General features: G+C 43.7%; 24 protein-coding genes, 4 long non-coding RNA genes and 8 other non-coding genes across 100 annotated transcripts; 23 read left to right on the forward strand and 13 right to left on the reverse strand.

Annotated features, from left to right (window-relative positions):
• The first annotated feature begins 4,488 nt into the window (after positions 1–4,488).
• Positions 4,489–134,186, forward strand: COP1 (COP1 E3 ubiquitin ligase). Of its 2 annotated transcripts, none has more exons than XM_074877021.1 (20): positions 4,489–4,992; positions 11,504–11,563; positions 13,068–13,165; positions 14,495–14,571; positions 16,955–17,074; positions 19,103–19,171; positions 29,593–29,652; positions 31,560–31,636; positions 36,648–36,705; positions 40,321–40,435; positions 43,966–44,101; positions 59,587–59,730; positions 68,050–68,158; positions 69,917–69,998; positions 76,766–76,882; positions 96,148–96,265; positions 100,149–100,273; positions 101,397–101,557; positions 131,045–131,089; positions 133,048–134,186. In XM_074877021.1, exons 1-20 carry the CDS (start codon positions 4,637–4,639, stop codon positions 133,063–133,065), a joined length of 2,145 nt encoding a protein of 714 aa, XP_074733122.1. In that variant the 5' UTR covers positions 4,489–4,636; the 3' UTR covers positions 133,066–134,186. The 2 variants fall into 2 exon arrangements, with proteins under 2 accessions (XP_074733122.1, XP_074733124.1); XM_074877023.1 differs by having other exon boundaries at positions 4,863–4,992; positions 14,495–14,559.
• On the forward strand, positions 115,200–115,334 carry LOC141946901 (small Cajal body-specific RNA 3). Its single transcript, XR_012629972.1, has one exon.
• Positions 134,187–146,724: 12,538 nt separating the features above from the next.
• TNR (tenascin R) lies at positions 146,725–228,282 on the forward strand. The gene is made up of 22 exons (XM_074877024.1): positions 146,725–147,016; positions 194,464–195,019; positions 197,831–198,307; positions 198,762–199,025; positions 199,836–199,951; positions 202,488–202,638; positions 205,272–205,541; positions 207,292–207,477; positions 210,288–210,377; positions 210,490–210,753; positions 211,404–211,670; positions 211,782–211,901; positions 212,447–212,590; positions 213,244–213,363; positions 213,895–214,038; positions 214,650–214,780; positions 215,782–215,914; positions 218,908–219,059; positions 220,025–220,121; positions 220,913–221,074; positions 222,671–222,834; positions 223,288–228,282. The coding sequence occupies exons 2-22, from the start codon at positions 194,524–194,526 to the stop codon at positions 223,405–223,407; spliced, it is 4,068 nt and encodes a 1,355-aa protein (XP_074733125.1). The 5' UTR covers positions 146,725–147,016; positions 194,464–194,523; the 3' UTR covers positions 223,408–228,282.
• A 9,639-nt stretch (positions 228,283–237,921) lies between these two features.
• On the forward strand, positions 237,922–247,778 carry KIAA0040 (KIAA0040 ortholog). Of its 3 annotated transcripts, none has more exons than XM_074877025.1 (2): positions 237,922–237,992; positions 244,219–247,778. In XM_074877025.1, exon 2 carries the CDS (start codon positions 244,326–244,328, stop codon positions 244,656–244,658), a length of 333 nt encoding a protein of 110 aa, XP_074733126.1. In that variant the 5' UTR covers positions 237,922–237,992; positions 244,219–244,325; the 3' UTR covers positions 244,659–247,778. The 3 variants fall into 3 exon arrangements, with proteins under 3 accessions (XP_074733126.1, XP_074733127.1, XP_074733128.1); XM_074877026.1 differs by lacking the exon at positions 237,922–237,992 and adding an exon at positions 238,277–238,430; XM_074877027.1 differs by lacking the exon at positions 237,922–237,992 and adding an exon at positions 239,415–239,433.
• A 3,371-nt stretch (positions 247,779–251,149) lies between these two features.
• Positions 251,150–281,041, reverse strand: TNN (tenascin N). The gene is made up of 17 exons (XM_074877273.1): positions 280,942–281,041; positions 274,463–274,918; positions 273,102–273,479; positions 269,462–269,725; positions 268,391–268,576; positions 267,785–267,874; positions 265,572–265,835; positions 262,419–262,682; positions 261,170–261,433; positions 259,946–260,209; positions 257,238–257,368; positions 256,589–256,721; positions 255,585–255,736; positions 254,385–254,481; positions 253,547–253,714; positions 252,695–252,858; positions 251,150–251,688 (listed from the first exon to the last, which is right to left on the reverse strand). Exons 2-17 carry the CDS (start codon positions 274,872–274,874, stop codon positions 251,542–251,544), a joined length of 3,378 nt encoding a protein of 1,125 aa, XP_074733374.1. The 5' UTR covers positions 274,875–274,918; positions 280,942–281,041; the 3' UTR covers positions 251,150–251,541.
• A 2,670-nt stretch (positions 281,042–283,711) lies between these two features.
• On the forward strand, positions 283,712–286,968 carry MRPS14 (mitochondrial ribosomal protein S14). 2 transcript variants are annotated; one of them, XM_074877075.1, is made up of 4 exons: positions 283,712–283,848; positions 284,286–284,444; positions 286,472–286,536; positions 286,744–286,968. In XM_074877075.1, exons 1-4 carry the CDS (start codon positions 283,804–283,806, stop codon positions 286,766–286,768), a joined length of 294 nt encoding a protein of 97 aa, XP_074733176.1. In that variant the 5' UTR covers positions 283,712–283,803; the 3' UTR covers positions 286,769–286,968. The 2 variants fall into 2 exon arrangements, with proteins under 2 accessions (XP_074733176.1, XP_074733175.1); XM_074877074.1 differs by having other exon boundaries at positions 283,713–283,848; positions 286,472–286,968.
• Positions 286,969–287,947: 979 nt separating this feature from the next.
• On the reverse strand, positions 287,948–293,732 carry CACYBP (calcyclin binding protein). The gene is made up of 6 exons (XM_074877073.1): positions 293,622–293,732; positions 292,945–293,137; positions 292,153–292,249; positions 291,454–291,553; positions 290,113–290,207; positions 287,948–288,267 (listed from the first exon to the last, which is right to left on the reverse strand). The coding sequence occupies exons 1-6, from the start codon at positions 293,640–293,642 to the stop codon at positions 288,108–288,110; spliced, it is 666 nt and encodes a 221-aa protein (XP_074733174.1). The 5' UTR covers positions 293,643–293,732; the 3' UTR covers positions 287,948–288,107.
• A 2,469-nt stretch (positions 293,733–296,201) lies between these two features.
• RABGAP1L (RAB GTPase activating protein 1 like) lies at positions 296,202–560,050 on the reverse strand. 15 transcript variants are annotated; one of them, XM_074877049.1, is made up of 28 exons: positions 559,915–560,031; positions 559,102–559,184; positions 557,951–558,080; positions 537,043–537,210; positions 535,602–535,794; positions 533,584–533,794; positions 531,543–531,717; positions 530,583–530,743; positions 529,658–529,768; positions 525,026–525,092; positions 522,844–522,946; positions 521,058–521,224; positions 516,353–516,497; positions 501,563–501,656; positions 496,651–496,801; positions 419,803–419,916; positions 409,995–410,069; positions 406,381–406,506; positions 404,887–405,030; positions 391,430–391,471; positions 364,773–364,901; positions 315,831–315,923; positions 308,465–308,575; positions 305,917–306,021; positions 304,599–304,682; positions 304,038–304,109; positions 302,476–302,673; positions 300,509–302,126 (listed from the first exon to the last, which is right to left on the reverse strand). In XM_074877049.1, the coding sequence occupies exons 4-28, from the start codon at positions 537,175–537,177 to the stop codon at positions 301,971–301,973; spliced, it is 3,162 nt and encodes a 1,053-aa protein (XP_074733150.1). In that variant the 5' UTR covers positions 537,178–537,210; positions 557,951–558,080; positions 559,102–559,184; positions 559,915–560,031; the 3' UTR covers positions 300,509–301,970. The 15 variants fall into 15 exon arrangements, with proteins under 15 accessions (XP_074733160.1, XP_074733162.1, XP_074733163.1 ...); XM_074877048.1 differs by lacking the exon at positions 557,951–558,080; XM_074877050.1 differs by lacking the exons at positions 557,951–558,080; positions 559,915–560,031 and adding an exon at positions 559,629–559,854.
• On the forward strand, positions 299,350–309,254 carry LOC141946747 (uncharacterized). 3 transcript variants are annotated; one of them, XR_012629919.1, is made up of 7 exons: positions 299,350–299,435; positions 301,817–301,930; positions 302,328–302,370; positions 304,225–304,831; positions 306,414–307,091; positions 307,208–307,396; positions 309,173–309,254. It is a non-coding gene; the product is annotated as an uncharacterized LOC141946747 (long non-coding RNA). The 3 variants fall into 3 exon arrangements; XR_012629920.1 differs by lacking the exon at positions 309,173–309,254 and adding an exon at positions 299,928–300,046 and having other exon boundaries at positions 299,367–299,435; positions 307,208–308,448; XR_012629918.1 differs by lacking the exon at positions 309,173–309,254 and having other exon boundaries at positions 307,208–308,448.
• Positions 439,302–444,951, forward strand: LOC141946876 (uncharacterized). 3 transcript variants are annotated; one of them, XR_012629951.1, is made up of 4 exons: positions 439,316–439,414; positions 440,845–441,074; positions 442,190–442,250; positions 442,553–444,951. It is a non-coding gene; the product is annotated as an uncharacterized LOC141946876 (long non-coding RNA). The 3 variants fall into 3 exon arrangements; XR_012629952.1 differs by lacking the exon at positions 439,316–439,414 and adding an exon at positions 440,285–440,380; XR_012629953.1 differs by lacking the exon at positions 440,845–441,074 and having other exon boundaries at positions 439,302–439,414.
• GPR52 (G protein-coupled receptor 52) lies at positions 469,006–473,365 on the reverse strand. Its single transcript, XM_074877068.1, has 2 exons — positions 472,843–473,365; positions 469,006–471,956 (listed from the first exon to the last, which is right to left on the reverse strand). Exon 2 carries the CDS (start codon positions 471,762–471,764, stop codon positions 470,679–470,681), a length of 1,086 nt encoding a protein of 361 aa, XP_074733169.1. The 5' UTR covers positions 471,765–471,956; positions 472,843–473,365; the 3' UTR covers positions 469,006–470,678.
• Positions 560,051–560,483: 433 nt separating the features above from the next.
• LOC141946744 (uncharacterized) lies at positions 560,484–579,882 on the reverse strand. Of its 6 annotated transcripts, XM_074877069.1 has the most exons (8): positions 579,324–579,882; positions 577,944–578,037; positions 573,816–573,873; positions 572,294–572,622; positions 571,193–571,391; positions 568,614–569,259; positions 562,802–562,861; positions 560,484–561,255 (listed from the first exon to the last, which is right to left on the reverse strand). In XM_074877069.1, exons 6-8 carry the CDS (start codon positions 568,873–568,875, stop codon positions 560,822–560,824), a joined length of 756 nt encoding a protein of 251 aa, XP_074733170.1. In that variant the 5' UTR covers positions 568,876–569,259; positions 571,193–571,391; positions 572,294–572,622; positions 573,816–573,873; positions 577,944–578,037; positions 579,324–579,882; the 3' UTR covers positions 560,484–560,821. The 6 variants fall into 6 exon arrangements, 3 of the variants coding, with proteins under 3 accessions (XP_074733170.1, XP_074733172.1, XP_074733171.1); XR_012629917.1 differs by lacking the exon at positions 562,802–562,861 and having other exon boundaries at positions 568,614–571,391; XR_012629915.1 differs by having other exon boundaries at positions 560,484–562,614; positions 562,802–571,391.
• Positions 579,883–579,990: 108 nt separating this feature from the next.
• On the forward strand, positions 579,991–647,964 carry RC3H1 (ring finger and CCCH-type domains 1). 17 transcript variants are annotated; one of them, XM_074877029.1, is made up of 21 exons: positions 579,991–580,164; positions 593,258–593,396; positions 603,408–603,771; positions 611,098–611,221; positions 612,535–612,774; positions 613,901–614,076; positions 614,897–615,097; positions 616,264–616,396; positions 618,539–618,657; positions 620,637–620,749; positions 624,176–624,457; positions 624,782–624,999; positions 628,050–628,426; positions 629,537–629,668; positions 630,248–630,418; positions 633,628–633,838; positions 634,898–634,988; positions 635,086–635,221; positions 637,162–637,332; positions 637,930–638,045; positions 639,263–647,964. In XM_074877029.1, exons 3-21 carry the CDS (start codon positions 603,541–603,543, stop codon positions 639,414–639,416), a joined length of 3,396 nt encoding a protein of 1,131 aa, XP_074733130.1. In that variant the 5' UTR covers positions 579,991–580,164; positions 593,258–593,396; positions 603,408–603,540; the 3' UTR covers positions 639,417–647,964. The 17 variants fall into 17 exon arrangements, with proteins under 17 accessions (XP_074733130.1, XP_074733141.1, XP_074733129.1 ...); XM_074877040.1 differs by lacking the exon at positions 593,258–593,396 and adding an exon at positions 638,388–638,471 and having other exon boundaries at positions 639,263–639,340; XM_074877028.1 differs by lacking the exon at positions 593,258–593,396.
• A 3,156-nt stretch (positions 647,965–651,120) lies between these two features.
• On the forward strand, positions 651,121–659,642 carry SERPINC1 (serpin family C member 1). The gene is made up of 7 exons (XM_074877047.1): positions 651,121–651,303; positions 654,691–655,069; positions 657,284–657,499; positions 657,836–657,973; positions 658,058–658,451; positions 658,800–658,864; positions 659,097–659,642. Exons 2-7 carry the CDS (start codon positions 654,695–654,697, stop codon positions 659,268–659,270), a joined length of 1,362 nt encoding a protein of 453 aa, XP_074733148.1. The 5' UTR covers positions 651,121–651,303; positions 654,691–654,694; the 3' UTR covers positions 659,271–659,642.
• Positions 659,643–661,749: 2,107 nt separating this feature from the next.
• Positions 661,750–685,823, reverse strand: ZBTB37 (zinc finger and BTB domain containing 37). Of its 3 annotated transcripts, XM_074877066.1 has the most exons (6): positions 685,702–685,823; positions 683,510–683,620; positions 682,144–682,278; positions 681,072–682,024; positions 679,608–679,707; positions 661,750–677,407 (listed from the first exon to the last, which is right to left on the reverse strand). In XM_074877066.1, exons 4-6 carry the CDS (start codon positions 681,992–681,994, stop codon positions 676,919–676,921), a joined length of 1,512 nt encoding a protein of 503 aa, XP_074733167.1. In that variant the 5' UTR covers positions 681,995–682,024; positions 682,144–682,278; positions 683,510–683,620; positions 685,702–685,823; the 3' UTR covers positions 661,750–676,918. The 3 variants fall into 3 exon arrangements, with proteins under 3 accessions (XP_074733167.1, XP_074733166.1, XP_074733168.1); XM_074877065.1 differs by lacking the exon at positions 682,144–682,278; XM_074877067.1 differs by lacking the exons at positions 683,510–683,620; positions 685,702–685,823 and adding an exon at positions 683,214–683,279 and having other exon boundaries at positions 682,144–682,270.
• Positions 685,824–685,924: 101 nt separating this feature from the next.
• On the forward strand, positions 685,925–692,927 carry LOC141946750 (uncharacterized). Its single transcript, XR_012629921.1, has 12 exons — positions 685,925–686,013; positions 687,246–687,292; positions 687,816–687,855; positions 688,113–688,158; positions 688,562–688,593; positions 689,014–689,108; positions 690,231–690,256; positions 690,745–690,793; positions 691,381–691,432; positions 692,366–692,396; positions 692,589–692,631; positions 692,804–692,927. It is a non-coding gene; the product is annotated as an uncharacterized LOC141946750 (long non-coding RNA).
• Positions 686,822–686,899, forward strand: LOC141946897 (small nucleolar RNA SNORD74). Its single transcript, XR_012629969.1, has one exon. It is a non-coding gene; the product is annotated as a small nucleolar RNA SNORD74 (small nucleolar RNA).
• On the forward strand, positions 687,674–687,739 carry LOC141946903 (small nucleolar RNA SNORD75). Its single transcript, XR_012629974.1, has one exon. It is a non-coding gene; the product is annotated as a small nucleolar RNA SNORD75 (small nucleolar RNA).
• Positions 687,962–688,043, forward strand: LOC141946887 (small nucleolar RNA SNORD24). Its single transcript, XR_012629959.1, has one exon. It is a non-coding gene; the product is annotated as a small nucleolar RNA SNORD24 (small nucleolar RNA).
• Positions 688,394–688,474, forward strand: LOC141946899 (small nucleolar RNA snR60/Z15/Z230/Z193/J17). The gene has a single exon (XR_012629970.1). It is a non-coding gene; the product is annotated as a small nucleolar RNA snR60/Z15/Z230/Z193/J17 (small nucleolar RNA).
• On the forward strand, positions 688,651–688,736 carry LOC141946900 (small nucleolar RNA snR60/Z15/Z230/Z193/J17). Its single transcript, XR_012629971.1, has one exon. It is a non-coding gene; the product is annotated as a small nucleolar RNA snR60/Z15/Z230/Z193/J17 (small nucleolar RNA).
• On the forward strand, positions 691,235–691,313 carry LOC141946888 (small nucleolar RNA SNORD79). Its single transcript, XR_012629960.1, has one exon. It is a non-coding gene; the product is annotated as a small nucleolar RNA SNORD79 (small nucleolar RNA).
• LOC141946895 (small nucleolar RNA SNORD47) lies at positions 692,447–692,521 on the forward strand. Its single transcript, XR_012629967.1, has one exon. It is a non-coding gene; the product is annotated as a small nucleolar RNA SNORD47 (small nucleolar RNA).
• A 581-nt stretch (positions 692,928–693,508) lies between the features above and the next one.
• On the reverse strand, positions 693,509–699,764 carry HEBP2 (heme binding protein 2). Of its 2 annotated transcripts, none has more exons than XM_074877083.1 (5): positions 699,506–699,764; positions 697,169–697,253; positions 696,665–696,800; positions 696,257–696,422; positions 693,509–695,043 (listed from the first exon to the last, which is right to left on the reverse strand). In XM_074877083.1, the coding sequence occupies exons 2-5, from the start codon at positions 697,241–697,243 to the stop codon at positions 694,869–694,871; spliced, it is 552 nt and encodes a 183-aa protein (XP_074733184.1). In that variant the 5' UTR covers positions 697,244–697,253; positions 699,506–699,764; the 3' UTR covers positions 693,509–694,868. The 2 variants fall into 2 exon arrangements, with proteins under 2 accessions (XP_074733184.1, XP_074733183.1); XM_074877082.1 differs by having other exon boundaries at positions 699,510–699,756.
• NPL (N-acetylneuraminate pyruvate lyase) lies at positions 698,187–726,700 on the forward strand. Of its 5 annotated transcripts, XM_074877076.1 has the most exons (13): positions 698,187–698,303; positions 704,754–704,978; positions 715,881–715,949; positions 717,620–717,693; positions 718,830–718,917; positions 720,019–720,076; positions 720,167–720,242; positions 721,512–721,604; positions 722,447–722,595; positions 722,780–722,826; positions 723,629–723,713; positions 724,568–724,607; positions 726,012–726,700. In XM_074877076.1, exons 2-13 carry the CDS (start codon positions 704,941–704,943, stop codon positions 726,161–726,163), a joined length of 969 nt encoding a protein of 322 aa, XP_074733177.1. In that variant the 5' UTR covers positions 698,187–698,303; positions 704,754–704,940; the 3' UTR covers positions 726,164–726,700. The 5 variants fall into 5 exon arrangements, with proteins under 5 accessions (XP_074733177.1, XP_074733182.1, XP_074733179.1 ...); XM_074877081.1 differs by lacking the exons at positions 698,187–698,303; positions 704,754–704,978 and adding an exon at positions 700,667–700,760; XM_074877078.1 differs by lacking the exons at positions 698,187–698,303; positions 704,754–704,978 and adding an exon at positions 715,280–715,349.
• Positions 726,701–728,235: 1,535 nt separating this feature from the next.
• Positions 728,236–756,675, forward strand: DHX9 (DExH-box helicase 9). 3 transcript variants are annotated; one of them, XM_074877084.1, is made up of 27 exons: positions 728,236–728,418; positions 730,170–730,310; positions 731,568–731,679; positions 731,943–732,043; positions 732,423–732,568; positions 735,708–735,754; positions 736,425–736,555; positions 737,193–737,282; positions 737,401–737,562; positions 738,881–738,958; positions 739,272–739,463; positions 739,972–740,113; positions 740,607–740,689; positions 741,859–742,015; positions 742,669–742,769; positions 743,590–743,803; positions 744,004–744,098; positions 744,255–744,328; positions 744,955–745,107; positions 746,743–746,903; positions 748,849–748,960; positions 749,622–749,783; positions 749,948–750,075; positions 751,188–751,417; positions 753,765–753,880; positions 754,770–754,970; positions 756,233–756,675. In XM_074877084.1, the coding sequence occupies exons 1-27, from the start codon at positions 728,308–728,310 to the stop codon at positions 756,486–756,488; spliced, it is 3,696 nt and encodes a 1,231-aa protein (XP_074733185.1). In that variant the 5' UTR covers positions 728,236–728,307; the 3' UTR covers positions 756,489–756,675. The 3 variants fall into 3 exon arrangements, with proteins under 3 accessions (XP_074733185.1, XP_074733186.1, XP_074733187.1); XM_074877085.1 differs by lacking the exon at positions 728,236–728,418 and adding an exon at positions 729,615–729,713; XM_074877086.1 differs by lacking the exons at positions 728,236–728,418; positions 730,170–730,310; positions 731,568–731,679; positions 731,943–732,043; positions 732,423–732,568 and adding an exon at positions 734,557–734,683.
• Positions 756,676–762,388: 5,713 nt separating this feature from the next.
• SHCBP1L (SHC binding and spindle associated 1 like) lies at positions 762,389–768,483 on the reverse strand. The gene is given in 7 exon segments (XM_074877249.1): positions 762,389–762,724; positions 763,651–763,840; positions 765,095–765,246; positions 765,521–765,556; positions 766,730–766,938; positions 768,188–768,337; positions 768,457–768,483. Coding segments are annotated over 7 exon segments (1,020 nt in total). The 3' UTR covers positions 762,389–762,468.
• A 12,164-nt stretch (positions 768,484–780,647) lies between these two features.
• On the forward strand, positions 780,648–850,038 carry LAMC1 (laminin subunit gamma 1). Its single transcript, XM_074877087.1, has 28 exons — positions 780,648–781,158; positions 824,308–824,612; positions 826,562–826,692; positions 828,110–828,276; positions 829,379–829,567; positions 831,622–831,739; positions 831,840–831,938; positions 832,043–832,179; positions 833,047–833,169; positions 833,257–833,446; positions 833,718–833,830; positions 835,163–835,384; positions 835,480–835,668; positions 837,011–837,256; positions 837,570–837,723; positions 838,148–838,290; positions 839,013–839,191; positions 839,345–839,501; positions 841,803–842,008; positions 842,451–842,530; positions 842,944–843,081; positions 843,269–843,413; positions 843,972–844,121; positions 844,521–844,635; positions 845,002–845,201; positions 845,828–845,986; positions 846,525–846,624; positions 846,993–850,038. Exons 1-28 carry the CDS (start codon positions 780,765–780,767, stop codon positions 847,247–847,249), a joined length of 4,806 nt encoding a protein of 1,601 aa, XP_074733188.1. The 5' UTR covers positions 780,648–780,764; the 3' UTR covers positions 847,250–850,038.
• Positions 850,039–855,615: 5,577 nt separating this feature from the next.
• On the forward strand, positions 855,616–873,784 carry LAMC2 (laminin subunit gamma 2). Its single transcript, XM_074877088.1, has 23 exons — positions 855,616–855,697; positions 860,036–860,224; positions 862,631–862,760; positions 863,692–863,790; positions 863,993–864,129; positions 864,505–864,627; positions 864,760–864,949; positions 865,294–865,406; positions 865,697–865,915; positions 866,880–867,059; positions 867,569–867,802; positions 868,043–868,179; positions 868,487–868,640; positions 868,764–868,969; positions 869,246–869,325; positions 869,804–869,941; positions 870,708–870,852; positions 871,120–871,269; positions 871,797–871,911; positions 871,999–872,198; positions 872,760–872,918; positions 873,007–873,106; positions 873,302–873,784. The coding sequence occupies exons 1-23, from the start codon at positions 855,616–855,618 to the stop codon at positions 873,550–873,552; spliced, it is 3,531 nt and encodes a 1,176-aa protein (XP_074733189.1). The 3' UTR covers positions 873,553–873,784.
• Positions 873,785–875,521: 1,737 nt separating this feature from the next.
• NMNAT2 (nicotinamide nucleotide adenylyltransferase 2) lies at positions 875,522–904,918 on the reverse strand. Its single transcript, XM_074877089.1, has 11 exons — positions 904,743–904,918; positions 886,021–886,109; positions 885,232–885,299; positions 884,426–884,504; positions 883,121–883,250; positions 882,413–882,493; positions 882,253–882,297; positions 880,890–880,966; positions 879,211–879,312; positions 878,898–878,965; positions 875,522–878,768 (listed from the first exon to the last, which is right to left on the reverse strand). The coding sequence occupies exons 1-11, from the start codon at positions 904,825–904,827 to the stop codon at positions 878,666–878,668; spliced, it is 927 nt and encodes a 308-aa protein (XP_074733190.1). The 5' UTR covers positions 904,828–904,918; the 3' UTR covers positions 875,522–878,665.
• Positions 904,919–916,542: 11,624 nt separating this feature from the next.
• Positions 916,543–972,217, forward strand: SMG7 (SMG7 nonsense mediated mRNA decay factor). 10 transcript variants are annotated; one of them, XM_074877092.1, is made up of 25 exons: positions 916,543–916,911; positions 922,925–923,018; positions 924,770–924,921; positions 939,009–939,040; positions 940,310–940,427; positions 941,415–941,547; positions 944,833–945,004; positions 945,860–945,931; positions 946,912–947,062; positions 947,412–947,547; positions 949,651–949,813; positions 950,885–951,041; positions 953,942–954,012; positions 954,347–954,407; positions 955,063–955,182; positions 956,217–956,649; positions 960,344–960,488; positions 961,719–962,107; positions 962,847–963,212; positions 964,761–964,910; positions 967,034–967,114; positions 967,716–967,875; positions 969,141–969,311; positions 969,412–969,563; positions 970,072–972,217. In XM_074877092.1, exons 3-25 carry the CDS (start codon positions 924,893–924,895, stop codon positions 970,183–970,185), a joined length of 3,576 nt encoding a protein of 1,191 aa, XP_074733193.1. In that variant the 5' UTR covers positions 916,543–916,911; positions 922,925–923,018; positions 924,770–924,892; the 3' UTR covers positions 970,186–972,217. The 10 variants fall into 10 exon arrangements, with proteins under 10 accessions (XP_074733193.1, XP_074733194.1, XP_074733201.1 ...); XM_074877093.1 differs by having other exon boundaries at positions 924,773–924,921; XM_074877100.1 differs by lacking the exon at positions 922,925–923,018 and having other exon boundaries at positions 961,719–961,859; positions 961,977–962,107.
• Positions 972,218–973,459: 1,242 nt separating this feature from the next.
• Positions 973,460–984,456, reverse strand: NCF2 (neutrophil cytosolic factor 2). Of its 3 annotated transcripts, none has more exons than XM_074877275.1 (15): positions 984,165–984,456; positions 983,587–983,669; positions 983,164–983,272; positions 982,816–982,950; positions 982,359–982,466; positions 981,327–981,386; positions 980,151–980,194; positions 979,806–979,947; positions 979,430–979,492; positions 978,974–979,052; positions 977,285–977,328; positions 976,389–976,540; positions 976,196–976,307; positions 975,813–975,978; positions 973,460–973,755 (listed from the first exon to the last, which is right to left on the reverse strand). In XM_074877275.1, the coding sequence occupies exons 1-15, from the start codon at positions 984,336–984,338 to the stop codon at positions 973,658–973,660; spliced, it is 1,569 nt and encodes a 522-aa protein (XP_074733376.1). In that variant the 5' UTR covers positions 984,339–984,456; the 3' UTR covers positions 973,460–973,657. The 3 variants fall into 3 exon arrangements, with proteins under 3 accessions (XP_074733376.1, XP_074733375.1, XP_074733377.1); XM_074877274.1 differs by having other exon boundaries at positions 982,816–982,953; XM_074877276.1 differs by lacking the exon at positions 983,587–983,669 and having other exon boundaries at positions 982,816–982,953; positions 984,165–984,455.
• A 3,911-nt stretch (positions 984,457–988,367) lies between these two features.
• Positions 988,368–993,052, reverse strand: ARPC5 (actin related protein 2/3 complex subunit 5). Its single transcript, XM_074877102.1, has 4 exons — positions 992,875–993,052; positions 992,076–992,147; positions 990,151–990,327; positions 988,368–989,631 (listed from the first exon to the last, which is right to left on the reverse strand). Exons 1-4 carry the CDS (start codon positions 993,016–993,018, stop codon positions 989,569–989,571), a joined length of 456 nt encoding a protein of 151 aa, XP_074733203.1. The 5' UTR covers positions 993,019–993,052; the 3' UTR covers positions 988,368–989,568.
• A 1,303-nt stretch (positions 993,053–994,355) lies between these two features.
• APOBEC4 (apolipoprotein B mRNA editing enzyme catalytic polypeptide like 4) lies at positions 994,356–995,791 on the reverse strand. The gene has a single exon (XM_074877277.1). The coding sequence runs from the start codon at positions 995,789–995,791 to the stop codon at positions 994,820–994,822; it is 972 nt and encodes a 323-aa protein (XP_074733378.1). The 3' UTR covers positions 994,356–994,819.
• Positions 995,792–1,027,449: 31,658 nt separating this feature from the next.
• LOC141946880 (uncharacterized) lies at positions 1,027,450–1,030,529 on the reverse strand. Its single transcript, XR_012629954.1, has 2 exons — positions 1,030,427–1,030,529; positions 1,027,450–1,028,679 (listed from the first exon to the last, which is right to left on the reverse strand). It is a non-coding gene; the product is annotated as an uncharacterized LOC141946880 (long non-coding RNA).
• Positions 1,030,530–1,033,130: 2,601 nt separating this feature from the next.
• Positions 1,033,131–1,110,206, forward strand: RGL1 (ral guanine nucleotide dissociation stimulator like 1). 2 transcript variants are annotated; one of them, XM_074877103.1, is made up of 18 exons: positions 1,033,131–1,033,269; positions 1,034,255–1,034,365; positions 1,060,606–1,060,811; positions 1,071,815–1,071,892; positions 1,084,223–1,084,407; positions 1,087,693–1,087,817; positions 1,088,535–1,088,750; positions 1,092,616–1,092,719; positions 1,093,881–1,093,965; positions 1,096,367–1,096,456; positions 1,098,296–1,098,382; positions 1,099,529–1,099,561; positions 1,101,054–1,101,175; positions 1,102,065–1,102,154; positions 1,104,214–1,104,400; positions 1,106,232–1,106,474; positions 1,107,795–1,107,909; positions 1,108,173–1,110,206. In XM_074877103.1, exons 1-18 carry the CDS (start codon positions 1,033,243–1,033,245, stop codon positions 1,108,358–1,108,360), a joined length of 2,292 nt encoding a protein of 763 aa, XP_074733204.1. In that variant the 5' UTR covers positions 1,033,131–1,033,242; the 3' UTR covers positions 1,108,361–1,110,206. The 2 variants fall into 2 exon arrangements, with proteins under 2 accessions (XP_074733204.1, XP_074733205.1); XM_074877104.1 differs by having other exon boundaries at positions 1,106,271–1,106,474.
• Positions 1,110,207–1,113,622: the final 3,416 nt, after the last annotated feature.

Raw genomic sequence — 1,113,622 nt, forward strand, 5'->3', positions numbered from 1 at the left:
CTTCTCCCAGATACTCTTTTTTTTTTTTGCTTTAAAGGGTCGGAGCTTTTTAAACACAGCAGTAAATGTTAATATTTTATTTTGCTGATTCTTCATTTCTGAAAAAGCTTAAACCATTTTTGCTCAAAATCTCTACACCAACTTGGAGCTACCCTGAGGCTGATGCATAAAATTTCCTGTGAGTGGCAAAGATGTTGTTATAAAGCAATGAAAAAATTCTTTTTTTAAATAACTCTGTATAATGTTAACTATAATAGATGTCACTAAGCATCCTCCCTCCTAGCACTACTTGCTTCTGCACTATTGAACTAGAAAAGAAATTAAAAAAACAACGAACCAACCCAGTCTCCCACAGTTCCTGCTGTACTTATATCCCAAGCAGCCTGAGTTAACTTAAATTATATATTTTAATAACCAAATATTCTTTCACAGTCAGGTTTCAGGTGATGGCTAGACATGTACCTGCGTTGCCATAAGAACAGTTAGTTCCTACCCCTCTGCCAAAACATGGTCACTAAGTGCATCATGGCCATTCCCTGTGCAGGCACCAAGCGGATACAGCTGCTCTGCAGAGATGTCTGCTGTGGGCAGGGAGCACTGGGCTCTCTTCCCCCATCTGACCATGCCCTCCAGACCCCCCCGTTTCTGTGTCCGACTGTGGGAGTTGAAATTCAGAGAGATGTGTCCGGGTTTCTCCCAGTAAACAGAGGAGGGAGTGTACCTGATGGCTAGGGACTGGGTCTCCTGGAGAGCTTTACTGTGGGTTAGCTTTAGGAGAAGTTGCTGACAGCCTAATTTTCAGATTTATGGAGCATTAACAGTTCCCATTGACTCTGTAACCAGGTGATGAATCTGTCTACGCTTCATTTTTCTCAGCTGTAAAATGGGAGAAATGGCATTTCTGTCACTGGGTAGCAGGGAGGTTAATGCAATGATTATTAATAAAGCTCTCTAATGACCTCTGGAGCAGCAATTCCCAAGCCAGGGTGGCAGTTCCTAGCAGGGGTTGCTGTGCTGCTGAACGGACTAACAGACCCAGTGGAAATCAGGCGGCAGCAACAGGCCCAGAAACGGAAGCAGAAATAATTTTCCCGATGACTCACCAGCAGCCAGGAGCAGAGCCCGGGAGGTGACTGTCACTTCCCCCAAACATCTGTCCCACGCATTGTTTTGTGTGGAAGAAGTCTCAGTCTCCCTTCATGGTGATCCATGCAGAGCGTCCTTAATGATTTCTGCAGCTCTGCTACCACCGGCCATCACAGCCGCAACTGCCTGTTGCACAGGTAAATGGACCTGTAATCATAAAAGTCACAAGCTTGGGACTTATTATAAGTAGGATTTATGTACCCAAAAGAGCAGAACCTATATTGCTATTAAGGTTCATTCATCTATTGACAGTACTTCTCTGCTCCTTCCTCTAATGTCAGGGTTAGTGTGTCATCTCTCCTTGCACAGGATCAGAACTGGTACTTTGCTGTTTGGGACACGATGAGTGAGTGGCTCCAGAGGCTGGAAAATACAGAACAGTAAGAGTATATTCCTAGAGCCAGTCTTCCAAAATGTACGGCTGTCAGAAATACCGGTTTCATTGTATAAAGTATTCTCTAAGGGCTACAGCTGGAGACAGTGTACCCCAGAGTAACTGATTTGTTTTCAGCCGAAGTTTCAGGCCAGCCAGGAACGGGTTGTGTGTTCTGGATGGGTAGGAGGTGTTTGCCTTGCTGTGCTCCACATGCCTTTGAAGGCAGACAGACATAATATCTCCTTTAAGAGGAGATACAAAGGTAATACCCAGATTAAGGAAACACAAGCAATCCTTCGGGGGCAGATTTGAACCTGAACAGGACCCTAGGAAGAGCGTGCTACACGAGGGTGCAGGTGTCCCCACACCAGGACTCTCCCCTCTGTCCCAAATTCATCACGAGTTGTGCTTCAGTGCAGGATCCCAGCCCCGAGGCAGTGCAAGCATCTGGCACACTGCTGGCTGGAGGAGACAGAGAAAAACCTCTTACAGCTGATTTATCGTGTTTCACTCTTGTACCCCTGCCACTGAGTCTAAGAACAGCATTGTCAATACTCAGACTGTAGCAAATTAATTCTTAGCGCTCATTTCATGCTAACAGGGACTGTAAGATAACTGATGCACCACTGTTCCAGCTGTGGTGAACTTTTAAAACCAGGAGACTTTAACCATGTCCTTTATCCTGCTACAATGCACAGGTATCTCTGGGAAGCAGCACCTTATCTTCCCTTAGGCTGCATACAGTGATCTTGGAACTGCTAATGCAAGGTAACCCCAGGAAACAAATGTCTCCAGAAGCCAGAGGCTGTTCAGTATTCATCAGGGCACTGAAGAGAAGGTCCTCATTTCAAGGGCCTCCAAGAGCCTGTAATGATATCCTAAAGCCAGGTATTAGGGAGTCAGTCCTTTGGTGCTGGGTGCCACACTCACTGACAGGCCTGTGGGTGGAGGTGTTCTTGTGAAGGCCAGTTACATACAGGCATAAGTGGGCATATATTTGATCTTTAACAGCTTTTACCTGTGTCATTTTTCCTCCCTGGAGCCCAGTCAGTAATGGCATTAAAGGATAGCAAGACTTTTGAAGGACCAGCCAGTATTTCAGTACGCATAAAGCATGTAGACGTGCTATTGCCAATAACACTGCTTACTACTACTTTGTTCTTCCCTTGGAAACCCAAAAGTCCATGCAGACACTCATCCATAAAGCTTTGGGTCTCTCTGGAAGACAAGGAAATTAGGTTTTCCTTTCTCTTAGCAAGAGGAAATATGATGTACAAGGACACCAATGGTCAGGCTCTAAGAAAGGTATTTAGGCTCTTCTCTTTTGCTCCCACTGAAAACAGGGGGATTTGATGTGTTCCAATGTCTTTATGGGGTTAGTTCTGAGACTTGCCACTCAGAGGCTATTTACAGAAAGCAGGAGAACACAAGGACTAAAAAAAAACCCCAACAAAACAAAACACCAAAAAGCACCCCAAAAACTATAAGAAACAACAACAAAGAGTTGTATCATGGGAGTGACTATAATGGCAGATGTCAGCTTGTAAAGGTGAGACTATGATCTGGATCTCAAAGAGATGCTTTTGAATTTCCTGGCTTGCACCCATCCACATTTCCACACTAACATCCCTCAGAGAGTTTGGGTTTTGTTGACGGTCTTGTTTTTGGGGTTTTTTTCAACATTAGGGTTAAATGCACAAAGGCAAATACCCGATGGTGTTCAGGCGCAGTTGAGAGGGGAGATGAGGAGGAGCACTCCACAGCTCTCCTCCTGCAGCAGCACCTCCAGAGTAAAGCCAGAGGTGTATTTTGCTACACTCCCTTTGGGACACTTGTGATCCGGTGTCCCTGGCACCCTGCTGCATGCCAGAGAGGTCTCCTGACCAACACTGCCTACCTGAAGCCACCTTTTTTTCTCTCAGACCAGTTTTACCAGCTCATACTGGTTTTACAGCCCACTGAAGGCTTACTCTGCTGTCTGTACTGGGAGGAGTGCTGCAGAGCTGATCGCTTTTTGGGTGTTTTCCCATACCTGGGTTTAGGATTACCATCCCCAGGGAATGCCCTAGTGTTTCACCAGCTGCCTCTTTAACCCTAGACAGGTAAAGCTGACTGCAGACATACAGTTACTCAGCAGAAAGCAAGCAATACATTTCTATATGTTGTTGGAAGAGAAATGAAAGGGAACAACAGGTATCTCTCTGCAGTACTTCTGGCCAAGCTGAGAAGTTGGCAAGTGCTGTGTTTCATGAACCCTTCAGTTTGGCTTGCAAAAGTCTGGGTCTGGTGGCAACATTTCCCTTAACACCCAAAACATCTTTCGGGCATCATTTATTAACACTTTATCCATTAACTTATGCAGAAAGCGGTCTGCCCTTGCTTCTGTAAAACCATGGGCTACTGTAGGGAAACAGAAACACCCTCGTGAGCCCCCTTAGTGGGATTCCCACCTGCCCAGGCAGTGAAAACAGCCGGCTCGAGCGCGGCAAAAGCTGCCAACTCAGTACCGGACGCCTTTCTGTGGGGCTGGGCAAGGTTCGGTACTCAGGGAAAAGCTCAGCAGGCGCAGAGCTGCTCTCCGGGGTGCACATCCCGGGTGGTAACTGCAGGCGAGAGCACCCTGTGAGGCCCAGAGCAGCCCTGCCCCTTCCCGGGACCACTCTGTGGCGCGGAGGGGTCGGGGCGGCCAGCGGCGGTCTCTGACCCCCCTCCCCAGCGTTGCCGCCCTCGGACGGAGATGTGGTGGGAGGCGGGACGCCTCCTGTCTCGCAGCAACAGCTAGGGATGCCCCGTGTGGCCTTTCCCGGGGCGCGCAGGGGAGCGCCCGGGGGCAGCGGAGGCCGGGCCGGGCCCCCCGCCCCGCCCCGCCGGGAGCCCGGCCCCGCCCCGGGCCGCGCATGCGCGGCGGGCTGTCCGCCTGTCAATAAAGCTTGAACAAGCGCCGGGCCGGGGACGCGCGGGCGGGCGTGTTTTGGTTTTCTTTTTTTTTTTTTTCATTTTTTTTTTTTTTTTCTTTGAACGAACTTTATTGTTCCCGCGGCGCTGTGCGCGCGGGGATGCGCTGAGGCCGCTCCGCTGTCGGCCCCGCTCCGCCCGCCCCGGCCCGGCCTCGGCATGTCGGGCAGCCGCCCGCCGCCGCACCCCGCCGCGCCGCCCGCCGCCACCCCGGCCTCCTCCTCTTCCTCCTCCTCCTCCTCCTCCTCCTCCTCTTCGGCGGCCATGGCGCCGGGCTCGTCCTCCTCGGGCGGCGCGGCGGCGCGGCCTGTGCTGGTGGCGGCCGCCGTGTCGGGCTCGGGCGCGGGGCTGGCCCGGCTGGCGGCGGCGGCGCGGCCCGGCGGCGGCGGCGGCTCCTCGGCGGGAGGCGGCGGTAGCGGCGCGGGCGGCGGCGGCAGCAGGAAGAGGCCGCTGCTCACCCCGCTCTGCAACGGGCTCATCAACTCCTACGAGGACAAGAGCAACGATTTTGTCTGGTGAGCGCGATATATCGCGATAGCGGCACCCGCTGCTCCTCTGAGGGAAGCCGGGGCGCCGCCATGCCGGCGGGAAGCCCGGGGGGTGTGAAATACCGGCGGGAGGACGGAGCAGCCGGCAGCGGCCCCTCCGGGGCTCTCTGAGGGGAAGAGGCGTTGGTGCAGCTAATTGCCCTCGAGGGGTTAGGCTTTGGGCCCCCCCCCCCCCCCCCCCCCCGCGTTGTGGCTATCTGTTTGCTTTTTGGTCCTGCGTAGCAGCGTTGCTTTCACCTTCTGTGTTCTTAAGCAAAATGAGGTTATTCCCAGCAAGTTCCTCCTTGGGTACGCTCCGGAGCAGCCCAACTTATCGGAAAGGACCTGCAACCCGAGGTGTTTCCTCATAATGTGTTGACATCGCAAGCGAATGTCCTGCTTTCCTGGGCAGTGTAGCCTCAGCAGGGGCCGGAGGGGCTCTGGCCTTCCGAGGGTGAGGCGACTCCTCTGGAGCCCTCGCGATGTCCTGCTCTGACCTCGGGAAGAGGAGCTAGCGGAGGAGTTTGTGCTCCTGCCGATGGAGATCCAAGGAGTCTCATGGTGGTTGACAGATCCAAGAAAGCTGGCATGGGCTTTCATCCCTCGCTGGGAAAGGTTGGCTAGTTTGAAACAGCGATAAGGTTGGTGTCAGTCTGGCACCTAAAACCAGATGAGTGGGAAACTTCAGCGATGATGGGATAAAGATTTTTCCTGAAGCCATTCAGATGCTGTCCTTCTAATGTTTGGCCAAAGCTGCAGCTCATATCTCAGCAGAAGTGGTAGATGAAGGCCCTCTGCAATGTGTGGTTTGGGAACTGTTGGTAATTTGCAGTTTTAAAGAGAGCCCATTGCTAATGGGTTTCAAACCTCCTGACATAAGGAGTAGGTTTGATTTTTATAGCTGGTTGGCTGTACTAAAATGTGAGAACAGAAAGTAAGTGGTAAGTGTTTGCATCTGAGAGAGTCAAACAAGTGAAGAGATACTGGAAAGAAGCTTGAGTTGTAGGAAAGTCATGTATCTGAAAGAAGAAAAAAAAAGAGGAAGAGAAATGGGCCACAGCTTCCAAGATGACTTTGTCTGACAGCTCTGACTTACAGGTGACAGTTGGCTGTTTGGCATCTCCACAGGACAGCCATTGTCTCAAAAACCTGTAGACTTGATTTTACAGCTTTGTAAACTGCCTAACAGAGTAGATAGGAAATATCCTTCCTGCTGAAGTGAGAATCTGAAGCTGCTAAGAAGTCAGGGGCAGAAAAAAAAGTACTTCTTACTAATAATAAGTAATAATCAAAAATTACTGCTTATCACTGTAAGTAGTGGTTTGGTCAGTACCAGAATTGGGATGAGAGGGCATCTGTAGTCAGCTGAAGTCCTGCTCTGGCTGAAAGCTCTAGGCCGTGTTAGGTGGTTTTAAGGGCACTTGGTGTGGGAAATGGCTGTGCTGCTGTTGCTCATGGGTTTTCTGGTCGTGGGGGATAATGTGATTGCAGAGGCCCATGCCCCTCTGTTCCCTCTACAGTTATGCTCTAGCAGTAGTGGTCTGCAACCATCATTCCCCATCCCTTTCTAGTCAGCTGTCATTGCCCATTTTGTTGTCTGTTGTAGAAACGAGGGTATTTGAAGGGAAATTACACCCATAACAAGTTTGTAGGCCAGTTAAAGTATTTTTAAGACGGTTCAAAAATGTGAGTTTCTTGTTTTATGTTTCTTGTTTTTTCTTGTTTGTTTGTTTTTTGGTTTGTTTTGTTTTGTTTTTGTTTTTTTTCCTGCAGGTAAGTACTGTGTATTCTTCAAGGAGAACGTGTAATTAGCTGCTTTCTCCTCATTGAGGAGTGCTGCTGGCTAAACAAGTGAGAGGGGAAGATCAACTGAGTAGTAATCAGGTCAAAATATCTTTTCTTGTCCCTCTCCTCTTGGTATTTACAAGAGCCACATTGGGGATATGGAAGCACAGGTCAGAAGCTTTAAGAGGAGACAATGATTACAGTTAACTTACCTGGGTTCTTCACTGCTGTATATTTCTGTGGGCTGTAAGACTTGTTCTTACTTATTAACGCTAGCTTCAAATTATAGTATTCCTCTCTTTTGAGTTAGCAATACAGTTATGCAGTACAGAAATAAACTTAACTGGGCAACTCTGGGATTCTGAGCAATATCCAAGAAGACAGGGGGGTGTGTGTGTGTAGGTTTAAATAATTGATTTAAAGAAGTTTTGGACATCTCAGTGTGAGAAGCAGAGGTTTTCCATATACCATTTTTTTTCGTAAGGATGCTTTCAAGATGCTGCTAGCTGTAGGGAACAGTTGGTAATTTTTCTGAACATGGGCTGTGAATAGCTGTTAGTTACAGCTGTGAATTCAGGGGTGGATTCTGCCTGTACCAGACTGAAGGTGAGAGAATAAAGAAGTTTGGGTGAGTTTTGAACATCAAGGTGCAAGTGGAAGTTCTGTAAATAGTGTTAATGTGTGCAGCCTCCCTGCCTGTCTTCTGAAAGTGCTGCCTCAGCAATGTGAGGCCTAGCTTTTAACATAAATGTTGGCTTACGTTGCTAGTTTAGGTTGTGAAATGTTTACCAAGTGTATTCTCAGGAGGTTGCAAGTGTGTATCGTTTGTGGTATGTATCAGCTTCTGCCTGGAAATGTGTAACTCTAGTCAGGAAAGCAAATAGTTCTGACTTACTGAACAACTTTTATTATAAAAGGGGAAACTTTGTTTCTCTTAGTGCAGGATGTAGAATTTCAAGATAGTTTGTGCTGTTCCTGCAGCCGGGCATCTTTCCACTTGCCTGGAGAGCATCTCAAAGGCAATCCTCTAATAGGTAGATTTTCTCCTGTCCAGCAATGTAATTGCTTACAGTTTTCCCAGGCCTTACATTAGCCCTCCCAATCAGTGGTTGACTAAACCTTTTTAAAACGAGTTACTATTTGCTTTCGTCCCTGGGTGGAGGGGATCTCACTGTAGACTGTCTCTTCAGTGGCTGCTTCACACAGTACTTGTTTCTGAGCTCTCCCATAAATATACATATGGAAGAGGCGATGTTGCATACTGACCTGGAGAGGTACACCCAGCAAACTCGGGTGTGGGAAGGGTTGTGTGCCACGTTTAAAGGTGCACTTGCAGGTTCATGGATTTTTAAAAGCAGTTCTTTCCTCGGGTGGTTATCTGTTAATGCCAGGCCCGGGCTGAGTGTAGTTGTTCACTTGTTTGTGATCTGGCAAACCCCTTTAGTAAGGAAAACTGCAAATTGACCCTGGAGGTCACAAACTAAAAAACACAGTGAGCTGTTTACGTACCGTGCACAATGATGGTTTTATAATCTATTGTTATATTGGAGCTTCATATTGGGTAAAGAGTAATGGTGGTGATCTTTAACCTGGACACCTTCCACGTGAAGGACAGAGCCAGCAGCAAGTCCTACTCTCTGCTTAGACCAAAGAGGAGCAGAATAGGAGGGAGAAACTGTAATGGGTCTTGTTTGCTGCAGAGCAGCAGAAAATTTGAAATGTGTTTAAATTTTATAGTGACTACTTCAGCCAGGTGTTTGTGTAGCAGCAGGGTGGCAGTAGCACTCTTGAGAGGTGCCTTGAAAACAGCTGGCAAAACTTACAGGCATGAACTTGGTTAAAAAGATTTTAAAGAATGTTTGAGGTCTACCCCATAGCGAAAGAATGGTAAGCCTTTGCAGTGCTGGATAAAAAACTGCTTAGTAAATAAAGCATCAGAATCTGGTAAAGATCAGTGACATTTTTGGCTTGCTGAAGTAATCTGCATCCTTTTTACCTGGCTCTGCTACTTAAGACAAATAGAGAATAAGAGCTATCTCATGCAGAAAGCCTTGATTTCACCATACCTGTGCTGCTCAGTTTCGGTGTACGCTACAAGCTGTAGTGTGTCTCAAGCCCCCACCACTCCACTACTTTCTTAACCTTCCCTCTGTGTTAGATTAACTTAAAACAACTGGTGCATAGCAACTTTCATGTGTTACAGCCAGCTTGGCTTCAGTAAGCATTAAAAGACATCAATCTTGCTTCCACTTGTAAATCAGTGAGCATTTCAGGGGAAACAGTTCTTAATGGAAACTTCAGGCTCTGTTAACGATGACCCTGGCACTGAATGGCTATGTTTGCTGGTTCTGATTGCTTTTTCTCAACTATTTTGGCTCTGTCAGTTCTCCAATCAAACTGGTAGTATGAAGAATATGTTTGGGAACAGTGGTCTTGGGTAACTGTCATGTTAGGAGGTAATCTTCCTATTTTAGCTCTAATTTGTGATGGCCTGTTGCAGATGGAGGAGCATTACAGCCTTGTTGATTGCTGCATTTCTTGGAGGCAGGGCATTAGGAGCAGGCTGGAAGGAACACATTTGGTCCTGTGGGAAATAGCAGTTTTTAGCGAGAGTGGGTCTGTGTTATGCAGCATGGCTAGGAGAAGGCAAAGAACTTAAGCTGTTCATCACCAGTGGGGAGAAAACAGCCCCAGACACTCATATAAGTCTTTGACTTTCTGTTTTAAAGGCCAGCTAATAGAATACAAAGATGCTTAATTCTCCTCTTATTAATCCACCCTTGTAGGCTAAGTTTGGTCATAATTTATTCTGACTAAACAGTGCCTTGAAACTAAATAGTTTCTAACTCGGAAACAGTGACTTGCACTCCAGAAGTTGGTGCTACTCAACACAGATGATGTACAGAAAAGGGTCTGTCAGGGTGGAAGAGGCAGGTGAGTGTTATTTTTGAGGCTTCTTTTGAGGTGTCTCAGAGTAGCATTATGGTTTGATTCGTTTGCCTTGACATTGTGTTTATACAGACAATTTGGTGGAATATTTAAGACAACCTGGTTTGTATGTGAGGTTGGACAAACCTTTCAAGGCATCCATGTTTTCCAGTTTGGTGATTCAGAGGGGGATTGCACTGGCAGAGGCTGCAATTTCCCTTCTATGGGCTTAAAAAAAGTATTTAAGAGGTGTTCCCTCCTTCCTATTTTTAAATGCCTAATGGGGTAACAAATGTTAGTATCCTCTAAAATGGATGACAGAAGGGGGGAAGGACTTCTGTGCAGTGCTAACAAGGGGAGAAATTGAGGTGCTGCCTTCCCCTACTTGGCCAAGCATTTCTTATTTCAGTCTGATCTGGGTTTTTGATCTTTAATTCAAAAAGATTGGTACTTTTCAAAAGTTGTTAGCAGTTTATTAACAGCTCGTTCTGTGGGAACTGCCTTGTTGTCAGGAGGTGGGAGGAGGCTGTCTCTGAAGAAAACAAATGCTGGTGAAAACCTCTCTGAACTGAGATTGGTGTGGATTTGTGGGAGTGAGCAGAGAGCATTTGGATCTCTTAAGGCCTTGAAAGCAAGGTGAAGCTAGTGACACAGCTGATATGTGTTATGTGCAGAACTGTGACACTGTTGTCCACAGCATCTCCCTGGTTAGCTGTCTGAGACCTGAAGATGAGTGTGTATGTGACAGCATATCTTACCAGCTATCAGGGATAGCAGCCGTAGGAGTCACTGGAAGTAAGATGCAGCTCTCCTCTGCTTTCACTTGTGTTTCATTTTCCTTTCAAACATGTCACAGCCACTTGATGATGAGACAGATTTCTTCCACTACCCATCTCACTGAATTCCTGCCTCTCTTGTCTTGCTCAGGTTCCCGTGGAGCACTGCTTGCTTGCACATCCTTCTCTTCAGCTCCCTGCTTGGTTCTTGGTGATCCCTCCCGGAGAGATGGATGCGCTTTGGTCACTAACTAGTCTTGGGGAAAAAAACCCAACGCCTTTGTTTCCGTTTGCATTCCTATGTCTTCCTTATGAATAGTCTCATATTCTCCCTTTCCTGTCTTCTCGTTTGACTTTGTAATGCCGTGCTTGACTGCTGGTTCCCTCATTTGGGTGCGCTGTACCTTCATTGTGCTCTTCAGCAGCCTCAGCCCTGCTGCTGCCCCGCAGTGCTCTGCAGGCACACCCCCTCGTTGGCACCTTCTCCCCCTGCTTATTAGTTCTTGTGATATCATTACTATTTCTGTTCTCCTCTGCCTCTTTGTGTATTTTTTTTAAATTAGAGATAGTTGTTGGCTGAAGAAAGGAAGGATAAACTAATTTTGGTGTCATTTATAAATACCTTATGCCTGTTCATGTAAAAAAATACTTTTTACATTTCGTTTGAGACTTAGTACAGATAGTTAGGACGTTCTTCTGTAACCTTGCTTGTTGAAGATACTCTGGCTTTGGGTGGTTTCCATCTGTTGAAAGCTTAAAGAGTGAACACTTACCTAGTTTCTAATTGTAGCAAACTGCAATATCATTCTGAGCTCGAAGACCTGTTGATTGCCCTTTTGATCTTTATACTGCCTGGTTGCTGTTGCACTTGTGTGTCCTCTTTCATTTTACAAATAGAAAAATACTACCTCAGCGTGGTTAGGTGGCTGCTCTGAATTAATAATACTTTCCTTCCTTTTTTAACATAAAAAGGCATATTTGTGATTTGTTTGTATTTGTTTTGTTTTCAGCCCCATCTGTTTTGATATGATTGAAGAAGCCTACATGACAAAATGTGGACACAGCTTCTGGTAAGGTGGTTTTTTTGTATTGCACAATATCTGTCTCTTACAGCGTGTGTGGACTGTTGCTGTGAATCCCTCTTCTCCCAAGTTTTTCTTACTTTTCTGTCTTCTGTCTCTGAACTGAAGAAAGGTTGAAATAAAATTTTAAGAGGAGTACCAGTTAGATTAAAAAAATTGTCTTAGTGTTGTGCCACCATATTTCCTCTGTAAAGAAGTACAGTGGTCATAAACTGCTGGTAGCATCCAGTACCCAGTCAGAACAGTTTGTCAATTTATCTTCCTTGGTCCTGCATCTGTAGAGGTCAATGGGAGTGATTGTTGGTGTTAGGAGGTGCTCCTTGCCTTTGTGCAAGACTGTGTACAGTTTGAAGTGGCTTGCACGTTGTCTATCGCAATTCTCTTAAACTTTTTAACAGAGGATATGCTCAGGCTTGTTTCTGTTGTATTGAATTGGCCCAAGGTCCACTTATTTTTCAGTGTGTTATCCCTGGCTGTCATGAGGAGCAAGTGTTTCATGGAGACATACAAGAGCCCTCCAGGGGCAGGTGTGGAACTATCTGCCGCTCCTGATCTCAGCTAGGGATTGGAATAAATGTTGAACCATTACGTTTTAATGCTCTGTGTACATTATACTCTTACGGTGTCTTTTAACTAGAAATAAGTCGCCTACCTTCTACAAGAAGTAATACTTTAGTAGCATAAAGCACTTTCTCAAGCAACAGATTCAGTTAACTTTCAGAAATATTTTGACCTGCAACAGGTAAGATAACAGCTGGTTTGCACCCTCTATGGTAACACTTTATCCCTGTGATCTGTAACTTTATTTAAGAGTCCAAGATGAGAAGCATTCAGATATATTTAGAAAGAACAGAGCAGTGTTGTCACATGATGTCTCTACCAGCAGTTGACATCAAGCTGTGGGTTCTTAGCGAGATGCTTAAACCTGATGCTGAAGTGCATCTGGTAGTTTACTCTGTCCCTCAAATAGCTAACAGTTCAACAGAGCACACCTCCAGTCACTTCTGATGAGAACAGCCAGGGGTGGGGGAAATGTGAGGAGTTGGTGAAGGTGTTTGCTCTGTGCTCAATTACTCAGAATGCGTAATAGCTTTTACTGTCACCTGCTAAATATTTGGTTAATCTAGAAGAGTTGCTTCTGAATATTGCAGTCTGGTTTTTTAGCTCTACCTGTGGAAGGGGAGTGCATGAATTTGAGATGGAAGCATGGCTGAAGTATCCACGTTGCCACAATCCTCAGGGAAATAAGAGTGAAGCACTTAAATACCTTTTGTAATCCTTGCCAAGAAACTTTGCTGTTTTTCTGCTGTAGCATGCTCTGTGTTAATACTGGAACATCTTGACTCCACTGTAGGATCTTGGCAACGCAGCTGTTAGCTGGCAACACAGAGTACACATTATCTAAGGCTGATATTATTTACCTTGTGCTTATGTTTTGTTCCTTCATGTTTGCTCACTTGTTTTGTTTCTTTTTTTTAATGTTTTTAAACAGCTATAAATGTATTCACCAGAGCTTGGAGGACAATAACAGATGTCCCAAATGCAACTATGTTGTGGACAACATAGATCATCTTTATCCTAACTTCTTAGGTGAGCTCTAGGCTTGCTTGCACGAGAAACATCTTAGTTGTTAAGGAAGTCAGGCACTTGTAAATTTGTCCTAGGAATAACCAGCTTCTGGATATTGAAAATAAAATCCAAATATCAGCCCTTTGGTCAACTGTGGTTTTTATTAAAAAAAAAAGTGGTTAGTAGTATAAATCGTTAATACTCCACTGCCTCCAGCAGTTCTGTATGCTGAGTTATACTAGTGAGACTGACTTGCTGCTGTTTGCATACTAAGAAAAGCAAAATGAAGATGTTTTTCTGATGGCTAGATTTGAATCTTTTTTATTTACTTTTGTTTTCTTGTGCTGTTGTCTGTCTAATAATCAAGAACATGCCCTGTTTACAAAGCACAGACACTGAAGGGAGGGAGGCTGAATTACACATTGTGCTAGTTTGGCTACTGCAGTGACATCCTTGTGATGTATGTATGTGTGTAAATCATATACAGAAAAAACTAATACACGTACGTACGTATGTGCAATCCTAATTGATAGCTGCTTAAACAGGAGAGGAATGTTCTTAACTGGAAATAGAGTTTAAAAATTTGTTATGGGGAGAAAAGATCAAAGGAAACACACTGCAATGTAAAATATCAAAATTAAATCAAATTGTGTTTTCATGTGCTTGGGATACCCATTTAATAGTAAGTAAATTAAAAGCCACAGTCACCAAGGAATACTTCAGAAATGGGCATCCTGCTTTAGACCCAAGCACGTTGTGCCAAAGGTGGTGCTGAGGCAGGCTTTGGAGTATGTTAGGCCACAGAGCACTGCTTCTGTGTACCTGCATTCAGGGGTTTGAGGTCTGTGTTGGACAGGGAAGAACTTGTACATGTGTCTGCGAAGGGTTGAGGTTATCTTTCTCCCTTTGCACTGTTCACTAAATCGGTGCGAAATAAAACTGCAGCAAAAATATATCTTTAAAAGTGCACATAGTGATCAAAGGAAAAAGTTGTTCTCTTCAACTGTGCTTGTTTTTGGCCTGTAGTAAATCCATTAATGTTTTATCTTCTGTGATGTACTGCCTTGGAGTTGAAAAACTTGATCAAAGAATCGTGGGTGCTTAGAAAAAGGAATTGAAGCAGCTTGGGGAATGTATAGGCATTGTATTTGTTGATGAACTTTATTAAAAATCTTTATATACTTTACAAAAACAATCAAGGAGTAAATTGGTGAGGAAAAAAGTGGAGATGTCTACTGATAAACTTACTGTGGAACTAATAATTAAAGTAAAAATATTAAGGTAGAATCTTTCATACTTGTTTTGTGAACTTTAAATCCATCTCTTCTCTGACATCTTTATGTTTTTTAGTCAATGAACTTATTCTTAAACAGAAGCAAAGATCTGAGGAGAAAAGACTCAAACTGGACCATTCAGTGAGTAGCACCGTATGTTCCAACTTTCTTACTTTATATTTATTTAATGGTTCTGTACAGCAATTGTATCATTATGTGGCTTAATTTAGAAGAAATTATACTTTTGAGCGGGTGCTTTAACTAGGTTTATGAGGGGAATAATACCGATATCGGTGGCACTAGATCCCTTTGACCTTGTTAACTCTCGTTCTTCCTGCCAGCGTTATATGTGTAGAGGCAAGCTGTGTTAGCATAGCTGAGTGCAATATGATGCATTGAGTATAACCTGGGAAACTACCCATGGAAGCACACTTGTTTAAAGCTAATAATTTTCATTCAGCGTTGGAAATTACAGCTACAATGAGCGTAATGGATGATTAGAAGTGCCACGGGCTTGTCTGATCATGTGCAAGAAGCTGTATTCTGCAGGGAAGTTGGTAGAAGGCTAATAGCAGCCACAAGAGGGAGAAGGATGTGTTCAGAGTACTGGTGTTCTGGCTCTGATCCCAGATAAAACTGCCTGGATATCTTCTAGACTTGCTTTGTGTCCCAAAATCAGAGCATGATCTCCGTTCACAGTTCATGAAAACAGTGCATCAGTGGGTGCTCTTGTACATTAAGATAAAAAAGAATATGACATTAACCAGGAAACTTGCATATTTGTCTTGCTATGTCTAGCTTGCTTCCTTCCTTGGCTTCTATAATTCATGAATAAGGTTGCAAAGTAAGGTTAGAAATCGTGGAGCCCCTGGTTTTGTCAGTTAAAAAAACCCCCACTTTATTAAGTGTTATTAGTTTAGGGACTGTGTTGCAGCAACCAATGGTTTCAGCAGTTGTATGCTTTAGAAAAGAGCATGCTATAAGGATTCATTGGTTCACTCACAGTAAGTTTTTTATATTCAATATAAAATGTGCATATACCATATTAAGTATAAAATACGGATGAACCATATCTGGGTTAAAATGCACAGGAGTGACATGAAGGCGTGTATGGTAACCTCTTGGAAATTGATTCTATTCTTTCTCATAACACACCTTTAGAAACTATGCCCATAGATGCATCTATGTGAGATGTCTATTAGTAAGTGAAAATCTACCATGATTTCATGCCCAAAAGTGTTGTGTCTATCTTTTGGCAGCAAATAAAAAATACCAACATCTCTAAAAAGAGAAACCTTGTAGTTGTACCAGCTCCTTAATGTCCCTGTTATCCTCTTGTATTACTCTTGCTCATTTACAAGTTGCAGCAAATGCACCATTTCTTGGTCATGGATTTGTTAAGGCATCTTTGAAGCTTTCCGAGTAGTTTAGCAGTAGTACATTCAACTAGTACATTAGTATGTTGAAGTTTGTCTCAAATCTTGTTGACTTGCAGTCAACAACTTTTTTTCCAGTTGTTCCAGATAGAAATGGAGTTTTTGCCTGTGTGGTTTCCACAGGTTCTGTTGAGAGTTCTGTAAAACGTTGTGTATTCTATATGGATGTTACATATTTTTTATTAATCTAGTCAATACAAATAAGCAACAACTTCTGAGAAAATGTCTGGTTTAGACTGGATGGCATTTCTAGTTCATGCAAATTTAAATATCTTGATCTAGTGTTATAGCTTTTATAAGGCAGGATTTTTTTAATCCAGCTTTGTTTCTTACAAAGTCTAAAGACCTGTCAGCTGCTCCTATTGGTTCCTGAGGCTTTTTGATGTAAGGCTATATTAACATTAACCTATTATTCAGGTTTTCCTGTGCTAAAAGATACCTTTTTTTTCACTTTTTATTGACAAGGAGAAAAGCAAACAGCCTGTAGGGAAGAATGGGCTACATGGTAGTGTGCTGGCTCTCTGAGGAGCCCTTCTCAGCTCTAATGGGTAGAATGAGATGATCACCCTGATGAGCTCTGTCCCCTTCTCTCACATTTCCCATGAAAATATTCTTAAGAGGAGTAGTGTGGGAGGTGAGGATAGGAAAAATAACCTTCCATTTGAATTTAGCATGAGGGCTTTACCTATTACTTGCTTTAAAAAATTAAAAGGTATTGCCACTTAACAAGTATTTCAGATAGATGTAATCCAACTAAGCTTGGATAAACACGTTTTTTTCTTTCTCCCCATAGAAACATGTTCTCAGAACTAGGGCACAAATCAGATAAAATTGTGGCTGTGAAATAATCTCTTCCTAGCAGCAACAGCTATGCTCTCATAAAGCACTAATAGTTTCCAAATAAGATAAGCAGCTACACAGTAGGATAGAAGAGCTATATCCTGTACGTGTGGGAGAACTGGGAGTTCTGATTCCTGAAAATTGTTTTGTAACTTTTACAAAGGGAAATACTGCAGTGTTGCTCTTAATATCTGTTGTTGGATAGAGCCCTGGACGGCTTGTACTTGCTGTCTCTCCAACATTTCTTGTTCTCTTTCTAGAATGGCCATAGGTGGCAGATAATTCAAGATTTGTTGGGGACTGATCAAGACAATCTTGACTTGGCCAATGTCAACCTGATGCTGGAGCTGCTGGTGCAAAAGAAGAAGCAGTTGGAAGCAGTAAGAAGTTTCTCTTGTCTTATTTAAATGAACACTGTCTAGTTAGCAGTTTTTTCTTTTCACGCTTTTATCTTCTTGAAGTAAGATTCTATTGATGAATTAATTGCTCAGAATTTTCCCTTGCATTTTGGTGTTGAAAAGTTGGCCATCTCACTGACCTTTGTTGTAGCAAACTGACATTTCAACTGTGGTGCTATTAACATGCTTCCAGTGTTGCTGCTGGCACGCTTGTATAAACAAGCAGGGAAAATGGAAAAGAATAAGAGAAGGTGGCTAGCAGAACAGACATGCACATGAAGATGTTTGTTAAATGACTCTTGCACAAGTAAATATCAGATCTTTCTTGGTAATAAGCATGAAGAAGTCCAAAATAGAGGTTAAGGAATAAACTCAATGAGCGTGTGGAAAAAAAAATGACACCTTTTAGTTTCTGCTGGAACTGAAAGAATCTGAATGACTGCCACCCCTGAAGATCTTTTTTTAACATTTAATGCTTGAAAGAAAAGTTCAGATGTCTTGTTTATGAGGTTTGTTTGAAGATTTATACAGTATGAAGCAAGCTGTTCCTATGATTGACTGAAATGTAGTTGATTTGGGATAGTTCTTATGTATTTGGCCATTCCATGCTGTTGGTCTCAAGTGACCATTTTCCAGTTATGAGAGCCAGACCTTCTAAATTAAACTGGATTACAACATTTGGCCTAGTGAACTTTGGGTAGAAGGCTGAATTTCTGTGGTGCTTTGAAACAGGTGAGGAAAAGCTGTATTGGGAATGGCTTATCTTATTCGCTCTTGCAGAATCAATATTTACACAACTTGTGGTTCTGATGGAAGGAAAGTAACCCAAAAATACATTTACTGACTACTAGCAAAACTGTTATGTTACCTTGCATGGGGATTTGTACATAACGTTTTTATTGTTTCAGTGAAGGTATGGTGGGAGTACAGTTTCTAACTTCAGAGTAAAACCCCTTTTTTTTTTCTCAAGCCTTTTTGTGTTTGTGACAAATCTGAAACAAAGAAGGCACAGAACTGAGTGTATGGGTGCTTGTGAGCAGGAATATCTTTTAAGGATACTAAGCCTTAAAAAACAAAACCAAAACCACACCTGACGCTTAATGATTAAAAACACTTTTCCTTTCTAGCTTTACTTGCTTCACTTTCATTATCATTACAGTGGTGGGGGGCAGGAAGAAAATATTCGTAGAAAAGTCTTGCATCTTAATCTCTTTACTTTTCCTGTCCCATCTGCCTTTAATGCTGCTTGCTTCTATGTCTTGATCCTTTTTGAGTGTATGTTCACAGTCCTTTAATAATAAATATTTTAGTAAGTTAAGAAAGTAATGCTGGGATAGGATTAGGGTTCTATTAATGCTGGAATACAGGTTTTATTTTTCTTTCCTCTTGTGCTTCTCTTATCTTGCCCTGTCAAGATTTTGGCCAATTCGGGTGAAAATATTAAGCTTATGGCTGATGTAAATGACCTGTTATGGAAAGATTGGAAAGGGATGTTTCAGTTACATCAGTGATTTTATTGTTGTTTTCCACTGTGGAGAAATCTCCAGCAGTAATCTCTTTACATAAACACAACTGTTAATTTTGTGGGGAGATGTTTTTTGTATAAATACTTCATGCTTTAGTATGTTAATCACAAAGTGGATGCTAATGATCTTCCAGGGTAGAAGATGAGTCTGTGAGGAACCTGTATTCTAAAACCAATTTCAGATGCAGTAGCCAAAAAAATGAAAAGCATTTTACCTTATCAGTAAGTCTTCAGTAATACACAAACAAGAGCTGTTACAATGATTTCTGCCTTCATGTAAAGGCTTGTTGTGAGCCAAACAAAACCTTAAAATGTGAGGCAAAGTAAAACAACCATTCTTAAAACTGCCGTAATAAGCTACTTTCTCTTCCTCATCTCTAAATGAAAGCTGTTTGTGCTAAGTGTGGATTTCTGTGTATAAAATGAATGCTTGTTTCTCTTAATGTATATGGAAGAGTCACACTTGGTTATTTACTGTGTTACAGGAGTCCCATGCTGCCCAATTGCAGATCCTTATGGAATTTCTCAAAGTTGCCAGGAGAAACAAACGAGAGGTAACTTGCTTTGTGTTTCAGTGGGTGAGGTGTTGCCTGCTGCTTTCTACCAGTTCACTTCTATTTAAGTGATGTGTTAGCCTGGCATTATCTCTGCAAAGAAGGTGGCAAGGTGTGTTTGGGGAAATCCTAGGCAGAGGACGTGGGTCTTAAGAAAAATTAATCTCTTTATATGTAGCAGCTTCAATTTTTAATCACTTGCCTTTTTGTTTCACACTGGTGAAGGATGTGGGAAGATAGAGCTTCCTAGCTGTAAATGTACATCAAATTCTTGAAACAAGAGGTTTTTTTGTGATGGGAAAACTGAAAGGTGGGGAAGGAGTGAAATTGTTGTCACTCTCAAATTTTTTTATTTTAGTGTATCAAATGCCATGGTTAATGCTGTGTCATAAAAGAATGAATATTCTGTGCACTTTCCTTGTTTGTCTCCAAAATGAGTGTCTCAAGGAATGTGAGAGGATTCCATAATCACATACATGGTTTTTCATGGTTTGGGACTTTGCATTGCATGACATTATAAATGCTTAAACCCTAACACCAGAAATATCCCAGAAACCTAAAAAAATGGTCATGAAAGCAGCAGAAGGACAAGCTTTCTTGGAGGTCATGGCTTCTGATAAAAGATGTGAACACAAGACCCAACAGTGTGATTGTAAGGTCAGACTTGAACCATGTAAAGGCAATGGGTGTAAGAAGCCTTGTCCAGAATGCATTGAGGGACTGCTTATGGAGTCATCCCAAAGCAAGTTCTTTAGAGTCTGTCCACCAACAGATATCCATGGCCTTCTGACCAGAACCAACGAGGTTAATGGAGAAGAACTAACTAAAGGGGAAAACTGAGTCCAAGATCAAGTTGCATTTGTAGAGTATAAGACCTTCTAGTCTAGGCATAGTAAGTGATGAGAATACTGATTATTAGGATACCTGAATATCAAAGGAAAATGTGAGAGCCAAGATCTTCTCTAATGTACTAGACGTATTAATGAAGACAAAATGGCATGCTTCCACTTCTGATTCTGTTCAATATCAAGCATACTATTTGTCTGAATTTTCAGGGTTGGAAAAACTAGAGAAATACATATTACTGTATTTTTTGCTTAAACACTAAAGACACAAGCATTGCCAAAAACCATTGAGGCATCTTTTGACTTTCACTTTTTGAATGCCGGTAGAAGTTATTTTGTGGTGTCTTAGTCTACAAAAGCCTCTCAAATCTTCAGAATATCTACTTTAATTTTCTTGTATTCATAATATTTAGCATTATGCAGAGAATTTCAGAAGCTTGACCCATCTTCACTGCACAACTAAGGCAGGCTCTGGCCATTGTCCGTCGGCACTCGTTAAACACCTTCCATCAGGATTTGGTGCAGCTTGAGGGACCATTAAGATATGGGGGAAGTTTCCTGGTAATGCTGCCTTTGTCTAGGAGGTGAGTTGAGAAGTAGGTGCTTCAGGAGGTTCATGTGCAGCTTAGCTAGGGTGCTCTTCCTCAAGTAATCCTGTGGTGATTCAAGTGCAAGGGTGTTTGGGGCAGTACCCTAAAGTCAGTGATAACTTGGTTTCAACCGAGGGAGGAACAACTCTCACAGAAGGAGGGGCTGTCGATACCTACTTTAGTTTGCATGTGCCAAGTGAGAAGGATAAAGGGAATGGAAATTGCATAGCTTCTGCTTTTTAACATCCCGTAGCACAGTGTTCCACCACTGACTGTTATCAGCACCTGGGAAACCTTTCCCAACTCATCTGCATCTGCCATTGGCTTCAGTGATAACGTACAAGGATAGCATCTCTTCTAAGGCTAAAGAAACTTAATTTTGTCTGCAGGTCTTCTGAATACAGCTTTGGGAACATCCTGAAGCCACTTGGGACACACAGCTTATTTCAGATCCTCTCTGTCCCTGCTTATGTGTTCCCTGTGTTGCCAAGACTTCCTCTGATGTTACTTCTTACCACCCTCTATATTCCAATGTGAGATGCAGACTGTCGCATCTCAAAAGACTTTGATGCAGGCCTGTCGGTTCTGTCCTTGCCATAGTAGTTAATGTCTGGCCTTGCCATTTATTTTGAGGGAAATGACTTGTCAGACTTGCTGCTAGCAGTCTTTCTTTTCACTTGATAAGTGTAAGAAAGATGAGAACCAGTGGGTAGAAGCATGGAAAATACAGACCAATCAGTAGGATAATTTTAGAAAGATATCAAAATCTGTCTTCAGCAATCAAGCTGTACCCATGGAGTAAATTAAGCCAGTTAATGTTTCCTTTCTAGTAAGTCTCAAGGTCCTCCCTGCAGCTGGTGGAGTTTAAGTACTCCTTTCTGGAGGGAGTTTTCTGTGTGGATAATAGAGGAGCTACTACTTGGGAAAGGGCATGGATTATGCTGGTGGTGAAAATGTATCCAAACTGCAGAAAGCCTGAGATGCTAGTTTGGAAGCTGAGAAGCGGGGGTTGAAGTGGCCTTATTAATAATGCAGTAAAACAGAGGAAGGTATCAGAGCTTCAAAGTTTACTGTTTCTTTTGATGCTGTAATAGGTGACTGTTTAAGAAATAAGGATGGGACACAAGGAACATGCATGGACCCTGGAACACTTCTGCGACGTATTATGTATGGCTATGAGTCATATAACCAGGCTTTATTATGGGGAAGAACAGCACCTTTTTTCCTTTCCTAATTCAGACCTAGTAAATTCATCTAGTAAAGATGACTGCAGAGTAATTGCAATGTCACTCAGTTAAGCCATAGCTGTAACATGTTCTTAATAAAGTTTCTTTTGTGTATGACTGAGTGCTTGTCTCAAATTTTTGACTTAAATGTTTAAAGGAATGTAATATTGCCTGGTAACTTTGTTTGCTAATATGACTCTTTGAATATTATTTATTGCATGATTTTATTAACATGTTTTATTTATTACATACTGCAAGTTCTTACATAGAGACTAGGTACTTAGTTAACACAGATATTGCCTTAGAGTTAGTGTACCTGTATAATATTTCATAACGTGTTCAGAGCATAGTGGGTACATGTAACCCTCCTTGCTTACTTCACTCAAGTTTTGTGGGTTTTTTCTCTTGCCTTCATGAAATGGCGACTTCTGAGCTTATTGGAGGGGGTTCATAACTAGAAGAAAACTATAGACTTCAGAATTCAGAATATTGCTGTAGTCAAGTATTTTGACAAATGCCTCTTTCTTGCACTTTCATAATTTCTCTAGAAGATAAATGTGAGGTTCAGCACCTGCAGAAGCTTCTATTAGAAATTCTGTTTTGATGTGTTCATAACTTTTCAAAACATTGATCTTTCAAGCTGAAATTTACTGCATGTTTTTTGCACAAAGGTATTAGCAAGTCCTTTTTCTTCTAAGTTATATATTTTGTTTTCTTTTTGACCTATGGCAATATGTCAAAAGCAAATCCTTAGCAATAGTACAAGAAAAAAAAAACTTTGAAAAAATTGAAAACAAATGTCTAAAGCTTGAAAATACTTTTTCAACAAAGTAACAGATAGTTCTGGAGGGGAGCAATGTACCATAATACCCACAATAGTTGGTTGTCTCTAAGGCAAACTTAAGGAAAGGCACACAGCTGTGCTCTGTGTACACAGTTAATTAAATGCATGCTCTCCAATATTTTTTTTTGATCCAGCAGTCTCTTCCATTAAAATCAAGGATCCAAGGAGTCTGGAAGGTCAAGTTTAATGATTAAAAACTTTTCTTTATTCCTATTTTCAAGGGGAACAAAATGCAACAACCTGTAACTTAAAAGGCATCTTTTCATGCCAGAGTTTTAATGCCGTTAGCTGTGTTGCTGAAGTGCTAAGGCTTGGACAACAGACCCAAGCCAGGGTTGACCTATAGATGAATCCTGTATATTTTATAAATGATAACCATTGAGCTAGTAGGTATTGTACTAAGTTATAACAACCACTTATGCTGATGTAAAAAGCGCTAAAGTATTAAAGTATTGAAGCCTGAACAACAGGCCCCAAGCCAAAGCTGCTAACTTAGTGTGTGAGCTCACTAGTGAAAGATGCAGCTTAGACAGAATATAATCAGTAGTGAGGATGAAATGCTGAGAGAATGTATCCAACTTTCCTTTCTCAGCCTTGTTCAAGGATGGGGCGCAAGGATGTTGTTCAAGGCTGAGAACCCAAGTGTTCGGCCTTGTTAGAAACTCCCTTGGTCTCCCCGCCTCGAGCCCTGGCCAAGCTTTGGGTGGAATCCAACAGGAGAATGAAACCAGAAATTTTCTGCTCAAAACAAAGGTGCCAGCTATTCTGGCTTGCTGATCTCTAGTATATAAGGCTGGACCCGCTCACAGCGACTTTGGAAGCCTCACCTACGGGTGGAGGCACCGCGTAGCACTTCCCACTTGCCGGGACAGGCTCTCCAAATCCTCGCTGCAACCGGGGCTGCCCAGCGTCTGCGGGTCTGGATGTTGGTAACATATGCAAGTGGTGATGGATCTTTCTTAATCACTGTTCTCCCTCTCATGTAGTAATGGTTTGATGCATTACCCTGTATTTTCCTATTTGTTGCTTTAGGTACATTATTCTGCCTTTTCTTACTGCATGGTTTTTTTTTATTACTCTGTTACATTATTTGGTTATCCCCAGTAAAATACACCTACTCTTTTCACTCTGGTGTCTGAGTTTAATTGGTATCCTTAATCAGCAAACAGTTGCATAAATACCTTCAAGTTTAACTTTGTTTACCTTTAAATGATCACATGTTCTTTCCTCTTGAACACTTTGTGAGAGTTGATCATATCAGTTAATACAAAAAATTCTTCCCATTTTTATATTCATCACTTCAAAAAGAGGCCTTACTAATTGTCTTGTCAGGATTTGAATGTCACCAAATAAAGTTATATAATTTGTCCTAAAACATCGTTGGCTTAGCTACCTGATGGACAGTGTTTGCTATTTCTGTGAAGTAGCACCATTGCTTACTGAAGGACAGTACTGAGCTTGAAGATCAGTATCAGAAATCAAGTTCAACATATAGGTGATATTTCCTAGATGCATTCATGTTTCTCTTGGCAGCTGTCACTTCATTTTTATGTTTTGTGGGCTTTCTCTTTCTAATAATGTCACATTAAATCTCTTCTGTCTAACAAATAAGACCTCTTTCATGTCTGCTAATGCATGGGGGCTCTTTTTAGCGAGTAAACATCCTGGGACAGGGAAGTAATCCTGAAATGCCTCAGGTTTGTGGCACTGAGTGCCTGCTCAGCATTTCAGAATCATCATCATTCTTTTCAGCCTCAAATGCATGTATCTATCCAGCTGTCTTCACTTACTCCATATTGTGAGCATGTTAAAGACTAAAAATAAGAGGAGTTAGTAGTTATTGTGGGATAATTGCAGGGAATTATAAGCATGAATTCTCCAGGGGTGTCATTACCTTGTGTTAATCACTTCATCTGTCAAGTCTTATTGTTCTGCACATACACACATGGATGAACTAATGAGTAAGCAAGAGGAGGTGACAGAACTAGAAATCAGTCATGCTCTTATGTTGTCATATAGTCTTGATTACATTCCAGGACTCCTGAGGTGAATTTATAGCTATAGTAATCTCTTTCCTATCCACTGCACTTAAATAACTGGTATTTTAAATCTATTTGCATTTCTAAGCTACTCAATGAGAGACGTGAGCTCTGACTGCAGTGATAATAAGCCAAGGATACAGCTAGTGTATGAGCAGCAAGCTAGAGATTATCGTATAAACATCAGTGTATAATAGCTGACTCTGCTTACTGACTGGAGAGGTCTTTCCAAAGAAAAAGGGGCAGGCTAGTACTAGGAGCTAAGTAGCATGTACAGTGATTTATTAAACTCTAAGACAATTAATCTAAATGTTTAGACAGCTTTGTTCCCTGCCCCAGATATCTTTCCCTTGTGACACTTTTCTATCAGACCCTATCATAAGCCTTTGAAGCATTACTCCTGCAACCCAAACTGGATGATTTAAATGAGGGAGAAGAAAATTCAAGATATGAAACACATTTTTGATCAGCCAGGCATCTCCTTCCTCCTACCTTTAGGGAATTCTGTGTGTTAACCAGGATGTTGTTCTCAAACCTTTCTGTTAGCTCTTCCCCAGTTAAGAGGAAACACTTACCAGTTGGAGGGAGGTATTGATCATCAAAAATAAATATTCCCTGCAGGTAAATGTGTTATAGATGGATTGCCCCTGTGTCTGAAAGGCTTGGATGCCACGTTTCACCAATGAAAGTAACTTGCAGAGGCTCAGGTGTTCTTGTCTTCATACAGAAATAAACCTTGCACCTTTTTCCACTTGTGCAAAGATGTAACGCTGAAGTGTTATGTCAAAATAAGTGAGATTTGCAATTAATTTAAAAGTTTAAAATCTCTCTAAACTCCAGAGATTACTTCCTTGCCATAGTTTCCCTGTATGTTATAATAGGCTCTGTATCTGAAGCAAAAATGGGAGGAAAACCTAGAGACAGACAAGACTTCCAACTGGTTTCCAGAGAGAGAAATTGATCTTACTTGCTGTAGAGTTGTTGCTGAGGTATTATGTTCTACGGGAAGAAATTCATTTCACTGGTTACCTTTAGGAGAGGTTCAGCTGTGATACTTAAGTTTACACTGTTAGAGCAGTAGTTGATGGAAGAACAAGAAGTAGAAAGAGATCATGTTGGATGGATGAAGTTGTGGGGTAGAATGAAGGGATTATCTACAAAGGCTACCTGATTTATCCTCCTCAGCTGGACAGATGATACTTTTTATCCTGTCCTCGTTGGTGCAATGGCAACGTGTGTCTGGGAAAACAGATGCTCCCTCTGCTAATAGTCTCATCTGTTTTGTCTTGATCCACAGTGTATATTGTGATGAATGCATGAGAGGTTTGGATCGGAGCCTTAAAGGTGTGTGATTGAACATAATGTGACTTGTGAGTTTTCAGAAGTGTGAATCTAGATGCTCTGTTTAAGCCACTCGGTGGAATAGTGTTGGTAATTTTGCAGTATTTCTGTAGGAAATAACTTCTGTTCTTTTTATGTGCTTTTTCTAAACTGGAGAGACAGTTGGTCAAGGGTGTATGACTCCTTCCCTCATGTGTTTTTCTAGACAGTTTTTAGGCAGTTTCTGCGGCACTGGAAGGCTCTGCTGAGCTTTTAGGTTTTTGCAAACATTTAGAACTGGCACCAGGAGACCCAGTCAGGACTGCTTGTTGCCTGTGCTGTACAAACACAAAAGATGAAGTCACCGCCTCCTGAGGGGCCCTCGGTCCAGGAAAAACAGGAAGCCCAAGAATGAAACCTCAGCACTGTGCCCAGCTACACTTGATAGTAGATAGCCAACTGAGATCAAACTGACCATGACCTGGTGTTTAGCATTGTGTAAATTCAAATTAATATTTCCACCCAAGAGTCTTATGTGGAAATTCAGTAGTATGGCGGGGTGTCTCTGAGGAACTCTAACCAGGGGATTTCTCTTCATCCACATAGTCCAGGGCTGAGAGTTGTCTTTGAAGAACTCTTTATATGTGTGTCTTAAGTCTCAGACATAAACTGGAGGGTTTTGTGGGGGACTGCCTTGTGGGTGTGAACGGGGTTTGGATCTGAAAGGTTGCCTAAAAACAATATGAGAGCCTGCATTTCCTGCTGTGGTAGCTTCTTGACTTGAATGTCTGAAATGCCTTTTCCAGAGATTATAAGAAACATAGGCTATTTTGAGGTTGTCATTTTTATTTTGTATGTATGCATTTGTGTAACGTGGGACCAGAATGTTATGCACCTACTTATTGTAGTTCATTCAGTGGAGTTGAAATGATAAGGTTTAACTGTTGAATTGAAGTTTTCTCCTTGTCTACATCGGCCTTTTCAGTTCTGGGAAAGCATCTGTGTCTGAGAAGAGAGTTTATAGTATATGCTTCTATTTTAGCATGCATTTCAGTGTTCGTTCTATGTGTTTTTGCTGACTTAAACTGAAGCTTGACAGGCGTGATTCTGCCCATCACTGGGACAGGACTTGGCTTGCTTTCTGTGAAACATAGTGAAAATCAAATTAAGGGCCCATAAATCTGGATATACTGCAAGGACTATAATTCATTTAGCTTTTCTTAAATGTCCCTCAATGACTGGCAATTATAAATCAGTAGTCTTATTTTTCAAAGTTTAATTGGAATGAATGTGGACTGATTTAAGGTCTCTGATAGATTAAAGCTAAACCATGAAACACTTGAGCCAACCTACTAAAAAAAAAGTCTCAATGTGGACATTAGTAACTCATTTGATGCTGATGGTATGAGAATACTTTTCCTAAAATAAGCATGAAACACACTTGCCTAGGTTTTAGACTTGCTGCTATTGGGTAAGTTTATGGTAGGTTCAAATTGTTTGCCGTAATGTAATTAAAAGGAAGAATTAGTAAATGAAGTCCCAGATTGTGTACTTCTGGCTCTGTGCAATAGTTAATAAAAGCTGGCCAATAAAAGGTCTCTGCTCTTGTTCCTATAAAAAGGTATTCTGTTTGTGATGGCAACAACTGTCAATTATTTTTCAGTTGTCCAGTTGGCTGTGAGCCAGTACACTGTAGAATAGCTGATTTCCTTGCTGTAGTTCTGGAACTTCTAAGTGTTTTTGTAACTTCTTTTTAAATGGGACTTAAAGTGGGGGGACTAATGGTATTTGCCAGCTAGAGCTGAGTACAGGCAGGACCCGTGCTGTGCATGTGTCACTTAACTTCACCACTAATCTTGGAGCTATAGCACCACCTGCTATTCTTGCTGTAGGTTTTGCAAGTGAAAATGGAATTATCTGTTGTGGTGTAGTGGTTTGCAAATTATCTGTGGCAGTCTAGTTTTAAACCATTAAACTTGTGCTGTCTGTGACTCAAATGAAATATAAACTGAAACCTTCCGAGTGGAGAGATTAGGATATAAATACAACGTCATCTCATTCCAAGGAAGAAGAAGCCGTGTTAGAAATAGGTATGGACCCAGCAGTCATTTCTTCTCCTGTCTTCAGGGACAGAAACTTTTTTTTAATTTACCTTTTCAACATTAAAATAGTAGATTATTTAATGCAGAGCACACAGATACTTGGAATGGTGATCGATAGTGGGGATTTAAGTGGTGAGTGTGTTTTTGTTTAAGCAAAACTTTCTTCCACTTACAGGATCAAGGTTAAGAACTCAAGTGAATAAGTCTTTGGGAGTAGCTTGCCAAACATTCTTGGGAATATGACATACAAAGTAATACGTCTTGCAATGCTAGTAACTTTGGATTTGGGCAATTTGATATCACCTTGTAAATTCAAAATGACAAAAATTTAGCTTTTAGAGAATGTGTTGTTCTTAGTAAGCTTTCAGTGGACTTGCCAACTTGATAACAGCTTCTGATGACAGGTCACAGTGCTAGTTGTCTGTAGATTTTCACTGTGAGTTGAGGAGTCAGGTGGGCTTCTAGTTCTCAATGTATTCATTAGGCTTGTGTGTCTTAGTGACTTGCATTGGAGCTGAGTTTTTGTCTGTTTAGGTGCAAGCTCCAAGTCTGGACCTAGAGAAGTGCATGTGTTTGTCCTGCAAGGCTGGGCATAGGCTCTGGTGGGTGTTTGGATGGGACATGTCTGCTGAATGAGGGTGGGAGTTAGAGCTGGTAAGTAGATGATGCTCCTGCTTAGTGGTAAACAATTGTCAAGTTTTTGGCTTCCACTTGCTAGTGATGAATGAAGCCAGGTTGCAGGCTGACTGAAAAGTAATTGAAAAACCTGAAAAATATGAAGTGTGACACAAAGAAGGGAAAGGGGATGTTGGCTGGTGAGAGGGGAAGTCACCTTCTGACCCTTTCAGGAGTAGCCCTCAAATTGACTGGAGTTTATGGTGCAATCCAAGGTAAGTATCACACCTTTGAAAGAAGAGCCATGTGGCGCTTGCTTGGTGCCAGGAGCAAATCTCTCCGTGGTCATAATAGGTGGGGTTTTTGCCAATCCAAGAATTTTATCAGTAAGCTTAAATTGTCACGTGGCAGGTTAACTGCTAGCAAGAGAAATACTCTTAATAACTTATAGCAAAACATTTTGTCTTTTGTTAAAGGGTGAAATGATCACTGTCTTTCATGGGGTTTTTGCTAATTATGTTCAGTGTTTGTAAACCAGTTATAAATACCTTGCATGAAAGATATTGGAGGAGCATAATAGTTATGTGGGGGTGTCTGTGATTGATATCAGAGTACCTCACTCTCTTATTTTGCACTGTTTCACAATAACAACTTTGTCTGGAATGTGGTTTGTGTGCACGCTTATGTTAATCTATGCATATGGACTTCCTGCCTAGTGACTTTCGAATCGTGTAGCATGCCAGTTAAGATAGTGCAGGTTCCTTTCTAAAAAGATTGTAATTTATCTTGTTGGTGTGCAGTGCAAATTGATTTAGACTTCTCCCATTCTCTTATCCACAGCAATTGGAGCAGATCCAGAAGGAGCTAAGTGTTCTGGAAGAAGATATTAAACGAGTAGAGGTGAGGTGCCCAGACATTGTTCTGACTCTAGCAATTTTTCATTTTCATCAAGCTGTCTGCCTTGCTGTGGGACTGCTGTGTTAAATTTATGGCATTTGAGTCAGTAATGGGAAAATGAACAGATGATGCTCTTTCTTTAATTTGTTCATTTAGTTGATGTGTGCAAGTTGCAGGTTGGTAAGAGGGGACTTCATTGAAACCTAGCTGTTATATAGTTGTATCTTGCAATTTCTTTGTGTTGGTAGTAAGTTATTTTAAAATAATTGCTAGAAATCAACAGGCAGTATATTGATCATAACTTATGATTTTTGTATGTTGCACTGTTCTGGCTATTTGCACAGGCTGTTTAAATCTTAGCAGCATGTCACTCTTAAAATGCAGAGGCATTGGGGGGGGTGCATAAGAGCTGTAATGCAGAGACTGGGTTGGAACAGAACCAGCTCCTGCTGCATGTCAAAAGAGAAGCAATCTGCTGCCTTCTGATACAATTCTCTTAATTCCTTAATGATGGAAATCTCTTGATATTTTTGCTAGGAATTATTTTCCAAGTATTTGTAAACCCATCAGCTCAAATCCATCTGTCCTTACTTAGTCCTTAAGTTCCTCCTTGATCCTTTTCTCTAATTCTAGCGTTTGGATCTTGGAGTAGGAAACTGATGTTTCAGGAATGCATCAGACTGCCACCTCTTAAAATAGCATTCCCTTAAAGCTTCTTGGGAATCAGTTTGCAGGTCTGCTTTTCTCTGCTAAGCTCGAGCAGTCAGCACAGGCTCCCAAACACTGCCCAAAAGCCTTTTAGATTTCTTCACTTCCAATTTATATGCCTGCTGATGAATTATCAAAATATAAATAGAACTGACAACTGCAGGAACTTCAGCTGATAGCTACGCAAATTGTAACTTGGTAGATAACAGCATTTTTCAGACCCATTTCCCTAAATGTTTCTCAGCTCTTGGGAAATAAATATACCTTAGCATGTTTCCTCGAGACTGGTAAAATAGGTCTTCAGATCTAGGAGAAGCTATTCCCAAAGCTGCGGGATCCCTCGAAGAATATCTAGCTACCTGCTTTTCTGCTCTTTAATCAGTCACTTCAGTGGACTGCAGCTGGGGTATGTAACTGGTGTGTGATAGTGACCTTGGTTCTGACCTCTAAAGCCTGGGATCTCTCTTGTCACAGATATCTTACTTGCTACCTAACAACTAATGGGCACCTAGTGGGAATTTGAAAAGCACCAGTAATGTCCTGGAATGCTTTACCCCCCTAACTAATGAGCTGCAGCATCCTGCATAGCTTCCATTTCTCAAACAGATGAAAAGTACAGTCTCATACTGGGTACACAGCAGCAGTTTATTCTGGCAGTGACAAAGCCAAGTTCATGTGCAAGGTTTCTCTTGTGCACTTGCCCCACGGAAGACTGATAGATCCTCTTTTAAGTCTGGGGCATGATACCACCTTTGCCCTGTGGTCCTGTGGCTGTTCTTGTCATGACCCATATCCAGCGTTACTTCCCAGCTGCAAAGGCTATTAGATAAGTTTGCATGTATCTCAAATGCAGTTACAGTTTGCTTGTTCTGCCATGTTTAAGGGAAGTGCTGGTTTAGAGACAACTGGATGGTAACAAAATCCATTGTTTTTTGAGTATAAACTCCAGAACTTCCTCTTTTGGGGCAAAAAGCACTGCAGTTGTTGGATTTCTGAAACTCAGTTGGAATGATAAGTGAAAAAACTAAAATCAGTGTTTCTTCAGGTATAGTAAAGACTTCTGGATGAGAGATGAATAAATGTAGATACAGTTGGTTATCTGCTTGGAAAAACAAAAAATTAACTGTGTGAACATCATATGTTAGATGGTGCCTACTATTCATGTTTGTCAGCTTTGCTGTAACATTGGCTTTCTGTTTCAGGAGATGAGTGGCTTGTACTCCCCAGTCAGTGAGGACAGTACGGTGCCACAGTTTGAGGCTCCCTCACCTTCACACAGGTATGGAGCTTGCAACTCAGGACTTGGATTTCAGGCTGTACATATTGCACTGGACTTGCTGGTCCTCTCTGTGCCATGCCCAAAATGCAAGCAAAACTAGTTTTTGCATGCCATACAACATTTCCCTGTTCCGTTTTTGATTGATACAAACTTTATGTGAACAAAGCAGTGAAGAAAGCCATCTGAGTCTGCAGCTGGATGAAAAGTCTGCTCTAAACCAGGTGCTGTAGAAAGCTGATGGTTTTAAATGTAGTGTGGATTAGTTAACTTGAGTCATAAGCCTTTGTTATAGTATGAAATATTACTGTTAAATACATGCTACCTCTTCTGAACGTTAAGCAGTTCTGCTTGGCATGTGAAAGGTCTTAAATTTGTATGATATTGGTGTCCTCTGGCTTCCCTACTCAGCATGAATGGCTAAAGCTATGGGCTCATAGGATCCAAATTTAAAATATACAGCCTATTGATTCTGTTTATCTGCTGTCTGTTCTGATTTAATGAAATGCCTTTCGAATAACATATTTTCCATGTGGATTTTTGTCTGGAATATTGCATAGTCTGGTTTCTTGATGATAAAATTGCAGATGCTTCTTGTGTCCAAGTTGCATTGCCAGGGTTTGAAGTGCTCTCCTTCTTTATAGCTGTGTTTTTCGGTTGTAAGAAAGCTCTGATTTTACCGGGTCAAGTTATGTTACTAAATGGTCATCTCTCCTACCTCTTAATCATAGAGTTCTCTAAACTGTTGACTTCTGTTTTAAAACTGTACTGGTACCTTTTCTGTAATTAGCAGCTCTAAACCTAATAGTCTGGAAGTAAGAAAAAACTATCAGATTTCCTCCCCTACAGAGATTTACATACAGTGCTCTGGTAAGGAGCCTAGCGATATTGGCTGGGATTTCTTACCAAGATGCTATTTCTGGACACTGAGACCAGAATCTCTCATATTTCTATGAAGCTCTAGCTGGCCCTGAGGGAAAGGACAGGAATATGGCCAAGATGGATGGGAACAGTGGTTGTTATTTCACTCTTCACTGCTTGTTTAATTTTTTGGGTGCAGGTGCATTTTTTGAAGTGGGTTATTGCTGTTTTGCCAAGAAGCAGTTTTGTGAAGCTGATTAGATTCTTGTCAGGTTCTACTAGTTTTCTGGTTATTGGCTATTAAATAGATTGCTTGTTGTTTGCTTTGTGATACTGCTGCTTGGGGAAAACTTGAGCTCTGGTTGGCCTGCATTTGTTACATGTTGAACACCTTCAGGCCTAGAAACCTTTTTTTTTTTTTTTTTTTTTGCAGAAGATTGTACTTACAAGTAGAAATGAATCTCTATTACTCGAGCCAAGCTAATAAACAAGCTCCCGAAGAACACTTATCTGTTGAAAGCTGGACTAACATTTTAAGACCAAGAGTTTTGGTGAAAGAGTTGGGGGAGGGAATCTGCCCCAAGAACTATGTTGGTTTCAGTCTACGGAAAATTTCTTATTCCTTTATGCCTATTTATTGCACATCCTATGGTCAGTCATTCTTAGTTCTTGCTTTTGAACATATAAGGTAGTGTCCAAAATATTTTTGTGACTTTGGATTGACATGCTTCACCTGAGGTCTGCTGGGAGATGGTGGTGGGTTAGACCATGGTGGGTGCAGAGACCGTGGGCTCTTTTTCTTGCCCAATCTTCTTATGGTTCCATCTTGGCTGTGTCTTGAGATTTTGTTTTTCCTCTGCTACAATATGACAGGTGTAATACAATAGTATATTTAGCAGTTTCCTAGGGTATGTGGGGTTGCCTTTTTCTCTCATCTTGAGAAGACTCCTCTTCTGTTTCTCAGCGACATTCCTGCATTAAGAGGTAGTCTTGAGTGGCCAAAGAGAAAGCAGTACATGAAGGAAGTGTCTGAACAGGCATTGGTTCCTGCTGGACTCTGTAACTTCTGTCCCCGCCCTATCCTGACAGTTCTGTGTAATTCAAGTGTTTGAATCACCAGAACTCAGATTCCAGAAAGGTCTCCTGCTTGAAATTAATTTTCTTTTCAACATTAAATGTAAGGTTTGGTCAGTATCTCAAAAACTGTAACTTTGATTCCTCCTTGGAAAGAATGCTGCAGAACAGCTGATAGGAGCTTTAAAATATGCTGGTTTTTTTTCCAGCTCTGTTAACTGAAATGTTTAATGTCTAAAGTGCATTTTAGAGATGCTGTGAACCACTAAGAATGAAATACAAATATAGTTTGAGATGGTTTCACTTCCATGTTAAAATGTTATTAAACTTGCAGAGACTTTTTAACTTATCAGTGAATTAAAATGGTGTATTTAAATTGGAATATAACTTGTTAACATGCTTAACACCCTGCTAATGAAGTATAATTGTATAAAATTTTACTAATGTGTCTTATAGTACAAGGTTATCATAGACCCATGCTGAGATGAAGAAAATCTCTTTAGCCTTTGAATTTAAAGTTGAAGAAAATAGAGTTCTTTGGAATTTGGTTTTATCTGGTCTCTAGTGACTTGCCCTTATTCATCTACTTCCTCTAAATCACAGGCTTGCTTCATTAATTCTGTTTCTTTTCATTGTTTGTAGCTTCTCCCCCCCTTAACATCTTCAAAATGTGAAATTACTATGCCTCCCCCCCTTCCTTCATAAGTTCTTTAGCAAAAAACGAAGTATGGCTATCGTGTTCGATGCATTCTCAGCTTCAAGAAACACATGTTTTCTCTTATGCTTGTACAGGGTATGATGAAATATTAAATTGGGTAATAGCACAGCACTTGTTTACAGCGCTGCAGATTGCTGGGCTTGTATACTAATAGAGAACAAGAGGGGAAGAATAAGGGAAAAGAACAAATAGTTCTGTGTAGCGTTTTTCTGAACAGGCGCGTATGCTATTTTTGCTACCAGTAAATGGTGCAAACAGGAGGTACAAATAAGCAACTTATCTGTGACTGCATATTCAGGAGTAATAGCAATAACAAACTATCACTCTAATAGGAGTTTCTGGGGAAGGATTCTGATCTAAAAATTAGTTGCCTGGTAACTCTGATTCAGTTATTGAAAGCCTGATCTCCTTCCCCTCCATTTGTTCTAATTACCCCCTCCCACCCCCGTAAGGATATAACAAATGGGATTTATAATCTGCAGGTTGCTGCGTTTTGGTTGTTGTTCCAGACTTTTAAATATGTTGTGTTAGTGTAGTTGAATTTCCTAATTGAACCTAATGCTACAGCTTTTTAAAAAGAATTCAGAGGGACTTTTGTAATTTTCTGATTATTTGCATCCTGTTTTTAAAAGGGAAAACATTCAAACATATGACAGTTAACTCAGCTACAGGCACTGCACAGAAATGACTTTGAATTTGTATTCTGGTTAGGGAGATGACGTCTGCACTCTTGAAGGCTTTACATCACCAGACAACCTGCAGCAAAACGAGACCAGACGCTCTAAGTCTGTGTGTTTTGCTGTTAATTGCCACTGTACCTGTCTCAGAGTACTTTCTCATCATTTTCCAGCCGAGCGTCTTGTTCATGCTGTTCCTGGCAGAATCTGCTGTACGTGTTTCATTATTTCGTGTGGCCACATTCTAATTTAAAGTTCATTGTCCCTGACCATGCCTGAAACAGCTTTGCTGTTTTCTCCCTTGCAATAGCCCGCAGCAAATAATGATTTTTATCCCTCAGATTTTCTTGGTTTGCAGCTTTTGTCTTGCCTGTTAACAGAAGCCAAATCAATCTCATCTTACAAGTTAACCACTAATGAGACTTTAAAATCATCTCTCATCTTCTGTTTCTACTTCTTTCCACCTCCAGGGGAGCTTTAAAACATTCAGAGAAATATTTAAGCACTAGTACCACTATTTCATCCTTCTAGACTTACAGGTGCCCTGACTGGCATTTTGGCCAAACCACTTGCTTTATGACCAAGAATGTCAAGTCTGTGCATCAGTTCTGGCAACTGCTACATAAACATCAATAGGTACAATCATCTTTTACAAAGCCAGGACCTATAGCAGTGTTCTGGCAGCTTTTTAAAGAAATCTTTAGCTTTCCCAAGCAATGCTTAAATCTAAGATTACCTCGTAAGTAAGACTGAGAATAACGAACCCAGATAGTTTCTCTTCTGTCCAAGCCAAATGACATAGCAGAAGCAAGTAAGTTATAAAGATTCTTAGAAACAAATCACGGTGATGTCTGTAACGTGTTCTTCATTTTTAATAAAATGGTATTCTTGTGTACTAATCTTTATTTGTCCTAAAAGTATTTTAAATTTGAGTGTTAAGGGTGCTTAAATCTGGCTCTGGTGTCTTATTGTGAGAGCTAAATATTTTGCCCATATGTGCAAGAATGCCGAACCACCTGTTTTCTGCTTATATCAGTAGATCCTTTTGCAGTTTTGAAAGTTTAAATTTCTTGAGTTTGCATATATATGCTATGTTTTGAAAACAGCGATTTAAGGTATGTTGTGTCATTGTAGATACTATATAGCTATATTTGGTGTAGCATTTTCTAATAATAGTAATCCTGGCTGTCAGTATCTTTTTAGTTTATCGCTGTATTTCGTTACTTGTGTCTGTTTTGTGTGTCCAGAAATGTCTGGAATACTAGCGTGTCTGTCTTAAGCCGATTTCTCTAGCTTTTCTCTTCACAGTGCTGTTTCAAATGCCATGGCATTAAACTTTTTTTTTAAAAAAAAACCAATGGTAGCATGTTATTTTCAAAATGTCTTATCCTGCATATTTCATACAGAAGATATGCTTTTGCATTCTAATAAGAAATTATTAGATTGCTCTACACATAATTGTGTGTGACAGCATTCTGCTCTAGGAGATCCCTGTATTTAAAAAAAAAAAAATAAATCCTTCCCAAACCCCCAAACAAAAAATAACCTTGTGTTTGCTGTCAATAAAATGAATTTCAAAGGCAAGTGTGCTGCAGGATGCGAAGGGGGGAATAGCAAACAGATTAAAAATGATAAAGGATGGTTGCACAGTGATTTAAGCAGACTGTTTCTTTTGGTTTTGCAGTAGTATTATTGACTCCACGGAGTATAGCCAGCCGCCAGGCTTCAGTGGCAGTTCTCAGGTAAGGTAATACATGTGTTGGTGTACAGGGGGGATGGGAGAGTGAATGTGGAGGTTGGGCAGAGATTAGGCACAACTCTGTTCATCTCCAGGGTGCTGGTCAACTCAAGTTTTGCAAATGCTTTTAATGGGTTATATGGGCAAACTGGAGCCAAGACTACAGCTTTAGTAACGATTGTGCGTGATTGTCAGTGTCCATGCTGATGCCATCAAAGAAATCTGGTGTAATATATTTAGACATCTGACTTTATTCCCAAAGCTGACTCTTCCAGGGAAGAGGGGATATTTTTTGCTCTTCATCTCTTCTTCTAAGTAGGCAGCATTTGGGAAGCAAGGTAAATCCCTGACCCTTTGCATTGACTTAAATAACTTTGGATCAAGGTTGACTTCAAAACAAGAAACATTGATTCTCCAAACATACAGCCGTTGTAGTTTGTCCTTGTTTAGCTCCTTACAAACTGTATTATAAGTTCACATAGAGGGTAGAAAGTAAGATATACAGTGAAGCGTTTGGCAGGCAGCCTCCAAACTGTGTGATCCTCAGGGTCTCCTGACTGCCGAACAGCACTGCCATAGTCTTGCGGTTCAGAGTGATTCAGCTGGGCTGGGAAGATGACACTGGTATCTAGCTCACAGTCTCAAAAAGGTTAAACAGTTTTGATTTAGACAGATGGACTGTTGGTTACATGCCAGCTCGTGCCTTTGGTGCTCTCTGGTGGTGGTGGACTATCTGTGGCACACAGCAGTATCAAATTGGTAAATTAATAGGTAGATGTGCTGTTGGATCGGTCTTGATTGTATAGCTGATGTAAAGAAAAAACGTGTGACTTTTGGGCTGATGCACATATATGTGTGCGTGCAGGTTTTTTGGTTTGCAGCTGTATAACTAACTGGCAATTAGAAAATTCCATCTATTAGTCTGGGAAAATCCTTGTTGCTCCTGATACTGTGGTCTTGGGAGTTTTTTGCTTGAACAAAGAACTGTAGCTCTACCTCACTTCAGAGGGCAGGTGAAATATGGGTGGAGATCTTAGGTTCAAGACTCTGATACAGTACAGTGTGTTTGTTCTCCACTCGTATTGCTTGTCTCAGTACTTTTCTTTCTATCTAGACAAAATTAATAGCAATACTGCCAGTAAGCATACAAAACAAACAACCTAGACTTTCTAGTCATTCTGTATGACAGCCTACTTGTGTGAGAATAATCTTTTTTGTCCTCAAATGCAATTTTTTTATCAAGAGTGCATGATCTGTACTCTCTAGTACAAATTTTTTAATTAAACTTTAATATATGCTTGGATGGGAAGTTGAAAGAGAACTCTGGAAGTTAAACACTTCATTCAAATGTAGTCTAATTTCAGCAAGACTTTGCCATAAAAATAGTGTTAAGAATATAAATTCAGTTTTATGCTTTTTTTTTTCTAATTGTCATTCATGGTAAAAATCATAGATTGGGCACTGCTGGTGGTAAGAAGCAATGTTAGGGTGGACATCACAGCCTGCTTTTACAATATAATTACTTTGTGCATTGCTCACAAACATGTTATTAGGGAAGAATTTATATACCACAAAGCTACAGGACAGTTTTCTTCCAGAAGATGAACTTGACAATTAAATAGTGGACAAGTCACATAGGCCCTGGGGAATTCTGCAGGTAGTGTTTAGTGTCAGTACCTTTCTTTTTTGCTAGAAAAAAGGAGCTTGTGTGTAGCTATGAACCTTTTCCACAGTTGTTAGCAGACTCTTTAGGGCACCTGATGGAGCTCAGACAGTAAAATCACTATTGATAACGGAACAATCCGAACTAATGTCCTCAACTAGGACAACCATAGTAGTTTTAGCAGTTGAATAAAAATTGCTTGAGTATGTTTGCTTTCTCTCTTTTCCCTTATTTTTTCTTCCTCCTGTTTCCCAGCACTGCTTAACAAGTAGCCAGGGAGCACACTTCATAGCAACTGAGTAAATGTCTTGGTAAAACATGAGGAGTTTAAAATGCTTAGCTGGGGACGGTGTGATGAAGACAGGTTAATGCAGATGGAATCCCAGCACAGCTGGGTTGCCATGTGCCAGCCTGAGACCTGCTCTGGGGGATCTTCCTCTGGAGCCCCAGATGGTAATCGCACAGCAGGCAAATACCATGGCTGTGATTCCATCTCGGTGTGGACTGGGCTCATCTGGCAGATCAGACTTGGGTGTGGGCTCATGTCACAGGCAGCTCATTGTTACTTGAGACTGAAGTGATTGCTCTTTGATGCTTGAAGTTGTCTTGAGCTCTAATCACTCCTGATGTGCTGAGAGAGGCTGGAGCCCTTGCAGGCTGGTGCACAACATTAACAGGAAGATGCTATAAAGGTGTTCTGTTAAGCATTTCTTAAAGCTGTGAAATTTTAGAAAACTGTAGTTAAAAGATGTTGATATAGGAGTACTTTCCAGTGTTCTAGTTGTGTGTTGAGACTGGAGTTGCTTTCAAGATGAAACAAGCTGCGTAGGTGTTGCCAATGTACAAGTGTGAGTCATGATGTCAATGTATAGCCAGGGCCCTTGTGCGGGAAGCGGCGTCTGGAGGTTTCATTGCTTGGGGTTTGCTTTTTTTGGTTCATACAGGTATAAGCAGAATTTGATTGGGCTCTAAACTTAGTTTGGTGTTGTTGGCTTGCATGATGGCTGTAACGAGGGCAGCCTGTTCTCTTGCGTGGATTGCGGGGGAGTTGTACACAGAGTGGGTTTTGTTAGTGCCATTGAGTGGCGTTATGGGCCTTGTATGTGGTCAGAGACATTGTTTGTTAGGAGCTTGGTGGTTCTCAAATCTTTTAAAATTTCCCCATTAGCTTTCAGTATGCGATAAGTGAGACTTCTTAAATATACACTAAAGCAAGGTGCCCTTCATGCTTCTTGTGTAGTAGAGGAATTTGTTCCTTTTCCTTACAAGTGATTAAAACAAGAAGTACTATATTTTCTGTTTTGCTTCATGCGGACAGTTTACTTCTGCAGTTTCAATCCTTTGTTTCTACCTCTCACTATTACTGCTTGGGTAGGTTGGGAAAAGCTTTAATGTGAGTTTCATGGACTTCGTTTCAATTAACCTTTGAACTTCATGGTGTCTTCTGCTTCTATCCTTATTTGGTTAGCTTTATGGAGAGTTACTGAGTTGCTTCAAAAGAAATAATTCAGTAACTAACTCTTTAAAATAAACACCTCCTTCTGTTTTTAACAAGCTGTCTGCCAGGGATCGAGGAAGTATTTGTTGTACTGTTTGATTTGTGAAGATGGAAGCCTGGTATCTTTGGCCTCTGCTGTCTATGTGTATAAATGCAAGACGTGACTCCCCAAGGGTTGCTGCTGTCTGTCCTGCGTGTGAGGCCAGAATCGATACATTTGCAAAGGTTCAGGAAACAAGAACTGTCTAAAAGCAGCTGTACTTGTTTGTCAAGTTAAAGGGTGCAGCATAGAACCCTAAGCATAACTGTTGACAGTGGCAAGATCTTCACTTATTGTCATTTTACGCTTCTAACCCTTCACATATAATGTATAAATTGTTTATAATTTGGTAAAATTTGTTGGAGTGAAACCCGGGCCTGGCTTTACCTTTCTGAAATACTCTCTTTTCTCCATTCAGACCAAAAAGCAGCCATGGTATAACAGCACACTAGCCTCACGACGCAAGCGCCTCACAGCTCACTTTGAGGACCTAGAGCAGTGCTATTTTTCCACCAGGATGACACGTGTCTCAGGTGAGTTCCACTTGTGTGGTGTTCAGCTTCTGACATAAGTTACCTCTTACAGTGCCTAGTCCTCAGAAAAGACTTGCTCTTGAGCTTTCACTTCTTCCTTGCATGGGAATGTTGCTATACATATTTATGTGTTATTCAAACCATCCTGTTTTGATTTTTCTTGACCAATCTTCCAAGTTGCTAAATTTGGAAAATTTAATCCTGTCACTTTGGAAGGGCACATGTATTACTTTGTAATCCCGTACTGTGAAGGGTATAACCCACAATAAACAATTTCACTGATGCTCATTCTGAAGATGTAAATGTCTGAAAGCAGTGGTTGTGTTGTCTTTCCACTAGATGTGGTATGAACACGGTAGTTAAAAACATTGCTGTTGAAATACTACAGAGGTATAAACATAAATTGATAAATTCTCCTGTATTTAGCATACAATAGGACACTTGGAGGTTTTCCTTTATGTTGTGTAGATTGAGTCTTGGTCCTCAAATGGTTTGGAGCATAGAGAAGCTGTGTGCAGCAGTGTTGTTGTCCCATGGGGCACACCTTAGATTTAAGGATTGTTTTGTAGCATTAGAAGCTGTTTTCACAATTGCCTAGATTGCCTCATTCATAATTGAGTAACAGCTTGACAGCAGCTAGAGTAATTGTTACCTAGTGGATGGATGGTTCTTAATTACGTGACAAGGTTCTCTTAAGAAACAAATGGGTCAAATGAATGTGTTTTGAGGGCGAGGAGGGTTGCTCTGCAGCCCCTTCTGGGGAGGAAACCACCTTTGGGGAAAAAAGTTTCAGGCAATGGGCCGTGGCAGGCAAGAATTTTGCAGCACCGAGCTGCAGCTCATAGGAAGAGTGAGAGACTGCAGCGAGCGGGGAGCAGCCAGCCCCCAGGGGATGGGAGAAACCTTCTAGGGACAAGAGGGAACTAGGTGGAGGTTGCTGCAGCAGAATATCTTCACTTGTAGTCTTAGGAGGCAAAGACCAACCTCCCAGGACAGAGATCAGCAAGAGAGGAAGGGTAGAAACCCCGTGGCTTTTTTTTCTCCATGTAGTTTAGTTTAAGTTTTATTCACTTTTGAAATAAATAAAAATGAAGCTTGATTATTCTTTTTTTAATTTAAAAAAAAATTGCTTTAAGTTTAAAGGCTGCAACATGTTTTAGGGGAGCTCACTCTTGAATATGTCTACATCTTCTGCCTACTTTAGAGCAGTGACTGACTCAGTTCTCATCATGCACAGCAAAACAATTTTAACAAGGAGTGCAGCACGTTGAGAGGGTGCTTCAGTTGCTGGAAGATGGGAGAAACGGGTTGTATGGGACCAGCTTCCTGTGAAGTACTAGCAAGTGCTTCGCAAAATACAGTACTTCAGATCACACCGAGATGTTTTCATGCTGTGCTATCTTAGTGATGCATAACTGTGTTTATGTTAAAATAATACTTATTAACCAAGGATAACAAATAGGGCTCTTCCCAGCATTCCTTTGTAGAAGACATTTTTCTTCATAATTGGAACTATAAATATGAATGTGGTGAAACTGTTTTTGTATTCATATGTCAGCTGCACCAAGAGCAGAGGATTTGCAAGTGCAGGTTTTTCTCTAAATAAAGGATAACCTGTGATACTTGATTAAGTTTTCTTCTCTTAAGTCAGTCTTGCTTTTTGACACATTTTAGATAGGATTTAATGTGGATTTAAAGCTTTTTGCAAGAAGTGTCTATGACTGTTCTAGTAGGGAGTGGAGACATAATATAACTGTAATTATGAAATGGCCTTGCACTTTGACAGAGAAAATGTCTTGAGAAATAACATTCGGTTTTCCAGACACAGATGCAGAATAAATTAAAGGAGGACTGTGTACTTGATCTCTAAATGAGGGAAATGGAAGAGTAGCAGCTATTTGTTCCTATCATGGTGTCAAAGGAGGAAACAGTCTTTGAAAAACACTGACTGATGTTTACGTGCTGCTTCTTGAGCTGTTTCCTGTAGTGGTCAGGCGCTGACTATTTTAATTTGGAGCAGCGCTTTGTTCATCTTCCCCTTTTTGATTCATCTGACACGGGTAATGTATATGCTAGTACCCTTAAACATGCTAATTACTAGCCCTCACTGTTCGTTTATATGATCAAACATTAAATAGCATAAGGGACACTTCAGAATGCCTTACAAGTGTAGAGCAAGATAATAATTTTTGATGGCAAGGAATTACCAGGGTGAAGAAAGTAATTATTCTCTCTGTTTTCCCACAAGAAATCACAGCTGTATTTTGCTTTCATAGATCAATCTGTTCCTTTTTTTCATCCCAGTATTTCCAAAGCTTTCTAATAAGTGGAGCTTTGTCATTTCCTTATGCTGCTGATAAAAAAAAAACCCAGATAAGGATAACTTAACTAGTGGGTGGAAATTGATCTTGGCCATATGAGCAAGTCATATGAATGATTTCTGTGCTGCTGCAGTGGATGCTGTGGTTTAACAGGAGATAAGGTGTGCAGTGCCTGTAAACTGAGGTGCTGTGTGTTAGTGCTGTGAGAGCAGCGATAGCTGTAGTTCCCTTACATTGTATTGGTGCAAAAAGACAAAGCGAAGGTGGGAGCACTAGAGGAGGGAAGGGAGAACTTCTGCAAATTCTGGGGGTTATTACAAAGCCTGAAGGCTCTACCTAATGTTTGATTGCAGATATGTCATTGTACTGGCAACCCTGACTTGCCCGTGTGGCATCGCTGTAAGTTAGGAATTTTTCCTTATTTAAGAAATACTAAATTTTAAAATGGTTGAAATAAAACACTGTTCATACTAAGAAAAGTTGGGACTACTGAGGAATTGGGGAATGACTTTCAACTATCTACGCTGCAGTTTAGTTTTAACTTTCGTAGTAAACTGTTCCATTTCCCACAGAATATTTATCATCATTATTCAAGCTGGCTCAGTTTCACCTTGTCTGCTGAAGGTCATAATTTTCACAAAACAGGGAGTCTTCTGGTTTCATGCTTGTCTTGCTTCTCCAGCCCTGAAACAACTCTCCCTTAGCTCTGTTGCTTTTGGAGTAACAAGACAAATATTTTTGACTAAAAGTATTTTGAATGTAATTGACACCAAATGTAGGCATATTATAACAGAAGTATAGAGAAAGGAATATATTTTCACCTCCTTAGAAAACTAGATGTGTTCGTCACAGTGCATTTTGATATGCTTAAGGGTTTTCTGTTAATAATCTATATGACCCATGGGCTCTGAGTTTGAATAAAATGAGTTTACCAGGCAAGCTGTAGTTGTGATCTCTAGGCAGATTCTCAGCACATTAGCTTCACCCAGCGTTGCAGTGGAAGGACTTAATTTGTGCTCTGAAGAAATCATACTGCCTTCAGGGAATGCTAGAGGTGAGAGAAAACCTGGTTTTGACCAAGTATCCTCCCCAGATTACATGAGTCACGTGAAGACATACATCTTGATTTTTTTTTTTTTTTGTTTGCTGTTGAGTTTGTTTATCATCTTACTCTGTTTCTGACTTCTCAATGCTGCTGCCTCTCCCTAGATGACAGCAGAACCACAAGCCAGCTGGATGAGTTTCAGGAGTGTCTATCCAAGTTCACGCGCTACAATTCTGTCCGACCCCTGGCAACGCTGTCATATGCTAGTGACCTCTACAATGGCTCCAGCATAGTATCCAGGTAAGACATACTGCGGCTCTGACGGTGTATCTCATGCTGATACAGGCTGCTGAGGCTGAGTTAATAACTCATATTAAACAGGTTGTGTACATGTATAACACTTTGCAGTCGCTTCCCCAAAATAGTTTTGCAGCTGTGTGATTATCATTGATCTGCGAAGGCACTCAGGTTCCATGGTAGTACCTTTTATTTCCCCTTGGTGTTGGTCAAGACTGAATGCAGAACCTTTGAGGTGCCAGTGAGTGTCTGCAGCTGTTTTGATAAAGCACAAAGCCTGTTGTAGGCTCAGTCCTTTTCATGTTAGTATATTTGTGTTGTCAGTGATGCAGTTCTAGCATTTTAAGAAACATCCATCTTGCTTGGTGTTTATAGTTTTAAGAATCTGCGGTGGTTTTAAATATTGTTGATGGATCCAGTTGTTACGGCAAATATTAAAAAGCTGAGTTGTTTTTAACTGTGACTGCTTGAATTCTTGAGTGTTGGAAACTCTGTTTACAATGCTAGACACTAGTGAGGGGGTGGTTGTGGTAAAGCCAAGTCGACAGCTCTGTTCTTGCCAACAACAACTCTGTATCCCCTGTTGTGCGGGATGGTCATGTCCTGTGCACTGCTGCTGAAGCTCATCTGAGCCTCCTGTGGACCAGTTTGGACACTTAACTGGTGAAATGCTATTGACTATTTTTCAACAGAATTAGTTTCTTGTAGTTTAGCTTTATGAACCATCTCCCTTAAGGATCAGGCTTTAAGAGCACATGGGATAGGAAGAGGCTGGGACCACCCGATAGCCCTAACCTTAAACTGGTTTCAGCAGCTGTGGAAGTATACCCTGGGGGATTTAATTAGTCTGTGGTAGCTTGTTTGGAGCTGGTTGTAGTGGAAAAAATGATGCAACATGCTAACTGGGAAATCTGTTCTGCATGGCATATATGCAAGACCCATTAGCTTCTTATGGACACATTTCACAAATTTAAGTGTGTTGGTTCACAGCAACCTTTTGAGGGAGAGAAGTAGTATTATCACTTCATATATAGGGAGCAGGAGATCCAAAGTGACCATACTTGAGGTCTTGAAAGAAACATTACAATGACATGTTGAATTGAACTTGGGTTTTCTGAGTCTTGATCTAATGCCTTATGAAGGGGCCATTCAGACAGTGACAGAACAGCTTGAATGTTTGTTGAAAGAGCCCAAGAAGTTTGCACTATGAAGAAATGGAGGCATGCGTAGCGTAGAATACATATTTTTTTTAAAGTAGCATTGATTCCTTAACTACTGCAATATGTAGCAGGAATGTATAATGTCCGACTTAGCCACAGAGGTCAGAACACAATAATCACTGATCTGACGTATATTTAACCTGCACTGATTGGGTTCACACTAACTGCAATGAAATGCAGATGGGAATCTCACTGCAACGTAGACAGACTTCCTCAGCTACCAACTTCAGCACGGATTGGATTTTGCTCCTTTGCCCTTTCTTTTCCTTGACATTCTGCAAGAGCAGCATTTTTGTGGTATTTGGTTAGAAAATGCTGGAAGGGCAGTAAATCTTGCTCCCGTTTTGAAGGCATTATAATTCTTGGGTGAAATATATGTTTGAAAAGTATGTGTGTTACTGTTTCTAAAATGAAGGTACTGCGGGGCCTCTCTCCAAGACGGTGCTAGAATCTGTAGTTAAATGCATTTCACTGAAAAATAACTTGGCTTCCAACTCAATGTTCTTCCCTGCTGATGCTTTTTATTTATCAAAGCATTTTAAGAAATTTTAGGGGTTTTAGTATGTGGGTTGAGTAAGACTGTTCACATCTGAGCGTGTCCTTAACTGCTTTGGTAAAGCAGGGCTGCTGAATGTGCTGCTGCTGTAACTCTTGTTAGCTTCTGGCTATCCAAACAGTTCCTTTAAAGTTTGAATTTGTTAATCAAGAATTTACATGTTGTGTGTGTTGGCCAACACACTTCTGTTCACCATTGTTCTTCATCCAAATTAATAGACTGAAGTTCAGGGAGAGTCTGTGAAGCTAAATGAGGCATGTGTCCCAGTGATGGCAATTTAACATAACGAGAGCAGCTTTTAGGTACCCATGGAGGGACCAAATTAATTATTGGGACACTTTGAAAGCTTATAATCTTCATTTTTTAAAAATACTGTGAAAAGTTTGCTTATTTGGTCCACTGCACTGACTTCTAAAGGTGTTCCTGGGCATGCACTAGGAAACACTGATGAAACAACAAAAAGTAAGTCTGGCTGCTTAGGTGTTGCGACACATGCATTTAAATACAAAGCAAAGATAAGGTTAATAAGTAAGGAATCCTCACAATTTTTTTCAAAAGTATTTTAAAGGGATATTTTAAGAATACTTAAGAATAAAAGTAGAATTGACCAGAAGTTAAACTTGTACTTAATTTAGTTTGTGTTTTAAAAAAAGCTGCTGTTGTAAATGGACAGAATACAAGCGTTTGGTTTCCATTGCTTTAACCCTACAATGAAGTCCACACACTGGACTCGTGAAGATCTGACTGTCTTAAATAAAGATGTTTTTAAGATGCATTAGCTTTATCTTTGTGAAGGAAGAAGATGGAAATATGTTCTTTATCTGCAAAACCTTGATGTCTACTTAGAAGGGGGTTGATGGTAACAGGATGAAAAGTGTAATTAAAGACTATATCTAAAGAGCAGCAACAGCACTCTCCTGAATGCCTTGCCACAAGCATATTCATGAATGTCTGGACTTCTAGAGGACTAATAAAAGCCTATAAACAATACTACGTATGTTGTGTTACTATAAAAGTTCTGATGAAATATTTAGGAAAGCTACAGCTGCCTTTCGGGATGAAGGGACAAGCCAAGGCTCTGCTCTCCAGTTCCCGGTTTCCCCAGCCCAGCAGTGAGGTTGCCCGAGGGACCTGTGCTGAGCCTTGCCTGGCCAGCGGCCCTGCGGTGGCCGGGCAGCATCCGCACGGTGGCAGCCGTCGGTTGCGGTGCCGGCAGGGCTCAGGGGACTGATGCAGGGCTGGTACCTAAGCTGCACATCTTCCATCACAGGCTTACGGTCTTATTTAGAAAGGTGCACGCAGGGTGATGATAATCCCTGTGAGGGAGAGCTTCCTTACCTTGCTTAGAAACATGCTCACAAGCAAAATTTACAACCTTCAGTCCTCTTTTTCCCTTATTTCCTTCCAGAAAAACTGATTAACAGAGAAGAATGTTCAAGGGAAAACACATTCAAGGCTTTGCAATTGCCAGTCACTGAGTTTTGCTTTAACATTTTGGGGGGCTTTCAGCATGCTTGCAGTGTGAATGTGCATGTACCTCAACATGTTAAATGTTTTTTCATATACTCAGTTCTCTTAAGTACAAAGTATCTATAGGATTTTCACAAGTATATTAAGTTTTGTTAGAATTGGGCCAAGGAATAAATTTTTCATTTATTATGCCCCCAGACAGAGCAGTCGTCAGAGCTTAACTTAACTTTTCTTCTCTCTGCTTGCTGTGACAGTAAATAGTAAAGGCTTTCTTTTAAAGATGAGTCTGTAAACTGCAGCGTTAGCATTACAATGATTTATGTAGAAAATTGCTTTAGCACTGTCAGAGGCCTTCAGAGAGTAATGTGGCAGTCTTTTTCATATTGTAAAAAAAGACCAGAAAAATCCAAGAAACAGACTACAGCAAGATGTCTGTCTGAAAGTCAGTTATTTGAAAGCTGGTTCTCCCTGCCGGGTGGTTCCCAGGTCTACTGGAAACATGTCTCTCCAAGAAGCCCTGAAGATTAGGGGCAAATGTTGTGGGTTTTTGTCATCTGCTCAGACTTCAAATTCTTCTGGGTTAGCTTACCATTTCTCTGAAAGGTCTTAAAATTACATGCGAAGGGTTTTAGATGGCCCAGACTAACAATATTTATCTCAAGGTGTAGTGATTTACAAAGAGGGAAAGAAACAACTTGCTTTTTGGCTGCTGAAACCTTACTCAACTCCTCTGTTGAATCTTGAGCCAGTGTCCAAAAACTGGATCTTACCTTTGGGGTCCATTATTCTTTTTTGTATAATTGCTTGCTTATTATTCCGTTGCCTCTAAGTAATGAACAAGATATGAAGAGGTTTCTCTTAACATTCAAACAGCACAATTAAGTCAGTTTCAAGATTGTATTTTTGTTTGTGCTGGCCCTTTCAGTAACGTGACCTGACATCCTTTCTTCAAAGGTGAGCTTAAAAGAAAAAACATCCATTAGGAATATGTTTTCTGTGTCTTCATTGAAACTTGCTATTTTTTTGTTCCCCTTTGGAATACATGTCCATACAAATTCTCAGATCTGGACTTCAACAAGGTACCTTTTAGTTCTGTATCTATCCTAACAAGTCCCTTTTTTTTTCTCCCTTTTTTTCCCTTTTTTTAATGCCCTGGGCTGGCTAGGATTAGATGAGCCATTTTATTAAGTTGGTGACCAGCAGTGCTTCTATCTTGGTGGTAAAGATAAATGAAAGAAATGTAAGTGCGTTTATCCTTCACAGGATTATGTTTCAGAGTACAGTAGATGCTGCTCCTTGAGAAGATGAGAAATGAGGAGGGCTGAATTTTTCTTATAGTCTGTTAAATCAATCATTTTTTAAATGGATTCTTATTTACAAGTGGCAGCGCAAAATTGTGGATGGATCTGTCTTACTTGGACTTTCCCACAGCTGGAAGGAAGAAAGAAATGCTTGGATAAAGAGACTTAGACTACAGACTGGCCAAGGAAACTTGGAGTATAATACCCTGAACCTACTTGAAGTTTGTGCTTCTCCTGTGGTTCTCTTACCTTGCTTTATCTGAGGTTTTGGCCCATAGACCAGAGGTTGTCTGGGGCTGAAATGGGGTTTTGTTTAATTAAATCTGAGTAAAGTACAGAACCTTTCCGTTACTTTCTCTTCTTTTTCTCTGGACTACAGAATTGATACATTCCTAGTACATAATTGTGGTTTGGATCCCTTGAGCAGGAAGCTAAATGTGACTCGTACCCAGCAGAAGGGTTATAGAGATGTCAGTTCAGAGCTCTGAATTCAGAGTTCAGAGGCACTCTCATCTCTGTAACATAGCCCTCCCAAGTCCCCAGGATGGGCTGCTAATACTAACCAGGGACTCTGAAACCAGAAAAGAGCAGGTCTGCTCATATTTCCAGTCTCAACCTGAACAGTAAACTTTCTGGTGACATTGCAGAGAAATCTGTTTTTCCAACAACATAAGCTTTCAGGGGTAAAAGTTAAATAACTTGATATCGGGAAGTTAATGAATGGAAGTTGCATGACCGCCAGTGGGACCTCATTTTTTTCCCTAGTAATTTCAGACTATTTGGTAGCAGGAAGATTTTTTTCCCATTAAGCTCTCTTAATACTTCAAACCTGTCTCCATCTGCAGATAATTAGATGAGTTTTTTAGTTTGATTTAAACTTTGTGAATTTTTATAAATGGTCTGTTAAAAGTATTGAACAGTCTCTTGATGAATTTGGGAATCAGCTTTTAAACCAGATGTATTAAATAATGATTTGCTCTTTGTGGGGTTTTTTTATACCTTGAAGAAACTTTATGCAGTTTATGTAAGGAATTGCCATTTCTTCACAAATGTTGTGGAGGGGTCACTAGCTGCAGTGTGGGGCAGTCTGGCATTGGAGCAGGCTTCCCAAAGAGGTTGTGCAAGCTCCATCCTCAGAGGTGTTCAAGAACTGGCTGGAGAAAGCCCTGAGCAACGTGGTTTAACTAAAGAGCTGCCCCTGCTCTGAGCAGGATTATTGGATCAGAGACCTCCAAGTCTTGGGGACGGTACTCTTGTGATAAAGGTAAATGATCAGCTCACTAGAAATTTGAGGTTCTGTCCCTGACTTTCTGCTGAGAGTCTTCCCCTGGCCTTAGGTTTTAAGGAGAATCAATGTCCTTACGTGGCTTTGCCATGTATAGTGCAAAGTGAAATTCACTTCCTATGAACTTTGGGATCCCCTGCTTAAAAATGGGAGTTAATTTAAACAGGATTGTATTTATTAGAATAAGACTGGGCTTTCTTGAAGAGAAGGTTTATAAAAGTGCAGGAACTTAAAATGGATTCTTTAGGGTCAGGAATGTCCTCTGAGAGATTAATATTTAAGGTAGGAGGATGGTACCATGTAGAAGTTGTGTTGCGTCATTGCATCCACCCCTTGACTGATCAGGACAAAAATCTTTTCTGTGAGGCTGCAGGTAGCTGCCCTTCTGTTCCTCCTGATGTTCAGGTAATAATTGCTATCGTAAAGCAGTGGTGCTGTGTCTTGGCAAACCATGAAAACTGTGGTTTCACAGCATCTTATATACAGAACTTCCATACCAACAGTGTTGGTAAAAAAACAAAGACAGATTTCCCTTAATTCCCCCCCCAATTTTATGGCTTTCTTTCAATGTTGAATGTTGATACAGTGAATTTTTGTGTCTGCTTGAAGAAAGAAGCCTGTTATTAATAGAACATGAATTTCTGTAGCTTATTACAGTGTTCTTTTAATTCTCTAGCCATGTTTGTTGGAAATGCCTGAATTTGCTAGGAGGTAGTTATCTGAAAAGCATTAGCATGCCTTTGGATTTTTTTGTGTGTCCCTTCCTTGGTAACTAGAGGAGTTAGTCTGTTAAATGGTAGGTATTTGAAAAAAAAAAAAAAAAATATTGAGGTGGTGTGCTAAGGCATGCAAAGGTGTGTGGTGTGGGCTTAAACAGTTCTGAGAAAAAAAACCTTACAAGCAGCTCAGCCTGGAGAAGAGCCTGGACATAATGATTATTGTCTGTATTAATAAATACAGACTCCAAGACAGAGATGCTTGAGATTTATATGCTTCATAGATGTTTTGTAAAATAAGTTATGAAGTTACACTTATGTTCTTACAGGATTATATACAAGTGCATGTATACATTTGTGCAAATGAAGGTGGAAGTCAGATCAAGTTTCTCTATATGAGACTGTGTGAAATTAGGGGTATTCATAGTGCCTTTATTTTTCCTAAAGAATAGTTTAAGAATAACATACAAAATACTGACCAGAAATGCCATCAAAATAATCTCCTGAAACTAGTTTAGCAGTGGGACAAAAAATGCTTCAAATGGCATTTTAACCTTGTTTCACCATCACGAGGCAGCAGGACCATCGGAGTTAATTGCCCCAGCCTATTCTTTGGCTCCTCGAGACAGCTCATCTGCGCGTATGGACTGGATATTTATGAAGGCTGGCGCCCTGACTTGTGGTGCCTGTTGGATTGTGCCGAGGTGTCTAAAGAGGTTACTGTCTCCAGCTGTCCCTCCTGATGCTCTGCTGCAGTGTGTCTGGCAGAGGAGCTGATGGTGGTGCTGGGTGAATTCGGAGTCTTGGGTTAATAATATGGCAGGCTGTGTACTGGGGCGCTGGGTGGGGCGGGGTTTTTTTCTCAGAAATGGTATGTCTGGCAATGTGGTCAGCTGGAGTCAGAAATGTCTTCAGCTGCTGCAGCTAAATCGTGGAGGAATCATGAACTGGAGCCTGTGGATGGACTGTGTTTACAGTCCCCGTATTGATGGAGGTTTCCTGTGCAGAGCTTCTCCTGATGCATTTCTTCCCCTGCCTCTTTGGCTCTGTCAGCAGCTGCTGTGCTCAATTTTGAAGAAACAAAGTCCTTGTTGGTGTAGTAATAAATGTGATGACTTCAAAACAAGCTTGAAAGCATTAGAATGGCCTTATGTAGAAGGTACTTCAATGTCTATCACAACTGATTGAGTTCCTTCCTACTTAATGGCATAATCTTGATAAGATGGTATTGCTGTGCCGATAACCTTGTTGTGGAGCAGGGTTTCCTACCTCAAACCTGCTCCTTATACAGCTTGGGCTGAGGCTGCTACCCTCTTTCTTGGAAGTGTTTTCCAAGCTTGAATGTGGGAAGAAGGCAGCTGAGTATGTTTGGAGACTTAAAACCTCTTCCACCTTACTATTCTGTAACATTGAAGCTGTGCTCCTGTTACTGTCAGAGCTGTTTGTAACCTACTGTGTATCAGCCCAGCTGGGAGAAATGGCAGAACCTGGTTTTCAAATATAGATAGGTTACCCGAAATACTACAGCAGGCAGACTGATAACTTGGCTTGAATTTTAAATAGTGTCGTAAGAAACATTCTGCATTTAACTGTTGGCATTTTTAGTTAACATTTCCCTACTCTAGCTTATTTAAAATGGTGTTTGTGGAAAAACTGAATCTAATCCTCATTAACTTGCATGGTAGTTGTTTGCAACGGCTTTGGCTCATTGTACTTTTGTGTATTTGGCATATAAACCCTGGGATTGTCGTCATCTTCTCTTCAGCATGCAGAAGAGCATCGCCTAGCAGTAAAGTGGCTTTTCATCAATAGACTTTATGTTTGGTTGCTTGCAAAATTCAGTAGTTCCCTATAGGTTTTCTCATCATTAGTGCTAATTAAGCCAGGTTCTCCTGAATACGTGTATGAAAAAAAAAAAAAAACCAACTTATGCAGTAGAACAGGATGTCTTTAGCTATAGAAAGTCTGCTATGTCTTCCTGGGAAATTTTGGGTTGTCTTTAGGGATTAGGTTCAGGGTCACTTTCCCTTGCTTTCCCCCCCAAAAGTAGGGGGGATCCTGGTTCTGAAAGTTGAGCTATTGCAGGAAGTATAATTAATCTCTCTAGCATAGTATGTTCTCTCATTGGGTTTTAAAAAAGAATGATTCTGTTTTATCTAGCGATGACAAAGCATGAAAGTAGCTCTGGTTTTGACTTCAGAGCTGTGAGATGGAACTAAGCCCACCAAACCTCCTCGATTCAGTTTTAATTTTCTCCTTTAAACAAGCTCTTTATGGAATGAGAATATTTCGAAGTGGTCTCTGTTAGAACTGATGGCATTTCATTACACTTAAAAGGATTTTTCTAAGCATGAAGTGGGCCTGGAACTAGGTCCACGGATATTACTTTGTCAATGTGGTACCTTTTTAAGCCTTTCTTCAAACGGAGCAAAATAAAACTCCAGGCTACTGTGGCTGCAAGAAAGAAGCTGAAAGTGTGACTGCAGCATGACTGGTGCAGTAATGTCTTCCCAGGGGAGCCCGGAGCTGAGGACCGTCCTTCTGTGCAGTGCAGGCTTCTATGAACTGTTATAACACCCTTCCCTGACTGTTTTCCAGCTGTTGGATGGGGAAAAAAAGATAATCAACACACAGAGCTGACTTTCTAGTGTCTCCTTTTTATGCTTTAAATAGAGGTTTGCTTAGGGGAAGTGTATTCCCGTCAGATGTTTGAAGCCTGGAGGAGGTGTGATGTCAGGAGAGGGTACCCAAGGTACATTCAACAGTAACTAGTGCTGCTGAACCTGGAGCTGGAACATCACAAACAACAAGGAATGAGATCAGACTGAAATAGCTTGGGGTCTTCTGTCCCATGGTTTTTGTTAGACTTCCATTAGACTTGAATCTGATCCACTGAGAGGCTGTAATTATAGCAGCCAAGACAACTTTACCTTGATTAGAAGACAAATCTGGCAATTTTCTTGTTATCTGGGGGTCACATCTAACCCAAGTTAATATGTTGCTTACAGATGAAGGTGTTTACTCTGACAGGATGCATTTTAAGTGAAGTCTTGTTCATACGATTAACTTACCCATATAACAGTGTAGAGAATCAAAGGGGTTTTTCTTTAAGCGGTAGTAGAGAGTAGAGATTGCAATAACCTGTCTGGGATTGCGGTGTGCTAGCTCAGTTTATATTGGAAAACATTTAGCAGCACAGGGCTTTGAATCAGGGAATACATTCAGCCAGCTGTGGTTTATCCTTGTCCCTACGGTGCAGGTGAAGGACTTTAAATAAGGTCACTGCTGCTATTCTAGGTGGTGCCTTGGAGTGAGGAGTAACTAATGCAACTGTTGCTTTATTAAAAACAACAAAAAACCCCCGTAACATTTTTAATTTCAGCCACTCACAGCTTTAGCAAAACAGTCTTTTGAGACTGAAACTTCATATGCTTTATCTCAGTGGCCTTTGTTTTTATATGTGACAAAATATAGACTTCGAGCTGGAGTACAAAGCCCAAGTGCTGTAATAGCAGCTTCCTATGCCTCAATATAGCTTTGTGTTTAAAAACTACAAATTAGTATGCTAGTGCATGCTTAGTGACACTAATTACTTTGCCTTAAAATATCAGTCTGCTGTAAGAACAGTCTCTCAGGTATGTGATATTAATACCAATTTCTGTATTGGTCCCCGGTGCTGAGCAGTCTTTGGTGGTCATGGTGTTGGGTTGTAACCTAAATTTCTATCTTTGACTTCAATACCTCAAAATGGGCATTGGAAATAGGCAACCAGGCTATAAGATGGTGGGACTTGGGATTGGCAGAAGTGACAGGATATCTCTCAGAGGCCAGGGAGTGGAAGCACAAAGTGAGAAAGACTTTAAGGAAATGTAAGTGAAGAGTAAAAGCTGCCGTTTTCTTCTCCCTCCCACCAATTAAGTCTCCCCAAAACTGAAAACAGTATATCCATGTTGCAATTGAATATGGAGTCTTGGCAAGATAGAACTTGGGGTTAGAGATATGGAAACAGAAACAGCACCATAATAGGTAGAAGTAGAATTGAAAGGCTTTGGTATATTCAGGGAGGAATATATAAATATATATAGAGAGAGTCCCATGAGAGGGACTGAGTCATCTACTTTGTGGAAATGGCAACTCCTACGGTCACATATCTCATTACCAAGTCACAGCAGAGGCATTTATGATTATAGTAGCAATTGTAGAGTGTGTGTGTATGGAAACGGGAGAGGAGCAATTGGCTGCAGACCTTTTAGCTGTAACTAGTGATGCAGTTAAATGCAACCTCCCCCCTTCTCGTGATTTGAAGCAGTAGATACAGCACGTACCCGTTTCTCAGAGAAACTTGCTGGCTAGGTGCCCCTCCAGTCTGATCCCTGGGGTGTTTCAAACTGCAATTTCAAGTACAGTGTAAGCTGCCCCTGGGGTCAGTTTGGAGGGCACCTAGCCCCACGGTGGCCCTGCAGAAGACCACAGAGCATTCCAACCTGTAGAGTTGTTGTCTTGTGGCCTCCCAGCACCCACAATCATTACATCAGGGATACTAAAGGGTGTATCTATATTTGTTTCTGTTAATATCTGGTGTGGACCAGTTCTTCATGGATTACATGTTGTAACCAGTTGTTCGTGTTGTCATATTCACTCTGCTACCATCATGTCTTGCAGGAGTAAGTACCTGGAATGTATGTGTGTCTGGTTTTTAAAGTGTGACTGGGAGGGGGGGAACCTTCATCTGTCCCAAATCAATCTTCTGGTGAGTGCCTCCTAGTTCTAGTGTGCAGTGACTTGTTGAGCACCCGTCTTGCTGTTGCCTTATGGTAACCCTTATGGTAAGGCAGCTGCTCCATTCCTTGAATCAATTTAGTTGCCCATCTGTATGCATTCTCTCACTCCAGTGTGTCCTCCTGGAGTGCGGAGAACTGCACACACCATCAGGATGCAAATGTAGCAAGTCTTATACAATGGCAGAACTAGTAAATGCTCATGCTTTACTCCTTCCCTACTGGTCTACACTCAACACCATGCCAAGCTTCCAGACATGTTTCAGAAGCAATTTATTTTGTAATTCCATTTGTTAGCTATGAGTGCTCTCCAAGGTTGTAGGTTTTAGCATTAAATAAAGCAATTGATTTATAATCTCACAGATTAAGAATAAAGATAAGCAGCAGGGCAACCTGAACCCTTGAGAATGTGTTTACTTTCTAGCAGCTCTTAGTGGTATTTCCATAGGACGCTGGTCAATAACTACTTAGGAAAAAGAAAGTGGTGACTTGGGAACTGGAGATGTCTCTCTTCTATTTTCCCTAGAACAAAACAATCAGTTCCTTACAATTTGATTTTTATGAGTAAATTCTATTACACGTTTATACATATTTTTCAAATATCCAGGAGCTTTTGTGACCCCAAAAGATTCCCTATAAAAATTCAGCTAGTCTTTGTTGGTCAGAAATGTGGAGTTTAAAAGGAGGTTAAAAAAACCCAAAAGGAGCAATTGCTAATTGTTTCTAACATGCACGTCTTTGAGGAGCAAGGATCACTGCTAGTCCAAGAGGGAACTTAACTGGATGTTGAAATGATCTAAAACATGGTTTATCTCCAGTGGTTCCTTAAAAAAATGAATGTCTGAACTGGTCTCCCATCTCTAAAGGAGGTGGCTTCATGCTAGTACTGAGGTAGGTTTGTAGCACACAGAGACAGTTGGTGCTCCATCTGCCCTCTGAGATGGTGAAAACGTTCATTGTCAGTCCCATGTTAAGTCTAACTAAAACAGTGCTACCAAAACACATTGCTCTTATTTTAGCAGGATGTTAATAGCCATTGCATGCGTGTTTTATGCGTTGCTTTGGCTCACTGATAGCTCTGCCTCTCACCACATGTGAAGTGGATGCTGTTGTCCAGCTGGTTTGTCTCTTGATTCAATGGCCGTTTTCACAAAAAAGGATAAAGTATTTCCTACTACTCTATTGCATGTTATCATTGTGTTAATGACTAATTCACTTTGTAGAAATGCATCACCTGCCAACCAGAATGTTGTTCTTCAGAGCTGCCCCTGCTGTATCTTTTGACAAAATAAAACTAAGTTCCCTTGCAAATTTTCATGCAGATAAACTTGTGTGTAAGCAAGCACTTACATTGACACAAAGACTTCAAGCGGTAAGTGACAGGAATACCATCGAGCTAGTTAAATGCAAATAAGCCCTACTTAACGCTAAAGGTATTTAGAAGACTTATAGGAAAAAGCATGAAAATAACTGTTGCTATGCAAGTGGGCTGTTTGTCCTAATCCTGATTAGTGCAGGAGGAAGCAAGAGCTTTGCAAATATTAGGAATAGTTTTATATGGTAAATAATGCACTTGATTAGCCACTAGATTGTTCGGGGGGTGGGTGTGTGGGGGGGTGTTTGATGTAAATCGGTTACAAAAAGTGGACTGGCAGAAAGCGAGAACAGCTGTTGGACCAGGACTGTGCATAGGAGAGGGAGGCCAAGGTGCAACTATGTGTTAAGCTTGCGGTGTTGGGTTTGCCTGCCTCTCTCACAGCCAGCAAACATCTGTACAGGTCGTGGTTTAGTTCTGCATCTGTTTTCTCCCTGCAGTGTCTTTGATGCTGTTTGAAGGTCACAGGTCTGACAATCAATTTCATTGGTTGATGCCGTTTATTAATTTTTTTAATGATGTGTTAACTTTTATAGACATATTGAAATACTCATTTGTTATGTCTACAGCATGTCTCTATTTAAAAAAAAAAAAATTGAATTAATGCTAGAGAAGCAAACCCACCCCAGGTGAGAGAGGTTCTATTCTGTTCTAATAACTTGGCTTTTTACCAGACATTGTAATATATTATTTTTTTTTTCTTCAGCAGAAGGCTAAGGGTATAAATTGAATCAAGTAGATGAATCGCTGCCATCAGTTTAGTTGTGCTTTACCTGAATCCACAGGGCAGTGAGCAGGAGCTGAGACAGCGGTTTAATTAAGATTGTGGCACAGGTAAATCCATTGTATTGTTATAGAGGCTTTTGATTATAAAAGTCTTCCATAGAATAGGGTGAGCTGACAAGGCAGGTCTGAATGGTGCTTTCGGCCTGTTTGTATAAAAAGTGATTAGACTAGGGTAGATCTGGGGCGGGGGAGAGCAGTCTGGCAGCTTATACGGCTTCTTTCCCTTTCCTGTTTTATTTAAATAGATGCATCCTTGCTTGATTGATTCCCCAGGCTTAAGCATGTTCCATTTCTTTGCCTTTTGGAGGCTCGTGACTTTGCAGGCTGGACCCAACTAGTTCTTTTCTCCTCTAGCAAGGAAGCAACAGCGAGTGGGACTGTCTCCTGCCACTGCTTTGGAGAAGTTTATGCCTGAATTAAAAGGCCAAGTTGCAAGCTGTTTCACTGAATTATTTTATACAGTCAGACTGCATATCAACAATCCGTTCTCTCCACAGTTTAAAAATAACTTGATGATATCTCCTTTACAAGAACTTGAAAACTCTGTTGGCATTTAAATTTATTTTCCCTTGAAAGCATTGCAGTGCCTTTGACTTCTCAGCTATGTCGAGGGGTAGAAAATTCTACCTGTTATAGCTATAGGGGAAGCCTGAAGAACCCTCTCTGTTCTTGTAATTGGTTTAATGCTTTCTAATTGTAGAAAGGTACCTTAAATACCCCTGCTCTCAGGATTTTTCAGGCTATATGAATGTGAAATCAGTGTAAACTCAGTTTTCTCTGCTGCCATTCAGAACTTGCTGCCTGGTTCACAAATGCTCTGGCTTCTTGGAAAAAAGATGATAGGGACAGCAGAGATTGAAATTAGTTACTGAGTGAAAGAACCCCAAAAGAGACTTCTCAAAGCAGTAGATTGATTGCTTAGTCAAGAGACTTGAGGAGAGCTGGTTACTGATCATAGAAACCTGGAGACTGAGAGCAAATGCCATCTCCCAAATCCTTTCTGGGAGGAGTAGCAAACTGGTGTCTCTCTGAGGCTGATGCTTCTGAAAGCAGAGGTAAGTGTGTGTGCACATCCACCCTGCCCTGCCTGCAGTGACATGGGCTGCAGGCAGGCAGGAGCTCCTAGGAAGCAGGTTTACTTCCCTGACTACTAGGTATCTAATAGTTTTCTCTCAAGCTCTTCTAAGCTGTGGAGGTAGCAATGACATTAGCTGTTTATAACCTGCTGCCTGCCTTTCTCTCAGATGTATTTCATGTACAACCTCAGGCTTTTCTCATTTGCAGTTTAACTTTGTTATAAGGTGACTGCTTTTACTTCCAACTTCATTGATATCTATTACAAACTTACCCTGCAGTTCAAGAAAGAAGGTGCCTTGGTTTCCACAAGCAACCCTAAGTGGAAGTCAGAGCATGCATGGTTTTTACAGTACTGAAGCTATATGTTCTGACCCTCTTGTTACTCAGGGAATTTAGAAGGTTTTTTCACAAATACTGGTTTGCTCTGCATTAACACTTGAGTTCACCATGCTGCTGTATATAGGAGCTAAGGGATGCAGCAGTGCAGCCAAAAGGAATCAATGGGCAGTCATCCTGCAGCACGATCACAGAGCGTGCAGCTCGTGCAGCTGAATGTTAAGCCCATTTCCAGGGTGAGCTGTCAGCTTTGACATTTGGGTACTGCGTAATGTAGATGGTGTAGTTGAACTGGAAGACTTCTGGAGCATCTGAACAACGATCTTGGCTGGGGGGGGGCAGAGATTGGGCTACCACAGAAAGTCCATTTCAGTAATTGGAGATGTGGGTGTGTTTGGAGGGGGTTAGAAAATGGTGCCCAAGAGCCAGAACTCCATGCTGTTGGCATGTGTGCTCTGAATGGGGTATTTGCTAACTGCAAACTGTGATTCTCAGCTCTGCCGTACCGCCATTTAGGTGGTAAAATGCTCTGCTGCTGAATACGTGTGTTGTGTTACACAGTTCTCAACGTGTGCTTTTGTTCCTCAGTATCGAGTTCGACCGAGACTGTGACTACTTTGCCATCGCTGGGGTGACAAAGAAGATTAAAGTCTATGAGTATGGTACAGTCATTCAGGACGCAGTGGATATTCACTACCCTGAGAATGAAATGACCTGTAATTCCAAAATCAGGTAGGCGTTGACTTTGCATTTGAACTCAAAGGGCCTTTTCAATTTGCTTGTTTGTGTGCAGTAACTGTTTCGCTTTCCTTATCCATTGTGGGAATGGGAGGGGAAAGGAAAGCAGGAGCCATTGGAGACCTTGCTTTGAACTCTAGGTGGGATTGGGTGGCACAAGCACTTTTACTTGCGTATGCTGGGCTCACCCAAGGTAAGAGCAGGCCCACATATCTGGAGGAGGAAGGGACATAGGGTAGCGAACTGCTTTTGTGTTCCTTGCAAGTGTTTCTGGATGCCTACTCAGTTAAAAGAGAGTAAAAGCAGAGTAGTGGATATGCTCCAGGTAAAGTCTTAGCTTGTCTCAAGGTAACTTCTGTGCCCACTTTATAATAATCACGAATTCCTTCATGTTCTCTTCATCTGCTAGTCCTCAGGAAATGTGCCCCATTTGCACCTTCTGCCTATGAATTTGTCTGCATAAAGTACTGTTCTGCTGGGCCTCGTAATATCAAGCTCTTGGGAAAAGACCTTGCTTGATTTTTGCTTCTGTGCTGCTATCATTACTGTCATCTTTTTAGATTACTTAAACCAAAGAAATATAGATCACCATGTCAGAACTTCAATTGAAAGAATCCAGCTAACTTAACTTACAAATCCTAATTCAAAAATTCTGTTAAAGCTCAAAAGTAAATAATACAGGCAATCAAACCAATTCAGAATTATAATACAAGTCACCAGCATCTCTGAACTCATTTGTTTTTATTTGGTACTCTACATTTTAAAAACAGTAAAGCACCCACAAATGTGTAAGTAATAAACTTATATAACAGTCTAGTTTTCACAAAAACAAAATGTTGTGCAACAAGATTAATAATGTTTGCAAACCTACTTTATAGCGTAAACCTCACATTTAGTTTTGTAGTTGACATGTTTCTTAAGATAGATCAGTCACTCCTGGATCACTTATGCTGATTATTCTCAGGAATTGTGTGACACTGTTTTATGAAGGAAAAGATGTGTCAATGCAACTGACACAGGGACTGACTTTCAAGATGAGTAAAAACAGTTTAAGAGGGATTTGTATTGATAAGCCATACTGATTATGGAGCTTGCGTTTTGGTGGACTTGTGAAATGTTCCGTATTTTTGCCTGAGTCATAGCAGAATTCACACCATTCAGCTTCATTATTCTGGAGGCAAGAGCAGAACAATAGGAGAACCATCTAGCAGTCGATTAATACCTTTTGCCTTAATTAAAAGGGGAAAAGCAATGTGTGTTTAGTATTTCTTGGTCTGTCTGAGACAACTTCCAGACTTGCTACTTCAAATTTGACAGGGATCTACCAGGACCATCCTGCCAGGCATTAGGAAGTTGTTTGTTCTTCCTTCTCTGGCAGCTGCCGGTGAGAAAAGCCCCATTAGTGCCTTCAGTGATGTTACTCTTGTCAGCTTTGTGCTCCAGACAAGATACCTCTTGCAATCAAGATTTCTTCTCTTTCTCAAATTTCATGCATATATACATTATAGATATATATGATGATGCTAAATGCATTGTCCTCTGACACTCTGTGCCTCAGTGAAGGCAGACAGGGTCCTTTTCTTTCATTTTCCTTGCCCTAGTTTCTCTCATTCCTCCAAAGAAAAGCTGCTTTTTTTTTTCCCGTTGGCACCTCCATGTTATATCAACCTTCCTTCGGAATGTGGGTGCTTTTGGTTTTGACAAATAAAGTTAGGCTGTCAGTCGAATGCATCCTTGCTATATCCATTAGCTGTGCTGCCAGTCACTGGTGCTGGGGCTCACTGGCGCAGTGTTGAGCAGCATAATAACTTGCTATTCTGAAGTGGCGTAGCTTGAGGGAGAAGTTATATATGAAGGCTGTAATTTCATTACAGAATATTGCAGTATGCTGGAAATGTGCCTGTATTATAATAAAATCTAAACAAGTGGAGCCTTCTTTTTGTAAAAAGCCTCGGCTTAAAGCTGTTGATCTTAATGTGGGTGGAGGTGCAGCTTCTTCCAGAGGCTTACTCTACCTGCTAGTTGCCCTTTCTGATCTCGAAGACAGACATATTTCTGCTGTAGCACACAGGTGGTACCTCTCCTCCCAGCGTGGATGAGGGGGTCTGTGTGCAGATGGGATTTGATGATGTGTTTCTTCTGCTGAAGCTGGCGTGTGACACTGGCATGGCTTGTAACGTCCCTTCCGTCCTCACGCGGCACCAGAGCTGTCTGTCTGCAGGCGCTTTGGCTTTCCGAAGACACGTCATGGGAAGCTCACCCCAAATTGATCCTGGTTAACCTTGTTCAGAGTGGTGATGCTGGAACATAAAAATGATGCCGGAGCATAAATCGTTAGCGGTTACATTGGTGCCTCAGCTTTCGGAGGAGCGGCAGCTCTGACGGGCTTTTATAAAAGCAGACAGGTGACAGCATTTGCGAGGACTCGTGTCTGGCCAAGAGCAAGTCTGCTGGCCTGGAGCAGCTGCGGGAAGGGAAGCCCTTGCCTGGGACGGGGCTGGCACCAGCCCAGCCCTGCTCTGCCTTGTGCCAGCTGGGCGCCTGCTGAAAGGTTGAGCTTCATGCCAGCAGTAATTGATTGTAGGCTTTTCTGGAGCAGAGCCCTGGTACCAGCTGTATCTGAGTCTTTCTTCCTCTTTTCCAACCCCCTTTTTTTACACCCACCTGCTTCTTAAATACATTCTTTTTTCATCATCTGCTGAGCTTTCTCATCCCTATTTTTAAGAACAGGGAGGAAGTCGGTGTGTTGGGTTTCTGGTAAATGTGCATCGCGTCCCCCGGGAACAACAGTGGCATAAGCTTCCAGGAAAAACACAAGATGACACATAAATCCTCATAAAAATCCCATTTACAGATTCATAGCTTCAGTACAAGAAACAAATCCTGGCATTGTGTAGTAGCTATAAACAGCACCCTGTGAGCTAATTATGACTTGCTGTGTCCCTAGCTATGGCAGAGAATAATCTGCGGCTCCCCCCTGCACAGGAAGAGATGGGAAAGGACAAGAAGAGGATGAACGGCTAGCAGCGAGCCACAGCTCTTCTCTGATGTATTCAAGAGGCAGATTTGTTGTTTTGCCATAGGTTGCAGGGTGAGAAAAATAAGGAGATCTAGTGTTCAGGTAAAAGAAATTGGCTTTAGGCCTCGTTAATCTACAATAGGTGATGTGCAAGTGTGGTTAGGTAAACACGCTTTTGAAATCCATGTTTAGTATTCTGCATGCTCACCACGGTGTGTTTGCAGCATCTGTACTTCAGTGATAGATGTTACCACAAACCTCCAAAAATCAGCTGCATCTGTTTAGTCAACTGCAGTAAAAGCAAAGCATCAGTAGGCTTTTTTTTTTTAGGGGGCTGATGGTATTTTATTGTTTTCATTTTTTGGTGTCAATAAATCAAATGCATGATTGCTCTATCTTAATAGTAGTTCATGGGCATATTGCTGTCAATTTTTGAAATGGCAGCCAGTTCTCACTATTAAGATTAAATTAAGCAAAAACTTGCCGTATGGTGTTTTTCATTGTAAAGTCTTTGCTATTTGGAGAGGTATGAGCTCTCTTTATGCTGAAAAACCTCAGAAGCGGTTCTGTTGGATGCCTCTATTTCCAGTGCAGAAAACATTTGACATCAAACAGGTTATAAGGAAATACACCTTCAACTGTCATTAATTCCAGTTTTCAGAGTAACTACTTCATGATGAAGTTTTTCTTTGAAAGTGTTTGTCTCTTAACCCTGCCAGAGGTTTTCTTTGGATTGATTAGAAAAAAGCTTTTTTTAAAACATTCACAATGGTAATAATTCTGTATGTCTCTGAAGTATTTGGTTAGCTTTGTTATTCCCGTGAATGTTCCTTGCAGTAAAAGATCACTCCCTTTAAAAACATTTCAGTCCTAAAACTACTGGGCATGGGTTGACTCATGGTAATAGACTGGATCTGAAGCATTTGGCACTCGGAAGCAGGTCAGACCACAGCAGTTTGTGCCTTATTAAAGGCTTTAACTCCATTTAACTCACTGCCAGAGGGGCGGTTGACACCGGGTAACTTGATCCTGGATTTGAGACATTTCAGCCATAAAAATACTGGCTCATGAAAGAAACATCAGCGTGACTGACAGCGCTAACTGAGCTGGCCCACTTGTGTCTCTGGATAAAATGAAGGATGCGCAGAAATTTTCACGAGGGGGGGTGTGTGTGTCAGGATTTCTGTGTGTCCAGATCGGATGCTGAGGTTAAGGAGAGCATCTCAGAGGTCAGTGATTAGCTTTCAACTAGAGTTTCTCCAGGCTAATCTCCTAGGAAAGAAAACTATCACAACTTATGGCAAGATAAACCTCTGGGGCGTTAACTATCACCTTGTTTCTGGATTAAAGAACAAAGTAAAACCTGAAAAAATACAGCTACTAGTATTTAAAATAAAAGTTGGCCTCACACAATTCCTTTTAATTCAGCGCTGAATTAGACATTATCTCAGCTTTAGGTAGCTATTTTTTTGTATCATATCTCAAAGCTTCCACTGCTCAATTTCTCCCTGGATGTGGCTGCAGGCCATCTAAAGGTTGTCTACAAAAGGTTGTTTTTATGAACTTCTGGGGGCTCAATGCTTAACCTGTTTGAGGACTGTGTAAGCTCCATTTTTGGTCTGTCTCAACTTTGCCCTTTCCTTTCCCCTTCCCCAGCTTGCTCCCCCATGCGTTTTTGAGTCTGTAATTCAATTTGTTTACCCGTGATAACATCTCAAGGGAACCCAAAAAAGTAGATGTCTTTGAAGTTTCAACAAAATTGCCTGTGTTGGGCATGGAAGACAGATCAGTGCTTCCCTTGAGAGGAGCATGGCAGTAACTTCTCAGCCCTTTGTAAGTCCCAGGAAAGCCACATGGAAGAGAAATACTGTAGTGTCCCAGTTCCAGGACAGCCTTCTTTCAGCCCTATATCACAGAATCACCTATATCATCATAGATGCCAGAGAATATACAATCAAAGGACAGTCAGCCCTTGCTAAAAAGCATCCTTTACCTGGAGAGGGAGCTCCCCTCCACCTGATGCAACCCTGAATTGTGCTCTACAAAGGTTACTTTTGAGAATTTAAGTTATAAAGAAGCTCAGGTATTGCAGCATCAAGGAGAGAGCTCTGGTTTCAGACTTTGTAAAGAGAGCTGGGTGGTGATAAGGGGAGAATTAAGGCAGAGAGCTGGAACAGGGTTGGTTTTGTATTATTATGATCCTTTAATCATTTTCCTTAAAAATGAAAGATTTATGGTGTGTTCGACTTAAAAGGTGTTAATTGAACCACTTAGTGGCTGCAAATCCCTAAACATTTTTCACCTGTCAGTTCCTGTTTTCCCCTCTCAGTCTATCTACAAATGCTTTCCCAGTGTTAACCCCTTGTTAACACCATCAGACTTCAGTGGGACTTCAGAATGCTTAGCTTGATCTTTGCTGTGCCAGACCTAATGCACGTGCTTCCAGGCACAGAAACCCTTCATTTTTCTCCATCTATATTGATTGATCCGATAAAATATTACTTCTCCCTACAAATCTGACACTTATATCCTTAGATCTATCACATCTCAAACAGAACTGTTAAACTCTGTCCTTTATATTTTTCTACCTACTCAGTAATTCCTAATTTTCTTTGTTATGGGTGATTTCTTTTTTTACAAGATACAGTTACATGATTATCCTCTATATAGTTCAGCTTGCAATACCTAGTGCTCTTCTGCTGGTCAGATGTGGATCTCATGCTCCCCTAGCATAAAGCATCCATCTTCTAACTAGGTGGCACCAGCATGTCTGCCTTTCTGTAGGACCCTCCACCTGCTGATGCTGCCTGACATACTGTCAAAGCTGTCCAGATCAAAGACTGCCTTCTCCAAGATTTGGCCCTGGGCTGTGTTCTTTCTGCTTTTGTGTGATGGCTAAATTTATAGATTTTTTTTTTTTTTTTCTTCCTTAAGCTCCTTGAACCCCTGACTTGAGAGGAGATAAGATGGCAGAGGGAACAGGTCTGAACCAATAAATGTCTAGTGCAGTGTCTGTCCCCCTGCCATTAGTTGGAGACTGCTCCCAGCCCAGAGCCTCAGTGTTGTAGCTCTAGGGCTCTGTACTGCTTTTGTTTCCATCAGTGACTGCTCTGCCTGGAAACAAGACTCCAGATGTCAGACATGGTTATCTCTGGGCTGCTGCAACCTTCACCTCACAGTCGTGGTGGGCAGTGCCTGCCAGCTTCATTTGGTCCTCAGGGAGCCACTTAAGCCTCTCTGAATGAGGCTTCTAGTAAATCATAGACTGTCAAGACCTGCTTTTCTATGTGGGTGCCTAATGGTAGCAGAGCCAGTGTAATGATAGCTCCTTGATGATACATTTGTGGACAGTCCTTGTACCTACAGGGGCTGAGGACACTTAACACTTTTTAATTAATGACATATCGTGGAAGGGGTGAAACCAAGGAAAGCATTGCCTGAGCTGTATCACCTCAAGCATCCTCCTAGCAGCTGGTGGTTAAAGATGATGACTTATATAGGGTAAATAAAACTCTTTTAAGTTTCTGAATGCAAAGTTTCAAAACCAAGGGATGCTGTTATAAGAAGGAAATGTGCAAGTGTGTGAACAGACTATAGGTAGAGGTGCTCACAGGGAGAAGTTTGACATGTTAAAAGCAGTATCATCAAATTTCCCTCTGTACTGACCATTCTAAAGAAAGCTCCCAGTGATGCGCTGGGGAAGGTGTGTCCTGAAAGTTTTCTCCAAGCATCATGCAGTGGTGCAAGAGCCTTGCAGAAAGCTGCTGCTGTTGGATGACTGTCTTGTTTCTGTAAATTAGATTACCTTGTACAAACAGAAGTCAGAGCTGGAAGTCTTAGATCACTCAGTGAAGTTTCCTGCTGATGCAAGTACTAACAGCGTGTTATTCTTTCTTGTATTTCTTCAAATTTGTCTTAAACAGTTGAGTTTCTTGCCTCTGCTCCAGAACCTCAGATAAGCTTGTTGATTCCATGCAGCTAAATAGTGGTGAGCTATGATTAGTGGTTGGTATGCATAGTCCCTCTGTAGTTATAAACCTCACGCCCCAGTAAGTTACGTTTGACCATAGTCAAGAGTTGCTGTTATTTAACTGAAAAATAAGTGTTTATATTTAACTACCTTAAAAAAGGAAAAGTATTTTTCCCTTCTGTGTGTAAATTCCTAAGGAAAACAGGATATATAGTGGAACCAAGAATTTGCCAAGGTATAATACTTGTAAGTCAGTATTCATGTACCTACATCATATTTCAATGTGTAGCTGCACTGATCAAAGCAGTACTAAAAAGTTACAGAATCATGGACTTCTAGTTTATATTGTTGGTTAAAACTTGGCCCCAAGGCAACCGTAATCTAGTTACTGTGTCAGAGCTGTTTGACCTGCACGAATTGGATCTGTCAGTTTAGCTTCTGCTACATGCATCATAGCTGATACCAACTGGCATGCTTTTCTGCCAGATGGTTCAAAAATTGGTGAACAAGTATTACAGATTTTCTTACCTCTGTCACGTTTTTCGGGAGTCAGAGTGCCAGAACGCTTCGGGAGTCATAGAGCCAGAATGTTACGGATCTGACTTGGCAGTGTCGCTGCTTTTGTTTTGTCTGCTGATGGTTGGAGTTAGTCAGTGGAATTGTCATTTAGTTTTGCATGGCCACTTAAATCAGTGTAAAATATAAACCTGTGCAATATATTTTGCATTTTTGGATCAGAAACGTCTCTTAAACTGCTCATAGCAAACAAAGTGCTGTTTCATTCTAGATAGGAAGGGGGGGTCTTTCTGAATTTACAGAAAGCTGGAAGTAGTTTCTCAGAAGTCAAACTCTCATTTGCATGAAGGTACTTGTATAGAACATTACATATGTGCTGGAGGAGGGCTTGACTTACCATCTATATAGCTATATGTTTTACATATATAGCTTCTGTTAGGTAAGTAGTTATCTTTATGGTAATAATAGTAGTAGTAGCTATTGGCAAGAGGCTAAGAATTCAAACCCTGAGCTCTCTGTGAGAATTTGTGTGGAATTCAGATAGCAAAACAATCACAGTGTTAGAGAGGAATACATTTAAAAAAAAAAAAATAATCCCAAACCTTAACACTTCATATTGAGGGGGGCAATGTCACTTAAGCCAATAAAGCTTTTGGTTTGTGGAGGAAGGCTTGTTATATTTCTGATGGGTCTTGGTTTTGTCCTTTCCTGAGAAAGACACTAATTCCCTGACATACTGCAAGAGTGATTTTTGTGTTGTAAGGTATGATTTAATGTAAGACTGACCATGGCTCTTTTTCTTTTTAAGCTGTATCAGCTGGAGTAGTTACCACAAGAACCTGCTAGCCAGCAGTGATTATGAAGGCACCGTCATCCTTTGGGATGGATTCACAGGACAAAGATCCAAGGTCTACCAGGTAACATATGATGAGTGAGCAACACCTTCCCACACCATGGACCATGTCAGGGGAGCAGTATTCAGTCTGAGGTTCTGCTTCTAGTCCAGCAATAGGCTTTTCCATTCCACAGGGTGAAATGGATGCTCCTCCTGTTTGGTAAATGTGTCTCATGCGCACAGCTTTATTGAGCTGCAGTCCTCTGAGGGAAGTAGCTATATCTTCTTGTCACAGTCATGAGGCAGTTCATGTTTTCTTGCTGCTGCTTTCAGGCAGGGAATCTGCACAGGGAGAAACGAGTTTCTGGAAGTTGTTTGTCTCGCCTTCAGAAACCTCTGTCTCTCCATACCTCTTCCACTTCAGTCTTTGTCAAAAGCCTTTTGTAAAATCCTGCAGTGACTGCTGCTGTAGGTGCTCGTAAAGAAGAAGAGCAAATTGCAGACTGAAGTGGTGAGGCTGAGAGCGGTAGGCAGAACCCTTCCTGATGCAGTCCTGTGCTCAGCAGAGCAGCATACACATGCTCAACAGCAAGGCCTGTTTCAGAAGTTTCTGGCATTTTGTCTTTTCATGCAATTTGAACACTGTGTTTCTATATAACGGATTCTGAGGGGATTGTGATCAGAGCAAGGAGGTTAGAATAGCGGTGATTCTGTTTGGGGAGAGGCTGGAAGTGCTGCAGGCTGTTGTGTAGGTGGCATAGTGCACTGAAACTGGTCAGTGATAATGAGCTGCAGACTGGCCTTCAGTTCCCTCTTCTTGACAGTTCAACATAAGTTTTAATTCCTATTTAAACCTTTGTTTACTTTTTCATCATGGTTTGTCTGTTTTATAACGCTTGTTTTCACTAATGCTTTGCATATCTCAATTAAAAAGAAATTATACTGGACAAAATAAATCTTGTCTGTTTTCCTCTCAAATATATTTTGCATTTCTTTGAGGCTGAATAATGAACCTAGAGAGGACCAGCTGTGGCTTATGTTAAAACAAACTCATTTTGCTTCCTATCAGATTACCTGAATTTTTTATTTGGATTTGCATAGAGGCATGCATACTGACATCTGCTCTGCATGTATTAGAAATCCTTTAGTGACTTTGTCCTGGCGAGCTTTTCATGTCATCGTCTTGCAAGCCCGTGTGAAGGCTTTAAACTTCAGGGCTTGACTGAATTTCAAGTTTCATTCAATGCAGTGTTTTGCTTCCATGTGGCATGTGCCAGCATAGCAAATACAGCTCTTCTGTGTTTTGGGGAAGAGTGTGCAGTTTTGTAAGAATATTTGTTTGAGTGGTAAAACATAGGATTAGACACCAGAAGTTTTGTTAAATAACTCAACAGGAAGGTGAGGATTTCCTGGACTTTGAGAGGAGGTGTTTGAAATGTCTTTGAATGGGCATCTTGTAGGTATTGGGAGGTACAACTGTGATCTACTAGAATAAAAAGCAGTAGAACCACAGCCAGTCAAACTGTGCTGCAAAAACAGGCTTTAATGTATATTTCTTGAAATCATTATTTTTTTTCCTTCAAGTAAAAAAAAAAAAAATCAGTTTTCGTTTTTAAAATTGCCATTGTATTGTTTTCTGCTTTCATGGCACATCTAGCATTCTACAAACATTGGTCTGATTGGCAGAAAAGATGTTTTTTGAGAAGCTGTTAAACGCAGTAAGCTTCTCTGTCCAGGACTCTGCTGACAATTTATAACACATAGCATGTTTTTTTTCTTTTACTATTTTATCAGATTACAGCTCATTACCTCACATTGTTTTTCTTGTTTCTCTAAACAGGAGCATGAGAAAAGGTGCTGGAGTGTTGACTTTAACTTGATGGACCCAAAGCTATTGGCTTCAGGCTCTGATGATGCCAAAGGTATTACTCTTTCTCAGTCTCTCTGCAGAAGGTTTATACTTTGTGTATTCCCTTTGAGGGACCAAAATATTATATTTCAAGTAGCTGATTCCTCAGCTACCTTCAATATTGTAGTTGACGTGATAATGTGTAAAGATATTACTGAACTGTTCAGATCTTAGAAAAGGAGAAGCTTTGTCTGGATTAAGATTTCTTGGTGTGATGTTCACATTTTTCAGGTAATATGCTCTCTAGCTGGTGTTTTCCAGGACACTAAACAAAGCAAAATGTGTTTCAACATTAGTTAAGCTTGTTGAGTTAAAGCCTTGGGGCCTTTCAAAAGAACAGCATGTATTTATATTTAAAAAATAAGGTTGTTGGGGAAAAAAGCAGAAGTTAAAAATGCCTGCTGCAGTTTTACCTGTAGCTCTGAATGTTAAAGACTCTGTACACTGAGAAGCTTCCCACTTTCACGATGTGCAGCGCGTTCCTCTGAGCTTAACAGAGTCAGATGGTGGACTGAATGGGAGCGTTGGGAGCAGCTCTCAGCTTTCCACACTCTGGGGTCCATTCGACAAAGGGCTTCTGGAGAACCTTTTCCCAACATACTGATAGAAGATTGCTTCTAAGAAGAAATAGGAAACTTCTAAAGAAAAGGATAGCACTGAGCATTATGTAGTATTCTTCATCTTTAATGAACAAGATTTTTATCTGTAATATATTTACAATACCAAATTAGAGTTATTAATCAGCAAGAGTTATAGAGTTGCTTTCATAGTCAGTGGGGATCAACTCTCCCAGATGGACTGATACAGCTCTGGACAGAGCTCTCTGTGATTTGCTTTGAAAAGATAAATTAATATTTCATAAACATTAAACCTTGCAAACTCTAAAATGCCTTTAAATTCTGTTTCAAAAGAAAGCTGTATTAGTGTTCATCTATTGTATTTGGCAGTCTTAATGTGGCTGGTAATTCCATGTACAAAATGCAGCTTTAATTATTATTTTATGTTTAAGGTGGGTTTTCAATGTTTTTCATATGTTCCCACCCCCCCTTTTGGAGGAAGTCAAGAGTGGTTTTTGTGTGCTTAAATGCAGCAGGAGTGAACATTCACCTTGTAAATTATGAATCTCTTCATCACGTTGCTCCCCACTCATGCCATGCATTTGAAAAAGCTTATCTGCCAGATAGACATGCATTTATTAGCATGTTAACAAGTTGTCCAGTTTTGCAAAGCCAGCTGCAAGCAGAGCTCCTTTCTCTAGTTTAACAGTTCACTTGTTCAGTAACAGTCTCTAAAAGTGTAGTGTTTACTTACAAATTATTGTAATAAAGTCTGCAGATTTACATAACTTGCATTTCAATTCACAAAGGTCATTTGAAGGTGTATTGGGGTTTAGGTGAATAAAACTGGGCTGGACATTTTATCCTTTACTTCTACCACGATTTGCCTGTGATATGCATGTGTAACAAGCCCATTAGAGCCAAATGGAGTCCTGTGTGGAAGTGTTTGAAATAAGCACAGATTTTATAAGTCTTTAAGGTACAGAGCAATAGTAGCAAACGTCCGACATTATAGGGTCCACCTTCCATTTCAGTGATCACATTGAAAGGGTTAAAAGTGAGGAAAAAGTAACACCTATGACAAGTGTCTCAACTCAAACCTGCCTAACTTACATTGTTGTCCTTCTGCTTATGTTCATGAGCGTTTGGCTGAGTTCTGGCCAGCTTTGGGTACGTAGTAATACATGTTTGACCAGGTACAACATCTGGTGGGAAAGCTGAGACCTACGTACCCTTCCTGTCCTCTTTTACTTCTCTACTTGTGTGAGGCCACACTGGGCTTTCTAACAAGAAATCTCCATGCTGATAGATATTGGTGTGACCAGAGCAATTGGAGTTAATCTCGCTGCGCTTCCCCGGAAAGCACGAGTACAACATTTTCCTCTCAAGTCAACAGGACAAGCCAGCAAAAAAGTGACAGCTTTACCAGTTCTTCCCGCTTGCCTGCGTACCTGCCTGTCTCACCTCAGTCTTTTCAAGCTGGAAGCTAATTTTTAAAGCACTTGGTATGCTTTGTAGACATGTACTGGGGAAGGAGCTTTTAGATGAAAAATCCTGTCATCAGTGCTTCACAGCTGTCTCTGGCAGGGCTCAGGCACAGCAAAGGGGGTGCTAACGAATGGAGTGCTATTAGGGATAAAATGATTCTGATACAATTAGAAACAGCATCTTTGGGCCTCAGGTCCTGTGTTGTCCTTGTCGTTAGATGAGGGTAATCCAGGATGCTTATTTGTGGAAGATCTTCCTACTTTAATAGGAGATGATGAGAGCATAACAGCATTATTGTATTTGAAGTAACTACTGTGTGTATGAAAACCTCACTTTTATCTACAGTTGCCATGCCCTTCCCTTTTAAAGGGGCAAAGGTAGTTGGGAGTGTCTATAGGGACCCAAAGATGTATTCCTAGCTAGACAGCAGTGAGCAAAATTAGTGTTTACTTGTGCTACAAGCAGCTTGGGGAAACGACACAGTCTTAATTTCAGTTCTTTTATGCACATAACAATGGCAGGAGCTATGATTCTCATGTAAATAAGAAAGGATGAATTTCTGCTATCTGAGCAGAAAAGATTATTTAATTTTTGTGAAGGCAGAATGATGCTATTAAAGTGCCAGGATAGGACTGGAGCTACTGCACTTTGCTAATGATGTACAGCTGCTTCTCAACCCAACATCCCTGTCTGTTCTGGATTGGGAGTGTAGTTTAATGGCTGTGGTAAAGTTGGCAGATGAGATAAAGCAAAATATTTTGTGATGCCATGTGGGTAGAATTTAAGTCTCCACTGTGGCAGAGACCTGTTCTGGAGTGATGAAGCATTTGTTCTCTGCTCTGGGATTGTTTTTGGAGCTCAAAGTGATACAAGCAGTACTGACAAATTCAACTGAAGAAAGAGTCCTGTTTTTTCTGTAAGCTGTAGTGCCTTCACTATTTCCTGGCTCAAAATGGAGAGGTGTAGTAGAACAGGAGCACCTGAGGGCTCTGAGCCTTAGTGAGAAGTTACTTTTCATTGTCTCATGGCAAGGAGGAATGCAAGCATCTGTTTCATTACATATAAGGAAAGTAATTTCCGTGCTACCTTGGTAAGTTGGACCATGAGTGCTAATCCTACAGCCATTTTTTGTAGTATCCCTGATTTCAGTGGAGTAAAGCAGATTTGTAGGGTTGTCTTCATAAAAAAGAAGCGTGGCCTTTTAGAGGGGAAACTAACCTGAGAACTGCAGATCAGAGTTTGCTTCCTGGCTTTGTTGAGGACTTCCAGAGGATTGTTTGGGGTTTTATTTTCAGTGATACTTAGCTCCTTTGGCTTCTGCTGACTTTAAGTGGAGGTATAGGTGTTTATTGCTCTTAAAATATCAGGTTGAACTTTCAGTTTACTCCTTTTCATGGCTAAAAGAAGTTCAATAATTTCCTGGAGATTTGTGGGGTTGTTGGATTCAGTTGGGAATACCTTGAAAGGTCAAGAAGACGTTGGTAGTTAAAATACCAACCAAAATATCTGTCTGGCTGTGTTTTATGCAAGGAGGAATACCCTGTGGTTATGCCTGCTAGGTCAACATCATCCTCCTGACCAAGGCAAGGCAGTGGAACAAAAATCTTGGCTAGCGGGACAACTCAACAGCTTCCTTCTTTCCTAGGGGTTCCTCAAATCTGTGCAAACAAGTTTTCTGGTACCAGTATCCTGTTCCTGGTTTACAGCTTTTTTGGAGTATCAGCAGCCTCTCCATCACACGACTAGATAAGAGTTTCAAGAATGGCAGGCTGGATGAAATATCCTTACTATCAGTGTACCAGCTGTGTACATTGAACCTTCAGCTACTGCAGTAGAGGCTTCTGCCTATTTTAATCAGTGTTTAGACACAGAACTGATGTATAGAAAATTAATTTATAAATTTACATATTTGGTGTAAAGTTCCAATCAAACAAAAAGTATCTTGAAAAGACCTAAACGTTTTAAACCAAAAAAGCTGTTCTGGAGATATCTTCTTAGTTGTTTGGTGAGGGGTAGACACTTGGCCACATAGAGGTATCTGTCTCAGCAGCTGCAAAATTAGGAAACATATGCTTTGAGAACATATGTTTTAGAAATAGTCAATCTCAGATGTTGCTTGTCTCATCAACACAATTCTAGGTGTTATCAAGACATCCGTACATCATATAATTACTGCCTCGACCTCAGAAAAATTGCTGAAAGCTACAGCAAATAAACTCTACCCTCATGAATTATGCTTTATTAACCTGTCAGTTCTTTTTAAAAAAAATAATGGGCAGTTCCAGGTAAAACTTGACATGTTTCATTACATGTAGTTATATGTCACATATATCCTTTTTTTTATGGCACTGACTAAGATATAATTGGAGCCCAGCGTATCCCACAGCAGTTAGATCACAGAAACTGCAGACTCTAATCTGTCTGTCAGTTGTAACGAATATTATGATGGCTTTCAACACACAGGTTGACTCATCACCAGATTAAATGGCTCATTTTATGACCTGAAAACTTGAATGAAAAAAGGAGCCAAGTTGAAACTGAGCCCCCAATTAGCTTTTGCTACAAAACTGAGACCAGATGGCCATTTGTTTATTAGAGGTGGTGTCAAGGAGAGACTTGGCTGCTTTGGATGCAACTTTAAATTGATACCTGATTGGAAGGCTTCAAGACAAGCCTGTGTGGTTTTAGTAGTAGATTTGGGCAGAACACTGCTCTGAACTGTGAGATCATGTAACCTCCCCGCATGCCTCAAGTTGAAGCAGTGTTGTCTGCCAACAGTGTCCTCTTGTAATCATGGTATCTGCTTCCTATACCATCTCATCCATAAACCTGATGTCCTCTACTGCCACTGCAACTTAGACTATACATCTCCTGGTGTCTGTTCATTAAAGCAAAATGCTAATGTTTTATTATTTTGCAAAATTGTCTTTCCTGGCTCTGTTTCCCTCCCTGTCCTCAAGTGCAGAACACGATGGAGGGCGTATATCATCCCGTCTCGCCTGGGAGAAGAGAGCATCTTAAGCCATGTTTGCAAAGCTGTTGGTTTCATTTAGAAATGTAGCTAGATATTTAGGATTGATATTATAGCTCTGGTAAATGAGAATGGATTTATTTCTGAAAACCAACAGGGTGGGTGCTGTTTTCATTGAATTTTACGTAATGCTTATATGCAAATACAGTACGCATCAGTGTTTGTATTTCTGGTGTAGTGTGTGCTGCTTTATAATGGTTCCAGGCAGCTGTCAGATACCCACAGAGTGCTGCATCTAAAACAATTCCTTGGTGTGCTCTGAGCAGTCATGTATTTCCTTCATCTCTGAAGCAGTTCTCCTAGGTATGGTCAGAAATAGCACAATCTTGTTGCTTTTCATTGCTTGCCATACTATTAAAAAGTAGGTGCACTAGAATGAACCTGCCAGTGTTCCTCCTTTTCCTTGACCATCTAAAACATCCTTGGGTAATCCATGTGGAAACCTTGTTTCTCCTTCAAAGCTCCTGGGAAAGAGTGACCCAGAGATGATACAGAGGACCCCTCAGAGGGTTCAGGGACACACCATAAGACAGCTTACCTCATGTATTGACCACAGTGGGTAACAAGATTCCTATTCTTTTGCCATTTTTGCTCACTTCACTTCCAAAGTGAGATTTCTCTAAAAAGACAGCAGAGGACCTGTTGGCCATGGATCTGAAGAAGCCCAAGCAGCTCGTGGGAGCTGTTTAGGGGATTAAGCCTTCATGTAGCTCCTGCGTGCTCAAACATTGGCTTCAGCTTGCCCTGCTTCCTGCCTCAGCATGCTTATCGTGATGCTAAAGTACAGCTCAACCCACTCTTCAAGAAAATGGGGAAGGGAGAACATCTAAGTCTTATTTTCTGCCTTGTAGGCATCAGTGGGTGTTGATGCCAATGTGCTGCCCCTTCACCTGGACTGAGAGTAAAGTGCTTCATCTCTAGCTTTTAATAGTAAGGTTGGCTATGTGGGAGTGCCTGGCACTCCTCATCTTTAAGGTTAAATGGTACTTGAAGTGTTTTTGGAGGGTGGGGAAGGCTTTATTTTGAAAAGCTGCTGGTGTTTTCTGTTGGTCATCCTGTGAAGCACTGAAGTGAGTACCTGGGGGAAGAGCTTGTTTCTCTACTACAAAGTTTAATCAATGTTCATACAGTAGTCTTGTAGAACAGTAGAGTTCCTTGTACCAGGGGAATATATCATCATAGGAAGCCAGCACACTGATTTCTTTGCTGTCCGTGCCAGTTTCTCAAGAATAAAACAAGTTGTTCTTGCTCACTGTGCTGAAGCATACAATTAAGTATATTTATTCTGTGTAAAGCAACTCTGCTGTGGAGCATGGAGTTCTTGCATCCCAGCTAAGGGGCAAGGAACAAAAAGGACACAAGACTTCCTGCTCTTGGTTATATGAATCTGCACTCCAGTAACCCTAAACGCTGAGATTCTAACATGCGGTTAGTCACCTGCTCTCATCTTCTCAGCCATGCGGGATGTGGACTTTCAGCATCTCCTGTGTGTATGGAGGTTGGCAGAACATTTACAGTGTGCACTTGAGAATGTTCTTCAAGCTTACCAGCCATCAGCATCAACTGACCCTTTATAATCACTAACATCTTGGTGTGAGGTTTTTCAGAATCTTATTTGCGAAGTAACTAGATTTTATGCCTTTCAGATGAGGTTGATTTTTTGTTTGTTTTTGTTTACTCATTTCTTTCTTTCTGTTTCTCTAGTGAAGCTGTGGTCTACCAACTTGGACAACTCAGTAGCAAGCATCGAGGCCAAGGCTAATGTGTGTTGTGTCAAATTCAGCCCCTCTTCTAGGTATCACCTAGCTTTTGGCTGTGCAGGTAGGTAAAAGGGGTTTTGGGCGAAGAGATGCTGTTTCTTCCTTCTTTGGCTTCTTATTCCCCCCAAAGATGTGAGTTTGGCTGCTGTGCCCAGGACTGAAGTGTCTTTGCAGTTAAAATGCCTCTGACTAAGACTTTTCAAGTGTGCAGTCACCCAGAAGACATCACGCTACCCAAGTGTCAACTTCATCCTGCAGCCTGACTTTTTAATTTGGGTGCCCCTATCAGAGATAAAAGCTCAGGAAAGCAAGTTGCCTAGTGTGTTTATTGAGATCACTAAGGCAACCAGGCAAAGCTCAGCTTTGAGAGTCTCATAGCAAAGTTAATGTGTTAACGTGGTGATAGTTGTTCTTTCTGATTTACAGCGTTGCTCTATAAATACTACAAAGCCATACTGGGAATTTTAACTGGTTTTACCTGAGGTGTGCTGTAAAACAGTGACTGTGCTTGTTTCCCATAGCTGCAACTTCAATCCCTGTGGCTGGGCTCGTGTTTTCCTAGGTTGAGCAAAGATCACTGTTAATATTTTTTTTGAAGTAGTCAGTGGGGAAGGCACAACGAGCCTTTTATTCACTTAGATTAAACGGTTCTTGGTGATAATACAAAGAGTTGAGAGCAGAGCAGGTATCGCTTTGGGAGACAACTGTACCGTGCTATGCATGCAGCAACTGAAACTTGGAGGTACCTATAAATGTTTAACCAACTCTGCATTTTCTTTCTCCTCGGGGAGTTTTAATGCACTTGTAACTAGATGTTCTGACGACACTTGCTATCTCTGGACTTCAGGAGATATGTTGATCATTCTTGCAACCACTGGTTTGCCATTTCATTTAGGTGTTCCCATTTCCAGGCTGGTTCTACTTTGATTGTGACTCTTAGGAGGGAAAAATAAATTTGCATTTTGATATACTGCAAAAAATGGATTCAAGTTGGAGAGTAAAATATTGACTCGGTTGACAAGCATCTCACTGAAGTTTAGTGAATTACATGCAAGGATAGAATTGAATTACAATACCTGCTAGCAGCATTTGAATGAAAGGGGCTATCTGCGAAAGGCTCTAGGGAAGGATGAGAGCACCAGCTCCAAATGGATCAGCCACTGATTAAAATACATATGTAAAAGCACCACGAAACAGAATTCTTCCTGATAAATCAGTAACTGGGATTCCTTTCCACCTGAAAGGCAGAGTGGGGATAAGGCACAGATAAATTTATGAAGGCTTTCAGAGCTGTAGGGCATGTGGGATGGAAGTGGATAGGAGTGTCTATCCCCACACTCATGTCTAACAAACCACAATGGGCTTGTCTTCAACAAGTGTGTTTGGGAAAGAAGCATTAGCAAGCACTAAGAGTAATAGGGAGGTTTTAAATGACTACATGTGCATTTTTATGATTTAGAGAATGCTGGGGGGGTAAAATAGTATTTGTACTGGGGAAGAAGGCGTAGGAGGGAGAGAAGATAAAATTTTAAATGTGTTTACATCTGCTTGATGCTTGGTAATTGAGTCTCTAAATAAAAATTAAAATGTATGTTTAACTATGATTACTGAAACAATTACATGGAGTAATTGAACTGATGGGAATGACTTCCCACAAAGGAATTCTAATTGATATTTCAGCCATAAATACATGTGAAAAAATGGCATAAGAAATACTGGAGTCTTGAAATATGTTATTTCTGAACTACTAAAAAGGAAATCTGAGCAAAGAAATGAGTTAATGTCTACTTTCATAGTCCATATAGTAAAGCAGTCCTGTTTAATGTGTTATGATGGAAACTAAGGTATTTCTCTTCCATCAGTTTCAGCTAGTCTTGTTCAATAATTTCATTTAGTCTATGAAAAAAGCAGTATAACTTTTGAATAGTGTAATTTGTCACATAGGCTGTACAATTAATAAAGGAAGAGTCAAAGCTGGTTTCCTTGAGCAGCATTTATTTAAAAAAAAAAAAAAAAAGGTGGATTGAGCACACTGATTTGGCCATTCCTGTTTGCCCCCAGTAGGAATAAAGATGAGCAATGCAAAACGCTAATTCAGTGACCAGTGTAGTGGGCAATTTTAGAAAGCTGGCCTGGCTCTGCCTTGGCTCATTCACATGCTAAGAGGATTTTCAGTTTTGAAAATTATTTCAGTTACTTATTCGATGATTTAGTCAATGGTGAAAGAGCCAAGACTTCCTACCATTGCATGCCCACAGAGTTTTGTACAGTATTTAGGCAGAAGTGCTGCTCCTGTTTATATTCTCTTGTTTTATTGATTTGGTGGAACAGTGCTATATATGTGGCTATGTTTATGTGTGTATATATATTTATAGTGTAAGACTTGATGAGATAAACAATTGATGAAATGGTTGGGAGAAAGTATTTGTACTTAATATTTAAGATATAAAAGGAGGAAGTAAATTGATTTAATATACCATTATTAAATCACTAAACATACATGTTTCAGCTCCCTCTCCGCTGTATGCAGAATAGCTTGCAAGCTAGCATGACTTGCTTTAGCAATGCGACTCTGACTGCAAGTCTAAATTTTTTCGGTGTTAATATTTTGAAATTTTTTTTCAGTTTTAATTTTCTGGTTTTATTTTCTCTTGAGGGTTTGTCTTAACCATCCATACAGCTGAAACACCTTTTCATAAGGTCTTGTTCTTTCCCACCTTTTCCTTTGCTCTTGACAAATGCATCTTGCCCATTTGTATCCATCTATTCAGAATGCCTCTTTGAAGTGGGTTTTCCCAATCAGATGCTTTAACTAGATCAGCATCTCTGTGAATCTCTGTGCTGGTTCCCCCTTTGCATTCTCTACAGAAACAGGATGGCTATCTTAAGGTCCTTTCTACCCTGTCTCCAGTTTCCATATCCCTTCTCATTTGTTAGGAATATCTCGACTGTTGGCTCACTTCTGCCCATGATGCTATATCATGCACAGATGAAATATTCAGAGAGGTGCCTTTGTGCTTCCTCTCATTTTTTCCTATTTTAGAAGAACTCCCTTTTACAGACAAATAGGAAGGAAGAGACTTAAAAGTGCCATAGAGGTCTACCAACATGTGGCATGAATTATGTGAGCTGATGCAGCAGCCTATTGAAACGGTCTCATTACCGTTTTGTTCCCTGTGTGGCTCTGTCTGCCGAGGACCTCCAGTCCTCAAACCCAGAGGCTTTTTGGGGTGCGGGGGTCACTTCTGTGTGTCCAGTGCTGAGTGCGATGGCAGCCTGGCCCTTGTCTGGGTCCCTCAACCATACTGCAGTGTAGGTAGTCACAGTCAGGTATCCACAGCTTCAGGGCTCTGCAGGGAATTCTCAACTGGGGATCTTGGTTTTAAAAAAGCATTTCCACCTGCTCCCAGTTTACATGCTATATTGCCAAATAAAGGAGTGAGCTGAAGGACTGTGGTGATGGCTTTTGAAGCAAGGTCAGGCTGCGAACCCTGTGGCACAGTGAGCAAAACAGGGGTTATTGCTGCAGCAGCTTTGGCTGAGTTTTTCTCCCTGATGAGACTAGATTGACTCTACTAGACTGCTTGTTGCTGTTCATATCATGCTGCTCCTCCTTTGTGGAGAACATACTTTTCTCCCTTGTGCCAAGTTCCTCTGCAGGTCCCTGCCCATCATTGGCAACAGAAGAACATCATCAAGCAACTGCCTTGACTGATGCCTCCTGAAAAGGACATGATGTGGGTTGGAACTGGGATTTGTGTGGATTTCTTGATCAAAACCTCTGTGCTTCAGGATACCCACTGGTCAACACAAGTAGTAATAATGGAAGGAGTTGCTGTGGTGCCTTGATTTAAATGTAGCCATAGTCAAAAGTGCTGTTAGACTGTGTATCTCCATATGGAGGACTCTCCTTTAGTAGAGTGTGCTGAGTTGACTTCAGATGTCATAGAAAACCATGCTTTAGTTGCCACTATAGAAGCAAATCCCAGTATTACTATCTAATATGGATGATATATGTTTCTTTTCTGGGCTTTTCACTCTGAAAGCTTTTAGATGACCAAAAGATCATTTTGGTAGCTTAAAACAGAACAAATGAGCAATAAACTGGAAATAGAGCCTATACACGAGAGGAATGAGTATTTGGTTTGGGAAATAATTCTCTTAAAATCAGACAGGCGCTTCAGGTGAGAGGGAAACTAGTGAGTCTGGCTGCAGCCTGATAAAATCTGTTGCAGTGGAGAGGCACATAAAGAAGAAAAGATCCCTTTTGTCTGTTACTTTAATAAAATATTCTATTTGCATGCTTACTCAGTTGAAACATTGGGCAGTATAAACTGTAATCACTGCCGAATACAAAATCAGGTATTTTTGTAGTCTTTTCCTCTTTTTAAAAATAGATAGGGTTTTATCCTGAAATTAGTTATATAAATCATGACTGAAGTTATTATTGTTCTGCCTCAGCAATAGCACTGATGCCCTCAACCCATATATTTCCTAGCAGTACCGTTTGCCTGCTTGGAAAAAAAAAAAAAATAAGGCTGAAAATGCATGCAGTTTGCAGCTTGAATGTCCAAGTTGTGCAGTCTGGGTGAGATCAGACTGTCTGCTAACTCTAGTGAGCTAAGCGCAGCTATTGACAGTAGCAATGCTTTATTCCCAGCGTGCTGTAATACTGTCAGCAGCTACCACTGACCTTTCATTTCCCATATATTATGCAGAGATCATGTCATCAAAACTTCAGATTCCTGAGTTCTTACATTAGATGCACCATCTTCTCACATACGATATTTTTTTCCCTGTAGGGCCCACAAATCTAGCAGGTTGGACTGGGGAATGAGAGGGTTCCTCAGAGATGCAGGACAGAAACTACCTGCTCTCCAGAAGCTTCACATAAGTGGAAGCAGCGAACAAATACAGATGGACAGAGGAGGGCAAAAGAACAGCTGCAACATGGTCAGAGCTTAAGGTGTTGCTGGGTTAATTTTAACCTCGATCAGGTCTCTAAACTGCTTCACTGCATTGTCACACACTCTTGACAGTGTGGGTTCAGAGGAAGTAACCAGGGCAAGGAAAACACAGGTCAGTGCTGATGTATGTTGGTTTTACTAGCCTCAGAGTTTGAGACTACCTGTACTGGGGATACTGTATTCCCTTCTGAATATTCCCAATTTTGCTTTTCCATCTCTTCCTTCATACTGGCAATTGCGTGGCCAAAACAGAATTGCCTTTTTTTTCTGGATCAGCTCATGTCCTGATCATAGAGCACCAGTACCAGCCCCAGATGGGCTTTTGGCAGCCTGAGTTGAGATCAGTAGTAGCTAACAAGCGGCAAATCTTCAGTGAACGTGAGGTCTCCTCCTAGTGCTGAGGTTTCTCCCCTTACTTGCTCTCTCTCCTCCTTGTTTCCTTCCCCACTTGTACAGTGACACTGAGCAAGAACACGTCCTAAGAAAGTGCTTTTCCTTTGAAGATGGTTTTGCCCTTCCCCAGCAGACTTTGCATGCTATTCAAAGATCTTTCCTGTGCACCATCTTCAGCATTACAGTTCTGGCTCTGAATGTTGCCGCCTTTCTTTTATTGTTGAACAACCACAAAACCAATACCGATCCCCAGCATCCAGCATGTTGAAGGACTCCTGTTGCTACATCAACAGCTTTGTTTTCATTTGCAACTATTCACTCACCCCTAAGGTCTCTGCATTGCCCTGATGCACTTACAGTTCAAGGTCACATGTGGCTTCTTTATCGCATTCGTTCAGTTTTGCTAATATACCTGGTGTCCAAGCGGGACCACTTTGGAGACCATCCTTGTCCAGTAAAATATTGATTTTTCTGCTGCAGTAACTGGAGCAGTGATTTCTCTTTTCCAAACATCTCTCTGTAGAGCTAGCCTTTCATGCTGCCTCGGATCTGGGTGACTTTCCTGACTTGTCACTCAGCTCAGAAGAATGATGTGATATTAATGGCCAAGAAGGCAGTGTGCCTTTTTGGAAGAGAATTAATGTTTTCCAGCTGAAAGCAAGGTCTTACCTTAATAGATTCTCATGGGTAAGTACTCTGCTCTATTGAAAGCCTGCAGTGACTCAGAAAGAATCTATTTGTGTGAATATGACATGTTTAGGGTGGAGTTAGGCAGCTTCTTTGGGCTTAAGCTACAAGATTACCTTTAGCGTGTGAATTGAGCATAGTGTTCAAAGGCACAAAGGTTAGGCATTTCTTTCAAGCCTGTAGAAAAACTTCACAGCAGTGCTCAGATTTCAGCCTTTATGAAACTGGTATGGCACGCAGCAGTCCAGGACTTGCCTGTTACTTGTATTGGACTTTACCTGCAGGGTGTCTTTTCTTTTTGTGGGTATTCAATTATCTTCCTCTAGTCCATGATCCCTGAGGCTATTGGCAGGGGAAGTAGGGAACAAAGTTCATGTTTTGGAAGTGCACGCTTGTCACCTTATATTTTAACCTCATTCCAGAATTCATTGCAAAGGTTTCATTTGTTGTAACTTTTGAAAGCATCTACAGCACTTCAGTCAGTTGAGGGTTGTTTGGAGGAATCTGTATTTTTGGCCAGTGTGGTGGTGATCATATTTCTGTCCCAACAGTACTTAGTGTGGGGGAAGCACTGAGCTTAGTGGGATTGTTTAGGTTAGAACACCATCTTGAAGGCCTGACTTAAATGTTATTCCTCTTCATGGATTCTGGGATGTAAATGAAAACGAAATACCGAACCATACCATCTGCTGTCCTGGTGAAGACAATCTGTCTGGCACTGGTAGGTAGATCACGCTCTGCTTCCGCTCAGGACTGACAATCAGAAGAATGGCAGCTATGCCGTGTTATTTAAACCTACGATTTCTGCAGTTAAGCTGACTTGCCTATATCTGCACATCAGAGGTGCTACCAGATCAGCCAGGCACTTCCTACCTTGCTGCAGCTACTTCCTAGGAAATCATGGAGGGTTGTGAAACCACTCATAGGTGTGCAGAAGATGTTGCATGTACAAATTTCACATAAGCTTCAGAGTTTAGAAGCTTATGTAACTTTTTTACTTACACAGAAAAAGTAGTATCTGACTTGTGTTGGATAAAGCATTTGCAATGAACAGTGAGTAACAATATAGAGACCTTTTGGGAGTTTCCTAGCTTTATTCCAGAGGTCGTCACACTTCAGTAACAAGTGAACGAATAAAATGAACTTGAAAAGCTCCATTTGATTCTCTGGAGAAAAGAATAAATCTGTCATTAGCAGAAATGAGAGTGATAATTGTTTGCTTAAATATTCTTTTCCCGAACATTTTGTCTTTCTACTGGTGTAGAAGTCATTTAGTCAATGTTACAAAATTCAAATTAAAATTGAAATGAGCCTTGAAATTCAGGAACAGATCGGCAACTGCAAGATTCATCTTTTCTTCAGAATGCCAAATTGCTCTTGCTGCTTGCTGTTGCTGTATCCCTTAGTTTAATCCTTTCCAACTTCGGCAGTTTCCAAAGCTGCAGTTTTTCTGGTGGCTCATTTAAAGGAATTGCTCATTGGAATGACATCCTCTGTAATGGCTTCCTGTGTTATCTCCTGCTCAGACTGCTGCATAGATTAACTGTTCTAGCCTTTTATTTGGGTACTGTGCACATTTAGGCTTTTATAACATACACTACTCTTTCCATACAAGCTGGTGAAGGTTGTCACATTGCATAGGAAAATCTGTAACCTGCGAATGCAGCGTGAGCTCTCATCTCAAAGGCATCGTTTCATAGTATCTAAGCATTGCATGAGTTTGTAAGAGAAGAGGTTTTGAATGTTTGGCCTAGGTTCCTCTAAAGAGTCCCTGTTAGCCATTTGAATCTCAAGAGGATGACAAAAAGACTGAAGATGTGTGTACAAATCTAGTCACTCTTCACATGACTTACTGCATTGCCTAGCCAGAGCGTACATTGCTTCTTTTCCACATTTCATACCTGTGTATCATCATGTGTTTTTTTGTGTTTATTTCCTTGTCTGCATAATCCACCATACCTTTGGGGTTTTGGTTTAAGTATTCTTATCTGAAGCTTGAATATTAACAATTGTGACACTATATTTAATATCCATCGTCTCTTCCAGTGGAATTTGCTTTGGAGGGCAGTTTAGGTAATGAATCAAATCACCATCTCCAGAACCTAGTACAAGAAGGCTTATATCTCCTCAGGCTAGTGAAGTAAAATGTAGTTGTGGACTAAAATCGGGTTTGACTGTAATTTGGCAAACTCAGGTCCTCAGCTGCATATTGTAATGCATATGGCAGCAGCCAGCACTTTCCCTGGACCCAGATAGACTGCTCTGAAGCCTGTTTGGTTCTTTTTGTATGATGTTTGCTGATACGACAAAAACCTTAAAGCTGTTGATTCCTAAATGCACTCCTAAAATCTTAGGGAGGATGTTCCTTTTCATATCTATCTTTCTTAATGTCTCCAGCCCTTATCTACATGATCTTGACCTCTTGAAGTGTGTGGTCCCTGGGAGTCTGACTGTGCTGCCCTTTCCCTCCATCACAGCTCCATGACACACACAACTTTGAGTCATTCAAGAACCAGAGCTGACATAGGTTTGCAGTAAGAACAATTACTGTGTGCAATAAGTGTCTTGAATTGGGAGAGATCTGTTCAGCAAATGAGGTACTACTTCAGGCTTTGATAGAGGTATCCAGCACTCATTGTACAAAAAAACTTCTCACATAAGCACCAGGAGCTTCAGATCTTCCAAGATGTAGTCCGTTTTAGCATGGGTTGAAGCACCTTTTACTACAAAATGACTGTTCTTCACATGTTCTAGGTGTCATAAAACTTTGGGCCATCAGCCTACATACACTAGCGCATGTAGTCCTACATGTTACATAGTCAATGAGAAGAGTTGGATTAAGAATCTGAACAGTACATCATTCTTTTTTCTTTCAGACATAAAGAACGAATTCTACCAAAAGCTGCGCGTTGTTACTGCTGTTGTCTTCATTGGTTCTGTAACATTAGTAAATCATCCTTATGTGTATTGAATATTTTGTTTCTCCAACAGTCTGATAGAAGGCAATCTTTGAATTGCACAAAAACCATCTAGCCCTTATTCCTGTGAGAAATCTCTGTAGCTCTTTAAAACCATAAAGGTCAAAGTTTCAAAGGAGTTCTAGAGAAATCTGTTTTGCTTCCCCCTCCCATCAGAGCCCTTTTCTCAACTGATTAAGATCTCTAATGTTTTATGTCTCCTCCTTCTCTCCTTAATATGAGACAAGTTATTTAGGGTAGAGGTTTTATGGGCTGCTGTGTCAAAAGCTTTAGACAAGTCAGTAAAAAAATGTCCCCAGTGTGTAAAGACCATTATCCATAACCCAGCAAATGTCATCTGTAACTTCAAGCCATAGGGAATCTGTTGAATACAAAGGTTAAAAACCCAGTTGGCAGTTCCCATCAAGGCTGCTGTTCCCTTCATCTGTTCAGCAGAGGGAGATATAGATCTTTAGTGAAATGCTAGTGTTGATATACATTTTTTAAAAAAATGGTACATTTGGTGTTAGTAAGAGATGAAAATCAGGGTATAGTCTTCCCTGCAGAGCTCTGTCAAAATATTTCAAGTGCTAACCTGAAACTCTCTGCTCTCACATCGCTGAGCCTTTCCTTGGAAGAAGGAAAGGTAGAAGGTTCTTATTGTGCTGTTGGTTTTGCCAGAGATTAAATTGAGGCCATCAGACGTGTTTAATCTAAGCTCAGCTCTCTTTAATTCAGTTTTCATGGAGTGGACCTTTGTCATCCAGTCTGCTAAGCAGAACACTATTAGGCATTTTCCATCTTCTCAAAGCTGTGCTTGGCTTTCATTTAAATGAAAACCTGGGCTGAATTTGTGTTGGATTCCCTAAATATGATTTTTTTTGGAGGCTGGTTTTGTATTGGGTTCCCTAAATATGATTTTTGGAGACTGTTGCCCATCATCTGTATTGCAGTATAGGAAAATGAGGTTGAGTTGTCATCCCCAAATACCAATGTGCCTTCCTCTGCTTTAGAAACTTCCTTTCATCTCCTCGCTAACATCACAGGCTCCGTGGCTTTCTCACTTAAAAGGTATTTTTTTTTTTTCAAGATTTTGCCACCAGCAGAATAAATCATACAGACCTTGCTTAATCTTGTATAGTCTTCAGAGCATGCTGTAAGGGAGGAGCATATGGTGGAGGCTTTGACCTGCAGGGAAAATATCTATTGAATGCTTTTCCAAAGTTCAGTCCCTTTTTGGGTGGCCATTGAACGTTTGACACCTGTGAAGACAGGGTGTGAGGGAGCTCCCTGGGAGTCTGGTACAACGGTGTGAGACCACTTGTCTAGACAGAGCTCCAATAGCATGAATGAATGAAGTACTGCATCCCAAATCATCTCGGGCACACATGTGAAATACAAAATAAGGGCATTGTTCCAGTTCGCTGCTGTGGACCAGTGTGTTGCTTTTAGAAAAGATTGCTGAGACTCCCCCAGGGCAACAGAAAATGGTTATTCACAGAAAAACTGTTCCTTTACTGCAAAGGGAACTCCAGGTAAAAAGAGGAGAAAAAAGCAAATGCATCAAATGGATAATTTTGTCTTCGTTATAGAAACAAAGTACTTGCAATTTCTCCTGGAACAGAAAATTATGAATACAAAGCCATATCTAGCAAACATTTTAATGAGCCTGTAACAATGGCTGTTGGGATAAAATTTTCTTGTTTTATTGGTTTGGGTTTTTTTTTTGAAGAGAAGGAACAGACAGAAAAAAATAAGAAATACCAGTTAGCTTTACCTGTGCTGCAGTGTTCTACAGGGAGATGCTGGGGTGAAATGGATTTATTTCTGCTCTTTCCTCCTCATGTGATTTGTCATGCTGCAAGTGGAAAACAGCACACTGCATTCTTCAGCAGAATGCTCCAGATAGTTTCGTCTGTCAAAGGTTCTTTGCTTCAGGCTGTATCAAAACCATTTTTAATCTCCTTTGTTGCAGTAAGGGAAATGGTTTGTAAAGAGGGCACTGATGTCAACTCACTGTTGTTGATATTATCTAATTTCTTCTTAAGAAAATTCTTGTGTTAATTTTTGGTGCAGGGCTTTGTTCGTTGAATTCAAGTCCACAACACATTGTCGTCTTTTCTCTTTTCCCAGAGCATCTATTTCCTTTATGTAGTGGAAACTGTCATACTGTCTCCTCTCCCTGAAATGGCTTCTGATAGGCCAAAGCCTGCACTGATCATATCCCATCCTGGTATTACTCTGTCAAGTGAAATAAATCTCTTTATAGTGTTTCATTGGCTGGAAGGCTTCCCACCGTTCTTTGTCGATTGTCCAAATACCACCCTGCATTTCTATTGCTATAATAAAGACCCTTTTTCTCCTTCATACACTCTCTCCTGCTCTGGAAGAGACCCAGGATTAAAAATGGTCTTTTTTGGGGTCCTTGCATGAAGATTCACCTGTCTTGTTGAGTTGAATTATTCCCAAAGTTGGAGTGTTCAACTGTCCTGTGTCCCCAGTCTTCTCTCCAGAGCAAGACCCTCATATGGATGTTTGAACTCCAGCCTGCCTCTGCCATGGGGAGATTAAATCTCCACCCTAAACTTTTTGAACAAAGCCACCTCAGTCACATGAAGATCTCTAAGTGCTGTTGTAGTGTTATATTACAAGTGTTGTATTACAGGCTTGGCAACAGTTAATGTTCAGCAGTTCTCCTTTTTTTTTTTTTTTCCACTAGTAAGAAACAAAATGAATTAAAGGAGAACTAAGGTTGTATGGCAGTGTTTCATGCCACCCCCATCATGTGGGAGTAGGTAGACAAAACCTGAAAGACCCAAGAAGCCAGAAACTTGTGCAGTAAAACACAGCCTAAACGGTAATGCTGTAATGCTGAGAGATGGGCTAACGTCTTTCCTTTCTTATGTCAATAGCAAATAGCTTAAGCAAATTTGGATTAAAAAAAAAATTTCTCCCTACTGCTTTGACATAAGAGCACTTTTCCAGGCAGTTGAGGGAAGAGTTTGCAGAATCTCTGTCTTTGGAAATGCTCAGAGCTTGACTGAGCAGGACCCTTGAACACAATTATTTAACTTGGAAATTGAATCTGACTTTGCAGTGGTCCCTTCCTTGAGTGGGAAGTCGGACTGGCTGGATTCCAGAGGTGCCTTCCCACCTATGTTACTTTACAACTTGCAGGGCCCTTGAGCAAAAATGAGTTTCAAACAAACTGCGCTGCGTAAGATTAAGTTTCAGTTTGGGTTTCCTCATAATTAAATCTTGAGTTGTCTTGTGACCAGCCCTTGATATCACTGCCTTTGTGGGGAGGCTGTGTTTCCTGGTGTGGAAGTACGTAGAAGATCCACTGGAGAGGTTCCACTTCCTTATTAATAGCTTTTTAGTTAGTCTCTAAGTAAATGTGCAGCTTGTTAGATGGCTTTGAGGTCAAGAGAGTGCTGAGGCTTTTGTAGGTCTCCTCTCAAATTGAAGGGAATCTATTTTAAAGCATTTCATCTTCAAGGTTTGCATTCTGATAGCAACTGTCTGTCTTAGGTTTTTGAGAAAGAGCAGCACTTGTTTACCTGGCCCTTGTTTAGGTTTCTGTAAGGACCAAGGCATCTAATGTGCCAAGTCATCTTCAGTGTACTGCAATACAGTGTACTACTGTTGATTTGAGTTTATTTTTAAATCAGGATGTTGTTCCTGTTTATCTCCTTCCTCTTTCTCCTCACTAACAGAGGAAGAAACATTTTTAACAGTGAAAACTGAGGTTGCATGTGAGCCTCCCGATTCTGTTTCCATTTTTAGTTTAGTCAAAGGTTTTACCTCTGAGGATGCAAGCTTCCTTTTTATAGCAAGAAATCACACTGAGCCCAGCTGAAAAAGAGACTTTTGGTTAACCCATCTTGATGTTAAAGTTCTGTTTTTCTACTGCTTGTTTATCTATGTTCAACAAAAATTCATTAAGAAGACTTGCCCCCTTCTTCATGGTGTACCACTTAGGAGAATGACAGCATGTGCTCTTTCCTTTCACCAAGAAGCACTTGAAACACAAGCTTTTGTCTGAACCACTGGGCTCTGGACACTTGAAGGCATAAGGATATGATTCTATTTTCCTGCTAAACAAGTTGCCTAGGTAGCTCTGCAGGCTTTGTTCTGTCCACTCTGTGCACTGAGCAATCTTGCTTACATTTGGTATACAGAAGAGAAGCAAGTGAAAGGAAAAATCAGTTTCTATAGATAGATGTTTAAATATAAGTAACTGGATTTCAGCTAACCCCTTCAATATGATTTGAGCAATAGAGGCTTCCTTCAGGATCGCTGAAATTATTTTTTTTTAACCAATGAAAGTAAAAATGGAATCAAATACCACAAAATCATGCCTCTCACCTTTCATTCTGATGCAAGATGTTTTATGGGCTTTTTCTGTGCCCTTTTATTGCTCTTTTGGTTTCTTCGGGATAATGTAATTGGAGGTGAACAGAGGTATCTTGGACCAAATTTGCTCTGACTCAGTTTAAATCTTGTTGAACGAGTCATTTAAATACAGCCTTCAGACTATAAATGTCTCTTATTCTTACTACTGATGTATGGAGTTTCACTGGTGAAAACAGGCAGCCTTGTTTCAAGCTTGAAGTTCATACGGAGCAAAACAAATAGATAAAGCTGAGGAAATCATCAGCTGAGGACATGAGTTACTAGATGCAACAAATCTGATCGTCATGGTCAAAGAAGCACAAGAGAAGCACTTTAAAGGGTACACTGTAGCCTGGGCTTCTGTTTCAGTAAAACATCTGTAACGTGAGGCATGCAGGACTGCAGGCTGTAGCCGGAGCATTAATACATGAAATTAATTTGACCCCTAAGTTTGGTATTGAAGAGATCTCATATTTAAAAAGTCCAAACTGTGCTTTGATAACAGAAGACTTCTGACAGACCGCTTGATTAACATCTGGCTCCCTACCCTACAACTTTGGTTTTGAATATGGGCATCTTCTTGGCCGTAACATTCGTCTGACGTGTAGCAGCATCACTTACATTCTCAAGTGTATAAGCACTGAAAAATCCGAGTAATGTAAATTACTTAGTTTTTGAAAGGATCAATAATCTAAATATTGAACAGTTGAGAAATATGCATTTCTAAATGATTGAAATAAGAAAAATGGTCATTGATTCTCTGGCAATTCAGTTTTCCAGAGGAGAGCCACAGAACCTTTGTATGCAGCTCTTGGGGCTTTCTGGTTGTTACATCCATTGAATATAAAACTGTTGCACTGCAGGTAAATTCTTGTTTTGCTGTCCTTGGCTTGATATCCCTTTGAGTAAGTAGTTCTTGGTCGAAAAAAGCCTGGGGGGGGGTTTGCGAGTTAGCTCATGCTGGTTAATGTTCGTGGTGAAGGTGGGTGAAGCACATGACCTGGAAGATGAATGTTATTTGGAATGGCCGGGTACCTGGAGAGCGGTATTGCTCTGCTCTTTGGTTTCTGTGTGTCGCTACGCTGCAGGTACCAGTGCTCAGTGGAAGGTAAACTGCTGCTGTGTGATGCTCTGTCCTAACCCTTGCCTACTTTTTCTGGAGCTGCTGCTTGTCAGTACACATTGAGCTTTGCAATAGGTGATGTGAACCTAAAGTCTGATAGTAACAGCTGTTTTGTGATTTTTTTTTATTAACAAGTCTAAGTGTAAGGAAAATAATTTTTGGCAAAAACAGACTTTGCCCCCCCCCCCCCTTTTTTTTTTTTTCTTAACAAAAAATCCAAGAGTAATTCTATCTTTCTGAACAACTCTGAAATTACCTAAGTTGCTGCTGGCTCCATTAACAATTCCCAGCTCTCCTTTTTTAGAATTTTTTTAACCTGATTTCCTAAGATCATGTAACCACATCACTGGTTTGTTTGCTGCATCCCCACCCCTGCAACCAAGCAGAGTCTGAGGACTGAGATTGAGAAGGTACCGATCAGTTCACCTTGTATATCATAAAAACATCCTTCCCTATTCACCCTGTTCCTGCTGGCTGGAGTCTTGTGAATTTATGAGCTGCCAGGCAACGAGGGATGCCATCCTTTGACGCATGTTATATTTACGGAAGAGGTGGTGAGATCTTTCGGAAGTTTGGAAAAGTCTGAATTCTTGATTAGATGTCACTAGACAGCTCAAAGGTGAAAGTGGCAGCATCTTAGGGAAAATAAGCAGTTCTTGAGTGTTCTGGAAAAGCACTATTTAAAAACTCAGGCTGGTGGTCAGAGACCTCTCGGCAGCAGTGGCAGAGCTTAGCTGCCCTTTTTGCCTTCAGAGATCACTTAAAAAAAATATGTATATGTGTGTGTATGTATGTGTGTATATATATGTGTGTGTGTGTGTGTAAAATAAAATACAGCCTGGCAGCAAACATTTGAATTCAGAAGGCGCAGCAGCAGAATTCTGTCATGCTCAGCTTCTGCGGTGACATTGAACTAGATGAGAATTGCTTCAGAGTGTTTAATTTGTTATGGTATATATACATGTTCTTTCCCATTATCTCATATATATTTCAATTAAGCCTGAATGTAGAAGAAAAAGTAAAGCAGTGAGCTGTTGCTGCCCCAGGGTTAGGTGTGAGGCTTTTAATGGTGGAAATGTCATTTCCAAATTGAAATTGTTCTAAGTGAGTTTTCTGGTCGGAGTGGAAACTGTAGAGCTGCAAAAAAAATTACAAACGACTATTTTAATGTTTGAGGAGCAAAACAAAAATAAATACCCCTGTGCGTCACTGGTTAGAGGTGGAGTACGGTCCGTGGTCTTCTGGGGATGCCAAGGGCAGGAGCCAGCAGTGGGATGCTGGATGAGTTTGCGGGCTCTTGCACAGTTCAGGAAGTGTTTGATTCACCTCACTGCTCCCGCTGTTTTCCTTACTTTCAGCTGCCTCGCAAATTAATTTTGTGAGCTTTCCAGAGCACCCTGCTACCTTGCCTCGGACCTGCTGGCGTGCCCAGGTTGCTGCCCATTGCAGGTGATTTCAGCTCATCAAACTCCACCAGGCGAGGCTGCTGCCGGGGTACCTGGGAGTTGTATTTTTCTCATTTAGCTTCATTTTTGGGCTCTCTGCTTCCTCAGCAGATGGCATTTTTATCATGTTTTCGGAAAGTCCATATGGCCTACAAGAGAGAGTATCTCTTTAATTGTAAAACATGACCACCTGTTCTGATTTTAATGAATGCAGGGAGCATTTGTCTTCATATATCTACTTAAAAATAGCTGCTTCAATTGAATTAAAAAAAAACTCAATTGGGCACCAACACTTCGGCTGCTGAAATAATCAATTAATAATTAAGTAGCTAATTTTAGAACCCACTGGCCTTGCCCATTCCCTCAGACTCATTGTGATCAGAGCAGACAGTGATTGATTGCCCTGCCGATGCCTAGAGGCACATGCAGTGCTGGGGCCAGATGCTGGCAGGCTTCGAGGTGTTTATTGCGATATTTAGAAGGTGAACGCAACTTCATGTCTCTGCTCTGCAAATGGACTTGTCTCTCCTGCTATGGCTCTTTCCTCTTCGCATTGCTCCAGCTGCTCACACGCGGCCATCCGCAGGTACCCCTTTCCCTGCCACCCTCTGAAGGATAAAATCTGGTGCCCAAAAGGTATCCTACTGATGGGCCAGCTGGAGAGGAGGTTGAAACTGTAAGCAAAAATAGACTTGAAAGGCTTATCCACTAACTGGCTCCTAATAGAAAGCCCTGCTAGAATCACTCTGCTCATTAAAATAACAATTGCCAGTTAACTGTTTCGTAGCTCCTGCAGCAGGTCTGCTGGCCAGATGAGAAAATATGGAGTTTTTTGGCTGAAGCCAGGATGCCCAAATCGTGTTAAAGGAGTGTTAATGCTTAATTAAAAGTCCCTTTGAAAATTAACCCCTTTATTGAATAAGCCTGTTGCAGCATTGTGTTGTTCTAAAGCTCATTAAAATACCCAAATGGTAGGAACACGCTGGGATTTTGATTGGTAAGTGGTGGCTGTTCGGAGGGTTAATATTTCAGAGGTGGAAGAAACAGGAGCATTAGAAAGAGTGCACTGCTCAGGGTTTCAGTGTTAGCAGTAATGGGTAGAGTAGCTGCGGGGTTTCAACACAAGGGGGTAATTCGATGGTTTGGTGTAAGTGGTGGAGAAAACTTGGTGTGGCTGCTTGGAGTATCTGCTTTTACACAGTGAGGAGGGGGAGAGCTAGGAACCTCTTACCAGAGAAGTCTCTGAACCCATCATATTATGCAGAGAGCAGGATGCTGGAAGCAGTTGGACGGGAATACAACTTGCCTGCTTGCCTCGTTTTACTGAAGGTGTTTCTGACGCAGCCCCCCCATCCCGCCACGGCCACCAATTAGCCCATTATACAGGGGAGAAGCTACCCTTGCCTGTCTGATAGCAGTTGCTGTAGCCTGATCGATGTAAATCCAGTTATCTTTCAAACCACATGGGATTTTGAGACAGCTGGGTGTTGTTTGTATGGCTGAGAGCCCTGCTTTGAAATGCTGCGCAAATACAAAAATAACCATAGCTATTGGCATTTAAATTCATGTCTATGTAATCTTTGTGATAAACTTCCATTGGTTGGGTGTTATTTCAGTGGGAGGAGGGTCAGAGCAGTTTTCAGCTGAAGTCTGGGTATCACAAGTTGCTTGGTGAGAAAAGCGTCCGGCTCGGTTTCCTTACGTGTGTGTGGCCTTCCCTCCCTGTGCTTCCAGAATAGCAGGGGATAATTAAATGAAGTTCAACATTAAAAGCTGAAAGTCAGGAAGGGAGAAACTTATTAACCTTCTTGAGCTGGAAAGAGCACTGGGGGTGTTTGGGGCTTGGGTCTCGTGAGGTTTTCTATTCTTATTTTTCTGTTTTTTTGGGAATTGACATTTAGTTGTGCAGAAAATAAAATGTTTCGCTGATTCTGTTGTGATCTCTTTTATGTGGTTGTGGCACATCTGTGAATTAAATCTTAAGAAGAACTGGAATTTATTCTGTTCTCTCATTAGCAGAAATGCTAATTCTGTCTCGATTGGTAACAAATTCAAAAGAGAGAAGCAAAAAACAAAAGTATGGGGGTTACCCATTTAGAGTAAGCATGAGAAATTTAATCCCTGTTTTCCATGATCCAATTTAAGTAGCAGACTGAGTGTTTAGCCTTGAGTTCTTGAACAGTTTTCCAAGAAGGGACAACTTGAGGAAGGAGAAGGGGATGCAGGGGATTAGAAATGGCAATTGGAGTGGCTGGGCAGGGAGCCAAGAAGGCAGGCAGGAGAGGCAGAGTCCTTTTAGCTGCTGGCTTGCACATGGGCCAAATGGGATTTGCAGGAGGACACGTGTATGTGCACACAAGCATGGGTGCACCTTTTTCCCTCGCTGGCTCTTTTTCTGCACTTCAGCCACAACAACCCCCAGCAGGGCTACAGGCTTGGGGAGGAGTGGCTGGAGAGTTGCCAGTCAGAGAGGGACCTGGGGGTGTTGATTGACAGCTGGCTGAACAGGAGCCAGCAGTGTGCCCAGGTGGCCAAGAAGGCCAATGGCATCCTGGCTTGTGTCAGCAATAGCGTGGCCAGCAGGGACAGGGAAGGGATCTTACCCCTGTATTCGGCATTGGTGAGGCCGCACCTCGATTACTGTGTTCAGTTTTGGGCCCCTCACTCCAAAAAGGACATTGAATGACTCGAGCGTGTCCAGAGAAGGGCAACGGAGCTGGTGAAGGGTCTGGAGCACAGGTCTGATGGGGAGCGGCTGAGGGAACTGGCGGGGTTTAGTCTGGAGAAGAGGAGGCTGAGGGGAGACCTCATTGCCCTCTACAGCTACCTGACAGGAGGGTGCAGAGAGGTGGGGATGAGTCTCTTGACCCAAGGAACAAGCGCCAGGACAAGAGGGAATGGCCTCAAGCTGTGCCAGGGCAGGGTCAGACTGGCTCTTAGGAAGTATTTCTTTGCAGAAGGGGTTGTTGGGCGTTGGAATGGGCTGCCCAGGGCAGGGGGGGAGTCCCCATCCCTGGAGGGGTTGAAGAGTCGGGTTGACCCAGAGCTGAGGGATCTGGTGGAGTTGGGAACGGTCAGTGTGAGGTTCATGGTTGGACTGGATGATCTTCAAGGTCTTTTCCAACCTAGATGATTCTGTGATTCTGTGAAAGGCTGCTTGGACTCTTCTGGACTGAATTTGGGGGCCATTTTAAGAAGCCTGCTTAAACACTCCTTTGGTATAGCGCAAACTGTTTATCCTAAATGAGGCTTTAAGTGAGATGTGAAAGCTGCAGGCAGGATTTCTATTGTGAGCTGACTATTAGAGGTCCCATTCACCCTTCCCAATTGATTAAATTCTGCCCCTTTCTTCTCTCCAGATCACTGTGTTCACTACTACGATCTTCGCAACACTAAGCAGCCAATCATGGTGTTCAAAGGGCATCGCAAGGCAGTCTCCTACGCAAAATTTGTGAGCGGGGAAGAAATCGTCTCTGCGTAAGTATCGCCTTTTACGTAGGCTAAAAACTTTGTAGCCCTTGCTTTCCGGCACTCTTCAGGGCCGTCGTGCAAGTTCACCTACGTGGGTGGGTGCGCTTGCTAGCTGCTGTGCTTTTGGGAAGCAGATTGTTGCTTTTTTCTGAGACAAAAATAGAAATTCATTCCACCCATTGGGTCTGCTCTATCTTGTGGAGCTAAAATGCTTAAGAGGAATATGAAGACAACTAGATGCAGCTCCTGACCACAAGCCCCAACTCTGGGAAGCTGCAGGTAGACTCTCATTTTACAAAGTGCTGTGTGTGCTGAGGATGGTCTTGACCAGAGCTCTGCTGTAGAGAAGGCTGCTGGTATAGCCCCGAGGATAGTAATCTGCAGTAAAATACAGCTGATGAGTGACAGAAGTGATCAAATGCTGCTGCTAAGTCTGAAGAGGAGGTTTAGCCACAGCCTGAAAGCAACTTGAGTAGGACTGACTGATCTGTTCTCTGGTAATTTATTAATCTGCTCTGTGAAGGCCCTTTTTAGCATTATGCTTGGGTTAGAAAGTAGACACAGCATAGTTGTGTTTTGTGGTCCTAATGGTGTGCAGAAGCCAGGGTAGGCCATAAGGCCTGCTATGGAGACCCTGAGGAATAATATTCTACTGCTTGTGTTGTCATGTGGCCAGATATATCTGTCCTAAAGCTGGATGTGGCTGCCTCTGTTCTAGATAGTTTTTCAATCGTGTGGGAATGAGTGTGTCTATCAGATCACACAGTGAAAGCTTTGAATGACTGGGCTACAAGCCTCAGTAAACGAGAGGTGAGCCCCTCTTGCAAGCAAGAAAATGCAAGCAGCCTTGCGGGGGGCTACAGGGGGATCTTTGATCTCAACATGCTCAGGTATAACACCTGAGGGCGGCAGGGATGGATCACAGGGGTAGATCTAGTCCCAGGAAGTATGCCTGCTGCCTTGCACCGAGCTGATGATTATCCAGTTTGGCTCTATCCTGTGTTTTCACACAGTTTGCTCTAGAAGTCTGGAGCCAAAGCAGAGCATTTTAAGGTGGATTCAGGCTGCTAGTGAGTTTCTCTGAGCTGAGCTGTGTGATGGAGGATTCCCTGGTGGCTTCTGGTACTGCTTATGTTTAATCAGCTCCTCTCTTCTTATTTCCATTAACATTATAACTCTATAAGGGTGCAAATTCATACCTAGAACACAGAGAAAATTAAATTTAATGGTTTGAACCAAATCTGGATAAGAAGAAAGTGTTTAACAGAAGCAGGAGGAGGCTGGGAATGTTTTACAGCCATGCTCAAGTGGAGTCTCATCTATGGGATATTTCAGGACAGAATGGCTCTGTCCTGCTTGAGCCAACCATCTGGGAAAGCTTATCCCACAGTCCTGGGAGGAATATTGATAGAGCTGTCGGACAGGCAACAACAGGGTGAGGGGACTAACTGGAGGGCTCACCTATCTTTTTCTGTGTGAACAGAAAGAAATGTCAGAGAGATGATTATTTTTCACGTCTGTCTTTTGTAAATTGGGGAGAGGAGACAGCAGTAGTGATTCCTAAAAATCAAGCGCTGATTTCTTTTAAGAAAAAATTATATGTGTATTCAGATTCTCTAGATTTCTAGCTAAAGCTGTTTTATAGATTGCATTGATTTACTTTGCCTTGTAGAGTTAGGTTTTGACCTCAAGGGTGTTCAGAACTGCCTGGTATTTAGCACAACACATTGATTGCAGTGCTGATTTACAGGGAGACAGATTTAAAAGCAGTGCATCCATGATATTTTTTTGGAGAGGGAATGAAACCAGAAGAGCAGTGTAACACCAGCAGTATCAATGGCCTTTTCCTTTCCTTCTGGTCCAGTGGTGGATAACTTCTTTATGGCATGCTTATCCTAAGCAATGCGAACGTGGCTAGAGCTTGATGGGAACTTATTAACAGTAAAAGCATTCCATTAGTAATAGACTTTAAGTGGTTTTATTTTAATGAAGAGATCTAGACTGTATGCTACTAAAATATAGAGGTTAACTGCGTGTATATATATGAGGTCTTCTTGATGGGTTAGCTAATAGCAGAAGCTGTTACAGGAATCTGGCAGTTTGCAGACCAGGAATTAGTCTTTTGCTGTTTTAACCTGCCTTCAGAAAAGTTTTGTTTTCTGAAGCTTTTAAAAGCAGCATTTTAAAAATACAGCTGCCCTAGTAGCACAGAAGGCACTTCCCTGTATTTGTGGGCCAAAAAAGCAGTGGTGTATAAATTTTTGCCCTTTCTATGAGCTATGCTGCTACTACGATGGTAAAGACAGGAAAAGGGAAGGGAGAGTGAGCAGCAGTGTAGGGCAGGGATGGACGTGGAACAAGTATCAGGCAGAGAAGCTGAATACTCTGTTTTAGGGCCCCCCGGTCAAGACGTGGGATGAGGAATGCACTCCTGCTTAAGTCACACTATTACAGATAAAGTTCATAACTTCGTTCTGATCTGACCTCATACTATTATTACAAATGACTAACAAATCTTGCTGTAGCTCCCTTATCACTCCTTTGTCATTCCAGCTGTCATTGAGGACTGAGATAAGGTTTTTACAGTATAGCATGAGGTGCATCTCTCCTCTCTTGTGCTATATTTTTAGGTAAATGTGACATTGGTGCGGGACTGATGTCTTATGTCATAGGTAATATTTGATGGATATTGGGTGGGTTTTTTTTTCCTTTCAACTGTAAATATTCAGAAAGCACCAAGGTTGGGTGACACAACCTGCATGAGGGGAACGTTGCCGGCCTCCCCTTCCTCCCACCCAGGAGGCTGGCAGGTCCTGCTCCCAAACTCTTTCAAATTGAAGATGGGAACAGCACTATGCCTTTCCTTGTGGCTTCACAGGACTCCAGTCCCACCACATCACCATTTGTTCCCCTGCTGTGGAGCATACCTCCATAAGGTGGAGGAATATCAGAGGAATATCAGAGCCTGGTGATTGCTAGAGAGTAACACCTGTGAAGTAAGAGAGGCTCATCTCCCCCCAGGTTTGGGGGAAGAAATTAATCCTATATCTCCTGGAAATGTGGGATCTTCCTATTTCTGTTGAGCTCTGTCAGGCAGAGGAGACTACCTCTACCTCCTTTCTTTTGCCGAAGGGAAAATGTTTGCATACAGTAAATAGAAAAACATTGTGAAGGCAGGTATGTTTGCATGTGGGGGAACAATGGAAAACGTCAGGTTTAATCCCAACAGAGTTTGTATATTTTTAATAGTAATATTCAGCTTCGCTGCCAAGGTGAAAAAAGGAGAAGTTTGAGATCTGTATCAATACAGTCTCAATTACACGTGAGAAAAACACATCAATTTAATGCTAATAGCAACTCTCAGCCCCCATAGGGGGCTTGGTATTGGGCAGGAGGAGGAGAATATGCCTCTGGGCAACTGCAGAGGGAGGAGATTGGTTCCTACCTGAGCCCTGTAAAAGCATGAATGAGAGTTGCAGCTGGCATGGAGAAGAGAACAGATTTTGTCCATGCTGTAGAGGTTTAAAAAAAAATAAAAAAAAATTAAACAATTCAGTGTGTCCTGGAGGTGTGAGAATCTGGAAGAGGCAGTGATGGCCCAAAGGTTGTACAGTTCAGTGGAGGACTCTGCAATTGGTAGGAGAAAGGAAGAGTAATACTTCAGGGAAGCTTTTTATTCAAACATGTAATGTGTTTTTACAGGCTTCTAAAATAACATGCTACCTTTCCAGGCTCAAGCTGAGTTGCATACAATTGAAAGTGGGATAAATCTCCTGGAGTGCACTAAGACCTCCTATGTTTACATTGCAAGTAGGGTGTTAAGGAGCAGGGTTGAAAGTGAGGAACTCCTGCCGTATGGCAGCAGGGTAACTTTAGGTATCGTTCTCAGGTCAACAGACAGTCAGCTGAAGCTGTGGAACGTAGGGAAGCCTCACTGCTTACGCTCCTTCAAGGGTCACATCAACGAGAAGAATTTTGTCGGGCTTGCGTCCAACGGAGACTACATCGCCTGCGGTGAGTAGAGCAGCCATCCTGACAAATGCTAATGGGACTCCTCGGAGCTGATGCCTCTCCAGTTGCAAAGCAACCGGCAGTTGTGCTGCGTAGCTGCGTGGGTTTTTAATAGAGGATTATTCTGAGCTTCCACCGTCTTTCCCTTCCCAGGGAATGGCATAAGGAGCCCTGACCTAAGGGGGTTTGTAGCTGATTTCCTCCCGTTTCACGTACATTCTTTGTATATGATGATTCAGACTTGCTGTCACCAAAAATCAGCTAATAATGTAGTTGCTGTTGGTATGACTTATGTCTTTCAAGTTTATCAACAGACACATCCTCACGCATCTTTCTAAGGGCGGGCAGAAGCCTGAACCACGTGAGGGTCCTGTACTGGACACTTAGAACAGCATTCTGCATGGCGAAGCAATAACGTCCTCATTGTGAACAGCTCCCTAGAAGACTGAGTCATCTGGAAGCAGTTACCCCTTTAGCTTTTTTTGTCCTTTCACCGCTTAAGTTGGACTGTTGAACCTCTGTAAATCTACAGGTCTTGGTGGGAAAGCAGTGACAGGCTGATAGCTGTGGGATGAGCAGCGCAGCTGTGCCAGCACTGAAGGGAGGACCTTAGCTTGTGTATTCTCTGATCTCTGTACAGCTTGCAAGGCAGAAATCGGGATGGATTTCTAAATAAAGCCTGCACACTGTCTAGTCTCTCTTACTTAAACCTCCACAGACCAAACTGTCATCCCTGATTACGGCAAGCAAAACTGTGACAGTGCTACCTGCCTTAGAGCTGTAACGCCGAGCAGGCTGGGTCTAGCAGTGTTTCATGTGGTAGCATAGATGCTCTGCTCTGCTCAAAATGCTCTGCCCTAAGGAAGTTATGGGGGATGGCTGGGATCCTGTATGTTTTGCGAGTGCGCTGCATGCTGCAGTTGTCTTGTAATAAAACCTGGTCCTGTTATTAAGCACCGTGAAAGTTTGCTGTGGAGTACTCCCAGTTGCCAGGGCACCATGAGCGTGATGATAACTACAAGGAGGAAATGTCTGGTCTTGTCTTAAACAATGAAAGAGCTAAGAAGCCTTTTTTCTATTCCTGCTACCAGAACCTAATCTTGTATATTTATTTTTTTATTTCTAGGAAGTGAAAATAATTCCCTTTACCTATACTATAAGGGCCTCTCAAAGACACTGCTGACATTCAAGTTTGATACAGTCAAAAGTGTCCTGGACAAGGACCGGAAAGAAGATGACACAAACGAGTTTGTGAGTGCTGTATGCTGGAGGGCACTACCAGATGGGGTAAGCTTTCTGCTGAGGCACCCAGCCGGGTGTGAAAGGAATGCCTCCTGCTTTCTCACGAAATAGCATTGCTGAGGGTTTGACTGCACTTGGTATTTTCCCGTTTATGGGTATTGCAGATCGGCGTGAGAACGTGAAGATCTGCAGGGTAACTGAAATGCTGGGGGAGAAGGGACTGCTGTGCTCTTAACTCTTCCACTTGGGTGTTTGAATTTCTCTACTTGGCATCTGAAATCCCAAAAGCAGCATTGTATTTCTGGCACTTAATGTTTTTTTTTGTGGATGCATTAGCGGGTTTTTTGTTGCTTTAATGAAGCCACCTGCAGATACTCTCTGTGGAGTCTTATCGCAATGTTACTGTGTCTATATGGGCTTGCTCATTGAAATACAGCCCCCCTGTTTAGATGAGTAGATATGTAAAGGAGGCGAGCCCAGGCTGCAGTCACCTCAATGACTGTTCCAGTGACACTTAATTCATATACATAGCGTGTGTACTAATGCTGCAGGCAGACCTGACTGCAGCTTTTGTGAGAGTGGCCTTTCGGCATGGAGCTGCTCTGGAGAACAAAATGCTGCTTTTAAATTCAGAGTGCTCTTGAAAACCTTGCATAAAAAAAACTCGAGCAAGTAACTCTCTTGTATGTACAAGGGTTTGCAGATCAGATACTTAATGGGCTTGTTGGGAGGGGGAGGAAAGGAGCTCATCCTAAATACAGTCTTCCAAGTAGCTAAAGTGGAACACTGCCTAATTGATGTCCTGAGACGTTGCATTCACAAAGATAGCGTTTTGGAAGGGTAATGTCTACCAATCTGTTTCAGTATGAAGAAACTGCCCCCACAACTGTGATTCAGTTGTCACTGGCATAAACTCACTTCAGATAGACGCTTCTGAATCAAAACAAAAATAAACCCAAGTGTCTGAAACTGCACTTTGGATTTAAAAGTAAAAAGTGGGCTGTTGTGGATTTGACTGGTGAGCATGAGACTCGGTGATGTAGGGTGCCCAACTTCTTTCTGGCTGGAGATTTAGGAGGGTTTGGTATACCAGGTGTCACGTCCCAGATGAAGAGTTGGAAGTTGTGTAATTCGTCTTTCTGCTGGATAAAAAAGTGCTGTGGGAACCTGTGTGTCCAGAAATGCCTTTCCCTGAACTGTCTTCACTGCAATGTTTCTGGTGTTGGGATGTCCTACCCACTGACCTCCCGCGCGGCTTTTCTACAGGCAACAGACTAACAGTGGCGTCTCACCCCGGTGTTATTTCTGTTGCCGTCCGCTCCTTATCAGTCTATTTTCTGATTAATGTGCTTTGCTCTGATAGACCTTCTGCTTAAGTGACTGAGAAACTTTTGAGCAGTCACCAAGGGCTGTCAAGCACTTCTTTGTAACCGGTATGAAAAATATTGTACGAAAATGTAGTAGTTAAATCAGGCCCATCAAGATTGCACCAAATAACATTCAGGCATCACTCCATTAAGCAGCACTCAGAATCCGTCACTATTCTGATCTTTTTTTTTTTTTCCATTATTCCTCTGCTTTTCCCTGGGCTTCTTCTAAATTAGCCTGTTTCTTCTATGGCAGCCACAGTACCTGGCTCTTGTTTGTAAAGAAAGCAGCAAAAAACTGCCAGTGATCTGAGAGCCACTGACTATTTTGCTTCTGTGTTTTAGCTCTGCCTGTGGTGCATGCCATCCTGCTTTACATACTGAGCAAGCAGCCTCGCTCGCTTTTGCCAAGAGGCCTTAATGCTTCCTTGCACCACATCTCCAGTCCCCCTGAGACAAGAAGTACTCTTCACCAGTGCAGCCGCACATTTCTCTTCCCTCTTGTACCAGCGCAGCGGTCCTCTCCAACCTAATTGAAACTTTGCTCATGTTCTTAGGAAATTAAATTACTGCACAGCCAAAGGTCACTTATATCCACAAAGTCTTGCTCAAACGATGAAACTCTTCTATTCTCCATTTTGATAATGTTTCTTAAATTTGGCATAAGATTTTTTTCAAAGGAGGTTCATATATACAGGCTTCTCTAAAAGCTGGCGTGTGTTTTAATGATGCTCAGATGAGCTAGAGAAGGCCTTTGCCTCACAGTGCTGAGGGAGTCGGGGAACCCACAGCCTATTTCTGGCTTAATTGCAGACTTTGATCCTGGATGAGTCACTCTGCCTTAGTTTCCTAATTATAAGAGTTACTTACCTACCTTTCACCACTGGCGGTGATCATACCTGCTCTGCTGAAGGGTCTGTGCATCGAAGCAGCTCCAGCCTAGCAGCCGCGCAGAGCCCAGCACAGGCTGGGAAACCTGCCCCAGAGCTGCAGGGAGCACGGTGAGTAAGCTTTGTGCTGCTGTGGGTGTGCTGTTCCCCGTGCCTTGCTGGGCTGGTTCAAAGCCGTCTCGCTTATCTCCATGCCATGGTCACGGGGCAGTAGCTTCAGTTTGCTACCTGGAGTGTTTCTGTGGGGGGAGATGTAGGCACTGTGTGCCAGCCTTTCCCCAGGGCTCCTCAGTGGAGCAGAATCCCTCTGTTTCCCTATGGTGTTGCTCTCAAGGATTGTTCTTTAATTAACCTTTTGAGATGAGTAAGTTTCAGATCTGTCAGTTATCTTGGGAAGCATGAGTACATGTACTCCTTCACTTCATGCACTTAAGTGCAAAATCTCAGATCCTAATTAAAACTTAACTAAAACTTTCAGATGAAATGTCGTTGATTCTTTCTTAAATCTATTTTTATGTAATTCAAGATTTTACTTCCTCCTGAGCCAAAGTCAAGCTGTGCCAGCAGCCCTTGCCAGAACCTATCTTTTTTTTTTTTTCCCTCTGCATTGGTTTTCCTTCGCCCACGAAGATGCAGGGACCTTTTTGCTAGAGCTGTCACCTTTCCAACTGCAGAGTCCAGCCAGCGCCTGCCTTCCACCTGTGTCAAAGCCATAACAAGGGAGAGAAATTGTTCTCCATAAGTGCTTATTAGCATTTTGCAGCAGGCTTACTCACTTTTCAACTCTTAAGTAATGTTTAGAAATAAGCACTAGTTTGTAGGCTAATAGTTGTGTTAGACTCTTTGGGAAAAAAAAAAAGAAAAACAGGCAAACAAAAAACCTCTCAGCAGGTACATCAGGAAACAAACCTTTGCTCTGCTTCTTTCAGTGCTGTGTTTTGGACAAAGATAAATAGGCTGTTTAATATTTTTTAAATAGCCCTTGTAGTTTGTGGGGAAAACTGTTTCTCGCTTCTCATTTTAATCTAAAAATTGATCAATATTTAAATGTAGAGAAAGCTTCAGGACACTGTCAGCCTAAATGACCTGATAAACATGAGTCAGACACAGAGGTGCTTTTCAGAACCTTCCCTGAACAGAATCCTTGTATTTCCCAAGTCAAAGATTTTATAATATACCTGTACCATCCTTTGTTTCTGGCACCTTGGCAAGATCTAACCAGCTTGATTTGAAATGTGAATCTGGTCTTGAGATCGGAAAATACATTCTTCTATTTCATTAGCGTGTAAGCAGGCGATGCTCTTGCACATAGGGATGTTTTTGCATGGGGAAAGGAAATTATAGTAGTGGTAGTAGCTCACTGCAGCTAGGTGGGTAGAGCAGTTTTGGGTGGGTCACTCCAGTTATGTCTAGGTATGTGGATAGTAGCTGGGGATTGGTTTGTACATCCTTATGTGTCCTACATGACGTTTTCCCCATCCCTAAAGGGGACACCTTTTGTTTGGATGTGCTTTGCCATATTGCAGATTTTGAGATGTGCCTCATACAGCTGTGTTAAGTAATTGCATCTCAAGTAGCCACTTTCCCAGTCATGGTTAGTGTTTCTCAGAAAGAAGCTGTCAAAAGAGAAACCAAGGCTGAACCTGCTCCCAGGACAGCAAAAAGGTATTACTGCTGAACACAGAAGCAATTTGATTATGTAGATTAAGCATGGCTCAATCTATCATAATCACTGTAAAGAAGCCATTTAATTTTGTACCTGTTTGCATGAGTATTCATTACTGCCGATAAGCAGGTTAGCTGGGGAAAGATTTCTCAAGCAGAAATGTCAGGGCTTTGATACCGGTAAGGAGATACAGATAAGAGCAGGAGAATGCCATGCAAATTAGCTTAGGTAAAACTTTATTTGTTTTTTCCTTTTAGAGTGGTAAGGAAGGGAAACCCAGTGAGAGCAGCACTGCAGGCTTTAACCAACTCATCTTGCTGCAGTGAGGGGGTGGGTGGTGGTACGTGCCGGCTGGATGCAGAGGTCTCCTGGTGCTCAGGAGGAAGGCTCTCGGAGCGGCGGCGCTGTGAAAGCATCCCCTCTGCCTGATGGGGAGAGCAGAAACCCATGTATGTTTCTCCCCTCATCGCTCTTCAAAACTCATTTTAATTTAGGGGAGTCTCAAAACAATCATCTAGCCACAAATGAGAGAAGCAGGCTCTGGGACTCCAGGCTCAGGTTGCCTCTAGGCACTGTCAGATGATGGAAGTATCTTCATAATTAGTCTTGCATCTCTGAACTTCTCTTTGTTAATCTAAGAGGATGGAAATATTCCCTTCAAATAGGTTTTTGGTGCATCTCTTCAGAAAGCGAGCTTTTCTTCTGTTTATTTTTCCTTTCCTCTGAACATTCAGTTTTGTTTCTTAATGATGTCTGGTTTGAATTCTTTAAATAGAAACTATAATTGTATCACAATAAGCTGGTCACTTAATAGGGCTGTAATCTTGTTCACTGATGAAAAGTAGCCATCCTTTGTTTCCCAGTAGCCTAATAAATGGTACACAGTGTACACAGGAGCTAGTCAGGGACTCTGATAATTTACAGTCAGCAAATTGGCTCCCTTCACTGGAATTAATTTAGCCAATACAAATTATTTTGGGAAGTGATTCATTGCCATTTTAAAGCGCTAATTAATTTGGATGACTTATGAACATTAAAAATGAAATCTCCTTTGTCATTCCCAAATAACCAAATGCTTATTCAGTGTCATTCTTAAGTAACTTGTGTCAACTCTAACTCCATCTCTTGTAAATTGAAATATAAATTCCAATGGGATCTGGCAGGGGGGAAACAAGTGTAAGACTTGGTATTTTTTGTTCTGTTTTGCTGCTGAAATTTTAAAGTCTCAAAATTGCTGAGAATTTTGACTTCCAGCTTCAACTCAGTGTTGTTGAGCCTGCTGCAAAAATAAAACTAGTTGTTCAGATGTCAGTTAAGATATACCTAGGTGGTAATCTAAAGCTTACAAGATAAATGCCTGCCTGGAGTGATCAGACCCAAGCTGCCCCTTGCCTGCCTCTGATACCAGCTGTGGCACAGGTAGCAGCGTGAGTATCTCCAACAGCAGTATTTTCAGGGAGGGCACCTGCTGTTTTCTGACTTATCCTTTCTTTCCTAGAGCGGAGCTGGCCCATAGCATTCCTGTGCAGCATCTCCCAAACTGGTATTCCTGCAGGTTATTCTCCCATGCGGTGCCATGCTACTGCTTCATCCTGGAAACAGGGTGGTCGTCATCTTCTCTCTCGTGATTGAAATGCACAGCAGTTTATGGAAGGCTGAGAATGATCAGCTTTTAAAAAAGCAAGATGTGACTTTGATCGGGTTTATTCTAGTGGTTTTTCTCCCCCTCCTGAAACTCTTCAAAGATTTTCCTCCCTCCTGTGGAAGCTGTCTAAGCCCTGTAGCATGCGTGCTGTGAAGCTTGCAGCTGGCTGTGTGATGGCTTCCCACTCCTCTTGACATGCCCTCTGCTCTCTAGCCATTGGCAATGCTTTAAACAAGAAGTTTTCTTTGACTTTTTTTACTTTGCTGCTTCGCAGTTTCCTTGGGTAGTAAATGGATTTTATTTCTCTTCCATCCTTTTTCATGTCTATTGCTCCCTTACTCATTTGAAAGTCTCAAATCTTTGTTAAAAACAAGTGGAACCTAGAATATCAAAAGATACATCATGCATGCTTGATTTTTTTTTTTCCCCAAAATTTTAGCATATTACTTATGTATACCAGCACACTCTGTACATATTGTTTTATTTACTGCTTGAAAACTATTTTCATATGCAGAATAATTTCTACCTTGCTGATAAAAGATGTCACAAGTTCAGTATGTATGCTCCTTCGTGCTTATATACTTTCATATCCATATCTCTTCAAATGCTTGTTTTGGTCTTTATTTTTAATGTGGCTGAGGAGAATTAATTAAAAAGTACTGGTGACTAACAATATTTTACTACCCATTACAGCCCTTGGCATCCAACTGCGGAGAACTTTATGGGGAAAAAAAAAATCATACTCTATTATTACCAGTTCATGCCTTATATCGAAATCTCATTGTGTTGACACTTCGGTCCATGTAAAAGACCATCTTGATAATGTGATTATGCAAACGACAGGCTTTAGGAGAAAGTGTTTAATTTTGAGTCTTTTGTAGAAGAAGGAAAATATTGGTAAATGTTCTTTCTTTACTGCCTTCTCGCCGGTTGCAGGTCACCCTCTGAGCTTCCTCCCGGTGAGGGCGGTCACTTGCTGGACCGCACTGCTGCCGCAGTCGAGCGTGGGCAGGGGTGAAGGGAGCCAGGTGATTCCCTGATAACCCTGACCTCTGTCTGCTGTGCTCCTCCTGTCTAGCGTGTTTGGGGGGAAAAAAGTGTATTGCACCATTAATTTTGCAGTTTCAGGTCTCAAGGTGGCATGCCGGCGGGTAGCTGGTACATCAGTGCCTATGTTAACTCTTCCTTTTCTAGAGACAGAGCAGCTGGCCGTGCCGCCGCTACGAGCAGAGGGGATGAGTCTGTCGCTTTTGCTCGGCTCTGGAAGTTCAGCTCCCCTGTGGTACTGCAGCACTCTGATATCATTCTAGCTTCTATTTTAAGAATAGCTTCTCCAAGAAATGTAGGTGGCTCGGGTTTTTTCTTCTTTGTTGGTGTTACGTTTACATTTGCAAACTCAATTTCTTTCTCCTTCTGCAAGGTGAGGCACTTTTTTTTCCCCTGCCTAATTGCAGAAAATTGCCAAGGGTTTGATGTTTTTTTTGAAGTGAAGGCAGATCAAAGTCGCCCATGTTTCTTGAATGAAGGCAGCATTTACTCTTTCAGACTTTTACAGCTGATATTTGCTTACCAATGCATCTCTCCTAATGCCAAGAGAAGTAGACAGCGTGCTGTAGATAGAACTGAAGTCCTCCTTATTAGAGTCATCTCTTTCCTAGAGCAAGTGAATGACATAGTGGTCGACATAACTCTGAGTGCTGTTGACATTACAGTTCCAGTAGCTGATCCCAATGGTGCAGCTGTAGAGATAATGGATTGCAGTTCATTGCCAGTGCGAGCAGAGGTCCGAGCAGGCTCTTGTTGTTTCCTAGGCTTTAAAAACTAAGGGCATCCCAAAGCAATCACAAATTGTATTGCTATGATACACACTGTGAACTGGGGATGCAAAGAAGTTTCTCTGCAGCTGTCATTAAACTTGTAAGTGGATGTTTCTCTCCTGTTGGGACTCTGCTGCTTTAGTAACCATCAATTCTTTATTCAAGTATGAATTTTATAACAGATGAACCCAAGGAATTCACCTGGAACCTTGACTTCATTCCTGACTCCATCCCCGACTCCCTCCTGAACCATAATGTTACAAGGTACACGCTGAAGTGCAGCAGTATGAATTGTGTGGCCCTTAGTATAAGCTATGTCCCAAACAGTACGACTTAATAGAAAATTACTTGTATTAGGGTGATAATCAGGGTCACCCTTATTATATATTGGGGTGGAGAGAGAGAAAAAGCAGATTGGTATTCAGAGAGCATTTGCTTTTAGAATTAAATAACTGGACAACTGTTTTCCCTTCCCACCCAACCTCTGCAGTGCTGCTGTTGGGCCCCTTGGTCTGAATTCTGATGCATATACTGCTGGGTTCTAGAGACGCTGATTAAATAATTGATTAGGTTGTTGTAAGGTTTGGGGTTTGGTTTTTTTTCAGATGATGTCTGGAAACCTACTTACCATGAGTTGTAAGTTTCTCTCTTCCCATGCTTGTTCCTAGTGTTACGCTTTTGTCTTGTGGGCGTTTCACCCTCTATTGCCCAGGGGATCAGCTGTGGCAGGCATGCTCTCTCTCCTCCTCCACAGCTCTTAGCCTTTGGGCAGGAAGGCTCATCCCTAGTATTTTCTGGGGGGGTTATGATGTATATTATGTATAGTGTCCTGGAGCAGAGCCCCCTGAAAGTAGTAAGTCATTGTAGGATCTGGCAAGTTTTACAGGTACTGAGCCAACATCTGTTGCCTGATCTCAAGCTCCAACTGAAGCTGGTCTCCTCTGAGTCACAGCATCTCCTACGTGAGCAGCCTCTGCTATCTCTTTCACGGCTAGGATCATGCTGGCTTTTTTTTTTTTTTTTTTCCTTGAAGTGCCATCTATCTGCTGAAGTCTGGTTGGCACCAAGTGCCAATGAGATGAGGTCTGAATGCTCGAAGCTAATCTCAGTAAATCGGGCAGTATTCAGTGTTCTGTGAAGCAGATGAAGGGGGTCATTTAAGATAGGAGCTGCAGGGGTAAAGCTGCATTTCTCAATACTTAGTGAGTGCTGAAGGAAGACTCTGGTTTCAGACCAGCAAGAGCAAAGTGAGAGAGAGTGAAGTAGGTTTTGAAAAGCCATTGGCACTGGGCTAACCACTGCCTTTGAAGTCTGCTTCAATACAGCAGCAGAATTCCCATACCGAGGGCGTTTGAAACCCTCGCTGCTGGTGGTCTGCTGTTGCTGCTGTTTGAAGGTGGGTTTATAACCTCATTCCCTCTAACAAGTGACACTGCTTCAATTACAGTCAAAGCAACCTCACAATATTGTCTTTTTTTTTTTTTTCCTTCCCATTCTTCAGTGCATCTACCAATAGCAAGTTTTGCCAGGCCACCACCATTCAGTAGTCAAAGCTCATGAGCTGCATCAACCTTTCACTCTAGCGCTCCTAATTAAGCAGTTTTAATGGCAGGATCTAATGTTTTACAGAGTCTAAATGAAGTGGAAAAAATATGAACTGATTTTTTTTCTTTCCAGCACAAGATTTTGATCAGATAATTTAACCTCTGGGTGAAATGGAAGTAGAAGCATTTATGCACAGGTGGTTTTCTCTGCAAAAGCTTTACTTCATGTAGATCTGTGCATTAATATAGTTACTGCTTGGCTCTGGGCAACTGTTCTGAAGATTTTCCTGTGCTTTCTGCCCTTCTGTTATCAGTAACAAAACCCCAAAGCGTTTTGAAACCCAGTAACTTGTAACTAGCTTAATGCTAATTACATTGCATGTTAGTAAAGCAAGAATTAAGGCTTTTATGACACTTCCTTTAAAAACAACTGTTCATATTGGTTTTCCAACAGCAACGCGGATTGGTATCCTTTTAACCTATTTAAATAAGACTTAGTTTCCTTTTGGTGGTGTTCTGATCTAATTCTAGCTAATGCTAGATGAGCTAGGTATGTGCACAGAGTGAAAACTGTCGCTCCTTTGAAAGCAATCGCATGTCTGAATTGAAACTACCTGGATATGTAATTAGGATATGTAATTATTTTATATAGGATACACACAGAATTATAATAATCAGTCCTTGCTAAGGAAGAGAAAGCCAGTATGGCAGGAAAGTTATGTTTAGTAATTTAATGAGTACCTTTTAGATGGCAATTATACTGTTAAATTTGGGGTTGTGCAGCTGAATGAGTTGCATTCACCCTTGCACAAGGTGTTCTGAATTCTGCAAGGGAAGCGCTGCTTCCAACAATTACGTCTCTTATATGTTATTGCACATCATAGTCACTTCCAAAACTTATCTGGTTGCTAAAGCTGGAGAGAAGTGAGCTGTTTGGTGCAGTACTGGATTTTCTAGTTTAACTTTAGTGTCTCTGAAGTGAATATTAAGTTAAGCAGAGAGGTATATCTGGGGCAGCCTGGGGACCTGGCAGATGAGACAGTGCATTGTTTCCCATTTACTTATAATAATGAGAGATACTGGAGTGAAGATAAGCAATATTACATATACTGGAAACAAAGATTGGTTCAGATCCATTAAATAAATAAAAAAAAAGTTCCTTTTACCTGTAATCTGTAGATAGCACATAAATTAACTGCAGCAGGAGGAGGAGAAGCTGCATCCCTCCTCACTACCTGTGCTGGCAGAGGCTCAGCATCACTAGCCAAGTCTCCCAGTGTAAATCAGACACGTGATTTTTTTTTTCTTCCTAGTTTCTAGGTTGATCAGTTGAGACCTCATTGCCTTTTTCTTCTAAGAAAGACCTTTCACAAAGCAGCTTGCTCTCACCAAGCTTCTTCTGACCACCAAATAATGGCAAGCCAGTCTAGTCTGGAGAGTATGTGCTTGGGGGAAGACTCTACTCGTTTAGAATGAAATACCCTTGATTAAAATAGGAGGTTAATAGTGCTTCTGTGTGTGCCTTGCTTCACAACTTGCACGTTAGCTCCAGCATTTGAAAAGATAAATTTGGGCCAGCAGGAGTGGAAAAAAATAAAGCAGAGAAAATGAGCTGGAAGTGAAATACAAATGTCCTTTTTTAGTACAAAAGGATTAATCTCACTGTTGGCTTTCTGGTTTTGTTAGGTTCACGCTTGGCTTGACAATGCAAAAAAAGAAATTTAAGTAGTTAGGAAACGCATGAAAATCTGAAGTAAAACAGGAGTTAGCAGCTTGTGAAACTTTTCTTCTAGTGTTATAGCAGGCAGCAGCCTGCACTGGGAGCTTGGGAGTTTTCTTTGTTTCAGAACTTAAGAATATATATATTTACCTTGCCAAAAGTAAGCAAAGATCCACACTGAAAAATCACTCTGCTGATGCTCAGATGTTTGTATAAGAAAAACGCTGCTTTAGAGATTTCTTTTGGATAAATGTTTGGCTAGATGTATCGTTACAGGATGAAAGGATGCAATTTGGCCCCTGCTTTTCCAGTGTTTCCTTGAATGCAAACTCAGACCCTCTCCACATCTCTTGGCCACCCTCTGCAGCCATCCTTACTCTTCCTTGTAAGGTTCCTTGTTTTTCCTCCGAGAGCAGAGCTGTCTACGCATGGAAGTGGAGGCAAGGACAGTCTCCTTCTTGTAAGCTCACCACAATCACTAAGTCTTTGGCTTTTGCTATTCGTTGTGAACCTGGGAATTACCCATTCTGGAGTGTGGGGAGAGAAGCTGTGAAAACTCATTTTTGTACAGATTTTTGAAGTTGCTGTTGTTTTCCTTTGTGAGCAGGTTTGAGGTGGGTTTATGATGCAGATGAGTGTATTCTCGGCTGGGGATTCTGTATTATTTTTGGATAACACATGAATGTGGAATTTGGGCCCAGCTCACTACAAAACAGTTAATGAAGTAATGAATGTGATGCATGCCAAGCCTCATCATCGCTGTCTCTCCTTATCCAGACAAACGCATACTGTGTATGTGCTGCGTGTGTGTGGCTTTTTTTAGAGGCCATTTCTTTATACTGTCATTTATTTCTTCCTTGGAAGCTATAGCTAGGGCAGTAGATGATCATGAACTCTTCACCGGAGCTTTTCTGCTGATGATTGTAACAGTACACATGAGTTTGCTGTGACAAGAAATAAGTCATGTGTAGTCCTGCCAGAGGACAGTTATTTTTATTTTCTTATATCCACTGTATTTTGCCCTGTATTTCTCACCATCTCTACTCTGAAACATTTGAGACATTGTCAGGCCAACGGAAAAGCAGCAGGTAAATGCTGCACGCCCTGGCTTCAGCTCTGTGGTGTCTGTTGAGGAGTGAGTCAATAGCAGCATCTCTTCAGAAAGCATATCTAAAATCAAGGGAGGATGAAACAGATTAGCTGAAAAAATCAAATGCCAGAAGTGTTTGTTTGTTTTCCCTCACCCTTTGTCAGCAGAGCTTGGGTTTGTATTCTAATATTTATGTAGCTGAAGGATATTACAAAATCAGAGGTACTGTGTCACAACACAAGGGGTTGTTCACTCCTATAATCCCAACAGGAAAATGACATGATTTTTTTTTCTATATATACTTGAGTCTTTTTAAACTTCCTTTTTTTGCTATTAGTGTCATTGGTAGCTTAATGGATTTCTTGATTGTTGAGCTTCTCTTTTTGATACAGTATTGTTAGTCTTTGCATGCATTCAAAATGACAGGGAGCGTTAAAAACAGTCATTTCAATTTGAGATATCGAGAGATATAATTTTTTTTGTACCCACTGTGTGAAAATAACTTGAACAGTGGCAGAATTATCCATTGTAAGGGAGATGATTTTACTTGTGAATTGAGTTTAAAGATAAAATCTGCCTACTTCCCAAGTCATGGATTTCCTATTCATTGCTCTGTTAAGATTAATCGGAAGCAAGACTTAATCCAGAACAAAGATGATTGAATTGTCCTTAAACAGTGATGTAGAACATTACCCAGTCTCACTCAGCACTGTGAGACCAAAAAAGGCTCTGAGAAATCGCAAGCATTAGAGAGCTGCTGTGACTACATCATGTGAAGGAGGATGCTTTTTCCTCGTCTGTTGGCTCATTAGAAAGTAAAATGCTTTCTGGTTTTTTGGAATAAAGTTGTTAGGAGGTGTGGTATGGAATGGGTTAAATCTGTGTAGTTTGTTAGCTAGAAGTTATTTTGGCGTGCAGTAAGGAAAAGGGCTCACTCCACCTGCAAAAGCCTCTGATGACTTAAAGGTCTGCCATTAACTGAGCCACTGCTGGGTTTGTGGAGTTGCCAGGATGGAAAATTAAGTTCCTTAATGCAGCTTTGTCTCCTGTTTGGGAACCCAGAGAAGGACAAGTTCATGAGCCTGTTGGGCAGCATCGGCAGAGCTGCAGCACGTTCCACCGTTCCTCTTTGCTGCCGCCAGCCCCGAGTGCTCACTGCTGAAGCAGTGATGCTAACAACAAAATCGTGCTTTTTAGAATTCATGTCATATTTTAATCTTCTGTTTTCCAGCGGGAAGTGTGTAGAGCCATCAGGTTGTCCTAAATCTCCGCTTACAGCCTAGAACAGAGTAAGGATGTCATCTGGTTCTCGCCCTTTCAGAGGGCCAAGTGTGGGGGGAAGCATCTAATTCAAGGATTTCCAGGCTGTGATGTGTGATCTTGACAGCCCCTCAATTCATTTCAGGACTCTTACCTGACAGTGAGCTGTGATCAGTAATGTTTGGGAGCTGGCAATACTTATTTCAGATGCATGTACCACATCCACAATTTAAAAAAAAAAAAAAAAAAAGGGCAGCTTGCTGTTTAATGGCCTTGCTGTAGGGACGCTGGCAGGCAGCACACCGTTCGCAAGCTGTTCCCTGGAGTTTAGGAGCATATTCAAGGCCAGGAGATTTAGGGACTTATTAACGGCACTGCAGCTTCAGACCCTGCTGTTAGCTGGCAATCACCAAGCAAGTAAGAAAGGTCGGTGCCGCATTTAAGGCCGTTGGGTGTGTGTGTGTGCCCTGTGCAGCATCTCTTTCTTCTGGCTGCAATGATTTTGACCTTCTGAGTTAAACTTTCCCACTTAATTATATTTTCCTATTATTTGAATCCTCTTTTCTTCAGCTTATTTGCATGCGTTACATCATGTTTCATTTAGGATTTGATACGGTCAGAAGCCCGGGATAAAAGACAGTGTAATAAAAGGCTGTTTTAATCATGAAATTTTGTAGGACTGGAAGCTGCTGGGACCAGTTGGGACCAGTCATGGGCAAAAGAAATATGTTTTGTCCACCACTGCAGTCTTCCTAGAGTAAAGTGGAGGTCTCTGTCTGCTTTAGGAGAGCCAACTAAACCAGATCGTTCCCCTCCATACATGTGTATTATCCTGTAACGTGCCGAGACAGCTCCTGCAGTGTCCTCGGCAGCGACTGCTGCCCAACCACGATGTCCCACCACGTGGGGACAGCCCTTGGGCAGGGTTTTGTCTGCAGCATCCAGAGCGAAGTATAATTGCCAAGAGTTAATCCAGCTCTGTAGTTTAAGACTGTAATTATAGTTATTGGGTTTTGTATTAAAATGCCCTTTTTTTTATAAGTCCTCTTTAAGTTTAGCAAACTGGCTATAGAGGGGATTACATTCTGGTTGGAGAGATGTGCATGGGTGGAGCAGGTCCTGAGATTTCCCCTTCCCTTCCGATTCTTCTTGCTGCTTCAAGAAACAGTCATTTACTGTAAAGCCAGGTTTGCAGCTTTGATTGAAAATGACTCTGCAAAACCCCATCAAAGCTGTGCGTGCCCCGGAGTCATTTTAAATAAATAAATAAATAAATAAATCTAAAGGGCAGCTTGGAGTGTGTGAGCTCCCTGGGATGCCAGGGGCCATCACCTGTGGCTTGCTGGTGTCCCCAGGTAGGACCTACTAAATCTTTGTCTGCCCAAAGAGCCCAGAAAAAAAAGGAGAAAGGATGAAACTGCTGTCTCTGAGGTTTGGGATGATTATTAAGTGCTGGCCCGCTGCCTGATGCCTGTCACTAGTTTGCAGAAGTGAGACAGATCTGGGAGAGGTGGCTGCAGCTGTATAGTTGGGAAGTTGTGCTTTTAATTGCTAACTGAAGTTACCATTTGCATTTGGGGTTTTCCTTTTTAAAGAATGACATCATATTACACAAGAAACTGCTAGCATTGTTTATTTATAGCACGACCAAACTGGCACCTTGCTCTTGCTGCTTTGCTGGTACATCTGTATTTCACGTATTGCCTACTTTTGCTTTCCCATCTGGTTTTTTTTTTATGACTTATGTCCTGACAGCCCTTGTTCTTCTAGCCCTTGACTCCCCTCCTATGCAGACATATGATCCCCTAACGTTTTCCTTTTTGTCTTTATAAACAATAGGCAGGCAGTCTAATAATGTAAGCCCAAAGTCAAGGGAGCTTTGCAGATTCAGCTTGACAACTCCTCTCTCTGAATTATTTAAAGCCCATAAACAAAAGAAAGCGCATCTAGAGCTTCAGGTGACTTCTCATCTAGTGTTGTGGAGAATGCCTGATAGGCAAGTCCCACTAATTTTGTGTGTTTAAATCTATGGGATTTAGTAGAATAGCAATTAGGATTCAGGGTCTACCTCCTGGTGTTCCTTAGGGGAGGGTAAATTGCAGGGAGGTGAATGAGCAAGTCGAAGAGGGAAAGTGGAAGGTGAATGAAAGAATAGGGTATTTCTCCATAGTAAGAATTATGTGTCAAGTTTGGATTACTTTTTTTTTTTTTCCCCTCTCACAATCAGTGAACTTGTCTAAAGACATCCTACATTTTTCGTCTGACTTTAATCTCAGTCCTTGGGGTTTTTTGAGGCTTTTTTTACATCCTTTGTTTTTAAATCTAAAATGCTTTTCAACAGCTGAATGACCCAGTGATTTCTGATTTCTCAGGTGCATTTTTGTTGCTGGTTTCACTCGTTCTTCTGGATTCGGGAGTGTTTTAGATAGATGGGATTAGGGAATCAGGCAGCAGAACACAATTGAGTCCTCTAGATGATGCAAAGTTCATTATTATCTTTTGAATAGTTCATTCTGCAGAACAAAGTAGGGAAGATGTCATGCTTTGCATTTATTTTACTAAAGCTATAAAGCTATACTCTCATGATTCTTAATACCTAAGGCATAGTTCTCTTCCCACTCCCTTCTCCCCCCAGATAAATACAATGGAGAAAGCATCTGTAGTAGGATATTAGAGAAGCAACCTCATATGTATCATCTGTACTCTGTATGGTTTTGTTTAATGAAGTTGTTCACATTTTATGTACAGTCATACCTTATTAAAATTCAATTTACTGTACTGTCTTTTCACTACCAGCCATACGATTTGGTAATCAAAGCTGATATTTTGCAGTGTGGCCTTACTTTGAAAACTGACTTACAAAAATGACCTGTGGGCTCCAACACATCTTCTTTCAGAGGTTCCAGCATCTTTCAGTTTACAAACAAAAGATCTCTCTCTTTCAAACAGCCTTGCAGATGTGACCCAGCTCAAAGTCCAGTTCAGCTGCCATTTGCATAAGTTCATAATAGATTTAGGGGTACCACACTGCCCGTAAGCCAGGCCAGCTCTAAACTACTTCTTGGCTGTAGGTGAAGAGGAGATGGTTCTGCTGGCTGGAGGAAGATGCTCAGCTCTGCTGCCCCATCCTTACCTGAGCTTACCCTGTATCACAGGAACAGAAGACAGTAAACTTTTTTTTAATACAACCCTATGACTGTGTGCAGGGAGAAGATTTAATTATAACTGGAATTTTACCTAGTTACCACTCAAGAGTAAACTAGCTTGTGACATTAAATGCAGTTTTGGATATCATCAGAACCTGCTGCCTGCAGCTGTAGGCTCTAGCCATTTTTCATCACTGATCACAAGTTTATCAACACCTCTTTTCCTTCATCATTTTCCTCTATGCCCTGGCTACTGAAAATATTTGCCCACTGCACTTGGGGCATTTTTGAAACAGTATTTTGAGGAGAGAAAGCTTCCTATTTCTCAAGACTAGAGAAGGCCATCTGCTTTGTTACAGCTTGCCCAGCCTTGTTTGCATTGCAGGAGGTTTCAGGTACATAGTGCTGTGCTTGATCCTGTTATAACATTAACTGAATTGGATGTTGAAGGAGAGCAGCAGGTTGTGAATTCTTTCAAGATTAATGGAAACTTTTGTTTTATTTTAATTAAACATCCATTCCTTAAATCAAAGTCCTCTTTCCCAAATAGGTGTATGTTATAAATAGCATTAGTATAGGTATAATTTCATGAAGCTTACACACATGCTAATGTTAATGTTTGTGCCTTGATTTTTCTCTGCAAGGAACAATTTGTCCCTTCTTTTATCTCACCAGGTCCTGGTGATTTCAGTTCTGTGGCACACGTGTGTATGTGTCACATAGAAAATGTAAGCAATACATGCTTTCTTTTATATATACATATATATATATATTTCCTGTAGTGGCTTATGCAGCTACAGTCTGGGCCACCTTGCAGGTAAGTTCCCTTCTCTCTTCTGTTCTTACCACTAAGCAACTTGTGGCTGTTTGGGTGGAAATAGTCTCTGGGGATGAGATGTTTGTGCTCTCCCACTGTGCCTCACTTCCCCTCCCCATGCTGTAGCTCTGCCCGCCACACACAGATGTGTAATTCCCCACCCTCCCTGACTGCAGCCTCGGCTGGAGGTACAGCATTTCATGTATACTGTCCTTTCCCCTCCACAGACAGCATCCTCAGTGCTGACACTTAGACCCATGACTCTGTTCTTGTTGCTATTAAATGTACTATTCCTGGCTTAAAGAGAAATTAAGGCTTTGATTTCCATGGCTGCCAGACTTCTGGCCCATCCAATAACACAATTAGAAGGCTTGCAGTTGCAGTGAAACCATCATGCTTCTTTTCTAGCTGGCATAAGCAAAACGTTCAGAATAGTTAATGTGTTTCACAGATACTCATCACTTGAGTCGCCCTGCAATGTTATTTGAAGACCTGTTAACAAAACAGTCAGGATTTTAACATATGTCCAGAATTTTCAAAGTTGGTTGCTTTGGGATACTGTAGTATCAGGGTTTGGGTTTGGTTTGGTGGTGGGATCCCACTTACAAATGGATGGGTATGTTCAAGGGGTGTTATTACTGTTAAAACATACAAATTAAATGTCAGAATTCAGATTGCTTTAACGTGACCCTTTTTTGCATCTCTGTGTCAGGCCAGTCTTAGAAGTGGAGGTGATTTTCATTAGGACGGTGCAAACAAGCTACAATCAGCAGGAGATCCAATTTACTAGGTGTTGTCCAAACAGACAGCGAGTGACAGCTTCCTGCCCCAAAGAGTTGACAGCCAAACTGTATAAAATGAACAGTAGCAGAGTATGAATCTGTTATCAGTTTTAAATAAATAGGTTTTCTCAGTCCGTCAGCCATTTCATGAGTTCCTGCCAAAGTGTTTCCTTCTTGCTGACCCAACCAGTCCAACTCAGCTTGGCTCCCTTCGTCATTTGTGACATCTCCTATGATTAACCCATTCTCCTGTATTGATTGCCATCATCTGTGGTTGTAATGCATTAATTGTTCTTCCACTTTTGCTCCGAGGGAATGGTGTCACGTGAGGCGTTTAATAAGGTTTTTCTTTCCAGCCTGTCCACTAGCACTGGCCAGCACATGTTCCCACCAGTTACCAGCTGCAAAACCTCTTTCTCCAGGCTTTATCCACCCTGTCTTAAGCCTATGGTAGCTTTAATACCTTAATATTAGTCAAGTCTTTCTCTTTTTTGCTTTAATTAGGTGAATTCTGTGTTACTTAATCTTTTGCACACACTGTCTCAGACTGAGAGCCGTGCAGGAAATGGTGACTTGTTGCTTACGTGAGAGTAATCACAACTTTGTACGTAATTCTGCTTGGAGGAGGAAGGCTCTGCATCCTACCATCGTGAGGCAGACTTCATATTGATACTCAAGTCCCTTAATCATAGAGAGCCAGTTGCCAAAGATGTTGAGGAGATGAGGTCCTCTTTGTTTCAGCGAGAACTTCTGAAAATCCACCCAGCTTTGCTGAGAGGCACACACTTGGGTTAAAGGAACTGACAATAGGCATCATCTGGGTGTGAAATGTTTCATCACATGATAATTGGGAAACCTAAAGCAGTTCCACAGCATGTAATTTGCATACAGAGCAGAATTCATGGTTTTTGGAAAAAAATAAGTCTGGACTTGCCCCAGTATGGGCTGTGGAACTGAATTCTAGATGGCTGCCAGGCACTATCAAAAAAACCATCCTTGATACTTTGTGAAAATCAGTTTGGCGGTCTACTATAGCCTCAGTCCCAGGAACCGGTGTTTTTCTGTACCAAATGGGGGAAGCAAACAAAACTGCTGGATCTAGAACTGTAGGTTGAGGGCACAAAGGAGCATGTCCTCTAACAGAGCTGCCACAGTTTTGTGGGTGTCACCATTGTCTGGGACCACTGTGAGGGTCGTCATCTGGGTGTGGGAAGGGAGGAAGAGATGGCAGGACACGCTCTGTGTGGCCTGAAAGATTGGTTAAACTATGGGTTTGTAGAAGAGTGAAGATATTGGGACACCTGATAATTTTCCAAGATCCATAACTGTTCAACGTGTTGTGAGCAGAGTCAGTGTCATTCAGGAATTTATTGCTCTTCTCTTGTGCTCCTGGCCTGGAAGCCTGGTGTGAAACTCCCCAAGGGTTGGATGAGTTCTTGGAGCACTTGGGAGATACCAGACACTGATACAGGTCTAGGACCCATAACTGCTTAGGTAAGTGTCCTGCCCGTGAGCTTGGATGTGTGCATAGGTGTGAACTGTGGGGTGGGAAGGGTCATGAAGTGTTCTTCAAAACCCTTGGCTGGGTACCATGTTGGACCCAGTGCATTCAGCCTCACCTGGCAGGCTGTTGCGGTTTAGGGTTGATTTTTAGCATGCTTGATAACAGTGGTTTGTGCCCCTAGTCTGTTTGGGAGGGGATTGCAGTTGGAGCGGGATTTCTCATCAGCAAATAAGTAAACACTGCAGTTCAAAAAAGGAATGCTTATTAGGAGAGTTAAATCTCAGTGGTATTTCTCCCTGCTTTTTCTCTTCAGTGCCTCGTTGTGAACATCTGGATTAACCTTGGGCAAATCCACTGAGTACGTTGCCTCGGTTTCCCCACATGTCAAAGTAGGATAATACTTAGCTACCTCACCAGGGCATTTGTTACACTTAATTAACGTTGTAATGTGTCTTTGGTTCCTCTGATAAAATGTGCTGTGCGAATGCTAAGTTGTTTTTACAGATTGGATTGTTAATTAAATGTGCACATATAAATGATTTATTGGCATTAGAGAACTAAGACTTAATAATTCAAAATATTAACGTCAAGGTGGTTGAGTCAATTTTAAGCCTGTATCATTCAGCTATTTAGAGACTGAAACTAATGGCACTGCGAGAGGAAGGGAAGCAGAAGCTGGACCAGCTAACGGCTTATTTCGTGGTATTTCTATATGGGGACTGATTTAACAGGATCCAAATGCTGGTGCCTGGTCCAGGGAAGCCACTGGCAGCATCAACAGTGTGCTGAGCTTCATAGAGCACAGGAGATGTGATCTAGCAGTGATCCCCCTTGGCCCAACTTAGAAACCATTTGTCAGCCTTCGGAGGAGTGTGCTCCAGTTCAGCACAGCAGCTGATGTGCAGTATTAGCTCTTGTGTATCAGGAAAAAGCATGAAAGGAAGGATATCTGGGGTATGTGTGTGTCTGCAAGGTGGCTGATGTGGATCACCTTCTCCTGTTGAAAGCTCCTGGCCCAGCAGCGATTTGTTCCCACAAAGCAACACAGTGTTTCAGTCTCTAAACTTCTGCCTCCTTATATTTTTCTATCCTCTGGTTTTTATCTAGGCAGATGTTTCTGAGATGGATGCGGGAATGAGCTGTAGTTGGCAGCCCAGGCAGGGACCAGAAGAACACATATGTCATCTTAGTGTAGTAATGAGTTCAGGGACCTAGAAGTAGAGACCTAAAGAAGAGAAGGTGACCTCTGGGAGCAGATACAGTTGGTTGAGTGAATACTGGCACCAGAGGGGAAGGTTAACCATCATCTATTCCCTTTCTGAACCCAAGAAAGATGTGCACATTGGTGTTGGTGCTAGTATGTTGGAGGCAAAGGAGTTGGAAAGTAAAGGAAACTGTTCTGTAAGCAGGATTTTCAAAGGTGGATTCACAAGGGGAGGGAGGAGATGGAAAGATGTACGCAGTGCTATAGAAGAGGCAGTTGAAACTCAAGAATTGGAGTGCTCAAAGTAGGGTTTTGATGCAATGCCACACAAGGGACGGTGATCTCACAAATACAAAAGCCCTGAAGGATATGGGACAGATGGACTGGGAAAGATGAAAGCATCCTTGAACAAACTAGGGAATTGCTGATTCAAGTGTGAAGAGGAATATTTGAAAGAGGGAACTGAGCAACTGAGGAGTGTTGAATACAGTTGAGCTGGAAGAGAAAGCACTGACTTGGCAAAAAGGAGAAGGAAGACGAATAGGGAAGGTAAGAGGGATGGGAGAAACACATCATGAGTGTGAAAGAAAGAGGCATAAGAGAACCAGCTAAACATGAAGCAGGGCTTAAACAAATTGGAGTTTGCCCTTCACAGTAGGGCAAGGAGTGTGTTGTAAATTAAAAAGGACTGACGAGCAGGGAGGCGTGGGAAAGGATGTCTTTTAGCATCTCTCAGGAGTTTTCCACCAGCATCCATTCCTTCCCAGTGCAGCAGCTGGAAGTGTTGGTCCTCACTGTGCTTCAGGACTGGGCTGTGTAGCACTCATGGTAGTCTGTTATCGTAGAGCGGACTGCTTGTCTGTCTGATTTGGGGTAACTTGGACTGAAAAGGTTTTTCACGTTCTACTGATTTCTGTTTACAGCTCTGGTCCCTGATGGTTTGCCATTGGTCTGCACAAAATCAAAAACTACCAGATTTAGGTCACATTTTTGAATGCTCTCATGCAGATTGGTGGCCATTTCTTCAGATCACACATTTTGTTTCTGATGAGGGTTTGGAAGGGAGGCATAAGCAATAGCGATAGTAATGACAGCACCCCAGGGCTTGGTTTTGCTACATACAGCACCGATGGGCAGGGCAGCGTGACCTTGGCTAGGGAGAGATTAAATTCATCACCTCCAGCATGATGTAATGACCGAGGGCAACAACGGTAGAAGAGAAAGGAGGAAAATGTATCGGCGGTAGGAATGCAGGTCTTGGACTGTGCAGTTGTCAAGCGACGTATGGCATCGCGTTATGTAGAATTGCCAAACAAATATTTGGGAGGTTTAAGTATTAAGAGAATAGATGCTAAAAGCTGTTTTCACTAAACTAATGCCTAGCCATTTCCTGTGGTTTCGCAATATTGATGCTAATGTGTTGCATGTTTATGTATATGGTTTTTGTAGGCTTATTGCAAGCTATATTTATATACTGCTGCTGCTTTGTTGAAGGCCTTGAGCATATTGTTTATGGGGAGCATCTGAAATCCCAGGATATATGACCACAGGAACAAGTAGCTGTAGAGCCCTTGTCACAGATAGATGGGCAGTGGAGCTCAATATTCCCATATTTAGAGGAGGAGATGACTTGCCCTTTGGGAGAGGGGGGGTTAATGCCAACATAATTTGGTTTTAACATATGTCTCCCTACCTTGCCTGATGGGGAGTGTGCAACAGCTGTTAGAGCTTTGCAGTAGATGCAGAATAGTAAGTGTCTGGCGAGTTATTCTCATCTTGATTTCTAAATAAATTAGGCGCTCATCAAAACCAGTTTTGTTCCAGAACAACTAAATTACAGAGGCGGTTGCCTGCAATGTATCAACAATTCCTCGGGTGGGCTTTGCTGGCTGGCTCTCCTGCCTTTGCAGAGCTTTCTTTGCCCTCTTCCCATCAGTCTCATTGGCCTCCATTTCCATCTTGAATTCAGAAGTGTAGAAATGAGCAAATTGGTGCCTGTGTGCAGCACCGTACATGTATGTATTTCTATTTTCTTCTAGCCTGGTCTTCAATTGCCTTGTTGATCTTGTTTTCTTGAGAGCTACATGCTGAAAAGAAAGGTCATGCTAAGAAAAAGTGATTTCTCACTTGGCTGAGAGATAGCTTACTACTTATTTGAGTGTGTCATTGGAGCAAGCCTTGGACTGCGTTCCTCTAGGCACCCATGTGCTGTGAATACAGAGACCTGGGTATATGTGATAGCAAATAAGCTTCCAGTTATACATCATCTTCTTGTGCTGAGTTTGGCCTGAATAGGGGTAGAAAAATGCATTAAGTGTAAAATCCAAAAATGAGAAGACTGCTTCTTCAGGGAGCAGAGAAGAGGGATGTATTCATGTTTTGAGAGTCGCAGTTAGAAAATACCAGATGTGGAAGTGTCAGAAAACTTGATAAAAGCATCCCTGGTACAGAGGTTAAAGTCTGGAATCGCAGAAAAACAAGGGGAGGGATTCAAGGAGATGTTGAATTTCTACCTGCACACGTTCCCTAGCGAGACACGCTTCATCTTGTGCAGAAGCTGCAAACTCTGTGTGATGTAGGAGGATGAAAACACTAATTTGTTTGAAAGCTTTTCTCCCCTTTATAGTGTGTCCATGAATTCCTGTGTGAGAAGAAACTATATGCGTGTGCATATGATTGTAGGCAAGTTTTTCTACAGAAAGTGAGCCAAAGGAGTGCCATCATGTGTAAATCTGTGGGCTAATGTGTTAAGAAAATACCTTTATTATGCTGTGCGAGTGTAATTGTGTAGCATCTATAAACTTAAAAACTAAAAAGATTGTGTATTTGCAGCTGGATCTAGAAGGAAGCACAGATGAGACTTTTTTCAGATATATTGAGTTGTTGCTTTTGAGGGGGGGAAGGCAGATAAGCCTAAGGAGGCTTTATCTCTGTGTGTACAAAGGAATTACCTTCAGAATGAGATAAAAGTAGAGTTTCTAAGGATTAAAAGACACGGTTTAGGCATACATGTTCTGTTCCAGGTTTAAAACCTAAAGAGGTGTGTCTTGCTGCTCCTGAAACGTTTTGGTACGACATCTTTTGTGTGTAAGACCTTGTTCTTTAAAGAAGTGCTAGGTTTAAAGAAGTAATTAATTTCTGCTTGGGCCTGATGTTCACAGTATCAATAATAAATATTCCCTTAAAATTGTTCAAAAGGGATTAATGTTAGGTGAGTGTGATGGCATATAAAGTAAACTCTGGCACAGAGGGAGATAGAGGGTTGTGTACCACTTTAACCATCCCACCATGCACTGTGATAACGATTGTATCACAACAATGGAAAAAAGAAAATAAAAGTCAGTGTGCAGCACATTGTCCTGCTGGGAAGAGATCTAATCTGGTAGTTTAGCTTTTAAAAACCTCTTGATTTTTGTACACTGGAGGTTCATTGTGTTTTCTAGGTTAGAATTTTCTTTCAAAAACAAAAGCTGACTTGAGTCATACAACAAGAAAATAACCAAGTCTCGGGGGAATTGGAGTGAAAAGCCATTAGAATCTGCTAATTACAAGATGAAGAGCAGTCAAGCAGTGGTGGTCTGTTGGGGAACCACTTTCACGTATTTTGATGTATGAAAAGACTTTGCGTGTGATGTTGAAGGGAAAAGTTTTGGTGAAATACATCTTGCAGATGGTTTGCAGCTCAGTCTTAAAAAACAGCACCTGGGTAATAGTTGCCATCTTCAGTAAGGACTGAGTAGTTTTCTGTACAAACAGCACTAGATTTAGTTCAACTATATACTTTTATTCTGCCTATAAATAACATAAGACAATAGCCACTTGGGTGCAAGCTTTCTCACCCAGTATATTTTCCTATTGTATCAACAACTTTGCTTAATTAGGCTCTAGTTCCTTTGAGTAAGTGTGCAGGGTTTGCTGGCAGTGAGTCCGTCTGCTTGAAAGAGAATTGCTGACGAACCAGCCATTTGTTAGCAAAAATGTCTGCTGGGGTGGGAAGGTGAGAAGTTGTTAATTTAAAATAAGATCTGTAAGAATCCTAACTGTGAATCCATAGAACAAACCTAGCTGAAAATCAGAAAATTCGTGCTTACCTCAGTGATGACTGCACTGGAAGTTTGAGGCGAATATGCTTTATTTGTGCAGAAAAGGGGGGATACCAAAGAGGCACAAACTTCATGGCCTGTAGTTATTTATAATATTGTGAAAGTCCCAAATAAGATTTCCAGTCCGTTGCGTGAACATGTGCACGTATAACTTGGAGATACATCTTGCTTCAACATTGGCATCTTTATAATCCTAAGGAACAATTTCTTCAGCTTGTTGCATTATTGCTGGTATCTGTAGAAGGTAGGGGAGAGTGGAAAAGTAGGAAGTAAGTCCATGTTGTATCATTTCTCCTGTAGCCAAACTTTCGTCCTTCCTCAGCATGAGTCTTGTGGGAAACACAGTTGGATAAGTTTGTTTAAAAGTTAGTTTTGTTGGGCTAATGACACAGAGGAGTGCTGCTGCATCTTTTACGTGTTGGCTTATGTGGTCAAAGTCGTGGTTGTTAGCTACCCACTGCAATTCCCAACTTTCAAGTGTTCTGACTGTTCCTGGCAAGACTAGCTTTCACAAAACTACTGCGTTTACAAACTTAAAAGTGTACATTATGTTCACATATAAATGTTCTGATTCACAGTTTCACGCCCAGTGGGGACACCTGAGATGTTTCACAGTCAGCATCCAGGCTCCTCTTGTGTAGACTATGCTCCAGCCTTTCCTTTAGTGTGAGCTTCTGAATTTCACTTCAAGGATTGATGTATGTGGGATAGCAGACGAGGAATGGTCTCATAAAGGACTGTATTAAAGGAAAAAAAAAAAAGATGATGTGAATGATTTGTGCTCCTCTTGCCTATTTTGAGCCCTTTGGGACAGGCTCTCTATTTTGTGTCAGGAAGGGAAGGCGATAAAATACCGAGCTGTAATTTTGCACAAGCCCACTGACAAGGGGGGTGCTTAACTCCTGGAGCACTGTGGCTGAAGGCGGGTGCCACAGTGTCTCTTTATTAGTGAAGAGGCGTGGCTAGACGTGAGCCTTGCAGTTCCTGGGAAGATGGCTTTACAGCTTAGCTAGAGGGTCTGTCTGGAGCTTTCCCTTCCTCCGAGGAGCTGAGTCTGCTCGGATATCAGTGTGTGTCCCTTCAAGGTGATGTGTGTGTGGTTTTAACAGCTGTCTATCTGGGGTGATGTTCATTTAGTTCCACCCTCCTGCAATGTTTTCTTGCACAAAGATGTAAAGAAAGAGTGGAAGAGCTACAACCTCAGCTGTCTTTTACTCCCTATCGCACTGAAGCAGCTCCGACAACTTTTCAGTTGCTCAGCTGAGTTTCCTCAAGCTTGGTCAAACAGCCGGAGCGTTTCCGATTATCTTAATGCTGACTGCTCTTGCATGAATACCAGCAGTCAGCCAGACTTTCCTTGTCCTCCCTTCCTTCCCTGTATAAATTGCTTCCCCAGGGCCATCCAAATACAGGGCTCATCTAGGAGGGAGGGAAATCAGTGTGCTTCAAAACGCAGCTGTCACTGGGTGAATAATTCCTTCGAATGATGAATGTAGCAGGTATCTCATCTATTCAGGAAGGTCCTAAATTTGATTTTGTTTTTCCTTGCCATCAAGAATGTGCTGCAGAAATTTCTTCTTTTGGTGCAATCAATGAAAGTCCCTTCAAATCCCAAGGGCAAATGCTCCTAAATTCCTGTGGGTCGACCAGTTGTGTTCTTCCAGTGCCACACCCAGGACATGGGGATGTGTCAGCTTCAGGACAGAGGTGCTTATCTCCGGTCTGTCTTTGCTCTCAGGACTGATTTACAGCTTCATTTCTGCATAATGCCTACCTCCATGTGGATATGTGTCCAGTCTGTAGGCAATAACAAAGATTTGTGGTAGAGTCAAGTCCTTCCCAATGTCAAGGAACTGTCCTTCAGACTTCCCATAATACTGTCCCTGCAGTCGAGGAAAAAGTTGGCATGTGTGGAACGTTGTTGATAAGTCTTAGCACAGGACTTCAGCCCTGGAGCATCTTAGAGCAGTTCTGGACCTGCACCCTGTATTAATCTTAACATGAGTCCTGAAATGCCCCTGCATTTGTCAATTAATCTTTCTATATTCATATGCAATGCCAAGAGACAAGAAGATGCATACTTTTGACATCCCCAGAGCCTTGCTCTTTTCTGTTGACTTAACAGGACCAAAACTCTTAAGCTATCTCTCATCAATTTTATGGCTGTCCTGGGCTTGTTGAGATGGCACGTTATCTCATTGCAGGGGATGCGAGTGCACCGCACCACGTCTCCACCGATCGCTCCTTATCTGTCTTGATGTGCAGAGGAGAGGTTGCCACATTTCATCAGGTTACGCAGTCGGTGGCTTTCCACTGGGGTGCAGTAATACTTGAGATAAGCAGCTGCATGGAACAGAATGCTGTTGCTTGCCAGGCAGTAAAGCCTCATGATTTTTGTTGTGTTTGTTCTTTTTTTTTTTCCTTCAATCTTGTTTTAGCAAAGGCAGCTGGCACCTTCTGCCTCTCCTGTTAAGAAGGGCTGAAGCTGCTAACCACCCGTAGGAGGAGGTGCATGCGTAGAAGAGTCGTTTTAATAACTGATTTCTTCAGAGCAGGACTAGTCAGTCGGTGTGGATCTCCGGCATACTCCCTGCCTCTGCTTTGGCAGTTTCTGGCTCCTGCAGACAATAAATTTGGGAGGGATGAGGAAAGCCAGCCTTTCAACCTTCTTGCCCTGTGTAGAAACACCAAGTGATTATGGTAAAGTAGAACATGCAGCCACGATGGATGGTGATACTCTGTTTTGCATGCCTGAGATATATAGATGCTTGTAGTGGTGCAGTAGGGGAAATAGGTATTTGGCCAGCTAAGTGGTCGTGGTGGTTATCTTTTGAGGATGCAGTGACTCCATTCAGACATGTCCTGCCAAAAGGATTGGTTCAACATGCACACGGCTGTTGAGAGTTACAAACCTACAGACCTAAGCAACTTCACAACTTAGGTGTTTAGCGTGTTGAATGTATTGGTTGTTTTACAGGCAACATGAAAGGAAGAGAATTGTTTCTTTAGAGGATTCAAAACAAGTTACTTAACTGTGTTCTTAGGGAAGCAGAGCTAGAGTGCCTTAACAAGCAAGTCACTGTTTGTTCGATGACAGATTTGGTGCTAATTTTGCTGCTGTCTGCTCCCGTTTGCGTCTCACAGTTGTGGATGAAAGCAGCAGAGTGGTGATTAGCTCAGACCCTGCTGAAAAAAAAACCCAATGGCTTCTGAAGAACAAGGAAGTGAGAGTATATTACCCTCTGGCATTTTTATTTTATTTAGCAGGTAAAACTGTTCATTGAACCAGAGTTCATTTACAGTGGTACCCCAGCAGACTGCAGCAGCAGGATGAATTACCAATCACTCACAGCGCAAACAGGAATCATTCAAACCCTGGATCATGTGTACTCAGGAGTTCAAGTCCCTCGCACTACACACTAGATAGCTGCTGGTTCTCTCTCTTGCCTCCAAAATCCTATCGGGCATCTCTGTCCCTGTTTTGGTCCCCAAATCACATTTATATCTGCATTCCCCCTGTTGGGTTTTCATTTCAATGCTGTTAACCAGAAGCTGAGCGGTTCACAGGATTAGTCTCTTAGCCACCAAATTAATGGAAATTGGAGTACATGCTCCCTTTGAGGATATACTTCTTTTTCAGGAGCTTTGACTTGAAGGATCATTGGTGAGATAATATCAGGAGTCTTAACTAATCCCCTAATGATTGTACCAGGGGTGAACAAATCTATCTATAACAATTAGCCCAGTGGTCCACCACAAGGCTACTCTTACCTGATAAGTGGGTTTTTGTGTTGAAAAGGACTTTTCTCCCTTTGCTTTGAAGCTGGTGGCTGTGGAAAGTCCTGAACCTCATGGTGCGACATCACACAACTCTGTTGGGGCTGGGTCGAGCTGCCTTTCTGCTCCCTTTGGAGCAGGGCGTATTCTAGTCACTGAGTTTATTAAAAATGCATGTGTTAAGTGATGGGATAATTACAGCAAGTTTGTCTGGGGATGGATAGCAGCAGTGAGAGAAATTGAAAAATGTGTCTGAGAAAAGATATCAGCTGGTTTTAGAGGAAAACAGTTCACGGTGGGCGGTTTGGCAGCATACGCTACAACTGCTGGTGCAAGGACGGATGCGGGACACCAGTCTGGGTGGTTCAACCTCAGCATCTCCAGAGCTGTTGCCAGTACCTCAGCGCTTACACGCTTTAGGTTTATTGGCACCATACCATTCCTTTGGATTTCCCCCTGTCTGCACAATTTTGGTTTGGGAGGGCGCGTCTGCACTTGCTGGTCGCCTCAGGAATGCGGTCTGAAGAGCAGGGGCTGTCTCCCCCAGTTTTTGCCTGGGGGTTGCCTGACTGATGCAGCAGCCCATTAATTTTCAGGCAACCAGGATATCTCTAAAGGCAACTCCATCAATTGGCAGGAGGTAAATAGATGCTGCCTTTCTGCATAAAGCAGGGTTGGAGCCCTCTCTGTTTATCTTCCCTTCCAAACTGGGTGTATCTGCTATTGTTCTCTAATCTCTTTTCTCTTTGTTTTACTCCTCTGAAACCTCTTGGCTGTGAGAGAGCTTGCGTGGCCTCAGAGTCAAAGAGGTTTTGTCATGGTGATTAGTCGGTTTAGTTAGGGCGCTGGAGACCTTTGTCCATATGCTGCCAAAAGATGAAAATGATTATTATTATTTGCCCACTTCACAGGGAGACTGTGAGGATTAATTCATGTTTGTAAATTGCTTTGGAGATTTAAAGCTCTGTACAAGCACTAAGGATTATTGCTTTCTAATTCTTCAAGGTAGTATAACTTTTATAAAGACTTTCAGCCTCGAAAGCATCTTGGAAATAAGAAGAGTTAAGTCTCTTTGAAATTAGATATACTTTTAACGCTAAGATGAAAACAACTGCTGCTTCTCTGCTCCTTTTTCCAAAAAAAGAGGCGGGGGGGGAAAAGCAATGGTAGATTGTGATAGTGCCTCTTCTTTTTTTCCAGGAGTCCAATGTGCTGATTGCTGCTAACAGTCAGGGTACAATTAAGGTAAGTTATTTCATACATCTCCTCTTTAAACACTTGAATCTGTTGTTAGTAAAGAGCAAGGTCAGAGAAACCATACAGCCAGGAGAAACCATTAGAGGAGGTCATCCCAGCTGTAAGAGTTTGTAATTTAAATGATGTATTTGCCTCTGGCACATGGTGGAGCAAGCAGACAGTGCACCAGCAACGAAACCTAGTTAAAGCAAGGTGTAGAAAAGCTGCCAGCAGCCATCCAGCACCCAACGTGTCTCTGCTGCTCCTTGGGGTCTTGGTATCACGGAGTGTCTGGCACAAGCATCTCCCCAGGCTCATGGTTCTTGAGGCAGCAGAGACCATGCGTTAACTCGCCGGCGTTAACCGGAGCCCGTCCTCTGGCTGCTGCCGCCAACACGGGGTGCAGCAGAGCTGAAAGCTGAGCTCCTGATGTGCAGCCGGCTGGAGCAATGTTTGAAATGAGCAGGGACGTTCCCTCACTTTGCTTATTCCTGGTGCCCAGACTGGCTGTAACAGACAGCAGCTGCCAGCACAGGGTTTTGTGAAAGCAACAGCCTTCCCCGTGCACCGAGACGCCAGCATTTTGCCAGGTTTTCAACACTTGAATTAGAAGTCTTCCAGAGCGTCTGTTCAATGTATTTCTATCCATAAAATGTCAAGTAATATGGAAAAGACTTTGTCCTTCTTTACGTGTCTATCAGACAGCCAAGCAAAACCAGCACCCACACCCAGGCTGGCGCTGATCCTTCAGAGGACCCCGCGTCTGATGCCATCCCAAATCATACACAGCAGCACTGATCTCCAACCATGCTTTGGAGGCTTGGTGGTTAATGCCATCAGCTTGTAGCCCAGAGCCCTGGCAGCTTTCTATAGCTGCTGATAAAAGGGTTTACTTGCTGTTTGCAAAGTTACACGCTGGATTGATACTCTCATGAAGCCAAGGTCCTTATCCTGATTTCTCCTCGCATCCCTGTGACAATAGCAGCTCTCTGGAGCCAGACCAGAGTTGCTGGTCTGAACAGTCCTGGAAAAATCACAAAAATGATTTGTGAAAGGAATGGGGAGAGACCCAAGTGGTCTGTGTTTGACTGCATGTCAAGATTTACTTTTTTCCTCTTTTTTAGACCATGAGTGACCTGGTTACTCCTGCAGTTGCAGCATGTGATGCTGTAGCCTCTCATTCATAGGCAATTTATTTAGCAGGCTTTGGAATTGGTTGCTTGTTACTTTGGTCACTTCCTTCTTAGTAAAATGGACAAAATGCACAGATGCTTTTGATATCTTGAAGTGAATCCAGCAGCAACAGGAGACTGATTAGAGAGGAGAGGTTTTGCTCATGCACTTTGCTTGTTAATGAGAGAAGGTAGACAGAGAAATGTGCAAACAGCCAGGGCTGTCAGAACGCTGGTATTTCCATTTGCCTTTGGCAGCAGGCAGTGGGAAGGTGGGATGGTCTGGGAAAGAACTGGGTTTGCACAAACCCACTCCAATCTGGGGGCAAATGCAAAGCTCCAGAACTTTCCGCAGTTAAACCAAACCAGGTTAGTAAAGGCTGTGACAGCCCTCACAGCCACTTTTCTTCTGCAATCACTAGACCATGCCTTCAGGGGCTGCTGCACCATCTTAGCATGGACAAGGGAAATGTGAGCACAGAGGGCTGAGAGGACAAAATCTCTCCTCTCCATTGTAAGATTTCCAAGAGCTGGTTGATTGGGATGAGTGGAAATGATGCAACTGTGGATGGTTTTACTTTGTGCTGTAATTTATCCTAGCGCGAGCAGACATCAAAATCAGGATCCTTGCCAAGCGCTTATTCCATTTGCGTGATACTATTGCATGCTGGTGAATAAAGGGTAAGGGGTGGAGACGGAAGGGTCAGTCCCGTCCTAGTAATCTATATGCTGATGTAGGAGATAATGAATGTCATAAATTCCTATTCTAAATGTCTCATCTTCCCTACTAATCAGGTACTGGAGCTGGTATGAAGGGTTTTCTCTCGAGGCATGAGGTACTTGGTCCTGCTGATATGCTACGGTATTCATCTGGGATCCTCAGCAGGACAAGAAACCGAAACCACCTTGATGTTCCTCCCCAAAACCATCATGTTTGGGTTTTTTTTCATTTATGGACTTTCTAGGACATTCTGAGACACTGGAAACACCAGTGAACTGTCTGCCATCAACATTAACTCCACAGACTTTGCTGCTGCTGGTGGTGGTGGTATGGTTGTCTAATTTTTATGATAGGAAAACAAATTCTTTTAAATAAAAACAAAAAGGAATAATAAAATTTATTGAGCCACAAGCTGAAGCTGGAAGATTCTCTCTTGTTGCATATGGGAACAGATTTACTTGGGAAGGGAGATTACAGGACCACACAGGGCTGTCCTCAGTTGCACATCTCCAGTTACTTTCATCTGGACTGTTCTTCATCCCCGTTGGAAAAAGAAAGTCTCTAAGCCTTACCTGGACATGCAAGCAGTTCACTTGCAATCCCATAATGATATGGTTTGGTTGTTCCTTTGATTTATTCATATTTTTTTTTAGATGCATTAAATGTTGAGAAATGTCACCCAGGTTGACACCTCTGGAGACTGAAGTCCTCTGGTCATCAAGAAGAGAAGGGCAGCTTCACCCTCCTCCTCTCCTTACGCCCCTGCCTCGACCCGACGAGCCAGCTCCAAAGGAGAGGATTAAGTTGTCCTCCCGTCTGTGTGAGCCTGGGCGTCTCTGCCGCTTGCCACCAGCAACGTGCTGAGATGAGGTGACCTGCAGTTGCCTGGGACCTGGACTGACCTCACCAAGACATCGTGGGATAATGATCTCCCTCCCACTGACCTGTCTGAGTTTGACTATCTCAGCTAGAGGAGGAAGCTTCTAGATCCACTTACCAAAGCCCTGCACCACTTAATTGCCTGTGTGGTCTGGTTGCGTTGCCCCTCTCTGCGCACCATGGAAAGTCAAGCATTTTGAATGTTGGAATAAGAGAGGGGATGGGGTTGGTTTGTAATGTGTTTCAGAGCCATGATATAAGTAGCCTTATTTTTAATGGTCATGCATACACTTAATTGTACATATGGAGGGGGGAATAAACCATGATGCTAAGAGTCGTTGTTGTTTTGTTGGCAGGATAGCGGGGGGAGTAAGAAGGTGCAGACGGTCTTCACGAGTAGCAGTCACACTGAGCTGTCAGGATTGCTGCCAGAACTCTTTAAGCTTGAAAGTGGAATTGGTGGGCGTAGCATCTTTTCCTAGCTGTGGGTGGCAAAGGTGCAATGTATACAGTGATACCTGTGGGAAGCATTTCAGTTTGCAAACAGAATCTCTCTGAGTTCGTTGGAGTACATGTCTCCCTCGCGCCTCTGAGGCTGGGATTGCCACAGGGGCTTCACTCTCTGTGTCAGCAAAGCAAGGCCCTGCCACAGTCTTGGGCCACCCATCAAGAACCCATAGCTAATGGCATGTGAAAAGTGTCTTCTGTCCTCCATGTGTTAAAAGCCTGATTCTGATCTTCCCAGGAGGACTGTGTGATCTCCTCGCATCCTTTGGTCACAGAACAGAAAAGAAAAGCAAGGATGTTCTTGGGGATGTGAACAAAGAAACAGGGATGAAGCCTTAGAGCAGAATTTGGGGTAGACCTTGTCCTGATTTAGCGTTGATGCCTGTTTCTAGTGGGGCTCTAGGGGACATATATGCTCCTTCAAAGCTAGAAGGATGTAGGACACCAAAATTGCTGTTTGGCTTCTGGAAAGTCTTGTCCAGGGGGAAGAAACTTGATGCTCAGCTCCAAGAGAGGTGTGGATGGCCCTCAGGTACTGTGTGCTGGTGTTCTTCCATGGCTTCTGGCATGCCAGTGGGGCTGAGAGGAGAGAAGGAGCGGGGAGAGAAGAGCGCGTGCTAGCTTGTGTCCTGCTCTGAGGTGCTACCTACCTGCAGGTCTCCATCCTATGTACCACCTGAGTCACTGTGGCAGAAGGAAATAAAATTTGTTCCGTCTGCCTGATGGCAGCTGTTTGACCTGTCCTACGGAGCACTAGCTAGACTTGCATTTTGCTGCATTTTAAGAGAATTTGGTGCTGGGTGCCTGGGCTGTGCTGTGTGAAGCATCCTTTCCAGTGAGCCACCTCCGAAGGCAGGGCCGGCAACGAGGAGCAATGGCAGTTGCTCTTGTTGCTTCCCCTGGTTTCAGGTGTGGGTTTCCCTCAGTCTCTGGCTTGTTTATCGATGCCTACTAATTTATTTTGCAAGCTGCCATGGCTGCTGTTGTACCCAGCTCCATGCCACGCAGCAGCTGCTTGACAGGTGACCTCATTCCTTCTCTCCCCCCACTTGAAGATCCTGTGTTTTAAATTGAAATCACTCTGACAAAGCTGAGATATTAAAAACAGAAGAAAAAAAACAGCTAGTTTGAATGCTGTAAGGTTACTCCTTGAATTAAACAGGCAAAACAGTTTAACATCGGCCACCTTTATTTTTTCAGTTTTCATTGTTTCAATCAAGATAAAATGCAAATTTGGTGTCTGGCCCTAATTAGAAACACAGCAGCTCATAAACACAAGTTAATGGCATTTTTTGTCTTTGTCTCTTTGTCACAAGTGGTATGCTCCTTATTTTAATCCCCTTAATTTTCTTTCCTTCAGGTAACTCTTTGCAATTGACATATGAAGTCATGTATAATTACTTACTATAATTTTTTTTTTTTTTTTTTTAAACAGCATTTGGTCAGTATTTTAGTTGCCTCCTCAACAAATGGTCTCTATTGGTTTTTCAGCCTTTTTAGAGTCAGGGAGTGATTGAGTTTGGGAAGGACCTGTGGAGGTCACCGATCCCACCCCCTGCCCAGAGCAAGGCTTGCCTCAAAGTCAGATGAGGTTGCTCCAGGGCTTGGAGATGTTCACAACTCAACTGAGGAAGGATCGGAGATTCCTGAGTCCCTCTGGGAAACCTGTTCCAGTGCTTAACCACTCTCCTTGCAAAAATTAATTGCATATGGTGGGCACTTAGAGTCTTTATTCTCATTTTCTTCTCTTGAAAGAGCAGGGTTACAAAGCCCTTGGCTTCTGCTCCCAGAATGGTTTTGCCTCCAGCACTCGTGTCCCTGCGAGAGGTGTTGGGTGAGTCAGTTTTTTCTTTGAGAAAGGGAATTTAAAACCCTGCCTGGCCAGCCAGCCTCTTTAATTAATTTTAAAGCATTTAATAGAAGAGTAGGAGGAACATGCTTTAGTGCTAAGAAGAAGTTCAGTGCTGGAGGGAATCGAAAATGATGGTCAAGGGGAAATTTAAATTAATATCAATATGTCAGGGCTCTTCACAGTGAGTGCAGATGGCTGCTAATGCCAGCGTTCAACCCGAGCACTGGAGCCTTGTTTGTTTAGGGTAATTTTGTTTAACTATGGAAGGTCATAACGACAGCAGTGGATAATTGGAAAGGCAAATCTAACTCCTTCCTTGCTCTAAAGTCCTCTTTCCTTTCTCACTGCTTTTTGGAAGTCAGAAATACCCAGCAAGAACCTGCAGCAGTCCAGGGGTGAAGTAGAGCATTCAGTGCAGTGTTTGCCTTGAAGAAATCATCTTGTGTGTTGGCAGTGTCCACGCGTGCAGGCAGCGGCGTTAACCCCGGCGTCCTGGCCGGTATCCAGCTGAGGTAATTGCATCTTACCTCCTGCCAGTCCCTGCCGCTGCCTGCAAAGACTCTTTTTCTTGAAGCCAACCTTGCAAGATCTTCCTTGCTTGCTCTCCAGGAGGGGTTTCCCTTTCTCTCAGCAGTGCAGAGCCTGTGTGCTGCACTTGGTCATGGGTGTCGAGGAGCCGAGGGGTTTGGCTAGTGGGGAGGTGTGCTTGAGACGGGGGGAAGCCATGGATTATAGCAGCATCTGTGGCATAAGGACCAGAGCCCACATCTATCTTCTGGAGGGGCACCTGTAGCCCTAGTCCCCACAGGCTTTTGGTAATCATCACCACGTAATTTGCTTTAGTTTTGCTTTCAGTGAGCTGCAAAAGGATCCTTGAAGTGAGGGTCTTCTCATCCTTGTCTCTGTTCAACTACAAGACAGTATTTGGGTATTCTAAGTTTTTTATGTCTTCATAAATGAATTTAAATGGTTGGTTGGGTTAAAGCAAGACTTCTTCCTCTGCTCCACATGCTAACCAGCCATTTGAGTTGAGTAGCTCTTGCCAAAAAACTGTTTTAAATCTTTCCAGCTTAACTTTCACACGTTAAACCTGGCTCTGACTGATGGTTGGACATCATTACTCAGCAGAGGCAGGACAAGAATTTGTCCTCTAACATCAAGCAGCAGGAAGAATTCTTGGGAGGGGAAAAAGTGAGCTTTTTGACATCTTTTAGAAATAAATGATGAGAAAGAAAACTAAATATGGACCTTCTTTGGCCAGTCTGCAGTGCATGGGGAAAAGGTGGCTCCAGCTCTTCCAGGAACATCTTGCAGGGCTCCCTTTCAGGTGAAGGAGGGCTCTGTGCACCCATCACAGCCTCTTTTAATCTGCCTGGAGTAGCAAGTGTGTGCAACATGCCTGCTATGGGCCATGGTGGAAAATAGCCCATGGAGGAGCAGGGAGGAAGAACAGTCTTACCTGTGGTACTGCTTGCCCAGAGCCTCTGATCCAGGCAGTGGCGAAGGGAGAGAGGCAGGTTAATTTTTTCCTCTCCCAATTTCACCTTCTCCTAAAGGTGTTGCTGTTTCCCGTTCTGTTGAGGGAGATGAGATAAACCCCGATGCTCTTGTTTGACTCCCAAAATGTGGTGGTGGGGAGCAATGGGACTGGCTTTCACCTGGAGACTTGCACAAGTAGCAGAAGGGTGTGAGCTCCATGAGCATCTTGAACCCCATCATCCTCCCCAAAATCCCTCTGCCCCTCTGAGGGCTGGGGAGCACGCTGTCACTTCATCTCTTAAAATCCTTTCAGGCAGCCAAGGAAAATAATTTGCAGACTTTCAGAAAAAAGAAAAAAGACCATCCTTAGGAGGCGTGAGTAATAGCATGTGACAGCTGAAACCAAGCCAGCAGCACGAGCTCAATGCGAATCCCAGACCAGTGAGCACCGATGTGCCCTTCCAGCCCTGCCTGCCTCCCCATCGCCCCTCTCTCTGCCAGAAGCCTTGCTGGGAAGGAGAGCAGCCCTAGGGGCTCTTCATTCAGAAATCACATGTGTTCGTTTAAAGGTTACCTCGTCGTAACCCCCTCGGCATCATAAGCCTCCCTCCCAGAGGGGGCTGGCCAATGCCGTGGTGCTGCAGGGTGTTGGGCTCCGTGGACCAAGCCATGAAGGTGCTGGACCATCCCACATGTCCCCTTCTCTGGACCCTGCGGTGAGGATGGTGACTGCTGGAGGATGAGCAACTCGTGCTGCAGGTGTGACCCCATCCCCTGCCTGTTCTTCCACCCGTGAGATGTGTGGGATTGGGTAGGGAAAATGCTCAGCAGCTCTGATTTGTCCTCAGGGGCCTTATTTAAACAAGTTTGTCTTGATTACAGTGCTTAATCTGACTTGTCAAAATCCACATAAAACTGTTTAGGTGTTTAAGAGGGAAAACACACTCTGCTCATCCTCCTAGACCTGAGCAGGAGCTGGTCTGAGGCCACCAGCCCAGGCCTGCTGCTCCTGTCCCATCACCGGTGTCCCAGGACAGAGGCACGTGCTGGGGGTGCTGCCTCCAGGGACAAGCCCTCACCCCCCAGCCCAATGCCAGGGCTCAGCTACTCATAAAATTAGAGTTATTTTATATAGAGTTATTTACATATTTTATATAGAGGTGTTGGGTTGTTTTTAAATTGTTATTAAAGCAATCATTAAGAGCCGGCAGCTCTTCCCGTGTCGTGTGGCAACCAAAAAACATCCTGAAGCTGGCATTGATCTGCGGAGTGCAGAGCGACCCGTGACTTAATGGGGTGAGGGGGGGGTTGAGGGGAAGTGAAGTGAGGCTGACCCCTCAAAGTCATCAGAGCATCACGCTCGAGCTGGCGCCAGCCGGGCGCCCAAACCAGGGCAAAGTGGGCCAAAGCCCAGCAGACCGCGACGGCGCTGCCCCCGGCGAGGGCAAGTGGCAGGCTGGGGGCTGCGAGTCCCGCGGAGACACAGGGCAGCCCTGCCCAGGGCTGGGGGGAAGGTATGGCTGCATCCTAACCCCTGCCCTGCTCCCCAGCTCTGCACAGAGGAGGAGGAGGAGGGGAGCTAATCGCCAAGCTCTTTTGATGCAATATGGTGGGTTTACGTTGCTGGTGAAGGGTGGTGGGGAAGGGCTGGGAGCGCCGCATCTCTTTTGTGAGATGTTAAGGAGCAGCTCGTGTCTGGATGTTAGTGGAGAAAACATCCCTGTGTGTCCCAGCTCACCCAAAACAAGAAGGAGGAGCAGAGGGCAGCATTAATTACAACCTGTGTCCCCCCTCTTTTCTCCTGTTCAGTTTTTTCCCATAGGAGATTAATGGGAACTCTTTGTCTTCTAACATGACTGTACTTTATGAATTCTCTGTCTCACCCTCATCCTTTAAATTATCCACATAATAAAATATGTATTCAGTGATTTCAGGTCATAATTTGATCTGCTTAGGGAAGAAAAGGAATGATGGAGGAGGGTTGCCGGCATGCTCTGCTCTCCTCCATTTATCTTTATTTATCATCTTTTTTTCACTAACAACCTGTGCGCAGTCAAGTGATGGAATGCTGGTACCTGTGTGCTGATTCCTTGCAGAACAATTTCCCCTCCCGGCACCCCCAGCTTGGCAGGACCAGGTGAGCTGCCCTGGCTCGTCCCAACCCCAGTCTGTTGGCAAATATTTGGGGCCATCTTCGTAATTCCTGCCTTGCCCTTGCTACCTCTGGGCTTGGTTTCACCCAGCTGTAAAACGGGCATGAATTTGCTCCCATACAAACCCCAAGTATGTGGTAGTTACTGCAGGTAAGTGGCTCTGCACGGGCAAGCTGGGGGGGCATGGGAAGCACCTGGGATGTGCCCGACCTGCTGGCAAAGGCGGGATGGCATGGCCTTATCCAAGGCAGAGACGTGGGGTTAAAGATCCTTCCTTCCACTCATCTGTGGGGAAGCCGTGGGGCTGCTGTACAGCACTGCAGCTGCCAGAGTTTCCTTTTAATGCCCGATTTTAAGTCTAAATGTGATTTTTAATTACTTTAATACACTCTTGTGACATCTAAAAGCCTTGTGCATGGCAATAGCAGTGCTAAAGGGCATTTTGCATTTTTGAAAACGCCAGGAACCTGTAAGGCCCAATGTGGCTGGGGGGTGCTGCACTTCCCACCAGAGCCTTGAACCTGCCTCTGCCCCATGGGCCCGGGAGGTGGAGGAGAAGGGAGAGGGACCTCAGCACCATGCAGCCAGCAAGGGGACGTCCCCAGCACCGTGTGACCCAGGCACGGGGCACCCCAGGGGTGCCATCCTCCCAGAGGAGTAAGGAGACAATTTGGAGGGGAGGGTTGGGCCTCTTCTGCATGGGGGGAAGGAGACCCTCCCTGCTTAGCTGCACCACAGGAGCAATCGCGCCAAGAGCACGTTATACTTGTTTGCCATAAAAATCAAAGTTTAAACTCCCTGTGTTTAGCGCGGTCCTTGGACCAATGTCCTCTGGGTGCCTGTTTTCCCCATGGCTGTTTTACGCAGCTATTTTTCTGTCTGCGAGCCTGCAAAGCCTCTCGTTTTGGTCATGCAGAGCCATCGGTTTCAGCAATGCTGTCTGGTGGGTCAGTGCTGCTGCCTGGGGAGGCAGAAGATTTGGGGGAAGGCTTCTAGAAAGGAGGTTTTAGGGGGCTTTGCTGCCACACAGATGCTGCGAGCCCCAGGAGGCTGTTTGCCTCTTGCCTCCGCTTTTAAGGACTATTTATTCCAGCGATGGAGATGCTCTCTGCGTGGCTGGTGCCGCTGACAGATGAGAAAGCAAAGGCTCGTTGCAGCGACAATGTTTTAATGATGATGAAGTGTTACCATCGGCATCACTTACCCCAGACGGGTGGAGAGAGGGAGAAAAACCAAATGAGTGCCACCCGCCTGGGGAGGGGACCTGGCTGCCCCAGGCATTTCTGAGCAGCTAAAGGGGGGCCTGGCTGCTGCACATTCTGCTGCAAGCAGGGGCACGGAAGAGGAGAAAGAGAGCAAAGGCAGTGCCCCAGAGCCCCCAGTGTGATTTGCAAAGCTGGGAACCATTGTGCTTTGCCAAGATGAGAGTGGCTGGGCTTAAATAAACCCTCTTTTTGGCACCCCTGTGTTGGCCCCGGGAACAGGAGGAGATTTCCAACTTGCTCTGCAGGGGAGAACCTTGGCACACAGAAGAGGCTGGGTTGGGTTTTGCCAGCAGAGGAGATGCTCAACCCAGTGCCAACTCTCGGTCCCTGCCTGTTCATCACACCCTGCCTGCCCATCACAGCTGGCCTGCCCCAGTCCCTTGTCTGCCCCAATCCCCTGCCCACTGGCCAGGCTGGTGTCCCCAGCCCGAGGACCATGGGTGCTGTCCAAGTTTGCAGCGTGTTTTGAGGCTGTAGGGTGACAGCACCATGGCAAAGCCCCAGCCCTTGGACCACTGTACTGCCCCATAGTGCTGCCCCATAGTGCTGCCAACCCGGCTTGGGTGGAAAACCTCCCACTGGGGTCTGAGCTCCAAGAGGGACCCTTTGAGGAGCCCTTGCGGGGTGACACCTCTCTCTCCACCCTCCCTATGGCCCGTGGGCCTTGGCACCGGCCATCTCAAATGGGATGGAGAAGTATTTGGGCATGGGTCTGAGCACAGGTCAGCAGCAAAGCAGATCATCTACCTGTAGATCAGGGTGAAATTAAGAGCGTGGCTTCTTCCATAGCAGCAACACCTCCATCTGAGGTGCTTTACTGTTTTTAGGGGCTCCTGAATGCACTGAGACTGCTGAATGCACTGAGACACAGCTGATGCTGGGGAGGAGCAGGGAAATCACAGGGAAACCCAAGGATGGGGCACAGCTTTGCAGCTGCTGCCCCCCGGCAGCGGCAACCAACCTTGGCGCTGCCCTGTGGGCGACTGTCTTCTCCTGGGGCTCTCCCAAGGATACTCAAGGAGGGGTGGGCGATGGAGAGGATGGACATGACCAATGCTTAGAGCCAGGAGGTGCCCCATCCTCAGCACCTCTCACAACGAGCGACATGTCTCCATGCTCTCAGCAGCAAAGCTGTGTCCTTCCTTAAAACGTGAAAAAACATCCATTTGATTTCTCGTGTGCTCCTGGTGATCCCTAAGCACGGGTTTATTGGATGTTTTCCAAAAGGTCTCCTGTCCTAATGAGCACTGTATATACAGCCATGTCGGCTCGACCCGCCTGCTGCAGTAGTTGGACTTCACAGCGATGTTGTGCCATATTAATATTTATTATTTGTGTATGAAACGTTAGACAAACTGTTTTGTCATTAAAAAAACAAACTTCCCCCAGCTTCACAGTGAGGCTGTTCGCTTCTCGCCAGCAAGGTCAAAGATGGAGACACCCTCAGGGGCAGCACAGGTTGTAGCTGACAGCACGTCTCCCACCCAGGCTTGCCTGCGTTTCCCACCTCTGGAGCATCTCAAAGCAGTTCTCCTCTCCCTTGGAAACACAAACCCTGCACTAAGGGAGCTCTTTACAGCAAGCTGGGGACAGGCTTTCCCTGCCCATCACCAGGAGGATTGAAGTCTTGATGCTACGGGCCGATAGAGCATCAGGGCTGCCTTGTCATAAAGCTTGTGACTCTTTTGCAGGGCTGTTTTCTGGCTCCACCACCATTCTCCACGCCCCCACCAACACTCACCTTCATTCAGCCATTGCATGATAGCAGATAATTTGGGGGCTTTGCTTGTAGGGTAATAGATGGATTTAAAGATTTGGGTTTATTGCTTTTGCGACTACAGTCAAACCTTTCTAATATCACTCCTGGTTTATGGTGTGCTCCTTCTTATTATCCATGGACACGCAGCTCTGGGTGTGTTGCATGTTCCTGGGGAAGCAGCTTGGGGTGCTGTCAGCCCCCCATGGCCCCGAGCATCCCCACCATGGGGCTTACTGGGGCTGCAGTGCCCAGCCTGCCCCCTGCCCAGGAAAAGCCCTGCAGCCTGGCGACCTCTCCAGGGTTGTTCAGCCTTGCCGGGGTCTCTGCGCGGGGAAGGCAGTGCCTGCCCTGGGCTGTAATTGAAATAGATGGAATCAGAACGGATCAACGTCTAATTCCTCGCCTGGGTGAATGGAGACATATGTTTAATTTTCTGGTAATTCAGGCTAGGAGCCCTGGCTTGTTCCTCTGCGTGCACGTAAGGATCGCTGCTGCCAAGAGGTTGTTTCACTTTGTACGCGTAGGTCCGCATAAAAGTTTCTCCCAGGGTTGCCATTCCCACCATCAGTGGTGGGAGAAGAAATAAAAGCCATTTCTCAAACACCTTCCACAAAGGCAGAGTTTCCATCGCTCTGCACATACAGTGGAAATAGCAGGGATGCTCAAAGCGCAGGGATGCGGGTGGGCAACAGAGGTTTGAGGGCTGTGCTGGGAGAGGAGCGGCAGGAGGGGAAGGATGGAAACAGTGGTAGCTCGCTGCTGGGCATCTCCTCAGATTTGACCACACAGGGAAGGGATCCTGGGGTTTTCAGGCCAGTCCAGAAGGTCTCGTTCACTGTAGGGTGATTTTTCCTAACACACTGTGTTATTGCAGGGATGAACACCCCTGGGGTGTCCAGCTGAAGCTCAATTCCTGCTGGCATCAGCAAGGCAGGCTCAGGAAGTGTGAGGGTACCCGGGCTACATGGGTGGTTATGGCCCAGAGCCCCAAAGATCTGGAAGCAGCACGAGCAAAACAGAGGGAGAAAAGGGATTTGAAATGATCTCCCCAAAGACTTCCTCTAAAATGAAGGTCTCTGGTTTTCCACAGAGTGGTCCCCCAGGACCACTTCAGACCATCCATGCTCTCCCCTCCAGGGGTGTCCGTTGGAAAACCTCTTGTGTTGGCTACAAAACAAGTGAGTTTCTCATTTTGGGGGTATATTTTGCTCTGAAGTATGTTTAAGAGTAAGGATTTTGTGTGTTGCTCCTCAGCTTCACCATGGGTTTCACTAAGGCTCCTCTTAGGCAGGTGGTGGGTGACACCTTTGGGCACAGCTTGGCCCTGCTTTTTCCTTGCACCTTCACTACCACGGGAATTAAAGCGCATGGGTTTTACATCCAGCCACCCTGCCCCGAGGGACTTGGATGAGAAACCTCTCTTTCATCTGTGTTCATGGTCAAAATGCTGTGACTTTCAGGGATGTTGCCCTTGACTTTGGCTTGCAAGCTTGCCATCATGGCAGGAAGGCAGAGGAGAGCAATGACCTCCTCTTCTCCTGCTGCCGTGATTTCAGCATTCGAGGCAGGACCCAGCCAGGTCCTTTTGCTCACCACAACAAGGAGCCTCGGTGGAGAAAGCCAGGATGGACACATCAGCTACTTCAATCTATTGTTTGCATATGGCTTCTTGGGGTTTTCCCATTGGCACAGTCTAAGAACATAGTTGTTGTCTTACTGGTACATCTGTAAAACCAAAGAGGAAGTTTTCTTGCTGCTGAAATACCTCATTTCCAACTCAGGCTTTTGCATTATAGTCAGGAAAGTTGCCTGCCACCTCACTGGTGGCACCCGTTGGATGTAGGTCAACCAGGTTTAGTTAGTTCTGGTGTCTGAGGCCACCAAAAATTGCTGTCTGCTCCCTTGGAGCTGTGGGTTTCACTCCATGTAGGATGTCTGTGCACGTAGGCGCAGGTATATGACTCTCTGTACATCTAAGTGGGCACTTACCTACAGAGCTGAAGCATCTCGTCGTTACTAGTGGGCTTTACATCTCCCAGTGAGCTTCCATTTTATGGAGGTAGGAGGTAGATTAGGCAATTTACCCAAAGCGATGTGGGGAAATTGGGAAATAAAACCATACCTCTGGTGTCACGGGTACTTTTAGGACCACCTTGTTACCGTGACTAAGGAAGGTCTGATTTAACTTGCCAGGACGGGAGACTCTCAGCTCATGGAGCAGTTGGCCAGGAAAATGTTTGAGCCACCTGTGGAAAGCGTGTCTAAAGTTGTATCCAGAAGTAGATTGAAGTGCTCTTTTCAAATTTGGTTCACCAGCTCAGCTGGAAAAAAAAAACCCTTCTACCATCAACAGCGTTACCATTGAGCAAAAAGCTTTTGGGGGCTTATTATTTTGAATATTTAGGTAGGTTCTGATGTTAAAAGGAATTAGAGCTCTCCAAATATGTTAAAATATAACATTACAGCCTCTTTGGCATCTTTCCCGCATTATTTTGGCTGAGTGATGGTAATTGGGTGAATTTGTCAGGAATTCACAAATGGCTTCACTGGCTCTCAACTTACAAGAAGAGAATTCAATAGAAAATTTCTCCTGGCTGTATTTGAGGCAGCGACCACTGGGGATGGAGACGTGTTTCTCCTGTTCTTGGTGAGGCCAGTCTCTGGCTGTACAGGAGCAGTGAGGAGTGCTGAACTCAGGTCTTTTTAACCAAGTTAAGGAAGGATGGGTGTAAAAATACCTACTGCCAGCTTGACCGTTTATCCTCCCACTTCCCCACAGTCTGACGGCTGGTTGGAGGCAATGTGTAATGCAATGTGGCTCTCTTTCTCCATCCTGCTTGGGAAGGGAGCTGGGTGTAACCCTCAAAGAGGGACCAGAGTGAGGAGGGTCCTCAGCACCCCTCCATCCAGACAGTGATGTACAAATTGATACCCCAACCTCCCAGCAGGGTAGGAAACACCCCCCAGCCCAGTGACTGTTAATGAAGCTGGAGCGGGGACGGGGCGGGGGGAAGACCCAAACTGTGTTGTCTGGAGTTATATAATCACAGAATGGTTTGGGTCAGAAGGGACCTTAAAGTTCATCTCGTTCTAACCCCCTGCCACGGGCAGGGACACCTTCCACTAGCCCAGGTTGCCCAAAGCCCCTTCCAACCTGGCCTTGAACCCTTCCAGGGAGGGGCCATCTACCACCTTTCTGGGCAACCTGTGCCAGTGTCTCACCACCCTCATCCTAAAACATTTCTTGCTTATATCTAATCTAAATCTACCCTCTCTCAGTTTAAAGCCATTACCCCTTGTCCTATCCCTACACCCCTGATCAAGAGTCCCTCCCCCCTTTCTTGTACCTCCGGGGGGGTACTGGGAGGCTGCTCTAAGGTCTCCCTGGAGCCTTCTCTTCTCTAGGCTGAACACCCCCAACTCTCTCAACCTGACCTCGAGCTGCTCCAGCCCCCTGACCACTTTTGTGGCCACACTGGTTTGCATTCAGAGCCCAGTAAGGCTGAAGCCAAACTCAGTTGTCTCTCAGGTTTTTTTTTTTGCATCCCATTTTGTTGCGTGGCCCCTTCCCCCCCTACCCCCCCTCCATCTTTTTCAGTCTCTTGGCCCCTTCGGGGCCCGACGCCCGGCGGCGGGCGGTGCGTGGCCGTGGCCGTGGCCGTGGCCGTGGTGGGGCGCGGGGGGGCCCCGCGGGCAGCCCGTGGGCGGCGGGGCGGGCCGGGGGGGCGGTGGGAGGCGATGCGGCGGTGCCGCGTGGGTTTGCGGGTGGGATTTTCCTCCCGCCTCTGCCCACTAGGTGGCTGCGTGCGGGGAGAGCCCGGAGCGGGGAGCGGCGGGCGGAGAGGGGAGAGCGAGGGGAAAAAAATAAAAAAGCAAGGGGAGAGGAAAAAAGAAAAAAAAAAAAAAAAAAAAACCGAAACCCACCGAGCTGCTGAAATTTAAGCCGGGGAGGGAGCGGCAGCGAGGCAGTCCCGGGGCCGCTCCTCGCCGCCGCAGCAGCCAGCGGGGCTGCCGGCGCCAGGCAGGGCGCCAGGCCGAGCCCGGGGACCCCGCCGGAGCGGGGCCGCCCCCCTTCCTGCCCCTTCCCCCCTTCCCTCCCTCCCGGCGGCGGCGGCGGCAGGAGGCGCCGGCCCGGCCCGGCCCGGCCCGGTGAGTGTCCTCAGCACCGCGGACAGCTCCGGCTCCGCGCCCCGCGCTCCGGCTCCGCGTTCCGCGCTCCGCGTTCCGCGCTCCGAGCTCCGCGCTCCGGGGCTCCGCGCTCCGCGCTCCGCGTTCCGCGCTCCGGGGCTCCGCGCTCCGGGGCTCCGCGTTCCGCGCTCCGCGTTCCGAGCTCCGCGCTCCGCGCTTCGGCTCCGCGCCCCGCGCTCCGCTTCTCCGCCCCTCCGGGCTCCGCTGCTCCGCGGGTGGCCGCGCTCCGCTTCCCCGCGCATCCCCGCGCCGCGGGCGGCCGCGCCCCGGCCCCCGGCCGTCTGCCCTCTGTGTGGTTGTGCGTGTGTGTCCCCCCCCGCCACCGGGCAGCGAGGCGCGGAGTTGGGCGCGGAGGGAAGCGGCGGAGGGAAGGGACCCGCGGTTCCGCCGCCGCGGTGCGGCGTCTCCCCGGTCCGGCCGCGGGGGGCTGTGCAGGGGAAGCGGGGGTGGGTTGTTGGGTGGTTTTTTTGGGGGGGGGGGGTTGGGGAAGAAAAGGCTGCCCGCACTTTCTGCAAGTTGCTTTTGTTGCTGGAATGAGGTTAAAGAAATTTGGCTCTTGGCACCTGCGTCATACGGCGAGAGGAGACAGTTCGGGGCGGGGAGGCGGTTTCTTGCTGCATACTGGCAGGCAGTGCTGGGGGGGCCTCATTCGCACCCTCTCCCCATCTCGCCTTCTCACCCCGTCCCCTCCCTCCTGCTGCCCACGGGTCCCCTCAGCCAAGGGCTGGGCACAGCCCCGCTCCCCGCAGCAGCATCCATCCTACCCCCAGCCGGGGTGGAAACCACCCTGCGCAGCCTTCTGCCTCCCGCACCCGCGGATGCTGCTGGCGGACACCAAGACCACCCGGGCTCCCTCCTGAGCCTTAACCCCAGCTTTCTGCTTCACCAAAGTTTGAATGTGAAGGTTGCCTCCTCTCCTGCCTGCTCGGGAATACCTGAGCGACGGTGCCTTGCTCTAGGCGAGCTGACCCCTGGAAGGGGCCGGCTGAGAGCTTTGGGCTGAAAGATGCTCCCTGAGCCTGCGCTGAGCTGCGACTTGCAAAGCCAGGGAGCGGAGCGCTCGTCTGGCCAGGGCACGGCGGAGCGGAGGGTTGGCCGAGCAGCTGGAGGAAGGGGCGGCGAGGGTGCTTCCGAGGCACACGTTAATTAGGCATGCTTCGTTAGCAGTTACCTGTTACGGCTTCTGGCAGGATCCATCTGTCCGGAGAGGAGGAGGAGGCTGCGCCCGGTGTGGGGATGCTTCCTGGAGAGGCGAGGGGTTCACCAGGGCGCTGCGGAGCCTGGGGGAAAGAAGCATCCCAGTATCCTGCCCTCCTGGCTGGAAATGGGGATCGCCTCGCTGCTGTAAGCTCTCCTCTCCCTGTGTCGGCTGAGACATCCTCTCTTGCGGTGGCGTTGGGGTCTCAAGGAAGGGCCAGATTTGGGGGTCGCTTTCTGCCAGCCACATGACTGCCCCCCCGCATTGCACCCCTGTGGTCAGGGAAACTGCGGTGTGGGGAATGGGCAGGAGGAGGAGGCCGGGCAGGCAGGCAGAGGGGTCACAGGAGGGTTTTCCTGACCCTTTTATGAGCTTGGCTGTTTATGTGACTGTCAGGTCCATGCTCACAGCAATGGGGTGCGAACCCCCAGGATGGGGTGCCGGACAGGCAGGCTCTGTGGGGGAGAGGGGCCGCAGAGCATCGCCGGCCCCACCAGCCTGCCAGAGGGAGCAGGTGCCCCCCAGGGTACTTGTGCAGCAAGAGGTGGTGACTCCTCCGGGGCTGCGGCTTTTACTGGGGCCACAGGGCAGAGCTGGACCCGGGGTGGTATGGATCCATATGTAGATCCATACTGCCAGGACTGGAAGGTACAGTGCTGGTTGCCAGAGCTCATCATGCTGGTGCTGGGGGCCGGGGCGGGGTGGGGGGGGGGATTTGGCTGTAACTCCTGGCACAACAAGGCTGAGGAGAAGGTCTGTTCTGAGTTGAGGTTGGGGTTTCCTCTGGGCTCAGCTCCTGGCGAGCAGAGGTGGCTCTGCGGGCAGGACCAGGCTGGGCTCCCCCTGTCTGCGGGGCTGCCTGTGGGGTACAGAGGGGCTCAAAACAGCCCCCTGGAGATCACCCCACCCTGCTCTGCACCCCAAACCTGCTCAGAGAGACTCAGCAAGTGGCTTTGAGCATCAGTAAGGTGAGGACAGAAGGCTGCGGGGATGGTTTGTCACCGCATGGTAGCAGCCATGGGGAATACACACGGATCTCTTGCTGCTCCCCTGATGCTGATGCTCCAGACTCCCCAGTCCCCCCTAGAGTAGCTCAGGGACTGTGTCAGGAGGCAGAAATAATTCCTAGGGGATCCCTTCCTGGACACAGCCACAGTTTTGGCAGCCAACAACTTCATCTGGAGCTCTGGGTGGGGGGGACAGGCACCCAAACCTGCTGGGCTGGGGTAGGGTGGGGGCTGCGTCTCCTGCCCCAGGTGTAGGGTGTCTATGGGGCTTCCAGCTCTCTCCCTGCTCCCATTCATCTTGCCAGAGTGCATAGCAAATGCAATAAACACTGAGAAAAATGCTAATTAGTGAGTACAAGTGTGCAGGGTGTAAAGTAGATGTTTAACCATATTATATAAACAAACATAAAGGAGTCATAAATTAGGCAGGGGAAGAAGTCGATCCATTGATGGAACTGCCCAAGCAGAAGAGATAAAGGCAGTGCGAAGCGGCTGAGGGACGGGGACACGACGCAGCCGTTGCCTGTAATCCTCTCTCCTTTTAATTGTGCCTGTAATGAGAAACGAAATGTCAATGTTGTTAGATGTTGCTTCTCCCCGTAGGATGGTCCCAGACAGGGGAGCAGCATCCTATGGCCAGGCCAGGGTGAAAATCCCAGTGAGGGCAAAGCCTGGGACCTCTTGAATCCTCCCAGCTCTCCAGAACTGGTCTCTAACCATGCCCAGTTTGCTGGCTGGAGTTACTGGGAGGTGGCTGCTAAATTTGATGGCATTAAGTGCTTGAAGCTCCAAGTCTCTATGGGACCTGCTCCATGGTTAGTTCCCAGTCTCCCCTAACCCACATCACTGCTCTCAGCCTGGTGTCACCCTCCCCGTGCAAGAAATAAAATAAGGAAATAAGAAGGGATAAGGACAGGGAACTAAAAATAAAATAGAAAATATGGGGCAGGTTTGGTCCGTCCCTTGGTCTGGAAAGGATTTTTCCCCCCTAGCGCTCTCTCACATGTCTCACAAGGCAGGTTGAGCCTTCCCTACTGATGCGCCTGAAACAAATCCCGGGGTGCCCAGCACCATTTCAGCTGACCTTTAGTTAAAGATTGTCCCCATCGGCTGCCTCCACTCCCACAGCCCTTGAGGGGAGCTGCTTCAACTAGGTTTCACGGGGATTGAAAGAGCCTCTCCCCTCCATCCCTCCCCACTATTTCCTGGCTGAAGGAGGGGGTCGGAGCATGGGTGAGCGAGCCCCTTCCCACTGGGGCAGCAGCATCCCTGCACTAATTAATTGATGATGGTATTCCCTGAAATAGCCCCGAAGTTTGGAGTAGTTGGACAGATCCAGCCCAGGGACAGGCAGCTGGAGCTGGCAGCTGGCTCGGTGCTGCCTGTTGAGACATCCCGTCCCCACCCACCTCTTGGCCTCCAGACCTGCTCGGGGAGTTTTCCGACTGAATTAATACTCAAAGGAACATCCTTCCTCGCCAAAATCTCAGCACCAAACCTCCCACCCACGGGCTGCCATGGAGTGCTGGGAGCCCCTCTCCTCCTGTGCCTTCCAGTCTCCCCAGCTTGTCATCCTCATCTCGGAGCTTGAATTTATTTTCCCTTTATAATTACCTATCACAATCTCTCCCAGCAGCTCCTTGATGAGCTCCAGGTAATTGTTTGGTTCTTTTTTTCCCCTTCTGTTTTCCTTGATGCTTTGCAATGTCAGAGCCTTGTATTTCCATAAGCTGGCACGTTTCTTCCCGGTAAAGCATCCGCAGGGCAGCAGCACTGACAAGGTACAGGCAGCAAAGCCAGCAGCTGCCTTGCTTATGTCTCCCGGCTTCAACCAGCTGCCTTCAGTAAAACACAACTCTTTTAATAAGCCAGCACGTAAGCATTCAAGTTGGCAGAGGTTGAGAAAACACGGGGCGGGTGGAAGTGTCATGGCTGCGGGATGTCACACGTCCCCTCCCCTCCTCCCCATAATGGGGACCCTCATGGGTGTGGTTTTGATAACCCATGGCGGGTTGCTGCCAGATTTGCTGGTGGGGTGGAAATCCCAGGGACGCTAAAGCCTCCCTCCATGCTCCCTGGGGTGTCTGGGGGTAGGAAGGGGTCTGGGTCTCCCCAAAACCCCCAACAAAAAGGACAGCAGAGGCGGTATGGGCTCGCTGAGGTCCTGGTCTCTGGAGATCTGGTGAGCACAGATCTTCATCTGAACATTTTTCACCTAAAAGCTCTTGGGTTTTGGGGGCAGCATGTCCCAGGACAAGCTAGGACCCAACCCAGCTACCACCTACTGCCTTCTCCCTGCCCCTCTCTCAGCTTTTTTCCTAAATAAGGGCTTTTTAGCAGGCATTCTGCTCCCCATCTCTTTTCCCAGAGCAGGCAGATCCCTAGTGCTTGTCTTCGACAGCCAGCCACCACGGGAGGACGAGATTGGAAGCCTCCTTCTAGTCATGTGGGTCATTGTTAGAGGAATTATTCAGGGGTATTTAACTGGTATCTGGTGGGTGTGGGATGTTGCCAACCCACTTCACTTCCCTTGGCCCAGCCAGAGCTCCTTCTCCTTTTGGAGGAGATCTCAAAATCACCCACATTTTGGGGAAATGAAGTGCATGTAGCTACTACAAGTGTAGAAAAGTCTTTAGGTAATGACTGTCCTCCAGGAGAGGGGTCTGGCAGAGGTGAAGGGTTGTCTCTCTCCTTCCCCTCTGCTCATGAGAGACATCATGGGAGGGAGAAATTATTTCAGCTTTCTGTCCTTCATTCCCAGGGCAGCTCCCTCCTCTTCCTCTCACTCTTTTGGGGAGAAGATCCTGCTTGGGGTCATGCAGGGCTGGGGGCTGTGGATGCAGCTGGAGAGGTGCCTGGGGAGCGGAGAAGCTCCAGCGGGTGCTGGGTCTCCCATCCCAAGTGCAAATATCCACCCTGGAAGAAGGAAAACAGCCTTAACTCTGCCCACCTGGCACTGCTTTCTGTTTCAGAGCCCTCCATCAAGGGATGCGAGGCAATGTCCCAGGCAAAAGCTGCTCCATTTGCATTAGCTGGAGCACATGGCTGGCTGGAGTAATTACTCTTCCTTGGCCTGGCTGCCTGGGATTTGAAAATTGATTGCCGAGTCGATACTGATGCGTTTGGATCATGCTGGGCTGCCCGTGGGCACAGGCAGGCGCTCAGGGACGGCTGCCCCCACCAACAGGCGACATGGGGAAAGGCTGGGCTTTGGCTTTCCAAGCTCATCGCTAGCAGGGGAGGTGACCCCTGAGCCCTGCCTGCGCCGAGCCCTGCCTGCGCCGAGCCCTGCCTATACTGTGCTGGAGCGGGGCGGTGGGGGTAGGACGGGCGAGCAAACAGCAGGAGCAGAGCATGCCCTGGGTCACGCAGCCCCTTGTGGTCCCCACCCTTGGGGCTCAAATCCCACCACTGCAGTCCTAGAACATCATCTCCAACAGGGAAATGTTTCCTGGAGAAGCTCTCGAGCCGTTTCCTCACTGGCTTCCTTCGTTTCAGCTGGAATCGTGTTAGTCAGCAGAAATCGCTGAAAACGTGGATTCCTAAAGTGCGTTTTTTATTTTCCTTATTTTTCTGGTGGATGAGTCCTCTACTCCCTGCAGGCTTCTGCAGCCTCTCCTTGCCAAGCACTGTGGCCAGGAATAGGTCCTGTCGATGGAGCACACCCTAAATAACATGGGGGACAAGCAGGGAGCTCCACCGGGGGCGATTTCAGCTGCGGGCGGCCAAGCTCACGCTGCAGACAGCTCAGCATCCCTGGGGTGAGAGCACGGCCGGTAATTAAAACACAGATTGATTTGGTTCGATCTGGTTGTTGTCCCTTGGGGGGGAAAGGGGGCTCCCCAAGGGGACACACTGGCACTAATGGGACCCGACGTTTCTCGGGGAGGGTCGGAGCCCTGCCTGGCTCTGCCTGGCCCTGCCTGTCTCTGCCCGCGGCCACAGTGCAGGGTTCGACCCCTCCTCGCGCCACACTCACGTGCGTGTGTTTTTATGTTTTTAGAAGTGATGCTTATACTTGCATGGAGACTTAAAAGAAAATCCCTCTGCAAAGCATCAGCATTAAACTTATCTTTAATTACACAGTTAATTTATTATGTAGCACTAGTAACAAAGTAAACTGGGCAAACAGCTCTGAGATAGCACGCTGAGAATTGCCTCATTTAGTAAATAATTTTAACTTAAGTAATTATTTCCTGCAAGGGGGATGATGCAGGAGCACCCTGGGGGACTCTTCACTCCGGGCTGCAGGAGGGATGAACCCTCCATGTAATTCCTCACGAATTACTCGATGCTGTCGTCGCCTCCTCCCCACCTCTGGCTGATGTGCACCCATCGTCCCGTGCACCCCAGGACGACCGACAGGGTCCCAGTGGGTGCTTTCAGTGGTGCCCGTGGGTGCCGCCCGCCCCAGGCTGGCAGCATCCCTGGGCAGAGGGTGGTTGGTTTTCCTTTGGGTTGAGTTGGTTGCTTTTCCTCCTGAATTTTAACTCATCCACTTGTCGTTTTGCTAAAGCATCATCTCCTTTCACTAGCCTTGCATAACGAAGACTAATTGCAGTGGGACACTGATTAACGTGCAGGGAACTTCCCCACTGGGCAGGAGGGAGTGGGCTATGGCCGAGCTGGAGGCAGACGATGTTACCAACATCACTGGTAGCCAGCACTCGTGGCTCTGCTGCCTGCATCCCGAGGTCCTCCAGCTGCCCTGTTTTCAGAAGGAAACATGGTTTATACGGAGCTGCTTCATTTCTGTTTTCTCCCCTCGTCATCCTCTCCAGCTCATCCTGCTTCCCCCTCCTCCCCTGGCTCTGTCCCTGTCCCCCCCATCCCTCTTCAGCTTCGCCCACACGCTCTTCCCCACTCCGGCCTTTTGTTTCCCCCTGGGGCTTCATTTAAAAGCGCTATTGATGCCGTTGGGCGCTAATATGAAGAGAGTCTCTCTCCGGCTGCCCGCCGCAGATGGGGACCTCAGCTCAATCCACGTCCTGTTCTCCACTGGGGAATAACAATGAACTCCAGCGCCGCGGAGAGACGGAGAAAGAGCAGCTCTGTGCTCTGGGAGACAGCCCTGTCCCCGGGGCCAAAATAACTCCACTTGTTTTATTTATCAACTCCGGGGGGACGGGGAGTGAGTGGCATACAGATGTTGCCACAGCTGGCTCTGCCGGCCCGACGTGCCTGGGACCAAGCCCTGCAGCGGGGTCCTCTGTGGAGGGGGGATGCTCTGGGGTGTCTGGGTCTCAACATCCCATCCAGAGCTGGAAAACCAGCTGGGGGGTGTTTTAAAACAAAAAGCAATATTTGGGCTATGGAGATTTCTACGGCCGAGCCCCAGGCAGCCTTCAGCTGGCAGCATCTGACCTGACATGAATTTCCACCCTGCCCCAGGCTGGGACCCCAGTGATGCTCGTACAGAGTCTGAGACAGCTCAGCATTTACCCAGCGGCTCCGGCGCTTACAAAACAGAGGAGGAAAGTCCTTCTTCATCATTTATGCACACACACAAAATGAAATGAAGGGTGATAGCAACTGAGCTGATTTTCCCCATCCCCTGCTCCCTCCCTGCCGTTGCCCCCCCGCATGCAGGCTTCCTCCCTCCCGCTCCTCTCTTCCTGCGCTCCCACGAGTGAATTGGATTAGTCACCTTCTTAATTAACTGTGCCGGTGTGAGCTCTATTAGGTATTAAATGTTTGTCACAATCCAATTAAAAAAAATCCATCCCAGCAGGGCAGGGTTTCGGAGGCGCCAGGGGTTTGCAGCCCTCACACCGGGGGCTCGGAGGCATGAAGCTGCGTGGGACTGGGGGGGGCTGGTGGGGTGTAAACCCCCCTCAGTTCCTGGATACCCCAGTGGCTTGTTTTGCCTTTGAGAAAGGTCATCCTCACCCTCTCAGCAAGGGGTGGACCCAGGGCTGGTGCCCCAAGGACAAGCAGGGATGTCCCTCCCAGCACCTCCCTGAGCCAACATGGGTTGAAAATTGGAATGGAATTGGGTGAAAATCCCCAGTGGAGCTGTGGTACACGAGCTCTGACCAACAGCAGGGTGCCGAGCCAGGGTAAGCCCAGCCTTTTGCGGGGGTTGAGGGCTGTGTTGTTAATGTGCAGGCTGGATGCTGTCGGGAGGGAGATGGCATCAGCATCTTCAGCATCGAAGGCAGCTTTTGTTTTGAATGAACGCCCACACCGGGGATGAATGAGGTGTCGCTTCTGCTTTAAAATCAACCCAGCTCCTAAGGACAGGCAGGGTGCATCCTCCTGCAGCCCCTCACAGGGTCCAGCCCCCTCTCTGGGGCACGTGCCCCACAGAAGTCCCAGGCTCTCCACCCCATCAGGTGCCTTCATCACTGCTCAGCTTTTTTATCTTTTTCTCAGTTGTCTAGACCATTTCTGATCCATAACAAACTTTCACCTCTCATCTTAGTTCCCTTAATAGCCTCTGCAGAAGGACTTTATTAAAGCCGTGTGGAAACTCTGAATTCATTACAGCTCCTTATGCTCCGCCACACAGCGCTTTGCTGGCTCCCTCAGGTCAGGGCTCCTGTAGTTTACAGGGGCCGTACAAAGCACTTGGGCTGTTTTCTTCCTAGCCCAAATTATTATTTATCATTTTTATGCATTTATTAATTATTTATTATTTAGTATTACAATTTATTATTTATTATGTCTTTATTATTATAATTTAATTTGCTTTCTCCCCACACCAAATGGCAAGGCTCACAGCATCATTCTGTGTATGTTTTGCTGTAGAGGAGGTGAACCACTCACCGGACAGGTGGGTGAAGCATCGTTTTGCATAGTAGGTTACATGTCAGTTGGTATTTTCAGTCTTCAAAAAAACTCTCGAGTGAACCCTGCAGGTACGCAGGGAGTCTCGGTGGGTACCCACAACCACACATCGCGCCCTTGAGGTCCCACAGCAGCTGATGCAGTCCAGGAGGTGATGCCCCAATGGGGAGCATCTCGTTGGCAGCAGAGGCAGAAAGCTTAATCTCTTTAAATTTCTCTTTATCGATTGTGGCTTTACAGCTAAATCACTCGCTGTAGCGATGCATGAGCCTCCCCATTGCAAGTGCATTAGTGGCCTGTGGGACTCCAGCCACTGCATGGTGCTGCCCCATGGTGCCTCGCCTGCCATCCCATCCACGGGGCTCGGCAGAGGAGCTCTGGCAGCACACGAGCATCCCTGATTTCAACATTAAATGGGAATGTTTGGGCAAGCCCAGGGAAGAGGAGTGGGATGTGATGGTGTGCAGGTGCCGATGCACTGGGGCGCTTGCCTGGGGAAGCAGCTGGAGGCAGTTTGTCACCCATGGGTGCAACACCAAAGGGGTCAGTCCTGCAGGCCCTCTCAGTCTCCCAGGTGGATTTATAGGTGCATTATGTCATGTATCTGCTTCAGGTGTCATATCTTACATCCCGTAACTGCAGGAGGGGGTCCCTCCTGCCTCCACTCTAAGTGGGTCCCCAAAACACATTCTCCTCACCAGAATGGAGGGCTGGGTGCAGGATAAGAGGGATCTTGAGGTGTTATCGATCCCTAGAGCAAAGAATCTGCTGTTCTGGAGGATTTTTCTTTCTAGCAATCAATGGAAATGTGTTTATCAGGAAACCGTGTTTGACCTGGACAAGTGTTTTACTGATGTAAACAAAGCTGGCGAGAGGGACAGAGGGAGGAGAGATAAGGAAGGTTGGGAGAGGAGAGGCAGCCACGGAAAGGACCAGGAGGGAGGAGAGGAGATGAAAGGGGCAGAAATAAGGAGGGAATCCAGCCCTTCCCTGCCCAAGCTACCAGAGAGCAGAAATAGGGGCACGGACCCACCCCAAGCTTTGCACAGACCCCCATTAGTGGTGGGCCGGGGATGCCAGGCACTGCAGACAGGGGGTCATCGCTGCCTGCCCTGGTGGGATGTCTCCAGCTGGTCCAGGCAACTCCTCGGGGAGCAGAAAGCAACTGGTTTCCTTAAATTAGCAGGTGTGCAGGCAGGGGAAGGAGCAAGGAGGGCAGGTTTCCATGGAAATGAGAGCTGGCAGGAGAGGTGGCGAAGGCAGAACAGGCAGCAGTGAGCCCTGGCAGGGGTGATGCTCTGCCCGCCTGCCCTTTGCTGCCCAAGGGAGGGCTTCTCTCTGTAGTTTTACGGTATTAATTGGAGCAAAAATTAATCTCTTTGTGATGGAGATGTGCTTATGCCTGATGCTTTAGTAACGGTCTTTTCTTCTTCCTCCGTAACATCATCTATGCTATAAGATCCTCAGGAAAGACAAGAAGCAAATGCCCAGCCATGAAATGTTGGCTTGGGGAGTGAGAGTAGGCAGCGGGTTTAGAAAAAAGAGCAGTTTCAAATGTCAGGGGAATTTGTGTGATGAGGATGCGGTTAGCGGAGGGCGGCCGGGCCAGTGGGTTAATGTGCCTAGCCTTTGCAAAATGAACCGGGGGACATTTAATGACTGTAAATAGTGAGGGCTTAGGTTTTACATCTGGTCTTTAAAATACCTGTTAAATCCCAGGTGAACTCTCACTCAGCCTCTGTCCATATTTTGGCTCCTGGGTAGGAGTAGTGCTTTTGGTCCTGCCCTTGCACATCCCCTTTGAGTCCCAGCGTAACCAGAGGAGAAATCTGCATACAGGATCCTGTGAAGCTGGTGGCAGAACTTGATCCAGGCAGGAAAAATTGATTTTGTAACATCACTGGGGCATTGCGCACATGAGTCCTGTGCAAGCAGCAGGATGAGCATCCCGATGAACATCACTTGGGACCTGGGGAAGGCATGTGTCTCCCTTTAGCTGGGAGCAAACTTCTCCTCTGCCCCAGGCCAGATAAAGCAGAGCAGAGATGGAGCTGGTAGTGCTGTAGAGAAGAATAAGGCATTATCTTCATTTTAGAATCAGCTGGAGGAGGGGATGTGTGCGCCATCTCTGCATCCTGCACATATGCATGCTGCTGGCAGGCTCACTCGTACCCTGGTCCTGTGCACCCTGGCTGGGTGCAGGGGGAATTGAGGAGCCCATTCAGCAGTCCATGCGTGACAATCCTTCCATGTGCAAGCCCTGGCCCAGCACCAGTGAAATGCACTTCTCCCAGATTCAGCGGGATTTGAGGCAGGGTGGGGATGCCACCACCACATGCAGTCAGGGCCCATGCTGCAGAGCTGTGGAGGACCTGCCCTCCTCTCCCAGAGCTGGTCCTCATCCCCCAGCGCTGATTTGAAGACATCCAGCCCCATGTGGACCCCCAAATTCCACCATCCCAGAGAAGGGGCCAACCACACCACCAGTGGGACAGGCAGAAGGACCCCCCAAACCATGCCCAGATGGTGTCGGCACAGATATTTCTCCTCTGCTCTGGCATACGGCCTGCAGCAGCCTGACTGCTGACAGCTTTTTAATAAGCTGCTGCCTGATATGAGGCCACTGAGCACAGCAGGTTGCCACTGGTGGCTTTTATTTCCACCCCCAGAACGAATTTGGGTTCCACCACACCTGGTGCTGTCTGCACCTCTCATCGCATTGGGGAGCATGGTCCGCCCCACCCACACGGTGGGACAGTCCTCCATTGGATGGGACAAGGCAGGAGGGACCCCAAATTGGGTCCCAGAGGCAGAGGGAGCTGGGGTGGGTGGCACACCCCTCTGTCCGTATCTGGGCTGCCTGCTCCTGCTGCCTGCTCCTGCTGGGAGGATGTGTGTGGGGGACCTACAGAGGCTGCTGAGATCCAGTCCAGCCTGGGCTCCCTTCCTCCTAAAATAAGTGTATTTGGGGAATACCCCACTGCAGAAACCAGTGGGATTCATCATTTACCCAGTCAGTGCCAATGCTTGGGGTTGTATTAAACAGGACACCAAGGGAATTAGAATGGATCTAATTCTTAGGGGTATAAATTGAACCATTAACCGATGTCAAGCTGGGGATGCTTTCTTCAAACTTATTTTCACTTACAAGTACTTTTTGCACATGAACCTCCACACCTCTCTACCTAAACTGGGGAAAAGCTCACCTTTGCTTCTAGGGAACAGTTCTGGCTGCTGGCTGCAGCCACACCAATTTGCCAGTGTGCCTGGCCCCAGCGTGGCAGCCTCCCGCCCATGGCCATAAATCACCCTCCTGGAGGGAAACTGACCCCCGGCAATTAGTATTTGCCTCACGCCCTGATGCACCAGGGGCTTTATCCCCTCTAAGCTTTTATCTTCTCTTGTTATCCCCTTTGGTGTCTAATCCTCCCTCAAATCCCACTAAGCCGCTGACGTGGCTGTGCCCAGACCCTGACAGCCATCCAGGGATAATTCCTCCATCCGAGGGTGGGATGCTTTGGGATGCTCCAGACCAAAACCAGAGCAGACTCAGGAGGGAGCACCAGCCATCCTCAACAAGCTAAATATTTAATTGGAGTGAAAAATCAGCTTTTTTTTTTTTGGGGGGGGGGGGGGGGGGCGGGGGTGTCCTCCCAAATCCTCCATACAGCTAGAGAATTGTATTCCCTGCTGCTTGACCTTGGTAAAAGCACTCTCTCCAAATGAGATCAGAGGCGCAAATGCGGTTAATTGCTGGCACGGGCTCCACTCCCAAGTTGCAGGGATCCCTAGGGCTCGGTGGGTGATGGCACATAGGACACCCCAATTACGAGGCCAGTGCTGGGTTGTCCCTAGCAAGGGAGCTTCTTGCCTTGCTCCAGGGCTTTGCAGAAGGCAAAGCTCTCAGCTCTTTGCTCTCCCCCAGAGCTGCAGCTGCCCCAGCCCAGGGCTCAGACTGACAGAGGTGTTATAAATTCATAACACCTGTGGGTGCCACCAGCTTCCCTGACTGTCATCACCATGGCTGTCTATTCCTTCTCCTCACTTCCTTTTTTCCTTGTGGTCACTTGGAAACAAATGTTTTAGTGCAAAGAAGGAGGGGAGGAACCTTTCTGTTTATGCCCTGGTGTATTTGGTATGAAGAATGGCACCTGGGACAAGTCCAGAGCCAGCTCTCCAGAGGGAGCTGGTCCCAGTAAACACCTCCTGCTCACATCAGGAAAAGCTTTAACTTCTTGTTTTCCAGGGTGGAGGCAGCCTAGCAGCAGCCCACATCCCTGCCATGATCATTCCCCAGGCTGGCTGTGCTGGTGCCCCACGCTGTTCCAAGCCCATGGCTGCAAGTGCCACTCTGCCACATCACAGGCCAGCAGCATTAATTGTCTCTCATTACTTTGTAATTATCCAGTAATTACTACATTCTCATTCCCCTGCCTGCCTCTCTGCACCCTGCAGCCTCGTCCCTGTTAGGTGCACCTCTTGATTATCCCTAATGATGGTGATGCAGCTGAATGCCAAAATCCCCATTTCCCTGTAATTTGCACCGTGGCAGAGCAGCCGGAGCTAAAGCCACCCTGACTTTGTGGCTGTTGGGCTCATTACTCGCTAATTATCTTCTGGGCTCACCAGGATGGTGGGGGGAAAGGGGAGATGTCCCCTGGGATGGCCACAGGTACCGCAGGGGACACCGCGCTGTGCTAGCCCCAGGCAGCTCAGTGGGGTTTTCCCATCCTGGACTGAGCGTGTGGGCAGGGGACAGGCAGCCTTTGCTGGCAGGAGAGCAGTGGGGAAGCACACCTGGGTGGCTGAGACCTTCCAAACTCATTCCACCCCATGAGGGCTTCCTGCAGGTGTGCACAAGGCACGTTCGAGCCCCCTCAGGCAGGAGGGGGTTTATCCAGGGCAGCTGTGCAGGTTTCTCCGGTTGTTGTAGCAAATGGGAAGGCAAAGTCTCAAAATGAAGAATTTAATTTTTTAGTCTATTTGGGGAATTCCTTACTCTGCTTATTCCTCATCCTGCTTAGGGAAACTGAGGCATGACACCAAGCCAGGGACTTTGGCTGCAGGAATGTGCCACCATCCCAGGGCAAGGCAGGGATGGGCCACATCCTGCTCTCCCTGCCCAGGAGTGGGAGTCTGCCCACAGGCTGCTCCCTCGGCCCCATCCTGCAGGGAATCAGGTCCCCATCAGTCATTCCTCCACCATACGGGATTTGGAGAGACATTCCTTGGATTCCTGCAGGGACCAAGCTGAGTGGGCAGTGGCCCTCCTGACCCGATCTCAAGGGTCGGTGCATCCCTTTGCCGAGCAGAAATTGTTTGGAATTGCTTGGATTGCTTGGAATTGCTTTCTGGGCAGTGAGGTCTTGCATGGTCCCACTATACCTTGGTGGTGGGAGGCAGGATTACTGCTAGCCAAGGGGGGTTGGCAGGGATACTGAAATTAATGGGGTTTGGGAAGGAGGTAGCTTGGGTGGGATGCTTCTTGAGCCTTTTTAATAGGAAAAAAAAAAAAAGACAGCCTCCCAGGTTAGAAAATAAATGGCAAAGCCTGTTTTGAAAGTGCCTGTCATGGCACAAGATGCTCCATTTGGCTGAGCATCCTTGGGTCACTGCTGGTCTGGCTGGGCAAGAGGTCCCTCCACAGGGGATGGATCCATCCGGGGCACGGGGTGGAATGAAATGGGAGGAAACAGAGGGGAGGGGGAAATCCCAGAGATGACTATCACAAGGAGGAATTAGCAGAGGCAAACACCCAATCCAGCTGTTGAATCCCCAAAAAAGCATCTGCAGGGAGATCTGGGTGCTCTCTCTCCCCAAAACCCTTCCACTGCAAATTGCTCCATCCCACCAGGGATGCAAGTGATGCCCATAGGGCCATGACCAACCCCTCAATCTTTTTATTGACACCTGAATGGTTTGGAGGGAAGAGCCAGGGGATTTTTATACTAAAAAAGGTTTTTTTTGAAGTTTAAGGTGTGCTGTTCCCAACATGGGGACTTGGTTGAGAGCACAGGGTTGGGGATAGGGCAGCAGGGAGAAAATGAACCCTTGACATTTCCCTTATTTGACCCCAACAGTGGGAGAGGTTTGGGTTTGCTCAGCACAGGTGCAGGTTTTTGGCTGAGTCAGCAGCACGTGGCTGGCAGAGGGCCAGTCCCCAAAGCAGCAGCTTGGGGTTTTAACCTTTCCCTGGGGTGAGCATAGCCAGCATCAGCGTTAAAAAAAAAAATGACGCAATGGAGGTGTGAATCAGCAAGAGGAAAATTCCCACCGTCCAGGGAGGGAGAGGAGGCAGAAAAATTACAGGCAGAGCCGTGCTGGACTCTCCGAGGCAATTTTATGGGATGCAGTGATGGAGTGGGAATAGGGAGGTTAAGGAAAGGCACAGAGCCGTGGTGCCAGAGCAGCCAGCGTGGTGTAACAATGGGGCGATGTATTGAGGATGTTCGTCTGATGATATTCTGGGCTTGAATTTCGGCTGCCGGGAAGCTTGGGAAAGCTGCCCCAGGTACCAATCTCACAACATCCCTGAAATGTGACCTTTCTCCCCAAAACTGCTGTCCTCTGCAGGGTGGCCAGGTCCTGAGCATCCCAGGATGAAGGGATGCAGGAGGTTGGGTATCCCTGCACCTGTTTGCCAGCCACAGGTTTCTTGATGCCCATGTACAGGGTGGGGCAAAAAGTGTGCTGGGGAGCGGAAGCATCCCTGGGGTGGGATGCTGAGCTTCTGCGTCTCATGCTCCTGCGCCAAAGGGTCTTCTTTCATCACTCTTTGCTGTGTGGGGGAGCTAGAGCTGAGGATGGCTTAGGAGAGAAGGCACAGAGATGGGGCCGTGTTAGCTCACCAGTAATGCACTTGAGATGAGCAGTGCGATGGAGGTCATAAACAAGACTGATGTGTGGATTAAAAAGACAGAGGAAAGAGAGGCAAAGGTTAAGAATATAAATAGGTGAAGCTCTAACCAGGAGAACAAGGTAGAGGCTGGGAAGAAGACAGTGGATAAAGCAGGGACTGAGTTGCTGGAAGGTTAGATAAACATGCAAGGGATGGGGGAATTGAGAGAAAAGCAAGGTGGATAAATAAGCAACGAGATGAGATCAGTACCAGGGAGCTGGGGGTCAGGGAGAGCTGGGAGGTGTGGGTCAGAGGGATGAGGATGTGGTACCCACCGTGCCAGGGCACTTGACATCTCCAGAGGAGAAAGAAATGCAATTGAAATCCAGCATCTCCCAAATGTGGCTCATCTCAATTCCCCTGCCAAGTGCCGAGTTACTTTATACAGCTTCCTATTTTCCCAGCTATTTGCTCAGACATTAATTTTACGGCCCGAGTCGAAAGAGCTATTCGAAACAAAGCAAGTGGCACCTCAGTCCTAACTCCCAGCAGCAGCCAGGCACTGTAAACTAGCACCACGCTGCCTCCCTGCGACCCTTAATGAGCCCTCGACAGGGCTGCACTATTAATTGCATTGCCTTACACCCCAAAAAGATGGTCCAAAATCTATATGCGTATATGCATAGTATGTACGCTGCTCCTATTAACACCCATAATGGGGTTTTCTGTTGGTTTTAGGGTGCTAGCACTGCAGGGAAGATGCAGGGATGTCCTGGTGTTGGAAAGCTGGAGAGGGGCAGAGCAAAAAGCAGAAAATCTTGCCCATACATGTAGACATTTCTGACAGTTATAAGTCTCATGAAGGAACAAGCCTCCCCTTAAAAGGATTAAATGCTTTTTTTATGGAATGGCTCTAAAAATGAGCTGGAGTGGAGAAAAAACCCACCCTGGTGCTGCTTCACTCCTCCCCACAGCCACCGGGTCCCCGTGCATCTGACAGGGTCGGATGCTGATGGGTATGGAGGACAGTCATCTTTTCTTGGGGACAGGACCTGGCAGGGATATTTGCACCCCAGGGCACCCCACAGCAGTCATGCTCTCCTCATTGTTGGAGACAAGTTTTTACAACTGCTCGGACAGAGAGTAGTTTTTAACAACAGTTTTTACAACTTCTAGAACTGCTGAGTTGCAGTTCTGGTGTCTCAAAATAGGCTGTCGTTAAAGTGTCAGGATGGTGGGTCCCTTTGGTTCTCAATTATTCTTTATTATATCAAAGACACTCAGCAAAGGCGAAAAAATAAAATAATCTTGGTGATTTACTCCTCTTTGTAATTAGAGTTAGTAATTAGACTCTCCTTCGTTACATGGTGGGTTTGTGTCCAAGAAGCATTGGCAATGTGGATTTTGCCAGCAGCCCTACCCCAAGACCTGAAACTCTCTGGCCGGCTCATGTGTGGGACCATGGGGACATTGCAGCAGTGTCACCAGCACAGCTTCGGAGGAGAATGCACCCCCCACCCCAAAAATTTTGGGACCTTTCTCCTTCATTGTTCCAGCTTAGGATGCTTTTTGTTCAACCCCAAGATGGGGAGGACCTTGGAGCACCTTGGCTGGTGGGTCCTGATGGGACCCAACAATTGCTACGCAGTTATTGAGAAAATAGTTGAGAAAATGGAAACAACTAAAAAATAAGTAGAAGGAGAGGAATATTTGAGGCCTTTCCATTACTCAGAGGCTTTCCCCAGGAGCTTGCTCCAATGGGGAAGGAGGGTGCCTGTGCAGGGTACCAAACGCAGGGTTTGTCCACTGTTTCCCTCTACTGATGCTACTGGGGATGTTTTCTCTGGAAAAATGCTGGGATGGGAGCATCTCCCATTGGCTTTCAGTGCTGAAGCGCGCTCCTGTTGGGATGGATTTATGCAGCCAACACTTGAAATTTGTGACTTTGCACTTTCCTTTGTATATATTGACCACAAGGGTCTGCCGGGCTTCTTAAAAATAAAACAAAAGTAAGAGAAAGATGTTTAAAAGTCACTTTAGCTGACTCCAGGCTTTCAAAAAGGGGGTCTGTTCAAGAGGCAAAGAACTGGGTAGCTCATTTGGGTTATTTTAATTAATCAATATCAGCATCCCCTTTATCCCTTATGACCCTTACAACTCGTCCTGCCACCTTTCTGTGGGATGACTGTGGCCAAGCCCCGCCATCCTATCCCATCCCATCCCATCCCATCCCAGGTCCCCATCACCTGCTTCATCCTCAGGCTCTGGTGACTTAGCGCTGCATTTGCTCTTCGGTGTTAAAGGGTTTATTTTTATTATTATTTTGGCCCTGAATTGGAAAGGAGAGAGGATGTTTTGGGAATTGTTTGCTGTTTGGTTTAATTCATTTTTAATCAGCTGACGATAATGGTTTGATACAGACAATCTTCCCCAACTGAGGTTAATCAGGACAGAGCAAGCCTTTCACTTGGTGTTATTTAGAGAGACATTTTATAGAAATACTGTTAGAGAGGTTATTTAACCATATATTTGTTTTCATTGTGTACCCAGCTTTTTCATGGTCTTCCCGGCATTTAATGCTGAGAGATTTTATTTATTTTTGTCGTTTGGAGGGAATTCAGGCCTGCCAAAGTGCCTGGGATGGATAGCCCCAGAGGCTGCAGTAATCTGTTCAGACCATCTGGGCTCCAGCTTCCACAGCAGCCCCAGGGGGGGTGGAAAGCTTTAACAGGCCCCAGCCCCATCAGCCTGGAAAGCTGGGATTTTTTTGGAGATATGGTGATGAAGAGATACCCTCATGGGGATGTACTGGCTCCCGTCGGTCCCTGCAATGCAACACTGCTCCCAGTGCAGCAATTCCCCGGGGTGAGCAAGGTTTAGTCCCTGGGGGGGCTGAGTTTTGCTCTGGTGGGTGGGGGGCAAAATTAGACCAGAAGATGGTGCCAGCCCCACAAAGCTTGAAATTTAAACCATGAAAGAGCTGAACAGTCCAGCAGCCAAGCCCTTTCCAGTCATCAGGGAGCAGTAAGCATCTATGCCACCTTGAAAAACACCCTCCCTGGGGCAGCAGGGAGCAAACCCAACCCCTAGATAGCAGCTGAGCAAATATTAATTTACTTCTACAGGTAGGGCCATACATGAATATTCCTAGGCCAGGCACACATAGAAACCTGCTTGCCAGCAAAGCCCCCAGGGCTGATGCTTTGCAAGGAAACACCAGCGCTATCAGCAGCAGTTCTTGACCTGTTGGAGATGCTCGGGGACCAGAGAGTCCCCCAGCACGGGCAGCGCCTGCATGGGACTGTGCTTGCTTTTGTTTTTTTCTTGTTGCAAGGAGTAAAGTATGTCTGGAGACGGTCTATTATCCCCTCGGCTGGTGTATAGCTAATGTAATTAAGCTGCATGTAAAGACTCCCCAAGGTGCTCCCTTCTCAGCCCGGCGGTTTGCAGCGTGCTTGCTCCTAACCACAGCCCAGCACATCCCAGCGCATCCCTCTTGGGGGACCAGCATCCTGGCTGCTGTTTGAAACTGGTTTGCAATGGGGGGGGGGGCAGTGATAGAAGCTCTTCTGCTTGGTCCAGGTCCCAGCCAGGAGGTTATGGATTATCTGCAGTCTGCAGTCATCCATGCGTAGTGGAAATCACCCGCAGTTAGGGGATGTGGGCTGCCAAGCAGCAGGACCAGACTCTCACAAGTGGCTCTGTGGAAAACGAGGCCACCCTGGTTCAACCCCGGAATTATTTACTGACCTTGCCAAAAATTTCCAGTGCCTCAAAGCTCATAAAAACCTCTGTGCTCTACTGCCTATCGTAATTCTGCAATTTACAGCAAGGAAACCTGTGTTTCCTTTTAGATTATAAAAACTCCCAGATGTTCTGGCTCCAGATGTGCAGTGAGCAGCCTCAGCAGCACAAAACCACTAGCAAGGGCTAACTGGGGGTGTTATTTTAATCCTGAAGATGTTTGCCACCATGCTGTCCACTTTCTGCCAGTTCCTTGCTTTTATTTAGTAAAAAACCCACGGTGTAGGTTCAAGCTGGCAGCAGGTCACAGCAGCAAGGCAGCTCTCTGGCTGCTCGCTTGGGCAATCTCAGTTTATTCTTTTTAAGAGGCAACCTGTGGTTATGGATTAAAACCAAAAGCCAGGAGAACCGGTCTCTGTCCTGGTGCTGCTTTAAATACACCTGTCTGTACCTTCCCAATTCTTCAGTCAGATCCTTCCCCCTGACCCCAAAAAAGCTTAAATTTCCTGCTGCCCTGTGTTATATTCAGCCTTCTCCACATGATCGCTGCGGTGTGGACAGGGCATCGCTGGGTGCTTAAGTGCTTTCCCAAAATCCCCACAGGAATGACATGGCCAAGAAAGAGTGCCAGCTGTCCCCGTGTCCCTTGGGGAGGGCACTGCCCTGTGGTCTGCAGCAAGCTCAACTCCGTCGGGTGCCTTTACAAGCAGCGAAGCAAAGAAATAATAGCAGAGAGATGCTAACTGCTTCATCTCCCTTTCTTTGGTCTCCTTTAACCAAGCCACAATTAGGAAAAACTCCCCCAAAGGGTCATAGCGTGGTGCTGGGAGCTGTTATCTGTCCACGGCGTGGCTGCATGGCAGCTCGCTCCCCCTTCATCAGCTTCTTCATTAGCTTTTAATCAGCTTTCCCCTCCCAGTGCTCCCCAGCAGCATCCTGGGGGGGCTTGCAGCAGCACCACGCCACCCATCCTGAGCTCCTCCCAGGGCCACCCCCTCACCCCCTTACTCGTTTGTATCTTTTATTTTTCCCTCTGAGCCGTATTCCCTCTTAGCGTTGCTAAACCAAACAGAGCACAAAATCTGATAAGCGCAAGGTAGCATTTTTTTTTCCCCCTGCGGGATACATTATTTACAAAGCTTATCGATTGTGGGAAATAACCCAGGGGCGTTCGAACATGAGCTACATCCCCTCTTACACCAGAGATGTTAATTACCTGCAAGCTGTTACTGGCTTCTCTGCCGCCAAGCATCATCTGCAGACTGATAAGGTTTAGGGACAGGAGGAAATATCGCTCACAAGCTGTTGGATCCCACCCTTTCCAGCAGCCTCCTGGAGCTGCTGGGAACAGGCATCTCTTTCACTTTAAACCCCACGTGCTGCATCAGTCATCCAAATTTGCCTGCCTTAGCTCCCAGCCATCACTCCCGCTCTGCCTTTCCCCACCGCCGTAAAGAGCTCTTTAGTACCTTCTTTAGTATATCCCTGCCTTGACAGTTCTTATAGGAAGTCATGAAGTCACCTCTCAATCTTCGTGATAAACTAAGCAGGCCGAGATCTCTAAAGCTGGCAGTTTCCCCACCCTTGGGGAGTTTCGCGACTCTATCTGTAACCACTCCAATCTCTCAACGTCCTCTCGAGGAGAGTGGGCATCAGAGTCACTGGCAGAGCGCTTGTCTTCGGCTGCATCAGTGCTGTATAGGGGATAAAATGGTACCCCACTCCTCCGTGGCACCCAAAATGATGCAACCCACCCTCTGCTGGCCAAGAAGCTTTTTCCATCCTCTCAGTGCTGATGAAAGAGCTGCCAAACGCTGCTCCTGAGTCACCAGGGTGGTTTCTGGAAGATGAAGGTGGTGTGGGGGAAGTGCCGGCAGGTCTGGCAGTGCCTGGGGTGGGCATGCAGCTGAAACTGTGGGGAGAGAAACACCAATGGGATGCGGAGCTCAGGGCTGTACCATGAGAATTTATGAAAGTTGGTACCTTTGCAACAAAAACACTTCTTCTACTAATATCACACAGATATCCTTTTCATTTCAAAGAATAAATGGTCCCTAGAGCCATGTCCAGCTTTAGGTACGGAAAATCAGAGAGGGTGAGGGATGCTTCTCCACTCAGGCAGGAAAAGAAGGGGCACAATGGGCTGGAGGATGTGGTCGTGCCCATCAGGGAAGCTGCAACTGAGACAAGCTGAAGGGTAACAGATAGGTATATAGATAAAGATAATGTCAGTAATTAGGGCTGCAACAGAGATTAAATGCTGGAATTATAATGGAGGACAGTGATGGGGTGTATGTACCTGCTCAGGGCTGGTGCAAATCAATATCATATCACTGACCTGAGTCTCAGCTCACACCCCGGTACCCATCCCAACTATGACACTCCAGGGAGAGCAGAATGGCTGATAAAGGAACCATTAACAGCAGAAGACTATAAAACCATAATGAAAAATAATTAAGATACAACCATTGGTATGGGAATAATTAGAAATGCAGGGAAGGTGGCAGTAACTGTGCTCGGCGATGTAGGTGATGAGGAGCGCTGAGCAAGAAAGATGTGCTGCTGGTGATGGGGCTGATGGAGACACCGACTTGTCTGGTTGGAGACGCAAATCTCAAAATTGTAATGGGAATAATTATGACTGTAATGGGGTGGTAATAAAGATAATGGAATCGTAATTGAGGAGGGGATGGCTGTAAAGGAGGAGGTGCAGATAACAGCCTTGTAAAGGAAATGATAAGAAAGATAATGGATGGTAATGGAGTTGTTGTTAAAGGTAATGGAGTTATAATGAGGTGACGACTACGGCAGGTAGAAGGGATGGTTGGTTTAACGAGGACTGTGGTGCAGAGACGACTCTATTTCTAATTCATCGTGACAGGCAGTGCTGGAGGTGACCATGAGGCTAATAATAACTGAAGGGGTCAATCGTTAAGACAAATGCAGCCATGCAATGAGCACGGCAGGACCGCAGTCCCTGGAGATGCAAGGTGGAGGTGCAGATCTTGGGGAGGGGGAATGCTGTGCTGCAGCATGAGGTACAAGGCAGAGGAGACAATAAAAAGCACCATGACAAACAACCTGGGCAAGTCCTGCAAGGTTTGCTTTAGGGCAGGGCTGCCTTTCAGAGTCTTGAACCTAGGAGACACGGATGGGTCGGGGTAAAGCAGCTAGTGGTGGCCACATGTCCCCAGTGAGGGCAGCCCACAGCAAGGATGAGGAGTCACTGCAACAGAGATGATGGTGATAGAGACCAGCTGATGACCATGGGGGGAATTAGCAAGGGCAGGGCTGGTCCTTGCAGCATCGGGACAGACACATGTGCAAGCACATCGAGTTGCAGCTACATAGGCACTACCATAGGGGAACAATTCAGAATGCAGTTGATGGCATCATGCACTGAGGTTTTTGTTTTAAATCCTGTGCAATGCATCTGCTCTTCAGCTCCCCCTGAGCTCAGCCCAAGGTCCTCAACCCTTCCTGCAGTGCAGGTCACCCTCCCACAGCTGCTTGCCACACACCACCAGCCCTAGCCTGTCTGCCACTGCTCCCCTATCCATGAGCCCAGTTTTCCTGTCAGAGGAAAAAATTAGATTGGTTTCACTTGACTTGTTCTTGACAAACCCATGTCAGTTGTTTCCTTCTAACCTCATTATCCTCCAGGTTCTTACAAATTGATTGCTTAATAACTTCTTGCATTTTTCCCTGTGTTGAAGCTTCTAGCTGCTGGGATTGCCCTGCTGCAGCTCTCAGCCTGCCCGGGACTCCTGCAGTGTTGGAGTAACCCTGAAGACTTCCAAGGTTAGGTTAGGTTAGGTTAGCTCTGGAAGTACGCCCCGGGGGGATTTCAGCAGGCCCTGCCAACACAAGCACACCTGACTGATCTAAATACCCTGGAAGGTCTTCTCCTCCCTGAGTTGGGCTCCTGCCCAGTATAATCACCTTGTCTTAATTAGCTGGGTGAAAGGAAAGGCTGAATCCCTTAGCTGTCCTCCTCCTCCATTTAAGCAACACGCTTGGGCTCTCCTCAGCTCTCCTTCCTGTGCATTTACAAAAGGTTTCTGCCCAGCCTTAAAATGGACAGCCCACCAGAGCTTGTTCTGCACCGCTGCTCCATCTTCCCCATCGCCAGGTCTCTGGCCTCAGTTTCCCTTTTCTGCAACTCTTCTTTGGGTCTGAGGTCCATCAGGTCTCTGCACCACCTTCTTCCTGTTCCTCTGCATCGGGATGGGTTGTTGTGGTGCCCCTAACACAGTCGCTTTAGGTAATTGCCAGCTTCCCTGAGCTCTTTAGCCCTTGTATCTTCCCTACAGATGCTACCTACTGGTTCCCTGAGATTTTTGCAGCCCATTATCCTTACTCTGCTGTTCTCATATTGTGGGCTCCACTATTTTGCAACTTATTTCCTGAAATTACCTTCCAATTTTTTCAACCAGTTCTGCTCTATTAGCCCAAATGAAGCCGAAAATAGCAGCTTTTACAGTAGCTTTTGCCATCATTGGAAATGAGATGTTGCTCTAACACACCCAGGGAACTGAATGGCTCTGTCCTGCTGTATTGCTCACCCAGGAGATGTTGGTGGAGTTTAAAATGCCATTACCACCAGACTTTACTGTGTGGAGGTACCCTGGGTTTGAAGAGTCCTTCACATTCACCCACCTCCTTCTTCTAACTTGGATGAGGTCTGTCCCACCAGTTTCACCTCTTTTAAGTTACCCACATTGAAGTAGCCTGTTCCCATTCCCTTGCTAACCTTCAGAACAAGCGTGGCCATTATTGGCGCACTCCTTTCCTTCATTCCTCACTTGCTTTTCCCCAGCAAGTCATGCTGGGTCCTATTTATCCCAACAAGTCCCTGTAACGCTATTTAAGCCCTAGTCTGAGCAAGGTACTAAGATGTCTACATCAGCCTTTTTATTTGGCATGCTCAGCCACATGTGTACAGATACATTCGGCCTGTTATTTGGTTTTTCAGCCCTTTTCTGATCTCACTGCCTATTCCCTGACATTTGTTGGCATTTCTCCTGTTCACCTGTGGATATGTGGCACCTCTGCACTTTGATGGCAAGCTGGCAGGTGCCCTTCCTTCTTAAGGACATCCCAACCTTCCCCCACAGAGGACCCCCCAGTGCCTCTGGTTCCGCCAATCCCCAACTCAAAGGCAGATGAGAGCATTTCTCCACTCCTCACCCATAAACCAACAAGACGGTGAGCCTGTCTCCACCAGCCACCTCACAGCTCATTTCACCCATTGCTCCCCAAAACCTTTGCAATTCTGCTCCTGCTTCCAGGAGACGCGGTTTAATGGGTTTAAAGTACCATCTGCACATGTCCAAGAAGGGGAGAAGAAGCACCTATGAAATAAATAGAAGACGTAACAAAAAAAGATATTAAGGGTGAAAAAAACTGGAAAAAGAATGCAGGAGATTGCACCAGCCTCAGAGATAACCTAGGGACATTTTTTATCACCAAAAGTCCATTTTCAGTCACAGATGGGACTTTTTCTTCTTAATCGCTTTCCCATCAGAAAACCATGAAGTCAAAATAACCTAACCCACCGAAGGACAAAGCAATTGCAAGTCCTTTCTCTCCTGGCCAGTTGCCAAATCAAACTCTGCTAGATACAGGGGAGGGGGGGAGAATACACTACAACAGGTCTCCCAAAGGGAAAACAGGGAATGAGGGTGAAGGATAGGAGGGGAAATTGGAAGAGAAACTCTGCCTGACTTCAGGATGAACTTGTGCGCAGAGCCCTTAATGACTAACCAGCTGTGGCTGCCCAGGGAAGTTGGTAGAAAAACCTCCTATATTTGTCATCACCAGAGGCTCCAGCCATGATAAATAACAAGTTGGAAAATTCGTAAACACTGTCACATAATAAAAATTAAGGAAAGCAACGAAGCCTTGAAGAGAAACTGTAATAGTCGGCTTTTACATGCTTTGCTTGGGAGGTTTGCACTGGGAAGATGTCCCTCATCTCCAGTATAGGGCTGGCCAGGAAGCTTGGGAGGAGTGTGCACGAGGATTTCATGGGATCAGGATATTTGCTGGTCATTTTGAAACAGAGCTGCTTACAGCTGCCTGATGTAGGAGGAAAACCTGAACAAATCCAGAGCAGAGGAAAAAAAATGCAAAACCCATGGTAGTGCATGGGAAGGCACCAGCGTCACGGAGCTGGAAAGGATCAATGGCTTGTCCACCAGCCTTAATATAAAGCATTTAAGCTGTTTGGAGCCTGCTTTCCTGCAGACCTCTCCGCTCGGCTGGTTTTTAAGTGCTGCAGCAATATTATCCACACTGAGAAATACCCAGGGTTGAGGTCTCCCCCCCGCATTTGCAGATGAGTGGCTGTGATTTCCCTTTGGGGATGGCAAGATAGAGACAAAGAACAAAAGTAAAAGCTGGGGATAAAAAAAATGAGACTGACCTGATGCTGACTGGCAGAGGGAGACTCGGAGCAGGAATTCCCCTCCTAGTTAAGGGAAACCTCATGCAGTAAGGGCTGAACTCTCCTTTTGCTCTCTGCCACGTGCTTTTCATTAAGTTCCCTGTCTGGTGTCTTCAGAGCTTCTGGGCAGCAGCCAAAGCCCCTCCGGGCTCCATGGTAACCCAGATGACTTTGGCCAGAGGGACAAATTTGAGTGCTGGGATGAACGTTGCAGCAAGGCTTGGTGCTATGGGGTAAGGTGCTATGCTGGGACCCAGAGGCACTGGGGTTTCTGCAGCTCTGGGACCAGCTCCTGTTGCTAATGGCATCATCTGCATCCTCACACCACATCACAGGGACACATCCTGCCACCATCGAGGGATTAGTCAGCCTTGAAGTGTGACAGGAGGGTAGAGAATCAGTAATAAGCATATGGTGATCCCCCAAGGGGCTGGCTCCAGCCACAGCTGGCTGTCCCAAGCTTCCACAGATCATGTTAGCATGGAAAGGCACAGCAAAAATATTAAAAACTAATTTAAAAAAATCAACATTTTCAGGCATTGTACACTTGTTTTGATCATGCCCTGTGCTCAGCAGCCTTACCCCACATAAGCCCAGCCACCCAGGCGAGCGGCCCCGCTGCTGAAGGGGAAAGCCCACACATACGCCACACGCCCTGTTGCATCTCTCTGATGTTTTCCCTCTGCCCAAGCTTGTGAAGGTATTGGCATCTGGGCATAACCTCAGGATGCTTCTGAAATAGCTGGAGAAAGAAGAAAATAAAAAGGGAGATAAAAATCCCCATTACACAAGAGAAGAAACGGTGTTATTTTGGCTTTTGTAGATGCCCAAGTGTTGGTGTGTGTGGTTCAAGCTCCCTGAGAAACCATACCCTGTGGGGAAATCCTACAGGATGCGATAGCAATGCAGCTAATAGAGTTACCCTGAAACCTGAAGGATTTAATAGTTCAAAATGCTCTTTCTAATAGTGGCTTTAACCATCCAATGCATTTTTTATGGCAGGGAGAATTATTCTTGCCCTTTCACAGAGCATGATCCACAAAAACCTGTAAGAAAACCATTTTCTATTAAGCTCTGTATTGCTTTCAAGAGGGTAAAAAAAGAAAAAAAAACAAAAAAAACCCAAAAAAACCCAAAAAAACCTCAAAGTTATAATTTCTTCTTAATTCTTATTTTAAGTCTTGCAAGGATTTGAGAGTTAGACTCTCTACTCTTGGCATCTGTGGTTGTTTAGTTTGGAATAAAATTCAGGTATGACACAGCCAAGGAGCAAGAGCTCATGGGTCTCGCTGGGACCCAGCTTTGGGCTGAACCCAAATGTACAGGTTTCACTCCCGGGTTTGCCAGACAAACTAACGGAGGAGGTTCTCATGGCCATTTCTGTGGTGTCTAAGTAGTGAGAGATCCTGATGTGGTGTTTTATAAAACAAGTCATAAGCAGTGATGAAAAAAAAAAAAAAATAAAGAAAAAAATCTATCAACATCCATGTAAAAATTCTGAGTCAAACCAGCTCCTATGGGAGTAGGAGTGCTGCATGCCCTGGTGCTCCTTTCCACTCATCTTAGGGGATGACTCTGGTTTGTTGCTGAAATGTTGTAGAAATTAAAGACTTGCTCTTCTCAACCCACAGGAGGTATATTCAACCACTGTAGAGTTTCCATGATAGGCATTGTTCAGTCTGTGTCTGCATGAATGCATGTGCATTCACTTCTCCCCCAGGACGTAGGTTTTCACTTCATCTACATGTCCAGAATGTTGACGTTTGATTTCTTGTGAACTCTTGGGCTGTTCAGAGATATGGGATCTGCCTGAGAGAGCTGGGGTGAAGTGCTTGGAGGAAGAGGAGGAGAAAAGGGATCCTCTGATGCAAAGGAGGAGTCCTGCAGAGATGGGGCTGCCTTGTCCAGGTCCGACAGCATCACAGGTTCCCTCATGGGGGGCAGTGTGGTGGCACATATGGTGGGGGACATGGGGCTATTGGGTTTGACATCTCTCACTTGGAGCTACTCAGTGTGATTAAAGCTGAGCAGTCACCCCAGTCACTCACACACACACCCCCTCCAAAGGATGGCTCCTTTGCAGCCTCCTCACTTAGGAACAAAAAATAGATGTTTCAGCAAGATCCTGGGGACCTGACAGCCTCCCACCAGCCTGCAGCACCAAGCAGTGCTGCCAGGGGTGCAGGTTGCTATGCCAGCACCCTGCCCACAGCCAGTGTGAGCAGGGTGGAGACACCACAGAAGCTGGTTTTGGTGCAGTCGAGGTGTCCTTGCTGCCTTGGCTATCCCTGCCTTCAGGGAACATGATTTTCCCCATCTGAATGGTGCAAAGCACCAGCGAGACACAGGAGCTGCAGAGTGCCTATCACTGCCAGAATGTACCCTATGCACAGCTGGGGGAAGAGATTATCCTCCCCAAACTCTGCTGATGAGCCCAGGACCATGACATCATCTTCCATAGCAAACAAACACCAGGGTTGGATTCATGAGCTGTTTCACCTGGGCATCAGCCCAGTCTGAGTCAATCTTCAGGCAAGCAGCAGCAGCTCTGACATTGCACCATCAGGGATGGGTCTAAAAATAAAATTAGAAAGTTAAAGAAAATTATTCTTAGCCCCAACCCTGTTCCAGAGCTCCCCAGGGCACACTGGGATTGAGGGTAGAGGAGGTGGCAAAGTCCAGGAGGTTAGAAGCATGGCTCTGGATTGAACATGCTGGGTGTGCAGCAACATCAGCTGCCTCCCACAGCAGGCAGGGAGCTTCCCGTGATGCCATCTCCCTCCCTCCTTTTTAGGGAGGAAAGAAAAATTAAGCAAAGGAAGCATCCAGGTAGCCAGTGCATAAGGCTGTGACCACCACACCACCCTACATCCTCACCTGCATCCCTTGGCTTTTGTGTTGTTGCTGCCTCCCTTGCAGGCTCGGTCGCACTCTCTGGAGCAGTATATTTGGATAATTCATCCTCCCCTGGCAAGCTCAGCTCATGGGCAGCATCTGGCGCTCTTCAAAGGTTGCTCTGCTTTCTTAGCATCAGCCCTCCAGCCAGGTTTGGCAACAGGATGCCAAGACCCACCAAAAACCTGGCTTTGCAGTAGTTTCTCCTCCCTCCCCTTAGTGCAAGGTTACTTGGAAAACAAATTATCCTGAAACATGGCTTGAAAGATTTCCTTTAAAATAAATATTCAGGCTTCGGGGCCATTTTCCAACTAAAACCATACAAAGTTTAACTTCATACAGGTCTGTGAGCTGCTTTGATATGCCTCAATTTGCCTTTGCCAACCAACGCATTACTCCAGCACCCAGACCTGGACCAAAGCCAGGAGCTGGAGCAGCACCCACAGGATGCTCCTTTGCCCTCAACAGCACTTGGCAGGGCTCACAGACCTGCTGCTCATGAGCAGATTTGCTCCCTCATTGTCTTACCTTGTCCCAAGTCCCATTTTTCTGTGCATTTTGTAACATAAATGGTCCCTTCCAGCAGCCACAGTACTGCCTCCCAGCCCTGGGAAGCAGGCACTTCCACAACCAATACACTCTTATGGCTATTTAAGATTTGATTTAAGCTCCTGCTGTCACAGCAAATAGAAAAAACATTTTTTAATATGCCAAGGAAGGCTGACATGAAATGTAGGTGAGTTTCTATCACCTATCCTAAAAAAACTGGGACTAGGTATAAGGAAGAATTTTTTTTTTTTACAGTGAGGGTGTTGAAACATTGGAACAGGTTGCCCAGAGAGGGGGTAGATGCCTCATCCCTGGAAACATTCAAGGTCAGGTTGGAGAGGGCTTTGAGCAACCTCATCTGGTGGAATATGTCCCTGCTCATTGACGGGGGGTTGGACTGGATGACCTTTAAAGGTCCCTTCCAACCCAAACCGTTCTATGATTCTCTGAAAACCTCATGCTAACAAGAACATAACTACAGACCTGGAGCAGACAGCCAGAGCTGTGTGAGCACAGTAGAGCCACCAGATAAGTGTCATGAATGAATCCCACCAGCACTTTTTACTTAGGTATTTTGAGCTCCCCAAACTAGGAAAAATCCTTCTTTTTAAACTTGGCTCAACATGAACTTGCATTTTCTTGTGGTGGAAAGTGCCTGGTGAGACCATGAGTGGGTCTGCTGCAGGATGGAGTACATGGGTACTCCTGTGGCCATGGTCCAATGCAGAAGCGTTTCCAGAGCCAGGTAACAAGTCATCATCTATCCCTTGTCTCCAAAGCCTGCACACATCTCGCACAGCCATAAATCAATTTCCAGGCTTTTTCAGAATTGGATTCATAACACTGAAGCCTCAGGTCGCACGTACTCGAGTGCTCCATGGGAATTCAAAGGTTGCTGGAGTGCTTTTTGAAAAATATTACTTAAGCTCTTCAGAAAGGCAGGTACTTCAGTGGGGGCTCTATCATGTTTATAATCACGTACAGAAGCATTATCCCATGGTTTAAGTGTAGCAAAACCGCAAAACATTATATCCAGCAAGGAAACACAGAGTTTGAGTTGCTGATGGGGTTTTAAGTGAGTTCAGGGGAAGTAATTCCCTGTCTGAGTGTCCAGCAGCTTCTCCCCACCCAGATGCACTACATCCAGATGGAACAAGACCCCTTTTCCAGCTTTAACAGCCACACTCATCATTTCCCAGGGCAATTATCCAGGCAAAGCAACCAGAAGAAGCCCTAGGGCAGGTGGATTTTGTTTCGTTAATTTACTCCGGGCAGAGGTTTCCAGAGCACCAACTGTCTCCCCACTGCCTGTAGGACACCTGTTGTCACCATTTCCATGGTTGCACTGCATCCCGAGATGCTTTTCAGGAGTACTCCCACCTTCACTGTCTGGTCAGCTCTTATGAGAGGAGTCTTCACCAAATCTAGAAAATACATAACAGAGCAGCTTTGTCTAAAAATAAATATATTTTAAAAACCCTCCGAAGGCCATTAGAAAAACCCTACACCTGCTGGATAACCCTGGATGCAGTTGTGCCACCTCAAGACTCTGCACTCTAGTGACTTTGGAAATCACTGATTTACCTGAAAATTCTCAAAACCAGAACAAATATTTGATTTTTCTTAAAAAAAAAAAAAAAAAAAAAAAAAAAGCTGTGCCTTTTGGCTTTAGCAAACAAAGAGTATCTTACTACACTCAACTTTTCCTCTAAGTTTTGTTTAGATCATGTCAAAGTCTGTATGCTTCAAAGCACCCATGTTTAGGGGGACGGGAAGACTCTCAGGTCACCCAGGAGGGGCAGAAAAACCTGCAATAGGCACTGGCATGCTCAGAGCTGCGGGAGCAGCACAAGAGGAGATAAAAAAGCAGCTCTGAGAGACAAAGCATCATCTGGGCACACAATGAAGTCCTGGCATGAACCAAACTGCCCTCAAAACCACTGATGGGAAGACAGGTGAAGTGATGTGACCTTCCCACCCTGTCTTCTCCCATCCTGTGCTTGACAGCCAGCTCTGATGAGTTTAAGATTAGATGTCTCTTTTTAAATGTCATTCTCAGGGTGTGAGGATTTAAAGACAATACTTAAATCCCCTCCAAACACATGTCTTTCCTTACAATTAACTGCTATGCCCTTTTAGCATCCCGAATTTGTATAGAACAGGGGTCTACCACACATTCAAAAAATGGAGCAAATGTATATATGTTTATATCTATATATAAATATATATAAATGTGAGATATAGAAGGCACAGCAGAAAATCAACGCAAGTACACCTGAGCTCCAGGGCACAGGACCCAGGTCACAGAAGATTGATGTATTTCCTCCTCCCAGACTCCCAGCAAGGCAATGCTCACATTTCTCAGAGGCCATCAGGTGGCAGACCAGCAGCACACTAATGTCTATACTAGAACAAGACAGAGGTAGCACCCCAGGGTCCTCTAGCATTTCTTCTGCCCCATATCAAAAGGCAACACAGCCATGGGCACCCCACCAAACTTGGAATATTCTTCTTAGAAGCACAGTCCTTACAAAAAAATGTCAGCTCCCTTTCTTCTCACTCTTACCCATATCTCCTATCTGTCTAGAGAATCACCAACCAGACACTCATTGTCCTCCAAGCACCACAACCCCACCCCTGCCTCTACCATAGATGCCTAACTTCTGATCTGATCTCAGCTGACATAAATGAGCACAGAAATCAGTAGCGCTACATGGACTTAAAGGAGTTGATCAGCCAGCCTAATTACTTATGGCTGATACCACCCCCTGTAATTAGTCATCTCACTTGTGAGAGCTGTAGGAGCTTTAGAAATGAGAAGCACAGGGTGAAGAAGATAGAATTTCAAAATTACTATTAACAACACTTGGCATTTCTTTGGTTTCTCCAGACCAGCTAAGGCAGGCATGTCTATCTAGCAGACTAGATCCCTGCCAGGAAACGTAATTATATATGAGAATGATTATAATGACTTGCAATCAGAAAACCTTCCATCAGAGCACCTTGTGGCACTGTACAAGCAGGAATGTGTGAAAGACCCTCTGCAAAGCCAGGACACCATAGGCTAAACACCAACCACACTCTGGCTTTAGGGTGTCTGTCTATTTGGGCAGGAGAAGGTCTGAGATGAGTTAGGGCAGTCCTGGCTTGCTGCCTGCCCCTGGCCACATGGTTTTGGCCTTGATGGCTCAGGCCGAGGAGACTATTCGTGATAAAAGCCCAGCACCTGGCAGCAGAGCTCGTCACGTCCGTGTACTGCATGAAAAGCAACGTTATTTTTTTCCCAAAGCCCTACAAAATGAAATATTACACAAAAATACATGTGAAGCTGCTATTGATCTTTGAGCCAAGCTTTGCGTTAAAAGAACATTCTTTTCAGCTTACTTCACTTATAAAAGAAAACGAGGTATCGGAGACGTCACAGCTCAGTTTTATCTCCTGGAGGCCAGGCAAACACCATGTTAGAGGTGGGCAAGGCCAGCCGAGATAGGAAGAGAACTCACCCAAATTTCAGACCAGATTGTAAAATTAATCTTTTTTCATAGTTTTGGCAGAGGAGTCATCCCTGTCACTTGCCCAACTAAGCATGTGTCTGAGGGGTCTATTACAAGGCTTTCTGTTTTCCTTTCTCACATGCATTTTAGTAGAGTATTTTGGACTTTGTGGAAGAAAATTGCTCCATAGATAATCCCAACGGAGTAAGAGGACTTTAGGTTATTAAATATCTATCTAGAGTGGAAAATTAGATTGGCACCTCTGCGCAGAAGTGAATTTCCACCAGCTTGTGGTACTATTAATTAGGCTGTCATCGTAGCATTTCATAGGGAGCTAGCTCTATATTATCTCCAATTTTTCAAATGGGATAAGCAGCAGTGGCAGCAGCGAGAGGTACTGATGGTGAAACAGCACGGTCAGGGTCAGGGTCGGGGCTAAATGCTTGACTGCTGCTGCCCACTCTGCCCACTCAGCCACACCAAATATCCCAAAAGGTAAAACAATCACCCCAAAATGGAAATAGCTAGACTAAAACATAAGCCTGCTTGAAAGCCTCATGGTGACCTCCTCCAGAAGCATCCCCTAACTCACTGCAAAACCCAACTGGAGACATCATACTCACATGCAAGTGTTGGGATGTTACCTTGTCATTGTTTCCCTCTCAAGGAAGACCACTCTGAAATGTCAGTGGATCTGTCCCTGCAGCAAGAAATCACCCAAGGCTGTTCCCAGGTGGGATCCTGCCTTGCCAGTTAAGGTGAACAGAGTTTCTTCTGCTGTTTCCCACTCTTTTTCCCATGCAGAGCTTCTTACACAAATCTCCTGGAGGCTTGAACCCCAGAGTCTTTCTCCTGCTGCAACACTTTGAACTTCAGCAGAACCACAGAGGTCCAACCAGTCCTACCATAATGCATCTCAAGCCTTCCCAGCTGGTGGCCTCACCAGTTTTCTAGGGATGCCCAGCTTCCAGTCCCAGCAAAAAATCCCCATCCTCTGCAGTACCATCCTCCCTGCCCTGCTCAGCAGTCATAGCTCAGCATTACAGGTAGCAGAGGCACTGCAATGCCTAGTGCTTCTGATTTTGAAGGGAAAATTGCAGTTGTATAGCCTTCACTGCATGGTCCGTTACAGGCTGGTAGTGGGTGGGAGAAGCCAGGGAGTGACCAGGTGCAGCCATATACCAAGACATCTCCTTGAACACTGTCCTATTTGTCTCTTTAAGGTGTGTGAGAAGCAGACTGTGTCCACCTCAATTAGCGGGTTGAGTTTGCCCAATTTGACAGGGCTGTCCTGCTTCCAGCAGGCATCAAGGGACATTTGTTCCTCACTTTCTGCAAGAATAAGATGCAGCCAATAGTTCCTTGCTTTCAAATTGCTGCAGTCCAACTGCAAATATTTTTGGCTGTTTCTCATCTTCCCACAGTGCTGCAGTTGCTGCCCAAGTGATCTCGTTTCTCAGTTCAGCAAGCCCTACTCAGATGGCTGCAGCGTGTTATTTATCATTATTTATCTATCTGTTTGATCAGAAGCGAAGGAAGGCAGCAAAAGCAGGCAAGAATGTGTGTTTCAACTCACTGTGGTTAATGTTGGTCTCAGAAATACAGGGTGTTGATCCAGCCTTCTGGGACACTGGGGACCACAGGAGTCAACCCAAGAACGAATTTGGACCCATTCATGAAAAGAGTTATATCACATCACTGTTGGAGGACTGAAGGGGTCTCCTTCATCCTGAGTCTTACATCTCCATGCAGTTCTTCAGCATAAAAGCAGCCTTAAAATTGATTTTAGTGCTCGCTTCTGAACTGTCTAACCCCAACACTTATAATACTAGTGGGAGAACTAAAGTGAGCAAAACCAAGCTCTAGCTTAAAAAACAAATCAGTGGGCTTGCTTCCAAGCTTCTGCACCCTGCACTGACTCCAGGCTCAATGAAATTATTTTATGCATTTATATCCACTCCTTAATGAGGTACTTACCTATTATAGAGCAATAAAACCCCAACGTGACTCAGATCTTCAGCTGGTGCAAGCCCATGTTGACTACAGCTATTTTCCCTTCCGAAGGATTTTGTTTTTCCCTGCAATAAAAGCACCGAGGCTATTTCCAGTTCTTCCACAGGGATGTAGAACAGGGAGAGATATGGATTTTCCCACTCACCTTCATTAATATGGTAGTCCAGGTCTTCCGCCAAAGTCCAACAGAAGCAAATCTATTTTTAACCAAATTGCTCCAGTAGAAACCTTCAAAGCCTGCTATAAAAATGACTAAAGAGTATTATCTCTGGCGTGCCTTGATTAAAGCCATTTTATATACCTCCAGTGGCACTGGGGGGTCTGTGCAGGCGCCCAGCCAGCTCCTCAGTCTGTGTCAGCTGTCCTAGCTATCAGGAAGGTATAACCTAAGGAAATCTGGGATTTTGACTGCACACCACAGCATAACTTATTGTAGAGGACCCCCATCCTGAAAACCCAGACCAGTTCTGTCCTATGTCTGTGAGCCCCTCTCACTACCTGGGGCTGGACAGGCTCTATCACCCCCTGCCCTTCATCAGGAGCCCAAAAATGAGTCCCTGAAACATTAAGGGATCTGGAGTCTCAACTTGTTCCTTGGGAAGATGTACATTTTTTCTTATTTGTTGTGAAAGCAGTTTTTAAGAGAATCAGGGCAGAGAGTCAGGGGGGAAATTCTCCCCTTTTTTTTTGCTTCCTAAAGAGACCCACTTGCAGCCCCCATTTTCCCACCTCTACATCTTGAGATGTCAGAAGAGGGAGGACAATGGCCAAACCTGCCAGCTGGGTTGTCCCACTGCTATGGCTGTTAGAGTCGAAGGGATAGCAAATTGGGGAGGGGAGGTGATGTGACCACCTCGCTTCACACTGTTGTGACAGCAGCATGGGTTCGTAAAGGGAAGTTCTTGCTCCCAGTGCTGTGCAGGGATAAGCAGGGGTGATTTAACTGGTCATCTTCAAGGTCCCATCTTTCCTCGGGAGCCCACCCATGGGTGATGCCATGTACTCTTTGGGAAGCATGCTTGAAGCCAAAACAAAGATTTCAGAGGAGGACCACCCCTTACAAGGGGATAGACAAGGGACATGGTCCTGGGATAGAGAAACCACATCTTCAGCATCAGGCTGGACCGGGGCTGGCAGGCAGGTCAGGGTGCAGCATCCTGGTGTTAGGGCAGCTGGTACTGGCATGAAGACCCAGGGCTATACGTCTCCTCTTGGCCATATGTCCTTGCCACACGTTAACCTGGGGAGCTTTCCTAAGCCCTGTTGCCCCCAGTGCAGCTCTTTCCTCCTCCAGTGCCTGGAAACACCACCTCCTCTCCGTACACACACACGTGGCTCGTCAGAAGTGAAAAAAGCCCCAGATTAACCTATCTGACACAACAGAGCCTGTCACTCCCTGTCCTGCCTTCCCCACCATGGGAGCGAGCACCCGTCATCCCATTCACTGCCTGGAAGGAGGAATACATCCAAGATGTGTCAAACCCAACCCAGCTGCCTGGGTCGGAAAAAAGCAGTTATTACTGCAAACTCTATATACATTATTTATCAAATGAAGTCTCTGCAGCAGGACTACAATTCATTTCTCTGCTCCGACTTGCTTGTGCTCTCTTCGGCTGTCTATTTGATGGGAAATGATAGAAAACATTTGCATGCTCCTTGTGGTCACTGCCACAAGGCTGTTCCCCTGCTGAGGACACCCTGCAGGTCCCCAAAAGGGATCTGGGACAAGCTTTGCCCAAGAAAAACCACCCTCTAGCAACAGCCAGCTTCACCGTGGCAGCTTTGTTCCATCCCCAAATCTATTGCAAAAGTATCTGCTGTTGTGCTGAATATTCAGGGGGAAATTACAATGTGAAGGCAAGTAGAAAATATCAATTATTGGAGGGTTCAAGCAACACGATCCCTACTGCTACCAGCCAGGTTGCATATGTGCGTAAATCAGCCTTAAGGCAAGGTTTAGTTTGAGCAATGTATTAAAAAGGAAGGAAAATCTGTTTTTTTTTCCAGTATGGGGAATTATAAAGCAGGTAGAAGAAAGCCACAGCATGCATGACCCTGGTCACATCAGCTCCGCTTCATCTCCACTGTGTAAAAATACATGTGCATGGGGGAAAATTAATGCAAAAACACACCAGATGAGCGTTTCTTTTCCATTGCCCCGACTTCAGGTCAGGGTATAAATGACTAGGCAAACCGAAAAGCAAGTTAAAAAAAATGCTCATTTGACTTCAGCAAGTGCTTCTGCTTTTTCTGAAAGCAATCTGAGTTCCTGGGTGCTCCTGCTTAGGGTTCCCAGGGGAAAATGCCATAATCCCCTCATTATGGTTAAAAAAACAGCTGTGATAATAGCAGGGATTTTCCTCTCCTGGTTGACAGCGTCATTATCCATTTAAACATGGTTGTGCGGGCAGCACGTGGTGATTATACGGGGTGATGGAGGTCATGGCACATCTGATTTCTTGAACGGGACTTTGCACTTCGTCACACACTCCTTCATCTTCATGAAGCCGTACACTTGATCTGTGCTGGGGGTAATGGGTAGCGGCATTTTGGCGACAGAGTATCCCAAGCTGGGTCGTTTGCATTCATTTTGGCTAAGTCCCAAGGAGGTCCGGGTTGACTCGTAGACTCTAATGCAACATGACAGCCAAGCATCAGCTACATGAGCATGAGGATTTCTGCTGGTACCCAAGCTGAGTGCTGGGAGCAAATGGGAAAAAAAACCCTTGTGCCCATGGCTGGGAGGGATCCGAATCCCACCAGCTGGTTACGGACTGTGGGTTCACAGCATAATTGAGATGGGATGAATTAACCATGGAGGCTCTCATGCTTGGTTTTCTCCATGCTGGAGGATGAGCAGGTACCCCACTGCCCAGTCCTGCCTTACCCTGATGTCTGCAAGTCTCTGCCTAAGCATGGGCAGAGAGAAAGAGGGATGTCGCTGTGGGGGGAATGGGAAAGGGTGGCAAAGATGTGACTGTTGGAGAGGGAGAAGAAGGGAAATTTGCCCAGGAGGCAGAAGCACCTCTGCAGTACTGTGCATGCAGGGTCTACACCATGCCCGCATTCAGCTGGGTCCTACATTACCCTCCAAAATTAATTACAGGTGCCCCTGCTGAAGATAAAACTGAAATCATATTTATTTTTGCGCTTACATTCCAGTTGCCATGTAATTAAGTGGTACCGTGTAATTAAAGAGGATTTAGAGGGTGTTTACGTCCTGCGATGTTCCATAATTACGGTTAATTCCTCCTTTACGGCTTCCGAGCATCTCCGGCGGAGCTCCGGGAGCCACTGAGGCAGGCAGAGCAGTTATCGCCAGGCTCAGAAATGCAGTGCACAGCTTTACCACTGAAGAGTAGCATCTTGGAAAGGCCTGGCCCAAGTCCCAAAATCTTTCTTTAGAAATTTAATGTCTTCCCGGGCATGGGGCAGGAACGATGACCCCAGGAGCAGCTTTGTGGGCAAATGGTGATGCTGGGTGAGCAGCAGGACCCATGCCAGTCTCTGCTCCCAGACTCACCTTGGTGAAACTGCTTTAACTGCCAGAGATATGGCATAAGGATAAAATTAACCCTTCTGCAACATACAGGCTCACTGAGGAGGGGGTTACTTCATAACTGAGGGTGAAAAAATATATGGTGTGACATGCAGGACGTGATGAGTTTTCATAGGCAGGGAGTCCCGAGGGACAGCGCTGTCCCAGCAGCGAGGCAGCCAAGGCCATCTCCAACAGACATCAAATCTTAGCACTCGAAGGGCCAGTCTACCAAATACTCACCCACCACAACTCAGATCACATGTCCAGCCTCATAAGGTGTTATGGAAGAGTTCAGTTTTGGCACTCAGCGACTCCCATTAGGAGCTGGGAGTTCAGGCACTGCCAGAGCAGGGTGTCACATATGGACCCAGAAGGGAGTGGGTCACCCTCCTGAAGGATACTGGACACCATGGGTCTTGTTTTTGGTGTCAGAGGACGGAGAAAAGCATCTAACCATGAGCCACAATGTGCTGCACCATGGGCTTGCAACCTGCATCTCAGCATCACTCACAGAGACCAGGGTTGATTGCAACAAAGAGGTACAGGTAGCGGCCAGGCCACTGCCCAAGCCCACTGCTAACAGCTTTCATTATGAACTTAGGTGTCCACCTTGGCTTTCATTGCAAAATTAGGTGTCCACCTTTTTAAGCTGGTCACGCAAGTGAATTTTGCACTGAGCAAGCGTTTTTCATGGTGCGTGGTTGAGCGCAGTCGCTTTGAAGGGGGAGCTGATAACGTACCTGCTACTGCCTGTAAATATATGTAAATGAAGCATCACAATTTCATAGAATCATTGAATGGTTTGGGTTGGAAGGGACCTTAAACATCATCGAGTTCCAAACCCTCTGCCATGGGGGGCCCGTCCCTGCCAGGGACACCTTCCACTAGCCCAGGTTGCTCAAAGCCCCATCCAACCTGGCCTTGAACCCTTCCAGGGAGGGGGCAGCCACAGCTTCTCTGGGCAACCTGTGCCAGTGTCTCACCACCCTCACAGTAAAGAATTTCTTCCTTATAGTAGTGTAAATCTACCCTCTTTCAGTTTAAAACTGTTACCCTTCATACTATCCCTACACTCCCTGATCAAGAGTCCCTCCCCACCTTTCCTGTAGCCCCCTTTAGGTACTGGAAGGCTGCTATAAGGTCTCCCTGGAGCCTTCTCTTCTCCAGGTTGAACAACCCCAACTCTCTCAGCCTGTCCTCACAGGGGAGCTGCTCCAGCCCTCCCGATCATCTTCATGGCCTCTTCTGTACCTGCTCAAACAGGTCAATGCCCCTAATGCCCATATGTTGGTGGACCCAGAGCTGAATGTATTAGTCCAGGTGGGGTTTCACAAGAGGGGAAGAATCCCCTTCCTCGACCTGCTGGCCACACTTCTCTGGATGCAGCCCAGGATATGGTTGTCTTTCTGGGCTGTGAGCGCACATTGCTGGCTCATAGGCAGTTTTTCAACCATCAGTACCCTCAAGTCCTTCTCTGCAGGGCTGCTCTCAATCCACTCATTGCCCAGCCTGTACTTTGCTTGGTAAAATGTTGGAATGGGCTCAGATTAGAGCCAACACTCTTGCAAAAATGAAACTTACCCTGAAGACTCCCTGGGCTTCACAGGGGAGCAGGCGGGAGGCAGTAGTTGAATGAGACAACACTGGATCCAGGCTTTACCTGTTAATGGGAAAATGAAAGGAGATTCCCCCTGAAATCTTTGCGCTAAGCCACTGCCTGCTTTCCTGTGGGAGCTTATAGAGGCTGTTGATATATGCCATGGCAATTCAATAAAAGAATATGTAATGAAAGCAAGATATAACGTAGGCTGCAATCACAGAGGCGTGCGTGAATTATTAAGCTGGCAGCATTTGTAGTCAGTTGGGGGAACCATAGATTTCTTCCTTCACATATAGTTAGGGAACACCGCTAAAAGCATCAAAGTATTTCATCCTTAAATATGTAATTAGTCAGCAGGGCAAAAATCATTCCCTCTCTGAGGGCTGCTTGGTGGCAGCATGAAATGACTCGATTGGGTTTTTCCGGTGTGGTGCAGGTATCAGTGTTGGTCCTCAGCTCCGGCCCCATGAGTCCACAGGGTCTGGCCTTCAACTAACCAGCGTTATTGAGGAACTTGATGTTTCGATCCTCTAAGCTTTCCATCTCTTTTAATTCCCCAAAAAGCCTGAAACAGGTTTGTTTAGAGGGGAGACAAGGATTGCAATTAGGCAGAGGGTGCAGAAGGAGTTGATCAGGAAGAGGACTCCATTTGCTTGCACGTAGCAAGGACCTTCACTCTGCCATGAAGCCCAGGGAACCAATGCAATGAAGACCTTTTAAAACAGATCAGTAGGTTAGTAATAACTGGGAGCCAGTGCTCTTCCCCCTCAGACAGCTGCAGGAAGGAATCAGGTCTGCAGGACATGCTGAATCTCTACATCTGCTCAGGAGGGTCCTACTGGTGCAAATCAACTTCGCAACATGAAATTTGTAGCAATTTCAAGCTGTCGAGGAGCTGACCCAATTAATTCCACTATTTCTTGGTTAGTGGCTGATGCAATGCAAGTTCTTTCCAGTGAGATGGGCAAATCACAAGAGCTTCTCACCAGATCACAAAGCAAAGGAACAGCAAGGTGTGAGCCTTCCCGTGCACACATCCTCACCTGCCATGGCTGGAGGACTGTGGCACCCAAGAGAGATTTCAGTGTAGAACCAATAATGATACTGATGCACGGGAGCAATGAGTTGCTCTAAACCAGCGAGTACTGCAGCCTCTTTTGGGAGGTCAAACAAAAACCAGAGCTGGGCTTCAGAGCTTTCAATCCACCTCGGTTTCCCAGCTGTGTGGTCACCTTGGAACAGAAAGTGTATGGCTGGGAGCAGAACAGGGACACCACGGAACTGAATTGCCTTTCCAATGAGCCCGGCAAGTGGGAGGAAAGCTGCACGGGCTGCATCTTGCCGTAACATTCAGCAGGCACCATCTGCACTGAGCACTTGGGTATCTCCAGGGCGGTTTTGGAAGCCTTGAAAACCATCCAGCAGGGTTTTTTTTGGTTTATGGGAAACCTCCAACACACTTTTCAACATAAAAGCCCAAATAATACACTTGGAGGCTTCCTGCCTGCTTCACACATCACCATGCCCTGGGCTTGCTCCCACCATTAGCAGCAGCCAGGAGCAAATCCACCGTGGCGGTCTGGCTCCTGCCAGCTTAGCTCCGTCAGTGAACACATCACAGCTCCAATCAGCCAGCCCCAACACAGCTCAGAGACTGCTGGCTGTTAGTTAATATCTGCCTGCTCCTGCCATGCCGAGGAAGCAGGCAGCAAACTCCGTTTCTTGATGGTTTGTTGGTCGGCATTAAGGATGAGTGCTGGTCTGAACTCCAAATAGATCTGATTTTCCAGTTTGCCATCTGCACCAAAAAGCAGAGCTTGTGGTTTATCCAGTGTTCAGGAAAAGATAATGCAATAAATGCATATAAATACGTATATATACACATATATCTCTAAGGGCTCTGGGTAGATTAAATTGTTTCTCACCCAAACCAAAACATTCACTTCATTTTCACATCTTTAGTAACTTCAGAAGCAATTTAATACACAATATCTGGCTGGAGAAACAAATGTTTTAATTTTTCAAGCATCTTTCCAGGCATCATTGGGGTTTTTTTTTAACCAAAGCAATTCACCAAAACTGGCATGAAAATCGAAATATTGTTGGACCATCCAAATATTAAATTATCTCCAGCAGTTTGCTGGAGATAAAACTGCTGGCATCATCCCTGCTGTGCAGATCTGATGTCCCTGTGCTTGTCCCGCAGCAGCCCCTCGGGCACAGTTTGCCTTTGCTACGTTCATATTGCTAAGCAATAAAAAAGGGGCTACACATGCTGCTGGGGGACACAGCACTGCATTTCTGGGTGATGCTGATCCCCTCCCCCAAAAAACGCTGTCACACCATTAATGACTTTCTTGGCACAGCTGCTTTGAGCATCACCGCACGCGGGTTCCCTTTTGAATTCCCAGCACCAAGCTGCTCACACAGATACAGCCCATCAGCAAAATGTAAAAATAGCTGAAAATATATAATTAGGGTGGATGTGCTGTGGATTTAATAGAGTTTTTCTATTTCTTCCTTCACTGCCCATAAGACACAAATCCTGGATGGAGAGAGGTCATTCAGGAGGGAAAGAGAACACTTTGCTGTGGTGTATGTTTGGCAAAAGGCCTCAAATATTTTTCTCAGTTTTCTATTGTGTGCATTTTTTTATTAAGCACCACACAGAAATTGCAGCAGATTGATTCTTTCACAGCTCCCCAAAGTTGAAATGCTTTGGAACTGAGAGCTCAGTGCCTGCCAAACTTCACAATTAATTTTAATAAATCTTTAATTTGAACTTTAATTCAGACACCCATGTTTCTGAGGGACTGGGTCAGGTGGGGCAGGGAAAGCAAAGCAAAGCAATGGAAATCAGCTCTGGTAAAATAAAGCAGTAGCCTCAACCTTATGCTGTGCTAGAGACAACTGGAGATCAACTGTCCTGTCCTGGGTGCAAGCAGATGGAGAGGCATTGCCCCAGCCCAGTGGAAAGCAAAGGAGAAGACGTCGCCATGGGATGCCAGGAAAGAGCTGGGCTCAAAGCTGCCTTCTGTGCCCTGACCATAAGATTTTCCTCCAGACCGAAGCCACCAGGAATGCCACCAACTTGGAGTTTTATTGGAACTTGCTGACAATGAAGGTGAAATTAAAAAAAAAAAAAAAAGACTAAAAAGCACCCCTGAAAACTGCCCTGATGCAATTATTTTTACACATGAAATGACCACAGAAATTTGCTTCTTTTTCCTCATACAGGGAGAAAGATAAAAATGTATAGTCCTGGATCCATTCACTCAGTCAATGGTTTTGAATAGTTCTGTTATGGGCATGGCAGCATTAGCTGGGGTGGAAAGCACTGGGAGGACAGGAGGATGAGAAACCTGAAGCAGGAATGTTAATGCAACTTCTCTCCCCCAGTAGACAAGCCTCGAGCTGTCAGACCGTGCATGCAGCCCCGGAGCTCTGCCAGCCAAATCTCTGCACTAACCCACCCCAGCTGAGTTCACAGTGATGGGGTCCTTTAGGGAAAAGAAAATCATTGACAGGAGGAACAGGAGACAAAGCAGAACCAGATAGGGATGGAGATGACAGACCTTGGGAATGCATCCACAGATCTGACAGGGCTTCAGAGCTGTCAACGCAAGCCTCCAGGAAGAAGTTCAGGATAAATAGGGATGTATGGCTCAAATGGTCTGCTGTGGGTTGGAGGACCCCAAGGAGCATCCTCCTGTCCTGCAGAACCCCATGGATTCAGCCTGGTTTGAGCCAGGGACAGCCCAAATGGGGGTGACTTTTCACCATTTCACAGCGAAGAGCCCAGCTAGTGGCATTAAGCTTGACCCAGCACCTAATGAATGCAGAATTACTTTTTCTTTTTTTTTTCATTCAATCATCTTGTTTCTAATAATAATAAGAAAGATAAAGCTCCCTTAGCATCGTGCCACAGGGATGCCACCACCCCTATAGCATCACCCCCTGCCCAAGGCCACTGCGTTGGGCAGGGCTGGATGGGGATGCTGTGACTTGCCACTCGGAAACGAGAGCTGGGCAGCATCCCGCTGGTGTCTGCTGGGATTAATATGCCGATAAAGAGATTCAGATCAATAAGCCTGGCAGTTTCTACCAGCAAATGAATGGCTTTCAGTCTGTGGGTTAGAGAGTCGTTAACTACCCAACCTGCTCGCTGTCATTAGCAAGAAATCTCCACCGTGTATCTGCTCACCCCACTTTATCCACCAACCCATCTCCCACTCTTTCATTTCCACATCCACCTGGAGCCCTTCTCCCACCATCCCTCGGCTCCAGTTGTGCTCACAAACAGGCTCTGGCGTCTCTATTGAGCCAGGCTGGATCTGACAGGTGGGGAGGGGTAGGATATCATTTCCCCATGTCTAAGCTGCTCCTGTAATCCTGCAAGAAGGCTTGCTTTGAAGCTCTGGCCCGGCTCTGCGCAGCTGGCTCATAGCCACAATTACTTCCACTCTGAGCACACACAAAAAAGCTGAGCAAGAGGCCAAGGAGTGGGTAGTTAGCCTCAAATGCCAACAAGTCAGTCAAAGGCAACTGGCACTAATTTGTCCCTGTGCTTTCTCCTGTCACGGCTGCCCCATTACATAGGGACAAGAAGTGTCTCCATGGGTCAGTCAGGGCCACCCAGGAGCTGCTGGAGAGCTCAGAAGGCAGAGGATTTGGCAGGGGTCAGGATCTGAGAGCGCAGCCCCAAATCATCACTTATGGAACATCAATCCCACCCCTCTCACTCCCTCCCGTTGTCATCTCTGTGCCCTCCTTCTTTCTGTCTTCTGCAAGCATGGCCAGAACCACCATGGGAGTCAAGGGGAAGGAGGACACCACCCCACCATGGAGTTATTTCCATTTTTCTTGCTTTTCCTAAAACCAGGAAAAAAGAAGAGAGCTTACCAAAGGAGTCCCAAGTACCTGCTCATGAGAAGCAGGCATTAAGCAGGGCGCTGAGAAGAAAAGTGCAGCAGAAACATTGCAGTAATATGGGATAATTCTGCGAATGCTGTGAGGTGGCTGAATAGTAATATTTTCTGGAGTAGCGGCATATTGTAGGAGAGAAGCCAGTAAACAAATATTTTCATTCAGCAGCAGGGGAAGCAGGGAAGCATGGCCATTCCCCAGGGAGCTGAAGAGGTGCTCCAGAGCAGGAGAGTCATTAGAAGTAAGGGAGAGCAATTGCTCAAGATTATGGCACTGACAGATACCGGCAAAGTCAGATGCAGCAAACAGCCCCAAGCGAGGCTCAGCTGTGATCCACAGCTGAGTATAGTGCCACCAGCCTCTCCCACCCCCCCCAAAAAAAAACCCAAAATTAATCCACTGGAGTATTGCACCCTGCTGCCATGGCTTGGAGAAAACCCCACATAAGTTGGAAGCATCCACCAAAAGCCATCAGGGTATCATCCCCACTGCCCTGCATCTCATGCTCACCGTGGCCAGCATCCCCTAGGGCGGACAAGTTGTGAAACCCCAAGTCCTAACCTATGGAATCTGCACTAAACGCAGCTTGGGAGATTTGGCTTTAAGTGGCTTGTTGAAAGGCTCAAGCTGCCACTCCTTTGCATCTCCATTTCCCAGTTACAGGAACTGGTATGAGAGCTACTGCAACAGGCAGCTGAATCAGACCAGGTTGACATCTTATCTCCTTTTGCCACCAAATGTCCCAGAAGAGGATCATGTTGTATCTGGCAGATGTGGCAATTTGCACCTCTCCACATAGTGGCCCTTCAAGGCAGGTCCCATCCAAATGGTTTACACCAGTGTTTGGTGGTTTTTAAGTTCTTATTAACCCGTGTAGTCCCATGTGCTTATTCATAGTCTTCAAACCTTTATGAATGGCTAAGCCCTCTTAGAGTCTAAATACAGAGTTATTAATGTTACTAAATACTGAGTTATTAAAGTTAGTTATGAATTAAAGCTGGACAATTCAAGAGCCATGAATAATACCTTTGAATACCTAAACCCCACAATTTCTTGGGGCTTGGTGATGCAGCGAGGAGGTTCTCAGCTCTTTGCATCTTTTTACCAGCAGTGTAAAGAGCCTGCTGACCAGATTTAATGTACTTGCTGCATCTTTTGCACTGCTGGTACAGAAAGAACCACAGAGCACATCTCCAACGTTCATCAGTTCAGGTCCTACAAACTCAACATAGGTAGGGAGCCACAAACACGGCAATTTACATTCCCTCTTAAAATACTGCAAGAAATCCAATCGAGCATTGGCAGCTATTAGCTGGAAATCTCTAATTAGCTGTCCTGACACTGAAGCAGTGCTAGGGCTCCACTGAGAGCCTCTAACCGCAGCACAATGTGCCCTCTGAGCAGCCACACTCTAGCAATCCCATTCTGCCTGCATGTAAACTACCTTCTGCAAAGAAAACACAAGGCATACAGTATCTTTGGGTGCAATGACATTGCAGACACAGCCTCGCCTGCCCGTTAGTGCTAGCCTCTGATGGACCTCGCAGCAATTCCTCATGGCAAACCAGTTGGAGTTAAGTATTGGTCAGCAGACAAGAGTTCTAACAAGAGTAATGGGGCTGAATCCATCCTGAGCACAACTGGGCTGGCACTGGTGATTTTAGACTGGAGATAAATGTGGTCCTTGGAGGCTGGATTACCACCCATGGGCTCACGATCGATACTGGAACGAGAAGTTATGTTGTTCCAAATCAAGGCAAGGTTAACCCATAATCCAGAGCACAGGCAGGGGGTGAAGCCACTTTAACGGGAGAGATTTGTCTGCTCAGACCATCAACCTGAACAAGCTGAAGCCTGTGTGGTGTAATTTAACGGTGTTTAACATCAAGGCTACCGTTCCTATAGCTACTGGAGGAAGCTTAGCAACCCGGGCGCAGCTCCTGGGGCATGGGAGACAACCAAAGGAGAGCGCAGGGATGCGTCACCATCACCCATGTGTTAACCATTTGAACCCTATATGCCGTTCTGATGTGGCACTGAAAGTAGATCCCATACAGGGTGTTTCTGGTGAAAACATCGGTATTCAATGCTTTGTTAGTACCAGATTAACTGTTTCCTTAAAAAAAGTAAATAATAGCATCAAGAATATGCCTCTGTCACTGTTCAAGGGCTATGGCAATGTCTCCCCACCAGCCACAGGCTCCACTCAAGGTTGATTAAGGCTCCACCAAAGCCAGCAGGACTGTGTGCGGGTTGAGTTGGCCCCACATCTTCTGGATGATTTTGCCCAGAAGGGCTTGACTCTCAGCACTGAGCACAGTTTCAGGGATAACAACCATTATGCTCTTTTTCTTCTATGTCCCCAGGTCCTCCCCGCACTTGGCTGACCAAGGCTGGCTTAGAAGGTTCTTTCTTCTCCCAAGAAAATGGGGACTGACAGTGAAAACCCAGTCCTGAGGAACGTGCTCATCAGCTTCAACTTGCTTCTGCTGGGCACTGTCCTCAAGCCTTTTGAGTGTCGTCTAGAAGTGACAACAGAGCCAGCTGAGAGGCCGGTAGTGGATGAGGAGGGTGGCCTTGCCAACTGCAGCCCACCTATCAAAGAGCAGCCCATGGTCTTCCACCACATCTACAACATCAACATCCCCCTGGACAGCTGCTGCTCATCCATGTTCAAGTCTTCAGCCGAGGAGGTGAGTTCAGAAGACGACCGGCTGGCAGAGTACGCAGAGCAGACCTCCGACAGCGAGAACCAGGTCACCTTCACCCACAGGATAAACTTGCCCAAGCAGGCCTGCAAGTGCTCCACCTCCCTCCCGTCCCTGCAGGAGCTGCTGAGCAGGATTGAGATGCTGGAGAGGGAGGTCTCCATGCTCCGGGACCAATGCAACTCCAATTGCTGCCAAGAAAATGCAGCCACAGGTAGTAATGCCATCCTGTTAGCTCTTGCTGGGGACTGAGGGCTCGAGCAAAAGGCAGGAGAAATAAATGCAAAACCAGTGATGCCACTCAGAGTGGTGACAGAAGAAAACCTATGTTCACCCATGATGTGGCTGTGGCTTTAGGGGAAAAGCGTGGCTTAGGTCTTCCAAGGCAGGAAAACCCCCAGGAGGGATTTGGTCACTTGAGTCCCCACACCCCACTCGCTGCAGAAACCCTGTAACAGCTAGAGCTGAAGCCCCATTACAGATAAAATTACTGCTGGTGAGGGGTGAGCAGGGTGATCTCCCAACCCTGCAGTCCTTGCAATGCTGTTAGATATCTGCCACGGCTCATGGGACAGGGAGGAGACATGTAGCTGCTGATCTCCTAAGCTGTCCCTGAGCTGAAGACAGGACTGCGGGAGCTGGCAATAAACCCCTTTATCTTCTCTGTGGGAGGATTGAATGCATATGAAAAGCTGAGTTTAAAAAAAAAAAAAAAGAAAAGAATAAAAAATACAGGGAATAACTTCTGTTACCATGAAGGATGCAAACAAAACATATAACAAAGGCACAAACCCATCAACAGGATACTTCAGCTGAATAGAAATAGTTGTGGTTGGTGAAGTCCTCCAAGAGACCCCATTAGGGTTACCCCATCAAAGACAGCCCCTCGTGTCACTGCAGCCATTCCTCAGAGCTAGGGAAGCAGCATGCAGTTGAAATGAGATGGGTTAGGAAAGGTTTGGGCTAGAGGCTGCATTTCAAAAGCGCAGGAGCCAGCATACTGATGATTTTCCTTATGCCTCAGGGAAGTCAGTAAGGGGGGATGTCCATCCCTTGCACTGCCCAGCCATGCTTGGGGCTCCGATGCACCAGGGCTCCCTGCAGGAAAAAGCCACCAAGCAAGGAGACCCACGCAAGACATCTTTCCAGCAGAAAACTGCTTTTCAGGCCAAGAACAACCACAGGGAGGAATTAAAACTAAAAGCAACCCGTTTTCCCCCAATGGCCCCTGCCTTTTTTTAAGTTTTGCAGCTATTAGTGTGATTTTCTCAGTGGTACCCCAACTCCTCTATGTGTAGGACACATTAAAATGAAATGGCTGCGACGCACACTCAGCTCAACAGAGTTGGACTAAGGGTGTGTGGGTCGGGGAGGGAGAAACCGGGACGGCACACGCAGCAGGGTGGCTCAGGCTGACATCTCCCATGCAGCCGGTGGAAGTCAGTGCATTTCCAGCTGCGGGCTCAGCCCACATCCCCCCGCAATGAAACAGTCATCAGCTACGTTAATAATTAAGACAAAACGGAAAACACACATACATGCCACTGGTGTACACAAAGCAAGGGTTAAAATCACGTAGGGCATGCAATGGGAAAAACATGTTTTAAAGGAATTAATTTGAAACTCTGATGGGCCTATTTGGGTTACTTGCAACATACACAGACAGTCCCATTAAACATTTATCGCTTCATGGAGTCTCCACTCTGATTGCAGATGCACTGAGCTAAAACTGGAGTAATTTCATTTATTTTTACCAGAGTTCCTTTCAATTCACTGCACAGCAAAGGAGATCAGGATGTCTACCCCACTGCCCGAGGCATTTCCCCAAGGAAAGCCATTCTCTTCCAGCACACTTACAAGCATCCTCTCTCCTCTTTTGATAACTTAACTAGAGACTGAGATCTGAAGCGATCCTGATTGTCATTCCCAGTATTCACAGTTCAGATGGGAAGCATCCTGCAAAGTAACCCAAACTGGTCTGTCTGTCTCAGCTTGTAACTGAACCCCTTTTACATGAGGGTCTGCCACAACCCCCATAGGAAGAGCTGATCAAATAGCTCAGCTAGGATGGAAAACTTAGTTGGGAGACAAAAAGTCCTGCAGCTTAGGATCGTTGTGGTGCAGAGGTTTCTGAAGGGTCAGAGGAAGCACGGAGGGGTTTCTGTTCTTCCTCAGTTCACACGAGGAAGAAAAGCAGTAAAATTTAGCAAGGAAAGATTAGTCTGGCTGGGTTAAACCCCAAGCTGGAGCAACAGGTCCATGTTACGGGGCAAAACAGGGGAGTGTTGGCAATGTCAGAGTGACCGGTGCCTTCATCCCCATGCATCCCTCCTTGCCCCAGAGTCCTGTGCAAGGCTGCCAGGTAAAGAGTGGACATGAGAGGTGGTGGCCGCTGCAGCCATGTGCTTTCCCCACTTCCCACAACCCCATCACACCCAAACCCCCGATACTTTGTGCAAAGCCAACGGTTCCATCTTAATTTGGCTCACCATGATAGAGATGAAGATGGTGGTTTTGGGTACATATCTGCTTCTTGTAGGAAAGAGGGTGAGCACGCCAGGATCTCTTACCTGTAAAATGGAACAGCAGGTGGAGAGGAGACAACAGGAGTCATGGCTGGTGCTGAAGGCTTGGCCAGGGAAGCCTTTTCCCAGTAAGATTTCTAGGGAGGTTCCCATTGACTGAGTGCTGAACTGAAGAGAAACCAAAGGGAGCACTTGCACCCCAACAAGGCTGATGGCACCCATAGCTATGGAGGCCAGTACTCCCAAGGGGACAGACAAACTCCTGGAGACCCATCCAAACCTCTCCATAAGTCCACATCACCAATTCTGCCCCTGCCAGCCCTAAAGGCACCGGCTCCTCAGAGCTGGACATGCTCAACCAGAGGGAGGACCATCCCCTGCTTGCCCCACATCTTGCTCCCCTTTCCCATAGCCCATCAACAGGCCGACCTGGGACCAATGCTGACCTTTTCCCACCTCCCACTTGGTGGACTCTGACCCTTGGTCCTGCGTCTTTGCAGGGCAGCTGGATTACACCCCGCAGTGCAGCGGTCACGGGAACTTCAGCCTGGAGTCCTGCAGCTGCGTGTGCATGGAGGGCTGGGCGGGCAGCAACTGCTCTGAGCCCCGATGCCCCCGGGGCTGCTCCAGCCGCGGCATCTGTCTGGAGGGCCAGTGCATCTGCGACAACGACTACGGGGGAGAGGACTGCTCGCAGCTCCGCTGCCCTGCCGGCTGCGGCTCCCGTGGGCTCTGCGTGGACGGCGAGTGCATCTGTGAGGAGGGTTTCACTGGGGAGGATTGCTCCCAGCTGCGGTGCCCCCACGACTGCTCGGGGAAGGGCCACTGTGTCAACGGCACATGTGTCTGCCAGGAGGGCTACGCTGGGGAGGACTGCGGGTGGCTGCACTGCCCCAACGCCTGCAGTGGCCGCGGGGTCTGCCGGGATGGTCTCTGCATCTGCGAGGAAGGCTACGAAGGGCAGGACTGCTCATCAGGTAGTGGGGGCATGTGTGGGGACAGCCAGACCCTAATGTATGAGCAAGGGCCTCAGGGTACCCAGAGACCCATAAGAGCACCATAAAGCCTAGGAGAAACCCATAGCTGACAGAGCATGTCACCTAGGTTCTGCTCAGGCCTTGTAGTTTGTCTGCCTCCCTCTTGCCCCTGTCCCCAAAGATGCCACAGGCAAAAGTTTGGGACGCGAGAAAAAGCCAGTGAGATTCACCCCAATATCGGTGGTGAACCCTTGCTGCACCTGCAGCTGCAGTCAGTTCTCCTCAGCCTTTGACTTACTGTAGCAGTTAATACAGCCACAGACAGCACATAACCCCCAGCCCAAACCCCATGCCCATGTCCCACCAGCAGAACCACGCACCCTTCCCCACAGCCGGGTGGGAGGATAAGCCACGCACACCCTGATGCTCTCCTTACTTCTGCCCTTCCTATCAGTGGCTCCTCCTGAAAACCTGAGAGTGACAGGGATCAGCGACAGCTCCATCGAGCTGACGTGGGACAGCCCCGGGGCAGCCACCGAGTACGTTGTCTCATACCAGCCGGCAGGGCTGGCGGGCACCCAGCTCCAGCAGCGGGTGCCTGGGGACTGGAGCAGCATCACCATCACGGAGCTGGAGCCAGGTGTTGCCTACAATGTTAGCATCTACGCGGTCATCAGCGATGTCTTGAGCATCCCTGTTACCTCCAAGGTGATGACCAGTAAGTATCCTACTGCACTTGTCGCTTGGTACCCAGATAACCAGAGGTGATGTTCAAGCTGGCTCATATTTTCCATAAAAAATCTTCCAGTAGAAGAAACTTGAGCCTTCAAAAAAAATAATATTGGGAATATTTTTATCCCCATTTATGGGGATACAGGAAAGTGGGAAATGTGTCCACTCTCTGCAGAAAGACTCAGTCTGGATGAAAACGCAAATGACTAAAAATCAAAGAAACTTTCAGTGTTTGATTAAAGCCCCCAGAATATGGCCCAAAATATTATACTTTTTTCCTCACAGAAAATATTGTCATATATCACAGAAGTCACAGGTTCTCCTCCCACTCCTGGATGGGTTCCCCATGATGAATCCCCATGACATGGGTAATAGAGCAGCAAGAGGGGATGCTGCTGTGCATCAGGAGATATGTAGTCCTGACCAGGACTGTGATGCACAGAGGAAAATGGGGGTATCGGGCTGTAATGGCAACCTCCAGAAAGGATCCTCAGAAACTAAAGATATAGAGGGCAGGGGGGAAACATAAACTATCCAGACACCCCTTTTGCAACCCCATCACTCACTCTGTTCACACAATAACGCAATGGGAACCTTCAGTGTTCAGCAGCCCAGGCATTTCCCTCTTCTCCCTCCAACCCTCCTGAAGTGGGGACAATGAATCTCTGCTAACAGCTACCAAAAGGTTCCCCATTTTCATTGCCCAGATAACAAAATAGCCACAGGGAGCAGGGTGGGGACTGGCAGAACACACACACCCATCCCGCTCTGCTCACAACCCCCTGCTCCCTTCCAGACCTCGCCACACCGCAGGGGCTGAAGTTCAAGACCATCACAGAAACGACAGTGGAGGTGCAGTGGGAGCCCTTCTCCTTTCCCTTCGACGGCTGGGAGATCAGCTTCATCCCCAAGGTACCGCCACCACACACATGGCATCACGAGGTACACCCGGTCACCCTAAAAGCATCGAGAAAGAGAATCCTAAATCAGTTTCCAATTACCCCACCTCCAAAAAAATGAGCCTCTGTTTGCAAGTTGTGTGCTTCACATCAGACAACCCCAAACACCTCAACCTTCAGGTGTCAGCTTGCATCTCCCCAGTCGTTTTTGGTGTCAAGACATAGATGTCCTCGAAGAAATTCCCCAATAAAATCAAGAGACAAGCATATAAATAAATAACCCTTCCAGACTCACTGCCTCTTGCTGTCATCCCCTCATTTCCCTTCCATCTCCTTTGCCATGACCCTACCCCCTCCTCCTCTTCCTCATCCCTGCTCTCTGCACACTAAGCTACCCAAAGCAGCCTGGATCAAACCGAGCAGCCACCGTCTCTCAGACATCAACCTTCAGCATCCTCGAGTCCCAGGCACAGCTAATTCCTGCCACGGAATTTTAATCACAGTGATGAACAGGTAGAAATCGTGCCAGAAAAGATGAAAGGATGAAAATGTTGCCCTAAATATCTCATATTTTCTATGCATGGCAACAAAAATTGTACATCAAGTATTTCATCTATATTCATAATTTCTACACCATTTAGCCATAAGTATAGCTTCAATTGTATATGGAGCCTCTTTACAAGAGCATTCAAGCCCCAGCAGTAAAAGAAATGCTGATTAAGGGCTCAATTATGATGTTTTCACTTGTACAAAACCCTTGCTGGTGTCAAAGGCAGCTCTGGGCAGTGGAAAACTGCAGAATTTGGCCCCAAAGTTTTAACTGCTATGTAAAGTATCATTATACAGCACGAAGCAAGGGCCTGATTGCTTTAAATAGCTCATTCCCTCATTTCCAAAAAGGCTAGAAAGGATCTGGGTGCAATTTTGGGTACATCTACATGCAAATTGTGTCAGAAGTCGAAGTTCAGGTACTGCAGATGTAAACCCTGGAATAATTTTCATTCACTGTCAGAATAAAAGCCAAAACAATAAGGCAGCATCAGGGAAGAGCTTTTGGAAGCAAAAAATAGCTATCTTTCAAACGTTTCACTGATACTTGGGAATTAAGCTCAACAGCATCCCCCTGAAGCAGATAAATGGGGATATATCCATTTTAGGGTGAGGAATCGCTGGGATAGAAGCAAACTTCTCCCCACAGGGTCATCAATTCAATGATGAGTTTTTCCCAAGACAGCCCCAAAATACAAACCGTCAGTCCTCCTTTCCATTTTTAAGCTTCAAACTTAAAACCAAATGGAAACAGTTCAGGATTTAAAGGAAGAGATAAGGTGCAAAAGGACGGCTGTTCTTCAATGCAGATTTTTGGGGTGAGGAAGGGATGTAGCTCACTGGGCTTTGAAGTTCTTGGATCCATCGGTCAAGCTGTAAAGGCACAGTTGTGCTCCTGCTCGTTGGCTGTTGAAATTGGACTCTCTCATCTCCATCATCAGCTTTTCTCCTAAAATAAGGCAGAGGGTGCTGTCTCCTTCACTGCCTGGAATCAACGCTTGCTTGGGCAAACACTAAACCATTGCCACACCCTAAATAAAACCAAAACCTGGTCCCAGAGGCTAAAAACAACAGAGTTATAACTGCAGCATCACAAATAACTTCTACGAGCAAAATCAAGCTCTCTCTGTCCTCATGAAAACTGGGTGAGAGGATGCTGATTTGGTCCTCAGCATCCCCATAAAGATGCTTGCACCCTCCCGCAGAGCAATCCTCCTTCCATGGTCCCCACGATGCTCTCACCCCCCCAAAGCCAGGTCAGGCAGGGATCGCCCATCTGCTGTGTGCACTGGAGATGGGGAGGGGGGAAAGATGAAGCGAATACAGATTTAGAAAAGAAAATTAGGAAAGGTAAGATGGCAATTTATGGCTAAAATGGAAGATTTCCTGTTTAATGAGAAAAGAGATGAATATGAATTGAGAGCTATGTGCAAAGATTTGTTTAGCGTGTTATTAGTGAAGACAGCAGCAAGAAAAGATCCTTTGTCCAAACACTGGCAGGAAAGGTGACATTTGCAGTTGCTTAAAGCCTTACAGTTTTTCAGAGCAAAACTGCAATGTATAATGAGTTTAATAAAGATACTTAAAAAGCAGGGGATGGCAAAATAAAGATCTTACAGTTTCATACCTATATATGAACAACAGAAGGCTCCTGGCACCTGAATAGCAGGGAAAAGGAGTCCATCCCAGGCTTTGGTTTGATTCTCTTTTCTCTTCTGGAGAACAGCAGACACACAGATGGCAAAATACAGAAGTCGGGGGAGGGGGGAGGGAGGGGATGAGAAGTGATGGGGGAGGATTTCTCAGCCTAACAACATGGGTGCTCCACGCTCGGTGGGTGACTTCACCCTGGGTTTCTGCATCTCCATGGTGGGATGTGCCAGGGCAAGGATGAGATTTGGGGATGCAGGGCTGGGCATGGAAGGATGCAACATGGGGGGACACCTTTCAAAACACCTGTTTGTTGGGTTTTTTTAACGCTTATTTCTGCTCCCTGGCAGAATAATGAGGGCGGTGTGATCGCCCAGCTCCCCAGCACCGTCACCACCTTCAACCAGACTGGGCTGAAGCCTGGGGAAGAGTACACTGTCACCGTGGTGGCCCTGAAGGAACAAGCCAGGAGCCCTCCCACCTCCGACAGCGTCTCAACCCGTGAGTGAGCCCAACCCCGGGCAGCACGACAGTGCCCAGGATTTGGTCGCCACAATAAGGTCCCATCAGCGAGAGCAGCCTGGCACTGCATGGGCAGGAATAAAACTAGCACCAGCTAAGTGCCCAAGCTACAAGTGCATTGCAGCAACAGCTTCTTCATTCTCCCTTCAGAATTTCTGCAAGCACAGAAACTGTGGCAAGGTTAATGGAGTTGGGAGCAAAGGCTCAGGTCCATTTTTATTATATAGCTGGATAAATTCCTCCCCTTCACTAATCTCGCATTTTGGAGGCTGGACGCCCCCAAGAAACATCTCTATAAATGTATTGCCTACTCATATATAACAGATTCAAACTCCCACCTGCTTTTGTGCCACTAAATGCCCTCTACTCCCACCACTTCAGGCAAATCAGGCAGCAGGGCAGGGAGCCAGGAGCAACAGCACGTCCCTTCCTAACCAATTTATTCGGCTGGTCACTGGTCCCTCCCATAGGCTAGAGGAAATTCAAATGGGTCTTCTCCTTGCCTAAGGAGATGTGGCGATGGGCAGAGCTTACTGGGGAGAAGAGGCTCTCCACATCAGATCTGCTGCAGTCTGCCTTGGCAGTCAGGCAGACATCTACCTCCGTCCAAGCTGTTGCAAACGGAAACAGCATTTAAATAGCTGCCGGAGGGTTATAATGAGGTGATGCTCTCTCCAGGCTGCTAATTTGAGGCAACAATGAGAGCGAAGGGAGGGTCCCTCCACCAACAGCAGCTTGCTGCAGGTCTGAGCTTCTTCGGCACAGTCCTGTCCTCTCGCCTTGCCTCCATGCTCGAAGTGGCTTAACAGAGACATCTCCTGGTCAAGCCCAAATCTTCCTTTCCCTTGGAAGTCAGCAAAAAATAGAGACTGGTACTTCAAACCCAGCGGCTGACCTTTGCAGGGGAACACAGATGGGGTGGTGAGCTCCCAGCTCTGCTCTGTGAAGATGACCTCATGCTGGTGTGTCTGACTTCCTCTGCAGCACCCCCATAGGTTTGCCCCCATCATCCTTGTTCTGCCTCAACATCTTGTGCCGGGATCGAGCAGCAAAAGTGTGATTTCATGTTGCACAGCTAAGTAGAACTTGATGCTTCCCAGCATTCCCTGAATGACTGGACAACATAAGGTAGTTGGAGATTCGGGGTTTGGATAAGCATGACCTGGTCCTGGCCAAGCTGAACACCCAGCTCCTACCTGCACACCATGCTTCCCAGCTGTCCTCCCTTCTCCTCACCCCACTGCTCCCAATTCCCCCACATGCCTTTTTCTAACTCTCCCTGGTCCCTGCCCACAATGTGTCCTACAGAACTTCCTACCCTGGGGTGCAGCATTCAGCACATCCTTATTATTCAGTGTCATTTTCTAATACATACAGTATATTACATGTACTTGCGTGCAGTATAGGCTGAATTACAGAACCAGCGTGGGTTTTTTCACCCACCTTGTGATCATGTGGGTGATAAAACGGGCTGCCCAGCAGGCTCCATGCATCAATGCTGCCATGGCACAGGACTGATGGCCAGGCTTGGCCCGTCCATCCATCCATGCACTGGTTAGGTCCTGCTGAACTCAAAGCATCTATCACCCAGGCTTGAGCCCATGATTTCCAGAGGTCAGGTGTTGGGAGATGTGGAGGAGGGAAGGGTCCAATTCTCTGCAAAATAAAGCAGAAATGTCCCAAATGGTCTCCCAGTAGAACTCTGGTATGAATTTAGCTAAGACGCCTTTATCTGAGAGGGTTTGGTGGACACCCACTGTAGTCCCACACCCAGCTAGTTATGAAGACTCGCCAGAGGAGTTGCATTTTCTCCTCTCTCCCCGCTGATAAGACATCAACAGCTTTACGAGCTGATCCCGCAGCTTAACAACAAACGAGGAGCTGGCACCAAAGCAGGAACATTTCTAGAGACGTTCCTCAGTTCTCAATGCTTGGATCAGTCCTTGGCCCCACGTTATTTAACACATTGTCAACGCCTTTCAAATGACATAATATCATTGCTGATAAATTTTGCCAGTGATGGAAAGGCCTGGAAAAGAGTAAATTGAATGGAAGGAGATCATCGATAAAAGCAGATTGAATGGCTCAAAGAGCTGGTCACAAAGGAAAACTATATGTTTTTCAAAGCATCGTGAAGTACGAGTAGTTATCTAGGAGCAAAGAAAGTGGACCACATTTAGACACAGGAGGTTTTATCCTGGGAGATGCCACCTGAAAAAGCCAGGGAGGAATTGTTGCCCATAACCAGCTTGAGAAAAGGGCATGAGTTGTATTATAGCTGTAATGGGCATCGATGGGAGAGCTACTGGGTCCCACTCTGGTGTCCACAGCTTGGGATAGACATTGGTGAAGGGGAGAGGGTTCAGGAAAGAGTCAGGAGATTGGGACAAGGGACTGGGAACCCACCAGGACCAAACACTCTGAGTACCTTGGGGCAGGGGGGTCATGTCTTTTGTCTATGCCACCTCTCTGCCGTGTCCTCAACTGCTAATTCAGGCCACTCTGGAGGTGGTGTTGAAGCATCCCTGAAGTTTGGTGTCCCCAAAGCTGCCACCTTTCCCCATTTAACTCTCCCAAAATAACAGGTGCCTGTTTCCCCCCCTCCTCCACAGTCATCGATGGCCCGACGCAGATCCTGGTGCGGGATGTCTCCGACACAGTGGCCTTCGTGGAGTGGACGCCGCCACGCGCCAAAGTGGATGCCATCCTGCTGAAGTACGGGCTGGCGGATGGGGAGGGCGGGAGGACCACCTTCCGCCTGCAGCCCCCCCTCAGCCAGTACTCCCTGCAGGCCCTGCGCCCCGGCGCCTGCTACCACCTCTCCGTCAGTGCCCTCCGGGGTGCCAACGAGAGCCGGCCAGCCCTCGCCCAGTTCACCACAGGTAGCTAGATGGCTTTGCTGGGAGAACCGGCATGAATTTTTAAGCCTCCAGCAAGTATGGGCAGATGGCTTGCTGCAATCTGCAGATGGGCTCTCCTGCAACGAGCATGGGGTTTTGCAAATCTGGAGCCACATCAAGGGGTTTTTGTATCTGAGATTTAGTGGTACCTGGTTTTCCCCTGGCATGAGTGAGCTGGGGTTTAATCTGGTGTACTGGGAGGAATCAGCACAATGAAAACATGATGGTTAAGATGCAGGTCTGAATGGAGATGCCTGAATGCAGGTGCCCCACATCCCATCACAATCCTGATGCAGAGCAAGGCAGAGCAAATGATTCAGGTCACCCTAAAACACACACCCTAAAACCACCCTCTGAACGTCTCCACTAGTGCCTACATTTCTCTTTAGTCCCCAAACCTCCAGTGCAAGAGGTCTTCTTCATGCCCTGTGCCCCACAGGGATGCTCACATGGTCCCCAGGGCAGCCCAGGTGATCCCAGATGCCAGTGACCAGGCAGGTGACTCAAAAACCTGCATTTAGATGACAACCCCTGAGCAAACCCCACCTTGGCCACGTCCCGCTGCAGCATCAAGGTTGAATCTGCTGCTGCCTGGGACACATGCCCCCACCAGCAGCGGTGCCCATTCAGACACAGCTAAAACTTTAAAACCCAGCAGTTTATGCCCTTAATAGCACCCGTAGATCAACATGCAATTCTCAAAAGCACAAAAACAGCAAGCACAGGTCTGAATTCAAGGCGATGCTTGCTCCCATTCAGCGTCAGGATGCCTTGCCTGAGGAATCAGCAGTCAAAGTGGTTGAAAGCAGTCCAGTCAGAAACATGGTTATCTTATTTTATATCTTCTCTGAAAACCCTAACTGGTCAGTAAAACTTTAATTAATGTTAAGCCTGCATATAGCTAACAGGTTTAATTTACCGTGCCATAAAGGAGGAGGTAGAGCACGTATTTCAGTGCTGGTTTATGGTATATAAATTACTTGTCATGTACGTTACTGGCGGATACTAGGCTCCTGCTATAATAACTGCGGTGTGTGAATTGTGTGTGTATATATCTCTATAGATAAATATTTCGGATGAGATGTTCACCCTGACTGATTTGCTGCGTTAGCCTTCCTTGCTTTATTTCTAAAAGGCAACATAAAAAATCCCCACCTAAACGCAGATCCATCAAGGAGCAGTAATTACCCCACGTCTGCTGGCGCCCACTCCCTGCCCAGCACCAACCCGTCGCTCACTGGAGAGGTTTATTGTGCAAACCAGAGCAGATTTGGTGCACAGCCTCAGCAGCACTAATAAACAAACCCTTTGGGCAATGTCTGAGCATGAATGAGCCTGTAAAGATGCTCAGGGTTCTTCTAAGAGCAGTTCAGGCTAATGCGTGACTGCTACAGAGCCCTTTTTCTCTTAGGCACGCCAGCTCAGTTTCCCTTACTCTAATATAGGGGGGAAATGCTTTTCTTTTTCAAATAACATGCAATTAGCTCCCAAAGTGACTGAGGGATGCTGTGAATGCCCCAGCACTTGCGTCAGTCTCATGGGTGGCATCTACCAGTCTCTGCTGAGCAGGAGGTAAGAGCAGATGCCCCAGCCCTTTCTGGAGGGACATGCCCCAGCAAGGAGGGACATCACACCCGGTACCCCTCAGCTGCTGTTTAGCTGTGCCAAGGCTACAGGGTGTGTTCCCGGTGCCCGACAGTGAGACTGTGCCTCTCTCCCTTGTGTTGCGCAGAGATCGATGCCCCCAAGAACCTGCGGGTGGGCTCACGGACACCCGCCAGCCTCGAGCTCGCCTGGGACAACAGCGAGGCTGAGGCGCACAGCTACAGGGTGGTCTACAGCACCCTGGCTGGGGAGCACTACCACGAAGTCCTGGTGCCGCGCGACACTGGTCCCACCACCCGGGCCACCCTCGCAGGTATGTGTGCACCCACACACCCTTCTTCCCCCTCCTCCTCCTCTCAAGCAGGTAGGGCAATGGACAGTCCAAATTGGCACAAATTATCTGTTACCCCTTATGCTGGCACATATTTGAGGCTGTTTTGGAGTTTACTAGTTACCAAAGAGAAGATTTTCCTCGGGATGAAGCTCATTTTCCCCTCTGTGGGTCTGGGTTTGGGTGCTGCTTATCCATGAGTTGAGCAACGCACCTCCAAGTGATGCACCTCTCAGTGATGCACCTCCAGCAAGGGTCTGTCCAGCTGCCAAATAGAGCTGGCAAGGAGCAAAGTGAGAAATGGGGAGAGGAAGACTTTTTAGGCTGATCTAGATGAAAATATTATTTCACCCTTCCTTTTTTTCCTTCCTGGGAAAGCGCTACAGGTGCTGATACCCCGTGGGCAGTGATGGGGAGCCAGGCTGCCCGAGTTCATTGCTTTTTTAACAAACTGGGCACAACACAGACTCAAATCCAGGGATGTTAATTTTGAGCGTGTCCTCCAAGCAGTACATTATTTAGGTCAGCACAGGGGTGCCACCAGGCACTGCAAACACCACCCACTTCCCGCTGCCAGGGAAGTCCCAAACACCTTTTGCAGCAACACGGTGAAACACCGTGTGAGATCTGGTTTCCTTTTTTTCAACAACAACTGCTTGCCTGCCAGATTTGCAGCTCCAGTGGCATTTTTGTTTGAGCAAAGAAAAGACTTACACACATACAGAAAAGATCACTCATTGAGCTTGAAGCTCTTCAGTATGGCAGGACACCAGGTTCTTCCACATTGACTCTCTTTGCCCTCCTGGGACCTCCGCAGCCCAAAGAGGGCTCAGGGATCTCTGCCATATGGAACTGTAGGAGTGAGTTCAGTGAGAAAGTGGAATGTGAAGTTACAGGCACAGCGGCACCAAGTCACGAGAAAGGCTGGAGGGCAGGAAAGCAATTAGAGCAGTTAGCTTGAAAAATGTGGTATGCAGAATAAAGAAAAATGTTAGGGATATTTTCTGCTGCATTCATGATGAGGACGTGCATGGAGAAGTGGGATGAGATCGGAGACTAAGTGCTGGTCACCTGCTAGCTTTCCTCTAGGACATTTACTAGGTGAGAAAGAGCACTGAAAACGGGCCAAATCCCCCTCCCTGGAACAGAGGTGCAATACTACCCCAGTGATCCAAACTGCAATAACACCCATGGCAGAGCCTGAGCTTGCCTCAGAGGACATGGCAGCCTGAAGGCTCTTGTTTTTCTCAATAAAAATAAAAAAAGCTGCCAAGTCTCTGTCAGACTCAGGCAGGGATACAAGAAACACCCCCCAGAGCAAGTTCCAGAGATGCAGAGGTTTAAGTCGATAGTGGTAAGCAATTTTTATATAGTGCCTCCATCATCACCCAAGTGCGTTGCTTCTAGTTCCCAGGGTACTATGCAATAAACAAACAATTTTTTAAAAAAAATCTAATCATAGCAGAAAATAACCTAAAAACCATTCTGCTGGCAAAAAAAAATCCAGGATAGCTATAGTGTAGATGGCACATGAGCCTCTCCCACAGCTCCGTTACGCATGTGGTAGTCCTGTCCTCCAAAGTCCTGTTGCATGTGGTGCAAAGCCCATTGGGGTGGGTTTCCAGCCACCCAGGACCTGGTGGGATCCATAGCATGAAAGCAACCAGCAATTCCTTCGGCTGCCTTCATCTGCCTGCAGGAAAAGCAGTGAATAATGGCACTGAGCAGAGTTTATCAAAGATTTAAGCTTAAAAATACAGCAAGCCTTGCCCTGTCCCATATGTCTCTCTCCAAAATCAGGATTTGCACAGAAATATCCATAATTTTGCTCTACCCAAAAGAGCTGGGAGAGAAAAGGCATAATTTTAAATGTTCCTACTCATTTCTTCCTTTTCCTTCCCCTTTCTCCCAGGCTCTTCTCCTCCTTTCCAGGATACTTCTGACACTTACTGGGCAGGGGCAAAGAGGGCCCCTCCCCACCCTGGCACCAAGACTGGAGAGGAGCAGGGGATGGGGGTTTCCCTCCTTCCTGGCCTCTCAGGGAAGGTTTTGGTGGCTTCAGGGGATGCTGCCCCTGGACAAGGGAGGGTGAGGCTGGGCTAGAGGGTTTATGGCTTTCTCGAGCCCCATGGGAAAGATTATGAAGTGCAGGGAGGAGGGGAATAAAGCCACCAGCATCCAAGCAGAAGTGACAGGCAGAGGCAGGGGATGTCCCACGGAGATAAAACATCAATCAGCAAGAGGTGCACAGGAAAGGAGCTGGATGAACTCGATACCCATGTCCCTTGAGAGAGGCATACGTCCACACCAAGGAGCAGCGCTTGATTCGGCTCCCAGAAAGACTGTGCCTTTCCTAATTAATGTGCATTTAATTTACTCTGCATAATTTATTTCTCTTTGAGACAACCCTCTGACAATATTTGATGTCGAATCACTTTGGAAACAAATATAGCTACTTTATCGTTCCCATCTCAGCTCACACACACACACAATTCCTGTCTTGATGCCAGCAATTACAGCAGACCTCAGCAACGACTTTTAAAAATTACTTATTTCTGAGCTAGAATAATCCAAATTCCCTGTCCAAAGGCATCCATGGGGCTTTTTAAAAAGGCTCAGCTCTTCTGCAACACACAGAGGAACTGCTGACCTGTGGGAGGGCCGCTCATGCCAGGGATGCTCAGAAGGGTCCCACCCTGTCGTCAGCCATGGGAGGTGGGGGTTTGCATCCTGTGGCCACTCACCCAGGTGTTGCCCTCATGCCTGATCGTGTTCTTTGCACCCCCTGGCAGATCTGGTGCCGGGGACAGAGTACGGCATTGGGATTTCAGCCGTGATGGACAGCCAGCAGAGTGTGCCGGCGACCATGAATGCCAGAACCGGTGAGTTTGGCCCCTCTGAGTGCTCCAAGCACAGCTGGTTCCTGTGGCTCAGATGTCGCCATGGGACAGTTCGTGCCTGGGGACAAAGGTCTGCACCAACCCTCTCCCACAGAGCTTGACAGCCCACGGGACCTCCTGGTGACAGCCTCCACAGAGACGTCCATCTCACTGGCCTGGACCAAAGCCACGGGTCCCATCGACCACTACCGTGTCACCTTCACCCCCGCCTCAGGGATGGCCTCTGAAGTGACGGTGCCCCGGGACAAGTCGCAGCTCACCCTTTCGGAGCTGGAGCCTGGGACAGAGTACACCATCTCCATCATTGCCGAGAGGGGACGCCAGCAGAGTCTGGAGGCCACTGTGGATGCCTTCACAGGTAGAGAAAGACAAGTTGGGATGGGGCCAAGGGCACAGACCACCACCCCACCTTGGCACGACCGCCAGCCACCACTTCCTCAGTGCCGAAACTCTTCAGGTGGTGATGGGGATGACAGCTGGAGGCAATGCATCCATGTAGGAGCAGGTCCGTTGACCTCAGAAGGAGGATTGCCCTATCAGTGTGGGGTCACTGTCCCCTTCGCCAGCAGCACTGAGCACACTTGCTTGGCTGGAGGCTCTCATAAGAACAAGGCATGTTTGGGGGAATGGACAGCCCATTCTGTCCTCTGTGGACAGGGTGGCCTGTATGTCCATAAAGAAGGAGAAACAAAGCCTTGAGGGACCTCACAAGCACCTCTGGTTGAAAAGCCTGCAGTCAAGAAGCCCAGAGCACACATACTATCTGTAGTGGTACAGCCCCATCACCCACCATATGGGTCTGGGATGGAGGGTGTTTGCAGGCAGAGCAAACACCATTTTTACCCCTCCTGGTTCTGCCTCAATCCCAGCAAAGTTTCAGATCAATGGAGGGCCCAGAGCTCCAACTTTGCCACCTCTCTTGGCTATTTCCTGTACAAGTGCTGGGAACAATGTGGAGGCCGGGATCTGCAGACCCTTGGGGTTGCATTTCTCCTCTCCATTTCACAGGGGTTCGGCCCATTACACAGCTCCACTTCTCCCAACTGACGTCCTCCAGTGTGAATGTCACGTGGAGTGACCCATCCCCACCAGCAGACCGCCTCATCCTCACCTACAGCCCCCAGGATGAGGAGAAGGCACAACAGGTCACACTTGATGGCACCCGCAGGCATGCCAGCCTGACGGGCTTGCAGCCATCCACCGAGTACCTGGTGTCACTGGTGGCCATGCATGGTGCCATCAGCTCCGAGCCTGTCGTGGGCTCCATCACAACAGGTACCACAGGACCCCACCCCAGCTGGGCATGGGACCCCACCAGGAGCGTGGGCAGGAGGATGGGGAGAGGACCTGCCTCCCACAGTTTTGCTTTCTGTTCCATCTCACCAGGGATTGATGCACCAAAGGACCTCAGGGTGGGCAACGTCACCCAGGAGTCCATGATAGTCTACTGGAGCCCTCCCATTGCTGCCTTCGACCACTATAGAATATCCTACCGTGCCGCTGAAGGTAACGGGTCAGACCACTCTTGCTCATGCCCTGAGCTTGCAGCTGCCAACCCTCCATCCACCCACTGGCACAAGCAAGACCCAGGCCATCCTCACCCCAGGCAGCAGCCCATTGTCCTGGGAAAAGCCACCAATAGCTGGGATGGACCAAGAGACTGTGGGGATGGAGGACAGGGTCTGGGATGAGGATGGGAAGGGACCACTGCAGCCAAGGGCCAGCTTGGCACAGAGGGGGGCACAGGGAGTGACCCCTGTAGTGTGCCCTCCCCAGGGATGGTTAATTCAGGGCCTGATCCTGAAATCCCACCTCCTTCATCTACTTCCCCTGGCTCATCTGACTTGGCCCTAGTTTTGCCTATGATGCCGAAAAGGTTGAGCCAGCAGAGTGATGGGTATGCAGGTGCGCACTTGCAGGCACTAGACCCAGTTACCTCCAGTATCAGCCCTGAAGAGGGCTTGTGGCATTGCCCTCCCCTCCCAAGTACCTCCTGTACTCCAGGGACAGGGGCAGACGTGATGCCAAAGCTCTTGGCTCCGTCCCTGCAGGGAGGACAGACAGCACCGCCATCGCCAGTGATGTCACTGAGTACGCCCTCCACCACCTGCAGCCTGCCACCAAGTACGAGATCGGGGTGAAGAGCATGCGGGGCCGGGAGGAGAGTGAGGTGGCCTCCATCATCGTGCACACAGGTGGGAATGGGCTTCTGGTGGTCAGGTAGCAATCAAACAGTGCCAGATCCAGCCCCAGGCAGGGCTGGAAGCCCCTGTTCACAATAGCAATCAGACAGCTGAGAGCAAGCTGGACCTCATGCCAGCCTGATGCAAGCTCGAGATAATAATTGAGGCTCACAAGGGCCCAATGTGGACTTTTGAAGTATGCCTAGGGAAAGCTTTTCCAGAATATGTATGGGTAGTCATGGGGGGGGGAGTGATAAATCTGTGTAGCGGGCATGGGGAAGCCAGAGATATGATGTTGGGCAACCATGACAACCTTTCCTAAAGGGAGTACAGACTTCCAGAAATAATCCCTGGGGAAGCCCTGACACAAACAGCATCTGCTGCAAGAATAAAATCCTCTTCTATCTCCAGATTCTTCAAAACCTAAAAAAAACCCCTAACATCCCAGGCTGTGCATCAGGAAAACCATGGAGGAGCAGTCCCAGTAACAGAGTAGCACAACTTATGACATCTCTGCTCTCCCGCTAGGGCAGCAATAACTTCTCTGCAGGCACATATGCCTGGGCAGCAAGGCAGAACCATGAGCAATGGGCCACAAAAAGCCCTCCCAGTTCATAGCCCAGTCTCTTAATGCCTCTGACTTTCTGAATCTGTCCCCCATGCAGCCATGGATGCCCCCTTGGGGGTCACGGCCACCAACATCACCCCCACCGAGGCGCTGCTGCAGTGGAACCCGCCACTGTCGGAGGTGGAGAGCTACGTCCTCATCCTCACCCGCCGCGCAGGTACGCTGGGATTTTGTTTGCCTCTCCCCCATCCCAAAGCCCAGGGCTCGGTGGGTGCCCTCCACAGAGGGAGTAGAGAAGGAGCCCTTGATTCGGGAGGGCAGGGCTGTACCCTGTCCCCAGATGTCAGCTCCTCCAGTGCAGGTCCAATGGCACGTGCTTTCCACTGGCCCCCACCAAGCCTTGAAGTATGGCAGTCCACACAGGAAGGGACTGGGATCCTCCCACTTTGCTAACTGGCCCACCAGCAGCAGCCTAGGGGAAAGCAAGTACCCATCCACAGAAACTTGGTGTGTGGCAAACACAATGAAACCCACTACTGAAGGGAAAGAAAGTATCAGGCAAATATAAGGACTGTGGGAAAAATAAGACCATCCTTCTGACAAAACACCATCACTGCAACTCAGCTGCTGCACAGCAGCTCATGGTGTTTCAGCAGTATAAGTGCTTTTGTTCATGAGGTCATACCCATAGACACATTTGGAGAACCACCTTGAACATCTACCCTAACTCAGCTCTTTTTTCTTATAGTTGCAGGAGAAACAATTCTCGTGGATGGAGTCAATCAGGAGTACCAGCTGACCAACCTCCTGCCCAGTACCACCTACACAGTCTCTATGTACGCCACCAATGGGCCTCTCACCAGCCAGACCATCAGCACCAACTTCACAACTCGTACGTACAATCACCTACCCCACTGCCTGTTATGCACCCTTAGCCATACATCCACCCCAGGAAAAGCAGACAGCAAGGCTCAGTCAAAGCTCCTGTCACATACACATGGGGATAGAAGTAACCTTGTGCCAAAAGAACACCCAAATACCACTGTTGGACACAACACAAGAAGAGAATTTTAATCACAACAAGCACTAACCATCATTTTCACCCTTTCAACATCCATCCACCCCTTTCTTTGATTTCCCCTGGATGTGGTTTCCCGAGAAGACCCTTGACCAGGTTGTTTTCTTGCCCAAGGCCATAGTCCAGAAGAGCACTACAATCCATTTTGCTTACAAGAAGCTTGGCAGGCCCCATAGCACCTGAATTTCAGAGCTGTTACCCTTCAGAGAGCATCCAGGTAGAGGGTGACTTTTAGAGGGTTTGCAGAGCACTGTTCAAGGCTGGGAATGGGAGATGAGGTCTGGAAACAGAGGGTGAGGATGGACTTTGGGCTGTAGCTCAGGGTTGCAAGGCTGAACCCCAGTGAACTGAGTTGGGAAGCAGGGCTGGTGTGGTTGTGTGTGAGAACTTGCACTTCCCTGGGTCCCTGTCCCTATCCCTTGCAGTTTTGGATCCTCCAACAAATCTGACCGCCAGTGAAGTCACTCGACGGAGCGCCCTGCTCTCCTGGGTGCCTCCCGTGGGAGAGATTGAGAACTACGTCATGACCTACAGATCCACCGACGGCAGCCGGAAGGTGAGTGAGTCCTCACAAAGAAAGAGGGTCATTAAATCACAGAATAATGTGACCGTGGAGAAAGGAGCAGGAGAAACCCAACAAAGCAAAAGAACAATGCTTACTAGGTCAGGGAAAGACCAGAAGGGCAGATGCTGCTTTCTGCATAAGTGATACTTCAGATAAACAATTGGAAAAAGCAGGAAAAGATTGCCTAGGGCAAAACCTTTATGCACACCTGCAGGTCTGGGCAAAGAGGGCATACCTGGAAAGTTTGGAGGAACAGGGGAAATTCACAATTTGTGAAACACAAGCAAGCTGAGGCAGGAGAAAATTATCCTATGAACAGAGATGCTAAAAATGCCATTTGCCCTTCTTGCAAAAAGGAAGATAGGTACAGACAGCTAATTAATCCTGCAATACAATATATTTGATTATTTAATGAGTGTGTCCATATCTGCCTGTCTGGAAGAGCTGCTACAAACACTATCAGAAACACGTCACCGCAAATAGTCTCATTTCCTTTGCCAGTGCGACTGGCTCACAGCAGCCAGAGGATAATAGCTTTGCAGAAGGGGTTCGATGTAATGCTACATGGCATTGGCTGACAACCAGAAAAATTAACGTGCCAGGAATTGACGGAGTCAAAACTGACTGATAACGAAGTTTGGTCAGCTCTACTTCTTACGATGCTTGGGCAATCAGTCATGCCCCGTACCGAGGGCATGCAGATCCCAACAGAGTCAGTAAACAGACCACACAGACTGCAAACATTTAAATCTCCTGTGTCCAAACCAGCTAGCCTTCTCCCACCCAAACCATCCCAAAAGGTTGAATATATTCACTGACCTCACACTGACTTAGTCCAGGGGTGTAAGCAGCCATGCAACACTTCTCAGTCAGGTACCAAGGGCTGTGGTAGTTCGTGGCTTCCCTTCCCTCCTCGATTGCTCTTTAGGCTCCCCATCACTTTTTTCATCTGTTGCTCTTGGTGTCTACCTCCTTCTGGGATGCATGTACAGGAGCTGATTGTGGATGCTGAGGACACATGGATCCGCCTGGAGGGGCTTTCTGAGACCACAGAGTACACAGTGCGCCTGCAAGCTGCCCAGAACGCCATGCGGAGCGGCTTCATCTCCACCACCTTCACCACAGGTGAGGACTTGCACCACATCTGCTCGGCCAGGTGAGGCTTAGCCCACATATCATGCTGGTAGACGTGGACTGCTTTTATGGGCTTTCCCTCCTCATGCAGCATTTCACCACGATCCACAGAGAGGTACATTCATTGCCATGACCCACAGTGCTGTTTTGCTACAAAAGGTTAGTGGCTGAAGAATCTACACAAGACCCAGCCCAGAGCAAGGGGATTTGAGCTTCAGACCAGGAACCATCTACCATGCACTTTGCCTTGCCCTTTCCCCTCCTCAAGTGCATAAATAGAGGAAAAAAACCCACAGAAGTCAACAACACGTATCAACAGGTATGCTCTTGGAGTGAGGGGGGTGAGACCCAGCTGGTGTCTCCACACTGTATACATGGTCTGCTCTCTCACAAATACCAATCATAGAAAAGTTTGGGTTGGAAAGAACCTTTAAAGATCACCTAGTCCAATCCCCCTGCAATGAGCAGGGACATCTTCAACTAGATTAGGTTGCTCAGAGCCCCATCCAACCTGGCCTTGAATGTTTCCAGCAATGGGGACTCCCTGGAAATATCAAGGAGGTGTATCTCTCCACCACCACCAGTGGAGTCATAGGCAGCAGAACCAGCATGCCTGCAGGACTGTGGTCCCACTGATTTTGTCTAATTGCATTATTCCTCCCCACTCTAATTCTAGAGAAACCATTATCCACTGAGGCAACAGGAATGGTTTCCTTTCCAAATCAAAGGGTGGGCATCCACAGCCACCGTAACTCTCACAGAGTGCTTACACTTGCAAGAATGAAAATGCTTGTGTGAAAATGTCACTGTTGCCCCCACCCTTTGCAACCATTCACGTTAGAAACTGTGCAAAGCATATCATCCCTCACCCTCTTTGAAAAGCCTTACTAGGCCAGGGCACTTAACAGAGTGCATTTTGTTCAGGGCTGAATCCAATTACATTTCTCCTGGGCTTCAAAATCACTAAGAAGCCTGAAGATGATGTCCACCAAAATTCCTCCCATCTGCGTTGCCGGTTCAATTAGGAGAGTTTTCTTTGATTCTGCTGTGGATACACTTCCCCATCCCAGTTACATGCAAAGTTGCCTTCACCTGCTTTTAAGAGATAATAGAAACTATTTACGTCAACCAAAAAAAGAAAAGACTCTTCTCTAATGCATCTACAGATCAGGCTTTCCTGTTATTCTCGCTTCTTACGCAGACACATAAAGCCAGCGCAATTCAGGCAGGTGATGGAAAAATGTGTGTAATCTTTGAGGCTGTTCAGGAGTCGGGGATGAAACTGCACAGGGTTGGCTTCTCAGCTGGGATAAAGCAGCAGAAACCCACTCACATCAGGCAAGGACAGCACCATTTCCATTAAATACAAATGTCAGACCTCAGCAGCGCTAGAGACACCATTGCTAGCTGACGCAGCATCCGAACACAGGTTTAATTTGCTTTTAAGAAGAAGGTAGGCATCAGCAAGACACCAGTTTCTCCCCACTTACCCCATATATCGGTGAGACAAAAGAACCCAGGAACGACCGCCAAGACAATGCAATCCATGGGCAGCATCCCTCAGCAAAGAATGGGGGTCTGGGTGGGATTCAATTTACGCTGGTAGTGTACCAGTGCACTTTGCAGAGAACAAGGACTTGTCTTTAAGGAGACAAAAAAAGAAAAGAAAAAAAAAAAAAACAGGCTTAATTTAAATTGTTTTGCTTCCTTTTGCTCACAGTACACATCCTGGGGTTCTTCTATTCCCTCTGACATATTAATAGCTCAGCCTCTTTGTTTCATGTTTGCATAAGGTTCTTGGGGAATTGTATACAGATGGGACAAAAGGAAGAAACAGATACAGTATTTATAATTTATAGTGGTTTGAAATGTCTTTCAAGGTCTCCTTGGCTCTTAAAGATATGAATATAAATTAAGAAACAAGTAATCTCCACAGAGCTCAGGGGAGTCTGAAGTGGTTGTCTTTGAAGCAGTTTTCATTGTTGGATACTATAAAATGCAAACACTGTCTCACCAGACCTTGCACTACAGACCATAGAGACAGGAAAAATTAGGGGATCTTCAACATTTGGACAAAGCAACAACCTCTGAGTCTTCAGGTTGCAAGGGTGGGGGGAATACACCCAAGTGGGAAATAACAGACAAGGGTCTGTACCCTGGTCCTACAGGGTACCACGCAGTTGTGACAGATGCACACAGCATGTCCTTCACACCTTCTCAATGCGTAATGGAGACATCCTTGAAAGCCACATCCACATTGCCAGCTTTGCACTCATTTACTCCATCATCTGTACACACTAACAGCAAAGAAAAATATGTATTTCCCCCTTTTGCGTTGAATGAGAAAAAATTGAACCCAGAGTATTCATGCCAGTACTGCTGGGGTCTCATAGTTAAGACTCTGACCCCCAAATGAGATGTTTCTTCATTAGAGGACACCTGGAGCACAGCCACACAGCCCATGCTGCCCATCTCTAGCATCTCACATGGCCCAATTCCTACTCAGTTTGCAAGTGACAATCAGCCTGGTGTAAGTCCACCACCATTTCCAAGGGCATGGATCAGGAGAATCCCGCTGGAATCAGTAAAGTCATAAGACTTGTTTGGAGCTGGCAATTCTGAGAGGAGAACAGGTTTTGGTATTTTCACAGCTGTCTAAATATGCTGGTGACAGCTTAAACCCCAGGGTTTCAGACGCAGTGCAGAAAGATGGGCCAAGAAGTGACATCCTTCATCATTCATAGTGATGTTACCATGCAGCTTTCCAATATAGGATGTATGGGAGATTAATTAAAATATGCACACAATTTTTTCCATTAAATTCCCTGATGTTGTTGACAGGTGTAATGTCCCAGTGCCTTGCAGAATAACTTGAGATGCAGAAGCCAAGTTAGACCTTCCCTGGATAGTAACCAGTGGTGCCCAAGGCATGTGGAAAGGGTGCTGCTCTGCTTACATTTTGCTTTTTTTAAAAAATTTCGCAGGTGGCCGTGTCTTTGCTAACCCTCAGGACTGCGCCCAGCACCTGATGAACGGAGACACTCTGAGTGGCATCTACACCATCTCCATCAACGGGGACCTCAGCCAGCGGGTGCAGGTCTACTGCGACATGACCACCGACGGAGGCGGCTGGATTGTGAGTAGCTGTGCGGTTGTCCTACATGTTGTCCCTATCGCAAAGTAACTGAGCCTCATCCTACCACCAAAGCCAAGCACCACGCTGCGCGGGAACGACAGCAGGCTTAATATCACACGCTTCATTTCCCACGCCATAGGGAATGGCCCACGCTCTAGTAATAACAGTTACACTTGGAGGAATGCCCTTTGATTTATTTGATGTGTTTGCAGTGCTTCTGGAGAGCAAAATCTGAGAGTGAAGCTGATTTATTGTTCTAGAAATGAAATTAATAGCCGATAGCTTTCATGGGGAATGATTCACACTGCCTGCAGTAGGAGGGTGTCAGGCATCACCCCGATTGAGTCCACACAGGAGCATTTTAGAGGAAAATGCCTGTTTGGCTTTTGAATTGCACAAACACTGCTTGTCTTGACATAGATGGACTGACAGCTTAAGTAAATAATGCTCTGGTGCTTTGATTTTATTCGTGTCAAATGCTTGCTTACACACATTACACAAAACTCCACTAGATGTGTAGTTGAAACAAAAAAAAAAATGAGCTTTCTCAAATGCTGATTTCTAGCATGGATGTTATTTTAGCCAGGAAATTTCCCTCCATCTCACTCTGCCTCAGAGCATCCCCTTGGATATCACAGAAAAAGCCAACCGAAAGCAGAATCACATGCTAGAAAATCAGAGGCACCACACATCGGGTAGAGAAAAAAGCTTGAAAGCTGATTCCTTCCTATTATAACATTGACTTGCCTTGGACATCATCTAACATCTCTTCAGTTTCTCCATCTGCACAGGCATTAATTGCATGGCTGCAATTTACATTAACTGGATGGGCATTGCAATTTTCTACCCTGACAGGCACGACGGAAAGATGAAGTATTGTCTTTATTTTATGTGCCCCAAAGCTCGACAAGGCTAACCCTCTTCTCCTTCGCACTGAACTTCCCCCTGGTCTTCCCCCACCACAGGTCTTCCAGAGGCGGCAGAATGGGCTGACTGATTTCTTCCGGAAATGGGCAGATTACCGGGTTGGCTTTGGAAACTTGGAAGATGAGTTTTGGCTTGGTAAGACCTTATCTGGTTGTCTTTCATTGACGTGACAAACCCAGGCTCCCCGTACACTGTGCTGCTCACTCGTGTCTGCTGTTGGCTCCTCGCCTTTCAACCCACTCCACTACGCTCTCCCTTGGACAGTTTTCTTTCTGTTGTTTGTTCTCTGCCCTACACGTTAGAAAGTCACTCATGGGCACGCCACATAAAAGCACATTGTGAAGGCCAGCAGCTCCCCAGTTTGCTCCTCCTAGGAGAGAAGGGGGTACACTGGGGGTCTTCATGGACCAAAACCTACCATCCTCCTTTGGATGACTACAGGTTGCCTTGGAGGCATCTACAGCTCAGCAAGCCAATTGCCCAAAAAAAGTAGGAAAGGGATAAGTGGGGGACCCAGCATGACTCTGAAACAGTGTGCTCCCACAAAACCTGAACATCAGCCAAGGCCAGCCCTGCAGCATAAACACACTCTGACTTGTATGGGAGCTTAACAGAAACATCAGAAGCAACAGGGCTCCACAGCTGAACGCCCCCAGCTTCAGTAGCATGGAGAAAGCTGAACCTGCGCCTTGAACTCCCCTCTCATAGCATAGCCATGGGGAGGAAAAGTTTGAGTGGGGACAGAGAGTTCAGACCCCACCAGTGCCAGGAGAGGCAAAGACTTAACCAGAAGTGCTGTTGCTTTTTGGTTCCTCTTCTCCCTCTCATTTCCCACAGCCGTTTTATTTGCCTAGAGCTTTTTGTTTGCTCACGGAGCAGATCCAGGCACCGGGTCTCACCAGGTGTCTCGCTGTTTGTCTCACCAGGCTTGGACAACATCCACAAGATCACGTCCCAAGGGCGCTATGAGTTGCGAATAGACATGAGGGACGGCCAGGAAGCGGCGTACGCCTACTACGACAAGTTCTCCGTTGGTGACTCCCGGAGCCTGTACAAGCTGCGAATAGGGGACTACAACGGCACTTCGGGTACAACCTCATTGCTAGCAAGTAGTAGGGAAATCCTGGGACTTGTGGGTCTGAAACTGTAAAGGAAATCCCAATATCTAAGCTTACTTGTCTGAGCAGCAAGACAAACCCATAGCCCTTTCTGCCTTCCTTCAGTCCCTCATGTAAACCATGCTGATAAATCCCACTAAGGACCCAGGGAATTTTCCATTGGGATTAGATATTAAATATCAGAGGCATTGCTGTTCAAAAAAACCAGGTCAGTCGTCAGAGGTGTCATCTCACTTGGCAATCACTGCAGCTCGCTATTGATGCCATGCTGCAGGCTGTTTTTATCACCCTCCCACAGCAATGGAAAAATCTGAAATCTTCTTCATTGTTTCCTCATGTAGAGGCCAAACGCAGTCCACTTTTGCAAAGATGCTGTCACACCTGCTTGCTCAGCTGATGCAGTAGTGCTAGGCTTTGCCCACCAGAAAATGGTGGGTGATGGAGGGAGGGGGTCTCTTCCCCAAGAAGTAGTAGAGGGGTCCAGCTGCAGACCCTCTAGCTGGGATAGACATGCCCAGTGACTGCAAGCCTCCATGATCCATACAAAGCTTCACCACCATATACTTAGTGAGGAACCACACACTGTATCTAAAACACAGGAATTTTCTTATACAATGTCCTGGAAGAGAAGACAGGGATCTTGGTTGTGTGCGACACAGCACTTGATCTGACCTTAAGTCCCAGGGCACAAGGCACCCAACCTATTGCCAAAAATGGCAGTAACAGTGCTGCAGAAACAACTCCTTTCCTTTCCTCAAGCAAGCTCTTCTTCTAGTTGCCCAACCAAGAAGCTTCTGCTCCACCTTGAGCAAAGAGAGCCAAGACGCATCAAACGGTTTATTGCCAAGAGGTTTTCTAGCATGCCTCTCAGTGGTTGGACTACACACAGCTAGCATGGGTCCACTTCGTATTTTCTTAGGGACCACCAAGGAGCATATTAAGAATGTCTCCTGTAAGTACATCACTCAGTTGTAATAACGACCATGTTTCACTTTGGCTCTTCTTTCACCCAAAAGCAGCTCACTTGTTCCTTAATAAGGAGGGAAGATGAGGTTGGTGGCTTTGGTGTAGTAAGACATTACGTGCCTTCCAAAAGGTTCTTCCCGTTATCCAAAGGGAGAAAAGAAGGCCAAGCATTTTGGTTCAAGAGGTGAATGGTAGGCCTTCTCTGCGAGAAAAAGTTCCCTGTGGCTAACAGGAGGGAAGGAGGCTGAAAGCATCCTGAAGTTATGTAGCAGAGCCAGGCTTCAGGAAACCAGGGATGCCTAAATCTAGGATTTAATTAATTTCTGAAACACTGAAATTCAGATCCAAAACCATACAGCATTCTATCTGCCAAACCCAAGCAGCCTCTAAGGTTTTCTATGGTCTGTACTGATCCTAAACCAACAGCAGAGGACCTCAGATGAACCAATTGTGAGCAATTCCAGTTAACATTATTCCCAGGCCTTCAGCTGCTTGAGCTGTTGATCCACAGGCTACACATATACCAGAATATCCTAATTTTCTTCTGAAAAGACCAGATGACTCAGGCTCCCTCACCCCTAACGGCACCTCTTTCCACAGGGGACTCCCTCAGCTATCACCAGGGCCGCCCCTTCTCCACCAAGGACAGGGACAACGATGTCGCTGTGACCAACTGTGCCATGTCCTACAAAGGGGCCTGGTGGTATAAGAACTGCCACCGCACCAACCTCAACGGCAAGTACGGAGAGTCCCGGCACAGTCAGGTAAGGGCAGAGCTGGGCTGAAAACCTTCAGCATTTCTTCTATCAGTGCAACCAAGCACGACAGCAAGCCCAAGCTAGGGCTGGGGCTGCATGGTTGGTGCACCAGGGTCAGGAGCACCGCTGGTATGACCCAACACAAGCTGGAGCAAATGGAACCACCTTCAAACACTTGGGCTGGTGCTTTGTGCCTCACACTGGCTGTCATGGTCATTTACTATGGAACCTTGTTAAATTCATTTTAAAAAAATACATACATACATAAAATTTGATCAGGAGCCTTTGAACTGTGGGAAAAAACATCAAGCCAGAGCAGCAGAAGAGCTTCTTGCTCCTGCTGTAGCAAGTTCTTCCTTCTGGCTTCTCTACAGCAGTCAACCTCATTTCCTTCCTCTCCCACTCTAGTTTCGTGTTAGGGTCTTTCTTTACCCTGTGCCTTTCTCTCCCTTCTGCCAGGGGATTAACTGGTACCATTGGAAAGGCCATGAGTTCTCCATCCCCTTCGTGGAAATGAAGATGAGACCTTATAACCACCGTAACATCTCTGGGAGGAAGAGACGGTCCCTACAGCTCTGAGCCAGCTGAACCCCCTCCCACCTCCCACCACCTGACCTTTTCTGTCATTTGTTTGTATTTTATAATATGAAAAGGGAAAAAAAAAATTACTACTCGTCTGAGATAGCAACCTGCCCCTCACGAGTGCTGGAGGGAACTATGGCACAAGCAAAGGTCATGGGAAAGGAAAGACCTCATTGCTTTGCATCTGTCCCAGAGAAATACCAAATTTCCAGTCTCCCTACCCCAATACTCTGGCCCTTAACACGAGAAGAAAGAGAGAAAGAGACAGACAGATTTTTGATATTTTTTTAAAAGACTTAGAAGTCCCCAGCATACCATGTTAGAAACGTTTGTCATGGGGCTCATGGCAAAAACCTTCCCCACAGGGACCTTGGTGCATCCATTTCCACTCCAGTCATGGCCAGGGACACTCGCCCTCTCCCTGACTCCCTTTCCCCTCTTGGCAGGGAGGTCCCAAGTTTCATGCCATCCTGCAGACACCAACTCTTCCAGCAGGCAGAGGCCTGTCTCTCCTTCTGGCTAAGGGCAATAGCCTGGTCATCCCTCCCCTGCGTGCGGGCACTTTACACATAGAGACAACGCAAGGATGAGCAAACACAAGGCTTATCCCATCCCCAGTTTTCACAGATCACACCAGGAGGGCTTGGTGAATATCTGCATGTGTGGGCAAACTCTAGAGAACCCACAGCTCACGTGTTGACCCCACCACAGCCAAAGTCATCCTCATGTACATGGGGGTGCAGTGGAACAAGAGCTGCTCCACCAGCCTCAACCTACATCATCTTCTCCTCTGAGCTGAACTCATCCCACTTCAGGTGCATGACATCTGCCTGCGTTATGCTGAGCTTGATGGAGAAGAAAGGATTCAAATTAGAGGACTTGGGAGAAAAATCACTACTTGTGGTCTTGAAGTCTAGGGCCCATTTCCTCTGCTATTTCCAAATTCCACAATTCTGTCTCACAGAGGTCATTGGTCGCAAACCAAAGAATCTCAGAGAAGGACCAGCAACAGAAAGAGCTATCACACAACTGCAGCCCAGACAGCAGCTGGCACAGCCCAGGTGCTCTTGTTCAGGGACCTCCAAGTACACGGGGAAGGATAAGGATGCAGCCAAGGGAAGACAAGTGCAAGCTGAGAAACTCCCATTCCCTTCCTTGTCCTACACCATCTCTCTTCACCACCATCACAAGAGGGACTCAAATCTCAGTGCCTTGGTATCACCATCTCTCTAACAGGAAATCAACTGTTTTCCCTCTTGGAAGGAAGGCTTAGTCCATTCAGATTTTGGAGCAGTTCAAGACTCCTGGAAGAATAGATGAGTTCACTCTTCCCATCTTTAACTTCTATCTTAAGGATGATGGACCCTTCCAATAGCTCTGGCTGCTTTCTGTAGTCATTGACACCACCTCCACGTAGCCCAAATGACCACCATGCTGGAGTCACTCCTCTGCCAAGGGCTCTGATCAATGCTGGGCATTGTCACTGGCTTGGTCTCGGAGAAGGGACTTGTCCCCACATCCAAGGACAATGCAGCTCATCGCTGGGTTCACAGCCAAGGGAGCATTACAAATGCTAAACACTGCTTTTTGATTTTATCACACTGAAGCTGCTTTGTCTCAAGAAACATCTTCCAGATGGCAACATAAAGGCATCTTTGCAGTAGCTTATAATTCAGGCCAGTGTCTCTTTCACGGTCATGCTCCTGCATTTTCTGACATTACTCACCATGGTTGCAGAGATGAAGAAGGGCATTAAGCGGGAAATGTAGCCTCCTTGTCCATGCCACGTACTGGCACACAAAATCATAGCTAACCCCAAGGACAGGATTAGATACACGGTCCAGCCCTTCAAGTGGTCAGCTTACAAGCTGCAGTCCAACCTGGAGGAAGGATGCTGTAGTTCAGCAACATCTCACAGGTAAATGAGGCACCTCTTCTTACTTACCATCAGGATTAAATCAGGCAACAAGTCAACCAGTTGAGGAACAGGTCAGTCAGGCTACAGATGATGGGATCTCTTGTAGGACATGGCCATTGTCACAGATGGCAGCATGTCACACCTCCCAAGAAACCTGCCCTGTTTTAGGTCCCAAAAGCCAACAAGAAGCAGCAGATAGAACTCATTAAAACCTAAGAAGCCTCCTAGTAGACCAGCAGAGTAATATGTTTTCCCAATATCACCAAGAGTTTATAGACAACAAGTGTCCTAACAAAAGCACTATAGTGCAGGGGTTATAACTAGGAGCAGATTGGCGGTGGATGGCATTCATCACCTGTCTCGGATGGTGCTGTTTATCTACCCAGGTGAAAGGAAGAGGTATTAGTGGAAACATGGGAGCTCATCATCCACAATCAAGTGGAAGGCAAGAAGCTTCTCTTTTCAAAGGTAAAGTCAAACAGAAAATCAACACATGCCAAGCTTTTCCAGGAGATTCAGAAGAAAATCATCAAAAAGGCTGATTATTCTCTAAATAGATTTTCTAATGTATGCCTCTCCCTCCCTGCTTATGTCTGTCATCCCTTTTATAAATCCTGTAATCAAGATGAAAGGGCCCCATTGACTCAACTCCATCATCGAGTCTGAAGGACGACCCTGGAGATAATATCTGACCTTCCAGTGCCGCTATATACCAATGCTGGTCCTTGATCTCAAACACAGTGCCAGGGTGTTGCCTTTCCCTTACCTTGGTGAAATGCAGTTGCTAAAATCTTTTAAAGGAAAGACATCTACATGTGGTGGTTTTTCTCTCCTGGTGATAACCTAACCCAAGCCTCAGCAAAAAATCAGCAGCAACGACCTGGTCATTTGGGCCATTGTCCCTTGTTCACATTGTCCATCTACAAGATACAATTTTCCAGAAATTTATTTTTCATTGTTGCCTGATTAATTTTTCTGGGCAAAGCTCCTGCCAGTGGTTTTAAGCAAATTTTTGCTTGATGTTGATGCTACAGAACAGCCAGGTGATTAAGTACAGTCTCTCTTTACCCTCCATCACTGGTTGGGTAAGACCTTTTTCTGAATTCATTGTCCAACCAGAAGTTCGGCCCTGTCCCCCATCAGCGTAGCGTCGAGATTGAATGAAGTCTTGGGAACAGGCCTGAAATTCCCAGAAACCCAGCCTGGATCCTGCACAGTGTTCATCTCAAGAGACCTTGGCTCCAGCACATGAATCATCACTGGGCTTTGGTGGCTCTTCTGCCACCCAGCTCATATGGCCCAGGCTTGCTACAGCCCCTAAAACAAACTTGAAGCTGTTACTCAAATCACACTATCCACTGTGAGATGACAACTCCTCTAACATCAAACAAGGAGAAGCATGTCAGATCCTTCACCCAGCAGATCACCATGACTGCCCAGGACCCCCACAGCCTTTCAAAGCTGCCTCTTCTTTCTAACCCCCAAATCCTGGAAGGAAACACCAAGGGACTTTTTCATCGCTCACATAGTTTTGATTTCCCTCTGTTCACATTCCTGCCAGTCCTCCAAGCCCACCTTTCCACAACGCACTGCACTAAAATGTAACCAAAGAAAAAAAAAAAAAAGGCCTGAAAAGAAAAGCTGCTTTTAGTAAAGTGATCCTTAAGACAGCATTTATAAATGACTAATATGGGGAAAGAAAGAGGTCAGGCCTTCCCCAAAGGGTTTTGTCAGAAGGATGTTGGAAGAGTGTCAGAGCCACACAAAGGTTGGGAAGAAGCCTTTGCTTCTACTCCTTATCTTTGTATTACTTTACCATGGAGATCTCAAAGCATAGCACCAGACTAAACGCCCTCTTGCCCCAAGCTCCTACCTCCTTCCCAAAGTGATGCTTACCCCAGATGAAGTGTCAGGGCCACCTTTGTCCCCAGTGGTGCAGCAGGTGAGGGCTCAAGTAGTGGTGTCCCCACACTGGGGTGGCCCTGTGCCCACAACAGACTTAGAGTGACCTGCCCAAATACAGCAGGAGTCAGAATACCCGCCCAGTGCATCACCTCCGTGCCAGCACATGCCCTTTATCCAGACCCAGAGCCACCCTCCTGGTGTGTCCCCACCATCACACCCTGGGATGACCACACACCCCCTGCCCTGTGCCTCCCAGCAACACCCACAAGCTTTGACCTTACCAGACACTGCCAGCAAAGAGGTCTCACCCCCAAAAAAACTTTAATTCATGCTTACACCCACTAACAAAGGTCTCTGTCCCAGGGCCAAGCAAGAAGCCTATCCCTGTTTCTGTCAACCAAGCACCCCAGGATGGTCATCAAACCCAACCAAGACCCTTGGGGACCACCAGGGTACCCTCCAGGGCCACTCTCCCCCTTCCTTAAACCTGATGGTGCCCAGAGGGTGGTGGCAACTCATTGCCCCTCCCAGGGGGGAGGTTTGCAGTAAGGGGGAGGGAAAGGCTCTTTCCTGGGGAGATGCTGACGCCCAGAGCTGCCTCGGTACCCAGCCTACAGCTCTCCAGGTGTCAGTGGTTTCTCAGAAGGATGGTGACGCAAAGATCTAACAAACAAACAAGCAGCCCCCTGTGTACAGGTGTTACCCTGGAACTGTGTTTATTACTTTAAAAAATTTAAAAACCTTAAATAAGAAGAAAGAACAGAGGCAACGAAATCCCTTGGACAGGTTCTGATGAACTCAAACACAAACCAACACAACCAAATGAGGGGGAAGATAAAAGCAAATAAATGCATAAATAAAATAAATAATATAAATAAATAATATATTAAACAACCCTCCCCACCCTGTAATGAAAACGTAGCTCGAAGAATGGGATCGACGCTTGTTAACCATTGTTAACTAGTATTTTTAGTCCTGACCGCTCTTAGGCTATGTATAGTTCCTTTTTTTAATGCATTTTCTATACATTAATAAAAGATACCGAAGGAGCGAGCTGTGTGCCTGTCCGGGAGTGGGGTGGGAGCGGGGTCCTGGTGTATCCAAGCCCGGCAGCATCACAGCCCTAACCTCAGTGCATCTCCTGTCCCTAATCCTTGTTTACCCCATGGGAGAAGGGGCACGGGGCGGGGGGGGTTTATTAGCAGGAATTCGCATGCTCTCACCCTCCGGCAAGGTCATGCCCTGCCCCAGTGGAGATACATACTTCTGCATCCGAAGCAGCTGGCCACGGAGGCTTGGTTTTTCGCTCTGCGGTTTGCAGCTGAGCTGCAAGGTGTTGCCCAGCCGAGACAGCCGCCCCAGCGAGCCCAGCAGCAGCTGGAAGAAACCACGCTCCTCATTCGCAAAGCACGCCAAGAAACACAAACTGAGAGGAAGAGAGCAGCTGAGGCAAAGCACATGCAATGGGATAAAAAAAAAAAACATACAGGGAGGAAATTTTGGGGACAGCCCAGCGTTGGCTGGTGGTACCATCTCCATCCTTGGGGGTGCTCAAGACCAGGCTGGAGAAAGCCCTGAGCAACTTCATCTGACCCCAGGGCTGTCTTGGGCAGCAGGTCAGACCAGAGGCTCCCCAAGGTCCCCCCTGCTTGAGTTATCTTGTTAAAGTAAATAACAATAAAGTGACCACAAAGTCAGACCACGCTGCTGGTCCTTCAACCCCGGTAAGGCAGGGAGCTGCACTTTGGCCTCAGCCCAGTGCAGGATGCTTCGTTAATAAATTTAGCTGCTCTCACAAGCTAGAGAGGCCCTCAGCTCTGCAATTTGCAGCCAGAGAAAGCAAAGCTGCAGTGTAAATGCTTGGGAGCAGAGCAAAACAACCCCAAAGTCTTCAGTTAGAGCTGTTCTCCCAATTTAGACAGCAATCTGTTCTCAGCACGATGGAAATCCCACCGAAACCAAATTGCAAGGCTATTTCCAGCATAACATGCTCCCAGCGGAAAACAAAAAAAAGCCACCCCAAAAACAACAACCAACATTGATTTAGCAAAAATCTCTGGGACAAGTATGAATTTCAGAGGATTTTGAAAGTTTCCTCTCATTTCACATGCAGACTTTATTTAGACCTCCTCGTCTTAAGTTTTCATGTTTGACACGTAGCCAGGCAGGATGAGAAAGCCTGAAAGAAGCTCTTCTGCCAGACCACTTCAGTATTTTCTAAATTTAATTTCAGAGAGACAAAACAGGGGCATTTGTTTTGCAGCAGCTTCTTAACTTCTCTTTCTTGCTCCGATTCAAGAGAAAGAAAAAAGGAAGTCATAAGCACGGGGAGCCCCCACCTTGGCCATGGCCACCAACACAGCAAAAAGCCAAGCCTGAAGCCCGACAGACTCAACTGTCTGGATTAACTGTCATGTCCCTTCATGTCTGAATGGAGTCAGTGCCATGGAAGACCCTTCAGGCAAGCCCAGGGGCTCTCCTCTGCACATGGAGGAGCCAAGGGATGGAGATAGGTTTGGGATGGAGGGGAAGGCTTGCCTGTGCTTGTCATCCCAGTCTCACCCTCCTTGAATAAGAGTTGGCCCAATGCAGTGCATGTCATTTGTGGTCCCTTGGAGAAGGGCAGTGCCCTCTACTGTACCCTCCATTCAGCACGTCTGGGGCCAAGTGGGACCAACAGGACCCTCAATCCCTGCAGAGCGCCCTTAGAACAGCTCACCTGAAGGAAACACAGACTCCCATTGCAATAACAAGATGCATGAGGTGAGCACACACCACTTGGAGGTTGGTACCCAGAGAAGGCAGGTGTATGTGGAGCCGCAGCATCCCCCTGGCCCATAACCCACCTCCCAAAGTGAGAGCCATGGCCCAGCTCCATGCTTCAGATGGGATAAGAAGGGGGTTAGGGCTGGCACAAGCCCCTTCCTAAACATTCCAAGTTTTGAATTGGAACCAGGGATGGATTGCACCAGGAAAGGTTTAGACAAGCTCTTAGGAAGTATTTCTTTGCAGAAGGGGTTGTTGGGTGTTGGAATGGGCTGCCCAGGGCAGGGGGGGAGTCCCCATCCCTGGAGGGGTTGAAGAGTTGGGTTGACCCAGCGCTGAGGGATCTGGTGGAGTTGGGAACGGTCAGTGTGAGGTTCATGGTTGGACCGGATGATCTTCAAGGTCTTTTCCAACCGAGATGATTCTGTGATTCTGTGACTTAAGCCAGGGAGGTGTTTGGCCCCACCACATCCACCCCTGGGGAACTCCTGCCCCACCACCCATCACAGGTGCCCACCAGCCTCATCGCTCTGGGCCCCTCTGCCTTTGCACAGCTCAAAGCCATCTGTACACTCTAGACACAGTCCTGCAGTATCACACGTGGTGGGATCTCACATTTTCAGACTCTCCAGGAAATGCTCCTCCTTGGGCAGTCCAGGCTCTGCGCAGGCAGCACCATCAGACAGCACAGCCATGCTGCAGGCAGCCATGCTCCTCTTTGGACACTTCCAGCCTCTGCAGAGCATCGCACTGCCAGTCCCCCCCGCCCCCATCTGCACTTTGTACGGAGATATTTCATCACAGCCCTCTTACCAAAGTCCCCTTCTTGCATGAGCGATGCTTGGGAACTTTGTTCTACCAACAAACATCAGGAGGGTGTACAAAGGTCCTCAGCAAGGGCGTTGGGCATCCATCCCAAACCAGGAGCTCGAGCAATGCATTCCCAGCAACACACCCTGTAACCTCAGCCCAAAAAACCACAAGGGAAATGCTTGCCTAGGAGCAAGCAGCACTGTGGGAGGAGGTGCAATGCCTGCAGGAGCAAGGCTGGAGCAGGTCGATGAAGGGGCATCCTCATCCCATGAATTCACAGCTGTTTTATGCCTTGTGGGATGTGATTTTTATAGCACCATCTTTAACATTCTGGGGTTTTAATTCTCCCTCATAAGCCTGGATGTGCTCATCATCCCTTTAAAACCTTCATTCCCATTTTTATATTTTCAACTCCTGTGCCTACAAGCTCTAAAGCTTAATTATGTAGAGCATAGAAAAAAAAATAAATTATCTCTTTTAATCAAATCTAAATGCAGGGCTTTTAAATTTCATTGATTTGTCCCCTCTCCATGGGATGAGGCACGCTGTGAATAGCAACCCACAGGCTTATTCCCCCTTCCCTGTGCTACAGCCAAGGCATCAACATGCAGCGATTTTTCTGCTTCCAACCTGTTTCAACAATCTTCCCCACCAAAAAAATAATCCATATTATATACACTATGTTTGAGGCAAGAACCTAGCTGTGATTAGGGACCTCTTATAGTGGCACTTCTCTCCCTCCCAGTATTTAGGATTGCTTTCTGCTGTTGTTAGGGATGTTGGAGGTGTGAGCCCCCCTCTAGCATGCACCATGCAATGTATAAGCAGGCTCATTCCCAGCAGCAGGGTTAATCCTCTTGCTCCCACCCAGGTTATCTCCCTGGTGCTACCCCTCCGTAGGCACCGGGGCCTGGCATGGCTGCCTGTCAGCGGAGCGGAGCGCACCGGGATGCTGGTGGGAACACAAGCTGCCTCTGTTCGCCACAACAGCCCCTTGTCCCCACGCTGTCTCCTGCGTTTGGTGACATTGCAACAAAAGAGGGATCTGAAGGAAGCAACTCTGCAAATGTTTCTGAGAAAAATCCTCCCCATAAGTGAGAGAAGGGGGGGATGAAGTGGGAAACCCTTCCTCTAAGAATGTCAGGAGAAGGCGTTGGAAACAGCGGCCGGGAGAGGAGCGGCAGAGGGGACAGGGCTGGAGGAGCATCACTGGCAGCCAGCGTCCCCCTGCTCCTGAGGACAGGCTCTGGCCCTCCTCCTGCTCCCACGTCCCCTGCTGCTCTAAGTCATGCCGAAAGCAGCTGGCATCTGCCTGCTCACTGTCTTGTATCGGTTCCTCACCCACGACCCAAGGCCACCTCTCCCCCCAGCTCAAGGGACACTTTGCCCCTCCAAATAAAGGAACCTGCTCTCCCTCTTGAGGAGCAGAAAGAGGCAAAACACCCCCAGGAGAAAGGCCTTGGGTGTGTTTTTTCTCTTTCACTCGCCACGATTTGCATTTCACTCTCAGTTCCCTCCCCGGGGCGTGGGTAAGCCTCCACCGAGCTGCCCTGCCCAAGCCCCAGCACCCAGCTGCATATCCTTCCTGCCAACCCCCCGGGTAGCAAACGAGATGAGGAGGAAGAAGACTTTGAACTGTGAAGAGCAAGGGTCAAATAGTCCCCATCCCCAGGCAGGAGCTAAGCCCCAAGGGCAGCACAAAATGTCCCAGCACAAGGTCACAACCTTGGCCAACCACTCCAGTGCCACCAGCCAAAATCCTCATGTGGTCCCAAGCCGAGGAGATCTCCAGGAACAGCTTCCCCTGTGGAAATGGCTTACAGAGGGGAAGGGATAATACAACATTAATAATAATAATAATTTGGCAGCTGCTTATTATTAAAGAAACGGGATGGGATCTCCCTGCCCGCCTCGGCTGGGCTCCGGGGGAAGCTGGCAAGGAGGGACAGCTGCTGATTGCTTCTTGGTTATCATGGGGCTGAGCCAAAGGAAGGACTGCACCAGAGGGGACAGCCGGTACAACAGGTTTTTCACCTAAAAATCAACATTGGCAGATCAGATGCACCACCCACCTGGCACAGGAAACCCTTGGGAGCGGCCCCTCCAGGAGGAGGCACAAGCCACCACTTCCCACTACTGGGGGCACATGATGGTCCTTGGGGACACCGAGGCTGTGCCCAAGCATCACACACTCCTCGGCCTTCGGTTCACACCTCCCACAAATCCAGCCCTTGGGAGGTGACAGGAAGACGCTGCCGGTGACCCCCAGAGACCCCCATTCACCGACGATGTTTTTGTCCCCTGGCCTTCATGTAACTGATCCTTAAGCCATTCCTAAATGGGAAGGCACCACATCACGCTGCCAGGACCCACCCGGTCCCAGCACTCTCCCCACCTCCCAGCACGTCTCCTCTCCCCCTTGCCTGCCGCCAGCACTGCCCGTAGGATTTCCTCAGGAAGGAGTTCCTGAAGGCTCATACACACAAAACAATCATCAGCTCTAAAATAACAAAGAGCTCTACCTATGAGGTTTGCTTTCCTTCCAAACCCCATGGCACATACTGAAACACACCCCAAGCAGAGACACGTGCTCTCCCTCCTCTCCAAACACACTTGGGTCCCCGTACCCCATCTTTACTCAATGCAAGCACCAAGCAGGACCTGAGGATGCACCCAGAGACCCCACCTTGCTCCCCATTCCAGCCCTTTCTTTCCCCTAAACACCAGGGAGGATGCTCCAGCAGACCCAGACACCCCTCAGGAAGCCCCCCTGCATCCAAAGCCTCCCAGGTGATGTGTGGAGAAGAGGCAGCCCCAAAAAACTCACCAGTTTGGTGAGTCTTGCTCCTCGAAGAGCAGCCTTTCTCCCATCACTGCCCATGTGGGACTGAGCCCCAGGCACTTAAGGGCAGCCCTGAAACAGCACATTAGCACCAAGGTGGGACGACACCTGAGACCAATCCTTCCCCAGGGCTCCCCCCTCCCAAGCAGACAGAACCCAGCAGGCACCAACTGAGGGAGAGGAGAGGGTGAAGCAGCTGCCATGGAGCTTGCCAGCCCCAAAAACACCAGCTCAGTGTTTGTTCTCCACCCCGTCAAGGGTCACCATCCCATCCCTTCCCATCCCGCTCCTGCCTCCCCATTCTCCTCCAAAGCCGGAAAACCCATTGCTGCTTGTAAAGTAAATACCAAGGGCTGCTATTTTTATCCAGCCCACGACCAGGCATGCTTTATTTTTGGTGTTTAAACTGCAGGCGTTTTTTTGTGGGAGGGGGAGAGGGAGGGGAAAGGCAGAAGCATGGGGGAAAAATGAGAGGAATGTTTCTCCGGGAGCAGAGTTTTCCATTGCTTACTTTAAGTTAGGCTAACATCTGCAAACAGCAATCGCCACTGGAGAGCAGAGCAAGCAGCTGGGAGGAAAGGTGTGATTGTGTCTGCAGTCACTTCACATCTCCTCTCATCCCACCATGCCGAGAAAAACCCAAATACACCGGCCTCAGGTGCTAGCTGGGTGTTACCAAGGCAGAAGTGAAGCTCCCAGCTGTGTACTGGGGCAAACTGCTGAATAAACCATCTGAATCCAATGGAACAAGGGGGAAACAAGAGAGTGTTTCTATTTGCAGTGTAAAATTAGTAGTGTTTTCCAAATAAAATGAGGGGTTGAGCAGACCTTGGAGGAAATGAAAGTTATCAGGGGGGCTTTTTGGCATGGGAAAAACTTTGATCTCACACGGAAGTAAGGAGTTTGGGAAGGACCACAACAACCCCCAGCAGGGCTACAGGCTTGGGGAGGAGTGGCTGGAGAGCTGCCAGTCAGAGAGGGACCTGGGGGTGTTGTTTGACAGCCGGCTGAACAGGAGCCAGCAGTGTGCCCAGGTGGCCAAGAAGGCCAATGGCATCCTGGCTTGTGTCAGCAATAGTGTGGCCAGCAGGGACAGGGAAGTGATCCTGCTCCTGTACTCAGCACTGGTGAGGCCGCGTCTCGATTACTGTGTTCAGTTTTGGGCCCCTCACTACAAAAAGGACATTGAATTACTCGAGCGTGTCCAGAGAAGGGCAACGGAGCTGGTGCAGGGTCTGGAGCACAGGTCTGATGGGGAGCGGCTGAGGGAACTGGGGGGGTTTAGTCTGGAGAAGAGGAGGCTGAGGGGAGACCTCATCGCCCTCTACAGCTACCTGAAAGGAGGGTGCAGAGAGCTGGGGATGAGTCTCTTTAACAAAGGAACAAGTGACAGGACAAGAGGTAATGGCCTCAAGTTGCACCAGGGAAGGTTTAGACTGGATATTAGGAAGCATTTCTTTACAGAATGGGTTGTTAGGCGTTGGAATGGGCTGCCCAGGGAGGTGGTGGAGTCCCCATCCCTGGAGGTGTTTAAGAGTAAAGTTGACTTAGCACTTAGGGATATGCTGTAGTTGGGATCTGTCAGTGTTAGGTCAATGGTTGGACTGGATGATCTTCAAGGTCTTTTCCAACCTAACCAATTCTGTGATTCTGTGATTCTGTGATTCTGTGATGGGTGGAAAATGGGCTGGAGGTGGGATTTCATTTCCAGCTGATCCCAGGCCTGGACTCGAACTACATCCCATGATGTGACAGGGGCTTGTCTGGTATGGACTTACTGGTTCCTGCGCTTGAGGGGCACCAGCAAGCAGGGAGAGGCGTCATCTGGAGCTGCAATGATTCACCAGCGGCTGAGTCACAGCTTCCTCTCACCCATTCAAGTTTCTGAAAAACAAAACACTATCCCTTGGAGTCCAGATACGCTGGGTACCAAACAAAACTAAGAGGTGGCAGGTTCAGCCCACACACCCCCAAAATGTACTTTTTTTCCATCACGTGTGAAGGAGCCATGGAACTCCTCGCTGCAGGAGACACCCACAGGGTCAAGCATCTTTCAAAGCATCTCCTACAGACCACTGTACACAGAAATGTGGTCTGACTGATTATATTTGTGTATTCTTGCATTAATTCTAAGTTTCTTTAAGTCTATCCGATGCTTCCCAACTTGGTTTAATGGTATCACTATACTCATCAAGACTCTCCTTTACAAGTAGCAGTATCATGAGAGGTTTAAGAGCTGAGGTCAGTGTTATCGGTGTCCACCATTGCTGCCACTTTGTCACAATATTCCTGCTTGAAGCCAAGTGTGTGCCAAAGCACCGTGCTTGGAGGGGGCCCCAAAAAGCTGGGGAAGGTGCCCAGACCGGCAGCTCCTCCCTCAGTGACGCCTCTGCCAAATTAAATTAGCGACAAGAAAGCTCCAAGCCCCAGCGGGACTGTTTGCCCAGGGAACAAAGCAAATCTCCCAGCTGCTGCGGCAGCAGCGCTGCCAGGGACAGGCAGGGCTTTCATCTCCCTCGACCCCGGGGACAGGCACTCTCGAGCCCAATGCCTCGGGTCATGCTCGCCCTTAGGGACCTCTAATAATAAATATTTCCAGGGAATCCTATTAGGGTGGTTTCAAAGGTGACAATACACTATCTGGCGCTGTAGGGTGGCTGCGTGTCCCTCAGGTGACTGCCAGCACTCAGGTGGTTTCTTCTGCATGTTTTCATAGGGGGATTTGGTGCCTGCAAACGAGGGAACTGCTGCAGCTCAGTGCGAGGGGAGAACCAGGATTGGGTGAGCTGGGATCGGGTGACCTGGGATCAGGTGAGCCGGGATGCAGTGAGCCATGAACACAGTGCAAAGTCCTGGGATCTCCATCCTGCAGCATAAAACCAAGGAAAAATTTCCTGGCGTTAACAAGCAGCAAATTTTTAGGTAAAAAAGGTTTGGTACTTCCCGCAGCCCAAAGGCTACTGGGAGGCACTTAGCACAAGCTGTAGCCTGCAACATACGATTCTTGGGGTCTGTCACCCCTCCAGCCTCAGTGCTAGGATGAAGGCAGCGGGAGGGAGGGCAGCGGAGGCCGTCAGGGCTGGCAGGCAGCTTGCCTCCATCCCTCCACCCCTCCTCTCTGCCCCTCTTTCCTCGTATTCCCAGCGCAGGTTTGCTCCTGGCGCTGCCCGGCCACGGCACCGGGAGCACAGGGCTGTTTTCCAGCAGCCTCGAAGGGTCGGGCAGCCCCGGCTACCCCAGCCCAATGAGTTAGCACCGAGGCCAAAGCAAAAAAGCCAAGCTTCTGGCTCCGGAGTATGAAGGAGGGTGAGGAGGGCAAGTGTGAGGGTTTTGCAAGCTGAAAGGATTCAAGTCGGCCAGAAAAATTCCAGCAAAACATTTTTCTAGTCACAGCTTGCCCAGCTGTTAACATCACAACTCTGTGTGGAGCCTGCTCAGCTCCGGAATGCAAAGCAATCGGGATCCGGTGATTCCTGGATATCCCTCACATGGAGAATAAAAAAAAAAATAAGATGGAGAGAAAGCAGCAAGTGGAAATTGGGGGGGGCGAGGGGGAATCCAAATTGAACTGAAATCAAATTTCGAAAATCTCAAAACCCTGCACGACCTGGGAGGCCTTTCTCGGGTCAAAACATCATTTCTTACCTCCGTGGGTGCCCAGCACCCTTAATGCTGCCGCGAGGAGCAGCCCCCTGGGCGTCTCCCTCCCGTGGGGCTGATCGGTGCCCCCCCCCCCCCCCGCTCGGCTGCAGCGTCCCCTTTCCAGGGACAGAGCGTGGCCATCGGGGCGTTGCGGTGGTGTCGGGGTGCAGGGTGCCAGTCCTGGCCCTGCTTTTCGGGAGATGGAGGTCTGCCCTGTCCCAACAACAGGAGCGGCGTCACCGCCCCTGCAAACCCCCACCGCTGCCCCCCAAAAAAGCTTCTGGGGAAACCTCTGCCGCACCAAAGCGCAGGCCTCCTTCCCGGCGAGGAGAACACTTTGTTCTTTCCCTCTTTCCAGCAACTTTTGGCATACTTTAGGGCCGGTTTTGTCCCTCCCCCCGCCCTCCCCCCCACCCCCGTGCCTCTTTCCTAGACTAAACAGCCCCAACTCTGCCAGCCCTTCCCCAGCGCCCGCGGCCAGCGAAACACCGGCGTCCCCCCCTTCCCCCCCCCCCGCGCAGTTTTGGGGTTGTGCTGGGGGGTGGGTGTCACCCCGGGGAGCCCCAGGTGGGGCCGGGCGGGCGGCGGGGCCGGGCCGGGGGCGGAGGCAGCCGGGCCGGGGCGTCCCATTTCCTCCGGCCGCCGGGAGCCTCCGCCGGGGCGGGCGGGAGGACGAGCGGGGCCGCGGGTGCGGAGGTAGGTTGGCCGGCGGGGATGGGGATGGGGATGGGGATGGGGATGGGGATGGGGGGGTCCCCGGGAGCGGGGTGCCGGGGGGAGCCGCTCCCCGCAGCCGCCAGGCATCGCCCAGCCGGGCTGGGCTTCATCCTTGGCTTGGAGTTAACCAAACTCAGGGCTTTTCTCTGTGTTTTGGGGTTTTTTTTATTATTATTTTAAAGCCACATCAAGTGCTGCCCGTAGCCCCGCGGGCGGGCAGCAGTGCAGGCAGCTGCCTGCCGCGGCGGGGTCAGCTTTGGGGCTGGGGTTTGGGCAGGGACGCTGGGACCGTGGCACAGGCGGGTGGGGACAGTGGCACTCGGAGGAACGGCGACGAAGAGCAACCAGCTCTCAGGGGCCGTCGGCCACCAGAAGGGCCTGCCCAGCACCGGGGGTTTCGGGTGGCCAAAGCTAGAGGTAAGGCTGCGCCAACAAATTTTGGTGTTACTACCCTCGAGAGCCACAGGGCTGGCCCAGGTGGATCTGCAGCCCCCTGAAACCAAAAATGCCTGTGAGCCACCCCAGGGAGAGCCCTGGGTGGGCTGGGGGGGGCCCGCCTGCCAGCCCTGGGGGGGCAGCGCTGCCTCTGCCATCATTTAGAGGAGACCAGGATGGCTCAGGGGAGCTCCCGGCGCTGGCAGGGGTGACAGCGGTGTTTTTCTAAAAGCAAAACTGGTCTTTTGGCCAGCAGTTGCCCTGATCCCGGGGCTGATGGCAGCCGTGCGTGTGCAGATGGCCATGGCGGAGCGGGCTCCAGGCAGCAGCTTGCAAAATAGTTTCACTTTAACCCTGTTATCCAACATTCATATCAGTAGTTTTCCAAATCACTCCCTTTAGGGGATGAAAGCATCTACGTGCCGCTTCTGGCTGGAAGGTTTGATGGCAGTGGGAATAAGATGAAGCTTTAGTTGGTTTTGTTTGCTGGGTGGTCGCTTTTGGTGTTTGTTTTTTAACGTCTGAGGAAGGTCTCTGGAGCCTGCTACGAGTTCCGGGAGACCGGCGGCAAAACTTATTATTCACCATTTCCAAAACAGTAACGTGCAATCCCAGCTAAGGAAACTGCTCACCCTCAGTGTCAGGTTTCATCCAGTTTTCCTTTAAGTCTGCAGGTGCAAACAGGAAAATAGATGTCACTCGTGTGTGCGCGCGTAGCTGCGTCTCTGCTGGTTGTATTGGAGAGCTCGCAGGCTGAGAGAGAAGTTACCCTCTCTTAGCCTCACCCATCGCTGTCACTGCCGGTGGATAGTGGGTGTAAAGCTGATACAAACCAATGACTGAAGGAAATGGTTGAGTTTAATGTGATTCCTGCTTTGCATCACTTAGCATCAGTTGCATAAAGTGAGGTCTCACCAGAAGCGAGGTCTCACCCACATTAAGGAAATGGGGGTGGCTGCAGGTCAGACACCTCCCTGTCATCTCGGTAAGTCCCAAGTTGCAGCTGGACATCGAGCGCAGGCGAGTTCACATAACCTAGAAGTACTGTGGGGCCAAACCCCCCCAGGTCTTGGGCTGCAGGTTGGTCATCTTCTGGAGTGGCTCCTGCTCTCAATGGATGCAGGGAGAAGCACCTGAGAGTGGCCCCACTCCCACCCAAGCCTGTGTGTCAGCCGAGAGGAGCAGGTTGAGCTTTGTTAGGCTGGAGGGAACTTCACAAAGATGTAACAGCCTGTTGAGGGTTGAGCCTAAAGGACTTAACTTGCAAAATCGGGCCCTAAAATATCTCCAGCGGTCTCCCCTCTGCCACAAATGACCCTGCGTAGCAGTTTCGAGCCCTTTGCCCCCTATTTCCAGTGAACTGCAACTCTTCTGCGAACTCTACCTCCATCCCCAGCCGCTATGGTTGCTCTGCAGCGCACAGGATGTGGGCAAGCCAGCATTGCCAAGGCAACCCCTCTGTTTTGATTTCCCCATGCTCAGGCTGGCAGCCTTTACCCCTCCAGCTCAGCCAGGCAAGCCATGCACGCCAATGGCTTGTGGTGCCATCCCAGGCCAGCCCTCAAAAGGAGCTTGTTTTCCACCCACAGCCGCCCATAACTCCGGAGGAGTGGCAGATGTTCCCCACCCTTGCAAAAACCGGCTCCTTTGGAGCCAGCGTGGATTAAAGAACCTCATGTTGGACGCCCAACTTCGATTAAAACTTACACAAGCCACGCAAACCCCAGCCGTGTAGAGCTGCCATCCACCCCTGGCCGCAGGACCTCCCGAGTGAGTTACCATGTCAGCTCTTCCCTGACTCTCTGCCAGCACCGGCTACCCAAAAACAAAGAGCTTATTTAACAGGGCGTTGAGCAGCCCTCCCCAAGACGCTGCCCTGTTGCCCAGTGCCTCCCTGGCCCCATTTTTTGGTCCCATACCTGAACCCAAAAAACCAGCTGGCCTCCCAGCTGCAGCTCCACGGGCATGAGGCATTCGGTTCAGACCCAAGGTGGACCTCGGCTCAGCTCGCCCTGTTCATCCTCTCTCGAAGGGGAGATGCTGCTGTTGCACCAAATTGAGCAGCAGCGCGGATTTTTCCTAAACGCAGCTCCTTGCTGCGCACGCAGACTTTCAGCTGGTGAGGGGTGGCCTTGGGTAACCCCTCTGCCCTTAGAGTTGCCGGCTTAAAAGGCACCAGTTTTTCTACTTTTCCCTCCCCCTTTTTTTTTTTTCTAATGTTAAACTGAAGAACCCCTTTATTTAGCGCACAGACATCCCTTCATCTCCGAAACAAAAGGCGATGCACGCACGAAAAGAAAAGGCATTTGAAAACCAGCTGCATAGCCATGCTGAAAGGTGGCCGTGGGATTTCGGCGCTGCCTGCTTGGGGTGGTGGCAGGTACCTCTGCCTTCCCCTGGCAAGGGATGCTCAGCCCCATCCCTGCTGCTCTGGGCTGGCCCAGGGCGGCCGCACGTCCCAGCTGGGCACTTCCCAGGAACAAGCAGTGAGGGCCTCAGCAACGCGTTCAGCTCCGGTTTAAAGTGGAAACATTTCAAAGGGCTCTGCTTTTTTTTTTTTTTTTTTGCTTGCTTGCTTTTTTTTTTCTCTGCAAGCAATTAATTACAAGTTTAAAAGGAAGTTCCAGCCCTCCTTGCCTCTCCAGAAGTTTAGAGGCAATCATTTAAAGCAGCTCAGCGCAGGAATAAAATTGTACATCCTGTTTTGTCTGAAATTAAGGCGGTTGTTGTTTTGGGATTGGTTTTTTTTACTTCTTTTTTGGAGTGAAGTGTATCATAGGCGTCCAGTATTCCTGCCTGGATAATGAGCTGTCAGGATATTTATGGATAAATGGCAAACCTGCATCACACAGATGATTCAGGCCAAGGAAAAACTGCTCTGTTTATTTGTGTTGCAGTTTAACCTTTATTACAGCTGTCCCAGAAAAAGGCCTCGGCGAGGATGAAGGTTGGGACAGGGAGCAGTTTTAAGAAGTGGCTCTCACCACTTCCCCCCTTGCCCTTTGTAATGCCTATGGGCAGCAGATAGCAGCAACCAGCACCCAGAGAGCTCTTGCTTCTCTCCCCAGTGAGCAAAAGCAGATCTGTAAATGCTCACCGCCGGCTCCAGGAAGGGGTTAGGAAGAGGATGGGTGGGATTTCAGTCTCCGAGCCCTCAGTGGTAGCCCATGATTTCTCAGATGGGGACAGTGGTGTTATCACTAAGGGAATGAAGCAATGCAGGGAGCAGCCGCTTTCCCCGACAGCAGAGGTGGGGTGGAAAAGGCTCTTCTGTGTCTCACAGCACTGTCCCTCCCTCCTGGGTGCATGCCTGTCACCCCCACCATCCTGCTTGTCTACCTCCAAAAAAATTACCCACCATATATGTATTTTTTTTTTAATTCCCCTTGTAGCAAGCAGAAACTGGAAGATGCAGCAGACTGGACAAAAATCCAGCAATAAAACTTCAGCTACAAACATCTTTGTTTAGCCAAAGCCCAAACCACCTCTCACCTTTCACTTGATAAATCTCAAATGAGAGTTTTTTGGAAAGGCACCCACAGAAATTCATGCGCTCATTTTCATCACATTTCCCACGTCTATGTTCAAAAGAGAAACCACCAGCTAATTGGGGCCGGCTCAGCTACACTCTCATGCAGATCGAAACAATAAATTCGCAGCGGTCAGTCTGTTTCTGTGAGGGGCAGGGAGGATAAACCCCTTCTTTGTAATAGGATCTGAGCACTCAGAACTCCCAAATTGAGAGTTCAGCATCTACGCTGAAGGATTCAGCTCTTGGGGTCCTGGCAATCAGGTCTGAAAGCCAGCGGCTGTGGGCGGCTGGTGAAACAAGACCCCGTACAGCTTTATAAGTCGCAGGATGGTGTTTCCGAAGGCAGGTTTTCCTTTGGGAGCTGCCTTTTCAGGGGCTGCCCACCAGCCCCCGCCTCGGCAGCAGCACGAGGGCTATGGTTACGGTTGAGTGGGACTCGTGGTTTCTTTTTCAGGCGAGGCTGGTAGCTTTGCTGTTCGTTAGGAGGTAGGGTGGAATTGCAAAGTGAGGCGGGAGGATGCGCAGTGGCGGCGGCTGGGTGCACAGGAGCATCCCTTAGCAGGTGCCACAACAGCAATAAACGCGATTCAAAGCAAGGAAGGGCAGCGCCATAGGCAAGGAGGCTTTAGCCGAAACCAGCCTGGGTTCCCTTCTCGTTCCTCCCTAGAGGCACCTGGGCTCTAGGCTCTCTTCTCCTCCAAAACAGGAAGAAACACATAATACTATAAAAAATTAGGATTTGCCACACCTAATCCTAGAGAGAAACATGCCGGAATAGCTCTGATCTGTGTCCCAAGAGCTGCCAGAGGGAAAGTCAAAGAGTCGCTGGTCACAGGGGACAAGTGGAGCAGCCCCTCTGGGACACCTCTGGAGTTCAGGCTGTACCTCGTTAGTTTTTGTTATGTGGAAGTGTTGGCTTTCCTTTTACTATGCCTCAGTTTCCCCTCCTGTGCACATGTGGATTTTGACATTCCCTCAAGAGACTGTGGGGCCTGAATCGCAAAGGCTGGCAAAGACACCGACGGAAAAGGCCGAGCAAGGGTGAAACATGGCATTACAGCCTGATGTTGCTCCTGCCAGCTCTTTATCTGTACAACCTGTAATTTAGTGACCCCGCCGTTGAACCAGAACTCCAAAGTCATGGCACAAAGTGCCCTGCCCTACTCAAAACCCCTGGGGAGCTTTGCCTGGCCCCAGGAGAGGAGGAAAGCTGTGAGCAAAGGCAGCAGCTCCCTGCCCCTGCAGGAGGGCTTCCCCAGGAGCCCTGCCACTCAGCAGCACCTCTCCCTCCCAGAGGGAGAGGAAAACCTTACGTCAGGCCGCAGAAATGCTCCTCGGCCCTACCCAAACCCTTGGAGCAATTCCCAGGTGAGGCATGGCGGCGGCGGCTCTGCCATCCCCAGCCAACCCTTGTCCTCCCCCACCACTGCCTTTGTGGCCAGCCCCGGATGCATAGAGGCAGCCGTTGGTGCCTGACCACCACCTACGAGTCCCACTGACCACAGCCCTCATCGAAAATCCAGGTGGTTTAACTGCAGCCCCCACCCCAAACCTGCCAGCAGTGCCCTGGGTGCCAGAGCAGGAGGACCAGACCCCAGCGTGGTGCCTGAGACAGTCCCACCGTGCCTCTGCGTGGCCTGGACACAGGGCAGTGCCCTGCCCACAGTGGCTCAGCTGCCTGTCCCAGACCGCAGACCATGAGAAGCGGTTTGTCCAAACCAGACACCCCGTCCCAGGGTGGATGGGGGTTAAGGAGAGACCTGTGACATGTTGAGTCCCGGCTCCAATGGCAGCAGTACTGCTCTCTGCAGAAAGCCCTTGCCTGGACCAGGCAAGTCCCTTCCTAGACAGGAAAGCTCCTCCTGCAGACAGTATTTCCTCTGCTAAGAAATAAGCCCAACAGAGGGCTAGTGAGAGCTCTGTGCTGTGGCTGCCAAGCGAGGGTTGAGATGTACATTCAGGGGGGCAGGATTTGTGCTCAAGTAGGGATGCCCAAAGCCCTCTTCGGCCATGCCCATCTCACCGAGAATGAACCCCAGGAGAGGTTAGCAGGCTGTGTTCCTCAGATGGGGACACCCAAAGGGACGTGGCTGGCAGCACAGCCCAGCCCCCGTGACAACCAGACCCTTCCGAGGCAGCAAACCTCACCCTGCTGAGGCTTTGGCTGTGCTGGCAGCTCCATGGAGAAAATTGCTGAAGGAGCAGGCACCTGATCCGTGTGGTTTCCTGTCTCTGCAGGCACCATCCAAGGACGCTTGTGGAGCCCACTAACTGCTTACAGGAGCTGAACGTATCCCGAGGGCCCTTCAAGCGGAGTGGCACAGGCAGCCTGCCCATGAGCTGACATGGAGCAGAAGATCAGCTCTTTCTTTAATTCCATCTTGGAGCTCATCCGCACCAAGCATGAGGAAGGTGTCTTCAACACTGTCTGCCTGGCCGTGCTGTTGGGTCTGCCCTTCGTCGTCCTCATTGCGTTCATCTTCATCTGCTGCCATTGCTGCTTCTGCAGCCGGAGAAGAGAAAGCAGGAAGAAAGGTGGCCCCAGCAGCAACGGGCAGCTGCACGCCGAGAGGAACAAGAAGAAAAAGAAGAAGAAGAAGAAGGATGAAGAGGACCTGTGGATCTCAGCTCAGCCCAAGCTGCTCTTGCTGGACAAGAGACCCTCCTTGCCCATCTAGTGGACAGGAAGGCGTTCAGGCCCTCCCCTCCGAGATGCCACCAGTCCTTAGCTGCGCAGTACGAGGGGCGAGGAGATGCCAAAGCTGCTGCCACTTTATGGTGACTTTCAAAAGAGGCTGAGCCCAGCGGCTAGCCAGCGCGTTGAAGGGCTGGCAGAGAGCAAGGCAGTTGGGCACAGGTTTACGCAAGCCCCTTCTCCCCGCCCGTGACAGCGCGCCCAAGGGCAGAGACCCCTGCAAAGGGCAGGCGTGCAGGTGGGCGCGCGCCCTGCTGAGCACACGAGGGTGACCCGCCACCGGGCCGTACGTACCTCCCGCCACGAGCACGACGCACGCGCACTGGGCTGGCACGAAGCGAACTGGGTGCAAGGCTCTCCCGCTGTGCTCGCGTGCGAGCGCACGCACCGTGGCACAGGCGAGGGTGCGCAGGACTGCGGGCAGGCAAAGGCTGAGCCGCCTGCACGCTCCCCCTGCGCAAACGCGGCCGGCTGCTTGCGAAGCGAGCGCAGGCGTGCCTTGCTTGCTTGCCTTGCCACGGAGATGGCACAACTTGACTGTCTAGGCTCCGTCCGAACCCAGCTCATGTTGGAGAGGCAAAGCAAGCTGAGTGCAGAGTTACCCCCGCAGCTCAAAGATGTGCCATCTCCCTGGCCACCAAACCAAAGGCAACTGAGAGCATCTGAAGCCAGATACCCTCAGCCCAACCTTAGAGACCTCAAGACACCATCTTAAGGCAGCAAAGCAGAAGGACGAGTTGCCACCCAGGCTAGAGGCAGGGAGGAGAGAGGAGGCTGCAAGACCAGCCCTTTTGCACCAGCACCAGCACTTAAAAACAAAAAATCTTCCTTGAAAGACTGTTTTATACAGACTTGCCTTGCCACCACGCTACTGCAAGAGCGGAACGCAAGCTGAGGCTGTGTAAAGGCTTAGCTATGGGCATTAGAGTTATTTATTGAATGACTACTAAGGAAGAGCAGGACCAAAGGCCCCTCTGTTGGGGGGCTAGGCACACTGAAGCGGTATTGAAGCAGCAGACATGTTTTCCCAGCACACTCGGCCATCCCCTCTCCCTGCACCCCTTTTGTCACGCACTGGAGTCACAGACCCATGAGCACACGCTGCCGCCAGCTGATACCACACGGGCAGCACTGGGTGCCACATAGAGGGCTCCTGCACGGCTGTCAAGCCGGCTGGCTCTGGGATTTGGTATGTGCTGTAGGAGTAGAAGGGAGTAAAGTTCATGCCCGCAGTCATCCCTTACCCTGTGATGCACTATACAACTGGACCCTGCATCCTTCTCCATCCTCATCTCCCTCGGACGTGTGACAGCTCAGCCGGGCACAGCAGCTAACAAGACCACACACAGCTCTCACCCCTGCTGTGGTTTTGACTCTGCTCCCCCTAGGCCTGTGTGCCCAGCCTACTTCCCAAGGAGCTGGGGGTCTCCTCTGCCCCCCACTCTCCACCCTGCCAGGCTCTGTCTCCCCCAGCTTGTTTTGCCAGCGAGAGATGCATGTGCGTGAAGAGAAGCCCCATCACATCTGGTCTTTGCCCTGTGTCTGTACACTGGATGTTTTCCTCCCATTTTCTTCCAGTTCTTACGCTGCTGGAGCAGACCAGAGCTGCCAGCCAGAGCTGGACATCTCGGGGATGAGCAGCCAAACCCACGTGGGCAGGCCTGGACGGAGCTGCCGGACACGACCGCTTCCAGCCCGGGCAAGGGCGATGCTGCCTTCCCCCTGGCTCCTGGGGCACACATCGGCAGGGGGCAAAGCCACCGGTTAGAAGCGGCCGCTTGTGCCACCCAGTCCCAGCGCAGCCTGTTTTGTCCCACGCAGACAGGGCGGTGATGTTAACATCACGTCACGGGGTTTGGCTGCATGCGGCTGTGCTGGTAACAGCTGGGAAGGCCAGGCTTCTTCTCACACAGCCCTTTAAATTGACCCCATATGTGCCTTCTTTTCCGACTTGCTTTGTTAGCACTGAAATGTGACTCCCTTCTCCTCCAAAACAGGAAGCAACACATAATGCTATAAAAAATTAGGATTTGCCACACCTAATCCTAGAGAGAAACATGCAGGAATAGCTCTGGTCTGTGTCCCAAACCCTCAGTCCCTCCAGGACCCTGGAGAACCAGCACTGCACTTGTATTATTCCTTCTTCCTTCCCTCTTTTCCCCCACCCAGGTACTTTCCCCAGCCCTCCTGCCTCAGTGCTCACCAGGTGGGCAAAGCAGCCTCCTCCGGCAGGCAGGAAAACTGCCCACGCAGGTGCTCCTGCTGCAATCCACAGGCACCAGCAGCCCGGAGGAAGGGCGGTGCTGCCTGGGGGAATCAAAAAAAAAAAAAAAAAAAAAAAAAAAAATCAGAGTGAAGGGAAACACGATGGGAGGCCAGAGGCTTACTTGAGCAAGCAGGGGCGTGGAGGCAGCCGGCTCTGGCAGAGTACAGGAGTACAGCCTACCTGGTGTGGAGCTTCTGGGCTTTGCACGGCTCCCTGCAAGAATGTTCTTCTCCAGAAGGGTTAGCGAGTAACATTTCAAGCAAGGGCAACCAATTTCTACAAGAACCAGAGACCTGTTTAGAAAATGTCTGTTGTGTGTCACATGTAACATCTCCAGTCCAGGCTTTGGGAAGTTCGGAGCCAGATCTGAATTTCAAGAATCCACTAAAATCATCATTTGAATTCACCCCTGGGCTGGGAACGGAGGCACCAGGATACAACCCTGCCCTGATCCATCCAGACAGTCTGCACCCCACAAAGCAGCAGGGCCGGCTTGCTCGAGGGCTGCTCTTTTAGCCAAACCATGCACTGAATCAGCTGCTTCTTGAGACAAAAGCAAAAGAGCAGTGACAGCCTGAGTGCCCCGGGAGCTGTCACCCATCAGCTGGGCAGCGGTGACCCTGCAGCACCCACACAAACAAGAAGGCAGAAGAATGGTACAGAAACCCCACTGCATGGGTCCCCACTCTCCAGACACCGCCACACTGCCTCCCCACCACTGCATTTCAGTGTCAACCTTTTACTTCCTTAAACAGTCTGTGCAACAGGGGAAAACACCCAAATTCTTTGCAATTTATTTTAAGAACAAAAATAAATGACTCTCAAACTGCAAACAAATGCTGTGTCTCTAGCTCTCAGTCATGTGTTTATTTTCCTGGGGAAATCTTTCTTGTATCTGCGTCCTGGCCCTAGATAAGACACAGGGAGAGCTCAGCGGGCAGAGGCTGTGCAGGCGCTGCCTGCAGCCAGCTGTGCAGCTCGGAGATGTTTTCTTAAAGAAACAGCTTAGCTTAATCAAATTTAATGGCCTTGCCTTGTTAATGAACACAAGCCAAGCTCCTCTCCCCAAGGGCAAGAAGTAGCAGGAAGGAGAAAAGCAGTGTTTGTGCACTGCGGGAGGTGGGCTGCAAGAGGGTTTTTTTCCCTTGCAGAGGGTCAGCAGCGCAGACTAGTTAACCCCAGTTGGTTTTGATCAGACAAGGATTTCACGGTGTCTGCAGCTTCTCGCAGCTGTCTGTGTTAGGCAAGTCATAGGACCAGGCCTGCACCTCTGCTGGGCAGAGCCTTTCCAAATCGTGCACCACGGAGCTCTCCCTCTACAACGGCAAAAAAATAAATCTGCCTCTCACCTGGACGCTGCATCAAGCTGCACCTTGCCCACAGAGCTGAGGCTCTGGAAGAGCCTGGGGGGAAGAGGCGAGCAGGACCGCAGCAACGAGCAGCTAGAAATGGCAGACACATGCTTTTTGGCAGAAGGAATGAGCAACACACACTTTGCTTCTCTCCAGACGGCAGCCCTGCACACCCTATTCAGGGCCAGGTGCCCTTGGGTAGCGTGGGCTGCAGAGGGAGGGGAGGTTCCTGCGTCCCAGGTTAGAAACAGGCAGGGGTTGAGGTCAAGTAGAGCATCCTGGAGTAGTCCAGGGATTGAAGGGATGCAAAAATTGCCTCTGCAGACCCCTGAAACCCCACTCAAGGGGAGAATGGGATCTTCACTGACTGTTCCTCTATTTATACAGCCAACAAAGCCTAGAGCAGTGACCAGAAGTAACACTGGTGCTTTCCAAGCAAGCACTTAGTGCAATAAGACACTTCTGTCTTCTCTCTGAATTACACCATTCGGAGTGCAGTATCTTTGGGAAGAAGCATGCCTTCTCCCTCCTCCTCCTGGGGAGGTGCTGGGGAGGTGGGTGAAGAATCCACCACCTCTTCCCCCGCAGCAGCATTTCGCTGGGGTCCCCCTCCAGCAGCACTGGCCACGCTGCACCCCAGAAAGATCACAACAGATAGGTCCTGGCTCCTGGTGCCCAGCAGCAGGACGGTCCCCATCGACACAGTAATGCCAAGGCAGAGAGGAGCCTTCTGGGATTCAAATTCTGCCCCCGGGCATGTTGCAAACCGGTAGATAAAAACTAAGTGATCCCAGGGCATGGCAGGGGTTTCAAAAATCTGTTTTGGCCCTGTTAGAGGGCTGGGTATTGCAGCAAAACAAGGGCAGTAAGAGGAGGTGAAATTTCCATGGGACTACCCCAACCAGCCTGAGCCTTGAAACCAGAAGAGCCAGTTCCTCAAGGCAAACACACTGCATTATCTGAGCAGTCCCGGCTTCGGTTAACCCCAAAACCCCCAAAAAGATCTTTCCACTGAGGCCAGCTCGATACAGGGACGTTTCTCCTGCACTAGCATGAAGAGATGATGCCATCCTGTGGCTGTTCGGAAATACTGACTTCCCGCAGTGGTTTTCCAGCAGCCGCCACTTGGACGGCTCTTCCTGGTGAAAGGGGGGCTCGTAATTAGGAGGGACAAGTAAACCCACCTCAGAAACTGCAAATAAGGTGTCTCGTTTGCCTTCATCTCTGAAATACAAAGCTCACGCCGCTGAAAAGAATATTCCCTGCTCTCAGGTAAGATTCAGATTTAGAAGGGGATCATCTTTTGCCTCTGCACAGGAAAGAGCTGCTGGCAACAATCACGCCTGCTGCTTTTTAGAATATACACTTACTTTTAGAGTGGCTGTGCGTGAGGCTAGTCCTCCAGTTCCCTTTGGTCACCTTCCTCAGGTCTACCCTGTGCCCTTTAACTGAACAACACCGTGAAACCTGTCCTTGCCTACAGACAAGCAGGCAATGGGGAGAAATCACTTCATCACAGTAAAGAAACCTCATTGTTTTCCTGTGTCCTCCTCTCCCGCTCTTAGGACAGAGCCTGCAAAATACTTCAAGTGCAATTTTCCTCTCCTCCCTCCATTAGTCTCCTCCTTCCCCCAAACTGGGGCTTGGGTATCCTAACACAGCTCAGCTGAGTCCTTGCCTGCCCACCCAGACAAGAGGCACAGCCCTGAAAGTACTGCGAAGAATTAAGTACTCACCTTTGAGAGACGGCTCTCTAGCTGGCTCTCTTCAGCCAGGTCCTAGCAGTCACAGTTAATTGCTTTGCAGTATGAAGTCACAAAGAGATCGCATAGTCCCCATCCCTGTTTTGGAGCAGACTCTAAAGACCTAATGTTCACAGCCCAAGTCTGGGCCTGGGTGTTCCTCCATCTCCGTAAAGAAGGCTTAACTTAAATGGAAGGAAAAATAATTCTGCCACCCAAAGCAAAGAAGACAGAAATATTTTAAGAGCTCCTTTATTTGCAGTTTTATTACTTCCCCCAAAGTCCGGGAAGGACTCTTTAAAATGTATTACTCTGCTTAGCACTGGGATAGGAAAGGCCGTTAAGACATAGGACAGTCATGTTCCAATCTGCTCAGACAAGGAAGCCTTTGAGCAAGCATCATTTGGTGAGCTCATACTTCTTCCCTGGCTGCAGCTGGTGGCCCAGAATTTTAATATCTGCTCAGGGAAAGAAAATAAAACTCACCTTTGTGGCTGTGAGGTAAAAAAAGCAGCCAAATGTGAAACTGTGCACTGCGGCCTGAGAGAAAGCGTGCAGGACCGGTTTAACTCCGAGATGCTCACTTTAGAGGTGGATGACAAGCGTTACCATTTCAGGATCACTAGCTACTGCACTGCTAATGAAAAAGCAGGAGGAGGCAGATGGGACAGTCGCATACAGAATGTTCATGGTCTGTAAGTGGCCTCCCTGGCAAGCAGGTTTGGGATGGCGAGCAGAGCTTGGAGTCCTTACACCCAGTCTGTTCTGGGGCTCACACAGGAGTCTGGACATTAATTTATTGTTGGTCTCCTCAGGCTTTTCTTTAGGCTGGGAGACAAGAAAAGACAAGCAAAATAGAGAGCACGATTTCAACCTGGAGAGATGCGATTCTGGAGGTTGAGGAACCCAAACTACAGACCTCACCTGGGTCAACGAGCCTTGCCAGTAGCCTGACAACATTTCCCAAACCCAGCTCTTTGCAGGAAGAGTAGGCAATGTGCCCCAGATGACAAGGGGAAGGAAAAGAGCACCACGGACCAAGGCAGGGAGAGGGGATAGTCTCAGGAAAGTGCTCTCTGATGTAAATTAGGGGTCATATTACTTTTTAGCGGGTTCAAGTTTAATTTTTTGAAGTCTGAAGTGGATAGCACCAGAGGAGGACAGAATTAAGAGGAGTCAGCACCCTGGGTTTTCAGAAAGAACATCTGTTAGAGCTTGTTTTATGTAAAGTTCATAAAAGTTGCATATATTGGATCAAGCAGGTCCCTGTCATGTTTAGCCAACCAGGGGAGCTACAAGTTGTGCTCCCCACAAGGCCCCCTCCCCAGCCTCTGGCAGATCACCCGTCAGAGCTCCTGGAAACAGGCTGGGCTGCAGATCCAGAGGTCGCTGGGTGCACTTTGGTCAGTGATCGTCTCCAACGTATTGGAGAAAGCTGTCTGAATCTAACTTTGTTAAGAAATTGCGAATCGTTATCTTTGGTTACTGTCCTGCACAGAGTTTGATTTAAGCCCTGATCTTCTTCCTCTTCCCCAGTAGAGACCTCTTCTTCCTCCCCAGGATTGGCTCATTACTGGAAGACTGAGGACGGATCTTCATCTCAGTAAAAGGGATGGAGAATTCATGGCCTTTCCATGGCTCCCAGTTCACACCCTGGGAAGAGACCATGGAATTTCTTTTACTAAAGCACCCAGACCAGGTGTTAGGAGTCTACCACTGCCCCCCTCTAATTCCATTTAACCCTTCAATAAACAGAGATGTGCTATTGAGACGAGCACATGTCTTACGAGGAGTGGCTGAGGGAACTGGGGGGGTTTGGTTTGGAGAAGAGGAGGCTGAGGGGAGACCTCATCATTCTCTACAACTACTTGAACAGAGGATGCAGAGACGGGGGGATGAGTCTCTTTAACCAAGTAACAAGTACCAGGACAAGACGGAATGGCCTCAGGCTGTGCCAGGGCAGGGCCAGACTGGCTCTTAGGAAGTATTTCTTTGCAGAAGGGGTTGTTGGGCGTTGGAATGGGCTGCCCAGGGCAGGGGGGGAGTCCCCATCCCTGGAGGGGTTGAAGAGTCGGGTTGACCCAGCGCTGAGGGATCTGGTGGAGTTGAGAACAGTCAGTGTGAGGTTAATGGTTGGACCAGATGATCTTGAAGGTCTTTTCCAACCTAGATGATTCTGTGATTCTATTGTTCACCAGCTTTTGACCGTAATTATCATCAGTCTTCTAGACACTCCTCAGATAAATCAAATCTCTGTCCAGTTTGGAACACAACAGGAGTGAGCCATCTTCAAGCCCAACATAAGCCTGTACAATGAGATGCACAGCAAGGCATGCACTGAAAGCCAAGCTGTAGGCTACATGAGACAGTGAGCCAGCATCCCAGTGTGGCTCCTAGTGAGTGTTTCTTATGTGTTTCCCTCAGAAATCAAGACAGCTCCATCTCAAGTATCTCTGCCCACTGGAATCAGGGGGCCATGAGCTCAAGTCCTCTGGATCCAGGAAGGACAGAGTAAGAGCTATAGGTTTCCTTATGGATCATTTTCTTTTCAAATGATAGCCTGGGCAACCTCTCCTGCTCCAAGGAGAGACATCCCCTCCTTGTGTTTTCTCCAGGCGAGGGAGAAGAGCTTACCACCACACAGAGCTCTGCAACTCACCTCGCTGTGCTTGCTCTCCCCGTATTTCCCATTGAGGTTGGCCAAGTGGCAGTTCTTATACCACCACGCCCCATGGTGTGTCAGAGCACAGTTGCTGAGAGCCACATCATTGTCCCTGTCCCACGTTGTGAACTTCCAGCCATTGTGGTAGGTCATCGCATCCCCTAAAGGAAGGGATGAAAGACATGAGTAGGAGTAAGATACTACAGTTGCTCAGCCTGAGGGCTTTTACACCCTTCAGGCAGAACACAGCAGGCCTGTCAGGGGAAGAGCAACAGCACAGGATAGGGCTGGACAATAATTTCTAAAGGGCTGCTATTAGAGAGCACGTCCAAGGGCTGGATCCTCCCAGCTGAAGATCTAAACCTTAGGGCAAGAGGATATTAAAGGATAAGTGGGAGACTATGGACATTATGGCAATGGTAAGGATTTACCAGTGATAGAAGCCAGCACCAGGACAGCTGCTGCTGTTGAGCAAACTCCCATCCAGAACAAAAGCCACTTTCTTTGGACTTCTCAGTTGGGGGGCCCCAGAAGTTGCTCCCCCATCAGCACAGGTTACCTCATGGAAATGCTTCCCAGTCTGCCTTTTCAGCTGGTGTTTCACTAGATAACAGAGCCCTCTCTTCCCCACAGAAAAGCAATTCTCTCCTGTCTTCAGCAGGAGACAGGCCCGTGGGCAGACTCTCCTCAGCCTTCTTCGGAAGTACAGACTTCTCTCCTCAGAAAGAACTGCATCTGATCTAACCCGACCTAACGAGCTCCCACGCTACTGGCAAAACAAATACACGGGTCCCAGCATTTGCTTCCCTGTGCTAAGCAGAGACAGCACAAGTGGAAGGCACTCCTCACCAGCATTGCCTCTGTAATTCCCCACCGACAGCTTGTATCTGTCCCTGCTCGAGGCAACCTGGAAGAAGTCATAGACAGCATAGACAGATTCGCTGGCTGTCCGCAAATCCACCCGGAGCTCATAACGGATGGGGCTGCTGCTTGTGAGATTGTGCAGCTTGTCAAGACCTAGAAGAAAAAAAGAATTACTCTTAAAAGGGAAAAGCCTGTTCACCTTTGCAGTCCTGGACTCTCACCCTATGGCCATTTTGGTTAAATCAGCTATTTCCTGCCTCCCTCCTTTCCTGCTTGATGCTGTTGTGACATTTTGCCAAGTTTATGCTGTCTTATCTCATTTTCTGGCAAGAGACAGCAGTATCAGAAAAAACAAACAGCCTAAACCAGCACAAGACTGGCTGTAGTACAACATTATTTTTCCCAGAACATTTAAAGACTCTTGCTCCAAAGACCCTGGCCTATTTAGTGCTGGATTCTCTGATCCACACGGAGTTCACTAACAGAACATGACAGACAAAAAATGACCGAGTACACCAAGTTTTGTGTCATATCCTAGTCTGGATTTTCACCAACACAATTTCTTTATTTCTCCTCTCACAGCAAGACACATGCCTGAAATAAACCCTTCCAGAGTTTGGCCTGCTCTGGGACTGCTCCAAAGCCCAAAGATGTCAGTAGAAATATTTAGTGGGCCTTCAGAGATCCCTCAATGACATTTCTAGGGAAGACACAAAAGCTAACACTTAGAGACTGCAGGCTCAGGGGGCTGGATATTTCAGCATTGAGATGCTTCTACAGAACTAATCTTCAGCTCTTCACTGGTAACACCCATGTACTGTACCAAGCCAAAATTCTCCAGTGGGATCTCCAAAGCCCTCCACATAATTTTTCCAGCGTTTGTAGAAATCCACCTCGCCAGTGCTCCGCCTCTGGAACACCTGCAAAGCAAGGATTGCTAAGTGAGAGTTTATGACAGGCTGAGGAGAGACAAGGAGGATGGGGATGAGAAAGCTCATCCTGATTCAAACACAGACAAAAAGGTAAAGCATTCAGGAACAGAAAACTCTAGCTGATGGTACACAGCACCTGAGCAGAGTACACACAGGAATCCACTTCCATTTTCTGACTGCACATAAGCACCGGGGTGAATACTTAGTTGTGCAAATTTTACAGTTTACTTTCCACAAATGCCCATGGACAGCACAAATCTGAGTGTGATCTAAACACTCAGACGAAGCAGGCTTAGAGACAAGATCCACAAGGCATTTTGGTTTCTAAACTTCACCAAAATCAGAGACTTGGGCAATAACACACAACAAATTATTTCAGTGGAGAAAATCCCTTATCACTGAATAGGAACAATGAAAAAGAGAATAAAGATATTTTCATTTGGTTGTTTAGGAAGACAGCTATCAGAGACCCTCAGATTCACTCCTTCAATGTTCATACACATTCCCCACTTCAAAGCATCTGTCCTTCTGCCTTTGAGCCACTTGACAACTACTGTGCAGTCAGAATCCTGGTGCATGCTCACAGCAGTAGCATTTAAAATACTAACAGACATCAGCTGAACTGTGTTAACTGTCCATACACATAACCTTATACTGTAGTCGAGATGAGATAATATAGTTTAGTTAACCCATTATGTAAGGCAGTTAAGCTGAGCTGTACTGCCTCATCTTTACAACAGGTCTGAATCCCCCTCATAGACAACTCCCATGACCCAACTGGCAAGAGGTAACACATTAACTTGTCATAACTCAGTCACTGCCCTCCATCGGCAATAACATAAGCCTGTGTGGCATTCATGACCAAACAGTGAAAAAGCCTTTGAGCCATTCAGCCTCCCACAGAAGCCTTATTGACAGTCTGAGGGGGTACATCAGCATCCACCACCCTTCCTAAAACACGCCACTCCATCAAGCCAGAAGCTGAAACACCATAGTGCAGTAGAGCAAAAGGAGCCTCAGCTAACACCAGTACCAGGTCCACTTGATTATATTTATAAAAAAAAGCCGAAGTGGAGGAGAGAATCACTCACTGTCCACCCGCCTCCATCAGTGGTCATGTCACAGTACACCTGCATCGGCCTGCTGCCCTCCCCGTTGAGGTAAATGGTGTAAACGCCGCTGGAGACATTTCCATTCTGCTGTGCCTGGCTGCAGTCCGCGGGGTATGGGTAGAGGAAGCCAACTGTGAGAACAGAGGGGGCAAAACTTCACATCAGCAAAGCAGGCCATAGAGCTGGGAGAGGCATTTCACACCCTTAGGAATCTCCTAAGGACAACGGTACTGGAAGAGAAGTAGAGCAAGCAGCAGCACTCACACAGTGCCCAGTGGCATCAGCAGGTTGCTGCTGGCAGCCTTCGCCACTGCCTGGGTGCTGGCACATGGATGGGGTCCCCAGAGGCTGCAAGAGTCACACTCTTGGGTTGCAGTGAGAGCAGGAAGAGGAGCCCTTGATTGTGAAGGTGGGAGTGCCAGTAAACAGGGATTATAATTCCTCTGCATTTCACAATTTGTCCACAGTTGGCAACGCCTGTGGGCACTGGCACAGTACGAGAGGCTCCCACAGCAAGCTGGTGTGAGATTTTCTTTAATTCACTGCCATTCTGGTGCATATTTCCTGACCTCTGAAAACACGGGCAGCTACCCAATGCCATGAGAGTACTTAAACAGCTGTGCCCTGCCATTACTTAGGATGGTGCAGAAAGATCTCTAGCGTATCATCACCTCTCCTGCCCACTGGCAGCTCACCAGCAGGCTTTGTCCTGCGCTTGGCTAGCAAGGTTTGCCAGCAGTGCTGACCAGCGTGGGCAATCTCCCCTCACACTATCCTGTTGTGTTTCCAAGCTTCCAGATGGTGTGGCTTACAATGGACACCCAGCCAGGACACGCATCAGCGATTTGCTAGATGGTTTGCTTAAGATCACATAGTTTCCCAATGCATCTGTAGAACACAAACTCCATCTCTGACCTCCACCATAAAGCACGACAGCTGCAGAGCACAGGAAAAAAAATGCAACACCTAAGGCCAATTCCTACCTGTTGAGAAGGCAGCATCTGTCTTTCTGCTCTGGCGATCTCCCTTATAGGCCATCACAAAGATGGTATACCTCACTCCTTGTTCCAGTCCTTCCAGCACAAACCGTTGTTCGCTAGCACCCAGCTGTACTTCCTGCCAAATAAAACAGATCAAAGGTCAACCCAACTCTGAGAAGCATTTAGCTTTTCTGGACCACAGGGCCTTATACTCCATATGCATTTACGGGCTTTTCTTGTAGAGTTCAGACAGGCACATTCGCTGTATATCCTTGAAACATGGAGTCCATCTCCTCAGAAGGAGGATTTGAGGCAGGGTCTCAGGAAACACTGTCAGGACACTGAGGACACTCTATCCCTGGTGAGTTCTGCCCTTAGTTAGAAAAGTGAAGTGAAGAAGCAAACAAGCTCTCTGCACCTGGAGATCTATTGGGAAGAGGCATTCCACTGTCACAGAGTCCCTCCACAGCTTCTACTCATGACAGTAGCACATCTCCTTCCTTAAACTTTCCCTCCCTGGGCCATGGATAGCATAGATTCCCCCTCAAAGTTGTTTTTCTGTTGTTCATATACCCACAAGACCCAACTGGCAGAACCCATAATCATAGGGGTGATCTCGGTGGGGTCTGCAGGACTGAGGAATTCACTGTACCTTGCTTGTGCCATCTTGACCCTGGTAGGTCAGAGTGTAGCCATCGATCTGTGCTGCAGGAGGAGTCCAGGTAACCATGCCAGTAGAATGAGTCACATCTGATACACGGAGGTTCTTGGGAGGATCAATCTCTATTGAAAAAGAAAATTCAAGTCCCGTTGCATAAATTAAAGACAGCAACTGCAGGGCTTGGGCTGAGCTTTCAATGCCTAATGCTGTTAACTGGGAAGGACAGAAGTCACCCAGTGTCCTTCATAGCTAGTAAGCAGCACAAGCCCAGACCAAACATGTTGAGGTCTGCTACAGATGTGGTTTGGAATGTTCTGCAAGCCCTGCAACTGGTTCAACTGTACAGGACCCAGGAGCTCCTGACACGTCTGCCTGAGAGTCTTCATCAGGCTCATCTCTGAGGAGAATTCACAGATAGGTCAGGTTTGGGCTCCATGCCCCAATCCTGAAGCATGGCCCTAGTGTGGACTGCTGAGAGTCCCTACCCCCTGTTTCCCTACTGCAGATGAAGAGTGACTTCACACGCTTTATTGTTGTCATGCTTCAGCCTTCTTTAGTAAACACAGAAATACAAAGAAAGCCACAGCTTTACAGTTTAGTCTGTGCTGTATATGGCACACCAGCTCCTTCACCAACATGAAAGACTTAGCCAGACTTTTCCTGTGCAGTCAGACTGCCCAAGTTCAGCATGAGGAGAAGAACAGAATTATTTTTAAGCAATGCCAGTTCACAGCAGTTGTCAAAAAGTATCTTATGAGATACTCACAACAGGGCTGCAGTGCTTCCCTCAGGATAAAAGGAATTTCTAAAGCTCAGTTGGAAGTAACAACAATGGAAGCAGCCTCTCCCTAATTTTCATCCTGTGCTTGATATATTCTATAAATTTTGGGAACATCTTTAGGAAAACAATTTAAGGAATAAGGTTTGTCTGGCTTTCCAAGTTTTAGAGAAAAGGTTCTTGGTGGGCAGTGATGGCCTTCAGGGAAGAGTGCTCCAACCCTGAAGCACACCTGAGTTTATAGCAAACTATAACTGAATAATTCATCTCAATTCCCTGCTCTTCCACAAACCTCCCTGGGGCACTACGGACATGTCATTGTCAATTCAGTTCTTCTCCATATAAACCAGGCAACAATGCTTCCCAGACCTTGAAGAGTGCTATGAGGATAAGCATAACAACAATTATAATACATCAGTGAAATATTACAGTTGCAAAAAGGCCATGGAGAAAGACAAGGCCAAGCTATGTCTGTCTTAGATAAAGCAGGAGTGTGGCACAGTGTGGCTTCTCCCAGGAAATGCTGCTCTCCTCGTGCATTAGGTTACCACTTAAAACACGCACAAAGGCAGAGAAGAAATCAAAACACCACATATATAAGGAGAACAACAGGGACAGTAACAACAAAGTACACACAGCATGTTGTTTAAAACATTGGCTGATGATTATAACTGACAACAACGTTTCACCAGGCTCATGAGTTAAGCATTAGTTCGTTATCTAATGAACTCACGCTTCATTTGGGAGACTGCTAAAGAATTGCTTTAAGTAAAATGACCCAGAAACCTTCTCAGACTAGCTCACTACATGTATACCTCCCTCTGGACAGTAGAGGGAGCTAAAAGGTACCAATTCATGACGAGAAGCAAGGACGGAAAAGCAGCCTTAGAGGCTACAGTTTCACAGCACTGCTTTTAAAGGGCTGTCAGCAGTTTCCACGGGTGAAGGAGACCACCGCAGAAGAGCTCCCTGCCACAGCCGCTTTTAATACTACAGAATAATCAGCCATCACCTTGAGCAAGACAATCTTTTTTTTTTTTCCTCAGAAGTTGTATTATTTTAGCAGAGGTGTCATTTCTTTTGGAAATATAACACACACACCCCCCCAAAAAAAAAAAGAGTACATGGGGTTTTTGTGCAGGTATTTCAAAAATATCCCTACTAATGCTAAATACATTTCCTCTCCCAGCAGTTTCAGTTCATGTGAAATTTCCAGGTGTCTCCATTTCCATTCTGGTTCAAAAAACCATTTCAATTTGCTGAAACTCTCCTTGCATTTCTAGATCCAGATCGGTCCAGTCTTTTGGCCTCAAGAGATCTCCATTTGTCCCCATCAGCTGCCCTTGACCTCTGTAAGCACTGGGGAACTGTTTGGCATCTTGCCCTAAATCCAAGCTTCAGCTGTTCTGTCTCACACCAGCTTGATTCATCATCTAAGAAAAAGTACATTAGCAAGGCCAATAGATATGGTGTGACCCTGAAATGTTCCCAGTACACCATAATCCTTACGGCTGACTGAACAGGACAGATTTAAGCCTGCTTGGCAGTCTCCTAGGACCAGTCTAAGGTCACGAGTCAAAGGGCAGGCCATTATTTTTAACTGCCCCCGATTCTAAAAAGGTTTAACTTTGGTTGTTAAACCTCTGTTATTGTTAGGCTCGATAGCAGCACATGAAGCACTGCATGCTTTTGATTAAGGACTAGTGAAATAAGCTGGGTACCATCAGCTGTCATTATGACATCTGCCTCTTCTATAATCATCTACAGCAGCAGTCTCCATTACAGTAGTCTATACTCACACACTTACCTCCAGAATGGGTTTAACACTATGTATCTTCATTACCCAGGAGAGATCATGAAACATAAAACAAGTGAGTAGGGTTCTTCTACTCCCTGTCCTTTCCCTTCTGCCCACAGTTACCTGTCAGCATGTCAGTGCTTGCCCTCTTGCTCTGCTTACTTCCCAACTCTGCCCAGAGATGGATGGTGAACTTCATGCCTGGTTTCAGTCCTGTCAGGATGGTAATGTTCCTGTCCTTCCCCACTTCTATGTCCTTGGTGTCCCCATCAGCAGAAGCATAGCTCACCATATACCTGTCTATGGGAGCTTGGACACTATCCCAAGAGATGGTGGCCGAGTCCTCTGTCACTCGGTCAGTGACCAGATTCTTTGGGCTGTCCACCTCTAAGAAATAAAGCGCAGAGTAGGAAGTGTGGTTAACTAAAAGACACACGTTTCCCTTAAAACTTTTGCTTTCTAAAGCCCCATGATCCTACCCTAAGGAGGTGAAGGACAACAAGGACTAACTCATCTGTAGCTTTACTGGGTCTCAGTGGCTGATCCCACGCTTGCTAACGACAATGCAAAACTGGAGTAAGGCAAGGTAAGGCACTGAGACACGGCCATCTTCAGACAGAGGCCTCGGGAGTGCAGATGATGATGCACACCACATCTGGCTTCAAACTAATCAAGATAGCAAGACCTGTGTCCTGCCCCATCTCTCCCTCATTCCCAGGAAATGCTAGCAGTGTCCTCTGCCAATCAGTCAGCCTTCAGCCTAGCCAAGCAGCCAACTTCTGTACGCAAAAGCCTTCATTATACAAAGGGAATTACTGATCGTTAAGATCCAGGCTCAAGCCATTTGCTACCCTGTCATGTTTTGGGAGAAGACGATTAAAATAGGGGTGCCTCCTTCCAAGTCTTGGTTATAAGTACTATTCTTATCAATGACACTAGTTGAACCATCCTAAGTTTAGGCAAGATTCTACAGCAGTAGTGCATACTGTGGGGCAGAGCTCAAGCCATACCTGCAAAGCTTAGCATACCTAAAGACTAAAAAGAGCAGTCAAAGCTGATACGTGAGAACCACAGTGCTTTAGCAAAGTGCTGTGAAGCTCCCACTAGGCTGATATTTCCTGAACTAACAGAGCAGTCATCAGTTCCTCAAAGTTCTCTAGACTTGGCACCATGTCTATCTGAAGCTCGAAGGTGCCTGTAGCACAGATGCCCCCACATCATAAGTGACCACAAGACAACCTGGTGTCTAGTATATGCTCTGCAACAGGCCAGAAGAAAACAGGATAGAAACTGAGATCACCTCCATGACATAGTGTCATGTAGAAGCACAAATACTCTCTGGAATACCTGTCACTGCCTCAGTGCTGATCTTCTTGCTCTGCTGGTTTCCTTTCTCTGCCCAGAGGAAGATGGCATATTCAATGCCAGGCTTCAGTCCTGTCAGAGTCATGGTAGTCTTGTTCTTTTCCACTTCCATCTCCTCTGTGTCACCATCAACAGAGGTGTAGTTCACCATGTACCTATCTATGAGAGCCTGGACCCTGTCCCAGGAGATGGTGGCTGCGTTCTCTGTCACTTGGTCAGTCACCAGGTGAGCCGGGCTGTCAATTTCTGCAGACAGTTAGAAATGAAGAACACAGGTTGTCATAGGCTGGACTGTGACACTCCTTCACCTCAAGGGCTTTGCCCATTTCTTTCTTTTTCAAGTCCTATTTCTGATCACACATTGATTGGACCCACAAAGCTGGGAGGTGTCAAGGTCTGAGATGGTTTGACTGGGGTCTGTCTTTAATCCTTATAGAAGCTTTCCTACAGAACAGCACAGCCAGTCCTGGCCTGGACAGAAAAGAGCCCTTGCAAAGCAAAGCAAGATACTGTTACTTTCTTGTTTTCTTATGGTCACAAGCCACTGAAGCTCACATACGTGTCATCTGTCCAGAAAGTGAGAAAACAACCAAAGCTCTTTTGTTAAGAGACCAGGATGACCCAGGTATGCATTTATTCATCTTCCTTCAGCGAGTGCCTGACCTAGAGCATAGCTCTTGTAAACACCTGCAACCACTTGCAATCAATTCAGACATTCATCTTTACAATGTTGTTATAAACCAGTAACCCTCACACTGGGCAGATCACTGCACCTTCTGAACCTGGCTGCACAGGGGAAAAAGTCCTGGTAAGAACAATTGAGGAACAAGGATTAATCATCCTATTGCAAGAAAAGGGATCCTGCATGCTATTAATCTCTCTACACTTCAGTTTCTTCATCAGCAAAAAGGAACTGAGCATTTCCCTATTCCATGATGAAGGATAAACAAATTAACCAATTAAAATAAACATGACTATACAAACACATAAGAGACACTGCTGCAAAGGCTTCATTTTCCCTAATTCCCATTGGTAATCACAACACAGCCCATTTGTAGTACACACAGGTAATTAGAATCTCTCTGTGATGATGCTGAATAGGTTTCACAGCAAGATGCTTGGCCTGTTAAGCCTGAATCTCCCTCTGCTGTGAAACTGTCTCAGAAAGGCAGTGTTAAGGCAAAGCTGGGCTGTTAACTCATACTCTTAACAAAACCTACTGCCCACTTACCTGTCACAGCCTCAGTGCTGGCCCTCTTGCTCTTTTGTTCTCCCTTTTCTGCGCAGATATAAATGACATACTCTGTGCCTGGCTTCAGTCCTGCCAAGGTAGTGACATTCTTGTCTTTCTCTACCTCTCTCTCCTCTGTGTCCCCATTAGCTGAGGTGTAGCTCACTCTGTATCTGTCTATTGAAGCCTGGACTTTCTTCCAGGAAACAGTAATTGCATCCTCTGTCACTTGGTCAGTCAACAGCTCAGTTGGGCTGTCAATTTCTGTAAGTAAAAGTCATAATTATTAGAAGTTTTAGAATAGTGCTGTGGTAATCACAGTGGTCTAAAGACACAGAGAACACAAGTTTTATAGGCAGAGGTAGTATGTTTTATTAGACTATCAAATATATTTGGAAAAACAGATAAGCTTTGAGAAATGATTCTATGACCAAAAAGGGCTCATGTGTCCAAAAGCTTGCTTGTTTTTTTCTCCAGCTCAAACTGGTAAATCTAATACAAGTTTTATCTTTAGCTATAAATTGTGTTTTGATCATGCAGTGTAAAAACTGACACTTAAGCGAGTCCCACTAGATATCCCCATTTGTGGAGCCAAATCATTTTGTACTGTTGAGTACAGTGTGAGGTAGGCTAAACAAGGGTGCTAACTGCTTGGAAGTCCTGCCATTCTTGACACACTGGTACACACACTCGCACATCAGTGCCAGTGTGGCCGAGCCCTGGCAGGGCCAGTCAGCCCTCTGCTGCTGCACTGGGTGAGCCGAACTGCTGATTTCTGCAGGACCAGTTAGGAGTGAAGAACACAGGTTGTCCCAACAAGGCTACGCTTACTCCTTCCCCTCAAGGGCCCTGCCAATTTCTTCCACTTCTCATCCTTTATTTCTTAATCAAGGATGGGCCTGAACTACAAAGCTGGGAGGTGGCTGGTTCTGCTGGGGTCTAGGTCTCCTCCTCACAGCTGCAACAGCAGGGCTCTTCGTTGGGGAGCGACAAAAGCATGGCCAACCCTGCACAGGCAGAGAGGAAAACCCGTGCAGATTACGGTATTATTGTCTTTTGCTTTCTGAAGATCACTACCTCTTGCCTGGGTTGCTCTGGAAATTAACTCAAAAACCAAATCACCTGCTTAGAATCTCTGTCTGAAACGCTGCTCTCCTGGAACAAGACTATTTCATACTAAAGAAAACTTCCTGTCACAGCTCTGATGTCTGCTGGACTCCCCTCTCTGCCCAGAGACTGGTGGCACACTTTTGTGCTCGGCTTCAGTCCTGTCAAGCAGTGACGCTCTTGTCCTTTCCTGCCTCCATGTCCTCTGTGACCCCATCAGTTGTGTTGTATCTCACCAAATACCCGTGTCTCAGAGGAGACTGTGACTGTGTCTTCTGTCAGCCACCTGGCCACTACATGGACACTAGACTGGCAATTGTTTTAAGTTTGAAGGTGAAGAAGCAGGCAATGGCACATAGTGAGGACTATGTTCACATTCTCCACTAGAAAAAAGCCACTTTCAATCTCCTCCCATTATTACAGTCGTTCCCCTCCCCTTTTAACAGATGGAAAGTCAATGCTAGATTTCAGAAGCCTTAAGTCACTATCACAAGACAGCCTATGGGAACATGGCCCTTCAAGGACAGCCCAACAGCCCACGACCTTTACACAGAACATGGTTTTTTGTTGTTTGCCTTTTTATTTTTTTTCTTCACTGAACTAACAGCCTGAGCAATGAAGGACTTGCAGATGCCTCCCAAATTATTGGAACAGTATTTCCTACTCTGGCTTATTCTGCTGCAGGCTCTAAACCCCAGGGCCCAAATGCACAGTGATCTGACAGCCACACTATAACTTACAACACACCAGCTTAGCTGCACTATGATTTACCACACATGGTAAAAGTTGTGATTTTCCACCTGTGTGTACTAATCTCACCTCTTTTGTGAGATGAAAATACATTACTTCTCATTTTAATGAAAGATGCTGAGGCTCGTTTGTGTCACCCTAGAGCAGTGTGCACTGGGAGCCTGTATTTGAATAATCACAGCTCAGCTAGTTAGTCTTATAAGATGTGCCAAGAAAAATCAAGTGAATGATTTTCTTGTGTAATAGGAAAATCAAGTGATATGAAAATCAAGTTTGTTCTCTAGTTATAATTGCACTGCAGCTGGGTATGGGCTGTGCATTTAACTTTCTAACTCCCTGGGTGGTCCAGGAGCTTCCCAGCCAGTCACCTGTATCAGTGAGAACATGGGCTGGCTGGAGACAATGGGCCAACCTCAAAGTAGGTGATTGACTAAGCTTCATAATTAAGCATTTGACTGATCCTTACTGATCCCCTCTGGGTGGGAACTTCAGACAGCCCTACAAATTCCCTGAGGCAGCTCCTGTTATGTCTAGTCCGATTTATATGCTTAAATGTGTTGGTTAACATCCCAAGGGGAGCATCCCAAACACTCCCCGAAGTAATTTTTGCTGTAGAAGTGGAGATGGCACATAGACAAGACATTTGTAAATAGTCAGTAGAAACTGCTCATGTACACCCAGCCACATTGGACCATGGCTGGCTGGATTATAAAAACTGAGCACAACAGCAATTCAAGGAGTTTCCTAATCCAGCTGCAGATGCTGCTGCAAGCACCCATCCAATGGTGACTCCCTGTCACCAAGGGACAATGACCAAATGTCCTCTTGGGGAGATTTGATTCCCCACGTGATTCTTAATTTATGCCACGATCCAAATAAATTTGTTTTCCCTTTTTAACAAACACTCTGTTATGACTATCTATGCAAAATGTGTATGAGCCCTCCCTCCTGTTGGGATAAGCCACAACAGTCACCCAAAGAAAAGCTCGGAGGTGGTTTACGGCATTTAAAAGGCAAGACATGAATTACACATTCCAGTTACAAGGCTTTAGTTCTGGCTGTGTTTCACTGTTCTCTATACTGACAGTAACTGGTGCCTTGCCATAGGGCCTGTCCACAACAGGACTCAAAACAAAGTGTGGTCAAGCTGTTCAGTCACACTAGTAAGAATAACATTAATTTTTTGCCTCACTAAAACCCGTGCAAAGCAAGAGAAGCTTTACTAAAACAAGTAAAATTGATGAAGGAGTTTGAAATTCAAACTCAGCTCCCTCCACTGCTGCTGTGAAAACTCACCTGTCACAGCTCTGGTGCTTGCCTTCTTGCTCCTCTGGGGCCCCTTCTCTGCCCAGATGTGGATGACATATTCCATGCCTGGCTTCAGATCCAGTAAGGTGATGACATAATTTTCACTCCCCACCTCTATTTCCTTGGTGTCCCCATCAGCTGAGGCGTATGTCACCATGTACCTGTCTATGGGAGCCTCAACTTTATTCCATGAGACAGTGGCTGTATCTTCTGTCACTCGGTCAGTTGCCACATTGGTTGGACTATCAATTCCTGAGAGAACATTTCAAATGGCAGGATTAGGAAACTCCAGCTGAATTAAACCACTACAATACCTGTCACAACATGTGCATATTTCCTTCATCTTTGCCTTGCTGCTTTGGCCAGCTAAAACACAGAGCCACCTAGGTTCCCCCCTACAGCCCCTCGAGAAAGGCAGGCAGCCATGAGAAACCAGCATGGTCAGAGTGAGGAAAAAGCAGGACTGTTCTACCATTCTTCCTGCAGGAAGAGCTTGCAGGCTACCTGCCTCACCTTCCACAGGTACCAACTTGAGCATTACCTTCTCACTTGCCTTCCTCACAGCACCAAGTACAGGCCCCATCCCTCCTCTGCTTCCGGTGTCAGCCTGCCCACCCTGCAGACCTGTCTCTCAGACTCCCCCAAGGCTTCTGCTATTTTAGGTGATGAATCAGTTTAGTGGTAGCTCTTGCAATAGCTGGTATTTGTCTTAGTCACAGCTCCTAAATTCCAGGGGTTACATAAGAATATGAACAGGATTACTCATTGTGGATTTTTTTTTTTCTTTTTAAGAAGTTTTGCAGCCCCCATGTCTGTGAAGAACAGCTTGAAAACACAAGCCAAGGATGTTCCAAATAATCAGAATCTACACAGGGAAGAGCAGCCTTACAATGGCAGTATGGAGCTTGTAGGTTTTGTTGTTTTAAAATCAATATTCTTTTAATGGAATAACTTACAAGACAACCTCAGGAATGTCAGGCCTGATTTGGGATTTTTCAGTCTTTGCATGCAGCACACCTACCCTTTTGTAAGAGAGCTGAATTTCAGAGTTTCCAGAATCTTACAGGTAGAATGAGAGTTTGAAATTTTGCAAGATCTCTCTTGCAATATAATACCTCAAAAATATCCTGCCATTTTTTTGACGCATCAGTGAACCAACAGGATTTCCAGATCTGCTTTAACATTCAGGTCTGGAATGGCTAGGCTGCTGGTTACAGGAAAAATAACAGGTGACAGTAGAACCTACCAGGCCTTCTGAGCTGTACTGAGCACATGGTTGGGGCAAAAGTCAGCTTAAAGATGTTTCTGTGATCTCCAGCGTGGGGAGAGAACTATGTCTGACCTGGGGTCTGTCACAAGATGAAACAGTCCAAAGCTTTGAGCTCTAAGGGCCAGCAAGTAGCTGAAGCCTCTTCAGTCATTTCACATGTAAGAAGCGAAGACTCAAGCTACCCCAGCAATGCAAGGGCTGTGCCACTGTGCAGCCTGCTGGGCAAGCATGACTTCACCTCCACGGGGGAGGTGGATCAGACCACACAGCGGGCTGGGACTACAGTCCCCAGGGGAAATGCAGGCCTGGCGATGGTGCACTGATCTGCTCCTCAGTTCAGCTGTTCTGTTCAGTCTGGTGAACAGAAAAATAATTCTGGAGCCAGGCAATACAGAAAGGAGGAAGAACTTCTCCTCCTCCTTATTGCTCCTGGGGTCAGAGACCAGACAAATGAGCAGCAGCTAATAGCTGCAGGGCAGTCAGCAGCAGCTGCCCAGAGGATCCACAATGAAGGGCCATACCCAGACCACAAACTGTGTGTGCTAGGCTTAAGCAAACTCATCCTGTCAATATTCTAGTTAGAGAAGTCATGAACCAGCAAACTTTGAGTCACTGCTGGACCTAGCTCTGAGCACGTTTGAGGGTTGTTATTACGTACCAAGGCCAGTTTACTCTGTTTATCCTGTGTCTGGCTGGAGCTGTCGGTCAAGTTAAGGGTGAAGTTACTGTAGTTGTAAAACCAAGGCAAAAGACTGAGCTAGGGTTAGATTTAGTGTTTAATATACAGAGCAGACAAGCTTAAACAGGATATAGCAGACCTGGCTGCAGGTCATGCATGAAGAAGCAGCCAACCCTTTGTACGGCAATCTTGACAGATCTGTCCCCAAACCCTGTGGTAACATCACTATCATAAAAGAAACTTCCCACGTACCAGTCCTACCACTCACTGAGGATGGTTCCCCCTCTGTATCATCTTTCACAGGTATGACAGTGACCTCGTACTCTGTGCCAGGTTTCAGGCCTACAAATAGCAAAAGGGAGTATTACCAACAGTTAGGGAAGACAGTAATTTTTCTTAAAAAAGCTATTTTGTTTAATCTATCTGTTCTAGGTTTGTAGCAGAGAGGAACTTAAAGTTTAGACTTCTACCTAACTTCCTTTTGTCTTGAGAATGCCTTGATAGCACTTTTGGTCCAGGCTTGCCCTTAGGATGTACATTGACTATAGCAAGCGGGGATTTCCATAACATCAGTGTTACCAGCTCTGAAACAGAAGAATATTATTCCTAACAAGGACAGAATTAAAGCTGAATTTATATGCCTTGAAACTTGCTGTCCACAGGACATGGAAGCTTCCCCCCTGTGGAGACACCTATCATTATGGAATAGGGAAACTCCAATACAGCAGGCACGAGGTGAAGGAAAACTGGCCATCCGCACACGAGAGAAGAATTGCCTCAGGACAATGGCCTGACCATCAATCACTCCTGCCACTTCTCCCTGCCCCTGCCTGGTTTGGAATACCCACGAGTACTCACCAGTCATGATGTGTCTGCTCTTAGGGTCATTGCTTTTGGGCACCATGACCTGCTTCTCATCCACCTCCATCAGGGATCTGAACTTCAGCTTGTAATAATCCACATCTGTTGGTGGGTTCTCCCACTCCACTTCCAGGGAGTGCTCCATCTCCTCCGTCACCCAGATGGCATTGAGTGCAGACAGGACTGGGGAGGACATCAGAGGGCCGTGAGGAACCAGCATCAGCACAAAAAGGTGAATATAAGATAGGAAGTTACTAAACAGTCCTTCTCCCTGCCCAGGCACCTGCTCTGAGACCCAAGACATTTTCCTCAGCCAAACTGAAGACTTAAGCAAGTACAGCACAATCATTATTTCAACAGGCTTAGTTTTATCCATGGTAACACTCCAACTCAAGAGTTTTCTGGTTTTCAGCTCCCACCTGTTATGCTAGAAGCAAGAAAAATGTCAAAATAACCAAACTTTTCACTGTTTTTGCCAAGTGCAGGCAGACAGCATAATATCAGCTGCTAAAAAAACAGCATTTCAGTTCTCGAGAAACTGCTTCAACTATGCAGTCCTTCCACACTCAACCTCCTAACCTCAGTAGCATCAGGCTCATTTAGTCCTGGGAAGAGACTAGGAGGAAACCTCGCTGTTGCAGACACACTTGGCAAATTAGTACCTAGGAATAACATCCTGCCTACTTTAAAGTCCCTTCTGCATCCAGTCAAACAGTGCATTGTTCTTAATAATGTGCTGACTTTATCTTGCATGCTTCCATTCCTGCTTCTTGCAGCAGGCAACCTTACGGATTCCCTGGAATTCAGGGGTGTCAACACAAGTAGGATTTGGACAAGATAAAGGGAAGGAGAGGAAATGTGCAATACATTCAGCCCTAATGATACATATCTGGTAACAGATACTCCAGAAAAGAACAGTGACAGAAAACTGCAATGGAGGCTGGGAAGAGAAAGTGCTCTCCAGCACACAGACAGGATGTTACAAACCTGCAAAGCCAAAGGATTTGCTTCATTCTAACTTTAAAGATCGACAACTTCTGACTGAAGAAAAATACCGTCTGCTCCTACCTGTACTTGCTTCTAGGTACTTGGGCTCACTGGCAATCCCCTCCATCACATAACGAAGCGTGACATTGTATGTGGTGCCAGGGTGGAGACCCACAATCTCATAGCCGAGCTGCTCTTTGGGCACATGGACTTCTTTTGCCAACATCTGATACCCTACTGGATAATAGTTAATGAGGTAATTATCCACATCAATCGCTGGATCCCAGCTGACAGCCAGAGAGTTCTCTGTGGAGTTCAGCAGCTCCAGGTTCTGAGGTGCAAGCACTAGAAGAGAAACAAATTACAAAATTGCAATGAGGATGATGTCTTGTCACACGGCCAAGCAAGAAGTTTTTTCAAACCTATTTTGAATGCAGAGAGAATGCAGAACTGGGACTCCCAGTCTGTAGTCATCTTGGATTTGTTCAATTCTTTCTGCTCAACAGCATATCATTAAATACAAATGAATACTGCAGTCAGTAACAAATACACTAATTTCCTGGATGACTCTTTCCAGCTTCTAACCCACACTGGCATGAGAAAAACTCTCTCATAAAGCTGTCCCTTCCAGTGCCTCTAGGAAGAAAAAGACGAGCCAAAACCTTCTTTTCATATGACTGTCAGAGTTATTTCAAAACGTTGACTGGTCTCCAAAACTGGGAACACAGCTTCTCCATGGCAAAGGTAGAAAGCTGAGCTTTTATACTGATGGAAACTTACACTTGGTAGCTGGAAGAGACCTGCTGCAAATAATAAATTTCGGGACACCAACAGTGCTTTAATCATTTTACCACAAGACAGACAGCTCAGCAGCGTCTTGAAGCAGCCCTTGAAAGCAAGTCAACGTAGAACATCTGTCAGAAAGTTTACCCGATTTTAATTGCAAGTAAGCACATCACAAACTGATCAGACCATCTACCAGCTGTATTTCATGAGCAAGGCACTAACCAATAGGAAAAAATAGATAGCAAGTATCTGTAAAAAGGCATGTGTCAGCAACATTAGGTCAGAAAACATCATGAGATTGTTCTCACTTGAAAGGCAGCATTCATTCCCTTGTGTAATTCACAGCTCTCACCAAATTCCACCCTCAGTATGTACATGCCATTGCTTTTGATGAAAACTTTGAACAGAAGATGAGAACATTCATCCTGCCTCTCCTTGTAATATAGAAGCTGGATTTCAATAATCCAGCTTTGCAGTAAAATAATAAAGTACCTAAATACATATGGTGTGGTTTATCCCTTGTCTAAGCATAGTTTGGAAGAGGATTGCATCTGCCTCTCTGAAGAGGAGAGTTGTGGCATAAGAAACCAGTATCATCTCTTTAAAACAAAGCCTAGGACAGTTTGTGTTTCCGAGCAGGGCGTTTTGATGAGGGCTTCTTGCAAAGGCAGTGACTGTCTAGCCCAGGAGAATCTATTTTTGCAAAGTGTTTTTTTGCTCTGCCCTGAGATGCACCAGAGCCATCTTCTCCAGCCAACGTTACAAACCCAGGCACTTCAGGACTTGACAAGGACACACCTGGTCAGGGCCGGGGGTGAAGGGGAAGGAGGCACTGCCTGGACTTGGTAACCCTTGAAAACCTCCTGCCCTTGCTCTCCGACAGCAGAGAGCCTCCTAGCCTGAAGCGAAAGGGTTCCTCACAGGCACAGCACTAATTGCTGAGGTGAATTAGGAGGACGGGTGGTCGTGGGCTGTGCAGAGTCCATCTTGCGTTCTGCTCACTCTCATCAATCTCTCTCCATCAGGCAGCTTCTCCTGCGGAAGCCGGCTGAGGCCCTAATGGCTGAAGCGAGCAGGAAAGGAGCAGCTCATTTACAGACCCAGCGCTGGGCTGAGAGCACACACCAGGCTTGTTGGGAACCCTCCTCCCCGGGGAACAGCAGAGAGTCCCTCTGTTTTCTTTTCCAATTTCCTGATGACAGCATCAACACAAAGACTTCCTGGTTAAATTAATATTGTGCTGAGGTACCAAAAAACTGTTTCTGTGGTTACCCTTGTTTTAAACCACTGGTTTATTCATCTTCAGATACCCCACAGTGCTATTTTGGAGTACCAGTAAACAAAGTCCAGAGAGAGCACAAACCAATACCTGCACTTCAATGTGTCCCTGTCCTCTATTTCTCCTTCAGAAGGAATTGCAAAACACTAATTATACTGTTGCATGCTTGGTAGTAACTTCTAAATGTTCAGACATTCTAGTTACCGTGGCAATATACAACAAAATATGTCATTTCATGATCTGAGACACATGAAAAGAGAAGATAATAATAATATTGATAAATAAATAAAAACAGTGCTCAATGTAAATCCCACAGGATGCAGAAATCTAACCCAAATTAGAACAGAAAAGGCAATTTGACATCTACAGGAGACAAGAGCTTGGCTACAGATGCTGACACGGGAACCATTTGCCTTTGGACTTTAAAAAGTTTTTAAGTGTAGTGCTAGAAACAGTAGCAAAATGGATTGTGCTACACGCATTAACTCTGTAGTGCTTGCTCACTTGGAGAACAGAGGCCGCTTTCACAGCCTGTAAAACAGCTGCTGATGTTGTGTAAGGAAGCGGATCCAAGGCTGGGCCCAGCCAGGCCTTTGGGAGAGGCTGGCTGGACAGCAATTCTCTGGGAAAGTTGCTTCTGCTCTGGGAGAAACTCTTCTGCTTGACACCACTGTAAAGGTGCTGCCTCCTGAGCAGCAAATCCCAGTCTATTGACAGGAGAGAAGAGTGCTGGAGCCACAGAGAAACATCTCTGCATAGTGTGGAAGGGGTAGGAGTGAAGTTTTGATGCACAGTTCTTTAGATGAAGAATTTGAGCTAATAATCTTTAAAATAAAAGGTGAGTCTCTAAGCAGATAGATAAAGCCTGAAAGGTGAGGGATGATCCAGAGCAGAAAAAACCTGAGTAAGGTCACTGTGAACCCTTAATGAGCAATACCTGGTGTGTGGTTGTTACCTACTTCTCCTTCATGAGGAGCTGTGAGAAACTAGACCAAGCAGTGATGCGCTGAGAAGGAAAGGCAGCTTCCAGGGTAAAAGGCCGAGTGCTGAAGCCTGGAGTATCAATCTGTGGTTATAGGGAGATTATAGATTTTTCAGAATTAAGGAGAAACTGCAGGACACACATGTCAAGGTCAGCTCAGTCAGGTCTTCTCAGGCAAATCCTACTGCCTTGTAACAAAGCAGGATAAGGGCGAGTTTCCCAAAGATCTCACTTCAAAGGGAGGCTATTTAAAGGATTTATGTACCCTTTGTCTCACTCAGATCAACTACCTTGTCAGCAAGCAGTGCATACTGCAGCGAACATGATTTTACCTTCTATTGTCTCATTTGTATGTCAAGAAACAGACTGTGGCTCCCTCTAATTGCAGGCTCCATACCCAGTTTTGCTCTCTCCTTCAGCTGCTACACACAGGCTTGTGCTAGCACTACCTTTAACTGCATTTCCACCTTTCCCAATTCAGAACAGTTTTCCAGGCAATTCCTGAAGATAAGGTCCAGTCAGCAACCCCTAGCCCGGGGGGAACAATAAGAGGAACATGGTGACCCCAGGCTTGGCTTACCTACAGGATTAACCAAATGTTTATGGGAGGTAGAGAGGGAAACGCTGATTGAAAGAAAGAAAGAAGGGAGAAATAACTCACAGGTATGTCTTACCCTGGGAGCAGTCAAGGCCAAAGAAGCCATCATGGCAGTAGCACTCTCCTGTGTCACAGAAGCCATTGCCACTGCAGTCCCCAGGACATCGTTTCTCGCTGCAGTCCTCTCCGATGAACTCCTCGTGGCACTGGCAGACCCCTTTGGCTGTGTCACAGATCCCGTTGCCGCTGCAGTTCTCAGGACAGAGCTGCTGGCTGCAGTCCTCCCCGAAGTGATGCTCATCACAGATACACTTCCCACCATCGCAGCGCCCGTGGCCGCTGCAGTGGCTGGGACAGGTGGGGCGGGAGCAGTCACTGCCCTCCCAGCCTTCAGCACACTTACAGCTGCAAGTCTCATCGAGGAAAGTCCCATGGCCGCTGCAATGTGAGACACCTGGCCAGAGCAGCACCATGATGCACAACAGCAAGTGTGACACACAGATGAGAGGAAATTGAAAAAAAAAAAAAAAATTAGGAACATAGCAATGGACAATAGTGCAAAGGTGTGTTCAAGGTCATTAAAGGGAAAGCATAAATATCACTGGAAAATATGGGCTGAAAAAGACCTGAAGACATCACCTTGTCCATCTGCGCCAGGTCCAGCTCCACTCTGCCTTTCCCAAAGCATTTGTCCGTATTCAGCCAGAATGCAGATTCCACAACCACCCCAGAGAGTCAATCAGAAAGCTTTTCACAGTCTCTGACCTGAATCTTTCTGGCTTTAACTTAAGTTCACCATTTCCCACCACAGTTATTATAAAGATGGAGAGCACGTTATTCTCATCTGTATTTTCCACATAAGCAAAGACTTAGCACTTCTCCCTCTCTCCATTCCCCAAACAATATCAGTTTGTTAAATGTTTTCTTAGAGGCCCAACGCTATAAAACTCTGATCACAAGCCAAGCCAGTGGCCACCACAAAACATCATCATCAATTCCACTCTTCATTTATTCAGTTATAAAGGAGAAAATAAAAAGGCAAATTCTCAATAACTGCAAAATTCTGGAGGCAAAAATGAGAAAGGAAGGACAGCAACAAGAAGTGCCTCCCTCTTCCACCCTCCTGTCCTCCAGAAATTCCTCCATTGAATACTCCCACCTATGGGAAACTCAGGAACTTGTTCCCTTCCACTTCTGGGAGATGCCTGGGGAGATTTCTTCTGTGCCGGTTCCAGAAGCAGTATGTACTATCACATTTTGGACCTTCAGATTTCCTTTCACATCACAGAAACCAGAGCACCAACCCATCTGTAGGACTCAAGCATTTCGCGCATGAAGAACCCTCAGTAACCTGACAAATGGATTCCAGCCCCCAAATCTCTGCAGTAAATAGGCTAGATCTAGAATGTAAGAACAGATACTGTAATTGTTACTTACCTTGGCTTCCCCCACAGCACTTCTGAGGGCTGCAAACTTGTCTCAGCTCCGCCACTTCTTTTTCAAGCTTCTCCATCCTTTCAAACAGACCCTTAATGTGGGGCGAAGTTTCACAGCCCTCTTTGAGTGCATGCACATGAATGTTGTGCCTAAAGATTATATTCTGCTCCTCGTTTTCCTCGGCCTCCCCAGGATCTAGCTGCACCTCACTGTTGTCTTCATGTTGTAATGGATCTGCTTCCACCTTAAGCTGGGAGGACGCAGGCAGGTCAATCTTGTAGGAGTGGCTGAAGGATATTCTTTGACCACTGCTGGTGCAGTTGTGAGATGCAGGATGTTGAGCAGCAGATGTCTGAAGAGCATAACACAGCAATACTGCCATTGGGAAGGCAAGACAGCTCTGGAAATCCATCTGGCAGGTTTTCAGAGGAAGCACTGACCCCTCAAACAGCACAGCTGCTTTCAAGAAGAAAACAAAAAGTAAGAAGGGTGATCATAAAGCTGGTTTTCATCATTTTCTAAAGGACAAATTATTTGTTTTGCCCTGATTCAGTACTAGGTTGGTAAGTACCTGAAAAGGAGCCACTGGATGAGTTAGATACAAAAGACCCTCTAGATCCACCCCAACTAGGACCTTTAAGTTTGCAACCTTCAAATAAGACATAGTATCATGATTCACCACAATTATCAATTATGCCATAGCAATTCTTATTCCCCTGCAGTTACGATAGACATTGTATCAGTCTCCCAGCTGCAATCTGGACTACTGATCGTCTTTTTTGGCCGTGGCAGTCTCCAGCAGCTTGGATGGTTTTCAGCTAGAAGCGTGATAACTGCGTTGCTGCTGCATGCATGAAAAATTTGGAGAGCTGACATTGATCTTTCAGTACAAGAAGTCTGGGAGGATGCTTTGCTCAGTTTACAAGCATCACCCTATGAGATATCTTTCCCAGGACAGCTGCATTTCAGGCATGGGTGGAAGTGTTTTCACATTGCGAAGGTGTTGAAGGGGATGCCAAGGGCCAGTTTCTACAGGGACTGTAAGTGTAGAGCGCTTTCTCACGGAGGGAGATCAGCTAAGAGAAGTGCACCACAGAAGAGGTCTCACTGGGATAGACTAGACACGTCTGCATGTAGCTGGGAAACAACTCACAGCCTTCTGCAGCACACTGTTAAACAGCCCTTTCCTTCTCCCATCACTCACAGCCTGTGGTTCTGTAAGTGCCCCTCATGCGCTGACCTGACCAAGTGTCAGCCCCAGTCTTGGAGTCCTCATCGCTGCCTCTGCCTGCTGGAAATAGAGGAGGAGGGAAGCTGAGTTTCTGTGGAGCTGAGGACATCTGCTCTGTAGAGGCAGGACTGACATCCTCACCTGGCTTCACATGTGTTGTTGATTACATCTCACAAAACCCTCGCTTTGGGTACGACTGTCCTGACAGAGCTGAACCTGCTGTCTTCAGCTTCAAGGTCTCATGTTGATGATTTTTGATTTAGTCCACCACTTTAAAAAGGCCCTTTAGATTTAAATTACCAGGTCTTCACCACTGGACTCAAATGATACATAAAATCAAAACCATCCTCTTCTTTTAGTATAGAGCATTGTTAACCGGATTGGGGAGAATTTAAAAATTTCCTCCATTTAAAACCAATGCATTGGCATTTTGTGTCCCTGAACACTGGATTCACTTGAGGGATTTCAAGCTTATTTTGCTTTGACTCAGTTTTCTGATTTGTTATCTCAGCATTGGCAAGGTTCATTTAGAAGCTACTAGAGCAAATCTGTTAACACATGGAGAGAGAGGATGTGCTGTAAACCCATTTGCTTTCCTGTAGTTTTATTTCAAAAGGCTTCCTTCTTTCCTACACTGCATAAATAGGTAAAGCTTGTTTTCAGGCTGATTAAGTCTCAAAATTAAGACTTAAAAATAAATAAATATTCCTGTTTAACTGCATTGACATTTAGAGGTCAAAACCAAACATTTGAAGTATTCAGGTAAAGTCTTCAACAGAAACAAGACTGTTTGCTGTAAAAGTTTTGTGCTGTAAACCAAGCAAGAATTTTGGACTTAAGAAATGAACACCTCATAGACAAGAATAACAGGAAGGAAGAAACTGAGCAAACATGGGCGGAAGGATAAAATGTAAAGTTAGCAACCTAAATTTATCAGTTGGCTTATTCAACGTTACAAACTAAATTTTGGCATTAATGGTAGATGTCAATCTGTACAGGAGGTGATACATACTTGGTTAAATCCTTAGAATTTCATATCACAGGATGCAAATACAAAATGCCACCATATGTGACTTACTAAGCAGTCATGTTATTCATTGCACAAGTAGAAGAGAAAAACATTATTTAAGCGCTAAATTAGGTAGTGCGATAACTAGAAAGCATTTGGCCAACATGTATCCATAGTAACAGCACATCTGAACCCAGATAATAGTGCTGCCCCAGATAATACTCTCGGAAGTAACTGAGGACTCCACTCCTAAAGAATCATACTAAGTTTTCAGCTCCTCTGCTATTTCCATTATAATGACATTTCTGAAAGTCATAGAATCCTGAGCTATGATGAAAATCAACTGTTTCTGTGAAACATCCTTGTACCTCCTAAATGTCTGCCAAAACTTTGGAAATATCCCTACTATTAGACTCCTGCCCTACCATTGGCAGCACAGCTACAGGAAGGTGTCCTTCATGCTCAGAAACATGAGGCTTTGGTTGCTAAAAAACAGACAAAAAAGCACCACCATTGGAAATACATATTATACCTACCTATATTGCAGGCCACTTTAGTGCATCTCTCCAAGCAAAATCATCACTGACATCAACCCAAATAGGGTGTGGAATTCAAGATTCAGTCTACAATTCTTTATCTTATATGAATAATATAAAATAAGGGAATTATCTCTGCTTGTCTGCTGCTTATTCCCAAGTACCAATTTGTTTGGCTGGGTTTTTTCCCCCTCCACTCAGCACTTCTCTTACAGTAAGAAGGGGGGGGTGGGGGGGAAGAATGTTGCTCTGCAAAGGCAAGGCTTCTTCCCTATCTCCATCTCCTGAGGTTTTGCAGGTACCTCCCAAAGATGCACTTTTCCCACCCTGACCCAGCTGCTATTCTGCTTCCCAAGACTCCTCTCCCTGAAAGGGCCACAGAGACTAACTATACTTTTCTTTTTCTGCTGTGCAGACTTCTGAAATAAATCAAGTCATAAGAGATTGCTTCAAAGCTCTGAACAAATGTAAGGTCTAAATTCTACAGATTCTCACCATAGACCATTGCAGGGAACCCCAAAAGCTTTGTTTTATGGGGTTGATTTCCAAACCCCTGGAGATGAGTTCCCCAAACCACCCCACCAGCCCAGAGACACACATGCACAAAATCCCTTTGCTCAGCAGCAAGTGCTGAATAGCATTCTGGGTTGTAACATGATGTCATTACTAATTAGGGCTTCATGGGAACCACAAATTGATTTCAGATTTTCCTGGGCTTAGAGATCATTTTGGAGGAAAAAGCCTGAACATAAGCATTTCTGTCAAGCATAATGAAAGAGGACAACTTTTTTGGCTTCCTCATCATGTAATAAAGAGATTTTCCCCTGCTGTTAAAAAGTGGGTTTAACTGACTCTTCGTGGAGAATATCATGTCATACATATAACTGGCAATAATAGCAGATTAGGGAAAGGACTAATCTAGGAAAGAATGCCTAACAGATCTACTAGGCACGAAGATTCTCCTAAGGAGATGAGTGGAAGAAGCCCTGCTCACATCTTTCCAACCTTTGCAGAGGAAAGCATGGGATGATCAAACCTGGAGAGAACCTACAGTATTAATGTGAAAGACTCCAATAATCTAACTCTGTAAGTCTTTTTTTCCATCCTACAGGACAGTGCTTGAAGATTCAGGGTACAGGCCTTTGCAGTATTGTCTTCTGCTAGCACCCAGACAGCCACAGGAGATGCGTGTCTGGAAGCTGCTTCAGTCAAGGCAAGAGCTGATAAAGACATGGATGTAGATGCTTAGCAGGGTGCCACTCAGGGGATGTGGAGATGGGATTGAGGATGGGAAGGGGGACTTGCAGTCACAGGAAGAAGGAAATGCAGATCTAGGACACTCCCAAGGCTGCAGAAAAGGAAGAGAGAGAGAATTATAAGATCAAAGACTGAGAAAATGGGGCAGCACCACCTATGTATGTATCCAAGCAGCAAGAGTTATACAACACAACACCAGAAGCAATATACATTTAAGTTGAAGAAAAGTAGCCAGAAAAAAAGGAGATGCCGTGAAAGGAGCCATGGGCTGAGACTTGAGCTTTCTAAGTACCAAAGGAAAAGTACATTGTGCAATTTTTCAAGCCCAGCATTTTACACACTAGGGCTAGAACAGAAGCTGCCAAGTTGTACTGCAGTACTAGAGACATGAGAGTTGACAGTTTCCTAACTGCCAAGTTGGAAAATTGGCATGTTTAACCATCCTAAAGCTAGGGGAGGTTTCTTGAGGAACACAAGAAGAATAACAAATATTAGAAGACATGTCAGAAAATCCTTAGCAAGTTCACAGAAGTGTTGCTGATATCTAAACCACCATCAGTTACTTGAATAACTCTTAAGAAGAGCAGCAACAGACCTCTCTGACCAACACTAGGAAGGCTCAGGAGACACAAGCATTACCAGTGATGGATATTTACCACGTGCTGTGCCCTCAAATGGATGTTGACTGTAGAATGCTGTACAGCTTAAAGCACGGAGAGGACAGTGCGGGAGCAGGGGAGTGCGTGGCAGCAGCCTGTGGAGAGAAGCAAATGCACCTGCAGAGGCCCATGGCAAAGCTATGTTCTTAGATAGAGAAGCAGATGTAGCAGCACAGAAGTTGATAAACCAGCTCATCTCTGAGTAAGTGGGAATACAGTTGTGCTGCTTACATCTTGCAACGCTTTTAGCAATAAAGAATGACACGTCAGTAACACCAAAGAGCAGAGCTCAGTCATAGGGGCTACTATTTTTTGTTTTGGCAGTCTGACAAAAATGAAGGGAGGGTCAAAATATGCACAAAATGGCGATACTAAGTTGCTAAAAAGCCTAGACCATTTTCATTCTGCTTTACATATTTTTCTTGGTGAAGCATTCGGCTGAGACAAGCCACTAATTTTACAGACTTTCCATAAGTGTAATTTAGCTTAACCAATGGGATTGTCTTTATTTTCCATAGTGAAACTGTTTTGCTGTTCCAAACCTCATCTGCTTTAGAAAGCTCTGCATCAGATTTTTTCTCTGGCATTGGTGGCATATAAAATACATCTGGGGGCTTCCAAAGGAATCATTAAATGCAACTGCTGTAATAAGCTAGCCAGCCTTCTGTTTTCAATATTATGCAATCACGAACCATTAATTTAGCAAGATTGTTTCTTCTGCTAGTATCTACCTTTTTTACTTCCAGACTGAATGAACCTTACCTATCATACAGAGGTTTGGGATGATTTGAAATAATGAATAGAAAAACAGAATTCTAATCATCCAGTTAGATAATGTGCTTCTAGATTTACCCTTATATTTACCTTTTATTTTATGGTAATTCTTCTGCAAAGTCCGATAAGCAAGGTGTACTGTTTATACGTGAATAAGAGATTGCTTCTGAAATCCTACATACTCATTAGAAAGTGCAGAGAGCCTTAAGAGTATTTGCACATTTGCTAGTTAGCATAAATATGCATTTTGTAACAAATGACCTAGCTCCTTTCTGTTAAATCGTTTCCAGTTTAAGTCAGTCAGTGTTTCCTGAAGCAAATCTTGGTTCTGTTTTCTGTATAGCTCATTTTGTAACTCCTTGTTATTTGATCAATTTCATTTATCCATTGAATGCTATTTTTATTATAACTAGCATAACCAATAAGGTAGTTTTATTGTGGAACTAGTGATACATTTTATGTGGTAAAAAACTTCTACTGGCTTCCACCACCGAGTCTGTGAAAAGGTGCACTAGAACGCATAGGAAAGGACTTTGGATAAGAAAATACTGAACGATTACTGAGAGTTTGTTGCAATTATGTGTGATCAAATTCCAGCATGATCTCACGACAAAAGAAAGGGCTTTTAAAACAACTATTGTCACACAGAAATCAGAGCCTAAAATGGAAATTACTAGGAACAAGTATTCCAAAACAATTACCTTCTGGGTTAAACCCTAGCTCCATTAAAGCCAAAGGCAAAATTCCCATTTACTTTAGCAGATACGTGGTTTCATATGGTTACAGGAGACAACCTGCGAAAGCTTAAGCCATTCAAAATAGAGAGACATTAAATACTACTATACATTTTGCAATAATAATTCATGCCCATAATACAGGATTATTTATGCTTGTGTAAGGTTTCAAAGCCTTGGAGAGCATCTGCTACAGGAAGTCAGAGAAAAATTGGCTGGGTTTTTCATTCAGAACAAACAACAAGAATCTCAGAAGGAATAAAAATACTTTTCTCTTACCTTTCAAGTACTTTCAGTTCTCTTGTTCAGAACCCTTCCAACGCAGCCACCACTTGCAAAGGTAATTTGAGCAAGCTGAAAGGTCACCAAATCCTGTCTCCTTCCCCCTCCAGCTGCAAACCAGCAGCAGTCCCTGCGATGAATTTAAGTCTCATAGACCAGATGAAAGGAACCAATAAAGGCCTCGGGGTGTTGCCCTCCCACAAACCACCTAAGGCGCGTGCTAGTCTGGGGAGCGATTCCCCTACTCAGTATCAGTCTTGCACACCAGCAGAAAGAACCATTCCCTATTCATTTTATGTCTAGTCAAAAGCCAGAAAGCCTTTCCAACCCTGTAAATCGCAGCAAACATCCCAGAATTATCAACCAAGACCCATGTATTGATGAGCACATTTGCAGTATTAATGATGTGAAATTCAGGTGGAGTAATACAGAAAGCAAAAATAAAACACCTTTTAAAACCAGCAGTAGTTAAACACAACACTGCACTTATCTAGCACAATACTTTAAAAAAAAACAAAACAAAACAACTTCAAGAACTTAAAGGAAAGCAAATTATGCACTGTAGGCATTGTTAAGGTATCCACATGATTCTTTTAACCATGTGCATTATTGATCCCAGTTTTTAGCTAACAAACTGCCTCAGATTCTAACTAGTTGCTTTGCTTTATTGCAGCCAGAAGCTGTGTGGAGGGAGCTTAAAGATAGCAGCAGCCTAAGGGCTACCAACATAACACCATTAGCCCTTGCCAATCTCAGTCACCACAACAGTGGGGTGAAATCAAATACAGCATGCTTACTGCACTCAACTCTGCAAACACCACTCACTCACACTGGAGCTCCATAATTTATCACTTAGTTTGTATTTTTTAAAGCTGTAAGCACCAAACACAGTCCTGGACAACCCTGTTACAGAAAGGGAAAGATAGTGCTGCAAGGCAACATGGATGGTCCCACCTCCACAGCTGATTACACAGGTGATGCTACTGAGCAAGGGAGGGATTCAGACCTGACTGAAAAAAATAGTTCTCCTTCCCACACTCACTAGTTCCTCATTCAGCTGGACCATCCAACAAACACAGAGAGACCAAGTTCCCTAGAATAAAATATTGTAGAAACAAATGCATGCTCTAACATCCAAATCCCCTTTGGATCACATCAGCTGCTTCCTTTATTTGCTCTGCTGATATTCTACAGATTGCTTTTATCAGCTGGAAAGCTGAAAAAACAGCAAGTTATACACAATAGCATCAGGGAACAAAGCTTGAACTTCTCTCTCAGCAAACACCAGATACCTACTTCCAAGCCAGTCGTGCACTAACACACCACATCACCAGGAAGCACAGTCACAAACAGCCTGAGTTTCAAACTGGATGCTCACAGAAAGGTTGCAGCCCACAGGCTGTGCAGGCTGAGCTTTGCTGCTGCTGCAGTTTCCCTCTGCAGACAGACCCTCACACAAGTTTAAAAGCAGCCTTTCGGCTTCTCAGAGTATGAAGGGAGCACAGAGAGATGGGAAATGAGGCCAGTGACAAGCATCTCACCTCTCCATGGCTAATGAGACCCATCTAAAGCAAGAAGTGAAAATAGCTACCCCTCCGTGCCACTTTAATGCTCTAACAGGTATTACAGTGGCTTCAGCTTGGCACATCCACAGGACAAAAACTTTCAGGGTAGGTAACACCTGGGTTGGCAAGGCAGCCAGAAACTGAATAGACTGTGGAGAATTAACCACTTCATCAGCACCAAAAATGACCTCTTTCCACTGATCACCATCAGCCTAGGTGGGTAACTTACTGTGGAAGCTGATGCTGCTGACTGCAGCATGGATAATAAAATCTGACTGCAGTAGACTGCCAGTCTGACCACTTCCTACAGATCACACCTACATACTTCAGGACCGGTATAATATAGCAGGCACCTAAGTAAAACACCTGGCACACAGACAAGTAGCGTGACAGACTGAGAGAGTCCATCTTCTCGCATGACTTTTTGCATGTAGCTAACAAGCTGATATGAACAGAAAATTTAATCAAAATTATTAATTCAACATCAAAAATGTAATGGATGTTTTCCCTGAAATCAGGACATAGACTTATTTTAAACACTGCCTAAGTGAAGTCCCAGGCGGTAGGACAGTTTCTCTCACCAACGGGGCAGCTAAGAACAACAGAAGCAGAATTTCCCATATATTTTTCATTCTTCAGGATTATTATTATTCAATTTTGTCTGTAAAATACTGTAACTTACCCAGAATTCATGAGTTAAAAAAATGCAAAACACTGATAGAGATTTTGGAATAGTCCTAGGCAATAAGCAAGCGAAGAAACTCTTAAGAAACAAAACTAAAAGTGCACTTAGGAAAGCAGCTGGCAGATAACCTAATAAATACACAGCGATGACCAGCGTACAGGACAAATGTGCTTTTCTGGCCAGAGACCCCACAACGCACTGTGATGTCTCTGCATCACATTTTCCTGGTGGGACTCTTTTCCCTGTCATTTTTACACACTTTCCTCTTCAACCTCGGATGCTTTTGGTCCGCCCAAAGTCGGATCCTGAGGTTTCTGTGGGAGGTACCAGCCCCCTCTAATGACGGCCGGTGCCAGCGAGGCTCGACATCAGCACCGCGATATACAGCACGACGCTCTAAAGCGGTTTGGGTTCTTCTTTTTTTTTTTTTTTTTTCTTCCTCCCCCCGCAAAGGCACTGGAAATACAGTTTCACTGCAGAAGGACGCACGGGAGAGCGAAGGCCCGACGGCGGGGCAGGCGCTGTCAGCCCCACACCCCACAGCGGCGGCAGCCCCCTTCCCGCCCGGCCTAAGGCGCATGCGCGGCGCCGCCGCTGCGCACCGACAAGATGGCGGCCTCCATGTTAGGCTGGGCGCTGCGGGCCGCTCGGCAGGTCAGCCCGGCTGGTCAGCTCTGTTCCCTCCCTCTCCTTCCCCTGCGGGCCCTGTCCCGCCCGGCTGAAGCGCCGGGCAGCGGGCAGGGCCCGGCGAGGGTGCTGGGGGGCTGTCAGAGCGCTGGGGGCGGCTGGCTCGGCCCCGGCCCCGCGTCGGTCCCAGCCTGGGTTAGGCCGCGGGGTTCGGCGGCGGCGGCGGGAGCAGCGCGGGTGCGGGCGTAACTTCGGGTTGTTGGCGTCGCCGGTATCGTAAATTCTTTGCGGATTTCCGTGAACTAAACTGGATTGCATGCCATCATTCTGTGGCAGGAGCTGCACTGCAAGGAAGTAACTTGAAAAAGTCTGACAAAGAGACGTTTATGGGAACAATTCATACTTAAATTGAGCAAACTGTATGTGCAGCAGGTGGCTATTATAAACTTTATTTTTTTAACTAGGTTCTCCCCTCACCCTGCACAAGGCAAGTGCGGAGCTACTACGTGGACTGGAGGATGCTGCGGGATGTCAAGAGAAGGAAACTGGCGTACGAGTACGCGGACGAGAGGCTGCGGATCAACGCCATCCGGAAGAACACCATCCTTCCCAAGGAGCTGCAGGTACCGGGCCGCCGCCCCGTAGCTGTGCCCCGGCCACGGGCCCTCTCCTGGCTCCCGCTGACGTGACCCACAGCAGCCGCTTCGCAGGCCTGAGCGGCTGTGCTGGGTCACCATCGCTTGCGTTTCCCTAACCCACGAGCCCAGAATCACACCGTATTGCGTAGTTGCTGCTGGTGCCCACGCGTCTTCAGAGCCTCTGCCTTTCGGGGGTGTATTCATCAGACTAGAGGTTGTGTGTGGTTGGGTTTTGGTTATTTTTAAAACCAGTGCTTCTCATGTAAGCAGTATATATAACACCACATACACCGAAGTCTGATTTTTTTTTTTTTCCCCCCTCACATCTGTCACTAACATTCAAAAAGCTATTTTCCTTATTTTTGATGATATAGGATATTATATGGTTACTTATAGTTTCCTAAATAAACTTTAGATTTTTTTGCTTATTTAAAAATCTGGAAGCTGGATCCAGCCAAAACCACCAATTTGTTCAATTAGAAATACTTAATTTTATTCCTGGCCTGAGCTACAAGCATGTAAAAGCTACATCAGATCTGGGCGTTAGATCTGCTCTTAAAAATGCACATATTCAGTACCCTGCTCTCAGCCTTCCTTCCTAAGCATTAAAAACATTTGCAAGTATCAGAAATATTCCTGTATGTATTTGATCTGGCCATGCCTAGTTGTGGTGAGATCCTTTCACACTTAAACATCCTGGCAGAGAAGTCTGCTTTTATATGTTGACTTTACCATTCTCTTGGCAAGTCTAGTCCATGTTGGATGTCTTTACAGAACAAACAAACAAACCAAAACAGAGACGGCAGCTGGCTTTGCTTTTGGTATTCCTCAGCTGCTTTTGTCACCTTCTGAAGTCACTAAATCATAGCAGCAGTTAGAATGAAGAAGACGACATTGAGAAAGTAACTTTTTCCTCCCATACAAAATGCTGTTTGGGCTCCAAATTTAGTTTTAAAAAGTTACGAGTTTTCTCTGAAAGCATAGGCTACTTTCTGAATAAAATCTTAGAAATTAAATAGGTCAAAAAAGTAGTGCAAGTGTTTGGCTGTACTAGGTGAAGTGTATAGCTATATACACAGGTAAGATGCACAACTGGACAAAACCAGTAACTGAAATATGTTCTGAAGACAAGAAGTCCCACTGACCTTGGTGTTACTGAAGTTGAAAGTCACATTGCTGTCTTGATACCACCTTCCTTCGAAGGCCAACATCCGTTTAGAAGATAGCCTTACACTACTGCTTTTCAGCACTCCTGCAACATAATGGGAGTTTTTGTAGCCCAGCTTCAGACCTTCCTTTTACCTCCCAACTGTGATTTCTTACCATGACTGAACACAGGATTCTTCGGGCCCTTCTGTCCTTCAGAAAATAGCATATTAAGAATGCTGCAATCAGGGACACTTACTTAGCCTCAAGCGACTTCCTTTAGGCTGCATCTCCTTGCTGAGCTCACTTGTCCTTCTGATGTTTCAATTGCTGCTATGTGGTGCTTCTGAAAACTGTTGAGCTCTTACTGTACATAGGAAGACCTTCTCATTAGAACAGAGACACTTTGACTTGTCTTCCTCTGCCTGTATCTCCTTCCAAAGTATACTATGAGATTCCTTTTACTGACATCAAACTGTATTACCTGGCAAGGCAGTTAATAAGGAACATAATATTTAACTTCAGCTTATTTTAAAGGAGTAGCCCACTGTGCAACATGGACAACACCAAGCAGATTTTTGACTAATGAGAATTACTGGCATGAGGTTGTTCAGTCTGTATAGTAAGGTTAACTTTGGGGTCTCCATGTGGATCATTTTACATTTGCTGTTGGGATACCCAGAAAGAAAGGCCCAAGTGAGGAAGACGGGCGTGAGTTCCTTATCAAATAGCAAAGCATCCTCATGAGGCGGTAGAGGAGATTGTGGTGGTACCTGCTCTACAGCTAGATTTTGAGGTCTGGCAATAAGCCCCCTCAAAATCCTGGGGAACACAGGTAAACTCTAGGCTGTGATCTTCTGTTTTAGGAAGTGGCTGATAAAGAGATTGCTGACTTGCCCCGGGACAGCTGCCCTGTGAGGATCCGAAATAGGTGTGTCCTGACATCCCGCCCTCGGGGGGTGAAGCGGCGTTGGAGGCTCAGCAGAATTGTTTTCCGCCATTTTGCTGACCATGCTCAGATGTCTGGGGTACAGAGGGCTATGTGGTAGATCACCACATGGATATACATTCAGGCAGAAAACGGGAAGCAGGCTCCACTTGTGTGTTTGAGTAATTAAAGCATGACTGTCCTGTTCAGGAGTCCAGCATTAATATCAAACTAATGAGGAAAGGATGAGAAGCCATGCCGATTCATTAAACTCACTGGATTGCAGTTGGTATCAGGTGACAAGAAGCAGCATATCTGCACTGAACTGGTCTGTATGAGAGGCGGTTTTATTCTGAGGAAAAAAAGTTGACTGTTGCAGAACTAAGCTGAGATTTGTGATACGGGCAACATTAGAAATAAAGACATACAGCACAAGGCTTGTTTAAGCAGTTTTTTTTGCCACCGTACGGTACGTTCACCATGGTAATTCGGGTAAAAGCATAAATGAAATTGCACAACGGGGCAGAGTGCTATTCTGCCATGAACAAGGGTGAGCATGAACTGAAAATAAAAATGGCCTCAAGTTAAGTTACTCTTGCTATGCAAACTTTATATTAACAAGCAAACAAAGTGGATAAAGGACCTGTTAGAAACAACACCGTGCTAGTATTTATCTCCTGCTTGTAGTGCAGCACTTGGTCCAATGCTTTAAGAACAAGGTAGGAAGTCCTAGTCCAGACCATAATAAGGTTAATGGCTTCCTTAATTCATAAGGTAACATCAAACAAATCTGTCCTTGGGAGACACACAAGAAGGAAGCAGGAAGGAAACAACAAGCCTGCTGCTAAGCTCATGTTTGCCCTGTACCCTTCTTCAAAGCAGGGCAATAAAGGGGAAATGGCTGCCCTGTCCCCCCCACTAGCCGTGGGGCTGAGGGGCTGCAAGAAACAGGCCCAGTAAAACAGTTCTACCATGGAATGGAAGGCACACAGGCAGCAAACAGACAGCAGCCCCTCACCCCCAGTTGAGTCAAATTTTGGAGTATAAGCTATCTCAATCTACTTCATACTCTGTTAATACCACAGGATTAACACCATGTTTCTGCTCAGCTATCAGGTGCTTCAGATAGTGGTTCTACTTTCTTCAGCATTTCTCCCTTTGTGACAAGCTTTACAGTTCAACATCTAATCAAAAAACCACTCCCCATGTAGGGAACATGACATGAGCCCCAGCAACCAGGTGGTTACAGCTGTCACTTGCAACAGAAAGGCCTTGACCCATCCTGGTTTAGAATTCCTTTTCTTTTACATTCTGTTCTCCATTTCACAACACTCCACTCATCTGAGATGCTTTTTCAAGGAAGGGTAAGGATATACCTATGCTCCACTCTTCAGGAAATGGTGAACCACTTGACTGAAGGAAATGCTTTATAAGCTCTTTTATTTAAATATTTTCTCCAACCCAAAATGGAAAATGACTGTCTTTGCTTGGAAGAAGGTTGTGTAAACAATGATCTTTGCAGCACAGCGTGTCTCACATGGAAGATCAGTGTTAAGGCGGCCCTTAGAGTACTTTCAAATATCCATTGGTATGTCCCCTTTGGATTGCTTTTCTCTGCTTTCAACCCAGGCTTTGTTGATGGTGCGCTTCATTTCATCATCCCCTTCTGCGTACATCTTTTTTAAAAGGTTCATAAGCCCTTCACTAGGATCTGAGGTGTCGTAGGCAGCCTTCCTGCAAGATGGATACATATGAGAAGATCAGGTATAGCCAACAATCCCAGGCAAAAAAATTAAATGCTAATATTTGTTTGAAACATCCTGGTAACATGATTTTGCTTTGGTGAAGTCTTTAGACCCTGGCAGTCTTCAGTCACACCTCAGGCAGCTTCCAAGTAGGGGCAATCCTAAAGAGTACCCTTAAACTAAGTGCAAGTTGAGTTGTATACCTAGAGCTGTCCCACTAAGGATGGCGGGAAGCATTCTGAAGGAAACATGACCCTGGAAGCATACCCAAAATTAATTTTAGGAAGCAGGAGTGGAACGTAACAGACACAAAGCGCCAACATCTGTCTGTGCTGTCATGTGACAAGTGAATAAAAATAGAAAAACCACCACATTGAGCTCTGTGAACACATTCACAACCCAAAAGACATTTTCTGCTTCTCATTTTTCAGATTATCTCCAGAGGTTGACTGATTTTTTTAACACCTTGCATTTCAAAGCAATTTTCTCAATTTAAGCAGCCAGCTGACCAACAGTGCCACCCACATGGTAAGCACCTGGGTATGACACACCCCACAATACCAGATGATACATAATGCCTTCTCTGGCAAAACTGCCTCCCTCTAGCCTGTTTTCTAAAATCCTCTAGGTAGTTTCTAGAGCAGCTGCAGGCTATCTGAAAAACATGCAGATCAAAAGAGATCAGCAGAGGGAGCAAGTTCCCCAAGCACAGAGCTAACAGCCAGTCTTGCAGACCGAGCTGTGATTCTGGAAAGGCTCATTCGGCCACACTGTAAACCCTCAGCACTTTGAGTAAGGCGGCAATACTGGCCGTGGCAGGCTGGGCAGCACGCAGGACTTCACAAGATACAGGTTTAGCAAAACGACCCTGTCCCTCCTGCAACCTGCATTAGTGGTCAAATCACCTTCTCTTCATCTCCAGTGATGTCATTTGAGAGGGGAAGGTAGTTTTGCTCTAAGGTCAGGTACGGTTAGTTAGGACTAATCAGTTTTAGCAAATCATCCTATAAATATACACAAAATGAGTAGTTGGCAGGCATAACTTTTGAGAAAGTGAGCGCTTCCATGCTTCAAGGTGGGTATACACATTCTCTTCTCGATAAGAACATGTGTGTGTATTGTAAAATAATAAAAAATTATTGTATGATATACTCCATTTTATATATATATATATATATATGTCTCTTTTCCGCAGCTCTTTCCTGCTGTAGTTTACCACCTTTATATATCCAGTGCCTAAGCTGCTTGTAGGATGGCTCCCAAGCTCCTGAAGTCATACAAATTAGCTTGAGACTTCATGTAATGACCTAGGTAAGCAAAGACCTGTTTTGCCAAAAGGATGTTGGGATTTTTGTGCAGGCACCTCACACACAGGTGACAAAATAATAATTACTTCAACCAGCAGAGCTGCAGAGATTATCTATGTATTTCTATATAATATACACAATCTAAAAAAAAAGTCATTGTCACTAGAGCAGTTTTTGCAACCAATGTAGCCATCAAAATATAAGTGAATCTTTAATTGGCTGATTACCTTTAGCACTCTCCCTGCAGGTCTTATCCATCATACTTCCTATGATGCAGCCTTCAGCAGCAGCAATAAAACAGTATAAGAGTGGCAAACAGCTACTCAAAGCGTATCTCCTCCACTGCCAGCCCTACTAGTACCAAAAAAAACCCCCAACCTAATGATTCTCTCAGGGGCTTGTCCCTCAGAGCAGCGACTCTGACAGTCTGGCTGCACAGGCAGCACAGATCTGCTCTCCTGGCAGTCCTAAGGTAGTGTGGAGAACAAGAAATGGGGAACAAGATGGAGCATTGAAGAGACACTTACTCTTTCTCTTTGCTTTCTTTTTCCACTTGAGTGAGACATTCCCATTTCTCCTCCCTCTTCTTCCTACACATCACAAGGACCGTGTCTGTCTTTATCTGCATGGAGAACAGCAAGGCATGAATTTAGAATGCTTCATAAAGAGTCACTAGTCACAACCACAACAAGCAAGGTTAGCTTATAACAAACCTCTTTCTATACTCGCACATTTATAGCGGGTAGAAATTAGAGTATGTACTCAGCTTCGGGTACAAAGTATTAACCTCCTTGTAGACATTTAAATGGTATGATTAATATAATACTAGCAGAGAATTACAGTACTGATACAGAAAAACCACGCAGCGATTCTCAGGATGCTGAAGTACCCAGGACTGTCTGGTAAAGGATGCCTGTATTTACCAGACTTCTCCACAAATACCAAGTTCAGGTAGAGGCTCTCCCAATTTATTTCTCCAGGGATAAGAAACTAGTTTTAGGGCATTGCTTAATCTTGCAATACGTTTGCAAGTTACCAAGCAAGGCCTGTTTCGTTGCAACCCTGACCTAAATTTCGCAAAGAACTCCTGCGTGCCACAGCAGACAAGAGTCTGCTGGAGCTTTAGCTTATCAAGTACATGATCACTGCTTCCTTTTACACAGTGCTAGAAATCACCAGAGCACCACCCTCATTTATTTCAGTTGTTTTAATTTTACACTGTCCTAGTTTTAGGGCAATTTCAAATTGAACAATCATTTCTTCAGAGCTGATGTCACTAAGCACAGCCCACAACTGCACAGAACACACACAAGGTATCTGACCCATCCCTAAGCCCAGAAAGGTGCTACAAATAGCGGAGTATGGACACTATTGCCAGTTGCAGTCAGTCATCAGCAGCAAAGTGTCACTAGTGTTCAATTCTGGAGCAACACACCCTCACGAAGGCAGAGCAGATTCCAGACTTTGGGTATTAAGCCTATTTAAGCTTCTCAAGATTTTGGTCTGCTGACAAGTCTCTCGGACTTGAAAATTGCAAAGAATTTCTCAGAGGTATTTAAAAGCACAAGGATGCAAATGGATGCTTAGTAGAATTCTCTGCTTAATTATTTCTGAAATCCTGTCAGAGCTATTAAAAAAAAGCATACAATATCCAGACATGATCTTTTGAAATAGAAGCCCATAGATTCCAGAGAATAATTTCACAGTTACAACAATTACAGATTACTAAGGATCATGTTGACAGTGACAAGGCTTTACAGACAGAAGGGACTGAAGGTTAGCACCGAGCCTCTTGAACTAGAGTCCGGCAACGAACATGGTACCTTGTGAGGGACCTAAATATCTCTTAACAGCCGAGGTGCACTGACCTTTCTAGAGCTGCCTTCCACAGAGATGGGTTTCAGCAGGTTGTTGAAGGTCATGGTGTAGTTCTTCCCGTTCAGATTCTTCACTAGCAGATCGAATGACCTGGAACCAGAAAGCAGGGGAAGAAGAGCACAAATAATTCCAATCATTGTAAGACTGTTGTGCCTTGCCACCAAAAACAATGTCTGAAACCCCTTTGGCAGGTGTATTGCTTTGGAAAGCACATCAGCTGGCTTGAATTACTTTCTCCCCAGGGCTTTCAAATCCTCAGTTCAATTTAATACTGAGGACTTAAAAGGACCTGTCCAGACTTCACAACAGATCAAGATCTTCAGGGTTCATTCTACCTCACTGGTCTCCTACAACCTTGGAAAGGCAGATTTGCTTAATGTACGCTTCAGTTCTGTCACCATCAAAAACCAGGGCTAACACTACATATCCTGTCAAATGGGATCAGGTGCAATAAGCATTTGTAAAATGAAAATCCCCTGATACCCTCTAATGAGAGCTATACTTAAGGCTATGTGGCAAGTCCTTCTAAAGGCTAGTATCACTCAAATTTAAAGGAAAAAAAAAAAGAGGGACTGTGGGGGGGTAAGGGCTGATCCAGAACAGAACTCAACACAACACATTCCTGAATTTCAAATAGTGTTCTTCATCCATGCTGTTCCCTGTGGCGTGGTGCAACAAAATGAACTCACCTCTCTGTGAAATTCACCTGCACATTCTCAGCTGGAAGCTTCTGGACTCCATTTAAAGAGATGTAAATCTTAATAAACTTATCTGACTGATCCCAACCTGCAAGTGAAAAAAAAGATTAAGTTCTAGCTTTCCTCCATAAACTTCCTGAATTCCATTCCAACTCCCCCCCACAAAGTCCCCCAGCAATGACCAGGATCTCTGCCTTATTGAAACAATCTTCAGAGGGGTAAGGGGAAGACATGAATTATTCAGGAACAATTTGAGAGCAAAAGGAGGTTTTTTTTCACATGTTGCCCTGTTCCCTAATTCCTGCAGATTCTGAGAAAAACCCCCATATCAACTCAGGTGAAAGGGCAGCAACTCTGTGCAGGGGGAGCCAGAAGTAGCTGTCTGCTTTTGCTGCAGTTTCCTTGACCCACTTTTCCCCCTGCTCTCCGCATGGCAAGTATCTTGAGCAATTCCCTCTCCTTTCACCTACATGGTGAGCAGAGAAGCCACAGCTCACTCCTCCATTGCTGCTAAGCGCTAGGCAATGGAAAAATACTAGCTGGTACAGGAGGGATCATTAATGCATCCCACCAGTACTATCGCACAGAACTAATACACACTGTGGTTGGGATGGCTCAGTAAGCACATAGCAGCTTTTAAAGTGGGGTCTCCAGTATGAAATAAACACTTAATAAGGCTTCTCTATAATGCTAAGTGGCAACTGCAACTCATATTAATGCTGCCCTGCCTTCTCCTCAGAGAGACGCTGGGCCTCTAGGAAGCGTTCAGAAAAGTAATCCTACCATAATTGTTTATTTTCACTGTGTATCCTCCCAGCAACGACTTGTCTTCCTCTGCCACATCTTTTGGCTTTGGTGGAGGCTGATTCTTGATTTCTAGCTCTAGCTTGTGTTTCTCAGTCATGAGGACATCACGAAGTCGCTTCCTCGTGGCTTTTGTAAGCAATTCTTTAACCTCTTCCAGATCTTTTTGTAACTGGTTCGAAAATAAGTCACACGTACATATTAGATACAGTTCTTTTTACTCAAGGTTCACACCTGAGCGCTTTCAGTCGTGACACTTTCAAATTTCCCAGCTGTAGCAGTGTCAGGTTTATCGGGTCAGTGGTTTCCTGTCCCTCTACGCCCCGTTAAACACGAAGCCATCCGCTCCTCACTCCCCAGCCGCCCGCGTTTTCACTTCTCGACCAGCGCATATTCCAAGGTTTCACCTTTCAATCAATTAAAAAAAACAACAGAGGGACAGAAGCGGGAGGCTTGCCCTCAGCAGGGCCTGGATGCCGCCGGAAGCGCACAACACCGCCTCAGGCGCAGACCCCCGCACCGCCCAGCGGCCGCCCAAGCCGCTGCCCGGCCCCGCGTCCCCCAGCACGGCCACGCCCCGGCCCCGAGCCCCGCTCCGCCCCGAGCCCCCGGTTCCAGCCAGGACCCGCGGCGGGGGGGCGGCGGGCCCGGCTCACCTCCTCGCGCGCTGCGGCCATGTCGCGTGCGGCGCCCCCCCGGCGGCGACGGCGGCAGCAACAGCTCCCGCGGCCCCTCTGGAACCTTCCGGCCTCCCGCCCCGCCCACGCAGCGCGCGAGCGGAAGTGACGCGCCGCCGCCGCCAGCCCGCCACGCCCATTCCGCTGGGCGAGCGGAACCGCGGGGCAGTGGCCGAGGGGCGGGGCCACGGGTCTTCCCGCCTCCGCGAGGCGCTCAGGGGCGGCGCGCGGCCCGGCGGCCCATAGCGGGCGGTTCCCGCCGACCTGAGGGAGCGGCGGGCGGGCCCGGCCGGGCCTCCTGCGCCACCGCAATCGCTGCTCTTGTAGAGGAGACTTGGAATGACTTTGCCGAGTACTGCGACCTCGGTTGTAGTTGTCCAACAAAAAGAAGTATAGCGCGGTGTTTCTCGCCAGCGTTAGTAAATCAGCGAACTGAACAACAGCAAAGAGCTTCTGTATCCCCAGGTCACGGTCGGGCACTAAAATTTCCCAGAGGGGAAAGAAAAAAAAAAAGGCAATGGAAGAGTCAGGGTTTGCCTCTAGATGTCTTTTATAAACAACGGAACCCCAGGCAGGATACAGCCCTTCAGCATTTAAAAAATAGGTTTCTCTCAAAGAGGGTGCCAGTGAAAACACCTATTTTAACAAATTGAGGCATGCCAGCTCATTTGCTGATTTACGGGCTTGGGTTTTTTTTTCTCTTTGAAAGTGAACATCCAGGAATTAATCTGTAAAGAAGGGTTTGTTTTGTACCAGGTATGGAGGGAAGATAAGATCGGATGAAGTTAAATTCATAGAAAACCTGAAGCCAAGGATTTATGTTCAAATCTGCATCCCACACAGCAGTTTTAACAGATGTTGTACTGAGGTGTTTATTACAACCTTCTAGTCCAGTGCTTCCAAGATGTGCAGCTGAGAAAGGGTTGGGAAAAATCTGCATAACTAACTCTGGTTATGTTTAATTTTCACAGGACTGGCCCTCAGCCTGTCCATCTCCAGGAATAGCATTTTAAGCTGGGCTAGCTGATTTTTATCCAGAAAATACAATATGGTCAACTGGAATTTTCTTTTGTGGCATGGTTATTTAATTGGTTAAGGGCAGTTGCTTATTCAGGAATTGTTTCCTTATGATCTTTCTCTTGAGCAGCCACTGAGACAAGAAAATTTCTGTTTTTTTCCTTAGCTACTAATCTTTGAGTTTCTCCACTCTCAGTTGTGGTCTTATATTAGGAAGTACTCAATGTTTTAGAATTTAAATTGGTATTGCTTTATAATTTAATGTCTGCCTAAAGGAGAAAATGCTTTCATCAAACATAAATGCATTTGTAAGTGAGCCTGTAATTTGCTTTTTTTCTTGAGATATTTTTAAAGCCAGTGTTTGTTTCCTTAAATCAGGAACGTTTTGGTGCCCGTGGCACTTCCACTTGAGTGGCAGCTTTCACGTGGAAGAGCTGTCACTCTTGTAATGTAAAAACAAGTTCCACGCAGCTCTCCTCTGCATAAAGCTGCAGTAGCACCTGGATGCTGCCTCCTCCCCTGGCTGGAAACAGAAGAGAGCCTGGCAAAGCCAGGTTTTCTTCTCCTGCGCATCCTTACAAGGAGCCAAGTGGCAGGCCTTCTCCCGGGGGAGAAGAATCAGAAGAGTTCCTGCAGCAGGAGGGGGAAAAGGAGCTATATTAGCGTTAGGAGGAGTACTGAAACTTGGCTGAAGGACCCTGGTCTAGTCAGTCCGGCAGACAAAATACAGCGCAGAGAGCTCTTCAGTGCTCATCAGCTCTAGAGACGGAGAGGAAAGCATCTGAGAGGGTTCTGAAAGGGTGCGGCCTCTATCTAGCACACAGCTGCCACTCCTCCTGCTTCTGTCTGCAGGCATTGATAGCAACTGATGACAAACTGTGTTTGGATAGTCATGTGGAGGTAAATCAATACAAAATGTTATGTCTGGTAAATTTAATCCTCAGCTTTTCTACCTCATTGCCTTTATATCTTCTCCTGAAGTGCTGTGTGCTTTCCCAGTTATCTGGGAGCAATGGCTGTTCATCTCAACTAATAAAAAAGAAATCCTAGAGCAATTGCTTACATGGAAAAGTGGTTTTATAAAGCATTTGAATCCTTTTGACTGCTCTATCCTGTTCTTGCTGAGCCATGCTTCTCTGTTACGAGTCAGTTTTCAGTTTCTTGCCGTTTCCTTCTGCTCCCTACATCTCTCTTCCTTCAGGCATGCTGCCTCACGGCTCACTTGCATATTTCTCTTGTGTACTGCAGGGAAGCATGAAGTCCTTAACAACAATTCCTGTTCCTATTCTTATACATCAACAACCTTTAAGAAAAACATATTTACCAGCACGTTCTCTGTGCTGGAAACCTCAGGCTAGCATTTGGAGCAGAGGACCAGGGTGACCCGTTGGCTCTCCAGCACCACACCTGTCTGTCAGACCTGTGCAGAACAGGTTACCCCTTGAGAACGAGGACATTGTCCTAGCAAACAGGTTGGAATTAGCTATGTAGCATGTGCATTTCTTAACTAAACGGCTTATGAAATTAAGCACCTTATTCCCATTTTGTTTGCATTTCCATTTATTTTACAAGGCATCGTTCACACAATGATAACAAGGTACTGATCCAAACAATTCTGTAACAATTAAAAAAGTAAACATTTGTTGTGACCATGTACATTGAATTGCACTTTTAATAACAAGCATTACACTTATATTTCCATATTATACTTTATATAATACGTGGATTTGTTACACAAGTACTGGCAGTACTGAATTGTTCTCAGTTAAAAGTCTGATACCGCTACGACACTCTTTTTTTTTTCCTAACTCTCTAGGATTTGTCAACTTGAGACACCCCCACATAACAACTGCAACTCCAAACCCGGAAAACTGCATTGCAACGGAGCCAGAGCTTTGAAGCTGCTCTTTGTTCAGTGTGCTGGAGTGAATCCACCTTGAATGGCAGGCACCGAGGGATCTGGATCATGCTCGGTTAGACCCTTTTCTGTAGTCATGTGCCATCTTTTCCCAGTTCAGGGAAGCCAGAGAATCTTCTTTCATGGGAAAGCAACAGTTCCCAAAGCTCGGGAGAGCTCCTGGCACAGCTTTTGAAGGTGGTGTCAGCAGCAGTGCAAACCCAGGGATTACTGGAGGGAGGGAATTGGGATCTGGAGAAAAATCTGAGAACATCTGCTCTTGCTTGCATTGGTAGTACCATCCATGTATTATATAAAATACAAAAATAAGAGAAACTGAAAGGAAATTAGTACAGCCCAGGATTCTGGTGGTATCAAATCACAAATGAAATTTATGACACCAAATCCTTTTGATGTATTTATCCCCTTGTGATTCAGTTTCCTATATATTATTCTATATATAAGATATAGTTTTCCAAAGATACATATATATTCCTTTACAGGTTAAATAAAAGCAAGTCCCACTGAATAAGAAAATAAGAGGAAGTAATGTCCTAATTCTCTACCCATATCTTTTTTTCTTTTTCAGGTAAAAATAGCATGAAATACATTCAGTAGCAAAGCAGTTGGAATCCAGGAGAAATGGAGAGCCCTGTACTCCTGGAGGATTAACCTGTACGTATTAAGTCACAATCCTGAAATAAATTATGTAGGCTTCTGACTTGGGAAAGATAGGGTCTTGATCAATGCTGAGTATTATTTATCCAGTTGCAAATTCTTTGAATTTCCCCAAACCCACCTGTGGATTAGCTCACTTTTAAAGGCTGCTGTGATGTATACCTAGCCTAACCAGAAAGGTCCAAACTCGAGTGCTTCACTGTGTCTCCCCTTAGTAGTATTACTTGGAAGGAGGTAATGGGACAGCTCCCAGTAGGATATTAGCATAAGAGACGGGAAAAATAACTGAGATCAAGCCTTTGCGTCTGCACGAACAACGTGATGCCTGGCACTGGGCGTTCTCGCCGCCCTGGGTGTGCTCAGCATTACAGGCCCAGTGCAGCCAGCGGTCTGCAGGGCGTCAGCCACGACAGTCCCTCGGTCTTGAGAGGAAAATCTCTGCCCTGATCTTCACATTCCCACAATAACACGTACTAAGGTTTTCTCTCGAGCAGTTGGAAGAAAACCAGCGTTGTAAGATAAGAGTGTTTCTGTTTTCAATGCCAAAGGTATTTAGGCTTATTGGATTATGCAGAAGTATGCCAAATATCCCTGAGTCTAACAGTAAATCAAAATAAGAGGTATAGTTCTCCCACACATGCAAGTAGTTTCATGGATTTCACTGCAACTACTTAATAGAAGGAAGGGAACAGCCCTACCTTTATCCTGTGGAGAAAGCATGACTTATGTAGCTTCCAAGTTTTGATACTTCAGTGCCAGTAAATTCAGATTTTTACTTACTCCCAAATCGCCACATTCAGTCAGTGAGTGACATCGTGACTCTGAAGTCAACAGAATACTTCATGCTTTGTCACGGGGCTGAATTCTTGCTGTTCTTGACCATCTCCCTCTCCCCATGTAAATGGCTGGGTTTGAGTTGTTTTTAACACAATGGCACCGTTGAAAGCGTCTATCTTAAAAGAAATTTCAAGGGCCAGCCGAGAGAAGTCCTTTAAAATGTCTAACAAGGAAAAAAAAATTGCTTACCTACCTAAGCAATGCAACTTAGCTGTAGCAAATGCTGTAGTAATTAACAGGCAGGACAAGGATGTGTTTGTCAGCCAGCAGTACTGATTACATGGCTGACTACCTTTCCTGAGACTGGTTTTACTAAACATTAATGCACATGGACCTCAGGAATTTTTCAGTTTCTTGGATTAACACCACACATTATATTTTCTGTTTTATTATTTTTAATGCTCTCTGGGTACATTTAGAATTTGTTAAACTAAGTGAAGTCCTATTACTTTAGAATATTAAGTTTGATTCACAAAGATAATACGAGACTAGTTCACAGATGTACCATGTAACTAAATCAGCCTTGCTTCATTTATCCTGTAAAGTGTTACAGCCAAAGTAAAAACAACTTCTTTTTAAAGTGAAAGAAAGTACTTTTTATTTTTTTCCCCATAGTGGGCATCTCAGGAACAGATTAGCATCCAACAAGATAAAACACGTGTACTAAAAATATTCTTTGGAGACTTGTCCCCAATCAAAGTAAAGGCTTTATTTCAGAATTGTGCATTCTCAATAAAATTAAAAAATAAGATTTAGTTCCACATATAGATTTATAAAATTCAAATTACTTTTAATAAGTTTGATGTGGATGTATAGTTTAATACTGACTCAGGAAAAAAATATTAATCACTCCAGACTTAGAAGCTACGTTAACTGTTCCAGTGCCACATGAAAATAACAGTTTCAGTGAGACTTTGATGCTGTTTCCTGCTGAAAAGCTAAATGACAAGCCAGCTATCCCTCAGAGATCAGTTGGGCTGGGATACGTGTGCACTTGGCTCTGTCACCCACTCCTAAAAGGGCTAATTAAAACCCAGATTGGTTTTCTCACAGGAAGCTGTTTCCCAATAGCATGTGTAGTCAGCAGGTAGAATTTTAGCTTGCCTGGTTTAATCCTGCGGTCTTGCTCTTTCACTTGTTTCTGAATATAACTATGCTTGTCAAGACAGTGCCATAGAGCTATTTTCTTACTCTTTCAGTAGTCTTGAGAAGACACAGTTTCCACGTAAATACTATCTTCCAAATGCCACTGCTACAAAGGCTACCTTGGACCTACAGATGGAGGGTGAAAGTTGTTCACTGCCTTTCTGTCATTGCCAAGAGTGATAATGCAGCCACTGCCTTCTGAAACTTTCCTTGCTGATGTAAGCCAGCTTCCATCCTACAAAGTTTTGAAATCGTCATGGCTACCAGGTAGCAAACATGTTTTTGTCACAGAAACTCAACTTCTAAAGTCAGAGAGCTGCTACACTGAGAAAGGTGATGTTGTGTCAAAGCTAGTTCCATGAAACGTGGTGAGCCTATTTAACAGTTCTTTTTTGATGAACTGGGGAAGTCCCGCTCCCACGATCTGCTTGCACTCATTGGACCCTCTGAGATGATTTAAACTCATTAACTTGAAAAAAGACTAACTGGGGGGGGGGGGGGGGGGGGGAAATCCACCCACGTCTTTTTTGTTGTTTTTAATCATCTCCAGTAAGTGCCAAAACAAGGACAAAGGACATGGCTGTACAACGGGGAGTTGGAGTGGTGAGATCTTTGAGCAGCAGTGAGCTGTTATGTTAACTCAGCTGCTCAGGGAATCACAGTCTTAACCTTTTTCTTTTTTTAATTATTACTGCATTTTTCCAGTCAAGGTTTTAAATCCACTTCCAAGTATGGTTTAAGATGAATGAGAAATTTGGACACTTGTCAAACCATCAGCATCACTCATCGGCACAGTAGTCTCAAATGTAACAATCAGATGTTTTACCAGGTATTTTTAAATGTCACTTCAAATTTACCGAGTGGAAATATAAATTTACTGTGAAGCGGAACTGGTAAGTGAATGACTAATGCTAGGTTTAGATAGTCAAGAGAATGGAAACTTTTATGCAAATATTATTAGCAAGAAAGTGACCAGGGAAAAAGATCTTTGTTAATATTTGCAAAAGAAATTCCTTCTGCTTTTTCCCCCATTTTTTCTCACTGTACTAATATTTCCAGATAATCACTGCTCTTGCAGGTACATTTTAAAATATGAAAATTTTTTAACCCCTTACTCTTAGAAGAGAGAATTTCATTGCAGGATAGTTGTGTCAGGACAGTGATTATATTTTGATCTCTACTTCAAAGAGCTGACTGCCTTTCAGAATCATTCCTTTGGCACAGGTAACATTAAATCTGTACTACCCTGTTTAAAATAATTCACAATTATGCTTGACAACAGAGCAGAAGATGGGTATCATTAAATTTTATTGTACAAAACTGACAAGATATGGCATTCCTTAGAATTAAAAAAAAAAAATCAAAACAGAACTAATGTCCCTGGAACAATTTTGTAAATGGAACAATTAATACACAACCTTTAGTCCAATGATATTTACCTGCAAGACCATCTTTAGACATGACAGATAGAATTAAAAAAATATTCCATCAGTTCAAGCAATAGTTTAATTTTCCATGAAATAAGTATTTCTATAAACACTTTATGTTCAGTCAAAACAAATTCTTTTGAATTTTCTTACCTTAAGAGATATAAAACAACCAGACAGGTTTGGGAATCATCAGAGAAGTCTACCCCACGGGAAAGTCTTGGGTTTGTATGCCACTTGAAAATGTTTGTTTTTATAAAAATAAGTAATACCAACGTAGCATTTCCTAACCAAATACTTCTAGCAAACGGATCTTGCTTCTGTGATGTTTTATTCATCAGTGCAGCACAAGCCTTTTGCGTTTTTTATTTTTTCATTTCTGTGTCAAATTCTGAATTGGAACATAGACCCAGGGAAAGGTTTTAATTCCTTTTATTCATAAAACCTGCCCTTTATTGCACAGGATTTACAAAAGGTCAAAACTATGCAAGGTCTTCACTCTGCTTCTCAGCAAAAACATCAAATAAATGGTGAACAGTTCTCCCTTTATCCCAGTGGAAGGAATTATTTCTTGGAATTCTTAGTATAAACATGAAATAAAAAAGGGAACTAGATAACTTTATGTTAAATTCCAGTTCAGCTGTAAAGAGCCTTTAAACAACAGTGCTATAAAGAACTGCACTACTTGCATTTCTGAATTAAAAACAATCAAAACTAAGAAATTATCAGGGAAGCTCATAAACGATTGTGCCAAGAGAGCACATGACTATCTCTGCTATGGCCTAAGCTTTACAAAAAGTGCTTCTCTGCAGGACGCAGTCACTGCGATAAACTTCTGAGATGGTCCCAGGGCGTAAGTTATCCTAGACACCCGCACACACACTAGTACTTACTACACTGTGCTTTCTACGAAGAGATTATGCTTCAGTACTTTACATTTTCCATTCTCTCTCTTCCTCCAGAAGAAGAAAAAACCTTCTATGCAAGATAAAAATAACTTTGAGTAATTAGTCATGTATTAAAGACCTAGTTTTGAAGTATTTATTTAACATCTAGTCATATAAAATAAAGTGTAAAAGTATGAAGGTATCAGAACGTGGCTTTCAGCAAGGCAGTTTGGGAAGTAAGAATTCAACATAAAACAGGAATTATTTTTTTTCCCCTTTGGAAAGGGTCACATCAGAATGAATGAAAAACACCGAAGAATTTCACTTCAAGCCTGCACTCCTGCCTTTTGTCCTTTCCCCAAGAGGAGAGAGCCCTGGAAGGATCCTCCAGGGTTTCAGGTGTGTTGTTCTTTGTGCTCTTGTGCGGGGCTGGCTGGAACTATGTACTGCCCTCTCTGGGTGGCAGGGGCGGCTGAGGCTGCTGCGCCGGCTGCGTGCCTGCGGCCGTTTTGATAGAGTTCAGGGTTTTGCTAAACCAAGAGTTTTTGGCAGCTTGGATTTCGTTCATAAGGGCTCCTCTCTGGTGCTCCAGCTCCTACGAAAGCAGAATAGTCAGAATTGATGAAAAACCCGTTAATTAACCAAAAAGCATCCTCAAACTCAGTTCCTGCAATCCAGCACTTTCCTTGCAACCTCCCAGGCACTGGGGAGAGAAGACACACTGACACTGCAGAAACAGCATAAGATATTTAGATGTACAAACAAAAACCTCTCTTCTTTTCTTTTTTTTTTAAAGACAGAAAATCGTTCTGGAGGTTCCCAGATATACAGCAGTACAGGCATATGCTCTCTTTTGGAACAATTTTTTGCACGATTCAGAATTATTTTGGACTGAGCACAGCGAGGTTACAGAGACTGCCCTGCTGCACTTGGCTTCCACATACCTGAATTTTGCACTTGGCTTCCACAAGCTGCAGTTTGGTCTGTGCAAGTTCCAGCTCCATCTCTCTCAGCTGCTTCTTCAGTGCATCCTTCTCATCATCTGTTTCTATGCCTTTATTCTCCGTGCTTACAGCAGGCAGCTTCAGTGCCCCCTCCTTACTGAAAATCTCACTGCAGTGTTTGCAGGCCATCACTTTACCCTGAAATACCCAGAAAGCTCATTCTTAATCCATGTTACAGGAGTTGCTGTGCTTCCTGAAGAGCCATTTTTATGTTAAACTGCCTCTTGGTCAGTAATCTCCAACTATCTAGTACCGCAGTTTTCATATCTGACATGAAAAGAATTTGAAAGGTTCATGAACAATTTCCAGGGGACATTAACCAGTATAAAAATTCCTAACATCTACTTAGCATGCTCTAAGCACAGAGACTCAAGCCGTCTTGCTAACAAAGCTCTGTAATATTTCGCAGTCTTCATGCCAGCACAATTCAGAAGAGTAAATTACACTCTAGGGACTTTTTGTCTTCCATAAAAGCACTCGATTGAATTAATACAGATTGTGATATTTTAAAGAATGCCAGGTAGCTCTTCCCTATTTCCAGCAGCAAGCGAGCAGCCTGTGCTCACTGCAGGGGCCAATGCTGTCCTGTTGGTGCCTGTTTAGCGTCACAGGGGTTGGCCCTTTTTGCCAGCGACGCCTGACACACAGCTGTAAGGTTCTTGTGCTACCTGGAGGGGTGAACTCACTGCTGAAGCTGTAGCACAGCTGGCCTGGCTCGCACTAACTAGAATGGGATATTGAGCTATTTCAGCAGATTATATGAACATCAATCCTAGAATTATATGTTTTATCAATACCATAAAAAAGTCACTAAGAAGCAACAAATCGGGTTCAGCTTGAGCACTACAAGCTTCTAGTGGCGGAAACAACTAGAACCTATAGCAGAAGGAAAACAATTCTGCCTACACAGTAGTGACAAAGCAGAGGGATGGAATTATTACCTCATCAGGAAACGTTTACCCCTAGTGCAGAGGTTCCTGGTAAGGGGGGTTAGAGAAGGGAGAGGAACAGCTAGGGTAATTCTGGGGATGGCCAAGCTGTGCCAAGTACTTAAACTCCTTAAATTACGGAAACCCAAATACAGACACTGTGCAATTCAGCCAGTTCCGACCCCTCCACTGTGCACACTGGAGAAGCAACACATTTTCTCTTCTAGAGACACCTTTTTTTTTTTCCCCATTTAATTAAAACATCGAACTAAATACCCATGTCTCTACATTTTTTGCCAAAAGGAGACATTTCGATGGGAAAAAGAAAAGCCAAGTACTGTATGCACTTCAGTTTGAGAGTTCCACTCTGTCCGATATAAGATAAAGGACCACAAAAGGAAATAAACCCTTTCCTTGTTTACATCTGATGAAAAATGCACGTGGGGCTGTCAGTGCAGCTGGGTGGGCACGGCTGTTCTTTCATTAAACTTCCATTCACATTTTGTGCTGTATCCCTGGCATTTGGCAATACTTGTGTTAGAAACATCCTGTATGCTGAAGCGTCATTCTCACCTTCACAACTTCCAGCTCATCTTTACTGGCCGCTTGTTGTTTTTCCAGCCTGGTGCTCAGCTGGGAGCAAATCTGGAGCAGAAAAAGCAGTCTCTTTAGCTAAATTTTACTATACTAAAATATAACCTGTGCTTTTTAACAATGATTTTTGTGAAAGCCAAATTTTCTTACATTCTGCTTCACTCAGGTATATGCATTCCCCCTGAACAAATCCACTGCTGCTGATAATGAGACTGAAAAAAATGGCAGGATTCAATACTGAACATGGAGCCCGGAACATTTTATGGATTAATTGGTTCATAATGTTTATACTGCATTATGTCGCAGAGTAAAGCAGCCTAAGGTACTAAAATTAGCTGAAAGACAAGTTATTCCTGATTCCCTAAATTAGGAGACTGTTAGGAAAACCACAGAAAGATTTATGACAAATTACGATGCTCGCTCTCTGAAAGCCTAAAATGTAGTGTATCTTATTTAAAGGATGAGATCTGCAACTCTGAATATTCAGCTCTCAGAACAGGTTGAAAGAAGAAATATGAGAAAGCGTCTCTAGAGCAGTACCTGTTTATACTCTGCAATAATGGCTGTGGTTTTCTTGATCTCAGATTCTGCCTTCTCTAGCTGCTTCCTGAAGACTTCCTTCAGCTAGGAATTGAAGGAGAGAAGTTACACAGCACGCTGAAAGAAGTTCTCAGAACGCGTCATCATATTGTTCTCTCAAAGTCTCACTGTGTTTACCACAGTTGTACAGCTTCTTCTTACCAATTCCAGTTCTTCAGACAAGTGTCTGATTAGTGAGTGTACAAATACTTATTATATTCAGTTATAACCAAAAAGTCTATGCTGTGATACAGCATATCCCTGCTTAGAGAATTCTCCTGCAGGGTAATTCTTGTTCTCTGCATTAAATGGTGGTACAGCATGGTTCACAGAACACAAAACAAGAGCATTACTATTCAGTGGGTTTTACTGATTTCAGTTTGTTTTTTCTGCACACTGCCACAGCAGGTTTGGGCAGACGGACGATTTGTTTGTTTGGGGATGAACAGGAAGAAGAATCTCTTGGCATTATCACTCTGATCTCCCTAACAGGAGAAAAAAAACCTGGTTTGGTCTGTGGCACTGCGTTAAAATACAGCTAACTCATTCTTCCACCATGCAGAACCACTAAATTTTGAGAGCGCTTGCAGTAGGAAAAAGGCCTCCACTGCCTTATTTACAGCAAACAGAGAACTCGGCAACCTCCATTTTAGAGTAACACAAAGAATTACCATTTGATTGTTGTAGTCACTGTTGTCAAATAGCAAATATAAAAACCAGGGTATCATTTCTGAAACGTACTTGCGTGTGTGTCAGTTTTCAGCACATTAGATACCTAGGATTAAAAAACTAAGACTGCACGTTTTGAAAACAGGTATGAGGCCAGGTCTAGTCACCTAAAATTTTCCCAACCCTCAACTCTGTTCTGCTGTCAGTTGTAGCTTTGGAGAGGAACGTTCTCAGCTTTATTTGTGAACCAGCAGCTGAATCCAGGATGGCCTCTTAAAAGGCAACAACTCCTCCAGCTCCTTGTTTAGATAATGAAAAGGTCTGATCATGTCTCCTTAGTTGCAATTGCTCACCACCAGTGAAAATGATTATTACAATACTGGGAAGAGGATAAGGTATGGAAAACTGAACACTCAGAGCTCAAGTACAGGAAAACACTAAAAAACCATACTTTAAAAAAAAAAACATTTACCCCGGCAGTGTAAATTTTCAATCGGGACTGCATTTTAAAGACAAAATCCTTTCCACAACTGCAACACATTCATGCTTTTCTGCATATTGTTTTGCTTGCATTTCCTTGCTAAATGGGAAAAGCTGGAGAATGCCTTACCTGAGCAGTTTCCTCTTCCTGCTTCCGTTTCTCTTCCTCAGTCTCCACTAGCTTCTGTTTGGTCAGGAGAAGTTCCTTGTTCAAAACATCCGCTTTGTCTTCAGCCTAGAATTAGAAATGCTGGTGTAAACCAGATGTTATCTGTGACAGTACAAATGTATTGGTATATACATCTCAGAAATACTGCAGATTCAGGTTCTAGCATTGCCTTTTCCTGCCCTCTGATGGCTCACCTAACCTATTTTCTATAGGAAATTCCCTTTTCAAGTAGCTCTTTTCTAAGTTATTTCATTGTGTTTCAACAACTGTGCAAAAGGACCCTTTTGCCAAATGTCCACCTATGCCCACATGGCAAGTAAGCATAGATACTATGTCCTAATACAAACAATGATGTACAGAATATTTTGTTGGGAACAACATTAATCTAAGCGAGGGCAGCATGATTTAGCTCCTGTGTAACTTCAGATAACTTATTCCATTTTTATATCTGTAAGCAGGGGAACCAGGTATTGTAGAAAATGTGAGGCTCCTGCACTGTACCTTACAAAGTGTCCAGGCAAAGAGAAGTATAAAAGAGCAAACAAGACCACCAGATAAAATGGTTTGTTTATCAGTGCAAGTGAGTATTACCTGGAGAAACCTGACACTGTATGTGTACTGGAGAATCTGAATGTTCTCCCTTCTTTGAAGGGCTGAGCTTATGGTGAAATATCCTGGGAATGCTTTGTTTTTGGGAGCACTGTGCTCACCGATCACCAGGAGAGAAATGTGTTTCTCCCCATGTGGCTGTATCCTGTTGACCTCCCCAGCTGGGAGATACACACTGCATCCCACCACTCCTGTTCCATAACTAGGTGCTAGAACTGGCAAGGGTTGTGGTCAAATAATACTTAGTTTGCTGAAAATACAAAAATGGCATTGTAAACAGCAATGTAAACAAGTACAGAACTTGTCTCTGAGTTGCAGTTTGGTTTTCTACCACTGCTAGTGGTATCAGTTTATCTATCTGCCACAGTGATAATTATTAATGAGGGTGATTAGTGGTGATTGTGGGCAGCAGAAGCAGCTCCACCAGGGCCAAGACTGAAGAGATGGACTGAGGATTCCTGCACTGCTTAGTGTGTATATGGCTGTATGGGAGAAAGGAAAACAAGCTGTGAAAGAATGGAAAGTTGGTAAGATTGACACCTTAGAACAAAAGAACTCGGGGATTACAACGCTATTTTTGACCTGTTTAAGATATGCTTTGAAGGAACTACAAATCTTTCCTCCTTTCACATGTTTGTTCCAGGTTCTCCAAGCACCTGCAGTGGTGTACGGTACCAGCCCTCCTCGCAGACAAGGAGTGCAGTAGCACAAAGCTTTTCTTTCCGTGCCAGTGAACTGAGGCGGGGTGTGGGAAAACTTCATGGAGCCACTCTTGTCTACAGAAAGACTGCTAAAATAAAATGCAGGAGAGCAAGGAGCGGCACTGGCAAAGGTATGTGCCTGGCAGCCCTGTCAGGACACTTGAGACAAAACAAGCATGGGCAGCAGCAGACATAACGCTGCTTTCTGTACAGCTATTCCCGGGGAAGACAGAGCATACTGCTTTTGGCCTTCCCATGAGATTGCCCACTCCACCACACAAAGCACATCTCCGCCGGCGTCTGCTCACCAAGGTGGCTCAGATCTTTAGAATCACATGGATCCAAATCAGCAGAGCCTAACTGTCAAGGATCTGCCTAGACAGAAATACGAATTGCACAACTGTGGTCAATGATGTTTACAGTTCTGAGGTTAGCTAAAGAAAGACAAATAGCTATGGGAAGTCAAACTGAGAGGCTCTTGCAGGAGAAGATTTTGCATTATAAAAGGCACTACAGCCCTCACCGAGAAAGGGACTGATCACGAGGTGCGGTGGAGTATGGCCCTCCTGGGTTTAGTACCTTCATAAAAGCTGTTACGGCCTTTATCAATACTACATAAAACACTCCAGAAAGAGGAGGGTTGAATGTGTAGTCCTCTGACAGTCGTCTCAGAGATAAAAGGGCTCTGAATGCTGCTGCCCTCCACATTCCAGTCTTCACAGGAAACAAATGCAGTTATCAAAGGACACCCAGGAGCCCTTCTAATTTTTGGTGCCATGCCACTTCATTATCTCTGAATTTTGTTGGCCGTACTAAAACCGCTGTGAAAAACAGATCCACGTAAGGTGGCAGACATTCTGCAAGGCAACTTCCCTTGAAATTAGTCTTTCGAGGTGTAGGTGATTCCTTTTTCAGGTAAATGCTCATTCTGTGTATCTGCCTAAAGGTTATGGCTTACATTTTCTAAACCAATCCACAACAGAGAAGGTGCAGTTGGCAAGACACCACTGTGAACGTCTGCAGTTGCACACATGTGGCAATCCAGCTGTCTGACTGCAACTAGGAGCGAGGTTGTCAGGAAAATAAAGGCACAAATAATTATACTTTTAATGTTGTGTTCATGCTTCTTGAGCGCAAAGCAGGGCTCCTGACACTGGTGTTGCCAAGCCCGAGCTGGGACCCATCTCTGTTAGCATTACCTGGTCCAGGTCATTCCGTAAGGCAATTTTGCTCGTTACAAGCTCGTGGGCGAGGTCATCGTTCTCCTGCTCCAGCCGCATGCTTGCTTCTTGGAGCCTGCGGTTCTCCCTCTGCAGAAAGAAAGGAACAACGAGAAAAGGAAGTTAATCCTTATCAATATTAAAGAGCAATAAGCGAGTATATTGTGTGTGTAAAACACCGAGAAGGCAAGAGTGCACATTAAGACAGGACTGCTGCTCTGGGAAACAACAGTGAATTAAGCCAGCAGTGCAAATGCAGCGATTCCACTGACATCCCAATGGTAATGTTTGTGTCGCGCAAGTGACACACTGATTGTAGGGTTTCTCTGTCAAAAGTAAACACAGTTCTCTCCACAAAAGCACTTGGCTTCTGCTTGCTCATCATCAAAAGAAATTAGGCAGATAAAATCCCACCCAGCGGCAGTGAACAGGGACCAATTAAGAGATACTCCTAATAATGCTTCCAGTCGAAAGTAGAAAGCTGTCCTGCTACATTTTACGAAATTTTGTCTGCAGGAATCCATAAAAACAGTCCATTTTGTAGATGATGCAGTGTCAACTTCCCACCTTCTGCAGGACCAGTAAAGAGCATTTAGCAGGGAACTCCCTACAGCTCGTATAATCTGCGTCTCCATTTGTGCACTTTCTCCGTAACTCGCAACAGTGACAGCCGTGCACGTTTTACAGGATACCTGCCGAGGAAAAGTGCCAGATGGAGAGGGGCCCTCACTCCCTGAGCACTGGCCCGGAACTGCTCAGCGGGCAGGGCATGGCCACGCAGAACTTGGGGACTGCAGGCCCTGGTCCTCACTGCACTGCGCTCCCTACCCGCTCCACACAGGCAGAAACGACTACGCAGAGACTAACTAGAGAAGGTAAGGACACAGGAGAGGGATGAGCAGTAATAATTAATGTTTTTTAAAAAACAGTCTCAGTGACTTTCTTCTAGGGCTGAGAAACAGAATCATATTCAAAAGATGTTTGTGGGTCAGTGAACTTCCAGGGGTCCACATCAAATACACATCTTCACCTTCGGAAGAACACAGCCAGGTGGGACAGGTAGAGGTGCCCTCCTCAAACGGATCTTAAGACAGCAAAAAACGTGCTGGCCTTCAGTCACAGAATGACCGCGTATCTTTCGTACCAAAAGAGACTGCAAAGGGAATCTGTGCGCAGTGGAAACTCAAGGAAAAATACCAAGTTCGTATGGAAACTCATAGGTGGAGGAACAATAACCTACGTGCTGAGATTTCGGAAATGACCTGTGCTCACTTGAAAGGTAGGTTATGTTCTCCAAGAAAAAACAGTAAAAGTGAATATATATCTCAGCACTTAAGACAGCAAAACATTTCCGAGAGTTGTTCGGTGAACGCCTTCCTACAAAATGTCATTTCTTTGCACATTATTCACCTGTCTTCACTTCCTCCTGCTCACCAGCTATGCTCAGATATTTTTTCATTTCCAAACTTATCACCATGAAACTGCAATTTTTTTTTTTTCTGTTGCAAGATTTTGCATGCTTGTCTTAAACAAAAAAGGACAACTACAGCTCTAAGAGGATGCTAAAAAAGGTCTCTTCTGTGTGGGAGCTTCCTCTGTGGCAGGAAGCAGAACCTCTGCAGATACTCTCTCCTTAATGTGACCCTATTGTGCAATTACACTATGCACTGCCCTGTACAGGAAAGTAAGTTTGTTTCCTTTCCAAAAGATCGTACTTTAAATAACTTGTTTTGTTACAGAAACTGTAAGTAAAATACTTTTGTTTTAACACAGTTAAAATAATCACTGCTAAAAGATGCATAACTTTGGGGATCTTTTTTACTTTAATTTCACTGTATTCTTTTGAGACTAGGAATTTTTAAAAGTAAAATTATTCTGTAAGGATAATATATACTTTCAAGTGTAAAACCAAATTGCAGTCTTTAGTAATAATACCAATAAAGGCTCCAATGTGTCTTTATATTTTATTCAGACCATCTTAGAAATGGTGATGTTTATAGACACAGCCCAGCAAGCAGTTGTCAGAAAGTGACTTGAGTTCATCTAAAACTGGGACCAGATCAGGATGGCATTGCTGCCAGGTGCTGCAGCACCGATACCTTCTCATAGGGATGTTGCTTAGAGGGAGAATCAGCAAATTGTTAAGACTTCCACAAAATAACCCAGAAAGAAGTTTGCTTTAACATTTTTGCTATGCTTTTGCCAAAAGCTTCAGTGTCCGCAAAGCAAGCCGCACAATGTGAAGTTCAAAGTTCCTGCTTTGCATTCACAGACAAGTGGGTAAGCAAGCTACGTGGTTGGAAATGCGCTATCCTCCTCTTAAACTAGAATTTACGTGGCACGTCGTTAGTAAGTTAAAGATCTCTTACCTTGGGCATCCAGTCAATAGCTAAGAGATGTTTTTATCTCATTCACCATACTTTTAATTTCCAGCTGAAAGTTTCTTACAGGGCCACCTTTCCTCTTCCTCCACCCAGGGCAGTATGCGTGATTAGATGGTTTGTCTTTTCCAGCTCCTCCCCCCAGATCTAGCAGTGAAAAACTGCCTCCTTCCTCAGGGGGAAACTCTTAATCTGCTTAAGTCTAAATAAAACCTAACGTTACACAGTAAAGACAAAAATAGCAAATAGCGCTTTTCATACGTAACAAACTATTTTCAGTGGCTCTGAAATATTTACGAGGTTTTAAAAAGTACCATTCGCGATGGCATGAAGTTCAACAGATGGAGCTGGTTCGTTACAGCAGGACTCGCATCACAGACAGCATTTTGTAACCTGGCATAAGCCAACTCGTCAGACCTGCTGGTTGTCCTTGGTGTAAACAGACAGCTTCCTGCCTTTCCTCTACACACCACTAACAATTTACCGACTATGACAACGATTTCCTTCTCTTCGGCATCGCTCAGTTTCTACACTCAGTAAAACAAGAGTCCTCCTTCCCAAATTCCTCCTTCCGGTTACAAAAGGCAGCTGGTGCACTCTGGCTAGCTTTTAAAAGGAGGATACTGCATTTCCAAAAGGGACAAACACCGCTGATACATACAAACACAAATAAACTTACCTCCTGTAAAGTCACAGACCAAATACTGCTTTCAACCATTGGTGTAAAGACAGTGAAAACAGGATATAAAATAATTTTTAATACCAACAAAGACAGCCAAAAAAAAAAAAAATGTTGCTGATTCTTCAGTGGGTTTTTGGTTCTGGGTTTTAAAGAGGATATACTGCAGCTTCCATCACACACTGGACGGAAAGAAGGAGGCAAATTTGAAGGCGGCAGGCACGCCTCAGCTCAGGAAGACTGAAAGGCTGAACTCCGCCCTCTGCTCCCTTCCAGCAGCACCAAGGAGCAATTCCTGACAAGATTAGTGGTGATGATGCATCCTCGCTGTGCTGCTGCTCAAGGGGGGGTGTAACGAGTCACAGACCTTGTTAAGCAATTCAGTGTCACATTTTCTGATGAGCAAACACCCAAACCCCAGATCTTTGGGCATGAACAGATCCTCAATGGTGGAATGGAAACACATGTTAAAATTCACTTTTCTGGACGTGGGCAAACTGAAGTCTTCATAAGCCCCCTGGAAAGGGCTCTTGATTGTGGAGGAGCTCTGAAGGAAAACCCTGTGAACCTCCATCTAGAAACCCAAAAGGCTTTTACAGCAAACTAATCAGGAAACCCTCTCCTGGGAAGCAACACAGAGGCTCCAGGAGGTGGTTTGTGTTTTCTGTTTGTTGACTCTGAAGCAGCATTAACAAAAGTGCCCCAGCACACTTTTTTTAAAAACCACAAATAGACAATGATCCACATCAAGAGTTATCTTATGTTTTTCTTCATGATGGTTACCATTCAGTTACCATGACTCTGAATAAAAATGACCAGTTTCACTTCCACTTCAAACACGCAAAAGGCTATTATGTCCAAATTACATTTATTTAGACGGACAACTTCTCCATTGCACAACAAGGTCCACAGAGGAAAAGGCGTTCCTACCCTCAGAACAGAGCTGTGTGCACAAGCAGGGGCTGCTTGCAAAACTCCAGCCCTTCTTTGTATGGTTTCATCCTCTTTATTTTAAATCAAGAAGTCCCAAGCTCAACTCCAGTAATTTCTCATCAAGTCAACCAAAACCCTCTTACATGAGGCATTCTCAAACATCTGGACATGCAACTCAACTTTTCTTCCTGGCTTCTATAGGCAATTTCTAATTTATTTTAACCAAAAGTCATGAAATTTGGTGACAAACAGCAATTTAGAACATACTTACTTTTGCAGCTTTTAAAAATCTATCTGACAAAAATGTGAGTGATAATTTGTTATAAGCAATGGAAAATAAAGTGAAAAAGTGTCTATAAAAAAATACACTTACCCTAAATAATACTTGTAAATACAGAAAGAAACAAACAGCAAAACCAATGGCACTCTTTAATACTGTTCTTTTGGTAAGTCAAATGACAATCAACATATAAAATACGAGCTGTGCAGGAGCTCCTGTGGCCTGTAACAGCTCGTTGTAGCACACAAATTTCACCTGTCAAGAAAAGGCGGCTGGTTAACGGCAGGCCTGACATGGCAAAGCCAGCCCTTTTGTGGAGCCTGTGGGGAGTTTGGGGTCAGTGGGATGGGAGGAGCACCCTGCCCGGCCATCCCCGGCAGGACGCATCACCGGGGGCTGCCCAGCCCCACTGTCGCCGAGCTCGGGAACACCTCTAGGGCCCGAGCGCTGTGGAGAGGACGAAGGGTGCGGGCCTGGTCTCCCCTGGTCTCCCCACGGACGCCGGGGCGAGAGTCAGACCCGCTCGCGGCACAGCGGGGACGGAGCCGGGGGAGCCGGCGGTGCAGCTGCGGCCCCGCTGCCATCGCAGCGGCTGCTCCCGCCCCAGCGCCGCGCACGGCCCATCTCCTTTCTGCTCTCCCAACAGTCCATCCAGCCGTTCCCACCGCAGGCCAGGCCACAGGCAGGTGTCTTACTCAAGACATCCTTCGTCACTGCAACTCTGGAGCGCCAGTGTCTCTGTGGGCCTGACAAACCTCTGTTGGCAATAAAAACTGTAACACGCTGCAAACAACAAAAACTCTAACAACTATAACTAAAAACTATCAACAGCCAGTTTCCTTCTTGACCTGTAAGAGGAATACTCTGCAGGGATCTCCGCTCCAGTGATCCCATCCAAGAAACATCCGGTCCCTGGGAGTAAACCAAAACCTCATTTTGTTCTGGGAAGAGAAACTAAAAATGACAACGATGTAGGCCTTGAGGGCACGGCCCGCGCAGGAGGCCAGCAGGAGCTAACAGCAGCGCCGTGCTCAGAGGCAATACTGGCTTTTCAGCAGCGTAGTCTCAGTCCTTTCCCAAACCAAGCCTGGCTGGGCAATGTCTAGCACTGATGCTGCCAAAACGAAATGCATTTCTAAACACGCGAGCTGCAGAGCGATTGTTTAAGGGACAAGCAAAGTTAGCTCTCCGCTTTCTGCCTGCGAGGACCCACACAGCTTGTGTTTCTTGCTGCCCTTTGGAAAAACTCTTGAAATGTCGATTCCTATCAACCTCAGCTCGACACGTTAATAAAATCAAACAAGAAAGACAGGGAACAGAGAGCATTTACAAGCATTTCTCCATGACACCCCTCAGCCGAAGAATGTGTCCGAACTTTGAACTTAATGTGCAACCAACCAGTTACGGGGACTCTCTCTAATCACAGCATTGCTAAGAGGATCAGACCCAATCTGGCTTAATAAAGAAATCACACCGTGAGTTTCAAAAGTGCAAGCCAAAACCCCGGGCTGTGATTTTGACTGTGACAGTAACTGCCAAAGAGTCACTTCCTATATCCTCATTTGCAGCTTGGAGATAATGTTCTTCACCATCCATCGCCCAAGATTAACTAGTTAATATGCTTCCACAGAGCTTTAAAGAAGCCTTTTTTGTTTTCTAAGTATTAATTTAATTCCACAGTACTATAAGTGAACCACTGGAAAAATACTTAGTCAGAAGTTAATCAGCAGCAAGTTGTGTTTTTTTTTTTTTTAAATAGGTCATACTCACTATTGGCTCTCGGCTGCTACAGCAGTCCCAGTTCTCACAAACAGCAAAATCTACACCTTTGACATCAAAAGAACACTACATGCAAAATATAATTTTTCACAAGTAAAGACTTTTTTTAAAAAAAAAGTCAGTTCTACTTTCTCTGTACCTGTAGCTCTATCTTGTCACATTTTGGAATTACGGCATAGACTTTCACCCCAGTTTCATGCCGTGGTTTTCTGAACACAGTGCACTTTCCCTACGTTCACAGACCACGTAAACCTGTGGCACCCTGTATGATGATTTACTGCTCCACGTCCCTGGTAGACTCCGTATCAACTGCAATGTCACTTAACATATTAAGGCACAATGAAGAACAGCAGGGAAACAGTACAGGTATGTGCAAGCAATGTTGCTTCCCAGCTAACCTGGGCAATGGGCAGTAAAGTGCTTCATCTCTGGCAGCTTCACCTAAAGAAAACTGAATTTTTCAAAACACATTAAGCAATAAATGGATCCTGAACACTAAATGAAGTATATGCCTAGAGGCAGAGCCTCCACCACACAAAAATCTATGGCAACAGAATGTAGCAGTGACAATAAAAGCAAATACATTGGAAAGATAAGCAATGCTGATCCAAAATTAAAGAACTATTCTTTTTTGGTGAACTATCAAGCTATCATATTAATAACTGAACCTTTATTTCTCTGCTGCTTTAAAGCAGAATATTTATTACTATTAATTCTATGGCAGTAGTACCTTGGGACCCCAGGGGAGCTCCGGGTCCCACCATACTAGGCATTATATTAACAAAAAATTACTAACGCTTGGTATAAACAGAGGTGAATAACAAGGATCATATCAGTCAAGGAAGAGCTCATCTTCCAAAGTCTCTGTGGATGCCACTGCACACAGCTTGTGCTAGAACAATGTGTGTTTTCTCCTTTTTGTGTCTGTAGCTGAGAATCACCCTTTGTTTCTGCGTCTCATGAAGATCTCCCGTAAAAGTGCAACAGCAGGAGAGTTACCTACAAACATATAAACTGAAAGAAGAAAAATATTATATGTGGCTACTTGCAGATGTCTTGAGAGTTACAAATTGTGATTGAAATATTCCTGGAAAAAACACTAAGTCCAAGTGTTCAAAGTGCTTGTTCAAGAAAGGGCATGAGTTTCACCTGCCACTTAACTTCCCTACGGTGTGCACGGGCACAGCCCAGAGAGGTGAGCGCGGCACACGCACCCCTGCCTAACCGCTGGAACGGGCTCGCTCCCCGCGGCGCTCAGCAATGACACGGGTTCCCACATAGCACCTCCCGTACCTTGTATCTGTCCATAGGATCTTCCTGCTGCAGCTGACTCTCTCGCATTGTTTGGTACTCTCTCTCATATTTCTTCAGCTTTTTTGTTGGCACCTGTGGAACAGAATTGGAAAACATGCGTTTAAAGATTAGAGGAACACCGGAAAGGCTGCCTGAGAGCAAACAGGAAGCCAAGGAAGTGCTGGAAAGCCGCTGCTGAATAAAGTTGCTCCCCGTTGCTGCCCTCCCCTAACTCAGCAGGCCGTGTCAAACACTTACCAATACGACAGAAATCTTTCTGTGCCTGCTGCTGTTAATTATTCAAATATTTAAAGGAAAACAAGAGTGAAGTAGAGACATTTTAGTAAGAGTAACAAGAAGAAAAAAAGCATGAACAGGAGTGAGAGAACAGGGAAGAGGAAAATATCTTTTGATATGTATGATTCACCAGAACAATGCCTTAGCAAGAAAACTGTTAAAAGTGAGATTAGAAGAAAGAAGTGTTTGTACAAAAGGACTCAACAATTCCCTGGGGGGGATCTGAGTAATGGTTTTTATTGCTAAAGGAGTCTTAATGTCTAAAGCATAGCTTGTGACCAATGCCTTCATAGAAGTCTGGCATCAGACTCCTCCTAGGCGAAGGTGGAGACGCTGCAGTGCTCGCTTCCAGCCGCAGCAGGGACACAGTGAGGCGACCGCACAGAAATCACAAACAAATTCAGTAAACAACCGTGCAGAAAGGTCAAGTCCAAACAGCCTGATTCTGGGAAAACACAGCTTCAACTTCAAACAAGGTACGCAAACAACACCTGTGTTCTTTTAAACGAAGCACGGAGATCCTCTGCTTTACTTTCACCTTTTAATTGGGTACACAGTGCTGTAGGAGCGATCCCATCTCTCTCTGGCGACCTTTGATAGCATTACTCTGTCCCACTGTACAACAAGAAGCCGGCCCTGCTAAGTGTCGGGTCATCAGCTGGCAGCCAGAGAGATCCCTGACGCCACGTACGACCATGACTTGTAAACATACACTTTGCCTGGATCTGTTATGTATAGATCCGTCCCTCCTGCCTGTATCGATCGTGTCTAGCTGCCTCCTGGTGTGAGGACGTGCCACTGTCACCTTGCCTTAGGGCAAAAAATTACTGCCAATGAGCAGAGATACGTGTTTACATGTATTTTTGGTGTTGTTTTCCCTTTATTGGTTTTCAGCCCAATAGCTCCTTCCTCTGCAGTGCAGGAAGGGACCAAGCAAGGGCTCAGTGTCGCTGCAGAGCCCTCTGGGAGGTACAGGTAGAAGACCTGAAACCCATGATCTGCAAAGCACAGTGCACAGGGAGCACCAATAAAGCAGCACTAATGCCCACAATTACTGATGAAATCTTAAACCAATCGCCCTAAAGAAAGCACAGAGAAAAGAGTAAACATAAAAATATGAAGCACAAACATAGAAGGGAATATCACTCTGATGACACTCAATAGTGCAAAACACAATGAAATGAAAATGACTAAATCAGAGGTGCTTTTTTACATTTCAACTGCACAACATTCAAGATGCAAACGCAGCAAACCCTTTGTCTTAGCTGCAACTTCAAACTGTTGAGGCTGCTTAATATTCAAGAACAAGAAATCATTTCAACGTAGTGTTCTAAATGAAGCGATCCAATCACACATCCAAAGCCTGATCTATTCCTTCCTTCCACGATGTGTACTGGGATCTTTTTCAGAGAACCAGATCACGGCTCCCAGGCCGGGGCAGTACGAGGACACCCTCCAAACTCAGTTCTCCTGTGCCTTTCTGAGTTTTGTACTCCAATATGCAACAGCAGAAAATGAAGAGAAATATGAGGGAGACATTGTGGAGCAGTATGGCAGAAAGGTGCAATACAGGTGTAACTTAGAAGGTGATTTGTTCAGCCAGAGATCGTCCTGATTCTTGATGCTTTTTACTAAAGCCTTTCAAGGGTACATAAGTAGTAAGTCTTACTACACTGAGAGAGACAAGCCTCCCATCCATGCAGCTGCATGAATACTCCAGGAGGACTCCGGCCGTCTGAAGGAACAGGAGATATAAGATAAGAATTCTTTTGTGTGAATCGGGAGAAAAGAGTGGAAAGCGAAGGTGAAAATTGCAGTGTCACAATCCCTTTCCTCCCAGCAGTTCCCCCACGTGGAGGGGAGCCCCCCATGTTTACGCAAGTGGTGCTGGGGCCTGTCTCCACTGACCACTGCACCGACCCACCAACAGCTTCACCTTTACAGCTGCCTGGAGCAGCATCCCCCCTTTCCCTTTAATCACGAGATTTGCTTAAATTACTCATGAATCATAGTTCTCTCTATAATCCAGGAGACACACGCAAAATACAGCATAAAGGTAATGATCTGAGTAAGTAACTCTTACCGAGAGAGCAAATGGGATATAAAGCACCGCTGTGACCCAGATGCCTACGCTGAGCACTGTGCCACAGCTGTCCCTCACCGGGCTGAGCCTGTGCCTGAGGAGATGGCTGCTGCTTCTTGGTAACACAACTTCACACGCAGCAGCCAGCGGCTGCAGCTCCCCTTGCTCGTTTTTCAAATGTTAATTTTTCAAGCTGCCTGAGAGCAGCCTTATTTCTCTGGTTGCACGTTGTATTCTGTATTGAGAGGAGGCAGAATTTAACTTGCACAGAGTCTGTCTGGCACTTCATCATCTGCCTCAACACCACCAGAAACTAATCTGAACAGGTCACATCGAAAACCGTATGATGAGCAGGGGAGAACGGGTCACCTGCTTCATTTAACTCTGCTCTCCACTCTCTTCACCGTCCCTGTTTCCACACACTGACAATTCACAACCATTTCTTAACGCCTGGTAACCCTTCCCACCAACCGTTCTCACCTATATGTTCTCCTTTACTTTCTTAAATTTTAATTCACAGCTGCGAGTAGGACCATGCGTAGGTCCCCTGTGGACCTACAGGAGAAAGGTCCCTCTTCCACCACTACTGGAGCTATCCATGGCCGCAGCGGCCGTGGCCGGAGATAAGGGCACGCTTGGTACGTGCTCCAGCAAGCCAACAGCGTGGCAACACTTTCTGACCAATGTTAACAGTAATTAATACCTGAAACAGGGATCAAATCACCAAAGGTGTAAGCATCAGGGTGTAAGGGAGTATGTTGTGACACAGAGAACGGCTTCTGTACTCGCTGAAAGCGTATCATGCCTTATGCATGTTAGTATCTACTTATGCTACAACCTTGTCTTAATTGGAAAGTAGTTCTTACATACAGGGAAAGTCTGTCTTAAGGGTTTGGAGGGGGAGAAAATTCCTATTAGAAAACCCGTCCATACTAATCCACTTATCCCATAAAATATAAACTTGGGCAGGTATGCTTAATAACTTTGGCAGGGACTATGCATCACTGTTATTGTCTCTTCAGCCACATTACTCAAAGGAGTTTGCTAATTTATTACAGCACTTTCTTCTGGGTATACACTGATAAATGAAAAAAAAAAAAAATTTTAAAAGCCCATTTCCATATTCCCCAATTTAATTCCCTGAAACAGTTTGTGAATTCAACAAGGGACCTCTCTGCAAGCCCTTTCATAAATAAGTGCATAGTGCTAGCTATGCTTCAACATTCATGGATTGCTCCTGAAGAAAGTATGCTCATAAATTTTCTGTAAAAGCTTCTGCAATACTGATTTCTTCTTTCTTTAGCACCATGGGGTATATTGGCTAGAACTGATGGTTATCAAATTTAGGAGACTCTCATGGTTTATAAACGTTGCTTATCTCAGTATCTTATCACCTTGACTCGTTTTATTTTATTGTGTTCAAGCATAAAATCATGTCACAACTAGTTGTACATAAAGAAAAAGCCATGCAGAGCATCTTAGTAAAACACACAGAAGAACTGAACAAGCAAAACCTCTTTCTGAAAAAACCCAGCAGACTACTGCACTGAATGCCCAAAGGACTCACTGCAGCGAGCTGATACGTGGCAGGTGAAAAACAAAAATACTTTGTTTTCCGCTGCCCCTCTGTTCAGACAGGGCTGGAAAGATCTGCTTCACCTTCTCCGGCAATCCTGCATGCTGGCAGCGTGCCGAGCGTCGGCATCCACTCAGCTCCAGGAGAGCTTTCCCTCATTCTGCAATTTCTTTAGCTGTTTACAGACAGTTCAGTCTGACCTTGCTGGATTAATAAATCACACATCTATGACTCCTTCCTCCAAAATGTTTTATTGCTCTAATGAAGCATGAGCACTCAGAGGAGGTAGTTATCATTATGTTCATTTGACAGCCAAGGAAATGGAAGCAGAAATGTAAAGTGATTTCCTGAACATATTGAAGACAGCCAGAGGCTGATCCAGACAAAAAATCCTATTACCTGATTTCTAATTTCCAGCACTGCCACGATGCCAGACTGAGCAGACTATCTCTTTCCCAAATTCCCACTTCTTTATCTAGCACTGCATAAACACTCCAAAAATATTGTCCCATCACCCTAATAATGTAGGCAGTATTCGGTCATCTTTGCACTCTTAATATTTTTTCTTCTCTAGTTCTCACCTCACTGCGGACGGGGAAAAAAAAAAAAAAAAAAGTCAATTAACAAAATGTGCAATGCTTTCCTTGCCCATTCCTTGAAGCAGATGACTTAACGACCTGCATCCCTCCGAAGGCAGGGTTATACTGTGTGCTGATGACTGATGTGGGAGACCACAAGCTCGCTCTGGGCGAGCACTGATCACAACCACAGGCCCTGGCTGCAGCCCAGCCTCCCTTTTCCCTGTCCATCACACACATCCCAGTCTGTGATCCCCATGATAAGCCCAGACTCTTCCCACTGCTGCAAAGCAGGACCATTTCCAAGCACACGTGATGCCTGGGAGCCCGGCTCAGAGGTGTTGGGACCAGCCTAAGCTCAGCCTGAGCTCACTCAGACTTGGCTCAGCCCTTGCACACAGCCAGGAGTAGCAGCTGCAGGAGGCTCTCACAAACCACTGCCACATGTGCCCCTCTTGAGGACATCTGAGTTATGCTTGTGCGTACTTAATTTTCTTCAGATAATGATTTGAAACAATATTAAAAGCAAGTTAATTTCAAAATGACGCTTGGTTCTGTGTCATATGAAGACTCTAAGCTTTGAATAGAATCTCAGACAGCAGAGTAGCGACAATTTTCAGATCACACGCGTTGTCTTAGTTCACACTCAAAGCTGTTGTATTGATTTGTTCTAGTTAGTACTTCATGTTTAAAAGACAACTAAATCAGGTTCAAGGAAGGATAATATAGCTCTATTTAAAGACTTTATTAGGCCAAAGTAAGGCTTTAATGTAACAAAAGCATATGAAGAAGCTAACTCAGTGCTCCACTGGTCTGTGCAGTCACTGCTATGCATAACTCTATCATTCTTTTCTTAAAATGCAGTTGCCAAAAGGCACGAAGTATCTTGCAATGTCTGTCACTGGGAATAAGATTCAGAAGTAGACAAGCAATTCATTTTTCTTTTGGGAGGATGCAGTGATGGAAGAGAAAGAACAAAACCCCCAGTATCATGTTGACACAACAGACTTGTCTCTTGGATTTGGGGGGTGAGTGGGATGCCATATTTAGATATTATGCAATACAATCTGAACAACTGTATCTCCAATGAGATATTAGCCACAATCTGAGACAAAAAAGAACTGATCATAATCTCTCACAAAACTATTTGAGCTGGGTAGTCTGCAGAGAAGAATATCTGCAGCACTCACTTGCAGAAAAAACGTAGGGATTAAAATCAGCTGCTACCTGAAGAAAATTCACAAACTGGAACACAGCTGGAAGAATTCCCATTTCTCCTTCTGTCACTGTGTGGTGAAGGGCTTGCTGATAACAAGCTGTTTCCCCACAGGTTTGAAATCAAGTGCAACAGCCCTCAGTGTTACAGCATCGTATTCAGGTCCCAGACATCCCTCACTCTAAAACACATCACAAATCTCATTAAAAACCTCATCTAACCCCTGGTTTTGGAGCAACATGATCAAAAAGTTTTTGTGAAGCAGCCTCTCAGACTGATTCTAGCATTATCCTCATCGCAGCCTGGCTTTGGGCAGGCTTGCAGCACAAAACCTGCCGTGCTTGGGCTGATTAGCCACCTCTCATCACAGTGGATAAAGGTGGGTCCAAGGTGCTGTTACTCCACTCGAGCTCGCGTACTGCACACCGCGCAATAAAAGCCCCGAACGTCAGATGCTATTTTATCATCTCTGCTGGCAGGAAGGAGACGTTCCCTCAAATTCCTTGGAAATGTACAGTTTGTTGGAGAGATCGTCTGCTCGGTGCGTGCCTGTCTGAGTGCCTGCTGCAGAACAGCATCTCTCTCCACCTCGCGTCTGGAAAAAAAGAACTGACAAAAATGCTCTTTTTGTATCAGCAAAGCAGCTTCCTCCACACCAGCACACCTAAGTATCCTTTCCTTGCAGGGGGGACAGTTTTCTTCCTTCTGCAAGTCACCTGGTTGCCAGCTCTGTAGGTGTAAGACCTCCTGAAGAGAGTCTTCAGGATAACATAAATCCAATTTGAAAGCTGGCTGGAGGCAAAGGAAACCAGCTTTGCTGTGAATTTTAATTTTTATTTAATTCTTCCACATCAGTCCATTATCAAAATATCTCAGTAACAACTGAGACACCCACAGGAATTTATAAAAAGAAGGGAAAGGCAGGTTGCAAATTTTACAGAGTACCTGCACAATTTACTGTGATTCAAAATGGCAGCAGCCCCAGTCAGTGATGCTGGATGATTTCCAGCACCAGATCCTTTTGTCAGATTTTAATCTCTACAATGTATTTCCATTCATCTAAACCTGCTGAACCTGGCATAACGCATTATTTTTCCGCAGCCCTGCTGTTTAAAGATCTGCTTAGTTAGGCTCAGTTAGCAATACAGCTAAGTTAAAAGAGTAAGCTGAGCCCGATGCAATAAGCCTCTCGTACAGCAATCCAGCGACAACACAGGAAAAGAGAACAAAATTCAGATTCCTGAACTGTAGCTCTGAACACTGGCATGTACTTTTACACTCGCCACAGTGCTTGTGTTTCAGAGGCAAATATATTGACTGCAGGGCAATCTGCGTTAAAAAAAAAAAAAAAAAGAAAAAAAGAAAAAAAAAGCATGTTCTGCCTTGTGGCAGAGATTTGTCAAAACGCTCCTCTTCAGATCCCCAAATTGGTTTTCAGCATTCAAAAATTCATTTTCACTTTGAGATATGGAGGGCTTATTATCCTCTTCAACTCTATTTGTTTTAGCAAAAAAGAGACACTCTGAGTGGCTTAAAAGCAGTGCTTGGAAATGGCTGATTATTTTATATACTTGCAGCTGATGTCTAGCAGCTCACCCAGACAAAAAGTGCCTCCTCTCGAGTACAGATAAGGGCTTTAGCATTGAGATGCACACGGTGAAAGGAAACAGCTATATCCACTTTGTCAGCAAGCACCCATTTTGCATTTAAATTGGCTCTGGTCAACAGGAATACTGTTGTTAAGGATACCAATATTTGAAACATTCTAGACGGAAAATAACTGTGTACAGGTCATTTTTTTTTTCCGACATAACTTAAAGAATACCTGAAAAAAGAATCTCTGCTACAAAAGACTGTATAGGCTAAATGAAACTACCTATATATCCCAAGGCCACAGAATAGGATCAGATAACTGGGGGGACTGGCACTCTGACCAGCCATCCCGGACAAGGCCCTGCTCTGTAAAACACAGTTATTATGAACAGCAGCAGTTCTTCCATGGCAGAATTTATTCTTCGGTTTGTACTTCATCACATAACGTAACAGTTCCAAGTGATTTTGTGTGTCTTGCATACATACACACCTTTTGGTATGCAGCATTTGGTGCTAAAGGTTTTACATGTCTCCTCAGTGACTACGCAAAATCCAACGCCCATTTCACGTACACTATCCACTTTGATGTAGATCCAACCCATGCCCACAGCAATTTTAGAGCTCTGGCTGTATCTCCTGGCACAGAGAATATTTCTTCTATTTCTTCACAGCAATAGAAGGGTGGGCAGGAAGACAAGTGCAGTCTTCACCACCCTCCCTGTGACAACAGAATCAGAAATTCAGGAAAAAGTCCCCAGTGATTTTCTTGCATCACTTAGCAAAGAAACCAGCTGTCCCAGCTACACTGTGTTAGGGCTCACTTTCCAACCTTGTTTATCCTGAAACCAACACAGACCTATCTCACATCACACTTACAGAACATTGCCGACACAAGGCTAACAACTGATCAGTAACCAGGTTCAAAATACTGATATTATCAAGGCTGTAAAAACTGTCATGTTGAACATATTTAGTTCACAGAGTCCACAGCTTTCAGCTAATAAACCCCTGTATGAATAAGACTTCTGAAACCCGCCACGGGACTGGTGAAACCCTCTGTCTGTCAGACTAGATTCTGACTCTGCTGAGTTATCAAGCCACGTCTTGTCTCCTGTCATGCTCCAGACTCAGCACAAGATGAAAAAAAAAATCTGCTTCCTGAGATATAGGATGGGTGCAAGATCACAGCCCTGAACCATCTGCCCAGGTAAGCCATAGTCATCAGTAAAGAACCTCACAGTATTCTCTGAACACATGTTCTATGTGTTAATATTATTTTAGATCAGTTCTGTGTCACAGTATCAAGAAAACTGTAATGCTGTCACGCTTTAAATTTGCATCTTCAAAATCACCGTCAGGCTTCTCTGATGTGTGGGGAGGACCTTGATGCTGTAACACCTTCCATTACTTTTATGAATATTTCAAACCCTCAAGTTACTAAGAGCAATTACTTTTTAGTGCATTACTGCACTAACAGAAAATACATACCTCTTCTGTATTAAAGCTGAACCATTATATAATTACATTCAGGGCCCCACAATCCCTTCTGTTATATCAAATATTTTTATCTATATTTCAGCAACTAACACAACTTTTACCACATCTTCTCAATAGCCTTGCCTTTTTTCTGCTTGCCCAACTCCATAAATCCAACTGGTAAAACCCTAAAATAAAAAATTCTTTAAAACTCCACATTAAATGATCAGCATTTTAAAAATACAAGTGGGACAGTGTCCAACTTCTGAGGTATCAGAAATGCTCTCTGAAGCACCGTACAGCATTTTAGTGCAGCAACTAATCCTTGCCCTGCTCTGTTGTCCCTCTAATCCTTCACCCGCCGAGGTTTCCTCCCTGCCTGCAAGGAGCCCTCAGGTTTTGCTGTATTTGCCCCTTTCAGCCTCTGTGGTACCCGCAGAACACCTTGGCATGGAGCTGGCAGGTAACGGGAGGAAGGCAGGCAGGAGAGTTTAAAAGCCCTAGTCAGCCATTATCGTAGTGTAAGCAGCTGCTGGAGAGCATCCCTGGGGAGGGAACGCCCAGCAGCCCCCACGTCAGCCCCAAGGGATACAAAGCAGGTGTACGGATTCGCAAAGCCTATACACGAGGCTGCTTTTTGGGTTTTTTAAACCTTCTGCTGTTTTCACTGCCCCAGCTACGGTTCCACCACCACCCCCAGGCACTACCGGCTGAGTTTGCCACTTCACCTGTGCGGAGACTTGCGCTCATCCTTTATGTCTAGCTGAGACCCTGCCGGGCTAATCAATTACCAATGAACTTGAGACCTTCTACTTTATCATCTAGCAGGGAAAATCCCAAGAGCATCTTAAGCACTGACAAAAGCAAGAAGTTTGCATCAGGCAGGAGGGGCTGAAGGCGGAAGATGAGATGTGGTTGTGCTGCCAACTTCAGCTGGAAGCCAAGCTGCTGCTGCCACTGCAGAGAGCTCCACAGGAGACGGAGCTCCCACGGAGGGAGAGCAGCCACTTCTTGTGGAAAAGGAAGCCAGTTAATATTAGCAGCAACATCTGGCTCCCACCATTTTCACCCTCCAGTACCAGCAGCAGCAGAGAAGCAGCAAGCCCTATTTTTTTTTTTTCCTGAGCAACCTGTCCCAGGTCTGTCTACCCCATTTCCCGTTCCTCTGGCCATGGAAAGAACGAGACCCTCAGTTTTGGGATAACTGAATTCCTGTTACCCTGTTCCAGTGCTGCCTGAGCTGCTCAGGAAGTTCAACCTGACTGTGGACAATCTCTGTGTGCTTGTTCTTGCCTACGCACTTAGCTTCTTTGATCTCCGAGGTGAAGAACAAACAAATAGGGTATCTTACTTACACCATGATAACGTAACTTGGGATTATTTCGGTGACTCTACCTTGTACCAAAAGTACAACGCTTTGTATACACGCCAAGGTTTGCCTTGGCGTGGCTAACATGCTGCTCTGAAATCAATCCATCTGGATTTTTCTTAGCACAAAAGACAAGCCCACAGCTTTAAAACATCATCAACCAGCGTAACCAGCACTCCCATCAACGTAGGTGGCTTTTTTTTTGTCAGTTCATGTTGACACAGCTAGAAGGAAGCAATAAAGAAAAAATGTGCATATTGAATGGTGCATGAAAGCACAAACTGAACAAGATAAAAAACACTGAAATACATTTTCCAACCTCGGCACAGTCTTTATGCCAAATTCTCCTGAGAATTGGGTTCAAACAGAATGAAAATAGTTGTAGACAATGAAGACAGAATATTTTTAACACGTTCACCTACACAAACTTTCTAACCCATCTTCCAGTAATTAAGAAATTAGGCTTCTATAAAGAGATTAACTGCCTTTTCATCTAGTTTTAGCGCTCCTTTCAAAGTCGATGAACATAGTGATCACGGAGACACTGACAGAACACCGATAAACACCTGTACTTTGCATTTGCTGTGTTTACACACAAAGCTTTCGGGTTTGTTTATAGCTTTACTAAGGTGCAATGTATTACATTAATGGCAATCTGCGAGTAAAGACAAGTGAGGTAAGAGAGCTGAGGGCTTACAATTCAGGAGCTTCAGATCTTTCTTTCACTCCTCATCTTAATATGATGACAACTGTATCTAACAAATCTGAAGTGGCTGTCTCAATCTCACCTGACCTACCTCACCTGTGGGGAGACAAATAAGTTAAATGCTGCTTTATTCTATTTTAACCATTTCTACATTTAAATGTTGAAATATGGCCTTACAAAGTAACTCATCACCTGCTCTTGTTTAATTGCAAATGTTCATGCTGATACCCAACATGTTCAAGGTCATTAAAACTAAAGACCTAATGAACCAATAATGTCTAGAAAGTTATTTCAAATTTCTTCTCCCAAATAGGCTTGTAATGATGACAGAAACAGAAGCAGAGCTTCTTGAGTGCCCAGAAAAACTGGTATCAATTTTCCTGGAATTCTTTTTAAGGAGAAAATGAGGAAGCTCCAAAATACTGAAATGCCCCACTTGTGAATGTTTAATCACAAAGATTCTGTTCGTATTTATAAAATGTCTATTTAAGATATTGTTTAAATAATTATTCTTGATCCAATGACAATAAGAGGGCAGCAAGAAGAAATGCTTTCAAACATGAAAAAAAGATAAAACAGAAAATAATATAGGTTATTAACTAGGAACAAATAAAACAATAACTAAAACTAAATGCAGAAGAAAAAAAGTTTAAATTCTTTCTTGAGTTTTGATAGGCTGGACTTGGTTCTAGACCCTATTTGAAAACATGAGGATTCCTAAGCACTGTTCACATGCATTAATAATTAGAGCTTGAAAATAATTATGATTCAGATGGGTCATAACTATCCAGAAAATAGCTCAGCTCTGCTGGAAACCAGGCCACAGGTTTTTACACAGAGAAGTACTGACAGAACTAGCAGATGAGACCTCTGGTCCACTGATGCTCATGTTTAGTAAATCCTTAAAACATCAGAGTTTCACTTAGACCAGAAGAAAATCCTGTATTACCAATATTTAAGAGCCACAAACCAAACCATGTGGATGACTTTGGTTGGTTAGCTGAAACCCAGAAACCCACACACACACGCTCTGCAGAGCTGATAAGGATCCAGCTGATAACTGGTGTAACTGATTCTACACCAATGTGATTTTATAAACTGTAGGTCCCATTTTATTCTTTATCTGCAGGTCTGTGATAAAAGTAACCTCACAATCTTCTCTAGCACCCGATTCACTACCACATGATAGATTTATTTTTTAAAAAAACCCCAAACCCCCAGAAGAGTATCCGATAGCCATAAAGCATGAATTAAAAAGCTTAGGAAACGGGTCAAAAAGCCACTGTCAAAGGGAACCGTTATTCAATGACATTTTTTATTTTTGGTTAATGACATTCTAAAGGGTGTCTTCTGAGACGCATAAAAGCTCCAGCACTATCAAACATTACATCAGTGGCCTAGAATTGAAAAATACAGTGCTGCTAATAAAATTTACAGATGACACGTGGATAGAAAGAGCAGTAAAGAACAAGAAGGAGGACCAGAAAATTGCACACATATATTTGAATTCCTGGAAATGGCTTACTCAAATGAAACACACCACTGTGCCGACTCCAGACCAAATGTACACAGGGCTTAACTACGGCGTGAAGAAGTAGATCTCCAGCTGGGGTTGAATCCCATGAAGAGATGGGATCAGTCCCAAGAAAGCACCACTTGGAAGTTTGGAAACTTTTCTGCTTTCTGGGAAGAACGGGGGACGGGGGACTGGGAGGCAGATGCTGTGAAAGCAGCCTGCCATCGGCTGGGCGAGACCTAGCTCTTCCTCCACAGCCCTCACCCTCTCGCCTCACTGCTTGATGGCAAGCTGACCAAAATAATCCTTCAAAAATATGCTAATTTATTTTTTTTAAAATTTTTAAATTGTATCAGTACCATTCATAACACAGCCCCACAAGTAGCTGCATCAGCAGCGCTCAGGAGGCCGTGCAGTGCGGTTTGGGACTGGGAACAAACACCGGCAGAGGGAGAAGGGCAGGGAATAACAGACCACCTTTGTGGTGAGAAAAACATACCTCTGCCATCAGCCAGGCTGCGACAGAACGGCTAATGGGAGTCCCAGGATGTACAAGGAGAGGAAGAAGCAAGATGACAAGGGAAGTTTTAACCCTTGATCGTCACTGAGACCAATACTGGAATACTGCATCGAGTCCTGGGAGATGCAGTTGGGATAAAAAATAAAAATTAAGAGGATGCGGAGCAGAGCCACTGAACTGTTTTGTGCAGGGTGTAAATGCCTTGCAGCAGGAGGTTTAAGAGCTGAAGCTCCTCAGTTTGTACAAGAGAGCACAGACAGCTGAGTTGGTCACAGCATGTAAGTACCTTCATAGGGATAAAATAAGTAATAGTACAGAATGCTGTACTCTGGCACAAAAACACATGCCAGATCCAAGATGGGAAGCTGAAACCAGAATGAATGTAAATGAGAAGTTAGAAACGTATTTTGAACAGTGAGTGATTAACAGATTACCATGAAAAATGATACCTTTCCCACCTCCTGTTACACTCAAACGAGAGCTGGATGCTTTTCCAGAAGAGCATTTAACAGAGATTTTAATTTTCAAAAAATGCTCCTGGAATGAAGTTGGATGAAAGAGATGATGCTTAAATAATTGAAAGATGAAGATCTGCCTAGCCTTAACCTCTGTGAATCAGTGGGCAGGATGAACCACTCTCGTTTCCATGCAGTTGAACCCCGATGCCAAACATGGGCTACAGTACCACTGTCAGACACAGGTTGCACCGCAGAGCGTTTAGCAGAAAAAGGAAAACCACTGGACCAATGTGCGCTGGTACAACACCAAAGACCAAGGCTGGGTGCAAGGTGGCAGCAGCTGACGGCTTCTCACGCAGCGGGGAGTTCACTCCCGTGCCCTCCTGCATGCCAAATGCCGTGACTGCCTCCTGCCCCGGTACCCAAGGCTACGGCTTCACCTTTGACAGTTTCTATTCCACATTAATAACATACAGCAGCAAAAATGTGCTGCACACTGGAGGTTTAGGACAGCAGAAAACAAATGGGATGCAATATAAAAATAAATAGCCCAAGGCATTTTAGTACCAATTATTAATTTTCATGTTTAATAACAAATAAGTGATGAAGGTCAAATAAGCATGAACAAGAATAAAATTATATGCCAGCTACACGTTACCACAATATAAATTATAACGCTTCTTCACCATTTATGAGTTCCACATTTTGGGCCAGATTTGTGTACATTAAACAAGCACTCTGAGAGTTTTATCAGACACGTGTCTGCTCCGTGATCAAGTCTGGTTTTAGTAGCAGGAGGGACCAGGACCTTACCCACTGCAGAGAGGTTTCCTCCTCTCTGGCCTGCAAAGATTTGTGTATGACAGCGGACATATGGGGGTTTCACACTGTCACTGCAGAAGTTGCACCAGTTTTCCTAAATATGCTGGAACTCCCAAGACTTTAAAACATGGGAGATCCAAGGAAGGAAGAGATTTCATTTTGATGTGTTTAGGTTTAACATCCAAAGGTGTCAACCAAGTCTTACTGAGAAAAAGTTGCAGCCAAACTAATATTCATATACATCAGTTACACTCTCAAATCTAAAATAAGTTAGTAAGCAAACTACAGTCTGATATGATGATCCATTTATTTAGCTTCATATAAGCAGTTTCCTTCACCAACTTCAAATCTTGATGAGTTTCAGGGGAAGAAGATAGCATTGTGGAGCTGATTTCTTAAAGCAGAATAAAAATGTAGAATTTCTATAAACAAAAAAATCAGGTGATATTTCATGTTATTTTTACTATTCCATATAAACATGGCTCATTTGATTTTTTTTTAAGATTTGTACTGGTAAAAGAAATTGCAGAAAAGCTAGTGAAACCAGAAGGGTGACAGGAGGCGTGAGCGGAATACACAAAACTGTTAATGATCCAAACGGAGTGGCTGGGTCCTGAAATCACAAGACAAGGGACTTGAGCAATCAAGGGAAGGGAAAGACAAGAACTATTGGAGCTTTTGTTTTTCTGGATCATCTGTTTAACAAATAAAATTCATTATTTTATTTGTTATACACACATACAAGAAAATTTTTGCTGCTCCAAAGACAAGGTGAGAGGATCAGGGGAGAATCTGTCTGCTCCTGCCCCACACAAGGAGGAAGGGGTGGAGGTGAGGCAGCTCCTAGAGACATCCTGAGAGCAGGATCCCTCCTCTTGGGAAGGGAAGGATGCAGATGAGGATTATATCTGCTGGGAAGAGCCGGTTCTTGTAACAGCGACCACCCAAACTGCCTTATTCCTCCTTTGGCAGTACCAACAGCAGCAGCATGCCAGCGGTAATGCCACCCAGGGAAAGATGGTCTTCAAAAGCTCAAATGCTGCCAGCTCCTCCTCACTGCAAGACCCCACACGAGGCAGACTTAGGGACTCATAGAAAAAAAACAGATTGGAAGGACTCTTCAGGAAGCATATAGACCAACCTCCTGCTCAGGTCGGGAAAGTCAGAGCATGCCGCTCATGAAAGTCTCCAAGGACAGAGAGGCCCGGGCCTCTCTGGGCAGAACTGCTTTCTTTCCCTTATGCTAAGCCAGAATTTGCTTTGTTACAAAGCATGACCATTTCTTCTTGTCTTGTCCCTGTGTGCCTCCCAGAAGATATTGGCCCCATCCTTTCTAGGACCTTCTTTTAGGTGGCAGGAGGCTGCAACCCTGAGCTTTCTCCTTTTCAGGCTAAGCCACCCCAACCCTCTCGTCCCTCCCTCGTGCAGTCAGCCCCTGCCTTCCCGGTGTCCCTCTGCTGGAGTCGCTCTAGGTTGTGAATATCCCTTTTCAAAACTGGGTTCAGAGATGCAGCCTCACAACTGCTGGGTGGAAGGGAATAACCATGTCACCCGACATGCTGGCCGTGCCCTTGGTAAGGCCGCCCCGTGCACAGCTAGCTTTCGTCACCACTCGGGCACGCTCCTCACTCCTGTTGTCATGCACCACAGTTCCCAACACCCTTTTTGCACTGATGCTGTCCAGACGCTTGGTCCCCAGCCTGCACAGACAATGGAGTTATTCCTACCCAGGGAGGAACCCAGGGGTTTGTATTTGCCTTTGCTGAACCTCAGCAGGTTCTTCTCAGCCCAGCCCTGCCGAGGTTCCTCTGATCAGTATGTGTCCACCACTCTCCAGTTTTTGCTACCTGAAAACCAGGCTTTTGCCATGTGGAAAACAAGGTACGTCCTCTTCTGGTGTCTAGGTCTGAAGATGTTAAACAGTATTAGCCCCACTATCAACCCCAAAAACCAACGTTCAGCCAGCTGCCGTTAGACTTCCACCCGCTGACTGCTACGCCCTGTGCTCCTGCCAGGCCACGCAGTTTTTCACCCATCTGCTTTGAACCTCTTCAGTTTGGTTTCAATGGGAAATTGAGAGCCTAGAAATCGTTATGGCAGAGTCTGTAACCATGAATGATCTCTATGAAATGGCTGATAATTCCTCTGAGCAGAGAGCTAAACACAACAAGGCAGGCAGGCGAATGAAAATACAATGAAGCTTTCCAGAAGAATGTCCTTCAACTCTGGATTAAGAGGATTATACCACTTAGTATACCATTTTTATAAACCCTTGGATCCACATTTTCTGCAGATAAGTTGAGAATTGAAATTCCCTAGAGTAAAGCTACTCAATTCTTGCACAAACTACAGAGCAGTCCACTTTTATATGCTGCTTTGCATGTCTTTGTGAAGTAGCTTCAGAATAACTTGAAAGCAAGACCACACAGCAAAACAACCATGTGTCATGGTCACACTGCAATATGACTAATTTCAGTAAAATATATGTTGGAGGATTGCTATCATACAGCATTGCTTTGGAGCATATTTAACAAAACCTTATCTCAGATCATCTGAGATTTAATTGTCTAGTATTTATGTGCATCAAAGCAGTGCTACAAAATCACTGCTACACCTTCTGCTGAAAAATCTGCATTTTCCATTGAAAAATACGACTAGAATTGATGTGACCTGGACAACAGCAGATAATTCTGATTTTCCTCACAAAGTTCATTACCTGTGTGGCAACGGACACGTCAGAAGGTTACGCAGAGCTGGCCTTAAGCATCAGCAACCCACAGCAGCTATCATCTGGGCCTGGTTTGGTTTCGGTATTAACCCTTTGCCACTTCATCTCCTAACATGTGGTTCTCTCCGCTGTGCAAGAGCAGAGCACTCCTGTGCGCCCTGACCTATTGCACAATCCAAATGAACTATAATGAGATACTAGCTGCAAGATTTCTGGAACTACAACAAAGCCATTCTGGCATTCAAACTGCAGAACAGGATGAAAGCCTTGAAACAACATTTTTTTTAAACTTTTCTCTGCAACCAGAGCAGCATACTAGAAACTCCTTTAAAAATAAATGAAACTTGGATTTTGCAAACAAATAGATGAATGCCAGATTGCAAAAATATCTGTGCTACTAACAAGAACTCTCAGAATAAACAAAAACTCTGCAAATTCTTTCTGCAGGATGTTACTTTATGTACAGTATGTACATTTGTGCAGTCTGGTAAAATGACCAGGACAGAGTCAATAGGATTTGCCCCAACTTATCCCAATTGGCAGCTTGTCCCAAGATTAAACATAGCAGCAGAGAACTGAAAGAAACTTTCTGAGTCATCAGGTCCTGTCCCTTAGTAGTGCAGGCTCCCACGCACTGTCTAATCTTATCATAATCCCGTCGAGCTTCATCTTAAACCTCCTCAGGTTGTTTGCAGCATTTTTTGCTTAGTTAATATACTTCAAAACCATTTACAAAAGTAGTTAAGGATTTCCTATGTAAACCCTAGAAATGATATTTCTTAACCAATTTACTAGTACACAATGCACTGAAACATGTTAATACTCTTTGATGCAGGAAAAAAAAAAGTTGATAAGAACACATACTTACACTAAAGTCAATCATGCAGACCTAATAAATAATGGTAATAATGATGCTTTTCCTCCCAAGGTTCTTCCATGTAAGTATCTCTGTAGTTACTTTATAGAGAAGCATTTTTTTTAAAAAAAAGGTTATTTCACCTTATTTTCAGAGTGGCAAAAATCAGCTGGAGCTGTAATGTGACACCAGTTCCTCTCTCCTCCAGTCACTCTGGAGGAATCTAGAGATACATAACACAATGTCTGTTACTTTTGCTCTGAAGCTATACAAAACTTAAGAGGCCGTCACCGAGTCCGTTTAAGCAGCACTTTTGAAAGATTTAAATTACAGGGTAAGCCATCCATGAAATGTTTTCTTACCACAAGGATTTTAATTTAAACAACTGCAGTACTGGCTCTAGAACACACAAGCGGTTCAGGACAGGAGGCATCCAGGAAACCCCACTGTCATCATGTGCTCCGCAGAAGGGCCTCTCCCAGAGCCCCCCGGCAGGGACCTTCTCCGCGGGCACCTGGCTCCTGCCAGCCCTACTGCAACGCCAGTACCTGTCTGAAGGGAAGATAATAAATGCTGCAATAGCAATCAGCTAAGGCAGAAAAGGAGGAAAGGTTGTGGCTGGACAATGAATTAATGTATCCCACATATTTAAAAATATCCAGCATGGAAAAGTACCATAATATGATGGTTAAGTTAAAACCTACTTGGAGCCCAATCTCCAACCAAGGTCATATTAAAATACAGAGTTTTGTCTACACTGGATTTCCATATTTACGATCTAACTATTCTAATGGACCTTGTAAATTCTAGGCTAGAGGAGGCCAGAGACAGAGAAAGGCACCATAATGACAGCGATTGGGTAGAACTCCGGTTTAGATCCAGAGGTCTGTGGGAGATACAGGTTCATGCACCCGAGATTTCCTGAGCATGGACAGGCAGAAAAACCCAAGCAGGAAATAAGTGTAGAGAGGTTTTACACAAGAAAAGCACGTTCTTCCTCTTCTGAGAGCACCTCCCTTTATCACAGCTTAGTGAACTACCTAGATACAAACACATATACAGACCAAAACCCGCAAACACAAATGCTTAATTGGGTTGCTAAATAACTAGCCTGATTTGTATTCAGACTGAAATTTTAACTATATCTGCTTTCAAGTTAAGCTCAACAGCTATACATTTTTATTTTCAAACTGACTGCTTCTAGGCAGACTGGCTCACACATGGGCTCAGCTGTAGAATTTGAGACCAAAGATGAACTTTGGTACTTTGGCACCAAACTTCAGAGTCTAAACTACTGATTTGAATGAAGCTCCCTGCGAGTGCTGGGATCTCCATGAGGGACGAGGATGACCACACTTACACATGTCATTTACATAAAGATACACACTACTCATGAAAAAAGGAAAAGGTCATTTAACTAAAAAGTTTTTACAGATATTTATGCTGATTTCAGAAGAACATGTAAAAGTGTAACATCACCATTCCCATGCAAGGGACAGGTTCTCTTAGCGATGACGATGACCTAAACCCCAGATCCTTGGCATACACTGAGCATCTGGCCTGAACTTTTAACTGATGTGCTACGACACGAAAGTGTTTACATCATTTAGTGCTGATTCCATGGTTAGATAAGTTCAGTCATTTGCCAGTTTAATTATTATTTCAATATTATTTAAAAAATATTATTTTAACTATTATCCTACTGAGCAGATCACCTTCTAAACTTAGTAGCTCAGAAAGATATTATTTGAATAATCTTATCTCTTCTGAAATAAATTACTTTAATTTTGTTGATGCATGATGGCAAATTTTTGAAAAAGTAATAAAAAGAGAAACTAAAGAATAAATAGCTTTCAGCAGAAGGACTTAACTACTGGACAGAGCACACCCTTAAGCATTATTGGCAAAGGAGCAAGAGCAACACCTACCACAGATTTGGGTTTGCTGACTGCCACCAGATTGGCCAGAAAGTCTTCATCGTACAGCTGGCTAAAAACATGGGCATCATAAGCCACCGTTATGGAGATTTCTTCCATCATTTTGCCGGCAAGCTGCCGTTAGTGGCCAGAGCAGGTTGACAATCCAAGGCTGAACCTTGGCTTAGTTCCGTGTCAGTTGTTCACACCCACCTGAAGAAGCTAATGAGGAAGGAGTGTCACAAGAGAAAATATGACCCAGCAGATTAGCTCCTGTGTGGGTTTTCCTCTCAAGGGTGCCTTTTATTATCATGGGAAGCACATATGAAACACCTGCTCACACTCCCAACACCCAGCTCACAAAAGGCATTTGCTGAAGTTTGGTGAAAGCCAGGGAACCTGTTTTAATTCCAGTATTAGGCTGAAGATGAAAAAGCAGTAGCCAAACCAGATTAGTATTAAGCAAGAAAAGATCCCTCAGTGCTTGACAGCAGGACTGGAATCACTTCTGCTCTTCTCGAACTTTGTAACAATTGTTTATTCTTTATATCCAGTTTTCTCCCACGAAAGCTGATATTCTTGTTAGCAGAGTCTCACTTTCCAATGAATTGCTTCTTCTGGCTTATTTGTAAATTCACAGAGACCAGTGTAATGATGATTTCTTTCAGACGTTCCTTGGAATTTTCCACAAGTTTCTAAATCTTGTCTTTAAAATCTTTAAAAACACTCACGTTTGCTTTTAGACAGATCTGAACTGCATTTTGTGCCATGTGGATACTTTGATTTTAGCAGCAAGATGATGGCATTAAGTCACAACCCTCCAAAAAAAGTCCTTCAGCTTCTGTTTGTAATACAGGGTAAAACAGCCATGCAAAATGCAATAAAGGCTGCAAGCTCTTCCTTGAATAAACTCCCACCTCCACAAGTGAAATAAAACCAACTTATGCAATGGAAACTTTCCACAGTAGAAGGTTTTTAACCTGAATCTGGGACCTGTTTGCTTTTAATCAAGAAGTGATACGGTATCTCTTGTCTGAGTCCTAAACAGCGTAGCTGCCTTCCAAATCGCTCATGAATTTCCAATTCATTTATCATAACACCTGAGACAGAGAAAAAACCAGAGCAAGGAAAAAATTCAGAAAAATCACTAAAAATCAATATTCTCAAAACTAAAAATGAAAATCTAGAAAATAATAAGTGATTTGAAGAAACAAACAAAATATCCCCAAATGAAACTCCTTTCAGGAAACTCAGGGAAGGTAAAACTCCTAACCAAATCAGCACTTCTGCTTAGACTCATCCACGACATTTTTATCTTCTCTGGAAGCCTTTTGTTCTTCCTGGTGAAACATCATACCTGCTCAAGAAACATAAATCTTTTCAGCCGTGCATTTGTCTCCAAAAAGAATACGTGCTGGATGCTGCAAATCTGGTAGAAATTTCCAGTTCAGGTTGTCAGTAGCGTATGGTTACGCTCTCGCTTTCCTGAATAAACAGGGTCAGACCCACCTTGCTTTTCTCTTTTTCCTGTGCTCCTGGAGTATCTTTATCAAAGATTACACGGGTATCTAAATAGCACCAGGTGCTATTTGCATCTGAATAGGAAACTTGAGCAACAGCTGTAGCATACAGGATTAAAAACCCAACATCTCTTTCACTTAAATAGGGGGGGAAAAATTACATGTTATTGCTAGGAAACAGAGAGCGTTCTAATAGGCTTATGGCAAACAAAAAATGCAGCACTTGAGGTTAAATCCTTGAGACTAAAGCAGATTCTGATCTTGCTTAACCCTTGCAGGAGGAAGAAAGGTATTTTTTCGTTGAAATGCGCCTATAGTGCATTTTTAAAAAAATTTTCTTCAAAGGCTTGCAAATTCTTTTCCAGTTAATTCCCACTGTCGAAATACTTTAGATTCCGATCCTGAAGCGATATCCAGCTCACGAGACTGCTCTCTGTGTCACCTGTACAAAAATCATACCTGCTATGCTAAATCCTGCTCAGGTTTTCCAAAGCGCTTTAAATGACCGCTTCCTCTTTGCATTCATTGCCTGGTGGGGTGGGTTTATTTTTTCTTGTAGCAAAAGTTCAAAGCTACGAGTGGCTCCTCCTTGGCTGCCTCCGAGGTGTGCTGACAAAGGCACCTGTTGTAAGAGGTAAAGAAAGTCCCTTCCCACAGCCCCTCCCGCCTCGCTGCACCCGCTCCGGAGGCTCCCCACAGGGACTGACATTACGCTGGAATAGTCATGTAGGCGCAGGGGAGAGAGCAGGCGGTGTAACAACAAACATTCCCATGTTAATGAGAGACCAATTTAATTCTGCAATAAGGGCAGGAGGTGGAGAATGCAAATTATCAGACGTATTCTGCAGCTGCAGCTACTTGAAACCCTCCCCCGATTTAGCCAACAGACATTTCTATTTATAAGGAATTACGGACCAGAACCTATATTCCTTTTTTTTTTTTCATCTTAAATAGAAAGGTTACAATGACTTAACAGCGCTAAATCTACATGTTACTATTCTATTATTGGCCGAATAATTATTCTCATATCTATTCTTAACAGAGGACTTGTAATTTTGGCATGTTCTAACTAGCAATCGCAAGAATTAACTGATTTCTGATGTTGGCTAATGCATATCTTTACTTTTAAAAGGATGTTTTTCAGCTGTTGTTTCAAGCAAATGGAGCTGAGCTGCCCACAAATCCCTCCGAACCTGCATTTTACATCTGTGTTTACAGTCTGTGCTGTACTCTGAATCAGTGCACAAAATCGTAAGTACCAAGCTAGTTAAACTAAACCTTTTAAATTAAACTGACTGAAGCAAATATGTCCACCCAGATACAGTGGTACCATGCTCACACTGAGGAACTGGAAAGGAAAAGGCAGAGAGATGCCCTTGACCACCTCCTCAGGCCGCACTACACACTCCTCCCAGCATTTCAATAGAGAGCCTTCCCCTCAGCCAGGGTTTCTCAGTGCTGAAGTGATGAATAATCTACCAAAAGACAATAAAAACCACGTAGTACAGCTTCATATTTCTTTAAAGCAAACAGCACTTCTCTGTATGACACCACGTCTACCTTGCAGCTGCCTTCCTCAAGGAACAGGAACACAGTCCCCTCCACGACATAGTTTTGAAAGCGTACCTCCAAAGCAGGAATTTTTGGAGAAGCAGTTCAACCAAGCAGTCAGGATGACAGAGCAGAGCCAGCAGAAGGACAGGTGAGCTGCAGAAAACTGTTAACTAATTAAGGTAAGTAGCCCTAATTACAGTTGTTGGGATTTATATGCTGGTGGATAATAGAGGTGAATGGAAAATTCCTGAATTGAGCAAACCAGCTAGCTTAGCAAAGCAAGATCCTGCTCACTCCCAAGATAAATTCACTCTCACTCCACCCCCAGGAATGTCTTGCTGCTATCTGACGGGGATAGGATCTTCTGATAGACGGGAAAGCGTTACGTATGTGAGGTATGTGCAGCTTCTTGCTAAGCGCTCCTTTCCTGACACCACATTACTGAAACACAAAGGCGTTTTCTGCGATTTGCTTTTCATGTATTAACGAATCTGGGAGGATCACAGCAGTCTTCAGATAAGGCAACATAAAACTCCTTTCAGAGCACTTGGAATGGCAATTGGCAGCCTTCAAGATAAGTTTACGGGTTTTTTTTTCCCCAAATAGGAATGAATAATGGTGGTATCATGGTCTTTTCACAATTCCCTATCTATTAATGACCTGTAAGAACTGTTTCGAACACAACCAGCAAGTGAAAAACACCTGGTTACAAGTCAAATGCTGTGAATCCCGAAGCATGTTCTCTCCTCACGCACCAAGGGCTGGCCGACCATCAGAGAACAGCAGATAGCCCAGATCTTCCCGTCCACACACTCAGTCCCCTGCGGTGCCACCGACAGCCCCCGCAGACATCGCTGCTGCCCCGAGGAAGCTGCCCGGCTGTGCCACACCAAATGCCCATGCTGGAGAGAAAGGCAGGGAGCAGCTGCCCAGGTGGTTATCCCAGTGAAACAAGGAGCAAAGCATTTACTGCTGTGCTGGTGCAGTCTTCGAGAAGGCTGCGATTTTATTCCTAACTTTGTTCCAGTTTTAGACATCAGAAGGTAAATGCCTTCAGATGTGTTTTTGGATTCAAAGTGAGAAGTGAACGCTAAACCACTGCTCGCAGGAATGCCCTGTATCATTTGAGAGAAGGAGTTGCCAGGCTCAGGCTGATCTATAGTTCAGCAATTGCTTCTCCAAGTTTTATTTTTATTATTTAAAATGTCAAACAACATGGCCTATTTTTTTTTCCCCAAAGAAGTGGGTGTATGCACCTGTGTTTCTCCTAAAATAATCCTCCAAATGTGTGGAAAAATCTGGGCTTGATGTGCTTTAGCATATGTACTTACACGGGTGAATCCTCCCAATTTGCAGCTACGCCACATTCTCCTGATCTGAAAGCAGGCAAGGCTGTAAACTCATTTTCACAGATTAAAGCCAGCAAAGCCATCCTGCCGGAGAGAGCGAATGTTTCTCTCCCGGCAGTGGCAGAGGTCAGTCAGTGTGGCTGGAATTGCTGAGGCAGAAGCATTCCTGACAAACCGGTGTCGCTGGCGTGCGCTCCTCCGCAGTGTAAATGTGTAGCCCACCGTAGGGAAAAGCAGAGGACTTCTGAGTCTTCATTTGATGGTGCCAGCTCTGCCTCTTGAATTATTTCCTGTAAGCACAAATACTAGAGGAAGGCAGTACTATTGCCCTGGTCTCCTTCAGTCTTACAGGGAAAGCACTAACAGCAAAGTCATTGCAAAAGCAGGAGGAACCTTTACAAATGTATTCACTGCTTCATTACGGATTAAAACTAACACAGCAGAAAAGCAGAAAATACCCAAATCCCCTGCGCTCCCAGCCTCCCCAAATCAGCTGTGCGCCACACAAAAAGCTAGTTCTGCTCCCGTGCAACAACTGCTGTGTAAGGATTTTCTTCCACAAAATTCCTAGATCATCTTTAAGGCTCATGAAAAGAAGTAAAATTACTTATTAGCCTCACCTCTAAAACTACAAAGGCTGGAAAAGCAGGCCAGCTGACAGCCCGCCAACCTGTTGAAGGTCACTCCCTGTATTTTTAAAAGCATATTCTCGATTAATTCTGTTCTGTGTATTCTGTTTCTCAAAGAGATGGTTATTAATGCCTGCAGTTTTAAAGGGTTTGGGTCAAGTTTGCATTTCATTTCAGGTTTTACATTAACTTGAAACTACAGCTAAACAAGGGCACGAAGCTGTCTGCAGCAAAACTGCCCATTTTGATTTCTAAAAACCATACAAACCTGAAAAAGATTAAACAGCAACATAGCTGGGATGCCAGCCTACAGGTACGTACTCATTATTATTCAGCTCAGTCCATTCCAGATTATTTTGCAGACTTTTAAACTAACTCATGACTCTCTTGTGATTTTTAATTAATTAAATTCACACTTCTACTTTATGTTTTCATATTTCTTTTCCATACTGCCACTATCATTTTCTAAGGGCCCTAAAAGTTATTTCCTCTCTTCAGCTACTTTTCCTTCAGATGTCAACTGTCTGGCAGAAATTTCTCGCTTCATGAACTTCCTTCTTGTCTGCCAAGAATCTGTGTTAGAGTTGGGACGACATTGTGCTTGGTCGTGTTTTTCCAGAGGCGAAGGCAGCACAGGGCTGATCACTCCAAACTACCGGTGCAGTTTATTGCATGGCCCCACAAAGAGCTGCGGTGTGACGGGTCATGGAAGTGGTGGTGCGGGGGAACAGGGAAAGAGCCAGACATCCCTGAGCCAGTGTTGCTACCAAGTAAAAGGAATACTGAATCTTACTGTGAGGTTTTGGAAATCCTAGCCTTTGGCTGTTGAAAAAACATATTTTACAGGGTATCCAGGGCATACATTGTATGTAGAACACAATATAACTGACTGAGGTTTAAAACAGAGCTGAGCATATTTCCTCCTTCTCCATCCTTCTACTTTAGCAAAATAAGTGATTTTTTTTTTTCCTGTTTTCAAAGGCAAGGGGTGGTACTGGTGAGCTCCACAATATGCAAACAGCTACTCCAGCCTAATGCGCTCTGAGCGGGGCCACACCAGTTTGCACTGCAGACATCCCTACGGAAACCATTCAGAAGGAAAAGGCAGAAATTCCTGAACTGACTTAGAGCATAATTTCCTGAAAAGCGCCAGACTTCTGCCACCTGTTTCACGTTTCACCCTTTCTCTTTGGGGACCCATTTTTTACCTCCTGCCAGTTCAGTGAGGGCAGGCACCCACTAACAACTCAACACCCCAACTGAGGGAGGCGGCAGCAGCTCAGGAGCAGGGCAGGGTACCAGGGCCCTTCCTACCCCAGGGCCACGGCCAGGGGCTCCTGAACCTATGCCCTCTGAGTCAAATCAGCGCAAACAGGTCCCTCCGGCTCCTGAAGGGACAAACATTAACAATCTGTTTGCCATTCTAAACGTCTCAGATATATATTCCCTGGGGCAATTAATCCAACAGTCGAATAACGTTTGTATGGCATTTAGACCGTGCAAATGCCATTGAGAGCTAAATTCCATAATAAACTGATCCTAACCCAACACTACCTGTGAAATGTATTTTAAACTTGTTGCATTTATCACTTCAACAGGTATTGAAAAGAAAAAAATGGGGTCAAGCATATTTTTCAAGAATATGAGCACAGCAGTTGTAAAGGAATGCTTTGCACTTACAATTATTTGTATGGATTTCTGGGCTGGTTTCAGTGTAGCTTGATCCAGGGATTTCACCCAAATAGCCCGCAAGCTAATGCAAGCAGAGCCAAATCTGATCAAGCAAAAGCTTCACTGGAGTAACAGAGCTAGTTCAGGCTTCATGCAAACAATAATCATACAGCAAGTATATATCTGTATCGCTACCTTCACCCATGGCCTACTGTCTTTTCATTTACAGCGTATGATCAGCAAAGAAAAGATGCTAATTAACATCAAGTAGCACGTTAAAGAGTGACATCCATCACACAGAGACTCACACTGGAGCTCAGGACTGGGGCTTCTCATTCTGAACCCACATCTAACTTTCTTTCTCAAGGTAGATACATCTTTCCATACTTTTCTTTCCCTCCCCAGAGAGGGGTCAACACTCCTTATCTACCTCCCAGAGTAAGATTAATAAAGGGAAAATGAATAAAAAATGCAAAACTGTAAGTGGTATTATTGTTGTTGTTGTTATTATCATGTTGTATGTCAAGCTTTCTCCAGACTGCTGTTAAATGTCTTATGAACCAGCCATGCGGCACATGGAGATCGCAATAACATCTTTACCTGGATGACCTGTCTGAAGCTCCCTATATCACATCAGATTTTAGTATCTTTACTGACTGACACTTTGCACCTGACCTTTAGCCTGGGACAAGAAAAAAAGGAGAAAGAATGACGGGCTGAAGAGCCAGGCACTGTGAGAAATTCTTGTAGTTAAATAAAAGAAAAAAAAAGGCAGGACCACAGCACATCCTCTGTCCATCAAAACTGCTGGAGCTCGCCCGGCACAAACCCACTATAATATACTCTGCTGTGCAATGATTAGGCAGGGGCTGCTGTGCTGGTACCCCTGGAGCACCATGGCAAAGCTCCAGAAAGGTCTGTGGCCACGTCTTCCACGTGGACCCCCTGACAGAAGCCTCATGGAAAAGGTGAGACATCTCTATGTGTAAATAGGACACTAGTAATGGCATATTCTCAAAACAAAAAATAAATCTGCAGTATGATTGCTTGGAAGATGAGGTAAAGAGTAATTAAGACTGAAATGATGTGGGTGAGCAGGAAATGGCACATGGTGTCAGCAAACTGGACTAAACCAGACAGACTAGTCCAAGTATCTCAGTGGTTGAGGTATAGAAGTCAGACAGTTTGATTGTGAGATGCAGTCTAGACTGAGGCATGCTTGAAGACTCTGAAATGAGATTATTTCATGCATTATACATTAAAAGTACAAACTACCAATACTTTCCAGGAGAGCAGCACATCCCACAATGCTGGAGTTAAAAACGAAAGCATTAATTTGGAGGTCAAACGACTGAATGCAGCCAAAGAAGTCCAGAAAACAGCACTTGCTAGTATATATTTATACCAAAGATGATTAACAGCTATCTGATACAGAAAGCATTTGACACAAGATCCATTTGCTGGGAAAGATGGAAGGCAACTAAGTCTCAGTACTCCCCTGGACAAATTCCCCTGGAATTTGTACAGGTCAGCTGCAGAGGAGGAAAGAAGCTCAGGACCGTGCAAGCTGATCAGCTGTATAAGACTACCAGCAGCATCCACTAATCTAAGCTTCGCATAATCCTTTGCCACTAAAGCCCTATTCATCATCATGTAGCACAGTGAAAGGGAAATTCTGTTCCCAGAAGATGATTTGGGAGACAAACTATTTCAGTGCTTAACTGTGCTGATCTAGTCTCCTACTGTGAAAATCTGCATCTACGTTTAATGCTTTAATATACCACAATGAGAAAAGCTTCTGTATTTACATATGATTTAAAGATTAACCTGTCTTGATTTGACTACTAATAAGCTTATTTTAAGAGCTCAAATGGTATGTATGAAGGGGGAGAGAAGCCAGGTTTTTCCACAAGTTATCAAAGAGCTCTCTATGTGATAATGAGGGATTTTTCTTCAGAAGCCAGAGACCAGACATATTTCCATATAGTCTTCTACCCTCTCCATTTGTCTTATTCCAAGTTGTCTTTCATTTAAAGTCTGGACTATAGGTCTTGTATCACTACTACTATTACATCTATGCAACTAAAAGAAATGAGACACTCCCTAAAAAAGAAAAAAATAAAGTCAAATCAGGAATTGGTCCAGCTTAGCACAGATGTCCGCAGGGCAAGAGAACATTTTCTCCTCATATATCCACGTGCTCAGGCTGGGCACAATGTACTGCTCAAGCTGAGGTCAGTATTTCTGCCATGCATGCATGGGCTGTGCTTCCTTGGAAGCTCACTCACTCCCAGTGCTCCTCTTGACTCCCCTCAACATCCAAATAAAGGTCTATATTTAGAGAGAAAATTGAGCCATGACTTCTAATCTGTTCTTGATTTTCTAACATGCCTTTTATACAGGGGAAGTGCTTATGCACAATTCTTTCTGCAAGGAATGCAAGGGAAGTGCCTGGAATGAATAAGAGCTAATTTTTGTTTGATTTGAAGGAAAAAAAAACAAAAAGAACACAACAGCAAAGAAGACCAGAGGATGCAATAAAATTTAGGATAATTTGCTAAAAGAAGTTTTAAAAAAGAGATTTCTACTATAAAATTCTATAAAGTTTCCAAATCATACTTTTTATATGACGAACATCATTATTTTCACTGTTTGGAAAGTCAATCCCCTAAGCAAAACAGGAAAAGCATGCTAAAAAAATGGGAAAGTTGGGTTTATAACCATAAAAAAGTAAGAGATACCATTCTTTTGCTTCTCTCAGTTTTGATGTTGGTTATGAATGAGAAGGCAGCAGTTTCAGCCGACCATCCATCGGTATTCAGAAAGGATACCATCTATAAAATTTCAACTCTGTGTTTCCAGTTCAAATTAACAGGGGGGAAATCAGTGTCTGCATTTGTTCACTCATTTTGAAACTGCAAGAATAAGCCCCAAGGGTTTGTTCTTTTGCCTACAACAATAGTGAACTGCACCCTTTAATCTAATGGTGTAAACAAGATGTTGATCTGAAAATGAAGGAAAATAAACCAATTCATAATAAACTAATAATTAACATGAAAAAGAAAAGCTATATTGCTGTCTCCATATGAATATTATATATAATGTAAATCCAGGTGACATATGTAATAGTTTGAAAGGTTATAGATGTCCTTGTCTGCTGCATTTGTGGGAGAATAACTCAGTTTCTAATTACTCTTTAAAAAGTGGTGAAGGATTTGATCACCTTTCTCAGCCATATGATGGTTGTTTCTTGGAATGCCACACAGTATTTTTCTTCTCTAGACAAGTCTCACTGCAGAACTTTGCAATAACCTGGAAAACTAAACACAGACTTAGCAACACTCCCGGGACTGGAAGAGTTGCCTGGGGACTGGCAGTTCATTTAGCAGTACGTTAGCTGGGCTCCCCCCAGTTTTAAGGAGGGTGAAATGAATGAGGCACACTGGTGATCCTTGTGATACAGCGTATCCCTGACGTTGCACAGTATCGACATGGCTGAGAGGGACCATATCTCTATTGAACCGTCTTGGGGAAAAAAGAGAAACAAAAGAATAGGTTCCTTAATACTACTTAGGACTACGAAATTGAGAAAGACCAGAAACATGAGTCAGATTTTTCTTATCTCTCATAATGAAGTGTGACAGAAGCAAGAGAAAACGCTCATTCTGAGCTAAAGATGGAGCACCCTTACTTGGTGTCTCAGTGCTTCTGTCCATCTGTTATCAGCAGTGCACTGCAAAACATTCAGGGTATTTTGTTGGGCAGTATTACATTTTTATTCTCACTTATTTTTATAATTTTTCTATTAGGAATGCACGACCTGTGCTCCCTTTATCAGTATTGTTTGCATTCTTGTGCTCTTCTTGGATCTTCCTGAGATAAAGGATTCGAAGATACAGACAGCTGGCTGGGTGCAACCCAGCTGAAGATACAGTAAGAGGCAGCAGCACAAACCAGCAAGCAGAGGTAGCCGCAGGGCAGCTGTGTCTCCTGTAACACCTTTATCAGCTCAGGTATACTTTATTCTTTCTCAGCATTGCAGACCACCCTACACCTTGCCAGAGCTCTGAAAGGTCGAGTGAAAGCTGAGTACATCAGGTGGGAAGAGCCACAAGAAACCCAGAGATTCCCACCCACATGAGCCACTCGCCTGCTTCTGGGTGTAATTCAAGGTGTTAATCATCATCATCATCATCATCCTCTTCTCCCTGAATACCTCACATCTTTGCATGTGAAAGATCTCATTCTTCCTATCTTCAATTAACGCAATTAAGATCTGTTGACTCCATCTTGTTAGAAGTACTCAACTTCTCAGGGCAGTAAAAGTTATTCCTGGGAATTTGAGCTGGTTCTAAGCCTCCTGTGTTTTGTTCACAACTCAGTTTAGAGAATACCTGAGATAACTTAAATTCTTGCCCAAGCACCTAGCACATTTCTGAGGTCTATGTGAAGAACAGCACCAAAACATACATGCTAACACAAACAGCACAGCTTGGCTTGTGAAATCTCAACCATATTAAAAAAGTACATGCAGCTGCAGGTCAGCAAAGGTTTTACAATCAGCACTCCTCTGGATGTACATAAAAAGTGGACATCGCAGTGACAGATGTGTAATAAATGGCAAAACCACCAAGAGTTCATTTTGAAAAAAACAGAATACAGAATGAGCATGACGAACTACTCTCAGAAATATTTTAAGTTTTCCAAAAGGATAATTGAATGCTTAAAGCAAATAAGGGGAAAATTGAATTTGGACTTAAAACATCACCTTCCTCATCTCACTTTGATGGAAAAAAAATTACATTTGGCCTCGTGCACAACCCCTGTTCTGCAGGACTGCTTGTACAAAACCAAGCATTCACGTGCTTCTCTGTTCTTCTCCAGAGAGGGTCAGATAATGGATGGATCATCAAAGCAGAAAAATTATTTTTCTACCGAAAAGAAGTCTATAATGAAAACTACAGCAGGCAGACAAAGAAGTTGTCAGTCAGTAGTTGCCAAAGACAGTAAGGAGAGGACCAAAAGGCAACAGTTGTGGAAGAAGTATATCCAGAGACTCAGCTCATGAATATTGCCTCTGCTGAAACTGAAAGGAAAAAAATATAAAAGGAAGAAGGGGAAACAGGCAGTTTGGTACCTGTTTCTTACAAATAAGCCTCTACAGGACTCATTCTCCTCTTTCTCAAGCTACAGTATTGTGCTGGAGAAAAGGTACAAAATAGCAGAACTTGTGAGAGCATCTGAATGGTTTCTGAAGTCTTTACTGAAGAGCGTGGCAGCTCTTCATCAGTTATCATCGCAGTCTAACACCGATGCTGACGTGACCAATGCTGCCACAACAAACACAGCCAGGCTCTGTTGCAGTCTAATTAGTGCCTTCCTGGTTGTGAAAAGTGATTCACATCAGAGTTTTTGCTTGGCAAGGAGATTCTCTGGGTGACACATGACGTAGCGGTGCACACAAACCACTTCCACCTTCCCCCATTTTGGGAGCACATCTAGAACAAATGGCAGGGTAACAGCTTCATTACTTGTCTGCTATCCTCCTCTATCCACGTGCAGCCACTACAAATGCTCTGCTAGTTCATCTCTACACCAAATACTCCATCAGCAACCTGCTCCTCTAGTTGACACAATTTAAGGCAAATATGTGCTGTGGCTGGGATCCCAACCCCACCCCACAAAAATGCAGTTGTTCCTGTAGAACTGCCTCCACAGGCAAGGCTTTTCCCAGCACTGCGGGGCAGGTGAAGGATGACCATCTTTTCACTCTTTGCAGATCAAGTTAGGCTACAAGAAGCCTGGAACGTGGACACAGCTGACATTAAAGCAGCCAGAAGTAAAGTAAGCAGAAAAGCAGCTTAAAGACATCTTTGTTCTGACCCCTCTTCTCTCCCACCAAGGACTGTCAGGACCAAACAGATTCCCCGCTGCTTTCTCACACTGGGTACAGCAGTCCGTGCCCAGCCACGCCTTTAAAATATACTGCCAGTACACTCCTGGATGCCACTCCAGCTCGACAAATATCATGAGGAGTTTGCTCAGCTGATGAACAGGAACACCAGTAAAAATAGGGTAGAGGATGGTGCTGGAGGGAAGACAAACAGCTATGCAAGTGAAGGCACCCTGCTGCAACTCAGAGGCTTATGGCTCTGCTTCTACATTATGGAAGAAGTCTGTTTAGCTCTATAAATAAATAAGATGTATAAGCAAATAAATAAGATGTACAAGTAAATAAATAAGACTAAGGGTGGGCTGCAGAAAAGCAGCTAGACCGTGGCCCCTTCAGTATTTTGGACGTTGCTTAGCAACAGGCTGGCTGCTGCAGGACTAAAGGAGCATGAAATTAGCAGCTTTTCAGCAAAAGACAAATTGAATGTAAAACTGGGGAGGTGGTCTTTGAGTGGCAACAAGGAGAAAAGCATTCACTGGTGAATCTGATATGGTGGGCATCTTTTAGGAGCATTTCCTGAGTGCGGGGGATCTTTAATTTATGTGGCCAAGGGGCTTTGTCCTGCCTGGGTACTGATAAATTCCAAAGCACGCCTAGCAAGTTAATAATTCAATCTTGATTAAAATTACGTCCCTTACAGTCACTTCATGGGTTAATTACTTATTAATGATCTTAAATAGCTCAAACCCAATCCTATCAGACTACTCTTGCTATATTAGTGCCAGCTGACTATATACCACATCTTCAGATGCAGAATCACCTAATATATTTCCCCATCGTTTCAGGTTTAGGTTATCTGGATGCCATCTCTGCACTCACTTAAGGAATTTGGTCCCTGTGAATCCTTTGAGTAACTGAATATCAACAGCATAGATCCACTTGTTCTGGCCAAATAATTCCTCTAAATCATATTGCTTCTCTAGCCTTCTGGAACAACCCCGTGTGGACACGGAGAATCATTATACAGACAGCGGCTATTAGAGAGAACTGAGTAATGAGAACATCAAGAACAACATGTGTACACATTTCATGGAAGACTTAAACGGGAGTTTTGAATGAAAGATTTTTCTGGGTCACTTAATCTGGGGCCAGATTGTACCAGTTAATTGTTTCCAACTGCTAAATGTGTGTGAAGCTGGTCCCCGGCAGCAAGACAACCAGGGACCTGTGTGGCACATCATCCGTCGGAAGGTGGGACAGGACGGTGGTCAAGTTAGGAGAGATGCTATGTGGCTTGTACAGGCATTAAACTGGAGGAGAAAAGGGAAAACACAGCGGCCGTTTCCCCTGTTTTTTACATACACACAGAGCAGCGATAACTTATTTTACTTCTTATCTACAGAGTAGCTTATATTTGTGTGGCACTTCAGAAACAGAGTAAAACCTATCTGGGGGCCTACATGTGAACCACATTTGCCTGGAGCAGGGAAACTTCTCACCTGCATGTCATCCTCCTCAGTGCCCCAACACAGCACTGAATTGTTTCTGTGACTGGGGTGGAGTGTATACAAGCCATCACCAGTTCCATAGGCAGTAAATTACATATTGTAGAGCAGGTTTGCTGTTTTCAATCCTTATAATTCTCAGAATGATTTCTGGGTCCTTGGGGGCTACGCACAGAGATGCCTTTGGCCATGTTTTGTTTTCCTATTTGTCTGGGGTTGAAAAGAAGGCAACTGAGGCTCACTGATGTGGCAAACACTTAGGCGAGATGCCCTCCATTTCCTTAATGAGCCTATTAAGGGAATCTATCAAACAAGTCTCAGAGGAAGGAAACACAGAGAGATAACTGACTGTCCTGAGATACTCCTAGTACACATACACAAGAAAACAACCTAGAGGCTACAATACTTAACTGGGAACAATGTGATCCTGCTGCTAGAGAAGTACATCAACCTAAAATACCTTGATACTTTTCATTTTTGCATGGCCAGAGTTAGCTGTGCCTGAGCATACAGCTTCACTGTCCACTTCAGCTTCTTCTCCTCCGAGCTGGAGACGATAAAATCCTGCTCCATGGAGCTGCTGTGATACATTAATCTCTGGGGGATTTGGAGAGTCAAGTGTCTGGTGAAACTGTTAGTGCTCCCTGAACTTGAGCAAAATGAGTGACTGAAGTGAGAAAGTCTTGTTTTAGGTCACAAGAACCAAACACTGTATCAAAACTCAAAAGGAATTTTATTCTGCACTTTCCTAAGTGAGTCCTTGCAGATGTGCATCCCAGGATTTAATCTCCCCAAGGAGATTAAAAAAAATACTGCTATATTAATACAAATATACTGGTTACCGGGCATACAGCAACTGGGTTACATCACTCTCCACCACACAGGATTTTATTTAAAAGGTTAACTATGACCCAAATACTGCCCATTTTCCAGTGCTCAGCTCCAGTCTATGGGGAAGTGCTACTGCTTACATGGCCAGTACCTGTGCGCATTGCCCACTGAAGCGGGCTCACTAGTATATGCCAGGCTAAAGGCTCAGTGTAACACAGACAGGCTGCGGGCTCCCTCACCCTCATACCCTCAGTGCCAGCAGCACGGGTCAGAAAGGCAAGTTACAGAGGGGCACAGAAGCACTTCCTTCCCTTCCCAGGATGGACAGATGGGGCAGCTGCTCAGCCGTGACACAAACCGAGCACAGAAGTAGAGCCGGGGAGATCGTAAGTACTGGACATTACCAGGGAGAAGAGATTTAATTAGCAAAGGTGCAGACAAGCCTGAATCTTGCATTCTGATCATGTATTAAGAGTGACAAAAGGGGAGTGGAAGAACAAATGGCATCAGCAGTGCTTAGGAGTCCGAAAGAGAAGATGTACTAAACCACAAGCTTATTTCTCTTAAAATGTCACTCTGTCAACTGCCATGGTCTCCAGACTTTCAAAATTGAATTATATTGTAATTACTTCCTATTTGGACAAGGTCATAAAAATAAAAACTCAATACTTTCCTACATTACAGTCTGCTGTACGGTCTTTACACTCCTCTAGCAGTGAAGTCTCCTTTTTCTGATGTCAACAAATTTGCCTTCAGAATAAAATGCTGTCTTAGGTCCATTAGAGTAGTGTAAGGCACATTAAAAAGTTAAGAGCCATCATTACTGATCTTTCCGAGAAGCTTCCCAGAGTACAGACGTCTTTATCCTCTTACTAATCCCTACAATTCACTTCATGTCATAAAAGCAACAAAAAGGAAACAAGTATGAACCCATGTAATCTTATGACAGGTGCTTGTTCTGCACGTGCCCTCATCATTGAGTAAGGATGTGTGAAATCCCTTACATCAAGGACTCAAAAACATTTCTCAGTTTTTTCCACCTCTCCCCCCGCCCCCAAATTCCTGCAACAGGATATAATCTTGTATAACATTCCTGTATCATGGATCACGGTTGAAAATCTGCAAGACATATAGGTAAATAGTTCTTTTGTTTAAACAGGCAGCCTATAAACACTGCTTGTGACAAAGTCCTTCTACAAGACATTCTTGTTACTGACATTTTGTGGATGTTACAATACAGATGGAAGGAAAATAAAGAGGGACTCTCTGCTGTTCCCCGGGGAGGAGGGTTCCCAACAAGCCCGGTGTGTGCTCTCAGCCCAGCGCTGGGTCTGTAAATGAGCTGCTCCTTTCCTGCTCGCTTCAGCCATTAGGGCCTCAGCCGGCTTCCGCAGGAGAAGCTGCCTGATGGAGAGAGATTGATGAGAGTGAGCAGAACGCAAGATGGACTCTGCACAGCCCACGACCACCCGTCCTCCTAATTCACCTCAGCAATTAGTGCTGTGCCTGTGAGGAACCCTTTCGCTTCAGGCTAGGAGGCTCTCTGCTGTCGGAGAGCAAGGGCAGGAGGTTTTCAAGGGTTACCAAGTCCAGGCAGTGCCTCCTTCCCCTTCACCCCCGGCCCTGACCAGGTGTGTCCTTGTCAAGTCCTGAAGTGCCTGGGTTTGTAACGTTGGCTGGAGAAGATGGCTCTGGTGCATCTCAGGGCAGAGCAAAAAAACACTTTGCAAAAACAGATTCTCCTGGGCTAGACAGTCACTGCCTTTGCAAGAAGCCCTCATCAAAACGCCCTGCTCGGAAACACAAACTGTCCCAAGCAAGATGCTGCTTTCTTACTGCATGTCCTTCCTCCTCAGAAAGGAACACACCCTGATTCCCAAATTAAGTACTCTTGTAGGAAGTTCCTTACAACACAAACCTAAATTTCACTCTGCGTTACAAGAGAAACGAGGGCCAAATTTGATCTTCCTGTTGCTATTAGAAGTAATGGGATTTGTGTTTATACAGGCCTATGTGAGTATGATGGTCTGACCAAACTGCTGTCATGAAGAAGACCGTGTGCTGGCATCTGCATTCTGCAGGCACCAAACTGCAGCTCCTTTCAGCTCAACAGCCCCCTTTCATTTCTACCTCATGAAGAAAAAACTCGCACTTACTGTTTTCAGGACTATTTAAAATTTGAAAGTAATGCAGCAATGACAAGGTGATGAAATGGTTTTTTCTCATTTCTGACAGGGCAGGTAGATTGTAAAGTCATCAAATCTAACAGCCTGACAATAAATTTTTCATGTGTCATTGACGGTGGGAAAAGAAAAGACCCCAAAGTGGGGAAAATAGTTTATCAGAAGGCACAGGAGTTATTAAAGGCAGCAGCTTGCAACAGGCTACCTTTGGGAGAGCAGGAGTGCACGAGCAAGCAGAACAAAGCATTCTCGTTAGGCAGTTAGGAATCAAAGCCCCGATCCATTTCCAGTTTCTTCCACTGCTCTTCACTAGCTGAAGTATAATCAATATTCCCCACTGTGTAAAGACGGAGCATCCCAGGTGGCACAATCAGGTGGCTTACTCAGACTGCCATGAAATTGTTCCTCATGAGGATGTACGATAAGGTCATTGATCTTGTTCTCTAAGCTATGGGTTAGCAAACGGATTTCTGAGATTAAAAAAGAGCTGTTCAGACAATCACTTGACTCCGCTAAGAACTTTAGCTATAGTTTAATATTTTTTTTCCAGAGGTCAAGGCCTTAACCTCTAAGCATCTCCAAGCTATGTCTGCCACAGCACATTTATATTAGTGAAAGTACACCTGTATTTCTCGTTTGGAAAGGAGTGATGAGGACCCCCTCCAGGTTGGTGCAATGTGCAGATGCAGCTGGGCTGGAGGTCCGCTGAAACCGGTGATTTTGCAGCTCTGTTGTCACAGTAACTGGGTGACTCAACCTGACACGCCGTCTCTGGGCCTCAGCCATGCATGCACACTGGATTTGTGCCTATCCTTCCAGATTTAAGGGATTATTTATTATGCTGATTAATTACCCAGAGATGAGTTTTTCTGTTTTTTCATGGCTTTTGGCTAACTTCACTTGCAGAATCAAATTTTGGTTAAGAATTATTGTCAAGGAAATTGCATTAATTAAGCAAAGGAAGTTGAAAGAATAAACAGATATCATAACATAATGAGGACTTCATCTTCATCTGCTGCTTGAACAACTGAATAGAAAACTGAGATACATGGTCAAGGCTTCCCAGCAAACAGACCCATGATAATGCTTCTTAACTTTTTCCCATCCTTTAAATTTCTGTTGCAGAGATAAGGAATGTGGGAAAGTGAGAGTAAAGAGGAGAAGGAACCTGTCACCCCCCGCTCCTGCCAGCTTCCACAACTAAGTAGTACACCTGTAAGGCTGCAGGTGCACATCTGAAACAGCAACGAGTGTAAGAGCAATGAACTTCTGCAGACAGAGGCTGGCTGATGTGGCAACAGGCTGACACCTCTCTGCCCGGGTGTTCGCAGTATTGCGTGAAAAATCTTCATTTACAGAGGAATTATTTCAGATGTAAGCAATATGAAACAGCCGAACACCACAATGCTATTTAAAAATTTGTGATAGAATAAACGATCACATCATCATTCTTAAATAAAATGAAACACCTCTACAAATGGAGACAAATATACTAGGATGTTTCCATACAGCACTTTAAGTGGATTCTCCAAAGCCTCTGGCATACAGCTCTTCACCTCCATTTACCAGCCTGATGTAATTTATCTATGCCCAAACACAAACAACTTAAACAACATAAACAATTTAACCCCATGTTTACAACACTACTTACTCTCCACAAGAAAAACAAGGCTATGATATGGTAAAAATAAAAGCAATGAATTACAGGAAACCAGAGAATCCTGAAGCAAAGAGAGAGGAGATCCTAAAAATGCAAATATTACCCTTATGAAGCACCCCCAGCTAAACTTCTACTCCAGTAGCTACACATTGCTTAGATAATAGTCAAGTAACCACTCACTGAATTTAATTTTGAACAGTATCAACAATGGCAAAAATAATGGCTGGGGTTTGTAATGGAAAGTTATTAATAGGGACTTCAGTTCTAAAAGCTACTGTCACTGCAGAGCTCTGCATTTATAAAATGCACACGGCCATCTTTCTATACTTAGCTTTGTTTGTTCCTTTATTTTCAAAGCAGAGAAGTTCAACTGCAGGTGCCTGAGAAACCAAACACCAGCAAAAATGCATAAAGACACTGTCCCCAATGGCTTTTGTTTATTTGCAAAAGTGGGGGGGAGGGAATATTGTTAGCCTTTGCCCTCCCCCCCCCCCATTACTTTTAGAAGTTTAGCTTTAGGTCTCAGTATAGCATGGTGCTTCTGAATTTGTCACCTCATTTCATCTGTCAAAAAACAAATGAAATGAAACAAATGTCTGGTCCCAACTGTTCTCTGCGCTACAGTGAGAATGAATCACTGTTTCTTCCCCCAAGTCACTGCATGCAGTAGCCATTGGCTCTGGATTACCTGAGCTTTCTGTAACATAGCCAAGACTTGTTTCCAATAACTTAAGCTTTAAATTCTGTAACATCTGTAGAAATAAAATAACGACAGCATTTCTGAGAAAGACACATATTAGAAAGGCTGATCAAATACAACACAAGGTAGCTCGAAATTATTTGCCCAAATGCCATGTCTTCCAAATGCATGTATTCTAAGATTTCTAGGCGTAGAAATAAAGGATGATTCTCTTTGTGGGCACTGAACTCCCAGTAGACAACAGAGCTTCTTCCCCCATAGTACAGATGGGAGAATACAGAGCTTCTTTAGTCACAGGAATTGACTTCTAAAAAAAAAAAAAAGAATATTCTACAGGGACATGCAGTTTAAAAAAAGAGTTCTCACAGACAACACAAAGACTTAGGCTAGCAAGGGTTGCAGAATCTTGGCCCCATGCTCTTTTATATGTCAAGAAATAGATTTACTGTGAATTACCAGTATGTTACTTACTGCTGAGATGATACCTGTTTCCTCAGACCTGACTGCTTGAAAGAGGTCCAAGAGAAGCATAGATGAATTTTCACCTCCAGGGAGATTTCTCCTTCTTAAGCCTGAACAGTTTTGTTGATGGTGAAGACAGTATCAAAGAACACTTCTTGCCCAACATAAATATGGGGCACAGAGCTGTTTCTAGGCATTTCCACATCTATACTTTTACCTACATGCCCTTCTCCAGAAAATGTGAAAGCCTATGGCTTTGTTCCTTTTAATTATGGTTGTAAGTGCTGATCCTGGGGTACATTTATTCTTCCTCTACGGCCTCTGTTGCATCACAAAAGTGTCTTCAAAAAGGTTATCATCTTACTGTGAGAACAAGAGGCACTGCAAACCTGCCAGGCACCATCATCACAGTCTTTCTCCATATCCAAACTCAAGGCATCCGTCAGAAAAATCAGTTACAAGCGACTGGGTTGGCTTCCTTCAAAGGAAGAGAGAGTTTAGATTTTCTCTTCTAAAGAACAACTAAGATGACTACTATGATGACAATAGTAACTCTAGACACGCTGCTACCGCTTGACATACAGACCAGTGCAGGTAGAAAATATTTTATAGAACAGTTTAACGTGTCACCTTATAGGAAGTTAGTCAATCCTCCAGCCAACCTGCATCCAGGATTTAAAAGTGTCTGGTTCAGCTTGGGAAAAGTTTTCACTTCCTCTTACTCATAGAGCTGAGTTATTTTAGACAATTGTGGCAAAGATGGCAGAAGACAGAACCGTCAGTGCAAGTCCCTGCCACCTTCATCTGTTGCTCTTTATACTATTTTCAGAATCAAGGGTGGAAAGGAGCTGTTATTCATCCAGGAGGAAAGAGCCAGATTCAAGAAGCTTAAGCCAAAAGACCTTCTGAGTATGCTTTCCTTCTTCCGTTCTGAATGGGAAAACATCTGTCATCCTGGACAGCCACGGCTCCTGATGGCACGAAGGTGAACAAAACAAATTTAGGTGGCCTGCCGGATCATGGAACAGTTTCCAGATGACTCCCTCACCTTACTGAATTAAACTGCTAAGACTTTGGGCCAATCTCTTCATGATATATGCTGTGATGCAATTGCTGGGGATACAGACAATGAATATTTCTATTCACTTTTCCACCTCAAACTTTTATAGTTTTTTAAAGATCCTTACCTTCAACACTATTCTTGTTGATGCCATTACTCACAGAAGCACAAGTACGTATGCCAACAAATGACTACTACAAGGACACCAAAATATTTGTACTCAGTCAGGTTGCAAAGCTACTTTAGATGGTTAAATGTGATTATACTTAACCATTAATAGTAAAATCCTATTCCTTTCTTCTTGATAAAAATTAACAACATAGTGACTTCATTTACAATGCCAACTCAGCGCAAATGAAAGAATAAACCAAAAAAACCCACTCCAAAACAACTGAACAGTTTTACTAATGCTTAAACACCATAAAAATATAACCTCACTCCTGGGCAATACGTCTGCTCACTGGAAAGCCAGATATGCAGAGTTCAAATAAATAAGTATTTCACAGTCAAAACCATTTTTTTAAATGCATGACACTTTCTACATTGTTAACACCTATTACCATGATTACAATAATATTGAACATCCAATTCCACTTTAATCTGATTTTCAGGCGTCAGTTCATTGCGCTGCAGTGTACCACAAAGCCACACAGAAAGAAGGAAGCTGAAAACATTAAAAAACATGACCCTCCTTAGGATGACAACTGGATCCTGTACTTCAGAGATAACAGCACAGACATAGTAAGTGGAATTGATCATTGGCTTTTAATAAGAAACTGCACACAGGCATGGCAGGGTTTTCTGTAGATCTAAACACAATTCTTTTCAATTTGGTTTGGCCTTTTCTTGAGAAGTTGATAAATGAACAATTTTTTTTCCTGTCCTTTATATTGGAAGATTAATTAGATACATCACTGGTAGAACCAAAGGAATAAAAGGCTTGTGCAGTTTCAGGGCCTTTCTGCAGTTATCTCCTTTGGTTTTCTCTTGCATTTGTGCTGTCTTACACCATCTCTTACAACAGCAAAACCCCCCAGGTATCGAGATAAATACACATATATACATATCAACACAAAGAGAGAGAATGCACTAGAGAGAAGAGAAAGAGCAAGAGAGCTATTTTTACTCCTTTCCATTGAAACTCACATAAAGCAATATATAATTCCCTGTTAAACCAAGCCTGCAAAAAATTACTTCCAGATAAAACAGCAACAGAGGTATGAATAGAGTAATTCACCCCCATCAGTAAGGTGCGAGCTTCAAAACACTGGTTTGGATTCAAAACATTTAAATAGCAACATTATTAAAGTAAATCTGTTTTAAAACTACACAAAGAACAACTCTGAAATGAGAAAAAGCTTAGCACAGCTCCTGCTACCTTAGCCTATTCTTTGACTCCACTAGTAGAGCTATTCTCCACGAGCCATACAAGGGTCCCGGTGCAAGCCACAACTGTGAGCACACCCAGGTGGGATCAGCAACCTTGTCAGTACAGTGACAGGTGACAAAAATGTGTGTGTTTGCTTTGCATTGAAAAAGGCACAATTTTTTTTCAAGGCCATTTGCTCCTCTCACCTAAGGTGCTGAGAGCAGCAACCCTGGGTCTGCTGGGGAGCCTGAGTTCCTCCAAGGAGGGGGGAGATTTACATGGTTAGGAAGAAGCTTCTCTTTAAGAGGCTTCAATATACCAAGTCTTTCTTGCCACTGATGACAATGAAAGATGAGACAAGGAGTCACTGTAATCCCTGAGCCATGTAAAAGAAGGTATCATTACAGAACCTGCCCCATAAACAGAAAAATCTTCCCTGCAGGTATCCTTTGCTCAGTTCCTATATAGCTCATTCCATGTGTTCCCCTCACCTTCACTGGGCATGAGGGGTGAAAACCCACACACACTCAACTTCCCAGCACCTCTCCACCTACCTGTCTGCTACACTCAACGTCATGGCATTGCCAGATCTTCAGTGTAACTCATTTTGAATGTCAGCTCTGCTCCATTTCCAAATACCACAGGACAGTCACGGAGAAACAGGCACAACTCCCTGAGTTCACTTGAAAACTGTCAAACCAGGAAATTTTCACGTGGAAAAATATCTCTAAATGAAGCTTGTTTTCTCCCATTCTACAGCTCAACTGAGTGAAGTCGGGTGTAAGAACAGAGGTGATAGACTTCCTACACTAAAATCAAAGGGCAGTACAATTTCTTTAGGACATACACAGATCTCTATGAGAGAAACTGCATTACAAGATACAAAAGGCAACTGAGGCAGATTTAGCGAGTGTGCAGAATGTATTAGTTGTTTTAATAAAATAGCACCATTAAGCTTAACCTTCATTAATCTAGAATAGGCTCTTTCTTCATTCGTTTATAAAACTGGACATAGAAAAGCCTCTAAAATCCCTTATAAAGAGAGAAAAATTAGAAAAAAAAAAAAAAAAAGCACTACTGCCACAAAAGCATGAGTACAAAAAGCACTGGTAATCATTCTATGAAGTAGGAAATTAGGGTAATTCCTTATTCTAGAGACATAATATGCAGTTTGCTCTGGTCAGGTAGAAAATTATCATCCCCAAACCCATTTTTACAACCATAATTGTTACTGACTACTCTAGGAGAAAGACGGCCCTCCCTCTGTAAAGGCCATCACAAAATGAAAGGTGTGGTCACTATAGATTAGAAAACTAACAGGAAACAAAGGAGGACAATCCCCCATTCATGATCTCTAAATTTTCATCTTTTATTAAATTTCATTAACCCTTAAATTAGCATCTGACACCCTACCTGGAGAATTTGTGTTTCTTCTCCATTTGACTGTTCCTGAGCTGAGAAATGTGTGCGATATTGGGCTCTATCTGCCCTAAGAGTCTCAGCAGATACCTTCATAGATTCAGTCTCTTCCACCTGAATATATCTTGAACTCTGCAAATGTTGGCTATAATCCATCCGTCAAGTATTAACGGGCCCCTAATTTAGCATATATGCATATAATATGCATATGCCAAACCAAAGAGAAATTTCTTAGCCCATATTATTTCATAGTATAAACTAGTTCAGCACATTCATAAACTATGGGATCCAACCCAACAATTAACTGCTGGAAAATACTACTATTATTTCTAATTCCACTGACCTTGTGCACAGTGATTTCCTCACTGGTGAAAGATCAAAACTCAGACCTGATGAGTAATCACCATGGATAGTCCTCAATTGAATGAGACATTCTCTACCACATTTTACATACAATTTTCAATTACTAGCAGTTTTTTATTTTGTATTTGCAGAACTGTTCTCAAGGGAGAGACTGATGCTAATTCTTTTTGGTGCTAATTCTTTTTGGTTTTAAAATAGGATAATAAAACTACTGCTACAAAATCCAAGGGTTAGGTTCAGAAATCATGAGTTAAACTCAGAAGTTGTGAAATTAAGGAGAAAAAACACCAAGTATTTTTTCATTTGCCTTCTCTAGAACCATGCCAGCTAGAGGTCAAGAAAAGAAAAGCAGCAAGTAGAGGTGGATCATTCCATGTTAAAACTCCTGTTTTGTTTTGCAGTAATGCGGAGAAAAAAAAAAACAACATTGGAAAATATATAGCAGGAGTATGAAACCTGGCCACACCATGATTCTGATTTCACATTTTTATGCCCCAGTAATTAGCTTAGAAATGTACAAAAAATACTTCCTGGCACTTACTGGTGATACTTACTCTAAAAACATCTGGTGTTTAGTCTACAAATACTAATACAAAAGTGAGAAGCAGCTGAAAGACCCACAGTGCCTCATTCATACAGCAGATAAAACATGTTTAAGGGTCTGTTTGGGTTGGGGTTTTTTTGAACGGAACAAGTTTTGCTGCATTCAACAAGACAGACAACTACTCTTCATATAACCTCTGTGTTCCCTGGGACCTCTTTGAGTGATTATTATCAGGACTATAATTTCCTATTTGAGCATTTCCTGCAATTATTAGCTCCTGTTTGTAAATAAATACCATGATTAGAATATCTAATTATAGAATCACAGAATAATTGAGGTTGGAAGGGACCTCTGGTGAACATCTTGTCTAAACCACCCACCCCTACAGCAGGTTGCTCAGGACCAGTTGCGTTTTGAGTATCTCCACAGAGGGAGGTTCCACAAGCTCCTTGAGCAACCTGTTCCTGTGTCTAATCACCCCTGAAGTTAATAAATAAATAAATAGTTTTAAATATAAATTCTTGTATTTCATTTTGTGCTCACTGCTTCTTTTCTGTCCACTGCACACCACTGAGAAAAGCCTGGCTCCCTATTCTTTAGTCCCTCCCACCGGGTGTTTATCTACATTGGTAACATCCCCCTGAGCCTTCTCTGCTCCAGACTGAGCAGCCCCAGCTCTCTCAGCCTTTCCTCAGAGGAGAGATGCTCCAGTCCCTTCATCATCTTCACGGCCCTTCACTGGACTCTCACCATTGTAGCTGTGTCTCTCGTCTCCTGGGGACACCAGGCCTGGATGCAGTACTCCAGATGTGTCTCACCGGTGCTGAGTAGAGGAGAAGGATGACTTCCTTGACCTGCTGGCAGCACTCCTCCCAGTGCAGCCCAGGATACCACTGGCCTCCTTTGCAGCAAGGGCACGTTGCGGACTCAAGTTGAACCTGGTGTCCACCAGGACCCCCAGTTCACAGAACCACAGAATCATCTAGGTTGGAAAAGACCTTGAAGATCATCTAGTCCAGCCATTAAAGGTCCTTTTCTGCCAAGCTACTTTACAGCCAGCTGGCCCCAGCAGGTACTGGTGTATGTGGCTGCTCCTCCCAGGTGCAGGACCTTGCACTTCCCTTTGTTGAACATCATGAGATTCCTGCTGACCCGTTCCTCCAGCCTATCAAGGTCCCTCTGGATGGCAGCACACCCATCCAGTCCCTCAGCTGCTCCTCCCAGCTTTGTGTCATCTGCAAGCTTGCTGAAGGTGCTCTCTGCTCTGCCATTCGGGTCATTAAGGAAGAGGCTAAGCAGTATTGGTCATCACCTTCTGAGGTACATCACTAATGACTGGCCTCCAGCTGGACATCCTGCTGCTGACCACAACCATTTGAACCAAGCAATTCAGACAGATTTCAATCCACCTCACTGTCCACTTACCTAGTCCATATTCATCAGTTTGGCTATAATGATGTTATGGGAGACAGTGTCTGTACTTGAGATAAACAATATTCTCAGCTCTCCCCTTATCCGCCAAGACAGTCATCTCATCACAGAGGTTATTAGGTTGGTTATGCATGATTTACCCTTCATAAAGCCATGTTTATGACTCCTGATCACCTTCTTCATTATGAGGTGATTTTCTCTTCTGCCTATCAAACATTTAATGTGACACCTCCAGTCAGAGGTTACATTTCTGTGATACAGATTTGGCTCTCTAAGGACATTCTAGTTGGCAAAAGTGAGAAAAGTTGATCCAAATAAATAAAAACTGTGAAAGCGAAGTCAGTTCAACCCCTGTGTGTTTTAATTTAATGTGGGACATCGAGTTAACAGAGTCAAGGCATCACATAATCACTCAGTAGGGATGAGTAACACAAATACTAAGATGAGTCTGAAAGAAGGATGAATGGAAGTATCTGCCTGCAAAAGCACCACAAGAAACGATACAGAGAATGGGTTATGAGAACAGCGTGTAATGGTAAGCAAGGAGACAAGTGACAGCAGTCAAATGGGCAAATGATGAGAAATGTCTCGCTACATCTAGACCAGAAGGCTGGCACACTGGTGAGGCCATACTAGAGATGACCAGCCAGTCGGAGACCTGCAGCAGAGCTATGGTACGTCACGTCTGCCAACAGGAAAACAGGCTGGAAGCCACAAACCCACCCGCAATCAGGAAACAGAGACACAGGACAGCGGTGACAGGCTGAAGCCAGCAAGCTTCTGAGGGAAAAGACCTGTTTGACTCCTAAAGAGTACAAAAAATTTGTCTAAAAGCCAGTTTATTGTCATCAATTAAGAGGAAACTCAAGAGACGTAGTAAGGACTTTATAGCCACTGTCCCTCATCCTCATCACACACAAGTGATCCTGGGCAGACAGGAGCCTTGGTGTTGGGGAGCACATGGCTATCAGTATGAGTGGCACCAATGACAGAAGGAGTGCAAGTGAGTGAAAACAGATTCATTTAAAGTAAATATCACTCTCCCCTCCAATAAGGTCTTGCACTGAGTTCCTGAAGTCTTTCACATTTTCACTTTTAAATACATCACGTACGATTAGAGTCTTCCCTATTTAGAGTAACTTTCCTGACTATGCCATTAATCCTGACAATAACCTTAACTAAAAGGCTTTGAGTTTCAGAACACTCCTCTCCATGAGCTCAGCTGTTCCTAGCTTAACTACCAAAAGACTGTTCAGGACACAGTTTAGATCCCCTCCTATGTCTTATATCTGAATGAGGAATGAGTCGCATGCCCAGTGAGTTAGCAGAACTCAACTCCCAACTATACTCCTTACAAGGGTGGGCTGTTACTAACAGCAGAAGGCAACTTGAATCTTCTGCTTTTCCCCATCCCTGATAACCCCAGGTCCCGGCCCTGAATACTCCTTCCATTCCAATAATTCCTACCAGTCCTCATGTACTTCTGTAAGATGCGGGGGAGCGCCTTGACTCCACGTCTACTGTACTCATCTGTACTTTTCTCTTATGAACTGGAATCCAGAATGTGCGAAATCTTGCATATGCAGTGAATTCACTGTCAGGTCCTTCAGCTGCCTTCCCATTCATGTCGATGAACGGTTCAGAATTTTATTCTCTGCTTTTAAAGGCCCCATGTGCTGAACCCATACAAGGCCCTATGCACTGAATATCTGCCTCAAACACGTTCCAAAATACTTTGCTAAACAAATCACATCATATACATATATACCCAATACGAATTGAAAAATTAATGAAAAATAACGTCATGTGGCACACAATATATTGCACAAGAAAATAAGAAAGGTACGCCCAAGAAACCTGAGAAATATCTCTTCCAAAAGGTACCACGAAAACTTCTGTACTAACATTTCATCAGAAAAAGACACATCGAGTAAACAAGATAAATTTAATGCACTTGTTAAGTCCTTAAATTACTAATTTTCAAGAACTAAGCAAAGGACTAAACACTAAACTTCCAACTGTATCCTTTTAGTCCCACATACTCTCTTTCAGCAGCAGAGTTCAAATCTCAAGCACAATTTTAATAAAGTCTTTGCACACATCTTTTTTTCTAGCTGGAATAAACATTAGTACAGCAAGCCCCACACTTTCACAAGATTAGAATTTTAACCAGTTTGAAAAAAGCCCTTGCTTAATAAACTATGAAATTAAACAGCACAAAAGTAGATTAATAAATATATTGACAGAGATATAAAAAAAGTGGAGTGTTAAAGGAGCATTCTTTCTGATGGGATGTTCTCAGCCCATTATCGGGCCACTCCAAACACACGTTTTCCATCAGTGCTCCCATTCCAAGAAATAACAAAAGCACTGTTTTCCAAGATCAAATGTTAAGTCCATCCATAGCTATACATATGCCAACAAAAAATCCCAGAAAAAATAGCAGACCTTTCAAATGACAGCTTTATGAACCTCTGTGGCCATTTTTAACAGATTTCTATCCTCAAAAACTTACAGTCAGACTCGTCTAATTTGTCATCATTCATTACAAGCCCAATACTTGTGCTCCAGACGTTCAAAGAAGCCTGCCTTTCGACAGCACAGTCTTGGATAGGGTAGAATAGAAAAAGATATTCTGTCTTGCTAAGCTTGACACACAAATAAACTAAGTTTCTACTCCAATACAATTGTATTATACAGCAGTGCCCAACAAATAAGTATCTTCTGGTCAAGACAAATAATATCTGACCTTTGGTTGCATGATTATCATACATCCAATTAATTGGTTTAGTGTAATAAATCAATTAATGAATTAGCAAGTTCTGATAATTCAGTTTGTTTGATCATGCATCAGTTTTCTATTTTAATTATTAGCTTGTACCAAAGCTGACAAAGAAGGAAAAGCAAAGTGATTTACTTTCTTTGATATAAAAACATGTCTGTGTATAAATATACAACCATATACAAAAAGTAATAAACTAATGATTTCATTACTTTACTTTCCACATGCTACTGGCATTCTTAACGTTGTAAGTTACTTTTCCTGTAAAAACCCTGGGTGAATGAGAGGAAATGAAGACTGTCCTTACCTTAATGTTGCAAGCTTGTTCCATCAGTCTTCTGGCGTTCTCTTCAGCTCTGTACCTCTTGGGCAACTGAACCCTGAAGAATTTTAAAGCTCCTTCAAAATCAGCTTGTAGAAGGTCCTCCTTTGAGGTCTGCAATTAAACACAGGGAACTACAGTAAACACTGAGAACATGCAGTCATGCTCTTTTACTGAATTTGTAATTTACTGAATGTATTCCAAACCACCAATATTCACATTAGCTCAGAAACACCCTCCTTGAAATCAGGTCTCTAACCCATATCTCATAAAACAAAACAGAGGCTACAGCATATCCAAGGAATCCCAGGCAGAGCAGCACGATCAGAGGACTATAACACATTAATGTATTTTATCCTGCTATACCTGCAGGGTAAGAAAGGGATTCTGGCTCAGCCTGTCAAGATGTCACTCAGTGAGAAGAACAAAACCCAAGCAAACAACAAAAACCTAGGCGAATGTATAGTATTTTCTAGAGAGCTTGTGCATTAGACCGTTGCCGATTCTCATAATGCTGCCCTAAAAAGACAATGTATATATAGATATATATGGCTGCAGACATGAACAGCAGAAGCAGAAATGCGTATGACTCATAAGAGGCACCGGCAAGTCAATGTGCAGAAGTCTGTGACACAATTTCTCAAAGAACACTGTGCCAGAAAATCTTTTACATGCTTATTTCTACATCTCTCATAATACTGTACCTCTCAGTGTGGTACCAAGCCCAACAGGTCACAAAATGTTAAACATTCACCATTAATCCAGTTCTGCTACTGATGGTGTAGCATGATTCACGGGGACAAATGTATTCATCTTCAGATTTACCAAGAACTACACCAAGAGATTTAGCAGATGTGAAATATCAAGCCTTGGGATAGTTCCTTTAAAAGGTTCACAGAAACTGTGTGTCCAGATAAGACATTTAGGACATCACCTCAAAAAAAGCGAATTTCAAGATCTTTAACCCAGAAGAGTGAATAAAAATGTGTCAACGCACAGACCAGTATCATGGAGACCGGTGCCGATTATCACAGTATTACTACAGACACCTCAGGAGCAGCACAAGTACCTTTGGTTAAGGTTAATTGCTGAATTAATTGCTCAAGTACCACCGCCAACATTTCCATGGATGCATCCTCTGCTTTCTCATTTTTTGCCTTGTTGTACGCAGTAGATATATTACATACACATAGTTTTAGCGTTTGGTTCTTAAACTACATTCTCATTCACTCAAAATCCTTTGCTGTCTCCAATTTCAGACATCTTTCCAGAAAACACACTTCAGCCAAGCACAAGAGATTTGTCTCTACGCAGGAAGAACTGGGAGAAACTGTGCAGTCTTTGATATGGAAGAGGTGAGGCTCAGTGATACCATTACTGGGTGTTAAAGTTGTTTTAAATAAAAATAAATGTAATTACCACTACAATGCAGAGAAAATTTTCCCTATGCACCCTACAAACTAGCACCACTAGTTCATTCACATGAAAATAATTATGTCTACTATGTAAAAGCCCTTCTTAAAAGTGCAAATACATTGTTTCCCAAAGCAAACAACTTCAGCCTGGTGCTGTAGATATGTAACAGTAACACTCAAAACCTAACTTGACATATTCCACATTTCTTACTGCATCCTACAGAGGGTCTATCAAAACCAGCAATTTACCCAAACTTCAGGCCGAGGAGGGGGGAAGGAAGAGGGGGTTTTGAAGGGATTTTAAATTATGTACCAAACTGGGAACAGCACCAGAGGTTTAGGGGGTATTTTCATGGTTATCCAGTATCTCTGATAGTGGAAAGCGTGAGCTGACATCAGAGGTGTGCCACTCCAGCACTGATAATCACCACTGCTCTGTTTGGGAACGGGCAGAGCAATATCTCCTTTGGTGTCCTCAAGCAAGAGTCTATAAGGACAAAATCTACGTTGTGCATGGCTACCTATCAACCTCCGGATTTCTGGAGATTATTATACTGTGTATCCTAATGGGCACTGTTGCAGTAGGTTTTCCTACATTAATCACAAGGAAAGCGTGAGAAAACTCCAAATACAACTCAAGTAGCTTCAGCGTATCCATTTCCCCAGGACTACAGCATTTTTAAGGCAGACAACTTTCTGACATCAAAATCCTCAGAGGCCTCCCAAGATCTATTTGATCCTCCCTTCATTCACAGCCAAGGAAGCTGCTGGGTCATCACTGCAGGGACACAAGAAAAGCTGCCTTCAGGATGCTGATGAGAAATGTTCAGCTTTACAAACTATCACATCTGATTCTGTCCACAAAAATTTGGCAGGAGGACTGTTTGGCTGAGACTCAATCAGACAAGACCGATGTAGTGTTGACAGAAAGCTGGTGCAGTTGAGTATCTAATGAATCAGACCCGCTCATGAACGCAGCTATGGCCAACGCATCCATTTCCTCTCCCTAACGTCGCATTTCTCCTGGACGAGTTTTACTGAGGTTAGATACGCTTTCGCCACACTGGAGACTAGATCACCATTTGATATCCACGATGGGCTATATTTAACATTATCTGCAAGTTGTAGAGCGTGGTGGGAGCAGCCTGTCACACAGGCAGCACACAGCATCACTGCCAAAACCCGCGCTGGCAACCAAGCCGCTTCTGGGCAAAGTTCAGCTGGGTAATGTTGATCAAAAAGCAGTAAATGGTTTGATAACCAGCTTACTTGAAAGTGATTTCTCTCCTCTCCCCTCAGTGGTGTGGACAGCTGTGGTCACTATACAATTCAAAAGGTTTTCCCTATTACATTGCAAATTTGCCTTCTCAGGAGACCAATGCTCCTGCATTTCCAGTCCCCTCCTCTTCCTCACGCTATGGCAGCCTCTCCCATCCTCCTCTGAAACCTGGCCCCAAACACAACTCTGACCCCAGGTGTAAAGGGACACCAGCCAATCAGTAAAACCCACTTTGCTGCTGTTGGTGGTTTTAGGCAGAAGGTTCTCAGACACTGCAATGCTCAAAGAGGGGTAATCTCCAAGACAGGCTGGTATGTGCTTCCAACAGAGTGGGAGGGTGTTTGCAATTAAGACTTCTGGACAGTTGCTCCCAGCACAAAACAAACACCAAACACACTTTTTGCCAAAGTTTTAGCATTTTATTAGGAGCTGAGCTATCCTAATTTGAAGCAAGTATTCTTGGAGGTCCTGACTAGACATTTTTATTTAAATTTTGTATTTATTTTTCTTAAATTAACATAATGCACTGAAAGTTTTGAATTTCATTTTTTTTTATAAATCAGGAGGATAAAACCTAAGAAAAGTTAATAATCAACAATTAAATTACCCTGCCAAACTGTAGAAAAGCACATGCATCTACCCTTTACATCCACAGCACTTCATTTAAAAATAAATACCAAAAAAGACAGAGGCAAATATGTCAGAAATACAGCAATTACATGTAAAACATTCCGAGTCAGATTTAATTCTCCTAGGCTTCTGTTTGAATCACTGTTATAATAATATTTTAACTATTGAGAATTTTGTGGTCTCAACCCTGAAAAATCTTTAGTCAATGAAAAATCTTGAGTCAATGAAAGCTCAAAGAATAATGGTGTATCATGGAAATAAGAACTTCTGTGACGGAGTTTGCTGAACTAAGATTATAGTTATGAAAAATTATAAACTATCAAATTGCATAGTTTGATAAAATGGGTGGCAGAGCCTATACTGTTCAGCTTTTTCTATTTTGCTGAATATTTTAATTTCATTAAAGCAATCTGTTGATCAAAAATTTAGTTTCACTATTAAAATCACAAGAAATCAAAGTAACATTTTGAAAGCAGTGTTAACTAGGTGGCATACTTTGAAAATTTTCTGCAAACTAACTTCTTCAGTTACTGATTAAAAATAGGAAGCAACACAAACCCAGTGTATGTGTGTATATATGTATGCAGTATAAGAAATTATATAGCATTGTCGCTATCCTAAGATTAACATTTCTTGACATGTTGTGATTTTAATCAATAAATCATAAAGACATTTCAGGAACCTTTTGGCAGCTCTTTGACAGGCAGAGATTTGTAAATTTGTTGGTTCGCGTCACTCAAATTGTGGAACTCATCCACAACTTATTTCATGAAACCATGTGTAAGTTTAATGAATCAACAGTTAAAGTTTGGCAGGTGCATTTGGGGACTTCAGGGAATTTTTTATTATTCTAGATGTAATTTTCAAATAATCGTATTTTGGTTAAAATCTATTTTTAAAACCAGGCAAAAGAGGAAACTCACTGTGAACTATGACCAAAAGTCTCAGCTTGCCTTTTAGGCTTTGACTAAATATGCCCTCGAATGTCTTTCCCACGTTGCTTAAGTATTTCAACATATTAATAAAATTATCTTATACAGATTCGTTGAAACTAAGGGAAAGCCCTTTCCCAGAACTACTAGGGAAGCTTTGAAATCTGAAGGTAAAGTTCTGGAAAACTGCAAATGTTCAAAAAACAGGAACAGAATTTAAATTATATTAATTTTGATTATTTTTTTAAAAGTAAATAATATTACTACTACTTCCCTCAAAATATTTTGGAAAATGTGATTAAAACAAAGGACAAAGCCTTGGCTTTTTTCTTTAATTTAATTTCTCTGTCTTCAATTATTAATTCTGCAGTCTCATTTATTACTGGCTGTAACAACTACAACTCCTAATCCCACCTGGGAACTAATACAGCAGAAGAAATTTCAGATCAGCCACACTACAGTTCCTTAATTTAATTCTTCCTTTTCATATAAACAGATAAAAATGACAAATTTCTATAGAATTCTATGTACACCGTATATGTATTCAGAATTTCTGTAGCATGCCAGTGAGCATAAACTGCCTTTTTTACACTTTAATGAACATGTGTCAGGAACAAGACCAAGTTAATGGCTGAAAAGAATCCGGCCATACTCTACTCCGCTATTTAATTTGCTGCTGGTAAATTCAGAATGTTTACATGTATCCCTACACTAATTTTTCAGAACATAATATTTAATCTGTAACACCCACAGATGGGGTTTTAAGTTCTCTTAAGATACGCAATGCAAAATCAAGGTATGTGAACTAATTTTTCTAACCTGGTAGTCGTTTTTCCACTGGTAGCAACAAGACTGCAATGCTGCATGTTGCACAACTGTGCACTGTGCTGCCCTTAAACACAAGCCACGGACCTGACATCAGTTCAGTGACTCCCAGAGGATGAACTTGGCCTGTTGTGCTGCCAAGGAGCGTGAGGGTGGATAAACTTGTGATCCAGGCCTGGGAAAGTTTGATGGGTAAAGCTACGCTGCTACAGTGACACTGGCACGCACTTGTAGCCCAATACATCAAAAGACTCCTTTTACTGGCCATCGCTTACATCTGTTTCTTTACTGTGAAAGCTATACTGTCAAAATCATTTTTTCCTAAATAAAATCTGTGCTCTAAAACACTGGTACAAAAGCATAATGGAAAAAAAATAGCTTTGGTTTTGTGCACAATGAGTTGGCATCCATAAATATGGCAATGATCTAGTGCACACCCAGTAGTATCCTTCTGTTCAAAATTTCATCACCGTGTTTATTTGTAGCTCCAGACCTATAAAGGCAATGTTCATTCTGCCACATAAAATACTGATGAATGTGGATAAGCACAAACTCAAAATCTACTGGCTTCATCCACCCATAGTCATCCCAAAGCGGATAAACCCACACAGAATTAGTGCTGTTTCACTTGCCCATCATTGCAGTTAGCTGATGCAGTGAGTAGGTGATCTGAATTTTTCTAAGGCTGGCATAAAGGTTATAGATTATATTTCTCACATAACACTACAACGGCATATATTCTGCCCGTCCTAGGCATTTATTCCCAAAACCACTGCAGAGGGAGAAACCTATGCCCCTAAAAAAGAATCTAGTTCTTAATTCTATGAAACACCAAGGTTTTAAAGTATCTTCAGTTCTGATTAAAGTACAAATTCTTGGTCCTCAGAGACTTCTCATTTTTAAAAAATCATCAGAAACATAGTGTCTCCTCCTCTATGGAAGGGGTACATGTCAAAATGGATAGATGTCAGAAGAGGGACATTTAGCTAACAAAACCTGACAGGAAATCACATTGACTCCACAAGTCAAGCCTCTGTAATAACACAAGTATTACTTGTATTGGTTTGCCTTCCCTCCCCCCCCCCCTTTTTTTTTTTCTTTTTTAATAAACATTATAATGCCATTCAGCAAAGCTAAGCTGCCTGGGTGATGAAGTATGCTAAATTTCCTGGTATTCTCCATCTGGAGGGCCAGATACAAAGCCTGATTAAGTCAAGTGAAAAAGAGCTTCATGGTTTTGCCTCTGCTTTCCTTAGAGCTCATGACAAAACAGTTCAGAATGATTTGGCAGTCCTTGCCCAAGAGATCATCAGCACTAAAGCAGCAGGATGGGATGGAAGAGCGTTTAGGTACACTTGGAGGTAAACTGGAATAATGCTTACACATACAACAGATTCGAGCATGTGTTATTAGCCACTATACTCAATTCTACAAGTGACTGTAGATCTCCAAATTCATCTGCGCTTTACTAGCAGCTAGAGAGTTTGTGATTTTTTTTATTTTTATCTAACTACTCACAGTGCAGGGACACACTGTTTCAACCACCCACCTTTTTTTTTTTTTTTTTTTTTTTTTACACTGAACATCTTATAATACGCAGAGCACATTCATTTATGTGAGTGTACTGCAGAACACAGAGGTAGGTTTTGGCAACACAGCGAAAATGCTAGACAAGTCACAGGATATAACTACAATACAGGACTGCACAGGGTATGGAAATAAAGGAAAGGCACCATCCCACTAGAAAATGGGATGGGATCAGTAATGAACTGCCTTCACATGCATCACATAAAAATGACATTCTGGTGTACAGGGCCATCACAAAGTGTACCTCTGAGCTGCAGCCAGGTTTAGTTACAATACCCCAGAGCAGACTCAGCTAGGACTAGGTACTGACCTCTGGATTCACCACTATTTTGTGTTTCAGAGTCTGCTTTGTACAGCACTAGAGATGATGAAAGCGTACTTCTCTGTACTGTTAACATGCCACACCAATTTCAGGCCATTTCACATACAGACATCATTTGCTATGATGTATAAAAACGTCTTTAACAATTTATTTCTCAGATAATTCTACAAATGCATTTTCAACTTTTTTTACATACTGTCAACTGCCTTTTCAAAATCAAACACAGAAACAGCAGAAAATCAAAATACATCAAATTGGCTTGATTTTTCAAAAACTAACCTTTGATGTCACAAGTATAAAATTTTAAATACTGAGCATTAATGCACTTTCCATCAGTATCTAGAAGTAGACCAGGCATGCTGCTTAACTGGAATCATTACAGGACTGAGAACAAAAGCATTCATGGCTTTAGGAAAGATGATTTTTATAACGCAGCCCTGGTTGTGAACCCTTCAAGCTAGTTAAGGAGTGGCACCGATCCCCATCAGCAGGACTAGTGTCCAGCCCTCCCAGGCTAACAGGAAAAATAAAGACTCAGTGCTTTGGAGATGGATTACGAGAAGCTGAGAGCAAAAAAATAAGAGACACCTCATGCTTCCATTCAGTGTCAAGAATCCTGGGGGAGGAAGCAGGTTTGGGAGGGAAGATGGCAAATTCGCAATGAATTAATTTCAAGAAAATGTGAGCTCACCGCAAGCAGCCGAGGCACAAATAGGCGATGCCCCATTCCCAGAAGTTCCAGCACCCGACATGCATACTCATTCACCAGCTTGCTTCTCTCGTCATGCATGTCCTGGGACTTTTTGACAGGTGGTGTGAGCTTGGCAGCTGGGGTTTTGCAAGGTACCCCTTCTTCCATGAGCAGTAAGTAGTAAGTATCCAGAGTGAGAAGAACAGGCTTTGAACAGTAATTTCAAAAAGTGCAAGATTAGGAGAGCCAGCCTCAGATCTTTGAAATGGGCTCGGATGGCCGCCTACAGCAACGCCCGTCGGTCTCTCAGAAAGAGAAAAGCATCTTTGCTAAGAATCAAGGAAAAATATGATCCACCGTGCTGGCTCAGCCAGAGTCCAAAGTAGGTTTGAAAAACAAACCAGAGAAAACATGGATCTAAAAATGTACCTAAAAAGCAGGAAGATGGCAGCAAACAAGTGCAGGAAAGCTCAGACAGGAGAAAAGCAATGGAGAGATTTCAGGACTCACTGTCTGGGGATGTGTGTGTGAGCAGACAGCAGCAGCAATAAGAGCAATAAAGCCAGGGCAGTTCTGAAGCTGCAAAGAGAAAAGGATGAGCTCATTGCAATCTCTGATTCGTGACAAGCGTGGCGGCTGCCGCTGCTGCCTCTCGCTGTGAATCAGTAATGAAGGGGTAGGCAAGGAGGGGGCTGGGAGGAGGGGGGGTGAATGAGCATGCAGAGAGCCTCTCGGGGGAGAATGCCGTAATGAGAAGCCAATAGTGAGCGGCTGGACAGCTGAGCTCCCCTCCCTTCACCTTAAATCAATTCAGCTGTGAGGGGTTTTGCTGTTGAATCCCAGGCTTACGGTGTATGAACTGCAGCCTCTAACATTTGATGGTTCGGAAGAAACTGGCCTGCCAGCTGATATAATGACTTGTATTTGATCTGCTTCTGAATATTGCAAATACAGACTCTGTGCACCCCGGAGACGGGCAGGTAGGGCAGGAGACCCTCATCCCTCCCGGGTGATGAGTGGGAGAGGGGCAAGGACATCGTGATGGACTGCTGGGGAGGAGAGCAGCAGGCAGCTGCTGAGAAGCTGAGAAGCCATAGCCCATCTTTGCACAGCTTGTGCGGGACTGAATCAAATAATTTAAATAATGATAATTTCCAGCGCTGGGTTCTCAGGAGGCATTTCTAAATCTGGAGACGATGGGCAGGGAGGGAATGATGTCAGCACATGCATTTGAACTGATTCTAGAAATTCACTGCACATTTGTAAGGAAAATGCTATGATGTCACACCTTAAATTGCCTCGCATCACTCCCATGCAGGGAACAGGCCAGGTGCCTCTGCCATCTGGGTAAAGACAGCCTAGCAGGTATTACTTCATTTCATTGGTCTGGATTTTAGAAAGCATGTTTTTATGCTGCTTCATTTTTGAATTGCCTAATTATAAAATGGGCTATGTAACAGAACAATACACATTTCTAATCGGAGCAGACAGTAATATTCCATACATATCTAACGTACAGAAAGGTGGTAATTTAAAATATTGTGAGGAGCTCTATGGATCTAAAACACGTTAACTGCAAACACTTCTGCAAATGTATATTTAAGCTCTAAAAATAATTTTGTCTAACATGTCAAGAAAAAACATATTTAGTTAAAATACTAATGCCGAGTAAAAATCCGTAGCACGGGGTCGTTGAATTGAAATAATAAACACATTCATGAGTAGTTAAAATGTGAAAATAATTTTAAGTTACTGTGAACAAGCCTAGGTAAGTACTGCAAAAAGCACAGACAATTAGAAAAATAAATTAATTGGATTCAGTGTGATACACCACCCACAGTGGACTCCTTTCAAATACAGGTAAATTTTCCTGGATGAGAATTTTTTTTTTTTAAAAAAAGGACATTATTACCAAAAGTAGCCCCATCCAAACAGGTCACCTTGGCTCATAGTGACACACGAAGCAGAGGGGAAAATGGTTAAAGCAGAACCAGCAGAAGGCATAGGTCAAAAATGACAGATGACAATGAGGCCTCAACTATTTATCCTCTGGTGATACGGGATTTAAGTCAACTAAAGCACCTGCAAATTCTGTGCAGTATTGCATAAGCTATTTAATACAGGCAGTCTTCTGAAAGCTGATTTAAGTATCTCAGGTTGTGAAACACTATTTTGCAGATGAAAACCTTCCGTATGGGCTAGTCCAGGGAGCTGGGTTCTGAAGAGGTGGAGGCCCCAGCATTTCTGCCGAGGCTGAGATTAAGGGTCTTTACTTTCAAGAGAAGCCAAGAGTCTCTTAGGAAAAAAGAAACCACAACCAACACGCGTTTCATTCCAGTTTAAGGTTATAGTGAAGACTGTGATGGGAACTCTCAATACTTTCCCAAGTCCCTCCACATGCAGTTCCAGAGATTCTGGTTTATTACCTAGTTTGTTATTATGTATATAGGTAAACACCACAATGTTGATCAGTTATCCACCAAAGGTTAAATTATCAGCTTACCAGACTGTATCTTTGTAGGGTGAAAGTATTTAAAGAAAAGGAAGTAGCTTTTCATATTTTTTTCTGAATTTTTGAAGTGTTTTCATCTAATTTAAATACACACTGGTAAAAGTGATATTCTAGAAACATCAGGTTCTATCTTCCTCATGTGAATGAAAACATTACTCAAAACATTAAAAAGGAAGAAATTAGAGCATTATACTGCATGTACTGGTGTACTGGGTCTGGCTGAGCCAGAATTGGTTTTCCCCTGTAGCAGCCCTCATGGTGCTGTGTTTTATGTTGGGAGCTGGCAGGGTGTTGATAGCACACTGGTGTTGTGGCTACTGCTGAGTGGTGCTTACACAGCACCAAGGCTCTTTCTGACATTTCCACCCCCCCAGTGGGACAGGGTGGGCAAGATCTTGGGAGGGGACACAACCAGGACAGCTGACCCCAACTGACCAAAGGGATATTCCAGACCATACAATGTCTGCTCAAGTATAAAGCTGGGAGAAAGGAGGAAGGGGGTGGGGTCACCCTTGGTCCTCCGAGGCAACCACTACGCGTATTGGAGCTCTGCTTCCTGAGAAGGCCCAACATCGCCTGTTCATGGGAAGTAGAGAATAAATCTGTTTTCTTTTTCTTGCTTCCTCACGCGGACCTTTGCTCTGCTTTGCCTATATTAAAACTGCTTTTGTTTTACCCACAAGGGTTGGGGTTTTTTTCCTATCTTATTTTCTTCCCCCTCTTTGCCCTGTTGAGAAAAAAGGGGAAAGGGGGGGGAAGTGATAGAGCGACTTGGCATTTAGCCAAGGTCAAACCACCACAGTCTTTTCTGGCGCCCAACGTGGGGCAAGACAACGGCAGTTTTATATTAATTGTGCTATAGCTATAGCAGATATTAAGTGACAAGCTCTTGTGCTGGTCACGGGTTTGTTGATTGTGCTGCTTATCTTTATTTTGCTAAGCTCGGGAATATGCTGGAAGAAATTGGGAACATCATGAGTGGTTTTATTCTGCAGGCTCCCAAGGTACTTATTCATCCTTATGTTAGCTCTTTGATACTGTTCATTAATGCTGTTCGCCTGTTGTGGGCTGTGTGGAGCTCGGTATGTTTTGGTGTAAGAGAAGGCAAATTTTGGTTAAGTCAATACCAAAATGTGCCCTGAGGTGGCCTGTCCCTGGGTGGCAGGGGGAGTGGAAGGATTTGGGCAGATTCCTAGGATGGTTATCACCTCCTGTAGCCTGGGATCTTACCCCTGAACAGGCAAGCAACCCCGCAAAATTGACACAACACCTGATAGAAGGGTGCCTTGTCTATTCCAATGAAAATCAGCAACTCCCAGCGCTGTACTGGGGCCTGGCCTGTGCTTATCGAGCTGCAGTTCAGTGCTCTCAAAGGACTGTGGTGGAGACGGGAACTCAAACAACAACAACAACAGCAGAGATTGCCCCAGTAGTAAAAAAGAAACAGTGGACAAGGAGAACAACGGGCCCATACCCTCGATTAATAAGGGAGGAGAAAGAAGAGGAAGAAGCAGGTCCTTCAGCAAAGGGGTCAGAAGAGGGAATAACAGAACTCAAACAGGAGGCAGAAACTACCCGGTCCCTGACGTCATCAGAACTGCGAGATCTGCGGAAAGACTATAGCCGCCAGCCCGGTGAGCCGATTGCTGCCTGGCTGCTTCGATGCTGGGATAATGGGGCTGATGCTCAACAGCTGGAAGGTAAGGAAGCCCAACAGCTGGGTTCCCTTGCTAGAGATCGAGGAATTGAAAGGGGAATTGGAAAAGAGATAGCAATTTGCAGTCTGTGGAGACGGCTCCTTTCAAGTGTTAGAGCAAGATATCCTTTCAAGGAAGATCTTATGGACAACTCCCCAGGGAAGTGGACTACTGCGGATGAAGGTGTCCAGTACCTGAGAGAACTAGCAGTGCTGGAAGTCATCTATGGTGATCCAGATAATGATGAAGCCCCTAAAAATCCTGTGCACATGGGCCATGTGGAGGAAGGTGATTAAAGGTGCACCATCCTCGTATTCTGCCAGCTTGGCTGCGATGTACTATCCAGAAATGGATGTGGGAGAAGGACTAAGATGTACACCAACTGTGGAGGCAGTCTCTTCCTGGCTTCAGAACTTTGAAGAGAGTCTTGGTACCTCCTCATCTCTATGGGCGAGCGCCCTGGATGTCAGGAGCACCCCAAGAAATCGGTTCTCTTCCGCCCCAGTCAGAGGGAAAGGAAAACCCAGGCACGTGACACGTGGCGAACTTTGGTTCTTCCTGCGTGACCAGGGGGAGGACATGAGGAAGTGGGATGGTCAACCCACCTTCAAGTTGGAAGCTCGTGTACATGAATTGCGAGGAAAGACCCCTGCCAAGAAGAAGACATCCAAGAAGGTTGTTAATGTAACTGGTGTGAAACCACAAGAAAGTAATCAGTGATCTCCCAGATACAGGAAGACTGAGATCAACTCCCTTGACCCTGATGAAGGAATCTCCGGCCTGGCACAGCAAGGGTCAGACAGTGAATACTCTGACCAAGAACGGGAATAGAGGGCCCCTGCCTCCAGCCAGGAGGAGGAAAGGGATGATCAGGTGTATTGGACAGTGTGGATTCAATGGTCTGGCACATCAAATCCACAGAAGTACCAGGCTTTAATTGACACCGGGGTACAGTGTACATTAATGCCATCAAGTTATAGAGGGGCAGAACCTATCTGGATCTCAGGAGTGACAGGGGGATGTCAAGAACTGTCAGTACTGGAGGCTGAGGTTAGCTTGACCAGGGACAAATGGGAAAAACATCCCACTGTAACTGGCCCAGAAGCCCCTTGTATCTTGGGCACTGACTACCTCAAGAGGGGGTACTTCAAAGACCCAAAAGGATACCGATGGGCTTTTGGTGTGGCCAGTGTGAATTCAGAGAAGGTCAAACAGTTGTCTAATCTGCCTGGCCTCTCAGAAGATCCTTTTGTTGTAGGACTGTTGCGAGTTGAAGAACAGGTGCCAATTGCTATGAGGACCGTGCACTGATGGCAGTATCGCACGAACCGAGACTCTCTGGCTCCCATCCAAGAACTGATCCGTCAACTGGAGACCCAAGGTGTCATCAGTAAGACACATTCGCCTTTTAATAGCCCAATATGGCCAGTGCGAAAGTCTGACGGAGGGTGGAGGTTGACAGTAGACTATCGTGGCCTGAACGAAGTGACACCACCACTGAGTGCTGCTGTACCAGATATGTTAGAGCTCCAGTATGAACTAGAGTCAAAGGCAGCCAAGTGGTACGCCACAATCGACATCGCCAATGCATTCTTTTCAATTCCTTTGGCAGAAGAGTGCAGGCCACAGTTTGCTTTCACGTGGAGGGGTGTCCAATATACCTGGAATCGACTACCCCAGGGGTGGAAGCACAGCCCCACTATTTGTCATGGATTAATTCAAACTGCACTGGAAAAGGGTGATGCCCCTGAACATCTACAGTACATCGATGACATCATTGTGTGGGGCAATGAGGCAGAAGAAGTGTTCAAGAAAGGACAAAGAGTAATTGAGATTCTTCTGAGAGCTGGGTTTGCCATAAAGAAAAGCAAGGTCAAGGGACCAGCACAGGAGATTCAGTTCTTGGGAATAAAATGGCAAGATGGACGCCATCATGTGCCTATGGATGTTGTCAACAAGATAGCAACTATGTCTCCACCAACCAACAAGAAGGAAACACAAGCTTTCTTAGGACTTGTGGGATTTTGTCGAATGCATATTCCAGGTTACAGTCAGCTGGTGAGCCCTCTCTATCAAGTAACCCGGAAGAAGAACCATTTTGAGTGGGGTCTTGAGCAACAACAAGCCTTTGAGCACATCAAACAGGAGATAGCTCGGGTGGTAGCTCTTGGGCCTGTTCGGACAGGACCAGCTGTGCAAAATGTACTTTACACATCAACTGGGGAGCATGGCCTCACATGGAGCCTCTGGCAGAAGATACCAGGTGAAACTCAGGGTTGACCATTAGGATTTTGGAGCCAGGGATATCGAGGATCAGAAGCCCACTACACTCTGACTGAAAAGGAGATACTAGCAGCATATGAGGGGATTTGAGCCGCTTCAGAAGTTGTTGGTACAGAAGCACAGCTCCTCTTGGCACCGCAACTGCCTGTATTACATTGGATCTTCAAAGGAAACATCCCTTCTACACACCATGCAACCAGTGCTACCTGGAGTAAATGGGTAGCATTAATCACGCAATGAGCTCAACTGGGAAAACCCAACCGTCCAGGGATCCTGGAAGAGATCATGGACTGGCCAGAAGGTAGAGATTTTGGAGCACTGCCTGAGGAGGTGGCTCATGCCCAAGAGGCACCGCCATATAACGAGTTACCAGATGAAAGGTGTTATGCTCTGTTTACTGATGGATCCTGTCGTGTGGTAGGAAACCATCGGAAGTGGAAAGCTGCTGTGTGGAGTCCCACAAGACAAGTCATTGAGGCCACTGAAGGAGAGGGTGAGTCAAGTCAGTTTGCAGAAGTAAAAGCAATCCAACTAGCCCTAAAGATTGCTGAACGAGAAAAGTGGCCAGTACTGTATCTCTACACTGACTCCTGGATGGTGGCTAACGCCCTGTGGGGGTGGCTACAGGGGTGGAAGACGACCAATTGGCAGCGCAGAGGTAAACCCATCTGGGCTGCTGCATTGTGGCAGGACATCGCTGCCCGAGTGGAAAACGTGGCTCTAAAGGTACGTCATGTAGATGCTCATGTGCCCAAAAGCCGTGCCACCGAAGAACATCAAAACAATGAGCAAGTAGACAAGGCTGCCAACACTGAAGTAGCTCAGCTGGACCTGGACTGGGAGTGCAAGGGTGAGCTATTTGTAGCTCGATGGGCCCATGAAACATCTGGGCATCTCGGGAGAGATGCAACGTACAGATGGGCTCGTGATTGAGGGGTGGACCTGACCATGGAGGCCATCTCACAGGTCACTCATGAATGTGAAACATGTGCTGCAACCAAGCGAGCCACACGAGTAAAGTCTCCCTGGAACAGAGGGCGATGGCTGAGTTTTCGATATGGCGAGGCCTGGCAAATTGACTATATCGGACCATTGCCACGAACACGCCAAGGCAAGCGCTACATACTCACCATGGTGGAAGCAACTACTGGTTGGCTCGAAACGTACACTGTAAATCATGCCACTGCCCGAAATACCATCTTAGGTCTTGAAAGGCAAATTTTATGGCGACATGGTACTCCTGAAAGAATTGAATCAGACAATGGGACCCATTTTCGAAATATTCTTATAAACTCCTGGGCAAAGAAACACGGCATTGAGTGGGTGTATCACATCCCTTATTACCCACAAGCATCTGGAAAGATTGAAAGATACAACGGACTGTTGAAGACTATGTTGAGAGCCTTGGACAATGGGGGATGGAAGCACTGGGATATAAATTTAGCAGAAGCCACTTGGCTAATTAACACCAGAGGATCTGTTAACCGTCCTGGTCCTGCCCAAACAAAACCCCTTCATGCTGTGGGAGGAGATAAGGTCCCTGTAGTACACACAGGGAAATGGCTGGGGAAGGCAGTGTGGGTTGCTCCTCCCTTGGGAAAAGGCAAGCCCACTCGTGGGATTGTTTTTGCTCAGGGACCTGGATGTACTTGGCGGGTAATGCGGGAGAATGGGGCTACTCAGTGTGTGCCTCAAGGAGATTTAACCTTGGGGGGAAAATAATCTGTGGGCTGAGTTGTATGTTGCAGGAAGTGATGGAGGAACTAGGAACGATGAAGAGTGAACCAGATACATGCAATGATGACCCAAACCTAGCCGGTGCTGGAGCCCAACAGTCAAACATACTGCTCCTGTCCTGAACACAGATGGGAGCCAAGTCACTGAGCATCTGGAGGAGTGAAGAAAGATTATGAAATGGATAAATGAGTGTTATGTGGGACCTGGGCATGACATAAATGGTATGGAATAAGGGGTGGAGACTGTACTGGGTCTGGCTGAGCCGGAATTGGTTTTCCCCTGTAGCAGCCCTCATGGTGCTGTGTTTTATGTTGGGAGCTGGCAGGGTGTTGATAGCACACTGGTGGTGTGGCTACTGCTGAGTGGTGCTTACACAGCACCAAGGCTCTTTCCGACATTTCCCCCCACACACAGTGGGACGGGGTGGACAAGATCTTGGGAGGGGACACAACCAGGACAGCTGACCCCAACTGACCAAAGGGATATTCCAGACCATATGACGTCTGCTCAGTATAAAGCTGGGAGAAAGGAGGAAGGGGGTGGGGTCACCCTTGGTCCTCCAAGGCAACCACTATGTGTATTGGAGCCCTGCTTCCTGAGAAGGTCCGACATCGCCTGTTAATGGGAAGTAGAGAATAAATCTGTTTTCTTTTTCTTGCTTCCACGCAGGGACTTTTGCTCCGCTTTGCTTATATTAAAACTGCTTTTGTTTTACCCATAAGGGTTGGGTTTTTTTTCCTATCTTATCTTCTTCCCCCTCTTTGCCCTGTTGAGAAAAAAGGGGAAAGGGGGGGGAAGTGATAGAGCGACTTGGTGGGTACCTGGCATTTAGCCAAGGTCAAACCACCACAACTGGGAAGCAAGTTACAGAACTGACTAGAAGCACAGAGGTGAATGGGCAGAGTCACTGGTGACTTGTGGGCAAAACAGGCAAAAGGACTGATAATTCAGAGCACTGTCCATGTAAAAAGCCTTAAATTCTTCCTTGCGTAAATCAGACTTTAATAAGTTAATAGCTAACTCTCATCCTTATGGAAATTCAGGTTTGGTTCATTTTGGGTAAGGTCTGGGCTTATGAAAAATGGAGTGAAATGGTTATTAAATAAAGTCTTTAAATCTAGAAACTTGTAATAGGATCTGATAGTTAGAGGCTAACACCAGATGAATTCAGGTTATATATAAGGTGCAAATTTTTAGAGATGTGGAACATTAACTACAGAATTAGCTTCCCAAGAGATGTGGTCTACTACTGTCATTGTGATTTTTACATCAGGCCTGGATTTCTTGTTTAAAAAGAGGTCTTTAAAATCCAAAAAATTCCAAGGCTTGGAAGAAAACCCCTAACTATCAGCTGAACTCCAATGCTCCGTGTTTTCAGGAACTTCCTTCACACAGCGTAACAGTGAACCATCATTCAGATTTGCAATTTGCTGCCCCTTACACTTCCTACCATTCTTAAATACTTTGACATCCTCACTGAACACTACTTCTTATTTTTATCCATGTCTGACCAGGAACTGTGATTTTTCCTTCATGTAAACTTCACTACCCTTATCTATGCCATTAGATTACTGTCCTGCATTCTTCAGAAGGGCCTGACTGAAGTGAGCTTAAAAACTAAAAATGGCCCAAAAGGCAGTAACTTGCAAACTAAGCAGAATGTCTTATGATAAACACGTATTACTCACGCTTTGATTTCCATGTCGTAGACTATCTGGTCTGTAAGTACAGTTAAATTCTGTTTCTGGCCTTCCTATCCATGACATGTCTGTTTACTCACATGGTACTGATGCAGTTCAGATCTGCTCAGATGTACACAGCTGAGGTCCACTGAACTCAAGAAGTGGCTAATGGCAAAATATTCTCTAAGCAAGTAAAATTTTACAGAATATGATTTGAAATTATCTGTATTTTCTGAATTCTGTAGCAAGATACCAACCATCTTGATGGGGAGTGCTTTATAAATCTCTGTACTTCAAAATAGACCAAATTAGAACAACATATGGGACATTATGGAACATAAATATATATATGTATATATATACACACATATGTACATAAACACTGACATAATATTTGGGAAAGGCTCATGGGATTCCAAGAAAAATGATGGGTTTCTATCTATCATTTTATGACAGTCAAAGAGGAGCTTTGTGCTTCTTGTACTATTTTCTATGGAGAAAAAAGTATGTGCCATCATGACTACTGCAGCTTCTATCTTTAATAAAGCCTGAACATAAATATGTTCACTTTAGGTGTTCATACTGGTTTAGTTCCCAGGTAACACTGTTCTCACTTGCATGTTTAACAAGGCATGACAACTTGCTGTAAAAACTGGCAACCTGCCCACCTTGCATAATTTTAAAATGATGACCCTACATGAGCACTGTAGATTTCTTTCTCCCTCTCTGCATCCTCTGTCTGCCCACATTCTCCCTGTGCAAGCAGCTCAGTCTTCTGTGTCCTCCTTCTGCCCCAATCCTGCCTGCAAAACCACCACTAGTCTTGCCTCCTATCCTGCACTTTGTGTTGACAAGAATATCAAATTTTTATGAGAATGTACTGAAAGGCCAGTAAAGAGATAAACTAAACATTTTCATAATTGCTATATCAATTGCTAATTGATCAATGCCTATTTAATATGATTAGCATCTCCCTTCTATGTCAGCTGTTAAAGAAAAAAAAAGGAATTGGATTGCTTTTAACATTTCAGTGGCAAAAATTACTGACTTTGAAAAGCAAAATAGACTCTAAAACTGGAAGACCAAAGAAGAAAGTTCTCTTTCAAGTTTATTCCTACAAAAGAATAAGACACATTCTGCACCAGAACAGCTCTGAAAATCCATATGAATTACATCATGCCCACAGCAGGAACTTCACCTCTTACCTTATCAGAAATTTCTTTGTCCCTTCTGTTCTTCAGGTCTAATTCTAACTGTGTAATCTGGGTTTAGTGAAGTTTACATCTTTATCACTAATATTAGAGACAACACGATAAAACAATTCATTTCCAGAGTAGATTTGATCAGCGATCTGTGCTGGGGTCTGTGCTGGTCGGCCTATTCTTAAACAGCTTTGAAAAAAGGGTGAATCGTGAGGGGACAATGTTTGCAAATGCTACTAAATTATTCAGGGTTTTAAAGGCAGGGGCTTACAGTAAAGAATTGCAGAAGGACTGTAAGAGACTGAATGACTGGGCAATAGTACGGTAAATGGAAGTCAATGTAGATAAATGTAAATTGATGCGTATGGGGAACAGTATCAATTTTACATATAAATGATAGACTCTGAGCTGAGAATTGCTACTCAGGAATGAATCTTGGAGTCACTGTGGACAGTTCTATGAAAATATGAACTCAGTGCAGAGCGGAGGTCAACAAAATAAATCAAATGGTAGGAATTAACAGGAAAGGAATACAGATCTAAACAGAGAATGCCATTATTCTACAGTGTAACTCCATGATGTGTTTTCTTCTTTGATAGTACACATTACTCTGGTCCTCCCATCTCAAAAAGGAGATAATAGAGACAGAAAAGTATTTATAGAGGAAATAAGGCTCATCAGAGACTTCCAAATGAGGAGGCAAAAAATAGACTTAAGATTATTAAGCCTGGAAAATAGAGAGTTGATAAGAGATATGTAGACTTATAAAATCATGAGTGGTGTGGAGGAACTGAACTGTCCAAAATGCCTCCAACATAGGAACCACGAACCTCACATGAAACTCAGGTGACAGGTTCAAAGCGAACAAAATGATAATTAAGCTGAGAAAATCTCCGTGGCTAATAGTTTACATGTGTTCCAAAAGTCACCAGACGAACCCATGGAATAACAATCCATACAGAGTTATTAGACATGAGACACCACTTCTTTCTCAGAGAGTCTCCAAGACACAAGTTGCCAGATGAAAAAAAAAAAAAAAAGAGTATTATTGCCCCGTTCTTCCCGTTCTTGCAGTCTTTCCCATGTATCCACTGTTGGCAACAAGATACTGGGGTAGATAAGTCTACAAGTCTGATCTGGAATGACTAATTTTGTAATTTTATTTACTTCAATTACATACTTAAGAAAATTTTTTTCCCACAGAATCACAAGATTTGCTAGATACATGAGTCATATACAGGATATTGAAAAGTTTCCAGTATCTAGAAATTATGAAAAGACAGTATAATGGGGAAATGCCATTAACACATACATCAGGGTTCAGTGCTGCTAAACAAATGCAGTCTAATAAATTCCATGCTTTCTCTGCTTTCAGTCTTCTGTTCCTTTAAAAAGAGAACACCTCTTCTCCCTCAAAATTAAAAATTTATGGTGAACATTCAGCTAATAGAAATTGAACTGATTTTAGGTGTGAGGAGGAGATCAAATGGGCTAAGTAACTAGCCAGGACAGGATGGATTTTTAGCATGCAAATAAAGGTGGACAGTTAAAAATAGAAAACTGGTTCTGTTAGGGCTAGAAGATCAATAGCCTGCAAGTTGATTGATTCTGGACATTTTCAGGTACAGATTTCTCTTTCTAAAGATATCATCTCCAAACAGTCACCAAGTACTGGTTTTTTATGGCAGGAGGAGTGGGTTGGGGGGCCAACTTCTTCAGCCTAGCAAAACCTACAGTTTAAGGATCCCCTCGATTTAGGAACTAGAAAAATAAAAGCAGTGATCTGAGAGCCTTTTTAAAAGTGAACTCCTTGTCCTCTGCCTAATGGAGAAGACCTTGAAAAGAGAACAGTCAGTTCTGGTCTCTAGCACTGAAGAGTTAAGACCCACTTCTGTATCAGAAGCTTCAGCACTGACCCTGGGATTAGCTACTTAAAGAAGCTATAAAAAATTGGTGTAAAGGGCAACATCTGTTTTGTTTTAGATTCTAATGTGGACACTTCTTTTTTATCTTCAAAAGAACCGTTTGAGGATTTTAACGCACTTATAGAGTGGACTAAACCAGATCACCTAAAGTCAAACCAGGTTTAACTTGGAAAGGAACCCTGTATGTCACTTCATCCAAACTCCACCTTAAAGCGGTGCTGATTTAAACATCAGTTCAGGCTCCTCACATCACTGCAAATGCAAAGTAAGAGCTGAGAGAGAACAAAATAGCTGTTTTATCTCTTGGAGACATGGCCTAAGTTCCGTTGCCTACACACTCAGTGCACTTTTCATGTGATACCTCTCAAAAAGTTACAATAATTGCCACAATTTCATCCCCAGCTGAAAGACAATTCACATTTTTTAATTATCTCCATTTACAATATGCAAGTTTTACCTAAAATAAGCACCTGTCCAGTCTTCATTGAGATCCTCAGATGTTAATCTAGTGAGATTATACAAAACATCAGTATCTTATTTCAGCAAGACATGGAAGAATTTGGTTGTTCTGCTTAACTATTCCTCTTATACTACTCGTTTTCATCTGACTGATGAAAGTTATTTCATTACTTGCTGTTATGAATTGAACCCTTTGGCTTTTTTCTTGTTTGTTTTCTTAAAAGACTACACTACTATTTAAACACTAATGCTCCAGGCTAGATAGTGGCAAGTGAAAATTTCAGAGCAGGTGATAAAGGGAGGCGTAATCTCAAGGGAATGTCACAGTGGCTACTTCGCTTTACAATGCAAGCCACACATCTGCCTGAAAAAATAGGTAGAACCTACCCTTGAACAGCAGGTTCTAAGGTGCACAAAAATGGATGACTGCTCTGGCTATCTCTGGGTATGTCCACTTCTCATGAGCATAAATGTTTGAGCTACGCCTTTAACACAGAACAAAATTTCAGATCTAATTTTAAAGTTCTGGGTTGGTGCAAGTGGTAATTCAGGAGATAAATGATGGACAAAATCCAAGACAGATTAGGTCAGATGTCTATCCAAAGAAGGTAATGTCTTGAAAGTGAAAAAAGAAAACCTCTAATACGCTATATGTTCATTAAGAAGTGAAATGTAAATACACACAGAAGTACAGAATAATTTTATTCCAAATTTGTGCTCTTACACAAATCCACATCTAAGGTGGTGAAAAAGTATTCGTGAAACCCTCTGGTTAGTCACAAATACTATTTCATACAAACATAAAAGAACAATACAATCCTCATAGTTATCAGATAAAGTAGTTTTTTTAGAAATAAGGAAATACAACATTAATAAAGAAAACATAGTGTGACCTCTCTTAAAGATCCTGTCATTCACCTCTAAAAAGAGTAATACAGAATTGAGGAGATGCAGAAGAGAAGTACTAAGATGCTCTAGAGTTCAAGAACACTAATATTGGTTTATTTAGTAAACAATATGGATGGTATCTATAAATACTTCAAGGTGATAAACACTGAGTGAGTGTCACTGGAAGGGGACTATTTAAGATAAAGAACAATGCTGATGTAAAAGTAGATGAGGGTAAAATGATCAGCCATAAATTTAAACCGGAATAAGGGAAATGGCCTTCCACCAGCAATATTGCTGCTGTTACTAGTTTATGAAATGGATGCCACGTCACATAATGGCATAATTTAGCAGGGAAGCATTTCTTTGGCCCAGGAGGTCCTTTTCAATCCAGATACAGAATGATGTAAAGGTAACAAATAATATCCAAAGTAATTTTGACTTTTTTTTTTTTTTTAATCTAGGGAGCCTCTGTATCAATTACCTGAATTAATAGCATCATCTTGCTGTCCCTGTCACTGTAACTAGTATGCTTCTCCCTAATCAGTTGGGCACAGACTGACAGAAACAGCATTGAGACTGAAAGGTGGCAACAGAAATATCCAAGAAATACAACTGCCTTGTTTGTGTAATATACAGTTATCAGTTGATAACATGCAGTGAGAAGGAATGTAAGAATTCATAAGCACTGTTAGAAATGCTGCTCACATTTGCCTGAGTTCAAGGAACGATATATAAAAGTACTGGTTTTAAGATAATATATGTGCTGAAGTGAATCTCTGTAAGATAATAATGCACTGGCTGGGAAACACAAGCAGTAACCAACACATTATTGCTTCTCACTATTTTCTACTCATTTCAATTTGAAAATGATACACCTTCCTAATCAAAACTATGGCTTTCCTCTGGCATTAAACAACATGTTTTTAACAGTCACCCAGCTGAAAGCTCAACAACCTAAGCTGACCTTAAGTGTTGTTACCAATCACACTCCATGAGTAGAAGAACGCTCAAAAAGAAAGTCTGGACATGGACCTATTTTAAAACCCTGTGGTTCATTCTTGCATTTTCAGTTAAAGTGTTTTCTTCTCTGCCTTTTCAGTAGTTAGCAACTACAACAGTAGTTAATCTAGAGCCTGACTTCTCCACAATCATGTATTTTGATACTTGCCTCAGTTTGCAAATTACAAAATAAAACATGCATTTAGCTGTTTTTGCTAAGGTAGCAAGATCAGCAACAAAAGATTAAGGAAATAACTACTGAAATATTAAAATATGAAAGAAAGCTTATTATTGCCATTGCTGTGAAAATTTTATGTTTACGTTGTCATTTCCAACAAACTAGTTGATGAAAAAAGGGATTGGAAAGTATGCTGGCACTGGAATGGTACATTTTGCTCTGTCATTCTCAATTAATAGTCTTAATTGGGATTTTAAAAATTAAAGTATCAATGTTGTTTGTTGAGTTGTCCTAAAGCACAGTTTTCTACGCTGCCTGTTTCAACACTGGTGTTCTTCTCACATCCCAGTGGTTCATTATATTTTCTGCTGCTCAGAAAATGAAAGGTGAGGGGCTTGATTTTCTGACAGCTCAGCTTACTGAATGTTAATTCAGGTGCAGTCTCCACATGACGTAACTGAATGATTAATGTCAAACTGTAAAATACTGCCACCAGCTGGAGAGGTGACAGATGAGCATGCTGTGAAGTACACGAAAAGCAGTGACATGGATTAGAAAGCATAACATTTGGATGTTACAGAAAAAAAAGACTGTGCCTTTCCTTTGATAAGAAATCAGATTAATGCCCTATTACAAATTATGGCCTCCATAGTTAAAGAGCTTTAAGTCTCTAGCTGTTCACTGCTACAGTCAGAATGTGGGAGAAGGAAAGGGAAAGGATTCCCCTCGTGTCTTAAATACATGCTTATTTTCCAAAGATTACTGCATCAAGATGTCTCGGGTAATTGGTCACAGAAGTAGTACTGTCATTTCAAAACTAACAAGCATTCATTTTGAATACCAGCAGCTGGTTGTAACAGTGAGAAACTGCATTGAGTAAATGGGAGTTCAAGATAAAAGCTTCTATTCTGTTGGTATTTAACAAGGGACTGTGAAGCACACGCTTCGCAAGGAAGTGAGGAAAAGGGCATTTGTACAGTAAAGACTGATATTCCACAGATGAAGGATTCTCTAGTCCAAATTAAAAATAATCCAAACGAATAATCACTCTGTTTTAACAAAGAACAAATCCTTAGGAGTTGTTTTCATTCGTTTCAGAATCAAGAGAGAAACAAAACCTTAGAAACACACAGGTTTTAAAGTGGTTGCTCTGCAGCATGCACATTCAGTTTCTGTAACTTAAAAAGACCAGTATGCTAAACCACTTTGTTTCTAATGATTAGGAGAGATTATGAACACATTTGAATAGGAAAAAAATTACTTCAGGTCTCAGACTACAAAATTATTTTCTTCCCTAACAGAACAGCAATTCCTGCTGAAAGCAAATCATATGTTAATTCAATTGTATATAATCACCAGCTCCATCTTGGTACCACTACGGAACTGTGCTCTTATTTGAGGGTTTCTGACTTAGGATCTTGTCTTACTCACCTGTATTTTCTTTGTATTTGTTTTTGGCTGCAATATGGAAATACTTCCTTAGGACAACACCTCCCTTATTTAGAGCCTATTACTGCCAGAGCAGCAGACCCAGCATACTGCATATATATATAAGAAGAACTGCTATTAGCAGAATTAAAACCAACTCTTAAAACTCTTAAACTTAGAAAACAGTTTTAATAAGACTCACAAAATACTTTATTGAATTTTCCTCTTTTGGAACAGCCAAAGAGAAATGTTCAACTAGGTAAGCAGCATGTTGTGGAATATATATAAAATGAAAAGACTGATCACTTTCTCTGTTAAAAGAATTCAGCTAATCATTCAACACAAAAAAATTCCTTTGCAGTGTGACATCCATGAGTTAAGGATTTTAGTCCTTTCCAACATTATCAGATTTTCTAAACAGTTGTTCTGCTGCTAACCTCAGTTCAACCATTCCCACTAGCAGCAGCAGGAAACATAAGGAAAACAGACCTGTGGGTGTGGTCTCAAAGCCATCCTTCATAACCAAATTGAACAAAGTTCTCCTTCCCTCAACACCTTGCCAGCCATTTTCAGCTCAGTGCAAGTAGTCCTCCTTTTCTTTCCTCTTCTTCAGTTTTAAGATTCATAAGCTGGTATATATCTACCCCTTTCCAGAACCTGTTCTTACTACTATGGCAGCATACCTGTTCGGTGCTTGCTGTCACTTCTTTACTATCCATCATGCCATAGCCTACTAGATTTTCCTTTATTTAAAAAAAAAAAAAAATTAACAAGCCCCCATAGTTGCAAATAAAACATGAAACAGGAAGAAAAGAGCACACACTTCCCTCCCCCATTTTTTACAAATTTAGATTTGTGTAGGAGCACTTCCCTGGAAACGTACGTTAAAGAAATTTCCTGTTTATAGGCGACTTCATTTAATACATATACTTCTGTAGAAAGTCACAACACCATTTGACACATTAACTGTGTGAGTGTAAAACACAAGTTATTTTGGACATTTCCTTACCATAATGCTACGTACCATCTCATAGCTACACTGTAGCACTTCACCCAAGCTACCCTACCTCAAGTACATGTGTTTTGAAATTTCCAGTTGCTCTGTTCACAGCAGCAGCATATATATGTACCTGGTGTGGAGCACTTTTGCTGCAGGACTTTGTGCTGCAGAAGTTGAATCTCCGAGATTTACTCTTCACTGAATAACTCACCTAGTAGCTGTTTGCTCTTTCTAGGTAAATGCTATGGAAAACACACTGGAGGACTAGCAACAGCCAAATGATATTAGCCTGTGTCCATGTTAAGGGGTTGTTAGAAGTGACAGGCTGTTCTGCCCTGAGCTTTAGCCTAAATTATTCGATGGGAATATAATTTGATTTCAAAGGTGTCATTTCAAATTCCACACCACGTGCCTGGGTTTGAACTAGTGCCAACTTGTGAAAGTCGGTGTAAGTTAAGTTTGAGCAATCCCACTGGCATCAAAAGGGCCAGTGCTTTACCTACAGGTTTATTTGTTTGTTTGTTTAGGTAAATTCTGTGTCCAAGGCAAAGACAGACATTCCCCATAAAAAGACTTCCACTCCTCTCTTGACATTACAAATACATTTGATACCAAATAATATTCAATCACATTTCTTAAATATTTATATGAAAGAACCCAGCCACAAAATAAATACACTGAGAAATGAATCAGAATTGTTTTCTTAATAGTAATTACACAAGACATTTAAATCCTTAGACTGCACTCCTTGTTCCAGGAACGTTATGACAATTACGTTTAATAAAAACAGATCTACCATAAGTACAATTCTGAAGACGTCTCTACTCAAACGGATGACATTTCTCCTCCGTTCCCTCCTCCAGAAGTCCCACTATTATTGTTCCCTTAGAAATGATATCTTAAGCTAAGAAAATATTCCATACAGTTTAATAAAATAATAAAAAAAACCCTTCTGATCAATGGCTTACCTTTAAGAGAGCCAAGGCTACATGGAAGATTATGTTCATACCCTGAAAATAAGAAGAAAAAGACTTCAGTCATTCCCAGCATACAAATCTCTCTTCCCTTTTACTTAGCATTATGTAGCATCATAACTAGATGCTGCAAACCTCTAGGGAATGCTTCCCTTTTCCCTGCTACACTTCAAAGTTCATCATTAAAGCCCCAAGGCAGTTTCCACACTCCCGGCTGGCGAAGATGACAGCTCTTCAGAGCTTTTGGAATCTCACTGTTCAATTCATCAGGTGCTATGGATGTGACAGGATACCCCTCCATCGTTTCAGTACCTGCCAATGCTGGTTTTCATGAACAGTGCAGAATATTGTAACAAGCAGGGCATCAAGAAAATGTAACAAATATTCTAGTTGATTGGATTTTTGCCAAGTAACTGAGCTTAGCTATGATTAATCATGTACAATCTTTCATGCTCAATGTAAAAAAAGCCCAACATAAACCAAAAAAGACCCCCATAAGTACACAGTACACCTTTTTTGCTGCTATTAGCCAAAAGCCAAAACTATTTCAAAGGTAAGCAAACTGATGTCTCTATCAAATAGTCGCTTTCTGGTTTGTGAAAGCTGGAAATAAAAGTGTACAGAAATCTATTCAGTGAAAAATACAATGACGATGTCCAATTATTTAAAAATCAAAGAAAGTAAAAATCAGTCCACTGACTGACTACAGAGGGGTGAAAAAGGCTACATTTCCACTTACGTTGTATACAAAAATAAGAAAAATGGCCCTCTGCTTTTGTTCAGCATCTTTGTTTTGACAACCAAGAGCTTGAGATTTTCCCCGGGGGAAGGGGAGCACATACCCTGAATGAGGCTCCTAACAGAAACTATGCTTGGGGTCCTGCTTGGAAAACTAGCCAGGGGCAGCTCAGGCCAGGCGACGCAAGACAACAGCCCTGTTAACAGTGCACACATCGCCTCAGCTGATGGAAAAGACTCTCCTGTCTGTAGCCTACCTATCTTGATTTAAGATTATAAATAGCTTTGTGTTCATCCAAATATGAAAAATACCATATGCAATTCTCATTTGCTGGACTATGTACTTTGTGTTCAGCCTGTTTTCCTATTATATTTTACAAATCTTCTTGCCTGCTTGTTCAGCGGCATGATAAATCTTTTCTTATAATCTCTTTCAGAGATGATATCTAAAAACATCTCAACAGATTTGTACACAAGAAATGCTGTCACTGCAATACATATCCTTGTGGAATAACAACAGGACTTTTTATAAGGGAACTTCTCCAAGGAATACCTGCTTTTGCAACTGAATATTTTTCCAAGCCTCTTCCTGAAAGCCTGAGACCTTATTTCTATGAAAACCAGCTTTTATAAAAATCTGCAGAGACTTTTCAGAGGCATTCCTGGGAAGAAATTTTTTTTTTTACATGGTGCCTATACTTACATAGTATGGTGCCTTGAAGGGATTTTACCATTAACGACTCTTGGAAATGCTATGACATTAGACATAACGAATACTGCAACATGCAAGGAATTAATTTGCAATTTGATGCATAATCGTTATAACAACAAACTGACTTTTTCCACTAGAGGTCACAATTGTAGCAGGACTGAACCTTGCTTCATTAATAGGAAACTTCTTGCACATAGAATAACAAATACTTTAAATACAACGGAAGTTATTTTGGGTTTTATACTTTAATTTAATAGAAAAAATGTCTGGCTGTGAATTTCAGTTATGACACTGATAATACTAGAGCACCAGCAGCAGTAAATTAAGTTCATAGTACTCTCAGTTTTATTCCAAATATCAATCTGAAGTCAACAATTCATTCCACACTGTCATGACATTATCAACTTTTATTTCCTAACAGAGAGGATTTGGTATGAACATGCAAGCTATAAATGAGAGTCATAACTACAAGCCATTCCAAACATTTTATTTTCTTTTCAATTAACTGGTTGATCTGATTTTGTTATTTTTGACTAGGGCTGTTACGTGCAATTGTGGGATTATTGAGCAATTAAGTGTCCTGTGTATTTTCTGACACTACCAAAAAACCCTAAAAAGAAAACCAAATCAGTTTTCCTTTATCTTCTAAATAATTTTTTTTGACCTGCCTGAAACTCACATTGCTCCTGAATTCAAACTAATCAAACTCTCTCCTGGTACTCCTCTTATATGATCACTCTTCACATGGAGAGCAAACGCCTCAGAAAGAGGTTTCCTCCTGCCTTGAGGATCCCCGGCTCTTTTACTAGTAGCCTCACTGGGCAGGGGGCAGCTCACAGACTCCCTCATGTTACTTGAGATAACCTGCTCAATGCACAAGCACTCTAAAATCAGAACACCAAAAGGACTTAAAACCTTCATATACAGCTGTCCTGAGCAGCACTCCACTACTCCTGGCAACAGAAAACATGCGCATCTTCATCTTTCCTCAAAGGGAGAGGTAACTCCCAAACCAAGGCAATATTCAGACCTGAGGCATCAACTGCTGCAGTTTCATTGTGACCAGCTTGGACTTGCTGGACCTTAAGGAATGTAATAGACCCTGTGACAGCTCAGTGAATTGGAGGTGGCATCTAGCAATCTACAGCAAGGCTTCTGCTCACGTTTGGATGTACAGCAAGATGCTTTAGATTTCAAATGTGGAGCCTTACCCACCCCTTCTAACAACACATTTTATAACCACTGATCTACATACTTGAGTTATTTTTTCCTAATGCATGCAAGACATTCTGACATAGCCAAGTTTAATGATTATGATTATGAAAAAGAAGGCTCAGCTCATTTTTCCACTATCTCTTATTTAAAATCCTACTTCATTTACCACACACTGATTTATAAGATTCAGCTTAAACTTCTCCATCTATTTTAGAAGAAGGACCAAAAATACCAATATGCACCAGACATATAAATCATTGCTAGCAATATCCCTCCAGCAATTTTATAATGGAAACATGAAAGTACATACAAATCATCCACGGGGGGAAAGAGAAGGGAGCCCATATTAAATAAGCTTTGGATAATTACTTTTTAAAACCAAAGGTCGTATGTTTAACTAGGCATTTGGAAATAAATGCTTTAATATCATGCAGATCATGTCTTAATATTTAAAAAATTTGCAAATGTTTAAGTTGTTCATAATTACCTGAACACTTGTGGTTTTTAATACAATGGTCAAAACTAAAATTATACACTATTACTAAACACGAACTGTTATAAGAGCACAGGAATGGTTAGAGGCTTATCATCATGTCATAAAGCTTCTCAATTATGCGGCCACTCTCTTGTTTTTCAACCTGAGAGGCTTTGCTGCTAGTGAGTAATGAACGAGGAGTGTGCAGCCTGCACAGCTCCCAGACATTAAGCCCACAGGCAAGGATCCCAGAAATGAGGCATGTGGATATCCTCCTCCAGGGAGCTTTTAACTAGCCTTTTGCAGAAGGCCAGCAGTTTCTATGACAGCCTGGCTTATCTGACTAGTTAGGCATCTGCACACTATCTTCTTTTTTCCAACAGGTGTTATTTGAGAACCCTCTTAAGCTTGAGCAGAGGCATAGAGCATTTTAACAGATTTCATTAAGCTCGAGAGTTTTGGAGAAGGAACAAATCCATCTCAAAGCAGACAACTCTTGACTATTCTGCAGTCAAGATGGTGAAATAAGTATCAGGAAAGGGAAAATTTTAAAGTTTGTGCTATCGTACAGCCTCCTTATGGCTCCTGCTGACTGCCACACTAACCATCTCCGCTTTACAAAGACTTCCATGGGACAGCTCTTACTCAAGGAGAAAGAGAATAGCTTTGCAGAAAAACCCTTCATACTTACTGGTATGACAGTGCTGGGACGAACACTCACCATCTAGTATGTCACCATTTAACTCATTAAGAATCCCTTCAAAGAAGCATCCGCTTATTTGAATTATATGTCAAAAGACCATAATTTCTGACAGATTGTAGGTAACATTCCCATGGGCAAAACAGTGAAACTCTATCTCGTAAGACTATAAAAATGAAAGACTTCAACTGGAAATGGTACATGTGCACTGAAATTAAAGCTGGCTTAAAATAAGTGGAAATCTTATTATGTTAACCTCCTTCTAGTGAGAGAGTTTCACGGTCCCTTAAACCCATCTGAAGCCAAGATTCCTTCTGCAGATAGAAGAACTATTGATGAGTTCTCACTTTGAGTCCCTCGGCACTTAGAAACAGGATGACTTTTGAAAAGGCCTGAAAAGAACATTGGGAGCAGAGAACAATCAGAATGGTAGAGATCTGATTTTGTAGGATCCAGTTTGTATTCAGTGAGACCTCTGTGACAGAAAGGATGCTCATGGCTCCCCTTAGAGGGAGGAGGCATATCTATCCATTTGACCCAGAGACCAGAAAAAAGGGAGTTAAGGGGGCAAACTAAGACTTACTACTGGCAAAGCTCAACAGCATAGCGTGGAGTTGGCAGAAGAGTTAGGCCAAACAATTTCATCATGTAGTATCCGGACAACATTTGCATAGGGGACAACTTCAGAATTTATCTCCTGTTTTAAAGCTTTTCTCTAATGACGGAAGCCTTGGGAGAAGTTAGGCTATATTAAATACCAGCATCTCTCCCTCTCCAACCCAGACCACCTGACAGACCTTCCTCTGGTTACAGGGCAATGCCCTCTATATCGTTTTCACAAATAAAAGGAAGTCAATCTCTCAAAAAATACATGGAAAATTCATTTAGTATTAGTGTCCTAATCTGTGGCTTTGCTGCTAGATATGCATGACATGTAGGAGGAACCAGTGAAGATACTGAGACAATACTCTATAAAGTTCAGCCCCATGTAATGAAGATATACGTGAAAGCCAACTGAGCACCTCCTTAAGGTCTGAGAAGTCTCAAGCATCACATGACATGCCATCAGGAGAACCAGTTAACCTATTCCAGCTTTCTAATAACTGAATTTTCCTTTTTTAAAAGAGAGATTAGCTATTCAACTGAAGTTAATTTGACATTGTTTCATAATTCAAAAGTGTGTCATAATTATGTGTTCAGTTGCACACTCTTTCAAAGGAGCTACAGAGGGTAATTGGGGTTACAAACTCTAAAGCAGAATTAAAATTCTATTTATGTTTTGGATTGCTTCCAGTAAAATATTTGTTTGGCAACTCTAATATGTTGAGAGCACACAATAAACTTTAGGAACGTCACAGATGTATTTATTTTCCTGACAACATAAATATATGGTCTGAAGCTCAAATTTCTCTTTGTAAGTAACACAGACTTGGAACACACTCTGCAGGGATATGCATGTTAATTAATGTCTTTTAGTCGGATATAGGTTCTATAGCTTGTACATTCTAGTTCAATGACAAGACAACTAAGGAAGAGAAAGGTTAACCCTCATTCAAATAAGGCACAACATAAAATAGCAAGCTTTGTATACAGCTTTCTTACCAAACACTTAAATTAGTAAAAGTAGAAAAAAGGAATTGCACGGAGATCTTACTGCTAATGAAGTACGGTCAGCCTCTCAGACTGGGCTTCCCCCAGTGACTCCATATACATTGCCTACTACAATAGCTCACAATAGGAAATGCTATAACACAAGAAAGAAGAAAATACAGAAATCTCCATCCTGATACTATAATGCTGTGAATAATATACAGACCCAATTAAAACCAGTTGACTGAATTATTAAATAAGCAGGTACCAGGGAGATGGTAAAAATGGCACCATGGGATTGAGTATTTATTGTGCCACTTTTCTGTATTTTGCAGCATGAAAGGCACACGATAAATACTACCAGGCAACCATGAACCTGTATTAGTATGATTTTGCACAAAATTTTGTTTGGGTGGTTGCTTTTAACAGAAATGAATGGGATTTGGGAGTGCTAGTGAATATTTACACGTTTTGGGTGATTTTCATGTAATCTGCTGCTGAGATGTTGCTATGGCTGAATGAAGGTAAAGAGTGCTATGAAATTAGTACTTCTTTCACTCCAGCTTCTGTGACAGTTTTCAAAGAATAAAAATTACATCCAGAGAATTTTAAGTCATTTCCACATATCAAATTGCTCCCTAACACTGGGTATTTCTGCAGTGGCATGTTCCTAATTCACAGGCAGCTGGTTATGGGCTGGCAGCATGCTTTCTCCATTTGCTTGACCAAGCCATACACTAACATTACTTTTCTAGTTTTCAGAGGTTTAAATTACCAGAGGTTTTGACATTCCTTTCCGTCTTCCCACCCTGATTAATATGGGGACAGAGAAAGGGACCCGTTTCCACACTAGGCATCAAGGGCCTTATCACATACATATAACCAGGACAGAAAACGAGCCCTCGTATCTCTGTAGAGAAGACAAATCCTCCAGCTCTCATATGGAAACAGGGAATGGCTGTCAGACATGCTCAGAGGAGCAGGAATCATCCAGACACCAATTTTCTTGAGAGGAGCCAAGATGAGGGGTTCAAAACATCTCGACAGAGAGCCGTGCCTCCTTCCCCCTCTACATTTGGTCACATAACACAAAGAAAAATGCATGCCCGTGTTAAACCAATGTCCTGCTTCCCTGCACTCCGTCTCATCTCCTTCCCGGTGTTCATCTTCTCTCTTTCTCTGCCACCACACAGTCCTGGCCCTTGCCCCTCTACACCTTGACATTCACTTTCCCTTTCCAACAGTCACTCAAATGCAAAGTTCACGTTTTTATTTTACGTACTTAGAAAATTCAGTACGGCCTCAGATTCTAAGCACGAAGTAATGGGAAGTGTTTTGGCACAGGCAGACTGCACTACCCTCTTCTTTAAAAACAGTCCCCAAATTAGCCGAGCTTCCGGGATTTGTTCACGGAATATCACTCTCCCATTTGTGATACTTTCCCTCAGTTATTTCTGAAGCATTTTTGAGGACTGCCAAGACTGCTTAGAATATGCTGCTATTCAAATACAGCAGATGGCACTGGTGTTAAGTAAGCATTATGGAAATTTACTGTATTCCTAGAAAAATCAACCAAGTGAACATCAACTAGTAAGTGGCTAAAATATTTCAGCAGCAATGGGGAAAGTAATTCAGAGACATACTGTGACATGGCATTAGGTGTCTCTTCCCTCTGAGGCACAAACTAGGCCGTTCAAATAGGTCCCTCATCTTTGGTAACTTTTCACCTGTATCTTAGAACAGTTTCTGAAACAGAAGCATCCTCAACATTTTAGGACCACAACATTTATAAACATCACCAAAAAGGTGTTGATGAATCTTCTGTTTACATAAGTTATCTTGAATTGCAGATTGTTGTGCGACTGGTTCTTTTTTTGCTCATGCTGAGCATTTATCACCAGCCTTGTTATTTTGGGGATAAACAAGCTGCAGCTATGAATGGAAGATACATAAATTATGGATGCTCGCAGGAACAGCTGGACAACATAGTGTAAAGGGTTATGTTAAACCCTGTGACTCTCCAAGAACCTCTCACATGTACTCTATTAAAATACTCTTCTCCTCAGTCCAAGCTTGAATTATTATAAATTCTGTGTAGCTTTAGAAGTGAATAGAACATTTTGTGTTCCCCTGTCCCTGTGGCAATACAGGACACAGTATTGCATACCTCCAATATTTCTGTTGTTGATTCAAATTTTATATCCAAACACCTAATACTTCTTATGACCTTCCTTTTGAAAAGAACTTTAAATTCTTTATCATTATGGTCTGAACGTTTTGAACACACACATACAAAAGGTTTAAAAAGTTCCTCATGCATGAAACACACTTTTTTCTTTCTTTTTACTTTAATTTCTGTGCTAGTACTGATAAACCCTCACAGTGGAATACAGCTGTAGTTATCTGATAGATTACGCTAAAATTACTTTTAGCATGGATTTAAATGACTCATCTAAATACATAAAAGCAAAACATTCAGGGCCAGAAAACCTGAGCTAACTCCACTGCAGACCTCAAGTTTTTGCAACAGAAGATTATAATGGTTGACATGTCAACAGATGCTTGAATGTAGCAAACCAGCATTACCATTGGACATGTACGTTCAAATTCTAGTCTTCGTCTGGAGTCTGAGAGACAACCTATTCTCTTTCTTCTTAAATTAATTAAAAGCTAGTTATACCAGTCTCAGAAAGAAATCCTTTCCAATCTCCTCACATGAAACGGTAGTGGCTGATAAAGACTTCAGAAGGGAGACTTAGCTCTCTAGCAGGCATAAAGAGCAATGGACAGGAGGAAGGACACAGTCTAAATGCCAAAGACTAATCGCCTCTATTCATAAGAAGGAAAACAAACACACACCACCCCCACTTGGAAGCCTCTTCCAACTCACATGTATGACATTGACATTATTTTTGTAAGTAGTACTGAAATAACGCAGGCAGTTTCAGCACAGATCTATACCTACTTACAATTTAAGCCTAGCTTTTAATATGCTGTTACTAAAAGAGATTTTATTTCTAGCAAGCCCAGTCTGCTGTTTTGCAAGATTTATTAAAACATTCATAATGAAGGGTTAACAAATGTAGACAATGTATCAACAACAGGTAATTCCAAAAAGTTCAATTTTTCTTCCCCTATAGATCTACAAAAGATAAACAACTGTACACAATCTTTTATTTAACTCACATTTCATCTGAGCGCAGATTTACAGAGGAAGTGGGCTTGTTCCCGACTCAATTCCTGAGGAAGTTTAATAAATTAAAATGTTAATCTGTTCTTTTTCAACTCTGTTGAAGGCATCACAGAAGTATCTGACAGTGACAGATAAAAAATAGCAGGCTATTATGGTATCTACTACTCAGTTAGTACTAACACGCAGAGATGACTGGTCTTATCGTCTGAGTGATACCATACGGCGTAGTGTTTCCTGGCACATCCATTCTTCAGCAAGACACGCACAAGACAGAAATCAAATCTTAAGCGCCAATAGTTATAATTCTTCTAAGATTTTCATTATTTCTTTATGAAGCAGTGCTCCCAGGAACCACATCTACACAACATGGCGCCACATTTTTACTATCAGTAGGTGCTCGTTTACCGGCAGCAAGTCATTCACATTTTAGAAGATTTCTAAAAACACCCATCAGGCTTCATTACCACAGATAAGTTTCTCGAAACTGATTATAAAAGTCATTTTATACAAAGTTCTAAAAGCAAAAGTTGATAAATAAAGGCCAAGGAATGACAGTATCTAGCTTTTAATTCCCACTTCTTCCACCGGGCTGCTGTGGGGTCCTGTGAAAGGTAGTTTCACTTTGTTATCAGCTATATTAGAAACCTTTAAATTATTTCATAATCAAAATTGATAATCAGTTGCACCCCCTTCTATTCAGTCTTGATCATAGAACAGCAGCTTAGTAGTCAAACTATCAATTTTTGTAATACGACTATGTAATTACTGACACTAAAATATACAAATATCTGTACCAGCCCAGAAAAGGCAGCATGTAGTAGGGTTTTTTATATACTCCTTAAAAGGAGAGAAGAACAGTTCTTAAGTATTTTATATCCCCAAGAACTGCACACAAAAATAGCCAGATCAACTTAAAACAGAGGTTACCAATAGTGTCTCAAAATTCTAAGTTAATAATGGAATGACAGTGTCAGCTCTGAACCTCCTTTAGTTGTGGCAGTAATCTCTATATCATAACGGTTAAAGTATTTTATTTTTTAAGCAGAAAAACATCATGACATTTTTAAAAATGCTTATAAATTGTCTGCCAACTGGTTGTTTTTTTCTAAGTGCCTAATTAAGGTCACTTATTTAGTGCTTTTAAAACACAGACTTTCATTTTAAATTGAACATTTTAAAATGCAAAATGAAGTTAAAAGTCAATTCTTTGATATTCTGTAGCATAACCCAGGTTCGGTTGTTGCACCGGGGACAGCTTTACCTAAGCAACACGTGCTCTACCTAGATGAGTCGCTATTTCTGATCATGACTTTAAATAAATAATTTAAAATTGAACAAAAACAGAGCAGGTTCACAAAGTGTTCAATAACATAATGTCATATTGATAGATAAGACTGACAAGTCCAAATACAACTTTGAATTTCATCAACAATGTTGTTATTCAATGCAAACAGAAATAGCAAAAGGGGAAGAGACAAATGAAGCAGTTGAAACGGGCAGCTAAATGGAACGCTGTAGAAAGATCTTCAGCTGATGTTGACATGTTAAAATTTATCTGTGTAGCCAGACTCAGAAACATGCACTTTGCTGTAATCCCATGAAAACTTTCAACTGGACCAAACAGGTTTCTATTACAGGCAGTCAAGCCACCATGGTACTGTGGAGTACTGCCTGCAAACCCGGGATCTCCTTCAAGCTTTTGTCATAGGAAAGACAAAGAATTCCAAAATACTTTATTTCTAGATGAGGATGGGGGACAGATTCTGTCCCAGAGTTACTGAGGCAATATTCTAAGGCCACTGAAAATTTAAGTAATTTGGGGATTGAATCACATCCTCAACAGCCTGGAGACAATTTGAAAAAAAAAAAAAAAAAGTCCTAGAAGGACAATAGGATAAAAGAATTTGGTTACATAGAGGCCACGGCAAGTCCCAAATTCATATGAATTTAAATAAAATTGTTCTTTCTATCAAGAATGATGAAAAGACCTTGACTGTAATGGCACTCACTTTGATGGGATTTTAAAAATTTCTCCATAAAACTTAATTCCCATCATAAATTTAGCTACTTTTTCATAGGAGATGCTCCTGCCCGGGAGGTCCACTCCCCAGCTTGTGCTACTGTTCCATCGTGCATGCAAGGGAAGGACACGTGTGTCCCTGGCTAGGTGCAAAACCACAGGATTTCCAACAGGTATTTTCCTCTCTGGATTGAGAGTTAAAGAGTATCTATAAAGACCCATTTCACTCTTCCAGCCACAGTGAAAAACTAAAAAAAAACAAGCCCATACAAAAACTCTTGGTTGACACAAATTCTTCATCCATACTTCAAGTATTTGCATGGGGACCAAAGAGGGTCCCTTGGAATGACTAGTTGGCAGCATCCATTCAGCAATGGCTTTAACAGTTTTAATTTTCCCAATATTTTTCATTCATAAGAGTTGCATAGGATGTAAACATTTTGTCAGCAACAGACAGGACAGGGATGTAGAGAAAACCCAGTCAGGAAGGAAGTTGACGGGTATTTAAAATTCATCTGTATCTATGACAAATTAATGAGAAGGCTGGAAGCTTGTTTTTAAAAACACAAGACAATTCACTTCAAAGGCTTCTCGATTTTTTGAGGATTTTTTTTGCAGAAGAATATGTTCCACTATTAGCAACTGCAACTGTTTTTTCTCCTTCCAGTTGCTGGAATTACAGGCATGCTGTTTGTTCAGAGATAAAGTAAAGGACAATTCAATGCAGACAAAAATTGTTTTTGACTGCTCCATTACTCCTTCTGGAGGCTGACTGGACAGACAGCTTCACAGTATGATTTCAGTCCTCCATTAAGGAACGGTTTCTTTCTTATTCTGTCTACAGCCATCTGCCTTCAGATTTTACTTCCCTTCTATGATGAGGGCCAACTAGGTTTTTATTTCGATATGATTTTAATCTCTGCCCCTCCCACAATTCTCAGAAGTGCCTGTTACTTTAGACTGGTTGACCCATGAATCTTAGGAGCAGTTTTCTGACAGTCTACGCTGTTGCCTCAGTATGTCGTCTACACACTGCCCCACTGCTTCTCAAGATATCTGTATTTATCTTCTCACTTGAAATCAATTTTCTTACCATTTCTGGTTTATTTTTAGCTGTCATAAAAGACGCTTCTTTAGCTTTACATGATTACCCTCCACAAATGCTAACAAGTTTCCCTTTTTCTAGCAGACTCTAGTGTTGCGCTCTTCTCCTTGGATTCTTTCACCTTCTTTCCCACAGTAATTCCTTCAGCCATGCCGAGATAAACACTGCCAGATGTGAGATGAATGCAAATGTTTTAAGAGCTGTTTCTTTTTTCATTCTAAATATTGAATCTATATTCACCATGACTAAAAGACTTCTTCAGCATATTTTATCATCAAGCTTAATATAATAAAGAGCGCAGGAGGTTCAGTCAGGATGTAACTATGCTGCTATCACAATAATCACCACTATGAAATTATATGTTGTACTTCTTGACAAACTCTCTCTTAAAATGGTCATTTCTCAGTGCAGGTGTACATTAAGATCAGAACGAAGTAATAAACTGAACCGACAAAGAATGATCAAATCCACACCAGAGGCTCATTTGGAATATTAACTCCCTAACAGTTCCAAAGTGATCAAGGGATTGTATTCATCTACTGCACGACCAAAGAGGAGGACAAAGAGCAGAAAAACTAGCAACCTTTCTGCTTTTTCTATTTGCTTGCTTAAAATAACCAAGACACTGTGAAAGAAATAAAGCTCAGATATTTCTATGAAAATGTGAAATCACTTCACCATTAATAACTTTTGCACTCACTTGGATACCTGGTGGTATTAACCTGCCTCTTTTTGACAACTGAGTACCAATATGCAGAAGCAACAATACTCTTAAGGAAAAAAATACTGAGTTAAGAGTGGTGGACACTGTTTAATAATGAATGCTACCAAGGCGTGTGCAGCAAGCCTGAAAATTTGCAGGTAAAATACCTCACAATAAAAATTAGCAGAGTGAACTACAACCAACAGTATTTCATACTCATGAAGCCCTTTGCATTTAAAATTCTCAATTACTTTATTTATTCTTCTTTTTTTATGTTTGTGACCCATTTAAATCGGAGAGGAAATCAGCGGCAGGTTCAAAAACAGTTTTAATTCCACGGAAGCTCTGAGTTTCTGGTGACAAAAGGAAGTACTAGTATTTACCAAAATAAATATTCCAGACTATCAATCTATTCTGTCTGGTTTTTTTAAGGAAGTGCAGATATATCTGCAATAAAGAAACAGATTGTTTTGTATCTGGAGTAATGTGTTCCTTAGTTGGAATAGTAGGGTAAAAAACAAAAGGAAAGAGCTTCATTCAGCTGTGCTGTTTGGCAGTTCTCACTATTTGTTTAATATCAGGCCACCAAAGCAACATGTAATACCCTCACTGTCTTTGGGCACTCTGAATCAGACAATTTGGAGTGCTTTCCCTCTAAAAGCCTGCTAGGCTTTTACTACTAGGTATCTTCAAGAAATTAGAATTCCTAACTTTGAATAAATTATTTAACAAACTAAATGAAGAACAGATGTGTGCATCAGATATCCCTAATTAGATCCTTTAGCAAAGAATGAGGCAATCCACAATTCTAATTTTAAAACCAAACCAGCGTTTCACTGAACATCTTCTTTTCAATATAACCATGGTTTCTACATAATTTAGTTACACACATTTTGAAATTAAACAGTAAATGACTCCAACAAAATGAAACAAAAAAAAGAAGAAACATTTGGGAGTGGAAGAAGGGCTTTCTGATTCAAGATTTATTTTTTTTTTTTACCTCACAAAGTAGTAAATCAATGATGTGGAAGACCATGCAGAGTGGAAACTTGGCAGTAAAAAGAGTGAGGAACCACTGGGATGCATACATATGAGCTTCCAAATTGAGGTCTGAGAAATGGCTATACAAGTCTGGTAACTGCTCCTAGAGTAAAGGGAAAAATAAATGCTTCAGTATTACTCATTTATCCGAGTTCTTCATGTACACTGCCAGTAAGTACCAGGTTGCTAAACACTGGAAAACACAACAAAGAGAAATCCTGGCTTCTTTTGAGCAATGAAAATATGTTTCTTCATAAATTTCAGTGCCCATGGTTACAGTTTTTAGTAAGATATCCACTGTGGATTCTATCACAGTATCAAGTAATGTACTGAGATTATACTGAGAAATTACAAAATCTTGCAACAGTTGTTGTGAAATCTACGTCATGCACAGTGTATATTTTTAAGTTATTCCTTTACTGTGTCTTGCTATAAATGCTTCTGCTATAAAAACCAATGGATACTAGAACAAGGAGATCACCTTGCAGACCTTGAAAGCAACAAAGCCCACAACTCCATCAGACAATTTCTGTAACTAGAAGCATATATAAGCAACACAAAATAAGCACTGATAATCCTACTGTACACTGATGATATATTCATATTCAGTTAATAAAGTAAAAATATTTGTTAACATATGCAAATATTGAAAAGACCGCATGCCGAAGTATCAAGTTAATTAGTAAGCAATTCTACTCCATCAAGTAGGAAACACGCACAGTTTGACATCTGAAAAAAAAGATTATTGAATTAATGGTGGTCTGTTTTGTTTGGTTTTAATGTATCTCTCAGAGGTATATATGGTCACCTATGACAACTGACTTCAGTAGCTAGCTTTTGCTATGCTAATAGAAGTGCAGGTCAAAGCTTAATGAATTGTTAGTAACTCATTAGTCAGAGCAACAATGTGTAAAACTTGGAGCCATTTATTTATGTTCAGTTGCTCTGACTATGAAATAATGCTGTCTGAAAAAAGAGCAACGTATTGAAAACACAGTAAAAGCTACAAAATGACCTACACTTGATTTGTATTTCATAAGCGTCAGGATGTCCTGATTTTCCTGACCTCTTAACCATCAACATAATTCATAGAAAGTAGGACACTGATGGTGGCAGTCCAAAAAATACTCTGGCCTTAATAGAAGAGAGACATTCTCTCTAACCAACACCACAAAATAGGGAAGAGAGAAAGCAAACAGAGAGAGGAAAAAAACTAGACACCTACTCTGCTTGGTTACAAAGATTAGCAGCAAGGTTGGTATATGAAAGACAAAAGAAATTAGAAATAAATCTGACTCACGATGTTTGGATCCCAATATTAAACTTCTCTGCTTTGGTTCCACCCCACCTCTAAAAGGAGAGGGGTTTTATTGTCCAAAGCAAAGCATCAATCTCTTCTTTGTGCCATTATTTCCATTTATGAAAGTAGAAGAATTTGTTACCCTGGCCCCACCTGCATTAACTTCTCCAGCTGGAAAAATTTGCAATGGAGATCTTCAAAGTTATTTCTGTAGAGGTCCCTCAAGCCATAGTCATACATTATTTTCACAAACACACAGAATGCCTGCTCCTCCGGCATCTGTTTGGAAAAATACACAAACATAATTTTAAAAACTGAATTGAGGCTAGAAATGCATTACACAAATACACACACTTATGCATGATGAATTCAGAAACAGGGATATATTAGAATTTTCAGCAAAGCACTTTGAATGTAGAATTAAGCAATTAAAATCTCAAGGGAACTAGTCTCTTTGATGAGCACCTTGATTTGGCTCTGTAAGACCTTCTTTGACGAAAATGTGGGATGATATCATAGGTTCATGTAAGTATACCTCTCTACAGCAGCACAACTGTCATCAGTATTCTTTCCGCCAAACAGATATGAGAACAACCAGTACACAACTCTCAGCTACAGAACAACAATTTTTTTAAAAGAAAGATAGAAAAGAAAAAGACAACAAGTCATCATAGTGATTTCAACTGAGAGAGACTTGGTTAAAAGGGAAAAAAGTCAGGAGAACTAAGGTATAACCAACACTTAGTGAGAGTAATGCTTATCTACTCTCATCCAAATCCCAGGAGATCAAACTCTCTAAAGTCAGGTTTCCCATGATGAATAAGAAAATTACAAATTTTGCCTTCAGAACCTACTTGTGAGGTCAGGAGGGCTGATCCCATCTATTACCATCGTGACTTTTTCAGAAGCCCCATCTCCATGATCTCTATTTCATTTTGACCAAAATTTCTCATCCAACTGAGTTTTAGAAGGTGGTACTAAAAGACAAGCTACGTGAGCCACTCTAAAGTTACATTTGTTGGCTTCAGCCCACTGAACACTGAATTTGTGGGAAACCCCATATCATGAAACCTCCACTGGTAAGACATCTCCCCCACTTCCCCCATGCCTTCAGGTAACACAATAATAAGATGGGCACAAGCAGAGTCACTGCAGACCCCAAATCAGGTTTTCAATCACAATAAAAACAACCTTTCTTTTGCAGGCACCAGATTGTAACAAATGAAAACAATTATTGAGCATCAGGAATGACAACTCTTGACCTTTTAGCGTATTCACTCATTCAGACTCTTGCCAACCCCTTATCAAATATCAGCAACAGATAAAAGCTCGGTATTTTCTTCAATGAGAATTTTAGTCTCTTGATATTTACCTCCAGGGTTTCATCTTTTATGTTCAGACTATCATTATGGCCTGTTTCCAGGGCCATGGGTAGACACTTTCATTTTCATTTTCAGACATCATAAATTAAAGTAACTAGTTAGTATAAAGAACTGCCAGATCAGCTGCTAGCTACTTGTCCAGGCTAGATTCGCCTAGGACAAGCTCTTAGGAATCTCCAAGCTCTTTATCACAATTTTATCTGGATGGAATGATCCCTACTGACAGCAGATAAAAGCTGCAGATAAAGTCAAGGGAAGAAATAGTTTTATCCTGACCAAAAGGCTTGAATCTGTTCTATAATAAGATGAATGTAAATTTCAGGGTTTCTGGTAAAGTAACAATTATTTCTAATAAAATGACAGATGCTCATGCACAAGCACACCTACCTTGCATGCAGACACATGTGCATCGACAATCATTCCTCCCCCAAGCCAGGGAGAGGGAGTGGGAACAGAAGTAAGCACCAGGCCAAAGTCGTTTACAGGCAGAGGCCACCAAGTCTTTGCTCTCAGTGGATAGAGGTTCTCCAATATTACCAACCCCAAGAATTCAAAATCATAACTCAAGTTTTTATTTCTTATTTAATTTATTTTAAGCAAAACACATAATTTTGGCATTTCCAGTCTGATTTTTAGCATTTGGATATTTGGCCTTTATTATCTTTTCTTTGGAATTCCAAAAGCCAGAAATTTACCATTTTTTAAAATACACAGCAATGACTCCAAAAAGTAGACAACAAGGAAAAAAAGTCAAATACTGTGAGACTTACAGTAGAACAATTAGAGTTGGCAATACTGTCCCCCTGTGATTAGAAGTTACCTGCTCACCTTTGATGGGAAATTCATCAAAGCAGCAAAATCACAAAAATCCAGGATGGAGGTTCAGGCTACCCAACCATTCCTGAAAGATATCTACACTGAAGAGAAAGGATAGCCTGTCCCAGAAAAAAAGGGAAAGGAGGGGGTCTAGAAATCCGTGCAAAGATAGAAGAATTAAAGAGGGTCTTGCATGCATTCACAACATACTGATTGGTTGGAGAATTTGAGAAAAACAAGAGTTGGAGGACATCCTGGGAAGCTCCCAACTTACATGAGCTCATTGAGACTGCTTCCCTTCCCCCCTTTCTCTGATTATTTCAGTTTAATATCCTATTATGAAAGCAAATGTTATAAAGGGCATATTAAAATGAGTGTAATTGCCATTTAGTATTCCCTGTGTACAGGGCAATTTCTTCTAACTCCAGAAACACCAAAACCAGAGGTGATTCTCTATAGTAATGACAGCACACAACTCAGTGAGAGGAGCTGTAGTATTAGTCAAATGTTAAGAACGTGACACCCACTCATTTCTAAACAACTCTGGTATTGGAAATGGCTTATTCTTCCAGTGGAACATAAAAATCCTTCTTTGGGTAAAAAGTTAATTGCAAAAGAACTCTTAGATAAGCTAATCTGCAGTATATGTGGGATTGCAGCAAGGTGACTAATTCAGGCTTGTCCTTAAAGAATCTAAAGCTTCTCTTTAACACTGTCACTGTGTATCATTCTCCTTAAGTCTTCAAGGAGTTACAGATCTCACTAGGAATTACAACTTAATCTGAATTTGTGTTCTAGATGCCTTAGGAAGTGTATGTGTAACATACATACTACCAACAGCTGACTCAAAACCACAACCTGAAATGCATTTCAACTATGATTAATAATTTATTAATTAGAGCCTGACAGAAAAAGCAGGCAAGAGTCTGTTGCTGGGGTTTTGAGTGGTTTATTCAGATATTCTTTATGATATCCACACTACTTGAATTTGCTGCTTTTCCACTGATAGATCAAAGTTAAAGCATCTTCCAAATATAAAAATTGTGTATTTATCTCTATACTTACATGCACATGTATATATAGGAAGCAACAGATCAAAGTTTGTACAGTTTTTGGTTACAGGCTAAAATATCAAGGTTAAAATTCAGCTTTCACTCAGAAGATATTATAAAATGTCCCTAGGAGAAAAAGTCTCACTGAAAATTAATGAGACTACTTGCTCTGGTTAGCTACTTTGAGAATATCTCCCGAAGTTAAATTCCCCATAAACACAAAGGGAGTTCACCTACGTGACAACTAAATTACAAGAAAATATTAATATGTAACAAATCAGTTTCAGGTTTTGATACAGAAGTAGTGACAATTTAATGGATTTCTCCTAGATAAAGAAAATCTACATTCATAAAGATAGAAGCCGTTAGTCACTATTTGCCAAAAAGCAACAAGAGGAAAATGAATACAGACAAATAAATGACAGTAAATATCTGTCAAATAGCATGTTACAGTACTACTGATTTTAAAGCTGCTTTGGTTTCAAATATCAAAGCTTTCATTTTGCAATTAACTCACATGAAGTAGAAGCACAGCTGCAAGGAAAGACTGTCCCTGGCAATAGCCAATGTCTTCATCATAGACAGAGTATGCCTAGAAAAAATAAAAGTCAACATATATTTAAAATGCATGCTGGCATTATCAAAACGTGTTCTAATCAATGAGCTATTCAGAATATGTGATACTATGCAGGCTAAAATAATAAAGGGAGTGCAACTGTAACCACTCTTGCACAGGCTTTTAGGGCACTCAGGAAAACATCTACAGGTCACCTTCAGTCTTCCATAGATGCTGTATTTGTAAATTTTTATTTTTCAAACAGCATGAAAAGAGTTGGATGCAATTTCCCTTCACCTAAATCAAGGATAATTCTGCTGAGGTCAGTCATGATATAACTTTAGCAATGTAACAAATATGATATAAAAACCAGGTTAGTTTGTCTTGTGGGGAAAATGCTTGGGTTTTTTTTGGAAAAACAGATTCTGACATCATGAAAGTACCTAAGGTTGGTTGTTAGAAAACCACCGAGAACTACTCTAGCCTGAAAATTTCATCAGAAACAGTTTTCCTGTGTCCTCGTTATGCTGAAGAATGAACAAGACCCATTTTCCTATGGTATGACTGACATACTACTTTTTTCTTACTCTTAAAAAACAAAACTAAAATAACCAACCTTTCCTTCCCCCTTACTTCTCTGAGAACAGACAGATACTGTTTTTAAAGAGATGTCAGAGGATGTTAAGAATTTGAAGAAACTTGAGAAAGTATAAGCAGCAGCAGGACTGACATTGGAGAGAGAGAGACATCCTGAGAGAATAAGCAAGGTACTAAGCTTACAGCCAGGGAAAACAAAAACACAAGGTCAGAGCTATGGGGAGGAACAAGCCACAGGAATCAGAAAATCTGCTTTGCCCCAAGACTGTTTACAGATGAGAATGTTTCAAACTGGAACACCATGCTTATCTTCTTTTTTTTAAGTCTTGAATGAAATCAAGATTGCCAATTCACTGAATGGAAGCACAGAGGGACTGTGAATAAACATTGTCAGGTACGCTGGGGAACCAAATCCACCTGCACCTACCATAGAGCACTGCAAAGGTGGCTAAGCTGCTTCTTCAAAAGGTAAGAAGAATTGTGACACAAAAAGAGATGTGACTCCTTTCCAGCCAACAGTATTAACGTAATTGCAAATAACTTCTGCCAGAAATGTGGAAATGGAGGCTAAAACATATTTAAAGTCTTTAAACCACCTTTCCTTTTTCATTCTGATGGGCAAAAACTAAGAAAGAAATATTTATAAGGAATTCTGCAAAGATTCCAGAAGAGATTTCTGTAAAGAATATAACCTGAGTATCCCTTTAAAGGTCACTGTTCATAAACAACTCACCCATACATTTCCTAATACATTTGTAGCTTTGTGAAAAACTAAACTGTGACTTTGTCATTTCTCTATATTGCTCACCATTCTTTTGAAGTATGTTAGATAGGATTAGTCAGAATCTGAGTGAAAATAATCCCAATCCATTGCTCAATTTCAGTGGTCAAGCAAATACAAGAAGACTGTTCACACAAATTATTGAAAAAAATTAATGAAACATTACAATCTGCTTTCTAGTTAAACCAGCTCTAGCCACAAAAGTAAAACATAAAGCATAAAAAAATAATTCTAGAAGTGCACAATAGCAAATACAAAACTTTGAACTGGAAAAAAACGATGCTCTCTTGGAAGAAGTTAATTTAAAATTACTTGTTAGCTACTAAGTATTGAATGAACAGAAATTACTTTCAACACTTAAATTAATATTTCATATGACTAATTCAAACCATCCACTGGTTAATCATCATGAGTCTTTATCTATTTGTTCCCAAAATCTAGCACTTTATAGATGCCTAATATTTTATTTCTCCTGCGAGATATATTATTTCTGCTTTTGAAAGACCAGCTCCACTTAGAAACAGATATGCAGAATTACAAATAATAATTTGATTTATGATTTCTTCATATTATAACACTTTTACTTTACTTAAAAAAAAAATCCAGGCTGAAAAATAAATAGCGAATTATCAACACACGGGGGTTCTCTGTTGTGGGAAGCAATAGCTAATAATTTGCTGAAAACAGCCATAAATTAATCCAAACAAGTTTGAAAATAACTATTGCGAAACCAACACATCGGAACAAACTGCCTCCAAAACTGACATAGATTAAAAAGTAAAAAAAGTTATCAGAAAGAAAAAGATATGCTTTTGAGATTGTGAAAGAAGTTGAAATTATGGCAAAAAAGGGAAAATGGGGAGGGTGCAAAAAAATCCTCACTCTGCATGTTAAATATAAAAAGGAATTTCAAGGAAGGTCAAGAAATGTTCTCATAATCAACTTCCTAAACATGTTAAAACTAGTCATAAATCTGTTTCAAACAGATCCAGAGCAGGCATGCAAAGCCTCTACTTGGAAAATATATGATCAAGGTAGGAAAGTTGTATTTAAACTATAGCAGAAAATTCACATGAGCTTTCATTGTGTCTGCTTTATTACAGAAGAATCACAGGGGCTGTCATCCTGCTGGAACCATTTCTAACAGGGGATGTGTTGAAGGATCTGTCTCCAACTGAGTATCAGAAGATATGATAAATTCAAAGGAATAAAGATACTAAAAATTTATTATGGACAGTATTCACCCAAAAAAAGCTGGGGTCGGGGGTGGGTAAACTGGTAAACCATTAATTGGCTGATTAAATCAGAAGAATAGATGACAAGTTTGAAACATTCGTAAGAAGAAGTCATCCACAGAACTACAAATCAGTAAGTACTGGATAATTTGGTTTAAAAAAAAAAAAATTTCAAATTAATTAGTGGACACCGTTATGCATAGGATGTATAAGAGAAAAATGTCTGAGGGCCCCAGTAAAAGGATTAACAAATCTTTGAAGCAACCAACAACTATGAAAAAAACCCTAAGTGCTTGATCTGCTTGCTTTTTGAAATTCATTTCCATTAGGTCTGTCCTCAAAATCTGATCTTCACAAGCAGCTGTTATCAGATACTTGGATACTAACTTCAGTCCTGCACAAGAATTAGATCAAACTGGGAAAGATTCTGCTGTTAAGTCAAAGCACCATAATCCTGGCAACTAAAGATTTATTTTTTAATGAAGTCTTTAAAATCTACATGATTTCACTGTATTTGCCCAAAGCAAAGAGATTTTTGAAGCTTTATGCATATTACATTTCCAATTATACTTTTTTAGTTTTAAGTAACCTTTGGGACTTGGTATTGCTGAAATATGATGTAATTAACCAAAATAGCCTGAAAAAAAGGATGCTGCCTATAGACACCACCATAATAGGTCTAAGATTAATTATTTAAGATTTATTCTTTTAAGGGACTGATGAGCATTAACTTTGTCTTTCCACGTGAAATACGAAAACAAAGCAAAATCCCAAATCCCCTATTGCCACTGCAGTCATTGTAACTTTGTCATTTCAAGAGAATGGGATTCTTCCCATGACAACCTGCGACAACGTTGCAGTCTTTTAAGTTATTATTTTCTTAAGCTCTTGGGGAATCTCCAATGACAATACTCCAGTTAACTGAGATTTTAAATATTCTCTGTCTCATAAATGGGACTTAATGAAGATTCTGACTTGAAGCCTACTTTCAATCATTTTAACTAAATGAAGATCTCACTCACAGAGTTAAAACGTCTTTATAATAGTTATCTGTCTTCTGAAGAGAAGAACTACTATGCGGTTATTAGTACAACATCATTAGAAAGTGAATGCTTTAGAAGCAACAGAGTCTCCTCAAATAAAGTCAGTGATAGAGAACTGCCTGCATGCTGGGGAAGAGAATGAAGAATCCAGAGATGGACAGAAATTCTTCTCTGAAATAATTAATGGCAGAAAATCTCCCAAGATCAGAATCTTCTGTAGACAGAAAAATTCCAAATAGGTAGCATTTAAAAGATGAATGGAAAGACTGCTGATTTGAATTTCAAACCTCAGATTTGGGACTTCTGCAACTCCTGTCTATGAGCCCCAGCAGTTTTTTAAAAAGGAAGAGTAGAGAGTACATCTCAAATTCCAGAATGAAATCTTTTTCATCATTTTGCATCCTCATAAGCATGAAAATGATTGCTTATACTTGAAGGTTCAAATGTACTTTAAACAACAAAATGCAAAACACTAACTAGCAAATACCAGCTTAAAACCACATTCCCAATTTGCCTTTACCATAGTAAGTCAATGACATCAGAAATTAAACATTACAATTACATTAGAGACTAAAGAGAGCTCATGAAAAATATTTCTCTAGCGTCTGCCTCATACAAAGGCCTTCCATTTCCAGAGCTTTCACTCCCCCATCCCCCCACTTCACAGCAATGCAGTGGAAAAGGTATGAGCAGAGGCTCTACAGATCTCCATCTCTCATCTGCAATAACAGTGTCTCTCTTGCCAGTAATAACGCTTCCTGGCACAGGAAACACTCACTCCTCTGAAAAAGCAACAGGCACACTGGCACAATGCTTGTTAACAGCCATACAAGATATCCAGCACCTGTGTCCCAGGAAAAAGGAAAATGTAACAGGAATTGAATACAAGTCTTTTAGGGGAGAGTGACAAGCCTGTTCGCTCTCATACTTATCTTTGCGTCGCTACCAAAATGATAGAAAGGATCTAGGGAATCTACTCGGTGTTTGAGACAGACACAGCTCTGTGCTGAAGTCCATTTTAGTAGAGTTAAAAGACTTACACGGTGTCTGAAAAACAGACTGGCTCAAGAAAACATCCATACTTTGATGCAGACTTCTCATGCAACAAGGTATTTTACGACATGCTTAGTCGCTGAATAATTTTAGTGACAGCATAATCTAAAACTCCATACTAAATTTATTACAGGGATGAAAGTCTGAAAGTAATAATATTCCTATGACTGCAGCATTTAGGATGTATCACATTATACAAGGAATTTCTGTGTTAACTGAAAACTGTATTTTTGGAAATTCATTACTCATTTATTGAGTATCAGGGAGAGGCACGTGTATGTTATACAATATGCCTCCTTCAGAGCTATAAGGGCTGAGAGAATGAAGAAATCTTTACATTTATTCAGGCAGGCCCCTGAAGATACTAAAGCCATTACTCTCTTACCAGCATTCAAGATTCACAATCCTGACCTTTTCACTAGTACAGGCTCAGCAGAAACCCCGTATGCAAGAACAGTACTACTGCTTCCTTGCTGAGCACAGATGCACAGAGAAGGAACCTTATTAATATGTAAATGGAAGAAGACAAGGTAACATTTAAAATCCTTTGCATGAAACAAGACAAAAATATTTACTAAATTTGCTCTTCAACCCAGGAGCAAAGAAAATAAACAACTAAAAATAGGTGAAAAATAATTCTTAGCTGATTCTGTTTGTGCTCCTATGTTTATTCTAAAACTGGCAAATAGACTCCTACAGGAAAGAAAGAGATTTGCTCTCTGAGAAATAATTAAACCAAAGTGGACAAATACTGAACCTTCCCATTTTTAAATCTGAGGAGACACTAAGGACTGGAAAATGTGGAAGAATACGTGCATGCTGAGAAGAGGTGATCACCTGAAAAAAGATGCTGCAATGAAATGGAAATGAAAATGTAAAAAAGGATGAAAGTTAGACAATCAGCTTACAGGACAGCACTGAGCAGCAGTTCTGCCATGCTGAAGGATGAGCCAAAGAGTAATCCATCATTCACAGCTTATCACAGTATAGAAGCTACTGGTCACAGAAGAGCAACTCAAAGACATTTTCACATTTCAATTATAGAGCAAAGAAAGCCAAAAAACCCATACTGGAGCCCATTCAGTATTAGCTTTGCTAGAAAAACAGTTTATTATTCCCTCTACTAATGTGGGTACCAACAAACAGACAGACATTGGAACGATGACTAAACCCAAATGTTTCATTTCACAGTAAACCAGCTATCACACTGATTCTGCGTATAAAACCTTCAGGCAAGTATGACTGGCATTAGGAAAAAACTACAACTTTGATCAGCCAAGGAGATAAGTATTTAGTAACAAAATATGTCATGATACAAATGATTCATATCCTTCCACAATGCCTTTGTTTACTGGAAAACACTAACACCAACACTGAATCTCTGAAAAGTAATTCAACCATTTTCAGAACGACAGGGACGCGTCTGTTTTTCCAGTTTGCCCAGTAAGAACACTCACCTAGCTAACCTGATTTCCCTGCAACATGCTCCCATTCTCCTATTAAAGTCACAGTGGCTGTTTGTCAAATAGGAGTTACTTTAATCAGGAAATTAGAGACAACACATCTCACGTTAAATGCTGCACTGCATACACTCCAAGCAGTTGAGAGGACTATTTCTGCCAAGTGCTTTGATTCCCTGGAGCATCGAGCTGTTAACTACATATGCACGCATGGAAGTAGGTCGAGAGTACTATTCTGTTATGCATTGTAACACAGAGAATGAGCTCTTTAAATAGAGCTAGAATTCACATAGTATTTAAACAGAAAGTGTGCAAGAAATAGAACTATTTTCTCAAAGATGTTTGCTCTGTGCAAATCTAGTTTATGCGATGTCCTCAAGTGAAATCTCCAGTCTAGAATCTGGAACTCTTTTCATTCCTTATCACCATTGTCAGCCTTAAAGTTTATTTTTAGATACTTTGTCACATAAATGTTCTGCAACTGAAAAAGTTTCCATCTTGCCTGATTTCCTACTGTTCTGAAGAAGAGATTAAGAGACGGAACTAAAACTGACAGACCCGTTAAAATGAGGCAGTGAGCTTTTAATGGTTTTCCTTTTTATCTGACAGCTCAGATCATCTCTCATTTCAGTGGGGAAGGAAGAAAATGCTCTTCAGCTTTTTACCCTCCCACTTGAGGACAGACCTTTTCTAGCCTTATTCAATAATCCCATTCTTCAAATATCTTGCTTTCATATTAGAAGAAGGGCATGAGTGCACAGCACCTGTTAGAAGTTATTCTAGTAATATAAAGCAGCCACAATATTACTTTCAACACAGATTATTTTTTTTTCCAGTGGAATGACAAGTTTATGAGCAAATTAATTAGCTCTTAACAATGTTTCTCTAAAACTCACCACATCAATCCATAAACTCAAGGTCCAGTCAGACACAGCCACAGACAGGTCATCTGTAGAACAGAGCCTCAGCTATTTAAGCAAACAGTGCAAGGATGAAGGAAAAGTCGCTGCCTAGAACTACATGGCAGTTGCGGCTGATCTCAATACTGTCAAGCAGGTAGAAACTGTCAAGAATAAAATCAGTAAATTCGTGAATAATTCAATGTTGAAGATTGGATATGGTTGTTGTACCAGGAAGCAATGCTTCCCAAATCCTCCTTTGAACCAATAACAACATAAAAAAATGAGGCAGTCAATAGAGTCTATTAGGATTTTTAGGAAACGTTCAGCAAGATCCATTCCCACAGACTTTTCAGGGAACTAAGCTGCATAGAAGGTCCTCTTATGCACTCAAATAATTGATTAAACAATAGAAAGCAAAAGGTAGGAATAAACAGTCAGTTCTCACCGACAGAATGAAGATGAGGTCACTAACAGGACCTCAAAGACGTGCTAGGGCTGATGCTGTTGTAAATATTCACAAATCATACAGAACACATAAAAATAGCACAGTAACAAAGACTGCTGATGAGACAAAGCTGTTCGGGGCAGTAAATTGGAAAGCTGACTGCAAAGATGCTACACAGAACGTGTTCATATCCAGAGAAAGTGGCAAATGTCATCCAACTGTAGGCAGATACAAAATGCTTCATGAGAAAAGCAGTCCTCAACTTGATGTACACACCAGCAGGCCTCTGATCTAGATCCTTCAGGAAAAGAGGACCAACATCTGCAGCAACTTTCTCTGCAGGAGCAGTAGAGGCCCTGAGAGCAGTGAAGGCTCCCAGCTTTGGAAGACAAGTAGAATTCTTCACTTTTACTACAGAAAACCTTTGCCTCTGTGAAGCTGCCTGCTAGAGAGAAAATTCCTCTAAGTCACTTTTAGTTCAGACAAATTCATTCCTTTATCTTCTCTCTATTAAACAAAATAGACTGAGTTCTCATTCATGAAAAAGAGTTTTTCTTTCCAAAGTATGTTCCCAAATCCCTTCATCATCCTCATGGAACTTTTACAGATTCTTTCCGATGTAGAAGTAGTCATCTTTAATTCTGGACGCAGTAACCAAAAGCAGCTGCAGCAGCTGTAAAATACTCGTCATTCTATCCCTACACAAGATTCATCTATCTACACTTTCTTTAAGACCTCATTATTTACCATTCCCTTCTGCTCTGTATCATCAAGATATCTTTATCAGAAATGATTTTTCTGTTTTCTTTTAGGTGACTAACCTGAGTAGATCAAATGAACAAGTGATCTTCAGGACACCTTGCTTGATATACATTTATTCAGTGCTGCTGTTTAGTAACTTGCTAGCTAGCCAGTTTTTAATTCTTTAATGCGTATCTTGTTCATGTCCTAACCTGTCCAGCATATACACATTTTTTTGCATGGCAGACTACATGATCTACAGAATTTTGATAAAATTACCTTCACCAATGAAACATGGTTTGGTTTTGGGTTTTTTTCATTAGCTTGTCAAGATCTGTTTTCAGTAAACTTACAGACGTTCATTATAATATACTTCTCACATCTAATTCTTGATAAGCTGAATGCTATTCCATCATTTTTCACTTAACTGATATCGAACTGACAAGCTCACAATTACTTGCATTGTCCTTGTTATTCTTTTCAAAGATTGGCCCAGGAACTGTTTTCTTGTAGCCCTCCAAGATTAGTGAGAAACCAATATAATTGGTTCAAAGTCCTCTCTGCTCCTTTATTTTCTACCTTTCTTTTTAATGTGAATTACTCATGACAATGAACTCCAATATGTGTAATCTAAGCAGCTATATTTAACAGTCATCCAAATTACTGTTTGAACAGGAGTCTGTATCACCACAGAATTTATCTGGAGAACAGGAATATGCATCATTATACTCGAAAGGCAGGACACTCTTTTTTGCTTGTTATGACAACTCCATCATTTCTGTTTATTAATCAGCTGGAGGTGGAAACAGAGTAACAAGGAAAAGGAAAGGAAGTGGAAATGGGTTTGTCTAAGGCAATCATTTATTCTACATGTAGAAAAAAATGTAAAATGAAAACTGACTGCCAGAGAACTACCTGTCTAGTTGCAATATTCTACCTTCTGTATCTCTCCTGAGCTACAAAAGTCTGTCTGTACAAGCTGGACAAATCTGTTAATTTAGTACCTCAACTTCCCCATGTGCAAATTGGCAAAAAATAACAATTTTCTTTGATCAGAGCTATGAGTGAAAAGCTATGCACACACATTACTTGTGGAAAGGTCAGCTAACTTGTTCTCTAGATAATTATCTAGAGACATTCTTGCTTAACCTCATAGCAGAGCTTGCTCTGAGGTTTTCTCTTCCTCTGCAAACCTCTCTACCAGCAGAGGAAGAAAAGTTCTACTGCACCACACTTCTACTGAAGCGGTCCTCTGATATCAAACTGTCCACTAGTAAAAGTAGCTTGAGCCTTGCTCTTCTCATATGCATTTTAAGGGGTACAAAATGTAAGGTTGTAAAAAGTACTTCAGGCTATCCAGTACTGCAAAAACACTACACTCTCCACATGCAATCTAAATACAGCTTTAAAATCTTATTGATTAGTGACTTGGATCAGAACAGGGTTAACAGGGTAAAATACAGTCATAGCAAAATATGGAACACACTTTAAAATTCAGAGTACTGACTGTACCTTACAGATTTTGTATAGAGATTCCTGACCGTCTCCTTCTGTATCTTTGAAATAATCATGTGCTGGAAATGTACGATGAATATCTCGTGTAATGACACTCTCTTGAGCAGAATCCTGTAAAAAAAGAGAGAAAAATCCCGACGTATTACCCGGTAACAGTGTAATTAAACATAACAGAATACAAAATTCAATGTGCAGTCAACGTGGATGCATTAGATAACTGCTTTACTGACTCATCCTCCAAAAATGCTTTGAGAAGAAACTGAAAATCCTCTAGTCTCATATGCAGTAATAATCTGACAGTTTAACAAGAGCAACGTGGCATGTTTTCTGTCCTTCAGGCTTACAGTTCAACTTTAAAACTCATAGGAAATGACTAGTTATTTAATTGTAGGTGCATTTTTACCACAGAACATGTTTACTGTATTTCTCTGGGAGTTAAAAAAAAAATAAAAATTAGACTGTCTCTCTTGCAAACTCAGAGGTATTAATTTAAAATGTGTATCAAGCTACCATAAAGCCAGTGTTAATTACAAATTGGAACTATTCCTTAGAAAGGTTCAAAGTTTCCCATTAAGTGGTCTTTAAAAGAAAAAAAAAAAAACAGAAGTACCAGAAAATGTTATACTTTCCAATAAATCCCATATCTTTCCCTGCTACCATCTCCAATTCAATTATATTTTTACATTGACTAGCAACTAAGGACAAGTTCAGATGCCTAAACATTGGTGTCAGATGCCATTTTAAAAGCCTGAAGATAATCTTGCCTGGTAAGCAGCTGCTGCAGCAGAAGGATACAAGTCTGCTGCAAGTGCTGCATCATCTCTGCAAGCTCTACGTGGATGATCTGCATATACAAAGACAGCTAAAATGACACCAAATGCCCACGTTTAGGCAACTGAGTTGTTCCCTAAACATGCCTAGCTCTATAGGTGAAGAAGGAATTGCTTATGGTACTGCCTTTCTATAAAAAGATGGAAATCACTGCAATCTGACCTGAGAAATACCACTGTGTGTATGAAGAAATGGTATCAAAATGTCAGAGCTGGAACTACAACAGTTAATCAATTACCTTCAGGTTCCAGTTACCCTCAGTGTGAGACAGTACCTTTAGGTTGGTAAATATCAAATGGTGCTTTCCTCTATTACCTTTGTAATCCTAAAGGAAAAACCAACAGAATCCTCACCTGCGACTTAGAAAATAAAGCCTTTATAAATACTTTTACCTTGAAAACAAAATATGTTATAAGAAAAGCTCTGAAACCCTCAGATTGCAGTCTGTAATCCAGAACTCTCCACAAAAAAACTGCTGGAGTCAGCAAACAGGTAATCTCCTGAATTTAGGTGGTTTCCTAATCCCATAAAGCCTCTCCAGTGAGCCTACTGCATTCAGTAATGCAGCTGCCTGGGGGGGCTTAGCCAGAAGGGCCACAGCAATTCCCAAGGACAGTTTCCTTTTGAGCCCACCCATGACCCGTACACACGAAGGCACCACGCTGGGCTGTACTGGGCTACCCCAGAGATGAAAACCCATCGCTGTATTTCTCCATTCGCTTGAATGGCAGCTACGAAAATAGCTATAGTGGCAGTGAGCATAAACATCACTTTAATATGTTTTCTAACAGCACTCAATATCACAGAAAAGTAAGGGAAAAAAATGCGTTTCTTTAAAAAACCTAGTTATCTTCTATTCTCATCTGTGTTCTCATTTCCTTCAATTCTCTCCACCCTCCACGTTGAACTATGGCTTCACCTTTCCTCCCCATCCCTCTCTGCACTTGGCACAATCTTCCAGTTCTTGCACATCGAAGTCTTCCTCTTTCTTCTCTCTCAAATCTCTCCCTAAAGTTCATGGTTTCTTTGAATCTTTGCTATCATTAATTTATCTATTTACAATGTTCTAAATTTCAGTGATCTCAACTGTTGCTTTCCCTCTGCTTGACAATAACATCTTTAGTACAAGACAACAGCATGATCTGTATTTTGTAAATACTGTTATGTGTTAAGAAAAGGAAAGCTTACAAAGAGAGGTGACGTTTTTATTATGCTAACTGATATTGCTGAAGAAAATAAACACACTTTTGTGCTTTCACCGGCTTATCAGCATTTCACTGGGTTATCATTATCTGTCACATCTAAGCATCGTGCAACTATTAGCAACCAAAACTAACCATACAGTCTACATGCAACAAAACACAGAATAATAATAAAAATTTAATAATAAGCAGTTCTCTAATCAGACTTGTTTAATGAGTATTTTCATTTACATGGGTCAAACACAAGAGAGGCTAAATAATTGCAGTCTTCCTCCCAGATTGATCTGACATTTTAGTTACATTGTGAGAAAACGCCTTAAACAGTATTCAAGATCTACCAGTACAGCACAGTTACCGAGTTCATTATAAAAATCCGTTAAATTAATTCTTCAGCACAAATTTGAAAAGATCCAGGCATTTTAAAGTTACAGGAAGGCCATCACGTCCAGCACATACATCGCTTTTCTGTCAAACAGGGAAATTGTGTTTCACTTCCCTGTATTTCTATCTTTCTTGAACTGAGAGGCCAGCGTATTGAGCACATAGAAGTTGACAAGGTAGATGTCTGAGGCAGGACCAAAAAGTATTTGTATAAAAGCCCAAATGAAAATTTACCTTTACTGAGTTAAAAGAAGCCTGAAGCAGAGACTTCATTCAGCATTATTAACAACAGATGCTTCTAAAAAAAACAGACGAAAACAACGAAATGGACCCAAAATAAAATTTAAGCTGAAAGACAGGAGAATTAACTCCTTGTCAAAAGACAACATCCACCTGAAATATGATAAACCCATAATCTAAGAGAAACAATAAATTAGTCTAGAGTGAAGATCAGTGCAGAACTACTTCTTAAAATGTATAAAAAAATATTTTAGTTAGGTTTCTACCTTTTTCCAGCTAGAACTTTTTGATAGCACTGTTCTCAGGAGTACCACTGCAGATGAGTTTACAGTTATCCTAATTTAGGTTTTCAGAGGATTTTTATTCTTCTGAAAGTCATGATTAGTTAATTTACAATGAAAAAAAGCTAAGGTGAGATGGCTATCAAAGCATTCAGAGTTCTAATGATCTTTCTCAATTCTAATAATCATTTCTGTGCTGCCAACTCAGAGAAACAATATTCTACTGAGGAAAAGAATTATCTTCATATGTCAACTATATGACAGCTGACATGCTACTGAATAAGCTCTCTACTTTGAGTCGTCTCACTTTTAAAACAGCTAAACTTCTGCAGCCGTGATGCCACTGTACTGGAATACTGACTCCTTGACATTGCTGCCATTTTAAACTATTAAGATGCTGCTGAATGCGGACATTTGATGCCAGAAGGCAGACTGACATAGGAATACAGAAGAAAACAGAAAACTGTTTGTATTAAATAAATGTTAAAAGAAAATTAAGGGTACATAAGCACTCAAAATTCAGAAATTCAGGGCAATCTTTATGCATGTACATCAGGAATTATTTTTTAATTAAGAACATTTCACACACAGTCCAAAAAGGACCTCCACTCATTTGTCATCATGAGTGCACCCACTCTGGTGATGAATTATCGTTAGGGAGTAAAAGAGACTCCTGTAGATAGAGCCTTGCTTCCTTTGTTGCAAGAACCAGAGGATAAGTATGGTATGAGGCAGAAGAATGTATTAAGAAAGAAAAATCTCTTGGGGCATAATATCTCAATGATGTATTAAGACTCACATCCTTTCCCCACTTCTGTCCAAAACCACTTACACAAAAAATTTCACGAGTGCTCACCTGAGTTTTCCTTGCTATACAGCTGCCTGTATTACAGCTGTTGACTTAATCTGGAAAAATGCAGAATTACTTACAGTTGCAATTAAAGGAATTCAAGAGCTTTACGTGAATACTGAAAAAATAATAAACCAGGTCACAGGTTGCTCAAACCTGGCATTCAAACTGAGCAGAACTTCTGACCTCAATCTCCTGTGCTCCATTTTCCTGGTTAATAATAATTCCCCATCTCAGTAGGGTGTTATGAAAATCAATTAACATCTGAAGCACTGAAATACCGTAGTGATGAGACCTACAGAAATGCCAAAGAGGAAAATAATAACTTCATCCTCAAATCCTGATCGGAATGGTATATAGTAAGGCACAAGGTTACACAATGAAAACCAGTAAGGGGGAAGAAAGTAAAAAAAAAAAAGCTGCTCATTAGATAAGCACTAATTCCTTCTGTACACAACAAGGCAGAGATCCCAGGAAGAAGACAACCCAAAACCACAGAACTATGTGTAATCAAGAATATATCATTATGCATATGAGTTGGCAATTTCCATGTTGTACTTAACTTCCAAATCATCTCTAATCTTAAAGTCCTTCAAGTTTGGTTTTATCACATGTTTACATACAAAACCAATACGATTTGTATGTGCTGGAGAACCAGTACAAGTTCACCTGACCGGACCCATTTAAAGCTCTGCATCTCTGGTGAGGTTCAATCAGCTGATTTTGCATCAGATTGTCCTGCCCATGCTTCATCTCTTCACTAGCTAAAAATAGTGAGAATCCAGAGTACCAAGGAAAGTAAGAAAAGGAAAAAAAAAAAAATTCAAAGTGGGCTTTCAACATCTAAAATTACCATGCCCTGGAAATGTGGTGTGTCATGCTCCTTCAGAATTAGATACTGAAACTTTTCTACACGTTGTATGGAAAGCTGCCGCAGGTGTTCGTCACTCTTATTTAGCCAGAGACATACGATGTGGAAACACACCACCTGCTGATAGCAGGAGGTAGAGATACCATCAATAAATCCATGCCTCTTAATCCTGAAAAACTGGAAATTTAAATACTGACTTGCCAAGTGCACATTATTAGACATTATGGCATTGTTTCAGTACCCTAAGCATTTTGCTGAAGGAACAGATTTTTTGCATATTACTTATTCTGCTCCTTAAAGTTCTTTGTGGTCCTGTACAGTCCCACACGTGCACACATGGGAATATGAATAATAACTTTAAATTCTCTAAAACACAACCACAAATAGGCAGTATGGGTTTTAAACGATCTGCGTAACTGGCACACAGCTTTGCCCCTGCCAGACTCATGCTTTCAGTGAAACCTGACATCACGTTGTGCCAGCATATATATACACATCATCAACCCCTTTCCTCTCATCGTTTTCCATATACGTTATAACCCTCCAAGTAGAATGTGTGATCCAAGAGAATCCCAGGTTCCCTACCAATTAGTATTTGGAAAAAAAAAAATCAATAGCTCTTCCTTTTAAAGAAAGATGGTTGGCTTCTGCTCAGTTCTTCTGTAGCATTTTTGTAATACATACCTTGTAGTTCAGCTCTTTTCTATAAATAGATTTTCTTTCAATCATCATCAGCTTTTATTCAGCTGAGAGCATATAATACTCAAAGAGTACTAATTAACAGAGAAACAGAAACTGGGAAAAAAGCAGGGGATTATTCTTTAGGGACTGTTGTTGGGTGTTTTTTTTTTAACAGTTCCATATCAAGACATTTAAAGTGAGCATAATATTTAGATTAGCTCAGTAGATACACTGGTCAGCTGAACTTTGCAAATTCTGGCTCACTATCAGCTGTATTTATTGCTGCTTGGGCAAAACTGCTTTCTACAAGCAGAAAGAAACAACAGTCATCCTGGACATGGGGCCAAATCAATAGTTCAAATCTCAGCAGTCCCGGGCTTCTGGCAGGTCAAGCCTGGATCTAAATTTAGTGTCAAAGGATCTCTTCTCTCATCAGTGTAATATTCTGGATTATTAATATAGCTCTGCCCAAGGAAGTAGACATCTTCTTTTATCAAATTATCTCCCATTCTTCTCCAGCTGTGTTTGACAAGGTACTGGGCAGCTGCTCATGCCTCAAATTTTGAGAATTGCCAGAACAGCATCCTCAGAAAAAAAATCTACAATACCTCCCTTTTTAGACTAGGAACGCAAAACTACCAATCACTTCTAAATACCCAATTCTCTAATTGTTAAACTCTGGTAGGCTTGGACCCTAATCCTTTTAGATACAGTAGCCCTGTGGTTGGATTGGCCAAGAGCTTGTTATGAGCTCCTCTATTATTTATATGATCACCCATATGACTGCCAAAGAAATGGGGAACGATGCTCATTTTGAAAGGCTGTCATTGTATTTAACACTTAAGTCAATCTTAAAACTACTTGGGAGGAGGAGGAGCCCTGATGAGGACACACTGACCAACTGCCGAGCGTGAGGTTTTTAACCATCCCAGAAGCCGGTGCTGATAGTTTTCAGCTATAAGATGTTGGACAAGGTAGACTTGGACCACAGAGAACTCCAAGATTCTTAGAGACTGCACAGAAGAAAAAGGTAGTACTAGAATAATAAAGAAACCTATGTAAATATTATTCTGTATGTAGCTATAAAAAAGAAAGTGATACTGTAGCAGTCAGAGGTAAGGCAGAAACAGCTCAGATCTTAACAGGGTTGAGTAACAGATGAGATGACATTTTCCTGTAAAAAATCACCGCAAAACTAGATCAGACACAAAATGATCAATTCTGCATACACTCTCTTGTTCTGCAAAACAAAAAATATCCATGACCTTTACTATCTTTGTGTTTTGTTTTCTTTCTCCCTCTCCTATTCTGTACACTCTCCCTCTCTTGTATGCTACTGATACATAATTCATTCTCCTTACTCTGCCACATCCTTTCTGAAAGATGTTGTCAAAAGAAAAACGTTGTTTGTGCTACTGGGCAAGAGATCAACTTTTGAATGCACCAAGCTCAATTTTTTGCCATCAGCACGGTATGCTGTGAATTCAGAGTTATTCTTAAACACTTATCTTGAAAGCTCCCTGATCTCCCACAAGAGATAAGGCGCTCTGTACACTAGCTGATGGGGTTTGTTTTGATTTTTTTCTATGTGATATACAGCTGACATGAAGGGCCACACACATCTGTTTGAGGATATCACAGTATTTCAATTTCCATTTTATTACGTTTGGGGCTTTATTTGGGTCACGCAATCTTTAGCAGATATGATATTCAGCATTCTTTTGTTAAAGGTTGGAGAGAATTTTTTAAGCACTGGATTTTGTCTTAGGTTTGCCCTTGTTTTTAATAGCTATTGCTTAGGAAGGTTGGTCTTTCCACAGAACATGAAGATATATTAGACCAAGTAAAAGGCATGTTATCCAGTTTACTCGTCATCATTTCACCTTTTTTCTCTGAAATGTGTATAGGCACTATCTCATAAACAGACAAGTAAAAAGGTAACCCACAGATTTACCCATGTAGCAAGTTCATTTTGTCCAATTTCTCTCTGGTTTGCTAATTTTTAGATGAGGTTTCTGATTAAGTCTCCTCTGCTAGAGACACAACTGCATTTGTAAAGGTTGGAAAAAATGTTCTTGTGATTAATTTGAAACTGTAATTTGAAATTCAAATATTTCTGACTCTGCCACCAACTCATTGGGTAATTTCCAGAAGCAACTGGAAAGGTAAGACCTGCTTCTACAAACAATATTTAACTGCACCAATATCAGATGGCTGTGGAAAACTCACGTGAAACTGTTTACAGAAAATGGAAAAGGTGACATATTTGAATCCTTGACACCTATTTATCTACCTTAATTGATGCTGCTACAAAACTTACCTCAATTTTAAACAAGTGCCTAGAAATCTTCACTACAAGAAGCATAAAAAAGAAAAATAGTTATTGCTTTAAAAAAAATCTTTAAAAGACCAACTTTTCTAAAAACCTAGGTCTTAAAATATTAGTTTCCTGCAGCATCACTGACCAAGTAGATGTCTGTCTAGTCAATGTTTCTTTCAACACATTTTTATGAATTCTGAGATTAAACCTACTTTTGACAATCAGAAGATGACATGATTAACCGGTCCATTTAAGATTTTAAAGAAAGTGCTGCTTTCCAGAGTTGCTTGACTATTCCTTTGCAAGGCAAATGACTCCAGGTCTAAGAAAGAATTACAACAAAAGTCATAGCTACGTAGGGCCTCCTAGCACACCCTAACATTTAGCATCTGTACTGCTTGCTGCTGGTAAAATGTTCATATAAAGAGAAAATGCTGTAATATCAAGCAAGTTTATCTCGTTAAATGATGCTGATTTTTAACAAGGAGGAAATGCTTCACAGCACTATGCAGATAAAGATTTGCCAATACTGATTTTCAGAAAGCTTCTTAAGCTTGTAGTTGTTGAAGTGCACAGACTGTTTGTTCAAAAAGGAAATGCCTGTCCCTCATTTTCTTAAACAAGTGAGTTCTTCCAATAATCCAGACAGAAACACTTTAGCAAGACCTATGGTCAGCTGTAATGTTTACAATAAGTAAAAACTATCAACTCGGTTACCTCCTAGATCAGCTCCCTGACAACAGCTATGTAATACAAGCAATCATTTGGTATCTTGGATGATTTCATTTTAATACTTGCTGTGACAACACCACCTTTACATTTTCTTTACTGTGAAGGCACCCTGTTATTTGGAAGTATGTACTTTTTTGAACCACTCATCCATCTTCCAGACCTATTAAGATCAACAAGTCCATTATAGAGTCATCGTCTCTATTCTTTATATAAGAAAAACAAAATCTGGAGTTTTGTTGACTTGACAGCCTTTTGTATCACTCAGCATTGACATCAGACCGTAAGACCAAAGACTCTGGCTCTTTAGGAGCATATAAGATCAAAGTCACTTTTTGACAAGATCTTAAAGTCTCTACTCCAGCCGCAGGAAACTGTGCACTGCAGAAGATGAAGGCTAGCCAGACGGTTAGGGAAAAGGACAGAAACACAAGCATGTGCTTTTCATGCCTGCCTCTGTCAGAACCTGATTCAGTTGTGGATATACTGAATAGTGTGTATTATTTCTGAGCATCAAGTCCTTCCTTGGTAAGCCTAGAGTGATAACACCCACAAATGAGCAATTAATATGTGTCAAGCACTTTTATACCTAACACAGAAGTAATTATGGAGATGCCACAACACTGTACCAGAAGGAGAATTTATATAAGGCTCGTATATCATTGCCCATAGGGTTTTATTCTGTTTTGTTGCTGGTTTTTAAATAAATGTATGAAGAAGGTTTTATTCCTCTACAGTTTGGACAACATGATGTACATTTCCTCACTGGATCCTTCAGAGTGTATGAGACATTGAAGACAGCTGCTGAAACTGCAGTCATCCAGGTCTCTGCTGAGCAACCACCACTGCCACTACGGGTGGCAGGTACTGCAAATGCAGCTCTAGAATTTGCTGCAAGATGAATCGTAGACATAAGCAATTTAGAGATGCTGATATGGGGAGACTACAGATCTCCCTTAACCCTTTCCTCAAATCCTCTCCCAGTTACAAGGAGAGGGAATGCAGCGCAAAGGGATTTTCACCTCCTAAGATTACTACATATAGCTAAAAGTAGGTTTAAGCAGATGTTGCCTAGGGTCATAATGAGTTGTCAATATCTGAGCTTATTACTAGAGGTCTTTAATACAGTTTTAGATGAACTAATGAGGAAACATACTGGAAGAACAGAATCGCAAATGTTTGAGGTGGGAAGGGACCTCAGGAGGTCATCTGGTCCAACGTGCCTGCTCAAGCAGGGCTACCTAGGTTGCCCAGGACCATGTCCAGATGGCTTCTGAATGTCTCTAAGGATGAAGACTCCACAACCTCCCTGGGCAACCTGTGTCAGGGCTCGCTCACACTCACAGTAAAAAAAGTTTCTCCTCATGTTCAGCTGGAGCCTCCTGTGTGACCGTTGCCTCTGCTTCTCTCACTGTGTCTCTAATTCTTAAGCAAAACCAGCATTTTCAGGCTACAGAGATTTCTGACTGCAGCATCAGCCCTGAAGTCCCACTGCTCCCAGCTGAGAGCCAGCAGTGTAACCACTGCGTGAGACACAGGAAGGGCCATGCCACAGAGCTCTGCATGTAATTGGGACCTATGGGGCTGTGGGTGAATCATCAAAAGAAGCTCAATTTTTGCCTTTGTCTATTGATCTCGTTTATTCCTATTGTTTGAAAACCAAAATTCACTTTAGATTCAGTGCCTCCTAAGATTCCGATCAATACAGTACTGACAATAGAAGGTATTTATCTGGTCACATATGGGTCATAACAAGAAAGACCAGACAGTGCAAAGACAGCACAGTGCACAAAAATAATCCTTAGTTTCAAATGTTATCAGTTTTCTATATACTACTTTTTAGTGTATCTGAACATTTCTCAAGCATTTTATATAGACACTGTATAGGAATAAGAAGATTTCAGGGATACTTCAGCTGTTCTCTCTCCTTGTAAGAAACCAAGGGAGCCTATGTCCATCTCTTATTTAATGATTAAGTTTAGTTACTCCAATTATTCTGATTACGATGGGGAGGTTATCTGAGTCTACAGATAACACTGTTACTTCACAATGATCTCTTACCGAATCCCTTCATCTTCAGAAGTAACACACAAACAAAATTTCTGTCAATGTCTATGCATTCACTCTCCATGACAAAACAAAACTGAATGTGTTTAATTTAAATATGCTAATTCTAAGTGAACCAACACTGCCCTTCTTGGCACCTCTGACACTTTTGCCAATGAGCAATACAAAGAGGAAAATCAATGATTTCCCATCCCATAAGAAACAAGGAATAACCATGGCACACATGTCAACACCTACTTTCATCACCATAAGACACAATTAACTCAGTTCAGTATAAACCCTCAGGCATGGAATAATAAAACAAAGTTATAATGATAAAATGAAAACAAACCACAAAGAGATGATAATCCCTACATATAAAGGATATTTCTGAAAAAATACCATGAGGCAGCAGTTGTTTTTAATGCTACAGAAGCACCTTCCATGCATTTGCAGTCATAACATGGCTCAATTATGTTTCTCAGTCATGTTAAGGTCTACATTAAAAGCCATCAACCATGTAACATTTAAGTAAAGCTAAACTGGTGAAGTTTAAACACCCCCCACCCCAAAAAAACCCCCACAGCTGGATTGAAGTCAATTGTATTTTCTTACAATACTTTTCAAGGGTCACCATCAATTAAACACAATTTTATAATTTGGAGGGTTGGTTTACCGGGTTACTAGATCATTACATTCAACACAAAGAAAATCACTTCCCCATTTTTTAAATCAGGTTGTATACACAGACAGTTAATTCTCATGCACCAAGTTCTACTGCAAAGCCTGCCAAAACCCAAAACCCACCCGCAAAAAAGCCAGAAAATTGAACTAACTTTGTAACGTCCCTGTCACCATATCCTTTTCACCTCCAAGAACATCTAAAAAAATACTGGCAGAAGGCAGAAGAAGTAACAAAACAGGCATCTTGTAATCAGGTATGACAGAAAACTGGAAAGACACAAAAGGTACCTCCCACAGGTCTCAGCAGGTCTGGCTGGGAAGGAAGGTACTTGGGACTTCTGAGGCCTTCTCAAAACTGCCAACAAAAAGGACTCCTCATAAATCAAGACAGATCAAGTTAAGTTGCTATCTGCAAAGGCATCCCCCAGAGCTGTGCACCGGCAAGCACGTTTTTGCTGTACAATGAAAGATAACATATAGAGACAAGGTTACAGTGGAGGGGTAACCTCGATTTAGCTTTTCCTCCTACTTTTTTCTCCTCTTGGCTTTTCTCATGACTTCTCATGAAATTTTGTTACTTCGTTATATGTGTATTTGCCTCCAGCGAAGAAGAGGCTCCTACTTGTGGTTAAATGACATCAAGTACTTTACAAATGTGATTACAACAGGTTGGTCAACAGCAAAATGGAAAAAAAAAAAAACCCTCTATCAAAGTCTCACTGTGCAAAAGAGTCAATGGACAATGAGCAGCAAGCAGGGACTGAAATACAGGACAGAAAAATCTAAAGCGGGAGAGAGGGAAACAGAATTAAACAGAAGGGACAGAAATGAAGACAAGAAGAGGTGGAGAAATGGAAAGGACTAAGAAGAAATAAAACAAGATAAAGGATGGGAGACAAGAGAGAAGCACCAAATAAATTGTGTTTAGTTCTCATTGACTCATAAAAGGACACTGTAAATCAAATATCTTAACTTAAATCAATGAAAATCAGTTTGAAAGAAAATCCAAATTAGTTTTTTACTATGCAGGCTGAGGAATTTTATAAAACCTAGTTATAGCTATTAGATGAAAAGAGTTTTTTCCTTTTTGAGTATTAGAAGCATATACTAGAATATTAAACCGATTCTGATGTCTCAAGAATTCTTGAACTCCTACAACATGCAACTGATGTAGACTAAAAATTTAAACTTCTTGAAGTTGCTTATATACTTTGAGCTTATTTAAGTGGATATTGGCTTTTTTGGATACCACTGCTCACTTCCTGTAGTTAATTATCACAGCTAGAAAGCAAGATGGAAGAAAACATTGCATGTGCTGCAATACTCTTTCTAATCTGGATACTTACAAGTCTCACTGAAAAGAATACAGATAACAAATGGTCGGTCTTGTTTTCATTACTCTCTCCAACAAGGATTACTGTATCTTGCATTATACTTCACCATCACATTTCTTAATAGACACTTTCAGATCTCATTCGGTTATAACACGTGATTCCTAATCTATTTGACCTTAGCTCACTTACACTTAACCTACAGTGTTGTAAGAGCGTATTTGCCGCTTTTACCACCATGTATAATTGTTAACTTGCAAATGGAAGAAAATATTAATCAAAAAATCTACTTAAAAGTGTATAAATGTATATCAGAGAGTATTGCAAATAAAGATAGCTTCTTACTACTTCTGTACCTATAACACCACACATTCATTTATACATCCATTTCCATCCATTTATACATAACATCCATATTTCTAGGTAGGCAAAATTTATAAGTCACATAACGTTTATAATTTTTCTATTTTCAGAGGGTGTTCCTCCTGGAATACTTAGTACCTATGGGTTTACAGATTAATAGCCTACATTACTTCAGATCATTTGGCTCATGAAAACGAGATCCATCCAAGTTTTAGAGTGTTCAACAAGGAAATTTTAATATAGAAGGTAAAAAGCCATTTATTATGCTCTTTCTTCGTAAACTGGTATTTAGTACTGTTTTAAAACTAAATGCCATTTATGTTTATAAGAATGTGTATATCAGCACTTTCAAGGAGCATATAGCATGGTCAGAAAATTAAATAAGTCCCAAAGAACATCACATGCTTCTCAAATACATTCTTTTCCCAACTGCAAAGTAAGGACTAAACAAGGACAAAACTATTTTACAATAGTTATTGCTGACAAATGTAAACAACTTAATGTAAAAAAAAAAGTACCAATAAACAGGACAGATGATACTCTTTCCTTAAAATATGATGTACATCTAAATTTAGACACAAACAACCCAATGTACCAAATCTGCGCTATCTGAACTCCACTCACATAGATTACAGCAGAGTAGCTAAACCTTGCTTTGGAAGTGCCTTCACTTCAGGTCAGGTAGAACCTGCAGAGCAGTTCTGTCCAGTGGAGGAAGAAATCTCTCCTCAAAGAATCTCATATTTAATACTGGCTTACTGAAAACCTCATGTGCTGCTGGCAGTTGCTGAAACTTTAGTTCATGTATAAAAAACAGTGGAAAAAGTTAAGGAAAAAACCAAACAACTCTAATAAGTCATAGTAAGAAGTGTAACACAGCTACACTGCATTATTGTAATAAAACCTGATCTTTGGAGCAGAAGGATGATAAAGCTGCACAACCCATTGTGAATGGCATCTCATTTTGCTGCCTCACGCAGGCATCTAACGCTTTTGATGGTAAAAAGGGCATTTGGACAATGCCCTTAATAGCATCCTTTAACTTTGGTCAGCCCTGAAGTATCCAGGCAGTTGGACTACGTGATTGTTGTAGGTCCCTTCTAACAAAACTACTCTATTCCATTTTATTCTAAAATTTCAAAGATACAACCCTTGCACCTCCACTCACCCCTCCGATCTTACAATTCCTGTCTATTATCTTTAGTACAGCACAGAGGCTTCCAAATCACAGAAAACTATTTGAGGGCACATAGCCCATACAAGCTCAGAGTACAGTCAGAGGGACATTTCTACCAGCTGAAGGGCCAGCTTTTAGTGGAACACAAACAGACTCCCATTTAGGAAAAAAAAAAAAAAAATTATCACATTTCTTTTGGGATATGGGGGCAGCATTATGGTGAACATTCTCAATGTGGATTTTGGCATTGTAAAGCTCCTCAAACTGCTTTATAACTGTGATCCAAAAGGCAGGTGTACCTGATCTAGCAATCCATCTAAATTACTTTATTCTTACAAAACCCAGACTAATTATCTTAACAGGCAGAACAAACGTTGATCAGGGCTTGAGCAATATTGAGTCTTACCAGCACTTTCACCTTCTCAAGATCAAGACAGAAAACTAAATTTGCTGTTACAGAAAAGTGGGTTACAGCCTCTCACGGAGAGATTAAGCAGAAGGAAAAGATTAACGTCCCACTATATAAATGTCTATCAAGACAGAATATAAAAGATGGAAAACACCAAAAATATATAAAACCAGATCTGAGTCTAAACAGAACATGGTACAAAGTTTTCCATTAAGTACCTGCAGCTTATTCTGCAAAGAATCAGTAAGCGTAAACACAGCTTGCTATTTATAGGCAAACCAAAAATGTGTGTCCAGGGAACACCTGGAGTCTCTCACCCTTCAATTCTGCTTAGTACTCTTCTACATGACAGCTACCATATTCCCAAGTTTTCTCTTAAACAGAAAATATTTTACCTCCAAAGATTGCAGAAGTATTTGACTTAATGCAAATACTATCAGAAAACTGGTATGGTATCCTACTAATAACGAAAATTTAAAAAAACAAATTATAATATATATCTCAGTAAGGTAGGGAGCTATTCATTTAATAGATAATGCTAGTTTTATAATTGAAAAAGCTTTTATCTAACTTTTTTAAACTCCATTAAATCTCTCTTCACATTGTTGGTCTTAAAACCATGCAGTGTGACAGTGGCTCAATCAGCAGTTAACATCATTAAAGTTCACAGCCTGCTATTTTTAGTTCAGACTTGCTTTGTGTCATACAAAAAAAGACAAAATACAGAAGTTCAGCCTAAAGATGGATGTTAAAATTATCTCTGCACTTTTCCTGCAACTAAATTTGGTGTTTCAAAGAGAGCAATAGAAAAATGACCGAAAAGTTCTGACTAATCTGAGAAGCAGTGTCAATTACGTATTGACAAAACTGGAAATTTGAGTGATATGAAAATTTAAAAAAAAAAAAAAAAGTGTGGGGAAGATAAGGTTGCAGTTTTAAAATTCCAGGGATCTATCAAATCTAATGTCATGATTGTAATTTTTAAGTTACCCTGTTACTTCATATACTCTACTGTTTAAAGAGCTCATCACAAATCAAGGTGGTGGGGAGAAAGAGAAGAAAGGGCAGACCACACATTTAGTACTCCTGATTTCAGCCTCAAAGATGACTCAAACCCAGAAGAGGGCAGATGGTGTTTCCACCTTTTCTCTGATAACACACACAAAAATTGCAGGTTCATGATGTCCAGGTGACATGTTAAGCCAGAGTATTTCCCAGCTGACCTAATGATTATCCCTTTCTCCATGAGGCACATTTTAGGTTGGGCTACAAACAGGAAAAAACAGCCCATCATGATACAGCCATGAATTAAAACTTTGGTTTATAAGAAAGAGGACTGCAACCTGATAGCACTGATTGTCCCTAATTCTCAGGCCCATCATATAATTAACCAATCCACATTTTCTCATTTGTGTAATTACAGTCTAAAATACTACTCTTTGCAGCAAAAATAAGTCAATCATAATTTAAAAACTAAAAAAGGCACATTATCAAAATAAAGTATTTCCTTTTCAAACTATTTGTTAGGCTTTTTTACTTCTAAGCATAGAATTTCTTGCAATTCTTCCTGATCTACCCTCTCTTGTTTGTATGGCCTTTAACATATAAACCCAAAATACTAATATAGAAAATACTAACTTAAAAGAAGTATTTGTCATTCCATTTGCAAATCACACAATCGCCTATCATTCTTAGTCATCCTAGATATGTCACATATTGTAGCTTCATAGAAGAAATATGCATAATGCATAAAACTTCAAACAAAATAGCTTTTGCTTTGGATTGTTTTTCCCAGTGCACCATTCCAAGAAAGCAATATAACACACTACAAAAGGGCAATACATTAAATTTGCAGAGGGTCTTTTATTTGGCTTTGAAATTATTCATTATGAACAAATGCTCCAAGAGCAGACCTCATCAATAATTGACAGAATGATAGGAGGAACCTTGCAAGAGAGAATTAAACAGTATTGGGAAACTTCTAAAGAAAAATAAGGAAGAAAACACTCACAAACTGCATTGGTATGGGTTAAGATACCATTCCCACTCATCACTGACACCGTGATGATCACGGGGTGAAGCAGTAAGCCAGGCACAGCGTTTAGAGTTGGTAGAGGTCTCCATGACATAATACAAAACTGACAACTGACACAAAAATGTCACATTCAAAGTACACTGAACACACACTTTAAATACAGACTGAAGTGCATTATTCTCACTGCAGGTGCAAAGTAAATGCATTTTTAAAAGGTATTTTTCACACTTATTTCCTAGTGGATTACCTAGAAACACGACAATGATGTTGCCGAGCTGTTTTTTGAGAAGACAAGCATGTATTTCTGGATCTTCGCAAAAAAAAAAAAACCCAACCCCAAACCCTGAAGTATTTAACTGTTAATTTGTAGGCCAATAATTCCTCATGCTTCGTTAGGCTTACTACCTATTTTACAGCTGGTTCCCAGAGAGAGGAGGAGAGAACCTCTTACAAACGGACAGGCAACAATTACAGCTTGAGCACTGTGAACACACGAGACTGCACGGCAGTTACCACCCATCACTTCAAAGAGGAAGGGAGAAAGCCAAGTAAGGGATTTATTCCAGCTAGCCAAAATAAAACGGAAGTAACAGCATTCTTTGAATCCAGGAATTGTCTAAAACTCACACTTTAAGAAGTTTTTAATGCTAGAGAAAGCACCATGGGATGACTGAAGTCACTAAAGATACTGCCCAGGTTCTGTTGTTACTTTACTCAATTTTTTCAAGACCTCAAGGGGTGTGTGTTACATGAATGATGAAAAGTAATCTTTTAATTTATAATGATATAACTGCCATTATGGAAAAGCGTGGATCTCCAGCCTGCATGGCCACTCAGAAAAACTAGGACCGATAACTTGTAGAAGAGTGTTTTATACTTCAGAACTAATTTTGTGAGGCCAAGTGATGGCAATTTAACCTTGAAAAGACATCACAATCCTATTTGAAATTAAGGGGATCAAACATACTGAGCATCATTTCAAGTCAAAGGGCAAGTTAACCTCTGCCTCAATTAACCATCCACTTCTAAAACACTGTATGGCAGTACTATAACATCATAATCACACTGTGTGTGCCTTAAGGCTGCCACAGCCTTGTGCTGCTCCTCCCTTTCGGCTATGCATCTCTACACTCCCTTAAGCCAGTACCAGCACTTATCTGATCATACGCTGAACTAATCTAGGCCACAGCTACCCCAGAGGAAAAATATATCATTAATTTCCATCCAGGTCAGCTCCCTGATGTCTCTTCCTGGCTGCTCACATGAGCTCCAGTGGCAGTGGAAAAGCAGAGGAGGTAGGAACGGTCAGCTGGGGCAGGCGAGAGGTCAGGACTGCAGCCACCCCAATTCAGATCAGCTTAAGCTATCAAGGAACTCTCTATCTATCAGCTTTTCAAAAAGCAGCAGTTCTGTGCCACATAATATTTCACGTAGGACAAAGTTTAAAGATCCTGTGCAACTGAAAGTACTGGAAAGAACACTTAGCGCAGAAGCTGCTTTCTGAAACAGGCACTCAGACAGGACCCAGCACCATTCATTAGCAGGCTTGACACAGAATCTCCCAGATTACCTGTGTATCTGTTACATTCACTTCTATCACTTAAAGAAAAGAAAAAAATCCAAATAATTCCATTTTATGAAGCACTGTAGGAATGGTCATCTGTAAACAATAAACACTTAGGGTTTGCCTGACTCTTGGTAACTGATTACATCTATTAAAAGTTGGTAACGAGTTTTAAGTGCCTCCTACCTTCACCCAGTGCTCCCCATACAACTATTCTTTCACAGTTAGCTCTTTACTCAAGAAAATCGTCTGCATCTCTAGCAATTGTTTTCTTTTCTTCCTTGAAATATTTTTAAGAGTATTTCAGTGTTATCTCAGACAACAGTATTTCTCATGTATTTCTAAACGTAGAGATAACATACCGCAGTATTTCTTAATTTTGGAAATGCACTGAAACCAACAGATTTGAAGCTTTAAAAAGAATTTACATGGTAACCAGTCAGGCACATAAGATCAAAACTTGGCCCAAAGACTCCACTGCCAGGTAACTGAAGCCAAAAATAAAAAGCTCAGCTACAAAGAAATGGAATCCAGCCAAGTTAATTTTGTACGAAACCACACAAAATAAGAAGGCAATACACCATGAGAGAATTGGATTTCAAATCTCTCATCTTTTCTGTGGAAGATGTACAATACTGACAGCACAGATGGCACCAACTCAGTCCTAATCAAAACTAATGAAGTTGAACTTGATACACAACCCTTTAATGAGCAGAATATATTTTTGTTTTCCCATCCATTTGAAAGCTCTCATACAGCAATGAAATCATTAAGCCAGCACATTAAATGCACAATGTACTGTAATAGAGGTAGTATTTTGTGAATACCTGAGAAAGGCAGTAGCAAATTATGAAATATATAGATATAATTGAATTGTAGGTGGCCTTCCTGTCCCAATATAAAGTTTAATTGGTATCACATACTATTAATCTTTAAAGGAAGAAGTCTTGTTCAGTTTTCTTATTTTTAAAAGAAACTTTACAAGGCAACACACTTTAAAAAAAATCCACTCATTAGCATTTAAATTCATATATTGTGCATACCCAGAAGAAATCATGGTAATGAGTTAGATGACATTTCACTTTACTAGCAGCTACAGCACTGAAATCTTCATGCTTGAGGGTCAGAGAGAAACAAGGAAAACATGTGGAATAACTAAATAGACTTACTATGTCAGTGCTGCATTTAATTCCAAACTAAAAGGCCTGTATTTTTATTGGGTTGCCTTTAATTCTTTTTAAAACAAAAATATAAACTACTTCATAACAAACAATATTAACTACTCGAAAGAAGACAGAATTAGTGCATGGCTTACAGTAAAAAAAAAAAAAAACCAAAACCCTAAAACCCAATACCATAACACTGACTTTAACTGTCTATAAGATGAAGTAAGAAAATTCACCTCCAGCAGATTATGCACAGTGCATTACGCCTCCATTTCGAGTTATCGACAGCACTGTGTCTCCAGTTCCGTGTTATTCTATGAAAACATGGCTGTCCTGCATGATGCACCGAGGGGAGACGAGGGAGGCTTTGTCACACAGCAGCACGGGCGCTGGACCGAACACCTGGCTAACACTTGCACAGCACCAAAAAGGCAATAGTAACTGGAAGGTAAGGTCAGTTTTCTTGGCTCATACAAAAATTCAAATAATCTCTCCTTATTCTTCCTTTTCACAGACTCCTATCAGCCCAAAGCCTGGATTTTCAGGATTGCATGTATCTGATTGCACAAGTTCCACTGCTTTGGTATGAAATAATGTTTACAGCTTTTGAGCCGAATGGCATCAAACCCCAAATCAACCAGATGTATCTTGGTTATGAAAAAACAATGTTTTCTCTGATCTGATTTAAAAAAAAAAAAAAAAAAAAAAAAGAAACCCCACAACAAAAACCCCAAACTTCACGATGAAAACAGTAAAATTAGTAATTTTAAAACTTCTACCCCACTGAATTCCTTTTGTGCCAAAAAGCAGGAGTGAGAAACACAGTACAAAAGATACCGCTAATATAATAAAAACAGAAAACATCCCTGTTAGGATTTTTATTAATTATTTTCATAAACATATATTGTGCCTTGCAATTAAAATTCCGTGTGCCTGAGTTGCCATGGCAGCACAACTTCCACAGAACAATAAATTCTTCCAGCTCAGCCACAACCAGTGCTACAACGCTGTGAGGGAGGCTGTATTTGGAAGGTTTGCGGGGCGACTGGTGGAGATAGGGCAGGAATCAAGAAGAAAAAATAGCTTCCACTGTTTAGAAAAATGCAGAAATCGATACTAAGCGAGACTTTTGCATTTCCAGGGTGGCTTCTGAGGAATGCAAATTCTTTTTTCTTTTTTCGCCCCTGAAATTGTCTTGTCAGTCCCCTAATAGCCGAAAACAATCCTGATAGACTCTTTCAGCAGCGTTCACCTCGGGCAGCTTGGCCGGAGCTATAAATAGTGCCTGCTGCCATCTGCCATTCTATTCCTGTGCCGACGGCGCTGCTGGCGCTGGGCTCGCCCCGCGCTGCCAGGCCTGCGGCTGGGGAGCCGGCGGCCGCGCAAAAGCAGAGTGCAAGACGGAGATAATGAGGTGAGGAACAAAAATGGTACCGCTGTAATTAACTGCTGGTCTGATATTCATTACTGTAAAGAAATTGGATGAATGCTAAGAGAACCTTAAAAAGTATAATTAATAATACTGTGTACAGTCTGCAGGCACTTTTCTTACTGTAACATTCAGAAACAGTTCCTCACAATGACACTATTCTTGCTTTCAGTTTCATAGAAATTAGTAATAGATAAAAATAAACCTCAAATATCAACTGCAGTAGCCAAAAATAATCCAGCTGGGGAGCCAGTTCGAACTTTCTGAATGAGTCAGCACCAAAAATCTGGGGCGAGTTAAGAGACCAGGGTCTGCCCTCTCCTCCCCAGCCCCTCAGTTCTGTCCACCATCACCAGACCAGTGCACAGGCACTGGGCACAGACCCTGGTAGCGCTGTTTCAAGACAGAAGAATGATGAGAATGACAAGAAAGCACCTTTTCACTTCCAGAGTAATCCAGACAGCTCAGATTTTCAGAAGCGAACCACCATCCTATCGATATGGCTGTAGTTCTTTCATGCAACACTCACCCCAAGGAACGTTGTGATCTCTGTGAGCACACATGACCACCACAGCTGATAAACACCTGATTTCACTACAAAATAGATTGCAACGAAGTGGACTACAAAATTATTGTCTGGCGCTGACAAATAATGTGGCTAATTTGGGAAGAAGACATGGTATGTGATTTTTGTTTTCCTTGATTAAATGCTTTGGGGCTTGATCCTGCTTTCACTGTGGTCAAAAGCAGAACTGCTACTGGTTTAGCAGTGCTACGGCTTCACTGTTCTAAAATAAAAGCTATCTCTCCATAAAGATTTTGGCATCACTATCCAGAAGTTACATGAAATTCAGCAATGTTTCTCTTATAGTTATAAATCTATGCTTGTAGAGTTGTTATCAGTAGATCAAGCAAGCACATTTTGCTTATTTTTTTAAACGGTGTAGTTCCAAGTACATCTGTCATATCCCACATATTTGGTTCCCCAGTATTCTTAATGCTTTCAAAACAGATCTCTCATTTCCCTGCTCGTTCATGTATTCACCCTATACAGCAGATCAAGGGAAGTGATTATTCTTCTGTACTCAGGACTTGTGATCCTGCACCCTGAATACTGCATGTCCTGCACCAGGCCCGTCAGCACAAGTGATGTATCAATGGAGAGAGTGCACCAGAGGTCCAACCAGGACGGCTTGAGGGCAGAAGGACATGACATGAGGAAAGGCCAGGGCTGCCTGGTTTAACCTGAGAAGGCTAAAGAGCATGCAAATTGCAGTCTATCAAGAGGGAGGTTACAGGGAAGACGGAGGCAGATGCCTACATTTTCTATGATTCTCTATGCTCTGTACTTATAAAATTTCAAAATCATTTAAGTCAAGAACTTTTTTTCCCCAATTAGGACATGTGTTGTTTGTATTGGTAGACTGGTATTTCCTTTAATACAGGAAATTTTTAGACAAAAAATGGTTTGACATAAACCATAACTGCCTAAAGCCTTTTCATTTAGAAAAAATAACATAAAGTGATAATCTTGTTTTGTTTACTGTATCAAGATCTTTGAAGAGTTGAGTAATTTTATAGCCTGTACATAAATGTCTCTAGTTTTGTTCAAACCTACTTTTTAAGTGTTCCACCATCAAATCAAGCAAAATTGTTCCTAATATTTTCCTAAAAATTCATGCTAATTGCATCATTCTATGATAATGCATGAAAAGCTCAATTTAGCTTGCAGTCTTCCAGCTTTTTGGAATCTCTCTAGTTCTAAAGAAAATATGTATTTCCAAAACCTAACAGATGCAGAATGATGTTGGGAATTGGAGCTTCAGACCTGTCCATGCTGGGACTTAACTGCCAGGTAAGCTGCAGTGAACTGCCAGCACACGAGCTATGCACACTAACAACTGCTTGGTCACGGTTACACTAACAGTACTGCCACTCGTCTTCATCAAAGAGATGTAAGAATAATGAAAGCTTACTCACCGCTAGCTATTTTTCTTTGAGATGTGCTCTATACACGTACGCTCACACTGCTCACTGCTCCGAGAGAAAGGCTTGACTAGGTGACCTCTAAACATCCCTTCCCCATCTCTGGCTGTGTCTCCTGGATGGAGCCTTCAGACGTACAGTGTAGCTTGTCCTGTCTTTGCTTCTATTTAGGATCTCTGCTATAGGGATTGGAGTTCTCCAAGAAGCCTTGGAGAGGGAAGAAGTAATTGGTCAACGAAGATCCCACTCAGGAATCAGGCTCCTAACTCTGGCTGAAAGTCACCTGCTGTGGTGAGAATTTGTTCCAGCTCAGCTGTCTGGTTCAGAAGGATGGCACCTGGTGATCAATACTTTTTTCCCTGACAGCTGCCAGGATCTTCCAAAGCTCCTGTATTTCCACTGCGTGAGCGTACACAAAGCCTGCTTCCATGCAAAGGAGCTTGGCTTGCGAGTGGAGTGAGGTACCTAGCAAGTAGTAGTCACTTCAGTATCTACAGAGCAAGTCAGGAGGAGAAGATAGCAAATACTCACATTTACCTTTTTACAAGGTAATCTTTCTGACAAGGTAATCCCTAATGTACTTTAACCCACGTTAACTTGCACACTCTTGACACTTTAAATATCCACTTTTGCTTCACATGGGAATTCGCCCCAGCAACGGAGCCAGTGAAACAGGAACATTCATTCCCTCTTTCTAGGCAGCTAGCAGAATTTTAGATTCTCATAAGTGACTCTATCAATGATTTTGTTTCAATTATATGTTCAGACTGCCAAATTGGATAAAACGTATCCTTTGTAAAATTTTCATCTCATCCCTGAAAAGATAAATTCACCTGTCTGAATAAGCAAAAAAATCACAGAAGAGGTTTCTTATAAGCACAGAGAAATACTAATCAATGGAAAACTTGAGGTATAATCAACATAGCTTAAAAAAATTCTTATCAGTACAGAAATATACAGCTAAATTCTTGCAGTTTTAGAGTTTTTTGATCAAAAGATTCACAGAGTTGTTGAGGTTGGAATGGACCTCCTCTGGAGACAGTCTAGTCCAACCCCCTGCTCAAAGCAGAGACAGCTACAGCAGGTTGCTCAGGACCACGTTCAGTCAGTGTTTGAGTATCTCCAGGGATGCAGACTCAGCAACCAGTGTGGGCAGCCTGTTCCAGTGTTTCACAACGCTCACAGTAAAAAGTTTTTTCTCATCATTAAACAATTTCCTGTAATCCATTTGAGCCCACTGCCTTTGTCCTGTCACTGGATAACACAGTCTCTGCCTCCATCTTCTTTAACGCCTCCTGCCATCAGGTATTTGTACATATGGGTAAATTCCCCCTGAGCCTTCTCTTCTCCGGGGTAAATAATCCCAGCTCTCAACCTCTCCTTGGACGATGGATCATCTTTGTGGCCCGGTGCTGGACCCACTTCAACATGGCCATGCCTCTCTTGCCCTGGGAGCCCAGCAGCCGACACTGTGCCTCACCAGGCTGAGCAGAGGGGGAGGATCACCCCCCTTCACCTGCCTGCAATGCTCTGCCTGACGCACTGAGGGGGATGTATCTGCTCACAGTACCACTTGCAGACCTTCATGGCAACAGCTGGTTACCAAGGCTTTCACACAAGAATATCCACACAGTGAGCTATGGTCACCAGCTTAACATTCCCTTTATATTTATTTGCTGCTAATATTAAAACTATATACATGACCAGTTAATAAAAGGTCATGTTTTATTAACACATCACTCACTCTGGACAGAGTGTCTTCCAAAAATGCAACACTGCTATGAATGGTTAAAACACATCAAGCTCACAAACCAACACCTTTTGAAATAGTATATTTCTTTAGTAATGTATCTATTTAGAGGTAACTAGCAAAATTTTTTTCATTTCTGCAGCAGACAAGTTTCCATCACAGTGAGGTTTCCAGGCCAGAAACTAGTGTTTTGATAGTAAAACATTAAGCCTGAAGCAATACAGGGGAGCAGCAGAACAAAAGGTTTTTATCATTACTCTTCATGCTTTAATTACCTTTATCAAATACCATCTGAGACTAGCTATTTTTAAACACTTCCACTGATTCTGTAATTACACTAGCTTAACACAGATTTTATTCTCCCCTATTTATACAGCTATATCTTAAATAAAACTTTATATATTTGTGTAGAAAGTACTATAGGCTGTTTACACACCAATCAATCTGAGCACAGCAACTTCCAGACACAACTCTTGGTCAAAGTTGTCAGTTAAACACAAACTCTGTAAAAGGGAAACAGAAGTGATATACTGAAATGATTTAGCACTACAAAACACTTTGGTAGCAGAGGCAATTGGTCATTAAAAGATTTGCTTTTATGCAGTGGAAATACAATTTGTGATAATTTAAATACAAACTGACATGGTGTCATTTATTATTACTTACACAGTATCATTTTTTATGCATCTATCAGGAAAATGAAAACCAAAACACCCGTTTGTATTTTATTTATCATCACTTCCAGTCTCTTGCATTGTAGAGTTAATATCTGTCACTAAAAGCTGTAATACTTGCCAAAAATAAATGAGGTATTATTATACTTCTATTGGATCATAATTATTAATACTAAAAACTTTCACTTTTACTCCTCATCAATTTCTTAAGCAGGTTTCTTTACCTTAGCTAAATCTAGGCCTCTTTCTAGAGGTTCAGCACTCAAACCATCCTCATCCCAGAACTGCTGAAAGAAATTTAGACAAAAAAAGCCACAAAACCCCCAGAATGCAGGATAGATAGGCAGACTGTATGCATGGAAACCGCGGAAAGGCAGGAGAACAGCCCACTGGAAAGAGGGAAAAGTTGCCCACTGACAACTGTAAGGAGATGCAGCCCAGCAAAAACTGACACATCGATAACATCAAACACGTCAAAACTTAAAGCAGAGTAAGGAGGCATACAGGGAAAAAAATGAGTAAACTGTCACAGGACTAACACACACAAGCAGCACTGTGAATTGGAACTGGAGTCAAAAACGTCCTTCGAAAAATTTCCTTTTCCAGGAAAGGTTCTAAATGACAAGTCTTCAGAGTCACGTTGCCACTGGCTTCTTCTGGCCAAACAAACCTTAGGTTTTTTTAACGTGCAATGGCAGACCATACCAAGAGAGTAAGAGCACACCCATCTCACATCTGCTGTTTACCTCAAAGCTGGGACCTTGAGACATGAGAAACATCTATTTAAATCCTTCTTAAACCAAGGACAAAATTTAATCCAATTCTTCCATATCCCCCCCAGTGACCATTCAAAGGGAGCTCTCTATAAGCTCTTTCTCAAACATTCAAAGAAAGCAGACTATCATCACAAGAGGAGTCAAATGATTGACAAAGTAGGGAGCACTCCTCAACAGAGAGAAAAAAATCAATATATTACCATGAAAAACTATTTGTAATAAATCAAAATCTTGGTAGAGAGTCTATTAATACAAGTTTAAAAGGTGAAGAATAGAAAGAAGGAGCAAAGATCCCAAAACATAAAAAATTCATGCTGTTTGATTTAAAAGGCTTCTCTCTTTTACACATTTTGAGCTGGATCAATAAATGCTTTTTAGGAATATTCTTAGTATTGTGTAACTTGCACATATGTGTTAACTCAAAATATAATGTAACTCTCCATTGTTCTGCAAAGCTAAAAGAGTGCTAAGTATAGCTCAAATCCTGACAATATTTTTTAAAATACCTCATTTGTTCATTCCATGTTCTTCTGCTTTGATAATTATTTCTTTTCATCTCTCCCTGACTCACACACTGAGGCGACCAAAGGAGAATGAACAAATAGAGGTGGGAGGAGAGCTGAGAAGTGGCACGGACTTGAAAAGCTTTGAATGCCTTCAATCATCTGGAAAATCACAAGTACCAACCTTTTAACTTCTGTAATTAAAGACTCATGACACGTAGTACGGAGCAGCTTTCAGTAGTTCTCTACTAGGTACAATTACATTTTAAAGGCTTTTTCCCCATTTTTATGCCGCTTTTAGTTTCTAACACAATATTTAAACAACTGTACTTTGAATTCCATAATGGAAAACAAAACCTGACTTGCAGTTGTGAAGAACAAGAAAAAAACTGAAGGGGAGGCACTAGAGAGGAGCCAGAGCTCTGCCATTCTTCAACCATGCTGGCTTGAGACATTGCTATTTAGCTCCTGATGGAAAACTACATTTTGATTTTATGGGAGAAAGGACAGAAAAAGCAATACTGAAACTTCTAACTCAAAGAGAGTAGAAGTCACATTTTACCCCCAGTGAAGCGTGATGTGTCAGCAGTACTGCACCCTTCTTCCACACTGCCTCTAGGGCTACCAACAGCTGGACTCTCCTTCCACAAAAGTGTTTTGAAAATATTGCAGCATTCATATAAAATTATTCGCCTTGAATATGCCTTTGAAGGTAGCATCAAAAAACAACAGAATTTCTATTTCTCTTTACGTTTCAGAAATTAAGTCTTAATTTAAAACAAAATCTTTGAGTGCATGTAGCCTTTTAAAATATTGCTAGAATGCCCCTCATGATATGGGATATAAACCACGAGCAGATAGAATCTCAAAAAAAAAAAAAAAGAATATGCATTATTGTGTGCACCATATTAAGATTTTAATTGATACTCATTTACAAATCTGTGGCAAGCAAGATTTTAAGTTCTTGCTTCAAATATCTTCTTACTCTCAATTTTCTACCTAATTTTGGCAGCTATTGTCAGCAGGTATTTTAGAAGTACAATACATATTCCTCAAAAGGGAGATTACACGTCACCACTTGCTGTGGCATATTCCATGCAAACCCACACCCACAAAGAATTGTATTAGATAATTGGTCACATTTCGAGAGTAAGAACCTGATTTTGTAAGAACTAAAAATTGTTCAGCACTCCCTACAATTAAAAGACAATGGCATGTACAATATGCTGTATTTCAACCCTAAATTTAGATAAATATAAATCAGTATCTCCAAATCCAACACAGAAAGTCTTAAAGAAATTGCATGTATCAAACATACAAATAACATTTTATTTTTAAGAGAAAGAAGTGAAATACAAATTGCAAATAAATTGCATTTTAAATCAAGTTGAAATGCATGAAAATAACATCATGTAGACAGAACACAAGGCTGCAAAATAAGGAGCTTGCAGGCTCCTTTTCTTCCAGGTTCTTTTTCTTCAAGGAGACAGAGCAGTAATTATATCACTGCTCAGGCCCAGGAGATGGGAATCAGGACAAAGAGAATGCATTTGAAAGTAATCCATGTCAGACCTGTTAATACCACAACATACATCTCTCTGACATTAACAGAGAGCAACAGACACAAATAAAGTGCAGACAGTAGATAATCTGTTTATATTTCTACTCTGCTTTTTAGTTAAGAATGGATTTTGTGAAATGAAAGGGTTTACTGAAAGCTATATGCAAAGTTCTTCTGTATCTTTCAGTAATTATTTAAGAATTGTTGCAATTAAAGAGACAAAAATAGTGACTGATTACTTCTCCTGAACGAGACAGCATTCCTGTTGCTATGAGCAAGGTTCTCCATCACTAAATGTTTAATCCTGTTTATCCTATGCAGATGTGTTTAAGAAAATCAAATAACTATTCAGTTTTAACTCCAACAATACAAGTTTTATCAAAGCCTTATAAGTAAAAGTGTTCTTAAATGCTGAGACCTTGTAGATTCCAGTTCCTCTGTTTTTAATAATATAATCATATCCAGAATTGGTTTGGCGTGTAGATGCAGCAAAGTAACACGTTCAGAGTCAGTTTGTACCTACAGAAATGGGTGTATCATTAAATTTATCTTTTTCCCCCCCAATATTTTTCAGCAGTAGGAATGTTTCTAAGTCCTGCAAATAAAATACCATTTCTATCTAAATATCTAAGAGCAGAAACAGCAAATAGCACTGTCCAAAGGAATGTGGACATGGAATTGGCACTAGTAAATCCTACCAGGACAGACTTTTCCCACTCCAACACAAGAGATGGGGCAGGCAAGTAGGTTGAATTAATTTTTCACAACAGTAAAGAGAAGGAAAAAGGTATTTTTAGAAGAGCAAGGAAACAAAACCGAGATTAGTTTTTTATCTTAACTCTCACCTGAAACCTTCCCCTATTTTTTCTTTTTTTAAACTGATATGGTTGCTTGGAGGTTTATCAACTTTAAGTCTCAAGAATTGCTACCAATAATTCCTCTCAGCAAATATACATTTAAGAAAATCTAGACCCCAAATAAAGGAATAGGAGCAAGGCAAGAGCCTGAGCTGTTATGGAAGCTGCACAAAGTAAATTAATTACATTTATTAGTACCTGTACAGTCTGGGAACAACGATATATATATCCCAACCAGCAGAATATAAGTATGCAATGACTCGTACCGATGTAACTCAATTTATCTCTCACAGAAAATAGAACAAATGGTTGGGACTGAACATAAATATCTAAGTTTGAACAGCAACGCTATGGCCCATGTTAGGTACTGTAACTGAGCAGATTAATGACCAACAAAATATGGGTCTGCATCTAGAAAACTGAAAAAACTATGTGAAATTTTTCAGAACAGAAAATGCAACTCGACTCAACCACATTCATCATTATTTAAAGATTTAATTTTTCACATATACTTCTGCAAAGTTTCAAGATATCCCTTACTTTAAACAGTAACCAAAGGAACACCTTTTTAAAATTTACTATATAATGTGATGATAACATTTGCCTGTTTCTATGTAACTACTGAAAACCATTCCATTTTAGGGAGTATAGTACTCAAAACCCACCTGCCTGCCATATGAAGTCTATTTCTTGTCTATCGAGCAGGCTCATTGAAATCTCCTCCTTTTGTTTGTGAATCCTCGATGTAGTAATAGAAGAACCCTGGCATTAGTAAATATATCTAGATCCCATCTTATTCACATTACTAACACACATATAACATCAAGCGTACAAAACTTAAGAAAAAGCCCACCAGAACTTGCTATGTAAGCAGTCCCTCATTCACACCTCCATCACACCATTCCTAGTCCAGTACAAAATACTAATTCCCACTTACTAAGCAATTAATTCAAAAGTTTCTATGAAAATGCCATTGCAAGACACCAATCCCCTCTGAGTAACGTAAATTCACTTGGCAGCAAGCCATGGCCCTCGGCAGGGCAGACGGGATGCTGTGGAGGGTGGCAGGGTGAGAAGGAAGGCTGGCGGTAGGCAGGGACAAGGGAGAGCTGCCCTTCCCCAGGCTGCCTGACAGCCTGACGATGAGTTTCTGCCTCATGGTCCCCAGCTCCATGTGAGGAGCACAACTCTTAACTGAAGCTCTGACTCATACATCCCCCTTCTAGTGTCAGCATTCACAGCACAGACAGATTGAGTGCTCTAAATCATCATTACTCTTGGTTTTCACTTTTAGGTTTTGATTTTAACACAAAATACAATTACTTTGCTAAGAAAAAAAAATACTGGTTTTCCATGCATCCATCATATTTTCCTAGCTTCTTGGCACGATGGGAAATCAGAACTATAAAAAGATCCCTATATTACAGAACAAGATCAGTAGGCAACTTAATGAACGTAACAAGAAAAAAGTTTTCAACATAAATGGGAAATACGATAATAACTATTAAGATGTGCAACAGTTGTAACATTTAAATCATATATGTGTATATATATAACATTAGACACTAAAGGAATCTGTACAACATAAAAATTAAAAAGCAAACTATATTAGCATTTCACTTCTAAGAAGAAAATGACTGACTATAATTAAGACAAATGACTACACTACATACCCATTTAGCATACAGAACATTATACACTGTCACTGGATTAGGAACATTTTATGCTATAACCTTTCTTAAAGTAGACAGGTGTCATTTCCACTTAACTGTTGCTAAATCTCTTTGCAATAAGTACATGCATTAAATATGACCAATGTTAACTAAAATGTTATTTTTTTTAGACAGTGGCATTCAGAAGAAGTAACTTTCTCTAATTCACTTTTGCCTACTAGCACCTACACTAGAGTAGGTGAAAATTACAGAGGTGAGGAAATGATGCTGCCACACAGTACACTGGCAATGTAGACTGTTTGTAACAAGAAATGAAGACAACAGGCATTTCAGAGCCTCCTGAGACTCTTACAGTGTAAATTGTAAACCAATTTCTGAGAAAAACTGAAGTTACTTTGAAAAATAACTAATGTCAAGTCGTAAGATTAAGAGAAATTGAAATTGATAAATTTTGTTTTCCCATGCCCCCTTAAAAAAATTAATTCTATACTGAAGTTAAATATTTCAATATGAAAACTACTCAGCAGACTTCAATAAAGGAACCTCCTTCAGTTTCACCAAGCACACAGCCTCTCTCTCCCTTTGGCTTCTTAGTAGTAAACTGCTAGTACCCCAAGTGACACCTACTCTGCTTTTCGTCCTATTTTCTTGGCCAAACTAAACAATCACTCGGATAAAGGACAGCCATCTATAGCCATCATCATCCTCATCAAACCCACTCTCCCCGCAGCAGCAGCCAGCAAAGCACCAGAGCAGAGCGCCCAGCACAGCTCGGCAGCCTCCATCATTTGCCGTCTTTGTAAAAATGGTCGAGTACGTGACAAGTGCGACAGGGAGGCAGGATCAACCCAGTAATCTCACCACCTCCTTCAGAACTATGGTCTATCTGATATTTCCCCTTAGTAGAACAGCAAAAACAGGCATTGCCAACATGAGGAACTATCAGACTCTTCAGGCTGGGCCTGTGCCTTCTCTTCTGCCCTCAGTCACGTGCCTTTTTAAAGCTGTGAATGACACGGGTAATATAAGCTGAATTTCTGTTCTGTATACTATAAACCATTGCATCCAAAGTTAAGAAAGCAACGTTCAAAGGGCAAGAAAATCCTCACATACTGCTTCAGACAAAAGCAGTCTATTATACCCTCCACTTTTAATATATTTATTATCCATTCTCTTTATTTTCTGAAGTATTATGTTGTTGAATCGGTCGAGCAGGCTTTACAAAACTTGGCCTACCTACTGACAACACATTCTCTTTCAATAACTTTAATACCGCTGACTAAACGTTAGCACTGATACTACTCATATACCATCTTGTCATTAAAAGTGTTCGTGTGCATTGTTTCTGTTTTAAATCTGTTTTTAAAAGCCTCAGCACCATTTTGCGACCTCTTCTTTATCTTGTCATTTCTCCGGTATTTGTTGCAACAAATAACAAGACCTCTTTCAGTACCCAATTACAGGAACAATGTTATCCTGTAACTGCATAAGACAGCTTTTCATTACACTTGCTCTCACGAATACATCACTATTAGCTATGCATTAAAATGTATTTTTAGCCTCATTTCTTATGAAAATGAATCTTCTCCAACTACTCCCTGGGTTCCCTCAGTTTGTATCTCCTTTCCATATCCATGGTGAGGGGCAGCAGAAGAGGATTTTCACTGACACACAAAGGAAAGGCGTTTGACATTTTTAAGTGTTATCCACTTCATTGTTTGTGGACAAACTGTTTCTGACCCTACTGGTCAGAAAATACATTTCTTCAAAACTAGTATTTGCACTAAATCACGTTCTCCCTTGTCTCTACAAATCTGTACTGCCCAGCAGGCATCAATTCATTGTATCTGTGAATAACTAGCTAGTTACTTAACAAAAGCTGCCTTCCTATTCCTTAAAGGCTAGAACATTTGGTTTGTGAGGCGGTTGGGGGGGGCAGTCCTGAGGGCTTGAGTGGAGGAAGATTGGGAGATTAATGTCCTTAACGTAAATCTCTCTTGTTTTAAATTTTGGCCAAAACGTCGTTCTTCATTATTATATAGACATTTTTGTTTGATATTTAGGTAACTCTGAACAAATTCTTCTCATATCAATTTCTTCTATGTTGTCTACTTTGAAAGAAAAGGGATGTTATTTTCTAAGGTTCAAATTAGTTACTCACATAGAGAATACCTCAATTTCTTCCACAAAGAGGACCACAATTGCATTTGCTCCCCTATCCAAAGATCTGTACTTTTTCTTTACTTTTTGGGGTCAGCTGTGTTTTAATCATTATTAATAATCTATTCTGCTCTTGCCTTAATAACATCAAGCATTTAGTTGTTCTTTCGGGGAGGGCAGGAGGGCTGAGACCTTTGCTTCTACACAGACAACAGAGGACAGTAAGAGGCATGTGATAACCAAGTGTAATCGGGATCATGTGCAAAACAAAGAGCCTGAGGAACATCACTACAGTACTTACAGAGATACCTATTCACAGTAATAATATCTTTTCTCAGCTCCCTATTTTGAATAAAGCTTCATGACTCACAGTACAAACAACAGCACTTCAAACCAGTACATTTATTTACACACTGTTAATAATTCATCCCCAACCACACTGTCCATAAATACACTATCAGTACAATTTATCACTCATATAACTTTCCCACAAGCAATGCTATAACAATCCTATAAACCAATGATTTAGGACTCCACACAGTCACATCCACGTAAGTATTACAATTATCCTGCTATTTTATTTAGGCTTTAGAAAGCCAAATAGAGTGGAGAACCATTATTTCCTATGCGTAGGGTTTTCTGTGCTAAAAACCTAGGCTCTTATTAGAATTTTAATGCTCTGTCCATACAGCTTGAGTATTATTCATATCTTCTTATGTACCTATAAATGCCATAAGCATAAATAACTAACTGTATTTGGAAGCACGGGAAGTTTGGCAAGGTTGGTATTACAAAGTTGTTAATTTTTTAGTGTGCAATATTTCTTATATAACGGTAACTGAATGAAACTCAGTACAGACAGCATACACAGTTACCTCTGCAAAAGGATACAGCATCCATCAGATTTTAGAATACTGACTGTAACAAAAGTAACTGCAAAATGCTTTTCTGCTTTACATAAAAATTACAGAGTCACATTCTGAAGCATGCTGACTCTCTGGGATAAAATTTTCTAAAAAACTACACCACTCTTCTGATTCTTCAAATTATTTTTATGCAGATAAACTTGTCACTGATGTCAGTATAAGATTTTTCTTACTGTTCTTGTTGTAAGGTATATTTGGGTTTGATCTCTAGAAAATGCAGCCTCATCTGACGCAGAAGTTGTCTTCACACTTTAACCAGCAAAATTTGCAAACTCTGGAAACTGTCCTGTCTAGCTATCCTGAGAAACACACTTACAGTTTTCCTGAAAAAGCCTTTGCTAAGCGTTCCGTTTCAGCTCCATATGGGCTAGGAAAATAATCATACCAAATCTAGCAAAGCCCTTCTTCACCTAGTGCCCCATTAAAGGAACCACGTAACTCAGAGCTCATATACAAATTTTGAGCTGTGTAGCTGGTGGGGACAATTTTAAGAACCGCAGTTCTAAAAGCGGATTTTCTAAAACGCCTCATGCATCTCGACAAAATCACATCACTGGCCCACTAAAGACATTAGTTCATTCCTTAGACAATGGATGCTGCTAATCACTGGTGCAATTTTGCCTCACACCAGGAATTACCAGGGGGCAAGCAAACAAGGTGTTCCCAAACAACTGTTTCAGCTTTCACTTTTCTAATCCTGTCTTACAGTTATTCATGCTCAAATCAAGATAGCACATAAAAATGTAACAGTGCCAACTGCTAAGAAATCTCTTATTTCTAATGTCATTATTTTGTTACACAAACCGTGGAATTGGAAAAAACACAGTGAAGGAATGGATGTTGTCTACTTCTTGGCATTGACAAGAAGTTAAAAAAATTTCTCTACTGGATGATGGAAAGAGAGAGAAAAAACCAATGCTGTTCGTTCCAACAGAGCAGAAATGTGATTTATTCTTACCCACCTGCTACCACCTAGCAGTATTTTAAAACAACTCATATATATTAGATGGAGAACAGCATAAGCCACCCATCCTATCACCCATCCTGGACACTGGACAAAGTGTGACTGCTGAGTTTAAGAGGGCAGCCCACTTCAGAAATAGATTTAACTGAAACGTAGCCCAGGAAGATCAAACTCTCCAGTAAGCAGGCAATGGATGCTACCCACTGTGAAAGCAATGGAAAACACAGATTGAAGCAAGTCATTGTTTCATTTGATTTCATTTTTCCACACGCTGTCCAACCTCTCATCTAAGTCTTTTACTCCGTTAAAATCTCCCTTTTAGAGTACAACTCTGCTGAATCTTTGAAATATGTTTTGATCAACAAAAACTTTGCAACTGCTCTCTATTAATTGTTCATGCTCTGGAGACTTCCAGTTCCAAATTTAAACTAAAAAAAGTAGTATGAAAAGTGCTATTTGATACCAGTATCATAACTCTAACCCATATTCAGAAAGGTTACTTAACTTTTCTGCTCCCTTCTGGTCTCAACCAAATTCTAAACAAGCGACAGCTATGAAAGGCAAGGTGATAGTATCCTAACACATACGTGTGAGGTGCTTCGTCAGGAGGAACCACCCAAACACCGCTTTGAAAAGAATTCAAACTGTCCAGTTAGTTTCAGTCCCCTCTTACAACAGTTCTTCCTCTTCTTCTCCAGTCCTGCTGCTTCTATTCATGACGCTCTTGGTACAACACAGAGAACTGTTTGTTAGAATAGCTTGAAAGCACTTGACTGCAACTACATGGAAAAAGACTTGACAAAATAAATTAAATTAAAAATATATGAATGAGTGAAAAACAGGAGGAGTGGAAACAATCCATTATGTTGATGGATCCATTAAATTTAATCCATAACAGTATTTCCATCAGTATAACCATCAATTCCAGGAAGACAACTCAACAATCAGAAACGAAGACGACTGAGGCTAAATATCCACTATCCCTAACCTGGCTAAAAAAAAATCATCATGTAATATGAGTTAGAAGAAATGATCAAATTTCAAATCTCAGTAAGTTTACAGACTATCTGTGGAGATTGCTTACTTATTTTAGTAATAAATCCACAGTTGTTGAGTTAGTTGACTGGGATTCTGGGTTGCTCAGCAATAGACCTCAGGCCAGGTCTATTTAGTAGCCTCAAATAAGTATTTAGGAACTTAACTTTAAAATCTCGGGTTTCCAAGTGCTGTTCTATCTCTTTGTTACACCTCAGAAAAGATCACAATATGCAAAGCTCTAAAAGCCATGACATATAATTTTTGCCTCAAAAAGTCCTAGGTATTCTTGATTATTTATTGCCTCTCTAATAGCCATTTGAGAATGACCTTTAAATTTAAAGATCTTACCCTGTGGGTATCTACCGTATAATACTGAGGTCTGGAAGATGGAGTGGATGACAAAGAAACAGCTGGGTGAGAGCCTGGGAGTTTCCATTCAGAATGCAACGGCTCCCTCTAACAACTTCTCAGAGCTGGTATGATCTTTTAAACTTTAATTCAGATCTCTGCTTAAGATCTTTCTCTGTTTTGGACACGGCACATTAGAAACAGAGAGGAGTGAGGTTACTGATCAGCCAGGAAAAGGGAACCTCAGAGAGACCAAGATAAACAAGGATGATCAAAAAGTGTAGAATTAGTTAGAACCCATCTGATCAGCTCTTGGTCATATAGTAAAACTTTCGGGGGTTGGTTTTGTTTTAAACAGAATATATTACAGGATAGAGAATTTATACCTGGCCTCAGGATTGAAATAGTATTACCTAAAGTTTAGGCAATATAGACAGAACATAAATTTAGAGATGGAGAACGCACTGGAACAGATCAAATTTAGACCTGCAGGTATTTTATTAAATAAAAAAAAAATGACGTGTAACCCTGACAAAAAGTAGCTGCTTAAAACCATAAAAAAAAAAAAAAAGAATAGAAAAATGGTTCTTGCTTTTCTAAGTAATCTTCATAGAATCACAGAATGGTTTGGGTTGGAAGGGACCTTAAACATCACCTAGTTCCAACCCTCCTGCCATGGGCAGGGACACCCTCCACTAGCCCAGGTGGCCCAAAGCCCCGTCCAACCTGGCCTTGAACCCTTCCAGGGAGGGGGCAGCCACAGCTTCTCTGGGCAACCTGTGCCAGGGCCTCACCCCCCTCACAGGAAAGAATTTCTTGCTTATATCTAATCTAAATCTAGCCTCTTTCAGTTTAAAACCATTACCCCTTGTCCTATCACTTCGCTCGCTGATCAAGAGTCCCTCCCCAGCTTTCCTGTAGCCCCTTTAAGTACTGGAAGGCCACTCTAAGGTTTCCCCAGAGCCTTCTCTTCTCCAGGCTGAACACCCCCAACTCTCTCAGCCTGTCCTCACAGGGGAGGTGCTCCAGCCACTGATCATCTTCGTGGCCTCCTCTGGACCCACTCGAGCAGGTCCACGTCCTTCTTATGTTGGGGGCCCCAGAGCTGAACATACTACTCCAGGTCCACTTCACAGGTCTAAGAAAATGACTTTTCATGGGGGGGGGGGGGGGAAATCAAAACTATAGAAATCAAAACTTGTAAAGGTAAGGATGACTGTCTAAGCTTCTTCTCTTTTCTTTCACATTCAGTCTTACTGAGAGAAATAAATTAACTAATCAGAAGAGTAAAAAAAACATTGCTCCAGAAGCCAGTATTATTAACAACACAAGAAGAAATACCCTAAAAAAAAAAAAAGGCATAAGGTTTCAGGCAAAACACTCTTAAAACACTTAAAACTTACAGCTTTCCAAAACTTCCCACACTGACTAGAGGAAATTAATGCTTTGTAGTACCATGCACATTAAAAAATCATCATGTCATTGAACGCATCACTGTTGATGACAGGCTTCGTTTGGTTATGTTTTGTTCTGTTTGCTTCAAGGTTTCTGTAACATTTACTGGATTAGTTCCAAGTCCGATCTGGAGTTCATCCCATACACCCAGATGGTATCTCTGCGTGTGACAGGGTGGGGAGGAAGGACGTCCTCCTTCAACCTAAGCCGAGGAGCAGCTCAGGTTTTATATAAACCCAACAAGAACCCTACACAGAATACTTTGTTCAAACAAACAAAAAAACCTGCAACAGAATTACAGTGCCTTCAGGCCAATTCTCTGATCCAGGGAGAGCATTAAGGCCTATTTACAATCACATATCATAGCACCAAAATATGTTTGAACTACAACGCATGTAGTTCCTGCCTTGCTGGTATGAAATTTAGTGTATGTGCTCAAATACTCGAGCGTTCTCCAAGGAAATGTAACTCATAAGCATACTCAGCCTAAAAAAGTCATGACTTCAGGCATTAATTTTGTGAGTTCTGGATGAGTTTTAGATTTGAAATCTTCAAAACCAGTACTGCGGAATGTCAAGTTGAAAAGACCTCAGAAGGGATTCATGCCTTTTCCTATACATAATTTTATCTCCTGTGAATTATCTAACTGATAATGAAATGAGTGTGAATTAAAAGCTGCCCATTTTACAGCCTGTAACTATATATTTCATCAAGATCCAAGTCTTTAAGAGACCAAAATAAAAATGAAAAGGAAAAAAAAAAAATAATCTTTTCTATCACTGTTGAAGGTGATCTTACAACCAAGCTGGTTATCAAAATTACTAATCTAAGAAGTAAACAACTGGGTCTAAATTTAATGTTAGAGTTACATTTTTCTAAGTATTAACTCCAAAATTATTATAAATACTAGAAATATGTATTTTTATTAGGGTTCAGAGCCAAGATTTTGCTACCAATCTTCTGAACTGCTTCTAAGAGGCAGTAATGGTTACCAAGACAGGATACAAATCCATTGGCACAAAATATTAAATTCACATTCTAAATCTAACTGTGAATTCACAGAACTCCGAGTATAATGAAATCTAAATATAACACAATGTATGCTAATATTGCCCTAATTTTGAAAGAAAATTATTAATAAGAAAGCAGGTCAACTCAAGCACAGCTAGAGATGCTGTTGGAAAGAACCAGAAAGAACTGAAGAGACTGAACCGAGAAAAATCATTTTGTCCAGTTATAACAGCACAAGACATAACCTGAACTTGATTTAGATGCATGAGATTATTTTATTGTGGACAATAAAGGCAGTGTGAATAATAAACTGAAGTGTGACCAACAACCTTCTGTTATACAGAAAGTTCTTGCAGGATGAAAAAGGGTTCTTGTAGCAGTAGTCAAGGAGCCATGTTAAATATCTAACAAAAGATCTGAGCAACACTGAACAGTTATATAACAATTATTTTTTTGAGACTACAGTCTCGCATAAATAGAGAAACTGGGTTTTAATTAAAAAAACAAACAAACAAGCAAAACCCACACACTCCCTGCGGCATTTGAGATTTCAACTTTAATTTTGAATGTTCAGCTGTTCCATCAGGCAAACTGGACAGTAACAGATGACAGCAACAAAAAATAAGATTTAATCTTGATTCTATCATACTCTTTACTTTAGTCATGGAATATTTTAATGCCTTTTATGTCGATATGGTCATATTTCACTTCAAGGAAAAATGGCTAATATGCTGTTAAATTAAACAAATAAGAGCAATGCAATGGGGGAGAAGGGGAGGGCTCAACAAAGAAACTAACAAAATTTAACCTCTTTGGAGTTCAGATACAGGAGTTCTAAAATAATATCCTAGAGTTACACTTTTTAAACTGTCATGTGCTTTCCACAACAATCTATATTTAGAGTTTTTAATAATGTGAAATAATACAGCATAATACTCTTACAAGTAGCATTTTTACATACATGGAAAAATACTGGTTTTAAATCCTGCCTGTCAATGTGCTTATTCAGAAAATAGACTGAAAACATGAAGTGCAATGTAGCAAACCGGAGCTAAGCATTCTCTCCCTTTTCTCTTTCATGGTCTATGCCTTTTTAGCAGTATTTCTTAACAGAGATGAGAAATGTGATTTTTTTGAACATATGTTAACATATTGTCTTCAGTTCATCACACAAACACAGATGCACACTTGTTTCATCTGAGAGTTCTGTCCTCATTAGTAATGCTTCTGCTGCATTCCCTTCCACTGTAATGGAGATACTCATGAGTCATGTTGTGTACTTGCTGAAAAATCAGAAGTTTGGGGCTTTCCGTATCACTGCTAGACTGAATATAGAAAACTGAGCCAAACTTCCTTAGAATTCCAAGGTTCCCCTGAAGTCAGCGGGAATTCTGCTTGCAGCAGGGATGGAGGGTTGGACCAAAATGTGTGTAATTGATAATACTAACAAGCTAACGCATGTAGAAGCTGCAAGAATGCTTTTGATTAAAATATTGCAAACTTTTGATGACTTCTAGACTGCAAACATTGTTAGGAGGCACGTTAGAAATGCCTGTTAGTGCCCATGCTTTCATTTTTCAATACTTTAATTTACCAGGAACAAGAATGCTTCCAGTAAGACAAGAGAAAAAACCCAAACCCACAGTATAAAACCAAATATCCACCTGAAATTTCAAAATTTTCTGTACAAGCACATTGGTTTTCAAATAATAATTACCTTGTAAGGAAAAAAAATTAAAATACCCATGGTCTTGCTGGTTTCTGCAAGTCCACTTAAATTCTACTAAAGGAAAATGAACAAGACGTACGCAATCATGAAAATAATTAAAACATTAACACCCAAAGCTACAATTTTGCCTGACATTTACCCATCTTTTCCACATCTGGAATCCATGAAAAAGAGGCCTCAAGCTAACCTGAAGATGCAGTAGTGCATGGAACTGGAACACAGGAAAACAAAATTGAGCATAGAGAATCCACTTTGTGATTTAGGCCCTTAAACACAAGGCACAAGCACCTAGCAAAGGAAGGACCAGAATGCACCTTCAAAATCATTTTATTTACCGAACATAACTACTGATACTGTTTTAAAAGAAAATGAGGAAATGTTATAGGGACAAACCAGTGTTAACTGATCTAATTGCAAAATGAAAGCAGTAGGATGGAAGAGCTTTCCTCTATAAAAAAAACTAACGAGAATATATAGTCGTGGAGATACGCCGACAGGCAGAGCAAACTACACGCCGTTTCCAACTCTATAAATATATCAGCCCCAGTTATATGGAGATCTAGTTTGATTTCTGGTTTTATTTCTCAATGGATAACACATTGTTTCGGAAAACAGATAACATGCTGCTGATTAGGAGTGGAACAACATGGCCTTACCCGACCCTCATCACATGGCTCATTAAGATACTTGCCTTGTTCATTGTGGCACTTCAGGGTTAGCTTCACTGTTAACTTTGGTGATTGCAGAAATCCTTGGGAAAATACCAATTAGCTGTTGGGAGTTGCTAACTATACATCATCAACCACAACAGGCTGTCAAGGTGTTGGAATCTGATGACCTTTAAGGTCCCTTCCAACCCAAACCATTCTATGATTCTATGATTTAGTCCTTCTGTGGATACAATACTGCAGCCTTTGCACTGTTAGCGACCTCCAGATCATTTTTCCTATCAGTTTGATACTGCCCGTTTTCTAACAGCATGATAAAGTAGAGGACTTGCTGGACCTCTGCTGAACCAGCTGCAGCTTGGGATGGGTATCTGACAGCCACGTGTAGCATAGGCATTAATTTAAAAAAATTAAAATAAAAATTAAAAATTAATTTTAAAAAATCATGGTATTTAGATAGGGTTAAAAAGCCCTTGTTGGTGTGGACTGCCTACAATAATTGCTTGGCTCTTAACTACTATAATTATTGGAAAAAAAAAAACCCTACTGAAGTTTATCCCCTAATACTTGATATCAGAACTAGCAATATAGTTCCCCCTCACGACTGCTTTGTTGGTGCTCTTCCAGAAGGTATTTTGCTTCGGTAGAGAGAAAAGATGGGGACAGTTGATCATACTGACACTTCTACTCTCACAGCCACCTTCCACACACACACACAAAGACGCACAGCCACAGATGTTCATTTTTCACTCACAATTTTATTCAGAAAAAACGGCTGAAGTAAATTGTGCATTCTTTTCCTGACAGACCAAATATGAAAAGAAATATCCAGAGTTAGTATATGAAAAGTAATAAAGATGCAACAACGCAACAGAGCAGGAAGGTAAGGGCAGACACTTCAGGTCGGCCCTTAGTTCGTCTGGCATCAATACTGTCTGCAACAGCGACTAGTAACAGATGCCCAAGGATAAGCATAAGAACAGGACAAACATACTGTGACAATTCCCTCATCGTAGTCTCCCAGCCTCTGGTAATCTGCGGCATATGGACGCCCAAGCCAGAATCATGATGACAGTATTTAATACACTATTCCCCTTTGAATTTCTCTGAATTTTTAACCCATGTCAGCTTTTGACATCCAGAGTATCTTTTGTCAGTGTATTCCACAATTCACTACATACTGCTATCTTGACTTTAATTCTTTTACGCTGGAAGAGAAACAATGAGTAATTGTATCCAGTTCTCCCCCATGACATTCACAACCTTACAGACCTCTCATACTCCCCTGCACTTTAATCCTTTCTTTTCTAGGTTGGAAAATCCTAGAGACTTTAATTCTCCCTTTGAGAAGGGCAGTTCCTCCGTCATTCCTCACAACTCCTTCCAGCTGTGCTACCACTGACCAGTTACATCCAGTATTCAAGGTCCAGACAAAATATAGTGATGGAAAAGATGCTTTCTAATACTTTTCTTTATTACTTACATCATTACTAATATCTCGATACTTTTTGGTAAGCCATGGCTCATTAAACTACCATTTCCATAAGGTGATTTATAGTAACCCAAGATCCTCTTCCTGACAGGAAACGGATACAATTCATTTTGTTATTGTATGAAAACTAAGGGCTGCTTTACTTCAGAATCAATATTTATATTTATCTCTGGAATTTCATCTACCACTTGAAATGCAAATCTTTCCCAAAATAAATTATCAACAGGTATTCCTCACCTACATCACATTTCAAATCTCTTTTTATCAATGTAAAACATTTTTGTGTTGCTATAAATTTATTTTTAAACAAAATCAATACCATTATTACAAGAGCACTTTGCTATGATTTTTATTTTTAAAATACAGGCATGACTAATGCAGTGAAATTCATAAAATAAGATGATCATCGAAGCACAACTGTATCAATGACCAACCATCACAGACATACTTTTCCCCAAAAAAGCTTCTCAAGCCGGGATAAACCAGAAGAAAGGAGCTGCAAATGCACAGGGATAACATGGACAAAACTTGCAGCTGCACTTAAGCAATAACCCTCATATACTGCCATCAGAATCAAATGAAATACAATAGAGAGATAAAGTATCTCCATAAATCCCATCCGAAATAATGATTCATCACCAAAGCAGAGTTTCTTTAGTTAGCAGCATTTACAAATAAAATCAGTGGCAAACAATATTTTAGCCCAACGGAAGAGGTTGGAGAACTTGTCATCTGTCGATGAGGCTTGTTGCCAAGACACCTGAAATCTAGTAAACAAGGTACAGCAACAGCTTCTTTTAGATATAATGAAATGCAGCCTAAATAGATTTAAGTCCAGATGTAGTTCCCTTCAAGGACATGATCTTTCTAATACTCTCATAAAGGTTTTTACATGAGTCAAGTGAAGAACACATCTATGTAACAGCAAAATTGAATTTAAAAATCAAATTGAACTTTAAAAAACCCAAAAGCCAGAGATCAAGTAAAGCACAGCCAGCAAACAGAAATAACTAATTGGTTGAGTTCCCAAGGTAAGAGATCACAGAAAATATGGTCTCCGGAAGTCCTGAGTTGAAAAATTATAAAATCTCAAAAATAATTTAATTATGATAGCATGCAGTTTGCTTACATTTATTAGATTTCTTGCTTATCTATAAGTCATCTTCATAAGCCAACATGAGATACTGCCTGGACAATATTAAGTAGCCAATATTACAGAGAAAGTAGTTTTGAATAAAGGTGTTTCATTTATACCCTGCGTTTGCTGTTTTGGCTTTGGTAGTTTTAGCACACAGTTAGCACTTATCCAACTCTAGCTACAAAGTGGTCCCCAAAGCCCTTGAAACAAAGAAAAAGCTGCCACTGAAACCTTGCCATTATATGACTCTTTACAACCCTTATGTACGTATAGTTGCATTAAAAGTCACTATAAACATTGCAGTGTCTAAAATCTACCTGATTGCAATAAAATTCTCTTATGAAGATCTTGTTCACTTATTGAGGGCAAAGATGAAAAACAGACTGATCTGTTCTTGGCCTAGTAACAATTAATTATTTGTAGTATATAGATCTCTCCTTTTAATTGCAACAAACTTCCGTACCATTAAAAACCCCAATAAACAAAGCTCTGCAAAAACCTTATTGAGGCTGTCTACGCGACCCCTTCTGTGGGGGATTAACTCCGTGTAGTAAAAGTATAAGGAGAGGGCGCGCGCACGCTTCGGCCACGCCAGCGTTCTCTGCTGTACAGCCCTACCCACTGCCGAAAACGGGTCTGTGCTAAGCTGCCAGCCTGACCTGAAACAACCAAGGGAAGAGGAGGTGAGGCGAGGCACGGGCACGTTTCATTCTGCTGCCGGGAAGGGTAACAATTCAAAGCACCGCCAGTTTAGGCGGTGAACATGAATCAGGTTTAAATGGCACGTCATACTGAGAGAGACCTACATGAATCTCAGCAGGAAACAGGGGGGTATATAAATTCCAAAGCGACACAGGAGGTTTGTATTTGACAGTCCTTATTTTAAGCACAGATGTGAACAAGGAGATAGAGTAACATAGTGGCATTAACGTAAACTACTGAAACAAATAAATAAAGGTCACTCGCTCTCAGTGTTTGGTCCCCCACAAAGCCACAACCTCATCTGGGCACATTTGATGCAGTAATTTCATGCAACAGATGAGGAGCGAGTCCATCTGAGGAACGGTCAGCTCTTCTGCCTCAACACCCAGTTCCTGTATTTGCTTCCCCACAACAAAACAGCTAATGAGGACCCGTATGCTCTATGACTAAACAAACACCACAAACCTGTGGGTTCAGCAATGTCTTTCCTAGTCAGAACAAATTTGCCTGACTGTGGAAAATATCATCTGTCCATTTACAATTCTAAATTTAGATGTCACACAAGAAGAACTTCTAAATAATACATGCACAAGCATAAATAACACTTGAGAGATCATATAAGGACTAGAAACCTTCACTGGGTAAAGGTATTTGAAGACTTTCCTGCCTAAAGTGCATGAAATTCAAAGCAGTACATGTTCCACAAGTAACATACATTGTGCTCACCTGGGGACACTCTGTTATATTTTCCCAAGCCACTATCCTAGTCTTTGTTTAAATATCTCATAAAATGGACTTCCTGCGATTAAAAGAATTTGTGCTTCTTCAAATAACTTACAGAAGGAAGAAAAAAAAAAAAAAAAAAGACAACAAGCATTATGTATTTCATTTAGAGAAAACAAAGAAATAAAAAGCAATGCTGTCAAGATGCAGAAATGCCCTTGCATGATTAATGCTAACATCTCTGCGCTTCCCCTTCTCAAAACCTTTGTGTTTTGTCACCTTTTCTAATACTGCCAGTTGTAAACTTTAGATTGTGAGCTTTGAGGCAGGGATGAACATCACATACAAAAAGCAAAACCCTTTTCCCTGGTAATCACTGCACTTAGAAAAGTTTCATTTTGATCAGAATCACCTTTTCTTTGTTCAGACCGAGTCACACGATGATTAAAATGAAAAGCCTTCAGCATTGCTGTCACATTCTTCTCAAGAGGGTTAAGTTTGGCAGCAGTCGGCGTAAGATTGTGATAAAATCCCGAAGATCTCCAGGCATTTTTACTGCCTGAAATTGCTTTTCCTAGCCTCCTGTCAGCACAGCTGAAAGCACTAAGGTTTCCTTATATTCATCCTACCTTTCACAGTACTTGGACAAAGGAAAAGTCCACAGAAATTACGGATGTAAAAGTGAAGGGGTTTTAGGATTTTCTCGAGGCTGCACTGGGGCACAGAGCCATTAACAGCTTCTTCTCCATTCACATACTGTTCCTTTAGCACTTAAAGCTCACAGAGCTCAGATCATACTCTCTGGAAGGATCTTCCTAGTATCAGATGGAGAAAGGAGTCATTTTATTTAAGACTGACTAGAAAAATCTGTGAGAAGGAAGCTACCCTTAAATATCCTTCTATATTGCTATCACTCCACTAATCTACAATTATGACATAGTCTTCTGTTAACAAAAATGCTTAATGACTGCAGAGATCTATGTAAAAATTTAGAGTATACTAAAAAAAAATTAAACGTGTCTATGTTAAATAGGAAAAAAACCACGACTCTACTTGAACTTCATATTTGGTTTAGCAAAATTCATGTAATCTTTGGAAAATACTGTCTTTAAGCAATGTTCTAGGCAACACTGCAAGCAACAGGAAAACACTACCTCAATGATGCCTCTGTTTCTGGAAAGGCCTAAAACTTAATCTACATCTAGTTAACAAAGTAATGTTTGGTTTTGCCGTTCAAATGTCACACATAAAATATTTTAATCAAAAAAATTCAACAAAATAAACCTAATTCAGTTCATTAGTAGAATGATGCACCACCTCCATCCATAAAACCGCCTGAAGAGAGGAACAGAGGTAACAACGGGGGGATGAAGGCAAAGGCTTAAACTTATCCTTTTGGTGACAGTGACAATATAACTGAAAGATCTGCAAATTAGCTGATCCTGGAGGATGGTTGGGGAGGCCACTGCCACCTTCATTGACATTCTTCCCCCATGGCAATGTTGGCCTCCTGAACCTCTGGCACTGCTCCTTGGCAAGGTCAGCTCCAGGACCATCATGTTGCTAGGCATGCTGCAACTGAGCTTGAGATCTGTTAAAGGGATATTCCCATCATGAGCAGCAGCTTGGATTGAGAGATACAGATCCTCAGCGTTCAAACACCAACATTTAGAAAAAAAATAATAATTATATCTTTATTTGCTTGGCTACAACTGTAATATGGAAAGATTAAAGAGTTTCATGTTGAGAACCAACTGTGAGATAGTATTAAATCTGATGCATTTCCCATCAACTCAGTATCCTGTTCCAACAACTATCTTTTGTTTAAACATAATTTTTCATACACAAGATGAAAGAGCTACTGAAATAACTAATCATTACATTGATATACTTTTCTCAATAGCCAATTTCTAATATTGATTGGTAAGTTACTTTACTCAAATAAAAGGACATTAGCTGAGTGGGAAAACTAAGCGTGCTTGTGGATATTCACAGTCAAACAGTAATGAATTAAAAATAATCACAAAAACAATATAAATGCTATTTTTAAAAGGTCTGCATAATCTGTATCTATGAAAGGTGGCTCAACAAAGCAAAACACTCCGAACTTTTCAGTAGGGGAAGCAGAAAGATTCTGTGCAAAAATAAACCTAGTATGATACCTCATGCTTTACCAAAGTCCAATTACAAAATGGATTCTTAAGCAGAAACATGGGGAAAGATACCTTACTCTGAGACAATAAGTAAACTTTTAAAAGATGGCCTTGTGCTTTTCATTACTACAGTTTTCTTTCCCTTTAAAGAATAGTATTTTAAGAAGAAATTCACTTAGCCATTCCAGAAAATAAGGAAGCACAGAGAATTTGGTGAAGAAAAAAGTCACTTTTCTGGTAGCACTTTTGCTGCCATTACAAATGTTTTTGACTTTTCCTTAGGCTGAAGACATGAGGTTCCAAAAACGGTAAGGCAATCGACCTCAACATAGCCTCTGTTACACTACAAGCGTTAAGTATTCAAGAGAAATATAATGGCACAACATAATCTACCTGCACAAAGGAACTTTATATATATATATATATTTTTTTTTGTTTTGCTTACCTATTAGGCATATCTCTTCACTTTAACCTTTTTATTTAATATTTCACATATGTTTTCTTCTCATGGCTACTTTTTTTTTAAATGAAGCTACAGTTTTAGCAACTCCCTTAATATATCTGCATATGGAGAAATTTTATTATTACCTGTATTATCAACAATGATTTTTTCATGCCGATTTCTTTAGTTAGTGTCTGGTCACCTATTTATTAAGTATTTCATAAATCATAAAGATCTTTACGCACATGGAAGTGGGATATGTACTCCAGATGCCAGCTTTAAAAGTCTCATTCTTTAATCAGATTTTCATGCAAGAACATGAGACTTTACATAATGACAGATTGAAAATCAAGTGTGACAGATTGGGTGACTGGAATTTCTATTGGACTTTTTTAATCCATTAAAATGTCCAGCCTTATAATTTTGGAAGAGAATTTAGCACCAGCTGGAATCCTCAGACAGCAGTAGTAAAACAATAACAAACCTCCCTCAAATAAAATTTTAAATCATGAGTTTAGAAAACACTTTCAAAAAATGAAACACACTTAGTAAATTTAAAAATTCACATGACTGACCACCAGGTCAAATCCTGTCATCTGGGAAACAGCAAGAAGAAATGCCAGTATTTAACTCTGCTGAGGATTTTTTTTGACAGATTCCAGGAAACCAGGAGACTCAGATGTACAGAGAACAGGCCAAAGTGTGACTTTACAGCAACTGAAATTCAGGGTCCAGATAAGCAAAATTAGCATTCTTGCACCAACAACATTAAGCCAATGTTTAAGAAACAACCCCCCCAAAAAAGGGCGAACAACCTGGGAACCTATGGTTTGTTTGCAGGGTATTGGATTTCTACTACATTCTCAGCCTGAGGAAAAGGGAAATCTTCAGTTCCACCTGACAACTCCACAAGCTCAACACGATGGTAAGAGAGAAAAGTATTGCTAACTCTGCCCTTCAGGGCAAGAAGCCGGTGAGCTGGTGAGTAAACGTTGTGCTGCAACCTCTGAAGTGAAGCTCTCTTTCTGACCTACCGTTTGCAGGCAATAAAGCTTCAAGTTGCTGTACATCAACTCCGTTTGCTGAGGTTATACAAGCAGGGTTCAACTAAGGCACTACCGATACAAATGAGTTAGCTTGTGTATTTCTACATATTTGTAGTTACAGTACCATGCTAACAATGCATCTACTGTCTCCAGACTGCGTTACATAAAAGGTCAGCTCAACTTCAAGCATTTTCTAGAACTTTTCTTGAATTTCAGAAGGTCCCATAGAAACTTGTTACCAGGAATGCCAACAAAAAACCAGAAGCGGTAAGCAGCCAGCTCTGGAGCACAGGTATAAAACTACTTTATTGGTATGAAACCAGCCCTGTGAGTTGTGAGAAATTAGGTATTTCATTGTTCCTTGTCTAAGTCTTGCATGCTGAGGACCTACTAGGCAGGAAACAATGACAAAATAACGACAAAACGAAATTAATCCAAGTCGTGTTTGTAAGAAGAGACGGGGTTACACAGCCTTAGAGAGCAGCAGTTAGCCAAAAAGAGCCTTCCGAAATAAACAGCAACTTTTCAAAAGAAGGCAGCAGACACATTCCTGTAGACATGGAGCATTAGAGATACGTGCAAAGAATACTACTCATTTTTTCATATCTATCAGGGCTAATTGTCAGCAACAGCTCAGCTTAGCTAGAGGAATGTTTCAAGTCATATTTCAATCTGCTTTAGATTGTGCAATGCTAGAAACTGGTATATAAACATTTAAGATGGCAAGTAAGCAGCTCTGAGGTCTGAATTTTAAATTGTTCACTCTTGAATCCTAACCCAAAAGAACTTTCACAGAGAACAGAGCGTAACATCAGGGAACTAACGCCAAGGCTGGTTTTGATATACATAATACTACTTTATTCCATTCTTTCAACTTTCTTACAGGTTTAAAAAACGTACAGGGGTTCAGAACCACCTCAACAGAACAAAGAATACATAATTAAGGGAGCTCTAGAATCAAACCACAAGTGTGCAAGCGTGGTTGGCTTCCATTACAAAAAGTAATAGGCACGATCTTTACATATGCATTTTGGTGAAAGAAGGAATAATAGTGCAGTGTTAAAAGGCACCAATAATCAATAATTGGGCCTTTTTTAAAAGCCAATAACCATCTAAGAAAATTACATTTGGTTCAAAATAATAATTTAAATATTTTATCGATTGGCATGCATCTGAACCCCTGGCAATTTATTACACAAACCTAATGTGCACCCTTGCAAAATAAAAAAGATTTCATCAGTGGACCTGAAAATCAGTTCAGTACAAAAGGAAAAATACTGAAGCTCTTTGCCTGCATTTAATACTAAACTGTCTTGTTCACCTCCTCCAAGAACATTTGTCTAACAAACAGCTATTCAACAACTGCACAGAAGTATGTCTCTTAAAGCAAGTGTAATTTTTTAATCCTGTAGCATTGACCTATTCCATGTGCTATGAAAACATTAGGCACAGACCACAATTTACGTTTTCTCTAAAAAAAATACAGTTATGTGCAAGCTAGGTTCACACAACGGATTGACAGCTACAACAGTAAGCTATTTAGACTTCCCAAAGTAAAGGGTTAGTTAGTTTTAATTTTCTAAGCAGTGATGCACACTGCTGTGAGCGATTATCATATTTGCATTAGGATTATCTGTGTAGCCAATAAAGGAAAAGCTTTAGTACACCCTAAAGGACACTACATCAATACTGTGTGCTAATTTAACAGGATCAAGAGAATGAAAGACTGAAGAAGTCATTGTACATGGGCAGCTGCAGTTAGCCAGCCAGCCAGGAAGGGCTATTGCTTTCTGCAGGAAGAATGGTTTGAAACTCTGTTTACCTCGTAGGTGCCCTCAAACTAAACCACTTGGACGCCATGGAATCTAGGGATGCACAGTATGGAAAAAAGGGGGAAATGAGAGGGAGAGCTTCTGTGAAAGTTGTACCAAAATGCGCCATTTTATCCAAAAGCGTCATGCCCGGTGTAGGTTTTATGCATTGCGGATTGTTTGTACAACTGAAAATTGTACAAGATGTGAGCAGAGATAGAGCTGATTATTAATCTGCAATATCTACTACAGTCCTCAGGTATATAATTTACGGATAGCCACTTACTGTGTTGTTGATTGTTTCCTCTTAAATATATTTAAATTCAGAAGGCTACAGTATATTCTGACACAAAGATAGTAAGACAACTTTTCTACAAGGGGGAAAATATAAGGTAGCAACTAACTTATTTTATGAGGAACCTCCTCTGATGTGGTAGTTATTTCATGCCCTTTGGAAGATTTTTAGTTCTGACTTTCTTCATCGTCTCTGTTGAATTGCTCTCCTCACAATTTCGCAAGAGCTATATTCAAGTTCAGCGAGCCCTCTTAACAGCAGCCTTTTCCTTTTCCGCAATCACTTTTAAACTCCCTCTAACATCATAGCAAGCTATTCAAGTAAACACTTCTCTTCTGGCAAGTTTCCAGACACAGCAAATACTATCAAAACTCCGCGTTTGATTACATGCGCCAGTTTTCTTTAAATGGAGCAGGAATTAGCCCGTTTTCTTGGTTTAGGGTCCCGTACATCCCTGTCTTTTAAACACATACAGGATGAACATATTGTCTCTGACAGTCTCCGCAGTCCCAGCCTGAAAACGCTGTTGGAGAGGCTATATATCACACAGTTGCAGAAACTATTGCTTATAGCAAGCCATGTCGTTAAGAAGGAAAGTGCTGGGTTTTCCAACACCCTAGAGCTCTCCAGCAGAAAGTATATGATATAGGGGAGCCACAGCATGTAGAACACACTGGTTATCCGAAACAAAACCATGGCATAGCGGCGATCGGGGCTGTGCCCAGTCTCCCCAGCAGCATCCACTTCGTGGCTAGGAAATCGAGCTCTCCGATCATTTATCTCTTTGGTGTGCTGCCGGCAAATTTTAAAGATGTGGAAATACGTGAAACATATGACAAAGGCAGCAGGAGCGTATAGTAAGCACACGATAAAGCCAGTAAAATAGGCATTAGTTAGCCAGGAGGTAGCACACCATTCAAAAATATCTCCATGGTAACCAGGTTTTCCCCAACCAAAAAAGGAAGGCAAGAAGATCAGACAAGAGTATATCCAGATCAAAATGATGCAGATTCTCAAGCGACAAGGTGTGACCAGCTGATTATAGGAGAGAGGCTTTGTTATAGCGAGATAACGATCCACACTGATGCAAGCAAGACATGCCATAGATACGCTTTTTAGCACAGAGATGATATATCCAAAAACTTGACAAGTCAAGGACTCGTGGACACCTGTCGAGTAGTGGAGCAGTGACAAAGTAGGAACCAAGCAGCTAACTCCAACAAAAAGATCAGCATAGGCCATGGTCTGAATAAAATAGCTGGTGGTATAATGATGCAGAAGTGGAGCACAGTGAAAAACAAATATCACAGTTAAGTTACCCGCAATAATTAAAAATGTTAGCAAGACAATAACAACTGTCTCAAGGATACAGATGTCAACTGCATTGTAGTGACCAAATCCAAGAGGGCAGGAGAGATGCTCAGATACGTTCATAACACTACTGCTCATATTCAGAGTCCTCCATTCAATCCATCGGGACTGGTTCATGTTTTGTGATTAGGGAACACTGCAATCTGAGCCTTAGTGAGCAGATGACCTGCTTAACAGCAGCTAAACTCTGCTTCAGCGTCTCACGATCTCTCTTTGTAGACACTGCCAGTGCTTACATTTGAGAGGATTACAGTCCCATAGCTGTTGATGCCTCCTCAGCATCAGTGCATCACCTCTGGCACACCTTAGCTTTAAGGAAAGAAAGAAAGAAAAGAAAAGAAGAAAAAAAAAAAAAAAGCCAGAAAGAGAAAGGCCACTGATCAGCTCCTCCAGTGCTCTTCACCAATCTTTAGCAAACACAAGGCACTTCTAAAACAAACAGGTACTGTGAAATATGGAAATAAAAACCGACAAAAAAAGAGACAACATTCATTTCCCAGGGAAGGAGGGGGGAATCTCTGACTGCTTATTTTCCTGAGAAAGTCATTTATTTGGAATCTATTGGGGTGAGGGGGAGGAAGGGAAGGAGGAACCTCGGTACAGCTCAGGTTTCCTGGACCAGCAGTTACTGGAGATAATCTTTTTAATGTCTCAATTTAAATCACAGACTGACTGGAGAGTAAAGGAAAAAAGTTCATCATCTAACGCTGTTTTTTCTGGCTCCATTCAGGAGATGGTACTCCGTCTTATCCATGCTATTCTTTGGAAAGGTAAGGAAAACATTTTTGTCAAGGTTAATTCCAATAGACTCACCACTGTTTGGGTATGAATAATGAATTTTATTTGGAGGGAGACGGGTGGGGGACAAGGCAGATTTGTCCTCTGACTCCCAAGAAAGAAAACATACATCTCACATACAATGAGAAAGATCGTGTCTATTCATTTAAAAATGAAACTAATTTAAGAATAGAATGTGGAGACTTATGTCAATATGCACAATTCCTTCAAACAGTTATAGTCCATTACAATTATTAATGCCAGAAGCATAATTCAAGGTCCCCACAGACAAAATAAATCCTCTTGAATTTAATTTCAGCAATGGTAATTTAAAATAATCATCTTTGGAAACTCTGCCATGTCTGCTACAGTGGATCAATACCCAGGAGTTCATAGGTATATCCATGATATTGCTCACCTCTGTAGCAACACCTGAATCATTTCACAAACCCCCATACAACGAGAACAGAAACTTCCATCTGCATTCTGCTGTGAAGCTAATGAAATGCTGATTTGACTAGAAAAGCTGCCATTGTTTACTACTCCATTATTCTGTTATTCAGCTTCATCTTCTACGTAGTTTTAGGGTTTCTATATTTATGAGATGATCAGCAAAATAAATAGTTGCTTTAAAAAAATGTTCTTCTAATTGCAGGACATTACCTTGTTCATTTTATTTGCAGTTACGGAGAAAGCAAACGTTAAAAGAAAGCATCTTCTGTGTTCAGTTTTAAGTAAATGCTTGATTAGTTCAGGAATCATTAGGCAGGTAATTAATTGTATACAATCTCGCTTTTTGAAAGGCCCCTAAAATGTTAAAACCATCTTTAATCCTAGAGTTCCTGAGACTAGAAGACTGGCAGTGAGAATTAATGAATCCACACAAAATGATCTCCAAGGTCATTCAGCTATTATGCTGGCATTTGCTTTAAGTCTCTTTAAAAGTACCAGAATCTCTCCGATGTTTCTGATAGTCCTTGCTGTGTCTTCAAGAGGAATTTCAGATACTAGAAAAGAAAAATTTTCAATGCTGTTGCAGCAGTTTGAGAGAAAGCATTCTTTTTGGAGTTAATTTCCTGTCGTGCATCGCCACGCCGTACAGAAAGTCCTTCTGATTTTATAACATCCCAGAATATTTCCGGCTATCCATTCCCTTCGTCTATAAGCCACAGAGCACGTATAAAATGACTACTTTGTCTAATTCTTTGTTAAAGCAATAGAGCAATCTCTCTCACCTACACGCATCCTTATCGGCCGCTATGATGAACTGCTTGACAAGGGAGTCCTAGTGACTGTGGTGCGGCTGGAGCTTCTGTCGCTATTTCTCTCCTTCCCCCTCGAAATGATTGCTTGCACCTGAGTCCGCTCCTCCTCCTCCTCCTCCTCCTCCCCCCCCCCCCACCCCCGACCAGCCGCCGCAGCCGAGCCGGGCGCTGGAAAGGTGACTGCCCCCCCCGCCCCCAGCCAATGGCCGCGCCGCGCCGCCCTCACTAGGGAAGGGAACGGCGGCCGGGCCGGGCTGGGCCGAGCCGAGCCGAGCCGGGCCGCCGGCTCCCCCCGCAGCGGCACGGCACGGCACGGCACGGCACGGGCGGCCCCCGGGACCCTCTGCTCCGGCGGGGCCGCAGCGCCCGGGGCGAGGCGCGGCTGTTCCCCCCGGCCAGGCCGGTAACCGGCGGGGCGGTTTGGGGGTGCGGGGAGGTTTGGGGGTACCGGCCCAATTCCTTCAGGCTGCTCCGCTCCGGGCCCGCACGGCAAAGCCCGCTGAACGGCCCAGAATTAATTGGAGTGTCTCAAGTCCACAGGATACACACCCAAACCCTCAAACGCTCGAATTGGGTGCACCCAACTCAGCTTTTATAGCCAGAGAGAGAGAGAGAGGCAATTTTAGAAACCGCCATCATCGCCTCACTAAAAATGTTTGGGAAAAGTTATTCTCAGATTGCTAATTTCGCAGGCATCTTTTAGACGTCTGCACATGTTTAGCTCGGTAAAATATTTGCCATGGCTCAACACAGATTTTCTTGTCTTGCTTAAAAGAAAAAGCTACAGTCTCCTAAAAATTAATTATTTTCATACTTAAGGCAGATTTAGTTTAAAACTCAGCTGCAACTGGTTTCAATACTGTACCAGTTTTTAATTGCTTCAACCGATGACAAACATCGGCTTAAATACAAATACTTGCGAGTAACACATTATGTTTCAAAGCAGACTTTCTAACCCAATTAACCCATCTCTCTATTCATGCAAATGGATGCTGTTATTCCCTGATTAAGAACAGAACTTTTGTTTACTTCATGCTTCCTAAAAATAAAACCAGTAGCAGAAGTACAATCATCAAAGTTATCTTGCATAGACACTCCATACATCCTTAGACACAGAGAGGAACAGCAGGTTCAGACACCAAAATACCAACCACAGAACCGTATTCTGGGCTACAGATCAGCAAAAGACACGTGTCAAGAGTGGCATCGGAGGCTTTAACAAACCAAGTCATTAGAAACTACAGTGATTTAAATTCTTTTAGTTCCAAGGCAAACCACAGGCAAAATTTTAATAAGCTGCTCCTGGGTTAACATCTTGTATTTCGAGTATAGCCTGGAGCAAATATTCCAGGCTGAATGACAAGTCTGTAGAACTGTGAAGCAGCATAAAATGCAGCAGGGTGAGAGTGGTTTGCAATAACGGCGTGTGATAATCCCAAATTCTTCCATCGAAGGATTTAAGAAAAAAATTAAAATCACTCCAATACCTCAGAACTCTAAATGGCTGCGACAACAGATTTAATGACTAAATTTAGTCCCTGAGTACAGCTTTAAGCCATAGCTATCCATACCACAGGCGGAACAATAGGAAGCAATTTTTATTCCTCCTCTTCCCACTCCTCCTGCGGGGGAGGAGGAGGAGGAGAACAAACAACGGTGTGCACAGGCATGGCAGCAACCAGGACTTCTCCCTCTCCTCCCTGGGCCAGTTCCTGGTGGGCACCGGAGAAACAAAGCGCCAAAACATCTTAAAACGTCTGTTAGAAAGCCTCAAAGACACGGGGGCACGTCAGAGAAACAAAGGTGAAGCCTAAAATTAAATGGACCACAGAAACTATGTGCTCAGCGCATCCTGCTCGATACAGATTTGAATATTGGTAACGGCTGAAGCTTCCAAATGTTACGGCGACCACTGAGTCACCTTGCTCACAGGTCAGACCCAGCCGATGTGCAAAGCCGCAGTGCCTATTGCTGTGTGCCCAGAGTACCGAACTCTGATAACAAGCACTCGTGTCAGCCAAATATTTCAGGTCTGTACAAGAAACCCAGATACTGCTAAGCAGGTAAGAGGTAACAGAAAAATCAACGGCAACCTCTGCTGGTTGGTTTTCAATGCAGGTAAAATGCTTTCCTTTCAAAAACTATAATTAAAGGGACAAAGTGATTCCAAAGTAAGGAAGATTCCTTTCTTTCTTCATGGAAATACCAGCAGGCTTCCTTCACTACAAAAAAAAAAAAAAAAAAAAAAAAAAAAAAAAAACAAAAGTCATGCTGCAAGCTGCTAGTGGCTTCATCACCTCAGCTACTCCTGGAGCCCAGCTCCCAGGGGCATTTTCTAAGAAGCAGCAGTGCAAACTGCAACAGACCAACTGCACTAACTTGTACTGTACTTTACCTATATTTGGAGGCAAGTGAAAATTAAAGCAGAAATCAACTAGTCCTGACAAAAGTGTGCAATTACAGACAGAATTTTACAAGATGTGGCAATACTGGAATGTTACATCAGAGGCAGAACATTAAAAAGCTACATGGAAAAAGTTTTCTATCTGTAGATTAGAGACACATTAGGGACTCTGGCATAGTTTTAAACTAAATGTGCTTCTGGATTTTTTTTAATTTGCATGTAAACAAAAGGAAGTGAGAAAGAGAAAACACTTATATTGGAAGAATTTAATGGCTGTCACCAAGGCAGTATTTTACATGGTGCATAAATTCCATAGCTGGTTAAGTCCAGCAGAAGGACTGAGCACTCTTCTTTGAGCTGAATAGAAGAAGCAACTCCACACCTTCTTTATAAATCACATCAGCTAGAAACAACAGAAGTTACCATCCAAAACAGAAGACTCATACCACCTTATCCTGCTGAAAACAGAGATGTGGCAGGAGCTCGAGCTCTGTGTATGAAAAGAAAGCCTGAGAAAGCAGTGGGGATGTGTGTGAGCCTGTAAGGAAACGAGATACAGCTGCTCAGGCAGAAAAAGACCATACAGAGGTAGATCTAGAAGCTCCAAGCAAGGAATCAATCTATTACTCATTTCTTCTATTCAGAAAGCAATAGGAATATTTGTTTTCTAAATCTTTTTTCTGCAAGGCAAACAGGACTGATAGAAGCAATTCCTGCAATGTACGAAGAAGCATCTCAGTCGCACCACTCATTTCTGGTTTGAAGGCTTTCAGGACTCTCTTTGTTAAAATATTGGATGGTCAGCTGGATTAAATGGACAACAATAATTTCTGTAAAACCTTTTAAAAAGGCATTGATTAGAGCAGGGAGATGCAGCTGACACTGTGGGATGAGGAACATAATAGTTATTTACTTAGATGCAGACCTGAATGACAATATTGATACACATACCAGCTCCTTATTCTTTTCTTCTGCCCAACTCCTTTTTTCTTTTTTTTTTCTTTTTAAAGTATTACTTTCTTTTATCCCCTTTCTCCTTAACCTATAAAGGTGTTTCTTCAGTTTGCTTTATTTTTATCTGAACTACCTCTAGCATTTACTTGTTCACCAAATCATATGGACACTATGGTTTTGTTTTTAATGCCTCCAGAAAAATTCTGTTCTATAAAGCCTGCAGCTTGTAGTGCAGCTTAAAGAGGGCGAGGAGGAAGAAAAACGAGTAGTTGCCTTAAAAATTTTGCGTGTGTGTACGCAGCTGTTTTTTTTTACATCAGACTAGTGCTTGAAGTTGCTCTCTGAAGTCCTATTGGTGCTGTATTTAAGACAGAAATTAGTTTTATTTGTTATTTGGAATATAAAGCCTCTATCCAAAATCCACCCACTACAGCTGTCTGTCTAAAAAACTACCATGAAGAGCTCTAGCTTACACAGAACACACAGGAATTTTCACCTCAGTACAGGCATATAATATGAGATATAAAAGGTATACATATATATGTATAAAAGCATTGTTTTTTCTCAAAATAATCTTCGACTTCTGAAACACTTTATGTTGGAGGGCACCTCTGGATATCAACACCCTGCTCAAAGCAAGGCCAACCTGAAAGTCACGTCCAATGCCAAATTTAGGCCAGGTTATGCTGGGTCTCATCTAGCTGAGTTGTGAACATCTCTAAGGATGGAGATTTTGCAGCTTGCATGGGCTCCTGTTTGACCACTCTCACTGTGACTCCCAGTATCAGCTCAGAATTTTTCTTGTTGCAGTTTGTCTTTATCACCACCAAGACTAAACATGCTTGCCCCAGTGGTAATAATCCCAAAGTGTTAGTTCTTAAGGAAACTACAGTATCTTGTTTAAAGCCATGAAATACTTCCCCACCTTCTCATTTATCAGTTTTGCTATCACAGATCAGTTTTTCTTCCCTTCTCCCTCCCACCCCATGATCATAAAGCATTCTTTATGATAAATCATTTTACAATGCTATGGCCCACATACCCTTGTGACTGCAAGAAAGATCAAGTGATATGAGTTGCACAGCTACATTTTTGAAATGCAGATGCTCATGTGGAGCACTTACCTCACTGTTACAGGAAAAAATCATCCCCAAAGCCTACATGAACCTTTTCTGCATTAGAGGCGAAACTGAATTTGATGGCAGCAACCAAGTAGGTTCTATAAGGTGGGAAAGAAGGAAGGGGCCAGTATAATTTGGAATGGAGGGTGGTGGGAGTTCAGGTAAGAGGCTGGAAGGGGACAGTAGCTTTCTAAAAGGTCAAGGTATTGTGAGGGATGTGGAAGGGAGCTACTGATCCCTTTGTCTTTTACTACTGCTCTCAGCAGGCTCCGTTTCAGCCTGATCCTCTGCTGGACTCCCAGCCCCAGTTCTTTTCCAATACTGTTTCTAACGAGGCAAATATTAGCCAGTATCACATGAATGCTAGGCAATTAGGATGCTGTGATGCAGAACAAGAAATTGGCAGAATTTTTTTTTTTTTCATGTGTTGTGGTGGATCAGTAGATAAAGATGGGCATTCACAGCTGCAAGTTTATTGTGCAGTCCTTTCATGCTGTTATTTAATAATTACATTGAACATTTCTAAAGTTTGAAACTTTTAAATTAGCTACTAACATTATTCATGTATTTAATAAATATTAAACAAGTTTTCAGAGTAAAGTGCTGCAGTCTCCCTTTAAACATTACAACCTGTGATCTCACAGATTAGATGGTTACTTTTCTGAATTTTACATTAAAGAACATTTTTCTTCAGGAGGAGATTGTATTGATGCTCCTATGACAAATGGAATTCACTTTACAAGCTCAATTCGGAGCGACAAATACCACCAAAACTTCTGTGACTCAAATCAATAGAAATAATACACCATGCAATAAACTATCAAGAAGGGAATTTACTTCAGGGAAATGCTGTGAAGTCTAATGAATGGTGATAATTAGCATTTTTCAAGAATTAAACATATCATTTACTTAAAACAAACAGCACTTAAGCTACAGAAGGATGCCATTTACTAACTGACCACATATGATAACAAATGCTTTATAAATGAATGAAAACTGTCATTGGAAAAACAAGAAAAAAATCTTATGATGGTATGAAAAGCAAAAAATTAAACATGTGCCCTCAGACAGTTTCATGCATCTCCCACTAAAACTAATCCGCCTGCTCTTAAACTAGCAGTAGTTTAAAAAAAAAAAAAGTATACTGGCAAAAGAATACAGGCTTACTACTACCACTGCTCCAGGCATCCTGATGGAGGGCCCTGTTATTTGCATTGCTTTTCCTCTAGCTCCTGCTTTTGATTACGTGACTAATGTTTAGTTGGTGGTTTGTGAAAGCACACTGACAGTGTGAAAGAATGTGCATTTCATTGAAAATTGGCCCTCTGCATTTCAAGTACCATAACAAACCCATACCCTATCTATACAGCTGTCCTACCACAAAACATAGCCTCTAATGCATGAAAGGTACATTAGATTGAACAGAAATTAACTACCTATTAATTACACTGCCTTCAAGAGATGATTAAAATTTTCACCTGGTAAATCAAAGGACAGAAGATAGCAATTAAGAGAACTGTAAATGAAGAAATACTGAAATGTAGAGAATAATCTGAACAGTGCAGGTAGTATTACCCCTTATTTTCCTGTGGGAACCATTTCTCATATTTTAAAACAATACCTAAAAGATTATTTTAATACTGTGTTCATTTAAATTTATTAGAAGCATGTTTTGACATAGTTGTGTTTTCACTAATAATTCTGTCTATGTCAAGGCAGGAATTACACTCCATAGATAGTGGTATTTGAAAAGCTTATCACAACTGGGCACCAAGGAAGTATATGTTCAGAAGGATTCCCACTGACTTGGCAGAAGCATAAAGCTCAGTCAGTATTAGTAATTCCATTTCAGTAGAGCTAGAATAACAAACTTTAAGGCTACTAAAAAAAAAGAATCGCAAACACTATGATCACCTACTTTCATTTTTCATATACTGCAAGCCAAAGAGTTCTCTTAAACTACAGCATGACCTTTTAAAAGTCAACAAATTTTGATTTAATGCGTTCAAATGACAAATAATTTATTGGAGCCTTGATTAGGAAGCCAAGTTCTAAGGCCCGTGCAAAAGCAACTACTAAGATACGAACACAAGGATCAAAACCATATACATCTGTCAGTCTTTCAAAATCACAAGTTTGGATGCACCAAAGAATAAAGTTGAAGTACACACAAATGTGACTTTCATTCTTCACTGCCATTTAAAAACAAACACACACACACACACAGTTGCACCCAGTATTTTTTCTTTAAATTCTCCCAGGAGCATCACTTCTACTTCATCCTCAAAGCATTCCTCAGAACTCAAAGCCAAGGCCACACATCCATCAACTACTGTATGATCAACACTGCATGCGCTTCCAAATCCCTCTCCATCTCAGGACCATACTTCTGAACGTCACAACGGCAAACCTGTACGACAAAAACCTCCCCACCGTAATCTTTGGCAACTTACTTTTAATCTGTGCTGAAAGCTACAACACAGAGAACATTCGTGTGCATAATTTATCTTCTTCTCAAAAATAGTTTAAAACCCTTCAGAATTATCCACTTCACTCCAATTGTCTTTTCTAAAAATTGTTAACTGGCATCTACCATTACACGACAAATTCAGAGACGCATGTCAGAAACAGATTCAAATCCACTTTTCATGGATGCGGCTTAGGTTAAATGGTCACCCAGTACATTCTCCCAGAGCATCTAGTCTGATCTGGAGGGGCTGGCTGGAAGTGCGTGCCTAGTCACATGGACAGTTTACGTTTTGATTTGCGTACATAATTGACACATTCCACCCTAAACTTTTCCTTTAATAGATTTTTTAAAAATAGTGCTTCCTCAAGGAGACAAGAGGTGGCTCAGAAAAACACCGAACAACTAGGATCATTTAGAAGAAGAGTCATAGCTTCAACTATTGGTATAGACAAAAATTAGTTAAGAACTCAAGATTCACTGTTTGTTTTAGAGCAAGATCTACTGAGGAGCAGGCGGTACTGATCCCAAATTTGGACTAGTAAATCCAATTTCATTATTTCTCGAGAACAAAAAAGATGAAAACAATCAAAGTAAATTGTGAATTTTAGAAGACTATCTTTAAACAAAGTGTTACTCAGTATTACTATTCTGCCACTTTTGTGAAGAAATCGAAAAGAGGAACATGGAAAGGATATGGCATGAAAACTATTTATACACTGAAGCATGGCACAATTTCTTTTTACAGATTTTAAACTCAACTTCATTTAGACCAAATTTTCCTCCCAGCTGGAACTGCTGAAGAGGTATCACTTACATTCTCTTACAGCACGGTGTCTATATCAGCACATACTTGCATCAATAACCATATATGAGAAAGGACCAGGAATAGCTTCCTACCAAGAGCAGTCTAGAGGGAAAATTTTGCCAACAGTAGCAGCTGAAGTAAGACACACAGACATGGAACCCAGCAATGATAGATATTTGGAAAATGCCGCTGAAAGCAAGAGTTACTGTTTTATTTTTTTCCCAGAGTTAAAAATTAGCTAATTAAAATTTATAAAATCATCTCACATCTGATAACTATGTTTCAAGATTAATAACATCTAAATACATTCAACTTCCAATAACTAGCAAATTTTGTCTTAAATTACTTTGATTGTATTAGATAATGAGGACATTTATATTTATAGCTAGAAATTGGCACATGTAAAATGTTATGTGAGCTGATAAATTATTTTTCTTATTCAAAAAGAAATACCAACTTGACATTATTTGCCATCTCTAAGAAAAAAAAATTCATTTAAACACATACTTTATCAGTACTAAAACCAGGTTAAATATAAAGACAGCATTTTTGAGAGAATCTACAGGTCCTTTTGGAAAGAACACTCTCAGGGAACACAGAAGTCTACTGATTAAGTCCGACTTCTTTCACCAATATTAAATTCACATGTAAACCTTTCCCCTCTGCTCAAAACTGTGGTTTGACACTAAAAGTCAATCTCTTCATTCATATATTTTTAAGATATATCACATATAACTTCACAGAGCTTGGCATATCAACACACTGAACTAAATACTAGCCTTCAGCTAACTGACAATATGCCTGGGAAGGGCCATATGGGAATAGATGGAAGCACTGGGCTATACCCACTATATTTGTGTAGGATGCTAGTGGCCATCATTTTTGTATGGCCACTAGAATTAATCTGCCTTGAAAAGGCACACAGCATGTTTCTTCCCAGCATGTCTGTAATGTCTGCTGCAGGAACAAACTAAGCATAATTTGTTCCCATACTTTAATGAAAGATAAGATAAAGAATGACATGACAAAAATGAAGTTACTCACTGCAAAACTTAAACAGTAAGCTGTAAAGCAATCCTCCAGTAAGGAAAAAGAAAACAATGAAACAAAGAGGAAGAGGGACAGCTTTCAATAGCATAAAGAAAAATGCTTCCCCTGTCAGTAGCAGTTGCCTATATCTTATTTACAGCCATTAGATATAATGAAATAAAGATATTGGAAATGACTCTCTAACAGTTATGGCTTTCTAATACACTAACTACAACACATAAAAATGAAATCCCAACAGCAATTTTCTACAAAGGAAAGGCTTCATACAGTGATTTGCATTCATTTTTCTGCATGTTATGAAAATACTCAGTAGTCAAAAAACTGGCATAGAAATGGAATAAGGCTAGATTTAAAAAAAAAAAAAAATATTTTTCAGCTTATGTTCTAACCAAAGTGCTCACAGGGGAAGAGCTTTGCTACATTTCCTGCGCCCCCCCCCCCCCAGGTTCTTTATAAAACAAAGCAAAAAAAGTGAGGAAAAAATGGTTACATTCAAAAAGCTATATTTTATTGTTATGGCAACTGATGTGCTAAAAATAAAGAAATAAAGTTGTTATGGCAACTAGAATTTTAAAGGCAGTCAAAAGTAGAATAATCAAACATTCTGCTGGCTTAAAATGTAACGTCTATGACTCAATTTTCAGAAAGAGCTTCAGAGACAAGTAGTGTTTGGTTTTTTTTGGATTCTGCCTTGGAGATCACAATTAGTACAAGTTTCAGAGAACTCTACAGAGTACAAGGGAAGAAATCAAGGTGAACAATCATTCGAAGTTCTCACGGTCAGTAGGAAGAAACACACACCTTAAGCCACTTATTTAATGTCCTAGCGACCTTACCTAGATCCATAAAACATACCAGCTTCTTATTAAAACAAACAGCAATAGGACAGTATTTATGTCAGTCATCACAATGATTGAAAGTCACTACATAACTAAAAGTTACTTAATTATTTTAAATTAAGGACTGAAAAGTTAGGGCATACCAAAATTCATCTGTCTGAAGCAGCAGAGTTCTGCCCCTTTGTATGTATGGAATTATAAAGACGACTATAATTACAAGCTCATAACCTATTTAAATGTCTGATACATGCCTGATCATCATTACAGGGCTCCTAGCTAGATGAGCACTTCCATGACAATCTTGGAGAACTCACTGTCTCCCATCCAACACTTCTCAGATTGTCAAAATCGCTACTTTTATTAAAAAATTAACAGAACTGTGTGCACTGTGAAATGTTCCAAAGCCCATACTCAGATAAGCCTTAATTAATACTAAGCAAAGTATTTAACAGATACTTCAGAGAATTGTGACTAGAAACAGTAACTTATACTGGAAATATTTGCACAGGAACCATGTACGTAGCATGTGCTAGCATCCCAGGGTAAGCTAGTATTTTAACACAGTATGTGCCTTGTATTTTGTCTTCACTGCAGTTAATCAAGGTTCCTCCTAGTGTTATTCATAACCCTTTTCTGACCCATGTGAAGTCTCCCAGCCAAGGCCACAAGAGCTATCAGCATGCAGGAGTAGCATGGCCAAGAATACAGATCAAAGTCAGGTTCCTCCTTCACTTGTACTAAAGGGAAAAGAATCAGATAGGTATAACACACACAAATTTAAGTATATTTTTGCAGTTTTGCTTCCCCAGCCTCAGTATTAATCCTTAAGGCTGGATACACAGTCAGTCCCTGTTAAGCATCACGTGAAGCCACAGGTATTTCTAGAGATGCAAATAATGTAGGAAAATATGTTAACTAATGAATCTGTGACAGAGTCAACAGCTTCTGCAAAGGAAACTCCATGTACAACAGTCACCATACATATATTTTCATTAGCCAGGATAAATCTTAGACATATGAATATCAAGGCTTTAAATCAAAGTTTTAGAATTATTCTGTCTGATGCTGAGGCTAAAGGAGCCAGGCTGCACATTTTCAAGGTTTGTTGCTGACTCAACCAGCTCCTGAAGACAAAAGACATGCTGTTCTAAGCTTTCTATGAAATTAGTTTCCTCATTGTATAATACTCTAAACTTAATCAAGTGCATGGTTGCCTGAAATGTAAGTCTTCGAGTTCAAAGAAAATGTGCAGCAGTCCAAATATCACTGCATTTCCCTGACTGCTATGTAAACCCACTGCTTGCATTCAGCATCTGGGGGTCACATTTCTGGTTATATCAGGTGTAGCCGTTCTGCACTGAATATATATATATGCATCCCAAAAGAATATTTATTCTAACATGTGCATGCACATTTTATCCGTAACGTGTTTCTATATTTTCAATTTTCCATTAAAGAAGAATTTGTGAGCAAGCATTTTCATAGAAAGGCAAAGGAAATCCTGGAAGGTGTGACAACAAAGACCAAAAGTGCTTTCTGAAATTACATTTACAAATTCATGAAAGAAAGGTGGCATCGTTCCAAAAGGCACTTCTAATTCCTTTGCCATATAGGTAACAAGAAGCATACTTAATGAGACTGCAATGTTACATTAACCTAACCAAGGCTATCTGAAGGCTGCCTCAAGAATGGCCTCACCTGTCCTTCCTGCCCTGCCCCAGCTATATGCTCCCATCTCACCCCTTATACCACACCTACACAGCGAATCAATCTCATTGCTCTAACAGAAGAATGGGGGAAGCAAGTTTTCTAAATAAAAATCTACAAATTGCTGTGATGTATCAGCCTTGCAAACACTAGATGAGAGTATACAGAAGAGATGGAACATGCAGTAGAAGAAACCTCTTCTGGCAAGCACACAGCCTGGATGAGGCACAGCCTGCAACCGCTCCCCCTGTATATGACAATTTAGTTTTAGATTCAGGCTGTATATTGTACTACCTGGTCAAAAAAAGATTGTTATTTAGAAACTGGATTGCTTTTGAGACGAACCAGCCATACGAAGATGGCTTTGTCATACGCAGCGTATGATTAAAAAATGTGAAGCCCCATATCATCAGTATTCAGTTGTCAGTCTAAAAAACAACTGATGAAAAGTCACAAGAAAAAAAAATTCTTAGCTGCCAAAATATTTGAGTATGTCCACAGAAACCTACATAAAGGATTATTAGAAAGAGTATATGCACTAGCAGACTGCAATTGATCTCCTTTTGGTTAGTTTACCTCAGCAGCTGCAAATTTGCTTGCTGATAGGGGAAATTACTCTTAATTGGTATGAGCGTACTCATCACTGCAAAGGGAAAAAAATGTTTAACGGACACAGGCTGTAAAGAAGATCTATAGGTCTCTCATCTCTTCTGAAGTGGTTTCTGTAAAATGTATTTAATACTAGCTCAGCCCCTTAGAAGAATATCCTAAAGAACATATGAATAATATTGCCATTTGGGGGTTTTATCATAAAGAAGCCATACATAAATTAAGGTAGCAAAAGGTAGCACAATTCACCCCTATATTAAATTCCAGTTTCAATTTAAGTGACATATTCATCACTTAACGTGTGCTTTAATTTTTCTACACATGCAGCTCAAGCCTTTCTGTTTGTTGTCACTGTTTCAATTATTGTGAATTGCCCACTGCTAGCTGCACACTGCTGTGGTAAAACATGCTTTCAGAAAACGTTGACCGCCAGTACTGTTGTTAACAAAGGCATTTTTGAGAGACTTTAAACACCAACTGTGATTCTTTGGAGAAATAAAAAAAGCTAGATACAAAGTATACTTTTGGATCATTCGATTCTTAGTGTTCCTCTCTAAGCATTTAGGGCTCTCTGTTTAATTCTTACAGCATCTAACATTAGCATATCGAAATCAGCAATTAATAGTCAGGAAGAAGCAGTTTGCTCTCTTAAATAAATGTATATATGATTTCTGAAACATTACCTTCCATAAAACAGTCACAGGAAATACTGTGTATTTTAAAAGCTGACTTCTGCATCTTTTTCTGTGCAAGCAAGTATAGGACCCCAGACTGGCCCTTTAGAGAAAGTAGTTCCTGATGGTTTGAAACAACCCTTCAGAATCACACAACAGCATCTGGAAGGAAGCTGCCTTCAGTTTTATTTCAGACACAAACCCATTCCAAATACAAATTACAGCTAGTAATTCAGATTTTCAAGAGACATAGTCATTTTTAGATAGAGTCGCCACATTTGCATCTGCAAGCCACTTGTACGTGCCAACATGACAGTTCAGCCACCCAGTGACACACAAATGGCCTTCTTATTTCTGAGGCTGGCCTGAAATTCTTCTGAAGACTAACGTTACTATTTACATGTGCAATAACAGAAATTAGCCTTACAAACAAGGCATTTAAAATCCAGTCACTCTGATTTTGAGTGCAGTCTTCTGATTTTCAGAATGTAGATGCTATATGGATAGTATCACCTAATTCCTCTCATACTAAGTGCTCCATTATAGTAGCGTACAAAACCCAATGTTTTGTCTCTTCCTCTCACCTTCAACAGCTGCAGTCCTTCAGTAATGCAGCCTCCTGAATGCCAGTTATGCAACCTTTGTTTGAAAGCAGAGACTGGTTAGGAAGAAATGAATTTTAGATGAAAGAGTAATACCAAGAGAAGGTTGGTTGTTTAAAAAAAAATTATGTTCTCAGGACCTGCTGCTCTCTTGCAGTGGTCCGAATACATAACAATTTGCTTCATCTAAGTAGTGCCCTATGCTGCAAGAGAGAGATGCACACACACAGAATGAATATGCATTACATAAAAACAACACACGCTGCAGAGAACTTCAGAAACGATGCAGTTTTATTCTGTGGTGTAGAATACCATTGTTTAAAACGTCTTCTCACTAGGGCTGCTCTTTCAGCATCATTACTGGGGCAGGAAAACGGAACATCTATTAACAAACCAATATTCAAATTAAACTAGGATACCTATTAATGTTTTATCTAGGAAGGAGTATCTTGGATTTTAGAACGAGCTCTGAGGTGCCAAGCATTTAGCAGAACTGCCAGCTACTACCGCACACTCTACTGCAAAGAAATAGCGAGACACCAAGACATCCCCGCTCCATCCTACCGAACAAAACACTTTTTGTCTGCATCAATATACATATATCCGGAGTCTGTGAGACTATCAATTTTAATATCAATTCTTCCAATAACCATCATTTAAACCTATTCAGGCCATAACAGTGATATTACCCACGGTTTTATCATTCTGTTTGAAACAATGGGCAACTACGCTCTCCTGTTTTTGCAGGTAACAGATTATAAATTCACACAGACAAAAGAGAACACGTCTCCAAGAGGGCAAATGCAGATCTGATTTGCACTCTACCCTTCAGAACAAATGTGTCAATTTATGTCACTTTTAGAGCCAGTAGATCATACAGCACCCCAAGAGTCAGGAATTGTGTCATTTTAGTGCTATCATAAGTGGTTATGTATGGAAAACAAATCGCAGGAAAATTCTTAATGTGGCAGAACTTTTTATAATTTTATGCAGGCCCTGAAAAAAAAAATATTGGCGTTATTTTCCACCTCAAATATCATACATAAAAGTTAAAATTAAGATAACATAAAAATAAAAATTACTTATGGATGCTACTCCTTTTTTCCCTGAAAGAGCTGTCATTCAGTTGAAGAATTTCTTTGAAGATGAAGAGTGAGCACAAGATTTTCCCTTTTGTGCATACAAAATTGAAAGATTTTCTCCAGATAAGATCTAAATGAATCAAAACTTGGCAAATTAAATTCACCTTAGGGACATTTTATTCCTGAGTTTTTAAGAGTAACATTAACATTTACTATGAAACTAGGTACCCCAGTACATTCATAATAAACTAAACCTTTTATCTGAAGTCTGAATTTAAATGAAGCTATTTAAAGAATTAAAATTCTGTCAACTTCTGCTCTTCAGAGGCAATATTTTTTCACTAATAAGTACTTTCAGTTCATATATACTTTATTATTCCACAGTGTGTAACACCACTAAAATAATTCAAACAAGTGAAAGACTGTCAGCACTAACAGCTCAACTTATACCTAAAATGAGGCATCTTATCAATCCAACCAGCATATGATCTGACTTTTCTCTACAAACCACATTATATTATAAAAATATCAAGAATCTAATTGCCATGAAATGAATAATCTCAGTTTAAGAGAAGAGTTAAGTAATAGTCATCCTATCCTTACCCTTTCAGAAAAGGTAGAGAACAGTAAAACTTAAGAAACTGTCTATAGGTACTGAATTTAAAAGAAGCATGAAACTGGAAAAGTTGCACATATACATCTCGAAGTGATCAGTTCCTCTAGAATTATTTTGCTTGATATCCAAGTATCTCATTCAAAAAACAATAAAACAGGTATTAGTTATCTCTCTTTTTAGTTAAATTAAAAAAACCCCACAGTTTTTTAATAATGATAATTGGTCATTATATAATAGAATCTTTTATAACTGGTAGAGTATATAGCTATGCTATTCTTGATATCTAATCTCTCTAAAAGTTAAGAGAGACTATTCCTAATTAGTAGAGAGAACAAATAAAGATGCAAATTGAAAACTAGAACAACAAAAATAAAATAGATCAGCATTTCTGAAACTTTCTAAATTTTATTGCTGGGAAATGTGTTCAGTGCAAAAAGACAGGCATGCTGTGTTTTGAATATTTGTAATCACAAATTGGGCAAGGTACCACATTCAAAGATTTCAGGATGCTTTCTTGCAAAAGGGGGGACCTTTGTCATTTTCAGTAGGCTGTTTGCCATAAGCACATGTGTCAAAAGAAAAGATTAGTAGTTGTACCAGTTTTGGTCGTAGTCCAGGACAGTAGTTAGACTATTTGGAAATTTCAGACTGCTTCACTGCACGGGTAACAGTTTTGAAAAACTGCTGCAAGAAGAAACCAACACGTTACATATACATTGTCTGCGACCAGAGTGCTTAACAGACAGAGCTCTGATGAAATGGGTCGCTCCCCGCTATTCTGGGCACAGAACATCCAAGTTATTCCTCGCTACGTAAAAGCATAAACCCCCCCATTTTCAGTTAGGACAAACAGATGCAGCATTCTGAACACAAATATTTGCTACAAAAATACTCTAATGTTTCAGTCCATTAACCAACCTGCTGTGGCAGCTGGTGAACAGTCATCTTTTTAATTAGACACCCTTACTGATTAATTAGTCTCAGAACACTGAGCAGTGGAACCCTGCATGATGCCATTGGGACAAAAAATATTCCTCTTCCTAGTGCTAACTTAATATCCTTTGGTATTACTGCAAATAACAAGCTTGATTAATTTTCTACTCTGACTAAAATAGCCTTCCTATGTAAGTAATTCTCTCAATCCACAGCTAAACTGTTTCAACCCAACTGTTTCACACAAATAATAATAAAAAAAAAACCACCAAAACCACAAACATGGCATCAAGGCACCACTTTCAAAGTCAACTGCATTTAATCCTATTTGCATAGACACAGTGGCTCATTTGTAATCTCCTCCACTTTCCTTCCTCCACATTTACTAACTATGCAAGCAAACTAGCAATAAAAATAAAAAAGCCCAGTAAATATTAAGTATGAAGCAAAGAAGTAAATACCTTTTCTCATTTGAACAGTTTTGGTAATTTCAAAGTTTAAAAAGCAAATACATTTCTACATTAAGTTTACGTGGAAGTTGATCTTTACTTCAGTCCTTTGAGATCAGTTTGCAGCTAGATGCACCAAGGAAAACAGATTAATTAAAGTTAATTCAATGGAAGATTGTGCTTAAGCAGATGATGAAACTTCAACAATGGTGTTTGCTATTTTTAGCTATCCTATTTCTAACTTTTAATTTTGAACAAGAGACTACCATTACATTTTTGGGAGAAGAGATGATACAGATATCCGTTTGTAGGACTTCTCATAGTCCTACCCACTCTGGAAAAAGTTATGTTCTCAGAAGGTGCTTATAATAATGCAATACAGTTGTTGAAGAATTCCAAAGATTTTTCTCTACTGTAGCTCTTCTGTTTCTGTAGAGGTTTGTAACTGAAGTCTTAAGATTGATCTGATGACCAGCCAGTCGGAGACCCCACAGCAAAGCTACAGCACGTCACCTCTGCCAACAGGAGAGCAGGCTGGAAGCCACAAACCCACTCACAATCAGGAAACAGAGACAAAGAGCAGCAGCATTGTCTAAAACTTACACAGGCTGAAGCCAGCAAGCTTCTGAGGGAAAGGACCACGCCATGAGAATTGTTTGGCTCCTGAAGAGTACCAGAAACTTGTCAAAAAAATCAGTTTGTTGTCACTAACCAAGAGAAACCCGAGAGATGTAGAGATGACTTTGTGGCCAGCACCCCTTGTCCTCCACGTCACACACAACTGATCCTGGCCAAAGCAGCTGAACACAGGCAGCACAGGCCTTGGGACTACATGGATATGACAAAATTAACGTGAGTAATGTGTAACGTGTAATTCCATGAGTGTATACAGACTGCTTCCATTTGCCATCATTTACTGTTCTTTTCAGCAAACAAATGCTGAATTTTAATTTTGTACCTGGGACTGAAAAAACTTTTTAATCTGAGAGGTCTCCAGAAATCTGAAACCTTAACTTTCGCTTTTTGCTTTATAATGAGAGGATTTGTTTTGTAGGAATCAGGAATAATAATACTGGCCCAAACAGAGTGGATAAAACACATATATTGGCTCTAAATGATTAGATTTCATCCAGCCCACAAACCAATACATTTGCTCCATCTTCTGCAGCAATGGAATGTACTTTCATAATTGGTCCCTACTGCATGAGAATTATACCTCTGTGTGATTACTGCCAATTTCAAATTATTATATTACTGAGATAAATTATTTTCATGATATGGTAACATTCAATCCCCTTATATTGCTTCAGACTTTGGAAGAATTCTTAGGGTTTTCATTTTTCTGTACAGTGGCTTGAAATGTTACTGGCCCAGAAGCAAAACACCACTACGCAGTCAGCAGACAAAGTTAATTTTTGGCCAACTCGTCTGAAGCCTGACCCTTTAGTTAGTTATTATCTCTAACTGTTCTGGGCACATGCTCACATAGCCAAAGGAAATTATGACAATAAACAATAAAAGAATCTTCTTTTTGCTTCTCTTACAAGTCATTTGGGAGGACAGCCTTTAAGACTTTTGACTCAAAGTCACAGTCCATCTCCAAAATGGGCATTCACATTCATATGCAAACTTTCATTGCTTTTGAGTAATGTAATACCACCCGCATCTACTTTACCTGAAACCAGGTTTCTTTTTCTGATCATACTTTTAAAAAATAATAATAATAAATTTAAAACAAGTTTTGTTTCCTTAAACCAGAGCGGCAGCAGCATTTAAAAGTAGTCTATATGTGCTGTTAGATGAACATTATACATATAGCTCATTTCTTAGTAGAAATCGGATTGTAAACTGGAAGTCTTTTATAAAGAAATTATACATTTAACAGTTATAAATCCTACTTTAAAATGGTCCATCCAAAAGTTCTTGAACTACAGAATGTGCATGACTGCCTTCTTTTTCTGCTTTCATTATTTTACTTATACAACTACACACAACCCTGACAGGTGTTACTTTCTAAACTTAGGAAAAAGGACTTGAAGGTAGATAATTTCAAGAGTAATCAGCAACAGCACTACAAAACAGGCACCCAGTCCGTAACTCTGAAAAGGATGGAAAGAAGTCTCGCCCTACAAATTCAGCAATGAGAACGCATATAAAAATGAAACCATGTAAAACAGAAAAGCAAAATGTTAATAATAGGCTGCATAAGATGTAATAAATAAAACATCTGCCCCAATTCAGATGCAACAAGTGTTCTGCAGTAAGTTGCTTTATTACTGCCGTCAAGTGATGGCAGATTTCTAACGGTTTACACACTGGTAGTGCCTGACACCTGTTCTGAAAGGGACAGAGTGGGGCAAGGCGGAGCATAATTACTGGTGAAGACGATTACCAGTCACCTCAATTGTAAACGGGGTAAACTGTGGCTTGCCACTTGTCAGTTTATTGGAGCTCAAAATGTATCTCGTCACGGAAAAATTCATCTGAGTCTCCTGAGAGGAACCAGTGAAGCTGAACATGAAATAACGTCAAGTAGGCAGGAGAAAAAAACTCTATCAATGAAGTGACCCTAGCTTGTGCATGTTTTTCTACTTACATTCTTTTAACAAATGGATCTGACACGCTTGTACAAAAGCTCTATCTACAAGTACCAGTATGACCTCTTCATTATCATCACATAGGCGGAATTTTCTCACTCTGATTTGCCTTTGTCTTTTCCTTTGAATAAATAAATAAATAAATAAACACATTTATCTCTGCTGATGTATGTTTTGTTTTCCCCTTCCTGTACTGTGCCACGTGTAGCAGGGTCAAAAGCACACATGCCATAAAGGTAACTAAGACAGATTTTGATTGTCATACAGTACAGATTTACATATATGTCAGAAATGAAGCAGCTGCCAAATCACAACTCCTACTCTCTTAAATTGTATGCAAGACCTACTATTGTGCTCCAGTCAAAATTTCTGAGAGGCTCAAGGTAATCACCACGCTGGAACTCAGTAGGAGACATAAGATAGAGCACGACAGTGCTTGTCAGTTAGAAAATATTTCTGAGAGCATAAGTATTTCTTTCTCCCTTCCCTCCTGGAACTACAAACTCACCTAGAGATGGGAAATGTACTGGCGTGTGAATGCTCCGATATGGAATAGGAAGCACAGTTCACTAGATCATTCTTGACAGACTGTTGACCTCCAGTGCGGAGGACTAGAGGACGTGCCTTTTGGAGAAAATAAGTACAGCATTGATTTTTCTAAATAAGACAGAAATTTTATTTTGCTTTCTGTGCTGAACTGAAACACGAAAACAAGCCCCAAATTACTCTCTCCTACAGAACACATTGAACAAAACACTCCTCTAACTGAAAAATACTGCAGCAGATTTCAGATCTCTGCATACAGATGGATATATATAGAGTAGCATGCATATCAGATCTGTTAAGTGATGTGAATAATAGTTGGCCAATCTAACATACTACTTCTGCACAAACTGCATGCAACTGGCATAGAATAACAAATGTGTCTATATCACGGTCTCTAAAATAAATTTAAATGTTGAGAGTCTGCTATCATTCAGTTCATCACAAGGAACACATTTTTGGCCTGCCAACAATACAATTCTCCTCCACCACCAGCAAGCCCAGTTTCACCAGGAGTTAACCACCAACACCGCAGTAGTTTTAAAGCTCCATTTTTTAACGTATTTATCTCTGTTTCCCAGAAGAGGTAGTCATAAATTAGCTATCATATGTTCAATACTAGTAATTCCAGTTCTCAGGTTCACCTTTTAAGCTATGATAGTAAAATAAGAGTTTTCAAGATCTGTCCCTCAAGCTAGGCCTCTGAAATCTTCTTTAGAAAAAAATTCATTTAGTTCTCATATAACCAAAGAAATCAAAGATGTTAAAGATGCTTTTAAAGCCAAGCCTCATTCAAGAAAACTGGCCAGCATTCCTTACCTTACTGGTAAGTCCTGACCAACACTATATTGCTTACTACAGTACTCTACAGCATTTGGCCATATACGCAGTTCAGCCATATTATTTTGATCACCAGACAAAAAAAGCCCCAACTACACCTGTATAAGCTTACTTTCATACAATACTCTGGGTGCAGAGATTTCTCCCTCTTTCTCACTGAGGGCCTGTAATTGGCAATGTAGCCAAATGGTGCAGGTAGGGCTGGATCATCAGAAAGGGGAAAGGGCTGGGTGCTGGGAGAGCAGGCTCTTACGAAGGAGCTGTTACAGTGAGCCAGGAGATAGAGCAGCATGGGACAGAGTGTTGTTAAAGCTTCAAGGGAACTGGGTAGTAACAGGGGAGCTGTTGAAGGGAGACAGCTGTACCAGGGGGAGTTATATGAGGAGGTAAGTAGGTAGGTAATGGGTCAAGTTCACAGATGTTACTACCACCTCCTACTTCTTGTATCTCAGCACACTTTATTCTCAAGACTGCAAGTGCAGAACGCTGCCACCTCCAACCACCTAGGAATGTCTTACAGAAATACGCTCAGGAACGCACATGCTTACAGAATATACTACTACAGTGGTCAAGACACCCACAAAAACATCCAGCTTCCAGAAGTGAGCCTAAACAAGAGAGGAATGTTAAGCAGAATGACCAAAATACAAGGAGACAATGAATCTGTGTAAATGTATATGCAAACTGAAAGAATCAAGATGAAAGCTATGTATTCGATGAGAAGAATAAATAATTATGGAAAAAATAAAGTCCATGTTGTTGGTATATTGGGATGGAGGCATACGAACAACATGGGAAAAAAATCAGTTCTTTTTCATGCAGAATCAAATGAACAATCACTAATACCCAAACAACTCTGAAGTTTAACATGCGTATTATTATTGACACACATAAGATAAGACTACAACAAAGCTTTTAGTAGAATTCAGAGAATAATATATACATGCCTCCCTCTCTCTCTCACTCTCTCAAAAATAGCTTAATTCACATTACCAACACACCAAAATGAAACTGAAGGAAGTTCTGTTCACAGACATAAATATCAGATAATAATTCACTAACAAAAAATAGCTGACAAGCTCTGCTGGAGCACCCAATATTAACTATTCCTAAAAACAGGCCTTAGCTTTGGTTTGGCATAGACTCCCTCATGAATCCTTTCATGCAGTGTATGCCAAACGATGTGATCACCAGCAATTACATACAGGCAGACTACAGAAGAAAGTTTGTGATTTCAGAATAAAAGTGACTTACTTCAGGAAAAAAACTGTTTGCATAAATGCTTCAGTTCAGAATAGGATTTAATTTTCTAATCCATAACAGTATAATGTTTCATATTAAACACTGTATGCAATATCATCTTCCAAAATATACGTCACTGAAATATTTCTATCATGACAAGGCCAAGTGTAGCAAGGTATTTTTAAGGCATGAGGCCCTAGCGTCAAGATAAGCCTTGCATTTTAGAAGTTTTCCACTCCCTCCTCCGCTGTGAAACAAACATCTTCCCCACTTTTGGAAAGCAAGAGCAAAATAATGGAGGTGGTTTTGATGCAACATACAGCTGACAGATGTCCCGTGAATGGTTTCTAAGCAAAATATAACCCAACTACAACGTCAAAAAGAAAAATTTACACTATCAAAACATCCTTTCTTTATTGGTAAAGGAAAAATAAGCCATGAGGACAGCTCTCACTTTGGGGACGCTTTTAAACTTTACAAACACACTGGGCAGGTCAAATTAAAAGGACAAGTATGAAAAAGATATGACAACATTATGAAAGGAAACTTTTACTAACAACATCTATGCCAGAACTTTTGTATGGACAAATGATTCATTCCCTAGATAACAAATCCAACACCTTCTATAAGCAACATATAAAATTATCTTCATCCATTTCTGCCATTATGACCATTTTTGAGACCGCTGTTTTTCTCAGAGTGCGTAACTACCCTGCAGTGGCAAGAATTTTAGAACCCCAAATGGTGAGTTTACCTCCTGACACTGCACAGAGTTTTTGCTGCTACAACCCAGAGGTTCTCAATCTTTCAATCACAGCTATAAACAGTCTGGAACACCTATGCAGACAACTTGTTATAATTTACTGACTGCACGGATGACATTAGGATACAGAATGGGAAGAGAGTCCCAGAAGGATTCTCCTCTCAAATCGCCCATGCACCAGGGAGACTAGTTTCCTGCTAGGTAAAAATGTTTTTAACATTCTTTTTAAAAATAAACAACAAAACAAGACATACCCGACTTTGTGAGGTTTTGTTTGGTTTTGCTGGTGTTATTTTAAACTGAAAAATGGAAAATTAAGGTATACAGAGAACAGAAACTGTTGGAAAAACAAAGCAATGAATTTGAGTTTATAAAAAAACCCACAAACAAGCTGATGTGCTTCTTATCATCACAGCAAGTGAATAGAAAGCTAAATATCAAACATTACTACAGATATAGGTCAGCAATTTCTCTTGCTAATGCCATTCAGCAGGTACCCATGGCAGGAGGTAAAGCTACCTAATCACAATTTCAGTTGCTTAAAACAAGTCAAACTGTTTCAACTCTTTTGCTACTTTGCCACTGAATAAAACTGCTGCTCAGCAGAATTTGTTTTAACCAAAGGAAAAAAAAAAAAAAAGAAAAAAAAAAAATCACTTACCATTGTGATGAGAACTCTGTATTTATCCAGCATTGCCTGGTTGTCATGGCATCCTGCCAGCAACTGCCAAACCTCTGCCCTTAGTGCTTCTGGAACACCACTTTTCACCAGGGTAGATAATCCGTTTGGTCTCACAACAAGGTTATTGTGCCTGAGAAACAGAAAGTCATTTGCCTATTCTAATTCAACTACAGGAGTAAAAATCAAGATTAAAAATATAAAAAAAAAATTAAAACTTTCCAATATTATTCTGAAGAGTGGAGCCAGGAACTGACAACATAAACTTTTCTTCCACTGGTTACACTAATTAGCATTTGTCAAATGGAAAGCAAAAATTCCGCAAGGATCTACAGTAAGAACCAGTGGCAAAATGTAGTGATAGCCAAATTCTCTAGATGTAGAGAAATTAATGAAAATTAAAATAATAAACAGTTGCAGAAATTGAACTAAACTGGCTAATGAATAGCAATTTGAATTGAAAAAGAAAAATACGCCATCTGTGCAGACAATTCAATTTGAATATTTGCTCAACAGACACGTTTAGCTTAGGTTAAGAAAAGGACATTAAAAATAACCGAAGATATATAGAGAAATAAATTTTGGAAAGCAAAATCCAGTTTTAAGAGTACTAACATGAAGACTAAGTTCCAGTTTTACACTTCATGCCAAGAGTATGTTGCAAGTCTCACAAAGCAGTAGAACTTGCACATACCTTGGTAAAATCCCACTATTCCAAATAAATCTGCCTTTTAGCTAGAGCTGGTGTTTTACTGTCTGTACACACATCAAGAAATGTAGGAAGACAATTGCAGGATGACTTTTTTTTATTTTCCAACTCTATGTAATTAATCCTACAAAAGTTGGTATACAGACCTATGAAAAGGCCATATTCAGACAGGTTGAATACTAAAGATGTGTTTTTCAAAAGTCATCCAGTCACCGAGCCCATACGTTTAGGATAAAAATCACTGCACATGCACAATATTGCAAAGCTTTCAGTCACAGATGTTTAAAAATCCTTTTTGAGATAATAGTGTTTACTGATCTAGATTAAACCTTGCTTTGACTTAATCTGGCAATTTTCATAGCAATGCAGCAGGAAGACTGCGTGAATTGATGCTTTATTCTTTCTGATGTAGGAAGTGCTTTGCTCTGTTACTGTTTTGACCATTGTTACGTTTTTCAGCTCTACTGGTAGGAGAACAGTGAGAGTGGCAGTTTAGCCAAATGCTCGCAAGCTGTGATTAAATTAAATAACCTGCAATTTGACCCTCGATTTTAAGTAAATGTTTAGAGTACTCATTCTTTGAAACAGGTCATTAAGATGTGAACAGTTTACCACTACTGTTTAAATTTAAAAGGTGCTCTAAATAAATTTCTTTTCCCTATACTCCAAGGATGATATCCCCATTTTTCCAAATGACTTGAGAACGAAAAAGAGATTATGATTATATAATGCCCTTATTCTTTTAAGCACAGTAATTATTTTAAATTTTAAATGTGTAGTGCAGCACAAGTCAATTTATCATCCAGTTAGCCAAATTAAAACCTAACTAGTCCCTTTTCTCTTTTTCAGTGTATTTTGCAGCAAGTCACATTAGACTAATGGTCTTGTGATGGGGAAAAGCCAGAAGGAAAAACCAATATTCACAGAAATATTAAAAGGACTAGACACTCTAAGTGGTTACAAAATTACAATATGTACATTCAGGAATAAATAGAATACACCAGAAATTCAAAGCTCAAGTTGTGTGAAAATGCAGCCTTCACAGCACACTTCAGATCAGATTAGTTTGGTTATTACATGGGTTTGGTCATACGTGTTATATGAGAAACACAGAAGGCCTTCTCTGAGGACTAGGCAAGCAGATAAAATAAAATGAACAGCTAAAAAGGTGCATTCCCATAGAAACATAACAGGGAATTTTTCAGTGACACCAAGAAAACAATATAAATAGCTTATGGCAACTACTAACAGAGATGCACATTCCATGCTATAATACATCCTTACTACTGAACACATTCACAACTGAGAATTAAGCATGCCACAGTACACCAGATTTTACTGGATTTGTCATATATTTAGTTAGGTTTATGGTAGAGCTAATACTTTAGCAACATTAGTCCATGCAGTAAAGCATAACTCTGTATTGTTAATAGACAACTTCTCAGTTTCTGAATGTCTGTTTGGGAAACAGCTTGATCGTTAATAGTCCTTGTTCTGTATTCTACAATAATGAACAAATACATATTTTCCCCTCCTTTGTGCAGAGGCCCAGGCACCTTACATTCCTAGATGCTTTCTGACACCTGCTTGGCCAGACTGTAACAGAAACAAGCATAAAATAAAAGCTTCTCTTATTCTAGTCTCATCCTCTAGCACATGGGGAAAAACGGGTCATTCATGGATGCTGACATCTTTAATTTTTTTTTAATTAATTAATTACAAAGTGATGTAATTCTGAGCAAAATTAAAAGATGTAATTTTAAAACATCAAAGAGAAGGATACACAACAGCGATGCACAGACTACACTCCAACTTGACAAATATTTCTGATCTAAGGCTGCTATTGACCATTGCTACTTTTTAAAAAAACAACACACACACCAGAAATAGTTAAGTACTCAGTTAAACGAGCTCAGCTTGCAAGAACAACTTTCATGCTGAGGATGCAGTAAATAGTAAAATAAGTTAAAAGATACTCCATTACTTTCCAGCTGTTTACTGTATCTTTTTGGTAAATTATCTTATTCTTATTGCTGTTTATATGTTTGAAGGAGACTTTTGCAGCAATGTTTCTGCTGAGTCAGTCCGTTAGGTTACAGTGACATTTTAACGAAATGACAAGAAGCAATTAAGGTGCAAGAAATTCTTCATCTAAGACAAATCAGCACACCAGTTCTCCAAGTGGAAATGTTAATTTTTGTTTATTTACTTTTTTTACAAGTGCACAGATATTCCACTAGCATATGCTGCAGTTTGCAGCACACTAGAAAATTTTATTTCAATCTATTTTTAGTTTTCAATTTGTTAACATTTTTCATGTTACTCTTTCCAAGTTTTGTTCTTAAAATGTAACATAACACTAGTCAAGAATTTAAGTATTTTATACACTTGATTTTATCTCAAAAGGTAATCTTGCTTGAGACACTCCTAAAGAAAAGGTTTGCTACTGCTAGTCTTCAAGCTGGATGGGACCTCCCACTTCTCATCCTCTTAAACTCATTTTAACTAAGGTGTTTTAACTACTAAATGATTCTCTGAGTTGTGTATAAGTTTTGTAGGGACTTCAAAATAGTTTACTCCAAACGTCTTCAACATTTTGTCTCATTGAATAGTATACATGAGTAACTTGAAGAAATAGTTGGTGACATGACACCTGAGGAATGAGCTGTGGGCAGTTCTTTACTTCAGCATGCTTATCCACAGCAGATCAGATATTTGTCAAGGGCAAAAGTTAGGAGAGTCAACTGACAGATGAATTTAGGAGAAAAAAAAAAAAAAAGTAGCATCTTCCAATGCAAATGCAATGCAGATTGAAACAAACCTGCCACACATTTCTTCAAGGACTCTGGATGGCCTTCCTCATTGGCCTTGGGCTGCCAGATACACAGTTGCAAAGAATTTATAAACTCTCTCTTGGGATGTCCTTTAGAACAGGCTTTGGAAAGTTCTAAACAGCTCCAGAGCTAATCTGTTTACAGCCTTTTCAGGTGAGGAAAAGACACTTGTCTACAGGGATCAACTGACTTCCACATATTCCTCTGTATTTTCTTCAACATTCAGAGGGTCCATAGCCAGGGTATTTCTACAATCATTTCATTAAATATTTGTGCTTCCCCAAGAAAATCTTTCATTAAGGCCAGAAACTTGGATGACAAAATAGTTAAAAACAAGCAGGAGGGTCCTACCTGGAGGGAAGGGTTCCCTTAAGCTTAATAAAATCTTGTAAGGTCTCATTTAGTAACCTTTGCATGAGATGTCCCTTAACGATGTGGCCAGCAGCAGGACACTGTGTTCCTCCAAAGCTACAAAGTGGCAAAGTAAGGGGCGTGACTGCCCAAATAAATCCTTCAAATGTTTTTCAGCTCTCTTTTAGGACAAGGAAACTTGGCCAATTCCAGGTTAAGGGCCTCTGATTATTTTTGTCTCAGGCAGCAGGAGCTACTACTTACAAAGGGAAAACCAAGTAAGTGGTTCTGGCACTTGCTAATAGTGTAAATTCTCTCAGAGGTAGCAAATACACAGACCTTCTCCTCTCTTGACAAAGTATATGTTGCTACTGAAGCACTTAATTAAACCACAGAAATAACACTGTTGAGAACATACTCTAGGCTTAGAAATATTCTTCATTTTACTCTCCAACAGAAACAGTTCCAGTGAGGATCACAGTCCTCAGAGAATTCAAGTGCCTACGTATAGCACATTAAAAAAAAGAAAAGAAAAAAAAAAAAAGAGTGCTTCGAAATAAATCAATTAAACATACATCAGCGAGCACAAATGGCTTAGGACAGCCTGGAGTTGCTCTGCCTTCTCTATCCTAGCACTAAGAGGCACTGAGTTTCATGAGTGCTTAAGATCCAGCCCCAAGGAACGCAGGTGGACAGAAAGTTCTCCATTTGGAGACACACCTGCAGTGTGAGCATACATGGACATATTCTCAAACACTGAATGAAACAAGAGTTGCAGACTCTGTGGGAGAGATTTGTCAAATAACTGCAAGCTAAAATAAGAGGATTTACCAGTCCTTTTAAACTAGGTTTAAAAAACACACTTCAATGTGTTTTGCATTTTAGTTTTTAAAGTGTGTAAGCTGAAGAATTTCAAACCTCCTACTCAAGAGCATATAGTGTCATAAAACAAAGAAAAGGTTAGTATTTAAAATCTAAATTTAAAAAAATGAAGCATTACCATCTCCCCAGTAATTCTCCCCAGGAATACAAAATCTTCTCAGGACAATCCTTTGACACATCACCAGTGCCACTGGAGAGTTCATTATCACTCTCTGAAAAAAGAAAGAAAAAAAAAAAAGACAAAACAAGAAAACAAAAGCATGCACAGATTTACCAAAGAGAACAGACATTAAAGATGCATACATATAGGTCTTAGACAAATTCTTCTCACATACCAGTTTTAAAACCACAAAAGGACATGGAAAATATTAGTGGAACCATAAAGAATGTTTAGCAGACTTGACAAAACAAGTGTATTAATAAAGTTACCATAAAGTTTAAGAGAACAAGACTAGGGAATAATTCACAGCACTGTTACAGGAAAAAGGGCTGGGATCTAGAAAAGCACTATGTGAGAAAAGATTCAAGGCTGTCAACTATCCATTTAATGAAATTTTACAATGCAGTATTATCTAAGAGTCATATCCACTCCAGACTTCACAGAAAGAGAACTCTCTTTTAAAGCATAGTAGATAACACTACTTCATTACACTGCATCCCTTAGGCGCCATTCTGCTCTCATATGATACTCTGATCTCAAGAAGCCTACTCAGAGCCACGAAGTAATTTTTTTTATTGAAACAAGTTCATGGATGAGCAGTAAAAACAACACTGTGACATTAAAGGTCATACTGCAAGGAACAGAAAAGAATATTTCAAATGGAAAAGAAACCTCATGAGTATTAAGGATAAATGACTTATGGAGGGATATATGTCATTAAATGACTAATACCCAAAACCAGAAGGGATAACAAGCCTGGGATAGTGTGCTCAAATAACCACCCAATCCAAGTAACTGTCCAATTTCCATGTGTCTTATGGGTTTACGCAGCTGTCCACAGTACGTTGAGCAGTCTAACTCTTTAGAGCAGCTCCTCATGTGAACATGGTTTTGCAGGGATTTGGACTTTTTCCCGTTTTATCTGAATAAATTACTGCTAAAAATTAAACATGAGTACAATTTCAACACCAAACATTGACAGGGCTCCAATTCTCAGCATCTTTACTATGAAACACAACCTAAAAAGAGACACTGCAACAGCCCCATTATCCTCAGAGGCCTCTGAAGCTATGGACAGTTTAGGTGTTAGAAGGTCTCTTCTTATAAGCTGAGCTGTCTCAAGAAGCTTCAAGTAAACAAAAAAGGAGGACCAAAGCTACATCTGCTCCCAAAATCCCTTAGATACTCTCTTCAACACAGTTCAGTTACACCCCATTGCTAACCTAGTATCTTTAATTCCTCACTTACATTGAACACTTCACCTCCAACTTTATGTAGACAACAGTAGTAGTTTAGATGGAGGAGAATCTTCAGTACTTATACAATTATCCCCTTAAGTCTTTATCCTTGTCATTCTCACTTCAATTACACGTTTCTAATTTACAGTCTCAGCAATTGTCAAACACAAGTCATTAGTAAAAATATCATCAGTGCTTGGATCTGACAATGAACGAGGAAGACAAAGACAGCATATACTGTATTTCAAGGACAATTAACAGCAAAAGTGCTGCCCTGAAAGAAGAGAGAAGCATCTTAGAAATCTCTTTGTATTTCAAATTGAACATTAGATTAGTGGAACCCTTTAGCCTGGAAGCTATTGGTACAGCTTTACAGGCCCCAAAATACAACACCATCCTGCATTTAAACACTTCCCCTTAGAATTTAAAAAAAAAAAAAAAAAAAAAAAAACAACAAACCCACACAAGAAAAACACCCACACTCATCATAAATCTACAGGAAACTTGATTTTAAGGTTTCCCAATCTTTTACATACATTCATCAGATCTGAGGAAGGAAATATAAAGATCTGAAAACCCCAAATGTATCATTTTAACTATAATTTGATATCACTATAAAAGGTTTCCCAGTAACCAAAAGAACCCTTTAAGTTCCAGTGGAAGAAAAGTATTTGAAGACTCAACTTTCCTTTCATTTTAAAATTACCAAAAATATGGTAAAGGCCAATCTCCTCACTTACTACCCAGGCCTGGTAATAACTAAAAAAAGTTAAGTTAAAGCAATTAAATTCATTACATTTTTTAAATTCTCTCCTCTCCTGATTTGCCTAACCGGATCAAAGAGTTCAATTATAAATACAGCCCTTCTACTTCCCACAGAAACAAGGAAAAAAAATTTTGAGGAAGCCTTCTCTAGATTGAGTACATTGGCCATTCAGAGACACAAGGTACATGTTAATGATACTGGTACGTATTAAGAATCTCAGGAAACCTGGCTCACACCAGACATTTATCATAAACCACTGTTTCAGAAAGGTTGCACACATTCAAGGTAAAGGAAGATAATTTGGCACAAAATTCTCAAAAGGAGGGATTTGAGTTACTTTGGAGAGACTGAAGAACTATAATGCATCTCTACAAGAGCACCTGATAAAAATACACACAAACAAATCTTGCAGTCTGAAACAAAATCTGAGAAAGGTGCATAAAATCCCCAACCAGGCCAAAACGTTTAAAAATGAAGCTACACTGAATACTTTCAGGAACAATGCACATTAGTTGTTATCTGATCCAAACCTGTGCTTGCCAAGGAATACTAACATCAGACAAAAGAAACAAACCCCTTCTTTTCTCGCTGTGCTGGTATTCTATGGAAAATTCTTCGAAGTTCTTAAGGAGATCAGTGTTACATAGCATATGTATTCCAGCAAGATATATCACAAAGCTACAGTGCTTCAGCCCTGAAAATTCTTTCATCTGGAAGGCTTAACAGTATTTGGAATGTATTATTCAGTTATATGTCAGAAAATCACAGGCCTTAATTAGAAATGCCATATGCTCCCTTTCAAAAGACGCTAACGTCAAACTTCAAAATAGAACAGGGCAAAGGAGAGAGAATAAACAGCTTTAAAAAAACCTCTACTTTGTTTCCACTCTAAAGACTATTTACATATTCTAACCTGTGTAAGCACTTAGGTAGAGATTAAAAAGAAAAAGAAAGAAAAAAGAGGCTGTGGGAGGGATATTTAACTGTAGATGTTCTTCTCTGAGGTATACTTTGATACCTCTTTTTCCCTCCACATTCTATAGCATCTATAAACCAGCAGCATTAGCCAGAGCATGATTTTATCCAGCCTGATTCTGCAGGGAAAGCACAGATCTCTTCCTCTAAATGTGTTTGCCCTGACCTCTCACAGCCTCTCAACTGGAAAATAACTTATGCCTCATCAGAATGGGAGGAGGACAGGAGACATCTCAAGAGAGCAAACCTGAGGATTGTAAATGTGTGTACACACAAATAGCCTTTAAGAACACTTACAGATAACAGTAGGTCTCTCAGGTTTTTTGCTTGTTTGTTTTGAATTGCAATGTGATTCAAAAAATTCCCAAAAAACTCTCTTTGTGGATGCCTCATGAACCAATTCCCTGAATTCAGAGTCTGTTTAAAGCAAGGCTGAAGGATCACACTTCCACACCAAGCATCACTCTGCATGGCATCAGCATGGAATCATAGAATACTTTGAGCTGGAAAAGACCTCTGGAGATCATCTAGTCCAACCTCCTACTCCAAGCAGTCCTAGTTAGATCAGGTCACTCATGGACCTGAGTGGGAGGGTAGAGTCTTGAACACCTTCAAGAAAGAAGACTGTAGAATCTCTCTGGACAACCTGTTCCACTACTTGACCATGCTCATGGTTTAAACACAAACCAACCAACCCACCAAAACCATCCTTTTATTCTAACCAGAATTTCCCAGGTTCCAACTTGTGTCTGGTGTCTGTTGCCTCTCAGCCTGTTATTGTGCACCTCTGAGAAGAGCCTGGCTCCATCTTCTCCAAGTCCTCCGATGTAGTAGTTGTAGACAGCAGTTAGATTCTCCTCTGCACATTTTCTTCTCCAGCCTGAACCAAACCCAGTTCCCTTAACCCCTCATTGTAGGTCACGCGCTCCTGCAGTCTGGCCAGGTTGCTGGCCTCCACTGGACTGACACTCCAGTGTGTCAGTGTCCGTCTTGCAGTGGGGAGCCCACAACTGGACCCAGTACTCCAGGTGCTGAACAGAGGGGCTGGATCACTTCCCTGGAGCTGCTGGCTAGACTCCTGCTCATCCAGCCCAGGGCGTGCTTGGCCTTCTTTCCTGTGATGGCCACACCGCTAACTTGCTTTCAGCTTTTTGCCTGCTGGGATCTCCAGGCACTTTTCTGCAGTTATTCTATTGCAGATACAGGACTTTCCACTTGCCTTTGCTGAACCTCATGAGGTTCCTGCCAGTGCATTTCTCCAGCTTGTCCAGGTCCCTCTGAGGAGGAGCCCTGCCTTCCACCATTATCAACCACTCCCCGCAATTTGCTGTTGTCCACAAACCTGCTGAGGGTGCACTCGGTCCCATCATGCAAGTGATTACTAAAGACATTTGACAGCACTGAGTCCAGTACTGATCCCTGAAAGATACCACTACTTACTGGCTGCCAGCAGGACCTTGCACCATTGATTGATTCTTCCATCCCAGCAGTCCAGCCAACCTTCCAACCACACTATTTTTCACTTATCCAGTCCCCGTCTCATTGATTTAATGATAAGGACTCTGGGACACAGTGTTGGAGTCCCTGCTAAAATCAAGGTATACAGCATCCACTCTGTGTCCCTTGTCCACAGCACCTGTCACCTTGTCACAGGAAGCCATGAGCTTGGTCACAATGATGTGTCCTTCATAAGTCTACACTGGCTGTTCCCAACGACTTTGTTTGTCCTTCACATGTTTAGAAACTACTTTCGGGAGTATTTGCTCCACAACTGGTCCCATGACTGAGGTTAGACTGACCTGGATCTTCCTTCTGGCCCAATGACATTTGCTTTTCTTCTTTTGGACATTTGCCATTTGCATGAGATAAATATGGAAGCCTGTACAGATACCACTAAAGTTGGGGGAGAACGTCTGGATAACAGATTTTGCATGTAGTCTGTTTTGCCAGTATACCTATAGACAAACATAATCATGTGTAAAAAATGGTCTCTTTCAAAAATCTGTAGGGACATTCAAGAACAAACTAAATCTAACTGAAAAGAAGATTGGCAGTCTATTGGATATATATAATTTTGTGCCTACTCCATTTAGAAACACTCATTACATAAATTATTCATTATATGAGTAGACTATTCAGAATAGGGCACAAAGAGTTGTATTTTAAGTGGCCCAGCACTAACATTTATTATGTAACAATACTCTACTGACTAGGCTCAATTACAGCTTTTCCCCTCCCTTTGAAAAACAGACTCCAACTTGCAGAAGTAAGATTGTTGGTATGAAAGACCTCTTAGCACTTTAGCAGCTCCTTTAGCAAAATAAACTACAGCTCATTATTCTTGGTAACAAATAATTTGGAAAACGCTTTCCAAAGTGGCCCATCTTCCACATAGTAGAGGCACCTCTTTTGATTTAGTCTGATCCAGAATAGCCTGAAAGGCCATTTTTAATGGAAAACAAAACTTTCAGAATTACAACAATTACCTTTGATATAAAATGGCAATAAAGTTATTTTGGGGTGCAGGGGTGCACATTTGGGGGTTTTGTTTGGTTGGTTTTTATAATTAAGTGTTTGTAATTGATGAAGTGCCACAGGAGCCCACCCCATGCAGTAAAATGGCTGTACACATTTGGAGCACTGTAAAACCACAAGAGGCTCTGACTGTCTCCCAAGATAGCAACAGAGTGATTAAGACAAGCCTTATGAGACAGCTCCACTAGGTTATCCAAGTTCTTACTTTTTAACTTGACTAAAGAGAACACAAGTCTTGATCAGATAATCCACTGCAGATACTTGTCTAACCTAACCCTACAAACCTCCAGTTGCCTCCCTAAGAAGTTAATTCCAAGGGCTTCATTACTCTTACTCTATGGACTGTATCTCTCAGTTCAAACCTAATTCTTTCTACCTGCAATTTAGGCCAATCACCTTTTTCTCCTGAAAATTTTAGCATATCTCACTTTCAAAAAAAAAGATCTTTGTCTTTATTATTTCCTCTCTAAAAAGCTCTGCTTCTTTCCTCAAAGGACACATTTTCCAGACTTCCACTCAATTCTGATTTTTTTTCCTCCAGCTGGTCTGTATTTTCTCTTGATGAGAGGTGTTCAAACAAAATACTGAGGCATCAAATGTTCAAAGCAGATGAATTATGCACACAGTAACTCTTTATTATAAGCAAATAGCCCACAGAAAAAAAAAAAACAAACACACAGACACAAAATCTTGGCCTCTTCTTCCCCCTCATTTATTTATTTTGACAACACAAGGCTTTGGAGCCCACAAATAGAGAACATGGAGCACCCTTAGAGGATAACACTAGTATTCACAGCAGCACTGACAAGTTGTGCAAAGACTGTAACAAAATACTGTGAGAAACCAACTCAGAAAACTAAGTCAGATTGCACAGATGTTTCTCTCTCTGATCAGGTACTTAACAGACTCTTTCAAACAAAAGTAACCAACTATGTTTATTGGTATTTTCGTTTTTGGCTTGAGGAAATAGATTCCAGTTAAGAACTCTTACTCATGTCAACAAAAATTGAGGTATTAAATATGCTTGAATGTTTTTAATCTTCCTGGTTTTACAGTGAAAGAGGATTTTTTTTTTTGGTTTGGGGTGAGGGTTTTTTGAACAGGCCTTTTTTTGCATCTTACTTTAAAAATTTTCCTTTAAACAATTTTCCCTCATCCACATTTAACACCAATTATACAGCTACAGAGCTACTTTTCCAACAGATTCAGTTCTCTTTAAAGAAATCTACTAGATCACCTGCAACATGACAATACCTTAGAAGTCAAACTCATCTGTCAGTTAACAAAAAAGGCAAATAAGGTGGAAAACTATACTGTTTCAGAATTCAAGCATAAAAGTGAAGTACATCCTAAAATGTGTAGAAATTCATGAATACGGCAGATAAAAATGAACAGGTGGGATTTGAGCACTGATGTGAAGAAGAAAGGATTTTTAATGAGTTTTAATTGAGAAGCTGTTACAAGTGAAATAAGAGTAGGTGGAACTGAAAAATAATATAGTTGGAGCAGCCTGAAGGAGAAGGAAATTAGGTCATGAAGATAGGTGGGAATAGAATTGGAATACTTCAAAAATGAGAAGTTTGATTTTTATGTAGGAGAAGAACAAAAATCAAGGGGGAGCTGAAGTTGGCAGCATATTATCAGGGCAACAAGATATAGACGTTACTGACATGGAATCATTCCATGCATACTAGATAAAAGAGGATCGTGAGAAAGGCCACCAAAAAAGCAAGTTTCCATTTATAAGGTAACAGGAAATTATGGAGCATGAACTATAGTTTTGCCAGGAAAGGCAAGAGTGAAACAAAGTTGAAGTCATGAAATTCATTCTAGTAAGTAAGGTAGCTTTTCAGAAAGGTCCAACTTTACAGTGCACTACAGAGTATTTTGATGAACACAAAAAGATTTCAAAATGCCTTCTAAATGATATATTTATGAAATTACAATCCTCAGTATAGTTTCTAATTGAGAGGGAAGAGCAATAATAAGGAGCAGAAAAATACAGATTTATGAATATGAACAAAGAAGACTTGCATTGAATTCTGCTCACAAGAACGTTCTGTTTTAAGTTACATAACTAACTTGAAGAAGAATTAATTTGGCAGCTATTGAACTACACACGGAGAGAGCAAAGACAAAAAAGAAAGATACCTGGATTCTTCACTAAAAGCAAACCAGTAATAGCAAAAAATAGTATTTTTATTCTTATTCCTTGTTATGAATTATATTTCACATTTTTCACTTAAAATCATTCAAGCAAAAGCTACTGCTGACAAATCTCAAAATTCTGATTACCTTGCAAGTAGTTTGCAAATTTACTTGCTTCTCTATTTAACCGAAAATCTGGATCCCAAAAAACCCTACATTTGATAAACACTGAAAGAGGGTGGAACAGCATGGGATTAGATGATGTCTTTCACTCGCTGCATACAATAATGGTTTTCACACATGGTATAAAGAAGTCTGTGCAAAATCTCTCAAAGGACCCACACTTCTACTTTGAAACAATCCTGTTGGTTGTGTGAAATGGCTAGCCAAACCCACTTTTGCTTTTTAATACAACAAGAAGTTCTGCATTTAAAAACATATCTTTGTTCTATGTGGTATAGTTTCTGCACAGGTCCTGCATTACTGTCATATTAAACAAGAATTTTAAAAAAAGTCACAAAAATAAACCTTAACTGTGCATCCAAATCTGAGCGTAGAAACATGCACAAAGAGATGACTCTACCCTCGTGCAGGGAACATACAAGTGAGCCACCATGACATATCTAAATTTGATGTACAAATGCTTAAAGCTGAATAAAAGAGTGGAGAAAAATTATCGTTTCAGTTCAGTAGTTTTGCTCCCACACAGATGACAAAGCCAACTAAATGCTGCACAGTGGAGGTATTCTTGTAAATATAAACATCTTCCACATGTACTGTGCTGTCTGAAAACTGACATCTTTGAGAACACGCAAGAAAATCAAATTTGAGATGTTGTCACAATTCTAAGGCAATGCAATTCTTTACTCCGTATTAGAAACTTACAAATTTGTAGATTAGTTTCCACTGCCATATTTGATGATATCAAATGCAAAAAAAAAAAACCTTCCAACATTATGAACACATAAAAATTATATACTTATATTTACTGGCATTTACTTAAAGTGCCAAGGCAGTATGCAAACACTTAAGATTATAAAATACACAGACTGAACAAAATACTAGAAAGCTAATGACCAAAACTAAAAAGACAAGAATCTCACTTTGAGGTTAATAACGATCAGAAAAAAGTCAGGGGGAAATGGTTGTTGAGAAAAGTATTTTTAATCATTTTTATATAAAAGTGGCTAAATAAGAGAATTTTTTTAATGACATGAAATGTGAAATTATATGAGCATAGTAGCGGCAGCTCGAGGCCACACAAAACTATGGCACTCATGACTGAAACCTGAGAAGGTCCTTAGCAATAGGAAGTTCTGATTCCTAATAAGCCAACAGGATTGCAAATCCTTTTTCAAATTACTTTCAAAGTACCATATTGTTTATAGGCAAACAAGGACAAGACAACCACTATCGAAATAAAGTGTCCAGAACATTCAAAATAATCAGTAATTGCTTCCAGACAAGATGCAAACATGAATTTATGCTCATTTATTACTGAAAAATGTCTATTTTGTACCACAATCTGAAGTGATTTTGTCTAAGTTATAAAAAAAAAAAAAAGGATTGAAATCCAAGAAACAGATTTCACCTACGTACCCAAGGAACTGAAAATTCCCTTAATTTGGAAGTCATTTTCCTATCATTCTGCAAGAATAAACCAAAGTTGTCAACAGATTTCCCTGGAGTATTGATGAACCACAGGCCAGAATTACGGAATTATATTTTGCCTTGAACTTCACAAAGTCAGCATGAGCAACAGATTTTATCAAAGAAAGAAACTCTACCTACAACGCGTTCCCAGACACACCTTGCAGGAGCGTCTCGTGGACGCTAGAGATGAAGAGGGGACTATAATAGCTCAGAGTAAGTCACACCCATTTCTTGAGGGCCTAGCCCAGACACTGAGCTTACAAGTGATCTCCAGCAGCAATCTGGGTTACAGGACAGGAAAGAACCTGAGCCCCAGGCAGGTGACCTTCCCTGTACTTCCATCTCCCTATAAACCTGAAATGGAAACAACCTTCAAATTCCCCAATTTTCCATTTCCTTTACAACCCTGCAATTTCATTAAATACTTCTGTAATCCACAGAAGAGCTTCAAATTCAAAACTTCTCAAACACTTGTTTTTTAACAGAAAGGCCATACTTGCATGAACAAATTTAAATACAACTATCAACAAGAACTGCCACCATTCAGGGCATATTAAAAAAATAGAGTCTTCTGCACTCTGTTGATTCTTTTTTTACATACCAAGGAAAGGATCATATTCTTTCTGGTAGCACAATAATAACTGCAGAAGTCAACTGAGTGCATTAATTCTATAATTTTTAATAACCAAAGGCATGAAAATAGAATATAGATAAAGGCATATATAACTTTTTAATTTATAATTTTAATTTATAATTTTTAATAACAAAAGTTAACTTGTAAGGCATGATAATAGAAAAGAGAATGGATAGTAAAGTCCATAAAATGACATCAGGCTCATCAGGAATATTTTCTTTTCATCTGGAAGCTACAGATCTGTATTCTTCAGAAGTGTTTGTATTACAAAATTCATCTCTTATGGAACTGAAGCAAAAGGCTCTTGTTTGAAGGTAGTCACTAGCCAAATGACCTCATGAATTTAGGATTTATAAAGTTTTAGTTCATTAGTATGGAAATAGCAAAAAGACTACAACACAGATTTAATTGATCTTGTTTAGGACCCACCAACACTACTCTGTATTGGATTAATGTAACAAACAGTTCCTATGAATGACAGAAAGCTATTTTTAATCTGGATAAAAATGCAGAGTTGACTATTTCCACACTACTAATGTCATTCTTCTCAGTCATCCTCATTTGTTCACATTACCCTTCACCGTAAATCCCTATTTTATCACAAAATACTCTCAATAGCTCTATTGACTCCTAAACCACCACCACCTCTACTACTTTGCTTTTTTGAATCCTGAAAACAGCCTCTACCCACACACAACATTTGACACAGTATCCTAATTTAGTCTGGCTGATCACCTCCGATCATTTAGTATTGCTCACTCCTGATCTACTGTATGCACCATCTTTTTGTGCTGTCCAATACATCACATTCAGATTTCTTTGAGGCTTTCAGGGTCCTCTATCCTTTAATTTCTATTTTTATTGTTAAATTTCACCATCTCCACACTGAATTTCCATACCTCTTACGTTAATTTTTCTATTGTATAGTATCTCCTTCTGTTCTTAGAGTTAAGAGAGCTTGAGAGAACACAGAGATAAGGTTTCACCCTCTTTGTTATTTCTTCTAGTTTGCTGCTCTTTCTTACTTCTACAACTTCATATTTATATATAATTTCTTCTTATTAAAGGCCAATAACTAAACACCAAACGCATTTCAATAGAATTCATTTTGGTTTAAATCCACTGCTTATGGATCAGTATTCACTGTGCTGTCAAGTGCATCCCTGCTCAGTTCCCAGCTGTCGGAAAAGCAACATCTAAACAATCAAGAAACCTACTGTTGCAGTAAATAAAAACGCAAACCCAAACAGTACTGCATTCCTGGAAGTCATTTGAGAGTGTTCTAGAGGCAATCTACAACTCATGCTAAGAAACTTCTTTTTGGAGACTTGGTAGGCATGTTCTCTTTCACCTGTCATGAATTACCTGTTTCAGGGTGTCAGCTAAACATCCTGTGTTTACTCTGCAGGCAATTTCTGGATTGGAACAAGAGCTAGTAACCAGATACTTGGGACTACATAAAACTTCAGAAAAAAAAAAAATAAAAATCTTCAACTCAGTTACAATCAGTTTAAAGACTATTTTCTGTTTTTAAAAAGAATTGCTCCCAGTGACAGTGATACTTAACCTTCTAACATTATTCTGATTCGAGAAGAAACTCACATGGAATTATCTAGTATTCTCCTAAAATGTTATATTATAGTTTAAAAAAACCCCAACAAACAATTAAAATATTAGAGCCAAAGGAAGGTCATAACTTCATATACGGTCTAAGCAAGCACTGCTGCTAAAAGCAGCCAAGCTATTCTTCCCCTTCTTTGTTATTTGTTTCTAGGACTGCATTCTCCTTGCCAATGCTGCTGCTGAAAAGCAATTTTCTCCAATCCTTTGGCTCACACATGCAGCCAGCCACTTCATCCTGCCACAGAATGACACTACAATAAAAATGCCCTGTGCAGCTCTGTCTTTTCTGAATAATGCAATATACAAACCATCACTTCTATACATGTTCTCACTTACACTTGATGCTCCAAAAAGGAGAAAGATGAGCTCAACCAATTGTGCTCTGCACCTTGTTACAAGGTTCTACTCAAAATTAAATATTAACATTGAACTTTTCTGCTTATTGATAAAATTGATATTTAAATACACTTTATTTGAAACCTTTCCAGAAAGTGTAAGAATTTCCTCATTATATATTTTAATCTTCTAAAATTATATTCTGAATTTAAGAGAAAACTTCTTATCAAGGGGTGTACTTTACATTCTAGGTTTTGACAAGAAATCATTAATATTAATTACATTTAAAAAATTATCATCTCCAAAGCAAGGAATCTTAGATGACTGGGTTGCCAGAAATATCTATTACAATATTAATAATTTTTTAAAAAGTGAGGTTGATCTGAAAGATCTCTAAGTAGCTATTGCACAGTCTTTGCAAAGATCTTAATTTTTTTATATAGCTGTTCAGATGAAAAATAAAGCTAAAATGAGAAAAGAATATTAAAAGCTAAGAATGTTATTTAGGGATTATATGATCTCAATTTTCTATATGCTGTTGCTGCGCATTTGAAAGGGACTACACCTAACACTAGGATAGTAATTAGTTCACATCATTATGGGGGGAGGGTGGGAATCATGTTTGGCCTTTCATTAAAACAAAAAGAACAAGAATATTGAAAAAAATGCCTTCGTTCTTATGAACATCTTTATTCATATACTCATGACACAAGACATCCCACTGAGCTGTGTGCATGCACACACACACAGAGTACACAGAAATCAGGTAAGGTGCAAATGAGGCATGCATGCTTATACAAATGAAACTGCAGTGTGTAGCGCTTCTAAGTAAATTAAGTAATAATCTGTGGGAATGTAGGATACATATGAGGATATAGCCAAAAAATAAAGAGAAGAGATAATAAACCTCAATATCTGTAATGGGAACACCAGTCTCTGGCCTATGAAACAGTCAAGTCCTTATAGTGCACACCTGCCCTAGTCAGGTTGCAAGCAGAAAAAAACCTACATGGCCAGGTAGCTATCATCCTTAACATTAAAGAAAAGAAAAAGCTTTCTTCCAAGGCTAAGACAAGACATTGTAAACTCAAGGGGTTTTTTTTCCATCATCATAATTAGTACCCTGGAAAGAAAAAGAAAGAAAAAGAATGAAGAGATTTATTTAGAACAACTGAAAATGACTCATTTAACCTGCATATCCACTAGGATAGATAACTTCTAGGCAGATAACTCTAAATGCAGTTTCCATGAGAACAGAGTCACATCATGATATTTTTAATGTCTTCTCTTAGGAAGTAATCTACATTTAAAATATGGAAACTAGCATTAGGAAGCTAAACCAAAGTTAAACTTAGGTTTATACCCCAGTGGAATACTTTTACTCTATAATAAAACAAAGCCGTTCTATAACAGTACTAAGAGGACAATATCCACATTATTACTAATTGTGCTACATTCATCAAATTCTGGAACGGTGCTTTATTCTTCCCAGTAAGAAGCAATATAAAAAAAAAAAAAAAGTATTCGAGTAATTCCTTATACCCTAGCCTATCAAACAAGCTCCAGAAAACATTCTGACTACAGAGCTCAAACACCCAGCAAGGAAAACAACCCCCACAGATGCTGAACTATGCTACACTGAACCACAAGACCCAAAGGTCAAATTTGAAATAATTCTCGCTATGAAATGAACAGTAAAGCAATCCCAAATACCAATTAACTATAAAAGCTCCTTTAGAGAAAATGGTATTTTTACTATTCAGAAGTGGTACTAGATACAAAGAAGGGAATAACACTGATAGTGCCCATCCTGCTCCCTCCCAGGAATCAGTGGGTGGTTTTCAATTCACCAAAGAGCACTTGGCTGTGGGGTTTTGTAAGCCTGGTGTCACCTGGGATACATGGGGCTTGTTGTTTATAACTGGAAGAGAGTAACCATGTAACCATACCTGTCTGCCCCTGACTCTGGTATTCACAGGGTTCTGACTCGTGTTGCATAAACTAATATCCAACTACTTACCTATAAGTGAGAATCAAGAAGGAATTTTTCTGCTGTAGTGAGACTTTTTATAGTATTGACAGAACAGTGCCAGAAATCTGAAGAATAACTTTGTAAAACTATCATGAGTTGTGGTAGGTCAGATACCAGATCCAAAATGGCACCTAGAAAGCCTATTCTGAATGCTACGGGCTAACCCTCAGCATATGAAGAGACGACAGTAGGCCAAAGGACTTCAAAAAAACAACAAACCAACCAACCAACCACCAGTCAGAAAGACATTGAGGTACTGTTAGCAGCAATCCCCAACATGATCGCCAACTGAATCAGGAGATATTCTGATAAACCCTAGTTATTAATGAGGGAAAACAAATCACATGCTAAGCAGACAGTGTAGCAGTGGAGGAATTCCCCATAAGAGTCTGTTTAAGATTTTTTTTGTTTTTCTTTACAAACAGGCATTTAAAGCCTGCCATTTCAAAGCCTATTTCAATGCTGTCCTTTAGCAGCACATTCAAGGCAACTGGCTTCTGATCAGAAAAAAAATCCCTCTCAAAAAGGTTTTCTATCTTCTAAGGAGAGCACAAGTGCATCAGTAACACATTCTGAAGCACACAGAAAAAAATGGACATGCGTTGTGTGCTGCTGCTACTGGAATAACTCAAAATAATGGGTGGGTAAAAATGCCATTACTAAAGAACTTCTGCTAGTAGAAAATTATGTGTTATCTTTCTGTCCAGTCTGTCTAGTAGACACAAATAGGAAGAATTAAATGAGTAAATTAACAGTAGAAATATGACAGTACTATCTATGGGAACTGTTAGCACTCATTTATTCTTACCTTCTTCTGCCTCATCCTCCTGGGATGACATAGGCCCTCCTCCACTTGTTGGGCTGACTAATTCTTCCTCTCTTGCAGATTCTCTTTGCAGACTGACAACTTCATAAATTGCATCCCCAGCACTTGTGTGGCTTTTTCCTTCAGACTGAAACAAAATACGTGTATGTATTAGGTCCCCACTGTTGATAAATACAGTTCTAATAGCATGCCTAAACCAAACCCAAACACATACAAACAAATCTCCTATCAAGGCTGAACAATAGTCTGGGGAAGACTCCCTCTGATTTCTTTGCAATGGCACACCGAGACTGGCAGTAATTGACAGCTCTGATTCTCTTTAAATTTTATAAGTAAAAAATATAAATAAAACTGCATTATTTCCAAAGCTGCCTCTTAACAACCATTTTAAGTATTGTTCAGAATGATGATAAAAGCTTTCCAATTTAAATAGCTATAATGAGATGAGGTCAAAGAGAAACCGCAGCAGAAGAAAAGAGGAGAGAACAAACAGGAAAAATACTGGAGTAACTGACAACACAGGAAGAGGAATCAAATGCCTGAGGCGGGGGAAAAAATTTCATGGTAAGAGTTTTTACTAGGTAAAGACAAGATTAAGGGAGAAACAAAACCTCATGCTTTTTGAAAGCCTTAAATTGTGAAAAGCTCCTTGTAGTGTTTTATGCAATAAAAAAACAGAAAAATTGATCTTTATTCCAGTGAGTATAATTTGTAATATACTCCTTTCAATGAGGAAATGTGGTGGCTGTACCTAGCTATAAAATTTGTGTTTGCAGCCTAATTTTTATTATTTCTTACTTTTATATACGTGCATGTGTGTGTACGTGTCTGTGTGTGCACACATGTACAAAACATAAATATCTGTCAATCTGGAAATTTGAGTGCAGTAATTATATATAATTAATGTAACTATATATATCTCAGGTCAGAATATTTTCAGTGGAAATAATTTTCTTCTGTAAAAGTAGTTTTTCTTCCAAATCTGTCTTATTAGGAACTTGATAATTTTCAAGGCAAACTACCTCAAAGGCTGGGGACAGGGGGAAGCTGTTCGGTTTTGGTTTTTTTACTTCGAGCTGGAAAAGTTCAGAGTTTAATCTAAGTCTTTCATGTTCAATGGACTTCACATGAAAAAAGTTAGTTACCTATAGTCAAGCACTGGATACAAGGTTGCAAGTTTTAAAATAAAAGGAGTATTAGTTTCTCCTCTCAGTTACAGTTCTGAACACAATTATTATTCAGTGACATGCAGTGATTAATGTAGAGAATTGTATAGAATTGCAAACTAATGATTGTATTAAATGAACCAGTCCAAAATGTTGTGTTATTTTGTTCTTTGTGCATCTTGTCTAATCAGTTAAAATAAGGTAATTTTTTTCAACGTATTAAAAACATCAAATTAACCATGAAAAAGAACACAATTCCAGTTAGAGAACATTCAATTTGTTTAAAAAACAAAATTATGATTGAGCTGGAAGACTCAGTGACCCCTACACTGAGATACACATGAACTGCTGACCAGCACTTGCAGTTTCAACAAGCTGGTGAAATTATGCAGATGGGTAGCTTAAATAGAGACTGCTTGGACTGACACAGTATAAATTATTTCATACTGAGAAAACTTTCCTACTGTATTTTACATTAATTGTTCAGATCTGCTTCTTTTAAAGCTGATACTCCCTGGAAGCAGCAGCTCCAATTATCAGCCAGTTTTGCTGACTGAACTTCTCATTAAATCAGCTTAATGAACTTCGGGGTGTAGGCATAAATACCCTGCATTTTGTAACATTTAGCAGGATGATATTAGAGACATTATCCCAGAATATTATTCCCACAGAACACCATTATCAAGTAATTACAAAGTACTTGATTAAATCAATCAAGTATTGATGCTACTAATATTATTAACCACCACTATCTATAGCTTTTATTTTTGGAGGAATAAGGCATGAGGTACTATGGATTTTGTTGCATGTTTACAGGTCTTCAGCTCCTTGCACATGTTTAGTTTAACTGCAAGACCCATGTCTAGAAAATGCAAATAATTTGGTTATTGCTTTTTTCTGAAGCACGAATTTGCTATCTACGGGAATCCACCTTCACAAGGATCATGTTTTAATGATGAAAATGTGCATGAGTAACACAGCACGATAGATAGACAGACAGAGAAAACAATCTTAAAATCACGCAGCAACCTGCATTTGTGTCATTCCTCCTATCTGACTGCACCCCACCAATCTCGGTTCAGACTATTAAATCTACCTGAATCTTTCCTCAGAAGAGTTCTTATTTTTTTCTCTGCCAATACAGACAGGTCCCATTCACCCCTTGCAGGAAAATGCCATTTCATTGCTTGCTTCCTCTTGGAACATCAGTAACGGGCTTCCTTACTGGAATGGGCACCTTGCTGAGACAGCCCAAGTCTAAAGTTTCCTGCCAAGGGCTCTGCGTGCTAGAACTTAGAACAGGGCAGACTGCATGCATTAATTTCTCCCCCACCGTCAAACACGCTACATTTGCACAATGACCAATAGCATTATTGTCATGATTTTACATCAGCAGGAAATTATGCTACAGGATTCATTGTCCTGTGTGGAGAAGCCACCTCTCTTTGAAGCTGAGGCTTTTGATATTAATCCACTGTTAGGTTCACTAGAATCTACTTATGCTCAACTGCTTTCCCCAAAAGTTGAAAAATGGCTGATCCCAATGCCATCTGCAAAGTTGTTTTCCAAGCAGTAAGAGTGCCCTGAGGTACAGTGTCTTCAGAGCTATTGGCCGAACAGCTATTGCAATACCAGCTGTCCAACTGAGAACTGGCTAAAGAAAGACTTGCTACAGATCAACCAGACAGATCCTGACATCCATAATAAGGACCTAATCTTGTAGAAAGATTACAAAGATTAAAAGCATTCCTTTCCCAAAAATCTGTAGAACGGCTCCTCAGAATTTTACAGCAGGAAGAGATGCATGCGTTTCTTCAGAGAGGGGAGGCACGTGCATGTTCGTCACATTATAAGGGGTGAGAAAGAAAAAAAGAAAGCATCCATATCACTCAATTAAAAATGGTACAGTTGTAAGTGATTTAAAAGGAAAGCTTAACTGATTCTAGAAAAGGATCAAACAGCTGAGAATGTAATATTTTCAAATGTGTTTTCTTTAAATTTAAAATGTAGATATTCTCAACATTTGCAAATAACAGTTGGTTTTCTCAGATTTTCTTAAATTCTAAGCTGCTATGCTAATCTCTAGAAGAAATACAGAAACAGCATTGCATGAGATTTATTTACTCGCTAAGTGTTAAACACAGTGGCACTTTTGCCATGTAACATCAACATAGCTTGTTTTTTCAGACCTATTACTGTACCCCACAGGAAGATGACAACTCAAATATTCACATTAGGCTCAGTCAAATTAAATCACTGCTCTGTGGTTTCATTAGTCAAAGATGATGGACCACTGTTCCAATGCAAATGGTACAGTTAGCCTCTGCTGTTCACTTCTTGAAGCAGTACCACAGGGTAAGTCTTTGGAGAAAGCAGGTCAACAGTCGCTGCAGGAAGATGCAGTTGCGCATCATCCTACACTGACAACGGGTGGACACGCATGTTCCAGGTACCTCACCCAATGCCAAAAACAGGTCTACTCAACAGATAACTATCCAAACATTAGCAGATGAGATGGATGTATCATCTCTCATGCTTGAGGAAGAAATAAATGCACATTAATCACACAAGCACGGGACTGGGAAAGCTAACATAGAGGGAATACGCAACTATGCATTAAGCTTCACCCTTAACCACTTCCCCCTCTCTGTAGAATCGAGCAGTGTTTGTACAACGTGACTTAAAAGCCAGACTCCAAGGGACTGACAAACTGAAGTACTTCAGAGAAAAGAGTCTGCTGAAAAGGTTATTTCTTTACTGCTATTTGAACATTTCATAATGTTACAATCACCAGTGAGAAATCACATGAACAATACTAATTGAATAAATCATTGCAACAATAATGCCCTTAGCTTCACATTTCATAAAGCCCCGAGGCAGTGAAGGAGAAGAACATAGTTCATTTTATACCCTCATCAGCAACCACGAGGCTGAAAACATGGCAAATTCTCCATGCAGCAGAACTTAGTTTTCCAGACAATCTTCTTCCAAACTTCTCTTTTTGAAAACATGGAGAAATCTACCTTCTCAGATACTTTGAAAAAACAATAGCCTCACTCTTTTAAACCTCTACATTAGGTTTCTTTGCCTTTAATGGATTCTATTCTTACAGCCACTTACATTTTGAATCTCAGGAGCCAGGATTTCCCTTTGCTACATATCAGTTGATTTTACAAGTGAACAATTAAAGTCATTTCCCAATTTTACCAGTCAAATGGACTTGCTTTAAATGTCTGCACACAGGTCCGATTGTATGAAATTACATTCAATAGGTAGGTTCAAAATTATTTAAGCCCACAAAGGCAATGACTAAGACTCATTATAATTCAGTTTACAAAGGCACTGAACATTTATATATGCTACTTATCCATTATGCATTTAAGCATCTCAGAAATAAATAGTTAAAAGAAACAAACTACAGAGGTGCAGGTGCCATGTTAATTTTTATAAAGGCCAAATTAAGACACACAAAACAAACGTTCCCAGCATCAACTTTTCTTTAAAAACCAAACATGCATTACCTGTTTTAGCTTCATATAAAAAGTTTCTGTGAAGGTTTTTCTGCTGAAGTACCAGAAGCGTTCATTGGCAGGATACACACGCACAACAGTCTCCAGCAAAAACCTCACTGGCTCTACTACCTCAGTAACCACCATATCCACTGCCACAGTCATGAATACACGCTTATCTAAAACGCAAGTCACACACAGAAAAATTAGTCAAAGTTCAAATTTCTCAAAACAATAAATTACTGGAGAAAACTGCCATTTATACTGAAAACCCTTTCTATATAATTATTGATTCTATTGCATCCCTTGTATTTATCTGAGTTCTACACCCTACACGCCTGCTGCACAGAATGAGTATGCATTAAATGGTGTACCAAGCAACTCTGACAGCTTTTTAAAACAAAGACACTATGTCATTGTTTTAAAGACAGAAGCAAAACATCATGCAAAGAAAACAGCATTAAGATACATGATACCCATCAGGCAAAAGGAACATGCACTGGATAAGGTCACATTTTAAAGTGTAAACTTACTGCTGAGGGAATGTATGTATGGATAGCAAATCAGATCTCCTACAGCATTGTTTGTCCTAAATCCTCTCATAACACTAAGAAACACTTCAGATCATTTTTTTTATGTCCATGCTCATACTTTCTCACTTAAAAGGACCCCTCCCCATCCCACCCTCTGGGTCAGACAGTCCTCACAGCAGCAAAACGTATTTTTAAGGCAAAGCATGGATCAGTAATCTCAATCTGTAATAGCTCCATCTTCCTGACACTGAAGCATAACTTCAGCTTTTTCAAGTAGAGGAGAATGCAGGATGAACTGACCAGAGGACAAGACTGAAATAGTCCAAGTGTATCTTGCAGGTTTACTGTGCAAGAAAAGGTTTGCTGCTTCTGGAAACATTCATCACAAGAGAGAGGTAGTAACCATCGTGTTTCATCACAACTGCTGTCTTTCTCGCAGGAAGCACAGATTTTTAAAATAACATTTCGCATCAGACATTACAGATCCCCAGGTCCCCTTTTCTTATCAGACCAAGGAGGCAAGTGGGCATTTAAAAAACAAACAAAAAACCCCACAAAAAACCCCCCACACCACAAAATCAAACCACACACAAAGTCGTATTGTAAAATGGAAACTGTGTCAAGCTGCACAGCAAGAGTTTTGCCTATATGCTACCAGAAATAATGTGGTTTGAAAATCTATCAGCAAAAACAGTGACGATGGCTGTAAGTATCTCGATGCCTTTAAGCAACTGATAGGAGCTCTGCTTTGGGACAGGAAACAAACTCCAGATTTGCATTCAAACCTTTTACATCACATCAGAGAACATAAATTCCAGCAGTAAGAAACTGTGCCATATAATCAAGCACTTCAGTGCATCACTTCCAGCTGCCCCAAGACAAAGGGGATGTAATGCTATTTGTAATCACTCACCTCAAAAACTAGAACAAAGAGAATAGCAATGCCTACTCTTTATACTGCTTTGCTGAGTATAGACAGTGGAAAACAACTTCTGCATGCTTAGGACCAAAAAGTCCCAATAACCAGGGAACAGGCACATAAGCCCCAAACGCTAACTTAATGTCTCCAAATCAGCAACACACAGTTCTGTGAACAATTATTCAACCGCTATGTTGCGTATGTTTATACAGAGAAGTTCCTAGCCATGGGCTCTTGGAACATAATGGTGTACATACTCAGACACATGCACCATGATTCCCAGGAGAAAATACATACAACTAAACCCATGTTGGGTAAAACAAATTTACAGATTAGATTAAATTACCTTTAGGAGTTTCCTCATTAAGTACTACAAACATGGGTGCATTAGGATTCCACATTCCAGTAATGACATAAGCTTTCCCATCAGAACTCTTTCCCATGGATTCCTAAAAATGAAAACATACAGGAGTCTATCAGAGTCATGGTTTGAGATCAAACAGATTGATTAGACTAGATATTAGGAAGCATTTCTTTACTGAACAGGTTGTTAGGTGTTGGAATGGGCTGCCCAGGGAGGTGGTGGAGTCCCCATCCCTGGAGGTGTTTAAGAGTCGGGTCGACATAGCGCTGAGGGACATGGTGTAGTTGGGAACTGTTAATGTCGGGTTGATGGTTGGACTGGATGATCTTCAAGGTCTTTTCCAACCTAGACGATTCTGTGATTCTGGGAAGGGAAAGCTCTAGGAACTTCAGAGTAAGATTGTGTTCGCTCTAGAAAACACAGTCTAAATAAAGAATATAAAATAATGGAATAATGGATTGAGAAAGGTTATAGGGAAACCGGAGAGAAAGAAGCAACGTTATATAAGAAACTGAAGACAAGATAGTTTATCAACATTATTTTTAATGCTTATTATAAGCATGAAGGTGTGGTGAGATGTCTGCCACTCTACTTTCTGAGCAGCTGAGATGGTTGTTAGGAGAGGGTGAGTTACAAGAGACTTCATAAAATTAAACTAGCCACACAGTATACACAGAAACGATCCAGAAAAAAACAAAACACCCCCAAAACTCATGAGTTACATCTGTAAGCATGCCAATGGACTGGAATTCCAGTCCATAGGAACTTGAAATTTAAAGAGACAAATTGCAGAACAATATGCAAATAAAGTCAAAACAGCCACATATGACAAAGGTAATACTAACAGCAATGCCTCTACATCTGGTTAAAATAATATTATGCTATACATCTGTTACTTCTACAGATATTTCTTATAGGCCTGCTAGGAATAATCAGAGTATATGACCTGCACATACGAGCTATTACTAGTATGAGGCAAGGTCATGCTTCCTGAAGTTTTCTGGGACAGTTCCCATGGATCCAGCAAGCCTGTATAGTAGCCTTTTTATAGATGAAAGGAGACTGACATTCTTACTCTGCAATCCAATTTGTGGTAGAGCAATAACAGTGACAGAGTTCTCCAAATTTAAATAGGGAGAAAGGGGGTTGAAAGGAAAATAGCATATATAAAATACAAATATATATGTATATGCTATAGCCAAGAAATGAACTAATAAGCCATTACATCCAGCAGTTAAATGTACTTGAAATGTAAACAGAATTATAGGTGGAGTAAAGACAGGAATTCAAATATACAGTCCATACAGTAAAAAGGTGTTATATATATAGAAGCCAATCCATTATGCTCCATAACTCACTATAATTGATTACATTTTCTAATCAAATAACAAAAATGGAAAATCTGAACTACTGTCAGAAAATAAAACCAGAAAAAAATGAGCTAGTAGCTACAAGTAGGCAAATAAAAAAGTCTGACAAGAGAACCAAATACCGATGGCTAGAATCATCAACATGAGTAAAGAAATGGACTAGGCAAAATTGGGATAACTGTGTAGCCACAAAATGTCTGATTGGGTTAACTCAAGCCCTTCTTGACTTGAAAATGGTTGTATTCTTATCTACAGTGTAAAAGTAAACTGATATGATATGATATGATCTCAGAAAGTATCATATTATTTTGCGGTTCTCTTAGAAGCAACTCATAAGAAATTAAGATTGTAGAAGACAAGGGAATACTTCAAACTCTGAGCAAGAATTTAAATTCAATTGAGACAGATAAAGGCAAAGTTTTCAGCTCCTTGGAAAAATAAGGCCACTTCCCTGATGTCCAAATATAAAACCAATTATTTGCTGTAAATTTTTAGGCAACATGCTTAACACAATACAGAAATCTTGGTTATTTGTAACAACCAGCTCTCAGCTGACCTAATCAGTGCTTCACCAATTGAACAAAAAACAGATGCCACAGGTTTTGACATTAATTTAAATGTTTTGTCCACTGTATGTAACAAGTTTGTTTCTAGTTCGAAGAAATAAACTCCAGGATTTAAGAAACAAAAAACAAACAAAACCAAACAGATGAGAGGTTTGTTCTGTTGGTTTTTGATTGTTTTTTAAAAATCACCTTTATCTTACTAAACAGGTTATTAGAGCTAATTATTACCATGTCTAGTAAATGCATGTCACTGTTCTTCACATTTCGTCCAGGGCTTAGTAGCATCCCAAAGCATCTGTGAAGTTTATTGAAAGAAAAAAAAAAAAAGGGGGGGGGGGGGGGGGGGGGAAGATAGATATTAGCTTTTCAAAATACAAAAGTATTTTCTTGAACATAATGGCACAGCCACCTACTGCTTCTAATTTAAAGAAAACCTTTCTTAGCAATTTTTTGTTAGTGTTATGGCAACGCTCAGGAAACATCACAATATCTATTATAGAAATGACAATGAAATTATTTTCCAGAATGAAGATGACAGAAATTAGTGTCTGACCTGTGAACAATCAATTATTCTTCAAGACAACTTAGGATACTGAGTTTAAACAATTCCTATACATTAGTAATGGATATTGGCAAGAAGAAATTCACTCTCTCCCCAGTCCATTTTAAAAATTGTTTTCATACAGTCATATGTAAAGTAACAAATTCACCCATTCTATAACCAACAATGTCACTGCTGTAAAACATCATGTAGCATCATGGGCCCTTAAAAAAACCCCAATTCACTCAGTTTTTAGACTTTCATTCTTTATTTTTTAAAACTGAACTTCTGTATTATACAGGGCCTTGAATTCCACAATTCCCATCCAATCATTTAACAAGAAAATGTTCTTGGTATTTTTAAGAGTAAAAAAAATAAAAAACATTCTTAAAACATTCAGACTTTCAAACCTTCTGAATATTGAAGGCACAAATCCAGGTCTGACATTTCTGCATATCATCTTTATCTTTCTCTCCTTTGAACATACTCCATTATGAATAAAAAACCACTGAACAGAATTATGTATTTGTGACATAAGCTGCAAGCCGTTTTGCACAGATTTTTTAAAATGTTAGATCTCAAATGAGAAAAAAAAGAACAACTTGAAAGCAATTGCATCATAAAAAGTTATGGAGGTCATATTTCAGAGGGTTTTGCTTCGAGGATTTTTCTTCTGTACAACTCAATTCTCTAATAATCAGACACTTTTTACCACTGACTCTCAGAACAATGTAAAATGGAAGCGATCTCTACAAGCAACCCGATCCAAACCTCTACTCAAAAGAGGACCAACTTGAATTGGGTTGTGCAAAGCTTTGTCAAGCCAAGTTCGGAGCACCTCTGAGAACAGAGAATGAATGATGCCTTTTGACAGCCTGTTCCAATGCTCAACTCCCTTTTTACTGACAACAGAGGAATTTCCAGTGAAGTAACTTGTGTCCGTGGACTCTAATCCTAACACTCTGCACCTCCATGAAGACTCTGGCTCCATCTCCTCCATACCCTTCCACCAGGTATTTGAATGCACCAGGAAGGGCCTGCCATTCCCACCTTCTCAAAGTCTGAACAAAAGCAGTTCTGTCACCTGGGCAACCCACTTACCCCAATGAAAACTTGAATTTTTCAGTAAACCTAAATTATAAGACATTATTTGAACGTTCATAGGTTGGCAGTGAAGATAGAACAGTTTAACAGCTTTCAGGCATGCACACTGTATCATGAACAGAGATATAACAGCAACTATCATTTCAATAATGCTATTAACTGTGAAAGTCTTAAGATAGGCACTTACTACACCATCTAGTAAGTCTGTCCCTAAATACACTTGGGTATATGATTTTCATTTTCCACCTCATTACACTTAAACAGTAACTTACATACACAATTGCATTTTTCCTTCTCCATACTCTTTCACTACTGGAATCTTAACAACCAAAGAGGTAAATAAAACAGTAGACAACAAGTTTGATTTATCTAGATATCATAATGCAGCCCCATGTAAAGCAACCAAGGTAACTAGGATGCTAGGACTTATATTTAACCACACAAGCAGGCTTCTCTGTGAGACTAATTAGACCAAGCAGAATGTTACAGTAGACTGACTTACTACTTTTTGTTATAGCTCTGAGAGGACTATAATTTATAATAGTAGAGAGGACACTAGCTTCTGGTACGTCTGCTAAAGAAAACTGTAAGGCTAAGATTCAGAGGCAAGCAAAATATCAGTACTTTTCAAAGACAACAGCTCACAGATCCTAGCTCTTGCTGTGCATCTCTCACATGTACACAGGTTTTGATGGGTGTCAGCCAAAATTTTTGGGAAGTATGCTTCCAAAAGAGTGGGAGTCAGGAACAAGTAACCCCTGCCTCTCACAGCAGCAGACACTTATCATGACTGGCAGCATCCTGCTACTAGAAGAGTCAAGGCTTCTCTTCCCACTAAGTTCAAAGAGCAAAATGAGTGCAAATGAGTTCAGGACCCTCACTTGCGGAGGACTAGACTTTATGCAGTTGTCAACACATTCAGCCTCCGATTTAAGGAGGCTGAACCACACGCCCAGGATTCAAAATGACCTGCATAGACTGTGAGCCTCAGTCTTGCTACTTCCAACATGTTTGCTTCTCTGCATCTACAGCTGGCTACCAAGTGGCTATGTGCAGGTGTGCTACTCTGCCTAAGTTCAACTAGTTTCTAGACCTGCAAAAAAAGAACTGAAATTATTCTTCACTTATACTTCTATTTATAGAAATACAAATGCTACCCACAGATAAGGCTGATGGTATTAAGTTAACATGATAACATGATCTTTAAGTTTCCAGTACTACTGAGCAACCAACCAATGTTCTGTGCATCAGTTCCAAGGATACCAGTCTAGGCTTTAACCTAAGCTATACCCACGTAACTTGGTATATTAACTCTCCTGTATGACTGGTAGCATACTATATTTAAACATCCCTGTATCAAGAACAGTCAATCCTCGCATTTCTCAGAATGAAAGGCTCTTTTACTCCTCAGAACAACTTTCTTAAAGCCCCCGATCATTAACCAGAATTTTCTTCTTGAATCTTGTGAACTTAATATCCCACATTGTGGGACTCAACCTATGTAGTGCCACGCACAACTCAAACCTGGGCAACAGGAATGAACATCATTTCTTTACCTGCTCTGACCTAGATAAAACCAGGCAAAACCCAGGTCAAAAAGGCTACAAAGGTAGGAAGGGCCAAAGTAACTCAACTGAGAGTAACCTACTCTATCAGCCTCACCCAGCCATAGGCCCCACACACCAGGAGGTGGCAAGTTTCTCTGATCCCAGGTTTACTCTTCTGAGACCGTGTGAAGAAATATTCTTGAACTCTTTAGACCAGAGACCAAATTTCTTCAGCAACAACATTCCTCCACATTATAATTTCCACTTAGAAATACTTCTGAAGACACATTAAATTACTTAGAAGATCACAGTCTGATGTAACCTGAATTGATCTTTTATATTGGTTTTGAATTTTAGTATTATGCAGGGTTAGTATATAAAATGACTTACGAGCCTGTGTATGCCATGTCAATTAAATAACTTTGTATCAGCAAGGTTTGTGGTGATATAAATAACATCCTAATTCAATATCCCAAACAACATCAAAATAAAAGCTAATTTCTAAGGAAGGGGGGGGGGGGGGGGAAGAACCAATAATCAAATGCTATTCAGAGTTCATCATTCATTAACTGAATTCTGAAGCCAAAATTCTTTAAACTAAAAATACACTGAAAATGGGATTATTTTTTTAAAGCCAATAACAAGCAAAAAGTACCATTTTACAACACAAAAGAACAACAACAAAAAAATTCTGCTGTATATTCCTTGTCTAAAATTTTACCTTCATTTTTGAAATAAGGGCTTGAAAGCAAGTCAAGAGTGCAATCTCAGGTTTTGGGAGGGCTGTGGGGTTTTTTCCTTGATTCTCCTTTTATCTTGAATTCCCTTTTCACTAAAATTGAATTCTCCTATTGTTACTCTTTTGGTAAGATTGCCATCTGGTGGTGTATGCTATTTTTAAAAATTGAGCTACTGAGAAGGAATTTCCTAATTAATACAATACCTTCTACTACTGTAGTTAACAAGAGTCTGCCGTTAATGAACACATTAAACAACAGTGATTCTTCAGATGCATGGTCCACTTCTCATGCAAATGCTCTGCACAAAAGGTCAGGTTATACTGTCCATCCCCCTCATGTAATTTCCAGGAAATACAACATAAGCTCTACACCATCACTTGAAGATAAACATTAAAATCATAACAAAACTACAAATCTACTCATCTTGAAGACTCCACCAAAAGATTCCTTCTTCTAACCACCAGGCTGGTCCAAACTTGATCTAGCAGATTAATACACTCTGAGGTTTAACATAGCTCAGACAACCTAACTTGGTTATTTTTCTAAACAGTGAGATGCTGGTAATGCAGGATTACAATACATGTTTTTGCACTACCTAAAAACAACAGAAAGCAAAATCAAAAAGATTTGAACATCATAAGTGTCCTAGCACCACATTCAAAAAGACAATTAAAAGGCAAAAAACCCAAGAATATTTGAGTACTACAGGCTATGTTTCTCATTATCACCTAAAAAAAAAAAAATCACTTAAATACTTCAAAAGAAATTTGAAACTGAACTGCGCACCTATAATTAATTATATTGAGCAATAATACTTCCTTGTTATTATTGTATTTTTTCTGTCATAAAACTTGCAAAACCAGGGAAAACTACATTAAACACTATTCTCTCAAAAACTTAACCTGCATTATTTTCATAAGAATCTTACCTTTCAATGGCCAGTTCTTTGTTCGAAAGTTGCTGAACTGTAATAACCACTTTCTTCTCAATTCCCTGTTTAAGCTTGAAATATAATTTCTCTCTATCCTTTGGCACAGGGCTAAGAGAATAAAGAAGCAAGTTTCTTCAGCACAGGTATAGAACATTAACTGCTAAATACAGAAGACATAGTAGCAGCCTACTTAAACTGTTAATGGCTCAACTCATTTGAGAGACAGCCTCCTCCTTTATTTACAAGGTAATAAACCAGCACTGAAAAAACAGACTATAGGCTCACACTTAGTATGCTCTCTGGGGGATTTATCAAACACATCCAAAAATGCATGGTGTATTTTGGTTTCAAAATGATAGAAAATATGCTATATACTGGCTATGAAGCAAAAAAGAAATAGGACATTTTCACAGAATAAACTCTTATTATCAATTCTTCCATTCCAAAAAATCTTGTAATTAACTGTTAGGCAAAGAATACTTTGCTCCCCTGTCCCCTTTAATGCTTAGAGAAGTTTACATTTCCTAAATTTTCAATGAATTTGGAACTCATTAGCTTATTTAAAAAAAGATAATAAAAAGACCACTAGACTGTATTTACTCAAGAAAACTGGTTTGACTAAAGTTTTTAACAGACTTCCTACTATCTTTTCCATTTACAAAGGCCTGCCTTGAGCATCCTACCTGATACCATGTATTTAATGAAACAAACTTGAAAAACATATCCTGATTTTTAATCTTTTTACAGAAAAGACACAGAGAAGAAAATTGTAAAAGCAAAGCAACAACCTCCTTTTTATAACAAGTCTACTTACAAAAAGAGGCCAAAGCAATTTTACTGCAACACAGTAGCTGTGCATCCTGCAAGTAGCTATATGCTTTTTTCAAACAGATTTCTACATTTCCCTTTCCAACCAGATTACCTAAAATTTCCTTTTCCATCATCTTCTTTGACTTCTAAGGAAACACTGAAAGTATAGACATCACTATCTGGAGTAGGAAGAACAAAGTCCTTAACGTGATCAGATGCTTGTTTGGAAGAACGTTTGAATGCTGTTGAGAAACTATACAAAATTCGGCTGACCTGCAGAAAGCAAAAGAATTAATAGTTTTATCAAAAATAAAAGAGTGTTTTTAATGGGGTATTGTGATGTGTTTTTGAAGGTCATAAAATTACTGTCACTTGCCTCTTACACTGAACACAAAGCATGCCTCATATAACACAAAACATTTGGATTGGGTGTTTAATAACCAAGCAAATTCAGTAACAACATCTCCTATTTTTGTTCATGTCACATTCACTGCTCATGTAATATGTAATAAAATGTAATACATATTACAAGATTAGGAATGCAACTCATTAGAGGACCTGAATAAGGTACTTTTCAGGTTGTGTATTTAACAACACAACTTACAGCTTGCTCTTGCAGATGTCAAAAACCAAGGAGATCTCTTCTTTTTCAACCTCTATTTTTCCACCCTAGAAAATCCTTTTCTCCCAAACTATCATGTAGTTCTTCCCAAAATATCTAGGGCAGAGTAGTGTAAAATGATTCTTTGCAACTCATGAGGTCAACACTGCAACTTTAGTCTGAAACCTACCCAAATGAGGCCTGAAAAAAAGAATACTTAAACTTAAGTCTTAAACTTAGGCTTTCTAAATCTTCCCATTACAGTGCACTTTGGAATTTTATTGAAATACTGAAAGAAAAAAAAAGTTATATTAATATTCACATATGACGAGCTGCACGTTCTGTGAAATGCTTTATATATTTGTTAACATATTTTTCAGGGCACTATATACCATTTTCACATCTGGAACAACTTCTTAAAATACCGCTTGTATCCTCTTTACCAGTCACTGTACAACATTTAATACTTACTGCCTCTTTAATCTCACAGGAGAAAACATGGATCTGGAACTCTTCTGTTCCACAGCTGCTTTCAGTAAATGCAAAACAGTCACTCTCTGAAGTCCCATTTTGTCCACGCACACAGAACAACACCTTATAGATTGGAAAAGAGGCTATCTCCACATTGCTTGATTGATCTATTATTCTGGCAAGGAAAGGAACAGGGAAGATCAAAGAAGTAAGTCAGTAAAAAAACCAGGCCTACCTAAAGGGCTTTTCTGCAATTAGATAAACAGAAGTGTCAGGCTTGCCAAATTTAAGATGTAAATATTTCTGGTTGTTACATTATCTTACTTTTTTTTTATACTCCATAATATAGACAAATATAATACCTCTACATCATGCAATAACAATGACCATCATTGCTCTGCAATTGTTCACGAAAAACACAAAGAGTAGAAATGTAGAAACCACAGCAACATGAAAATGCGATTTGCATACAAACACCAAAGAAAATTCAACATTATAAATGAATTTAAATCTTGGTTTAAGAAAACATTACTTATTCAGAATCCACAGGACTATATATCTTCACAAATGCTTGCTGCCGTGCTCAGGTGAATATTAATCCCAGATCTAAGACCTCATACAAAATTTTAAATTCCTCTCAAATTTAGAACCCAAAGACTATTTCAGAAACTTTAAAGAAGACAACAGGGGCGGTGGTCTCAGAACAGGCTACTAGACAGTGAGTTTTAAAGAATAATAGTTAGAGCTATGCAGTTCTCCTCTGTCTTTTTGCTACTTGTTCACATGCACATTCACATCAAGGGTGAATAAACAGCTACCTGGAACAGAATCCCAAGCCTGTAACAATAAAAATAAAGAGCTAATCTTCTAAAGGCAAGAAAAGCCCAGGGAAGATTCGGCATACTGTAATACTGGTGGGACATGTTACATGGAACCTCACGTGACAAGTGTTCAGATACCAGGAATGGAAACACTCCTCAAAGATGACACTGGTCTCACTTGAACTTCGATGGAGTGTATTACGTCACACACGGATTCACCTTTACAGTTCTGTGCAGATTCTTTGGCAGTCCTCTGCAGCTAATGATCAAAGGAACCTGCAGTTTCACTTGCAAAACCATCTTCTTGAATGGCCACAATGGCTACGAAAATAGGTACAGCACACCTAACATCTCATGTCTATGTGACAGCTGCCATCATAAAAGTATGCAGTGTAATTTCCTAATTCAAGTGAAATACTGCCGTAACGTCAAATGAAATCTTAAATTGAGTTTAAAGAGCAAAATGGGAGAAAATAATATATGTGCTTGAAGGTCCCTCCGTCTTTCTGTGCAAGATGACAGTCAATACATAGGTGAAGCACAGGAAAGGAAGGAAATCTAACCATATCCTTCAGATATCTTCGTATCAGAGTTTAAAAGTAAAAATAAAAATCTTGACCATTGAGATTCTCCCTACTTCTGGATGCAAGACTGCTACAGGTGTGCACCCTGATTAAGAACCCTTGACTCTCTGAAGTAAGTGTTTGCTAGTATCTAGAGACTGTCAGCATATGCATCATGAGGCAGACACAGGTGAGACCTGGCTTTCGCATAGCAATGTCTGGAAACAGAGACTAGCATCTCAAGTCCTTAACATACATGGAAGAGTCTAAACGTGAAACTTTTCAGCTAACTCAAGGCCAGCAGGACTACTACTGTCTCAATGTACCTACCTTGGAGTGATTACAGACTAGGGAGGTTGGGAGAAAACAGGCACTATCAGCTCTCCCTTTCCAGTATATCTCTTATTATCACATTTGAACAGAGATGCAGGTACAAAGCTATGCTTTTGTTGACACTGTTCGGCCACCGCGACCACCAACTATGCACTGCATGCTACATTTGAGCATGCATTTTGTTGCTTCAGAGGAATTTCTCAAAACTAACTCTTCAGCAAGAACTTTAGGCACAAATCCAGCAATTCTGCTTTGTGAGTAACAAAATCAGAATCCACCTTTTATGTGTCTGTGCAAGTAACAAAAGAAACGCTTGTATGTTACCTTACAGAGCCTTCCGGAATGTTTGGAACGTAAAGTGTTACAGGTAAAGGGGCTTGACTCGAGGATTTCATGTTTGCCATGGCATGTAGAGCTTCTGGCTCATTTCGAGGGGCAGACACCTTTGTGCAACCTAAATAACTCAGTTTGTTAAACAGTACGCTGTCCTCTTCCAGGGGTTCACTGGGAGAAGATGGTCTTGGTGCAGAGATTTCTGAAAATGAAGAAACCACTTCTTTAACCATTTGCTTTTATTTTTAACACAATGTTTTCTGAATGAGTTCCACAGCAAAATCTCCCACTTTTTCTGAAAATGGACATGGGGAATCAAAAGTCCAGCTCCAATAGCAAGAACTCCATGTGGCACCTTAATATTAACTTTAAGTCTATTCTAATGCATGTTTCCAAGTATGGCATAGGGAGAAATGGCCTTTTGATTCTTTTTAGCAGCACTAGAACACAATTTTTCTTTAAGCTCCATCTCCCAGATGTTCTTTTCTTTAGTTTGCTTATACCTCCTCCTAATTCCTATTCATCATTTTGCACAAAGATGCCTCTAATTCTCTTCTCTCCCATGTCTTTGCAGTTTGCGTAGAATTACTAGATGTGGCTCACATTCCTGGGATAGCTACATTAACTGCATGAAACCATCAGGGAGCTGGAGAAAAGAAAAAGGGTATCTGTTCAGTCCTCTACTCAGCAGAAGAGAAGTGCTCTTTTTCCACTATCACATTACTATGGACAGGGGTGATCTTGAGGGAGCTTTTGGGAGTTTTGTTGTTATTGTTGATTTCTGGTGGGTTTTTTAAGGCATTTTGATATTTGAGAAATGATAGAAGAGGCGGAAGAAAAACTTGTTAAGTATGGAATCTGAGTAATCTAGGTTGAAAAAGTCCTCTAAGGGTCATCTAGCTTTTAACTCATGCTCAAAGATAAATCAGCTTAGATTAGGGCTAGTTTCAAAACTGGATCAGGTTACTCCAGGCCCTGTCCAGCTCAGTTTTGGTATCTCCAAAGAGGGACATTCCAAACCTCTCTAAGCGATCTGCCCCGTTATTTCTATTTCTTATTACCATAACTAATACTTCCTAATAGTTAAATCATACAGGTTGCGAAATTGAATTATTCCTTGGGGGGGAGGAACGTATCTACAAGTATTTCTTTGTTCATTCATGCTAAGGGTTGTGTTCTGTTGGAAGCACGTCAAACAGGGAGCCAGTATGGTAAGTTTCTCAAAAGTGCAGCATACATGTAATTAAAAAAAGGGCGTTTCCATTATGCATAAATTGTCTATCACATTCCACCACAAAAACTTTTTTTTTTTTTTTAACTTCCCAAACAGATGCTATGGGAATTATCTGACACAACACCACAGAAGTGCTCTGCATACTACCAAGGGAAAAAGAATTCTAACTCAAGGCCCATAGACATGGCCACAGCCTTGTATTCCTAAAAAAAGGTATACTATATTTTACATAATATATATACAATATAGTTTATATAAAAAGCTTTCAGTCCTCCCTTTTTCACCAAAACTTCAAATACCAGAAAAGTACCACAATCATGCCTAGTAAATATCAAACCTAAAGCTGTCCTTACTGATACCTGGTCATAGAACCAGAGCTGAAAAGTTCATCAGTTTGCTCAGGGTATATTTCATTTGCAGGTAGTACTGTCAATGAACAATGTCCTGAAACCTCTCATACTCCATCAGTAGTATCTCTACCTCAACTGTAGTCCATTCAGCATGATACTTAGTCCTAACTCATCTAGGGCTGGAGACAAAATTAAAGTTATCTTGAATAAAACAGAGCAGCACGGGGTATCAATCTGATGATAATCTATTCCTGTCTATAATCCTCAACTAATCAGAAAAGGAGAGGAGGCCCCAGGGTGTTCTCCAATATAGTTTTGGAATGAAGCTCCAGAAAGTTTTACATTCATTTTAAGGTTAACTTGAAACTGCATAAAGAAAAAAAAACTGCCATATATGATTGAGGGGGAAAGCACTTCAGCAATACCTGTAGTAGAAGGGTCTAAAACAAGGTGCAAAGATGGCTGATTTGTTTGAGCTGCTGACCCATCTGCAGCTGCCTGGCTGTTTGCATCATGAAAACCTTCTGGGAGAGCAGTGAAATTGTTCTGGTCTTTTTCAGAATCCCTCAGTATCTCTTCCATTGCCTTTTCCAGCTGATGATCTCCATTTGAACATACCTGTAAGCAGAAGATGACATTTTTTAAAGGTACTTGTAGTTTTACTTTCACTACTATTTTTCAAACATGTAGCCTTACTCATTGCAAAAGTTAAGAAACTTTGCTGAACAACACGCTAAGAATTAACAAAATTAAATCAAATATAATCCAACGTTCCTCCCATTACTTATAATGCACATATTCTCACTGCTAATCCAACAATCATCCTTCTAAAAACTACAGATCTCTCTTAAAATAACAGGTTTGTGTGTTTAGATCCTCCATTCAGAGCAAAAATCAACAGACTTTGCTATAGATTAGTCTCAAAGAAAATCATACTTTCTTAGTCACATCCAATCCATTTCAGCTGTTTCATCAATTGTCCCACACATAAGAGGGGTGCAAGTCTAAGGAAATGTCAAGAAAATGGCAAGACACATTCCCTAGGTAAAAAAAAATTAAATACAGCCTTTCACAAATACTGGCTCTTCAGACCAAAGAAATCCCATGGCTAATAATACAGTTGCATCATGGATTCTACCTCCAGTTCACCTGCCTCTTTCCAGACATAATTACTAAAGAAGCAGCTAGTGTTTAATACAGACATAAGTCATTGGTTGTAAATAACTGCCAAACAGTTATGCAAAGACAAAGTACTTACTGCCATTTCAAGGGGAACAAATTCCTATTGTTCCAAGCGGACCAAAACCAGTAAATCAGCTACTGCGACTCAAGTGGGGAAATTTGTAATTAACCAATCAGCTGTCACCCAAATGCTAAAATATTCAGCTATTTAGAGGTAGAAAGCTTTTAGAAAAGGTCTTAGTCATGCCTAAAGTAGCACTAAGCAGGAAAACTAAATTAAAAACTAAAAACCAAGACCCTGTGTGGTCTACTCCTATGCAGCCTAATTATGTGCTTTTAAGATAATAACAGAGTCTCTGATCCCTAAATAAAGAATATTCCCCAAGCTTTAATCTGAAGTTCATTCTTTGAAAAGAACTTTTTAGTCCTTTACTAACATATAAATCCACAGAATACTTACAAAGCTAACCCCTGAATAAGTTATTAAAAGAAAAACTGAACTGCCACTTTTGGACAGATTTGCTTAATCTGAGCTGTTAATTTCACTGGTAATAAGCAAGGACAAAAAGTACAGTCTAAGAGTTTCCTCAAGCACACACAAGTATCTTTAAATATTTAAAAGAAGTTGCAATCTTTTTATCAATACAAATCCTACTACACATTTAAAATAAAGCAATAGCAAACCTTTAGCTGAGGTTTTTCATCTTTTCCAGGAGTGTCCTCAGATTGCTGATGAACCAAGACAAAGTCTTCATTAATTAACGTAGATACATTTTCAGGAATCCTACTGGCTTTGCTAAATGATGTTTTGACTTCCATCTCAGGTCAGTATTCTCCTCCTGCCACAAGAACCTAACAAAGAAGGAAAAATATTAAATAACTAGTTTTGAAGCTGTAAACAATATGTTCATAGGTGTTATGTGAAGTTATTGTGGAATATTAAAGTTATATGAATGTATGTATTCCTCAATCTCTCATTTCATTGGCATAAGGAATCTTTTTTTAAATATCAAGTATGATTTTTAAGGTGTGTGTTTAAAAATCTTATGACTTAACAGCAGTGGCTATAACCTATGTGTATAGATAACACATGAGGAAGTTCACCTTGGAATTTCCACTTCCCTATTCTTAATCTTCCAGAGTCTGCTTCCTCTACCTCCCTAATTCCTGCCTTTGTTCTCTCTTATACAGGTATATTTCTTACCCAGCGTGTCACACACCTGAAGATTAATTTTCCAAAAACTGCATATCAAAGTATATGCTTTCTACATGAAAACGTATTTAGCAATCAATTATGTTATGTTTTTATTATTCTTTATATCTATAGGTGATGAAGTCAGAGGTGTTACTAAACCACAGTCACATCCTTCTCATCAAATTTCTCTGAAACCACCTGCGACAGAGTTAAAATTAACCATGCCACTTAAAAAAACCACAAAAAACCCCCAAACACCCCCAACAAATCTATAAATATTATGGAAACTGAGAACAAGTTTTCCCTTGTCTGCACAGCAAAAACCAAATCTAGGAAAAAAAAAGGGCAAAATAAGTTCATATAAAAATACAGAACCAAACCCATTCCTTCAGAATGGGGACAGCTACTGTAGGTATCCACCAAATAAAGTCAGTATCATCTATGTTAATTCAGAATGTCTTCCTTGATTCCTTAGGGAATGAAGAGCTAGAATGAAGAACACTGTGTATTAGACTTTATATTTTAAATGGATCTATGTTTTCATATTTTCTGTGTTCAAAAAGAGAAAATATATTTTCAGATAGACTTTATAAATGGTATACACTTCCAGATACAGTCAATTTTCATTTCAGTTTCCTGAACAATACTACTCTGGCGGAGTGCTGGGATTTATTGTGCTTAAGACTCAGAGTTTGGAAGAGTCACATATAGCACAGGGGGAAACAAACTGCTATTGTCGGCTTTGCAAGGCTGGAAAGCGCCCCAAGAGGGGTAGCTCAACCAAACGTCTGTTGTGACTGGTGAACAAGGAGAGGTTTAGCTTCACATTGCCTTCCACAGCAGTACCAAGGCACAGACCTGTGCCACGCTTGCTTCTCAGTTACAGCTCCAAAACACCAAGCGATCAAGAAAAGAATGCAAATGTAGGTCTAGCTTTAGGGAACCACAAAGACAGCACTTTAAAAGACATGCATGTTCTCCATCATCCTGAACTGGCATTACTTAACATGCTAGCCACAAGAGGCAGTTTAGCAACTTTGGACTGAAAAACAAGTGTGGGAACTAGACTACTTTCAATACAAAAATATTTTCTATCACTTTTGAAACTACAGTCAACATGCTTTTGCTCTCTCAAAGACTTGGCTCGTCATAACCATTCATACATGCAACTCTGCAAACAGATTTTCCCTCTCCCTAACCTAGCCACAATTTTACCCATCAACCTAGTGAGGGCGTTATATGTAGAACTCCCAGAATAACTAAAGAACTCAAGTTCTTTAGGTAAATGGCTTGTGAATCTTCTAACAAGTTTATATGCTGTACATTATCAAAAAGCCACTAAACAACAGCTATAATATTCAGAGAGAGATTACTAATTTGGATTAGCAGTTTAGCACTCTTGGTTGTCTTTCACAGCTCCAGACTAAGCATGAATATTTTTCAGACAGATGATGTAATCTGAGCTCCACCCAAGCCTAGGTAAATGGATTCACCGCTGGAATAAATTTTCATTTTTTTTAAAGCATTGTTGCTTTAAAGATCTTTCTGGTAACAGAAAGACAAAGTTTTAATATACAAGGTTTTAAGTATGTTACAAACAGTTTATTAGCTTCATGTATTTTTTAACAAATACCATGTTGTAAAAATGTTGCTGAAGACCTTGTGTATTATTTGCAAGTCTAGGTCAAAATGAATATCAATTACAAAGTAAATCCTCAATATAAAAGTGAAGGTCCACTATTACAGAACTCTTCAAAGGCAATGAAAGGACATAAAATTATGCTCCCCAAATACAGCATATCCTGAGTAATCATTAGCTCTGCAGTTACACCACCACTGGAGAGAACAGCAGAGGATGACTGTCACTCACATCAGGAGCAAAGACCTAGCCTACCAGAAGCCTCTCCCCCTCCCACCCATACCTACTATTGCTGGACTTACTGAAGATGACAAAGATGAAGCCTCATCACTACTTCTAGCACATTTGCAGAAAGGAAGGATCACAAAATATGCTATTTTGACATTTTTTGTGTGTTTTAGTCTATTTAAGTTTACCTTTCATGCTTACTTATGAGATAGTAACACAGGAATTTCAATGTAAGGTGATTCTACTATATTAATTATCAAAGACAAATGTAAGCTGCTAACATTAGCATATCACCAGTTCTTTCTGCAACAAAGTAGGAACTGACAGGCACACTGTGAACTACAAAGTTTTTTGTAGCAATATTTTAATAACAAAACCAGTGAAAATATAGCATTTTCATAGCCAAATAAAAATATGATAATACAACTGGAGAAGCATACCCATGTACAAAATATTTGTTCTTGCCCTATGTGGATAAAGGCAGTTTAAGAGAATTCCTACTTCCTAAATTTTCATCTGAAAGACAAAGGAAATATTATAAACATTAGATAAGTGGAAGGAGCTTCTCATTCAGATCAGATACTTAAAACCATACCATAGACATTCCTGCAATTACATTTGAGTTGCAAGACCTTTAATGTCCTTAAGAGTGTACTCCAAGCTTGCCTTTACAATCAGTTTAAACCACCACATCCAGTGCAGATGCATACCTTTTTCCATACACAACTGTGTTAGCTGAATAAATTACCACCCCAGAACCCTTAATTCCAGCTTTTCATTATAGCCTGCTCCACCCTGCCATCAGTGTTACTCACGTGAATGCCATCTATCCCATTTCAGTCAAAACAATGTCACATTAGTTTCAGTTTAGTAGTAAAACATGAACACAAACAGGTCAGACATTCAGCAAGCAAATGCCTCAACCAGAAGAATACAGTTCTACCCTCTCAAGCTCACACACAGTTACAAGAACAGTCTACAAACTGCTCAAGTCTGCTGCTACAACAACTTCTTGATGGCCATGCTAAAGAACTTGCCATATGACAATTAATAGCAGTGCTCTACGTCATTTATGGAAAATGTGCGCACTAAAACTGAAAATCTCAGAGTGAACAGACTGTTCATTTCTTCTTCCATTCTAGTCACATGCTATTTAGAAAGCAAAAGCTTTATACACAATATTTTACAATCACTCTTTGATGAAAAATAATGCCAGAGACAAACTATGCACCAAAAATCACGATCAAGACATTTTTCAAATTAAACAACCTGAGTGAAGTTCATGTCAGAGTTTAAGAATATAACTGTCTCACGAAGATTATGGGAATTTACACCATATTAAGTAGTAAGCTACTTAGAAGGAAAAAGTTTCTATTTTTACGTTATAAAGGCACATGATCTAATACTTCAGCTAAGCACTTCTGAGGAAAAGCAGTAAAAAGAATAAAAGCCTCTCTGAAAGAATCATGCATTAAGGTTATTTGGGGAAGGGAAGGAGTGGAACATCAGAAGCATTTTTTTTATTCTTTATTAACAAGAAGAGAGACATGTTCATTCTGGACTTTCCAGTCACCTCCAGTCAGTAGATGGTTATGTCATTTCCCTTTTGTAGTTAGCTTTAGTCCTAATGAGGACTTACTCCTTTTTTACTCATTACTGACTTATGCACTTGGACTCCCCTTTTTCCTGCAAAAGGTAAAGAACAAATGACAGTGTCACCTATTAGACATGTACAATATCTGAGAAGAGACCCCTACTACTAAACTCATAAACAAGTCTCATTTTTTTGATCATCCTTCCTGATGAAAAGCTGAAAGTTAAGAATGTAAGAATTTATGCTTGATTGCATTAGTCAGAACATATAGGCAGTTGTACAGTCTACAATCGTGTTAAGTCTACTCCCTGAAGTTAGCAGCAGACAATCCTGGAGCTGAATGCTGTCTCACAATACTGTTGAAAGAGGTTTAGCATTTGCTCTATCAGTTTAAAAATACTGAGAGGACAGTAACCAGCAGAGAGGAGCTGACAGGGACAGAGAAGTCAACAAACGTAGTGCACCTCAGCTACTTCTGCATGAAGGCCAGCAGCTTAGTTTAAGCTGCTAGTGCAGTTTAGTGCCAAATGAACAAATGTGGCCAAGGTGCAAATACACCTTCTGTTCTGCCAACACTGCTCCAAGGGTTGACACCTCAGACCAGATGGTAACTTCCCAAATCACCAGAGCCAAGAGTCAGAACTGCTCTTCCAACAACGTCTTCAGAAAGGCAACAACAAATTGTGCTTTCAAAGTTCCCTTTGCAGTAAGAAACACTGGGAAGTATGTACTACTACCACAAGAAGTAATTTCTACAAAAGAATTATCTTGAACAATCATGCTCTTTCCTATAGAGAAGGAATTTTGACCACACAGAAAAAACATTCAGAAACCCAGCAACAAAGACACAGGAGGAAATTTTTCTTAAACTCAGCTAAATAAAGCCTAATATGATAAAAGTATTAACATTTTTAAAAGTCACAATTTCAGAAAAAAACTTTCCAACAAACAGATTTTCAGACCAAAGGATTTTGGAGATACAGAGTAATTAATCAGATGTACCTAGTTTTAAAAAGGAGCGAGGGGAGTGGATCTTGCTCAGAAAAATACCTTAAGCTGTAGGGATATGACAACAACTGAAGAACATCTGTTGCTTTTCTCTGCGAGGTTTATTGTGTAGTTTTGGTCAAATCACTTAATATCTCTGCTGCACTTCAGTTCCCAGTGTTTTGCTTATACAGAGTCCCAGATAAAAGCTACCTGAGCCATGCTCCTTGGAATATAGGTGTTTTGGGGCCAGCGACCAGAACTTACTACACACATGTACAGTACTAAGCTTCAGGAGGCCAAAACCTAGCAGCTTCCCCACTTCATTCCAGAAAGGCATCCCAGGTTCACTGCAGCTCCCTTTATAATGTAGCGTAAGTGGCTGAAGAGCGAGAGAAGCTGGAGAACAGCAACCCTGAAAGAACCAGGTAGATTCAGCACAGAATCAGAGTCAAGGACACAGGACAGAAATGTTCCTATTTATTTCCCTCCCTAACTCTTCCATGTGTTTCGTATTGAACCCAGACTTGCAAAAAAACCACATCACATCCAGGAACACAACTAAGTACCCAGGTAGTGGTGTATGTCCATGGGATTGCTGGGCAGAGTAGCTCAGGACAGGGCACTGCTGGCAACACACAGTCACTAACACAGGAGAAAAAGAATCAAAGGTAGAGCCACTGACTTTCCAGAAGGAAGCTGCTTTGCAGACCTGATTAGATTCAAAAACTTCCTCATCGAACTGGTCCCCAGAAGTAACTACCAATTTTTATGCAAATCAGTCTTCTGAAGCAGGTAGCAGATATTCTGAGGTTTACTTCTAGTTTATGTTCAACAAATATTTCAAAATTACTGTTCAAGTTCATTGTTGGTTCAGAGGAAAAAAAAAATTCTTTTGTTTCAGCATTATAACCAACAAAAACCAACAAAATTGATAAAATGTAAAGCTATGAAAAGACAACAAGCAAGGTAAATATTGATCTATTATTTTTCAGTAAGCAACAAGAAAAATGTTTTAAAAGGAAGCTTCTTGCCTTCTTGAAAGAAGGCAATCAAGAGCAGGCTAATTTGTACTTTTTTTTAATCCAGACAAACAAGATCGGGTCCTGTATTAAAGACAAGGCTTTCAAAGCCATATAGTTTGCCTGATGATCTCAAACCCCAAATAAGATACTGGTAAATAAGTTCTACCTATTTTCAGAACTGAGGTTCCTCAAGGGAATCTCTGGGACCTTTCTGAAGAGGAAGGTCCAGTACAGCTATGCAGAAATTCTTCTGCTAACAGATGTCTGCAGTACAAATATACACTGGAAAGCACGATTTATTCCCTTTTTTTGAGCTACACAATACAATGCATGTCAGCAAAAAGAGCATTAAGTTAACTGAACTTGAAATCACAGATGCTATGTGACTCAGATTTCTAGTTTACTGAAGTGATGTCGTGACATTCTAACTTGCTGCTTAGGGAACAGGAAACTGGACAGACACTGACAGTTACACACACACAAACGCACACATAACTGAGCCTCTCCACCACAGCATCTTACTTTTAAGAACTGTGTCAAAACTATGTGTTACTATAGCTCTTGCCCCATGAGCTTGCTAACTTTGATGAGGCGTACAAAGCTCTCACCCCTATGTGCTTGCTAACATTAATGAGAAGCATACCTTCCCCAGAAAGCTAACAAATGCTTCAAACACACAAAGCTTTACCTTTTCAATGCTTTTTCAGTGGAAGACTAAGCAACCTTATAAAATTCCTTATTATATTGTATGTTGAAGCAGTACAGCTAACAGTCTTCCCCAAAACCTTTCTCTCTATTGACTGAGTGGACACATATGCAGAAGAAAATCCTAGGTGTCATAAAATCAATTTGCTTAAATCTCACTGACAACAGCAGCATCCTTAATCTCAACTTCTCTTTGTGTAATCTTTATATAAGAAGCTAAGCCTCTATGTTCATACTAACTACTGTTTTATTACCCATAAATTGTTTGCCAGTGTCTTATCTCTGGTGGTGAAAAACTATGTAAAGCACATCTGGGCAAAACAAACAAGCAAGCAAGCAAGCATTTACTTGGTTTGCTGATAGTTTCCCAAGATTAAAATCAACCTAATACAGAGAGATGACTGCTGTATATATTTTAAAAGACATACATATATAAAAATCCTTCCGATTTCCAAGAAAACAATGTTAAGAACAAAAGTCTTTCCAAAGAAAACCAAAAAACAACGAACAAAAAATCCCCACAACTAGAAAGTAATTATGTGGCTTATTTTGTCAACACTCTCTCCTCTGTGAAAGCAGTCTACTATGTAGGCAAGAGCAAATAATTAGTCTGTTCATGGACAGCAAACTGTTTTTAACTGTTGTACGGGGTGCCTAGATACAGAGTGTTTTGCAGACTGTTTTTACACGTCAATCTTATAGCCAAGGAATAACAATTTAAGGAAAACAGAATCAAGAGAGAACTACATAAACAAGAAAATGTCTGCTCTCCTTCAAAAAAATCCACATCTCCTCAAATAAATTCTAACTAGCACTTTTTAAACACATCACATTATGAATACAGAGCTATTTATAATAAAGGAAAGAAATACCTTTCCTGACTTGAATCTCTGGATTACGTATAAGTCACTGAACCACTTAAACATTACAAAGATTCAGTTTGTAGTTGCTCGGGGGAAAAACACTGGTTTTATTTATCTCAACTTTAAAATCACCAGGGTGAATAACCCTTCAAGAGGAATAGTAGGCATGCGGTGGAGTATGAGTGAGGCAAGGAAGCAGCTGACATTTACAGCCAAACAGAGAAGCACCATCTCTCCTCTTCAGCAGAGATCATCAATCATTGCAAGCCAAAGGCATGAAGGAAGAGGAGAAGCAAATTTAAAAAAAAACAAACCCACTGATCTGCACGCCTAAAATTTAAATATTGGGTGGAAGAAGCATCATGAACACTAGATGAAATGTCTGTCCAGATAAGTGCAAGGCTATCAGGTAAGCTGCTAGCTACAAAGGTAGCCTCTCATCAAGTTGAATACTTCCTTTTTTTTTTGCTTGGTTTTTTTTGTTTGAGCAAATAAGAGTCATGGAGGACAAGCTACACCCTAGACAAAACTGAGTTAAGAATAAGGTTTGGGATCATTCGTTTTAATAATTATTCAGGCCTGAGATTTGTCCACACACAGTAGTGGCATAAGAGAGATCAGCTGAAGAACAGATTACAGCAGCATACCTGCCTCTTGCTGACACGTGTTAATTTAGGCTGTTTACAAGCATAATCAATGCTAGCTAATCCAATTAGTGTTTAACCAATTTAAAGAAATACGTTTTATCTTCTGCCCATTAAAAGAAAAAAAAAAAAAAAAAAAAAATCTTTCTCCTCCCTAACCCCTTCCAAAAAGTACAACTTAGAAGTAAGTGTAAATAAGAAGGCTCCTACTACTCTAGGTGTCATCAGTCTTCATGTGTTATCTTATCTAAAAAAAAAAAAAACAACCAAAAAAACCCCACCACACTTACACATCAAGTTCTGGCAAAATAGCCTGCCAGAATTTCAAACTAGTTTAAATGCTGTAGCTCATTCTGCCTCAAGGATAAAACAAACAATGCAAATAAAGCAACTCTAGTACACCTTCACGCTGTTTCCCTGTCATCAACTAAACACTTCAACTTCTTGAGGCAGTAATTAATTTTTAACTTTGGAAAATATAAAATAGTGACAAAGAGTATCTCATTTTTCATAGTTGGAGTTTGACAAACTTGGGTTTCCTATTTTTTTTTCATTGCTACATGATGCTTGCAAGCAGCATTCAAACTGAAACTGAGCACCAGCCCATTTACTGAACTGTATGCCCACTTACTCAAAAATATAATGACCTGTATTCCAGAGGAAAGCAGTGCATAAGACAACCATTGTTTTAAAGAGATTATTTCAAGGTTTATTCCTTAACAGTAAAAATAACAGCATTGGTCTAATTTAGCTAATGGAACAATCTCTCTCCATTAAATATACTGAATATTTCAACCAGGTATTTTCTCCACAAGCTATTATTTTCAGTAAGAATTACATGACGTAAAGCGAAAGAGACCATACGGGACAGCAGTAGGATACAATGCAGTAGCAACCCTGGGTGCCAACCTTTCTCCTTGCCAAACAAGTGCCTTATAAAGCGTCACTTCCGACATCAGGGAAACACACAAGAAATCGTGATTCATTGCCTGGCACTGACTACCTTCAGACTTAGTAAAATCCTTGTTCCTCAAAGCCAGAATTGTTAAGTTATGGCAATTGTTATCTTGAGATTTGCAACATGTATTTTGGGAATATTAGGTTTTGCAGATTTAACTTGAAATCACAATGTTTTGTTCTTAACCACAGAAGCTACCTATATACTACCAACCATAGACAATGAGATTGCTATTTCTCATAATATTTCTCAAAAACTGTTAAAATTGTAGCCAGTCCAGCACTGCACTGTGGGACAGACCAGATAATGTTTCACGCTCTCTTCTAATCTCATTTTCTTAAGATATTTTTCTTAATCTTAAATCTTTCATTCTAGTAGTTGTCAAAGGCAATCATGAGTCATAAATGAATAACCACACCAGACTTTTTTTGTATTATTCAGTTACAGATTTTCCAAAATCGCAAGGACTATGAGTTTTGATTTGACAGCCATCTAGACTCCTACTGCTTTTTTATCAAAACTGTACAGTTTCAACAGTGCACCCTATACTTTATAAGGAAGAAAAACATCTCCTTTATAATATGAAACGAAACCAAGCTTCTTGTTAAAATAAATACTTCCACATACGTTACTGAAGATATAAATATTTAGATATAACATGAAAAGATGGAGGGAGAAATCAGTTATTTTGAAGACCAAGATTAACTGAAAGTGAAACCTCCTGAAAGATAACTGCTTGAAATTGAGAAATATAGGAAGGTGTACATGACAATTAAAAGCCACACGAAATAGCTTTGGCTTTGTAACTATTGCCTCTCTTAGTCCTAAGTGTCATGAACTGTACTCATTCAACTAACATTCTAATTTTTATTTGACCAGCAAATTCTTAACGCCCTCTGCATCCCAGAACTAATCTGCTGGCATCCCACGTTCCTAGGGCAAGTTCTTATAAATATGTTCTGCAGTGCAGCTCTACTGCTAATTTCAAAGGCCTTGATAGGTTTTAGAAAATGGAGAACAGAAATTCATAAAAGACAATAAAACTGTTTCCTTAATAGAAAAATTATCTTCCATTAGTAAGAACAAGTCAGTATGTACTCGGTACTAATACACCACTCTCTCCCCCCCTAATCACATTAGAATAAAAAAAATTTAAAAGTCTTGCCTTCACTATCTGCTTTTTCCATTTAAAGTCTGAAGAATCAAAACAATCTGCTCATGTCATTGATCAGGAGGAGAAAAACAAGGTTTGGCCTCAACACGCAGAAGTTTTCCAAAGCACCTAAACTCTTCTAGGAACTGGTATGAAATGTGTATATTAAAGTTTCTGAAAGACACATACCAAGAAATAACGCATATTTTCCTTAAATGAAATAGATTTTTTTAATTACTGAGTGTTCTTTGTGAAGATTTCTCTGTGTGACCAACTCTACTAATCAGATTATTCCAAATCCACTCTGTAATTCAGGGAAGAACTACTCCTTGGAAAGGTAGTATGAAAAAAATCAACTAACCTGTATACAAAAGCCTGCTCATTCACTTCATAAACCATTAAGAACATTTTATAATTCTGGCAAAAATTTACTTGACCTGAAGGAAGTATCCGTCAAAGCTGTATGATCAAGTATCAGGGGGGGGGGGGGGGGGGGGGGGCGGAAATCACACAAAGAAAGATGTTTCTGTTGCATTACTGAAATTACCTTCAAATTCTAACCCAAGGATGGTGTGTGCATGTGCATATATAATCTCACACTGGCAGACTGCCTGTGACCTTGATTTTCAGAAAATACTATGCATAATGTTCCCTTCCACAGCATTTTTCACACCAAGCCCTGGAAAGCTTAAGTACTTCTTAAACTATTTCCTCCACAGACTTCCTGAAGAGGGGAATGGGAAAGAGAACACACATGCCCCTTTTCCAAGAAACATTTTCTCTTCTTTACGTCCCAGACATCCATAATGATCAAAAATTATTTTTCTTCCTACAGGATTAAAGAAAAAACTAAAAAAAAAAAAATTAAACCCCATGTAATCACAAGACAGGTATAATCTTTCAATCACTCTATTTTACATTCTTGTTTTAAAAATTCCTTGAAACATTTAACAAGTACGTCTCAAGGTATTACAGAAAAGACTCATTAAAAAGCCACCTTTAAACAATGATTACAAGAAAGAAAGGTTTTCAATAGATAAATTAATCTGGGGCTGCCACAGAAAGTTTTTGGTTTGCTTTTGCAGCTTTTTTCCAGTAATCAAATCTGGTAAGTAGAATTGCTTTAAAGGATAAATTCTATATTAAAAACATGATGACAAAAAGACTTTTTATATCCATCTTATGGTGAGACTATCACCGGACTCAAAGAAAAACAGCTCAATTTTTATTTTTTTTAAATAAATAAATTTAGCTTGTTGACCAGATCACAATCATCTAGCTCTTATGCACCTTCACATTGAATGACTCTCATTGACTATAACTGGTGTAAACCTCAGGCTAATCTAGACCAGTCTATATATAATCACAGAATAAGGTCTCACTGGGGAAAAGTTATTTAAAATAATACAATATAGTTGCTCATATCATCACCAAGTGTAACTGAAAGAATCTTGCAAAAAGCTATGACAGAACTCTCATTAATTTTCTTGATGCAATCATCTTGTCTAACATTACCCAACAGCTATGAACAAAACCAGCGTTTGTTGAGACAGGCTATCCAGAGTAGCTTGAATTTTAAGTGTTATATCCTATTTCTAATTTGATAAATTTACCTGCTTGCATAAAACAAGAAATCCTGAGAAGCCAAAAAGCTGTATCTGCAAGTGCTATGACTTTTTTTTTTTCCTTTAAAAATCACAGCCTCTCAACGTTTAAGATAGCTTCACAAATATAAGCATGGTGTACTACTGGTTTCAGCACAATTGATACATGGCTGTTATTAAATGCAGATACGAAAGCCTGTTTACATATGTTTACATACTAAATACTTCCACAAAACATTTTTACTTCTGTAAGCAAAGGGAGGAAGTCACAGGCAACTGATTTAAAATATAAAATTCACAGAAATGTGAATAAGTATAGAAGGTCATGCTCTATTAAGTAGTTAAATAAGTATACCCCCTTCCACAAGAGTATTTTCAGCACACTACCTTGGTCTCCATTAAGGGAGAGCGTTAAATTATGAAGTCCCTAAACACAGTACAAGCTGCCAAAGAGACAAACGGGCAGTTCAGAGACTGCAGCTACCCCAAAGCACCTCAGAGCCAAACCACTGGAAGGGGTGAAGCTGGCACCACCAGACCCAGACCCATGGAATAAGGAAACCACTTACAATACAAGGAATCCAAACCCAGAATACGAAGTGCAACCCAGACGAGCACCAGCACTCCACCACACATCCAAGGCAAAGCTGAGTCTACAAGCAGCCCAACAAAGCACCCAAGCCCTAACAGTGCAAAATCAAGTCGGCTGTTCAGAAGCCCCAGCAAAACAGATGATACTAACCACACATCTACACAGTGTAGGAATATAATCTTATTATGGCACCTCACATGAATGTTGTGGGAAATGTACAGAATAAGGCAACTACTTTTTCCATAAGACCTCAGGAGTTCACTTATGACCAGAAAGAACAAAAAGCAGAATCATAGAGGCCAAGGAGAGAAACTGGGAGGGTTTGCTGGAACAAGGATCACTTGTATTTGTCTTATGATATACCCTTTGATTTCTCTGGCTACTACCAAAAGCTAGATACTAAACAACACTTCAGTCTGACCCCTTTATAGTCAGTCTCACTTTCTGATGTCGCAATACGATGAAAGAAAAGAAGTATCAGAAAAGGGAAGCTATGAGTGTCAAAGGCAAATTAGCACTCATAACTGTGGGGAACTTCCAACTTCACGCTACTCTTCCGGGGCTTGACAAGTATGCCCCTGGACATTTTGATCAACTCTTTCCCCTGCCCCTCACAGTTTTTATACATCCCTATGGCAATAAACAGTAACAATTAACATTCAAAACAATGTAAACATCAGTTTCTGATAGTAACAGTGCCCTTAGTCACTTTAATTCCTTACTCTTGGTTCCTCAAAATCGTTGAACACATCTCCAAGAAGAATTCTAGCCAGCAGTTTCCAATTCCTTGGAAGTTTATATTGCCAACACTAATTATCAACAATTAGGACCAAGCATAACAGAAACAAAAATACCTTTTTGATAGACGTGTACATCTACAAACACAAACTGCCTACATGAACAGAAAGGACTAATAACTCCAAGGGCTAAAATCTCTTCACTGCAGCACCTGATCTGAGTTGCAATTCAAGTTTCACTCCCAGACCAGCTGCTGGCACATACAAAAAGTGCTCTTTCAACTCCATTGCTGTTTTGCACTCCAATGCTCACAAACACTTAAATTCAAGCTGAAAATATTGATACTTACAAGCTACAGATTTCAGCAAAATCTTGAAGATGTTATAAAGGTGAAGCACTGCCTAAAAAACTGCAACTCTTCCCACCCCCTCTGCCAAGATTTCACAAGTATCCCAGCAGTCACACACGGAAAGAGGCTGGACAGCCTAAGTGACTGACAACTAACCCCAGAGAAAGAAAGGAGGATTAGAGCATTTCTTCAACCAGTTCAACACTTGACTACACAAGCACCCATGTTAGCACAATAACACACAGAACACAGACAAAAACAAGCAGCTAGGACTGCGACAGCTTATGCAGCACTGCCACCAAGAAGTTACTTGTGAGAGCTCTCTTCAAAATAGCAGCAAATAATGAAAGTATACACCAGTGGAACAATATAAAGCAAAGGGTTCACAGAATGGAAAAAAAAAAAAAAAAAAAATCCTTTTTTTGCCACATGTATTTCAGATGGCTCAGTCTAAATCATATAATCTAGCATCTGTTTCTCATTAACATCTAAAAAAAAAAAATCAGGCTCCTATGAAAAAAATGTATGTTTGTAGCATTCAGGCTCTTAATAAAGAGAAATATGCCATCACTTTATTTAAGTACAAAGAAAAAGACTCCAAATTATTTTTGCAAGCTTATTTTAAAAGTTTAGCCAGTTACTGAATTTCATAGAATGAATCATAGACTGGTTTGGACTGGAAGGGAACTTAAAGCTCATCCAGCTCCAACACCGCTGCCATGGGCAGGGACACCTTCCACTAGCCCAGGTTGCTCAAAGCCCCGTCCAGCCTGGCCTTGAACCCTTCCAGGGAGGGGGCAGCCACAACCCTTCTGGGAAACCTGTGCCAGTGTTTCATCACACTCATCCTGAAGTATTTCTTGCTTATATCTAATCTAAATCTACCCTCCCTTAGTTTAAAACCGTTACCCCTCGTCCTGTCCCCCCTACACCCCCTGATCAAGAGTCCCTCCCCAGCTTTCCTGTAGCCCCCTTTAAGCACTGGGAAGCCGCTCTAAGGTCTGCCAGGAGCCTTCTCTTGTCCAGCTGAACACCCCCAACTCTCATTTCTCCACTCTCTCAGTTAACCTACTTCTAAATTAAAATTCTGGATCTTGTATTTTGTATCTAAATACACACACACAAAGACAATGCAGTAGATGAAGATTATTTGCATTTTATTTTCACACTGATTTGCCTGCAAAGGCCTGAGAACTTTCAAGGTAAAGCAGAGCCTTCATCCTACGTTAAAATTTTGGGAGGGGAATACAGAGTTAGACAACAAAAAGAAAAAAATAATATAACTACTTTTTTATTGTAACTTATTTGTTAGAAAAATACAAATATGTGTATACAATATGTGTACACAACACAAACATCTGTACTGGAACAAATCTGTGGGTCTCAGCAAAATCACTTTGTCTAATTTCAGAAAAAAATACCATCATAGTTTGTATATACAATAGAAGCACAAATTAGAACCATCTTACTTATTATGCTGAAATAGTGGATAATGAGACTAGATCTCCATGAAGTGCAGTAATCAAGTCAAAATATCTATATTGAATTACTCTGAACTGTTTTCCACTGGAGAAATTTCAGAAAGTGCATATTGCTATAGAGTTTATGATCAAAACATTCAGAAATACCTGGAGACATGCCACTATTATACCGCTGTAAGGCCGTAACACTACATGATTAACTATACTGAATAGAAGAGCAGTGTATTTCAATGAAACTATTTTTTAAATAAAACATGGCGGGGGGAAGATGCATTTCTAGTTAAGATAGAAACCAATTTACAATAAAAGGATCTATTTCCCTAAACTGTACTAAAGATTGTCAAAATTAACTAAACAATTAGTTCACACTAACAGTCAATCCTTAGAATAAGATTCTCGGACAAAGCCTTAACTCACCCCTTTTCTTTCCAATAGGAAAAATAAGGGCAGCCTATCAAATGCACGGAGAACTGCAACAGATCAGCACCTGCAACACGCTTCCTACCCCAAAAAAATCTGGTTGTGTGTCTTAAGGTACATACAACAGACATGACCTGATCAGAAAGGTCAGCTATACTTGAACTGAAAGTACAGCTACTTAGCTCAGCACCCTGAAAGTACAGAGGTTTAAGAATTGCTTATCACTAACAAGAAGCGTAACTTCAAGACTATTCCATAACTACTAAGTAACCGTCCTCTGGGAACTCAGACCATCACATCTTGCAATACAAAACTTGCCATAGAGAAGTTTTGGTGAGGAAAGAATAAATATATACATATATAAAATTTAAGAGACATTCTGACAACTGTATTTATTTGCCTGCAAGAAAAGACCAGGCATTGGTCATGAAGGGTAAGTTACTCAAAACTGATTCCTTACATTAAAAGGATTACTACTACGCAAGTTTTATAGCAGGTACTGAGAAAGGACTTTGCTGTCACCTTCACATCCATTTAATTCCTCACTGACTTACTATATGACATCGAGCAAGTTACTTCACTTGTAAGCCCAACAGTAACAGAAATCATACTCGGCCACTTAGCAAATGGCCTTCAAGATCACTTAGATTCAGTCACTGACCAAAATCCTGTTCTAACTGACAATTTACTGGTTCTTAAAAATACCTTTCAATTTCCTTTTTTCTGCACTTTGACCTTTTCTCTCCTATTTGGAAATCATATGGGAGATACTAAGAATTTGACCAATTAAGCCAGGGAGTTGTCTACCATCATTGGTAACAAGCCTCACTACTTAAGAGTTTGCCAGTAGCCTAATGTAAAATGAAAGATCACATTTGAAAGGCAAATGTGCAGACTGCAGTTTCACCATTAACTACTGCAGTTATTGAGCATTGTTTTGCATAGAAATGTAACTCCACTCAAATACCTTTCTACTATATTAGAAACGAACTCAGAACTCCCAACCATGCTAAAAATCATATTTCTAGTCCAAATGGATACCAAAGACCTATTGAGACCGAAAAGCTAGACCAGTAGCTGACATACCTGAGCCTATAACCAGGGCTTTGTCTTGGTACCGCTAAGTCAACAGAAGTACATCAGCACAAATCACAACACATACCAGTCCAGAAACTGCAGGCAACGTCAAGCACACGCAGAGGGTTTAAACCAACTAAGAACTTTGTTTCAGAGTGTTGGCACAGACTATAACTCAACAACTCTCTCTCTCATTTTTCTTGAGCAACGGAGAAACATGAAACTCAAAGATAACTGAGGGATTGAAAGAATGCATGAAATCACTGATCTCTCACTACTAATTTTAAATGGTTCAATTTCCAAAACTTTGGTTTAGTCCAATGATTTCTAAAATAGATTTATGCATTGACAGAAAAACATAAAATTAATTCCAATTGAAAGCACTCATCTACAGACTGCATTAAGTTAGATATTTATCCAACCACCTTGCTACTAAATATCAACAGCTCCTTTTTGTGTGGTTCATTTTTCTCACTGTTCTGTCTCCTTGACACCACAGTACAACTTGCACTCTATGTTTTAGACTGGACCTACCCCCTTATCACAAGAGCTTGACAATGCTTACTACTTGTTCAGGAGGAACTGAGGTTAGAATCGTATATTAACGAAGACTTCAAAAAATTTATTTTCAATGTTTTACACATTTCTAGATATGAAAGGGTAAAATGAAACAGTTTTGATCTCTGCTTCAGAAGAACACAGAAGGTAGATGCAGGGAGAGGCTACGCAAGAGGAACACAGAGACACAGCCTGTGCATGCAAGGATGGCATTAGGAACAATCAACATCCAGCTGGAGCCAAAACTGACAAGGGATGATGGACTCCTGCACCAGAAGCAAAAGGAAGGCTAAGGAAGAAGTGCTTCCTCTTCTCAGTGGGACCTGGTAACAAAGTACCTGGAAAAGGCTGACACACAAAATACCTTTTTTTGCCCCAGTTTTTACTGGTAAGGTCCACCCTCAAGCCTCCCAGAGCCCTGAGCCTAGTAGCAGAGTCTGTTAGAGTAAAGAATTACCTTCAACAGAAGAAGATGGGGTTTGGAAGCTTTCAGGAAATTGGAAACACACAAGTGTGTGAGACCAGATGGGATACATCTGAGAGTCCTGAGGGAGCTGGCCAATGTCACTGAGATACCACACTCGACCACTTTTTGAAAGTACGTGACACTGAAGGAGGTTCCTCATGACTGGAAAAAAGGCAAACATCACACCCAACTTCAAGAAGAGCAAGAAGGAGGATCCAGGCAACTACAGATCAGCCAGTCTAAGTCCATGAGGGATTATGGAGCAAGTCCTCCTGGAAACTATTCCTATGCCCAAGAGGGACAAGAAGGTGATTGGGAATAGCTAGCATAGATTTACCAAGGGCAAACGAAGCCTGATGAACACAATAGCTTACTGCAAGAGGATGACTGACTTAGCAGGTGATGGAGGAGCACTGAATACTGGTGGCCATTAACAACAGTCTCCCACCGATTCCTTACAGCCAGACTGGTGAGACAGGCACTGGGTAGGTGAGCAATAAGGTGTTCAGGAAATCAGCTGGACTGTTGGGCTGAAAGAACAGCAATCAGCAGTACCCAGTCTGGTAACAAGTGGTTACAGTCACATCCCTTGGGGATTACCACTGAAACCTACAGTACCACCAGTCTTTAACCTGGATGATGGACAGGGTGGATCCTCAGCAAGTTTGCCAATCACACCAAACTGGGCAAAGTGGTCAATGCTCTGGAGGGCAGCGCTCCTACTCTGAGGGATCTGGACAGGCTGGAGAAATGCACCAGCAAGACTTCATGAAGTTCAACAAAGGCAAGTGCAAAGTCCTGTATCCGCAATAGAATAATCCTGTGTGACAAGACAGGCTGGACACTAACCAGATACAGAGCAACTTTTGCAGAAAAGTGCCTGGAGATCCCAGCAGGCAAAAAGCTGAAAGCAAGTTAGCGGTGTGGCCATCACAGGAAAGAAGGCCAAGCACGCCCTGGGCTGGATGAGCAGGAGTCTAGCCAGCAGCTCCAGGGAAGTGATCCAGCCCCTCTGTTCAGCACCTGGAGTACTGGGTCCAGTTGTGGGCTCCCCACTGCAAGACGGACGCTGGCACACTGGAGCAAGTCCAGTGGAGGCCAGCAACCTGGCCAGACTGCAGGAGCGCGTGACCTACAATGAGAGGCTGACAGAACTGAGTTTGAGCAGCCTGGAAAAGAAAAAGCTTAGAGGAATCCTGATTGCTGTCAACTGCCTAATGGAAAGGTGCCAAAAAGACAGAATTGGACTCTTCTGGATGGTGCACAGTGACAGGACAAGAGGCAACAGACGTTAAATTGGAAAGTAAATTCCAATTAGCTTAAAGGGGGGGAAAAAATCACTATGAGGGTAGTTGGACGTGGGAACAGGTTACCCAAAAAGGTGTTAAGTGCTGGAACAACCTTATCTAAAATTGCTCTTGCTTTAATTTAAACAGGGAGCTGGATTAGATGACCTCCAGAAGCCCCTTCCAACCTAAATTATTCTATTTCATGAAGTTATTATTTCATCTGCCTATGATTCTATTTCATAAACTTTAATTCTGCAATTTTTGTATCAACTTTATCACTTCTAATCATACATTAAACAATTTCAGTTGTCCTGTACGTATAGTAAGCATGGATCCAACGTGGTACACAAAAATGTAAAAACCTCTTCCTTTTGTACCACTGCACTTCCCCCCGTAACTAGGGAACTTAAGTTTTCAGGATCAGAACAATTTTGCACTTTGAAGGTTACTTGAGCTAAAAAAACCCACACCTTCTTTGACATCCTGATTCGTGTTCCAGAGTAGAAAAGCAGAGAGCTATGACCCATCTCACTTTGTGGAAAAACTTTAATTTTTCCTCTGTCCACTTGAAAAAATGAGAAAGTCCTTTGTCCCTGCTATTCTTTCCAAAGAACGAGAAACAGCTCACCAAGGACACAATGTAGTAGAGGGATAACAGCTTTATATATATATTTTTAATATATATATTTTATATATATATATATATAAATATTTTATATATATTTCCATAATGGCCTTACTCATCTTTCAGAATAATCTATTTAACTAAGCAGGTTTTGGAAACCAATTTATTTATTTATGTACTGTTTACAAAGTCACAAATATACACCCACCAAACTACTTTTTCTTTCAGTTTCACAAAGCTCTCCCTCTTGGAACATTTCTGATATCAAAATTAAGTAAACACCTTAAAAACCATGGAGGTATTTTCTAATAATTTATACATAGGTTTTATTTCTTTTGAAAATTAAGAATACAGAAAAAGGTGAAATAAATCAATTTTCAAACTTTTTCAACATACGTCAGCCTTTGCTTATGAACCAAGACTCTGTGAAAGAAGAATCCCTTCAGCAATTCAGGTTACAGTAACAGCTCCTTTAATAGCTGTACCAGTATAACAAGAGTAAGATCAAGGCTGGAACAAACTGCCAAAGGTGTGAATTTCAAAATCACGTCTTACAAAAATATACTTGAAAACATCTTAATCTCCATTAAAAGGACACCTCTATGAAGCTCAGTGTTAGTATCTGAAACGTGCATTTTAATCTTCACTTAGAAGGTCAAGATTAAAATTCATGGGGAGAAAGAGAGTTATTACAGGAAAGATGAGTATATGTAGTGGTCAAAAGAGAAAAGAAACATTCAGTGTTGCACTTCAACACATTTTTGCATCCATTTAAGAGTGCTGATGCTTTTGATACCAAAATCAAAAGTGCCAATATAACATATCAGTCCATTGGGTACATAAAATGGGTATAATCCAATGATAAATGAATCCAGACTGGGAATCAGAAGGTGTAATTACTAAGGTCAGTCAAGTTTGAAATAGATTTCCAATTATAGCAGAGGTAATAACAATATACAACTGATTATTTTTAAATTAGAGCTGAATAAATTTACAAAAGCGCCTATCTAACAATGCCCAGACCATTCCTTGAAATTAATGAATCAACAAAAAGTTTAGAGAGAAGAAAGGATATGCAAAGGAGAGAGAGGATAAAACCACAGCTACTTCTGTGGGGGCATGGAAGAGAAATAGAGACATAGAGGTGGCTCTTTAAAAGCGGTAGTCTGTTTAATGTTGCTGAAAGTAAATAAAAAAGCCAAATGGCTTCACAATCAACGTAAGCCAGTATTGATAGCAAAAGAGCTGCTGCCACCCTCCTTAACAATTGCTATCTTCACCACAAGTGCCATAAGCCAATCAAAACCACAGGGTAGCTTCTTGTACCAATAGCGCCTTCCTATATGAACTTTCTAACGATAAAACCATGACCCAGATAAGTGCATCACCCATCGCAACTTACGTGACCGTAGCAGGACCGCAGCTATGCCCTCCTCCCTACCAACACACTTCTTCCTCCTCTGGATTGAGACAGTGTCCGTATCACCAGGCAAAGGAGCTGGTTCAGGAAGTTGTTCTAACCAAAAAAGTAACTCAGGGAGGAAAAAAAAGAAATAAAAGTACTACTTTTTGACCAGATTAGTTCTCTTATCACTTCCTGGCTGTGGAAGTCCCACTGATGACACAAGGAAAGGAGCAGCCACAGCTCAGATTGTCTTCAAAGCTGGGGAGTACGCACCAGGAACTTGTTTCCACAGAAAGCCACGTTATGCCCTGGATCTTTTTGCAATCCCCTTACCAACATTACAAAATCAGTTTTAAATCACTTTTTAAAGGACCAAATGCTATTTTTAACCAAGCAATACATTTCACTGTAACAATCTCAAAGAAAACACTGCAGAGTACTTCCAGTAATGCTCCAATTTAGCTTCAGTTCTTACAACACTGGAGTCGATTTGTGCTTAGTGTGCGTAACTACATTTGTAGTTCCTTCAAGTTTAAACTGCAAACTAACCTCTTAATTACTATCATTAATACCATATAACCCACATAAACAAACCGTATTGGCTACAATCCTACTTAAAACCTAGACACAGGCGTAACTTGCAGAACTAATACTCGCAGTAAATCTTCACAAGATCTGGAGTGTGAGTCTGTCTGACGGGCAGTCAGGTTTTTGGCCTGTATCACAGAGATTCAATCAAATAAAGCCAAGTTACCTTCCCTGAATTTAAAGAGATAAAAAAAACGTTGCCTGTAAGATCTCTCCTTGGAGACAGAACGGACAGTTGCCCTTCTCCAAAGTCTTATTTGAAGAGTCACTGACATGGTTGTGGGACTACAGCTTGACAGTGAAAGAAAAAAGCAGCACTTACCTAAACAAGTTATTTCTTACTTGCTGCTGGATTTGTTTCTGTTTTGAAGAAGAGCTGACACTTAAAATCTCTTTTTTTCCCCTCTTACATAAAAGAACGGATGCATACATGCATGCAGCTATGAAACGTGGTAAGTTATGATTTATTTATAACACTATCAAAACCAAGCAATCTTAACAACGCAGCTTTGAAAGAATGACAGCAAGAGCAAAGTACATGCCACACTTCACAAACTTACAAACGAGCAGAGTTGCCAAGTCCATCTCATTCAGAGTGCCATACCCACTTCAGACGGTTTCAGCAGGTTCTGAAGTACTCTATCTAAAGACAAGGATTTTTGTAGCGGATCACAGTTAGGGAGGGCCTAACTGTGGAAGGGGGCTTGAAAAAATAGATTTTAAAAAAGAAAATAAAATTAAAAAAAAAAAAAAAAACAAGCCACACACACGTACAATAAAAAGGTGGATGAACCCGAGCCATGTAGACGGCACGGAGTTAGGAGAGTAGTTTGCTAGTTTTGGCTCTTGGGAAGTGACTTCACTTTTCCTAAGGAGGAGGAGGAAGGGAGATGAACACTTCCACAACCCTCTCCCGTCCGTCACCACGAAAACAACTTTGTTTTCTAAATCCCCCCCCCTTTCCTCCAGCCCCGCTCCTCCCGAGGCGGCGTTTCCCCAGCGCCCAGCCGCGCACAGGGAACCCCCCCCTCAACGCAAACGCAAGAAAACACGAAGAAGCGGCGCCATCCCCCGCACGGCCACGCACCTCGTGCCGCCTCCTTCCCCCGCCGCCCTGAGGGGGGCCGGGGCCGACAGCGGGCGGCTCCCGGGGCCGCGCAGCCGGCCGGGAGTCGGCGGGGCCCGCCGGAGAAGGAAGCCACCTCAGGTCAGCGGGTACTGTCACTCCGCGACACGGGGCGGACCGGCGCCTTTCTCCCCTCGCATCGGTTCCCCTGAGGGAGCGACGACGCTTCCCGCCTCCACCCCTCAGGAGACACCCCCCACCCCCCCCTCAGCGAGGGAGGCCCGGGGCAGCGTCCCCCTCCTCTCACCGGTGGCAGCCGAGCCGTCCTCCCCGCTCTGCCGCCTCCAGCCGGGGCTCCGCCACCGGCCCTCTGCGCAGGGGCGGGGGAGGCCGGGCGAGAAGGGCTCGGCGGGCCGCGCAGCCGCCTCAGGGCCGGGCCAGCGCCGTCCACATTCCGGCGGCGGGCGGATGGCGGAGCGGGCGGGGGCGCGCGCGCGCACCGCTCCCTTCCCCCCCACACCCCCACACCCCCCCCGCGCTGGCAGCGCCGGCTCCACCGCCCCGGCGGCCGGTTGAGGGGCCGCTCGGGTCCCCCCGCCGGGATGGGCGGGGGCCGGGTGGCCGGGAGGAGCGAGCGGCGGCGGGGGCGAGCTGCCCCGCGTTAGGCCGGCGCCGGGACCGCGGCCGCCCTGAGGGGGCTGGCGGCCCCCCGGCGGTGCCCGGGCCGAGCGCGAACGACCGCCCGCTGGGGAACCCGCTCCTCCGCGGCAAGCAGCCCGCTCGCGGAGAGGCTGGCGCCTAAACGCCACCAAAATTCTTGACCGCAACTGAAGAACAATGGAAGTGACCGACAAATCATGGTACTCTTTAAAAAAATGAGTTTTTTAAGTTTACCTTTTTATTTTCTACGCCAGTCGCACTAAGCTGCACAGTGTGTTTGCTTATCAACACTGGTTTTATATGGTTAAACAAATATTTAATATTTAAATAGTACATATATGTGTATGTTTAAATATCGGCGTTGTTTATGTTTAAATAAAATACGTTTAAATAATGAAAGGTTGTTCTCTTGGTTTCTTTCCTCTCTTTTTTTTTTTTTGTCTTGTGTGAAACAAATTACATTTAAATTAACCACAAAATTTATACAGCTTGCCTGTGTTCTTTCCATTTCAGATGTGGATAAGCAAAACCTTACGGAATGTCAGACCACAGCCTCAAATAAAATCCCTTTGTTGGGTGAAAGCCCGCGGGCTGTGTCCTGTCACCCTGGGACAGCCGGGTTCCCCACGCGGGCACGGTCTGTACGCTGTTTTCTCGTGACGGGGGTCCAGAGCTGGGAACGCTGCGCTCCTCACCACGACGACAGCAAAATAGCAGGTCTGCTCCCACGGCTTGTGTCTCAACAGCACGAGTGGTGAAAGGCCGGGAGGCTGGCTGCAGCGCTTCCAGCCTCCCTCTCCCGTCGTTGCTGCCCGCTGCAGAGGTGCGCTGCTGGAAAACTTCGGGGTAAAGGTTGAAGCACGATTACTTGTAGCAGCAAACCCACAGAAGTCTGATTTTGGAGATCTTTCAATGCACTGTAAGAGCGCAGCTGCTGAAAAAGTTGATACATCCAAGTGTTTAATTCTCCCCAGTGCTCGTTTGAATGCTATAAGAAAAGCAAAGCAAATTCTGAATATGCAAACAGGCAGAGAGCTGGTTTATTTGTGACACAGTCCTTTTGCATTGTAATGCTGTAACAAACCAGTCTCAAAGCTGGCAAGGCGAGCAGACAAAGAGCATTTCCCAGAGAAAAGAAAGGCAGGACTATTTAGCCCGTTGCATGCTAGGCCAGTCCCCCAATTTGTTGTTGTTGCTATTACATATCATTCCTAGTTGTCTGCAGCTGGTGTAAATTAAATTATCTTCAGATTATTTTTATCATACCACACGGTTCAGATAAACCACAAAAGCGTGGGGAAAGATGAAAAACTAAGGGGGAGGAGGGGAACAATTTTACTGAATATTACAATAGAGGAATAATAAGGAAAAAGTTCCCCTAGCATCGTACTCAGATGCTGCAAGCTTATGTAAGAATATGGGTAATAAACAGAAGGAACTGAATGTCATTATATTCATAACCAAAATTATGAATAAATTGTCATAACTGGTTATTGTTATGGAAATGTAGAGTTTGTTCAGGAAGCATAAGTAGGAGAAAAGGAACATAAGGTACAGAGCTAGTGAAAATATTTGGATAATGGCAAAACAGAAAGGAAAAGAACACTGTCACAGCAAAGACCCATTAGCAACCCACAAACAAAGAAGATCAAGTGTATGGTACTTTAACTTGAATAAAATCACCCAAAGCGTAGGCACTGGTGATGAGGAGACTTGCAATAGCAAGATACCTACTCAGAAAGGAATTTATGAGACTGTATGGATGACAGTGGTCATCAAGTGAGTTAATGACCCTTCAAAAGCAAAGGAAGGAAAATCAAACCAACAGGGTGAAAATAAGTTTCAGGAAGCTCACAGTTTGAATGCCAAACTGGGGTTTGTAGCAAATGTGAGGAAAAGTACACCCTGGGAAGTTTGCCATTTCCTACAGAATCAACGTGAAGGCCGCAAACAGACCATCACAATGAGAAAGCAAGCTAGCAAGAGAAGAGTCTGGCTAAATCGACACCATTTCAATGGCTTGCACCTTTTGAGAAAAGCAGAATCTAGCTTAAATTATTACAACTGACAACAAAGTGACTGTTGTAATATGTTGGGAAAATCTAGAAAGGTTAGCGGGCAAAATGAGCTAAAACTATCAAAAGCCATAGAGTGTAACAACAAAAAGCTTACATTGAAGATTACCGTGGAAGAACTGACTTGCTCTCAGGTGGGTGAGGAAACTATTACCAAGTCATGTGAGGAAAACCAAAACCTCATTTTTTTTGCTTTGTTCTTCCCCAAAATGTTAGCTGTCATCAGGTGGCTTACACGGTTAACGTTAGCAACATAAAAACAAATGATCAAGCTAAACTAAGGAAAGAAACAGAATCTATTCAAGTAAGATGCTTATAAAAGTCATGTGCCAGATCAGTTTCAGCCAACGTATTTAGTGAAATGGGTAAGCAATCTCAAAGCTATTAGCAATTACCTCCAAGAACTCAGAAAAGATAGCTGAGGTTCCAGGAGGCCAGGAAACAGGAAACGGTGCCTACCTTGGAAGAAAGGGATGGGAATCAGAGGCCAGTCAGCTTTACTTTGTATCAGGCGAAATACTGGAACAAATTATTAAGCAAATTATTTGTAAGGCCTTGGATGATAAAATTAATAATAATCAACAATAACAGCTCAAAACCAAATGATGGAATCTTGACCAGCAAGGCTTCTGACACTGTATCATCTAATATTCTCTTAAGGATAGAGGAGCATTGGCTACACAAAACTTATGTGAAGTGGTTAGAAAATGGCACCCAGAAGTAGTGTCAAGTCATTCACAATCAATTAAGTTTGTAGCAAGTGAGATCTCCAGATGTTTACATCCTGAGTGCTGAACTGCTTCTATGCTGCAATAAAATAGGGAATATTTTTATCATATTTGTGGAGGATATCCTGTTCAGGTGAGAGCTGCAAGCATTTTGGAAGATACAATTAGAATGGAACAAATCACGACGAGTTGGAACAAAGACCTGAAGTAAATAGGATGTAATTCAATAAGGCAAGAAACTATTACGTATAGCTGGGAATAATTAACTGCAAAAATGTAGCTGGAGACAAACTGGCTAAGCAGTTACTTTACAGAAAGCAGTCTTGGTTCATAGCAGTTCACAAATAGAAAATGAGTCAACAGCAATTTGGTGTTGCGAAAAATGTGATTGCTTTACTGAAATGTAGAAAAAAGACTGTCAAACACAAGAAGAGTGAATAATTCTTCCACTCCACTGAGCTCAGAAGGCTTTTGGTGAAGAACAGTTCTAAGGTTTGGGCACCTCCTTTCAAATAGAGACATCTCTGTGGAGAACGAAAAGATCTACCAGAAGTCTGGGCAACTTGACCTTGAGTCATACTCAAGTATGACTGAGAGAAGTTCAGCAGGATACCTGAAAAGTCAAAGACGTGAATGTACAGCCTAGAAAAATATGATAATTTGTGTAAAGAAAGCAGTCTGTATGTACACAAGTGAATGCACATACCGGCCCATCTGTTTGATAATGGAAATATTTTTTTCCTGCATAATGAGCTCTCAAGCTAAAACACTTAATGAGACTTTCATTTTTAGCATACTTAAATCCTCATATCCTTAATATCCTGTGAGATGTAATAAAAATCCTGAAGATGTAGAGGATCCATACATTGGGGAAAAAAAAATTACCTCTTTTAAAATCCACCAAGAAAAAAAATCAATGCCAGGCCTCTCCTGCATTATCCACTACGGGGAGCTGAAGCGTAATATTGCTGGACAGATGGTGATAAAGGAATCCAGTTGCGCACTTAATTGGAGCTATAAAGTCCATGTGTATTAATTTCAACAATCTGACCTCTACAGAGCTCACATACAAATATTTGTCTTGATAGAGGGAATTCCATTTAACCTTCTCTGAAGGATAATGGAAAGCCAAGGTCATAGCACGCACTTTGAATGGGCATCTCCCGCAACCGGTCCTTCTGCCACTGCCCGTGTCAGACACCAGGGAACCCGTGGGTCTGTCTGGGGAGCTCTGAAAACAGGCTCGAAGAACAATTCCTATTTAGGAGGTAATTAAGCCTATCCCCACACATAATTGGAAGAAAGTATATAGTTCAGAATAAAAGCACCAAATTTGGGGGCAGGAATGCTGGGAAAACATACCGACACATCTATTTTAGAATACACTACTGTGCAATTTGTATGGATGGAATGGTCCCAGCAACTTTTTGTGTGTTTGTATCATTCTTGTTAAATCGGAATTTCCAAAATAAAAATGAAACTCTAGTGAGTGTTTATAACTGCTCCCACTGTGGTCTGTCTCTCCCACAGCTTAGGCACTAGCATTATCCCAGGGACCTTGCCTCAGGTCTTCACAGTATGTTTGAGCACACTAGTCTAATAGATTGATCTTCCTGATGGAGTAAGCTTTAAAACCCAGAAAAGCAACTGACTTCTTACAGCTTTAGAAGGAATAGCGTTGGAAGGAAATATTTAGCTCATGCAGTGACTTTTCTCTAGGGAGGTTTGATACCCTCAAAATCATGGGGCTGGTGCCAAACATCATATGCCAGAGGTAAAATGGATTCAAATTCCCTTCAACGGGTAATTAATCAATACATGAACTGTATGGGAAGCATTTCACTTTTTGGATACTTATTGAGACTTTCTAGACACAAACTGTGGAGAAGTTCAATGCACTAAAGATGTTCAGCACATTTCAAATATTCTAATTAAACAGTGACACGGCCCTAAATAAACACACTGTCCACATAATTGAGAACAGAATATAGATAATCTATATTATAATGTGGTGGTTAGTTTCCCATATTTGGTGGTTCAATAGTACAGAACAGTTTCTGACAGAACAAATCAATGAGGATCTGACAATGGTTGCAACTGAAGAGATAGCTTATTTACAGCAGTATTAAGTGGGAGAAACCAGAAAATGTTGTTTCTAGAGTTTTTAAGATGAAAATATGGCCTTTGTCTTAGGTTACAGCTATAGACTGAATTTCCAAATTCTTTCACCTTTAGCTGCCTCAAAACCCAGTTATTATTCTATTTTACAGAGAATAAATTAGGATCTGCACTACCCACAATCACTCAAAACTGAGATGGAATGGAATTTAATCCTGGATTCCTAATGAGTAACTATAAAGTATTTTGACATTTTAATGAGATTGTGTATAAATGCATAACACCATACAAATAAATTTTAATTAAAAGTGAGATCGTGTCTACTGAGATGTAAAAAATTACCAACATTCTTTTTGTAGAAATCAAACAATTCTTTGCTATTCTTTCATATTAGTGCTATATTTTAATGAGATTTGGTATGATCTTTTTGTATGCTGCAGATTTACAAATTTAGGGCTTAATTTCCGTGTTACTTTTGCATGATTCATTTAGCAATGCAGTTACTCTTTAGAACATGAATACCTGATAGACTTAAGATACCATAACAACAGAAATATAAAGACCTATGAGGAATTACTGACAAAAGACTTGGGTAACTTTACTAAAATATTCATCCAGAGAAGCAATAGAAGGGAATGAGAGAGCTTGAATGATAAAGAGCATTATAACAATTTTGTGAGTCAAGACACAATTCAGTAGTTGAGAACCATTTGAAAACTACATCCAGAAGGACTCCTGTGATATATAAATGCATAGCTCTATAATTTTAATTACAAGTGCAAAATCCTTTCTGCTGAGATTCCAAATGTTAAAAAAGAGCAGCAACCCTTCTGTAGCTACACGCTTTTTAGAGCTGTGATCTGTAGTTTGCAAGACATAGCTGAAGACATCTGCATAACACCATGAACATATAAAATCCTTTTGCTACCTGTCAACGTGTCCTGTGCCTGTGTGATGAGAAACCATGTCCCTGTCTCTCACTAGGCTCAGCAGAAGACTTTTCTAGCTGCTAGGTTCCTGATGGAAATAAGGTTTCCTTTCACTTTTAAATTTCTCATAATAAATTTATTTTTTTACTGTCTTTCAGCCAATTATAACTATGTATGACCACACACAGGACTGCAAGCACGCAAAGGCATTGCGCTTGTCTTTTCTGTGTGTCAGGAAAGAGTGACCGGGCTGTTTGTGGCCTTCTTGGCCCTGCCCTGTAACATCTGAATTGAGTGCCAGGCTTCAAACAGCATTGCTAAACTGGGGGGCTCGGCTCAGTAAGTGGTCAGTAGAATGAAAGAAGCATCCCTTCTCCTTTTTCGGGGCGGGGAGTGGAACAGAATAGGTATCAAGGAAGCTGCCTCCTTCTGAGAAACACGGATTTGATGATTTAATTAGTACTGAGCTCAGATTTGATGGCAGAATCTGAGAGAAGGTGCCATTTTTACACTTTTAAGTATCTCAGGGTAGAATTTTATATGAAATGGGACTGGAAAAATTAGGTCATTTTTATGCAAAAGCTGATAAGGATTATATTGATCTTCTGTAGACCTGCTGTGCCATGTAAACTATTGCTTCACTGTATATGTAATATAAATTCACTTGACGATGCAGGTTTTCCAGAGGTCTTATCCCTATGGCTTCAATCCTTATCTTTCTTGTGTATGGCATTATGAAAAAGAAGCAATAGAGTCTAAATCTGTATCAAAATTACCAAAGCATTAAAGAGAGCGTGGGGAAGTCAGATCAATTTTCCTGATATATATCTTACATAACTGTTGTATGCATTATATATAGTTCACAACTTGACATCAGAAGTGCTCACTGACATGCTGTAGCCAACTATCTATCAGTCAATTAACACAGACTATAATTGCACTTTCCTTGAGTTGCTCAGGTGACTACAGCTCTCTGTCAAAAAATAAAATAAAATCTTTTATAGAATCAATGATAATTATATCCTGGTTCTTCCATTGTTCCAATGCTTCCATTTCATGCTGCTAAGTTAGAAGATCTTTATCTTGTTTTAACTATAAGAAACAAAATTAGATAAGTGCAAAAATGTGTGACAAGAAATGCTACCATCCCATCACCGAGTGCTTTGATGTTCATATACATACACTAAGTATACCTACACATATTCATATATATATACAGCCATACCCACATAAACACTGTGTATTGCACACATTCTCTGAAATACCTAGAACTGTTCCGTTGCTACATCTATACTCTTCTTACTTGAAAGCCAAGTGTCCATAAATCCACGTGTTGACCTCCTTCAGAAATGCAAGACATGCCTAAAAGCTGCCTTAAAACACTGCTTCTGAATCTTAGCATCCACAAAGCTGCTGTAACTTTAGGCCCTTCTTTGGTAAGCTGCAATTGGTAGGCAATTAGGGAAGCCCTACAAAGGCATAAGGACTGAGAAAGGAACTCTATCTTTACATGGTGCAAAAGTCAAGGTGGAAATACAGCCTTCCTTATTGTCAGCATGTCGCTACTCAGCAGCGTGTCTGTCTATTATAAGAACCTCAACCTTCAAAGCAACCCCTTCATCTGCAAAATCTGAAGAATAAGAAAATTGGAAATTGTGTGAGAAACTGTTTCCTGAGGAAAATATCCATCACTTGGCAGTTGCTAAGATCTGATACCTAAACAGACAGCTGAGCAGCAATGGCTGTGGGATTCAAGGTTAACAGAGCACAGATCTCTTTCAGGTTTCAGAGAAAAGCTGAAAAATTAAGAGTAACCAAGCAGTTCTAGTCTGATGAAATACTAGATTCCTGTGACAGAGAACTTTCAAAAACTTGAGAAGCAATAATTCACTACGCTATGCTGCAGCTCACTATTAATAATCATACAGAATTACAAGGACTGGTCACAGAAGTCAGGTGGAAGTGGTTGATACAACTCAATTTTCCTTCCACCTTTACCGTTGAGAAAGGTTAGTGATACCAGAAATGGTCCTTCCCACCGAGGAGGTAAGTTATCCTCAATTCCTATCCGCAATTCCTAGATCAAAGGGGTACAGAGCCCCTTCTAGAGGTACTGGCTGTACAAGCTGTGCCTGGGCCCAACTGCATTTTAATAATCTAGGAACTTGTAAAATATACTGGGTTATGATTTTATCTCCTGCTAATAAACTTACATGGGCGGATACATCAGGTCCAGGGAGTTGCATTGGTCTTCTGAATAGTATTTCATAGGGACACAGTTTTGGTTTTTGTGAGGTCTTTGCCAAGATTCATTAAGGCTAAAGGTAGTGTGTGCAAGACACAGTTATTTATTTGGCTGTGGCATAAATTTTTGGCACAAACTGATTCTTCAGCACTGTCTGGGCTAGCGCAGCAGTCCCAAAATGCCCTGGATGGTGAGCCTTTTTGCTATGGGAATCAGGTGTTGCTCTGGTAAAATAGGAAGGTTTTCCATACCTGCTCTCCATATTCCCTGGGAGTCTTTGCTCACTTCGTTCCTCTTCCACGAGTCAGCTTCTTCAGCAGGAACAGTCAAACAGATCTCTCCAGGAGTGGGCAACATCAGGTCGGACCACTGCACTGCTTGTAAGCCCGGTGGTTCATACAGCAGTCGTGCTGGGCTTGAGCTGCAACATCCACTAGAACATTTGCTATTTCTTCTTTTGTTCTTTCGCTGGTGTGGCTGATGAACGATAGCTAGTTTCTTTGGCAACTGCATGGCTTTTAACAGTTCGGTACTTCACTCGCAATAAAAGTTAGACACCCACACTGTTTCCATAACTGCCCAGCGGCGCGGCACACTCCAAATCCATACCGAGAATCAGTGTAAATATTTACAGCCTTTTCCTTGGACAGCTGGCAAATCTTTTTTAACGCAATCCGCGCCGCTGCCTGCACGCTCAGCTTTGGGCTAAGTGGTGAAGCCCCCACTGCTTCATTCACAGGAGATACTGAGTAACCCATAGCCCAGTTGCTTTTCAGATAGTACAAGAATCCGTCTACACACAGTACCAGGTCAGGATCTAGGAACAGGGCATCTGTTTGTTAGATGCAAACAGGGAGGTCTGGGCGTCAGCTATATGAGATTCCTTAGAGGTACTGGCTATTAACAAATCATCAGCATATTCTATCAAAATGGATCCATTTTAAAACACAACACCCTGCAAACCTTTTACTAAAATTCTACAAAAAATAGCAGGGGACCTAGGGCAGCCCTGGGAAAGCCTTGTCCATGTCTGCTGTATTTTTCCCCCACGTAAATGCAAAAAGGTACCGAGGGTCTGGTATACTGAAAAGTGTGGTGCATAAGTCAGTTACAGAGTGTCATTTAGCATTTGATGGAATTAATCATTGTAGAAGGGTCTGGTACCCCCGGGTGAGGAGCTATGGACCCACTCATTTACTGCCTGAAGAGCTCGCACAAACCAGTAAACCTGTTTGCTGCCTGGTCCCAGTTTGGGTTTTCTGATCAGCAGGACAGGAGTATGCCAAGGGGACCAACATTCTACCACTACTCCCTTTTTTTATACGTGCCTCTCTCTGTGGCACAGCACCTGCTATGGCTTTGGTAGGCGACGGCTATTGTTGGACCAAGGGTGAGTTACTGCCTTTAGTTTGGCTCTGCACTGGTGTGGCTGCTTTAAGCAAGCTCGTATCCAAGGCTCCCATCCCCACAACAAAATCAGTATGTCTTTTAATGCCCCCCTGCCCCAGGAACCACCCCACCCCAAGACCTGGGTCTCCCCTGGGAACCCGCCTCCTGCCTGGGTCCTCCTGGGAATCCCCCTGGACATCTGGGCCTGCCCAAGCTCCTGGGCCCTACTGGGAGCCCCAGTCCCTACACACCTGGGTCCCCTCACTGACCCCTGTGTCCCTCCAGGTCTCATTCACCATAAACCTCTTCATGGCCATGGCTGAAGCCATGTTCAGCCTGTGGCCACACCGCACCTTCAGGGGCAACCTGGCCCTGCTGGGCCTGGGTACGGGGGCTCAGACGCCTGGGTCCACTGCAGAGAGGTTGGTGACAGGGGCGAGTGAGTCCCCAAACCCCCGTCACATGTCCCCTCTGTCCCCATGGGTACCACCATCCTCCTATTTTTCATCCAGGCTGTGGTCTTTATTGTGGGGGTGGGACTCTTCTAGCAAAACTAGAGGGGCACCAGGAGTCCCAACCCCTCCATGGGGGAACCAGGCACCCCCCTAATGTATTATAAATTGTTATATATTGTTAGAAATTGCTTATTTGTATAAACTATTACAATGTATTCAAAAATTATTAAACATTATTATAAAATTATTTTATATTTATGACAAATTGATTTATCGACAGTCGCCATTTATTCTACATTTCTCTACAGTTTGGTCCTGAGCCCTGCAGTGACAGTTCACCCCGTGGCCCCTGGCTCTACCCCCAGCTCCTGCCCTGGGGGCAGGATTTGCCCACCTCCCAGGCCAGGGAGGGGACACTCAGACATTCCCTCAGCTGCCCCACACAGAGTTCAGGGCGGGTATCTGCCCTATAGCACAGGATCTACGCATGGGGAGGGGATATCTGCCCCTTGAGGGGGAAGATTTGCCCTTGAGGGTGTATCTACCCCTGGGGGGGGAAGACTTGCCCCTGGGGGGTGGGGTGTTTACTTGCCACTGGGCGAGGGGCATCACCCCTCCTTCCTGCCCACACATTTGCCCCCCCCGAGCTGGTGATCTGCCCCATGGCCCCCACCTGCCCCCAGCCCCACTAGTCCCAGCCCAGTGGCCCTGGCACAGGCGCTGTCGGCAGGGATGGATGGGGACACCAGCCTCACAGGGCCCGGCCATAACTGCCCCCCAACCTCTGTTACCCCCTCAGGGGTGCATTTACCTACAGTGGGATTCATTGCCCCAGAGGGGGCATTTCTCCCCCCCACTGCAGCCAGGAGAGGGGTCACAGACCCAGCACAGATCCCCAACACCCACAACCTCAGGGGGGTGTCTGCCCCAAACCGGGGTTTTGCCCGCCCTGAGGGCCACAATTACCAGCCCAGCCCCACTGTTACCTCCTGCCCCACCCTGGGGCTGTGGCTGCTGGGGAGGCAGTGCTTGAGCTCTGGGTGACCCTCATGGCTGCTGAAGGGCTGACTGCCCCCCCCACCGGGGGGAGAAATCTTCTCTTCCCCTGCAGCCAAGTCACAGGGCACTCTTTCGGAGGTCGCCAAGAGCTGGGAGGAGGTAGCTGATGGATGGTTGGAAAACAAGCTGAAGATCATGCAGAAGGGAGTCACAGAATCACAGAATCATCAGGTTGGAAAAGACCTTGAAGATCGTCTGGTTCAACCATTAACCTCACACTGACTGTTCCCAACTCCACCAGATCCCTCAGCGCTGGGTCAACTCGACTCTTCAACCCCTCCAGGGATGGGGACTCCCCCCCTGCCCTGGGCAGCCCATTCCAACACCCAACAACCCCTTCTGCAAAGAAATACTTCCTAATAGCCTGTCTAACCCTGCCCTGGCGCAGCTTGAGGCCATTCCCTCTTGTCCTGGCGCTTGTTCCTTGGGTCAAGAGACTCATCCCCCTTCTCTGCTCCCTCCTTTCAGCTAGTTGTAGAGGGCGATGAGGTCTCCCCTCAGCCTCCTCTTCTCCAGACTAAACAACCCCAGTTCCCTCAGCCACTCCCCATCAGACCTGTGCTCCAGACCCTGCACCAGCTTCTGGACACACTCGAGTAATTCAATGTCCTTTCTGTAGTGAGGGGCCCAAAACTGAACCCACTCATCGAGGTGCGGCCTCACCAGTGCCGAGTACAGGGGTAAGATCCCTTCCCTGTCCCTGCTGGCCATGCTATTGCTGACACAAGCCAGGATGCCATTGGCCTTCTTGGCCACCTGGGCACATTGCTGGCTCATGTTCAGCCGGCTGTCAATCAACACCCCCAGGTCCCTCTCTGACTGGCAGCTCTCCAGCCACTCCTCCCCAAGCCTGTAGCGCTGCTGGGGGTTGTTTTGGCTGAAGTGCAGAACCTGGCATTTGGCCTTAGTGAAACTCCTCCAGTTGGCCTTAGCCCATCGCTCCAGCCTGTCCAGGTGTCTCTGCAGAGCCTCCCTACCCTCGAGCAGATCAACACTCCCACCCAACTTGGTGTCATCTGCAAACTTACCGAGGGTGCACTCGATCCCCTCGTCTAGATCATCAATAAAGATGTTAAACAGGAGTGGCCCCACAACCGAGCCCTGGGGGACACCACTCGTGACTGGCCACCAACTGGATTTAACTCCGTAGAAGCAGAAAGTCAAAAAGCAAAGTAGAAAGTCACAACCTCCTCCTAGAGTGCCGATCATGATTCAGGACAACAGCCTTCCTTCAGATCCTCCCCCACGGAACCTGATCTTATAGAAGCCAGCAGACGGGGCTTCCCTGTCAAATCCTTGGCGCAAAGGGAGGAGGAGTCCATGGAGGCCAGGAAACAACTACCGGGCAGCATGAGCCCTGAAGAAGAGCAGAAGAAACCCATTCTAGATAGACCATTGAGGATCTCCCAGGCAGAAGACACCAGACAGCCCAATAACATGATTAGGCAGACTCCATGATCTTAAGGGTGTTTTCCAACCTAGATAATTCTGCGATAGGGTTTGTATCTTTCCATTTTTGTTCTTTTAGCAGCTAACATTAAAAGGTAGACTGAGGGTCAGATTTTTAGAATTTTAATATTGCATTCCCAGGATTCTCCTTTAGATTTGCGAGCTTGAGAAGTGCAAGACAAAGCCAGCTTGTTCCAGTCTCTGCCTCGACACTTGGGAGTTGTAGCTCTTACACCTGAGAGATCAGTGAATGAATGCACTTCCTCTCAACTGTTTTTTGATGTTTGACTCACCTGTATAGGGAAGAACCAGTTTTATCTTCTCTATTTAATATGCAAACAAGCGTATATATGCATATGTGCTTCCAGTGGAAGGAAATCTAAGGAGAAGGTGGGTTTGGTGTATGAAAATAGAGGATACTCCTTTTTTTGTTTGCTCTTTTTTTGCAGAGCACTGCATGTTAATGCAAGCACTGATAAGAAGAGCTGCTGCCTGGGAGAGACAGTGATAAACTGCAACAAACAACCTTCCGATAGCAAACTGCTGAACTGAAGTTCAACTACAGCCAAGTTGTAAAGACTGAGGACTTTACAAGGAAGACGAATAACTTACTTTCTGACTCCTGTTTTTACATACAGGTAGCATGTGTCTGCCTAGCAGACCCACCAGAACACCAAAAGCACTGGGGACAAATAGACTGGAGATACCATGGCCTTATGTATGAGAGTGAGAAACTTCCCTAGCAGAGCAGAAAGTGTGCTTCTCAAAATATTTTGGTTTTGTTAACAGGCTAAAGCTTTTGCCCATACCACAACCTCAATGAGTATGTAATAAATATCCATTAATCTCCAAGAAACTGATGTCACTCTTGCTAAAATGAAATTAATTGAATGTCTTACAAATGTATACACAATGTAAGCTCCATCTGTGCTCACAGTATGTTCTGATCCTTTCACTGTTGTTTCTTTAGCAATTATATCACTAGCTTATGTAGAAAAATAACATCAGAAGTAGTTAACTACCAAACCACAAATACTACCTCTTCCTGTCTGGTAATGAGAGCTAATTCCACTATTAGTCACTATTTTTCATTCAACTTACTGATTCCCTTTAGTGAATTTCCTCTTTCTTCTTCTGTAAATGCCGCCTCCTTCACTTTCTGGAATCAAAGAAGAGTTGTTCAACCAACAAACCAAATTTTCAAACCAAGTTTGAAAAATCTTGTTATTTTATTAATGATAAAAGATAGCAACTTTTTTTACAAAACCCATGTTCTTTTTAGCCAAGTTAAAAAATGAGTTTAACAGTTGGAACATTAAATGAAAGAAAAAAATCTTTCAAGGTTAGGATTAACGATGTAATTCTTGATGACAATTTACCAAAAACAGATGAACATACACAACAGGAACAAATTACACCGCACCATTTACAATTTGGAAATTTCTGTGTTCCCTGCTGAAACTGAATTGCTGGGATTGTGTATAACAGCTTTTTGCCAATACAGTAATGAAAGAGAGGAAACCGAGAATACCGAGAATACCGTGCTGAAAAGAAATTTAAAACTGGGGGAGGAAATTCTTAGCGAAAAGGTAGGGTTTTGCATGTGTGAGAAATTGCCTGTCAAAGTAGACATATGTAGAATCTGGTAAAAGAATAATGGAAATTACCATCCAGCTATGATCTCAGGAAAATAACCTCAGCCTACATAAACAAATTTGACATGTTTCCACTGAAAATAATCTTTTTGTAAACTGCTTATCAAGCATGTACTGCAGCTAATTTTTACAAAATTGATTTTTGTTTTTAGGTCTCGTCTCAAAAACCATCAAGGGATGAAATGTAAAAGTGTCCCTCTGCAATTGTCTGAACCATATACTTTTTAAAAACTGCCACAAGTGAGATCTGAATAAGCAGCATCTACGTGAGATCTACACCAGTGTCAAAACACCTAAACTTACTTTATGCAGTTGTTCATATGTCAGCATTAGCTAAGGTTTACTTAGTCCTTTACTTTTATTTTCCTGTGGGAACTGAGAGTCCCATTTGTTGGAAGATGCGCTAGGGAAGTCTTGTATCAGGTGTTCTCAAAGCAAACCAGTACAACACTGAGTCTTTACAGGTGATACCAAGCAAGAATAACTCCTGGAAATCATCAGCATGTTTTCTTTCACTGCAAAAATGTGATGTGACTACAGAGATGTAAGACAGTTCCACTTTTTACTTGTAGTAAGAGTGCTCTACCTGGGATATTTGATTGGAAAAATTACTCAGATAGCAGTTTAGTCATAATGTAATTCCTGTAACTTGCACAAGTGTGGAGGATGCATAAGGTCTAGTGGTTGGAACAGCAGACCAGACCATGGGGTTTATTCCTCATCTTACCGCTGCTTGCTATGTGAACATGAAAAGTTGCTTAACTTCTACAATTTAGCTTCCCCTGCAAAGTGAGAGTAAGGCTGTGGTTTTACGTGCAGCTAAACAAAGGTACTGACTTGCTGTAGAAAACCCGTGCTGACTGTATCGCCCTACCCATCTTTCATTTTCCCTCAGTTTAACAGTACATGAGGAAATCTACCAGAAAGGAATAAAAATTACATTGCTAATTTAGGTGGTTCTTGGTTTTATACACATGCACAAGCTGGATTTCTTATAAAATGTAATCTTCTTAATTCTTTGTCATCTCAACTCCTATGTTGCTTTCCTAATCTCAATAAAAGGCTGCTGTAAAATGTGATGCAACAACTTTATGAAGGAAAAGAACAAATTTCAACATAGGTACCACTGGAGGAAGGAAAGGAAATAAAGGGTCGTACTTCTGCTTTTTGTTGAGACAAAACAGAAAAGGAAATAAATCAAGGAACTAAAGAGCAAGATAAAGCGGTGGCAGCATATGGCACCTGGCAGAGGCTCTTGACCCTCCCCGGGGGGGGATTCCGCAGCCCAACAGATGGCTATTTCGGCAGAGGGCACCAGAACAACAAGTATGTGGGAGTGCCTCTGACTTGCTCTGCCCACCGAACTCTGATACCCTCCCAGCTTCCAAGTGGGTCTGCATTCTTGTTATGCTGCGAGTCCTTGCACTTTGTAACGCTTCAAAATTTTGCCAGTTTAGGGAGAGATGTTGCTGAATGACACTGGAAGCTCTGGGATTAAAGCAAACCAGGCAATCGCATGTAAGCAGAAAGGCAGCAAGGGCCACCACGGGAATCTGTGGCACACACTACTAAGTCAGTATACTGCATCTCTAAACGTCACTGGGACCAGGAGGATAATGAGATGGGACAGTTAAGTTAAACTTCTAATGAGAAGTCATCAAAGGGAAGTTTCATACTTTCCTTATCATTTCTTCTTTTTTCACAGCAACTGAAGCCACAGGGTATATTTATATAAATTTTTTGCATTTCTAGGAGCCTGAAAACACAAATGCTAATACCTGCACTGATACTCTGCAAATCTATTACGTATTGCATCAAAGCACTCCAAAAAGTTTTACAAAATTTTAAACATACCTGATAATGTTTGGTGGGTTATATAGTATTATTTGTTTGTGCAAATTGAATGGTTGAGAGAAGCATTCATAGAGGAATGTTAATTTTACACACATGCCCTTCACATTCCTTTACATCCTTCAGGCTTCTGTTGTATAAAGGCAATCTAAACTTTCTGTGTTATGGTTGAGATACTGAGCATGTCCTTCCACACTGGAAGGCGCTATTTTGCTATCATCCTCTTATTATTTTAAAAGCAGCATATATAGCTAGTTCTAAAAATTGCATCTGAATTACATGGGCTTGGATGATATTCAGCACGCTCCTTCATGAGTATTGGGGTTTTTTGCAATGATTATGTTAGGCAGATATGCTGCAGACTTCTGCATTTGTCAGTGAAATTTTATAAAAGTGCAGAAATTTTAGGTTTTGTTAACATGATGGTCAAGCACACAAAAGTGCTAAAGATTTTCTTTTTCGTTATCTTTTGGTTTGTATGATATATGCAAGAATCCTGGCTGTGTGAAATAACAGGGACATTTTTTTAAATGCTTGCAGCCAGTTGGAAAAATATTTAATTCTCGCCTTTCATTCTGATATCACAGGTTTCAAGATGACAAATTTTCCATTATCAGCTTTACAGGTCACATATATAACTAAAATAGCAAACTGAAACATTGTCGATGCTTCAAAAAAATTTTATTTTATGAAGACAGCTATTCTGTGACCACGGTTTTAGATGAGTTTTATATAGAAAGAGTAATATAAAAATTGAATCATCAGATGACACCATTTGACAGTTACACTGATATTTTACCTATTTTTCTTAGTTGTACAGGCTAATATAGGGATTCATTTCTAATGTAGAATCTGAAGAACATAACTAGCTTGGCCACACTTGTAAAGTCCTAGAACCATGCCTACACATTATCCCCTTCTGGAAGGAAAATAGAAAAAGAAAGAATGGAAAATCAAGATGACATGATGTAAAATCAAAACTAATTCCTGGGGGTTTTTAATGACATAAAAGAAAGAACAATGAGATAAATTACAGAAGATTTAATAAGCTGAAATGAGATATGAAAACAATAATCCTAAAAGCAAATACTGTTTTCTGTTTCATATGCTAAAGCAGTGTGTCACACAGGAAAAAATGCTGGTTAACTGGAGAAAGCAGACATCAAAAATAATCTAGGTATCTAGTGGGATCAGTTCCCAAAGAGAGAACAAGTTTATCTGCAAATTTTTGAACTTTTAAAATCCAGAATAAAGAATAGTCATTAGAAAAGTTTTACTCTGATGGAGGTCTAAAATGGGTTTTGAGATTTAGAGCGCTCATCCTTGCAATGTTACTTAATAAGAACCATAGCTCATTTCAAATGCCACTTCTTTAAATTTAAACCATGCAGTACTGTGGTAAAGCTATGTTGTAATACTGTAAATTGTTGTTAGCAAGTAAATACTGGTAATAGAATTCACTGAGTGATAACAGAATTAAACCTGAGGGGAAACATTAGCTACCTGAAAATGAAACGTTGCAGCAATATAGGAACCATATATAGGAACCAAGTACAGGAAGTGGTAAAGTCTCCAAATTGGAGTATTAAAAACCAGACTGAGCAAAACACTGGAATGATGTACTTTGTATAATCACCTGCTATAAAGGTGTAAGAGGATGTCCTCAAGCCTTGACCATTTCCAGTTTCTATGACTTTAAACAAAGGTTGCAGAGAACACCTACCCTTTTAGCTCCTAGTGCTGTCTTCTGCATCTGAACAGGATACTAATAACGTCAGTAAGGTTCACATTTCTAGCGTAACATTTAGGAGAGGAGTCTGCAAAAGATGGCAATTGCTGATTGAAAATTTTCTGTGGTATGTACAGTTTTAAATTAGAATAATAGGATGAAGACAATCATTACATTGATCTAGAATAACAACGCAGAGATACTACTTAGTATTTCATTTCCAAGAGGGAGGACTAATTAGATAGTAGTGTAATGATTCAGCTTTTTTTTTTTTTTTTAACAAACTATGCTGCAATTTGCCAATTGGTTATATGAAAGATTGTGCTTCAGGACAAGGACTCTTACATAATTTATACAGTCATTAAGAACAAGTGGTATTAATGTTTCATTGGGGCATTGTAGGAAGTATCATAACGCCAATATAATGATAAAAATATAATAAGGTACTAATCTGGGATCATCCCTGACTTCCAAATCTGTCTGTGATATTCTTGATTAAATCATTCATTCAGATATTTTATTATGTAATGATGATACTAAAGATTCTGATGCTTACAAACATTGATTTAGATTTCTGCTTGTAGACTTCTAAATAGGTCCTGTTAATCTCCCTGGAATAACAATAAAACAGCCAGAATGCTTAAGATTCACACTCCCATGTCAAACTTCCCAATTTACAGTTTTGTAACTCACAGTTAAGTTAAATGTGGTCTTCGTAAAGATCTTTGCATTCTGTGTCCATAAGATTCCAAATGCCTCTGAATATGGCAAGAAAACCCTGTTTTCAGAAATTCATTTAATAGCTGTTTTTAATATTATTTTATTCAAGCACTAATTCTTGATAAGCATTAAGCTTAGTTCTTTTGGTGGAAAAGACTAAATAATGGACACAATTTCTTTAGTGAAAATGAGCAAAGTAATACATTTAGCTACTATCACAGTTCTTAACATGAAAATCTGTCTGCAATCAATACAAGAGCCAGAAATAGGAGCTGAAGATTAAACTCCCCCTATGTAGGCTTTCCCTCATGTCAGGGAGCGCAGGTCTGTTACTCATTTCTGTGTTTCTGTCTGCATGTCACAACCCAGCTTCCTTTTGCAGGTTGCTGTCTCAAGCCCCTGGCTCTGGGCCTGGTTACTTCTGACCTGACATTGCACTGTTTTAATAGCATGTCAAGGTCATGTAGTCCTCTGCAGTTCGGATGTTGAAGTGATAATACAGTGCACGCTCCTTACAGTGTTATAAAGCGTTTAGAAATGCAGTGATTCCATATGCAGCATCTATAACTTCATTTTAAAATTACTTCAGTAACCCAACTGTAGTTCACATACTGTGTGATACAGGAAGCTTGGTGAGACCCAAACACATCTTACCTGTGGTGCTGGCTGAGGCTGAATTAAATGTGTCCTGCAGCAAAGAAAGCTATGGGGGACCTTCTCCAGCAGCAAGCCCAGCTCTGCGCCTTCCCATGGGCCTGGTGGGCAAAACAGGGCCTTTGCCTTGCATAGCCATCTAAGCAGACCTGGATGGGTAACAGCATTCGTGATTTTTTCCGAATAATAAACCAACCCACAAGCTCTACGGTTTGATGGCACGAGCAATCACAGTGGGGAAGAACAGGGGAACCGCAGTGTAACCCGAATAGAGAAAGCTCCCTCCTGCTGTAAGCGCTGAGGGAGAGAAAATGGCGGGTTAGGGGCTTTGGGAGACTCCGAGCACGCAGCGAGCTCCCCAGCCTACACTTCGCCTGGGAAAAGTCACGACCCCGTAGCCTCGCCGCGCCCGCCCGAAATGCAAAGGAGGGCATCGCTGACAGGAGCCCGCGGCGGGCGGCAGCACCCCCGCCCGGCGGGGTGGGACGGGACGGCCCGGCCCCCCAACCGGCCCCGCTCTCACGGCACTCCCGCCCGTGACTCGGCTTTTTCTCCCAGTCCCGTCCAGTCCTCTCCCGCCCCGCCTGCCCGGCGGGGCGGGCGCAGGAAGGGGCGGGCGGCAGCGGCGAGGCGGTGCAGGCAGGGAGGGAGGCGGTGAGGGGAGGCAGCCGACGCACAAGATGGCCGCTGCTGCGGCGGCAGTGGCGGTGGAGGGGTGGCGGGCGACGGCGGTGGGGGGGCCCCGGGGCCTGCGGGTGCTGGAGAAGCAGAGCGCTGCGGCCACTCCTGTGTGCCGTAGCTGAGGGGGCCGGTGGCCGCTGCGGGGAGCCCGGCCCGTGTGGTGAGTACGTTGTCTCCTCTGCCCCCCGCTGCCGGGCTCGGCTGCGGGGAGCGGAGAGCCTGGGGTGAGGGGAACAATGGGGCTGGCCGTGGGGGCGGGAGGGCTCTGTCCCGCTTCCCGGGGAAAGGAGGCGGAGGGGCGGGGGCTACGCTTGCCTCTGGGGTCCGTACCGCTGCCTGCTTCGCTAGGCCTCAGGCTCCTGCCGGGCTCGATTTCTGAGCGCCCCGGGCAGGGAGGGAGGGAGGGAGGGAAGGAGGGAGCCGCAGAGACCGCGGTCCCCGGTGCGGGGGAGGCGGAGGGGGGCGGGGAGGGCCCAGCGCTTGGGTCCGGCCTGGGGGGTGGGGAGAGGCGGCATCGCCTCAGGCTACGGCGGAGAAGGGACAGGCGGCTTTTGTGTGTGGCCTGCGCCTGCTGTTGTTTTTTCCAGGGGCTCTGCGTGCCTGGAAAGGGGAGAAAACTCATCCCCGTGTCGCACTCGGCACAGCTAAATGAACAGCAGTGGGGGTGGGTGATGAGGCCAGAGCCCCCCTCTTCCCACGGCCGGTGTGGGGGGACACCTCCCGCCCCCGGCTTGTCGCTCTTTTGTCTGTGGCGCCTGAGGGAAGAGCGAGGTGGCCCCCGGCCTCCCTCTGCGTGGGGAGAAACCGTGATTAAACCAAACAGAAACTCCGCTTACTTTCACTAGCTTTTCACGCTGGCGTTGTTTTAGCTGTTGGATTAACAGGGCGAGGATGGGTAAGGTTTCTTGCTGGGAGTGGGGGTGTTGGTGTAGCTGCATTTTAATGTGATTTGGTGGTTGGGAATGTCCTGGTGTCAGTTTTTGTCCTCAAAAGCCATTGTGAGGCCTGTGCCGTTTTAAAACAGGGAAGCGATGCGGTTTTTTTCTTAGGAACTGGGAATGTGTAATTTTGTCTACATGTGTGTATGCCTTTTTCCTCAGAGTAGCTCTTTTATTTTGTTTAATTTCAGTCAAGTGTGAATTGAAAAACCTTCTGTCCCTCCGGTGGTAGCCACTGTTTTCTGTGTATTTTTTACTATATCGAAAATGGCCGAAGTTGAAAAAAAAAATTTGCAAAAATGATTAAAAGCTTCAAAGTAACCTGGGCTGTTTTGGAGCTGCTTTAATCATCGTAACTGGTTTAGCAATGCTATCTTCTAATGACTGCTTGGAAGAGAAATGCAGTTGTTAAATTCGGTATTCGTACTCTATTTGTGTCGTACAGCTGTAGAGTTGTTAGGTAAGACAGCAATACTACTAAGAAGAAATTAATGTGTTCCTAAACTTACCCTTTTTACCCCCTTCAGGCTTATAAGTATGTGGAGGGCGTTAATTTTATCAACTAGAAATGTCTGTATTTCTGTGTTTGAAGTCAGTGAAGCTAATAAGAGACTTAGTAGTTGTATAAATAATCCAGTGTTCTTAGGAGGAGTGTGTACCTTATTGATGATTCCTAAGCTTCACCAGTAGCACCATGGGTTTCTTCATTAATACACAATGTTGATACGAAATTATGGTTTCCACTTTCATAAATAGAAGCAGACGTTATCAGTTAGGCGCCTTTTCTTTTCCCTGCAATAGCTTATAGCTTTACCTTCCTGTCCTAGAAAAGGTTCTGTCAAAGCAGACAGCTTGACAGGCTGCTTTGAGGGGAATTTAGAAATGCAGGTACCATCAGCACACTCTGTTTTGACAACCAGAGATTTGAGTGGTGTGCTTGTCAATCACTTTTGAGCAGCAGTAACCTTAATGGAAATGAGTGGGAAGTTACTTGTATGTTTTCTGGTGGTTTTTTTAATCAGCTTTGTATCCAGACTACCTTAGTTTAAAGCAAAATATTTTAGAGATTTATGATGAGATTATTGTATGCTGATAATGATTTTAAAAACTAATGTTCCAGTGAACAGATGAATGTATTAATCCAGAAATTACGTACGTTAATATGTCAGGGTTTAATTTATAGGCATTTTAGGACATGTATATTATGATATGAAAGTGGTCATGCTACAGCAGATGAACAGAAATTAACAGGATTGCTTTTAGAAACTTCTTCCATGTTACCAGTGATTCACCAGCAATCTTGGTGGAAAACATTTATCAATCTTATTGAATTAACCATTGCAGAAGCTGAGATTTAGTGAGCATGTATATAAACATATTGTCTGAATTTCTTTATATGTGGTTCAGAGGTCTTGGGTGATGCTGGTGGTGGTCATCTTTGATAACAATGTCAAAGGCTGACACCCCATTTTATCTAGGGTCTGTATCTCCTATCTAACCCGTGCTGTAAAAGGGTGTTTCATGGTACTTAGGGAATTGACCTTTCCCATTCCATAATAAATAATAATATGAAGGATAATTACCTTTTTTTTTTTAATTCCACCCAAGAAATCATATGCTTTACATGCTAGATACCTGGAAAAAATGTTTCATCCATATGAAAGAACTTGTGGAATCGTAGCTTTCAAACAGTATGAAGTGTAAAGCTGAACTGGAAGGAAAGAACTCACCTGCATTTAGGCTCCCAAACATCCCAAGCCTCTCAAAATAGCTATGCAGCAGCCACTATAAGGTACCTTTTAAGCACATAACCCTTTATAAAACTTTTTAATTTTTTGCAAAGCCTGCTGATCGTTTAAAATTCTTTTCCCTGAATCATTTTGCAGATGAAACTCTCGGTGGTTTTGTGGTGGTTCTTCCTGCATCCAGTAAATCAGGTGGTGGTTTGCTGGAGCACCCCAAGTAATATTGGCTGTTAGGCCAAAACAAAAAATCTGACTCAAAGTACATGAGAGATAAGCCATAGGCGAATTTGTAGTTTGAAGTTAATGCCTTGGACTGCACGTGGTAATGAATATGAAACCATTATCATACAGGAAAAAAGAGATAATATGCTTCTGTTGTGAAAGATTATTATATAAACATCCTGCACCAGCTGAAATTTCAGTGTGACCTTCAGGATTCTGTGTAGGCTATATTACAGTAATGCAGTCTGAAGTTTATGGACGCATGATAACTGAGAAAGAAACCCACAAATATTTACTTATGTTGTGTTACTTTCCTTTCTGTACAGAGATATTCCACAGTGCATGCTGAAATAGGTGCAGTTCCCATCACTTAGTTCGACCACTTGTTTTTCTCAAGAAATGTCTCTTGACGGTTATCTTCTGCATCGGTTTCATTTTCTTGGTTACCAGTACGGTAAAAGTTGAAATGGTATTACATTTCAAAGGGCTAACTGATCTCTAATGAGGTTTTTTTATTTGTGGAAATGCGTAATGGGCAAGAAGGTGCAAAAGCCCTATTAGCTTATTGTAAATAGATAAAGACTTTCTGGTTAGAGCGCTTGAGGAAACAGCTTTCCTGTTACTGCACGGTAACAACACATTGCGTGCTACCAGCTGGAGAAGGAAGGGACATTTGTGACAAATATCAAGATTTCTAAATCATTTGTTGCGCATTTATGTTGTTAGAAGCAGTTCCAGTTGTGCACTGCTCTATTGGCATTTGTAGAGGAGTGTGTTTCATGCAAGTGTGGTGGGTGCCCCCCGTCCCCTTTTGAGATTTCTTTCTAATACAGGGAGAAGGACAGCAGCTACGTGTGGTCTAGGGCAACTTTCAGCAGGTAGAGGTGGCTTATTATATACATCAGAAACATTGCAGAAATGTTATGTAGGCAGACTTTCAATAGTTAGCATAGGACTGGCAGAATAACCGCGAGCAGGTATTACTGTTACATTTGAGAAAGTAGCTCTTGGCTCTGGCTCAAGCTTGAAATTGGTGTGAGAGAGACACTTGCATTACGCAGGTGAAAAATGTCATATTGTCTAATTAGCAGCATCTCCTGAGCACCAGCCATTGACGTATGGAAAATCTAAACACTTGAACATTAATTCACACAGAAAAAGGACATCCTTTGCAGACCTTTACATGGAAGCTTCTGCTTGGCATGTTGGGGTTTTTTCCCCAAAAACCAAAAGCGGGGTGGGGAAGGGAGAGGGGGAAGAAAAAGGCTTTCAGGAAGCGTAAGAACCACATAGAGAATAATAATTCAGAAAATCTCTCTTTATCACTTGACTGTGTGCCTTTACGCATTTTGTACAATGTTAGCTACACTGTTAAAAAAAGAATTATTAGGAACATGGAGAAAAATCTTCATATGAGAGATGGTTGGGAGGAGGCAAGGGAAGAGGATTGTTTTGACAGACGAAAGGATTCAATTATTCTTGGTTTACAGTGTAAGAAATGAAGGATATGCAGTTAAGCTGAAAAGTAGTGCAAGTGTGGCGGAAGGAAGGAACTGATCTTTCATTTGCTTCACAAAGATTGCAGCAGAGGTTGCTATGTAATTTGAGACAACGCAGAACAAGTACTTGTGTCAGATGGGTAATGCTGTGGTAAGGTGAGTCTTGAGTTCAGCATTACAAAAGCTGGAGGGTTTATTGGCAATTATTCTTTCCAACCTTGAAGTCACTAAAATAGCTGTGAGTAAAATGTTGTTCTTGTTGTAGAGATCCGTCTCGCTACTGATTTCTTGCAAAACCACTTTTTTTTAATCTTTCACGTAAGACATTATTTCTCAATTGCCCAAGTATTCGGAGTTTGGGGGGTGCATTTTATGTTTAATCTGAGACTTCTGTAGTAGCACTATGCTTCAGCTACAAGACAACTGAAGAAACAAAGCATGTGGAGTAGCTGAAGTAACCTGAAGTGTGCTAGTCTGGGAGAACTTAGATCTTGCAGGTGGTTCCTGATTTTGTTTGGTTTTTGTTTTAACAATGCAAGTCTGTTTTGTCTCATCCCTCTACTATGCCAGTTTAATAGGTGTTTTTAAAGTGATCTAACTAACTACTGTTGAAAAGCAGGCTGTTAATCTTAACATAAAATCTGGGCATTCCAAATGTCATTATTTTAAAGGATGCTTCTGTATTTATGGGCCCCTGTCAGGATAAGCTTTGAAGGTTGAGATATGGTTGTTTTTTAAACCTGTTGTTCATAATCAAGTTCTGGCTGATCAGCTGATGGAGGAGTAGTGCTTGTAGCCTGGTTCAAAAGGTCTTCCTCAGAGCTTCCTCCTGAAATAATTTCTATCAATTACTGCAGTTCAAATGGTGAGCAAGTTGGAAGGCTTTTCAATTACAACTTTTAACTTATCTACTGTTTTGAAATGAGACTCCTACTAGAGTAGCAGGGATCTTGTCTCTTTATTATGCACTGAAGGTCTTCAGGGACCTGCAGCTAATTATTTTTGATAAATTGTGGCAGACAGCATTGGTCTCCAGATCAAATCTAAGAGCTATCTTTTGGGCAAAAGGAGTGAGGATCAGGGAAGGTATTGCAAAATGAATTGAAATTCATGCCGAGGGGGATGGTTTCAATTACCTACTTATTAATAAACCAACTTCTGTGGAACACTCCCAGTGTTCAGTAGCATTTAACTTTCTCTGTGCTTTGTTTTTAGAGTAAACATTATTCATACTGACTTAGCACTCTTCACTTTTTGTAGCAGTTGTACTTGAATGAGTAACTCTGCCCATGTTTTACTACAGTGTCTGTGTAATATAAATGTCCTTCAAAAGTGAGCGAAATAAAACTGTTGACTTATGTCTCTTGTAAGTCACATTCTTTCAGCTTGTTTTCTCCCCCCTTCCTTTTGTTAAATGGAAGTCCTTCAGGTACTATTTGATGTTAGGAACTGTACAAACAAATGAAAGTGTTAAGACTGCCTTATCCAGTGTTTGTATCTGATGAATCTGGTACTCACAGTACGGCAAGACTAAAGTCGTTTGTGCCCTTTTTTTTTTTTTTTAGTTCTGTTCCAAGATGCAAGAACCAAAGGAGAAACCTTGAAATTAATGGCCACTAAATTTGAAAGAAATAGTAGAAAGTGAGTTTGATCAGCTTACCTGGCGTTCTGAAATCTCGACATGCTGCATAAACATTATTTTACGACCATTAATAATTCTGGCAGTTACGCAGGCCTAACGATAATTAGGTCTCATGTTTCTGAGTGTAAGCTGTTCTCTGGGAGGCTCAGTAGAAAATTTTCCTCTGTGTTTACAAATGAATGTTGTGCTAATGAATTCTTGAAAAATCTGCTCATGCGTTCAGTGAAGCAGTCATCTCTGTTCGTGATGCTTCACAGTGTAAAATTCCTATTTAATTTTACAAAAATCAAGCCTGGGTTTTGTGCCACACTGAAGTGCTCCGAATGGTGTGTGGGGGTACCAAACAGCCAAGTGCTGTCCTGCTTCAGATAGGAGGTATGGAAGAAAGGGTGCAAGTGTATGCATACAGTGAAACAAGTCTCAGTCTCTGCCCTCTATTAACGAAAAAATCTTCACAGTCATTAATGTATGACATGTTTTCTAGCTTTGTTAGGTAGGTATTTCTTGAGCTCTTCTAGAGCAATTAAGTCTGTTTTACATAGCGTTTGGGCAGTTGTTTTTAGACATGTCTGAGGAGCTCAGGTGTTTACATGTAAAGTACCAAATTGCTGTTTACAACAGGGTAATTTGTCAGAACCAATTAATCAAACTCAAAAGATCTTGATAAATAGTTGTTTATTATAATACTGAAATTGTCATTGGTCACCTGTGTTGCTACTAATTATTGTGTGGATAGAGGTTAAAATTCAAAAGTTCTTGGAAGCTGGAAAATTACTAGCTCTTAGCAGCTCCAGAAGGACGGTAAATCTTAGTCTCACTTGCTTTGTAAAGAAAACATGGATTTGGTTTCAAAACCAGGTCAGAACAGGGCAAAGTCTCACAAATTACTAAAGCAATTACAAAGAAAATACCACTCTCCCATGTACCTTTCCAGACTTAAAATTACTTTTCTGTAATATTTCTTTGCTTGCTAAAGTGCTCGGTTTTCTTGTAGGATGGTTTATTCCTCTCCTGTTCTTTAATGATCGTTCATTCTCTGGTATTAGCTACTTTCTTTCTAAGTGAATTTTTTTTTTAATTAAATTTTGTTCTGATACGAGGTGGTATTCAATTCAGCTAGCTAATGCAGGTAACAGGGATGGCACATTGCCTATTAATCCCATGGTTTTGACAATTCAGACTTGCAGGATGGGCTGTTTGGATAATGGAGTAACCGTGGGACTCTTTGTTCTTGGACTTTAGTGGGGACTATCAAAATGTCACTGCTTCCTCTGAAATTGGTGAGAAGTTAGGGAGCATTGTTCATGGTGCACTCCCTCGTGACTACTTTGGCTGTTGCTGTACATTTGGAAAGAGAGAGATAAAAATAAGTTGGGCTAAACTGGCCTGATGGAATGGACTGGGTAAGTTAAACCAGAGGCTATGACTTGGGCTGTCCTTCCTGTTTATGAGTCATTCTTCTGTTTAATTGCGTGAAAAGGCTGTCTGTAGAATTAATTAAGAGAGGTCTTAGTAGTGCTGCAAAAAACTTCAGTTAAAATGGCAAATTTTAATTTTGGTCTTCCTTGTTTAACCAGACGTTAAGGATGGAAGTCTGGACACTGTAACTTCTTTATAGGTGATTCATACAAGAAGTGGAAAGAAAATGTTATTCATTAAAGTGAGAATTAGTTAAACTTTGGTTGCTTGGAATAGTCCAGATTATTTTAAATGTGACTGGTTTGTTGCCAGCTGCTGTTGGATTCTACAGAAAAGGTGTGAGCTGTCAGGGTTGTCTTCTGGACTTGCTAATGCTTGGGTGCATTGTTAGTCTCTTGTGTTTGTGTTGTGTATTAAATCATGTTGTGACTGCTCTCTGAAGACATTGCTGCTTTGATACCTTTTTATGTTATTTATTTACTGTGTTGTACTTTATACAGAGCCTTTTCCTGACTTGAAAAAGCTTACTTCGTGATTCTCTCTGATTCTCTCTTCTAAATCATCAATTCCATTTGTCAAGTTTTAGGATGTATTTGTGTTAAGAATCTTCAGGGAGATGAATAATTTGTTTTGCATTGCTGATTTTGATTTAGTGCACAGAAAAGGTGCTCAAAGTAAAGGTTGACTGTGTTTGGAAACCCTTTAAATCATCTCATCTCATCTCTTTGCTTTTTTGTAAGAGGCTGCCTATTGATAACTGTAGGCAACTGGAGGAATTGGGAATAACCTTGTTCTGACTTGTGTCAGAAAGCATTGGGAAATGTAGTTTTTCAGTTTTCCCTTCAGTGATGCTGCTTAGTATTTTACTGGTGACTCTGGATGTAGTCATAAAAGTTCTATCAGAGTGCAAGATGCTTTGTATTTTTATTATTGAAATAATAAAGTGAAAGGCTGTGGGCAAAGCTCTCCTAAATACTTTACCAGAAAGCAGAAAGGCAACAGTCCAGTCAGCGCTTTCCAGGCTAAGGACCTCTATTGTGATAAGTCACCTTGGATGGCCTGCTTGGATTTTGAGAGTAGCATTTCTCTTTCAGCCTTCTGTTTTGAGGGCTGCTGGTAGAGAAGGGCAGACTTCTCATTAGAGCGAGAGAGATCTGGTAGCGAAGACTTGACAGCTTTGTGGCTGCAAAGCAAAATAAATTCCATAGGTTATACTTGTACTAAATTTATCATTTTTCTCTTAATTATTACAAGAGTTAAGAAGACTTGTCTTCTCACCGAGCACTGTAATTTTTGCAGAATACATTGGGGGGGGGGGGGGGGAATACTTGGCAAAATTTTCATCTTTCCTTAAATGTGTGATCTTCTGTCTCCTTTCTCTAGTGTTTGAGAAAAGGAAGGAATAAGAATAGGACTAATAAAATGACATGAAAACTGGCAAGTTGCTTTCAGGCTTTTTTTTTTTTTAGCATTTTTTCCTGTACCAGGTGTATCAAAAATTAATCAGTTGGGTTATTCTACATTAAGTGTCAAAGTCTCTGTTCATAGAAAACCAGGGCTGAAATATTTCATTTCTAAGTCAAAGCATTTAAGTGGCTTCAACAAGCAGAGATCTGTAGTTAGCTTTTCTGGTCACTCCTTTCTCAGTGGAACTTCTCAGTCAAATGTTTCTAACAAAATAGCACACAAGGACTGGGTGGGGATGTCTCTGGGTGTGTTTCTGAGGAGGAATTACATGATCATAGCCATTTTTATGTGGGTTTTCAGCTTTGCTAGACCAGTTTAGAATAGAACAATTTGAGCTCTGTCAAACTGAAGCTTGGTCATTATATAGATGATTTCAAGACATACCAGAAGAAAGGCGTCCACGGAAATACTTGGTATCGGTAAGATAAATGATACATTGGTATTTGAGGATGTAATGGTGTGGTTATCGCATTAGGCACTGCACGATGGCAACGGGGTGTGGTGTCAGCATTACTCACTAGGTATTAGAACGATCATAGGTGTATTTTCTTTTATGCAGAATCTGAAGGGGAAAAAACCCAAAATATTGCACTGTGTGTTCCTGTAATATATGAATTCACCTGGTAAATAAAAATGTTAGTTGTCCTTCCCCCCACCTCCTTCCCCAGGATGGGGGGGGGGGGGGGGGGGAAGCCTTAGACAGTTTGATTTGCCAGTTCATGTGACAGTAATTGGGAGCCTTCAGGAAGGGGAAGTGAGTGACAGCAATCTTCTCCTTCAAGCACATCTGAAAAGTTCTGAAATTACCTTAATGAATTAGTATAGCTTTTGAGAAGTGGGAATAGAGTCAGTCATCGTGATGTGACAAGCTGGTATGTGAGCTGTCATTACAGAATGAAAATTGACAGTAAGCCTGTGAAAATCCAGTGACTGCAGTATGCTAATAAATACATTTAAATGCTTTGTTCCTCTTAGGTTTTGTACATTAAAGAAAATAATTCCCCGTGCAGTTATGAGGGCTTCAGTAGTGCTGTTACAGGTGGCTTTGGCTTATAGATTTTGAGAATTTTCTTTTTTGAGTTGTTTGTCATTCAGTTTTAGCTTACTGTCATTGCTTTTATTCTCAAAACGGTGAATGGCTCAATACAGGAATGTGTAAAGGGATGTTGACTGCGTGGGTGGTAAGATGGTTTCAGTGCTCCGTTTTCCCTTTCTATGCCTTATCAGATATTTAGATACCTGCTGTTTAATCAGGGGCTTATACAATACAAGTCAGAGGGAATGTAAGTGATCGAGTCCTGCAAATACTGCCTGTACAAAGCTTGTCACTTACCCCGGCTTGGTCTGCAGCAATAGAGGTGCAATTGGCAGCTAAGTGCATCTGTTCTATTTTAAGACTAAAAGAAGAAGATTTAAACAATAGAAAGAAGTAGCTTTCAGTGCAGTTCATGTCTGCAGTAACTGTAAAACGTTTATCAGATTTACTCTCAAGGTACGGGAACAGGTAATACTGCAGTTGGGGCGTGTGAAGGCTCAGGCACTTGTAGTCTCACAGCAGTGTGTGATGGTGTGTCTAGGAAGAGGTCTTGGTGGGCTGTGACCACTTCAAGAAGGAGATTGTTAATGGCAGTTGAAACACCCAAAGGGGGAACAAAGATGCTGGACTGCACAGCTACTGTTTTCTTTCTGAGTATCTTCCAGTCCTTAGTTTTCCGTGAGTGTGAGGTCATATCTTCCATGGATAAGGTTCATTAACAGAAGTTTACCATTTGCTTTTGAAAAGGTACACTAGTTCAGCATGCTATGGAGAACTATATACTTTCTACTAATAGAACTCTAGCAATAGTCTGTGAGATTGTGTCCTATGAATTTTTCTATTTTACATCGTTCCAGTTGCTGATGCTGCTATTATACAGTTGTAATATGTTTTCAGAGATGCATACATCTTTTAAGATTTAGCATTATAAACTGGGAATGAGCAAATTGCTCTTCATGGACTGCTCCATTTAGAACAAGTTTCAAGCAAAATAAGCAGTAACTAAGAGAACTTTATTTGAAAAGATAGAATTACATGTCTGGGGTAGAACTGTTTTTACAAGGCTGGAGCAGCAAAATTCATCAAATTGGCAGTGGATTTTTAATAGGTAGCTTCCTGGGATTATTATATTTTGCCCTCTTGCTTGGATGATTTTCAAGTTATGTAACTTTAAACTTTTATAACTAGGGTTATAATTCAAAACCTTTTAAGAGATGTAAGATACTCTTTTTTTTTCCCGTTTGAATTCAGGCTCCTGCCAAAAGTAAATATACCCCTTCTCCATTACCAATAGGAGAATTGGTGGGATGTTGGAGGTTTGGATTTTTTCTTATACACGACTGTCTTGCATTGTTTGCTATATTAAAAAAAAAAATAGGAAAAAAGCAGCTTTCATTTTTGTGGTTAAGCTCAGAGATGTTTGTTATTGGTTAAGAGTAGGTGTTTAATGGAAACCCTGAGACTTAAGCCTTTTGTTTCCACTCTCTAAAACCACGAGTACTGTTTTTAATGATCTTGTAAAGCTGTAAAGAAAAGATGCTATTTTTATAAATCTGGAAGGTAAGTGAGACTAACAGCAAAGCAGCAAAATATTTAAGGTTGGGTTTTTTTTCCCCTTATAATTGAAGGTTACATGAAAAGTCTCATTCAAAAGGAGTACCTTGCCCCAGGCTATTTCTGGCCTCTGGAACTGCTCTTTTTAGCAGTGCTACAAATTGAATCACCGAGTGCCAGTAGCATTTAAAGCAAATGAGGCTCAATTACATTCTGAGTCAGAAGTACCTGAATTAACCTGCTTTTCAGCAACAGTTGCGTGACCTCTCCTACTGATATTTAAAGACTTTAAGCCCTGTGTGAATGGTAATTTAACACTGCTTAAGTGATGAGCAGGTTTGTCCGTGCTGAACAGTGTTTGGATTTTTACAACAAAACCATGCTCAGAGGTGTGGAGAAAATCTTGAATAGTATGTTGACTTTTTTTTTTTAATGCAACTGTTACAACAGAGCTGAAACTCTTCAGGCTCGGTGCCATTTCTGCAACAAGCTGCTTCTTAACCTTGGGTGACTCCAGAGCTTTAGTGTAGACTAGATTACATTATTAAAACACAATTGCAGCCTGTGTCATGGAAACAAGCAGAGTAGTCATCTGTGAAACTTATGTTCTTTATCTTAATATTCCTGCTATTATTACCAGTGAAGCTACTATAGAGCTCGCCAAAGGAGCATATCTGGCTTACTTTGGTCCCTGTAGGCTATTTTTGTATCAGCTATTGTAGCATTTTCATGATTGCTTCTTTGTTTGCAACTCTTGGTTCTAGGAGCAGTAGGAAAACTTGGAGTTATGGACTGTTACAGCATTTTTTCATCTTCTTTAGATAGCACTTTGCTCAGTGCTATAACTGCGATGAGCTGAAAAGATGGTTTTGACTGTATTTGTGTGACTTTCACTGTCAATAAACGTTAAATCTAGCTGTGAAGCATTGTTTTTCAAACATAGGTAATTTGAGGGTGGATTTAGGATAAAGGAACAATTCCACGGGTTGTTATCGCTTGAGTTCCTTATTCTGTTTTACCTACTCATAGTTCTAAACTGTTAGTCTCATTGTTACGATTGCTTAATAGCATTTAAATGTTAAAATTTAGCCAGTACTTTAGAGATGGCTTCCGTTAATGAAGACATGTAAAAATCTGTGTTGCCCTGGTTGTGCCCAAATAAGCTGCTCGTGAAACTACACCTAAAAACTTGTCAAATCTGTGTTGATGCTAAAAGAGGCTGTCTTGAAGTTTCCCTCTTCTGCGCTTCGCCCACTCTTCCCTTATGTTTCCAGGACTGCTTGACCATTTAACAGGGCTGGAGCAGCTTTTGGAGCTGTTAAAAGCTAATGTGGGAAGGAAAGGGGTCGGTTTTTCACAGCTTAAGTCCCTGGTGTAGACAACACGTGTCAGATCTAGAGCTGGCATGAGAGTACTTTCTGAGAAGCAGTTCTGACTTGCAATGCATGCAACTGCACTGAAAATGCCAGATAGGTAAAGTTTCATTATCTGTTTTCATTGGTGTTAGAATGGAAACATAAGTCTGGATGTTTCAGTCCTCTCAAGGATAACGTGGTTAACCCATGTTAACTTGTGGTAAACAACGCAGGTTGTTATCTGCTGCCATATTAGAGATGAGATTCTGTTGCTGCAGTGTTAAATCTCATCTGGAAGATCATGCTTGTAAGTAGTGGCTGTGATCCTTGGTTACAGCTTGGGTGTTTTCACTAATCTTCACAATTCTCTTTTTAGTTCTAGGCAGGATGAGTGCAGCTAGACTGAAGCTGTGATCTGAGAGAAATGGAGAAAACCTAGATTATCTTCTACTAGCAACTCCTCAGTCTGCCTACCTCCACTTCTTGGAAGTGGTTGTTACAACTGCAGTGTTGTGGTAATCAGAACAGTGTTTTGACAACTGTTTTCAAATGTGCATCTTCTCTCTGAAGTTGATGGTGCCATACAGTGTCTTATGAATGCAGAAATGCTGTCACATGGTTGATTAAACAGGTGCCTGAAGTAGAGGAGCTTAATTCTCAAAGCTGATACAGTTTAATAATTCTGTCTCAAAATGTTTGAGAGAAGGGTATAACAGGGTATAGAATTACAGTAAGACTCAGGGGGTGAAAAATTTCTGTCATTGTGAGCTCCTGCTATGATGAAATGTATGTGCCAGCAAACTAGGTGCTCCACTGCCTTTTGAAATAGCACCACAGTAGTCTAGAGATTGTTTTGTATACAGCATATAAAAGATCCCTTCTTGTGATTACGATATGTTTAAAATGAACTCATGAATTAAAAAAAACAAGCAGATGAGCAACTACATCGGTTGTTTTGATTAAAAATTCATTAGTTGTTTTCACTGCTCTTGGATGACTTTGTCCTTTTATTAAAAGATCTTTTAGATGTTTAAGTGCAGTCTTCCAAAATAAATTGCTTTGAAGGTAAATAGAATAACTGAAGCTTTATTAGAGACTACTGTTATGTAAACAGTTATTAACATGAAGCTGTTTGACATATATTTTTAAAACAGGGGCAGCATCTACTAAGTGACAAGAAAAACCACCTCCAAATCAGAGAAATTAAAGGGGGGTGAAACTAAAGAGGAAGTTCTGAGACAGAGTTTTCAAATGGACACTTAAGATACTTGTTTTCTGAATACCTGTGAAGTTCTATGTAAAATGGGACTTTACATTTACATTTTACTTTCAATGACTCGTTGAAATAGAAGCCTCTTCTTTCCTATGCTTGGCAGCAGCAGATGTGTTCACTTAATACTGCTCTTCCAGTATATTTCAGCATTTCCTTACTATTGCACCTGGAATTTTGGACATATGAGGTTTGGGTTTTTTTTTTAAAACTACTAGGTAGTTTGAAAACAAATAAGAACATTTTTGGGAGAGTGAATAGTGTAATGCTAACTCTTGAACATAAGGGGAAGGAGGTAGGGAGGAACTTCAAACTACTACTTGATTCTAGCTTTGTAAGTCTTATCAAAGAAATGTTTTCAGTAATATTTTCATAGTACACTACAAAAAAGCATGCATGCACAAAGCACCCCAAAAGATACAGCTTTGGCCATTTCTCATTGATTTATTTATTTTTTTTCCCAGATAGAGTGTTTCTTTTACAAAAGTTTGCTGAGGGGGGTGCAAATTATTAAAGGTTGTATTGTGGGTGGGAGGGTGTCCAAAAAGCTCCCTGGTTTTTGACCAGTGTCTCCACCCAGACTTTAATTCTCCCCTTCTCTGTCTCTTTGTTTCACATTGCAGTGATAGCGTTGTTGTAGCTGTAGTGTCACTGACATCAAAGCAGAATTAGAGGTGCTGAATCAAGTTGGGAGAGAAGCTCTTGCTGGAGAGTGGGTGGCAAGCAACACTTTCTAATTTTTTGTTAGGTTGGGGGTTTTTTATGCTTTTTCTTTCATTGAATTTTGCTGGGTCTTAAATGAATGATTCATGTCTACTTATCTCAGTCTAAGAAGTGATAAAGACATTGCAGTGGCAACAAGATCTTCCCCCGCCTTTCCTAAATTTACTTTGCTTCTGCCAAATGCCTATAATAGTAGTCAGGTAACTGTAGATTATTCCTACATGGAAAAGAATGATACTGGCCTTAGTTATTTTGATCTCTGATATGGTTTCTCATTAGCAGATGCCAGTCTTATTACTGCCATGTTACTTTTGATACTTCAGATCACCAAAAGGTGTATAAAAAAAAAAAAAGTATTGCTTCAGCGGATTAGGACTCAAAGATGCCTGTTCTTTCACCTGTGCCTATGCAGCAGAAGCATTTGCAGTCTCCAGAATGCTACATACTTCCCATTGCTTTCTCTTCTTGAAGCTTGCTACTTAGACAAGCTGTTTGTGTGGCTGATTTGTTGCCCTGTTTCAGTTAAAATGATGTGTTGGTTGTGTAATTGCTGTCCACCCACATTTCTGCCTACCTGTGTTAAGACCTGTGTTTAAAGCTGCTAGTTTCAACCAGGAAACAACTCGGCAAACAGTTCAGCTGGAAAATCTTAGAAAGGAATAAGTAAGGAAGAGTAGAGACTTCTCTGGCTGACACCAAGAGGTAATGTGTGTCTGTACCCTTGAACCTGAAGACTTTTACAAGCTTGTCCTGTTTATCTTTACGACAGCTCCTTTCATGGGTGATCTGATGTCAAGCAGTAGCAAATCTGGAAGTTGTGTGGGTGTGCTTTTTTAAAACCAAACAAAAAACCTTTTTTGCAATATAGGCTCTTGTATAAACTCTGAAACTGTCATAGGAGAGATTGGTCCTCCTGGACATGCAAACTTTAACCTTTTTTTTCTGGTCTTCTGGTATGGATAAGGAAATGTCCTCTTTTTAACTTTCCCAATTCCTTGGAAAAGGCCTCAGACTTAATAATGTCAGAATATAATTCTTCAGGGGCATATTAATTGCTTGATCATTAGCTCTAGTTTTCAGATTTGTAGTTGTTGCAATTCTTGTGGTTATTTGAGTGTTCAAACACGTATCTGCTTCTGGGAAAAGCAAATGATTTGCTTGCCTCCTCGAGAGCAGGGTTGATAGCTCCTCCGTATTTCATCAGTTGAACCAAAGCCTCTTTTCTGAAAACTCTTGTGGATATTAAGTGGCTTCTGCCTTTCTTGTGTTAATCTATTTGGTTCTTCCTTGATTTTTAATCCCAGTTTAATCATTGTATTACTGTTACAGTCATTTGCATTGACAAATGCAAGAACTCTTAATTTGAAAGGAACATATTCTAGACACACTTGTCTGCTATTAAGTCCCTAGACTTAATCATCAGTGGGCTTGGGAGTCCTTATGATTGGTAGAAAAATTTTACTAGGTAGTAGATCATGAAACCATTTACTATTAAGAGTTGATCACTTCCCCTTTCTTCTAAATAAGCCGAAAGGGATGTATAATATCAACTAGAAATTATGAAGTTAGTCATGTATATCTCCCCTAAGAATTTACTGTTCGAGCCACGTGCAGGTTGTATGTTTTGGGGGGTATGAGCAGGGAGGTTTAAGCTTCCTCTACACATGTTGTCTTCTAACATTCATGACCGTAATGGTACAAGACTCATGATTGAATGTTGAGTAAGAATAAGAGGTCAAGAAAATAATATATTAGGTTTCATTCCAGTTTTTTTTCCCTGTGAAACACTGGATAAATAACTTTATTTAACGGTTTTCCATTCTGTAGTAAGACATTAGCTCTTGCCTCACAGGATGTTGTGAATGACTTTTAGATCCTCTGTTGGGGAGGTACTGTGGTAGAGTTGTGATGTTGGTGGTTTGTTGGGGTGTTTGTTTCCCTTGTGTTTTTACAAGCCAGGAAGCCTCAAATGAGGGATAACATCTTGTCCTTAACTGGCCCCGTTTTCCTAAGGTACTTTACAGACTACCAAAAAAGAGACTTCTGCATGAAAATAGATAAAGTTCTTCCTTTGTTTTCACAGTCAAAAATTACTGAGGATAAGAGAAAGTAAATCTTGAAACTTACTTAACTGAGCTTCAGCGAGTTTGGGACAGAATTTTGATGGCGTTTGTGATTTTTCTCTCTCTTTAAAAAGAAAAAAAGAAAGACTTACTATACGGCCACTGAAGCCTGTTGGTGTTTATGTGGCTTTGAAAGCAGGGTGGGAACATGAGTTACACACAAACTTCCAGGACTTGCTGTTGGGTGGGAATTTCTTTTGTTACAGAGCTCTGTCTTCTGGGCAAGTGTTCAGCGGTGTTGGGGAGCGTGTATGGGAGCAGGCATGCGCGCGGCGCGGAGGAGGAATGAGGAAGTGAAGCACTTGCCGTCAGTTGATGTTGTACAGCGAAGTTTCAGAGAGCAAACAGGAGGCGGGGGGGGGGAAATCTCAATCTGTCGGAAATACTATTCTGGGTTTATTGTATGTGTTGTTCATGGAGCTCCTTGGGCAGAGGTAAGAAGCTTTTTCTTCTTCCTACTCTTCTCTGATCAGACGTGGGCTTTCTCTCTCTTTAATTTTTCCAGAGGTTATTTTGTGGAACGGGATATGGAAAACGCATCTAGTATGATTTATCCTTTTCTGTGAACTGTGAAGTTGGCAGTATGGGCTGTTTGTGTGTGTAGCTTCAGCATGCCTTTAGAGAACCAAGTCTCTATAAAACAACCTATTACTTTTGGCTGGTCAGGGTTTCCCATGGGTTGTCAGGTCAATTTTTCCCTGAAATGAAATTCAGGACTTCTTAAAGTATTAGGTCCTGCGCTTCTTCTCAGGGAAGAGAGGAAAGATACTGAAGTGTGCTCAGAAATGCTGTTTATTACACAGAGCACACTGGAGTAGAAAACTTAAGTAGATCCTGGGAAGCACTGGTGAAAATCAGCGATGCCTGTTTGGCACTAGACAAGTATGGAGGAATCCAGTTGTTGGGTAGGATTGCCCTGTGGGTATCTGGTAATTCTTATTAGTTAGGATTTGGTTTACTATTATCTGTTAATGCCATTTAGGTGGTTGATTTATTTTTAATCTCAAGTGTCAGAGAGGTTTTGAAGTAGTTAATGTATCACAGAACCAGTGTCCCAGGAGAGAAAACTTCAGCTTTGGCTATGTTACTTTTTCTCAGAAATGTGTATGTTACTACCAAGGAGTAAGAGTCTTAAAAAGAATTAATGAAATGGTATTTTCTTTACTAGATTAAATTATAGATTATCCAAGAGCTGTATTTCCGCGAGCAGATCAGTTGGCAAGCCCGAGTTTGTTTTGGCAGTGAGGAGCTGCTATAGTGTTAAGCTTTGCAGTAAATAGGCTTACTTCTGTGTTCACTGCTAACTGCTACAGGAAGTTCTGCTTGGGTTATTTCTGAGTAAGACTCAGCAAAAATGAAACAGCTTCAGGACTAAAATAAAAGCAGACAATAAACATTACTATTATTCAGAATTACGATCTTCAGATGTCAAGAAGATGATGACATTGCTTGGGTAAGAAGAGTGTAGTGAAATGCCATAGGGAGATATGTAGAAACACAGGAGCAGGCAATGCTCTTGAGCTGTATGTACTGAAAGGACAGAAACTGAGCAGAGGGTGCCCGTAGGTGTGCTGAGTCATCTGCCTCAGACTGTAACATGACTTACTGCGGACTGCTGCTGGGAAAGATCAGGGCTAGCTTGTGCATGACGAAGTGGCACATGATACGTCTGTGCTAGTACACCTTAGGTCCAAATAACATGTTTGTGAGAGAAGCCAGTATACACTTGGTCCCTGTACCAAAGGACTCTGAGAGTGCGATTAATTTAAAGGGAGTTGAATTTTAACTGAAAGCTGAAGAGTTTTCCTGTATGTCGTCATGTGTGAAACTTCATGCCAATGGATATTGGTACAAAAGTCTCCTGCATTTTAAAAACATCTTATTCTCAAGGGTTGAATCCGCAAAGCTTCCTAGCTACACATGGAAGGCTCTGGCCATCACGGACATACCGCAGCTTGGACAGGAGACTGTTACCCCTCTGCGTCGTAGTCAGGCAGAATAAGAATGTGATGAAGTACTGAGCAGTTGTCCCGGTGGTTTATAGAAGGATCCTGTCTTTCTCTGAAGCACTGGCAGGATCCCAGAGGAGACAGGTCACTGATCTGATTACAGCGTGACATTTCCAGTCTGGGTTGAAGGATGGAATTTCAAGGATTTTTTTGGGGGTGGGGGCGGGCCCAGAAGAAGGGAGAAATTTTTTCAGGTTCTTCTAGCTGCAGTTAAAAGCAGCTTATGCAGGGCTAAGCAGCAGGAGGAGACTTGCATACAGGTATTTTATGTTTTCAAACTCAGAGATAATGAAATCTATCTGTCTGGTGCCAATGTAGTATTCAAGGTCTATGTCTTGGGGCATCTTCATTCTTAATTACAGCTTCTTGTCTTCCAGTTTATGTACTGTGGACGTGTCATTTTAAGTTTTTGTTTTCTTGGGTTTTGGCATATCTTTATTTTCCTCAATCGTGCACATAGTGTGTGTGTGTGGACGTAGAAAGTGTTGCAAGCTAACAGGGTGAAATACTTAGTGAATTGAGAGGGTAGGTTAAAAATGTCATAATATCATTGGGGAGGGGGATTTTATTTAAATGGGGTATGTCTTTTATAAATGTTTGCATTCTATGCATTTTGCTCACCTCTGGCATAATGCTGGAGAGAAACATTTTTTAAAAAAGAGTGTTGTACCATGAAAGTGTGAATATGCTTTTCCTACCTTATCTGTACAAGGAAGTGTTCTCCTTCTGTAGTGATGGTTCCAATAGCTGTCTGTGATAATGAAACTTTGTTTCCATTATGCTGTTGCTGTTTGTAATCTCTGTTTAAAGTAGCTCCTTGAAATTAGAGAATATTTTGTTTCCAGTTATTTCCAAGGTCATAGCAAGTCACAAACCTTGCGAAAAGGCACACATCTTTCCCAGCTTCCCTTCTTATGTGTATACCCCATCTGCATGCTTGGTGCCTGGAGAGATTTATGTTGTACCTCAGTGCTTGACTCTGCTTCCTTGTCTGAAGATCCAGCAGGAAAACTGGATCATGTATGTGGAAAGCTGTGGCAGAAGCAGCAGTACTTGGTTTGGTGCCAGCCTGTGTGCATGCAGCTCGTGATCCGTCAGTCCCTGTGATGCCGTTCCCATCTTACGTGGGACCGGAGGAATTCCGCAGTTCTGTGCTGATCTGCTTGGGAGATTTATTAGCAGAGCAGGGTTTGTTGTTCAAACAGCTATTCTTTTCTCCTGTGGGGAAAGGGTTGGCTGGATCAAGCCAGTTAGCCATCTGTTCCAGCAGTTAGACTGTGCTGAAATAAATGATTTCCTGACGTTTCTCCCAGCCGTATTTTTCTATTGTGAGTGCTATCTGTGGCCTTCCTCTGGCATTTAGGCCACAGTACGTGTCCACAGGCGCTGCAGAGTCTGGTGAAATGAGGGGTAGGAGAGAAGTCCACCACGGGTAAGGGGGAGCTGTCACCCACTGGTGAAATGTGCCTCTCTGGTGACTGCATATTCACAGCTGGGGCTGGGGGTTTCCATTCATGTGTGATGTGCCCTTCTATTCTGGCAGTTCGATGCCAGGCTTGGGCCCATTAGGACCCTTCTGAGAGCTGTGCTGGTGTGTAAGCTTTGCTTCCATTGTTTTCTGGCCTTTTAGGACATGCCTTGGTAAAGGATCAGGGATGCCACTAATTACTCCCTCCCTCCCTCCCCAGACTTCCAAAACTTCTCTTTCAACTGTTGAGACTGTAAATAAATATGATCTATTTCATTACGCCAGTTGTCTGGAGTGGTCAGAGGTGCAGGTAGGAACAACATGTCTCTGATTTTTTTTTTTTTTTTAATTAGTTAACTCATATTAAAGTTGTGTTCAACTTCTTTTCTCCAGTTCAGAGCCTGGGATGGTGGAGTCTCCATGTCCACATCTACTTTCTAGTGTTGATGGTACAGCTGCATGTTAGCTTCTGGTTTTAGATTTCCTCAGTTAGTAAGAAACTGCTCTTTTCCAAAATGCTTGGTTAGCAATCAGTGTTTGAAACAGACTGTTCAAATTGTTTCTGAATTGCAGATGAGTCTGGGAAATTGCTGGTAGATATTTTAATACGAGTGTGGTAGAAAGGAAGCAATATGATTCAGCTCTTAAATTTTGAACCTGAAATGGTATTTCATAGCACAGCAATACATACGCTTGATTTATCAAGCTGTGTACTGCTCTTTGCAGAGGATTTTTGTGGAGTTCCAAGGTGATTTCTATTACAGATTTGGTTTACAAAGAATGATTCTGGCTGGCATAGTCGATACCAGGATTTACTTAAAAATATATAAAGGGGACAGTGAAGGGCGGGCGGGGGAAGGCTTGCAAATAAATTTCCTGTATGTTTTGGGAAGTTAGCTCACTGAAGTAACTTAAATGTATAAATGTTTTCATTTGGGTGTTGATGGTACAGTAGTAATAGGAATGATTTGGTTGTCACCTGACAAGATGAAAAAAATTACTGGTTTGCTATTCAAGAGGTCGTTTGGGGGGAACCCTGAACAACCTTGGCAGATCTTTGAGTTGTGCAATGGTGGTGTTAGGGTTAACCACATGCAGTGCCTCTTTCTCAGTACCACCCTGTCTGGGTAGTATTGATTTTTTTAATTTTTTTTATTTTTTATTGATTCCTTGTTGGCTGGTAAACAGTGGTTGTGTGGCATTGTACGTTGTCATTTGAAGATAGAAGTAATTTTTTTTTCATTACCTTTAGAACTAAGCTTTAATGATTCGTTGATGAAATATGGCTAAAAGCTTAACTAGTAACTCTTCGTTGTTTGCCTTGGCAAAATTATGTTAACTGTGAACATTACACTAAACTCTGGAACAAAAGCCTGAGGCTTTTCAGAGTCTCTGTTTTAGCATTAGATTTTTGTTGCTGTCTTAAAATGCTTTGATTCTGAAACCTTCAAGTTAGGACTTGTGCATCTCTTTCTTTGCCTTTACTTAGAATTGAGATTTAAATTTTAATTTGGAGGTTGTTGCTTATGTAAGAGCTTTCTGAACAGATATTAGCAAGAAAGTGCACACTCCTTGTATGAAACCTAAGCCAGTGGTGTGTGGAAAAGAAAAACTAACATGCCTGGGTGGTTTGGGTTTTTGTTGTTTTGCTGCTTGATATAGAAAAATCTGTTTGGTAATAAATCTGTGTGACTTGCGCTGTTTTTTTGCTAACTTCACTGGTGATAGAAAGTAAGCCAGACATCAGAAACTTTTTTATTACCAATTTTCCTTTTGATACTTTTCACATCACTTCATCTGTCTATTCTTTTATATTTCTCCTCACATGTGGAGTTCTGCTTTTATTTCTTTATTTTGTCCAAAATGGATGCCTTACCTTCCGTTCCCTTATAATTAGTAACATTTGATCCTCCTAGCATTTTGATTCAAAATTGCCAAGTAATAAAGACCTTCCAGGTTCTCTACCATAGGGTTTCAGTGTAATTTCTAAATGCACTGAAGATGTTACTTTCTCTGTCAGTATATCCTCTAGGCAGGCAATGAATGGTATAAATCAGGGTTAGAAAAGGGTCCTTGAGAAACAGTTGTCACTCTTCCAGTCCCAAATGGCTTCCAGAAATTTTCTTCCTGCTCTTGAAGGATGAAGCTGCTTGGTGGGCAGACTGAGGGCGAGTTACCAATGCTGAATTATAGCCAGTAATAGATGGGATTCCGAGGGTAACGGAGATGTGCCCGGATAAGTCCATGTGGTGCTCTGCAGCTCTGTACAGATCAGCTTGCGTGAAGGTGCTGTAGTAGCAGTACGTAGTATGCCCTAGCGATGTGCGTGAGCTCTATTGCATCCGGATGGTGTCTGACTGTACCCTGAGCCTTTCATCCTTTTCTTCTTGAGACTGTGGCAGCTCACATGTTTCCATGGAGTCATTGTGTGCCAATCCGGAGCCCACTGAACTCGGAAGAAAGCTTGCTTATGATATAGGTTTTGGATGAAGCCTTGTCTAAGCAAAATTATTTAAAGCTCACAATGAATACCATAAAAAATTGTTTTAGCGGAATAAGCACAACAGCCCTTCAAAAATTGTCTTTTTTTTAATTCAAATCTAGTTGATATTAATTGGCTCATTTGTAAAGAAAAAAAGAGAACATAAAAACTAAAAGCTAATTAGTCTTATAACTTCAATGAGATAGATAACTATCTTGATTTTACTGGGGTTTTTTAAGCTGCATAACAGCAGAAATGGTTTTAAGTGGCACTTTTCCAGTGCCAGAGACTAACTGGAATTAAAGCAAGTCATGACTCAGTCCTCTACTTAACGTCAGAACTGCACTCCTAGTTCAGCTATACCTCTACAAGTGGTATTTGCCTAGCGCAAAGGGTTTTACATGCCTGTTCCAGTAGAGAATGGTAACTTTCTATTTCTGTTTTCTTCTAGGTTATGTTTCACACTATGTGCTGACTGTACTTACAGAAGATATTTAAAAACAAACAGACTTTTTTTTCAAAGATTTTGATTCCAGTGGAATCTGTGCTTTAGATTTTTGTCTTGTCAATTAATTCCTGAAGCAATGCCTGTACAAGCTCCACAATGGACGGATTTTCTCTCCTGCCCGATTTGCACACAGACTTTCGACGAAACAATCCGGAAGCCCATCAGCTTGGGTTGCGGCCACACTGTCTGCAAGATGTGCCTCAACAAGCTCCACCGTAAGGCATGCCCTTTTGACCAGACCACTATCAATACAGACATTGAACTCCTTCCTGTGAACACAGCCTTGCTGCAACTAGTGGGTGCTCAGGTATGGGTGCCTTTTTTTTTTTTTGAAAAAAAAAAGGTCTGTTTTTGTGTTGTTTTCCTTCTTTCTCTAAGGAGGACAAGTCATGAATAAAGAATATGACTCATTGTTAATGGTGTGTAGAGCAGACATCTACCTTTTTGTAGACTGACTTTGACGAATACAGGATTTAGACCTTTGACGTGCTGTAGTAGAGGTGCCTGGAACAACAGTTCAAATCATGATAACCAGTTGCTGACTGTGATTTTGTGTTACGTCTAACTTAGTGTAACTGTGGGCTGTCACCAGAACAGGTTGGTTCTGTTCCCTTCCTTCTTCCTTTGCTCATATCTAGCCATGCTCTGCCAAAAGGTTGAACTGGATCAGTGAGCTTGTCCACTGGGAAGCCGTTCTTCTGTGGTAGGTTACTTGCTTTACCATATTGACCCTATGGACTTGTGATTGGTTGTCCCAAAAGCAGGAGGGGAAAGTAAGGGATGTGGAACAGACCCCTCTGGTAGCAGCCTATATGCTGCCTTCTGTCTAACTTGAAACCGTGCTCTGGAATTGGAACTTCCTGAGCTGACGTGTTAATCTAAATCCATGTATGTGAATGGGGGAAGCCTGCCCGAGACTCCCCTTTCTGCTGGAGCAGGTACTTGGGAGGTCAGCTGGACTGGTGCTCTGATGGAGATGAGTGCTCTAGCAGCACTGCTACTGGTGGCAGCCCGAGGAAAGGGGCAGCGATGTGTGGAAAGCAGGATTGCCCTGTTCAGTTGCAGCACAGGCTTAAATTGGCATAAGCTTATTATGGTTAGATCACTGGTGGTTTCCTGTGACCCACACTTCCCAAGGCTGGACAGGATTGTGGGCTTGGGGTGAGGAAGGACAATCATGTCAAACTTAGGGGTGAGGAACAAAAATGTAGACGGGATGCAGTTATCATAGAGGGGTTATTGTCTTCCTTAGATCTGCTTCCACATCTGGGCTCAGTGAAGTTGGAGGCAACAGAAAATTCAATGAGACCTATAGTTCAGGGAAAGGGCAACAGCTATGTTTTAGAGGAACTTTAAAAGATGTGGAAGAAAGAAAGATGCTCTGATGCTTTTTATTAGGTACTGGGACCTAGAGATCCAGTCATGTTTTTGTCACTTTTTTTGGTTTATCAAGTAATACAGCTAATTTATTGTTGTTCTTTTGGGGTGTATGGCATAGAAGTTATATCAGAAGTTTTAAAATTGAGTTGTGTTTCTGGCTGGGCTAAGTGACTCATCCTGCTCTGCAGGAGAGGGTGATGAGGCTGGGTGCTCCCATTTCTGTGATATACGTATGCACCATCTTTGAAGAGCCTCCAAGCAGTGTGAAATCTGTGGGTGATGCCATAAATAAATATTGTAACTCGCTTTCTCCCTTATATCTTCTTCCTTCCTCTCTGGAGTTTCTGTGATAGTTCCAGCTATATCCAAATGTCCACACTTACGATAAACATCTTTTTTCCTCTTGCATTTTTGGTTGTTTTGTGTGCATTTGTTAAGCTTTGTGAGAAGCTATGTGATAGCTTTAACTTCATCTTTGCCTGAATTAAAATTTCCATAAAAACAAGATCCTCTGGAACGAGATGGAAAATCACCCTGCCTCTTACAGGTAATTGAGAGTTTTATTCTGGTTTTGCAAGTTAGCCAACCAGAGTCTCTTCATCCATATGTGTGTGAGGTATGAAGAAGGAAGAGTGGCTTTATGGTAGTATTGTATTTGCTTGAGTGCACTGAGCTCTAGATTCTGACTTTGAACTAATGACATAAATTTTGTGCTTCTTTTTATGTCTTAAATTTTTATGTGATTGAGATTCATGGGACCTTGTTTCATGGTGACCTTAAAGCTGCAAATGCCACCAAAAGATACAGTATTCCCTTCCCCTCGTTTGCCACTCATTCCTGCAGTGTATGCTGCTCACTGCATTCTGTTACCTAAACAACAATCTGTGATCTTAGCTGGGTTTTTATTACTGACAAAATTCCCCCTTAAGAGAAATTTGCACCACCTCCCCCCAGCTCCTAATTTCAATGAGCATGTGAATGAGATCAGTGTTCAGTATAACTCACCCTCCTTTCTCTTCCCTTTCCCTTCCTGGCACCTGTTGTAGTGTTTACCAGCCTTTGGAGTACTAGAAAATAAGTACACTACTTTGCTGTGAAGGACAGGGAAACAGTTGCTATTTTTCATGAGTGTCTCTAAGGCCATTTTTTTTTTTTAACCTTTTTACAGAAAAAAAGCTTGGTTAAAGACCAAAAAAAAAAAGTAGAGGAACTACAGTAATTTTGAACTCTATCCCGTTAAGGAGGTGGACTCTCTTTGGTACATGTCAACAAAAATCATCTGCAAGCAGCAAGCCAACTTAGAAAGCATGAGTAGTATCATCAATTTCAGTGAAACAAAGCCCATTTTCTTGTTCTACTTCTTGGTTTAGTTTCAGGAGGGTGTATGTGTCATTAACATCCCCTAATCTCCACCAATCCCCTGTACACCTTAATCTGAGTCCGTGGAGATGTGTAATACTTTATTTTTAAATGATAAATTCCAAAAAAGCAGGTTTCATTTTAGAAGGAAATACAGTACAACACAATTAAAGCTTTGGGGGGGGGGGGGGGGGGGGGAAGAACAAACTGTTCTTTTCCCTTTGGGGAGTCTTCTGAGAAGTTCACACATTTATAAGTGTTAAGTGCTTTTTCGCTGGAGGCAGAGGAGGAGACCAGGCAGTTTGAAGAAACAAATCTATTCTGCTGTGACTGGCAGCTGTGATAGGATTCCAGGGCAAGTCGCCTTGGTTGGCTTTCAAGCAGGCACAGTGGGTGAAATAAGCAGGACTGTACTTCTGGGGAAAATGTACTAAATTTATCACAGTCACCCGAGAGAGCAGTAACCTACTTCTCCAACAATAGCATTCTCTCTCTGTGAAGGTTTTGTCACTTTATGGTGAAAAGAATTGGTTTCTTTCTCGAATTACAGGCTGTTTCTCAGTCTTCCCTCTCCCCACCCCTTTCCAAAAATGAAACCTGTTGCCCAGGTTATAGCCACCCTTGATGTGAAAATTAACTGTTGCAGAGACTTGAATTCCTGCTCCCCCAGCGCAGCGTGGTACACATCAACAGTGGTTACAGGGTCTGTTCTGGAAGGCAGTGGTCGGGCAAATCAGCCCACATATAGATAAGTTCAGCCACATAAGGTGATGGCGGGGGGGAGGAAGGATTGTAAGGGGAAGGTGAGAATTATTATTCCTGGAGATCTGGAAATAGCTGAGCGCCTAAGCAGGAGCTAAGCTTATTGTGAGGGGAGGGAGGCACAATGGCCTTGAACATGGATCAAAAAGGCATGGGGTACCTTGCTTTTCAGACTTCTTGGGTAAAGGAATCCCTTAAGTCAGTTTCTGTGGGAATAAGGTTTTGAATTTTAACTATTCAAGCATCCATATATTACTCTATGCAACTATTTTAAACATTCACCAGGCCAGTGTTTTGAAGGTGCATAATCATGGATCTGTCATCTAAGCTCTTCCCTCCTGTTTTCTTAACGCATGAAACAGCAGTGTGCACGTTCCAAACAGGTGACATCAAGTGGCAGAAATTCCTGTGGTGCTTTAATTTCTTTCCTAGTCTCCTGCTGGACATGATAAATACAATTCTAGACATTAGGCAATGGAATCGGTATATGACAAGAGAACGGGTGGAGTGATCTTAACTCGCAGCCCTTTCAAAAGGGGAAGATTACAACTGCGGAGATACTAGTGGCACGTTTGATCATTTTTTGTTGTAACTTTGGTGAAATGAGGTGCCACAGAAGAGGAATTATCTGTGAAGAAGTTGTTCTTAGTGCAAACTCTTGAGGAACTGAAGACAGTAGGCTTTGGGTTTTGTTTGTGTTTTGGGTTTTTTTTTCATCAGGAAGCAAATCATCTGTTTGCAGGGGGGGGGGAAATGGGGGAAACGGTTTTCAAACCAGACAAAAAGGGGTTTGGTCTGTTTAACATGTTCTCATTCTGTGCAATTAGATGTCTAATGGTAATTAGTGACAACTCAAGCTGACATCCTTCATCAAATTATGCTTAAATCACCAATTCAGAATCACTGCCTGGTATGAGATGATGCGTTAGCGTTCTTTTCCGGTCCCCTTCCTCATGCCGTCACAACCTGCCTCTTCCCACAGCCACAAGTAGTCATGCTGATGGGCGGCATTCCGCTGCTGGGATACTCGCAGTCATTGCCAAGGCAGATGCACGCAAAACGATCACAAATTTAAAGTAATTACACATCTGAGATTATTTTTCCTGTCTTGTTCTAGTCCCCCCGTGGGAGGTGTTTATTATATTATGTAAATATATTTGCAGTGAAAACTGTGATAAGGGTGTGGTGTCTGAGAGAATGGAATATTGAATGAGGATGAAAATAATGAACTTGCTCTTCAGGGCATCTATTTTGAGGCTCTCAAGAGGCGTTGTAAACAGAAGTGACCACAGGGTCTTGCATGCTGTTGAAAGATACTTTGTTAAGGGGAAGTGAAAATGCGTTGGAGATGAGTTATTTCTCAGTTGTCCCTCAGCACTTCCATGACAGAGCCAAAATTAAAATTCAGATCTCCTGTGACTTCTATGAATCATGTCTTTACCATTTTTCTCTTGGTGGATGCTGTTCTTAAAATCATTCTAACCCTAAAATGCTAAAGTCTTGGAAGTGCATGTAATAGAACCAGCAAAAGGGCAAATTATTTGTAAGTTTTACTGTGAGATGCATCATATGCGTGAAAATAAAGTGTGTGTGTGTGTAGAAATACATTCTCTTCTCCTGAAGACTCCTGAAACCACAACATAAACATCTTGTTTTATTGTGCTGTACTACACTTGCACCAGCTTAAGATGGAAGTTAAACTCTAATCTCTTTTGGGCTCATTTTGCAAACAGTATGGTTGTGCAAGGCTTTTAGATTTTTACACTGAAGCTTCCCTTGCAAAGAGAAGAAATGGGAATGATACACAGTGTTGAATAGCTTGATTAACTCTTGGAAGTTTTTCTATGCCAGCTTTTTCCTGAGGGAGGGGAAGCTTTCAGTTAGTTGCCTAGACAGTCCTTGTGTCTCGCTGGTGGGGTTGTGCTGCGTATGGCATTCCAAACCGCTGCTGTGAATGTGTGCTAAACCTGCCTTAATTCAAGATCGAAATCCAGGGCTGAACACAGCTTCCTGCCCCCTGTCTGTTCCAAGCCCTCTTTGTCTGCTGGGTGTTGCGATGCTGTAGTTGTATTTCGGGTTGTCGCCAGTGCCGGATTGAATGCTTGCAGGAGTAGATAGAAATTTGCACAAAATACGTTACAGCAGTAAATAGGGCAGAGACTGTGTAGTTTTTGTCTCTGCACAAGTGCATGAGATGCATGTTGTTTGATCAATTAGCCAGTTCTGCTTGTGTAACTTCCCAGACAGACTGCTAAAATGGCAGCGGCTTTGCAAAGGAGGTGGTGCGTTCTGTTAACATGAAAGCAAATATTGAAGGTGTTAATATTTGTTTCCTGAATCCCAAGAAATTAATCCAGCTGAGTCTGTTGCTGTTGCAACAGTTAAGGCTGACCACTGTAAGATACAGTTGCAAAATCTCCTTTTACTGAAAGCTTTCTTGCTTACAGACACACAAAAAAACCCCAAACCACAACACCTAAAAAACAAACCACCCCAAACAAACAGCACCCCATCCCCAAAATTCAAACAAAACCAAAAAACCTCCAAAACTTCACAAGTTAACTGCAGTCTCTGAAAAGCATCCAGGCTAACCTTGCTGTTTTGGTGTGATTAAACTTGGTTTTGTTTTTCCCTTTAATAGGAGTAAAAGGGGCAGTGTCAGATCCAGGCTATCTTGATTATATTAGTTTTGGGGTGGTATTACCTCTCTTAATTTCAGCTGATACGTTACGCTCAGAGACTTTTTTTTTGTTGCCTGCTGTAAGAGTTATGCAGCTAGTAACTTTTTATTTTGCAGTGTTTGTCAAATGAGCAACTTAGCATGCATAGCTGTTACTATTAAAAGTGGTAGGAAAGCTGTCCACATTGGTGGTGGCAACCATATATATGTATGTGTGTATACATTTTATATATATTCACTGCTTTTATTTGCTGCTGCCATCATAATGCCACTCTCCATGACTGGGTTGCACGTGAAGGTTAGCGGGTTTGTAGCTGTCTTTAACTTGAGCATTAAAGGCTGGTGCTTTTAGACTGAGGGCCTGGGTTGGTCCCTGTAAGCAGCTATGTGGGATTAGCATGTTGTTATTGCCAGCGGGATAGTGATTGACTTGGAAATAGAAGTTGAAGTCTGAGATCTGTTTACACTTCAATAGCATATGCAAAAAGTGCTTCTGTTCAGTCTTCTGAGAAATTCTAGTTCTCTATACTATCAAATATTGAGCTGATTGCTGAATAGTGATGTTGAGAAACATTAATACAGTGCTACACTGCACGCCCGGATTTGTTCAAAGCTTTAAGAATTTAACTGGAAGAAAAAAGCAAAATTATAACTTGGGGGAGGGGTGGTCCAACATTCCTTTGAAAAATCCTCATTTCTGGTGAATGCCTGGATGAAGAAATAAATGCCACAACCAAAAAAAAGAAACCCACCAAAACAAACAAACAGAACCTCAAGAATGTAACTGGCCTGTGTTGTCAGATTAATACTTGCAGGTTGTGTTCATATTCACTGTGTAGGATAACTTGATCTTGCTGCTTGATAATTAGGTCTAGTCAGAGTATGTTCCAAGGGTGTCCTGGTATATTTGCTGCTAAATCTTACTCCTGCTAATCCAAGTAGCTCCGATCACTTACCCTGGGATTATTTTAGAGCTGTGAGGCCCTAGATATGAATCTGTACTTACCTACAAACCATGGCTTGTCTGATTTGTTCTGTTGGCTTGGTTTTGGTTTTTTTTTTTTTTTTGGCCAGGCAGCTTTGGAGATGTCTCAATAAGTGTGTTATTTCAGCCAAAGTTTTATAGTTATAAGAAATGCCTTGTTTCTCATGTAATATTTTTTTGCCATGGAATAAGTCTTCTGCTTCTAGTTCCTGTCAGCCAGTAAATAAAAAAAGTCTGCTAACCATAAATTCTTTACATTTTTTGTCTTAATTTTTGCTGATTTTTTTTTTTAAATGCTATTTGTTCATTTCACAAGCTGGAAAAAATGCTTACTAATATAGAAAAAACACAGAAGGGGAACAAAACAGGAAATGCTTGATATTAACAAGCTGGATGTGGTGTTTGTAAGTGTGACTGACACTTATTTATGCATATTCATCATAGATGTGTATGTCGTCTCCTTTCAGGTTCCTGAGCAGCAGCCAATTACTTTATGTAGTGGAGCTGAAGATACCAAGCATTATGAGGAGGGCAAGAAATGTGTGGAAGAATTAGCATTGTACCTCAAACCACTCAGCAGCGCGAGAGGTAGTTCCTGCATTGTTTCCTTTGAAAATGAAAGCTGGAAACAAATAAGATGCAAACCAAACTATCCAAATGATTAGGTAGTCTTGTTTGAAAAATGTATATAAATCTAGTTTAAAAACAAATTGAAACGAATTTCCTAAGCATTAAGGTTATGTCTTCACGGTGTGTGGGGGGAGAGGGTGGGCAGTGAAGACATTATGTCAAAAACAATACTGAGGAAAGGCCGCGGTATAGTAAGTTGAGACAAACTTTGTAAGTTGAGTTGACCTCTGCAGACTAAGTTAAAATAGGTAATTCTGCTTTTTTTTTTTTTTTTTTTAAAATTTGAGTTCTGCTTTGCTTTGAGATAACTGTAGTAATGCAGCTTGTTTGTAGAAACTGAAATAAGAAAGTTACTGCATATAGGATATATAAGAGAAATAAGTAATACTCTGTTTATACAAGATCTTATACAAAGAGTTGGGTCAATTTGAGTAATTCTAATTTAGGAAAACTGCACTGGGTTCAAGAGTATGGATTTTATCTATATTACATATGGTGGACTTGGAATATCTGTCAACCCAAGTAGTAGAGGTGAGCATCATGGGCATCAGGTTTTCAGAACTGAATTCTTAGAAGAAGCTGTCTCAAGCTTGTCCAGGTAGTACAGTGTGGTAGCAGTAGTGGCCCAGTGAACAAGCTCTGTGCTGTGGAACACACTCAGTGTGGCAGCCGTCTGCCTAGCGAGTCACTTCTTCCTTCAACCCGGTTTCAGTGTCTCCCAGCACATTTGTGAATCACAGCATTTGCACATAGTTAAACATCACCCAAACACTTTTGAACTCATGCAAGTTCAGTTTGGCTAGGCCAAAGCAGCGGAGATAGCAGATACAGATAAAAAACCTAAATGTCTTGTAAAAACAGGCAAATGTCAAAGAAGGCAGTGATCCCTGAAGCCTGTGAGTAAAGGAAGGACTGCAGTATGATCCTACCCTTGAGGAGACACCTGGGAAATCCGTATGGGAGGGTGCAGGACAGAGTTCCAACATGGGGAGAGAATTCATTAGAGATTCCACCTTCTTAGGGAGCCAAATCAGTCAATCACAAGACTTAAACCTGTGGGAAAGCTGGCTCCCAGGAACTGTTTGCTTTTAAGGCTGAGTAAAACAAACTGACAAAAATTAACTTCTGAGATGCCTTCTCTAGTGTTCCCTTTAACAAAGTGGACATCAGGAGAACTAGGTTTGCACTTCTACAGTACAGTGGTTGAAGGCTGACATAAGAAAAGGAGATATGAGGTAGTTTATTTTCTTTTTCTGCTTCATTTTGTTTTGAAGGTGTGGGTCTTAACAGTACTACTCAGAGCGTGCTAAGTCGTCCCATGCAAAGGAAACTTGTGACATTAGTTCATTGCCAGCTAGTGGAGGAAGAAGGGCGGATCAGAGCCATGCGTGCAGCACGGTCGCTTGGTGAAAGAACCGTCACAGAGCTCATTCTTCAGCATCAAAATCCTCAGCAGCTCTCTTCCAACCTCTGGGCTGCAGTGAGAGCCAGAGGGTGCCAGTTCCTTGGACCAGGTAGGTAACATCACAGTACTACTTCTATATTGGAAGCAATTCAGAATTGAGGAGGGTGGATAAATGGGTGTCGGATTACCTGAGTGGTTTTGTTAGGCAGTGGTTTAATTCCTTGATAGTTGATCTTCAGAATTAACGATATATCTGTTGGGCTGCTGTCGTGGACTTTCTTGTGGTTTTAGTGCTTTTATAAGTCTTCTATAAAATTCAGGATAATGTATGTCCTTTTGTTCTTGTGATAAGATAAAATGGGAGGTAGTTTCTCAGTTGCTATTCTTCAAAGAAGACCCTTCTAGAAAAAATAACATTACTGGAAGTGACTGGATATGGCTTCTTTTCCTTTTCTAGGGTAATAAACATACAAAACAGTTGTGAGGAGAGATTTGTTACATTGGGGGGGGGGGTATGCATTTTTAAAAGTTACATACTTGGAGATTAAATTCCTTTTCGTAGAATACTAAAACAATCAGTTTTGCTTAAAAAAATGAATGAAGCCTTGCTACTGAAAATGTAGTTGTTGTTTGCCGAGGAAGAAAAATAATGCTTTGAAATATGAAGCCAGTTTCTTAAAATAAATAAAAGAAGCTTTTCCCCACTGAAACATGGAGGAAGATTAACTTTGGGATGCTGACTTTTGCACCACTGCAGGGAAGAGAGAGGCTTGGTACATAGGTGCTGTAGCACCACATATTTTGCTTATTTATTTGTGTGGGCACTAGTTGCTCTTTTACCTGCATGGGAACCAACCTTGCCCTTCCTCAGCCTGGTAACTTTTTCTTCTGGGATAGGTGTGGGATGTAGATAATACACTTTGAAAACTCTTATATTAATAATCAAGAGAGATGTATAGACAGGAACAAAGAAGTCTTCCTATCATCTGTTACCCAAAATAGAACATATGATAAAAATTAACAAGTCCTATTTCCCCAGTCCCAGTCTGGGAATCTGGAAGTGTTCCTTTCTTCTTTGCCCTCCCTTCTTGCTCAGCTCCCTTTCCTGTCTGGGTTTGTGTGTGTGTTGGGGTTGGGGTTTGTAGCTGGTCTGCCAGTTGTACAGAAACAAACTGCAGAAATCTTTCCTGGTCTTCTCTCATTCTTTGTGTCTTTTCTTCACATTCCCCCCCCAGCAATGCAAGAGGAGGCTTTAAAGCTGGTTCTACTGGCTCTGGAAGATGGATCTGCTTTGTCACGAAAGGTCTTGGTTCTCTTTGTGGTTCAGAGGCTGGAGCCGCGATTTCCTCAGGCTTCTAAAACTAGCATTGGGCATGTTGTCCAGCTTCTTTACAGAGCCTCGTGCTTCAAGGTAGGAAGATTCTGCTTGGAGATCTCATAATGCCATAAAAACTACTGGTTTTGACTTTCAATTTTCATTGTCCTGTAACATTAAATGTGCCTAAAAATATGTGTAGCAATAGAAAGTATTATTCATTAAGTCCCACGTGTGTTTGGAGAGTTGTCGTACCGCTATGATGGCAGTGTAGGCTGAAATTACAACTTTAAGCTGTAAAGCTGGGTTTTGACCCTGTCCAGGTTTAATAGATGCACAGTAACAAAACCTGTATGTAAGTCAGCACAATTTATCCCCTTAGAAGAGGCTTAAAGCTGGGAAGTCCCCAGTTCTGTTAACTGAGTGGTGGTGTGGTTAGAAACAAAGAAATATGAGGCTCTGGGAGAGTTGTATAAAGAGAACTTAAACTTCTTATTGTACTTTACAGTATTTAATGGTCCATTCCTAGGTGCTCAATTTAAATGTCAATCAGTTTCGCTAAATGAGAAAAATGCTTTGTTGCTCCTAATTGTACCCTCAAACAAAATTCTGCAATACAAACAAAATACCTTGGACTGGAGAAGTGTGGATGCTGTAAAGTTGTTTAGGAAGTGTGACACTTCCATCAATATCTGGGTCAGAGTCTGAGTAAATTATGTTTGGTATCCATTTCATAGAGGTTACACTTCATGAATATGTGTGTTATTTCAGTAGGAACTAGTGTTCACTGCATAATAGTTCAGTTTAGTTTGGGAGGAAGAATTTAGTTGCTGACTGAAGATTTTGCTTGCCTTGGATTTTACATAATCTCTGTCTTATCCTACTTAATTCTATTTGGCTTGTTTCTCCCTCCTAGGTGACAAAGCGAGATGAGGATTCCTCCCTGATGCAACTGAAGGAGGAATTTCGAACTTATGAAGCTCTGAGAAGGGAACATGACTCCCAGATAGTTCAAATAGCTATGGAAGCAGGTTTACGCATTGCACCAGATCAGTGGTCCTCACTGTTATACGGAGACCAGTCTCACAAATCCCACATGCAGTCTATCATTGACAAGGTAAAACCACCTAAAATCAGCTCAGTCTATCTAGTTTGCAACTGTTGTAGGTGTAAATCCATGTTACAGGCATTTAAAAACTGTGCCCGTGTGTACTCGCCTTACGCATTAGTAATGCCCTGTTTATTTCCCAACCCTTTATGGTCTAAATGATTAGAATATATATTTGTAACCTAATGAATCTTGCTCCCTGTGCCATCTCTTTCTACTTTAGCTCTTTCCGCAGATGGGAAGCCACAAAGGTTAGCTACACAGCTGGGATGTGTCCTTTCTGAACCACTGATAACTGCCAATGGAGTAACAGAGGTTAATGGTTTGTGTTTCCAGGCAGGAAGTTAGGACATAAGTTGAAAGAAAATCAGTCCCCTAGTCTATACCTGAAGTAAGTGAGGTGGAAACACATTTCTTAAACAAAAGGACTTGGCCTCTGGAAATGCCCAGATCTCTTTTTGTTTAGAGGGAACATAGGATAAATGGACTTTCAAATTAGGGGACACCCATGTAAGTACCTAAATTAGGTGGGAAGAACTGAACCTTGTTGAATGGTTAGAAAAGGTGTGAAACAATTGCTCTGGCTGCAGTGCAGGAGGATTAGCTTCAAGATCACTTTGTTGTGTATTTATGCTTTTGCCCACTTTTTCAGGTGTCCTACCAGACATTTTCTGAAGGATTTAGGTGGAATTAAATTATTTTAAATACTGAAATCATGTGATATTAGTAAATGGAACGTCGCTAGCTATCTTTATCCTTCGACCGTCTTGCTCCTTATTGTCTGCTGTACTCAGTTTAAAGCAGGATACAAACCTGTTGGTTTGGGGATTGGAGATATTAGACTTCAGAAATCTGAATTAGATGGTTTCTAATATTCTGTATCATTTTTCTGGGTGTCAGCACAACATAGAAAATAAATAGGTTACATTGCTAGAAATAATACCAGCCTTTGTTTTGTCTATTTAGAGCTGCATTTTAACGTGCAATGTCATAGAATTGTGTGTTCTTGATGCTCGAGAAGGAATTTTAATAGAAGGTGCTGGCTGAAATGGGCTTGTGTGAGAAACATTTTACTCCAGTTCTGGAAGACAGCTTTTGTGGGCTGGTGGAGCAACCTTCAGAAACCTTGAGGATTGCTTTGCCTGTAGAAAGTTAATTATTATAATTTTTTCAAGTTGCAGACCCCAGCCTCGTTTGCACAGAGTGTTCAGGAATTAACTATTGCTCTTCAGAGGACTGGAGATCCAGCTAACCTGAATCGTCTTCGACCTCACCTAGAGCTCCTGGCAAATATTGATCCTAGTCCAGGTAAGTCTAGATGTTTTATAAAAACCTTTAACTTGCAGTTTAGCAAGAGGAGCTTAACACTGCTGAAGGATTGAAAGCCATTGCATCTAACATCCTCTAACTCATAAACTTAAGATTCTTGAGTGGTATTCATAACCGGCCTGGGAACAGCAGTAATCTGTGAGGAACTGAACTATTCTGAAGCTAAAATAGGTTGAAAAGGTTGGCAGGAATAATTTCACCACTTCTTTGAAGAGAGCTTTCTTGTTTGGCAGCACTGGGTGAGCATGGGTGAGGATGTTGAATACATAAAATCCTGTGAGATTACATGGTGTATACTTGATATTGGGCAATGGTAACAGGGGAAGTGGCAGGAGTCTTAGCTTCCTCCTTTTCCCTTTTTTAGTACACATGCTTCTACTTGAAACCAGATTTGCAAAGCAACAGGAAGATTTACAGAACCCACTGTGCTTAATGCAGAGCCTTAGCTGTCACTCTGGGATATCTTTTTCTCTCCAGTTCTTTTCCAGAGCAAAGAATTTGTTTACAAACTAGGGCAGGTCTTCAAGAAAACACGTGCCAGATTGAGGACTTCCATTAACTTATCTAAAAATCGTTTGCCCTTTTCTTTTGTTCAGGAAAGACTGTGTATTAGTTTTTGATCTGAGGTCTGTAGCCTGCAGACATTGCACTCAGAAGACTTTTTAGAGACAATTTAAAATCATAAGCCATCTTTTGTGTAAACAATTTTGGATTTCATGGTAAAATTTTGATAGAATAGACAGAAGCTGGGCAAAAATCAGTCTAGACACAAGAGATTTGCTATCCTAGGGAATTTAGTATTTTTCTTGTTAATATGTAATTCTGCAAAGGTGTGAAAGACAGTCTAGGAAGGGAAAGTTAGTTGGAAAGAATATATATAACTGGGAAATCTAAGCTGTTGACAGAGAGAAAGATGGAAATTGTTGGAAAAGTCAGCAGCACTGTGAGGACGGACTGCCTGAGACAGAACGGGGGGGACAGAATGGAGAGTGCTGTGGCTGCAGTTTTATTTTATACCATTAGTATTTGCAGAATCAATATTAATATCAAAATAGTATGAAGGTTTAAACTATGACTTCAGGAGATGAAAAGCTGTAGTTCTTAGTTTCTGTTTGTTCAAACTAACTTGCTTTTCAAATGAGGACCAGTTGTACTTTACAGTAAAAGGAGATGTAGTGTTCTCCTCCCAAATCTTTCATACTGTAACAAGTCAGGGGCAAAACTGTGCGTACTGCAAATTTGTTAGCCACAGACTGATACGGAAAGTGGAATCGCTAATAGCTTCACTCAGTTTTAGTAGGTGAGTCTGATCTTGATGTTTCTCTTCTGTGCTGTTGAATTGCTTCCCTGCTGTTCTGTAGGTACGCTGAAGTTCTCTGGAAGAATTTAGTCCTTGTGAGCAGACTAGAATGTAGTTGTGCTAAAGATCTGGAAAGGCGCTTTGAGGTCCTGTGTTTTGCCACAGAGTATGTAGCACACAGTAGGAGTGTCATCTGCTGGAACAGATTAAATGATTAGAAAAGTAAATTAGCTGGAAAGAACAAGTGCCCCTGTAGAATTAAGACTGTGCAGTTTATTCACACTGCTGCATGTTAGATGGTGGTCTGATACATAGATTTGTCTTGTGACATTTTTCCATGTGAGAGACATCAATTTCTGTTGCTGTTCAGTGACTGTGCCTGTGTGATCTAGGCCAGTGATGACGATGTTTGTACAGAATCATTTTATCTACAGGAGTCTGAGTGTGAAGAGGGATTTTCAGTCTGATTTTTTTTTTTTTATGTGCAGAGTTTGTACAGTGCGTTTACTCTGGAGTTCTTAAGGGATATGAAAGTTTTGCTAAAAGGAAGTAATTTGATATGCTAATCATACTCTCACTGGCTCATTTTGTATTTTGTGTGGTTCAATCTTGACCCTATAAGTAGCTTTATTCTTTAAGTGGTACATATCCCTGAATTCAGATGCTGAACGCTTTGTATCTAATGACACACGTTTCCAATAAAATCTTTTTGGTTGTCTAGTGAGCGTTGTGATACTGATGGTTTCTTTGAACCTGCTTTTGGAAAATTCTCTGACTTTGCTTTTTCTTATTATATTCTCTGTTTGCTGTCAATGCAACAGATGCTCCACCTCCAACATGGGAACAACTGGAAAATGGACTAGTTGCTGTGAGGACTGTGGTTCATGGCTTAGTTGATTACATACAGAATCACAGCAAGAAAGGAGCAGATCAGCAACAGGTAAAAAAGCTAAATCATTTAGGAAATGCTTACCCCTAAATTGTATCGGCAATATCTGATAGTAGAGGTTTACCAATGTCATATGGAGAGATTTGATCTGATTAAAAATATCACTGCTGTGTCATATTTATCAAAAAAGAAACAAAAAAAGAAAAAAAAACCCAAACACAAAGCTGCACACCCCCATTACCTGTTGCAGTAATTTGCACAGCTCACTAGGATAAAAAGAAAACAGTCCGATGCAGCTGCAAGCTCAGAGAAATGAATAAACAATCCTCCTGACTCTAGAGGGTGAGGAAGAGAAGCCAGGGTGCCTAGAACTGTGATCTGTGGGAATTTTCTTGGGTTTGTTTTAATGTGACACATTTAAGCCAGATGGCTCTGTGTTAATTAAATTAATCTTATACCTGTGCTTAATGGTCTGTAAAGTTTAAAGATTTGGGAAGACTTCATGTAAAGGTACCATTCAAGTTCCTGAAACAAAACTTTCCGTTTCAGAAACGAAATGATGTTGCAAATATATATAGTAGCTTATCTCATAGTTGTCTTATCACATGTTCCTTTGATCTCATTTGGTTGTATAGCTAAGTTGATATAAATGCTAGCTGCTGCTGAAAGACAGAGCTGCCTGTCACACATTCCCACTCCCTCCCTTGCTTTGGCACTCATCCTCTTGGAGAGATCGTTCAGGGAGCTGAACTAGTAGAAAGGTTATCTCTGCCAAAAAAAAAAAAAAAAAGAAAGAGGCAAAATTAGAGTGAATTATTTCTGCTGTTTTATCTTTTTGCATTCGCTGGGATGCCTAATGAGCACTGTTACCAGCAAAAGGAAGAGCAGTAGGAATGCACAAGTGAAAATCGGGGTGGGAAAAACAGTGACGGTTTTTGTTCTGGTGAGACCATCACCTAGACCTGGTACATGCTGTGCCGCTTGGAAGGGAACCCAAAGCCTCCCAAGTGGGAAAGGGGACATCTGCTGAGCACTGGGTGGAATTTTGTTGGCTGGCAGCAGTGGCCAGCAGAAGGCTGTGCAGCTTATGTACACCCTGCTGAAACCCTTTTTTCACTACAGTAGATGGCAAAAAAAAAAAAAGTCAATTTGCAGATGGCATCTTACAGATTTACATCTTTTGGCTGAGTTTCTCAGAAAGCAAGAGTTTACTTTTACAGACCTTTCCCTTGGTAGGGACTCTGATAAAATATTTCTGCCTCTGATTTAATTCTGCCATAAAAACTGTAGAAACTTAAATGTCTGAGACCACCTCTGGCCTTCTGTCAGAATTTATTTAGAGAGACTGGCAAACGGGCATACATGCCAACAGCAAGATTGCAGTAAGCTTGTTATTTCTTGGGAAACTTAAAAATACAGAAGACAACCTGTACCCTACTGATCTGTGTAGGAATAAGATTGCGTCCTCAACTATTGATGGAAATAATAATCATAAGATAGTTAAGGGATTTTTAGTCCAAAGGGGGGCTAAAAGCAACTTGATGGAATTTCACTCTTAGAGATTAAAGGGATACTCAAGTGCCATTTTGAGCTATTAGAAAGCAAGGGAAAAGTAACTGTCTAAATTGTATTTATTTTCAGTCTACCACAAAGCTGGATGAATATTTGGCAATTTCTGGTTAAGCGTGGTAACTTTTTTCAGCTTATAACAGTTTTGTCCACTTAACTGTTTCCTGAAACAGACAACTGTGTTCCAATCAAGCTCCAGTAAGGAATTGGAATAAAATATTTTAAAAACCTGATAGTAACTTAGTTGTCAAAATATCTGCTCTTGAATCTGTTAGTTCTGTTGAAGAACCAAACACAAATACTGCTCCAGTCATTTATTCCACCTTAGGTACTTCTGGAATGTTCAAATTGAAGGAATTATCAACAGTCAACTATCAGGCCTTTAATAAGGGGATATGTTCAACTCTTGGTTAAGTGCATTTATGTTCAGGTATCTCACCTGGTTTCTTTAACCTTGTCAGCCTCCTCAGCACAGCAAGTACAAGACATACATGTGCCGAGACATGAAACAGAGAGGAGGATGCCCCCGAGGGGCCAGCTGCACCTTTGCACATTCACAGGAGGAGCTAGAAAAGTAAGTCGACCTCTCACAGCAGAAATCGGTCCAATCTCTTGAGTTATTTATCATATCTAGGAATGGGGAGAGGAAGCATAACTTGGCTGTTAAATCAGCAAGAAATAATGTGAAAAACTTGTAACGGTAATCTCTTAGGTTTTGGAACTGTTCATTCTTAAGTATATGATATTTGGCTTCAGCAGTAATGCAGCTCTGAAAGTTTCATGTTTACACAAGTGTTATTTGAGATTTTGGAGGTGGGCTATTTTTCTTATTTAAGTGTGACTAAACCTGTTGTTTGCCTGCATCCATCATGGTCACTTATTTGTGTATTTCTCCTCTTACCTTTATATTCAGGTGTGAGAGGTAGATGGCTGGCACTTTTCCAGATGCAGGGGTTCTCTTGTCCTTCTGTGCTGCTAGGGCTATCCAGAGAGCTAAAAAGGAGTGCAAGTTTTCTTTCTACCACAGTTAATCTTTTGAAACTTTGATAGACTGCACATGCAGTAACCTAAAAGTGGTTAAAGCTGTTGTTGAAGGTTTAAATTGTGGTCCTATGAAGTCTGCAGTAAACAAGCTACATTCATTACAGATTTAGAGGAGGCACTCAGTTCACAAGAACAAGCCACTGCTGTTCTGAAGGTGGTTTTAAAATTCTTTTGGAAACTAGAACAGGTTCTATAAGAGTTAAAAGAAATAAATACAGTGTATTTTATGCAGTAGATATAACTTCTGACTTGTTTTTTGGGCTAACATCATTCACTTCTTTCAAAGAAAAGGTGCTTTTTTATTTAATCACAAGAAAACTTCAAAGATTTGGACATGGCATGCAGTCTTTTTTTTCTTTCCTTAAAGATCTAAAACTTAAAATATTAATATAGCAGTTCACTGGCTGTATAGCCAGCATGCAGTGCATAGGCGAAACTGGAAGAAAAAAAGAGCTGAGCATGTGGTGTTACAGTGACAAAGGCAGTTATTCAAATGAACAGAGAATAGGACTTTGATATTTGTGTTCTGCAGAAACAGTTGGGGTTTTTCCCCTTTTGTCATGGTATTAAAAAAATGGAGATTGGTAATGCTGGTTTGGATGGTTAATAAGGGTGGTGAGTCAGTATTAGTACCTCTGAACTAGTTGTATGTATCAAGGAGGACGGTTTGTCAGCTTTGCCAGTGGAAGAGGCCTGTTTTATCTGGACTGGCTTGTATGCCTTAGTAATGATCTTGTCCTGGGGTGAGGTGAATGCTTGCTCTGTTCCAGATTGCAGCGGTTTCTGTAGGTGGTTGGGGAACTTTGAGTTCCAATTCTTCCTTGTACCTTTTATCTTTCCTTAATCCCTTTGAGTAGATACTGCATTAGTGTTGCTGCTTTTAAAAATGGTTAGTATGAATAATATACATTGCTGTTGCTATGTAGTTCCTGCATCTCTATATATAGCTTTAAGTTTGCAGGAAGGTTATGGGGAAGTATGTGGTAATGCCTTAGATAGCAAATTATAATCTAGACTTGCTTAAACAGCAGTTGATTCCCCTTTTGGCAAGGGACGAAGACCCAGTGTGCATGGGCAAATACTAAAATTTTTTAGATATTTTTGTGTCCTGCACGTGTGGAGACTGCAATGAAAATCCCTAAAATTTTTCAGAAAAATCCAGAGGGCAGCACTGTGCGACTTTCATTTTTTTCTAAGCATTTTATCTTGGAGGATGCTATATAAACTCTTCCTGTCACCTTGAATGGGTGCCCATACATGTGCCCCTGTGCCTCTTGAGCGTGCTGTTGTGTTCTAGATGAATGGGCAGGGATGGCCAGTCTTCCTCATCTTGCAAGTTGTGTCAGGAGTTCAGAGTCAAGAGCCATCAGACACTGCACCTCTAAGAGACCTGATGGGAAACAAATGTCAAAGGAATTGGCAAAGGGAGAGCGTGGCAGTGGTTTCCCAGTGTCCTGCTGCTGCTTTGCAGGGAGAAACTGGTTTGGGTATTGCGCAGAGTGCCAGAGCAAAGCAGTAAGTTCAGCCTGGGGATCTCCCTTCCACTGGGCTCCGTGTGTCCAGCTGACTTGCATGGCTGGTGTGACATGCCAGAACGTCTTCTGAGCAGCGTATGTTCAGAAAGCTGTAGACTGTCCCTACTCAAGTGCTTCTGCTTGCAGTGATAGCGTGGTTTGTTTACTCCTTTGTGATGCATTCTGGATGATTCCCACTGTCAACACTATGTAGCTTGAATTTATAGTTTGATTATGTGGGTAAAGATTAATCCAGCCAGGAAATTGGGGTGTTGATGGTGAGTTAGGAAGGTGGCAAGATGATACTCTTACAGATGAACAGCTCAAATCTGTATAGCAAGATAACACTTTGACTCTATCCTCGGTCACATCTGAAAACCAAAACAACAAATAACTCTTTTGTATCTGTTGCATTGCTGTTAATGCTGTGCATGTGGGCAAACATAAAGATTATCTGAAGATGGAGTCATAGAGTTTGACTGCCCTCTTTTTCTACAATAGTGGGTGTGCTTTCCTAGTTGTGTTACTGTTTCACTTGTTAGATAGGATGCAAAAGTGCTGGCTTTAATCCTGTTGAAACCTTCTCACATAGGAAATGGCCTTTTATTCCACAGTATAAATAGTGGGAACGCTCAGGCCTACAAATATGCCCTCCCACTCGTATTCTGGTATCTGAGCTAGTGGGAGGATGTTTAGTGGAGGACCTTCAACTCTGGAATTTGCTCTCTTCGTTAGTCCAATACCGTCAGTCTGCTGATTTTTGTGGAACATTAGTTAAAAGGCTTATGTTTGTTCAGACATATCAGAAGCAGGTAGATTTTTGGAATTACAGTGTATTCATAGAGTTTTATCTCTGCAATCACTTAATTTATCAAACAACACAAATGGTGTGAGCTGCATTTTGGTATAGTAACCTAAATCTTAAACTGTGCTTTAAAAGATACCACATGCTTGCCTTGGCTTATTGTTGGGCAAATGGTGCAAAAGGGAATCTGTTCATCTTTTGTCACTAATTTTCTGATGTTAGTTTCTTCTCTGAATAAAATAGACTTGAATAGTCTGTGATTCTTACTCTGAAGTGTATGTTACTATAGGTAGTATTTTGTGAGGTTTGATTTTGGTTTTCTTCTGTACAGTTGAAGTGCATATATGTACAGGAAATAAGACTTCAAACTTGCTGTGTGATGTTTAGCTGTGAATTCTTGGCGTACTTGTCATTAAAAATACATCCTTGTTCTTCTGATTGAAACAGCTACCAACAGTTCAAAGAGCAGTGAAGTTGTAGTCAAACAGATATTCGTAACAAATTTCTCACAAGCCCACAGGAAACTTGAATTCAAACTTGAAGCTTTTGGTAGCATCTGTGTTTGAAAAATCCTGAAAATGCAAGTGCTTTTATTTTTTTTGTTTCAATTTTTGATGCGTGGTTTCTTTTTCTGAAGATTCCGTAAAATGAACAAGCGTCTGGTTCCCAGAAGACCCCTGAGTGCCTCCCTGGGCCAGCTAAATGAGGTGGGCCTGCCTTCAGGAGCTATCCTCTCGGAGGAAGGGGGAGTGGACTTGCCCAATAGGAAAACTTCCGCACTGCCAAATGGAATTGTGTCAACAGGCAGCACAGTGACGCAACTTATTTCTCGAGGGACTGACTCCGGTTACGAAACTGCTCTGAAGCCAGGGAAGATGGACCATCTGAGTAGCAGTGCCCCTGGATCCCCTCCTGACTTGTACGGGTCTTCCTAAATGTTGTTCAAAGTGCCATGTGTGTAAATATGCAGTAGAAACAAAGTAAATCCATTCTCTAAAAAAGAAACAGAACAGGGTTTTTTGGGGTTGCTTCTGTTTGGTTGGGTTTTTTTAAAGTGATTAAATAGTAGAGTGGAAAACTAAAGCTAAAACTCTAAACTGCTTTACTTCCCTGTTTGCTTGTATTTTAATTGAAGATGGTGATGTAAGCCTTCAGAAGGTGAAATATAGACAAAGCACAGTGTTTTCGTGTACAGTGTGCTCTATCAGGCCTTAATGAGCAGTTGCATCTTTCTACTTTTTAGGCTGGAATCTGTCCCCAAGAGCTCTATTTCTGCCTTACCTGTGAACCCTCATCCTGTGCCTGCTCGGGCACCAGCAGATCTGCCTTCAGTGTCTGTCACCAAGCAGTTGCAGATGGTACCACGAGGGTCTCAGCTGTATAATACTCAGCAAGCAGATATGTTTTATCAAGATCCTAGAGGAGCGGCCCCACCATTTGAGCCAGCACCCTACCAACAAGGTAAGTTTGAGACCAAGCTCTCTATCTTTCATTTTCATACTGATTTTGTTTCCTTCCTGCTCTGGTGTTTACTTAAGAGCTTAAGTTGGAGTTCTCTTGCATATCACATGGACTGTAGGCACTAATGTGGTGATGGCATAATAAAATGGAAGTTGGCAGGCTTTTTATGACTTGACTGAGGGCTTCAGTGCAAGTGAAAACAGAGGCTTGTATCCATCCAGTGTAGCAAATCCTTCCTCTTTCAGTTCTCTTCAACTAGGTTAGATCAGGGATCTGGTAAGCCTTAATTCAATTTGACTCAGGGAAAATGGAAATAAAGCTTAACCAGCAGAGGGGTTTATGCTTGAGGGGTGAAGGTACTTACATCTTTAGTGAGAAGTGTATGAGTGTTTCAGAAATGTCTGCACATGCATGTGATGGGTAGAGACAACTGAAACTGGAGAAGGGCTGAGCACAAAAAAAGAAAACATTACAAAAAAGGAAATAAGAGGAGAAGTCTTAAGTATAAAGAGACGAAGAAGAGAAAGATAATATTGAAGAGGATTAAAAAGTATGGCTATATGCAAAGACAGGGAATGATTCTTAGGCAACATAAGATTGGAGAGAGAAATGACATAGTGACATTAATGTGGAAGAAAAATAAGGAATGAAAGACTGAAAGTAGTGGAAAGAAGAAGAAAAAGCCCTAGAAAGGAAAGGCAGGGGGGACACAGCATATTGGAGAAAGTTGCAGAGCATTTTGAAGGAAAAAAATATTACATTCAATTATTGTGTGCAAATGAATATCTGAGTTGTCCATAAAATTTGATGCACATGTTGTTAATGATGTGCACATATTTGTGCGTATTTTTAAATTATCCAGAGATCTGAGATAAGTTACTGAAATCTTCATATAACTAGGAGGTGGAGATGTGATCTTAGAAGTCTTTGGTGATTCACAGTATTGAAATTTCCTTCCACTGTTCAAGAGGTAGAACAAATCTTTACATACCTTTTAAATTCTAGTTAATCCAATTTTCTTTACACAGGTAGTGGCTCTGATATGTTGGGACAAACCGCATTTTAGTTGCGTGGATAAAGATGTACAGGCTAATCTTCAGTTTACTTTTTAGGTCTTGTCTAGCTGTCCTAGTTTTGGCTGGGATAGAGTTAACTTTCTTCCTAGGAGCTGGTACAGTGCTGTGGTTTGGATTCAGAGTGAGAATAATGTTGATAACACAGGGGTGTTTTAGTTGTCACTACGTAGTGCTTATCCTAAATTAAGGATTTTTCCGTTTCCCGTGCTCTGCCAGCATGGAAGAAGCTGGGACGGAGCGTGGCCAGGACAGCTGACCCGAAGTAGCCAAAGGGCTCTTCCATACCACAGGGACTCATGCCCAGTATTTGAACTGGGGGGGGCGGATCGCTGCTCTGGTGTCGGTCAGCGGGTGGTGAGCAGTGGCATCGTGTGTCACTTGTCTTGGGTTTTATTTCTCTCTCTTTTTGTTATATTCCTTTTCGTTACTATTATTATTGTTGTTTTATTGTTGTTATCTGTCGTGGTTTGGGCAACTGAGCACCACGCAGTGCTTTTCTCATCTCTTCCCCCGCCCCACCACTGGGAAGGAGAAAATGAATCAAAAGCTCAGGAATGGAGATAAGGACAGAGAGGGGTCACTCACCCATTAGCGGTCACAGGCAGAAGACAGGCTTGTTAGGGGAAGAAAAAAAAGACATCAGTTTAATTCAGAACACTAACAACAATGATACTTAACAGACAGAATGGAGCAGTGAGAAGTGTTACCATATCTTAAAAACACCTCCCCCCACCCCTCCCTTCTTCCCGGGCTCAGCTTTGTTCCCGATATCTCTGCCTCCTCCCTTCCTCCCTCAGCGGTGCAGAGGATGGGGGGTGCAGTCAGTCCTATGCTTCTTCCTCCAAGGAGGAGGGGGAAGCACTCCTCTGCATTCTTCCCCCTGCTCCAGGTGGCATCCCTTTCACGGGAGACAGTCCTCCACGAACTCTCTCCACTGTGAGTCCTCCTCATGGGATACATTCTTCTCGAGATGCTCCAGTGTGGGTCACCTCCACATGTTGCAGTTCTCCTAGCACAGAACTACAACAGCAGGGACTTCTTCCCACAGAGCCCCAGCGGTCCTCCACAGGCAAATCTCTGCTCCTCCGGTGACCTTCATGGGTGGCAGGGGGGCGACCTTGCAGTATCACCATGGGATACAGCTGGGGGTTGTCTCTGCTCCAGTGCACCCCTCTGCCCTTCCTCCTCCTTCCTTCAGCTGACCTCAGTGTTCACAGAGATGTCTTTCTCATAACACCTCCTCACAAGTCCCCCAGTCCCCTCAGGTTCCCCTTTGTTATCACAGAGGGGCCACTGTCCCTAATTGTCCCAGCCTTGGCCAGAGGCAGGTCCCACTTGGAGTCAGGGGAGCTTCAAGAAGCCTCTTGCAGGGGACCACCGCTGTAGCCCCCTCCCCTGCTACTAAGAAACCCTGCCACACAAACCCAGCACATTATCACATTTTAGTTTAGTTATTAAAATGTTCTTATCTCAACCCACGAGCTTTACTTTTTTTCAATTATCCTCACTGTCCCACTGGGATGGGGAAGGAGCGTGCGAGCAGCTGCGTGGTGCTTAATTGCTGGCTGGGGTCAAACCACACACTAGCTAAAAGCATTCATATCAATCTGTGGAGACATTCTAGTGAATTATTCCTATTTGGTATGCTAGCAGGACTTCTGTGGCACCTGTGGTGGGCTCAGTCTCACCACCTCTTCTCCAGCTACTGTGACCTTTATACCTTGCTGGTTTCTTATTTAGATAATTAAACAGTGTCACTTGAGCTTTGGATCAGCTTTTGCTTTTTCAAGGTTTTCTGTGCTTAATTTTGGAGTAGAAATACCACTGGGGACAAACAACAAATGTGAATTAATTTATGCCATTCTCTTTGTGATACTTCTAGACTGGAGTATTTGAAATAACTCATTTTTGTGGACAGCTGTGATAATCGCTTTCTGTATCTTGTTTGTGTTTTTTCCTCTTGCCTTATTTCAGGAGTTTACTATCCCACTCAGTCCATGTCTCGCTTTGTCCGACCTCCTCCATCAGCTCCTGAACCTGGTCCACCTTACCTAGACCATTACCCACCCTACCTTCAGGACCGTGTGGTGAGCCCCCAGTACACACAGCCGCAGCAGTATCCTCCGATGGGACAACCCATCTACCCGCCGCACTACGACAGCCGTCGCGTCTATCCCCCTGTCCAGCCGTATCAGCGAGAGGAGATAGTCCGAGGAAGCCCTGTACCCATTGAAATTCCACAAGCAGCTGTACCTTCCTACGTACCTGAATCCAGAGACAGATACCAGCAAACAGAGGGTTATTGCCCAGTGGCTCCACACATCAGTCAGATCAGACCTTCATGCCACAGGGTATGGTTTTTATAGTGCGTTTTTGTTTGAGAGAGAAAATATAAGCTGCTCGAAGTTGAATATTTTTGTAGTAAGGTGATGGTTTTTATGCAGAATTAGAAGTTTGAACTTAAGGGGTACTTTTGACAAAGCTGATCAAAAACTGGAAGGCAGTTTAGTTACTGATCAACTCTACAATTGTAATGATGTTAATGTGTAAAAGAGCGGGCTGCTACTTAGTGCTCAAAGTACAAAAGCATTGTAGTTAAGTTTGGAAGTCTCGTATGGTCCTGACTTCTCCCAACAAAGATTAGGCTGGAGAGGACCACTCTCTTTCTAGCGCAGATTAAATACAGTGTGTGCAAACAATCGTGTGTGCGTTCTCATACTGCCCATCTCTGCACCTAAACAAATAAATATGCAGATATACATCCTTTGATAAGGGAACTAAAAATTCTGCTCTTCCAAATTTTCTCTACTTTAAGATTGCTAGCTGGAGGGTCTTCCTAGAAGTGTACAAACTTGTTTTGGTGAATCACCAGCTGGAATTGAGTCCTGTAGAAAATTAGGTTCTATGTAGCTGTCGTTCAGATTAAAGGCTCTGAATCATATTGCTGAGTCCAGCAAGCATTTTTAACGTAGCTTATATAGATTTATCTGGTTTGATTTTGACACATTTATGGGATGTTTAGTTCTATTGCAAAATGAATAACAAATGCAAACTAACTGTGACTAGGTTATGATCTGTAGGGCTCTACCATATGACTGAAATGGGGACTTGCCATGCTGGAACATGTTCCAGTGGACATGGCTTTGCCAGGTTGGAACACGGTCGTGTTGAGCTACCTGTGAGCTAAAAGATTAGTAGTTTTAAAGTTAGAAACACTGGGTTAGTTGAGGATCTAAGCAGTTTTAGGCAAATAACATTTCTTACCTTTGGAGTGTCTTGAACTAACATTCTGGCCAGTGTAGGAACATGCATGTCCTGTATTAAACATGAAAGTTAACAGATAAGTAATGATCACTTTGTTAAAGTCTGTTATTGTAATGATACTGTCTATTCACTGTATTGTCCTTTTTTTGAAGTATATGTTTGCCGTATTTTGTAACGTATTTCTGTCTTCATTTCAGCCTCATCCCAGCCTAGATGAACTTCACCGACGAAGAAAAGAGATCATGGCCCAGCTAGAAGAGAGGAAGGTGATTTCTCCACCTCCTTTTGCACCATCACCAACCTTGCCTCATCCGTTTCATTCGGAGGAGGTAAGCATATTTTGAAAAAAATGTGACTTACTACCATGTTTAGAAAATATTTCAGAATTTGTGTGTGCTGATAGGTGAAGACAACAAGAAAATAAGAAGAGTACAGTGTTGGTAAGTGGGGCGGGGGGGCGTAGGTTTTGTGCTCATGGTATAGTCTCCAGTGTCTCACATGAGGTGTTGATTCTCTGATCTATCACTGATCCTAAGCTATCTGCTTTTGGTGCAACTTAGAGAATTGGTTTTGAGCCATTATTAATTGAAGTAGTCCTCACAGTTACTGGACTTTGCTTCATTTGCTCCTGATATGTTTAGAATGAAGTAACAGCTTGATAGAGGTTTGGTTTTTTTTTTTTAACCAAGGTCAAAATATCACTTTCACACAGGCCAAGTGAAAGTCAGCACTGGGAGTGTAGCCAGCTGATCTGAATTTCACACATTTCATGCTTGCCGTGGCCCAATTCCAGATGGTGATGTGTCCGATAAAACATAATCCTGGTGATGTTTTTCTTCAAGTTCACTGTTGTTGAACTAAGTAACGGTGACTGTGAAGCTGCTTCTTCCCTTCACTTACAGAACCAGATTTTTGTTTTTGTACAGTACTTGGATGAAGACCTGAAGGTAGCTGGGAAATACAAAGGAAATGACTACAGCCAGTACTCTCCCTGGTCCTGTGACACCATCGGCTCCTACATTGGAACCAAAGATGCAAAACCCAAAGATGTCGTGGCAGCGAGGAGCGTGGAGATGGCGGTATGTAGGGATTAGGGGAACACAGCAGAAAAGTTGATACTTCAGTTAGTTGGGAGGAACACTTTCGTTTGCTTTCCAGGATGATGGCAGTGCTTGTATTTAAGCTCAAAAGTGCATTGCAGTCAAAGAATGCATTTGCAAGTGTGCAGTGCTTTGTTTTCAAAGTTATGAACTGTCCTACACCTGCTTAGATGTTTTAAGATTCTGGGTACAGATGCAGGCTGACCACTCTGCTCTAAAGCCATGGATAGCAAAAGATGTTTGGCCATGATTCTTTACACTTACTTGAAATCCAAAAATGACTCTGTTGGCAGCTTGTTGATTAAACATGTCCATCTGTTGCTTCCTGTACTTCTTTCTGTCAGAGGGAGATGCTGTAACTTAACTTTGTGCTATTAATTCCTTTTAAGGTGATTGTTACCGCTGTTACCAGCGTTACTAGTTTTTACTTGAATGACTCTTCGTGATTTGTGACCACAAGAATATCCTAAACTTGCATGAAGCTCTTGAGAGAAGCATAGTCATAACATAATTACTAGGCTGATTCTTCTTGAGGGCAATTTCTGACTTTATGCTGTGCTTATTCAGTCCTTCACCAAAGCCGTGGGTGTCTGGCTGTGATCTTACTTTGTGCTGCTTTTTTTTGCTAGGTCAGTGCAAAAAACAGGACTGTGCTAGGGTGTCACTATTGGGAGTCAAGACTGTAGAAGAAAAGAAATAGGATTCTGAAATACCACCACTACTTGTGTTTCTTCGTAACATTTAAACATTGCTCAGAAGCAAGAAGTAGGCTGGTAGCCCATGTGAGTAGGAAGACATTCAGGTCTTCAAGAAAAAGGACTGTTTAGTCTGAGGGACTGTTTTGCAGAGATGCATCTGTGTTTTTTCCTTCACCTCCCATCTGCAAAGTTGTTCTATCATCTTTTGTTTATATATTGTCACTGTCATGGTGACCTTTCTTTGTCTAATAAGGGGAAGGGGAAGAAATTTCTATCCAGAACTTATTCTTCTGTGGACAGGTGCTTACCTATTGCAATCCCTTAACTAAATCGTAGGATTTTTCTGTCCAGCTTCTCTTTGCCCTGTTTCCCCTCTGCCTCATTGGAACTGAATGCCAGACAGCTTCTGTCCACTGAATTGCTTTACTGTAAGACCTCGAAGGCACTGTGTGAAATGGGAGCAAAAAGGCAGCTTTCTCCCAGAAAAAGCAGAGCAAGAAAAGGCATTTCATCTGCAGCTCTGCATTTGTTACGTGTCTTTTTGCTGTCAGTCCTACACAGTGTGTTTGCCTTGAGTCATAACATTGTCACATTTGACCTGGGGAATTACTGAGATTACTTGGAATCAGCTTATTGCTGTCCAAGTGGCAGCGTTCCGGAACCAGCAAGCAACTCTTGTCTTTCATTCCTGCTGCTAGAGAACTGCAAAGAAACTAGGAGTCAATTAGGAGAAGTAACAGGGTTCTAGAGAAGCAGCCTTCTTTTTTCATTGCTATACAAAGTATTCTTCTGCCCCAGAGCTAGTTTTCATATAAGTAAATAGGATCTCTGCTGCTCTTCAGTTTTTGTCTCCTCCCAGGAAAAACTTCCCAGGAGACCTTCACTGTGGATGGCAAGTGAATGAATTCTTCCTTTTTTTTTTTATTGTTTATAAGAGAGTCCTTTTTTCAAGGATAAGAATGGTATCATCTGAGAGTGCATAATGCTGTATTTTATGCAGATGGCATTGCAACTTTTCTATGTTCTATCCCCCACTCAGTAAAATGGAAATAAACTAAAAGTGGTACTTATCATCCTATGGACTCGAGATTAAAATGTCACCCTTTTCAGAATTCCAGAGTAGAGGTTGTCTAATGCCTCTTCCAATTTCAACATGCTACATTTCTTGAGTTTAGCTTCCAACACAGTTGTGACTGCCACTTTCACCCCTTTATTCCTGCCTTAGCTATGTTATCTAGTCTCTTTCTAGCAAACCTTACCCTCACTGAAAGCTTGCAGAGTTTTATTTTAATTTTAGACTGTACTGAAATTTTCAGGCTTTAGCCAGGCTCCTCTTTGTGTAGTAGCCCTGCTTACCTTGTTCTTTTTGCTGTACACAGCACTGTGCTACAGTTTTTAGCAAAGTCTTAACTCGATTTTGGCAGTTCTTACTGTGTTACACTTTCTGGCAGCCAACAGATAGCTTTCCCATTTAACTAAGCATTTTTCCCATTTCTTTTTAAATTGAGTCTGTTTATTTCTGTTACCATTTTGTGTTTATCTGGATGTGGTGATTATTTGGAGGGAAGGGGTTTTTTTGGTGGGTTTTTTTTTTTTGTTTATCTCTCTTGTGTTGAGGAAGCTTTTTTAAAATTAATTTTTATTCCTGGGAACAACCCATTGACTTCAGTTTTTAAGTTATTCACTCCAGGTGACTTCTCCCATAACTGGCCTAACTTTATCTCAAAAAAAAGCTTTGATAAAAATTTTTATGATAATCTGTTGTTTCTTCTTCTAAGTAAGTTAAGTCAAATTGACTTATCCTGCTAAAACAAACTTGTTTCCTGTGCCCATCTTTTCCTTTGTGGCTGCTTGGCAAAGTTCTCTGAGTAGAGAGAGAACATTTTATCTGTTCATTTGTTGACCCATTAAGGTGTTCGAGCCTGAAGCTGAGTTAGAAACCAGGATGTTCCAAGCAGTAGTACTAGTTAATGAAAAATGTGCCTGGAAGGATGTGCTAGGCATGTCCAAATAAGTGCTGTACTGAATAATTCCCATTTTGAGTCATCTGCAGGCTGTCAACATGAGATAGTTCTTAACACAAGGCTTCAGAGCAATTTCTTTTGACTTTCGAAGGAGTATGTATCCCTCAGAGATGCCCACTGATCTCCTCTTTGATTTTATTCTGGAGTCTTTTTCTCCTTCTGTCCCATTAGACTTTCTCTGTCTTAATTTTCTTCTGCTGCTGCTCCCTTCTCTTGGATTTGTTCACAATTAATCATGCAACTGTTTCACAGTGGTGGTAGTAATGGTTATCTTGGGTTAGACCATTAAAGAGACTTCAGCTTACAGTGGAGTTAGAAACTGAAGAATAGGAAGACTAGTTGAAGGATGGATGGAATAGAGGATACAGGAGAGACTCACAGTATTGGTATCAGCTTGTTGTAAAAGGAATGTGGTTTTGTTCATTTCTGAATAAGTTTTTGACTGCCTTTTCCATATCTTGTATAGAACGTAGATAGTAAAGCCATGCGTGACCAGCGATTAGACATGCAGCGAAGAGCAGCAGAGACTGGTGATGATGACCTCATTCCATTTGGAGACCGACCAACTGTGTCGAGATTTGGGGCTATCTCTCGTACTTCCAAAGCGATGTACCAGAATTCTGGTCCCATGCAGGCCATGGCAGTTCAGGGAGCTACCACCAAATCAATTATTTCAGGTACAATGTGTGCTCTTGGATTTTGCTGGCTGTTGCTATTTTCTTTGGTGCTACAGCTTAACTTGTTTCTTGTCTTAGAAATGTAGATGAGTATGTATGTTATGCCACTAACAATAACTCTGGGTAGGGTTGAAGAAAAAGGCTGCTACTGCTTTCTGTTCCATGGACGGGTTTGTGCACACATAGTGTATATGTTAGTGGCTTGTTACTGTTTGGAAAAAGTTATTTTGTTCTGCTGGTCCCTCTGAGATGAGGATTCTTTTAAATCTGTTGTAATAGAATCCAGAAACTTAGTGCTTTCTCAAATATATAATGCAAAACCATCATAACGAAGTACTGCACTGCACTCCTACTTTATGGGTAGTTACTGCTGCAAGCTTAATGCGGCCATTGTTTTGTGTACTGTTAGGCAAAGCAAATAAAGTAGAAACAGTTCATTTTCTACACATCTATTTTCTAATTACATGTATAGTGTGGCTGTATATCTTACTCCAACAGATGGTCTGTTTCTTAAGGTGCACTGAATAATCTTAAGAAGAGACTTAATTATATTCCCCCAAACTTCCTTCTAGATTTTTTTCAGGAGTTAACTGCTGAAACCTTATTTGCTTAATTCAAGCAGTAACTTTCTAGATTTTATCACAGGTAGAACTTTGTCTTCCCTGAAAGCTTAATTCTCAGACTGGTGTTAGCTATGTATCTTGGAATTACCAATCAACTCTCAAATCTTTTAGGAACTTAAGTAGTAAAAATAATTGCTCTCACAGTGGCTGTAAGTTTGGTTTTATGTCCCTCTCTCCCTGGGTGAAGTCCTTTACAATCTCAGACTCTGGAAGGCTTTCATAAATCTTGCGGACATGCAGGAAGAGTCATGCATTACGCACATGAGACTATTCACGCGTAGTATTTCTGTCTTCATTTCAGCAGAAGAAACGTTAGACTTCACTCTTAGAGGGCTGGCCTTTCTGGTTATTTTCTAATGTCCGTCTAATGTGTGTGGCAGAACTACTTGATAGTTTTGTAGTAATGCAACATGGTTTCCTTTGTGTTCACTGCCAGACTACAACCCTTATGGAACTCACGGTGGCTGGGGAGGCTCTCCATATTCTCCTCATCAGAATATACCTTCTCAGGGACGCTTCAGCGACAGGTAGGATTGCTTTATTTTTTCTTTGCCTTTTTCTAAATTTTCTTTATTTTTTCCTGTGCCAGCATAAAGCTATATTTTGGCTTTTCTGATCCCAAAGGGAGAGACTGTCCATGTCGGATGTGGCTGGTCATGGGAAACAGTTGCCCTCAGCTGAACGAGAGCAGCAGCTGCGCATGGAGCTGCAGCAAGTAGACCACCAGATAAGCCAGCAGACACAAATGCGAGGACTAGAGGTTGGTACCAACATTTGGAAGAGTGACGAGGGGCGGTATGGAGAGAGATGAAGCTGGTAAAGCTGTCTTTTTGTGTGTTGATCTTGACGGTAGTGATATTAGTAACAATAACTAATTCTGTGATGCCAGACATCAGGACTATGGTACAAGTGTAAACCTCTCTGCTTAGCAGCAGAAACTTCTCTGCACTTCACGTGCAAATCAACGTCGTACTTGAATCTGCACTCTGTGCTCGTTCATATTTGCTTTCATTCTCTCTCACTTACTCCCCCTCTCTGTTCATCTGCCTACTCAGAGGCAAACTTGTGGTGTAGATACCTGTTTCTCTGGGCTTTACTGCCGTTGGAAATGCCTGATTTTATGTACAGAAAGCTGTGACCTTCATCCGTTCCATGTTTGGCTTTGTGTTGTACCCGTTTCTTCCTAAATAGCGCAAGCCACAAGAGTCAAGAAAATCAATATTAAAGCGTAGAAGAAATGTAGCCACTTGGAACATGAGGAAAGATGGGAGTCTGCATTTGTAAAAGAATTAATGAGCTCAAATCTTTGTATTTTGTGACACAGAAGAAGAAATGTCAAGGCATAATGAAAGAATTGTTTTAGCAAAGCTTTAGTTACTTTTTTTTTCCTCCTAGGAAAGATCAGTAAATATTTACCAGAAAACTATTCTAGGTACCTCAGTAACTGTTCATATTCATGTTTTCCCAGAAGGAATCACTATAAGTAGTGGATAGCAGCTTCTGCGGAAGCTGTGGTTACCTAAGAACACACATTAAAGAGGAGAGTTATTACAAATTAGTTGTAAGAGCTCACAATTTTTACGTTGCAGCAGCAGTTACAAGTAGTATGTGTTTCTTAGTTACTTGAAACATAACTTGTGTTCTTGTGCTCTTGTTTGGGAACAAGAGGAGAAAATGTTTCAAATCTTGCATGTCTGCCTTTGCCATAATAGAAAAGTATTGGAAAGTTGCAAAACCTGTAAGTGGCCTGCCTCTCCTGCTCATTATTATTGTGATTGTGTCAATCCTACATAGTTGTGTTTTGTGCCTTGATTTTACCATAGTTTGAATTTGCCAGAACTAATTGGTTGTTTTGAGTAATAACAGCTTTCAGTTTCTCTTGTGTTCAAAGCTGCAAGCAGATACTTGAAATCAGGAGGCTTTATTGATTCACCTGTTACAAGGTTGTAGCAATCGCTTAATTCAGTCAGAGCATGAACTAGATGGTGTTGCTTTTTTTTCTTCAAATGAACGAGCATTTCTACTTGACGACCAGCCAGATGTTCAGTTATGTAGAGCAGTAGATAGTGTGTTTAAATGCAGAGCACACACTTACAGACCTGATTCCAAAGTATTAGCAGATTTTTTGGAGTGGCTGACACAGCTACTGCTTTTACTTGGCTGCTAGTAACTTGCAGCTTGTGAATGACAGTAGTCACTTGCCTGTCTGTTCCTGTGCTTCCTCATCTGTGTCAGTAGAGAACTTCGTACCGACATCCACGTCTCTCAAAGTATTTTATATGCTTTAGTAATAATTCTGGCTCTACTGTAGAATTGGATAAATTCTACTACTTTAAAGCAGCAGATTTGCTTATCTGTTGTTACCTTTTGTTCAACAAATAGCTCACAAAGAGGAGTGGTTTTGTTCATGTGTTTAATCCTAGTTTTGAGAAGGGAGCAGTATATGGGGAAAACCCGTGCAAATTTGTTACAGTAAAAGGTATTTAACGCTGCTTGTTTAAAAGTGAAAAGACTTGTCTGCATGTAAAAAAATGTTTAAACTTGCATTGGAAGTGTTTTCAATTGAGACCTTGTTAAGCATGGAGAGAAAAGGCCTTGGTTTTGCAAAGAAGCAATACTTGAGAGTTATGGCTTAGAGCTCTTTCTGTGCTTGGTGTGCTGTGTGCTCAGTTGTGTATGTGCTTGGCTTTATGCATTTAGGCTGTTAGTAACAGGCTGCTGTTGCAGAGGGAGGCGACTACCCTGGCAGGCCAACCACAGCCCCCACCCCCACCTCCCAAGTGGCCTGGGATGATCTCAAGTGAACAGCTGAGCTTGGAGCTACACCAGGTGGAAAGGGAAATTGGGAAGAGAACCCGGGAGCTGAGCATGGTGAGTGCCCTGGGGGTGGGAGGCACAGAGGTGGAGTGGAGAGCCCTGTAGCTGGCTGCAGCCCTTTCACCCTGCAAAGAGGCTCTCTGCTGGATGACCGCAGCTGGAGTCATCCATCTTCTTCTTCACCTCTTTATTCTTCAAAACCTCCTGAGAAGTTTTTTGATTCTTCTTCATGAAGAATTTTAATTCCAGCCACTTTAAAATACTCTGCTGTTACTTTGTCGCCATTTGAAAAGCGTGGCGCTGAATTTGTTGAAAACTATGAATTGTCTCCAAGGTCACTGTGCCATCTGTAAACTGCTTTAACATAGAAAATATCTTCTGCGGGTACAGGCTAGCATTCAGAAGTCTGTGTGCTGTTACAGTCTATGGTCTTTGCTTGTTGTTACAAGAATCATCCTTTCCTTTCGGGAAATACTGTGTCCTGAGAGGATGAGCATATCTTACTGAGTCTGTTCTCTTGTCTCATGGCTTTTGTGGGTTACACTGTATGACTCCAATTCACAGGCCTTCACCGTCGGTCCCAAAGGATGAAGTCTCAATTTCTTTTAACACAGTGTTAAAGAATTTTTCTTCTTTTTTTTTTTTTTAAAGGAGAGTCAGTCTTCACTGGATATAAAAAACAAACTGGGCACCACTAAACAGACAGAAAATGGACAATTAGAACCGCAAAGCAAGGTTCCAGCTGAGGACCTCGCACTGACATTCAGGTAACATGGGCCTTCAACCTTTCTTTGTGTAACAGAAGAATGACTTAATCAGGCTTGTTCTCCAGTATATGAATAATAGCCCTTGCCTCAGGTTGTCTCTGGTGTGGAAGCATCTACTTGGAAAAGATTGTACAAATAAAGTTTTTTATAGTGCAAGCATTAATTAATGGCCATTTCAGCTGACAAGTAGGTGAGTGGAATGAGACTGTATTTCAGTTAACACAACAGAAGAATTTCAACATTTGTTAAGACAAAAAGTACATCTAGTCAATATTGGATGATTAGTAGGGAGAGCAGGAGATGAACAACAACCGTAAAAGAAATCTTTATCTGCTGTTTTAGTTTCAAAGAAAAGAAATGTTCCAAATGTGAGAGGAAAGTTATTCCATCCTGCTAAGGTTTGTGATGTGGAAGTTGTCTAGGAAGGTATGTAACTTTGAAAAAAGTTCACTTTTATTTGTAGGCAGTAATCTTTATCTGTGTAAATGCTGGAATTGATTTCAATTCACATTTGATAGTTGAAATAAGATGTTGGCTGGGAATGCTGGAAATCTATGCAGCAAGCATTTTCAGATGGCTGCAACCATCTGCATGTATTCAGAGTACTACTTTGAATATAAAAGCCCAGATGTTTCATTAAGTTTATATAACTCGATGTGAGCAGTTTGGACTCTGGATGTTTATTCAGAAAATGTATCCCTCTCAATCGCTTATGAAGTCTCCACTTCTTATAACCAGTTCTCGAGTTCTGCGCTGCACCATTACATTGAGGCCTCCAGAGTAGAAACTGATTTTTCCATATGAAAGTTTGGAAGTAATAAAATTAAAAAGACTATTTCTTTTCTTTAAATAATTAAGTGATCCAGATGAGTTAAATATTTGGGAATCTGTGCATTGTACAGATTGATACTGTACATCTTGTGACATATACTGAAATACTCTGCAAAACATAACTAATCTAGGACCCTGAAAATATGTAGTCGTCTTGTTTTTTCAGTTAGCCTTATCTTAGTTCTTCCTTTTCTGGTAAGTATCTGCAGCATACCAGACACCTGTTTGTTACAGAAGGCAAGTCTTTACATGTTTACATATGTTCGCAACTGTTCACTGAGATGCCGCAGCGACAAATATTGAAGTCCTTTTACTTAAAATAAATGAAAAATTTCAGTACTTACTTCTCTTCACACCATCCTTCTTTCTCCTCACCTTTCTTTCAGCAGTGATGTTCCGAACGGATCAGCCTTGACACAAGAGAACATTGGCCTCCTGTCAAACAAGACGGCATCTCTCAGCCTGTCAGAGGACCCAGAGGGAGGAGGAGACAACCACGACTCCCAGAGAGCGGGAGTTACACCCACGTCTGCTCCATGAAGTGAGGCCAGCATACCCCAGAGTTTCTTTTGCTGGGGTGTCAGTAGCTTCCATCACGTTTTTTTCCAGGGGTGATTTGAGAAACCCAGGAGCAACAGCAGTAGCAGAGCAGCAGGTCCAGAGGCAATGTGCACAAACACAACTACTAGAAACAAATCCTGCACATAGTTCACATTAACGCATTTTTTAATTAAAAAAATGAAAATTAGCAGTATCTGCAAGCAATTCAAATTAAATTTGTTTTTGTTCTGTGAATGAACTTTATTTTAATAACTTTGGACGCCTTGGATCCCAGGGCTTAAAAAAAAAAGATATTATATATATACTCTGTTTGATTAATTGTATGATCTTAATGAAGTAGGTTTTTTCTTTTATTTTGGTATTATTACATACCCAGTGCATAATTCTATATCACCTTAATTTCTCAACAACTAAAACAACCTGGCCGCTTCCTTGTATGGTTTAAGGGTAAACAAGGGATGAGGGTTGGAGAGTAGCTGCGAATTGCAGTGTCAAAAGATGTGTAGCGAACTTCATTCTTAAAATAATTCCTCCCATTGTGGCTAGGAACAGAACCCTAGCTTGTGTGAGACTTCTTGCTTAAATTATTTAAGTTTAAAATGCAAATGACAGAATCTTTGCAGTGTGTGGTCCTTACTGTGTGTCCCAGCACAGCAGGTGTAATTAAAGAGGATAACAAAGTAAGTGTCCAGCACCCGTTATTTTATTTGAAAGTTGCTGGCCTTTTATTTTCTGTTGGGACTAAAGAGGTTGGCAGAACGCAGACCCGTCTACTACAGCACATGTATTTCTGAAGCTGGTTAGCTGGGGCTTGTGGTAGAGAGGCTTAACTAACCAGTGAAGGTTGTACAGCTGTGACCAAGGCAGAATCTCTAGAAATAGGAAGTAGAGAGAACATAAGGTTATGCAGTTGCTGGAAGGATGTTAACTGCCGATGAGCTGGTGAATCATGTTAGTCCATCCAGTGTTTGCTGGGGCTTTTTTTTCCCCTTCTCACTATGCCTTTAAAACAAGCTTACCCAAAGTCCGTACAAGTAAGTTCATGCAGAGGGACTTACTGATCTCTCTGCCTTTTGAAACAAGTCTTTCATGTATGCCGCCTTCTCAGCAACTCCTGCCTTTGTTTTTTCTTCATTGCTTTTTTTATTATTATTATTAAAAACATAATTTCCTCTATAACCAGAGGTTTTTTCTTCTTTCGTTTGTTCAGTGATACATCAGTTATTTAATTGTAAAGCTGTTGAGGACCCTGAGACCAACACCTTTGATTTGTGTGCATCGATCATGGCAATCTTTAAAACAGAGGGGAATTTTTATTTCTTTTTTAAAGTTGGAATTGGTTAAGTTCTGTATGTGTTAGAATTTGACACCTGAGAATCAATCTGCAGCTTGTTTGCCACTGCTGCAGTGAGTCCTTCCTAGATTCCCCTTTCATAGGGGAGTAATTCTGTCACAATGACCACTTAAGATGCAGCACAGATCCTGTCAGTAGTAGTCAGAAGTACTGAAAAGCAAATTTTGCTTGATGGATCTAGTGTGCTACTTCTCCAAGTCGATGCTTTGTAAGTATAAGTTGGAGAAACTGTAAGCCTTTCTAGATGATTTCTTTAAAAGTTAAAGAAATGAAAGAGATTGTGTTGTTGCTGCATGTTTTTTGACTATTTTGACCTGCGCTGGGGTGAGACCCTGTACATGAAGAATTCTGTGGAGAATGATTTTGAAGTGCTGCTCCCTCTGCACCTTCTTGGCCTGTTCTTGTTTTTTTTTTTTTCTGGGTTAGACTACTAAATCGGAAAGCACTGGTTATGTAATAATAAATTACTGCATTGCTTTGGTTGGGTAAAGCAAGAGTTAATAAATTTTCTTGGTTTTTAGTTTTTTTTCCTTAACCTTAACTCCTGCTGAGGTCATAGCAACCTTGGGCTAAGCTTTGCATTCATCATACTGTTAAATAAAACAAAATGGGGGGTGGGAGGGGATACAGTCCCACTATTGCCTACCAGTAGGAGAGTCCAAACAGAAGACTCTTTTGAGTAGCAATTATTTAATTTGCCCAGTCAAGGCACCGCGTTTATATACTATTTCACATTGAATTTGATTATGCCCTACAGACCTGGCTGGTCAAGGATTTGATACACATATTGGCTTGGGATTCGAGCTTTCTTTTTTATTTAAATAAAAATTTATATATAAATATATATATACATATATACATAGTTATATCTGTATATATATTGGGTATGTTTTAAGAATTTTTTCGCATGAGCGCAGCTGTTGTGATCAAATGTCTGGGAGGTAGAAGCACTGAATGAAAATAAAAGGCATTTTTCAGCGCACACGCCCACACTTTCCATATGTCTTCACACGGGTTTATTTCGCTCTTAGTTGAACTTTAGCCTCTTAATTGCCAAGAGTAGTTTTGAAGCTTGCTTTCTTTCTAACCCCTCTTAACTTTTGGCAAAGAATCATCTTTGCACTAGAACAGCTTCATCTACACTTTGCCCCCATCCATCCGTATCTCCTACTTGAGGCCTAGCATTACAGCCGCTCCCCTTCAAGCTGAGCAGAACTAGGCTGATGCAGTTTTGAGCCCGTCAGGTCTGTTCCTCCCTCCTCTGCTCTGGGCATGACGATGATCAACTGTTCCCCTGGCAGCCTGCTCACCAGTCATCTGACACAGGCACTGTGCCCTCTTCTCCCATCCTTTAGTGCAGAGCACCACCGTCAGGTCAGCCTTCTCATTGTTTTTAATTAGTTTACTTCTTCCCACTGTCTTTATTAACACAGGGAGTTCATTTTAGTTGAGATAATTAGTGCAATATTCTAACCTAGGAGGACAAGCCCAGAATGTACCTTTTTTTGACTGCAGTAATTCCTGATGTAAAAGGAATTTTCAAAGACGGTTATGATATATTTGAATCTACAGATTCATTTTAAACACTAGGAAGAAAATCTGGAGGGGCAGAAAACCTTTTCTCTTTTATTACTTATTACGTATGCCAGCTAGTTTCCTTGCCAGGTTAGGGATTATGTTTTTTCCTCCACTTTTGCTCCCAGGAGGAATTCTTCAGTAAGAGCTATTCAGATTGCTGGCCTACACGGGGTGAATCCTTCCAAAACCTGTGGGTTAGAAGGGACACTTTACTGTTGTTTTTTCTCCTTTATCCAGCTCTCCGTGCTGTACTTTGTGCATAGTGTCCTTGTTGTGATCAGTGTGTCCAGGTGAATGCCCTGTTTGCCCAGTTTTATAGTTTGGCTTGTTAAATAGTTTGTTTAATATCTACTAACAGTATTGATTTTTGGCTTTTGTTTTTTCCCCTCCTCCTTTGTTTTTTCTGCTTTTTTTGCAGAAGCTTAGTTGATCAAACAAGTCAAACAGCAAAATGCAGTGCCTGCTTTTTAAGTCTTTTCTGGAAGCTGCACCTAAAATTTTCCCTTTTTGTGGAAAAGCGTGCTAGTAGAACTGGGAGGACAGTTCTACATATAATGGAAGCATTGACGGTTACAGCAAATAAGCAGGGAATTAAAATTTCTGGAGTAACTCTGTATCCTACTCCATTCATTTCTGTAGCCCATCAGTCATTGTCCCAGCTGTACAGGAACGCTGTCCACCTCAGTGAAATCGGTCTCAGCTAGAAAGTGGTTTAGTTCTTTCTACTTGGGCAAGAAGAAACAGTATTACAATGGTGTTAGGGCACTACTGCATCATTTGGTAGGCAGGTTAGATTTTCTACTGCAGTAGACAACTTTGAACCCTCATCAATACCTGGGTTTCAGCCCCAGCATGGACACACCCCCCCCCCCCCCCCCGCCCCAGAATAGGAAGCTTCAAATGCTAGCTTAAGCTTCAGTGTGTCAGTGATTCAGTCAGTATAGAAATTATGTTTATTCTGTAGTGTTACTTTCCTCCTTCTGTCAACATCTCTTCTTCCTTTCCTATGAACTAGTTCTCTTTTTGTAATAGGAGAACCTTACACTCTTCTGCCCCTCTTATATACTATTGTATCCCGTCCCATTTCAGAGTAGGACTTTTTTTTTGTTTATTGAGATCAGAGCACCTTTCAAACTTGCAGCACTGTTATCCCCTTTTTCTCAAGTTCTCTCTGTTTAGTTTCTTCTGAACCTTATTCCCTCCCTTTTGTCCATGCCTTCCTTCCTTTCCTTCTGTGGCTTGCCCATTCACCCTCCCTGATTGTCTAACAGTGACAGCTTGCTGCCTCAAAACAGAGCATTCAAATGAATTCGCTTAGCCAATAACTTCTGTGAAGTTGCCTTTTCTAATGGTGTTATTACTCAGTGATGCACAAATGTGATATTGCCCCTACTGGTAGGCAAACGGGGGATCTGTATAAACATGGTATACTGCTGTTTTTCTTTAAAGGAGAGCCAAAGACTTGTGCTTTACACTTTTTTTTTTTCCTGGTGTAGCCATTTTGATTGTCAAATCTTTGTAGGGTTTTGTGAGTTGACTGTATTATCCTAATAACAATTTACAGAAGTTAATGATTGTCAAGCCTTATCCGTGCATTGAATTGTGGAAAATCATTCCATTTAGTCATAAAATTTGCAATGTACTGAGATGTATCTGGGGTGTTCTGACATGTTTTCAGTCTCTCATGCACTCTCTCAGCTGACGGAATGGCTCATTTAGAGAGGGAGAAGGAACAAAGAAATTTTGTATAATTAAAGAAGCCTTGTCTTTAAGTGTTTAAATCGAAATTGAATACTGATTTAAAATTTCTTCAGTTACAGTAAAAGATAAATTGTATTGCAAATGTGACTGACTTTTAAGCCCATTGGAACTGAAAAGATTTGTCAAACTGTAGCATTACATTAAATTAGATGTGGAAGAAGCAAACTTGTTATGATGGTATTGTCTCTTGACAGCACAAATTGAGTAACGTGGGGCAAATTCTTTATTAGAAAGGACTAGGAGTGAGGCTGTTCATTGATAATGCAAGAAAGCTGCTTGCATTTCCCTTCCTTGATCTAACTCTTGCAGACTGTTACTAAGGTTTTTAGGATCAGAGAGAAATCTGCCATTTCCATTTATAAATCTGGGCTATATTGAAGCAGACTTAGAGAATAGTTATCTGAGGAACCCCAGCATCTTTGGTTGACTAGTTATTTCAGACCCACATTTATGGTCTAATTCGTGCTAATAACCAGGAGGCTCAAGAGCAGGAATGCCATCTCATCATCTTTGTTCTAAAATGGGGGAAGAAAAACGGAACATATAAGCAGCGTGCAAGTTTTGTGCTTGTCTGTGTGTGTATGAAGAAGTTTTTGTAGTCCTAGAATAGATAGGAGGAACACAGAGCAAGACTGAGTCATGATGTTACCCTCATATTCAAATTTTGTCATCGTTCATTTTCCAAAACACACTTTCTATTTCCGTCCCTTAATGTTGGTAGCACTGACTTAAAAGCAACCAGAAAAAGTTAGTGTGTGGGCAACTTTAATTTTTTGTATCACAATAAATCAATTCCCCTGGATGAAAGAAAGCAGAAGTTCTTAAGTTGTCTAAGTGGTAATTTAAACATTAATTGGAAAAACGTCTGCCTTGCTTGAGGAAATGTAAACTCTGAATTTACGAGGAAGGTGAAACAGCTCTTCTGAGTCACCTTTTAGGTCTAGTCTTTAGGTGGTTGTTACTTGTGATATACCAGCATACAGATTATGTAGCGCAAATGGATTTGTTCTCAGATCAAATATAATCTGAAATGCCAAAAATTTCATTGGGGATTCTCTTTTCCGTACTCAGATGTTATCAACTACGTTATTTTCTGTTGAAATATCAGGGGGGTGAAAGAGGCTAGAGTAAGTTAGTTCAAGTTACACAATATAATTAGGCGATTTTGGGGAATGTTATCCCAGCACAGTGTCCTTATACAGTTAACCTGTGGTCTTTATTCTTGTGTAGGAAGAAGAATGTAACTGCTTAGTGTTGTCACAGTCTTCGAGGCACTTCTTGTGATGCAGGTAGAGCCTTGATGAGCAGGGAAAGGAGAACAAACTTCAATATTGATTTTCTTTATAATTTTATTTCCCAATGGCAAGTGTAATATCATGCCTTGGAAACTCTTTGAACACTATGGTAAGCAAAGAGGGTGCAGCTTTTTCTGAAACTTCCCAATAAAAGAAGCACATGGGAATGTGAATTTGTCTGCATTGGGAACATCCCAGTCATTTGAAGTTTAAAATATGTGACCGTAATAATAAAAATTGGATGGCTATAGCTTAGTAACCTAAATAATTAACTGATCTTTCCCAGGCAATCTTTGCGATTCCAGGGAGTTTGTGTTGATTTTAGTGCAAATTGCCCAGTGTTCAGCATTTGGGAAAGTTTAGGTGCTTCGTCCAGCAAGGCGGGTGTCTTTGGGTGTACAAATTGGATGTTTTCATATTCCAGGAAGCAACTGATGCTAAGATCTGAAAGTTTTAGGAAAACACAGTTACCAACTTCAGTTTGAAAAATACAGTCTTGGGAAGGATGGAAGCAACAAGTGGTGCAGCGTCTATGAAAATAAAAAGCATTAGAAATGGTGGAATTACATATGAAATGTATATGGGAAAAATATCTGTAAGCAAAAAAGAAAATCTTGTGGAGTATTTGATGTTTAAGAAATTAATTGCTGCTTTGTAATGTTAAAAAGATTTATTAATAGTTCTGTGTCAGGCAGACAGTACTCACAAGTCTTTGGCATCCAAACCAGATTGTGTATTGGATGGATCCCACAACTGGATGTGTGCACTGACCTCTTTATTTCTAGCTTTTTAAAAAGAAACTTGGTAGCAGCAGTTTATAAATGTGTAAAGCAACCTGAGACAGGAGAAACCCTGTTCACGTCACAGCTGCTGCACAGTTCACAATTGGTACCTTTAATCTGCAGCCTCTCTTAATGGGCAAATCTAGCACATCAAATTGCTTTCATTTTTTTTCTAATTTTAAGGCGTTCCCATTACCCCTTTGGCCTCTGCTTGCTGTGTAAGCAGCCTCTATGCTAAGAGGAGCTTTCCTTGAATTCAGCTTAGCAACTGTGCTGCTGTAGCTTGATTATTTTTCCCTATTTTCTGTAACCAGTAGCATAGTGTCGAGCTCGTTCCCCATTGTATTTGTTGCTATGGGGAGGAACTGGTGAGGCAAGGCATGCATGGGAGGAGGGAGGAAGAGTTGTGGGATCTTCTATGTGACAGCTCCCACCCCCTCTTTGAAATCATCTGCTTCCAGTTGTGGGATTTCTCTATAGATGACTTTTTTCCTGTTTTTTGTAAGCCTAGTTTTCTTCGATCTTGTTAGTTCCGTACAAGTCTCCCCGAGACATTCTGCAGTCATTATCACCTTTTTGGGTGGAGTTTATTTTATTTTTTGGTTTGTTTGGTTTTTTAAATAACTTTTTAACATTGGTGCATATATGCTTGGGATAGAGCTCATGTAATTTTCCAATCGTATTGATTGTATGTGATTGTGCCCTGCAGAGGTATATTTAACAAAAATAAAATAAAAAGGATAGTCTAGGTAATAAAGGAGACCATGAGATTTGTTGAGTCAGGTTATGAACTATTTCTTGAATATATTTAGGATCCTGGATAAGTGAAATTCCCTGTCTGCTGTTCTTATAAATCAGTGCTAAACAAAATGTCATGAATTCCCTCTTTCTGTTTGAACTGGTTTTTTCCTTGCTTTTCTTCTTCTTCTGCTGTTTTCTTCCTTTCCTGCTTCTCTTCCCCATCAAAAAAAATTCTTGAGCTTTTGTGGGAATGGCTGACTCTGGGTTGATATTGTGAATATTTATTGTTTGTAACTATCAAGACATTTTAAATACGAGTAGAGATTAAGTAGAATGAATGAGAATTCCATAAACTGAATTCTTTGCAAGTTCAGGGGAATTTTGAAGTCTTGTACATACAGGCCTGGTCACACGGGAGACACCCAGAGGCAGACAAGGCGTTGATACCTCTTTCCTTGAAAGGTTAGATGGTTTACTACCTTTTGGAAAAACTGAAATGACAAAAGGAGTAGAAGAAAGAGTTCAGTGTATCCAACTCCTTGTCTTTACTCCTGCAATATGCTTTTTAAACTTGAAAGAAAAGCCTTCTAGATATGCTGAAGTGGGACAGAGTAGATTGAAGGAGGCAAAAGGCAAGAGGATCCAGAGATCTGAAAGTCAGTATTTGTCTCCTTTCTTTCTTTTTTAGAACTCTAGAGCCAACAGTGTCACTTTTGTATTAAAGAACAAGGAAGTGGAGACCTATTGTGTGTGCATGGTGGTTATATAGAAAAAGCCATATGTTGAAATGCTATTTCTTCTTCCCTCTTCACCTTGCTTTTCTCCCTCTTAAAGCTGACTCAACCTCACCTTGCTTCCACATAGTGTCTAAGGGTCCTTTGAGTTGCAGATTCAACAAAAATAATGGGTGGAAAGGTGGTGATTTCACTATTTGGCTTGTAAATAGTTGGAAGTGTCTACAAGGTCTTATCTGCTTTTCTGTCAGCATTTATATTAAATGATAAATTAATGGAGAACACTTTGAAATATCTCTCATTTTCTGTCTGGGATGAATGTGCATTCTTTGAAATTGTGTGAGGTGTAAGACTCTGTAAGACTGACTGTGTAAGACTTTCTCCAGGTCAAGGCGTGTTTGTTCTCTGCCGGGCTGGAGCATAAGATGCCAAATAGCAGAGAAGCCGCTGCCTCTGGAGGTCTGGTCTGTTCTCTTCGGACTCTGACTGTAAACAAAGTGGCTTCTTCGTGTGGTTGCCAGAGGTGAACAAGAAAAGATACTCAATCAGTTTTGCAAATTGCTCAAAGAGAGTCTACGTATTAAAAAACCAAAACTAAACAAACCCTTCAGAGCAAGGAGCAAGCAGCGTGCCTTTAATATTGAGCCTGCATTGGAACTTGCTTTAAAGTGAGAATAAGGTTTGCTCCACAGATGGCTCTGTGGTTTTTAATCTTTCACTCCTTTTTGTGGGCTTTAACAAGTCATCAGCTGGCTATAAATCTGAGAGTGGCTGAACGTAGTCTGATGTGGAATAAGCTACAGCTTCGCTAAAGAAGTGTTCCTTCTATTCCAGGGCAAGCACAGCCTTCTGCCCTGGGAGTTAATGCATAATGTTTATTACTCCTACCTTTGCTTTGGAGGGTCCGGGATGCTTGTGTGCTCCCTTAGGAAGGAGGGGCGGGGGGAAAGCAAGCTGTATTTCTGCAGTGGTTGGCTTTTACAGAGGATCTGAAGTGCTGTGGAGAGCCAGATCCCTTTGGAAGGGAGCGGTGGCTGTTCTGCATCAGGAGAGCTCTGGGGAAACTTGGAGGGTTTTGTATACGGCAAAGAAGGGAGACTAGGTTTGAGTGGATGGCAGCTGCTGGAAAATTTTTTTCCCTTTGGGTATGGATACCAGGATAGAAGGGAGCTGGAAGAGACTAGTCCAGAACACAGCATTTCTTGATCCCATCTCGCTCTGTGAGTGTGTGAGTCTTCCTTCCCGTGCGTTGTCATAAACCTGAGCACCCAAAGCACAAACCAAAATCTAATCAAATTTGTGTTCCTGCTCACCACCCAGGTATGTTTAAGGGCTGTTTCCTTCCAGCTTCTCAAAAAAAGGGGCAATTCAGAGGACAGCGCAAGCATGTTGGGAAAACGCACTGTCTTCCTGCTGCTCTAAACTGCTCTGGGCTCTTTTTTCTGAAAAACAGAGATCAGAGCTTGTGATCTTCCTCCAGAGATGGCAGGCGGCCGTGTGCTGTATCGCACAGCTCTGCTGGCACTTGGAACAGGCAGCAGCACCCTGAAGCGAAGGGGTCCCCCATCCTGGCTGAGATATCTTGAGTTGTTCCTGTAACCTTCATTCCCCACAGTTGTTAACTCCGACTCCCTGTCTCCCAGACGATGAGTGTGAGAGAGACTAAATCTGAGGCGTGATCTCTCTTGCCCCAGGCTGCCAGGCTTAGAGCTTTTGGTGCTTGATGGCTTCTGAGCAGCTGATCCCTGCTTTGGGTCGGTGAACAGCAGCACCGGGAGAAAGACAGTCCTTCCCCTAGAGGAAACAAGGCAGCTAATGATCTGTATGAACACACTTCTCGCTTTGGATCTTCTGTAGGTATAACACCGCTCAGGCGTGAGTGCTGGGTTGTTGCTTTGAGCTGAACCAGCAATAAATTGCCACTTAAATGCTGCACTCAAAAAATATATTTACCCAGCTACCCTAGAGGGTATGGCTTGGGCAGCTTACAGATCCTTCAGCCCTACAGTGTCAATTCTGGAATTAACCTTGCTGCTAATAGGGCCACCATCATTAAAGAAAGCATTCCCATGCTCAGTTTTAGGCGTTTGGCCTCTCTTTTTTACAGTGAAGTGAGCATGCAGTCGTAATATCAGCGTAGTTTGTCACACTGGTGAGAGTTCATTCACGTTAGCTTAAGCTCTACGGGATGTGCAAAACTCAGTAGGTGTTTGCTCTTGTTTTTACTGCTTTAAACTACCTCTGAGCATTGGGTGACTAGAAACCTGTGCTTGGATGTCTGCCTCCTGCTTTCAGCTGGGTGTGAACAATCCCTAATTTCCCCTGCAAAGACCCTGGGACCTGCAAGCATGTGAGTTACCTTGGAAAACTAAACCAGCAGCTACTTGGAGCAACAAGGTATGGTGTGTGAGTCTGTCCTTTCTCATGGAGGACGTTTTACCTCCTGCAGCAGATACAAATACTGAAGCTGTGAGTTACCAACTCGCGTTGCAGGTCTGGCCTGATCTGCGGTCAGGCAGAAAGCCATTCTGAGGAGCAGGTGTCTGTGTGTGTTACTGGGCGGTGTTCAGAGTGGATTGTGTGGCTTTTGTGCTTGTTTTTGATTAAAATAGCCCTGAATACAGAGCTGATGAGAGAGCAAGAGTGATGTTGAGTAGAGGCATTTTTTAAGAATGGCACTTGTGGTCCCAGGCTATGGAGGGGAGCCCACAAAAGCAAAGTTGAGTCCAGAGCATGTCACGCTTCCATTTATTTCCACATGTCTGTCCCATTTCATTCTAGCCCTTACTGGTATACTAAGGTCTTCTCCCAAACCAGTTTGCAGCTGCATTTTTTCCATCAAGACCTGAGTTCTTACAGGAGGCCAGTAACAGGGCAACTTTAGTGCTTGCTGAGCCAGTGAGCTTCTGAGTTTTGGTATTCAGGAGGCAATTCTGTTGAATTTTTTAGAGCAACTACATCCCTAGATTGGAAATTGTATTGCTCAGTCTTCCTCCCAACACAGCTAGGAGGGGGGAGATGCTGTTAATCCTCAGCTTTCCAGTTGTGCAAGTGAAAGGTGACTGTATTTAAAAGGGGGGCATATCTAAAACTGCAGAGTGTGAAGTGGGGCAGTTTCTCCCAACTTGTGCCTGTTTGTTTGGGAAATGGGGGGTGACAGGCCTTGGGGCAGAAGGAATCATTTAGCTGAGCTGAGATACCAAAATGAGATTTACAAATAGCTCAGATCATCACATTTTTATTTGAACTCTTGAAAGTTTTGGGGTTTTCTTTCATGGCATGAACAGTTAAACTTCTATTGGCAAGAACTGAAGGCATCTGGCACTTGGCATGGGGTAGGTGGTCAAACTTTCCCTTGTCAGATTGAACTTTAAAACCTCTTTCAAACTAAACATTGCTTTTTTCTGCTCTTTGCTTAACCTTCTGCAGCTGGTCATCAGCCTTTGGCCTCAGCATCCTACTCCCCTCCCACCCTCCCCTGCTTTCGTCTCAGCTCTGCCTGAGCACAGAAATCCAGTGGGGAAACTGCTTTGGACTGGTTTGGGTTCAAGCAAGACAGCCTGTCCTCTTAACGATTTGCATTTACATCCTAAAAGCAGAAGGCTGGAGGTACAGGGACAGGTAAGAGAAATAGATTCCACTAACCTTTTGTTGTTGATTAATCCCTTGTAACAGGTTCTTTTCCCTTTGTAGGAGCTGATGAATTTTTAGCTGCTCCCAGAGTGTTTTTTCACTCCGGGCATGGGCCCGAGGAGCCATTTCAAGAGGGCCCTCCCATCCCAGCTCTCACAAAGGCTTGCTTCTGTACAGCTCACTAAAGTGTCATGCTTGACTTTTATCCCCAACCTGTAGCAATGCTTTATGGTGTGGAGACCAATTCATAAGGTCAGGTTGTCCTGAGAAATCACTGGCCTCTTACCTGGCTGTAAAAGATCACTGCTGCCTTGCTTTGTGCTCCGTTTTTGGGATGTGGGGGGACACGGGAACGCCTTTCTTCTCAAGAGCCTAAGGCAACCTCAAAATGGTTTGAGCTAGTTAACGTTTGCTAGGCTCCTCAGCACACTGTGTGGGTGCTGTGGGACGTTCACGCCGCTGTAGGTAGCGGCGGTCGGTTCAGTGGAGCGGTTGCTGGAGGATGAGCTGTGGGTCTGCAAGCCCAGTTAATTGTCCTTTCATGCAGCGATGAGAAACATTGGGATGGAAATGGCCTGTGCTGGCTGGAGCCCAGCTGTGGTGCGCAGCAGGCGTGGGATGGGGGAGTTTCTCTACACTCCCCCGGAGGCTTCTGATTTTGAGCTGAATCAGCAACTTGTTTCTTGGCTTCCTACACTTCTTACAGGGGCGAAGCAGAAAAAAAGAGCCCTTTCTCATTTTTACATTCTTCCTTGCCAGTAACCCCTTTCAGGCAGTGATGTTGTGGTAACACTTTTGGGATCCCTCCAGGATGAAAGCAGTTGACATATGGAGTGCGTGGCAGTGCTGCAGGGAAAAGGGAGTGTGGAAGAGCTGTGGAGGGAGGAGGAGTGTTTTTCGGCCAAGCGCTATGGCAAAGAGCTGGCCTAAGAAACAGTGAAGGGTTCTTGCCTATAAGAGACAAGACTGGATGTGTCAGGGACCGAGTCAGCCTTAGTGACTGATAAATTTGATTTAAGGCATTAGTGTGGTCCTGTATCTCCTCTAAGTTGATGGAGTCAGGATTTTACTCTGAAGTAGAAACAGGGAGTCTTCCCCATTTAATCAGGACAGGATGAAGATGAGGTGCTCTCCCCCCCCTCTTGTGCTTTGGGTTATAAATGTGAGACTGGCAGCGCTTTGTGTGACGGCGGGCACCACGACCTGCCTCTCTCTTGACAGAAGCAGGCGGTTGCGCTGGTACAGGCGTGTCAGCACATGCCTGTGGACGTGCCTTTCCCTGGAGATGAGTGGAGTGCCGGGGCAGGGACTGCAGCGAGGTTGTCCCTTTTGCGGTGGGACCGGCCACGGGGACGTTGGTGCTGCTGGAGCCGGGGGATGAAGTGTGGGTGAGGGAAGGCTGCTGGGAGGCAGCCAAGGGTCACGCTGGTCCTGGCCCCGGGGCTGCGGAGCACAGAAGTGTGCCTGGCTTGTTGCTCGCTGATTTTTTTCCTGTGGGAGTGAAAGGTTCGGAAGAGCAGCGCTTCCTGGAGTACTTTCAATTGTCTGAATAGTTTTCCTTTTTCTTGCCCTCCTGCCCTGGGTGGTGTTTTTTGTTTCTGTATTTGGTTGACTTCCCTTCCCCTTTAGATTTTTTGCCCCTTGTGGTGTTGCATCTATCCTAAACCTTTTGAAAAATGAAAGATCACCTGTTTGTTGTTACCAGCAAGAGCGGTGGCCATGGCCTGAGCAAGTATGTCTTGTTTGGCATGTTTTCTTGCAGTACTTGTTGCTATGCTATTAGCATATGCTAGAGGGCCCCTTGGGGCTCCATAGGGTCTTGGTGCCAAATGAGGTAATTTCTGCTTTTGCAGAGGAACTGGAGCTGAGATGAAGTCATTGCCCAAGAGCCTGGGGAGGGGGTTGTGAAAGAACCAGAGGTCTTCTGTGTCCCAGATCGGCCCTTGAGCTGCTCCCGTTTCCCTCCCCCAGGTGCTGGCCCACCAGCGCTGGCAAGACCCCAGACGCGGAGGTCACCAGTGCTAAATGCAGCTGATCTTTAATTTAGTTACTCAGGAGGTAGCGCTTGGTAGCGCTGACAGTGAGTATGTGGGGGCAGGCAGAGACCTACCTGAGTTAGACATATCCTTGAAAAAGTCTTCCACAGGAGGCAAGTCCTGGGCGGGCTGCCAGCCCTTTCCAGTAGTTGTTTCCCAAGCTGTTGTGGCTGCGGTCCGTGAGCTTCCTCCCACGGGGTATGTGAGCAAACCCAGGGCAGAGTCATGTAAAGGGCATCTCAAAACCACAGTGTGCAGGAAATCTTGTGTGCCACTTAATCAGCCCTAGGATGGCTGATGAGGCCTTGCTGCAGGGGATGTGCAGATCCCCTGCTTTAGCAAAGGTGAGAAATACAAATTATCTCTGCCTTGCTGGGAGATTTTCAGAGACCTGCTTTTGCTGGAACATGGTGATTAACATTAGCCTACCGTCCTCAGGTACCAGGGACAGACAGTCTGCATTGAGGTGTTGGGAACTTTGGATGGGAATAGCTGTTGTGCACCAGCTACACAATACACGCTTATAAAATACACTTCTTAGGGGTTGAAGATGCTCATTGCATGAAGTGAGCTGCCTCCCTGGAGACCTCTTTCTTATCACCTCTCTTCTATGCTGTAGCGTTTCCTGCGTCGGGACGATAAACAGTGTAAAGCTGAGGTGAGCCTGAAAGCACAGACAGGGATTGGAGGGGGCAGAGGAGCTCAGGTGAAGGGAGAAGAGACCAGGGAAACTAGGAGACTCCCCCAGGGAAAAGGGGAAGGAAACAGTCAAAAACATTTTGTCGAAGGCCAACTGGTCCATGGAGCTAGGGCTGTACCCGGAGGCTCTCCCTGTGAGGAAGACTGGTAGGATCTGTACAGAAGCATAAACGCTCCCGGACTGCAGATCAGGGCAACCGGGTGGCTTTGGTGGCTCTGTGCTGGCTCCTGTGGCGGGCAGGCTTGGGGAAACGCCACGGGGGCAGGGTCCTTTCATGGCAGCCACCTCGGCGGGCTGACGCCGGGGGGACTCAGAAGTTCAAACCATACAACTTTGTACAAACTGGTCAGGGCTGAGCCTGCTGCTTAAAAAAGAGGGCACCCAGGGCTCTAGGCCTGGAAAGCACCATTTTCACTGTGGTGTTTCTAAAAGCAGCGTGTGCTCAGAGGCATGCTTCTCCTGCTGGCGCCGTGACTGTCTGTCCTGGTTTATCCTGCAGCTACAGGACAAAAGGACGATTGGAGAGGACTGTGGGGCTCCTGTCACTCTGATGTTGGCTGAAACGGGGCCCGTGGGCTGCGGTGGCAGCGTGGGTTTTCTGGGCAGGCAAGTGTGTGTAAGCTCTCTTTCTGGTTCCAGGACAATGCATCTTCTTGTGGTGTGTCTCTTCAGTGTCTGGGGTCTGGCTGCCCCCGAGCACTACGTCGTAGAAGATGTCTGCACTGCAAAGCCACGTGATATCCCAGTGAATCCCATCTGCATCTATCGCAACCCCGAGAAGAAGCCCCAGGAGGGCGAGGGGCAAGAGCCAGGGAAGGGCAAGCTCCCGGAGTCTACTAACCCCCGGGTCTGGGAGCTGTCGAAGGCCAACTCGCGCTTTGCTGTTGTCTTCTACAAGTACCTGGCCGACTCCAAGGACAATGGGGAAAACATCTTCATGTCTCCCCTCAGCATTTCTACAGCCTTTGCCATGACCAAGCTCGGAGCTTGTGGTAGCACCCTCCAGCAGCTCATGGAGGTCGGTGGCATTTCCTCAGCCTTTTCCTGTAGCTGTCACCAGGGTCTGAAAGACAGCAAAGGTGATAGTGGCCGACTGCTGTTAAAGGGCTTTCTGGGTCAGGATGGCTCCCTGGCTCGGGAACAGAGACCTTTATTTAAACAAGCCCCTGGGAAGGACATACACAGGCTGCTTGTCTCTGGATTTGTTTAGACCCCAGCTCTTTCCTCTGACTCCCTGCTTGGATCCAGCATTCAGGGTGGATTTCCTGGGTTTGAGAGGTTAGTTTTCATCTGGAGGAAAGGAAGCCTATTTTGCAGATGAGGGAAGGGAATGGGAACAGTTTGTTTCTTGCAGATTGGGCAAGCACGTAGCTGAGCAGGTAGCTAAGCATTTTCTTACGCAAAAAGCAGGAAAAACCATGATAGCAAGTCCTACTGGGAGAGGCTCTTTTTCACATTCCCTCTCTCTCCCTTGGGATAAAAATAAGACAGATGGGACACCCTTCAGTCCACCTGGCTTCCAGGGCTCTGCCACCCTGCGGGAGAGGGTCTTGAGGGTCTCCTTGTAGCAACCCTAAGAGCGATCTGAGCGCTCAGCCAGGACTAAACAGCTTCTGTCTGCCTGTGTTGGGCAGTGTAAGGGCAGCACGGTAAGGGCCTGAGCTTCCTTGGCAAAGCAGCCTGGACAAAGGCTGGAGCCTCTCCCTCCAGCTGTGGCTCCTAAACTCAGAGCAGGGAGCTCTAATCCTGGACTGAGAGGTGATCCTGAGTTCTGGGTCTTCATGGGAGCAATTAACTCCCTGCCTGTCCGAGCACCCTCCTCACGGTCAGACCCGCTCACCTGACAGCTGTGAGTACACTCGTCTGCTGTCCAGGGTTTGGTGCTGCCTGTACCTTCCTCACTACAGCCCAGAGGGGTTTTTCTCCCTGCAATGAGGAGGTGTGAATCAAACTGCTCCACTTGTCCCCACTGCCACTGTCCTCAGAGATCCTGCCTCTGGAGTAAGTAGTGTTGGGGTCTCCTGCCATTATCCACAGTCTGAGCAGAGCAGTGAACCACATCTCCAAAACCTTCACTCATGCCTTCCCCTCCGGGCAGCCCTTCCCACTGGAAGAGGACCCTTCTCTCGCTGAGCCACCCAGGATGCAGAGCTACACTCCTAATCCCCTCTTTTCCCTATAAAATGGCCCGTAACACCACTTTTGCCTCGTAGGAAATGGTTGGAAAGTAGTAGACAAATCGTAACTGTTCTCCCAGCTGGCAGCTGGGAGCAGATAAGAAAAAATTCACTGTGCGGCAGAAATCTACCCTGAAACGATTGCTACATATTCCCATTCCCTGCAAAAATAGATAAGATATACCAGAATTACTCAACGGGCCATGAGAATTGCTCCTGGGAAGGAGCAGCCTTTGGCATCATCACAGGAGGGTTTAGCACAAACCTTGTGAGTCCTCCTGTGACCTGCACTGACCCGTGAGCTGCTTGAGGCCCCATCAGGCCAATGCATGTCTGGTGTGAGGCTCTCGCTGGGGTGTGGCAGAGGGTTTGCAAACACTCTGCATAAACTGTATTCACTTTAACAGCACTGGGGGAAGCCTTGTGGTTCACATGCCAAGCTGGCATCTGTTCCCTGGCAGGGGTCAGAGTCCACAGGGAGAAACATTGCCAAGATCGTGGTATGTCTTCTGCACAACCACCTAAAGTCATGCCCGTGTTTGAGACACACATGTAAAATGATACATCTTCCCTGACAGCTGGGGTGACAAACGTGGGTGGGGAACACAGGCAGAGAAAGAGGCAGATCCGGGCAGGCGTCCTGCTGATAGTTCTAGGGAAGGAACCTCCATGAGCCAGAGCTGGAGTTTTCTCTTGAGTAGGATGCTGGGTCAAAGTCAGTCAGAAGCTGTGACCAGTCAAAGGCAGAGTATGGAGAGCAAGGAAGCCAGAGTGAGGAAGAGGAGCAATACCTCTTTATGCTGAGCAGCACTTAATCCTCCATTTTGGACTCTCCAAAGCTAGATCTCAGGATGGTGATGTGTTGCTCTTGGGTAGATTTGGATTCCAAACTTAACGTGGAGTGTGAAGCTCTGAGGGCCTGCAGATTTCTTGGCTCCCTGATTTAGGCTGTTGAGCAGCAGCCAAAGGTGCATCACCGCTTGCTGTGGGTCCCGGGAGCTGTGGGAGTGCCAGAGCCTGCTCATCGATTCCTTCTTGCTGTTTGGCTCCTCCAGGTCTTTCGATTTGACACCATTTCGGAGAAGACATCTGATCAGATCCACTTCTTCTTTGCCAAGCTGAACTGCCGGCTTTACAAGAAAGCTAACAAATCCTCGGAGCTGGTGTCAGCCAACCGCCTCTTCGGGGAGAAATCTTTGGTCTTTAATGAGACTTACCAAAATATTAGTGAAATAGTTTATGGAGCAAAACTCTGGCCCTTGAACTTCAAAGTGAGTTTGAAAGACTCGTGGATTTTTCTTTTTGTTTGTTTTTTTCCCCTGTCCTTCTGCTTTTGCTGCATCTCAATCTTTTGCCCCCAGGGAGTGCCCCGCTCTGGGTGTGTGGGACATCAGTGAAGGCAGGAGGGAGCGTGGGATGCAGCTCCTCCTGTCCCAGCTCACCTTAACCACAGCCACTTCCCCACTCCTCGTTTCTAAACACTGCAGCACTATGCTGGGAGTCGTGTCCTCCCCGAGCAGACACCCTGCTAATCTGTCTCCTGCAGAAGGGAATCAAAGAGGTGTTTAAAACCCTTGACTTAACCTTTTTTTGGTCTCTGCCTTCAGGAGAAGCCAGAATTTTCCAGGAAGATCATTAATGAGTGGGTGGCTAATAAGACAGAGAAGCGCATTACAGAAGTGATCCCAGAAAATGGTATCGATGATCTCACTGTCTTGGTCCTGGTCAACACCATTTATTTTAAGGTATGGCTAACAAAACTAGGGGAGCTACCCATTTCCCTGGGGAAAACACAGTGCTCATGTTTGTCCTCCCCCTCTCCCTTTTAGGGGCACTGGAAATCACAGTTCCCAGCTCCAAACACAAAACTGGATTTATTTCATAAAGCCAAGGGCGAGTCCTGCAAAGTCCCAATTATGTACCAAGAGTCCAAATTCCACCACGTGTCCGTCCCCCAGGACAAAGTCCAGGTGCTGGAGCTGCCTTACAAAGGGGACGATATCACAATGGTGCTGGTCCTGCCCCATGCTGGGACGCCACTGGTGGAGGTGGAGCGACACCTGACACCGGAGAAGCTGCAGGAGTGGATAGACTCCATGACGGAGGTGTCTCTCTCCGTCTACCTCCCCCGCTTCCGCGTTGAGGACAGCTTCAGTGTCAAGGAGAAGCTGAGAAAAATGGGCCTGGAAGACCTCTTCAGTCCAGAAAATGCCAGACTCCCAGGTCAGATGTGGAGATGGGGAGGTGCAGGGCGGAGGTGGGGGATAACCATTCCTCCACAGGTGCCAGGGCAGTAATTGCAGCAGCACATGAGGAACGAAAGCACGGGAGCATTTAGATGTTGCTGCAGTCCATGATGGACTCTCTGGTCAAGTCCCACCATGGCCACACAGCCCTGCTCTGCGCTAAGGACATGGGACTTACGCAGTCAATTGCAGTTGGTAGAGGATATTTTTGGTTTAGGGCAGACATGCCTTCTGCTTGAACACAGGCCATGAAGGATGGAAGCGTGTTCCCTCTTGAGCTGTTGTCTAAAAATATAGTTTTAACTTTCTCCATTTTGTATTTCAGGTATCATTGCAGAGGGCCGTACAGACCTGTACGTATCTGAGGCTTTCCACAAAGCCTTCCTCGAGGTAAGCCTCGCTTTGTCCTTTGTCCTAGGGGCATCTTCCTCTTTGTTTTTAAAAACATGAAACCTTAAAAGAAAAAAATAGCTCTGGACCCATGGTGTTCGCTTCCTCAGCGACCTGGGGCTTTGGCGGGAGGTGGCAGCTTGGCACCCACCTTCTGTGGAGAAGGAGGCCAAGCCCTCTACACGCTGCATAATGCCTGTATTTTAATCCCATCTTCTCTGTTGGTTGGTAGGTGAATGAAGAAGGCAGCGAGGCATCAGCTGCTACGGCTGTCACCGTCTCCGGCCGTTCCTTCCCCATGAACAGAATAATCTTCAATGCCAACAGGCCCTTCCTGCTTTTCATACGGGAAGCTGCCCTCAACACCATTATCTTCATGGGCAGAATAGCTGATCCTTGCTCCTAAAGGGGCTGTCGGGGCCTCGTTTCTCCCTCCTCTGCCTCTGGAAAAGGGGCAGTGGGGTATTGATGCAAAGCCTGGGCTGCTCCTGGGGTGGTTGGTCTTACTCTTTGGTGCGAGCCGCAGGGAGGGTCGGTATCGTGCCGGGCTGTTACTGCTCCTCCTTGCTGTGTCAGGCGAGGGGGCTCAGAGGGCACCTCGCCTGCTCCATCCTTCATTCAAAGGGAAGCTGAGTTTTTTTCTGGCACCAGTATTTTTGTGGCACCCAAACCTGTGTCCGGCATTGCTGTCATTCTTATATCCAACCCTCCTCCCTTTCAGGCCTCAAACTGTAACGCTGATCCCCTGGTTCATTAAAAACCTATACATCTGTAACAAGCTGATCTCTGGACAGTTTTCACTAAGTGGCTTCCTAGACTTACTTAAACTTTCCTTTTCCAACGAACGGGTCCTTCCCTGCGCTCCCCAGTCCCAGTGCTGCAGGTCTCGGTCAGGGGAACAGCAGCAGCCAGATGGCACGTGCTGGCTGGGCCAGAAACATCCTTCCACAGCTCTGCGTGGAACCGCTGGTAGGTGGAAGAGCTGCCAAACACCAGAGACCTCCTTGCCAGCAGCCCTGGCGTGTCCAACGTGTCCGAGTGCTGAGCAGTCAGTAGTGAAAACCTTGTGTCGCCAAGGCTGTGAGTATCGAGCGTGTCCAGAGAAGGGCAACGGAGCTGGTGCAGGGCCTGGAGCACAGGTCTGATGGGGAGCGGCTGAGGGAACTGGGGGGGGTTTAGTCTGGAGAAGAGGAGGCTGAGGGGAGACCTCATGGCCCTCTACAACTCCCTGAAAGGAGGGTGCAGAGAGGGGGGATGAGTCTCTTGACCCAAGGAACAAGCGCCAGGACAAGAGGGAATGGCCTCAAGCTGCGCCAGGGCAGGGTCAGACTGGCTCTTAGGAAGTATTTCTGTCCAGAAGGGGTTGTTGGGCATTGGAATGGGCTGCCCAGGGCAGGGGGGGAGTCCCCATCCCTGGAGGGGTTGAAGAGTTGGGTTGACCCAGCGCTGAGGGATCTGGTGGAGTTGGGAACGGTCAGCGTGAGGTTCATGGTTGGACTGGCGGAGCTTCAAGGATTTTCCAACCGAGATGATTCTGTGATTCTATCTCCTTTTGAGCAGTAAGGTTTAAACTAGTTCCATGCTAAAAGTTACTGTACCAGGGGTGTCTGTGAACAGTGGCAATGCCCAGGTAAGGTAACCAATATCTGCAACTCTGGTAAAGATCTGTTATTTCACCTGCAAGTTTACTCCTAGAGCTTGAGGTGTCCTGGCCTGCTGCCAGGCCACAGTGTGACCTGACCTCTGCTCCACGCAGGGTGGCCGTGCTGCTGTAGGACCCCTCACAGGGTTGTCTTCCAGATGTGGTGATTTCAGCTGTTTAAAACAAAAAGGGCAGCAAGCCCTGTCCCGTTCCGTTGTACACATTGCAGACATTGTGTGCAGGCAGCTGCCAGAACACCCGCGGCCGGCACTCCCCAGTGTGCAGTTTACTCGGGGTTTTGTAGAACCAGTGTAACATCTGCCCTTGTTAAGGCTTCCTCTCAGCAGCAACTGCCATGGCAAGCCGGGCCACGAGGGAGTGAGCTCAGCTGTGCTGGTCTGCGCATGAGCTGGTGTGAAAAGATGTTTCGTCACTCTGCCTCTGGTTTTGGAAGCAGTCTGGGGTTTTGCAGGACTCTCCTGTCCCGCAGTAGGAAGGTTTGAGGGTCTGTGTGTGTGTTGGAAGCGGTGGGTGGTTTGGATACGAGAGTCACCTCTGCTGTTGTTACCATGCAGCTGTAGCGATCGGTCCGCATCCCACCTACGAGACCTGTAAAGCACTTACCTGTTCTGTGCTGCAACAGCTCAGGAAGCAGCTGAGTGCGTGATGCAGAAGCTGGGGCTCTGGGAGAAGAGGGGGAGCGTTCTGGACATCACTACGAGTTCAGAAAGCAGCTCTTCCTCTCCCCGGCCTACTCCGGCAGTCACTGCTGGGGCTGTTTGTGCTGGATCCTCCCTTCTGCTCGCTCCCTCCTTGTGCAGCTCCGGACACGTAGAGCTGCCTCCTGTGACCTCCCGCTCCGCGGTTGTGCTCCGGGCCGTGGAGCTGGCGGCCGGTGATGGAGGAGGGCCAAGGCCATGCCCGTGTCTCCCTCGCAGGGCACCAAACCAAAGTGCTTTTCCCTGTGTTGGGCAGCTGGGAAAGCTGCTGTGCCACAGCAGGGACAGGGGCTGAAGGCTGAAAAGGGCTGAGCCTGCAGAATTGGTGAGGTAAAGCTCATTTTTTTTTTTTTTTTTTTTAAAAGAGCCAGAAGTCATCTAAGGGGCCAGGAACAGCAGCCTGGCCCTGCCCAGCCTCTCCCCTGTTGCCAAGCTCAGGGCAGGGACCAGGCTCTCGCACCACGGCTGGTTTGAAACAGGCAGCAAAGAGAAAACTGATGTCAGATCAGACACAGACGAGGATCTGAGTATTAAACCATTTAATTCTCAAACCACTCACATGCATAATGTTCTTTTACACAGTGTTAAAAGAAAGAAGAAAATGCGATTTATTTTTTTTTAATACAAACAGAATTTCAAGTATACATTTATAGAATTTTCAAAGATTCCTACCCAAGTTGCTAAGTTTTCATTCACATTGTTCTTAAAGCTGTCCAACGAGAGCGCTTTTTGCTAAACTGCTTTCAATGCAATCGTACAGTCCCCTCTACCTTGGTTTGATTCCCCCCTTTCCCCTCTCTGGTTCTCTTACTGCCCCTGCCTGCCCCCCCCTCCAGCAGCACTGGCCATCCCCGTCCGCCAGTGGCCACAGAGCCGGTGGCCCCCCCAAAGAGTTTCTGTCGGCCAGCTCCCACTGGAAGGGGAAAAGGAAAGCGACGGTGGAGAACCAGCTTGGGAACAGCTTGTAAAATCATTGAAGAACAGTCTCATATCCACAAGTTACACGCAGAGGATCACACTTCAACCTACTGCAGACTAGTGTGAACACTGACTTTTTTTTTTTTTTTTTTCCCTTGAAATAAGGATTGCAACCAAAAATAAAATTAATTAAAAAAAAAAAAAAGAGAGAATAATTAGTACAGCAGGAAATTTCTTAACTGTGAAAGGAAGTTTTGAGTGTTAGGACACCTGTCCTAAAAAGTTTGATTTATAGGTCAACAGTTGAAGGTGACAGCATAATTTTTCTTCCAAATGGTTACTCTGCAAACCAGCTCAGAGCAGAATCAATGTGGGACAGGCAAACTTGGATTTAAAAAATAAAATACTGAACTGACTCGGGCTCCACATCCATGTCATGGATTAAAAAAACCCACAACCCCAGCAACACCTTCGTCGTGGCTTTGCTTGTTCAACTAAGCTCAGCCCTGTGCAGGCACATGGGCCATCTGCTGTGGTGTAGGCAGCTGGAATTTCTGACCTATTAGAAATGGGGTTTAAATATTCTTTACAGGCAAGGGTGGGTTTTTTCTTGACCGATTACAAAAGTATTCTAACAGGCCGCTGCAAGGCAGTCCTGTTAGTGCTACAGCACGGCTGAGCTGCAACCAGGGTTGCGGTTGCGGTGGGAACTCCTGTCTGCGGGGTGGGCAGGGGCAGCGCCAGGCCGGGAGGGCTGCGGGAGCGGGAGGTAGAGCTGCGGGAGTTGTGGGGCTGCCCGGGGCAGCCGAGGGTCTGGCAACGTCGCTCCCTCCTGGGCTCTGGCTGACAAGAATCCTCCTGCCTGTACAGCTGTGTCAAAAGCCAGCAACAGCCATACTCATCCTACGATTTAAAGTGCATTTCTTCAGTAAAGGGTTTTTCTTTTTTTTTTTTTTTTCTTTTTTTTTTTCTTTTTTTTTTTTTTTTTTTAAGAGGAACCTATTTAAAGTGCTGTTCTAGTTTGGAAAGGGACTCTGTTTAGAAAAAAAAATGGCACCTTTTCACATGAGAGATCTGCTCTCTGTATGTGTTTGTGTGTGTATATATATATATAAATTTGCAGAGTCAGATCTGCGGACTAATGAACAACATATAAAAGTGTTTTGTATTTTATTTTATTGCTTTTTTCACTGCTGCCTGCTCCCTTGGAGGCAGGAGGGAGATGGAGCCTCCTCTTACCTTCCACACCATTCACTGATTTCCCAGTGGAGGAAGCTGAGCCTGCAGTCTCGCAGCTCTGGCAGCAGCAGCCTCTGGCCCACGGGCCCGTTTGTTATCAGGCAGAACACGTCAAGTAACGCATCCACCCTCAACTGCCGCGGCCCCAGAGCGGCCCTGCGAGGGTCCCAGCGAGAAACTGCCGGCAAAGAGGGACGATGGACCCCGAAGGGCTTCGCCCTGCTCCTGCCAGATGCCATTTTCATAGAGTCACTTTACAGAGCAGACCTGCATTTCTGAAACCCAGAGGTAAGGAAAACAAATCTGTTTGAAGTGAAAGCTTTGCTGATAGAGTGTGTAGCGTGGTAACCTCAGCACTCCGAGAGAGAGAGGTAGTTACTGTCCTGTGAATCTTCTGCTGCTTAACGCAACTCAATTTCTGGAGTGATTGCTCAAAAAAAAAAAAAAGAAAAGGAAAAAAATCCTGTGCTCTTTATTAAAAGTTATCCCAGTTAAATCTTTCTGTTGAAGACATACTTGACTATGCCCTCTAAGAGGCTTTTATATTTTAGAAATTGATTGTCAGTTTAGTTCATTACGAAATCAAATTCGATTAGCAAATTGCTGTACAAAGCCACTGACTTTGTTAACTCTTGTTACAATACTCTTGCGCTGCTCCGCAAGGAAGTGCTCAATCCTCAGTGTCCCTGTTTGGGGGTTAGGGTTCAGCTGAACAGGGCTCCCAGCCACAGCTCGGCTGCTACAGCGTCACTGCGTGACAGCGTAGGACAGCATCTCATGCTCTGAGCAGTTTTAATGGAAACGTTAAAAAGAGCTACCGGTGTCTTATTCACAGTGTTGTGCAGGAAAGGTGGGGTGACGCCGGGGGAAGGAGGGCAGCCTCGCAGACAACTGGGGCGTAGCTCGTGGGAGCTTCAGCTAGTGTTTAAGATACCAAAGGCTTAGGGGAAAACCGCATCCGTTCCCTTCCCTTTTCAGACAAAAGCAGTACTTTGAGTAGCTTGCTTTCATTTCTGTGAACTAACCTCTGATACAGTCTTCTCTTGTCCTTCACTAAGCCACCCTGTAAGCGTGGGGCACAAGGTGAGGAATACGTTACCACAGAACATACAGCTGCATATTGTTTTCTTCCTAACTCAGCTTTTCAAAGAGCTTATTCAGAAAGTCCCTGTTTTGCCACCAAGAAGGATTACTCTCGCACCCCTCGGCCTGTTCTAACTGTCAGCAATTTTACATACACGAACACAAAACAAACATGCATTATTTGAATGACAACACTCCCCTTTCACTTCACAATACTTCTCCCAGTCACTTTGCCCTGTGACAAGGTAGCCCTGGAAGCCATCGCACGTCAGCCTTGTGCCCAGGCAAGTGCTTTAGAGGAGCCAAAAGGAATTAGTCTTACCAAAGGCTGTGACAAAATTCCGCTCTCCATCCCGCCACCCCGACGGGCTGCTTCCTCCAACAGCATAACCCTGGCTTAGGAAACCAGCTACCACATGAGAAAATCATTCCCCACACCTCCATCAGAGATCTGGGCTGCCCTCCGCCTCTAAAGACACGCACCGGCCACAGCCTCTGCCAGCAAACATCCCCGTGGTTTTACGGAGCAAATTTAGGACTAATTTGCCTTGACTCGGGCAAGGGTGCAGCCTCCTGAAGGCACCCCGGGGGCAGGGGACAGCCGCAGGGGTGCCGAGGCTTCACCCCCCCGGCAAACCCAAAGCTGTCAGCGGGAGAAAGGCGCTGCCCACCTGTGTCAGAGTGAGCCGCGGCTGCCAGCCTCCGCCACAAAATGGCACCGTCCTCTCCCCGCCAGCCCTCGCCCCTTTAAGCCAAGAGTTGTGTTCCGTTACCAATTCTCATGCAATGAAGTATTAAATAAAAGCTTCACAGTAATCCACAGAGTTTCCTTAGACATGTAAACTCTAAGAAAATAACATCACGGGAGCACAAACTCCCATATCAAACCAATGCCCTAGACACGGAGACGAACAAATGGACCCCAGACAAACCTCTTGGTCTCAAGAAACGGCTTTTAAACTTGGCCAAACGGGGAAGCAGTGAAGTGACATCATCGGGTTAAAACTAATTTCCAAGGAGTTTCTCAGCTGTAGTTTTGTGACCCCTCCCCCCACCCCAGACTGAGTAATTTCAATTGTAGTTTTCTGCTTTTATGCTGCTACTTTCTGGATTTTACAACCAGCAGTAAAACTAACCAATTTTGCTTCATTTTCCATTTCTAATTAGTTTCACAGTTTTGTAGCCAATGGTATTGGGTCTGACTGCAAAGATAATGGGAAGGTTTAAATAAATAAGCTTCACTGCAATATAAAAATAATGAAGACATTTAACCATAGATCTGTGGGGGCAGGGGTTAAGTACATTGACAGAAACTAAGTAAAGCTGGAGGCTTAACATAGCTGACAGTCTGCAAAAATTAATGCACTGATTTCTTTTCAGTACTGCCTTAGATAACTGCAGTAAAATATAAATCAGAATATGTCAGATTAAACAAGGAACTTACACAGCAGTATTTAAAAGATACCTGAATATGTTTCAAAAGCTTAACTGATATGAACTAGGAAGCCCATTAAAGCTGCCCATTTTTACATGATAATACTAAAAAAAATGTAACAAAAATACAGCTTGGCATAGTCTAATGGATCCAGGAACCTGGAGGCTGCACTTGTGCATGGGGAGCAGCTGGACCTCTCCATAGACCATGGCAGACAAGAGGCTAGTTCATGGATTAATCATCGACAAATGACAAAAATGGTAACTGGAAATGCACTGGTAGGATAAAACTCTCTATCCCTTGTTTTGTATTAGTGGTGGGGCGATATTTTGTACTCCGGGGGAGTGACAGAGAAGCCCAGAACAAGGGAGGGTGGGAGGGAGGCCTTTGGGTCCAGCCCTGCCTGCCCCCCCACCGCAGGGATAACTTCCAGCAGGTCGCTCCGGGTCGTGCCCGGTCAAGTTTGGCGTGTCTCCCAGGATGGAGATTTCACAGCCTCTCTGGACAACCTCTTCCAACACTGTTTGGCTATACTCATGGTGAAAAAACATCTTGTAATACCTAACCTGAATCTCCCTTGTATAAACTTCTGCCTACCACTGCTCCTCCTTTCACAGGGTGCCTCTGAGAAGAGTTTGGCTCCATCTTCTCTGCACCCTCCCCTTGGCTGCTGAGTTTAAATAGAAGAAATGACATAGGTAAAGGCAACAGTACTGAAACAAAGGCAAACTTCAGTCTTCAACAGCTTAAACACATGCTAGAAAGCCTGACCTTCAGAAAATGGCACTGAAATCTGTCTGGTACTCCCCGTTTCCAGCCCACCCTTGCCACCCTTCAGTTCCTTCCAATGGAGTTTCTGAAATCCGCGCAGCAAATCTGCCTCCTCCAGGGACTGACTCATTTTCCCTCACCACCGTTCACAGCTCCAGGATGGAGAACACCGGCTCTGCTCAGCTCTGACGCTGTCGGACAGGGTATAGGCATCTTTGCACGCGTGTCTCCCAAGGCAGCCGGGTTTCCTGCACACATGCAGGTCCTAAACCCAGCGCTTCCCTGCCCACGGCACCCACACCGTGCCAGACCACACGCACACTCCTTCCCAATCACGCTTTGCTGTCATTTCACCTATTCTACCCCACACCTCCTCTTGGTTTCCAGTGCCAGCAGCCAGTGCTGAAAACAGATGAGCCCTCTTCGTATTTTGGATGTCTCCCTCCTCCCCGCTAAGCCAACCTCCCTTCCTCGCTCTTTCTGTTTGCACTTCGCAGATCTCCTCCCTGCGAAAACAAATGGCTCGGGCTGGCAAGAACCACATGGCATGTGTGTCCCTGGCTCTCTAAAGAAACTCTGGCTAATGTAGGCAAACTATCTGCATGGTAGAAGTGCTGCTGTTTTCAGTCGCTTTGAGGGCTGAATCCTTTACAGCGCTCAGCAGCACGCTCCTCCCGTTTACAGACTGCAACGAGCCTGCGCCTGTAGGGAGGGATTGAGGAAATAAAACCAGCTTTGTAAGAGGTGTGAGGTGAATCACATGCTGGATGATGTAAGCAGGTCACAGTCACCAGATTAGAATTAACATTATTTCTTTTTTAGCAAAAATAATTATACTGTTAATTATTCTGCTGCTGGAATATAACCAGTAATGTAACTGGTTTCCCAGCAAGAATTACCCCAGGCTCCCCCATGCAGGTTTTCTTCCAGCAGACGTGATAGCTTCCCTCCAGCAAAGAAGAAAATCACCTGAGTCACCTCCTTGGTGATAAGCTAACAGGCCTGGGCTCCAGCTGGGGCACAAGTCTCACATCACTCTCCCTCCCTCCCTGCGCCATGGTCTGCAGGGAAACACCCTCTTGTGCTACTCGCCAGCTCCTCAGAAAACTCTGAGCTTGCCAGTCACTATATAAAGACAAACATACATGACGCACTAAATGGATAATTGTGCCGATAGCAGGGTAGCTACCCTGCAAGTTTGATGGGCACAGCTAAGACCACTTTTGGGGAACGCTGCACCATCCTACTAGTCTCAACGGGTGCCCATCTACCTGGGTCATCTCTAGCACGGGGCACCCAGCACCCCCCGATGCAACACAGACACACTCCCAGCCACGTAACACGACGCTGCGCAGCTCCCCCTCCGCCCCATCGATGGCATCGACATACCTGGTGCAGTTCTCGGAGGAAACCTGGAATGAGAACGCGGGGTTCAAACGCTACCTCTTTTCCTTGCCCAGATTTCTGAAATGGCCCATCTCACCCTGCAAAAACAAGGATCTGAATATATGTTAATAGCCAAAACCCCCAGGCCGACTCCACCACCCTGCCACAGGCAGGTTTATCTCTCCTCATTCGCAAAAGCCTTTGAAACGTTCAACTTTTTGGTTCAGAAGGTGCACAGTTCCCCTCCTAAGATTCCCCGCACAGGCTCCCGACACAGAGCCTCAGTGCTGAGCGTGTTCCTTGGAGCTGAAGGCAGCAGAGTCTGTTGTTTGGTATCAAAGCAGGGAGCTGAAGGGCACACGCCATGGGAAGGCACAAGGAAAATCTCTGAAGACAATCCCATCTGCACCTCTAACCTCAAAGACCCCTGCAAGCAGGCAGAGCCCAGCGACTCGCGCCACACTGCGACAGAGACCGGCTCTCTGCAAAGACCCTTCCTCATCCCTCCCAACCTCTGCGGCAGCGTAAGAACCATGTTACAGACATCACCTCCTACAGCCACAGGTTTTAAACCTTCTGTGATCTGCGAAGCCCTACATAGTCCTACTCATGGCTGTTACAGAAATTGTTCTTAGATGACAAACTGATGCCAGATGAGAATTTAACTAAACAGAACATAAAATAATCGGGGAGGGAGCTAAGATTCTTCAACATTTCCATGAAAAGAATTAAAGCTTTAAAACAAAAAGAAGCCTTTTTGGTGAGTGTCCCAAAGCTGTCAGAATGATTACAGGGAAAGCCAGCCAGCAGCATGCATTCATGACCCCTGCACCCAAAGCCTCCGCCTTACGTATCGTCACCAACCCACTAAACACGGAGCAGTCACTGGACGCAGCATACTGACACTAAGGCTACTTAATAATCAACCTGGGAAATTTTCCATAGAAAGAGCTACCTTTTCATAAAAACAAACATAGCAAAAGAGCAAGAGGAAGCAAAGCCACTGCTAAGCCTGTGGGAGATTGTTAGAGGTGAATTTGTTTTTAGCATTTGCTAATTAATTCCTTGCAAAGGCAATTACTTCCTGGCACAGAAGAATCAGCAAGATTTTATCTCTGAACCCATTTTTTCTTCCCATTGGTGACAGCACCTCCACAGATGTTACTAAAAAAAAAATAACCCAACCACTTCCAGACATCAGTAAATAGCAATGGCTGGTTTTCTAAAACTATAAATTAGACACTAAATACATCAGTGGCTGTTTTTGTGGCTTCCTCTCCCTAGCTCCCAGTTGTGCCAGACTACAGTCTGATTTGCTGTCTTCTCCTTTTTTACTTCTAGGATTGCCAGAACATACTTTTTTTCCTACAAAACTGTTAAGTACCATGAAAAACGCTGCAATTTCCAAGCCTTCAGAGGGCCCTGAACCCCGCCCTGTGGGTGGCTTTAATCGCTCTGACAGCACCGAGGAGCCAAAGCCTGGGAGCAGCCGGTCGGGTGGCAGCTGTGCTCCATCTCCACCAACACCTCCCAGCTCCAACCCTGATTAGATACCACAGCAAGAAACAGCAAGCCAGAGGGGACGCAGGCAGAAGCAGTGCCAGCGCTGGGACAGCCTGTCCTGTCTTTTCTATGCTTGTTTACAAAAATTCATCCAAACCCAGCGTTTATAAGGAAGGGGGTCAGGCCGAGAACCATATGGAATCACTTCAGATCCATGTTACAGCACATACAGCAAACCCACGCCTAAATTCCTGCCTCATTTGCCCTTGCAGGGGATTTCCTCGAGGCATTCTAGTAGGCAAGTCCTTGTGCTTCCTCAAAGCATCCCAACTGAAGAGGCAGGGCAGAAGCCCTGTTTTGTGACCAGCTGGCACAGCGAGGTGCCAGAGACTCCAAAGTGATTCTGCTGGAAAAGTCCGACAGCAGAAGCTTTCAGCACGCTCACGCAAACCACGGACTGAGCAGCTCCCAGCAGGGCCCTTCGGCGAGGCGAGGTGCCCAGAGCTGAACACAGCACACCTCAACCCAGCTCTGTGCACAGAAGGCACCAGAAGCAAACTGCACTACCTGGCATCACCCTCTTAGCTTTAACCGTGCGCCTCGTCTCCATCAGACGCCCCGCAGTACTGCTCTGGCAGCTATTCCTCCAATAGCAAGTTATGCTGATGAAGAAAAAAACCCACAAACAACAACAACTGTTTTAAAATGGTACCCCACACTGCCTCCCCACCACCAAACTTTACCCAGGAAGTCTTCCAAGGCTGCAAATCTCTAGGATTCAGCAGCACAAGTTTTTAAGACGTATTTGTATCCGTGTTTTTGTCAGCAAAGAGCTGACAGAGCTCCCATCGAAAAAGGTTCCTCCTATTTCCAAGACACATCATTTCACAAGCTGTAATACTTTGGTTTACAACTGGATTAAAATATAAATTAAATAAGAATGCTAAATGCGTTTATATTGAAACACTTTATATATGTATACATATATATGTATATACAGGTATGTGTGTGTGCACTCCCTAATGACAGCTAGAGGAAGCAAAAGTCATTCTCCAAAGGCTTCTACTCTTCCAACTAGCATGGTCAACTTATCCATTGCAACAATTCCCTGTGCATAAAAGCTAACGAAGCACTGGAAGGTGGCGCTGGTGAACGGCCGGGTCACACAGCCGTTCAGGAACAGAAAGACAATAAATTATAAGAAGCAGTAGTAACTTGTTCACAGTTGGGATGAGGATAATGTTATAGGAAACCTGAATTTTCTACAGTCCCCAGGAATAAAAAGTGAAAGGTCACTGAAGATTACAGTTGGGTATGTTGTAGTTAATCCTAAAAGCAAAGATCGGATCTGACACACAGCAACGGTAGAAACCGCATGAAATTTCTCCCAGCAGACTGAAGCCCAGTACCCTCAGATTCAGCGGGAGGATTCCCGATACCTCCACCGGCACCAGAATTCAGCCCAGTGACGCTTCGATCACTGCCTCCGTCCCAGCGACGGACATTTTCACGAGTAGGAAGATTCCTTGAAGCCAACGCAATCCTACGCCCAAAAGAAAATGCTCCCAGTCCTTCCTTGACTCTACTTCTCTCCTATCACCCCAAACATCACATTCAATCTCTCCTAGTCCCAGCCTCTGTGTCTTCCTATGTTTCGCAAAAGCAAGCCTTTCAGCAATAACACCAAGGCAGATGGAAATATTTTAGAGATGGTAGGACTCTTCAGATAATTTTACAACCCACTTGAGTGGGTTCCAGGTTAGAAATAACCTAAGTTTCTAGTAAGACTAACTGCAGCAAAACTTTGGTCTGCTGCATTTTATTTAAACACAGAAAAAACAACAAATCTACTCCAAATCTACTGTATTCCAAAATGTTCTGGTAGACATTAGTTTCAAGCAGCAGCCAGTAGTGTTTGCATAGTTCTAGCTTTTATTTGGTTACAAATATATATATATATATATAAATGTACATACATATATATGTATGTATTTTATATTAAAATATCCTTTGAATGACAATGATTAAAATAAAGATACTTAGCTCCTCTTTAGGACCTTCCACTGAAGGTGTCAAGGCTCTGTGCGTGGATCTCACCTGCGACAGGAGTAATGCTTGTCTCCCAGAGTATCATTATTGCCAGACAAAGGCCAGACAATGCCAGCAGTCAGCGGCAGCTCCCTCGAAAGACCCCAGACTTTCTGACCACAGTCCTGGCCGTGGGCTCAGTTCCCAGGGGAAACTCAGAGCCCAGACCTTGACAAAAATTAGAAGTTTCCTGAATTACAGCTCCTTGACTTCTCCCATCCCCAAAATATTTCCGGTAGAGCAAGAACAGTATTTTCTGTCACTAATTTGCAGAAACACTTGATGCTGGTACAAATAAATTGGCAAGCCAGATCAAAGAGGAGAATTTGATAAAGTTTAAATAGCAAGTTTAAGGGGTGCTCATTTTTGTTGGTTTTAAAGATGCATGACTTGGTCTACCCCGCAAGCTACCTTCCACCCAAATAAACTGCACCTTTTCAGCTGACTTTCTATTTATACATTGGGTTCTGCAGGAGGGATGAAGTCAGCAGCAAATAAAAGCTACAACTCTGCTCTTGCAAATGCATCGTTAGTGCCGAATCACCCAAAGGCGGCAGAAGGACTCTGCTCAAAGACTGGAGTGCTTAGAACCATTTACCAAACTGGTACATCACACTTTTAAGTGAAATGACTAAGGTGTAGAGGCGTGGCCGGCCCTGGAAAACAAAGTCACCCAGCTGTCACAAAACAAGAGCAGGACAAGCAGGGAGCTCTGTCCTGTCTATTTATTTCAACCTTGATCTCACAGGGGGCTGAAATCCTGGCTCCGTGCCCTCCCCACCAAGCCTGCCCCGCTACGCTTTTCAGCAAGACCGCAGCTTGTTCCAAATGCAGTTCCAGCTCTGAATAGCTGTCAGATGGGAACAGTCAGTCGCTACCGACCTCGGCTGGATTTAAAACAGCAGCAAAGACACAAAACGCTTTCTGTTCTTCCTGCCCTTCAGCCACCCAAACTTCTCAAAGTTAAATTACACAGATCACAGCTTGAAAATATCGTAGAGAAGATGTAGGTGAGTCAAAGGACTGGACCTGATGGCCGGACAGTGCTGGGAGGACAAGCGAGGGATTGCCCATCTGCATCGGCTGCTCTGACTCCTACCAGGCTGATAGCCCTGGATCTTATTAAGTGGCTCTAAGCATGTTCTCAGCCTCCTGTTTTAAATTCACCTTTCATAAAGCCTCCTCACTCATCCCTCTCTATCTAGCTGCTGGAAATAAGCACGGTTTGCTTTCACATACTCCCACTGCAAGAGAGCAAAAAGACCTTCTGCTTTTTCCCTCTCCCAGCTTCACATCGGTCATCCTCCCGAGAGGAAGAGTTTTAGCTTTTCCCCAAAGCAGCAGCACAGTATTAACACAATTCTCGTTATTTTCACAGCTATTCACAGGGAACCTGGCAGCAGCAGGGAACAGCCACGGCAACCGTCACATCACTCCGCTGTGACGTGGCACCAGGGCTTTCTGCAGGCTCAGGGAGATAACTGCAACACTTCACATTTGGAAGGTTTCTCTGCCACAGCAAAGAACAAAGAAATGTGTTCCCCCTCCGAGCAAGAAAGCTGCAGAAATAGAGTGTGTTCCCCCTGTTGCCTGAGGCAAGCAAACAAATGGGTTAGTAAGCCTTAACTCTGAAGCGGATAGAAATGTTACATACAGAGGTATTAAATATGACAGAGTTCTCTTCACATCCTCCTTAAATCACAGTTGAAATCACAGTTTTGGCAGAGGGGAAAAAGCTGCAGCTAGACGTGGAAACGCAAAGCCGTGCCTCAACCCATCACAGAAGCATTCGCACTTGGAAAGTTGGCATCCGATCCTCCACAGCTTCGGTGCAACCGTGAAGAGCTACACGGTGTGCCAGTGGAGAGGCAAGGGAAGATGGTATCGCTCTGCTACGGAAAGCAGCTCCAAGTAGCTACACCACTGCCAGAAAATTCACATGAGGTTTTTCCATACCGTATACGACCTACAAGCCCTTTTTTCTCGAACCTCGGCCTTATCTGCACTGAGGAAGTCAACCACTGAAAGAAAAGTTTAATTCCTTCGGAACTGGTTGCATCTTCTAGTGTGGATGGGCCTAAACTGCTTTCAGCACTGTTCAAGAAAACGTTAGAGACACCATGATTCCCACACATACATACACATACACATCCATTAAATGTACAGAAATAATATTAAAATGATTCCCACTACCATACCTTATACTGACTCTAGCTACAAGCTATAAACTTCACCTCAGCGAGGCCCGGGCAAGAATATTGGCTCTTTTGCATGCAATCAGAAATGATCGTTTATACAGTGGCAACCTCTGCACCAAAAAAAAAAAAAACAAAACAAAACAACAACAAACCCATAAAAGAGATAAAAATAAAACCTTTCACAAGCTTTGTTTTCAGACTAGCCTAGTACAATATGAAGGACCAACTTCATGGTTTTCACCAGGCCAATTGAAAGTAGTGAATCAGCAAAACAGGACATGCTGCTGGCATCCTGGACTGTTAGGATGCTCCTCCGTTCACAGTATCGATACAGTAAAACAAAAACCTGCTCAGGAAACTCACAGCTATGCCATGGGAATAAAGGCATTCACCGTTCTATGTCAGCCCTTCATCACTACGCTTTGATGGATCGGTTGCCATCTGTTTCAGAAGAACGTTGCTTGTGTAGCAGTTACTGCACCTTCACCCTTCTCTTCACAGCAAGCTTAGCAGGGAAACTTTCCCACTATATTTATATATAATATATGTATATAAATAATTTTATGTTTTTATAGTTTGGTAGTATTCTTTTAAAAGTTCTATTTTAAAACACTTAAAAATCTTTTAAGCAACTAAAAGTAACTTTTGATGCTCTCTAGTGTGAACAGGATAGGATTTCAAAGTTTTTAACTTTTTTTTCGATTTTTGGTAACTTCAAAAGCTATGACTAAAGCAGCATACTCTGCACATCTCCGCTCCTCTCTGCACCTCGATTGCAACGAAACCTACCTTAGCCACCCTCTTATCTCTCAGCTTCTGCGACTGCCCTCTGGCAACCTTACTGTTTCGGTACAATCCTGTTTGACCTTTGACAGGAAACCCAATGGGGCTGGTCCCTCGGGTGGCCGCTTAGAAAATCATTCACTGTGTGACGATGCTCTTGACAGGAGAGGAGGGAGAAGGGACAGAAGGAAAACGGAGGTGAAATATCAGTTTTCCTGTTTGAAATGGTCAATGAAATAGTACTTTGCAGGTGCCCGGCCCAGAGCACCTGCAAAGGTTCCTCTCTTAGGAGCACATCCCCTTTACACACGATCCCGGCACCAAGCCCTTCCCTTCCTCCCCCCCCCCAAAACCGTTAGAGCCACATCTGCTTTTTGAGAGAGACATGGGAGGAACAGTGAGACCCCTCACTTATCAAAGAGAAAAATATATAAAGTGAGGCAAGAACACATCACCTTCTCCATATTCCCCCCTCTAAAGGGGGAGGAAAATGATCCCGAGTCCCAATTTGCAGGTGGAAAAAGCGAGGGCTGGAGATGTTTCCATGTGCCCAAAATTGTGCAGTCAGACTGCGGGGCAAGCTTTATTTTCACTTGGCAAGTCTCCTGCGTGCCAAGCCCACGCTCCAACCGCTCGCCTGGCTCGCTTTGCCAAAGCAAGATGAAGTGCATTTCTTTTTCGATGTCTCCTCGTTCCTCCCATTGCCCTAAGGATCAGAACTTCATCCTTCCTTATTGTACACGTTACACATCCTCATGAGAACTCCTTCAACCAAACGTCCTCTCCCAAACCCAATCTGCGCAACCTGTCGTTCATTCTCCCCCTCCATCATGAACAACTCGGCATCAGAACCAGAGAAAACTCTTAAAGTATTGCATATTTTTTAAAAGACTTCTTCAAAAGATGTCAAGATATTTGCACTTATCTACCTGTCCCATGCTTTTCCGTTTATGAAACACGTAAGCACGTGCAAACACCTACAATACACAACGCAGGCATGTCTCTCTGGGTTTGCTTAACTTGCTCTAAACATCAGAGCTGCTTAGAATACAAAAGTTTAAGTCCATGCAAGGGGACAGAGTCGTGATTGCTCTAGGAACCATTCACTTCTAAGTTTCCTGAACCGTTATGAGGAAATAAAGTAGGGTTTTCTTTTCTTTTTGCATTTCATTGATAAAAAAGTTATCAAACTAGTTTGTAGAAACACGTTTAAAAGCAACCACCCACGATTGCTCGGCTGGGACGATAGTATTTCAGTATACCATATTGCTGTTATAAAAGATCAAGTGCGTGTCAAGGGGGGAGCAGGGGTGAAGGACGACTTTGGTAGCCAGCCTCTAACTCCGCAATTCGGCCAGTCCAGAAAAACTCTTCCTAACGCTCGGCAACACCCAAAGCACGGCAGCACACCGGTCAGGATGTGCTCTGAGCTCTCCAGATCAGCAACAGCGAAGGACAACCTCCTCCGAAAGACCCCTGCAACCCTTCTCCCAACGCATCGGAGTCTAATGCAAACCTCACAGCTGCTAAATTTCACTTTCAGTAGCCGAAGCGCTTCAAATTTTGCTGACCTCTAGAACGCCGCTTTCTAGCCGTGCCCGCTTTTAACAAGGGGCATTGAGGCCGCACGCCTGGAACGGGCAAGCCAAAAGCCCTAAAATAATAGTTTAAGTAAAAATGTAAAAAGAGACACACCAAAAATAAGACAGGGATAAATAGACTCGGGGCAAGGCAGGTTCCACCAGGACAGTCTTTGTGTTTTCTTTAACGTGGCAACTACCTGGGGAAGGGAGAAAGGCAACGGCCCCTCGCCCCTGCTCTCCCATGAGCTGGACCAGCAGATATGGTGAGGAGCAGCCCCGCGCGCTGGGTCACCGCCTCTGCACGGCTGACGGCCGGCGGGGCCCAGCTGCCGGGCCAAAAAACGCTGTTGAGGAATACAAATGACCGCTCGTCCCAGATCACTACGGAACATTAAAAAAATGTAAAATCCTGTTGATCCCTGAATAAGAAGTTGATTGACACAGTTGTTTTGTTTTTCTCCAAGAGGAGGAGGAATAAGGGAGAAAAACTTTTAACACTCTACATGTGTGTGGGGGGGTGTGTGAGAGAGAGAGAGAGAGAAGAGAGAGAGAAAGATATTTCTTCTTTTGGCAACATCTTGGGAGCTTCTTTCTGTCCAGTGGTGGCATTGCACTAATTACAGTACCAGCCTGCCAGGTTGGTGCTGACTCTTTAGAGCCAAAAATGGGAAGACGGTCCTTTCTCCCCAGACTCTGCAGCCGTGTCTCAATCTGGCCCAGTCGTGGACACAGATCCCTGTGCCGTCTCCCCCACAGCAACAGCCTCCTCCTGTGGAGGAGATTCCTCCTCCGCCTGCCCCCGAGACGTGACGGTGGTCTCGGGGGAGATGCTGTGAGGCCCCTCCAGAGGCATACAGCCAGGGTGGTTCTTGCGAAAGTGCTGGTTGAGGATGGCCTGGAAAGGGAAGCTTTTGCCGCAGACGTGGCAATGAAAGGGCTTGTTGCCTGTGTGCTTGCGGATGTGATACTCCAGCTGATCCTTGCGGGTGTACTTCTTCCCACACATGCGGCAGACAAAAGGCGTGATGCCCATGTGGAGACGCATGTGCCGGTCCAGGCTGCCTTTCTGGTTGAAGGATTTGGCGCAGTAAATACAAGTGAGCCGTGGGTTGTACCGGAACCAGCGCTCCGAAACCTCCTGCTCCCGGAGATATTCCACATAACCGCTCACTCCAAGCATGGCCGACTCCTCCCCCTGCGAAGGAAGCAATGGAGATTTCAGTAACAAGCAGCCTAAAACAAATGGCAGGAAAGAACATCAGGCCCCAGTCCAGCCAGTAAAGCACTGAAGCATGTGCCAAACCTCGAAATCAGCAGCATTAATGTCTTCAACCTCAAGCACACATTTAAGCGCTTAACTGGAGCCTTGGGGCTGAAGACAAATGAGCAATCAATTAGAAACCTCTGCTATGGCAGCCTCTTCTGCCAAGTCATTTGCTAGATCCAGGGAAGAACAGACAGCCCTTGTCAGGAGGGCACTTAGCCACCGATTGAGTTCTGGATCAAACGTGTCAATACATGTTACTTTTTTTAAACTTGGGCCAGTTTGATTACAATACTGTATTCCACATTCTGGTTTGCTTACTAAAGGTTAAAAAAAGAAGCCAACTGATGAGCTTGCAGTAAAACAAAGGTGGAATAGACTACAAATCGTATCTGAAACTCTTCAGGTGTCATTTTACGCAGGTATTTATGCAGGTGTCATTCAGGATTTGTTTTCGTAATGAATCACGTTTGCCTAAATGCCTGTGTAACCCAGCCCAGCCCTGCAGCGTTGCAGGGGAGGATCTGCAGCCCAGAGAGCTAGCACGCCTGGCCCCAGTCACACAGTGAGGACTAGCTGGCTCCTTGTTATTTTCTGAAGCCAGAAAGACAAAGAGCCAAGGGTAACCCTGAACCGCAAGCTCGGGCTCTAGGACAGGCACTTCTGGCTATCGTGGTGAGAACGAGCACAAACAGTCTCCCGAATGCCTCCGTGCTGGAGGATGCAGTATTTGCACTCCTGAGTCTTACAGAGTTTCCCGCCGATGCCAAACGCGGACAAGCGACCAGCATAACAGCAGGAGGGCCTCTCCTCTGGCAACCAGGGCTGCGCACGCAGGTGCTGCTGTACAGGCACTGGTGAGCTGCTCAGGAGATGCACAGAGCTATGGCACTCTCTTTCCACTCTACCAGTGCCACTGCGCAGGGACCGCGGGCAGAGTATTTTTAGCATCGATATGGCAATAGCAGAAGAGTGGAAGGTGACGATACTTCCCCGTGTGCGTGGTGGCCTGTGGTTTTACATTTGAGGCCATCTCAGAATGGAGAAATAATAGCAGCTTTTCTGTACGTAGAACTAAAATTGCTTTGGATGTCACATTTGCCCTGGAGGGTTAGTTTGACCTGAAATTTTCTAGATGTATTCTGAGGACACAAAACAAAGCTTCGGTAAAATAGGAACAAAAAGGTATCTTTTGTTTTATCGAAGTGTATTACAAAGTTAACAGACAGCAATTGTGATTTTTTTTCCCCTTGCTTCACTTGGTCTTACTCAAGGGCAAAGCAACCTGGTAACTCCTCACCTGCCTCCAGCAAAGTCATCTGGTTATGCACCGACACATTACTTATCTGCCAGGCACACAAGAGTCATTCTACAGAGTGCTGGGTGATACACTTGCACTACAGTGGCGCTGCGATACTGACTGTATGCAACAAAAAAAATTGGATCAGAATGATCAGGCACAGGTATTAGCACCGTGTCCCACTTCTCTGCACCCTATAGCCCACTGCCCTCCTGCATTTCTGCACGTCTCTCCCTCCTACCCCAAAATTGTGCCCGTATCCCAAGAAAGCAAATTCAGAGCTACTTTACGTTGCCAATTCTGCTATGCGACAGTCCCTTGGGGATGAGACAGAGACCTCTGTACAAATCCACAGCCCTCTGACACTCCGCCCTAAAGGTTTACTGGTGTAGTGCCTGGAGGGTTTGTTGGAATGGTTTTGGCACTAGCGTGGAAAGGTTCAGCTGTTGTCACCCCTCAGTCTTCCACAGAAGCCAGCTAACACCTCCTCCCTCAGCTCAGGCATTCGCTGCCAGTGTTTCAGGGCAGATCCAACTCTGGAGGTTTCTCCTCAGGAGTTGGTGGCCTGCCCAGAACGAGGGTTGATATTTATGCCTTCAGACAACAAGAAAAACTCCTCGTGTTTTCCAGGTATCTGGCCAAATCAGTTTAAAATCATACACCGGTGGCATACATTCTCAGTGTCAGCAACTAAACCCTTTGCAACAGTAAAAGGTCCTTGTTTCACACACAGTATTGCTTGCAAATATAAAATATTATACACTTCATCACAACATAGTCCCCTTCACCTTCAATGCCAACATTTACTTGCAAACTTCTTGGTCTGCCTACCTGGGAACTGGGCTGCTTGGGCTCATCCATCCGCCCGGGAGACTCGCTTTTTGATCTGTACCGCTCAGTCACAGCAACCATGCTGCCAGAAGGGCTAAATCTGTGGGGTGGGGGAAGAGTGTAAACGGAGTTTTTAATGGGGATCAGGTCACTATGGTGTTTAGAACAACAGGTGAGCAATAGAGGCACCTGTATAGCATCTCTTCATCCTCACCAGCTAACACACAGGAGGCGGAACAGCGCAAGTATAAAGGAAAAACCAAGTCTGTGGTTTCAGTCTTAACATCTGAAAAATAAAACTGAGTCGTTTGGCTTCCAGTTCAGTAACAGAGAGCTTTTCGGTTGCTATCGCTGGTAAACTGATATGGGCCCAGTGACTCAGGAACTGTACGACAGGAGAAGAAACCCTTTCTCTAAGGGCACCTCTCATTCACCACCCTCACCCTCCTCTCCTTTGCAAGTGTGAAACAGAAGTGATGTGATAGACTCCAGGTGGGAAGCAGTGGATATTGAGCACAAAAAGAGATGCTCAAGGCTAGTTGATCCGTGGAAGAGATCCGGGAAAGGACCACTCTCCCAAGGGCCAGCTCAATATCATTCCCACGGATTGATTTATTAAGCTACAAGGGACAGAATACCCATTGCTTCCAGGTAGCTGTGCCCCCATGGGACCAGAGGGATTGAGCTAGAAGAGAGGCAGATGTGAAGGGAAACCCCACAAATACAACCTCCCCCCAAACGCAACAGATCTGCCCTTTATCAGCTCCGTTCTTTGGTCTGAGTTAAGGGCGAGAAAGAAAATGCTGGAGTGGAGGGGAAGCAGATGGATGGAGAATCAAAACACAGCAGATTTCACCACCTATTTCAGTAAAGGCTTTCTGCTCTTTCAGATACATCAAAACAACAGCGGAGGCCGATGGGCTCCCCACTTCAACTGCTTCAGATGTGAACCCACGACCCACCGCTGTCCTGCACCACCGGGAAGAAAATTTCCTCTTGACCTACAGCTGGTGACCGGCTTGCTTCTCAGACAGAACCACCACCAGATTTTCAGGCCAGAAGGCATCACTGCAATGACACTTTGCGTAACACACAGTGTATGTGACCTCGTGTGCTGAGCCTGGTATCTACTGAGGCTGAACTGAACATCTTTAGACAAAAATCCCACCTCAGTTGAAACACCGAGAAGTAGAGACTCCAACCTAAGCACCTCTAAGTGCTAATAACTAATTTCCCAAGCTAGCCTGTACCTGGAGATCCTGGTCTGAGCACTACCCGGCCAAAATACTACAACCCCAACTGGATACACTTCCTAACAGCGGGAAGAAAATTCCTTCAGCGCTTGTGCTTAAGATGGCCACAGGAAGTAGAAGGGGGAAGCATTCCAAAGCGACCAACCCAGCCAAGTGAAAACCTTGCGCAATCTCCTCTTGCAGCCAAGGTCAGTAATTAAGTTCAACTCACCTGTCGATCTCGCTGCTGGTTGGCCTGACCACTTTGGCCCCGGAGGACCCTAACGCGTAAGCCTCTTGGCCCATCGACCCGTGGCCCGTGGTGTCGATCACCATAGCCGTGACCTCCTCGGCGCTGCTCCCATCTTCTCCCGATGGCTGATGCTCTGCCCCGAGCCACTCCTCCAGGTTCTCCGTTTTAATGCGTACTCCTCCCAGCACCCGGACGTCGTCATCGTTCCGTCCCCCGCGGTCTCCCATTCCCGTCTCAACGTACCACTGTCCCGCTCTGTTAATCCGTAGTATGGGCTCCCTGCTTTCCACGTCCGAACTCTGCTCAATTATCTGGGGGCTGGTAGACTCCTCGGGGGGGCTGAGCTCCCGGATGTCCAGCACTGTGCTGACCTGGCCCAGGCGACTCCCCTTCAGGGTGTTGTGACGCGGGCTCAGAGAACGGTTTAGGTTTGGCGTCACCCGGTGAGACTCCGGTGGCCTCTCCTGATGCTTTGTCCTGGTCTGGCTCAATTCCGCTTCCACCTCTGCCACGTTAATTTTGAAATGAATTCCCTCGAGAATCTGCGTGCATTTGTCTATGATGTGCTGCATCTGCAAGAAACTGGCAGCCGTTAGGTAACTGATGATGTCAGCCAGCTGCAGACAAATCCTACCGGTGTAACAAAAGGAAAGGAGCTGCTCGAAAACAGAAGGGTTCTTGATGACAGAAATGGAAACGGTGCTCATTTCGTTCAAGGACATGTGGTCGCGGAAGTAGGGCGAGCTGGCAGCCAGCACCACCTTGTGAGCGCGGAAAGCTTGCCCCTGCACGTTGACCACGATGTCACACAGGCGACCCTGCATGCGTAACTGATTCAGGTGGCTCAGGACAGAGTTACTGAAGTCAGGAATCTCCAGCTGAATGTTCCCACTCTTCTCCATGGCTGTCCCAGTTGCAGGTGCACGACCCTACTGGAAAGGGGGAAAAAAATACCATTGTTAGCAGAGCTAGTCTGTCATTTGCATTTAAAACATTTTTCACCGACTTTCAGGCAGTTTGAAATACTGGGATTTTTAGAGAAATCTCTCACCGTTTAATTCACAAGCGCCTCGCAGCAGTTCTCTGATCTTTACGTGCTGTACACCACCTTTCACAAGAATTATGTTAAACCAGTCCCCGATAGGTCCCTGTGGCTTAAATGCTTGAAACAGTTCATTCTGTCAGCCTCAATAAAAGCACATTTGCATTGTAAAAAGAACATTAAAAATGGTTCAGGTACTAAAAATAGGCAACTGATTGCATAATGGATTAAAATACTTAGCACTGGTACCTTCTAATCACTTTGAAAAGGGAAAGTAATATTGTTATCCCTCCTTTGTAGAGCAGGAATCAGGAAGGAGACACCGGGACCTAAATCCTCCTGAGAGACTTTTTGAAAGCTGACCCTGCAAACATTTGCCCTCAAGGCACCTTAAGTACCTCGTTAAAGCCAAGATATTCATCATACGTGGCGTTTCTGACACACGGCAGAAAATATGTAACAGCACGGTGAAAGAAAATGAACAGAATTCAGTTCTAAACACCAACTTATCAGACTGTCCACTGGGCACAAGGGACTCCCTGGGAAAAGAAGCCAGTGTTTGTGTAGTTTGAGATACTGCGTACAGCAAAAGACAACTTATGAACAATGGGGATTAACAAACTAGCTCTCCTAGTTTCCCTTCCATAATTCATTTTTCTATAATCATCACATTTCATTTTGGCAAAGTTTGAAAAGGAGCCCTGACCATATATGGTAAAAATTCAGAATGATCCAAAATTAGATGTAAACTCGCCCAAAAAGAAAAAAAAAGGGGGGGGAAAGTAAACGAGTTTATTAAAGACCACCACTCGTGGCAGGAACAGCTTCCAAGCTGGATGGCATCTGAAGTGTTGATTAAGCAGAGTGCTGCAGATATCAAAACAATCTCAGGCAGGCCGGGAATACCGAGGTTCACAGTGCTTACTCCAAGAAATCTCAGAATCGAAGGGACTAGCACACAGGAAAGCACGTGTGCCTTTGAAAGCCTTTCTTTTTTTAATTTATGAACGCTGCAGGATAGTGCATGTTCATATGCCCAAGCAGACTTTGTGCAAACTTGGCAAAATATGTTACTAAACCTGAAGCTGCAGGACAGCCTGTCAATCTTGTGAAGTCGTGCAAAGAGATTGCTGCATGGCCGGATGGCTGCGTGTCTCCGGGGTAGGTGAGGTCAGGGGGGCACACAACTGCACAAGGTGCAGTTTAAACAGCGTCATGTCTTAAGACTTCTTCTCCCCTTCCCCTGCGTTTAGAAGAAAGCAGTAAAACCCACAAAACCCAAGGAACTATAGCGCACAGGTCTGCGTCAATACAACGTTAAGAGCAGAACTTCAAACGTGCAAAACAAAGTGAAACAGAGAATCTGACGTCTTACCTGTATCGTTACGAGTAACATGCAAAGGGGAGGAACCGGGGGTGGTGTCTTCTTGTTTTCCTTTTTTCTTTTGATGTAGTAAGAAGGTCTGAAGCTTTTTGCCCCCTTCCCCTTTAGAAGGAAAAAAGAAAAAGAAAAAAGGTAGCATGGGGTAATTGGGTTCTCCCGAGCACAACTGAGAACATCAAGCTCTGTCCTTCTTTGTTTTGCTGGAGGATACAGCAGCAGGATTAGCTAACCATTACATGACGTCCCACCCCAAACCACAGAGAAACAGTGAATCTTATCAAATTGATCTTTCCCCTGCTGTCTGCTCAGCGTTTGTGTTGTACCGATGGTCATTAAAATAAAGAATGGAAGTGCAAATAACCTGAATAAGTCATTTCCTTTCTTAAGGGGCTGGTATCTTTGGCACTAACTGTGCAGCATTTAAACACAGGCAGGTTCTTCCTCAAATGAGCTGTCTCACGTCTCACACGGGCAGGAACACTCACACAGTCGAAATCAAGCACGTGCAAACGTTTACAGGATTGGGGAGCCTGTAATCTCATCCATCATCTTCCCAAACCACCAGTTTCTAAAGCGGTAAACCCCAAAGCATTCTCTTAAGGAAGGCTGGGCAGGCATCCTTTGCGGGGGACAAACAGCCCCGTCGAGGCAGCGAGCGCCCAGGTCGGCAGCGCAGGGAGGCGAGGCCGGGGCAGAGGCCGACCCTTTGTTTCTCAGGGGTCAGCTCGGGATGCACAGAAAGGGAAAAAATAAAAATCAGGCCTTAACTGCTGAGCATGGCTGTGTACGGCCCTGCTCAGAAGTCAGCTGCTCCCAGGGGAGCCTGAGAAACTATTTGTGACCTTCTGCTCCAAAGGCAGGGAAAAACGTGTGTGCCGCTGATGGCAGGAGAAAAGGGCTCCCGTAGCTTCATTCACCTCAGTATCGAGGAAGCGGCATTTTATGATCCACTTTGGGGACAGCCTCAGGCAGAGGCTGGCAAGGGGGAAACTATAATTTTGGTTCAAACTACCCTTGCCAGAAGACGATTTCTGTCCTCCCAGGTAAGGGGTCTATCGTAACCTTGTGCACCTCAGCCGGCAGCGCGATGACATCTCGATTTTTGTCTTTCCTGGCACTGGACTGCAAGTTCATCATCACAGCCTTTACCTGCAGGATGAGCGGGACCTCCCGCTGAGCAGCGCTCTTCACAGAGAACACACCGAGGCACTTACCTATTTTTAATACAACTTAAAGCATCGCCAGCTGAGACTTGGACTTACTTATCTCTGAAAATGCCTTTCACCCTGTGAGGCAAGCGCAACTACTGAGACCAGGAGAAATTCTCGATCCATCAGGCCCTCGTAAAAAGCTGGGACACACCATCTGCAGCAGATGATGCTCGCTCTGAATATATCCTTTGTCAGAAAACTGTCAAGCTGGCAAGCTGTTTAGAGGAGGTGGAACTGAAAAGTCTCGGCTTTTGGGGCTGAGATTTACCACGACTGGTCAACTTAACTACTTTCAAATTACAATGGGACCTTAGTAAAGATGAAAACAATAGTAATTCTAAATTGAGATGAGAGATACCGCCTCTCTCATCCTTCCCCGCCTCAGCTAAAAGAGCAAATTTAACAGTGCTTGGATTTTCCCCCACTAAATCGCTCCGAAGTGACGACCCCAGGCCTCGGCTCCTGCCGCGAGCCCATTACGGTTCATTTTTAGCGCTGACAGCTGCCAAGCGGCGCCTGACGACCCGCACCCGGGGCTGCGGGGAGAAGGCGGCCCGAAATCCCCCCTCCCCTCCCCCCGGGGGCGAAACCAAGCCCACGCCGTCCCTCCCGTGGGGCTGACAACGCACCGCTCCCCCTCCCGCGGGGGACAGCGCCGGCCGGGGGGGCGGGACGGGCCGAGCCCGGGGCCGGCGGGGGTGGCCGCGGGGCCTCCGGGGAGGGACGGGCCCGGCCTGCAGAGGCCCCGCGGAGGGGGGGAGCAGGGCCCGGCGGCCCCCGCCCCGCGGCCCTGAGGGGGGGGAGGAGGGGCGGCGGCGGGGCGCGGCCGCGCTCCCCGGCCCCCTGCGCCGGCCCCCGCGGGCGTGACGGCGCCTCACGGGCGGGGCGGGCCCGGGCCTCCCCCCGCCCCACCCCGCCCCGCCCCGCCCCGCCCCGCCCGGCCCGCCGGGCCCGCGCCGCGCCGGTACCTACCTGGCGGGGGTGGGAAGGGCCCGCAGCACCGTCCCGGAAGCGAAACCCCCCGAGCGGGCCGCACCCCGGAAGAAAATTCCCGCCCGTGAGGCCGCGGCGCTCATCGCTCCCCCGCCCGCCGCCGCGCCACGCCCCCGCCACGCCCCCGCCAGGCCACGCCCCCCACGACGCCGAAGGGGGGGGCCGGGCACCGCCCTCCGCGCCGCGATCACGTGACCGGCGGCGGCGCTATATAAGGCGCGCGCAGGCCCTCCACCGGCCTTTTCGGGCTGCGGGACCGGCGGGTAGGGGATGTCTGGTGCGGCCCTGCTGGTGAGTTGGCGATGGAGTCGGGGGGGGTGTTTCCCGCCCGGTGTGCGCCTGTGGCGGGCGGTGTGGAGGCGCTGCAGGGGCAGGATTGGCCCTGGATGGGCGCTGGCGGGGAGGATGAAGGTGGATGGGGTCGCCGAGGCCCGGTCTGCGGCCTAGGCCGCTGAGGCCTGCTGAGGGGCCTCCGCCTCGTGGCGGCCTTGGGCGGGGGGGTGCTAGGCGAGACCCCGCCGGGGCGTTGTGTGGAAGAGGGGGGGCCCTGAGAAGGGCCGCCCAGCGCAGGCCCATCGGAGGTGGCGGGCCTGTGGAGACTCAGCCCTTGAGGCCCGTCAGCCCGCGGCGCTGTGGGGTGTGAGTGCGGCCTGGGGCCTGGGCTCAGTTTTGTTGGGGTGATAGCTTGGGGGTGCCCGGTGAGAAGTGAGGCGCGGTTTGCCTTGCGGGGTCTCGCCTAGGAGTCCTTTTCCCATGGGAGATGCTCCTGGAAGGTGGTGTGCGCCTTGAGCAGAAATAAATGTTAGGTTTCTCTCGTTTTTTAACTCTGTGCTAGGCTTTAAGGAGGTGCCTTTGACGGATGAATGGGAAGTGTTGTGGAAAACGTCGTAGTAGTGTGGTAGGATTAAGGGTTGCCTGCTCCTTTTTTTAAATTAATGCTTGAAAACAGATGCCAGGCTGGGGAGAGCCTTTCCGTGGTGGGGAACGTGGAGGTTGTCCCCTGCAGAAGAGCTTATTGATAAATGAGACTCCTTAGCAAGTGTTACAATTAAAAGCCCCGTGTTAACAAAGCAGTATGCTAGCTCATGTGGACTGCCATGTGCCTGCACATGATGAGAACTATGTTGGTAGGGACATCTGAGAGGGTGATGAATACCAACATATCTGAGCTGGGCACGGATGGAGTAGTGTGTAGTGGTGTCTGGTATGGCTGAAACACCAGCGGGTCCTTTCTGAGCAGCCAAACGATGATTAATGGCTGCAGGACTGACCTGGTGCTCATACACTAGAATTGAAGCTGTAGAAAATTTCAGGAAGTTTACCGGTTCTGTTCTGCTGAAGAATAGGGGCTAGCAATTTTTGTGGCTTTGTCTCTTCAAGGAGCTGAAGCATAGCATAGACTGCATCGGGGGAGAGCTTTAAGGCTCAGAGTAGTATTTTGAATTTTATTTGCATTTTTCAAAAGTATGTGTGAACATCATTCTTAGAAGAAGAAAAACTAACGAATACTTTCTTGTTTTCAGTGAAAAATGCATCAACTATACTCTTCCCTCTTGTGGCTTCAAAACAGGTGGGTATTGCTTCTGAAATACGGAGTTTAAACTGAAAAATAATGTGTAGGTACACTTACTGCAACTAGTCTGAAATACTCGTGTATCTCGGGAAATTGCAGAACCAGCATTTGTAAGTGTCTCTTCGGGGAGTCCTCACTCTTCTACTGGGGGAAGTCACCTCCTTCTTTGTACTGGAAAGTAGATGTGAGGCTCCTGTTGTTTCTGAACCACTCGTCATCCTGTAACCAGACTACAACAGTACACTAGATGCCTTTTTTTCCTTCATTACTGCTGTTTCACCATCCACAGCAACAAATAATTTGTTGTTTGGAGGAAGGTGCCTGATGCATGTTTCAAAAAACCTGTAACTATCAGGATTGATGTTAACAAAATCAGAGAGCCTGTGATGGTTTCAGTAAAGAGTAGTGGACAGAAGTGATTTCTGAAAACTCTGTGCTGAGGCTTTTTTCTGTGTTTAGTGTCACTGCCAGAGGTACTCTACCTAGTTCTACAAGTGTCTGAAACTTGTATCTCTTCCAGGTCTGCCACCAAATACGGAGACTTGATGCTACTTTACAAGGTAAAAAATACTTGAAAATTCAACATAAAGTGGTGCTTAGCTTGTCTAGACAGTATCTTTTGTTCTAATAACATCAATTATTCCCAGAGCAAAGTTTTCCTTCTGGTGCCACAATGATGACAGTTATTTGCTACTCTTGACCAACAAAATGATGAGCACTTATACCACCATAACCTTCCTCTGAGGCACAGCAACTTAGAATTCCCTTTGAGGTTTTGACTTCTGAATATGCTGTTCATAAGCTTTTTTTCTTCCAGGATTTGAATTGTGCCCTTGGAAGACCTGCAGAAGAAACATCACCTGGTGAGCAATGTGTGGTCTGTGTAGGGGTTTCTTCATGGAGGTGTTCAAACACTGCAGTGGAAAGGGTGGGATGTGTAAAATAGGAGGGAAGTACTTTGGGTGAATTTCTACTAATATGCAGAAACAGTTGATAGTTGCTAATATTCCAATACTCTTGAGTATTTCTTTTATTTGGGGAATTTCAGTTTCTCAACGCTGTCACAAGAGGCGGTTGCTTGGTGCTGTTACTCCAAAGCAGATACAATGATGATGGCATAGTTCAGCAGAACATCCTGTGACGAACAGTTTTGTCTTTCGCTCCTATCTGATGTATACGGCTCTTGTGACCTCTTTGCTAGGAGGTGTAGGCTTGGCCATGTAGGCTGAGGGAATCTGATTTTTTTTTTCCTATCTTTTGTTGCAGGCACTGGGAGATGAAGCTATAAGCTTTGCAAGGTAAATATTGTATTGCCTGCCTCTGCAAAAACTAATTTATCTCCCTGATGTGTGAAAAGGCTGTGTGTGATGACAGCATAGTTCAGCAGATGACCCATGGTGATCACGCTGTTACTGTCTTTCGCTCCTATCTGATGCAGCCTCCTGTACCTTAGGCTGTTGCACAATTCCTATGTAAACCTGAGGGTGAAACACCACTTTTGCTCCATGAATGTGTTTTGAAAATTTGTCTCAAAAGATCAGTAAATAGGCTAAACGTTAAAAATGTAGTAGGATGAATAGAAGGATGGGGAGTAGGCTGTGCTTGTGAAATTGAGCATAAATACAGCAGAACAAATTCGCTATATCAAAAAATCTTGGCAGTAACACAAAATCTGGTGTTAGTGCTTCAGGTTTTATAATTGTATTGTTGCTTTGCAGGCTGCCTTGAATAGAGGATACCTGTGTCTCCAGTGTGGGAGAAGCTGTTTCACCTGTTGATGATGTTGGTGGAGATGAGGCCTTCCTAACTGAAGGTAATTGAAAAACATTTGGCTGTGCTGCAGTTTTGCTTGGGAGTTTGTTTTTGGACATAAGAGGGTCTGCAAATCCATTTTGTTTCTGGAAAATCTGAAGCAAAGAGACTAATACCCTGAGTGTTCCTGCAGATCCCTTATGCTTCATAGTAAAAGCATTAAGGTATTGTTTTGTGGTGGTTGTGGTTTAAAGCTGACTGGCAGCCAAATATCGTACAGCTGCCTGCCACCCTCCCCTGGGAGATGGAGAGAGAATTGGAAGAGTAAAGGTAAGCAGACTCATAGATTGAGTCTGTATTAAAACAATTGAAATGAAATAAAACAATGATAATAGAATATACAAATGAGTGATGCACAGTGTGATTGCTCACCACCTGCTGACTGATGCCCAGCCTATTCTGGCTTGTGATCTCAGGAGGGATAATCCTGGAAAAGAACCTGCTTCCTGGCCAACCCTTCTCTGCTGAGCATGATGTATAATATGGAATATTTTATTGGCCAGTTTGGGTCCGTTACTCTGGCCATGCTCCCTCTTAGCTTCATGTGCCCCTGCGCACTAGCAGGACATAGGAAGTTGAAAAGTCCTTGATTTCTTGTCAACAAGTAAAGCCATCAGTGTATTATCAATACTCTTATACCAAATCCCATACTGAATCTAAAACAGCACTATTCTAGCTACAGAGAAGAAAAATTGCCTCCATCCCAGCCAAAACCAGGCCAGCAGTGTTACAAAGAGTTCTAGAATGTGCCTGTTGAGACTAAATGGTGAATGCAACAATACTATAAATTTAGCATCTGAAAATGCTTTTCCCAATTTAGGCCAACTTAGATGTTTACACAAAGTTCATGTGACTGAACTCTGCAGTTTAGAGGTTTGCTCCTGTGTGCAATTCCAGCAGTCTGGGGTTGAATTGCCATCTCAAGGGTGCTGGGAGGGGGCTTTAGGCCCCCCTCGTGGAAGGAGATGAGAGTGTTGCAGTCTACTGTAAATGATGTTGAATCAGGTCTCTGATCCCAATGAGGATAAAACTTGACTAAACGCTGATACAGTATTTCACTGCAACTGTTCTTATGCTAAAACTTTCTGCTAGACCCTACCTAATAGCAGCTTTTCCTTTGCAGGCTTCCAAAGTGTTTCTCCTTGCAATGTAAGTACTTGTTTTAGCTGTGCAAGTATTAGCTTAAAAATATGCCTCAAATCTTTGCAAGTATCAGCTAAAAAAAATGACGAGGTGTTTAACTGTGTGTAAGCTGGGGGGGGGGGGGAGGGTGCAGGTGGCCAGTGTTTGCTGCTTGCATCTTAGCCAAAACAGGAGGATGCTTGAGGGAAGAACTGCTGGATAATGCCCAGTTTTGACAGGCTGGTTTGTGCTAAACCACACTGTGTGCCTGTGAGCTCGTGAAGTTGCTCTGATGGTGCTCCTTGTGTATTTGCCCTCTTCCCCATAGCAGCCTTAGCCTAAAGCAGATAGCTGTCTGGTGACTGACACAGTGAGCTGCCTGTGTGATGAGATGGGACTACCTTGACTTCAATCATGGAGGTCTGCAATTAGCTCTATCTGACTTCAGGCACCTGGCCGGATTTCATCCTCGTGTCCTTGCTTGTGTGCTGTCCTGATACTTTGCTTTGTTCCAGGTGCAGTACAGCTGTGGAATGGTGCAGTTGGTTAGTGCTACCACCAGAAGTAAGTTGCCAGCAAATACATCCTTGTATTGTGGTCAGAACTGTGTGATAGATGTATGACACTAAAATGTGAACTGCTTTCTGTAACTGAAAAATAGAATGGACCAGCTGAAATACGTAACTGCTATGGACTACCTGAGTATCTAGTCTCTCAGAAAGCATGTGTGGTAACCTAGCAGTGCAGAGCTTGTGCTGACCAAAGCCAGTAAAATTATTTGCTATTTGAACTTTTTGCTGGTTAAATTAAGTAGTGGGCTTTTGCAGGGAGTAACACTGATCTTCAGTAGTTGAAGTAACATGGTAAATCAGTTGTCTCGAAGGCTAGATTAGAACTTTCATGTGGTGTGAATGAAGATGTGGTTGGGCGTAAGGTCTGCAATGCTGAGGTTAGGTCCTCTAAGGAGAAACAAAAGTAACAAAGCATGAAGTGTCTCTAAGCATGTACTGTTTGTGATGATTAATTCTAAGCAATGGGAATCTCTCTGAAAGAAGCTGAGGAGGACTCTTGCACTGAAACAGTACTCACATTCAAACTAACTTCTGAAGCACTGCCAAGGAGAGTGTGTTAATAAAATTTCACTGTTACAGAGTGAAGATTATGGGGAGTTTGTGTGAGAAACAAGACTAACTTATGTCTGAGGTAAGTGTAGAGTACATGGAGTTTAATAATTACTGGAATATTGTCTTTGTGCTAAATGCCTAGATAGTGGTGCCTAGAATTAGTCCTATAATAGATCTGATTTGTCTTCCCTTTATTGTATTCTGATTTTCCCATCTTTGGCTACTATGGGAATAAACATGATGTGCTTGAAGCAAGAGGGCACTTGTATGTAGTTCTAAATTTGACTTGAAAAGAAAGGGCTCTTTCTGAGCAGACACCCTGACAATTCCTGAACTGTAGTCAATGGTAAACTTTACATAAAGGTTATACAAACTCTACGTAGAGTTCTGTTTGTATGAACTGAAGATGTGGCTTCAGTGACTAAAAACTGGGGTTTTTTTTGCTGGATGTCTTCACACAGTGGAAATAATAAAGGAGCTAAATCGGTGGAGACCACTTAGGCAATACAGTGTTGATAACGTAGTACAGCAGAATGCACAGTTAAAAAGTTTTATTTTAAGAAAAGACAAAACCCAATCCTCTGTGGTAAGGTTGTCACTACTCAGTAATTTTTGCTAATCTTGGTTATGTTGGCTGTACACAAATTTAGGATCAAGTTCTAGGTGATTGCTGTACTCCTCAAACAGACTTGGTTCTCACTTTTAAAGATAGGTTTTCAAAATGATTTCTATGGGACTTGTTTTAGGTAGCAAAACTCATTGACTACAACTTCCTGTTGGGGATAGACAGTATCACAAAGCAAGCAGTAGCTTTGTACTTTCCAATGTTAGTAATGCTCTATTTCCAACTCAGCTAGGATTTGTAAGCTTTGTATATCCTATTGGGGTGTTGCAAGTTGAAGTTCTTGTCAGTTACCAGCTCTTGTAGGCAAAATTAGCTTGGGGAATAGAATTTCATAGATAAACTTGCATGTAGTAATGTCTATTCTGAAACAACTTCTCTCTTTCTCAGGAAAGGACTGTGCTGTCTGCAACCTTCTTCGGTAAGACCACACAGAGATGAATTCTGTTAAAAACATCTGGGAATATTTGTAGCCACTGATGAAATTTGATTCTGCCAAATGAATTACTGTGATAATAAATTTCCGTTCCACTTTTCTCTGAGGTTACAAAGCTGCTGTGGAGCTTTCAGCAGTTGTGCTGCTGCATGTGTTAATTGTGTTTTCTTGCTTTAGGTGAGGAGGCAACTTTGAAACTACTGTATGAAGAACTGAGAAGGTGAGTGTAACCGCAGTAATAGCGAAATTTATTTGCTGGAACAAATGATGATAACCTTAGCCTTGAACTCTCTCTCTGAACAGAGATGAAAATCTAAGGTCTGAGTTGTTCCCAGCAAGCTTCTTGTGCTGGTTTGGTGCCTTACAATGGTTCTTATGTCTGTCTTTAATAGGTGGAAGATTGCAGAATAATGGGTTACACTTGTGTGAACAGTGCTAAAAAAGCCAGGGTTTTTTTACCACGCTGGTAATGTTTGTGTGATACTGATGGGAACCAATAAATACTTGTAAACTCTACCTGTTGTTGTGAACTGCTTCTTGACTTGAACAGCTTGCTGTAAAACAGCTCTAGGCTACTCTATAAAAGTGTCAAATGCTTGACTTAGAGCAGAGGCTAAACTAGTTTAAATGCCAGTTCCACGTGTGTCTCAATTTAGGTGTCATATTGTGTCAGACTGACTGCAGTCCTAGGCTGCAGTTGACCTGATGTTGTGGATGAGTGATTTACATCACTTAAAGAATCACAGGTTATTAGCAAAAGTGATTTTTAATATGGATTTGTGAAAGTGTTGATGACTTAAAGCTTGATAGTAAATGTGACAGTGGTTAACAAGATTTGATGGCAAAGTTCAGTCTACTGAACTAGAGGGTGTGGTCAGACAAAACTGTCAGGGAGACCCTCCTGTTGAGTCATGAGGTTCAGAAAGGATCCCCTTCCTTTCTAAACTCCTCAGAGAAGTCTAGGTGTGGCTGGGTCCACTCCTAGTCCCAGACTTGGTCAGTGGTTTATGTTGTCTGGAAAAGGTACAAAGGGTAAGGAGAACGTGCTGGTTACTATGCCAGTCTAATGTTGCAGGAACTCACAACATTAACTTACGTTATAAGTTAAAAGGAAATTTATTCTAATTAAAAATTAATACTCTTACAACATTAGTAATCTCAAGTTCCAGATGCCAAGTGGAATCAAATACCCCACAGCTGACTTAAGTTCTAGAAAGGAACTAACAAAAAACCATGTTCCTCTCACTAATCAAGATGAGGGCTCTCAACCTTGAGGAGTTACCTCAGGCAGTGTCCTGATCCAGGGGGAGAGTCCCTGACTGCAGATCCACTGCTCTGAAGGGGACAGACTTGATTTGCCCTTCAGTGGGACCCTGTTTTAGTTAAATCTGATCTGTGGTCAAAATCTGGTCATGTTTGTCTGCACTGGCTGAGGGTCTGAGCATTCCACTGAAGTGTGGGTCTAACAATAGCCAGTTGTGTAACCCCATTGTGACCAAAATCAACAGATGTTGTAGTTACCTGAGTCAACAGATACTTTTATATCTCACCAGAAATCAAAGTCAGCAGATGTTTTTATATTTCACCAGAATGAGCAAATGCTGTGGCTGAAGGGTCTTTCTGTCAGGGTGGGTGTAACTGCCAACCCTGACCAGTACCAAGATTTGGACAAAAGTAAATAACTGAAGCAGTTAAGTAGTGTTTTGTAGGTGAGAGCTAAACACTACTTGCGAATTTGCTCTTAATATTACAGGCCACCAGTAGTAAGTTTGGTATTGGATGTTCAGGTCCAGATGATGTGCCCAGAACAAGCGTGCAGCTTGAACGCTGTTAACCCTTCTCCACTGGACTCTAGTCTAACCTGGTCATGTATTAGTCTGGAGCAAGGCAGTATCCAGCCTCCATGAGAAAAAATAATAGTTAAGTGGAGGGGGATTTTGATAATGCTATTTAAAAAAATTACTCCTTATGAGGCACTAGGGCCTGCTAAGATAGTGTTGCTTCCCAAAACTCTCTTCTCTGAAAAATTCATTTGACTTCCCCCACCTTTGTGTTGTCTGAGGAGTGATATCAGGATGGGAAGAGTCAGCTCTATGAAGAACTCATTCTCCATAACACTTGAGCTATTGCTGTAGCACTTCTAATGAGAAGTAAAACTAGACATCCAAGCTGTTCTGCAGGAATATTTTTCAGATTATTAGTGCTCCCTAGAACCTTGCAATAAGAGGAGTAGGTTTGTCATTCCAGCTGGTACAATCTACTTGAATTTAAGTTACTTGTAGAAAGAGCTGAAATCTTTTTAGCCAGAATAGTATTTCATCCTAGAGAAAAGGAATTAGACATGATCTTGTGTCCCTGTGTGAATTAAATCTCTTCTGCACTAAAGCAAAAGCCATTAATAAGGTCTGTTTTCAACCAGAGCTGATTAGTAGTCTCTTAATATTTCCCCCCACCATATTACTTTTTAAAATACCACACTTCATTGTGCCTGTTAAAGAGCTTGAAGGGACTGTCGTAGCCTGCGGTGTAGAAGAAGTCTTCATGAAATGGTTGGCCTCTGTTTCTTAAGATTCTGGCCAAGACTTCAGCCTCCTCAGCGTATTTCTCTGGGGAGGCAAATCCACCGAAGGACCTGGTAGAAGTGAAAAGGGAGGGATTTTTTTAAGAGTTCAAGCCCCTGCTTTTTATTTTCACAGAAGGATACTTCAGGCTTGCAAAGCATGCAGTGTTTGAGCGCTTCTGATGCAGTTTGTAGTTACTAGGTAAACTGCAAAACTAGCTGTTTGGGAACATACAGCTTTGCTGGCTGTGGTTTAACTCCAGTCAGCAACTACACTATGCAGCCACTCACTCCCCCCTCCCAGTGGGAGGGGGAAGAGAATTGTAAAAAAGTAACTCTTGGGTTTAGATAAGAACAGTTTAGTAGCTAAAATATAGTAGTAATGAAATACAATAATTGTAGTGAAAAGGAATATAACAAAGATAAATAAAACCAAAGGTGGACAAGTGATGCACAATACAATTGCTCACCACCCCCTGACTGATGCCAGAGCAGCAATCCACACACCCTCCCCAGTTCATATACTGAGCATGAGGCCCTGTGGTATGGAAGAGCCCTTTGGCTACTTCCAGTCAGCTGTCCTGGCCACACTCCCTCCTAGCTTCTTGTGCACCCCCTCACTGGCAGAGCATCGGATGTTCAAAAGTAGATTTCTTAGCAACAGCTAAGATCAGTGTATTCTCAACATGCTTCCACCAAGTCCCGTACTGAATCAAACACAGCACTATTCTAGCTACTAAGATGATAATTAGTTCTATCCCATCTGAAACAAGGACAAGAATATTTTTAAAAGTTAGGATTCAAAAAACAAAGAAACTTAAGTTGCTTGCAATTCTGAGACCATTAGCTGATACAGGTTGTTGCCTGTGGCTTTAATACATGGAGAGAGGGCATGTGTCGCTTTGGGTGCTTTTCCTGTAATAAAGAACTGCCATGCAGGTTTTGTGGGAGTTCAGGACTACAAATGAAGGGGGCTGGAAGCATGATTTAGATGTCCTGTAGCACAGAATGTGTCCAGGGGAAGAGGATTCTGTAGACTGCCTTTCTATAAAACCCCCTCAATGCAGTATTGAAAAATGAGTGTTTCAAAACTTGGTCGTTCCTCTTTGTTCTTAGTAAGATACCCAAGCATAAGGAAGATTTCCAAATTTTGCCAATCAAGGCTCTGAACAGCAGGATATATCCACAGTTAAAAATCAGCTGTAAGAAAGAGGAGTCCAGACTCGTAAGAGATGAACCCCTTTCAGTAGCTGCCTTCGCTGTCAGCTGTGCTGGTGCTGCTTACCGCACGAAGATGGCTGCTGCCTTCCGCTCCTCCAGAAACACATCCGAGTCGGTGGGCTGCGGGGGCGAGTCCTGGTGTTCAAAAGGCACAAAGAAAGAGATCTTGAAGTCAGCGCAGCCAGATTTTATCAGGCACGTCACTGGCACAGTCATATCAATCTTCGTTTCTAGAGGAAAGGAAAAAAACAATGTTTAAGCTGCGAGGAAAGACAGTGCCTGAATGCTGCTGTAAAGAGCGATGCGGACTTATCCTAAAAGCACCCTCACAGGTATCATTGCCTGATGGGGTCACAAGGGTGTTAGACCAGGAGAGGGAACCTGCTGTGTCCCACAGCTCATCTACTGTTTTATACTATTCAGCTTCATCTCCCATTTGTGCTTCTTGCAGTTCAAACCCAGCCCATTGTACCTTTGTCATTCTTCCCTTGGATGTAGCGGAAGAGTTTCCAGAAGCCCTGGCGCATCGCCTCCTTCTGGGTCTCTCCCCTAATGACTGTACTGACCCACTTCGCCGTCTCGTACTGACGCAGTTCATAATCCTTTGCCTGAAAGGCAGCAAAAGTCACAGTAACCATGAGATGAACGTGAAAAATGACATATTAATAGCTACTTTTTCCAAATCGGCATGAAAATATTGTTGCAAGGAGATGACACTGGGCAACCTCTTTGCTGCAGACTCTAGACATACCCCCTGTGTTAAACTGGTGCCTTCCTTGCAAAACCATGCTGTTCTGCCTTAGGCTGAGCTCCTCAGAGCTTATAAACGGGTGTTCCTCTCCCCCCTTTTCAGTCAGGTGTGAGCAGTGGCTGTGGGAACTTCACAGCTCCTCCACGCTCATCAGAATCCCAAATCCACCTTAGCTCTGCAGCACCCTGACAGCAGAGCTCTGCTCCCCGGGCCTTCCACGGTTACCATTGTCTCTGCTGAGCTCCACCGAGGGGACTGCAGATCCAGGGACAGAAACGTTTGCTTGAAGGATTTGATCATCTTGCCAGAGCTGAAAGGCAGATACAGTTCATTGGCCTCTCTTCGATCAATACAGTAGAACTGGGGCAGAAGAAAGCACTAGGGCTTTTCTGCCTAACGTTTCAGTTGTCCCTGAAATTGTGAAAGGTCTGGATTCCACTGCTTATCCCCAATGATTCAACTAAAAGGGCTGAAATCCTTTTAGCCCGGAAGGAACCAACAGAGAACCAGGACCAAGAAACTACTTCTAGGCTGATGTGGGAGAGTTCATCTTTCAGGATACGCTGCCTTTGCTTCTCCATGAAGTGAGGGCATTTCCTGGCTGCCAAACAGAAGGCTGAGCAAGTGGCAGTTTTGTGGATATCTGTAAGTAAAAGGGACTTGAGAAGTTCAACCACTTTGCTCCTGGATGAAAAGATATTGGTTGTGATGGGTACTCTAGTATTGACTGCCCATCACTTTATTGGGCACGTCATAATAGCTGATGCCTTTTTAAGGTCTTTAGCCCCAGAGTCCTGTAGATAAGTGAGATTTTCTGTATTTATGAATATGTAGCTACTTTCCTAGGAAGCCTTCACATGGAAGGAAAAAGCTGAAAACATGAAAACACTCAACTTCCTCTCACTGTCCCAAAATAAGGCAAACAAAAATAATCAAAATCACTATTGAAATAATCACACGTGGTTAAAAAAGCCTTGAGATTTTAGGAGCCTTCATTTCTGATTTTTGTCATAACCAGGCAGATCATAGTGCATAACCTACATCCTGAGAAACTGCTTTCTATTATATTACGATGCCCTTTGCACTTCGTGTTGCAAAGACAGCATGTAGTTAATTCAGCAATTATCTTGATTCTTAGATTATAGTAAGTTGTATTCTCAGAGTATAACTTAATTGCATGTTCTTGGGTAACCGAACAAATTCAAGTTGTTTTTAATTTCTCTGCCTCCTCAACTGTTCATAGCTGCCCACACAAGAAGCCCTGACACTGGTGGCTCTACTTTTTTCATGGGCTTTTAGTAGTAAAGGTGCACTGATGCAATTCACAGCATGTTCTGCTTCCACTGGTGAAGTCTTGAAGGTATTCTGTCTTTAGTGTGATGTTTGTGAATGGCTATTTTTGCAAAATCAAGAACTGCCTTGTGCTACCTGAGTATTTTCTTACCTGTTTCCATTTTCTTACAACATGTAGACTACTGCTGAATAATATTAATGCCCTCCTGTACACTGGTTTAGAGGTGGCTGCAAGGAGCTTTCTCTTTAGGATCTATGAGGTTGAAAAGCTTTTATCACCCCCCCCCGCCCCAAAAAACATGCTAGCACTGATTTCACTTACAGAGTAGTGCACGGAGCACTCATGTGTTGAGCTTTTTCTAGCAGCAGCTCCTGCAGTTGTCACCGCACACACAACAAGGGAAGATCAGAGAACCACAGGGCAGGAGACTGACACCAGCAGTTAAAAGCAGGTGCTGTCCCCCTCCCCGTCCCAGCCTGAAGATATAACAGCTTCAGCAGGCTTTACCGCATGAGTGGTCACCCACTGGACAGCTTTTTGTCAATAGTATTTACATATCAACAAAGCATAACAATAAAGCAAGGAATCCAATCATTTTATTAGAAGCAAATGTGAGCAATTATACTAAAACTTCCTACCACAATTTATTTTATCCATTGTCATTTCAAAGGCAAAGATGCTGCTGCTTTGCTATCACTTCACTTTCCGTTTCTCCTTGCTACTTGATAGAAAACACATTTCTCCTCTTCATGTGCTTCCTGAGTGAGTTAGAAAGCAGAGAAGTAGATGTTCCTCTATTTCCACACATGCTGTTGTAGTAGCTGCTGTAGGAGCTGGCTTGTCTCTGTACTTGCCAGTCCCAACTCCTCCCCAACACACCTTTTCACTGCTGGTTAGATCTCTCACAGCTCTGTCTTTTATAACTTTGTGGCCAGTACTGTTGGTGACTGAGTGTACAAAATGTTTTTGAATTACATAAAACAATGCTTTTGGGAGTGGAAGACAAACAGAGGAATCCTCCAAATATTTACAGTTGAATTAATTTTTAGATCTACAGGAAGGCTTAGCTTTGAGATTTCCATCCACTCATATAAATATTACTGTAGGGTGTGTAGGCTTTTTCTGCGGCTGTTAACATACGGGCCAAAGGGACAGAGGGAATCGCAGGCATCTTCAAAGGCTACACCGATGCTGCGAGTAAGCGTAGCCAGAACATGCCATTCCACAAGCCACTAATTATATTAAGGAAGCAGAGAATGTAGACATACTTACGTTTTGAGCTGTCCTTATCCTTCTAGCTCTTGTAATCTATCCTTCTGAGGCTACACATACTCACAAGATGCTGCGTGTCAGTGTTTATTTTAGTTTCCTCAAACTCCGCCCATGCCTCAGCCCTACTGGAGGGAGATGCTGTTATGAAAACCAGAAGGTTGTAGCCTTGTCCTCCTCCGGGTCTCACTGGGGAGCTCCCACACAAATGCCGAAAGCCCCACCTACTGCCCACGAGGCAACATTGGGTCCAGTGTGTGATCTGGCTCCACAAACAGTTTTGCACCCTTGTGTAACTTCCCCTCGTTTCCACAGCTTTGTGCCTACTTATGTCACAGTCAGCAGCAGGTTTCGTGCTCTTGGGAGAAAGAATTTCACATAAATAATGTGTCCCCCACCCTGAGTCAGATAACGTGACAGTGATGGTACAGAATGACAACTTTTCACCCCTGGGGTAAAACAGTAGGTGGAAATCTGGCTGCAAACTAAGCTAAGGCCATCCTCACGCGATTTCTGCTGGCATGTTATGAAAGACAGACAGTGTTCTATAATGGCTGTCTGTTCTGAGCGGTATTTGAGACTAATCAGCCCCCTTAGCCCTTGGATATCTGCACAAAGGGGTTATACAAAGCTATTGTGAAATTCTGTCCTGCTTATAATACACAAAGTGAGGCTGGACTCTTCATTTAACCAGCTGCAACTCTAGACATATTTAGGTGCCAGCACAATAGGGCAGATTAAACTTCACAGTTTGAGTTCTGTGAACATCTCCCATGTTTGTCATGGTTTGTGCAAACTCCCTGCAGCCAAATTCAGCTAAGCTCTCCGGAGTGTTTGAAATCAATAGCTGCAAGTGACTTCTAACAGGAAACACCCTTTGCTTGCAGAGAACTTCATCAGGATGCTGTCTGATACACTCCGATTCTGAAAGGGGGAATAAAAAAACTCCTGAACGATGCCAAATAGCATTTGCTAACTTATCTCTAAAGCCACAAAGCTTTCTAAAGCCACAGAAGTGGAGTGGTCTAGAGTGGTTTACTAATGGAGCCTATTAGGACATGCTGAGGCCTGAAATGCAGAACCAGTCCTCTGCATGCTTTGGACTTTTATTTTACGGTGTAAACTTTCTATTTTACCTGTGTTCTGCTTGGGTCAAACAGGAAAATCAGCAGGATGATTTGGAGAAGCAGAAGGTGCTACTTCAGGGTCTTCACCCAGGAGCTACAGGCATGCAAAGGCACGTGCTTGTGTAAGGTTAGCTATTAGCTTACTCTGTCACCCTAATGTTCCTGTCAGGTGTGTATAGTAATTATTTTTTCCAGAGTAGAGAAGGCCATGTGAAAAACTATACTCAGCCACAACAGTTTGACAAATCTCCACAAATTTACCCCAGTCATGAGCACAGAGAAGTATTGCCTTCAAAGGGGGGCAATTAATCTGTAGATAAACACAAGCCCACTGTGGATTCTCGCTTTGTTTCTGAAGCAGAGAGGCCCAGAACAAATCCCCAGTCAGTTTGTATGTGTCCAGCTGATGTCCCTGACAAAGAGCTAACTGTTTCTGGTGGAGTAGCCTGAGGCTGGAGAACAATCATCAGTGTTTTCCTGAGAGGTTGTTTTCCAACACTCTTGTTTTTCACATATACATTGAGAGAACATGTCAACAGTTGGAAGAAACAGTAGGGTAGACATGAGGACATGCATTCTGTACATAACTGTATACATATCCAAACTGTATGCAGTTAGGGGGATGGGGAAGGGATTCTGATGGAAGTGGACACACAGTCTCACCGGTGCCTCAGTGGTACCCCCTCTCACCAGGGAAAACCTGAATACACTAATTCTGTACCCCTTGCCCTTTACACAGGAAAATGACATGAAAGAACTGTTTTAGCACCTTGAGGTTCCAGTAGTTTGCAGAACATACGACAGGGAAGTTCAACAGCGTACATATACTGCTAGTTTGCCTGGCTATCTCTACCGCATGGGGAAAAGCAAAAATGGGCTGTAAAAATACCATATGCTATACCTCTAATGCAAAGAGTTGCTGCCCACAGAGGAGCCCTAAATGTACTAATTAAACAGTCAGTAATGAAGTCTCAAAGGTAACCTATGACACCTCTGTTTAATGTCATATATATATAGATGTGTCTGGGACTTGGCTGGTATTTTCTAGAATAGCTGACAAAGCAATGTTTCTCTGTACTGTTGCCTTAAGGAGTAGAGATGAGGGCATAAGCAATTAAAAGCATGCAGTTTGTAGCTTAACTTCACTATTTTCATCAGGCACTTCTGCACAGAACACCATAATGAACCTGTACTTAAGTAATGGCTTTTCAGGCTAGCAGCTTCTATTGGGTAAGGACAGGCCTGTGATATGATCACTTGTGATTACCATTTTCCTCCTCTCTAGACCGTATCTGTAGCAAGCCCAGACAAGACTTAAGCAACTGTTTTGCTGATTAAGGATACCAATTAAACTCGGACACCAGAGTGAAAAGAGTAGGAGTATTTTACTAGTGATAACTAAATAATGTAACAGAGTAATACAGAAAACATGCAGTAAGAAAAGGCAGAATTAGTGCACTTAAAGCAAACAAATAGGAAAATACAGGGTAATGCATCAAACCATTACTACATGAGAGGGAGAACAGTGATTAAGAAAGATCCATCACCACTTGCATATGTTACCAACATCCAGACCCGCAGACGCTGGGCAGCCCCGGTTGCAGCGAGGATTTGGAGAGCCTGTCCCGGCAAGTGGGAAGTGCTACGCGGTGCCTCCACCCATAGGTGAGGCTTCCAAAGTCGCTGTGAGTGGGTCCAGGTTTATATACCAAAAATCACCAAGCCAGAAAAACTCGTACCTTTTTTTTGAGCGGAAACATCTGGTTTCATCCTCCTGTTGGATTCCACCCAAAGCCTGGCGAGGGCTTGGCAGGGGGAAACCAAAGGAGTTTCTAACAAGGCCGAACACTTGGGTTCTCAGCCTTGAACAACATCCTTGCGTCCCATCCTCGAACAAGGCTGAGAAAGGAAAGTTGGATACATTCTCTCAGCATTTCATCCTCACTACTGATTATATTCTGTCTAAGCTGCATCTTTCACTAGTGAGCTTACATACTAAGTTATGACTACATACTAAGTTAGCAGCTTCGGCTTGGGGCCTGTTGTTCAGGCTTCAATACTTCAACACTTTAGCACTTTTTACATCAGCATAGGTGGTTTGTTATAGCCTAGCACAATACCTACTAGCATAATGGTTATCATTTATAAAATATACAGGATTCATCTATAGGTCAACTCTGGCTTGGGCCTGTTGTCCAAGCCTTAGCACTTCAGCAACATGCTATATAGCAAAAATACTTACTGTCTGCTCTGGGGCAACATTACAGTAGCTGCTGTCAAATTCATATAAGTGTGCTTTAAGCTGCCTTTATCCCTAGAAGCAAGCACAGACTGCTTGCATGAAAAAGATTAATCCTTTCCATTCGCCTAATTGTGTCAGGATTGGAGAAGCCCACCCAGGAAAATATGTCTTGTTACAGTATGGTTAATGATAACTTTGAGGCATGTTCTTGTAACTGACAAATTTGTAGTGTAATATGGAAAAATTGTGTGTGAGGAACAGAGGGATGCGTGTGTCTCCAGTCTGGCCACTCGCATGTTCTAACAAGTGGTCTCAACCCAAAGGCTCCAGGCAGTTTTGCATTTCTGCCTAAGCCTGTCAGAGCATCACTTAACCTTGCATTTGATAATGATTTGGATTTAAAAGAACTGAGACTCTTCACATATAAATGGCATTTGCTCTTGCAAACACGCACTTATCAGATGATGCAGAAGCCCTTACTTCACAACAAAGAAGTTGAGCATGTGATGTTACTGTAGTTACTGTAAATAATAGTCCAGGGCAGCAAAAGCGTCTTTGTATGTTGTTAGATGAATTGTGGTTTTCTGCAAATTCATGTCCCAAAAGAAGCCTCTTATCTCCTAGAGAAAGCCTTCTAGCCAATCCCATTTTATATCTTATTCTCACATCCAGCAAGGGAAATGAAGAAGCAACTGCTTCTAAAGAAGCAATTGAATGTACTATAGTGCTGTTCCAAGGAGGTTCTATATTATCCCTTGCAAACTGCAGAAATGAAATCTCTGCCATAACTCTAATGAGATGGTATTTAGACCTTATGCTCTGACTTACACATTTTATGTCAGCACACCAATTTGTTGCCATGGGATTGGCCTTCAGCCAAAAATCATTTGCGTTCTGGAAATGCATATGTGGATTTTGTTCATCTGCTTTTTGCCTGACTCCAGCTAATTTGTTACAAATGACACACGAAACTATTGCATCTCCCTGCTACCTTGAACAGCCAACTCAATGACAGCATTACCTAAAATCTTGCTAAATGAGTGACTCCTTCCTCACTTCATCAGAGATTGCATGGAACTGACTGCTCTTGACCAAATAAAAAGCTTCCTACATCCAACACCACTCCAGACCACTCTTGACTTGGCATTTTCCAGGATTTCTCTGCTGAAGGTCATATTTTGGAATCATTCTAGGTTCAGATAATTAATCCTAAATTAATCCTTCCTTCAAGCTGCCATGAAAACCTTCCTAAACCTTCCTGTCTTCTGTCTGTAGAGCCCACAGAGAGACTGGACGCCCTCTCAGCTTTATGTACTGCTTTATTCACTTGGCTTCTTTCCAAAATAAGGGTTATTTTTAATATGGATCTGTTTAGGGATCTAGCTATCAGCTGAACCCCACAAGCAATTATTTCAGTAAACTGCTTTAGCTTAATACTTACCTAAATCCACAGAAAACTTACGGTCCTCTCTGAGTGCTGGAAGGAGAGGAAGTGAATTCATGTTTCCCTACAAATTCATCCACATTCTGCTATTGACAGATTCTTCTCAGAAACAAGAACATGAAACAAAGTGAAATTTTACCTTCAAGATAAGAACATCTCATTCAGGGAAATGGGATTAAGGTCACATAGGTAACAATGTTTCATAGAAAAAAGCCTTGACACAAATCTATTGTAGTGCTATTTTTGCTTTTTAAAATGGTATTTAACAATGACTTAAGCTATAGTTTAAGGTGGGAGAGAAAACACCTTCTTTGCAAACACAACTCTGAAGGAGAGAGCCAGGCATAAATCACCTGAGAATGTTAGTCAGGGAGAGGGCTCAAAAAAACAGCCTTAAGGAGAACAGGCATTTACTGATTGTTTCTTACCAATAGGAAAATCCGGTATTTGAAGTCACCAACAAGCCCTACCACAAATAATGCTCTCAAGCAATACAGAGAAAGAACTAGTTAGCAACCACAGTGGCAGCTCAAGGCCTCTTGCATCTCACCTGCTAGACAAGCTGCTCCTCTGCCCAGGGTCTGGGTCAAGCTCCTGACTCTGCTGAAGGCTTATTTTGAGATGATGGAAACAGCCCCAAAAGTCTGGAAAGGACCCAGGTATGTGGAAATTGCCCTAGAGAGGCCAGGGTTTCCCTATGGAGTCTCAATGACCTGAAAATATGTCCAGAGATGATGGAAACAGGCCCAGAGCATAAGGACTAGTATCTTAGAAAAATGTTAAAGAAACTTTTCTCCTAAAATAATAATATTTTCTACCTTCTCCAAAAAGACATGAAGAGGTAACAAAAAAATGGTGAGCTTCTTGCTAGGGGTGTCTCTATTGTGATAGCTCTTGAGCAGTAGGGGTTGAGGACCACCATGGTACATATTGGGTAATGTGAAGCAGAATGAGGAATCCATTGCAAAGCCCTTGCAGTCTAATTGTGAATGTATTTGTCAGCGCGCAAGCATTAGTGATGCATGGCTGTAGGAAAGTGTTCTCTTCCTGGCCTGTTGACCAGCTAAGCACCTAAGCACAAACTGACCAGTTATCCTAGCTAAGGGTTTGTCTCCTAAGCTTCTTCCTGATCTTAGTTGCGTGAGTATGGATCATATCAGTACTTCTCCCATCTTCTAACAGTGGGGATTTTGGTAGTGGACGTGGGGTTTCGGTGGGCATTTTTGTTATTTAGATTATGCAAGAAAGGCCTCCAGAGATGGATTCTTGAAGAACCTGGTCTCTCTTTCTCAAGAGGAGCCAATGCTGTGTTCTGCAGCAGATGGCACTGTTGTTTGTGTTCAGAGGTGAGTTTTACTTTGATACAAAAATCCCTCAAACTCTCTTGGTTGCCAGCTATCACTTCAGCTCACTAATGGATCCAATGTAGCGTGACAGTTCTTTCTATTTCTAAAGCCTTACATTTGAATATACTCTAGTATCTCATAGTGAACTGCTAATGGGGAGATTAAACATTTAAGCGTCTTAACATCTAAAAAATTAACGTCTTGGCATGTTAAACATCTTTTATGCAGCAGACACACCAGTCTGAATGTCTGTTAGGATGGTTAAGAAAATCCTAAATTAGGAAAATCCTCCAAGCTATGCTCAATTCTAGAAGAGTTAAGCTGGCAAGCTTCCAGGTAGAATTGGTATCCAACTTAACAGTTTAAAATTCAAATTTAAAAACTGAGAGGTCAGTATTTCTTTTAATTTTTGCACCTTTAGATTTAGAGCAGAGAAAATGAGGTAGATGCTCTACTTACAGCGACATCACATCAGTTTCTCAGATGATGTACTTCTGAATACCAGCCAGCCAAGATGGCATTTAACAGAATCTCATCACTTTCACAGGTGTTGTCTTTTTGAATTTCTGCCATCATTTAGGCTTGGGTACTTCATATATGTTCTGAAAATAGACTTGGGTCTGTCTTTGAAAGAGAAATACATCTGGATACATTGATCCATTGCAGAGAGAAACAGAAGCAAAACTATAGTTTAATTATGCACAACCAGAACTGCACTCATGGTAGCTTGAGAAATGGGGAAATCCAGAGGTCAAAATTGTGTATAGGTAGAGCGAAGTGTGATCTGGGGAAAGCAGAAGTAAAGGACAGGGCTGGTAAGTTGTAGTCAGTGTAGAAAATGTTGGAAGTGTTAACACAGCAACAACAGGAAAGTCTGGAGGACACTTGCAGGGCCTTTGGGTTTGAATCCACTAAGCTGGCACATGGCAACAAAAAAGTGTTTATAACTTCCCTATTTGAAATTACCTTATGGAGTTAATTAGATAAGCTGTTGACATTCATGTTAATTTCTTTTCCTTATAAAAAAATTGCTTAAATCTATAAAACCATATTTTTATTCCTATAGTTGTTTTGGAAAAATAGCAACTGATTTTTGTTGTTGTTTTCACTGGTGCCCTTATTATCCTCTGAGCTTTGGCACCAGTGACACTTCACTGCTTATTTCAGTGGTAAGTGGGAAGAAGCTTTTCCGGTCACTGCACAGCATGCTGCAGCTGCAGGCAGCCTAAACTCTTCTTCTGCCATGCCCAAAATTTACAATGCAGATTTTGGAACCTGAATGTGAGTTCATGTATTCAGATTCTCCTGAATATAAATTCCCACAGCCATTTAAGCCTTCCTAAATGTTGGATTGTGGGGTTTTTTTTTCATTGGAAGGATGTATTTGGCATTAAACATGCACTTGAAATCAGTGTAAAGGAGAGGAAAACGGCAACAATAAACTAATTTCTTCTTTCTTTCATTCTTAAGACTCTGAACTCACATGCATGTCATTGGCACTGCTGGTTGCATGTGGTGTGCTAGCACTTGGGACATGAGTGTAAGGGGATGTGGATGTGCAGGTATCTATACATTTGCAGATGAGTGTAGGAGGAATGAAGAGAGTTAGTAATTATCCAATCTATTATGTAGTACTGCTGAACAGGACCTACGCTGTCCTTTAAACCTCTGTGGAATAACTTGTGTATTAGTTTTGGCTAAAGCACAGTCCTTCTGGTAATTACATAGAGCCTGTGTAAATATCAGAGAGTCTTAGAATCTTTATCATCATTTTCTTAATTGCATTCCTTCCAAAGGTAAGTGAAGACTGCCCTGAAACACGAAACTCTCACCCAAGGACTGGGGGAGAGGGACAGAGACAGTGGGGGGGAGTCAGAAACAGCGATCGGCTTTGAAACGTGTGGGAAGACAGTCCCAAACCTGAACCAGCACTGAACTGGGGAGGCTGGGGCAACCCTCAAATTTCTCAAAATGTCTCTGAACTACTGTAAGATTTTAAGCCCCTCTAGGCAGCTCTAAACCACTGTATACATCTTCTAAATTGCTGTAAAAGTTCTTTAATCAGCTCTTAAGAGCTGTAAAGATCTCTGTACTGCTGCAATGAGGCAATTGCCTCAAAACATATGTAATTTACACAACTCTAAGTGGTCTCTAAACCACTCTAAAACTCTCCTAATCAGCTCTTAAGCTGCCACTAAATGGCTCTAAACATCTCTAACAATTGATTACCACTTTTAAAATGCCTTTAAACTTACTGTAAACAGCTCTAAAGATCTAAAGAATAACTCCGAATTCCTCCAAAACTCCTCAAAAGCACACTAAGCAGTTCTGAGGAGCTGTAATATCCCTTTAAAGAGTGCTAGGGTCCTCTAAACTGCACCAACATCTTTCTATATCTCCTCTAAACAGCTTTCAGGTTCATCTGATCTTATCTAGAACTCCTCGGTATTGATCTGAAGTTCCCTGAATTTCCTTTGGGCCTCCTAAACTCCTCTAAGGACCTCTAAAACTCCTTGAATATGCTCTGAGGTGCTCTAAACCCTTCTAAAATACCACCAGCTACAAAACACCTCTGATGAGCTCTTAAAGAGCTATTATTACACACCCTAAATTACACCTTTTAAAATCATTTAACTAATTCTAAAACACTCAAGGGTGTCACTAAACCAGTCTGGGCTTGTTTAAACAGCTCCAAATACCTCCAAAATGCACTACACTGCTCTACAACCTATCTAAACACTCTACAACTCTTCTAAACAGCTATAAACAATGGTGAGAAACTATAAATACCTCTAAAATCTCCACTCTACCTCTCTGAAAATCCTCTAAACACTAATATCTAAAATTCTTCCACACTGCTTTAAGCAGCAGCAAAATACTTCCAAATAGATCTCTAATCCCCCTTAGACTCCTCACAACTGCTCTAGAATCACAGAAGCATAGAATCATTTAGCTTGGAAAAGACCTTTAAGTCTCATCAAGTCCAACTGTTAACCTAGAACTGCCAAGTCCACCACTAAACCATGTCCCTAAGTGCAACATCTACATGTCTTTTAAATACCTCCAGGGATGGTGACTCCACCACTTCCCTCGGCAGCCTGTTCCAGTGCTTGACCCTTTGGGTGAAGAAAATTTTTCCTAATATCCAATCTAAACCTCCCCTGCTGCAACTTGAGGCCATTTCCTCTTGTTGTATCACTTGTGGCTTGGGAGAAGAGACCAACACCCACCTCGCTACAACCTCCTTTCAGGTAGTTGTAGAGAGCCATAAGGTCTCCCCTCAGCTTCCTCTTCTCCAGACTAAACCCCCCCAGTTCCCTCAGCCGCTCCTCATCAGACCTGTGCTCTAGGCCCCCCACCAGCTTCATTGCTTTTCTTTGGATGTGCTCCAGCAACTCAGTGTCTTTCTTGTAGTGAGGGTCTCAAAACTGAACACAGTAATCGAGGTGCGGCCTCACCACTGCCAAGTACAGGGGCACAACCACTTCCCTAGTCCTGCTGGCCACACAAGCCAGGATGCCATTGGCCTTCTTGCCCACCTGGGCACACTGCTGGCTCATGTTCAGCTGGCTGTCGACCAACAACCCCAGGGCCTTTTCCGCTGGGCAGCTTTCCGGCCACTCCTCCCCAAGCCTGCAGCGTTGCAGGAGGTCATTGTGCCCCAAGTGCAGGACCCAGCACTGAGCCTTGTTGAGCCTCATCCAGTTGGCCTTGGCCCATCCCTCCAGCCTGGACAGATCCCTCTGCAGACCCTCCCTACCCCCGAGCAGATCAACACTTCCACCCAGCTTGGTGTCCTCTGTGAATTTACTGAGGGTGCACTCGATCCCCTTGCCCAGATCATTGATAAAGGTATTACATGGAACTGGTCCCAGTACTGAGCACTGGGGGACACCACTTGTGACCAGCTGCCAACTGGATTTAACTCCATTCACCATCCCTCTTTGGGCCCAGCCATCTAGCCCAGTGAAGAGCAGACCCATCCAAGCCACAAGCAGCCAGTTTCTCCAGGAGAATGCTGTGGGAAACTGTCAAAGATTTTACTAAAGTCCAGGTAATCAACATCCACAGCCTTTATCTCATTCTCTAAACAGGACACATTGTCCTAAGAGATCAGGTTAGTCAAGCATAACCTGCCTTTCACAAACCCATGCTGGCTGGGCCTGATCACCTGGTTGTCCTGTACGTGCTGTGTGATGGCACTCAGGATGAGCTGCTCCACAACCTTCCTCAGCGTCAAGCTCTAGAACTCCTTTCTGCAGTTCTGAAACTCCTGTTTAGAGAAACAGCGTTAAAACTTCTCTGAAGTCCTCTAAAACTGCTCTGAACAACACTAAGCAGCTCCACACTGCTCTACATTGATCTAACTCCTCTAAAGCCCTTATAAACAGTAAGCAGCTCTAAAATCCTGTAAAGTGTGCCAAAACTCCCATAAAGCACTCTAAAAAACTGTAAACTCCTTTACTTCTCCTAAACCTCTTCTAAAAACCTCAGAGCACCTCTACACTGATCTAAAGCTCCCCTATGTTGCTCTAAGCAGCACTAATGTGTCTCTAAATACATCTAAAATGCCTCTAAATCTCTACTGTACAACTCTAAACTCCTCTACACAGCTCTAAAATTCCTCTAAAGAGCTTTAAGCAGCTCTAAAACCCTTCTAGACCAATCTGTAATTCCTACAAACTGTTCTAAGCAGCTCTAAACCACTTCAAGCTACTGAAAAATTTCTCATATGCTGTCAACAAAACTCTCTCAAAATATTCAGAAAATCTTCTGAACTTTCTCTAAATGGCTCTACAGAGCACTGAATTGTCTCTGAACCTCCCAAAATACACTGTTCTTCTGGGCCAGTATTGCTTAACCTCTTCATTAATGACCTGAATGATGTAGCAGAGAGCACCCTCAGCCAGTTTGCAGAGGGGCCTTGACAGGCTGGAGAAATGGACTGACAGGAACCTCCTGAACTTCCACAAAGGGAAGTGCAATGTCTTGCAGCAGGGTAGGAATAAGCCCATGCACCAGTACAGACTGGGGGCCACCCAGCTGGAAAGCAGCTTGGCTGAAGAGGACCTGGGGGTCCTGGTGGACAAGCGGAGCGTGAGCCAGCACCATGGCCCAGCAGTATCCTGCATTTAAAAAGAGTTGCCAGCAGGTCGAGGGAGGTCATCCTTCCCCTCTGCTCAGCGCTGGTGAGATGCATCTGGAGTGTTGGGCTCCCCTGCAAAGGGAAGGCATGGCCTTCCTAGAGCGAGTCCAGATCATGGGACTGGAGAATCTGTATTACAAGAAGAGGCTGAGAGAGCCAGGACTGTTCAGCCTAGAGAAAGAGAAATTATCCATAGGAATGGAAGAGCACAGAGAAGAGGGGATTTCTGGAAGAATGACATGAGCCTCAAAGAAAAATACATGTGCTTTGTGAGAACCTGTTAATAAAGCCAAACCCCAGAGAAAGTGATGTCTGCATGTGAACAGCCCACAGTGAACATATTTTGGAGCGGAGGAGGAATACCACAAACCCAAACTCCTGAGATTATTATGTGACTACATGAAAAATGTGCTCCCAGAGCACACAACAACAGGGGATTGTTCTCTCTCCTGCAGGCACTGGATGCTCTCAAAACACGCTCTAATGAAGATGTGAAAGTGCACACTGAAGGCAGAATGTTTTATTGCACTTGTTTTATGGATGGGTGTAGAAAACCCAAATGATTTTCCCTAGGAAGCAAACCAAGCCCACAGGAGAGCTGCAAGCTGCAGGCATTGGGGTGTATTCAAGAAAGACCTATTGATGCTTTTTGGTGGTCAGTCTATAGGCACTCTGTATGGCCTTTCATAGCCTCTTTTCTTCTGAGTCTGTTAAATATCAGCCACAAATCTGTGCAGGGCACTATCTTGTCTTAAGAGGTGCTGGTGGTCTGCTGGTCAGATCTACTGGGAGAAGACTGGAATTCCGGACCAGCTGCAGTTCTGGTGGGATGGAGGAGGGTTGTGCTGTGCACAGCTGCCTTTCTGCCACGGGGCTTAGGCTCTGCACTGCACGTGGTACACATCTGGTAAAACCACATGTCGGAGAAGAAAAGAGGAGCCACATGGGCTGCATGCAGAGAGCGGTTTTAGCTCTCCATGAGCCATTGTTTTCTGCTCGCTTGTCATAGCCTGACCTCCATTTGCCTTTCTCACACAGCGACATGGATCCTCCCGGCTCCCCATGCCGCATCTCCCAGAGCCAGGGCACTGCACTGGTGCTGGGAGCACTTCCAGCACCACAGTGGAGCCCGAAACGGGCAAGAGATGAGGAAACAGGCAGCCAAAGCCTTTCCTGGTTGAAGTCCTCATGGTGTCCTGCACACAACGTGAGCTGCACCCCGGTCGTGGTGGTGTACATAGGTGGGGCCAAAATGGGTCTTCCCCTTCTCATTTCTGCGTATCTCGTGGCTTTTGGTTTATGGCATGGTTTTTCTGCTCATACACTGTATGTTTATATGTTATTGGTTTGTGTTTCTCTTATCCAAATAGTGATGATTTGTAAAAGAACTACAGATTAGAGGCACTGAGTAGCAGGTCTCCACCACAGCAGGCATCCATCAGACACAATTACTACCTGCAGAGCTTGCACCTCGATAACTATGGCGAGGAACAGAAGAGATAAATATGACCTCTATGTTACAACGAGATCAATGGCTGGCTTATTTCTTCAATGCCACAACTTTTTGATTTGATGCTGAGTAGAGATTTCAGATCCTGAGGGTGAGATGTGCACATTTGTCACTTAAAAGAAATGCAGAGATGTAAGATGAGTTGTAATGACGCTGAATTTCTTGGGTGTATGGGATTTTGTTTTACGGTAATGATAATATTTTGATGCTTACTCTTAAATTACTGAGCTGTAGTTTTAGGTTTCATCTCCAGTTGCACCTCTGGTTTTGTCTGGGACCAGAGAAAAGATGAAATCTGACTAATTTGTTTGGGAAAAAATAATCTTTTAATCAGAGATGCTCTTTATCACAATTCCCAGGCCTCTGCAAGCTTTTGACATACCCTCTGGTGCTCGTTCCCTTTACGACAAAGCAGAGTGGGTTTGCTTCCTCACTTACAATGATGCACCTTTTGAAATCCTTCTCGTTCAGTGTCACTGAACTGCAGAAGATGTGTTTTTCTATTGCAGTGGATGCGTCTCTAGCAGACAGCTCCAGGAGAGCATTTTGACGCCGCTAATCACGGCAGTAGCATCAACTTCTCTCTGTCGTGCAGCTCCGGAGCCCGTGGGTGGGCAACCTCAGGGGAGTTGAGCCCGAATTGCTTCAGGCAAACACGCTTCTAGTTTGCAGCGAGGCTTCTCTCATTATTTTCAGCCATCAAGCAGAAGATAGCCCCTTTTTTTCAACAGTGACTCATGCCTGGGCAGAAATCCCCACTGAAATTCATAGAGGTTGAAAGGGCTCAAACCAATGAATTTCTGATTAAGACTAAACTGTGATGCATGAAAGTTTTGCTTGTGTTTGTTTCCCAAGAACTCCTCAACTGTTTTCCCCAGGCCTCTTTGTCTGTCTAGACAAAAGTAAAATTCTCCCTATATAACTCACTCATAGTGATATGATAGTTATCATATAGCGATAGCAGACTCAAAGCCTTCAGTGGGCACTTGGGCAAACTAAGGTAAGGGGGACTCGAACAAAAGGACACAGAGATACTACCTAGGGAGGATGATCTCACCAATTTAGGAAGAAGACACCTGGACTTTACTTCACAGCACATGCTCTGGAAAGAGCAGACACCGTGAAGAGGACCATGTACTTCTTCCCTCGACCACCCAAGACCCTCACTCTATTTTCACTACGCATGCTCGGACTATGGAAAAGACGGAAGAGGGAATTGAGGATTATGTGTCCCCACCTCTCTAAATGCTAGAAGCATTCCCCGGAGAGGAGGAAGAACACAGAAGAGAGGCAGTAGGAGGTAGCATTCCAGTCACTGCCTGGACTCGTAAAACAGGTCCAGTGCCAGGTCCAACTATACAGGCACCACTCAGACAAGCGATGGGACTGAGAGGAACAACCCGAATTAAAGTCCCCTTTAATATGGGTGACTTGAATGCTTGGAAGGAGGTAGTGAGAACCTACCAGGATGACCCACTAGGGGTCACAAAAAGATTTGAACCAGGACCCCGATTGGAAAGATATGGACTTAATGCTAGATGCTATAACAGAAACAGAGAAACAATTGGTTTTAAAAACAGCTAGCCTCTTACTCTGTTTTGAACCAACATTTAATACCTATGGACAGAGATTTTCTAACTGTGGCTGGAGCAACTGGCCAGACTGAAAAAGCTTTCTTTACGCAACCTATAAAGTATAAATGAGGAAAACAAATAGGTATACATAAGTTTCTTTATTTGCCTGGATTCCCTAAGCCATTATTAGGGAGAGACCCGTTAGAATAACTAGGAGCAAAGATCGGTTTTGGTGCCAAAGGAACTGAGTTTAAAATAAAGGAAGATTAATTAATCAAAATTTTAAGTTCGTCTTTGTTACAGACTGAAAAGGAGAGCACAATACCGACAGAAATTTTGGACCAGGTTTATCCAGGAGTGTGGGCTTCTGGAATACCAGGTAAGGCTAAGAATGCCCAATTAATAGAAATCAAATTAAAACCAGGAGCTGCTCCAGTGAAGATTAAACAATATCCTTTGTGTGCAGAAGATGGAATAGGGATAAAAGAAATTGTTGATACATTTTTGCAATTCAGACTCTTTGTCTAGACAAAAGTAGCAGACTCAAAGCCTTCAATGGGCACTTGAGCAAACTAAGGTAAGGGGAACTCGAACTAAAGGACACAGAGATACAATGTAGGGAGGATGATCTCGCCGATTTGGGAGGAAGACACCTGGACTTTACTTCGCAGCGCATGCTCTGGAAAGAAGGCCAGCTACCATGAAGAATATTTACTTCTTCCCTCGACCACCCAAGACCCTCACTCTATTTTTACTATGTTTGCTTGGACTATGTGAATGAATTCCGGAAACTCATTATCATAAGACACCCCTTTCCAGGAAATCTAATGAATATGTGTGATTGGTGTGTATGGAAACTGATGTCCCTTGCTAGTTTGGGGGAGTTCTTATGGTGGAGGATCCCCAGGGCGACCCCAGCGCTGCTAATAAAGAATACCTGCTGAACAGTTCTATTGGATTCTGAGTGTTGAGTGAATTTCTTCGTTTCAAGGCGTTAACCAAACTCCCCAAATTTCCTGCCTGATGCTCTGCAGTGCTGCCATAGGCACCATTCCTCTGGCTGAGCCTGCGGTAGAGCCCGGCATCTCCTCAGACGTGCAGGCAGCTCTCTTCTCTCTCCACCCTGTTACTTATTTTTAAAAGTGTATTTATTTAATATTTAAAGCTTGAAAATAGTGATTAATAATCCAAACAAGCCTTAGCTTTTAAATATGACTTGTAGGGTGGGTGGTTGTGGGAGGCTGCGGGACTGGGTCACCAGAGGAAGAGGAGAGGAGGGAGCAGAGGAGGGCGATGCAGAGGCCTCTCTGTGGAGCGCTGTGTGGTGATGGCGGTTCCCGCCGCCCTTCCCTCGCCGCACGGAAACGGGGCAGCGCCTCCTCCCGCCGGGCCGGGCCGGGCCGGGCCTAGGGCGGAGCCAGGCGGCCGGCGGGGCCGCCGCGGAGCCGGGCGAGGTGAGGTGAGGCCAGGTGAGGGGAAGGGGGGCCTGGGGGGTGGCGGCGCCGCCCCGCGGGGCCGCCTCACCCCGCGCTCGCCGGGGCCGGAGCTGGGCCGAGGCCGGCGGGTGGGCTCGGCCGGCTGCTGCCCGCAGGCCCGGCGGGTCCCCGGGCGCTGCCGGGGGCGCTGCCCTTCTCGGGGGAAGGGTTTTGAGCCCGATTCTCTGCAAAACGGGTCTCCCTTCCAGGCTGCCAGGCGATACGTGCCAGACCACAACCGGTGCGTGGGAAAGGAGGGGTAAAATAGGAGATGTCTGAAACGGAACCGCCCCCCGGGTGCCCATCCTGTCCTGGGATGGTGCTGGCCGCATAAGCCGCTCTTTCAACGACGATAAAAAGACAAGTAATTCTCTCTAACCAAAAATAACACCCTTACAAAGTCCACTTCTTCTGAACTTTGCCTGTTCAGTTTTGCTGTTGACAGAAAGCGGTTCAAACACCACTTAAATGAAGATGGCAATAATTTTTATCTCTTTCTTTTCCAAACAGCTCAATGACACCGGGAAAGAAGTTAGAGGGTCTTGTAGCTGCCACAGTCACTCCGATGACTCCTGATGGGTGAGTGTGACCCTGTATCATAACATGGCATGTTGTCAGAAGAGCACCGCTTATACTCTTACCTTAAAACCCTATCTTCCTTCTTTCTTGTTTAGAACCGATCAGGTTTGGTTTTATTTTTAAATCGGATCTCTGATGGGATGGGGAAACTACTAGATTGGTCCCACTAGCACTAGAGTGGGTTCCCTTTGGTTCTGCACCCTCCTGTTGCCCACCAGATGCTGTAGGTCTGGGTGTGGAGAGTTTGGATCAGTCTCCCACCTCTTTTTCTATTGTTTTTGTAGCTGCAAATTAACTCATAGTAAGGTTACATACGTAGAGTGTTGCAGTGTTTTCCCATTTGTTAAGGCAAATCACAGTCCTAGTTAAAAAGAGCTCTTGAGAGCTAGAAAATAATTGTCAACATCTGATGGCCTTTTAGACTTTTCTTTACCCTAGCTAGCTCATGCATGCATTCATGTGTATATACATGACTATACTAATTCATGGCATTAGTCTAAACCAGAAGAAAATATTGCAAGGACTGCATAGCTCTGAAAAGAACATCAAATCAAAAGTTGAAATTTGGCCTTCCTTAAAGCAGTGTTGGTAAACAGATGTCCTCCCTGCTGCATCTTGGTGTTGCAAGACAGGGTTGTTTGGAGTCAGCAAAGGACCCTGGGCTGCTCTGATGGGGGATGTGTCAAGATCTGTATGTGTTTCTGAGGGAGACGGTGGAGATTTGCTAGTACAGTCCTCTGAAAGTGATCTTTTACTTTTGAAAAGTGCCATAAAGCATGGTACTGTCTCAGGCAGGGAACTCATGTGCATTGCAGTCACTGCTGCGTTTCTTGCTTTAAAGGAAACTTATTTCTGATTTCATTTTTTATTATTACTCATATTTATTGCAACATGGTATTTGGAGAGTGATCTGGGCCCGCAGCCTGGAATGCCTAGGCCCTATAAGATATGTTCTGTGAAAACAGCTATGAAAATTTGGGTGATGTGTGAACCCAGTCAAGGTCTCAGAATGGACTTCCAGACTATAGGGTTGGTCTGTATGTTTGACAAATGAAAACAACGGTAAAATATTATATGCTGATAAACAAAATAAGTTTGTCCTGCAGAGAAGATAAACCTAGAATTCAATTTCCCCTGTTTGTCAGGGAAGTAGGTTGCTTTCCTCATCCTTCAATGAGAGAGAGAGAGGGGTCAAAGTCACATCCAGCAGATGCCATTTCACGGTCTGTGTTCAGCAGTTACAAGTATAGTTTAGCTATTTGCCAGCGCTTGCACAGATACCTTTGTGCTCTCAAGAGGATTCCTGTTTCCCTCAACAGTCAAAAAGGTTTGAGTGCCTCTTGTTCTCCCATATCTCCCCCAAAAATCCTTTGCTGTGAGAAGCCTGCAGTAATTAGCAGTTGAGCTAAAAGGTTGGAAGAGTGAAGAGAACTTGTCAGGAGGAAGAGAAACTGGAAGGAAGAATTCAGAACTGAACTGTTGCCTGAAACATTAAACGCATACTGAGGGTATGATACCTTGGGGTAGTCTGTGTGAGTACAAATGCAAGGCTTCAAAAAGACATGTCTTTTTTTTTGTTGTTTTCTTAATCTCTAAGTTTAAGATAACTGTGGGTGGAGACTTAACGATTGTTGAGGTTCCTAAGGTTGCTGCGGTTCCTTTCCTTTCAGACAAATTAACCTTTCAGTGATTCGTAAATACGTGGATTATCTGGTAAGCGAGCAGAACGTGAAGAATGTCTTTGGTAAGTGTTTTTTTGACAGAAACCGTGTTATACCCCTTTTGCTTGGATGGAAATCCTATGATATCTTGCCTGATAAGAGCTGTAGCAGGAGGGACTGTGGATGCGAGATCATCCTGAACATTTATATTCATCAGTGGAGAGAGTGTAAGCAATACTTGAGGTATCTGCTTTTGCCTACACCCTATGTCTGTGTGGGATAAAATAAGTGTTGCCTTCATACAATGCCATTCCCAGAGATGAATGGATAAAGCTGTGTTGGCAGAGGAGACTCAGCAGAATGATTTTCCGCTTTGCCTGAGCAAGATAAAGTCATCTGATCAAAAAACATCAGCTCAGGAGTCCAGGGAATTCAGTGAGCTCATTAAAGCCAAATGGGCTTCTTTTAGGAGACCTGTGGTGTGCTGCGTGATTCCAAGGTGGTCACTGCTTCCATCTCTCTTCTGCCTTCGCCTCAGGGGCTGCTGCGGGGGCAGCAGGGATGGCTGGGTAAAGAATACAGCATCTGCTAAGCCACTTTCATTCACAGCCTGGCATAGTTAAGTAAGCTGAAGTCAGTGATAAGATTTTTGGTTCAAAACTCCAGTCAAAAGAGTGCCAAGATGCAGAGCAGAGCGTGGCAGTGACTTCAGCTATCCCAGTTTAATCTGTTGTTTGTGGCTGAATATAGTGACATTTCGCTGTTTTCCAGGGGTGCTGCAGCCTAGGTAGTACATGTGGTTCCACTTGTGACAGACACCAAATTTCAGGTCAGGCTGTTTCCTTGGGGTGGAGGATAGACAAATCACTGCCTGGCTAGCTGGGCATCCCTTCCTGCACTTGTCATAGCCTGACTCACTGCCGGGAGAGGAGGTGGTGTCTGCTGGGGAGGAGGTGCTGGAGGGACATTTCCCAGTTTCAGCAGCTGATTCTGCCTCCTCCCTTGCAAAGCTGCTGATCCTGAAACACCCAGGTTTCCAACACAAGCATTTAGTGATGATAACACTGCAATCCCCATGCAGGTGCTGGTGCGGACCTTAAAATGAGTTGGGGGAAAAGTATTTCTGTTTAATATCATCAAAAGTGTTAGTTCTTGTCTTCAGTAAAACCAATGCATGTAGGCCACGCCTCAGCGAGTGTGTTGTGTTGTGTTGAAACAGTGAATGGCACGACAGGAGAAGGACTGTCCCTTAACGTCCAGGAGAGGAAACAGTTGGCGGAAGAATGGGTGTGCCAAGGAAAAGAGAAGTGAGTAGCTGAGACCGAACAGGGGGTTCCAAATCTCGTGTTATGATATAGGCATGCCTGATTGCAAAGCCACCTTTGCTGATGGCTATTTTTTTGAAGTATTTTGTTGCTGGGCTTTGTTCCCCAGCTCCTTTATCATAGAAATCTGTGGTTTTGTTGCTGCCAGTGAGCTGGTGTCCATTTCTGCTGCTTAGAGAGCTTGTAAGAGTCCTTCTCTTTGGTACACTGAGGAGCAGGGGAACAGAAAAGGGCACTGGGAACTTGCTTATTCTTGGGAAGAAATGAAAGTAAAGAGCAATCTTCCTATTTGTGCCCTGTGAGCATTTCTGAACCTTTTAATATATTAAATGATTTGGTATGGGGGATTCGGTGCTTCCCTAAAGATGCAAAGTCAGTGGCAGAGGAAGGAATTCAACCTGGATCTGCAGCTGTGTACCCAAATGTAGCTCCATTCTCCATCACTTGTACCTGTTATACCTGTATCACTCACCGCTGCCATCTTCTTAGCTGCTATGTCAGAGGATAGGGAGAGGAGGAGGTGTTTTGGGTGAGAAGGACAGTGAGCAGAAATAAACTCGTGTGAAGGCTCACAGCCTGTGTGGATATAAAGGAGAAATGCAGCAATGGGACTGATGGACTGGAACCTGGGAGGTTGTCTTGGCTGGAGCAGACAAGCAGTCAAAGGTGCTGATGTGAGGTTGAACTCTGCTGGTGGTTCTGCAGAGCAATTGGTTTAGAAAGCAAAGATGCTTTGATATCCTTTCCTTTTCCCAGCTTTCCCTTAAATCGTTAATGTCTTAATAAAATACTAAAATTTGTCCCTCCTGATGGCCTTGCAACTGTGACAGCAAGGAGTCACCCACGATTCATATTTGCAAATGTATTTTCTTTTTTCTACCACCAGCTGCTCGCTGCTGTTGGCATTTTCCCTGTGTGTCTGCTCATCAGGTCAACACAGGTTCAAATCCCTTTTAGGTTTAATCTAGCTCAGTCAAGTTCTTGTTCTGTGGCTCCCTGGTCTGAAGCGATTTATTTTGGCAGACTGGTATTTTTCACCACCACTGAAACCTCCCCAAACCTTTTGAATTTGTTCTTGTGCAGATTGGATCATGTGATCATTCATGTGGGAGCACTGAGTCTGCCAGAGTCCCAGGAGCTGGTATGTATATGATATGATTCCTTTCCACTATGTGTGTAATAAATATAAAGCAGATGTACCTTCAGGTACTTTCTGTTCTTTCTTTTATAGGCAAGACACGCAGCAGCTATAGGTGCTAGTGGTATTGCTGTAATAGCCCCCTTCTTCTTCAAACCCACAAACAAAGGTGAGTAGATGTGCTTGTCTGACCTGCTGAGGCCTTTTATATTGCCCTCCAAATCTTTATCATAGGTAAAGGATTGATGCCATCTTCTTTCTTTGGAAAATATTCTGGTGATAATGTTTGCACACCCGTCATGTCTGGCACCATGCAAAAGCAAAACCTAGAAGAAACATTTTTTAGAGATGGGAGATACCAGGATTCTCCCAGTAAGAAGTGGGCAGGATGTCTTTTGGGATGTATTTTGTTAGCTTCTTGTAAAAAGAGGAGTTGCTTATGGAAAAAGTAGTTAACTAGTCTGTCTTCTGAATGGATAGCATGGAGTTCACGCTTGATCTGAGCCACACTAGCAAGCAGTTGGTTCCATGCTGACCCTTGCTGGACACTGCCCAAGTTGATAACCAGCTGATACACGGGTGTGCCTCTTGTTACTGAGGTGGTCATGTTTGGTTCTGTGCTCCTGAGGTTTTGCTTTTAATATAATGAACATAATATAAAAGAACGACATGAAGTGGAGGTCTGTAATAGAAATGTTAAAACTTGTCTGACTGAGTTATGAATGGAAATCTTCATATGGAAGCACCAGAAGAAACCAGAGTGGATTGCCAGAATTGCTGGTTTTGGCAGCCGAGGACACAATCAGTGGCAATCAAACTGGTAAGCACAGAGGAACAGCACAAAGATCAACAGAAGACCTTGCTGATAGTAGTAGGATGGCAGTGAGGTTTCAGCACGTTATCTTTGCCATTCCTCTTGCTGCTATGCCCATGGGAAGATTGCCTAAGATCTGTGAAGGAGGTAGTGAACAAGATTCTCAGAAGAACGTCAGCTATAATAACTCTCTGATTCCTAAAACAGTACAAAAAAAGTTGTCCAAAAACCTGTTCATCATCACCATTGAGCAGTCCCCCGGGGAGGTGAATGTGAGCTTGATCCCTTGGCCTCTGTGTTGCCCACGAGTGATCCTGGTGAGACCACTTTGACACACAGGTCTTGCATGTGTGAGAGCATGCATGAGTTACATCTATAAGAGAATGAGTGTGAGTTACTGAAATTGGTTTGGTTTAAAATAAGTATCTTTGCCTTCCCTAAGGTCTTCCACTGAGTTTTGTTACATTTAATTTTTTATGTGTGAAGGTTTTTATATGACACACTGTTAATGGTATGCAAGCTGTAGATGGCCTCTCCACAGACCCTGGCTGCTGTGAATCTGAACTGTCTTTCACTATGAATAGTCTCCTTCTCTTACGGGGTTACTCGCTTGTTTTCTTCCAGATGAGCTGACTGCTTTCTTACAGAAAGTTGCGTCTGAAGCCCCTGCGGTTCCGTTTTATTACTATCACATTCCTTCTCTGACAGGTGTGAAGAGTAAGTACTGCTTAGTCAGCTCTTCCTGAGCCCCTAAGCTTGTAGCAACGCAAGTAATCCCAGCAGCTGGTGCAATTAGTCTACCAGCCAGGTAGTCATTAGTGATTAATCTACCATACCAGGGATGTGGCCTTTGCTCTCGTCACATGCCAGCCATAGTGGAAAGGATCCTTTCTGAAAATGGGAGGTGAATCCAAGACTGGAAAATAAATTGAATTCCTCTTCATTGGAAAAAAAGTCACGGCTTATGAATACTGAACAGCTGGGACGGAGGAGGTGATGCTGACCATGGCTTTGCAATTAGTGTGGACCAGGATAGGTAACTGCCTTGGACAACCATAGTTGAATCCTGATTTTTTGCAAGATAGTGACCACCATCTCTCTTGGTGTACACTGACTACATCGTCCTGCTTGCTAGTAAATTACGTGTGAAACCACTTTCTCAAGTCTTACTATTTAGCAGAGGAATGAGGAATAGAATACAGATCCTCGGTTCCTTGCTCTACAGCAGGTCACGTGGTGTTCTTTGATGTACGAGTTTATATTTATTCTTAAACATGTTGTTGTCAGTTCATTCCTAGACTTTCACTTATCCAGGTTTTTTCCCTTCTGATCTGGTAAAAGGAATGCTTCAAAGAGGGCGGAAAGGTGTCTTTTGTATAACTCTGTGAAATAATCACGCTGAACTTGTCTTACTGATTGTTTTAGAGCGATATAGTTTCCTAGGCTTAGGCCAAAAGCAAACAACTTGTAAAATAGTAAGTCTCCCTCTTGGGGACAAGATGGAGAAATCTCCCAGAACAGGGGTGTGTTTCTTCATATGAGATTGCTGTTCTGCACAGTTCGTGTTGAAGAGTTGCTGGGTGGAATAAAAGAGCAGATCCCCACCTTCCAGGGTGTGAAGTTCAGCGACACGGACCTCTTGGACCTTGCACAGTGTATAAACAAGAATGAGAGAGAACAGTTTGCATTTCTTTATGGGGTGGATGAGGTAAGACGCTCATCTTAAAAATTATTTCTTCTATGACATTCTCTCGCTTCAGCCTTGGGGAAAAAGGTAACCCTGGACATTCAGTGCCAGGTAGCTTTGCTGCTCCCTCCCACCACCCCTTTTGTTTTCTTTATTTTGTTATGTGAAGTAAATTTTTTTTTTTTCTCCCCCTACCCCAAACTAGCAACTGTTGAGTGCACTGGCAATAGGGGCAGATGGAGCAGTTGGAAGGTCAGTATGGCTTGGACTCCTTCCCCTCGACACACACACTCTTGTATCTTCCACTATCTGCACAGGATTTCTCTAACTATCTTCTGTCACCATGATGGAGGATTTTGCAGGGAAGGGCTGTACAGCAGCAAGCAGACAGATAAGCTAGCCCCAGTGCTAGCCATGGGACAGTCATATAACCTGGGATCTCAGATTATGTTCGTTTGGGTGATTATTGCTGCAGTCTGTAGGCTGACCCAAAGGTTTCAACATATTTTTTTGTCCTCATGGCAACTTTCTGAAGTAGGGAATCACTTTTATCTTCATTATATGCGTAAGGAACCAAAACCTAGAAAGGTTAAGATCGTTAGTTCACATAAAAAGTCTGTGAGGAAAAGGGCTCTGCTGAGTTTAATTTCTGATTTGTCTTCTGCCCCTCATACCAGGCTGCTTAGATGAGTTACCGTGTGATATCTGTGTTCTTGTGTAGATGATCCGTTAAATGAACGAGCAACTGGAAAATTAAGTGATTGACTTTCCGTGTTGCCTAATTGTGGTATTTTATTTTTAATTTTGAAAAACAGTTGCATTTGGAAAGAACGGGGAAGAGAAATCTGCTCTCTAAATCTTCTGTAGGGCTTGGCATACTTCAGATGCGTGACAGTATAAAACCACACATAGATTGCATGAATCTCTGTCATAATAATGACATTCTTATAATGTCAACAGCAAAAGCCTGTGGCTGTTTCTTTAGTTTCAGTGGTTCTAAGCTCCTCCTTTGCATTTACCAATTCTGTTTTTGGTTTGGGTTTTTTTTTGGCAGTACATACAACTATTTGGGCCAAAAAACCAATCTGATGTTGCAAGCCTTTGCAAAGCCAGACCTTGCATTAGCACGGAAGTATCAGGTACAGTATCTTTGCTGTCCCCACTAGGAGCAGCCTTCTTTAGCTTTACTGGGGCTGTTTTCCATCTGGTTGTGTCGTCCATACCCTGAGGTAGCTTTATTAAAGCAAACTTCATTCAGCTCCAACCTCCCTGCTTGTTATTCATCTCACCTTTTTGACCAGTCCTTACTAACTTTTAACCAAGATCTGCCTTGCTTATCCTTTAGCTCTCTAATTTCATCTATGCAGAGTGAGCAATGGCTTGGCCTTTTTCCTTGAACAAGCCCAAAATGGCCAAGCCCCTTGGCTAGGAGTATTCTGGGGATACCTTACATGATGTAGGGCAGAAAGCTGTCCCAAATCAGCCCTGCCTTGACTCCTCTTGGTCTTGGGCAGCTTAAAGATTTGTGAGGAGTTGTAAGCAATCAGTATACAATCTACACCCAGTGTTTTTATGGGACATTTGAGGCATCCTTCTTTTGCCTTAAAATAGAAGTGACTGTGGGATGAAAGTCTAAAAGACATCTGAAAGATGATCTGCTCTGGGAAGTCTCTTCACTAGGCAGTGGATATTCAGATTTGTAAACCTTTAGAGCCCAATACGAGACTTACCAGTGTTCTTGGACTGCTTGCAGGGAGGGACAGCTTGAACATGAGTGATAGACTGAGAGGGAGTGATGGTTTTCTTATATCTATCCCTCCCTCCCCTATTTCAATGGAATTCAATTGGTATTTCCCATAGACTGGCCAGGTGGCCAAGGGCTTTTCTCAAAGGTGTGCAACAATTGTATAAGATGTAAAAGCATCTGGAGCTATCATGGTATTTACATCTTAAAATTTGAAGGGGTTAATAAACTACTGTCTGTCTTTTCTAGTTTCTCACTGGGGAATTTCTCAACTTTGTCATCAAACTAGGTAAGTCCTACACTGCCTGTTTCCCTCGTTATCTCTTAAAATGCAGACTTGGTGCTCCAGAAGCTCTCATGTTGCTGTACCCTCAGAACTTCCTTCTGAAAGATTTTGCAGTGAGAAAATGTTGCATCTGCTGTTTCCTGAGTTAGTAGCAGCTGGGAGCTCCACAAAGGGAGCTGACCAAGCATCCCTGCCAGATTCCACTCTTACTTCCTTCCTCCTTCTGTGAAATCTCACAGAAGCTGTGACTCTGTGATTTACCCTTTTTCTTATCCTGACTCTCTGTGGGTGGTTTGTTTGTTTGTTTTTTTTGTTCTGTGTCCAAAAGCTCATTTCTAGCTTTGTTTCTACAGAGTCATTTTTCTGAAATGGTGGCGCTCCAGTAGGAAAATGGCTCTGATACTTGTCTCTCCTGCCTTGCTATAATTTAAGAGTAACTCTGTTCAAGGCTGTACAAGGCCAAGCATTTTAAATTGGATTGATTTTTTAGAAACAAACCCAAGTTTTAATATAAAAAGCAATTAAACCCAACCAAGTCAGAGTAGTGTTAGGGAGACTAAAGTGGACGTTTTGTGGTTTTCACTTAATGAAGAGAACTGTTCACTGAGTTTTTGCTATACATACACAAGCCCAAATGAATCTAGCTGAGCTTTAGTGCTTGGTTGTATTTCTTGTGTTAAAAGTCAGAGGAAATGCATCATTATTTAGCCTTACCAATAAAGCAAACACTGAATTTTCAGAGGTACATAAGGAAGCGTGACCTATGGACAGAGAGGCCTCCTGAAGTTTCCCGTGGTGGTTTAAGCTGGTACCCAATGTCATTATCACATGCCAGCAGGATTTTACTACTCCCAGGGCTTGGCTTTATGTGAGTCTGCACTGGGGAATAGCTGTGAGGCTGCAAACATTGGGGTGCTGTGATGACAAATGGCTGGGATGGCTCAGCCTACCAGTGAAGGTAAGTTGGAAGGGGCCTGATTTTTGCTTGTTTTACCTATGGAAGACTCACACCATCTTTCCTATTGTCAGGGCTGTGTGGTGAGACATTTTGGCAAGGAAAAAGGAACACACATACAGCCCTGGTTATCTGTAAGGCTGGCACAGTAGTTTGTGAAGTGCTTATCTAAGAATATACTCTGCTTGGTATCTTTAGGAGGGAAACTAATGGTATAATATATAAATAAATGTAGTAAGTAGATGTAATTTTTACTGTAATGTCTTTCCTGTCTGCAAGCACAATCATCTCTTCTTAGTTACACTGTTCCCACTCCCAAGAAGTGCTTAAAGCCTGGTTTATGCTGGATTACACAGGAACTGTGTGCTGCTGCTTTTTTGGGACACCTGTATAGAGACTGCTTTAAGCAAAATGATCTGTAAATGTCCTGATTTTGCTTTTTGTCCACCCAGGTTTTGGTGTTGCACAGACTAAAGCTGTAATAACTTTTGTTTCTGGCATTCCCATGGGACCTCCACGGCTTCCTCTTGTTGACGCCTCTGAGGAGTTCATCGTCAAGGCCAAAGCCAAGCTGGACAGCATTGTGTGGCCTGATGGTGACTGATGTTCACTTCCATGTCGATCTGGAAGTGGAGGCTCCTTTTCTGGGATTCCCTGTCACATGGCACATTCCCTGTGTGATGGGCTGCAATTTCTTTCAGGGAATTGGCAATGTGCCCGAGCCCCTTCCTGTTAGGGCTGGCTTTGTTGGGGCACATGTAGCCGCCTTTTTGTGTAACTTTACTCTGCTCCCCAGGAACTCTGCACATTCCAGGCCTAGCTGGTATCTTTGAATTAAAAAAAGCAGATTTTCCCCAGTTGAAGGATACTGAGCCCTTTTGTCTAGGGAGGAGGAAAATCTGTCTTTACACTCCCTCTGGCTAGATCATGTTTTGTCCTCTCCCTTCATAAGTATCTCCAGCACTACAGTGTTTTTTAAACATGACACTGTCTGGTTGCTCGGATGGGTATCTTATTGTTTGTCACTAAGTCATTGGGACACTGACTATGCATATAAAATCCTGGTTTTGTCTGATCTCATTGTCTTTGTACACCTTCACTTAATGCAAAATTAAAAAAAAAAAACCTTTTGCAAAAGAAAGCTTTTGGCTAATGAGCAGATATTTTTTCATCTTTTTCCTTGTGACAAAAATAAAGAATAGTGTCTTACATGTTAGAAAGTCATCTGCTGTCAAACCAAAAGGCCCTCTTCTGCACCCTGGACTTCCCCCTCCCCACCAGCCTGAGCTCTTGCTGTCAGACAGTACGTGTGTCTGACAAATGTGAGGTTCCGTGCTCGCTACTGATCTAACCGTACCCCCTGACAGCACTCCTGCATGCCAAAATGATCCCACGGGATGTTTGGAAGGAGGGAAGAGAGAGGGGGAAACATGAAGAGACACATTGTCAACTTTTCGTAATGCAAGAATGTGGAGAATTCTACTAACTTCCTCTTGCTGTGTGACCACTGAACAAGAAGTACATACGAATAAAGGCTTCCTTCCCCTGTCCCTTGAATTTGTAAGGAATTTAGGAGTGCTCTTCTTTGACAGGTAAGGGGGAGAGGGTGAAACCAGCCCCGGATGCAGTGGGAAGCGCCGAGGCTGGCCAGGCCCTGGCTGTGCAACCAGGGCAGTGAAACAAAGAAATGGACTCAACACTCAGAATCCAATAGAACTGTTCAGCAGGTATTCTTTATTAGCAGCGCTGGGGTCGCCCTGGGGATCCTCCACCATAAGAACTCCCCCAAACTAGCAAGGGACATCAGTTTCCATACACACCAATCACACATATTCATTAGATTTCCTGGAAAGGGGTGTCTTATGATAATGAGTTTCCGGAATTCATTCACATAGTCCAAGCAAACATAGTAAAAATAGAGTGAGGGTCTTGGGTGGTCGAGGGAAGAAGTAAATATTCTTCATGGTAGCTGGCCTTCTTTCCAGAGCATGCGCTGCGAAGTAAAGTCCAGGTGTCTTCTTCCTAAATCGGCGAGATCATCCTCCCTACATTGTATCTCTGTGTCCTTTAGTTCGAGTTCCCCTTACCTTAGTTTGCCCAAGTGCCCACTGAAGGCTTTGAGTCTGCCATCAGTGAGTTATACGGGGAGCGTTTTACTTTTGTCTAGACAGACAAAGAGGCCGAGGGAAACAAACACAGCCAAAGCTTTCATGCATCACAGTTAATCGGAAATTCATTTGAGCCCTTTCAGCAGCCAAGGCCTGCGGGCAGGCGCTGCCCGCAGCTCCCGGAGCCCCTTGCCCTCCGAGGACACAGGAATTGCTCGCTAGGCCCTTTTGAAAAATAAATCTTAACGCTGCCGCGCTAATTGAGTAGTTCGGTACAGGGCACCGGTAAATGGCGTGTAGGTAACGGGTGAATTTTCCTAACAGGCTTCCATTACCTGCCTCCAGCCCAGACGCTGCCAAATCTGGGCGCGGCTTGTGCCGCCGCTGCCGCCCTTCTGTGGCACCGGAGAACGCGGGGCCGCCGCCGCCATTCCCCGCTGCCATCCCCCGCCGCTCCCCCCGCCGCCCCGGGTGCCCCTAAACCCACGTTTTGGGCCCGGCCTCGCCTTGGCCCTGCGCGGCCGCCGTCGCCGCGCATGCGCGGTGGCCGCCGTGAGGCGCGGGGAGGCGGGGCTGCCCGCCGGGACGAGCGGGCGGGCCGCGGCCTGGCCTGGCCGGTGCCCCCGCCGCGGCCGGAGCCATGGGGGACGTGAAGAACTACCTGTACGCCTGGTGCGGGAGGAGGAGGGTCACGCCGGCCTACGAGATCCGCGCCGGCGGCGGCCGCAGCCGGCAAACCTTCCTCTGCGAGGTGCGGGCCCTGCCGCCTCGCCGGCGTCCCCGGGAGGGCCGGGGCTCGGCGCGGGGGGCGCTGCCTGAGGGCTGCGGGGGGGCTGCCGAGCCCGCGGTGGGAGGGCAGGTGGCGGGAGGCTTCGCTGTTTTGCAGCCACAGTGTCCAAGGCTTCTTGAGCATGGGGTGAAGTGCACTGGGTGGGTTTGTGAGAGTAAAGCAGTGTGGTAAAGCTGTGTGGTAATCTCTTACAATGAAAAGGAAATTATTTTCCTGAGGATGATGTGTACGTTTACACCGCTTATGTGATCCTTCTTGCTGTTAAAATTGTCAGCAAGGGTACTGTGTCACCTTCACGAAGAGCTTTGGTCCTCTGTTGAATTTGAGTTAAAAAATCCTTGCTGGATTGGCTGCTAGTCTGTGCGCTGCTATAATATGACTCTCTTCCTGGCTCCAGAGATTGTGGATGCACCAGCAGAGAGCTGTGAATGCAGGATGGCTCTGAGAAGGAGCTGACACTAAGCGTGAGGCCACGTGCAGGATGGGTTAGTTTGCGAGCGATGCCACAGATTTGCACTAAACACCTTGAATTTGTCGTTATACCTTTTCTCCCCTGTTCTTCTTCCCCACCAATAGCAAAACTGAGAAGCACAGTGCTAATAAACCAGTTTATAACTGAGATCGAGCGTTACTCAGGTTGTATGGACAGTTATGTTGTTGTTCTGGCTTTTGTATGTTGATGCCTCATGAGCATCTGTAGAAATGTAACAGGTGAAAGGATATGGCTCACTAAAACGTTCCCTTTTGTTAATTTTCACAGTCTGGCAAGATGTTTGTGAATCCAGTACGGTTACTGTTTGCTTGGTGATGCCTTTGCCCTGGTAGATTGATAGTCTGCTGAAAGCAGAAGCTCATTGGAACCTCTTAAGCAAAATACTAGCACAGCGTGGTGTTTGATGAGAAAACAGTTGTTGGCTACTGGTGCGATTCAGCAGTCTGGCATTAGTGCTGTACAAAACTCTGGTTGGGACTAGCTGGAATGTTATATGCAAGTCTGCTTACTTTTTTTTAAAGAACAAACAGCTATAGTAAAAAGCTGTTCAGATGGTCAGCAGAGTGAAGAGTGAAAATCAGAAATGCATAAGTGGTCTACCCAAGTGAAGCTGAAATGAAATGGAGTTGCGGACTGTAAATGTAAAAGGACAATAACTGTTTAAGATGAGGGGCAGCGGTTGCAGAAAAACAGGTGTAAAATGTCTGGTTAGTCTGAATTTTGAATAAACTTCCTGTGAAAAGGTTTTGCAGCAGCCCGTCAGGTAAGCTAGCAGGATATAAAATTGCTGCTCTAAAGCTTGGCTCGAAGTTTATGGAATACATTGCATCTTGCTAGTTGTAATAACGTGGTGCTACAGTAGAGGACACACAAGCTCACTCCTGTCCTTGTTGTCTGAGGGTTCGGTGTTAAGGCTGAGGAACATCAGCCTGGACAGAGTTTGCTGCTGTGTGTGAGCATTATCCCTGCCTACACTGACTCATTTTCTTCAAGAAGGTTTTGGGGAATGCTCATGCTCTCTGAGAAGGGACTGTGGGTGTTTTCTTTAATAAAGTATACATTCAAAATACAGAAATATAGATAGATACATATAATGATATATGTAACAATACTTAGTAACAATATTGCTCCTGCACTTATTAGCACCAGAAATTTGGTGTTTCATTGTTACTGGTTTTTAAGACTTGTACGTGCCACGGATCTGTATTTTTATTTGCAGGTTCGAGTGGAAGGCTTTAACTACATTGGCATGGGCAACTCCACTAACAAGAAAGATGCACAGAGCAACGCTGCTCGAGACTTTATCAATTACTTGGTTCGGGTGAATGAAATGAAGAGAGACGAAATTCCTGCTTTTGGAGTAAGCTGCTCTTTCTCCTTACCGAAGGCTAAGCTTTAATTGCAGTGCTGGGCACCTGGTTGCATTTCATCACTGGAGTTCAGTCTGGCACCCGTGTGCAGTGAAGGAGACTGAATGTGCAGGAATTCTGCTTGTGGTGCTGCAAGGCTGGAATACACGCAGTGAATGTGGTAGGGTGACCTGGTAAAAACAGCTGCCTGTTGGTCTAACTGGTGAGGCTGGGGAGAATTCAGAGTTCCTGTAAGGTGCAGCCTGACTTGAAATGTGCTGAGTACTCACACCTGACACTGGGAATTGTTTTAAATGCGTGTTACGGTATATAATGCTGTGTACTTTAAAAAATAGAAAATATCACAGGCATCTCAAACCAGACATGGAAAATTTGGCATTTTATAACTAAAGGCTTTCTGCTGTAGCTCCTCATGTGTGTTACAGGATCACTCCTTTTTTGGATCTTGTTTTATGAGCCATGCATGGCTCATATCCGCAATGACGCTCAATAAAAGCTGGGGAGGAGGAGGACGGTAACTCTATAGCAATTTTAGAGAACAGTAAATAAAGCATGAAGCTACATGTTATACATTGAGAGGGAAGAGTCTTTTTCTAGTGCATCGTTAAGGTTATGTCTGTATAAGGTACATAGTTTGATCAGTGGAAGCAGTGTCCCTGCCTCGTTAGCCCAGGTGATGCCCTGTGGTAACAGGACCTGTATTGTCCCTGATGTGCCAGTTTCGTGGCAGTGCAACGTGCTGCATGGCTGGGTCCTAAATAGGGATAGAACACTCTGTGTCTTGAATAAAGCAGAGGTGGTGTGATCAGATAGTTAAACATACCCATCCCAAAATGGGAAGAAGTCAAATTAAGCATAATTTTGTCCTTTCCTGAAGGTATTAATGCTTTCTTAGGGTGGGTTTTTTTCTGTGTTAATAAAGTATGAGTTCCCTTGGATATACGTCAGGGACCAGTATCTGTTATTTTCCCTGCATACTGAAACAGTTGATACTGTAATTGCTGAATTTCAGTAAGTCAGGGTTACTTGTTGGGTGGAAATCCTTTTATAGAACGCCCACAAAAAGCCAAATATTCAGCAATTGTATTCTTTTCAGTTTTTAAAAGGGTGTTACTATTGGGCTTTACTACTGGGGGTAACTATTGCATAATGATGCATGACATCTTTAAACTGCCTGAACAGTTTTCTAGCTGAGTAAAGAGACTTACTCTGAATGTGCTGATATTTCTCTTCATTCTCTCTCCTAGCCAGCAGCTGGTGATACCCCTGATGCACATGAACCAGCTAGAGATGTTACTGGTTCCAGTTCTACTTTGGGTGGACCTCTTCCTCCCCATTTGATTATAGAGGCTGAAATAGGTGAGACTGTGAAATGTGTAATTTACATGTATGTGGATGTAATATATGCATATAGATTTGGGTGTGTTTTTTTTCTCCCAAATGGCATAATTCTGCAGACAGAAGACAGTTAGAAGTCATTGTAGTTTTGAGGTAGAGGTGTGAATGACTGTATGAGATCTGAGGAACTGGTTGTGTCCTGTTGAGATTGCCAGGCAATGCCTCTCCATTGCTAAGAACATGTTTTGGGGGAGTTATTTTGTTGTTTTTTTTTTTTTTCCCAGGTGCAGTACGTGGAAACTGTGGCAATAGTGGAGCTCAGTGGGATCGGGGTGCAAATTTGAAAGATTATTATTCGAGGAAAGAGGAGCAAGAAGTGCAGGAAGTAAGTTGTTCTATAGAATTCTCCTTTAGTTCTTCAATAAGTATCTCTCATTCCCTGTAATTTGTTGTTAGCATTTCTAATCAAGCTTGATATTTTGCTGTTGGTCGTAACTTAAGCTGCAGATTTACTTGTCGACTTTTAACAAGTAACTTCTTTAAGCTAAGAACAAACTAAATCACCGTGTATACTGTGAATAGCCAATTGTATAGACACTTTGATGCGAAAATAAGGAAAGACTGAGGACTTTTCAGCATTTTCTGTAATGTCTTAATTATTTTATAGCATCTAGACAAGTTATTTTAAAGACTTGTAAGAATGTTTAAAACCAAAATCTATTAGAAACTAGTAAATGAGTATTTTTTTTTTTTTTCATTATTAGACCTCAGAGTCGGAAGTGGACTTAAATGCTGATCTCCATGGAAATTGGACCTTGGAAAATGCCAAGGCACGTCTGAACCAGTTTTTCCAAAAGGAGAAGATTCAGGAAGAATATAAATACACTGAAATGGGGCCTGATCACAACAGGTTTGGTAGTTTTAGCCACCTCCTGCATATGAAGGGTTAGAAATAATTTTCGTGACAGTGACTAATCACATTTGCAGTGCTCCCTAGTGCCATTTGAGTAAGCAATGCTCTTTACCAGGACCAAAAACATCCTAAATGTTAAAATGGGGGTGATGAGCCTTGGTGCCGAGATCTGAATGACTCTGAAGAAATTTCTGTTTAACTTTTTTGCGTGGATGTGCAGCTTATTTTAAAATAATGACTGCTGTGCTCTAGCTAACTGTTGAGGTGTCAGTTTGAATGGAAAGAGTGCTCAATTGCTTGCAGTAATTGTTTGTATGACTCTAGTTGCCTTTGTACATTTTGAGTAAATCTCAAATACGCTTACATCTGCTTATGTAGAAATGTGTTTTAAGGACATTTTATTTATATTTTTATTACCATTAACTTTTTTTGGCAGCAGAATCTTCTACTGGAAAAATTAGTTTGGCAGAGTATTCCCGAAGGAGTTTTAAGGGTCCTAATTTCAGTTGAAACCAGCTGGGTATTACTCTTTTTTGACTTTCTGCCCATTCCATCAGAAAATTCACATATGCTTCTCTCAAATGAAAATAACACATAACAGATTGTGGATAAAGAATTTATGGTTTTGATTTTTTTACCCCTGTTTGGAATAGTCTTTACAAATCATCAGAACTTCAGGACACTCCATTATTTCTTGTGGTCAGAAACAATGGCATGCTGCTGCTGGATTCTTGTTGTTGGATTTTGGGTTGGATGTTGGGGTTTTTTTGTGTCAAATAAATTTGTTTTCTATGACAATTTTCTTTTTTTATTTTAGAAAGACAATTTTCTTATTACAGTCTCACTTGCAGGACTTCTGGTATTCTTTTGTTGTTGAGTTTTACAAGCATTTAGAACATCTGAAATATGTGTATTGGTGCCAGAAAGTTCTCAATTCTCATTTAAAACTGATCTTCAAGTCACTCATCTCCATTTATGTTTTCAAGCAAGGACATTTCTTTCCCTTAAATGAGTAACATAAAAAATTAGCTTGTACTGTACTAGGAATTTCAAATAACATTAAAATGTTGCAGATGTAGTTCTTGAGCACTTCTTTTATTCTGTAACTTGCACATTATTTGTGCAGCTCATTTTGTTATGCCTTCTGCAGGTAAAAGCATTAAACCCCATGTATTTAAATACATATAACCATGAGCAGAATGAGGTAGCCATAGATGACAGTATGTTTCTCAGCCCATTTATTGTGCTTCTGGAGAGCATTTCAGAGTTTCCTATTTACTACATCCAGGAAGGCTTGTGTGAATTGCCCTGGATGGAATGGTGGAAGGGGGAACTAACAATTTGCTGCAAATGGTTGGGTAGGCCTGAAACAATCCTAATGGGCTCTAATGTTCATTAAGAGAGGGCAAGCTATTGGATTTAATCCTTTTAGTATGTGTAACAGGAGAGGAATAATTTTAGATGTTTTTGGTGTTTTGAGGACAGTAATGTAGTTTGTTGTTTGGGGTTCGCTTAAGAAATACCTGTTGCCATGTATCTTAGCTTTTTTTTTTTTTTTTAAAAGTAATGATGTTTATAACACAAATGGCAGCCTTGCTCTCAGAGGGTTTTAAAAGAGAAATGTATTTTTGTTGTCAGTTAATCATAGTCACATGGTTTAAGAACTTAGTAATAGCTGGAAAATTTGGATTCGGAAACTTTGTTTTAATTACAACAGGAGGGTATAAATTGTAAATATTAAACATGGCTCTCCTAATACACGAAGTATGAAGTAAATGTTAAGGGATGGGATGTGGCTTTTCTCTTTTGGGATTCCATTGGTAGCATGGGATGCCTTTGCCTCCTTGTGTCCCCGCTGAAGACGGTAGCAGCGATGACACCAAAGATCTGTGCGTGTTCACACACGGGCTGCTGAGGCTGTGCTAAACAATCACGTGGGATTCTGCTGCGAATTGATTTCTGGTGTTGCTGTTCTCCCCTTAGGTGGAGGAGAATGAGATTGAATGCTGACTGTAGGCCTGGCTGAGAAACATACTGTCATCGGTGCCTTAGTTGGCTGTTGTGTCCCTGAAAGCCAGTGGCCTTCCACCCATGAAGCCACTGTGCCTGAAGGTCAGTTCACTGGTAGTACAGGAAGGAGTTCTGACTTGAAATTTAAATCCCTCACTTAACTTTTTTTGTTTGTTTGTTTACAGCAAGAAGTGAAGGACACAGATGCAAGGCTCTGCCTGCAGCTGTGGAAATACCAAGGCACAGTTTTCAAAGAGGATCTCAGTCCGATAAAGCCCAGTCATACATCTTGAATCACATTTGCCAGTTTAAATCCTGTCTTATAAGAATTTGATTTTCACTTTTAATCTGTGCCGATACTGGGTTAGGTTTGTGATTCTTAAAAACATGAGTCTTGGTTTCCATCATCGTCTGTTGACATATGGCTTTCTCATTTTTTCAAGCCTAAATTAATATACCAGCTGACCTTTAAATGACTTGGTTACACGCCTGCTAGGCAAACTGTCACATTCCCTGTGCAGAGTTACTTTTGACTATATGCTGTTCCCAGAGTATGGCAATAAGGGCTTCGTGAAAACTCAAGTGTTCTGTCTCCTGGGCAGATATGTTTAATGGTCTTTGACAGAATGACCTGGTTTAGTTTTGTCTGTGCTCTGAGCTGGCCAAATGTGTGGCAAAACCCAGGGTAGCTGTATTAAGTGTTGCATCTGAGTTAATAAACCCAGGCTACTAGTGGGTTACGTTAGTATAACGCGGGATACAGTTAATGGTACACTGGGATGCATGTTAGTGTTGCATTAACATGTTATCTGCTTTATAATTGTTGCCTTAAACTTAGCGCAGAGCATGTTTCCTAATAACGTGGCTTTAAATTTCAATGCTGAATGGTGGCGTTTGCAGGACTCTTCTGAACAGATCTACTGGTTCTATTGATGGCGACTCTGTTACCTACTAACTTGGGGTTAAAGGGACTAAAAGCAGTAGTGTTTTACCTTGGTCGTTAATAAGTTGAGAGTCTCTGAGTGAGGACACAGAGCTCTTTGCCTAGAAAAATTGGGAAGTGGCTATTTTTGCAGTGTTGGTGTCAGCTATTGATAATTTTACCTTTGCGTTCTTTCTCTTACAGGAGCTTTATTGCAGAAATGAACATTTATGTGAAACAGCTGGGCAGAAGTAAGTGTTCCTATTTATTTATTTTTTTAATCTTAGCAAGAGATGGGTGTTGGTACAGAGGAACAGGTCATACTTGTGGGTACAGATCTCTATAGTGATGTGTTGGGGCCCCTTCCAGAGGTGAAGGTTCATGTTTTTTTCCTGATGTGAAATCTTTTTTCTGTGTGCTGTGCTTCTTGTATTCTACTTGTTCATTACAGACTTCCAATAATCTTTTTTCTCAGCACAAAGAAATGCTTGTGAGGTACTGTAGGTTTTGTTTGTCTCAATTACTTGTTCTTCACATATCTGACAAATGCAGGTGGGTGATATGTTCCCAGGCAATGGGTGTGTTGTCCATGCCATACCCATTTATGTAGAGCTTGCTATGAAATTTGTACAATGTTGCTGGGTGGTATAGGAATCATACTTCCTGAGACACTGAATGCAGATAAAACTTTACAGAAGTTCTCCAGGAAGTTGGTAAGTAACATTACACAGCTAGTGTGAGTCAGCTGATGAAGGGGCCTGGTTGGGTTTTATGTTGGAGCTCTGGATTTATCAAGATTTGAGACTCTTTCCATGAAACCTGGCCTCTGTGAACTATCAGAAAGCCTGTTTCAGAGTAGTATCTTCTGTGGAAGCTGCTTCACTCATGAGCCACTACAGCTCTGAACTTTGTGTGCTGCAGGGATTTTCAGTCGTGAGCATGGATCGAACAAAAAGCTGGCAGCACAGTCCTGTGCCCTTTCCTTGGTTAGACAGCTCTACCATCTTGGTGTCATAGAGCCTTATTCTGGACAGACAAAGAAAAAAGAATCGGTGAGTTTGGTAGAAGGGTCAGAAGTTGTTGCTTTCATTTTAAAAACACACAAGCACTCTGTTATACAGATGGGTTTATTTTATAAAAATAGAGTTTACTCTCAATATTTAACAGCTTAGGAGTTAATAACAATTTTGATTCTTTAGACCAGCAACTGTTTCTGTTCTGGCCAGTGATTTGGATCAGAAATATAACTTTGTGTGTATGTGAATGGAGCAGTAAACTAGTCTTACAGTGTATTAAATGAAATAAGGTTTCTAACAAATGCTTTTTCAGTATAAATTTTTACGAGTTTAAACATTTTTGTTTATGTTGTGTACAATTCCTGGCTATTTGGTTTCATTCTCCAGCACGTTAGCTTTTTTTCTTTTGGCATTCAGTTACAAGTTTGGGAATGTTTTCCTCTGAAATGAAACGCAGATATTTAAAAATATTGTACAAGAATTTCATTCTTGTTGGATGAAGAGTTGGCAAAATGTTTCAAGACTGTGAATTTTGAACTGATGGTACTCTTTGGCCTTGTTTTCCACAAGGAACTATTTGATGGTTCAGTGTACTCTCTAGTAGCCTGCAGTTCTGGCTTCCGTTTTCTGTCTTTCCGTGTATATCAACATGTAGTTTTTAAACATTGAATAGGTGGAACCCTATGAGGTGTCACTGTCTTCTGATTTAGAAAATCAGCTGCAAAAGACGGTACGGGAACTGTCTCTGGAGATTGTGCCTTTGGTGAGTGTGTGGTTCAGACACCTCAGTATTTAACATTCGATTCTGTGATTCTGTAACATCAGGCCTGCTCGTTTAATACATTTATCTTTCTTTGCTCACTTTGCTTTTGGATTTATAGCCTGAAGATCCCAGTAATCCAGTTCTGATTAATGTTGGAAAGTTGGCCCATTTTGAACCATCGCAGAGACAAAGTCCTGTGGGAGTTGTTCCATGGTCACCACCTCATTCCAACTGGAACCCCTGGACCAGCTGCAATATTGATGAGGGTCCTCTGGCAAATGTAAGACAGCTTAAAAATGGATTTGTTGTTTGTTTTTCCCATGCTTCTGGAACTTTGAAATGCCTTTTTTACCCCAGGATTTAAAGTGTGAGCTATTCCAAAGGAGAAAACAGTCCACTGATAAAATTTCTTCCCTTCTTGACCTGGAGGAAGGGAGTCTTTTCATTGGTAGGAGTTCTTTGTATTTACTATTATGTTTTATTAGGTTCTTGAGCAGCAGTGTCTTGGATGTCCCAGTTCTTTGCTTTGTTTCACTTTTTGCCTGCTAGTGTGCAGCCCATACAAAGTACTAATTGAAATCACAAGGTAAGCTTATGGGCATGTCATTTATAATTCACTAGCCTCTCTTTCCCATATTTCCATGCTAGGTCTTTCTTTTCTGGGAGGAGGAACTGCTCCAAGCCGGTGTCACTGCACAATCAGCCTGCTTTTTTGTAGTCATTTCTAGTCCCACTCACCACAGAACAAATGAAAAGCAGCAATGTGGCATGATAAAATGAGGAGGAAGGGAAGAAATACTAGCTTGCCAGGTCAGAAAAGACTCTTGGGACAGGAACTTCAGTTTCCTACAACAGGGAACCAGAATACTTATGACCAAAATAATAGTTTAATACTACTTTCAACTGCAGGTTTTTTTCATAAATGACACGTTGATCATTATATTTTGATTTAATTAATAATGGAACTGATGTAAATGTGAGTGGTACTGCTTAAAACACATAATCAGTATATTTACAGACATTGCAAATTGAGCTGGCTGCAAATCATTAGGATTTCTATGTGCTAGTCGTGGTACAGCTAACTTATTTTCAGTAAAACCAATTAGTAACCAATTTGGTAACAAATTTGAATTTTGTTAGAATTCTTTCTTAGTTGAAATACAAGAATTGCCTGACAAATTTCCCTCTGCTCACTTTTCCCTTTTCAGCTACTGTTCTGTGGGTGGTTATGTACTTACATTATTTCATTCCTTACATTAAAAACTCCGTCTGACTGATCATCTAAGTACTTCATTGGCTTACTGCTGAATAGAGTGTGTTTCTCAAGCAGTTAAAGTGTTTAAATTTAAACAGTCATTCTTTTTTGGTATTTTGAGTCTTTCTGAGAAACTTCTGAGGATGGCTATTCAATTCTAGCACGCAGGAATGAATGAAATAAAATAGCTCATGGGCTAATGGATTTCAGGGAGTTGTGTAGGAAATGATGCTTTGCTGATATTTGGAATCAATATGTTGGTGTGACTGATTTTTATTTTGAAGTTATGATATAGACAAGCAGAGAGGCCAAAAAGCCTGCAAACAATGTCTTGTATTTACAGCTCACTCCAGAGCAAATAAGCTTGGATTTGAAAAGTGATTTCATGTACCGTTTGGAGCAGGATCAAGAATTACAAAGGGTAAGTGCACTTCCTGTAACATGGTGTGCGTGTGCTAGTCTTTGTCTTTTCCAGAAGAGGTTGAACATATTCTATACAAAGTGTGGAAGACTGGATTTCAGTAGTAATATGCACCAAGTTTTCAGAAGAGCTGGATGTTACAGCGGGGTGGATGTGGGGACGTGTTGCACTGCGTAAGGAAAAAATACAAACTGTGATTTGTCCTTACACCTTTTTTCCTTTGTGTAAGTGAAACCTGTATAGAAGTTTGAGAGAAAGTATGGATGTGGAACAGAATAGGTTGATTTTTGGAAATGTGCTGGATTTTTCCCAGATCCAGCAAGAGAGAGGCACCTTACCTGTGAAGAATTTTGAAAGTGAAATTCTGGATGCAATCCGTCACAATTCTGTTGTTGTAATTCGTGGTGCCACTGGTTGTGGCAAAACCACCCAAGTGCCACAGTACATCCTGGATGAATACATCAAAACCAACAGAGCTGCAGAGTGCAACATAGTAGTGACACAGGTGAGGAATATGTTACAAATGCAACCGCTTAAGTTTTGTGATCAGATGCTAGAAGTCACCTATCAGGATGTGTTGAGAAATCTGTTTATCGTTACAGGACGTTGTTCATAAATATTGCCTCAGTACTACATGCAGGAGAAACCTCAGCATCATGTATGTTTTCATTTGGAGTGCTACTCTTTCATGTATCTACAGTTGGGGTAATCTGGGTTGTACCTTGCCCAGGTGACAGCTTTTTGGCAGACCGAGGGGAAACAATTTGGCAAATGCCAGCTGGTAGTTCCCATATATCCTTACATCCCTTCTCTGTAATTTTATGTGCAGAATTAACCATTTCAGAAGAAAAAAGCCTGCTGTTACAGATACTACTGTTTAATGACTACTCTGTAAAGAAATCTTAGGACAGGACACCTATAGCATTTACGATTTACTTTCTTGTTTTTAGTGGTGATCTGATAAACTTATAAAACCTCATCATTAAGTTAGGGAAAACTTTTTCACCCCTCAGCCTCGGAGGATTAGTGCAGTTTCTGTAGCAGAGCGTGTGTCATACGAGAGAGGAGAAGAACCTGGGCAAAGCTGTGGATACAGCGTGCGATTTGAATCTGTGCTTCCTCGGCCCCATGCCAGTATGATGTTCTGCACTGTAGGTCTGTATCGTTTTGTTTATGTTTGGAGCTTATTACTTATGAGTCTGAATTCTTTGAGTTAGCAGCAAAAGCAGAAATATGGTTAGATTAAAATTTTTAGAAAGTCTGTCTAAAAGATTAGAAGTTTGCTGACGTGCTGTTGTGCAAAGAAAGAGTAATTGTTGTTCAGAAGTATGATAGTACAGGTCTTACACCACACAGAAATAATCCCTTGAAGAGATAAAATTGCTTGATATTGGTTGTCCTTAAAGACAGAAGGGGAAGCAGTATTGGGTGGGAAACAAGAAAGAGTCTTTCTAGTAGTAATACTTCACACCCTCCCCATCACTTGTACAAATGAAAGCATGGCAATTAGAGATGGGGCTGTAAAAAACCTGCACACTTCTCAATTTTTTTTTTTTTAAACCAGTGCAACTGTTCTTGATGAAATGGGGCGGGGGGGGAAGATTGAGCTGTTACTTACATGAAGATTTAACTACTCTGTCTGTTTAAGGTGTTCTTCTGAGAAAGGTGGAGGCTGGGATCCGTGGCATTAGTCATGTTATTGTTGATGAGATCCATGAGAGAGACATTAATGTGAGTTAGCTGGTGATTACAGTCCTATTTCTCTCTATGCTTCTGTTTAACTTTTGTATGTGTTCTTGTGTAATAGCTAACGTGAAAGGAAACTAAATGCCATGTATGTGAGATTTCCTATCTTTGATAAGGTTTTTAGAAACTCTTCTTAATTACTCCTCACCTGGTTAGAAGAGCAAAGGCTTGTGCTTCCCTGCTGGCCTATGTCTTTTTTCTTGTTAGGATCTTCTATGTCCTGGTCCCCTCTGGAAAATAGAACACCACAGTACAAGTACTTCTTGTCCAAATGTGGGAGCATGCTGAATGTCACTTTTGTTTTGGAGTACTTTTTCTACTGACAAGGTTGTATTACTATAACGGAACAGCAGTGGTATTTATCAAGATCGCAGCTTCTGTAGTGATACATTTAAATTTGGTTTTGACACGAAGAAGAATGCAACAAGTTGAGAGTAGAATTAGGGGAGGGATTGTGTGTAATTTAAGAAATGAGAAACATTTTCTATCCCCTTGTTTCTTCCATATAGTTTTCAGCTTTGCCACACCAAGAGTGAGAGCAACTGCTAAGTTCTGACATCATGTTTAAGCTTGTTTTGACAGAATTTGGGGACTTGTTTGGATGGAATTGCAGTGCAGATTTTTCTGATGCATCTCTTCATCTATTAAGTTTATATTAATGATGTAAAATAAAGGTTTTGAAATATTGAATGAGATTGCCTAACTGCATGGCAAAATTAAATGAATGTCATGTTTAAACAGAACTATAAAACTTCACATAGAACTCCACTGAGTCACTCCTACTTATTTTATTGAACTCTGGCTACTTTATATGGAAACTGGGTTTAAAAAGACCTTAGGTTGTCATGTGTTATTAGGAACGAAGCAAACTATTTTTGAATACTTCAGTTTGTTTCATTCTGCTAAAAGAATAACCCTTCTTTACCCTGGAAGTCCTAAAATTCACTTATCCCAGGAATTGCAGTGTTTTTAAAGTAAAGCACTGACAAGTGTTTCTGATTACAGAACATTTTTGTGATACTTGTTACTTCTCTTGTCCAGCAAAGTTTCCTCTCAGTAAATGTGCATGTATGTGTAATTCCTGTGGTCTTTTGGGAAGATACTGCTTTTTATGGGTAGGAAAATAATGATGCTCTTGTTCTCTTTATGTGCAGACTGACTTTCTTTTGGTGGTGCTGAGAGATGTAGTTCAGGCGTATCCTGAGATCAGGGTTATCCTCATGTCTGCCACCATCGATACTAGTATGTTTTGTGAATACTTCTTCAACTGTCCTATCGTTGAGGTCTTTGGTAGGACCTACCCAGTCCAAGGTAAATCATTGGTTGCGCTTTCAGGAACTGCTTTAGCTTTGATTTTATCAGTCATATGCTTCAGGGTTATGGGGACAGCAAGATACACACTTCTTTTGGATTGCTGTGTCTTACAGATGTGGCTTACCCTGGGCAAACAAGTCTGTAACAGTGAACCATTTCATAGCACCATTTGCTTTAAAAACACAAACAAGCAAACAAACAATACTACCACCCTATGCCACCCACCCCAAAATAAAAAAATCACAACACCCCACAGCCCCCTAAGGCACCCCCACTTGGGGTAGTTTCTACTGGAGAATGAGACAGTGATTGTCAAGCTGTGGTGTTTCAGATCAGCTGTATGTGATATTAGGAATAATGGAAATAGCATTAAATCAGCCAGTATTTAAAAAAAAGCCCACCAAACCACAACCAAAGCAGTAAAAAAATATGTGGAAGTGTACTGAATAGAGGAATGATCATTGGAATAGGGTGGGAATAATTCTTATACCTGAGCTGACAGCCAAGGAGTTTTATCCAATCTTGGCTTCATACTCTGAAACATCATGATTATATCAGGATAATCTCAAGAGATGATAAAAAGAATTGTGTTCCCTTCCACAGGCTTCTAGTGGTCAGTCCTGATAACCAGTGCTTGTCTGTCCTTGCAGATTATTTTCTGGAAGATTGCATTCAAATGACTCAGTTCATTCCTCCGCCAAAGGAAAAGAAGAAAAAAGAGAAGGATGAAGAAAGTGGTGAAGATGATGATGTATGTTTGACTTTTTTAATATGAAAAATTAAACAAGTGCCAGTTAGGACTCTAGCTCAAGTGTAATTCGTTTGGCATTGTTGAACTTAAACATTTTTGAGCAGCTTTTGTGTTTTTAATATCTGAGATTGCTGATAACTTCAGAAATAGAATTGAATTTTCTCACTGACCTTATATACTGAATTTCTTTTTTTGCTGAAACTAAAGTTCTCATGTTTTATCAGCCTACTTCTCTTTAAAGATAAAACTGAAATGCTTTTAAAAGTGAAAGAATTGGTGACCTTGGAAGAAGAAACAGATACAGAAATATGAACTTGGTTGGTACCTTTTCAGGGTGAAAATTTAGATTCTCTCCCTTCTGTTGCAGTTAATATTGTTAGTACTTACATACATTGTCAAGAAACTATCACTTTCATGATACAGGTTTTTATTTGTAGCTCTGAAACTACTGTTTAGGTCAGTTATTTTAAATTTTAAAAAATGACCAGTTTTTCTCGAGAGAAGCATTTTCTTCTCCTTATGACATTAACTTCCATTCAGATGAATGGAAGTTAAATGAGTTTGATAGCTTCCTGCTGCAAATTTGTATTGGGTTATAACTCAATGCAATGGAATTATAATTTAATAATTATGTTAAACAGCTGGGGAAGCAGGACTTGAACTGCTATTGTGAGTCATTCTGTGAGCTGTGCCTGAGATGGTCTTCCCTGTCAGCTACCCACGTATCTCATTTTCCCATTTGCCAGCCAGACTCCACAGTCTGAGTAAATTCATTTATATGATTTCTTCTGTGTGTGTGTGTTGTTTTTTTTTTTTGTAGGCCAATTGCAACCTTATTTGCAGTGATGAATATGGCCCAGAAACAAAGCACTCCATGGCTCAGTTGAACGAGAAGGAAACTTCTTTTGAACTCATTGAGGCCTTGCTGATTTATATCAAGACCCTGAATGTCCCAGGAGCTGTACTTGTTTTCTTGCCTGGCTGGAACTTGATATATACAATGCAGAAGCATCTAGAAATGAATCCACGCTTTGGTACAAGCAACTGTGTTCTATTATATTTCACCTTTTCCAAAGGAAACTATTGACTCTGTAAAGACGAGAGTTGGATGCGTGGCTTAGGGAGCTGGATTCATTTGTCATGAGAATGAATGGGTAGAAATGATTATGTTGTGCAAAGAAGAAATGAAATTCACATAGTAGTAGTTACCGACCTTCTTGTATTCATGTTGTAGGAGGCCGCCAGTATAGAATTTTACCTCTGCATTCGCAAATTCCTCTGGAGGAACAACGTCGAGTGTTTGATCCTGTGCCTCCTGGAGTAACGAAAGTATGAGAGCTTTCTCTGTGTGGAGTGTAACACGCTTTGTTCTGCTGTGCTTTTGTGGAACGTATTGCTGACTCTCTTTTGTAGAAGTTATGTAGTTTATCTCGCGGTCTTTTTCAGACCAAGTATATTTCAATATGCATTTCCTGTTTTTTATAGGTTATTTTATCCACCAGCATTGCTGAGACTAGCATTACCATCAATGATGTGGTCTATGTTATAGACTCCTGCAAGTGAGTTCATGAAGTAGCTTTTTGTTTTGTAAATCCTATTCTTTGGAATGCAGAAAAGGTTTTCTGAACACACAGAACTGCCTTGTGTTCCCATAGCTGAATTTGAGGACTCTTAACTCACTCAAGACAAATTTGCATTGTCTTTAGCCGTTCAACACGGTTACAAACCACACTGGCATTTCTGTGGGCTGGTTTTGGTCAGCGACATTCACGCTGGCACTGTTCATCTGAGCTCTCCATGCGTGTTTGAAACGTGTTGTCTGCCAAATCAGTATTACAAACACTTAGTGTATAGCTGATGGAAAAGAGGAAGATTTTTGTCGTCTGTTACAGATCCTGTCTCACTATGCGTGTTCTCTGAGCAAATGACAGCCAGGGATCTCATTAATTGCATGAGAATTTTAAGCTTTTGAGACAGTTGTGAAAACTTCATTCTGTGTAGAGCTTGGGGCACTGTGATACTTCAGCTTCCAGATAGATGCCTGACTAGCCAAAGCTTAGCTAGCCAAACAGGGGTGGTTTGCTTCTTGAAAGCAGTGCAGCTGCAAGGAATAAAGTAAGAACTGAATTGACAGGACTTAAGATGAAGAACATCTGGTCTTAAGAGGTATTTTTCTCTGTAACAGACAAAAAGTGAAGCTGTTCACTGCTCATAACAACATGACAAACTATGCCACAGTCTGGGCATCCAAAACTAATTTGGAGCAGCGGAAAGGAAGAGCCGGACGTGTGCGTGCTGGATTTTGTTTCCATTTGTGCAGCAGAGCTCGATTTGAAAGGTGAGGCTGTGCTCTTTAGAAGCAAAATAACCTCAGTGACTTCTCCCAGAACTGTTGTGTGCTACTTCTCATCAAACTGGGAAAATAATTTTTCAGAAAGCCCAGAGAGGAGATGCACAAAGTCAGTTCACACTGGAATATCTCAGTTCTTCTGCTTAAAAATAATTTACATATGTTTATATGCTTTTACCCATAGTAGGAGGTGGATAAATAGTTTGTGATTTTATTATTAAGAGCTACACTGCAACCTACAGAACCTCTTGGGAGAAAAATAATACTGCTTGGGAATTGAGGCAAAGCTTTGTAATAAGGATAAAGGCTCTAAGTCTGCCTTCAAACATTGTGGGCACCTGGCATCTTCACATAACAGGCAGTTTTGTCATGAAAGTGGTAAAAAGCAGGGAAGACAGATGTTACTTTTCCCTCCATCCCCATTCCGTGGCCAGGAAGCCCCTTCATGCTGCTCTAGCACCTTCCCTGCTGCTGAAACTTTTGACCTCTTCTATCTGCCAAACTGTTTCTCAGTTACTAGAGCCATGGAAATCTTTTTGCTGGTTGCAGAAGTCTACACAGCTGTTACACTCAGTGTTTGATCTCTCTCATGAAAGTTTCAGTGCCCTTTTCTCAGATAGCCCTGAGAGCATAGCTGTGTTTAATGTTCTGCTTTTTGTAACTTCTGAAGGCATCAGTTGATCAAAAACTTTCCTTGAATTGCCCAAATTTATTTAGATCTAGTACAGTGGAGTGATTTTAAGAATTTTTCACAGTAAACTGATTTTATGCTACTGAAGTAATCATGGGCTTCATGACTTTAAAGTTACCTTCCTTCAAAGAATATAAGAAAAAAATATACTAGCTCCTTGGTGCCTAGGAAAGAAAGAGTGCTTGTGGACTTGTGCTGAGAATCTTTTGAGAGATACCGTCTAAATCTGGTACCAGCTGAATCTGGATATCTGTTCAAGGTGTTTTTGAAACCTTTTCTGTTGCTGAGTGCAGTCATTCCTAGAAGTTCATATTTCAGTCAGCAAGCTGAAGGATCGTTAACAATACCGTGCTGAAGACTTAAGAGCTCTGTTTCCATCGGGTTTTTTTCCTACCAGAAAAGCACCTTTGGAAAGCATTCAGCAAAAATACTTACTCTTCTCATGGTCAAAGCAGAAATGTGCAGGAGGAGTTGGGTGGTTTGGAGTTGATAGAAGGGCAAGTAGAGAAGTGCTTGTACGTAAGGCAGGCTGAAAGCAGGTTGCCTCGGGAGTGGAAGACCTTCCTTAGGAACGTTGGAGATGACTGTGAGGGGACAAGTGTGGGGCTGGACGCAGCTGTACTGCAAATTGGGCTCGTAGCAGACTACGTGGTCAGCTCATGCTAGAAATCACTCTGGGTAGTGGTGACGTGAGGGCTCTACCTCTGTGCGTTTCCACTGTAAATCTACCCTGAGATGAGAATTGAGAAGCACAGAGGATAAATACTGGTAGAAGAGCCTAAGTTAGAGGAGCACAATGAGAGTTGGTGGTTTGGCTGGGAGGCAGTATTTGCTTTGGAGGGCAGTAGTTTATGCTGATGGAATGACCCATGATGTTGATCAAAGCCTACGCTCAGAAAAATGTGGGCTTTTTTGTTTTCTTCTCATTCCAGACTTCAAACTCATATGACCCCTGAAATGTTTCGAACACCGCTTCATGAAATTGCTTTGAGCATCAAATTGCTGCGGCTGGGAGGAATTGGTCAATTTTTGGCCAAAGCAATAGAACCACCACCTTTGGATGCAGTGATTGAAGCAGAACGCACGCTAAGAGGTATCGCTGTTTGTCCCCAAGATTGTATGTTAATGAAGCTGGCTCCAAGCTATTTCCCGTGTATAATGATCACTTACAGACTGCTTGACCGTCTCTGGTTCGATTGTTTGTGTAGTAGCATGCTGTCTGAAACAGCAAGGTGTTTCCTGGATGCATCGTGTGGGTGGCAGCGTCTTTTGCAGCTGAAGAAATACTCGAATTCCCAAGTGGAGTGTCATTCCTTTAAGAAACTTGAGCCTTCAAACTTAAGCCTTGTTTTGTTATTTTACCAGTAATTTATGCTAGCTTCCTGTTTTCCAGCTGTGGCACTGCTCTGTATGACATAGACTCAGTCCAGTGCCTAAGGCATTTTCAAAACTACTATAAAAGTACTGAAAAAGAGAGGTTAGTAGTTTATTGAATAATTACCGCTTTGTACAGTTTGCTGACCCAAGATCTCAGTATTTTGTCAAGTAATTAAATCTCTAGTTTATGAATGTGCAAGCGTCAGCATCCTTCTAGAAGAGGAGAAACTGAGGTGGGGGTTAAGCTGTCTCCCCAGTTTCTTTAAGGAACGAACTAGAATATGAGTAAAACGAAGCAGGGAGGAACCCTAAATTTATGCTTTAGATTTAAAGCAGTGATCTCAAAGGACAGCATGCTTTGCAAATGTGACTAAATAAGCACTTCTTAAAATGTCTAAGAACTGAAATACCTATTTGTTGAATTTATGAAAAAATTGTGTGATGAGCCTACGTTGCTTGTATACAGAAGGGAGACCAGAATGAAAAACATAGCTAGGGGTACGTATTCAAGTTTAATGACTTTCTGATCTAAAAATTGTTAGTGTTTTTCTTACGCTGCAGGTAAGAAATGCAAACCCCCAGGGGAAAAGACAAATGTTTTCAGCTTTAACATCAAATAGATGTTTCTGCATGTGCCTCCATTTCCTGGATGACCTGTGATTTTTCCGTACGTGTATACTATTAGTATGTTTTTAGGATGGTGAGACAAGCTGTTCTTCAAAATATTCTTTAGGCTTTTGAGTTCAATAGATACTAGGAAAAATTGATTTGATAGCAGCTAAGGAGTCCTTTATTTGTTCACTTGCCCATTTAATTGCTGAGGCTACAAAGCTTTTTTTTTTCAAATGTAAAGCTTTTAGTTACATTGACGTTTCCCAAAGTAGTCTGTAAGTAGAGTATGGAAACTATAAGTTAACATTTTTCATTTATATCTTAAACCAGTTTTTCCAAACGTGTATTGTTTTTCTTTGTCATGCAGACTTAAAAAGAGTTTTATGAAGTAGAGTTTAATGGTTATGGCCAAATGGCTGGGAAGATAAGGAGACTCATGAGAGACCCTTCAGTCTGTACAGCAAATGGCTGCAAACACTTGTTTGACTTTATTACTGACAGTGATTTGATAGCTTTGAGGATAAGCTCAGGAGACAATTTTCAGGTAATGGAAGGAGAGAAAGGCAGGCAAAGCCTCGTGCAAGAGAGAGTTTGTGGTGCGCTCTCTTTGACGAGGAGAGGGTTCTGTGATTTGGCAGTTGCAGTGAAGACTCTACAGTTGGCTGTGATAGGGCTGCTTTGATTTTCCTGAGGTAGAAATTAGGTTAGATTAATAAGATCAAATATAGGGACTTGAAAAAAAGTTTGATAGTGTAATAGTGGTTTGTACAGAAGCAAGCTAAAAAGAAATGGAAAAATATGTATGTGAATTAAATAGGAATTATTTTAATTGTAGAGGAGGTAGTAAAACATCTGTAAAGCTAAAGCAAAATTTGTTTATTCGACCTCAGCCCAGTTTTGAAAAATCAGGTTGGCAATATTGTAAACAACGTTAAAACTTAAATATGGGTGGGGTTCTATTTAAACACAATTATTAAAATTCTGATTTTCTTACCTAAGGGTTTCTGGGATTAGCTGACTGTCTTTGATAACAAGAGATCTCGTTTCAGAGCTTGATGCCCTGGATTCCAATGATGAGTTGACACCTCTTGGGAGAATCCTAGCCAAACTTCCCATTGAACCTCGTCTTGGCAAGATGATGATAATGGGCTGTATTTTCTAGTAAGTTTAGTAGTCTCGGTGGTCTCTTTCTTGTTTCTCTGAGTTCCTGAGCCTCTAGACATGCACTCTACAAGTAGAGAAAAAATGGTACATCTGGATGAGTGATAAGATGCTACAACTGGGGATAGGAAACTGAATATTCATGAGAGCAGAGGATAAATAACTTAGAGTATAGGGAATAAAGTAGTCATGAAATTCAGAGTTAACTGCAAAGGACTGGTAGAGGCTGATTACTTAGCATTTAAGAGTGGGACTCTAAATACTTGAGTCTAGCAGTGAGCTAGGGGTGGGGAGATGTGAACTTTGACACCTAGATAAGAAGCAAAATGAATCCACAGGTTTTGCTTTAGCAGAAATAAAGATCTGTTATTTGTAATTGTGATGGGTCGTTTTCACCAGAAGATGGTGTGTGGATTGGGGGAAGGGGAGGGAAGATAGACAAAGGGCTTGTGAACACTCGCTGTTGTGAGAGTGCTGGAATTGGAGCTAATTTGCCATCCACTTCCAGGGAAGTGTTTATGTGAAAAACTTTGGCAGATAAAGGCCAAACCACTAAGGTCTCTGCTGGAGAGGTTTTTACTGGTATCAATGGCCTGTAGCAGCTGCTGGCACCAGTACTGTGAATAAACCCGATCCTGATACCTTCTGTGGTTTCTTTCAGTGTGGGAGATGCTCTTTGTACCATCTCTGCAGCCACCTGTTTCCCTGAACCTTTCATCAGCGAAGGCAAACGCCTGGGTTATGTCCATAGGAATTTTGCTGGGAACAGGTTTTCAGATCATGTTGCTTTGCTCTCCGTCTTCCAAGCCTGGGATGATGCAAGGTATGTTGTTGTGGCACAAAATTTGATGGTAAGTTATGGGTAACACGGGGTGAGCAGCTTTGTGACCAGATGAGGTCAGTGGTCAGTGGATGCTCTGGCAGCTAAACTGTCACGCTTTTCCTTTTCTTGAACAGACTTCTAATTCCATTCTGTTTGTTTTTTAGAATGGGTGGTGAAGAAGCAGAAAAAAGATTTTGTGAACACAAAAGACTCAGCATGGCTACTCTTAGAATGACTTGGGAAGCAAAAGTCCAGCTGAAAGATATACTTATTACTTCTGGCTTCCCTGAAGGTGATTCTGCTTGGACATAATAATTTAGTGATTGCATTTTTCATTCTGAGATGAGAAATAAAATAACCTATGATGAACACAAAAGCACAGAGGCCTGTAGTGGGTTTGTCGTAAAGTTGTTCTGCTTTTACAGCTGTGTTCAGATGAAATTTTAGTGCCAACTCATTTTCTCGTAATTGTCTAAACCAGAGAAGTTGTGATGGCTGTGGTGTAACATAGGGAGATTTTGGAGGCTGAAGTTAGGGCTGCAGGATTAAAAATCTATGAAGCAATTTTCCTCAGAGAATTACCTCTCTGATTTTTCTTTCTCCTTCACTTGTTGCATCTTCAGAATGTGCTGTGCTGTGCTTTCCCCCTCCTTTTCATTATGGGAGTCTGTGTGATCTAAACAATATGCTGTGTGCCCTGTGATTATTTTTTTTTTTTTTTTGGGCTTGTGCTGCAGGAGGGATGTGCAGTAGTGTGGCATATTACTCAATTTTCTAAGGGAAAAAAAATAAAATTTTATAATTTGACCAGGTTCTGAATTTCCCTAATGTTTGTAAGGAGCTTATTCAGTTAAATGGCATGGCTGGCTGGGTTCAGCAGATGTTCATCTCCCTCTCCTTTTTTTTTTTTAATTTTTTTAATTACTTTAATTTTTTTTCTCCTCATGCTGCTAGGTTCATTGCTGCATTTATCCTTAACTTTATTTCTGGGCAAGATGACCTGAAAACAAGCCACCAGAGACTCTGGGGAGGTTTGTAACAAATAAACTAATGAAAACATCCATTCTGACTGCCCCCAAAAGATCTGTCTCCAAAACAAATGACAGTAAACACATTGTGGTACAGCACATTCTGGGCAAACCCCTCTCTCCTTGTTTTTGAAGAGCTTAGGAGAGAAAAATATCTCTTTGTAGTCGTATTTTTCAGCTTTTTGCTCTCCATGAATAAACTGAAAATTGAATGTAGAACTGAAATGCTTTTGAGTGCAGAGGTCATTTGAGAACAGATGCACATCTACCAGTTGATTGAATCAGAAAATGCATTGACCCAGGATCCTGAACAACTCTGCTGTGCAGTCCTACAGGACCTGTGGATGCGAGCCAGTCTTCTGTTCTCTGTCAACAGAATGTTTGATGACTCAACCGTTTAACAACACTGGACCAGATAATAATCTGGATGTCGTAATCTCCCTGCTTGCTTTTGGGGTCTACCCCAATGTCTGCTACCACAAGGAGAAGAGGAAAATTCTTACCACTGAGGGGCACAATGCACTCATCCACAAGTCATCTGTCAACTGCCCTTTCAGCAGCCAGGACATCAAGTATCCATCACCTTTTTTTGTTTTTGGAGAAAAGGTAAAGACTTTGAATTTGTTCTTGATCATGTGCTGCCAAGTTGTCTAGGAGGCTCTTTTTGGTAAAGAAGCCAAAGAAAAAACAACATTAAGTTAAGAAAAAACAACATTGTGCAATATGTAGCTTGTTTGTTTTGGTTTTGGGGGGCGTTGTTTCGGGTTTTTTTGTTGTTTGGGGTTTTTTTTAACAGTGAATCTTATGTGGTCATGGTGTCATTCAGCCTTCCAGTAACTTCCAGTCACCACATTCAGTAGTAGAGCTGCATAGAAAGTTCCTGTGAGTTTTGTGAAAACAGCCAGCTCATAAAGATCTAAATTATTACCTTCTTTAAGAGATTGCTTTGAGAGTTCTTCCATACTGATCAGGCACTAGAGAATTTTTGCTTTCATCACTTCTGCTACTTACGAGTCCAGAGAGAAAACAGGAACAGGTAATATGGCAGTGGGGTCCTCCCTTTCTGGCATGTAGGTAGTTTGTTATTTCCTGAGGACAGCTCCCATTTCCCAAGCATCTCCTAAAAACCCTGAGATGCTTTCCACAGGGTCCCCCTGACCTTCTCCTCCATCCCATTAATTCTCTGTGCTCAGCACATACTGTACACGTGCACTTAAACCCCTGTGTGCTCTCATGTGCTCCGGTGATGGCCATCACAAAGGCACCTGCTCCTGCTCACCCTTCTTTCCAGGAGCAAAGGAAGGCAGTGCCTTTGTGTAGGACGTAGCCGTGAGACGCTCCTCAGGCTGCCAGCCTGCTTGCACTGCCTGCGCGCAGTTACTCCAGCACAGCCACGCGGAGGGGTTTCTCCTTTGTCCCCTTGTCTACACTGGTTAGTTCAGAATTACAGTTTATTTATGCTGATTTTTATATCCTCAGTCCTTTTTGCAACTTCTTTTAGTAATGGCAGATAAGCCACTTTGCTGACAGAGGGTAGATTTAGATTAGATCTAAGCAAGAAATTCTTCCCTGTGAGGGTGGTGAGGCCCTGGCACAGGTTGCCCAGAGAAGCTGTGGCTGCCCCCTCCCTGGAAGGGTTCAAGGCCAGGTTGGACGGGGCTTTGGGCAACCTGGGCTAGTGGAAGGTGTCCCCGTGGCAGGGGGTTGGAACTAGATGATCTTTAAGGTCCCTTCCAACTCAACCAGTCTGTGATTCTATGATGTGATTGGTAATAAATGGAATTTTGACTCCTTTGGGCACTGGCTGGGGGCTCAGCTTGCTACTCGGGATTTCCACACGGTTCAGAGCTGTGGCGAGGCTTCGCCTCTTCTTCGCCCTTTATGTCAGGATCCCAAGTGGGTCAGACCTTCGATGTGCCTTGACCGTCTCTGTAAAGTGAGCTCCCCTGAAAACACCAAAAGACTTTTGAACTCAAAAAGCTATGCTTTATTAAATCAAAATACACATGGGAAATAAGAGTGGCTGAGGTAAGACTGGGGTGAAGGAAAGATTTACATGCAGTGCTCTCCCTACCCATTACTTATCTGCTAGAAGACAGTTTCTCTCTGAGGTCTGCTCACCTGTTTCCTGCTGCACTTGGCAGTCTCTGACACACAAGTTCAACGCTCCTTGCTGTGGCCATTTTTCTGCCACAATTTCCAGCTTTTGACTGCTTCTCTCTTGAGTTAATGTGTGACAGGAACAAATCTCCCTGAGGACAAGCAAGTACCATGAATTCTGCCCATCACGCTCCACCGTGCTCCTGTGTGAAAGGAAGGAGGGAGAGGGGCAGCTGTCAGGGTGGGAGGCTGAAATCTGAAGCACCACCCTTCAGTTCCTCTCTAAAATGAAGGGCAGTAGCCTGTAGAGTCAGCGCTGTTCTCTCTGGCTTAGGTCAGATGGCTTATTATTGTCCAAGTGCTCACTTAAAGTACAAGCTTAAGGTCTTGTTTCTATAAAATGACAAAGCAGGCTGGTTGCACGGACGTGTAGCACCTTCCAAATCTGCACGTGTAGGACCCAACTAAAGGAGCAACGTGAGCTTTTCGTCACAGCCCCAGCGATGGCGAAGGTGGGAAGATAAGTCAGCTATGCCTTGGTCATTTTTAGGTTGACAGAACATGAAGAAGGCTCCTGCAAAATGTCAGCTGCATCATTGCAGACATGTAGTCATGGAAAAATGAATACTTTTAAATGACAGGTGGTTTGGGGAGGCTTTTTTACACCAGCCAGTGCTGAATTCCTGTAAACATCTGCCTAGCGTTCGATTTTGTGTGCATGTGTGCTCTTGTAATTTTACCTAGATTTTTTTGTGTTGAGTTTTTTTTACAAAATCCTCTGGTTTCAGTGGCTAGAGGAAGGTGCAGGGATCTGCTGTCCCTTTCAAGAGTCGTATTCCTCTTCCACCTGCAGATTCGAACACGAGCCATCTCTGCCAAAGTGATGACCTTGGTGAGCCCGCTGCAGCTGCTTCTCTTTGCCTCCAAGAAAGTCCTGTCAGATGGGGAGCTCCTTCTGGTAGATGACTGGTACGGATCTCCTCGGTCCTCATAATCTTGAGGTCTGTGAAAGAGCCCAGGCTGAGGGCGAGCAGCTGCTAGCACAGATGTAAATCTCTATAGAATAGGGACCCTAGAGCAAGCCCTGTGCCTCAGGTTAAAGGTGAGGGCCTTACCTTTGTCTCCTGTGAGGAAGGGAGGGGTTTATATTGGCAGCACTGTTTTGTGCAGATTATCTGCTTAAACTGAAAACGTGATACCAGGCAGTTTCCCAAACAACTGCTGTTTTTTTCCCCTTTGACTGAAATGTGAACAAGAGGTACTATGTATTTTGGACTTCCTCGTCAGACAGAGGCTGAGGAAACCTTGTTTTTAAGTCTCAGAAACAGCTTGAGGAGAGAGATGCTAAGGACCTGTTGGTTGCCTCTGGCAGCATACGTTTTGTGGCCATGACCAAATACCACCTGGATGTCTTTTCTTTTTCTTTCCCCCCCTCCCCTCTCTGGTCAGTAAAATGGAGGTGAAGAATTGCTTAAGCTTAATTCACTAATATTTTTGAGGGTGGCCTGGAGTTTTCAAAATCTTGAGGAGCCTCATGTTTCTAGTTTACTTTGGTTTTGTATCTTTCTGTTTTGATGCTAGGGGTTGCGTATCGGTGTTATCTGAGTATGTTAAATCTCAAGAGCAGATTTAAAGAGAAGGATAGTTACGTTTTAACCATGTCAGACTTTAGGGATCTTGCAAATTTTCCTCCTGAATTTCACATCCCTTCATTGACAAATTAAAACTTCAGAGATGAGAATATAGAGTTCTGGCTCGGTATGTGCAGCGCTCAATGAAAAACCACTCTAGAGATCATCTTTCGTAACAGGTTCTCTCTCGAGTCATGATACATCTAATATACTTCTTTGTGCTGTAGGATCAAGCTGAAGATGCCCCACAACGCGGCTGCCTGCATCACCGCTCTGCGTGCGGCGGTGGAGGCTCTTGTTGTGGAAGTGTCTAAAGATCCTGAGCTCATTCGGCAGCTGGACCCAGCCAACGAGCGAATGCTGAACGTCATCCGTCAGCTCTCCAGGCCGTCAGCCGCGGGCATCAGCCTCGTGGCCACCAGTGCCAGGTTAGCTCAGCTCCGTGGCCCCGCGCCTCGGGGCTCTGGGGCGAGGAGCACTCAGCTCACCTCCTCTCTGCTCACCTCCCTGTCAGCTCCGCTGCTCCCGCCCCACACGGTGGCTGCAGGAGCCCAGAGCTAAAATCACCAGGAGAGGCTTGTCCCGTGTACGCAGGAGCTTCAGGCTTTGGCTACAAAATCAGTAGTCCAAGCGTACGTAAAATGGTCGTGTTCAAAGTCTGCTGTAGACAGGGCACTGCCTGTTTCCACAGGAAGGACAAGTGGCTCTCAGGAGTAAAAGCTGTCATTGCCTCTTCCAAATGACTTTTAAGAAAAGATAATCCAAATTTATTTGGGGCAAACCTGTTCACCTCTGTCTCTGGAACCAAAACAAATATTTGGCTGTGCTTGCACCCCTCTCTTGCCCCTTGCTTTCATGTCTTGCTTCTGAAGCAAAGAAAAATGAGAACACCTGTGAGCTGTGGATAATTTAAAGATCAAAACAAAGAACGGCTTCGATGTACGTTTCACTGTGTTTTGTGAGGGGCAAAATAAAGATCAGGGGGCTCACATAAACAGGAACAGGGCTTGGTCTGCGTTTGTGCGAGCTGGAGAAGTGGGAGCAAGGGGAAAACTTTCTTTCCCAGGTGTAGACCTGGCTGAGATTTACAGAGTCACAAAATCATCTGGGTTGGAAGAGCCCTTGAAGCTCCTCCAGTCCAACCCTTAACCTCACACTGACCATTCCCAACTCCACCAGATCCCTCAGCGCTGGGTCAACCCGACTCTTCAACCCCTCCAGGGATGGGGACTCCCCCCCTGCCCTGGGCAGCCCATTCCAACGCCCAACAACCCCTTCTGCAAAGAAATACTTCCTAAGAGCCAGTCTGACCCTGCCCTGGCGCAGCTTGAGGCCATTCCCTCTTGTCCTGGTGCTGGTTCCTTGGGTCAAGAGACTCATCCCCACCTCTCTGCACCCTCCTTTCCAGGAGCTGTAGAAGGTGATGAGGTCTCCCCTCAGCCTCCTCTTCTCTAGAGCAGGGACTGCTGATGTGGCATGTCAGGCCATTCCCAGCTTTTCTTTACTGAAAAGTGGAAAAAAAAGTGGAAAACCTGCAAAAGTGCAACTGTAATTCAAATTTCATATTCTGTTAACAGAAAATAGAGGCAGCTTAACTGAATATCTTGGCAACTGATTGTTCCTCTTAATGTTTAAAAAAAAAAAGGAATCCATAAGACTGCATCAAATACATCATGTTTCTCTCTGCCAGGTTCAGCGATGGTCCTCGCCCCCCCAAAATGACTCGCTACGACAACGGAGGCGGCTTCAGAGGCTGGGGAGGTTTCCCGCGGGCCTCTGGCTACAGGGGTAGAGGCTACGGTGGCTACGGCTACTCCGGCAGGCGCTCGGGAGCAAGGGGACCCCAGGGTAGCCCGGGGGGAGGCTGCCACCGAGGAGGAGGAGGGTATCGAGGAGCAGGCGCCTACAGAGGTGGCTGCGGGCAGCTGGGGAGGGGCGGGTGGTAGTTCCAGACGTTCAGTGACGTCTTTCCACTTTGACAAAAGCCCGTTTCTCTCCCGAATCCCTCTCTTGCTCTTACCAGTCTGTTTGCCATTGCAGTTCCTTAGTACAGCTCTGTAATATATTGTGCCCTTAGGGAGTTTACTGCAGGTTGTATGATTTCATTCTTAATAAACAGCTTGTTTTTAAAGACTTATGTGCTATACTTTAATTTTTGTATTTTGATTTAGAGTTTGAAGCAGTCTTTGAAGCAGTCTTGTTAGTTTTGGTTGTAGGAGGTATAGGGTTTTCTGAGGTAACCTTTTAACTGTCTAAAACCATTCTCTGCTGAAGAAACTTCAAATTACAGAATTTGGGCTTAGTGGGGATTTTTATTTGTCACCTGATAAACTGTGCAAACAGGCCTTGCTGCCCTGGTTTTCTGTCTGTGCCTCTGCCCCGCTGTGTTACACTTGATGGCGCAGCAGATGAGCTCTTCCGCTGCTCCGGATGATGCGGGAACACACAAATACCTTTCTCAAGACTGATGCAATGCTGCTTGTCTCTGCAGAACTTGAGTGATCTCGGGAGCACGAGCTGTGCCCTTCCTCTGAGGCACTGTCCAGTTACATTGCTGCTCCACAACGGCCACAGAATCACAGAATCATCTCGGTTGGAAAAGCCCTTGAAGCTCCTCCAGTCCAACCATGAACTTAACATTAACAGTTCCCAACCACACCAGATCCCTCAGCGCTGGGTCAACCTGACTCTTCAACCCCTCCAGGGATGGGGACTCCCCCCCTGCCCTGGGCAGCCCATTCCAACGCCCAACAACCCCTTCTGCAAAGAAATCCTTCCTAAGAGCCAGTCTGACCCTGCCCTGGTGCAGCTTGAGGCCATTCCCTCTTGTCCTGGCGCTTGTTCCTTGGTTCAGGAGACTCATCCCCAGCTCTGTGCACCCTCCTCTCAGGTAGTCGTGCCGCCTCCTTCCTCACAGATGTGAAAGCGATCCTCTCATGAGAATTCATGGGGATTGCTGCAGCCTGTGGAGTGCAGCCAGTCAGAGCTCCGCTGGCTGCCTGCTGCTCGCAGAGCTGGGTCAACACAGCAGGGACAAAAGGGTCTCCAGGCAGGGGTGGTTCCTCCACAGCACCCGGGCCGTGGCGGGTGACACGGGTACGGTACCCGCAGACACGGGTCACTCAGGGTTTCTGCAGTCGGGCTCTGCTGTGCAGGAACACACGTGAGAACAAGCTGGGAGAAGCGCCGCAGCTTACGATACCCGCGTGTGTATGAAGGGGGGTTTTGGCCCAAAGCGGTTGGGCTCCCTCCTCTCTTCCAGCGCGTGGGCTGGGACCCGGCTGTGCCGGCCTGGGGCAGCGGCAGCAGGTGCTGCCTCTCGCACACGCAGTGAGGAAGGTGTCTGCGGGCACAGCTCGGGACAAACCCTGTTACACGACCGGGTCGGAGGGGATTAACCTTCCCCCCTCCCCACTGATCCACCTGGAACGCTTAGTCAGAACCAATAATTAGCTGTGCTTACGGCAGGGTGGGAGATGGTGGTGTTTGAAGTTTAAAGCAAGTCCAATGTTTTTGTATTTCTAATGAAGAGAACTAGGTAAGGGTGAAGCACTGTTTCTTTAATCAAAACTGCTAACAGCCAAATGCCCCATGAAGCTTAGATATCCACCTCTGAATTACAGAGTATCTTTGATATTATCAAGTGTATCTATTCATTTCCAGGCTTAAATCCAGGATTAATCTGAAATGTGTAACATCTGCATGGTCTGATGCAGTAAACTCCACAGTCCTTCCTGCTGATGGAGACTTTTGTCTAGATTGAAGAATGGTCACTCTGTGCCACCAGTACTGAAAATGGGATTATTTTTCTTTTCCAGTTTGGGTTCAGGAACAGTCTGTTAGGGAATCAAAAGGGGTGGCCATTGAAAGATGTGCTGTAGTGTTAGCCACCTTCCCTTCCACACTGCAGTAATTGCATCCAGACAAAACTTGCTTTCCCTGGCTTTCCCCTCAAACATTGTGTTATCTCAGGTGTGTTACTAACACAAAACTGGAAAGGTGAAGCAGATATCCAATGGTTTTAAAGAGAACTCTACTTATAATTTCAGTATCAAGACTACAAGTCTTAAGCATGATCTAATATCTATTAAAGCTTTCTAATTTCCTCTAGCTGTTACTGGTCTTCAAAAGAAGTCAGCGTTTAAACAGGAGGCAGGAAGGATGGATGCAAGGTGAGCACACAGACCAGAATTTAAGAGAGGACCCTACAGCAATGGGCTGCCCAGCACTGCCACAGTCTGTACGTGTGCACAAACAGAACTGAGGATCCTGTGAAAAATTCCGATGAACTCCGGTGAGCTGGCCTCCCTTTGGAGAGCAGCTTCACTGGCATTTCCATGACTGGGTCCTGCTATTTCTGTTAAGGTTCTGTTCTGATCAGGTCTAGTGGGGCCCTTTGCTGCAGTCTGCTTTCAACTACAGAGTTACCATCAGCTTCTCCCTGCTTCTACTGTGGTAATTGTTAGAAGGTGGAACCAGGGGGTATCAAGTGTGTGTACAAAATTCTATGATACTGGCTAAAAATGGTTTTACTGGGGGTACTCCGATGTTAAGTGCTAGCTAAAGAAATTCCCTTTTTAGAGTAAAGTTGATATTTATCAGGTCTATTTACAAAAATTATTCTGATTTATACCTGTAAAACTATTATTCACTATTACTGGAAAAAGACCATCAAATGTTACCTTAACATTAATGGCTGTGACATGAGGTCTCGCTGGTTCTGCTACTATTGTAGGGATGGATTTTGTAGCTCTCCGAGATGGCTGCGCTCCTTGTGGGCAGCTGAACACCAGTACCCTGTCCGTTAACAAAAAGGTTATAGCTAATTTCATGGTGCTTATAAGAATTGTTAAAAAAGTTAATGGCCACTGAAGGGTACAGCTGGGTGTAATAAGGTATGAAATTGTGTAGGTCACACACCTGCGTCGGGAGGTGCTGCCAGGATGGAGTCACAAGGATACCCGGTGCTGAGGACTGCTCAGATCACAGGCTGTGGAGGGGAAGGTGCCATGGACTATTTAGCAGCTACAAATTACAGCTTAGTTGGTGAGTGTTTTCCATATTAAAGAGTGTCAAACATGAAAATGCTGGTTAACATTATTGTCTGGTTTTTAATATCTAATCTATCAGGACCAGTTAGGTGGGAAAGCAATAATCCTTGCCTCCACTTCCCGTGCCAAAAATGATTAGCGCAGTCTAAACAAGGACTGACGTGAAAATGAAGAGCTTAAACAGCCTGGGTACAGAAAACTGAAAATTAACCTGAAACGACATGTACATTTTCACAGTAAAAACAGAGCTTGCGTTGAGTTTACTGTGTCAGTAAATTGATCTGCGCTTTGTTTCAAACAGCCAGCTTGTCAGAGCGCTCCCGTCTCTTGTACAACAAGTTTAATTATCTGAAATTCTAGAAGGACAAACTACCTGAGCTCCAGTAATCTCGCTCTCTGTGATGGTCAGAGAAGCCCCAGTGAGCGTAGACGCCAGATTCAGCGGCCGTGACACCACCGACTGTTCTCTGCTGTACCCACCTAAGGTATGTTGGGGTTGTCCCTTGGGTTTTTGATAGCAAAAAGCTCTCGTGAGGTGGTTCAGAAACAATCACAGGTTCTGTTTTTCTGGTTGCAAGTGGAAAAGCAGAAAAGTAATATTGACAATAGTGTCAAAACCCTAATATGAAGTGTAACACTTGTCAGCTGGTTACTTGAATTTTTATCTTGCTTGTTTTAAAACCTCTCACATAAATATCAACAATGCTACCAACAACTTATGAAGTAGCCATTAAACATACTTTTTAGCTTTCATTTCAGGTCCCCATGCTTGTCTGCCTGGTTGCATGCACCATGCTGCATTAAACAAAGCACAAATGCCATTCATGCCCACTGACGGTCTGGTTTCGGAAGCCTGGTGAGCAGAACATAAACCACAAAGGCACAGACTGTGTATCTCTGCATAACAGAGATGGGAAACACAGCATGTCCCCTTTTGTCTTTGAGGTGATATTTAGTCACAGAGGACGGCTGAGAGGCTGCCTTTTACTGCTCTGTTAGAGTAAAGATGCAGAAGATTCATGTCCTCTACACAGTGATATTTGGGCAGCCCGACATGTAAGAACTGAAAAACATCTCTAGCTGTAGGAGATTTCCACCAATGGAGAGAAATTCAACAGAACTACGCTATGATCTTCACCTGGAGAAAGTTTAAAAAAGAACTAAGCGGTCAGTTGTGGAGTCAGCATTAATGTATCCTGCTGATCTCAAGACCACCATCTCCAAGAAGGATGAGTCCTTCTCTTGAAAGGAAATCTTTGCTCTTAAGCAGTATAGGAAGATTCTTTCTATGGAGTTACTTAGAAACATTTGTGCTTGTTCTGTAGAGCATGTGTTAAAAGTGTGCCCGTACTGAGAACTGACCAAATAGCATTGCAGTTACCTCATCGATCTCTTTTCCTGCCTCCAAATCAAAAATAGGGTGAGGAATGCCAGCCGGAGGAAAGCTGATGTCACAGATACAACTCTATCAAGGTGAGTGGCTTACCATGCAAGATAGTGATGTCTCTGAAAAAGAGACACAGTAAGAGTTTAAAAACGGCAAAAAAAGATGAAGAGATGAAGGCTTCTAATCAGAAGCTCACCCGGAGCTTTGATGGGAGAAAGACCTGAAGATGGCTGCCTAACAGCCCTTTCTGGGCTCACACATTGTCTGTCGGGAGCGCGTGGCCGTGCTGCGTGCAGCAGAAGGGCACGCTTCACTGGCACACACGAGCTCTCAGCCTCACCGACATTTTCTGTCGCCTCGTTCCACATCTCCCTCGTTGCCTGCTCCCTTGCCTCCTGGTGTTTTTCTCCCAACACTGGCAAGAGCTCTGAAACCTGTTTGGTATTTCCTTGTTCTCAGCGGTAACAGAAAGCTGCATTAAAGCATCCTTAAAATAACCAGCCACTGAATGAAAAATCCTCACCAGTAGCTTTGCACGAGGCACTGGTTTTTCAAAGCCAGCCCTGTGCAGGCTGGGTCTAGGAGGAGGAGGAGGAGGTCGTTTAAAGAGGCAAGAGATGCTGCCTTAGTGTTGGTGAAGCACACGTATTTTCAGCGTGCCCGCATCTGGGCAGAAAAAGGGGTGCTAAAAGGCTGAGGTGCAAGAAATAGCTTTGGTTTATCTGTATTTGTGCTGGGAGCTTTGCTTTACCAGTTAGCACGAGGCGCCATGTGGCAGAAGGGCTTTCGTGGGGTGTATTTCGGGGGCCGTTCTCCCCCGGGGGTAACGCGCACTGAAACAGCACAACCGGAGCTGACGGGCAGCTGAAGGAGCATTTCTGCGTTGTTTTCAGGATACTAAAAATCATTAAAAAATTGGAGATGTAAAAGATAATCTCGGGACCTGATGCCAAATTTTGCTAGATGTGAGGCTGTTTGACAGTGCAGGCATCAACCTGAACACAGAAACGCACACAAGTGAGTGCAGGCGTTTAGCTAACCAGCGCTTGCAGGTTTAAATCTGCAGGGTGTGATTTGCCGAAGCACGGCCAGAACGTTTGGTGGGGCTAATTTCTTCTTAAACCTGTCACCTTTTAGGAGTGTTAAATACAGGGTTGATGCTGATGTTCTTATAAAAAAACCCAAACAAACCGAATCACACCTTTCAAGAGCCATCAGGGAAGAGAACCTGCCTACTTTAGAGGTGTTATTACTGCTTAACTTTATGCTTTAAAAGACATATGTTTTTTGTATATATATATATGTTTTATGAAACTGATTTTTCACTGTATTCCTGCTATACAGTATGCCAGTTGCACAGTATTTTTTCCCTACATAGTAGCTAACAAATTATACTCTGCTGTTTATTTTCACACTGGAAGTTTTTAATCCTGTTGAAAGCTCTGGTAAACATATTTTTCCCTACCATTAGTCAGGACTGCTTTTGAGCTATGGTTCGTGAAGACAGAGGTGAATTATAAGAGAACACAACACTAAGATCCAATAACAATCTTTAGTTAACAGGGGTAAGTTTACAGCCTCATATTCTCCCGAGAAAAAGACCACGTGGTCTTCACTGTAACAACTTTCTAAAGCCACGTTCAGATTACCATGTTGCTGAAATGGAGTGTCCATAGAAAAATCTTTCATCCGTACAGGAAAAAGTGAGCACTGCTTCCTACATTTGAGCAAACTGAAAATAAAGCAAAAGTTTCAAATGTAAGCGCAATTTAACAGTCTTCTGCCCTGTTCTCCTTCCTGCAGTCAGTTCCTTTTGCAAAGGGCTTTATAGATACCAGGGCTGTGGTTTGGAATTCCAAGTTTTCCTCCCACGCTGCCATCTGCAAAGAGACATTCAGAAAGACTATACTGGAAAATACATGAAGAACTGCTTTTTTTTTTTTTTTTTTACTAGCTACTGTTTTTGTGCTCATCTAAGCTCCTGACCTATAGTCGGTGTCTGGTGTGTAAATCCCCACTTACCTTCCACTAAAGGAATTAGTCACTCGTGTAGCCAACTGGGTTTTTTTCAGGGGGGAAAGGGGTGTAAGAGTTGTCTCAACTACCTCAGTTTCTCAATGATTTTAAAACCTGAACCTCATTTAAGGTAGCCTATTTAGGGTGCGAATCTACACACACGCCCTCTTGAGATGCAGTATAGTCCTGCAGCTGCTAATTCATTAGCACAGACCAGTTCTTCACCAAACCTTGACCGAGACAGGACTGCTAGACATTTAAATTTTACCTATTTAGTAGCCCTATAGGAAAAGGGCAACATCAAGTGTTTTACTTCTTTGTAATAATGCAAATGTTATAAACATCAGGCACAAAATTTACAATTTTTAAAAAAATTTACAACCATGGCACTTGTTAACAAAAGTAATTTTTAAAAGATAACAAGCAACAAACGTACCTTGGAGTAGTTCTTTTTTTTTTTTCTTTTTTTCCCCCTAAATTTTCAGGTAGCTAATGACCCAGAAGTGTTACTGGAGATGTAAATTCTCCCTATTTTCAGCAGTTCAGGTAGCCTTACTAGTTCACTTTTCTCAGTATTCATCAGCTTCTCCAGCTGCCAGTTCTTCTTTAACACTGTTTTGATAATGAATCAATGCCATACACAAGATTTTATACGTTTCCAGATGTTTTTCTAAAATGGTGACCTGCTGTAGCACGAACAGTTCCTCAACCAGAGCTGACTATTTGTCACAACTTTCATCACCATCCCAGCCCCTCCAAATGAAGTTACTGAAGAAGGAAAGGATATCTTCACATTGCGGTATGTAAGTGGATACAGCAGCAATGGAGAGCAGGAAAAAGTTGTCTTTTTTTGTTTGTTTGTTTTAAACTGACACGTAAAAGCTTGCAAATAATTTTCCTAATATGGAAAGATTGCAGAAAATATAATTAGATGAGACAAAATTCTGGCATAACTGTCATTTATGGAGGGGAAGAAGAAGAGTAGGAAGCATTCCAGGACAATAAAACTTATCTGGTCTTCTGCAGAATATGATTGGTAGCATACAAAATAAGCAAAACTTTCTCGAAGAGAGGAATTTGAGATCAGTTGCATTATTGGATGTTTCAAGGCATCTCCTGAATACATCCCTGCAGAGAGATAAGGCTGAAGGAAATGAGAACATGTAAACACATTGCAGAAACAACTGTGGAAGCAGAAGGAAAGGGCTACTAAACTCATAATATAGAAACTAATCACAAGAATGGAAACAGCTTGGTTCTGTTCTTAGGAGAAGCCAACTTAGAAGATTTCTAGTACCTCCCTGATTGTGAAACAACGTTAGACTTTTAGATATTTATAACCTCTTGGAATGCCCCATGCTTATAAACAAACAAACAAAGCCAAAAAGCCCTGGACCTTGCACAGATCTGTGAAGGAAAGCAGAATCTGTATTTTAAGACAGAAGTTTTCAACTGTTATAGGTCTTGAGACCCATCTCATTTGAACGACCAGTCTCAAACTAGCTAGAACAAACTCAAATTAATCAACTAAGTTTTTCTAATTCTCTGGTTTGTAACCTGAATCTTGAAGAGCCAGGAGAGAGCTTTGAACCATTTGCTCACGTGCACACCAAACTCCTTGGATCAGTTGGGACAACAGACGAGCAGTAGCACTGGTGTTTACTGTGTGACCTTTTACAGCTGCCATAAAATGGTTCCTCCTCCTCCCTTAGGGCTAATGCGGACATTTGGTTTGGCTAGCGGAGCTGGCAGGCTGCTCGCAGGACTGGCCAGAGACTCAGCAACACTCCTGGAATGGAGTTTGGCTTCGCTCATCGTTTGGGCAAGGCAGCAGTCTGCCACAAAAGGAGAAAAGAGAAGAGCGGTTAAAAAAATATCACAGCTTTGGCTGTAGAGGCCAGTTGTCCTGGTGCACTCCGGTAGGAGAGATGCACTCGTATTAGCCCATCAGAAGCCAGGCAGCTCTGCTACACTGGTAAAGAAGAAGACGAGCAAGGGTAATGAAATAACAGATGGGTTAAGGCATGCTGACCAAAAAACCAGACCCAAAATAGTCACCGGTGGCTCAGCATCTTCATTCTGCACCAATTCTTCCCACAGTGGAGTGAAAAAGTGTCTGGCAAAGAGCTCGCTAAGGAACTTCCAACTTTTCCAGCCCAGGAGACACCGTCAGCCTTGGGAGCATCTCTGACGCAGCAGTTATCACAGAAGTCGGCTTCCAAAGAGCTCTTCTGGTGTTTTACAGGAGCACTTGTGGTTACAGTGGTAAGGGTTCACAAACCATCTCTAGGAGGACATGGATATTAATTAGAAGCTGAAGATGCAACACACATTGATCTTGGTTTTGTGTAAATTAAGATAAATCATGCAGAAATATGCTCCTCTGCATATGCTAATGGCTGCTAAAAGAAGGATCACCACCATCATCAGACAGTGGGAGAACAGAGCTAGACTCTAGCTTCAATGTCAGTTTGTTCCCAAAACTCATAGTAAATAGCCCCCGAAACAGCAGCAACTGTCTCACATATTAATAAAACCGAAGGCGGCAATCTTGTGCTGGCTGAAAAACAAGCAGTTATTGCATGTGTTTGGAAGCAATCCTGCGTGCTCACTCTTGGCAATAACACGATAATCTTCTAACATCCAGACGACAATTTATGTATTGGATACTTTTAATACTATTAACAAGAAAAACTTCACAGATACGAAACCCACTGTGCAAACGAATGTCACGGTCACTAGGTTCCTCTAATTGCACGCTCGTATGGCCCTCGCCTGCTCTGCTGTTCAGGGTCTGCAGTTTTTGAAGCAGGCTATAATATATGAAGTGAGAAAAAACCAAAGTCAAACCATTAGGAGAAAAGTCTGCTTACAAATTGCAGACTGCCATTCGATAATCTTTATTCTAAGGGTGAGGCACCAAAACCGAAGCAAAACAAATCAACAGGTAATTGTGAAAGCATTTTCATGTTTGCAGACTCTCGGGAGCTTCAGTATAAGATTTCTTTTTCTTCCCTCACTCAGGACAAAGTCCAAGACTAAATTTTTCAAAACTCAGAAGGAGTTTTGTCTATTAGTGTTCCAAATTGCATTTACTTGACAAAGTTTCAAACAATTTAGTCTTAAATTTTTTTCCAGGGAAAAATCTCTGGGATTCAAACATTGTTTTAGAAGCTTCACTTTAAATTTATCACTGGGAACAAAGACAATATTGCAACATCCTTATCTCCCCAAGTGGTTCTCAATCACATGAGTCATCAGGATCCATACCAATGTTGCCTACTTGACATTTTTGACCAGAAAGATGTTTTAAAATGTCCTGTCAGCTTTCGAGATGAATTGCTATAGCCTTAAAAATGCCATGCACTGAGAACAGTAAAGCAGCAAGGAACAACGCCTCGGGAAGCCATGGGAATAAGGAGGGAGAAGGACACACAGCTTGGGTGAGGAGACCAAGTACCAGGGATTTCTGTAGAGACAAGGATGGGGCGACTAGAAGCTGATAAACGTTTCTGCACAAGGTCAACTCAGCCAGACAAGCTTCCTAGCAATGTGATGTGGATTTACTCAAAACACACGTTCAGTCTTACTGCATTTTAGATTCAAGTTTTCTATGTGATTCCTCTTATACCGTTATCAAAACAAGGTGCGCTTTAAAATATGGATACAGCTCCTCAGTTAATGTTGTATCATCTGTGAATGGCAAAATAGTGCAAAAAGCTAAATGCCTCACAACTTCCAACACATGGGCAGTTCAAATCCAGCATCACCCCGACCCTCTCCAGGCCAGGCTTCCAGCAACGCTGCACAAAGCTCCACTTCCTCCAGAACATGATCAATCAGTTCTCTTGGTATGTTTTCCGAATGAGAGGAAAATGGTTCAGCAAAAGATAGGGAGGTTTTGAGCTGACACAATGAACTCTGAGGTGGTTTGCAAGCCACCTAATTTAGACAAAAGGCTACATATGTCAGTATCTCTTGACATTAGCATCACACACACAAAGAACTGGAGAGATAGATGTAGCTGTGTGATTCAACTCACAAAGCTGCTTAAATAAATGGTCTGTAATATTAAACCAAAAATCAGTGCTTGTGAGAACAGCATCTTACCTTCCTACAATTCTTTCCAGGCAGAATATTTCTGAGTCTATGTGCCATACCTGTTAAAAATAATGGCTACATCAGGTAGCTATAGTAACCAACATCTACAAGCGAGCAACAAAAGCGTATTTAAGCTGTCCCGAATGCTGGTTTCTGAATTTACATTCTAAAGGATGGTTCCTTTCCTCATCGCCTGTGACTCATGTATTCAAAGTTGTCTAAACAATGCAAGTAGTTTACTTAGCTTTCCCACACTATATAACTTATTTTGAGTTGCTTCCAGATTTGACAGAGCCTTTGTTTTGAGACTGAAGTTTTCCAGGTTCAGCCTCGGTAAAGGTGACCTTCAAACTCTGAGTGGAGACGCACCAAAAGAGACCAATGGAGGAGGAGTTCCTGTAAACTTAAATATGGACTCAGGTCTGGTTTCTTTTGTTCCAAGTAAATGATCTTCGTCAGGAAAGCAAGTTTAGTAAAACCAGATCTGCACAGCTGACTATGTAGAAAGCTATCTCTGAGGAGGACTTAAAAATCACTGTAAATAAATAAGCGAACAAAAAGATGTGAACACATGGTGGCTGCAAAGGCATGTGTGTATAAAAACTTTTATATTATTTCTGCATGTGCTAATGGAAAGATTACTTCTCAAATGTACCCAGTTCTCACATCTAGCATTTTTACAGTGTTAAAAATTTGGAGAGAGTTCAAAGTGATCGCAAAGTATCCAAGGCCAAAAATAGGTCTAACAAAAAGACTTCAGCCTTGTTAGCTTGTCCAAGAGAAGGCTGGGAACTTAATCCTGAGCTGAAAGTGTTTACATAACAGAAGTCTTAAAAGAGAACATTAGTTGTCTTTCTAAGAAAAAAAAAAATCTCTAATCACAACACACTGTGCTTAGTAATGCTCATGTTATCCCACGGAAAGATAACTAACTTTGCTGAGAGAGACCCTTGTTGAAATTCTGTTATATTAACTACACTATATAGGTCATTAGCCTACTGATTTTAACGTGAGTTTTCATGGATCATCAGGATACATATCATCACGGATAGCATCAAGGGTACATGAGATAGAGAGACAGAGAAGTTACCTCAACAAGTGTTCCCACAGAAGGTGTAATTAAATCTGAACTAGTGATGAAATGCTCTGGTTTAGTCTCACAAATCCCAAGCCAGTTGTCTTCTTTCATCTTCGTTTTTTCCAAAAGGTATTTGTGCATTGCATCGCTGGCACCCTCTGCCTACAGACACTACCTGTCTTTTGTTGCTCTGCTGTTGTATTAACCAGGTGGTATCTCACTATTTTCAGGCTGGTACAAAGATAGGTTCTGCCTCTTGATGGATCCAGGACTGCACATACCCAACAAGGGTGCTTGTTCTGTGCCATCCCTGGTAACCTATCTTCAAAGTAGTCATTTGCTGGGGAATTCCAACTCCACAAGCTCCAGGAAATGTGAAAAATGCAGGAGGTTATGGTGTACAGCTACGGAAACCACAGCATGCTTGGAAAAGACTTGATGGCACTACATAGCACCATGGTTTGAGAGAGGATTATGGTTCCGGCTGGGACAACAACAAAACAGACAACCGTCTATCTGTCCTTGTTGTGAAGACTGGAAATCCTCCTGTCCAGTTCCAGGCAGCACAAGGGTGGTAAGCACGGCACTGTCTTCAGCACAGCCCATCTGTCAGCTCATCTCTTTTTCCCTTTTCTAAGTTGCCATATTCTCCAACACATACCGTGTTTTCATTACTCAAGATATTCAGCTAGACAATATCAGCTGTTATCAACACTTTTCATCAAATTTTTTCTTTCTATTACAACCCTACTACAATTGTTTTGTAATGTCTCAGGATAAACCTGTATGTATCTTATCTACCAAAGAACATTGATCTTGCCTGTTGTTGATCACACAAATCAGTTTATAGAGAACTAGGATTGTCAAGTCCCTAAATGGCCCAAACATATAGCAAAAAAAATTAATGGCATGTTAATGACCTAACAGTGAGCATGAAATCTTTTTTCCAGTGCCCTTCCAGCCATGCAGGACAGCAGGAGGCATCCTTACCAAGAGCACCTGCAAGCACCTCTTGCTTTGTGCCACTAGGTCTGCTCCTCACCCCTTCACATTTTAGCTCCCTCGAAGCAGGAATCCAAGAGAAGCCTGCAAAATTATCTCATGTAACTTGTAGTGGGGTGAACAATTGCTTCATTGAGCTAACTCCTGTTTATGCTCTGGAACCTGAATAAATTGGCAATCCTGACCACAGGATGCGAGGAGAGTAACACACTGGGAGAACATCTGCCGTCGCAACTGCGACCTGGAAGGGAACGTGACCATGAGTACTTGTGTTCAGTATGAGAAAAATGCTAACTGTCTGTTGGACACTTCAGGGGACTAATGAAGTTATGTGCCATCTGTTTCAGCAGCATTATGCATTCTTTTTTCTCTGTTTGGAAAGCCAGATGTTGCTAAACAGGGACCTGGCCATGTGGCTTCCAGTGAGTGAATAGATGTTACTGCCTCTTGTCCTGAGAGATGGAATTTGGTAAAACTGTGGGCATCTGTACTTGTCCACAGCTGAGCTGGAGATGAGGTGAATACTAGTAAAAGCTTTCAAGCCTGGCTTCTTCTATAGGTTAACCAACCAGGAGAGTCTCCTGAAGCTTGGCTCCTTTGGGACTTACAGCCTCACATCCAGGGAGGGCAAGGAATGGCTGGAAGACATAAACACAAGGTGGGCCAAAAAACCAAAGAAAACAACTTGAAATATTTTCCCAAATTAAGGTGAGCTGAAAAGAACTCTGATTATCTGGAAGTTTATGACGCTTTCAGGTACGGTGTGAGGAATTACATTTATATTTGAATAAATGAATTGGAGGGGAGTACCCCTGAGGGATACCCATCTGGCAAAACTCATTAAATCCAATTCGCCCATTATGCAAACAACTTTATGTAAGAAGAAACATGGGTGGTTCCACAAAATGAAAGAGGCTGAATTTGTCTGTGGGTTTGTAAAACCCTCAAACAAGGGTATAAAATTCATTAAAATGGTATCTGGTGGTGTCTGATAAATCAATAACATTCAGTAAGGCAGCCTTCCCTACTCATGTACAGATCTAGGGACATGTCTTCGTTTTAAGTACAGGAGAATGTGGGAGTGAACAAACATGTATAAAATTCCAGATAAAATTTAGAGCGTTGGGAGCTGCACTGAAGAATTGACGAAAATGGTGTGCTAGGAATGCATTACTATATAAAAATATTTATGCTCTGGACCCATTTTGTTTTTTTAACCTTTGAAGATAAACAGTTCGGGTGGCAAAAACTTGGTTGCCACAAGCCAGTGGCTGATGGGGAGGTGTGAAATGTGTTTTGAGAATGACTCAAGCCAAGGAGCAAACCAATAAAAACTACGTTCTAGGTTAAAAAAACACCAGACAGTCACAATGAGGTGCTATTTTCAAGAGCATTCTGTGATTTAAAATCATATAAGAAATAACTTTTGAGAAGCATGCTCTGGTATCTAAATCTCTAATGTCATTTCAGCATTAATTAAAATACAACAGCCTTTCACCGACAGGCATCTGAGTCTTTGCAAGAAAACAGAAGCAGGAGGGATTGACATTACCATCACATAAAGATGTAGCCTGTGCCCTGTGCCCTCTCCTGGTGCTTACTGTAAGTTTGCCCCATCGCAAGCAATTCCAATTCACTGTTTAATAAATCAGCATGCTAAATCTTGATTTTAACTTCTTCATATGATTTTAAAATAACATGCTTATAGCTGGAGGTAATGTATCAAAAATGAACTGTCAGATAAATGTTGCAGTTGATCTACTCAGATAAATGCTTTTAATGTAATTAAATTCCTGATGTAATAGTTTTCCTGAGCTCCAAAATGGCAGAAATTAATAACAGTCGATGAGACTACAGATGTCCTATTCTTTAAAGATCTGACAAATACAAGAACAGGATACAGGTCTTAGAATTTCCCCTCCCTCCACAATCACTGCATTTTTCTGAATACTTGACTTTGTCTTTCTGATATTTCCACGAACTGGGTGTCAGGGATGAAAGTGTGGGTAGTATGATGAGGTTCCCAGCAAGCAAAATGCATCTTGCAGCTATGAAAACTATGGGTTTTCCTGCCTAATGAGTTCATATTTTAATGCATTTTCAAATCTCCTCCTTAGGAAGCTTGTTACTGGTCCTTCAAACAGCAAAAAAAAAGGAGGCATTTAGCAGGAAACAGTCTATTTATAAGGCGTTTTAGACATTTTTCCATTGTTTATGGTATCCACAGATGAGTTTTAAAATGTCATTTTCTTCCCTAACAATCTTAATTTTTCCTTTGCTTTGATAATCCATAAGTAACAGTGTGTTTACACAGCATTTTGCACGCCTCAAACTAGGAGGATAAATTCTCTTATTCAAAAAATGATGGACACAGAAGGAAATGGGAATTCAGTTGCTCCCAATGAATGAGGTTCCAACACTCTGACTTATGGCTCAGGATTAATTTTACAGTCCCTGCAAAATTAAGGTATCTTCCAGTCCAGTGATACCTATGGATGACAGAACAACCAGGGAACGGTCTTGCACATTTATATTCTTCCCAGTCCCTCTTATGACTGCAAGATCATAAGACTTAACACTCCCAAGAAACTGTGACTTTCCCTCTTCTTTAGCTGAGGACTTGGTAGGGTAGACACTGCACTGGCCACAACCTCTAGCCTTCGCAGACTGTATCCTCTTTCCCACAAGTCCCAGCCTTCTGCGTCTTTGGAGAATCTTTTGTTGACTCAAGGGAAAGGGAAGGAAGGATAGGATATCAGAGCGCTGGCATTTCTCCCAGCTCTTTGCAGCAGGAGTTGCAGGTGCTCTTCAGAAGCTGACTAGACATTTACCTACCCACTATTTATTTATTTCCACCAACAGAAGGTTTAGCAATTGTGCTAAGAGAGAAGTCATAAATCCTGACAGTCCAGAGTCAGAGAAAGAAAAAGATGAAACTTAAAGTAGTATTAAGTCAGTAATGGTACTGTGTTATCCCACTGAGATGGTCCATTGTCTGGCTACTACTGCTCAAATGGAGGTAGAGCCATCCTGGAAAAGTTTGGTCTCAATAGATGTGACAGACCATGGAGGATGACAAGTTTGATTTGATTTGCCCAAGAGCACTTAGCGGGCAGAGCAATGTGTTAATGGATGGGTATTAGATGTTTTTACAGTCAGGAAGGAATGAGGATACGGTGTTTCAGTGTTCTGGTAGGGAACATGAAAAAAGTCAGCTAGAGCATGCCCTCTTTTCTGCTAAAACAAAATTAGCATGCCTTATTTTACTGTAAAGAAAGTTGGTAGCATTGTCAAACATGCAGTGTTTTCAACCTTGACTTTCCTGCTGTTTGAAATTTTGCAAAACTGACCTTTTTTTTTTCCCCCCACTGAAATTGCATGTGGTTCATGTCTCATCATCCTTATGGTTGTTGAGTTTTTATGTTCATTTGCAGCTAAGAGTGATTTGGATCAAACAAAAACGTTAGGGAATACTACAGTGTGCAATTTATATCAAAGCCACAGTATGTATTTCATGGTGGCACTCTCTTCTTTCTGAATGGTAGATCAAGGGATTGATGTTTGATAGGGGAATGGTCTTGATGTCAAAAATAAGCTTTTAGTGTTCTTGCAAACATCTACCTGAAGACGGCTGAGTTACAAACCTATGAAAACTGTAGTTCATGTATGTTTTGTAGCTTTGCAGAGACTTTGTAGAGTTTAATAGCTATATTTTCAGAAGATTCTGTTCATTCCAAGGACTTTTCTTTTTTTTTCTTCTTGGCTACAGGGGCTGAACAGATTTTCCCTGAATTGCTTCTTTTGTCTATTTAGTCTTTGGTGGCAGGGGGGCTTTGAGTACAGAGAATGTCTCTTCTGTCCTCTCAACTGGTCATCGCCTGACCATCAACAGAGAGACAGGCAATGCAGGGGAAAACGTAGTGGCTGGGGCGTCCACAGCTAGAGATGGGGCACGCTGACAGATGCCAGGAACAGGCGTGGGTATGTATCCCAAAGGCAGCTCTGTAGGTCAGACCCCTCGTGGCTCCTCATTACTCACTGTATGCTCCAAGTCATGCGATGGGGAAGCAGCTCCACCTCAACTCAGTTCCATGAGGGAGCAGAGACAAGTTGGTGAGGAGATTTAGGGGGAGGAGCAAGCAGCTGGGGGAGATGAGTGAATCTCCAGATCCCAAAATTACATGGTAGTGTTGCCATCCTCCCACTGGGCATCCAGGTTTAACTCTTCCAGCATAACAGCAAATCAAACTGCAGCTTGCCTGTCAGGATGAACTATTTGTTTAGCAGGAGAAACATGAGCTCTGCTCATCAAAAATCTGTCATCCGAAAGACTTCTCAATCAACTGTCACAGAATCATAGAATGGTTTGGGTTGGAAGGGACCTTTAAAGGCCACCTAGTCCAATACCCCTGCAATAAACAGGGACATCTTCAACTAGATTGGGTTGTTCAGAGCCCCGTCCAACCTGACGAATGTTTTCTTGAATGTCCCCTCCATTAGATGTTTGATCTGACCTTGGATGATTGGGAATTATGTATTTCCTGTGATGAGGTTTCCTTCTTCAAGCGGTCCAAGCGGATTCAAGTCTGCTAGGACTTTTTTCCACAGTTATTTAAACAACCCTCCCCACTGCTTGGTGAGGCAAGCCAGTATCCCTTTTGATTTCTTTCCAGTTATTTTCTGCATCTAACCTGTCTAGTTTGGGTTGTTATGGCTAGAAATGGCTAAAACAGGGCTAGCAATCTACAGCAATCAAACCGTAGAGCAGAAGGAAATCATTAGTTCCCTCTTTTATGTATGACCATATGAAAATGCTACCTACACTACATCTCCCCAGTTACACATCAATTTTTCTGCAAGTCTTAAAGCATGAGTCCAATGGCTGAGAAAGGCCTTAGGTTAAAAGCATACAGCAAACAAAGCATTACAGGTTTTTACAGGAAAAAAGAAAGATCTAAAAGAAGATGGAGATTCTTAGAGACTGTGCTTTTTTGTTTTTGAAAAGAAAAGGAAAGTTCATGAAAATTATGCTTAAAGAACATCAATCTTACAAAGGTGAGCTCTTATAATGAGGGATACACTTGAATTAAGGTTGCTCTCGATGATAGACATCTTGTATGAAGAAAAGAAGGGTTTTACAAATGATAAAACAGCAACACAATTTATTAATAAAACAATAAAATAATGATCATGGCAAGACTGATTGGCAGACTGTGCTATGAAAAAAAGACATTGTGACCATAAACAATAGTTAAGGACTAACTGGGAAGAAAATTTCAGCCCTGTTCGCGCTGGACAAAAGAAGTTATCCAAATTTCTGTTGAAAACAATCCTGGGAATTCTGCTGGAAGGTCAGGAAGAATATTTGTTAAACAACCTCACTGTGGTCACAACACCCTTCATGATGAGATACCCGTGACCACCCCAACACACGCAGTACTTTCCTGGATGGCATTTTATCAGGCTTGGAAGATAGTTCTACTGGGAATGTTTTACAGTTAGTGTAAATAGCCCCAGCTCATGCATGGGAAGGATTTGCATAGCTATGCAAGTCGGTGAAGAACAGGACTCAGACATTATCCAAATGGATCTGGGTAAACAAGTCCTGCTCTTTACAGAGAGAACTTCATCAGCACATTGGAAACCTAAATATTGCTGGAATTTTTGGTGGCAGAGCATCCATCGGTGGACCCTGTAGTGCAAGGATGAAGGTGGCACTGAGCCTGAGACTATTCTTGGTGAATTTAGTGTCTCTATGCTATAGATGTAATACCATGCAGAAATAAATTTAATCAATTCCTCTGGCACACTTACATCTGCGCAGTGCACTGCTGGTGTACTGATTGAGAATGGGAGTGCTAGAAGGGAAGAGGAGAAGTGCTGAGGAATGTCTCATCTCCAAAAAGCCCACTGGATGTTTCAAGGCTGAATGCACCCACCCATGCATGTCCCTTTCCCAGTGCCCTCATCGGTGGGCTCTGCGGAGGCAGCTGTTTGTGGTGGCATTGGGCAGGCGAGTGGAGCTCTTGGAGAGGGGAAGGAAGTATGGTTAGGGCTGGCTCGAGGCCTTCTGATGTTAGACCACACTTTGTAATTGAAAACCAAACTTTATCCAAAGATATGTGGTGCTCTGTGCACTCAGTCAGATGGATTCAAGTGCAGAATCAAACATACAATTCTGCCATTACAGTAGTTGAAAATAACACACAGGCTTCATGCTGGTTTAAAACTACTCCAACAGGGCCAATGGATGGAAGAAATTATGGAAAAAATCTCACACCTAGATCTACAGTGAATTGTTCAATAACAGAATTCCAGCAAAATTAAAAGAAGATTGAACAAATCCAGCAAAATGTCACAACATGGGCATCAGAACTTGAAACAATACATGGTGATTTTTTTATGGGATTATATATTTTACAGTCCCACAGCATGGTCTAACGTAGGCTGCAAGATCTGGTTGCTGAAATTCAGCACAGGACTACACCGCAGAACAAAAAGAGGGAGTAAAGATAAAAGATAAAAATCTTATCTGCTAGGAATCAGAGATTCCGAATTCATTTCATACACATCACCAGATGTCCATTAACCAAGATGGGTTTTGGTTACAAGGATGGGCTGTGTTTGAATCCACAAGGAAGATGAAAAGCTGCACAGTCCTTTTATATCTTGTTTTTGGTTTATCACATTTCTTCCCAACATTACAGTACTAAGGAGAGAAAATGAGCATACATCCCAGACCCACTTCAGAAAAGAGATAAAATAATCATCTTAGGTCTTTCATTTCTGCTGGGTTTGCAGAAACTCATAAGAAGCAGACTACCTCTCATGAACAGTTTAGAGATACTTTTTTAGTCACTTACCCATAGTTGCTGTACAGGATTATTTAGGATAATCCGCAAAAGAGCAACTAAGGAAGTCAAACTTAAATAAACTTTTTTAAGAAACACCTTCTGCTCTCATGGCTAGCAGCTGTCTTTTTCAGTTCTGTTTCTAAGACCTCAATAACTCTCTGCTTCCATAAAATCATGATAGGTATGAATATTTAGTAACGAGTACGGTTCTCTGATTTATTCTGTACTTTTACTGATGGTGGGTAGCCCAGACATTTACCAAACTAATTCACATTCTCTGCACACCTATCCTTGATTGCGGAAGAACTTCTCTAAACAGGATGGCTTTAAACCATATTTTAATACAGAAGTGCATTCCTCATGCATTTGTAGCATTAGTCCTAAAGTGCATTTGTTGCACTGCATGTGGAAAGGGATCATTCGTTCCTTAACCTTGTTCCCCCATCTGCAGTTTCTGCCATCCCTGTTGAAATAAAATGTGAGACGATTTAACTGCACAGCTTTTCTCTCCGATTTTAGACGTGCCTGTAGGCCATTGCCTAGAGGAATCAAGCTTTGTCATCATTGTTGTAGACGCTGAGACTGCAGCAGTGCCCAGCTGGTAAGAAGGGAATTGAAACCCCACCTTGCATTTCACTTTGAGCACTAGAAAGATGTGATGGAGCAGTCCGTTAAATTAGCAGGAGTTTATATGCTTCAGTGCAATCACAGAGATTATCCCAGCTGAGATTAAGCCAAAATATTTAATCCATCTTGGTAAAACCAAGTTTTCAACCAAGATAGAAAAACAAGTAAGCCTAAAGCTTGGCTTTTTTCTTCATAAAAAGAAACGGTTTAGAGCAGGTTTTTTTTCCTGTGTTCCCCAACGCACTCCTGGAGACTGCAGTGGGCTTTCTTTTCGCATTCACCTGCAAAAGCATCTGAATTTTGTCACTCAGCCTTTCTGAATTTTGCCTCTTTTGCACCGACTCTTTGGCGAATCTGCTGACTCGCTTGCTTTCTTTTAAGTGTTTTTTGTTATTTGGTGGCTGGGGACTGGATGTCTGCTGAGATGACCGTTGTTTTGATTGCGGCCACTGAGAAAAGCGGTGGGGCCCACGGGAGGCCCCTGAGTGAACAAGGGCAAGGCAGAAAACTGCTGGAAATTTCTTCTTAGGTTGCCCAAACCAGCCAGATTGTGACAACTGACATTTCATAAGGTTGCTCCTCCGGTGGCTGATAACTCTGCAAGGCTGATGGCAAGCACGGGGCTTTTCTGTCCTTCATTTTTTAGCGTAAACTGACATATGTGTACTGGTAATGAAAAGTTTGGTTGTACAGCAGTTTTCATTTGGGGACCCTCAAGCTATCTATTTACTTTTATTAGCAAATGCGGTTGTTTTTCCCTGTGGGGGTTACTTTTACCAACCTGTTATAATAATTGACACCCACGGAGCGACCAAGCTCCGCTATCACAGTCTGAAACTTCTGAGCGGTTTTCCTTAGCACACACACTCAAATTTTGTCCATGAACAAATGCTGATGCTAAATCAGTAAGGAAAGACTGAAAATTAAAGTGTTCGCTGTCCCTTGACGCTTACTAAAAACATTCTGGACCTCGTAAACCCCAGATGTGTCAAACAGTGCATAGGTGTATTAGCGTTTGATTGGAGCTGCTGTAGAAAGTCAGAGGCTGACTGTGCTCTTAATTTGTTATTTCAAATTGCTTGTGGGCACACACCACATAGTTGCAAGTTGTTTTTTGATCAAAAGGAAAGAAAATATTGCTTTTCTTTTTCTATTTTTTTCTAAAAGAGGTCTATCTGAAGAGCGAGACTGCCAGCCTCGGGAGTTCTGGCCTTCTGAAAGCTGACAGAATTTCCTGTAAGAGTTGCTTTTATAAAGGCTGTTTCCTCTCAGGTTTTAATGTTGCTTTTCCTTTTCTGCATTTCTTCTCTTTGTTCTTACTCTCTCCCCACTTCTTCTCATTCATTTTACCTGATTGGCACACTTCAAAAAAGAAGTGAAGTAATAACGTGTCGATTTTTACAGCTAACTTTATAAATTTAAGTTCTTCCCTGACCACCTCTTTATTAAATAGCAAGCAAATTTTCTTAAGACTTGGTATTATCGTGATTAGCGCAATTTGGGGCAGGGAGTGCTTGAAGACTTGCACCTGCTTTTGAAGTGGCATTTTTTCACCATTGTTTCATTATGCCCACGCTTTCTAAGCCTAGCAGTCACAAACCTTATCCACAAATATTATTCTTATTTTACAGATGGTTAACTGAAAGTTTCGTTGTTGTGCCCATCCTGTCTATCAAACAGTCCTTCCTTCCTTTCAGGCCACTCCTGCCGCACAGGATGACTCACTCTGCTTTGTGGGAGTTTCCAGTCGTAAGAATTTATGGACCAACGTATTTCTACTATTATTCACCCCTATAAGCATTGCAAAGTTAGAGAAGTTATCCGGGTTCTGTGCTTTTAAGATGCAGTTGTTTTACATGAGGATGTGTTTTTCTGTGTTGGAAAAGAAATGGGTTTATGGGGAATATGCTGCAGTGCTTTGATGGGAGTATTTCAGCAGCAAAGACATTAAAAGGAAAGCACAGGTCATGTATTTATAGGGATAGGAGATTTAATTCTTTTAGTTAGATGAGTGCAGTTTACTGAATGAAATGCGACGGCATCACTCGATCTGTCCTAGCACTTTAAATATGTATGTCAAAGATGAAATTGCAGTTAGGAGTCTGGAGTGGATTTTGATGGCAAATATCAGCAGATAACTCCTTCTCAGGATTTATTAGAATCAGTAACCTGGAAATGACAGAAGGGCTTCACATAAACTGTTGAAGATGGTCCTATATATGTACTTGAAAATGTTGGGAAATTATTAAAAAACACAGACAAATTACTGTTTTTCGGTTCTAAAACTGAGTATCTTTAAACACAAGAATTTTGCATTAAGCTGAATTTTTTCCATTACCCATGGGAACCGCCCACACACAGACAGACGACCCCATTGCTCCACTGAGTGGGATTTGTGGCACTACTCTCTGATCCTGCTCAGAGTCCTTGCCCCCTCACCTCTCTCCTAATCCTTCCCTCCCTCCCGACGATCTGCTCCATGTGGCTCCCTGCTCCCTTGTTCCTTGTTGCCTGCCCTGCCGTGTCCACTCCCAAGGGCCGGCATCAGCCAGGCTGCTACCGAACCCGAGAGGCTCCACCACTGCGCCATTTCCAGAGCTTCTGCCTTGACGGCACCGGCTCAGCATCGCTTTCACAGCAGCCAGCTTGTTTTCAGAAACTGAGGAAAAGGGGGGGGAAGCGGCGGAAATCCAACTTTCCACTGGAGATGTGTGAACAATAGCGATGCAGCCGTGACTCTGTAACGCACCCGCGTCCCTTCTGCTGGTGCTAGGGCTGTCCGGGGGACTCTCGGCACAGAGCCCACCTCATCACGGCGAGGTTAATACTCTGTTGGGGAGGCAAAAGGAGGAATCACTGCGCCAAATGTAATAATAAAATCTACCAGCCGCAGGAAAATTTGCTTATGAGTATGTGCTGTGCGGACCTTGTGAATAGTCTGACACAGGCTCTTAATGCACGAAGCGAAGGGTTGGCTTCTACGGGATAGGTGTGTTTACCTTCAAACAAGAAAGTGCATCTTTTTCCCAGAACAGACTGCATTTTTTCTGCTTTTTCAGCCATAGGCTGCATTCAGGCTTTCTCAAGAGTATAACCAGCACCAAGTTTACAAAGCCTTTCCTTGACTCCCTTATCAATTTCTATCTCGATGAGTAGCTTCCCGTTTCCTGCGCAGGCTTCTGGAGGCACTTTCTCCTATAAAAGCTGTTTGGGCTTTACATGAATCCTGGATTATACACAACTAATCTTTATGCAGTTCCGCAACATGAAAAGTCAGAGAGAGATCTTATGGCGATAGCTAAAAAATCATAACCCAGCCTTGGGCCGCGTCTGACAGAGTCTACGCCTCTAAGCAGCGCAGAGATCTGGATTTAGATATGAAAATAGCTAGAAGTTCATTAAAATTAAAGCTGAGGTGGGACACGGGTCCCCCTCAGAGCCGCTTTCAGGCCTGCGCCTTCAAGCAGCGCAAGGCTGACAGGGTTCAGAAGGGTCCAGCTGGCAAAGCACAATCCGTTTTCCCGCATTTCTCGAGAAATTTAATTTTTTTTTTTTTTCCCCCTATGAAAAGCCTTTAAAAGAAAGAAACGTGTGGCTTCTGCTGGGTTCTGACGGGGCAGAGGCGGTGCCCGGGCCCGGCGCCATGGGGGAGGGGGGGTGAGGGGGCATTCCCGCCTGCGTCAGACAACTCCACGGCTGCCGTGAGGGAGCCCCGCCGGCCCCGCTCGCCCCGGCAGCCCTGCCGCAGCCCGTCACCCCCGCCGTGGGGCTACCGGCAGCCGAGCCGCCCGCGGCGGGGAGGGAGGCGGGAAACGGGCATTGCTGGTGAGGCGGGCCCCACCGCCGCCATCGCCCCTTTAAGCCGGCGCATTCCGGGGGGAGGGGGAGGCTCCCGCGCCCGCTCTCCCGGCGGGACTCCGCTCCCGGCCTGCCCCGCGCCCGCAGCCCCGCCCGGGCCGGGCCCGTCCCAGCCCAGCCCAGCCCGCGGCCAGGCGCGGAGCGGCGGCGGCAGGAGCAGGCAGGCAGCGAGCGAGCCCCCCCCCTTCCCCTCCCCTCCGCCGGCCCGCGCCGCTCGGCCAGCCCCTCCGCCGCACGGCCCGAGCGCCATGGCGGGCGGCGGCGGGCAGCGCCGGGCGCTGTGTCTGGCGGTGCTGTGGCTGTGGCTGCCGGCGCGGTGCGGCGGCGCCATGGACGAATGCCGGGAGGAGCGGAGCGGCCGGCCGCAGCGCTGCATGCCCGAGTTCGTCAACGCCGCCTTCAACGCCACGGTGCTGGCCACCCACACGTGCGGGGCGCCGGCCGAGGAGTACTGCGTGCAGACCGGCGTCACCGGCGTCACCCAGTCCTGCCACCTCTGCGACGCCGCCCAGCCCCACCTGCGCCACGGCGCCGCCTTCCTCACCGACTACAACAGCCCGGCCGATGCCACCTGGTGGCAGAGCCGCACCATGCTGGCCGGCGTGCAGCACCCCACCGCCGTCAACCTCACCCTGCACCTGGGTAAGGGCCGCCTCCCCTCCCCTCCCCTCGGCCGTGCGAACCCGCGCTCGCTGCGCCCCGGGCACGCAGGGTGTGAGCGCTGAGGGGGGGGGCGGCTCCCCCCGGGGGTCGGTCCTGAGCGGCAGGGCGGGAGCTCCTCGCCCCTGGGCTGCCGGCGCGGTCTCCGAAGGATCCTCGCGGTGCTTTAGAAAGTTGATTTTTTTTTTTTTTTGGCCCTCTGCGCGGGGGGCAATGCAAAAATCTTGTGAGGGCTTTGCGCCGCCGATTCGTGAGGCGGGGAAGAGTTGGCGGGGGCGTGGGGCACGGCGGGATCGGGCCCCGGAGTCTTCCAGGCGATGGGTTCGGGTGGGAGAGGTGGGTTTGAAAAGGGTGAAGCTCCGCAGGAACACAGGCGTGTGTGTCTGTGCGTGTGTATGTGCGAGGGCACAGGGGCTCTGCGTCCTCCTCGGCTGGGACCCCTTCGATACGGGGTTTGTCCGAGAGCAGTCAGCCTTGCTGCAGAACCTGTGACATCGAGTTGAAGAAAGGAGAGGGCGAAGTTTCTGATTAATTCTGGTGTTCCCAGAGATTCCTTTGGGATCCAGTATTTCAGCCCTCGCTTTGGTTTGTGGACAAGCTTTTCTTGTCCTCAGTTCATTCCGTTATTGAAGCTGTTGTGACATGGAGGAAGGGTGATTGTTTAGAAAGGGAAGACAGGCCAGCCGACAGAAGGTTAAAACCACAGCTTATATCCTCATGGCATTAAATAAAGTACAAATTAAAAAAAGCCTCAGTGTAGCCACTTGTGGTTTCTATTCAACAGCATAACCATTCATGGTTTCCATTCAAGACCTGCTGTTGAACCTTAAGCTTTAGCATCAATAATGCGTTTCGTTTTTTGATGTAATTCAGGGGAAAAGTTACGTTGGGTGGGGGAGCTGGATCTTGGGTTTCATGACCTGAGAGCAGGTTGTGTGAAAGCTCCCACCCGCGTTGGTGAGATGGAGAGGATGATGCCGAGTCCTGTCCCAGTGCTCACCTCCTGACCATGTCCGTCTGCCCCAGCAGCCGGGAGTGTCTCGCTGCCCTGAAGTGTTTCTTTGTGTTAGGCATTTCAAAATAAATATACCGTGTAAGTGTATGTAATTGTTTGGATAAGGGGAGATGGTTACTAAGGCCTCTTTATCTTATTTTTTATGTTTTTAATACATTGGGAATTTTTTTATTCGGGACCCACGGAACAAACGGCAAGCTAAGATTTGATCTCTACTTTTTAAATAGAAACCATCATCACTCTTCATTATCAAGGGTAAAACTTAGTTTATAGGCACGTCTGTATTGCTGCTGTCCTTGACTCTATGCACTTGTATGTACACGGGTGTTCTTTGAAAAGTGATGTTTTAGCAACGTGCAGGAGCAAACAGCGTGCTGTGTCCCGGGCTTTGAAGAAATGTGCACGTTTCTTTGAAAACAACTGCATCTTTAAAATACTGTAGCATTGCAGCGTGATCGTTGTCAATCACTTGGGTTTCAGGTTTGTTCACAGGCTCTTGCAGCTTTGTGAATTTGCTCTGGCATATTTTTAGGCTAGAGTACAACTTTTAAGCAGAAGCTGCCTGGCTGACTTTCAGATATTGGAGGTTTTTTTGTTTGTTTGTTCGGTTTTTTTCCAGTTAGGTTTTTGGGTAGGGTATTTGTAGCGTAAAGCCTTTTAAGAATCGGAAGCTTGTTACAGGCACGGTGGTGGGGGTTCATTTTAAGAAGACTAATAGCAAAGCATTAAGCTATCCGTGCACGTGCTGTGCCAGCAGCATATGCTCCTGTACGGCTTTGTATGCGTCGCCGAGTTCACTGCAGGTTGAAGAACCGTCGAGTACCGCAGAGTGCCATTTTAGTCTCAGATGCCCCAAACTCCTCGGCAGCATTGCTCTGCTCTACTTTTGTGAAGTCTTCAAACCGTCTTTGTTTGCGTGAGCTGTTGAGTGCCGCGTTTGGATTGTGTGTGCCCGCAGGCCGTTCCCCATGGCACACCATGGTCTGCGGGTCACTTAATTCTTGACATCAGTAAGAGAAGAGGCAAAGAGCTTGACAAGTGTTTGCGTACTCAGTAGGACATCAACGCATTCTGGGACACAAAGGCCTTTTATGCGGTTAGTTCTGCATGATCTTCGAGGATTAGGCTGTGTGCTCAAACCCATGTCCTTGTTTGATGCTGCGGTCGCCTTTATTTTTAAAAGCACTGGTATCCTGAATGGGTGGTGCTGCTTCGCACCTGTTCAGGATCGGCAGCATCAGCTCTGGGCTTTCAGCATGCAAATGCCACCCTGCGCTGAGTTTTTGGCAGTTTGGGATGTCTTGATTACCATCCAGCGATGTTTGGTCCATGTAGATTCGTGTAACGTTTCAGAGGAGCCCGCAAGAGGTCAATAAGAACTGCAGGTCTGTTGCCAACGCATGGATGTGGGTTTCTCTGAATCTTTTTGCAATTTGCAGTTCTAAACAAGTGTAAAAACCTTTAGTTTTGGGACTAGATGCTAGCAAAGAGCCTGATACGCTAAAACACAGCACAGATCACTATTACTGAATTAAAGGCTTGGATCCCGGGAATGTTGGGAAAGGAGATCTGTGCCCAGAAGTTAGGGTGCTCCCTGGGGAGAGGGGAATTGGGGTAATTACCAGTCCCCGCACAAGGAGCATCTGGAGTTATAAAAGCTCTTTTGCTTTGTATTAGAGGGTCTTAAGACCCCCCAAGTAAGAGTCCTCACCCCCGAGAGACTTGGAGGCATGAGTTTGCAGCTGTAAACCAGGAGAAGGGGGGAAGTTGAAACTGTTCGCAGAGTGGTGTCTGGATAATTAGGTTAGTGGGTGAGAGGAGGGGGGAGCACCGCTGGGTCCCTTCTTCCCCTTTTCTCAAAAGCATCCCTTTTCTTCCCTCATTTTCCAGTTCCTCGCATTGAATTATTTAGATTTGACCCATCTGGTCTTTTTTTTTCCCCCAACACTGCCCTCCCCCCATGTTCCCATATATTCCAGGAATAAGGGACTCCGGAGCAGCAGTGCCAGCTTTTAAATGAAAGATGGAAGCCGAGGCATTACGGTATGTGGTTAGTTGTCTGCTTTTTTTGAAGCCAGAGCATGACGTTATTTTTACAGTCTGTGCCGTTCGCTTCTGCTGGGAGCATTGGGACAGTTCTGGCATCTCCCCAGTGCTTTGTGTGCGTACGTTTTAGCACAACTTTGCTATTTAGACCCCTAACGCACCAAAACAAAGCTGCGTGTTAAAGATGCTCCTTTGAACACTGGAAGAATGGGAAAAGAAATAGCATAGAGGTACATGGAGTATTTTCGGTGCTGGGTGGTGTTGCTGGGCAAAGGCTTGTGTTTTTGCAGATGTTGTGTCTTTTTCAGAGCAGATTCTCACTTCTTCTGCAGTTCTTTCTGTGTGCTTTCTGTTGTTTCTACTGTTTCTACGCTTTTTAAAATCCACTTTTACATGTACCTCCTCATTCCCTTCCCAACTGGTCTTGCTAGAGCCACCTCTCATTTTTCCCCACTGCTTTTACTCTCTGCCCAGATTTGCTCGATTTCAGCTATCGTGATCCCGGTGTTTTGTTCCTCGGACAAAGAGGCAGCGTCCTCAGCATGCTGGTGGCTGTTTCGTGGCGGTGGGGCAGCACTGACTCCGCTGAGGGCAGCCGTGCTTTTATCAACAGCCTGCAAGCTAGGAGCAGCCCAGTCTGGCTTTCCCAGTGCGGGTGACTGCCTGCTGCATCTCGGCAGGAACCGTGCCCAGGAGATGTGCTTGACCGATGACGCTGGTGGCCTCAGCTGTGAGTTCAGGACTATCTGGTAGGCAGGAAAGACCAATTCCCACCCATTTCTCTCATTGCCTGGGAAGAGGAGCCGGAGTTTGGTGCCGGAAGGCAGCCCTCTGCTAGCCTGCCTTTCAAGAAGAAAAAGGAAATTGCTGGTTGCCTTTGTTAAAAACATGTTGGCTGTGTTTGTGGGCATGGACTGTGGTTAGAGCTGAGTGTTCCTGCTCTTGAATTCTTCTGAAATCCCTATTGCAGACCAGCCTAGAAACCTGTGTCACCAAGCCGGATGGTATCTTGTGTGTATAAAATAAAGAAAAACTTGTAGAAGCTGTCAGTTGTTAGGAGAAATGGATTGCCCGTCTCCTTCACCTCCCCCTTTTGTAACTGCTCAGTCCTTTATTTGGCTTTGAGGAGAGCGATGATGCTTGGTTATGTATACTTTGTCTGCGAAGCGTAGTTTGGGGTATGACTGCCATTTGAAGGCATTTACAAGGAAACCTAGGCAAGATGCCAGTTCTTAGGTTCAGCCTCAGCTTGATTTGCCAGTTGTTTGTAGCAGATGAGATTATGTGTTTTTTTTAGTGCAGAAGAGCGACTTTTTTTTTTTTTTTTTTTTGTAGGGAGGGCTGTAAAATGTGCCTTAATTTAAGTAAGTACTTTACACCACTGGGACGCAATCAGTTGCTTTGTTTTATTTAGCGCGGCAGAGTGATGCCCTCGGTTTGCCGGTTATCCTATTAAAACTTTACGAGGCTGTGGTTCGTTGCCTTCCTAGGGAACCACCGCGAAACCAACTGCGAGCAAGCAGGACGTGCGCACGTGAAGTTTTGCATAGCGTAGCTGCAATTTAAAAACTCTGAATAATGGTAATTAACGCGTCGGGAGAGCGTTTCCGGCACTTAGGCTGGTGTTACGGGCTGTGTCGGGAAGCCCTCGCAGACGTGTTGAGCCCGGGCTGGGAAGGGCCAGCCCCACGCCGCAGTGGCTTCACCGTGGTATTTGCGGAGCCCTGGGGGGACTCTATTTTAGTTGGTCTCGCAAAGGCTTGGTTTACATTTTGCAGGTTTCAACATGAGTAGTTAAGAGATCAGGGCTTTTAATGGCCAGCAGTTGTTCAGTGCAGTTATATAAAGTCACTTTAAAGCTCTTTATCGCTTCCTGCATACCCTTTAAATTCCCAGGTTTTCTCCAACTCCTCTGTCCTGTGTCTGTCTTCGGATGCTGATCCCACTGTGTGACGCCTTTGGGAATACTATACGTGGCAGAGCACTTATTTTGGGGGACGGAGAGAGCTGGGATTGTGTGGTATTTTGCTGCAAAAACAGCTGCTATTTGTGGTGCTTGCCCTGAGTTGCTAGAAGGATTAATCGCCAGTTTTGACACAGTCAGATAGTTGCTTTTGTAGGTTTAAACCTTGGAAACTGTTGTTTGCTGCTCAGAATTGTTAGCTTGCTGAAAAATTTCTGGCTTATTCAGTAGTATTAGGTAGCATTTCTTTTATAGCCTGAGGCTTCGGGAGGCTTTCCCAGCCTCTCCGAGTCTGCAACTGAAAATCCCAAGCTGCCACTTCCCATGGAAATGAAAAAACGGATTGCTCTGCAAACAACATGTAGAGAACATACTTTGCAGTGTAGATGGATGGGATGGGAAACCCAGATCTCTAGTTCACTGTAATTCTTAAAAACAGGACTGTGAGCGTTGTCCTTAATCATACAGCCTTTGTCAGACTGAGACCTCCTGCTTGTGTCCTCAGGGCCCTAATTCATCATTTACCGCCTCCGGTGACGCCGTGCTGAGTGATTTCCTGCAGGCTCGTTGTCTGGCTCTGTTTTCTACCTGTGGGTTAGCTGGGATACGAGGTCTGGCGTGTTAAACTGAACTAGTCGCATCTAACGTCACCGCCTCTGGTTCGTAATAACCTTCGGAAGCTCAGCCTGGGGCTGCGGCCCCTCTTGTAAGCTCTTGCCCAAGAAGAACAGTTTCAGCCTGCTTTTATGCATCTCTTAACCGCAAAATCTTGCTTATTGGTGACTACCACAGTGTATTTTGATCAGAAAATGAGTTTCATAGTTTCCTGATAAATTGCAGAAATCTTGCTGGGTCTGTTGTCCTGCCACACAAACAGGAGTATATTGGGTTTTCCTGCCCCCAGGACAGAGTAGGCCTGTGTGTGTCAAAGCAAGCTTTACAGGCTTTAAGTGAGGGATGGATGCAGATGCTTGTGTTGAGGACCCGTGGCATCACTTAACTGTGTTTAAAACCCTTTGCAATATTAGGACAACCTCTTAGCACCGAGCTGTTTGCAGAGGATGTACTTGGGATTGCTCTTGCTGTCTGTAGCATCCCTTGAGCGTGCTGATAGGATGGTGATGTTGGCTGTCACATCAGTATTGACGAGAGGCTCAGGACAGCTGCTAACGAAGCAACTGTGCCGTGAGATTATAGAGCTGCTACTGGTAGACATGTGCAGTTGTCAAACAGGACCGGGAATACTGAGCTGAGAGGCTGCCTTTCATAGCCTGCCAGACTGCAGGTGCAAGCTGCTGTTAGCCTTTGTGGGGTGTGTTAGGTACTTTTGAGGTAAAACATAATGATTTCTCAGAATTTTTCTGATGTAGAAGCTTGGAAAATGGTGAAAACTCATCAACTGTAAAAAGGATCTGAAATGGCAAGGTAATATTATTTAAATATAAAAAAAAAAAAGACTCTCTGTCTTTAATCTTTTTCCTACCAGTCTAACCCTACTTGAGAGATCTTTTACCAAAAAAACCCCCAAACCCCAACCAACCCCCTCATATATTATTCAGTGATACTTCAGCATTTTGTTTTGAAACTGGGTGGCAAAGCACTTCTTGTTACCATGCTTCTACTTGTTTTAGATATTCCAGTGTGATAGTCATCAAAGAGCTGTTTCCAGTGGTAATCATGCCTGCAGTTCTGACACAACACAGCTGTGTTCAGTAATGGAGAATTTCAAAATTTCCTCTTTTAGAAATAGTATCCAAAAACTATTATTGGATTTTTTTTTTTTCTTTGGTAGGTAAGCTAGTACCATCTTGTACATGGGAGGTAGACTTCCAGATAGCTTGAGGGCTTATTTGTACGGTTGGTTTGGGGGTTTGTTGTTTTTTGTGGGGGAAGGGGAAGATTTTTAAGGCGTTGTAGAGATGATGCAAAGACCCAGGGTTTGTAGGTAATTCTCTAACTTATCGTCAGGGGCTTGAGGTGCTCCTGTGGAAGATCAGGGTGCAGAATTGTTAAATGGCTTCAGGAGTGGCAGCTGGCCCCTACCAATGGCCTGAAGTGGAAAGGAGGAAGACTTGGCCCTTGCATTGCTCTTAACCCTTTGTAATGGAAAGATCAGCTATGTCTGAGCAGTCTCTTAAAAAGAAAATCCCCAAACCTACCAAACATCAAAACCTGCTTGATAACAGGGGTTGTTCTTCCCCAGCACGTGTGTTCAAATGGGCAGTGGCTGACTGCACGTGGTAGCCCTTGGCTTGCCAGTGGGTTGCCCGAAACACTCATTCCCTTGGGTGCTCCAGGGCCTAGGGAGCACTGCGGAGTTTGGGGTTGGCACCAGCTCAATTCTAAGCACACTGCTTTCATCTTGCGAGTTATTTTTCAAGGCCAGTTTTATAGCTCAACCTACTCAGCATCAGAAAAGACCTTGTTCCCACCTCGGTGAGCTGCTGCTAGTGTAGCATGTTGCACTTGGGGTGGTTTTTTTGTTTTGTTTTTTTGTGGGGTAAAAATATCAAGGCTCCTGAACAGATTTTATTTTTTGGGGGAATTTTTTTCTTTGCCTTCCCTGTATATTTTATTTCAGGAAAGAGAATCTTTCTAATGTTCTTTGAATTAAAAGATAACGTTTCTCAGAGTCTTTAAGCAAATTGAACCTCTTCAAGAGGGATAAATGGGCTGTTTGATACTTTCTTATGCTGTACTTACAAGGTTGTGGAGTATAGCCTACATGTTCTGAAAGGCACAGTTTGTGTTGGGGGTATCTCTTACTGAGATTAGTGGAATGAAAAATCAGTCCTGTGTGGAAAAACTACCATCAGATGCTTCTTGGTATCACAGTGTTAAATGGGACCGCTTGACTGAGTAAAAAGAAAATGTTCCTGTCCTAGGACGTCTGCGGTCCGCTTCTGATTATGATGATTATTTATAGTCCTTTCATCTGCAGTCCTTTACATGCTCCCATCCGGTGGGATTTTGCAGTGGGATTTTCTTCCCGGCAGCTTGTGAGGCTGGTCCCTGGGGAGCAGCCGTGGAGAGGCCGCCCTGCCTGCTGCCCTTGCCTCCCAGCTTCTGAAAAAACGTGTCTTATTTGTGGGGATCCAGTGTGTCTCCCTCTGCCCTGCCTCCTGGCTGTGGTGGTCAGGGTGCAGGGCTTGGCCCAGCAACCTGCTTTTCTTTTGTTACAGGGGCTGATGCTTTCCTTCCAGCTACTGTTTTCTGCACTTTTGCTAGCTGCCCTCACGGGTCTCGTGGGTTCCGCCAGCCCGGCTGGAGTAACATAGGACAAGCGGTTTCTCAACACTGAATCATCTGCTTGATGAACAAGTTAAGAAACTGATGTTTAAGGCCGTGGTTGCTCTAAGCTTGCAGACCTCCTGTTTGCTTTATGTGTGTTTCTGGCCCCTCTCCCTTTCTTCTCCTTTCTGAAACTCCTTGCGGCCTGCCTGGCTTCACCTCCCTCCTGTTCCCATTTCCCCGGTACTGAGATGTTCCTGGGCTGTGCAGTTTGGGGGTGTTCCCCCCTCCCCAGGATGGGGGTGTTCAGTTGAGATCTCTCTGCACTTCTGGTCCCAGCAGTAGCCTCTCAGCCTGCCCTCCTGTGCTGGCTGCTTTATACATGTCTTCAGATTAAGAGGCTGGTGGTTTTCATTTTCGTCGGACTCTGGTGATGCTCAGGTGAGATGGACAATGCAAATTCAAAATTGTTAAATGCTTAGTATTATTCTGTAGTTTCCCCTCTTGCACATGTTAGGATTTGGGGTGGGAGGAGGCCCCTCATCGAAGGACAGTTACAAGTTTACCTGGGTTGAAGCCATTTTGTCTTTAAAAACTGATGTTTTTTGCTGCTGATTCCCAGCAGGGTTACGAAGAAATATACAAAGCACAGAGTAAAGAGGGATGGGGCTGCGGGGGTGTGACGGCTGCTGCAAGAGCTGGTGCTGCTGACAGGATGAAACGTGAACTCTGAAGTGACATCCCGCCATCATTGTGTGGTGTCTGTTTAATGAAATCTAGTTTTCTCCCTACTTTGCCTCCCTGCCTGCTCTGTCCACTGTCCCCCTTCTGCTGGGATTGCTGGTGGAGCTGGGAGGGGTGCTCAGGACTGGGATTGCTTTTTGGTCCCCTCCATCTGTGCTGTGCAGGCATGAGTTAGCTGATTAAATTACCGGCATTACACGAGTCACCGCTCTTCTGCTTTCTAAGCAGAGCGACTCTGCACACATCTGTACGTATGTGCTGCCCCTTTCTCACACCCTTCTTCCCGCCGGCGGTCCCCGGTTGCAGGGGTGTGAGCAGGGGGTGCCTCCACGGTTGGGACTGCTAAACCCAAGTTCCTTATGGAACAAAGTACTGATTATTTTCAAAGTAATGATACAGAGATGAGCTTTTCCAAGAGCTTCATAACACTTTTAGGAAACAAAGGCCTTTTTTTACTTTTATCGTAACTATGACAAGAGAGTGTATTTAAAGCTGCCGGTTTCTTTTTGGCAATTTTGCCTGAAAACATTGCAAGTAGGTTGTTGCTGTGCCAGAGTCCCTGACTTCTGGTTAGGAAGGGAAGCTTGTGGTTTTCATAAGGACTGATAATTCAAATCATGATAGATACCTCTAGAAACAATTATGACAGAACTACAGCTCTGAAACCACGGTTCTCTTACAAGTTACCTTAGCTATTCTTGTCTGTTAGTATTCCAAAAAGGCAGGAATAAACAACACCTTTTTCCTTTTCCAGAATTAAATTTCTTTAAATTGGAGAGTCAAGTCTATTGTGTGAAGAAAAGGTTGCTAGAAGTCACCGGTGTAGGTGATGAACGAGCATCTGGCTGAAAGTCTGCAGGGTGAGATTGTATTGCTCATCTCTCCCTGGAAAGCGGGCAGGGATAGCAGTTACAGGGTTTGGTCAACGTCACGTGTATTTTCTCTGCCACAGATTTCCTTGTAGCCTAATTTTTCTGTACTTCCATTTCTTGTGAGATGCAGGAGCTGAGTCAGGAGAAGCCTGTAACTGCTTGGAAGATCCTGAGCTTGGGGTACCCCTTGCACTGCAGGCTGGCACTCTCCATTCCCTGGCAGACTGCTACCAGTCTTTATGTGGGTGTGGAGCGCACAATTTCATGAAAATTATCCAGGAGGCACTCTTGAAAGACTTTGAATTCGTTATCCGCTGATTTTAGGAATGTTTAGGAAAATGTGTTTGTCTGTGGCTCTGAAGGTATATGGGTAGCACTGCGGAAGGACATCAGAAGATTCTCAGTCAGGTTTGTTGCCTTTCTGTGCTTTGATTCTCTGCAAGTTCAAGCAAAAACATGGCAGTAGCAGCAGTCCTGGGGGTTTTTGATGCCAAATCGTGTTTTACTCCTAATTCATAGCACCTATCCGTGGTGTCTGAAAATCGCCCAGAGGAGCTGTGATGCAGCTGCGGCGCGGGCCGCTCATGAGTACTGCAGTCATCAGCAGAGGTTGAGAGCTTTGGTTACAGCCCTTCTAAAGCTCTTATTTGGGTCAGGGAAGGAACTGGACTGATTTTCTGGTGCACTTGAAGTAGTCAGCTCTCATCTCTTTGTACTTTCTTATTCACCAAATTAATGATTAATTAACCAAGGATTTGGATGCGCAGTTACAATTGCGTTATGGTCTGGGCTGCTGACACTGATCTTTGCCTGAGTGGTGTCACTAGCTATTACATGGAAGAAGCTAAAAATGTTTGTAGGAAGCTCAATGCTTCCTCTTGCTAAACCTCCTAAAAGATATGTCTCCTCATTAATTTGTCTGCGAATTAATTGACTTTTTCGTGTCATCCATACAGTCTGTTTTGCAACTCTGGGGCTGTGGCATGTTCTTTTGTGAAATGTGTGGTAGAAAATTAACATGCTGCTCTGGCAGATGGGAGGGACCCTGTCTCCCAGCCTTTCTGTCCCCCAAATCATGCTTTCTTTTTTTTTTTTTTTATTGCTCCCACCCTTGAAAAGTCGACGTTAACTTGAAAACAGTGGGAGGGAATGAAATGTGTTTTGAAAGGGTGATCCCATCGGTGGGAGTGGTATTGAGTGCTTATACAGGGTATAGAGAGGGGTTGTGGGAGAGAGGTGGTTCAGCAAAAGGAATAGAGTTTGGAGTCGTTAATCTGCGTCATTAGCACTGTGTACCAGAAAGTTTAAACTGTGTCTGTCTAAATTGCATGAGTCTTTGAAATTCACAGCAGCGCTGGCAGCCTCACTGGCTTTTGTCCTTCCTGCAAACACACAGCTGCTTGGTCTGGGCATCCCTGCGTGCTCAGCATCCCCACTGCCTCCTCTGCTCCTGCCTCGGCTTTGGGGGAACCACAAGAGACCGGCTGGAAGAAACCTCAAGAAAATGAGTTGGTGTTGCCATTGGACCCGTGGAGGATGTGAAAGTGTGGTGTGTTCGGTTCACGTCTCCTCTCTCTGTGCGTAATTAGCGTAACAGGGGAAAACTTTCTTTATCACCCCCCTCTGAGGAGTGACGCGTGTCCAAACTTGCTTAAGAAATTTGCTGGTAATAGTCCAAAACGCAAACGGAGCGTGTGCTCCTGTAGCTGTATGTGGTCTGCAGGAGCATTTGCTTTGTTCAGGTAGCTGTGCTGGTCGCTTGAGGGAAGCTTATGTTAAAACATAAGTTGAAATCTCTCAGCTTTTGCTTTTCTCCTGCTGAGTTTTAAAGCCAGCTTTCAGCACAGGTAACTCAGCAGAAAAGGTAGTGGATTACAGAAGGTTTTGACTGGAAAGTAGGCATGGAGCCTGGGAAAGGTGGTTTATATGTAGCAGTTACTCATTGAGTTACATGATGCTTGGCTACCCTGGGAAAAGAAATGGCAGTTGCTTTGGGTGGTACTACAAGGTGTCTTGCCAGGTGTAAAATAAGGACAGCTTCATTGTGATTTTAAAAAAAGAAATAAAAAAAAAAATCCGTGGTGGCCTTCTGACTGTCCTGCTTCTTGAGGTAGATGCTAAGACTAAGACCGCTTTATTCTTGCATCTGCCTGCTGAGATGTGAGATGAGATGGGGAAGACAAGAGCCTCTGAGACAAGTGATGATGGTTTTGCGTATTGTGGAGTGGAACATCATACTCTTTCTATCACAGTTAATGATTAATTAATTAACTTCTAGTAGAAGAGACTCGCTTTTAACTCGTAGTTAAAAGAGCGTGTAACTCCTAGCTCTGTGTTTTTGGGTTTTTTTTTTTTCATCTTTGAGAAAGGCATGTTTAAAGATTTTTGAAGGGGAGGATTCTTACCCTGTTGGAAAAGATTACTGGTTGTTCTGAATCAGCAATTAAAAAGGGATTAATAAATAATTGGTAAGGTATACCTAGAGCATCTTCCATCTACTGTGCCAAAAGGACACATGCCACTTTGTTTCTCTGAAGAATGTTACCAAGGTAAAACAACCCAATTATCATTAAACTTCCTTTCAATACTTAAAAGGGGCCTTATAAGGAAGATGGGGACAGACTTTTTAGTAGGGTCTGTTGCAATAGGACAAGGGGTAATGGTTTTAAACTAAATGAGGGTAGATCCAGATTAGATATAAGAAAAAAATTTTTATGACGAGTGTGGTGAAGCACTGGCACAGGTTGCCCAGAGAGGTGGTAGTTGCCTCACCCTGGAAACATTCAGGGTCAGGCAGCCTGATCTAGGTGAAGATGTCCCTGCTTATTGCAGGGGGGTTGGACTAGATGACATTTAAAGATCCCTTCCAACCCAAACCGTTCTATGATTCTCCAAAATGAAGTATAAACCGTAAGGATGAGCTGTAGGAAGCTCGGGCTTTCTGTTGTGGGCTTGATGAAGGGGCATTAGTCAGGAGGTGCTCAGATACTCAAATACCGTGTATCTCTATGTGAATTTTATCTCGCCCATCTGCTGCTTCCCCTTTCCTCTCCCACCAGCCCCAAGACTTTCATGCTGACAGTGGTGTTTTGTGTTCAGTTGCTGTGACAACAGATTACGAGGCAGAAGCGTTTTGTGTGCGAATTGCACGGTGTCCCTGTGGAATAGCTGTCCCGCTGCTCAGTGGGGTGCTTAAAATTTGGGAGGCAAGGAATGAAGGTATGGCTTTGTGGTCTCTAAAGGTACATTGGCTTCTCTCGGCCTTGCCCACTTGCCTGCAGCTGGGGGCAAGGAATCATGCAGCCCTTATCTGGTTGTATCAGCTTGCATGCTTAAATCCCAGGGGCTCATTTGATGGAAAGATAACCTTTTGGTGGCCTTGGAGATACTGGGGTGTGCCTAGGACCACGTAAGTGCTGGCTGGGGGAAAGGAGGCAACAGGGATGCACAGCCCGGGGATGGGGGAGACTTAGACCCATTGCAGCCAATTTTGAAAACAGCCTAAAACTTTATTTTTTTTTTTTTTTAGAGGGACCTTTGTGAAAAGATGACCTCAGAGTGAGGGCTTTGGGTTATGGGAAGCTGCGGTGAGCTTTGAAAGATCAGACTTTTACAAAAGGAAGAAAATGTGCAATCTGAAATTTCCACTTTTGTGCCTTGCACACAGATGCAGCTCATTAGTTGAAGTAAGAAACATGAGAAAAAGATTGAGAGAGAGATTAGAGAGCATTTCTGGGGGAGGGTTTTCATAGAGAAGAAAGTTTAACTTAAATTTGAATTTTTGTAGTTTTACTTTATGCAAAATGTCTTTATTTGGAGAGTCAGCTGTCCTAGCTTGTTTTAGCTGACTTTGCATAAGCAGCAATAATGAAAATTGTTTTTTAAAATTAATAACCTGTTAAAATAAGTGGGCAAGCTTATATTCATGCAGCTGCTTGACTATCCTGGAAGCAGATTTGAGGGCAGCAGATTGACCTATAGTGGAAAAATCACTTGATAAACAGTCCACTTGTTTGCCTTTCTTAAAGGTTTTAATCACAAAGAATTATTAAAATCAATGTGAAACTAAATCTGATTTTCATAAATGATGCTGAAGATTGAGATGGTGCATCCCAATGCAATTAAATTTATAGGCTTACTCATTTTAGAACTAATAACACCATGACTTGCTTTTTTCTTTATAGGCTTGGAGTTCCTGTAGTGATGGAGGAGATAGAGCCCCTAAAGGACTCTTGTGCCGCTGATATTCATTGCATATCTAAGAGTTAAACATTCTCCAAAGGAGGGAAGGAGGCTGAAGTGTCTCAGGGATTTGGGTTAATTACTAGAAACAGTTCCTGCAGAATTATTGGCCTGGTTGATGTTGCGTCAGCATTTCTTTTGTTAAAAAGCTTCCTAAGAGATGAAAAGTTGGCATATGTGTCTTCTAGGAGGAGGTTTTCCTGCAGGTCATCTGCCACCTGTACAGAGCTGTAGAGCTGCTCTGCCAGCAGTCAGCCAGTGAATGGTCATAAATCTTTGTAGAATATAGATATAAAAATGCTTATGCCTTCTGTTTGTGGGAACAAAAAAACCCTTCTCTTTGGTTCTGCGAATGAACTGTATTCATTAGTCCTAAGGAGAGGTGGGTTTTTTTATGCAACTTTCACCTACTTGCTTAATCTGCGGGTGCCTGGAGGAATGGAAAACGAGTTTAGCATACCTGAGGGCTTTTCTTACAGAGGTTTCCCTTTAGTATGTGTCCTGCCCACACAGAGATAAAGACAAGCAAGAAAACCCCTGGAGCGATATATTTTTGCATGGGTATGCAGCAGTTCCTGCCCAGGCGACTCTTGCTGGAAGGATCCAGCCCATCTGCCGGCCTGGAGCTGCCTCTGATGTGCTGGGAAGAGGTATGGTGATCACTGGTGGGGTGTTCAGGTTGTGGGGGTGCTTGGGCAGAGCATGCACCGAGGTCTTTATCCCTGCAAGGCATGTAGGTGTAGTGATGCCTGAAAGCAGAGCATGGGGACAGATGCTCTTCCATCATCCCGCAAAGCTCCTTTGCAAGTGTAGGCATGGTTTTGTAGTGCAGCTTCATCCTTCCCCCTCCCTCCACTCCCATTTGAGGGAAAGGTGATGAATAGTCAACTCCCTCCTCCCCAGATAATGCTTGAAAGCTGGCCAAAATGGGCTTGGTTTCAAAAGTAGCGTGAAATCACTGGGGTACGTTAAGCCCCAGAGTCCTGCTGGGGGTTTTGGAGTGCTCAGCCCTTCTTTCCTTCCTGCTGGGAGAGAGACTGAAAAACCTCCGGGTCATTTTATTTTTGATGCTAAATGCATAGTTTCCTTCCAGTGCAGCAAGTCTGTGACTGTTTTGGAGCAGGGTGACTTCAGCCCGAGCACAAGCCAAATCCTGCTAGCAAGGCAGGCAAAGGCTTGTTGGCTAAAGATAGCGTGCTCACGTGTACACAGTCGGGGGTTTTTAAGGCACTCGCTGAGCGCTCAGATTTACAGTGCGGTCCTAGGCATCCTGAAGAAAATCAGAGGGATCAGATACATCTAATAATGAGCTGTTTAATGTCAACTTTATCCTTTATAGCACCTATTCTCCACGGCAGTCATAGCAGATGACACTCACTCCATCACACAAGCGTATTGTGCGTCAACCTTTACATCAGATTCAACTCCGTCATGTGTTGTCGTGCTCCCAGGTGATCAGACATCAGTTTTTGGCATCTCTCCTGTCTCTGAGGCTGGTATATGTTGCTAATTCAGTAATCCCTGCAATGCATTTAAGGAGTAATCCCTGCAATGCAGCCGCCTAAAGTTACAGCTTGTGCTTGTGTTAATCGGGCTGGCCCTGAAAAAAGTGTCGTTCAACTACCTATTTTAGTTATGCTTCCTTTAAGTTTATTAAATAGTCGTCCTTTGCATGGATGGAAAATGTTAAAAATAGAAGTGCTCGAGGCAGGGCTATTGTGTTGGTGTTGACAGGTTCGCTGGAAGCTGAAGCATGCCTTGTATTTTAAGAAGCACCAGGTTTTGGAAGAGGTTACTCTGATGTCCTCTTGACCCCACACTGAGGAGCTGATTTTCTGAGCTAAGAAGAGACTGTCTTTTGGATAAATTAGTTTTTTAGTGTGCTACCATTCACTAAATAGTGTGATTATTGCAAATAATAGACTGAGCTTGGGATTTCTGAAGAATTTGTAATTAAGAGGCACCAACTGCAAAGCTAGTTGGTGAAAGAACCTGAAAAAATATCTGTTTGCTTTTGGTACAACTCTGTCCTCTATTAAAAAAATCTTTTTTTTTTCCTTGTCTCATCGCTGTGTAGGCAAGCCTGTGTATAGAAGGGAATAAAATACAAGTGATGATACAGAGGAAATAATGACACTGTACTGATATGTACCATGCAGCAAATAAGTAAGTTTCTGCAATTTCCCTCTCCCAAGTAGCAGTAACCACTGTAAAAAACAAGATTTTTTTTTTTTTTTTTTCCAGGACCCCTAACTTTGTCAAGCTTGCCCCAAACCAGAGATAGGCTTTCAGAAGAGAAGGCAGAGGCACGCAGGACCTTTATTTGGTGGGATTCTGTAACTATGGAGCTGTGTCCCCAAATATAAACCTAAACCGCGAGCATCTCTGGCCATCATGGTTGCAGAGATGAGCTTCCAAATGTAAATAGTGCATGAAAAGATGGAGAGCAATTTCCTGAGTCTCCTGTCTCAAGTTGGCTTCTTTATAGCAGCGGTCAGCTGTTGGTGTCTGCATTTTGTCATCGTGGAAATCTAACGGTGACCACACAGGTTTTATTGCGCCGTTGCCGGTTGTGTTAGCTGATACACAGGCTTATCTCAAGCCTGCGCAACGCTTGCCAGGTATTATTCTGTATGCAACTGTCTCTTGTGCAGCTGTGGAAGGCATCTCTAACTTGTGTGGAACTGCACTTCTGTGGGAAACAGGGGCGTAGGACAAATGTAAGGGAAAGATAAAAAGCTCTGGGGTTTTTTGGGCAGTGTGGGGTTTTGATTTTTTTTTTTTAGTTTTCCTAAAATGGTAGGAATAGGGGAGGGTTTTGCCGAAGTTCAGGTGATTAGTCCCTTCCTTCTTCCTATGCATTGCACAGATTTCTCCCTCCCCTTGCGTGGTTAGAATTCTCTCAGGTTTAGTAGGATCATCTAATTTTCAAGACCCAGCTCAGCAGGGGAATGTGCATTTTGATAAGGAGCAATTAATGGTGCTTCCTCACCCAGACTTGGAACAATCCCAAAATCAGATCATACATCATCAGGAGGATGCTCGTCTCCATGCAGCTTGTGCAACTGACTGTTGTAGTAATATAAAGAGATCCTAAAAAGTGTGTATAAAAAAAACCCTAATAAAACCAGCTAGGTTACTTCACGTCACTTATTGGTGGTGCCTTTATTCCAAATGTGCAGAAGTTTATTGTTTCCTTAAACATGGTAGTATGTGGCAGTGCTGGGGCTGAAGCATGGTGGGGGAAGCCCCTCCCTGACTTCACATGGTGCACAGCTAAAATGTGTTCAGAGCGAGTACATACATTTACTTTCCATCCTCAGAAATTAATTTTAAATATTGGCAAATGATTTTAATATTTCTGGAGGATTTTACTGGAAGAAGAGTAGTAGTTTTCAAATTACTTTGAAAAATAACAGAGACTATAGATATTTTTTTTTTTTGGTGAGAAAATGCTGTTATGCTCCGAGGCTTTTTTGGAGTTCAAATGAGTAGTGTGCTTCTGTAAGCCTTTTTTTTAAAAAAAGTTTCTATTTATCCTTGTGGTTGTAACTTATGAAATATTCACTGTCATAGGTCACAATATTTCTGTGCTAAATTTGGGAATATAGCTGGCAGCTTGCTTTTTCCCTGGGAACTTTCTTGCAGGTTGGTACAGAAAGCTTTAGCTACTTAGCTGTTGGGGGAAAGAGGTTCTTAGTTTCATTCTTTTTTTTTTTTTTTCTTCTTTTTTGCTTTCACCGCTCTTGTATTCTTCACTGCCTCTTCCACTGTCATGGAAGAAATCAAGACTCATAGTGGCTGAGCTGTTGCAGCTACTTGGTTTTCAGTGTCATGTTGGTCTTGCCTCTCGTGTGTGAGGCTTCCTTTCCTTTTTGTGGTTTCTCATTGTTTTCTGCCAAACCCCTGTATTTCAGAGCTGCTTCCTGCTTGTGGCTTTGTACCAGCTTGGGAATCTCCACACAGTTGTTCTTTGCTTTTGGTGTGCAGTAGAGGCACAACCGTGCAGGATATGAAATAGTAGAAAGTGGTGAAAATCTATGAAAGAAATCCAGGATTTTTCTGAGTTTCTTTCCAGCATTTTGCATGTAATTATTTTGCGGTTAAAGAAATCGCACCTTTTAAAAAAAAAAAATTTCCCTCTGGTATTATACCTAGTCAAACTTTTTATTTAAGAAAAAAAAAAAAAACACGCAGACCCAGAGATTAGTGGTCTTTACCTGGCTGCTAGTGCCTGGACCTTAACAACTGTGTCGAATGATGTGGCCTCTCATGCAAAAGCAGTAGGAAGAGCCAAGCTGTTCTTCATGCCTTCCTCTTTTGTTTACTGGTGTTTCTCCCAAAATCAAATGCTGCTGACTAGAGGGAATGCTCAGCACAGCGAAGTGTGTGACCCCCCCCAGGTCTGTAGGTTACCTGCCCTTCAGGCAGGGGCTGTGCAGCACAGCCAGCGGTTGGTGGTCAGCCAGGTTAGTGCTTCCAGTGGATGTGTGTCAGAGGCAGCACGTGGTGCAGACACGAGCGACCTGGGATGCTCCAGCACAAGATTTTTACAAGGGTACTTATGTGAATTTGTCATGTACATGAGAAGGGTTGAAATGGTACTGGACTAGCCTGAAACCTCAAGGCAGGTCCACGCTACAGAATCACAGAATCATCTAGGTTGGAAAAGACCTTGAAGATCATCTAGTCCAACCATTAACCTAACACTGCCAGTTCCCATCTACACCATATCTCTCAGCGCTATGTCGACCCTACTCTTAAACACCTCCAGGGATGGGGACTCCACCACCTCCCTGGGCAATCCATTCCACTGCCTAATAACCCGTTCTGTAAAGAAATACTTCCTGACATCTAGCCTAAACCTTCCCTGGCGCAACTTGAGGCCATTCCCTCTTGTCCTATCGCTTATTACTTGGTTAAAGAGGCTCATCCCCAGCTCTCTGCAACCTCCTTTCAGACAGCTGTAGAGGGCGATGAGGTCTCCCCTCAGCCTCATCCTCTCCAGACTAAACAACCCCAGTTCCCTCAGCCGCTCCTCCTATGACATGTGCTCCAGACCCTTCACCAGCTTCGTTGCCCTTTTCTGGACACGCTCAAGTAAGTGGATGGTGAGTGGAAAACCCACTGTCTCTGGCTTGGCGCCCCAGTGGTACAGTGTTGGAAGTTCAAGTGCACTGCAAGAGGTCTCTTACACACTTTGCTTGTTCCTGGGCTTTCCCAAGGTGTCATCTTTTGGCTGCTGCCAGCACCGTGATGCACACCTGAACAAAAAGCATCCAAACCCCCAAACTAGGTTCACTTTAGTCATAATGATATAAGAAGTGCTGGCTCGTGTTAGCAGGAATAAAATTCCCGAATTCATCTCTGGGATGGCCCTGTTTGTCTTTCTGGTGTCTGTCTATCTTACGTTGGCTGGTGGGTTATGGCACTCAGAGGTTTGCAGGGTAAGTGCTCCGAGGGTCTGCTCTCCAGCCCAGCTGCTCTGTGATACTCCATTGCACTGTTGGATGCTAATATACTTTTCAGGAGGATTTCTTAAGCACATAAACATTAAACTTCTCTCCAAAAGCACAGGGAAACAATTCATGGTAAAACCCAGAAAAGGAACCTGTCTAATTCTGTTGTTTCTGGGGTCTACAGCTTTCCTGTTAATCATCCTGACTTTCAAACATTTGTCCTGCTCCTTACAAGTAAAGTGCTCTTGCACTGATCTACAGGGGTCTTGCCTGTTCCTCTCCATGCAATTTTTGATTTGTCTCCTGGTTTTGAACATATTCACATCAATTGGGAAGTGTCAGAGGGAAACCTCTCCTCCCCTGCCTGTGAGCATGCAACAATAAAGCACTGGAAATTTTTTTCCCCCTCTTCTTGCTGGACCAACAGCCCATTAAAACCAAAACCAGGATTTAGTTCCTTCTGGTTTTTTTTTTTTTTCCCCTAACTGTTTATATCCTAAGTGCAGCACAGCCCCTTGAAATGAGGGTCTGCAGAGGTAGAAATTGCCAGGCGCTGATTGTTGGTGTGCCTTTCTGATTGAGGCCTGCTGCCTTTGAGGTGAATGAAAAAAAGTTTCAAAATGCTGCGCTGGATTATAAAACTGTGATATTAATAAGTAGTAAGTGATAATTTGAATGATCCCACCTGCAGTTCTGATGTGATGCAACCAAAGGTTGCATGAAAGGGAACAGAATATAAGCAATAATCTATGAACCCCTCTTTGAAGGTAATTATAAAAATAAATCTTCTATATTAGGAATTGATCTACAGATTCATTGCCTGTCCCTCCTCTAAAGAAGTTCAATGGGCAGATGGAGAAGTAGGAGATGTGTTGGTTGTGGTGTGGAGACATGAATCCAACTCATGGTTGTTGCCTGGATTTATCTGCCTTGCAAAGAAACGGGGCTGGTGTGTTTGGTGCCAGAAGCACAGGCAGGGCACGCTGTGCCCGACAGGTACCGCTGGGCTGGGCCCTTTGTGAATGCTGGGATTTTTCTTGTGGCCTGAGGAACCAGGAATCCCCTTGAGATTGGGGGGAAGCTGAGGTGGTAGCGATTCCTGGCTGGTCCTTTCACACAGCATCGCAGCTCTGTAGCCCTCTTCTCCTTTTTGCCCTCCCTGGGTCTGCCTGAAACCTGAAGTCATTCTTGTCCATGTGTGAACCTTTAGGGGGGAAAAAAAATTTAAAATCTACAGGTTAGTTTGGGTTTTAGCTCCTAGCAGTAGCTGGGACAAGGGGATACCTTTAGGACTGTCTCGTAACTCGACATCAGAATGGCCTTTGACCCTCAGATACGCTCGGTCTGTGTGGGCAAGAAGTTCGTGATACCTTGGTGGAGCTGGGAGTGGCAGGCAGCTCTGTCTTGGGAAAGAAAAGCCCAAATCCTTCTGTTGGGGGGCTCCGCTGTGAAGCTGCTGCAGAACGATGCGCTTTTGCCGCTCCACATGGGCTTGTGCCAGGAGGAGCTGCCTCAGAGGGCTTTCAGCGTTCAGGCCTGCTGTGGCGGCATTGGCTTTGAGTGTAGAATTCTTTATTCCTCTGAAGGTGGTGTGTGTAGCTTCATTTGCAGTACTGTTTGCTCCGAAACTGATTATTTTATTTTTTTTTTCAGAGAGCAGAGATAGCTGGGGGCTCTCAGCTAGATGCTTCCTTCCTAACTTCGGAGGAGAGCAGAGTACTCTCAGTTAAATGAAGCTTTGCCAAAATAAGCATTCTTACTTAAAGCAGTATGTCACCAGGAACGCTTCTGGCTTTAAAGCTTTAGGAAGAGAAGTTGGTCTGGACACTGTAGCCTGATAACGTTTTTATGTATTTATTTTTTTAAAGCGCAGGCCTGGATTGCAGAGGCAGGGTTTCAAGTTCTTCATCCGAAGTGAACTGTTAGGGAAGATGACAAATTATTTTTCCTGAGTGTGAATGGTTTTGTACCTCTACCCAGCCTACTCATGCAGTGATGCCCCTGAAAGGGGCAAGGTGGTGATCTCAAACTCTGTTTTGTTCCTGAAAAATGTCAGGGACATTTTGTTTCTGTCCCAAAAAAAGAACAGAAACAAACTTCAAAACCTTGGAGGTTGCTATGAAACAGAACTGTCTTCCCTTTGGCTCTATTAATAACGCCTTTAAATAAGCTCATGCTGAGTTCCCTTGCCACTGCTGGTGGGGTATGGTGTTGTGTATGTCTGGTAGGTATGTCTCTTGTCTTGTAACCAAACATTTCCTTGGCTGTGGATTCATTGAACTGTTTCAGGCAGGATTAGGGTGCTGTGTGCTGCCTGTGCTTGGTATTGGTACAGAGCAGGGTGTCTTTCTGCTCCTGTCTCGTGTAGGTGGTGGAAAATAATTTCAATTTGTTTAGTCCTTCAATTTTTTTAAAATATATACTTATTTTAGAAAATAAAACTCTTGCACATGACACACACCACCCCCAGTTTTCAGTTTCCTTAAAAGGGTTTCTGATTTCTTAGTAATTTCCCTACAGAAAGCTTGATGCTGTTTGCAGAGAGGACCAGTGACATTGCCCTGCACATTCCCTGCGAGGCCTGGGGTTAGCTGAGACTGCCTTTGCCTCTGCCATGTCTGCTACGCGCAGACTTGCTGCGGGTGTGGGTTTGGGTTTGTACAGCAGAGATTAGCCGAGGGGCGTGGAGCCAGTGCAGAGGACTGCAGCATCTGTTTCCATCTGCGGTGCTCAGCAGCAGTCCTGTTCGTTTCAGATAATTTGTGTAAAAATCAGACTTGAACGAATCTATGCTAGGAAGGAAAACAGCCCAAATGAGGAAACCTCTCTGTGTGCTTCTAAGCCCTTTTGGACTCCTGTGTGTATCGAGAAGTCAGTCTTCTGTATCGAAGGCTGCAGCAGCAAAGCACGTGGGTCTGCAGCTGTAACATGCTCTGGCTATTTCACTTGGGCTGGGTCCCCTCCCAGTGGTGGGTGCCCGTGTGGAGCTTAGGCGTAGCTTTTGGTCAGTGAATCTTGAAAGCTCTTCACCAGACTGTCTTGGCGTCTGCTAATGTTAGTGTGATTGCTCTCCAGTCTCCTGACTGCTTTGACTCGGGTGCCATTGACTATTGTGGGAGGTTGGTCATGGATATTTAGGTGTCTGAGTTTATTTGTCTATAGCCTGGGCTTTAATCCCATTCTGCTTCTGTTCATAGAAGAAGCGAGGTTGGAAGGCACCTCATGTTATCTTCTAGTCCAGACTCCTGTTTGGAGCAGGATCGATGTTGAATTCAGACCAGGTTACTCGGGGCTTTGCCCAGTCTGGCTTTGAAAATTTTCAAGTCTTCTTGGTGATGTTTCTTCATGCAGTGGTACAGTAACTCCCTGCATTGGTGTTTATGGTGAGGACTTCTCCTTGTGCAGTTGTGCCTCTTGGGATTTGTATGGTTTCTTGCTCACGACAATCCTGATTTTCCAGGTAGCGATCACAAATCAGACTGGTGAACCCCTGGTTGATAAGCATCAATTACAAGGTAACTTCTCAGAGTATGCTATTTCGGGTGCTTACAATCATTTAACATGGAGATATTGCCTTAAGAAAAAGCACTAAGTGACCAGAAAGAAGAAAAAGGAGAAACTGAATTGGTGAGCTCTCTGTCTGGCTCATTCATTTTCTGTAGCTGGCAACTTGGGAACATCTTGCTCAGCGGTTGTGTGAAGAGGGTGCTGGTAGGATCAAGGGATGTCTTGTTGCCCCTGCTGTTCCTTTTGGTTGGACGTGCTTGCGTTGAAGGTCTGTGGACTTGGTGCTTCTCTACCTGTAGACTTCCTTGTTAATTTATATTTTCTGCAGAACTTTATACTTTCTTTCAAGAAACAAACACCTAATTGATGAGATTACAAAGTCACCTTAAGAAAGGACAAGTGTCCCTCTCTTTGGGTGCTCTGCAAACCTCAGTTGCAGTAACTGCAACAATAAGTGAAAGGTGTGAATTGTTCTGTTCTCCCCAATGGGTTATTAAACCAAAATGCGAAAGACTCGAGTGATGTTTGGGCCCTAGAGCAAGGCACTGCTGCTGACATGTGGTAGAGACTAAAGTGCAAGATGAGTTTCGCACAACTGAGTGTTAAGAATATATGATGTTGGCCTCTTGTGGGTTGGTGTAATGGAAGAGCTATTGTATCCTGCTACAGGAGCTTGGGAGAGGCCCTGAGCTGTCCTGTGGTGCCTAAAAAGCCTTACTTCTGAGTCTTTCTTTAGAGCTTTGAAGTTTTTAAATGGTTGAAAGTAAAAAGTGGGTAGGAAAAAATCCTCAAATGAAATTTCCCCTTCAGACAATTGTGAGCCCTCTCCCCACCACATCTTCCTTGGGCTGGTTTTTACTAACTGATCACTGAATTTGGGTTTTTCTACTGTTTTGTAAAGCAGAAATTATGGTAGAAATAAATCTCAAGAAAAGTAGGCTGCAGGGGTTACATGAGTGCACCAGGTGCCTGTGGATTTTCATATAAATTGGCATATCCTTTTTTTTTGTCTTGTTCCCTCCTGACCTAATAGCTATAGTTTCTGGTTATATTCAAGATCTGAAGGCTGCTAGATTTATTTGTTTCATTCTTTCACAGTTCAGGATGTCAACATACTGAAAACCAAGAACAGGTCTAATGTACAGCTGAGGTTTCTGTGGCTGATTTTTTTTTTTTTTTTTAAACTATAGCAGTAAGAGTTTTCCCACGCAGTTCTGCATCAGTTCAGGCATCACAGAAAGCTGCAATCCCACCATCTGTGTCACAAGGGACGGTCATCGGCACGTGCAGAGGTTGCACAGATTGTGACGTCTCAAGCTCACAAATGAGGAAACTGGACAGCTGCACGTGTGTGCCCGTTTTGTCCACTGACCTCTGCAGACGGGATGTGTGTGGTGCTTTCATTCCCAGTGCTTTGTGCCAGGTCTATTCGCCAAACAAGCTGTTACTTTCTGTGTGTGTGTGAAGGTGAGGGTGACGCAGAAGGCAGCTCTCCACTCAGCATTGCTGAAGCCTGGTTCAGAAACCTCATCTGAGCTGGAAGGGTGGGCAGGGACAGTCAGGAGGAACAGATGGTGTTTATTTCTGAATTTAGTGTTTTCTCCCCTGCCTCCACCCCCTGTGGACAGATGAAATGATTTCTTATTAATTTCAGAGACTTCTGTAAACAAAATGTGTAAATATATATAAACATATGTCTGATCTGCTCTGGTTTGAACATCTGGGACCAATGGTTTAGAAAACTTGCTCCTAGCCTCTGGGTAGAGGAGGAGGAGTAGGACGAGGGGCGGAAAAGGAGCTCAGTCAGGCATGGGTTGCTGCTTATCTTTGCTTGAGTCGACCTCTTCTGGGGCAGCACCCTGAGCTGGTACTGCAGCCCTCCCTACCCAGGGCAGGGTCACCCCAGCTGTTTCTGCTTAAAGCCCATCTGCCTTTTTGGAGCTTGCAACAACACGAGCTGTTGGAGTGGGAATGAACTCTGGATGTGGTTTCATCTGCCTCCTTATATCCCTGGGAGGAGCTCACCGTGTGCTAGTCTCCCTTTCCAGGGCAGCATCCTTGTTTATAGCTGGTGATGTTGAACTCATGAAGGGTTGATGGTATCAGTTAAGTGGGTTTCTGCCACTCTCCACTGGAAGTGTTGGGAGGACCCCAACCAGGCATGACGTTGGGTCACTTTGATGGCTGCCTGGTTGGAGGTTTGACCTTGGTAGGGCAAGTGACACAAAAGCAATTTTCTGGTCTTGGTTGCTGAGTTTTAGGTGGTATATTCTGCCAGATGTCAATGTTACCAAGGGAGGGTGCTCACTGTTTCTCCTAATGAGTTTAACAGGGTTTGGATGGAGTCGCCCATCCCAGGACAGCTGTGGTCTGGAGAAAACAGCATTGCTGCCTCAAAGTTGGGGGAAGGTGTTAGCACAAGAGCTTAGCTGTCAGGTGCTTGAGCTACTGATAAATGCTTCAAGCTCTGCAGTTGTTGTTTCAATGGTCTTAAGGTCTTTTAAAATGAAAGAAAAAAACTCCCTGTTCCTATTCCTCATCTGCAGCCAAGAGGGTATTTTGGTGATTGGCAGGTTTTCTGGGAGAGAGGGAGGGAAGATGCTCATGGCCATGTTGGATTGGGAGCAGGGTATAGGGCAGATCAGTGTAGTAATGCTCCTACACTCAACTCGTCCCTTTTCAGTGAAAGAAATAAAATGTCTAAGGTGCATTCCTGGGATTAAACAAAAATTATGAGAGCACTTGCTAGAGTATGGGGTAGGCTTGGAAAGCTTTTACACTCCAGGATTTGCGTGTGGTAAGGAGGGAAAAACAAGTGCAGTCACTTTTCATCAGAGGTTAGAAATGGGATTTCTCAAGAACTTTTGTTGGCATCTGTGGTTTTTAATCTCTTTAAAAAGTGAAGAGGTAGTATTTTCAGATGATACAGCTACTGAAGTTAGTGCTAATGAAGTTGGTTACGTGGTTTCTGAGGAATTTCAAAAGGCTGCAGCAAGATCAGGTTATTCAGTAGCACCTCAGCAGATAAAACACCCCATGGATGTGTTTAGTATTGCACACTGGAAGGGAAATGTTTGAGCTCTTCACTTACGTTGATGAGATCTGAATTAAATCTGGGAAAAACAGATGTGTTATTGGGTGTGTCTCCACTGGCAGGTGGGATTAATTACATATCTGTTTTCCTTTTAGTAATGGAAGATATAACCAAATGAGAACAGGCATATCCAATATGTACTAAGTTGTTATCACTGTGACTCCTCCGCAAACCTTGTATGAACTCAGTGACTCTCAAGACCTCTCCGGTTGGAATTAGCAATTGAATTTAAGAAGCTATTGGAGAAAAGAGGAGGGGCTGACAGCATGATTTAAACTTCAAGAACTTGAAGGAAGAGAGGAAAAAATTTTAGAGGTGGAAAAGTTGGTGTAGAAAACGGCATCCTTTGCTGTAGTGTAGACAGTGCTGCTGCAGGATGGTGTTGGCAATATTGTAGTGAATGAAGTGGGGTATCACTGCTGCCCCACTGCTGAGGTTGCTGGGCTTTAGCTGCATTTAGCAGGAGCACCTGGTGCAAAATAATCTCATTCAGCATGAACCACTGCTGTAGATTATTTAAACTTTGACTTTATGCTGAATATCAATTAAAGCTCTTTTGATTGATTTTTTTTTTTTTTTTTGAGAGAATGTGTGTCTATAGAGAATCTTTAAACCCCTCCCTACCCTTTTCTGAATTTGGGATGGGGTGAGTGGTAACCTCAATACTTACTAAAAGGAGCAAATTTTTATTACACTGAAGAATTTGAACTATTAAGCCAGCAACACAATGCTTTAATTTACTGTTGGATAATGCTGTAATAAATTTTAAATACTAAGTTCTCAAATGAATACAAAAGTCTTCCATTTATGTGTGTTTTTGAAATGGCTGCAGCTCCCTGCATGCTTGGCAAGGGGACCTGCAAGCCGGAGCAAGAGGAAGAGAGAAGCAGCAGGTGCTTCTTGTGGGCAGGAGAGGGATGGGGCATGTCCTTGGTGCTGACATCTGTTTCATTTAATCCCCAGATAGGCTCTTTTGAAGCACAGGTGTGCTTATCTGTCACTGATTGCACTTGGCAGTTGGTCCCCTGCTGCCAGGATGGGCCCTGGGCCCTTGAGTGGGCAGCCTTGGACCTGGCGGCTCGGTGGGGTGGGATCAGCCGTCGATGCAGAACGCAGACGCGTGGGCATCCAGCGCGTGGGGGGTGGAGGAGCTGGACTTGCTCTACGTGCTGTTCCACAACTCGTGGTCCGGTGGGGCTTCTATGACGAGGAGGAGGAGAGCTTCCTGCTGCAGCTGCAAGTTTTAAGGGGTAAACAGGAGGAAAAACAAAAATGCTAGTACAGTTTGTGCTGGATTGGGCTGTCCAGACTCTGAGTGATCAAAAGGGAGCAGATGTGGTGTATCTGGTTTGTGTGAATCTGGCAGTCCTCGTTGTGGAGCACACAGCCCTTCCTCAGGCTTGGCTGCTCAGCTGGATGCAGGACACCATGTGCTTCCCCTCTGCGGCTTCACCATAGACCTGAGCTTTCTTAATTTGCTCTTCCTTTCCTAATGCTTGCCCTTTGGGAGAGGGGGAATGGTGACTGTCTTGAGCAACAGTGGTGGTTTATCTGAGCAGTTTTCATAAGGATAAACACTTACATGAAACAAAAACCCTATCCAGCATCCCCAAAGCTGTGCAGGTCCCATTGTGAGGTGATCACCACTCCTCCAGTCTATGGTTAAGTGCCGAGGGATTCAGTTGTAGTGCAAGTATTAATGCTTTTCTGTCTTTTTTGAGTATTTGGTCAGTTATTGGGAATAATGCTGATGCTGGAGATGTGCCTAGTTACGCAGCTTGGGGAAGGAAAGAAGTCTTAAAAACGCCTTGTAAAGGGTGTGCTGATACCTTGTTTTGGAAAACAAACTTGGAATTTTAATTTTGAGTTGAAATTGAAGCATGAAGTAGTATCCATGCTGTTGAAGATAACATACATACAGAATCACTAAAGAAAGAGGGATTCCTTGAAAAATCTTTTAATACCTTGACTTTAGTTGGGAGATGTTTAATTCCCCCTCCCCCCCCATTTAGACCAAGATTTGCAGTTAATGGTGGGTATTAGGATTGAGAGATTATCTGGGGAGCTGTTGTAGCACTTCATTGTTAAACTCGGAAGTGGGAACTGGGTGAATTAGCTGCTTTTAAAGGGGTTTAAAGCAGTGTGGGAAAAGTTTTATGTGTGCTGGTGCTGAGCATCCATCCAGGCCTGGAGTATAAGCTCAAAGATCTCATAACCAGGACTTTTAGTTTCGTGCTCATTTAAACCCTGTGTAGAGACTATCCTACGCAAATAGACTTGGTGCAGCTTTATGCTTGTTTGTTATAGAGATACAAATATTTAGGGAAACTTTGCTTAGCAAATACATGAGTAACCACCTTTTTCAGCTGTAAAAATGTTTGTGTCAGAGGGACCTTGAAATGTGAGAGCTCTGTATTTGGAGGGAAGCAGTTGAATCTTGAGAAGAATTGATTGCAATTCAAAAAATATCTTTTTTTTTTTAAATGTAATACATGACTGCAACTAGACAGCACAACGATTTTCTTCTGCATTTTTGTGCTCACAGCTTTACTCGCTGAAGTTCATCTTATTTCCAGAGCTTATTGGTATGTCCATGAAAAGGCTGGGAACAGCCTGGCTTTGTTTTCCCATGAGCTGGTGGGAGAATGAGCTAGGGGAAAATAGATTACTCTTCAACCAGGGAGTCTGCGGGAGGATATGCTCATGTTAGGCAATGTGGTTTAGATTTGAAGGCCATTACTATCTGGTCACTTGGTTAATGAAGCGGTGAATAATTTCTGTACTTAATGTTACTGGGAGATTGAAATGCCCTTAAAAAGCCAATGTGTCCAACTGCCCTGTCTTTCTACAACATAAACAAAAATAAAAAGTAACCAGATCTGGTTAGGTGATGGACTCATTACTACTTGAGGAAAATGAGGCAGTATCTGATCAGTGTAGTGACTACTTCTGTAGCAGTAACCTTTGCCTTGGTAAAAACTACTTTGGCATGTACACAACTTTTAGCTGCACGCTGTCAAAGTTTGAGTGTGTTTTTCTGCTCACATTTACCTACCTTCACTACTTAGCGGGTCTAGATAAAGAAAGACTGGAAGGATGAAGGAAACTGTGCTCTGGAAGCTGAAGCAAGAGGTAGGACGTTAAGCATGAGTGCAGCCTAAAACCACTTGAGGGTCTTTTCCCAGATCTCATCCAAAGTAAGCTCTGCTTACTCTAGCAGTATTTTACCAGTGGAGTAGTACTGCACTTCGAAGTGTAAGGAAAGCTGCTCCCTTATCCTCAGCAAAATCAGCTATTCCAGGACCCCCCATCACCACCCCTCCCAAGTTGTCAGCACTATCACGTTTTGGTGTCTTTACCACCATCATCACTGTGTTTCAGAAATCAGCAGCACAGATCTGGATTTCTTCATATGCCTGTTAAGAGATGTACATTGCTGGTTTTTAATCAACTGAAAAGTAACTTTTTACTGCTATCCTTAGCTTTGCAAAGAGTAATCCAGATAAAAAGCTCAAGTACTTGCAGAAGTAGTCCAGCGTGATCTGGAAGTGATTACAGTATTGTTGATATTGATTTAAGGCGCTCTTCTTGTCATCTCTGTAAAATCTGGTGTGTCTAATCATGGGCTGATAGATTTTTCTTTTTGTAGCAGCACTTTTCATCAGCTTGTATAAGGAGACCTGAAATTAAACTATAATGTGTGTATTTGAGTGGTTTTTACTGAGTTGAGAAAATTCAGCAAGTATCTGAGTTAACATGCTGGTAGTAGAAATGTTGAATGAGTTTAAAACTTACTTTTTCTGACTGTAGAGGGAATAGAATATATATTTCATAAAAGGGCTTTTTCAGATAAAGTAAGATTTTTATAGTGACATAAATAATCTACAGCAAAATACAGGGTCATCAGACCTTGGCGAAAGGAAATCTGAGTGTGTGTGCAAATTGTCCGTGCATTTGAAGTACTTCAGGTATTCTTTTTTGATCTGGTAATGCAACTGTTCACTAAAAATACTCTTCAAGTCTTAGGAGGAGTGAGACATCCAAGAAGGTTGTCACTGTCCATTTGCTCATCCAGAGGGAGGCTGTTATATCTGATGCTGCTCCATTAACTTTGTATGCTAAAGCTTTTTTCTGACAGTGTCATGAGAGGCTCATGGAATTTTTTGCAGTGACTCAGGAAGGCATGGCTATTCATTTCCTCTTTGCAAGGAAGAGGCCGTTGTGTTTCTCTTGCTGGAATGCATCATCCTATGGAAGTAAAACTCGCCTAAGAATTTGGTCTGTGCCCTGTCATGTCCCACATAGTTTCTGAACCCTTTGCTCTTTTTCTGCTTGGGTGGGTAGAAGGAGGAAGCTCTCCACAGTAATGACAGTTCTTGTTAATGTCATGAAAAAGGTCGACCAAAGAGGGAACCAGGTTTTAAGCGTACATCTTCACCTGTTGTAGTTTTTTGGCTTCTGCAATCAGATGCATCTCTGAAGATATCCATGTCAAGGAGTTCAGAAGATGCAAGACTTCCCTTCCAAAACTCAACCAAGAGACTTGCATTATAGGAAGACGTGTGTTCTTAATTCCTCTGCTCACAGGGCTCCTTCTGTCCCACCCTTTTTGGTTTAGCAACATCAGGAATTGTACAGGACTCTGGGTGAAGTGGCTTTAAATGTCCTGCTTCACCTAGGCAGATCTCAACAGACTTGTCTTTCTGCCTGTCTTGTGTTCATCTGCTGCTCTATGCTAACAAAACACCTTGAGTTTAAGGCCACTGTTGAAGTCCTTGGTAAGCTTTTATTCTTTAGCAACTCTTACTTTCAAACTTAAAACCACTATAGAGCAAGGTTTTTCACTTTGATTTAAGTGTGAAGTTCTATAGGGAAAAGTTTGAGTGGGTTTGAAGGTAGAAGGCAGTGTGGGTTTTCATGTGTTTTTGATGAAGATCCTTCCCCAGTGCTCCAACACATTTGCAGCGTTTCCTTAATGTGGACAGATCCTGGACTTGACTTATTTTCTCCTTTCAGAGTCTCATGCAACAGCTGAACCTCCTTTGGTAAAATGTTTTTGTCTCTAAATTCTATGTTTTTAAAGCTGAGACCCAGGATGCTATGGGTTGTGCCAGAAGACAACTGCTGTCTCTGTGGCTGATGTGTGCTGCTGTTGAGGGTTTAAGATCAGGTGGGGTTTTTTTGCCTATGACTGGCCCTGTTAATTGCTTTAAAGATAAGGACTAATGTCTCCATTTGATATCAGAAGTTTGCTAGGAAATGGTAGACTTTTAAAAATAATTATCAGGCCATCAAGGAAGCAAGCCTCCAGAAGCTGTATCATTTGGTACTTTGGGATTTTTCTCCATTCTGTTGCAGTGAGACATACAAATCTTTCTTGGAGTGATAAATGTATTGATTGCTTTAGCTGGATCCTTGTTCAGGAAGGAGTCATGACAGGTTTTAAGAAGGCAGAGGTAAGAAGCGTGTCCTCCTGAATGAGGTGCAGCAGAGTTCAAGGTCTTTTAATGTTTTGATGAAGGTAGGTTGCATACATCCTGCAGAAAATGAAATCATAGCTAGCCTTTGTGGGTTTCTCAAATGACTATATTTTCCAACCAAAGTAGGTTTGTTTTTTCCCTTGAGCTGTACATACTTTGCCCAAACTTTGATCTTTTACAGGCATCTTGACATTTTAGTAATGCTCATATCTGCAAAGATTAACATTTGGGATTGTGTGGTGGTAGCTTCCCTTGACCTATGAACAAGTTACCTATCTAGCCAACAGAGAGAGATACGGGAATACTATGGGGTCTTGAAAGTCTGAGCTTTTGGAGAAGTCAAGCCTTTGTTGCTGTAACTCAGTGGTAGATTGGAGAGTGTGATGCTCATCAGCTCTCTTGGGATGTCCGTAAGGAGTAGGATGGTTGGGGTTTGACCTATCCCTAAACGTAAAACAAAGGCTTGAGAGTGCTGTATTATTTCAGGCTTCACAAAGGCAGCAGCTTTGCAGATGGCTTTAAGTGGCTGTTTCTTCTCCCTGCCCCCCCCCCCCCCCCCCCCCCCCCCCCAATACTGTCAGAAGGGTCGGCATACATACTGAAGACCCTGAAAGCAGAGGGAGGAAGAAATAGCTTGACTCCTACTTCATGGGCTGCCATTGATGGTCAATAAATTACTTGAAGTTTTAATGTGTGGTAGTTTATGTTACTAATTGAGTTATGAGAGTTATCTTTTAACTTCAAAAAAGGCTTCTTTTGTCAACTAGGTATTTAACATTTTTAAAGGAGTGTCACTGCCTTAGCAGTACTACCTAAAAAATTAATTTTTAATACTCTCTCTCCCCTGAGAAAAATGTTTTCTGGTAGAGTTTATTTAGGCTTCACAGTGGTGTAGCATGCCTGAAGAAAATCTCATTGGCATTCATTGCAAATGATTAATTTTCTGTGCAGTCACCCTCTCTTAGGCAGTGCTGTTACCTGAGGAAATATTGAGCTGCTATTATGCTGCCGAAGAACCTGTGTGTGACTGGGGAGGATGTGGTGTGATCTAACAAGTCGTAGCATGTGCCTTGCAACGTGGAGCTTGGGGACGGGAGGTTTGTCTTCTGATGCGCAAGATGTTTCTTAGATGCTTGCTAGAAGGCTGCTCGTGGGGGTCCTCTTCCGCAGTGACCTCACTGGAAATGTCCTCTGCAACATCCCAGGGGCTGATGAACCTACTTCTTGTGCATTGAGTGGGTTTTCTGTTGCTTTGTCCGGACTTTGCTCTGTAAGTGTTTCTGCAGCTGTTCCTAATCCACACTTTTTTAACTTAAATGCAGGTTTGAGTTCTTAAGCACCATGACCTCTGACCATCTGGGAATAAAACGTATTTCTTTGCATAATTTTTTTTTTCTTTTCCATCAGACTCAGTCTGTGCTTCACAGCACAACTGCCTCGCCACTCTACGGTTATCAAAGCGAATTAATTGCACACCCAGAATTATTAGGGTTCAGTTGCATTCCCATCACTGGGAACCAGGCACTAACATTTAGTTTGATACTATAGTGTATGGCCCATGTTTCAAGACCAGTAGATAAGATCAACAAATTAGAAGTCCTCGTGGAAGGTCTTTTAAACATGTTAATGTTTTAATTTTTTTGTTTCCACTGGGGCTGGTGTAGAAAAACCTGCTTTGTAGGAAACTCATTTGAGGTTACAGTGTCTCAGCAGTATTCTAGGTGGTGGTCAGTCCCACTTCAGCAACTATGTCTGTATTCTTTCAATTCCTTCCTTTACAAAGTAACAGCAAAATAATGTTCTCTCAGTCTGGAAATCTCTCTCTTACACAAAATGTTAAGGAGAGACTGTGCATGTATCTATTTTTTTTGTCTTTTTCAGAGTTTTCTCTGTTCCTGGATGGGCACCCTTTACCCTGGGTGGAAGGAGTTTTGATCCACAGAGAACTTTCCAAATCTAGGTTTGGTGTGGATACACTGAGGTGTTTTGGAGCCAGATGTAAAGCAGATTTGGCTCTGTTCTAGTCTGTGAATTAAACCAAGGGCTTCAGATTTAGCAGTTGGAAGTATTGATAAACCTGGAGTTAGTATTATCTTTGAAAGGTCAGCAGAGAGCATCCAGTTTCATTTTCTTTGTTTGCAGTGTTCCAAAATAATCTTACGGAGTCGCTCGGGGGACTGTGGGAGACCGGTCACACTAAGCCATGCTTCCATCTTGAGTATGTGTGGTTTTCTGCTAAACTCTTTCCTTAGAAATAGTCACTGTGTTTAGTAGTTCCTTGTCCCTCATGTGTCTCCAGACAGAATGTGTGGATGAACATGAACTAGCACGATTGTGTGTTTAATACACCTCTGCAACTTCCATGAGTGTTTGCAGTTTGTGCAGTTTATTCTCCAGAGGCAGAGTTGAAGGCACATGCTGGCTGTTACTTGTGAGTTGAGAACTGAGTGCAGTTCCTTCTCTGCTTCAGGAAAAATTTGGAAGAACTTTGCTTCTGACTTTCCAAAACATATTTGAAACATAACTCAGTGGCAAGCTTTGTTTTGGAAATGGCGTCGCTCCAGCAATGGTTTTGTCGGGTCTGTTTATCCCAATTCCTTCCCTGGCTTAATAGGCTGAGAAAGTAAAACTTGTGTGGGTGGGTGGTTGAAAATGGTCCGTATGGATATTGCTGCAGTTTGTGTTTCATAAATAATGGTAGCTTGTGCCTAAGCCTGTAATTGACTGAAAATGCATTAAAAGATAGTGTGAAGGCATGCAAACAGCTACTTAAAATCCATAGCGGGAGTCAGTTGGAAGGAGGGGGAGATTTCTCAGTAGGAGATGGGGACGCAGGAGGCATGCAAGCTCTGTGCAACATTAAATGCTGCTTTTCAGATGTGCTAGAAGTTAGTTTTCTTAAATGTTTATTGAAGAATGCGAAACTCCTTAAATACTTGAGAAAAGAAAGCTGTCTTGTCTGCAGTGGGGCCAGGTGAGGGATGCTAATAGCAACAGTATTATTTCCAAATAGTTGCTGTGTTAATTATGGCCTGTGTTTGAAAAAAAATCTGTGGCTGCTGAGTGGGAGGTGGAAGGGCAGGGGCGGGAGGGAGATTAAACCATCAAAATTCCAGAGAATTCAGTGTTTTTTGTAAGGAGCATTTCTGGCCTCTCCGTGGTTGTACAGCCAGCAGTGTGGGAGCTAGTCTGGAAGGTCGTCCTGCTCCCAAAGCTGCTGAACTTGCTGCTGCTCAGATCACTCATGTCACTTAATTTGTTCTTAATTAGGTTTAACAACGTGAGCTGTGTGGTGTTATTGATATCTAATTCAGATAGGAGCGAAGCCAGACATGAGAGCTGTTGCAGGCTACACGTGTGGAGGAGGAGAGGGGGTGAGTGGGGAAAAGCGTTGCCTGTCAACAGGCAGGGTAAAGGGCTTCAAAAATACTATTTAATAGAAGCTAGTGGGTGATGATCATGAGTAACAGAGCCATTGAGCTGGACCAAGAGGCAGCGCTTTGAGAGCTGGTGTATCTCCCCTCAGGAGTGCTGGGGCTGGAGCCAGGGGCATCTGGCGTCTCACCCGCACACCATCCAAAATAACTTCCATGCTGCCTTTGGCAGGGATGTTTATGACTGGTCACTTGGGTTTGCTGAACTTCTCAAACTGAAGCCTTGCGTATGCTTTGATTTTTGGGTGTGCTAGTCGACAGCGTGTGTGCTAAGAGCAAGGGAAGGGCGTCGAGCTGCTGGAGGGTGAGGCTCCTGGGAGGGCATGCAGAAGGAAAACAGACCTCAGGAAAATCTGTTAACATTCCTGCACTAACTATCCCATTTGCAAAATGCTTTTTACTTGATTTTTTTTTTTGTCCCAAGTCAGTAAAATCTAGTTGTCCTTTAAATAGTTTAGTAATTCTCACCAGATTATCTGATATTAAACTTGTTTGCAAGGTACTGCACTACAATCCAATAAATTTATTTTCTTTTTACAGGAAGTCATGTATTTGCCATTTGACCAAATATCATATTTAAAGAAGCTGCAACTTCATTTTTGCTTATCTATTTAAACTTTTGTACTTTGATAGTAAGTTTTAGTCTTTTTTTTTTTCATTCTTCCATCCCCACATCTCCACCTCTGAAAAGATAAAGCTGGAGCCGAACATCATGTATCTCCAACATGAGGAAAACTCTTGGGGAAAATGTAAAGTTGCACGGTCCCACAGTGACTTGGAGTGTGTGGAAATTGCCACTTTTAAAGAGTTGTTGTTACTGAAGTCACCGTTGCTGTTGTCATTATGGACTATCGGTGATGAAATTAGGATTTTTTTTTTTTTTTTTTTGGTAACTGCTGTGCATTCTTCTGATGAGAATGAAGGGTGCTTTTCTGGATAAGGAAACTCTTTAGATCAATTTTTGTTTTCTTGGGTAAAACCCCCATTTTGGGAGAATAAATCCCCACTTTTTTTTTGGTGCTCCTTCAGTTGGGGGAGTGACTTGGTTTCACCCATACCTGTTGTGTACAGGCCAGGGAGCAGCTTGTGGATGTTTGATACAAGCAGATGAACTTTCCAAGGATCCCAGCCCTCTGTAACCCAGATCCTGCTCATCTTGGTGCTGACAGTGGTGGCAGGAGGTAGCTTTGCAATCCGGATACATGAATGAAACGGAGCCCTCCCCATGGCCGGTGGTGTCCTTGATCATCTGTGATCTGGCTGTGCTTGCCAAGTGTAAAGTGCCTTTTTAAAATGAGCGTTTATCGTTTGTGCTGAAAAAGGACTTTGAGGCTTCCTGTGCAGATAGGACTTTTGTGTTGTACATGGGATCTTTCCAGTCCCTAGTGAATAAACACAGCTGGCTGTTTTGGGAAATGGACTTAACATCTTTGCATCAAAGCTGTACAAATAAGGCAGCAAGCTGTACTGAATTATTAGACGTTTTCTGACTTTTACACTGACTTAGCAATGATCAAATAAAAAAATGCCTTTCTTACGAGGCTGCCTTCAGCCCATGAAGGGGGAAAATAAGTTTCCTCTCCTCCCCCCTTTGGAAACATGACTAGAACAAGCAGCCTCGATGACTTATCAATGTTGGATTATCATGCAATAATTTACTGGGCAGCCTTTTGCTGTCCGGAGCCGCCCACGCTCCCAAGTCAATGGTGCCTTTGTTCGGGAGCGCTGGAAGAATGCATGATCTAATGGGGTGGTGGGAGTTCGCCTTCGTTCCAGTGTGCTCAAGGCTGTGCTCATTCCCCCAGTGTCCCAAACCTGTTTCCTTCCTCCATCCCCGTCCTAGTACAGGCGCCTCGAAAAAGCAACCCGTGTTTATATCTCTGTTGGGCTTTCTTAAAACAGAGACACCCTTCCGTGGTGGAGCTCCGCATGCTAAAGTCTTTGGTTTGATGGAGCGTGGTTTATGATGGGATTGTGTTAAAATCCTTCAGGTGTTTCTTGTTCGTGACATACATGCCTGAATTTCCAGGTTCTTTAGATGAGGACAAGAAAATAAACCTGAGGTTTATTATTCCTAGTTTGTGTTCCCATATGGGCTACCACTCAGCATTTGAGAGCTGTCACCCGTGCTCCTGCATGGTGTTATTTCTTCAGTGAAGATCATCAGAAGATGGAAATCCTTAATTTTCTTTCTTCAGATGCTGGATATTCCATTTTCTTGTGCAATACCAGTGCTTTTATCTTCTCCTCCTCCACAAATTTTGCCAGAAAAGCTAGGGTGTAGTTGTAAAGGACACTCACTCTAGAACAACAGTTATTTCTTGCTTTCTGTCATAAGTTTGGCTTTTTCACGTGCTTGTGATGCAAGCAACATAACTTACCACTTATGTGTCTTGCAGGTGTTGGACTGTTGTGGTTTAATAAAACTTTTATTCCAAAAGAGCAAGTTGCTCAGGATGTTTCTCACTTTTCTCCCCTCCTTATAAACGTTGTCCTGCTCTTGTTGCCCATATGCATGCTGGAAGATCCTGTCCTGTTCCATGGGATGGGATAACTCATTCTCCTTAAATATTCCCCTCATCTGCAGCCCCTGTGCTCCAGGAATGAAGCCTCCAGGAGGGTTTCTAGCATGGGAAGCTGAACAAAATACTGCAGTAGCTGAGAACTTGGTGGAATGGTTGGTTGACTCAAGAAGCAGTGATCGGTCTTGAATAAGATCTCGTGAACTCGCTGGCCTCTGTCTACTGCCATCAACGTTTCCATCCTGCACAATTTGCTGCTTGTGTGAGGTTCCAGTATCTGTGCTACCCTCTGTACATCGTGATAGCGTAAGACTGTAAGATGCTGCCTCATGTTATGGCTGGTAGCTCTTTATTTGTGAGAGGAGCAAATGAGCATTCATCTCTTGAAGCAGCAGAGTAAGTCTGTCTGCTTACAGCTGGTCCAACATTGTGCTGGGTGGTGGGGAGATTTGATGGTTCAAGAAGGGCAGAGTTGAGGTAGGAGTAAGGACAAGATGGGTGAATGGCATGTTTCCAGTCTAGTAAACTGGGAAAGCTGGCCTTTCTTCCTGGGAATGACGGGAAAACGGGTCAGATGAGAGCAAAGTGAAATGCCAGTGGTGGTTGCTTGCTCTTTGTCCTGTCACTGCAAAATGTAAATGAAATCCAATGAAAAAGAAATAAGTAGGCTGTATTTTTTTTACTGGCTTGTTTTCAGTTCTTTTAACCTTTGCTTAGAAATAGCTTGTCAGCAGGTAGCTGTGTGAAAAAAGCTGCCTTGAAACAGGAGCCAACCAACAGAGACACAGAGCAAAGTTTAACCATTTAATTACTGCTCAGTGATTTTTGCTGAAAACATATCTGCAAAGTCTTGGTTCTTTGCCCAAGACAATTATCTTGGGTGGATATTTTTTTTCCTGGACAGCAAAACTCAGCAGTTGTATTTTAAAGCTCACTGCTGGGAGGATGCACTAAGGGATGGCAGAGAGTGCAGAAGAGGTAATGTGGTTTCTTCGTGCGTGCAGGGGATGCGGGTGGACCGATAATGGAGGAGGCGAGTGTCGTCTGGGCTTATCTCATCCAGGCATCTGCTCACAATTCAGTGCTTGTAGTCAGCGTGCCAGCTGGCTGGACGTTTTCCTGATGTAAATTATCCATCCGTTCTGAGGGGTCTGAATACAAGGAGGCCTTTTGTGTGTAGGGATGAATTCCTAACTTGGGGGAAAAGGGAGGAGTTTCTAAAGATCTAAATAGCATTTGCTTACATTTTTCCAGTCTATGGTTTTCAGCATGGTGCATTTCCTGGTGGACCTTGGGATACAGAATTGGGCGATAACCCTGCTGAGGAAGGGCTTTGATTGCTGATGATACCTGGCAGCTGTGGTCAGCCTGACGATGTGAGCAGGTCGTTGGGGGAAGCATCCCCTGCCTCGAACAATGCTGAATGTTTCCAAAGCCACTGCTGCTGCCTCTGCAGGCACCCAGACTTGTTCGCTTGGTTGAATCTGTAATTGCAATACTGTCTTGAAGGCTTATACATGTGCTTGCTTACTTTGGAGAAAGATATTGCAGGGTTTTCTACATCATCCTGAATTACCAAAAGGGACTGGTTATTTTGTCACCTTGTCACTTGGTGGCAAACAGCTTCGTGCCTCAGAAAAGATGCAGTTTTAAAATGTGCACTCATGATTTTGAGCTCTGGATGCTTTAGGTCTGTCAGGTTGTGCTTCTGAAGTGTTGAGCTCATGGTTACAAATTACTGCATGTCGTCTTTCTAGTGACAGACTTTTATTATAAACATTTAGAGTTCTTCCCGCAAAATAAAACTGCCACTTCTTCATATGCAGAGGGAAATATTATCTGAATCTTGACACTATCAGACACCTGTAAGACAAACTGAGATCAGAATAATTACCAGCTTCTAGGAACAGGAGAACAATGACTTTTTGTCTTCCAAATGCAGCCTTTTAAAACCGCCTTGCACCTGGTTATTGCTGTTGCCATTTCTCAGCATAATAGCAGTATATGTTTATTTAGCCCTGCAATACCTGAAAGCAACCTAGGCTGCTTATCTTTGCTAGAAAAATGCTCTGCAACCTTGAAGAGCCCTGCTAGCTGCCAGGCTGTGAAGCACAGCTTTTACTGTTCAGTATGAACAGTGGGGAAATGCATTTCAATACTGTGTCAGCTGGTCTTGGGTAAACTATTGTTCCAGCAGTATTTACCCACGGCAAGCTGATACGGTGCTAGCGCATAGCTGCTCTGTGTGCATTAACTGCATTCCTGTTTAATGCCATTAACAGGATTTCTCAAGTAGTTACACTGCCAGCTGAAATAAATGTCTTTTTCACCTGGGTTGCTCGGTTGGGAGAGCTTTGAATGCGTTTCCGTTGGCTCACCGTGTAAAACTGAAGATGAAAAAGGGAGGGTCCTTTCCATTTAGCACAAGGGATTTCTATGGAAAATGTTTTTGCGTTGCCCAGAGCACATTTTGCACGTGTTGTGCCTTTAGCTGAGCTGGAATTTTTGCAAGGAGCTGTAGGAGACCTTGTTGGGGAACAGGGACTGTAATCCAGTTGTAGTGGAGAGGAAAAAAAAAAAAAAGTTATTTTTTGGAACATGCAGGCTGTGACCTGGCCTTCCTGCTACAGCAGAAAGTTGTGTGTGTGTAGAGTGAGAGCACACGCCCGGCCCCCTCTTCATTCCCAGGATGCTTTCGAAGCGTTTCCTCCCCGAAATCGTCTTGATGAAGCCTGAACGCAGGGGTTTTGCTTCACGCTAGAGGAATGCAGTACCAGTAGAAGAAAACTAACCACCCCAAGTCAAAGTAGCAGGCTATTCTTGACAATTCAATTGACACAGTTTAATTGAATGATCTTCATGCTCTTGGCTCTGGCTTATTGCTTTTTCCCCTCTTGACTCATGGAATGGCTGCTCTTGCCTGATGTCTTCACAGTTTCCACTTGTGATGAAAATTGCCCAAAGAAATCCCACCAGGGCAGACTTTCAGCTTTGCTTTATTTTAGCATATGGATTCAAAGAAAACTTTCTCATTAAGCTGATGGCAGTTTTATTAGTGATAAATGGTTTTAGTTGCTGCCCATCCAAGGTGTTGGTGATGTTCTCAGGCTGTCAGGTCAACACATGTACTAGGGTTTTTGTGCAGAAGAATGATGAGGCATTTGCTTCTGGGGCTCCTTGTCTTTATCTGGAAAAGATGGGGAGTATATCCTGGATTTGTTTATCGTGGGCCTGAAGAAGATATTTGTACGTGCCCGGCCTATTGGCTTGTGTGCTCACCTTGACTTTCTGCGTGTGCATGCTCTTCACCTCTGAAGCGTACTTTGCCTTCAGTGAGGAGCTCTCTTCTTGAGAAGAGACAATGTAGTGGGAGAAATGGGAAGCCTGGGAGGGACTGATTTGTACATGTGATGTCTGCTTCTTTCCTTGCATTGAGATTCATAAGAAAAGTACTTCCAGGTAAATGGAAACAGAATTGATCTCTTGTAATGGGCAGCAAGGGGAGAGTACATCTAAGCTGTGTTATGCTGTTAAGTGTTGATCCTTTGGTGTTTCTAGCCCCCATGGAAGCAGTTTGGCATTAATAATGTGATTGTTTCTCACTTGTCTTCTGTGTATAAGATCTCATTAAATAACTTGACCTCAAACCAACATTGAGCAAGAGCTGCAGATTGTGAATGTCTAGCTTCCAGTCTTGTGCTTAGGTCACCCATAACCTCATGCATGATACAAATAGGAAAGGGTATTTTGTGGGAAATAGTAAGGGGGTTTTGTATCTGTACAATGCCCCAGCTGTCTTGCATGTCACACACAGTACTTTTTTTTAGTAGGTTGGGGTATCAGCAGATTTCTTTGGCTTTAAACACAAGATTGGTCTTTTTACATGTAGCTGTAAGTTTTTCAGGTGCTGTATGTCTTAATTATTTTTTTTTTTTCTGGTATGTTGATTTCTGGACCCTTTGCCATGCTTCTCCTGCTACTTTGTTGTTTTCAGCAGCCAGAAAGGACAAAGGTTCCTCCCTCCTGCTGGGCCGTGGGTGTGAGGTGCCTAATGCAGTCTGGTCCTGGTCTAACTAGTGGGTGACCGGTGAGCGAGAACCCTGGTTCATGACCTCATTCATTGCCATCGGGTTTTGTGTGTGTGCTTTGAGAGGCACACTGTTCTTGTTGCCTGGTGCCGTCTGGTCTGCTTTAACTTGTGAAGTGAGCCACTCTTCAGCAGGTGCAAAGCTTCATGTTAAAATTTAACATGGTGGAGTTAATTTTCCAAGTTGAGGTTAAATCCGTGTGACTTCTACAGGCGGAAAAAACCTGTTTCTCAATCAGTTGAAACTCTTACAGTAGCTTTTTTTTTTTTTGGTTAATGAAGGGACCAGTGACAGCTTAGAGCGCTGCTCTGCTTAGAGCAGTGTTTTTCTTGGAGGTGGTGGGAGCGTAAAAGAGCGTGGCAGGGACTAAACTCCCGAAGTTTTGTTCCAGACAAACCTCATGTAGTTTTAGCAAGTTCCTTACGTGCTCCAGGGCATCCTGATGGTACACAGCCTGCTGGCTGAGGTGGAGCAAGAACAGCCTGCACGCAGCTGTATGCCACCTCCTGGGAATGTGGCCGGGACAGTGGAAGAAGGTGGTGGAAGTGTGCTACGGCCCTTTTCCCTTAATGGGTTTCCTCAGGGGTGTGAGTCCCCTGGGCAAGTTGGTTTCCGTGCACAGGGGTAGATGCTCTAGTCACTGGAAAAGAATCCATGGGGGAGGACGATCTGTTGATCGCCACAGACCTATTAAGAGATGAACACAGGGCAGGGAGGTGCGTTTACATTTATCCTCCTAGGAGAGGGAGAACATGGCTAGCTTGTAAATCACTTTGATCTGAAAAGTGTCTTGGTGACTTTAATCATATGGTCTGGGAAATTTAAACCTTCTTTTGTCTTTCCCAGGGAATGAGTAGAAGAGGGTGTACTCAGTAGTTCAGTGCTGGAGGAAAGGCTTCATGAGTAGTAGAAAGAGTTTGGGCTATTGTCTATCTAGGGAGGAAGCAGAGGTACAAAATAGGCTCTACAGCATGACTCTTACCTCTCTGGTTAATACCGTTTCTCCCATACATGTATTTGGAAGAAATATTATCAAATGGCATTGTTCACTTGGACCTGGCCTCTGATACACACAAACTGTGGGTCTGATGTAGTCTGTCACCTGTTGGGGTAAGGACACTGTTGGTGATGTCTGCGGAAGAGAATTGCAGCTTACGGGATGTGTGTTTGGCTGCACGGAAATCTGTAGGTCTGTGTATTTGTCTACTCAGCCTGCCCTCGACTTCTGCCTTCGGTTCCTTCACCTTGTCTTTGCCAGGAGATACAGTACATAGGACTGGAAGAGCTACTTCTGGTGCTACTGGACACTGCTCATCCTGCTGGGTAGTACTAGAGGAGGTGTTTCTTCCGAAGAGAGAATTGCAATGCCGCTCTTTCCGTTCTTTCTGTTTTAAGATGTTTGGGTCTCTCATGTCTTTATTCTCTCATCTGCAGGAAAGGCCTTTGACATCACATACGTGCGTTTGAAGTTTCACACCAGTCGGCCGGAGAGCTTTGCGATCTACAAACGCACCAGGGAAGATGGCCCATGGGTGCCCTACCAGTATTACAGTGGCTCCTGTGAGAGCACGTATCACAAAGTCAATCGTGGCTTTATTCGGACTGGGGAGGATGAGCAGCAGGCGCTCTGCACGGATGAGTTCAGTGACATCTCCCCTCTCACTGGAGGCAACGTGGCGTTCTCAACACTGGAGGGGCGTCCCAGCGCCTATAACTTTGACAACAGCCCTGTGCTACAGGTATGTGAGCAGGACTAAGTCAGGTGGTCTGAGCTGAGGCTGTTTAGTTGTGGATGGTGGCTTTGTGCTGACTGCACTACAGCCCTTATTCATACTGAAAGGCCCTTGCACAGCTAAGTTGGGATGGACAATCCAAAGAGACGCTTCTGAAGGAAGAATTGAACTCTTGATTCTATTGTTAGTCTATGGTACAAAAACCAAAATCCGTGGCGTTAAGGGTGATTTGTTTTTAGGCATCATGGAAATCTTTAGAGGAGGATGGATGCAGATCTATGCCTGCTTAGAAAGCAGCTGTGGGCATTTTGCTGCTGTTTGAGGTGTAAGGACAGGGGAAGGTAAAGCCTAAGTCAAATGAGTATTTGAGGCATCTGCATGTATATCTGGAGCACAAAAATTTAAGAAATGTTAGATTCTTCATAACAAATAAAGGGTTATTGAAAACCCTAACCTGTTCTCTTACGTGTCTGTTGGGGCAGGGGAGCTTGGTTTTATCCACAGTATTTGTTTTCTCTTACAGGCGGCTTGCGAGGGGTTTTGATTGGGGTTTTTTATTGTTAGCATTCACAGTGCCAGTTGGACAGTGGTCAGGAGCATACTGGGAGCACCAGTGTATCCGATTTACTTGCCACTTTCTGTATTCTGCTTGATGACTTCTCCAGCATATATTGCAACAAGGGCGCTAAAGCTGTGGGGTTACCCCATCAGGGCTCATCTCCTTCCTTTCGGAGCTGGGATCACCACGTCTTCCCTTTTCTCTTAGAGTAGCAGGAGCAGACTGAGACGTGAACGCCCAGTAGGCTTGGGGCTTGCCTGTCTCTCATCCCCAGCCAGCGGGCAGGAGAGCAGAATCTGGTGGGACTCGCTTCTGCAAACGAAAATAGAGATTAATGGGAAAGGGAGAAGAACTCTTGAAATGGAAAAGAACCAGTTTGACCACCTTGTTGGTGTAGCTAGCCCTTGCAGAAAACAGGGTCTAATCATTAAGGTGAATGGAGAGATTTCAAGTTAGTGATATGGTGTGTAATTTTCTGATAAGCTTCTCTGTGTAAGTAATAGAGAGACCTGACCTCTAGTTTCCTAAAACATGTACAAACCTCTGGCATTGCTTTTCAGAACTGAAGTAAACGTGTATTCTGTCCTCAGCACTTCCAGGTGTTTATGCCAGTGTTTGTAAATCATCTTATAGTACTGGCGAAGTGGCTGAGCAGGGATGCAGCTGCAGCACAGTTGTACGTATAGGGATGTTTTTCTTGTGTTCTTTTTTTATGGTGTTTGAAGGAAAATGGCATTGCAGAAGCTGTAATAAAAACAAGGAGGTACTAATGACAGTCACTGGCTGAAGGTGGTGTGAAATTTGGGAACAGGCTACATTTGCTGGCCATTGCTAGAGGAGGATAGGGTACTGTGATGAAGATGCTGTGTAAATATTATGAAAAACTCTTGTGTTGTAAGTCAGATCTGCCTATCTGTTTTCCTTCCTCAGCCTCCCCCAGCCTCATTCGTCTGTCTGTCTTTTCATCTGGCGGTGTATGTCTGCAGACAAGGGTACCCTAAAGCTTTTCCTGTTTGTGCTGTATGACTTTGCACAAAAACTGTGGTCAGATAGAGATGTACAGTTAGTGCGCTCGCGTAATTGCCTGCACTGCATGTTTTGCTGGAGAGGTTACCCACTGCTTCCCAGTTGAGAGCAGTCAAGATGTGAAGAGGCTTTGGAAAGGGTACCCAGAGAGGAGTAGGGTCCGAAAAACATGTCCAAACCAGGAGGATGTGGTGTGAGGCCTCTTGGGCAGGGACAGGCGAGCTTCCGAGGTGCAGAGGGGAAAGTGATAAGGAAGGAACTTGCTGATTGCTGAATGACTTTGTGAATACAACTGCTAATGACACAGCACTGGTACACGCTTGAGGGGGATGTTTGATGTTTAATCTGATGGGATTTCTGTCTGCTGTAGGAATGGGTGACTGCTACAGATATTAGAGTGACCCTCAACCGTCTGAACACATTTGGAGATGAAGTTTTCAATGACCCAAAAGTTCTCAAGTCTTATTACTATGCAATTTCTGATTTTGCTGTGGGTGGTAGGTAAGTAGACAATAAACCTCTGTACTTATTTAAAGCTTTTGGTCAGGATTACTAGAGTGCTTTAAAGGTTTTGATTATACTCACATGGTACCATTAAGCTCCGGTCTTTATTGACTGTCCTAAACCAAAAATGCACTAAAATGAAACTTAGGAAGCTTGCAAATACTGTGTATAACCTCTTGTAGCTATAATTTCAGGGCAGACAGAGGTTGAATATTTTTTTCTTCCTTGATTAGATCAAATGTTAAGTGATTTGGGAGGGTGGAGGGTGGAGAGTGAAAAGGGTGACAAAAATGTAAAATGAAAGAAAAAACCCAACTTTTTCCTACCCTGTGCTTTGTATGTTTTTTAACGTGTTACTAATTGTTCTCTGCCTAGAATAACAGTAAGTAGAAAATAACGTCTCTGCTTCACATATATTTTTGGGAGGTATCTCCTATGAAAATCTGAAGCATCGTACAAGACTGGTTGTCTGTTCCTTTTGCCAGAGTGTATGGCGAAATGCTTGAATCTTAAGTTGTTGACAATAAAATGTTTTGATAAACGGAGCTGAGCCCAGTGTTTTGGACTGTTTGCAGAGAGCAGTCTTGAGGTGGGGATTTGACAGCATGGGGATTTGCACTGGCTGCACCACCAGGCTGTGGAGGTCCCTGGGCTCCTGTATTAGTCACTTTTGTGCTATTTAATTTCTTACTGATACAAGCACATGGCCAGCATGCATGCCTTTTCCTGGACTCTCATGAGAGAGAAGCTGTGAAGAATATACTAACCTAAAGCCAGCAAAATCTTTGCTTCTCCTACTTAGCTTATTCTGTTGTAATGTCAGACTGCGAAGGAGTAGGTTAACATTCTCGTGTTTCTAAATGCCTACCTCGAGCGTGCTACGCCTGTTTGTTTCACAGAATGGTTTGGGTTGGAAGGGACCTTTGAAGATCATCCAGTCCACCCCCCAGCCTCGCTGTGGGCAGGGACACCTTCCACTAGACCAGGTTGCTTAAAGCCCCATCCAGCCTGGACTGGAACACTTCCAATGGTGGGGTATCCATGACTTCTCTGGGCAACCTGTGCCAGTGCCTCACCAGTCTAATTGTAAAACATTCCTTCCTCAAGTGCAATCTAAACCTACCCTCTTTCAGTTTAAAATCATTGCCCCATGTCCTGTCACTACAGGCCCTGGTAAAAAGTCTCCCTCCATCTTCTGTAAACCCCCTTCAGTATTGAAAGACCTCAATAAGGTCTCCCTGGAGCCTCCTCTTCTCCAGGCTGAGCAGTTGCAGCTGTGTTCTCAACTTTGTTGTGACCATCTACCTTCAAATTTGTCTTGTCTCAGATTTTCAGATCTGGACTTTGTTTTCAGCATTGCTCTGAAAGTGACCTGGATCCCTGGAGTTTAAATACCTTGTCTCTCGTTAACCAGATGCAAATGTAACGGGCATGCAAGCGAGTGTGTGAAGAATGAGTTTGGGAAGCTGGTCTGCAACTGCAAACACAACACCTTCGGGGTCGACTGTGAAAAGTGTCTCCCTTTCTTCAATGACCGTCCGTGGAGGAGAGCGACAGCAGAGAGCGCCAATGAATGCTTACGTATGTGCGGCCATGCTTGGGGGGAAAATCTCTCACAGGTTGGGTTCTCTGCCCCTGTTGGCATCCAGAAGCTGGCCCTGCATGGTTTTAAGTTGTTGCACTTAGCCAGTGTTAAGCACAGTTGTGATGTTTTCCTGCAGAAGTTTTGTGGGACTGCTGGTCATTCCTATCCTGTAGGAGCTTTCTGGTAGGTCCCTAGAAAGGGGCATCTCCTTCCTGGAGAAGGATGGGAGTGACCTTTAGGAAAGAGGTGTGCTGTAAAAATGTACAGGATTATACTGTATGGGACATATAGAGAAAAAATATGTATTTAGTCTGCTGGAATATAATTGTCCTTTAAAAAGCTCCTCATTTAGCATCTGCAACTTCCTCTTGTATTTGAGTTACGGGTTTTTACAGTTACTTGTTGACTATTTTATCTAATTTTGAGGCTGTTGCAACAGTTCTGAACTGCAAATGTGGATCTCTGTGACTGAATGCCAATTTATTTTGCTTGGTTTTGTGTCGCAGACTACAGCTCCTGGTAGTTTACTTTATGGGGAAGCTTTTTCAGACAGAAAAGCTTTCTTCCTGTCTGACCTCTGTGTGTGTTGATCAGTCCCAGCTGTCTGGTCAAGACCTGTGGCTTCCCTTGACAGGCCAGTGAAACCCAGGTCTCCTGTGCCCTAGACAGAGGGGTTTTGTAATCCAGGGGAGAAACTCTTCTTGCAGCATGGAGTCTGCCTCACTGTTAGCTTATCATGCATGGTTCCATGACTGAGATGGGTGTTGCTGTGTGGAAGGGCGGCATTTCAGCTGCAAATGGCAGCCCGAAGTGGAAGGGAATAGGTTAGAAAATGCTGGTTTTCTTCTGGAGGTAGATGAGAGTGGTCTCGAGGAGCCCATTTCATCGTTACAGCCTTGCCTCCCCCTCCCTGTGTTCAACCACGACAAAAACATGCTTGGCCCTTTTTCTTCTCACTGATGCACAAATGCCTTAAGGTGTCTGTGCGTGGGTCTCGGGATGGTTAAAGGCTCCCACTCCAGCTCCCCTACAAGTTAGTATCGAGCTTTGCATAGTGGGTTTCGTGACTGTTCACTGATGGTACCCTTGTCTTGGCAGCTTGCGACTGCAATGGGAGGTCGCAGGAGTGCTACTTTGACCCTGAGCTGTACCGCTCGACGGGCCACGGGGGCCACTGCACGGGCTGCTCGGATAACACCGACGGTGCCCACTGCGAAAGGTGCAGGGACAGCTTCTATCGCCTGGGGAGCGAGGAGGGATGTCTGCCCTGCAGCTGCAACCCAGTTGGTAAGTAGTGGCAGCAGACACTTCTGTTTGCAAGCTTCCATGCACAAAAACTAATTCTTCTCTCTGTTATGCAGCTAATAGCAAACTACAGGGTTAAAAAGAGGGATTTTCGTTTGTTATTCTTTTCTTTCTTTTTCTTCCCTATGTAGGAAGTGTTTATTGGGTTGTATTTTGGTTTAAATTATCCCTGGATCTAATTGGAGTTGGGGTGGCAAGGGCAGATGGTTCACCTCTGCAGCATTTACTCCTTCAAATGTGTTCTGAAATAGAATTTTTTTTTTCCCTTCCATCTCTCCACTGTGTATGTGTTACCCTGGACGCTCCCAGTATTAAAGAGCTCATTTAAATTCTTAATAAACAACATGATGTGAGCGGATATTTCTGGAAGTTGTTGGTAGTGAAGAATTGTAGTGAACTTTAGCTGCATCAGTTTCTCCTACTGAGTATCCAAGCACTATAAATATAAACCAGTGAAACCTTAAACACAAAAAGGGGTGGGGGTGAGAAACAAACTCAAAATACGTAGTTAAACTCCTTTTAAAAAAAAAAAAAAAACAAAACCAACCAAAAAAAAACCCACCAAAAAACCACCCAAAACAAATCACTAAATGGAAAAAATTTCTGGCAGGAAAACAAATCTTTTGTTATCAAGGGAGCCACTTGACCTGTTATGAAGCGATCCCATAACTACCAGCCCACAGCAAATAAGGGGGAAGGAGACAAAAGGGTAACAGATAGTAAGATATGATGTGAGGTTCCAAAATAGAGTAGCTGTAATAAGTAATTGCTTGCAGCATGCCCTAAGAGCAGCCAGCGAGAGGTCTGCCAGGGTACATCTCCTATCTAATTTAGTTGGAGACTTGTACAGTTGTGAAACTTTTGACCAAGAAAGGCCTCTTTCTTCCTCCATCTGCTCTCTCAGGTCCTCATGTCAGACCTTATTTTAAGAGTGGTGAGGGCTGGTGTCAGCTGAGACGGTCAAGAAGAAGCAGGGAGGTGACTTCTCAGGTCTTTAAGGACAAATTTCAGAGGGCTTTATAACTTAACCATCAGCTTGTATCCTCTGGCACACTGGCACCCAGGGCGTATTTGAAGCCACCGGATAGGTTTAGATTGCTACTTTTTGTCCGAGTACTGTCTTTTGCAGTCTCACGATTATTTAGGAAAGGGGATTTGAACTTTGGCTGTATATGGTAAAGGTTTTGTGAGTTCTTCTATCCTGTCCAGCCTAATCATCTTACGACTCTTCACTTTGCTATAATCTTCTGGTGTGGATTGAAGTGGAAAAGCAGCAGCTATTTCTGTATATTAAAATACTTTTCTCCTGGTAGTTAACTCTTACAGTGCTGACAACTCCTAGGCTGCTAGCTACACTTATGCTTGGTATTTTGTCCACCATGGATTAAAGAAACCTCCTGCTGCTTTTTGTGCAAGTCTGCTTGAACAGAGCAGCACTGAGGAGGATGTCCTGCCAAAAAGGAGAGTTTTGCTGAAGAGTTTGTTAGGGTTAATAGTGGTACATACAGCCTCACTCTGAGGAGGCAGTTTAGTCTTTAAAACCAACTTGGGAATCCAGGGAGGAAATTGGAACTTGAAGGGAAGAGGTCAGGATATCCCCTGGCAAAGGGGAGATGGTGATTAGGGAGAACACAAGGGATTTAGGGAATACAATCTCGGAAATGGTGCATTACAGGGTAAAACAGGCATGGAATTAGAGGCATGCAAAGGCAACATTGAGGACAAAACAGGAATAAGGATGAGAATGCAATTTGAAGTTAAACTTACATTTATATATAAAAAGGTTAGGTGGTAGGAGTGCTTAAAAGCTGAATATAGTTTGGAAGACTAGATAACGATTCATCTCTAGAGCTGCTAGGGGAAAAAAATCCCTGTGAACTAGAGGCAGTCTTTAGGTTAGCTGGCACTTGTCAGCTTGAAGCTATGCTTCCCACTTTCTTTTCCCATATTTCTTGCCTGTTTTGTAAAGTTTCAAAAGCTGCAGGCTAGTAGAGGGAGATGGTTCTGCTGAGGTGCCTGTCATGCTCTCCCTGCAGGCTCCCTCAGCACGCAGTGTGATAGCTACGGCCAGTGCAGCTGCAAGCCCGGCGTGATGGGTGACAAGTGTGACCGGTGCCAGCCAGGTTTCCACTCCCTCTCTGAAGCTGGGTGCAGGTAAGAGGGCTGCTGCTCTCTAGAAGAAAAACTTAGATGTCTTTGTAAAGCCTTCTCTGTGTGGCTCTTAATGAGTTATCCTCTCTCCTGACTGTTTCAGGCCCTGCTCTTGCAATCTGGCTGGCAGCACAGGGGAATGCAACGTTGAAACAGGACGGTGTACGTGCAAGGACAATGTTGAAGGCTTCCACTGTGAGAGGTGAGTTTTTCTTCCTGTGGCTTTGTTTCAAGAATGAGAAACATTCAAGCGATGGCCTGGGGTAAGCATCAGGGAAATGAATTCTCTTTCTTTCACATCTTCAGATGCAAACCTGGATTTTTCCATCTGGATTCCTCCAATCCGAGGGGCTGTACCCCCTGCTTCTGTTTTGGACACTCTTCAGTCTGCACCAATGCTATCGGCTACAGTATCTACAGCATCACCTCCAGCTTCCAGTTTGGTAAAATTGAGCCTTCCTTTGTATCTCAGATTAGGCCATAGACTCAATTCAGAAGTGATTAAAAAACCTGTGCCTTCCTCTCTGCGCGAGACTGCAAACCTTGGGCAGGCAGGTCCAGGATCCCTCTTTTTGGAAGTGCTGAGTTACTTCTGAAGTTACTGGGAGCTTCTGTGTCTTCAGCTTGATTGTTCAGCTAGGGAGGAATGAATTCACAGCTCTGGCCTTAGGCACCCAGCACTAATGTACACCGTGCAGGTGCAAGCGGGAATTGCAAATATAAACCTTTTACAGCTTGAGAGAGGTGCAAGGGAGCATTTTCTCAGTTTTAGAACCAAATCAGGAGTTTCTGATTCTGAGGATTATAATTGCTTTAGATCTAGGGTTTACCTGTCTCTTGAGTAAAACACAGTTGTGTTTCTGATGGGTCTGTAAGCTCAGGAAAAATCTTTTTTTTTTTTTTCTTCTCCATACAGTCAGTTTCCTATGTATGCACGTTTTCATGCTGCATAGTCTGAAAAGAACATATTTTTAATTAAAATTCCACTGGAGAACAGTTCATACAAAGGCTGACATTCTCATCAAGTTGTAGGGGACTTCAGGTTTTCCCATCCCTGCTTAGGCACTTCATAAAAGATGATTTCGAAGCAGTATTTGTCACAGCGTTCAAGGTTCAGAGGGTTCAAGTCAGCACTCGAGTTAGGGGCTTAAACTGGAAGGATGATGTTTGCTATCTGCATGCTACTTTCTGAAGTGCCAGTGTACAGACTATAGATGAGTTATGTGTGAGCAGTGTGCAGCATGACACGAGAAGTGTGTGTAGAGCTGTGTCTTCAAAGGGTATTAATTGTTGCATGTTTGATTTTTCAGGAGAGGATGAGTGGCGTGCTGAGCAGCGCGATGGCTCAGAAGTCTTACTCCAGTGGAGTGCGGAGACCCAGGATATCTCTGTTATCTCGGACAGCTACTTCCCCATGTATTTTGTTGCACCACGTAGGTCATTCAAGACGCGAGGCTTTCTGTGCTGCTTGTGCCCTTTCTGTTCTGTCACCTAACCGTAGGGATTTCTTCCCCTTTCAGGCAAGTTCTTGGGCAACCAGGTTTTGAGTTATGGGCAAAATCTGACCTTCTCCTTCCGTGTGGACAGACGGGACACACGCCTCTCCGCAGAGGACCTGGTGCTGGAAGGGGCTGGGCTGCGAGTGTCGGTGCCGCTCATTGCCCAGGGCAACCCTTACCCCAGCGAGAACGCGCTGATCTACACCTTCAGGTGAGAGGACTCTCCAGGCACAGTGGGAGCAGCTGGGACCTAGCGTGTGGTGCCCCTGGCCTCTGAGCTCTTGAGAAAACAAACAGCATTAATTTTAGCTCAGAAGAGAGCGGTCTTATCAGGTTAATTTGAAGCTCGCTGTCTAGCAGTGTTGCGTAAGTGTATGTGAATTATGTTGCAATAGCATACCGCCGTTGGAAAGGGTGCTTTAAAAGGACACAGCTGTTAGCATCTGAACGCTTTGCTGATGATGCATGGCTCTTCTCCCTAGGCTCCACGAGGCTACGGATTACCCATGGAGGCCTGCTCTTACGGCATTTGACTTCCAGAAGCTTCTCCACAACTTGACTTCCATCAAGATCCGTGGGACATACAGTGAGAGAAGTAAGTCACGGAGCAGAATGTTGTGAAAGAGAGGGGCAGACTCATTCATCTAGTGCTTGGCTTGCTTTATTTTAGGGCCCAGTCATAAATCGCCATGGCATCTTATTAAGCAAAGCCTGTACCAGTTGATTTTCACCTGGCCTTCATGTGTAACAGCTTCTCCCAGGCTTCCTGAAGAGGACATGGGGAAGAAAGATGCTGCCTTTGAGAGTCTGGCAGCTGAGCTGCTGATCACCTGCTGATTCTTTGCTTCTAAACATGGAGGGTTTGCTGTGTTGCATAGCCAGTGTCTTCCAAATCAGTAGAAATACATAGCAGAGTCCTAAGGGACACAGTGGGAAACATGTAGAGAGTTTACAACATTTGGCCTCAGTTTCTGCTACGCTGGGAATGGTTCCGTACCCATTTTCTGGTCTTGCTTTGACATGACAAATGGAATTGACAAAGTCTCAAAAGCACTGCCTGTGCTGAACTCTCACTCAGGTTCCTTGTAATGAGGGTTTATAAAAACCAGGAACGAATTGGAAGCAAAAATACCTGGGTCCTTGGGTATTGTTGTGTGAAGAATTTTTGCAGAAAGATCAAAGGATGAATTTGCATTTGGGGTAGGTGGGAAAGCTGCAAGTGTCTTCAGTAGAAGTGGCTCATAAAGAGGAATATGGGGTTGCAAAATGGAGGGAAGGGTGTGGAGCAAGCCATCCCCTGAGTGCTGTAGCTGCTGCTAATATGCAGGAGCTGGAGCTCTGCTGGGTGCTCTGGAGCTGCTGTGGTGGTACAAACACACTGCTGTAAGTCATAATCCAGCCATGTTGTGTCTGGGCTCTGTTCTGCTCCAGGGAAGGGGCAGGGAGGAGAGGGGAGGGGGGGTGAGTTCTCAAATGCCAGATGAAGGAATGGCTTGAGAGAAATAGCTGAAGCGTTTGCCCCGAGGCACAGTTTGCAGACTCTGTGTTAGAGACAGTGTATTAAAATTGCCGGAGAGATGGTCTGTCCTCCTTAGAAAGACAGGAATTGGTTCTGGTATTTGATTTGGAAATGGAAACCATATGCATATAGAATGTAACTTATTTTGACTGTAGTTGCTCATGTGCTGTTCTCAGCATCCTCCTCTGTATTGTTACTCTCGACTTTCCTGCCCTGTGCACGTCCTTTGTGAGCTATACTGCATCTTTTCTCATCTTTCTAAACCTTCCTGGAGGATTTTGCTGCCTGATTCATCTTAGCAGCGAGTATCCACCTGCTTGTCTCTGGTAGCATTCCGATGTGTGTTTGGTGAAGTGGCAATCAGAGCCTTTGTGGTTACAAAGCATTTCCCCTCTCGGTGCTTTCCAGGCGCCGGCCACCTGGATGATGTTACCATCACAAGTGCTCGTCCTGGACCCGGTGTGCCCGCGGCCTGGGTGGAGAGCTGCTCCTGTCCGGCGGGATACGAGGGGCAGTTTTGTGAGCGATGTTCCTCCGGGTACCGGCGAGAGACACCGAGCCTCGGGCCCTACAGCCCCTGCGTGCCTTGCGCCTGCAACGGGCACAGTGACACGTGCGAGCCCGAGACGGGTAAGAGGAGCTGATAAAAGCAGGGAGCAGCGAGAGGGTGGTGGGTCTTTCTGGGTTGGACGATGAAGCAAAAACCATGTCCCCTTCTATTCCAGGTGTGTGCAATTGCAGGGATAACACGGCGGGGTCTCACTGTGAGAAGTGCAGTGATGGGTATTACGGAGATGCGACAGCGGGCACAGCCTCAGACTGCCAGCCCTGCCCATGCCCAGGCAGCTCGAGCTGTGCCATCGTGCCCCGCACGAAGGAGGTTGTGTGCACCAGCTGCCAGGCTGGCACTACAGGTGTGTTTCTACATGAAAGTCTTTTTTTTCCTACACCCCACATGTGTCTCCTGCCAGTCTGGGGGCTCTGACTTGCAGTGAGCAGCACTGAAAGCTGCTGTGTCTTCTGGTTCAAGTCCTTCTCCCTTTCTTAGCCCTATTTTCTGTCCTGTGTGAGGCTCGGGGCTACCCTTGTTCTTTGTGCCTGTCTCTCAAGAACAAAAGGGAAGCAAAGGGTTAATCTGTATGCTATGTAGGTGAGCTGTGCAAGCTTCTAATAGAGCTCTGTTAATTGCATGGTGCTGGGCAGAAATAGGATAGATTTAAAAGAGCCAGGAAGGCGGGTCAGACTGAAATAAAATTAGAAGATGCAGTTTTGCCAGCCGGAGAGGCACTGCGGGATGCTTTCTGGGGAGAGCCAGTGCCCTTCCTAGGAAAAGCAGGAAGGCTGCAGTGACTCACAGACGATGCCCAAAAAATACAAGACCAAATTTATGGTCAGAAGTTTTAAAGAGGAATATGTGAACGGGTACAGATCATCTTTTCGTAGTGATAAACCATGAAGTGCAAGCCTGTACCTGCGTCGTTAAGCAGAGCCTTTTGTTCTGCCTGCAACAGCAAGGAAGCCTTAAGATGGTTGGCAGCCTCCGTGCTTCTCTGCTGATTTTATGCTTGGCATGGCAGAGTCCAAAGTACAGAAGACCTGTAAATGCTTGAAATGCTTAGAAAAGCCCCGTACCAAGCACAGAGACAGCTCCTGGGGGTTCCCGTGGGTGCCATCGCTTTGTGAACCAAAGCGAAGTCAAGGGGTCTGGGTTTCCTGCAGCTCAGGTGTCAGTACAAGCTCATATTTACTGTGTGATAAAGAGAGCTCCTCCTGTCTCCCGCTTGCCTTTTTGGGATGTGAGGGAAAAGAGGGTTTGTGTGGGCAAGAACTGCCCAAGAAACAGAGCTTACAGTCAAATCTGCATAAGTGTAGGGAGCTGCTGAGTTGGATGCTTCAGTGGCTGCCTGTGGAGGGTTAACAGATCTTGTTGGCAGTGGGGCTTCCTGGAGCAGTGATGCCCTACGGAGCTCTACCCGCTTGGACAACAAATTGCAACAAATAGGTTTGGCTTAAAGGGATAGGAGGGAAAAAAGGAGCGGAAATAATTAATAATGCAGTTCCAGTGAAAAAGCAGCTTAAATGTAGAGATGTGGAGGGATTTGTGTGTGGTTTTGTGCCCCTTTCTGGTCTCAACAGAGGGATGAAAGGGAAGGAAGGTGGAGAGTTTACTTTTCAGAAGGGGCTGCAAAGAAGGTCCAGGTGAGATCTGAGCCAAGGGCTTTCTGCTGTAGCACGTGTGTTTCTGTCGCGTCCCAGGCAAGAGGTGCGAGCTGTGTGACGATGCCTATTTCGGAGACCCTCTGGGTGAAAACGGTGCTGTGAGGCCTTGCCGCCTCTGCCAGTGCAACGACAACATCGATCCCAACGCCGTGGGCAACTGCGACCGCCAGACGGGCGAGTGCCTCAAGTGCATCTACAACACCGCCGGCTTCTACTGCGACCGCTGCAAAGACGGCTTCTTCGGGAACCCCCTGGCCCCCGATCCTGCTGACAAGTGCAGAGGTGAGAGACGGTTCCTCTTGCATTTAAAAATGGTTTTGTCCCCAGGAGCTGCTGTTCCCTGATGTGTTGTTAGGACACAACATCAGGCTGTTGTTCGTGCCCATCCTTAATCCTGATTTGGTGGTTCTAGCTTGCTAAAATGCTTGTATTTGTGGGCGCTTGCTGCCATCGAGGCAAAAGCATTGTGCGATGCAGGGGCTGGGCTGCTGCATGTTTTGGATCCAGGCCTGTTTAGGGACTGGCTAGCAGAGTACCAGCACCACAAGGGACTTCTAACTTTCTGCATGTTGCTCCATCCCTTTTATTTTTGCAGCTTGTCACTGCAATCCCTACGGCACCGTGAATCAGCAAACAAGTTGCAACCAAGTGACGGGGCAGTGTGAGTGCCTGTCTCACGTCACTGGGAGGGACTGCAGTTCCTGTGAGCCTGGCTTCTTCAACCTCCAGAGCGGACGTGGCTGTGAGAGGTGACGTTTGCCTTGGCTCAGGGCAAAGAGCCTAGTTCTGGGGGGGTGTCTGTGCTTACCTTGTGCGGGAATGTGATGTTTGTCACAGGTAACTGGTGTGCCTCAGTCCTGCTATGGGTGGGGAAGAGCAGCAGTCAGGGAGCAGCTATGAAGGCTGTACAAAAAGCCTGACTTATAAATAGCTCTGAATCGGGGTTTTAAATAGAAAAGTGCCACATGACTCTGTGACTGTTGGTAGCAGGGGCTCTTGGGTTCCTTTTTTTAGTATAAACACCAAGTGACCTTGTGTGGTTCAAAGGCTCAGTGTCTCGCCTCCTGCATCTGCACAGAGAGAAAAGTGACTTTTGGCAAACGGAGGCATTGAACTGTGCTCGTTAGGGCCCCCCCTCTGTGTCACCACCTGACGTGTGGCTTCCTCCCCCAGGTGCAGCTGCAACGCGCTGGGCTCCACCGACGGCCAGTGTGACATCCGCACCGGGCAGTGCGAGTGCCAGCCCGGTGTCGCCGGCCAGCAGTGTGACAGATGCGAGGTCAACCACTTCGGCTTCGGCTCCGAAGGCTGTAAACGTAAGTCTGAGAGGCTGGAGCAAGGCAGATGGGAAGGATGTTGCACAGCCAGCCTTGCCTTTGCTTTCCTCCTGTCTCTGGGAAGGTACTTTCTCACCTCGTTCTTTGTCGCAGCAGAAGTTGGCGCTTTTATGTCCACACCCCGCATGGTGAAATTTGATTTCTGTACAATAACTTATCCCCTTTAACTTTGATTATTTTTTTTTAATTGGGGGGAGGAAGAACTCCAACTTATTAGATACCCACTTCTCTTCAGTGTAAATACATTCTCTGAATCTTATCCTGCAACAGACCTGTTTCGTAATCTTAAATCTTTGCACAGCTACTCTGCAAATAGCCTGAATATACAAATTCTGTCTTGAGAAGCAACAGATCTTGTAAACACGATTGAAAGATGATGATCCAAACTTTTCCTCTTTTGATATTGCGGCCTTTAAAGAGCAGAAAAATTAAGTGCTGTTGGTTACAGTGAAATGGGGTAGAAAATTATAATAGAAAATTACAATAGAAGAATACACTGCTTTGTGGGAGAGGCAATAACAACACTGTGAACACACGCAATGACTGTTGCGGCCGGAGTGCCCTGCTATGCCTAGAAGTGCCCTGATGTGGAGCGGGGCTCCAGCTGTGAGTTTGTGCCCCGTTGCTCTTGCAGATGTTTCAGAGTATTGAGGGTATGCTCTTGCCCTGTGGGTTTGAGGGTATTTCTGCTTCTCCTCCAGCCTGCGACTGTGATCCTGAGGGTTCGCGCTCCCTGCAGTGCCGGGAGGATGGTCGCTGCGAGTGCAAGGAAGGCTTCGTGGGGAGCCGCTGCGACCAGTGTGAAGAGAACTATTTCTACAACCGCTCGTGGCCAGGCTGCCAAGAGTGTCCGGCCTGTTACAGATTAGTGAAAGATAAGGTAAGGCCACAGACACCACTCTTGGTACCGCTGGAGACAGTGGCACGTGCCTGTTTGTGCTGTGGCTTTTATGCCCCTGGCTGGCTGATGCTTGCTGAAAGCAGAGAGCTTCTTTGCTCTGTGTTGTAGCTGTGCTCTGTCCCTCTTGTGTAGGTGGCAGAGCAACGAGAGAGGCTGCAGGAGCTGGAAAATCTTATAGCAAATCTGGGTACAGGAGAAGAAACTGTAACTGATCAAGCCTTTGAAGAGAGGTTGAAGCAGGCAGAAAGAGATGTTACGGAATTGCTCCGGGAAGCACAAAACAGCAAAGGTGAGTTGACCCGATCAGACATGGACCAATGTGAAATGAGCTCTTTGCCTGATGTTCCGGTTCCCTTTGGATACAGCGTGTTTTATTTCAAGCCTATGCTGTGCATCAGGACAGACAGCTATTTCAGATGGCGCCGAGACAGTGTATGTTGTTATCAAAACAACGGTGGCTGTGCTTTTATCCCTGCTGTTCTCCCAGTGGTCTCTGTTGTACATGCAAAGTAAAGATCTGCCTGTAGCTCTGTACAGATGCAAGTGGTTTATGTGTTACCCTCTTCTCCACATGCAAAGGAGGTTTTTAACTTGTTAAAGGAGCAGGAGACTTTCCAATATACTTACTATGCTTATAAATTTGCTCAAGATGTCTTGGGATAAAGCGGTTCTTGTTGGGATGTCATCAGAATGAAGGCTTCAAAATCCTGCTGGCAAGCTTAATTATGCCACCATAAAGTGTATAACGTTCTGAAAATTGCTGTTGTGGTGGCCTGTAGCGATTTTCCTGTTAAACTCTGCTTCAAATTGATTCTTGTAGTGTTACCTCTACCACAGGATGTCTGTGAGCAGGACATCCAGCAATGTGGCAGTGATTTGTCCTTAGGGTCTTTTTAATGTATAAGCTGATGTGTGTTTTGGAGAAGAGCAGCTTGAAGGAGACAGTTGACTTTGCAGTGAAAGATGTTCCCCTGGGAATTGGTTCAGTGATTTCAAACCACTTTTTGGAAAAATCTCTTCCCTTTGCGTGAAACTGGGAAAAAGCTGATGTGCATCTAACGCTTGCGTTTGCTTGGGAAGATTCCTGCCAGTGGGAATGATCACTGAGGCTCTTCCCAGTTTTAGCTGAGGTAGCTTTACACTGCCTGCTTGGCATCCATGCCTAGATAATAGTCCCACGTAGCGGGGTAGGAGAGTGGGGATTGGAGAAAGGTGAGGGAATGGATTGGGTTTTGTGGTATTTTTCATCTTTCTTTCCACCTCTTAGCATCATAAAGTCATTTTAAGTTGGAAAAGATCTTTGAGATCACCAAGTTGAACCGTTAACCTAGCACTGCCAAGCCCACCACTAAACTGTCTACACGTCCTCTACATACCTCCAGGGATGGTGACTCCACCACTTCCCTGGACAGCCTCTTCCAGTGCTTGACAACCCTTTGGGTGAAGAAATCTTTCCTAATATCTGGTCTAAACCTCCCCTGGTGCAACTTGAGGCCATTTCCTCTTGTCCTATTGCTTGTTGGGAGAAGAGACTGACATCCACCTCGTTACAACCTCCTTTCAGGTAGTTGTAGAGAGAAGTAAGGTCTCCCCTCAGCCTCCTTTTCTCCAGGCTAAACAACTCCAGTTCCCTCAGCTGCTCCTCATAGGATTTGTGTTCTAAACCCTTCACCAGCTTCATTGATGTTCCCTAACTAAGAGGCAAGTTAAATGCAACAAAAACTACCCTTGCAAAAATCTTTGCAAACCTGTAGCACTTATTTGTGTTTTTCTACTTGTTAAATAGTTTGTGATATGTTTTTGAAATGTATCAAATGTTCATGTTCAATACTTAAAATGTGCTGCAAAGTCAAGGCAATATATTTGGGAAGAATCTTGATTTTGGAGGCCTGTAGACTTCTGCTTGTACTCTCAGCTTTTCAAAAGTAATTACCCCTGGTCATGAGGCACATAGCTGTGCTTTTATGGCTCAATTATTAAGATGCTGTGGTGGGAGTTACCTGGTGGTCCAAAGATTTGGGGAAGTCTGGGGGGCTCAGAAGTCCTGCAGATTGGAAAACCAAGGCTCTATCCTGCCAGCTTTTGTCATCCCTTCGCTTTGGGGGGCAGTTTGGGGTGGGTTTGCTATTCTGCACATGGAGACTGTGTCTGGCTCAGGAGTAGCCACCATTGCCCAAAGCGGGGAATAATGGCCAGCCCCACTATTCCTTCATCTCCAGTTTACCTTCTAGGAGTTAAGTTGAAGTGAATTCACAAAGCTCCTCCCGAGGAGCAACTTTATTGTCTTTTTTAAGTCAATGATACAGATGAAACATGATTCTGAACACAAAATCCCCCATCAGAGTCTGTTCCAACACCCAGCAGGATTGTCTTATTAGTTGTTAATGACTTTTCATTTCTCATATGTGGTGCACATTCTGATGATGACTTTGATCTCAAGCTGACTGACTTAGGAAGCAGCTTTGCTGGTCCCCTTTCAATAAGGGATTAACCTACCAACATGTTGCCTGCAGTGGTAAGCTGCTGCTTCGGCTTCTCTTCCTGCTGTAATTAATTTTGTTTCCTCTCTCTCTCGTATCATGTATTTCAGACGTAGATCAGGGCCTGATGGATCGTCTCAAAGACATCAACAGCACACTAGCAAGTCAGCTCAACAGACTGAGGAACATCCAGGGCACGGTGCGGGAGACAGAGAACCTGGCAGAGCAAGCCCGGGTGCGGGTGGAGGACACAGAGGATCTGATCAGCTTAGCTTCTGATATGCTTGAGAAGGCAAAGATGGCAGCTGCCAACGTGGTGAGTGTGCTGCCAAGGTCCCACATGGTTAGGAGAGGAGAAGGCCTTTTCTTTCTCTGCCCTCTGGGGTGTTTCTCTGCTTGTTCTCTCTCTCATATAGCAAAGTTGCTATGGAAGTATCTTCTCCTCTACCCAAGATCATGGGAAATAAAGATAGATCACCAGTGTCTGTCATAAATTGTATATCTTAGCCCCTGCTCAAAGAGACCAATGTAAGAACCCCTAATTAAATATTAGAATAAATACCCACCCCTTTGTTTTTAAGGCATGACCAGTGGTGGAAACTGCATGGGCTTAAATAAAAAAATACAGAGAAGTCAGAAGTAGGTTAGACACATCTCTAAGCATTTAAATCATGACAATAAATATCTAAAGCAAAGATGAATAAAAGATGAAAAAAGAGCTTTAAGATTTTTTCTTTCTTTTTTTTTTTCTCCCCCAGTCCATTACACCTCCAGAGTCAAGTGGGGACCCTAACAACATGACTCTCTTGGCAGAAGAGGCCCGTAAGCTGGCTGAAAGGTAGGCTGTGGCAAGACAAGATCCTCACAGGCCACATGAGGGCCTTGCTCTTCCCCGCAAGGGGGAAGCAAAATTTAATTTAATGTACTTGATACAAAACACACGCCCTTTGCTGAGTAAGAGACTGGCAATGTGGGTGCATGCCAGTGTGTCACTGGGGGCAAACCCTAGATGTGTGGATGAGGGCTGTACAGCCGTAGCGGTGCCTTTCAGCTGATCTCATGGCGCTGCTGGAGTGAGGCCTTGGTTGCAGAGATGGTCTCAAACAGCATCTTCCATCTGCAAATGTGGGTGAAGGAAGGAGAAATAAGAGAGAATAAAATCTGGAAGAGGATATAAAATCTGAAATTGAGGCTAGAAACCATTGGCTGACAATTCTAATGGCATATTTTTTCTTCTGTGATCTTGTCCAGACACAAAAAAGAAGCTGATGAGATTGTTCGCATAGCCAAGGCAGCAAATGATACTTCCACAGAAGCCTATCAACTGCTGCTGAAGACCCTGGCTGGAGAAAACCAGACTGCAAATGACATTGATGAGCTCAACCAGAAGTGAGTCAGTAACAGACAGTTGGTTCTATTTTCTGGCTTTAGATCAGTGCTTAAAATTAAGACGCATTCTGTAGCATTGCGTGCTTTGTGTTTTATGGGGGTTGTCTTTCTATCTCTTATCCTCCCTACTATTTTAGTAAGTTCAGTTCTACAAAAAAATTGTAACTGGATTCTTGGGGTTTTTTAGGTATAATCAAGCAAGGACCATTTCTCGAGACCTAGAGAAGCAGGCCAACAAGGTGCTTGCAGAGGCAGAGGAAGCTGGAAACAAAGCCCTGCAGATCTACGCTAATCTCACCAGTCTGCCTACCGTGGATTCCACAGGGCTGGAGGTACGTGGGGGAAGCGTCCTGCGCAGTGTTTTCTAAAGATTGGTGAGGACAGGCATTATAGCAATGTGCTAGGTTGCTAATGTTTCTCTGCATAAGAACAGTCTGTGGAATTTTTGTCCATGTAGTTATAATCCAGACTTGTGCATTTCAGCTTTTATGCAGGAGGCTTGCATGCAAGAAACTACATACGTAAACCCCCACCTCCCCCAGTCTCTGAAGGACAAAAAAAAACCCGAGTGAAATGTTGTTTGCCAAACATCTTGGCTTGAACAGAGAAGGGCAAAAATTTCAGTTCCTTCTGAAGCCTGCAAAACTGCTCCCTGTTCTGTAGTGCAGTAGACTTTCTTGCACACAAAACTGCAACATCTGTCCTTCGTTGCACTGACCCTTGTGGTATTCAGAGCTCTGAAGGCAAAGTTACAACTGTAGTTGTAAGGGGTGGGAACCTGTCATAGCTTCTGCCTGTTCGACCATTAGAAACTATACCATGTTTTGCCACCTGTTCAGAAATTCTTCAGTGTTCAGGAATCTGTGTTTGTTCCTGATTTCCACCTGCAGAATGAAGCAAATAAGATCAAGAAGGAAGCGGAGGAGTTAGATCAGCTGATTGCCAGGAAGCTGAAAGATTATGAGGACTTGAGAGAAGACATGAAGGGAAAGGAGCTTGAAGTAAAGAACCTCTTGGAGAAAGGCAAGACAGAGCAGCAGGTCAGTTCTGTTTTGTGTGGGCTTTTATTCCCTGGAAAAAACAAAGGGAAACAAGTAACTGGCCAGATATGAAAGATCTGGTCCTAATCAGTCTTATCTTGGCACTGCTTGTTACTTACTTACAAGAATACTGAAGAATGGTCCTGGAAAGCAGATGCAAAAAGCTGGTAAAAGCAATGGCATTGAGGGTATATGGGAGAACAGGGGATATGGTGTCGTCTTTGTATTCAGTATGCCAAAAGTACCTAAATTCACCTGGTTTCAGAGGAAGCATTGCCACTCAGGGATGAACACTGTTCTGTACGGCATTGGTGTTTCAGGCTGATCAATGCTTTTTGATGTACCTAGGTGGTCATCCTTCAAAAGGTAAGAATATGTTGATGCATTTTGTCTCCTTAGACGGCAGACCAGCTCTTGGCTCGAGCAGATGCAGCGAAAGCCCTGGCTGAAGAAGCTGCTCGGAAGGGCAATGGCACGCTGCAGGAGGCTAATACCATTCTCAGCAACCTGAAAGGTAAAGAGAAAGCACTTGCAGTGAATCCTTCGATTCCTGGGTGACGAGTCACTTGGCAGTAGAGTATCTTGGTTAAATGGGCCATCCTGTTGCCAGTACCTGAGTATTGAGTGGGTTCTTTTGGCCTTTTTTTTTTTTAAGAGAAAAAAAAAAAAAGTGTTCAGTGAGTAGAAATCTCCTTCTGTTTAAGTTCCTTATTTACTGTCAGAAGATATGTAATAGGGAGAGTTGCAAGCCCCCTCCCCCCCCCGTTTGCTCTTTTTCCCTCTCATGTCACAAGGTGGCAAAGCCTGGGTAGCTTGGTCACAGAAGCATCCCAAGGCTCTTCTGGAGCAAGTGCTAAGAATCTGTTTTGCCCTTTCTTAGATTTTGATAAGCGGGTGAATGATAACAAGACGGCAGCTGAGGAGGCACTGAAAAAGATTCCTGCCATTACCCAGATCATTGCTGAAGCCAACAATAAGACACGCCAGGCGGAGCTGGCGCTTGGCAATGCTGCTGCTGATGCCCGCGAAGCCAAGACTAGAGCAGATGATGCTGAGAAAATCGCCGGTTCTGTTCAGAAGGTGAGTCCTCTGCAGTTCTGAAGCCACCCTCCCTCAGGTATTAGTGTGTATCACAGAATCACAGAATTGTCTAGGTTGGAAGAGACCCTGGAAGATCATCCAGTCCAACCATCAACCCAACATTAACAGTTCCCAACTCCACCAGATCCCTCAGCACTATGTCGACCCTACTCTTCAACCCCTCCCTGCCCTGGGCAGCCCATTCCAACACCCAACAACCCCTTCTGGAAAGAAATACTTCCTAATATCCAGTCTAAACCTTCCCTGGCGCAGCTTGAGGCCATTACCTGTTGTCCTATCGCTTGTTCCTTGGTTCAAGAGACTCATCCCCACGTCTCTGCACCCTCCTTTCAGGTAGTTGTAGAGGGCAATGAGGTCTCCCCTCAGCCTCCTCTTCTCCAGACTAAACAACCCCAGTTCCCTCAGCCGCTCCTCGTATAACTGTATATGTGTAACTGCGTAAACTCCTCTGTTCCAGTATTTCCTGGTGAGCCTTCTGCTCTACTCCCCACTAGGGAATGCAAAACATGGTGTGATAGGAAATCGGTGCATTTTGATGAAAAGGACTGAAGGAAGTTCTGCACCTTCACCACCTTTTTCCATTCTGTTCCCCTCGTTGGTTGTAGAGTGCTGCTGCTACCAAGGCTGAAGCTGACAAGACTTTTGCTGATGTGACGGGGCTGGCCAGAGAGGTGGATGACATGATGAAGCAACTACAGGATGCAGAAAAAGAGCTGAAGCGGAAGCAGGATGATGCTGAGCAGGACATGATGATGGCAGGCATGGTAAGTAGTGCTGGCTAGTGGCAGCAGTGGCAAGAAGCTGCCTTCTCCCTGCTGTCCTGGCGACACAGGCTTTTTTTCCCACTGTCCTCTTGCAAAGACAGCGCTGGGTCCAGCCAGTATTCAATCTTCTCCAAGTTTTAAGTGGGATTGAAAACACGAGACGAGCAAAGGAGCTCCTCTGGTGGCACTAGCATAGGTTCCCTGCTGGATTTTGAGAGCCCGTTTTCTTAATGCAACGCTTCCCTTTTATTTTAACTGAAACCTGACTGTAGCCCTGTTGACTCTGATCTGCATTTTCCTGCAAAATCCTGCTTGGTTATCAGGGATCCCCATCCTGAAATAATCAGAAAGCTGATGACTTGATGGTTGTCGGTCTTCGCCAGCACTGTGAGAAAGGTCTCAGCGCAGGAGTGTTACCCTGGAGAGAGGAGCCAGGGGTGTGTGTGACTGACAGCTTGGGCAGACCCGTGAAGAGGAGAGGCAATGGTTCCATAATCTCTACAGCCTTTTTTGTACTCTCATGTTTTATACTCTGCAGGCCTCACAGGCTGCCCAGGAGGCAGAAGACAACGCAAGAAAAGCAAAGAACTCCGTGAACAGCTTGCTCGCTGTCATTAATGAGCTGCTGGATCAATTAGGTAAGACTGTCCTTAACGTGCCACACGCCTTTGAGTGTTCTCCTGATGCGCCTTCTGTGCTGGTGCTGTGCAAGGAATCAAGTGGATCTGTTGGCTTCTAGAAATGGGGTTTGTGTGTTTTCAACGAGGACTTTGTTGGTTTTTTCTTTCCTGGGGTAGCCTCAGAGCTTGTTGTGCAATGTTTAGTACCGCTTTTCTGTAATCTGAGGACCATGTTTGAGGCGCTGAAGGTGTAACCCATTTGGTCGGTCCTGGTTTAAACGCCATTTCTAATGCAGAGATGGCCTGACGCAGGCCTCTGTAAGCACCCAAAATCAGAGTGTCAAAGGTTTTTTAATGGACTTTGCTATTTGTTTCTTGATTTTCAGGGCAACTGGAGACAGTGGACTTGAACAAACTGAATGAAATTGAGGGTACCCTGAACAGTGCCAAAGACCAGATGAAAGGTAGCGACCTGGACCAGAAAGTGTCTTTCCTTGAGAGAGAAGCCAGGAAGCAAGATGATGCGATACAGGCCTACAACAGGGACATTGAAGAGATCCTGAAGGACATTAGCAACCTGGAGGACATCAAGAAGACCTTGCCGTCTGGCTGTTTCAACACCCCGTCCATTGAGAAACCCTAAGGGTGCGCTGGGGGTGAGGGGTATTCCCCTGGTGAGCGGTGGAGCGGTGGTTTGGCTATGGAGTGCCTTAACACACATTACCTTCTTCAAATCCCCAGCTCTTCGCTGCTCGCAGCCGCTGTTTTCTTTTCAAATCAGGATAAGTTGAAAGTTTTTTTTATTTTTTTTTTTTTTTTTAAAGAGAAGCAAATTAAATATCCGTCTTTGGGCATCAAAGGGTTTTTTTATATAAATTGTCTTCCTGAGCACTCCGCCTTTGCCTCTTTCTCAGACACAGTTTCCCTTTGATTAGCGCAAGGATGAGAGATGCTCTGGACTCTTTATACTGTGGTTCAGAAATAACCATGTGAGCTGTGTACAGCAAGGCAAAACTAACCCTTCTTTCTCTCCTTTTTTCTCTCCTCAACTGTAAAATCCTCAGTCCCGGAGCTCTCTGTCCCTATGAAGGAAGGGGATGGCTACCAAAGTATTACTGTAATGGCCAGTATAGCTGCACTCATTCAGATCCCTCTTCCCAACTTCTAACCCTGTGAACTTATTTTTTTATCGTTAACTAGTGGCCAATCTGACAGCGTTGGTAGCCTTTGACAAAATAGCTGAAGCCTCTTTCTGAAATGCTCTCTGTGATGATGCATCACTCGGAGAAAAATGCAGCCTCTGAGAGGAGCTCTTTGGGAAGATGGGATTCTGGTGGAGTGGTAGGTCTTTACTGGTGGAGCGGAAGGTCTTGCCAGTCCCGCTCCTGGTTTGTGGAGAAGTTTTGGGTCCGGTCTGTAAGCAGTTGCCTGCCGGGTAGTCCAGGCCGGGAAGTATGGAAGCCATGAGCTGCGTTCCCATCCTTCCCATCCATAGGTGTTGCTACTGAATTGCCAGAGGATCTGGGGTTTTTTTAGGCTATGAATGTCTGATTGACGGATTAGTTGGTTCAGGCAGGAAAAATCTTGCTGAAGAGGGGAGCTGCCGTCCAGAGAGCTCTGATGGCAGCACTCGCCTTCACGCTGAATGTCTTTGAATGGGGAAGGAAGGGGCATGCAAGTGGAAATGAAAAGGTCTTTCTCCCCATCTTTTTCCTGAAGGAGGACAGTGGCATTTTTATATCTCCTGGCATTGCTCTTGCCTCTTGCGTGTTTTTAAGCTGGCAGAAAGAGCTGGAGCTTACTGGTGCCCTCCTTTCTTTTTGCCTACCGGTCTCCCGGTCACCGTAAAGCCACCGTGGCACAGGGACTTCAGGCCAGGCTCGGGTGGCAGGTCTGTATTTCACACCGCCACGACTCCCTGCCCAGGTCGTGCCTCCCAGCTGCTTACTGGTGCTGGGTGGGAGCTGCGGGGAGCCCCCCGCCCCTCCTCCGGCCCTCCTCTGAGACGAGAGCGAGCATCCTCTGCGGCTTCCTCCTTGCCTCCAGCCTGGCGTCCCTCCCCCCTTCCTTGAGATCCAGTATATATCTATTCTTAAACACTATGCAACTTTGTACGTTTGCGTAGCGGGGAAGAAATTATTATCTGACACACACTGGTGCTATTAATTATTTCAAATTTATATTTTTTGTGTGAATGTGATTTTTTTTTTTTTCCGTTTTTTTTTATCATGATTATAGTGTGAGGAAGTCCTTCGTGTGTGCGTATGTGTGTGTAAATATACTCAGCCATATTTCCAGAGTGGCACAGCCTGGCCTCCTCTATGTGCTTTCCCTTACAGCCATCGGGGCACGTGCAGCGTGTAGCGCTTCTCTCCGTATTATTCCCTTGGAGCTCGGTATTTCTCCTAGCTGGGCTCCTGCTTTCTTCCCTCTCCCGTATCCTCTGCACCCGTGTAGGCCTCAGCAGTAGCCACGTTGCCTGTTGGGTGGTCGCTTTCTACCCCTCCCTCCAAAGCCAGCCCTGACGCGTGGCGCTCACAGCAGCACCCCGCTCCGTGTCCCCCGTCCCCGGGGACGTTGTGCCGGGAGGAGAGCCGGGGCCGTGGCTTTGCAGCGGGGCTGTGAGGAGCTGTAGTGCTGGTGGGTGACCGGACCCAGTGTGGAGGTGGTGGGAGAGCTGGATTTGGGGACAGCTTGGTACCGCTGCGCGAGGCGGCAGGCTTGGCGCACCCCCGGGAGCGGCGCTGCTGGGCAGGGGGTGTTCCCGGCAAACCCCGCATCGCTCTTGTACCCCTTCTTGTAGAAATTCTCACAATTTACCAGCTTGGGGTTTCCCTCTGCCTGCAAACATACCTAATACCTGGAGGAGAGCTTACCTGTGCTGGCCCACGCGCGTGGGACGTTGGGGCGGGTGTCTTGGCCGGCTGCTCTGGTCAGATGGCTGGCTGTAACCGCGTCACCTCTCTGCCAAGGCTGTGAGAAGAGCGGATGCGAAGATGCACGCATGCCCTGGCTGACCTCAGGCCTAAGGTTTCCTGCTTTCTTCTCTTTTTTTTTTTTTTTTTTTCTTTTCCTTAAGCTGTTTTTAACAGAATTTTATTTTTAAATAAAAAAAAAAATCTTTATAAGCGATCTCTTAATCACTACTGCATTACAGCCATTATTCATTGTATAAGTCCAGTTATTTCTTTACATAATGTGATGATGTGACAGCTGCTGGTGGAGTGCTGGATGTCACGGGCAATGCGTGACAGTCCCTTCATCACCTTATTCCTGACTGTGGCCCCCTCAGTATGTGCCTTCACTCCAGCTTTTTGCCTTAATCTGTGGTCTTGCTGTCTGGGGCGTTGAACAAAATGCAACACTTGCAGTTTTTATGTATAAAACAGTATTTCTTATTTATAATAAAGTCTGAATATTTGTAACCCCTTATACCTTGGCATTCTTCTGAGTATTGCTTTTTGAGGGGGGGGGTGTGAGGTATTGATTGGGATGTGTCTCAGCTGTGTCACCTCTCAATTAATCAGATGAGCTGGATTGGGGTGGGAGAAAGGGAAAAAGTAATCTGGAAATTCACGTGGTGGGCTGCAGATGGCCATAGTGATCATGGTTTTTCCCGGTGTCTGCTGCTCCACTGGCATGGCTACAGTGAATTTTAACGCTGCTAGTTTTCCAGGCCTTAAAAAATGATTCTGTTGGTGGTGGTGATGCTATTGGAGCTGCACTGTCCTCCTGGAAAGCCCTGGGGATTTGGGGGGATGTTTCTTTACAATATAAGGTTAAAATCCTTTCTGCTTTCAGCTGAACACACGGAAAAGGATGGGGTTCCTGGCAAGCAAAATAAAAGCCCTAAATAAAGAAGCTGAAATTACTGGGAACTGCCATAGTTTGTTGTTCCATGGGTCCTGTCTGCCAGAGCCCGGGATACATTTTTATTCCTGAATTAAGGAAATTTTTAATGTTGGGACAGATCACTGTAATAACAGACCAGGCAGTTCTGCAATCACCCCCATCTTACAGCTGCAGACTGGATTTTATTTTTCTCAGCAGAGGAAAACGCATGTCTCATTAACTTGCATCAGAGCTAATCCTTCTCAATGGGTAAGTTCTTGTCATTATTTTTTTTTAATTTTAGTTTGTCTAGCTTCAGCTTCTTGTTCTCCAACTATAATTGCCACTAATGCATTTGTTTTCTAAAATGTCCCTTTTTTTTTTTTTTTGGCCAGCGTTGCTGTTGAGCAAATCCCAGCTGTTAAAATCTGTCTGATGTTTCAGTGGGACTGTAGGTAGCAGCTGGGGAGCACAATCGGGCGGTGGGACGGTGCTTACCTTGCATGGGTTGTAGCTTGATGAGGAGCCCCTTACCATTTTCAGGCTAAAATATTCAGCGTAGGAAGCAAGTCTGTGCCCTTTAGTTTATCTTCAGGTCACACAGCATCAGTACGTGCCCCAAAGCCTGGGCAAAATCCAAACTAAGGTGAAGCTATTGGCTCCTTAGATTTATGCTGAGTTTCTGAAACACCTCTGTGATGTGGCCTGAAACAGGAGTTTAAGGGCCATGTGCTACTATCCGCTGCAGGGAGGAGCAGACCCAAGGGAGCGCGAGAACTGCTTCCAGGTCACCAAAATTTTATTGACATTTTGAAGTCCAGGTATAAACACCGTCCTTAGATGTTCTCTGCTCAGCGTGGGCTGAGCTTGACCTGAAGGTGGAAAAGGAGGGACCTTGCTGAGGAGTCACCAAGCCGTGCTCTGGTGGCTTTTTTTTCCTCCTCTGATTCCCTGTGAGTTTTCTCACTGTCCAAGTTCAAGCTCCATCATCTCTCCTGTGCTCCCTGGAGAAGCGAGAGGCTGGGGGGGGGGCTTGGTGAGCGGGTGGCCATGGGAATGACTTGGACAGAAGGGTAAAATCATTGGGGTGCTTCTCCCAGCACGGTGAGAGAGCTGCTTGGGGATTCATGGAGGTTGGGGGCTTCATGGGCTGCTCTGGGGAGGCTGAAGTTCAGAGGACCTGACCTCATGGGGCTGCTCAGCCAGGTTCTCTCCCACTTCTGGGGAGGACAGAGTATTGTCAGGAGTTAGCAAGTGCTGGGAGCGCCTGCCTGGAGGAGGCAGCTCTAGCACATCCGTGAGGATCTGGGGAAGAAGAAGAGGATATACAGCTGTCACGCTGAGCCGGCGGTGTCCTGTGCTCCCCAGCTACAGCTCTGACATCTTGGACCACATTTAGTTAATCTTTCTAGTTAACTGCTGGGCTGATACCTTCAGTGTGCCCCCATCTGAGAAACATCAGGAATGCCATGCAAAAAAATCCCGTGGAGGTCCCCAGTGAAGCCCAGCAGCCACGGCTGCAGGGCATGGGGGCAGAGAGGGGAACAGGATGACACTGCTGCCTTCCCTCATCTCAGAATGTCTGTCTGTCTGTCTGTCTGTCTCACCCCTCGCTGGGACGGGCAGGGCACAGGTGAGGCAAGGCCAGACACGATGGCACTTCCTTGATGTGCCACCACCCCTGCCCTGCCCTGCTTGCTCACTGCTGCTGTGACCCCTGCCTGCTCCCTTGCCTGCCTCTGCCCAAATCATCTCCTCTGCTCCAGCTGGCCCTGGTTGGCACCAGGAGTTTTGCCACCCCTAGGCAAGGGCTGCCCCAGCTGCCTCCCTGCACCTCTAGACCTACCAAAACCAGCCATAAAACCAAAATGTGCCAGCAGGTGATGTCTCCTGAAGGAAGCCCATGTGTTCCTGAGCAAGGAGGACACATGCACACACACATATATATGTATATATGTGTGTTGTGGTTGGTTTTGATTTTTTTTTTTAAAGAATCAACTGCTAATATCACCATGCTTTTAAATCCTGGGTTATAAACCAGATTCTCTGGGGATGGCGCTGTATCAGGGAACCACCTCCGCACTGGCACAGGGAAGGCGGCTCGGTGTGCTGGCCCTAAACCTGATTTGAGAAGCCCAGGGCATCCATCTGGCAGGGGGGAGACTGAAGTCCAGGCTTTATAGCTGCACTGCACGTTTGGTGATATCGTTGTGGCAGGATCCCTGATTTTCCACGGCGAGGAAGTCCCAGGTGGCAGGATAAAGATCTACTGCCAGATGGAGGAGAAGCTCCTCAGGCTCGAAGAGGCCGGTGGTGAGTGGGTGTGTGGCGGCAAGGACAGTGGGCAAGCAAACAGAAAATAGCTCAAGATAAGCCACTGAAGAAGAAGTGAGGCAGCCTGTAGGAGCAGCCTAGGACCCGATTTGCAGGAGGATGTTGCAGCTCAGAAGGTCCCTTGCGGAGGGAGGCTTGGGGTGCCAGGGATGAGCTGGGCTGCCAGGACATGTACAACATCCTGGTGCTGTTTATCTGTCATGAGCCACCAAAACGGGTTTTCTCCCTTGGTTATGTCAATAAAACTATTGCTTCAGGGCTTTCACACACCCAATGCTTGTCACTGGCAGCCATCAGCAAAATTCAGATTATTATGTGGGTTTAGACTATCTTTGAAGTGGCCAGACTGATAAACTTGCCATCCGCTGTGGTGATCTCCCTGCAGTAGCAGCTTTCTTAGCTCTGTTATGAAGAATAAGCATAGGACATCTTCAGAAGGACTCTTCTTGGGTTGCAGATTAAAAGACCTGGGCTCTCCAGTGAAGAAATAATGTTTCATTGCAGTGCCTGATGAGCACCACTACTCTTCATGCCTCCCATTGCCTACACTTCTGCTCACTCAAAAAGGTAACAATCCTGTTAACCATGTTTATATGAGACCTTTTCTAACCAGTGCTGTCGTTGCAATGGGCAACATTTGCTCTGTGGAAGGTGGAGGGCATCAGTTTGTTCCAGGTCTGGTGTGTTTAGAAAATCAGGGCCCCAGAAAATATATTTTTGGTAGTCTCATGGAACGCATTCATGTGGTTTTCAGAGGTGATCTTGAAGGGTGGTGGAGGATGACGAGGTAAGAGTAACCTAAGTAAATATGCAGGAATGACTGGAGAGAGAGCTGTGTCAAGTGCCTTGTTTGCAGAAGTGAAGGAAGAGGTGGGGTGATAACGGTGAGTTAGAAGGGGTAACACGGAGGAGCCAGATAAGGTAAAAGCTTCCTGATGGTGAGAGCTGGTCTTCCAGAAGAGAAATCAGCCAAGGACTTGGGCTGGGCAGGGTCCAAGGGAGCCACTGTACGGACAGTGCTGCTGGAGGAGATCAGTTTCCTGAGCAGAGGGGTGTCAGCAGGCAGGAAGGACACAGCAGAGGAGTTTGGGGCAAGTGATGGACTTCAGAGTGGAAGGGATTAAGTGTGTTTTTTTAGACCAATAAGTAGACCCTAAGAACTGCCATATTGGTGGGAACACCATAAGTGGTTTTGTCCACCTCCTAAAAAAAAAAATATATATATATATATATATATAAAATTCAGATAAAACAACCTTGGGTGCCAAAACCCCCAGCGCATTTGTGAAGCTGGGTTCCTTGTTGTGAGCTATATTAAGATCCAGTGTGTGAAATCCAGAGGAAACAGTCCGTTTATAGAAGAGGCTTATCTCAGTCAGTGGAGGCTGGTAAACTTGGCAAAGGGAGGTGCAAAGATGTGGTGAATTTGGGCTGGTTGCACCCATGAGATCACCAGGAGCCGCAGAGGAAAGCCCTCTGAGTCAGCTCCAGGTGCATGAGTGTCTGGAGGCTGTTGGGCAGTGTAAGAGGCTCAGATGAGAACCTAAATGTTAATCACCTCAGGTTTGTTAGCTCTGAATTGAGCAGCGTGTCAGCACCATTGGGTTGAGTTTTGGTCCCTAATGCTGAAGGTGACCTGGAAGGCAACTTGTGTCTTAGACTGGGGGAAAAATTGTTGGGTGTCTTCATTCCATCTAAAGATGCTCATGGAGCACTCGTGGTCGCTTGTGACAGTAAGTGTCCCGTGATAGTAAGTAGGGGAGGTGCTGTGATGCAGCACAAGGGCCCATCCTTCCTTGTGACCCTCTGGTAGGCTGCTTTTGCAGGTCAGGCAGATGTGCCGGCGTTTCACTTCTCCTGGTGTATGCAGGACTAGGAGATCTGTCTCCAAATTTCTCTCTTCCCCTGTAGAAGTGGTCATGTCCTCCTCCAAGGCAAAGGTGAGGAGCAAGGTGGAATTGGCCTTTGTGTCTTTGTGTGGCTCATTTCCTACCCCTGAGACCAAAATGCTAACAGATCTTGGGCTGCAGAGCCTGGCATCCTCATCCCGGCTCCATCAGCAACCTCAGGAAAGACTTTTCCTCTCTCTGCTTCTCATCCTCTTTCTAACAAAAAAGTGGTTGTACTAGGTCAAGACAAGGACCTATAGAACCACATTTTCTATCTCAGGAGCAAAAGCAGACAAATGTGTGTGATAATTCCCTGCCTCCGCCCCATTTCTAGGTCTGGAGACTTCCTGAACCTGACACTTGTCTGGTAAATCCCGATAAATCTGCTTTCTAAGTACGTGTCCTCGGGGTCTTTCTGGCACCCCCAGCAGCCCTTGGCTGTGAGTCCTACTAGTCACCTCTTCTGGCTGGTTTTGAGCCCTGCTCTTGTGGGTTGAGGCTTCCCGTGAGCTCATCGTGTTTCATTTAGCTCCCTGCAAGCCTCCTGCGTGCCCGGGCAGCCCGACTCTCCCCAGCCCGCAGCGGCGCCCTGCCCGTGGAGGCAGCGACAGTGGGGTGGGATGGAGCTGGGTGAGTGGGACGGGCAGGAGGGGTGTCTGCAGGGGCTGCAGATACCTCTTATTTTTCCCCATGAGCTAGAACCCCGAGGAGGGTGCAGCCAGGAGGTCCTTGGGGTGCTGTGTCCCGTCGATGGGGCGGGCGCCTGTCTGCGCTCCCTGGGCTGGGCGCTCCTCGCTCAGGGTGAGTCAGCCCACGGCACACGTGCTCTTCCTGTTGGGAGTGACTCAGGTGGAGCAGCCGATAAAAACCACCCGAAAAAAACGCAATAGGCAGCCGGTCGCCAGCCCCGTCGTCGCCTGCTGGAACAGGCGCCTTGTGCTCCCTGGCACAAGAAATGGCTGAGCGCTGGCTCCTGCCCTTCTGCTGCCTCGTGGCGTCTCTCCGGCCCGCAGCCTCGAGCACCAACGGAGGAGGAGGTGAGGCCTCGGGAAGGTCGGCTGCTCCTGCTCTCGCACTAACGTGCGATCCGGCGGCTTTGCTCGCAGCCCTGCCCAGTGCTGGAGGGTGCTGGTAACTGGGAGTTGGCTGGGTGCCGCAGGGCACGCTCCCCTCCCGCCTGTGGGATTAAAATTGGATCTGTAGGTGCTTCTCCTTATATTTCCTCTGGGGTTCAATATCTCATGATCATTTAGACTTTTTTTTTTTTACTGGCATCCCCTTTAAATAACTTATTTATGTGCAGCTACTTTACTGCTTTCTGTCCAAAGCCTTGCTGCTTGGGTGGGATTCGGGCACGAGCATCGCCCAGGGAGCGGGTGGCTGATCTGCCTGCTGGTGCTGTAACCCAAACCCTTCCCCAAGCCTGAGGAAGAGCTGCAAGCATCCAGGATACAGTTTGCTGTAGCAATGTGTGTGGTGTCTGTGTTTTGTGCGAGTCCGTGGGGCTTATGAGGTGCCCGTGGTCCCGCTGCACCCTGTGGGAGGCGGTGAGTCTCCTGCGGTACATAGACTGATGGCAAGCTTTAAAAAAACAGAGGATCCTCTTGCATGTGCAATCGTAGCCGTGAGTGCAATGCAGGGATATTTAAGCGCATTCAGCCCAGTGGTAATTCAATATCAGGGTTTCAGTCATATTGGTGTATAGCGTGGAGATGGGTGTGTTTGGTCAAAATCAGGTTTTCACACGTGTTTTGTAAATACTGAGTGATTTCAGGTTTTTTTGTCTGCAGTACTGGTGCTCTGAAATATGCCCACTGGGCTTGAAGTTGGTCTTTTATCAGTTTTCCTTTAAGTGCAGTGCAACATGATCGGGGGAAAAGTGCTCAGTAAGTGGGTGGGTTTTTTTTTAAAAAAAAAAAAAGACCTGATTTGCTTTACATGCTACTTGGATAATTATTACAGCAGCCTTAATTGCATGCAAGTTTTAAAATCCTGATGTAGATTCTTTCACCCCCGCCTTCCTGGCAGCTTGTAGGCAACTGCTGCTTTTTCATGGACTCTTGAACTTATTTCTGCGCGTATGTAAAAGCAAGAGTCTAACCAGCCATGCTTTTCTGCTGCAGAAGACTTTCTGAGTTGGGTTGGTGGTGTAAATTAGTCTCCCGTGCTGTTACTCTTCCGGTCCTGGTGCTAGATGTGTACTTGTAATTAGCACACATAATCCTGTTTTGCTTGCGAATGAACTGCTTGAGTCAAATTGGGTTCACGTATGATCTGGTCGAGCGGCAGATGTCAGGGTGCTGCGCAGAGCCTTGCCCGAGCGTGCGTTAGCCTTGGTGGTGTGTGCCTGCACATGATGGCTGAAGGGATCTCCTGGGGCAGAGTCAGGGTGTGGAGATCAGAGTTCCACCGTGCCAATGGGGTGTCTAACTTGGTGTGTTGGGAAGGAGAAGACACCAAACGGCAGCTCTTGGCTCCCGGTGTGTGGTCTCTCCCTGCCGATGCTGATGGAGCCCCAGGAGACACGGACAGGTCTTCCTGCAGCAAGAAAGCTGCGGGGTTGGGCAATGGGGAAATCCAGGACTTGGGGTAGCAGATGGGACAGCCTTCTGGGTCACTGTCCCAAAAGCACGGAGCGGGGAATGGCTTGTGTTGTCGGGGAGGCTTCGTTGCTTGCAAAGCTCCGTTGGTCTCTTGATGAAAGGAGCAGTCTTTGCAGACCGTATATACAGGGCTATAGGATCTGCTCCTCGCAGACCCAGGACCAACCTCATTTTCCGGTTTTTTGAATTTAAGATGACAGTTTAAGAGGTCTGAAGCTGCTCGTCTCCTTCTCCAAGCCTTTCTGATGTGGGAATTTGTCTCAGCACAGCAAGAAAACATTTTTCACGCTTTATTCTCCTGGGTGGGAGCTGGGGGAATGAGGTCCTGCTGGATGTGTGCCACAGACCTCCCTCATCCCAACACAGTGCTGAAGAAATACAGCTATAAACTTCTCCTCTGTGGAGCCTGTTCTTCTCCACAGCTGTCTGAGAACTGGCTGATCTCAGGGCACCTGGATACAAAAATGATCCTGTCCTCAGCTGGTCCTCATCTTCCAGCAGCTCCTGCATGCTTCATCTCGTTAGCAACTCCGGTGCCTCACTTTTGGTAAAGATTAAACCTGCCTGAACACTCAGGTTTCCAGAAGACGACCAGCAACAGGAACAGCTACACTAGTGAGGTGGTGGCAATAACATGGAACAGCATCTTAAATGGCTTCGGATTAGTGAGACCTAACTCTGTGCCAGCACTGGAGACCTGGCTCTTAACATGCAGCAAGACCTAAAAAAAAGGTTTTTGTTCCCTGGGGGAATGGTGCTCATGCCTGTAATTTAGCAACCCAATAAATCCTCCAAATTACGTAGATGTAGGATGATGCATGGGTGGAGTTTAACTTGATGATCCTTATGGGCCTCTTCCAACTTGAGGTATTCTTTAGTGTGATATTCCAGCTTAAGATATTCTTTAGCTTAGGAGGGATGGGGAGTGGGATTGACCCCAAGCAGTGAAGGTGAGCGCGAAGACTTTGAGAATGTCCTGCGCGGCTGCTCTTGGTGGATTGTTTGTCTTGTTTCTGCCCTTTGGTCCCTGGTGATGTCCATTGAGACTCTAGATGCTTTCTCATGCTCTCAGAGGCAGGACTTCTGCACGCGCAGGTCCCCTCCCAGCAGGCTGGGGTGGCAGAAGACCTGCAGCTGGCTCTCGGTCTCCCGGCAGCCAGGCTGCAAGGGAAGAACCGCGTTTGCCAGAGCTGGAAAAAAATATCTCTCCCTGTTTGCTGGCGCATGAGGTCATCTTTCCCCTTGGCGGCGGCAGTCTTGGCTGCCGCTTGCTGAGTGCCTCCGTCTGGTATGCGGGTGTTAACGGGTGTGTGCGAGGGTGGCGGGTGGTGCCCAGGCCCAGGTGTGAGTGCTGGGTGTTGCGTGCTCGGGCGGCGAGCGCAGGAGGCTTTGCCTGGTCCCGGCAATCGCAGACGTGGAGGACAGGGACCTTGTCTCCTCGGGCTAAGCTGTGCCAGAAGAATGCAGAGGAGGAGGAGCCTCCACATGTGTCAAGTACGACCCGCTGTTTGCATCCATGCTGCAGGTTTCTGCTTGTTTTCGGATTTCCTCCACGTCCCTGTGCTGTCAGAGGGGACCTGAGCTGGGGGTGGGCAGCTGGGGCACCTCTCGTGTCCCAAGGAGGTCATCAGTGAGCAGAGTTTCTTGGAGGGAGGTTGAGGATCCCGTGGCATCATCGGGTGTCGTGGAACAGCTAGTCAGCAGGCTCTGCACCCCTGCAGACCCTCCTTTTTCCCTCAGGGTGTTTTTGTCCTGCCTGTCTTTGCCAACCATTCTCTCAACTGTGTCTGCTCTCCTCAGTGGCACTGAGCAACTCACCTGAAATAAAGGTCCTCAGGCTTAAACGCTCTAGTATTGGTCACTGAGGGCTTGGCAAGTAGATGAGAGGTGGCTTCAAGAGAAGACCTGGGCAAGGCAATGAAGAAGAGTGTTGGGGCATGTCTGGAGAGATACCTGCCACTGTTCTCCAGGGGTCCTGGCTATACTGGAATGCAAAACCTCATGCCTGTCCCTCCTGGCATCTGTCATGCAGCAATGTGGGCAGCTACAGCTTTTCTTCCTGAGGAGGGTGGGGTGAGATGACCTGTGTAATCCTGCCAAAACCTTTTTTTTTTTAATCTACCTCTTGGCTGGCATGCTTCTGCCAAGCTCCTCTGATCACAAACCACTCCTGATCACCTCTACGCTTGGCCAGGAGGACACTTGCACTGCAGACCTGGATGGAGGGACCTGGTGGAAGTTGGCTGAGCTTTTCCTCCTGGCTTCACTCCTAGTCAGAGGCTGGGTGAAGCAAAACATAACCTCAGGGATCCTTCCCTTTTCCCTGAAGTCACCAGTAAGATTCCCCATGCTTTTCTCAGGATAAGGTTTGGGTTGTTTTGTTTTGTTTTGTTTTCCACCATCTTTGCTTACTCAAAGACCTCATTGTGTTGGAAGGCTTCTGAAAGGATGGAGAATACCCCTGGCCATGCCGCACTGTGGAGAGGGGCTGCTTGGCTCGGGGTGGGATTTGTACATCCTGAACTCTATTGGTAGTGAAAGTGGACATTGCTCTGAAGTGTGGGGATGTGGAGCATGGTGTGGGCACTGGTGGTACAGGGGTGGCTGGTGGACACAGAGAGACGGGGACAGGGCTTGTTCTTAGCAGCGCAAGAAGGGGATGTTTGCATCACCCGTGCTTGTTCCTTGGCCACCAGGGTGGGTTTACAGCTTCACAGCTAGTGCCCTCATCTCTAAGCATCATTTGAGATGACGTGTCTCTCCTCTCCTCAGTCTGCGACTGCAACGGGATGTCCAGGCAGTGCATCTTCGACTGGCACCTCCTGAGGGAGACGGGGAACGGGTACCGCTGCCTCGGCTGCCTGGGCAACACGGAGGGTGCCCACTGCGAGCGCTGCAAGGAGGGCTTCTTCCGTCAGCAGGAGGGGGACTGCTGCCTGCCCTGCCGCTGCCACCCCCAGGGTACGTGGTCACCTGTTGGGAGGGGACGGGGTTGGGTCAGGGCTGTGGGGGGCTTAAACCACCTGCTGCCCTGTGTGTCCCTACACCCTGCTGAGCACGTTAGCAAAACAGAACCTGAGGCTCTGGGTCCCTGCACACCAGAGCAGGACAATGCAGGAGGAGCAAGCAGGGCCAGGGGGGATTATCTGGGGAGGTGCCAGAGCCCAGGGCTGTGTTGTTGCACATTAGGTTGTAGGAGCTCCTCCTCCTCCTGGGTGCTTCACTGCTTGGTGCTGGGAGTTTCAAACCCCTCAGCAGCTCCAGGCTGCATCCAAGCTTCAAGACCCACCTGCCTCCCAAAATAATCACAGACTCACAGAATGGTTTGGGTTGGAAGGAACTTTCAAAGATCACCTAGTTCCAATCCCCCCCACCACGGGCAGGGAAACCTTCCACTAGACCGGGTTGCTCAAAGCCCTGTCCAGCCTGTCCCTGAACACTTCCAATGACGGGGCATCCACAACTTCTCTGGATGACCCGTTCCAATGTCTCACCACCCTCATCATAAAACATTTCTTCCTTATGTTCAACCTAAATCTCCTCTCTTTCAGTTTAAAACCTTTGCCCCTTGTTCTGTCACTACTGGCCCTGGTAAAAAGTTTCTCTGTCTTGGCACAACCTCCCCTTCTGAGGCACAACGCTGTGAACTCAGGAATTATCCATTCACTTTTATGATGCAATTAAAAGCCTTTGCAAAGCTTGCCTTTATATACTAAGCCCCTTTTATATATTGAAAGGCCACAATAAGGTCTCCCTAGAGCCTTCTCCTCTCCAGGCTGCACAACCCCAACTCTCTCAGCCCTTTTCCACACCAGAGCTGTTCCAGCCCTTGGACCATTTTCATGGCCTCCTCCAGATCTGCTCTAACAGGTCTGTGTCTGGTGCTGGGGACCCCAGAGCTGGACACAGTGCTCCAGGGTTTCAGGAGAGCAGAGTAAAGGGAGAGCATCCCCACCCTGGACCTGCTGCCCACACTGCTGGTGATGGCTTTCTGGGCTGCGAGTGCACATTGCCATCTCATGTCCAACTTTTCATCCACCAATACTCCCAAGTCCTCCTCTGCAGAGCTGCACTCCATCCCTCCCTCCATCCATCCCTCCCTCCATCCATCCCTCCCTCCATCCCCAAGTCTGTACTGGTATTGGGGATTGCCCTGACCCAGGTGCAGGACCTTGCACTTGGCTTTATTGAACTTCATGGGCCCACTCCTCCAGGCTGTCAAGGTCCCTCTGGACGGCATCCCTTCCTCTCAACATCTCCAATCCCTGCCTCACCAAGAGGGACCCTGCTCCGCTCTACCCTGAATTTGACAGGTGGCCATGAACCTGCTGAAGCCCACCAGGAGCTGCTCTGTGGCGACCTGCTTGCCCCTCCCAGCTGCCATCCTTATCTCCAGGATGGCAGCCAAACCCCAGTGCAGGAGCAGCGGCTTTTGCCAGCTTTGAGAGTGAGGCTGATGCTTCCTGCATGTCGCAATGTTTGGCAGGCTCTGCAAAGGCATTTAATTGCGTTGTAAAAGTGAAAGGGTAATTCCTGAGTTTGTGGTGTGCTTCAGGAGAGGAGGCCATGCAAAGTACTGCGGTGCTTGGGATGGACAGGAGGCTTCAGCCTCTCCAGCTCTGGAGTGTTTTCCATGGGTCTTGTGGTGGTTACACAGTAGATGTGATGACTCCTTCATCCTCATCAGGTTTTGGCTTGCTCTGCAAGTAGGTATAGCTCGTACATCTTGCACTGAGGTGCTGTAGATATTGAAATGCCTGTTGGTCCCTGTCAACACAGCAAGATCACTAGAAGCACCATCTGAACATGAAAAACAGAGGGCAAGAGGACAGAGCAATAGGCTTTAAGGTGGTGGGAGGGTGAATATCCGCTTACCTGCCCCCCGCCTCTCCCCTCGGTGCCTGCATGTGCACAGAGGTAGGTCAGAAACCAAAGATCCTGACATGGCCCTCGGCCCCATAGGATCCTTGCAGAGGCACCAAAATCAAGTTCTACAGATGTCTACTAGCAGAAGGTCTGGCAAAAAAGAAAAAAATCTCTGCTTGGTTTGTATGCCCTGGGGTCTGTCTTCTGTCCTCAATAACGTTCATGGTAGGGAAGAGGATCCTTGTCCTGGGCACCTGGTCAATGCCTGCTGGGATTTATCTCCTCCAAGTCTCCTGTGTCAGCTGGGGGGGCTGGAGCAGCTTTAACAGCCAGACCTGGTGTCTCAGCCCTGTGCTGGGATCTCAGGGGGGAACCTGTCACTGGGGCTGGCTTGCTGCTGAAATGACGGTGTGGTGCTTTGCTCCTCTGTCCCACCAGCAGCATTGCTGGGAGGGCGTGGGGAGGTGCCTGTCTGAACCTCTCCTTCCCCTCTTTCCGCAGGCGCCCTCAGCCCACAGTGCAACAGCGATGGCTGGTGCAGCTGCAAACCCGGCGTGATGGGCAAGAAGTGTGACCAGTGCCAGCCGGGCTTTGAGTCCCTCACCGAGGCTGGGTGCCAGAGGAGCGGGCAGTAAGTGCTGGTGACCATCAGTGTCATGGGAACAGCTGGAGGCCCAGCCTCCAGAGCTCTCCCAGCCACTGTAAAGAGCCTGTGCTGGCTGAAAACACCCTGTGCAAGGGCAGAGGCAGTTTGTTTCGTGGCAGCACACCAATAGCCTTAAGCTCACCTCGCTTGGAGAGAGCAGGCTCGAGCGGGGCTGGACCTCCATTCCAGCCTGCAGAGCTTGCTGTCACGCAATAGCATCAAAATCTGAGCTTAACCACACTCTGAAGTGATTGTTTTATTATCCAGATAACACCAAACAGGCAACAGCCAGACTAGCTGATGTAAAATCAAACCTGCCCAGGCGTGAGTCTGCCTGGGGTCAGCGCCTCTCATGAAGACTGCCCCCATGCAAAGACATGCATGTGAAAATCAACCCCTTCCTTTGCATGAAGCCCTGTTTAAAGACCTTTCAAAGCATTTCTGCTTTGGCTTCCTCAGTGCTGTGTCCTCTTCCTCCTTGTTTCACCCTGTCATTCCAACTTTGGGGCCCCTGGCATGCAAAGGGTGGGGGCAAGGGGTGGCTTCCTGCAGTCGTGCTGCTATGGCTGGCTTCCTGCCCAAGCCTTCCAGTGGTGTTGCTGCCTCTTGGAACTCAGCCAGGGTCTATTTAACTTAGCTAGGGTTTATTAAGCTCAGCAGAGCTTTGCTTTGCTCTTATAGGTGGGTCTGGTGCACCAGGGTGTCCTGGGGCAGTAGCATTGGGCACTCTCTCAGCCTGGCATCCACACTGCTGCAGCTGGATTACTTAGAGAGATGGCTGCTCTGATTATTTTCCCCCTTCTAGGACGGGACTGGTAGTTGGGGGATTCTGTGCTGTCTTGTATAACAGCTGGGGTACTGAGCTCCCAGGCTAACCTAGAAATCCAGGTAGAGGTTCCCGCTGTCCCTGTTGCAGGAGCCTGCAGTGTGAGTGTGACCCAGCTGGCAGCGTAGGGGGCTGCCTCTCCGGCCGCTGTGTCTGCAAGGCAAGCACTACTGGAGAGCGGTGCGAGAGGTGGGTGTCAGGAGGACTTGCCGGACCACTGCATGGCATGTCCTCCACCTCCCTGGCAGTTGTGCATGCCCATCTCGCCGTCCCAGCCTGGCGATGATCTTGAACTGTGGCAATGGCTGTGTTGCATGGCCAGGGCTAGTTGTGTTGGCCAGGAAGAGGAGAAAATGGACTTCAATGTTGTCACCTTCTTGTGTTTTTCCAGGTGCAAACAAAGCTTCTATAACTTGGATGCCAGAAACCCTGCAGGATGCTCCCCCTGCTTTTGTTACGGGCACTCAGCTGCGTGTGTTAGCGCGGACAACCACAGCATCTACAACATCACCTCCACCTTCCAGCAAGGTGAAGCCCGAGCAGCACATCCCTACAGCTCCTGGGGGTGTTTGCCATCCCTTCTTGATGTGCTGGAGGAGCCACCTGATTTGCAGCCCTGCTGGGAGTCCCTGTGCTTTGATGGGTGGGATGGCTTGACTGTAGGCAGAAGTAGGGTGTGAGGGTTGGGAGGAGCATAGGCTTGCTTCATGATGTCTTTCCTGTCACTTGGGAGGAGACCTCTATGCCCAGCCTGGTTTGTTTATGGATGTATTGGCACAGGGATATCTATGGTGCCCCCTCAAAGGCCAAGGGGTAGGAAGTTGGAGGATTTTGATAAGACACAGCTGGAGTCCTGGAAATACCTTCCCTGTCTCACCTGTCTGCTCTTTGTTGGTGCTCCAGGTGCTGAAGGCTGGCGAGGTGTCCACGAAAGCAGCTCCCCAGCCCAGCTCCAGTGGTCCCCACGCCATCAGGATGTCTTCATAGCAGCGAGGAGATCGGAGCCAATTTACTTCGTGGCACCTGGTAGGTGTGGGATCAGGGAGGGAGGGAGAGGTGACAGTGTCCCCTTTGCTTGGTCTGATCCTGTGAACCAAGCTTTTGGGAGGAAGGCAAGATGTTAAGCCTCTTAATTTTCTCCTTCCCTTCCCTTCCCAGCAAAATTCCTTGGGAACCAGCAGCTGAGCTATGGCCAGACACTCTCCTTCGATTACCGCCTGGACCGAGGAGGACGCCAACCATCTCCACACGATGTGGTCCTGGAAGGAGATGGCCTAAGAGTCACTGCCCCCTTCTTGCCCCAGGGGAAGGTCCTGCCCTGTGGCATCAGCCAGACATACACGTTCAGGTAAAGAGGCATGCTGGAGTGCAGGGTGTGCAAGAAAGGCCATGGCTTCAAGGAGCTCCTGGATTCAGCTGTGATTCCTTGGAGGTGACAAATGGTTGCCTGATTTGGGCTGGATGCATCTCAGGTGTTTCTCTCCTGGGTGAGGAGGTTACTTTGTGAGAGGGGCAGTAGAAAATCTGGCTTGAGGTTGGGCTGAGTACTTTGCCTAGGGTCAGTCGCATGGGTGGAGGTTATTCCCAAAGCCTTAAGCTCAGGAGGGAGATGGGTGAGGACTGCTGCATTTTCTTGATGAGCCATCTCATTTTCTTGAAACCGGTTCTGCTTCTCCCTCCTCCCACTGGCAGGTTGGATGAGCAGCCGAGCAGCAAGTGGAGCCCGAGGCTGAATCACTTTGAATATCGCAGGCTGCTGGGAAACCTGACAGCTCTCTGGATCCGAGCCACCTTTGGGGAGTACAGTAAGTGGGGGGAGCGCTTGCAAGCACGAGGTTGGCTTCTTGTTGCTGGGGATGCCAAGTCTCCAGATGGAGATACCTTTGCTAAAACATATTAAAAAATAATAATAAATTTTTTAAAAGTGCCCTAAGATAGACAAAATTAAATTATGAAGAGATTGAGCAGGATGACAACAGTGGGGACCTTGGCTCTGGTCCATCTGCCTGTGGATGTTGTAATGAAACACACAACCTGGGGGACTTGCAGGTGGAGCTGCTGGCCCCCACAGGTGACCGGCTGTATCTCCCTCCAGGCACCGGTTACATCGACAACATCACCCTGGTGTCGGCACAGCCCATCCCCGGAGTCCCGGCTCCCTGGGTGGAGCGCTGCGAGTGCCCGCTGGGGTACCAGGGGCAGTTCTGCGAGAGCTGTGCCCATGGCTACCGCAGAGATGCCCCTGGCCTGGGGCCCTTCAGCATCTGTGTGCTGTGCAATTGCCAGGGGGGAGGAATTTGTGATCCCGACACCGGTAAGAGAAGCCACCACCGTGCTGTGCTTGTAGGGCGGATGGGATCGCAGGGCGGCTGCCTGCGTTGAGCTGTGGGCGGGGGTGGGGGGCACTGAGTGGGGAGAGATCACTGACTTGGAGGACTGGAGTGTGGGGAACATCACGGGCAAAACTCCCCAGAGCCTAGAAGTGCTGTGGTCAGAAATACAGGTAAGATGTATTTGGATCAAATTGAGTTTAGATAATGCTCACTGGAGAGAGAAAAAGCATCTCCTACTGTCTGGATAACAAGAAAAACTTTTCTTCTGACTTTTTGTTTTAAAGGAAAGTGTGGTAACCCATCAGGTTGAATGGGGCTCTAAGCAACCTGATTTATTTGAAGATGTCACTGCTCATTGCAGGGGGGGTGGACTAGATGGCCTTTAAAGGTCCCCTCCAACCCAAACCATTCTATGATTCTATGTGGTGTGAGTAGATATCAGCAATGTGAACATGTTTTACTACCTGTCTTGATAAAACAGCCCACAGTGTTGCCATGTAAAGTCAAAGTAATGCAAAGTTAATCTGTCAGTATTTTCCAAATCTGAATTGGAATTTCCAAATACCAGAGCATTGAACAGGAGGCACAAAAGGCTCCCCGGGAGCTATACGAGCTCTGAAAAATGAGATCCAGTCACCTCTGGGTGATGATGGCCAGCCTCCATGCTGTGGGATGGGCTCCTCCCTGGGGTCCCACTGGCCTCCCATTGCAGGAGCAGGGCACAGTCCTTCCCGCATGGTGACGGGTTGATGGGCAGAGAAATGAAGCGTGTATGGGCAGGCATGGGGATTGCAAGGGCTCCAGTGGAGGGTGCTGGACCACGGGTACTCATGCAGTGGGGGGTGGCATGACCACCAGCATGGCGTGGCGAGGGGGTGGAGTGGAGGAGGGTGTCCCACCGGCGGTGAGAGCAAACTGCCCTAAGCCCTTTCCTTCCTCCTTCAGGTGAATGCTACTCGGGAGACGAAAACGTGGGCAACAGTGTCAGCTGCCCCTTTGGCTTCTACCGAGAGCCCCGGCAGCCGCACGGCTGCAGGACGTGCCCCTGTGGCAACGGCCAAGGCTGCTCGGTGGTGCCAGGTGGCGAGGAGGTTGTCTGTGACCACTGCCCTGCTGGAGCTGCTGGTAATGCCTTCGTCCAGGTCTCTTCTGCTCTGCCTTTCCCCACATTTTCAACCCACTGTACAGGAAGATGCAGGTGTCAGCAGGGCAGGATGATGGGAGGCAGTTGGATCATCCCATCTTCTCATGCCAGTTGGCCTATGGCGTTGCTGCTCCTGCCTGTAATGGTGTTTCAGCCCCAAGGGCTGTGCAAACACATGTTGCCCTGCCCTGGGAAAGGTTCTTATCTAAACAGATAATGTGGATGGAAAAAGGATGGGGGGGAGGAAGGCAAGTGGAAAAATAGGAAAAAAAATGAATAGGAAACGACTCACCTGAGGTCAGTTGTTGCACCAAGCTTTCCAGAGTCTGTCCAGAGCGTCGTGTGTTGTCTGTGGTGGTGAGGAGAGTGCAGATGCTGTTGTGCCAGCCCCGATGGGGACAAATGCCCCCATTTCTGTGGGGCAGAGGGAGTGAGGCAGCCTCTGCCTTTTGGGCAAGAGCGTGAGTTTTGCCTGTACCTCTTTTCCCAGGGGCCAACTGTGAGTACTGTGCTGATGGCTATTTTGGAGACCCAGCGGCCTCCCGGCCCTGCCAGCCGTGCCAGTGCAATGGCAACGTGGAGCCCAACGCCGTGGGCAACTGCGACCGCCGGACAGGCGAGTGCCTCAAGTGCATCTACAACACCGCCGGCTTCTACTGCGACCGCTGCAAAGACGGCTTCTTTGGGAACCCCCTGGCCCCCAATCCTGCTGACAAGTGCAGAGGTGAGAGATGGGCACTGACTGGGCTGGGGATGAGTAAGAAAATCCATGCTGGAGTGTGGGGTGGCTTGGTGGGAAGGGGAATGCTGCAAAAGCTGAGGGTGGAAAGCGGGAGCAGAGAGCAGGAATGGGAGCACAGGGCTAAATGGTGGGAGGAAAGCAGGGGAGAGGATGGATGGAAGGATGTGCTGAGACTTGAGGTGGGGACAGGCTCCTTTGAATCTGTGCTGCTCTGACCTGCAGCCTGCACCTGCGATTCGGCTGGTGCCGAGCCCCTGAAGTGTGGGAGTGATGGGAGCTGCATCTGCAAGCCCGGCTTTGAGGGTCCCAGCTGCGAAGAGAGTGAGTGCCCGGCTTGTTACGGCCAGGTGAAAGCCCAGGTGAGCATCTGTGCCAGCCCTGGGGCCACTGAGAGGCAAGGGGTGCAGCAGTACGTTTACCCTCAGGCATCTTCTGCTGTGAGTGAGAAGTGATCTTGCAGGCTGTGCCTGAACTCTGGGTTTGTAGCCAATTCAACTGATAAAAAACCAATGACCTAGAGCTGCTGGCTGCCTGTGCCCCATGCAAAAATGAGCCTTTGCTTTGCTCTCCATCCTCTGGCTGGACTGTGGACCTGGTCCCACCCTGGTCTTTCCACCATGGGTTTGGCATCCCACTGGCTGATGTCCTGGTCTGCTGTGGTTGTAGGTGGACCTGTACCTGCAGCAGCTGGTGGAGCTGGAGCTGCTGTTCTCAGAGGTGCAAGCTGGTGGTGGGGCCGAGAACCAGGAGCTGGAGAGGAGGATGCAGCTGGCTGAGGAGATGCTGCGGACCATCCTTGGGGAAGCCTTGAGCCTGCAAGGTACCACCCACCTGATCCCCTTGGATGGGGCCACCTGTGCTGTATCGGGGGAGGGTTTTGCTGCCTGTGCCTTTTTGCTCAGTGATGAGTTTCTCTTCAGCCTTCCTCTTTCCTTCTCACCAGCCTCTGACAGGTCTCTGGAAAACCGTGTGGCCAGGATGAAGGGGCAAGGGTCCAGCTCCCAGAGCCGCTTGGATGAGATCAAGGCAACAGTGGAGAGGCTGAGGTCTCTTGGGAACCAGTACGAGAGGCAGGTGCAGGACACCCGGCGGCTGCTGGAGACAGCCAGGCTGGACCTGGACCGCAGTGGAACCGCTCTGCGTCGGGTGGTAAGAGCATCCTTGTGTGATGTGCTCCTAGGGTAGCCCAGGGATGAAAAAAATCAATGGAGAAAGCAAGAACTTAATGTATTCTAATTATTGCATTCATTTTGTGAGTGTGGAAGATATTCTGGTGGTCCTTTTTGTAGGGCTGGGACCTGGAGAGGTGCTGGCAGGGGTCTCTGGGGGGCGGTGGATGTTTAATATGCTGCAGTTACCTCTTTTATTGCTGAATTGGATGGAGGGCAGGGAAGAGCACTCACACCTCTCTTCCTCTCTCCTCAGACCATTCCTGTTTCAAACCTTCCCGGGGGCTCAAATCAGTTCTTGATGCTTGCCCAGGAGGCTCTGAGACTGGCCAACAGGTGAGTCACTCTTGCCATCAGCTGAGAGAGAGGGGAGGGGGACTGAGATCCTGCTGGGTTCCCAGAAGGCCCTTTCTGGGGGTCCTTGCCTAGCCACCAGCCTACAGCTGCCACGACCTCTGTGCCAGCCCTGGAGCAGGGGAAGATGCAGCTGCTGGACTGGCTTTGCTGCCTGACAGAACTGGTTTTGGTTGCCTTTGGGGGTAATGTTGGGTGTGTTTCAGAAGCATCTTTGGGGTCAGAGTTTGGCCCATGGGTTTTCAGTTGGAACAGGCAGCATCTGCCTCCCCCCTGGGTGTTTCTCTACCCTTGGGAGATGCAGGAGGGACAAGCAAAAACACAGGTCCCCCTTCTCAAACACGCTGCATTTCGTGAGAGGGTGTGATCCAGCATCGCTGAATGCAACGGTAAAGGATGTTGGTGGAGAAAACCTCAGGTGGGAAACCTTTCTCATGAGCCTCCCCTCCATGCTTTGCAGCCACTCGCAAGCCGCCAACACCATCGAGCAAGCCGCGAGGGCAGCGCGGGAGGACGCGCAGCAGGCGCTGGAGCTGGCGCGCGCAGCTGCCGGTGGAGAGGCAGCCACCGCCGGCTCCCTGCGAGGGCTGCTTGGGAAGTGAGTGGAGGCTGCGTTTGCCTGCGTGTCATGGTGGGATGTGGGGGGCAGGAGGGGTTGCCCAAGCATCGGTGCCCCCTTCCCTGCCTCCCACCTGAGAAACACGCAGACACCTGCCTGGACTTTGGGTGCTGGTATGTCTGAGCGATGGAGATGAAGGGTTCACAGCTCTGCAGAGTATCTGCTTCCCACTCCACAGACCACGATGCTCCCGGGGGCCTGCCTGCAGCTGCGGGAAGGGGTTTAACGTTGTGTGTGTGAACAGGCTCCCGGGGATGACTTCCAGGTGTGGATGCAATTCTGGGCTGGGTTTAGCCCGAGGGTAGATTTAGCTCCATGTTGTCTGGGTGGCTCTCTTGGTCGGGCTGGTGCCTCTCTAGAGCTCACCACGGTGCTGGGATTTTGCACACCACTGGTGGGGTGCGAGCCAACAGCTTCAAACAGAGTTAAGGACCTGAACAGAGGTGTGCTGGAGGAAGCATCCAGTGGTAGGACAGGGATTAGTAGAGCCACCGTGGAGCCTGTGAGGTTTCAGCTGGTGCGAAACACCTTTGATTTCTGTAGTGCGAGTGAGGAGCTGGCAGATGCCCCACTTGGCAGAGGGGCTGAGATGCAGGGGATGTTTGCAATTAGCTTTCTCTGTGTTATGAATCTGCATGGGGCCTTGGAGAGTGCGAACAAGTCAATGTAGGAGCCAGCATTAATGCTGTGGTGGGGGGTTGACAGCTTGGCTTGTACCATGTTCTTCAACCTCACACCTGTGCAGGTATGAGGAGCTGAAGTTGCTGGCTGGAGGCCTGAAGACTGAGGCTGACGGGATGGCCTCTGAGGCAGACAAGGCTTATCAGGGCAGCCTGGTGCTCCTCAGCTCCCTGTCCCGCCTGACGAAGACCAACATTGGGTCCTTTGAGGTGAGGGCTTTGTGCCTGTGGGACCAGGAGATCCCCTTTTGCTCTCCCTTACACCTTTCCTGCTATCCTGCCAGCAGCTCAGCCCTTCCCAGGGCTCCATCCGCATTGGAGAGCCACTGGATATGCATCTCCCCACCCTTTTGCTCCTGTAGCCAGCTGTGGCACAAGGAGCAAGAGAGAAGCATCTGTTGCTGCTTGCTGTGGTTCCCAGCGAGCACTGGGGAGATGCTGGGACCCCCCGGTAGTCATCAACTCTCTGTGTTTCAGGGGGAGGCAACCCGGCTGAAGCAGGATGCCAGTGCTCTCCTGAGCCTGGTGGACACCTCCATGGCACAGTACAGGCAGCTGCAGAGCCGCACGGGGCGCTGGGAGGAAGAAATCAAGCAGCTGCTGCAAAGGGGAGAGGGCGAGAGAGCGGTAAGAGATTGGCTGGGGGGCTGCGACTTGAGTCATCTTCACTGTGAGCTGGAGCCTTGGTGGGATGCCTGTGGCACCACCGCTACTACGTGCTGTCCTAGCCTGTTCACTGACGTGGGTGTAGCTCTGCCTGCCTGCTGCAGGATAGTAGCACCCTTCCTCAGAAACACAGTTGCTTGGGGCTGGTCTTCTGGAGCTGGTGGGAGACCTCACCGTGTGCGTGGAGCTGCTGGTACAGGGTCTCGTCTGCACATGTCCCCCATGTGAAGCAGGTTGAAGACCTGTTCCTGGAAGGATTAGAGCTAAGATGACTCAGGATGGCTGGAGCTGGTTGAGGAGCACCAGCACAAGCCTCTGCTGACAGATAGGTTGTGGTAGCCTTGATTCAGAGGCAACAGCAGGCATTTGGGAACGGGCTGATGGGTCTTCTCTGCCAGTGCGGCTCCTTGCAGGCGGCTCTGGGACTGTCTGATGCTCCCCATACTGTGTCCTTCATCCGCCCGTTGTGTCCCTTTGGCCTGTTGCAGACACTGACTCAGCTGCTGTCCAGAGCCAACCTTGCCAGGAGCACAGGCCTGCAAGCCGTGAGCGCTGGCAACGCCACCTTCTACGAGGTGGAACAGATCCTGAAGAGCCTCCGGGGTAATGTCCTAGAAACCCCTCCTTTCCCCTCCCTTGTCGGATCTCGCAAAGGTAGCGCAGCTTCATTTCCACATGTGTTTGTTTCAGAGTTTAACCTGCAAGCAGATGACAAGAAAAGGGAAGCCGAAGATGCCATGAGGAGGCTACCGATTATCAGCAGCATGGTTGCAAGTGCCAGGGAGAAGACGGATCGAGCTGAAGCGATCCTTGGCAGCGCCGCTTCGGAATCCAAGGCAGCCAGCAGAGCGGCAGGGAAAGCAAAGGAGATCACCATGGGGATCCAGCAGGTGAGGGCAAGCCCTTGTGCTGTGGCTGGCAGAAAAGGGTTTGGAAGGGAAAACCTTTGGCAACTCCAATGGGTCTTCATGGTGGACCTGATGCATTGACTTTTTGGCTGACTTTTTGTCTATAGCAGATCCGTCAGAGATAATAGAGTTGGCTGTAGATGAGCGGGTGCATGGGGATCTTTGCAGGCATGTTTGTCCCATGAGGATCTCTGTGGCATCTCTCTGTAGCCGCCTTTTGGTGACCAAGGGGATTTTTCATTTCTACAGTCTGAGTTGCTGGCAGGCTGTGAGCTCCCAGAATTGGCGTTGGTGGGTTCAACTCCCAGACAATGTGTTGTAATTCCCAAGGGGTTCGCTGATGTCTGCGGGAGGGGTTGAGCCGTAACCATAGAAACAACTCTCTGGAGCAACTGGTGGGAGCACACGAAGGTTGCAGGAAAGATCTACAATAATTTTGGGTCCCTGTGGAAAGAACCAGTTTCCACCAGTTCTATGCCCTGGTGCACCCAGACTGATTTCAGCCATGCTCTGCCTTTCTGGAAGTCCCTTTGCCTTTTCTAGGAGATCACACAGCTGAAGGTGGAAGCCAACAAGTCGGCTGATGGTGTCCTCGCCCTAGAGAAGGCAGTGGCCACCCTGCAGCGTGAAGCCAAGGAAGTAGATAGTGAATTTGAGAGGAAGCTCAAGGAGGTTGAGGCAGATGCTGCAGTGATACAGGAGGTGGGTGGCCATCTCTCTTGCCTTGCCCCCTTCCCTGTTGACATTTGGGTGAGACTTCACCTTACAGCTGCTGCCTTCCCTTCTTCAGACAGCTGAGGAAGCTCAGAGGGTCCACACCAAGGCTGGCCGGGCAGGGGTGGTCGTGCAGGAGACATTAAGCGCCCTGGAAGAGCTGCTGCGTCTGATGAGTAGGTTTTGTGACGCTGCTGTAGAGTGTGGATTGCTGGGGTCTGGGCAGAGGGACTCGGAGTTATGTGGGAAGCTGCCTCAGATGACGCCTGTAAACAGGCTGGGCAGCAGGATGGAAATGAATTATCTAGAAAGATCTAGTCCTCAGATTCCATGAATTGTTCCCTCTTCCTTGTTTTCATCCTGTGCAACAGACCAACCTGGTGCTGTGGATGAGGATGGCCTGAAGCAGCTCGAGATGAATTTTAGCAAAGCCAAAACCAGAAGCAACCAGCTGAAGGATGAGATGTTGGAGCTGGAGCAGACAGCTGCGCTGCAGAAGGCCCAGGTGCGGACACTGGAGAGCAGCATTGATGAGATCCTGGCGGATATTAAGAACCTGGAGGCTATCCAGGAGAGTCTTCCTCCAGGCTGTTACAACACAAAAGCCATTGAATTGCCGTGAGGGAGCTCTGGAAAGGCTGCAGCGACCGCCAGGCTGTGAAGGCAGGAGAGCCTGGCCCAGCTGCCCTCCCCAAACCCAGCAGGACCAGCTGTGTTTGATTGCAGTGAACTCGTCCTTACCCTCAAGTTAAGTGTGGCGACTGAAGTTCGCATCGTCACACTGGCCTGGTTTTTCAAAGTAGTCCGTCCCTCGGTCACAGGAGGAAGGAGACGTCCGGTTGTGTGAAGGTGCTATTGTGACTGCACGACATCCCATTCCTACAACATTTCTGAGGTGCAGATGGGGTTGCTTTGTTCAGAGCCTTGGGAGTTTGCATTGTTCAGAGCCTGAAGTTCACAGCTGAGAGGTTCTCCATCCCCCGTGGATCCCCTCTCCTGGTCTGGCACACACAGAAGGACTAGAGTCTCTGTCCTTACATCCAACACTGACACCACCACCACTCCTTGTGTTCTCTGTGGGGTCTTCCTCACCTTCGGTATCGCAGGACGCAGGGAGCAAGCAGTGTGAAGTGGCAGATGGGGTTGATGAGGTTTGATCTGTGATGCCAGTGATGCTTCATGTGGCTTTCTCCTCCCAGCCTACCCAGTCCTCACCTTGCTGAGAGTGGTGCTGGCGTGACTTTTGCTGTGGCTTGTAGATTCAGCATCAGATGCTGCTGGTGACCCTTTTCATAAAGCTGCAGGTCTTCCATGGTGCTTATCAGTGAGGTTGTTACTATTTTGCTAAAGGGAAAAAAAAAATGCCAGCTGATTTTAAGATCCAGATGATGGGCTGGGTGGAGGAAGAAGGGGATCCCAGGTGAGCAGAGGATGAGAACACTACTGGGGCTCCTCACATGGAAAGTCTTTCCTGCTCCACCTGCTCCCTTCCGCCAGGAGGAAAGGACCTCCTTTCTTTCTCCCACACTTCTTTTTGAGTCCAAAAGCCCCTGAGGGATGGTTTTCTTGTCAAAGCTTCTTGTGGGCAAGCACAGGTCTCCCTACCATCCCCTTACACACTGAAGCACAACCTTTTCTTCCAAGGCCGGTCAGTTTGGTAGCAGACAGCTTCCTGGGTGTCCCAGAGCCCGGGAAAAACGAGGTGGTGTCCCCTCTGCACAAGCACCCAGGACACTGCAGCACTTCTCACAGGAACAGGAGCTTTCTCCAGGGGTCTGCAGCCACAAGCTCTCCTGTCTGAGAGCCTGGCCTCATCCTGCTGGAGTGCCTGCATCCTGATTTGATCCGTTTAAAAATATTGACAATGTCTTGAATGTGTCTCCGCCTCTGGTTTGGTGCTGCCCATTTTCCCCTCCCTCCTGCATTGGGCTGGATGTTTTTCAGAGGCTCAAGTAATTGTCCGCAGCGTTTCCCACTGTACATCTGAGCAGAGCTTGGAGGAGCTGAAGACCACAGTGGTCCTGTCAGCCACCTGTAGCTTTCCTGTGGGTCCAGCTCCATTCTGACACCACTCCCAGCTTCCTTTAGATGCCATTTCAGGGGGGAAAAGAGCAAACAGGTGCTGGAAGTCAACTCTGCTGAAGCCCCCTGCCCTGCGTGGTGGTGAAAGAAGAGGTCTTAGATGGGGGAGGACACTCTGGGGAACGTGCTCGCCCCTTGTTAGCTCTGATTCTCTGATAAAGCAGCACCCATGCTTTCGCTTGGTAAGACTATACAAAGTAGTATGTCTGCCTTATACTTTTATTTAAGTGAGATGTATTCTTGCCTCTGGCATGTCTTTCTTCTCCCATTGTACAGCACAGGGACAAGTATTATGGACCTGACTTTATTTTTCCACAAGTTGGGTTTTTTTAAAAGGGAGAATGTCAATAAATAATGAATACTTTTGGCTGGATCTTGCCTACTGGTTTATTTTCTCTAGCTCCCTGTTTTGGGTGAGTTTGGCCATTGGTTGTCCCAGCAGTGCAGCTGCTTTTGCTCTTCATGCTGACTCGTTCTTGGGGCTCTTTTGAAATGACACCAGTAACATATTTTTGTTTTGTTTTGTTTATTACATAATTTAAACATTTTGCTGATAAAGTTTTTTTGTCAATGACCGTTTTTTTCATATAGCAACAGAAGAAAAAAAAAAATTAGGCTCCAAAACTTTTGACAAAGGTGAAATTGGTGGAATGGCAACTTCAACCCCTTTCCCTCCCCCCGCTTTTTTTGTTTTGTTTTCCAAAAGGCGTTTGAAGTTCATCTCTTTTTCAACAAATTGCACTGTTTAAAAGTGGAGGTTCAAAGACCAAAACCCATGAGCTTCTTCCCACCCCTCCCCTGCACCCTGGAAACCCAAGTCCTCACCTCCCTGGAGGTCACGTGGATCTTCAGGGATTTTTTTTTTTTTTTTCCATACCCACCCAAAGACATTTTCCAAACCAGTCCCAGAGCTGAACAACCTGTTACAAACCCCCCATCCCACCCCCCCATACTGTGAGTTTTACTGAGCAGATACACGAAGGCGCAGGTAAGACTAGTAAGACAGAATATACTCATCATCCATACCACAACGCTACATCTCTAAGGCATGCCGTCCTAACTGTGATGGGATGCCCTGCGTCCCATCTCGCGTACCTGAGGGAGGGAGGGAGGATCTGAGATGGCTCTCGGACACGCCACCTGCCTTCCTTCTCCATCTCCTTTGTTTTATTTCCCTGTGTCTTTTCCTCAGTTAAAACCCACTGTCCTTCCTCCCTCTTCAAAGAAGCACCGCTCCCCCAGAAGGTTAAAATCCCTCTCTATGTGTGTGTGTGTGTGTGTTTTGGAGGGTGGTTGCTACCATTGCTTTTTCTCCTCCAGCTTGGAGCTAAGAAACATGGGTGATATCTGGCAAGGAGAGGAGGCTGCTGTCTGAAATAACTTCTCTGTTGGGGTGGAGAGGGAGGAGAGACTGAAAAACTGAACATGTGAGAACAACAAGTAGAGACGAGTCTAGCTCCTGGTTTACATATGTTGGGTGTCTCATGGATGAGATGTCCCAGCACAGGCACCTGTGCAGCATGTTAGCTAAGGGAGCTCAGTAGAGTGTTGGTGAGCAGCTCGAACTGGCTGAAAACTTCCCTGGAGAAGAGGTGTCCCTGCACTCCGAGTCCCACACGTTCTCGCCACCCTCTCTGCTTTGGTGCCTCTCTATCTCCTCACCCCACAGAATATGTGTACAACCACCTGGAGGTGTCAGAGCTGGTGCTGAGGGAGGGGTTCAGCTGCTGAATTTATGACAGGTCCCGAACAAGCATCTCCATGCAGAGGGAAATCCCTGGTAAGGAAAGACCTCTTCTGGCCTTTGGGCAAGTCACATCACTTCTGTCTCTCTTGCTTTCCCTTCTGGGAAGGGCTGTGCCCTCCTCGAGAAGTTGTTAGGTACTGCTCATAAAACCCTGCCCACTGCAAGGAGCCTGTGGCTGCAGGCTACCTTGTTTTGTCCAAAACTCCTTGCTGTTGTAGACACACCAGCAGCACTCCTCAGGTCACCAAATTTAGTGCAATGTCTCATCTTTGGAGCTTCCATGAGAGCAGCATGTGGCCCTTTGTAGATGTTTAAGGAAAAAAAAAAAAGGTAATTTCAGATCTTTCCCTGAAACACCCTGGAGGACTCTCAGCCTTCAGGTGTCTCAACGCAACACTGTCCCTTGCTGGGGACCAGCAGCTAGTCACAGCACCGCCCTAGGAAAGTCACAAAGCCAGCATGGGCAATGGTCGTGCTTTGGGAGAGGGTGGTGGCGTGGGCTAGCCTGAGCCTAGTTAGCCCAAATTTGTGGGGAGCGGGCAGATGTCCAGGAGCTATAGGCAGCAGGGCTATACCCAAGGTGATACAAGGTTAGATGGAGGAAAAGATGAGGAGTAAAGCAGGACTGTACCTTCCTCCTTGTGGCTGTGACCTTTCCCAGGGGCTGTGCAGGGTCCTTGCACCCTAAGGGTGCTCAGCAGGACAACAGCCTGCTTCAGCAACCCTCCTCTCTGCAGGACTTAATTTTCTTTTTCTCCATGTTGCCTGCCCTGCTTTTAATGCGAGCATCTCCACTAGGCTCCATCCCTGGCATCCGGGGTCATGTCACAGGCAGGAGAGCAGGAGCCTGGCATGTCCCAAGGGATGTGCAAAGTAGCCACAGCCGGTTTGGGAGGGGGAAAGTATCATGCATTTAATAAACTCTTCAAAGAGAGGAAGAGGGTAGGAGTGGAGGGAGAAGGGGGAAGTTTACAGACAGAAATGGAGATCTGGAGGCTAGAGGATGGGGATGGACCCAGCCCCCATGAAGCTCAGCCAGGTTTGGGGCAAATTCTCACGAGAGGCTTTGGGTCACCACCTACTTCTTTCTCTCTTATTTCTTGGCTTCATAAATGACAGGTCTCTTTCTGGGTGCTGTGGGCCCCCTCCCACACTGCCCCCAACTCCACTTGCCTAGGTGGTGGCTTGGGTTCACTTGCAGCCAAGGAAAAGTGAGACATGACATCCCCCCTACTAATGCTTTGACAGTGATGCTTGCCAAGGCCTCTGCTCGCCTTCAGAAATGCCCTCTCCGTGATTTTTCAGGGCCAGGATGAGGATTTTGTTAGCTGGGTTGTCCTACTGCTGGCCTGGGGAGGTTGACCCACAGCGGGGCACTGAACCATTTGGGTTACAACTGGCCACTGCCAACCAGGATTCATTTGGTCATTGTGTCGAGAGGTCCAACAGGCTCGCACTAAAACTATTTAAGAAAAAAAAGTCCACCTAGATTTATTGAGCGTAAGTACTGTAAGATGATGCAGAAGAGGAAGCCCCTGTTCTGAGCATGCTGGGAGGACGGACCGGGGGGACCACTTCCCAGTGACATGCTGGGATGGGGGTGCTGGAGCCACTTCCCCTCAAGTGCACCGAGCACATCGCTCTTTTACTGGTCCCCCCTCCCTCCATGTGTATGAGGGGGAGGGTGGTTCCCCAAAAAAAGAGACCAAACCGTTCCCCTTGGGGCCGTGCTGCGGTTCCCTGGACATTGCTGCACAATGGAGCGTTGGGTGAGAGGCAGACACGGGCAGGAGGCCATGGGGTGGGGAGAGAGATGAAGACACGGACTGAGAGAGAGATAAAAGAGTGATGGAGAGCTGTAGGCAGGCGGGACACGAGGACTGTCTCGCTGCAAGACCTCTGGCACTTAGCCGGAGGCGTTGATGTAGAGCTGGCTCTTGAGGATGTAGTCGATGACAGGCTGGCAGAGGTAATCCACGACGTGTCCATCCCCGTGCTGCAGGGCCAGTCTAGGGGTGTGGGAGGAGACAAAGGGGTCAGAGCCCACCTGGGTGGGTCAGGTGTCCCTGCAAATGGAGGGGCTGACTGGGGCCACCCCTCTCCCTGCTCTGTAGTGGGACTTCCCCTGCATCACCCACCTGCTTTTGGTGGAGCTGACGACCGACATGGGGTGGTTTGAGTCATCCTTCACCACCAGGATGTTGTTCTGCAGGGGAAGGAGGAAGAGAGGAGTGATGGGATGTCCTGAAAGCGGGTGTCTATCCCACCAGCCCCTCCCACCCTGCTGGCCTCAGGGGCTGCTGCATGGTGGCCTCATTCCTCATCCCACCTAGCAGCTGAAAGCATCTGCCCTCGAGAGGTTTTGTGCCCTGTGGCAGAAGAGTTCACCTGGGTAAAGAGTGGCTGCAAGTCCTCTCGCAGCCTTCCCCAGCCACACATGCATCCACTTACTTTGTACTTGCGGAGTATGGAGGAGTGGTTCATGATCCGGTCGGGGTCTGCTCCATCCCGCGGCACCACTACGATTCCAAACTCCCCGACAATCACCTCCATCTAGGAGCAACCCAAAGTGGGGAGAGCTTTATAACCGCCCCATGCAAAACCTGCCCCTATCTGCCAACTCCGCTGCACCATGAAAGCTGGGCCATGGTCTGGATGGAGATAGAAAGTGAATTTGAGGCTATCTCAACAGCCTTTGGCAGAAACAGAATTATCAAGGCGTGGTCAGTGGTCTGCAGTGGATGAAATAAAAAGGCACATGGTTAAATCCTATTATTAGACGTTGAGATTAGGCTTTAGGGAAGACTTGTCATGGTAGAAGGAGGGTGGCAGCAGAAGAGGTTGCTCAAGGAGGATGTGACCTCTGCCTCACTGGAAGGCTTTATGAGCAGGATGGACGTATTGGTCCTGACAGAGGTCTTGTGGGGTTGTTCTTCCAAGATTGTTTGTGTCAAGGCTGGTGCCAATGCCAAGTTATCCACTGCATGGGGACAGCTCCCACTGCTCACACCCATCTCAGGTGAGACAAACCAGGCTCATCCAAAAGACTTCTGGATTGGCAAATTCAGGCCATAGGAGCCCATGAGGTCGTGCTTTGGCATCCAAGTTTTTGAGTCCTTTGTGCTGGGCTCCAAGACTTGAGTCAGATTTTGCAGCCTTTCAGAGGACATATCTGCCAGCTAACTGTTTTAAAAAACTTAGATGTAGTAACTGATTTAAAAATGGTTGAGAGGCTCAAGGAGGGGGTGGTTTGCGTTGACCACTCAATTTCAACGAAGAGCCAGGTGAGCTCCCATAGCCAGCACCGTTCTGCCTGCTGGGAACAGCATGTGGGTGGGCAACCCACCCTCTCTCTAGGGCTGGCATCCTCCCATGAAAATATGGCTTCTTCAGACAGGGACCACAGTGTCCAGGGTGCCAGGTGTCCTGCTGCAGTCCTTCGCTAACTAGAGGGGGTGGGGAGGGGGTGTTACAGAGAGGTGGGCAGTGGATTTCATCCGTTTGAGTTGTGGCTGTGAAGGTCCTGAGATGGGCTTGTGTCAGCTGTGAGTTGGTGTTAGGCATCATCTGGCTGATGAGTCAAGACGGTTTTACTTCTTGGTCTTCGTAAAGATGGGTACTTGGGTACCCCACATTATTAAGTGAAAGCTGTTGATTTGGCTGTAAATGTGTTTCATTTCTAACATCTGGCTAACTTTTGTAAATATCTTATTTCCTATCTCCACACCTCACTCTGCTGGGACTGGCATCTACTTGATGCTGGCTCCTTCCAAGGGATGAGGAGTGGGAGCACAGCCTTTGGAGGTTCTTTGGGATGGGCTTACCCTGCACCCTGGGTGATGTCCTCTGCGTGAACGGTGAGTGGGAGTTGGGTTTGGTTCTACGGAAGGGGAGGCTGGGTAGAGTTGGTGACTCTGGAGCAGAAGACCCTGTCCCTCAGGCTGCTCGTGTGTAGAGGAGGTGAGAGTCAGGGTTGGGATGGAGGAGGCAGTGGGAATGGTGGGCACAGCTCCTGCCATCCCAGGACCTGAGCGTCTCGCTCCCAGGAGTGCTGACTGCGGGAAGCAGAGGAGGAGGAAAGGACCCTGGGGAAGAGGAGCACAGAGGGGTGCCCAGCGGTGGTGACTCACGTCTGCCTCGTTCCAGAGACCAGGGATGCAGAAGGACTCCAGCAGGTCACTGCCACAGAGCAGTAAGATGCGAAGCTCTGAAGAAAAGAAACAAACTCAGAGGTGGGAGCAAATGGGGCTGAGCATGCACCGCCCCCACCCCACCCTCCCATTGCATTGTGTGTGTGGATCCTCTTCTGCACACACTTTCCCTGCCAAAACAGGTCCCGCTAAAGATCCCATGGTCCTTCTCGCATCCCTACTGGTGCCAAGCATCAAATACCCTCAATCTACTTTATTTCAGCTCCTCTCTTGTGCTGATGGGTTGTTGTCAGCATTGCTACATGCTGTTCAACTATGGTGTACTCCAGCCCTGGAGGTGGGATATCCCCGGGGAAAGGAGTCATTTCTCCTCACTATAGGCACCCACAATCACTTCATGTTCTGCTGCAGAGTCTCTAGCCACGGGGCAATGGGGAGAGCTCAGAGCCCTGGGCATGGTTGTGTTTGCTTTAGCAAAGCTGATGGTGAAGCACCAGAGGTTTTCCTTGCTCATCTTGAAGGACTTCCACGTCCACCCTCTCTCTCCTCAGGCTGGGTCTAGTGCTTGCTGACAGCTTGGCTTTGCTGCTCAGCAAGAAAGTTGTGATGTGGGAAGGAGCCTTCTGCTCTGACAGGCCCATAAAGATGAATTTAGTTGCACAACCACCAGAGAAAAGCAATAAACCCACCTGGAGGGGTGGGAAGAGGTGTCTGCATGGGTAGGTGCCTCCCTGGTTGGCACTTGCAGGTGGCCAGAACCTTTGCGCTCTGCATGGTGCCAGTGCTTGGATGGGTGTTGTGCCAGGCTGTGTGTGAGCTAGCCCATGAAATGAGTCTCAAAACCACCAGCGAGCTCCCCATGTAGAGCCCTGGATGATGTATGGTGGTGCCAAGTGCGTGGCAGCCCCGTGGGTCTAAAGCCCCTAAAGGGCTTTAGAGAAAGGGGCACTGTGGCTGGTTGGGCAGCTGAAAGCCCTCCTGCTGCCATACGCAAAGCTCTGCAGGGCTTCAGGTGATGCAAGGATGTGGGTGACACCAACATGGGGGGGGGCAAGTTTGACAGCACTTGGGGTGACTTTCAAGGCATGATGCCGTGGCAGGTCTGTGTCAGTGCTGGGAACCAGGTCCCCACTGCCTGCTCCCTCATTTCAGGCTGCTTGTCTGCCAAGGGAAGGGGGTTCAGGCCAGTTTAGCACTGCTCCTGTTTCACCCCTGAGACCAGTTAGCTGGCATCGGGGGGCAGATGATCGAGCATCCTTCACTCGCCACCAGATCTTCTCCCAAGCTGCGTAGCGCTAGCCCAGAGGAGCCGAAGTGACATGGAGTGGGGCTACATACTCACCGATCTCCTCGTATCTCATTACCGTCCCCAAGTTGGCATTTTCATCTGGGAAAGGGAAGCAAGAGAGAGGTGCTGGTACCTGGCCTAGAAAAGGGGGCTGGGAGGAAGGCTGGGTGCTGGAGCTAAAGCAGAGGTGATGCTGAACCTTTCCTCTACGTACCCACAAAGGTGAAGCGCTCCATGGGTGGGCGGACGCAGCAAATTCGGCTCAGGCTTTCTCCCACCTTCCCCAGGATCTTTGCTAAAGGTGAAGAAGGAAAATTAATGGGAGAGAGGCTGTGCAACCAGCCTGCCCAGGTGCTTTGGCCACCCTGGTCCTGCGCCTGGGTGCGGGAACTGCTCTCAGCATCTCCTCACCACCTCCTTTCGTGGTCTTATCTCCCAAGAATGCTATGCTGTGCCTTGAAGGTACCAGCTGGACAGTTAAATCACTAAAAAAATCACAAAATGTTAATTTTTATGGGATTTAAGTAATGCCCCCTCTTTTCCTCAGCTAATACCTCCATGTCCCACAACCCACTGGCTCGTGGTGGACCCAGCCACATCCCCTCTCCTGCCAGTTCATCCCTTGCATGCACCCCATGGGTACCAGGTAGCCTTTCTTAGCTGATCTCACTGCCTGGACATCATCCAGCTGAAGTCTGGTGAGATTCCACAGCCATTTTAAGCCGTTCTTGGCTCCCCTTGCTGTGCTAGATATTAACTAACTCCTCCATCACAGCTTGCCCTGACTTGGTGTATGGAGCCTGATGAGTGACCTGACCCAAAAATAAGAGGATGGAGCACTGTTCCTAATGCTTGGCAGCTCTGACTGGGAGGTGAGGGGCGGGGTGGTAGTCATCCCCCTCCTTCACCCGCTGTTACCTACCAGCGGTGGGCTTGTTGGAGACGTTGTTGTTGTTCTGGTAGATGGTCTGCGAGGACTCGTTCTGGGGCTGACCAATCACAGGGGTGATGGAGGGCGTGTTGACGTTGGAGAGGATGCAGCCAGTCACTCTCTGCAATGAGGGTGAGATGTAGCTGGAACAGTGACTTCACCCCCGTTACCTCCCAAAACCTTTACGACCCCCATATCAAGCCTCTGCACGCCAGGCTGTCTTTAGCAACAGGTATGTCCAAGCTCACTTTCGGATCCCCACTCCCATCCGACCTCAGCGGGCGGGCCTGGGGCTAGCAGGACCCTGTGGATAATGACTCATGATTAAGGCTGGGGATGGTGGGATTAACGTTCTGAGCGGACCCACAAGGCTAGCAAGGCTGCAGCCATGCTGCCTGCAGGCAGGCATTGCCCTCATTGCTTCGAGATGCCCATAAATTCCGATGAATAAATAAAAATACAGCAGCCGATGTATCAGTGGTGCAAAGCCAGAAGCTTACATGTTACCCTGGGCACAAACATGCTCTCTTCTCTCCACTGGTCTCTGCGCAAGAAGGAAGGCATCTCCAGGGGCTCCCTGCCTTCAACACCACAGTCCCTGAATGCACTGGACATCTCGCTGGGCTGGTTAATTCTACTTCTGTGCCTCCTGTCCGGGCTGCCCCTGAGTTTGTATGATGCTGGTTTATCCATTTCCCATCCCTGGTTTGCTCGCTATAACCCAGTGTTGGCAGCAGCCCTGCTCTTCCCATCGCTGCAGTCGCCTGAGGGCGGTCACCTTCCTCCTTGGTTCTCAGGCCTGCCTGGGCTTTGGAGGGACCTTTCCTCCTGGGTTTTGTGCTCCCCAGGGACTTCCCAGACACTGAATTTTCCCACTGAGTCACTCCGTTGGGTTCATACAGTTTAGCTGGTGAGTGGGGACGCCCTTCCACCTCTCCTTCCCCTCAGGGTGGAGCAAGCAGTTGGCATTAATGTTTTGGCTTATGCCCACCCCTGCCTTCACTCTGCCTTCACCCCTGCTCTCCTCCTGGTGTACGTGGGGCTGGGATGGCTGCTGGCTCCAGCTGGAGGGCTCAATTTGCCGTTACCATCAGGGCAAGGAGCTCAAAGTGGCTGTGACAAAGTATCCCACACCTCTTCCAGGTCAGGATTTCAGGCACATTCCTGCAAGCCTTCTCTCTGTCCCAGTCATATTTTAGTTGTTGATGCCCATGTGCTGATGCAAGAGCAACCCCACTCCTGTGCTCTCCCCACGCCCTCATCCTGGGTGCACCCACGGCGCGGGGGCTGCCTCACCTTCATCAGGTCACGGTGGTGCTCCAGCACGCTGCAGGTGGTCTGCCAGGTGTCCTGGTAGCACTCCCAGGGGTCCACCCTGTGGGGAGCACACAAGGCAACAGTGTTGGCCAATGGCTACTGCCTGGACCTCCTGGCCATGCTACCTCCTCTCCACAGGGCCAGCCAAGAGTGCCATGAGCAGCCACCATTGGTCCTCCAGCTCCGCCATGGACCATGTCCTTCCTCCAGCCCTTCCATCCAGCTCTCCCTAACAGCTCTGGGGACCTGAATGTGTGCCTGGACACCTTTCCACTCTCGGTACCCAACTAACTGGCTTTCATTGGCTTGGATGTAACTACATGTGTGATGACCTTGTTTCCTGAGGGCACCCCAGAGGTGTTTCTGGTCCCACCTCAGCCACCAGATGCCACATGGCAATGCTGGGAAGGGGAGAGTCCGTGGGCTGGTGCTGCAGGTGTAGAAAGGGAAGGTGTCATGGCACAAGGCTGGGTGTGTACTGGGTGACTTTGGGCCTCACCCAGACACCACAGACTCAGCAGGGGGCTTGCAAGACCCCCTGAAGCCAAAGGGCTCCCTTGACGGATGGTGTAACACTCCTCATTGGTTGTCTGCTGGACTGGGAGAGGAAGGCCTCTGGTTTTTAATCAAGCTGTGGCTGGGAGAGGAGAAAGTCCATCCTGGAGCTCTAGCAGCTGGTTGCATCTCCACTTTGCATGCAGGACCTTGCCATCACGGTGCCGGAGAAGGGGCAGGGGCTGCTGGGGGCTGCTGATGCCATGGCGGGTGTGGGCTCTGCCACTCACCTGATCCAGTCAGAGGACTGGACGGCCAGTTGGCACATGGTCAGGCGGTGCCGGCTCGAGACCAGACCCTGCAAGAGAGGGTGATGGAGGAATGGTTACGGGAGGAAAGCATCATGCCCTGGCCAGCCTGAGCTTGCAAACCTTCCCACAGCAGAGCATTGGGCTCGCTCAGATGAGACAGGCCATAAGGACTTGTTCCTGCCCACAAAAATTTATTTAAGATCCTGTTTGCTGGAGGGGAGGAGTCCCTGCCTTGCTTCAGCCCCGGTTATGCACTGGTCGGTGAGATTTGCTCAGCACCACCACTCTCAGCCCTGCACTGCAGTAGGACCAGATGCAGGAATGGTGGTTTCTTGATGAAATTTCTCCACTTTTCAGGAAAGGAGAAAACTCTCTCCTCTCCTAATTTGGATTTCTGCCCAGCCCCAGGAAGTGCTTTTAAAGGTCTGTTTGCATCATTGTCATCCCCACAATAAAATGGCTTTGAAATCATTCAGACAAAAAAACCCCAACCCAACAAGATAACCACCACTGTTTTGGGTGAGAACGTTTCTCTTTGCTGTCTAGTACTTTGGCTGGTTGTAGGGTCTCACTGCAGTTTTTATCTAAAGAGAGAGTGGTTTCATCCTCTCCCTCCTCTCGGAGACTTTCCCATGGTCAGGAGATGCCCTTGGCAGAGGAGGTCCATGAAAGGACCACACGTGCAGGCAGCACTACCCAGTGCTTGCCCCTGGCTTCTGAGATACCCTCTCATGTAGGAAGCAGAAAGGGAAAATGGGGACAACCCACCGTCTTCCCGTAGGAGTCGTGCACAGGTGAGACAATGCCACCGATGACGATGAAACGTCCGGTCTTGTGCAGGTAATCCCGGGCTCGCTCTGAAAGAGGAGGACAAGGAAAAGGGTGCAGGGGGATTCAGCTGGACCCACCGAGCCCCGCAACGTCCCTCTGCCATCCACCAGCTTTGCCCAATGCCTGCGGAGCAGCTTATACCGGCTTGGTCAGCGCCAGGTGGGGAAGGTGACCAAGGGAAGGGCTGGATTTGTCTTTACTGCCCATGTCATTCGGTGCCATCCTTGGTGATGTTGAGCATGGACCTTCCTGGGGACCCCCAAACCTTGCAGGAAGGAGGCTTTGGTGGAAGAAAGCAGGTCTTTAGCAAAAGCTAAATCACATTTAAACCCCAAATCACCTTCCACCACCTTGCCAGGGCACCAGAGGGACAACCAAAAGCCTGCACCACCAATGAGAGCCGCTCAGCAGAGACAGGCTCTTTCGGCAGCCCTGGAGGAGCCAGGCTGAGCTCACTAGGCAATGCATAAAGCTGGTTCATTCACTGCCTGCAGACAAATCCTTTCCTTTCTATTTTTTTCTGCTTATAAACTACATTCACCCTTTCTCTCCCCATGACTTCTCCCTTCCTCGCTGGCTATGGTTCGTTGCTGACTACCAGTCAAAAGTTTTCTTAAATGGCTTTCCTCACCTCAAGCATCACTTCTGACAAAGACCCCTTATGTGTGGGCAAGATTAAAACAGGATAATAACAAAACCTGCTGCATCCACCACCACTAAGCTATGGGGACAACTCCATGGTTTTATGAGAAGAAAACTTTTTGCTGGCTTACATGTTGGCAGCTGGCCATAGCTCCTGCAGGAGGATGTCAATACAGACTGGGGATGGATGGATTGAGAGCAGCCCTGCCAAGAAGGGATTACTGGAGGGTGACAAATTGGACATGACCCGGCAATGTGTTCTCTCAGCCCAGAAAGCCAAGCATGTCCTGGGTGCATCACCAGCAGCGTGGGCAGCAGGTCCAGGGAGGGGATACTCCCCCTCTGCTCCACTCTCCTGAGACCCCACCTGGAGCACTGCGGCCAGCTCTGGGGTCCCCAGTATAAGACAGACATAGACCTATTAGAATGGGTTCAGAGGAGGCCATGAAAATGGTCCGAGGGTTGGAATGCCTCTGCTATGGAGAAAGGCTGAGAGAGTTGGGGTTGTTGAGCCTGGAGAAGAGAAAGCCCTAGGGAGACCTTATTGTGGCCTTTCAATATATAAAGTTGGTTTGTAAGAAAAACAGAGACTTTACCAGGGCCTGTAGTGACAGGACAAAAGGGCAACAGTTTTAAACTAAAAGAGGGTAGGCCTAGGGTAAATATAAGGAAGACATTTTTTTACAATGAGGGTTGTGGGACACTGGAATATGTTGCCCAGAGAAGTTGTGGATGCCCCACCATTGGAAGGGTTGAAGGTTGCTTTGAGCAACCTGATGAAAGATGTCCCTGCCCAAGATCTTTGACGGTCCCTCCCAAACCATTCCGTGAGTCTGTGATTCTAAGACGTGCTGTTTGTTGGCAGCCTAAATAAGAATTGCCATCACGCACAGGCTACACGCACGAGTGCTTAGCATGGATGGATCCCCTGCCACCCCCACCACAAAAGCCACACCTCATCTGCTGCTGTTTGGGAAATGCTGAAGTGTTCACCAGGAGGAGCACTGCAGCGGGACTGAGACACTCATCCCCATCTGCTCCTCTCTGTTGGAAAGCGCTGGGATGCTCCTGGTGAGTTCACCACTTCTAAATCTAGCACTTCTTGCTCCCTGCTTTCTCCCTGCTTGCTCTAACCTTACTTGTGTCCTGCTTGCTCAGGCCCTGCTCACTCCCCGCTTGATCCAACTCACAGACAGCAGCTGCTGGGAGCTGCTGCTACAGGACAAAGACTCAGCAGAGGAGAGGAAATATTGGTCTGAGAGCATGTCATCTCAGCAGGCTGGGGGAGAGCCTTTCCTGCATGTGGGCTCCTGGGGTCTGCCCCATGTGGTCTCAGACAGAGAGATGGAGCTGTCCTGTCGGGGAATGGCAGCTCCACTGCAAAAGCAATGGCAGGGTTGGTCACAGCATAGTCCTTGCCACGGCTGCCGGCTGATCCCCAAGGTCTTACTTGCTTTGGGGCATTTTTCCCCCTACTATTTTTCCCTTCTTTGCCTGGGCTGGTCCTGATGCAGCCAGCCATCCTGCTTCCTTCCCTGCCTGCAGAGAGGGCTGCCCCCGCTTTGGGCGATGGCAATTATGTCCTCCCCTTCTAAAAATCTCTTTGCTGATGCCTCACAGGGTTGCACCCAGCTTCGTCACAGCTCTGCCACAGCAAAGGTCCCTCCCTGTGTCAACACCACGTGTCACCCGTGTCCCACCATGTCAAGAGACTTGCCAGAGTCCCTCCAGCCTGATGTACAGTCTTGGGCGGGTATTTCCAAATGGTGACATTTAAGGATAAAAATGCTGGCGAAGAGTTGCTAAACTCTCATGGGCTCCTATGTCACGTCTGACTTCCCTCTCCTGGCCCCAGAGCACACACCTTCTTGCCCTCTGCTTCCTTAAAGATGTTCTTAGAGAAGCAAAGAGGGTTTCTCACCGATGCCGGAGATGGAAAGTCTTTTCATGCCGCAGCAACGATATCTCCTGCAGCCCAAGCTTTTGCAGCTGTGTAACCACCCCGTTTATTCTTGCTCTCCCACGGGGTGCATTGTCCCCCAGGCACACCGTGTCTGTGCATGAACCACGGCACTGCTGTGGGGTCGCAGCCCAGCAGAAAGTGAGGAGGAAGAGGCTGGGAGGTGGGAGCGTGGGGCAGGTCATAGTGGTGGCCATGGCTGGGCTGGCCCTGCCTCCTCTGCCGAGCATGGGGAGGGTGGCTGGGAAGAGCACAGTGCAGCAGTGCCCGCCCCAGCTATTGAGACAGTAGGAAGAAATAAAAGATAGAAAAGGTAAAAGCAAAAAGGGAGAAAAGATTGATGAGTCATTAGAAAGTGCTTTTTTTTTTTTTTTTATGCAAGTGGAGGATCTAGAAAATATTTTGCCTTTGCAAAGAAAATGAGCATTTCTGAAGCTAAGGTGACTTTGGGATCCATCCTGAGATGTCACCGTGCATCATATCATATGGACACCCTGCTCTGGCCACCAGCGTTTCCCCATGGGGATGGAGAGCAGCCCTGCCTAAAGGGCTGGTGCCTTCCTGTGCGGCAGCAGCGGGCAGACACTTGTAGGGAGCCTTCCTCCCCTTCCACCCGCTGCCACCTGCGCCCAGCCCCAGCTGGCACTCACTGAAGCTGACGCAAAGCTCTCCAGCCTGCGTGGGATGGCTCCAGCTTCCCTCAGTGGTATAGCTTCATTATTCCTTGGAAATAAGCAGCAAAGCTAGCTACTGCTCTCTGGGGAGATGTTTCCCCACCCCGGCTGCTCAACATGGCATCAGTCACCCTACAAACCCATCTTTGCCAAAGCAGTCACGTTCTTGTTTCCCCTCCAAAAGAAACTTTCCCAAAGAGAAATAGGAAAAAAGTGGAGAAAGGGAACAGTCAGTGTTTGCCAGATGCAAGCACAGTCATGATGGGCACAAAGAGGAACACGAGCGGACGGGGGATCCTGCTGCATCTTCTGGAGCTGCTGTGCTGACCTGGGGTTCCTGGGCTTTTGGTGGCAACAGAAACAGCTCGTTGTCCTGCTGCTGGTTGAAAATTAGCCACAGGCTCGTTCATACCTGCCAGTGCTCTGAGGGTAACACTGGTTGGGTTTGAGCATGTGGGAGTGGCAGCTGAGCCTTGGGTCACAGCTCGGCATGACCGGCAGGCGAGAGCACAGCTTGGCAGGTCCAGTGGGGAAAGGGGTTTTTCTGTGTGTACATAAATGGGTACCTTTTCCTTCAGAAAACCACTCATCTCCTACAAACAAACACATGGAAACCCCAGCAAACCCATATAATTCCTGTGGCTGCAGGCAGAAAAAGTATTTGCCTCTTTCTACAGCAAGGCCAACAGCTTCAGCAGGGCAGACGGGTGTGCTGCTGGGAAGACATGGATATTGCTGCTTTCTGTGTCACCATCAAAATTGTTCATTTGGTTTTTAGCCTGCACAATATTATTTAAATTAACTTGTAAAAACAATGCTGCTCTCCAAAATATATATATAAAAGTTGGGATCTGCATTTTCAAGACCTTGTTGTTTACCTCAGAAATACCAAACAGAACTTAAATAAGCATGGAAAAAAAATATATTTATTAACTATTAAATCTCTGCGAGGGAAGTATTGGGCAAACATGCGGGCTACGAAGCAGCAGTACAGTGTAGCAAACAGAGGGCTGAGCTGGGAATAGGAAGACCCACCTTCTGGTCCTGCCTTCCCTACAACTTGCAGAGCATCTCTTCATGTCCCAAAGTGGTCTGTTCTCACTTGTTTTTGGGGCAGAGCATGTCCATTTGCTTACAGGACTGTGATCACTTCACGGCTCTGCCCCCTTGCTCACAGCTCTGCTGGCTCGCTTGTTTGTGTAACCATCAGCTAAGCCAGACTTTCACAGCCAGCCACTTCAAAGCAAAAGACTTTAAAAAGATTGTGTTTTCTTAAATGACATCTCAAATCCCATTTGGAGAGGAGCTGTGCTGCTGGCGGGGCTGGCACCATGGCGGGAGCAGCCACCTTCACTGCTGGGACAGTGGCAGAGGATTCAGGGCAGATGGCACCGTGGCTTCAGGGTGGCACAAGATTGTGGCATTAATTTGCATCATCTAGATGCACCCGCGCTGCAATCATGCTGCTATGTTTAAATCTTTTTTTTTAGAGATTGAATCTTAGACTGACGTACTGTTCAGTGGCTAAATGGAGAGGGCGACAGGCAGCTGTAGCCATGCCTGTCTGAACGAGTTAGCTCATCGAGCCTTGAGTCTCATCCTCTGTACAAGGCAAGACAAAACTGCTTTAGCTCTTCTAAGAGACCCCGGGGATGCTGGTGGTTTGTTCCCCACCCCAGGCTGAGGTCGCAGTGCCTCCTGGCATGTGCAGAAGGAGGTGTGGGTCTCAGCATCTTGAAACAAAGGGTGATCACCAATGTGGTTCCACATGAGGAGCAACTAGGAGTTGGGAAACAAGGGCAGGGAGATGGGGTGGAGGTCATGGCTGGCACAGAAAGGGCAAAGATGGTGAGTCTTCTGCTATCCTTGGGTCTCCTTCTGCCTTTGGGTCTTCTGCTGTCCGCAGGTCTTCCAACCCAAAGAAAGTGGGTCTGTGCACAGCATGGGGCTAAGCTGAGGAGCTCCATGCCTAAGCACGGCACTGGTCGCTCTTCTAAGTTTCTGGAAACGGAACGCTGGGTTTGGTGGATCATTGCTTTGAACTGCTGTGGCTGCTCTGAAGTTGTGGCACTTCCTCCAAACTGCCAGGTCCATATTCTCAGAAAAGACCTTTTTTTACAAAATTTCTTGTGTCTTTCATGCAAAATATACTGCTTGTGAGGACCAGGTTCATAGTCTCCCTGCAGACATGGCTAACGCCAAAGATGCTGCGTAGCTTCGCATTCCTCTTCTCATCCGTATTCCTTATGGTCAGCCATCTGCACATCTGCTGCACCTCCCAGCTTGTGCAAAGATTTTTGCCTGGGAAAGAGTAGATTTTGGTCTGACAAGCCATCAGTCACAGAAGTCTCAGTCCCGCTTCTCCGACGGTTTGTTGGGTTTCTGGCCCAGTCGTTGTTGCTGAGCTCAGCCTTCTGTCACGGCTTCCCAGCCCATTTCTTGCCTGTTGAATACCTGTGATGTCCAGAGACTGTGCTGGACCACAGAAAACACCCTCCAGTATTTTCATTTTCTATAAGCACTTTACAGCCCACAACACCAGCGCAAGGATGTTGGGTTGGAAGAGAAAAGCTCATTTCTTTTCTGGTGTAAATTGTCCTTAATGCTCCAGACTTCCTTGCATGGCTTTTAAACATTGTTGACATAAACTACCAGCGATGGACCCTGCCAAGACGTGCATTAGCCCACCGGCAGCGTGCCTGTGTGGTGGAGAGCTTTCAGATGTGTCTCCCTGGCTCCATGCCTCTCAGCACAGCCCCTCTGTGGTGGCTGGTGGTTGACCTTAGCCTTCTATTTGGGGAAGGAAGGGACAGGGGTGACACTTGGACCCTTCCCAAGCACTGGTGACACCTCCCCTCTGCCCCAGCCCAGCTTTACTCGTTTCCCCTGCAAATGCACTTCAAATATTTTTGGTTCTACCACTTTCCTGCGAAATGATGGTGGGGAAAGACCAACCAGAGGATACAGTCCAGGGCTACAAAAATGATAAGTGATGATTTTGTCCAGATTGAATGAAAAAATAGCATCCTGCTTCCCCAGTAGGAAATCAGTGCTTATTTAAGAGATGTTTCTTTTTGGCGGTTCTCATGGAGTATATTTAATCACAACGTTTTGGCTCCTCTGGCACTGCTCCATCACCTAAATTGATGTTAATGAAATCAAATATTCCTCGTGTTCAATTTTTCAAGGTGTAATTTCAAATTGTATTTGCTTTGCCTTTGTACCTGGTTCATCAGCACTGCATAGACTTCCTTTTTCCTTTTTTTTTTTTTTTTTTAATGGAAGAATGCCACCAGCCACCTCTGATTTATACCCTTCTCTCCACAGGGGATTGAAGCTGCAGCCCACTCACGCTCCGCACCAGCCCTCTGAAAACACAAACGAGGTAGCAGGGAGACAAGAAAGTTTTGCAGTCTTAATTGCTCTTCCCCAAGAGCCAGGGCAGAGGAGGGTGCACAGCCACGAGTGATGGAGAAGGTGAAATCATTTCCTGGGTGTCTCATTTTCATTTTGAGCAATTTGGCCTCCAACATCCTTGGATGGGAGGCGGGACACGGCCACGAGGTGCCGAGGGCAAGGCAGGCACTTTCCTGCTGTCTAAAATACCTTCTCCTGCGGGGGAGAGTGACCCAGATACTCCAGCACACTTAGTATTACTCTCAAGCTAGCAGCACTTGCAGGACCTAAATGTTGCTTCCTACCCCGGGCCCAACTCGGGCAAGGAGCCAGCAGTTATTCTCAGTCTAATTGAGTGTGGGGTGTGTGTGTATATATATTAAAAAAATAAATATATATAACTCTGAATGCCAAATCAGGGCTGTATTCATCAGAGATGTACTCATCTCAGAGCCCAGCTCTCCTGCCCGCCCCAGGGCCACTTTCTCTGCCCCAACCAGTGTGTTCACCCACCCATCACCTACAGCCACACCTTGGTTAGAGCTGGGGAAACCACTGGCACCTCCATTCCCTGGACTTCCTGAAGGGACAAGATAACAGTTCAACTAGAAGAACAAGCCCTGACCATTTTTCAAGGGAGATATCTCTTCTGGGAAGAAGCAGGAGGAGGGCCAGAGAGCGGTTCTTCACCATGGGGTTGACCCTTCCCAAGGCAAGACGGGAGATCCCAGAGTGTCCCACTGACCCAAACGACCTGTCCTGCCTGGAGCTCAGTGCCTCTTAGACGATCTCAGTCAGATTCCCAGGACACTTTTTGTTGGCAGAAAAATCTCATTAAGCCCCCTAATGTTTAATGATTTTCATCTCTGAGTTAATTGCTCTGTTACACATTTTTCCCCCCACCTTGTTAATTCATAGTTGCATTCTGGCATCGTAGCAGTAACAAACTTGGAAGGGCCTTCCATGCTAAACGGCTTCAGCCATTGCTGCACATTTGTTTTAATGGCTCTTCATAAGCATTGGCCACCAAACATCTCGAAACCTGTGGTGGAAGCAGAGGCTATAAAAGGCCCCAGAGAAGTGATACTGCAGCAACCTGACCGTCCCACCTACCAGCCCACCCAGGCCCTCCACCAGCATCCAACTCCGAGAGCTGCCCGAGTGATGACTAATGAGACTCATGCTAGCACCATCTGTTGACCACTCATGGCTTCATGGCAGGAAAGTGAAATTAGATGTTTAAAACAAACAAAAAAAAGAAAAAAAAAGACTGAGTCACAGTGAGTGAGCCGACCTAGAAATAGCAGAGCATTTGTTGGAGACCCCCAACAAGATAGGGCCCAGGCAGAGGACCTGGTTGGTCCCAGGGGATCTAGGTTTCTTAGATGAAGCTGTAGAGGAACAGTCTGATATCATTGAAATTTAAATAGAAGGCATCCTATTTTTCCCTCTTTTTTTTGAGAACTGGAGTATTGCAAAGGGCGAGAAGGCACACAGGAGCCCGGGAAGAAACCCTCCAGGTCCCAGAGCTTGAGAAGAAGCATCTGAGGAAGAGCCTGGCAAAGAAACCCAGGCCAAAGCGCTTTTCCCCTTGGAGCATCCCACCCTGCTGTGGGGAAGCAGGGGGGAGCAGGCAATGCCCATCAGGGAGCAACATGAGGACAAGTATGGGGAGCTGCTTCTTGAGTTGAAGCTGCCACCAGCTCCTCCAGGTAGGGACTGGACCTACTTTCCCGTCAGGCAGGTGATTAGCACGGTGCTGTCATGCTCACCACTTCTAAGGAGAAACAATAGAATTTATTGCCCGGAGACCTCCATCCTGGTAACACAGGGAGAGGAGGAACATGCTCAGCACCTTGCTGGGTCTCACCTGAAGGAGGGGAAGCTGAGTCCTGCCAAGATGGTCCACCTTCCATCTAGTATTTGACACCCAGAGCTGCTGCCTGGGCATCTTAGAGGTCTTGGGGCTGTCGAGGTGAGGGGAAGTATCTAACCAGGTAAAAACAACTCTTTAGCAGATAAAAATTGATGAAGAAGATGACTTCACATAAAGAAGGACATTTGCTGAGCTCCCTGACACAGGACAGCACTGAAACACCTTGCTTAGAAGCCCTTAGAGAAGGATTTAGTGTCTCTGTGTAAGACGAGTGTCTGTACGCATGGTATTGAAGTGAAAAGTGAGAGGTCGTATACCTTTCCCTGGCTGGTGCATTAGCTGGCCACCCCCTAAGTCAGCAACGGCTGTGCATGCTATAGCGTGGTGCGTGGTGGAGGGGAGTGAGTTTTCCTCTTCCAGTGTAGTATTTTCCTTAGTTTTTAGACAGAAATGTGCCAAAATGTACATTTGCCTGCACTCGGTGTAAAACACCCCTCTGACACCGGGATTTATTTAAGTACAATCCAGGTGAGTGAACATCACTGCAGCTGGACTGGGCAGAAAGCAGTCACAGTGATTTTGGCTGAAATCTGTCTCTCCTATAGGGTTTTTGAGGCTAACAGCTCTACAGTTGGTGTAAGGCGATGTAAATGCACCGCCCGCACTAAAGCAACATCAATTTGCAGCACGAATCTCACCCAGAGCTGGTATTCTGTGGCTGTATCTCGGCTTCGATGAGAGTCTAAATATCAGGAGCAAAAATAAACTGTTTGGCAAGCAAAGGGGAGGGTGTTCCAGACGGATAGTCCCAACTGCTCTCTTTGAAATGATTTTTATCACCCTGGGCCCAAGGATAGAGTCAAACAGAACAAGGGTAGCAGCAAAATGCACCTGGCAAATATTTTCATTATCCTGTCATGGTTTTATTTTGCTTCCACCACAATGTGGGTGGCTCGGCCGAAGTAGGACAGTGTTCATCCCTGGAGAGGTCCTGGTCCCCATCTCAGCCAGCCACAGGCTGGGAAATTGGTGTCACCCAGTGCCTTTTTTCAAAAAAAAAAAGAGGGGAAAAAAAACCCCAACAGATTTCCATGTTTGTTTTCTGCTGCCTTAATTTCCCCATGCAAGCGCTCTGTTTGTTTTCATTTCCAAGCTGTTGTAGCACATCAAAGGCAGCGCTTTGTACACCCTGGCGCGTGTTGTGCTGCTCCTTCAGGCTGATGCATGGCAGGATAACAACCTACCAGGAGTCAAGGCTTTGTGGTCACCGATTCCGCATGGAGCAGAAATGGGGAGCATCTGCCCAGCAGCTCTTTGCTGGTCTTGGGTTGCCTCTACATGGGCCTGACCCCTGTGCCATGAGTCTGACTCATGGCTTGTCTTTGCTGGCAAAGAATCCAAAGATGCTGACCCTGGCAGGGATCTGCACTGGCTGAACCAGGGCTGTGCAGGCAGAAAACACCCCATCTACGGAGATGCAGAAAGGCCAGGGAGCTGCTGATGATGGCATGGGGTGGCGGAGGCAGCCAAGGTAGGATTTCAGCCTCGTGGTGACACCAAAGGGATGTTACCACAGCTGTGTCACGCCTGGCTGCACGGCTCGGTGAAACCCTCTCTCTTTGCAGATCTATTCCCAAGACCCCATTTCCCACAAAAGAAGCACAGACGATGTCTTTGCACAACACAAAGGCGCCAGAAGCAAAGCTATGCCTTTCAGCACCCCCAACCCATCTCCTGAGATCTTTGGGAACACCAGATTTTCTTACTTCCTTTGCCCTAGCAAAACGTGATCCCCTCAGGGAAGGCTTAAGCTCAATTAGAGGCTGTTGGATTTTCAATGCAAGTAGAAACCTTTGTGGAGCAGGGCCTGAGCAAGTCCTTCCTTGCCTGGCTCAAAAGGGGCTCTCCACCCATCCTGTGGGGAGCTCCTCTGCCTTTGTCGCCTGCTCCAGCTCCAAAACAGACTTATCCCAGTTTATCTCCTCCTGGGACAAGCCCTATAGTAGCTCTGAAAATATATATTTCTAAAGACTCTAGGGTTTTCTGTTCCCAAAATATGGATTTAGCAGTTTTCTGCTGATATGACCAAGCTACATCCAGCAGCTCAGGCTTACTAGTTGATGCTGGAAAGGGAGAGAAAAAAATATGCTCCCAACCTAGGTTGTCTTCTGCAGGTGTGACTGCACACCATCGACATGTGCAAGCAATGCTGCCAGGGGAACAACAGCCGTGCCCTGGCCCTGGTCTCTTTACAGAGCTGTGATGGGCAGTGCAGAATTTGCCCAGCTTTCTCCACACAGGGTGCCCCGAAAATCCAGCCCTGCTTGCCTGGGCACTGATGGCACCATGGGAGCACTTGGATTCAGGGGTTATAAATGCCAGAGAGGACACGTTCATCTCAAAATCCAGAGGTGTCCTGGCATTACCTCCATCTTAGGCTGATTTTTCTGTCTTAGAGGTTGTCAGGTCTTTCCGTAGCTGTTTTGGGCTCCCTGGCCCCAGGTGGAGGTTAAGGTCAGGGTTAAGGTCAGGGTTACTTGTGCTGCACATTCAACACAGCTGGACTGTTTCTCCTTGCCCCTTGCCCCCTGACCGCAAGTGGTGGGACGTGGTATCAACCCCCGCTCCGATACATCTCTGTGGCTTCTTCCTTGGCTTGGAGGACCCCTTGCAGCCCCCCTGCCTTGCTGCCTGAAGGGATTTCAGAGGCCAGGGTACACAGGGGTGAGGATGTCTATTTTGGGCCAGCCGCTGCTCAGACGCACAAAGATCTGCCTAATCACGAGCTGCTCCTACCCGTGTCCCCCATCGCTGCAGTACCCGACACAAACCCACAGCAGCCTGGCAGGGAAAGCCAAGACGCAAGTCCCCCCCACTGCATCAGGCGGGAGAGATTAAGTGACTTGCCCAAGGTCACACAAGACACGTGGGCTGCCACTGCTGGAGTTTAGCATTCTGCTAATTGATATCCTTGGCATCGCATGGGCTGCTATTAAAAAGTATCAGAGAAGACAATGCAGGAGGTGCGAGCATCTTAGCGAGCACAAACATTTTTAAAGAGAAGCGGAGCCCCTGTTTCTTTCTTGAATGAGGTTGTAGGACTGGATTTCTCACTGCCAGGTTTGTTTATAGTCGGTGAAAGTAAGAGAAGGTACGTGGCACATTTTGGGAGGTGGCATTGTCATAGAGACAATGTAATGTCTTACAGACCGTAATAAATACTGCTAAATATTTAAGAGCTTATAAATATTTTAAAAGAATCCCTGAGTAGTTATTGATGGAGTTTAATCTGGTGCTTGGGAAAACTCCTCCTCTCTGTGGGTCATAAAGAGGAGATGAGATGCTTGAGATGCAGGAAGCCGGTGAAAACAGCCATGAAAAAAAGACTCTATATGGGGGGCGGTGATGGGAATGTGACATTAACTGATATATAATGGCACCCAAAAGAGCCAGAGGTGCTGCACTCCTGCCAGTGCTGCTCCATCCTCCCAGCACAGCACCCAAGGAACTGCAGTTTCGGCAGGTTTGGGGCAAGTGCCGGGAGTGGCGATGTGTCGGTGAATCACCTGCCACGGCACAAGGCTGGGCTGACCGGTTTCGCTCTCTGCCCCCTATCTGAGCCAGGAACACTTGGCCAGGCCAGGCATATCTTTGCCCTCCCAGACCCCTTCTACCTGTGAAAGATTTCAGCTGTTTGCTGTGATTTCAGCAGCCTGGGTGTCAGTGGAAGCTCCCCTACGGCATTGCAGAGCCTGGCCAGCATTAACTTAAAAAGCTGCTGAGAGGTGAGCAGGGGTGCTACAACTCTCCATGTCCAATGTATCCCCCAGGGTGTTATAAGCAACGTCTGTCCTGGCTCTGCCCCAGGTCAGATCCTTCCCACTGCCATGCTGCCTATGCTGCCTGCACTGCCTACGCTGCTTGCACTGCCTGCGTTCCCCGAGCCCCGCCAACGCCGTGTGGAGCAAAGCCGGGCTCAGTTAGGCCCTGCTTGCCCATGCTGTCCTCCCGGAGTCCCATTACCCACCTCTCCCTCCATCGATCGCTTTGGCTAATTACGCATTCAGATTTCAGCCTGGAGATGAAATGGAAACACGAGGCAGCCTTGCAGAGGCCTTGACTTCTTACTCATGTTGCAGACAGCAGAGGCAAAACCTCTCTCAAGCTCCTGATGAGCTTTTGTTAGATGGGGGTGGGGGGGAAATTTTCTTCTGGGCATTTGCAGACGTATTCACATTTAAGCAAAAGGGGAAAGGGCGAGTTGTTATTCTGCTCACGCATTTCTCCCAGCTCTGTCCCCGGCAACGATGCTCTCATTAAACTGCCCTGCAGTTCAGTCATCTCAAAACAATATGAAAAAGTGACTCTTGAAATTCAGGGTATTAAAACAACCCACCAGAAACAAAAGCCTCAGCTCCTGCCTCTTCCTCCCTTTTTACTTACAAAACTCCATGCCTTCATCTCAAAGCCCTTTTTACATGGTGCAGCAGCCCTCAGTGCTGCTCCTCTACAAGGACTGCGTTGAATAATCAAAAAGCAGCCTGCTGGGATTTGTAATTGCTCAAATTTTCTTAAGGAGCCATGCAATGGAGAGTTTTACTTTTGATGGCAGAGTCCTTTCATTGTTTTCCGTCAGAAGTGGTTTTTACCCAGCTGTTGGTTGGGATATAAGCTCTCTTCAATAGCAGATGCACATAGGATATAGGGAAAAATTAATTTTAATTAGACAAAAAGGGCGGGGAAGGGAAAAATAGTGGAGATTTGCTGACTTTCAGGATTCACCCTATCTACAAGCTGTGTTTTTCTGCGTAAGTCCAGGTCCTGGCACTGTTTGAAATGAAGTGGGTGGAAAACCCTATGGCCAAACAGGTTTAAAACATCCAAGGTGCCAAGACTCCCTGTGAGAAGGCCACATCTGAATGACATCTCACAAGCCCCTTCCTCCCACGTGAACACATCTGGAGCAACCTTTCATTCCATAAACCAATGCACAAGGGATGAGACAGTCAGCATTCAGGCAGACATACAGATTTGATTAAAATCACCTATTTGCTATCAAATGCTTGACAGTGCCTTCCAAAATAGCCGTAAAAACAGCCAAGTGCCTCTGACAGAGTCCAATAATGATGTCCCAACCCCTTCCTTGGGGTCACCCAAACTGCTGCCTCTCAGGCCAGCTCTGAGCATCCCAGAGTCCCCCAGCCTCCGTGGTGCTGGACTTCACAGGCACTGTGAGGCTGGGAGAGGGGAAGGACAGCTTGAAACCTTCCTCTGCAAGGGCAGGAAGATCCCCAGTAAAGCTCTGCTAATCAAAGGCTGATGAGCAGAGCGGGAAAGGGGGACAGAGACATGTCAGAAAGGGTTGGGTTTGATAGGTGACCCAAACCCCTGAGACGATGTGTCAGGCTGCTCTTAGAGCTGGGCAGAAATAAAACCATGTTTGGTGAGGAAGGCCACTTCCTTCGAGCCAGAAGTTTGCATGCGAAAGGCTGGGTTGTGAGGAATTTCAGAACTTTAAAAAGGCAAGAAAAAATGTCTAATGTGCCAAAATGGGGAACGTGGGCATTTACAGAGAGGTCTTTTCTTCTACAATTTAAGAAAAAAAAATAAAAAGAAAATAGAAAAAAAAATCAATATCAGAACACTGCATCTTGATCGACCTGATAACATCTTCCCCCACCAAATCTCTCATGTTTCAGTTTGCAGAAATCATCAGAACAACCCTCCGATTCTCACATATCCACGGGACAGTACAAGCCCTTTCCCCCACAGAACTACAAAGAAACTCACTCAGCATCTTCCTTCCAAATCTGGCAGTTTGTTGGCTCCGTCTCCAATCCTGAAACACCAGGAGGGAGAACCACGCAAATCCTGGAGCCTCTGACCTCGCGCAGTGATGCCTTCAACCCCAATATTTGACTCAAGACCACCTTCAAAGTGAACCATGTTTTTTTAGATTGAAAAATACGCTTTCTACCTTGCTCTGCAGGGCTGTGCTTTGGTTTTCATGCTCTGAGCCCCTGGCAGGAGGAGGAAACAGTTGTGCTTGTGTTCCCTGAGCTGGGAGAAGGTGGGGAAAGGATTAAATTGTCAAAGCAAGCACAAGCTCATCAGCTGGAAGAGGACCAGCACGGGCTTCGGTGCGTTAACAGGGCTGCGTGGATTAAATTTTGCTTTTGACATTGGTTTGTTGGCTTTCGTCCTTTGGGAGGCATTGCTTGCACGGGAAGGAAGCAGGAGGTGAACTGCAGTGAGGCCAAGATGGAGGGAGATGTCCTTTAGGCAGCAAATCCCACTGGAGGCGGTGACATGCTGCTCCACGTGTCCCCAGGGGTTTGGCATTGAGATGCTGGGGACGTCTCAGGAGTTCCCCTCCTGGGCTGGGTGCAGGGGAGGAGGGTTAAGCATCTACCCTGTGCTCAGTGTTTCTCAAGTGTCAGCAGGAAATTAAAGTGAATTGGTTTGAGTTTGGGTGTGTGCTGGTCGAGGTAAGCAGCTGGGCTCCCTGGCACCAAACAGTGGTGGGGGTTTCAAGTGGCTTTAACGCAGGATTTTGATCTGAATCTTATTTTTCTCCAGTTATTAAGACTTTTTGCATGGGATCTGCTTTTCCTTCTCCGTACCTCTTTAGATTATAAATGGAGTTTCATTTCAGGCTAAAGGTCCCCAATGTTCATTTCAAGTTTTAGAAAAAACCTCTGCCCTCTTTTCTCCTCCCGCCTTTCTTCCCCCTGACATTAACATCCTAAACTGCTTCTCATAGCCACATAAAGCCAGAAAATACAAGTCAAATTTGTGACTCAGAACATACATATATCTCAAAGCACATCTGATACCACAAATAACTCAGAGTGTTTTCAGGGCTATGTGGGTGTTTGTCTCAACCCCTTGGTATGGATGGCTGTACAGCACCATCTCTCACATACTTATATGTTATATGTCTTATGTTAAGTATTAGTTTATATGTATAATATTAATTTTCTAAACTCAGACATGAATCAACCTCATTTGGTGAGCGCTAGTGACCTGGCCTTGTAACTGGCAGTGGATGGAGGGAGCCCCGTGGCTGGTCCACACAGACGCGAGGGTCAGCAGTGGGTTGCAGTTGCAGGCCTGGGGTTGTAACAAGAATCCCAGCTTTTTGGAAGCCCAAGGATAACGATGATACTGTGTCTTAAATTCACATGACTGGTGGAAAAAATAACCCAGTGGGAACCTTTCCCCCACTAGAAGAGACTTCCAAATAAGTAACCCATCTCCTATTCAGGCAAAAATCCCACAGGAAAAAGTTGGCTTTTGGCCTGAATAAAACACGACAAGATCCAAACAGAGAAATGATGGTTGGCATACAATGGTACGTCTACTGTGGCATACCAGTGCAAATTCTATACTTCCTTTTGGCTTAATTAGTGCCATGTGTTAAATATCTCTCTATGTTAAGCAAAAAAATCCTCCTATCAGGCTCACAAAGCCCAAATATTTGTCTGAAAGATAAAGACAATATTTTTGCACAAATTCAGCTGTTTGAAATACAACATTGACAGGATGGAGTACTGTTTTGGTTGGACTCGTATAGCACAGAGCTAAATGAGTAACACAGATTTTGGTTGAGATTCCCGTGGCTTCACATGATTTTTCTTTTAGACCGGGGGGGAAATGTTCCTCAAACAAAAATGAACAGGGATTTAGAAACTAAATTCTGTGTCCTTTCCTCGTGGGAGACTCATTTGTCCCTATCAGGTATTTCAAGACTTATATTCCAGGATCTCTGCAGGACATATGCACAGAAAATTTCCACATCAAGCCATCCTTTTTGAGCTAAAATGTGTCTTCCTGAAAGTTGTCTGAGTCTTGATCTACAGCCTTCAGGTGACAGAGGATCCTTCAGGTACCCAAGCACTTTTTCCTACTACTTGATTACCTTCACTCAAAACCACACACCATTTCTGTAGTTTGAAGTTGTGTGGGATCCAAACCTGCTCCTGGCATCTCACCAGTTCTTCCTCTGCTGAATAAAGGAGCCCCCCTCCATCACATATCCCTCCCACAAGCCGATACTTAAAAGCCGTGATCAAGCTGCTCCATACCATCTTTAAGGATGGATCTAGACTGAGCCTCTCTAGGCTCTTGCCACAAAGCCTGGTTTCCGGAACTAATGTTATTCTTGTTACTGTTCCTCCAAGAATGGTTTTGCTAATGCTGTACATGAAAACAATATGACCTTTCTTCTTCTGCTTGATATTCCCCTGCTTATATCTACAAGGATTGCATTTGCTGCTTTATTTACAGCATCGCACAGAGTTTGTATTCAGTGAGCTATGTACAATCACTCCTCAGTCCTTGACACAGTCGCTGTTTGGCAGAAGACATTTGCCTGTTGTTTATATTTGACGTACGTTTCTCCTTGCTGGACTTATGACTTTGCATTTGACTTCGCTGTCTGAACAAGCCCTTTTTATCAAACAACCCGAGTCAGGCAGCACAACTGACGTGTCACCATCATTAATTGCTATTCTGTCCACTTTGGGGTCATTGGCACTTTTTACCAGCAAGGACTATATTTTTTCTTCCAGGTCATTGATAAAGATACTGAACAGTACTGATAAAAAAAAAAATAATTCTCATCGCAAGTCTGCTAAAAGCACCCACTGCATACCAATATCTCACCAATCCTTATTTTTCTAAATTATATCTTGTTACTGGTTTTTAGTCCACTGAATATGGGCCATGTTGATATTTTTAGTATTACTTTTCTTAATCAAAATATCACCTAGGACTAAATAATGTGAATTACAGAAATCTGCTTTATTAATAGTTGCTTCTATCAACCAAGTTCCTGTAATTTCATTTAATTATTGTTTTTATTTTTAAACAGTTCCTCTTGTTCCTTGTTGTTTGCAATTATTTTCAGCTTAGGCAATAGGAATTTTTTGAAGTTTAACATATATTGGTGTCTAGGCCTACATCTAGGCTGGCATTTATGAAACGGAATAACAATGTGATCATTTGCATCTAGAAAACCATCATTTTCTAGCCTGCTGCCCAACTCATTATAATCTACGAAAACAAGGTCTGCCACAGAAATACCCCAAGCTGATTTCAATTATTTTTGCGCTTAGAAACTTATGTACAGCTTTTAGAAATCCCAGGGATGCTTCTCCAGCTGTAGCATGAGACCTTCGGCATCTGCTCCCCAGCCTCAAATCTCCTATCAGACATCAAGGATGGTTCCTCTCTCTGCACTCCAAGAAGGGATGTTAGAGGAGCTGATCTTTCTATTTCCATTTTATTTGGTGGTCTGCAGTGGACACTTCACCCTCAGCGGACTCCCCCGCCCCAGGGAAGTTGCTGTTTACATAGGGCTCTCCAGGCATTTCGAGCTTTGCCCGAACCGTCAGTATTTATGGCATGTCAGACTGGCTTTGACAGAGACTGCCCTTCCTCCATCCCTCTCTGCCTCCCTCCCTCTTGCCTTGCCTGAGCGGCTGTGATTCTAGCATCCCCGTCATTTGGATCATCTCACGGATGCTCAGTGATATCAATCATCTCACGTGAACGTTGCCGATTCCTTTGACCTGTTATCAATCTAAAGGTTGGGTATTCTAATATTTCAATTAACTGCCTATATTTTTGCTCACTTCTGCCATACCTGGCTTTAGCTGCTTGGCCCGGTCCCTCCCTCCCTCCCTCCCCGGTCGGAGAGGATATACAAGTGCTGCAGCGACCGCAGGCTCGCAGACCCAACGGGCAAGCGGCAGCTTACAAATACCACCGGGAGCCCTTCCCAGGACCGACCCCCGGGGTTTGTGGGGGCGGGAGCGCCACAAGGTGAGTGCAGACGAAGCCGGGGGGGGGGATCTATCTCAGGGGGAGCATAACCCGGGGCTGGTTGCCAGCCCTTCCGCCGCTGGGTGACCGGGGCCGAGGCCCGGACCGGCCTCCGCCCGCGGCTCCTTCAGCACCGCCCGCCGCGGACAGCGCCCGGCGGGGGCGGCCCCGCCCACCCCGCCCCCCCCGGGCTGCGGTCCCCTGGGAGCGGGTCTGCACCCCCACGACGGGCACCCCAAACACCCCCCCACCCCGCGGTTCCGGGGGTCCCGGCGGGACTGACCGAACATCTGGATGTGGCCCTTGGTGATGGGGTTGAAGCTGCCGCAGGCCAGCAGGATAACGTGGGTCTTGGTGGTCTCCGTCATGGTGCCGGCGCGGCCCTGCCCGGCCCTGCCCAGCCCGGCCCCAGCCGCTTTTTGTGTCTCGGTGCGGCTGCGGCGGCGGCGGGAGGGCGGGAGGGAAGGAGGGAGGGAAGGAGGGAGGGAGGGAGCGGGGGCGGTGCCGCGGCTGCGGGAGCGGGGCTGGGGCCGCCCCCCGCCACGCACGGCCCGGGACACGCACCCCCCCCCGCGGGCACGGGGAGGGGGCTGCGCACGCTTGCACACGCGGATCTGGCACAACACACAGGCAGGCAGGAGGGGCACCCCCTGCCCAGGGGCTTGGGTATGTACACGCACAGATACCGCTCTCTCTATATGTATGTGTACACGTACACGTGTGCACACGAGCACACCCCCACGGGCACAAAGACCTGCAGACACATGTGCAGACGTGTGCCCACCCACCCACCTGCACATACAGAATCACAGAATCATCTCGGTTGGAAAAGCCCTTGAAGCTCCTCCAGCCCAACCATGAACCTCACCCTGACCGTTCCCAACTCCACCAGATCCCTCAGCGCTGGGTCAACCCGACTCTTCAACCCCTCCAGGGGTGGGGACTCCCCCCCTGCCCTGGGCAGCCCATTCCAACGCCCAACAACCCCTTCTGCAAAGAAATACTTCCTAAGAGCCAGTCTGACCCTGCCCTGGCGCAGCTTGAGGCCATTCCCTCTTGTCCTGGCGCTTGTTCCTTGGCTCAAGAGACTCATCCCCTCTCTCTGCACCCTCCTGTCAGGGAGTTGTACATACACATGCATGTACAGGCACGCATCCATATGCACACCCCCAGTATATGCACACACATATGCACACACACACATGTGCACTCACATGTGCACAGCTTCATGTGCGCGCACACACACACACACACACACACGTACACAGAGATGCAGCTCCCTCCAACGAGGAGGGCTGGGGAGACATGGTCAATACCTACACGCACACACACACACACACACGCAGGGGCTGTGCCCCCCTCCCAAGCAACGGTGTCACATTGGCACCCACAGGGCTGAGGAGCCGTAAGTAACACACACCCTTGGTGTTTGAGAGCAGCCACACTCTGCCTGTGCCTCCAGTCCTGCTCGGGTGACCCCGGAGACCCCAGTCCCAGTGCCCGCAGCCCCAGCCTGGGACCCACACAGGCCTCCCAGCTGTCCTGGTGCAGCATCGCCACAACACCCTTTTCTGGGGCCCCATTGGGGAAACTGGCCTGGGGGCCTTCAGCTTTGCCCAACGCCTCCATTTCACTGTCTGAAGGAAGCAAACATCAAATAGATGCTGTGGATGCACCAAAAATGAGCTTTTACGGCAAGGTAAACCAGTACCAGACTGACTGACTGACTAATTGTCTTCATTTCGTGTTTGTACGATTGCAGCATTGCTGTTCTCCACTAAACAAGCTCCTCTCCCCGAGGGAGGGCCGACAGAGCCCTCTCTGCTCACAGCCACTGCAGGCAGAGCTGCGGGCAGCTGCCTTCAGTCACCTCCCAAAGGCTGTCTCTGTCCTGTCACTTCTCTCCAGCTCCTACACGCAGCCTTTCCTCCCAGCAGGGAGTTATTTGCCACCAAAAGGTTTCCCTTTCTATTCCTTCATCTCTCTTCCTCCCTCTGTCCATTAGAGGTACCGAATGCAGGGCTTCGCAGCCTCCCTTGGTGATGGCTTTCAGCCCTGCGTGCAGCATCAGGGTGTATTTCTCATTGTCCTGCTAAGACAAATTATTTCCAGTACTTTGCCTGAAAACTTTTGCCCTGCCAGCTCAGCCAGGTGCTGGGATGCTCATTGGTCCTATCCCCAAGCAATATGAAAGAACAACACCCCCAGATGAGGAACCCAAGAAGATACTGAGTCTACTTTGCCCAGGGAAACCTTAAATCCTGGCTGTGGTCGTACCCTCGGGAGCACGCGATAATAGGAGTGTGCTAACACACCCTGGTGTGTGGGGGTTTTTTTAAAGATGATTTTTAATTCAGACAAAGCTGACATTGAGGCAGAGGGATGCTAAGACAGCCAGTGTGGTCTGCCCCTTGGTCTCTGCCTCTCCCCTTCGACTCCATCCCGATCCCCAGGGAGATGTGGGATATATTAACGGGGTGCTCCTCTTTGGCGACAAACCAGCTCGAAACCCGCTGGTGTTTGAGAGCTCACAGCCCCCTGTGAATGGGCTGGTTGAAGGCTGCAGGATAGGGACTGGGAGGGTGGCAGGCAGAGCTGCCAGAATTTAAACAAACCATTAAAACCCTCACCCATACAGGACATGCAGCATGGAAAGGAGAAATCAGTTTACATGCATTAGCCAGAGGTTCTTATAGCCAGGAAAAAATAAAAATACAAATACACTAGGAAAATGCTTTCAAGTAGGAGAAAAAAATGATATTAAGGGTGTAAATGTCTGTCTACAGGCAAAAATCCTTTAGAGAATCCTGTTCTCTCACCAGTGGAAATCCAGGTGGGGAGCTTGCTGCTGCAAACACAAAATGATTTGGATTCTCAGAGGTTTGCTCTCAGTGTCAGTCTCAAAGCCAAACAGACCTCACCACAATGGATGTGACAGACTGGCTGCAGGATGGGCTGAGCTGGGGGATGAGGTGGGATTAAGAACAGCAGCCCAACCACCACTCTGTCGGGGTGGTAGAGGCAGCTGCCTCCCCTGACACCTGCCAAAACCCCAAATTGTGGTGGCACCATGATTTGAGTGCAAGTCTGGATGGGGTCAGCCACCAAATTAGACACACAGAGTAGCCTGTAACCCATGGAAAGTGTCCTAATGTCCTAGGAGTGTCCTAAAAACATCAGTGCCACATTTGCTCACTCAGATCAGCTGTGAGAAAGGCCAGGGGAAGCAGATCCATCCCCTTCTATTGGCTGTGTAGGGAAACAGTGATAAAGAAATGAAAAAATAGCATCAAGTCAGGAAAGGTACAGTGCATTATTAGGTGTTCTCAGAAAGTAGCGCTCTACCTCCTTACTTACAGACATTTGACAATTCCATGGGATGAGGTTTTGGGGTTTGTGTTGGGATTTTTTTTGTGCTGCTCCTTTGAGTTTACACGGAAAGGGAGAGATTTGCTGCTCTAGGAAAAGTTGTGGTGCTCGGCAGTTTAAGACCAGTGCTATGCTTGGTATAACCCTGCCTTTAAAACCACAGGCTTTAATTAGTATTTACAAGCCTTGGGGTAAGAGCAGGAGAAGACGACATTCTTCAAGCCTGCCTTGGTCAAACGTGTGTGATGACTGACTGCTTCTCTGGGTGCGCATGTGTCTCTGTTTTCACAAAACTTGTTCTCCAATTTTGTTAAAAATTAGCCAGCAAGTTCAAAAGCTGGAGTCTAATACACTGAGGGACAGAAACCCCTTTTCCTTTGGAAACCAGGGAGACCTGAATTTCTTTTTTTTTGGTGCTGAACTACAAGATGTTTCTGTGTAAGCTGGTTTCCACATTGGCGCGGTAGAGATAACAGTGCTTGTTTTCCATCGTGGATGCTCCAGTTTCTCTACCAGAGGTATCAACTGTTGCTCATGTAAAGCGATGGAGCAAGCTGCAAGTCACCACATCTCTGCTCAAGAAACAGCTCCCGGGCAAGAGCTGCCCTCGGGCCTCTCTCAGCTCAGCCTTCCCCTGAGGCTGAGTGATGGGCCCTGAGCTCCTTGGCTCAAGTTACTGGTTTTGGATGGGAACAGCATTGTGGCACTACTGGTTTGGCTCCAGCCCAGAGCTGCGAGAGGTCTTGTCAATAGAGAACATGGTGCTTCTCTCCTCCACGTTCCCACCTAAGATGGTGTCCTACCCCCTTCCCTTGCGGGGGTAAGCTCTGCACCGACATGAAATGTGAGGGTTTGCCCTTTACAAGAAGAGTCCTTCACTGGCTCCTTTCACACAGAAGAAGCCGAAGCTCAGGTGAGACACTCGATAACTAATTTTTTGTTAATCAGTCCTAGCCCCATTCCCCACTAATTCTGCATAGGAAATTTTGCAGGGAGGCGTCTTTTCCCTTCAGCTTTCCATAGGTTGCACCACCTGCCACTGTGGGAGCGTCACGTGCTGCTGTGCAGGAGGAGGCACAAATGGAGAAAACCGTGCGTGGCCGAGCTCTCCTGCTGCCCAGCGATCCCCACCACAACCCACCAGGCCCACCATCTCCTGGCATGCACAGCCGAACCTCTCTGCTCCACTTCACGCTGGGGTTTGACCTTAAACACCCGGTAGGGAAAGGTTAAGGTGGCCTCTCCAGATGTGGGTTACACACTGCCTGGCCATGGTGGGGATGAGGTCTGGCCAGTGCTGCCCACCCCTCTTCCCTGGCTTTCCTGCTGTGTGCTGGGGTGGGTAAGCAGCGTGGTAAATCCGCTGTCACTTAGCAACGCTGCCGGTTCGGGAGCGGCGGCGGGTTTTGGCACAGGAGTGACGCCTGCCAGACTGTGCAGTGGATGAGCCAGCCCCAGGCACAACCCACGAGAGGTACACCCAGAGCCAACCCCTGGTAGAGACCAGGGTGCGGAGGGAGCTGCACACACGGGGAGAGGCTCCTCGCCTCCGACACAGGCTACATGTGTGGGAGGAGGTTATTTCACCTGTTTTCTCCCAACGTTTTCCAACCCAGCCTTTATTTTATTTTTTCTTGCTGCTTTCCCTGAACATGTGGGTGCAAATTTCCCACCAGTGAAGACAACGGGCCCAGCCACAGGAGCCAGATGCTCCCTGCCAGCCCCCGCTGTGACTGCCGTGCAGCGGTCCCAAGAGCCCCAGCTGATTTGGGCTCCAACCCAGGCCGCGGTGGCAAGCAGCCATCTGTCATCTGTGGAGCTAGTACAGCAGGACAGACAGAGGGCAGAAGGATGATTAGCTTGGTTTTAGTCTCTGAGGAACCAAACAACATGGAGAAAGACAATGACTTGTTTACCCCGGCACAGGGAGCTTGTAGCAGCACTGAAAAATTGTTGCCTGTGGGACTTGTGAAGTGAGGCTAGACCTGTTAAACCCACCTGAAGCATCACCTCTGGTTCACACCAAAGGTATTTCTGCATGTGGATCTGTCCAGCTCTTCGCTGTCCAGAGAGCCAGGCCCCAGGAGCAGTGGGACCATGCAGCAGGAGGCAGGGAGAGCTCTGGAGCACAGGTCTTATGGGGAGCAGCTGAGGGAACTGGGGGGGTTTAGTCTGGAGAAGAGGAGGCTGAGGGGAGACCTCATCACCCTCTACAACTCCCTGAAAGGAGGGTGCAGAGAGCTGGGGATGAGTCTCTTGAGCCAAGGAACACGCACCAGGACAAGAGGGAATGGCCTCAAGCTGCGCCAGGGCAGGGTCAGACTGGCTCTTAGGAAGTATTTCTTTGCAGAAGGGGTTGTTGGGCGTTGGAATGGGCTGCCCAGGGCAGGGGGGGAGTCCCCATCCCTGGAGGGGTTGAAGAGTCGGGTTGACCCAGTGCTGAGGGATCTGGTGGAGTTGGGAATGGTCAGTGTGAGGTTCATGGTTGGACTGGAGGAGCTTCAAGGTCTTTTCCAACCGAGATGATTCTGTGATTCTGTGAGATGGTGCCCGTGTTCGCTGGGGTGAGGGATGGGGGCTCCGTACTCTTCCCAGCACTGCCTTGCACCTTGTCTCTCCCCTTGGGCTCGGGAGGAAGAAGGGAAACTTTCCAGCTTAAAGGATTTTAACTGACAGTTTGCAAACTGTTTAAACGAACCCACATCTATTGGAGGAAACAGCAATTCCTGCCGGAGGGGCAACTGGAGAAGGCTGCTCTGCAAGACGAGGCAAGCAGGAAGCTGAGCTTAAAACCACCTCCCAAGCAGAGGATGGAGGCCCTGAGGAGGTTCCTCACATCTCTCCCAGCTCCTTTCCCTGGGGATTCATCCCAGATGGGACCTGCCATATGGGAAGTGGCCCTGGGCTCAGGCACCCTTTCACTGTCCCCCTGTCTCTCTGCTGCTGGACCCAGCAAGCACAACTCGAGTCCTTTGGCCATGTTACCCACAGCCGAGAGATTGTGAGGTTCAGCAGAGGAGTTAGAGGGGCTTAAACCAGTCATGAACCCGTCCTGGCACAATTCAGAGCCTTTGCTGTCTAGAGCTAAGAAGAGGGCTCAGTCTACTCTTCACAAGCCAGCCCTGTAACTCTAAGAAATTTTTGTAATGCAACAATGCACATTTAAACAAAATAAAAAGGGACTTTGAGAACTAAGGAGCAAAAGATCTAGAATTAGGGAGTCACTCACTTCATGGCCCAGCTGGAATAAAACCCCTGGTTCCCACGAAAGCAGGTTTTTAATTTACACCCATTTTTGACATATAATCTGAATGTATCTAAACAAAATTCAGGCCTGCAAACCCAGCCCCTGGGAGGGAAAGAATCTGCAAATATAAGGAAGCTAGACTGGACTGGCACATTGGGCCAGGCTGGACAGGCCAAGCTGAACCAGTTGATCATGGAGCAATTGCCCAGGAGAGTAAATGGAAGCACACGGGCAAGACTCAGGGGTAGCTGCTATCGTGTGAGCCTGGCTGAGCTGCAGGGAGCTGCCCAACCCGCGGTGACCAGGTCTGAGGCCTGGTGGGACAGCCTGGCCCAAAGGGAGAAACCTTCTGTTTCTGATGACCCAAGGTCAGAGTGGACATTCAAACAAGCAAGGAGTGAGCAGGGCTCTTCAGCCAGCAAAAGAGATGATTTATAACTGAGCTCTGAAAATTCATGAGTAGCCCGGGGAACGTGGCCAGGGACCACTGGGTGACCACCTCTTCCAGCTCAGGAGCTTTTCTCAGGGTATGGTTTCATCATGTCCTGGAAGAAGCTGCCAAAAGGCACCATGGGATAAAGCTCCTGGGGACATGGCGAGGTTGTGGACCTAACACCCCGCTGTGGTGGCCTCTGCAAACCGATCCCAAGTGCTCTGCAGCGTTTCTAGGACGCTGCACTGACTTTTCAAGATATCTCCTCGGGAAGGTCAGCTTGGTAACAGATTTCTCGCTTGCCCATATTCAGCAGCTGAGCATTGGCCACAGAGGCAATTAGCTCCACAGGCATTTTAATGTCTCTAATTCTGCCTGAGGTTACAGCTCGGCCGTGCAGGATGGATCGATCTGTGCAGTCACAGTCTGAGCTGGGTTATGTGGGGTGGGGGTGCGAGGTGGAGGCTCTTGTCGTGGCTCCCCAGGAGCAGCTGCTTTCTCTTTCCTTTCCAAGAGTGATTTAGCTTTTATTTAGTGTGAAAGGGTACTTCTTTTCAGAACTCTTCGCACTTACCCTCAAAGAATTAAAAGCAAATCCATTAGATACTTTATGAATTATAAGGACTAAAAGGGATTTCTTTAAGAGATACAGCCTATTTTACAATTTTTGCTTTGTTCTGAGTGATATTTGCAAGGGAATAATGAAGACTTGACAAACCTCGATACAGTCAGGATTCCTGAAGTTTTGCATATAGGCTATATTTGGAGAAATGAGGTTATAATTAGGGTAAGATGAGGCTTTCGTCACTAACAATTAAAAATCTAAGTACTATAATCTGGGTTGACAACAAATACGTTTTAATCACGGTAACATAATTACTGAGAGGCACCAACACAGGGCAAAATTAAGATTGTTTAGGTACCTTTATACTTTATTTCTTCCCTCAAGTTCTTCAATTGCTTTTGAGTGCTAATTTCCCACATTCACAACATTTAGATTGAAATAATCACCAAACCTGCAGAGAATCTGGTATTTTATCATTCAGTTGTTGAGCTGTACTCTCATTTTTCCTTGATCCCAGGTTTTCACCCTGAGCAGCAGGAAAATGTGATGTCTCAAAGACCTAAAAGCCAAGGTTTGGCACTGAGACAGCCGTCTGTACATTGAAACAGGGGAAGAGTTTATGCACACAAAAGGGAGACCTTGGACTCTACACTGCTCACAAGATATTCCTGGACAATTAAAGATGTTAGTGTGAATGAAGAAGGATGGGAGTGGGCTCCAATTCGGTTCACCTCTACACTCTTGTCTTAAAAGACCTTGAGGAAATCTCTTCTGCTCATCTGATTACCTGTTAAGTGGGGATGGTCACTCTCTCTCTTAGAGCAGGATAGATCAGTGGTTTGAGGCTAAACACGTCCAAGGTCTGTGAAATGCTGAGCTTGTACCGTAACAGAGGCTGTCGAAGGACTCAAAACAGACACACATTTGGGTTTATGAGACTTTCCCTCTGGGCGGCCTCGCTTCTGGGCATTTTGGCTGCGTTGCTGGTGGAGGGCCAGGCTTATTCACTGGGTTCACAGGGTCTCTGGTCTACCGTCCTCATCTGGGGATCAAATACTTCCTGATGCTCTGTAATTTATAAAATGGTAGGCCACAGTTATTGACCCATTAATGAAAAAAATTGTTATATGTGTTGACCTCTACGAGAAATCTGCTTCTTTGCAGAGAAGACTTTTATCACAAATCTCTTGGAACAAAACTAAGGGGAGATGGACTTGTGGCTCCCCCTCAAATGGAAGGAAATTAGCCACCTTGATGTGGGCACCAAAAAGTTTGGAGCAGAAATTGATAAGGAACAGAGCAGAGCAATTAGCAGCAACGCCAAGTCCTCCAAAACACTGTGTGGGAGAAACTGAGGCCAAATCCAGGGACATGGGAATGAGGAAGAACTCCCCAAGAGGCAAGAAGAGAGGGCAGGGCAGACAAACTCACGGACACACTGTCCTAATGGATGGATCCATTCCAACAGCACAGAAACTCAGAGGGAAGTGAAACACTCCACAATTTGGAGGAAAATGCCTGAAAAACAGAAAAAAACCTGTGCAGGGTCTGACATCCTTTGCTTCTGTAGCTGGAAGATATTCAAGAGGAGTGAGAAAAGGCAACGGGAGACTTTGTGGCTAGGCAGGTTGCCCTGACGGGCCATAGCTTCCCTCATACGGCTGCCTCGAGGAACAGCTCTGCTCAGCAATTTATATTGGCATTAAAGAGGTTAAATTAAAGAGGCAACAACACCTGTCAGATCTGCTTGAAAATACTTGGGGCTGCCTGCACCCCACTGCTCAAGGCTCGGAAGTCAGTTCTACCCCAGGCGAACCTCTCGGGTCTTTTGGGGTGGCTCTGGAGGTGGACTGGACTCAGACAAGACCAAACAAGACAGCACAAGACAGCTGCTGAGTCAGCGCTGCCCACTTCTCGCTTCTGCCTGACGCAGCAGGAGCGTGGTGCCTCGAGGGAGCGCTTTGTGGCCTCCCGGGTGAGACCTGGGTTTGTCAGCTGAAGAGATAGTGCAGAAAGTCAGAGCATGTCACAACCTCCCTGTCCAAAATGCCCCAAAATCAAGCTCTGCCTTTGAATTTCTGCTCTTCTATCCACATGCAAATGCAGAGGTGAGGGAGAGGCAGTCCTGGAAACCCCTATTTGCACAGATCCGACCTGTCGAGCTCAGAAGTGCACTCGCAGAGAACAGCCTGCGCTCCAGTGACTTTGTCTAAGGTCCAGCATGGTGCTAAAGTGGACTGAAAAATAAAGAATCACCTTTTATTTTAAGCAGTAACAGTGCAGGTTAACATTTATTTTATTTTAAGCATTTTATTTTAAGCAATACCATTGTTGCCAGAAGGATATGAAGCAAAGGACATGCCAGAGTGCTCTTTGCAGTTTGGTGGCTACCTTATAGTCAAGCTGTACAATATTGTTCTCCTGGGAGGAAACTTCTGGCAGGGGGGGTCCTCTCCAGCAAAAAAAGCAGAAGAAGGTGGAAGAGCAACAGTTTGTCTGGACAAGGCTAAAGAAGGGACAGGGAGTCCCTGGAACAGCCCCTGGGGGAAGAGCAATGGAGAAAACTGACAGGAAAATCCCAAGTCAGCTCTGTGGGAGGCGGGGGGGCTCACAGGAAGCCTGCGTTTCTCTAAGGTTTTGGCTTTTGCTGCTTAAACCAGGGTAAGCTGTTCTCAGAGCACCACTCTGCTGCTGCGGGATACTGCGAACGTGGGATGGAGAAGGATCTGGCTGCAAACGGGGTGGAAGTGAGGGGCTGGTGAAAGGGGAAGCGGCACTGGCTTAAGGTGCTTCTCCTTTCAAAACTTGAGTTATTCAACTCCTTCATAAGAAGGAATGAATGAAAAATGATGGGAAGAGTAGAGATAAGCTCAAGGCAGTAGTATGTGCTGCCCAGTGGGTCTCCTGAGAGATGCAGGGTGCCCTAATCATGCCAGCTCAGGAACCAGAGGGACGAGGCTGCAGATCACATGGACAATGCGAAGGGTCCGGGGAGAGTCCTGGACAATGTGCCCTAAGAGCTGTGTTTGTGCATTGATACAGGAGATACAATCTCAGAGTCCCTGTGGCAGCTGTGCAAACTCAACCTGTCTGTTTTAGCCCAGGACAGGCTCTCGGCAGGCAGGAGCAGCCCCAGTTTGCCCCGCGCTGAACGAGTTTGCTCCTGCTCTGCAGCTGAGAGCCTGTGGGGATGGAGGCTGAGCCTCGAGTCCTGTTGAGGTGCCTGCCCGAGGCACCGCACAGGATTCAACAGAACGTTTGGCGGCATGGCTCGCTGCCCAGCTCTGATTGCACTGAAACCAGGAAACCGATTCTGCAGCCTTGAGAGGCTTCTGTTTAAACATGTGGGGCCCTGAAAAGCATTTCCCTAAACACATTCTCATTTCAACCTGAAAAAATGTGAGGGATTTATTTTCGAAGCATGATCTTTCATTTTGTCCTCGGGGTCACTTCCATGCTCAGGTAACACGATTTGCATTAGCCAGCCTCCTTGGTGCTCATCTGATCCCAAATTATCATCTGCCTCATTTTTTCAGGCTGGCCCACTAGGTCAAATGGACACTAAACTCAGTGGGAATTTTCCTGCCCAAAAAGACAAGTTCGAGTATAAAATGGGTCACCAAGTCAGCACAGGAGGTGGCACCTCATGGTGTAAATACTGTAAAAAGTGTTAATATTTAGATGTGATAGATTGCTGTCCCGAGGTGCAAGGTTACCACCGTACGTGCTCCACGCTGAGACCTGCCGACCACAGTGCTGACTCTGGGACGGTGGGCTGGCATCCCCGGTGTGGGGCCCACCCCATCCTGAGCGTGCTGCCTCCCAGGCACTGGGGTGGGTGCTGCCAGCAGTTTTGGGTGCTGGAGGGCAGCTGAGATGAGGGCCATTCGGGATGCTTTGGGGTGACCCTCAGGGCCAGACACCTGAGCAGCCAAACCCTGGGAATCCTTCGGTGTGGGCAAGCAAGCGGGCAGGGAACAGGCAGTCTGGTTTCTGTGGGAAGTCCAGGCCTGGTAGCGTTGTTCCTGCTAAAACCTTTTCTGTCAGGAAAGCGCGAGGCTGCCACCGCCGCCCTCGTGCTGAGGGACAGGGGCTCCCCCACAGTGCCGTGGGCCACCACCTCCCGGCACGCCGACCCTCCCGCCTCCCCGAGCTCCGTGAAGGAGAATCGGACAAAACGAAGTGCCGTTGCGAGGGGCCCGCGGCGGGATAGGCCGTATAACGCCGCGGCTGCAGGCCCAGGCCTAGGCCCAGGCGCAGGCCCAGGCCCCGGCGCGGCCCCGGCCCCGGCGGGCGGGAAGGCGCCGCGGTTGCCGTGACGACGCCCCGCTGCCCCCTCGGTTGCTATGGCAGCGGGCGAACCAATCGGCGGGCGCCGCCGCGGGTCGGCGGGGGGAAGGGTTTGCCGGTGGCGCCGCCGGAAGTGCCGGCGGGGGCGGGGCCGGGCCCGGAAGCGCGGCCGGCGCGGCGGGAGGGTCAGGGCGCCGCGGCGGGGCGGCGGGAGGACGGGCGAGAGGGCAGCGGCGGCTGTCGGGACCCGCCGGGGCCGCTGAGGTTTGTGGGAGCGGCGCTGCCGGGGCCGGCGGGGCGCGGGCGGTCTCTGCTCGGCCGGAGCGCAGAGCGGGGACACCCCCGCCCCTTCCTTCCTGCCGCCCCTCCCCCGCGGCGGCAGGCCCTGCACGGGAAGATGGCGGCGGCGGCCGGAGGCGGCAGCGGTAGCAGCAGCAGCAGCAGCGGTGGCGGCGCGGGGGCGGCGGGCCGGCCCGGGCTGTGAGACCCGCGGCGGGACGGGGCGGCGAGCAGCGGAGGATGAGCCTGCTGTGTGCGCAGTATCTCCGGTGAGAGCCGGCCGGGGAGCGGCGCGGGGAGGCGGCGGCGGGGGGGTGCGGGTCGCCGCCTGCTCTGGGGTGAGGCCGCGGCCAACAGCCCTGGAGGCGGCGGGGAGCGGGAGGACGTGGTCCCCTCAGGCGTGAGGAGGCCTCACCGCGGCAGCGAGGAGCTCCGGACTGTGGGGGGGATGTGACCGGGGTGGGTGTGTGTGGCGGGGGGAGGACCCGGCCGCCACGTCCCTGAGCCCCGCAGCGCTGGCGGGGAGCGGGGGCCGAGGCGGGACGGAGCCGCGTACCCGCAGGCGGGCGGCGCGGGCTGCTGCTCAGCTGAGGGCGGCCCGGCGCGGCGAGGGCTCCCCAGCAAGGTCACGCCGGTGCCTTGGAGCCGCGGCGGGGAGGGGGGGAAGGGGAGCCCACCGGCTTCCCAGCGGGGATTCTCCAGCCCCTTTCGGGTAGGTGCTGTGATAACCCGCCGCTGCGGAGCGACTGCGGAGTCTGACCCCGGCAGCGAAGCGAAACCTGCGCTCGCAGTCCCGTGAGGGGCTTTGGGGGAACGGGAGCAGTGGGAGCTGTGTGTCAGCCCTCGCCAGTTGGCCCGCGGCCTGCTGGAAGTCCTCTGTCGCGGCTTGGACACTCGATGGGATTTGGGGACGGTGAGCTGAGGGTTGGGGAGAGAAGCGAGCCTGCCGGGGTTGTGCTGCTTTGAAACGCTTTGCTGAACAGGAACGTGCCCGAGTCCCTGAAGTCGAGACTGCTAGATGCTGCACATTGATGTGAGCAGAACTCAGATAAGCTTCTGGGTGAACCTATCTTCTGGGTATGAAACACTCTTTAGTGAATTTGGAAAGAAGCATTGTGAGATACAAATGGTTTTTCAGTAGCAGTAAAATACTAAATACTGTCTTGGGCCCCCCCAGCCCTTCCAGAGCACCTCATGGGAAAGGTGTAGGTATGTCAAAAGGGCACGCACTCCCCTTCTGAAGAGTTCAGGACTTGAGAAGGCTTTCTAAGGGGTGAATTTAAGGAGGTTTTTACATTTCCAAGACACTTTCTATCCAGGGTTCTGAAACGCTTCAACTGTCTCCCCTTACTGATTCTCCAAATCCTCCCCTTCCTCCTTATCTTGTCTCAAATCTCTGTCTGCCTCTGCCTCCTTCTGGTAGTCCAGATCCTGTCTCAAGTTTATATTTTCAAAAAAGAAAAAAAAACTCATCTTTTTTGCTAGTAGCAGGTTTATGACCCTTTTTCTCTTCCAGGCTGCTCACCTATCCTGTCTTAGAAACTTATTTGTTCGTTCTTTCTTTCTTTCTTTCCCATTACATTATGGGAAAAGCTCTTAAATGCCTTATTAATAGCTCTCCTCTACCAGTAAAGGACTTGCTTTTGTATTTTAGTATATGTCTTGATAATGTAACCTCTCGCTTCCCTCTTCCTCCCTGTGACTACGAGTCTTCGGCTGCCTTGCCTTGTTACAAGGCAGTGCTGCTGAAGTCATGCTTGTCCTGCCCCAGTCACCTTCCTGCACCACCGGACTCTTCCTTAGCCTTCTGCATTCTTCTGTGCCAAGCTGGAGGTCCTCCTTGCTTGCAGACATGTGGGCAGTAATCACCTGTTTTGCCTCGCTTTGTGCCTCCAACATCATAGCTCATCCTGGGCCTTTATCACTTTTTCCTGACTGCTTTATTTGTATTGTGCCTAATAAAACGGGACTGAAGCATCTGGGCACTAATGTATTACAAGTAATGACTTCTGTCTTTGTCACCAAGAACCTTATCTTCTCCTAAAAACCCCCAACAGGACACTCCCAGACTTTTCAAGCACTTTATAGTTGGTAATCTTCATCTTCTTTCTCTAAAGAACATTTAGCTTTGTTCCTCTGTGTAGAAGGTAAGCTTGTGTTTCCTTCAAAGCTGTGAAATGCTTTTTACATCCAGAGTGTATATTTAAATTGTTTGATTTGCATAGGGCAGAAATTGAGCTGCGGATTACTGCAGCCCAAGCTCATAAAGAGAACTGGGAATAGAGCCTCGAACTCTCAGAGCCAGTTCTGTTAGTCCTTTGCCTTAAGGAGGAGGGCATTCTCCTTCTTACTTTAGCATTACAAGCTCAATCTGTTTGTAGTGATGAAGGAATAAATAGACAGAAGTATGGTGATATTGAAAGAGCAGCTTAACAAAACATTGTGCCAAATGAAGATGTGGAGCAATTAGTCTCTGCTAGTCTTCATCGTCTTAAAACTAGGAAGGGACAGAAAAGTTTTTGTGAGAAATCTTTCCTGTGTGTTTGAAGTTTAGACAGAAGAGCTGAATTTCTAAGGTGACTGTAATGGTTGAATAACTAGTGAAATAATGACTCTGCAAGAATTGAGACGCTGAAAAAAATGAGCAGGGAAGAAAGGACTTTTAGCTGGACTGCCTTAACTCCTCCACTACCAGTCTCTTGCTTTCTATATAAATGTATATGAATCAAGTGTTTTAAAATGCTGTCCTTAAAAGATTGTGGCCCTTCAGTCAAAGTGCAAGAACTGAGAAACACCTGAGACTCCTACAGAAGTCTTCCAGAATGAACAAAGGTGGCCAGACTTCATGTACCGAGTCTTTTAAAAGTTGCAGGAGAGTCTGTTTTTGACTCATCTTCATATGCTGTAAGAAAGCATTGGGATTTGCGCTTTCCTAGTCTTAATATCCTTTTCAAGGTCACCTTTCAAGAGTACTGGAGTTCTGTCCCATCTAGTTTCTTAGGTACTTCTCTCGGGTCATTGTTTGAATCGCTCTTCAAAGATTTGTGTTACATCTGGTCAGGGAAGTAGACCTTTCAGAAGGGTCTTTCAAAGAGCTCTTACAAAAAAGAGGCATGGTTCACACCTCTCTGTTCAGGTGCATGTGTTCAGCTCATCAAGCTAAAAATTTGTACCCATACCTTTTGTGTTGCTTTGGGGATCTACAGGTACTCCCCATAAATCAAATTAATCTTGTGGGGCAGTCATCTTACAGTAAACCTTTCGTGTATCCTGCTAGGTACAGAAGAAGTCACCTTTAAGAAAAATATCACCACCAACAGGATTTCTAGCATAATACCACAGAGACTTCTGAGTGCATCCTTTTTATAAGACAGTACCAAGCTTTAGTCCATGTTTGTTCACTTTAAGGAAATGATCTTCATTGCCCATTTAGTATGTTAATGTTCAAAACGTAGTTAACTTGGATTCAAAAGTTTAGTAGTTTGCCTGAGATGTGACTGTCTCAATTGCATTTCACAAAGATGTGAACTCTAGTTACTACTTAAATGTGGCGTTACCCTGGTAAATTGTGGCTTTTAGCGCTCTGTAAACATAGAATAAGAAGTGCTTGAATTACAGGGCTTGAACACTGCTTAGAAATTCTAGTGCTGACAAACCAGTAGGTAGTTTCCTGTAGTCTTATGATGAGGCTATAACCAACTTCATTAAAGGTTTGACTGCTTTAATAATTTAAATTGTGGCTCTCTTTTCAAAGACTCATCAGTAGCTCCATTAACTTCTGCATCTGCTGTGTCTCTTCATGGTTTCTCCTTTGCTGTCTGCCAGTCCGTGACACACCTCTTGCAGTGTTTCTTCACTGTTAATGGAGGAGGGTAGAGCGGAGGTAATTTAGTGCTGCGATATGTGTGTGTGAGCATGTTCTGGGACCAATTCCTGGTCAGGATGATGTAGAGTTGATGTTTGTCAGTGCTGGAAAAGCACAAACCAGAATACTGTTTGAAAGCTAGAATGAATCTCAACAGGACAGGCAGAGTAAGTTATTTAATTATCTTGAGGGTACATGGAGGAAAAAGTTAGTAAATGTAACTTCAGTATTAATAGAGAATCTTGTAACGTGTGCCTGCAGTGTGCTGCCTGGAGTTCGTGGGGTCACAGGGTAACTGGGGCTGGAGGTGACCTCAGAAGGTCTCTGTCCAACCTCCTGCTCAAAGCAGGACCAGCTCTGGGGTCAGGCCAGGTTGCTCAGGGCACGAACTACTCAGGTCTTGAAAACCTCCAAGGACAGGCTTTTGGGGCAGCCTGTGTTACTCTTTGACTGTCCTCGTGGTGGAAAAGATTTTCTTTCTATCCAGTTTGAACCTCTTGTTTTTTAACATGTTCCTGTTGTGTCTCATCCTCCCACCACATGCCGCTGCAGAGAGCCTGGCTCCATCTTCTCAATCCCCTCCCCGCAGGCGTGCAGCTGCTGTGGGTGCCCCGAAGCCTTCCCTGTCCCAGGCTGATCAAACCCTGCTCCCAGCTCCTCCAGCCCTGGATGCAAGTGCTCCAGCCCCAAGCGCCCTGGGGGCCGCCGCTGACCTCGCTCCAGTTGATCCGCATCTTTCTTGATTTGTCTTGATATCTGAACAAGACCAGTCAGTCTTGGAAAGTATTCCCTCCAGCTTTTTTATGTTCTGAAATGATTAATGCTACTTTCATACATTGTTTACTCTTGAATTTTAAGCAGGGGAGGAGTAGTGGAGAGATCAAATACTGAGTTGGCCTTTCAGGAGGCACCTCTTAGCACAGTGTTTTCTTTGGGGGAACACAAAGGGGAAAACATTCCTTCTTATTTTCTCTCCTTTTTTCCCCTCCATACAAGGTGTTTTTAGCATTTGATAACTAGAATTGCTGCCAGTATTTAGCATGAACAACGCTTATACCTCTTTATAGGTGAGGGTAATGGTTTAAAAAGGCGAGTAAGATTGATGATGATTACTACTTACTCCCTATCAACATGCTTTTTGTGGTGACCTATGAAGTAAAAAGAATTATAGTAAAAAAATGTTAAGCAATTCCCTTCTGAGCTTTCTGCTGAAGGAAATTCATCTTCCTGAGAGCCCCAAGACACGCACCGTAACCCTCAAGTCTCTGGGCAGCTATTACTTGCTCCCTTCTTCCTGTCATGGGGATTTGAATTATTGAGCATCCTCTTGCCACCCAGGGACAACTTGTGCTAAAGTCACAAGTTGGCGGGGTGTGCTACCAGAGCTCTGACACCTTTTTCAAGCCTGGATTCCTAAGGAAACAAGGCTTTGCAAATGTGCTGGTTATCATTTTTTAATCTTTCTCAACTGGCTTTAACAAATTTTAGCAGTCTTCTACAGGGGGATAGAAATTTCAGAGTTGATTGTTGTCATCTACTTTATGAAAGCTGGTTAGAAGAGCGATCCAAATGAGTGTGCCTGTTGAGAGAGAAGCAGGCAGAGCTCAGCTGCTATAAATCGGCACACGCAGAGCTTCACGTCAGCCGTGGCGTGTGCCGTTCTGTGCGTGGAGTTGGAGTTTGCTCCTCGACGGAGTTAGATTGCAGTTGGTGTGGTATGTTAAAAGAGTGGATAGAGTCACATCCTTAACAGCGAGGATTTGAATGCAGGTGCAGTTTAGTAGGTGGTGGGCACATCTTTCTGCTGGAGGGACTGGCAGGAAGGTGACTATGCATGAATGTGTGGAGGGAAGAGGGCTCTAATAGCTGAGAACTTGACACTTGTTGCTTAGTACTTGGCAGAAGCTTGACCATATAGACAAAGGGTGTGTTTTAAACTTGAACTGCTCCCAAAAGATGTGTACTGTTCTTCCTTTCACCCTTTCCTGCTCAGCGCTGATTTGATGGTGTAAGTTCATGGCCAGGTCTTCAGTGAACTGGACTGGGGAGCTCTGCTAGGTTAAAACTGCTTTTATTTTGGTTTTTACCCACGGACTTTAGCCGGAGTTGGTTTCCTGATCCCATTCATGTTACCTTGCATGTGCTGACAAAAGGGGTGAGGTTGTGTGCAACAGGAATGAGGCACTAATAGTAAGGGCAGGGTGGGACCCCTGCTTCTGGTGATAGCGCTCATTATCGTTAAAATGCTCCCAGACCCATAACGCTAGTAAATAACACCCCATTTCCTAGATCATAGCTGTAGCTATATATAGAATATAATACATATAGAATGTAGCTGGTATCACTGTCACAAATAGTACCCCTGTTTTCAGTCTGGGCTGAGAATCTCCCTTTTTTTTTTTTTTTTCTTGCTGCAGAACACAGCTTATTGTGGATGCTGTTACTGCGTTTTCTTTGTGCTGTGCTTTGATGTTACTTGCAAAACAGTGTTCCAGTGACCTAGAAGTGCAGGTTAGTGTAAGTAAAGTTACAGCTGTATTTATTTATTTATTTCTGATGGCAGAGATGATTCTTTTAACAAGTAGTTCTTGTTCTAACCTGCATATTACTACGTAGTTTGATCTTTATTGAAATGGAGAAGGTTATGTTGTGGCAGTGAAACCAAGTGATGCTTACCTGAAGTTTTGATGGGGCATTCAAGCTGCACAAAAGCATTTTTGCCCCACTCCCTGAATATAGGAGTTTGGAGGTTTTTTGTTGAGTTTCTTCATTTCGGTGCATGGTAAGAAGGTATATTTGCTTGGTGAATGCTTGGCTATTTTATTTAAGTACTCAATATAAAGTATACTGTGATATTCAAGCTACTTCTAAAATCTTTCTTCTGTCCTAAGAGTGCATCGTGCATCACGGAGTTTTATAACAAGTAACCGTAGCCTGCTCCAGTGAGATGTTTTTTGCCTCCAAATAAGCTGGTCTGGGCACTGCATTGTAATACTAACTTTTATGTCAAGCAACTTAAAGCTTTATTTAAATCAATCTGTATGGAACGTGAGGCTGCCCTGCTTTTGAATTTGCCACGTTGGCTATTGCATGCATTTTCAGATGTCTTGGTGCTTTCCCATTTAAGAAGAAAAGGCTGGCTGCGGTCACTGCTCAGGATTGCTTGGGTTGATGGGAGAAGACAGTGACTTGGTGGAAAGATGCCTTGGCATCTTCCCTGCTCAGCCAGCGAAAACCAGTATGGAAGAGGAGTAGTTGCAGTTTGAGTGCGTGGTGGTTGGGGAGGCAGGAGAGGATAGTGTGCTATAGTGTCTGATTTTGTTGTATGAGGAGTTGCTGGAGGTTATATAGTTTTAAAGGTCCTTCATAACTGCCATTGGATCTTCACAACAGCAGCAGAGGTTCACTAGTAGCAGCAGCCTCCTCAGAGTAAGGAATGGTGGAAGAGCAGTTAAGGAATGCAGCTGTAACGTATAAGGAGTATATGTGGGAGGACACTAGTTATTGCTTTTGTTACTTTGAACTTGAGGCTTGTCCTCATCTCACTTGACAACTGCACAGCTGCTGTCAAGCAGGAGGGGAATAAAACTGCAGATTTGTTTCCTTAAAATCGTTAGCTGAATTGCATACTTTGGTCCTGTACTTTTTAATGTATTACTAGGGAGGTCATAGAGTTCAGTGGTGCTTGGTAAAACATAAATTTTCCTGTACTCAGGGAAGGGTATGGCATCTTAGCTCTAATTCTCCATCTTACTGCAGTAAAAAGAATAGAGGACTAACAATGTTTATTGTGGAGTGACATGAGGACTGGTGGAGCTGAGTTATGGGCCATAGTTTCTCACTGTTTCAGGCAGGAGGGAGGGCTGGTGGCTTTTTCTGGATGTGCCTCTTGAGCGCTCGTGTTGCTGCATGCAGTATCTTGTTGACTGTGGCTTTACAGTTGTACTGTACTGGTTGCATCACCGGCTTCCACTTGCGCACCTGTGCTCCAACTCCTGCCTTGAAGCCATGTTTCTAGACTTGTCTGACCACTGCTTTTCTTCCCATTTCAATTTAAGAACTTCAGATTGTAAGCTTGGGGACTTCCTAGACAACCAAATGAGGGGGAAATGGCTTAAGCAGTGTTCTGATATTGTGTATTTCAGTTCCTCTGAGATAAATCAGCATCTACCCATTCAGATCAATGTAATGCTGTGAGTTGGGGTGGAATAAGAGCTTTTTGAGTAACGTTAGGCCTGCTTTCTCTTCTTTCTGTATTCCAGTAGGACTTTTCTCGGATTATTCACACTGGCTTCTGCACTCAAGGGATTATCATAAGGAACCAGAAGGCTGAGGAGTCTCTTGCGATTGTTACACAGCCGTGGGCGACAGACTGAATTTCACTGATGGGACTCAAATCAGAGATACCCTTGAGGTACTTAGGAGTCCTGCTAGAGTTAATTTCTTCTTCCACCTTTAGGGAAAAGAAATGTCATTTTTCTGAAAGTACTTATGTCTCTAATACATCAGCAGTCTTATTTCTCGTACTTTAATTTCATTGTCTGTGATGTTGAAAGTATCCTCTACTGCTCAGCCCTATTGAACAGTTTTCTGCTTCATCTAATACTGGTATGTGTAAGCTGATTTTTATTTTATTTCCGCCCCTCTGCTCTCTGAAGCATTGTCTGTTTTGAGTCTGCGGGCTCCACTTGTCATATGGCTGAATTATCTCAGAGAGCTGCTCTCTAGCTGCTAGGAAGTGAGAAATTAATTCTGAATGTATTTCCAGTGGAAACTTTAAGATTGATTCTGCCAAATGAAGCTGGGGAAAATTTCTTGAATTACTTTAAAGGACCTTAGGCAGAGATCAGACTTTTTGTTTGGACACAGTAAAACAGACCTTTTGGGCATCAAGAGTCTTTATTCAAGACTTTGGTCTGTCTTGGTGCCTTGGTGTAATGAGGCTTTGGTAGTTGTTCCTGTTTGGTCAGGCTACAGCAAAGGGTGGTTTTTTTGAAGCCAGCCTGTTCGAGGGCCCCCTAAACTCCCCAGTGGTCTGTGCTATGTTATTTATCTATTTGACTTCCCTACAGGTGTTGTCAGGAATAGAAAGAAATTAATTCTTGATAAATTCATTGGGAAGACAATTTTTTCCCCCTTTGTTTTGTGATAATCCTGTAAATTCTGCTACTGTACTTTCTGTTTCAATGACAGTCTCCTGGCATTTGCTTTGCCGTGTCCTGTCTTAGTCTCACAGTGATTTGAAGAAAGCACGTGGATATTGCTATGTGTCAAACAGCTGCAACTGTGTGATAATCTTTTTTTAAACCAGGGTTTCCTGTAGCCAGCAAGGAACCTTTGACAGACTCCAGCTTCAGTTCCTTCTGCAGTCAGTACTGGTTTTGGCAGTGCCTTTGAGCATTTGTGCTCTTAATTGGAGGTACACTTGAGCCATTAAGAGAGGTCTTTAGGGTAGTTTTTCCAGACAAGCCTAATAATAACTAAAAATAGAAATGCTAATCATCCGTACCTATGAAGAGGGGGAGAAAAAAGGATGGGACAAGACTTTAGTCTGTTGAATAGATGCTAGTTGTCTGTTTTGAAGTAGTGTAAATACTGTTAAGGACAATGCTGTGAGGAAACTTCTGAGCATAGAGGCTTGATCTAGCCAGCTATTACCTGGAAAAAGCCAGTCTACTAGTGGGTCTGTTTTTTGTGAATGGCAATAAGAATAGTGTCCAAAGGATTTAGGCCACAATTTTTAATACTAAAGAAAAACCCCAAACCACCAAGAGTGTATAAAAACATGAAAACTGTACCAGATCTTACAGCTCCAAGGTCCAGCTGAAGTTAATAGTAAAATAAAGGAAACATTATTTCAATGTGAAGAAAAAGGAGATTTCTATATGGGTTAATGATTATAAATTAAATTATTAAAAGATGCAGGGTAAACTTGAAATAAAAATCTAGAAGGTGTTTCAGTTTGTCTTAATACCATCAATATACATAAAGTTGAACACATATGTGATATCTTTAACTAGAAAAGAAGTAATAAACTGCCTAGTATGCATTGTGAAAATTCATTGGAATTGATGTAGAAGGCCTTAATTTAGGAGCATGTCGCGTAGATTATGCTAGGGCATGAACTTTTGGCAGTTTTCCCACCCAGTTTGAATGTACCCTGACTATTTCACTTTAGAGATTTATTTTGTTTTGAGGTAAACTGTAGGAGTTACGGGGCTTGGGGCAAAGACAGTTTGTGGGGGATTGTGGCTTGCCGGGTGTGCAGTCCAGCTTCAGCTGAAGTACTCATCTTCTGGTTTTGATATCAGAGACTAAAATAACCTCTAAAGCTTGAAACTATCTGGAAGGATATTTCCAGTATCTTTCTAATGAAGATGTCAAATGCTTGCTGATGCTGCTTGTGCAACTACAGACTATTTTGGAAGCTTCCATCATAGACGGCTAGGGAGAAGCGAACACTAAAAAAAGTGATGTATCCATCTATAACATCCCATTACGTAGTCAGAATTTGGGGATACTGTTTTGAAATCAGGTAAAATTCTGTACACTTTGCATTAAAGATGGTTATAAAAATATTTTTCTATCATGTATAACTGATTCTATATAATTCTGAATAATTCTTTGAGGATTACAAAACTAGAAATTGCTACGCTGGAGTGTTAAGTAACATGGCCCAAGAGTGTCTTGTCTTTAGGAATGACAGATCAGAAGGACGTGAAGATCTTTAGGCCTTTAAGGACTCAGCTGCAGGAAATTTTATTTGTATGGTTAAAAATGCTGTTGAACATATGGATTTCAGATTTTGGGGTTAGAGCAGTGTGATTCACGTAGTTTCCATGCTTTATTGTCAGATGCTGAAATGCAGTGCCAAAATCATTCTATTTTAAAATTTGTTTTGGACATGCTGGTATATTATACAAAACATTTGATGATGAGATCCAAGCTATTGTGGTTGCAAAGTGAAATGCCAGGGCTGAGCTGGCTTGTGCAACCTGAGTAATGCACAAGTGTTGAGTTAATAACCGGTAATTGTGTAGTCACATGCTGAACCTTTTCCTGGCATCATCCCTTCTTGCTTAATATGCGGCCAAGATTCAGAAAATGGCTTCTCAGTCCAGCCAGGTGAGGACAGTCCCCGTCTCTTCACCACCTTATGAAGGGCTGAGCGAGGCTGATGTTTGCTGAGTGATTTGGTGGGAGGAGGGAGCCACAGTGGGTGAACCCAAGGTGTACCATGATTCTTTAAGGCAAGATGTAGTGCCATGTGGAAAGGGTTTAGCAAGGTGGCTGGGATAGGCTGCTTTGGAGTATGGAGATGTCTGCCTCTGGACGACTTCAAAAGCAAGCAACACAGATATTTGTCAGGAATAACATCAGGGTGAGAGAATGGGCTACATGCTCTTTTGAGGTCCTTTCCAGCCTTAGGATTTGATCTTCGGGCTGGATATTAGTCCACTGCTATGGACCCTGTTCCTCAGCCATTGCAGAAGGTAAAATGAATGTAATGAAGAAGTCTGGTCTGACTATTGAGAGACTGCAGTCTGGAAAACTGCATTCAGACTTCTGTTTTCTACAGAGTTTATGTTCAGTAAAGATCTGCTAAACCCAAAAGTTTTTCCGTATGTGATTGGTAAAGCAGATGCCAATTTGTAGCTGGCTGCACATCGTGTCAACTTTCCTAGATGCAGAACTAGAAAGGACTCTCTATTCAGGTATTGAGATTTAAATGTGACATAAAATTATTTTTATAAAAATATTTAATCCCCAAAAGCAGGATTAACCTTGACAGTTACAAATTTGCTCAGATGCTTGCTCCTAACCAAGTCATTAGTTTTTAAAATGGGAAAGGTAGGTTACTGGTTAACTGGCAGTACCTGAGAGCGCTCCGCAGGGCAGTGGCTGTGGCGGCAGCAGCTCCATTTGGAGGCAGTTTGGACCTGCTGTGAGCAGAGCTGCAGAGGTCAGCTGGACTTGGCCAAGCAAGCTGCACCACTTCAGCCAGGTCAGTTTTCTTCCAGACCCATTTGTGTTCAACAGGGCTCAAAAGCTTCAAGCTGCACCCTTCCTAGAGAGGGGCAGTTCTCGTAGTAGCGTATCTGTGCTGCTTCACTCCTGAGCTAATAAAATTTGCTACATCTGAGCTGGTTGGGTTGGTCATAGGTTTCTCCTTCAGCTGAACACAGACCAGAGAGTAACTTTAGATATTCCAGGAGTACATGTGTTTTGGTGGTAGACTTTTGGGTGTTGCAGCTGACAGCCCATCAGAATGAGCCAGCCACTCCCAAACTGAGGAGAACCAACAGCAGAGGACTACAGGAGAGTCGTGTGTTGCTAAACCAAAAGTCAAATTTGAGGTGCAGCAACAAACTCTTCTTCCCATAGGTCCCTGCAGCTCTAACAGGTGTCCTTGGTACCTTGTGTCACATCCGTGCTTTTGTTGAAATACATAGAAATACTGCTGGTTGTGTTGTTTGAGGTGGGAATTTCACAATCATGCATTTTTTGTTTCTCTTTTTCATGAGAAATTATTGTGTTTGACAGAGCTGCATTAAACTTGTGGTGGTAGAGGATTCTGCCTCTTTCTTATTTCCATACTTTTTTGGGGAAAATAATTATTGAAATATTCTCTAGTTGAAAAGTATGTTTCAGAACAGCGTTGCCTGTGTGTTTCTGGTGGAGAATGGGGAGCAGCTACTGAGACTCCTGCAAACTATTGGCAATGATGCACTGAGTACTCATTTAATTATCATAAATGGCCGATATAATTCTCCCTGACTGGTGTTCAGCCTTCGTGCCATTGCTGTGGTTTCAGAGTGTGACTCGCATTTAGTTTCAAGATGGAGGATTGAAAATAATTTCTAAGATGCAGCTTGCAATTAGGATCATACTTAGATGTAATCTGAGTGTTACTCATCATAGCTTGTCTAAACCATACAGTGTCCTTTCGCACTGAAAAATCTCTTAATTATGAAAAGCTATTTTAAAACTTCTGGGTATGGCACATTTGTGCACAGATGTGTGTTTTGTGTGATGTTTACATAATTGTGAGTTTATAAAATGAATGGGGTTGGGCAAAACCAGCTTCATACAATTGTTGAATGACCACAACAAACAATTTAAATATCAATAATTTTGCTTTAGATTTTTGTTTTTGAAGGTCTTGACTATCTGGGTGTAGATCTCGGTATCAGTGCTTGGAGAGCACATGTTCAAAATGCTGAACTCTGCTGTATCTGTTGTATTTAACTTACTATGAGCACAGTATGAGGGGTTACTTGTGTTTTATTTTTGCGACCTCTGATGGTGATGTCCAACATATTTGCTCTTTTACCATCTGCTGCTCAGCAAGGAAGGCAGTATCTTGAATTCCCAATAACTGAGTCATCTTTAAGGGTAATTCCTTCTCTGTCCATGCAAGTTGTTTTCAATTTGAGCATAAGGATCAGTGTTTGCTACTGGGCAGGGGGTGATTTCAGAGTCAGGGATTAAGAGGAAGGGGGTCTATGGAAAACACCAAAAATCAGCAAGGTCTTTCTGTTTTATATCCCCAGCTATTAGCGGAGGCTAGAGGCAGCAGGAAATTGCTAGAGCTGGAAGTCAGGACTTAGAGGGCTGCAGGTGTTGCCCTCTTTGTGCAAAGTGGGGTGGACTTTCCAAGGGGAAACATATGTCACCTTTGTAACCAACTCCTTGCAGTGGGCGCTTTGCTCTCCAGCTCCACAGGCAGGTGAGGGGGCATATTTTATCTGTGTTGCAAGAGTGTGGCACTAAACCAACTGTGTAAGTACCAGCCTTTGAGTTGAGTACTGTACGCTTGCATGGGAGATCTCGTACAATGTGTAGGGCGGGTCGGCATCTGCTCCCTGACCTTAGCTGGTCTGGCTTCTGCAAGGCTGGCTTAAATAGCATAACTTTCTGAAACCGATGGATGATATCCATCTGAATCTGATCTTGATCCTCTGATTTCTGCATTTTCCATAATTCTGGACATGGTTTTCATAATGCAAAAGCTGTTAAAAGGTTAAATAATGTTCACTTTAACATCTATGGTCTCCAGTTTCCAGCCCTTAACACAAGCAAAGATTTTACCAAATCAGGAATCATATAACAAATGAGTACTGGTGTTACTATGTATTTATCATAACTGAAACCTGATATTGTGTGCACTGTAATCAGGGTGGATTTGAAAGAATAAAAGATAATAATATTACAAGGGCATAATTTGTTGGGGTATTTTGCTTTGTTTTTTTGTTCAGAAGGTAATTCTGAATTCCTTGCTCAGTCTCAAAATCTTGTGGGAATTACCATGGGAAGTAAGGTAGTTCAGATGCAAACCTCTCACACACCCCTTAGCACCGTAGTGATAAGAACTAATAACCCTTCTGTGTGCTTACCAAAAGTTCCTTACTATGGGTAGCGAGCGAGCAGAGCTTTATGATTTTTCTCTCCAAAATCTGTATATTTTTAAGGGAGCAGGCTGTCAATGGTTGAGTGGATTGCAAGGCAACCTTGAAGATTTTGTGCCTTCACACCTTTAAGATTGCTTTAGTTTTTAAAAAGTAGCTTGATCAATGGATAGTGTAAAGTTTGAGATACACAGAAAGATTATGCATTCTGTGTTAAACATTTTGCCATTGACTTATTTCAAGGTCAACTGCAAAGCTGATGTGTAGTCAGCCAATGCAGTAAATGTGTTACCATATGGATGCTGATAAGGAAACAAAATATTCCATAAGTGTATTCATTTGTTGACTGTTTCCTATTAGAAACTTTCATTTAAATATATTCCTTAAAATATGAGAAGATATCCATATCTTGAAGTGGCACACATACTAAGTATCCATTTGTGCTTTCCTGAGCGTGCTTTTTTTATAGTTACTAAATTGTTTTTAAACCTTTGGTAATTTGCTCTTAATTTTTCTATACTGAAAACACTGTTAGGGGTTACCTGTGGAGTTACGCTGTCAGCTCCGGGAAGGTAAACAAAGTAAAGGTGACTGGAGTTCTTGTGCTTTTCTTTCATGGGCAACATCCATTTAGAGGTTAGTTTTCTCCCTTATGGCTCCAGTAAAATTCCAGATAAGTAGCAGGTCAGAATGGAAAGTTAAAGAACAGCATAGTATTTTAAAAATATCTTTACAAACCAGTGACTATGGAAAATGCAGCTGAGCTTTCCTGAGCTAGTCTTAAAACTGCACATTTATTCCAAGCTATATTTGTTTGAATTGAAAAATACAGATTGTTGGGTATTTAGTTTGCAGGTTACTCTCCTGGCTTAAACTTTAGAACTCTGTGGAATAGACAGAAGCATACTGCTGATCCTGAATGACTGTCTACACACCGGATCCCAGCTCTGAGGCTTTTAACTCATTTTTCCAGCACTGCTCTTCTAACTAGGCTCAGTCTGGCTCCTGTGCTTGTTGTGAGCTCTAGGCTGTAGTGGGAGGGAGAGTGGAGACTTTGGTGGAGGTGGTTGAGCTCTAGAAGCCTGAGCAGGGTAGGAGACTTGTATTTCCCTCCCTCTAGATTAAATTGGAGAGTAAGCACATATAAACTTCCCTTAGTGTAGTTTTTACCTGTTGGGCACATCTTCTTCAAATCTTGAGACAAAGGAACTGACTTCCATGAAACTGGAGGAAAAAAATGAGTTTGAATGAAGCTGACTGCGAGAGTACTTTTATCCAGGGAGGAGGATTGTCAGTTCTTACCAAACTTGGAAAGAGTTGTTTTTTGGTTTTTTGAGGATGAGCCTTATGACTTGCTTCTAATAGAGCCTACATAAAGAGAAAGAGGGAAGACGGGATTAAAAAGGGTCCTGTTCTGTGTCCCCGTTTCTCACCATCCCTCTCAGCTGAGGTGGGAACAAGAAGGTCATAGAGCAGGATTCCTGGTGGAGAGGGTTTGGATTCAGGTAGTGATTGCTTTGCTTTAGCATCTGCTTGCAGAGGTGTGTTTTTTTTTTTTCACTTGCACAGTTGCGCTGATGCTGAATTAATTGTTTGTGCGGCTTTGATCTACAGCTATAATCTGATAAATCTACTGGTCAAAGAAATTAGCTGTACCCTGACTTCAGCTGCCTGTAACAGGACTAATAAGCTTTAATCTAGTTAGCACATAAAATTGACAGTAAGGTGGTAGTTGAAGGTGTTTTTCATTGCCATATCTGTGAAGACTGTCCTTTCAGTGTAAAAGGCACATGGAACATTTAACTCGATGACTCACAGCCTGAAGATCTCTGGCTACATCAGTAAGAGCTGACGTCGCCAAAACCTGCCTGTTCCCAAAGCAAGTGATTCCAGCACGTTATGAAAACTACGGTCATTTAAATTCGCTGCAAGTTTGGAACATTAAGAACTTGTTCAATAAAGTAAAGCGGCTTATAAAAATTGAATCCTATATACAAATAAATAAATAAGTAAAATCTATATTGGACTCCCTATACTGCAGCAAAATCCTGACTCCATCCAGTTACCCTTTCAGGAAAAGGTGTGTCAGGCTGTTAACTGGAGGTGCAGTCTGAACCTGTTACATTGAGGCGATATTATCAAAGATGAAGTTTATCCTCAAGTTCCCTGTTTTTCAGGTATGAAAATCTAGGTTTGTGCACGATCCTGAGATTGCTATAAAAATGTATTCCTTTGACAGGTTGTACTTAGAGATACAGTTGTCTACAAAATACTTCAGGGAAGTCAGAGGTATTTCTGTATCTTTCGACATCCAGCCTTTAGCAAAGTGTACCAGCTGTAAAGGATTAGTGCCCAGTGAGTCCCTAAAAACTACCTATAAAGCTTTATATTATAGCAAGTGTTAGTAGTTACTCTTAGGAGTGGAAGGGACAATGCTTATTTCCCATAAAACTGTCAACCACATAGTAATTTTTGCTCAGCTCTGAACTCCAGATGTGAATGCTGTCTTGGGTACAATGTTTAGGGGCTGCTGAGTGACCCAACTCGCCCCTAAATCTGCTGTAGAATATTCAGTGCCCGTGCTGTCAGTGTTTTCTACTGCTTTCCCCTGCCCTGAATCAGCATGGCTATACTTAAATATGAACAAAGAAAAAACCCACTGAGGTATTAAGCCATTATAAATTTTTGTTGAAGTTAACTATTATTTTGAGGAAAATCTAAAACAGTAGTTGCTGGGTGTTGCTTTGGAGTTCCTTCTGGGTGTGAGCCTTGCCACATGTTGGAGTGATAATTTAAGTGTGTTAAGTGTATTTGACTTTTTAGTATGCTAGCATAGAAAATTCGCCTTCACTACCCAAAATAAAGGATTTCCTATATTTTATATAAATGTATGTTCTATATGTTCTTATTCCCGTTCAGAAGAAGGAAAAGTTTCTGGCAGTGCCCTTGCTGAGCCTTCGGGTCAGACATCACTTGTGTCTTGCTAACACTTGCTAGGCTGCAGGCACTTTCCATTGTGGTACAATTTCTGCACATACCTCCGGGAAAGAGAAGTACAGAAATATCAATTCCTGCTTGGGGTGAAACTACTCTGACCATTTAATGTGGTTTTTAGTTTGTAGAGTATTCACAGAACAAATAGTTGGATTCTGATTACTTCTATAAGTTCAGCCTGGACTAGTTACCCATTTCAGTACTGAAAATCCTCAATTCCTTATCAGGGGGCTCATGTTACTGAGATTTGATAAGGGAACTGATACTGCTGCTAATGCTTCAGGGCTGTTGGGGAAAACCAAGTGGAGTTCCCCTTTAGCCACGGTGGAAAGCAGAGTGTTGTGTCCAGTGTTTTGTTTTTTATGAGGTCGGGGTTTTTCCGCATTTTTTTGTAGGACTTGTCATGCCAGAGCAGATCTTGCCTGGCTCATCTTCGCTGTGTAAATGCAGAGTGTGGTGTAAATGAAGCTTGACTTTGCCCAGTCGGACTTTGAGAAGTCACGGGTTTTAGCTGGGTAGCACAAGATTGCTGCTTTGAAAACTTGGGCTTCGTTTTATTTGCTTTTCTGTGCTTGACAATGAAGCTTGTTATCAAAACTGTGCTTCTGTAGTACAGATACTGCAGATGCAGTGTAGTATATGCAGAACTGAGAAGTTGTTATGAGTGCTTTGAATTATAACGGAACTGAAGAATAGATATTGAAACAGAGATGAGCTGATTTGGGGGCAACAGTAAAATAGATCCATTTGTTTAGTGATACATGAATGGAGTTCAAAGTCAGGTGGCAATAAGAGAATTAGGAAACTTCATTTGAGGTTGACGTTTTAGCCTGGAAGAGAGAACTGGTGGTTCAGCGTGTGGATTTCAGCCTTTTCCAAGGGGCTGTTGTGCAAAGGCGGTGATCAGAAGCTCTGCGTAGCAGCTGGGTGTGCTGCGGCCAGGGCTGTGTGCAGCAGAGGGGTTGGCATTTCAGAAAAAACTTCTGGACTATCACTGAGCGATAGAATAGTTACAGAAGGAGGTTGTATGATGATCTTTTTTGTAGGATTTTAAGAAGAAATTAAGCAAACGTCCTAGTGTAAAAGTGCAAGTGGGACCACATGATCTTTTGACGTACCTTTCAGCCTCTCAGTGTGATGGTTTGAACACTTGAAAATGTGTATATGGGAGAAACATCCCTGTATTGTGGGGTTTGTTTTCTGTAGTGTTTAGTATCTTAAGGGAAACACCCAGTTTTCATTTCCTGTGTAGGAAAACTTAATCAAGAATGGTAAAAACTTGAAAATGGAAAACCAAAATGCGTCTGTCTTGTCTTCCTTTGCTAAAACTGGTGGTTCATTGCAGGCTAACTGTAGTGTCTGATTTCCCCCAAGTTACAGCAAAACAGGACTTTATATACTGCCAGGTTCTTAAGAGAAGAAAAGTTTCCTTTGCCATCTGTGGGTACTTAAATTTTAATATATGTTATGCCTTCAGAACTTCAAAAGAAAGTCCTGACTTCTGTCTTTTAAAGTTTTGAAGCTTTTCAAATATTTGAATAAAATGAAAATTCTTTTAGCTGTCAAACTATCTCACTGAATTGAGTGGAAGGCTTTTGTGGTTTTGCTCCCAGTTGAACTAGATATTAGACTAGATATTAGGAAGCATTTCTTTACAGAACAGGTAGTCAGGCGTTGGAATGGGCTGCCCAGGGAGGTGGTGGAGTCCCCATCCCTGGAGGTGTTTAAGAGTCGGGTCGACATAGCGCTGAGGGACATGGTGTAGTTGGGAACTGTTAATGTTGGGTTGATGGTTGGACTGGATGATCTTCAAGGTCTTTTCCAACCTAGACAATTCTGTGATTCTGTGAACTAAAGCATGGGCTGAGTTTATATTTTGTTAGGAAATTGTAAAGAATAGCTATCACAGTATAGCAAGATGATATATATCATCTAACAGAGATGCTTGAAATATAATTTTTGAACTATGGTTTGTGCTTATTTGGCTTTGGACCAACAAACTTGGGGAAACTTGACCTGAATACTGAACTGCTGAGTCCAACTGGGCAAGGAAGCACTTTAGAATATTCTTGAAATGATAAAAGGTATAAGCAAGCTGTACCAAGTTTGGGAGACAAGGTATTTTTACACCACGAGTCATTCTAATGCAAATTCAGTATGAGGCGTTGCAAGGAAATATATGGACAAAAAGGTTTGTTAAAAGATGCTTGATGAGATGAGGAGCCATTTGCACTGTCAAACTCTTGCTGTTATCAGTGAACTCCGAGTTGTGCCCACTAGGAGTCCCTGAGCACCAGCAAAGGCCCTTCAGTAAAGTCTGTTCAAGGAACAGGCAATGCATCTTTTCTCTTGGGATGCTAATATTTTGCCACTGATGCAGAACAGGTTTGGTACCCAGGCTGCCTCTTTTATCCTGGCTTAGCAACAGTAGATGCAGCTGTTTGAGTTAACAAGTTGTTTTTAGGTGGAAATGAGAAAGAGCATGCTAATGTTAGACCTAGTTTACTAATTCCTTTGGCCCCTAGAAAGTATTGAAATAACTGCTATACCTTTTATTAAAAATTATAGTGATAATCCCCTCAGTGTAGCGTGTTGCAAGCTTATAAAATATAAAACGCAGTTTCCTTTACAGCTAGTGAAGAGATTGGCACTAAAGGCTCTCATTCCAAAAAAGATGTTCTAAAAAAAATTTTTTTTTTGTAAAAGTTCAGGTCCAGCCATATCGTTAGGGCTATGCATTTAGAGAGCATCTGTTGACAGTTGCACTGATGTAGGGGTCGAGGCTCTCCATCTAAATGCTCCAGGCAACAGCTGGTCAAAACTTCATGAAAGTCAAGCCTTTAAAATGGTGCTCTTTTAGAAGATTAGTATTTAACATGGTGGAAGGTGGTTCTGCACAAGTAATTTTCAGAGGAGCAGTTCTTAACTTTCAAAGGGCAGAGCCTTTTTGCCTGGAGGAGAATATTGGGCTCGTGTTTGCCGGAGCAGTACTGCGTGTCCCACTCGGGCTGAGCCTCTCAGTAGGATTCATGGCTTTGGCAATGCAGATCGTGTTCTCAGCTCAAAGAAAAAGTTTGCACAACTGGCAGGTGTTTAAAGTGCGAGCCAAATTGTATTAACTTGGCCAGCTGTTCAAAAAGAGAGACTTCAGCACCTGAGCAAGTCAGCTTTTCCTCCTGAGCAGTAGCATTTCTAGCTGCCAAGTCATAGCATCGCAGAACTGGCTCAGCTTTGTGCTTGACTAGACTTGCAGGTCAGCATCGCGGAGGCTCCCGAGGCGCAGCACGCACAGAAGATTGCCATCCTTTGTCGGCTCTTCTTAGCTGTGTGGGGGAAAAGATCTGTTCTTTCCCATCCTGCTAGCTGCAGCGACTGGGAGGGCATCACTGAGGCACCTTGTATTAACTCTGTGTGGATGAGGCAGAAATCTTTCCTGGGCTTTCAGCTTTCTTGTGACACAATATCTAAAATTTTCATTGCTTGCCTGCCAGTAATAATAGGTTATCTCTTCTCCCAGTGTTCCCTGTTGTTAGGAGTTGGAAAAAAATGTATTAACACCTTCTTGAAAGAAATAAGCTAAAAAAAGATATCTTAAATAGTTTAAATTTGTGAATCAGGTGAGGAATGTACAGATTTACTTCTGGCACCCGTTAAGATATTCTTAACTTTAATTAAAGCCCTTGGAGCATCCCGTTGCTTCTTGGGTGGTACACTGGTGAATATGGTGAGTTGCTATAGATAATTCTTGCACTTAATACGTAGAAATTTTGTGAAGGGACTTGGCAATATACATCTTCCTAGTGAAGCACCGGCGCTATTATGCTATCTTTCTAATCCTGATGTGGATCTCAAAACCTTCCCTATAATTTGTGGCCAGTAGGTAGAACCCAGAACAACCTGAAAAACTGTTTTTACAGTCACCACAACTTCACATTGGCAAGAGAGAGTATATGCTTGTTTCTGAAGCCTCTTTAGGGATTAGGTGTGCTTTTTCCTGGCTCTCCATTCTTTCCCAAGCTGGCATCTGACTTTCATGTTAGTCACAGTGCGATTTTCATCTAGTTTTTTTGCTGAGGGAAGCAGGTGGAAGTGGATATTTCATATGCTAGGAGGATTCCATGTCTGGTATGGGAAGCTTGCAGTCTTTGAAAATATGTGTAAACATTTGAGTGTAGCAAAAGCAAAGGGGCATGTTTCACCAAAACCCAGCCAGACCTGGCAGTCTTGTGTCCCTTCTGCCTCTGTTAATTCTGTGCCAGTCAGACAGGCCAGCAGTGCTGCCTATTGAAGTTTCAAGTACCACTGATGCAGTGCTTAACTGTAGCATCTTGATTGCTTGCTCTATCCAGCCATTGATGATCATTCGTAAATATTTGTTTAATGAGGACTCTGTCCTGGTGTTCCCCTATTTGAGAAACTATTTGCCAGCCTCCACCAGCAGTGGGAATTTGCAGAGGATGTTCAGCAAAGGAGTGGTAGTTGATCACCTGTAGTTGCCATTCTTTCTGTATGTTCTATATGTTCTTTTTTCTTGAAAACCTGATCAAACCATGACTTCAGGAGGCAGTGCAAGGAAGAGAGGTAATTGGGGAAGCCATAGACTTTTTATTGCCTCTCCTTAAGGAAAACTAGCGTAGCACAGAGGGTCAGGAAGGCTGTAGCAATGTGCTGACAGGCACTGCAGGGAGTTTGCTTCACTCTCCGGTGGCTACTGCATTTCACGTGTGACAACCTAAAGTTAAATTCCCAGTTACAGGTAAGCAGGTATCACTAATGGTAGGACACTGCTGCCAGGTAAAGCTTAAAATATAGTGTAAGTGTTCTCTAGTTTGTATTTTTTCTGAAAGAGACTTAAGCTAAGCAGGGAAAAGTGAATAGCTGACTTTTGTTATGGTATGAATTAGGAAAAAATCATACTGTTAAACAACAGTAGCTGAAATCCATACTGCATGGGGTCAGCTATAGCAGTGTAGGTTGTAGGCAGTTTTTACAGAGCTGGCCCCACTTTCTTACTCACTATTGCATGAATGTGCTTTAGCATAATTCAATTATTTTGATCAGTCTCTTTCTAATTTATTGTATTATTGCTTTCTTACAGGCAGGCAGAAGTCCTGAAGGCTGACATGACAGGTAATTGCCTTTATTATACAGTTAATCTAGCTGCTAATGCTTGATTCCTGTTTTGTTTTTCCTTTTGTGTTCCTTATGCTTATCATTCCTAAGAATTCTCTGGAAAGTGTGTGATGTTATGTTAAAGGTTTGTCCTCTGTATATGAACAAATAGTGTTTTAGCAACTGTGCCTCTCCTGTGTCTAAAAATACACATGCTTTTAAAGTTGACTTGGGGTGTTTTAAAGCATTTGGAGAGGGAGGTCACACCCCTACTTCTGTCCCAGAGCCGCCTGTCCAGACTACCACAGGAACTGTTGTATTTGGGATTAGCCAGGACCTAGGTGGTTTTGAGAAACTTGGGTGATGGAAATGTTGATCTGAACGCTACCACATGTGTTATGAAAGTGTAACCCTTAGATGCTGTAAAATGCTACAGGCTATGTTGTAAGCTCTGTGTATTTATGGAAAATGGAAATAGTTTGTATTAATGTATCAGCCACGCAGCACAAGCAGCTTGCATAATGTACCTATGCTCAGCCTTGCTTACCACCTTGGTGTAGTACATGTAGCAGGTTGGTGTAGCCCCCGCGGGAACTGTCAGGATCCACCTGAGCCAGCAGGAGTGGCTATGCCATCAGTAGAATGGCTTCCCTGGCGTCAGGCCCGTCCCTTGTGCTCCCACAGTCCCAGCTCAGGTGATTTTACAAGGCATGGGAAATTGGACTCTGTAACTCGAGATAGCAGGGAGCCGTGTTTGCATTCACCTTCAGTGGTGGAAAGCAGGTGGCTACCAAGGAGTTAGGAAACGGCAAGCATGCAGTAGTACTTGCCCACATTGTTCTCCTAAACACCAGCAGTGTTGGCTCCAGGGATTGTCCTACTTAGCATCCCTCAATGGATTTCTTTTCTGCTAATTTTTCCAGGCTACTCTGGTAACTTTCCTAAATTCATCCAGTGGCAAGAAGTTCTGCAGCTTAGTGACGTGGAGAATCGCCACCTCCTGTCCATTCTGTTTTTTTTTAACTTGCCAGCTTCTGACTTTGCTATGTCTAGTTCTGGTGTTGTGGGAGACCGATCAGTTAATCAGTGATCAGTTAATCCCCAGTCCCTCTGTAGTTCTTGTATTTCGCTGTTCTGATGAATCTGTGATAAAAGCAGGTGTTTGGCATTGGATATCTTACACCGTGCTGTGTTCTTTCCTTTGGTAGGTGAGTGAAAAATCAGTTGGAATAACTCTTGAGTGTTACAAAAACTGTTGTGTCTTTGTTTTTTCTTTTTATTCCTCAGATTCGAAGCTGGGTCCAGCGGAAGTCTGGACATCCAGACAGGCTCTACAGGACTTATATCAGAAAATGCTAGTGACCGATTTGGAATATGCTTTAGATAAAAAAGTGGAGCAGGACCTGTAAGTACCTCAATAAATTTGTGTGTGTATATATATATGTAATCTGGACTGACAGGCAGGAAACCCTGAGCCTTCCAGAAAAGCAGTTGTATCCTACGAAATGGTTGTCTTATTTCCTTTAAAATGAGCTGTGCTGCGGGTGAAACATGAGGATGCACTGCAGAGTTGATGAAGAGCATTCAGTAGGTTAGTATTTTACCTCTGGCAATTAGCAGCAGCCATATCATGCAGGAGTGGGTTTCGGTGAGCTAGATGGAAGGGAGAGAGGAAAGAAACACCAGTCTTCTGGGCTGTCATGGAAGGTCTGAAGTTTGGAGTTTCCAGAAAGGAGGAAGTTTGCCTGTTGTGATCACCTGGACCTTTGAGCAGAGTCTAACAGGAGTTGAGTAGCTGCCAAAGACCCTCACTTTAGGCCCTCTGTGGTAGGGCTGGGCAGAGGGAAGAATATCAGGAGAGAACTTTCTTAATGTGCCATGAGCACCTCAGTATCAGGGGAAGATCCTGTTGGGTTTTCTCCATGCCCTGAGTCCATTCCCTGTTATTTAAGATGCAGACATGGGTTGTAACAGGTTTAGTTAAGAGAAGCACATGGTTCTTCCGGCACTCTGAGGGAAGCAAGATGAGTAGGCTGGCTGAGTTCTCCTGTCCATGCCTCCAGATGTTGAATGATTTTTAACTGAAATTTCTATACCCCACATCCTGTTTTCAGAAGAGAGCTATGTTGCCTAAACCAAAACAATTAAAAGCAAATGTTAATGCTGTTGGTGCTAGCTATATAGTATCACGATCTCTTTCCCTAGTTAAGAGAGATGAGGAAAGGTAGTTCTTCCATATTTAACATTATTTCTAATCTGAATGTTGTCTGAAGTTGAATATTCTTCATTTCCATGTCTGGTGCTATGTGATTAAACAGTTCTTTCCTGTTGCTTATGCTATCTGCATAAGACACTTCCAAAGTAAAAAGGAAAACACTTCTTTTGTTTTCAGTTGGAATCATGCCTTTAAAAATCAAATCACGACGCTACAGGGTCAGGCGAAAAATAGAGCAAATCCAAATCGGAGTGAAGTTCAGGCGAACCTTTCCCTGTTCTTAGAGGCAGCTAGTGGCTTCTACACACAGGTAAGTTGCAAAAAAAACCCAAAACCCATTGGCTGTGGTACATTTGCATAGTCTGGAAGCAGGTGTGCTTCAGCCTTACACTGCTTGCGTGTGGATCCTTTACAAAGTTTTGGCTGTCAGACCTCTTGTGGTGCTCCAGCAACTGCGCATGAGAGATAAGCTCCGATATCCTACCAGTGTGTGATCTCTTTGAGGAAGGGCAGGAAGGATCAGTTTTAGATGGGTAAAATCTGTTCTTTTTCCCTTAGCGTAGGAAACTGTTGCTGTCCTGGATCAAGCAGTATACCTTGCTAAAACCGGTGCTCTCAGTAGAACGTGTCTACAGAGCTGGTGACGTGCTTTCTTTTGATCAGCCACAGCCTTGAGCTGATCTGAAACTTCCATGAATCTGGTAGTTGTTTTGGTGCTCTATAAAAACATGGCAACGGTTTAAGCTCCCTTCTACTAGAATCTGCTTTAAAGCCTAAACCCCACTGCTTTGGGTAAGATCAAAGGTCCATTTAGCCCCGTATTTTGTCTCCTACACTAGTCAGCTCTGACTGCTCAGAGCGAGCATTAAGCAGCAGGAAAACGTAGAATGATACTTCCTTGCTCTAGTCTCTTGCTCTCTGGCTGTACATTTGTTGCCTTCTTGAGCTAGTTTGTATCTGAATCATCTAGCTATGAGGAGGCCTAGCCTTCACTGACTCTCCAGTCCCTCTTGAAGCCATGTACTCTGGTCTCTGCAGTGATCTGTGGTGAAGAATTCCGTATTTTAATTGTAATGTTTAAAAGTAGCAGTGACACAAAAAAACCCTCAAGCCCAACAAATGTGTTAACTGATGATTTCATTGTACTCTTAGTTCTTTGTTTCTGCCATTTCTCTAAAAATTCCCATTTACCTTCTCACTACTATATATGAATTTGTGGGCCGTTGTTGTAATTCCTTTTCATTTTGAAAAACATGATACCTCCCCTAGATAGCGAAGGATAAGCAAAGATAATCAGTTTTGTTCTTGGCTCCAGTTATTCAAGAACCAGAAATAGGTGCAGAATTCTAAAATGCAGAAGCACTGAGGATGTGTGTGATGCCTTAATGTTTTGTGCTTTGTTCTGTGTCCCTTCCTTGTAACTCCTAACACCAATGGTGAGCACTGAGTTGTTTTCTAAGAACTGTCTGTACATACTACATACGTATTTGAATACAGCTTTGTTTTGACTAATACCTAACTCGGTGCCTACCACAGTTGTGCATTTAAGTAGGGTGGTTGGCCCCAAGAGTATTATGTATCATTTACAACGTATAATGTCTTGCTGTTTTTTTGTTCAAGACTCCCAGGCTTACAAGCACATTTTCAGTCTTAATTCTATATTTTTGTCAATGATTATTTAGAATTTCAGACTTCAGTTATGGGAACTTTTCTTCCCCTCAAGCAAAACTCTGTTATTGAGTGAGTTGTTCTTGTGTGAGGTTTTCAGTTAATTGTAAATTTCTATTCATGAATTTATTCCTTATTGCCAGTTTTTTGCCCATACTCTTTCCAATGTTAGATTTCAGCTTGTAGATTATAGAGAATAGGAGTTAGTGTGTGATAATGGCCTTAAAGGTAATTTGCCTTTCTTTCCCCTTTTCCCCTTATTTGGTGTAAGCTTCAGCAGCGCTGTCACTGCTGAATATCTCAGGTTGTGATCTGACTAGACTTTGTCATGGCTAATTTGCACAGTCTTCATGTTGCAACATGCACAGTAGGTCATTCTTACTGTATCAATTCCTAGGTTAATTCTGAACATCTGCAAGGCAACCCCAGGTTTTTCTTTCCAGAATCTGTGTGATTATCTTTCTTTTTTTTTTTCCCCCTTCAGCATTGTTTTTTGGAAAGCTGCTTATTTGAAGCAGCCAGTTTGACAGGCTGTGGCATGGTTGCCAAGGGTTTTCCACCATCTTCGCCATTTGTATTGTAAAAGCCTTGTTCTTCCCTGCAGTGTATCAGGGAATTTTGCTCTTTTTGTGTATGACACCACAGACTGGGTCGTCTTTCTCTGTTTGCTGTGATGTTAATCATCCCATTTTTAGTCTGAAGATTTTGCTCAGGCAAGATACCAGCTCTCCAACTGCAAGGCCTGTGTAAATGACATCTTTGAAAGAGAGCATGAATTCTCCTAATTCAGCATGTTGGAAGATGTCAAGTTTCTCTTTTATCCAGCTTTCATCTGTGAGATCCCTCTCGTTTAGGCATTTTTATCTACTCTATAAAAGACAGAGCAAAAGGGGAGGGAGGTGTAACACAAACCTTTTTCTGCAGCAAGCAAAAGCACTGCATTGCATGTTTAGTCGTTGACAGAGTGTGCATCTCTGTCAGCCCTGGGCTTTCTATATACCTTTATCTGGAAGTGGAACCCTGCTGCAGGTCTGGTTTTTCCCAGCTGGGAGAAAGTCTGTCAGTTCTTACTTGCATTTTTAACCCTGTAACACAGTAGAACAAACACTTTTCATGGCTATGTGGTTACTGTTACTTTCCAGAGTATTTGCTGGAGACCATTAGGAAAAACTTCAAAAGCACTAATTAAAGTGGCAAAGTTCAGGTTTTCCTTCAATCAGCTTCTGAGGTATTTGATCAAGTAGCTGATGCCTTGTTCTTTGAAAGAGTCTCACTGTTAGCTTAGCACAAATATTTACTGACAACTCAGCCACTGAACTCTTAGCCAACATTGCCTTGCATTGCCTACAAACTTGATTTTGTTCTGGCTTCCCTCTAAAGTTTAAGTCGGGGTAATACTTTTCTTACATTGGAACAAGCTTCTTTGGAGGATGAGTGTCATTCCTTTCTCTGAATTTCTGAGTTTTCTCTGAATTGTCTCTGAGAAAAGAATGGTGTCACATCATCAAGGTATAAAAAAGACTGTGTTCCTCTTGAGTGTCCTACTTAAAAAACAAAACCCCCCTCCAGAAAAACCCAGCACAAAAAAAAACCCCAACAAAACCACAAAATCCAACAAAACTTGTAGAACTCTAATAGTCAGTCTCCACTGATGCATACTTAGTAATTTAGGTATTGCAGGAGTTGAGTTGCTTTCTGGTTTGGGATGCACAGCTCTTCTGGGGCAGAATACTGCACTATAGATCTCAATGACTTCCCGATGGAGAATGTAATTTAAAGTCTTGCTTTCAGTAACCTAGGCTTGTTCATTTTAAATATGTTTAGTTAATTCGTGCCTCCGAGAGATGCTCTGTTAGTTTTGTCTATTGTTTCAATGCCTTTCTGATTACTGTCTCTAGCTGCTACTGAACTAGACCTGTTTTTCTAGTTATTACAGGAATTGTGCACAGTTTTTAATGTAGACTTGCCATGTCGTGTAAAGTCTTCCCAGCTGGGAATCATTAGCAATAAACAGACGCACACCAGTGCCATAGTGAAGCCGCAATCTAGCTCCTGCTCTTACATCTGCCAGCACTGCCTTGTCCATCTTGGAGATATCGGTGAGTTTTTCGAAGGAAAAAGAGGTGGGACATTGAGTTCTACCTGTGTTCAGCCCTCACAAAGAGAGATCTGTACATCCCACGGGCAACTGCTGGACCGAGTGTGCTCCAAATTAGTAGCTAGTAGCTGATGGTATGTTTGGTGGTTGCTACAGCGGGAAAGGTCTGGAAAGTAATGCTGTTAGACTTTTCTGATGCGAGTTACACATTAACGCATGGAGAGAGTTAATCACTAGCTTTCTAGTGATTTGCTAGAATCTGTCTTCTAACGTACGAGATGGCTGGTAGGCGTAGTGAAATGTTGAAACCGGTAACTTACAAAAGCTTGTTGCAGCAGGCTTAGCATACTTCTCCATTTCAAAATGTTACTGTTAAATCTTACATACAAAGGCAACAGATAGAAATCCAGCCTTTCATAAACCAGGTTTCTTTTTTACATTAAGTTTAACAGGTTTATTTCTTTGTTGATGAAAGTAGAACTATGTGTTGTAGAAAGCTTTCTTTTCACAGGAATCTGCAATTGCTTTTGTAATAACCTAAAAGCAGATTTAGTCGCTGATTGTGCGAAGAAGTATGAAAAGTTTTTGTAGCTCTCTGGATGTGATGCTGTTGGCACAAGCATCTTTCTAAATAAGAACTGAGAAGCTGTGACAATAAGATCTGAGGAAAAACAACCACCTTAACATTCGGTGTTTTGAATCTTCATGCTGCTTCATGTAATTGTGTGTTCTTCTGATGCTTATTTCTAAAATAATAGTAAAATGCTCTTCAGGTAAACTGGGTTGTATTAAAGTAAGTGCAAGATAGTTGAATTTTTTGTCTTAACTTGGTTTTTTTTGTTGTTGTTTTTCTTAGCTCGCTATAGGAATCAGACCAGCCAGGCAGAGTCTTACTACAGACATGCAGCTCAGCTTGTCCCTTCTAATGGTGAGTCAGGGGTACCTTTTAGGTTCATAATTCCAAAGGAAGATTTGGGGTATTGCTTTTCTTGTGTGGCAGTTAGAAACTTGTGATTTTCATATCAACCTTCCTCCCCAGATACCCAAACCAGTCATGCAACAAAGCCTGACCTGTTGATAAATCATTTAGATAACAGCTGTTTGCCTGATCTGTGTCACTTGTCTCCTTTTTATGAAGATTTAAAAACAAAGAACCTAATACGGCTTCACTCCAAGGCTTCACTACTGCTACATTATACTGTTACATTCATACATTATAAAGTATAATTAATGAACACTTGCCTACTAGCATCATTTTTTTTCTTTTATTGTTTGTTCACATGCCAAGTATAGTAGCTAAAATTGGATTTTGCAAGTTGTCATGAAAGTTAAGATCTGCTTTAGTTAAGGGATCTAGCTTTTTAGCTATTGGCTTACAGTGGTCCAAAATGTAGGGATGGTGAGAGAAGGATAAATCATTTTTAAGCCAGACTGCTGAAACCAGTAATTCATTTTTTTAGCCAGTTATAGTCTAACTGAAAAAGTCTCCATATTCTAACTGTAGAAGTTTTTACTCGCTACACAAAAAATACAAACAGCTGTTGACAGCTAGATTTGCCTCATGAGGTAAAACTGGGCTAGATTTTGTCCAAATAGGTAAATGTCGGTGGTGAAACCTTTGTTTTGATAGTATCTTCTTATTTAGACAAAAATCTTATGCCATATTTACAAACCCACCACCAAAACAGAAAAAAACCCTGACAAAACAAAAAACCTACACCCCAAATTTGGAAGCTTTTTCATTCGAGTGGTACTGGCACAAGGCTGGGGTGAAAGGGTCAGCAGATGAATATGAACGTTGTCTGTTGAACAAGTTAGGACTTTGTGCTCCCTTTTCAACTGAACATACTTATTCTGGAATCTAGCACGTTTCACTCCATGACAACTTGTGTCTGTTTTCTCCCTTAGGTCAGCCTTATAATCAGTTGGCTATTCTAGCTTCCTCCAAAGGAGATCACTTGACCACCATTTTCTACTACTGCAGAAGCATTGCTGTGAAGTTCCCTTTCCCAGCTGCCTCCACTAACCTACAAAAAGCACTTTCTAAAGCACTGGAAAGGTGAGACTAAACATGATGTATTTGTGCTTGGATGAGATGGAGGAGACTTCTTCCAGATGTACCTCCTTTGCCAGGAGTTATTTATATTTGGTAGTAGAAATAGAAATTCCTTGACCCCTGTCCAGTCAAAGCATCCATACAGATGTATGGAACAAAGAATAGTTTGTGCCTGGCATGCTCCTGAGTGCGAATAGTGAATGCAGGAAATAAGCATATTGTGCCAACATGAAAAAGTAGCTTTGCATGGGCATTCCTCCTTTCCTGAACTCCACAGAAAAAGTTTGTAATGTTATGTACAGCTGTGTTTAATTCCCAAGACTGAAGTCTGGTATTTCTGTTCTGGATGTAGTCGTGATGAGGTGAAGACTCGATGGAGTGTGTCTGACTTCATCAAGGCATTTATTAAATTCCATGGCCATGTGTACCTGAGTAAGAGCTTGGAGAAGCTGAGCCCTCTTCGAGAAAAGCTGGAAGAACAGTTCAAGGTTAGTTCTAACAACATATTAATTACTGTATTGAGGAGAGTATTTTTAGCAGCTGAGTTCTGAAATTACAGTCCAATAATAACTTTTTCACATGTTAAAATACACGAAGCTCAAGTAGCCAGTTACAGAAGGTTTGCATCGCAGCTAACACTCAGTAGTTCTGTTGACTTCTGCAAATAGTAGGATTTTTTTTTTCCCATTTGTCATGTGTTGTGTTGGTTGAAATACAGGAGAAATCAATCAATATAGTTGATTTTCTGCTCTTTAACCTGGATGATTCTTGGATACCTGAGAAAGGCACTTGATTCATCTGGGAAGTCTTGGCTCAGTTGCCTGAAGAGTTGAGAGCTTCATTTTTGGATGGCGTTCATTCACTCCCACTGGTTATTAAGGCTGCTTTTAATCTTCCTCAACTTGCCTCTCCTGTCAGTGGTTTACCTTTAAAAACAGTGTTCCAGTACAGCCTTAATTTGTGTGTAGACTAGAACTATTCAGAACACGTTTCCTCTGGAAAATCCAGGGGTATCCATTAATTATGTAGCCAGCTCATTAAGTTGGACAATATAGCAAAGATTGAAACAAAGAGAATTTTGTAAGGTATTTATACAAGGTAGTACTATTTCAAAGTGGACTTTGTATTAACTGTTATGTGCCTTTTGGAAACTGCTCTGCTTCAACATCTTCATTTGTGCAAAATGAGCAGGTAGTATGGATATGTTCAACAGAGCAAATGTAGTGGATGCTTTTCCAAATTAAGAAAGGGGGACACGGTCTTAGCAATATAAAGAATTACAGATGTTCTTTACAGTGCCTGTTTGTGTTTTTGCATTGAATTGGGCTGCTAGAGCTAGGTCCAAACATTCCTTAAAATAAAACAAACAAACAAAACCCCACAACTTGTGAATTGTATGAGCTTTGAATGTAAACTGCTTGAACACTGGGAGTTAAAGCAATGTTGTTTCAAAATTAAATAATTGTATCTGTCTTTGTGTGTGATGTTGGCTGTTGAGCAAGTACTGCTTTTTCCACAATGCTTATAATCAATAATTATGAGCATTGCTCAGGCATGTGGAGCAGTCTTATTTTTCTGAACTGATCCAGGGTGTTAAGAGAGCTAATTGAGCCCTGCTTTGTTGCTTAGATTACTTTTTTGTTTATATTATGCAACATAAGGCTTAATTTGCTAGAGAGCAACTCTTCTGACTTAAATGGGTTGAATGTGGATGTGAAATTGGCTGTATGGTGGATAATCACTTGTAACTGTGTGGCTGATTTTTACCTCTGAATGAGAGTGGTCGTTAGGGCTGGGAGTGTTCAGCCAGGCCCACGGTTCTGCTGCTGACAGCTCTGCCAGTTCGAGTTGTTGGCTGTAGAGTGCTTCATGCCCTTAACTGAAAATCAAGGTTGCACATGGAGCCCAAACCTTATCTGTTGCTTATGCTGGTTAATCCACTTGCCTCCCTGACTTTTGTGTCTGAAGATAAGTTGGCTGTGGTTTAGGATATCTCCTTTTTTTCCACCGTGCTTCAAAAGAAGCATTAAAGGTTCTTCTGTTCTGAGAAAGGTGTCTTTTACAGCATAGTTACCGAAATGCATTTGTAAATAGCTCGTGCTATTTTAGTCTACCACGGCATTCCGTGACCCATGAAGTCAGATGTGGAATTAGTCTTTAATACATAACCACCCAGTAGTTGAATTTTCCTGGGGTGTTTTTTTAAAATGTCACCTTCTCCATGCTGTTTCTTCGAAAGACTGAAAAATACAGGGGATATACATGCCTCTGCAATTCTTGCAGTTGCATTGCAATGCTATCATTGAACATTAAAGTTGCACTTGCTCTGAAAGAGAACCATATCCAAGGGGATGTTGATTTTCTTGTGCATATGAGTTGGTGTAGGAGTAAAAACATTGGGCTTAACAGCTGTGTCCTCCTGAGAAGCCCAGTGCTGTGCTAATAAGGATGACCTGAAAATAAAATCTAGAATGAACGTTGCCTTAAGGGCAGAAGCATTAGTCAAGCAGTGAAGTAGCAACTACTAATCCTTTCAACTGTGTGCTTTACCATATAAAAATACATCCTTTGTACATGTGTCTTTGTTGCAGAGGTTGTTATTCCAAAAGGCCTTCAATTCTCAGCAGTTAGTACATATTACTGTTATCAATCTGTTTCAACTACATCACCTGCGAGACTTCAGCAATGAAACAGAGCAGCACAGCTACAGCCAGGACGAGCAGCTCTGCTGGACACAGTTACTGGCTCTCTTCAGTAAGTATGAAAACTAACTGATTTTTGTATTTCATTTTTATATGGATCCATTAGGAATTTGCTGTCAGTATCTAGCTTAATGGTTGTGTGAGGTAAGTGATGGGAATAGATGTTATAGGAGAAAGTTAAGAGAGAACATGGTTGTGCGGGATCATTTAGCAGTGCTGACTAACGCTGAATTTATATGCCCTGGATTTACTCTGTTTGAAGCCTTATGGAACTCTGCATCTTTTCCCTGGTTCTGAAGGAGCACTTTAGTGTGGGTGCAAAGTTAGAGCCAATTTGGCAGTGGGTACTGCATGTGAGGGGCTGTTCCACAGCTGCCCGCAGTTCGGTTTGAGTTGCTTTGAATGGAGCTAGTTCTGATTCAACAGGACTGAAGTTGAAGCTGACTGAACTAGGACCTCAACTGCTTCTGTGCTCTTGATAATATCAATGGGGAGATAAGTGGGAGTGAAGAGCATTTTAGACTCTAGTCACATAACACTGATTTGCTTAACCTGATCCAGCCCATGATCAGCCTGGCCTTATTTGTAAACACCTAAATTTCTGAATAGCTGAATTTCTCCAGATTGCAGCCTGGAGTTGGTTCTGAAAGCACCATGGTCACGCTGGTGTGGTTACTGTTTCTCAGCTTGTGTGCCCTAACGGGTCTGAGCTGGGTGCCTGCCTGCAGAACTAGCTCCGGTGCGTTTGTGTGCCAGCTCACCTGGGAGAGTGAATAAAATGCTGGTAGATAGTTGAGTTAGTAATTTTTAATAAATGAATGAATGATATTTTTGTAATGGGCTTCTCTCGCTGGATTTTATTAACTTACTGAATGGTTTGCCATGACACTTAGAAAGGAGAGAGGGGGGAAAAAACCCACCAAGATTTTACTTCATGGTGGAAAACTATTGGGAAAAAAGATGTTCTGATCTGCTGCTACTTAAGATTAAGTAATTGGGCTACTTTGTTCTAAAGAACTAGCCCTTAAAAAACAGGGTTTTATGGGTGGGATGTGATTGCGCAGGTTATTTGGTCAGCTTTAAAGTGTCATACCTGTATCATTTTTTTCTGCTCTGTTTCTAGTGTCCTTTCTTGGAGTTTTGTGCAAGTGTCCTTTACAAAATGACTACCAGGAGGACTCTGGGGCTGCATATCCTCTTCCAGCTGTGAAGGTTTCAATGGACTGGCTGAAACTTAGGCCCAGTGTTTTCCAGGAGGCAGTGGTTGATGAAAGACGGTAGTGAGTGTTAATCTTGCTTTTGATACATTTAATTGCATAAAGTAATAATAACTGATGACACACAAGTTAGTAATGGGAAGAGTGATCGTGTAACTCATTATTACAGACATCAAAATGGTAGAGAATGTATGTGCTAAAAAGTTCATAAAACATGAGACTTCTGGGCTACATAAACAAATGCACTGTTTTAATTGGGTTTATGTTTGCATGTAACTTTTTTTAAGATCAGAGTGATCTACTTTATAATGTCTGACTCAAGCATGACTACTGAGTGTACCCTTAGTCTAACCTATTGCAATGACTTCTCAGATTTATTGAGGTAGGTGGCAGAAGAATACTTACCTTAACTTTGTGCATTAAGCCATCTGTTGGGCAGTGCTGGAATCCAGTTTTCTCATCCAGGAATTAAATTGAATTTAGTAGAGTAGGTCTTTAAATGTCAGCACAGGCATTACTGTTCTGGACTGTTGCTCTGATTTTTCACTTCTGCCTCTAATCTCATAAATTTAGGCTTAAATAGTTCAAAACTCACCATTTTTTTTATAGCCTGATAACTTTTCATGAATTATAGCAATTTAATAAAGTGTTTCTGACCTGTAAGATCTTTCTTCAGATCAGAGTAACTTACTGACACAGTTGAAAGAGTATTTTTCCTAGAATGGCCACTTTAAGGAAAACAGTGTGAAACCAGCTTGCTTAGCTAATCTTGTGCAACGCACCCCAGTGTTTTCAGTTCTCTTGGCAGTGTGTGCTGTAAGATGCAATTCTAGCCAAGGCTCACATTTTCTGTACATTAATGTGTGGGTAGCAGGGGTCCCTATAACCTCTGTTTGCTAAATTAATAAGACGACTCACTCAAATGTGTGCAAAAGCTAAAGCCCTGGAGCTTTGGGAACAACTCCGAGGTTCCTGAAGGCAAGAATAAGGAAAATAAGAGTTCACAAATCATTTTGAGATGGTAATAATTATTACTGTATGCATATTTTGAAAGAAGACTTTATACCAGTATTTGAATAGGAAAGATTGCTACTTGATATAAAGTAGTCCTTGCAGAGAAGAGATGCAGGCAGTAGGTTGTGGAGTATCAAAATGGGTCTTCAGGTGTGAATGTATATTTTGAGTCGGCCAGAGTAGGTCCTTCTGCCCATAAAATTATCAGGCTCTCTAAAGAACATGCCTGGTTTTTAAATCCTGGTGTGATAACATGATGTTCTCAGGTGCCATCCTGCAAAGGAGTTGTGAAGTGGGCAGCAAACAGCTGTAAACTGCACAGCTGAACTTGAAAAGAAAGTTAAGTACCACTGAGATTTGTTAAAATGGACATTAGCAGCCATTACCTTTGGCTCTAAAAAGTTGAGATGACTGTCCATCTTCCCCATTATTTGTAAGGAGGAGAATTTTCTTTATTTCTATTCAGAGATTCTAAGGAAAGTAATTATTTGCAGGCTGCACACAAATGGCTTTATTGGTCTCTGTTTAATAACCTGATGTCTTGTTTTATATTGAAAAGGCTTTCTTACCCTGAATTCATATTTAATTTTGCTCTTGGTTCAAGAAATAATCCTTATTCCTTTTTAAGCTTTCAGTTGTCCCCACTCTGTGCTTATTTTCCTGTGGATAATTAATCCTACTCCAAAACTGTATGAACATCTGAAATAGGAAGGAAACATATTTACCTAGAGAAATAATGAATCTGAAGGCAAGAACTGAGGACAGAAATGACTATATCACTACTAGTGTGTGCTCTTTGGAAATGAGTTTTCCAAACCTGCCCTGTGGAAGCCACATTGGGTCTAGGCTTTTACATCACTTTAGAGATCTCTTATTATGAAATCTCATTATTTCAAATGTTGTACGGGAAGATTGGAGTTTACTGTAGGTTGCAACAGACTTGCACTCTCCCTTTTCTCCTCCTGTTCCTTGTCAGTCATGGGAAGGAGCTATTGCTTAGTTTAGTGTAGAGAATAAACATGTTTCCAGCCCCTGCGGCGCGCAGGAAAGCGGCCGACCTCAGGCTGTCAGGTGCTCATTGCATTCTCCAGTGCAGGTGCTGGCTGACTGCTGAAAGCCTGGCTGAGGGAGGACACATTCATTTCACTAACACCAAGCACGGTGCGCACCTTCCTCACATAGCTTTCTGTTGCCTCCAGGGACTTGGTGCCCATCACTAAAGCAGAAGGAGGATGCTTAGACTTTTGAGTTGGAGCTTTTAAAAAAAACCAGGAGAAAGCAGCCTGTAGGTGGCAGTTAAACGTTAACCACCCATGCAGTGATCGTTGCATTTTTAAATTATTTGCTCCAGGGCCTTTGTAAAAAATTTCCAGTCATTGGTTGTACTGGTGTTGCCAGTGCAAGGCAGGGAGACTGCCAGTTAACCTCTAGTTTAATGGTCTTACTCAGTGCAAGTCTTACTTAGACTGTCTTACCTTTCTGGTAACGGTTTCGGTGCTATGGTACAGTGCTAATGTTCACAGAACAGAGTACTTCTGCACAGCTCTATCTTGATAAATCATTCTGCTTCCCAACTGATTAATTTACTGTGCCTTGAGAGCAGTCAGCTTTGGACTGGAAAACACGGATTGCAAACAGGTGCTCTGAACTCTTGCTCATGCAATAGTTTTGTCTAGTTAAATTCATAGTAGGCTTTCTGACTTGCTGGATACTGAAACACTATGCTGCTGAGTCTGGCTGCCTTGGTAACTTCAGACTGACTTTTAAAAAAACTTTTAAGTTCTTCAAGAAAGTGATCTTTTCCCTGATGCTTGGGAGAAACTTTAACTTTTCTTGAGAATCAAAGGATTAATGGAAGCTGTGACTAACAGAGTTCAATGTTTTCTTAGTAAGGTGGGTAGATTCCATATTTTGTAGTTTTCACTTATAGTTTGTTTTCTGGTTTGTAGCATATGGCCCTGGCTGATTTCTCTTCTAAACAGCTTCCAGCCTCATGAAGAAGATCTATCCAATAATAATGGTAAGGATGCTTTTAGTCTGTGCTGTAAAGAACTGGAAACAATGTGCATTTTTCTGATGTTTTGAGGAATTGCAGTTGAAGAGCAAATAAGGGAGCAAGTTGTCTTCTAGTATTAGGGCATATGAATACTTTGCAAATGCTGCTTTCTCGTGCCAAGCAGACTTTGCTCTGCTTTATCATTCCTGAGCTCCTCAGATTGCAGGGTGGACCAGTATAGATGAGCATGTTAATAAAACGCTTTACTATGTACAGTGACCTTGCTGAGTTACCTACTTACAATACTGTACTCAATGCATCTGTGTTTTCCTTACGCTGTTTACTGTCTATTCCCCAGCAACCCCGCTTCCAGAAGAATTTGAGTTACAAGGATTCCTGGCTCTGAGGCCCTCGTTCAGGTGGGTGACAGCTGAAGGAAACTATACTCTTCCTGATATCATAACTTTGCTAGATGTTGACCTGTTCCCTATAATATCTTATTTATGACTAATGTGTGGATTGAGGTGAGTATCTTTGCAAAACAACTGCAATAGACAATGTAGTAAAACTCTGGATAAAGTAATGAGCTTATAATATTGCTCATGCCTTTTTTTGTTTTTCTTCTGTAGTCTTCAGAGTAGGAAGTTGAAAGGGGAAAAATATAAGAAGTGAGGAACAGAATACTTTTACATGAGAACTGCTTGATGTATTTTCAGTTTGCTGATTTTTCACTCTGTCTTTAACTGTGCCCGTGTACCTGACATCCTGCAAAAATGCTGACTAAATACTAGATGTGTTCACTCAACTACTACTTTTGTGATTTTGATTATCACACAGATGAGCTTTCAGCCTTTTGTTTTTCAAAAAAACCCACCAAACCTCTTTAATGTAGATGCATCATACCAGAAGAGAATTGCATCTGTAAATCAGACATCTAACAGGCATGTTTTGAATAGGATCTGGTGAAATTTCACACTTCCAGCTGGTCGGTGTTACTCTATTGTATTTCTAAAGAAATACGATGTTGCAGAGAGTGTGTAATTAATATTATTCCCTCTCCTGTGTCAATACTAGGAACTTGGATTTTTCCAAAGGCCACCAGGCAATTACAGGAGATAAGGAGGGGCAACAACGTCGGATACGGCAACAGCGTCTGATCTTCACTGGCAAATGGATTGCTGATAACCAGCCGAGGTAATTGCAAGTAGCATCTGTGTTTCAGTTGCTGCTGTAAGCTTAGGTAATGCAGGTGCCAGAGTTGAACTTTATTTTTCTCACTATTTGACACAGCAATTAGATATGTGAATGCAAGATGCTGGCAGCACAGATAACATGTTCTGTGGGTCAGCATGCCATTGCTTCATAGACAAATTATGATAGCTGACCTGGTTTTGGCTGGGATAGAGTTAACTTTCTTCCTAGGAGCTGGTACAGTGCTGTGGTTTGGATTCAGAGTGAGAATAATGTTGATAACACAGGGGTGTTTTAGTTGTCGCTAAGTAGCACTTATCTCTTAAGTCAAGGATTTTTTAGTTTCCCATGCTCTGCCAGTGAGGGGGTGCATAAGAAGCTGGGAGGGAGCGTGGCCAGGACAGCTGACCCAAAGTAGCCAAAGGGCTCTTCCATACCACGGGGCCTCATGCCCAGTATTTGAACTGGGGGGGGCGGATCGCTGCTCTGGTGTCGGTCAGCGGGTGGTGAGCAGTGGCATCGTGTGTCACTTGTCTTGGGTTTTATTTCTCTTTTTGTTATATTTATTATTATTATTATTATTACTACTATTATTTAACTCTGTTTTAGTTATGGGTTGATATAAGAACAGTTTAATGAGTTTTACTTTTTTTTTTTTTTTGATTCTCCTTGCTGTTCCTCTGAGAGGGAGGAGAAGTGAGCAAGTGGCTGCATGATACTTAATTGCTGGCTGGGGTTAAACACCGACAAAACGGAATGCATTTAGTAAAGTAGTAAAGCATAGTAAAGCATCATATTTGAGTCCTTTTTAGTGGTACTGCAGCACAACTAAGTGAAAACAGTATTTGAAGTGGTACCAAGAGCATTGGTATGTGAGCGTACACCATGCTAGAGAATGCCCTTAGCTGGGATTTTTGTTTCTGGGGTGGAGAGGCATGGTGGATATGCTGCCTTTCTGCTTTTCTAATTCGGGGAAGTGGGTTACCCTGTGGAAAACTATTCCTACTTGCTTTTCAATTCCTTTCTGTCTTTTTCAGGTTGATTCAGTGTGAAAATGAGGTAGGAAAGCTGTTGTTTTTGACAGAAATCCCGGAATTATTACTAGAGGACCCTAGTGAAGCCAAAGAGAGTCTCGCCTTGCAGGAAACATCTATTGCAGAGCCGCTATCTACAGATGGGAGCCCTGGACTCAAATCCGTTCTGTCCTCTGGCAGAAGCCTGAACAACTGTGACACAGGAGAAAAACCAATGGTCACGTTCAAAGAGAACATCAAGCCACGGGAAATTAACAGAGAGCAAGGGCGAATCTATCCCCCTAAAGATGTAGGTAGGGAAAGACGGGACTATAGCAAAGGAATAGTAGCCAATAAGAATGATGGAAAGAAGGATAACAATAAAAGAAAGAATGAAACCAAGAAATGCGGCTTGGATAAGATACAGGAAGCAGGAAAACAGAACGTGGCAGTTCAGGTAAGCCTTTAGATTAAGAGAATACTGTGTCTTAGGCAGTGCGATGTTTGCATCAGGGCGGTCGCTGTTTGTGTAGAGTAGAGTTGAGGTCTCACTGTGGGCCCTGCAGGTACAGCTAATGCACAAAGGAAATAGAAACACATCTATCTCAAAGACCAGGTATTAGTGATCTTTGGGTCCCTGCCCTTTTCCTTGATGCTGTCTCAGTTTGTCGGGGAGGAAAAGGTAGGGAGCAATGAAAGGTAATTTTGCTATGCTAACTTAAAAAACAGATTTCTACCTGTTGTTCCACAAATATTCAAGCTACCAAGGCAGTTTGCGTGGCCAGGTCTTAGTCATGCTCTTGATCTGTTGTGAAGTAACTGGGTACTCAGCATTTTTGGTTCAGTTGACTTGTGCACATTCAATAAATTAAACACATCACAAAAGCACCCAGTTATTTATGTGGAATAAGATCCTCCATACGGTGCGTGGAGTCAGGTGGCCCTGTGCGTGGAAGTAAGAAAAGCCACACTGCACTTAAACTGTAATTCTGAGCTCAGGCACTTGCTCATAATTGTTGGTTTTCGTATCAGCTACTCTTTTCTCAGTTGTATTTTTGAGGCATGCTTTTTCCCCCTCTTTCTGTGAGCATTATGGACAAAAATGCTCACCTTGTAAGTAGATAGTGAATTTACTGGTCTGACTTCCATTGACTTGTAGTAAATAAGGGTATAGAGTTTCAGGGTTGATCTGGTCTGTACGTGGATAGTTTGGCTGCATCTCAATCATTCCCTGATGACATCTGGAGGCATTTAATGTTAGTGACGGAGACTTTATTATTTCCCTAGAGAAACTGTGTCACTTCTTCACCGTTCTTGCAAGTGGAAATTATTTCCTAGTGCACTTCATCTCTCTTGCCTATGTGTAAGCCTATTACTGCTTTCCAGGATAGGTCTGCAGAATAACTTAAGTCTTCCTCTTTGCAGCTGCACTGAAAACCTGTGTAATTGAGATCTTGTTTTCCCTAGGCTAGACAAACCAGCTCTTTCAGTCTTTCTGGATTGTGGTGTTAGGACCCTTGGATCATTCTTCTTCTCCTCCTGATTATTTGCTGTTAAACAACATCGCTGGGTAATGGAGGTCTGAACTGGCAGTGTTGTTCAGTTGGTTTTGCAGGGGGCTTACCAAGGGGGGTAAACAGGAGTAGCCTACAGAAACGATGTGACAATCATTCATGAGTCACTGAACAAGTGTCTGGTATCTGAAAAACAACTTAGGCAAGTTAGAATAGCAGGTTTCTTATTTATTTGTTGAACATGTCTGGAATGTGGTTGCAGGCCTGAGCACAACTCCCAGTTTCAGTGTTCGTGCCCCTGTCTTGCAGAATAAGGACTTGAGGGTGGTAAAACCCACCAGATCTTCTGAGAAGTATGGGTAGTTTTTTGGATAGGGAGGATATTTTAATTCTAACCCAGCTGATATATCAAAAATTTGCTTGTCTTTAGGCTTAAGTTTTTCCTGTGTTTGTTATCTCTTATTTCAAACCCAGCTGTAATGGAATCTGTTCCGATGTGGTTGGTCACTCTTCATCTCTTGTTGAATAGAAGTTAATTTTGACCTTCTAGTTCCATCAGCTGTATTTGTTATGGCAACTCTTACAGTGAAATGCCTTTTGTTTTATGTAGTTTGATGGACTTGTTCATCCAAACCTACTCCTGACTGAGGAGAAACCAGTGTAGGTTTTGCACTGACTGGTGGTCTGTTAGTGCTCTGCTTTGGCCTTCCTTGATATTTCAGGCTTTTATCTTCTCCTTGCCTTCCAAAGCCTAAATGCTGCAAATGTTTCAGCTCCTGCTTAGCAAAAATGTTAAGTATGTTATATGAAAGTAGTTAGTCCTGTTTTGCAGATAAGTCAGACTTCCACACTGAGACAGGATCGTGAAAGTGTGGCATAGGTTGAGACTCTGCTCTTTAGAGAAAATAACATTAGGTGCCAAGGAAGGCTGTAGGCAGACTAGCTCAAGGTGTAAAGTACTCTTAAGAAACTACTGTAATGAAATGCTGCTTCTCTCAAGCACCGTGTAGGAATCTTCAAGACCACTGGGGGAGTAAATATTTGGTAGTATTGACATGTTGGAGTTGAGGTCAAGTAGCAGCAGGGAAGCAACTGAAATTTGTCTGTCTTAATCAGTATTAGTTATTTAGGTTTTAAGTTAACTATAAATCATGGGGGGGGGGGGGGGGGGGGTGTGTCTTTTGGAAGCCACCTTTGGAAATGTGTTATAGCAGCTTTGAGTGTGACAGACTAGAGCTCATGTTTTGAAGTCCCATGGCAGGAAGAGTGTCTTTGAATTCTCCAACACAGCTAAAAGAATGCATAGCTCTCAGTATGGGTTATAAAAATGTCTGGCTCATACTGGAGAAAAAAGGGGCAGCACGATATAATCTGAATATACAGAATGTGATGAAGGGCAAAGGTGGGCAGTGAGTAGATGCAGCATGAGCAGGGGCCGCATCATTAATAGTGCTTAGCATCAGCCAGAACCTTGAGGTGGAGTTCCCACCTGACTTTCAAGTGGGAGATCAAAAATACCCTTCAACCTCCCAGCCTTACAGTCTACTTTTTAAATTAAACACAAAAAATAAATTACACTCCCATAATTTCTAAATGGGGAAATTAGAATTATTCTTAAGAAAGCGTTTGAATGCATCTACCCTTTTACTACTGTATTTTGGTGGGGAAGACCTGCCCTCTAACTCATTTCAACTCAGCAGCACTAAACATTAAATAAACCCCACACAGTTTTGGTTTGTTTGCTTTGGATTTTTTTTAATTTGGTCCCTGATAAAACCCTTTCTTTCAATCACCTTTGAGGCTTGGTGTCAGGTCTGCTCCTGGGCCCTTTCTGCATTGCCCGGGTTCCTTGCTTGCTGCCTTTTTCCTGCCTGCTCCATCTTGCATTCCAGGCAGTTCTGCCGAGCTGAACAGAAAGGGAAAATAGTCTTCCCCTCTGTCTTCCTCTCCAGGAAGACCCAGACCGCAGCAGACTCAGAATCAGGTAAACATTACATTACATTCTTCTCTCTGCCTTTAACTGGTGCAGCTCTTTTAACAGAACATAGAGCAGTTACACAGTGAACTGAAAGAGGTTAAGCACTTCTGCTATTTGTCTTGTATGCTCTCAGTCAAAAGAATTTCATAGTATTCAGGAGTTTGTGCATATACATCACCATATGGGTTAGGCTGAAGGAGTTCCCTAGGAAGAACATGGTAGTGTTTGTTTTTTAAGGTGCTGCAGGTAAGTAGCATGAGTTAGGTTGAAGCAGTGCCCTAGGAGAAGCATAATAGCATCTGTACTTTTTATTTTGTTTTTAAGGCACTGCAGGTGAGCAGCATGGTAAGTTCTTTGTACGGTCTGAGGATGTTACGTCCACTTTCCACTCTCGCTAGAGAAGGAGCCTGTTGCAGTCTTCTGGGTAGATATCCTTAGAGTGCTTTTGGGAGGCAAGGAGTGCCTGAGGACAGGCAGGGTAACCTGCCTGAGGTCAGTGAGGAGGGAACTGAGTTCCTGTGTTCCAAACCTCTCCCAATTACTTAGGGAAAAGAAAATAATCTCTCAGACAATCTGGGAGTTCATTTTTTGGCTTGAGACATGATGTGAGTAATTACAGGAAAAGTTATCTAATTTCGTCTTACTTTCTTTTTCATTAGGTGAAATCCCAGACAGAGATGAGGAAGACTCCGGTGTCTGAAGCCAGGAAAACACCTGTAACTCAGACTCCAAGTCAGGCCAGCAGTTCTCAGTTCATCCCCATTCATCATCCAGGAGCCTTCCCTCCCCTTCCTAGCCGGCCAGGTAATTTGTGTCATTCTTTTGAAGTGTGATTTACTGTTGACTGCAAAGCAAGTCCTGTAATAGTGGTTGTTACAGCCTCTGAAGGTAGGAGCTGTTTTAATGAGCATGCAGTCTCATGTTGAGAATCTTACAAAGTAGTAAAGAAGGGGCATAGCAGAACTGAAACAAGATAAATAAGATTCCTTATGCTTTGGAATCAAGGTCTGTCATGAAATCTGCCACCTTCCTTCTTAGTTAGTGGGTGTGAGATCAAGAAACTTCACAGTAGGCTGTTTCTCTAGTTAGTCAAAACATGACGAAGTCTTTTGCTAGCTCAGGAGGAAGCATTCTCTTTGCAAAGGACTCCATTACAAAAGATCAATCACACTGCTTTCTTCTTTAAAGCTCAGTTTCTTTTGTAGTGGTGCTCATGTTTCAAGCTGTAATTTGTGTGGTCTTATTTGCTGTTGTTGCTGCATTGCGTGTTCCCACTTTGTTGTGGAGTGTTCCTGCCATACCCTGCTGTCCACACTTGCTCACAAAATAGCTGGAAGCTGTATCTTCCCTGCAGCTGTTACGTACAGTTGCTCTATATAAGACAGAGGGACATCTTCCCTGTCCCAAAGTCAGCTTAAAATCTGGCCTGAGACACACAGAGTTAAAGCTTGCCTTCCAAACCTGGCTTTTCAGTGTGAACTGCAGGAAAGAAATTGATCTTGCAGATATGAGTATTTGTTTGCTTACTATCTGTCTCTATCTAAATTAATCCAGAGACATCTTCTGGGATGAAGCAGTAGACTTATCGATTGCTTCTGTCCATTGCTCCAGAAGCAAATGTCACTGAAAATGTGTGTGTTTGAGGGTGAGGGAATTTTGAGGGTAGAGCATCAAGAACCCCAGAATGGCAAAGGAAAAATGTAGTGGAGGAAAAAAAAAAAAGCAGGGAGATTGAGGTGTGTGGTGGGGGGAAACATATGACTCTCCCAGATACTGCTCCGACTGACTGTTGTCAGTGCCTGGAATATGGCAAGAAAACTCGAGAACAAACACTGAACCCCCCTGTGATCGCAGCTGTGTACGTGCAAAGGTGAGAAAGGACATTATAATGCATATATGCAAACTGGTGTTTCCTGTCCTCGTGGCCTAAATGAGCAAAATAGGAAGGAAAAAAAAAACCCTACTCAATGTTTTCTGGAGGGAGTTACCTGCTCTGCCAGATTGTGATTAAAGTTGCGTTTTTGTCTTTTCCAGGGTTTCCACCTCCAACCTACGTTGTCCCCCCTCCTGTGGCTTTCTCCATGAGCACGGGGTACACCTTCCCAGGTGGTGTTTCTGTCCCAGGAACCTTTCTCCAGCCCACAGCTCACTCGCCTGCAGGAAACCAGGTGCAAGGTGGGAAACAGTCCCACATTCCTTACAGCCAGCAACGGCCCTCTGGACCAGGGCCAATGACCCAGGGACCTCAGCAAACACCACCTCCTTCCCAGCAACCCCTCTCATCTTTACCAGCTCAGGCAACAGCACAGTCCGCAAGCCAGTTACAGGTCCAAGCTCTGGCCCAGCAACAGCAGCAACAGTCCCCTACGAAAGCTGTGCAGGGCCTGGGGAAGAGCCCACCACACCACTCCGGATTCCAGCAGGTAAATTTGACTGATGCGATGTGCTAAGTTTCATTTAAAAATAAATGGCAACATTCAAGACTTATGTTCCTGGATTACCTTTTCAAAACTGTCATTAAAGGCTTTAGTGTGGAATTTTGATCCATGAGTTTCTGGGCAAATTTGAAAAAAAGCTGAAGTTTGGTGGGTTCTGTAACTTGAGAGGAAGGTATCTACCGGAATGGGAAGGTGGTCATCTGTGTTCTGTGTGTTCCTGTTTATACGCAAGGTATGAAGGTGATACTTCTGATCGGGTATTTGTCTTAAGCCCTTCTAGTTTTCTTACGTGAGTAATGAGGACTAAGTCTGAACCTTTACCTGCACTCTCCTTTTGGCTAACTGGGTTGCAGTGTCAGTTCCCTCACACCTCTTAGTTTTACGCTCATGTGGTGCTGGAGAAAATCTCCCTTTTGGCATGTCTGAACTTGATGGTGACACCCTCCTGGTGTTCTGGGCAGCAAAATGCTGGCTCAGTACCTTAGTAAAGGTGTTTATAAGGTATTGGATTAGAGTAAGGATTATACTCGGCTGTTGGTGTAAAGCTTGACTAGGGAGTGTTAGATGCCTGTCGAGACTGCGTGTTGGTGAATAACAAAGCAAATCAGAATGTTTGTGGAATGTCTGTCACAAGTGAGGCAGACTGACAGTTCGAATGGAGTTAGGCCTTCCGTTAGCATGAATTGTTCCTACCTGCTGGTGAAATCATGTGTCTCTGTCTCAGTATCCGCAGACAGACTCGTCAAAGCAGCTCTGGAACCCACCTCAAGTCCAAGGCTCACTGGGGAAGATCATGCCTGTAAAGCAGTCCTATTACCTGCAGGCCCAGGACCCTCTAAAATTATTTGAACAGTCATTACAGCCCCCTGTGATGCAACAGCAACCTCTGGAGAAAAAAATGAAGCCTTTCCCAATGGAGCCATATAACCAGAACCCCTCAGAAGTCAAGGTGCCAGAATATTACTGGGACTCTTCCTATGGCATGGCTGACAATAGGGTGATGGCACAGCAGCCTAACATGGACCGCAGGGGCAAACGGCAAGGAGTCTTCCGCCCAGAGCAGGATGCCGTCTCCAGGATGACCTTTGAGGTAAAGATCCGTGCTACAAGTGGTAAAAACCAACGAGGCTCTGATATTCCTGACACCTCTGGGAGTTTCTGTGTTTCAGGAATGCCCTGTAGCCTCGAGTAGGTCAACGGGAGCTTATTTAGTAGGGAGCTGGGTATCACTAAATGGGATTCCAGCAAACAGTGGTGAATTCTCCATTTTAGTTGGCTGTGTGGGGGATCTGGCTCTTGAAGATTTGGTTTCAAGTAGGTGTAAGTCTTGTTCAGTGTAGATGTGACATGGATCTCTGCACTGTGTCTGTCAGGTCAAGAAACATGGCAGCTGATAGTTTGGGGAAAAATTCTTGTCTGGCAACTGATGAAAACGATAAAAGCCATCCAAATAATTGCAGTTGAATTATTTACCCTTTAGATGAACTCTTAACACCCATATAGTATCTTGAGTGTGGTGAATGGCTGAGGTTGCAATAGTCAGATTGAGGCTGGAAATCAAGGATGGTAGGAGCAGTCTTGTCTTGGATTGTTTTTTTGTTTTTCCTGCAAATCCCACCACACAGTGAAGGAGCTGAATGACTTCCTTAGCTCTTGGTTGCACTAATGGAACACTTTGCTTCTGCCCATGCAGTTGTGCTTCATGTTGCTGTTTATAAAACCTGCAATCTTTGTTATTTATTAACAGTCCTGGAGTTGTTTGTGAGTGCTTTTGGTGATGTTTATAAGGAAACTTAAACAGAGGCCTCTTTAAACCTTTAGTCAGATGTACCTCTGGAAGTGCACTCAGGATTTCAGAAGGTCAGCTGAGGTCACTTGGCTTATCCTTCAGAGAGAAAAGTCAGACAATATACAGGAGTCTGCCTCTATCCTGATGTCAGGTTGTGGTTTTTAGATGGAGACGGGGTCAAAGCCTTGTTCTCATCCCTAAAAGGGAAACCTTGCCTTGGTGCAAGCGCAGCGCGGTACAGACAGAGCTGTGCCGTGATGCTTCTGTTTTAAGTGTCCCTCACAAAAGTAAAGGTGTCAAGTTTGACCAGCACTTTGCAGGGTATTTTTGGCCTATTGGTCTGGTCAACAGTACATTGGTGTAGCAGTCAGTAGCAGCAGAAATAAGTCTTGTGGGATTTAAACTCCACAAATAGAGGAGGGAAGAAGATGCAAATGTAATTTTATTTGAAACCTAAATTGCTCACAAGTTAGCTGTAGAAGAATAATTGTAAGATTTTGTGTTTCTTGTCCTTGAATGTGAAAACAGGTTCAGTATTTGGCATGGATGCAGTGGGAAGTACATGTTCCACTAATAAAAACTAGATGCCCATCGTTTTGATGCTGCAGCGCTCCTCCCAGTACGCGTTAGGCCAAGTGGCTAGTTAATGTTTTCTGCTCAGCATTTTCTTTCTGTGTACCTCGACACACTTCTGCTGCACCACTTTCTCACCTCGCACTTCTGCATGCTGCCTTCTGCCGTTTTCTTGCTATTTTCTGTTGTCCTGCTGTGGCTTAGCCTCTCCTCGCTGTCTCTTGCTGTTCCCCTTTCTGCCTTCTGTTGTCTCACTGTGCTCATTTCTGTCACTAGGACCCCAAGAGCTCCCCTCTGCTTCCTCCGGACCTGTTAAAGAGTCTGGCTGCCTTGGAGGAGGAGGAAGAGCTGATTTTCTCTAATCCTCCTGATCTTTACCCAGCTCTGCTGGGGCCTCTCGCCTCTCTTCCTGGACGAAGCCTCTTTGTATGTATTTGATGTAATACTGCTGCTTCTCACTCTTAACTGGCATCTCTTTCTTCTGTGAAATTAGAAGAAATGTGAAATTCCTCTCTCCCCTATCCCTCCTGTCCACTTCCCTGCCTCACCCTTGAGCTAGTCTTCATGTGAGAGCTCAGACCAGCTGAAGGCCCACAGTATAGCTCTTGGGCTGAATCCAGGCCTGCTCATTTATTCAAAATCAGAATAAAAGTTGGGCTTTTTGTAAGTACAGTCCACAGGAGAGATGTTGATGCATCGTTCAATGCGCTTGCTCTTCTGCAGTTGTATGGGCTTAGTAAAAAGGGCAAGGCAGAGCACAGATTCAGCTGTGGGAAGTCATCAGAAGTGTGGCTTATTATAATCTGCAAATAAAAATTCCATAAAGGCAGGGAGAAGCGGCCATACTAAATGCAGAAGAGATTGTAAAAGAGCAAGATGGCTTTGGAAGACATTTGCAAGCAACTGGCTAAATAATCAGTAACTCATAGTAATACAGTCATTTTTGACAGACTGAGATCCACCTGCCCCTCCCAGTAATGTATTAAAACCTTCCTAGTTCACTAGTTGGAGGGTCTTAGAGCTGCTGAATTTGTAACTGCCTCTGAAAATGCAGTACGCCTTTCTAGTATGGCTACAAGCATGTTCATTAAATACTATTATTTCAGATTAGTAGCAGTAACAAGGAAGAGTTATTTGCAACTACTCAAAATCTCTGATTAAGTCTATTCCTCAATTATTCTATATGCCATCCCAAGGAGCCAGTAACAAAACAGACACCCATTTCTGTCTCATTAGATACCTTTGCTAAGAAACTAATAGCTGCTTCTTCAGCAGCTTCCTTTGAAGCTCCTACTGTTGCTGTCTGCTGGCAAATGGAAGTTCTTCTCTGTGCAAGCTGTGTGGATATGCAGAGTGTGACTTTTGTCTGCCTTTTAAAATGTGCTTTCAAAGTAATGAGTTGTCACTTTGAAAATCTAACAAGCTAGGAGCTTCTTGCCAAGAAAATGAGGCTGTTTGTCTTATCTTTGCTTTTACCCTGTAAACCTATTCCAGATATTGAGGCCATGTTAGAGAGGGATTCTAGTTCAGGTTTTTGTTGTTTGAACAATACATTTAAAGACATCTGACATGCTGAGCTGGTATGAGTGCGAGAGGGCTTTTATTTGGAATGAGACTACAGCTTTCACTTTGGATCACACACAGTTTTACTTATGGCTTCACTAATTCTATGGCTTGGTGATCCCAATCTTAAATTTGTTGGTGTTCATTGTCCACCAGCCAAGCCTGATAATTTTTCTTTGGTTTTTGTATCGATAATAACTGATCCTATTTCTTCCCTGAGTAGTCTTGTTTCAGAGACACTATTTTTCACTGCTTAATCATAGTAAGGACTGAAGAGAAAGCTGAGAAATACTATGCTGGAAATAACAGCTGTATGAGAGGGGGGTGGTGTAGTTGATGGAAAAGGTCATGATCCATAATATCTTAACATGGAACCCCAGGGGGGTTTTGGAACCTCTGTTTTAAACACTGGCTTGGTTTTTTTTATTCCCCTCTAGTCATTTATAATGAAAATGAGAGCATGCTAAATGAAACTTGGACTGTTTAACCCAGTTATAAAATCACAGCACTTGGCTGCTCTTGCTGTCTAAGAATCTGTACAGCAGGGATGCTCTCAAAACTCAGTAGCAACATTCACGAGTCTAATCATGTTTGGAGGAGTCATCTGATCACTGGGAAGGATCCTGTCTCATTTGTACAAGGTTTTACACAACCATAGGGTTTTTTGGCAGGAATCTCCCCTCTAGATGTATTGGACAGAGCATTAACGCTTACGATTTGAAAAGCTGTTCTGGCAAGTGGGGTTTGCCTGAGACTCTCAGCTGTTGTGATTGTTGACTTTTAGATATTAATTACAGTTAGTAGGGAAACTACTGATTTTCTGCATTTGTTAGTTTGCTTCCCCTGCCCTCCAAGGTGCTGGAGCTAAAATAGAAAGGAGATTTCAAGTGTGACTAAAACCACCTTGGCAGTTTCTGACAGCATACTTCCCTCCTGCTCACTACACTGAACACTAACTGCTCTTTTTCCCTTTTTGGTTTCTGAAGAAGTCCCTGCTGGAAAAACCATCAGAGTTGATGTCTCAGTCATCATCTTTCCTGTCCCTCAGTGGCTTTTCTCTTAATCAGGTAAGTGAGGACCAGTCTGCAGCCCTTTGCTGTTTGAGCTTGCCATTAAACTAGGTAACATGGCAGAAATATGGGGATATCCATGAGTTCAAACCAACAGAAAACCTGAAAGAAAACTGTATGTGTGCCTAATTTCAGTCTGTATTGACAAGATTATCTTTGCCTTCATCAGTTGTCTTCCCAAATTCATCCTAGCTATAGTTCTGCTGACGTACTGAATCTTGCTGAGCTCATGGGCCCCTTGCTCTTAGTAGAATTGTGGAGTTAACTGAAAAGGTGCATCTCAAAGTGTTGTGGTGTGTAGGTTTTTATTTCCTGAGCAACAGATTACCCATTCTCTTCCAGAGAATTGAGCAGGGTTCAGTTTTTGTGAGCGCTGGGAATTTAAAGGTTTTTGTGAAGGCTTTGCAGTCCAGCCAGGAGAAATCTGTCCTGATTCAGAATGTGATGGACTTCAGGATAAATAAAATGCTCAAAGAGGAGGGGGCTGGGAAGTGAAAAAGGAGTTTGGAAATATTTCAATCTGTAACAGTTTCCTTTGTACAGTCTCAGTGTTTGAAATAAATCCAAAACCTAAACTCTTACATTCATTTTTTTGCAGGAAAGATATCCAAATAACAGCATGTTCAATGAGGTATATGGGAAAAACATGAATACCAGCACAAAAACAGAAGTCACCCCTTCAGTTGCCCATCAGGAGACTTCACTATATTCTCTCTTTGAAGGGACTCCGTGGTCTCCATCCCTTCCAGCCAGCTCAGGTAATCCTGGTGTGGGTTTTTTTGTGTCTAGCTATTTAAAAGGATTTGAGTTAATTCTGAATATACTGCAAGTTAAATGTAACTGGAAATTAAAAAAAAAATACCTGCTTGACAAGGTGTCTGAATGTTTCTGTTTGTTTTTTCTTTATATAACCTCAGAAATATGAGGGGATTCTGTAATTAATGTAGTGTAAGAACCTGGATTTTAATTGAAGTAGTTGAGCAGGATAGAAGTTGTAGGAGGTGTTAAATCTTGAAATCTCTTTAATTTAGATTCCTGACAAGCATCTGGGAGTAGGGATGTAGATATTTGAAAGAGAAAGAAACTATATGACTGAAGAGTGTGGAGAAAAATATGACAGTGTGATTTTCTTGGTCGTTTTGTTTTTTTACTGTTGAGCAGCCTACAAAGCAAACCAGCTTTTTCCTTAGTAATTATCCTCAAGGTATAAACCATAACTATTATGTCACGATTTTATTCTCACTAAAAATCCAGAAGAGCATGAAGGGAGGAATTAGCTGATTCTAATAAATGAGTGAATTTTAAATAATGTCTGCACTGGTTGAGATTTTTTGGTTGCACTGAGACTTTTGCAACCACCCAGGAATAGCCGCTGTGGGGCAAATGGAAGGAGCTGCAAAGTGCTTTTATTCTAGCAGGACTTACGGCGCACATGGCTTCAGCTTTCTCTCCCTTCGCCTCATCATTCAAGACCACATAGTCTCCTGCCACCCTGCTGTGCTGTGTTGTCTCAGGCATCGTGCTCCTGCCTGCAGATAGGCTTTTCCATGCTTGCTCTTCTCTTTTGCTCAGTAGTGGGTTCTGCTCTGAATTGCTTTAAGACTCATAGAAGTGTAAGCAATCACAGACTCGGGAGTTCAAGTTGTAAACTTGCAAACTCCTTAGGGTCTAATGTCTTTTTTAATTGGTTTGTCAAGCTTGGAGACAGATTTTTTTTTAGTTTGAGAAGTTCTTCAAGAAACATGGGGAAAGCTCGCTTTGGCTAGCCAGCCCTCTTGAGGTTTCCTGGTTTTTGGGTTTTCTGGTAAGCACATGTATGCATTAAACACAGTCATTCTGTTCTCGTTTTCACTCAGAACTTAGGAATTTGGATTACACTCCTGTAATGGAGGGGATAAAAGCTGACCTCCAGCATTGGAGAAAACTGGGTGATGGCAGAATTTGCAGCAGCACTAAGAAATTCAAAATTGGGAGGCTCCTGCTGTTTCTGTTGACCTTTTTCCTCTTACCTTGTAATCACTAGATCATTCGACACCAGCCAGCCAGTCTCCTCACTCCTCCAACCCCAGCAGCTTGCCAAGCTCCCCTCCAACCCATAACCACAATTCTGTTCCCTTCTCCAACTTCGGACCTATTGGGACTCCAGACAGCAGAGACAGGAGAGTCGCAGACCGCTGGAAAACAGATAAGCCAGGCAAGTGCTGGGTTCCAGGCTTGCGTGAAGCTGGCTGGTGGCGTTTATTTCGCAGTAGTTTTGCTACGTTCCTTTGAACTTGTCTTTCTCCTTGTTTTAGCAATGGGAGGGTTTGGTCTGGACTATCTCCCAGCAACATCGTCATCTTCGGAGAGCAGCTGGCACCAGTCCAGTGCTCCCAGTGGCACCTGGGCAGCCCAAGGCCCTCCCGCTATGGAGGACTCCTCAGCTGTGCTTATGGAGAGCCTGAAGGTATGTTTGACTGTAACTGTGCTCAGGAATGGGTGCTTGAGTAGGGGGCCAGATGATCCGGTGATGGGCGTTAGCCTGTCGCAAGCATTCAGTGTCAGAAACCGAAGGTTTTTCCTGCAGATTCACTTACGCAGGCAATGTGGGAGGTGTGACCAGTGCCGGAAGATGTTGCAGTTTTCCAGTTCTTGCTGTTCTAGAATATTTTGCGGAACAAGACCAGGCTGGCAGAACTGGAAGAAATTATAGCATTTGCTTTGACGAGTCTAAAACTAGTAATTGTTAATGTGGGGTGAATTTTAATGGTAATGAGGATTCTGGAGGAGGAGAAGCTGCTTCCAGGGAGCCTCTCTTTAGAGCAGGCCTTCTTTGAAGTCTGGATGACTTTCATAAGTCAGATATGAGTGATAAAGAGGAGGAGGAGAATATAGAAAACTGTCTCCGCTTTCTCATCTGTAAGAGGGGGGCTGTCTAACGCAAGGAGGTGCTAGTGTTGGCTGTTTGTTTTTAGTCCATCTGGTCCAGTTCCATGATGCACCCTGGACCCTCAGCCCTGGAGCAGCTGTTAATGCAGCAGAAGCAGAAGCAGCAACGCGGACAAGGCACCATGAACCCGCCGCATTGAGACAGAGGTGGCAACCTTTGCAAACGAAGGCTCCATAAACCATGGCATGTTGGGTTTGCAGGACTGGCCCACACAGTCCTGTGCAGGTGGCAGCCCTCTCTTCTGTTCCTTGCTGTCAGGAGGGCGTAAGTGCTCCACCGACCCACTGAGTGTGCACAAAACGTCTGCAGTGCAAGAAAACAACATCAGGAACTCTCCCATCCCTGGGCCCTCTGGAGGGAGAGAGGAACTGCTGTTTGTCTCACTCAGTAACCCGATATCACCGCCTCTCACCTTCTCCATCGTGCATGTCCCCAGCCACATGGGAAGTAAAAGCTGAGAATGAAGGGCAGATGGGAGAAGCCAATGAGAACTTCTCAATCCTTTTCCTCTCTTTGGGGAGATAAAATAGGAATCCATTAATGATTGCTTTGCTGACTGAGAATGTAGTTGAAATTACTCCTAAACATCTTTATTACTCTCTCAGTAGTAAGATCACACTGAATTCTTCCGTACACAGACGTGCTTCGTAGTCAGTGTGTAGCAATGAAAGCCCCAGTTGCTGCTCCGGTCAGAGGTGGTTGGTGGCAAGGTGGGGCTCTATCTCCTGGGCTAGCGAAGGAGTTTCATGAAGGAGAGTCTGGCACTTGACACCACTTCACCTTTCACCCAAAGGCTTTGGCCAGCCCATGGGTGGGTTAGAGACTCCAGCATGAAATGCCCTCCTCTCAGTAGGTGTTTGAGCTATAATCGGTGATGTGGGGCATTGCAGCACTGCTGGACGAGCAAGTTAACTGCTATGGGGTTTTAAATTAATGTTTGATTCCTGTACATTTTACTGTAGCATAGTGGCTAGCCCCACAAAGGCCAGGCTAGTCTGTGCATTCACAGCCTGACTCATTTTAATAAGTAGGTAGAAAGCTTTCAATGGTTTTTGTTTTTTGTTTTTTTTTTCTTTCTCTCTCCATCCTTCCATCTTCGCTGGACACTAGTAGTTTCATTACCAACGTACAACATCTCGTAGACAATAATCAGGGGTCCAGCAGGGCTGGGTAAAGCTGACAGTCAGCCTGGACAGCGCAGAGTGTGCGCACCCCCGCAGGCACACATCAGCTCTGCAGAAACCCGTCCCCCCGTGCCCCCCGCCCCCGGCTGCAGCCCCAAACTTTCAGTTCCAGAATTAAATTCAAAGCGCCTGTGGACACACGTGTGTAACTCGCACACGTAAGAAAGCATAGTGCTGTTCATAGATGAAAAGGTGCAGAAGGGAAAAGGAAAACGTTTTATTTGCTATTTATTAGGGGGAAGGAAGACTGGAAGCTTTGTTAAAGAAAAGGACAGCATTTTTAGGTTTCCCCAGGGAAGTTACGGAAACAATCTCAATGTCCATTTGCTGTGTTTAGCAGTAGGGGTTTGTGTGATGATTCAGGATCTCTGAGCTGGAGCTCAGCTGCAGAGCAAAGCACATGCAGGAGCCGAAGTGACACTGGAGTCTGGGCAGCCCCAAAGAATACAAAAAGGGAAGACGGAGGAGACACGATACCCCTCCGGGGGTACGAGCAGCTCCCCCATGATCTCCACCTTGGCAACATCACTGTTCTTTGTTGCATTTTGAAGCTGTATTTCCTTTAAAAAGTCCAAAAAGTGAAGTTCTCACCCAGTGGTAATATGAACCAAACCCCTCTGTACTTCCCTGCAGCCCTCCCGGTTTGTGTATCGAGCTGTGCACCCAGGCAGCTGCGACATTCCAGTGTTTGAACCGTCACTGACTCTTGCACCCCAGACGAGCTAACCAGGTTCACCATCTCACTCCCGGCAGTGCCAGGGTCCCAGCCGCACCGTTCCACTTGTGCATGAGCATCCGGCCTCGGGAATGCGGCCGACTCTCAGCTGGGACTCCCCTCCCGCCCCCCGATGCCTGGGGGAGCGAGGGAAGGGGCCCCCAACAGAAACTGGTTTGTGTCGTAAGCTTTTTTTGTGTTTTTTGTCTGTCTGTGCAAGAACTGCAGCTGCTGAAATCAGCTTTGCCTTTAATTAAACCATGTTCTCTCCATCCAGGTCTGTGCGTAGCATTTATTTCCTGTGTAACTTGGCTGCAGGCTTTCAAAAATGCGTTATTTTTCTGGAGAAGTCAGAAGAAGGTTTGAAGTCAATTTTTTTTCTATTTGAAAGAGATATAAATAAATCGCAGAGATTCTGGCCTGGGCTCAGTGCAGATAATTGGATCGTGGTTTTGTGCTGCCTGTGTGCAATTCATTTTACGTACCAAACCAAAAATGTGGGATGGGAGTAGCTTGCAAAGCTCTTCTTCAGTTGCAGACTGACCCTGGCAGAGCAGAGGCAGGGGCAGTTGGAGGACACAGATCCTTCTGCTGCTGACCTGCCTGCAGATTGGGATGTTGCCTGTTTGCAGCCAGTTTTTAAGCAGTGTACTTCCAAATGTGTCAAAGCTACAGACATGTTCTGATTTTGAAATGACAGGCATCTGTTGTATCCTGGCAGCTCTTCAGAAGAAGTTCCTTTAAAAATAACTATGATGTTTAGATCACTGGGACAATGGAGTTGTCCAGAACTTGCATGATAGGATCCCAAGTGGGGAAACTGCTGCCTGTAGCACCTTTGAAGCAGGGTGCTCCCAATGCTGTAGGTGGCTGGCTGTAGCTACAGTTCCCATGTTTTGAGGGCAGGGTAGATAATTTTCAAATGCCAGAAGGACGAGCTGTCAGCAGCTGGGAAAGGTGACATACTGTGAAAGCAGTGCCAAAGGCAGGGGAGACAAACCTCTTGGGTAGGGAAGAGGGCATCAAAGTTGTGTAGGCTTTTATAGAGGGGACAGCTTTGCTGCTGTATGACCTGCTGACCCTCCAGGCAGTGTCCGTGTAAGTTACTGTCTGTTCTGATTGCTGAGAAAAAGCTTTGAGATATGGCTCCCAAAGGTGAAAAAAATGTGTCTGCTTTTACTGGGAGAGGTGTTTAAAGTCACTGTGGTTTTGAAGTGAATTGTCAGCTGGAGCAGGGCGAGGCTGCACTGTGTCTCTTAAGCTCTTGGGGTTGACAGTAGTGTTTTAAGGAAGCAAATGCTGTTTGGCCTTTCCTGGCCCATAGCTTGCTGAACACCCATTCCTCTTCTGGATCTGTTGACAGGGCTGTAAATGCAAGTGGCAGCACCCTCTTATGGGTTTTCCCAGCTGCTGGCGTGTCTGTATAAAAGCTTTGTTAAGGATAGGGCAGGCTGGACAGGGCAAGTCTCTTGGCAAGCACAGGTTTTAGGACTGAATGTGTTCCTAACAGGAAGACAATTAGCAACTTTTTTAATAAGTACCTGTTTTGGAGAATAATGCAAAAGGTAAAATAAAAAATAAAGCTTTTAATACAAGTAGCAATAATATTTAAAGTTCATTTTCAGATGCAGTGATTAATGCAGAAACTTCTTAATTGCAACAGTTGAATTCTTAGTTTCTTTCCGCATCCATGACTTTAAGCTCTTCTGAAATCACATCTCCGGGTCTTTGGTGTTAGACTTTTGAACAAAAGCGGATGGGAAGATGCCTATCTTCCCATTGCACTGGCCTTCTAACCAGTCTTCATTCACTAGAAGATAAAATTGACACAGTTTTTGTTACCCCAGGGATATACAGGAACATCATAACCTCCACTACAGGCTACAGACAGGCCCAAGATCATCATTCTAAGATTTTCTGCTGATAAACCTTTTAGCCATGCTAAAGTCTGATAGAGAGAGGAATGTGGAGGAAAGGGACTGAGGAGGAATGAGGTAGAGAACAAAGTTGTAAGGTAAGAAAGAACATACTGCCGAACAAAGGTGGGAAAAGTAGATCAAAATAAAGACCAAGGGGCTTAGAAACTGCCTGGAATAGAAGACAGTGGAAATAGTGAGTGTGAGGGGCAGGGAAATGATCTGAGACCTTGGGCTGTTCTCTTCCTAAAGTGTATTTTGACCTGCTGTTCCATGTTCATATTAAAAAAAAAACCCCACACCCAAAACCAACAAAAAAACCCCCAAAAACCCCAAAGCCTCTGCTACCCTGGGTTGAGTAAAGCTTAGGAGCTCTAAAAACTCTTCCTGTGGGGAACCAAATGAGGTGAGAACCAACTTTTTAATGGGAAATATTTAGCTCAGCGTTGAAGGGTAGAGTATGATTGGGGGGGGAGTCATCAATGTTGTATGGTGCAAAAACTCAACTGTACAGCGATACAGGGGGTCTATGATTGCTCGTGTACTGCTGCCAATGCCTGTAGCTGGCACAAATTAGTGATAGAGCTACATATAGCAAAGTATCAGCATTTTTTTTGCCTTTAAAACTATTTCTGATGTCTTTATTTCACTCAGAGGCTCAACTGAAGCAGGAAACAGGTGCTCTATACAGGGTCTGTACGTAATTCTTCACCTGATACGGGCTCACCGGCAGCTTTTTCAGAAGCGTGGTAACTTTGTCCTCCCTCGTGTGTGTTCTGCACAGGCTTGAAAGGATCCAACTCAAAAGCGTATACTAGATCTTGCTGAGATTTAGACTGTATTTAAGCCTTAATTCTCATAGAAGCACTGAAGACTAATGTTGAAGAGGATTGAGTCTAATGGAAGATTGTACCCTTAAAAAGAAAATCAGCCAGAAAAAGGTACCAGGTGAGAGGAATGGGAGTAAGAGCATTCTCCCATTGTGGGGGCGGGCAGCCAAAATGAGGCATCTCCTTCAAAAAATAAACTGCAGTTGGGAAGCTTAAACACAGCTCAAGTGAAACTTCCCATCTTGAAAGCATTCAGGGCAGGGGGTGGCAGAAATAGGGGCATGATGAAAATTGCGGAAACGTGTATAACACTGAGGGAAGTGGTGGGAAGCCCAGGGTAGGGCTGGAGGAGCTCTGCTGCCGCTCCAGCACAGGGCAGCTGCGGTGGAAGAAGGCACTTGCAGAAAGCAATCCTGCAGGCTCTAGGTCCTGCTCGTCTTGTGGCTCCAGAGAGTTGGTTGACAAGCCAAAAACAGAGGCTAGAAACGCCTCAGTAGGTTAGATTTTACTGTTTTTCTTTTGTCCTTCATGGGAATGGAGCAAATTTGTCCTGTGAATCTGGGAACTGGCAGCTCAGTGACACAGCTTTTGGTAATGCGAAGGAAAGCAACCCTTGTGTGTGTCCTTAGGTTGTCGTTTCCCCTGGCTTCCACCTGCCACCTCATGCAATCTCTGCGAGCTGCTTTTCTAACCTGTCTTGTAAGGTGTTTGCATTCAATGCAAGCTTTCTCAGAGTGCCCTGCGGCAGAAATCTCAGCAGCCCCTTTTCTGTTGAAAGGTGGCAAACTGAAGCTTGCAGGAGGAGAAGTGGAGGCTGCCCGAGCTAGGCTGTTGCCCTGCAGGTCCCCAGCATGAAACAGTTTGCTTTGGAGGACAGGAGGATTCGGGAAAAGAGATCAAAGTCCCTAGTGAAGCTTGTGGGCTTCACTGAAGAACATGCATCCAGTGTCTGACCAAATATCTGAGAGGCTTTGGCCTGACTGGAAGAGGTCAGGAACTCACAAGTTCCACTGAACCAAGCAGCAGCTGCTGCAGGCACTTGGCATCTCAGGCTTAGACCTGTGCTCTCGCCAGAGCTGGGAGGTCCCTCCCCTCCCCTGTTGCAGAAGGAACACAATTACCTTGGGATAAAACAAGTATCACATCTCCTGCCTGAAACTCCAGGTCTTCAGGTTGGGTGGCTTCATAATCATACTGCGCTACCACTTGGGTTGTTCCCGTCTCCTCCACCGTTGCCTCCTGCGGCGGCGACTCCTCGGGTTTGCTGTCTGGTAAAAACCCCTCTCCCTAGGGCAGGAAATAAATTGGTAAGGACACCTTTTGGCTTCTTTCTCTTTGTTGCAGGGTAAGAGAGAAGCTCTGCTTCTCCTCTTCACCTGCTCTTTGCTCCTCTGCCTTGCTTTGAAGCCTGCGCTCACAGCAACGAAAGCAAAGGCAACGTCTGCTGAGGTTCCTTGCCAGGAGCGGGCAGAAGAGGTGACTGCCACCTCCAGCTGTCACTGACCTCCGTCATGTCGCACCAGACCGTCAGACAGTTGTCCTTGCTCTGGCTCCAAGCTGCCTCCAGGTTCTCCGCGCTCAGAGTCACCAGCGCTTGGCTCTCTGCAGGCTTGTACCTGGGTGTGCAGAGAGCGCGGGGTAAGGGCAGGAGCCCTGAGAACACAGGCCCTAGCTCCCTGCAGCCGGCAGCGCCTCACCTCAGCTGCGTGTGCTTGGGCTGGAGCTCCAGTTTCTTGCAAACCAGGTCCAGGAGCTCTGTGTAGGAGACGCCTGGCTCGACTTGCAGGGCGATCGTGTATTTGTAATGCACCTTGAGGATGTGGGGGCTGGAGACGGCTGCTTCGTCCTCCTGCGGGCGGTAAACGGGATGTTAGAGCTTTTGTGGCTTGGTGAGGGCAGGGAGAGGGACCAGGACATGGAAACCGGATGCCTGAGTCGCATCTGAGCTGGGGGGCACTGGCTGGTGCTGGGCAGGGAGATGCCTCTGCTAGTGCGTGCAGCCTTCGGTGCTTCCCTCGGGGCAGGGCAGCGGCCGTGCCACCCAAGCTGGGCTGCCAGCCCTGGCCTTGTCCCAGGAGAGCCCAGTGATAGATTAGGCACTTAGCAACCAGCCTCTGGCCTTCGGGTGACCAAATTCGAGGTGTGACCACCCTTCAACCCCCTCATTCTTTTTTTTTTGTTGAGATTGTTGTGCTTTCCCATCTTTCTCCCCAGTGTGACCTGATGTGCTGACCCTGCCCAGGAGTGTGTGTGCGTTACAGCCAAGCTCTCTCCTATTTCTCTCTTCTCAAGTGCCACAGGTCAACCCAGATGAGAGTTGTACAAGAGCTCTGCTGACAGCCCCGGGTCCACCGGGGAGTGGGCCTGGAGGAGACCTCCCAAAAAGCAGCCCTAATCACCTTGGTTGGGTCCTGGGGACCTGCTGGCCTCTAGCCCTGTCATTATGCTTTGGAGAAGCTCCTGAATGATGAAAACCTGAAACGCTTCTAAGGCTGTGGTGTTTGCTGGGCATGCCAGCACCTTTCAACGTGCGATAAATGCAGATTTGTGACACTAAGAGGACCTTGGGGGGTCAGTGTTTGTGAGATGTTACCTTTGCTTCATCTCTGGGCTGCGTCACAGTAGCAGGAACGTAAGCTGCGGAGGAAGAAAGAGGTGGCTCAGTGAGTGGGACAGGGTAGGCATTGCTGCTCTGTGCCTAAATAGACGTTCAGATCTCCTGCAGCCCTTCTCCTTGACACCCATCATTATCTGCAGCAACACCAGCCGAGCCTGGAGCCAGCGGTGGGCCCCTGAAGGGATGCAGCATCAGCTGCGATGGGCTTCATCTGTAAGATTTTAGATATAACCACTGAGCAGAGGTGACTTCCCTCTTATAGGGATGGGAGCTTTTGGGGTGGGATGTCTTTCCTGGGTGGATTTAAAAAAAACCCCACAAAAACCAAACAACAAAATATGTGAGCTGCTGGCTTTAGTGTCTGCTCTTCTGATCTCCCTAGGTCCACACTGAAAACTAGAGGCAATCCCTGTTCTTCACCAGGGTGGTAAAGTTAAATTCAGACCCCCAGCTAGGGTGATTTCATGCAGGGTTGTTGAAGTCTCTTCACAAGGATTTGCTCTGCGCTTTGTCAGTGCTTTGACATGACTGTGCTCGTTATGGGAAGAGGCAGAGCTACACCGTTGTAGTCCCACTGGTAGATCTGTGATGGCTTTTGGTGCCATAAAGCTGCTCTTTGAGGTTGGTGGGTCCTTAAGCCTAACTCCTGTAGGTCCCAGCCATCTTCTGTATCAGGTTTAGTGCTGCTCTGCTTGGCCCACAAGCCCTGTCCTGCCATTAGTGGTCTTTTGGTCCACTTTCCCTCACCACCGACTGGCTGAGGCCCACCTCAGAGCAGGGCGCTTAGCAACTGCTTGTCCACATACTCCTGTGGCTTTTGGGCAGGTTGGCCAGCGAGAGCCAGAATAGACTGCAGCAGGTTAACACCCGCGTGGCGCAGTCTCTGTGCAGTGAGGTATTCTACCCCAAATGGGTTTTCCCTGCAGCGGTGTGGAGCTCGCAGCTCAGACGCAGGCTCCTACCTCTGAGCACCACGTGGAGTTTTTCTAGAGAGGGCAACTCGCAATGCTTCCTCCCAGCTCTTCGTTTCAGCGCGTGTTCTCACATGCTCGTGACACACGCGCTCCCCAGCTTTAAACAGCCATTTTGAGCGCCCCTGCAGCACCGCGCATGCCGGCAGCAGAGCCCTGTTTTCAGTTCCCAGCAGCGTGAACCAAGTGCTGGGGGCGATGTGGTGGCCTTGGTGCTACCCTCCCTGCCCCTGGCCTGCGACATGAGGTAGCACTGGCCAGGCATCCCCTTCCCAGGGCAACCACAGCTCCTTCTAACTGAGCCCAGCTCACAGCAGCACTAAAACCAGCGCAGCCTGTAAGGGACCTTCTACTCCAGGACTTGGACAAGCTGTGTCACTTGCCCTGTTCCTACCCCCAGGCCCTTTTTCCCATCAGTCGATGTGCCCATTAAGAGCACAGAGGGACTTGCTTTCCTTGGGAACCCACGTGCTCTATTTTGCTCCATCCCCAGCACTGCAGTTGCTGCTGTCTCTGCCTCCTGCTTTAATATCTCCCCATCCTTGACTGCAAAGGGCTCCAGGAATGAGGGGGAGATGAGCCCTAGCCCTGGTCTCAAAGCGTGAGGACATGGCACCGAGGAAACGGTCTCAAACCTGCTGCTGGGGGCTTTGCCCCTAAGGCACCCCCGTCGCCCCAGCTCCCCCTCACTGACCTGGTGGCGACCGCCGTGGCTTCTCTGGAGCGGGAGAGCTGGGTGACTCTGGGATCTCAGCTTCAAGAGGGGTTTCTCCCTGTGCCGGATGGGAAGAAGGTGGTGCTGTCAATCCCACCCTTCCTATAGGAGCTAGGGTGCTGCTGCCTCATGGAGTGCCCCCTCCAACCCGCTGTTTTCCCAAGGTCTCTTTGGGGTCTTGAACTGGGGAGGGGTGACTTTGCTACCCCTTATCTCCCCAGCATTGCCAACCCCCTCCAGGGGAGCCATCAACACAGCATCTGCCCTGATTTTGCAGGTCTCTGAGCTCATGTTGAGGTGACCATGAGCCAGAAGAACCAATGAGGGGGAGGGAGTTGCAGGTACGGTTCCTGCTGGAAGGCCCAGAACAGGTCGTGAGTGAATGTGTGGGGATCTGCCCTCCCCAGGACCCCATCTCCTCCTGGGCATCCTCACCTGGGTATGCAGCTTGTTCTGGAGCTCCACAGGCTCGAGGTAGTTGCAGGGCACGATCCCTTTCTGTGGGGGAAGGAGACATGAGTGGGGATTGCTTGGCAAGGACGCAACCCACCGCTGGAGGACGCAACCCACCGCTGGAGGACGCAACAGAGCTTGTCCTTGCCCTGCCCTGAATCCAGGAGAGTCCCTGAGGCCTGAAGGTTAGTTGCTGCAAACTGGATGGATTTCACTGGACCCTGTGGCCTAAGCCAGGGTGGATATAAGGGACTTAAGTCAGAAACTCATTTAGTTGCTGATGGCAAGGCTCTACTCTGCAAGTCCTCTGCAGAACCTCACAGCATCTGCCCCCTCCCACCAAGCACACCGATGGTACCTTTCCGTTGAACATCACTGTCGCCCAGTTGTCCTTCTCTTTCTTCAGGACAAAGACAATGTTTCCCGGCAGGACCTGCAGCTCCTCGGCAGTCTCAGGGACGAACTCATACAGGACACGGTGCGGCTGCCCTTTGAGGGCGCTGGGTGCGGGAGCAGCAGACGGGTCAGGAAGTTGTTTTACTTTGTAGGGGGACCCAGACCTCTGCCTCCTTGTTTCTACAATCCATACCCCATCCCCCCTGAGTTTTGGGTGCCAGCTGGATGCTCGGCTGTGATGGTGCAGGATGGGGGTTGGACGTGGCTGAATGGGTTAGCAGCATTATCCATCCTTCATCCAACTTACCTGAGGATTTCTGGGGTCTTGGGCCTGGGTGGAGGACCAGAGGCCTGCCAACAAGATGCCAGAAGGATAATTATCAGTAATCCAGAGGATTTTGGTTTTATAGAAATGTCCTGCAGCCTTCTGCCATGCCTACCATCACCCCCGCATGGTTCCTTCCTCCCCGTGCTGGTGTCAGGTCAGATGATTTGAAAGGTTTTCAGCTCTCTGCCACCCTGATGTGTAAAGCAGCTGTCTTAAGTGCCATGAGGAATATCACTGCCTTTGCTCCTTCTGAGGAGCAGTTTCTAAATTATTCCAGCTGCGCTGGGTTTTCAGAGACACAATCCTGTTTTCACTCGTGATTTTGGTTTCAGCTCACAGAGGGCTGAGATCAGGGATTTGAGATCAGCTGGTTTAAACTAAGTTGTGTGTCCCTGTATCTTCCCATTACCATGCTTGTAAAATGCCCTGCTGTCGTCATCATGCTTTATGGTCTCTCCTGCCTAAGTAATTTGTCATCTCTGGTGGATTTTATCAACCCTCTGAAGAAACTACTTGAAATAGGCCTGACTCCTGTAGTGAGGTGACAACACTTGGCTGCGTTGAGGATAGTGTATTTTATCTTGCGTAACAGTGCTGTAGGCTGCAGTGGCTGCACCTCCCTGCATCCTCTCAAAGCTCCTGTAAAAACTCTCGGGTGCCTTTAGAGATGGTAAGAGGCTGCTACATCATCAGGAAAATGTCACAGAAAATGCAAAGGATTTTGGGAACTGGGAGGAAGATGGAGAACGAAAGCAGAACTGCTCTTGGTTCTCCACTCAAGCTTAGACAGTTGAACCCTGACGAATCTGGCAGGGAGGGTCTGAGACAGCTCCCTGCCAACAGCCGTGACCCCGCAGCAACAGTGGGGGCAGAGGATGTGCCCTCAGGCCACAACTTCCCCATTCAGGGAACCAGCTGAACTTCAATGATAGACGTAGGTGGGTTTGGGCTGCCCTTTCTGATGATGGAGAGAGCAGCTGAGATGCGGGGGCAGCGTCTGCCTCCTCCCTGCGGCAGTAGCAGAAAGTTCACGGTGGTGATGCTGCTGTTTGCTACCCACTGTGAGCTAGAGCCCTCAGCAAGCTGCAGGATGATACCCATCCCCACATCCTCCCGAGCTTCTGCCAAGGATGCTCTTCACCGGTGGTGCCTTACCTGTGGTTGGAGTGGAGCAAATCCTGAAAAATCATCCTTGTCCACCACAGATGCCACCACCTAGAGCCAAAGACAGACAGGTAGTGACTTGGTGCTTGTAGACCTCTCTTAGACCTCTGATGTCCACCCTCTGTGAGCCAAGTTCCTCACGATGCTTCAGGTTAAGAGGGGCTGTGATATCAGGCTAAGCGTCTTTGACTACAGGCTGAGTGCTTCTGGCACCAAAACTCACCTCTCAGCTGTGGTAAGTTCTCAGCTTTTAGCCTCACTGTTACGTGGTTAGAGTCATTACAACCCAAACATTTCCCTTTATGTTTTAATCACAAATGTTGAAGGGAGCCAAAGTGTCCAACTCAAGCCCTTACCTCCTATAGGTGACTTTAAACATAATTTAGAAAGTTCATAAACGTTTGTGTGCAGGTTCCCCTGACGCTCAAGGAACTGCTTGGCTCTTGGTCATCCCATTCCCCAGTGCCTGAACAGCCAGTGGTTCCCTTTCTGGAGGAGCGTTGCCTCCCAGGACCTGAGCCCAAAGGCGACATCCCAGTGGATTTTGCACACTCATGGGAGAAAAGTTTGCTCGCTTGTCCGAGCTGAAAAACCTCCTTCAAATGGAACAGGAGAAAGACTGGAGGTTGATGTGGGTGTCGTGTTAAATAGCTTCTTCCTTGCCCACCTCCCCGCCCCCAAAAAAATCTTGGCTTGAGTTGAAACTCCAGTGGGACCTTTCTGGCTCATTGCTGACTCACTGTCCCTCATGTCTCGCTAAGGATAGAAACTGAAAATAGGTCATGCTTTGCAGAAACATGCTTTTGGCTGCTCTATTCCTTCAGAGTCCCTGTTCCCCAGGAGACCCACTACGTGCCACCCCTCCTTCCACGCCTGAGGGGATCCCTGAGGCACGGACCAGCTCCGTATCTCTGGCTGCCCACCAGGCAGCAGAGAGCAGCTCAGAGAGGGGGTGAGACCATGGTCAGCAGCTCTCCTCAGCCCATGGGCTTGGCCTGAATAAATAAGTTAATTCTTTCTTACCATAGCCTTTCCCAGGTAGTCCTTCTTCTCCAGCTGAGCCACTTGCTTTTCGTTTGGTCTAAACAGCTTCCCTGCAGGAATGGCCACCAGTTCACAGAGCTTCTGCTTCTGTAGCACAGAGAAGTCATGGTGCTCTTCAGAGGTGAGAGGAGGGACTGCTTAATGTCCCCTTCCTTCTACCTTCTGGGGTTAAGGTCTCCCTCCGTAAAGTCACAACACCACCGTGATGACCCAACCCCAGTCCTGACATGGTCTTCCCATCCCTGCCTCCCCAGTGACCCAAAGCTCTTCCCGCCAAGTCGTGTCTCGCTATGACACCCACATTTTGCTCAGCCTGCTGTGTTTTTCTCCTGCTCTGCTAAAGCCATAGCTAAAAGTTGGTTTCTCTGTCAGTCACTGGGATCCCTCCTCCCTGCTGTGAGCAAACACGGCAGCTGTAAGACCTGCTCCTCCTTACCAGGATGGCTTGCATCGCCCTGTCAATCTTGTTGTGCTGGGGCTCACTCTTCAGGCTCATGGCCAGTGTCAGGTGCTCCTCAGCTTTCTTCCAGTCCTCCAGAGTGGCATACACCAGCGCAATGTTGTAGAGTATCTGCTGGAGGGATGGGAGCAAGGAAATGAGGTCTTAGAGCAGCCGGACCGTTGCCAGGAGGGCAGGAAAGGAGAGGACAACGTGGTGGTGGCACTGTGCCAGCTCACTTGGTTCTTTGCGAGGCACAAAGAGAGGTTGGCTGTTTTCTCCTTAGATTTCTTGAGCTGGTGAATAGACCTTTGGGATCAAAACTGCTGGTCAGGTCTTTCTCACCTCGCAAGCAAAGAGCCTGTACCGCAACCCCAGGATCTTGTAGTCGATGAGCTGGTTGCCTCGCAGCTGGGCCAGTGCCTCTTTGAAATCCTCAATGGCCTTTTCATGGCTGTGGAGCAGAGGACAAGGGTGTCACCACCTCGTGGTGGCAATCTGCCTGCCTCTAAGTCTTTACTTAAACTTGTGTGAGTTTAGTTGGGTCTCTCCTATTTCCTTGTAGTGTTTTCAGACCCCCCAGGGGGAGAAGAGGTGCTCCAAGGCTGGTGTTAATCCCAAGACTGCACTGCTGATGAACAGGAGCCAGTTTTACCTCGAGGGGTTGCAGTTTGGCTTCTGGGGTACCAACCTGCCTGGGGCCATCCTCAGCCAAAGGCTGGCATCTCCACAAGCAGCAAAAATGACACTTTAAACCCTTCCACTCACTTCTGCCTCCGGTAAAACACGGTCCCCCGCTGGAAATAAGCCACTGCTAGGTGCTTGTCACAGCTGATGCTCCGGGTGAATGCCTGCTCGGAGGTAGGAGTGGGGCAAAAAGAGGGAAAAAAAGGGAAGACCTTTAAAAAACTGAGGGTGTAGAGCAGTTGTAGCTGTCCTGCTTTAGCCAAGCAGGGCTTTGTGGGCTATATCTCCCTGCAGTGCTGGGCACTGGGTGGTGGAGCCTGTACCAGGCTCCTAATTTTCTTGGAGCTGGAAGCAGCTGCTACCGCTTGCTTGGCCGCTTAGTGCCTCTGCAGTCACCTCTGGGAGAGAGAGAGGGTGAGCAGCAAACCGTGCACCTCTTCTACTGCTCCACCTCTGTGATTTGCCGGGAAAACAGCTTCAGCAGGAACAGCCCAGGGCTGTCACGCTTCATCCCAGCTTTAAAAGGCCCTGAACCCCTTCCCTGAGTCAGACCGTGGCCCTTAATTCTTCCCTTCCCCACCGCGTCCATCTGTCTGGCAGGTCTGCGTGCAAACTTGCCGGTGCGAGCAGGAGTAGTGACCGTAAGGGCTGCACCTTACCTCCTCCGCCTCGGCCAGCTTCCCCAGGACAAGGTGGATGCAGCCGATGTTAAAGCAGATTTTGGCAGGGGGGTTCTGGACGGCCGTGAAGGCGTCCAGGGCTGCCTTCCACTCCTTCCCATCCGCCGCACACACCCCTTCTTGCCACAGCCGGATTGTCTCCACCAGGGACATGGCGCAGTGGGAGTGAGATGTGGGGTCCCCAGCCGCGTCCTGGGTCTTGCTCCTCTCCTCGTCCTTCCTTGCAGGGCTGCTCGGCCTCCCTCCAGCTCCCTTCTGCCTGTACTTCTGCCTTCCCCACTGCCTGTGTCGCAAACCTGGCAGGAAGTGGCCTCACTCACATCAGTGAAACGCGGCCCCGGGGATGGGGAAGTGAGGCAGAGGCTGTTTCTGCTGCAGCGGGTTTCCACACTGCGCTGACACCGGTTGCACGCCAGGTCCTCTCTGGCAGCCGCTCCTCACCTCTTTGGGTTCTGCTTCTCTGAGTTTTTCTGGAAAAGCTGTGGATTTTGTTGGCCGGGTGGTTGATCAGGTCAAATTTAGGGTTGCAAAGCCACAGAACAAGCGCTGAGCCCCTTGTGCCCTCCGAAGCGTGGTCTTCGATGGAGGTAGCTGCTAAATGCTTCCTGCAGGCACCAGGGAAGGCGAAGTATGGCCCAAGGCACAGCCTGGGAAATCCTCTGTCCTGCCCGTCCCGCGCTGCGTTGCCCCAGTGAGGAGCTCTGCTGCTGGGGGTGTGCAGAGCTGCCCAAGGATTGGGTTTTGGGGGGCAGCAGCTGTGTCGTGCTGAACCCCAGCAACGGTGGTAGCCAATCCTCAGCCCAACATCATTTCTGTCGGGGTGTTTTATAGCCAGCGGTGCATAGCCGGGGTCTGGAACGCCGCTGGGAGGATGGGGGGACACTGGGCAAGTGGCAGCCACGGAGGCGGTGGTGGCAGGGGTCTGACCCGCTGACTCAGAGGGTTTGGAGCTGGGTGCTCCACACGTGGTTTCTAAGTAGTTTTGGAAGTACTTTGCCTCTGCCTCATCTACCAGTGATGCGATGTGTGTTTTGTAAGGGCTTAAAATCTGTCAGCAAGACTTGGCCCTCGTGCGTTTACTCACACTTCCGTGGCAAATTACATAATGCCCACAACAGGAGGGAGGCTGCGGAGGAGGCTTTTGTTTGACTTCTGCTTGGGAAGAAACCCGAGCCGCTGAAGAGCAAGGACTTGGTTTTCAACCAAAAGTAGGACCGAGCACATCCCTGAACCTAAGGGCCTCTTTGGTTCTCAAGTGTGCCCTTGGCATCCCTTTGCATCCAGCCAGCTCTGGTGGGCTTCCTACGGGAGTGTGGGGGAGACCCTCTGACCTCCAGAAAAGCAGAGGGAAATGCAACCAGCCAAAGCAACGCTGAAGGAGGGGAGTAGGAATAACAACATGGTAAGCATGAAAACACACCTCTGATACGCTTTTTCTCATTCCTTTGAGGAATGGAAGACCCTGTCTTGTTGGAAATGGTTGACCTTGTTGTAGGGATAATTTTCTGCTCATTTAATTAGCTGCATTGGCACAATGGTAGGGTGAGGTTGGTCCCAAACTGGTAGAAGGGGAGCTGGAGCAGGATGTGAGATCATTCCTGTGACAAGTGCTGCATTTTTTTTTTCTTGTGTTTCACAGAAAGACGGGATCTGACAGGCGCAAGCACAGCAAATGCTCAGAGCAGCTATCCTTCTGCTTGGTTATTTTTAAGGTAACATTCAAGCAATTTGAAAGGTGCGAGGAACACACCCCTTCTAGTAAGAGCGAGTCTCCTGTTCCCCTTTCTCTTACCAAGGTGATTTAGTAGACAAACTTGTTTCTTCTATGATAACATCCAAGAGGAAATGAGTAACAGAGATGGTGGCACCTCCTGTGGGAGATTCTTGGAATCCAGCACAAATGCAGATCACCAAGAGACAGGTAAGAAAGAAATAAGTAGAAATGCCCCAAATCCAGCTAAAGTGCGGGAGTAATTTATAAGTTTGTTCAGCAGCAGTATGCAAGAGTTTGTCATTATTTCTGGGGAGAAGAGACCCCCAAAAAGACTGATCTGGTCACTAGAAAACATTACACATGAGGAAAGACCGAGAGGCTTGATCTTGTTTGGGAGGAGATCTATAATGCAGGAGAAGCGGGGGAGACTGAGCGTGTCCAGCTCCTGCCCTGGAGGGCAGGTCTGGGCGCTCCCCCAGCACAGGACCCGAGTTTTCAGCTCACAGCCTCAATGGTGGCGGGGAGCGAGGCCTGAGCCCGCGGTGCCTCTTTGGCCAAGTGATGGATGACTGGGAGCCCGGGGCTTGGCGGGGCTGCTGCTCTGGGCAGCGGGAGGGCAGCAGTTTCTCTCGGACGTTACAAAAGCAGGATGTGACGGATAAGGGGCTGTTGCCACACGCTCGGGCCAAAGCTGGAGGTGGCGGTGGGAGGTTTGCCAGCGAGCCTCGGAAGCGCTGGGCCTGCCTAGCAGAGCTCTGCAAACGCTGTCCCCCTTCGAGCAGGCCTGATCTGCACGTGGAGTCCTTGAAGGCTTCCTTCTTGTAGTAGGAAGGAGAAATGTGTTTTGCAAAATCGAATTGTTCAGGGATTTTTTTTTTTTTCTTCCCTGCCCATCTTTTTCTGTTTTCCCCTTAGAAGCCTGCTGGGCCATATGACTCAAAAGGACTGACAGAAGACCAGGAGATGCCTTCCTGCAAATCTTGTGGTACCACCCCCGCATCGGTGCACGTCTTTTAGCACATCTCTGAACGCAAATACAGAAGATGTATACGTTTCGTCAATGTTTCCAAATACATCATAGCCTAGCCCACGGGCAAACTGGAGAACCTCAAAGAACCTCTTCTTGTTGCCTTCGTTTATCTAATGCCACCTAGAGGTAGCTGACCTGCTTTGACATGAATTGTTTTGGAACGTATTTTTCACTTATGTGGGATTGCAGCTTTTTAATATTTTTTTTTTTTTTTTAAATGAGGATTGATTGGTGTCTTAACCAAATTTGGATGAATGGAAGGAAACAGAGAAGCCAAACACAGTTCCTGGGAGACCTGTAAGGACAGAGCCATGGCTACACGTGCCCAGGAGGCTGAGCCATATGTATGATGTGTGTGTATGTATGTATGTATGTATGGTTGAAACCCAAGTGTTTTCTGTGGTCTTTGCAGCAAGACTGGGTCTTGCCCTTTGCATGGCCATTGTGCCTATGTTCTTCTGAAGAAGTTAAGCAAGAAAAAGCATCCTAGGAAGGAAGCGGGGGGCACCAAATGGTTGAGGGTAACCACACCGGTCCCTGTCTGTGTCGAGGCCATGGGGTGCTGCACCCCCCCACAGGCACCCTGGAGGAGCGCGCAGTGGGGCAAGACAGGCCGGGTGAGGGGGCTCCACTGCCCCACTCAGAGGCTGGGCTGCCTGTGCCTGCCTGCAGGCACCCCACGGTGGACGTGGCTGCGCACATCTCGGACTGGGGAAACCGAGGGAGGAGGAGGTGGGATGGAGGGGAAAAAAGGCTTTTACTGGAGCTGTGGGTGCATCGGGAATGCTCCGGGCTGGGCTGTCTGAAGGCACTTTCCGCCCGCCGTGACTCAGGTGAGGAAGAGGAGCTGCCCTTCCCACGGGGGAGGGCTCAACACCAGGCTCCTGCCTGCGCCAGCTGTCAGAAGTTCAAGCTGAGCGCCTGTGCCATTAGCGATGACGTAGGCGAGCACCGTCATCCCACCCACGGGACAAGCCCAGGACTCTATCGGTGTTTAAATTATTAAAAGCAACGATTAAATGTTTAATCTCTTGGAGCCTTGCCTGGCAGAAAGAAAAAACAAACGCCCAAGTGTGAAATCAGGAGTGTTGCTCCACACAGCCACCCTGCTTGGCCATTACCCTTCTTCTTTTGTTCTTGAGAAGCATCTGCCATTAATGGTTGAGTGGATCTTGCTCTCTGGCTACAATTTCAGTGTAGGCAGAATCTCTGCTAGTCCTGGTTTGGAACATTTTTTGTTAAGTATCTCACTAAAATAATTTCAGATTGTTTAGTTGGACGAAACTGCGTGCGTATCACCATTACGTACAGGTACAATAACTGCTAGAAAGGGAGCCTAGCAAGAAAAATAGCAGAGGGGAGTTTTAGAGCTTTTTTACTGTTTGCCATCCTGGAAGAGCAGCCTGCTAAAACTTCAAGGCATTTCAGACACCGAGGAAATAGTCAGTGATGATTTATTGTCTGGTCTTTATTATTATTACAAAAAAAGCAGATATCAAAAAACAGCAAAGATTTCACAAGTTCCCCAACAGTTTTACACAACTGAACTGCAGTAAAATGCTGAATGTAAAACATATGTATTTCAGTCCTGGCCCTAAACCTTCAATGGTGATCTGGGGTCTGGGATGCCCTGGGCTTTCCTAACTCTTTTTAAAGTACTCCTCTTTATTTTGGAACCTGACACGCCCACTAGCTAACACGCTGTGGCATGATGCAACAGGAATGTGAACCGTCTGGTATCCTCTAAGACCCTGTGCGCTAGAAAACAAAATGTGGGAGCTCTGCGAGGATGGCGTGGGTACCAGTTTCTCAGATTACCCCAGGCAGCCACTTTGTTGTGCTTGACAAAAACAAATCACTTCCACATTGCTGAAAGGTGATTTGCTGTGTGAAAGCTGCTGTTCCTTCTTTTCAGGACCTTTGCTCCCCAAAATAAAGAGTTCACTGGGCTGGGCTCCAGCGCAAATGGACCATTAACCTTTTAAATTGTACAACCCAAACTGCAAGGTGGATAACTTCATTCCGCTGTGACTCTCCCACTGCGAACCCAGCATCTGACTGATCACAAGGAACCCGAACAGGCTGTGATTTAAAGAAAATACTCAGCTCTCTGGAATGATAATTGGGGTCGGGGGGGAGCCTTTGCTTCCTGTCCTGTTCACAGCTGTCAGTTCAGAGGTTGACCAAAGGAAACACGGTCCAGTTCCCTATAGTAATAGCTGCCCCACTTCTCAAATATAGTTCTTACATCAAAACATTGCTTGGCTAGCGAAACGAATTAAGACATTACCCTACGTCCCTCAGCATTTGCTCGGAAGGTCAGGTCCAAATCTGCCACAATTATACACAAATGCAAATCACCCTAAACATGAAGTTGTATATGTTGCTATACGTGTCACTGAAATGTTTGCGAGTACCAAATATTCCTGTTAGAAATAAAATTGCACCTTCATAATTTTCCAGAATTTAACAAAAAAAAGAGATCACGATATGCACTATTTGTCAGGTATGAAAGAAGCAGTGAGAAGGCAAGCTGAGAGACAGGCACTGCCCACAGGGCAGCAATGGCATTTGGTTGGTTGGTTTTTGTACCAGCATTTCCCACGCCATGGATGGCAGACAACCACTTGCTGCTGGATTTAAACCGTTTTCCTGGCAGTCAAAACGCGGACAATGGACCCTACTCCTCCAGCAGCCAGGGCCTGAGAAAAGAAACACGGCAATTACCAGCAGGTCAAGGTAGCTGCGGGCTGAAATCACTGCTGATCAGAAAGGCTTCCTGACTGGATTTCAAATGAGTGTCTCCCCGCTCTTTACATTAAAAACGAAATGCTCACACTCGGGGTGCCAGGAAAGGATGATCACATTTGCTTTGAAGACAGTTATTTAACAGGCTTTTATTTCCCTGCATAACCAAGCTGCAAATTTTGCTTCCCTCTAGGAAGGAAATTCTACTTCCATCCACCTGAATCACTGGATTGAAACATTCTGTTTGCCTCAGTCTAATGTAAACCCGAATTTTAACTGTAGAATCTTCACCCAAGGCATCAGAAGCAGCAGGCCCGTGAGCTCGCAGGACTGTACCCTCCCCACAGCGTGAAATACGGCATTTCAGTTTCACCAGGCAGAAAGGCGGTTCTTACCGGGCTCGGTGAGCGTGCCTGGCACCCAGAACCTGCCCCCACGGCTAACCCAGGCAAGAGCACGCCCTGCAAACGCACCTTCTCGTGCCACTGCAGCAGCACAGCGCTGCTGTTGTCGGAGGGGCTCTCAAAGCCTTTGTAGATGTACTTCATTAGCAGGTCGACACCGTTCTTGTCCAGCGACTGCACTGCCTTCTCAATATCGTTGGCTTTGAAAGAGATGAGGACCTTCAGGACAATACTTTCTGCACGATCCTGTCAACAAACAAGGAAGGCAGAGATACATTCACTCTTGTATAAGGTGCCTTCAAGTATTACCCATCTCTCCAAAAAACGAAACTAGATTTTTTTTAAACAATTCTAAAATCTGTTTCAATAGGGCAGTTTGCACACAAAGCTTGTGATAATAATGTGTAACAGATACATCCTCCCAGTGATAAATGGCATAAAAGTTTAACACACTTGTCCTGCTCTGGGTTTTCTGCTCGCTTGTGTTTGCAATTTTCCAGCTATTAAATGAGGTTACGGCTAAATAATAAATTTACCTATTGAAACTCAAGGTCTGGCAATTCCAAAAGAATTATAACAAAGTACTTGTCACCAGAGCCATTTTCTGTGCCTTTGTACTGTTTAATGAGATACAACTACTATATTCCCTGGAAATGCCATTGGCCAGCCTGGAAGAGGTGACTGCTGGATGACATATACTTTCAATACAGTCAACTTCTGTCCCAGGCACCAAGAATGCAAACTGGCAGCATTAATACTTTGCATTAATAACCATTTGCAAGTTGATCTGGATGTCATTTCAGGCCTAGGAATGTGTGTGGCACGATTACAGCGGCAGATTAGCCATGTAATCAGCAAAAAGCAGCTCTTCCTGTTCATCCATCACTAAGTGAGGAAGGAAGAAAGAAAATGGTCTTGGGTTTGTTGGACTTTTGAATAATTCCACTGCACAAATACTTCAAGCGGCTTCCTTCTTCAGAAATCATGGGTGTTAGTTTTCTTGTTTAATACCCCATAACCGCTTGGCTGAGCAAGACCTCATGTGAAGAACTGTAAGTAAAAACATAAAATTTCCATGAGATGAACTAAAAACAAAGCGAAACATTAAAATTCAATCACCCTGCCCTCTTCCAATTCCACTGCCTTCCAAGCATATTCTTAAATACATCAATATGGATCTAATGGAAACAAGCCATTAACGTGAGGACAAAGCAGTTCAGCCTTTTATACAGCACTATCTCTAACAAACAGCTGGATCTCAAAACCCTGGGAAAACCCTCAGGAAGGGGCTGGGGCTAGGTGAAAAAATCTGCCTGGTGAGCAGCCAGAAACATGCCGGTGGGACTCTCCTTCAGCAGGGAGAGCAGACCTCCACCATCCGCGCAGTTCCACGTCTCATCTGCCTGCTCCCCTCGCTGCTGCAGTCATGAGCCACTCAAGGTTTATTCCGGGGAGATTCAGAAATACACGCACATAGCAGGCTCCTACATTCTGTCACAGGGGGAGGGCTTGCGATTTCTGAGGTTTTAACGGCTTAATTTTGATTGGATGTGATAACCATCAGTTCTTCCTTTTTTGTAGATTCACGGTCTGGCTGTGCTAGCAGAGTTTCCTTAGTCAGCGGTGAGCACTGGCAGCTGCGGTTCCCTGATCGTTCAACGCCGACTACGTCTGTGTGCTGCCAGGTCAGGATCAGACACAGGCACCTGGTGATGCGTGGAGTTAGCCAGGGCACACAACAGGCGACCAACGCAGGTCGGAGAACACACAAAACCTGACCTAGCACCAAGTGAAAGCTGCGCAGGGGACACCCAAGCTGCAGGATTCTGAACAAGATTAAAACACTGGAGGTCACGGATGTTTCGCCACTGGGGAATGCCCTAAAACCAGCCTCCTTGGCTTCCTCAAAGTACACCTGGCAGGGCTGGTGGGGTAAGAGTTACAGGAAAGGATTTTTAAGGAGTAACCCGTGAGTGTGTTGGTCACTATTTCACCTTCACTGCCTGGTTCTTTGTGTTGATCGGTGGGTTCTTCAGAGCCGCCTGTAGCGCAGCCATCATGTTCCCTGTGCCAGATGGTTAAGGACCAGACACCGAGTATTTTGGCATCACCAGAACCAGCTCCAGGACAGCGATAGTGGTAGCTGGCTTGTGCATGACCGAAAATACCGAAGGTTCAGCGGATGCAGCGATTCCCTCAACAGATAGCACAGATTACAGTGTAAGTAACAATTATGAGGCCCTTTGAGGAAGGAGCAGCACTAACAAGAAGCTGTACAGTTCCAGTATTGGAGAATACTTCTCAGGCCCTTCGTTGAATGAGGATCCGAGTAAAAGAAATTATTCTCCATCACTTCTGCAATTCGTAGCCCTCGAGAAGGGGCCTCGCCCACCTCCAACACCGCCGGGACAGCGACCCTGCAGCGGCCGGGGGGAAGAGCTCCGCCAGCCAGCCGGGAAGGCGGCTGTGGGAGCGGGCACAGGGCGCTCTCCTTTCCGCCATCCCTCCCGGCCCCCCGCCCCTCACCGTGAGACACCGCCCAGACACCGCGGCCCCGGGACACCGCCGCCTCTGCCGGGACGAGGAGGAGGAAGAAGCGGGGCCGCCCTCCTCCCGGCCGCCCCGCAGCCCCTCGCCGCCCTCCTGCAGGCTCACGGCCGGGTCGCCCCTCGGCGGGAGCACCGGGCGCGGCTGTTCCCGTAAGAGGCAGCGCCGGCGGCCGCCGCTCCCCGCACCCCTCCCCGCCGCGCCCGCTCCTGACGGGACTACTTCCCGCCCGGCGGCGGAAGGATATTGCCGCAGGCACGAGTCCACCTCGCCCTCATCGGGCCCCGCTTGCCCGTCGCCTCCTTCCTCCTCGTCCACGAACTTGTTCTCGTCGTACTCGTCCACATCCACCCGGCGGAACCGCGCCGAGGACACCGTGTGCTTCGCCATGGCCTCCCCGCCGCCGCCGGCCGCCGCCGCGCCCCGCCCCTCCGCCCCGCGCAGGCGCCCTCCGCCGAGCCGCCCCCGCCCGCCCCTCCCCGGGGCGCGAGCTCTGCGCAGGCGCGCGGAGGGGGGACGGGGCCTCCCGCCCGCGGCACGAGGGGGCGCGAGGGGAGGGGTGGAGCCACGCGGGAGGCGAGCTGCCATTGGTCGGCTGCGTGCTCAGCCCCCGGGGGGGGCGGGGCTACCCGTTGTCAGGGCGTCCGGTTGCTGCGGTTACCGCGTCAGTCGCGGACGGGCGCCGCGGGCGGCGGAGTGGCCATCGCCTTCGGGCTGCGGGCGAGCGCGGTCCTGCGGAGCCCTGGCAGCGAGCTGGTCCTGCGGACACGGCCACAGGGCGCGATGCCGTGCGGGCTCAGCCTAGGGCGCGTTTTCAGAAGGCTCTTCCCGAAGCGAGAGCCCGCGGCCCCCTCCAACAGCCCTGTGGAGGGGACACGGAGCGCGGGTGGCGCAAGGTAGTGGCACTGGGGAACAGGTTTGGTGCTGAGCTTGGAAGTCCAAGCTCAAACACCGCTTAGGTACCGCAAGAGTTAAAAAATAGCATCGGCTTTATAAATTCGAGCAAAAGAAAAGTCATCGCCGCGATGCTACAGCACAGGCGGCTGCTTGTGGCCATGCTCGCTGATACTTGATCAGAAAGTGTAGAGTGATTCGGTCTAATTCGAGAAAACTTTCCTAAAAAAGCGCCTAGGTGTTGTAAAAGTAAGGGATCTGGTGGGTTTCAGCACAGTTCTGCCTCTGTAATGTCGGTTGAGGCTCAGCAGAACGTTTGGGTTTCCAAGTTGGACCACCTCTGCTGAAGTCAAGGGTGTTTAAGGTCACAGTGGGAAGCAACCTCCTTTTTTCTACTCAGATATACGTAATTAAGTAATAGATGCCACAAAAAGAGTAAAAAAGGAGCAGCAGCACTGCCTTCACAACATCAGCCAGTGTGTTTGTTGGCAACGGCTGTTGCCTAGGGAGGAACCCCGGTTTCCCCCGGCAACAGCATGAGCTTGACTTCAGCTGCTCCCTTCTCTAAGACCTTTAACTGGATCACACACTGAAAACACTGCTCTAAATGATAGAAACTTTTTTTTTTTCTTTTTCAAGTTACGCTTGGACTGTGTATGTCTGTTGTCTATATTATGCTATTAGATACTTATTATTAATTACAAAATTACACAGCTTTGTGAGCTTCCTCTTAATGGAAGGGAGGAACCTGAGGGGGAAAAAAAAAAAGCACACACACACAAATAAGTGTATATAACCCCCCCTATTATTAAGGAAACAGCTGGTGGGAAAACTTTAATAGATCAGCCTTACCTGCAGAACCACCTTCTTGACAGAGGAGGAATTTAGGATATGTCATGTGTTCCACCAAAGTTGCCTCAGCTGGGAAGCTACAAATCCGGCTGTGGCTGTAGCTTGTGGACTGGTCCCATTTTTCTGGTAGCAATTGGCTTAAGGGCAACAAACAAATTAGACCCAGGAGGTAATCAGAACATACTGAGGTTTTGGTTTTACTGCTATAGGATTATGTTTGAAAGGAACAGGAATAAAAGAAAAGTATACTATCTTCATAATCAGCTATTCGAGACCCCCAGTTATTCTGTGGGTTAACTTTTGTAGGAGGTAATTTTATTGATTTTTTTTTTTTTTTCCCCATCTCTGATCTCAGTTTGATAGCCTGAAAGCAGTTCAATTTGTATCATCTTTAGAGTAGGTGTCTGCTGCTTGGAAAAATGTCAGGATTATGAGTTTCACTGAATTATTCCTTTGGCATTTTTAAATGCCTTACGATATTTTTAGGTCTGGGGTATAGATGTTCCCTCTGAAAGGGCAGAAACATGCCTGGGAAAAGCACCAAGTGGCTTTGAGACATCGGAGGTAGCAGTCTGCCTTTCATCGCTTGGAAAGGCTGTTGGGAGGCCGGACTAGGAGAAGAAAAGGCCTTTAATTTCTGCTGCACAGCAGGGTTTCCCTGCATCGCCTGTGGAAAGGCTTTCCTAAAATACGGTTTAATTCCTGTGAAGTTGTTAACTGGATGCAGATTTTGTTGCTCTGCTAGGGTTCTTGATGGTGGAGTTGAGTGATAAAGGGCTGACCCTGGGATGCCATACACAAAATTGCAGAGGAGGTAACGCCGTGCCCCCCCAGGCAGTCTCTGCAGAGTCACCCGAGGCCACAGGCTGGAGAGGCTCCGCAAAGCTTCGCGGTTGCACGCAGCGGTGGGGCAACCGTCCTCGGTGTGATAAAGCTGAGAGAAATAGATGCAGAGCGTGATTTCTGGATACTTCCACAAAAAGTTGTAGATTTTACTTATGCAGCAGTGGTAAGCCTCGTTACAAGGGGAGTAATTTGAATAGAGGATGATGCATCCGATGTTTCCATAGGCATCTGTAACTGCATCCAGATAACCACCCACCCCAAACAGCATAGGTTCGGGATGGTAGCCTCGGTCAGTACAGTTTGTAGCATGGCCTTTCTGGACTATGCTGCCTGAGAAACTCCTCAGTTCATAGAAGAGGAGGTGTTTGTTTCGGAGAGTTGCTGTTGATCTGTATGGGAAGCCAAAGACCCTGTCAAATTCTGCGTAAGGGACTCTCGCTTCTTCACCAGTCCGTATGTGGTAGGGACACTTAGCGCAGATGTCGTTCTGTCTCTGCCAGCAATAGGGCTTTACCACAGTCCCCTGATTTGTCAGATATTCCTGGAAAATCGTTTTCTCTCCTGGATTCATGTTCTGTTGAAGAATCTCCCTGTTTATGTGCTACATAGCTGACAGTCCTGAATGAAAAAGGGAAGTAATATCTTAAGTCAACCCTTTGATTTATTTTGCACTTGAACTGCAAAAATAGTAGGGGACAGTCTCTTCAAAAATGTACTGAAACTTGTAGCAGCATATAGAAACTTAGTGATACACAGAACAAAGCTCTCTTGCAGCCTAGGAACATTTCTACTTTTCACAAGCTAGCCTTTTTGCTAAAAACATAAGTAGAAAATATTTGTCTCTGCTCTCTTACCCTAGACAGGACAAACTGCATAATAAAACCAGCCATGATTTTCAGGAACTGATTAGCAGATGAGCCTTATGAAATCTGACAAAGCAAACAAGAAAACACCACCCAAACCCAAAAGGTGTAATTACCATCTCAGCAGCTCCAGCTCAGTAAATATTCATCTGATTTCCTTCACGGGCCTTTTAGGACCGGTTCAGAGTTTCCACTCCAGTGATATTGCAAGCTTTCTTTTCAAAATCATATGTTGAAGAGGAAAGTTACTACTGCCTCCCCGGTTTTGTCAGCTGAGCTGTGGCAGGATCTTTCCCAAGTGCTGTAACTTTGCTCCAGTTGCTTTAGGTGTTTACAGGTGCCAAGTGCTAGGAGACGAGAATACAAACAGGATTTTCTTCTGTATGGCCAGCCAACTGTGGTAGTTAGGCTTCTGTTCTTTGCCTGTCAATATTTGTTTCCTATCTTAAGTGATTAAGGTTCCTTCGCTTCTTCAGCACTGTTTTGATACAAGGTTTTTACAGCCGAAAGATGGATGTTGTTCTACTGAATCTATTACTGAATTTGTTTCCAGGTCTTTGTTATTTCTGTGTGTAGCCGTCTGTTGTGCCAGCGGGGCAGAAAGCTCCTGTTGTGCTTCTGCTCTCCTACGCAGGCAACAAGGTTGTCCCTTCTTTAAGAAGTTTATGTGTCCCCCTCACTGCTGCAATTCAAGCAAGCAGTGGGCCATTTCATGAGTAAGCTAAATCACAGAATCACAGAATCATCAAGGTTGGAAAAGACCTTGAGGATCATCTAGTCCAACCAAATCGTGCCTGCTTTTCTTGGGCAGGGTTCCAGATGAGGGCAACCACAAGTCTTATGTAGATGAACAACTTGTGACTCAAGCAGATAATTATTTTTTGGACTCAACTTTTGACTCAAGCAGATAATTATTTTTCTTCACTGCTGGTCTAAGTGAGCCGCTCATCATCCCTGGATCCAGTTTAATTCTGTTACTACTTTTCTGACTATGTACAACATTTCCATCTGCATATTTTATTACAGCTTGTTTCTGCATTCCACGTTGTTTTGCCCTCTGACTGTCAGTATGTCATTTTCGTCTTAAATTACTAATTTGATTCATTTGCTTTGTTTTGCACTCCTGATTCTATGCCAACTTCCATGTATTTTCCTGTGTTGGAGCTCTTTCCTGATCTAGGCCATTGTGCTGTTCTCATTCAGATTACTTCTAAAGATTGGCTTCCTGACATCAGGAATGCTCCATCTGTCATTGTTGATGTTTCTGTACCTTTTTGTTGTGCAGTTGTACTCTATAATGTGCATTACAACACAATCATGGCAGCGGTGTGTCTCAGAAAACGAAAAACGCATTTGCTACCCGACATAAAAAAGAGCAGGTCTGAAGAAGGGAGTGTATTTCTTTGTAGAGGGATGTTATGAGAGAGTTATCACCACCTCGCCAGTTCTCCTGCAGGTTGCCAAAATTGGTAAAGACAATTTGAAAAGCTGCAAATCTGGAGCAAGGTTCCCATCCCGTCCCTGCTGGTATTTTTGCAGAGGTGGAGCGGCCGCATGAGGGCAATGTTGCACACCAGAGATGTTTCCCGTTTTGTGCTGCTTGATCCGAGGCAACGGCTTGAACTCTGCTGCAGTGTGTTTAAAGGGATGCCAGCAGAGACGCTGACAATGTTAGATCTCCCTCTAAAAGCTGCCTTTTTTTTGTTTGCTTGTTCGGTGGTTTGACCTGATCAAAACCCAGCAAATATTCAGCCTTCTCAATTGATAGCGTCACATCCTTGCAGGATGGGAGTCAAATCCCAAACTACCCAGTTGGAAGGATTAATTGGAAGAGCATTCCCACAGCCCGAGCACATTTCGTGTGTGCCACGCCAGCCTTTGGCTCCTCTGCCAGCGCCATCCCCGGGAGCCGGCTGGGGCTCCCAGTGACAAGGGCAGCTCGCTCGGCCTCTGCGGGCTCCAGCCTTGCCAGCCCTCTGCCAGCTCTGGCGAGCAGAGAGGGCCAGGGAGCAAGGATCCCAGTGGGGCTGGGAAGAGAAATGACAGAGGCTTCTCACTTGCCCTGTACGTCAGTCCCACAACCGATCATTTTGGGGGTGCAAAGAGGAAGGATGTTTACAAAAAGTGCAAGCCGAGCAAACTGGAAGAAACCTGACCACTCGTTATGTTCTCTGAATGGACCCATTTCTGGTTTGTGAGAAAGCAGAAAGTTGGTTTTTCTTCCTTTTGTTGCATGGTCTTTTCTAAAGTAGAAAAATGGTGCGGATGTGTTACACAGAGAATCTCTTAAACTGAGGTATGCATGCACCTACACATGGATGCGTGTGGATTGAGCAGCTAATAGGCCCACTCATCATTCAGCTCTCTTGCAGAAAAAAGTTCGTTCCCAGGCACGATTTTATTTAGTAATACTGAACAACTTGGTAGCATTTGTCATCTTCAGAGTAGTTTATAAATCTGATCAAGTGGTTAAAATATAGACTGGTCTAAATGGCTCTCTCACTGGTATTTCTGCTGCATAGCATCACTTAGATCCCCTGCAGGGAAATTGTTAAAGGGGCTTCTGACTTTCAGGGGGCCTCATTTGTCACAGTGATCCCGATGCATCTGCAGAGGTGGGAAATGCTGCAGATTTTAGCTGAAGTTAATAGTTTATATAAGTTGGAAATGTGGAATTCAGGTGGTTTCAGGCTGGGAAGTAAAAAAAGAAGGTACTCAAAATGACTTCTCCCTTTTGCTAATTTTCCTCTTAATTTCAGTGTTTGCAATCCTGATTGGGAGGGAGGAAGAATTTTACCCGATCAGGTGCCTAGTTTGGTTCTGTAGTTTGTTATAAGGTGACTCTCCTAATGCCTGTCTCCAGTACCTCCTATTGGCACTAACCAGTCATAAAGTGCTTTGAGATCTTCGAGACACACTGTGGACTATGGTGTATAGCTCATTCTGTTTCATTTTCTTTATCCTTTAAACACAACACACCAATCAAAATAGTCAATACACTGGTATAAAAGCAAGATATCCAAAATGTTCTTTTGCTTTGTCAGGTTGTCCCATGTTTCTGAGCAGAAAGCCTGCCCACATCTTCTCTAATATTAACCTTTCTCAACACACAGCCCTTCGTGAGCTCATAGGCCATTCCACATCTTCAGCAGAAATGCTTGATTTTAAATATGCTGCATGAACCCAAGGGTAGGTCTTTTAACACTTGAAGTTGTTAGGAAAAATACAGAATCACAGAATCACAGAATCACAGAATCGTCTAGGTTGGAAAGGACCTTGAAGATCATCCAGTCCAACCATTGACCTAACACTGACAGTTCCCAACTACAGCATATCCCTAAGTGCTAAGTCAACTTTACTCTTAAACACCTTCAGGGATGGGGACTCCACCACCTCCCTGGGCAGCCCATTCCAACACCTAACAACCCGTTCTGTAAAGAAATGCTTCCTAATATCAAGTCTAAACCTTCCCCGGCACAACTTGAGGCCATTACCTCTTGTCCTATCACTTGTCACTTGGTTAAAGAGACTCATCCCCAGCTCTCTGCACCCTCCTTTCAGGGAGTTGTAGAGGGCGATGAGATCTCCCCTCAGCCTCCTCTTCTCCAGACTAAACCCCCCCAGTTCCCTCAGCCGCTCCCCATCAGACCTGTGCTCCAGACCCTGCACCAGCTTCGTTGCCCTTCTTTGGACACGCTCAAGTAATTCAATGTCCTTTTTGGAGTGAGGGGCCCAAAACTGAACACAGTAATTGAGGTGCGGCCTCACCAGTGCAAGGGCAAGATCCCTTGCCTGTCCTTTCTGGCCACGCCATTTCTGATGCAAGCCAGGATGCCATTGGCCTTCTTGGCCACCTGGGCACACTGCTGGCTCCTGTTCAGCCGGCTGTCAATCAACCCCCCCAGGTCCCTCTCTGACTGGCAGCTCTCTAGCCACTCCTCCCCAAGCCTGTAGCCCTGCTGGGGGTTGTTGTGGCCCAAGTGCAGCACTTGGCATTTGGCCTTATTAAAACTCATACACTTGGCCTTAGCCATTGCTCCATCCTGTCCAAATCCCTCTGCAGAGCCTCCCTACCCTCAAGCAGATCAACACTCCCACCTAATTTGGTGTCATCTGCAAACTTACTGAGGGTGCACTCGATCCCCTCATCTAGATCATCAATAAAGATGTTAAACAGGAGTGGCCCCAAAACTGAGCCCTGGGGGACACCACTCGTGACCGGCCGCCAACCGGATTTAACTCCGTTCACCACAACTCTTTGGGCCCGGCCATCCAGCCAGTTTTTTACCCAGCGAAGCATGTGATCATCCAAGCTGCGAGTAGTCAGTTTTGCCAGGAGAATGCTGTGGGGAACGGTGCCAAAGGCCTTACTGAAGTCAAGGTAGACAACATCCACAGCCTTTCCCTCATCCAATAAGCGGGTCACCCTGTCGTAGAAGGAGATCAGGTTTGTCAGGCAGGACCTGCCTTTCATAAACCCATGCTGACTGGGCCTGATCCCCTGGTTGTCCATTATATGACTTTTAATGGCACCCGAGATGACCTGCTCCATGACCTTCCCTGGCACCGAGGTCAGACTGACAGCTCTATAGTTTCCTGGATCCTCCTTCCTGCCTTTCTTGTAGATGGGTGTCACATTTGCCACCCTCCAGTCCAATGGGACCTCCCCAGTTAGCCATGACTTCAGGTAAATCATGGACAGCAGCTTGGCAAGCACATCTGCCAACTCCCTCAGCACCCTTGGGTGTAACCCATCCGGTCCCACAGACTTGTGTGCATCCAAGTGGTGTAGCAGGTCTCTGACCAGCTCCTCTTCAACTGTGCTGGCCTCAGTCTGCTTCCCCTCCCATCTCCCAGCTCATGAGGCTGGGTGTCCAGGGAACAGCCAGTTCCACTGCTAAAGACTGAGGCAAAGCAGGCGTTGAGCACCTCAACCTTTTCCTAGTCCTTAGTTACCATGTTTCCCTCTGCATCCAGTAGGGGAGGGAGATTTTCTCTAATCCTCCTCTTGCTGTTAACAAATTTATAGAAAGATTTTTTGTTATCCTTAACAGCTGCAGCCAAGTTGAGCTCTAGCTGCGCTTTGGCTCTCCTAATGTTCTCCCTGCATAATTTCACTACGACTTTATAGTCTTCATGAGAGGCCTGGCCCCTCTTCCAAAGGCGATAGATTCTCCTTTTGTTCTTGAGATGCAGCCAAAGGTCCCTGTTTAGCCAGGCCGGTCTCCTTCCCCTCCTGCTTGTTTTCTGGCACACGGGAACAGCCCGCTCCTGTGCCTTTAAGACTTCGCTCTTGAAGTATGTCCAGCCTTCCTGGACTCCCATTTCCTTCAAGGCAGCCTCCCAAGGGATTTTGTTAACCAGTCTCTTGAACAGGTCGAAGTTAGCCCTCCGGAAGTCTAAGGTGGCAGTTTTACTAACTCCTCTCTTTGTTTCTCGAAGGATCAAAAATTCGATCATCTCATGATCACTGCACCCTAGACAGCCTCCAACCTTTACCTCCCCCACAAGCTCTTCCCTGTTCACAAGAAGCAGGTCCAGGAGGGCACCTTCCCTGGTCGGTTCACTCACCATCTTCATCTATCAATTTCACTGCATGAAAGCATCACCCTGATACAGAAGATCATGTCTAATGGATACGATTAGGGGCTCAAAGCACATGTGAATGGATCCATGTCCCCCCCAGTTATATTTAAAATTATATCCCCATCCCTCCCAACTATCTTTGGAGGGGACAGGGATATAATTATAAGTTTAAGAACTTGTTTCACTTATTACTAAAATGCAGCCATTTTTGGGGCAAAGGGCAGTAGCTATTTAATAGTGCTCCACAACATGGTATAAATGTACACAGGAGGAACTGGAGAGGAATGCTTTATCCAGTTAAAACCGCAGGGGAAACTTATGTGGTCAGTACGTAATTACTCAGGTTGGAAGTTAGCCAGGATACAAGCCATATGTTCTGCTCCTAGGGAAAAAAAGTGTAATGATCAGGGCTGTATGAATTGTTTTAATCCAAATATTAGCTAAAAGCTGGTTATCTCTTCAGTCTAAAAAGCACACAGAAATTCTGATACATCCCAATGTGGCCAGTTTGGACCTGACACTGGTTTTACTAATTTAAACTTGGGGTACTGTGATTTATGAAGATGTCCTCATTAGGCAAAAGCTGTTTTTTTCTGACATGTGATTATATGGAAGTATGATGATTTTTTTATTCCCCGAACTAAAACATGATCTACTTGCACAGTCTAGTACAAGTGTAGTTCTGTTTACGTGAGGGGATCTGGTGCTTCTCCCCAAAGCGCTGCACTCAGTACAAGAATGGTTCCCCTTTTTTTGCCGCTGAAATATGAGTGTTGAAATTCTGTTGCATTTCTTAGTACAGCTTGGTTCAAAATAATCTCTGTTGGAGAGCATTTTACACATGACTTCATTCAGTAAGAAGTTTATCTGAGTTCAAAGTACAGAGGAGTCACATGGTGCTTTAAACAGCCAGAGACTTGACGTTCTCGTGCAGTCCTAAGGTTTTAAAAATAAGAAGCAAAGCGAGTGAGGGAAGAAGCAGAATGCTATCCACAACTACTAATAAACACATCCACATGGACAATTTAAACCGGAGCTGTTGTGGCGTCACTTGCCTCCACTCTCAACAACCTCAAGTTCATTTAACACATGTGTTGGGGATATCTAGTCCTGCAGGAGCGCTGGCTCACACTCCAGAGCAGAGCCCTGGTGTTTTGCATTCTGCCACTGGGCCATAAAGATTAGCGAGGATTTAGGTCCCGAGTTTGGAACGTTTCCTGCTCGAGCCCGTGTGAAAGTCAGACCTTAAAAAACTGTTCCACCAAATTTTCCTCACCTGTCTTGTCCAGCCTCAAAGTGATTTAAATTATCACCTCGCTTCCAGAGACTTGTCCAGAGATCCACTCCTTTTTTTTTTGTTTGTTTCCCTTTCTCTATCTTTACATCTAAAAATAAGTATTTTTCCCTTGTCTGTCTATTCAGAGTGGAGTTTAAAAACACAAAATTTATTCAATTTTAAATCTTGCATCCACTGATAAATTTAGATGCCTCTGACAATGAAGAGCACAATGAAGAGTAGCTTGCCTTCCACTTCCCTTACATTGGCATGTAGATTGGCTAATGGTGATAATGAAAACTAAATCCTTGCTGACACACAGAGCATTCTGCTATACCCAAAGTGTCTGTAATCTCAGAGGACTCAATACCATGTTTGATGGGCAGCAGGCCTCCTGAAGTCTGTAAGGTACTACAGGGGCTTGGGCCTTATTTGCCTCTTTGCCTGAAAATTAGCGCTGCTTAAATTTTTTGGCATCAGCTATAATGAAGGGGCTGGCTGCAACGTGTTTCAAACCATGCAGGTCCTGAGCAGCTGATGGGCAGCTAGCTGAGCCGGTAGCAGCGAGCTATGCTGACAAATTTTCCTTAGTGGGGGCATTTTCTTCCATCTCTATTTGCTCATTTTGCAGAAGTTAGTAGGAACCCAGCATGTTGGTGACCTCTGTTCATTTCTCTGCTGGGTTTGATGGGTTCAAGTCAGTCAATGAGTTCAGAAATCATACAGGATGGAGCAGAAACGGGACAGAAAGATATCAGGATTGCATATGCTTTGTTTCTTTAGAATTTTAGCCTAATAACCCTACACAAGCAGCAAAAAAAAAGTGGAGAGAAAGGCCTATTTTATATCAGTTGAGTCAGAGGATCTCAGGATGAATTGCCTGAAATGCCTAAGAAAGCTAAAAATATGAAAATAAGGGAAACTTTGCTGATTCTTCTTGAAGGTGGTGTTGATTTGTTGGGTACTATAGCACTACACAGATCAACTCATTATAGAGACATTCTTTATATCAGAAATTCACCTACTATGTGCGTACAAACCACCTACTAACTGCAACAAAGGGCAAGTGATCTTTTAGCTCATATGCTATTAGTCGTAGCAGCTACAAAGGGCAGTAGAATTAATGGCCCAGGAAAAAAGTTGCAACTAGAAATTGCATCATCTCAGATCAGGAAGACCAGACAGTCTCAACTGACATCTCTAGTACTTCTTGTACATCAGTGTTTGGTCTCTCCAGAATCCATGGCACTAACGATGTTGATTTATGACTGGTTTTTACTGGGTAGGTGCTAGTGACCTGGATGCGGCCATTAAATAGAATTTTACTGTTGAATTAGGCCAAGATTAGCAAAAATAGATATGCAATACGCTAGACTGGCCTGTAAGCCACTTACCCTCTGATTCATTTAGTTTAAATAGTCTATGTAGATTACTATACAGCATGGTTATAAAACTATTGAGGCAAATGGCCATAACTGATATTCAAGTGTTTTCTTTTCAAAGAATCATGTTATTCTTTTTGATAGCTTTCACTCGTAGACAGGCAGACATCTAAAATGGCCCTTGAAAGATTTTCTGGGCTTGGAGAAACCTATTTGGACCTAAGGCCACTTGAGAGGATGTCATGAAAAATGAGAGCCAGATAACACATAGCAAAGAAATGATAATCATATTTATTTCAGACTCAGATTTTTTTTGCTTGTGAGAATTCTAGGCAATGCCCTGCTTCTACAATGTTTAAATTAACAAACGTGAGGGCTCTTGCTAATGTCACTGGGACTGTTTACACAGATAAAGTTAAGCAGATGCATAAATCTTTGCAGGGTATGGGACTAAAGCGGTAACAGCTGCCAAAGGTGATTCAGTTATTGTATGAGGGAGGGTACTGGCTGCTGAGGGTGATGGTTAACACTGGATGAAACCGGCCAAATTGGCACTTGCTGTTACTGTCATGGATATGAATTTGGATCAATATGTGCTTGGATGAAAAAAATGTAAATAGAGGTTAGAAAAAAGATGTGTCACATGGCAGCTACAAACGCCATCTTTCTCTGTGTACACCCCAAATAAATTAGGATACAAGATTTGCACTGGTATCATTGCCAGCCTTCAGCACTTCAGAAGGCTAGTGTGAAAGTTAAGCCCCTTTTACTGAAAGAAAGGGCTCATGTGCCTTCCAACACCAAATCTCTCAAACTTTGAAAAAGCGAAAAGCACTGAGGTTCTTCAGCAGTAATCTGGTTTTGTTTGCTGGGTTCCTTTCTCAAGGGCTAAGTATGAGCATCGCTATCCAAGAGTGAGATCGTCTGTACTTTGTGTATGTTTGTATTTCTCTCTTTCTGGTATGACAAAGTTTTTTTCCCTTTTGTCTTGGTTTCATCTGCAGTAGTGCAAACAGGCTGGTCATCTAAAGCACCAGCATAATTCACTACCTTGCCTTCCCTCTATAAGAAAATGCAGTTTTGACTGGATTCGGTGGAGGTCTAGCTTGTGAAAACAACTGTTGGTATAATTTTTCTGTTGGAAAGAGGAAAGTTTATTTCATAACAGCAAAGATACTGCACCTGCTGCTTGCTTTGCAGACGTAGGTGAGAGGAAGGATGATGTCCAGGTCAGTGAGGTTTGCATGTGGATCTAGAAGGTGCTTCATCCTGCAGTGTGAAACTTGGTATTACACACCTATCATGTGCCACCTGCTGCTCTGGGTTTTCTAGTCATCCCTCTTTTTCATCACTTTGTCTTCCTGGACAGGTCATGCTCCTCTCCAAGGCTTTTGGAGTCCTTTAGCTCTCTAAAGAAGCAAGCTGTTTTCTAAACAACGCTGATCCGCAGTATACTGCTGTCATCATCTTCTGACTTACTTTTTGTTCCTCCTCTTTTCAAGAAATGACTCTTTCTGTTTCTTCCTGGAATCTAGCAGTGCTCAACAGTCCTTTTTCCAGATCTGCAGGGAAACATTTCTCGTCCTCTTTTTCAGGACTTGGTCAAGCAGTTTTGCTGATGATTTCTTCCAGCCCACTGGAAGGAAGGGGAAGTTCATATCTATATTTGCCATCTGACTTTTACTCTGTTGGCTCTATTTGTATGCAAGTAATATTGATAGATTTCTTTGGGTTTTGCTCATCCTTTCCTGGGTAAGGTATGGTTTACACACTCTGACATGGGTGAATGATCAGAACCAGACATTTGCGTGCCCAGGTTTCAGGGAACCATGTGAGTACGGTAAATGAGAGAGGTTTGCTTTATTCTCCTGTGTAACAATCTCCATAAAGGCTGTTTTGTGTTCAGTTTGTGAAGCTCAACATACATATGTCTCTTTTGTGCTAGAAAAGTACTGTCCTTATGTATGCATTTTCCTAGGACATAGAAACTGAAATTGCAGCAATTGAATTTAATATAAGGGTTTTCATGAAGCTTTGCACAGCTCTTTAACTGGAGACTACTGAATAATATGTGCTATTGGCATTAAAGGCAGAGTGGAAACCTAACATGTTAGTTATCAGTGTCCCAATTTCTGTCCAAGCAGCAAGCGAAAAGAGTGTGAATTTCACTGGACAGAGATGGGTAATGGTGTTAGTTTGCTTGGTTTTGGGGGAGTTTTTTGCTTGTTTGTTTTTTCCCAGTCATTATGTAAGGATGAATTGCTGAAAGTTTGGTTAGTGGTTTGCCAATTTTTGTCTATAGTTCCTGTGCTTGCATATGGGAAAAATCTGGCTCTGTTTTGATTCACAGGCTTAAAAAGTGTAACTAAGTGTAACTAACTAGATCATAAAAATGAAGAAAATATATTTCATTGTTAACTGATCAAAAACTCCATCTGTCAGATTGTTTCCAATCAATATTGAAAGAAGGCAAGGACGTTATTTAAAAAAAAAAAAAAAAAAAAGATTGCCATTGCCTGGATTGGCCAGAGGTAAAACCGGAGAAAAAAATCAAAGACAAAGGCTTGCTGGCTTTGGAATATTGTCCATCTTGAATAAAGCAGTTGAGTCAAGAATAAGCTGTAAGTGCCATAGAGCAGGGAAAGCCAGCAGTGTTCCTTCATATTTCATGGTCTTTGTGTAACCTTGAGATAACACCCCATCACATCCATTCGGGTAAATCAGTGAATCACATTCATCCTCCTCCTGACACCTGTCTCTTCATTTCAGTGGTTTTCCTACGCTCCTCCTACTCACCTCTTCCTGAACTGTGAGTTGTCCTGATGGCTCTTAGATTGAGTATTGCTCCTGTTTGACATTAGAATTGGGCAGCCTCCTCATTAGTCATATTCAAAGCATGAGAGAGATACTGCAATCTCTTGTGCTGAAATGCAGATTTGTCCCATAGCAGCAAGCAATCTGTAAGGAAATGACAAATAAGGAATACTTAAATGTCATAGGCAGGGTGACCAGTTTAAATTTTAGGACAGCAAAAAGTATAAGGAAAAGTTATAGGTGAAGTAACCCAGGATTTTTTTTTGCTTTTTGATTATTTTAAAAAATTCCCATTCTATTGAGTGTGGTCACACTACAGATTCTAGGTTGAGAAATTCTTCCATATTACTTTACAAAGTGTTATCAGTATACTTTGTTTGTCAAACAGTTGGACAGATTTCCTCTTGACCTATGAAAAAGCCAGTGAACTTGCCAAGAGCCTGTGTTTATAGATAGAAAACATAAAAGACCAAAATGTAAGTTTAGAGATGGAAAGAGAAGGGACTATATATATATATATTTTTTTTTTTTTAAGGTAGAATGATACTTCTGAGTTTGGTTTTATTTAACTATCAGTTTTTAGAGGAGTAAAAAATGAAGCAGGTCTACAAAGCTGTCTGCAATTCACAGATGAAGTAAGTAGAAAGAAGAAACTTAACAAAAACATTACTAGAAACAGCTACTGAATGACTACTACTACTATGTTGCTTCATCTTCTTTCCATTTAAACTTAAGATGATTCTTGGGACCCAAAGAGCCATATTTCGTTCCAAGAAAATAACAGTTCAGAAAATAATTTGAGATTTAGGGTCAAATGATTAATGTGTATACAGATTTGCTTCAGTGAAGATCAGTAGAGCTGGGATGGTTTCCAGAAGCATAGGGCCAGAGACAGCTTTACCAACTACTTGCATAAGTGTTATGAGACAGGCAAAAATGTTAGTTTTAATTTTTCTATGAACTATGAGCTGTGTACATGTAGAATGTTGCACCAATATCCAGTCCAATTCTGATCTCACTTCCACTTTTCTCATTTAGGGCCCTTCTTCTGAAATAAATGGAATTGCACTGGCATAAACCCCATTTGAGTTGTGACTCCATGCTGTTACTGGTATAAACAGGCAAATCAAAATTAGCCAGTGCAATAAAGGATGATTACACCTATCAACTCCTCCTTCCAAACTAGCTGCCTCGTGATTCAGATCAAATGGACTGATGAATGCTGGCTGTATGTCAACAAGAAGAAAGAGGAGGCCAGAGTATGGTGTTCTTTGGAATACTTAGAGACACCTGGGGATGTTTAACTGTGGGCTTTGAGCCTGGGCACCCCAAGCAGTCTCTACAGCCCTTGTGACTTTTGGGGTTATTTACAAGAATGGTCATCAGAGAACCAATAAATAGGACTATGTGGTGCACATTTCCAAATAGTTTGGTGGAGCTCAAAGTGTTGTTTCGGGCCAGTTCCAACTGTAATCTAGTCATCAAAACAATAGAAGAGTGGGGAAAGGGTCACTAATATTTCTCTATTTAGATGACCTATGTTCTTTCCTATGCAGAGATGAGTGTTATCTAAATAACACAATTTAAGATCTGCTGGTCTCTAATAGAGTAAGACTTTTTATAGTGTAGGAAAATCTGCTTTCAATTTCTATTGTTAGGCATTATTTTAGTCAATGAAAACAAAGTGTGCTTGGGAAGCTGCCTAGAAGACATGTGATTTCAGGGTATTGCTATTTTCCTTTTTGTGAGAAAAGAGTCAGCTTTTTTCTTTTATGTCATGGCTGGATAAAGTATGGATGATGGGAATTCTCTCAGACTCCTTTGATATGTGTAGGACAGCACTACAGGCTTGCCGATTGAATAGGGGAAGCTATTTCTGTGTACAACACTGAAGTCTCTTGTTTGGTCTGGTTAAAACTCACGTAAGCTACCCTAAATTCTGTTAGTCATCTCAAGGTCCAGTAAAAATTGCAGTATGAAAGAATATCAATTTTCTAGATATGTGCATTATGCAATTTAAGCTGTTTCTTATCAGAATAATTTAGGAGAGAACGAGGCGTTTCCTGATATAATTAATGGTATTAAGACAATGGGAAGGTTGAGTTTCATGCTATTTTGTGTTAGTTGCACTGTTGATAAGTTTGTGAGGAGGGGGAAAAGAGAACAGGAAAGTGGATGAAAACAAACAGAAAAACGTGAGAATATCCCTGGCTGTGGAGTACCTTGCATTTACGGGATAGCAGACTTGCTCCCTTTTCCTTCTCTGCTCCCTTCTCCTCTTTGCCAGCGTTAAACTGCAAGAATGGCATGACATCATTTTGTTGCCTACGTGATTTCTTGACTAAATCGGTTGAGGTTTCCTGTGTTCTCAGCTCGGTGTCATGTTTAGTCGTGGTGGTGGAACCTCAGAAGGTTCAGATTGCAGATGTGGATCAGATAAGCCATGAAGTTATCTATTCAAATTAAACCTCATGGGTCTGTAGTCTGGTCCTTCCTGCTTCTGGTTATGTTGAAAATACCTCAGAGCCCCTGTTTTGATATTTGTGTCCAGAATTTCAGACACTCTGGGAGGTTTAATGCTTGCTGGTCTTTTAGATGGATAAACTTACAAGCAAGGTCTTGTTATTTTTTCTTTATTCTGAATGTGACTAAAGATTTTTTCGAAGTACTGACGCCCTGTTCTCTATATGACCCTTGTTTCAGGATTTCTAAAACATGTTTATAAATACCAGTGAAACAGACTGTGCATTTCTCTGAGCTAGCTAAGTTTATGAAGTCACTGTGCCAATAGTATTTATTGTAACTGAGAACCAGCACCCCTTATGCTCAGTGTATAGAGCAAGAAACTGAGGTACAGGTGAGTTACTGACTGAGCCAGGAAAAGAATCCAGATTTTTCCAGCTTTGTGTCAGCAGCAAGACTAACTTTCCTCAGAACAGCAGTTTCTCCCAGTGCCCCAATGTTTGCGTGTGCCAGCTGTTCCCATTACAAGCCAGATGTGCTGTAGCATGAGCCAGATGTAGCCTTCTCACATCCACTAGAGTTAGCCCTTACAGAAACAGATCAAAGAACGCTGACTAGGTCAGCATCACATCTGCAAGAAAAGGACCAGTTTCAGACACTTTGGAGAATTCCAGACTCTCCTGTAACTCACTGAATGACACAGCACCATCAGTGGGCAGGTCCTGCCCATCAGCTGAGGGTCCGACAGCCCATTTGGTTGTTGTTCTAACCAATGTACTGCAGATGTGATTCTTATTCATATCAGTGTTGCATTGGTGTGTGAAGCTTTCTGGTCCTGCTTCTTGCAGCTTTGCCTTTGAATGGAGTCAAACTCTATAGGTGAAAACAAGATAGATTTTTTTCCCTGTATATATATACTTCCATGTGTTTGCTTTTAATGAACGTATTTCTTTACATTACACAGTTTATTATATTTGGGTGTTTGGGGTTTTTCATTTTCTGTTGCTGCTTATGTACAAAATAACAGGCTAATTCTTTCCAGATATTGCTCTGCTGACTCCTGACAGCATGTTTACAATGCCCTGCAAGATGATATAGAGGAATCCCCCTGTCCTATACAACAGCTGTGTATGTGTCTGATTGCTGAGTGTGTGGTGAAAAGGCAGTCAACGTGGTGTAAAACACATTACCCCTCTCACAGGGAGGGCAAACAGGAGGGCTGGATCTCATGGCAGTGTTGGGTGAGCTGGGAGAGATGGGCTGCTGATTTCCTAGTCTGGTCACCACAGTCTCAAAGGACGTGTTTTTTTGGCAGTGTGCCTCAAGGACGTGCAATTATTTTCTTGAAACACTAGCCAAGGGGAGGAGCTGTGTGCTTTTTCCTTTCTAAGTAGCACCAAAGTGTTCTCCTGGTTATACCCCACTCTTCCTTTCAAGATTTGTGGTTGGCAGAAGCTGTGCAGAAGAGGAGGCTCTGATCTTTGCTGCCTACCTCACTGTGTCTGGCTGATACGTTAGCAAAGTGGATAAAAACTCGCAGGGTGGAGGACCCTGGCCTTAGCAGACATGAATTCAGGTTCCAACTTGCCATTTGGGCTTAGACCTCCCTCTGACACTGCGCTGCACAATGTACATGGCATGGTAGCCTGAAAAAGAAAGTTTTAAATCAACATTCCTTCAACTGTTAGCTCCTGATTGCTGTTCGGGTAGTGCTATGAAGGTCTTATGGGGAGAGGAGAGCCGACTGAACCTACTGGCTAGAGCAAAGAACCGCAAGTCAGTATTTCTAGGATTTATTCCTGGCTCTTGCACAGAGACAGTCCCTCCCAGTATTTTAACTGCCAGTGGTTCAGTTCCTGCTCTGTAATGTTCATCCTCATAACATTCCACCCTTGCTTCTTAGAGAATTGTGGGATGTTCGATTCAGTAAAAATCTGTGAAGAGTGAAGAGACCTGATAAAGGATGTAACAAAAGTCCTGAACGTTACAAAAAACAAGTCATAATGACCCAAACTGTGCTGGAGTTAACAGTGGGTCATTTGTGCTCATATGGTTTGCCTGCAAAGTCAGATCATAATCGAAGGTAATTCATTGTTCTGTACAACCTTTTGATGCACTCCAGTACGAAGGTTGTAGTGTAAAACCATATCCTTCTAAAAGAGAAATTGAAACAGATTTGAGAAAAATGTACATCTGGTATAGCCATGCCTTTTACAAAGAGCTCAGGCTTTTATATCCCAGAGTGGGAGAAAAATCTTACTGTGATATAGGAAATGCTTAAAGAACTGCAATTTTCTTTTTCTTTAGGTTTTCAAATGCTTTAGCAGTTCTGTGTCTGGATTTCTCATCAGATCTTAAGAATACCTTGGATAATTCTTAATAGCACTTGCAAAGATACACAACGCAGAATAGCTTGTGTGTGTTTGTAGGGGCTTGGTGCTTTGTTATATATTTGTGTGTGTGTGTGTGTGTGTGTGTGTGTGTGTGTGTGTGTGTATGGGTTAAGGGTTAAAGTTGGACAGCTGTGGCTGCTGCCTAATTGACCTCTTCTATCTCTCTCTTTCATGTACTTGATGTACTTTTATGTACTTTTATGCTTGATAACTAAATTTACAAAATGCTATGTCTCCATTTTGATACCAATCTGGAATGCAACAGATGAAAAAATTTGCTGCCTCTGAGTTGGTCAGCCTGCACGGTGTGTTGTATCCTTTGCCACGCACAGGACACAGGGAGTTTTTTGCTCTGTAGTACTGTAACTCATTGTTTCACTTTCCACAATCGTAGTTTCTACTATCGCCCTGAATACGGGTTAGATGCATTTAAAAAAAAAGTTGTGTTTCCCTCTTGTATTCTCCAATCCAAGTTTTTTCAGAAGGCCATTACTCTACCCATGCAATTTGTAACACTTCTGTACAGGTGATAATTTTTTTGCTCCATTCGACTCTTCTAGGGTGATGGATTTTTTATCCCCTTCTCCTCTCAATTTAGCAGGAGAAGGGGCACTCTAAACATCTGTATGTTTTGGCCACTAAGAAATAATACAATTAAAATGATCTTGTTAAACAATGAAAGTAATCTAAAAATACAAGATAAAACTTGTTTTCAAAATATGAACAGAAAATAAATAGAACTCTGCAGAGGAAGAATGGAGCTGTTTTCTGCTTTGGGCCAGGTGTCATACTGAGTCATGGAAAACTTGGATTTCCGCTCAACATATGGCTTGTGTTGTGATAGCAAAGCGTAGTTCCTTTGCATGGAAGAAAACCTGCTGGTTTAGTTGCTTTTAATATTTTTAAAATAATTTATTATCTCTGTAGTACCTGCAGTCTGATGGCTTCAAAGCGCTCTACAGATGTGGAGCTAAACTCCTTGGGGCAGGAAGAATCCTGTTGTATTTATTTTTAAAGTGTCTGACACAGGAATAGATCTTGGTTTTGCTGTATGGATTCCATCATAATATGAGTAAGAAGCAAGTATATTTTCTTGGTGAGCATGAATGGGAAACCCTTGAGGAGATTTCTTCCTTTGTGGGGAACGTGGCCACAGCTGAACGGTTATCTTCCTGTAGGCAGAAGGATCTCAGGGATGACATGCTTATTTTGTCTGGTTTGGAAGAAGAAGGACCATAACTTGCTGTGAAGTAACTGAAGTTCCATACTGCTGTGTGAGGAAAGAAAGAGGTGTCTAAAATATCAGAAAGTCTTAGTTTTATTTCAAAGCTTGATTTTGGTTCAAACAAACTAGTTCTCACGTTTCACATAAATGAGAAGTCCCCTAGATCCTGCAGGCTTTTTTTAAAATTTAGTATTTTTTTTTAAATGCCATTCACATTTATGTTTCATTAACACTTTTATTTCAGGAATTTAGTTTCCAGAATCATGAGCACTAGTGAGCTTCTGACTGGGGACAAAGATGGTAGGAGTTTAGGGATAATTCTGGGGGGAAAGACGTTTCAAACCCAAGGTATTTCTAAGAAGCCACACTGGCTCAATAGATGACCCATTTTCTGATTAAAAAAACAACATCTGACAAATTTTGGAGCAGTTCTATGTGTTATCCATGTCTTAAACATAGGTAAACTGAGGAAACCTTTCTTAAAATTATGCAAATTTCTGAAAATTATGCAAAGCAGTGCCAAAGCCCTGACTCCCAGTCCTCGGTAATCGATGGTATTGCCTTCTTGTTGCATGGGTCCCCTTTTGACCCAAGCAGCTTGCCAGTATTTTGGGTTCTTACAGACTTTTCTCATTAGAAAGAAAAAATCATTAGAGCCAGATATTTTTTTTTAAACTCAATTCACTTGTTTATAAAAAATGTATTCAAAGTAACAGTTCTGTATACAAGAGGATTCAAACTGCCAGGAGGTTTTTCTCTGCAGTTTCCAACTTCTTTTCAGGCAGCACCTTTCCCATGCTCCTCTCTGTCATTGCACAGCTTACAGGGTATCCATCTGCCACCACCTTTCTTATGAGTATTCTTTCTTCATATAAGTCAATCAAGAAATATGTAATGCTCTGACGTGGTGCTAAAAATCAAGTTAAAAGTAAAAATTTCCATTTATGGTGGCAAATAAATTATTCTGGGAAGCCAGATGCAGCTACTGTCCTTAGCTGTTTTGCATGCTCTTCTGTTGGAACTACTGCCCCTGTAACTAAAAATGACCAAACAGGATATGTATCCACTTCTGAGTTACCAGAATTGTTATAGTTCACTACAGGAGCATAAATGGAAATCACCAATAGACTGTATGTTTGTACGGGACTATAAACTGCTGTGAGTCGTCCAGTCTCAGCGTCTGCATCTCTCTTCTCCTGGGGGAGCCTGAATTCCAGTTCTGTAAAAGCTTTGTGAAGGTCTTCATTTGGACTTTTGGTTGTTTCCAGAATCGACTGTATCTTATATTGTCTTCATCTGTTTTAGTTGATATTGTATGAAGTCCTTGTCATGCCTAAGATGCTCTTTTTTGTTGTTGTTTTGGTTATGATTGTAGAATCAAACCATCTCTTAAAGGTTTGCTAATTTTGCTTTGCTCCAAAGCTTTGTCTCATTTTGCAGGATTCTCTCTAGTCTCACAACAATTTTATTCATTGGCCTAAGCAAGTGAGGTTTAAGTGAGTATGCCTTCTTTTAGCCTGTATTTCAACTGAATCTTGGATCGCTTTGTGCATATCAACTTGACTTAGCAAAACAGTAGAGGTTTACCAGGTAGTAGTGCAAGTGTCATAAAAATCAGCACTTGGATAGAGAAGGGAACTTCTTTCACGAGCCCACTGTGAGAAAGACTTCCAACTGGTGCTCCAAAAGTTTTCTCCTCCGCTTTTCTCTATTGGGCCAGTTGGCATGGACACGCTGGTTGGGCAGTCGGTGGCGGTGGGGACCAGCTACCACATAAGTTGCTTTTTGCCTGGGCTATGTGGGAATGAGGGTAGGATTAGGGTGTTTGTAAGGGGGTTGGGTTATGTGGAGGAAGGGATAAAAGGACTTAAGTCACAGATCAGTTGGAAGCTAGGCTTCATTCATTCTTTTGCTCACAAAACTTATTTGTTTCAGGTCCGCATTATGGGGTTTCAAGATAATCCAAGTCTCTGAGTTTCTCTGTATCTGTTCCAAATCTCCACACACAAGGTTTTCTGAGCTCTGTCAAATATGCCCTACTATGTGTTTTCAGACACTCTCAACCATGGAGGCCAGAATTAATGAAGTCTGGTTTTCCTCTAGTTTGTGTTTTGTGATTGATTCTGGATTCTAAAAAGATGTATGCTCAGAATGAAGTATTTCCCGAGACTGGGTCAGTTTTTATCAAGGAGATGCTAGAAGGGCTTTTCCTTCTTTCCAGCTGTAGATTTCCATCAACTGTACCGCAGTTTAATTTCTGTTCAACCTGGCTTGAATCCATTGGTTTAAGAGAGAGGGTGGCAGGCAATGTGATTGCCTGGGAAATCAAGCTAAAAATGAAAGAGTATACTGATCTAATTCCTTCAGTGTTGTTTTAAAGAGTTAGCCAGCTGAGCCCTCAGTGTAAGGCTGATCCTCCCCAACATCTCATCAGGTTCTGACTGCTGTGGTTAGGAGTTTTATGACTTGCTACTACCTTATAAACCTCTGGACTTAGAGGAGTTTCTTCAACAAATACACAATGCCTTTCTAGCTTCAGGTCTAATGAATCGTTTTGCAGTTGTCACATCCTCTCAATTCCTTGGTCAATAAATTTCAGGTATTTGGGTAGACTATATGCGGCAAACACACTGATTGCTGCACCTCAGGGAAGGCCTGAACGGGTCAGTAGTTGCTTATCTTGGGAGCCTTCTTCAGCTACTGTTGTCTAGAAGCTCTCTTGGTTTTAACGGCACATTTCTTTGCAGTGGAAACATGGTAAACTGGAAAAATTCCTCTATGGTCTTGGCTAAATGTTGTTTAAGAGACCACTCTGCACTGTATTGTTGCTGGCCTGAATACCTAGATCAAAGGAGGCTGTAAAACGATTCCTCAAATAATTGAGCAGGACAAGGTAAAACAGTGACCTCGGTAAGAAACAAGCACAATAAGCATAATAAAGTCCTGAAGAGGGACTCCATAGTCTCCCTGGTATCTGTCTCCCATGGAGACTAATTAAGTTTTGCGGTGGATTCTCTTTTTTAGCATACCTGTTTAATATCTGCATTTGATCTGGGTGTTGTACTCTGTTCTTGTGTAAGCATAGGAGACTGACAAACATTATGGAGGACAGGTTAGCACAGGTAAAAGATTTGTTGCCATATGACTGTTACAGGAGATGGCTAGCACTGTATTCTGATCCTGAAACTAGTAATAACTTGAATGTGATACACGCTGTGACTTTTTTTCTTAAGTCTTTTGATTAAACATGTAGGAACAGGCAAGTTATATGCCCTGTATGTTACATGCAGGGCAATTTGTTTTAACGTAGTTTTATGTTAATCAACATCTGTAGAATCAGTTGAATATTACTTTGGAATATTTGTTTCCATTCTCCTCTTCTAAATACTGTCAGAGGAACTGCTTTCCTCAACCCTCAAGTGCAGACTGAACCAGAGGAATTTGTCATTTGTCCACTGAGTAGGCTGAGTGCTGGCAACAAGGTTACAGTGAAAGAAATCCATGGGAATTTAGGAAAAGGAGGTGGGAAGAGAAGGAAGGGGACCCATCCTGTCATTCAGATGCAAGTGGTGTGAGTGTTGCGATGACACAACCTCCGGAAAAGGACAGACCTTCAAATTGTAAAGCCTTAGAGGTGCAACACTGCTCTCTCCTCTCTTCCTTCCCCCCTCACTAAAGCATTGGCAGTCGGTAAAGAGTTGGTTAGTTAGTATTATCTAGATGTAATTAGTGATGAGAGGCAATAAAAAAGTCACCTTTCCTTAAAAGGAAGAAAGGAGCAAAGCTGAAAAGAAGGGGAAAAATGAAAGGCAGGAGTGTTATCCAGTATTAGTGTAGTAAAAAACAAACATATATCCTTGTCTGAACCCAATTATCAGCCTTGCCTGACTTCCCTGGAGATTTAACTGTTGGGTCTCTTCCAGAACTCAGCTATGATCTCAGATGCTTTGCATTTTGAGATTTAAATGTAAGGAAGTTAGCAAGTAATATATGGATTTTCAAATTAAAGCCCAAGGAGCAGTCTGATTTAGAATAGCAGGACTTCATGGCTGTAATCCTTGGATTAAATGTTGGTTTTCTCTAGACATGTAACTAGACATTGTGTTTCTCAGGGAAAAAATAATGTCCATCAAAATAATCTTGAAGCCTGGGGAGATGTGATGATAGCTGCATAGTTATCTGGAAAGGGTTTTAAAGTAAATCTCCTGGTGTTCAGATTAAACTGGACGATATTCTTATGTGTCTGAATGACAGCTGTTGGGATTACAGCCACATAATTATCAGTCCCATCTGGCAAGCTCCTCCCTTCCCAGTATGAGGATGACATAACTACAAGACTTAAAAAGTAATAATGTTTGCATTACCTTCATTTTTTAGGTGTTAAAGTAGCTATTGGGGGAACTATATTGAGGTGTTGGAATATACAAAATTATTTGTATGTAAATGAAAGGCAAGCCTTTTCAGGGACTAAACAGAAGGTTCTTCAAGGAAAATGCAAAATCAGATAAAATCATGATGTATGGCAAGATTGCTGCCTGGATCACTTGTATTAGGACACATGCCTGGCCTAGAAAATGGATACTTGAGCCTCAGCGCATTCATCGGGTGATGATATAGAGCGTGTACCTGTTGCTTTGCATCGTTGTTGCTCGCTCTTACTGCTGGAGGCTGTGTCCAGGTTCAGCCCGTTGTAGCAAGGGATGCTCAAGCCCATTGCCCAGGTCGTTCCTCCATAGTCTTCACAACAGATCCGCTTTCTTCATTAAAGTTGTTGTTCTGCTTGCCACTTGATATGAAGCTTTTCCACAGCTTTGGTGGTGGTTGGATCAGGCTGTTCATGAGCTCAGTGTTATTGTGAAAGACTGAATGTATTCCTTTAAAAAAATGAGCTGAAAATAACATCTTACAAAAGTCATCGTGCATTTCTTTGTCAATGATCCTTTGTTGGTTTCCGCCTCTGTTTCTTTTTGTAAGGATTTGTTCCTAGGCCGCCAGGCCTGAATGGAGAATAGGAAGTCACTCCAGCTGTTTTCCTCGTGTTGGCACTCTCTGCTGAACAGGAATTGCTGAGCAAAGAACATCATTTCCCTAGAGAGGTTTACTGGGGTAGCACAAAGGCAGTCTGGATTTTTTTTTTGATTAAAAGTTCCTGCCAAATACTATCATCAAGGGTTGGGGGAAGGAGGGAGGGATGGAGGGAGAGAAACTCATGAAGTCTGGAGTCTGCTTGGAAGAGCAAGAAACCTGCCTGGGAATGCAAAAGAGCAGTGTTTTTCTCTGCCGAACTCTTGCTTTTTTAACATATAACCACTTAACCAGAAAAGAGGACTGGGACTTTTTTTTTTCCTTCCCTCTTCTGTGAATCTTGGTTCTGACTATTGCTTCTCCAACAAAGTTGGAGGGATTGTGCAACTTTGCACTTGGTTTTGGACTAGCTAGTGGAACAAAAAATAAGCAGAATTCTTTCTCTTAAGTGGGCGCCAAATTATCAACTGACACATCACGTCACGTTATGGTGATAAATGCACGTCTGGTCGTGGTTTGCAGTAAGCTTAAATTCTCTATTTTTTTTCCTTTTTTAAAAAAGAAAGATAATAAGCCTATGACTTCTTTGCTTTCTTTTTGCTTTGCTAAAGAAAGGTTAAGAAAACAAGCCATAAAGAATAACTGACACATATTTGGGGGAAGAGGAAGATACGGAGTCATTTCACCTCTTGCTTGTGGGTTTAATCCAGGATAAATCTGTAATGACTGAAACATACTGCCACCTGATGCTGTCTGGTGCTGGGTGGGAAATGCATTGGGTGGTTTATCCTGGTCCTCAGTGCACTGGTGACCACTTTATAAACTCCCTTATTGTATTTGACACTTTCTGGTATTCCTACTGGCAGTATTACTAAAGGATTGCCTTGCAAGTTTGAATAGTCTGTCTAGCAAGGCAGTTTCAGGCAAGAAAATATTTGTGGATGGAAGACTGTATGTTTTAGCTCATTCTTTGGGGATGCTGCAAAATCCCTGTAATGTGGAAGGCAGCTGTGACTCTATCAAGATTGACAAATTGCCTGTGTAGTGCTCCTGACAGTTCAGTTGTGGACAAGTATGGAGTAACTTCTTATAGGAAAAGTTCCTCTATGGATCCTATCAGTGTTCAGCTTATAACCTAGAGTGAAAGAATTTAATATTCCTTTGGTGTTTTTTAATATAACTGCATAATTATTAGTTATCTGATCTAGGTTTTGATTTCCAATCCAGTTCATCTCCCTGAGCACAGTAACATATTGCACAATTAATTTGCTGTTTATAATACTCCCTTGAGAAGAGTATCTTCCATCCTGTTTATTGGTGTGTTTCCAGCTGATCTCTGGAGAACAAAACAGTTGGCTTCCACTCAAACTTTTGTGTTACAATGTTCAACCTTGGCCAGTTTTGAAGTTCTTACTTGGTTTGTCCTGAGGAGAAAGTGTATTTGACTTCAGCTAGATCTTTGTCTATGTAAACACTTCAAAACACATCTTTAGTAATGTCGTCCCGATACAATGGATAGGGTCTGCGTTTGCTAAGTAGTGCTCCATTGCTAGTAACATGCATGTTCAGAATAGCAGAAAACTGATCTACAGGCTGGCTTGCTCATCGGTAGGTTTTCTTAACTTTTCTCTAATACAGCTGGGATTTTATGTTCATGTGTTAATTATTAAGAAGGCATATATAAGCTAAAGGACAATTCTTGTCTGAGCTTGTGGAGATCTCAGAAGTGGATTGGATGTGAAGCTTCTTATACCTAAAACATCCACGTACTGTGTTCAACCATCACTGTGGTTGGTACTTTGAAAATGCCTAAGCCAAATATCTTGTTGATATACCCATCACAAAACACGCTAAATGATTGGTTGGTTGGTTGGTTGGTTTGCAATTTTGCTTGAGGCAGACAATGGGATTTCTCCAAGTGGAACACGGAATCACTTCTTCTTGTTAGATCTTGTTACTGTCATGTTGCTGTTCCATTCCTGCTTTTATATAGACAAATTTTTTCTAACATAGTTTTCTAGACCTGGATTCTCTCTAAAATTTTCCACTCTGATGGTATCTGAATACAGGAGGATTTCCCCTTCACAGAGTTTTGTTTATGTTTTTATTTTGCTTTTTGGACTTTGTCAAATTCTTAAGTCAAGATCATCTGGAAGAGAATTGGGGGAACTGTCAAAACACGGGCCATTTCCTGTCATTGTCTAGAGTCTCAAGCATTGTGGACTTCCATCTCCTTCCTGTCTTTTGTTTCTGGGTTGGTAATGTTGTCTTTAAATAAGTTCAAATAAAAATAGATGTAATAGAGCTGGAAATAGAAACTAATATCCTTAAATGAATGTCTTTGCTGTCTGAGCACAATGTGCCAATAATAATAATAAAACAACGTAACCCCAGAGGTTACTGAAGTGTTTACAGCCTGTGGCTCTAATCCTGTCACCTTTCTCTTGCCAGTGAAGTCACTAGCAGCACTTCTTCAAGGAAGTGCTATAGGGACTACAGCAGCAGCCAAGTAGCAAAAGCATAATTAGTAAGAGGGATTTCTCTTTAGCTGAGGATGCTGGGGCATATTGCTCCCAAAAGTTCACAGAATTTCTAATAGGTATTGATCTAAATTTGTTCAAGTGGGTTGTACTCTATTAATCTACATCAGAGTGGCCTCAGTCAGCACGACTGTTGGATATTGGATTCTATGGATTCATCATATAATCTATTTTTGCGTTGTAATAATGCCTAAAGGTCACAGCTAGGGTTTACATCATCCCATCTTGGAACATCTGCAAGTGGGTAGAAGTCTGCCTCAAAGAATGTAATGAAAATGAAAAAGCAGTGCATGGGTAGAGCGAACAATGGGAATGATGTAGGGCAAAGTATGAAGGTAAATACTGGTGAGAGCAAATATTTATAGATCACTAGTGTTACGCACCAGTTGCAGGCTGTAAATCGTTTAAACTTTAGTTAGTAAAGGAAATATTCCTTGTGTCCCACAGGATCTTTATGTCATTGTTGTGAACTGCAGATGCATTTTTGGCATCAGAATAAAGGTTCAGCTCAAAGCTGGGTTTCTCAGTTTGAAATGGTTACCAAGTGTGTATTGGTAGCATTAAAAAAAAAGTATAGCTGTGAACTTTACCATTGGGAGCTTCTGGCAGGCATTGATCTGTGAGAAGCAGCATCAACAGAGGTGAGAAGCTTCTAAGAGATGAAAATAAGGAGAGTCAGAAGAGAGATCAAGTTCTGAGGGAGCTTAAAAGTGAATATTAAATAACTGATGAGAAAGAAAGTCTTAATGTTGCATTTTGACTAATCTGGAGGGTAGGAATATGGGCTTTGGAAAGCTCAGAGCCGCAATAGGTGGAAGACAAGAGTCTTAACAGCATAAAGGGAAAAAGGTTGGAGCCAACTTATGCTGGTAAAAGCATTTTTGCCTTCCCTAGAAAAATAGGTCGCTTCCAGAAACATGTTTAGTAGTACCCATTTTCTTAATCTAGAGGTGTCCTGGTCGAGGAAGTCTTATCACTGCACTTACATATGCAGTGTAAAGAGGGAGAAGTAGATGTGCTGTCTAGGTTACTGGTTTAGGCCACTGCAATAGTGGTACTTACTCTAGTGTCAGAGAAAGCAGAAATTTAAGCGAGCTAGGAGGGGGGCTTGGGTGTATGTAACCATGCCATTGGTTAGATGCACCGCACCTAATCAACATGACTGAGCATCTTCCTCACCTGTGTAATGATTTTAGTCAATTGTTGTGATTCACAAGAAAGAGAGAAACATAATGGACATTAATAGTAAATGTATTGTTATCTGCATTTCAGAACTGCCTTTCTGTTGTTTTCAAACAAGTATGAAATTTGTTCTTCAGGAATCTGTTCCGGAGATTTTGGAGAAGACACAATAGAGTTGCACCTGAGCCACAAATTCCGGAAACCAAGACACAGGTGGAGCCTGCAGAAAGTGCAGAGAGCGGGCAGGAGGCAAGTCACTGGTGTACAGACTGTTATATCTGACTATGGGATATTTTAGAGATGATGTAAAAACAAACAAACAGAAAAACAACTCAAAAAAAACCAAACCCCGGCATCCCCAAACCTGGGTTTTATTGCACTGCACTTGAAAGATACCCTTTCTAATTTAGGGATTTCTGTGTTCAAGGCTGTGGTAGTTAGTAAAACCCCGAAATTGTAATTGTTCAAGTGGTGTGTATAATGAAAAAACATCACATGGTTACAGAGGGACTATATATAGATATTTCTCAAGTTAATTGTTACATATTTGTTTGCAATTCTCTTGTTCTTTGCTCCTCCCTGCAAATCTAAACAGAGCTCAAAAGCAAGCTCTGGAGTAGGAGTCTGATTTAATGGTGCCTACTTGGCTCTGTAGCAGGGCTATAAGAGGGTAATAAAATCCTTGTAGGATTTGGTGAAATCAGATGGAATGAATGGAGCATTAAACAAAACAAGTAACCCATAGATAAGCCGAATTCTTGCTTCTCTTCAGGTATTTGCCTTTTAACTGAATGAAGAGAAGAAAAAAGATGACAACTATGTCTTACTGTTACTTGAGCACTGGGGAAAAGTTAGGGTCCCAAGCCAACTGGAAAATGAGATTCTTTCTCATGTCTTCGCTCTCAGCTGAACTGAAGCCTATGTTCTGTTTTCTGTTACACTAGTGGGAATCCTTTGTTGGCTTAGACTAACAGCATTGCGATGTGAGACCAGAGAATTGCAGAGAGTGCCCATCTTCCATGAGCGCTTGAAAGAATTTGTCTTAGATCTGATTGAGAAATCAGTCCATGGTGTTCAACAGTCTTCAGCATCCAAAAGACCTCTCTTATATGACTGGCTTCTTAAAATGGGGTCTAGGAATTTCTGAGTATTTTGAAATGTGTCCTGCAATAAAGGGGGACACAGTTTTCAAGTTTAATGTGGGTCATTTAAAATAAAAAATCGAATAGGATCAACTATGATAGTAATACAAGGATTTATGATTAATTTATCCCTGTTATTTTAATCATCTCTTAGAGGTTAAGAGTGTTGAGTTTGTGCACAACGTTCAGAAATGCCAAACTCTGTTTTGGGGTTCACAGTTCCCAAGATTGCTTTGTGTAGATTTTCCTCATGTTTTAAGTCTAAGCCATGGAGTTACTTTTGGACATTTTAATTGTGACCTCTAACATACATAATGCCACTGAAAACATATGATTACTAGGATTTGTTGTAGGAACAGCATTTAAACTGAAACTCTACATTTACTCTTTCTGGAAACTATGTATGCATGACATGAGTCAAACATAAGACATGCCATCTGATTATAACTCAGTGGGTGGGAGGGACAAAGTCCTTGGGCTTTGAACTAGTTAGATATAAATACAGAGCTGGCTGGCAAAAGTCTGTTCAGAGGAAGGGAAGGCCCTGGATAGAGTGGGAAGTACTCCCAGTATCTTAAATAATAGGCACTCCAACATAATTATTAAACCCAGAGTCCTCTGGGGAGTGCTTGGATTAAAGGATACCAGAGTGATACAGTCTTCTAGGGAAGGAAATATTTCTTTTTTAAGAGGAAAAATGAAAAAGACTCTAGAGTGAAAATTAAGGAGATGAAAATCCTCATAGTCAACAGAGATTTATACTGTTTAAGCACACAGCAACAGGGCCATAAAAGACATATGTGCGGTATATCTGTAACCAAAGCAAACTGAAACAGAGCAGAAGGGAAAAAGAAAGTTATGTTTGTAAATGGGAAGTTCTGAGAGCTCATTTAATCAAATAGTTACATTTCTTGTTCTGGAGACTGAAGCTTGCTAGAAAAGAACATGACCTATGGCAAGTGATTTGGGAATGAGGGGGAGGATTAAGTACCAACTAGCCAATAATATAAATAACAAATTTGTAAATGTATTGAAAGTAAGAAGCTTCTTACAGACAATCAGCCTGTTCATGGAGATGAGAGAGCAATTAGGGAAAATGAGAATTTTGCTAAATCAACCCAGTATCTGTTTGTGCAAAAAAGAAGATCTGAAATACAGAGAAGGCAATCTTTTGAGTGACACTTGTATATGAGAGCCATTTGATTCACAAATCAGGAAAGGGGTTTTTTTTTTCCTTAATTCAGCTGATGCAAACAAAATGACCTCTTTATATCACAGAGTCCATAGGAATTTTTTTTCTTGTGTTTGTTGGACTTATTTTATGATGCTGTCTAGGAGCTGTGGCAGAAAACTGTGGTTACAACAGTGATGATACTAAATGGAAGTGGGTGTGTATGTGTGTGTAAAAGATGGGAAAATCAGTCCTTTCCTTGAAAAAGGAAGAAATTGGTGATCTCCATCTCCCTGTCTTCTCCTTTACACCAACACTTGCTTATTCCTCTGTGAAGCAGTAATAAGATAAAGAAGCATGGTCCCATTGTTTACAAACAGAACGATCTCAACAGCACAGGCAACTTTCACTTTGTTAACACCCCGCTATCCCCCAGGATAGCCTTGTTGCAAGCACTGTGCTGTGTCTGAACGCTTCAGTCACTGCCTCTTCGGGCCTGAACCCTTGACCTGTTATAGCTAGTTTGTACCATCTTATTTACAAAGAGCTTACTGAGAGACATTACCATGTGACATTGTATTTAGGTTTTGTTTGTGGGGTTTTTTTGAGATATTATTGAATTATCATGAAAGGGTGGTAAACTCATGCAACCCATAGGCAGTTCAGGTATAACTCCATGCCTAAACTATCAGCTGAGCAAGATGTGGGCTGTGCTGGTGCAGAGTCTGTCGCAGAATCTAAATCTCTATCTGGCTGAAGTCACCAGGTTGTCCTGGAACTCTGCTGTGTGCCAAAGACTGGCTCTGTTAAACCTTGGCTGGGGAGGACTGATGAGGAGCCACCGTCTGCTTCAACCTTAAATGCTTCCGGAGCTCTCCCTCTCCACTGCTTTTCATGTATCTTGTGACATGAAGATTTTGGTATGAAGCTTAGAGGTTTAGGCATTTTGGTCTGCTCTTTTATGGTGCTGTTCTTACAGGTATATAACGCTTGCTGGGTATGTTAGCCTTCGCTTTTCAGTCTTCCATAACTTTTTGTTGGAGAAGGGAGTAATAACTTTTAATAGTTCTGCGTAGGCACTGGGGTTGATTCTGGTCTCATGACAATGTGAAATGGGAGAAATGGAATTGACGTCAGGAGAATTACCCACAGTCAAATTTGTAATTGAGCAATGCTTTTTTATACGATTAAAGTATTTATTCTTTGCAGAAAGTTTTAAAATTGTTCAAATGAGGCCCTTGGACTCTGCTCAAAGGTGAATTTTTTGGAAAGTTTGAGTGAAAACATTTCATCCATGTGTGAGTATGAGGAGAGTGGAAAACTATTTTTCCCTCCATAAAGACTTTTTGCTGCCTTCTTTTGAACAGCTCTGCAGCATGACTGGCTGAGCTCTGTGTGCTAAAATTTGGCATTGAAATAGCCATAACTATGAAGTGTCTTAGTTTTGGCTTTGATTTGACTGAGTTACAAGCCTTAGAAAACCATGTACTCAGCATGCACTTCAGGGTTTTGTTTCTTCCTTCAAAGCTTGTGAAGGGGGCAGTCAAGAGGATTTGCTGCGAACACCTGAGTAGCTATAGAGCACGAAACTAGAGAAAGATACTGCTTTGAAGCAGCAGGGACACATGTGGCTGGAAGAAGAACAGAAGACCTGGTAAAGCGCTTATGGCCTAAGAAAAGTTTCTGGGTGTTTTGCGATATGTGCGACTGAGACTCCAGTTCCTAGGACCTGCTGTCTCTGCTCCTCCAGGTCGTTTCCAAAGAACCAAGAGAGGTTTCTGCAGGCTGAGCAGGGGGCAGGTATAAGACCAGACTCTGAGGTATGCTGGCACTACTTACACTCCTCTTGAGTGAAAAGGCTCAGGGGACAAGGAGTAAAACATGCTGTTGTTTCTCCATAGGATGTTGCAGCTGGTGCAGTTTACCAGGGATGTGACCATGGTTTTGCAAGCAGCATTGCTTTGGAGTCTTAACAAATGGAAGGCTAAGGACTTGCTGTTCCTGAAGGAGATATGCCACCTAGATCTGAGATTATACAAAAGCATGCCATATCCTCTTGGACTGCACAGTTTGGGAAACAGTGCATGCCTATCTAATTGCAATCACATGTGAAATGAGAGGGCAAGGGAAGGCTGGATGTGCTTCCTTAACTACATAATTTTTTGAATTAGCATTGTTAATTATGCAGCCTTATGAATCATTAATTTAGTTTTATGTATGGGAGCTCTGTTGCATTTCCTCTGGCATTTTACAGTGAAGCTGGTTAATGCTTCCAATTACTTGAAGGCATCTATTTAGTTCTAGTGTCAGCGAAGATGGATTATGATGAACTTGTGTATCTGGTTCTTTACTGAGCTGCTATGGCATTGTCACATCTTTCAACGCTGTTCAGAGTGAGCGGGGAACATGGCTTTTCCCTTTTTGCACAGGAATAAGGATTGCAAAGGTTGCAGACAGTGGAAGATCAGACATGCAGTGTGTAATGTAACATTTCTTGTGCTTTGATTAGTTAGTGGTTTGAAATTCAAATTTAATTTTTGATCCCAACAATTTTTCTTACTGGCTGACATGTAGTGACAGGGCACTCATTCATTTAAAGAATATAAATATCCAAGTTAATTTATTTCCAAATGAGGAACACGGAGGACCTGGCTCCCCTCTGTTACCCTCTACATCAGCACGCAGCATGTAAAAGTATTGCCCCTGTGCTGATGGAAATGACTGCATGAGGTACGTGCCTGTGAGGCGCTTTGTGCTGTAAAGGACCTTCAGTGTAGGTGAGATTGCAGCACGCTGAATGTCAAGCAGGTCTAAAGCACTGACAAACTAACTGTGTAACTGAGTGGAAAGCAGGAACTCAGGTGTGCACAATGTAAAGGAGTACTACCAGGTGATTTTCATAGGGTAACTGTGGCAAAGAGCTCTCTGCAGCCAAGCTACAGGCCAGAGTCCACAGTCAGTAAAACACAATATAAAACTGATGCGTGTTTGCATTTCTATAGTCCACATTCTGTAGCTTTTGTGGCTCATCTGTGTGTGATTTTTTTTTTTTTAATAGTTTCAATCTCAAGAACTGTAGTCTGCAGCACCTGTTAGTTATCAAATTGAGGGCATATGCCATAAACAGAAAGCAAGAACTAAATGTGGTTATAAAGAAACCAGACAAATAATAATTAATGAGATAGTCTTAATAGAAGCAGCATTTATTTCCTTTTGTAAGCATGCACTTCTAATGCCTCATCCATTGCAGGGGTGTCTCTTTGGACAGGCTTTATTCTATATGATAGATTCTCGTATTTTCTACAGGATGAACAGACAGACTGTCTCGTGGAATCCTCTCTTCCAGTTAACAGTTGCACATGTATAGGTAGTGCCCTTGAGGTGGTAGCCACTGCTTCTTAAACAAAAACCCCAAAACAGAAAAAAAGAAAAATATGTAATATTGTAAAACCATTTAATGCAAAGGCAGGGTTACTAGGAAATGTCTGGCATTTCCAACATGCAAACAGTTCTAGCCCCTGGCACAATCAAGCACCAGACAGTGGAAACCGCTTGAGCTGGCACTGCCACTGAAAGGAACATCTTGAAACCGTGGCCTAACTTATGGTTTTGGTAATGCAAGGAGTGTTCTCCCTTTTTTGGAAAAAAAATAAGGAGGCAGTTGTGTGTTTTTCTTTCCTATCTCCCACTGAGCATCCTTTCCCAGTAAGGCTCATTTGCATGCAGCTCTCTGGTACCTGGCTTCTTTCCTTTCAGGCTGCTCGATGCCTTTCTCTGGTAGCGAAGCTGTCTGGGACGATTCTTACATCACCTGGTTACTTTGTCCTTTTCCTTTGCTGTCCCAAATATTTGCCTTATTTGGGTATCTCTGGCTTCTGTTTCCTCTTCTCCTTCTGCTAGGCCCCTAGCAGAGGCAGTAAGACTAGCTGTTCTTCATTTCCAGCTGGTTTATAGGTCTTTTGCTTTGTCTTCTCATGAAAGTGTCTGCATGCCAGCTGTAGCAACAGCTGAAAACAAGGAAAAATCATCACTCTGTGACTAACTTATTTCTCTGTGGACAGTCAGCAAGTTCTCGTTGGGCTTAAGTGGTCAGTGATCTGCAGTTTGAGAACTTTCCAGACCTCAAAGTGTTTTCTTAGATAACATTTCACTGTGAGAAGTGTACGGTTGCATTCACAAGTGGATTTGTATTTCTTTCTTGTTGCAAGGGGGAGGGAATACATGCTCAGATGTATTAGAGGAACAATTCTGATTCAGTAGAAAGGGCAGGCACAGAGCTTGACTATGGCAGGAATGTAGCTGTTGCATGTGAACATGATTTGGAAAGAACCAAATATTTAACACAACGTTAACGAGGAGTGTGGTTCATTGGTGTAGATCGATGTCGTGATTAAAGTCTGTTAAAAGAGCAAAGCAGCAGTTCTACTAAACCAAGTTGCAGACTGTTCTAATTCTTTTTCATGCTGTTTTGGGTCCTTGAAATCTTTACAGAACATCTTTTAGATTAATCAGAGCCTGCTTTGTCTTCATGTTTTCCTGTGCATTCTGATCCTGTCTCTTGGTCTCAAATAAGGGGTTGAACACTACATAATGGTCTTAGAATGCAACTAAATGGAAGTTAAATGTTACATATGCTTTTCCTCCTTTTCAGTATTAAATAATCAGTATTTGGCTATAAGTCAGATTTTTAGGAGCCTGGACTGAGCATAATCCTTTCTCTCTAAAAGATCAAATAAACACATACATGTGATGTATACATACACAGACATGCACGTTTTGGTAAAAGTTAATGACAGGAGTTGGAGTCAAAACGGGTCCTTCTGTTAAATTTGGAGTCAGGACAGTATGTTTCATTCACTTTGAAAGATTCTACCAGTCTGAGAGAAATGTCTTGTATTCCATGTAACAACATTGTTGTAGCTATGAGATCTGATGATATCAATATGGACAAGGTCTGTTGAAAGAGGTAGTATATTTAAATTGACCTCTTTGTTTAGCTGGAAAGCAAGCAAATACTGTGGCATAAGAAAGGCACACTATGTTGGAAAACACTAACCCATCCCCTGTCAGCTGCTTTAATGAACAAACCACCCCAACCTACAACTCTCCCTTTCCCAAGTGAGACAGTTATCAATAGAATCCAGACTTCCAAGGAACTAGAAAACTGCAAATATTAGAATTGGCAGAGGATTTGGATAAACAGTTTTTTACTGAAAATCTGTTGCAAACATGATTGCTGGGCTCTTAGCAATGCAATGTTTGATGTAATTCTTGTGGGGAGAAGACTCAGTCCCATGGAGGTTTGAACCTGCCACTCAGTTTGATTTCAGGGTCTAGGCTCCAGTTCATCAAAGAATCTTAAGAATTTAGTTTCTTTGATGTAAATGTTTTAAGCTCATGCTAAAGTAAAGCTACTGCTTACGTGCTTTTCTGAACTAGCATACTGGGTAGGGGCTAAAGAAAGATGAAATTAATTTGTCAGACTAAGTTGCCCTGTGTATTGTCCTGGCCATCTTGCAGTTTTCCTCTTGCAGCTAAACTAGTTAATGGAAACAGTTTCTAGAAGCTTAATCATGTAAACTAATTTAAGGGATAAGTAAACAAAATAACTAGATTAAGATTTCAATCAAGTAAATACTGAAGGTTTCTACAAAACACAGACTATTTAATATTGGGTTGGGGTTTTTTTGCCTCATCCTTAAAGAGCAATAACTCTCAGCACAGACAATGAGTTTTTTCCTCCAGGCTAATCCTGATACTTCCCTCCCGGACCAGCTGACTGAGGACAGTACAGACCCACATATCCCATTGTAAATGTATCCTCTTCAAGGCTCCCTCAGAAATCTGTTGAGCTGGGAAATAGCTGCCTCTTAAGTAAATCTGCCTTCACAAGTGCATTTAGCACCCATGACAGCAGAGGGGGGATGATGCTGGCAAAACCCAGATAACAACAATTTGCCATCTCAGGTGCATGTTGGCAGAGCTGAGATCTAGGGGTAAAGATTAGCATGTGTGTGATTTAGACTGTTGAAAGTTCAACTTCAGATCTGGAAGAGCGTAGGTAGCTCTTTGTTCTTGTAAAATACGTGTATCTGCTGCCATATAGACCTCATCCCCTTGGCCAAAGTTTCTGCCTCCCCTTACCGCCCTGCGTGCCACTGTGCGTGCTGTAGGTTCTTGTTCAGCAGCCCAGGTGTGACCACATGCAGTTTATACAGTATCTTGTTTGTGCAGTCCTTGCAGTCTGTTAGGGTGAAAGACAACGTGTAAATTCAAAATACTGTTACAGAAGTACGATGCAGTTTGATATACTACAGAATCGTACGCCCGATTACTGTCCCTCCTGTAACCTTTCACTGTGATTTTGATTTTTTTTCTTTTAGAAAGGTGTGTCTGTGTGTAAAATGTTACAAAGTCTAGGCACCACATCTCACTAAAAATTATCTGGAAAATAGCCTAACACTCAGCAGGACTAATGGCAAATGTAATTAATAAAAAGGGTAGCTTTTCGCTGCTTGCTAAACTGGATGAGTTCATCTGGCACTCCTTCCTGACGGAGCTTCTCTCTGTCACTTGTCAGTGACCAAGAGGCTTCAGAAACACCATCCACGAGAGGGCTTGTGCCCTGCCTGGAATGAAAAGTCCTGAGCCTGTCTCTCCATAAGGCGTTCCCTAAGGATCCCATCTGAAATGTGTGATTCAGCAGAAGCTAAATATGCTCCTTCCCACTGTACTAATTCACTGCCATTTTCTTCTTTTTGAAGAAATAGTTAGAAATAATTGTCATTTTTTTGGTGACTGCCATCCAAAGTAATGGTAGCGGCACAAGGGCACTTACTGTGGCAGCAGAACGTCATACCACGATAAAGCTTTTATTTCAGTACAAAAGAATTATTTGGCTTTGGTGTTACATTCCTTGTAGCTGGATATCCACTTTCGTATGTTTGTCCTGTTCAATAGCAATTTGTTCTGAAACTGCTTGCACACCTGCTGGGCCAGCTACATGGATTCAATGCAGATTCTATTTTTTGCACCTAAAAATTATGATGTGGAAAACTGGTTTGCAAAATCTAAAGCATTCAAAATGCTCTGTGGGGGTTTACGAGAGAAGCCAAGGGACTTTGGAAAATCTAGACTTTGATATGTATTCTACAATACGTTTTGGTCAGATTATTAAAGTTTGTATCTTCCTCAGCATACTCTGGATCACTTCAGTGTTACATAAATAAAGTAAATGCACAGCCTGGCAAATAATCAGATCAGTTCAACCGTGACAACACAATGCAATCTTGGTTTCAGAGCTTAAAATAATGCTCCTTGCTTTCATATGCTTCCTCATGTTAACAGCTGCAAGTGATAATGGTCTCTCTGAACCAGCACTGCTCCTGAGATAATTGGTAGTAACACTTGTGTATAAATACGTTAATATACTGGCTGTTAGAGCTGAGGTTCAGGAGGTTTGAACTTTCTGGTTCAAGTCTTACTGCTTTCATTGACTTGCACAGTAATTTGTGCATTCAACTCCTCTCTGCTTTCCTTTGTAAGCCCAAAAAAACAGGTAACTAGAAACAGCTCAGCAGGCAACTTAAGTCAGTGTTTTTAAGGTGGTTTGAGATCCTCATGTTAGCATGCTGATGTCTGCAGCTGGTGCTCGTGTAAGAGGATGGTCACGGTTCAGACAGGCTTGTGTGTGAGCAAGGGGCTCCCACAGACGAAAATTAAGGACATTGTGGGTTTAGTCTATGTAAAGAGGTAGGTGGGAAATGTGATAATTTATGGGCTACAGAATCAGTCTGAGGAACTTTTCTTCTTCAAGAGGAAGAGTCATTCTCTTGAGGTGAGACAGGTGAGAACAGTCAAGGTTTGTTTCCCAGTGCCAGCTGTACAGGTCCCACGGGTAGGAATACTCTCCCCATGCCTCCCGTTTCCCATCACCCTAAACCTTATCTCCCCAGAGCAGGAGCTCCGCCCCGTGCCCCTCCACATCTCGACCTGCACAGCCCCCGTCTCCGCGCCTCATGGCTCCCCTGGTTTTCTCGGGTTTCTTATCTGCTGCCGCACATCTGCACATCCCCTGTCCCCGCTCTCGCTTCTCCCTGGCAGGGGGAGGAGGTTTTCTGCCAACGGTCCCAGGGGTGCGGGGGGCCGCGGCTGCCCCCCCAGCCAGCATGGTGGGGGCTGCCTGCTGCCTGGGGTGGGCAGGAGGAGGAGGAAGGCCCTTGCTCTGCTCCTGTCTGAGCCCCCTGAACTGCCCGGTGGGCGAGTGCAGAGCAGGACCGCGACAACCCCGCCAGCAGCAGGGCTGGGCTTTCCCACAACGTGTAACTTCCTTACTTTCAAACTCGTGGAAGTAAGCTTTTTTAAACTAAGCTTGCCTTAAAATCCCCGCCTTCTGCCTGTTTTCCTTTCCAAGTGCTCGAACAGTTCAAAACCCGCCAGGAGCGGGCAGGGAGCCCCCCAGGCGGCCCGGCCCGGCCCTGCGCGCTGGGCACCTGCCCCGGCCGCCCGCGGGCACCGGGCGCTGCCGGTGCGGCTGCACCCGGGCGGCGGCGGGAAGGAGGCGCTGCCCGCCGGCCCCGTCCCCGCTGGAAGCCGAGCGGGACGCGCCGCACCTGGTCCCTCTTCCAGGGAGCTGGGGGTGGGTGAACGCCCCGCTCCGGGCGGCGGAGCCCCGGCCAGCGGCAGCCCCGCGGCCGGTCCCGGCGCGGCGCCGGGCAGGGGCGGCTGAACCCGCCGTCCCTTCTCGGCCGGCGGTAAACAGGAAGCCCCTCGGCGGGGCCGAGCCCGGGCCGAGGCGGGGCCTGGCGCGGCCGCCCGCCCTCCCGCCTCCCGCGCCGCGGAGCCGAGGGGCCGCACGGCTCGGCCCGGCCCGGCCCGCGGCGGCGGCGGCCGCTGACAGGGCGGAGCGGCGGCGGGCAGCGGCGGCGTGGCCCGTCGAGGCGCCCGGGAAGGCATCGAGAATGAAACTGCTGTGGAAAGCGAAAATGGTAACCGGGCGTCCCGTCCCCCCCTTCCCCTGCCCGCGGGGTGCCGGTGCCGGCGGGGTGGCCCGGGCGCGCCGCCCGCCGCTCCCCGCAGCCTCGCCGGAGCCGCTGCGCGCTGCCGCCTCCCTGCTCGTCCCCGCTCGGAGCGATGCTCGCCTTCCCCGGGAACCGTGTGCCTGTGCCTGAGCCCGGCAGGGCCCGGAGGGTGCTCCGGAGGGGGGGAGGCCCCCACCCCGGCAGAAATTGGGGCGCGGGGGTTCTGTCGCGCGCTTTTGTCCGGGCCATCGGCTGGGGAATGAGGAGTCACTGCAGCACATGTCCGCGGGAAGTTTGGAAGGGGTTACTTGCGCTACTTCTTTTTTTTTATTCTTTATTTTTTTAATCCGCTTTCTATTATGTGTGAGTTTTAAAGCCTCGGCTCCGTAAAGTTTTTTGTAGCTTGAAATAATAGGTTTTGGAAAAGCAAACCACACACGCTTTGGATCCCTCCTGTCAAAAGAAATAAAAGGTTGCTGTATTTTAAACTTTGAAGCTAACAGGCATTTAAAAGCTGCCTGCCTAAGTAATTCTACAGTTTTAAAAAGTGCAATTCCTTCCATAAATGAAAGGCCAAAGAGATTAATTGCTTTAGAGAAGGGGGGAGGGAGAGGGAAGAGAAGACTGCTAATCAAAACCAAACTATTTCCTTAGAAAAGACTTTATACAACTATTTTAAATATGTGCTAGTCTAGGAAAAATAGTTAAATGGAAAGTCAGGGTATCTTGATACCACAGGAAAGGACAGTTTGCCAAGAATATCTCCAGTGTTCCCTCAATCTAAAAGTGTCCCGTATCGCTTGGATTGTTGCATTTACTTTGTGCAGCCCATCTTCTGCCCTCAGCTCTGTGTGAAGCAGCACAGCACCTGGTATAAATTGTGGTTAGCAGAGGAGTGAAAATGTTCTTTTCTCTCTCTTTTTTTTTTTTTCCTTTCCCCTTTTCCTGGCAGAGCACAATTCAGGACGGAGGTGAAGAGGTAGAAGAGGGAGCTGTTTACCATGTCACCCTGAAAAGAGTACAGATTCAACAGGCTGCCAACAAAGGAGCGAGATGGCTAGGCGTAAGTAAAGCTGGCGCGGTGGCATTTTGGAAGGCTGCTCATGGACTTTGGAGCCTGCTCCAGGGAGCTGAATTCCACACGAATCGTTATGATATTAACTTTTAGCACTGACTGCTCTCACTCTTCAAAAAAACCCAAACACTGAAGTTGTCTGCCTGGGTCATCTGAAATAACTCTCTCCTTGCGTTGACTCTTCCGCTTTTCTTGACGTGTAAAAAAGATTTGACCAGTTGTGGCGAGGGGTCAGATGATACTTAGTGCAGGAATAAGGATCTTAGCTTATGGCCTGAGCAGTTGAACATTTAACGGTTGTTTCAGACTGCGCTGTGGCTTGTTTCTGCTGTTAGGAACCTATCTCAGGTCTCCCAAATAGGTAGTCATAGTATTTTGAGTAATGAAGATCTGTCAAAAGTTAGCGGAAACTTCCTGAAAAGTTAAGTGAATATAGGTTTCGGTCTTATTTTTGTAGTGCTTTCTCAGCCAGATGAGAAATTAATTGTCTGCATTTCTGCAAGAATTACAGCTCTGTACTGTTTTTCAGAGGTACATTTCAAAGCACGAAGGCTTTAGTGGTAAGTAAAATGAGCTTAAATGCACACGCACTCAATTTGGCATGCTGCTGAGTGCTTCACCTTTGTCAGGCCAAGTCCCCAGCTGATATAAAATGTCCTCACTTCATTGGAATCAGTGCAGCTGTGGCAGTTTGAGCCAGATCTTCAGGAGGTGGCTATAACTTTCATATTATTTTGTTATGTTTATATGTTTTCTTCAGGATCAAAGGCAATGATGTAAGAACTTGGTTTGATGTAGTATCCAGACTGGTATTTTAAAGGCTTTTAAAACTGCCCTGAGATTTATATCAAATCATGTTCTTGTGAAGTTCCGTGACATAAAGCAATGCAGCAGCGCTGAAACCACAGTCAAGAAAGATAAGCAAATTCTGTCCTGCATGCAGATAGTGCTTAGAATCTCCCCTTCCCATGTTTCCAAGAAGTACACAGAGTTCCAGTCAGAACAGATAATTTCAAATGTGCTTCCTTCGAGTGGCAGATTTCCCATCTCTGCCTCCTGTTTTTCCTAGGAAAAATACTAGAAAGTATTTTTGAGCTCCCGTGAATTTCCCAGCTGGTGGTTTTGTGTAAGAGGTAGAGATGATTTTGAAGATGTCTGTGTCCCATAAACATACTTTAGAAAAGTAGACTTTTTTTCCTGTGTCGGCTATGTTGTTCCTAGTCTGTAGAAGGAATTTGCCAGGTCTTGGTGATATTCTCAAAGGAAGAGTGCATCTATGTTCCTGAGATCATCACCACAGCTGATGGTGCCAATCTTAATAGGAGGGCAAGGGACTTACAAGGTCACGGATGTGACTTTTAGCTTTCTGTGGCTAGCATTAGTTTTTTCAGGTCAGAATTGAGCCCTGTTTGTGGGGAAGGACGCAGCGTGTCAGAAGTCTGCACCTGTTCTGGGCATAAATTGGTGACTTCAGCTTCCGGGCTGGTGTCTTTCATGAGCAAAAAATCTCATGCATATTACTTAAACATATTTTTAAACATATGGGCTGTTTGTTTCCCTTAAGCTCTTCAGAACATAAAGTATTTTAAGCTTTTTTTGTGATCTTGTTTTATTAATGGCTTTACTGTGGTCCTAAAGTCAATAAATAGCCTCTAACCCAGAACATTATTTATGAATAGCCATTCCTGCCCCCAGCAGTTTTGCCTTGAAAAGCCTAATTGTCTCTTTTATAATTGTCATCAGGTGGCATTTTGTTTTTTGTTTTTTAATCTGGAGTTTATGGGGTTTTATGATGTTATTTTTTTTTTCTATGCTTTGAAATCCACAGCACTGAATTCATAAAGTATTGGGTTTATCTATGTTGGCCTTATTTTTTTGATGGTGCTCTAAGTCATGCTTAGGTTGAAGATGCAAGTTCAGCTGAAGAGTATGGGAACAACCAATTTGTACATCAGCAAGTATTGAGCCTTTCTTGTAACAAATGTAGCACCTCTGTTCCTGATTATATGCGTGCCTGGATTTACTTTTTAAAAAGTTTCTTTCTCAATGTCAGTTAGTGTTCTGTAGAGGTCTACTTAACGGCTTGACCTTCACAGAGGCACTGAGCTTTTCGTCCTTTCTTGGTTCAGGTCAAGTTCCTTGTGACTTGGGAAGCTCAGGTCTTTTAAAACCTTGATGTTGCATGTGGCTTCTAAATATTGTGTGGTGTCAGAGCAGAAGCTTGATCCAGTGGTTCCAGAGTGCTTAGTTCTTAGTGATGCTGCGTTCGTAAAGTGATTTGGAGGCTTTTCAGTTGAAAAGTGTTTGATGGTAAATTACTTGATGGGTCTGAGAGAAATGCAGATCTAACTGAAAACTTACAGAAACTGTGTTGAAAGGAATATAAAACGTCTTACTTATTCTGAGTGTGTTGGGATTTATTACCAATTCCTTTAATTACTGAGAAGCTTGAAATCTTGCTCAAATATGTTTGTGTACAGGTACCCATAAGTGAATGAACCTCTATCTTTTATGTCTCGAAGTCTAATAAACATTTCTTAAAATTCTCTATCCTAGGAACCCATCCAGGGTTCTTGAATGGTTGGCCCTGTTAGGAGAGAATGGTCTGTTGAAAAGCCAATCATAAGATTACAGCTTAAGCACTGTAAACACTTGCTTATTTACATACAGAAATGTCTTCCTTGTGTTTCAAACTTCTACAATTAATAAAAGAAAAAGACAAACAGGCTGTGACATATGCAGTCATCAGCAGTCCTATAGCTTTCAAAAGTGTGAAGCTTTTGTATAAACACCAAATTTCTTAGCTTTAAATTTAATATTAGACATCAAAGGATGCCAATAATAGCTACTGGTTTTGTCACTAAATACTTAGTCACAAAATATTTAGCGAAGCTTAAGACTTTAGGCACTACAATATTATGAAATATTAAAAGCTCTAGTGGTAGCTCAGTGTTGTGACAGATGCTGCACAAAAGCACTATCCTGACTAAAAAGAACTTACAGCCTAAATATCAAGGCTTGTCTGTCCACATGTGTTGTCTCAGCTGATTACACCCAAGGCATTGGCGTCAATTTTGCAACAGTCTGATTTTTTTCTCAAGTTATTTGTAGACATCAAGGCAATGGAAAGTCAACAAGACTTCAAAAGTCAAATGTAACTTCTGGAGATGTTGAGCCAGAAGACCTCCCAAACACGATAGGTTCAACAAGAGACAGCACGAAGGCGTTTTTTGAATACGAAGTGGGTTTTGGTGTCTCCAAGATAGGCCTTGGAGATGTCCAGGATCTTGAGAGAGAAGATGTGAAGATCAGGAACAAGCCATGGATCTGAGATACCTGGCTTAACTTCTTTGTGAGAGAGAAGGATGGAGAGTAGAGATTTGTATAGATGGATGGCATGCCTAAAAGAGGAGATGAGGAGAATACTTTCTACAGCAGGCTTTTGAGTGGACTTTCAGCATCATTTTGAATGGCATTACATCAGGCTAGAGAAAAAAGCATATTGGTAACTGGAATAAAAGGTTTAAGAGTGCAGCAAGGAATTTTAATGATGTGGCTAGAAAGAGAAGGTTGTATTTTAAAACTATGACACAGAAAGAACCTGAAAAATGAGATTCAGCTTACTTCTGAGGATGTAAAGACAGCCTATAGGGAGGCTGGCACCTGTGTGTTGAACAGGATGGTGCTATTGTCCATGAAGAAAAGACAACAAAGCAGAAAAGACAGGTGAAAAGTTTAGAGTTCTGTGGGGTTTTTTGATCATGAACTGACAGCCAGGTACCCATGAAATGAAACAAAGACAAGCTGAGTCATACCTTAGCCAGAAGCAGATAAGAACAGTAAAGCAGTGGCTGTAAAAGTAGATTAGCTGCTAAACACCTGAATTTCTGTTGCCAGGAGCAGTATGCTGACAGAGTATGAATAGCCTCGGAAGAGGTGAACTCCAGTCAGTGATTTATTGTAAATAGTAAACTGAAAAGTAAACAGTTGACAGAGAAAGGAAAAAGCAGCAGGTAGACAAATAAGTGGAGAGATGGGGGAAATGTTTAAGAGGTGGGAGACTGAAAGAGATTTTGACTAGCTGAGTGATGGGACTATGGAGGGCAAAAGGGACAAGAGAAAGTGTAGGATGTGGATGGGATCCACTGGACAAATGAAAGGATTAGAGGATGACCACAGGAAAGAAACTTCTGCATTTGTCAAATGATAGAAATGAGAATTGTTCAAGGGGTCCTTTGCAAGGAGGAACAAGGGCTGGAGAATTTGAGGAGCTGGGACTGCAGATGTGGAATGAGATTAAATTGAAATACTGAAACTGCTCGACTATGGAGTGGACAAAATTGAAGATAGGAGGGATGGAAAAAAGGCCTTTCTATTGAAGGTACTTGGCCTGGTTGTTGTGTTTGCGCCATATGCCAGTGGATGCATACACTGAAGATGAACCACAGCTAGGGGCTAGCAGAATGGGCCTTACAGTAGCAGAAAGAGAAAAGAATGAATGGTGTAAGACAATAAGGCAGGAAGAAAATGAATGACCATATAAATAGCAAAGAGGCAAGTGAGGGAGTGGTTTAAGGCTACCTGGTTAGATGAATGTTCTCAGCAACTGGCAGGAATTGTACCAAGGCAATAGATACTAGTGCCAGCCAATTCTTTCATCCAATATGAGGTGATGCTGTGTCAGTGCGGTTTGCCTTAAATTCTGTAGAAAGGTAAGTAGAGTAGGTCTGTGAGATGCTTAGCTTTACAGTGGCACACTTGGAAACTCTGGAAAGTGTTTGGTGAAGTCAAGCGAAGTAGGAAGTTCGGATAGTTGAATGTGTGAGCTTGGAAGTTGGAGAGTCCAAACTGCAAACACTACCTTGACTTGTAGTTTGAATAAGGGAAAAAAACTTTCAGACAAGGGTGCCTGAATAATAATCTAGAAAAGATTTTTATTTTTTTGTTTAGGAATTAGATTTTGACAAATAGAGAAAAGCTCTTGTCAACAGACAAAGCTGTATCCAAGAGTTAAAATAAGAGTTGCTGAAAGTCAAGCCTTACAAAGGAGGTGAAAACAAACAGATAAAGTTTTCTCAGCTGTATGAGAACAACAAAAGAATATGTCTGCTTCATAGAGAGAAGGAGCTAGGAATTAAACTTAATCTATATATAAGCCAAAAAACCAAATGAATTTTTACCTGTTTTCTATAAGGATGACAAAGGTCAATCTAGAGGTTGATGGTAATGATGGTGCGTGGGGCTTTTTCATGTCTTCAAGCTTTGTCTCCAAGAGCTTAATGTGCCCGTGCTGGGCAGCTGGTAGTGTCCTGCCCAAAACTACAAAGGCACTGGTGTAAGAAATGATAGTCAAGCAGCAAGGAGTTTTAATTCATCGATCAAGTCAGAAATGCTGTTGTATGGCTGGAGAACAGCAGTGGTGCCTGTATTTGGCATGGGGAAGGTATGATTTAGGTAGGTAGGAGATAGTGATCTCGTGAAGATAACTGCTCTGGATTTAAAAAGGCTGTGGGCTTAAACTGTTTGTTTGTTTGAAAATCTGCTCTTGAAATCACTCCAAAAAAATTAGTGCCTGGGGAGAATGAGGAATTATGAAATATTTTTAAGTACCTGTTGAAGAAGAGCTGCTGCTGCAGCTTAAGCTGAAAGAGAGACTGTTGGTCTGGAGACAGGTGCCTGTGGGAGTTCTACATAGGTCAGTCCTGCGACTGAACTGCTGTCATGTGTTTGTTAGGGTTGGTGACATAAAAGCAGGAGCATGCTGACAAAATCTGATGGGCTGGCAGAGGAAGAAAACACCTGGAGGATGGAAATATCCTACAGGCTGACATTCAGGATTGCTGTAACAGAAGTAGCTACTTGAAATTAAGTAGCACAGGATGCAAAAGCATGTTTGTGAATGAATTAAAATAATTTCTGCTATAGGATGATATTTTTTGTCCTCATCCCTTCCAACTTCGGGTGTATTAGTCAATCACAGGATACGTGAGCCACCAACATGATGTAAAACAGAAAAGGCAAATGTGATGCTCTTGTTTTGGATTATTGCCAGCAGAGCTGGGAAGCATGAACGCTCCTTGGAGAGTGTCCTGGCTCTCAGTTTGTAATTCTGGTAATTTGTGAGAAAGTTGATTTAAACTGGAAGGGAGACAGGAGAGGACTTCTGGGCTCATCAAGAAAATGATGAATACGTCTGATTATAACCTGAAGACTATAGCTTAGTTAGGCTAACAAAATGAAGATTTAGGGTGTATGTGATTAGTACCTATAAAAAAAATCAGGAACTAAGCACAAGGGAGGAAAAAGAACTGTTCACACCAGCTATAGACTGGTGTAATCATTGTTAGAAATTAGAAGAAAATTTCAAATGATCAGAGATAGTGGAGTGGCACTCCAGCAAGAGTGAAGGAAGCAAAGAACCCAACAGCATCAACACTGGAGCTGGATCAGTTGGTGAAGAGGATTATAAGGTGATTTCCTTTGGTAGCAGAACACAGCATCCTCCAATTGTATGTTTCTAAGCCAAGTGGAAATATAAGACCAAGGAAACTTGCAGCGAACGGGAGGATTAGGGTGGATCATTGATGTGGAAGTTGCATTTTTGATAGGAAAAAAGTGGGAGTTTGACAAGAGTAAAAGAGTGATCCAGCTGTATAGTCAGAAACAGGGAAGTTGATTGTGCAGAGCTGGTTGTGTGTAAGAGATGAAGGTGAGAGGAGAGCCCAGAGAAGAGAGACTGCAGAGGGGAACATTTGGGAGCAGCTACTTTGTGGTAGAAGTCCCCCATAGTCTTGCCCAGGATGAGGAAGAAAAGGTGTGGCTGAAATGCTAATTCAAGGCAGACAGTGGTGCTGGTCTCTCCTGCTGCTGGAGAGACCAGTGTGCGAAGAGGAGGTGGCTGTCAGATTTGAGATTTGATCTCGTCGTTCTGGAGGCAGTGAGGGAAGGGCAGGTGGGAGCGAGGAGTACACTGGGGAGGCGGGGAGATGGATGAAGAGAGTGCCTTGTTTGTGTGGATATCTGAATACGCCCTGGGAAGAGGAATATGGAGAAGTGGATGCAGAAAAGGAGCAGAGAGGTGTTAGGAAATGTTGGTGTGGAATCGGAGGAGGGGAAACAGTGGTGTAAGAAGAATAGAGTGGATGCAGTGCCACAGAAAATGTGCAGTGAGAGGCACAGGTGTGGCATGGGCAGGTGGACAAGAAGATTACAAAAATGAAAAGCAAACGAGAGTTTTTAAAATGCTATGAAATGACTTTTGCAGACCTCCCTGTTAACCAGCTAGAGTACTTTATTTCACCCTCCAGGGGTTAGGGAGGGGTGGGCGACCGCTGTCCAGGAATCTGAGGGAAGCGGTGAGGAATGAGTCATTGAGACAGTAAGGGCTCCCTAATGCTTGCAAATGTTTTTCCGATCGGAGTCCTTGATCTGGGAAGGAGCGAGGAAGAGCCCTGCACTCTGGAGTTTTTACTGTGGCAGGTCACAGGAAATACAGCCAGGAACAGGAGTTCCCCCAGGCCTCTGTGCACCAGAGGAGGCCTATAGAGACTGTATCTCCACATCTTAAACGATTGCTAAGCTTTCAGAGCCAGTCCTCAAGCATCAGGTTTCTGGCTCTACTGATGGATGACACAGACTGCTCTTCCTCTGAGTGTTAAATATCCAGATAACAGAGAAATACTATGCTCCCTCATGGCCAGTGCTGCCTGGTTTAGTTAGCCATTGGTTGCATGTCTAGAGAGGATTTTAGATACATGGTTTGTTCTTTCTGCTTTCTTTTTTTGGCCACAGCTGAACTTCTGGCTCTGTTCAGGCAGAGATTGATTTAAAACACTATTTGTCTCAAAGTATCTTTAATGCTCTAGCATTGGGTGTATAGCAGAACATGTTCTTCCAAAACTATAAATGAACTGCTGTAGAAGGGTGCTTTTAAATACCTTCAGAAATCTGAAAGGGGAAGAGCTGAAAAATACCAAATGTATCACTAAATATTTTTGTGTGTTCTTAACACTGACACTGTTTGATAACTACCTTCTCTGAGAATTTTGTGGTGTTTTAAAAATGAATTTTGAATGATTGTCTCACACTGCACACTTCATATGACCGCAAGTTTGGCTTCTAGACACCTCTACAGTCACATACGTTGGCAGGAAGCTTGTATTGGAGAGTTCAGTCAGAAAAACATTACAAAAACTTCTGTCTAACTAATCTGGATCCCAGTTAGGACCTAGGACATAATCTTCTCTTGGACTCAAACAATATGTCAGAAAATAAAGTTTAGTTTTGATTTTTTTCTTTCCAGCAGTGACCCTGCTAAGTATGGGTTGAGATTTAAATGGTGCCTGGAACCATCAACATTTTAGGAACATGCAAAACCTCAGATTTTCTCTGAGCCTGCTCCTGCCCTCCCATATGCCCTTCTGAGCCAGCTCTGTGATTTCTTTTTTATCTTACTCTTAGGTCCCAGATGTTCTGGTCAAGTGTAGTTTCCTGTGCAACCAGCAGGCAAGGACTTGGCTGTTCATTGTCCTTGCTGCAGCTCGCTGTTTTGTCTCTTGATTTATAGCATATGTTGGTCCCTTTTGGCTAAATCAGACTCTTTGGAATCAGGTTCCCGCAGCCTGTCCTGACAGCCTAGACCAAGGCCAGGGTGTAGTTTGACCGTACATTTGGCAGAAGCAGAAAAACAGTTCCCAAGGAGCTGACAGGCTCCCTACAGAAACCGGGTTGCACTATTGTCCACTCCAAATGCTGTCTTCTCTGAGGGAACTGCCTTGGAGAAGGAAGAAAGATGGGGTGTGCTCACATGGATTTTGCATGGTGGAAGATGCCTGTCAACTGCTGGAGATCCATGAAGCAGATACATAGGTGATTTCAGAGGGAACCAAGTGATTTTACTTATAGACAGGTGCATAGTTATCAGAAAGAAAGCTTTGGCATCTCATTCAGCTTGTCTTTTGGTTTTGAGTAGGCTCTTCCCTCCTGTTCTTTCCTTCAGTTGTGGATATAATAGTACCGTAGCATCGTAGCCCTTATTAATGACTTCTTATGGAATATTTTTCTCCTTACTTCCTGGTTCAGGCACAGATCTCTGCTCCAGGGATATCCCAAGTAGCACTCTTCGATGCAGTCATCGGCTAGATAATAGAGGCTGTGTGTGGAACAGACACTCAAAAATGAAAACTGACCTTATTATGAGTTTTCAAATGGAAGCCTAAAAGATTACTGTCTTTTACTTTCCCAGTTCCAAATACAAAATGCATAATTAGAAGAGTAACAGGCTTTGTAACACAGTGTCATGCTCTCAGTTGAGTTTAAAGCCTCCCATTCCAAGCTGTCAAAGCGTGACAGGGTGGCAGTGCTTTAATCTTGCAGTGTTATTAAGTTAAGGCTGTAGGGTATTTCTGTGAGGCCACGTGGAACTAGGGAGAGAGACACAGGCAGCCTCCCTTCCTATAGGGCTGTGCAGAGGCATCTCTTGCTACTGATCATTATATTAAGTGAAATAGTAAGAGCTAAGGGAGGCCTCTTGAGCAAAAGTTGCTGGAGAGTGCTGTGTTCTGGTTTTGCACTGGTTGTGCGTGACTGCATTTTGGAATTCTCACAGCCAGCCTGCTTATGTACGAAAACTTGCCTTTGGCATACTTTCAGTTTACCTGTGACATATAATGACATCCTGTGCTATAACTGATCTCCACTGGGAATTCTTCCGATAGCTAGGATGCCTGTCTTTTTAAACTATACTTCTTGGATGGTAGAAGTTCCCCCTGAATTGTAGCATCTTAACTGTCTTGCTGCTAACATCACTGAATGTTATCTTGCTTACTTTTTCAAGAAGTGAAAGGAATAACAAAAAAAAAATCAGGTTGCTCTGCAAAGAAACTGGTATTTTCTTTCTGAATGCTAGAAGATCTAGGTCACTTGTTGGGTTAAAGAAGTGTTGGCAGGGGACGTGGCTATGTGTCATCGGAAAGCCTGGGAGAAGCTGCATATGAACTGGACTGAGATGCTGTAAAGAGAATAGCCCTGGAGAAGCCATTAGTTTTACAGTTCTGGTTTTGATGTTTTCATTGAAGAAACAGGCTGAAGCATTGCGAGCATGTTAGTCACGCTTGGATATAAATTTAGCCTTGGTAAAGCTAATTAAAAATATGTTTAGTGACAGCGTGTAAATGCATGCTTTGAACTTGCATCTTTTACTACTGCTGTAGGAATCTATTTTCTAAATAGATGGTTTCCTATAGCCAGCACTGTAAGGGGGTACAGCTGTGTGAAGAAACGAGCACAAAGTGATCAGATGATGGCCTAGCTGCTTGCAGAAAATGGGGTTACCTTGTGTGAAAGGGGTAAACAAATGCTAACTCAGTGTGAATCCTGTCCTTGCTTGGCTTTGTGTAGCCAGTGTGTAGTATCTTGTAAACCAGAGGCAAAATGTGTGTGATGTCTTCATGTTGTTTATCACCCCAGTAAGATAGTATCAGAGATTGTAAAACATATCGTTATGCATAGAACCTTTCTTTTTTTTTTCTTTTTAAACATCAGAAAACAGAAAACTGTGTTATATTCTTAGCAGATTGCTCAGACATCAGCAAAGCTGCATTTGTCCAGTGGATATGGACTAGTTTGATAGACCTTTCTTTGAACCCTGGGATGATATTTTGATCGTTTTATCTGCATACTTTTCTGTATCTCCTCATAGTCAACACATATACATCTAGACCTCATTCCTAAAGGGCTCACCAGCTGACCCGTAGTTGTCTCCAGGCAGTTGTTGTGGTTTTCCCCTGCAGTCTCCCAGAACTTCTCTTGCCCTTGATTCACCCCTAAAATGCTGTCTTTTCATGTTCAGTGGCCATATAAGCTCTTGAGAAGTGACCTGTAGTTCTTCATGGGTGGTACACTAGCATGTAGGGCCAAACTGTAAAGTCTGTGTTATGTTTTTACACCTCCTGGAATAAGAATTTTATTGAGATGTATGAGGATGTGGGTTTGGTGTTTTGTTTTAATAAAATTTTAAAGCTATAGTGAGGAATTCCGTGTTTTGGACATAGAAATCCATTTACATTTTATGGAAATCACCCTGTCTTGGACCAAATGAACTCATGCTAGTGCCTGAGTACAGCTGCACTGTAGTTCAGTTCAGCACCATGCCACCAATAATTTAGGGATCGTAAGGAAGATAAAAACATATCCAAGTGAAATGATAATGATCTTGGATTCTTACAGCATCTTTCATCCAAATAACTCTCAAAGCCTGGCCACAAATTTTCACCAGTCAATGTGAAATACGTTGTAACATAGTCCAAAAGTGTGATTTGGGTGGGGCTTAAAACTCAGCAGCAGTGCTGTTGCCCGGGATTTGGTAGAGTTCCCCTTTATCTGGGGAGGTGGGAAAGAGAGGAGAAGAAAGTGTTTCTGGGACAATGTGACTTCATGAGGTTGCTGAAGAGGTTGAATCACTAGAAAAATTTCAGAGGAAGGTGGATTAGCTGTCAAAGTTGCGTGGTAATATTTATTGAGTGGCTTCATAGTGTTATCACATGGATGTCTTCTCCACATGTGACGTGTGCTGCAAGGAGCAGCTGCTTAACAATGCACAACAGCACATTGAAACAATTTATGGCCAGAAGTGAATTAATTAAAACCACTTGGGGAGAAGACCTGGGCTTCTGAGAGTCCAGAGTTCTGTGCAAGCATTTGCCCACTGTGCAACAGCAGTTACGAAAAGAAACCCACATATTAAGCTGAAGCGGGGAATGAAGTGAAGCTTAAAAAATACTGCGAAGGAGATTACAGTAGCATCTCACTTGTTCCTGACTCTTGTTCCCTCATCTCAAAGATAAGGGAACTAGGAAAGGGTTGTCAGCATTTGGAGACACTGAAAAGGTGAGGACTGTTAAATTTGCATCTTGGTGCAACTAGGGTTGATGTGCAGCTTTAACAATAAGTTAACTCTTCACAGGATTGGGGCTCGATCCTGGCAATGAATAGGAGGATATAGCAAAGGCATTTAAAACAGTGAGTGGAGAAGGGACACTCCAGGGAGTGTTTGGTGGGTTTGAAAGCAAGGAGGGGGGAAGAAATGTGTAATTTTACATTGCATGTAATTAACCTGAAGGACTTACTGCTGGAAGAAGTAATTGAGTCAAGCTGTCTAGAAAGATTCAGAAAGGAGACATTTATATAAGTAATGAGAACAAATGCATGAATACTGTACGAGATTTAAAACATGACAGGTAACATTTTGTGATTTAGGCATAAAACAAATACCTCCTGCACTTGGGAAGAGTCTTTCCCCTTAGACTGGCTATTCTGTATGTTATGGGTATTTCTTCTTCACCTTCCTCTATAGCATCTGGCCATTGTCAGAGGAAAAAACCTCTAGTTTAGTTTAAAATGACAATTATTATGTGTTGCTGTTTATAAAGTTCTGGTTTCAATTTGTTTGCAGCAAATATTTAACGAGGCAGAATAAAATTGAACACAGGCACTCATAAAAAGAATCATGAGAACTTTAATGTCCAGAAGACGTCAGGGCCATATTGCAACATAGTATGGGAGTTTGTTGTGGGCCTGTTTTCCAGCAGTCCTGCAACCTCCTCCTGGTCAATGAGAACTCTGGGTGCTCAGATCCTGATTTTTTTGTGTGTAAACCAAAAGTTTGTGTCCTTGCTGTTTTAGACTCTGCGAATGTAGGAGTTGTGTGGGTTGCCCTTTGCTTTACCCCATTCAACTTCATAATAGCCGCTTTAAAAATAAGGCAGCTAGAACAGAGTATGGTACTCTACATGTGGTCTCATCAGACCTTTTATGCAGTGGAAGAATAATGTCCTTTGACTTGCTTCGGTACCCTTTATTTATACTTTGCAGAATTGTTTGCTTTTTGTTGCCGCTTCCAAGCGTTGTGCTGAAAGATTTAATGTTCTGCCTACTCTAACCCTTCAGATCTTTTCTCTGATCTGTGTGCCACAGTGTGACCTTTGAGGGTAGTACTTTCAACAGACTTTTTTGCTGGCCTCTTACATTTCTCTACATTTCGTTGCATAAGCCATCTGTTGCCCATCAGAGTGCTTTAACAGCTTTGGCAATCAAAATTAAACTTTGGCAGCCTCCACGTTAGGTGTGAAGCTTTCTGCCATTTTGCATGGTAGCACTCATTAACCTTCTGTTCTGTCAGGTTACTGGGTTAGAGTCTGGTGAAGAATGTACTTGTTCCTCTTTGCCACCAATTTGTGTCCAAATACCAATTTATGTCCAAATTTTTTGCAGTCATCTCTGTAGCTCAGCCCTGCATCAGTGCAGAAGTTATTGCATACTGCAAACACCACTGAAATTTGTGGTGGTGGTCCTGCTGCTGCTCCACTTGTCTCCCATGGCTCAGAAATAACGTGAAGTCTTCACTGAGAATAAACTGGTTGCTGCGTATGATATTGAGCGCGTGAATTATTATGTATAAAGGCCCCGTCATACCAATTTGAGGATAATCGTGATACTGGATTTAGAGAGGTACTGCAAGTCAGGAGTGCTGTGCCCAGTATTCATTTGTTAATGACTCGCCCTGGGGCTTGAACTGATCAACTTAACTTCTGAGGGTTTAATTTTCTCACCTGTAATATAGTCACAATTCGTTTTCAGATCTAGTGATCTGAGGAGTGTAGAGGCAAACTCTTGTGTTTTAATATGAATGTATAACATTCAAAGCTATGAGAGTGAAAATTATTCTACTCTGCTGGACATGCAAGAAAAGTTCCGTAGCAGAGCACGATCCTCCTGATACGCCCTATGATTCTGTTGTCCAGTCTTTACTGTTGACATTTTGGAGAGCAGTATACTCTGCTGCTTACAGATGCAGGGGCCTGGCACTTCTGATCCCTTCTGTGAAGAGAAAGGGTGTTGGGTGAGACACTGGAGTTTACCTCCTTCTTCTTAAAACCTTCCAGCAGGACCCCGGGAGTGTGCCACGCAGCACGTGGAGGAGTGGGTTGCTGTATCGGAGTGGGTTGCAGTGGCTTCGAGTGCTGCGTGGGTCTCCAGCACACGGCCTGTGGGCTACAGCCAGCGATGCTGCCACTGGGCCACAATGGCACTACTAAGGTGTAGGCATTTTAAATGCTTTTGCAGAGTGATCCTGTTATTATATTCTTTTCTTTCCTCTATTTTCCTCTTAAGTTATTCCCACCTTTGTGTTGTGAAAGCGGTTTGAAGGGTTATTTTCTTTTCCTCTCCTACCCCCTCAGCTGCTTTGAACAGTTGCCTTTCTCCTTATGAAGGCTCAACCTTTCTCCCAGTGAATAGCTGTTTCTTCCTTTCTAGGGAGTCCATGGACTCTTTGTGCAAGTAAAACAACGTGTTTTTATTATAAAGTGTCATTTTCTGTTGAAAGGTCTCAGAATGATTGAACAATATGGAATGAATGAATGCTTTGAGATGTGTTCAAATTATCACAGCTATTGGGCTTCAAACTGAAGACTTGTGATAGATCTCATGTGGTAGCTGAGACTTCCTGATCTCAGTGGCTCCTTCTGACTCTTAAAAATCAATAAACTTCTGAGTATCTATATATCCTAAATCAGAGATAGACCATCGCATATTACAGAGCTATCTAGGATTTTATTTCCTCCTATATACAGTTTATGCCCCGCATAAAATCTTGCATGCGTTGAATCATATTGAGTTTCTGTTCTGAGTCAAGTGCAGAATGTCCTTCAGTTGTTTATAGTATTCATGTGGATAGAATTTACTAGATGAGGTTGGTAACGTTTCAAGGCTTTGTTGGTGTTGGGATGCAAATGACAAGTCAGTACACCCTTCAGGATTAAGTGTTGTCTTCAGTGCAAAAGAGATTAGTTAACTAAATGCTCCTGAGGTGCATTTGGAAGCTAGTTTAAATATTACATGCAAATACAACAAGTAAACGATTATGAAGATATGCCTACGCATCCTTTTGTCTGTTTGCTTGGTTCGTAGTAATCTCTGGCTCTACCTGCGGTGCATTTTGTATTTTTAGAGTAGGAACCCTCTAGGGCAGGGATGGTGCCTTAATGTTTTGACATGGCAGCCATTGTGCTGCTGTTGGAAATGTTTCATAAGTAACAATAACGTATTTCATTTGGAAGTCAGATCTTACGCTTTTGCATTCCTCCCATTGAGTGCTTCAGACTGATTCTGGCTGTGCTTTCGGTCTGCTGGCTCCCTGTAGCATACAAAATGTGAATGAACTCTTGCACACTTACTTAAATCATGAGACTTGCATTCTTTGTGCAAAAACAGTCATTTTGTTCGGAAAACATCAGGTGGTTATAAAGTTAGAACAGGACAGAGAAGAACAGAGCTATGCTGTTAACTCCTGATGGGTAATTAAACATGCACACATGCACACACAAAACCAAACCCCCAAAAACTCCCGAACCAAAACCAGACAGTAAACATGAACGACTTCTGTTTTATCTTACAGCCTGACATTTTTTGCTCTTTCTTTCCCCCTTACTTGTAAGCTATACTTATTTTGCATTGTGACTCAACACTTCCACATAATTGTGTGTGTTTCGATTTGTGTCCATTGTCTGAGGATTTAAGTTCAGCTGCCACATAGCATTCTTAAACTGAAATACAAATGTCTGCAGCGTGTTCAGTGCCAGCTCGTGCAACCCGTGCTGCTTTCTGCTGTGTCAAAAGAGGTGGGTTAATGGCCAGCTGCTGTAGTTACAAGAATGCAGTAAGTTGTGTAGGCATGCGGTATGTTTATGCCATCTGTTTATACAGTTTGTCATACAAAATGCAGAATTTGTCGTAGAGAAGATACCTATAGAATCGGCACAAGGATGTTGCCATCACAGGTACAGTACATACAGACACACATGTAGTCATACATAGACACTCTTTATATATGTGTGTGTGTGTACACAAGAGAAGAATCCGAAGAGATTCCATATCGGGTCCCCTGTGATGTCTAGATAATGTAGTAAAAATGAGTTTGGCCTGAACTAATGATTGCACTAATACTTTTGGTCTCTTTCTGCTCTTAAATAGATGTTCAAGCTGGTAACTCTTAATATTAGGTAACATTAGCTTATTATTACTGTTTTTTCTACTCTGACCCCACCCTGGAGAGGTCTCTTAGTTTCAAAACAAAGGGCAGTAAAAAGCATAGCCATTGAAATGAAGTTTATAATGCAGTTAGGTATGTATTCGTGCTGTGGCCGTAAAAACGGTTACTTACTGCTAACCTATTTTTTTAATAAAAGATTAAAAAAGCTTGGCAGTAGAGATTGCTCACAGTAATTATTATGAAACATGTAACAACATTTCCTGGGTATTTTTTTCTTTCACAAAAATACTTTATGTTTCAAGTTCAGTTTATTTTAAAATCTGAATTAGTCTTCTGCTAATTATTTTCTCCTCTGTCAGAATGTATTTAATCTCCCCGCACCTACCGTTTTCCAGCTATTCACACTATTAAAATCTCTCACTCTTGCCTTGTTGTTTACACTGAGTGCAGTAGCAGTTTACACTGGTTTCCTGAGTCAGTATAATTTTAATTTCTGTGTGCTGTTTGAGCAAGCTTTGCAGTGTGAAAGGAGAGCCAACAATACAATCAGGATGAATCAAACCAGTTTGGGTTATATAATGTGCATTCATGCTACTGTTATGCAACAGAATTATCACTTGTGGCATTCTAAAATACATTTTGAGTTCAACAGTGTTGCCTGCTGTCTCATACAGAATGTTCTTTGTTTCTAATGACTGAGCAGAAAGTGATGATGAGCTCCACAATTAAATTAAATTACATTCCCGGAAAGGGAAAAGTAGTGTGACTTTTCCCAGGTACTGGTGAAAAATGGTCTTTATGTTTCTGAATGGTCAAAATACAATTTGTTCACGTTGATCTATAATTTTCATAAAATGGAAGGACTCTTGCATGTTAAATCTGTCTGACTGTGTTAGTGGTAATATCAATCATCCCTTCTCTTTGCTATACCTGGCACTTATTAAAAAATGACAGCATCTTTTGGTTTAGCATTTTTCATGAAAGAAGCATGGCAGATGACTTTACTGATGAGTGTTTCACAAACAGAATTTGTATAATAGCTTTCCTCTGATATTTCTTAGGATAGACATAGAGTAGTTGTCATCTTTAACATCCAGACAGCTTATAAATATGAGGATAATTGAGAATTTTCAAGTTCTGTGTGGTGGTGATGTCACTGGGCTGATATAATAGCAGTACGAAGCGGCATCAAAATTCAGTTGTACTGGAAATAGTCCTGTGATGTCTAGCCTTGTGTCAGAATAATCCAGGGTCATATAACTATAAAATAAGGAATTAAGGAGATGGGAGGGGATGCAACATTAAAATTGCAGTTATGCAGTAACTGTAGCATAAGCATTAAGGTGTATGAGACCAGGAGATGAGTCTTGGGAAAGGGTCACATAGAAACACTTGAAGGACAAGGTTTTCTATTTCAAGGTAGACTATAAGTTATTTATGAGCTTGGACGATGACTTTAGCAGCTGTATTTTTTTATATCTGGGAGGATATTGATGTGGGTGACATGGGGAGAAGGGTCCAATTTTGTAGGCCTTCAAAATCTAGATTAGTTTACAATAGGAGAAAGTATTCTGTGTAGAGGCCACAGTGTTCTTACATGTCACTGAATCAGGTAACCTGACTTTTTCTAGCTTATACAGTCTGCCTTGTTGTATAAAGTTCTTTACTATTTGCATACAAAAGGAGTCCTGGAAGGACAAAAAGGGACTAATATGTGCTTTTATGTCAGTAATTTAGCTTAAGATGTCTAGTTTATTAGGGTGAGGAAGGTTCTTACCTGTACGTATTCATGTTTGTTAGAAATGCTCTTAAAGTTGGGAAGTTGACATGGCCTTAGCCATTTATGCAACATTTTCAGAGTCTAGTTAGCTCTTCTGTAGGAGATTTACACACTGATAAGGGAATTCCATTATCTGTATTCAACCTGGCTACTTACAATGCATATCAGCATGTCATGTTATTTAACAAAAATATCACAATGATTTTTGACAGTATTCTTATTCAAAGTGTTTGTTCATACCTGGGTTTGTCCTACTCCTTGCTTGCTGTGCCCTTAGTTGTTGGCTCGTGACAGTATTCTGCAATCACCCGGTAACAATGCAAAAGCTAAAGCCACGTGAAGGTCTCTTCTGGTGAACACTCTGGTGTCTCAACCCTCTATTAAGATCTAGACTGGCTGGTATTGCATGACACCAGCAGGTGACTCTTCCAAAGGTGGTAAAATGTGTGAGGTGGAACTGGGGAGAAGTTTTCATTTTGGTAAGAGATGGTTTGTTTTCAAGTTCCCAGTAGACCTTACAAAGAACTGAGCTGGGATCTGGCCTTTTGAGCCGAATATATGAATTTGTCATGTTTTCAGTTGCCATTTTTAGCTTCTCTCATCTGCTTGTTGCAACAAAACTGGGTTGGTTTGGTGGTCTTTTACATCTTTAGTGTAGAAATAACACTGCTTAGTTTTATAGAGTACTTGTCCGTCTGCGGACTCTGAAGTACTCTACAGAGGAGGTTGGTGTTAACTTGCCCTTCCATAGCTGGGAAAAGTGACGTACACATCGGTCTTGCATAAGGCTCTACCCAGGGCTAATGTTACCATGGTGTGAATTTTCAGAGTTCTAAGACTCTCCTGAGCCACCTTGGAGGGCCTCCCAGGTGGGACTCTTCTTCCCGCAAAACTGTCAACTGAAGATCCAAACTCCCAACCATCTGTAGTTAACAGATGTTCTGCTTTGTGCAGGTCAAATTTTTGAAATCAGTTAAAATCTCTAAGCAGAGCAAATAGTTGCACTTCTTACAAAGGTTGGCCAGTAATTCTGGCTAAACTTAGTGGTGGCCAAATGCATATTTGGCTGCATAATCTGATTTGTCTAATGTTTTATAGATATGGATGATGTTAACTTATGGAGTGGTGAAGAGTAGAAACATCCTGCTTGATTATGCTGTGTTTTCAGATAATCGTAATTAAGGCTTGCATTCTGTATGTAAATACAGTATTTCCTCTACTGTGAGCTTGAACCTCTAAGTATTCCTCCTATGGAAGGTGCAGTATACCAGTCGTTGTAATCTATAGTCAGGATTACTGAAAGTTGTTTCAGAGTCAAGTGAAGTTTTTGAGTTGTCTGCCACCTTTTTGTACTATTTTTCCCGGCTCAACTCCCCTTCCTTTCTCCTTACGGTTCCTACTAAGTAACCCAGCCTGGAAACTCTAAGCAGGCTTTGGCACCTGCAAATTTCCAGGCCAGACTGGAAGCAGTGAGAGTATGGGGAGGTAGGAAGAGAAGTTAAGATAAGGGTTGTTAGCAGAAACAGTAATTATTATTTACTGTTTCTGGGGCACAGGGGGACTGCCCCAGCTCCTGTTTCCCTTTCTTAGGGACTCTTTATAACCCATACCTGTAAACGTTTTTATTAGTCTTGACAGTTAATCACTGCCTGTTTTATGCAAGTCCAAAGACTATGTAGAGCTCTTCCCTCATGGAGACACTATGTAACGCTTCCTTTGTCTCCAGAAATCAAAATATTTTAGAAAATGGGCTGATTTTACTGCCCAGATGGGCAGTAAAATCTATTTCCTTGCCTTCGTTTTGGTGCCCTACTCACTTAGCTGTTTATTATTTTGAGTATTTATTTACTGCTCAGTTTGGTGATTGGACATTTTGGTGTTCATATGCACTGAAGAGAGGAGGATGCTGAGTTTTACAGAAGTAATTGTCTAAAACGAAGGGCTTTGGAAAGATATTTAATATGGGACATTTGTTTGCTGGGTTAAAGAGTGTTTCTAGTAAATGTCATTTGATGACAGCTATTCCTCAAACAATGTAAGATGCACATAAGAGTCTTACCTGACTTACTGGTTTCTTTTTCTTGCTTTTCTATGTTAAATTAGGAACTTGCTAAGCTTCAGAGTTTGATCAAAATCACCACAAGGAATATTTATACGTACTGACATATTATGAAAATATGTCCCTGGCACGCTTAAGAGAGAACAAGACCGTGGTGAACTGTAGAACTGTGAAACACAACAAGCAAAAATGAAAAGGGTTTAAGTAATCCTTAAGTAATCCTGATATTTCAGGTTCAGTTAACTCTGAAGACAGTAAGACAAGAGAAGAGGGTGGGAGGGCTTGTATTGATTTTGTTAAAAGTCCTCCTAGCAAGAGAGGTGAGAGTGAGGATGAGAAGGAACTTTTTGTAGGTAGAAGCAATGAGAATGGAAGTGCATAAATCACACAAGACAGCTAGAAATGGAGGTTTGGGGCTAAGCTTTTGGGGCAATTTTTGGTCTCTTTAAAAAGCTTGTATGCTGCCTAGTAAACCTCTTGGAGGACTTGATTCTTGCTGAATAATATGGCTACATTCCTTTGCTGCACAGATGCTTCTAAGAGGTGGGCCAAATTCGGAGGAGGAATTCATAAGTTCCCATGGCTGAACAAGTTCCACTATTTGTAAGAGTTGGACAATGCCATTTTAACGTAGACCTCTTTGAAAATTCAATTTCTTAATGCACTAGCTTAAACCTAAAGGAGTTTAGATGCATGCAGTGAGAGGTAATGTGTAAATTAGGCCGCTTTACTTTTGCTTTGATTCATTTAGACCTAGTCCCACATAGTTCACTGATATCCAAATGAGTCTAAATTTGCATAACTTCAGAAGGTGTGAGAATGCACAGCTCAGCGCCATGGTATGCATGTTGTTTCTTATTTTCCCCAGAGTGGCTTTAAGTAGCTGCAAGGTGCCTGCGTGAAAGGGTTCTAGCTGAGCAACAGCATTTGTGTAAGAAGCTTTTTTCTTTTTTTTTTTTTTTTTTTTTTTAACCTCTAAATCTGACCCACATCTTTTGTTACTGTTTGCCAGCTCTTCAGACAGATACCAGCCAGGCTGTGAGCTCTAAGGATACGAGAAAACGAGAATGCTTTTTTGTATAATGATCATGGAATTAATTGGTCCTGGAAACTCTGGGTTGCTGCCAAGAAAGGTTATTTATGTGTTAAGAAAGCAAAGGAAAAGGGTGGAGCTTTGGAAATCCAGGAATACCCCTAGCTGTTGGATCGTAGGAAAGAGCTCATGAAGTTATTTTGGCTTCTCAGTTTGGTGCAGTCAACATGCAGAATTGTGATTTTCAGCAGCATCCAACATGAGGAAATGGGAGTTAGCGAAGTGGAGGGAGCTCTGCAGAGAGCTCCATCGTCTTTTTATTTCCAAGTGCACTGTACGATACAAACAGATGCTCTTGCAAAGGCAAGCATCTGCGCTGCCTGAAGTCTGCAGGCTGCAAGAGATCCTACCTCTGATCACCCAAATCCTGCATTTCAAGCCACGGTTTCCTAGACTGGAAATTCTGCTTCCAATCCAGAGTCTTATGCAAGCTGTTTTCCAGGCTGACAGTTCTGCAGAGTGGAGGACAAGGACAGAGAGGAGAGTGGTGGGATGCAAGGCTCTTAACTACTGCCAGCATTGCAGAACCCATTGCAAGTGGAAGCACGGGTGTGTACACCCGAATGACACTTGAAATAGTTGTGACTAATTTGATAAGCTCAGTCCTGTCACTGCTTTTTCTAATGTGCCCTGTTAATGTGGTATTGTTAGTGCAAAATTACCACTTTTTCAATTTTTTTGTGTGGTGTGTTTTTTTTTTTTTTTGCTTTTAATGGTCATGTGCTGTGGACAGGGGGAGTCAGCACAATGTGTGCAAGTTTGAGTCAGTTCAGCATGATTGTCAGCTGCTGTGGATTTTATCTGTCTATACACAGGAGGCAATCTTGCTTTCTTTTAAGGGGAGCAGGCTCAATTATAAAGTTCGTTAAGATCTTTGTTGGAAGGAAACACTATGTCAAATAAGTTAATATCTTTGCAGTTATTTACAAAGAGAGTAGGAGACTTACGTAGCGTCTTGAAGACATATTATTAAGTTTGGTGTTTTTGCCAAAGAATCCAGTTGTTCTTCAAACTTCTCTGTTTCAACTGTCTTGCTACTTTAAGTGATGTATGACTGCATGTTTAATGAAGGATACCTTAGCTTTTTCTTCTCTCAGGCTGGTGTTATGGATGCTTGTATTTCTGGAGTTTTTGAAGCTTAATCTTTTCATGATTTGATGATTATTTGATTATTCCCCCCCCCCCCCCCCCCCCCCGGTCAAAGATGAGTGTAGATATTAAACGCTTATGCTGGAGAGCCTGTGTGTAAGAAAGCAATATCCACAAAATAAGGGCAAAAGCATCTTACTCCTGTGTTCAGAAGGTTTAAGCTGATTCAGGCAAACAGTGAAATGAAACACTCTTGATTAGAGTGCCCTATTTTTAGTTAACTTAGAAGTTACTGCACTTTAGACACTTCAGGCAGTTTTATTCCAGCATAAAGTGTCTGTCCAGTAAGTTAATAAAAATAGGTAGAGTGGAAAACTCCCCATCTGGGAAAGCTGTAGGTTTCAAGAAAACTCAAAAGCATTTAAAAAGCCATCAGAATCAGTAAAACTGGAGTCTGAGACACTAGCTAGGTGCTCTTGAAAATAATTTTGCAGAATTTCTAAATAAAGCAAGTCTTCAGTGAAGTGGTGATGTTTTAAATGACTAAGCCTGAAGAATATTTGATATCCCATTTACTTATTGTTCATCCCAGTTGTTTTCTTTTGGTATTTTTTTCCTAATGAAAAACAATTATACTGATTTCATTCCACAATTCTCGCTTTCAGAATCTCAACAGATAATATTTGCGCTGGAAAAAAACTGCAGACCAGTGTTTTTTTGGGTAAAAGCGATTGCTTCCAGTGCTATTTCTGAAATAATGACTACAATTCTGTATGTCGTTATTTATGTAACAGCCTGTTTTCGTACTGTTCAGAATTTGAATTATTTTTTTACCTTGAGCGTCTACTCCCTCTTGCTAGGGTGTATCATTAATTTAGGAGATGGTGGAGTTTATAATTGATTGATAATCCCATTGAAGGTTAACAGGTAGCATTTGTACCTTTGGCCCATGAGTCTGTGGGATCTAGATCTGTATTTTAGCTGTCAAACTGAGTGAAATACCTGGCAACTTTGGGGCATGTGGAGGTTTTGCTTTATTTTCCTGTCACTGGTAGGCAAAATGGCAAGAGGTCATGGCCAGTTCTTGCAGAGAAGGACTGATAGGAAATGGAGATTGTGGTATCAAAGGTTGCACATGGTGTCTCAGCAGATTCATAAAGGAGTGTTGCTTTTACACACCCAGTAACAAGCTGTGCTGGTAACGAGGTGCTTGTAACTGAGACCAGCTTACTCAAGCGCTGTATCGGTGGCTGTAGCAGAGAGAAGAGGTCTGTTGGATATTCTGCCGATACTCGTATCTTTTCCTCATCCTGCAATTGTGCGCGTGGCTATCTTGCACTTTCACAATGCCTTGGTGAGTCAGTGAGATTGTGTGTGGGTTCAGGAGCCAGCCTGTGTAGGGCAAGGTCAGGACCTTAATTGTAACCAGCTTGGAACTGAATTACAGCTCCTTCATCACCAGGGCATCTGCAGCCGGTTTTGCAGTCAGTTTGTGTTTGAAGGAACTTTTTAGCCTGAATGTTTTTAGTCTGCATGGATTGTTTCAACAAGAACTGTATATGCAGGTAATGTTTTGTGCTGTATAGCAGTAAGACAATCACCTTAAAAGAGAGTGGGCCCCTCTGAAGGTACAGCATTGCAGAGGATTAGTAAAGATGTTAGAATTACACTAGATCAGTACCCGCACAACCTCAAAAAATAAGGACTTGCAAGAATATACCTCAGTTCAATCTTTCTCCATTTGCTTTTGAAAGATGCTGTCTACCTGGTAGGAAACTATGTGCTCATCAGTTACATTTGCAGATTGTCAAGGCCATAATCCATTGCCTGAAAAAATCAAAGTAAGACTGTTGAAAAACCATAAAATAAGTCAGACTATAAAATGCCGTATTTGTTTACTTTTAGCCTTGTAGAGGACCAAGGAAATCTTACTGAGGCCCCTAGATGTTAGGGTCTAGCATCTTTGTTAGACCGCTGGACACGTTGGAGGAGATGAACAGAAGGAGCCAGAGAGCCCTTTTTGTCTTTTTGATGCACAAAACAGTGCAAAAGTTCTGGTGGCTTTAATTGGTACCACGTAACAGTGATCACCACGTGCTGCTGTCAGAACTTGTGAACAGCTTTAGGAACATCTTTTAATAGCAGTAGATACAGTATTCCTCTGAGCAGACAAAGCAAAAGCAAACATGAAAACTCTTTGCCTTTGGGTAGCCTGGTTATGTCAGTGAAGAGATGGCCTCTTGATTAAATCCAGACTGAGCAGTTTCCTGTTAGCATGCTAACTCAGCCCACAATGTCTTATTCTGAAAGTCTGTTATTGAGCGGGTCTGCCAAGTCCTTTTTCCTTTTAAACTTACAGGCAGCATTGCTAAAATAATACAAACACAGACAATCCCTAAAAGTCTCTTAAAATGATTTCTAGCAGTTTAATGTTTTGCTGACAAACTCAGTTTTAGATTTTCAGTGTTTGGTGGTGGTTTTTTGGTTTGCTTTGGTTTTTGGTGTGGTGGTTTTTTTGTTTTTTTTTTTTTTTTAAACATTCTCCCAAAATGATAATCTTGGGGAAGTTGCAGTGTTGCAATTAGCAGAAAAATTTGTGCATGTATCAGACTTGGAAGCAGATTCTGCCCTTGTTTGGTACACATTCACATTAGTGAATGAGACGTTTTTACACACACTGAGTAGAATATGGCCATAAATCAATACATCATGGGTTGGACAGTCTGCTGGATAGAAAATGAATAGTTAAATACAGTGGTGCAGGCGTTCTTCCCTGTTTGAAAGTGGTTGTATTGTATAACTAGTTATTTTCAAAAGCATATTTTAATTGTAAGATGAAAAGTCAGCAAGAAAATTTAGTATTTTTTTTTCCCCTGAGCAAGTTTTGCTTAGGGAAAATTTGAATGGAGGAGATATATAGCACTAGTAACAGTATTCTTATAGTGTTTCTGTAATGGTGATGTCATATATAATTCTATATATACCTTTAAGTCAGGTATATAACAAATTATACACCTTTAAAACAGCCGTAAGATCCATGGAACAAAATTTTGCAAGTTCTTCTGGTGTAATTTCACTCATTCCCTGTGGGGTTGCATTTGGGGTAACAGTGGGGTTTGGTGCAGCAGTACTGTGCATTGCCTTCTCTGTTTATAAAAGGCATTAATGGGTTCATGACACAAGCCCAAGTTACCAGTCTGTTTGAACAGATGTAAACCCACGGTGCTTCCAGAGATTGTCTTACAGCGTGCACCCAAGCTCGTGTTCCCTGCGTCAGCCTGTGTGTTTCTGCAGCCGTGGGGTGAACTCGTGTGGGTTAAACCTTCTGTTTGATTGCTCTTGTTGATGTTTTTTATTTATAATCCCATTTTAAAGTTTTTATCACACATACTTAACAAATAAGTATTTAAAGTAGTCACAAAAATAATTTTGTGAACCGTCCTCTAAATAATGGCAGAATTTAAGGGAATGTTTCTCGTTATTTCAGACTTAAACCAGTCTGTAAGCATTAAAACCAAATGCTGTTTAAAAAACACACACACCCCCAACACCAAACCCTACATTTGTTGACAAATATTGTGCCAAACGAAAACCGTAAGAGAAAATTGAAATGTTAGAATGGCAAGTTTGCAAGATGATGTTGACATCGTCCTTGCAAAAGTATCATGAAATGTTTCACATCCAAACGTGTTCATGACCTTGGGTTCTGTGTGGCAACCCAAAGTTGGTATTTTCGGAAAGGGAATCACAAGTGCTGATGCTAAAGTTGTGGTCAGTTTTCATGTTTATTCAGAAGTTAATGGGGCACTGAGTTAGCACTGTTGTTCCTTCCAGTAATATTATTATTTGTGGGATAATGGATTTTCTTTTAGATACTAATATATGATGGGATCATAAGATAACTTAATAGCAGTTGGACTATAAAATATTTTGTGGAGCGTGTCAGAGAAGTATCTGAAAGATAAACTTACTGAAAACCTCTGTTATTTGGTACAGCATTTGGTGTTCAGATAGCCAAAATTGACAAAATCATTTAGTAAGTAAAGGTGGAGTATTCATGTGAAAAGATGGAATTTAATCTGTGTTTCATTGTGAAAGCTGTGTCAGGGATCTGGCTTCTGTCTGATTTTTGTGATTTGTTTTTGTTTCAACTTTGTAGGCTGAAGGGGACGAGTTACCTCCTGAACATACTGTCAGCCAGTATGAAACACACAAGATAAGAACAATAAAAGCTGGAACTTTGGAAAAACTTGTGGAGACCCTTCTAACAGCTTTTGGGGACAACGACTTCACCTACATCAGTATATTTCTTTCAACATACCGTGCCTTTACTTCGACTAAGGAGGTACTGGAACTTCTTGAGAGGTAAGAGCCAGTATGTAATGGAAACTGAGCCATCATTTACGTGATATGTGGTCAGCAATTTCTTCCATTACTTTTAGTGGACATGGACTTAATAACCCAATGGACAGATGTCAAGAGTACTGCAAAATTCAGAATTTCAGCATAAACATAAAATGTGTAAATGCATGCTGCCCACATCCCAGCTGTCATTAAAGCATAGTCATCAGGCAGTAAAAGTGTGCCAGTCTGACTGCTAGGGAGCCAAACTAGGACCAACACAAGAAAATTAATATAGCTTCCCTCCACCCACCCCCCACAAAAAAAAGAATGCATGGGCTGCGAAGTCATACCTAGAATAGATTACTATGTTTTTCGGGATACTGATATTTTCAGACCTAACTGTCCTGTTTGGGGGCTGCTGATTTGAGACAGGGGTTGTACAAAGATCAGAAAGAATTCACTATCCCCTTCTAGTACTTCACATGAGCACGCAGTCATAAGTTTTTGCAGACAGCACAAGAACTGGATAATGTTACAAGAATAGCTTATGGTAAGACTGTTAAATCACATCCGCTATGCCTGTGTAAATGCTTAGAACCCACAACATTAGTTTTCTCACCCTAAACTCTAATTGAGACATGACTGGGTCGGAGATGATCTTATTTTGGGAGGACTGTATTTATTGCATTTTCAAAATCAAGTGATGTACAGAAACAGTTATTCTGGCATATAGTAATTAGAACAGAGGAGTAGCATAAGAACTCCTCCTAGCTTTTAATTTTGGCTCTCCCACCAGGTAGATAAGGAACAAGGCATGGATAAGCTATCTGTGCTTTTCTTTTGTATCTGGAAAGGAGTATAATACTGCTTGCTTTGTAAGGATGTTGTTATGTGGCTCAATTAATAATGATGTTGAAATGCCTAACTGCCAGTCCTGCTGTGATTGTAATAATAGCTGTGGTTGTTGCTCAAGTGCAGTAACTTCACAGCCAGGTAAGAAGTCAGACAAGGAAAGAGCAGCCACCCTGGGGAGCAGACCGTACAGTTTGATTTACTACTGTGAGCTTTACCTCTCAGTCTGTACTAATTCTGACATAGAACATGAGGAGCAATAAAAATTGACAGTGCATGTATACAAGAAGGTAAAAGTGTTGAGGAATTCATTCTTTTGAATGGGTAATTCTATACCCTAAGTTTTGGATTCTATGTTTCGGACATACATAGCTTGGAAAATAAAATACGAAAGGACACCAAGTTTGTGTGGATTCTAGTAACTTTGAAGAGGAACTGACAGTGTGTCATGAGAATGTCTTGCTCCCTAAGCACGTAAATTGCCAAAGAGCCACAAATTTATTGGCGGAGCAAATAGTTGCATGCATATACATTGCCACTTTTAGCCAGTAGTATTTCATGTATGGTTTATTTTACTTACTTTTATAAAAGATATATTTTTAACAGGAAAAAGTTGGAATAAATAAATAGTAGCCTTTGCAAGGATGCTTTGCCTGAAATGGCTATTTTAAATACCATTCCCCTAACAGTGCAGTTTTTGTTGCTCTTTGTTGGTGGGTTGTCAGACTGCTCTTTTGGGGTTCTTATGTACACTGACATGTACCTGGGGAAATTTTCTTTCTGTAATCAATGAGAACTTGTGAGTAGCTTAAATAATGTGAATCAGTCAAACGTGGCTCTAAACCCGAAGATACACACCTCGTTTTTCAATGAAAGGCTCTCAAGTTGTCTTAAGACAGCTTATTTTGTCTTAAAGTACATTCATATATCCTGTTTAAATGCCCAGAAAACATCTTTATGTGCATTCCCCACCCAGTTCAACAGTAGTTTCCATTCTTCTTTTTTACTGAGGTACTTCACTAATGCAAATAAATGTCCTACCTGAGACTGTGACCATTTTATAAATCACTGTACAAACATGCCTAGAATTGTTGCAACAGCCCCCACCCTGAAGACACTCTACTGTCAACAGATGATAAAGAAAACCAGTGAAATGAATAGGCTATGATGCAGATACTTAAGAGGAGTGTACTAAGGCAAAGAGAGACAGGCTTTAACTCACAGTGACAGTTTTGGACTTTGACCTGAGTTGTCACACGTTCATACTTTTACATGTCCATTACTGGTTGTTTTTTGCTGTCGTCAAGAGGCAGAAGGCCATCGTGCAAAGAGCAATTCGTATATTGTGCTTATTTAATTTGTATAGTTATAAAAGATCCCGTGTATCTGACAAACAAGTTTAAAAGCTCCTATGAAATCTGTTAAGCTGGGTGATCACCAAAGTGATGTTTTTGGAGAAAAGTTCTTGGTGCTGGGAGGTTGCCTTGGGTCCTTGGTGTTGGGCTGGCTCTTTGGTCAGTGCAAAGCCCCTGGGCAGGATGAGGAAAGGGGTCTTGTAGCTGTGGGGCTCTTTCGTCCTCCTGCGTGCTTCTGCGCAGAGGACTTTGCGTGTATAACCTTTGTGTGGGACAGGAGATTATTTCATGTGCAAGTGTGTGGATCTTGGTCTCCTTACCTGGCTGGATTCAGTGGGAGCTCCAGGTGGTTGTGCTCAAGAAGGTGAGCTGCAGGTACTGCTGGAGGTCTGGATGAGCTGAGGCAAGGGAAGGCATGTTCAGCTGCAGTGTCCCTGCTCAATGTCCCTTGAGTTTTCTCAAATCTAGGAGTATCAACCCGGGAAATGTATTGTTTGGGCAACATTATTTAAAAAGGCCATTTCTGGTGAATTTCAATCTTGAATCAGAAAATATATTACTAATTTATTATCTTTGTTTAACTGCTCTTCACATTAAAAATGACTTAAAGAGTGGGTGAAGTAAGAAAGGATCTGACATTGAAAAGAACATACTGTCAGTAAAACCAACTTAAATGGGAAATAATAGCAATGCATATATCAATCCAACAGTACTATATAGACTGGAATATCTTCCCCCTGCTCGTGCCACTTAACAGGGGACATAGCTCTCCAGAATTGTCAATTCAGCCCTTCGGTGACTACTGAAATAATTAAATCTCTCTGTAATTGAGGACTGAAGCATTTTAAACTTGGGGTTGGGGCCAAAGGGGTAATCCATTGAAACAGCAGTCCATCTTACGGTCAGTTAGCCTTGTTACGGTTTTGATTGTTTTGTGGTGTTTCCTCACTAGCCATGAAAATGTTCAAACTCTGTTCGGCTGCACTGTTAATAAGGATGATGAAAAAGTCTTTTGGGAATCTTGCTTTTGCACTGAAGTTTGTAGAGTCCTCTAGATAAATGGATGTGTTTTCTTCCCCTGTTTTCGCCTGGTGAAAAGAATCCTAGCAACCTAGAAATAGAAATGTATAAAATTAGTGAAACATTGAAGTTATAAAATCAGATTCTCAAAGATCAGGAATTTGAGAGGGGGAAGAACTCAACACCTTTATGAAGTTCATCATGGGCTTTAGTTTCTACTTCTGTATTGTCTTCTTTAATGTAGGTATTAATGACAGGATTAAAAAAAACAGCCTGAAGAAAGTAATTACTCATTCTCTGAGAATCATTGGTCATGAGACACCTAAACTCTTTGGGATCCTGTGAAAATGCAGCTCCATGCAGTAAAGGTTTCTGTAAATTGTACAGCTAGTGCAATTTAGCTCAGCTAACTCTGCAATTAAGTTCTTAATATTTTCATATCTGGGAATTACATCTGTAATATTACAATTGGATTGCAGCACAACAGTGCAAGTCTGACTTATGAGTCTTTCTTACATTTTCTCAGGAGTGTATCAGAGGAGAGAAAACCAGCCTTGATTGGAAAAGAAATTGAGCAGACAGGACTAACTCAGCTCTGAAGTGTGCACCTAGCCAGTTTATAAGGGATTTCATTTGAGCATTGAGGCAGGAATGAACAGGAAAATAGGTGTCCTCTTCTAAAGATGATGTGCTCGTTATTCACTGCATTGTTTGCTGCTGACTGAAGGGAATGATCTTGCGCCAGACTTGTGCACTGCTGTGTTCTTGTGGTCTTGATGAGAATGAGTTCTTGTCCCATTGGGTTTTGGTGACATGTTGGCATGGGAGAAGACCTGCTTTGGGGAGGGACATCCTCCTGTGGTTGGCTTTGAGGGTAGGAAGGGAGAATAAGGGCATTTCAGATACTGCAGCTTTACTTCAAACAAATAGCCTAAATGATATTTCTAGCAGTGTCTCAGGTAAATTTGGGTAGTCAGGTTGTTTAGAGCAGCAGCAAGTCAGGAGCGTACATGACTCTAAGGACGTCAGCCCTGCTCCTCTCCACTGATGCTGCTTTAAAGAGGTGAAAATGTCAGAAGAGGTCAAGAAAGCACAGGGGAAGAGTCTCCGTAGAACAGAACTTTCTTTTCTGAGCCCAATTATGATCTTACTGGCTTGTGTACCTCTCAGAGCAAGTTATAACGTCTCCTTCAGAGGAAGGGCACATTGTCAACATTATCCTCAGCCTTTTATAATAAATGATAGAATCCACAGGAAATCCTAGGAGGTCACCACTTCCTTCCCCTCTCACAAATCTGGGGAGCGTAGTGCTTAAGAATCCATAGATGTTTCTCTTGGCTTTTCGAATATCATGGATAATCTAGAATTTTATGGCTTGGGACAAAACGTAGATGAAATTTAAGCTATAAAAGTTAGCATGATTTACATGCAGCTGTGGAGTATGGACTTGTGAAGAAAAGCAGATGTTATAAGGAAAAATAAAAGAAATGAATAGTAATAAGAGAAATGGATAGTAATTTAATTTAGCCAGCTTAGTTTTCGTTGGTGTAGAATAAGTAGCAAAGAGAGTGCATTTTTGCAACTTTCTTGGTAGTGATAGTTGTTAATAATAACAGTACAGAGACTAAAGTAGGTGTCAGTGCATAATCTGTGTTTTATAAGTACTTGTATTTTGTTTTCCAGTGAAGTAAAAAAGTAATGAAAAGGGCACTCTTAAAAAAGCAATAAGATTTTGGCATTGGTTGTCAATTTTAGTTTCATGTGAAGAGCTTGAACCCTGTTTCTTATTCCTGGTGATAGAGCAGGATCGTAGAGTAAGGGAACAATCGTGAATGGCAGTGCTGAGCTCTTGTTTGGTCCAAGGGAGAACAGTGATGTGGTCAGATCAAAAAAGGCCCTTTCATCTTTTTCCAGGTGAGCAGCCCCTTGACATAGAGTAGGAGAAAACAGCATCTCCATCTCCCAGTTGTAGGACGTGCTTTTTTGTAGGAAAGTACACATTGACAAACTTGCTTCAAGGTTTCTGTGTGTGGAAGCTGGGTTGCCCCCAGTGTATTCAGTTTATGTTGGATTTGCTTTGGATACACCCCTCACTGTGAGTGCTGCAGAACTGTCTGATGTATGCAAACACAAATTCAGGTTAGACAAAGAGAGTCCGGGACTCTGGAAAAGTGTCCTTGGAAATCTGGGTGTATTGTGGTCTAAGTGTGGGGGGATACCTGTTGGTCAGTTGATGTGGTCTGCAGAGTATCCTGTCCAAGCAGTGCAAGCATTAACTAAATTTGGGACATGAAACATTTATTCCATCCAAAAAAGGTGAGATGCTTTTCCCTGAGTGACAGAGGCAAATAAAGAAGCAGATGCTGTACTTAAGAGAAACTGAAGTGTTAGGGCAGGGAAAAAAAAGAACTTTATATAGGTGTGAATAATTCAGAATAATGCGTGCTTTTGTTAAGTCAGTCCACATTGTGGTGAGGTGTTGTGAAATCTTCTGGGCAAAACCTTTTTCCTTGCTTGGACCTTACTCTGTTAAAATAAGCTGTGATCTGCCCTGTGAACATGTGAGGCCCTGCAGCCATCGGTAGCTCCGAAGAGCCCTTTCTGGGCTGCACACTCTAATCTTCATTTCCTGCATGGCTGTGGATGAGTTGGTAGTTTTCTCTCTCGTGGTGTGGCAGGATGGACTAAAGGGACACGGGTGTTGCTTACACTGCCTTTACTCCTCTTCACGTGACGTCGGGAAGCAGGAGGAAGTCCTGCCAAAGCCAAACACCCATGGCTGTGGTCATGTCACAGCAGGAATCGCACGTTTCACGGCGCTAGTCCTTGCGGTGTTTTTGACTCCCACAGCCCGGGCTGGTATTGTCGTCACAGCAATGCCCAAACCAGCGGGGCAGAGAGGAACAGGCCTAAAGGTGGTTTCTGCCCTATCATCTAGTGAGTGGACTTACAGAAAGTATCGAACCAGGCATGTGAAAAGGTTTAAATTGTTAATGTACAATTCAGAACATTTTAAGACCAATGTAGTTCCCTGTGGTTCAGTCGGAAGGTACTCAGCGGATTTTGAGTGCTATGCTACTTATTGTAACGGACTTTAAATTGGGACCTTTGATAACTTCTGTCTTCAGTAAAATCAGAGATGTGCTGTTTGCTCTCTGAGTAACTTTTAACACTTCTTGGAGATTGTGAATAAATCTGTTCTTCCCCCCCTCCCCCTGACTTCAAATTAAGCTTTTGCTTTTTATTAAAATTGAGACTGGAGCCCTATTCATTCTTTTGGCTGGATTCAGCCTATAAAGTTTTTCTTTTAACACAGAGTAAAAGTCAAACTAAACAAAATCTTGGGCATAAGCTGGTATGTTGAAAAGTGAGGGGGATGACTTGTATTCTCAAAGCTATTTAAGAGTAACTGGACATCCGTATCCCTTTAGTATTCATGGAAGTTTGGCATCTAAACGCAGCAGACAGCTTTGAAAACCTGCCAAGTCTTTAACACTGTATGTTCTGATATTTTCTCTTTGTTTGGTAGAAGTGGGTAGTGAGATTTAAAAGAAAAAATCTTGTTGGCATTTTGATGTGAAAACACTTGATGGAAGTTCCTGGAGAGAGGAAGAAGAGACCAGCTCCTTCTGCCCCTGGGTGTGAGATACAGCATGGTGCCTCCTTGGAGATCCTTCGGTATCCCCAGTGTCGCTGGGTGCGCTGTGGATTTAACCGCTCACAAGCGTGATGGAAGCCAAAGATGTTTATCTGTCCAGATGAGAGCAGAAGGAGGCCAATTTCCTCTCTTACATATTTTATTTTGTCCTGGTAATCACATTCCTTGCAATGGCACTTAAAAGTGAGGCCGTGCTGTGCTCAGAACAGTTGCATATAAAGTAGCAACCGGTCCCTATCTCGAGGAGTACAGAGAAGAGAATTGATACTGTTGGATGGGAGAGCTAGAGCTGGGTAATGACTGTAAATAGCAAGTTAGTTTTACATTTTCAGTTCATGCCTTTTGCTGGAGAATGGCTTGATAGGGGGTAAATGGAGAGGAAAATGAAGGTAGAGAGGGGACATTGAAGGAATGGGTCCTTTGGTAGCAGAGCCCCATGTCCTGGGACAGCAGCTTTATATGGCATCTGGCTCACTGTTGTTGCTGTAGCATCTATTCTTTCCTCTGTTGTTTTCCTCTATACCAGGTGGTTTGTCTACGTAACTACAGAAGCAATTTCATTTCCATGATTCTATGTGTGTATAATTCAGAACACCTTATGGTTCTTGCTGACTGTCTGTGCTTCCAAGTTGCTTGTTTCAATGCTTACAAGCCTTATTTAGGGCTTTGTTTGGGGCTTTTGCAGAGAAGCACCTTTCCTTATTATTTCCGAGTTATTCAGGGTACTTTCCTCCCTCTTCTTCCCTTCCGTTCTTAACAGAGATGCAGGGGTGCATTTTCTACTCTATTTTTCAGTATTTAAATGTTCAGTACTACCCATTACATTCTGGTCTCATTTGCTTAGTCAGTCCCTTTGAGTGGAGTTTATAACTTCCCAAACGCCAAGCAAGGCTGAAAAGTTCTGTGGGCTACAGGATCCTTTTGTTTCTCGTGTCTCTTTTTGTATGCAAAGCATTCATACAAGGCTGGGTAGTGAATGGCTCTTTGTCCAGGAGCTGGTGAGAACAGAGCAGTGGAAGTCTGCAGCAATGCTGTTCTTTACATCAGATGTATCATTAACTCCTCCTAACCCGTATTTAATGACCTGTTGTTCATGCAGAGCTCTTGCTTTGAAAGATAGGCAGAGGTTTACATCTGGCAATATAACAAAGTGTTATATACTTATCCAATTTTGTACAGAAAATTTGCCTGCTCTTTATTACTGTTATGCATTTATGTTATAAGAATCCGCATGTATCTCTCTAGTGGGATTTAAATGCAAATGTCTAATGTTCTGCAAATACATATTTTATATTTCATACAATACTAGGACAATGAGACTGAGTCATCTCAACAAATTTTGCTCTAAGAATTAATGGCAAGTTTTGAAAAATGAATATAAAACTGTAATTGTCATTCAAAAACTGAAGCTTTCTTTGCAGATTTCTCCCAACAGGGGAAAAAAAATGTCTTTTGTCTATTGGCTAAGGTGTACTTTAGTCATCTTACCTAGCAGATAGCAGTGGAGAGTGAAATCACTAGCAACAGGACAGGGGCAGCCATCATAGCATGTAATGTACGTCCTGTCAGCAGCATGTCTCGATTCTGTCCTGGGCAATCTCCACTGAGGAGGCATCAGCATAGTTCTCTAAATATCCCTCTTATGCTCTTTTTGTATCTTCTTGGTAAAATGATGCGTTGCCCAGCGTTATAATATTTGGAAATGCCGGACAATCTACAGGTCTGCAAGAGCAAATGTTGAAACCAATAGAATTAAATCTAGTAAAATTAGGCTGAACTTTACACTTCAGCTTAGCAAAGGGTTGGAAGCATTGTTCTTAAGGCTCTTCTCCTGTATTCCATCCTTGCAGTAAAGCAGTGGGAAGTATCTCCAATAGTTAATTGCATTCACTTTGAATTGCAAACGCTAGTAATGAGCGTTTAGGGTATGACTGAGAGCTGAGAGAGGCCAGGTAGGATTAAGTGGTGAATTCGGGCATAGCCAAGAGTCGGAAAGAAGGTATCTACTCAAATTTACAGCTTCGGTAGTGCTGATCCCAATAAAAAAGAAGTACAGGCAGGGTGTGAAATTGCTTGGGAGAATATAGGAGAAAGCACAGAGGCCATTGATGCACCAAAAAAATTTCAGAAGAAGACTGACAGCCATTCTTGTACCAAGCAGTGGTGGTTCCTCTGTGAATGCTCCTGTTGTGATTCACTGTGACCACCGAGGGATCGAGGTGGTGTTCAGCATGTTTGGAAGTGGATTCTTACCCCACTGTCAGTTTAGCTAAGCATATTTTTCTTCAGATGTTTGGATTAACTCTGTCAAACGGCAACGGCAAAATGGGTTATCCTCTAAGGACCCTTTCTGTTAAGTCCTTAAAACCTACTCTCGTACTTCTGCTGTCTTATAGGACTAGAAGGACTGTTTCAGAATAACTGGGAATCTGGGCCCTTTAAAACATAAGTTTGCAAGTTCTTATGCATGTGTTATGCCTTTTTTTTTTTTCTGAACAGATAAAATGCTGAGATTTCTTAAGTCTTCACCACTGATGTGGGAACTTGGGTTGAGCGAGAGACAATGTATTGGTCAGACTAAGCTATTGGGGTCAAGCAGTCATGATTTGTTCTCAGCTTTGTCACAGATATGTGGTAACAAGTGAAGCAAATAATTTTTTGTTATGTCTACCTGCAGTTTAGTTGGAGATGCAAGATCTGGTTTTAAATGAGCTGTTTCAGATAATTCAAGTGGTCTTAGCGCAGAATTCTCAAGGCTAAGTAAGCCCAAGCTGACCTCATTATGACTGTGGCTATGCTGCTCCTATCAGAGGGATTACTTGTTTGCCTTCATTAGTTTGGGTTTACTTTGCAGTGCAGTGGAATGTATGCAAACCGTTGATCTCTCTCTGCCTCAGCTTCCCCATCCACAGTGGAATTGTCCGGCATTAAGCCCTTGTCATAAGATTGCTGAAATTTAAGTTCTTTTTTTTAAAGTATTGTGGAGTTCTGAGACTGTGAGCCATCGTAGTGTAGAATATCAGTATGAGGGTGATAGATGGTGGTGCAAAAACCTTTTATTTATAATCTAGCAGATCTGGTGCCCGCAAGCTTGAATTCAGTTGCACTAGTTGACTTTCTGTACAGATCTGGGATTCTTGCGTATGAAGCCTTGGACTGATACTTCAGAGGAGCATAAAACTACCACCTCTTATTTTTGTCCTTTGAAACATCTTGGATGAATTTGTTACAGTTCTGACATGAACCTCCTGGACACAAACTGACAGCCTGCTCCATGTTCTCTATGTGATGTTACCAGGATGTTGTAGCACAAACACTTAAAGATGCACTTATTCTCCTAACTATTCAGATTAATTTCAGGTGCCTGACACAATTAGTTGAGCACAGAATGTGTAAAATCAGCGTGCCTTATTCTGGACTGTGAGTAATTGTCCGCCTTCATTAAAGCTGGCTGTAAGGAACCATGAAATTCTTTATGGAGCTGTATATCTGAGGCAGTGGGCACTCCCATTGAAAGTGAAGTGCATAATCCTGCCTTCAAGGCACATGCGCTGCCTGTGTAGGTAAGAGATTTTGCTTTGCACTTTTGGAGTTGTGCCCATGGTTTTCTCTTTCCCAGTGGTAATTTTCACAGTGCCGTGGGCCATTGCCACTCATGACAACTGTGTCAGTAGTTTTGGCACAAGTGGGCACTTGCCACCTAGAAAACTTTGTGTGAAATTACTCTTGGAGTTAGAAGAAGTGACAAATACTAGAGAAACAGAAGCTGTGTTGGAGAAAGTGGTTGTGTTACAGCCTCATTGCACACTGGAATATTGCTCTGGGAAAGGATGGAGTGCAAACAGGCAGAAAGGGTCTTGGAGCTGTGAGCAAAGAAACTGTTTTGGTTGATTCCTCCTGTGTGCAGGCTGCTTCATATAAATTAACAAACTAGGTTGGAAGATACTGTCTGTCTCTTTAGAATTTTTTTTGTCCTAAGTGAAATAATCTTCAAGCTCCTTAATTTCTCCCAAGTGTTAGATTCCATATTTGTAGTTTGAGCTTTTTAGTTGTTTATGCGAATTGTATATGACTTATGCTATTTAGGATTTTGCTTTTATTCAGTAGGGGTTCCTCTAAACACCCATCTCATTTTTCAGGCACGGAAACCTGGAGACCCCAAGCTGTGAAGAAGATGGAAGCCAGAATTGCTCCGAATCCAAAACAGTACTCAGGACGTAAGTGTGGTTTTGCACTGTTATTTTGCACAGCAAGCCCCAGTCAGGATTCGGTACCGGGGGAGGATGTGGGCAGCATAGATGTTGTTTCCTTTGAAATTTCACAGCACTGTCTGCTTGCTTAAACAGGCTTGTGTAAAGGCCAACTATCAACTGTCTGGTAACATATCCAATCATATAACCCAGAGATCTTTCTGTCAGGGAAATTGTCTCAGAATTAAACATGAGATGAACACATCTAGGCCAACAGTTTGCTGATTAAACAAAGGAGGAGTGTTTGTTTCCCCTGCTTTATCTATAGTGGTAAATGATTATTGCTTATGACTGATTTCATTCTGCATAACAACAGTGTCTGCAGACCAAAGCTGAGGTTGTTTCAGGCAGCGTGTGTATGCATGTATCTTTGCCATTAGTGCCCCTATGATTTACAGTGTTGCTTTTAAGAGTGAGATTTAAATTCTGAAGTCATCCTATTTGCAAGAAAAATAGCAAAGCTGTTTTGAAGTGCAGTTAAAGGGGAAAAAAGTGGTTTGGTTATCCTCCTAGCATCATATGAAAGTGCATTTTATCTTTAGACATCGGGTGTAAAATGTGCCTTAGGTCATCAGCATTTGTTCTTTGACATCTGTATGATCTGTGGTTTGCATGCATTGTGGCAGTAAAGAGTAGCTGCAACATTATATTTGATCACAGCATGAAGATGCTCTATTCTTGTCAGCATTACTGAGGATTGTTTTTCTATGAATTTCTCAGCTTCCACCAGTTAAGAAAACCTTAAATTTTTTTATCAGTGCACTGATTTCTCAAGATGTGACTGAAGAAGAAGCCTTTAACTTCCTTTTGTTTTGAGGTGGAAGAAAAATGTTGAACTCTTCTACCGTGTCCACATATCACACAGTCCAATCAAGACTGAGAAATACGCTGCACTATTTTCATTCCTGAGATTCAGGCAGACTGTCGATTCAATTCTATTCTACAATACTGAGCATGGTCTTCCCACTGCTTACCTCCATGCTTTTCTGATGGCTTGTGTGTTGGGATTAGGGGGGTTTCGAGTCTGGCTTAAAATGGTTCAAATATCCCCAGTCCAGAAACGTGCCATTAACATACTGAACACCTTCCTGTCCTCCGTTGTCTGAATGGATTGGTTGGACAGTGGGGTCGCTTTGCCTTCCGTCACTCATGCAGAAACTGTTTTGTTTAACCACCAGAGATAAATTGGTAAAAGCTCCTTGGCTGTGAGCGTTTCAGTAGCTGTCTCTGACAAGAAGAAATGTAGAGCTTGCTTAATGTCTGTAATGATACAGGATTCTCAAAGGCTTTAGTTAGAAACAAATGATTGTCACTTGTTAGTTTATTTTTTTTAGCACTTAGCAAGGACAGAAAGCTAGAAGCTCTAATGATTTGGGCTGTTCCTCTTGCCCCATGAGACTCAATTCTCTGATTTTTTTTCTGGCTGCTGTGACAGAGAGCTATCAGTATCTTCCTCCCGTTTTGCCATGAGAACTCATCAGAGAACAGCTGGTAGTTAAAAATTCCTCACAAGCACCAAGAGGCAGTGTTATGTAGTGGGTAGAGGCAATACTAGGCAGCCAGTGGATTCCCACACTCCCATCCAAAATGAGCTCTAGGGTCTCCTCCAGCTTTGGGCAAACCATTTGACTTCCCCCTTTCTCAGTCAGTCCAGCCATAGAATATGAGCTAAAGCAGTACCCTTCCTGCAAAATAGATTAAGCATTTATATTGGGGATGAGGACAATAATTTCACCAGTATAAATCGTGCTGGGATTAGTCCCCCAACTGCCTTCTCATGGACCCAAAGGAGCTTGATTATGAGATGGAGAGAAAAGGATTGGAAGTAATATTGACATCAGTGTCACTTGGGCTTTGGGCAGAGTGCATCAATTTTTTTTACACCTGGAGGTGAGTATGCAAGTGAGATAGCATTTAGTAGGAGCATGTTTGTTTTATTGTTTTGTTTTTTTTTTTTAAAAATAGAATTGTTTTCCTACTGACATATGCATAGTTTATCATATACCCCTTGCCTAGTTGCTTCCTGCTGCATCAATGATGTCTTCCCTCTTGGCATGTTATCGTCATATAATGCCTTTGCACAGCCCGAGACTGACAAATGGATGGAGTCTGTGGTCCTATTCCTGTGGTAGCACAACTTCTGATAAGTTTATCTGACATAATTTTCATTAATACAGTCAACAGAGCTAATTTTGATACTTTGGCCCTCGTAAGATACCTTTTATGTCTGAATTTGATACCTGTTACCCAACTACTTACTTAGAGAAAGCTCAACAATGAAGTTGTCAACAAAGTAATTTGTCAGGTATATGTGTTTTAAGAGACCCTGTATAAATGTGAATTCACTTTCCTGCCTTAAAAATTTCCATTGCTCTCGGTTGCTCTGGCTACTTGTCTCTTATATATGATTAATGATATCTGGAGAAGAGGTTGGCTTTGTAGTCCTGTTGTGAAACACGTAGTTCTCGTAGTTCAGGTTTTCTCTTGTCTGGGATAATTCCCATATAATTGCATTTGCCCTCTTTTCTCATAAAACAGAAACATGATATAATTGTGCTCTCAGTTTTGTATGACTTGGAGAAATAAGAGGAAGAAGCATTAGAGCCATGTTATTTCTTACCATTAACTCTGTATTCCTCAGAGGAGAAATATCTCCTGGGGAAGCCCGTGGTCTGTGGCCAGAGATCATCTGCATTCGTTAGAGACTCCTCTTGTTCAGATGCTTTAAAAATCCGTTTGAGACATTAGAAATGGGGATGCAATTTAAAGAATTTCCACTGGTTTGACACAAAAAAATGCTGCAGAAGTTAAAAACGACTGCAGGAGAAGAATTTATGACTCTAAATATCTCAAGGAGCTTTAAAGAAGGAGGGTTTTTTGCAAAGTCTTAGGTAAACATGGGAGGAATAGTGTTGTATGTGGTGTACTGTAAGCCCAGAGCTTACTACTTTCTATGTTGAAATTCTTTGTCCTTTTTGTACTTGTAGTATAGAGTTGTGATATAATTTGAGAAGGAAAATGCATGATGTACGTAATTTTTTAAATTATTGTTATTTTAGCATTGCACTCGGTGTTTATGTATCTCAGAACCTGCAAGTGCCATGCTAGGACTGGAGTGCGCTTGTGGCACAGCCTCCTTTGAGAGACTTGTGGGAGCTATAAACCCACCCTTCTGTTTCCAAATTCCGGGTCTGAGCCAGCAGTTACTTCTCACACTTGTTGCAGTGACATGTAGTTGTTACTGACCCAAGATCACTTCAGCTATGTTCAGAAATGTGCTTTCTAGGGATCCATTCTGCCAAGGGGATCTTCCCCTGGTCACTTAAGCATCATTCCTGTCATTTTTGGGCTGCTGGATGGAGTGGTCAAAAAAATTATATTTTTCAAAAGGGATCTGACTTAATTACATCTAATGCAAAATGCCTTTTGGGTTTTTTATTGTTATTGCCCTTTTCTTTAAAACTGCATTCAGTAATACACAGTTTAAACAAAGGTACTGTAATTTTGTAGCTTTAAAAGTACACAGGCAGCTTGGACCTTAGAGCTATGAGTAAGCTCTGAACACCATCAAAAGTGTTGTGAGCTTAAAAAAACCTGTCATGCATAACTCTAAGCTTTTTCTTTTTTTTTAGGATCAGAACCCACCTTAGCTTTTCATGTTCAGTAGCTTGCTTTCCAAAGTTCTCACTACTTTCAGTCAGTTCGTGATGGCAAGTAACAGAAGAATAAAGTCCAGAAAAGATCAGATATTCCAGTCAAATGTCTGAGTTAGATGGACTTCAGCCTGTGTTTCCAGAAATATGATGCCATGCCTCTCTTAATTGTCAGATAAGAGAGTTGTAAGGAGTAATTTACTTGACCCTCTATCTACTCTAATAAGGAATTCTTTGTGCTCCTCCTTGCTTCATATAAACAGGATTGCCTGGTGCTGTTTCTCAGTTCTGCATGCTTTTGTGTTGAGGTGTGACAGAGTTGCCTCCTCATCTTAGGTCGTCGTTGTCTTCAGAGTTCTTTGTGTGCACTACATGTTTTTTAGCTTAGGACTTCTGTTGACTTTCAGAGAGAAAAGAGTAGATATAACACACCAAGACATGTGACAATTCAGAATAAAACCATACATACATTAGACACAATAAAAAATTATCAGCATGATGAGCAGCATTAAGAATTAAAGAGAGGTCCATGTGATAGTACACATTACATGAACTGTAGAGAATTTGTGCTATAATTCAATTACGTCTTAGTTTTTAAGTGAGGTTGTATAGTTCAAATGTGTGGTTTGGTACATGCAACCTGACAAAAAGCAAACGAGAAAGGAAAGTAGAGCAAAAAGAAATAAAGTAGTTTCTCTTGCTCGTGTCTGATGTGGAGACTCTACACATCAGCCAGGAGTCATGGGAAATTTAAATAAGATAGTCAGGTCCAAGAGACCTCAAGTACCTCTACATATTCTGGGAAGGGGATCAGCCAGGCAAGCAACTAATGCTGTTTGGGGACTTCAGTCCTCCTGAAATGGTTGTGTGTATTGGCTATGAGATAGTTAGAAACAATGCTTTTGGTGATATGGCCTGATCACGGTGATCTCTATTCAGAGCAGGAGAGTTCCTCAGTTAACTTTTAACTCCCTGTTAAAAGGCTGAGTTTTCTACGCAGAATGCTCTGTGAAATACCTTGTGCCCCATTTCCCTCCTGCTACTGAAAGATGGTGTTCATTTTGATCTCTGGGCAATCCACTGCTGGCAGACAACTATACCCAAACCACAGACTCCATGAATTTAAAAAGGTGATGTATTAAAGGAGCAGAATACTTCTTTCCCAGAAGATAGGAATTAGAGACCTGGCTGGAGCTGACTGAGGACAGAGAAAGAACCATAAAACCTTTGAAGTATGAAATATCATAGCTGCTTGTACCTTTTGGAAGTTGGTAGCTTCACTGGCTACTGAGATGCCTCTGATTAACATGAGGGTCCGAAACAGTGCTGAGGCCATGTCACCGAGACGACTTGCTAGGCTCGCGAGACCTGGAGAGCTGATGCAGCACATCACACTTCATGGATAAAAGGTGCTGAGCTTGTTGCCACGAGTTTTAAAGATTTCTGTCAGTGAAGTTCCCAGAAGTGATTGATTCCTGTTCAGCACACACAGGAAAATGGCCCGCCTGGCGGTCCAGGCTTGCCTGTGATGTTTGCATTTAGGGACTATTAGTTTAATGTTAACTGAATCTAGTTACTTGAAGACCTTGCTCAAACCTATAGTAATACAAACCTGAGATTACCTGCGGTTTTCCTAGAGGCAGATGTTGCCATCTTGGTCCATGGACTTGGACCATGATTTTTTGTTTGCTTGCTTTCCAGAGGTCTAACATGGGTACGTTTTCTTTAGAGATACCCTTTAGGCATGTTGGTAAATATAATGGGGAGAGAAGAAAGCATGCCGTCTCCCTCTGTACGTAGAAATAACTCTTGCATTTGTAGCTAGTAAGAGACTCTGCAGCCAGGGCAAAGGCAATGAAAGGGAAGTCCAAGCTGTAAACAGTGAGCCGTGTGCTGATCCCTACATTTACATCTCTCTTTCTGATGAAACCAAAGAAAGTTTAAGAACTTTTATAAATCCCAGTTTAGGTTCTATTTCTCAAGGAAACTAAAGAGAAAGTGGTAGAACCGGAAAACTGGTCTCCTGGTTGCAGTATGAGGTTTCAAATGAAAATTTTAATTATTTTTTTTCCTGTCTACATTGTGTACTCACATCCCCAGTGCTGTAAAAGGGAGGATTCTTACTGGAGTTGGATGAGCTGAATGAGAAGCAGAAACGGTTTATGTAGTACAAAAAGTAAAATACCTTTAGGCCCTCAAACTCTCTCCTCTTCTGCAGTCCCAAGGACCGCCATGGCTGAGTCCTGAGGCTTTTAAATACTAAATGAGCTCGAGTAACAGTGAAAGTCCTTTGAAGCTTCCTCTTGGAGTATAAGGTTGTGGTTTCCTACTGCTACTGGATTTGGTTTGCTGATTTGGAGTAGATTGGTGGTGCTCTCCCTCAAATGAATGACAGGCCACAGAAATGAATCAGAATACTTGGGGCTTTTTTTGTTGTCTTGAATGTCAGCTCCTAGTTGCATCTCCTTTATTATCAAAATATGGAGTTTATTTGTTATTAAAACTTGGCATGTGGCATGATTGAAAACCGCAGACAAAGCAACTTGAAGCTAAACTGAAATCTCCTTGTTTCATTCCACAGCAATTGGGTAAAACAGTTCAAATAATGAAAATTAAGGAACTATTAAGTTACCACATGGCATGTCTTGCTTGTTCACCCCTCCTCTTCTGCATTACAGTAGCAAATACCAGAACCTTCAGTGTAATACTGCAGCATTTGGGGTTTCTCATAGTGATAAACAAACATTGTTCCATGGCTTCTTGTGGATTTAGACCTTCCTGACAGAAAACTTATCTTTTGTTTCCTGCTGAAGTTAACAGTCCTGCTGGAAAACAATGTGCACAGTTACAGTACTGCAGGAATAAAACTGGTCCTGAAACATTGTGCTCCAGGAGAACAGACACCAAAGGAATGTGAGACAAATGGAAGAAAATTGGCTGGAAGTTTTCTGATGCCTGGGAAATCCATGGTGGGAAGCAGTTAAGATGCATTTGGGAGAGCAGCAATCAGCATTCATTCCAGTAAAGCCAATTAAGCTAAAACAACAGCAGAAACCAATGTGGTTACATGAGAAGCAGAGTCAAACCCAGGGCAGTGTAAGCAAAGGAAGAGTGGGAGAGTTACGAAAACAACCCGAACCAAGCAAAAAAGAATAATTAGAAGAGCAAAGAAAAATAATGATTGGCATCTCAATTAAAACAAAGAACAACTAGTCTAGCTATTCCCTTAGTGACTTTACATGCAGAAGTTTCCCTGTATGCTATTCAGCTGGTTCCTCCCAAATCAAAAGAGCAGGTCATTTGCTGGAAGTCATCAGCGTGTTATCTATAAGTGGACTGAGTGTGAGAAGTTACTCTTACATCAACCTTTGCTTGCAGTTTACATACGTTTTACCCCTGATTCAAAGCCGACACTTAACTGCCCATGTTGTTATTTAACAAACAAAACTGAGAAGATACAGCTGACCTAATTTAGTCTGTGTGAGCAAGCCTGAAAGCTATTGCTTGGACAGTGGAGGAGAGGGAATAGCCCTCTGTACAGATCATTCCATTGATGGTCTGAAGCATGCTTTGGCAAATTACAGATAGTTTAGTGCATGTTTCTGTCTAATTTCATAAGAAATCAAACATTTAATGTATTTTTTGCTACTGAGGTTCTCCTTATTCTCCTTAATTGTTGAGACTCCCTTCTACTCATTTTTTAGAAATAATTGTGGTGGGAAAGAAAACACTGCTTTTGCCTTTTTGGCAAGAAATGATCTCTAATTCCCACACAGACCTCTTCAGGACCAGAGCTATAGCTGTCTTCCCAGTTGAGAAAAGACTATGCAGAATGTCCGTGTAAGCTCTTGAATCACTTGTGGCTATGTGATACGAAGGCCTCATTTTCCACCTCCTCTGTGCCCTGCTAGCTCAGCTTAACGGAGAGGTTAGACTTGGAGCTGCCGCAGTCTCATCATGTTTTGTGGTAGCTCGTGGGTAAATATGACTGGATGAGTTGTTCTGTGTTTCCAGTTCGTAAATGACAGGATCAGATACTCTTCTTCCACCTAACAGCAGATAGATTTTGATTACTGAAACCTTCAGAGATGGGCTTCAAGCAAAGCTGGAAATCAGAAGACTTTCTGATAGATGTGAAGCTTGAAAGCATTGCTGACCAGAGCCCAGAGACTGCGGTTGGCAGAAGAGGAGTTAAACATTAAAAAAATTTTTCTTACAGGCAGGAAAGGAAAAAAATTTATAGCTCATAATCAGCCCATGAAAAATGTAGTCTGTGATGTTTCTTTCCTGTCTGAGATCTTGGAAGGCCCCCGTTCCTATCTGTCTCTGGGTCTGTCAAGTACAGGGAGTTTCTTCTCAAGGACAGCAAATGTAAAGCTACTGCAAGATAGGGGCAATTCTCCAACCCGCTTTCAGAAAGTGTCTCTCCCTGACACACTAATTAAACAGGCGACAGGAGGTCAGTAGGGCACAGCGTACCTTTTTTCCTCTTTCCTATGTCCCCTTTTGACTGAAATGATTTTGCTGGCAAAAATCAGTGTCTGTAACAGCTGTGAACTCTTCACCCTGCTCTGGGATACTGGGTCTGTCTTAAACTCTGTTTACTCTTCAGTTTATGAAAGTAGCCATCAACCAAGCCTCTGGAAACTGAGCTTAGTATAAAGAGCATGTGAACAATATTAGTACAAGAACTTATCCTGTGGAGAGGCTCCTTCTTCCAAATCATTGCTGAACGCATAAATGCTCATAAGGAAAGAATCCTCAGCCTAGTTTTTGGTGGTGAAGTCAGTAGGGGTGATGGTGAGTTTGTGATGTGGATGGGGAAAAAAGGGGCGCAGAGCAGGAGGAAATACACAATTAGGGCATGGAGTGAGGCACGGTGTTCCCCTGCCTGTGGTGGAAAAGAAATGAAAATACCGTGGGCATAGGCCAGTGGCATTTGTGACTGAGTGCTGCTGTGACACAGTGTTCCGGGTATGTGTGGGGCTAGAGAGGGCGATTAAAAATATGAGGAGAGTGGAGGGTGGAGTGAGAACTTGGGAGCATCCCAGTGGGCACCTGTCTGTTGTGGCCTTCCTTGCGCCTTGGGACGTGGAGCTGAGCTGGCACTGTTGGCTTCGCGGTGGTGGTCGTGGAGCACTGCCTGTTGTGTGACACCTGTCCTGACTGAGAAAAATAGTCCTGAAGCTCCAGATAAAAAGTTTGGCCACCACTGACCTAAACTATGAAGGCTGTGCTTGTTGCATGTATGGTGGAAGCTTGTCTGAGCAGAGTTGTGAAAATTTGGTCCAAAATGGGTTTCAGATGTGAAGAGAGTCTTCCAGGCTACACAATCTGTGTTTCACGTTTGCAATGAAACCTGAAATCCAGAACATGTTTTCATGTTAATTTTTGGTTGTAAATACTTTTTGTACAACTGTAATTCCAGACTTTCTCCTGAGAGCAAGCCTAACCAAACAGTATTACTGACGTATTTCCAAATACTCTAATTAGAAATTCTAAGTTGCCACAATATCAGAGAAAGAAACAGAAGCAGCAAGAGACTAAACTGGATAGGACTTCTAAAGTGATATCTATATGGGATTAAAAGTTAATTGAGTTTTGAGGAAAAACCAATACGGTTAAGATGAGACAAGGAGAGTGGGAGAAACTGTCTTTACTCTTTCTTAACTATTGGTTTATTTTGAATGCCACTGAGCAGCTGAGTTAACCAGGTATTACTGTGGTTTCCCTACTTGCAGAACAAACGTGCCAGTATCTGTTTGCAACTCTGATATGGAATTTTGTGGGTTGGCTTTTGGGTTCCTCGTTGTCTACATGTGAAATCTATGTTCATATTTGAATTCCTCTCATGATCTCATAAACTGAGGAAGGAGAGGTCCTCCTAGTATGCTTGTCCATTTGCAGCTATTAACACGATAGATGTGAGCCACTATATCTGTTTTTTTTGAGGATTTGAACTTTAAAAGCCAAGTGCCTGATTGTCAGGAGCACAGAGCACAGATGTTCTTTGAGCTGACACATCAGTGTGTCTGACTGGATACTCGGGGTTGGAGGTTTTTACTGAGAGCGTGGCCCTTCTCTTCATGGAATATCATTGGGAGTATGGGATACTGTTATTGCACGAGGGTCTTGTGAAGTGGGGTTATTAGAAGAGGTATCGGGGAAGGTTTCTGTAGGCGTGAAAAATACGGTCATTGGAGGGCTGAGCTCTCACAGCTAACTACACAGCACGGCCCTAAGCGTTTGTAGAAGTGAATAGGACCTGCTGCAAACCAGGGCTGTTGTCACTTGGTCATCTCAGCTGTTTTTCTGGTGGCAGTGGAGCTCATGAGATCTGCTTCTCTATAAACCTGTTTCTTCTCTCCTAAACATCTTCCCCTGCTTTCCACAAGAGCAATACCTGTAAGTCACCTCTCGTGCCTGCAGCAGCATTTACGGCTACTGGTTGGAAGAGATTTGAAATACAGGGATGGTTTCAGTGTCACAGGGGAAATCGTCAGGACTTCCTTTTCTCAGGAAGTTTAGAGGTTTATTGTGCCTTTTATTCTGGAACAAGGGGCTTTTTCCCTTTCACATTATGTCCTACTCTGTCACAGTAGGTGATTAAGAGACTGTGGCCGTGGCCAGTGTGTCATGTTATGTGACTGCACACAAAAGTCCTTTTCCCTAATCTCTCTGTCAGCTCACGTGAACAAAATTCTCTTTAAAAAGTTTTTTGACGGGCTGTCTGTGTTTTCCCAGCCTGTAATATGTGCTGTGGCCAGTGCTCATAGTGCACCAAAATATACATGCTGATTTACCGGCACATTGCTATGACGAACCAAAGATCTCACAGAAAATGCAGCAGGAAAAAAAAAAAAGTTGATCGTTACTTTTTTTTTATCCAGGCTTGAAGTTTCTTAAAACTTGAAGAAATTTGGTTATTTTTGCAGACTTTGTCCAGTTTTTTTCACACTCAGTTGAAATTTGTCAACAACATTGTGAGTTATTTCTGGAAAACCATAGCATAAATTTTAAGTCTTATTACAAAATCAAGTTGAAATGATGGAAAGTCCCTGCAAAGACAGGATTTAAAGAAATTCCCATAAGCATACATTTGTGGAGTATCTAAGTACCAATCTAATAGGTGGGTGTGGGTTAAAACCTACATAAACCAGGAAAAGGAGGTAAACAGATCACTTCCCTCCGTTTCAGGCAGGGTGGAAACCGCGTCGATGCATCAGCTCTGGTTTCCCCTCATCCCCCTCAGTCTGTAGAAGGATTGTCCATGGGCAGTTCTCTGCAGTTGGTGTCTTTTTAGCTACATGTGTCTAAGAAGGTGTGTGATAACTTTCCTGGACAAGATCCAGTGCTCCTATAACTCCTTAAGCATTCCTCTTCCAGCATAACCAAGATACCTTTTTGCATGGTATCATTTGACAAACCCTCCCTGTCTTTGAGCTAAGGGTAAAATCAAGGTTCTGCTGATATATTTTTGTTACGCATTTCACCCTGAGATTAGCGAGGCCAATCTGTCTTCTGGGTTCAGCTATCTTGGCGCTTCAAGCTTGATACTGGGCACTGGCAGCACAGTGCTGCCCATGCTGCACGTGTCACGATTAGGGTTTTATCTTCACAGATGAGGCAATCTCACTGTGTGTGTTCACGGGGGTTAGGTTCAGGCTTAGACTGCTTTTTCACCCAAGGTTTCATTCAGTCTTTCTACTAAGACAGCAGATCATGAGTAGTACGGTGTGGAGGACGATGCAGCTTCAGTTTGGTCCCTAGACCTGGCAGCAGCAATTGATGGGAGGAAGGGCAGCAAAGGAAGTGTTTGATTTGGCGCTTCCACAGGGAAGCTGCTGCCCTGAATGTGTCCAGAGGAGGGCAGCTAAGGTGGTGGCAGGGCTGGAGGCATGTCCTGTGAGGAGCGGCTGAGGACTTTGGGCTTGTCTGGTTTGGAGAAAAGGAGGCTGAGGGGCGACCTCATGGCTCTCTGCAGCTTCCTGAGGAGGGGACATGGAGAGGGAGGTGCTGAGCTCTTCTCCCTGGGATCCAGGGACAGGACGCGTGGGAATGGTTCAAGGCTGTGCCGGGGGAGGGTCAGGCTGGGCATTAGGAAGCATTTCTTTACTGAGAGGGTAGTCAGACCCTGGAACAGGCTTCCCAGAGAGGTGGTCGATGCCCCAAGGCTGTCAGTGTTTGAGAGGCATTTGGACAACGCCCTTAACAACGTGCTGTAACTTTTGGTCAGCCCTGAAGTGGTCAGGCAGTCGGACTAGAGGATCGTTGGAGGTCCCTTCCAACGGAAATAATCTGTTCTATTCTATCATTATTTGATGTCCTGAATTTAATAGAAGAGTCTCAATATAGCTTAAGTGGATTTGGGTCTTTATTAGTTTTCATTTGGGGACTATAATGGGATCCACTTGGAGGAGGGCAAATCAGGAGCAACTTCACTGAAGTCCCTGGCAAAATCTGAGTGACATCTTAATAAGATTCCATGCATAAAAATTAAATTCCTTGCTCAAAAAAGTCTTCATACTGCCTTCACGTGGGGTATGAATGTCTGTGTTTTTATTGTTGTATTAGATACCGATACATGCGATTGCATCAATACATGCTGTTTACAACCCGTGTGTTCTTGTGTATTTGCTCTTAGTGCAATAGCATCAATCTTGCGAGCCTGGCTTGACCAGTGCTCAGAGGATTTCAGAGAGCCACCTGACTACCTGTGCTTGATCAAGTTGCTGGATTACCTGAAAAAGAATATCCCCGGCTCTGACCTGGAGAAGAGGGCGCAGAACCTCTTGGAGGAGTTCCAGAGCCAACAAGTTGAAAATGACAGTAAGTTACCTTTCCCTTCTGCCTTCCTGTTCTCCCGGACTGTATGGTGACGCAGGGATTTGTGTGGAGTACACTTCATTAACTCGTATGCTAATTGATTCTATCGTGAGGCTCACGAGTGACTTTTTTCTTGTTTCTTTCTTTAAAAAAAAAAATCTCTGTGAGGCTGCAGGTTCTGCGTGGGATGAAATAGTCCTATAGTGTAGGTGCCTATGCCTGTTTATTGTGGGGTGGATTGGGAAATCCAGCACTTCTCTAATAATTAGCCAAAACTTTGAGATTGCTGCAGCAACTAAGTCGTTAATTGTCAGCGCACTTCCCATGTCGTGGAATTAAAACACACAGCTGGTCTGTAGCTGGTTTTTTCATTTCAACCCCCCCACACATACACCAAGAAAAGCCCAAACCAACAAAAAGAAAAATACAGAGCTGCGACAAAATACAGCTTGAGTCACAAACTTGTTATCGTGAAGCTTTTCTTCCTAGTTACCATCACGACAAAGGAAGTGTCTGTGGCTGTTTTTTCCTATTTGAGTGGTCGGCTGCTGGTATCCAAGGACAGAGGAAAAACTTACGTTATTGGGGGTCACAGACTACTGAAACAATAGTGAACTGTAGTAACACAAATACGCTGCGTGCAGCGTCAAGCTTGACACATACCCTTATCCTGGTCAGAAAGCTTCCTGTGGCATAAGCTGAAAAATCATAGGAGCTCACGTAGTGTGTGACTGAGAACTAGACCAACTTCCAGCTTTGGTAGAGGGGCAAGAGGGAATAATTCATGTAATAAAGGATAAAGGAAATGACAGCGAAAAAACCCATTTCATCCCATAAAAATCATGTCTGACGGATGTTCCAGAAATACCATGTCAATGCATAATGCTGTGAAATGCCAAATTAACTTGGTCATTAACACATACATGAAAAGAAGTACTGCAGAGAGCCCAGGCATTTTCCTTGTTGAACATGGGTAAGTGAACAGGATTGCTGATATGTGCCTATTTGTGTCCTTTCCTGCGTTTGATTCCCTCAGGTCAAACAAGGAAAGCTCACGAGAGCTATATTTGAGTTCATCTGTTGTTTAAAGTGAACAGAAGTTCGCAGCAGCCCTGCTTCTGCATTTGTTTCCTCACATAACAGTTGAAAAGGTTCTTTTCTGAGTTATAGATGGGTCAGTTTGAATGATAACAGTTTCCAAATTGTGGCAGAATAGAGGCTCTTAATTATAGAATAAAATAAGAGGAGGAGAATGCAAGTAACCTGTGGGGTTAGAAGAGTTTTAGAATTGTCACTTACTTTATCAGAGCTCCATCTTTGCTCATTTCAGAGATTTCTTTCAAAACTCTTAATGTGTTGTCTGCCATCAAGACTTGCTGATAATTATTGTTCCAAAGCATTCATATTGTGCTATGAATTTACAAATTTGGGTCCTAATCCTGCAGTTTGATTTGTGTAATCAGACCTCCATTCAGTGCTGCCATCAGCCATGCCAATAGATTAGACTGCAGTACCAGATACATAGATAAAAGCTGTTTCTGGCCTCAATTCTTGCTGCTTGAGCAATACAAATCAAGGTGAGTCAGAGATTGCAAATTCAAAAGGGGCACGTGGTTGCTCTCAGTGAAGTCAAGAGGGCAGCTGGGCTTTGAGGGGGACCTAAATGGATCAGCAATTTGAAGATGATGAGATACTTGAGTACAAGAGAATTCCAGCTTCTCGGAGAGTAGGGAAAAGACTGGTTACACATTTATGAAGGTGAGGGAGAAAAGAGGAGAAAGAGGCATGAAAAAAGAAAAGGAAAATCTTGTGTAGCACTCCAGGACCTGATTTTAAAGGCACTGTGAGATTTTGAGTAAGCTTGCAACTTGGTGATGAGGATTTTCAGCTGAATTTCAAGGCTGAAGGGAAAATGAGGAGTTACATAGCCAAAAAGAGAGAGAAAAAAGCGTAACTCTTGTAACAGTTCGGTAGAAATCCATTTAATTATGCGCATTGTTACAAAACAGTCACAGAAAAATAATGCTGGAACAGAGGTCTCCATTTATTGCATTTAGCTCTGTCAATAAATTGTGCAATTGGAATGTACAGATGGAAATCTGGATACAGCCTCTGGTTATAATTTGTTACATCAGAACTGTAGCAATTTACACTGATGATTAGGTTTTGCTAATTAACAAAGAAAGGAAAACCAAAGTATTTCGAAAAACAATGATAAAATATCACAGTCTGCTTTTGTCGCTTTAATGTCTGTTCTGCTTAAACTGGCTATGAAGTATTGCATAACATACTCTGAAATGCACTGGTTGTTTTTGTTAATGAAATCTCACTAGTAGTAAACTCAGTACTTTCATTGTTAGTCTTCAACAAGTCCATTTTTTTTTTTTCTCCCTTCTACGGAGTTACTGTCGCCTTACAGTAAAAGGGATTAAGAAGAGGATTTATTTTCAGAGATTTTCTCTTTGACTTCCTCCTCTACCATGGGAAACAAGGGCATATTTCTTTGTGTTTTAACGTGGCTTTGTTCTCAACCTGTGGGAGCCAAAAGGTGACATGGGAACATCTGTGAAATCCTTTCCCTTCTGCACGGGATCTGGTCCCTTGATGAGGACAACTCTCCTCTCTCACCTCTTCATTGCTGCCCAGTGCAAATTTAGAAGAAGCATTCAGCTGAATGCTGTAGGTGCTCACTGTTCTCCCTTTTCTGGGAAAAAATCCCAGAGAGGGAAGGTGAGGGATGCTGGAATAAACTCTCTTCAATATAGTTCATGTAACCACAAATGGTGCCAAGAAATCTGATATCTCCTTTTAGTTCCACCATGGGAGATGAAATCTGGATATAAGAGCACTCCTAATGCAGTATTTTGGGGATATAACTGCAGTCTTGTCCCTTTTCAGTTTGATTTATTTTTGTTTTTTCAGATTATAAAATGCATAAATACTAAGAAGTAGATTAACAAAATTCTGCAATGTTAATAAGGAATTTTTGTTGGGGCATTCTTTCAGAAGAATGGTTAGTGAATGGGTTAAGCCACTTCTCTGCTAAGAGACCCTGAACAGCTCAGTTCTCTCTATTTCTTTTTCTTCCACCTTTTCTTTGCCAATTTAATCTTCTGGTCATCATCTTTCTCACTAAAATATGCAGCACAGTGGGGCCACTAGGTCAGGCAGGACCCTTTGGGCATTCTGCTATAATATATACAGTGGTGGTTTAAAATAAACAAACATCTGCTTTGATTCACTGTTTGCTGTATAAATTTACTAAGTCGTGTTTTCCATCCTGGACAGATGGGTTCTATATCACTTCCCTCTGTAACCTGTGTGATGAAGAGGAAATGGAGATCAGCAGTCCAGAAGAATTCTCTTTTTTCCAAGCAGACCGTGTGGCTGAACAGTTGACATACATTGATGCAGTATGTAGAGTATATGTACTACTTGAAATGCTAGGGTAAATAGTGCTGGGCTTCTAAAATTTTTTTTTAAAGATATGTCAGTGTAAGTATAGTGTTCCAGAAAGGGTCTGTGTTGGGACACAGAACACAGCTCTGCCTGGTTATCCAAACTTGCTTCATTCATTGGGCTTTTTCCTCAGTCATTCCAAAGATTTTTTTTTATTTTACTTTTTTTTTTAATTAAAAGAAGTGTGAATGTATACTGTGTAGTCTTTTTTGCAAAGTTCAATATTTGACACCTGAGAAATAGCACATTTTTACGATATTGCTACCTGGCCTAAAGATGTATAGGTACTATTAAATGTAGTGCTCCGATTTGATTTGTCTGTATCAATCTCCTTCAAAATATCATTATACAAAAAATTTTCCCCTTAGTTATGCAACTGATATAATGGTGTCTCTTATTTTCCCAGGACTGTTTAGCTGACAGTTCTTTTAGGGCATCAAGCCTTTTATAAAGTGTATATTTCTGCCAAATATATATATTAAAGTATATACGCTTTATATATAAAAAATATAAAGTGTATATACTGCCAAAGTGTATATTTCAGACAGAAAACAAATATTTACCTTTTAATACCATATTAGATTTAGATCCATGTAAACATGCATTTCTTCTTGTGAATAGTAGTGATTTAGGTGAACCCTGCTGACCTAGACACCTCTATTTCCCTCTAGAAACTCTTCAAGAAAGTTGTGCCCTACCACTGCTTGGGATGCATCTGGTCTCGAAGGGATAAGAAAGAAAATAAGCACCTGGCGCCGACCATCAGGGCTACCATCTCTCAGTTCAATGCAGTTACCAATTGTGTTGTCAGCACTATCTTGAAGGACAAGGAACTCAAAACACAGCAAAGAGCCAAGATCATTGAGAAGTGGATTCATATTGCACATGTAAAGCATTTATTCTAGACTGTTTAATGTTTCTCGTGTGGGTGCCTTGGAGTGAGGGAGTTGGAAGGGGAGGAAGGGGTTGTATGCATTGGTCCCAGGCCAGTGAACATCTTAGCTCTAATTCTATTTTTGACTGACTTTCTTTGTAACAGCAGATGAAGTATTGCCCTTCATCTCCTTAGTTGCTTCCACACCATGGAAATGGGGCTGCTGCTTGTCTCTTCACAGGTTTGGGAGTGCTAATTAATGGGTGAGGCAGATACTGTGTCTTGCAGCTGGGGAGTGCCATATACTTGATAATGCAACATTTATGGTAAGATAGGGATCAGTTCAACCAGTTCACTTCCCTAGAACTAAATACTGCTCATATCAGGGAAAGAAGAGAAGTGATGGTTGATATCATCCAAAGGTTAGACTTGTTTGCAGAAGAAAGTTTAACAAGAAAGGAGTAGGACTGGCAGTGGTGCAAGCAGCAGGCACAGTCAGAATAAGCTTTGCACTTGCCTGCCTTTGGCCATTCATGTTCAGTCAATGAGCATCATGCTCCCTCTCCTGCGTCGATGAACGCCATGGGACTTGAAATCAGGTGTGGTGGAAGACAGCACAACTGTTTGTGTTTTATACATTTATGTATGTGTGTGGACATATGAAAGTAAAGTAAATATGAGGTTTTAAGTAAGTGCAGACAAAGCTAACTTACCTCTAGGAACTAGTAGCCTCTTTAACATGGAAAAAATGAAATTATTGTTTGTACTCTTTTGGTTTGAAAAACCCTTAAGGCTGAAAGGTCATTTGCCTACTGAGTTATTCATGGTTCACATCATGTATGCAAACCAGCTGAGTTGGGAGGGGGTGAGAGGTGCAAGCAGTGACCAGAAAAAATAAGTAGAGTTACAGTATGGTACCAGACTCCTCATCATCTTACCTTTCTGCTTTATCATTGTCGCACGTGTTTCTCTAACACGTTTTTACTCTTGGCTTCAATTCCTTTGTCTTGTAGCAGATTGTGTGTTTCTTAATCTTTGTGCGAAAGGGTTTTTCATGACTTCTTTACATAACTCTAGTTTGCTAATTTCTTAGATTTTATCTTTAATATTTTACTGTAACCTTTTTAACTCCCCTCAGAGCACTGGGCAGCTGGCAGCAAACTAGATCTCCCTTTTGAAGAGAACGTTTAAAGCACTTTCATATGGCTGTGTGTTGACTTTTGTTTTAAGAATCACATGGATTCTTTCCGAGCTATACAAAATAAGCAGTCATAAAAAGCTCAAGCCAAGCAGAGGCTTTCCAACCTTGACAATGCACTTCTATGCTTCCAGCGGCAGCATTGTTAGTCCTGGCACCTAAGCTTTGGCAGCTGCATGGTTCAGGAAGCTGGTATGGGGAAGAAGTCTTTCACCTCTCTTTTGGCACTTACGTTGACTCGTTTTTGTTATCATCCGATGGCTGCTTTATAGCCCCTGTGAATGGATTAGGAAGTTTGATTCCTATTTTCTGTGTGCAGACCTTTAAGTTGCAGAGGGTACCAGCTGAAGGGGCCTTTATGGGGCAGCCTGGGCTGCAGCCTGGGCGAGCAAGTACGAAGCAGCTTCCTGCTCGTCCCAGGGAGCAGGGAGGCCCAGGAAGCCAGGACAGGGCCCGCTCTCATCATACTTGTTGTGTGGATGGAGAACTTTGTTCTCCACCTCTGTTGATTCAGTGCTTCTCCCTTTACTTAGTTCATACACATAATTAAATACTCCAGTCTTAGCTAAGCACATGAAAAATGCATGTGCACGCTCTACAAAATAATTGCACATGTAGAACAGCTAGTTGCATATATACTTAGCTGCCCACTTCTGAAGAAAGTTGCTTGCTTTGTGCATGCAAATGAATGTTTTGAATAGTTAGATGCCTGAATTAGAAAATAATCCACTCATTAAAGTGCAGTTATTCACTGACTGCTAACTCTGTAACTAAGCAGCATGGAGCTCCATGTTTGTTATTTGTTCGTGACTTTTGGATCCAGTTTCTTGGTTTACAAGATAAACTGAATACTTTTCCTCACTGCCAGCCCTCTCTGCTCTGCCTAGATCTGGGGTTCCTGAGCAGGAGCGGCCAATTTTACTCACACAATATTTTCTTTAAAAATAGAAGGTAAAATTGAAATCGTTAATATCCTGTTATGCTTAATCTTTTAAAATCAAAGTTGCTTCTGCACAGGATTCTTTCTGGCTTTCCCCTTGTGAAGGACACAGCATGAAACAATGTTATTCAGAGCAGTCTTAAAAATTCTTCTTATATATAAATGAAAGCTTGCTAAAGTTTAGTCTGCAATCAGTTAAATCATTGAGAACACAAAATCCAATATTGAATTCCTAATGTGCTTTAAATTATGCAACGTGCAATTAAGTCAAGATGGTTCCAAATTGGATCTTCCAGTACAAACTCCTGTTGTATTTGAAAAAACTAAATGCTGAGAATTTGTGCCTCTCTAATCCATGTTCTCCCCAGTCTGAATTTCAAGGTGAACTTAAAGAAAGAAGGGTCGTGTTCTTAAATGTGTCAATCTCTGAAGAAGAGCTGTTATGTGGCTCCTTTGGCTCCAAAGTGTGCAAGAATAGCTTTCAGGTCTTGCATGTCCTACCGTGTGATCTTGAACTTGGTCTTTATCTAGCCTAACTGTTAACCTGCTTCACGTGCTGTGTGCTTAGTCAGTCTTCTTAAGCCACACTTTGTTAAATGTAGCCTCCTAAGTCGCCCAAAGATTTTTTTTTTTTAGGTAAAGAAATGGGAGTAAATGTACTTGCCTTAGTTGTTCAGTCAATTTTAACGCAACTCATGGAGTTGCTGATATATTAAGGTCTGACTTTTGTTTATGTTAACGTTGCTTTACGTCGGTTCAGTCCTACAAAGGAAATAAATTATGTCTATTTTCACTGTAAGGATCCTTTACATAATCAGCTTAATAGTGTAATAATCAGTCCCATAAAAATTTGCAAGGTGGAATTGTAGTTTGAATATATTCTCATCTACATGCAACAGTCAAATTGGCACGTGTTTTGTCTGTTAATGTTTTGTTTGCGTGTACAGACACCTGTTAGTGAGAGCTTGTATTTGCAAGAGTGTAAGCCCAGTGCCCGGGCTCTAGTTCATGAGCCACCAACAGATTTACAGGAGTTCCTTGAAGAGTCACAGGCCAGACTTTCCCTCTCCTCCTTGCTTCCATCTGCTTTACCAGGACTCTCTGCTATTTTTTTGAGAATTAAGTTTTTCAGTATCCTTTTCCACCAAACCTTTTGCCCCAGAGAAGCTGTGTAAGAAATGTCTATGAACCAGTCCCTCTGTTAGGATTTGATCCTGACTCTGGAAAAGCTGGGAAGGTTTTTCTCTTTACCAGTGTGCACGTACTTGAATAACAGGTTATTCCTTTGCATGTCTTTATTTTTAATTGACACTTAGATGATTGAGGGTTTACATTTTAAATACCACACATAAAGAGGCAAAGCCTGTTTTTTCCCCTAAAGCGTAAAAGGGATTGGTAACTATAAAGAGCTTTTTAAGAAGTGTAATATTTGTGCTTCTTAGCCTGGCTTCATGGACTCAGTTCCACTTTTATTTTTACTGGGACAACTGGAAGCTGTAACACTGCAACATCACCACAAATACATGAAAGTGAGGAAAACAAGATATAAATGCCAAAGCCCATAAAGTGTTTGTTGGCTGGTGGGGGGGGAGTGATATTTTTGATGCTCAATATTTGTACAGCTGCCTGCTTAGCAGTGAGAATGTGTAGCAAGCATGACACCAGTCAAACAGAAGAGCACTAACATATTCGTAATGCTGACATTTAATGCTCCTGTATTTCTAACCGCTCCTTTCACAGGAATGTAGGATCCTGAAGAATTTTTCCTCCTTGAGGGCCATCATTTCAGCACTGCAGTCCAACTCCATCTATCGGCTAAAGAAGACCTGGGTGTGTGTTTCAAAGTAAGCATCCCCCTCTGCTCCTGTGGCTAGCCCCAAACACAGACAAAAAGCTCAGTGCTCTTTCTTTTCATCTTGTTCTTCTCAGTCTTCCTATTCTGCTCCTTCATGGACAAGTGTTCTCTTAGAAGATAACTCTCATTCCTGTGAGGCTCAGACCTCTGACTGCTGTGAGCTCCTCTTTCATATTGACAGGACAACCTGCCCTCAGGGGTACTGGGTCTCTTCTGTCCTTTATAGCATATTGGATCTTCCAGAACCTACTTTGAAGAACTATGGGACTAGCTACTCACCCAACACAAGCACATGGTTCTTGGAAGGTCAGCAAAAGGGCACCATGATACTTGACAGTTGTCTACTCTACCGTGAAGTTGGAGGAGGTCCAGACTGCTACAAACCCTCACTAATCCTCTCTTGGTCCTGACATTTCCTTAAAATATATCCCCAAACTACAAAATCCAAGCCTGTATTGAAGATGGTATTTCTTACAGGGGAATACCTTTTTGTGCAACTGGTATATTTACCGCATGCCAAACAGACACCAGAAATCTGTGGAGGAAAGATGGTGTTCTGCTCATTCAGTTTGTGAAGAATAGATTTTTTCCATTGTCTTTGATAAACGAAGAAAAACGTCACTCTGCCACACAGTATACCTCTGCATTTCCACTAGGAGAAGTGGGTCTTTGCTTCTGCTGCCCCGTGTTCCTGTTCCTGATCAAGATGTTGCCATCTTGTGTTTATAGTGTTGGGTAATAGAAAGGGGCTCGTACACTTAAAGGCTTCTAGCTTTCCAGAGTGCATGGCACAGGGCAAAAGCGTACTACTTAGGATACCTCTCTCAGCTATTTTTCTGTTTCTTTGTATCCATTTACCCACTTTCTTACAACAATCTGATACCCCTCAGTGTGACTGAAAACCCTGCCCAGGATCTGCGTACCTGTGGCATTCCTTGTGATGCTGTCAAATAAGGCTGGTGTTACCGGGGAGCACCAGAAGATCCCAGGAAAGTTCCTAGTTGATGTGCAGCATCTCACTGGATGCGCTTTGGTGGTGGTATCTTTTATATGCCCAACTGTTAACGATTCATGAGGAAAAAAACCAGTAATCTGATCTGAATTAGAGTGCTTACTGATAACCTAAATGATTTAATCTTTTCCTGTACAGGGACATGATGCTGATGTTCGAAGAGCTGTCTGATATCTTCTCAAACCATGACAATTATTTGACAAGCAGGGAGCTGCTAATGAAGGTGAGAATTAGCTTGAGTTGCAAGGCTTGTGTTCTCAATCAAAGTTGAGGTTAGCCCTTTTTCTAATGAGCTGTCAAAGCTCATCTCTCCCTGAGCTACTGTATGCAGTGCTTCAGGGATGAGAGGTCTGTAAAACCTGTGCTTTCCTGCTGGGATGAGAGGTGATTCTGTTGCTCCTGAAAGCACCTACGCTCGTGTTAGCCTGCTGAGCTTGGATACCCACATACAGCAGGGTGCAGCAGCACAGTTTCTGTGTGGACTTGTTCACAGGACAGCAGGTCAGGAGCCTTGGAGCCCCCACTGCTGTAGTTAGACATCTCTTGGGCAGGGTGATGTCTAGCTCAAGAATAGCTGTGATCGTACCTGTGGTAGTGGGATTTTACTGAGATGAGTTACAAGTTAGCCCTTTGGCTTTGCACTGGTCTGTACAGAGAGATGAACTGCTAGCTCGTGCACCCTCTGAGCAGACCTGGAAAGGCTCTGGTTTGCACTGGTGAGTGCCGAGCAGCTCCGAATGAGATTCTCAAGTGGGCTGCACCACTGTAGTGCTTTTGACTTCACTGGAACAATGCCACTCGGCTTCAGCTGAGGAATTAAACCAAGATGTTTATCCGACTATCCTGTACCTTTCTTGGAACTAGAAAACAGGGCTGGGAATTTCGAAGGAACAGGCTTCCTGCTCTGTGTGTGGCCAGATGGACAACAAAGCAGGCTCTGTCTGAAACAGTTTGACTTGTGCACTCTCCTGGGCGAACCCCAACAAGCTCAGGATCTTGACAGGGGTGAGGAAGAATAGCAGGGAAAGGTTATATTCTGTAGAAACTATGGAATGTTTGTGGCAGTTTTTTCTGTCTGCATAAAAATGTTTCTATAAACTGCCTGACCAGTTTATTTTTTGGCAGTTCTATCCAGTCAGTCTGGCATTTGTACCTTACCCCCTTGCCTTGGTATTTGACACAGTGTTTTGCTCAGGAATGATGGGTGAACACATTCAAACCTGTCAATCTGTTTTGTTTATCATCCATTTATCAACATCTGTAGCTAAATTTTAAAGCAGGTGAGACAATAATAAGCATTGAGGGAAAATGTGTGTTCACAACAGTTTATTAAACTAAATATTAAAAAGACAAAACAACAACTCAATCTGAGCCCAGACCTTCTGGCTCCCAGCAAATGACCCTCTCCAGCTGCCATAAGTAGATTTGCAAAACATTTTGAAAGCAGTGAGAGGAGAAAAATTCCACAGAATAGCTAGAACCTCTCTCCTACTTCTCCTTTTGGACTGTTTTGTAACAACTGGAGGATTAATGTCCACTGAATCCCTAAAGTCTTTGTTTTCTTTCACTATAAATAGTGTCTCTAGGGAAGCCGTGTTTGACCTTGCCTATCCATCCTACAAATTTAAGTGTAAAGCAGACAAAATGCCATATGAAACAGGTTGGTTGGCACGGAGAGGGAGCACTGTGTTCTCTCCTCCCCAAACAATGGCTCTGCTGCAGGCTGCAGTTTTAGCTCCTGTGCCTGCCCGCCGGCTGCTGTTAGAGGATCTCCAGTTTATCTTTCAGTATCTTGAAGACATTGAGACAACACTCGTTTTTCATTTGCTCCTGTTTTCCAGCCGAGGAAGGAAATACAATTTGAGTTTGATCTGTTCCTTAACTGTGACTGAGAGAAGTAAATGTTGTGATGAAAGGATCTTTACAAGTGCAGGCTGTTGTTTTGTGCCTCTTAAAAAGACTGATAATGATTCATGCCCCATCTGTCCAACCACTGGAGAAAAGAACAGTAACTCCCAGCATCCCGTATGGATCCAGGGAAATAAAGGCTACAGATCTATTGTGAAATAGCTCATCCATTCACAGGAAAGCTTGAATTGTGGAGATGAAAACCTATTCCTTTCATTTCCTGCGTGTTTTTGGATTAGTCAATAAGCCACAGAGGGTAGTTGCTGGATCTCTGTTGCGGCATAAGAAAAACAACAAAGCATTACATAAGATAGAGGTGTTTACTTGTAGCAGTCCTGATTAGGAAATTAAACAGAAATCCTGAGGTCAAGAGTGTCAGGATAGAGTTCAGAGAAGCATCTGGCCACCTGAAGGTACATCTAAGCTTCTCTGATTTAAACTCTCAGGAGATTTTCAACAGTGCTTAGCTTTGACCAGAGTAGAGCCACTTTGCTGAAAAACTCCCTTATAGTAATTTTGTGAGATTTTGTCCACAATTCCCAATCAGTGTACAAGTCCCAGAAGTTTAGCACATGTATGTACACGTGCAGTACCTATACGGCAAATATTTTTGCTTGCCCCGTTAAATGTATTTGCAATTATTTTACACAAACATAGTTGCCAGCTTATCACTTAGATCCTTTGTTAATTGCCTTTAATTCTCTTTTAACTCACAGGAAGGAACATCCAAATTTGCCAACCTGGACAGCAGTGTGAAAGAAAATCAGAAAAGGACACAGAGGCGGCTGCAACTTCAAAAAGATATGGTGCGTTTGGGGTCCTTTTCCTCCCCGTTTTGAACTGATAACATGATTAACCCTAACTGGTGAATTATATAAGGAGCAAAAACTAGAAAGGTATTTAACAAAGAGAGCGTGCAGTAGGTAAAGCTCTTGAGTGTGCCTCTGTCAAGAAAAACAATCCCATCAATGCTATTGATTAGCTGATGCAAAGCAAATGAAGAGAAAGGTTTAGACTGAACAGGCAGTCGGAATGTTTGTTCCTGTACATGTATGTCCAAAGCTGTATTTCACTTATGCTGTGGATCATAGCAAGCAGGTAATACTCTGTGTGTGTGTATATAAAGTGCATATATATATAGAGATGATCCCCCCCCCCCACATACATCTGTATATAAAGACAGTTCCAAAGCGGGATTCGTGCTGCACCCCGCTCAAGCTGTATGGCCTACGCTGAGCTGCCACGTTGTAACAGCGATGGTTTTTAGTGCAACCCAGCTGTCCTTCTACTCCAGTAACACCCGCCTGTGTACTGAAAGGCTGGAGGAAACGGATATGCAAAGCATCAGCATAGCCAGTGTGTTCAGAGATCTGATGCTGGGAACGCTCAGAGATTTCAGGATTGGGTGGTTGTACGCAGGGGCCACGTTATGTTCCCTGGCACCAATCTTCCCCTGTCCTCTGCAAGGGGATAACTGGGTGGACAGGTTTGCTGCTCCTGCTTGTGTTTGCTTCCCATCCCAACCAGCTGTTGGGGGTGGACACTGAGACAAGGGTTTGGCCTCAGTTTCAGGTCTTCCAGAAATTTACTAAATCTGTCATATAGAAGAGTGATAAATGATTGATGAATATAAACCTGTGTTCTTCGTTTTCAACTGTCTTGTTTCTGTCCTACAAGAAAGAATTCCATTAACTACTCCTGCTACCCTTTAGAGAGAAATACAGGGAAACTTTTTCATGTAGTAAAATACATAATGTAAATACTGGAATTCTTGTGATAAAGAAAATTAGCTCTGGCAGAGCAGACATCTCATTTACTTTTAAGCAAGCTCATGAAGCTTCTGACATACCAGCTTGAAAATTGCACAGACTTTTACAGAGATTGCTTTGTAAAATGTGTCCGGTTTCCAGTCTGCTGGTGAAAATGCCTTTTGTCTCAAAGTTGGCAAAGATTTAAAAGGACGGGGGGAGAGAAATCTGGGATAGGGAGGCAAAAGTGCTGAATATGATTTTTTGTCTATTTGTTTGATTGGACAAAGTACAGATCCTTTTGGATGGTAGAAACAAGCATTTCCTTCACAAGTGTAGAAACAGCCTGAATTCTACAACTTCTAGCAGCCTAGAAAGTTTAAAATTTGAAAAATTAGTGTTAAAATGAAAGGAATGGCTGAGGAAGATGGTCACTTCTTAGAGGAGAACAAGTATGACTTGATTTGACTTGACTGTCACATGGCATAACACCATTAAGTAAAAATCCACTGGAATGAGGCAGAGAGAGAAACTGCTTACACAGGCTAGCCGGGACCATTCCCCAGCTGCTCTTCTTGTAGCAGAGATTGTCCCTGCTGCTCAATGCTTCTTCCACAAGCGGGGTTTCCTGGTGACCCACTGTTAGAAACCAGGGTGTGGTGGCAGTATGGTAATATAAAACCACTTGGCAATATCTGTGAGAGCATCCCACTCTCATTAGAATTTGATTTGAATTCTAGATTAGATACTGAGGAGGATGCAATGAAGGAAAACATAAGACCACTGTTTGGTTAAGCAGACTGCTTTTATTTCATTTTCCTGTACAGGTGTATTCTAGCATTCTAATTATTACCATTTCTCAGTCATTTAATCCAACGTTGCTCTGATCATTTGCAGGGAGTAATGCAAGGCACGGTACCTTATCTTGGGACCTTTCTCACTGATCTCATCATGCTTGACACAGCACTTCAGGACTATATCGAGGTAATTTGAGGCAATTTTTTGAATCCTAAATATCCTCCCTGCCTTCCCGGCACTGAGTGTGTCTGTTCCTGTATCTTCTACCGGGTTCTTCTGCAGTTCTTAAAAATGGAGGAATCTGTTTTCAAAAAAAAAAAGGAAGCAATACGCAGTTTTATCAGCAACAAGAATCTTGTGTGAATTCGAGTGCTGTTATCTGAAGGGACAAGCTTAGCATTGTATTTTGTCTTGTTTTCCTAGGTTAGAAAATGTGAAGAAAGTAGTCTTTCCATTATTCTGTTTTATTTTTCTGAAAACAACATTTTAGGCATGAAGATTTATGTGAATAATTGGTAAAATACACAGAATCACCAATTCAGCACTTCAGACTGATCACTGAAGTGCTTCCGTATTGACTCAGGTGTGTCTGAGCCCTAAGGTGATTGAAGACTTGTTTTTTTTCATTTGTCTTTAGCTGAACAAGCAGGGGGAACCAATTTAGCATAGGAAGGGGAAAAGGACTGCAAGAGAGTCTGGTTGTTTAACAGAGACTGAGGATGGGCCCAATTTTCAAAGGTGTTTGAAACCATTAATAGAGACACTGCAGCCTTCATTGTGCTGGTGTTGGTATTTATGATAAGAATGGGCAAATACAGTTCTCCCTGGGCTGGCAATGGTTGCTGGGGTCTTTAGTGGTGGTTTGTTTTGCAGAACTGCACTGAAGCAGGCCTGCGTAAGGTTGCTGTACATCCATTTTCTTTTTGGCAGTTTCCCTCCTGTCCATGCTTTGTGTTCACTTGGTGTTTCTGAAACTCACTGGGAACACTGCTAAACTCACAGCACAGGCAAGAGCCAAGTTTGTTTCTTGCATGCAAAATCCCACTAGCATTCTTCAGACCTGATCTCAACACAGCTTTTATGAGCATTCTTGTATTGGGCTTTTTTTTCTTGGGCAGATTGCCATATAGGCCGTGAGGACAGATATCCCTTGGAGACTCAGATATATGAGTGCTGGGGTTTATACCAGATCTGGAAACAGGTATTTTTAGAAGGTCCTTGCTCAGGGCAGGTCTGTGCTTTACATTAGCCTTGCTACTTCATCCTGTTTGTGATTAAGTTCAACTAAGCGTGTGTTCTTCTATTCTGATCCCTTCTCTTTCCTTCCAACAGGGTGGCCTGATCAATTTTGAGAAGAGACGAAGGGTAAGTTGAATGTTCTGTGATTTTTAGTTTACTGATACCCTCTTCTAGAGCGTTCTCTTGGCAAGGCCATTTGTCATTGCTCGGGCGTATATAACAGCTGTGAATTTTAATGCAAGTTCATGAGGAAAGAACAGATCCCTGAAATGCTGTGAGCTTCTGCCAAACTGTGAACAAACCGCAGAACGAGAACCTACTTTTTAGATGTGTGCAATAGGGGAAGAGGAGCTGCAGGTCACTTACTTCCATGGGAATTACATCCGGGGCGTGCACATTCCCTCCGTTTGGTGTTCATGGGAATACGATACATGCGTATGACCTGTGTGTTGAAACAGAGCTGGTGACATGAGACCTTTGCTTTCCAGAAGATAGAGTTCGTAAATATCTTCCTTCTGCTGCAGTAAACTATTTCTAGGTGAAAGGCTGCAGATGGGACAGAGAAATAAAAGCTATCAGTCTTCCCTTTCAGCCTGATCCTTGTTGGTCAGAGATAAGTAATGTTATGTAGGAGTAAAGGTTCTAGGGTTTCATCTGTCTGAATGAAGTCATGCCAAATCTCCCTTCTGGGGTCTGAAAGCAGACTTGGAGTTGGCTCGGATGGAGCCATTTCCTTCCCTTAACTGCTCCCAGCTCTACAAACCACTTCTTGGACTTGCCTTGTTGCATGTACAACTGTAGGGCTCAGGATACTAATAATGGGATACAGGAGCTTCTGGTTGGTCATCAGTCCAGCTTCATACAAACCAGTGGCAAAGCTGCCCTCTGAACCATGCCAAGTACTCAGCTCCATTCCCGCATCCTGATTCTATACCCTGCTCTAACGCGAGGGGGTATTAAGAATTATTGTGGCAAAGCGTGCGTGCAAGTGGAGTTAGAGAAGAGCTGCACATTCCAGTCACACGTATTATGGGTAGCATTTTATGTTCCTCTGGTGCAAGTGTGAGTGCACAGCGTGAAAAGCTGGGGAGAATCAGACTCTCTGCTTTCATCACAGGCCCCCCTAATTATTACCCTCACTTGCTGTCTGAGAACCACCTAAGCACAGAGCATGATTTTTCTCTCTCAGCTGGTCTGGCCAGAGCAAGGGTCAGCAGGTAGGGTAATCTGAAGGCTTTATGCCCCTTTGCTACCCTCGTTCCTAGAGGAACAACCAGCAGTGCTGCCATTCCGTGGGTTTGCACTGGCATTGCACTTCAGTTAGTACTTGGGAAAAGCGCTGTGGTGAAGTATGATTCCTTGTGTTTGTCTTTGATCTGTGCTTGTCTGAAAATGTTCACATTTCAATAAACATTTTGGATGCTGGGGGTGTGGGGGGGGGAGACTTAATTGTTTGAAAAACTGGTTCTTGAAATAGTCACTCAACTGAAACTGAACTTCAGGTCAAATGAAGTTTGTCCTGGATCTGTTGTTGCATGTGTTTAGTATATGAATGAGTGAATTTGGCTTTGTGTTGTTTTCTAATTAGAATTCCCGTTTGATTTTTTTTTTTTGGTAGGAATTTGAAGTAATTGCCCAAATTATGCTCTTGCAGTCTGCATGTAACAGCTACTGCATGACACCAGACCCAAAATTCATCCAGTGGTTCAGGAGACAAGAGCATTTAACTGAGGAGGAGAGGTAGGTTCTCAGTCCAGCTGGCAAAGCAGGCTTTTCTTACCCCACACCCACCTGCAGGTGGGTTATGTCAGCCTTCAGCTGTCCTCTTACAGGAACTTACATGTACTGCTGCTCCAGGAGGGTGGAAATACCTCTGTCTTCTGCTAAACAGCTGTAGAAACCCTGTTGAACATTTAGCAGGGTTGTTTTGAGACTGGATTTTTTTTTTTTTTTTGAGATTGGAAATCAGGCTTCTGACTTTGAAATCTGATAGTCTGTTGTGTCTGGGCTGTCTCTGTGCCCAGACACATGCTCAGAGGTCGATCCTAGGGGCCATCAAGATGCAGGCACTGAGCATTGGGTTGGTGGATGCGGGCAGCAGGTAGCCAAGGCAACGCAGAGCTGGCTGAGCGCTCACCAGATAAACGTCTCCTGGGTGTTTGGGGGGGGTGTTGCAGCCCTGCTGAGTTCTGTGCTACGGCACATGCTGCTAGACCAACCCAAGACAATTTATTTACAGCATTTTAATATTTCCACTAGGTATCTGAATACCACTCTGCTGCACTAAGAGTGTAAGCATAGATACATACTGCATTGTACTGAGTCATAGTAAAAAAAAGTCAGCTTATCCAAGATTCATATGCTAAGTATTTTCTTGACTATTTTTTTTAAATAAAATGATGAATGTCATCCAAAAAAGCATTGATTTTAAAAATTACTATAAAGAAGTGAAATATCCCCTTCATCAGGGTAAAATGTAGACAGAGCTATGTTCCTCTTTGTGGGGTTGCAACCTTCGGTGAAGTGGGAATAACTGAAGGTTTCTCAAATTTCTTGAATATTACTGCTTTGAGATACATAACTAATAGTATTGTCTGTAAAAATTAACCCAGTGCCCTCTGTTCTGCAGTTACAGCCTTTCACGTGAGATCGAAGCAGCTGCTGACACCAGCACCACACCGCCGAAATCTCGGAAAAGTGTGGTGAAGAGGTTGAGCCAGTGAGTACGATGGGGCAAAGGGTATCTGCTGTGTTAATATGCACCTGAATAAATCAAACAAGCAGTGCTCGTTTTACCAGCTGAAAAACCCGGCTGGGGATCCAGACCACTGCATTACATTAAGGAGACACCATCAGCTAGAAACGCGTACTTCTGTCTGAAGCTGTCCCTTTCTATTGTTATAAGTAGTCATGAGGATTAATAGTGATGAAAGAGATTAGAGACAAAAAAGCCTTCCTAAGGTGTCAGAAAAAGGAATAATTTTAGTGCTGGATTATAAATTCAGTATCTATTGTGTAATAACTTCCCTGAATGCAGAGGCAAAACAGAGTAAATGAGGATAAAGTCTGGCCTATTATTAGTCTAATTTGCTACACACATGCAAAAATTCCTTGCAGGATTTTAATGTGAAAATTAAGGTTAGCAAAAAGGCATTTGATAATAGAAACAATCTGCCCAACTGCCTTCAAGTTAGAGAAGGATCATGGGGACATGGTTCAGTTTAATACTGCAAAGATTCAAACAGGAGGTGGGTGGAGAACAGGGGCATGCAGCTAAGCAGACACAGGAAACAATAGACTAGCAGGAATTCACGGAAAGCTGCAGGGAATGAAAGCAGAGATCAAGGACAGAAGTAAAAATAACTTAAAGGTGAGAAATTTGAACCTGATGCGAGAGGAGATATGAAGGGACTCCCGCATACCAGTGGCATGATCAAGATGAGGGGGGGAAATGATGAATTTAACAGCACTATCAGCTCTTAACTGCCCTTTCCTGCTTGGTTCTTGTGCCTGGTTTCCTCAGAACAGCCAGTAGTCATTCACTTCACATCAGCGCTACTGCAGGCTAGGGTCTGAAAGAAGAATGAATGGATGTTTTCAATCTAGAGTTTTGAGTTCTGATATGCAAAAAAAAAAAAAATCCAGGCAGCTGTTTGGAAAGTGTTTCAGTTAGTCCATCTGAGTTCCATTTTGCTTAGTCCATCTGGCTCTGAGAACGTGAGCTTTGAAGATGACAGTGCCTGAACTCTCGGTGGCCTCTCATTTGTGTCTCCCTTGGCACGTGCCTAAGCTGTGCGTAAGAACTGTCGCTGCAGAGCACAGGCTTTATTCTCTTGTTTCTGACTGCGTTTCAGTGCTGCAGTATTGTTATTTACTGCATGGAGTTTGTTTGCACTGTGCAGTCTTTGTCTAAAGAATTGTTTCATCTGCACTCTGAATGTATTTTGCAAATTAATACTGTGGAAAAGACTGGCGTAATTCACCCCGGCAACAGTGAGTGACACCTCTGAATTGTTTTAAATCATTAACTGCATGCTGACATAGCATCTAATTCACCTGGCTTCTTTACTTTGTATGTTATACAAGTTTGTTTCCTTTGACACTCCTTTAAATTTACTTGACCTGCATTTAGAAGTGAGTCTCGGAGAGGGAGAGCCTATAATTTACACTTTCTTCTGATCTTCTCGTTGTGTACATCTCCATTCAGACTCTTAGAGAGAAACTGGTATCTGTGGCACCTTCATTGAGGGAAAGAATTTGCAGCGGGGATGAGTTTGCCTTTTGCAGACCTTTGCCTGGTGTTTGGCCATGTGTTACCTTTCATGCACTCATGGCGACTGAGCAGGTCTTGTGTCAGCGAGACCAGGGGGTGACAGCAGTGTTCAGGACGGCGTAAGGTGCAGCCAGCTGCCATGCCTCTAACTTGCCCCTCATCCCTTGGTTTGTAAACACATCAGGTTTACAATCAATCATTTCCTAGCAAGTGAGTCTGAAAATTCAACAGACTGAAGAAGAGTCTCGTTTGTGGTACTTGGGCATTAGCTCTGATTTTGGCCTTGCAGCTGGTGGGTATGCTAGGTCAAGAAGGTATTGTGTTAGTGTGTAACAAACTCTCTTGACAAACCGTATAAACAGCATAGAGGAAATGAAAACAATAGGCCACTCAAGATAGGAAAGCAAAACAATACATAAGAATTTTGAACCAAGTGACAGCTTTGCTCAGCCCAGCTCTGTTCTGCTTTCACTTACTGGCTTTTACGCTTTCTTTTCTATACTAGACTGTTTCTAGGCTCTGAGATGATCGCCCATAACACACCCATCAAAGAGCAACCCAAATCTGCTCCAGGTGGGAGCTCTGGTGACAGCACAGACTCGGCCAGTGTTTCATCATGCGAGTTTAATCACTCAGAACCTGAAGACGCCTGCACCACTCCCGTAGGCACTCGAGATGCGTCTCAGAAAAAGGTACAGTCTGTGCCTTATTGCCAGAGTAAGTAGCCTGAGAGAGACTATTGAGACTGCAGGCAGGGCCTAAACACTTGCCCAAGCCTGTTGGTCTTGATGAGAGCATCGCGTTTAGAGGAATGTAGACTCTAGAAATAAATGTGTAAAAATGAAAGCAACCCAGTCAGGATTTTGCACAATTCCTCTGTGTTGCTGAGATACAAGGCAGACTGAAGCTCTCCTTCCCTGAAACCAGATTTTCTTGTGGTGCCTGGTACTGGAAATGCATGAGGTTAATTTTTCTTTCAGTCCCTCATTGTGCTTTTTGAGAGAGGTTGGTGCTGGTCTCTTCTCACAGGTGATTAGTGACAGAACAAGAGGGAATGGCTTTAAACTGCAACAGGGGAGGTTCAGACTGGACATGAGGGAAAAATGTTTCCCAGAAAGAGTGGTCAGAGTGTGGAATAGGCTGGCCAGGGAGGGGGTGGAGTCACCATCCCTGGATGTGTTTAAGGGTCGTTTGGATGAGATGCTGGGGGATATGGTGTAGGGGAGAACTTTGTAGAGTAGGGCTGAGGGTTGGACTTGATGATCCCGAGGGGCTTTTCCAACCTGAATGATTCTGTGAACCCTGGGGGAGGCAGGGCAGCTGCAGCTGACCCACTGATGGGGAGGTAATGTCACAGCTCACCAGCCCTGCGAGTTTCACCTCCCGTGAGCTCCCTGCTGCCAAGACAAACACACTGCCTTGGCTCAGTTTAATTCCAGCGGGGAAGTCGGGGTGCAGTGCTGCTGTACCTCCTCCTGCATGCCAGCTCACTCAGCAGCCGCAGCCAGCATCCTACACAAAGGCACTGAACCAGCGTGCCAGGACGTTTTGTTTCGTGGTGAAGGCAGAGCTCTCCACCCCGCACCCTGGCAGCTGGGGCACCCCACAACAAAAGGAGTGTGAGGCTGAAGCTGTGAGCCCTCATGTGGAGAGCAGGTGGGCTGGGTGTGTGCTGTTACCAACCCAAGAGACAAGATTCATGGGCAGGAAACCAGCAGAACGGATCTGATGGGGGGTCCACAGGGACATCTTTCCTACAGACTCTTCCCTTTTGAAATCTGTTAACTGTATTGTTGAAGCCCTTTTCAGGGATGTTTTGATGAATAGTGTCATACTGCGGTTTAGCCTGTGGATATTTTAAATTAAACGATACGAAATGTTCTTACACCAAATGAAGCAGGAGGTCCCAGACACTAGCATCCATAAATCGTTTAAACTGTTTAGCTTGAGCAGTTGTTATGGTGGTTTCGATATGCAAATTGGAGAGGGAAGATCCTCTCAGCAGAGTCTGAGCAAGGCAGATGAAGAGAGAGGCAAAGCCCCGAGCAGCAGGGGAAGGAAGGAGGCAGTTCCCAATGAGGAAAGAATATTCAAGGAGAAGTGGCAGGCAGGGAGGTGTGTGTGTAAAGGCTCATTCCTGGCTGGAGCAGGAGCGGTGGTGCCGGTGACATGCTCCGCTCTTCCCCAGCTGGTCCCAGTCCCTGGCTGGTTGCCCACAGCCTGACATTGGCCGCTGGATCTGCTGCCACCTCCTGGCCTGCCCTCCCTGAGAGGCAAGAGCAAGCCACGCACCCTGCCCGGCACACTGAACTGGAAATAAGGTCATTAAAATGGTGAAATTAATCAAGTGAGGTTCACTTTTTCTGGAGGCAAGGAATACCACTGCCAGCCTGCTGGACAGAGTGCACATGACAGGTTTTTCATAGGCTTTCTGCTTTCTCAAGTCCTTCCCCCGGAATGACGCACGCAGACATACAAAATGTCCAGTTTATGACAGTGGTTTTGTTCCTTTCTGTTGCGTAGCTCTCTGAAGAACCCTCGTCCTTCTCTTCCTCCATTCAGCCCATGGACATACCTCCCTCGGAGATGTCACCTTCAATCTCATCCCCTCCCTTGCAGTCCTCCGAGGACAAGTGCGCTGTCTCCGTGACACCTGTTACCTCCAAAGAAGTACTGCCTCCTGTTTACAACCAGCAGAACACAGATACGTGCATCATCCGGATCAGCATAGAAGACAATAATGGCAATATGTACAAGAGCATCCTCGTGAGTGGTGTGGAACAGCAACACGCTGTGATCGTTGGTGATGTTTTCATCCAGGGTGACTTAAACAAAGGGTGCTTTTAGTTTTGAAAATACTTATTCACTGAGCCGACTAATTGAACCTGGCTTAAAAGGCAAAATGACAAACCTGACAATTCAAAATATGTGGAGCGGGGTATGAATGAGAGGTCTGAAAATAGCATCTTTGTGGAAGTTTCTGGTCTTGAAATTAAAGCTTGTATTTTATCAAACAGTTCAAAGTGAAGCATTCTGATCAAGCGCAGGCTTGGCTGCTCTGTTCTTCTGCTGCCATTAGCTGCCTTTTCTCTAGCTCAGAATTTGTGTGTGGGTTTTGACACAAGATGCCATGTGCCAAGTTTCTCCTGCAGAAACTTTTCCCAAGAGCTGGTTTCTGGAAACGGGGAGCTGTACAGGAGGAACCTGACAAGCCCTTTTAATTACGCAGCTTCTCCCTGCAGCGAAGGTTGTCGGAGCAGCAGCAACCAGCGCTCAGGTGTTTCCCTGGATGCTGGTCCCAGGGAGGGATTCTGGCAGCCCCGGGCCAATGGCCGAGGGCGTGCAGGGCCTGTGCTGGGCCGCGGGTGACGTGACTCACCTGCGCATGATCTCTGCAGACACCGGACAGGGACTCATCTGCTGAGAAAACACTTTGTGTCCCTCAGGGCCCCGGGGGGAACCAACACAAAGTGAGGTAGTCTGTAGCACGTTTAGCTACCTTCTGATTTCACTGGTCTGACCTCCCCAAACTGCAAAGAGCCGTTCCCTGAGGGCCTGACAGATTTGGCTACTGGCAAGAAAATCTTCCTTCTGACTGCGTAAGGCTCTGGAGGGAGCCCTGTGTCTGCTATGGATGCACAGCACTTCCACAGCAGACAGTAAACCCAGTTACAAGGCCAAAAATCTTTGCAGGGTGTCAAAGAAAGTATTTAGGAGACTGCAGATTAACTGATGTCTGCAAACAAGAGATGGGGCAGCTCTTTACGTGGACTTTTATGGCTAGTGAGGACAGTGCCTCAGCTCTCAAAATGTTTGCTCAGGAGAGCAGACGCTGTGATTTACTGCTGTCTCTTCTAGTACACTATCTGTCGCCTTGAACTAAAAAACCAGCACCACCACATGTCACACATACCATGTTTTAGTATCTAGCAGGACCTACTACTTTGTTACTGACCATATTTTTTCAGTTCTCTGAAATATTTTTCAAGACCAGTGGCCTGCGAAGAGGCAGGCCTTTGCTAATTATTAAATCAATATATAGAGTGAATAAGCAGGATCTCTCATTGCAACTCTCTCTCTCTCCAGCTAACTAGCCAAGACAAAACTCCTGCTGTCCTCCAGAGAGCTATGTTGAAGCACAACCTGGAATCTGATGCAGTTGAAGATTATGAGCTTGTACAAGTCATCTCTGAGGACAAAGGTAGGGAAGCAGAACTCTGCTGCCGCTTGAAAAGTGCTGCTGGGTTTTGAAGGAAAGAGTACAATGTGAAGCAACGTTAGAAATGCCACGGACACGCTGTCACAGCTTGCTGGCTGGCGAGGCGCAGCAGGGCAAGGAACGGGGCCCAGCACGGCCTGGCTGGGTGCGCTCGGGCTGTTCCCCCGGTCCCTGCTCTCTCCTGGCTTTCCTTCTGCCACGTACAATACTGCAAATTAACGCTCGCTCTGGTCCCTCTTTTGCAGAGCTGGTGATCCCAGACAATGCCAACGTGTTCTACGCCATGAACAGCCACGCGAACTTCGATTTCATCCTGCGGAAAAAAGCTTCAGTCAGCGGGCAGAGGAAAGTGAGGAGCCGTTGCAGTCTGACACTCCCCAGAACTGCCAGAGGGGAGTGTGACAGCGACAGGCTCAGCAAAATTACACTGTGAGGGAGACAAGGCCACAGGGAGAACTGGCTGAGGACTACCACTGCAACCATCCAGTATTACAGAATCAACAGCAGATGAACGTGTCAGTATTCAACTTTGAACGTATTTGAGGCTGAAATGCAAAGTGAGCATTTGGTAGACCTACAGCCAGAGATGTGGCTCTTCTCCCTTGTAGCTGGATGTGGACATACACACACAGATTTATGGGACAGTACGGACTGGACTTTTTTTTTTTTTTTGTTTTGCACATTAGCCTAGGAAGGTGACAGCCCCAGTTAGAGGGGAAAACAGGACTGTGACATTTGTCTTAAGGACACCACACAAGCCAACTCTCTTTGTGAGAAAACATTTTCCTTTGTGCCAGTATTACACAGAAGAAGGTCTAAACTTATTTTTATAAAACTGGAGAAGAAAAGTTTCAATACAGTTCTGCCTGAACCAAGGAGGAGGTCCCAGCCGCCTCCAGCTGACTGACAGGAACACTGGTTTGCAGGAGGTGTGGGTGAGCCAAGTGCCACAAGCAGTTGCTACCTTCAGGAGGGATTTACATTCATGAAAAAGCAGGGTGGGTGCATCCCCAAAACACTCATCCCTGGAGACAGCAGAAACTGCAAGTGGGTGTATTGCTTTCACACAGCTGGCAAACTTCTTTTTGCACTTGTTCCACACCAGAAAATTACCTATTTTGGATTTTTTTTCCAAAGAACTTTAAAAGAATGGACTGCACTTGCTTTTGGATGAATGTCATGGTTTGTTCATGAACAAGGCAAATAAACACTACTTGTTTGGATTTAGGTCTTAATGCCACTACAGGGTGGTTTTTCTTTTACTTTGCTAACGTATTGAACAGAAATCAATGCCTTTTGCATGTACTCTGAAATGACTGATGTACCTCTTTGTAATGTGCAATCACTCTTCAAGAGCAAAACTTTTAACTCACGTTTCCATTCATGAGGGGCAACTACATGACCTTTTATTTTAAAAGTGGGTATTGAGAGGAGATAGCCAGGTCTTAAACATTACTCCAACCAACCAGAGATTTTTATATACTTGTAGCGTTATTACACGTCATCTACAGGCACCTCCGTTGCTCTTTATGTATATTAAATGAATTTCCGGACATGGTACATCCTTTCAGCTGGAATAAAGAATTCAGCTGGAAGTTTATCATCTGTTCTCTGTGAAACTTTACGTAACATATTTCTTGAGTCTCTTCCCAGAATAGAGCCTTCCTTGAAAGGATAGTTAAAACTTCTAAAAGCCATAAATGAGACATTGGATTGTAAGCAGCTCTTACTGAATAGGCTCTCTTTGAGATAAAACAAACTCAAATACTTAATTATATACATGCCTGGGTCTTTTTTTTCCCCCACCAGTTCTGTAGCACAGATTTTCAAAACTGTGCTCAATGACATTAACAATGAGCGATAAACTCACGACGCAATGTTTGCTTTACTACGTTCTGTGTGAAGTTTTGTCACCTCTGCTTACAAGCAGCACCATGTAGGTCCTAGTCTGAACAGTTTAAGAACTGCCACTGTTCTTCTGTTAAGAGGGTGAAGGTAGCAAGTTTGTAACTGAGCCTTAAACTTTGCCCAGAGTTAGGATAAGATTCCAACAGAAGTTCAGTTTTCTTTGCATTTCAGTGTAAGCGTGCATTGATGTCTGTTCAGTACCATTTGCAAAGCACAGTATTGCTCACTCAGAGGTTGTATGTCTGTACTGAGCTGAAAGGTGAATGTTCTTCATTTTAAAATTATACCCTCCAAAATGTTATATATGAAAAAGATTTTTTTAATTGCTTACCTGTAATCTTTATACAATAAGTAAACTTTTTTTCCACTAATATTTGCCTGGAGTGAATCTGTTTTCTTCTCTTAAGAGTTTATTACTGCATGTCAGTTGTGGGGTATTTTATACCTCACACCACTTCCCTCACTGTCACTCTTTCCAACTTCATCACTTCTACTGTTTTAACTGTACTCAACTTCTTCTACCTCCCACAACTCATCTCCCCTGCCACCCAGAGAACTTGAAACACCATATTTGAGCTGTAACCCTTCAGCTACAACCTTCCTATACTTTTTTTTACTCTACAGTTGTGCATTTTCTTTTTAATTCCTAAAAGATTTTATGAGGACAGCTTCTGTGTTTCTTCAGCAGGGTGGCTGGAAGGGCTGTCCAAGTAAACCAGTCTCTCGCCTACGTTACCCACGAAGGGGCAGCAGCTCACCATGAGCCATGCATAGTCCAGTCACATGTTGCAGGAGTGCAGTGAGCTTGTTGAGAGCTAAAGGGCAAAGCAAAAGCCATCCCGGTGCATCAGTCATGCACACCAACCTGCTATGGAGTATTTTGTGCTATTTTTTGAGCTTTCAGTTTAATGATTTCTGTTGTAACTAATTGGGTACTTTAGATTATACACAAATTTTACAACTTCATGAAATCATTCCCTTTTGGGTCACTGAATGATTTTTGCAGCAAGTTAATATAAAAAAAAATAAATTGTTTTTAGTGTTTCCATCTCTTCCTCATTGTCACCATCATGGCATTTTTATCTCCTGGCCTCACAACCATGAGCTTGTTGGGTTTTCACCCCCCCCCCCCCCCCCCCCCCGCACACAATACAAATGTTTGGAGTTTACATCACAGCTGCTGCTTCTACCTTTTAGCAGTGTCCCTCTTCCCCTCCGAGCATTCCTACAGACAACCTGCCATTTCACAAGTCCCTTCAGCGGTGGGGGAGACTCCTAAAACTGCCAGAAGTCACACTGTGAGTCCCAGAACTGTGGCAGTTGCCTTCATTGCTAAAGCACTTCTCCTGTTACTATAGCAAAAGAAAGATTACCCTGAATTTAAGCTGTCTCCTGCTTTTTTTTTTTCTCACTTAAATTACCTCAGGAGACAAAACACAACAACACAAGCTTACTCAATTTCCTTCAGGATAAATACAACCTATTTGTGAACTAGGAATTTCATATTGCCATACTGAAAGCACAACAGCACTTTTCCTTTCTTAAACAAAAGCAAAGACAGTTGTTAGGTTACAAGCAGTCTTATCGCAGATGATCATTTTTAGGGCCTGTCACCATAACCTTTCTTGGGAACAAGTTGCTTTTTCAGCTGGCTTGCTACTCACAGTTTGTAAAACCTGTTCCTAGCTTCCACTGCTCTGCCACCACGCTCGCTGGGACAGGCGCTGCTGGGTGTTTTTTACATCAGCTGGGGCCTCCTGAGGCTTAGCTCAAATGCTCCATAGCAGAGCAAAAACCCCCCACACCAAAAGGAGAGGGAAAAAAAAAAGGGGGGGGGGGGGGGGGGAAGCGCCGCAGCAAACAGCCCTCTCGGCCGGCGCCAGAATGTTATAAATGCAGAGGCAGAGCCGAAAATAACTTTTATAAATTTATTGCAATAAGAACAAGCTCGGTACGCCGGGGAGCAGGGGGCTTTCTGCTCCGCACCGACGGACACTAGATGGAGCTGCGTCACTCCCGTCTATAGCCCCATCCTGGGCTGCACATGCGCAGCAGGGCCCCGCAAACTTTCCCGCGCTTTCTGGTGTTGCCGGGGCTCCTGACGGGGTCCCTCCAATCATTTTCCACCTGCGCAATCCGCTGTTGCTGGGGGCTTCTGACAGGGGTCCCGCCAGTAATTTTCCACTTGCATAACAACAGTCACTGAGGAAAAAAAAAAAACAACCCTCCAAACCCTTTGAACCATAAAACCACGACAAATCTCCTTTAACATATATACATTGCAAAATATATTAAAGTTATTATATATTCTTAACACAAACCACCACCATATTCTTCACACAGAAGGCTGGTGCTCCTACTTGTGCTCAGTTTTGAAGCCCCTTAGATGAGGGGGAAAAAAAAAAAAAAGTACATGGAAAGTGGAAAAACATCAGAAAAACACAGAAGTGTTTCAACTGGCTCCTACTTTTCCAAAACACAGTTAATTCTGAGTAGAGCAAAGCCTGGGCCACACCTGCCAAGGAACTGAAAACCCAGACAGGGAAAAACAGCCCTTGTCATAGCAGGTGGAACCACTGGCCATCCACCACAGCTTGCATATAGGTAAAAGAACAATCAGCTAGATTGAGGCCATGTCTGCTCTGAAATGGACACATTCATTTAATTAGTTACATTTTTATTCTCGTTTCCCCCCTCCCCTGAAATTGCCATCAAACCCCTTGTACCACCCGCTCGCAGAGTCAACAAGAAAAAACCCACCCAAAAAACCCCAATGCTGTTGTCAAGATGTTTTTAATAAACTGCTGCTGCTCTACTTAGAGAAATCAAAGTTAAATAAAACTCAACCTCCCCGAGCATCCAAACCATCTCCATGGACAGTACCACTTCCCGAGCACACGGTGTTAGCCACCTCTGGCTGCAGAGCTGCCTTCCCTGCTGTGCTGTGGGACCACGCCCGTGGGACCTGCTGTGAGGCCAGGGTAGCCTGGTGGCTCCCATTTTTATCATTTGAATGAGCTACATTAAGGTTAAAAAAGGACGGGGACGCAAATCCCATTTTTTTTTTAAATCCATGCTCTGTTTCCTGCATGGCCACTAGAGCGATGCTCTCTGCCCTCCCAGGGAAGAGCCCGAAGGGGCAGCTGCGAGGCTGTGCCACAGCCCACAGCCCCCCTGCATGGCTCTGGAGGCTGGGATGGCACACTCGCCCTTCCCTCCCGAGCCCCCCCACACGAAGCGAGGGCTACCGTGAGGAGCACCAGGGTTGTGGTCAGCCACGATGTTCATGAGGAAACTGCTGCAGGAGGATCATGAAAGGTCAGAAGAGGGAGGGTTCGAAAAACCAGAGTGCTTGCTGACACAGGTAAATCGCCCCCACAGTTGGGGGAAAGAGAAGCTGCTCCCGTGGACACAGAGATGGGTCTTTCACAGAACTAAAAGCACATGAGGGTGGAAGAGATACGCAGTGGTGATGTGGATGAACACAGCGGAGCCATAACGAGCCTTTATGTGGAGAGGCAGCCACAATATTAGATCGGAGAAACGATACCAGGCCAAAGAGACTCACCCACCCAGCACTGGCTCATCCCGGCTGCTCTGTCAGACTCGGATGCACACGCACAGTAACGCCCGAGAATGTGCTGGATGCTCACCAGTTCACCAAAGTCCTGCTTCTGAAGGCCACACCAAGCTTCTCACCAACATCTTTGGGATTGCCATCATACTTCCAACAGGTCAGACTTGCCCCTGGTAAAGTGAGACCTGAGGAGGAAGCGAGAGGGCTTGT

This window comes from Strix uralensis, chromosome 8, assembly GCF_047716275.1.
Source record: "Strix uralensis isolate ZFMK-TIS-50842 chromosome 8, bStrUra1, whole genome shotgun sequence".
Classification (NCBI taxonomy): Eukaryota; Metazoa; Chordata; class Aves; order Strigiformes; family Strigidae; genus Strix; species Strix uralensis.

Coding starts and splice junctions, on each gene's coding strand:
- COP1 (XM_074877021.1), top strand. CDS start 4,637: ATGTCGGGCAGCCGCCCGCCGCCGCACCCCGCCGCGCCGCCCGCCGCC. Junction 31,637..36,647: donor GCTCCCTCACCTTCACACAG/GTATGGAGCTTG, acceptor TTGGTTTTGCAG/TAGTATTATTGACTCCACGG. Junction 44,102..59,586: donor GGCTCCAGCATAGTATCCAG/GTAAGACATACT, acceptor TTTGTTCCTCAG/TATCGAGTTCGACCGAGACT.
- TNR (XM_074877024.1), top strand. CDS start 194,524: ATGGGGACTGACAGTGAAAACCCAGTCCTGAGGAACGTGCTCATCAGC. Junction 195,020..197,830: donor CCAAGAAAATGCAGCCACAG/GTAGTAATGCCA, acceptor GCGTCTTTGCAG/GGCAGCTGGATTACACCCCG. Junction 198,308..198,761: donor AGGGCAGGACTGCTCATCAG/GTAGTGGGGGCA, acceptor CCTTCCTATCAG/TGGCTCCTCCTGAAAACCTG.
- KIAA0040 (XM_074877025.1), top strand. CDS start 244,326: ATGGAGCAGAAGATCAGCTCTTTCTTTAATTCCATCTTGGAGCTCATC.
- TNN (XM_074877273.1), bottom strand. CDS start 274,874: ATGGATTTCCAGAGCTGTCTTGCCTTCCCAATGGCAGTATTGCTGTGT. Junction 269,726..273,101: donor TGGCCTTGACTGCTCCCAGG/GTAAGACATACC, acceptor TTTCTCTTCTAG/TGCTTGCACCTCAGAACCTG. Junction 262,683..265,571: donor AAGCACCAGAGCTGTGACAG/GTGAGTTTTCAC, acceptor TTTTACTTACAG/AAATTGACAGCCCAACTGAG.
- MRPS14 (XM_074877074.1), top strand. CDS start 283,804: ATGGCGGCCTCCATGTTAGGCTGGGCGCTGCGGGCCGCTCGGCAG. Junction 283,849..284,285: donor CGCTGCGGGCCGCTCGGCAG/GTCAGCCCGGCT, acceptor TTTTTTAACTAG/GTTCTCCCCTCACCCTGCAC. Junction 284,445..286,471: donor TCCTTCCCAAGGAGCTGCAG/GTACCGGGCCGC, acceptor CTTCTGTTTTAG/GAAGTGGCTGATAAAGAGAT.
- CACYBP (XM_074877073.1), bottom strand. CDS start 293,642: ATGGCCGCAGCGCGCGAGGAG. Junction 293,138..293,621: donor TGGCCGCAGCGCGCGAGGAG/GTGAGCCGGGCC, acceptor TTTTCGAACCAG/TTACAAAAAGATCTGGAAGA. Junction 290,208..291,453: donor TGGAAGGCAGCTCTAGAAAG/GTCAGTGCACCT, acceptor TTCTCCATGCAG/ATAAAGACAGACACGGTCCT.
- GPR52 (XM_074877068.1), bottom strand. CDS start 471,764: ATGAACCAGTCCCGATGGATTGAATGGAGGACTCTGAATATGAGCAGT.
- RABGAP1L (XM_074877053.1), bottom strand. CDS start 537,177: ATGGAAGTCAAAACATCATTTAGCAAAGCCAGTAGGATTCCTGAAAAT. Junction 364,902..391,429: donor TAGCCTTGGCTCTCTTAAAG/GTAAGCCATTGA, acceptor GTTTAATTGCAG/ACCTCAAAGGAGGACCTTCT. Junction 315,924..364,772: donor AACAAGCTTGCAACATTAAG/GTAAGGACAGTC, acceptor TCTGTTCCACAG/GTGCCAACAAAAAAGCTGAA.
- LOC141946744 (XM_074877071.1), bottom strand. CDS start 568,875: ATGCAGTTGCCAAAGAAACTAGCTATCGTTCATCAGCCACACCAGCGA. Junction 562,862..568,613: donor CCAGGGAATATGGAGAGCAG/GTATGGAAAACC, acceptor AATTTGTTCCAG/TATTTCGCCTGATACAAAGT. Junction 561,256..562,801: donor TCCCATCCCTTTCTTCCAAG/GTAGGCACCGTT, acceptor CTTTTCTTATAG/CATTCAAACGAGCACTGGGG.
- RC3H1 (XM_074877029.1), top strand. CDS start 603,541: ATGCCTGTACAAGCTCCACAATGGACGGATTTTCTCTCCTGCCCGATT. Junction 630,419..633,627: donor CGAGGAGCGTGGAGATGGCG/GTATGTAGGGAT, acceptor TATCTTGTATAG/AACGTAGATAGTAAAGCCAT. Junction 638,046..639,262: donor GACCTCGCACTGACATTCAG/GTAACATGGGCC, acceptor CCTTTCTTTCAG/CAGTGATGTTCCGAACGGAT.
- SERPINC1 (XM_074877047.1), top strand. CDS start 654,695: ATGCATCTTCTTGTGGTGTGTCTCTTCAGTGTCTGGGGTCTGGCTGCC. Junction 655,070..657,283: donor CCCTCCAGCAGCTCATGGAG/GTCGGTGGCATT, acceptor TGGCTCCTCCAG/GTCTTTCGATTTGACACCAT. Junction 657,974..658,057: donor TCAACACCATTTATTTTAAG/GTATGGCTAACA, acceptor TCTCCCTTTTAG/GGGCACTGGAAATCACAGTT.
- ZBTB37 (XM_074877065.1), bottom strand. CDS start 681,994: ATGGAGAAGAGTGGGAACATTCAGCTGGAGATTCCTGACTTCAGTAAC. Junction 679,708..681,071: donor ACCAGCAGCGAGATCGACAG/GTGAGTTGAACT, acceptor CCCACCCCACAG/ATTTAGCCCTTCTGGCAGCA. Junction 677,408..679,607: donor CCAAGCAGCCCAGTTCCCAG/GTAGGCAGACCA, acceptor CTTCCTTCGCAG/GGGGAGGAGTCGGCCATGCT.
- HEBP2 (XM_074877083.1), bottom strand. CDS start 697,243: ATGATCAAATCCTTCAAGCAAACGTTTCTGTCCCTGGATCTGCAGTCC. Junction 696,801..697,168: donor GGAGCTCAGCAGAGACAATG/GTAACCGTGGAA, acceptor GCTGCCTTTCAG/GCAAAGGATTATGAACTGCG. Junction 696,423..696,664: donor CCAAGGGAAGAATGACAAAG/GTACAATGGGCT, acceptor CCTTTCCTCTAG/AAACGAAGATTGATATGACT.
- NPL (XM_074877076.1), top strand. CDS start 704,941: ATGATGGAAACAGCCCCAAAAGTCTGGAAAGGACCCAG. Junction 720,243..721,511: donor CTTCAAACCCACAAACAAAG/GTGAGTAGATGT, acceptor GTTTTCTTCCAG/ATGAGCTGACTGCTTTCTTA. Junction 721,605..722,446: donor TTCTCTGACAGGTGTGAAGA/GTAAGTACTGCT, acceptor TGTTCTGCACAG/TTCGTGTTGAAGAGTTGCTG.
- DHX9 (XM_074877084.1), top strand. CDS start 728,308: ATGGGGGACGTGAAGAACTACCTGTACGCCTGGTGCGGGAGGAGGAGG. Junction 745,108..746,742: donor AGCAGAGCTCGATTTGAAAG/GTGAGGCTGTGC, acceptor TTCTCATTCCAG/ACTTCAAACTCATATGACCC. Junction 751,418..753,764: donor TTTTTGTTTTTGGAGAAAAG/GTAAAGACTTTG, acceptor TTCCACCTGCAG/ATTCGAACACGAGCCATCTC.
- LAMC1 (XM_074877087.1), top strand. CDS start 780,765: ATGGCGGGCGGCGGCGGGCAGCGCCGGGCGCTGTGTCTGGCGGTGCTG. Junction 833,831..835,162: donor TGGGACATACAGTGAGAGAA/GTAAGTCACGGA, acceptor GGTGCTTTCCAG/GCGCCGGCCACCTGGATGAT. Junction 837,257..837,569: donor TCCTGCTGACAAGTGCAGAG/GTGAGAGACGGT, acceptor TTATTTTTGCAG/CTTGTCACTGCAATCCCTAC.
- LAMC2 (XM_074877088.1), top strand. CDS start 855,616: ATGGCTGAGCGCTGGCTCCTGCCCTTCTGCTGCCTCGTGGCGTCTCTC. Junction 863,791..863,992: donor ACTGGAGAGCGGTGCGAGAG/GTGGGTGTCAGG, acceptor GTGTTTTTCCAG/GTGCAAACAAAGCTTCTATA. Junction 865,407..865,696: donor AGCCACCTTTGGGGAGTACA/GTAAGTGGGGGG, acceptor ATCTCCCTCCAG/GCACCGGTTACATCGACAAC.
- NMNAT2 (XM_074877089.1), bottom strand. CDS start 904,827: ATGACGGAGACCACCAAGACCCACGTTATCCTGCTGGCCTGCGGCAGC. Junction 882,494..883,120: donor CTCCAACAAGCCCACCGCTG/GTAGGTAACAGC, acceptor CTTCACCTTTAG/CAAAGATCCTGGGGAAGGTG. Junction 880,967..882,252: donor AATGAGATACGAGGAGATCG/GTGAGTATGTAG, acceptor TCTTTTCTTCAG/AGCTTCGCATCTTACTGCTC.
- SMG7 (XM_074877092.1), top strand. CDS start 924,893: ATGGGACTCAAATCAGAGATACCCTTGAG. Junction 941,548..944,832: donor CTAGTGGCTTCTACACACAG/GTAAGTTGCAAA, acceptor CTGTTTTTCTAG/TTATTACAGGAATTGTGCAC. Junction 955,183..956,216: donor ATTGCTGATAACCAGCCGAG/GTAATTGCAAGT, acceptor TGTCTTTTTCAG/GTTGATTCAGTGTGAAAATG.
- NCF2 (XM_074877274.1), bottom strand. CDS start 984,338: ATGTCCCTGGTGGAGACAATCCGGCTGTGGCAAGAAGGGGTGTGTGCG. Junction 982,467..982,815: donor GGGCGATGCAAGCCATCCTG/GTAAGGAGGAGC, acceptor TCTGTGCTACAG/AAGCAGAAGCTCTGTGAACT. Junction 976,308..976,388: donor CCCAAGCACACGCAGCTGAG/GTGAGGCGCTGC, acceptor CTGCACACCCAG/GTACAAGCCTGCAGAGAGCC.
- ARPC5 (XM_074877102.1), bottom strand. CDS start 993,018: ATGGCGAAGCACACGGTGTCCTCGGCGCGGTTCCGCCGGGTGGATGTG. Junction 992,148..992,874: donor TGGACTCGTGCCTGCGGCAA/TATCCTTCCGCC, acceptor CCATCTGGCACA/GGGAACATGATGGCTGCGCT. Junction 990,328..992,075: donor CAAAGAACCAGGCAGTGAAG/GTGAAATAGTGA, acceptor GTTTGTTGACAG/GATCGTGCAGAAAGTATTGT.
- APOBEC4 (XM_074877277.1), bottom strand. CDS start 995,791: ATGAATCCAGGAGAGAAAACGATTTTCCAGGAATATCTGACAAATCAG.
- RGL1 (XM_074877103.1), top strand. CDS start 1,033,243: ATGAAACTGCTGTGGAAAGCGAAAATG. Junction 1,034,366..1,060,605: donor AAGGAGCGAGATGGCTAGGC/GTAAGTAAAGCT, acceptor TCAACTTTGTAG/GCTGAAGGGGACGAGTTACC. Junction 1,106,475..1,107,794: donor ATATGTACAAGAGCATCCTC/GTGAGTGGTGTG, acceptor CTCTCTCTCCAG/CTAACTAGCCAAGACAAAAC.